The 1,149,059-nt window shown below is 37.6% G+C and overlaps 7 protein-coding genes, 1 long non-coding RNA gene and 1 other non-coding gene across 22 annotated transcripts; 6 read left to right on the top strand and 3 right to left on the bottom strand.

The window, feature by feature from the left end:
• The first annotated feature begins 84,117 nt into the window (after positions 1-84,117).
• On the top strand, positions 84,118-873,027 carry EPHA6 (EPH receptor A6). The gene is given in 20 exon segments (XM_087439470.1): positions 84,118-84,274; positions 84,277-84,549; positions 147,006-147,070; positions 239,194-239,857; positions 427,585-427,740; positions 442,481-442,816; positions 585,351-585,475; positions 623,672-623,719; positions 624,128-624,290; positions 652,830-652,938; positions 656,673-656,743; positions 660,194-660,319; positions 690,947-691,132; positions 736,618-736,743; positions 752,040-752,101; positions 774,450-774,659; positions 847,003-847,152; positions 862,095-862,288; positions 870,230-870,379; positions 871,372-873,027. Coding segments are annotated over 20 exon segments (3,435 nt in total). The 5' UTR covers positions 84,118-84,168; the 3' UTR covers positions 871,487-873,027.
• On the bottom strand, positions 855,959-887,753 carry LOC147915097 (uncharacterized). The gene is made up of 9 exons (XM_087440142.1): positions 887,713-887,753; positions 887,370-887,479; positions 883,789-887,222; positions 869,578-869,736; positions 867,265-867,394; positions 862,610-862,778; positions 862,075-862,177; positions 858,783-859,023; positions 855,959-857,631 (listed from the first exon to the last, which is right to left on the bottom strand). Exons 1-3 carry the CDS (start codon positions 887,751-887,753, stop codon positions 886,450-886,452), a joined length of 924 nt encoding a protein of 307 aa, XP_087296268.1. The 3' UTR covers positions 855,959-857,631; positions 858,783-859,023; positions 862,075-862,177; positions 862,610-862,778; positions 867,265-867,394; positions 869,578-869,736; positions 883,789-886,449.
• On the top strand, positions 887,015-921,331 carry ARL6 (ARF like GTPase 6). 2 transcript variants are annotated; one of them, XM_004439931.3, is made up of 8 exons: positions 887,015-887,149; positions 890,031-890,180; positions 896,384-896,445; positions 896,862-896,930; positions 901,407-901,501; positions 909,748-909,877; positions 913,738-913,793; positions 918,977-921,331. In XM_004439931.3, exons 2-8 carry the CDS (start codon positions 890,058-890,060, stop codon positions 919,000-919,002), a joined length of 561 nt encoding a protein of 186 aa, XP_004439988.1. In that variant the 5' UTR covers positions 887,015-887,149; positions 890,031-890,057; the 3' UTR covers positions 919,003-921,331. The 2 variants fall into 2 exon arrangements, with proteins under 2 accessions (XP_004439988.1, XP_087295597.1); XM_087439471.1 differs by lacking the exon at positions 887,015-887,149 and adding an exon at positions 887,177-887,656.
• A 24,527-nt stretch (positions 921,332-945,858) lies between these two features.
• Positions 945,859-1,042,735, top strand: CRYBG3 (crystallin beta-gamma domain containing 3). 8 transcript variants are annotated; one of them, XM_087439477.1, is made up of 22 exons: positions 945,859-946,191; positions 964,395-964,461; positions 974,732-975,141; positions 981,064-987,385; positions 988,725-988,769; positions 988,998-989,113; positions 989,996-990,143; positions 994,550-994,686; positions 995,956-996,070; positions 997,247-997,282; positions 999,726-999,859; positions 1,002,773-1,002,899; positions 1,009,476-1,009,618; positions 1,009,726-1,009,852; positions 1,010,756-1,010,788; positions 1,016,161-1,016,270; positions 1,017,813-1,017,939; positions 1,030,852-1,030,991; positions 1,034,123-1,034,246; positions 1,038,881-1,039,039; positions 1,039,996-1,040,155; positions 1,040,956-1,042,735. In XM_087439477.1, exons 2-22 carry the CDS (start codon positions 964,411-964,413, stop codon positions 1,041,042-1,041,044), a joined length of 8,853 nt encoding a protein of 2,950 aa, XP_087295603.1. In that variant the 5' UTR covers positions 945,859-946,191; positions 964,395-964,410; the 3' UTR covers positions 1,041,045-1,042,735. The 8 variants fall into 8 exon arrangements, 7 of the variants coding, with proteins under 7 accessions (XP_087295603.1, XP_087295604.1, XP_087295598.1 ...); XM_087439472.1 differs by lacking the exon at positions 945,859-946,191 and adding an exon at positions 946,838-947,089; XM_087439475.1 differs by lacking the exon at positions 945,859-946,191 and adding an exon at positions 947,601-948,225.
• On the top strand, positions 962,283-962,389 carry LOC147915098 (U6 spliceosomal RNA). The gene has a single exon (XR_015554557.1). It is a non-coding gene; the product is annotated as a U6 spliceosomal RNA (small nuclear RNA).
• Positions 1,042,661-1,060,046, bottom strand: RIOX2 (ribosomal oxygenase 2). 6 transcript variants are annotated; one of them, XM_014794962.2, is made up of 10 exons: positions 1,059,995-1,060,046; positions 1,058,020-1,058,488; positions 1,053,382-1,053,501; positions 1,051,938-1,052,066; positions 1,050,966-1,051,069; positions 1,047,577-1,047,679; positions 1,046,688-1,046,859; positions 1,045,238-1,045,326; positions 1,043,637-1,043,723; positions 1,042,661-1,043,147 (listed from the first exon to the last, which is right to left on the bottom strand). In XM_014794962.2, the coding sequence occupies exons 2-10, from the start codon at positions 1,058,449-1,058,451 to the stop codon at positions 1,042,989-1,042,991; spliced, it is 1,395 nt and encodes a 464-aa protein (XP_014650448.1). In that variant the 5' UTR covers positions 1,058,452-1,058,488; positions 1,059,995-1,060,046; the 3' UTR covers positions 1,042,661-1,042,988. The 6 variants fall into 6 exon arrangements, with proteins under 6 accessions (XP_014650448.1, XP_087295606.1, XP_087295607.1 ...); XM_087439480.1 differs by lacking the exon at positions 1,059,995-1,060,046 and adding an exon at positions 1,059,916-1,059,974; XM_087439481.1 differs by lacking the exon at positions 1,059,995-1,060,046 and adding an exon at positions 1,059,483-1,059,700.
• Positions 1,060,047-1,087,613: 27,567 nt separating this feature from the next.
• Positions 1,087,614-1,100,962, bottom strand: LOC147915099 (uncharacterized). Its single transcript, XR_015554408.1, has 5 exons — positions 1,100,414-1,100,962; positions 1,099,386-1,099,540; positions 1,098,691-1,098,758; positions 1,094,329-1,094,467; positions 1,087,614-1,089,703 (listed from the first exon to the last, which is right to left on the bottom strand). It is a non-coding gene; the product is annotated as an uncharacterized LOC147915099 (long non-coding RNA).
• A 25,333-nt stretch (positions 1,100,963-1,126,295) lies between these two features.
• LOC101391200 (olfactory receptor 5AC2-like) lies at positions 1,126,296-1,127,269 on the top strand. Its single transcript, XM_014794944.2, is given in 2 exon segments — positions 1,126,296-1,126,866; positions 1,126,869-1,127,269. Coding segments are annotated over 2 exon segments (972 nt in total).
• A 7,877-nt stretch (positions 1,127,270-1,135,146) lies between these two features.
• On the top strand, positions 1,135,147-1,136,070 carry LOC106803468 (olfactory receptor 5AC1-like). The gene has a single exon (XM_014794957.1). The coding sequence runs from the start codon at positions 1,135,147-1,135,149 to the stop codon at positions 1,136,068-1,136,070; it is 924 nt and encodes a 307-aa protein (XP_014650443.1).
• The last annotated feature ends 12,989 nt before the right edge of the window (positions 1,136,071-1,149,059 follow it).

The following is a 1,149,059-nucleotide window of genomic DNA, read 5'->3' on the forward strand; positions in this document are numbered from 1 at the left end:
TGAGGCTAAATATATCTCTTCTATAGACTTCACTGAGCCCTAAATAAAGCTGCCCCAAACCTTCATATTCTGAATTTTTCTGAGAGTCATACTCGATATAGGATTATATGATCCAATGAAATCCACAGACTATGGAGGAAAACAATGCCTTCACAGCCACTGTGGCTATAGGCTACAGTGATGCAGTAGAGGGGCCAAAGGAGACAGTACTAAGAGAGAAGGTCAGATAAATGTTTTTGGGGGAGAATCGGGTGGAGCAGCGTTGTTACATAAATAAAAGACATCCAGTTAAATTTGAATTTCAGATAAACGAAAAATTTTTAGTATTAGTATACTAAATATTACATATGATATACTTGGATATTTTTTAAATCCTTGTTTATCTGAAACTCAAATTTAACTAAGTCTATTTTCTTTGTTGTGTTGTTGTTTTCTTTTTGCTAATTTATCAACCCTGAGGAGGCAAGGGGTGTCAGAGGGCATATTGTGTAGAGTATTATAGCCATTTCAGGGTCTTAGTCTTTTACTTTAAGTGAGATGAAAAAACAATGGATGGTTTTAATCTAAGGAAAGACACGATCTGCCTTACATTTTTAAGGAATTTTTCTGGCTGTATTTGGGAATAGGCTGAAAGGGAGAAATGATGGAAGCAGGGAGACAAGTAAGCAGATTTCTCCAATAATTCAGGCAGAATTCTCCAATAATTCAGGCAGAATTCTCCAGTAATTCAGGCAGTAAGTGCTGGTGACATAGTAAAATTGTAGGAGTGTTAACAGTGCTAAACGGAGTGATTCTGGATTTGTTTTGAAGGTGACGTAGACAGGGTATGCTAATGGATTAATGGTGAAATATGAAAGCAAGCAGCCTTCATGGATGGATACAGTGGGGTTCCCTCCCTTGCCAACTGGAAAAAAAGAGTTCCCATACACTGAGATGAGAAAGATTACAGGAGAAACAGGTTTGATGTATGAAATAAAATTCTGGACATATTAAGTTGGAGACATTTGATGTATATCCAAGTGCATCTGAGGAGGGACGTCCAGGATGGAAACAAAAATCTGCAAATAATATGCTTATAGATGATATTTAAAGTCATAGAACTAAGTGTGATAATATTCACAATTATTTTGGAGGTTAAACCTTGTCGTCCTGAGTCAAAATTTGTACTTGTTATCCTGAAGCATGCTGAGATCTGACCCCAGTTATTGGTCAAATGGCCACAAAAGGTGGTTGCTTTTAAGAAAAATATGTGTTCTCCTCACCAAGAGAATGCCCCACTGAAGTTACTGGAAGGTTTTCAACAAGTGAAGGTTAGTGTCCTCAGAACATTGCTATAAAAATTTCTAGTGAATTTATAAATTATCTCTGAAACAAACAAATATTGGTGTCTAGGAAATAGCAGATCTACCAAAATTAGTGGTTCTAAGATGTCTTTAATACATAATATCTTTTATAAACTGAGCTTCAAGAAAGCATTGATTTTACCTTAAAATGCTTCTATCCTCTGTTTATAAATTCAAAACATAGTGACTGTTTTTAGAATAGACAAAATATCAATAATTCATGCTATTATATTAAGGTAATTTTCACTTGTGTTTTAATGATTTGTAGTTTTATTCCCTGAGAACTATTATCCTTCTGTGATATTTTTTACTTGGTCCAAACTCTTCTCACTTTATTATATTTTTGTATACCAAAGAGCAAAAATAAGACTGAAAATTTAATTACATCATTAAAACTCCAAATTATGATTTTAACCAACTTCAGGCACATAAAAAATCAATAACATTCAAGTCAATTCATGAGGACAATATACCCCTGGTAACAAATATCTGAACCAAAATTTCCTAAGGTTCCATAGTTTATTGATCATGAAACTCCAAAACAGTCTTAAGGTCAAGAAATGTTGAAAATAAAGGGAAAGAATATTTCTGTTCTGCAGCACTTCTCAAAGTCTTCAACATGGTAACGTTCTTTGCGAATCTGAAAAGGTTCTGAGATTTATTTGGATGTTATTTGTAGCACACGCTTTAGGGAAGAAAACGTCTCTAGATGCATACTGTTGATTATGTGTATTTTGTAAGAAGATTACTAAAGAAAACAGCAAAAATCAATGAATTAGAGAAGTTATTTTAAAAAATATTTATCTATGGGGCCGGCTGGTGGCGCAAGTGGTTAAGTGCACGCGCTCCGCTAAGGCGGCCCAGGGTTCGCCGGTTCATCTCCTGGGCGTGCACTGATGAACCACTTGTCAGGCCATGCTGTGGCAGGCGTCCCATGTAAAGTGGAGGAAGATGGGCACAAATGTTAGCCCAGGGCCAGTCTTCCTCACCAAAAGAGGAGGATTGGCAGATGTTAGCTCAGGGCCGATCTTCCTCACAAAAAAAGAAAATATTTATCTATGGACCATACTAATACTCAGCTATAATAAGTAAAGAGACAAGATATAGATAGATAAGTAGACAGATAGAGACAGACATATAGGTATACTGATTGTTAAAACAATGGAGTTTGATTATAGGTATGGTATCAGATAATAAAAAAGGACCATATCTTAACTTATCGTAGAAAATGTATTCTGTGTGCTTATATTTTGGAAATAGTGCATAACTTGATCTATAGTGTACACGAGCCTTTATATAAATTGGCTTATGAGAACAGAATTTTAATGTTGGAAACACTTACAGATTATATTCCAATCTACTTTACAATGAGGAAATTATCTTTATACTATTCTTAACAAATTGTTATTCATCTTTATCATAACAATATATTACATTAAGCTTATATTAACATTTTAAGTGTATACATTTTTAGCAAGACAGATCTGAGCTTAAATTTCAGATACATGAACTTAGTTATATAAGCATCAGTTTCTTTACTAAAATATAAATAACTGTAGGTAATTCCTAAGGTGTTTTGGAGGATTAAATTGCAAACTACACAAGGTACAAGAACTTTACACAAGGTCTGATACCTACATTTAATATTATTATGACTGTTACTAGCTTTTCTAAGCAATGTTAAAGCAGTACCTAGCAATCTTCCCAAATCTCTGAAACTAATTAGAAAACCAATTTACAATGAATGATATCAGACAACTGAAAACAGATGTGGCTAACATTATTGACTTATAGTTTTCTACCCTATTCTAAGGGATTTATGCATATTAACTCATTTAGTTATGACATACTATTGTTATCTCCATTTTACCTATGAGAAAACTGAGGCACAAAGGTACAGTATTAGCAAACTCCAAACAGCTAGGAAATGGCAGGTATAGGATTTGAACCAGCAGCAATCAGGCTCCAGAAAATCTGCTCTTTATTCCTATCATATGCTGCCTGTATAGCTATAGATGATGACAGACAGATTAAATAGATGATTGAAACATAAATGAACTAGAGAGTGAGATGAAATAGATGAGAAAGAGAGAGAGACTTGCTCAAGGAACATGAGACTGAAACTAGCCTAGCCTAGAGTGATAACAGACCTAAACAAAGCCTTTGTCAACAAAAGGGAAGATTGGTAAGTAAGAGCTGGGGGTAAGGAGTCAGTCAGAGAAAAGATTTTATGACTAGTGCCCAGAATTTTCCACTGGAGTGGATCTCATGGCTTTTGCACCCTACCTGCCATATGTCTCTTTAATGGAGTGTAACACTAGGTTACCACAATAAGGTACCAATAAATATTTGAATCCCTTAATTCCTTCTCTTAGCTCTGATTCCATTAATTCATTTGTTCATTAATTTAATATGTAGTGCCTCTTATAACCAGTCACTGTTGTATGTAATTGAAATATAGTGATGACCTAGGCAGAGAAGTTGATTCTCTAAGATACTCTACTGTTTGGACAACTATTGGAAAAAGTCTGTCCCTCCATCCTTGAGTCCACTTGGTAGACACCAAATAAGGACTTAGAGGCATTCACTCAGACAGGAAGAAGGACATATTTCTGATCAGTTGGAAAATGAATCTGAGGTGAGAGAAAGGGCCAGAAATCAGTCCTTCTATACACAAATGGCTTCAACCATCCCTTTGTTTCCAGAAAGGTCCCTAGAACTCGAAAGCTCAAAAGAGACTGAGATTTTACTCATACTCCCTTCAGAGATAAGAGATCGTGACATAATGAAAAATTCTCCTCTCTCCCTGAAGCTTGTTCAGGAGAGCCAGTTCCCACAAGTGAGAGGGGCAAACAAGGAGGAAAGACATGAAAGCCATCCTACCTCTCAACTCACTTGCAATGCCCCAAATATTTCTGGGGAAGGTTGTCAACACACACACACAAACACACACCCTCCACATTAAAGAGACAGTATGCATCTTCAGTTAAAACACTACTCAATTCTACATCATTCCCCAAAGATTCACCGTATATTAGGAAAAAAATCTTTAAACCTGCAGAGATGTTACAGCGGAGCAAGAGCTTAATGTTGATGGGAGTGAGGATTGAACTGTATCCCTGACTGATGCAAACGCAAAGAGAAGAGAAGCAAGAAGTAACCGAGATTGGCGTAGAAATCCCTGGGTGTTTCCCTTTACTCACAGGAACAAATAAGAATGGTCCCAAGAGACCTAAGAGAGCTGGAAACTGGGGGAAGACAAATGAGTATTAGGATGACCATTTCATGCTTGGCATAAGGAGAAAAACAAATTATCTCCAGCGTAGTTGATGCTGAGCAGGACTGAAACTGGGCAGTGAAGCTCTTCATCTTGGTAGGAGTTTGGCAGTAATCAAAGCACCAGTGCTGACAGCAGCAACATGTGAGAGTAGCCAGAACATGCCTATAACCACCTCTGGTATAACTCTCTAGGGTTGGTAGCCATGGAAGCATCTGCTAAGTATTTATTAAATTATTCTAGTAAGGGGCACTGCAGTGACATTTTTATAGCACTCATGTAGCTAAAATGTAAAGCCTGAAATATTAACCTAGCGCAATTTATAAATCCATTTTTTATAATCCCAAGCAGTTGAGAAGCTTGGCAGCCAGTAAGCTCAATTTCAGAAAGACAGTTTCATCTAAAAAGTGCTTTTAATCATTAAAAACTTGTACAACTTCAGAAATTTAGACTGCTTATCTAAATCATCTGAATATTTTGCAAGAGAGTATGGTTTTCCTAAATACAAAATATTCTTCACACTACTTCTTCACTTTCTCTTATTACAACAATTGGAAATGAGTTTTATCTTATAATAAAAAGCATTTCATCTGTACCAAGACCATAAAATAATCTTGAATTGATCTCTGTATTGAATTTATAATGTTTTTAATTCTGTGTAATTAATAGAAATTCAACAATCATAACCATGTTTATATTTTACACCCAACAGAATTTGCATATAAAGAGTCCAGAGTTTTGCAGTCTTGTTAGCTTTCAGAATCTAGATCACAAGTGTTACTTTTACAGTGAGTTTGGCAAATCTTATTGTACTTACTATAGTAGAAAATGTCTTAAAAGTAAGATAAGTGGGCTCAATAGATATCACTTTTAAAATTTGGAAAAATGTCTAATATAAGAAATATTTCCATAATCTGAAAAGAGTGGCCCATTCTGATTTAAGCACAAATAAATTCATTCATTCATCTGTGCATTCAAGTTTACGTGCATACATTCATTTAACACATACTTGTTGAGTAGATACAGTACCAAGTACTTTATTGTGCCCTGATAAACAAGGTAAATAATAGACAGTAATTGTTCTTCTGGAGGCAGTGTGGAAGACAGAGAAATAGCACTCTGGTTAAAACTCAGCGGGCTGTCATTTCTTACCAACCTACAGTCATTGGAGCAAAAAACCTTGTTCAAATCCTGACAGCCATTTCCTGATTGTGTGGCTCTGGTTAAGTTACTCAAACTTTCCAAACTTTAGGTCCCTCTTTTATTAGAGAAGTTTCTTCTGCTTTTAAAAAATTATGATAATGTTAGTTAAGGATTGTAAGGATTAGAAGAAATAATGTATGTAAACTATAATAATACTATTCTAATAGTTATGTTTTTAATAATTTATACAAAATAAGAATCCAGAGGTACAGTGACCAATTCAAATAGAGTGATGCTTTCTATCACCTAGACCACACCTATCACCACGGAATAAAAATATACACATTCACTGCTACTTTATTGTTTCAATTCCCATCCCACAAAAAAAAAAAAAAGATTGATAAATATTCAAAACTAAAATTCAAGTAGCAGCTAATAGAAAAATTAACACACTTTATATGTGAAACATTAGACACTGCAAAAAAGGAAGCCCTGTTCTCATCCAAGATAGAGGAGGCATCTCTGGCTAACATTGTTCATTAGTATCTATGGCTTTGGAATCCTTTCACATCACACTCCTTGTCATAGACACTGAGCTTATAACAATGCTCAAAACTTAGGTGGTCCCATAATTGAAAGAAAAATTACATATGAAGTCACAAAATATTTTCCCCATCTTTTTGTTATAAGAATGATGCTTAAACTAGTCCCATTTATGTGCCAGGTATCTGATTTCCTTTTCTTACTGACATAAGGTGAATGTATCTGAGTTTATTTCTATTCCTTCATGTGTGTTTACTTATACATAGTGACTTATAGGCTAAGATTAAAAACATGTTGTATTTGATGTCTTAAAACTATTATTCTGAAAGTTAAAAATATTTATCCATCTATACTATTTCTCAATAAAACTTTAATGTCTATTTTTTAAAAACCTTGTAAGATGGATAAAATAAAAGACCCCTAAAAAGGGAGAGGGGACAAAGAAAGAAAAAAAACAACGGCGACAGTCCTCATTGTGATGAAGGAACGCCACAGAATGTAAACACAAGTGGACACTTGTTTGGACAGCTTTCCTTCTTGGGAGAAGGAATCTGCGAGTATGCTAGATCTCCGTTGTTACAGAAAACACACGTCACTCAAAGAGCGAGGATTTCCCAACCACCACAAAGCATAGAACGAGGTCTTGAAAATGTTCATTCTTATTGGTTGCAAGTCACTGAAACCAAGAAACTTGGTGGGAGGTGACACGGATAGCTTACTAGTCCAAGGAAATATTGCACAGACCAAGCTTCCTCCTTGTTTCAGATCTCTATCCAGAATTTTAAATTTCCAGGAAAGAGACTGAAGAAGTTGTGGGAGGAGTTCTCGGCTGGGTCGTTCTGTTGTAACTTGGTGGGTGGATCATATTAACACAGATGCAGCTGCCAGAAGCACCATGAGTGTTTACTAAGAGGAGAGGGGGGCATTGTTAAACCCCAAGAAGCTATTTAAATAGCAGTTACAATAGAGCTAGCAATGTTTAATCAACTGATCAATTTCACCACCTTCGGACCCAGAGCAAGAATAAGAAAAGGCGGTGTATACAGAAAAATAACCTCCTCTCTGTACCTCGGATCCCACGCATTCCCAGAATGTATGCACAGGAGGTTCTACTCAAGCGCTGAAATAAAGTCAGTTAAATATTGGGTACATATATTAGGGTATCGGTTAGGCTGCTTTCAATAGAGGTGATATACTGGTGTCTTCAATTAGATAGAAGTTTGTTAAGGTTAGAGTGCAGCAGTAAGTGGCCGAGGCATAGCCGAGTGGTACTGTCTTACATGCATCTTCCAGGTCTGGGTCCAACAAGCTACTCCTTGTCTTAATCAGCTGCCAACCAGGAAGAAGCGTCAAAGGAATTAGGAAGCACATGCTCATTCCTTTTAAGGAAAAGACCTGATGATGGCCCAAAGCACTTCAGTTAATTTCTGCAGATCACAGCTGAGTCAAATGTTCACACCCAAATACATGAGAAGCTGAAGAACGTGGTGTCTGATTGGGTCAGCCGTGTGGCCTGTTATAACTGTTCCTATGGAAAAATGGAAGACTGGGGATGGATGACAACAGGCAATCTGTCACAAAGCTTTTAAGAAGTTGAGAAACGAGGCCAGAAAAATAAATTAAGAATGGGAAATGTAACACGGACATGGCAAGACCAGACGCATGAAAACTTCTAATTCTCGAATAGCCAAAGTGGCCTGAGATTTTCCAGAAACACAGCCCTCATGTTACAACAGAGATTTCAAGTGTTTGTTGAAATCCAGGTTCCTAGAGTGAACCTCAAAATGTCTCAAGTTTCTTTTGACTCTGAAGAACAGTAGAAAAAATAGTAGAAAAAGTATACGATTTTGACCTGGAGATCAGGCTTATGGCAAAAGCGGGTGAATATCAAAGCTACCATATAGATCCAGTGTTTTTTTAAGTATTTATTTTTATTGAATTTTAGTTTTAAATGATAATATTTCATAAAGCTTATTATTATAGGGTTGAATTCATTTTTTGCTTGTAAAAAAACTATTGATAGTAGTTTAAGTTTCATTAAGGAAAACTTGAGATAATGCTGGTTACTCGATCTCTATGCCCATATATCTCCTTCCCATTCAGTGGCAGTTGGTTAAATTACGTAGAGTGTCCTTTAGAAAAACAGTGTTACAATCATGCAATATGCAAAATACAACTCTTCTAGAGTTATATTAATTTATTATAGAATCGTATTGAACACTTCTGGAAGTACAGGTCTTATATGTCTCATTGAGTAAATGGCAATAAGATAATTTCATTCTGGAGTTACCTATATGTGTGTTTGTATGTATTCAAGTAATCATACATGTTAAAGAAAATATGACTAGATATTTCAGTCATGTATTAAACACCAAAAATTCCACACTGGACACAGAGCGTTATTTCTAAGACACCTCCACTGTTCCACTCATATGTGACCATTGAAGACAATAATCAACAAAGATTCTCTCCAAAGGAAAAAACCTAGGGGAACTTAATTGGCTGTCTGAGACATCTAGTCCAGTTATTTATTTGACTATTTATTTATACCATGATAAATAAATGTGTATTCATTAAATTATATGAATACACTCGTGTATATTCATTTTATTTTATGGGTTAAAACAAATTTCATCATTATGTATTTCATTGCTCAAATTGTTGCAGCTTTGATCATTAAGAGTTCCTTGTGGTTGGCTCCTGTGTTCTATCAACAAGTGCCCATCTTTTATTGAATACTTCCATACATTCTGGCCAAGATATTCCAACCTCATATTATATTTTTCCTGCCCCAGCCCTAGAATCAACTAGTTCTTAAAGAATCTGTGGTTCCTTTTGTTGGAGAATTGTGTTGAAGACCAGGATCTGGGGCTAGGTGCTCCTTGTTCCTGGATTGCCATTGCTTCTGTGTCCTTCCAGTGGACACAGACTTTCAGGAAATGTATGCATGTATACTAACCATGGATAAGCACACATCTACATTTCTTTATCTCTCTGCCTACCTACCTACCTACCTACCTATCTACCTATCCATCTATTTGTCAGAAACATATTTACCGACTAGATAACAGCATTTATGTGCAGTTTTTTGTATTTAGATTTCCAGCCAAGATACTGTTTTCCAAAGTTAGTGAGGTTATTCTTTTCTTCCCCACCCACATCAATATGGTTATGTTTTTAATTTTTAATTTGGTTAGCTTTATGTTTTAGTGTTCATATTCTGTTCTTCTCTCCCCAACATCCTGGTTGGTTCTAATTGTTTGTTTATTTGGGGAGGTGGAGAGAGTTATGAGACATCTTACATGGGTCTAAGAGTCAGAGCTGTGCAAAATGATGCACTCAGAGAAATGTCACCTCCTTGCATTCCTGCCACCTGCTCCTGCCCCCTTCTTTCCACTCCTTCTCCATACAGCTGCTAATGGAATGTTCATACAGAAATTATGGTTGCATTTGTTAGCCTATTACCTTGATTTTTAAAAGATTACACATAAATGTAATGTACTTCTGTTTTAGGTAATACATTCCAAGAGTAAAATGCAACTTCTTGTTTTCCTACTTATATTATTGCCAGTTTTTGAAATGTACATGTTATCTGTAGGCCTACCTTGTCTTTTCATTTACAACTGTATAATGCTAGCATTATTTGTATTTCCCTTTTATTTAATATATCTGTCTTCTATTTAAATAATCCAAATGCTCTTTATGATGGTAGGAAACAAAAAAATGAGCAAATATTAAGCTTTCCTTATGCTCACTTAGACTGTGTTGAGAACTAGGTGGAACCTTCACTTCAGATGGGACAAAATTTGAGGAAACGTCAAAGCAGAAATAAAGATAAAGGACAAAGACAGACGCCATTTTGTTGTATGTTCTTTTTTTATGGTTTTGTGGTCTGTAATAATTTAACTCCCATTTAAATTTAATTAAAGTGCACTTGAGAGAAAAGAGAGTTCAACAACTGTAATTTTTTTAAAGTAATATGATTCATAGTTTTAGAAATAGATACTAAATATAATAGTGGAGTATTCTTTAAAATGTTAATCAAATTAAAAATATCCTGAAATGTTAACTTGCTTTTATTTTAAGAAAACTTACACTTTAAATTCTTATTTATATAATATAATGTAATATAATATATAATATACTATATATACACATATGCACAACAGAGAGAGATTCTGTACGTTTATTTCCTCTCAAGTTCACCATCTATACTTTGTATGTTTGTGTTTTCAAATGAGCAAGCCAAAGAATCAAAATCAGTTGATTACAGAACATGTGAATCCGTTCTACTCAAATAACCTAGGGTTTGGTGAAAAAAAACCTGAAGCCTTAGTATAAGTAGATCCCAAATATTTCATAAGACAGCTTTGTACTAAAAATTGTTGTTTATCTGAAACCCAAATTTAACTTGGTGTTCTGTATTTTATGTGATAGCCCTATCCTAGCAGGATAGAACTGGATCAGACTTAATAAGTTATTTAGAAAATAAGGTGACATTTCACGCACACCGAAAAGCACAGAATAAAATTCAAAGGTGGTACACAAACATGGGGCTTAATCAAATTCTAATGAATATATGCAAGGAAGTTCCGTTGTGTTTTATTGCTGCAAACTCATAAATACATCAAAGTTTCAATGTGGCTTTGAAAAGGCCCACTCTGCCCCGAGAAGCATGGGGAGCCCCCCTACAGGGCCCCTGTTACTGCCCCTATGCTTTGTAAGACTGGGGCCAAGGTAAGGAACATTGTGAGAGGCTGTACATAGGCTGCCTTCATCGCATAGGTGATCATTACCCTAATTCTACATTTTCCTGTGTTTCCATCATGCGAATCAGGCCTGGAATTACGGGGAAAGCAAAACACGGTCCAGCACTGAAAACAGAGGGCTAAGTAGCTGATCTCAGTCCCTTTCCTCTGTAGAGAAAGGGGCCCAGGGTTTCAAAGTGGGGAAAGATTCACAACCGGAAAGCCCTTGATTCATTGGCTATCCAAACTGAAATTTAGGAAAAGAATGAACAGATTCCAGGTGCTTATTTTTGAGGGAGTTTTTGTTGATTTTTTTCTGTTTGGAATTTTTTCAGTGATTGTTTTGGTTTTCCTACTAGAATCATATACAGAGAGAGAGACAAAAATAGAATTATCTAGCATTTCAGAAAGACAGCAAGAACAGCTGCGGCAAAGGCATAGAGAATAATGGTTTTAGTAAAAGTGGGAGAATAGGATAATTTTCAGAGGGCAACAAACTGCTATCTTTTGTATTCATCCCTCAACTATATTTTGCCACTAGTGTTATAGTACAAATAGAAACGTACTGCTAAGTGCATGCATTTGTTGCCCTAGTTTATGAAAGAGCATCAGCATTTTCTAACCATGCATAAGTAAATTATTTAACCAAACTGTGTTGGGAAATAGCAAGGAAAAAAAGATCATAATTATGTTTTGTTTAATGTATTCTCCAAGGTAAGCCTAGTAATTTGTTTCACTACTTGTAATCCATAGGGGTATTTCTAATAGGGTTTCTTCCAGATATTTATCTGTCAGTCTCCAACTCATTAATGCTAGTTATTAATATTTGATTTGGAAGCAAAAGCCTTAATTTGAAATATAATATAAACTGGATATTAGCCAATGTTTATACATTTTTAAAAGTATAAGCACTCCTCACCGAACATAACAGTGCAGTACCATAAAAATGACTGTGCAGACTGAACTGTGTAAAGAGATCTTACCAAAAATGGAAAAAACTACAACACACAATTCCATGACCTTGGCTGGCTATAAATGACTATGTAAATTAAAGAAGTAATAAAACTAATATTTATTTTGGACGTTGTAATTTAAAACATGAGAGACATTAAGAATTAAAATGCTCTATTTCTTTGTAAAAGAACATGTCATGAGTAGTTTGAACAATGCTTGCCTTCCCACTGTGTGACTCACAAGATGGAGTGAGTATCTTCTCTACGCCTTGGAAAATTGTCATGCTCCCTCTAAGTTTTGATCAGCTTCCAAGATTTTACCCTTTCCACTTTCAATGTCATGTAATATCTCCAAAGTTCCTTTAATGTGAAGTGTTTTGCCAGCATCATTTCCTCTGAGACATCTCCATCTGCTTCATCAGAACCACTTTTCACACATACGTCCATGTGTGCCTTCACTAAGTTCTTCTAGAGTCTCTCAAGCTATTCCAGAATTCCATTTACACTAGATTCTACTCTATTTCTAGCATTATCACTTTTTGTTTCTTTGCTGCATTTTCATCTTTGTTGGCCAATTTCTGCTTTTGATCATCCATCTCTGTAAAATGTCACCTGAGTGACAATTTATCTGTGTGTGAACTGAGTAACAAACACACAGTGACTAATCACTGGCAGACCTTGAAAGAAGGGACGTGACTGGTCAGTGATCATGACGTGCATCTACTGTTTACATGGACATCTGTGGACTGAAAAGGCAGCAGCGAACTTTGTACTTTACCTGAGCGCTCACAGTTAATACACTGCAGTAACTGAAATTTGAACTGTGGTTTTAGGGTGGTGGGGTTAGTTAACTAAATCATGGTCAATGAGATTTGTGCATATTGAAACTGCAAAGCTAGAACTGTGTATTTACTGGAACCAGAACTAGGCTGGATATTAACTTTAGTTGGCAGTGGATGCTTCCCGCATTGACTGATCAGGTGGCTCAGCAGGCTTAACAAGAAAAGGGTACTTTACAGAGGATTTAGCTTTTGCCATAAACTTCAAAAGAATCCCCAAACACACACCAGTACCCAAGCAAATATAGAATGCAAGTAAAAGTAGCTTATCATGGAAACCCAGACTCAAGACAGTGCCCTAGTGGCCTCAACCATATGGAAACATATAATCCTCTCTTATACAGAAATTCTAGAGTCCCCACCACTTCCTAGCCTCTAGATCAGGTGCTGCCTTAAGGAAGAGCACAGCAGAGAAAAAAATCAGTTTGTGGAGACCAGCATTCTACGGGAACTCTGAGCTCATCAGTCTCTCAATGAATATTAGCCACATAGCTCTTCTGCTTTCTCTCCACAAAGCTGTCGGTCTCTGCGTCTGCCTCGTGTTCATTAACATTGTCGTTATCCATAATCACTAAACTTGGCACGACAGCTAATCCCGGCGTACCATATTGCACTATAAAGGTCACACCCATTCCTCTGGCTCCCAATCCTTTCTTACCTCTCTAATCACTTCATGCTCTGCCACATGAGTTGTCTGTTCTAAAATACTAAGGAATTTCCCAAATTGTAGCTATTATGTCCACATTATATACAACCAGAGTTTTGGGCATTTCTTCTATCAACTCATTCTCTTTCCATGGAGAAAAGAAAAAATAATTTAAGAAAATAAAAAGTATATATATTTATATAATATTTATATAAAAATAATACATTTTATCTTTAAATATATACAATATTATATATATGCTGAGAATTTACAAAGAATTTACAAAGACTGGAAGCAAATTCTTAGCAAAAGAAAAAAAGTTTTAATAGGAGATAGATAAAAGATATCTTTCCTCAAAACTAGGGATCATTTAAATGTTTTTTTTTTTCTATAGAGACAAGAAAATTTGTTTGTCTTGAGGCAGATACTAAAACTTTGTGGTTATGATCTACAGGAAAAGAAAGCCCTAAAAAACTTATTCTCAGTAGTCGGGAGCTAATGTTAAATTCTTTTATCTGACATTACCGGAGTTCAAAGATTGTTGTAAATGTCAGCAATCAAATCTACAAAGGATGTCTCCAAGGATGGGATTAGGAAGCAAACACATCCTGAAGTCAACTATTAACCTCAAATTATTTCTCTATACTCCATCCAGCAAAACATCAAGGAGATTAGCATCAAGGAAAAATCACACTAATTGATACTTACTAATAAAGGTCAGCCACAAGAAGTAATTAGACCTTTATGAATACCCGGAAGGCATAATCCTCTGCCTGTGTTGCCGTCTTCAACTGGAAGCCCTTAGGAGACACTGCCTCACAATGGGTGTTATAACGTAGAAGTGTGGGATGTTAGCAAAGACAAGCACCAGGATATTGAGTTGGGAGAGAAGCAACCGGACATGCGAGGCAAGAGTCAGCAAGTGCACCAGAGCATCACCTTCAAGCTCAGATCAGGGGAGGAGTTATGTCCATGTCACAGTCAGAAAGCAACAGCCACATTTCAGAACCAAGTGACTCAGCTAGAATTCTCAGTTCGTATGCTGAACCATGTAATCACGGGATAAGTAAGCAAAACATGTTGACCAAAGCTTAGTTATTAAGCAACAAGACTGAGCGACTGTTAGAAGTCCAGAGCATGTATTTGTCCACAGCAAGTCTCTTGTAAAGACCTACGATTCATACTCTTTGTCTTTCTTTCTTTTCTCTCAAGTTAAAAGCATGCCATAAAATATAGCATATAAAACAAAAGCATGCTATGATTACCAACTGCTTTGGGAACACACTGACCCTGGGCAGTGCAATATTTGGTTTTCAAGGACAATGCCTCTGTGAGTGCAGAGGCTCTAAGGTGGACATTTGGATCTGAAAATCATCCAGTTTCCTAACATTCCTGGGCATCAAGAGCTTAAAAAGCTCTGAATAGTATTACTCTGTTTGGGCATTCACTCGAGTGATATGGATTTTATCCTTCCTTTACTCTCTGGTCAAAGGCAATTATGAATGATCTACAATGTGGCAAGAGCTTTATTTTCTATTCACTAAGAATACAAACATAAATAAGAAAGAGTTCCTACATTTAAGAGCTTAGATTCTGGGGAATCTTGAGAGATGGAGGGAGACAAAAGCAGAAGATTCCAAGACCAAATTTTGAGTATATTAAGATATAGACTTGGGCCTCCCGCCTGGGTAGTGGTTAAGTTCTGCGGGGTCCGATTCAGCGGCCGAGGTTTGCACGTCTGGATCCAGGGCGCGGACCTACTCACCGCTCATCAAGCCATGCTGAGGCGGCGTCTCATAAAGAGGAACTAGAAGGATGTACAACTGGGATATACAACTATGTACTGGGGGGCTTTGGGGAGGAAGAAAAGGGGGGAAGATTGGCAACAGATGTTGGCTCAGGGCCAATCTTCCTTAAAAAAAGAAAGGGGGGGAGAGGAGACAGCATGACGACACTACAGAAATAATCATCGACTATTTGAACATATTCACGCATCTTTGTTGCCGCAAAGACAGAGCAAGGACCCTCCACCCCTTTTCCCTTCTGCAGCCACAACATCCTGCTTCTTTCCTTTTCCACTCCTATTGGCCCTGGTACTCATTTAAACCAATTTCAGTTTTGTAACAAGGTGTGCGATATTGACATGGGGAGGTAAAAAGAGGATGAAGAAAATCAAGGACCCACAGTCTCTAAATAGGAACCCTGTGTTCCTCTGTGATGCCTGTGATAGTAATAAGCTCAGTAATTGCCCATATTTGTGGTATTTGCTTTCAAGATTGGACATAACATACTGCCAGAGAGGTAGGAAGAAAATAAAGATAAGGGGTTAGGATTAATTTTTTGGGAGAAAATGAGGAATGTGAAGAACATCAGGCCAGGTCAAGAAATATGTCCCCAACCTTGTATTGGCATCTCTTTATGACTTAACCATCTACTTTTGACCTTTACTGAAAAGAGAAATGTAATCCTTGTTTAAAGAAACTTTTGGTATCAAAAATTCCAAAATAAACAGGACAAAAAAATAAAACAGATTTGCATAGCAAAACAACAGGAAAAATTATAGCAGAAAATGATTTTTATAGATTTTTTTCAAAAGAAATGAGTAGGTACACATCAAGTGTACACCTTCAGGTAAGTATGCTAAAATTATACAGCAAAAATAGTGAATGTGAAACACCAAATGTATGTGACATAAATAGAAAATGTATTCTGCTAATATGTTAATATTTTTTCTACAGTTTGAATTATTTTTACATCTGTTTCTACTACCTGTCTTACTAGTCTGTTTTAGATTGTAAGTTCTAAGAGGTCAAAATCTTTGATTTTGAGTTCTCGGAATTCTCCAAGTCAGTTCAACGTGCACCAGAATTTTGAAAACCGGTGACAACTGCATGAGCTAAGATTTTCATTTTCAGTCAGAGATACCCCACAACTTGCTCTCGTGGAGCCTGTGTCCCCCAAATACGTGTACTTGTATGACTATGTAAACACCCCCATGTGTGCTTCACTCTGAGTTAAGCATTTGAAATTCCAAATTGACTTCTTTACCTCATGTTACTGCTCAAATTAAGAGACATTTATTAGCATGATTGCCAGTCCAACATAAGAGGAGAAAGTTTTTTTAGAACAAGTTGGTTTCTTGGAGTGATCTGTAAGTCATATTTCAAAAGTTTAAAACTTTTCCCCACATACACAGAGTGTCACTGCCTGGCACTGTCAGCCTGCTCTTTACCGTAGTAAGAAAAAGAAAAACTGGGCTTACGAGTGACAAAAATAACAAACCAACACTTGTCAGATGTCTCAGCAGAAAATAAAAATCATGAAATAAATGTTTCTTAAGTACTTTTTCCTCATAGTCTTTACTCATCTCCCAGAATTGTGTGTAATATCAATATTTTCCCTCTCCATGAAAGTCAGGCCACAGATGATTTCACCGCTGCTCCCTCCTTGCTTTCTAAGATGTGGAGGAGGAAATAACATTTGGAGGTGGAAACTCATTTTGAAAGTCATTTGGACGGCCGCTTTTCAGTTTTCAAAAAGAGTGTTAGAGTCACTAGGACATGAGACTATGGATTTGGGTTTCAACTCACGACTAGAAAACCGTGCATTTCTTGATTCCACTATGGATGCCAGAGATCAGACCACAGAGAGCTGTGCAGCAACCCTAAGAAGGACTGACTCTACACTGCCAAGGCCGACAAAAGCTGAGACCTTATATTCACGTACATGTAAAGTTATTCCTGCTGAAACAAGGTCTTTTCCATCAAAAAATAACAGTTCTCTCTTGTTTGACAGGTTTGGAATTGTTATTTTGCTTTTAGGATATCCGTGAAAGGGGAAAAATTAGTCCCCATGTCCTGGAGCAGAGGTGGTAAGTCAAATAAAAATACCTCTCTAGGGATCACAAATGTTTTCATTTATATAAATCAATACCATTCTATCAATGTCTCATTTGGAAAGGATCAACTGTAGGAAAACTCTTCTGCTAAATGTCAAAAGAGTCACTTAGGATGAAATTTTTACCCTGGATTATCTGTCAAACCTCAATGCCATGCAAAGAGGGAAGAAATCCTGACACTGTGATTTGTCCAGCCACAAACCCTACGATATTATTTCACACCTTGGGAATGGGCTTAAGTTATCAGTTGACCAGTGGTACGTATAGCACCCTGGAACGACTTCAACACCTCCCACCTTGGAGCAGATGAATGTTCCCCAGAGGGACATGGCTCAGCAAGCAGTGGGCTAGATGTAGGTCAGCCTCTGCTAGTTCCCTCAGCCACATGCCTTTGTGCTATTAACTAACTGTACAACCATGTGTGCTAGCCTTGGGCTCAGTCAGCAGCTTTGTGCCTCACTGTGCTGTTGGAGTTATTGCTCTGTGTGTTTGATCTGGGCCCATTATATCACAGAGTTGTGGAATACTTATCCTTATTAATTAGGTACAGAATACATGGTCTGTATTCCTATATGGACATGTTTAAATATCATGGCAAATTTACATATGTCATTCTCCTTATAAAGAATTTCATTAATATAAATCTAGCTGTAAATCATCACTATGATACCTCTTATCAGAAGAATTATATGATGATTTAATATTGACTGGTAAGATTAATATGAGCCCCATAATAGTACTATTAAGACAAAAATCAGTAGGGTCTACAAAAATAGAAATATAATAAAATGGTAAATGATGTCAACCAGGTAGGCTCACGTATAAAACTATATTGGCCTAAACTTTAATTAGTGATTGTCATTTTTTTCTTGTCTCAATATCCAGATAAGTAATCCATTCACAATGTCAGACCTCATGAAGATAACCAGCTTCTGCGTGCCATGCACACAAATGGTATTTAGAATCAAGAAGACAACTCTAGATATATACGATGTGATGCTATTTAGAACATAATGTCAACTATCTTGAATTATTTGGGTGTCAAAATCCTCTTTTCTGAGACATCTGAAATCAAGGGAACCTCTGTCATTTGCGTTCGATCTCAGCCAAAGTTTTGAAAAGATCTGCTAGCTCTGTAAATTTATTTATCACATACTCTTTATTCCCACTTTGTGGCAGCCAGATCATGACTAGGCCACTTCAGTAGACCTCCCAAGAATTTATACATTGAATAAACAACACATAAGACAGAAGTGATAGTCAAAGAATGACTCAACATGGTGGTCGTGGCTGGAGCGTGGCCAGAGCAGAACTGAGCATTCAGTAATATTAACTGCACAGCCAGGCATCCAGAACACACATTTCTTTGACTGTTCGTGCAAACTAGATTCTCAGAACCTGGTGGTTTTCTGAGCCTAATTCTCTTGCCTTTCCATTGATTCCTTGAGCTACTTGATATCCATTCAATAAATTTATTTTTTGCTTAATTCAGACGGAATTGGTTTCTATTGTTCTCAATCAAGAACTCTGAGTGACACAAGCAAGTAGAAGGAATTATGAGTGTATCAGAGAGACTTTTATTCCCTGGGGCATTTTCACAGTGCTGCTTTAATAACTGTATAGCATTATAAGAATGTCTTGAATGGTCATAAAGAAATTTTCAGCTTGGGAAAATTTGCTAATGGTCAATATTTGCTGAAATCCTGGGAGATTTCTCCAAGGTTCCGCCTCTTCAATCTTAGAAGCTTAACTACCTTTCTATGGTGAATTCACAGATAGACAGCTACACTAAAGTATGGCATGTTTAAAATTAAAACATGTTCCAGTGTATTATTCTGTATATTTTTACTCAAAAAATTACTTTTGATTTTCATGAGTGTAGTGTAATTTACACAAGTATGATTGGGGCAAATAACCCATTTTCCAACCAACCACCAAATACCATTATTTACCGTTAATTTATAATACATGGTTTAAGGACAATAATAATGCATGTGTTTTTGTAGGCTAAATGTAAATTCAGATCAATATAAATATTTTGAAGGGTGCTTTATCAGAAGTGATGTCCAAAATTCTATCTTGTGTTAAAACACTTATTAAATCAAAGTTCCACATTATCTTTGTGAGTAATGTTAACTCTGAACATTATACAAAAGAAAGTAGAACATGAAGTCAAAGCTTCTAGAGCGTGTATATTGCTTGGCAACCTAACTCCTAGATTAAAATACCTGTGGATCATTAAGTAAGAAGGAAGGAGAGGGCAGACTTGTCTCAAAAATGTTTTTTTTTATTGGAATTGCTTTATCCCAGTACAGAGACTTGTCTGTAAAACATGACCAAAGTTACTTTTGTTTGTTTGTTTTGTGTGTGTTTGTTTTTATTGATGTTTTAATAGTTTATAACATTGTGAAATTTTGGGTTGTACATTTTTGTTTGTCCATCGCCATATATATGTCTCCCTTCACCCCTTGTGCCCACCCCCTACCCCCATTGCCCCTGGTAGCCACAATACAGTTTTCTCTGTCCATGTGTTGGTTTATATTCCACATATGAGTGAGATCATACAGTGTTTGTCTTTCTCTTTCTGGCTTATTTCACTTAACATAATACCCTCCAGGCCCATCCATGTTGTTGCAAATGGGACGATTTTGTCTTTTTTTATGGCTAAGTAGTACTCCTTTGTATATATATATACCACATTTTCTTGATCCGATCATCAATTGAGGGACATTTAGGTTGCTTCCACTTCTTGGCGATAGTGAATAATGCTGCAATGAACATAGGGGTGCATAAGCCTCTTTGGATTGTTGATTTCAGGTTAGTTGGATAGATTCCCAGTAATAGGATAGCTGGATCATAGGGTATTTCTATTTTTAATTCTTTGAGAAATCTCCATACCGTTTTCCAGTTACTTTTTAATGATTTTATAGTGGTTCATTAAGAGAGCAAAGATATTTAAGAGTAATCATGTAGACATATTTGTGATATAGCTAGTGTATATTTAAAGAGTCCTATAGATACTTAACTCATAGTAGGGAGAAATAGTTTATGAATTTTTTTAAGCTAAAAATTTTGGGTTATATATCCCAAAATCTTTAGTAACAACTAATGAAATTCTATAAAACATTTTATTACCATCCCGTCTTTTTTCAAAATTGCATCAATATTTTTTAATCAGGCAAATACAACACTGCTCTTAAAAATGCAAAGATGTTGATGGTGATAATATACACATTTATACATACGTACATACCAAAAGAGAGAAAATACACTGAATGCCTATTGTACGGCAGGCACTGTGCTAAGTACTCTACAAACACTAGTTTGTTTAATCTTCAAAATAATCACAATGGAATTGGAGCTATTTCCTTCCTATTCTAACAAAAAAGGAAACCTTGACTCAGAAATAGTAAATAACTTGCCCAGGGAGGGATCACATAGCTGGCGAGTGGCAAGTAGTCAATTAGGTTTGCACACCTGCTTTCTCCACTTATCAAGTTCTATACTGCAGGTGGTGCTGTTGTCACCACGCCTTCTAGATACTACCAGTGAGTCATTCTTATTAGAGTTATTATTAATGGCTACCATCAATGCTCCCTCATATAAATTTTTTTTTTTTTTTTTTTTTTTTTTTTGGTGAGGAAAATTGTTCCTGAGCTAATGTCCATGCCAGTGTTCCCCTATTTTGTATATGGGATGCTGCCCCAGCATGGCTGGATGAGCAGTATGTAGGACCATGCCCAGGATCCGTGCCTGCAAACCCCGGGCCGCCAAAGCGGAGTGTGTGAACTTACCACTGCCGCTGGGCTGGCCCCCTCATCCACATTTTGATCTGGAGTAACTAGCCTTCCACATGGATCTGAATTGAATAATGTTCTAGCTGATTTAAGAGGCTAAGTCCTAAATCCGGAGCTTTTATTGCAGAGCCTTGTGTCAGTTCATCTCCCCTTCCAGGAACAGGGCAGAGCGTTAGTCCCAAATTCCAGCTATGAGGCATAGAGCGCCATGTAATGGCTGTTAGTTCAAGTCTACACTTCATCTTGAGGACTTACACCCTAAATCCATAGGGTCATGCCCTTACTGGCACTGTAGCTGCACCTGTAACAGCACCATTCTAACTTTCTATCAGGCTTTCAGATTCTGGGTGATGATGATGTGGTACACTGTTTTATTATTGGATCCCGCTTTTATGTGCCCTTCACCATATAACGGGTTCTTTGTTCTGAGCTAATGTTACACAAGATCCCAGTAGGTAAATAAGACATTTTATGAACTCTCAGGTAGTGGTCCTGGCTAAGGAAGCAGGCAGGAAAGGGAAACTCAGATTAGAAATATGTATCCATTACAGTAAGGATGAAATGCTGCCCCTTCTGCTTGTAAGGAGTGTACAGTAATCAACTTGCCACCATATGGCTGATTCGTCTCCCTAAGCATTTGTACCACAGTGAGGAATCTGCCTCTGTCTCTGTTACTTACAGTTTAAACATTCATCACTGACAATAGCTAAAACATCCTTGGTGAGAGGGACTCCATGCAAATGGACTCATTTGCAGCCTCTACCTCTACCATAATGGCATGGGCCATTTTGCAAACTTCAGGTGGCCAGGGTCAGAAACTGGCTGACCTGACGTACGCTGGATAAGTTATGTTATCCATCAGCTTGTTTGGTTCCTTTCCTTTAGTGGGTCCTCACTGTTGGACATTGACTAGACACACAAATACTTACACTTTCATGCTCTCTCCCATAGGTTCAATCATACTTCCTCCTAATACTTTCTTTCCTTGAGCTTCTAATCATATTCATTCCAGGCCCCTTACCAAGCAGCCACGCTAATCATCACTGCTCCAAAATCTGGAAGCCCTTATCTCCAACAACTTCTCCCTTTTAGCAAAATTGATAACCAGGTATACTCTTCAAAGACCTGCCAAGTAGAAGGATTTCCTGTCCCTACTATATATCAGGACTAACTCTGACCAGAGTTGTAGTGCAGTGAAAATCCATTTTCATCTTTCAACAACATATAATACCAACATACCCACGAACCAACTGGAGTTTGTTTGTCTGGTTCTTTTTTTTTCCTGTATCACATGTTCACAGGAAAGGTTCTACAATGTCTATGGTGTAAACTGGGGAAGATGCATTAGTGCAATGGATGTGTGTGATATTGGGTCTAGGCTATCTGCTAGTATAATTTCTTGTGCACCTGGACTTATAATGCCCTAACTTAATGTACTATTCTGCATATTGCTGTTCTGCCAACAAAGCTGATTAATTATTGGAGATGATGATACTTCGAGATGAACAACTCTGATAATGTAGTCACATGTATCCCACATTCAGGCACCTAATCTCTACTAGGACGGTGTAATAAAACAAAAGCTGCTTTGCTAATGGTGAATAATTCTCTGCTGTAGATGGCACTTCTTTGCTCCAGAACCCAAGGGGTCTACCCTGCTTTTCTTCGATTGGAGCTTGCCAGAGATTCCATATAGCATCTCGACCTACATTGACTGTCAGGTCCTATGACTCATGAACTGCTTAAATATGGTGCATATTTCTTTCTTGCTCTGGAGTAGCTAGTAGCTAGTAGCTTTCTGAATCACCTAATAAATGGATCAGAGCAGTATTCCCAAGTGGTATATGCTATTCCCAAATGCACATGGATACATAGAATATTCCATTTTTTCAATAGAAAACCATAGACACCGTTTTCTACGTAATGGGATGTACGTGATACAGCAAATTCTTTACCTTGGAGAGCGTGGTATAAATTGGTTAGCAATATTCGTTTTCTCCCTTCAACTTCCAGTGGAGAAGTATACTTCTCTGCCCCTATGGTATTGGGTTTATCCATGTGACTCATTTTACTCAGTGGAATGTAAGTGGAGGTGACAGTCTATCATCTCCAAGCCTAGGCTTTACAATGCATAGATTATTTCTGTTCACCTATTTGGGAACTTCCAACCTCTGCCAAGAAAAGAAAATGACCATACAGCAGCTTTGCTTCAGCATTGGACACAGAGAATAAGATGAAAATACTAGAATAAGGAGTAAAAAACCCAGCCTAACAGTAGCACAAAACAGAGCTTCCACAGCTGGCACACAGTGAATGTTTTGGAATGCCCTTCTAATTGGCTTCTAAATAGTTTACTAATGTGTCAAGCCCTGGAATATGTCTAGGGCTTATGTCTCTACTCTGGCATGCCTGTGACATATCAGGCCATCCAAAATACTTGCCACTTCCTACTCTACAGATGTGATTAAAATACTGTGATCAATATGGTGGACCTGCATGATGTTCTCTGGAATATCAAGATATTCAAGGTGACTTCTGTGTATGTTGTGCCTACTATGCTAAAGAGCAGGAGATTAGCATATTCTTAGAGGTATGCACTGGATGTAAACGTAAAGTGCATTGGATCCTCCTTCTTGATTGGGATCAAAAAGAACACATTTTCCAGATCAACAGGGCAAACCAAGCACCAAAGGCTATGTTGGTCTATTCTAGTAAAGACACCACCTCCTCACAGAGACTACACTTGTTTCAATTTATGATAGTCCAGCAGCAGCAGCCGTGGTCCTTGTGTGTTTTTAAGGAGTCAAAACAGTGAATAAGGATTTTTATGAGGACTGCTTTATTAAAATAATTGAGAGCAGCACCTGCATCCTTTAAATTTTTGAGTGTGCCATATATTTTTCTGCTTCTACTTGGGTTGCAATACCGTTTCTTATTTACTGTTTTGTCTAGTGGCAACAGAGTCAGGTGCTTCCTCTTGGACTTTCCTTCTACACCATCTCTTACTCTACAAGAAAGAGAACCAATATGAGTATCCTTCCAGCCAATAATTATATCCAGCCTGATTTCGTACTCAGGAACCAGGGAAATGACCACAGTATGGATCTACAGCCCATTAGACCCACTATGAGATGAACCAGGGCAAGGTTGCCATCTTCCATCTGCCTTTGTACAACCTCACTTTAACAAGGGGCTATGAAGTCATTTTGCATTCTTTGATGTCAATGTCAGCTAACATCCAGTATCCAAAGACCCCAAAAAGATATTGGTATTCCCCTTTCCCCACTGTATAGTTTTTCTTATAAATATATTTAGGCCCATTTGGAAAAGCATTGGGTGAATTGCTACTGAATATTTTTGTACAGCATTTCAGGCTTCTATCTCAATGGTCATGGCTTCCCTTTCAATCAGTGGGCTTTATGTCTGCAAGCTGATTCAGATCTGGAAACGAAGAGAGAGATTGTGATTTTCCATTGTGATACCTGACGTCAGCCTTCTGCTTGCCTGCTCTTGATCACTTTGGGTTACATAAGTCAGGCAATATACTTCTTGACTGCTCATCCATCTTGTCCTTAGGAACACTGTGGTCTACTAGCTTCTGTCGTAGGTCTATTGGCTACTGACAAGGCCTCCTTGACCTTACAGTCCATTATGCAATTCCGTTCACCTTGCCACTGAATTAAATGCTGCCACCAGGCCTCTGCTGTTTTGTAAACCTATAACCCACATGACAATGGAGACATCAGTTCCATAACAGTATTTCCTATCTCCAAGCCTGGCCTACAGAAGAAACACACCACTGAGCTACTCAACAATGCAGGTGTCCCCCCTCCATTCCCATATTCTTTATCATTTTAGTTACGGGAGTGTTCTCTAGGCCTGCCCAGGGATCATAATCAAATAACATATTCTTTGGTCTCGTATAATAAATCAATTACAAGTCTACCTTTCTGAGCCTTTCGAGCCCTTCCTCAATACGCTACCAAAGAAGTTCTGGCAATTACATCCATTTAACTATAAGCCTTCTCTTTTTCCAATTTAAATTTCCAATTGTCCCATTTTAACAGCCAATAGCACATAAACAGACAACATGTTCCTTTGCCAGACTTATGGGAGAGTTTTCTCCTTTTAAAAATCTCTCTCTTATCCAGCTGCATATTCTTTCCTCTCTGGTCCAGTATCCATAAAGCATATTCCCAAATATATTATGTTGGTTATTGCCTATATATGAGCCAGATGCAGCAGCTCCTTCATTGGACAATCACTTTCTTTCAGCAGCAGGGAGAATACTCCTCTCTTTAGACTTTACAAAGATTTAACCTAGTTATTGCACTAGAAGCAATGAAGACAGGCAATCCATGAGGAATGCAAGCGTTGTCATGAACGGTATCCATCTCATGTGAAGGCTTTCCTTGATCTCCAATTAATGAGCCAATTTTCTATAATGAGCAGAGATCTGTGATCCCACACCTTAAGAGGCATTAAGTGTTTCCATTTACCTCTCTTATATATATCCTAGGTAGTACTGGTCCCAGAGGGATTAGATACACATGGAACAGATGCGAACCCAGCTCACAGCTTGGAGCTGAGCTGGTCAAGCCTAGATCAGATGAGTTGCAACCAACTCACAGACCAAGTGTGTAAAATTAAATGATTATTATTCAAATCCCTGAGTTTGGGAAGACTTGTCATGCAGCAATACTGTTGCAATAGCTGACTGTTACAGAATAGTATCCACTTTAGAAACTGAGCCATTAAATTTGCATATATCATTTCATATTTTCTCCTAAGAGTCTGATGATCTTCTTATTTTAATATTTGCCAAACTAATATATCTGTAAATCTTGAACACAGCATCTGTATTCATTGTTTACAGGAAATACTATTCCCATAAAAAATCAATTTTCAGTTAGCATATATTACAAAGGAATGAGAGTTCAGCAACCATTTTTCCTAACTTGTTTTAGATTCTGACCAAGTTACTAACCAGCCCAAAAAATAATAAGTAAATGAATGAATGAAAGATTGAGTAAAATTTTTAAAAACTTTGGTTTTCCATGGACTTGTTTTTAAATGTTTGATCTACAGCTATCTTTTTGTTCATTTTAGCAGACTATGTAACTCACTGAGATATAAATTTCCAGCTGTAGAACAGGAATAATCATACCAACTTCCAAAGAGCTGGTGTGAAGATATAATGAGATACACATGAATTTGCATATCACATTACATATCATGGGAACTGGAAGACAATAGGCATTCAATTAATGCTGGGATTTTTCCCTTCTCCTACCCCTGTTATCACTATATTTAAAGGAGAATAACACTGGACATTAACATTTGCATTACGACTATCTCTATAATTTTTGCTCCTATGAGAAAAGGCAGAACATACCTGATTATTTTGATATGTAGCTTAATTTTTGTTAGACTTGTCTAGCTATATTTTTGATATGATTATGCTGGCTTATCTTATATGTATGAATAATTTGGGAAATCAAGATTCTTAAGAAACTTACAAGGAAACCATGCCTGTATTTGAATGCCAATATGACAGTCATTCTAGAAGTGCACACAGGATGTTTATTTTGAAGTGTCGAATTTTTCTGGCACCTTACACTGTGAACTATTAATTCATCTTGAATGTTTTAAAAGACATTTTGAGAAACAATGGATATAAAATTGAAATGGATACTCTAGCCAGGAGTCTAAAAGCACATTTTAAAAGTGGTTATCCATTAATTTCACTTTTTTAAGCATTGAAAATAAAATAAAATTTAAAATACAAGCAGAACGCTTGGATAGAAAGTTGTTGGTTCTTCCCTGGCGTCTGCTTCTCTCCTCTCCCACCACTGATATTTGAATTTCCTGTTGACAAACTCACTCTTTGGTTCTCAGCCACCAGGTCTGAAAGACTGCCCCCACGCTCAGCTCCAGAGAGGGGTGGGAGGAAGGCTCCTGAGTGGCCTCAGCCTATCATCAGATCATGCTACCAATGCAACCAAGGAGATCTTTAACTGGTACTTCTAGGAGAGAAAAGTTCCTTCTTTTGAGGAAGTCACTGGAATAGACTCTCACTGTATGAGAAAGTGACCCTTTTTGATCCCAGGAAAAACCTGCCTGAAAATGGAAATAACCCAGAGAAAGCAGAGCCAAGAACTCAAGAGAGAGAAACTAAGCCTGGTCATGTTTCTTGAGTCTGAATCAAGCCTTACCTGAAGTCAGAGGTCTCCCTGGACTTTTAAGTTATCTGAGCCAATAAATCTGAGTCTTGTTTCCTGTAACTTGCCAAACAAAGCACATTAACTAATTAAAAAAGGAAAAGAAGAAAGAAACAACTTATATATTTCTTGACTAATCAAGTAAGATTTTTGTAGTCATTTTTAGAGACTTCCAACGTATAAGACATTAGGCTCTGGAATCTGTGTGTGAATTCTGCCTTTACTGTTTAGTGGTTGACCTTGCATAAGTGTCTTAGTTTGAGATGTTATAACAAAGTATATAGACTGACTGTTTTAGAAATAAGAAAAATTTATTTCTCTCAATTCTAGGGGCTGGAATTCGAGATCAGGATTCTAGTATCGTCAGGTTCTGGTGAAGGCCCTCTTCTGGATTGCAGACTGCTAATTTCTGGTTGCATGATCACAAGTGGAAAGAGAGCAAGCTAGCTCTCCGGCCTCTTCTTACAAGGGCGCTAATCCCATTCATGAGAGCTATACCCTCATGACCTGATTATCTCCCAAAGGAGCCACCTCCAAATACCATTACATTGGGGATTAGATTTCAACATATGAATTGGGGAGGGGGGCACAAACATTTAGTACATAACAGTAAGTGAATTAATATCTGTGTGCCTCAGTTTCCCCACGCATATGATAGAGATGATAGTACCTACTTCATAAGGCAGAGTGAAATAAGCTGGCGTATGTAAAGCACCAACAGGACCTGGAATACAGCATATACAATAAATGTCAGCTATTATGATTATCACTGTTTCTAATTAATTAGAACAGTTTGATACCATACATATTGAGAATCTTTAATTGCACTTCTACACAACATGAGCATATGATACTCCCTTTCAATAAGATAAAATGCTAAAGCAGATAATCCAAATATCCCCAAATTTCATCTATAAAAATCCAGTGAACCACCAAAGGAATTTAATAAAGTTTTCTTAGCTTGACTACTGTACCATCAGCAGTACAGTGACATGCTAACAATAAATTGGAATAAATGGTGACCTTCACTGGGTTGCACACGTAAAAGTCTCATTATAAGAAAAAAGTGAACTCCTGAAAAGTTATTAGTGATTCTGTATATTGCATTGACTTACACATTAATAAAGGGCAGGCTAGGATATGTGGCAGCTTCATACAACCCCAAAATGTCACAGGCTAAAGAAACCAAAAGTTAGGTTCCTGAATTTTCAACGTGTTTCTTGGCCCAGAAAACTCTCTAGGTCAACTGCCTTCTATAAGGTGACTCAACAAATTAGTGTGTTTTGATCTCGTAGCTCTAAAATTTCAACAAAAAGTTGACACACTCGTTATGGCGAAGAAAAAGGTAAATTGGGAAATTTCACTTCTGCTTTCATTGTATCGCCCATAAGTGGGCACACAATCCTACCTAACAGCAAGGTACCTAAGAAATTCAGTCTCCCTCATGCCACAGAAAGAAAGGAGAATGGGACAGTTTCAAGCACTAGTTAACACCTACTGTAAGTTAAAAGGTGGAAATGAAGTTGTTTATAATCTCAAATGAAAATGCAATACTTTATACCTTAAAATAAAAAGATCATGATTTCAAAATTACATATTAAATATAAAATAAATATGAATAAGTAATACTGTATCTGAAAATATCATAATTTGTCATGAAGGTGTGAGTTTAGCTGTCTAGACTGTAATCACTATTGCTTAGAAATTTGCTAAGATTTTTCTACCCTTAATCTCTTCTGATTAAATCTTCTTTGTTTTCATAGTCTCTTTCGCAATTCCCTTATTTCTTACAAGAAGAGGTTTCCTTCAAAACTTTTGAGAGTATGATCTCTGATAAAATTTATTTAACTTTTTATTAGAACATCTCTGGGGGGCATCAAGACTGAAGATTAAATCAGTTAATTCTAAGGCACAGTAAAGACATTTGGCTTATTATCATAACTGAAAAACATTAACAAGAATGGTAGGTTTGGAGCAAAAGTGGCCATGCTCTCTGAACTCCTTGGCATCTAAGTTTCTACAGGATAACAGGTACCTACTCTACCCTTTGGTCTCAAATATACGCTTAGCAACAACCAAGATCGAGGAGGTATTTCTTCTGACTACAGTTGCACAGCTCTCTAATTTGGCCTGGAGCAGTAGATAAGAAGATCTTAGCTAGAGATTTCCATTTTAATTTCCTATTCATTGTTTACTCAGAATTTCTTTAAAAACATTCATTTGAATCTCAAAATGATTTTGGGACAGGGTCACTGAAAATTCCGTTAACTTCAATTATAGGCAACACATTTAAAATCTACTTGGAAATTTATATATTCAACAACAGTGAAACTACCTATGTTATTTTATAATAGTCTATAACATCACTTAAATTGAAAGAATAAAAGTTACTCTAGAATAATGTCTTTAATTTTATTTTTAATATCCACACTTAAAGAAAATATATTTTTCCTGTCACAACTTTCTAGAAGAGACAATTATGACACAATTACTTTCCTTCTTATTTATTTTTTTAAAAATAGAATGAATATATGGTCTAAATTTATCTGTAGTCAAAGACAGAACAGGGCCAATGTTTGATGCAACAACCTCCGTTCATCAATTGACAATGTAACTCCAAAACTAGATTAATTCTTTTGAGTTAAGAAATAATTAAAGCAAAAATAGGAAGATTGACTCTAAATAGTGTGGAAATTAATAAAAGAAACCTTGACTAAATTGGAGTCATGAAGGCCAGCAGGAGGAGTTCTCATGCCCTATCACATTGTCAATTACACCAAACAGTAAGAGACACAGACACTTACATCTCTGGTAGGCAGTAAAACTACTTTACTACTGAAGGAAGATTTCTCTCCCTGCCAAGCAATAGCCAAGCCAATGAGAAACACCCCAGCTCAGTCAATGAGAAAGTGTCGCTACCCTGAACTATTACTCTTCCCCAATGGACTTTCATTTAGAACATCCCCTCCCTTCCCCTCCTTTTGCTCTACAAAAGCAGCTCCTCTTCCTTTGTCCTCCAGATTTGCCTATGCTTCACTCCAGCATTCACATTCCAAATTACAATTCTTTCCTCATCTCACATAAACCCATTTTTGCTAGAGAAATAGCTGGCTGTCTATTTGTTTAAGGTCAACAATAGTTATTGTTACTCAGAAATGACAGATGAGTATACAGTACAGAAAATATATTCTTATATTGAAAGGAATGGAGTACTGCAAATTTTCCAGAATGATGGAAGCTTGAGTTTGACATGAATAAGCAATCCTCCCTCCCAGTTTCCTCTATAACATAAAAGAATAGGCAGAGACGGAAAGCTAATAAAACAGGAAGCCTTTAAAAAAAAAAAAAAAATTATTCCAAGTGACAGAAAATTTAACATTTAAAAAGTTTTTAATGGAAATTAAAGACCACCATTAGCAAAACTGTGGAAGAAATAGAACTCTCATGTATTGCTGATAGGAGTGTGGATTATTATAAGCATTATGGAAAATTGTCAGCATCTACTAAAGCCGACTATGTGCCTTTCCTTTAACCTGGTAATTACGTCCCTAGATATGCACCCAACAGAAATTCACACATATCTTCACTGAAAAACAAGTTCTAGTATGTTCAGAGCATTACTACAAATAATAGCCTTCAACAGAAACTACCCAAAGGCTTATAAGTAGAAAAATGGATAAATAAATTGTGGTATATTCACACAGGGGAATCCAGAATATCAATATGAATAACAAACTGCAACTACACATGACAATATTAATGAATCTCACAAAAAAAAAATTGAGCCAAAAAATCTAGACCAAAAAAACATACACATTGAATTCATATAAAATTCAAAAAAGGCAAAATTAATCTACACTGTTAGACTATAAGACAGTGGTTGCCCTTGGATATTACTGATTGACTGGAAGGGAGCATAAGAGCAGCCTCTGGGGTAATGCTAATGTTCTGTTTCTTGACCTAGGTTTAAGTTACACAAGTTTGTTCAGATTGTGAAAATTCAATATTTATGATATTTCAAAAATTATCTTTTAAACTCCTTAGCAAAAGAATGTTGGTTCGCAAACTGGCCCCCCTACACAGAAGGCAAGGAGAGACCGAAGAAAGAGGCAGACCACTCCAGATTGGTAGGTGGCAAGTTTAATAAGCAAGGGGACTTACATATGAGACTTGTCTTGGGAGGCCACAAGACAAATAGATCACCACAGCTGCCACCAGAATCTTTTTTTTTTTTTTTTTTTTTTTTTTTTAAGTTTATTGCAGTAACATTGGTTTATAACATTGTAAAAATTTCAGGTGTACATCATTGTACTTCTATTTCTGCATGGACCACATCATTTTCACCACCAAAATACTAATTACAACCCATCACCACACACATGCACCGAATTATCCCTTTCACCCTCCTCCCTCCCCCCCTCCCCTCTGGCAACCACCAATCCAATCTCTGTCCCTATGTATCCGTCCATTGTTGTCACGATCTACTACTTAATGAAGGAAATCATACGGTATTTGACCTTCTCCCTCTGACTTATTTCACTTTGCATTATACCCTCAATGTCCATCCATGTTGTCACAAATGGGTGGATTTCGTCCTTTCTTATGGCTGAGTAGTATTCCATTGTGTATATATACCACAGCTTCTTTATCCATTCGTCCCTTGATGGGCACTTAGGTTGCTTCCAAGTCTTGGCTATCGTGAATAAGGCTGCAATGAACACAGGGGTGCATATACCTTTGCAAATTGGTGTTTTCAAGTTCTTTGGATAAATACCCAACAGTGGAATAGCTGGATCATATGGTAGTTCTATCCTTGATTTTTTGAGGAATCTCCATACTGTTTTCCATAGTGGCTGCACCAGTTTGCACTCCCACCAGCAGTGTATGAGAGTTCCCTTCTCTCCACAACCTCTCCAACACATGTTGTTTCCTGTCTTGTTAATTATAGCCATTCTGACGGGCGTGAGGTGATATCTCATTGTAGTTTTGATTTGCATTTCCTTGATAATTAGTGATTTTGAACATCTTTTCATGTGTCTGCTGGCCTTCTGTATATCTTCTTTGGAGAAATGTCTGTTCAGGTCTTTTGCCCATTTTTTAATTGGGTTGGTAGTTTTTTTGTTGTTGAGATGCATGAGTTCTTTATATATTTTGGAGATTAAGCCCTTATCAGATGTATGGTTTGCAAATATCTTCTCCCAATTGTTAGGTTGTCTTTTTGTTTTGTTGATGGTTTCCTTTGCTGTGCAGAAGCTTTTTAGTTTGATGTAGTCCCATTTGTTTATTTTTTCTATTGTTTCTCTTGCCCGGTCAGATGTGGTGTTTGAAAAGATGTTGCTAAGACCGATGTCGAAGAGCGTACTGCCTATGTTTTCTTCTAGAACTTTCACAGTTTCAGGTCTTACATTCAAGTCTTTAATCCATTTGGAGTTAATTTTTGTGTATGGTGTAAGGTAAGGATGTACTTTCATTTTTTTGCATATGGCTATCCAGTTTTCCCAACACCATTTGTTGAAGAGACTTTCTTTTCCCCATTGTATGTTCTTGGCTCCTTTGTCAAAGATTAGCTGTCCATAGATGTGTGGGTTTATTTCTGGGCTTTCGATTCTATTCCACTGATCTGTGTGTCTGTTTTTGTGCCAGTACCATGCTGTTTTGGTTACTATAGCTTTGTAGTATATTTTGAAGTCAGGGAGTGTGATACCTCCAGCTTTGTTCTTTTTTCTCAGGATTCCTTTAGCTATTTGGGGTCTTTTGTTGTTCCATATAAATTTTAGAATTCTTTGTTCTATTTCTGTGAAAAATGTTGTTGGAACTTTGATAGGGATTGCATTGAATCTATAGATGGCTTTAGGAAGTATGGACATCTTAACTATGTTAATTCTTCCAATCCAAGAGCATGGAATATCTTTCCATTTCTTTGTGTCTTCTTCAATTTCTTTCAGCAATGTCTTATAGTGTTCTGTGTACAGATCTTTCACCTCTTTGGTTAAGTTTATTCCTAGGTATTTAATTCTTTTTGTTGCAATTGTAAATGGGATGGTATTCTTAATTTCTCTTTCTGCTACTTCGTTGTTAGTGTACAGAAATGCAACTGATTTTTGTATGTTGATTTTGTATCCTGCAACTTTACCATATTCGTTTATTACTTCTAAAAGTTTTCTGGTGGATTCTTTAGGGTTTTCTATATATAAAATCATGTCATCTGCAAATAGTGAGAGTTTCACTTCTTCCTTTCCAATTTGGATCCCTTTTATTTCTTTCTCTTGCCTGATTGCTCTGGCTAGGACTTCCAGTACTATGTTAAATAGGAATGGTGACAGTGGGCATCCTTGTCTGGTTCCTGTTCTTAGAGGGATAGCTTTCAGTTTTTCACCATTGAGGATAATATTAGCTGTGGGTTTCTCATATATGGTCTTTATTATGTTGAGGTACTTTCCTTCTATCCCCATTTTATTCAGAGTTTTTATCATAAATGGATGCTGTATCTTGTCAAATGCTTTCTCTGCATCTATTGAGATGATCATGTGATTTTTGTTCTTCATTTTATTAATGTGCCACCAGAATCTTAAAAGTTTATACAGAGGCCTTATCTGGGTTCAGTCACGTATACCGTCCAGATGGTCTCAACAACACCTTACTCTCTCAAGGCTGCATCCTTGAAAATGGCTCCCACTGTGGGAACGGTGGGCAGAACCTACATTCCAAGGAGAGGGATTGGGTGAAGAAGCCTCCGATTGCTCAAGTCTAGCTCAAGAGTCAACGGGTGGCCACATCCTCTTGAAGACTTACTCCAACAAAGAGGCGTTTATTGTCTCACATAATTGAAAACTTCAGATGTAACACAAGCTTCAGACAACCTGTTTCTCAGGTACACAAACAAAGTGTGTCCATTTGTCAGCTCTTTTCTCATCTGTGTTGACTTATGAGGCTATGCCTAGCGTGAAAAGAACTTCCAGCCATTCCAGACCTTTCCTTTCAAATATAAACCTAATGAAGAAATAAATTTCTCGTTTCATAAATGCCTTGTGCCTCAACAGGCTGTACTCAGCTCTAGGATCATTCTTTGAGCCAAGCAATAGAGAGGTACCCAGAAGAGAATGTGCCGATGACCACGGTTTCAGTCAAACACCCTCCCCTGAAGGTTGGTGTGGGCTAACTACAACTTGGACTGAAAAGCAGGAAAGAAGTTTTTTATTTATTAAAACAAACAAAAAAACACAGCTTCTTACCAGAAATAGAGTGAATGGATGCTGTGCCTCAGAGGTCAAGATAACTCTCTAACATACAGAGCAGATTTGGTTTGACCTTGAGAGCTAGATTAAACACCATTATTCCGAGTGCCCTAAGGGAAATGTTGCATCTGCCCTGCTAACTTGAGTGAGGTGCTTAAAGAACCCGGAAGACCATGAATACAGCTGCCCTGGTGGGCTGAGTTGTTCCCAATTCCTGTGGTGGCTGATGTGTGCTAGCAGGGATGATTATTGCCTGTGATGTCACTGTGTTTGAAAGCATGAGCAAGCAAAGAAAATCAAAAACAGAGGAGGAAACAAAGAAAAGCTATCTCACAAGAAGTGGAACTAATGGAATTGTCAGTTGAGATAAATAAAGTAGTAAGATCTGTCAAGGATATCAAATATAAAACAATTTGTGGAAAAACAACAACAAAACAAAATAGATTTTTAATTTAAATTTTTCAATATTTAAACTAAAAACAATAGCTACAGTTGAAAGTTAAGTTGACCAGGAAGATCTACTGAAAGAAATACAAAATATGTAGAAAGAGTATAGATAATGGAAATCATTAATGAAAAGATGAGTTATTGATGGCATAGACAATAGAATTTTTATATGTATAAAAGCAGTTCTGAATTTTAAAGGAAAGGAAGCGATAGAGGAGAGGTAATATTTAAACAAATCAAGAAATTTTCCTTTATTTGAAGAAAGATTTGTGTCTGAAGATTGACAAGATTCCCAAGGTCCCAGGGAGGATTAATAAAAAAGGTCATAAACTTAGATATATCCTAGTGAAAATTTTGAATTACAACAGTAAATATAAAATCTTATAAGCTTCTAGAAGAGCAAGTAACTTTTAAAGGGAGAAAATTTAATATCTGGCTTATTTATAATATTAAAACTTAGCAGTCAATGAAATATAATCTACTGAGACCAAAGGAGTTAGATTCAAGTTACCATTCACCTGTCAGAGAGAAAGAATGACATTTTCAGATATAAATGGATTCAGAGTATATATCACCCATGTGTTCTGAGGAAAATAATCATGAAAATACAATAACCAAATGACAAATCAGAAGTAAGATATTATAAAACATGTGGATCATATTGGGGAAAGAATGGTAAGTAATGACTTGAAATTTACATAATAGACTTTAAATGGATAATGTTATTATGATTGGGAAATTGTAATAGTAAATCTTGTAAAACAAGGTTTCTTAAAAGAAATGAGACAAATTGTGAGGAAAACCCTGCAACTGGATTTTAACAAAATCCGGGACCTTGAAGCTGTAAGGAATGGAAAAGAAATGAAAGCATTTTAACTGTCACATCTAGAAGAATGATATGCAGCAGAAACTCTTAATAACTTCCCAATACCCATTTTATTTCTCTTTCTTAGTAATAGAAATTCAATTTTATTCATGGCAACAATGTATTCAAATAAAACATGACATTCTCTGCCATTCCTTGCAGATGGAAGAGACTTGTGTCCAAGTGCTAGGCAATAGATATACGTGGTATGATGGCTGGAAGGCTACTAAATGGTTGCTGACTGGGCTGGGACTCGTGCCTCTTTTTCCTTCTCTCTTTCTCCTCATTGATGCCTGGAACATGAATTTAAAGGCTGGACGTCCTTGGGACAATACACTAAGATAAATGAAAAAGAAAGAGAAGTTAAACCAAAAGTGGGAAGAGAAAATTAGTAAAGGTTAATGCTGAAAATAAAGAACTGTGAAAAAAAAAAAAAGGATAAATGAAGTACATAAAATTTTTCATTTCAAAATTACCAATATTGTAAATAATCTTCTTTAAGATTAATTAGAAAGGAAAAGAGAGAGTCGAATTAAAAATACGCAAACATGCATGAGATAAAATTGAAATGATGTATTATTATGTGAGAAAAGCAGTTTGTAGTACTGTATTAGGGAAATGTTAATTAATTTATTTCATTTTGTTTAATAATATCAAATAGCAATACTGCACTTAACAGTAGCAATACTGCTTTTTAGGAGACACTGAATCCAAAGGATTGACAAAAGATCTAGGGAAAAAATAGATGCACAAAGGAAACATGATTAAGAGGCTATTTTATTAGTTTTCTACTGCTGAAATGACAAATTACCACAAAGTTAGTGACTTAAAATGATACACAATTTTTCTCTTAGAGTTCTGAAGATCAGAAGTCTAAAATCAAGGTATTGTCAGTGCCATATTCCTTCCAGAGCCTTCAGGGGAGATTCTATTTACTTGCCTTTTCCACGTCCTAAAGGTAGGCCACCTGCATTCCTTGGCTCACGGCCCCTTCTTTCATCTTAAAAGTGCATCACACCAACCTCTGGTTTAGACATCATATCTCCTTTTCTGCCTTTGATCCTCTTGTGTCCCTCTTATAACTACCCTTGTGATTGTATCGGGCCCATCCAGATAACCCAGAATAATCTCCACATCTCAAGATCTTTAACTTGATCACATTTGCCAAGTTCCTTTTGCCAAATAAGTGAAAGTATTCAAAGGACCCCAGTATTAGGATGTGGACATCTTTGTAGGGCCACTGTTTAGCCTACCACATCCATCAATAACTTCCTTGCGTTAATACAATAATATCCATTGACCCAAAATTATCAGTAAATCTTCTCAATTTTTCCTACTAAACTGTGGGAAAATCTATATAATATGAATATTATATACTCAAGCTACAAATGAAGTCAACATGTAGAGTTTGGGTAGTGTTTTCAGCTCTGAAAAAAACCAGATCATTCTAACAGCAACATCAAAAAAAACTAATATAGTCATACAGATAATTCAAAAGATGAAGAGGAAAAGAAACTAGTTCAGAATATTTTCTGATTAATTGCACATAATAACAGGAAAAAAATCTAGTAAACTGACAATGCAAACTAAATGTAAAATCTCCACCCTTCATTGAAATTACACTGTAATGCTGAGCGCCACCTCAACCATGTTAATCACAGGTCTCGGTGTATTTGTTTGATTACATTACAGAGCACATAACTTTAAATGCACCTAAGGCTCCTAATTTTAAGGAAAAGACGATCTTTAACACATCAAATGAAATTTATAATTGCTATCATTTGTTAAAATTACATTAATAGTTAAACAAATATTTTTATCAAAAAATTCAAAACAATAATCAAACTGTGATAAAATCTTAGGTAAATTATATGTGTTTCAATAAAATAAAACGGAAATCCTTTTTATTTACTTTGCTTACGATTCTTCTATTGGTATATTATATCAGCAAATATAGCACGTAGAATCTGAGAATGTTGATATTGAAAAGAGACGGGCAGTTATTCAAGTAAATGGCTTCATTTTACAAATCAGCAGAATGAAGCCTAGAAGGATTCAGTGATTTACTCAAGGTCATACCATTAATTAACATGAGAGAATATCTCGAACTATGACACAGAACTCATACAATGCAGACATCTTCTTTTTGAACATATCGTATAATCCCGTTGTAACAGATTAATGTTACTTATGTGTCTGGGGAGTAAATTTATAGAACTACCTTATTCTAGGCTGTTTCTTCAGGATATTTTGCTCTTACATAATAGTTGATTTATATCTTGAAAAATGCTAAAGTGGAAAGCTTATCTAATTATCTCTTAGTTCAAAATAGTTTGACTATTTATATACTAAATAACATTAAACTTTACAACAGTTATTTATAATTTCATAGAAAATTAATTATACATGGCAAAACATCTAAACATATATAACCTAAAAATGGTTCCATGTGTAAGATGTCAATGTTAAGTTAAATATTGCATTTGCCTTGATAATCACTACGTATTTAAAAAACTATTATCCATGAGCAAATATGTATTCCACATGTAACATATCATGATTATTTTGTTTATTAAATCTTTATACTTAATAAAATGTCTTATTTCATAGATTTAAAAGGTGGTTCTTTGATTAGTTACAAATGTTCACTATGGCAGAATAAAAATGCAACTTTTCCAACGAAATCAATGCTTTTGAAGTAATCCAAAACCAACCAGAAGATAATTGCTGTAAATAAAATATTCTCATGGTGGTGTCTTTAGTGTTATATTTATATTCTTTTGGGCACATCAAACTATATATGTTCAATATATATAGCTGAAAAGTAGACTCAGTGATTAACTTAAATTAAATGATAGAAAGTTGGTTATGATACTTTTGTGCAAACAAAAGCATCTGATCCATTCAAAACAATTTCGATCCCTCATGAATACGTTATCTACCAAAACTGATGAATTAATTGTGTACTTCTGTCAACTTTATTGACTACATTGTTTGATATAGTCCGAAAAGCCTGAAACATTAAAGAGATACTTTAGTAGAAATAAATTCCATATAGAGGAAATCATTGTGATTAAAGTTGTCAATTAAATAAAATTCAGCCTATTTGTTACCATAAGACACAATGAGGAGGAAAACAATTTTATCTTGGTCATATGATTCAGGAGTGTTCTAAAAAATATATTCTTGCATTAATTTTTCACTGAAATTTGAATCGTTATTCTTAAGCCTATTCCTTTAAGCCTAGCTGAAGATGTTAATTTTTATTAAAATTATTAAAAGCTTTTATAAAATTTTAGAAACCAGTTTAAATAATTAATTACATAACACCTTACTACTGAATATTGATGTTGGAGTTAGGTACATGCTGAGACTCTACCTGTGAAATAAAACAGCCAAACAATGGGACCAATTTATGAGGAAGAAGAAGGAACTGGAGGAGAGGGGAGAGAGGCAGGCGAGGTGGAGGAGGAAGAGGTCATGGTGAAAGTCACCGATGGATTGTAGGTTGGGATAAGTTCATTAACTGACATTTTTACTTTTCAACTAATGATCTCAATTGATTGTGTCAAGAAAGCCAAAATCAGTTTCTATCGAATCATCTGTACATAATATACTGCTTTTTGGCAGATCTTAACATTTACTTACATATTTAAAATATGTATTTTATTTTTATGTATTCACTTGTAATTCAGTGCAAAATGTTGAAACATCTCATTCCTCAGATATCCTAATGCATAATAAGCCTAATGAACTGACAACTGATATAGCAACATATAGCTGTCAATAACAACATGCATACATTGCAATGTATTTGTCAAAAGTCTGTCCCTGCAATAAACTCTGATGTAACTGTGTTGTTTATAAACATTCATGATCTGAGGAGTGGATCTATCCTACCCTTCTTAGTGATCTCTCCCTTAGTCAATGACTCCTCATTACTGTGACTCCAAAAGCTGCAGATTTCCTTATCTCTAAAATGGAGTTAATAATAGTTACTATTTCATGGGGGAATTTTAAAGATTAAATAAATAATATACATGAAGCACAGAATCATATCATATAGTAAATGCTTATTATATGATAGATACTATATATTTCACAATTTATTTTTCTATTTAATACCTAAGAATGGATTCAGCTGTTTGTATATTTCCTGAGGTTGATATTTGAAATTTCATTATCCAGTGTGATGATGTGAAAAATATATCCAATTAGAGCAGTGAGTAAACATATGTAAACCCATAGAGAGATGATTGATGGACAGATAGAGTTATGCTTTGTCCAAATGGGCTGTGACATTTCTTGTGAATCTTAGAGATGCTGTATCAAATATAGAAACAGCGTAGCAACTCAGCATTCATTGATGAAATATGACTCTTCTTAAAATTTATAGTCAAAAGTCTATCTTGTTTTATTGTCCTATTACAGCTTTTTAAGTGAATAATTTTTCATTTCCCTATAACAACATTTTATAATGAACTGAAAATAAAATAGGAAGGAATATATACACAATTCCTTTACATTTAACTTGCTAAGAGCTCAAATATTTAAAGTGATTCTTATGTTAGAATTTATTTTCTAAGGAATTCCTTTAAATTCAAGTGTGTTTCTATAAATCTGTTGTTAATCCTCTCATAAGAATGTCTCCCAAAACAATAATGTTTAAATAATTTTAATCACTGTCATTGATTTCCTTGTAGAAAGGCAAAGTTAAAATGACTTATTTCCACTAGAGTTCTCGGATTTGGGACAAATAAGTACCTTGAAATTGTAACTTATCAGTTGGTCTTGAAGGATTCTAAACCCTAAAAAAGTGAATTCAATTCCCAAAAGTTTTTAACTTAAGGTCACAGAGAATATTGGGAAAAATTTATATTATTGAAGTTTCATAGCTGATCAGTTTTTAAATAAACATTTTATTTTAGAATAGTTTTAGATTTACAGAAAATTGTGAAGGTAGTATAGGTAGTTCCCATATACCCCACACCCATTTTTCCCTACTATTAACATCTTACATTAATGTGGTACTTCTATCACAATTAAGAAACCAATACTGATACATTACTGTTAACTAAAGGCTATACATTGGTCAGATTTCCTTAGTTTTTACCTAATGTCTTTTTTTAACTCCAGGATCCCATCCAGGAGGCCACACCACATTTAGTTGTCTTGTCTCTTTAGGTCCCTCTTGGCCGTGAGAATTCATATTTAATATTTTCAACTGATATTCTAATTGTCTGATTTTTAAATTTTACTCTTTAAATTACTCTCTCTTTTTAGAATATTAAACCTTATAGTATTACACATACATCAGTATTCTTAGGAGTTTTGGTGGACCCCACTCTCCACTGATCTTGTCTTTAATCACCTACCAACAAAATCTCAAATTTGTTTTGCACTAAAGCATTCTTCACACAAACACCTGTGCCACTGAGAATTAATTAATATTCTTACCTTTTAACTCAGGCCAGTTCAGATATCCTGTAGGCAAATAATTTCTCTTGCAAATTGTACTGTCTCTGCTGAATAAATAACATAGAATTTATTTCTAAATAATCCATGAGCATAGATACCACACTGTATTACAACATGCTGGTACTTGTATTAGAATCCTAGTATAAGCAAATACATAATAGTATCCTATTGAATCTGTTTCAGTTCTTAGCTCTGAAAACTGAGTGAAAGCATTTGTTTTTGTTAAAGGCCATTCAAGAATTTGCTCTTCATAGAATTTGTGCTGCAGGGCAGATATCAGGAAGAAGGGCTTAAATTTAGGTGGGTGGCAAAGATATGAAAATATCTTTGAAAATATGTACATTGATGGAAAAACATGACAATCTGTTAAAATAGTCTTATACATAAATTTATTATAAAATGCAGCAGTCTCTAATAAAAAATATTCTCTAATGGCTGAAAGAGCTGAAGAAGTACTCAAAACTGTCTAAATTATTGCCTTAATTAAGACATTGCACTGAAAATTTTAGCCTAAACATTTGATAGAAAAATATAATAAAAAATTCCTAGGAAAAAGCACCAAATCTAAGAAGGTCCAACATCCAGAGAAACGAATAATATGAACAATCAGAATATATCCACAATGAAATCAAGTGTTGGAGAGAGAGAATAGTTGGAACAAAAACAGTAATAATTCTTAATGAATTTCAAGTGTAATAGACACACACAGTCTCTAATTTCTTTTTAAACAAAGATAGCTTAATTTGTTCTCTAACTTTCTATAACAAATAATCTCAATGTTATTTCAAATACCATTTTAAGAAGCCAACATAACTTTAATTCCAAAACCAAATTAAAATACTACAAAAATAAAACCAATCTCACCAGTCAGCATACACAAAAATTGTCAAGAAAAATATCAAGAAGTTGAATACAGTAACTTTTCAAAAGAATACTCTTCTAAGACCCTCGCAGACAGTTGTCTTATTAATGGCAGCCAGTACCTTTGGAACATGTGTCTTCTATTTTGGTAAATTCTCACATTTCCTATTCCAAATCTGCATTTAGAAAGCAGAACTTACTTACCAGCCTCCCTTGCTTCCACAGTAGGAGTCTTTGATTCATAGGAGAAGGGGTAAGCATACAGAGCCCATTTTGCTCCGGGCAGAAGGGGAGAGAGATCCCAAGCTCTAGAGTTTAAAGTGGCTGAAGTCCCGGCAGTCAGTTCCTTTGTTCAGTGTCATGAGAATGTAGTTCTTTTTCTTCCGGGTCTGTGCCCAACTGCATTGGACTTGCAGCTGTCACAACATGTTGATGAGATTTGTGCATTTTTCAGTCTGAAAAGCTCTGAACTCTACTGGAAATATACTGAATTGCTGATATACTACAATAAATTCATTTTCTGCTTAAACTATTTAGAAATGGTTCTCAACTATTTAGAAGTGCTATATGCAAGGGAGAATCGTGACTGACACAAGCAGTTTATAACAGTAATTTATAATTATCTTAAAATTGAAGGCAATCTATCAGCAGATGCATTTCACCAACAAATTAAGACACAAAACATAAGATTACACAAACTGTGCAAAAATGACACTTGATTATACTGAAGATAAGTGCAATAAAAATCTAAGCAACATATAATTAGACTTTTTACCAAAATTTAATGACAATGAGGTCCAGGGACAATATCTTATAGACATAAAACCAGCAGGAGGTGGGCTATATCTATAAAGAGAGATGCTGTAGCATTTTTCATAGTGATAAAAAAATTGCAAAGTGAATGTCCCTCAGTATGAGAAGGGCCAAATAAGTGACGGTATATCTCAGACATGTAACTTTATGTAAAAGAATGAATTCTAGTTGAATTGAAATGATTCCAGCAGCTGTTGAGTGAAAAGAGAAAGATACAGATTAAAGTGTGTAATATAATCTCAGTACTTTTTAAATCAAAGCATGACAAACATACTCCATGTACATGTATACAAGAGAGATATACACACACATAAACATATGTGCATGAGGTCACATGAGTTGAAGGAAGAAAATGGAAGAATGGACACTTGGTTCTCAGCATGCATTAGAGCTTGGTCAGGGGACAGGGAGGGATTAATGGGTGGGGGCTGTGCTTGAAAGACAACACACACTTGGAGATGTCACAGGAAGCAAAGTGTTTAAAAAGAAAAAAAAATAGAGACACAGATAACACAAAACAAAAGAAAGCTAATATTAAGACATGAAGCACATGAACGATATTATTCCTATGTCACCTGCACGCATAAAGATATTAGATTGAAAATAGAAGGTATAGTTTCTTTGTAGCATCAACATAGGCAGGTGAATATCGTGAGAAACTCCTCAAAGTGGAGAGCATGTGCCTCTGGGGAATGGGACACGGGAGGGGAGGGTCACCAGAGAATGACTGGTGGGGGTGGTTGTTTTGGGGGTTTTTGTTTTTTTGTTTTTGTTTTTTGTGAGAACGAGAGAGTTGTATTTTCTCAGAGAAACTGAAAACATGTGTTCTAAGAGGGTAGTTTGATGTGAACGGAGAGCAGAACCTGGGGAGATAATAAGGGACCAGATTCTTTGGGAATCAAAAAAACCTCAGGAGACTATCGCCATTCACAAAAATTAACTCAAAATGGATCAAAGACATGAAGGTGAGACCTGAAACTATAAAACTCATAGAAGAAAATATAGGCAACACACTATTTAACGTTGGTCATAAGGGAAAGTTTTCGGATGACATGCCTACCCAGACTAGGGAAACTAAAGAAAAAATAAACAAGTGGGACTTTATCAGATTAAAGAGCTTCTACAAGACAAATGAAACCAGAATCAAGATGAACAGACAACCCACAAGCTGGGAGAAAATATGTGCAAAACATACATCTGACAAGGGGTTGATCTCCATATATAAAGAACTCACACAACTGAACAACAAAAAAACAAACAATCTGGTCAAAAAATGGGCAGAGGAAATGAACAGACACTTCTCCAAAGAAGATATACAGATGGCCAATAGGCACATGAAAAGATGTTCAACATCACTAATCATCAGGGAAATGCAAATCAAAACAATAGTAACATATCACCTCACGCCAGTTAGAATTGCTATAATCACCATGAGAAAAAACAACAAATGTTGGAGAGGATGTGGAGAAACAGGAACCCTCATACACAGCTGGTGGGAATGCAAACTGGTGCAGCCTCTATGGAAAATGGTATGGAGATTCCTCAAAGAATTAAAAATAGAAATACCCTATGATCCAGCCATCCCACTACTGGGAATCTGTCCAACAAACCTGAAATCAACAATCCAAAGAGGCTTATGCACCCCTATGTTCATTGCAGCATTATTCACTAAAGCCAAGAAGTGGAGGCAACCTAAGTGTCCCTCGACTGATGATTGGATTAAGAAGATGTGGTATATATATACAATGGAATACTAGTCAGCCATAAAAAAGACAAAATTGTCTCATTTGCAACAACATGGATGGGCCTGGTGGGTATTATGTTAAGTGAAATAAGCCACAAAGAGAAAGACAAACACTGTATGATCTCACTCATATGTGGAATATAAACCAACACATGGACAGAGAAAACTGTATTGTGGTTACCAGGGGCAAGGGGGTGGGGGGTGGGCACAAGGGGTGAAGGGAGTCATATATATGGTGACGGACAAACAAAAATGTACAACCCAAAATTTCACAATGTTATAAACTATTAAAACATCAATTAAAAAAAAATTGCTAAGGTGTATGGAGGCGTTACCAAAAAAAAAAGCCGCAGGAGAGAGTCTACCTGGGCCAGGGAGAAGACAGCTGCTCACGTTTCAGCTCCACACAGACTTGTATGGAGTCACTCCCTCCTCGGAACTCCCTGAACAGTGGTCCCAGGAGGGATGACACCCCCAAAGGCCATCCATGAACCTGGGTAGAGAGAGAAGTTTTTATTTATTTATTTTTATTTTTCTAAGAGTTTCATTTTGGACTTTAAAATTAAATGTCAAACTCCTAAAATTCACAGGCACTACAAGCATAAACTTATGAAATTTCTCGATCCAACTTTCAGGATATCTTTTTTTAAAATTGAGATATAATTGGCGTATCATGTGATATTAGTTTCAGGTCTAAAACATAATGATTTGATATTTGTATATATTGTGAAATGATCACCGAAGAAGTCTAGTTAACATCCATCACCATACATAGTTATAATTTTTTTCTTTTTTAAAATTTACTCTATTATTAATTACCATTTGTTTATATTGTTAGCCTTTAGTGCCATTTGACATTTTAAACTAGGTACATCTATTACTTTGATAAAATTAATTAATAGACAATAAAGTTTAAAAGGAAAATTAAATGTTCCTTATGTGGGTCCTATGTCTTGTTTTAATGTCTTTTCTCTATTTAACTGGCTACTCAAATAGAAGAACTGAAAAACAAATTATGGGAAAAGCAGGTTCACACAGCAAGATTATTTTAAATTTTCCACTTTTAACTATATTGAAAAATTAACACACACGCACGTACCTTTTTTTTTTGCAGGAAATATAGAAAAGCCCAACTGTTTTTACACTCCACAACGTTTTTCTAGCCAAGCAATCTATACTTTTTGCATGACTTCTGTTTATTTCTAACAATTTGTGCTTTATCATTCAGCTATCTCATATGCCATGCCATCTCCTTCCTTCAAGTTTTCCTGGATCTTCTAAATACATGATCAATCACTTTTTCTGTAAACTCCCATAGAAAGTTACTTACACCTATACTTAGAATTCAACATACTGTTTCGTTCAGCAGTGTAGTCTTTACCCCTGTGCTGAATACTTTCCCTTCATCCCCGTAGGTTCACACTCCACCCTTGTCTACCCTGAGCTCTGCCCTGAAGGCTCTTCCATCAATGAGCAGCAGAATGAGGAGCCACGGCAGATGAGGAGAGGAAAGAAGGAGAAAAGAGCTATCTATACTCTTGGTTTCCTCCATGGGAGGTCTTTTTAGGCTGGCTGTAACCCTTGACCTGTGCAGAGTCCCCTCCCCTCTCTCTTTCCCGTAACCTGCTTCCTCCCTTCCTCACAGCCCTCCTGGAGCACTCACCCTGAGGTTCCCTCTATCAGATCTACCACTTTACAAAAGGAGTTTTGTGACTTAAACCTAAGTTTATGCTGATTTGAGTATGTCATCTCTTTTTTCTTGATATCCTGACTTATAATCTTATGCAGGAAATTGTAATGTCTTTGGATGATACAGACTATGCCTTGTGCATCTCTTCATCTTTGTATCCATCCGGGGCAGAGTCCCTTCAGTGTAGCAGATGCTTAATAAATATGAAATCAGTTGTATTGGATATCACCTTGAGATGAACATATTACTGAGAATTCCACACATTACATATAATCTTAAGTGAACCGATTTAGTCTTCATTTAACCAACTGTGGAAATATGTGAAGACTTTATTTGACAATGCTGTGCCTCCAAACTGACAAAATAAGGGAAAGTGACCTAAAACACTTTCAAGAGTCCCCTTTTTAACAACAGGTCTTATGCAATACAAACTATTGAAGGATTGTTTCTTTTTTTTTTTTTATTGATGTTTTAATAGTTTATAACATTGTGAAATTTTGGGTTGTACATTTTTGTTTGTCCATCACCACATATATGACTCCCTTCACCCCTTGTGCCCACCCCCCACCCCCACTGCCCTGGTAACCACAGTCCGGTTTTCTCTGTCCATGTGTTGATTTATATTCCACATATGAGTGAGATCATACAGTGTTTGTCTTTCTCTTTCTGGCTTATTTCACTTAACATAATACGCTCCAGGCCCATCCATGTTGTTGCAAATGGGACGATTTTGTCTTTTTTTTATGGCTGAGTAGTATTCCATTGTATATATATACCACATTTTCTTAATCCAATCATCAGTCGAGGGACACTTAGGTTGCTTCCACTTCTTGGCTATGGTGAATAATGCTGCAATGAACATAGGGGTGCATAAGCCTCTTTGGATTGTTGATTTCAGGTGCGTTGGATAGATTCCCAGTAGTGGGATGGCTGGATCATAGGGCATCTCTATTTTTAATTCTTTGAGGAATCTCCATACCGTTTTCCATAGAGGCTGCACCAGTTTGCATTCCCACCAGCTGTGTATGAGGGTTCCTGTTTCTCCACATCCTCTCCAACATTTGTTGTTTTTTGTCTTGGTGATTGTAGCCATTCTAACGTGAGGCGTGAGGTGGTATCTTAGTGTTGTTTTGATTTGCATTTCCCTGATGATTAGTGATGTTGAGCATCTTTTCATGTGCCTATTGGCCATCTGTATATCTTCCTTGGAGAAGTGTCTGTTCATTTCCTCTGCCCATTTTTTGATCGGGTTGTTTGTTTTTTTGTTGTTCAGTTGTGTGAGTTCTTTATATATTATGGAGATCAACCCCTTGTCAGATATATGTTTTGCAAATATTCTCTCCCAGCTGGTTGGTTGTTTGTTCATCTTGATTCTGGTTTCATTTGTCTTATAAAAGCTCTTTAATCTGGTAAAGTCCCACTTGTTTATTTTTTCTTTAGTTTCCCTAGTCTGGGTAGGCATGTCATCCGAAAAGATTCCTTTAAAACCAATGTCAAATAGTGTGTTGCCTATATTTTCTTCTATGAGTTTTATAGTTTCAGGTCTCACCTTCAGGTCTTTGATCCATTTTGAGTTAATTTTTGTGAATGGCGATAGCACATGGTCCACTTTCATTCTTTTGCATGTGGCTGTCCAGTTTTCCCAATACCATTTATTGAAGAGACTTTCCTTTCTCCATTGCATGTTCTTAGCACCTTTGTCGAAAATTAGCTGTCCGTATATGTGTGGTTTTATTTCTGGGCTTTCAATTCTGTTCCATTGATCTGTGTGTCTGTTTTTGTACCAGTACCATGCTGTTTTGATTACTATTGCTTTGTAGTATGTTTTGAAGTCAGGAATTGTGATGCCTCCTGCTTTGTTCTTTTTCTTTAGGATTTCTTTAGCTATTCGGGGTCTTTTGTTGCCCCATATAAATTTTAGTATTCTTTTTTCTATTTCTGTGAATAATGTCATTGGGATTCTGATTGGGATTGCATTTAATCTGTAGATTGCTTTAGGTAATATAGACATTTTAACTATGTTTATTCTTCCAATCCATGTGCATGGAATATCTTTCCATTTCTTTATGTCATCGTGGATTTCCCTCAATAATGTCTTGTAGTTCTCATTGTATAGGTCCTTCACCTCCTTGGTAAGATTTATTCCTAGGTATTTTATTCTTTTTGATGCAATTGTAAATGGTATTATCTTTTTGAGCTCTCTTTCTGTTAGTTCATTATTAGCATATAGAAATGCAACTGATTTTTGTAGATTGATTTTGTACCCTGCAACTTTGCTGTAGTTGTTGATTGTTTCTAACAGTTTTCCAACAGATTCTTTAGGGTTTTCTATATATACAATCATGTCATCTGCAAATAGTGAGAGTTTCACTTCTTCGTTACCTATTTGGATTCCTTTTATTCCTTTTTCTTGCCTAATTGCTCTGGCCAAAACCTCCAGTACTATGTTGAACAGGAGTGGTGAGAGTGGGCAGCCCTGCCTCGTTCCTGTTCTCAGAGGAATGGCTTTCAGTCTTTCCCCGTTAAGTATGATGTTAGCTGTGGGTTTGTCATATATGGCCTTTATTATGTTGAGGTACTTTCCTTCTATTCCCATTTTATTGAGAGTTTTTATCATAAATGGATGTTGTATCTTGTCAAATGCCTTCTCTGTGTCTATTGAGACGATCATGTGGTTTTTATTCTTTGTTTTGTTGATGTGATGTATCACGTTGATTGATTTGCGGATGTTGAACCATCCCTGCGTCTCTGGTATAAATCCCACTTGATCATGGTGTATGATCTTTTTGATATATTGTTGTATTCGGTTTGCCAATATTTTGTTGAGGATTTTTGCATCAATGTTCATCAGCGATATTGGCCTGTAATTTTCTTTCTTTGTATTGTCTTTGTCTGGTTTTGGTATCAGGGTGATGTTGGCCTCATAGAATGATTCAGGAAGTGTTCCATCTTCCTCTATTTTTTGGAATAGTTTGAGGAGGATGGGTATTAAATCTTCTTTGAATGTTTGGTAAAATTCACTGGAGAAGCCATCTGGTCCTGGACTTTTATTTTTGGGAGGTTTTTGATTACTATTTCAATCTCTTTACTTGTTATTGGTCTATTCAGATTCTCCATTTCTTCTTGGTTCAATTTTGGGAGGTTGTATAAGTCTAAGAATTTATCCATTTCTTCTAGATTGTCCAATTTGTTGGCATATAATTTCTCATAGTATTCTCTTATAATCCTCTGTATTTCCATGGTATCCGTTGTAATTTCTCCTCTTTCATTTCTAATTTTATTTACTTGAGCCTTTTCTCTTTTTTTCTTAGTAAGCCTGGCTAAGGGTTTGTCGATTTTGTTTATCTTCTCGAAGAACCAACTCTTTGTTTCATTAATCCTTTCTACTGTTTTTTTGGTCTCAATATCATTTATTTCTGCTCTGATTTTTATTATTTCTCTCCTTCTGCTGGCTTTGGGCTTTGTTTGCTCTTCTTTTTCTAGTTCTGTTAGGTGTAATTTAAGGTTGCCTATTAGGGCTTTTTCTTGTTTGTTAAGGTGGGCTTGTATCGCTATGAGTTTCCCTCTCAGGACCGCTTTTGCTGCATCCCATATGGTTTGATATGGCATGTTATCATTTTCGTTTGTTTCCAGATAGTTTTTGATTTCTCCTTTAATTTCTTCAATGATCCATTGGTTGTTCAGTAGCATGTTGTTTAATCTCCACATTTTTGTCACTTTCCCAGTTTTTTTTTCCTGGTTCATTTCCAGTTTCATAGCCTTATGGTCTGAAAAGATGCTTGTTATGATTTCAATCTTCTTAAATTTATTGAGGCTTGCTTTGTTTCCCAACATATGGTCTATCCTAGAGAATGTTCCATGCGCGCTTGAGAAGAATGTGTAGTCAGCTGTTTTTGGGTGGAGTGCTCTGTATATGTCTACTAGGGCCATCTCGTCCAGTTTTTCATTTAAGTCTAATATTTCTTTATTAACTTTTTGTCTGGATGATCTATCCATTGCTGTAAGTGGGGTGTTAAGATCCCCTACTATTATTGTGTTGTTGTTGATTTCTCCTTTTAGGTTTGTTAATAGTTGTTTTATGTACATTGGTGCTCCTATGTTGGGTGCATATATATTTATAAATGATATGTCTTCTTGATGGAGTGTCCCTTTTATCATTATATATTTCCCTTCTTTGTCTTTCTTAACCTGTTTTATCTTGAAGTCTGCTTTGTCTGATATGAGTATGGCAACACCTGCTTTCTTTTGTTTGCCATTAGCTTGGAGTATTGTCTTCCATCCTTTCACTCTGAGCCTGTGCTTGTCTTTAGTGCTAAGATGTGTTTCCTGAAGGCAGCATATTGTTGGGTCTTGCTTTTTAATCCATCATGCCACTCTGTATCTTTTGATTGGAGAGTTCAATCCATTTACATTTAGGGTAATTATTGAAATATGAGGGCTGAATGTTGCTGTTTTGTCACTTATTTTCTGGTTCTTTTGCATTTCCTTTGTTTCTTGTCCCATTTGTTTTGGACTGCCAATTCAGTTTGGTTGTTCTGTCTTATGACTCTTCTAGTTTTCTCTTTGTTTATCATATGTGGTTTTGCTTTGATTATTTGTTTAGTGGTTACCTTGAGGTTTGGGCAAAAAATCTTGTATATGAGATAGTCCATTATCTGATGGCCTCCTATTTCCTTATACTAAGTCAATTCAGTCACGTTCCTCTTCCCCTTCTAAGTTGCTCTTGTTATACCTTATTCTATCTTGTGTTGTGGCTGTGTGTTTACAGTGATGAGGTTAAATTTATTTTTGGTGAATTTCTTCCTTTGATCTTTGAGTTTAGTATTTAAATGGTTGCTAACCTATTCTGGTAAAGGTCTACTATTTCCCTGATTTTGTCTACCTACTTTTCTCCTTCCTCCAATCTTTGTGTTCCCTTTCTCTTCTTTTTTTCAGGCCTGAGGGCCTTCTTGAGTATTTCTTGTAGTGGGGGGTCTTGTGGCCATGAACTCCCTTAGCTTTTGTTTATCTGGGAGAGTTACTATTTCTCCATCATATTTGAAGGATATTTTTGCTGGATAGAGTATTCTTGGCTGAAAGTTTTTGTCTTTTAGTATTTTGAATATATCATTCCAGTCTCTTCTAGCCTGAAAAGTTTCTGTTGAGAAATCCGCTGAGAGCCTGATGGGAGTTCCTTTGTACGTTATTTTTTTTGTCTAGCTGCCCTTAATATTGTTTCTTTGTCGTTGACCCTGGCTAGCCTTACCACTAGGTGTCGTGGTGAAGGCCTTTGTCTGTTAATATATATAGGTGTCCTGTTGGCTTCGCTTACTGGTATTTCCTGCTCCTTCCCCAGATTTGGGAAATTTTCAGCTATTATTTCCTTGAATAGGCTCTCTGTTCCTCTTTCCCTCTCCTCTCCCTCAGGAATACCTATAATTCTTATGTTACATTTTCTAATAGAGTCAGATATTTCTCGGAGTCTTTCTTCATTTCTTTTTAGTCTTAGTTCTCTCTCTTCTTCCATATGGAGTATATCTGTATTCCTATCCTCTAAAGTACTAATTCTTTCCTCCATATTGTCAGCTCTGTTCTTTAAAGATTCCAGATTCTCCTTTATCTCCTCCATTGTGTTCTTCATCTCCATCAGCACTGATTGGTTTTTCTTTATGATTTCAATCTCTTTTGTGAAGAAACTCCTAATCTCATTGAATTGTTTGTCTGTGTTGTCTCGTATTTCGTTGAGTGTTTTTATGATAGCTATTGTGAAATCTCTGTCATTTAGTTTATGGATTTCTGTGTCTTCGGGGTTGATTTCTGGGTGCTTGTCATTTTGTTTCTGGTCTGGTGATTTCATATATTTTTGCATTGTGGTTCCTGTGTTGGTTTTGATTTTCCTCATCCTGGAAGTCTCTGGTTGCAATTTCCACCTGCCGCCACTGTCTGGTGGTAAAGGGCTGTGTAGTCTAAGCCCCCTGCGCTCTGCCCCAGTTTTTCTGCTGTGATCCGCAGTTTTGTTTTTTTTTTTTTCCCCCCGCTGCGATCCACGGGTCCAGTCCAGTTTGTTCAGGTCTGCCTCGGATCGCTAGGTCTGGTCGAGCTGCAGACTCCGGGTTGCGGGGAGGGGGGAGCTCTCTCTTTTGCCCTCTGGGTCCCTGATGTGGGAGGCTTCTTGTTTGCCCCTCTTTATCCGCTCTCCGGGGTGCTCAGATGTTGATGGTAGCCCTGTGGCTCCTCTGAGTCCTCTGTGCGGGAGTTTCCCACTGGCTGAGAGAGCCCGAAGAGCTACAGTTTTCCCGCCGAGGGCCGCCCCTCCCCCCTCTCTGGGAGCTGCGTGGACCGGGATCGCTGATCTGATGGAGGGAGCGGAGTTCTCCTTACCTCTCCCCACTTCCTCCGGGGGCCCAGCACGTTCGGCTCTCAGATGTGCGGCAGTGTGGATCCCTCCGCTCTAGGTTTTCACTGTCTGGGATTCCGTTGTTGGTCTGTGGCTGTTGCTTTTGTTGTATCTTGTGGGGGAAGAATTCACGGGAAAGCTCACTCTGCCATGATGCTGACGTCACTCCTGAAGGATTGTTTCTTAATACATTATTTTAAATTACTTAAAATTAAGTGTGAAATATAGTAGTTCTTAATAGTACACTAAATACCAATTATTGTGAAATAAAGTCAATAGAAGCAAGATGAATCATTGTAGAAAAATGGTTTTTATTTTTCATAAAATTTTGAAATTCTAAAACTAGAAATCATTACCTGATGTTTTCACTTTAATATATTTTCCTCTTATATTTTCTGCTGACGCTTCTGAAAGTCACCTCTGATAATACAAGTCCCTCTAGTGGCATCTGATGTTAAATTTGTAATATAAATTAAAAATTATCATTTTTCTTAGGGCATATAGAATATATTAAGATATTTAAGAATTTATTAACAAAATTGATATATAGAAATGATGATATCATCAGTCATTTATTTGTCGCAATATTTATTCTTTTTGATATATGATATATGTTTCTTCTTGGTCTTAAATTAATTCTAAAATTGATAAATAAGAAGATCTTATTTTCCAACTTGAAAGGGACATTTTGATATGAGGCAGGGGGAATATATTTCTTGAGCACCTAACCTGTGCTTGCTGTGTTATCCATTAATTCATTTAATTTGATCAACAATGAGCTTATAAAATAGATTTTATCATTTGCACTTTAAAAAATATAAAATAAAACCAGGTTAATGACAGAGTAAGGGGTTCAAACACAGGTTTATCTAAGGCATTCTTTTACTACACATTCCACTTAAAATAAAACTGTTTCAAATGAAGAGAAAGACTGACATGTAACCAGAAAATTTTGACAGCTGATTCTAAACTGAGAAGGAGAAGGGCAATACTAAGCTGTAATAAGGTGAACAAGTCAAAAAGAGGTTTTTAAATCTCTGGAATTCTGATATAATTAAATTGGTTCTCTCTCACTGTCTCCCACATTTTTCTTTTTAACCAGATAATTTCTTACTGAAAGGTAAATTGATAAACATATTGCTTCATTTTTAAATGAGATTTTTAAATTGACCATTAGCTTATTGTATTTATGGTGATTATTTACTCTTCAATTTCTGTTGAAATTATGTAAGAGATACCTCATAGTAAGCAATATCAGTCCATGTCAGGATAGAAAATGAAACGTACAAAATTTATATGATAGGACACTTCTTACCATAATCTTGATTTTTAGTCTAAGAAGCTAACACAAGGAAGCACAGTTACATGGGAGATGGGAGAAACCCATTTTGGAATGTTTTTCCCCAATGTTCCCAGAAAGAACTACAGAATACCAAAATGTTGCCAGTTCTACTTTATTTTAATTAAGGTATAATCTCTGAACTACAATCATGCTATTCTTTTAGTATTTATGTTTCTATATCTGGTTAATATTTTAATTTCACGTGCTTTTAAAAGCAAATTTAATATTTGCCCATTACCAATTGTTACCAGTATGCCCCCCAAATGGTACTGCTTTCAGGCAATGAAAACATAACTTTAATATTTCCATATTATTACCTAATTAAAACTAACCTTGTGATGCTAGTTCTTTCTCTATGCTGGGGATGAAAACTCAAACAAGACCAGGAGTTAGCTTTTATTTACAAAAATATTCTCATTTGACTGGAACAAATGGGATGTGGCTTGTCCTTGGATTTTTAAAGCTGACTTTTCTCCTTGAGGGCATTTTCACGGGCATAGAGAATGTAGGGCAGAAAGAGATCCTCCATTGCTGGGGATTTTCCCCTAAAATGTCCTTGTGATATGCATCTTCTATGGCTGTTTACAGAAAATTCCTACATTCTCCTCTGGAACTTTCGGCATTAAAATCCAACCTCCTTCAGCAGTCATCTCCCAAACCAGCCAGGTGGTCATTTTAAACATGATCTAAGACAAAATCAGGTTGTTTCTTTCCCCTTTGGCCCACATTTGACGTAAGGGAAATTCTCACATTTAGCCTGCTCCCTCTGGAGTGCAGACAATTTTCAACCTCAGCCTTCATTCTGCTGACCCAGGCTGCTTCAGCAAGCCTCCCAACCTTTAGACACCGGGCTATGTTTCCAACAAGATCATCAGATGTCTCTGGTTTTGAAGCTCACACTCATTTGCTTGAAAGGGAAGGGAAACATACTTTTGACAGAATACAGTGATAACAACCTTCTAGTCTTTACTTTTTCCTTCCATATTCCCAAAACTGCGTGTGTTAAAAGCTATTACTTGTGTGGTTAGTGATGGCCAGGGGCTGTGTGCGATTAGCCTCCAGCTTAAACAAGCCCACAATGGAGAGAAGGAGTGCTTTAATTTGAGATGAATTTCAAAGATTTTGAGAATCATTTGGGCTTATCATTCACTCTTACGTCTTTTGAGAAGAGTCTGTTCAGTGTCTATACACATTTTATTATTTGATTGTCTTCTTATTACTGAATTCTTTTATTTTTATTTTTTTTGTGTGTGTGTGAGGGAGATCAGCCCTGAGCTAAAATCCGTGCTAATCCTCCTCTTTTTGCTGAGGAAGACTGGCTCTGAGCTAACATCTATTGCCAATCCTCCTCGTTTTTTTTCCCCAAAGCCCCGGTAGATAGTTGTAGGTCATAGCTTCACATGTTTCTAGTTGCTGTATGTGGGACGAGGCCTCAGCATGGCCTGAGAAGCGGTGCGTCGGTGCACGCCCTGGATCCGAACCCTGGCCGCCAGTAGCGGAGTGCGCGCACTTAACTGCTAAGCCACGGGGCCGGCCCTGAATTCTTAACATGTACTGGATTCAGTTCCTTTTTCATACATATGATTAAATATTTTCTCTCAGTTTGTTACTTGCCTTTTTATTCCTTAAGGATGGTTTTCAAAGAACGGAGTTTTTTGGATAATGTCCAACTTATCAGGTTTTTTTCTCTTTCATGCTAAGCACTTGTTGTGTCCTCTATAAAATTATTTACCTTCTCAAATATTTATGATGTCCCTAGACATCAAATCTTTAGGATGTCATCTAGAAGTTTTATAGGCTTAGATTTTATTTTCATATCTATGACCTATTAAGGGTTAATTTTTGTATATAAAGTCAGAAACAAGATTTATTTATTTCTGTATGAGTATTTAGTTGTTCCAGCACTATTTTATGAAAAGAATGAAACTACCTTTCTCCATTGAATTACCTTGGCATCTGTGTCAAAATTCAATCGACCATATATGTGTGGGTCCATTTCTGGACTCTATATTTTATTCCATTGATTTCTGTTTATGTCATTACACACTCTCTTGATTTATGGTAGGTCTTAAAGTCACTCTTTTAGAAATGGGCCACTGTCCCTAACCAAGACTCCAGAGCTGTGGCACAGAGGTTTTGCCCAATGGGAAAAGCAGACCATAATAACAGAGTTTAAATCTCTTCCCAAGGTAATTGACTTTATTTGGAACAGAGTATGGGGAAATTCAAGCCTAAGGTTACTCAAAATCAATGATATTTTGGTGGTAAGTAATTAAGAGGAGTCTAGCAGCTCCATGAGAGCAGCAGGCTAAACTATAGGCCAGCTAGTTTACAGAAAGAACTAGAGAAAGGGATAGGTTAAAAAGTCCTTCCTGGTGTCAGAACAAACCTCAAAGTCTTGCTTCTAGAACTAACCCAGCAAAATGGTCTATGTTAAATCAGATCACACTGTAGAACAATGTATGCACCAGAACATTATGGAAAATAAATCAATCAGCAAAAATTTGTATAGCCTAACAGCTGAGTGTGCTGCCAACTGAGGCACAAAGCTTAACAGAGAGATCAGGGAAAGGAACAGTAAAAGAGAGCTCTGCCCAAAACACTGTCATCTCAGGGTCACTGGGGAGATGCCCAAGGCTGGGCCCTCTGAGGAGTGACATCAGAAGCTTCAAACTGATGAAAATAGACTTTATTATAATAGTCCAGATAAGTCGCTAAAAAAATAAACAAAGCCCCAAAGTAGAAGAATCAGTAATCAGAGCTGCCACAATATATTATCTAAAATGTCCAGTTGTCAACCACAAATGTAAGACAAGCAAATACACAGAAAAATGTGGCTCATATGCCAAGAAAAAAGCAGGTAACAGAAACTACCTAGAAAAGGGACAAGCTGTTGGATTAGGAGACAAAGACTTCAAAGCAGCTATTAAAATTATGTTCAAAGAACTAGAAGAAACCATACCTAAAGAAGCAAAGGAGGATATGACGGCACTGTCTCATCAAATAGAGAATAACATTAAAAAGATAGAAATTATTTTTAAAAGAACCCAATGAAAATTCTGGAGTTGAAAGTAAAGTAATTTAAATGAAAAATTCACTAGGAAGGTCAATAATAGATTTGAACTGTTTGAAGAAAAATCACCAAACATGCAGATATGTTAATAAAGATTAAGAACAGAGAAAAAAAGAATGAAGAAAAATGAACAGAGCCACAGAGAAATGTGGACACTATTAAGTGCACCACCAAAGCTCTAATGGGAATTCCAGAGAGGAGAGAGCAAAAAAAATACTCAAAGGAATGATGACTGACACATCCCAAATTTGATGAAAAACATTAATCTACATATCCAAGAAGCTCAACAATCTCCAAGTAGGATAAGCATAAAGAGAGCTACACTCAGACACATCATAGTAAAAATGTTAAAAGACAAAGACACAGAGAAAATCTTGAAAGCAGCAAGAGAAAAATGGCTGAGTACATACAAGAGAACCCCGGTAAGATGAAGAGTTGACTTCTTATCACAAACCATAGAGGTCAGAGCCAATGGGATGACATAGTTAAAGTGCTAAAAGAAAAAAACTGTCCACCAAGAACCTTATATCCAGAAAAATTATCTTTTAAAAAATGAAGGTGTGAAATAAAAATATTTCCAGATAAATAAAAACATAGATGATTGATTACTAGCAAACCTTCCTTACAAGACATACTACAGTATGTTCTTCAGGCTGAAAGAAAGTGATACCAGACAGAATTTGAATCCACACACCAAAAACAGAAAAGCACCTCAAAAGGCAATTAAATAATTAGAAAAGACAATATTAATGCCAATATTTCTTTTACTTTCTTCTCTAAACTGGTTTAAAAAGCAATTATATAAAATAATATGCATTGTTGAGCCTATAACACATAGAAATGTAATACATTTGACAATAACAGCACAAAGGGGGCATGTGTGAGCAAAGCTATATTACAGGGAGGAGATGACACCAGATTATAATTTGAACCCACAGGAACAAATGAAGAGATGCAGAAAGGGTAAATGAGAAGAGTAAATTAACAAACTTTATAAATATATATGTATTCTCCTTTCTCCTCTTGGTTTATTTATAAACAGAAAATAATATGAAATAATGATTATAATAACATACTATTAAATTTATAACATATATATAATATGTATAGAACTAATAACACAAAAAAGGAAGAGAAAATGGAGTATATAGGATAACGATTCTGCATCTCACTAAAATTAAATCACTATAAATCTGAAGTAGATTCTAGTAAGTTAAGACATAATGGTAGGCCAAAGTACAACCACTAAGAAAACAACTCAAAAAAATATTTTTTTAAATCATTAAATTAATAAAAATATTAGTCTAGAAAATATTCACTTAATGCAAAAGAAGAGCAACAGAGGAACAAAAAAAGACATGAGACATATAGAAAACAAACTGCATAATGATAGATGTAAATCCAGCTATATCAACTATAACATTAAATGCGAATGGATTAACAGTCCAATCAAAAGACAGAGATATTCAAATTGGGTAAAAAAGAAAGATCTAACAACATGCTGTTTATAAGAGAGATTCTTGAGATTCAAAGCCACAAATAGTTGAAAGCAAAAGGTTATAAAAAGATATATCATGCAAACAACAACCATAACAAAGCTGGGGTGGCTATACTAATATCAGACAAAATAAACTTTAAGTCAGAAAATGTTACTAGAGATAAAAAGGGATATGTTATAATGAGAAAAGTGTCAACCCATAGGGAAGATATAACAATAAAAAATATATATGCGCCTAATAACAAAGCTCCAAAATACATGAAGCAAAAAGCAAAAACTGACAGAATTGTAGAAGAAATAGACAGTTCAACAAAAACAATTGCAGACTTTAATACTTGGCTTTTAATAATGGCCATAAAAATTATGTAGAAGATCAATAATAAAACAGAATATTTGAACAACTCTATAAACCAGTTAGACAACAGATATCTAATAACAACAATAGCAGAATATACATTCTTCTCAAGTAAACATGGAACATTTTCCAGGATAGACCATATGGTAGGCCATAAAATAAGCCTAAATAAATTTAAAATAATTGAAAGCATATAAAGTATGTTTTCAAACCACAATAGGATCAAAACAATAACAGAAAAAAATTGAGACAATTTCAGATACATGGAAATTAAACAACACACTCCTAAATAACAAATGCCTCAAAGATAAAATTCAAAAGGGAAATTAGAAAATGCATTGAGATGAATGAAAATGAAGACAACACATCAAAATTTATAGGATGCAGCAAAAGCAGTGCTTAGATGGAAATTTATAGAGGAAACACCCATATTAAGTAATTCAAAAAAAAAACTGTTCCATCTCATCATACTGGAAAAAGAAGAGCAAACTAAACCTAAAGCAAGCAGATGGAAGGAAATAATAAAGATTAGAGCAGATATTAATGAAATAGAGAATAGAAAACAATAGACAAAAGCAATAAAACCAAGAGTTTCTTCTTTGAAAAGATCAATAAAATTGACAAATCTTGAGCTACACTGATCAAGGAAAAAAGGGAGAATATTCAAATTCCTACAAGCATGAATAAAATAGAAGACATTAGTACCAATCTTACAGAAATAAAAAGGATTATGAGGAAATAATATGAACTACTGTATGCCAACAAATTAGATAACTTAGATAAGATATGCAAATTCCTAGAAAGACTCAGTTTACAGAAACTGACTCAAGAAGAGATAAACTATCTGAATAGACCTATAACAAGTGAAGAGATTGAATAAGTAACTTAAAAACTTCTCACAAGACAAGCCTAGGCACAGATGGCTTCACTGGTGAATTCTACCAAACTTTTAAAAAGAATTAATAACAATCCTTCACAAACTCTTCCAAGAAATAAAAGAGAGAACACTTCCCAACTCATAGTATGAGACCAGTATTTCCCTGAACCCTAAAACAGACAAAGACATTACAAGAAAACTGCAAGCCAATATCTCTTATGAATATAGATGTAAAATTCTTCAACAAAATATTTGCAGATCAAATCTAGCAACATATAAAAAGACTTATACATCATGACGAGTGGGACTTATCACAGGAATACCAGTTTGGTTTAAAATCTGAAAATCAGTTAATCTAATCCACCATTTTAATAGAGGACAAAAACTATGTGATCATTTCAATAGACAGAAAAAACATTTGACAAAATGCAACATGATTTCATGATAAAAGCCCTCTGTATAGAAAAGGTACTTCCCCTGCGTCAGGGACAAAGTCCAGTATTCCAGCCTAAGATGTAGACTGCCCAGGGTTTCAGCCTTCCTCCACTCTCTCGGCTGAGCACCTTTGCGGAGTGCAAAAGCTATACAAAGCTGTCAAGCTATCGTGCCTGTAGTCTGGGTAGAGACCTAAACATACGGAAGGACTCAACTAAAGCAACAGAGGTATGCTTTGCATGGTACGCATCATGCTATGGAATGTTAATTCAGACATCTTCATAGAGTTTTCCATGTCTCAGAGTGGACCCTAAGTAGCAGAATGAGTTCCATGCACCCAGGAGTAACAAGGACATAGTTCAGAGAGCCACCGTACCTATAGGGCCTTTAGGAAGACTATAAAAAATGAATTAGCTGAAACCAGAATGACAAATAAGGAAAACATAAGATTAAGTGTGTCTCAGCAGAAGCTGGTGTGGACAGACCATGGTGAGACTAGACGTCCCTAACCCCAACACTGAGATTCGATGTCCCTAACACCACCAACACCACCACCAACAGAATCTCTTTACAAATAGAGAGAGCCATAACCCTGGAGAAAGGAGTGTGAGGATCCCTGAAACAAATGATGAGATGATATTTCTGATAAAATAGAAACCTGAAATTAAAATTGAATTATAAGAAAATGTTATATTTTTTGCACCTGAGTTTGTGCAATAAGATACATATTTGCTAACTTAGAATAACAGACACCATAGCCACCTTTAACAGCCAGGCCCTGAAAAGAATTCTAGAGCCTCTTGGAAATGACTCTGCTTAACTTTCATTTCTACCACCCAACAAAGTTATATCTGAAATACTGAGATATAGTTGAGCATGTAGCTGAGACTATTTTATATAGCTCCGTAAGGATAAACAAGATAGCACTGGTATCGACTGGGACAAACTTTGGGGGAAAAAAACTGAATAGCTTAATAGATCTTAACTTTAATTTTGAGCACTTTGAACTTTATTGAAAACATTTTAACCATCCAGACTTCACAATATGGGACCATTCTGTCCCACTTTCCCTTGATTACCCAGACAATGGTGAATGCTTACTTCTCTATGAAAGTTAATGAACTGGCATTATTGGCAAGATTCACTTTCCTAACTCATTGGGGTTTACCTTAAAACCTTCTCCCTGTGACATCACAGTCTGTTGTTGATGCTCACCTCGCCTGACCCAGCCTCACCTTTCATCAATTATAGCCATTTGTCTTCATCTCTGCAGCTTTCAGTTAACTCTTTTTCAAGTGCACCGTAAAGACTCCATACGTTCCTACACGCTAGGAACAAAGACTCTAAATTATTATCTTAATGAATTAAGACTGTCCTACTTCAGTAATATTAATAAGAAATCATCGTGGGACCACACAACCTAAAGATTCAAAAGCAAAATATTGCATTTTATGCTCATGAGGGGTTTATTTTTTTTACTAAACTTACCAACACTTAAGCTCCTTTCCTAGGATGCAGAACAGTGATGAACACAGTAAAAAATCTGACCTTCTAAACTTCCATTCATGCTTTTGCAAGCTCTGTCTACAATAACTAAGGATTATATATGAACTTTTCTGTGTGTAAAATGTAACATCTTATTTATATCTAACCTTTGAGCAAAGACAATTATACCAATTTCAGTTCTTATTAAAAGTAAAATTCTGAAATATTTGGTTTAAATAACACCATATTCTTCCCAAGCCTGAAGAAACTTGCTAACAAGTCTGCCTGATTATACATTCTATACCCATTATCTATAAGAGGGTTGTTTACTCCACTAATGAGCACAGAGAGCCAGCAGATGTCTAGAACCAATTTGGAAGCTTCTAAACTTTATATCCATATTCCAAGAATCCATTAGCTGAAAATAATTTTTAGAAACTTAAATGTCAGAATTCTGCCAATGCTACAACTATAGGAAATCTAGTATTGGAAGATCACATTGCTGTACAATGTTTCTCCCTGAAAAGCAGCTGAAAGAATTGGTTAAGCACTATCTTATATTCACATAGCATCATCAATATAAAAGTTAAAATCTTTAAATTTTGCAAATATTGAATGATTTTCCCTGTGTATCAGCTCTTTTGGTGACTGTAGGTGGGAGAGAAGGACAGGAAGGGCTGCAGCTCACATCTTTGTCGGGCTTCTCACAACTAGGGTTTCTACGGAAGTCACAGTTTAGCCAGCTGTGGCCGGTTGATGACATCTACTCTTAATTTTCTGCTTCTGATCCAAACTTATCTTAATCCACTATTTGTTTAAGTGTTTGGGAATGTTTTAAACTACTTTCTGGGAAAAATTCTACTTCAAGAACCCTTCTGATCCAACCTGATAAAAAATAGGACATGCCTCCATTGAGAGACAATATACATCAGACTCCTAATCGACATGGTGAGATGTTAACTCCACCACCTGAATCCTATTCTGAATCATATTTATAGTCAACAATATAAATATGGTACTCTGATTACTAGTGTCAATTATAATATTGGACTGACTGAAAACTGGTGCTTGTCATAAACTCACATGCAATATTCATTATTAGGAAAATACTCTTTAAGGGGCACTTTTTTTCTTCTCTGTATTGAGCTAGGATCTTTATAAATATATTATTAGGCCAACACAAAGCTGATTATCTGACTGTATTATCAGAGTTATGCAGACATACATTTCCTAAATTATAATTTAATTACATGGTTCCGGTATCTTTTATGTGAAATATCCATTTAAAGATCGATTCTGTACCTCTTCGTTCTACGAAAACTTATTGAGGGCCTATTGAATGCCCCATACATCGTGTAGAGGCTGCGAATAAAAAATCAAACAAGTCAAGGTCAGATGCGCCTAAGAAATTTCAGTTAAAGTAGACAAATGGACACATAAATTACTAAAATATATAAATACAGTCATCCTTTGGTATCTGCAGGGGGATTGTTTCCAGGACCCCCCACAGATACCAAAATCTGCAGACACTCAAGTTTCTTATATAAAATTGCATAGTATTTGTATATAACCTATGCACATCCTCCCATGTACTTTAAATCATCTCTAGATTACTTATAGTACTTAATAAATGTAAATGCTATGTGAATAGTCGTTAGACTGTATTTTTTAGGGAATAATGACAAGAAAAAATAGTCTGTACATGGTGAGTATAGACACAACCATCGTAGGCCTTTCCATCATGGTTGTTTGAATCTGTGGATGTGGAACCCATGGATATGAAGGGCGGACTGCATACGAGTGGGTATATGCACGGGTTGAGATACTTCCGTGTGGCTATGGGAGTACAGTGATGGTTCGCTTAATACTGTAACTGAATACAGTTTCAATTATGATATCCAATATCCCTTACATGTGGGAATCATGTTTATTTCTCCAAGAACTCAATGAAGAGAAGTAAGTTTATTTCCATAGAGAAATTTTATGGTTTCTTTTATTGTATTATGAGAACTGGATAGCCTAAAGTAATTTGCCTTTTCATTCTGACTTTAGTTCACTGCAGTAAGTAATTCATCCTAAGTGCCTGATACATTTTTTTATATGTTTTCCATTAGCTTTTGAAGTTTACCTTGTAATTGCCTTGTTTTACACATGTTTTTGATTGTGTAATTTTCAAGCGGTCAGGGTTAGAAGATAATCTATTTTAATCCCCTAATGTTTCAAAGAGATTAATTTAGGCCTTGAAATTGTAGGTATCTGACCAAGATTACATATCTAGTTACCTGCAGAATTTAGATTAGAAACCAGGTCACCTGTATCCTGGTACTTTGCTTTAGTTGTCATCTTTCTAAAAGATAAAATAGAATAGACGGTGACAAATCAGAAAATGAGAAATGGAGGAAGAGAAGAAAACAAAGGAAGGAGGAAAAAAGAAGGCAAGAAATTGGAAGGGGTTTAAAATGTATTTTTTCAAAATTTCAATATAGAATTTTAAAGAATGCAACAGTCAAAAACCTCACCATAAAGTGAAAATATTATTCTCTTGGCAATTTTTCTGAGATAAATAAACATAGCCCCAAGGTCAAACGAAATGTTTAGAATGCAGCAGAACACGTATCCTTCCTCAGGGTCATTGGCATAGGTGTATTTTAGGTTACAAGCACGAACAAGCCTATTTGTCCAGAGGCTTGAAAAACAGTGAGAATCACGCTTGCCTCTTTTGCTACGTTTCCTAAAATAGGTTGGTGTTTTAAGACCTAAATGTTAACAACTCAGGCCTCCACATTAACAACATGACTGATTTCTAGTTCAGTATGGGTTCTTGATTCATGAGGAAAAACAATTTATTAATGAGTACAATTTTAATTTCTTCCTAAAATATTTACAAGCTGAAAACATATGCTGTGTGTTTGCTCCTGTGATATGTAAAGTTAAGAAAGCAGCATCATCTGCTTATGACTGAATAGGGCTAAGCCTGCCCTGTATGTCATGTTTGACCAGAAAACTACCTCAATTTTATATCAGCTTGTTAGTGTTCAGAGAAAAAAATCACATGCCTTGGATACCAAACAATGCTCATGGAGAATTGTTCCAGTTTTCTATTTTTGCATAACAAACTGCCAAAAAATTAGTGACTTGAAATAACAATTTATTATTATCTTTCAATTTACCGAGACAACAAGTTTATTGATGGTTCTTGTCTATCATTATCTATGGTTCTACGGGTTGACTGGGCTGACCTGGGCAATTTTTTCCCTGGCGGGGAGGTGGGGGGGGGGGGTCTCTCATGCAGCTGGGGCTGGAATCTTCCGACAGATCAATCAAGATGGCTCACTTGCATGACTGGCAGCTGGAGCTAACTAGCTGGGCACGCAGCTAGAGCTGTCAAGCAGCACGCCTGCAGTGGCCTCCTCAAGTGGCTTGGGCTTCTCAAAGCTTGGTGGGCCACGTTCCAGGAGGCAGAATCCCAAGCATTCCAAGAGGCTCAGGCAGAAACTGAAAGGCTTCATATGATCTAGCTTCAGATGTTCCAGAATATCACTTCTACTGCAGTCTAATAGTGCAAACAAGTTACTATGGCTAGTCTAGATTCAAGGGGATGGGGAATTAAACTCCACCTTTTGATGCAAGATCAGGTGTATTCCAGGAGGAAGGAATTGATAGCAGCCATCTTTGTATATTATGTACCAAAAGAGGTCCCACCAGTACTCTCCCTCAGATGTAAACTCATCCCATGACTGCATGGGAATGTGCTACAGGGGACACAAAATACCAAGACATTCTTCAGTAAGTAATTTTGGATCTGTTCAAGAGTGTAAATAAAATTATGATTTATATGCACACCCACCCATAAGTTTCACTCTAAAGAACCCAGTAAATATGAATTTACCCTTCATATTTCAAAAATACATTATTAATGCTGTATACTTTCACTTTAAAGAACCTCAATATTGCTTTGTTTATACAATGGAAATAAAAGAGAAATTAATCATACTTTTTTCTTTGTTATATTTTTCTGCGTTTTCACTATTGACTTGTTACTTCAATTAAAACAAGACTATCAAGATAATTACTAGTGGACATAAAACTGTCATCGACAAAAGATATATTAAGCATATATTCTATATAGACAGATATTAAAAACAGATGAATATCCCTTTTTACACATATGGTTTTTATTTACCATATTCTGCTAAGTTTATCTGAGTGCTTTCTCTGGCATAAAGCTAGAAAAAACGTGAAATATAATTGTATTGTATGTCCCAGAGGGCTTTTGTTACAGTAGTGTTTTAGGAACAACTCCACCATGGTTCACACAGCTCCTCAGCAGGCGGTAATGCCTTCAGCCATGTCAATACTTCCCTTGCTTAGTTATCTTGAAGATCTGCTGCCCATATTAATGTTTTTATCTTCCAAACATTGATGGAAAAATCACAATATCTTATGGTTCACATTATTTGGGTCCAAGGGTCTTATCAGATACTATTAAGAACAGCATAAGTCTCTCTACAAGAAAATGTTTTTTGATAAGCAACCCTATTAGAATTCTCCTGCAGGAATATTTTCAACATGCTTTCTGTCCCACACACCTACAAACATTCTCACCTGTTCTTGCTGATATCTTCCCTCTTATTAATTATCAACAAATTTATCTATCTGTAAAATGCAAATAAGTACTCCAATTACTATTAATTTATGGAACTATTTAATATTTTGTTATTGTTTTATTGGTAGAATATTAATAGAGTTGTTGTTGTTTTTTTCTATTAAATTCAAAGCATCCCCACAAACACCAGATGACTCACTTCAGTAGTCAGAAAGTTTCAATTTGCAAACTGATTGAGTGAATCCGCAGAAGTGATAACTTAAAATTGCTTCGGATAAGCTTCTAATGCTTCTATTATTGTCTAGCTACCACCTGAAGAATATTATTCCAGTTCTTCAACAGGGTAATGTCACACCTGTAACTCTGAACAACAGTGCATAGGTCATATAACCTCAACTGCAGTCTCAGGGACTTAGCGAGGCCCATCCCATATTTCCCAAATCAACTCTGGTATAAGGTGATGTCTTGAAGACATGTGAACCAGTTACCACCTGGAACGTTACTATTGTCCTACAAGGCGTTCTCTAACCTGGAAGGAGATGGTGAGGCAAAGATCTCAACAGAAAATCAGCAAGATGAGAGAAGAAATCTCGTTTCTGAAAAAGAAGTTACAACAACTTGAAACAAAAACAGTTGGCAAGTCTGGAGTTCAATATTCTCTTCTAGTCTGACTCTGGGTATTTCTTTGTCTGGGATCGAGGTTCACCTGAGGATACATGCTTTCTGTCCTTGCTAGTATGAAGAATAAAAGTGTGTGATTTCACAGCAGTACTACTAACAGGCCATTAACTGGATAGAAATATGGATGATTTCTGGAAGACTTACAGATAGACCAGAACAAGGTAAGCCACGTATCACTGGTGTGTTAAACATATGACTCATGGGATATCATCTAAATGAAAAGCTAATTTGATTTCCTCCTGTCCTTTTACATTTTTACCATTGCGGAAGGAAATCTTCCCCAGCACTGATATAAATTCGAACATATCCCTTGAGTATTCTGTTTTAGATAATGGATAGTTACCTAACCTCATAATCATAGACTCAATTCAGAATACAGAATATCCATCAAATACTAATTAAACACTAATTAATTCAAGAGTATGATTTCTTAAAACATTTCTCTCCTGCAACTCTCCTTCTCTGTTAAGGCCTGAAGGAGGCTACCTGCTTTTAGGTTCAGAGACAGAGTTGATCTCTACTCTCTCTTCACATTCAGGCTTTCTGCTCTAGCTATAGTTTGGTCCACCAGGAGAGGGAAAAGATTTAAGGGGATAGGAAAAGTCTTACCTGGGTTGAGTGGCTTCTCTGTTTCTGGTTCTGATAGGGGTTTAACACTGACTTGTTTTCTTTCTTATGAGCTGCTATTGTAAATTTTTCAGATATTTTCATCTCCGGCAATCCTTCTCAGGCAGTTCCTTTGAACTGAGAAGATGCATCTCTATTCCATATTAACCCTTATGACTCATTCCACATTTTCTACAAACCTAGTGTTTATCTCCTGTTTCTTTCTTTTTTTGTGTGTGAGGAAGATCAGCCCTGAGATAACATCTGCCAATCCTCCTCTTTTTGCTGAGGAAAACTGGCCCTGGGCTAACATCCATGCCCATCTTCCTCCACTTTATATGGGACACCGCCACAGCATGGCTTGACAAACGGTGTGTCGGCGTGCGCCCAGGATCCAAACCAGCGAACCCCGGGCTGCTGCAGCGGAGTGAGCGCACTTAACCGCCTGTGCCACCGGGCAGGCCGCCTGTTTTTTTTTTTTTTTAAGACAATATTTTAGAACAGTTTTAGGTTTGCAACAACATTGAGGGGAAGGGATAGAGAGTTCCCTTGTGCCCCTGCCCCCACATATGCATATCCTCCCCCATTATCAACATCCCTCATCAGAGTGGTATATTTGTTACAACTGATGGACCTATGTTGACACATGATTGTCACCCAAAGTCCATAGTTTACATTGTGGTTCACTCTTGGTGTTGTACATTTATGGGTTTGAACAAATGTATAATGACTTGTATCCATGATTATAGTATCATACAGAGTAGTTTCACTGCCTTAAAAAAATCTTCTGTGTGCACCTATGCATCCCTCCCCACCCCCTAATCTCTGGCAACCACTGATCTTTTTATTGTCTCCATAGTTTTGCCTTTTCCAGAATGTCATGTAGTTGGAATCATACAGTATGTAGCCTTTTCAGATTGGTTTCTTTCATTTAGTAATAGGCATTTAAGATTGATAGCTTGTTAGGCTTGGTAGCTCATTTCTTTTTAGCACTGAATAATACTCCATCGTCTAGATGTACCACACTTTATTTACCCCTTCACTTACTGAAGGACCTCTTGGTTGCGTCCTAGTTTTTGCAATTATGAATAAAGCTGCTATAAACATCTGTGTGCAGGTTTTGTGTGGACATAAGTTTTCAACTCTTTTGAGTAAATACCAAGGAGCACAATTGCTGGATCCTACGGTAAGAGTATGTTTAGTTTCTTAAGAAACCACCAAACTGTCTCCCAAAATACCTGTATCATTTTGCATTCCCACTACAATGAATGAGAGTTTCTGCTCTCCACATTTTCAACAGCATTTTGTGTCGTCAAGGTTCCAGATTTTGGCCATTCTGATAGGTGTGTAGTGGTATCTCATTGTTTTAATTTGCATTTACCTGGTGACATACCTCCTGTTTTTTTATTGCTAGTGTTCCTCAGCCTTTTACTGTCCCTGTGAGAGTGAATTCAAAATGGCCTGATGGAATATTCATTCTCATATGTCCCATTCATACCTTGCCCAATAAATTGGGGTTTAGGCTGCTCTCAGTGCAACCATCCTTATCTTATTTTCACAGACTACTTAGGCTGTCTCAAGCATGATAAGTTATATTTTCCAAAATGGCCACAACAAGAACTTCCAGCATACAAGCTCTTCTGACAATGTGATATTCATATTCCTCCCATTGAAATGTGGGGCCTGTGTTCTCTGAAGAACCCTGGACCACATGGAGATGCCAAGTGTAGAAGTTCTCATTGACAGTCCCAGCTGAGGTACCAGCCAGCATCAACTGCCAGACATGTGAGGGAAGAAGAGTCACCCACAGCCTTTGAGTCTTCTGAGCTGAGGCCTCTAACATTGTGAAACAGAGACAGCCCTGTTCCTTACTATTCCCTGCTGAATTCCTGCCCCACTGAGTCCGTGAGTATAATAAAATGATTGTTTTATGCCACTAAGTTACAGGCAATAAAAACTGGAATATCAGGAGTGAATCATGCACCAGCCCTCTATGTCTCCCACAGGCAGCAAACACATTCTGAGCTTGATGGATCTCTCTCAATTTGTACCACCACTTTACCTTCTCAGCAAGATAACAGATGTTTTCACAGAAGTTTCTTCATAATCTTTCCCCTGTAAGCTCAAATCCTTTTTCTAGAAGATGGGTCCAGGGGACATGGAACAGATTCATGTTAACTTCCTTTGTAAATGCATATAATAATCTGGATTTGTGCACGTTAGTATCTGCTCAGTATCAAAACATCAATTTTAACACTTGTTACACACAGTATAAAGCATCCATAGAAGTTTGGAGCACAGATGAGAGCTATTCCTCCCGTGTGGCTCTGGAGATATGCTTTACACCATACCCACAGAGTAACCAACAACAATACGTGACCCAGGACAAACTCAAGGGCCCACCTCTAAAGAAATAGACTTGCATTTCTGGAGAGGACAATGGCTCCTAAAATGGATTTTGTTTCCCTCAGAGTAAAGAATTCATTATTCTGGCCTGAGGATGGGTTGGAGCCTAAGTAGCCTGACTGCTCTTTGACTAGGCAGCTCACAGTAAACTTTCAGTCAACTCTCTAATGCAGAAGAGAAGCTTGATCTGCAGAAAGAATTATGATATAACAGAGAAGATCCACACTAACTAATTTTATTAATTAGTCCAGTCCTTCATTTAAAAATATGAATGGAAGGCAAAGATAACCAGTCTTTTATGGAAAGTGAATCTCCATTTCCACATTCTTCCCCCAAAATAATAAGTTAAACAAACAAAATCTGACCTTGGAGAACAAAGATATTTTTAAATAGTATAATAGTTATCCTTCTGATAAACTTTTTTTGCCTGCCTAGCATCCATTTTTTTTTTCTTCTTCAAGAACCATCCATCTACTGCTTTCAGTGTGCATGGTTCTCACAGTGATTAACCTATTCCTTGGTATCAGGGGTAGAAATGTGAACCAGTCCTGAACAATGAGAATTCTGTATCCTTCTGGTAATGGTGATTTGTTAAAATGTGTCCATATGACCAAAGTTGAGCTAGAAATAGCCAATGAGTGTTACTGAACCAATACCAATACGTTATCATTAACTGAATTTCATAGTTTATATTAGGGTTCACTTTCTTTGTTGTATACTTCTATGAGTTTTGACAAATGCAAAAAGGTGTCATTTTTTAATTCTGAAAGGTCTCACAAAAGATGAGCAGGAAGAAAAATTAAGAAGAAAAATCCAACTCTAAATACATTATCTTGTGTTTAAGTACATGAAATATAATTGAAAGAGCCTTAGAGTTTTCAAAAAGAGAGCAAAGTGGAGGCCAGATCTGTTAAAACAAAAATCGCTGACATCAAGCATCTCTTCAGCAATGACAGACAACAATGGAGCATGATTTCAAAATCCTGCCAGCAAATAATTTTCAACTTAGAATTAAACACTCAGCCAAACTATGAATCTACTCTAAGACAATAATAAACATTTTCAGACATGTTAGAGTATAACAAATTTTTTTTCAAAACATAAATAGTCTGAGTTTATATGCCATATGCCGTTTTTAAAGAAATAAACTAAATTGATGATGGACTGCAGAAAAATATATTCTAGGTCAATGGAAATATTATGATTAAATTTAAATATTAAAATATACAATGGAAATATTTTTAAAAGCCCAATGTAACAATTGTTTATACCAGAAATAATCAATGCTAGATGAATCTTACTGATGATTTAAAGAAGACAATTTTTATCACTAAAGAAGTAACCTAGTAATTTGAAAAACAAATAAACAAATAGTAAAACTAAAATCTGTGTACTAAAGGCATTTGGCAAACAAAGTAATACATAGAATGATGCTGTAAAATTAATGAAGTCCTAGAGAAGATTTTGTTTCATCTGTGCCATTGGACCATTATGCTGGATCCATTTTATTCTCTACAGATGTAATCACCAGTGTTTCAGCAAATAATATTTATATAATACTATAACGAACACGGTTTATCCACATAACCCATAGACAAAATATGGAAGACTTAATCATAGTTACTAAACAAAAGGTATATGTTTTAGTTAAACCTTTATGTTGTAAAACAATAATTATAATCATAAGAAGAAGAAGAATGTTATATTTGACAAGGTTATGGTCAAGGAGAGAAAGAAATGTAAAAGGATGTAGTCTGCTCATTTAAAAACCTTAAAATTGGGGGAGTCAAGAGATACTGCAAATAAAGAAGAATTAAATATCAATGAAAAACTAGATAATTTAACAGCATATGGAGACAGGAAAATAGTAAAAAAGTTAGTGTAGGTAAGCTTAATTCCACATTTTCATAGCAGAGAGTGAGAAAATACTGTTTAAATTTGATAAATAAAAAAGGCACGGACATTTTATCTAGAGCTGCATTATCCAATACAATAGCCACTAAGCCACATGTGGATATCTAAACATAAATTTAAATTGATTAAAATGTAATAAAAATAAAACATATTTCCGTGGTTACATTAACCACATTTTAAGTGCTCAATAGTCACACATGGCTAGTGGCTACCCTATTGAGCAATGCGGAATAGAACATTTCTCTCACCCTGGAAAGTTCTATTGGACAACATTGATCTAGAGTAATGAAAATAAATACTAGAAAACCAAAACAGACATTCTTAAGATGGGTTAATTCCAAGGATTGGTCTTGGAATTGAAAATTGTCAGAGATTTTTAAATTTTATACACAACTGGAGAGTTTAGACGTGTAATTTTATATGGCTATACTTTTAAAACGAGAGAAATGAGAGAGGGCTGGCGGGTGGCACAGTGGTTAAGTTCATCGCTCCCCTTAGGCAGCGGCCAGAGTTCGCAGGTTCTGATTCCCGGCATGGACCTATCCACGGCTCATCAAGCCATGCTGTGGCGGCGTCCCACATATAGAGTGGAGGAAGATGGGCACAGATGTTAGCCCAGGGCCAGTCTTCCTCAGCAAAAAGAGGAGGATTGGCAACAGATGTTAGCTCAGGGCTGATCTTCCTCACAAAAAAAAAAAAAAAAAATGAGAGAAATGAACGTAACACAAAAATGAATAATCAACACAATTTGTAACCCCCACAAAAATGATAGTTATTAATTTTTAGAGTTTATACATTTCACTTAAAACCGTATAAGTAACAATAGATTTAATTATTCAGAAAATATTTGGTATCAGCCCAAAATCAGGTTGAATACAAAGAGTATGAGAAAATACTGAGCTACTTGTTAGCTGTGCAATTCTAGGTATTCTCCAAGATTCACATTCTCAGACGTACAGTGTTGGTATTCTCATTGCTGAATTGCAGGCCATTGATGAAATAGTGCTGTCTAGTATGGCATGGCTGCGACTACTTCCATTTCACATATCAAAACAAAACAAAAAAACAATTCTTTACATTTTGTCTTTTGAAAGGTAAATACAGATAAAATTGGATTATCAGATTAGCTGTGTATCTGAAAGTAGGGATGGTGCACAAAGAAAATATTTGAAGACAGGGTAAAAGAAATGGATTTGCTTAAATTATATTGATTTTTTGTCTAGGATTTACAATTCAGAGAATCATCACCTTATTCTGTCAGAGTAGTATAGTAAGACTCTTTCTTTAGGAAAAGCATTGTCTTTTTCCCCCATCAGGTAATATTATAAAAACTTTTTATAAGAAACAACAACTCATTTCAACCCTTGGAAATTCTGCATTTATGCTATTACATGTGTTGATAATAACGAATAGTTTTCTGAAAATCGTGAGACCTACAAAAGTCCTATTTGGCCTACAAAACTTGCATCATCTCTCTCAAATGGCAGTGCTTTTCTTTTCTAGTTATTTTCATATCCTTTTATCTAATTCACATCTTAAGAAAATCTATATATAAATAAACCTTAAATCCTTTAAAATCAAGCAACTAATGAAGAAATCGAAATGCAATATAAATTTGAATACATGATATAGCTTTAACCATGTCAGAGTATATATTTGGGAGGAGGAAGGTTAAGACATTTGAAATGAAATATAGTAAAACAATAATAATAGTAATTATGTTAGAGTAGTACAATAAAAGGATGTTATTTTTTCTTTTCAATTTCCCACATATTCTATGATATGCTACTTTTAAAATTTAAAAGAGTAACTTAAAAGGAAAAATATGTTCTAAATTTGCAACAAAGCCTATAAATCTACTCAAATGTCCTTTATTTTTTTTTTATAATTTTATTTATTTATTTTTTTCCCCCAAAGCTCCAGTAGATAGTTGTATGCCATCGCTGCACATCCTTCCAGTCACTGTATGTGGGACGCCGCCTCAGCATAGCCATAGAAGTGGCGCGTCGATGCGGGCCCAGGATCCGAACCCGGGCCTCCAGCAGCGGAGCGCACGCACCCAACTGCTAAGCCACAGGGCTGGCCCTCAAATGTCCTTTAGATTTTTGGCATAAACATGTTGCCATTTTCGTAATGGCAAAATAGTAAAATACTCATAGGTGATTTATCCTTGAGTTTTTCTTCTTTTAAAAGCTTCTCAGTCACAGTACATTTGTGAAATAGTCTTTATACTCACACACAGAATGTAGCATTTCATATAATCTTTCTATTTGTTCTCTCTGGCTAAAAATGTGGGGAAAATGTTCAATGAGGATTTGAGTTCCTCATTTTTGGTACTGTCTTAAATATACTGAATGTAAAGATAAACACATGACAAACTCATATCTGGATTTAGAAACAATAATTCTTTCAGTAAGAGTTGATGCTGGGTCAAAATAAACTCAATAGTTTAGAATTATGAATATGTGAATATGTTTTGATGACTCATGATATATGACTAATTTATGTAAGGCTCAAAGTTAATTCCTCTAATTTTTATGAAAATAAAGTCTATATTCTAAACTAACTTTTGAATTACTAACTTCATTATGCCTCTATGTATAGTTTCAGAATATAGAAAAATAAATGATGCATTTTTAATTTAAAGATTCTGAATGCTCTGAGCTGATTTTCTGGAAGTATGGGGGCAGAACTCTAGTCACGATCAGAGAATGGACAGTATGACTTCTCCTTCTGAAAATATATAGTTCAAAAGCTAGAAACATTGCTTCAAAGTCTTCTTCAATAGCTCAATTTATGGTTTGAATAGGCTTTTTTTAAACTGTAAATTTGTTATCTATATAATTAGGCACCTGAGCCATTTCTAGTCACTAACAAGATAAGCATGAGCCACCATCCAAATGATTAGGAAGTCCTATCCTTTCCACCTTCAAAATATATGGAAAATTCATCCACTTCTTCCTCTTGGTCACCACCCCGGGACAAACTGCTATTATCTCACTCCAGAATTACTGCCCAAACCTCCTGTGTCTTCTCTCTGCTCACACTCCTGCCTGCATTACAAGGAGCAGACTGTGCTCTTTAAATGTAAAAATCACTGCTCTGCCTCTTATTAGCATGTAATCCCTATGTTTTGGCTTCATCATTTGTAAAACGGGTACCATAAGAGTACCTACCTCTCAGGGCCGTGAATATTAAATGAGCTAGCATGGACAATGCACTTAGTGCAAGACACAAGTCAAGCACTTAATACACATCAACCTTAGAACATGTTTTATGTGAGCAAGCTTTCCTGTCTTTGTTCATCTCTTTAGTACTCCGTGTCTTGACAAGATGATCCACATGGAATGCAAAATATAATAACTGAATAAACATGAGCTAGTAGAATTGGAAGAAAGGTGCTATTTAAGAGAAAGATCTTAAAAAAGAGAAAGAATATCCTGCAAGAGTCACAAATGTGTAAACACTGGGTTGTGAGAAAGAAGAATGAGGTCATTTGAGAGCTTAGTCACAATTGGGAAGAAGATTCACTGAAAGTATTCTATGACCTGAGCTTAATGTCACAGAATTAGATAAATTTTACATAGACAGATACACAGATATATGCAAACTATATGTGTATGTTTGTGTATATTTGGGTCTTCACTCAAGGATACAGTAGAGGCAGGATAGCTATTAAAGGCACAGCTTTTGGAGCCAGACTGTCTGATTCACACCCTTGCTTTAGCACATACTGGCTGGGTGACTGTGGGCAAGTCTGTGCGTCTGCTTTCTAATATGTAAAACGAGGATAATAATAGCAAGGACATCAGAGTGTTGTTTTGAGGATTAATTGAATTCCTATTTGTAATTAGTATCTGAAATTAGTATTTGCACTTGGAACAGTGTCTGGCACATAGTAAACACTTTATAACTGTTTGCTAGGTAATATAAAAATTAATACTTTTTATTTTATCATATTTCAAGATTTCTTTAGGAGATGACATTTTTATTGGATTTTCTTTTTTTTTACTTTGGTGCTTATGACAAATTAAAGTTATACAAGGATATTATCAAGTGACAAACTTTAGGATGATATAAACAAAACAGTGGTAAACGGATTCTCTGGTTTTCCTGTGAACCCTCATATTTTAAAAAATCTGCTAACATAAAAATGCAATCCTGACAATGTTTGTATATGTAAATTGAAAAGTCAAAAAGGAAAACAAACAAAACAAAACAAAAAATAAAGACAAACACTAGCATCCAAATGGAAAAATCTTGCTGTTTCTTTGACAAATCTCTGGGTAAGAATATTAGTTTTGGAAACTCCACTACTGTTGAGTCCCTCAGGTCACTGTAATTTTGGAACCCAGGGCAGTGGAACAGACACAGTGGGCCTAGTGGGGGTGATAGCAACTCCTGAATCATTTTTAAAATTGTAGCATCGGAGATTAGGCACATTAGGCAAGTAATTCTATTCAGAATTGAAATAATTTTTAATAATATTATCAGTTTCTATCAGAGTGACTACTTTTAACGTCTTCTGACCAATTCAATGTAATATGCAAAAAGCACATTATATTAGTCTGGCTTTGAAGACAGCGTAAACACATGCAGAAGCAGAGTTATTGTCCAAAGTGAGCTTCATTATTTGTTCATGATAAACGTGACTATGCGCAACAGAATTTCTATAGTAAGAATAGGCTGTTCTTGTAGAAAGTTGTACTGCACGCACTCGATGTTTCCACAGTTTTCAAATCCCTTTCTTATTTTCCCCCATTATCAACATGGAAGTGGAAGTATTGAAAATAAAACGAATATATATATATAGAGAGAATATATATGTGCTCTCTCTATATAGGTGCTATCCAATGCAGTAGCCACTGCCTCCTATGGCTATTTAATTTTAAATTTATTAAAATTAACAAAAAGTAAAAATCAGTTCCTCAGTCACAATAGGCACATTCAAACACTCAAGAGCTACATGTGGATGTGGCTAGTGGCTACTGTATTGGACAGCACAGACAGAACATCTCTAACATTGCAGTGAGTACTATTAGGCTGTATTAATATATAGCATTTGTTTTAGATAAATAACATATAACTTTAATATTTTACTTGAAAATTGCACATATTCTCAATGAGTAAGGAACTTTCTTATTTTTTTTCCATTGGATAAAAATACTCAAAATCAAGCATAAATATACTTCCAATTTCTTATATATTTCAAACCATGATGCATAATAAATTAGGAGCAAATAAATTAAGAATAGTCTTTGACCACATATTAATAGTAACCTAAGTCAATCTAGTGTTTATGTTTGCTTTTTTTCCACCAATTTAGAAAAAAAAAATTTTACCTATAAAAATAGCAAAGAGATTACAATTGAATTTCAAATATATGAATGTCAGTCTACTTCTAATACTATGGAGCATAAATGAAGTACTAGAGGAGTTTCACATGGGTTCTACAGTGGGGTTCTGTTCCCCAAGCAGCAAAACACCATTTTCATAACAACTCAGAATAGGCATAACATGCATACGATATATATTACTTATATATAATAATTTATAAAGTTATAATGACTCAAGTATTTAATGATGTTTAATAAAGAGAAAAAGGGCAACTATATACTTATTTACAGTTGAAATATGCAAGTATTAAATTAGCCTTTATGCAAAAAGTTAATAAAGATGGTATATTTGACTAAAAAAATAAATTAGTGTTTATTTATTTTTTCCACACTAGATTCGACTTTTTAAAAAAATTTTTTGTTTATTGCAGCAACATTGGTTTATAACATTGTATAAATTTCAGGTGTACATCATTATACTTCTATTTCTGCATCGATTACATCATGTTCACCACCCAAATACTAATTACAACCCATCACCACACACATGTGCCGAATTGTCCCTTTCGCCCTCCTCCCTCCCCCCTTCCCCTCTGGTAACCACCAATCCAATCTCTGTCCCTATGTGTTTGTTTATTGTTGTTATTATCTACTACTTAATGAAGGAAATCATACGGTATTTGACCTTCTCCCTCTGACTTATTTCATTGTGCATAATACCCTCAATGTCCATCCATGTTGTCACAAATGGCTGGATTTCATCATTTCTTATGGCTGAGTAGTATTCCATTGTGTATATATACCACATCTTCTTTATCCATTCATCCCTTGATGGACACTTAGGTTGCTTCCAAGTCTTGGCTATTGTGAATAACGCCGCAATGAACACAGGGGTTCATGTATCTTTACGCATTGGTGTTTTCAAATTCTTTGGATAAACAACCAGCTAAATTAGTATTTAAACATATAATATTTAGCACATATTTTTTGTAGAGATGTAAAGAAACATTCTTTGCTCTTTAAAGAATTTTCAAGATCCTTGGGAAGATAAGGTATGTGTATCAACGTTAGACAACAATATGAAGAACTGTATGCTAATTGTCAAATGATTGGTATAAGTGGTTATATAGAATTTTTAATCATCCAATAAGATGATATTCAGAAATGTCTATAGTTCATGTAAACATTTTAACATCTATAGTAAAGAAACACACTCTGATTAAAATGATATAGAACCCCTGAAAGAAAAGGTAAATATTTGGCATATTAGGTTTTTATTGGGTTGTTATAGCTCACTCGGAAATATAATGATACGTCACTCAAGATTTGTTCTTTTATTTTTTTATCAAGTTTAATATACACACACAAAAAACACAGAACTTCAAAACTGCAAACATGGTACCTGATTTCACACTAAACTGAAATATTATAAGAAACATTTTTATAAAAAGAACTTAGCCACAAAATCCAGCTTAAGAGGTGCATGAAGGAATCATTTCTCTTCATCTGACTTTTAATCTCTAACTTGATTGTAGTAAAAGAACATGTTTTGCATTATTCATATCAAAATAATTAAAATGTTTAGCTGACAATGGTTATTAATATAGACAATATTATTAATAAATTTAACATTTAACTATTTGACATACCCAACTATTTTTATTGTAAAACCCAACTTTGGGTTTTACAATAAAACCTGAAGCGGGACATAAAGTGTCTTAATGCAGGTATAATACAAGACAAAATACTAAGTCGATTTTGACAGACTAATTTGAGTCCTTGAATAGAAGTTAATCGCAGTATTCCTGTGTTGTTATCTTCTTTGTTATGTTGAAAATAATCAGGCATATTTCAATATAGAAAGCTTTTTTTAAAGGTGGTTTTTCTTCTATCATTAGTCGTTCCCTGTTTGATATTTAGAATATGCTCTTTAATGATATTTATTATAATTCAATGAAAACAAAGTTGTTTTGACATAGCTGCTCATTCTGGGGCATGAAAGATAAACTGAATAATATGTTACTAGTAAAACTGAAATAACTTTACATATATCATTAGAAAAATTCTCTACATAATTTACCTAAAATTACCTTTTGTGGATACTTGATGCCACACAGACTATTAAGCAAATTTTCTTTAAAAAATTCAAGTTAGTTGAATCTAGTTGAATTATTTGGCCATTGTACATAGCCTATAGTATTGTATTTGATATTAGTAAAAAGTTCATGCACTAGGTTTCAGAGGATGAACCAACCAATACCAAGAGTAAGATTAACTGAAGCAGAAGTGGTAACTGTAGAGATCCATGCCTTAGAGGGTGAGGGTATGATTCCTTTCCTCTTACATAACTTTAATAATAACATAACATAAAGGTAATAGTTTATAATAGTAACTCCATTATGGGATAACAAAGATGATTTGTATTGGAACAATCAATATGTCGGTGCCCTTCAATATAATAAAAACTTCTGATGGTTAGGAACGAAATCCAAATAATCTTTGTACCTTCCCCATAATGCTCAGCACAAATGCACATGAAAATCTCATGTGGTAAATGGTTACTGATTTAGAAAAGTACTAGAGACAATGTTTTCATTGAATTACCAACATACACACTCACATATATATTATTTATATATGTTTATGATATATATATACATATATTTTTATTTTATTATAAAATACCATACAACACAAGAACAAAATGCAACATCACAGCAGAATAAACCAGAGTACGTTTTACGCAGCCTCAGGTTGATTGTTTTCCTCTGAGGTTTTTAAGATGTGATATGTTAACAATAAAGTACAATATCCAGGACTGTTGTGAATGTCTTTTTTTCAGAAAAATATTATCTACCTCCTAATATCAAAGAAAAATTTCTGAAGTAAATAATGTATGTGTGTTCCCCGATTACATATTTTCTTAAAGCAAAGGGCCTCAAATTAACTATGTTGACTGCATGGATTTTTTTTTTTTTTTTTTATTTTAGCTGTCCACCTGCTAAAGCATACAATTCAATCTTTTAATTCATTTATATTTTAAAGTTGATGACATGACAACAATAACAGTTTGCAGCATGCTTCTAAATTTTATATTAACAAAAAAGACTTACATGATTTTACCTATTCAAAGTACTAAACTAATATTTTAAGACCTGATGTTTTGACATACTTGAGGATCAACACTCTTTTTATGTTGCTTCTTCCTTGACCTTAGAGAAGGTAAATTACAGATATAAATGGATTAATTTACTTTTCTACCAGAATAAAATACTTAAGATTTTCTCAAGCCTTGAACACGCTGAGTATTAAACATTACCATCCTTCATTTTCTCAAAGAAATTAATTGCAGGTTAAGTCTCCTCTCCTTTCATCATTCTAAAAAAGTATTTGTGAATACTATTATTTCTACTATAAATGAAAACTTAGACTAGTTTTTAGTGTCATATATTCTTTATTTAATAAAAATGTATTCATTCTTCCCTGAACTGAGACCACACACATCACGAAGAACAATGGTCTGAGAGAATACAAAAGAATTCTGAACAATATAGTACTGGAAAATGAGACAGGAATGCTTTTCTGAATATGGGTATGATTCAAACAGATAAGTGCAGATAAATCTACATGGATATTGCATCTGGTTCATCGAGTGGCTTATAATTTTGGAACTGTCACATGTCAGCAAATACATCAACGCTGGTAGAAAATCAAAAAGGAAGTATATTTCTGTTAAGTGCAATTGCTTCTAGCTCACGTAAGATAACCATTTTTAAAACAAAAAGTTTGCTTTTAAAAACAAATTATTTTTACTCATTACCATTAAGTCTTCTCTGAGTGAAGAGAACGGAGCACATAAAAAGAGCTCAACAAATATCTTAGAACGAATATGCATGTACATATTGCATGTATGTATGTGTGTGGATATAAATATTTATGTTTATGTATATATAATATATAAAACAGTCAAATGATTATAGTAATTCTTTTCATCATGTTTTGAAATTGATAATCATGTCAAACTCATGGAATCTCACTACAGTCAAAAGTCATGATAATTATATTTAAATTCATCTTTGAGAGGAGTTTTTACTTAAGCAGTCATTATCTTCTAGACAGGTAATGGACAGTATCTAAACATATGAGGTGTGCTTTATTTTTATATTGAGAAAAATTTTGTAACTATTTTGTTTCTTAAAATCCAAAACCAGAATATGACTACCAATTATCTGAGCGGGTAAGTAATATATTATGTCATGCACGACTATGACTTACTTAAAACAAAAATGGTGAATTGTAGGTGAATTGTAGGTAGGGGTGAGGATAGAAATCCAGTTTAATCAAGCTGTTATTGTTACTCTGAAGTAAATAACTGTTCACGTTTCAGACATCCTACCACGATTTTTAACTAAGCGCGAGCCCTAGAAATGAACCTTAGATTTTTTTTCTTTCTCTTTTCCTTCCTTCCCTTCTGCCTTCTGTCCTCCCTCCCTTCCTTCCATCTATTAGAACCATTCCCTTATAGCCTAATTTTAAAGTAAGTTTCTTGGTGTTCTATTTATAAGGTATCTCTAAAATGTAATACTCAAGCAAAATATCAGAATTTAAGTTAAAACTTTGCTATTACAATATTTTTACTCTAGAGATTGTTTTTGAAATAACTTCTTTTTAGGGGTTCCATTAAAAAATGTCCTTGCAAGTCTAGGTAATTTAAAAACTAGAAGTTTAGAAATAGATTAACATGGTTTACATTTGTAAGATATTAGTTATACATTCCTTCGGTTCATCAGAATATGGTATATTTCAGGCATTTATAAGGAGCTTCTTCTTCGGACAAAATTTTTCTCTTAGTGAGTTGCTAATGAAGTCTATAAAACTACTTACTGTAAGTCAACATTTAAAAATTCAGATTTAGTTATAAAAAGGTCATGGAAATATATTTTTTAACTATATAAAAAGAGATGGTTCTGAATCAAAACATCAGTATAATGAATCACTAAATACGTCTAAGAACACTATTTAGACGTAATGATGTATGTTATAACGTAGCCTTTTAATTGTACAGTTTGTAAATTGTAAACTGAGTTTGCACATGTTCATGCGGTCAGTCAACATCAGTAACGGTGGTAAAATAGGTGGTAAAATCAGATTTTACTCCTTTAAGTACCGACGCATAACCGCACACCCGTCATCTTTTCGGGGTGGCGTGCACACGCGTGTGCCGGGGGACCCCGGTGCGGAGCCTGGGGGAGAGCGGCAGCCCAGGCGCGATCGGACGCCCGCACGTCCCCATGCCCCGGGCCGCCCGGGCGGGCGTCGGTGCGCTCCTCCTCCGCCTCCCGGGGTCTCGGGCAGGCAGCGCGGCCCCCGCTCCGCGCCCTCCGCCCGCGTTCACACTGTCGCCCCCGCCGCGGCCGCGGCGCTCGCTCCCCGGCCCACTTTCTCCGTTGCCATAAATATCTCCTCGCAGCGCCGCGGGTTTTGAGGGGGCTCCCAGCCTCGCTCGACTGTGACGGCCTCCGTCCCCTCACGAGAAAGCGAGGACGCTCACGACAGTGCCGGCGGCGAACACACGCCCGCAGACCCCCGCCGCCCCGCGGCTCCCCGCGCCCCCCCGACGCCCGTGTGCGGCGGGCGCGGCGGCGGCGTTTCCTTGTCGACGATCCCCCTCTAGCGCCCGTCCCGCGGCACCCGCGCCGCGCGCCCGGCCGCCCTGTCAGCCCCGCGTGTCGCCCTGCCGGGCGGAGGGCCGCGCGGCTCACCGAGGAGCCGGGGCCGCGCTTCCGGCCTCCCAGCGCGGGGTCGGGGCAGCGGGGCGGCGCGGGGCACGCGGTCCGCTCGGCCCTCGGGCTGCTCGGCGCGGGCGCCCTGGGCCCGACAGGCTGTGACCTCCGCCGCCAAGTCCCCGCCGCGGCGACGCGCAGCCCTCCGTGAGCCCCGGCGCCGGGCCGCCGCCCGCGCCCGGCCCGGAGGGGCTCTCCTCGCGGCCGGCTCCCGCCTCGGCTGTCCCCGGACTGGAGCAGCGCTGGCGGCCGCGGGCTGAGGCGCTCGCCCGGGCGGCAAGTTTGGGCGAGCCGCGGTGAGGGGCGTCCGGCCGGTGCGCCGCCGCCTCGCTGACGGCCGGGAGTGTCGCCTCAGCGCTCGGCCGCCCGCGCGGAATGGGGAGCAGGCGGGGAGGCTGACGAGACGCACGGCGCCGCCGCCGCGGATGGGGAGCAAAGTGCTTGGGGGACTAAGCGCGGCCTCCCAAATGCCGGGAGCGCGGCCGGGGCGCAGCGCGGCCGCCGCCGGGTTGGAGCAGGGGGCTGGGGCCGCGGCCGGCGCCACACGGGCGAGGGGCTGAGGGCGCAGCCTGCTCGCTCGGACCCTCGCGGCCTCCGGAGCCGCCTCAGTCGCTCGGCGAGAGCCGAGTTCCCGCGGCCCCCGCGCCCCTTGCAGCGGCAGCGCCTCCCCGCGCTCAGCTCCCCCAGCGCCCTCGGGGTCCGGAGCGGCCGCGGCCCCCGCCGCACCTGGCGTCCCCGCGCCCGCCGGGAGGCGCCCTCCCCCGCCCCGCCCCGCCCCCACGCCGGGCTCGCTCCTGCGCGCGCGCGCCCCGGCCCCAGTGGAGAGTCCGCGCGCGAGCGGGACAGGGCGCTGGATGCGGAGCCGCTCGCCGCCAGCCGCCCGCAGCTCCCTGGCGCCGCGGGCAGCGTCCGCCTCCGAAGCCGCGGAGCCCGCGCCCGCGCCCGGGCAGTCCGGACCCCCGTGCCCCGGCCCGCGGCCTCGCGCGGGGGGCGCCCCGGGACAGCCCCTGCGGGCCGGGCGGAGGAGGAGGAGGCGGAGGAGGAGGACGTGGACCGGCACCCCCGCCCCGCGCACCTGGCCGCGCCGCCGCCGCGTGTCCCTCAGGGGAGCGGGAGAGCGCCGCCGAGAGCCATGGGCGGCCGCGCGGTCCGCGGGTGTCTCCTGCCTCTCGGGCTCCTGCTGCCGCTGCTGACGGCCGCGCCGGGCGACTGCGCGCACGTCCCCAGCAACCAAGGTAAGGGGCGCGGGGCCCGCCCGCCCTAACTTCGCGCCGCCTGGGCCCTCCGCGGAGCGCGCGTCCTGTGCCCGGGCCACGGACCCCGTGCCTCGAGGGGTGCGGGCGGCTCGTGGCCCAGGCCGGTCCCCGCGAACCTCCGGACCCAGCGTGCGTGTCCGGACCCCGGACCCGCGTGCGCTCCCCCTGCGGCCCTCGCGGCGTCGCTGACCTCCGGCCGGAGCCCGCGCGCCGGCGGGGGGCTGCGGTAAGACCTCCCTGGGGAAGCGGGGCAGGGTCGCCGGGGGGCAGCGCTTCCAGGGTTGGAACGTTTCCCTTGCTTCTCTTCCGACGCCCTGTGTGAGACGCAGGTCTCGCTGGATCTCTGCCGCCAGCGTGAAGGGCCTGGGAAACACCACCTGGTCACCTGAGGGCAGGCTGCGCGGGAACAGCCGTAAAAGTTTCCCGGTGCGTCCCTGGCTGGCTGCTCATTGGCGCTGTGATGACCACCGGGGTGTCACCTGTTCTGTCGCACGTTTCTAGACTTCACGTCTGGAACTTCGGTCGCAGTTACCCTTTAACGTGTAGGTCCTCGGAGTGACGGGCCGAGACGGAAGCGGAGCTGAGGGGACAGGAGAGGGTGCGCTCTGTGAGGGTGGGAAGGGCCGGAGGGCAGGCGGGCGGGACAGCACAGCTCCTTCTCTGTCGTCAGCGGAGACGACCCTGTCGTTCATTTGGAAATACAGTTATTCGGAGTCTGTCCACTCGTTCTGGTTGACACGGCCGGCGCTTGCGGCGTGCCTGCCCACCTGCCCCTGTTCTGCTTTGCCCGTCGGTTTGCAGTCGCAGGTGCGCGTGCGGCTTTGGAGCCCGCGCCTGACCGCTGTGGCTGTAGGGCGCGTGCCGCCTGCTGCGCCCGCTCGCCCGCGCGCTCCCCTCGCGTGTGTTGAAGGGCGGCTGGCGTCAAGATCGCGGGTGGTTACTTGATCTGCCTCTGTGAAGACGGAAGGTTGTTAAAAACAGCGTCATTATTTCCTCGGCCACTTTTTTGTTGTAAGGAGAGAGAGACAATTTTTAATAGTTAGAAAGGCAGACATTTATATTGTACCTTGTTAGATCTACGGCTACTAAAGAGATGTCCACCTGGAGAGTCAAGTTTACCTGCAGTATTTAACAGTTAGTATTTCCATGCAGGAATAGCCCTAAAGCAACATTTGTTTATTCGATAAGTGCCTATGATACACCAGTAACCGCCCTAGGCCCTGGGATACTAACGTAAATAAAACAGGTATCCAAATCTCCACATGACTAAGAGCCATTATACCGAAATGTGGCAGGTGTTAAAGATGACTTTTCAGATGTTCATATTAAATTCAAAAGCATAGAGTAGTTAGTTATTAACGTCTTGTAATAATTTTTATTCATCTATTTTAATAACTTTCCCATACTTTTTAAAAACATTTTACCTAAAATATTTAGCAACTATATGGAATTTATGTGTATTTTTATCAACTAGCTTAACTTAATGTTAGTGAATAAGTATCACTCAATTTACTCATCAGTTAAATAGGATCATTAAAGATAGTCTACTAAAACTCTTAATTTGAATTTGAATTTGTATCAATATACTGAAAACATGGGCTGTGCATAAGATTATACTTGGATAATATAGTACCTAAAGGCTAAATTGGGTAAAATTTAGAGGATTCTTCAAAAGAAGATTATAGAGAAAGTATCCTAAGATTTTTTCATCAGTTATAAAATGCTTTTTGTGGTGTAAAGTCATAGTGATTAGAAATTATGCTTCATAATACTTTGGGATAACTTTTGAATACTGAAATCATCACACTAATGGTTAATAAAATGTCAAACTTCAAAATGTTATTCTTATAAACATTTTGGGGATATTTTCTTATTTTGTAGCTTCATAAATAGGTAACATGAGTCAAAATGTATCTTACCAGTTTTTAAACACTTAAAACATGGGACATTACAGCATTGTTATAGTATATATACAATATGGAAAGATTAATGTAAGACATAAATTAGATATTTAAACACAATAAAGATCATACTAATTAATACTAATACTAATATTAGTATTTAATTTCAAGGAGATGGTAATTATTTTCCTAGTAACTTTTCATCTTAGGAGCTAATAGAATTCATGTTTTATTTTTAAAATTTGTTATTTTATGCAGGGTAAAATTTCATTTTTATATAACTTGCCTTCTGATGAAGGATATTCACAAAGTAAATTTTTAATGTTATCTGTTTTTACTAAGTTATATAAAACCTTTGATGTTTGAAATCAATAGATTCACCTTCTCCCTCTCCCCTCGTTAGTTTTCCATACTTAGGCAGGGTAAAATTATGATAATGACAAAAAAAGTGAACTATCTCATTTTTAACATGGTGCTTAACATGGTACTAAAGGTAACTTGACTATAGGAAGCATCCCTTGTGTTTTAACTGGCTGTGAAGCTGTGTACTATATAGACAAAATAAATCAATTTGACTCTCTCTTCCTATTACCTAAACCTCCTTGAATTGATCAGAAAGTAGTGGTGCTTCCTAGATCACTTCATCTGATTAAGTAGGTGAAAACATGATTTGTATTTGTCTCTCTTATTCCATTAATTTTCTATTTGAAACCACAGTATTTATTAGATGTTAGTAATTTTTATTTTAAGAAAAGCAGATTTTACCTTATCAATATACATAAACTTTTATTTCCGTACTGGATACATAGTTGAATATAAAACAATCTTGTTTCATACAAGTAACCATGCATATCAATTACAGTGGTTAGTCCATTTATTCAAAGGGGTCCATTTATTCAAAGATTACTCCACTTTAGCAAATAGTACTGTAGAGCCTAAAAGAGTTGCATCTCTCAGGGTGTGACTCATGTTTCCAAATATCATCAGATACTCAAATAATTCAATAAATTAAAATATGGTTTGGATAGAAGAGTCTACTGAGCTCATTGTATGACCAAGATTGTGTGAATTGATGTTTTTTTCTCCCAGGGAATTCAGTGACAAATGAAATAAGCAGGCAAAACCATAGTTTGACTCATTAGTTTTATTGAATTTATTAATTTGAATGACTTGAGTGTGAAATCCACTGAGTTGTATATAAACACAGGTGAGCATACCTAAGCAGAAAAATATTTGCTTAATAAAATCCGTAGCCTAAAATTAGTTGAACTTCTGTAATAATTGTTCACAACCTAAAACTGAATATTGTTTTTATATTTATAGAAAGGGAGGAACTGAAATTTTTTTAGCAAGTTCAAGAGTGAACTTTACTGAAAATATTAAATATTTTGTTAAGGAAATCTGGGTGATTTACAAAAAATATTTCTGAAAGACCTTTCATTTAGATGAATTTCATTTTCAGGGATAAACTATTCATAGTCGTAAAGGTGCAAGAGATTGTAATCACACACTTTCTTGTTAATGATAAGTATATAAACAACCTAGAAAGTAATTTTATTATACAATTACAAATTGAAATGTCATTGTGTAATTAGTCATTATGATCAGTATTCAAATTAGAAAGATAAAATGTTGATGTGCATTGATCATTTAGGTGTTGTTTGTTCTGGGTTTGAGATAATCTTAAGGTATAGTCTTAGATATAGTTTGAACTATATCTAAAAGCTTTTTCTTGCACAAAAATTATACAGTGATCTTTAAGGATCTCTTCTTCAGACTTGAAGTAACGTGAATAAAGCAATTTTATTTGGATTTTCCTAAGGGGGAAAATATACATCTAATGATACAAGAAAAAATTAATGGTTAAATTTGATCTTTTTACTTTTTGTATATTTACAAAGTTTTCTATAAGGAATTTGTGTTACTTTTATGTTACAAAATTAAATATTAAGAAAAATATTAGAGTAGAAATCCTTATGTTTCTTAACTGATCCTTGCTAGTATAAACTACTCAAGTACAAAAGTCGTCATAGATTTCTTGTATTTCCTTCTGCAAACTCTCTTTCCCTATCACAGGCACCATATCTTGATCAGTCTCTCTCTTTCTCTCCTCACTGCTTGAGTACTTTTGACAACATACTCCGTTTGTCCCGAATGGTGAAAGGATAGATCCTATTTTGCACTTTACATCAACCAAACCCCAAGTAATAGAAGTTTCTTCATTGTGTGTTCTTGACTCACCATTTCTTGGGAATATAAAGATGGTGGAGATCAGTACATAGAGTTAAGTGATCAAAATGGTTGACTTCGTCAAACGAACGTTGTCAGTCGTAATCAAATTAAACTTATACAGAAGGATTAAATTGTTTATATGTCTACAGTGTTCAATTTAGGAATAAAAATTGTATATTTTTAAGGTGGGCAACATAATTTGATATATTGCATCTATAGTGCTCTGATCAACTTGCAACTTAGACTGACATTATTTCTCTAAAACTGGGAATTACATTACTTTTGCTTTTGCCTTATTTTATTGAGTATTGTTTTCTAGAATTTAATATTTAGATGATGGAGAACAAAGGATAAATAAGGCAGATATTGTCTATGCCTTCATGGAACTTATTTTCTTGTAAGAGAGACTGACAAAAAACAAAAACAAAATAGGTTAAGCAAATAAGATGATAAAAGCTGTTAGAAATTCTATGGAGGAAGCAGCTAAGGCTTACGGGAGGGACCTGTTATTTTAAATGTGGTGGTTGGAAAGGCCTGTCTGGGGAGATGACATTTAAGCCACATTCTTTGGGAAGAGAGAGAGCTAATTGTAGAGTGGGAAGAAGTGCATTCTTGGTAGAGGGAACTGCCTGGGCAGTGACCTTGAAGAGAAATGAGCTTGGTGCATTTGAAGAACTGAGTCCAGTATGAGGAAGGAAGAGAGTAGCAAAGTGAGGTTTTAAAGACGGGAACCAGATCCACAGAGTAGAAAAGGAGCCACGGTAAGGAGGTGAGTTTTAATATTATTTGAGGTAAAATGGTAAGCTATTGAGAGATTTTAACCAATTTTCATTTTAAGAGTGTTATGGCTAGTGAGGAAAGAGTGATTACAAGATGGCAAGAGTAGAATTAGGGGTCTGTCGCAGTGTCCAAGAGAGGAGTTCTTGTGGTCTGACTTAGAGTGGTGGTGATGGACATGGAGAGAAGATGGATTTAAGGTATATTTTGGAGGTAGAATTTATGAGACAGTCTTATTCTTACAGAGAAATAAATGCAGAGATTCAGCATTTATATCATTTTTTTTCAAGGACCCCTAGTAAATTTTCAGTTACTCCCTGTAAAAATGACCTTGCTTTATAATTATTGATAATGGACAGGGGATAAGAGGAGTCGGGTAGAATAAAAAGATATAGCAAGGGTGGGAGACCCATTTTCCACTTATTGAGCTCAAGCTATGCCTTAAAATATAATCTTAATAGTACAGTCTTGTTATTTCAAACTGTTGCAGATAATGTATACTCGTATTGGATCAAAAAATGCAGCTTATTGATGCATTTCTGTCGTAATAACTTTACATATATAGTTATTTTTTGTTAGAATGGATAATGGCACCAGTGGGTGGTGACATCTTCGCAAAGCAATATAGTAATCCTGAAGAGTCTAGTTTTTAGCTAATAAAGAGCAGTATTTGGAAGTTCAGATTATGCACCAGTTTTATTCATCTCTGTTATGATCAGATTACTCTTATTGAAAACAAAAAATCTAAGTGATACTTGATATAGGTGTGTTTTCAGATATTTTCCCTTAGTTTTCTTTTCTCTCTGTATTTTATTTAAATGAAGAGAAGAAAATAAATGTTCAGAAAGCTTGTTAGAGACCTAGAAATGAGACTTCAGGACATATGATATTCTTGGGGGCAGGGACAAGGGAAGAAACTTAGGCTTTCCACTAACAACAGCAAATTGCATGTGATTTAACAAATTCCCCCCACCAGTTGAATCACCCATTACTTTGAGTTGACCTTTAATAGTACAGTATGAATGCAATTATTAACTATATAGAAGTATAATAAGTTGTAAACAACAGTCCTATATACTTAGTGTATACTTAGTAAATTCATACTCTAGAGATGCTTCATTTAAACATTTCCAAATATTCTTAAATATATATTCAAACATAGTAAATCTTACATTTTACTTTAGGGCGTAGAATGTTCTGGAAAATACTGTTTTTATAGTTATTCCCTTTTGGTAAACATTATGACATCTTATGGGCATTACAATTTCAGTTTTCGATGATAAATATTCTAAAACTGAGTGAAAACATTCATTCTTTAAACAGATATTTATTGAAGGCCTACTATTTGATAGGTAGTGTACTTAACATATGTAGGGGTTCAAGAAGAACTATTCCTCCCAGAATATATGATCCAGTGAAGAGTTTTCAATCTGTTTCTAGATCTGCAAGAAAAATTTCTGTTTTCTAAAAATTAGATCCAGAATCAATTAGAAAAACTTTCAAAACACATCTGTTGTATGATAATATATAATAGTAGTGATGATCAATCCTCATAGTGTAAAATATTTATGTACCATTTATGTGAAAGTAATATCTATTATTTCATTACATTTTATTTCCAAGTTAAGAGAATAAGTCACTCAACAACCACATATTAAGCATCTCCCTTGTGCTAGGTTCTGAGGCTACCACAATGATTATGATACAGTCTCTGTTTTTTTAGAAACTGAATCTGCTCTGTTGATGTTATATATCCTTCAGTAATTGATACTTACTCTAATTACTTGATGATTCTCTTTTTTTTTTTGCAAGGAAAGAGTCACTCTGAGGTAACATCTGTTGCCAGTCTTCCTCTTTTTTTTTTCCCTCTTCCCAAAGCCCCAGTGCATGGTTGTATATCCTAGTTGTAAGTCCTTCTAGTTCTGTGTGAGCTTCCGCCACAGCATGGCTACTGACAGACGGCTGGTGTAGTTTCACACCTGGGGAAATGAAGCCAGGCTGCCGAGGTGGTGAAAGCGCTGAACTTTAACCACTAGACTGTCAGGGCTGGCTCATTTGATGATTCTTATAAGATGAATTTTACACTATATGAGATTATGTGAGAGAGAGGGAAGGGTGTAAAGAAATACTACCAATCTCTTTTTTTTTTTTTGTGAGGAAGATCCGCCCTGAGCTAACATCTACCAATCCTTCTCTTTTTGCCGAGGAAGACTGGCCCTGGGCTAACATCCATGCCCATCTTCCTCTACTTTATATGGGATGCCGCCATGGCATGGCTTTGACAAGTGGTGCGTTGGTGCGCGCCTGGGATCCGAACTGGTGAACCCCGGGCCCCAGCAGTGGAGCACGTGCACTTAACTGCTTGTGCCACTGAGCCGGCCCCAAGAAATACTACCAGTCTTTTTGTATGTCTTATTTATAAAACTGCTTCACAAGAATTTTCTAACGTTAGTTTTATGGATGGGTATATATGCTATTTAATTACTTGAAGAGAAAACATATAAATATGCATTTTTTTTTTAATTTCTTTTTTTGTGAGGAAGATCAGCCCTGAGCTAACATCCGTGCTAATCCTCCTCTTTTTGCTGAGGAAGACTGGCTCTGCGCTAACATCTATTGCCAATCCTCCTCCTTTTTTTTTCCCCCAAAGCCCCAGTAGATAGTTGTACGTCATAGTTGCACATCCTTCTAGTTGCTGTATGTGGGATGCGGCCTCAGCATGGCCGGAGAAGCAGTGCCTTGGTGTGCGCCCGGGATCCGAACCCAGGCCGCCAGTAGCGGAGCGCGCACACTTAACCGCTAAGCCCCGGGGCCGGCCCTCAATATACATTTTAAAAACATATTCATGGGTACAAAAAATAAATATTTCACATATGTAATAGCTTTCTATGGTCTGACCTGTGGAATGAGCTTTTGTTCAAAGGACATTAGACTGGTGTCTGGTGTGTTTATTTAAGGTGGGTTAATTATTAAAAACTGTAATTCATGTTGAAGATGCAAGTTTGCAGTTTCACATAGGAGCAAGCATACCTTTTAGTTGAGCTTTGGAGCTAGAATTGGGATGAAAGTGTATGTTTTCAGTCCATGCCCTGAAATATACATTTCAGCTACTTTCCCAGGATGTTGCTGAGTCCTCTGGCTGTTGGCCTGTTTGATGATCTGTACTTGGGGATTATAACTGAAATTCATCGCTCTTCCTCCTATTCATCTCATAGCTTCAGGTGTAAAAGTCATACTTACTTTGTGATCATAGGAGATACAAGATAACATCTCCTTAGAAACTAGATGTTAAGGAGGTAGAAATAGTTAATTTATTTTGCTCTTGTAATGTTAGGTATCTTTGTGAATGTCTGGAACAGATAAAAAGTAAGCGCTATATGTAAATATATATATAATTTATTCATGATGTTAATTTACTAATAAAATAGTAAAATAATTATGTTCTTTCAGTTTGACTGTACTGTATTAGGATATTTATGTTTGTGGTACATGAGCATTGCAGAGAAACACGTTCTTATATAGTACATAGAGTGTAATATCTAGAATAAGGAAAAGCACTTGCCCACAATTTTAAAAAATCAATATGAAAATTTGCCTACCTGTGATGATTATAATTAGGTATATTTTTAGGAAGTTAATAAGAGAAATACTTTGTACACTAGGAAATAAAAAGGCATTACATTAGTATGTATTCCAATTGAGAATTATCTAAAACTAATTAAAATGATTGCCCTCAAATTTGATTTGAATTATATCTGAATATCACCTTAATTTTTACTCTTTAAAGCAGAAATTTGTTCCGTATGTTACTATAAGATGATACTTTAATATTGCTAAAGATAATAGAAATTAAATATATAATTAGAGAATTAAAATATGTAGAGGCCAGTAAATATGTTATTCTAAAAATTGATAGCTCCGACAACTGAAATTTATTTTTAAATATGATGCTGTAGCTTAGTAGCTGCAAAAATACCAAAATGAATGAAAAATAGGGGTAGAAAAAAAGCTGAATTATAGTACTTTTTAAAAAATGAACCTATTTAGGTTAAGGAGGTTAAGGAGTCTCTGTTGTTATATATTATCTAACAATATTCTGGGTTAGATGCCTTAATCCCTGCAGGTTTAGATGTGTCCATTGATGACAAACAATCTTAGCTAGAACTTAAAAAGAATACTGAAAATTTATTTCCACTCTCCCTCCGGATTTAAAGTATACTCAGATAATAGATATCTTGTGAATGCAAGTGAAAATAATTCCCTGTTGTCATTAAGTGTGACAGAAAATAGTTGAGCAAACTAGTAGATAGCATTGCACAAAATTGTAAGAGTTTTGTCAGTTTCTAAAAATTAAAATCTATACATCTATATATTGGTCCACTTGTTAACAATGAGTATGATGCATCAACAAAAAAATAAAGAGTGTAATAGCTAGGAAAATTTTAGAATACTGGGACATTTAATGAGAAAAGTCCAGTGTTACCTTGTCTCGATTTAATGAGAGGGCAGTCAGGAAGAGATCTCAATTTTTATCTGAAAAAGAAACTCAAAATTTCAGAAGTATATATTGTTGGTATAGCAAATTGCTTAGCATGGTTTAAACTAAGTAAAAATTAACATGCTTCAATTTTATTGTGATTTTTATGACACTATATTAGAATAAAAGGGTACCTATAGTACAATAACTTATTGTCTTATGGTGTTATAGTGTAATAACTTCATTTTATAGATTAGAAAAACTATTCACCCAGGTTATTATAATAACAGTTTGGTAGTTTATTTAATAAAAATTACATATGTAAGAACTTTTATAATAGTCAGTGGTTTATGACCAGAAATCTATAAATACATATGTATTGTTTTTTAGATTTTGCAAAAATCCTGTTACCCAGTAAAGCAGAATTAAAATTTAAGAATTTATTTTAAAGGTTAGTATTCTAAAGTTTTAATATGCTTGCTAAAGTGAAATGAAAATTTTTTTTCCTAAACATGTTACCAAACCTTAAAATCAGATGCAATTGTTAGCTTGTTTCTATTGTAAAGTTCTCAAATACTTTTTCATTGCAATATAACTCTATCTTTGGGTTTTTTTTGTTCACTTTCATTTTTTTACTTAGATGTAAACACTTCAGTTCTTAATTTATATGGTTTATTCATATATATTTTCCTAGAAATCTCAAACTAGTTCAACAATGTGTATATTCATCCAATTTTTAAATGAAATATATTGATACCTGTTATGTGCTTTCACTGCGCAGGACACGGGAAATAACAAAGGCGGGCCCCCACCCCAAACTTCTGAGAGCTTAAGGTTTAACTAATGAGGCTATTTGTATATCAGTGAATAATTAAAATGTTATATATGAAAGTAATATGGATTTAGCTGTTCCATAGGTAAGTTCACGTCTATCAACTATTGTTTACAGGGATGGAGAGAGAAAAGTATTGTTCTCAAGGATCTATGAGTTAGTATATGGAGACCCTGAGAATAAATATTCATTCAGTATATTGGCCATAATCATATATTGGCCATGACTTTGTGGAACTGCTGGCAATGAAATAAGATCTACCCCCCTGACCTTAAGGACAATGTTATAAAATTAAACAGATATACCTGACAGTTAAATACTAGCAATATAGCAAAGATAAAAATGAAGAGAAATAATATAAAATTTTCCAAACAAATGAGGTGCTTGAGTTACACATGGGAAATGAATGACAGTCATGTTTATCAGGATTCATCATCATGAATATATGAAAATAATAAGAATTAAAATGAATAACTCCTCCAGAGACTTTAATTTTTACTTTGAATTAGTTATTCTGCACTTAAAGATTAAAATTTATTCTGCATATAAATAAATATTCAAGTGAATAATATCTTAGATTGAGCAAAGAACTTTTAAATAAGTGGTACAATTTGGCTTTTTCATTAAAAGTTTTATCATTCTCTTTAAGAAATAATATAGTTGGTGATGGTGGATACTTTTGAAAATGTAACACAAAATCTAAATTTTAGTGGATTATGTGTAGTTTTGTCTACTGATTATTTTGCCGTTAGATGAATTTAAAATTGGCAGTACCTCTATGGTTTACATTATATACAATTTAAAAATTAAAAATATTTCTATAGTTTCTTGCCATCTCCTACCATGTTAGTTTCTTGTTTTATTGTAATTCTCTCTTTCCTAATTCTATTAAATATTTGTTTTTAGCAGTGTTTCATAACTTTGAAATTGCTGGTATTCTTTAATATTTATCTTGAGAAATTAGGTAAATTACTGTTTGGTAGATCTTGTATCTTATATTTGAGAAATGTGCTTGTAGAAGCACATAGAGATAGAAATTGCTGCCAGAACTTGGTATTTTTAAACAGAGAAAAATCAATAGCACCTTATCCATGATTAGCTGTTGACATTTAGATTTGTACGTTTAGAATGTCAAAAAGCACTGAAAACTATCAATTTAGTTTCTAAATTAAAATAATATTCTTATTTTCAAATCCAACATTTTATGATCCTCATCCTCCCTCCAATATAAAGATTTTTTTAAAAAGAAAGATTAATAGAAATAATTACACATCTTTTGATAAACTGGACTTCAAATAATTGATTAACTGAAAAAATTACAGATCTGATGATAAACCTAATGGATTTTTCATCTCTTTTCATGCGTCTAGGTTTGTTGTTCTTGTTATTGTCATCATTACAACACCCTAGTGCAGGCATTATTTTTAACTTACGAAAATAAATATCTTTATGAGGTATATCATGATTGAATTAATATATTTCTCTTCCTTTGATCGTTACACCTAGAATATGGTTATTTATTGCTATGTGATAAATATTATTTTAATTCTTTCCCAGAGTGTAATATCATTAAGTCTTTACAGTATTTTCTCCGACAGCAGTTGGTTTACCTAGGCTATCAGAATCTGACTTGTAGCCAGACTTTACTAGATTGATGATATTTCCTGAGGTTTGATATCTTAATTGTGAAGCTTATGATTTTATATACACCCCACCACACACACAGAGCACTTATGATATTGATCCCATTCTCCAGATGGACCACTGGCTTGGTTGCAAGTTCTGCTCCTGATGTGGCACTAGAATTCACGAAGCTTATATGGTACCTACAAAGCTAAGGAAAAACCACTAATTTCCTCTTTAAAATATTTGTCACTGATATATTTATTATCTAAGATTACCATGTTCAGTGCAGTTGCTTTCAATTTCCTATTTAAAAATTTGCACTTAATTCTATTAGTGCAAAAGTAGGGAGTATTTCATGTGAATTGGCTATTTTTAATTTATCTCCTTTAGCTTTTCTTAAATTGGAATGATTATAATTTTTGCTTTTGTTATGTCTAGGCTCTTTATATACTGCTTACATATGTCGTGTTAATTCCAAGTATTTCTCCTAACTTGTCTTGTAATTATGTTTATTACTGTTTGATCTTAAGACTGGCTTCAGCCTCCAAATTTTCCTACTCATCATTCTTTCCCATCTAAGATTTGCTCCTGAAGACTCTTGCACACGTTGATCAATAGACAGTTGGGAAATAAAGTGCCCATTTACCAGTCACCCTAATAGTACCTCATATACCAATGATAAGATCCCTGGATTTGCTCCTGAAGACTCTTGCACACGTTGATCAATAGACAGTTGGGAAATAAAGTGCCCATTTACCAGTCACCCTAATAGTACCTCATATACCAATGATAAGATCCCTGGAAAAAGGTCAGTTGTAGAATTGCAACTAATGGGACTTATTCTGAAGTGGGGTTTCTTACCTTCCAATTTAAATCTCAGTCGGCTGAAATCCACTTACCTGATATCTACGTGAACAGGAATGGCTACCTACCTAGTAATAGGTGGAAGAGAGGGGGAGGGAAAGATAGGCTTAAGCATGAGACTGTTTACTGCATGGACCACCGAGGCCAACACAAAAGCGAGAACATGTGGCTTTGCTCCAGGTGTGACTTTACACACATACACAATCTTCTAATATTGTCTAGCTCTGAAAAACTTCTCCTTGGATGGAAAAAGCTAGAATGCAGCTGGAAGGGGGTTAAAGATTTTAGTAAGAGCTTAGGCTGAATGTCTAGTTGAAAGCAAGGAAGTTTCCTTCCCCAGCTCTCATTTCTCAATACTTAATATTTTTGGAGGAGTTTACAATTTTGTGGAATGATTTCTGTTGATCTTTTTTCCAGTTTTCTGATTTTTTTTTATTTTTATGTGTAGAGAATCTTTGCGCATCCTATTTCCTAGATATGTTATGGCTTCAGGTTAATATATCATTCCTCATAGGATGCTATGACAACAAACATTCCTTTTGAAGATGTAAAGTGTTTTAGAAAAGCAATTAAGCAGAATATTGAAAAATATTCATACATTTGGATCCATTAATTCCACTTTCATGAATTTAAATTCTAGGGAAATGATTAGATAAAGACAGGCCAAGATTTGTATACAGAGATTTTTATCTCAGCATTATTTATAAAACTGAAGAATTGGTAAAAGTAAATGCCCCCCAAATCTTCACAGAGAGGTAACTTCCTTTGTTTGGAAAATCCCTCAAATGAGGGCATGTGCATCAACAGGGAGTCCCAAATTGCTCTGTGTGAGATAGTGGGAAAGCTTATTTTTCTACTGAGAGAGAACATGAGAGAGATGGTGGGAGGACAGGAAAGAAGGCTTGCAAGAGGAGCAGTCCGATGGAGATTCTGGGATTGTTGGTCTATACGAAGTTGTTTGCATGACTGAGATATTAACCATCCCCGCCCTCATCTTCAATTCCAAAATTTCATCGAAGTCTGTTATATTTAGAAAAATAAGAACATAGAAAGGAGGAGTAAAAATTCTCTGAGGAAAGAAGACCAGTTAGATGAGCCCCCAAAATTCCTGAAGATAGCAGAGTTAAGCTCTTCACTGAGTGGGGTTCTGCAGAGACTTCACCCTGTCCTTGTAGGCTGTTCAGAGCAGCACTGGGTTCGGAATTTTATTCTCATCTGATCCTAAAATGAGTTCCTAATCCCTTCAGAGGAGGAAACATTGATCTACCTAATATGACAGTATTCCCACACAAAATTTGTAGAGGGCAAAGATGTAAAAAAGAAAAGGAAAAGTGACAAAGCTACCTATGTGTCTATTATGTATGCTCTTTCTCTTGTCGGGAAACAGGTCAAATGTATGAGAGGTGGATTTCAGAGATGGAGAAGGGAAAGTGGTAACTTGAACAATATGGAATCCTGTTTCATATGCTTTAAACACACTCACTTCAGTTTCATTTGTATGAATCATAGAATAGCTTGGCCACTGTCCTTTGCTCTTGGAAATGAGCCCTGAGGTCAGGGATTTGGCCATAATTTCCAACCAAAGTGAAAATAGGGGAATGTCTTAGCAAAAGTGAAGGAGTGAGGCTCTGTCTACCTCCATCTCCCTTTTCCTGGATGATAAACGCTGTTTCATTCCCCAGCATCTCCATAGCTCCATCACGCTGAGCTTTCCGACACACATTGGTGTGCAGTGCAGTGACAACCACCAGTCCTAGACTCTCTTTGCTGCCTGATATCCAGCTGAGAGCTGACTTTACATCCTCTCCGATTTTTAGCAACCAGAGGATTATTTTGATCACATACTATCATTGACAAATGAATCTCTAGCAAGGGTATGCTTTGAATGGCAACATTTCCAGATTTGGAGAAATTGTAAAAAAAAAATAGTGACTCATACAACCAGGGTCAGGAAATAGATCCTTATATCATCTCATAAGCAAAGCTTCAGACTCAGATTATGTTTATTGGCTGTGCTTTGGAGGTTGGAAGCTATCCCAGCCCAACTCTATAATGGTTGTAAGAGAGGGCACCCTGTGGCAAGCACACCACTTTTTCTTAGGCTTGTAAGTGTCATCTGTTTATCAAGAATAGTTTTGCTTAAAAGTTATGAAAGTTCCTTTTTTATTTTATTAAATAGGGGGTGGGATTGTTGCTTTCGCTTTTGGCAAATTTATAAAGGGGAAAAAATAAACCCACATAATACAGAGAGGAAGGAATACAATTAAATACAGTCATCTCCTTTTACTCCAGGCAGTTTAGTTCCTGTCAGTAATCTGTGCTCCCAACCACGGTATGATGTTCCCTTTCCAATAAAATCATACTAGAAATAGCTTTATTAGGAGGAATCTGTGCTCTTAAGAAGTTGTCAGAGGAAAAGAGTTTGTCACTTGCTTGCTCTTGTCTTCTTGGAAATTCCTTATCATTTTAAAACATTTTGGTATTCAACAGCTAATGTGTACATATTTCTTCTTAAAGCTAAATATATGGCAGTCCATGGCAGTATAGAACTATCTTCCAACCTCTGGGGAAATAGAAGAGCACCTTCTTCCTGTTCTTGGTTCTTAACTTTCTGATTTGATGGTTGAAATCCTATATTAAATGCTTATGATTATCACACATAGGAGATGGAATATATTTGAAATAAATATTATATGTTAGGCTTGAGTTAGTGAATTTTGTTCAAAATTTTAAAAATAGTTTACTTAGCTATTATTGTAACTTTTATACCTTTTAGCAGTTATTTCCATTCTGACCTAACACTTACTGTCTGTCTACACACACACACACATACACACACACACACACACAATCTGAAACACTATGTTATTTGCTCTATAAACTCAAGTTATTTTCACTAGTGTGCAGTGGTTCACATAATTCCAAGTATCTTGTTTTAGTGCTATAATAAAAAGAACTATAAATTTAAAGCGTGTGTACATTTTAATTTTTTCTATTGTATTTCAGGTCATATTACATTAAGTATTCCGGATATAACTTGCTTGAGCCTACAGTTATTAGGAAAATTAGTTCTAATTTAAGTTCAAAATAAATGGATAGTATCTTTGTGCTTAAAGAGGATATTTTTCTGAAAAACTCCAACATGTTTTACACTCAGCAGTCTCTCCTACTAATGCACATATAAAAAATGTATGTATCCTCAATTGTTGGAGGATTTGACATACTAGGAAAAATAGAGAAAAAGACAAAATTCTTTTCAACTGTGTCTATTAATTTAATTCTACCACTTTTATCTTTTTTATTCCACCTCTAAGGTAAGTAAGCAGCATAAATTACTGCACTTATTTTACTAATGGAATTTATATGGATGTTAAGTTACTTGGCAAAGCTGATAGAACAAATTAGTAACCACAAAAAAAAAAGAAAGCAGGTCTTAAGTCTGTCAGATCAGTGTACTTTCTAAATGGGAAGGAAGATTTCAAGCACCTCCTAGAATATTAAAAATGTAAAGATATTAAATTTAAATATTTTTTCCTCTATGTTAATGTCTTGAAAACTTTTAAAAACACTGAACCTATATGCCTTATAAATAATGATAATCTGTTTTTAAAGAATGGAAGATTTATTTAGAAAAAATATTTATAAAGAAGAATTTCTTTCCCTGGATTATACAACTTTTTTTTTTTATTAGCAGTTGATAGTTATGACTTTAAGTAATATTGTCATTTTACTTCCATTTTCTTTATAATCTTTTGTGGCTGTAAGACCCTTTGCTATGTGATTTTGCTTCTCTGTTTATTGCATGTTTACTAATTTGTCCTGATATGTTTAAAGTGTCTGCTAGCACTGTCCAGGCAGTCTTGATTAATGAGCAATGACGACAACTTAGGTACCTAATGAGAGGCCGTATAGTTTGAGTCTTCAGACCCTGACCCTCTGTATGGGCTACTTTTGATTTTCCCTCAGTGCGGATCAAGCATAGCAACTTTCAAGTCTTATTGTCTGTAAGAATTGCAGCAGAACTTGTTCAGATGACAGATTGCTGAGCCCCACTACCAATGAGTTGGGTTGAGTGTGTTGGAGATAGTGTTTAGGACTGTTCATTTTTAATAAGCACTCTATAAAATTTACATGCAGATGATGTGAGAAGCCCTGACTTAGAGATCCCCATCTGTATTCATTCTGGTTCTTTGTTTGCAAGCAATAGGAATTAAAGCTAGCTAAAATAAGCAGAAAAGAGATTTATAAGATGTTGGATAATCCACACAATCAGAGAGAATCCTAGAGAACCAACTTTAGAATAGGATGGGACGAGCAGTGCAGGAATCTAGGCATCAGGATTCATTATCAGTCTCATTGGGCTGAATTGATTGCAGTCCTTTTCTTCTAGTAACTATATTACTCAGCTAAAAATCTCAGTCCTGCATGAGTGAGTCTGATTGGCCTAGATTGGCCCCTGCATCATAGAAAGAGCAGGACCCCTTGATTGACAACCTTACCGTGACTGGACACCACGTGGGGCAAGTAATTCCTTAAAAATGCTGGGAGTAAAACAAGTGGAACGGATACTGAGTGGCCAAAACCAAGCACATGTCTAATTGCTGATTATGTAATAGAATCATCCAAATAACTTCTTTTAGAATTTTAGCCCTTCCACTAAAAACCCAATTATAAAGTGAATATGACTCTGTATAATTAGAGTCTATAGAGTTTCCCAGTTCAGCCCAGGGGATTTAGGCATCATTTTGCTACTGCCCTCAATAGAGTATTAGCAATTTAGGAGGCATATTATAATAGACTCATGAAGCCAATCTCCCCAAAGGATAGCGTATATTTGCTTTTACTCAATACAATTTGAAACATCCCTTGTTATGACAAACCTCTTATCCTGCAGTATATAAAACAAGGAAACATAGGTGGCATGAATTAACCTTTCTTTTACAAGAAATCTGACATTTTGCAAATGGCTCATGCTATGTTCAGAATTTCAGTGTATTCAAAATATTGTATGATATTCTGGTCATTGCTGTTTCGTTGATTGACATGATAAAATTTGTAACACAAAATATTGCACCCAATATTGATTCAGCTTCCATGCTCAATTATTGTGCTTTTAAAATATAGACTGATTCCTAAACTATAGAACAAAATTGGTATGTTTATAAGCCTTATATTTTTAAAATAACCAGTAACTGACATTTTACGGGGCTTGGATTTTAAGATCACCAGTGTTTCATTTTAAAATAATTACTTTTCTATGGGCCGTTTTCCCAGAAATAGCTGCCCAAATGCAGTGGTATAAACTGAGTTTTTGACTGCTTACTCCCTGCTTGGCACTATTTTAAGTACTTCAGTGTATTTATTCAATTATGTCATCCTCACAACAGCCCATAGGGTAAATAATACCATTATCACCATTTTATAGGTGAGGAAATTAGGACACAAAATAGGTTAAGTAACTTGGCACAGTGTTAAAGTGTGTTCATAACCCACAGTGTTATGGGTTCAGTTGTGTCTCCCCAAGATTCTTATGTTTAAGTCCTAACCCCCTAGTACCTCAGAATATGCCCTTTTTTGGAAATAGGGTCATTGCAAATGTAATTAGTTAAGATGAGATCATACTGGCATAGGGTGGGCCCCTGATCCAATATGATGGTGTCCTGATAAAAAGGGGAAATCTGGACATAGATGTGCACACAGGGAGAATGCCATGTGAAGATAAAGGCAAGTATTGGAGTTATGCATCTACAAGCCAAGGAACACCACAACCATCAAACTACCAGAAGCTAGAAAAGAGACATGAAACAGATTCTCCCTCACAGTTCTCACAAGAAACCAATTCCACTGACATCTTGATCTCAGACTCCTAGCCCCCAGAGTTGTTCTAAGCCCCCCCCCAGTTTGTGGTACTTTGTTATGGCAGCCTTAGGAAAATAACACAGAGAGTAAGGATTTGGATGTAGACATTATGGCTCCAAAGCTTACATTCTTAACCAACATACTATATTGTCTTCCTAAAGGTAAGACAATTGAATAGATACATCATCTCTTAGAATATGAACGAGATTTAGTCTAAGGAAGCAGATCCAGACTGAGAGAGCTAATAGCATTTTTCTGGAGCTGGAAGCGCCTCTTCACAAGAGTGTTGTATGAGAAAGGAGCCTGAAGTTTTACTTTCATTCAAAACTGAAAACAACAAAAAAGAAGCAGAGTAACTAGGACTAAATACAATTGGAAAAAATCATGATCTGAGAATCCAACCATAAATTATAAATTTGTGTGAATTAAGTTTATTTAAATATCAAAAAAAGCGCATCTCCCTTAATAACTCTTTAGAGAAAGAACTCTTCAGGAAGGTCTCTGCTGATCCTGTTTGATTGATGGCTGTGTACATATATCTCAGTTTACATAGAGCATAACTTTTGCGTAAACCCAGCCTTGACTCCTAGCGAATTAAACAGAAAAAAGTGTAGAAGAAAAATATGATTCTTATTACAGAAAGGCCATAATGGAGACTCTGCATGGCCTTCTTCTCATAGCTTTTTCTAATTAAAAGAGAAAGCTGTGGAATAAAGGAAAAATCACGCATAACCTGGGTTTCTTCTGTACAAAAATAAATGCAGCGAAAGGCAAAATGAGAGAGTTAGAAGGAGGAAGTACTTGAAGGTATGTTGATGCCTCAACTCTGAATTATTAGAAGCAATAATGAAAAGCTCGAGATGTCCGAGTTGTTCTGAATTGCCAAGAATAGAGAGGTAAAAGCCTAGAAGCCCTCAATTTTTTTTCCTTCCAACTCTAAGAAGAGATTAAAGATGAGTTAAGGGGAGTTTTCTCCTTGGATTCAATAGAGGAAATGCTAGTTTATAAAGTGGACATAGCTTACTCTTAAAGTTTGGTCATTAAGGTGCTTGATATGTGTCTCCTTGTATTTCTTTAATTTTTCTCTTCAGAGCTGCATAATGAAATAGGCCTGGGACTAAATCCCAGTCCTAAGCCTTATTAAGAATGATTTTTTTTGGGAAAATGGCTTAATATCTTGGCCTTTCTTTAATCATCTATAAAATAGCAAAATTAACACCTGTTCAGTTTTATTTTGAGAGTTTATAAATGTTGTTTACCTGGCCACACAACAACAATCACAATAATATAATAGCTAACAGTAATCGAGTTATTACAATGTTTTAAGGACTTCTGTGCGTTATTTCATTTCAGTCCTCTCATCTGAACTAGGAAGTAGGTCGTATTATTTGTTCCAATTCAACAACTGAAGAAACTAAGTCATAGAGAGTTTGAGGAATTTGCTCAAGGTCACAAGCTAGTAACTGTAGTATCTGTAAATTTTGGAATCAAACCTAGATCACTACCTTTGAAATAACACAAACAACATTTATTAAATGTATTACTAGTGGCCCTATATTAGAGATACAAATATGAGTAAACTTAATTCTTTGTGAATTTACTATCTAATAGGAAGAGACAGTCAGATGGGTGGAGACAACTTGTAAGTGTGGTGATGGAAATATGTACAGGTTACCAGTGGCTCCAAAGGAAGAAGTGGTCACGTCTTTTTTCAGGCATCAAGAAAGACTTCATATGGGAAGAGAAGCTTAAGCTGAGTGTTGAAATATTAGTCACTATTCATCAGGTGACTAGTGATTACAAATCATTCCACACAGAGGGAGTAACAAGTATGAGGATATGGAGGATACATGTAGCATTTGGGGAGGGACTGGTAAATAGTTAGGAATAGGTAGAGGCTATGAGGAGGATTGAGGCAGGAGATGAAAGAAGAAAAATATACAGGAGTCAGGGCATGAAGAGCCTTGAATGCTGTGCTAAGTGGGTTATACTTTATCACGAGAAGCCAGAGGTTCTTAACCCTGGCTACACGTCAAAATCATACTGGAGACTTTTTAAAAAATATCCATACTTGGGTCAATCCAGATCTACCTTTATAAACACATTTTTTTTCATGAATTTTGAGCATCTTTCTTTCGACTTGTGTTAGGCACTCAAATGTTGGTTGATTGATCTTAGTGGTTATAGTTGGCATCTGTTAGCAGTTGCAGCCACTTTGGAATTATTTTTAGTTATTTCGGTGAGTGCTATAAAAGAAAATTTCTTTTTGATTATTGAAAATTTACATTTTTATAAGGATATTCCAGAATAAAAAAAAGATATTAAGATGACCCAGTGTCTGTCAGTGTGATATGCTGATATATTTATTGATGATTTACTGATAAATAGCCAAAGGGTGCATTATTTGGTAAGCAGCACATTCAGGTATTCCTCCCCTACTCACACTGTATTAGCATAAATATAAGGCACACTGACTGCATTTTTCCATGATCTAGAAGCTTACAGTCTAGTTATTTCCCTACTTCAATTTCTAATATAGAATGAGTATACTACCTTTGGGTTTTGTTTTTTTTGATGATGCTACTACATGCATAAAGTTTTTCATTAGTGCTTCAAAGGCAGAAAAGAAAGAAACTAATCTAAAAAAAATTATCTGGGAATAAAAAGAAAAAACGTTCGGTTTCACATGGAAGTCACCACTCAGTCCTACCAATAAGTAAAAAGATAAACAGACTGAAAAACCAATTCTTGGATCTATAAGAGAGGGCAGGACACAGGGAAAGTTGTTGCCCCCAAGATTGGAGAGACAGACAAGCAAATACAGGGAGTCAGTGCTTCTCAGAGCAGAGACAAGCAGAAACAGCCACAGGAACCAGTGCTGGGTGCATCCTGTCTGGCATTAAGAAGAAAATTGTAAGGTATACCAAAAGATGAAAAGCACAATTTGAAGAGACAGAGCAAGCATCAGGAACAGACATGGCAGGGATGTTGGAATTATTAGATTGGAAATTTAAAACAACTATGATTACTGTACTTAGGGCTCTCATGGATTAATTAGCATGCAAGAACAGATGGGCAGTGTAAAAAGAGATATGGAAATCCTAAGAATGAAACAAAAAGAAATGCTAGAGATAAAGAACACTGTAATAGAAATAAAGAATGCCTTTGATGGGCTTATTGTTAGACTGGACATGGATGAGGGAAAGATGTCTGAGCTAGAGGATATGTCAGTAGAATCCTCAAAAAACAAAGAGAACAAAGACTGAAAAAAAACAGGACAGAATTTCTAAGGGCTATGGGACAACTATGAAAGGTGCAACATACACATAATGAGAATACCAGAGGAGAAGGTAGAGAGAAAGGAACAGAAATAATATTTGAAGCAACAGTGTTGGAGAATTTCCCCCCAAGTTAATGTCAGACACCAAACCATAGACCTAGGAAGCTCAAAGAACACCAAGCAGGATAAATGCCAAAAAAATAACACTTAGACATATATTCAAACCACAGAAAATCAAAGATAAAGAAAAAATCCTGAAAGAAGCCAGAGGGAAAAAACACCTTACCTGTAGAGGAACAGAGGTAAGAATTATATCTGATTTCTTCTCAGAACAATGCAAACAAGAAGAGGGTGGAGTGAAATATTTAAAGTGTTCAGAGAAAAACGCTACCAACCTAAAATCCTGTACTCTGTGAAATTAGTCTTCAAAAGTGGAGGAGAAATAAAGGCATTTTCAGACAAACAAAAATTGAGGAAATTTATTGCCAGTAGACCTGCCTTGAAAGAATTTTAAAAATTCTTTGGAGAGAAGGAAAATACTATACAGAAATTTGGATCGCCCTAAAAGAAGGAAGAACTTCAAAGAAAGAATAAATGAAAAAATAAAAACTTTTATTTTTCTTATACTTAATCTAACGGATAAATTTTTTCCAAATAATGATAGCAACAATATATTCTATTATATATATAAATGAAATGAATGACAGCAATGATACTAGGGACAGGGGAGGACGTAGGATTAGTTTGTTATAAGGTACTCGCACTGCCTACAAAGAGGTATAGTGTTATTTGAAAGTGGACTTGTGTTAGTTGTAAATGTATATTGAAAACTCACAGGCAACCACTAAAAAAAGTTAAAAAAAGTATAACTGATATGTTAACAAAGGAGAGAAAATAGAATGATATAAAAGCTTAAGTAAAACTGCAAAGGCAGAAAAAGAGTGAAGACAAAAGTAGGAACAAAGACAGGGGCAACAAATAGAAAACAGTAACAAATATGTTAGATATTAATCCAGTTATATTGATAATCACATTGAATGTCAGTGATCTAAATGGACCAACTAAAAGACAGATTGCTGGAGTGGGTCAAAAAACAAGACCTAACTATATGTTCTTTACAAGAAACTCACTTTAAATATAAAGAAACACATGGATTATATGTAAATGGATGGGAAAAAATATACCATCCTAACACTAATCAGAACACAAGAATAGCTATATTAATTTCAGGCAGAACAGACTTCACAGCGAGCAAAGTTATTAGGGATAAAGAAGGGCATTACATAATGATAAAGGGATTAATTCTCTAAGAAACATAATCCTTAGAGTGTTGTGCTTAAGAACAGAGCATCAAACTTTGTAAGGCAAAAACTGATAGAACTGTCAGGAGAAATAGATGAATACAATACCATAGTTGGAGACTTTGACTCTCCTTTATCAGAAATGGACAGATCCAGTAGACAGAAAATCAGTAAGGACATAGTTGAACTCAACAAAACTATTAGTCAACTGGATATAATTGACATTGATAGACTCCTTCATCCAACAGCAGCAGAATACGTATTCTTCTCCAGCTTACATGAAACATTCACCAAGATAGACCTGATTCTGAACCATAAAACACACCTTAACAAATTTAAAAGAATAGAAATCATACAATGTCTGCTTCTGATAAACCCAGAAATCAATAATAGAAAGATAACTGGAAAATCCCCCCAAATGTGAATATTAACAGTACACTAATAACCAAGACTGAAGCATGAAAAAACAGAAAATCTGAACAGACCAATCACTACTAAGGAGATTGAATCAGTGATCAAGAACCTCCCAACAAAGAAGTCTAGGACCATTTGGCTTCACTGGTGAATCTACGGAACATGTAAAGAATAGTAATATCAATCCTTTCCAAACTCTTCTAAAAAATAAAAGAGGAGGGAACACTTTGAAACTCATTTTATGAGGCCAGCATCACCCTGATACCAAAACCAGAAAGGACACTACAAGAAGAGAAAATTATAGGCCAATATCCCTGATGAACATAGATGCAAAAATTCTTGACAAAATATTAGCAAACCAAATTCAACAGTACATTAAAAGTATCATACACCATGATTAAGTGGGATTTAGTCTAGGGTTGCAAGGATGTTAAACATCCAGAAATCAATCACTGTGATACACTACATTAACAAAATGAAGGGTAAAAATCATATCTTAATATAAGAAGCAGAAAAAGTGTCGGACAAAATTTAACATCCATTCATGATGAAAACTCTCAACAAACCGGGTATAGGGGGAACATACCTCAACTACGTAAAGGCCATATATGGCAAACCCACAGCTAATATCACATTCAATGGAGAGAAGCTAAATGCTTTTCCTCTAAGATCGGAAACAAGGAAGTCTACTCTTGCCACTTTTATTCAACATAATACTGGAAGTCCTAGCCATAGCAATTAGGCAAGAAAAAGAAATAAAAGACATCCAAATCAGAAAGGAAGAAATAAAATTGTCCCTTTTTGCAGATGACATGATATTATATATAGAAAACCCTAAAGACTCCACCAAAAAACTCTTAGAACTGATAAATTCAATAAAGTTGCAGCATATAAAATCAATGTACAAAAATCAATTGTGTTTGTATACACTAACAGCAAACTGTCAGAGAAATAAAGAAAACTATTTCTTTTACATTTGCATCAAAAAGAGTAAAATACCTAGGAATAAATTTAACCAAGGAGGTGAAAGATCTGTGCACTGAACACTCTAGGACTAATGAGTAAAACTGAAGAAGACAGAAGTAAGTGGAAGGATATTCCACGTTCATGGTTTAGAAGAATTAATATTGCTAAAATGTCCTTACTACTGAAAGCAATGTACAGGTTCAATGTAATCCCTATCAAAATTTCAATGGCATTTTTCATAGAAATAGAAAAAACCATCCTAAAATTTGTATTGAACCACAAAAGACTCTGAATAGCCAAAGCAATCTTGAGAAAGAAAAACAAATCTAGAAGCATCACACTTCCTGATTTTAAACTATATTACTAAGCTATAGTAATTGAAACAGTATGGTATTGGCACACAAACAGACACATAATCGATGGAACAGAATCGAGAGCCTAGAAATAAACCCATGCATATGTGGTCAATTAATTTATGACAAAGGATCCAAGACTATACAATGGGGAAAAGATAGTCTCTTCATTAAAAGCTGGAAAAATTGGACAACCACATGCAAAAGAATGAAAGTGGACTTCTGTCTTAACCATACACAAAAATCAACTCAAAATAGATTAAAGACTTGAATGTAAAACCTGAAACCATAAAACTCCTAGAAGCAACTTAAGGGATAAGCTCCTTGATGTCAGTTTTGGCATGATATTTGGCTTGGACACCAAAATTAAAGGCAAAGACACCAAAGCGAAAATAAACAAGTGGGACTACATGAAACTAAAAAAGTTCTTCACAGCAAAGGAAACCATCGACAAAATAAAAAGGCAATCTATGGAATGGCAGAAAATATTTGCAAATCATATAACTAATAAGGCATTAATATCCAACATTTATAAAGAACTCACATCTCTCAATAGCAAAAAAACCCCCCAAACAATCCAATTAAAAAATGGGATGGGAACTGAATAGACGTTTTTCCGAAGACAAACAGATGGCCAAAAGTATGTGAAAAGGTACCCTACATCACTAATCATCAGCGTAATGCAAATCAAAACCAGAGTGAGCTGTCACCTGACACCTGTTGGAATGGCTGTATCAAAAAGACAGGAGATAACAAGTGTTGGCAAGGATGTGGAGAAAAGGGACCCCTTGTGCGCTGTTGGTGGGAGTGTACATTGCTGCAGCCACTATGGAAAAAGGTATGGAGATTCCTCAAACAATTGAAAATAGAACTACCATATGACTCAGCAATCCCCCTTCTGGGTATATATCCAAAGGAAATGAAAACAGGACATCAAAGAGATACCTACACTCCCGTGTTCATTGCAACATTATTCACAATAGCCAAGATTTGGAAACAACCTGTGTCTGTCAATGGATGAATAGATAAAGAAGAAAAAAAGAGAAAACAAAAAGAGAGAAAGACAAACTGGAGGCAGGGTAATTGACCAATGGCACAAATTATGTGTTGACCTTACATAGACCTAATGCCAAACTACTTTCATTCAAGTATTGTAATATCATATCTTTGCCTCTGTATTCCAAAATATGATATATTTATATATTATTTCTGAGATGTGTTTTATTCTTTATGATTTAAAAGTACTTAGTGGGAAAAAAATTATATTTTTATTACGCAAGTTTTCTAAGAAAAAGTATTTTTATTCAGATTTTAAATTTTAATATTAAAAGTATAATAAATAAAAATTTTAATCTATTCCAAGTGATAAGTTTTTAAAAATTGGAATATTTGGATACTGTAACCATAGGAAGATGACAGTAACTGATGTTTGGATTTCTTAATGTAATGCTGTGTTTTCTTTGTATTTTTTATGTTTGTATTGATTTACTTGGGCAATTGGGTGTATAAAATAGGAATTTAGAGGTGGATGGAAAGCTAGAGATTACTAGCAAAACTCTATAATTTTGATTTGAGTGAAATGAGACTGAAAAACATTAAATGACTTGTCCATGGTCACTTAGCAGTTATTGACAAAATGAATACTAGAATCTCTACAATACGCTGAAACTTCCATGTAAGAAAGAAAATGGATTTTCATTGATTTTCCAAAAAAGTGTGATGAGATATACCTTGTCATTTCTAAATGTGGGTACACAACTTTGGCAATGACAGTTATACAAAAAATATTGCCAAGAATTTCACAGTATTAAGGGGAAATAAGTGTTGATGATGATGATTTCTCACACTGTTTGTATAAAATCTATCTCGTGTTCTCTATGATGCAGGTAAATTCTATAGGGAAAAACTCAGATATAATCCGGAGACGTATAGTTTTTTTAAGAAAACTTTGTGCTATGTCAGCTATGCAGCACTTGACAGGTAGCTTTAATCTCTGATTTTTTCCATAAACAGGATAGTCATATGTTCCCTCTCTCGTTCCTTCAAATTACAAAATCACTTGTCTCAATCCTGGTTCTCGTGCATGAGTAACTATCAGGCAAAACCATTTAGGCAATTAATATTTAACCCAAATTTTGCTAATTTGTTGAAATCATGGGAAAAAATATGAGGAAGCTTAAGGAAGTAAAAACCGTTTTTCCAGGCACCTAGCCTAATTAGGTTGGCTAACTGACACTGATGTTTTTGTGACCTTAAGCAAATATTTCAGTTTCTTTGAGCCACTCAAAGTACTGGTAAAGTACTGATAATCCTTGAAGTTTCTGTTTTACAGAGTTGTTGCTGTAGACTATTGTTTGTCAAAACGTTTTGAAAATTGTGAAGTGCTACACAATTGTATTATTTCATGACTGTTTCTCAGAAATGCTGGGACACCTTTAAACATTGTCAATCAAGGCATGTAATCATTCATTTCGCATTTACTGAACGAACATTAATCGAATTCCAGAGATGATTCACGTCGACATTAAAAAGATGAACTATCCTGCCTCCCTCTCAAGTTGAGGAGAAGAAGAATGGGAGAGGGAAGGGTGGGCGAGCCCCTTGTGTTCCGGTATCGCTGTGATTGTGTCTGCACACGCTTCCACCCAGCATGGCCTGTGACACTGTGTCTTGTCTGTGCTGCCAAGATAAATGGTCTGGTCCTGGGTTATCAAAGTGAAATAGGGCAAAAGGGAAAAGGAAGTCTACTGTTTTGCATAGATTATACACACAATTCCTGTCAACCCTGAGAGTTAGGTGCCATTATTATGCCTTTTTTATAAATGAGGAAACTGAGGTACAGAGAAGTTCAGTAATTTACCGAAGACCACTCAGGACGAGAACATAAAAAGAAAACAGCAATATGTGAGGGTGTCTAGACTGGGCAATATAAAATGGAGAGGCCAAGAGGAATTCATGGATACAAAGATCAGGAGATAGCAGTGACTTTTCATGTTTGCTGTTGTACAGCAGATAGAAGTAAGTCCTGCATCCTCAAGTTGTAGTCCTGAAACAGATATAGCTTCTCTTAAATAGGAAGTAGCTTCTCTAAGAAGCTCACATTTCTTTAGCACAGAATGGAAAAATATTAAACTAGTAATTATAATTCAGTGTGGTAAATATTCTCTAGTAGGAATATGCATGGGATTTCCTGGAGGATGAGGAAGGGTGGTGTGACTTACTCTGCGTGGAGGAATCAACAAAGGCTTTACAAAAAAATAATGCTTGTGCAGTCTCTTTTTTTGTGGTAAAATATACATAACATAAAACTTACTATATTGACCATTTTAGGAATACAGTTCAGTGGTATTAAATGCATTCATATTGTTGTGCAACTATCACCACCATCTATTTCCAGAACTTTTCATCTTGCAAAACTGAAACTCTGCACCAGTAAGCAGAGTTTCGTGACTCTCTCCCAGCAGCCCCTCACAACCACCATTCTACCATCTTTCTTTCTTTTTTCTTCGAATCTCCCCTTTTCTCCCTTGCCAGCCTTAGGTAACCGCTATTTCACTCTCTTGTTGCTATCGAGTTCAGCTTTTCTTTCCTGTATGTAAGTGAGATCATGTAATATTTACCTTTCTCTTCTGGCTTATTTCACTTACCATAATGTCCTTCAAGTTCATCCATGTTGTTGCAAATGGCAGAATGTCCTTTTTTCAGGTTAAATAATATTCCACTGTATATATATACCAACATCTTCTTTATCCATTCATCCATCGATGGAAATTTAGCTTGTTTCATATATTGGCCATTGTGTATAATGCTGCAGTGAATGTGGGAGTGCTGGTATATATTCAAGATAGTGATTTTATTTTATTGGGATATATGCCCAGAAGTGGAATTGCTGGGTCATAGGATAGTTCTGTCTTTAATTTTTTGAGGAACCTCCATACTGTATCCCAAACTGATTGTACCAGTTTGCATTAACACTGATGATGTACAAAGATTCTCCACATCTTCACCAACACTTATTATCTTTTGACTTTTTGATAATAGCCTTCCTAACAGGTGTGAGGTGATATCTCGTTGTGGTTTTGATTTGTATTTCCTGAGGATTAGTGATATTGAGCAACTTTTCATATGCCTGCTGGCCGTTTGTATGTCTTTTTTGGAAAAATGTTCAAGTCTTTCGCCTATTGTTTAATTGGATAATTTGATTTTTTTTTGCTATTGAGTTCTAAGAGTTTCTTATATATTTTGGATATTAACCCTTTATTGAATATGTGGTTTGCAAATGTTTTCTCCCATTCCATAGGTTGCCTTTTCATTTTGTTGATAGTTTCTTTTGTTGTGCAGAAGCTTTTTAGTTTGATGTAGTCCCAGTTTATTTTTGCTTTAATTGCCTGTGCTTTTGGTGTCATATGCAAAAAGTCATTGCCAAGACCAATGTCAAGAAGCTTTTCCCTCTATATTTTCTTCTAGGAGTTTTACAGTTTCAGGTCTTACTTTTAAGTCGTTAATCTTTGAGTTGATTTTTGTGTGTGGTATAAGATAGAAGTCCAAGTTCTTTGGCATGTGGATGTCCAGTTTTTCCAACACCATTTACTGAAGAGACTGTTCTTTCCCCATTGTGTATTCTTGGCGCTTTTGTTGAAAATCCCTTGACTATATATGCGTGGGTTTTTTTGTCGGCTCTCTATGCTGTTCCATTGATCTGTGTGTCTGTTTTTATGTGCAGAGTCTTGAATGACATTGTTTATGATGGAGAATCAGCAGTGAAGGGTTTTTCCAAAAGATTGAAGAGGCCATTCCAAGACACATAGAGAGCTAAAGAGCTTGGCATTTCTGTGAAAGAGCAACTAATTTGGCATAAGTGTCTTTTGGGGGTGCCACAAGGGATTGGAGACAGAGGAGAAGTTGAAAAATGAGGTGATCCCCTGAACTGTTTTGCAGATCACTGTGTCTCAATACTTTACTTTTGTACTCTTTTCGCTATGATAGAATGTCTTTAATGCCTTTAAATAATAGCTCATGTAACCATTTTTGGTGTAATATGACAACTTTGAGAAAAGGCATTTTATTTTGATTATTATATTGTTAAAGTATAATAAATTTAACTTAAAATTAAATCAAAATATAAGGCAGATTTTCACCTTTTCATTTGATAATTAATACACACTTTAAAATTATTTAGGGAATATTTATGATTTTTGTATAATTAAAAGTCTATTTTAGTGTACCAATTAAAATGCATCTACTTGATACGGCATAAAAATCTCTTAATATTTTGATATTTGAAATTTATCGAATTTGCACTAAAATTCTCAGTGGTTCACTTTTATAATGTTCATATGCTAGTTCTACATAATGGAATAAATAAGAGGTCAAACTACAGTTTCAAGTACTTATTTACAAATAACACATTTGGTGTGTTGAAAGCCTCCCCCAAATAAATGAATAGTTAACTACATACAAATCTTTACCATATTTTATCTTTTTAATGTAAACCTACATCAGTATTTGTCATTGTTCCTACTTTAATTGGTGGTCATTTATGGATATTAAATATCTATGTGACTGAGAATGAGCAATTTCACATAGCTAGTGGAGCCTGACTAAGAGAAAGGTTGATTGAGTGCTTGCTTTATTTCCATAAACTGCCATTAGTTTGCATCTCTATGGCTTCCATTTTAAAGGGAGAAAATTGGAGTATGTAAATCTATTGATTTAAAAAAAAAAAGAAACTGGAAAGCTAAAATTAAAAGTTTTCATTTGTACATTTAATACTTTCTATCAGAGACTTTCTGTCAGAGTTGATTAGAAATCATTAATAGATTTTAAGAAATAAGAAGTATATAATGGAATTAGTATTTTGGAATGCTCTCTCTGGAAGTGACTGAAATGTTGTGGAGACCAGAGTCGGTGGTATCAGTTAAAAAATTGTTGCAATAGACTAGGAAAGAGGAAAAAGTGATTTCTAAGAACCTTGTAACCTTAAGATTTGGTATCATGGTCCTAATGGGGTGGGTTGTTGATGTTGTAGGTACTTACTAGGCATTTATTGGCACAGCAGTGAAACTATGTATTGGCAGGTGTTAAGGGGGAGGAGGATTAAATAATCCAATTTCTTTTTAAAATAAATGATTATTCTGGTCCCAGGATGAACAGTGATTGGAGAGGTCAAGAGTTGATAATGGAAGGCTGGTTGGGACATGTTATTCAGAGAAAAAATTATGGTGATTTGGACTTGAGCAGTAGCAATGAGAGTTGAAAGAGTGGATGGATTTGGGAGACTCTTAGACCAGCCATCAAGTGCTCCAGTTCAGAAATAGCGTGTGCCTAGCACACAGCTCGTTGGCCAGAGCTAGTCACATGTCTGGGCCCAACCACAAGGGGACAAGAAGTCCGATCATACCATGTGCCTTTAGGTTGGAGATTTGAATCTATTCTGTGAGCAGCAGTCATGACTTTCTTGGTTTGCCCTTCTGGTAACCAAATACCCAACTCATTCTGCGTCTTGTCAGCAAAATACATAGTCACCTTGTGGTGGGGAAATCTAGCATTTCTCTGCTCTCGATCTATTCAGAATTATTTCTTTTCTCTTGACCTATATAGTCAAGGGACACTCCACAAAGGTGCTGTTATTTTCATCTTTATTGAGAAGTGTGACAGTGGTCCAAACCGCTCTTGCAGGAAATTTAAAATGCCTTTGTTGTTCTGGACATTGGACCCATGTTGTGAGCAAGAGTGGTAACAGAGTTTTACAGATTGAGCAGAAGATGAGGAGAATAGAATTGGTGATAGAGGGAAGACTAGGGGCTTGAGTTCCTTGCTGGCTTAGTGTTGCTTGTGTATGGGATGACGGTGTGATTTCTCTCCCTAACAGACTTGACCCATTCTTATGGAGAAGGTGGGACATTGGGAAGGGCAGGAAAAGCACCAATTCAAAGCAAAGGAGATACTGAACCCTGATTACTGGACAGTGTCTTGGGGGGGGCCAGAAATCAAAATTTGTTAAAGTTGAGTCATTAGAGTGGCTGTTTAGAGAACAAAGAAAGAGATACTTCTCCCTTCACCTCATTGTGGCAATCAAGTGAGTTAATGATACTGAATTTTTTAAAAAAATCAACTAACTTTTTTTTTCAAAGTTTTAAGGAAACCTATCAGAGCTATAAAAGTAAAAACAAAAACTAGGGTATTAATTAATACCATTTGTACAATATTTCTGGCTCACTGTTTTCATTCCTAGCCACCTTTGGGTTGGGTGAGGCCATGTGGCTACTTCTGTGTAATGAGTTTAGATCAGAGGTGATGTGTATGTTACACTAAATGCCAGCATACCACTCTCTAGAGACTTATTTTCCCTCTTCCATGGTGACCAGCAATGATCAGGTTGGTGGCTTCTCCTTCAGCCTTGGTTTCTGAGTAACTACCATGAGCAGGGCCTCCCTCCAAGACCACAGTGGAGCCCACTGAACTTTTAGAGTTTTTTTTTTTTTTTGTACAACACACCTAGCCTATTTTGATATACCTAATAGCAGTTTATATTGGCAAACTTTTTGGTCTTTCTATGTGAGGTAAAAGTTAGTGTTACAGCATATTAATTTGCATTTCTTTATGAGGAAGGTTTGCTAGCAGATGTGCTGTGAGAAGCTACTGCTTTTGCCACCACCACTGAAGTTCATTCTGTCTGTGCTTCTTACCATACTCACTCCAGATTAAAAGTCCTGGGCTGGAACATTCTTTTGAGTACTCTTAGATCGAGGTCCCTGTGGTACAGCTGCCAAGAAGCCAAATATCTGCCCTCCTGCAGATTCTCTGGTGAGAGAGCCTCCTGTCTATCCTGAGATTTCTTCCTGAAAGGAAGATATGATTCAGGCAAGGGCATGACTCCAGGTCTGAGGTCTTAGGCAAGAAAATGTCATCTCTGAAAATCGTAATCAGAGCATGAGAGAACCAGAAGTGCTGTCAGTCTCATACAGGACAATGGGGAACCTCATCCCAGGCCTCAGCGTGAATTAATGACTCACACCAGCAAGAAATAAGATTGTGACTAAGAAACCAAGAATAGTTGTGAGCTGTCCTTTCCCTGGTCTTTTATATTCTGGTAATCGGTGTGTGAGGACAAGGGTTGGAGCTGTCTTCTATGATGAGAGAAAAAATGAAAGGTGATGTAGCTGCTCGCCAGATGATTATATCAGAGGTTAGGCTTCCTGCAAAGTATCACTTCTCGCCCTAACCTCTAGTTGTTTCTTTAGCACTACATTTTAACTCTAATCTTATAAACAGGCTTAGATTATTATCTTATTCCTTTAAAATGCATCGTAAATTTCAACTTTATGCTAACCTGCTCTTATTAATTAATCCATTACATATGGTGATGAATATTAAGACCTTTAAGGGTTTATTGCACCTTAACTGGTTTTACTTTCCCTCTTAGAAAATCTTCAGTTTTATTCAAGATGTACCTTCCTAATGTCTTACCCTCTTTTAATATAAGCAGAAAGAATTCCCGAGAAAATAGAACCAGCAGCATCACTTTGCCCAGGTTGGAATGTTACAGCTCAAACATCTTTATTTATTTATCTAACATCTTGGGTTGAGGGTGGTTGGTTTGCATGTGATGGTTGTTTACTCTTGATATATATTTTAAAATATTTATGTCACCTTTTCTCTCAGCTACAGTTTTCAACTCAGTGTCTTTAAAATTTGGTGCAATCAGAATATTTAAAGTGGTCTTTTCTATTAGAACCCGAATATAAAAAACGTAAAATTGCTTTCATCATAGCAGAATTCTTACTTAGCTTCCACTAATCATCTCTGTCTGTGTGTAGGATTTCCTTTGTGCAAGTGCATACACATCCTTTGTCATTTTCAACTTGTCAGAGTAGAGCTTCATCACCCAGGATTGTTAACAGCTCTCATATTTTTGGTAATGAAAATATAGTCTGGAGAGGTTGACTAGGACAAAATATTCTTGATCATGCTGTTACCATTTTTCTGCCTATTAACCCGAGGGTTTTTGTGTTTATTTTTTTAATCTTGCAAGAATAAGAATTCAGGGCTTAGTTTTCAGCTAGAAATGAACACTAATGAAAATATTTTGGGACTTGATAGCTGAGAGAATATGTGAAGATATATGAATATATGTATGATGGATGTTGTTTGAAACACATGTTCATTTAAATAATACTCTAAAATTATAGATGAGCATATTTATAGAACTCTTTCTTTAACGAAATCAGGTTTAGTTTAGGTTAGTTAGAAAGAGAAGAATGTTTGTCAGTGGTGGGGCAGTTCTTTCAGTGAGGCGGCAGTGAACAGGTGGAAAGGATAGTAATGAAGTTGGATTTTAACCTGCAGAAATCGTGAACTTCTTTTTCTAGCAAGGGAAATTTGGTTGTGAGTGTTCAGAATAAGGGAATTGTATTGGAGTGAGGAACAAGGGATGCTTTGAGTACAGTTATTGACGGCCAGCCAAAAAAGGGCTATCTTGAGGGCATATGAATTATCACTTTGAATATACCCTAGAACAGCTTTTAGATTATACGATACCTTGATAAAGATATTTATTTTAACAATAACAATACTTGAAAATAATAAGACTTTTTTTTTCTTTTATTGTCCATTTCTCTAACTTGTACTTTTCATTATTTTTTAAAGAAGCAGCCAGTATTGCTCAATACGTGTGCTTTATTTGAATATATTTATATTTATGTAAAATGCACGAAGTGTGTTGGAACCATATATTTCATTCCTACTAAATCCTTCTTTGCTTAAACCTGGACCCATTTGAGTCCCAGATGTAGGCACATTTCCTATCCAGGCTGAAGGATGGGAGTATCCTTGACTTAAAAGAAGTTTCAGCAGTCTTTAACACTGCAGCGAAGATTCTGGCGTTAAGTTAATCTTGTATATTCATTCTAATCTCTAAGTTTCTGTCTTTTTCCGAAGACCAAATCATGATTCGGTCTAGTGTTTGCAGTTCTGTACTTGAGTCCTTGCTTGTATCTATAGACTTCCTCAACCAGTGTTTGTGGTCTGCCGTGAATACCTGTAGTTAAACTTACCCTGACTGACCCTGTGACTAGCTATGAAAATGTATGTCAGACATTGTTCCTTTGCCCTTCTCAGTTATTCATATTTAAATTGAGACTATTCTCTGCCTCTATGCTACTCTTTCTAATCATGCTCTGACATTCACTGATTTTACCTCCCAAAGATAAAGGTCTTGCTGTATCTGGTTTATCTTATAGAGACAAGAATATAATGAAGCATTTATGAGATTATGCAAGTTGAGTTTACATAGGTATAATGAAAAATGTGTCCAGAAAAATATTTGGAAAATAATTTTTGCTTAAAGGATTAAAACATAAAACAGGCACATAGATCAGTGGGACAGAATAGAGAACCCAGAAATAAACCCACACATATATGGTCAATTAATTTATGACAAAGGAGCCAAAATATACAATGGGAAAAGGACAATCTCTTCAATAAATGGTGCTGGGAAAACTGGACAGCCACTTGCAAAAGAATAAAACTGGACCGCTATCTTACATTATAAACAAAAATTAACTCAAAATGGATGAAAGACTTGAACATAAGGCCTGAAACCATAAAACTCCTAGAAGAAAACAAAGGTGGTGAGCTCTTTGACATAACTCTTGGTGATGATATTTTGAATCAGACATCAAAGCAAAAGCAACAAAATAAAAAACAAGTGGGACTACATCAAACTAAAAAGCTTCTGCACAGCAAAGGAAACCAAGAAATGAAAAGACAACCTACTGAATGGGAGAAAATTTGCAAATCATATATCTGATAAGGGGCTAATATCCAAAATATGTAAGGAACTCATACAACTCAATAGCAAAAAAAAATCTGATTAAAAAATAGGCAGAAGATCTCAATGTAAATTTTTCCAAAGAAGGCGTACAGATGGCCAACAGGTACATGAAAAGATGCTCAACATCTCTGATCATCAGGGAAATGCAAATCAAAACTACAATGAGATAGCACCTCACACCTGTTAGAATGGCTATTATCCAAAAGACAAGAAATAACAAGTGTTGGTGAGGATATGGAGAAAATGGAACCCTTGTACACTGTTGTTGGGAATGTAATTGGTGCAGCCACTATGGAAAACAGTATGGAGTTTCCTCAAAAAATTAAAAATGTGCCTACCATGTAATCCAGCAATTCCACTTCTGGCTATTTATCCAAAGAAAACAAAAACACTAACTCAAAAAGATATATGGACCTTCATGTTCATTGCAGCATTATTTACAATAGTCAAGATATGGAAACAACCTAAGTGTCCATCAATGGCTGAATGGGTAAAGAAACTGTTATATGTGCAGTGGAATATTATTCAGCCATAAAAAAGAATGAACTCTTGCCATTTGCAACAACATAGATAGAGCTCGAGGGCATTATGCTAAGTGAAATAAGTCAGACAGAGAATGTCAGGCAGCATATGATCTCTCTTAAATGTGGAATCTAAAAAGAGAAGACAAAAAAACCAAGTTCATTGATACAGAGAACAGATTGGTGGTTGCCAGAGGCAGGGCCTGGGGGGTAGGAGAAATCAGTGAACTGTTTTTGTTTTTTTTTTAGTTTAAATAAGTTGAATATTAATTAAAAAAACTTTTTTTAAATCCACTGATTCTCAGTGATCCTAAAGTATCTTTATAAAGCCTGAATTATTTCTGGACTAAAAACCAATTTGCTCTGATTGGTTTGTTTACTTTTTTAAGGTTAAATTTATGAAATATCTGAGTTGTGATTAGCCATTTCAGAGTTGTGAAACAGTTTTTATCATAGAATAATAAAAGTGTGATGAAATGTAAGAGGGCCAGGTCATCCTGAGGAATAAATAAAAATTAATAATTTGTGTAAGCAATTGTGGGCTATACCTGATGATAATTCTAATAGAATTTGACCTGTGATGCAGTGAGAGACAAATGTAAGATAGTACTGGGAGGGAAGAGGTGGAGAGCATGAGAGAGATCAAGACAGGTAGTAAGAAAGGAGGAATACCAGCTAAAATAAAAATAAAAAAAAACCACCAAGATAATTCTAGCATGTATAACTATGTTCTGAGGGATGCTGATCACCAACTCATCCAGTCAACGTGAGACCAAATAATTTAATGAGATATAAATCATAGACTAATTAAGGCCATCTTTGAACATGTGAGGATAGAAGAAAATATACTGTACCTTTCATGAAGGTGCGTTTGTCATGTTCACTACTGTCTCCCCAGAACTTAGCACAGAAACTAGTACAAAGACAAGACAAATATTTTTGAATTAATGAGTGAAATTTTAAAAATGAGGAAAGAATGACTTTAAGAAAGTAGCTTTTATGATGGAAGAAGAAAATTAATTTCCAGATTTTAATGGATTTCTCCTCTTTAGATAGTGTAATTAAATGGCAGCATGTAAAAAATGTAACTTATGTTTCTCCAAACGTAATCATTATGTAAGAATTCAAGGTGGGGCTTAAAGGAGACTTGTTAATTTGGTGAGCGCTGTGTTTAGGGTTAGTCTCATGCTGTGCCCAATTAACTTTTCCGTCAGCAGCGTAGCTCCTGTGCTGTAATACAAAGACTATCTGGTTGAAAGTGAAAATATACTCCTCACTTCTATGACTTTGATGATGCCTCTCTGCTGATGTCAGTCCAGATGTCTTGGTGATTGCTCTTAATAGATTACTAAAGATTTTTTTTGTCTTACTTCCTTGTTTGTTTTGCCTACCCTAACTTCCTGACAGCCATCAATGAATTCTAGTAGTGAATTTCTAATCATTACCTACAATGAAAGCTAATTTATTAATTATCTCATCACTTTATCAGGTCTTACTCGATTTGAGTTACTAGAAAAGGGGAACCTGGCACATTTCTATATATCTTTAATAGATCATAGGTTAAGGAATTCGTTGTTGCAAAGGGTAAGGTTGCAGTGGACACACTGAATTCTTATAGCATCTGTTCTGTTCTGATTCAGAACTGGCTCTACTTTGTGGTTACAGGATATACTGCAAAATCCAGGTTGGTTAGCTAAACTTTTCCTAAGCAGTGATGATGTATTTGAATGTCTATTTGAAATGTGAGTGATGGGTCCACAAGATTTCCTAATATTTGAGAGTAAAATTATAGAATTAGAAAGTTATAGCTCAATGAATACTTGAAGACAAAAATCACAAAGCTTACATCTGTAAAATAATGTTTTTAAAATTGTGTTGTGACCCAGTAGGTTAATAAAATAAATTTAAAAATAAAAGGGAATAGAAAATATAAAATTATATGAGGCAAGTTTTTTGATGAAAATTTGCTTCATTTTTATGTTTACTGGTTCCTAATGTAAACTGTATTTTGATTGTGGGTAGCCAGTAATGTTGAAAGCCACTGACCCATAACAGTGGTTCTCAAAATGTAGTGCACAGAAGAATTTCATGAGGAGCTTGTTTAAAAACAAATAGAGAGAGAGAGAAAGAGAAAGAGAAATGCTAATTGCCTGTCTCTACCCTATGAGATTCTGACCCAGTAGAGCTGAGATGAAGCCCAGGAATGTGCTTTATTTATTAACAAACATCCCAGATGACTCATGCAAGTGGTCTTTATGTCACATTTTGAAAATTAATGCTCTTGTGAAAATAGAGGAAAGAAACTGTGAGCCTAGAGCTTTCTTTTATGGAGGTAAGGGAAAATATTCTCTATTCTAGTTGTTATACTAAGCCAAACATATTTGGAAAAAAGTGAAATAGAATTAAATAGTTTGAATAATTTTGTATATTTGATATGTGAAAGTGATGTACAATAACTCCTTTAGTAGCTTGAGAGATTAAATTTAATCAAACTAGATTGCCCAGTTGGTTCAACCCAAAATGAACTTAGAATGAACTGAGAGGACTGTTTATTGGGTGTGGTATTCAAACAAGAAACTAAATTTCTCTTTAAATTTTTTTCGGTCACCCATTACCCCATTACACATCTCTGACTGTAAGGCAGTTATTGATCTTTATCATAGATGCAGCTGGAAAAATGACACAGTCTTAAAATGACTGTTCTTAGACCATGTCCAGACTGTTCCTGGGGCCACGTGTTTGGTTGTTTGGCTTGCAGTTATGGGAGTGTCAGTGGGAATGTGTTGGGTTTTATATCTCTTCTATACTGTAGCAATATCTCTTCCTTGATTCTGGTGCAGCTCGCTTAGGGTGGATCCCTCTCTCTGACTCCTTTCCATCAAAGCATGCTAACTGGTATCTCGCAGAATCCTGGTTTCTCTCTCATTTTTCTCCAGAATCCCAACCAGTAGAGTGAAGGCCTGTTTATTTTTGCCTCAACTATTTTATCTTGTATAAAAAAACAGTGTTTGCTGCTGCTTATAAATTAAAATGTAACTCTATCCAGGTCCTGTTAGTGAATAAAATTTATATCTGATTCTTGACAAATTATTAACCAAAAATACTCTTAGGAACTAATCCTAAATAGTCAGTAATTTTTTATGTTTACCGACCCTCTCACCCCTCCTCCTGAAGGGAGATAATAATATTGGATATTTATCAAAACACAGTTTGACATTGTTAGTTTTTTTCTCTTCTGAGATGGTGAGATGACACAAGAAACCTTTTAGGAATCTCCTACAATTCAGGCACATTTTAATGTTTTTTTTATTGCTGTTGTGGAAAATAAGTAATGCTTCTCTTAAAGAGAAAGAAACATACACTTTTAGAACTGAGTGGACATGTCATGCTTACATTGATAGATATGTGAGTATGAATTATAATCCATGAGGTGATGAAACATTTAAACAAAAGATTCTTGAGATTCTAGGATTATAATCTTTAAGAAGAGAATTACATAAGAAATTCTTGTTAAGTAGATTAGGAGGTAAATTATATGAAAACATGAAATATTTGTGTGTTTTTGGAAATCTAGGAACTGTGTAATATCGTAGGAAGCCAAAATACAATTTTACCTCAAAAGGTATACAATAAAGTCATTTCAAGTCACTCACAATTTGATTTGGCCAGGTAATATAAGAGTAAGTATAGTAAAAAGAGTCATGTTTATTCATTCAGTTCACGTTATTGATTGCTTATTAGATAATCACTGTACCAAGCCAATGTTAAGATGGGATATTGTATCTATATGAGATATGTTAACTAAAACTGTTGTGGTAATCATTTCACAATATATGTAAATCAAACCATCATGCTGTACACCTTAAACTTATACAGTGATGTATGTCGATATTTCTCAATAAAACTGGGGAAAAAAGCTCTAATAAAGCCCTACAGATATGATCAAAACACCAAGTGATATGGGAAAATAATTAACTTTATTATGTGATTTGGTTGAGTTATGAACTGTTTTTATGCTTTAAAGGGAAATCCCTAATAAATGGAAAGAACATAGCAGATCAATTCATCCTGTTAAATAGCTGCTGTGTGATTATGTCAGCATAGGAAGCATCTCATATAAGCCACCTTGTATTTACTCACTTTTAAAAAGTGTCAGGAATACTCTCTGACTTATAAATGAGCATTGGTGGATTAGAAAGCATAGTAAATAAGACGGACTGGAGAAGAAAGGAGAATATGTTAAATCTTATTTTTAATTACACATGTGATGTCAAATACCTTTAAAAGAATGATATTCTGCATTGTATTCAATATCATAGAAGTGTTCATGATGTGAAAGTTCAGGTTCAAGTTTCTAGAATAACCTACCTTTAATGTTCAATATACAGTCCCAGAGGTGCTTATACTTCATTAATACCTGACTTGGTTTAAGAAAGACTATGTACAAATCTCGGATCTGCCCATCTTTTTTGTTTGTTTGTTTCAAACTTCTGCTTCCTTTTTTGATATAATCATTACTAAATTTAGTGACCTAATTCTTTCCCTAATATTCCAGGAAACCACAAGTCATTTACTGGCTTCTGTAACACTAATAAAATATAAGCATTTATTTATTTTTTATCTTATTTATTTTTAATTTATTTAAAAAAAAGAAATTTCTGGGCCGGCCCTGTGGCTTGGTGGTTAAGTGTACGCGCTGCGATGCTGGTGGCCCGGGTTCGGATCCCGGGTGCGCATCGAGGCACCACTTCTCCGTTCATCCTGAGGCCGAGTCCCGCATACAGCAACTAGAAGGATGTGCAGCTACGACATACAACTATCCACTGGGGCTTTGGGGGGAAAAAGTAAAATAAATAAAATCTTTAAAAAAAAGAAATTTTTGTTGAGATATATTTTATAATGCTCACAGTTTTCTTGGACATAGCAAAAAATAGTCACTTGGAGTACTATTAGCAGTAGAAAAAATACCCATTCATTCCACATGGGCTTGCAATAAAAAAAAAATCACCTTTCAAGATTGTTTTATGTTTGCATGTGTATGGGTGAACATTGTTATGTATACATATATTTCATTATATTCATGTTGCAAATCAGATTTTACTCTTTTAATATGCTAATGAAATTATGCTAATATGTATTAAAATTCTAAACAAATGATGATCCTAGATTGTTTTAAATTATTTTTAATATTTCTACTTTAATAAAAGTTTGTTCACATCCAAATTTTTTCTAATACCCAAGAAAATACTTTAAATATTTATGAAGACTCTTAGTGACCACATTAATTGTTATAAAAATATTTAAACCTTCATGTTTTAAAAGTTTTATTTGAAAATTTGATTGACGCAGTTTACCATGCTATATAATGCTAAATGGTTTTTTAAAAAGTGTTCAAGAATTTCTTGAGATGGAGTAAATTGGCCATGTTTATATCCTTAAAAAATAAGATGTATTTTATACCAGAATAGATTGCATTTGTTTTTCTTATTCTTAGATCATCTGAATAGCTTTATGTTTGTATTTCTTATAAAAATTTCCAAGATTAGTAATTGAGTTTAGACATAAATGAAAATATTGAGGTCCAGACATTCTTGAGTGACATAACTGTAATTTTGCTTTCTGATCTACACAATACACAGTAACTGCTTTTCCCAGAACAATTTGAAAAAAATGGAAATTTCCTAGGGGGAAATATATGCTTATCAAAAGCTAGAGCTGTCTTCTGGTGCAGCATTCAAAGCTGAAGTAAATAAGACATGAAGTTTAGCTTCCCAGAAGGCTTTAATTCAGAAATTGCTGACCAAATACAAGTGTCCATAGCCTTCTATCATAAGATTTGTTCATTACCTTGGTCCAGTTGCTCAGGTTAGGTGTGAAATATTATAAAATTCAAAAGTAAGTGCTTTAAAAAGTGCCAGCTTAAATATTCTGTTGTTCAGTAGAAATATGGATGACTCTGGCTCGGTATTTATTCATTGCACATGGTGGGAGATTAGGCAGTAAAATGTGACTTCTTTTAAAATCAATTAAATTTAAAGTCAAGTTTTATAATATTTTGTTTCTAAAATTCTAAATAAATATTAAGGTAATTATTTTTTTGGTTTTATGTTAGGAAAAGCTCCATATAAAATCATGTAAACTTTTACATCCTGCTGTGTTAATTTTTTACAGCTGCTTATTAGAATCCTTTAATCAGAAAACCAAGAGTGTGGAGGATCCCTCTCAAATCTCAAGTCTTAGAAGTCACTGTCTCCCTTTCACTCTTCTTGTGCCACAGGCTGTTGGATTTCCTTGTCTCGTAAACTTCCCTGTCCACCTTGTCCTCAGCATAGTGGTTAGGTGTTTGGGCAAGTCCAGCTGGCAATACATTCAAATGCTTGTGCCTCTTGTTGGCTTTGCTTCCTGGGGAACCTTTGTTTCTGTCCGTCTTCAGGACTTTGCTTTCTTAACCGGTGAAGTAGAGGTAGTAATAGGAACTTTTTAAAAAAATAAGTTTGAAGTAAATAGCAAATAAGGTAATACATGTAGAGCACGCTTAGCTAAGGGCTTGACACAAGAAATCATTCCACAGATGTTAGGTAGAATTATTATATTACAACTCAGGATTTAATAATGAGACTCATAAAGTCAGCTGAAATTTCAAAGCCAAGAACAATGTGTAGGAACTGTTAAAAGAAAAACTGAGGCATGTTAAAAATTTTAAGAGTTTATTTGAGCAAAAATTGATTTAATTGGGCAGCATCAAACTGGAAGTGGTTAGGAGCACTCCACCAGCAGGAACTAGGGGCAAGACTTCATAGAGAGGATGTGGAAGCAAAGCAAGGAAGTTATTTGATTGGCTACAGCTTACGTGGGCACTCTATTTGGGAACACCTAGTTGGCTGTTTGTGATTGGTTGTCCTTAGGTTTTGATTTCTTAACCTGGAGGCATTTACAGGCTTAGGTTTTGGTTTGCTTACATACGCTGCTAAAGCATTGAAACCACCTCAGTTTAATGGCTTCCTTGTTTAAATAACTTAACAGTACAGATAACTACGTACCCTAAAGTGAAGTACTAGACCATCCCCTGTGCAGCTCATAGTTAGTTAATAGTTGTTAAAACCTATCTTTCCAACAGTTTTTAAAAACCTATCTTTCCAGCATTAGAGACAACCAGTTTCAACTATCGTACGTGATTGGGTTTTGGGACACTGGAAGGAGTTGCATTTGGAGGTGGAGAAGGAACGCTTTAGTGCAGGAGACATTAAAGGGACAACTCAAAGGTAAATATGTGTTCACGGTAATTTTAGGAGCATAGGATGGCAGGGGAGTCTGTAACTAGGTGGCCTGAGACAGGAGAGCAGAGGCAGAAACAGGGCTGCACCAGGAGGGAACTCTGTAAACTAGTGCCTAGGGGTCAACTGTGTGCATTTCTATATCCTAAATGAGGGCCCTTCAGGAAGGAGCTGTCCTGGAACCCTTTAGAAAGGGTACTGCCTCAAATGCTGAAATGGCTTCCAGATGGGATGATGTAATCTAGGAGCTGAGGAGGAAGTTGAAAATAACTAACTGGAAGAGGCAGTGTTTTCTTCGGAAGTGGAGTTTTCCAGCAGGAGAATTTTCTTAAAATGATCACACAAGGTACAGTCAGCTTTGATCACCTTCCAGTCCCAGAGAGCACCAAAGCCAGATGAAGAATGAACCTTCATGAAAAACTGTACCCCTCTCTACTTAATCACTCAGCTTGACCCTGGTGAGTCAGAAATAGCAGCCAGTGAGTTGGAGAGGATGAAGAGAATCAAAATCATACCCCTTCATCACCACATGCTTCCAGGCCTTGAGAAAAATCAAATAGACGGAGAAGTGCAAAATTGTTTGAATTTTGGGTTTTGGTTATTTTCTTGCACGAAATATTTCAAATTTTTGAAATATGACATGTTTTGACTAAAAAGGCCTGGCAAAGTAATGTTACCTGCCTGAGATTTCATTGGAGGATGGGATAAAACTAGCTCACAGAGATTTTTTTTGAAGGGAGGGTGGCAGAAAATTAAAATCAAATAAATATATACATTAAATAAAATGAATGAGTATATAAACTAAAATATAAAAATAAATAAAAGCCTAACTCTTTCAATAGAATGATCACTTAAGATAATCAAAAATGCCCCTAACTACTGTGTGTCCTAGTTGCAGGAGATAGATATCTTGCTGCCCTCTGGAAGCATGAATGTTAGTTATGGAAATGAAATTATATGGCATAGTAGGAAAAGCAGTATACTTGGTGAGAAATATGGATTTTAATCTGATGCTAACACTACCTGCGTGATCTTTAGTAGGTTTTCTAGTATTTCTGGGTCCCGTATTCCTCGGTCCCATATTCCTCATCTGTAATAGGAAATGATCTTGTATACTTCAGAGAGTAATAGTTCAGATCTGAGTGAGTGTAAACTATAATGATGAACAAATATAAAGAAAAATAATATAAACTGACACATGGTGTTTCCAATGGGACACATAAATTGGCTGCACGTACTAAGTATATTTAGAGGAAGGAGAGTTCACTGTGGCCTTGATCAGTTGGGACTTTTTATGCCAAGGCTGCCGTCATTTCTCATCTGGAATCTTAACAGTAGTCTTCGGATAAGTATTGTGCTAGGTCCTAGAAAAAAGTTGGTGAACAAGGTGACTAAGGTCGCTAAGCTTATGAAACTTAAGTCTCCTCTGGGAGATGAATGATTGAATAGTCACAGTAAAGTCATGCTTTTTTTGCTAGAGTACATGCATTAGTTTAAGGAAGCCCAATAAGAGTGATGCTTCCCCACCATTAGGTAAAAGATATCACAAGAGATTTCCAACGAGAACTGTCATTGAGCTGAGTCCAGGGATAGGTAGGCACCAAGATAAGAGAATATTAGTTTGCAAGAAGGCCCAAAGAGTCTGATGTTTTTGAGAACATTAGATAAAATCAGTAAGGCCTGAAGCACTGAGTTTGAGGGATGGAGTGCTGAGAAAAGAGGCTTGAGAGATGAATGTCCATATCCTGCAGGGACACAGAAGCATAATGTTGGTCACTTGAGAATTGCTCAGAATTTTTGTTGAGACAGCTAATCATCACTAGTCCAAATACTTATGAAAAAAAAACCAACAACTAAAATTGTTTGATTTGGTCATAGTAGTGATTTAAACATCATCTTACTATTGTTTTCCTGTAAACTGATGGGTGCTTTTATGAGTATGTCATATATAGTACACAGTGGGGAAAAGTTAGTCTAGAATACTTCAAGAAGTTCTGCTCATTAGAGCATTAGAGCGTTGACTATGGTTATTGTTTACCATTATCTAAATTCTCAAATTAATCTCTGAAAATATACATTTCTTTGGTTTATTTTTTAGGAGTCTGTTTTGTGTCAGTCTCAGCCTTATCAATAACCAGTGATGTGGTTGGACTGGCCATTGTGATTTTTATTTTGATTGCAAGATGCCCTTCAGCAATAACCATCAGGAAAAAAAATAAAGGTTTATTACTGACAAGACCTCGAAATTACACAGCACACCTGGGGCTACACAGTGAGATTGCGGGTGGAGGGAGAGAGAGCATGTGGGCCTAGGGTTCTGCTTTTATTGGGGTCGAGGGTGGAGGCCTATGGTTTCACGGGCTCACTCTTCATTGGTGAATTTAAAACATAAGAGCCAGAATTTAAAGTGTAGGAACAGAACAAAGTAGCTCAAATGGTCAGTTATTGAAATCAGCCAAGATCTCTAAAACAAAGGAGCCTCAGGGAAGCTGCCTGGCTCTTGATCTAGTCTGGGGCTCTTTTGAAGTGGATGCTTCAGCATTCAAAACTTAAGTCAGGCACTTGTATTACAAAAAAGAAAACCCCACTGTCAGGGCTTATGGTACAGAGTCATAAAGACAACAAGGTAATCGAGACTAACACCAGTTTATGGAATAAAAACAACATGCAATAACACGTTTTACTGTGTCTTCCTAGCCCATGGTCCATCATTAGTGGGGTTGAGTTGAGTCGTGTTTTCAGGCTGATTTTTGAATTTAGGTAATACAAGAGAAAATACCAACTTCAAGAGAGTATAAGTAAGGAAAGGCTTAGTGAATACGTACATATTTGCAAGTCATGTTTTGTTTTTTAAAATGACCAAATATTTGAGCTTAGTTTCATTATGATTTATGGTGGTATGGTAGGAACATTTCATTATAATGTATGACATTTTTGGAATTGGGCTGGAGCAACTGGAGTATTAATCTTCTAGAAAAACCAGAAATTCCACTTCTTATCAACATGAGTTCAATACTGTATCAAGAAGTTTAATCCTCTGGATAGGATGAATTCAAAAATGTCTCCCTAAGTCACTCAATTTCACAAGTTTGGGTCAGTTTACTAAATGTTGTCAGCCTCTCTATTTTTAAGGATTTTACATGGTACATATATTACTTAGTTTTTAGAGTATCTTTTTCATCTCAACAAGTACTTCCTAAATGCAGGATGGTTTGCTCTCCACCAACCTGTTCCCTCTCTGTTCCATATTTACTTGAGTACCTTGCACAGTTCTTGGGTTTACTAAGTACTCAATAGATGGTTGACAAAGGTGATGAGGAGGAGGTAAATGACTGTGTCTGTCTGTTCCTCTTTCAGTGGCTTCCTTATTTGGGATTGAGGCCTTAGAACTATTCATTTAATAGATTTCTCTTAAAATTGCTGTGTAGAGTTCCTTTGAGTTAAAACTTTTAATATGTCATCCATTTCTCTATAAACAAGATGACTAGGATATCATTGCCCTTATAGTAGAGGAAATATGAGATAATTGTCACTGACCCCATGGTTAGAGTTACCTACCTGTTGCTAATTGTTGCTGATTAAGATTACTGCTGATACCTCTTGCTGATTATTGTCAGTCTGGCTCCCCTGCTTAGAAAAGAGACAACCCTTCCCTCAGTAGTAATGTGAAATCTTAACTCTCCAGGGGCTTCCATACTTCCCTCTATTCACAATTTGTTTCTCTAAGGCACAAAGGCATGTCGTCAAAATTTATAACTATGTCTCAGAACAATAATAGATATGAAGATTTATTAATATTCTGTCTTATTTTTTGAGGTTTTAATATATCCTAGGCTTTAATAAAAATAATGTAAAGTTTGAATTTATATGAAAACCCAACCAAATAGGGGCTCTATAAATGGTATCATTCTGGCCACCTCAAGATGAAAGTGTCAGTTCAGTAGGATTCCTATATTTAACTTCAAAGATATTGTAGCCACTTCTATAGCTCTTTTAAAATGCTTTTAATACCATTTGATGTTCCTTTCCTTAGCCATTCTGCAGCTTCAGTGGCCATAATACATTGACTACGTTCTTTGTTAGGAGCACCAACTGATTTATTTTATTCTGAGTAAATGGTTCTTCTTTTTCATAGGTAGTTTTTCCCTTTTATTTGAGTGTAATCTTTCAGATTAGTTATATTGAGTGTGTTCTTTCAGATAATATGTATATATATAACTAATCTGAAAGAATATTCTTAAGACTATTTCAAATATACTTTACTTTTTATATATAAAATCTCCCCTACTAGGTTCCCATTGAAATTTCTTTTGCTTAAGTTGTTGAAGCTCCTGAATCATTGTGATTTCGTTTCAGTAGTTTTCTTTTTTTTTCTTCCTGTGTGATCAGGATTTGAGGATTATTATTGAGGCTTTGTCAGTGTTTTAACTCTGCTCTAGTAATTTCCTTTGACACAATTTAATGGAAATCCACAAAGTTCTTTTATTATTTATTGCTTTTGACGCACTAGATTTATAATCACAGGACCTTAACTTCTCCCTCTCCAACGTACTCTTCTCAGTGCTTTGCAGCTAGTGAAAATATAACTATATTTTTTGTTTGTGTGCTCTGAATTATCCGTGTTTTTTTTTTTTCTTTTGTTGAGGAAGATTCACCCTGAGCTAACATCCGCTGCCAGTCCTCCTCTTTTTTTGCCCAAGGAAAATTAGCCCTGAGCTTACATCTGTGCCAATCCTACTCTATTTCTTTATATGTGGGACACCTCCACAGCATGGCTGGTGAGTGGAGTAGGTCCACGCCGGGAATCCAAACCCACAAACCCGGACCACTGAAGTGGAGCATACGGAACTTTAACCACTCAGCCATGGGGCTGGGCCCTGAATTATCCATTTTTATCAACATTTTGAGCCATTTGCTAACTGCAGAATTAGATGTATCTAGTTATTCTAAACTCCTCACCTGTTCATTTTCATTTTGCTGTTCAATTCAGTTATTCATTTTTAAAATATTCAATCTTGGAGAAGACTGGGGGGATTATACAGTTCTGCCCTTTGAGAGTCTATGAAAGAAAAGTTACACAAGAGAATACATACATTGTGGTAAAATAAAGTAAAATAATTACTTAGTGAAGTATGTACAAATTTCAGTGGGGCATAAGAGTAAGAGCATCTGCATCTTTCGGGGGTAAATTAGGGAAAGTTCTATAAGAAATCGCATTTAGGCTAAGCCATAAGTGATGACTAGGAGTCTTCTTGCAGGACCAATGAGAGTGAGAGTATTCCAAGAAGAAGGAAATATGAAATGTGGAGAGGTGAGAGGACAGGTAAGTCTGAGAATTACCAGTATATCAGAGTAATGTAGGGTAGGGTACTGCAGAAGAAATAGGACAGGTAGATAGGACCAAGCCAGGAAGTGTTTTGCATGGAATGGAATGGAATTCAACAGGTGCCATACGTGATATTTTACCATAGAATGTTGGGACGTATTCAGTGGGAAAGAGGTTTTAGTGCCAAAAAAGTGAGGGGAATACTGGCTTAAAAATACTTAATCAATATGTTATTTCATGTCTTCTTCAATTCATTATTATATAGTTCATATCGTGAATCTAAAAGGAGTATAGAGACTGGTTCAACTCTATCTAATTGTAACTCCCTTCCTAGAGGCTTTCCATGAGTCTGAAATCTAATTAGATTTGTAGCAATTCTCATAATACATGGTTATATATTTCTTTTATAGTTTCTGTTTATTTTCTGTTTTTCATGTTAATTATAATCACCCTGAAGGTAGGGACTGTGTTTATTTTGATTCATCTTTATATTCAGAACCTGGTAGAATGGCTAATATATACATTATGAAGAAATAAGTACACATTTGTGGGAGAATTTTGTAAGTGATAAGGGGAACCACTGAGGAGTTTTGAACAGAGAATGGAAAAATCAGATTTGTATTTTAGGCAGATCACTGAGGCTGCATTGTGGAAGTTAAATGAGAGGAACAGGACCAAGGAACCCTATTCCAGTTGAGAGATGGAATAGGTAGGGAATAGGAAAACTGATAGATTTGAAGATGGTTTAGAAAGTTCACTGTATTAATTCTGTATTGTTGTTGTTACAAATTTAGCAGCTTAAACAACACAGATTTATTCTTACAGTTTTATAGGTTAGAAATCTGACATGCATCTCTCTAGGCTAAAATCAAGGTGTCAGTGGGACTGTGTTACTTTCTGGAGACTAGGGAAGAATCCATTTCCTTGTCCTTTCTGGCCTCTGGAGGCACCCCACATTCCTTGGCTGTTGGCTGCTTTCCTCCATCTTCAAGCCAGCAATATTGCATCTCTCTCTCCTTTCTTCTTCAGTCACTGGCTCTATCTTCCACTTTTAGGGACCTTTTTTACCAGATAATCTAGGATAATCTCCCTAATTTAAGGTCAGATGATTACAAACCTTAATTTCATCTGCAACCTTAATTTTCCTTACAAGTAACAGCATATTCACAGGTTCCTGGAGTCAGGACATGAACAACTTTGGGGGGCCATTATTCTGCCTGCAATATCCATTTTGGAAACTGTTAAGGAGATAGGGAGTCAGGGATGAGTCAAAGATCGGATGCAGGTTCCTAATTTGAGCACTTGGGCAGATGCTGGGTGCTAGTAACTGAGATAGGGAAATCAGGAGGAGGTGGTACCCATTGATGGGAAAATAGTGAGCTCAGATGCAGACATGTTAAGTTTGAGGGGCTTCTGAATTGTGTGTGAAGAATAAGAGAGAGATTTATGCTGGAGATACTGTTATGGAGATTGACAACATTGAAAAAATAATTGAAACCACCAAACTGATAAATTTTCTCTGAAAAGCGTGAAGACAGAGAAAACAAAAGACCAGATTCCTGAAAAATGTTCAATTTTGCATTATTCAAAATATGGCAGTTTTAGATTACATGATGAAATAAAGTCATTGAGGCAAGATAAAACTATTAATATTAAGGGAAGTTGCTTAGAAACTGTTTGAACTGAGAAATCAATGGTTTAGTTTTTTTAAACTCTTCTCATTCTTGGTCAATAAAAATAAGGACTACGGTGTGTTTACCTCTGTAAAGAACAACCTAAGACAGAAACAGTTAGCCAACCAATTGCAGACTCCATGGGTAAAAGTTTAGATTCTTCCCAAAATTGTGTGTTATGGTCAGCAAACATTATTCTCTGTCCTTATTTGAAACCATATAAAATCAACTCATAGTAATTGGGATTTATTTTACTCACATGGAAGAATCTTTCTTGGGGAAAAAATACTACTTTGTAATTAAAGAGATTTTATAGATAGAACAGATTTTCTTTCCAAGAAATAAAAATTAGGCCTCCCAAAATTTAGCCAATAACAGATAGGCTGTAACTACGGCAACTATAATGTGTCTTGTAAATAGTGTTTGAAATGCCAGAGTTGAAGTTGGCAATGTGTATATTTGAAAAACAATTTCAAGTGGAAAACTTTTCATTGTTTCTTAAGCACTATTCAGCTTTAAAATGGATAGATAAAATTCTTTATTCCTTAAATAGAAATAGACCTAATGGATTTAAAAAAGTAAAATAGTTACTCCTTTCCAGTAATTTGGTACTTTCCAAGAAATCTTTGATCTATAATTTGGTCTCTTGAATGTCTTTACCTGCAGGGAAGGAGATTCCCTGGGGAGGCAGATCATCAGTGAATAAATCATCCTTCTCATTTATAAATTGGTCTCCCGTATCCCTGATTATCAAGAATCAGTCTCCTAAAATATGATCACTCCTCCTTGGAAGGATAAAAATTGAGCTTCTCCGCCATGAAAGCTGAGGACAGAATTTGGATCCTGATGACTTCATCAAGAGAGTTTCTTAACATTGTTACATTTCTTACCATAATCCATGTCTTGGGTAATCAGTAAATTAAGAAAACTGACCAATGTCTTGTAAAAGCTAGCATCTGCTTTCTTATGCTTAATTATACTTGGGAAACCTGTGTTGGATAAAATATTCTCCATTTGTCAAAATGTTAAAATGCCATTATCATTTCTATTACACTTTATTGCACAAGATCTGAGTGATAAACACTTTGACAGCAGCACTTAATGACTTGCGTTTCCTATAGGGTAATGATAAAAATGCTTGGTTTTTTTGTTTTGCTTTTCTTCTTTTCTTTTTTTCTGCCAGCAGTAAAGCTTCCATCTGTCATTCTTTTCTCTATACTGAAGCCATGCTGCTCTTGGCATGGGTCACATTTGTAAATGTTTCATTTATGAACCATTCCTCCTCCTGACTCCTCTGCGGTACAGAAATATGCCGCAAAAGATCAGCTGTCTTGCAGTTTATGTGCCTCTAAATCTGGCACTGCATTTGCTCTGTCACTTCCTCAATAGTTTCCAGTAGGAAGTTGTCCTACATAATTCTCATGACTTTATTTATCAAATAATTATGCTAAAAGCTGTTTAATGGCTAAGTGATATGACAACTGGTTGTCTTAATATTTTATTTGTCTTCGTATTTTTCCTGCCCATTTCTCTCCTTATAGACTATGCTGTTCCACAGGCAGTATTACTTACCAAAATCCTCAGTACAATTCAGTTTAGAATTCAGAAGACAACACACATTCTTTAGGCAGTCAATGATGTTGAAATTATTGTGAAAGGGTTAGAAAGTTATATTTTTATTTAAATTATTCTTGTGAATATCTCTCCAGAATGTGTTTTTGTGTGAACAGATTATCGAGTTTCATGACCTGACAACCATGTTTTATAAGCATCTGACTGTGAAATCTAAATGTTTGTGAACAATTTAGTTAGCTGCTTTAGAGAAGAATCTTCAACATTGGCAATTTGGCTTCACCTTTTTTAGAGCCTAAAGGAGCTAGAGTATGGATAATATTTCTGAAATCAGCTAGAGAGAGGGGATAGAGGAGTCAAGAAAAAAATAGCATTGTCTTTAGATATCTCTTGAGGATTTTTCCAGTGGATCATTTAACAAGGGAAGCTCAAAGGGCAAAGAAGAGACAGTCATGACCCATGACTCAATAAGCAAACTTTTGTTTGTTACTCAGTTTTACATACTAAGCCTTGCTACCCTGGAAGAGTGGCTAACAAGATCAGAGTCTGTTGAGAGCCAGGTTGGGGTGGATACTAAGGCTTAGAGAATTACTTGGTTTAAGGCAGAGCAACTCCCAACAATCGGTAGCATAAGAATTATGATTTGGCCAAATTTACACAAGCATACAATACTACAGCCAAGTATAGAACCCAGGAAGTAAATGGAAGATATAATCTAAACATAGGGTAATTTCCTTGGACGTGACAAAAGTTGGAGTTTTAGCAATTATCTTTCATTATGTTTCTGTGAAGAATTGCTTATGTGGTGTGATTTTAGATATGCCATGAAGGAGTCCCAAGTCACTGTCGCCTGAAGGGTGCTGTAATCAATTCAGATTTAACTTGGATAAATAAATAAATGGTGCAGGAAGGGGTAAGTGGAAATGAATATTCATAAGCACATTTTTTGCTATTTTACTTAAGATGTTTTCTTGATATGATGAGTGCTTTCAGTTGGGCAGCAGATAAGATGGCTAATTTGAACACTGGGCTGCTGGAGGTGGGGATAGTTGCACAGGGTTTGGACTGAGAGTGAGCAGCCTGAGGGCATTCACTGATGAAAGGGTTTGGGCCAGGGTGGAGCAGACAAGAGGACTTCAAAAGTTGCAGAAAATGTTTGTCTTCTCACAGTCTAGTTTGTGCTCAAAACAAATACCTACTTTGGTTTTATTTTTCCCAAAGACCACTTTGTCCCTTAACCATATCTTAGAGAGATCACATGTGAATAGCTTTTGACCTTCTCCATTACAAGCTAAGCACAATGGCCGTTTAAATTTTGTCCAGTGCTTGCCTTTCCACTAATCCTGTACTACTCTTTTAATAATTGGTTAGGAATGGTTTTTCCCAAGAAATGAGTTTCTTGCCCAGACTCCCTTCCACTCACTCCATTCATTCATTCATTCGTTCATTCATTTTATTCAACAAATATACACACACACAAACAGACCCTGCCCTTGAGGAGCCCATACTATGCTGGCAGAACTAATTTTTGAATTAAAGTAATGTTGATAATTGTATCTTTATTAGGCTATAATTTCAGTGGGCAAAAAGAGAATATTGTCCTTTCAAGGTTGTTTGATATGTTTTTCAAAAGTTTGATGATACAATTAATATTTTTTACCTGATAATTTTTTTATTTCTGATGACTAAAGCTTGGATTATAAAAACGTTTATTTCTGATAATGTTTACTTCAGTTTTTTTTTTTTATCTCCCATCTAAATAAAACATTCTGTCTCTCCTGACAAATTTAGCAGGTATTTCTTGTATTTGGGATTATTTTGGAGAGTACCCTTCAGGTAGAAAATTATTATTTCTCTTCCTGTTGACTCTGGGATGCATTTCTACAGTCTATTCATTCCTTGGCACTTCTATAGAAACTAAGATAAGTGGTCCAATTACTGACAGTTTTGATGGTGATGTTGATCTGCAGTTGGATGTCTGCCCTTTTGGAATAGCTGTTTAATTCTACACAGTCTGCTACATAGCTGCAGCCTTTCCATGTCTACACCTTCTGAATAAGGGCATTTTAATCTGTTTTGCTATTTACATGTTTGAATAAACTATGGCACATGGTTGACACAAAAATTCTAATGTGGGATTGAAAAAATGACACCAGGCACTCCTTGAGAGTAGACATTGTGTTTTATAAACTTTGTGTACCCTGCAATAGCTAATATAGAGTCTTAAATATAACAGACACTCAGTAAATGTTTGTTGAAATAATATTAAAATGTCTTAATTTAAAATCAAGTCACATTTTAGTTACTTTTTTCCATATGCTCTAATGAAGGAAGTTAAAAATTCATTATGTCCACGTGAGTGTAATGGGGGAAAAAACATTACAGGAAAAAATTTCCCTTTCAGTTTCAAGAAAAAATAAACTCTCTTTTACTTGTATAACTTTTTCTTATATTCTAGTAAAAGTCATTTTTTTCTTCTCGATGTAAAGCCGGTATTGTTTCTTTTTAAAGTAAAGGTTTCAGTAGTTTTTTTAAGACTGTTATTCCGTTATATAGAAGTGGTTTTACACTGAGATGGCCGTTATGTTGTAGATAAGACTTTCAAATTAGTAATCATTCTCTCTTTTATCAGAGGTATAAAAACAGTGATTTGAGTGCATATGAAACCTTGAGTTTCATAATATTCTTCCAAAAAAAAAGGAAAGCTTCCAAAGCCCATGGAAGACAAATGAGAAATGTAAGAAATGAAAGAACTAGAAAGCTGAGAAGCCTCTCTGATAATATGTAAGCAATGGGGAGCGGGTTCAATGGTTTGGGCTAAATGGGGTATATTTAATAAATGTTGTGAGTCTCTGAAACTCACAACATTTATTAAATATATTATAAGACTAGCAAATATAAGACTAAAGCCAAATAGTCTTTTCTAGCTATTGAAACTGGGTGTAATTGAAACAAATGGAAATAACACCGATCCTAAATGAAGCTACTTAGCTTATAGATGAAACTGCTGAAGATGTCAAAATGGAAGAATTAAGTATTGTTAATTAGGAACATGCCAAATTTCTTTTCTCTTTTTTTAACCATAGAGATAACTTAATAATTTGATGGTGAAAACTGGACTTTTGAGGTGACTCGTTGATAAGTCTTAATGACCTTGCTGAGGAGCCCCAGAGTAAACCTATCATTTAGTGACCTCTGATGGATCAGATCCAGATCTGGATTCTCCTTGGGTCTCTGTAAGTCCTCCTGTCCAACGGCAGGCTTTAGAAATGATTATGAGGCTGTGGGGGAATAAAGCTGTGTAAGGCAGGATAACAGAAGAGGTTTTTAGAGCAAAATGGGAAGATGTGGAAGTGAGGATGAACATTTCTAGTTACATTTTAATCAACTACTAACCATTCATTATTTGGATAAGGTTTTCAGTGGCAATTCTCAGTCTGTGGTATAACTTGCCTTCTAACTAGTGAACTAGCTTGAATTTTTTGCCCTTTTTCTCTATTTAAGGTGATGTGAAGAAAAATAATCTCTGGTTATTATAGCTTATTTTTTTCATCAGAAGTAAAGGACATGCTTTCTGAAAAAGATAGCATTTTCTCGTAGAGTAGAGAGCTGAAGGGTATGAGTGCAAAGTTCTAGACTTGATCTTGTTCTCTGATTTTGAGAAAAGTGTTTAACATCACTGTGTTCATATTATCTTTCAAATGGGATTTCCAGACTCTCAGCTGGGGTATAAAAATTAATCATGAACAACACCTATATTAAAAACAAACAAGCAACAACAGAAATAAGAAAGCCACAACAAAACAAATGCTATAAGTACACCTAATGAACAAGTATTGATCTCAGCTTCTAGGTAAAAGTAGTTTCATTATTTTTAAAAAGAAGTGATCTTCTTTGTAAAATATTGCCTTAAAAATAATACCAATACCCAGAAGACATACCAGGGGTAAACACAATAATCCTATGTTTATTTAAAGCAATCTGTGTTTGATTTTTTAGGAATTAAATATTGATCCTGACTCTGTGTGAGGGTAGATACCTATAGTTATATAGATCTGGAAGTAAAAGTTTTTATTTTTGTCAGTCAAAAATATAGAATTATGTCAAAACTAGATTAGTTAATGTGGTAATCTGAATGTCAGTTTAAAGCAGGATCTGAACAGGATGATATTCAAATGGACTACTGCTAAAATTTATAAGTATATATGTGCATGTTTGTTTATATATATATAATTTGAAGTCTTCTCTGGTTATATGATAACTCATCATGATGGCAGAAGTATTCCTTTTGTTTATTTACCTCTTTATTTAGAGCTGTGGGAGATGGTAGGGTGTGTTAAAGTCAGTGGAACATGGAACTATTAACCGGCTCTACTATTATGTTGTTATTAGTGACTTAGTAACTTGCTTTACCTTTCTGGACTTAATTGTAAAATAAAGGCTCTAAATTGAATGATTCTAAGAAGAAATGCCTTGGCCTTTTTTGCGTGAAGTCTATTGGAGAAAGTTCTCAAACTTGTATTTACTGTTGTCTAAACTTTTACAAGTATTGATAAATCTTTGGACTCAAGTCACATGTCATTAACTTGAATTTTTCCAAAAAAATTATCCTAAAAGAATAGCTACTTTCTTAGCGAGTTGATTGATCTCTTGTTTAATTTTTCAAAATCATATATATATAAAATCTCATCCTTTTTTATTGTGCAGTTGAAATAAAGATGATCTATTATATCCTATGAACCTATAGGCTAATTGTTTTAAAACTAATATCCCTTAAATTTACTAAAAGGGATGTAGATAAAGACTTGATAAATTATTCAAGGGCGAGAAATTAACACTGAGCTTTCTAATCTTAGGTACTCATTACCCTCATATTTAATCCAATATTATCAACCCTGTCTCTATCATTTGATATCTGCTTTTAGAACACAGTAAAATTTTCTTATAATTTCCAAAAGAATGAGTAAAGGGAGCACTAATGAATTAAGAGGTATTTTCAGAGAGAAATAGAATATGCTGGAAATTTACTTCTAAAAGTTAGTAGGAAAATTGTATGTAGTTTTACAAACATATTCTATGCGTTATGTTGCTTATTAAAATAAATATTTTCAAAACTTTATTTTGATAGCACCAGCCTACTGCTTTTTCTGTTTTTTTTTGTTTATCCAATTTCTTTTTATTATGATATGAATAAATATATTTTCATGTATACTCTTTAAGTAAATAATAGGTATTAATTTTGCTATATTTAAAACCTTGCCATTATTGTTAAAAATTATTGGCTTTTTATTGAAGTCAGTGTCGATGTAGTGTTATTTCCTTCTTAAGTTTACAGTACTTTTGCACTCTGGTAGAGACTAGCTAACTTTTACTGAAAGCCAGCAGGAGGAGCTCTCACCTTGCTGGGTCCAATGCAATTAGTGTGTGTGAAAAACCTGAATTTATGGGGGTTTTATGTGTGAAACAAATGATAAAATTTAAGCACTTATCACATGTAATGGTATTAAAAATATCAAAAACCCTCAGTTTTATTTTGATGTCATTGTTCATTCACTTGTCTAGAATGCAAATTTGAAATTTTACTGTTTACAGATTTTTAGAAGGTACGGTTACAGTTTAATGAGGAAAATAAAGCAATTATGTAAATCTTGTTTCTTGAAGCTACTAAGAAACAAATTCTTCCTAAGGATCTACACTGTTGTAGATATATACATGTTTTTCTTTTCTGTTTGTTTTGAAATGAATATACTTCATAGTTTACAAATTATGAATATGGAGCACTAGGCAGCCTAAATATATTATATAAAAAATAATTATATCAACTAGTAAGTTAATTAATTAGCTATAATTTCTGTATATAATCTATGAAAAAGAAATCTCTGTTGGTAGACTTCAATTCATATTAGAGATTTTTGAACACTCTATTCCAGTAAACCCGTTGATTTAAATGGCGTGATTTGTAGGTAGAACTGGTAAATTTTCTGTAGAAACCATTGATGAGAAAACTGGATAAAAACTGAAGAAGATTTGGAATCAGCAAAAGAAATAGTGATGTTTCTCTGCATCTACAAAAATAAAAAGAGAAAACAAATAATGAAGTTTTATATTCAGACTTAAAAAGGTAGGAAGAAAACACTTTCTTAAAAAGGTTTAAAGGTTTTAAATGTTTTTTAAAGGACATTCTAGCATCAGTCTCCTTGGTTGGAAACCAAATCTATCACTTTGTGATCCCAAGGAAAATTACTTAACCTTCCTGAGCCTCAGTTTTCTCATCTGTAAATTGAGTATTAAACATGAAACAACCGAGGGACAGCCCATGGCCAAGTGGTTAAAGTTCTGTGTGCTCCACTTCAGCGGCCCGGATTCACGGGTGCAGATCCCGGGCACTGACCTATATCACTCACCAGCCGAGCTGTGGCAGCATCCCACATACAAAATAGAGGAAGGTTGGCACAGATGTTAGCTCATGGCTAATTTTCCTGAAGCCAAATAAAAAAGAAGATTGGCAACAGATGTTAGTGCAGGGCGAGTCTTCTTCAGGAAAAAAAAAAAAAAAAGAAACAACTTATAGGACAATGTGGAGATTACTTGAAGAAGAAAATATATAGAAAATCCTTCCTGCAGTGACTATGAATTAATATCATTATTTTACCAGCCTGCTAGGGAAATAATGATGTATTCCAAAATATAAATGTTGCTAGATGAGTAACATTAAACTATTGAGTACCCAGAAGTATATACTGGTATTGCATACTTCTGAATTCTTTTCAACAGTATATACCAAAAATAAAAATAACTTTTATTTGATAATGAGATAAGCTTATAGATTTGAGTATTCATTATTATGCTACCTTTGGCTTTTTTCTGTAAATATGTGAGATTATTTTTGTTACACTGAATGAAACCAGATGCCATCAAATATCATTTTGTGTGTTTGTGTGTGTGTATGCACATATATAGTATATGTGTATATATGTATATATGTGTGTGTGTGTATATATAGATGTATCATCCTTACTGTACTTTTCTGTTACTTCCAATCTTGTTAGAATTGTAGGTTAATATGGAGTAAATGAGACTATAAAGAAAGCCTTTTAGCTGTAGCCCTTTATGTCTCTTTTCATCTTTTTTTGTGATGTTAGCAGCCATTGGAAACCACTAGCTAAATATATTAATTCATTAGGAGTAGAAAAGGGTGTAGCCTAATTTGGTCATTCTTCATTTATTAACTGAAATATTTCAGTAAGAGAAATTTCCCTTCTTCAGTTATTTCTTTATTCACAAGTAGTTTATATCAAAAAAGTGAAATAAAAATTTTATTCTTTTCAGATTATTTACAGCTTTTAAACTATTGGTTTTCTAGTATTCTGCAAACGTTATCAGTAGGTATATTTTATAGTTATGAATGCATGGATTTAAGCATATTTGCAGTGTTTCAATCCCTTATAGTCATTAACCTTGTATATGATCAAATTATCCATTTTTGGCCAATGGAAGCCTATGCAAGTTGGTTTCCAGTCCTTTTGACATGACCCTAGCAGTCATTGATATCTTCCCTGTTTTCTGCTAAAAGGATAATAAAACACCACCAATGAAGTAATCATACAAAAAATAAAATAAATGGAACCTGAATCTGATCAAGCCACCAAATATATCTGGTGATTTAAAGACAATACAAGGAATGGAGGAGCATGTACAATGCTGTGTTGCGATTAGGAACATCTAGAATGTGGGACAAAACAACCTGAATTTTTCAGTACATTTGATATCAAGTAGTGAAAGAGACAACTGGCTAGTAATTAGGGAAACACATATTAAAACAACAGTAAGATACCTTTGCACACCTGTTAGAACGCTTAAAAAAAAACTTGACGGTACCAAGTCCTGGTGAGGAGGTGGAGCAGTTGGGAAACCATACATTCTTCTAATGGGAATGTAAAACTTCAGAGCCATTTTAGAATACATTTTGACAGTTTTTTAAAAAAGTAAGCATTCTCCATATAACCCAGTAATCCCACTCCTAGTTATTTGCCAGGAATGAAAGCACGGGGTCACACAAAAATCTGTACATGGAAGTTTATAGTGGCGTTATTTATAATGTCCCCTACTGGAAACAGCCCACATGTCCATAGACTAGGGGATTCCATACAATACAATACCTTCCAGCAATAAAAAGGAATGGACTGTTGATAGATACAGCAACATAGATGAATCTCAAATGCATTATGCTATGGGAAAGAAACTAGGCTCAAAGGGCTACATGCTCTATGATTTCATTCATTTGACATTTGGGGAAAGACAAAACCATCGGGACAGAAATCAGATTAGTGTTGTCAGGGGCTGGGGCGGGGAAGGGATTCACTATGAATCACAAGGGAAATTTTGGGGGTGATGGAAATATTCTATAGCTTGATTGTAGCAGTGGTTACATGGATGTAGGGGTTTGTCACAATTCATAGAAATGTACATTTAAAAAGAGTGAATTTTATTGTAAGTAGATCATATCTCAATACATCTAACAACAAAAACGATAGAGGGGACACCTACAGATTAAAAAAACAAAGAGGTATGTCAGCTCACTGTAATGTATGGCTTTTATTTGGATCTTGATTTTCTGTTAAATAAGTTGTGACAATAGGAATATTAAACACTGACTGGATATTTGATGACATTAGGGAATTGCTCTTCATAGTAATGAATTAAAATATTGTAGTTATGTTAAAAGGAATCTTTATTTTAGACATACATACTGAAATTTTTACAGATGAAATGGTATGATTACTGGAATTTGCCTCAAAGAAGTCTTGCAGTGGGAGAGTAGGTACAGATGTATAGATGAATAAGATCAACTGTAAGTTGGTAATTACTGAAGCTGGGTGATGAGTGCATGAGGGTTCCTTGTACTGTTTTCTCCAGACTTTAAAATAGTTTGAGAATTTCCCACAATAAAAATTAAAGAATTATAGCTCGGTTTTGCAGGTGTAGTTTAGTGAATAGATTTTAACCGTACTGAAAGAATATTCTGCAATGAGTAATTAAAGTTTATCCCAGAAATTTAAGAATGATTTAATGTTTAAAAATAAAAAAAAATATCACAGTGATGCAAATAAGAAACAGGATCCTTACCACAGAATCCTTACAATAGACACTCAACAGCAGATGCCAAATAACATACTCCCAATGACATTTTTTAAAACTACACATAAAAATACCCACTTTCTTAACTAGATACACTCATGATGAGATAACAAAGCATTGTTTCTCAGAGTGTGGTCCATGGTCTGCTGTTGTCTGTGGGACTTGGAAGTAGTAGTTAAAAATTAAGATCTGCTGAATAATGGGCCCTACACATTGATCTGCTGGAAACACTACAAAAATTCTCCCCAGTTGATCTCCATTTATCTTTTCCAGCCTCGTTTCTATCCTCCTACTTCCCCAAAATCATTCCCACTCCTAATCCTCACTCCAGCGACTCTGAACTGATTTAGTCATATCTCAGTTACTTTATAGAAGGTATTCTAAAAGAAAAAAAGTATTTCTTTCCTTTCACATCTGATTGAAGACCCTCTCATCCTTGGCCACCTCAAATTACATCTCCTTTGTGAAATGCTCCCAGGCCTGCCCTACCAACCTTAACTCAGCTTAGTTGCTGGGCTATTATATAGTCTCTTCTATTTTAGAATTTAACAGAATATGTTATCGTTATTTGTTTACATGTCTGCTTTTTTGATCAGATTATGAGTTACTTTTGCTCAGGGAAAAAGATGCGTGGTTTTTATTTTTGTTTTTGCCTCCCTTAGCAGTAAATATACTACCTAGCACATAACAATAATTATGTAATCTATGCTTTAAAGAAAGTAGGTGTATTCAAAATGAGTTGTTTTCATACTTTGCCAATCATATATAAGGGCGTTTAATAACACAGAAAGAAAATATAGAAGCCTGTTTTAATATAGTTTTTTCTTTTTTTAATGGGGTATAAAAAGACTGTATATGAAAGTGGGGTTCTGGAACAGCAAAAGTGGTTATTTCATTAATTTTAAAAGTCAGCTATTAAAAATGACTGTTAATTCTGTTATTCAATTATCTATTTCATTTAGTACTGTTAAATACAAATTACATATTTTAAAATTAACTTATAACCACTTCATACATTTTATCATTTATTAATATTATTAAGTATTATGTATTACTATTTGGTATATACAAATAATTTTCCAGTAAGTAATGCAACTTATTAAAGCTAATACAATAAATAATAGGGTAGCTGACATTAATCATTTAAATAACTTTGTTATATTTTTGCATCAATTGAGAAATTCATACAAGGTTTCTTTATTTATTTAATTCCAGTTGTGTTGCTTGATACAACAACTGTTCTGGGAGAGCTAGGATGGAAAACATATCCATTAAATGGGGTAAGTTTAAATATATTTTTTAAGTTGTCATCCTTGTTAGGGTTTTTAGGGTCTGTTATGATAGTTAAAGGACCAGTAAATTTTTGGCTCTATTTAGTATGAATTTTAGCATATAACTTAAATCCCATAGAAAAGATTAAAATACAGTTAGAACTGGTAATCAATAGGATAATGTGTCAAACATGTTTGCTTTCTTCTAAAATACTAATTGTTCTTTAATTTAGTGTTTATAAATAGAAATATTAGAATATCTCCCATATAAATATTTTCTTTAGAAATCAATTTCTGTGTGTAAGTTCAAGACACTTTTCTGTGTATATGTTTATTAAATTTGGTGACCTCAATGAGTATTTGTTCATAAACAAACTTTAGATTATCTTACATAAGTGGATATTACAGATATTAGCAATTTGATTTTTATTGGAAAATATGAGTCTACTAAAGCAGTGTGTGTTTTTGAACTTAGGGAAAAGATGCGTTGTGATTAGGTTTTTGTTAGCTGGGAGTAATTGCTTTTGAAAGGCTTATAAGGATATGTAATTTACAAAGCACAGTTTTTTCAGGTACTAACATCATTTTAGCTATGATTACATTTGACTTTTTATATATTTTGTTATATTTTGCATAATTTTCACATCGCAGTGTGTTGCTACTTTTTTTTTTCCATTTCAAGCTAAAATAAAAGGGTGGTTTGTGAAGCTTTTCACTTTGGTTTTTGTCTATTTAAAGAAAAATCTTCAATAATGGAGGTAGTCAACTGTTTTCAGATATACTTGGGTTAGCTTTTCTTTCTTTTTCTAGAAGTTGTATTTTTCTCATTCATCAAATTCCTAGTTGATATTTCTACATTGCTTCTTCCCTTACACCTATAACTTTAAATCTGAAAGGAGAAGTTGACCCAAACAGGTTTTATTTTTTTAGAATCATCCAAATATTGCTGTTTTAATTTGACCTTTCATATCAGCAATTACTTATTAAATGTTTGTATTTTCAACTAAAAATTCCTATGAAGAGTTAAATCGTCCTGTCTTTTTTAACAGACTGTTTCTTTAGATTTGTTTGTTTCATAGATGGGTTTTATTTTTTCTGGAATTTTCATTTTATTCTAATAGTGCTCTCATTAAACCATTTCTGAGAAATATATCTTTTAAGCTAAGATTATGCTTTTGCCTTCATTATCTTATTTCCTTTAAAATGAGTAAACATCAGTATTTATTGAGTGTGTTAAGGATGTCACATTTTATCACAGTTATTCTCAAGAAGTGAATGAAACTTTTTTCCTAGAATACTCTTCTAAGATATATACGCATCTCTATTACTCTGTATACTGAGAAAAGAACTTACAAATAATTAGTTTATAAGCCCTACTTTTCCATTTTCTGAAAAAAGTGACAAAAAAATATGAGAGATTATATTGTTACTGGCCTCGTGTAGTCATAGCCAGAGAATCATTTGAGGAGCAGGAGTTACGCCCTGCGCTAGTCATTGTGTTTGGTTGATCAGGCCGCATTTCAGAGCAAACTGGTCGCCAGGACACACAGGACCTGTGGAGTTACCAGTAAACTTTCTGCTGTCATTCTTGGGATGATTTTGTCTAGGTTTATGAAATGGGGAATTTTTCTACTTCTTCTGGTTTGTTGGTTACGGAGAGGGAGGGCAGAATTGTCTAACAAGTGACTTTACCTCATAGTTTTCTATTTGCCAGACACCACACTGAATTTTACATTTTATTTTCACAATGGCTCTATGAGGTATGTCTTAGTTCTGTTTCAAGGTTTGAGAAACCTGGTTTCAAAGAGAGTAAGGAACAAATATACAAACAAGTTATAGGCCAAATAGTGAGTGGTGGGCTCTACTTCAAATTCCACTATTCGTGACTCTAGAACCTGTGTGTCTGTCATGCCCTGCCAACAGAGAGGAGCACTGGGAACTTCATGAAAGGCCAGTTTCTTGTGTGTGATATTTGCATAATTGATTTAGATTTCTTTTCTACCCTTGATAAACAAGCTGGTGGACTGAGATGTACATTTTGGACACCAGCCAAGGATTAGCAAGAGGAAAGAGAGAGAAGAGGAGAAGGAGAGTACAATAGAAAGAAATATGATAGAATAAGGTGGAAAAGGAAAAGATGGTTAAAATTTATTGATGGTTAAAATTATTTACTGTCATCAGTTCTATAAATCAAGTACAGTTTATCCCATGAATAATGTGGGATATTACTCAGGTACATTAAATAACTTCTACAAGGTCACAGAGCTAGGAAGTAAGACAGCAAAGATTCTAAACCAACCATATCTTGATCTTGACAGATGGTCATTTCACAGCTAGATGCTTTTTATTTCTTCTGAGATTCTACCATAGAAAGATAAGGGCCAGTGACCAATATGTAGACTACAGAGGGGAAAGTAACACATGAATCAAACATTAAAAAGTAAATCTGGGGCCCGGCCCCATGGCCTAGTGGTTAAAGTTCCACACGCTCCGCTTTGGTGGCACGGGTTTGGATCCCAGGCGTAGACTTGCTCCATTCACCAGCCATGCTGTGGCAATGTCCCACATACAAAAAAAAATAGAGGAATATTGGCATAGATGTTAGCTCAGGGCTAATCTTCCTCAAGAAAAAAAGGAGGAGAACTGGCAACAGATGTTAGCTCAGGGCGAATCTTCCTCAGCAAAATTAAAAGGCAATGAGGAGGAGAACAAAAGATCTGTGGTTCCTAAACCTAGTCCTACAGCTGGGGACCCCCAGAATAAAAATATATATAAATAAAAAATAAATATGATACTCAGTTACCTTGGAATATCACTATTAGAATAGGCTATATTACTTTTAGATTGTCCCCCAGATAATAGTGCATATATGGCAAATGTCAACAGTAGGAATACTTGAAAATGGGAACACATGGACATCTTTTATAACAGATCAAAGAAGTAAGTTTAAAGAAAACATATGACTTAAATTCTTATATGAAGAGGATAGATTACTGACAGGAATGGAGTTTTACTTAATGCTGTTTATAGGTTAAAACAAGTAAGGAAATAATCAGTAAGGATGAAGAACTTTGAAAAAAGTTCTAAAATGGGAAAGAATGAAAATCATTTAGACATCAATACTGGTTAAATAATTTAAAATCTATAATCATTTTATAACATTTAAACCAGCATTTATGTCTGTATATTAAAATTTTAATTATATTTATTTGAAATTGCATGTATTTTTTTCAGGTTCTCAGGTTTATTGAGCCATGCTAGTTTGAATGACCATTTTAACTAAAGTTTCCTTTTTTCAGAGACACTAATTCAGTTAGTTTTACAAATGTGTCATGGGTAGAAAAGACAACTAGATGATATATTTGTCAATTTGATGATATAAAGTATATTTAGTATTTCTCTTGTGGGAGCTCAAAATCTGGCCACCTCAAAATATGTCTCTTTACCTTGATTATTTTCTCTGAAGAACATTTGAGCTTCCCTTCCCAAATTGCCTAAAGAATTTAACATAGAAGGCCTGTTACTGGAAGGAGCCACTACCACATGATGGCTGTAGTATAATGTAAAATAGATGCTGGGATAAGAAAGGCACCAACAGGCCCATCTTATCAAAAATTCTGTCTCTCCTGGGCAGCATTTTCTAGGTTGCCCTGTAAAGAGTTGTCAAACCTTTGCATTTCCATCTCCATGTGAATTGTCTTCTTCCCCTCTGAAATCCCAAACCACTACTCCCCCAAACACCCTCTTGCCCTTTAGCTGAAAATACTTAAGCAAGCAGCTTAGTCAGAATGATGAGCTGCTCAGTTTCTATTTTCTGAGTTTCTCCCATGTATACGTTATTAAATTTTGTTTGATTTTCTCCTGCTATTCAGTCTCATTTCAATTTAATTTGTAGCCCAGACAGGAAGGACTCAGAGTGGGTAGAGGGTACTCCTCCTCCCCCTTCACTCTGAATAAAGTGTTTCCTAGGAATAACTTTTTAATTGATAAAATTTTCTTTCGATAAAGAATTGAACTAAGATATTTTCGAAATCATATAATGTACTATATAAAATATGTGATTTAGTAAATTATTCCAAAGTTTTTTTTTTTTTTTTTTTTTACTTAAAATAGTTGTTCCACCAGTAGGGTCATGCTGACGTAGTTACAAGACTAGGCATTCATGTTGTGCCTCTGAACAAAGCCATTGCTGGTTATTTTAGTAGGAGGTGAGTACCTCTGGTTAGTGAATTTGGAAAATAGATGAGTAGTCTTGAGGAAATGACTTTTTAGGCTTGCAAACATGAAAAGAAAATATATTTATTTTCTAAAATGCTTGCTTGTCAACTCATTTGTGCCAACATTTAAAATATAGTTTCTTTTCTTTTAAGCAATGTCCAGAATTCAATTTAACAAACTTCTATTTTATGCTTTGTGCCAAGTACCCTGCTAGAGTGCTTAAAACAATTTTTTTCCTACTCTCAAGGAGTCTTGCAGTGTAGACATAATTCTACATAATTGTAAGGCCAAAGAGATTGTCTCAGATAGTTTTGGGTAATGTTTTGTGAAAGAATAATAAAGGGAGGGATTAATTCTGACTAGGGAAAATTGGTAGTAGGATGTGACATATCAACTCTTTCTTATAAACTGTGAAGGAATCGCACAGGGGCTGGAAGAGAGGGTAGAAATAGCCTTTTAGGCAAAGAGAATGGCTTGAGGAAAGGCACAGAATTCTTAAATATACGTATGGAGTTTTAGAAAGTTGAGAATCATTTGTGTGGCTAGAGTGGAGGAATGTCGTGGGAATTAAGACTGTGTTCATAGGCCAAGCCTTGTTGTGGGAGACTTGGGTTTCAATGTCTTGATTGATCTGAATTGTGTATATCTCAGCCCCAGTAAGTAAAAGTAAAAACTTTCTAGATTCATTTAAATAAACGAACAAAAATATTGAAGCTTTCTTTTGTTTAAGGCAATAGTATCGACTCTTGCAAATGAAAGATGACTTGGAGAATTGTAAGGAAAGGATGTTTAAAATGTAGGTGATGTGACATTATTGATATGTTGAGATCAGGGTGAAAACGAATAATTTAATTTGTATAGAGGTTGAAGCTTGGTTTTAGAAGAGAATGAGTATGCTAGAGAATTTGGGACCCAGTGGTTATAATTCTTAACACTGCTCTTTCTACTGTCAAGAATTTTATGTTTACATAATTCAAAACTCTTAAGAACTTTATCTTCTAAGTATCTCTTTCATCCTTTATCTGTCAACATACTCCATTAAGATAATAAAATTATGATGATCTAGCAGAGTAGATAACACAGTGCCATGATAATCAATGAAAGAATGCTGCGTGAATAAACGCTTTTGCATAGCACTATAGAAGTTATAAGTGAATACTGAAGAAATGTTTTCACAAACATTTAGTATAAGCATATGCCATGGACTTTCTATTTGCTATGAATAACTAGTTAATACTAAATCGTACTCTGTGTAAAACTGAAGGACCTATTTCAGTTTTGAAAATCTCCTGGGAAGGAGACAGCTAGTCTTTAAGAAGTCATGCTATTTTAATGCTAATAAGAAAAAAAGAAACATGAAAGACACTGCTCTTGCAGTAACTTTGTACAAAAGAAGAAATTAAAAAATATGTATCTCCTGAGTTTATTCTTATAATCTGAAGATGTATGAAAAAAAATTATATAAATTTTCTTGAAATGTTAACTCTCATGTTTACTCCTTTCCTTTTGATATTTTTATGTATTCAATTTATTTTTAGCCAATATATAACATTGTAGATGAAAGAGAAAAATACAGTTACAATAAGAGGGACTGTGGTTAAATGTGATATTCAAAATCTTTAAAACCCATTACAGATCAAGCCCCATTCAATGCCACACAGCGGTAGTTGTGTCATATTGGGGCACATGGCTCAATGTTAATTTTACTCTGACTAATACAAAGTAACTACTACTAACCAGAAAAAGAAAGGGTTTTTCATAATATAAAAAAGGGATTTCATGATTAAAACTTATATTGTTTCCTTTGAGCTTTAGTATTTGTATTTGATACTTCTTAAAAGTTAGTAACTATCTGGCTTTTTAATTCTGATACTGTAATTGAAAAGATAAGTGACTTGTTTGGGTATCCACATACTGGTTAATAAAGGAACTTATACCTGAATAAAACCTGACAATTAAAACATAGCATTTCATAGTAATGATAATTCCATCAGATATTATTTGATTTATACCTAAAATTACATATACTTAATGTTAATAGAAAGAACTTGATTTTTAAACACTCCATCAACTCACCTGAAAGGTTTTCACTGTTTATTTTTGTTCATAGTAATGTTTTTCAGGAAGAAAATGAAAAATTTGCTTATCCCAGGTATTTTTTTTTTTACTCTCCTCTTTTGTCAACTAAGAGGTAGTTAAGTTTTAAAAGCTCATTTTTAATGTATATACATGGTAGATCAGATCCTTGTTACAAAGTTGTAGTGGACATAGATACAGGCATGCCAGTATTCAAAATCAGACTTCCTGTTTAATAGTGAAGTACACTTTAATAAAAAATTAAGAGAAAACTGAATGTTACTAGAAAAAAAATGCTATTGGATATTAAGTTGCATTTTATATTAATTATGACTATTAGAGATTGGAAAAACTCTGTGTTTGTCAGATGCCAAAAATTTAAATAACGTATCCATTAGGGTTTGAATAATGGAAGATCATACAAGATATGTGATCTTATCTGTTAAATATAGTGAACTGGTATTAGGAAATTTATCTTGAGATATTTAGGAAAAATAAGACTGCAAATTATTCATTTCTAAATAAAAACTGAACTTAGTAATTCAGTTACTAATGTTTTTATAATGAAAAAACTGATGCTTTCTATATTAAAAGAGGTCAATATTGTGAGTAAACTGTGAAGAAAAACACTTTATTCCATATGTCAGAGCCCATCGTTTTCTAATATCATTGTTCCAAAGTTGAAAATCAAAGGATGTATTTATGAGAGAGAATGGAATTGAAATAATAATAGAAATACAAATAGAAATAATAGAAATAATAATAATAGACATATTTAATTTCTGTTTTTGTATTGTAATTTCTATATTTCATATAGTAAGACCAATTTATCATAGTAGCAGACTTCGGTATTGCGTTTTTATTCATTTTATAATACATTGAAATTATCCAAAACTACATATTGAATTCTGACAATATAAACTGTAGTGATAATTTCTGTTAAAAATGGATTGTTTTAGTTATTGTTTTCAAAACTGATATCTAAATAATTTTTTTCTGAGAACTTTGCAACATACGTGGTAGTTTTCTAAATATCCATTTTGTTAATTTCAATCATGTTGTTTCACATTTCAAAGCAATTGCTTTTCAGTTTTGGAAGTTTCTATTATCATAACCTCAAATTCAGAGACTCCTTCATCAGTCGTGCCCAGTCTGCAAATGAGCCCATCAAAGGCATTCTCCATTCCTGCTACAGTGTTCTTGGTCTTTACCATTTCTTTTTGATTCTTTCTTAGGATTTCCATCTCTCTGCTTACATTATCCACCTGTTCTTACATATTGTCTGTTTTATCCTTTAAAGCACTTAGCATGTTAATCATAGTTTTTTAAACCTCTTGATCTGATAATTCTAACATTTCTGTCATATCTGACTCTGGTTTGGATACTTCTTCTGTCTCTTCAAACTGATTTTTGCCTTTTAGGAAGTACACCTTGTAATTTTGATTGAAAGATAGACATGATGTCTGGGTAAAAGGAACTCTGGTAAATAGGCCTTTAGTAATATAGTGGTAAGGCTTGGGAGGAGGGAAGCATTGTAGAGTCCTATGATTCAGTCTCAGTTGAAAGACTGTGCCCTGGACTGTAAATTTCATCAGTGCTTCTCAGTAATTTTTCCCCCATTATGTGGGACAAGATTGCTAGAGGGAGCTGAAGTTGGGTATTTCCATCCACTTTGTAGAAAGCTAAAGGGAGCTGGAGTAGGTATATTCCTTCCTCTACATGGAAGACTAGAGGGAGATGGAGTTGAGAATTTCGTTCCCCCTTCATGGAGATTAGAGGGAGCTGGAGATGTATTTCCCTCCCTGTACATGGGAGACTAGAGGGAGCTGGAGATGATATTTCCCTGCCCCTACATGGAAGACTAGAAGGAGATGGAGTTGAGAATTTCGTTCCCCCTTCATGGAGATTAGAGGGAGCTGGAGATGTATTTCCCTCCCTGTACGTGGGAGACTAGAGGGAGCTGGAGTTGAATATTTCCTTCTCCGTACATGGAATACTAGAGGGAGTTAGAACTGGTATTTCCCTCCCCCTACATGGAAGACTAGAGGGAGCTGGAGTTGATTTTTCTCTCCCTTTACTTGGAAAACTGGAGGGAGCTGGAGTTGGTATTTTCCTCCCTTTACTTGGAAGGCTAGAGGGAGCTGGAGTTGGGTATTCTCTTCCCCTACATGGAAGACTAGAGGGAGCTGGAGTTGGTGTTTTCCTTCCCTCAGTTTGGTTAGGATCTGGTAAAACCCCAGCAGGTTAGCCTTTAGTAAATTAGTTTCTCCTGAGGGCTGACCTTGTTAAGAAGAACTGAATGCTCTGGTGTATTTCAAAATGGTTCTTTACCCTTTCACCTGTCACAGACATTATATAGTTGGGTGAAACATTTGCTTAAACACTTTCATAAATTATGATTTTAGTTAATTTTCCTAACCTTCTGTTTTCATGCAATGAACTGTTAGAATTTTTCACTTTGTCTTCACTTCAATCACTATTATTAGCAGGTGGCTTTATTTTCATGTCCATTTAATCTAGAAAATAAATCAAGCTTTTGTGCCTTTGTTTACATGACATTATTGCTAATTTACATGACATTATTTACTGATCAATAAAGGAAGACATTAAAGAGCTTTCCTGTGGTGTGCAGGTTGAGTAGTAGACCATGACACTCCCAGGAGCTGTTTGTACCTTAATACCTCTTAACTCTTTAATACCTGAGCAACTGTGATTTGTGACACTTGTCTCTCCATTATCTCAGAATATTCCTACCTGTATAGCATCCTCTGCAAAAAAAGAGAAAAAAGATGCCTTATGAAAGAAGCTGTGTTGGATAATGATGAAACTAATTCTATGGTGAGGAAGAGAAGTAAGAGAAGAGCAGTTAACAACAACTTAGGAAATCAGATGTAAAGTATTTACTAATATCTGTGAATATGTAATTAGCTTCATATTCTCTGGGCACCTGAAAAATAAGTATGTATGCAATTCATTTTTCCAGTATCTCTGCTGTTTCTTAGTGTATAGTCTTGATGGTGTCAAGTCAAGATGAAATTTTGCCATTTGGGACAACGTGGATAGACCTTGAGGGTATTATGCTAAGCATAGTAAATCAGATTATTTTATCATAAGGTGTGATTATGATAAGGTATGATTTTATTGTAAGTGGAAGATAAAAAGAATAACAACAACAAACAAACACATAGATACAGAGAACAGATTGGTGGTTACCAGATAGGAAGGGGAGAAGGGGGAGAGCGAAAGGAGTAAAAGGGCACATGTGTATAATATGGTAGTTAGTTTTTGGGTGGTGAACATGATGTAGTCTGCACAGAAATCAAAATATAATGATGTACACCTGAAATTTATATAATGTTACAAACCAGCGTTACCTCAATAAAAAAAAATAAACTTAAAAAAAAGGAACTCCCATATTGTATAATCTAAGAAGCTCAGGTTCTGGTTTTATCAGCAAGTTCTAATTGTTTTAACTAGAGTCATTCAAAATATTTGTAAACTATTTCATTTATAAATGGAAGAGTCTACGTGTAAAGCAAGCACACACACATGTTAAACTCTCTTGTGAAACCCTAAGAGATTAGTAGTGAAATACTTAACAACTAGATGAAACATAGTGGACCAGATATTTTTATGAATTTAATTGTATTTTAAGTGATTGTCTCATGCTTATGCACAACCAATCACCAAATCGTATTGATTCTACCTCCTAAAGCTCTTTCAAAACAGTGTATCACCACTGCGTCAGTTTGGCTCAGCATCATTTCTCTCCAAATTACCATGGTTGTGTTTTGAATTATCCACGAGGTTTGAGTCTTTCTCCAGCCCCTTCTACCAACCTTACAGCCCATCCTTTATCCTGTTGCTAGAACAGATCTTCTAAACTGAAGATCTAATCATGTCCTACCCTACTTAACTGCTGCTTCCTTTACATTCTAACACGTGGCCCATGGCTCCCTCTCCATTTTCATCTTCTTATAATCCCTGACCTTCAGCCACCCCCACCTTCCATCTTTTCCAAAAGAAATTTTTGTATTTTTTTCCATGCAACTTCTTTCTCTTGTCTCTGGATATAAGACTATGCTGTTGAGTCTGTCTAGAATGTCCTCTTGCCAACCCCCATCTTCTCTGGCTTTCTCCTGTTGGTCTTTTAAAGCACAGAAGATTTTCCATCTTTTTTGGGATGACTTACATTGCTGAAGGTTGAATTAGAAAACTCCTTTTTTGGGACACCTGGGACTCTGCATATCACAGCATTTATCTCACGGTATATAAATGTCTGTCTCTTACTAGATTGTGCGCTCTTAGAGAAATGGGTTGAGTGTCTTTTCTATATCTGAGTTAGGCAGCATAGTGCCTGTCATATGACATGTTCAACAAAAGTTGGTTGAATAATTAAATAGATGTACAAGTAATAAATTATTTTAGATAAGATATTGGTTAAATGCTGTATTTCGTAACTCTCATTGGAGCAGAAACAGCTTGGTACTAACTTTGGGTAGAATCGGCTGTAAAAAAAAAAGACTAAATGGTTGTGAAAATTGAACTGTGTTCTTATTCATCATTGGTCTTGAGTACAGGTAGAAAAGTTTATACATTTACTCTCATTTTTTTATTTTACACAATCCAATTTATTTTCTCATTATCAATTTTTTCACTAAAGTTGAAGTTGAAAGGTGGGAGGGAAGAATATTTACCTATGAAATAAAAAGACTATAAAAGAGCTTATAAGCTAATTAAGCAACACCAATCAAAACATAATATACTTCCAAAGAATTAATGACCAGTTTAGAACAGTTGATGATCTGAATCACATCTGGGAAATATTAACCCCAGATGGTTATTAATCCTCTACCTTGTTGTTAAGCTGTGAATAAAAAATAGAACATATGGATTTTTAATGGTGGATAGATGGACTGCAAATTTTAGAGAATTTATACTAATCAGTCAAGCTTTTAAAAAGCATAGGTCAGCATTAAATGTTAAATAGGTTTTTGTAATCTGTATTCCATGCAATTAGTATTTTGAACTAACGTACCATAGTAAGCAAAATATATTTTTAAAATGGTTTGACTTTGATTTTAGTAAAGCAAAACCTGTTGTGCTCATAAATGTAATGCTTAACGTAGTCTTCATCTCCTCCATAATTAGTAGCAATATATACCAAAATATTTCAATGAAATGAAAAAAAATCATTCAAATAAAAGCATGAAACTAGGATTTAAAAAACATATATATTTATATGTACATATATACATGGACACATATATTTTATCCTTTGAATGTTCATACATTCTGTAGACTACATTTGGAGAGGTAAAATTAAATCTGTATTGTTGATTGAATTTAATAATGGTATTCATTTAATCAAATTATATGCTTTCCTTAAGTGCAATGCTTTCTAATACACATTAGAGGGAATTTCTTCATCGTTCCTATTGAGAATTGCTCTAAGAAATACCCACATTATAAATCTTACAGTAGAGAAATAAATAGGTACAGCAAGCATATAAAAGTCATTTTTTATTCTTTCTATTTATAAATGCTGTAATGATTGTTTGGATGACCATAAGTCCTGGTTTGCCTGGAACAGTCCTGGTTTATTTCCGTTGTCATAGAATAATTATTAATTGTGCCCCATTCATTTTTAAAAGTGTCCTCTTTTGGTAGATAAATTTTATAGTCACTCTGATATTAGTTCAGATAATGATAACTGCATTACAAATAAACCCCAAATGTATAATAATTCAAACACAAAAGAATATTATTCTTACTCTTGTAATAGTCTCAAGTGAATATTCCTATTTGTCAGGAGTTCTTCCTCCTCCCCATGGAGAGGGATAATTCTCCTTAAAAGTTCAGAAGTGGCACACAGTACTTCCCATATTTCCTTGGCTATAATCTATTCACTAGGTGTTACTACACCTACGTACAAGGGAGGCAGAAAATGTAAGTTAGCCTGTGAAGAAGAGGAAATGGATTTTAGCTGAACAGACTAAACTACTAGTTGTCCCCAATATCCATTCTCCTTTTTTTTGCCTCCCATTAACAAAACCTTGATTTTGAGGCAGCAGTGTTTCCAACTAAAAAACCCTACAGTTTCTAGTGTATTTTGCAACTAGTTGTGACCAAAACGCTGTGTTCTAGCCAATGAGATGTAAATGGCGATGTTTTTTGAAATTTCCAGAAAGGCTGCTTAAAATAAGCTCTGTCAACTGGAGGTCAAACCTTTTTGACTGATATATTCCCCTTTTGCTAGAATGCAGATATGAGGTCAAGAGCTTCAGCAGCCATCTTGAACTCTAAGGTGAATTTTAGGATGGGATCGCATGCTAGGATAGGATGATAGAGTTGTATATTGTACAATCATTAAAATGGTATTTATGCTATAGACTTCAATAACATTGGAATATTGCCCTATAAATAGTAAGTGAAATAAAGAGCAAAACATTTCTAATCTTTATTTTTAAAATGTTCGTGCTAGAATAAACAAACAAACTTGAAAGGGAATAAAACCCTTCCTCTAGGTCATGAGAATATGGGTGATGGGGTTTATTTTTCATATTTTGTATTTTTTAAAAATTCTCTATGATAGGTATGTATTTCTTTTATTATTAAAAAAGAAACATTTACTAAATGTGTATTTCATTTATGTTCTAATATATATTTTATTAATTTGTAATTACTGTGTAATTTTAAAATGACTTAGTGTGGTTTAGTGTGTTGATATTTTCCCAACAGTCATAAATGTTAGCAGAAAATGACTACAAGTTATCTCTGGAATCCAGAGTTAATATATAAAATTAATATGTGTTAGATATATGTAGAAAAATACCTTAAAAATCTATTATATGCTTCCTGAGATTAAAAAGAGGAAGAATAAGCAGAATCTGGTTTTATTAGATATCTGAGATGTTACCTGTAATTGATATAAAAAATAGGAAAGACTGTCTTAATTCAAATGAAAGAAATTGTGATTCAGAGAGAAAAGAATTGTCAGTGTTGATGCAACAAAGTCACTAATTTATCTTTTATCCATCTTTCCGTCCGTCCAGCAATTTTTTATTAAAAGCATGTGTTCTTGGCTGTAAAACTAAAATAGTTAGCAAAGATGTGGTTCTTGTCCTTAAAACTAGACATTAATCAAATAATCATATAAGTAAGTGTAAAATTGCAAATGTGGTAAGTATAAATTTTATGAAAGAGAGATGCCACAGGAGTTTAAAATAAGGGATTTAATCTGGTGAGGAAAATCAGAAAAGGGCTTCCCTAGGTGACTATAAAGCGGGGACAAAGAGTAAGTATGTACTAGCAGAAGAAAAGAAGGAAAGAAAACACTTCTTAGAGTGGAAACAGAAACTGCAAGGCACGTGAGATGAAATAAGTGGAGGACCCTGTGACTGGAGATCAGAGAGAGAGCAGTCAAGTAAAAAGATAGAACCAAGAGGTAGGTCAAGCAAGAAGAGACAGAAGGTGAAAGAGGAAGTTGGCTTATTAGCAAGCAAGGTCTTCTAGGCCATGGTAAGGGATGTTATCATTATCCTAATCTCAATGTAAACTTATTGGAGGGTAGTAAGCAGACTTGCATTCTGAAAAGATCGCTCTCCTTGAATGCAGGTAGCGTAGTTAGAAAACTTCAAACCAGAGACAGAGATTTAATAGGCTAGTTTCAGTGCAGTAATATTGTGCATATGGCAGCAGAAGCTATGATGACCTAATACCATTAAATATTATCGCATATCTCCTTGACTATGATTTGTCTCTCTAGATATATGAAAGTTTATATCATTCCAACAATGATTTTTCTCTTACAAAATATTATTATATGATGGTTTCCGATAGCTTTTTAAGATTTGAAATCTCTAAGCACCCAATTGTAATCCCTTATCAGAGAGTAGGAATAAAATTTGAATGGTGAAAAACATAGAAAGTGAACATGCACAAATACTGTCGGCCTTGTTACTAGTTTATCCTCAGTAGCTAACATTAATTTCTAGCACAGAGTAGACAGTCAATAAGTATTAGTTTATTAAGTGAAAAACTGAATGAAATAATTCATTATTTTTGAGTGTTAGTATTATTATAGAAATCTACTTCATAAATTTTCAGTCACAGAGCACTTAGTGCATTATTAGCATTGTGCTTAATATAATTCTGACATTATTCTCAGGTTTAAGACCTTGTTGGACTATGTTTTTATTATTTCACTGAAAATCTAAAAAGCAGGTAAAACTTTCCTCAGATGAAACTATGAAACTATGAATATTTCACTTAAAGTATATTTTTTATATATCCTTATTTCATTAAAGGTTTATTTCCAGCATTTTGCCTTTGTTTGTAAAAGAAATGGGGATAAAAATCAGTGAACATAATACTGGATACAAGATCAATATGCAAAAATCTGTTTTGTTTTTGTGGACTATCAACAAACAAAAAACAAAAATTTTAAAATTATCATTTTTAATAACATCAAAACCCACAAATACTTAGAAATAAATCCAAGAAAAAATGTGTGAGAATATGTGTAAGACTACAGATAATCTTTAGAGAAAATAAAGAATTATAGAAGTGGAAAGTATACATATTTATGGATTGGATGAATCACTATTATATAGTAGTGAGTTCTCTCAAAATACCTTACAGATTTAATGAATTAAATCCAAATAAATACCTCATCTAGTTTTTCTTTGTTTTTCCCCCCTTTTAAAAAATTGAGGCGAAATCGACATAACATAAAATTAACCATTTTAAAGTGAAGGATTCAATGACATTTAGTACATATACAATTTTGTGCAGCCATTATTTCTATCTAATTCCAAAGCATTTTCATCACCCCCAAAGGAAACACCATACCCATTAAGCAGTTCGTCCCTATTCTCCCTTCCCCCCAGCCGCTGGCTATGAGTGATCTGCTTTCTGTCTTTCTGGATTTACCTGTTCTGGATATTTCATATAAATGGAATCATACCATCTGTGACCTTTTGTGTCTGGTTTCTGAATTCACTTAGCATAATGTTTCTGAGTTTCACTCATGAGCTTCACCCATGAAGCATGTACTAGTACTTCATTTCTTTTTATGGCTGAATAATATTCCATTGTATGTATAGACCACAATTTGTTTATCCATTCGTCCATTGATGGACATTTGGGCTGAGACCACTTTCTAGTTATTGTTAGTAGTGCTGCTATGCATATACATGTATTTGTTTGAGTACCTGCCTTCAGCTCTCTTGGATGTATACTTAGTAGTGGAATTGCCATGTCGTATGGTAATTCTATGTGTCACTTTTCATCGAGCTGCCACACTGTGTTCCACAATGGCTGCACCATTTTACGTTCTCACCAGCAAAGTACGAGGCTTCCAGTTCCTCCACATCCTCATCAGCACTTGTTGTTTTCCATTTGGTCTTTCTTTGTGTATGTATATGGAAATTGATAAGCCGATTCTAAAACTTTGTACAAATTCAAAGAATAGCCAAGGCAGTCTGGAAGATAAGATGCAATATTGAGGCATTTACAGCACAATATATCAAAAGTTGTAATGTATAGTAATTAACACAGTTTGATATGGGTACAAGGATAGACAAATCGACTAATAGGACAGACTAGAGAATTTAAAAGTAGACCTACTGTGCATTAGATCACCAAATTTATAACAAGGTGACATTGCAGTAATATGAGAAAAATAATTTTTTCAATAAATGGTTTTGGGGTCAATAGGCTATATGGGAAAAAAATGTAACTTGACCCCTCACACTGTACACAGAAACGGATTGGAACTCTAGACGTGAAAGATAAAATCATAAAACTTTCAAAAGAAAATCTTCATGAGCTTGGAGTAGGCAAATATCTATTAAACAGGACCCATAAAAGTGTAAGTTGAGCTATATTAATATTAAGGACTTTTGCTTATTGAAAGAAACCATTAAGAATGAGAAAAGGTAACTCACAGATTGGAAGAAGAAATTTGCAATATAGTCACCTGACAAAGGATTCACATACAGAATATATATTTAAAAAACCGCCTACAAACCAATGAGAAGACAGAGGACACAATAGAAAAATGGACCAAAAACTTGAATGAGTATTAGAGAAAGGAGATACCCAAATGGTCAATAGACATAGAAAAAGAGCTCAATTTCTTTGAAATGCATCAAAAAATAAAATTTGAGGTGAAGGGAGAAGTTGATAGATATATGATTTTAAGAAAGTATAGTAGAATGTTATAGTATCTAAGTGGTGGATATGTGAATGTTCATTATAAACTTCTTTGAACTTTTTTGAATGTTCGTTGTTATAATAGAAATGTTGGGATAATAATAACAGAATAGGTTTTTAATATACACATAACACAATGGCTAAAATGAAAAAAAAATGTTAAGTTTTGGAAAGGATTGGAGCAAGTGGATCTCTTGTACGTTACTAGCATGCAAATTGGAATAATGACTTTGGAGAACTGTTTGATAGTGTCTACTAAATCTTTTTTGTGTGTGTGTGTGTGAGGAAGATCAGCCCTGAGCTAACATCCGTGCTAATCCTCCTCTTTTTGCTGAGGAAGACCAGCCCTGAGCTAACATCTATTGCCAATCCTCCTCCTTTCCCCCCACCCCCCAAAGCCCTAGTAGATAGTTGTATGTCCTAGTTGCACATCCTTCTAGTTGCTGTATGTGGGACGCGGCCTCAGCATGGCCAGAGAAGCGGTGCTTCGGTGCACAGCCGGGATCCGAACCCCGGGCTGCCCGTAGCAGAGCGCGCACACCCAACCGCTAAGCCACGGGGGCCGGCCCCTACTAAATCTTAACACATGCATTTCCTACAACCCAGCAATTCTACTTCTAGCTATATGAACAGAATTGTGTAACATGTTCACCAAGAGACAGGGATGAACATGAATGTCAATCAAGAGTAGAAAAGAAAAATAAATAGTGGTCTGGGCACAAAAGGAGATGTTACAAAACAATGAAAATGAACAAACTTAAGTCTTTATGCAGCGGTATGGATGAATCTCACAAATATAATGTTGAATGAAAGAAACTAGAAATCAAGGAGGTACATACTGTGTGATTCCCTGCATGTAAGATTCAAAACAGGCCAATTTTATCCATAATATTAGAAGTCAGGATAGTAGTGACTGGAAGAAGGCAGAAGTAGGGCTTCTAAGATGCTGGTAATGTTCTGTTTCTATTTGGATGATGGCCACATGGGTCTGTTCACTTTGTGAGAAGTTCATTGCTCTGTACACTTAGCCATACACTTGCTTCTGTTCCCTGGTTTGTTTTGTTCTGTGACCTCTGGTCCTGCCCTTCAGAAAGTATTTTCTTAGCCATAACCACAGCTGACTTGAGTCTTAGAGGGAAAGTTAGTCTTGTGAGATGCACGGGTTTCACAGTTGGTGCAGTTTTGGAGGTCCACAGATTGCTTTAGAGCTGAAAAGATTTGCTCATTGCGGGTATATCATTTATTTGAAAATAATGTTTTCTTAAAAACACTTAGTAGGCGTAGGTCATTTTCTTATTTTGATAACTATATGCAGTGATCTCATATAGATGGCACGTCATAGAACGGGGAGAATTCACACACACACACACACACACACACACTTTGGCTCAAATTCTGGGCCAAATTCTTTTAGTGCATTCACCAGCATTAGCCACATGTCCTTGGCTGATTTCAGTAGGAGTCAGATGTGTAGGGAACTACGTGGAATAACTGGTGGACATTATTGTCTCTGTAACATCCTCTCATTCTCAGAATTCACTTTTAATTTGAGGACTCATGAGTTTTTTTAGTTGTTTTTTTAATTCTCTTCAAGAAAATTCACAATTATTATGTCCTCATGTATTTCATTTTCTTCTTTTGTAAGACAGATATTGGAACCTTTTAATTTATTCCCTATATTTCTTAGCAGCTCTTTGATAATTTTAAATTTTTTCTCTCCTTGTAGGTGAGTCAGGATAAATTATCAGTAATATATTTCATTGTATATTCCAATGTATTAATCATTTTTTTGTGCAGTCTAGTGTTTATTGCATACCAATATATATATGAGTCTCTGCATATATATATATGATATTTCTGGTTGTTTCTTTTCGCTCTCCTCTCCTTTTGCTTCATTTCACTCTGATTTTGCCTCCTCCACCTTTATTTTTACTCTTTTTATAGTGGAAGTTATCCCATCATTTATTATTGACATCTTAGATATACTTATAAATCTTTCAGACTATATTGTGAAATTATTTTTGTCCATGTTTACTTTGTATCATTCTTGATTTTATTGGCTCTTTTCCCTAGGGGTAGATTTCTTCAGCTTGGTTCAATTCTTTGTTGCCAAACTAGGTCTGCAGATTGCTCAGCAACCATGTTTGTTTGTTTTGAGCTTCTGTGCATGTGTTGAAGTGGGCAGTGAAATGGTATAAAAAGTCAGGTTCGAGCAGTACTCCTGGTCTCTGTCTTCAGTCTCATGTGAATGATTTTTGGTTCTCTGCTCTACCTGAGGAGTTCAGATGACTAGCCGCTGGTACTTGCTTTGGGGCCAAGGTCTCAGCAGGCCTGTTGCTTCAGGTCTCCTTGTTGCTTTGCATTTGTGTTCAGTTTTTCTTCCAAGGGTTCTTATCTTTTTTTATCCTGACTATGTGATTTTAATTGTCTAGTTTTATATTTCATTTACCATTTCTTTTTGTTGCACAGATGGATCATCAAAACAAGGGACTGTGCTATCACCTTGACTGGAAGTTCAGCATAAAAATTCTCTGTTCACTTACCTGTTGGACAGAGGACATTTTATACTCCTGTTAGTTTTTGTAAATTTTTCATTTGTCTATTAAGGTTGAGTAGTTTTTAAGTGCAAGCCATCTATTTGAAATTTTAGAACCAGCACTTTTGCAAAAAGGCATTCAAAATTATATTTTTTTAAAAGTGTGAACAATGTTTCTGTTCTTTATCCTGTTAGCCTTTAAAAAACTACCACAAAATTAAAATAGCTATTTCCCTCAATATCATTCATAGTATTTCAGGAAAAAAAATCATATACAAATAGTTGTTGCAGTTTTATTGTAATCAAGAAAACAGTATGATTTTTAGAAATATATTTTATTGTCATTCCCTGCTAAGGTCATTACAAATACCAGTACATTGGTAACAAAGTTTTTGTACAAACACCAATTGCCATCCAATGCCAATTACCTTTTTTATTTTATGTATTTTATACTAAGCTTCAGGGAAATACACACACACACACACACACATACACTCTCTCTCTCTCTGTCTCTGTTTATCAACATTCTCGATGCCCAGTAGTGATCTTGCTACGTGTGTATTAGCAGACCAGATTTCTGCTTACGGCAGCTATTTACTCGTTCTCTAATTTGCTTTCAAGCAGATCTTGCCAGGTGCTTGCACCGGACCACACTGGATAAGGCAGAGGGTAAGCTACTCTTTGCTTCTGGTTCTTGAGGTTTACACTCAGTCATTAATGTATCTTTATGTTTTCTCAGCTCTGGACTGGCTCTTCTATTCAGAGACTCACTCTCTGTTTAGAAAAGCAGTCTGCACCCAGTGTCTTCAAAATATGCTCTTCTGCAGTCTATTCCTTCTTTTTAAATCTAAGTGTGTCCTTTGTCCCTGAGCAAATGTTAACAAATATAATCAGAAATTCTAATTTAGATACATATATAGAGAGAACAGCAAAATAAAGGGGTAGCGGGCTGACTAAAATTAAAGTGTAGTTCAATGACTTTTGTAAGAATTTTACCAAATGGATTCCAAAATTTATAAATATTTTGTGAGTGTACTGATTGACAGTGCGAATGATGTAACAGGAATCTTCCCAACAAATTTCGGCGTCTCAGAATATATGATTTAGTAATTTCTCTCTTTGCTCATGGAAAGTATAGTCTAGGGGAATGAACTACTCCGCATTGGTGAACTAGCCAATGCTGCCACTTAGCGCTAGACAGTTCTCAAGGAAAAATGTTCTATTCCTCAATACATAATTTTTTAAATCCTAAAACCTTCAGACTTTTAAAAAATGAATGAAAAGGAAAACTGTTGATTTTATAACGTTTTACATTACTTGAGTTTTAAGAAATTAATGTTGTTGTAGTTACCTATTTTGAAGTAAATATTGCTAAAAAAGGAAAACATCTATTGAACTAGTGATACATAATTGAAATTTAGCTCTCAATTGGAGCAATGCCTAGAAACGAATTGCAGCCTTTGCATATGTTATCGTATTATATTCATTATCCAAACTATTTTTAATACTAAAGCAATGAACTCTCCCTACATAATTACTTAATATTTGTAATATGACTTAAATATTGTTATTGGGAGCCATGCTAAAGATAAGACAGATTTATGCTGAAATAGGAAAAACATAGCTGACTGAAGAAATGTGTCGCAGCATGAACAATAGAGAAGGATGGGTTTACAGCCTCAGCAGTGCCTTCCTGCCTTCATCCTCTCACTACACTGATCTCATTCGGGGAATCAGAGCAGTCACTCAAAATTTCAAAGGATTCTTTTATTCCAAGTCTTTTCCTATTCATAAATTACTTAAATAATAGGTAGGACCAATTAATCTTTTTGTATACATGTAAGAAATGTAATTTGTAGATAATTTAAGTAACCAATCATTACTAGTTTAAAGTATAACCTATTCAGGAATTATTATATATATTATACATTATATCATGTATTAGTTTCCTAGAGCTGCTATGACAGATTTCCACAAAGTGGTTGGCTTAAAACAACAGGAATTTATTCTCACAGTTCTGAAGGCCAGAAGTATGAAATCAAGATATTGGCGGTGCCAAGTCCCCTTTGAAGACCCTAGGAAAGAATCCTTCCTTGCCTCTTCCAACCTCCTGGTGTTTGCCCGCAATCCTTGGCATTTCTTGGCTTGTAGCTGCATCCTTCCACACTGCCTCTGTCTTCACGTGGCTGTCTTCCTCTGTGTCTTCACATGACATTCTTACAAGGATACCAATCATTGGATTTAGGGTCTACCCTAATTCATTATGACCTCATCTTAACTTAATTACATTTTCAAAGACCTTATTTCAAAATGAGGTCACGTTTACAGGTTCTAGGAGGACATGAAGTTTTGGGGGATGCTATTCAACTCACTACATGTCAGCATATTAATTTTCATAGTTATATAAAAGGTATACTTATGATTTAAAGTAGAGCAATGTGACAGTCAAATATGTAGGTGATTCACTATGAAGTCAATACTGTTGTTCAGCTTATGTCTCTTTCTTCAAGGTTAACATCTGACATTCTGAATAAACTCATTCTCATCAAGGAGTAGTTGGAAAGCTAAGGAGAGTTAAACACATAAGCATTAGTAAAAAATATTTGATAGTTATGTGCTGGTAAAATAATTAATTGCTCTGCATCGTCTGTCTTTTAGTATTTCATTATAAGCAACAGTCCTGTGTTGTGGAGGATGATGTCTTTGGTGAAATCTGAATAAATTGTGTTAAATACAACGCAGGGAATAATGGAAACAAAGGGATTTGGAAATTTGCATGTATTTTTTCCAAATTTCAGGAAATAATCTTAATTCACAATTTAGATATGGTTTCCAACAGCTCTTATATAAATCTTGAAAAGTTTCTGAAATGATGGAAATGTGTAATCATTTTCTGTGAACTTTATGGGTGCTTCCCAATGTCAGGCTTTGGTCTGTTCTGCACTAGGAATCATGGGCAATTAAAGTAAATTATTATCCAAACTAGTTCCTTTTGAAAATGAAGTGGATGACTCTCGGACAAGAGGTATAAACAGGACATTCAGTCCTGCTAGCTATTTATCAACCTCCTAATCTTTCTGTTGGTAATTGGAATAATTGTCTCTCTTAAATGCCTCAACATAGAAGAACGTGATGACCAGACATAGCTTCTCTCAGTTGCTCTTAATGTTTCACAGTCATTGAGCTAAGGAGTAGGAAGGTATGAATTCAGTGAGATGACTATGCAAACTGGTATTGTCTACTTTGCATAATCCCACAGAGGGGAGAAACGACTACATATGTAATTTGGAAGAAAATGTAAAAGTTACTGTGTGTTTAAATTAAAATTTCACATGTAACAAATTAAATATTATTCTTGTATGCATGTCTTCTCTATCCCAAGTGCTTGGATTACTGCAAACAAAACTAAGTGGTATTGATTATCATCAGAATATCATTGAAAATATTCTGAAAGGAGAATAAATATTTTTAAAAAAACTCCATTAATCTTGGTGAGACTTCTCTGGAGGGAAAGGATCAGAATTTTTTTTTTTTAGGGTCTTCAGTTCTAAATAACTGCAAATTCAGTTATAGAAGTTCATCTGTTGAGTCTCATTTATAATAGAGGATATGTGGAAAGATATATGTTTCAGGGATATATTTTTCAGTCCGCAGTTATAAGAAAAAGCAAAACAATAGGGGAAGAAGAAAGAAAGTGAGCATAAAATACAGTGAAAGTGAGTAAAGAATACAGTGAGCATAAAAATACAGGGATTAGGGGAGGAAAGCAAGGTGCTTTTGAGGAACAGAGAATATGGCTATGATAGCAGCGTGGAAAGAGATGTTGGTTTTGGAAATTCTTTATTATCTGCAGAAGGTTACAGAATAAGAAGCTTTACGTGGAGTGTTTTTGCCCCAGGAATAGGCTGTGGCATGTGCCAATGCAATTAAGCATCCTATTCATCTCTGTCAGGCATGGCCCTTCAAAGACTGATTTCAAAGAATTGCTCTTTATGAAAGGGAGGACATGAGGACACATTTGAAAGAGCAAGTGATTAATGGCATCAATACTGAGTCCTATAGCTATTATGCAAAACCTACAGTCTTTGTGTGAAAATGGTGGAAAAATCTAGAGTATCCATGGATTTCCACATTCTGAATCTTTGACTCCAAATGCATTAATATAATATGTTGAAGATAAACTTCACTGCCTGGCTAGATAGGGAGTGGTAATCAGTGTTAATTCTAACCACACATTTGGCTGGGAGTAGAGAAGAACTAATATAATTTCTGTGACATAAATTATGACATTTGATGCCTAGAGGCAGCGTGTTAGGAGAGGCTAAAACTCATGGAGAATGAGGCCTTCAGTAAGACAGGACAGTTTTGGCAATTCATGAGACTCCCATCAGCCAGGGATTCTGAAGATCTCTGCTGTGGGCACCTTAGGTGGTTAAACTAAGTATATTCATGTGACTTGCAGCAGGCCCAAGCATTTGAGTTTGCTAATGAGGAAACAGCACATATACTGGCTGTCAAAGAAGAAAAACAGGTAGATATATATGTGCACGCTTCTAAGGATTCCATCATGATGTATGTATCTTTAAGTGACAAAAGCTATGTCAGGACTATATATATAACATGACCTTATATTTAATCTTAAAACAATACGTAAAATTTATTGGCACTATATATGTATGCACAATATACATACAATCAGAAAAATATTTGGTGTGTGTCTTCCAATTGGTTATACTGTGGTAATTGAGTTACCTCCTGGATTCAGGGTTGGACTGAGAGGACTCTCGGAGATGACGCTTACCCCTTTACTTTATATCCTTAAAAAAAAGTATATGGATGATATTCACATTCATTTTTATGCTTTTATTATAAGCATGGAAAATGCTTGGACCCCTAAAAAGGAACAGAATTAGTAAAATTTTGGTTGTCATATTAGATAGAATAAAAATAAAGCCAAATGATTTGTAACTTAAACTCATATTGAAACAACAACAACAGCCCTCCTGTGTTGCCAGATGGATGAGGATGGTGTCTTGGTCCTTAGGGAAAAAGTAGAGGGGGATGTTTTACAAAATTCCGGTTGCCAAGGAGAGCAAGGAGGAAACAGGCTTCATTTTCTGGCTAAGATTCTTCGTGGATAATTATGATTTTTAAGAATTTTCAAGTGACCATTGGTCACCTTCCAAAAAGTCATAGGAAGAGTGGCATTATAAACTATTTGGGTATGCAGTCATATCCACTATTACTGTGTCAATTCTGCCAAATATCTATTAAATATGCAGGCTACACAGAATGAAAAGAAAGGTTGAACATTGTATTAGAAAGTATTTTTTATCTATTGTGCTTACAAATAAAGTACAGAAACTTAAAGACATCGCTGTGGTTTACTACAGAGAGTGGGATGATTATGCCAATGTCAGAAAACTTGTTGCTAATTTATCAGTGTGTGATATTTCCAATAAGAAAGACAATGAAGAGGTGGGGCAGGACCATGGGAAGGGCTGGGGCAGTGGAGACCTTGTGCATTCCTTAGCACCTCTTGAGATTGCTGCAGTGGGAAGAATGGGCACACTTGTTAAATTGAGTAGATATTTGGCAAAAAGTTATTTTTAAAGCAATGGGTCAGTCTTGTCTGGCAGGAAAACAGAGGTCTCTTGAGTTAATTCAGCTGGAGAAATAACAACAGGAAATTGTTTACAAACATGTTAGAAGGACTGGAGGAGTAAAAGGGGAAGTAAATATACATAAAGATCATTAACTGCAGGAAACTGCTGTTATGCCTGGGGCTGGAGGGGCAAAAGGAAAATGATTTTCCAGAGCTGCCTGACGGGGTGCTACTGTGGCCACTGCTGCCATTGAATCTACCGACTCCCCATTTTTCAGCGAGCTGGGAGTCACACACTTACACCAATGCTGCAGGAATCTTGGAGCCCACAATGTGGCTGAAGCTCTTGGACTCATCGGTGCCATGGCTGAAGTCCACATCTCAGTTGCTGCTGCTGCATTGCCATTGCCGAGAGCCAGAGCCACTGAGACTGTGCTGCTGAGATGGCTGAACTACCCCTGCCTCTGCTGCCAGAGCCAGAAGCAGAGGAGGGGAAAAATGCCTTTTCTCCTCCTGCATTTAAAATCCCACCAGTGTCTCATCGACAGGCCCCAACTGCAAGTCAGGCAGCAACGGATTCTGGGGAATTGCCGCCACGTGTACCAATTGTATTCATTAATTCAACAAGTATATATTGAGCATCTGCTGTCCGCAGATATATTTTGAATACTGGGGACTCAAAAGTGAACACAACAGACGAAGCTTCAGCCTCCATAGTGCTTAACGATTTAGCAGAGAGAAAGAAAATAATTACAAATATAAGTTACCATAATGTAAATGGTGATAAGTGCTAAGAAGAAATAAAGTAATGAGAGAAGAGTGACAGACTGATGGTGAAATGGTGCTGGAGTTTGGGGAGATCTCACTGATAAAGTGATATTGGAGCAAAACTCTAAAAAGAAATGGGTGGTGAGCCATGTGGGTATCAGAGGGAAGAGTGATCTTGGGAGAAGTGTCATCTAGTGCAAGCGTGGATGATTGTCAACTATGAGGAAACTTGGGAGCCAGCGTGGCTAGTGCGAAGTTGAGGACAAAGGGATATGATATCACTCTCTTCCCCTGCATTAACGTCAGTGAACTCATTTGAGTCAGATATTCTGTGGAACCCTCTTTGAGAGACTGTTCAAAAGATACAGCAGAAATTTGTAGCTGTTTGTCAGGATTCTGGTAGTGGCAGTACTTCTAAATATGTTACAGGATGATGATATGCATGAAACTCCTGCCAAATAAAATTAGCTTTGAAAGAAATGAAAACTATAATATTTTACTTGTCAAATTAAAATTGTACACAGACAATAACACTGACTAAAGAGATTAAAACTAGTGTTCTTGTTCATGCTGATGCTACTGGAAAGCAAATACATACTGCAAACTGTAAAACCAATAACATTCTTTCCTAGTATTACCATTTATGAGAATCTTGCCTGGGGAATGCAAAAAGTACATCTGATATGTGCTTGAGGGTGTTAATTGCTTAGTTATTGAACATTTCTAAAAGAACAAAAAAAAATGGCTTTAGAATTCGAAGTACATTAATTGAACCCATATTTATAATACTGCAAATAGAGTTTGCATAATAATGCATAATAAATAAAGCATAGAGGTTTTATGGTGACTTGGGTCTATTAAGATCTCTAAGGTCTTAGGATCTTTCCTGTTCTGTAAATAATTTTCTTGGAATATTTTGTTTTAAAATTCTTTGAAAATTATTTTAAATAGGATATAGAATGTTCTCCCTATTTTCGCCTTTTTTTAAATTATATTTTTAATGTTCACAAGTATTAGTCTGAGCATGCAGTTATTCAGTCCATGGCACTTGGCTTAATCATCTAGCATCCCGAATTCATCTAATTCAGTGTGAAAACAGATTTTAAAAAAAAAATCATATGGATTATTGTATCTTTCTGCAAAGAAAATAAATACAAAAATAAATTAAAAGTTGTTAATGTTATCTAAACCAAACTAAGTATTTCACAATATGACACTGGATTCTGGAGTGGTAAATACATCTGAACTGAAATATCTTATGTGTTTTGTCACTTGTAGAAAAACTTGTAGCTTATAAAAATGCTTGTAGCATGTAGGAAAGAAGACTATTAATTGTTCTCATGATGGTTTTCTTATTATTATCAGATTCACCAAGAGTGACAATCTCTACAGATGCTCAAGAAGAGAAATTTGTTTTAATTTACTGTATATGGATCTTGTAAATATAGTAAATTTTTAGGCTACAAGATTAATGAATTTTATCATAGATTACCTACACATTGTAGGATCTCATATTTTAAGAGATAACTTTGTAAGTACTGTAAGTACATAGCTAACCTATGTAGGAATGTGTGTGTGCATGTGCACATGTACATACACACACACGTATATATGGATTAGTTCAGAACTCAAAATTACATCTTGTAAAGTGGGAATATGATAGGTCTGCTGAGTACAGATCATGTTGAGAAATCATTGAGAAACCCAGTGAATTACCCAAAATGTTATTTTTTCTTTCTTTTCGTTTTCCCTTTTTTAAAAAACCGTTGTATTCAGATTAATTTGCCAAGAAATTGCTAAGCATAGCTGCAAGAGAGAGAGGTGACAGGCAAGATAACTTCCATCCGTGTACTTGCTCTCTCTCTTTCTCTATTTTTACTTTTATTTATGCAGATCCTGCAGTCTCAGATCCCCGCTCTGTTCTGAGACCAGCACTGTATGTGAAGTGGGTCAGTGTCAGGCATCTTTGGTAAGTTTCACTTGCACCCAGGCCTTTGTCCTCCCTGGTTCTCAGTCTCTTTACTCCTGGAACCCCATTCCTCCTGCTCTGACACTCTGCTTGACAATGCGTCAGACCCTCTTATCTCACTTACTCACTACTGAGCAGCTTGAGCACCCTGCCGGCTGGGGAACAGGTCTCACAGCTGTTCCCATTCAGACGTCCTGATGCACCCTGCACGCTTGGGCCCTGTCCTACTTTTTAGTAGCATACCCTTGTGTCTTTGCACCTTTGTCTACAATTTCCAGTTATTTCATTATCTGTTTTTTGTCTTAATTTTTTATCTGGCTTCTTGTGATCTATAAGACTACATAGCAGCAGCAAAATCCTATAGTAGTTGGCTTGGGACAACCATTGAGTTAGGAGGTAAAGAATTTTTAAGAGACCTTTTTTTCTAGAAAGTTTAGGCTAGAGTAGAAAGGTGCTGCAGAATTTGGGTCACTGGAAGTAAAGAGAAGAAACCAGGATGTGGGGAAGAATGGAGATATGAGAAACGAGAGGACGTTCTGAAAGAATAAGATGATCAGGTCTGGGTTTGCCAGACAATGAGGTTCCGGATAAATGATCCCTGGAATTCTGGTGCTGGTGGCAGGCAGGGAAGGAGGAGGGAATTGGATAATAAGGAAATGGAGGTAGTAATAGACAAAAATAGGCCTCTAGGTTGGATTTATGAATGATTACTTCCTTCCAGTTGTCCTACTCTTGATGAGATCTCATGGAAGGTCCTAATGAAAGGATCTGCAGAAATTTTAAAAAAAATTATAATGTACATGCCTTTGATTTCTATTATATATCATTCATTAAAATGTTTTTAGCACTTTCTTGAAAATTTTGCTATGAAAACCTTGAATGCAAATATTTTGAGATTGACCACTTAAATATTTTACCTTGTTTCCTTATTAGTGTTTATTGTGCACCTGTAATGTTCTAGGACTGTTGTAGGTGTATTTATTATACACCCTACTGAAAAAATTGATTATTTCGATTGTCTGTTTATTATGATGGTGGAAAAGTTACAAGTAAGATCTCTTAGTTTCTGGTGTCTTGCAGCTTTTTCTGGACCTTTACCTATTGTTGATAAGGGAAAAAATTATTTTGAGATTTCTCTAATGTTGTTGTTTTATAATTGCCTTAAATTTTTCATCCTTTGTTTGCATTGATACTCTTAACTTTAGTACCTTTAATATTCGGTAAAAGATGTCAGGTTCTAGAGAAAATACAGGGATATTTCATGTTTTTGATTTTCTGTAATTAATGATTAATTTATTATTGAATTTAAGATATCCAACAATCTCTCCCCAAAGTCATATATTTGATGTAATTTAACAAAATAATTTATAATATGTTCTGAGAAGCTTTGGGAAAATGTCAGAGTTCAGTACCATGTAAAGAAATAGGTTAAGATAATGTTTCTTTTTTTTCTCTTCTATAAGTTCATATTATTTGTTTATATATAATTCCATTCCAAATGCCAATTTAGTCTTATTTATTTATTTAATTAACAATTCTTCCTTTTTCCTCTCAAGGAATAAAACCGAATAACCACAGAAACTTGCAAAGATTTCAGATATTTCACCAGAAATTTGCCGTATCCTACCACCAATGATAGAGTATGACAAAATGAAACACTGACTTGTATAGCTTTTTTTGTAAGATTGAATTTTATATTGCATATTTCTCATATTTTCTGTATTTGGACACCTTATTAGTCCTTATCTGAGGTCAGCATGTAGGGTAAAAATTATATTTCTTTTTTTAATTTAGATTTTAGCAATTTTCATTTCATATTCTGAGATAATATCTATTATTAACTGATCCAGTCAATGAAGTGCAGTGGATTCTAGGGGCATATGAGTGGGAGAGTTGGTTGGTAGAAGAGGATTGTTATGTAGAGAGAGAAGTAAGTTTTGAGTTCCTTTTAAAATTTTACAATAGAGAACAACTTTTTTCTGTGTTCTTATTGTTGTAAACTCGTGATGACTTTGAAAGCAAAGCTATTTGAGTTCATTTGGAGGCTCTGTGAGATGAAAGGATCATCTTAATCTGGTTTTAAGGGGATGGCTTTGTTGACGTTAATCTGCTATGAGCCAGAAATAAAGTCTTCAGAGATTGGTAAAGTAATTGAAGCAGCTGGGAAAGATAAAGAACAGGAGCCAAAGGTTTCTTTAGCTTTGTATTGATTCAATTAATGAGTGATATAGTCTTTAAGGTTTCAGCAATAGATATAGAGAGGTGTAGACAGATAGACTTTTGATGACAGATACGATCTTTTTCATGTTCGTTTAACTGGTTGTTTTTGTTTTGTCCTTATCTTAAAAAAATAAAATAGTTTGGAGAGATTTTTTAGGAGCTAAGTGGCATATTAACTTTCTAAAGAATTCATTTTTAAACTAATACAGTTAGTGTAGATGAGGATTATTTGGGCACAACTCTCAGATAATTAAGAAGAAAACCAATAATTTATTTTAATTTCTTAAGCTAGTCCACCAGATTCATAATCTTGGAATTAGTTTTCAAAAATAAGTACTAATGAAAAATTCTGGCATAAAAAATTATATATGAATTTTGTTTCACAAATATCTTTCAGTACTTGTTTAACTGATTTTTATTCTTTTTGCTCTCTCACCTCTCATTGGCATTTGAGGAATGGCTAATATTCACCTACGAGAGATTAAACTGACTGTACAACGTATGTTTGTAATAAAAGTAGCAGTATATATCTGTAGTTTCACTTACTAAATTTATTTATCTTTTACCTCTTTCCAGAAAGGATATGAGCCAACTGATTATAACTGTACTTTTCTGTGTAATTTCTAACTTTGAAAGTAAAGGTGGAATAACTTTAATATATTCTAAATATTAGATCTTAAGAAGCCTTCACAGTGCCTTTTATGTTGAAGGTGCTCAATATATGTTTTTTATATAAATGAATGATTGAAGTCAAAAGACATAACAAATCTCAGTGAACTGCGTGACTCAACAGTTATGTGACTAACTGGAATGTTGTGGTCACAATCCTCTACTTTCTTAAGGGGCAACTTGGGATGGGAATTGTGAATGTTCATTCTGCTGCTGAATTCAGCTGCTTGACCTTGAGCAAGGTCCTGTGTGTCTCTGGGTGTATATTTCCTCAATTATACAACGTGGGAGTTGATCTAGGTATAATCCAAGCTTCTGCTCTTCCATCATGTGTCTGTGAACAGCACATTTGTGCTTGCACACTCCCATCAATAGTTAGCTTAATTATTAATTACCGAAGATGTCCAATCCATCTCGGGATAATTCTAAATGCCAGTAAAGTCTATCTAGTACTGAGCTAAAATGTCTTCCAGAGTTTTGTGTTGTTCATAAATGTGCAGAGTGTGCCCTCGGTATATTCATAGAAATTATTGATAAAAGTGGTATACAGGACTGGTCAGGGCATTATGTTAGGGCTATGTTTTTTAACAACAAAAAAGGTCTTTTAATCCATTTTTAAATCAGTATCTTTTGGATGTGGCCATTCAATTAGTAGTAATGAGTTAATTGTCCTTGAGGTTCAGCCAACATTTCTCCGTTGTGCACAGAAGGACGTCACAGAAACTTGACGGATGCCTTGCAAAGTTGTGATCCATTTTGATGGCTGCGTTTTCTAGGAAGGATGAAGGTGGAAAGGAAGGAGAGAGAGAAGGAAGGCCGGAAGGGAGGAAGGAAAGAAGGAAGAAATTAATTTTCATGGATAAGACTTGCTATTAGAGAATCCATAGGGTTCTTTATACTCAAGAATTTTGCTTTTACAAATCATTTCTTCTGTATCATCAATTTCTCCATTTCCACCAAATGTGCTGTAATATCTCCAATGTTTAAAATAATCCTTCTTTGATAGTAGGCCATGCTTCACTCCTTCACCTTCTCTATGGTCTATAGCCACTGTCCATTTTTTTGGCTCACCTCACAGTCTTTCTCCGCTAAAACTGCTCCTATTAACTCTTAAAATCATTAAATTCATCTGCCAAATATTTTTGTCAGTTTGCATTGTATTCGCCCTCTCAGGAAGATTTGGCACAGTTCATTACTACCTCTTCCCTCTAGTTTGTAAATGTTGTCTTCACTTGACTTCAAGGTTTTTGTACTCCGTCTGTTTTCCTTCTATTTTATTGGTCTTTTCTCATCAATAATGATGGGGGATCTCATCTAGTTGGTGGCTTAAATAACATTAATTTAGCAGTGTTTCCTAAATTTATATGGTTTTCTCTAGTGTTTCCTCTGAACTCCAGGCTTTTGTATCTAACTCTCTGTTTGACATCACCACTTAGATGTCTAATGGGAGTGTCAAAGCTCTGTCTGAGAAGGAATTATTGATTCCTGTCACTCACCAAAAACAAAACAAAACAAAGCAAAACCCTCTCCCCCCATTCTCCTAGTCTCAGTAAATTGGAGCCGTAATCTACCCAGTTTCTCAGGCAACAAACGTAGGAGTCAGTCTTGCTCCCTCTCTACCGTCAAAATACAGCTTCAACTTAAATGCTTGCTGACATCTTCACCACCGCCCTCTTAGTCCTGACCTGGCAACAGCCTGGTAACTGATCTCTCTTCTTCCTATTTCTTGCCTGAATCTCCCCACAACACCCACAGTGATTCTTGAAGATTATATCCTATCACTGTTTTGCTTAAAACCCCCAATAGCATCCTTTCACTCTTAGAGCAAAATTCAAAGGATTTAATATATCCTGCAAGGTTCCAAAGGACCAGGTGCAGCCTACCTCTCCAGCCGCACCATCTACCACTCCCCGTATTGTTCATTCTGCTCCAGCCATATTGGCCTTCTTGCTGTTCCTTGAACTTGCCTTTACACTTATTTTTTTCTGTCTTAAATGCGCCTTGATAAAGTTTTCACATGGCTCCTTCCCACATCCTTCAGTCATCTGCTCAAATGTCACCCAGCTTGTCTGAAATAACCTTCTGAAATCATTATTCTCTAGCCCCTTCTCCTCATTCTTTTGTCCCTAACACTTGTTTAGTGTCTTTTTCCCTATAACAGTGTAAGCTCTCTGAAGTCTATCTTGTTTACTTCTCTGTGGAATTCCTGGCCCATGGTAGAAGCACAATAATTATTGTTGACTGAAAGACCATTGTTTTTCTCTTAAATGACATCTCATTTCTATCACATTTATATTATTTTGTGCTTCTAAATGCTTTATGGATCATTTTGCTTTGATATATTTGCTTAAAATATGATGATGACATTTCAACTTTTTTTCTGAAAATCAAGCTGTATTTATGGGACAAAATGCTGTTTGCTAGTATATTAAAATGTTAGTCTTATAAACATTCAACACATATACTTAGGAATATTATTTATTTAGCTACAATTTTAGAAGTTTTTTTCTATTAAATCTAATGAGTATATATTGTAATCATAAAAATTAAAATAACATTGTTTATTACCTTGATTGTGGTGGTGGTTTTATGGGTGTATGCATATGTCTGAAGTCATCAAATTGTATACATTAAATATATGCAGTTGTTTTAATATCAATTATTCATCAGTAAAGCTGTTTAAAAAGAAAATATCGGGACTGAGTTAAATATTTTATTTAAAACTCGTATTTTGTGATTATAGTTCAGAAAGTAGATGCTATTTCTACTCATTCAAATTAAATTTTTTTATTCAAAGACACTAAACTTCATCTTATTCTTTTACAAGTTAATCCCAGTTTAATGAAAAAATAGGGTCATTTTTTTAAATATGGAAGACTTTTAACTTCTTAAGAAGACTTATTTTAATAGAAAAATTATGGATATATGTAGTAAAATATGAAAAATGCACACCAACTTTAAGACAGCAGTTACCTTTGAGCATACTCCTGGAATAGAGCAGAGGATGTGACCTTTCGTGGCATTTGTAAAAACTTATTTTTTTGAAGCAAAAGATATAGGATTAATAAAATCAAAGTTTAACATTTGTTTAGAAGTGGAGCTGGGTAAATTCTTGTCTGTTTCATATTATTACTTATAACTTTTGATATGATTTAAATACTTTTAATAAGCTAAACAATTAAAAATAAGAAAATTGATCATACGGTGTCATTTAAATGAATTTATAACTGGTAATGGTTGGCTTTGTGTATAACTTGAGTAAGTTTGCTCTTAAAGCTAGTATAGTTTTTGTTTTTTTAACTTTTTAAAGGATTTTAATCTAGTTCAGTGTATAGATTTAAATGAGCTTTTCTCATTTTTGACATGATTTCTTCTAAAGTCTCTTTTTCTCCCTTCTATTACCTCTCCTGTACTGAAGATAGGATGTCTCAATTTAGAAGCCTAAGAACTGGAAGATAACAAATCTGTAAGAGAAAGTAGCTGTCTTAAGTAAATTTCAATAATTTTGGGTAGGGATGGAACATATGTAAATGAAATGCACTTAAAAAGAAAAAAGTTATGATTCACCTTCCAAAAGTTTTTGTTCTTTTTAACTTCACCATTACTGTCAGTGATATCAATCTTCTCTTTCTCTCTCTTTTTTTTTTTTTTGTGAGGAAGATCAGCTCTAAGCTAACATCCATGCCAATCCTCCTCTTTTTGCTGAGGAAGACTGGCCCTGGGCTAACATCCGTGCCCATCTTCCTCTGCTTCATATGGGACGCCGCCACAGCATGGCCTGACAAGCAGTGCCTTGGTGCGCACCTGGGATCCGAACCCATGCCGCCAGCAGCGGAGTGCACGCACTTAACCGCTTTGCCACGGGTCTTTTTAAGGTTTTTATTTCTGACCCCACTCTGTCAATCATTAAATATACATAATACAAACCTTTTATAATGCTGTACATATGTTCTAAAATTTGTCTGCCCTAATACAGTGTCCTGTCATGTTGAAGTGAATAAAATGACTATAGTGAGCCTTCTGAGTAAGTTAGGATCTATAGTGAAAACCACAGATATGCCCTCATGAAATTTATAGCCTAGCAGGAAATAGAGAAAAATAAGTAGGGAATTCCAATGTCATGAGATAAGTGTGTTGGTACAACAAATACTGGATGCTGTGAAATCATAGAGGAAGCACCTATCCAATCATGGGGGGTAAGAAACACTCCTTAGGAGAAGTATATCTAATTGGAGACCTGAAGGTTGGGTAGGATTTAGCCAAGCAAAAAATAGAAAGGCAAAGGTTTTTCAGACATAATCACAAGCCCTTAAGCAAGAGAGGGGCACAGTGAGTTAACGAAAGGAAACACGGTTGAATCTGCAGCAGGGTTTTTGAGAGAGGGAAAAGCAGTGTGAGATGGAACTGGAGAAGTACCCAAGAGGAGTTTTGAAAGGGCTTGTTTATGCCACACTAAAGAATATGGATTTTATCCTAAGGGAATGACATAGTCCAGTTCACACTGAGGGAAGGTCACAGTGGCTGCAGCTCCATTTTACTATGTATTTTTCACCTTAAACTTGTTATTAGAGGAGATTTCCCTGACTTCCCCACCTGGTCACATCCCCCTTGCATATGCTCTTCCAGCACTGTGCACTGCACCTTCAGAGTGCATGTTATAATCACAATAGAATAGTGAATCGTGAGATTAGTTGTTCAGTCTTTCTCCTGCTCCTGGGTCATAATCTCTGAGATGGTGGAGACCAGATTGTCTGGTTTATTGCTGTGTCCTCAGCATCTGTCTCAGTGTCTGTCTGTGGTCGGAGCTCAGTAAGTGTGTATTGAGGGAATGATCTAAAGGGATCTGAGTACCACAAGTAAGATAGTTTTCAAGATTAACAATTTAGCTAAAGATAACTAAAAATCAGTATTGATTTTAATCTCTTTTCTTTCTCATTCTTATCTCCCTGAATGCGTTTAACAAAGTTATTGAGGGCCTTCCTGTGCTGAGTATTGTGATAGAAGCTAAGAAAGATAAGTGATATGGTGTGCGAATAATAAATATTTTAAAAGTTAATGGCTGCAGTTCAAGCAAGGTGTATTGTAGAGATACAATCAGCAATATTAAATATGCAGCTAAAGATACAGATTTTTTCCTCTTATTATAACTTTAAAAAAAGTTTTATCTTTTATGGATCTCTTATATTCCTGAAGCTGCATGTCAACTTTCAAATGATTTTTTATGTCAGCACAGAAAAAATTGCCTGAGTAGAGCTTCTTTTAAAGTATAATTACAGACTTGCTGTTAGTAATTTGTTAACAAAGATAAAACACTACCCTAAAGATTAGGAGATATTGATGAATTAGAGATAGCTACTTCCTTTGCTATTCTTTTTTTTTTTTTTTGGTGGGGGGGGAGGAAGATTTGCCCTGAGCTAACATCTGCTGCCAATCTTCCTCTTCTTTTTTGGTTGAGGAAGATTAGTCCTGAACTAACGTCTGTGCCAGTCCTCCCCTATTTTATATGTGGGTTGCCACCTCAGCATGGCTGATGAGTGGTGTAGGTCTGCACCTGGGATCTGAACTGTGAACCCAGGCCGTTGAAGCGGAGCACGCCAGACTTAACCTCTATGCCACAGGGCTGCCCCCCTTCTTTGCTGTTCTTAAAAATCTACTTAATTTTCTTGATGAGTGTGTGCTTCTCTATTTAGGGAAGTTTTAAGTTATTTATTTAAGTATTTAAGTTAAAAATAAAATACTTTTTAGCTGGAAAAGTGAGTATGATTTTAGATACCATTAGTAATCATGTTTTTAAACAAGCCATTCTAGTTATGAACAACTGCCACAGATGTACTGATGGAAGTGTCTGAATTCAAAAAGATCTATTTAGAATTTTGGCATCCAAAGTGAATATTACATTGAAAAATATATGACAGAATTAATTTCAGCTTTTAGAGTTATCATGTCTGATTTAAAAAAAAACAGGAGTTCCAGAGAACCCAACTCAGATTTATGCAGCATGTGAAGAAACTACTTCATGATCTTTGGCAGAGCTGAATGGCAACATGCAGAGTTTAGTAGTGAAACTCCTGTCAAAGGATACAGGTATTAGTCAGAAAGAAAAGAAAGCAGGGTGAATCTTCTTATTTGCCAGGGAAATGGGAAGATTTATGCATATTCTAGAGTAAAGTTACCTAGTTCGATTTTTTTTCCCACACTCTTTCTGTTGTTGAGGAGGTCACCTCCTCCATGTTGAAGGAGGTCATCTAATTTCTTTTGTGAGATTGTGAGTAAGTTGTGAGGTAAAGAAATCAAATTTCAATTCAAAATTACATATGCAAATTGTGGAAAACATTAGTGTTAAGAAGAAACAAAAGTTTTAGATAGGTAATTCAATTAAATATTTTTTTTGTTGGTAGTGTTTAAATATTAAATATGGGTACTATGGATTGAATCTAAAACTTTATGAAATTATGGGCATATCAAGGCATGGACTTCTTAAAACTGAAAACACTGTGAAGGAATAAGATATATCTTCTTTAAAGGAAAATAAGGGGAAGGAAGTTAAAGTAAACCATGACAGCTAACGGTTAAAATTTAGTGTAAGGAAAAGGTCACATATATTCAAATATTTTTCTTTATCTTGTTTCAAAATTGTACATTCCTTTATTCATGTGTATTAATTATTTATATTTTAATGTTAATAAGAGGCTTTTTTTCTGTAATTTAGGCTAACCCAATTCATCTATACCTGAAGAAAACCATTGTTTCCTGGTAGAAGCTATGGGATTACTGTTTTAATACGTAGGAATGGTTAAATTGTTATTTGGCTAGAATGGACAGTGACAAGGGGACTAAATTCCAGGAACACCTACTGTATGCCAACTACTGTACATATACTTTGAAGTTGAATTCTTACAAAAATTCTGTCATTTATTGTTATTCTCATTTTATAGATAAGGAAACAGAAGCTTACAAAAGATAAGAAAATATCTTACACAGCACCAATCTTTTTCTTTTAGGGAGTCAAGACTTAACTGGAAATGTGTGTCCCTGCATGTGCTTCCGTTTGTACCACGCCGGCCCCTCACATGATGCTGGCAGTGGTAGCAGTAGTCATAATAATGATAGTGATAGCACACACTTTCTGTGCTTACTGTGTTCTGGACACTGTCCTCAGCAGTTTATGTACGTTAATTCTATTTAATATGAAAAAGAACCCTATGAAACATGAGTTGTTATGTCCTAGTTTTACAGGTGAGAAAAAGAAATTGGAAATTAGGAGAAACTGCTATTGTTCGGGTTATAGGTTCATGTACTTCTAGAGATGCAGATGGTAAAATGCAGGCCTTTCATAAATTGAAGTTTTATAGATGATTTTTATTTCTAATGTGGTTTTAAATATATGTCATCCTTTTAATAATTTATCATTTACAATGCTGTTAATTGAGTCCTGGGAAGGTTAAAAAGAATTCAAATCCTAAAGAAAGAGAAGGTAGAGACTAGACCTATTCATGTTTGTGGATGGGGAAAGAATGATATGGACATATTTGAACTTCTTGGTTCCATGGTTACCTAAAAGTCTTCACTAAATTTACTTTTTGACCTAGGAGCTTGAGAACAGAGCTTTAGGAACTGATCCACATCGGTTGTCTGTAAACAAGTGTCTGTAAACAGAAGATAGAGAGAAATTGTAATTTTGATCTGTGTAGAAGAGAGAAGAATAAAAGCATAATTGATAGTTCTGATAATTATCAATCTCTCTTTTAGACTTTTCCTTTTTTTTGTATCATCTTTACCACTTTTGGTAATAGTAGTAGTATTGTTGGCATTACTTGATAGGTTAATAAAGATCCTGCTGTACTTAACTGAAGGTCTGAGAAAAAAAATGTATGTAGTAGTCTTGAAGGGACCGTAGAGGAAACAGTGAACCACAGGAGGAAGGACAGAGAGAGGGACTCTAGTATGGATGAGTAATGAGGAGATTGAAAGAGCTGTCCTCAAATGGTAGTAAGTTGGGTCTAATACGGCAGAATGCATAGTAGACTGTCCTTTTGATTAAAAGACTTATTACTACCTGAGGAGACCATTATTATTATTATAGGTCTCCACAACAGGGTCAGTGAGTTCAAAGTACTGGGCAACCAAGAAATATAAGAAGCCCCCCAAATTGCAAAGACTCAATTTAAATAACTTAATAAAATTTGCAAAATGAGAAATCTGTATGTTTTATTAATTGACTTGTGTAGTCTAATGCTTAGTAATCTTTAAAAGTGTGGAAGATTTAGTATTTGTGAACCACTACACTGCCATTAATAGTCTTCAATTTTATAATCACAGCTAAAGAACATTTTTTCCAACAGAACTCCTTTAATTCTCCTACAGAGTACCTTTCAAAATTTTTTGCCATAGCCAGAATAATTTTTACATTGCAACCTACTACACACACAAACTTATTTTTAGAAAATCATGAAAATAATGCTTATCCTATTTCCTATTCTACTTTTTTCTAGTCTCTGCATCTCCTCCCCCCACCTTTTTCCTCTCCCTCGTCTCTTTTCTCCCTCCACCCCATCTCTATCTTGGTGGTCATGACCCACTAAATTATGCTGATGACTCAATCATGGTTGAAATTTGCAGTGCATAGAGATTGGAGCAAAAAAGATTATGATTTATAGATAATTATTAGTAAATTTACAAATATGCTAGAGGTTAAAATAGATTTTGAAGGGAAAAAGCAGCTAATGCTAAACTTTTCCTACTGGATAAAATTACATTATAAATTTACATATTAAATTTTTATAGTCTGGTGTCATTAAAACTTGACAGACTATCCTTTTAAATCCTTAGCTTTAAGATTTTAAGAGTTATGCTGTAATAAATTATGAGAAGTATTACTATCAGTGATAGTTAATATATAAAAGCATTGCCTGATGGCTAGAATTTCTGCATATTGTAGAGGTCTTTCAGTGATAGAAAGCAGCATGCAAGGCAGCAAAACGATGAATAGAAAATACATTAAAAACCATGTAGTGTACAATTTTATACTTTGGCATCTTATTTTATACTGCTTTTTGAAATTGGGTTTTAATAGTATTTTAAACAATTTATATAGTTGGCTTTAATGTTCTTTTAGTGAAAATAAACTTACATTTCACATTACAAACATAAGTTTGAAGTGTATATAAAACATGGAGGAAGATATCACTAGTTTTTTTAAAAAATCGGATGATTGAGATGTGTTTATGGAATCTAGGAATAACTTAGAACATATGCTAGCAACTCTTTTCAAAGAGATTTTGCAACAGAGCATTTTGTACAGGATCCCATCAAAAGGGTTAATGTTTGAGCTTATAAAACAGATGTCCAGAGAATGCTACCACATGATTTCACTTCTACCCTACTAGGGAAAAATGTTTATGGCTGTAAAACTTTTAAATTGCTTGTTGTTGTATCACTGAAGCTATGATATTTTATGCAATCTGTACCAGGGAAAGTGGAACGTTAGTTAACTATTTTGAAATCTTAAAAAATAATGGAGAATTTTATAGACTTAAGCATAAGTAGTCTTGATTTCATGAAATGGTGCTTTCAGAATTATTTAGAGTTTTCAGAGATAGTTTACCTCAATCTGTTTTACCAGTCTTTATTCTAATTCTATAGTCAGTTACTTAGTAATATTTCTTATTTACTTTTAAAAAACGGTAAGATCCCAGCTTATATATGAGGGATGACCAAAAAGCAATTGTAAAAGCGTATCTGAGTTTTGATATATTATTTTATTTCACATTCATATACTTAAGTTTCTGACTAACAAACAAGTTTCTATGGAGGGGAGAGGGATTTCTGTTTTATAATACTACATAATGAATTTAATGTGTTCTTGAATTAAATTTTAAAGCAAATCAAATAAATGAGGAAATATTACTTTAATAAAATATCTGTACCACAATTTCTTAATATAAGCAGGCGAATTTTATAGTTAACATAAAACCAAATCTAAGTTATCTCTCATTCACTATGCTACATTGTTCATAAATAAAATATGGGCAACAGTAGAATATAGCCATATTTAATTAGTGTGTAATTGAAAAAAATGCCTACTCTTTGCAAGGTTTAAGGATATATTTTTTTTTTTACATTAATGTTGTAGGTGAGGAAGAAATTTTTCTCTACCCTTTTAGGTTCTTCTGGCTGGTCTAAGAATTAAGTTGACATGAGACTGAATAACAGGAGAAAATCAAACAGTTGAATAACATGTATATATGGGAGAAACCCAGGAAAACTGAGTAACTCACCAAAATGGCTGAAGCTACCTCCTTAAATACTGTCTTCAGCTAAAGACAAAAGAGGATGTTGAGGGTAGTGGTTTAGGACTTCAAAGGGGAGGAAAACAGTTCACAGGGAGATGGAAAAGCAAATGCTTAGTAAACAAATGTTTGCCGTGCCTTGCAGAGACAATGGGGCATGGAAAGGACTTGGATCAAATGGGCCTTGCTAGGTTCCTCCCTGTCTACCTAGTTCATATTGTACTATAGGTATCCATGGTGTTAGCTCTTTCCTGGAACATGCCTTCTATCTTATATTTTTTTCTGCCGTTAAGGGGAAGTTCAGAGTTTCTTCCTGAGTCTTTTGTTCTTAAAAATAATGAAGTCAAAGAGACAGCTTTTGTGGTAGCAAATTCTGCTACCCTGCAATATCAACAGTAAGTAGATAACACATTAGAATCCATAGGGACAATATGAGGAAGAATCATGAACTTCACAATTAGAGAATCTTTTGGGGAATGACAGATTCAGATTTGAGAGCAAGGATTAAATGTATGCATCTATATATAAAATACATAATAGAAGAAGTTTTAGGAAGAATTCAATTAAAGTTTGTGACAGGATAATAGATTACTTAGAAATTAATAAAAGTGCATTAATATTATCTACAAAAGAATGTTGTCTCCTGGTTAGAAATGACTCGTTTAGGCACTTGATTTAATTTAGCTTTAGGGAATTTTTACTTAATATTTATGTCTATTTTGATAGTTTCGATAAAACTATCTTTTTTCAATCTACTGAGGCAGGGGTTATAATTGCCTGTAATAACTTTTAGGTATAGGATACTATTTAAAGTTTCGTAGATATAAAAGCCTATATGCCTTCGGCCACAGTAGAAATGTGTGTCCATCTCTAACAATACTTTTCTTAATATTTCTTCATTTGACAAACCACTTTGCTGCAAGCTCTTTGTGCTAATAAGTACAGTGTGAATATTTTTTTCTTTATTTTCCGTACTGTTCTGTCCAAGTATTATCCTTCTTCAGAGAAGAAGAAAAGGAGTGCATAAAATCATAGTAGATTTCTGAGTGTAGATCTGTAATTTGTGACGTTCTCTTTTGCCAATACCCCCATTATTTGACTCAAGTAATCATTAAAAAAATAATTTTTTAAGTAGTGGCATATATAAAGGCTAAACCAGAAAGCTTCTAGGAAACAGAAACAACAGGAGAGTACATGATCTAGAAGTAAGCAAAGATTTCCTGAAGATTGCTCAAAATGCTTGCATTACAAATTAAGTTAAGGAAACAAGGGAAAAAGCAACAGAAGTTGATTTTATCCTGTGCTTCTCATGACAATAAATGCTGGGGGAGGAAAATATTTTAAGAATTTACCAAAACAGTTTGTGTTTATATGAATTTTCTTTATCAGTGACATGCCTTTCTTCCTACAACAAAAGATGTTTAAATTTAAACTTTGAAATAAAACCAAATTAGTAGATGGAAAAAGTGGTAAGTGCTGGAAAAGTACAAGGAATTTGAGTGTAATTCTCTTCTACCTATCAGATGAATTAGAAAAATCCCCTCTCATTACACTACAGTGTAGAGAAAGTAGCAGAAAATATTGAAGAAAATTAAAACATGCCTTTGTTTATTCATTTATTCAATAAACACTATGTTTACTGAATTTGCCTATGTAGTGCCAGAGACCTGCTCTTCAGGAGTTCTTAAAAGCTGGTGTTAATTAAGCTCTTGGTCAATTAAGTTCTCTTTACAAAAACAAACCAACCAACCTGCAAACATATTTTCATTTAGATAAACTATCCTTGTGTTGATATGTAGACATTTCTTTTGGAATTTAATTATTTCAGAAACCTTTAAAGAGGACTTTGTATGTGATTTTCTTTATGATTGTATGTGTGTGTCTATAATACATTATATTTTAGTGTGTATATAAATTTTAGGATGTATATATACATGTGTGTGTATTTCCGTGTGTTTTCAGAAAGACTCTCATTTTTCAAAAATAAAAATAGCTTCATAAAATAGCTTCAACTTAAATAAAATTTATTTTTCTCTCCAATCAAAATTTAATAAAAGCAATTTATTCCAGTTTTGAGTAGAATTTGAGATACTAGTTTATGTAGCCTTTAAGAGGAAGAAACGTTTATTTAATCCAGAATTTTATGGATTATCAAAAGGCGTTAACTTCAAGCCATCTTCTACCCATAATTCTTTAAGGCCATTAATTAACTGTATAAGAAAAAGGAGTTAATTCTAATGCAGATATCCAACAATACTTTCTTTGTTTAGACTCATTATGTTTTACTTTAAGACTAAAGATTGTACATGTAACTTTATCTAGAAAAATAGTTAGGCAAATATACATTAAAAACTCGATGGTGACCTTATATGTGACTTTTATTTTCTTCATGATTAGCACTACAATGAGAACGTGTTACTTCCTGAAAGTGATTGAAGTCATGTGATAATTGAAAATCAGTAGGCACTTGGTTTTCTTTTCCAGATCACACATAAATAGTTAGTGGAACATATTAGTTAACTACATAAATCATTTTACGTGTTTACTCTTTGTATTTATTATGGTATTATTTTTTCAAGTACATTTACGTTTGGTTCAATTTTCAAAAACTTAAAAAATATCTGGAAAAATTAAACATTTTTAAAATTGTGCATTTTTATGATGATTATTTTTCTCTTAATTTAGGTTGTTAAAATAGTCCTGATTGTCAGTTGGCAATGGCCAGTCTCTCAATGCCTTCATAAAGCCCTTCAATGAGAATAACTAAAGAATACTAAGTAAATTAATATCCAGACATGGTTTTGAAATTCATCAAAAAGTCATAACTTTTAATGCACTGTGTGTATTTGTGATAACGTAGAAGCCAGTTTGATGGAGCTATTGGCCAAAATTGTGAAAATTTAAGCATCAAAAAGAATAATGATTGAAGTTGACTAAGTATATTAAGTGTATTAAAATCTGTCAGTCTACCTTGATGTTCAAAAAAGAGGGGGAGAGAGAGAGAGAAAGCTGAAAAAAAAAAGCCTTATATTTGATGATAGCTATTATAACAAATCCTTACTCAGAAAATTTGTAATTAAAGAAAGAATTAAGCATTTATGCTCATTTTCTGGTAGGATCTCTATTCTGGCTAACCAGATGGCCTCGGTTTATGAGGGACAGTTTTGCATTACAGAAAAATGCCTCCTACTAGATAAAGAAAGAATGATAGAATTAGAAAATCACTGTTTTTCAAAACCTAATGGAATAATTAATTCAGCAAAGGTTGTTAAAGGATATTAATATCTCTAGGTGAACTACTTCGGAAAAAGAATTGTTCAGATTGAAAAAAGAGAAACATAATCAAATGCAAAATGCAGGCATTGGTTGGATGTGTAGGCAAATTTGAAAATAGACTACATTTTTAGATAACATTAAAGAATTACTTTCAATTTTATTAGGTATGATAATGGTATTATGATTATGTAGAAAACTTTGTTTCAAAGAGTGTAATTAAAATGTCCTGATGTCTGAAATTTACTATACAAATAATTAAGGCGATAAAAAATATAATATGATATTTGTAATTAAATCTAAGTGATGCAGCTCAGCCAACTTCATGTCCTCCTGTAGCCTTTCCTATTTTGGAGGAAAATTTTCAAAATAAAATACTTAAAAAACTATGAGAGAAGACACTTCAATTATCTAGCCTTTGTTTTGCGTTTTATTACTTTATCAAAAGCCTATAGAGAACTTTTTTCCTGGTATTTAACATATTTCACATTACTTAACCACACAAATTAGAAATAATGAAAAAAATGATGGATGTTTAATAAGATTAATCTGTAGCATTGAGAAGGAAATTAAATTGCCTTAGTACATCTCCCTTCTACTAATGATGTACCTAATTCATGGATCTCCAAGTTTCAAAAGTTGCAACCTTCCTTTGTTATTCATGTATTACTCAATAATTTCTTTAGAGTATTTTGGGCTACGGAAAACAGTACTGTGATGATCATCCTGTTATGCTATAGGAAACGACCAGACAACAGTTGTAATTATTTGCAAGAAATAACTTTATTACTATAATGTTTTATGACAAAATTTTTCATAACACTTGATGAAAAAGGCTCTGAAGTGAGTTGAGGTAATGTAGTATTTTAATGTAGAAAACAAACAAATTTACTATTTCTTACATAAAAATCATATTACTAATACTTTTACAAATATCTGAATATTATGTGCAGGTCATCTTCATACTGGCCTCAGGTTACTGAGATTCTATTCCATTTTTTTGTCAATCTTTTTTTTCTCTGTATACTTCGGTGTGGATGATTTCTATTAACCTGTGTTTCAGGTTCACTGATTCTTTTTTCTGTTTTGTCCAATATGTTTTTAATCTCGTCCAATGACTTTTTTATTTCAGCTGTTGTATTGTTCAATTCCAGAATTTCTTCTTGGTTGCTTTGTTTTGTTTTGCAGTTTTTATATCTATCTTGAAATTCTTTCTATATTCATTCATGATAGTCATCTTTTCTTGTAGATTCTTTAACAGATTCTTTATCGTAACTATTTTAAAGTCCTCTCCACTAATTTCAACATCTGGTTTGTCTATTTGTTTTTAATTCACAGATTTTCTTCTTGATACTAGTCACATTTTCCTGTTTCTTTATATGTTCAGTAAATTTTTCTTGTATACTGGACATTATCCATGATATATTTTAGAGACTGGATATTGTAATTTTTCTCTAAAACTTTTGAGTTTTCTTCTAGCAGGCAGTTAAATTACTCACAGATCTCCATTTTTTGGAGGCTTATTTTGAGGCTTTGTTTGGGCTATTTCAGTCTATTATGGTTTTGTACTTATTTGTGGAGACAGTCTCTTATTCTGGAGACAAGGTCTTTGTTCCCAGTGCATGGCTTTTCTGGTATTTCAATAGAAAGCCAGTGTTTACAAAGCTCTCAATTTGCCGGGACTTGACTGCAAACTTACCTCCCTGGAGGAGGGCAGCTGCTAAAATCCCTGCTAAACTCTTCCAGGCTTTCAGCTCTTTTCCTCTGGCTGCTTTTAGTTTTGCCCAGCACAAGACCAGTTTTAGAGTCAGCTAAGGGTTGAGGGGTGTGTATATGCAGCTTTTGGACTCCTCCTCCTCTGGCTCTCTATGACCTCACCCCCACCCCAATTTCCAGTTCTCTGATAGCCAAAGAATCCACTTTCTGATTCCTCAGTAGGAGGTCATTAAACTGCAGCTTTCTGCTTGAGCTCTTCCTATCCCTTCCGGCCACCCTACAGCCTACATTATAGTCAGACGAGTGTCCTCAGCGTGAATGGGTCCTCTAGAACGAGAACTCCACCAGGCTGATTCTTTTCTTTCCAGGTTCTTATATCCTTCAGCTTCTTCCTCTCTTCAATCTCTTCCTGTTTCTTCATTCCCCCTCCCCAGAGTTTGCTCCTATTATTAGCAAAAGACTTAGTGCAACATAAGCTATCCTACGATTATCAGACTGAAAATATCCCAGTTAGTTTTTTCAACAATCTTTTAAAATAAGTAACATCTGATAGTAATGTTAAAAACCATAGAGCTGTGAAATTTTATTCATCTTTTAAGAGTTATTTTGTGGCTCCATGAGGCTTTGTTTTTGAAGTGTCCCCCTCCTCCTACTTGTCATCGAATCATGGCTTCATGTCACCCTCACCTTCTGCCGATACTATATGTAGATATTTTTATTTATCTTTAATTTTCTTCTTTTCTGGGCAGTTCTGCATATCTTCAATATCATGCCATACAACTAAATGAAATTTAATCTTAGGAAAATTTTGCTTTATTTTTAGGTCAAAAAAGCAGTTAATTCACCAGGAGTGCACTGGAGTTATCAATCTAGGATGGAACATCTAGAGTAGGAAAGTCCCAGTGTTCCAGAGGTATTGCTGTACCCTATCCGCAGACTACTAATGGGGACAAGAGGAGGGGACATGGATTAGTGTCCTTTCATCTCCCAGACTTAAGGACCTGGTTTAGTTTACACCTGAAAGCATCTCAAAACCAGCGAGCACTTTGATCATCTCGTACCCCTGCCCATTACTAAACTGAGAATATGTGCACTGACTGAGTTGGATTTGGAAATTTGCTGAGACTCCCTATATTTTCAAGGGCAGCTCAACAGAAAACTTTGCCAGTTTTCTACCATAAGCCTTTCCCATTGCCACACATTATATTTTTCACTGCAGGCCAATGTTATTTAAAGTGTACACTGGAGAGAGATGTCCCATGATGTGTTTCACCAAAAATGGGGGCACATAGCCTCCACTCTTGGTAGGAATTCCTAAGTTAAAGGGGCATTTTATTTAAAGACTCTGAAATATTTTTCAGTTACAGAAATAAACAATCCAACAGAAATACACAAAAAATGTAAAGTTCTTTATCTCAGGTTTTCCAAAATTTATTTCACCAAAGAATCCTTTGTGGTTATTGTCTTTTTCTCCTTTCTGCCTGTTGCTGTGCAAAATTATTTCTTGTGCCCCTGTTCAATTCAGGGTGGTCCCAGTTCCTGCGTGTAACATTACCAGTTGCCTTCCACTGATTCTCTGTTGCTCTCTGAGCTAACTAGACACTCACTAGGAACTTTAAAACACTTTAATAACCAGCTAATTGTATTAATCTTTATTTTATTCTGTAATGAAGTTGATAAGTAACAGTGTTCAAGAGCTTGCTAGCATTCTCTTCATTTGCTTCCTCATCTTAATTCCTGAATATCCAATATCCTTAGAAAATTTCACCTTCTTTCCTTTAAACTGCAGTTTATAGTCCGTTTCTTATAAAATACTGCCTTAAATTATTTGATATTTAAAGTCTTGCTATTATCAACTAGTACACATACGTGTATGTCTATCTAATCATTTGATATACTCTTCCAAAGAGAACAAGGAATTTGCCATTTTTCTCCTGTTATAGCACCTGTGGCTTGTGAACCCTAAATTTAATTGCTAAATCATGGAAAATGAGGTTTTCACTGATTTCACCTGTATGATATGCCTGGTTTATCTGTCATCTTTGAAATGGTTTCTCTTGGACTCTGCTTTTGTTCAACAACAAACCTTTCCCTGGTTGTTTTTTTTTTCTTTCACAATCTGCTCTTTTCAGTCTTTTGAATTCTGCTTGCTTGTGCCAAATGACAGCCTGTTGGCCAGAAATTTAGAAAAATCAAACTAATATTACTGTTATTGTATATTTTAACTTTGACATCTTCAAATTTAAAAGATATATTTTAACATTGAATCCTTTATGAACTTTTGTGAACTCTTATTTTTGTAGATAAATTGGAAGGATTTCATTTGCTTATGTTACACCTGATCTTTAAGACATCGAGCTTCTATTTTGTAGGCTTTTTGTCACAGCCAGCTGTCTCTGAGCATACTTTCAATTCAGCAGGTTTTCTGCTTGTCCAATGTTAAATTATTTTCTTTAAATGTCTGCAATATCATGTTGGTGAATACCTTCACCTTAGCAGTTTCTGTCGTTAAATCACGGACTTTTTTCCCCACGATATGGTACTGTTCATGCTAAAATAAGTTATTAATAGTTTCCCTTTCAATATGTGAAATATATTTTCCTGTTTTAATGTGGCTTTGAAATAACCAAATATAGATTTCTAGAATAATTAGATAAAATATATCAGGCAGAAATAGATATTTCTACTGATTTGGTGTTTTGTTAAGCAAACTACATATTGAGTAACTATAATTTTACTGTAGTCATATTGTAGTCATAATGTGTTGTAGTCATATTGTGAGTATAGGAATATTTGTAAAAATGAGTTTGTAGTATTTATATTATTTTACAGTATTTTAAAGTATTAGTGAAGTTTAGATAAAGGTATAAATTTAAGAATGGGCAGTTAGGTAGGCACATGAAATTGAAATAACTATTAACAAATTAAGTACTATAAAAGATTCACATAATTCAATTGTATTTTTCCTAAAGGACTATCAATCCTAAGTATGAAAACATGGGTTAGAAAAGAAAATCCTTTAAATATGATAGCTTTAAATATTATCTTTGCACCTAGCATTATAAAACTTAGTCTTCATTACCTGTTTTTTATATAATAGCACCATAAAGAATGGTGATACTGTTTATCATTTATGTCTACTTTCCATCATAAATCAAATAATATTTGTTTTCTAATGTCCACCCAAGTCTGTATGAGTTTAAATAATCCAGTAACACTGAGAGCGTTTACATTAGTGGTTACTGTTTTAGCAACCTCTCTTCTTAGAGTATTTGTTACTGTGTTCATTTTCACTAAACCTGAAGGCAATACTCATATTAACAGCATTTTTATGGATTTTAGAAAACAATTATAACTAAATTATTAATAATTTTATGTCAGATAGTCAATATTGGGGAAAAATCAAGTCAAAATATAGTTTTTATGTTGTAACTACACTAGTCATTTGAACAAATTGAGGATGATATGTATCAGCCAACATACAATCTTATTTTTTTCATTCAAAATTAGAAATGTAAGTACTGATATTTTCATTTTTGGTAAAATACATATGTAACTATTATAAATATGACATATTTATATATATAAGTACTCTATGTACTACACGTCAAAATAATTCGTATTTATCCATATTAAAAATGCACTTCATATTTTCTAGACTATATAAGAGCATATGATATTTAAATATTTTTGAGATCCAGCTTACAAAGATAGCACATCAAAAGTCTTAGATTGTTCTGAAGCATCATATTTCATTTTGTGGAAAAAATACCATCCTAAGTAGTTTGGTGTTCCTTAGAAATCATTTTTACATATGTGTAGTTCTAAGGATGCTTCTGATCTGACTCACACATGTATATTTTCAAATATAGCCTGATTTGAGTTAATACAATGTAATATAATGATACAATGTAATTATATTTATCTTGAGGATATTGTTAATTTTACATGGGAGGACTCATTAGTGAAAATGAATACTTAATGTTATATCATATAACACCTTCACCATGCAACGCTGCTAAAACAGTATGGAAAAAACCTCCTAAGGAAAATTTGATATAGCTTTCCTATGCTTTTCCAGACCTATTTTCAACACTGCTAAAAGGGGGGAAAGTTCAAGAAGGCACTGAAGAGACCACCTCACCAGACCCTGATGTTCCCTCTCCTCTGGATGTACATGCTGCAGCTCCATAGGAGCCAGGTTGGAAAAGTTTCTAGGAAAACAACATATTCATTAATAACATATATTTTTAAGTAGAAAGATTCTTTTTCTATGGCAATTTGTCTTTTTAGGCCCCAGAGTTAAGTATGTTAAAAAGTCCATGTTTTTAGCTTGATAGTAACATTTATTTCTTAATTGTTATTTTTTAAAAATATCAGTGACAAGTATCTGGACTCTCAAAAATATTTTTGAAATGTATTGGCTTTAAAGCATGCAAAATTAGCTAATTTAAAAAGTCGTGGTTCTATTTTATACAAACATAAAAAATTGCAAACTGTTATTAATCCATTATAATGATAGAGTATGAAGTTAAATTATTATAAAAATTTATTTCAACATTTTCAAGCTCTTCTGTGTATACTACATAAATGACAGTTGGTAGTTTCTGTAGTGCTCTTTTTTTCTATACCATAAGCTCAAGGAAATGTATATTATTGCTCTTGATTTTAAGTGAAAGTAATAAAAATTCGTATAATGTTGTTAGTTCTCTATACCAGGGAGGACTCTGGAGATATAGGTCAGTAGTTAGCAAAATAAGCTTAAAAGGGCATTTTTTTTCCTAAAGTCCCAAAACTTTAGGAAACTAAGTCCCAAAACTTAAATTTCAGATTTTGTATAGTTTGAAAATAGAATGAATCTCCACTCAGAATATTGAAATGCATTGCAATAAAGAGAGGTGATGGTAATTCTGTGACTAGAGGTTGCACATATAATGTATTTTTTTAAAAAACACAGTCAAGACTTTTTAAAGATATAATTGCCTAGCAATAATCAAAATATATAAACATGAGGAATGAAAAAAATAATTTAACTTTGACTATAGGAACATAATTAAAGAACAAATAAGTTAATTTTTAAGTAAAATATCTAAGAAAAGAAATAGGTAATATCTCTGACATTTTAAATTCTGAATAAAAGGTACACAAGAAGTAGGAATTATCTTTGCAAATAAGAGCTAATGTTAAAATAATATATTAGAGCTAATGTTAACATATATCTAGATGTCTACTTAATAAGAGTGTGGTACTATTAATGTTTAGGACAACTTGCTGCTTATAATTCTCTTGGTAACCTTTCAACAGAAAAATGTATAGTAATTTATATTTGATTTATAGCCTTATCACATTTGCCTTGTATTATAATTATTATTTCCAGGGAGTGTGGGATTTTTTTGTTCTTCTTTTTCTTTCCTTAGCATTAAATTATAAACTCCTTGAGAGAAGTGATCATATCTCAGTATACATTTATGTTTCTGTCTCCTACAAGGTCTAATAAATTAATTTTCACATATTAATTACTTAGAAAGTTTGTTGATAGAACTAAGTCTATAACATGAGGCCTTAAAAACAAATACTTGGCCAAAAAAGTGCTTTATTGACTTGTTTGAAAATAGGCCGTCGGTTCATAATATTTTGTATTAATTCAAAAGCGTTTATGAGTCCATCTGCCTGAAAACTGTAAAACAACTTGGGCATATGTGGCTACTTTCTTTTCTTAGTGGCCTAAGACAATGCTGATTTGAACAGAACTAGAATGGTGGTCCAAATTGTATTGTAAAATCCTAACTTTTTCATGTTCCATTGAGTAAATACTCAATGAGATTGAATTTCCAGTTATCACCTTTATTAAAACAAAAGTAAATAAAAATGTAGGGTTTTTTGCTTTATATGAGACAAATTTGTCTGCTCTAAGTTCTATAGGTATATTGTGGATCAGCAAAACTGAAGAGACAAGGCAGCAATTTTTAAGGGGAAAATGGACCAAGGAATAAAATTTTCCAACAGGTTGAGATCAAGAAAAAATAACTTCATTAACCTGTTAATCAGTAAGTAATTTGAATTATTGTGTTAAACATATTTTTTTTTCAGTGAGAAGGATCATAAATAGATCACCTTTAGGGGTTCATAGTAACAGGTGAAGATAAACAATAGCTCTACAAACACCTGCTTCCAATGGATGAAGCCAGTTTCCCAAGAGGCTGTAAGAAAGGATGATAGTCCCTTAGAAACAGTCTGAGGACTGAGAGATAATTTAGTTCAACCCTCTCATTTTGTCTCATGATAGGGACTATATTTATATCTCTATATGTGTGTGTATGTATATACATATATATATGCAGATATGTGTATATATCTGCATGTATATATATATGCACACATATATGTGCACACACACGTAATTGTATTAAAAATTGTAGGTGAAAGACAGGCTAGCAGCCTATATTTCCCTGGAGAAGAAACTGTAAATATTATCTATTAAATGAAAATAAAGGAGATAACAAAGAAAGTGAGAATATAAGATTTTGGAAATTATTATTGCAATGTAAGAAAGACGAATTATGCAATTAATGATATATATATTCTCTGATATTAATAGTGTTATGCTAATGCATAATCAATTGTATTACATATATCAGCATATAAATATGCTGCAGTATGTTTATCCATCTCCAACTACTACACATTTTTCTATAAAATTCCTTAAAAATTATCTCTGTGTTGTGTCTCTGTTACCTCTCCATGAAAGATCTGTCTGTACTCCCCGTCTTCTCTCAGAAAACCACTCCAATTAGACTTTTGTCCAACTGCTCCACCCAGACAACTCAACTCAAGATCACTTATAACACTCACATTGTCAAATTTAGAAGTCCATTTTCAGCCTTCATCTCACTTGATTTATGAGCAGCACTTAGCACATATAATAGCTACCTGTTTTTTGAAACAGTTGTATCACTTGGCTTCCATAAAATCACTTTATTTTGTTTCTTCTCTTAGCTTTTTCCATTTCCTGGGCTGGTTTCTCCTCCAGGGATCAATAGTTTGACTCTTACATTGCTATTTACTCCATATGGTCTTATTCAGTCTCAAGGCTTTAAATATGTTAATGAATCGTCAGTTTATATTCCAGCCTGGACTTCCCTGAACTCAGACTTGTCTACCCAGAGTGGATGTCTGTCAGGCATCTTATATCACATATCCAAATCTGAACTCTTTGTCCACTGCCTCAGCCTGCTCCCTCTGCAGTCATCACAATTTTACAAAAGGAAGTTCTAGCATTCCAGTAACTCTAGACAAAAATTTGGAGTTATACTTGATTTCACTTTTTCTCGAACTTTATAATTGATTCTACAGCAAATTTCTGTGGCTTTACCTTAATCATATATTCAGAATTTGTTTGCCTTTTAACACCATTGTTGTATACATTCTCGACCATAATACCATCATCATTCCCTGGATTAATGAAATAGCCTTCTAAGTAGATTTTCTGATTCTGTACTTACCATTCTCCCCAGTAGTCTGTTTTTACCTTTGTAGACCTGTGCTGTCCAGGATGGAGCCCCAGAGCTGATGGGTTCCCTGAAATGAAGTGGTTTTTACTCACCCTTTCTTGTCTAAATTGAATATCTGGGAAAACTGATTGAGCAGCTAACTTGTATATGCCCAAGACCAACAAAAGTGTGTGAGCCAGATATTGGAGTTATGAAGGGTTCCCAGCTTATTCTAGTAAGGAGCATATATTCCTAGCCCAAAAAAATAAAAATATAGACCTGTATAACTTTGGTCAGAACAGTTAACAGTTCCGTATATAATTTCCTCATCTGTAAAAGAACTGATTTACATTACTTACCTTTATAGATTTTTTGAGTTAAGTAAAAAAATAAAAATAAATGTGAAGCATTTAGTGCAGCACAAAAATGTAATTATAGACTTATATCTATAATAAAATGATGCATAATATATAAATCTATAATTACCAGTAAAATCGATAGATTAAGATGAATTTAAAGGCCACAGAAAAGTTAAGGAGAGCAAATTTGTGATCATTAAAACCATTATGGTTCTGATGCACAGGAAATAATAGCAGACCCCCAAATTATGGCAAAACTGTGATAAATCATCAGTTTCTCAGTAAAATTCTTCATGGGATTTTAAAAAATGAAATCTGTACATGTTTTAGATGAGTTATTTTCCGCAAACACTTTTAAATAAGTGCAAGAGCAAAAATTGCGATTTTCATTTGCACTTTTGTAAAGTGTACTTTCTATGTCTCTTAAAATAGATATCCTCATTTAAAAATTGGACTGCTTTAAAGATCCATTGTTTTCATATACCCTCTGTGTGCTTTTTATGTCCTGTAACTCACCAAGGAAAGTTTCTATTATTGCTTATCAACTACCACATTAAAGAAACTAAAATTCTTAGTGACTACTCAATCTGTATTCTGTTACAGTTCATGCCTGAACTTGGTGTAATTTTATATATTTTAAAATATATTTCAAAACTTATGGATCAGTGCATTCTTTAAGCCATTGGAAGATATAGCAAATCTTTTTGATGTTGCTTTGTTTCCCTGAATGTTAGGAGAAGAGATATTGGATATTTCTAAAATCAATCAATTTTAAGAAAAAATGCCAACAAGTATTTAAAATGTGATTAAATTTTAATAAAAATTAAATAAAGACATTTCATATTATAATAAATTCATGGTAGAAGGAAAGTATTAATATCTAGTTAGTGATATTTTTCTCTATTTTCAGACATGCTTCTTTGCACCAAAAATTCAAGGAATTTGTATACTTGATATAAGTATACTTGATCCAAGATGAGAATCTGGCCAGGTTTTTATTAAACCAAGCACCTATACCTAATTGTCGAGATGGCTTACTGGTTAATAATTAACCAGTATTGATATACCAGAGAATTGGAGGAAGGTATAAAGGCTTAAGGGGCCCCAGAGCTGAGGGGTTCCCTGAAATGAAGTTGTCTGCACCCTCCCAGCATTGCGTCTTTTGACTCTGTGTATCCTGAATTCTGAGTGAGCAGGACATTCGGAAGCCCTGCCTTGGAGTCTTCTGCTCTGCTGTTGCCTATGGTGGTGTATGGCCTTTGTTGTGTGCCCTGTATCCTTTCATAACGCTAGATAAACGTAATGTTAGATGAAGACTTGGTGTTAGATTATTGTGTCTGTTGCACTTGATTGTTAATTCAAAATGAAGAACACTGCAGCTTCTTTATAGGTATATTCCAGGTCTAAAATAAGTGAGAATCTGGCCAGGTTACTGATTGATAGAGAAGGAGTTGTAGGTGGTTTTTTACTTCTTTTAAATTTAATTCTAATACAGAATTTATTTTAAATTATTAAAATGAAAATGGTAACATAAGACAAAAGTAGCTACTGGTAGTAAAAGGTCTGAAGTATCTAGAAAGGCAGTATAATCTAACTGATGAGAAGGTGGGCTATGGGTTCAAATCTCTGCTCTATTATTTATTAGCTGTGGAACTTTGGGCATGTTATCTAACCACGCTAAGCCTCAGTTTCTTTATTTGTAAAATTAGGTTAATAATTAATGACTTCATGGGATTGTTTTGAGAATTCATTGAGATATTTTATGAAAAGGGCATATAATATGCTATATGATGTTATCTATTAGTGTGTGAAATTAAACCTCTATAATTAATAGAAATTGGAAGAGAATAATATAGGGTTAAAATAGGTCACAATTTTAATGACTAAAAATCATTAACGGGGGAGGGAAAGGAATATTGGGAATAAATTTTATTCCTGAAATGTTTGACTTAATATAAATAGGATTTTAAACTTTGTTTTTTTTCCTTTCTCTCCCTGCTATTTAAATGTCAGTGTTTTCACCAATTTCTCCTCCATTTTTCCTCTACTGCTTAAACTTACTCTCTCTACGACATCTCATCTATGGTTACCATAAGCATTGAGGGCTAGATATTTATCAGAATATTTTCTACAGCTCAGAACTTTTATCTGAGCACCAAGACCATAGTCCAAATTGGCCACTGGAAATTCAGGTCTTAACGTTAAATGCTTTATGTCCACAAATTCAACAGTCTTAACATTAAACTCTTGGTGTCCTTCACCTCCCCTAAAATATATCCTTTCCATTCAATGTCTTCTAATTAATGAAGTTCTGTTTAGACAGACCTCAATTTTAAAACCTTCAGTGACTTGCCATTGTCTAAAGTGACTGTGCTGAGCAGGCTTTGTAGGTTCTTGGAAACCTAGTGTACACCTACCTTCCAGCTTCATTTCCCTTCTTTCCACCAGCTTTCTGTTCCAACCACAGTGGACATCTTAGCTCCTGTAGCATGATTTCTCATGTGCTTCTGTCTACCTACTAGAGATTCTCTTATTTTCTAGTTTTTGGTTTGGCCAAAACTGCTCACTCCCAAATTCAGACACTGATGCCATGCCTGGTCTGTGAAGCCTAGGACCTCTTAGGCAAGACTTAGTCATTGTTGACCCCGGGCCCCATAGGACTATGCACAATGCTAGTATAACCCTTATGCCCTTGCTGTTTGGAGGTGTACTGAGTGTGGCTCTCTCCCTCAGGAAGCTGCAACTCTCTCAAGGCAAGGATTGTGTCTTTTTATCAGTTGTAATATATTGGTCCATGGAAAAGTGACCGTGGTAATTGGATTTTTAAAATTGAAACAACTGAACAAATGGAAGTTGAACAGAAACAACTAATCATCATTATTCCTGGGACATCATCTTCCAAAGATACCTTTACTCCCTAATAACTAATTATTCATCAATTCTCAAGCCTCCTGATTCTATGAAGTCTTTTTTGAGTGTTAATGTTTTACTATATATGTCCAAGTTCAACTTTATTCACTTTTCACTACTTTATATTTCTGTATTGCTATACACATCGTAATTGCCATTCTCCATGCTGATATATTAATTTTCTACCAATGTCTATGCTGTCTAGCTAGTTCTTCGTTATTAAACATTGACATATTTTCCATTGGAATTAGTGATTTAAGAGAGGTGGTGATGCTTAATTATAATTTTCTTATAGTTTATCCCACATTTATTTTTTTCTTCCTTTACTTGTCCTTGGTTATAAAGCATATTTTAGTGTTTACTTCTTGGCTTTTCTTTTTATTTAGTTAAGAATTGATATTCAGTGTTGGAAGTGGCATTGTGATAGTGAAAAAAATTCATTTCTTATTCTTGAATTGCTTTGCTGTTTCAAATCTCATTTTCAAGAAGGAACTGAGAAATTCTCTGGTAGAAGGCACATTTTTTCCAGCATGGTCGGTATTTGTCTTACAACCAGATACTAGTCCCATAACATCTACTTTTCTATCCTGCATTATGTTTTACCTATCACTTGATTTAATTCCCTGTTCTGATGTAATTCCTCTCATATTTGTGAAGTAAAGAAATCAAAATATGCCCTTTTTAGTTTTATTATCTTTTATTTTAATGAATATAAACTTATTTGATAAATCAATAGTATTTACGAAGTACTCATCACTAGCCTCAGTTATTAATACTTCCTGGTAAAAAGGCACATAATTCTTTGCGGAGAGAATTCAAGTATTTAAGAGACAATCCCTAACATCAAGATACTTGTGATCTAATAGACTATAAACTCTCTAGATCATCAACATCATTATCATAATTCAGTTTTATATCTTATTTTATAGTTTATCAAATATCTTCAGTTATGGAGATATAACATCCTCATATCAATTCTATGAAGTCATATTATGTTCTTTATGGTACAGATATAGAATTGGAAGATTAGATAAGTTTAAGTAACTAATTGAAATCTATTCAAATCAAAGTGTTGAAGCCATGGGTTAAAATCACGTCTTTTGGTTGAAATTTCCAGGTTATATCATGCAACTGGTTTCTTTATTTACAAAGACAGAAAACAATGCACTGAATACCTTATAGTAAATGCAAACTTGGTATCATAATCCATACATTTATAGCAGTTCAGAAAAAGAAGAGATCTCTGTGACCTGGGTGGTCTGAAAAGTAGCCTGGTCTCTGGGGAGGAAGAAGGATAGGAGTTAAAGAGAAGAGTCAACCTACTGTTTCTCAGCAACCTAGGAAACTGTGGTTTACTTGGTTCAAGGCGAGGGCAGAGAAGGTGGATAGGCGTAATCCTGACAGCTAGGGTTCTTGAAAAACTTAATCCTTTCCCCTCACCCAGGCACCATCGTCATTTAGCATCCCTGGATACACCTATCCAGACAAGAGGGGTGAGCTAGTTGTGGTCTGAGCTTCTGTTGAATGGCCTGATAAGCACCACTGAGCACACTCACTAGCACATGATAGGTATGTTTTCTAAATTTACTTTCCATTACTCAGTGTCAGGGTCAATATTTGAATTCAGGATTTTCTGGATTTTCCATAGCCTGTGGTTTTCCGTCATACCATGCAACTTAGGTTTACCATGCTTTATTGTATGCTAATCCAATAGTTGATTTTATTTTTTTAAATGAGAAATTGCATTTGGACATTCAATTTACTATTTGTAATCATTGAAAAATAAAGTATAATATTTACGTTTCTAATTATTAAGTCACTATCTGTTGAGACATTGTATCTGGAAACTCATTTAGTATTTATATAATTGAAAATTACAAGTCAATTATCAGAACTACATTTACTTCTAATTTAAAGACTCATCATGCATGTTATCATCTCTCCTTTCTTCCAGTGATGAAGCAATTTGAAAATTGTTTTAAAAGTTACAAAAATCATACATGCTAGCCGTAAAAAACTCGAGTAATACCAAAATCTGTGAAGTAAAATGTGAAAGTTTACAGCTCCTGCTTCCTTTCTTGGAGTTAACTGCTATTAAAACTTGGTATCTCCAAGCCTTTTTTATTTTTTTTTAAATAAAAATGGCCCAATTCTACACATTTTTATGTAGATTTATGTTCTCTCACTTGACAGTAATATTATGGGCAACTTTCTACATCAGCACGTGCTGATCTATCTCATATTTGCCATTTCCTCTGTCTCTTATACCCTATATCCAAACTATTAGCAAGTGTTATCAGGCCAACCTTAAAATATATCTAGAATTGTTACATTTACTGCTGCTATACTAATCCAGGCTCTGTCTCCTCTCACTGGGACTGTTCAGTAGCATCTTAGCTATGTCCCTTCCTCACTTGTGTCCTGCAGCCTATTATCCAGATAGCAACCAGAGTGACCTGCTTAAAATCCAAGTCAGATCTTGCCATTCCTTAGGACAAAATCTTACATGGTTTGAAATCTTATTAAGAGTAAAAGTTCCAATGCTCCCCATAGCCTGCTGGAGCCTTAGTGATCCTGCGTCCTCAGCTATCTCTCTGAACTCATTTCTTACTGCCCCCACCCTTGAGTTACCCTGCCCCCTGCTGTTTCTCAAATAAGCCATGCCTGCTCCCAGCTCATGCCCTTTGGTCTGCTTCCTCCTCCTTTAATGCTGTTCCCCCAGATTTCTTCTTGACTTGCCCCCTCAGTTAAGTTTCAAGTATCACTATATCAGAGAAGTGCTCCCTGATTATCTCCTACGTGAGAACACCTCCCTCTGCACTCGCAGCTCCCTTAGCTGACTTCAGCTTATTTTCCTCTGCAGCACTTTTCTCCACTGACATTTTATGTTTCTTTTTTATTTATTTTCTTCTAAACAAACTATCACCTAAAAAACTTTCCATGAAAGTAGAGAATTTGCCTTATATTTTCAATGATATGTGCCCTAAATAGAACAGTGTCTGGTGCATAACCAGTTCTTAGTAAATATTTATTGAATAAATTATTGAATGATTTGAATGACTAATGAACTATATTAACATCTATATATATCCTAAAATATAGATCAACCATAATTTATCCATTGAGCTAGTGTAGATACTTCATTTGTCTCTAATTTTTCACTATTACAAGTACTGCTCAGTGAACATTCTTGTGATATATTTCTGTAGAACATATTTCTAATAGTAGAAATACTGTATCAAAGGGTACAAAAATTTAAATTTGATATGTGTTGACAAGGTGCCCTTCAAAAAGATGGATCATATATATTTTTCTAATACTGAGTGTTTTTATCTATGGGCGTGCTGTATCTCTTATATTTATCCAAGTTTCCATGTATTTTAATGAGTTTAATTCATACATGTGAATAGACTGGATATTTATTCCTACTGTTTATGATTTTCCAGTGTCTATGCAATAAATATTTAAGGCATTCAGTAATGCATATTTTCCAAGGAGGCAGAAGGAAAACAGTTTTTGGTATGTGAAGAATTTCTACTAAACTTATGGAAGTTAGGATGGGTTCTGTCCAGTACTTGCATTAGCGCTCCTAGTCTCTTCTTAACTCACTTTTGGTAAATTTCAAGACTAGTGGCAAAAAGGAATATATGATCTAAAAAAAAAGATATTATGGTAATGCATCTACAGAAGCAGGCAGAAATTTTACAAATAAGGGTCGAGGTTGGTACTTTTCATTGAATAATTTTTATTTTAACCTTTACAGACAGAATTTAATGATTTAAAAATATATATAATGAACAATAGTCATTTTATTATCCATGTCAGTAAATCTGATATTCCTCACCTTGTCACATATTATGCTAATGACTTTTCAGATGAATGCATTTTAATTAAAAAATAGGAGCCACTTGAAAAGTGTTATAGTGAGAGCAAATACAAACTGTGGTTTGTGTGATATAAAAAATGCTTTGAAGAAGTCAGCTGAAGAATCATTTGCTGGTAGCTCTGAGGGATAAAAATGTTTAAAACACATGCTTTTTTCATAGTTATGTGAATCAGCATTCAGTAGGAAATGGAGTAAACGTGCCCTCTGCATTCCTGAGCAAATGTTTCAGCACATCAGTGTTAAAAGTTTGCTAAATGGAAAAATGTTCTATGTTGTAAAAAAAAAAACATGAAAATAAATTTTGGAACATTATTTGATACATATTAATTCTTTACTAGTGTCTTCCTAATAAGCCTTCTGAAGAAGTAATCCATACATAGAGAAGTGGCTTAGAAATTGGTAATAAGAAGAAATTTCTCCCTTTGCATTCTCCCCTCTCCCAGAAGGTTAATAAGAAACTGCTATAAGAGGCTCATAGGCAATAGTAACTAATCCTGATGAGGGAATCAGAAAATTGAAGCATACCCAGATAGCTGTGACCCATTGAACTGGCTAGACTGCTGCTAACCCATCCTAATTCAAATGGATACAAATAATGCCTTTACCCCAAAGCTGGAAAACAACTATCAGGTTTTTGAGGTTCTGGAAGGAAATATGATGGACTCTGTCTGCATTTTCATTCCTTTCTGTGGAATGTTATATCTTTGGAATGAAAAGAAGTTATGTAAGGTAAATAGCAAGTTACAAAACTCAGAATTCCGTACAGAGGGGTTCCTGGCAAGCTAGAAGACAAATTTTAAAAAGACTTGAATGAATTAATTTGGCAAGAGAATTGTCCTTATGATCAGGAGGCATTAAAATAAACTTTAATAAAAAGGGAGAAAAATTTGTCCAGATAATTCCACAAACCTGGTATAGGAGAGAAAATAAAAAGTATAGAACAACTCATCACAGTGATGAGAAAAACAATGAAGTAAAATACTTATGGACTTAACTGTAATTATATTGAATAGAGCAGCAATACTGTGCAGAGTGATTTGAAAAATAAATGAATATTAACAAGGAGTCATTGAAAGGAATTTAGATAACAGTAATGCATGGATTGGTGGATCAAAACGTAAGACCCGAAAAGGAGGGAAATCTATGAAGCTGCAAAATGTTTGGAGAATATAAAAAGGAGAAAAAATAAGTGTTGATAATGTTGGATGACTATGGACATTACCATGTTACACACAGAGGTTCCGAATTTAATTTTGAAAATGTGACCCCAATGAAGATACAAAATTGAGCCTCTAATATCTGGAAATCTTTTCATATATGCTTTACATTTTTTTCCAGTGAGTTATCCAAAGTGTATATATATTTTTTATTGATGTTTTAATAGTTTATAACATGGTGAAATTTTTGTTTGTCCATCACCATATATATGTCTCCCTTCACCCCTTGTGCCCACCCCCTGCCCCTATTGCCCCTGGTAACCACAATATAGTTTTCTCTGTCCATGTGTTGGTTTATATTCCACATATGAGTGAAATCATACAGTGTTTGCTTTTCTCTTTCTGGCTTATTTCACTTAACATAATACCCTCCAGGCCCATCCATGTTGTTGCAAATGGGATGATTTTATCTTTTTTTATGGCTGAGTAGTATTCCATGGTATATATATACCATTTGTTCTTGATCCAATCGTCTGTCGAGGGACACTTGGGTTGCTTCCACTTCTTGGCTATAGTGAATAATGCTGCAATGAACATAGGGGTGCATAAGCCTCTTTGGATTCTTGATTTCAGGTTCGTTGGATAGATTCCCACTAATGGGATAGCTGGAACATAGGGTATTTCTATTTTTAATTCTTTGAGGACTCTCCATACCGTTTTCCATAGAGGCTGCACCAGTTTGCATTCCCACCAGCTGTGTATGAGGGTTCCTGTTTCTCCACATCCTCTCCAACATTTGTTGTTTTCTCTCATGGTGATTATAGCCATTCTAACGGGCATGAGGTGATGTGTTACTATTGTTTTAATTTGCATTTCCCTGATGATTAGTGACCTTGAACATCTTTTCATGTGCCTATTGGCCATCTATATATCTTCTTTGGAGAAGTGTCTGTTCATTTCCTTTGCCCATTTTTCATTTCTTTTACTATTTTTTTTTTTTTCTGAGATCAGCCCTGTGCTAACATTGCCAATCCTCCTTTTTTTTTTTTTTTTTTGCTGAGGAAGACTGGCCCTGGGCTAACATCTGTGCCCATCTTCCTCCGCTTTATATGGGATGCTGCCACAGCATGGCTTGCCAAGCAGTGCATTGGTGTGCGCCCAGGATCCGAACCGGTGAACCCTGGGCCGCCGCAGTGGAGCCCATGCACTTAACTGCTTGCACCACCGGGCCGGCCCCTCCTCTGCCCATTTTTTGACCGGGTAGTTTGTTCTGTTGTTGTTCAGTTGTGTGAGTTCTTTATATATTATGGACATTAACCCCTTGTCAGATATATGTTTTGCAAATATTTTCTCTCAGCTGGTGGGTTGTCTGTTCATCTTGATTCTGGTTTCATTTGTCTTGTGCAAGCTCTTTAATCTGATAAAGTCCCACTTGCTTATTTTTTCTTTAGATTGCCTAGTCCGGGTAGGCATGTCATCTGAAAAGATTCCTTTATGACCAATGTCAAATAGTGTGTTGCCTATATTTTCTTCGATGAGTTTTATAGTTTCAGGTCTCACCTTCAGGTCTTTGATCCATTTTGAGTTAATTTTTGTGAATGGTGATAGCAGATGGTCCACTTTCATTCTTTTGCATGTGGCTTTCCAGTTTTCCCAACACCATTTATTGAAGAGACTTTCCTTTCTCCATTGTATGTTCTTAGCTCCTTTGTCGAAAATTAGCTGTCCGTATATGTGTGGTTTTATTTCTGGGCTTTCAATTCTGTTCCATTGATCTGTGTGTCTGTTTTTGTACCAGTACCATGCTGTGTTGATTACTATTGCTTTGTAGTATGTTTTGAACTCAGAGACTGTGATGCCTGCAGCTTTGTTCTTTTTTCTTAGGTTTGCTTTAGCTATTCGGGGTTTTTTGTTGCCCCATATGAATTTTAGTGTTCTTTTTTCTATTTCTGTGAAGAATGTCATTGGGATTCTGATTGGGATTGCATTTAATCTGTAGATTGCTTTAGGTAATATAGACATTTTAACTATCTTTATTCTTCCAATCCATGTACATGGGATGTCTTTCCATTTCTTTATGTCATCATCAGTTCTTTCAATAATGTCTTGTAGTTTTCATTGTGTAGGTCTTTCACCTCCTTGATAAGATTTATTCCTAGATATTTTATTCTTTTTTGTGTGTGTGTGTGAGTAAGATCAGCCCTGAGCTAACATCTGTGCCAATCCTCCTCTTTTTGCTGAGGAAGACCGGCTCTGAGCTAACATCTATTGCCAGTCCTCCTCCTTTTTTCCCCCAATGCCCTAGTAGATAGTTGTATGTCATAGTTGCACATCCTTCTAGTTGCTGTATGTGGGACTTGGCCTCAGCATGGCTGGAGAAGCAGTGCGTCGGTGCGCGCCTGGGATCCGAACCTGGGCCACCAGTATTGGAGTGCGCACTTAACCGCTAAGCCACGGGGCGGGCCCAAGATATTTTATTCTTTTTGATGCAATTGTAAATGGTATTATCTTTTGGAGCTCTCTTTCTGTTAGTCCGTTATTAGCATACAGAAATGCAACTGATTTTTGTAGATTGATTTTGTACCCTGTGACTTTGCTGTAGTTGTTGATTATTTCTAATAGTTTTCCAATGGCTTCTTTAGGATTTTCTATATATAAAATCATGTCGTCTGCAAATAGTGAGAGTTTCACTTCTTTGTTGCCTATTTGGATTCCTTTTATTCCTTTTTCTTGCCTAATTGCTCTGGACAAAACCTCCAGTACTATGTTGAATAAGAGTGGTGAGAGTGGGCAGCCTTGTCTCGTCCCTGTTCTCAGAGGAATGGCTTTCAGCATTTCCCCATTGAGTATGATGTTGGCAGTGGGTTTGTCATAAATAGCCTTTATTATGTTGAGGTACTTTCCTTCGATACCCATTTTGTTGCGAGTTTTTATCATAAATGGATGTTATATCTTGTCAGATGCCTTCTCTGCATCTGTTGAGATGACCATGTGGTTTTTTTTCTTTGTTTTGTTGATGTGGTGTATCACGTTGATTGATTTGCAGATGTTGAACCATCCCTGCGTCCCTGATATAAATCCCACTTGATCATCTGTATGATCTTTTTAATGTATTGCTGTATTCGGTTTGCCGATATTTTGTTGAGGATTTTTGCATCTATGTTCATCAGCGATATTGGCCTGTAATTTTCCTTCTTTGTATTCTCTTTGTGTGGCTTTGGTATCAGAGTGATGTTGGTCCCATAGAAAGAGTTAGGAAGTGTTCCATCTTCCTCTATTTTTTGGAATAGTTTGAGAAGGATGGGTATTAAATCTTCATTGAATGTTTGGTAAAATTTACCAGAGAAGCCGTCTATCTGGTCCTGGGCTTTTATTTTTTGGGAGGTTTTTGATTACTATTTCAATCTCTTTACTTGTGATTGGTCTATTCAGATTCTCCATTTCTTCTTGGTTCAGTTTTGGGAGGTTGTATGAGTCTAAGAATTTATCCATTTCTTCTAGATTGTCCAATTTTTTGGCATGTAATTTCTCATAGTAGTCTCTTGTAATCTTTTGTATTTCCATGGTATCTGTTGTAATTTCTCCTCTTTCATTTCTAATTTTATTTATTTGAGCCTTTTCTCTTTTTTTCTTAGTAAGTCTGGCTAAGGGTTTGTCATTTTGTTTATCTTCTCAAAGAAACAACTTTTTGTTTCATTAATCCTTTCTACTGTTTTTTGTTCTCAATTTCATTTATTTCTGCTCTGATTTTTATTGTTTCTCTCCTTCTGCTGACTTTGGGCTTTGTTTGTTCTTTTTCTAGTTCTATTAGATGTAATTTAAGCTTGCTTATTTGGGCTTTTTCTTGTTTGTTAAGGTGGGCTTGTATCGTTATGAGTTTTCCTCTCAGGACTGCTTTTGCTGCATCCCATATGATTTGGTATGGCATATTTTCATTTTCGTTTGTTTCCAGATATTTTTTGATTTCTCCTTTAATTTCATCAATGATCCATTGGTTGTTCAGTAGCATCTTGTTTAATCTCCATGTTCTTGTTACTTTCCCAGTTTTTTCCTCATGGTTGATTTCCAGTTTCATAGCACTTTGGTTTGAAAAGATGCTTGTTATGATTTCAATCTTCTTAAATTTATTGAGGCTTGCTTTGTTTCCCAACATATGGTCTATCCTTGAGAATGTTCCATGCGTGCTTGAGAAGAATGTGTAGTCAGCTGTTTTTGGATGGAGTGTTCTGTATATGTCTACTAGGACCAGCTCGTCCAGTTTTTCATCTAAGTCCACTGTTTCTTTATTGACTTTTTGTCTGGATGATCTATCCATTGATGTAAGTGGGGTATTAAGATCCCCTACTATTATTGTGTTGGTGTTCACGTCTCCTTTTAGGTTTGTTAATCGTTGCTTTATGTACTTTGGTGTGCCTATGTTGGGTGCGTATATATTTATAATTGATATGTCTTCTTGGTGGAGTGTCCCTTTTATCTTTTATATATTGCCCTTCTTGGGCCGGCCCTGTGGCTTGGTGGTTAAGTGCGCGCGCTGCGATGCTGGCGGCCCGGGTTCGGATCCCGGGTGCGCATCGAGGCACCACTTCTCCGTTCATCCTGAGGCCGAGTCCCACATGCAGCAACTAGAAGGATGTGCAGCTACGACACACAACTATCCAGTGGGGCTTTGGGGGGAAAAAATAAAATAAATAAAATCTTTATATATTGCCCTTCTTTGTCTTTCTTAACCTGTTTTATCTTGAAGTCTGCTTTGTCTGATATGAGTATGGCAACACCTGATTTCTTTTGTTTGCCGTTATCTTGGAGTATTGTCTTCCATCCTTTCACTCTGAGCCTGTGCTTGTCTTTAGAGCTGAAATGTGTTTCCTGGAGGCAGCATATTGTTGGGTCTTGCTTTTTAATCCATGTTGGCACTCAATATCTTTTGATTGGAGAGTTCAATCCATTTAGATTTAGTGTAATTATTGATAGATGAGGGCTTAATGTTGCTGTTTTGTCACTCATTTTCCTGTTCTTTTGCATTTCCTTTGTTTCTTGTCCCATTTGTTTCAGACTGCCAATTCAGTTAGGTTGTTCTGTCTTATGACTCTTCTAGTTTTCTCCTTGTTTATCATATGTGATTTTGTTTTGATTATTTGTTTAGTGGTTACCTTGAGGTTTGTATAAAAAATCTTGTCTATTAGATAGTCCATTATCTGATGGCCTCTTATTTCCCTATACTAAGTCAATTCAGTCTCTTTCCTCTTCCCCTTCTAAGTTGTTCTTGTTATACCTTATTCTGTCTTGTGTTGTGGGTGTGTGTTTACAGTGATGAGGTTATATTTATTTTTGGTGATTTCCTTCCTTTGATCTTTGATTTTGGTATTTAAGTGGTTGCTAACCTATTCTGGTAAAGATCTACTATTTTTCTGATTTTGTCTACCTTTTTTCCTCCTTGCTCCAGGCTTTGTATTCCCTTTCTCTTCTTTTTTTCAGGCCTGAGGGCCTTCTTGATTATTTATTGTCGTGGGGGTCTTCTGGCCATGAACTCCCTTAGCTTTTGTTGATCTGGGAAAGTTACTATTTCTCCATCATATTTGAAGGATATTTTTCTTGGATAGAGTGTTCTTGGCTGAAAGTTTTTGCCTTTCAGTATGTTGAATATATCATTCCAGTCTCTCCTAGCCTCTCAAGTTTCTGTTGAGAAATCCACTGAGAGCCTGATGGGAGTTCCTTTGTATGTTATTTCTTGTTTCTGCCTAGCTGCCCTTAATATGTTTCTTTGTCATTGACTTTAGCCAGCCTTACCACACAACAGGCCTTTGCCTGTTGATGTATTTAGGCGACCTATTTGTTTCACTTACTGGTATTTCCTGCTCCTTCCCCAGATTTGGGAAGTTATCAGCTATTATTTCCTTGAATAGGCTCTCTGTTCCTCTTTCCCTCTCTTCTCCCTCAGGAATACCTATAATTCTTACGTTAGATTTCCTAATAGAGTCAGATATTTCTCGGAGACTTTCTTCATTTCTTTTTAATCTTAGTTCTCTCTCCTCTTCCATCTGGAGCATATCTGTATTCCTATCCTCTATAATGCTAATTCTTTCCTCCATATTGTCAGCTCTGTTCTTTAAAGAGTCCAGATTCTCCTTTATCTCCTCCATTGTGTTCTTCATCTCCATCAGTACTGATTGGTTTTTCTTTATGATTTCAATCTCTTTCATGAAGAAATTCCTTATCTCATTAAATTGTCTGTCTGTGTTATCTTGTATTTCGTTGAGTGTTTTTATGATAGCTATTTTGAAATCTCTGTCGTTTAGGTTATGGATTTCTGTGCCTTCAGGATTGGTTTCTGGCTGCTTGTCATTTTCCTCCTCTTCTGGTGATTTCATGTACCTTTGCATTGTGGTTCCTGTATTCGCTTTGTTTTTCCTCATCCTGGAAATATCTGGTTGCAATTTCCTCCCGCCACCACCGTATGGGGGTTAAGGGCTATGTAATCTGAGCCCCCTGCGCTCTGCCCCGGCTGCTTGCTGCGATGGACCAGCCGCTTGGTCTGGTATGGTCAGCTGAGCTTCAGTGTTGGGCATGTGGGGACTGGGCGGCGGGGCTCTCTCTTTTGCCCGCTGCGTCCCTGGCATGGGGGCCTTGTGACTCGCCCCTCGTTATCCGCTCTCCTGGGGTGCTCAGATGTTGGTGGCACCCCTGGGGTAGTCCTGAGTCCTCTGTGCGGGAGTTTCCCATTGGCTGAGAGAGCCTGAAGAGCTACGGTTTCTCTGCAGAGGGCATCCCCTCCCCCCTCTCTGGGAACCGCACGGACCTGGATTGCTGATCTGATGGGGAGGGAGAAGATTTCTCCTTACCTCTCCCCACTTCCTCTGGGGACCCCAGCACATCCTCTCTCAGATGTGCGGCAGTGTGGATCTTTCCGATCTTCCTTTTTGCTGTGTAGGAGTCTGTTGTTGGTCTGTGACTATTCCTTTTGTTGTATCTTATCGGGGAAGAGTTTACAGGCAAGCTCACTCCGCCATGATGCTGATGTCACTCTCCGCTTTACATACTTTTAATGAAAGTCTCCTATTTCACAGTGTAAAAAATCTGTAGTTAGGAATATTTCAGAGACTCCGAGAACCTTGTAACTGAAAAGAATAATAGAAATTATTAAATTTCAATCCCTTGTTAATTTCTGTCAACAGAGCACTGAATGGTGTTGTGAAAATAATGGAATCTGGGAGCAAATAGTCAAGTTACATTGGAATTCTTATTAGTTAAGTAAAACAAGGGGGCTGGAAAAAGTAATAATTTAGTTGTGTTAATTTTTAACTTGAAGAGACTTCTAATGATGCACATGTGTGGGATCTCCCCCCCCCGGAACTGAACTATTAGACCACAAGAAGTAGAGAAAATGTAGTACAGCTATGCCTTGTAGCAACTAGTTCAAGAGAGTCTGAAACCTCAGCAGTGGGAGTTTGTAGGTCTGTGCTCTGTTGTTCTCCAAAAATGTGAATCAACTCTTCATTGAATATTCGATTCTTTCTCCATCCTCTACTATCGTGTTTCCTTTAAGATTTTGATTTTCAATTCTGCTCTTTGCTAGTTCTCCGACTTTAGAATATGTGACTTGACTTCCATAAGACTCTGTCTCCCTATATGTAAAATGTAAATAATAATTTACCTACCTTATAGGATTTTTGTGAGGACTAAAGGTGATATTGTGTGTAAAGTCTTAACACAGTGGTTGTACTCATTCAATAAATACTATTAATAATATTGATTGATACTTTATAATATTGGTAATGATATTGAATGATTCAGATTTTCTTGTACTGGTTCTTTGCGTGGAATTCTTACTGTATATGTTTGTTGGAGGGAGAGATGGATAATAATGGAGCATTCATGAAATACACATTTGTTATTTCTGTTGCTAAAATTTGCAGTCTTCATATTCATATGAGTGAATTTCTGCCTATAACTGTCTTATATTTTTAAAGGGTCACTTTTGCTCCACTATGATTAGTAAATGCATCATGAGGGGGCAAGAGTGAAAGTAGGGAGCCTGGTAGGATGGCAGTTGCAATAGTAGATGTTGCAACATCTAGCGAAGATGTTGGCAATGCAGATGGAGAAAAATGGATGTATGTTAGATATGTTTTGGAAGTAAAGCTAATATGACTAGCTGTTGGGTTGTGTGTCAGACATGAGGGAAAAAAAGGAGGGATCACTCCTAGCCTTTTGCCTTGATGACCTGGTAGGTTGTGGTTGCATTTCCTAAGATGGGTAAGAATGGCAGAGGAGCAGAGGGTCGAAGGATAGAATCAAGAGTTCTGTTTCAACCATGTTTTGTGATGCCTATTAAATAGCAAAGTAAATATGTCAAAAAGGCTGTTGTATATAGGAGCTCAGAGTTCAGTGGAGAGGTCAGGGGTCTAGATACAAATTTGGAAATTATTGGCATGAGGATAATATTTAAATCATCAGACTGGTTGAGATCAAGTAGTGAGAGAATGTAGACTTTAAAAAGTAGTAGGAATAGCTCATGGTTTTAGTGATTCCCAGTATCTAATTGTTCTTCCACGTTGCTCTCATGGTCCTTATAATCACTCTAGATAATAAACTTTTAGATTTAGTTCCAAATGCTAACTGGTCCTCCCACCCACACCACACCTGACATCCTGTGTTTCTTAGTTCAGATTTCTAAAAAGGAATATCTAGTTGACCTTCACCAACCTAATAGTTCCTGACCATTAAGTTAGGGGCTTACCTCCCTTCACTAACCAGAATGACTTTCCTCTGGATTAGGAACCAATATTTTCAATATATACTGCATATTAGATGTTATATTATACATTGTACATGTTTTCTTATTAAATGATTGAAATAAGCTATGAGATAGGTACGTTTAATTTTATTTTATCAATTAAGAATTGAGGATCAAAGTAAATCTCCCAGATCACATAGCTTGTAAATTATGGAGTTGGGATTTGAAAACGAGCCTATGTAACTCCCAAGTCTAAATTTAAGAAGAAAAAGTTACAAGGATTTAAGCCCTTAGTTGCTTGTAGCCACGTTTACCTGTATATGAACAAACTCTATATACTGTAAGAAAGATAAGAGCCAATAAACAAACACTAGATAGGACTGAATACTCTAACAACATTTGAGTTTTGGAATCCGTTCTTCCTTGAGACTAACTCCATCCCTTCCTTTTCCGAGGCAATATAGAAACCAGTCAGTTTCACCTTTTTACTTAAGATTGTTCAACTTGCAGCTGAACTGTCTTAAATAATACAGACATGATGTACAACACAGAAAGAGATGAATATTATTATTTAACATATTTATTAATGTTATTTAATTAATAAAGGTATAACTCACATATTATAAAATTCACACATTTAAAGTGTACGATTCAGTGATTTTGGTATATTCACAGAGTTGTGCAACCATTATCACAAAGTTTAGAACATATTCATCACTCCAGGCGGAAACTCTGTACCCATTAGCAATCCCTCCCCACCCTGTCCCACCTCACCCAACCTCCAGCACTAGGCAACAAGCTGCTCTACCTTTATTGCTTCTCGATCTTTTGGCTAAGATCAAGTGTACTTACTACCTCTATAGATTTGCCTGTTCTGGACATTTCATATAAATGGAATCATTACAATATATGTGGTATTTTGTGTCTGACTTCTTTCACTTAGCGTAATGTTTTCAAGATTCATTTGTGTTGTAGCATGGATTTCTTTTCATTCATTTAGCATTTATTTATTCCTTTTTATTGTCAAATACCATTCAGTTATATGGATATGCCACATTTTGTTTAGCCATTCATCTGTTGGTGGATGTTTAGGTTTTTGTCTACTTTTGGCTAGTATAATAATGGTACTAAGAACATTCATTTACAAGTTTTTGTGTGGAAGTATGTTTTTATTTCTCTTGAGTATATACCTAGGAATCAAATTGCTGTTCACATGGTAACTCTATGTTTAACATTTTGAAAAATTGCCAAACTATTTTTGAAAGTGGCTATGCCACTTTACGTTCCCACCAGCAATGTATGAGGGCTCTAGTTTCTCCACGTTTTCGCCAATATTGATTATTATCTGTCATTTTCTTTGTAGTCATCCTAGTGGTTTCACATTTTGATTTTGATTTGTGTTTCCCTAATGGTTAATGATTTGAGAGATTTTCATGTGCTTTTTAGCTATTTGTCTATTTTCTTTTGAGAAATTTCTATTAAAATCCTATGCTCATTTTTTTATTGGGTTATTTGTCTTTTTGTTGTCTAGTTGGAAGAGCTCTTTACACTAGATACAAGTCCCTTATCAGATATATGATTTACAAATAATTTCTCCCATTCTGTGGGTTATTACTTGCTTCGTATCATTTGCAGCACAAAAAAATTTTAACTTTGAAGTCCAAGTAATCTATTTTTTACTTTTGTAGCTTGTTCCTTTGGTTGCATATCTAAGAAACCATTGACTAATCCAAAGTTAGAAAAATTTACTCCTACTTTTTCTTTTAAGATTTTTATAGCTGTAGCTCTTACATTTAAGTCTGTAAGCCATTTTGCATTAATCTGTGTGTATAGTTTAAGAACAAGATCCAACTTCATTTTTTCGCATGTAGGTATATCCAGTTGTCCTGAATATTATATTTTTTTCAGTGATAAACACGTTGCTTATGACATGAGATGGAAGAGGACTCTACTTGGGGAGATTAGGGAAGCTTTGTTTAATATGTAGCATTTGAGAGTTTCCTGAAATGTGAATAGAATTTGGATGGGTAGAAAGGCACCAGGGAGGAGAAAGATAGGCATAGGTGGAAAAGAGAAATGAGCAAAAAACTTAAAAATGATTATTTCATTTTGGCTATAACATGATTTTCAGAGAAGCTGGACCTAAATATAAACAGACCCTGAGAAAATGGTTCAAGTGCAAGAAATGTCTTTGAGGGGTGCCTGAGAGTTATCCACCCGGAGTCAAGGGAGCTTTTGTATTTGTAAACCAATTCTCTGGAGTCCTTTGGTGAAGGACTGCTTGGCAGTGTGTGTTAATACCCCAGAACTTGTGGCCTTGTCTGGCATTATGGATACCTTCCTCAAAGGGACTTGGTCGGCTTATGGGATCTGAGAACTAGTGAGTGCAGAAAGTAGTCTAGGATAATGTTGTCATTGTCAGAGCTGACATCAGCTTTGATGTCACCTCGTCTAGAAATTCTTTGGTTTTGTAGGTTCCAGTAGGACCCTCATTGGTTCCTCATCTGTCTCATTTCTGGGGACATTGTGATCTGTTAGCTGATGCCACAGATCTCTGTAAGACAGTGCCCCTGGTTGCCATTCAGGCTTGGCTGCCCATTTTGGCACTTAGAACAATTACATCCACCTTCCCTCTTACAGTTAAGTGTTTCCATCTGACTTCTGCCAGTCCAAAATCCCATCATTCCTATTAAAAATCAGGGAACCAGTTTGATGAGCAGACCCCCGTCTCTATCTTCAAATCTGAGCTATAAAGGACAACCACAGCTGAGTTTCTGAAGATGGGGCTGTTCTCATTAGCACATTCGTTTTAGGCTCTAGGGAAGAGTTTGTCTTCAGAACCATCCCAGGAATATAGTCAACTGGTAGATTTTCTAGTGTTATCTAATAAATCTAGTCTAGAACGCTCATCTCTGAACTTTTGACTCCTTCGTCAAAACTTTGCACTTTTACTCTAGGTCATTGTCAGTCTGCCACCCCACCCAATTCCTGCTTCAAAGAAGTATCGTTGACATCCTAACAGCATGTAATGCCTGGCTCCAAGTATCATTAAATTTTGGGTCATAGGTGAGTGGTCCCATATCAATCAATTCTCTTTTATCCGGCCCTATATTCTGCCTTCTCTTGTCCAATAGTCTTGAAATCCATTCCCAAGCATGTTTTCAGTTCCTGCCTCTACACATTAGCCAGGGCATGCAACTCTTTAGATCAGTAATCCCTCCCTCCCAGTGAAGGAAGAATGCTTCCACAGCTGGGTTACACTGAGAATTGGCTATAGTTGTTGGCCTAGAAGCCTTGAAGGAGGTGGAGAGGGAGATCTGAAGAGAGCAGGCTTCATCTTGCCAGATATCTGCTTGGGGCAAGGCTATTGCATGTCCCCCAGGCAAAGGGAGGCTGTTGTCCTCCAGCAAGGGTGGATGAGCCATTTCTGCAGGCCCACAGCTTTTAGAGAAGCCTGGGGATTCAAGTTCTTAAGTATGTCAATCCATCTCCATTCTAAGCCTTAGATCTTTCCCTATCCATGCCTGACTTTAAGTAAGGTATCCAACATGGCTGTGAATTCATGCTTCTCTGCAGTTAGGTTCCTTGTACAGGTCAGGTCAGGTCCTGAGCTTGATTTGCATCCCTAATTGCTTTTTGGCTGCAGGAGAATAGTGTCTCTATAAATGCCATTATATATGTATATATAAAATCCTTCTGTTTCACACCATGCCCAGAGTTGGATGTTGGCTGAGTTGGGTATGTCATTTTTCTTCCTTCGGTTTATTGATGGCACTTAATAGTAACCACTGTCCTTATAGTTAGCTTTGCTACTGCAGTGTAGCTCTCTAAAATCCTGGAGATACATAGACCAATACGACCCTTCCCCCTTGTGATATCCCAGTCCACCACAGGGAGGAATGCTAGTAACTGAGATACTTCAGAACGCAGGGATCATCACTGTCCCACTGGCTACCAGCAGTGGAGTCCTAGTTGCTCTTTGGCCAGTGAGCAATCCAGTTGCTAGGGTTCCTCCTTCCTAGAATCACTTTTTGTACCAGCTGTCTTGTTGCAGTTCCCTGCAAGCTGATGCTGAGACAAGAATTTGAGTGGAGCTTGTTTATTTGGGAGATGCAGGCCTCACGCGTTGGGGAGGATGTGATACGGAAAAAGGATGGCAGCCAGAAAAGTGCTTTATTAAGTTGGTTAATACCATGGGTAACTGGCGCTTAATCTCACCAGGACATTCAGGGAAATGGTATAAAATATACATGTCATACACTAAATTCTGTGAGTTATTTGTTGAGGGCTTTTCCCCTAGGAATCTTAATTCCTTAGCACTTCTGACCTGGTGTATACACAGAGACTTCTGCAGTTTTGGGGAATAAAAAACCAGCCCTCATGCACAGAGTTGTTAGAGCGTTCTGAAAGGTTGGTGGAAATGGGCGGAGTACTGACAGCCTCTGCTATGGGGAAGAAGTGAAATTAAAGTTAATTAATGTAGACCATGGAGGGCATGGAGTGCCATTCAAAGAAGTATTTAGACTTGATTATCTCTTGCTTTATTTATTTTTTTAATCCTACTTTGTACTCCACATTCCTCTTCTTTCATCATAGACATCTATTCTATTGAATTTGAGGTGAAAAGCTTTAATTTGTATATGTTCTTAGAAAATGTAAATTGTCTTATGAATATGTTTTGATTTTCATAAATGATATTGTACCATAGTTCTCATTTTCATCCTCAGTATTTTTTCATCAGCCCTAAGTTTTAAGATCTTTGCTGCTGGCTGTACATTTGACTGCTTCAGTACTAACTGCTGTGAATGTGGTATTTTGCTGTCTGGTTCCATGGCATTTTACTTACCTCTAGTGATTACCTCCAACTTCCAGTTACCATAAAGCTTGCTGTGATGAACATACTTATCCATTTCCAGTTATCGACCTGCTGAGTATTTCTCTGGGGTTTAGGTATTTGTGAGTGTGTGCACGTACATGTCATAGGGTGTATGCAAACTTAAGTGCCAGAGGACTGCCCTCTATAATAGCTGCAGGAGGCTGTTCTCTCATCAACAAAATCTGAAGCTCTGACTTACCTACATCCTGCAATACTTGGAAAGATAAGAGTTTTTCTACTTTTGTCAATCTTAATGAGTCTAAAATGTTATTCCAGTGCTGTTTCAGTTTCTTGTATTGAGTGTGAATCTTTTCATATGCTTGGCATTATCCTATATCCTTGGGTATTTTTTTTTTATTGGAGTTGCTGTCTTTTTTTAATTAGTAATTTGCAAGAATTCTTTATGTAGTCTAGATTTTTTTTCCTTTATAGGTATTAATACCGCAAAAACTATGTCCAAATCTGTCAACTATCAGTTTTCTCCATGATGTCCTTTGTTGAGTAGAAATCCTTATTTTTATATAATCAAATTCACCAATTCTTCACTTTATATTTTTTACTTCAGGTTATTGTTTAAGAGGTCTTTCCCCAGCCCTGATCACAAAGACATTTGTTTATATTATATATTAATTTTATAGTTTTACATTTCACATTTACATCAATTGCCTTTAGGGGTCAACCTTTTTATAAGGGATTCTGTAGAGATCAGTTTTACTTTTCTTCGTATAATGAGCCAGATTTTCTACTGAAGAGCCCATCAATTGCACTGTGATTTTGTATACACCCATTATTTGATATTTACTTCTCATATAGACCTGGTCTGTCTTTGATCTCTGTATCCTATTTCATGATCCATTTACCTGTTATTGTGCTAGTATACAAGATTTTATTACTATGGAATTATAGTATATTGTAATATCAATAGGATAAGTCATCACTCTAGGGCCTTTTTTAAAAAAATGACTTAGGTATTCTTGAAATGTTATCCTTTCTTATACATTTTAGAATAAGTTTACTTAAACTTATTACTTAACTCTTTTTATTTTGTTATATATATATATAAAATGCCTATTTTATTTTAGGCATTTATATTAGAATTGAATTGAATTTGAAGATAAATGGGGGGAAAACGGACATCTTTACAGTATTGAAGTATCCATCAGTGTTATAGATTATGGTATCCTGTCCAGGAGCATTAGGTGTGCTTCCAGTTATTCAGGTCTTCTTCTGAGACCCTTACAGGGAGCCAGGTGGCAAAGCAGAAATGTGGTTCACAGGGTCCAGTGCTAGCACCACAAAGCAGAGAACAGAAGGATGTCTCTGAGGTTGAGACAATAGCTTAATAATGGCTCAGATAAGAATTAACTGTTCCTTAAGTTTGGGTGAATTTATTTAAGTCCACTAGACTAGGGATTTGGGGCATTTACAATTCTGCTCCCAAGTTAGTTTGAACCACGTTATTTTTTGTTGTTGATGTTCTATTACTTTTTATAGGGGAGTGATTTGTTGATTTTTTTTGTAGTACATAAGATTATTACATTTTTATTATCAGAACTATATGAATTTCCTAGAATTAATTAGGAAGATTTCAGTTTTCTGTGCTTAGAAACTGTATTTTTAAGAAGAATTTACTGCTTACACGTGGAATATAGATTCCATTTCTTGTATAAGCATAAAATTATGGAAAATTTAAAAATTCATAAATCATGAAGAAAGAAGGAAGTAAAATTCACTGATAATTCCTTCTTTGAGAAATAACCAGTTATTTCAGTTTTGTAGGAGCTATTTCCTCAGCTGTGTGTGTGCTTCTATACTTTCTCTGTGAATATATGTGTGTGTGTAAATATATATACACAGACATATTTTATTATATAATATTTTATAACACGTGTCATATAATATATGTATAATTATTATATAATAGATTAATATCTGCATGTATTTTTTCAAAATGGCAAATATAGTTAACTTGTTGTTTTATAATTCAGTTTTTCTACTTAATGTATTTTGGATATTTTTCTAAGTCATTAAATGAACTTTTCAAAATGTATTTTTTGTTGTTGTTATTTTGGTTAGTAAGGTTAGCCCTGAGCTAACATCTGTTGCCAATCCTCCTCTTTTTGCTGAGGAAGATTGGCCCTGAGCTAACATCTGTGCCCATCTTCCTCTTTCATATGTGGGACCCCTGCCACAGCATGGCTTGATAAATCATGTGTAGGTCCATGCCCAGGATCCGAACCTGCAAACCCTAGGCTACTGAAGCAGAGTGCGTGAACTTAACCACTATGCCATTGGGCCAGCCCCCTGGAAATGAATTTTAATGACTGAATGGCGTTCTGTCATTTCACTATTCCACAATTATTTTTTAAACTTTATTATGATAAAATTCTAGAAGTGGAATTACTAGATCAGTGGCTTAGATACCTTCTTATAATTCTCAAATATGTTGCCAAGTTTTTTGTGATTGATATCCATCATATGCCAATATTTTTTCTAGGAAGTCCTTTTACTCTTAACTTTTTTGGATTGTTTTGTCTTAGTTGTTACCCTTATTAGCAACATGTAGTTGTGTAACAATTGTTCTTTTATGTGTGGGTGTGTGTTTTAATTGTTGGAAGAGCCATTGTTTTGCCAAGCACTTTGATAGATTTTTGTATTCCTGTGGAAACAGAAGAGAGTGTGGCTGAACACGGAATAGTGAAAGAGATGAACTTGATGTGCTTGAAGAAAATGGGACGAGGAGAGTGGATCCACAGCTGATATGTGGGGTGCCGTTGCCTTCGGTTTGTTAAAAATTCTAGGCGTCTTAACCTTTAAAAGTGGACCTTTAACAATAGCTGTTTGATAGCTGGCGTGTATATTTTGTCTTCTGTCATGAGCTGTTGTATACCTTCTCTTTATATGTTTACAATTTTTTCTTATCACTCTCTTCTGACTCATTTTTCTGGAATATTCTACTTTACTGTATTTCTACTTTCTCAGACATATATATATTCATTGATTTTTTTCTATTGACTTATAAACTGTTGCATTTAGTTTGAATTATTGCTCTTAATATTGACTATTTTTAGTATATGTTAGATCCTTAAAGTATGTATTAGAGATGGTGCTGACTTTGAATGTCAGCTTCCTAATTGTGGGAACCATATCTACGTTAAGTATAGGTAGCACTTAGGTTAATTCCATGCCCTTTTAATTTTTAGCTACTTAGGAAATGTGCAGTGTTTTACTTATTAGATTTATGAATTATAAACTTGCATAGAAAAAAGTGTAATATATGCAAACACACACTTAGAGACACATATATATTTTCCATGTATTTTGAGAGTATATTCATATAAAAAGTATTTCATAAATATTTATTTATAACAGCCTCATGTTCTTCTGTCTCTTAAGAATATTGGATTAATCAGAAGTATACATGATATTAACATCCAATAATTTTTGTCTGACTGTTACAAAGCACCTAAATATAAAAGTACCTAAGTTTATTGGTTCCATATAATATATTTCATAGCTGAAAGATCTGTGTTCTCAGGATGACCTTAAAACTTTGTGTGATGCATCGTAAGGTTTTTTATTACTATGCTAACAGCGATTTTAGTTTATTATTCTGTGGAATATAATATGTAATATCCAGGGATAGTTTTTTCCCTTGAAGTTTGCAAGGTGAATGGTTATTAAGCATTGCTATTTGGTTAGCTTCAAATATTGTTTTGCTTTTTTTTTCCCCTAAGAAAAGATTAATGAAACTTTTTCTAAAGGTTGTTTGAAATAACAGGGTAAGTTTATTACACTGTCTGGCTTATTGCACAATAATGATTGTGTCAGATTCTATTTAAAGGCATGCAGTTCTTTTAAACAGTCTTACAGAAAGAATATAATACATCTAAACTTATACTCTAAGTAAGTAATAATTTGTGAGGTTAAAAATGGGGTGTAGGGGAATATTCCCAACTTAAGTCAGCAGTGTAAAACTTCCCGTCTAACTGCTACTGATTTGATATTCTAAAGTAATTTTTTAATAATTGGAAATAAGTACTACAGAGTTATTTGAAAAGAGTAGTGTCTGTGCTTTTACAGTTTTCCCACTTGCATGCTTTGTTTAAGAATTATTAAATACAAATATGTCATACAAAATTAGTTACTGTCACCTATCATAATTTTATTCAAGTCAGATATTCATATATGGCATGTGTAATTTATATCTTTAAGTCAATTAATGCAGACAAATCTCAATTTGAAGCCTTTGGAGTAGCTGATAAACATTAGATACAGTTTCACATGTAGGATTCTGATGTCAAGCAAGCTTTGACCTACCAGGAACCATTCCCATGGAACTGTAGTCCTGGGTAGAGTTATAATTTTAATTGAATTGTAAAAGTCTAATATATTTTGAATAACCAAGTCAAAATAGATATCCTTGTGAAGTATTAAACAACACTAATGGACCAGAACCTAAACTAAGATGATAACGTACAGAATCATCTTCTTACCTTGAAAGAATCTCTACAAACTTATTTTACACATTACATGTCTGTAATAAGAAAGCACTCTTCTCCAGGTTCCTGCGTGAAGATTGTGTTTCTGTCCACATCGACACTCCACTAAATCTTTTCTTGTCATAGCTGCCGTAACTTTCCAGTTAACAAATCCAGTAGATATTGGACTGTCTTTATTTTACTGGACCTTTCAGCAGCATTTGATATGCTTAAATACTTTCTCCTTCATTAATCATTTTCTTCTGTAATGTGTACAGAACATCACACTCTTGGGAGTTTCTTCTTCCAGTTTGCATTAACATGTACAGTTTCAATATTAATTTAGTTCATACTTTATGTTTGCAAGAATTGCCAATTCATAATTTAATGTACTTAAATATTATACCTTTTAGTTAAAGTAGAAAGTTAATCAGAGTGAGGGCTATAGACTTTATTAGTAATTAGAGCAAAGATAGACGATCTGACTGCATCAGTAAGTAGTCCTTTTCTATTAAAGGAAATCTTCTAAGCAGCCTGGATAATATATCACCTGCTCAGTTCACTGTCTCTGCTGATGCAGGCACATGTTCTTGATGCCATTTTCCCCTTCTTCTCCCGCCATCTTGAAAAAACACACACACAGACAGATACCGAGCACCTCTCAGTTCTAAACCTGAGTCTTTATCCCAACTTAAAATCTTGTGCAGTGGCATCATGCCACTGAGTCATCTAGTGTTAAGTCCTCTGATATTTCTATGTTCGGCTAAGTCCTTATGACAGCTCTCAAGTAAGGTGATTAGTTTAGGAGATGGTTCAGAGTTTATATCTCTCTCAATATGTGTGATATTTAGAGTCCTGATTTAAGAAATGGTAGGTCTCCCATTAGTGGAAACATTCAGAATTGTTTTAGTTAGAATTCAAGCCTTCTGTTATTCTTTTGTGTATTCAACAAATATTAAGAACCTACTGTGATTTTGGTATTGTATGCCCCTGGTAGTGGGGATGCAGTGATGAACAAAACAGAGTCCCAGCCATCATGGAGATCACATGCTACTTAGATTTATTTTGGTTCCAAGCCTCCACATGGGTCAATAGGACTTTTCAGGTACTTGTGGTTGATTCTTCGGTTTTCTTTGTAAACTTAGGTCAATTCTGTCAAGTCAGTTTCCTCATCCATAAAACCAGGATAATATGCTTTATTTTCTCTACCATACAAGAATGAAATTAAATATGGTTTGTGAGCTTATTTTTATATGCTTTCTGTATTTGTGAAGTCCTGCGGAAACTAGGATGATATTCATGTATTGTTGAACATAAGACAATTAAGATGAATATTCACCATATCTTTATTGTAAAAATCCTATTTAAAGATCATATTTGGGGCCGGCCCTGTGGCTTGGTGGTTAAGTGCGCGCGCTCCAATGCCGGTGGCCCGGGATTCGGATCCCGGCGCGCAGCGAGGAACCACTTCTCCGTCCATCCTGAGGCCGAGTCCCACATACAGCAACTAGAAGGATGTGCAGCTATGACATACAACTATCTACTGGGGCTTTGGGGGGAAAAAAATAAAATAAATAAATAAAAATCTAAAAAAAAAAAAAAAGATCATATTTGCAGCATCTTATTCATTGGTTAAGTGGAACTTGGAACTTTTTATACTAGTTTAGGCTTTCAGACATTCTGAAGATGGACTCTATTTAAGAATTTTTACTCTTTATGAATATATAACTTTTTTTATGGGAAGAATCCTTCCTTCTTAATGGAAATTATACTTCTTGCTATAATATTTTGATCCTGTTAATAGGACAAATGCACCAAAAGTAATAAATTTATTTATAAAAGTTACTTAGTCTCAGCAGTTGTCTTCCATACATGCCATTGAGTTCATACTTTTTTTATTAAATATCTTTGTATTGCTAATAAAAAAGTTTTATGTTTGGCAAGAGTGAAATAGAAATATATCTGTACATGATGCATTTTGCTTCTTGTTTTATTCTCTGAAACTAGTTATCATTTAAATGCAGAGCCTTCACTTTTCTGCTGCAAAAACAGATTTATGTTATTAACTACATGCCTAGCAGCAGAATTCAGGGCACTAATTTTCTAAGTTTATGTCAGTATATTGACTCAAAGTGAATATTTAAGTGATTCTGAGGAAAATACCACATTAGAATAAGAAGGCCCCTTTAACAAGCTTTTCTTTGGTAGAGAATATTAGATGCTTATGATTTAAAAATTAAGCCACTACAGTGATACATAATGAGATGCTTATGTGCATTCAGTAACTTTTGTTTATTTGGATTTTGCAAGGTAGGAGGTAGAATGTTCAGAAGAAATCAGGTATGTGCCATTTTGCCAAATGAAGGCTTCTCTTCATTCTCAGCTATTCTGTTTTATCATTCTTAGAGTGCAGTTGAAGATTTTCTTCCCCAGCCTTGCTCCCTTTCTTATTTAAATTTAGTTTAATTTGAGCAATGGTTAGTTACAGCCACATGCTATAAACACCTGGTAACAAATTTATACAGGGCTCCTAACTAGGAATTATAGATTCATCATGATTTTGTTGTTTCTTTGTTTTATTTTAATCTATCTTTAGATTATCTCGAACTTTTAGAAAAAATTTGAATAATAATAGGCTATCTCATTCCTTTATTAATTAACCATCTGCCAGTGTAATGCTGCCTAATTTAAAAAGGCATTTGGTCTTTTGGAGTCTATATGTTCAAAATGATCTTTTGTTATATTCTATTTCCTTTGTATGTCTCTCCTTTATATATTTATCATAACCACGTTTCAAAGAAATAAATCAATTTTTCCACCACATACTTATCTCCCTTTCAGCTTATACCTGGGATCTGTTACAAATGGAGGCAGAAATACATTTAAGATTTACGAAGTTTAGTATTAGAGTGCTTAGTAATATTGCATGTGATTTTTTAAAAGGCGGGCAGAGAAAAGAGAAGAGAAGAAAGTGACTCCACACACATATACAAGAGTACTTACTCATTTAGGAAGCACAGATAAAGGTAAAAACCAAAGTAGTTTTCTATAGCTGGCTTATTCTTCAATGGGCTTCCTTCCCTAGTCCCTCCTAGCAGCATATTTACTGGTTTTTACTGATTTTTCTGATGTTCCTGGAGTCAGACCAGCGCTGCAGCTGTTTCGGGTCCTGAGGTATCTGGGGCGTGGTTTTTTCCTTCTGTTTTCTGTCTGGAGACACAGAGGTGAGCCTGCTGGTCTGAGGGTAGTTCTCTTTTCTTTTGCTACAAGTTTTCTTGAGCCAGGGCCTTTGAGGAAGTTGTCAGGACTTACCCCTGCCGTTTGAAATTATAATTAGCTGTTCAACAGCCTTATCCAAAGATACCTGCTTTTATTTTAAAACTTCAAAGTTTATTTTTGAAATAAACATTTATATTCCTGTTGAATTCTAAAGATTTTCAGAGAGAAGAAGGTATAAATTTGAGAGATTTTGCATTAGAATTTTGGATGTTTGGGTCAATTTACCAGCAAACTATCTGAATATCCTTGCCTAGAAAGGCAATTTGATTGCCTTATTTTGTTCTCTGAGAAAAGAAAGCAGTCCGTTTCCACAGTGACTGCCAGTTGCTTTAGGAATTAATTTCTTTGTTTTAAATTTCTGTGCCCAAAAGGAATCTAGCTTTTTGGCCTAGTTTATTTAGCTTGCTGTGGAAAGAAAAATTCGTTATGTGTGGGTGGGGGTGGGTTTTTAGAGAACCTTTAAGCACAAATGGAGTAAATTCTGCTCATAGCTCTTTACACTTCTTATCACTTCTAACATTCACTTTATTTATTTATTTTTTTTTTTATTGTGGTAACATTGGTTTATAACAGTATAAATTTCAGGTGTACATCATTATTCTAATATTTCTGCAGAGATTACATCGTGTTTACCACCCAAAGACAAATTACAATCCATCACCACATACATGTGCCTAATCATCCCTTTTGCCTCTTCCCTTCCCTCTTCCCCTCTGGTAACCACCAATCCGATCTCTTGTCTCTATGTGTTTGTTTGTTGTTGCTTTCATCTTCTACTTAAGAGTCATATCATATGGTATTTGAACTTCTCCCTCTGACTTATTTCACTTAGCATAATACCCTCAGTGTCCATCCATGTTGTCACAAATGGCTGGATTTCATCATTTCTTATGGCTAAGTAGTATTCCATTGTGTGTATATACCACATCTTTTTCATCCATTCATCCCTTGATGGGCACTTAGGTTGCTTCCAAGTCTTGGCTATTGTGAATAATGCTGCAGTGAACACAGGGGTGCGTGTATCTTTACGTATTGGTATTTTCATGTTCTTTCGATAAATACCCAGCAGTGGAATAGCTGGATCATATGGTAGTTCTATCCTTAATTTTTTGAGGAATCTCCATACTGTTTTCCATAGTGGCTGCACCAGTTTGCACTCCCACCAGCAGTGTATGAGAGTTCCCTTCTCTCCACATCCTTTCCAGCACTTGTTGTTTCCTGTCTTGTTAATTATAGCCATTCTGATGGGCGTGAGGTGATATCTCATTGTAGTTTTGATTTGCATTTCCCTGATAGTTAATGATGTTGAACATCTTTTCGTGTGCCTGTTGTCCATCTGTATATCTTCTTTGGAGAAATGTCTGTTCAGGTCTTTTACCTGTGTTTTAATTGGGTGGTTAGTTTTTTTGTTGTTGAGCTGTATGAGTTCTTTATATATTTTGGAGAGTAACCCCTTATCAGATATATGGTTTGCAAATATCTTCTCCCAATTGTTAGGTTGTCTTTTCGTTTTGTTGATGGTTTCCTTTACTGTGCAGAAGCTTTTTAGTTTGTTGTAGTCCCATTTGTTTATTTTTTCCATTGTTTCTCTTGCCTGGTCAGACATGGTGCTTGAAAATATGTTGCTAAGACCCATGTCGAAGAGCATACTTCCTATGTTTTCTTCTAAAAGTTTCATGGTTTCAGGTTTTACATTCAAGTCTTTAATCCATTTTGAGTTAATTTTTGTGTATGCTGTAAGATAATGGTCTACTTTCATTCTTTTGCGTGTGGCTGTCCAGTTTTCCCAATACCATTTGTTGAAGAGACTTTCCTTTCTTCATTGTATGTTCTTTGCTTCTTTGTCGAAAATTAGCTGTCCATAGATCTATGGGTTTATTTCTGGGCTCTTGATTCTGTTCCATTGATCTCTGTGTCTGTTTTTGTGCCAGTACCAAGCTGTTTTGGTTACTATAGCTTTGTATTGTATTTTGAAATCAGGGAGTGTGATACCCCCAGCTTTGTTCTTTTTTCTCAGGATTCCTTTGGCTGTTTGGGGTCTTTTGTTGTTCCATATAAATTTTAGGATTCTTTGTTCTATTTCTGTGAAAAATGTTGTTGGAACTTTGATAGGGATTGCATTGAATCTATAGCTTGTTTTAGGAAGCACGGACATCTTAACTATGTTAGTTCTTCCAATCCAAGAGTGCGGAATATCTTTCCATTTCTTTGTGTTGTCTTCAATTTCTTTCAGCTTTGTTTTATAGTTTTCAGTGTACAAATCTTTCACTGCTGGTTAAGTTTATTCATAGGTATTTTATTCTTTTTGTTGCAGTTGTAAATGGGATTGTGTTCTTAATTTCTCTTTCTGCTGCTTTGTTGTTAGTGTATAGAAACACAACTGGTTTTTGTATGTTGATTTTGTATCCTGCAGCTTTGCTGTATCATTTATTATTTCTAAAATTTTTTGGTTGATTCTTTAGGGTTTTCTGTATATAAAATCATGTCATCTGCAAATAGTGACAGTTTCACTTCTTCCTTTCCAATTTGGATCCCTTTTATTTCTTTTTCTTGCCTGATTGCTCTGGCTAGGACTTCTAATACTATGTTAAATAGGAGTGGTGAGAGTGGGCATCCTTGTCTGGTTCCTGTTCTTAGAGGAATAGCTTTCAATTTTTCACCATTGAGGATGATAGTAGCTGTGAGTTTGTCATATATGGCCTTTATTATGTTGAGGTACTTTCCTTCTATACCCATTTTACTCAACGTTTTTATCATAAATGGATGCTGTATCTTGTCAGATGCTTTCTCTGCATCTATTAAGATGATCATATGATTTTTATTCTTCATTTTATTAAAGTGGTGAACATTCACTTTAAATAGACTGCCCAAGAGATCCAGCAGTGGAGAAAAGTTCCCAGGTACTGTAAAGCACTAGCTATACGCAAAAACTTTTGTTAACTTTAGCCCTGTACCAAGTGTTTTCTAGGGAGTGAAAGTTCCTGCCCCCGTTTAAAACAAGCACACTGTTCTCCAGTGTGAAATATTTAGATGTCATAAACCTGGTAATTGTAGAAATTGCATGATGAAATAATGAAACTTTTCATTAGTTCTGCTATTAAGTTGGTCAATTCTGTCAGCTTCTTGCTTTTACGTGAAAGAAACATAACCCAAAATATTCCAACTCCTCCATCTCAGTTGTTTATTTTAATTTTTTATATTTCCTTATGAGACGTAAACACTAATAGTGTGTAAAATAATTCACCAATATATAATGTAGAAAAGAGCTCAGTAAAGCAAAACTCAAATCATACATGTATTAAAAGATGAACTGAGGCATATTAAAATTTCTAAAAGTTTGCTTGAGCAAACATCAGTTTGAATCGGGCAGCATCAGACCAAAAGTGGTTAGAGTCACTCTACCAACAGGAGTCCAGGGAAAGGCTTTTATGGAGCAGACATGGAAGCAAAGCAAGGAAATTATTTGACTGGCTAAGTTTAAGCAGGTGCCTTATTTGGGAACACCTAGTTGGCTGTTTGTGATTGGTTGTCCTTAGGTTTCAATTTCTTAACCTTGGGGCATTTACAGAATTTACTATAGCTTAGGTTTCCTTTGCTTTCATAGGCTGCCAAGGCATTAGAGCCACCTCAGTCTAATGGTCTCTTTGTTTAATTACTGTAATACATGCTTCTGCAGAGCGGAATATCTTGGAAACTATATCGGCTTGTATGGCCAGGATGAGTAGAACAGAGATTCTGTCTTATGGTCATTTTATTCTGTCTTATGGTCATTTCATGAGTTCTTTTCTTTGGATCAGGATGTGGATAGATAAATTACTTGTGATGAAGAGAAAAACTTTGTCACTTGAAGTGTCTTGCTCAGTGAAGCTTTTCTTTAAGCAAGAATCATTTGTTCTCCAAAGGGTTGCCAGGAAGAATGTCTCATGACCCATAAGGCTGTTTGTTCTAAGAATGTAAGTGTAGGGTATGCTGTGATAAAGCCAATGTGGCCAGAGGAGGAAACAAGAACTAGACTTGGAAAAACGAACTTTATTGTACTCACAGGTCTCAGAGAGGGGGTCACCATATGCCTTGCAGGGCCACAGGGGAGGCGACATCTTTTGGTCAAGTGACAGAAGATAGAAGTAAGGGGAAAGCCTGAGCCAGAGCCCTTATTGGGGTTTCTGTGGGAAAGGCAAGGCAGGCAGAATACACAGTTTAGGGTTGGCTAGTTTGAATAATTCCTGCAGGCTATAGAGGTGGTCTCTAGTTGCCTGGTACCTGCTTCTGGATGATGTAGGGCAGGGGAAATATTGGCTTGGTGTGTGAGAGTTACATAAGGAGGTCCTTGAGGCTACAGACACAGGTTTGGTTGATTTGCATTTGAAAGACATGCTCTAGGCCCAGATTCCTTTTCTATCTCTAAGAACTGGCTAGCCCTGGGAGGGGCGGTCTCTCCCAGGCTGCAAGTCCACCAGCAAAACATCATAAAATACAGAAAATAAAGTTAGAAGGCCTGGTTCCGGTCCTTGGTCCATGCAACACTGGGCATTTATGTTAATTCCTGGGTGTATTGGATTCCTAATCAGTAATGTCAAAGTGAAAATATCTGTCTTGCTTTGTTGGATTATGAGGAACAAATGAGTTAACATTTGTGAAGAAGCTTTGACAAGTATAAATTCAGTATACAAATAGTTGCCCTCAGGAGTCATTATATCCAGAGTACCCCTGAAGTTTATGAAAGAAAGAACCCTTTCGTGTATAACTGATTCTTCCTTAACCAAAACTTCTCATTGAGCAGGATACTTTAAGTTACAAGACTTTTCCATCCATCCTTTTGTAATTCGTCTATCCACTCCTTGATCTAAAGAGAGGGCTTATAAATTGACCATGAGGCAGAAGAAGCTCTCTGTTCTACTCATCCAGACCGTATGAGCAGATATAGTTTGCAAGATATTCTACTCTTCAGAAGCATGTATGATTTCATTTTTGCTTTACTGAGCTCTTTTCTACATTATATATTGGCAAATTGTTTTATATATTGGTATTTTATTTTAAGTCCTACATAAAAAATATTTTAGGAAAACATGAAATTGAAGAATCTGAATATTTGGGGTTCAATGCCTATTATGTAACAGAAAGCAGCAGACAAAATTGACCAACTTAATAGCAGAATTAATGACAGGTTTAATACATATTTTCATCCTGTAACTTCTACAATTACTAGGTTTATGTACATCTAAATATTTCACAGCTGGAGAATAAGTTATGTGTTTGTTTTAAATAGAAGCAAAAACTTTTACTCACTGAATATGTGTGGTACAGGACTAAAGTTGCCAAAAAGTATCTGCATATAGATTAGTATTATATGTGAATTTCTATTTATTCTTCTCCCTCTGCCTTATTGAATCTTACAGTTCTTTAAAGGTTGAATCAAGTCTGTCCTTCTTGGCCAAACCACCCAAACCACCCCAGTTCATGAATGGTGCTATCCTTTGAACACTTAGTATATTTACTATATATACTGTTTGTTTGTTTGTTGCATTCAAATCTGTGCTGTCAATTATGTTTTCATAATTTATTACCTTAAATATATAAGTCCAGTAAGAGCAAGCAAGCCTGATATCTTCTTTACTCATTTCCCTTATGGAAGTTAGCACATACTATAAATTCACTAAATATTGTTGATTGCTTATTAACACATAATCTGTAGGACACAGCGTACATTAAGAAGTGAAAGATTTTTGAGGTAAATGTTCACATTAATCACCTAATAAAGAAGTCAAACACAGAGGTTTTTAGAATATTATATTTAACTCTCTTTGATATTAAAGAGTAATTACAGTGTCTTATATTCCAAATTGGTTTTTTTTATCATTACCATCTTTAGACTTGGGAAGGGAAGATGCTGCTCTGTTCCTAGAGTTTCAGATGGTCTTGCCCATTCCCTTCTCTGGCTATACCTCTCTTCGTGAAACTGTGACCTTGAAGGATAAGGAGATATGCCACTTAGATCCTGTGCTTTCCTTCTATATCATGCTGTAGGTAAGACCCCAGAATTCCTTGCTCAGATGGCTTCAGGTCTTCTTTCAAGAACTTCATGGCTTCTTGTTGGGGTCCATCCTCCAGTGGGTATACTGTGCCACTGGTATGCTCAACCTAGGTTGAATGGAGGGCCAAAGTTGGCAGCTTTTTGTAGCAAGAGAGGGGTACAGCTTGGACATGAGGGCTGGGATGCTCATATATGTGCATATGTGAAGCCCTGCATGGTGTGGGGTAGCGCTTGAGTCTGGGAAGGGAATAGAAGTGGGATTGACTAAGATTAAAGGCTGGCTCTCTATGGTTTACACATGCTGTCATGGAATTCAGAGGAGGCCAAGCATTCTATATTTGAACCTAGCCTTCCATGTTGTTATGGAGGTATCTTTGCAAAGTAGGCAAATAGAGCATACTTCAAGTTTGATGTTATTTAAAGAATGATTCATCATTTTCAGTAATTAGACATGGTATGTGAGCCCTCATACTCCCATTCTTATTACCTCAGGCTCATGATTTCTAGAGGCATTATTTATTTTAATACTTGAAAATAACCAAAAGGTTATACAGCTATGTGAATACAAATATAACTATGTGTAAATGCAATGTTTCCGAAGGATACGTTATGCCTAAAATATGATACCATTTCTACATCTACTGATGTTAATTTTTTAGTAAACTTCATAGCCTTTTAGATCTTATACCAATCTTGAATTTATATTCTTGTTTTAGTCAATCAGATTCAAATTTAAAAGTCTAATTTAAATTACTTTCAACATTCTTCAATAAGATGAAATTTAGCAATTGATCCGTTTTGACAGTTTTGTTACCTGAATTTAATTATGATTTATTTTCTTAAAATTAAAGAGAGAAGAAACACTATTGTTCATCAAACATCACAGGTTTAATATAGAAAATTACACACAATTTTGTTAAGCATCCTTATGCAGTGTCTTTGAGAAGAACCACGTTTCTCATTATCTGCTTGTATTTTGTCATTTCCTTATCCCTTGGTTCAGATCAGTCCTAATTAAGTGAATGCATATTATATTCTTCTCCTGACCTTCTTTCCATGCAAACATTTTTTCTCCCAAACCCAACATATTTTTAAATAAAGATATATAGTGATTTTAGAATTTTTTTTTGTCGTAAGTGGCAAATTTTCACATTTTAAATTAATGTGCTATTTTAGCAGAATTGGTTGGTTGATGAGCGTGTCTAATACTTTTTATTAATATGAAGAGATATAATCTGAAGGTGCTAAAGTATAACTATTTAAACAATTTATTGAGAGTATAGCTTTATATTACTGTATGAGAGAGTAGAGGATGCAAGGTAGGTAATAATAAATACATGCATTCCCTGAGAAACAAAATTAGTTCTGATTAGAAATGTATCTAAAATAAGAATAATCACTGGATGAGTACCTTAGAGGCTCTCCAATGGGTGAAATGCTTAGAATTTTGGACGCTGATTTTTACGGTTCTCAGATTTTATTATTTGCATCTTGTTTCGCTAGTTATATTCTGAATGGTTAGTTTGCCATTTAAATGAGCTATGATAGTGCTGGTTTGCCTTTAAATTTAAGTGTAGGAGTCACAAAAGGCCCATGATACACTAGCATGAAAGTCATTTAGACAAGTAATTTCATGTGTCTCCATGAGATTATTGGATCACCCCTGATAGACAGTGGGTGTGTTTTCAACATTGTATCCACAGTTCCAAAGGAGCTCATTGTTTCTTCTGGAAAATACCCTCTGAATTTCAAGCAAGTAACTTACGAATGAAATTTTTAGATACAGATTGTTTTTAAGTTTGCATGATGGATAATATAAATTCTTTATTTGTGGAAATGTACAGTAGAAAATTGAAAATACTTAGTGTCATAATAGTCCTTGAGCCTGAAGAAAGTAGCCATTCTTTTAGAAGCTATGCTAATTGAAATTCAGCCAGGCCTTGATTAAGTGACTCTCTACAGCCAATTAAAATGAGAAACTGCAAACAGAATGCATTAAATAATCTTATTATAAATCACTGAAGTATGGTATCAAGAAATAGAACACTTATTCACTATAGAAGACAGTTTATCATTTCCAGTACATTTTAATAGAATGAGAAACTATAATGACTAGCATGTTTTCCCAAAAAGGCTATAAAGTTACTAGAATGTTTTTTTGTTATTGAAAATTATTATAACTATAACTACACAAATAAAATATAATTACATTCTAAATATATAGTATCCAATTATGCAATATTAGATGTATAAATACTGATAATGCCAATTAATTTCAAAGTACTAAAGGATTTTTATTAAATTTTATAAAGAGGATAGACAAGGGCTTTCTATTCAAATAAGTGGCAGAATGTTTTTATGTAAACAAGCAGAAGTGAAGATAATGCAATGATCTAGCTCAAAGTAAAAGCCAAAGTGCTTAAAATGCCGGTAAAAGCTTTTTTTTTGCCCCTTCTTTGCCTCTCTGTCCAGGGCCCACTCATGCTGTTCCTAAATATACCTGTACATTCCTGCCTCAGGGTATTTGTACTTACTGTTCCCTCTTCACAAAGTTCACTATCTTACTTGCATGACATTGCTGAAATGTCACTGCTTCAGTAAGGCCTTCTCTGGCCACCCTATTTAAAATTACAACCCTCTTCTCCATCCCTCTGCCTTATTTTTTCCCATTGTACTTTCTATCATATTATTCAGTTTACTCATTTATGATGTTTATTGTCTCCCCTCACCCTAAGTAAGCTCCGTAAACATAGTGTTCAGCTAGTTCACTCCTATATTCCCAATGTCCAGAATAGTGCCTGATAAATATTCCTTTAATAAATCTAAGGCCTTATCTATGTCTATTTTCTATCAAAATAGATGTGTGAATACTTAATTGAAAACTGGTAAATATACTTCAATTTGTGGTAAATTGGATATGAGGACAGATGGGTAACCAGAGTACATTTGTCAGCAGTCTAGTTATTTGATCAGATAATGAATGTATTTTATGTTCCTATAGTGTACCAAGAACTATTTAAGGCGCTTTACATATGTTAACTAATTTATGCCTCACAACAGCCCTATGACACAGGTGCTATTTATCAGCTCCATTTTACGGTTGAGGAAACTAGAGGTTAAATTAAGTGGCCTTTGCTCAGGTAGGTAATGTGTAGGAAGATAAAATTCATACCAGGACAGATGGTATGTCCAGAACCCATACTCTTAACTAAAGCTCATGGTTAAAATCCTGCTGCATTGTCCTTTGAGTAGCTTCATTTGTAGCCTTTTTATTCATTTTTCTTTTGCTAAAACAGAATATTTTGGAAGTAATCGTATCTCTTTAACCACTGTGGTTTTATAATCATTTAATTTTTTTTTTTCTTTTTGCAGTGGGATGCCATCACTGAAATGGATGAACACAATAGGCCCATTCACACGTACCAGGTATGCAATGTGATGGAGCCAAACCAAAACAACTGGCTTCGTACAAACTGGATCTCCCGTGATGCAGCTCAGAAAATCTATGTAGAAATGAAGTTCACCCTGAGAGACTGTAACAGCATCCCATGGGTCTTGGGGACTTGCAAAGAAACATTTAATCTGTATTATGTGGAATCAGATGAGTCCCACGGAATTAAATTTAAGCCAAGCCAGTATACCAAGATTGATACAATTGCTGCTGATGAAAGTTTTACCCAGATGGATTTGGGTGATCGCATTCTCAAGCTCAACACGGAAATTCGAGAGGTGGGGCCTATAGAAAGGAAAGGATTTTATCTGGCTTTTCAAGACATCGGGGCGTGCATTGCCCTGGTCTCAGTCCGTGTTTTCTACAAAAAGTGCCCCTTCACTGTCCGTAACTTGGCCATGTTTCCAGACACCATCCCAAGGGTTGATTCTTCCTCTTTGGTTGAAGTAAGGGGCTCTTGTGTGAAGAGTGCGGAAGAGCGTGACACTCCTAAACTGTATTGTGGAGCTGATGGCGATTGGCTGGTTCCTCTTGGAAGGTGTATCTGCAGTACAGGATATGAAGAAATTGAGGGTTCTTGCCATGGTAAGAAAGAAACATTCAAATATATCATGCATTTAAATGCTGATGTTTTTAAGGTAAATTTGTTGTATGTTTATTTTCAAATAATAAATTTTTGAATGCTGTTTATTACTGACAAAATTAATGGTGGGAGAAATGGACTCATTAACTGTAAGATAATTTCTGATTCTTTTACTCCTGGGATAGTATATGAAAATGTAAAATAAGTTATACACCATAACAAGTGCTTCTTCACAATGCCTTCAGTAAAGTAGTTAAGCTGCATGAATTGCTGTATTCACCTAATTTTTATAAAGGAACGCAACATCAATAGCAGCAACCAAAAGCAAAAGGGATTCAGAGTGGGCTCTTCCTGACTTTCATGTTTTGGTAGTTTATAGAGAATGTGACATTTAAAGACAGTTTGAAAATAATTCTTTCTTTCATGTTGAATTACAATAATTGAATAGTACCTAGATACGCTGAAATTTAAATAAGTGAGGAATTCATATATAAGCATATGAATTATATGTTCAAATTATATTTTCAAAACATATAGGATATTTATTTGGGTGTTATGTGTTTGGTCATTGAATACTGACCTTATCAGAGATTAATTTATCCTTTGCTAAAAGGAAGGAGAATAAATAAGAAAAAACATACTTGTATGCCTATAAGGATTGAGTAGTAAATGTGAGTTTTTAAAGGTTTTTATCTACTTATAAAACACTTGGGTTCTTGAATGTTGAAAAGGTTAGGAGAACCTCCAGTGATGATTATGTTTGATGGTTTGAAAATATTAATCTTTGCATGAAAAGTCTGTAGTATATTTTTATAAAGCATGAACCAGCTTTCCTCCACTATTTAATCATTAAAATATGTTTCATTGAAGTTTATCAATATAGATTGAATTCAAAATTTTTATTCATTTATAACAAGGATTTAGAATGAAACAAAAATAAGTCCTAAATGATGCTTTGAGGAGGCTGTATAAAATATTTTACACTAGAAAATGTACTATTGAAAATTTCATGTATATGAATAATTATTCAATAAGATTAAGAAGACAATAATAGCTGAGGATAGAACAAATTACTAACATAGTACTAACATAGTAGTACATACTAACCATGTAGTTTTACCACGTTTTAAATTAGGTAGATGCTGGGCATTAATTGGTGAAAATAAAGTTTTAAAAATATTTGAAGAATAATTATCTAAGGATTTATGTGATTAGCTAATAGTAAATATTTTATTTTTTATCGCCTTGACCACAGAATTAGAGGCAGTGACAGTCATTGATGGCTAGATGTATATTTTTTTTACTTAATATGTTTGTTCTGTGAAATTTCATTCTTATTTGCATGCCTTAAAATTCTGTCAGTTATTGGGCAAAGATGATTTTGGACAAATGATAATTTTATCAACTTATCTAGAGGTACTGCTAGACTCACCTGTTTTTATGACTTGTCTTTATTATAATTTATTTGATTGTAGAAGCATGAGAGAGCGGGTACAGTACACATGTTCATCACCTTCTTATAGTGAGTGAAAGAAACTGGAAGAATTAAGCTTGAATTCTAAATCCATGGCTTACTAACTTTGAAATCACAGTTTCCTCATCCATAAATAAAGTAGTAGTTATAATCAACTAATGATGAAGTATATGGAAAACTATTGAAAACAAGCATATATGCTTGGTTCCAATTGAATACGATAAATGGCTATTTACAAATACAAGGGAAGTCAGAGTGGATGGATGTGGAGACCTCACTTTTAGAGAGAGTTATCTTACACTACCACCAGTCTCCATTTTAAAGTATTTATTTGTATGTGCTTGATGCTTTGTATTGCCTCTTTTTATCCTCTGATAACAATTTTTATCACTGATTCTATTGCCATCTATCAACAACTTATTTCACAACCAAATCTCTGAATTACATGTAACCTAAATGGCAAATTAATTCGAAGTTATGTGAATAAACCATAGCTCAAGTAGTAGTGTGACCATATATATATATATATAATGGGAAAAGAAAAAACAATACCTATATATCATTTTCTTTCCTTCTAGCCTATTCTGTAACAACATTTAATTTATTTAAGCTGTTAACATTTTTCAGCACCTACTCTCTCTTAATCACTTTAATAGGTGGTGGTAGAGATAAATGTAAGGCATATGTTTTAGTTATCTATTGCTATTGAGATAAAACAACACAAAACTTATTAGCTTAAAACTGCAATGATTTATGATTTCTCAGGGCTCAGCTGGACAGTTGTTCTGCTTATTGAAGAGTAAACAGGTCACTCATGCAGCTGAATTCAGCTGGGAGCTTGACTGGAGTTGGAATATCTAAGATGACCTCTTGTCTTCCAGGGCCTCTCTGTAAATGGCCTCTCATTAAGAATCTATCCCAAGCCTTTTCACAGTACAGTGGCTGGCTTAAGAGGGAGTTTTTCACATGGCTAGGCATAAAGTGATATATGAGGGGACTATACAAGGGTAAACACCTGGAATTATGTTTATAGGGAGCTGCCAGCGTGACAGTACACCACAGTCCCCTCTGGATTCTCATAATTAATGTCCCTCCTTCATGTGCAAAAACCCACACCCTCCCAAAGATTTATCCCATTATGGCATTGTGTTGAAGTCCAGAAGAGCATCATTAAAATCAGTTCCAGATGCGAGTGAAGCTTCATAGCTGAAGCCCCCCTTGACCTGGAGAACAAAGAACTGGAAGGATAAGTTATTGTTCCTCACACAAACAATACACGCAGGACAGGGACAGGATCATTGTAAAAGATTCTCTTGTTCCTGAGGGCTGGGAACACAACAGTCACTGGTCCATCATGATTCTGAAATCCAGCTAGATGTTGTCAGGATCCCTTACTGGAGGAGCAGGGAATGTTCTTTGATTGTAGCCCAGTTCTGCTCCAGGCTTGGTTCTCTGTGGCTCTTGGCTCTGCCCTCTGAGTCATCCTCCTTATTTAGAAGGATTGTCCATGTGCCAATTTCCAGTTTCAGCATCTGAGAAACATTCTTATTTGACCCACAACGTTATGAAGTACTTTTTCTTTCTTCCAAGTTATCACAGACACTATTCTCGCCAGTTGTTCTCCCTGATACATAACCTGGGCTGAGCTTTTATTTCTTCCAATAGCAGTTGGTTTCCTGCTCTTCAGCCGCCGCAGTCAGTTCAGTACCAAAACACATGCCATGAGTTTTAGCTCTTTGTTACAGCAGCCCCCCTTGTCTTATACAGACCATTTGCTTACAGTCTGGAAATCTAGACTGGGCTCAGCGGAGTGGTTCTTCTGCTGCTCCTTTCTGGGCTCACTCATGCACTGCAATCATTTGGAGGTTTAACAGGCGAGACATCTAAGACAACTTCACTCATATGTATGATGCTTCTTCTGGGATATTTGAGGCCATAAGGTTGCTGACTATGTAAATCCTGATGACAATTTTAATGTGTTTTGTTTTAGGAAATTATTCTAGTTTTGTCTTTCTTTCTGGTACATCCATTAAAAGTAGTTATTCACTGTATTATTCAAAGGACTTCACGATTTGGCCTCTTCTGGCCTATTCTGTCCTAAGTTTGGCAAATTCTGTCTTCTGTTCTGTTTTTATTACTTTTGAACAATCCATGTTATTTTTCATATCTCTTGATGTTTTCCATATTTCATATAGCTGCTTGGTGTCCCTTTCTTCTTTCTTTTTCTATCATGGAATTTTATTCATTCTTCAAGGACTAGCACAAATGTCGTATATCTGGGTCCTCACAAAGTTAATTCCCCATCCTCTGTGCTATAATTTGTACTACTTTATTTATGTGTCTGTTTCACCAGGACTGTCACATAAAAAACTATTTAAAAAATCATGCGTGTAATGAAGGGTAAGAAATTTACTGATGTGAATGATCATAAGGCACTAGAACCAGGCTCTACTGAATAGTTAAAGGTAGAAGCTATTGGTATACCTAGGGAGTGCTCTGTTTCTTCTCGTTTATATGAAATAGAAAAATTTTCTTCAGGGAGGGTTGCAGTATTTTAGGTCTGGAAACACTTAGAAAATATTTTTATTCCTTATTTTGTGAATCAGGATGCTAAGTTCCTGAGAACAGAATTTGTTCCCTGGGGCCACTCAGTAACTTATACTATATTGAGAACTAAAGCCTAGGTACTGCTCAGTCTGGTCCTGGTGTGTTTCCCTCCCTCCTGCCCTTCCTTACTTCCTCCCTTTCTTTCTCTTTCTCTTTCATTTCCTCACTTCAGGCGTTGGAGTCCTTACCTGGATGGTTATTTCCTGCCTGCCAAATGGAGTGTAGAGGATCCCAGGTTACTCCTCATTAACTGGGCCCTTTTTGCCGTGTATATATTTTCTGGAGTCTGATATGGGCACTATTAGAACAGTAGCTACTCTTCCTTTCTGAAATTCAGGCTCCTGAGAGTGAAGGAAAAATGTGTAGATTTATCTGGAACTTTGCTGTTACAGATGATAAATAGGAAAAATTGCAACGAGGCTTTAGGGATATTCATAATTTACTTAAATGGATTTGAAAACTCTTGGTCTGCTGTGTAACAAAAACACAATAAGCTAGTTTAAAATAGACTAAATCTGTATCTACCCATACTATCAATATCTAATGAATGATGTATATTTATTTGCATCTAAATAATTTATTATGATATTTTATCCTAAAAGTTGTACTATTGAATGTTTGAACTTGTGATTCCTCTCTCTCTAATATTGTTAAGGTATATCTAGATCCAATTTATAGAAGCACAAAAAGAGAGGGGCTGTTATAACTTGATGTGCTGTTATCAATCAAGTTTAAATAGACATAACATGTTATATTAAGCAGATATGCTAAAATTAAAACCAAACACAGAAATTCGGGTTACTCTGTTATACGTAATAAGCAGTATTTTATTCTTGGCTCAAGTCTCAGCTTATTTTTCATAACTATTTTTATTTTATTTCATAGGTTCATAATTAAAATTCTCATACTTGGGCATATGATGTTACAGATTTCGTTTTCTAAATTGTCTTAATTTATTCCACTAAAGATTTGCATTAAAAACTAATGTTGATTCATAAAGCATTAATTTACATCAAATGGTCTTTCACTTCATATATCTAAGAATATTTTAACTCCATGGAAGAAATAATTGGAAACAATTAACATGCAAAATTGAATGCAATTTTTGTTCAGTTGTGAGTTCTGAAGTGACGTGAATCCCTAATAAACTCCTCTTGGATATTAATTTAGAATAAATCTTATTTATTCTAGCGCTGCTTTAAAATTCAGGAGGAGAGTTTGGTGGCAGTTCTTGGACCACTGCGTTATTGTTCACAGAGGTGAATGAGATATACAGGGCCTTTGGTGACATAGCTATTGATTTGATCTCCTGAAGAGTGTTGTTATTAAGGCTTCATGGATGTCCTCTGCTGCAGTTCAGAAACATTTATGCTCTGTGTTTATGATCTTCTGTCTAATCATGTTATCAGAGATGATTGTGGAAGCAGAGAGCATAAAGAGATTTTGAGACACCAGGATTTGCTGACATTAAATAGGAGTGTTTGGGGATATGGTGAAAAGCTGAAAAGTGAGATTGAGATCAGAAAAAAAGGGCAGACTTATTGGCCCAAATAGTGTTTTCATTTTCTAAAGGTACTCACAAACTAAATATAAACTCTTACAATATAACCTTCAATTCTAAATAAAGCTGCTTTTTCATGAAGCAGTTCCAGACTTTCATCCAGTTTGAGAAGAGTGTGAAATCAAGAGGCTCAAAGGAATCTAAAAATAGAAGGTATTATTTCCAAGCAAGATGGAGTAAAGTTAAATAATTATAGTTTGTTCTTTGTCACAATTTTAAAAATAGGTTAAGACATAAACTGGCTTGAAATGATCACTTTTAGTAAATTTTTTTAACCAAATTTTAACTTCAATTTTAGTCCCTGTTTTACTCTCTGCTGACTTGAAAGCTATAAATCATATTTCTGTAGGAGCGATCCTTAATTTTTTAAAAATCCTTTCTTAACATATTTTTCTAAGGGAGATAAAATTATTCAGCATCTCTATTCTTTTTCCAAACGTCACACACCATGCCACTGACTGAAATTGCTACCTTTCTTATAAATATTTTCTAGAATTTTAGTTGTATCTTTTAAAGAAACAAAATTAATAGGTTTATAAAGTGAACACTTAGATACACCAAGATATATTAATGGTTTTTTATACATGCTGTTGTTTCTGTCATCTGCTTTCTTCTGGGTTCAGGATTCTATTTGCTGAAGTGTATCCTGTGGTCGATCTTTTGGCAAGGTTCTATAAGTGTTTAAGCTCTTTATTTAGTGGGTGTCTAAAAATATCTTTGTTTTGCCCTCCCCCTTCAATGCTTATTTGAGTATAGAATACTAGGTGACTGTTGTTTTTCCTTGACACTATTATTTCCCTGTCCATAAGAATCTATTGTTGCTAATGTTCTTCTGAAAGTCTAATTGTCAGTACTTGGGAGATTATCTTTAATTTCCATATTTTTGGTCTTCAGTTACATTATGATGTAACTGAGGTGGATTTATTTTTTCTTCCTTTGCATTCTGTGTTTTTTAACCTGAGGAAAAGTATGTTTGTGTTACTTTCTTCTGTTCTCTATTTCTAGAATGCCTGTTAGATGTTTGTTGGAGACTAATTTAAATATTATCCTCTTTGTCTCTAATATGTTTTTTTGAATATTTCAACCTCAGCACTAATTTCCAGATTATGAATTTTCATTTTCACTACACCTAGTTAAGAGTTTACCTCGTCTATTGAGTTGTCTTTATCTTCGCTAGATTTTGTTATTCAGTTTTTTTTTATTTCTCACTTGTTACTGTTTCACTTCTGCCCACTTTGTTTCATAATTTCTTTTTCTCTTTTATGGATATAATTTTATTCTTTATGGAACTTCAAATTAATTTTGAAAGAAATTGAGTCTAAATTAATCTCCTGATCTTGTGTATTGGCTATATTTTTAAGCATTTGTGTGGATTGCGTACTTTGGAATTGTAACTTATAGGCTAACTTGTTTTCTGTTTCTGTGTGGGTTTTTTTTGTTGTTTTTTGGAGATTTTGTAGTTGCACTAATCCTGCTCTCTGAGGCCTTGTGTAGAGAAAACTTAAAGAGCCCTAATAAATTTACTAAAAAATGTATGTTAGTATTCCTGGTTGACAGGAGTTCCACTCTATACAGTGATTCAGGGATCCAGACTTCTTGCATTTAGAGGACCAGCCATTCGTAGAGCCTCCTAGTTGTCTGTGTCCAGCTCAGAGATTGTCAAAGGAGACTGGAGAAGGCACATGTGCTTTTCAACCAACTCAAATCTGAAGAGACACATTATTTCCTTTCACATACCAGCAGGGAGAACTGGTATATCGCCACACCTAGCTGCAGATAGGGGTGGGATGTTGTTAAATGTTGTTCCTAGATCCGTAGTCACTTTCCAGCAACAATTCTCTGTCATGGAGGAGGAAGTCCAAATTTTTGTAGATACTTGGTCGTCTCTGCAGTAGTCTACCACTCTACCCGTAGAATGTACGTGCTCATCCTCGTATATCTGATATACAAAGTTTTCTCCTTGAGGTTCAAATATGTCTTCTCGTCAGCTGGTGACCCACAAATTAAATGACAAGCCATTTACCCCTAACACAAAATATATAATCAATGGTTGAAATAAATAGAAAACTCCCATTAAGAAAGGAGAATAATGGGAGCCACACAGCTGTGAGTTCTCCATCACAATGATGGGCAGGCACTGTGAGGAACCCTAACAGATCTGGACACCCACTCAGTGGGATGCTCTTATCCACTGTTCTCAGTGGCCTTACTGTACTCAGTAGCCCTCGGCTCTACTATCTGTGAGCTTCTTTTATCATCCTGATAATTTCTGAAGTCATTATTGGTGGCTAAACAGCTTTCATACCTGTTTGGTGCTCATCTATTATGGAGGCTTAAGGATCCTTTTATAGCTACAGGCTCTTTTAGACCCAACTCATGATTTGTTGGCAATAAGTTTGCATAAAAATCATAGTATCCTTTTAATCTATTTGTCAATTCCATGTGTCAGAAACTACACACAAAAGTCTACACTCAAAGTTCTTGCTTTGACATAGTTTTCAAGTGTGTTTTATTTATTAGTTTATCTACTTGCCTCTTTATACACATGCCTCTCTCAACTTAATGGCAACTGTTGGAGTCATTTTAAACAGTAGAGTTGGGTATATCTCAGACATAGGGCTTTGTTTAACTAGGCTGTTTTAGTGTATCTTTGGTGCTGAAGATGTTTTTTCTTAGTTTTGTCTCTATTTGATGGGGAAGAAATCACTTTTTCCAATCCTAAAAAGACTAAAGTTCTATATTCTCTTGTTCCTTTTCCTTTCAGTTTTCAACCCAGCCAGTTATTGCCTGAGCTCATTTTCCTGGAAGTATCTTCTTAGATGCATCAAATAGCAGTCAACACAAAGAAATCAGTTCCTAACCTGCCTTCCAAGTTACTGCAGATGAAATTTTCCAGGAATGTTCTTACTGTGTAATATAGGTTTCTATCAGCACAGACTTGTACTGCACTTCTACACATTACCTGCCCCCAATTGCTAGGCTAATGCCACATATTTTAGGTTTTTGTATTGGGTTTATCCCAGTTGAAGGGTGTAGATGTATATATGTTTGACTTAGGGTGATACTTAAAAGCTGAGATAAGAAATAAATTTCAAATTCTAGAGCCTTAACAGGTAGAAGTTCATTTTTCGTTTACATTACAGTCCAAGGTTTTCCTAGTTGTTGAGGACTTTCCTTCATACACAAAATAAGAGAATTATACATTTTCCATCTATAGCTCCATTGTCACCTATGTCACTTATAGTCATATGTATCCAATGAGTGGAAGAAGGAGAGCATATAGAATGAACACCTGCTTCAAAAGCCTTGGCATAGAAGTGACACATGACTTTTATGCACAGTTTCCACACTTGTAAAAATTATATAATAAACAGAGTCAAGGTTTTCTTAGTGTAAGCTACAATATTAAAATTTGTCCAGTACAAAATAATCAGGATTTTTCTTTTTGATCTACAAACAGTAAGCTATGTGTCAATATTCCATTAAACCAGATATAAACTGAACTAATTATGCTAAATTAAACATTAAAAGTTATTTCTATAAATTCAAACCTTACTCTCTTTCCATAGAAATAAATAGGATTCAGCTGTTTTGAAGAAGGGGTGATTATTTCCATGTAGCATCCACAAATAGCAACAGAGAACGTTCAGGATAAACCTTCCACTGGAATAGTATGTAGTAAGTTGAAGATATAATGGCAAAATTTTATCAGAGAAGAAAAAGATCTCATTTTCATTTTATAGAAATACAATATAATAAAATACTGTATTTAATAAATCTGTGGATAATTCAGATTAAATCATATTCCAAGCATCACAACAACTATAAATAGTAAAATTATAATATCACACATCTTAAAATTTGTGGATAATTTCATAAGTTTTTTTATTATATATCCAGAGCGAGCATTGGAACTACGGAGGTATGATTGACTGTGTATCCTCCATGTGAACAAAAATGTAAAAATTTGCATTTTAAGAATATTCGCATATGTAAGCTCTAGGGAAGTATATTTCAAAGGACAACATAGTTCTAAGGAAAACAGGCATCAAAGGAAAAACTTGATACAGAAAAAGGAGTGAGTGGGACAGGGTTGAAGAATAGGGTATGTGATATAAATACACTTAAAATGTTTATTTAGGTTTAAGATATCTTGTTATCCTTTGTGAAAAAGCCGTTACTGATTTCATTTATAATAACAATTAGTATGATTACCTGGAAGGTAGTGATAAACTCAGATAACACGTTATGATGATATTGGGAGACATTCTTAATACTTTTGAGTTCTTTGAAATTAAAGAAATCACTGGTGTCCTCACTTATGCATGTTGCCTCTTTAAAAAGTAGTTCTTTTTTGTGCCTGAATGTCTTTCCCTTTCAGCATATACAATACTACACAACGGGAAATTTTAGTATTATAAATAGTTTCCTATCATGATTCTGTATGAAAAATAAACTTGGATAACCAGTTATTATTTTCCATCTGAGCTTAGAACAAACTATCTGTTTTTAGAATGAGTTCTAGTAAATAAGGAATACAGTATTACTGAAAATGGTAGTCCCAGTTTTACCGGGAACTATAGAGTGGTGATAAATTTAAAGGGATGGAGATTTCCGGTTGGCACTTGCTCTATACAAGGCCTATCACCATAGAAGGAAGCATGAGGTACCAAAATTGATGGGAACTTGGGGAGCATAAAATAGCTCTGCTTTATCTTCAACAGTGGACAAGGAAAAAGCATGATTTATTCACATTATTTGACAGTCTCAAAAGTGACTGCTATAAAAAGTCATGAAAACCTCTTGAACGATGCAAACCATGTCCCTTTGGACAGAGATAAACAACCATTGTCTTGGATAGAATTCTTTAAATAGGATCACTGTATTTTTTTTGTCTTTTTCCTAAAATGACTAATATCTTCATTTCTTTGCTTTATTTCTATTATTGTTTTAAAGTTAACTACTATTCAGGATGGGTTATTTTTCACTCTACCACAGTGAAAAAGCTTCCATTCTTTATCTCTATGTTGACCAATTAAATATTTTTAATAAAATTAAACTGTAAAAATTTTAATTGGTAAAACTTTAAAATGGCAATAACTATGGATTATGTGAGAGCTTTTCTAAAGATTCTCTCTTAATTTACTAATTACATTATGACCAAGAGCATACCCTTCTTAAAGTCTCATCGTATGTGAGTATATTCACATGTAATTGCAGATTGGTAATTGTGAACTAATTTGCCATGTGTATGAAATACTAAATTATGTAATTTTCAAAATTATCCTATAAAATAAATAGCAGACATGAATTAGGTAAATACTTTTATTCATGTTGGTTGCTAAATTTTTTCAAAAGTTCTCTGGCATCTATTGAGGTGACCATAAAATTTCTCTATATACCTATTGATGCGATGTTATAATAATATATTTCCAATCAGTGTAATACACCACATTAACAGAATGCAGAATAAAAATCACATGATCATCTCAGTAGATGCAGAGAAATCATTCGACAAGATACAGCATCCATTTATGATAAAAACTCTGAAAAAAATGGGTATAGAAGGAAAGTACCTCAACATAATAAAGGCCGTATATGACAAACCCATGGATAACATCATACTCAGTGGTGAAAAACTGAAAGCTATCCCTTTAAGAACAGGAACAGACTAGGATGCCCTCTTTTGCGCACACTCCTATTTAACATAGTATTGAAAGTCCTAGCCAGAGCAGTCAGGCAAGAAAAAGAAATAAAATGGATCCAAATTGAAAAGGGAAAAGTAAAACTGTTACTATTTGCAGATGACATGATTTTACATATAGAAAACCCTAAAGAATCCACCAAGAAACTATTAGAAATAATGAACAAATATAGTAAAGGTGCAGAGTACAAAATCAAGGTATAAAAATCAGTTGTGTTTCTATATACTAACAACAAAGCAGCAGAAAGAGAAATTAAGAATATACAACCCCATTTACAATTGCAACAAAAAGGATAAAATACCTAGGAATAAATTTAACCAAACAGGTGAAAGACCTGTACACTGAAAACTGTAAAACATTGTTGAAAGAAATCGAAGAAGACACAAAGGAATAGAAAGACATTCCATGCTCGTGAATTGGAAGAATTAACATAGTTAAAATGTCCATACTTCCTAAAGCAATCTACAGATTCAGTGTAATCCCTATCAAAGTCCCAATGACATTTTTCATGGAAATAGAACAAAGAATTGTAAAACTTATATGGAATAACAAAAGACCCCAAATAGCCAAAGGAATCCTGAGAAAACAGAACAAAGCTGGAGGTATCACACTTCCTGATTTCAAAATATACTACAAAGCTATATTAATCAAAACAGTATGTTACTGGTGCAAAAACAGACACACAGATCAGTGGAACAGAATTGAGAGCCCAGAAATAAACCCGCCCATCTACGGACAGCTAATTTTTGACAAGGGAGCCAAGAACATACGGTGGAGAAAGGAAAGTCTCTTCAATAAATGGTATTGGGAAAACTGGATAGCCACATGCAAAAGAATGAAAGTAAACCATTATCTTACACCATACACAAAAATTAACTCAAAATGGATTAAAGACTTGAATGTAAGACCTTAAACCATAAAACTTCTAGAAGAAAACACAGACAGTATGCTCTTTCACATCTGTCTTAGCAGTATCTTTTTGAATACCGTGCCTCCCCAGGCAAGGGAAACAAAACAAAAAATAAACAAATAGGACTACATCAAACTAAAAAGCTTCTGCACAGTAAAGGAAACCATCAAGAAAATGAAAAGACAACCTAACAATTGGGAGATGTTTGCAAATCATATATCTGATAAAGGGTTAATATCCAGAATATATAAAGAACTCATACAACTCAACAACAGAAAAACAAGCAACCCAATTAAGCAATGGGCAAACGGACATTTTTCCAAAGAAGATATACAGGTGGGCAACTGGCACATGAAAAGATATTCAACATCACTAATTATTAGGGAAATGCAAATCAAAACTACAATGAGTTATCACCCCATACCTGTCGGAATGGCTATAAATAACAGGACAAGAAATAACAAGTGTTGGAGAGGATGTGGAGAAAAGGGAACCCTCACAGACTGCTGGTGGGAATGTAAACTGGTACAGCCACTATGGAAAACAGTATGAAGATTCCTCAAAAAATTAAGAATAGAGCTACCATATGATCCAGCTCTTCTGCTGGGTATTTATCTGAAGAACATGAAAACAAGTATGCATAAAGATATATGCACCCCTATGTTTATTGTAGTATTATTCACAATAGCCAAGACTTGGAAGCAACCGAGGTCCCCGCCAGCAGATGAATGGATAAAGAAGATGTTGTATACATACACAATGGAATACTACTCAGCTATAAAAAAAGATAAAATCTTGCCATTTGGGACAACATGGATGGGCCTTGAGGGTATTATGTTAAGTGAAATAAGCCAGACAGAGAAAGTCAAATACGATATTATTTCATCATAAGTGGAAGATAAAAACAGCAACAACAACAACAAACACATAGATACAGAGATTAAATTGGTGGTTACCAGTGGGGAAAGGGAGAGGGAGAAGGGTGAAAGGGGTAATGGGGCAGTGACAGATGATAGTCTTTGGGTGATGAACGTGATGTAATCTCCACAGAAATGGAAATATGATGTACCCCTGAAATTTATATAATATTATAAACCAGTGTTACCTCAATAAAAAAAAGTAAAATAAAATGTATATATTTGTTTAGATGACCCATCTTTGATTCAATAAAGTAAGGTTATTTGGTCTTGATGCAGTATTGCTTTAATAATGAATTATATATTTTTCTTAAATTTGTTAAAAATTGGCAAGAGGATAGTCTAATGCAATTAATTACAAATTTGTTTTGAGTGATGTAAGGAAGAATAAAATAATGATATATACACACTGTGTTCTTGGATGAGAAGTATAAATATTTGGAAGATCTAAATGTTAATTTAGAATTGTAAACAAATCACACACAAAATTCTTATTGTTTTTGCCACTTTGAACTCAGCAAAAATAATTATAAATTGATATGAAGTAATAAATGGAATGACATACAGATTATTTGAAAAGAACAATAAAGAAGAGCAAGAACCCTGGCAAATATTAAAATATATTCAAGGGAAAATATTTAAAACATGTAGTATTAATTCCCAAAGAGAAGTATTTATTAATGGTACCAAGTAGAAAGGGAAAAACTAGACTGTATTACATGAAATAGTTAATCTGTGGTAAAATAGAGATCACTCATTAATGGGGAGAATAGATGGATTATTTAATACAGTGGTTCTTCATAGGGATTGAGATGGGAAGGGGAAGCGATAATGATTCGGATGTGGGGCCAGCCAGTACTGCCACCTCTTACTAAGCCCGGGAGGAGTTACCTCTGCTGTTGAAGTCTTTCTTTAGAATGTGGGTAGTTAGCCTCCATTGTGCCTTAGTTTAGGGATCTATTTGGGGGCAAGAAAAGTCCCACAGAGAATTTCTTGTTGCAATAAAATGAAGGCTAAGGCGACATTATAACAAAAAGATGCTGATTTATAGAATGCAAATTAGGTTTTTCATGAAAATTTACAACTATGATGAAACAGTAATTTTTTGAAGAATAAAAAGGTGAAAGAGAAACATTACTCAAGTATTAAAGGATGAGACTTTTGACCAAAATTGTCTTGTTTTTTGTTAGTTTCTTTTTTTTTTTTTTTTTTAATTTTTTTATTTATTTATTTTTTTCCCCCAAAGCCCCAGTAGATAGTTGCATGTCATAGTTGCACATCCTTCTAGTTGCTGTATGTGGGACCCGGCCTCAGCATGGCGGGAGAAGCGCTGGGTCTGTGCACGCCCGGGATCCGAACCCGGGCCGCCAGCATCAGAGCGCACGCACTTAACCGCTAAGCCACGGGGCCGGCCCTGTTAGTTTCTTTAAGCAGGTATCGTCTAGGTATTAAAAATGAATTTTGGTCAATCAAAGGAAAATCCTAGATTATTTTTTATATTGTTAAAGAAAAAACTGTTCTGACCCTTGTTAAAGAACTGTAAAGCTGACTTTATTGTGGGGGGGCCTACTACAATAGGGTTTCACATTAGGGGAGAGAAATTGAGCTCAACTCTGAATACAAGGAAAAGTGGGAAGTTATAGCCAAGGAGTGGGGGGCTTCGGTGGATAGAAAATTACTCCCGGGCACTGTCAGGGGTCAGGAGGGATTCTGGCTAAACTAACCTGATAGGATTCTTGGTGAAGGCAGGGCAAGGTGATCAGATATCACTTGGGGAGTGGTGGAGGATGAGGAATTGATCATATATTGAGGGTAGGGATTCTCTCCGAAGTGACTTAGCAGATTCTTGCCAAAACTGGATCCTACGGGAACAGAGACAAAATCCCATGGTGGGCCTCCTTGAGCAGAGGGCTCAGAGGAGCCTGACCAAAAGTTTGGTCAAGGAGAGACTTTGGCAGTATCATTTAATGCCTTGTAGCAGGGCTGGCAAACTGTAGCCTGCTTGCCATCCCAGCCTCTTTTGTAAATAAAGTTTTTTGGAGCACAGCCAAGTCCATTTATTTACATATTGTCTGTCGGTGCTTTCAAGCTGCAATAGCAGAACTGAGTAGTTGCTTCAGAGGCCATATGGCCCATAAACCTAAAATATTTGTTCTCTGGTCCTTTACGGAGGGTGTTTGCAGGCGTCTTCCCTATAGGCAAATTAATGTATGTCTGGGAAATATAAATAAAATTATCAAACTTGTTCTTTTGAGCCAGTTGTTAGTGTGTCATGTTTTTACAATTAAACATAGAGTAAAATCTCTAGTGAGACTGTTTTCCTCAAGAGTTAGCCACCTTTTTGTTCAGTCGTTTATTAAAGTATCTGTGCTAATGAGTGTAATTTCAAAAGCGTTCAGTAGAGGATTTCATATTGATGTATTTTGAGGAACAAAGTTAGATTTTTATTATAATACAGGCATATCCAAGAGAAAAGATCATATTAGTAAAAAATGTTGGGCGTGTGTGTTTTCATTAGAGGAGTGTTCGTTCAGTGCTGGCTGTTTGCTGATGAGACCTTTTTCAACGACTCTGCTTGGTGCCAGCTTGTTAGTTCTCTCACTCTGCAGCATCTGGACTAGTCGCCATGCCAGACACTGAAAATGTACTTGTTAAAAGCTGGTGAGTTAATAGTTTATATTCTTTGTGTACACAGGAGCAAATAAGTAAAATTCTGATTGTCTTTTACTTAGAAATTACAAGAAAACAGATTTTATGTGAATCATAAGACTCAATTTCTAGTTGGTTCCCATTTTTTTTCTCCCTACTTTCAGATTATATTAAATATCCAGAAATGTTAGATATGTGTTTATTAATGTATGCCATAAGCTTAACAAACATTTATTGCATACCTGTTACATCTGGGAAACTATGAATTGCTGTGAATCGTACCACACAATAAATGCAGACCTTGCCACACAATACAGTTTAAATAATTGTGCTGTTGCTTTTATGAAGGGACACACACTTAAATAGAGCCCACAATTTCATATATGTATTTTATTATATTTTAAAATATATTTAGAATGGGCATTTAAAAAAGTTCTCCCTAAGTTGTTGATAATCTTGAACAAGTGCCTTTTTACAAAGATATTTCTAAAATAAGCAATATATTTTACCTGTTTAAGGTATAAATAAGAACCTTTGTTTTTAGCTTAAATAATTGTTTCAAATTATAAAGCATGTTTTGTGTAACGCTCTATGTATGCATAGGAGTTTTTTGGAATATATATCTTCAATACTGCCCCCTGGCAAATTTATTATTACTGTATTTTGTCATTTATTTATTTTTATGTTTCTTTTCCTTGCTGTCTCCCCCATCTCTCTTATGTCCTTTGAAGAAATCAACTTAAGGTGCATGATGAATATTTTATCATTATGTTCGTTTATAGTGGAAGTTTCTTATACTGTGTATCTGATTAAACTTTCCTGTAGAAGTAGGATTATATTGCGCCATTCTTATCCTTGTCTTATAATAGATAGATAGATAGATAGATACATAGATAGACAGATAGACAGACATTCAAGTCATTCATTGTAATTTATCACAACTAAGAATTTGGAAAAAATCATTTGACATTTGATCTTAAAATATATTTTCAGAATTTTTTTACAGCAAACATTATCATCTCCTTCCCAAGGAGTGTCAGTCTACCTCATGCTATTCACTGTTTGAACAGAGTCTTGCTCTTCAAGTAGAAGAGCTCTTTCTTCCCTCCTTCTGTCCCTCCCACTCTCCTTTCCTCCCTTCCTTCTTTTAGTAATGTCCTAGAATAAATACACAAAAATTTGCTTGGAGGAAGTGGAGAAATAATTGCTTAATACATTTCTTTTGTTAAGACCCTTTTTTGTGTGTATACCTGGCATCCTTAGGAAGATACCATGATCTTTGAACCATAGATATTAGTGATGCTTACACAATGTAATGGTCTGACTGCTAAATGGAAAATATATCATGCAGTTGAAGGGAGTCTAGCATTACAAAGTATCTTTAAATGAATATTACTTCAAAGGGATGATCAAAGTATGTAAGAATTCCTGAAGGAGATAGCAATGCTTTTTTGAGAGAATTTCCATCAATATGATAACAATGAATGTTTGTTTACTGTATGGTGGCCATGGAGTAGTAGTATTTCATGAGAAATGTCTTAATTTTGCTGTGATAGCTTGACTGTTTTCCCAGATGGCCAGCATTTCAAAGTTGTCTTATATATATTCATAAGCAGGATGAAAGTGTTAATTCTAATTAAAATGATGCCTAGTTGATTTGTGGGTCTAATGAAGCCTCCAAGGATAAGTAAATTAAACTGAAAATTATTGACAAAAGTTTTATTATTGGAGAAAAAAGTAATTACCAAGTCATTGACTTTCGTTGGTGAACATTTTCACTCCCTTTCATAGAAAATTATGAGCTAAAGTTAAGAGTTAAAAAAAGAAAGTCACATTATACATCAAAAGTACTGTAGAAGAAAGGCTTGCTTACTTGTTGATGAAACCTCATGTTGTAAGAAAAGCAAGAATAACTTATGTTAAACTGGAAAAACTATTGCAAAGATGAAAACTGAATGCTTTTTCCAGCTCTATCACTAACCAAGGCCTAGAAACAGCAGTAGACTCTGTCCCCAGACACATTATATACATGTGTATTCTTTCACAGAAGATCCAGGAGGACTTGGATTACAGCTGATTCCATTTTTTAATATAGGAGCACCGTCAGGATCTGCCTGGACCATTGCAAATGCCAAAATAAAAATGTTTTTAGAATAAAAGTGTAAGTATTGTGAGGAGAAAACAGTCGTGAAAACTGTTCTCATGTCCAAGTTGTAACAATTATAATGTCAAAAAGAAAAACATATATAATTAACATTATATTATTATTATTTGATATAAATATAATACAAAATATAAATATATGATAAAGACAATTATTTTATTAATAATATATATTATTATAGAGACAGGTGATTTTTTTTTAATTAGAAACTGAAAATTTTCACTGTTAAAAGCAGATCTGTCAGAAGTGACATTTTGAATTAGGAAAATGTTAAAGAAATTCAACCCTTGTACATTTAATTTCAGAATGACTTTGGTTATTGCCTTTCCTTGGTGTGTTTGCGCTACTTGGCTATCTTGCAGTTTATCTGTTCTTCCCAAACTAAAAACAACAGCTTGATTAATCTTAAAATAGAAAAGGAAAATCCCAAAGTGGTGAATAAAATAAACACTGAAGATTTGTGTCTTACTAAAGCAGCTCTTTGAAGGTATTGGTGTTCTAAGAAGTTTCTTGCCTGTGATGGTTCACGTAAGAAACACAATGAATTGACAGGAGATAGTGTGGATCCACTAATACTGAAGGAAAAAGAAGTATAATAGTACTGAATTAGGAGTAAACTAAATTTTGTGTTGTAAAATTTTGTAACAGTATTTTCTTGTTTATGTATAGAAAATCGTTTAAATGATGGTCTTAGTTATTGCTACTGGTTGAATAATTACTTCTGCCATTTAATTTTCTTGCTACACTACTGTTTATATTTGATACTTTTTTTATTCAAGTAGTCATTTATACAGAAATTAAATTGTGCAAGCCACTCATTATGATTTCAAACAATTAATGCATCTTCCAACAGTAAAATCAACACTTCTGATTTTAATTAGTTGAGAAAATCTGAATTTTGGCAACTTTGGTCCAAAGCCATTTCTCTAAGTATCAGTATTTTCAACAGAATCTATACTTTAAATTTTTTTTCGTACACTGTTAAATATATTATTTTTCAGAACTCTTTGGTTTTTATCATTTGAAATGATTTTCCTCTTTTGGCCTTCCATTCTCTTTAGATACATGAAAAATATATTGCTGTCAAGAATTAATTGAGTTTTCATAGAGATAAACTCTTTGCTTTATAGAGATTATTACCTAATTAATCTGAATATCCTAATTTCAGAAAAAAAGTAAACTTGGGTATCAGAAGTTCTAACAAGGAAGACTTATTTACATTATAAAAGGTTTACTTAAAAATATAATATGTAAAATTCAGTTAAAAATCAAGAAATAAATATAAGAGGACTTATACCAGTTGTATGAAGTATAGTGACGTAACAATAAACTGTACTTTAAAGTGTGCAGTTTGCTAAGTTTTGATGTATGTAATGGCCATGAAACCATCAGCACAATCAAGATAATGAACATATTTATCATCGCTAAATATTTCCTCATGCACCTTTGTAATTTCTCTCTCCTTGTCCTTCCTGTAGCCAGTCACTGTGGCTCTATACATTAGTCTCTATATTTTAGTTCCTATTGCCTAGAATTTTATATCACAGGGATCACACAGTATGCCTTCTTTTTTCTGGCTTCTTTAATTCAGCATAGTTATTTTGATGTTTATTTATGTACTTGCATGTATCTAGTTCATTACCTTTTTTGCTGAGTAGTAGAACGTTGTTTGGATATACTACAAATTGTTTATCCATTCATTTGTTGATAGAAATTTTGATCATTTCCTGTTTTTGTCTGTTACGGATAAAGTCGCAAAGAACATTTGTGTACAATTCTTTAATTGGGCATGTAATTCTATTTCCCTCAGGTAAATACTGTGAGTGGAATTGCCAGATCATATGATGGATGTATACTTCAATTTTAAAGAAAATGCCAAACTTTTCCGAAGGGGTTGTTCCCACTGGCAGTGTATAAGAGTTTCAGTGGTTCCACATCCTCGCTGACACTTGATGTGGTCATTCTTTTGAATTTTAGACATTCTGAAATTGTGTAGTGATATCTCATTGTGGTTTTAATTCTCATTTCTCCGATGATTAATGACATTGAGCATCTTCTCATGTGCTTATTTTTCATCCTTGGTGAAATGTCTGTTTAAATCTTGTGCCCATTTTTAGTTGGGTTGTTTGTTACATGTGATTGGGATATTAGAGTTCTTTCTACATTCTCAAAACAAGTCCTTTATCAAATATGTGACTTGAATGTATTTTCCCCCGCATCTGTTTCTTACTTTTTCATTCTTTTAAGAGGATCTCTCAAAGAAGTTCCTAATTTTTATGAAGTGCATTTATTGGTTCTTTTTTTTTTGTGAGGAAGACTGGCTCTGAGCTCACATCCATTGCCAGTCCTCCTCTTTTCGCTCAGGAAGATTAGCTCTGAGTTAACAAGTGTGCCCATCTTCCTCCATTTTGTATATGGGATGCCACCACAGCATGGCTTGATGAGTAGTGCCTATGTCCACGCCTGGGATCTGAACCCGTGAACCCCGGACTGCCGAAGTGGAGCACGGGAACTCAACCACTGTGCCACTGGGCCGGGCCCTACTGGTTCTTTTTTTTAATTGATCCTTTTTTTTTTTTGCCTAACACCAAAATCACAAGGCTTTTTCCCTATGCTTTATTCTGGAAGTTTTATAACTTTAGGTTTTATATTTAGGTCTAGGATTTATTTTGAGTAATGATTTTTTATATGGTGGGAAGTATGGATAGGAGTTTATTTTTTGTTCATTATAATCATTATGGATATCCAATTGTTTAAGCAATATTAGTTGAAAAGACTTTCTTTTCTCCAGAGAATTATCTTTGCAAGTTTGTTGGAAATAAATTTAACATATATGTGTGGGTTTATTTTTAGACTATTCTATTCCATTGATCTATTTGTCTATTTTTACACCCATACAGCAATATATTGATTAATGTAAATGTATAATAAATCTTGAAGTCAGGAAGTGTAAGTCTTTCAACTTTGTTCTTCTTTTTCAATGTTGTTTTTGTTATTTTAGGTCTTTTGCATTTTTGTGTGAATTTTAGAATCAAATTGTCAGTTCCTGACAAAAAAAAACTACTTGGATTTCGATGGGGATTGAGTTAAATCTATAAGTCAGTTTGGAGAAAAATGACATCCTAGCAATATTAAGTCTCCTGATTAAGGAGCACATTATATCTCTCCATATATCTTCTAATTTCTCTCAGCAATAGTTCCTTAGTTTTTAATGTTTGTCTTCCACACCTTTTGAAGATTTATCTCTAAGTATTTCATATTTTGATACTATTGTCAATACTGTTTTGCTAATTTTGATTTCCAACTGTTGCTCATGTATAGAGATACAAATAATCTTTGTATATTGATTTTGTATCTTGCAACCTTCCTCAACTCACTTATTCATTCTAGAATGTTTTCATATATTCCATAGATGTTTTTATTTCATATTTTCAAATAATCTATGAATAAAAAATGTTTTATTCCTTTCCAAACTGGATATTTCTTTTTATCTCCTTGTTTCACTGTCTAGATCCTCCAGTACCATGTTGAATGAAAATAGTGAGAACAGACATTTTTGCCTTATTCCTGATCATAGCGTGGAAGCATTCAATTTTTCACCATTACATATGTTGTTAGTTGCATTCCTGGGATAAACTGCTTTGCCATGACTTAATATCCTTTATAAATATGGTTGCATTTCATTTCTTAAAATTTTTTAAAGAATTTTTCCATCTGTGTACATGAGGGCTATTGACCTGTAATTTTCTTTTCCTGTAATATTTCTTTCTGGTTTTATCATCATAGTAATACTGACCTCATAGAATGCGTTGGGGGTATTTCCTACTTTTCAGTGTTTTGGAAGTTTTTGTTCAGGATTGGTATTATTTATTTTTTAAATGGTTGGTAGAATTCACTATTGAAGCCATCTGTGCCTGGACATTGGATTCTTCCCTTACATATATGTGCTGATCATCACTCAACTAAGTACCCAAGAGGGCCCTCTGTAGATTTCAGAGTGTTCTCTTTTTTCATCAATCTCCTCTCCAGTAATATATAAAATATATACATAATCTATATGTATGGATTATACGTATGTGTGTATACAGATACATGTTTATTACATTTTTATTTTTCCTATGTGTGTGTCTATCGGGATTAGTTATGCACTTGTTTTAATATGTGTAATAAGAGGAGGGTGAACACAGGTGTGATATTTGAATATAAGTGTAGCAAATGGAATTATTGGCCCCAATTGTTCACTCCTCCTTGTATTCAAGTTCTTTCCCCTGTAACTTTGCAGTTCTTTCCACTAAAGGATAAGTGTTTTTCCAGGCTCCTTGACTTTGGCCTCAGCTATATGAACTATTTTGGCCAATAGAATAAGAACCTAAGTTATGTTGCCAGTTCTGAGCCTGCATCTCAAGAGGCCCAGCTTGGTTTTTATTTGTTCTCTTGCACTTCCGCCAACACTGTGAGAAGATCTTTACTAGTATTTGCTGGAGCAGACTGAGCTCAGATTATAATAAGGAACCAAGTCCAGCCAAACCCAGAGATTGAAGTAGAGTCACCCTGCCAAGTCCAGGCTAGATCAGATGACCCCAGCAACTCCCCAGAATAAATACTAGGAGCTGAAAAATATAGATATAGCTGAATCCTCTGACAATAATAAGATATGAATAATGCATACAAAATGCTAACAGTTCTGGTCATTATATCAAAATGATGGGATAACATATCATGTAACCCTGATCAAACTAGATACATCATTTCTAGGGCAGCCCAGTTTACAAAAACCTGAAACGGGCCTGCACAGTCCCAAAGTCTGTTGGAACATGGATCAAGGATCAAGAAAATGAGGGATAGAGAGACAGAGCTGTAACAATCAGTGCTACTAACAAGGATAGAAACTTAAGAATTATATTATTATGATCAGCCATAGGGGTCATGAAGTGAGAAATAAATATATTCTGTTATCTAGACTTGTGGGGTAAAAGCTCTGTGCAGTGCATGGGAGAGGTTTCACAAGAAGAGTTAACAGTCCATTACTGGTCCAGTCCAGTAATGCTCCTAGCCATGTGGGTGAGAAGCTACTCGCTGAAGGGGATCTGACGAAAGTATTAAGACTCGCCTTTAGGGTTTATTTTTTTAAATTATCTTTATGTAATTTGATTATACTCTCCATATGAGTTTGTCCTTAAATCATTTTCAACAAAGCTTTTCTTCATTTTCATGAAACACCTGATACCACAAAATACCTCAGACTGGGTGGCTTAAACAACAGAAATTTATTGTCTCAAAGTTCTAAAGGCTACAAGTCCTAGATCAAGGTGCCAGTAGAGTTGGTTTCTGTTGAGGGCTCTCTTCCTGGCCATCCTCTTGCTGTGTTCTCACATGGCCTCTCCTCTGTGCATGCACACCTCTGGTGTCTCCTCCTCTTCTTATAAGGACAGTGGTATTATTGTATTATGGCCTTGCCCTTATGATTTCATTTAACCTTAATTACCTCCTTAAAGGCCCGATCTCCAAATACAGTCACATTGGGGGTTAAGGCTTTAATATCTGAATTTTAGGGGACACAATTTAGTCTACATCACCTTCTCTCCCTCCCCTACCCCTTGGATCATCACATGACTGATGACTTTTCATTATTCGTGTCTTATTTCCAATATCTCTTCTTCAGAGAGTTCTTCCTTGACTATGGTTTATCCCTAGTTTAATTTAACTCTACAGGACCAGGGACATGTGTGACTCTGTTCACTCATCACCAAGATCACTATACTCGGACTTGTGCTTGACACATATGAGGCATTGAAAAAACATTTGCTGGATGAATGCATTCTTCCAATGCTTTGGTTATGGGGCATAGTTATTTTTGGATGGGACACATACTTTAACAATGCATTTATTCTGCCATTTGTCAGAGATATGCACCTGAGTTTCATGACCCATAGTTTATTCAGAGAGAGAGAACACAATAATGTTATTCTAAGTATACCACTGAATAGAGTAACTGGTTTACTGAGAAGTTACAACCTGCTGTTATTTAAATAAGATATTGTTTTAATTTTTTCCAGTAACTGCCCCTATCTATGTTATAATGGAATTTCTATGTTTTCTCACTTGGAGGCATCTTCCTTGACTCTTTGTTGCACAGATGTGGTAACTTTTCAGCCACTTGGGTTATTAGTCTATTCTATTAGTTATTCATTTTAAAATGTCAATCTCAAATTCCCCTCAAAGCTTTTCTACACGTACCATCTGTGCTGACAGCTCTTGTGCTTTGAGAGTACTGGGTGTGGGTGGGCTTCCAGACAACTCCTCTCTCCAACTTCTAGATGCCAGCTCCATCTGTGATGTGGCAAAAGTGGGCACATGTGTCCTGGCAGGACTCAGTGAGACTGCAGTCTTCTTCTTGTTGGTTGTTGCTGCTTGTTAGGCTGACACTCACTCCAGATGTCCTCTGTGTAGCTGGCCTCCCAGTGCCTGTGCTTCTCCTGTGGGGTATCTATGTGTTTTCCTCTGAGATTTATGTAATTGGTGTCCCATTTCTTGGATCACTGAAGAGGCAAATCAAGATTCAGCTTCATTTCTTTCATCTTTTTATTCTTCATTTAAAGCCAAAAAAGTCTATTTGTTAGGGTGCCTGTTCCTTGTGGTGACTTGCTTGAGTGGGTATTAGCAGATCTGCTGAAGCCCAGGAGCCTTATTCAGATGCATCCCACCCAAGGGAAGCTCCTGTCCTTGCTTCATCAAAGAACACGAGGAAAGGTTACTCACTAGAGCTTCTTATCCCAGCACCTCCATCTCTCTATTTTGGTCCTTATTTTCATACCTGGGCAGCATGAAACGATCTGTGGATCCAGTGGCTCACCAACTTTTTAGAAGAGAGAATAGATCTCATTTAATAAACTTGAGGGGACATTTTAGGCAACCTTAAATTTGTGAGGGATTCTTTGGATTGCCTCACTTCACATTACCCCAAAAGACCATTCCCTCTCATCACTCATTATTGCTGTGATGACTGGGGCATTGAAACTGGTGAATCCTTATAAGCCATTCCTTGAGTTAGCTGGTCCCAGCTGTGAAAGTTTGTGAATTAGGAGTATAGATTCCTAGCAGTGATTAAATTCATCTTGGGCCTTCATTGAAATTTCTAGCTGTGGGAAAATTCCCATTTAACATTCAGTTACAGTAGCATTTTACAGCATAACATGCTTTACGGTATATATCTTATCTAAAATGGGGATTTTATATGAAAATATTTTCTACTTTTTCTCATTTTCTATTTTATTTTACTTGTAGTCATACCTACTCTCAAGTTTTGTAAGATTAAGTTATATAAAATATTTTCATACTTTTCTGAACTTTTTAATTTCTAATTTACATATTAAATATTTTAAGTGTTTTAATTTACACTATAATTTTCTTTTGCCTTTATATCTATTTTTTCAAATTGGAATTTCTTTCCCACAAGAGATTTCTCACAACCAGAACCATATTTAGGTTTCAAGGACTTTATTCTTATGTTACTTATTTTTATAATTTGCTAACTAAAATCTGTTTTTCATGTTCTGATTTTACTACTATGTATATATTAACCTGGTGAAACTTAGGTTATTTTTCAAATTTTGTATTATATATTCTTTAGAAGTAAATTGTTAGGATCTTTTTTTTACTCTTTTACAGTGTTTCTTTTAAATTATTTTCTATTTATATGCATTTAGATAAAAATCTTCAAATAGAGAAATTTCTCATTTTTGCTAAGGAGTTATAAAATTCAATTATTCATAAAGACAAATATCAGTCTGAGTAAAGAATCATCTGTAAGATTGGAAGAATGAATCTATTGCAACATTTACACTTCATATCCTGAAATTGATTTTTTATGCATTTAAATGGAGGCAGTATTTTGCATTTGAGTACATTTCATAGGAAAGTAAAATATCAAAGCTTATCCCTCTCAGAATTCACAGTCTGTGTGTGTGTGTGTGTGTGTGTGTTTGTTTTGAGGAATTCTCTTATGAGGATATCTGGTGGTCAGTTCATTTCTCATTCTTTTAGAACAGAAATTTGCATATCAAAGTCCTGATACAAATAAACATACTCTATGATGATCCCATTTGCTATTCTCATTCTACTGAGACCTAGTGTAGGAAAAAGACAGTAGATTGGAGAAGAAAGTCTAATTTTTCAGCTATACACAGATTTCTTTGAAATGGCAAGATACACAAATATTTTCCATGTGTTTAAATTTTTATTTCTTTGAAACCATTAAAGCCAAAATAAAGTATTGATCTCAGTCATGGGAAGGGGTGGTAAGTTGTAATTAGCAGGTCTCTATTGCAGCTTGCTATGATTTCATATAAAGAACATTGTCATTTTTATGACTATAAACTGAAAGGATTATGAGTAAATCAGTTTTTAAGCTTTAGAACTAGCACACGTATCCTGACATTTTATTTCTAATTGATCTGGAAGAAACACTAAAAATAAACATTTTATATTCTCGAACATGAAGAATTTGAACAAAACATGAAAGGAACACAGAAATGTGTTTTTTGTCGTGGAGGATCTAAAACTTAGAATATAAAACACATATGAAAATCTAGTCCAGATTTTCAAAATTCAAGAAACTGTTTACATAGTTCATTTAGCTCACATCTTCAATGAGCCAAGTGTTGCATTCAAAGATACCACATTGGCTAAACACAGTCTCTGCTAGCAAAGAGTTAATATTTGCAAAGCAGCTCACTAATTGCTTCCTATCTTTTCTTCCCCTTTTAGTGTTAGATTATTTTAAGTGACTCTTGATTCTCATTTATTTGAAAAATTATTGTTAAAAAAACCCCAAACTAGCCACTATTTAATGACAAGCTTTCTGGATTCTGAAATCACTGCAAAATGGAAATACTTTTTGTATAACAGTAAGCCTTTGTAAGAAGTTGGTGTGATTTAACGGAAATGCTGCCTTATTCATAGGTGCAATTTTAAGAGGAGGCAATTTAGTTTAGCGGTGAGGTATGCAGGCTCTGGAGTCAGACTGGCCACGTTCAAAGCTCAGTTCTGCCACTCACAGAGTAAGTTGTTCAAACATTCAAAAAGGAAGAAAGCAGTACCTGTGTCATGAGGTTTTGTGAGTATTAAATGAGATAATGTACCTAGAGGACTTAGCATAGCACCTCTGACCTTATAAGCATTCACTATGTTAGCTGTTATTATTATGCAAAATTTAAAAAAGAATTTTAATAAAAAATAACTTAAAATCTTAGTAGGGAGGAGGGAGAGAGAAAGATATTAAGTGAGTGAGTGAGTTGGGACTAACGAGGGAGTTGAGTAAAAGAAAAAGGCTCTGACATTAGTGATTTGAAACTGGGCAGAGTAACTTTTATCTGCTTCTTACAAGTGAAGGTGTTGATGCTGCCTGAAGAATACTGGTCTCAGTGGAATTTCAGCTATTTTTAGTCTGTTAAGAATTGGCGTGAATAAACATTAACAGGTTAATGAAACCTCTGTCTGAAAATAAGTGAATCCAGTTGCTTGTTTAATGTACCAAAACCCAACCTTCAAATACTTTATGATGGTCTCAGTTCTTCTTAAAACTGAGGAAATAGCTTATGTCCCAGAGGTATATACTGTCTTTAAAAGAAGTCTATTTTTATTAACATCCCTCTGTGGCCATAACTACTATTATGTGGTTAGAGAAAAATATCTTTGTGACCCATTTCTGTTTCTAATAGTTCTTAAGAATGATATGCAATGCAGACACAAATTTCTTTCTTTCATACTTACTCCTTATTCCCATATCCTGGTCCTCAATGTGGAATTGGGTTTCTAGAATTCCTGTCGAAACTGTCAGTGGCCAAATTTTCTTTGTTACTATTTAGCGTCTTAAACATGTTTGGCATCATTTCAGAATTTCGGTAAGTTTTATTTTAGTATTCCAAAAAATGGAAAGTAAAAAAAGAAGTTAGAGAGGATATGGAGGGTAGGATTAACAGTGCTTGACTGGTCCATTGAGGAATGAGTGAAGGAACTGGTTTATTTTGTATCAAGGGGAAAAACCTGAAGACTGATTTAGTAACTAGCTGTGGAGGGCAAAACTAAATTAAAGCTTTTACTCCCTGGGTGAATTTGTGGAATGTATTTAACAACTTTAAGCAACAGTTTCCCGGTTTGCAAGATGAAAATAATAGTCCTGCCTTGTGACTGTTGGGAGGATTGAATGAGACAGTATAGATTAAATGTTGAATATAGTATCTGGCAATAATAGGAGCTCAAAAAAAGTGTCTTTCTTCTGTCTTCTTTATAGATGGTGTGATCAGCGTGAATATCAAAATAGGACGTTATAGTTGTGATTACCTAAAATATTCAGAAGGATTATCTGGGCTACAGTGCTTAGCTGTGGAGTATTCTCTCTCTCTCCCTCCCTCACTTGCTCACTCTATTTCTATCTTTTCAAAGAAAAATATGTTTTTTTTTTTCTGGAACAACTACAGTGCTCTTCACAATTAAGTGTTATTTCCAAAAAAGCTTATAAAGTGATGATTTTTAATGTTTATAGATGTTGTTTGATTTCAAGTTCCTGAAAAAGGTGCTGTAACTGAAAACAATATAAGTTAAATATAATTTCTCATATAACTGAAAACAACCAACTAATAAAATATATTCTTATGAATCATAATTAAATATAAACTTTGTCATTTGATAATTTTGTTTAATTCTTGAATTGATAAAAGCTTTTTCCTTAAGTATGATCATTAATCTCCATCAATATGTCTTTTTTTCCCTTTAATTATTGAGTACTATAGACCCAAATATTTAAAAATAAGTAGGTGCTGTAGTGGTTAAGTTCACGTGCTCTGCTTTGGTGGCCCAGGGTTCGCCAGTTTGGATCCTGGGCACGGACCTACACACTGCTCATCAAGCCATGCTGTGGCGGTGTCCCACATAGAGCAACTAGAAGGATGTATGACTATGACATGCAGCTATCTACTGGGGCTTTGGGGAGAAAAAAGGAAAAAAGGAGGAAGATTGGCGACAGATGTTAGCTCAGGGCCAGTCTTCCTCAAAAAAGAGAAAAGAAGAAGTAAATGAAATATTGCAGTTTTATTAAGTAAAAACTAAAACAAAGTTAGAAAATATCACACTTCTTACAAAATAATGCTAAAACACTAGTGTGCATGGAGCATCCTACTTCACCCACTGACTGAATGCAGACAGAAGAATCAGTAAATATTTACTTACTTTAAAATATGGAATTATCTAAACATAAATATGGTAGAGTAATTTGATTAAAGTGTTTTCCAAATTCCATTCTCATATGGCTTCTAACTTTGGATTTAGTTATTATAAGAGGAAAAAATAATAACATCTTATTATTTTGAAAAATTTAAAATTCCATGTGATATCTTTAATAATTATTTTCATAAAGACATTTTTAAAACTGATTTGAAGATAAGAAAAAGACTCAAAATAATTTATATAAGAGAAATACTGAATACTCAGAAATTATGCTGAATGAAAGAAGTTGGAAAAGAGTATGTACTGAAGCACAAAAGAATACATACTGAATGATGTATACATTTTTAGAAAATGTAAGCTATTCTGTTCTGACAGAAGCAGACCCATGGTTAACTAGGGCTGGGAGGGATGAATTGCAAAGAGGAAGAAACTGGTGGGAGTGATGGTAATATTTTGTGATTCTGTTGTGGTGATGGTTTCATCAGAATTCATCAAATTGTACACTTTAATTGGCTGAAGTTCATTTTACAGAATTCATATCTCTTAAAGTTGAATTTAGAAAAAGAACAGGGACAGTAGTTTCACTTCACTAGTTTTGAAGTAAATAAATGTAAGAAAATATGGAGGCACTATTTTTGTAACGAATGGATTAAAAAAGATAATAAAACAAACCCAAAACCAACTATAATGGTATCATTCAAATCTAGTGAGGACGTGATGACTCTGACAGTATTAATTGGTCAGACTTTTGGATAAGCAATTTGGTAATACATTTCCAGGGTCGTTAAAAATGTCCCTGCCCTTTGACACATCAATTCCACCACCATGAAATTGTCAGTGGGGTTATCCAGAAAGATAAAGGGATATACAAAAAGGTCTTCTTTTCAGAGGAGGTTATTTAGTAGTTTTGAATCTTCTTCCAAGTACTCAGCTGTGCAATAAATATCTCCGCTTTTCTTTTCCTCAAATCAATCTAAATCTGTTCCTGATCCACCTTTCTACTGAAGAGGCAGGAATTCAACCTGAGTCATTATTCTTGACTTCACCCAACTGTGCCAAGTTGCCGGATCCTAACTCAATACCTGTGAATCAGGGACACCCCTCAAATCATCTGCCGTTGGTCTGTACTGCACTACATTCCACTTGTACCGTTCAAGGGTTAGCTGTTTGCCTGCCACTCTCTGTGAAAGGCCATCTTTGGAAAGAACAAGGTTCCCTCTGCCTAGAAGCTAGCCTGTTTCACACCCTACATAGCCACTCCTTTGATGTCTTGCCATCACCCAGAGGTGGAGCCTTTGAGCAGGGCTTATATCCTTGCTACTTCAGTAACCTCTTTCAGTCAGACAAATGAAAAATCCAAGTTCATTATTATAGAAATGACACGGAGGTTTGATAAGACTGCATTAGAAAAGAGCCCCACATCAAAGCAGCATAGTCCCCAGACTGCAAAAAAATAATGCTGTTATGCCTAGTCACCCCCCAAAATTATAATACATATTTTTTGAAGTAATGAAATCTTGATGATAAAAAAATACCAGTGTCTGTTGTGGTTTTATAAATCAAATAACATTTTCTAAAAATTATTATGAACTAAAAATAAAAAAAAAAACCTTTGACTTCGGATTTCAGGAGGTTTACTTAGTTGTTGTCTAATACACTTTTAAACTGTTATTGACTGCGGTTTGCCCCTCTGTCTCACATAAGATTGTAGTCTAAGTCTACGTGTAGTCTTATCCCTCTCCATTGACACTGTAAAAACAAAAAACACTTTCTTGACAAGTTTTATTTTGAGCATTCTTTTCTCAACTGACATAATCAGATTGGTCCAGCTGTTAAAATAGAAAATATAATCCATTTCTGAATTATAATTTCATGTTTGTCTGAAAAAAATCATCTGATCCTAGTACTGAGTTTTGCACTTCCTGACCTCCAATGAAATGTTAATGCAAACAGATACAGCAAACTAACTCTGCTTCTGTTCCTTGGGGAGAGTTTTACAATCTCTGTAATTATCAGTGCCATGGCTGTACATTATCACAACCTCAATATTTTCTTTTCTTATAGACTTAATATATAAAATTAGTTGTTGTCCAGGAAAACACCATTTAGTATAAGGGGAATGGTTCATCCAATTTTCTAAAAGAAGTTTCAGTTTCTATTAGAATCTTCTTTAATTTCTGCATTAGCAACTGTGTTCTTTTAAAGCCATTATTCCTTGCTTGAAGTCGCCTCCAGCAATAAATTGTTGTTTAAAACACTTAGAATTCAGTTGTTGTTATGAGAGGTTCGGGGATTCGATCGGAGACGTAAAAGACACTTTCCACTCCAAACAAATGGACTGAAGGTATATTTTATTATATAGAGGATAGTAAAGGCGACAGTCTGCAAACTGATCCAAATAGGTCAAATATTAAGAGGGAAAAAACATCAGCCCGACTGGAAAGGGAAAACACCCACATCGGCTGAAGAGAAATGACACAAATCAACTGGAAAGAGAAACACCAGGTTGACCGAAAAGAGAACACATCAAATCACTTACTACACATCAAATCAATTACTTCACATCAAATCAGTTATTCACAACATCCACGCCCCACTGCCGGGAGAGTCCTGTCAATAGACGCGGCTGGGCAAGGATCACACGTCCTGGGCAAGGTGTCCCTTCCACAGGTGGAACTCTCACCGGGTCTCAGTTTCCAGCAGTTTTTATACCATCAGTAATTTTCAGAGTAAGCAATTACAGAGTTTGCAGAGCAAGCATTTAGTGTTTCCATGCACAAAATGGTTATCAGTGGCATACGTGCACTGAGCCCCCTGGCTAACGTCCCAGCCCAGTAGTTGTGTACGTGCGTTGTTCTCTTTGGTTATCGTCTCAGCCCGGCACAGATGGCCAGTCCATTCCAGGCTACGACGCTCCAAGAGCCTTGAAATGTTACAACTTGAAACTCTCTCCGTGGGAGAAAGGCCGGTTCCCGGGAAAAGGCCAGTTCCCACCACGCAGAAAGCAGCTTTCATATTTCTTTTTGTGCTGGTGGCTGTAGGTCAATGGAGCGGCCAAACATGGCTGTACTCATGTCAAGACAGTTGTGTCTGAGCAGGTGGCTTTTTTGGCCTTTTCTGTACCCAATTGCTTAAAATTTTCCAGGTTTAGCTATTATTTTTAGTAGATTACCTACACTAGTTGTTTTTAAAGTAGCATAAGCAGTCTACTAAAAATAATATGCAGACACACACACACACACACACACACGAGCAGTGACTTCAGGTTCCTAACCGATTTGTTCATGGAACTACAATATGTAAAACAGTTAGAGGCGAAGGTCCTCTTGTACTTCACTTCGAACTTTTATAGGTCCTCAGAGCAACTAAGCTTCCTCAAAATGCAGTTTGAAAACTTCCTTGACCCTTGTACTGTGTGAGTGTAAAAAATTATTTTGAAAGAAATAAAATTGTAGCCATATTTTTACATGCAGTTATATTTCCAGAATATAATGGCAGACTTCCAAGAATAATTTGAGTGAATGTAAATCCTGTTCTTTCTTTTTAACACCCTGTTCTTTGTTTTACTCTCAATTAAGATTTAGTGTCTACAAAATCCCTTTAGAAACAAGAGAAGAAATTCTTCCTGTAGGATAATTCCTATAGGTCAGAAGCACCCGAGTTTTCCCCCTAAGAAGATTTTCCCTGATATTTTGGCTTATCCCTCCCAAATTGCTTTTCCTCTAGCTTTCTCCTCTCTTCTTTTTTCTGAAGCTAGAGCAAGCACCTTACCTTTGCAGCAATTCAAGTCCCTCAGCAAGATGCTTTGCAGATAAAATTTCCCTTTTGTATAGAATGCACAGTTGAGAAGTGAGCTCCAGTGGCACATAACTTCTGTACCCACTAGGACTTCTTCATGTTGTCCTTCAGTCATCTTTCACTATTTAATATCTCCCCAAGTATATTTTGAAATAGTGAGATGCCTCTTCTACGATTGTAATTATTACTTGTTCCTTGATTCTTTGACATTTAGTATTTGATTCATGTATCTAGAAATCCGTGATAAAAGCCTTTAAGATTCCATTTCGCCTTCAAAATTACAGGATTTTTCTAGCGTATTCCATGTTCCAAAATAATTTTCTTTATGTTTTCACCTTCCTCTCTGTAAAGATGAATGTTTCTTCGTTTGTTGTCAGAGATTTCCTCTTTTTGAGTTACATCTCTTTTACTCTTCTTTAGTCACTTGCTGCGTATCTGAATTTTTCTTCATTTGTTATGACGTATTATATGATAGTGCTTTAATTTAACCCTTATTGTATTTCAGTCATTAGAGTGATTTGAAAAATAGTGTGAATTATGTCATTAAACTTTTTCACTTTCTGAGATATTTTTGCTCTATTTCTCTCATAAGACTTTTGTCCTAGAAATAGAGTCATTTTGTTATGTACAGAATTAGACACATCAATTAATTTTGCCAGTGACATTGATTAGTAATGCAGAATCCAGTATGAAGCTGCTGACCTGGGTTCAAGTCCAAATATGCCACTTCTTGGTTTATGACCTTGAGCAAGACAAAGATTCTGTGGCTTACTTTTTCTTCTGTTTGATAGAAATAACAATAGTGTCTGAGTATTAAATGTAAAAATGCCTTCAAAGATTTCAGCATGATTATAGGTATTGTGATAAACACCAAATAGAGGCTAGCCAGTACTATTTCCATTGTTAATATGGTGATTTTCTTCATGATGAGAAGAACAAAATCATTAAAAACTGAGTTGAGTGTTTTTACATTTTAATCTTTCTTGTGATTTTCTTCCCTAACTTAAAAGAATGTCATTGGCAACTAAGTCATTGTTTCTGTCCCCCGACTTGGAGGTTCTTCACTTCTATAGGATCCCCTTGCATATACAAGGTAGGATTCAATGGAGAAAAGGCTTGGTTTTAGAGTAAATGTCCTTGGTTCCATTCTGGGCAGTACCCTGTGTGGAGTTTTCTCTTGGATTAATTATTAAATCTTTTACGTTTAATTTCATCATCATAAAATAGGGATAATAATCTTGTTAGCTGATTGTTTAAATGAAAAAGTATATGTAATGGCACTCTAGATACTCTACCCATATCCCGTTTACTGAGCAAATGTCCCTCAGCTGCTGAGTGTTGGCTGCTAGTGGCTCACAGCTGCCTCGTCTCCAGGAGTCGCCCTTGGCTGGGAACTGCCTGGCCAGGGACGTTATGTCCCCTGCCAATCCCTGAAGAAGCCCGTGGCCATTGATGGATTGACATGGGGGTTCAAAAGGCCAGGTCCCTTCCTTTAGTGTAAGAAAAACTCCGTGGTGTAATTCATGTTCTATATTCCTTGTGGGATTCAGCTAAACCTAGACTCTGAGACCGCATCCTTGCATAGCTCCTTCCCGTCAAGCCAAGCTTTCTCTAAATCAGGGTTTCTCAACCTCAGCACCATTGGTTCTCTCACTTCTCTTGAAGAGACATTCACAATACATCACATGTGTCTGACTCCTTGTCTTAGCTTTTGTTTCTGGAAAAGAGATCTAACCTAATATGTGTGAACTACTTTGCCATGTCATGGTAAATAGTTTTTTGTAAGACAACACGATAAATGACCTCAATCATGAAAGATAACCTCCATTAGGAGGTTTTTAAGAATACCTCTAATACTGAGATTTATTTAATAGGCAAAACATTTGTTTGTTTATTTAAAAAGTTAAAACTACAATAGAATTAAAAACTGTATTTAAACACACTAAATGGTGGATTTCTTAACCAAACTTATTCAAGCCCCTAGTATGTGCCAGGTCTATACTAGTTACTAAGAACAAAATGATAAATAAGACAGACATGTTCCCTACTCTGAGTAACCTTATTTTTGCCTAGAAGAGTTACACACACACACATACAGTTACATGAAAACCACAGTAACTCTTGAAAATTTCCATGAAGTAGGAAAACGTGAAATAGAGAATAACTGGAAGTTAATCAGGAAAGACTTCTTTGAGTAGGTGCCAGTTTGTTTGAAACCTGAATAATACGAGGAGCTGCTAACAGGTACATTAGTAGAGAAATCATCAGGTGAAGAGGCCTTTAGGCAGGATGGATTTGACTTTTGTAAGAGGATACCAGTGTGTCAGGAGTGTAGTGAGTGATGGTGAGAGTGAGAAGAGATGAGTTGAGTGGGTGAGAAAGGCTGAGATTGCACAGAATCCTATGCCATACTAGGGAGTTTGGACTTTGCTCTGCATGCAGAGGAAAACCACTGAAGGATTGTAAATGGTGGGCGGTGGGACGTAACATGACTTGATAACAGGATAGTGGATTGTAAGAGGCAAGAAAGGAAGCAGTGAGACCAGTTAGACTGGATGTGAGATCACATTGGACAGGACAGGGTAGTGGCAGTAGAGAAAAGAGGAGGTATTCTGAGAGAGTATTTGCAGATGAATAAACGTGGTAGTTCAGGGGGTGCAAAGGAGAGTTGGCAGATGGATTGAATATTAGGTAAGAGGAGAAAAATGGGAGAAATCAAGGATATATTTTGATGCCAAAAGGTGGTGAAAAAGCTGATTTTAGAAGGAAAAAGTGCTAAATTGTGGGCATGTTAAATGTGAAGCTGAAATGAAGCATTAAAAGAGAGATACTGAGTTTATGTTACAGCCTACATGCACTGGAAATATTTATCTAATAGTTAACAACATAGAGATAGTCTTTAAAACTTTGGAATGTATGTGCCCAGTTCGGGAGAGAGTATAGAGAAAGAGAAGATGGGCTAAGACTCAATACTTAAGTTGGTAATTAGAAGGATTTAGGAAGAAGACTGGAAAGGAGGAGTTAGTAAAGGAGAGAAAACCATAGAGATGGTGCCACATCTCTATGTGTGAAAGGAGAAGAAGTTCAAACATGTTCAACTGTGTGGAATGCTGCAAAAAGGTTAATTAAAACGAAATTTAGGGGGTCAGTCCGGTGGCTCAAGTGGTTAAGTGCATGCGCTCCACTTTGGCAGCCCGGGTTTCGCAGGTTCAGATCCCGGGCGTGCACCAACCTACCGCTTGTCACGCCGTGCAGTGGCAGCGTCCCATATAAAGTGGAGGAAGATGGGCACAGACGTTAGCTCAGGGCCAATCTTCCTCCACAAAAAAGAGGAGGATTGGCATCTGATGTTAGCTCAGGGCTGATCTTCCTCACACAAAAAACAAAAAACAACAAAAAAACCCTGAAACTTGGGAATGAATAGTCCATTGGAATTTGCAGGTTATAGGATTCAATCAGATGACCTTAAAGTTTTGGGAGTGGTAGAGACACAGCCGGGTTGGAATAGATTGAGGAATGAATGGGAGCTGAGGAAGTAAAGATACTACCAATAGAAAAATGATGGAGAAGAGAAATGATTAGTTGAAATGGATTATGAGAGTCATGGAAACTTTTTTTCTAAACTGGAAGATAGTAGAATATTGTGGGTATATATATTTTCATTTGATTTCAAAAACTTACCAAATTTGAGCTTTTTTTTTTTTTTCTGAGGAAGATTTGCCCTGAGCTAACATCTGTGCCAATCTTCCTCTAGTTTGTATGTGGGTCACTGATACAGCATGGCTGCCAAGGAGTGGTGTAGGTCCGTGCCCGGGATCCAAACACGGGCCGCAAAGCAGAGTGTGCCAAATTTAACCACTAGGCCATGGTACCAGCCCCTCAAATTTGAGCATTTTATTTTTAGTTTTAAATATCTTGACGAAATAGAAAAGGTTTTTAAATGAGTGTTTATGTAAAACCTACATGTAACAGTTAGTCAAGAGTTAAGAGAAAAAGTGACAGCTGTTTGCTACAGTTTACAGCTTTTGATCCTGGCTGTTTTGTTGCAGCCAGGGGACATTTTGAAGTAAGCTGTTAGACAGTAAGTCCTTGTAACATAATTGGATATTGAGAAAATTACAGCCTCAGTGTGAGCCCTTGTAACCTTTACACTACTGAGTTCAGTAAAACTGCAGAAGACAATGAAGAGGAAACATGACTAAGAAGAGAGAAAGACAATAGAACAACCCAAAACTTGATCTCTCAGCCTATTGTTTGAGACATACTGTAGATTCCAGTAAGCCTTAGGACAGTAGTTAAAGTGAGAACCACATCTGCTAACTATAATAATATTGATGATGCTGTTATTACAAATATATACATTTGTCTGCATGGAATTCTTGATGTCCAGTTGGAAATAGTGGATTTAGGCATTCTCAACTCTTACTGCCTTTATTTTTAATAATTTTAAGATAGTATTCATTTGGATCTCAAGTCTCAAAAAGTGTAGAGTGATACTAATTAAAGTATATTTATCATACAAATGAGCTAATATTATACCATGGGAATTCTGATAAGGCTTTGAATTAATATCCTAAATATGGATCAAATTTCATAACATAAAACAATTTTATAATCTCTGAGATTTTATATCAAAATAGGTTGTTAAAGTAGGAAACAAATATAAGATAATAGATCTTGGTTAAGGTGTGCAAGCCATTTTTAGTTTATCATGGCCTTTGCTCTTAAGGATAGAAAAACTTATTATGAATTCTTCATGTTGTGGGAACTTGAACTCTTTGGAGTGTTTTCTGTACTATTATTTCGACTCTCTTTCTCTGATCAATCCTAATTGATTTTAACAAAGCTATAATGATCCAAGGATTCTTGTTCTCCCTGGAGATGATTCCTGAAATAAAATAATTTAATTCTTTGGCTATGTCACATCCTGCAGAGAGAATTCATTTTGTAGTCATTAACACCAGAGAAGTGATGCAGCTGTTTACCATGGAGTGCCGAAATTAAATTAACCATTTGTTCTCTGAGTCTTACCTATATTTTATGTATGTCCATGGATTCAAAATTTTATATATCATTGGTAAATATATTGTACCTATGATGTTTAGAATTTAATGCTACGCTTTTGAAAGGACTATAACACCAAAGTGCCTCTTTACTCAAGAATTCTAATAACCTTTATTCAGGTAACTTTCTCATTTTCTTTTCCTCCCCCTCTAATTACTTCTTGTTTCTATTTTTGCTTGTTTATAAAAGGTTGAGGTGAATTAGCGTACTGTCTTTAGTTTCTTTTCTTTTCTCTGCAGTAAGAATTCTTGGGCAAAAGCATACACGTAGATGATCCCACCACCCTGGGCTGACTTTCTCATTGCTCCTGTACATTCCTACTGTGTTACATTCACACCTCTTTCAGAGTGTTTATCCCATGTGTTTGTATTATAATTGCCGCTTGACCATTAACTCTTTAAAATCAGGTATTCTCCCTGGTTCTTGCCAATCCTCATCCCTCTGATTTAATGCCGGGGGGCTGCAAATGGAACTGAGAATTTTGAGTCTATTGGACATTATTCCTGGAAGCCCTTGTAAATGGTGTATGTGTAATGGTGTAATGTGAATTATATCATTTGGGAGAATTTTGCCATTTATAACCCAGGTACAAACATTCTAGGAAGGGATGCCCTTTTTTATGACTGCCTGTTCCCAAACCTGCACATTTTTATCTGTCTCTCCATGTGTCAGAACTTTTTGTTGGACTGGAAACCCAACGTTAGGTGTTTGCTTCCCTGTAGATCCATCCTTGGTTCCAGCCATTAGAGAACTCTCGTGCTTTCAAGCAGGCAAGGTTACTTGGCAGGAGGGACTGTGGACTTTTTGAATCTCAGACTAGGCTTGGAGTAGAAAAGCATGCACTTGTCTACATCCAAATACGAGCAGTAAGATCAGATGTACTGCCCTGTGTACAATCAGATCAAACTAAAATTGTGACACCCCCTTACCGCACACATTCTCTCTAGCAGGCAGTCGGGGGCCTGGTGTGATGACTTGCCCTGCAGTGTAGCTCCCTGCCAGTTGATCTCAGCAGGTGAGCCCTCAGAGCAGACAGTAGGTAGTGGAGGGCAGCTCTAATAGCAGAGTGGCAAAGTGAAGCACTTCCCTGCTGCAATCACTGACTCACAGGAGTACTGCTTTGATCTTGCAGTTCATCCTTTTTTGTCTAATCCCATAGCATTTTTTTTTTTTTTTGAGGTAAAGCAGGCTGGGCTTCTAGTCTTTGTTTTTGAAATTCCTAAATATGTGGAATTGACCCAAGAGTCTTACCTTCTGGAAATATGGGTCAGAGGCAAGACAGCTCAGGGCTCAGTCGTATGTTGACCAGAGGGAGATGTAATAACTCAGCAGCAGCTCTGCAGACAGGCCAGCCCTCCCTTGGTGGGGACAGACAGTCAGCTGTGTCTACCCAAACCAGGGCCGCCTGCTCTCCCCTTTTGGAACTTTGTTTAGCCATATGTCCCAGAGGGATACCCTAATCCTCTGAGCAAGAATATAATAGACACTTGTAAAATATACTCCATGTATCAGGAATCCTGGAAGACCTTTACAAGAGTAGAGTCACGTTCCGTGCTGATAGTCTTCAGCACATCCTAAGAGAGCACTCACTGACTTTGTACCAAACTGCAGGGGCTACAGTGTAATGCTGCTTTCCAAGACAGGCTCTTCAGCTGAACCACTTCACCTCCACCCTCATGCTTTAGTTATGACTCTCACTTGTTTGACTCCTCAAGGTCCACGGCTTTTTCCAATGTCCAGTCAAGAAAAGAAACATCTAAAATGTAGCAAATATAAAACCCAATATCTTTATTATAAGGTTATAAGATGTTTCACAGTCTTTTTAATATCCTGGAACAAGAAGGAAAGATATCTGTTCAGCACACTGGGGTCAACATGCCTGTTTGTTGCTAGAGGTGACTGACTCCAAGGGCTGCCCCAGGCTCTGCCAAAAGCCTTGATGGCTTGAGGGCTCAGTATCCACGCTGGCTTGAAATCCCTGGTCTACATACAACTCTCAGTTCCTTAGCCTGACATTCATGCTTTTTCACAGACTATTCCCCTACATCGTCTCTCCCTACTTCTCCAAGGCATCCTACCCTCCAGCCACATATAGTCTCTATACATTCAGTATAGTTTTTAGCTACATACATTTGCAGATGTTGCTTTCCACACGTGGAATATCTGCCCAGTCTTTCTTCATCTGGCAAAGTCCTACTTATCCTTTAGGATTCAGCCAGGTATTCATAACCTATCTTTTGTAAAAAGATATAGTCATTCCTCCTTCTGTATTTCTTTAGCATTTTGCTCATGCCACAATCTTAAGATGTTTCACATTGAATGTAATTATTTCTAGATTAATCAACCACTCTGAGCAAGAAAATGAAATTAACTTTCAGTTAATCAACTTCTATATGCCAAGTATGGTGCGTTGTGCTTTCACATACATGATTGAATTTAATCTCCTAAATTCTGTAAGGTTGGTCGTCTCAAAACCATTTTTGCATGAGAAAACAGACATTTAGTGTCATTCTACAGTTTTCTAAGGTGAAATATCTGGTAAGGGATAAAGAATAGATTTCTTTGGATGTTCTCAGACTCCACTGGCAGTGACCTTCTCACCAGCACAGTTCTTTAAAACCCAACTTAGCAGGGGCTGCCCTGGTGGCATAGCAGTTAAGTTCGCACACTCCGCTTTGGCGGCCTGGGGTTTGCTGGTTCGGGTCCTGGGTGCGGACCTTTGCACCGCTCATCAAGCCATGCTCAGGCCACGTCCCACATAAAGCAACTAGAAGGATGTACAACTATGACATACAACTATATACTGGGGCTTTGGGGAGAAAAAAGGGAAATAAAGGAGGAAGATTGGCAACAGATGTTAGCTCAGGGCCAATCTTCCTCAAAAAATAAAGTACTCTCTAGAAAAAAAAACAAACCCAACTTAGCAAAAGGATGCCTTTAAAATGCTTAATTAATAAAGGAAGGAAGGGAGGGAGGAATGAAGAAAAGAAGGAAAAAAGAAAGAAAGGGCTCAATAAGCTAAAAACTACCAAATAGAAATCTCTGGGCTTGTATGTGATACACAGACTTCATTAGCTTTTGACTTTCAAATAGTTGTTGAACTATACCTTGAAGTTTAGGGATACAGTAAGTATAATGAAAAAGTACAAAACTACAAAAGTTTGGTAGCCCCAACCTTTTAAAAATTATAGTGTATATGTTAAGGTAAACAGCAAGAACTTTGTCTAACTCAAATAAAAATTAGTAAATCTTTACAAATTCTTAAGAAATTTCTCATGTGGATACACTTATGGAAGAATCCTTTATCGTAAAGAATTTTGTCCAATTCGAATATGCTGAAATTTAAGTATGTAGTTATGACTATATTTTAATATCTAATATTATACGAATGGCATTTAATTTATTCCATAGCTAAATTAGGATGCAAATGTTTTAATAAATTATACCATTTTTAAGATTTAATGTGATATCTAAAGTGATATCTGAAACATCATGTGGTGAAGATGAAATTCAGTAATGTATAGTTAAAAAAAGTAGAGATTCTCTTTCTCAAAGGTACCATTTTAAAGAAATATCTGATCCTGATATTTCATACCCTTGTAGAGTTCAATCAAGATTATTTCCCTGGCAGATGGCTACATGCAAAGCTAATTACAATATGATTAAGAAGGGTTGGAATGTCACAGAATGATAACTTACCATAAATAGGACAGAGCAAAAATCACATTGTCAAAATTTATCTAGCACAGTCTAAGCACTCGTCTGCTTTATCCATTTCATTTTCTTTGCCTTTGATTTTTCTTCTTCTCAATAGAAAGAAAGGTAATCAAATACTCAAAATAATATGATAAGTAAGAGAAATGTATAGATAAATCTAGTCTGAAATTCTAAAATGACCAATTTCGTTGGTTTGATAAGCTTTTCAGAAATTTTATGAATAAAAACAATTACCCATAGTCCCATTACACAAATACCATATGCTTTGTCCATATATTTTCTGAATAGTTGTAATGGTAGAATGGCTGTGTGTTTATCAGCAGTATTGACCACCCCCTTTCTTGAAACAAGATGGATGCAGATGTAGGTATGTGGGTCTTGTAGTGGTGGAAGTTTGTGGACAATCTCTTTTGATTGACTTCATTTTCACAAGACAATAAGAAGCAAAGTAACTCTCTGAGAGTCATGAGGGGCAGAGATACTGGAGCTTTGAAAACACAGTGTGAAATAGACATCCAGGAGTCTGGAAATGGAAGCATAGTGTGATTTCTGGGAAGCATTAGTCTTCAAGAAACAGAAAATTCCTATTTTATGAAAATTCCTCCATTGATTAAAAAAAAGGACTCTTCCTAACTTATAAATCTAGTATAACCTTAATACCAAATCTACACAAGGTTACTATAAAAAAAGAGAAATCCAGCCATTTTCATATTTGAACAAAGACATCACCGTCCTAAAGAAAACAGAAGACTGAGTACAACAATCTGTAAAGAGTAATACAGCATGACCTAGTTGGTTTTATCTCGGGTATTTAAGGATATTTTAACATAAAATCTTTTAATGTAATTCATCACCTTAGCAGGTTAAGGGAGAAATATGATCATCTCAATAGATGTCGGAAAATCCTTTGATAAGATTCAACACCTATTCATGGTAAAGACTATTGGTGTAGAAGGAACAGAATGGAATGTTCTTAACAATAAATGATTTTTGAATCAAAAACATACTTTACTATGAAACTCTAGATGAAGTGAGGGACTTGTCAAGATACCCACTGTCATTATTTTGTTCAGCATTTTGATAGATGCCTTCATTCTACGGACAGAAAACATATAAGAATGGGAAGGAAGAAATAAGATTGCTATTATTGAGAGAAATTATTATCTGTATAGAAAACCCGAGATAATAGAGCAATAATCTATACAAACCAATAAGAGAGCTCACCAGTATCACTGAACACAATCAATTTGCTGAAGCCAGTAGTGTTTCTGCCTAACAGTAAGAAACAATTAGAAATTACAATTGGAAAGAAGATTCCATTTATAATACCATCAAAAACTATAGGAGTCATAGGAAAAGATAAAATAAGTCCTGCAAAACTTTAGAAAATAATTACAAAACTTCATTGAAGATAAAAAAAAATAAAACCTAAGTAAATACAACTATATTCATTGATGAGAACCTTCAATACTCAAAATATATAAATGGGTATCATGAATGTTGAGAAACTGATATATAAGGTGTCTGAATGAGTAATTCAGTTCAAAATTTTTATTTAAAGTTTGTCTTGATCTTGTTTAAGAAATCCATATGTACCCTATCAACGTGGATACTCTATATATTCTTTTAAATGTTTTGACATATGTGATTTTCATTTTAAGTTTCTGTCAATCTGAATTTTGAGTTGTGTATGGTGTGATGATAGGATACATAAGGATTTCTTAAACAAGACCTATCAAGACAAACTATTGAACATATTGATTTAATCAATATCTAAAGTTCTCTAAGAATATAAGAAACTATCAAAAAGGTGAAAATACTATCCACATTCTGATTGAAGGGATTTGTAGCTCCTAGCATGTGCCTGAAGTCTAGAGATGGGAAAACTTTGTACAGATTATTAAAAAAATTAAATCTGCAGTGCAATGTGCTTGAATATAACTAATATTTGTAAAATGTAGGATGGGTTTTTAAATAATTGGTTTGCATAACTTCAGTTGGAAGAAAAGAAGCAGTGATCATTGGGAGTATAAGTTCGCTAAAAACAGGGCTTATCAAGATAACTTAATTTTCCTTCTGAAGGAATTATTGGGAAATGCTGAGGTTGATGTCAATTTCAGCAAGACATTTGACAGTCATTCACAAAAGCCTTATAGACAGGTGAAGAAATAATCAGTCTCCAGGACTGTTGAATAATGGATCAATGTCTACTTGAATGGAATTCTCGAGTGTATGTTACACAGCTCTACTCATAGAAATATCATGTTTTAGCTTGATCAATACAGTTGATAAACATATAAAACGTGTTTTTGTTAAAATAAAATGCAAATATAGAACATATAAATAAATCAATAAAACAAACATAATTACTGCCTAAGATGAGGATTTATTTTGACACTCTAGGTAAAGAGCTTATAAATTAAGAGGAAAGCTAAGACAAGATGATTACTTGTGCTATGGCCAAATCTGTTGAAAGGAGAAAATTGTCTTTGGCTGGGAGAATAAAACACTGAGAATGTAATAACTGAGTAGTGACTTGATGGGCGGGTCGAGTTTCATAAGCAGGGACTGAAGTGAGGGCTGTTGCGGTTGAAGGGATCTGCATGGCAGTAAAGACATGGAGGTGAGAAATTGTGAGACATGTTCACACATGGCTCAACTATGACATCTAGGGATCCAATTAAAGAATCTTGGATGCCATGTTATGGATTTGGGGCTTTATTTGTTAAACAATGGCATTGGAGGTAATTGAACATAAAGATTGTTCTTATAGCAGGATGTAGGATGTATTGGATTAGTGAGAGACCTTGTGAGGAAGACAATTCCAATAAAATGTGATGTAATTCTGAGCTGAGACATCAGTGATGAGTGAGATTGATGGGAGAAAAGCTGTAGGGATCAAGTCATTAGACCTCTAATATTTGTACATGGGAAACTCATTCATTTGACAAATATTTATTGGCAGGTACTGAAGATAAAACAGTGAACAAAATCAGGTAAAAATCCCTACTCTCAAAGAGCTTATTTCTAGTGGGGAGAGACAGGTAATGAACAAAAAACAGAAATATAATGTATAAATTATAAAATAAATGCTATAGAGGGACACAAAGCAGTGAAGAGGGAATAGGAAGTATGATGGGGGCAGGTGTGTGCAATTTTATATAAAATGATCAGAAAAGGCCTCACTGTGTAGATGACATTTGAGTGAAGACAAGAAGCTGGTGAGGGAAGCAGCCCTAGGGTATCTTGGGGACGGCTCTTTCTGGTAGAAGGAATGGAAAGAACAAATGCCCTGAGGCAGAAGTGTGCTGGAAGAACATTGGGGCCACTGGGGCTGGGAGGTTTGAATGAATGGGAGAAAGATCAGGGGGGCACTGGAGAGCCACCTCCTGTGTAAGGCCAGCGTAAGGGCTTGGGTTTACTCAGTGGGAGATAGGAGCCGTTGGAGAACTTTGATCAGAGAAGGGTCATGATCTGACTTGTATGTTAACAGGAGCACTCTGGCTACTGTGTTGAAAATAAATTGAAGGGAACAGATTGGAAGCAGGAAGACCAGTTAGGTTACTAGAATGAGCACCTGGGACTAGTGAAACATTATCCTGGCAACTTAATTTGGAGAAAGTATGGCTGTTAAGGGTGAATCCAACAGAGCAATTAGGAAGAATACCATATTTGTGGTAAAGAAAATCATGCTGGTGTTGAGTCAGGCTAAATTTTAAGTGCAGATAGTGTTTTCAGGTGGCTTTATTAATCTAAATTTAGAAGTCATCTGTGCCCAGAGCTTATTGGTCAGTATAGAGATTACTTGGAAAATGTGCTAAGTGAAAAAAATTTGAAATTTCAAAGGAATTAAAAGAGGAGCATTAGGGTAAGTAAGGGTAACTATCTTTAAATCTTTTGAAAACTGTCAGACAGAAGACAAATCAGATATTTTCTTCCGCTAACCCACGTCTCCTTGATAACTGATCTGGGGCACTATACTCGGCCTAGGTCAGGTTCAAGTCATAGCATCACTGAGAGGTTTGGATGAGAATCCTCCAAATAAGTGTTAAATCCAAATGAGACCAGGAAGAGAGAGACTCTGAATACAAAAGCAGTTATCGTGTCCAACAGATCTTGATTAATGTGAAGATTTCAAGCAGGTGAGAAGCAGTCATGCCAAAAGTAATTCACCTCTCAATTAGTGGATGGACTCAGTGACTTTTTATTTGCTCTTGGGCTGTGTGCGACTGGACGAGATGTGTGTCAGAGGTTAAAAGGCGCAGCCAGTAGTAAGCCTAGAGGAGAGTGTAAAAGCCAAAATATGTGGGTTATTATAAAATTTCACCTGCATACTGAAGGGTATGTTTCCCAAAATGGAGTGTGTTGCTTTGAGAAACATTAAAAATTACTGCTAAGCTAAAATGGAGGGCCCCACGTCAGAGAGATTTTTTTTTAAGTGGAAATTCAAGCAGAGGTAAGGAAATTGTGCTAATGATCTCTGTATTATTCTCTAGTTCTAAAAATAAATGACCATGAGACTGATACTTATCATTTTGAGCACAAAGATTGCCGGTGATAGCTGCTGCTTTTTACGATTCTCCCTTTATTTATTTGTCTGTTTGTAACTTTTCACAGCCTCAGACAAGAGAAACTAAAAGATTGCTGGTCATTTGTTGGTTACTACTCATGCAGAGAACTTTACCATGAAGGCATCAGCATTCTGTATTTCAGCTTCACTTTTTAGGAATAAAGTAGACTTAAAAATGCGATCCTAAGCCTAACCTTGGAATTCACTCAATAAATTTATGTACTAATATAGAACTTGAATTTACTTAGCCCTGGTATGAAGAATCCTTTTGAAGGAGGCTTCTATTGATTGAAATATGGATCTTGTCAGAAAGAATAAGTTTATCCAGGAAACACGACCTGTGATACTATTTCAGACAGGCTTGTCAGGACCCTCAGATAATTGGGGAAATTGAGGGTGGCAATACCCTACTGAAGGCAATCTGTGAAACAATTAAGAACTATGTACCACTCATTCCTTTATCACTGAAGAGCCTGAATAACTTTATTTCTGCTGCCAAAATATCTGAAAAATGACCACTGGGACATGTACAGTTTGGCAAGTGTCACTACAGAGCTGCCTTTGTTCTCTGATAAATTGAACAAAGAAATACTTATTCAATCTCCTCTTTGAAGAACTACAATATGTATGTTTATGTGTGGCCCAGGGTTTCTGGTGCTTAAGGCCTGGCCCCTGCCCTCCAGGAATTTCTATTTTGTAGAAGTGGTAAAAATATACACAATAATTATAATGCAAGTTACTGTATGCTGTGTGTCATATGAGTGAAATGCAATGTTATACAAAGTCTGATATGTAATCACCTACATCAGAATAACCTAGAATACTCTTTAACAATAAAGATCCCTTGGCCCTATCCAATCTAAAGCCATAAAACCAAAAACTCTGGGGTGAAACTTAGGAATCTGTATTTCTAAAGCTTATTGGGTGTCAAATATGGCACCCCAAAATTATTTGATAAATGCTACAATCTTTACCTGGGAGAGGTCACTTCAAGTTATTCTTAGTCCAGTCAAGTTCACTAATCCAGTTAGTGGTTCTCAATCTTGGTGTCACAGTGGAGTTAGTTGGGAAGCTTTACTGATGCTTGGGTCTCACTCACAGAGATTCTGATATTGTTCCAGTTTGCAGCCTGGGCACTGGGATTATACACAGCCACACATGGCAGATGATATATTCCAAATGTTATGGCCTGTTTATCAGGCCATTCATGATATCATACATCTTATATTCTATCCACTAGCCACAGTGAAGTACTTGTAGACTCCAAAATGATGATGATGATCAAAACAATAGTGACAGTCAGCATTTATTTTGTTATTACTATGTGCTGAGTATTAATCTGTTTAATCCTCATGAAAACCCTTAGAGATAAAATGCTGTTATTATTCCCATTTTATAGATGAGAAACAGAGCTCAACTGACTTGCCTAAAGCCACACAGCTAGTAAATGACAAAATTGGGTTTTGAACCCAAGCAGTCTGGCTCTAGAGTGTATACTCTTAATACTATGTCTCCCACATGTGTGTTATACCCCTCACGGATCTCTCATGTCATTGAACTGTGTCATATGTGTTTACACTGCCTTGAAATACCTTCCTCCAACCTCTTATATGACAAATTTTTACTGTTTTTAGTTCACAGCTCAAATGTCACCTCCTACAGGACATTTTCCCTTAGCCCCCTGCTCTGAGACCTGATAAATTTTTGTTGTAGCAGTTGTCAAAATCTTTTAATTTTTTTTTTAATTTTTTTTTTTTGGGCTGTCCGCATTAGTGTGTGAGCTCCTTGAGGGAAGAGAATGTGCTATATATATTTTTGTAGTTGCCTTAACAATGTCTGGAATATAACTATTCAATACTTGTTGACTGAGTGAATGATTAAATGGAGAGATGCATCACTGAATGGGAAAGCGAAAGTGTATTTTGGTCTTCTAAGTAAATTAAGTTAATTGAATTGATTAAGAGGCAAAGCCAAAAATATATCAGAAAATATATGCCATTATAAAGCTGCTTGAATTCCTGTGGAGTTGAGATTTTATTTGAAGATAGTGGGGGATTATTGAAGATTTTAAATAAGGAAGTCACACAATACATCTTGTTTCCACCAAGAGGATTTAAGGAAACCCAGGGGGACCACCTGGGAAACTGTAAACAAGTCTTAACATCCCAGATCATCCTGGATACAATTGTATCTCTGTCCACGGAGGCCTGCCTCCATCTAACCAAAGACACTATGACTTGTGGTGGGGGATGGAAGTGAGGAAAACGTGAGGGATGAAGGAGAGGTACTAAGCCCATATCCAAGGAGTGAAATAAGGCCATCAGTGTAGGAAGTGCAAGTGCAGCAGGCAGAAAAGTGGGCACATGTTGCGAGAGAAATGAGAGAATTCAGAACAGAAGCCAGGAAAATTGTCCGGGAGAAAGCTCTGTTTCTAGCTGATGCTGAGTGAATCGTAAGGGGGAGAGCCTGGAGGTTTAGGAACTCGGAATTCCTAGTAACAATGACCGGAGTGTTTTCTGAAGGTGAACTTGCAGTAGTGCGCAAGATCGTCTATAGCAGTGGTTGGCAACCTCGAGAGCTAAGGATGATTTTTACATTTTTAAATGGTTGAAAAAAATTTTTAAAAGAATATTTCGTGATGTGAAAATTATACAAAATTCCAATTTAAGTGACCATAAATATGGGTGTATTGGGATACAACCATGATTGTTCGATTGTTTGTTGTCCTTTTGATTGCACTACAATGGCAGAGGAGATGGGAGTTGCAACAGAGACACATATGGCCCACAAAGCATAAAATATTATCTGTCCCTTTTCAGAGAAAGTTTGGTGAGACTGGAAAAGTTAAAAGCAGAGATCAATTAGGAGCCTTACATAGGGTATTACGATAGCCTCTGAATGAAGTAATAAAGACGTTTTATCATGCAGCCTTCATAAGATGAATCTGTCAAAATTAATGTCATCTCAGGGAATAAGTGACAAGGGGTGTAGGGCACCAGAGGAGTTAAGAGTGGCGTGTTATAAGGACAGGGGTTCTGTATGGAGCAGAATTGGGCTAAGTCTGGTCTGGTGAAGGACTAGGAAGCTGAGCTGGAGCAGAGCTGTGGGACCAGGAAGTAGAGAATGCTGTGGAATGGGAGCATGTGCCAGTCCTAAGGTAGAACCAATGAGTGAGCCAGAGTTGGACCGAAAGGAGAGGATGGGCATTAGTTTCTTGAGCACAGTAGGCACTTAATAAATAACTAATTGACTAAACTAGAACTGATAGGGCAGTCGAGCAACTTTGAAATCCAGGGAGACCGTGGAGAGTAAGGAACCGAGACCCCGGAACGGCTGTGAAGAGTGGACACGTCCCAGGCAGCTAGGTGCAGGGTACTAGACAGCAGTCAGCCTGAACACTGAGCTGCTATTTCTGGCACAACCTGCATGTGCAAGACACTCGGTGCACTGTCACGTGTTATTTTATCAAACCCCTTACGCTAGTCCGGTAACGCCTTCCCTTTTGCATTTGTCAGAGTGGAGACTCGTGAGTCTCTCTCCAGAGGCAGATTTACCATGTAGCTCACAAAGCTGAAGCTTCAAGACCCCGCATTTTCATGGGACCCTTTCCAGGCCCTGGTGTCTTTATCTTAAAGGAAACCTCAAATTATGTAATTTCAGGACCAGTGAAACCTTGATCTGCTCTTGCGTTTCACCTAACCCAGGCAGAGTTGGTTGGGGCTGGAACATGAGATCCGGAGTTCTTTCTATTGCACCTTGCTGCCCACTGGCTGCCTTTTGTACCTTTCATGGCTAGGTGGTAACCAGTTCCTATGGGGCGCATCCTACAGAAGAGAGGACCACATTCTAAGCAACCAGCAGGTGGAAGAAAGCATGTAGACAGAGAAAGCAGCAGTTTCTGATATGACTATTTGACAACCAAAAACAGATGAAGAAAACTACCTGAATCCCTAAAAAGAGACACTGCATCAAGGCCTGCAAGTTTAATAATCCTTTAGAATGATTTGTTACATGAATGGTTAAAACTGGGCTTCCACATGCCCTGTTATTCACAAACACATCATCGTTATGAGGCTACTGAGAATAAATATTAGTATAGAGAAAAGAGTGTTTAGCTTACAAAAAATCAGCATTTCTATTCCATTTTCATTTATTTTTCCCTTTAAAACAATTTAATAAGTGCATGATTACAGAATGATACAAAATATGATAAAATAGTCACTAAACTAACTTAAGTAACTGCTTAAATAAGGGAAGGAATAAATGTTCACTTTATAAATAGGTTTATCATTATGCACCAAGATGAGAGTAAAGTGTTTTCATTTTATTTTGAAAAACATCTTGAATGTAACAATTATCAACAATATGAAAGAAATATTGCTTCTAATTAGTACTTCAAAAAGGTGCTATTCTCAGAAAAATGAAATCCTTTTCTGATTTTTACCTGATACTTTATTTAGCCTATTTTATATGACAGATTTTCATTTCAGTTTCTTTGTGATTTGTTCAGGAAGGATGCTTCAGTCTCCATGAGAATCTGTTCACGTGTGTCTGTACCTGTGTATGTCCGTGTGTGTTTGTGTTTTGAAGCTTTCACTGTAACTGAGTATTTATTGTGGGTATTTTTCTTCTTTTTTGCATAAATCTTTCCAAGGATAATGAGACCTTTACCTCCTCCTCCCATCACCCTCTCCGCCATTTTTCATTTTTGCTACTTTTTTTTTTTAATTTCCCTCTTTGGGAAATAATGAGGATGATTCTACTTAGCTGTATTTTTGGAACACTGAATCTAAATTGCGTATACTTACATGATTCTAAGAAGTTGAATGGGAACTGGGCCAACACATTTAATTTACTTTCTTCTACAAAATGATGCAGACTAACTCTTACAAAGCAGCAAATCAGAGCTACGCTCTAGGGCAACGGCAACCTTCATCAGAATGACCTGGGTTGCTTATTAAAAATGCAAGTTCTTGTATCCTAGCCGAAACCCACTGAACCTGAACCTCTGAGGATGGAGACTGGGGATATGCATTTTTAACACACTCCCCAAGTGATTCTTATTCACATTAAAGTTTGAGAACATGGGCTTATATACATAGCCTCCTTTACTGAAGTCCGAGGAGTGTTGCAAATGTGTTATGATGTAGTCGCTGAGAATAAAAGGATATTCTTCATCCATAGAGGAAACTTGGGAAATCTTAGCTTTAAAACGTCTTCTAATTAAGATTCATGAGTAGAAGTGGTTTGTTTATAGAAAGACTTTTGCCTGGGTCATTAATTTTTAGAAAGGTTTATAATCTTTCAGGAGTTAGATTCATCAGAAATACACAAGGGTTTGCTGACTGACATTAAAATGAACAGCTGAGTGCTTGAGTGTGGTAGGAGACATTAAGAAAACAGAATGAGTTGTTAGATAAAATGTAATGTTGGGGAAAAACTGTCCTCCTGGCATCTATTTCCTTATAAAACACTTGAAAATGATTTTTTCTAATAACAAATCATATGTGCAGTTTTTTCAAGACTATAATTGTATTAAACAGCATTCCCATATTTTTCCTTTAGCGCTCCTTTGATTTCTCTGTTTTTACATAAAAATAATATATTTCCTAAGGGATGACAATAATTAAAAGTGTAATACTTAAAAATATAGCAAAGGTTAAGAACAGAGCACCCTAGAAAAGTCAGCTTTGCATTTTTAACTTGGGAAAGTTGTGATATGACATAATAAAATATGGTATTTTAATTTGCAAATTTATTTAATTTCTTGTGCAACATAAAACATATTCTATCCTTACAGTGTGATTTTCCTAGTATTATAAGCACCTTCTTCTACAAAAGACATTTGATATTATTGTAACCAGAATACCACCCTTCCAGTATCTCAGTTATTTAGAGAAAATTGAGATCAGTACTTTACACAATATTTGGAAATGTTGTTCATCTCATGATGACTAATATCATCAGTGGAGTAGACAGCGCAGCATCTCGAAACTTCCTTGAATCCATTTTAGCTGCTGATAATTCAGTGTGCCTGGAAGAGGCACGGTTTACACCTGTTGTCTCAGCCTACGTTTTAGCAGTGCCCCTCACTCTCAGTTAACCTGGTTTAGATAACAAAGCATCTGCTGGCCCAAGGTTGGACCTTCTTATGTACTGTAGGTGAGAGCCCCTCTCCCATTTAAGCATTTTCACACATCTTTTCTTTCATCACTATCCCAGATGGGGACAGAACCATTGCCACAAGAGATGAGAGGAATGGGCCTTCTAGTGTGACCTGCTCCCTCGATGTGGAGGTGTTCGTGCTCACAAGTCTCATTACTTCTTGTTGGCTCCTGGCCTCTTGTGTTGTATAGCAGCTTCCCAGAAGTGGAAAAATGTCTAGATAGATCTGTGCTGCTGCTCTTTTGGTAAAAGGAGAGTTGCTTGGGTCTGGACCCAGCCTTCACAGAGCCCTGTCCAACAGTGTAGATGAATATGAAGAGTGGAAGAGTTTTACCATGGTGATTGAAATCTTAGCCTCTGGAGTTAAACAGACCTGGGTTTGCAACCCAGCATTCTCATTTACTTGCTGTGTGATCTTGAACAACTCATTCAACCTCTCTGTGCGTCAGTTTCTCTGTAAAATGGGGATATTGAAAGTCCTTCCTTCCTTTCTTCAGAGGTCTGTTGGGAGGTGTAGCTGAGATAAGACATTTGTCACAGCGCATTATATGTAGTGCCTATTTTCTTGACTGCTACTACCACCACCAAACTACTGCTACCAATAGTCTTGCTGCTTCTAGATAAACTATACACTCCTAACAGGAAAATGTGAGGAAATATTCTGAGGCGAAGGGATATATGTGATTACTATCCCTATCTGTTGCCTTGTTCAGAGATTAGAAATTGTAGGAAGTTGCATAACCCATACTTGCTTTAGCATTCAGTGAACAAATACATACTGGTATGAGCCAGAAACAATAAAAAGGAAAAGAATAGTAGCCTAAGTATGACTTGACTTTAAACGCTTGCCTGTCGGCTGGATGCCCAGGATACTTCATCACAATTATTTTCAACTGTCCTCTCACCTTTTTCTTTCCACATATATGTCAATATTTAACATAGAAAACTTCGATAACTACACCTTATCCCATCCTGCCTTATGGAGGAGGCATTAGGCATAGTCCCTGGTAGCAGTTATATGTCGCTGGCCTCACCTGGGCTCACTCACATAGCTGCATACAGCTGGCCTCACCTGGGCTCACTCACATAGCTGCATACAGCTGGCCTCACCTGGGCTCACTCACATAGCTGCATACAGCTGGCCTCACCTGGGCTCACTCACATAGCTGCATACAGCTGGCCTCACCTGGGCTCACTCACATAGCTGCATACAGCTGGCCTCACCTGGGCTCACTCACATAGCTGCATACAGCTGGCCTCACCTGGGCTCACTCACATAGCTGCATACAGCTGGCAGGCCAGCTGGGGACTGGGCTCCATGGAGGAGCCTGGGAGAGCGGAGTCTCCCTCCTCCTGTGCTCTTTCCTCTCCAAGAAGGCCTTAGGTGGCAATGGCATTGTTTCAAGAAGACAAGACCCAAGCTGAAAGGACATTTTAAGCCTCTACTTGGGTCATGTTTGATGATGTCACATGGGACAAAGCCCAGAGTCATTGTGAAGGAGAATATAAAGGGTGAAAGATCAGGGGAGTTAGTACATTGAGAGTCCTTAATATAAGCACCTGCCTCAACCGTCACAGTCACGGTGGTTGTTTTTTGATAGAAGGGAAATACCCCTAATATGTGTAGGACTAGGATACTTTTGACCATGTTATAGCTGAGCTAGATGTGAATTCTCTCTTCTACTTCAGGCGTGAAAGAACTTATTTCTTAGAATGGAAGGGAGAATTGAGCACTCTTGTAGTGCAGCCTTAATTTAGACCCTGATCCTTTATCATTGGTAAGCACAAATGTTTCTATCTCTGTACAAAAAGCAAGATCAATTATCTAGTTTTATTCTGTTGTTATGCGTTTTGTATATTGTACTCACACTTTTTCCTAAATAATGATATTGACTTTTCTATGGATTTCCTATTTTAATCTAAACAATATTTTTCCCACATCTTTTAGTTGTAAGAAAATTAGAATAATTTACAGTATTAAAATGCATTGCAGCAAAAAAAATTGGTAATGATTTTAATGGTCATTTTAAAATTCAATAATCTTTATTTGTTCTTAAAAACATTACCATACATGTCTTGTGTGTACAAAGGTGTATATGTCTATAAATAGTATATATGAATATAAACTCACATACGCTTTTTACTTGGAAAATGAAATCTCTAGATTAATTTGATTAAGAGTAGGGAATTTTTACCAAGTTCTTTTATCACTGTTTTTAATATAAGTTTTCAAATGATCAAGAAGTAATTTGTGAAATCCTTAATTAAATCAATAGCTTAACTTTTCTTATATAAAGGACCAAACAAATCATATAGTGAATTTATCCATAATCATTTTTAGCCTGCAACCGGACTTATTTTCGCTTAAAGACCTGTGAATCAATTCTACTGATTTAAAGGGTAAACTAATGGAGGTAGCTTCAGCAAGTGTTCTCAGTGACTTACGTCAGTAAGATTGTTTTTATATTTTCATATTTGAAATGATTTCTCAAAAACACAAAAGCCTCAGAATAATGCTGGAGAGAAAATGTTTTTCTGATCTCAACTGAAATCTAACCTCAAGAGGTTGGGTTTTTCATTCTATGACTTGGGGGTATGGAGCGAGGGCAGGGGGAGTTATTGCTTCCTGAACAGTGGAGTCTTTAGTTCAAACACTAAGAATAGGAGATAAAGAAAAAGACAAGCCTTAAGTAAAATATACAAAAGTGAAGCAAGAGGAGAGTAAAAAAACTGTCGTTTTCATGGCTGTAGGAGCAAAGAGAGGGACCCAAGAACAGAGGCAAGCACATAAACACCTGTAAGTATCTAATCTTCAGAGTCATTGAACCCGATATCTGGCAATCAAATTTTTCCTCTCAAGTGACTTTTCTTTGTAATAATAGTCTATGCAAAACAAAACCACCCATCTCAGAGGAAAACACATTTCTTTCTCTTGCATCACAAATACTTCCATTTGAAAGCAAACCTCAGGCACCTTAGGGCAATCCTGTCTGTTGGGGAAGATAATCATTTTAGGATACGATAAGTGTAATGCACATTGCAATTCCTGCAAGATGTTTGACTCGTATGGTGTTTTATCTTTTCAGTTATTAAAATGAATAAATTATTTCAGATATCTCCTCATCAAGAAGTGTTGCCATGTGGGGGCATAGGAAGATCTCACTTTACACCTACATGCATTTCTGAAAACTATGCAACAAATTGGGTCGTCATAAATTGGCTCATATTTTCACTCTAACGATTTGGTTGTTGAGAGTTTTATTCCTGATCAAGGATTTAGCACCAGATTCATTATAGATGTAACTAAAAATAATTAATAGAATAATTAGGTTGTAATAAATATTCATGATTATTGAAATTCTTTTCTCAAGTACCATAAAATAGACAAATGTTTTGAGCATATCCACAAAATAAGAGGTAATATTTATTGAACACTTCTTGTGCTCAAAACATCAAATCCAATACTTTAATTATATTATCTAATCTTCTATTAGATGTTATCCTCTTATTATAGACAAGAAAACTGAAGCTAAATAACCAATATGTAGTCAATACCTAAATTAATGATCTTAAGCACCTTATTATACTCTGTGCCTTATAATTTAGGGAAACTAATGCATTACAAAGTGTATATACAGAACATAAAGTAATTTCATCAAATGAACATACACATTGTAATAAGAAATTATATTTAAATAACAACAACTGTGCTGGCCTCTAGACTTAAGTAAAGCTATTTTGTGAATGATTTTGATCGCCCAGATATCAGGAGAAAAAATTCTAGTGAATTTCTTCTTTTGTTCGCAAATTTTTTCTTAACAAAGGATTACAGATTCAAAATGATTGTTTACTTAATATCCTGCGTTATTAAAGAAAGTCAGTTAACACTCAGCCCAAGAACCCAGCTAGTAAACTCCAGAACCGAAACCCTGGAACAGAGAAACAGGTAGTGGTGGCTTGGATAGATGAGAGATTCCAATGGAGTGAAGACTTACAGAATCCTGGTAACAGATGTTAGAAAATTAGGTAAAGAAGTAGCTAAAGGTTGTCTTCTAGGACACAGACACCAAGGAAATGGATATGGAATGTGGATTCAAGGACAGGTGGAGGAAGGAAGCCACGGTCAGATGATGAGGGCCATATAGAAGGGGCAAGGGCTTAGGGAATGCTGTAGTCCACATTCTAGAATGTGTGAAAGAGTCGTGGCTCTGAATCCAGCACCTTATGAAAATAGGTATCCAAGTGCTGAATTTCTGCATACACCTTGAGACTATAGAGAGAAATCTAAGGAAAAAAAACTTGTGGATTAAATTTGTGATGGAGTTAGCTCTATTTTTATTAATTGTCAATTCATATAAAAGCCTCCATTTCTTAGAACCATGTGTGGCATAATATGAATATCAGATTTTACCGTGAATTGACCCAAATAATATAAATAAAATAAGCAATGATTAAAGGTGTGCTCTTGTCAAATTTTCAGAGAAGCTCACCCTTACCCAACAATCCTAGACAGATTCTTTTCTTGCAAAATGCTCTCAAAGAGCTAACTGCCTTTCTTTCCTAGCATTTATCTTAATTCATAATTATATATTGTTGTTGTTAGCTCCATTGAGTGGATTCTGAATCCTAGCATCCCCGTGGACAGCAGAGTGGAATCCTGCCTGGTCTTTCCACGCCATCCTCTCATCTTTCTGCTGTCTATCAGGCAGTGCTCCTCTGCTCTTCATAGGGTTTTCAAGGCCAGTGTTTTCAGAAGTGGGTAACCAGGTCTGTCTTCCTAGTCTGTCTCAGTCTGGAGGCTCCGCTGAAACCTGTCCACCCTGGATGATTCTGCTGGTATTTGAAATTCTGGTGGCATAGCTTTCAGCGTCACAGCAACATGCAGCTGCCACAGTATGACAACCGACAGACGGGTGGTGTGGTTCCCTGACCGAGCAGTGAACCTAGGTCCCTGTAGTGAGAGTGCTGGATCTTAACCACTAGACCACCAGGGCTGGCTGATTATGTATTAATGCACAGTAGTTGATTAAGCCTGTATTCCCTGCTAAACTGTAAGCTTCAAGACAACAGAGACTTGTTGCTCTGGGTTCCTTGCACAATGCCTGGCACACAGTAGCATGTCAATAGTAAATGTTTCTTGAATGAATAGCTGAACAAAGTACTTTAGATTTTCCAAGATGGTCTTGACAAGATGGACAGAAAAGTTTCTATTTTCAGGACCATTCAGAGATAATGATATCTTCATTAATCTTCATTAATCTCATTGAAGTCTGGAGTGCTTCTGATACCAGCAAGTAATGCTCGTCAAGGGTTTTCCTGTTTGTATTTACAGTTACATATTAGGTGTTCTTATTTCCCCCCTCACTCTCGAGCTGCTGGAGTCTCTACTCTCAGGGAAGCTCCAGCACTGCACAGCTCCCCTTCCTCCAGCCGCATGTGTTTCACCATGATGGCTGCTTCAGCATTCCTCCTTTAGTGGCTGTTCTCTTCCCAGAAAGCAAATACATGGGAAAGAGAAAAGCCTTGATTAAATTCTCAAATTTTTTTCATGGTTGTTTACTGCTAAAATCTATTCAAAATGTATATACTCACAATTTAGGTAAAGTATATTTGAGTTTGAAAAATTTACTGCCAATTGAAAATATATATCTAGTATGAAAATTAATACCTTGAGCTGTGACTATCAAAATTCTTTGAACTAATGGGCCTTTACAGGGAGTACATTATTCAGAATAGTTTAAAATATGCAAACAATGCACAAGGAGATTCATACAGCTATAAAATTATTCTAAGCCGGAACAAAATTTCCCTGATCTTTAAAGGGATTTAGCTATTAATTTTTAAATGCTGAACATAGTTGACATTTCAATTTGAATTGTTACTGAAATAATCATATCAGATCTCTTGGTTAAATGTTCGAAGAGCCCGTGAAATATGCATGTTACCAAAGCAAGGCAAAGGGACTTTCTTCTGAATACATGATTTTTATTTAGATAAAATGTTAGAGGCCTTCTATTTAGAAATAAAATCTTCTCTTAAGAGTAAGATGCACTTACTCTTCAAAGAAAATTCGAGTGTGTGTAACTCAAGGGGTTTATGCAATGTTTATTCTATAGTTAACTTGTATGTCTATTGTTTGTGAGGAAGTGAATTTAAAAACTTATAAAACTCAGTTTCTGATGTCAAAATAGTCAGACTCTGATGGTTAACGTTGGGGAAATACTATTTTCTAGGCAGTGTTACAGATCACTAATATTTCCCAAGACCAAATTTCTCAAAGTGTATTATGTTACCTTTGGTATCACATTAAATGAGTTTATGTGGTACATGTATGACTGTTTTATAATTTCATTTCATTTTTAATTTTATATGCCTGCCTTCCTTCCACTCTATTCAAAGAATGTAATACTAATTGTTTATTTTTTGATAACCATATAAAGTTTACTTTTTAAATAAATCTACGTTTGTTAAAGCAACTTTTTTTTAAAATAATACGTGAATAATATATATGGAACATAGATGTTCGCAGTCATAAAATGATACTCTAATGATTGATGCTTGCGAAATAACTCTAAAAACTCTCATGGTAGGTGTTCAATAAATATTTGTTGAATGAATGATTAATGAATGATAATATGTCTTTTTAGAACTTTATAGTTTTAATAAATAGAGTCAAGGAGGGGGTAGATCTAGTGTATTTATTTTTCTAGTCAGTTCTTTGTAATTTGTTTCAGAGTACTTTTCCACCTATCATGTGCCCAGTGTAGTATTTGACAGTGCCTCTTCCGGAACATCTGTGCCATTTGTTCTGCCAACAGGATCTGTTTTATATAATCTATACAGGAGAAAGAATTAAGTAAAACAACATTTACAAAGTAATCCCAAAGGTGCAAATTTTATAATGAAAACTAGATGTATGGATTGCTCAACATATTAGTTAACTGTACTTTTTAAATATATTTGAATATCACAAAGTCATTTATACTCTTGACTTCAGTTATAAAACAGACTGTACGTACTGGGATTTCTAGGTTTTACGAATCTTAGGGAACAGAAGGGTTTCATAAAATATTTCCAGGTGAGTCCTACAGAAGATATACTAGTGTTCCAAATAGGATGAGTTTCTGTTGATAAGATTCAAGAAAAGTAAGTAGATTTATCTTATCAAAACAGATGTCCATGGTTGCCACCTTTTCCTACATTTTGTGGTAGGCTGCCTCGCTGGGGCCTTCTGAGCTCATCAAATATCCAGTCAGCTGTTTAGGGACTGTAGAGATTTCAGGATATAGAGTACTTACAAGAATGTGTTTTCATTTTTTTGATTTAATAAAGCTAATTCAAAAGCCAGAGTTTCACATGTCTGAGCTCTAAATGTGTCCTGAATTATACCCAAATCAGTGCAGTAGCAGGTGGGACTTGTCTAGGGATTAAAAAGAAAAGAATCATCACCAGATAATGCAAATTGATCTGAGCGGGCAAACACGATATGGAGCAGAGACTTAGTTCAGCAATTTAATAGGCCAAGAGGGAAAGTGTGCCTTTATTTTTTGTCCCAGGATCTCTCAGAATGGTATTTAACACTATACATTCTCCAGACTGAATAGTTTTTTTTTAGTCTTTATAGTACACCTTCCATTTTGGAATTCTTTTTCTTTGTTTCCTCAGTTACTTTCAGTAAGTAATGGTAAACTTCAAAAGTGTTTATTATTTAGTTTATGCTACCTACCAGAATCCATCTGACTTAGGCAAAAGTCTAAATAGCATACTTTACTTCATAAATTTACATCATATAATCTCTTGAATATTAAATTTGTTCGAATATTTATTCAGTGTTTGCCATAAACTAGGTTGTGTTGCGTCAAGAATACAGATAGGAGCAAGATGCAATCCATGGTCTAAAAAGCTTCAAATTCAGGATGGGGAAACTAATGTGTTCCATCTTATACATTTTAATTTCAAAGTGAGAGATATAAAAATTATAATTAATAAATGATAGCTGGACATTTGGATCTGATGCTCAAAAGAGAAGTCTGTAAACAAAGTATAAAGTTTGAAGTCAGTAAGATCTAGGTAATTGCTGAAGAAAGGATGATGACTGAAATTGCCCAGGAAATATATACAGAAGAGAAGCAATGGTGGGAGAGGAAAGAGAGCCAAAGAATGTAAGAACACCCAAGCCAAGTGGCGTAAGCAAATCGAGAGAGGACAGTGTGCAGTAGGACAGACAAGAGCAGAGGTTTTCAAGAAGCAGAGAGGATTGACCTTCTCAGTTGAGAGGGAAAGTCCCTTGAGGACTAAGAATTAGCCACTGGCAACTTAGGCCAATTACATTCATCTTTGAGACAACCGTCCCTAGAGTGAGGGGAGTGGGTTGCGGGAGTCCAGAAGGCTGGTTTCTGAAATGTGTCGAGAGAGAGAGAGAGAGAGAGAGAGAGAGTGAGTGCTAGCTCAATATGGAGTCACAGATAAAAGAAAGTTTGTTTAATGGTGGAAAAATTGTACTCAAGTATTTTTATGAGTGATGGGCAAAAGCCAATGGAAAAAGAGAAATTTAAAACCTGAAAAGAAGACGACAGAACAAAGTACAAGAGAGGATTGGAACAGGGTCCATAGTCTAAGCCAAGGTGTTATGCGTGAGAGGAAGCTTGAGCACCTCTCTCTCTGAGACAGGAAGAAGCTTCGAAGGTATGATGTTGTGGGTAATTTTGGAGGTAAAGTGGGGGCACTAAGGGAGATCTGTGATGGGCCAGGGAGTAGGACGATGATACAGAGGCTTCAGAAAGGAGCTGAAATTCAGCTGTGAGAATAGAATAGTCAACCAGCTAGAGATGAATAAATGCCTTTACCAGAAGCACCTAGGACCTGGGCGTGTGCATTCCCACCAGTAATAATTGGCATGTACAAAGAAATATTCCTTGCCTAAAAATAAAGGAATCAGAGTTTTCAGGAGTGTATGTGTGTGAATATATATACACATACATATTTTTACACATGCATATATGTAGGTGTATATATATATGCACATATATACACATATAATTTATGTAATTTATATAATTAGATATAATATGCAATATATATTATTAATGTACTGTATTATTAATATATGTTATAGAGGAGGAGAGAGACAGACAGATAGTCAGCCAGCCATATTCTTTCCTGAAACTCCTAGGTAGGTATTTCCATCTGATTATTCCGATGTCATTAAAAGTCAGAGAAAGTGAGAGCTTTTCTAAAGTAAGGGGAAATTTACTTCTATAAACTTAGCCACCTTGCTTAGGAAAAGAGCTCTAACTATTAGGAGATAATCCATTTAAAGATTTCCCCAAACAGTATCTATTTGGTAGCCTAATGATGGAGCATATAACAGCTGTAAACACATTACATTGTTTCTGGCAAAGTAAGTATCTATTTTGAATTAAATATGTTACAGTATCAAAAATGGGTTTTAAAAAAATGTGCTTTTTTAATTTTTCATTCTTAGAATGTGAACATTTTAAAACAGTTACTAATAGGATGTGCTTTATGGTTATTAAATATTATAATTCAATATGTAATTAAATAATAGGACAATAGAGAAGAGAAAGAGTGTGGTAATGATGTGTTTTCTCTGTGTAATATATCCAAGGCTGGTTGTCAGCAGTGCCACCTGCTCTGTTTCTCCAGCATCGCTGTCTCTCTCAGGCCTTGTGGTCCTGCTCCTGCTCTTTCCTCTTCCTGGAAGGCTCTGCCAGCGACGTGGCATGACTGGCCGTGGCGTTCTGGTCTCAGACTGCATTTCAGGAAAACCTCCCTTGACTGTATGATCTAAAAGAGCTTCCCTCTCACCCCACTACTCAGTCTGTTCTGTCTCTTGGTTTTCTTCAGAGCTTTTATCGTAAACCAAGATTATCTTTGTCATTCATTTGCTTGTTTGTTTATTGTGTGTATCCCTTGACTACCATGTAATTCTAGGAGGGCAAATACTGAGTGCCTGGAACGTAGCACTAAGTAAATATTGCTTACTTAATGAATGAGAAAAATTAAATAATGTGTATTCTGTATTTTATACTTGGCAATGTACTTGGCTAAATGTATTCATAACATGCAGCATTTTCCTAAAATGGGGCTGCTGTGTTAGAGAAGAGGACTTGGAATTGGGGCAACTGGAGATGGGAGGCCGTGGGGGCTACCAAGAGCACTTGTATTCTCTGAACCAGAGGAGCTCAATCTTGACCTTTTGATATGCTGGTTTGTCTGCATCAGTCGTGAGGCACATTAAAAGGAACGTAGTGCTAATAATAAATGAGTGAGGCTTATGAGTAATTTGCTTATTGTAGAGCTCACAACATTAACTCTCTAGTGTCACTTACGTATTCCTCTGTGGGAGGAGAAGAGGCATTACAAAGAATCAGTATAGTGCCAGTGACTACTTCTCAGGGCGTTTTAATATGGTGATGATTTTGAATTACTGTAGTGTTTTTAACCCAAAAATTTTTGGCATTTTGAAAATAATTTGTGTATGTCCTTGGGAGTGTTTTGTGCATGCTAGGAGTTTCTTGCATGTGTGTCAAAGTAGAAAACAGTTTGAGAGTTACTGCTCAAAGTTATCTTTGTTTGTAGGAAAACAGGTGTTCTGGGTAGGCTGAGTAACCTCACCTATAATTTTGTTGAGGGGAGAGAAGATGATCAGTGTGTCTTTGTATCCACAGAAGTTTATCAGTGATACACTGACTATGATCTCAAAATTGTCTGTCAAATAATAGAATTAATGAAATAGATAAGTGATACAATTTAGCTGTCATAACAAGACCTTATGGGATGTTTGCCATCAATTGATAGAATTAACTTCAGTAGTCTAGACTTTTAAAGGGTGATTATGATGATTATTTTCCCAAAGTACCCCATCATTAATTCAGGCATTTCCCACTAGAAAGATCGGATTAGATCCACTATTTGTCAGTGATTCCAACAAGGTGGTGAGACTGTCCTGAGTGGGTGTTGGGTTTATAATAACCTAGGCCACTTTTTCCGGACTCCACATATACATTTCTTCAGCTTGCTACCATTCTCTATGCCTACGATAAAAATAATTGAAGTAAAAAATGTTATTCAGAGGGGTTTGTCTTTTCCCTCCGGCCTTTAGGGACTAAGGGTTGAATTGTGTCCCATATAAAGATGGTGAAGTCCTAATCCCCAGTACCTGTGAATGTGGCCTTATTTGTGAATAGGGTCTTTGCAAATGATCAAGTTAATATGAGGTCTGTAGGGTGGGCCCTAATCCAGCATGACCTATGCCCTTATACAAAAGGGATTTGGACAGAGACAGACACGCATAGAGGGAAGACAATGTGAAGACACAGGGAGAGCACCATCTATAAGCCAAGAACTATGAGGGAGGCATGGAACAGATTCTCCCTCTAGCCCTTAGAAGGAACCAATACTGTATACACTGTGATTTTGGACTTCTAGTCTTCACGATGGTGAGACAATGTATCTCTGTTGTTTAAGCCACCCAGTTTGTGGTTCTTGGTTACAGCAGCTCCAGGGCAAAGGGGATAAAGGGACAGAAACTAATTGAGAATCCTGGGTTAGGTAATAATAACTGATTGGAATAAGTTTAAAATATTCAGTTAGTTATTAGGGCTATAAATAGAAAAGTATATTTTCATTAATGATAAAAGTAATTTGTAAGTACATTATTTTTATATAAATTACCATAGACAATGTGGAAAAGAATTCCAGGAAATATAATTTTCCCACTACTAGTGGCAACTTGTTGCCTGAATGTTAACTGTTATCAAACACTCTTAATCTAACTGTGGATTTTCCCATGGGGCATGGTACCAGTCAGCACTTAAATTAAGCATGAGTTGTTTCTTGGGTTCAGGAGCCAACTGCAATGTATGTTTGGTCACAGCATGTGGGTCTTCCACTCCAGGCCCAAATGAACTGACATCATAGCTCTATGATGGGACGCAGCCCAGTAGAGCAGAGCCCTTGTCTAGTCAGTCTATCTTCTGTCACCTTTTATGAGGAGAGACTGCTTCTGTTTTACGGATGGCACCCCACACCACATGTGACATAGGTTTACAGTCAAATAAGAAACTATGGATATCTGATATTACATCTGCTTTATGAGGTTGCTTTTTGTTTGTTTTTCTCAATCAGGACAGGGAATCCTTGGCAGCCACATTGTATATCTTTCATCAGACACATTCACTCACTCTGCTCTGTGTTTCTTTTAGATCAATGCCACGTGAAATGAAAATAATTGCTATATTGAAGCAATGCTATAACTTCTCCCCTAATTTTTCTGTAATCCGGTTTCTTTTGAATATTGCCTGGTTTTTTTCCCTGAACATTTAAAATGACTGTTAAACAAAAAAGGTTTAAAGAAAAGAATATATAATTATGTCCTCAAATCAAGGCTAACCCAAACATGTTTTCCACTCAACCTAGAACTTCTAACCATTACAATGATTCCTTGACTTGAAGGCAAACAGTATTTGAGGGAGACCGAAGAACAGGTGATATCAGGAATGAGCAAAATTAACTTAGTCCTATTATTCAGTTTCCCAGGCTCACTGTATATTTAGATCAGAACTAGGAATAAATATCATCTAAGGCAAATGCTATGGATTGAATGTTTGTGTTTCCTCAAAATTTGTATGTTGAAGCCTGAACTCCCAATGTGATGGCATTTGGAGGAGAGGGGCCTTTGGGAGGTAATTAGGTCGTGAGGGTAGATCCCTCATGAATGGGATTAGTGCCCATAATTATAAAAAGAGATAAGGGAGAGATGATCTCTCTCCCTCTGCTAAGTGAGGATACAGCAAGAAAGTGGCTGTTTTTAAACCAGGAATAGGGCCCTCACCCAGAACCAGACCATGCTGGCACCTTGATCTCAGACTCCAGCCTCCAGAACTGTGAGCAACAGACATTTGTTGTTTCAGTTGCCTAGTCTGCAGTGTTCTGTCAGAGCAGCCTGAACTAAGACAGCAGGGGAACCAGGAAAGACAGTGTCTTCTTATTCTGAAAGGGAACTTCAGAGATTTTGCCACACAATGAATTTTGCTTTAAGACATTCACACAGCTGATCTTACTGTGTTAGAAATGTGCTGCTCTACTTTTACTCCACGGGGGAGCTACATCTAATAATTTCTGTTAATATCTTGTCAATCAGTTAAACTTTTTAAAAGCAAATTTTTTAAAAATGTTAGTAATACCTCCTCCTTATTAAACAAAATCCAAACAGTTCAGAAGAGTACATTGTAAAATAAAAAGTTTCTCTCCCATTTTCATATGACCCTAAATCTGTCTCACAGAGATAAAAATTGCTAAAATTTTCTCTAATGTCCTTTGGAAAATAGTCTATGCACATGTAAGTGTATATATGAAAGATTATTGCTATTTATAACCCATTTATGGTTAAGCATGCTTGCCTTCCCTTTGTTAGGAGTGTAAATTGTTTTGTTTATTTATTTATTTATTTTGTGAGGAAGATTAGCCCTGAGCTAATATCTGTTTCCAGTCCTCTTCTTTTTTTTGCTGAGGAAGATTGGTCCTGGGCTAACACCCATGCCCATCTTCCTCTGCTTTGTATGTGGGACGCCACCACAGCATTGCTTAATAAGTGGTACGTATGTTCACACCCAGGATCCGAACCTGCGAGCCCTACGCCACCAAACCAGAGAGCACAAACTTAACCACTGCGCCACCAGGCTGGCCCCATAAATTGCTGTTTTGAAACGTAATGTATGCCAGATTCAAAAAAGGAAAATCAGTATTTCACAATTGCGTTAATTTACATTTATTTGAAGCCTATCAAAATTGTGTTTTTTCAACATGTTTGTTGGCCATGTATATTTTTTCTTTTATGAGTTTCCTGTTCATGCCCTTTATTCATCTGCCTATTACCGATTAAAATTTTTTTGATATGTGAAAAATATATGCTGTTTTATGCAAATTGAAGCATACTATAAATACATACATTGTATTTAGATCCCTTTCCATATATGTACAGTACATCCCATGTTGCATTTTATGAAGGTGCCAACATTTATTTTGCCACTCTCCCTCTTGCTGAGCATTTAGATTGTTTCCTTTTTTTTTTTTTGCTAGTTACAAATAAAAAAATCCACATACTTCATTTGTGTACTTATTTGATTACATATGCAGAATATTAATAAAATCAGAATTGGTATGTAAATGGGCACATGAACTTCAGATTTTGATAGATATTTCCAGTTTGCTCTTCAAAAATTTGATAGCAATTTACACCGCTAACAGCAGAATCAGAGAGGGCTAGTTTTCCTATACCTTAAGCAACCCTTAGATACCATGAAATATTTTATTCTTAGATAATTTGCTAATTTAAAATGGTGGTTTAATTAGCAATGTTTTCATTCTTAAAAGTACGAGTAAGATTGATCTTGAGATATTTTTGGTTATTTTCTCTTCTGTTGTTAAATGAAACAAAGACTCTCAAACTCGAATTCAGTAGAGTCACAGGATTTATTTTAATTTTATGTACCAAAGAAGAAAAAGAAAATCCCCAAACATTTATTTCTTTCTTACATTTTTAAGAAAACAGATAAATATGATTACTGGATCAACAAATAATGGAAAATACTAAACTTTTAGAAATTGTTCTTCTCATTTCACAACTCACAGCATCACTCCCTGAACTCTGGCTACTAAACAGGCTCCTCGGCTAAAGTGAAACTTCCAGCTGCTGTTGACTGATCCGTAACAGAACAGGGTTCTGCATTCTCATCCATGTCTCCATAATGGATTGGAAAGTGCCAGTGACATCTTTAGGAGTGTTCTCAATATACCACATTATCACAACATGTTTTATGACATAGAATAGTGTCCGCTTTTCTGCAGCCGCAGGGAGAAAAAAAGGAACTTTTCTTCTTAACTTTCTGGTATTTTTCCTCCAACAATTAGCACAGCTGGCAGCTTCAAGGCAAAACATGGGCAATTATATTAGTTAGTATAGAGAGGAAGAAATGAAAGCAATTCTGAGGGAATTAAATTATACATAATCAAAAAGAGCAGAAGAGAATTTTAACATATGGGGTATGACATCAGATGTTTTACATGTGTGTTATTTTTGCTGGTTTGAATTTTTTGCTCATTTAAAAATAAATATAATATTCATATTGATATGTATGTTTGCAAACTTGGTAATTAGATGTCACACGTTCAAAATACTTTTTTTCCAATTTTTTATTTCAACTTTGACTTTTGTGGGTCATATTTTTACTACTGTGATAATTTGAATTTTTATGGGGTTTCTAGGTATTGTGTCACACTTTTAAAGGCAATAATGGTATGTTTAGCTTTTAGAAAATCTATAGCACTTTAACTTTTATTTTTCTATTCCTGAGTGAATATTAAAGATTTTTAGTTTAATATGTATCATTATGAAAAACATACTTTACATGACACCATGTGTAGTGGATAGCAAATTATGATTTTCACCTTTTACTTTTATTACAATGGGTAAAGTAATTAACCAGTGCTTATTGTTTGCCACATTTTAAAAATAATACAGTCTTCCATGTATATCCATGATAACATTGCAATTAATGATATAATGTGACCTTCTGAGACATGGTCATAAAATGGATTGCAAAACTCTGTGATGCTGGAAGTGATAACTTTGTAACTAAGGCCGCCACAGTTCAGTCTATATTGGGGGGGCTGGGAGTGGTGGGGGTGGAGATGAATGGCAGGATATGGAAGCCATTTCATATTCTGGTGTTTTCTTTGCAGTGAGTCATTTCTGCAAACAAAACTTACCTCAGAAAGTAGTTTTCCTCATCTAAAGCCAGAGAATCTCAAAAATTGCCTCCATTGCTATTTTTGCAAGAGGCATTTGGAAGAAAATATTCCAAGAGGGTGTTTAATGAACCTAAATTCAGGATTGTGTAAAAATGTGTAATAGTAATAAGAATAGAAGTTACTGAGTCTATAAAGAGACAATTGATGACTTCTTGGCATTTCATAAATCAAAGAACAGAAAAGCAGCTCACCCTGAGAAATGAGCATTCTTCCAAACTGTCAATTTAAGAATATATAGTGCTGATATATAAAGCATATATGTGCATATTTATAGCTTAATTTGAGCATTTGTGACAAAAACGCATAGACATAAGCATTATATGCTTTCATAGCTATATTTGCACTATAAGATGAGAAACAGACTTTAAAAAATAATGACATGCTGTTTTTTAACTGGAGGTGTTTTGCTGTAGTTTTGTTTTCCTCAATAAAATGCCACTATCATGTATAGAAAGAAAACATTGCTATCAAATTGACACTAAGGAGAAGGCATAAGAAGCAGAACTCAGAATACTCTTGGTCTAATCAAGAGTTTAACAGTGATATTAATAGAGAACGAATGAATCTATTGAAATAAGGTACAAACTGATAAACAATTTTAAAATATCTTCCAAAAATTATAAGAAAAAGTTAAAACAAATTATAACTTTACAGGTGAAGGGTTAAAAATTTTAACATGTAAAGAGCTTTTATAAATTATTTTTAAAACCCTCCCAATCAAAAATCAGACAAAGGACAAAAACAGGCAGTTTAAACAAACATAAAAAAGTACAAACAGCTAATATGTGTAAAAATGTTCAAACTCACTGTAATCAAATATAAATTAATACTCAGTGAGATACCCCTATCAAACTAATGCCTATTTAATAAATGATTATACTTTTTTTCTGGCCAGGATACGCGGAAACTGACACACTAATACATTTCTGATGTGAGTACACATTAAAATAACCATTTCAGGGCAGTATAGTCCTGTCCTTTGCCTGTAGAGCAAGAGACCTTTAATAGTTCATACACTCTGGCCATGTGATTCCACTTCTTTTCTAAAGATATCTGTTCACATAGAGATTAGAACTTATGTTTACTACAATATTTAAAAAGAAAAATTATTTAGATGTCTAAATATGAGATTATTTATCAACGTTATGATATACCATAATGACAATTAAATTTTCATGCATCCATTAAAATCATGTTTTAAAAATAATCAACCTAGAACAATATTTAACAATTTGCATCGAAAATTCTGCCAGATAAACCTAGACTATTGATGGTGATGCAGTCTATACAGAAGCTGAAATATAATGATGTACACCTGAAACTTATACAATGTTATAAACCAGTATGACCTCAATAAAATAATTTTTTAAAAATCTGAAAGAAAATTTATCAAAATATTAGATGTTTATCTTTGTGTATTGGGATATCATGTGATTTATTTCATATTTTATACATTATTTATTTCCAGTTTTCAAAAATGAGCACATATTACTTTTAATATTTGAAAAATACAAAAACACTTTTAAAAATTTATGAGTTAGATATGGGATTCACACATGTAGAAAGAAAAGTGTACCAAATAGCCATTTATTTATTTCAATTTGATTTTTAATATCATTTATATATTGTGTATAATCATATAAGACTTTTTTCATAAATATCTAGTACTAAAATAAAAATATTCACTAAATGTAAATTACTTTTTTAACATTTTTAAACTATTTTCAGCATAGATTTGTCAGCTGTGTTCAATTTTTTCCCATTTTCATTTATCAATATAATATGTTGTTAGAGTATTAGCCATGCCTACAGTCCTTTTAAAACTTGCATTTAGAAAACTTGTATTCAATTTCAGCGCCATGAATTTATTGCTTTTCACATTAATATAAAATACTACTATTTATGCTATTAATTTTGTTCAGGATCTGCCACTTGCCTATAGGAATAGGTAACCGTGCACGTAACACCTGTAAAATAAAAATACTCATGAAAACTTAGTCTCATCTTTGGCCTGTGGTATGCTTATTACAATCAGTAAGCATATTTATTTTTTCTTTTATCTTCTCTCAAAACTGCTACTACATACCGTTAAATTTATTCAGTATTGGCTTACAACTTTTTTTCACACTTTTTAAATGTAAAAAGTGTTAAAGTTCATAGACTCCTATAACTGTATGTTGAGAGCAGTCTGGTAAAATTTAACAGGCCTTGGTACTTCTTATAGCCTCACTGTTCTTCTCATCTTAGAAATATTTGAATTAGAAAATGCTCTGGCTTTATGGTTTATAATAAAATATCTTTGAATCCCTAAGTTTGTCCATTAATATTCCATTCCATAACTCAGATGTACCACATGAGAGCAAACCATTTTAACTCCAGCAAATTCATTTGTCATAAGGATTAACAATTGTTTTGTGCTCAACCTCCCTCAATCTCTGTGTCCTTTATGAAGACGGATACTGTCTCGTATCCACTTGCTCTGCCATTACCATCCTTTTTTTGAAAACATGTTTCTACTTCTACTTCTCTGACTCTGCCTGACCATTCTTAATTTATACTTTCATCATGAGTCTTTTACAAAACCATTCCTTAGTGTGACAATGATCTCATACTGATTTCAGTAACCCGCCCCCTTTTTTTTTTTTCAGAAGAATGAAGACTGTTGACTTTCAATAATGGAAAATTATCAAGCAGTTGTTAGTTTTGACTCTATTTGGAATTTGCTTCCTGGGCAGTTGTCTCTTTTGTATCACATCTCGTTATGCTCGTCATTCACACCACTTTTCCAGACCTCTGATATACGGCATAATGACAGTCATGCTTAGCTTCTCCCCTTTCTGTTTCTACCTGCCCCCTTTCTCTGTACTGCATCTGTCAAGCCTGGTTCATGTTCATAATTTCCAGGTCGTCTTTCTTTTCCTAAACTGTTCCTTCAACCAAAATCTATACTTCTTATATTCAGTACTACCCACAAATGAATGTTGACCACTACTTTAAATCTTTCTTTCAAATATAAATTTTCAGCATTTCTACTTTTAGAAGTTTATTCAATAATCATGTTCACACAAATTTGCAAACATAAATGCACAAAGATAATCACTGAATCATTATTTGTGATAGTTAAATAATGAAAAAAATCTAAATATTGATCAATATAAAAATGAGTAAATTAGATTATTGTATATACACACATAGAATTCTGTTCAACCAGTAAAAAGAACAAGGTAAATCAGAGGTTGAAAGCTGTCCATGATATGAAGCAAAGTGAAAAAACAAGTAACATAACAGTATATCTAGTATGAATCTATTTTTATTTAAAATAGAAATTGTATGTATGTGTTATGTGTTTGTGAGTGGGTATAAATGCATATAAAGATGTTTGACAGATGCATGTCAAACTGTTAAAATGCTTCTTCAAGGATTTAGATAGGAGCATATGTATATACATATATATGTTTAAAAATATATGTGTATTAACATAAACAGAAGAGACCCTGTTATAGTATTGAGAAAAACATTAAACGATTGATTATAGTAAACTCATTCTCTGTTTCTCTTTATTTTATCTACAATGTCCCTATGGAAGCAGTTTTTCCCTGCTTTTCATCCATTGCAAAACATCAATTGCTAAGTTTATTTGCATCATTCACAACAAAAATGGCAGATAGAGCCAAATATCCTTGACTTTTTCCAGGCTTTCATTCCCTGTATAGTCCTTATACAACACACACACACACACACACACACACTCTCACACTCACACTCACACACTCATGTATTCACTTCTACTACCCTGGAATAACACAGACTCCTCCAACCTTCATTATTATACCAGAAATGCTATTCTATGGAGCATTTTCTGCCTCTTGTGTGCTGCTCAAAGCCGTTTCTCACTGAGTCTAACACACCACAGGCAAGACTTTAAATTTATCCAGACATCCCACGTTCTCTGCAGTTACCATTCTGGGTGTCTGGAATTCCTCTCAATTTCTATTTGCCAATCATTTGCCTTTCCTAAATCCAACTCAATGCTCATCCACTCAAAAAACTTGCCTAGCTAACCCATTAGTTCCAGTTATGTGACTTGTGCTACTCTCTTTGTCCTTGTGTATGTGTATTTTGAGAATGTTCTATTTTATATTTAATTAGTTTTCCAAGTCATCTTGTCCTGTCTTCTTTTTGGATTGTAAATTCTTTCAGTCTAATTTAAAGGCTCATTTCTTGATGTATTTATGTAATTGCTGTATTTATAGACAATGTTGATTACAGGATTTAAAAAAATCTATTAGTTCATAAGAAGCTCTAAGGCAAGGATTTTGTGAAATAAATGGCAATAACCATTTGCCATTTGGTTGGATTTTGCCAAACCGAATGTGTTGTTTTGGTATTTGCCAGCGCAATAACCTATATTATCTGGTATAATTTTGTGTACTCAGTGACTGTGGGATAAATATGTGATAATGATACAATACATGTGAAAATAATTTATATATCACACTTCCTTGGCACTCGTTATTTTAAAACTTTAAATATTACAAAGACCACTTGTAAGTCTAAAGATAATAATAAAGGTCTTAGAATCATTAGCAAAATAATACATTTTGTGGTTTGAGTAATTACATAGAAAATACTTTCAGCACTTCAAAGTTCTATGAATAGTACCAGTTTACCATTAAAATATTTTAAGATAAAAAGACACATTATTCCTTCAAAATATTCTACTTTGAAATGACTTCCAATAACAGTTTATAACTGGCTAAATATGACCAAGTGAATAAAAATTTTATAAAGAAATGTTTCTTTCACCAAACAGTTTACACAAGTTGTATGTATGGTCAGCATATGAAAGCTTAATTCTGTTTTTAAACATCATTCCACAAACTCAACCTTAGGAAATATGTGTCCTTTACTTCCCAGCTCTCCCTTTTGCCCTCAGAAAAATCATAGTTTGAGTGATGGAGTTAAAGAACTTTGACAAACTGAGTCGTATAATTTATGTCAAACTTGAAGTAATGCTGCTATAAACATGAAGTGACATAGCACATAGCCATCATGTTTATGCACAGTGATTCTCTGATAAAACGGTTGCATATGACCTTAAGCTGGTTACTCTGAGGGTACTGATATCCAGTGCTCTGTGACATATGCTTTCTGTGAGCCAGACATCACAGTAGCTTATTAATAGCCTGATATAATACATTTCACAGGTTTACATTTCAGTTATCAGAGTGTTATCAAAAATAACTTATGATACAGACTCAGGTAAAATAGAGTGATAATCTGAGTTAAATGTTACTGTATGATTGAATTTGTTGTTTCTGTTTCATTTATACTTTATTTATTACAGGCCTCAAAAGCAAAATTGAGCCTTGATTTTATTTTTATTTTTATTCTTAAAATACTTTTCATCTCTTTTTAGTTAGCCAGACTGAGTGTATTTCTCTCATATCAATAAAATAAATCAAGAAGTCCTCTTTTTGAAATTGCTGAGATAAAATTTAAAATTCCCACTCGAGAGCTATTTATTTATAGGATGACATTATAAATTAAAATTATTTTAACATGCTCTGGAAATTATTGGATTATGCAGAATCGATATATAATAACTATCTTAAAGTCTTGAGCTATGATATTGTCTTCTGCATGCTGAAGTTTAAACTTTTGTATGTAACAAAGGCCTCATCTCCTTCACTATTTATATTCAACTATAATTTAGATAATGTGACAGGCAAACATTCTTCAAATTATACTTTACCTGTATTATACTTACTAAAAAATGATTTTGAAATTCATTGATTTTTAAAAATATTGAATTTAAAGGAACACGAATATGAAATACCTTTATGTATATTATATCAAGTTTTTAATGTAGTTTACAATATTAAAGTTATTATTGTCCTACTCTTCAATCATACACTTAGAAAATGGAAGGGTATTAAGTTACATGGGTTTGACAAGAAATATAAATATAAATATACACCAATCTTAAGTAATTCATGATATAGGCAAGTCACCACATAATAGTTACTTTGATAAACAAAATTTTACAAATCAAGTAAAAAAAAGCAGCGTAAGATAAAGAAAATATGCAAAAATTTTAAAACATGATAAAATAATTAGGTTTACGTTATACAGTTAATTACAGCAAAAATACAATACAGTTTGGAGATATTGCAGGTTAGGTTCCAGACCACTGCAATAGAGTGAATATCACAATAAAGTGAGTCACACAAACTTTTTGGTTTCTTAGTGCCTATGAAAGCTATGTTTACACTATACTGTAGTCTTTTAAGTGTGCAATAGATTGTCTAAAAAAGTGTACATACCTTAATTTAAAAATATTTAATTGCTAAAAAATGCTACCCATCATCTGAGCCTTCGGCAAGCCATAATCTTTTTTGCTGGTGGAGGGTCTTGTGAAAAACACAGTATCTGTGAAGCACAGTAAAATGAGGTATGCCGGTACACGTAGACATGCATACGTACATACATAGGCAGTTATTTTTTAACGTTCATTGGTTATATTCTACTATTTAATATTTCAAACATCCTAAAGATTTAAATATGCACTTAAATAAGATTCATTCAATAAATTTATACCATAGAGAAAAATCAAAAGATTTTGTACATGAAGAACTTTTATTATTCTGATGGATAAATTTTAATGAATTTTTAATTTTCATATCCAAAAAATATACTAATCTATAATTTATAGCTTCTTAAGAAGTTTCAACTTTAGCCTATATCAAAATGCATATTATTAAAATTATTTTAAGAGCAATTAAATACTTTGGAATTCTTAGTGGAGAAATAGGACTCATGGCTTTTGGGATCTCTGCAAAACATGTTGAATATAGTCCAATAGATAAACAGCTTTATGTGTTGTTTTCCTGTGGACAAGTCACAAAGGAGCCTTGCCTTCTGTCCAGGCACGGCCCTTGCCAGAGAAAAGTTAAATGGCTCTTTTTAGGAATGCCTAACCTGTGGGAAGAAAAAGACCTAAATGGCTTAAAAGAGCAAGAATTGCGCTCACCCTCAGTGAGGTGGGTTCTTGGAATTTGAGGACAGTGGTGCAGCAGCTTCTGTGCAGGGAGCCTCCTCCGTTCTCCCATGCTGCAGCAGGCACTGGAGGAGCTTGATGGAGATATTTCTGATGAGGGTATATTTCTGAAGACTGACCTTCAAGTTCATTACCTTGGGAATACCAGCAAAGGTCCCATCATCTAAATTTAGCATGGGAAAGTGGGCGATGATCAGACCAAAGAGACTTGGATGATGAGAATCTCTGTTGAACTGAAAACTCACCTGTTTCCCCAAGATTTCTTGACTGCATAAGAAGCCAGAGACATTTTATGACCTTAACAGAGGGAAAGGGCCTACCAGCTAGGCAAGTGGGTATTCAGAGCCAGATTTAATTGATTTATAAAATGGAAGACTAAAAGGTTTAAGTTATTTTTCACCTGAGTAAAGTGGAGCAAATTTATACTCAATTGCACAGGTCTGCCTATTAAAGTGGAATGTGTTAACTGCTTCCTCAGTTAGAGCTTCATCTTAGATAATAGTAGTGAGTAGACACTCGCTCTGTTCATTCCTCAGACCAAAGAGGAGTTTTACCTGGCAATTTATCAGGAATTCTACTGCTAAAGTCTCCTTACTATTCAATGTAATCATTATCAGCACAGCTTGTATTTATTGAGTGTTGAGCAGTCCAAAGCAATTTAAAGATGTTTGTGCCCTCATTTCCCATTAAAACATTTTTCAGTTGAGGAAACATGTTCAGAGATGTTAAGTCACTTGCTAAGGTCTCAGAGTTGGTAAGAGGAAGCCCTGGGATTGGAGTTGAAGTTTATGTGACTCTAAAGTCCATGCTGGAATTTCAGTCACTATAACTTGCTGGACACTTGATCTTATCAGCTTTTTTGGCAAATACCGAGCTAGGATTATCCATGTGAGAAGGTCACTTGACCTTCCCTGGGACTCACTCTGTCTCTAATCTTCGATACCTTGAGCTGTTCTATCTGCCAGGTCTCTAGAGAAGGATGCCCAAGCCCCAACTATATGGCTAGCACATGCTTTCGTCCTTCACTTCTGTCAGTCTTGTTTCTCATGTTTCCCCATCCCATGACAGATTTCCTGGAACACACTCTGTGTTTGATGTTTTTGTTCCTTCTGCCTCTACTTCATTCCAACTTCCTCTGCCCCTCCTGCTCTTCTGGATTATTCCCCACCTTACCCATGCCTGCCTTGGAGGGCTCTGGTTTTCCCCATCCCTTTTTGCTTTGTCAGCTCCTAACATCTCCTTCCACTGTCTGTGTTCTTGGATTCCTCCAAATGCGAAACACCAGCTCAGTCCACCAAGGCTTAGTCTGCTCAGCATTCTATATGGAAAGGGTCCTAGCTAAAAGCGATGTCTAGGTATGACGCTCCAGATGCTAAGGATGTTTGGGAAAAGGAATGCTGATGACCTAGCACAGCCTCTTTCTAAGGGTGCACTGGCTATGTTTAATAACCAAGAAGGCACCGAATAGATGCTGGCCTACTGCAAGAACATCCTCTCTGCCAGGGTTCTTTGTCGGATCTGGAAGAGGACAGGACAAGGGAAACCAGCATAGAGAGCAGTGTGGCCGAGTGCTCACTCAGGAAGTCGAGTACCAGGTATTTACCAGTTGGTAGAGAAGTATTTCATTCTTTAACAACCTGAAAGGTTGTATTAGTGAGTACTGGCTGAATAAGCTCTGACTCTTACATGTCTGAAAAACAAACAAACAATTAAAAATTATTACTAAGATAATTACTATCAAACCTGTTAATGAGATGCTAAATGTTACGTGATGTATTCATAGTCCACTTTTTTAACTATTGATGGCATAATTTATTTTTTACAAATTAAAATGGTACCTGAGTCAATGGCCAATGGGATTATTTTTCTCTAATAATTTTTATCCAGTGGTGTTTCTAATAATGGAATGTCACAATCTAAAACTCACACAAAATAAGTTTCGCCTTGATGTTCCCCACAAAATGGGGAGAATTCTAGAATTTCAGAAGTCTTTCATTTTCTACTTCTGTACATTGTTTTCAAAGGGAGCCACCCAAACAACTTTGTAATCAGAACTCTCCAGACCCATTCTATGGATCTGAGTATCAGCAGCTTTCAGCCCTATGATATGTAAACAGTAGTAAACTCTTCTGTGACTGTTCACAGGCTCCACAGTAGGGCCAGCTTCCACTCTAGGAATCTCTAGAAGAGGAAAAGTGACTTGTCCAGAGTATTTGGTAAACCCATCCAACTACAACCATTTAGAAAGTTGAGCATTTCATAAGTTTTATGACCTATCTCACTTCAAAAACTGATGTAAAACTGGTACACTGCCGGTTTAATTGAAAACACATAGGAAGATTATTTTCACCACTTCCTGAGTAAGGAACAGAGCAATATAAACTATATTGAAATTTTGTCTGTGTTTAATTGCTGAGTAGAGTGCTGCAATTGATAGTTTAAGTACTAATTATTTTAATGTAATTATATTTAATTATTGTAATTGCTATTCATATCTTATGTCCTAATAAAGAGACACCAAAGGCCTTTTTCACAAAATGATTATATTCCCCTCGTGCTAGAAAACAGAATAAGGAATTTATCTTAGTTTAACTGAAACAATCTATTTGTTGTGAAATGTTACTAATTCTTTTGCGTTTTTGGTTAGATTTTTTTGACCAGGATATTTTTTAACAAATACCGTGAAACCCTTTGAAATTAAAAAAAAAAATAGTGTGAATTCTTTGTATGTGAAATATGATTTTGAGCATTGTATACATTTACTTGTATAAATTCACATCTTTTTTCTCCTATTAGTCATTACAGTATAAAGAAAAATTTCTTTTTTTTTACTCTCAATTTATAATGTGTGGCATTTTTTTTTTTTTACTCTCAATTTATAATGTGTGGCAACGTAGTTATCTCAGTAAGTGTGTAAATTACAGAACATAGAAGATTTGAAAATTCAAGAAATGGAAGGGAAAAGGCAATCTACAGTAACTAAAAAACAAATTCTAATTTATTGCCTCATATGACCCGAGTTTAATTTGTTTACATTTCACAAGGGAAACACCTATTTACCATGTTCTCTTTGATACAGTACATATAAAGCTGAAATATTGTGTTTCAGCTTGGATAATGGAGTCCTTACCTCAATTTCAAACATTCTGTACCTGAAATTGGGATTCATGATGGACTCATTGGCTAAACAAAATTATCCCAAGTAAAAACAATTTCTAGAAACTTAGGGACTTTAAGATTGATTGATTCATTTTTTTGTGTGAGGAAGGTTAGGCCTGAACTAACATCTGATGCCAGTCCTCCTCTTTTTGCTGAGGAAGGTTCGTCCTGGGCTACCATCCGTGCCCATCTTCCTCTGCTTTATATGGGACGCTGCCAGAGCATGGCTTGACAAGTAGTGCTTTGGTGCGTGCCTGGGATCTGAACCTGTGAACCCCCGGCCGCCAGCCGAACTGGAGTGGGCACACTTAACCGCTATGCCACCAGGCCAGCCCCGAGATTTATTTTTTAAATTGCTTTCTTAGTATGGGGAATAGAACTCAGGGAAATTATACAGATTGTACTTTAAGAACCAAGAAAATGTAAAATTATATGTAGTAGAAAATAAAAGAGCTAGATGTTTATAAAACGTGGCTATAGCCACTAGTAATTATAATAATCTCTTATAAATAAACATTTATAGTGTACTTAGCAGTTGCAGCGATTTGCCAAAAACTTTTTGTGTATTATTATATTTAATCTTCACAATCTTTGTCATGTTTCCAAAAGGAGCTACCCAAACTAATGGAAACCAACGATATTAAGACATGTTCTCCTGTGGATCCGGAGTATCAGTAACCATAAAAACAGACAAAAACCTATGAAATCTGTGCACATCGGACCATATTTTTAGGATGGGTCTAATCAGAGCCAGTGCTGCCCTAAGAATCTAAGCAAACTAGTCCATGTGTAGCAAGGGTACAACTCTGTTCTATTGCATAGGAAGTCCATGCAGACCTTTAAAGTATAGGCTCTGTATCCAAGAGAAACAACTCAATGTACTGTTTAATGACTATGGCCTTGGGAAGTCCTCAGTCTCTCTAACCTACAGTTTTTTATTCTGTGAGATCAGGCTATTATCTTTGTTAAAGAATTATTGTGAAGATTAAAGGAAAAGTAATGGCCATTATTTTGCTTAGTGTACACCCATTACTCACTGAATGTTAGCTACTTATTATATCCATCTTTTAATTGTGTGGGCTGTGTTTACTGTTTCTGTCAAGATGGCTCTCAGTCTGGTTGTCTTAGCATCACTTGTGGTACTTTAAGAAAAGGAATGTAAACCTTTGAAAAAGAGGAGTACCTGGATTCCTTCTCTATAGCATCTGATTTAGTGATGTGGTGTGCTTGGTGGAAAAAAAGGTCCTACTTGATTCTGATAGTTGAGAACCACTATGATAGGGGTTTTAGTGTTTGGGATTATTCTCAGTTAAAAAGGTTTTTTCTTTTTAATGTATTATTTGGTTAACAAAGTTTTGTTTGTTTTATTTTAATTTAACACATCATCACCACTGCATCTAACTAACTAAGTAATAAATAGAACTTTTTCCCTGGAAAGGCATAGCTTTGATTTTGCAAATCCTTACCATGTTTACTCTTTCTTTAATTTAACAATGTGTGTGTAAACCCGGATCTTATGCTTGTGCTAAGCAATGGGGATGTCATCGCTGGAATGGGAGTGATGACAGCAAATGAGGTGATGGACAAAATATCAGTATTCAAGTGGAGATCACAATTTCAGCTCCATCAATACCTGGATAGTATTCCGTAACCTGCAAAGGCATAGCTTCTATAAATTGTCTTGGAGGATAAGGCTTAGACTGCAGCAAAAAGGATGTGTTTGAGTCTCTCCTTGAATACAGATTTGGGAGCCTGTTTTTTTCACTGAATTTGGTAGACAAAAGTATGTCTACAGAGTTGTTTGAGTCAATTTATTCAATATGTCTATTATTATTATTGTCATCCTCATTATTATTACATACTTTGATGAGTTACATTCTCGTCTTAGGATGTATATAAAAAGCTGGTTTCTAATGTTATTGGCGCTCTATTCAGTTTGAAGTGTGACTCCTTGATGGAAGAAACCATATTATAATATGAGCAATTCTTCTCAGACCTGTCTAGGAACTTCAAGAGGACATATAAGGGCCAACACAGGTCTTAGAATCAAACAAACTTAGGTTTTTTTCCTATTTCACCACTAAATAGTTATATTAGTATGGTCAAAATAAAAAAAAAAAAACAAATGTCTGTGGCTTAACACTATAGAAACATCTTGCAGCTGTCCTCCACAAAATGATTCAGGGACCTAGGCCCCTGCCATCCCATAGCTCTACCCTCCTAGTAGGGCCTCAAAGTCTTCCTCCTCTGGTTGGTGGACGTGTTAAGAGAACACTGAGAAGGCCCACTAGCTTATTAAATATCTTGGCCTGGAAGTGTGACAGTCACCTTTACTCCTTTGCAAGGATCAGTCGCCAGCTCTACCTGCATAAAAAGTGGGACTGAGAAATATATCCCTAGTTGTGCAGCTGCTTTCCAGCGGCAGCTCTACATTTTGAAAAAGAGAGTACAAATGTTTGGTGGATATCTAGCCATTTTACCAAGCTAACAGTGTGACTTTAAAAAATAAATTTTCATAATTATGATTCCTGGTTGAAAAAAGGGAATAATATCTCTAGAAGATAGGTAATGAAGATGAGATGAGACAATGTACGTAAAGAATTTGGCATCTGGTCCAGCATAATGTGGGTTCTCGATATATGGTGCGTGCTGTCATCCTCCTCCTCAAGTGCTCTGTGCTCCGTGTACGTAAGGTGATCACTTACTCCTCCTCTCTTAATAGAGCGATGTAATATTTCTATCCCATTTATTATCAGTGGTGATTAAATCTCATACTTCTGTAAAATTAGAACTGTTTGTTTATGCCCTTCTTTTATGAGCATTCTTTTCTACAAGGGTAGTAATACCAAATGCTTCCTTTTCATGGCTGACAGCTCTGTCAGGGAAAAACAGCTACTTTTCTGGGATTGAAAATGGCTCTTTTTGGTTGGTAACTGTGCAGCTGCCGACAGGGTGTATTATGAGCAAAGGAGTTTCCTCTGGACTTGCCTACGTAGCAGCCAGATCTCCTCCAAGTTGCCAACTCTTGCTTTGTTAGAAAACGTTTGCCAGTCAGAACAAAGGACTGCTGCGTAGCGTCCAACTGACTTGGCCTTTCAGTCAGTGTCTTTATTCTGTGTCCTAAATATGCTTACTTTAGCTCTGTGCTCTATTGATTATGTCATATTTATCTTCATATTTGTAAACTACATAGCATTTTTTTGTTTTCATATGGAAATTCTAAAACACTACAGCAAATCATCAGATAGTTTCTGTTATTAGAACTCTGGCAATAAATAATTCCAAAACATTAGAGAAAAGAGTCAGTGACTGAATAGAGTTGAATATTCTGATCACTATATCAAAGTAAACAGTAACTTTTAATCACTTTCTATTCTCATTATAGTTCCTGTCATAACAAATATTTTCCGTTTTTTAAACGGAAGAACAAGCAAGCAACAATTTGACGTCAATTGTCTGGGTCTCGTAAAGATTACATTGTCATATTAGTTTAACTTCAAGTCAAAGTTTAGAAATATTAGTGCTAGGCAGCTATTTATCTTGAGTTATTAACATTTCTCAGTTATTAAAATCTGGTTACTTCTTTTATGTTTCAATGATTGAAATATAAACAAGAAATAGAGGAAAATGTCAAGTGTATCACATTCTCATTAGCAGTGTAATTGTAAAGTTCTTTTAGTCTTGCTACATAAACTATTATTTTACTTCAAATTTTAAAAGGCTTCAACATTTTCATGGGGAAGACTTGTAGGAAAAAATATTTGGAGGGACAGGAAAAGAAAAGTGGAAAGCTAAGGTATTAAAATGTTAAGGATAAAGAATATAGCCTTTATTAAATAAATGTGATATCATGTAAAGAATAAAGGACTTAGGGTAAAGGAACTTGATTCTAGATCTGACTCTTCCTATATCCAGGTGTGTGAGTTCTTGAGTAAGAAATCTGTAATTGGGAAATCTCAGTTTTCTTTTCTTTAAAATGGGGACAAAAGTGATCCCCATTCCCTATGATTAGTATGTGATTTAAAAACTGAATAAGATAAGAGAAAGAGCTGCCATTAAAACTAGTAAATACCCAGAAGAGTGGCACTCTCATTGTAATCAAAAACCTTTTCTTTCCCTAAGCAAAGTAGACTTTTTAATGGGAAAAAATCCTCTTTTCTGTAGTTGGGGTCCCCCGACCATCCTTTATAAAATTATGTGGCATAAGCAATAGTGTTTCCCATTATTCTGACTCCCCTTAGACTAATGGAATCCTTGATTTTTAGCTAGACTTGTGGCTGCTTAAAATAATGACTACCTTTTCTCACCTCCTTTCTAGCTGCTTGTGGCCATGAGACTAAATTCTGGCCAAAAGCTTGTGGGAGAAAGTGATGTGCACAGCTTCTGGGGTATGTGCTTAGGGCAGTGGTCTTCAAACTTCACTGTGTATCAGCATCACTAGAAGGGCCTGTTAAAAAACAAAAGTTGGTGTCTTCCCAGAGTTACAGATTCAGCAGGTCTGGATGAGGCTTGAGGATCTGCATTTCTGAAAGTTCTTAGGGTGACTCTGATCCTGCACTTCCGAGCTACCCTTGAAGAACTTCTGCCTCTTTTCCTTTACTCCACCCTAATGCTGGGAGCGTGAATGAGATGGCTAGTGCTGCATCTGGAGCCATGAACTCAAGGGTCCCATCCTGGGAGTGCGGATGAGAAAGCTGGAAGCCTGCCTGCAGGACACTGCAGAGCTGCTATGTCAGCTGTGCACTGCCTACATCTACCTATATTTTTCTGTGAAAGAGAAATAAACTTCTAAATTATGTAAATCCTGTTAACTTGTGTTTTCTGTCCAATTCAGACAAACCTAATTCTTAGGAGTAAAATGTATTAGATAGAATTGAAGCAGCACTCTCCCTACCCCACTGTCCCTCGGTTCTGACAGTGGTCCATAGCAGCCTTTCACCCAAACACCAGAGAATTTTAAGCCTAATATCTGATCAAAAACTAACGATTGACCCAATGTGAAATTCATTATATGGTGATGAAGACATTTTTGAACTGAAGGAGTGGGTTTTGCTTTAATTCCTATTTCTAACTTTGATCTGACGAAATGATTTTTATATGTATCCAATTATATAGAGGAAATCGTATTTGTAAAATGTGTGTATGTGTATATTTAATTTAAGTAGATATAAATATATCCTATACTTGAGTATTGAGTTTTTATAGCAAAACTTTATTTAGAGTGGTTTAAAAGTGTGTTATTGTATATATATATTTTAAATCTATGAGCATTTCATAGCAGTACATAAACATGTTCAAGGGTCATGATTAATAATGAGATTTACTGACTTCATAAGTGTTGAGAGTGCTTGGCCTTCAACCTCATGCCTTATGATTTTCCTGAACTGCCGAGTATAACTCAAAAGGAGAACATAACCTGTCTTGAGTTATGCTGACCAGGGCATTTAAATTCTCAGTGACACATGTAAGAATGGTCAGAATCTTCAGGTATTTTTACTGGAACCTAAAATCATTGGTAAACTCTGGCATTTTTTACACCATTCTTATATTTTTTTAAGGCTTGAATGATCAAGAGTGGTTTTAATAAAAATATCCATTTTAATTGAAAATGGAATAGTAAAAGTTAGTACTTAATTCTTATAAGAGATATAGGATAAGCTTTTGCTTTTGTATTCAAATTTAAACCTATATTGAGAAAAATACACAAGTCAAATAAAGCCTTTATCATAACCAACTTTATAAATCATAAGTAATGCAAGGTTAAATTCCCACATTTCTTAATGTTTTTCTTCATTGTAATTCCCTGAGAATATGTACAGTCATAAATAATCATTTAAACAACAATTCAAATTTCAACAGAAAATATCCAATTTTCAGACAGTTCACTAATATTTCTCATTAGAGCGGTTACATTTTGATATTATAATAACAAAGAGAAAATATAGTTTAAGAAGCTACAAGAATTGTTTAAATATAAGTATTGAGTATTTAAAGTATGTGTATGTATATATGTGTTCCATAGGAAATATTAGGTGATTACAAAAGTAACATTTAAATAAGTCAATAATAAAAGAGAAATAAAAATATTAAAAGGAAAAATATAAAGAAAAATACAAGATTTTAAAAAATTATGTAAAGAATAATTTAAATGACTGAACCATCAAAATTGACGTCATTCCTATATTTTGTTTCCTAGCTGTCAAAGCAAAGTCATAACTAGTTGCATAATTATCATTACATTTTTCTGACGAAAGGAGATATACCAGATCTTAAAAAAAAAGCTTTTAAATTAAAAAGCAATGAATTTGAAAAACAGAAAAAAAATATCATGGATCTTAAAATGTTACTTGTACCTGAATGACCATCTCAATGAAGATAAACTCACATTGGTTCCTTTTTTATAAGGAAATCATCATGTGACACTTTTAATACATTACTTTATATAATGGTTATTTGATTAAAATTTATATCGTCACTGCCAGATTAGAAGATCCTGAGTACTGAAATATGTCCCATGTTTTGTGACACGTGTCATATGTCAAACCTGTGTCTATAATACGTAAAATAAATGTTTTTTAGTAATCGATGAATTATCAAAGTTTATGCTAAGAAATATGTCCCAGTATTTTAATCACAAAGCAGATAAGTCAGAAGAATACATGCAGCTAATATGTCTGAAAGGAGAATACAAATTAGGCAGTGGTTATTAACTCACATTTGCGTATGTGAATCGTGATGTGGATATGAATAATATCATTAAAAATGCCACATTTCCCCTCCTATAAAATTAAAATTTTGCAATAACAGTGTAAAATAAATCTTAAGTTTAGGAATTTGAATTTAAATAACTCAAATCATGAGATTAGGGGACAATAATAACACTCATATATATAATATTTACAGTGTATCGAGCACTTTTCTAAGTGCTTCATTGAGAGAAACTAACAAACTTCTCACAAAATTCTTTTGAGATGGCGTGGTTTTGTGGATATGACCACGGAGTGGGGTCCGGGGAGCTCGAGGTCACATAGCTAGCAAGTGGTAGAGCCGAGGGTTAAATCCAATCTGATTTATGGGTGCATGCTCTAATCAGGCCTTTGTTCCAGACCTCTAGAACGTCTAAGCAATTCACTTTATTTTTTGTATTTGATTATTTCAAATTATTTGGATATTATTCAATTTCTAGAACTGTTGGGAGTAACAAACTTAAATTGTTGACAACTTTTGATTTGTAGGATTATTTAAATCTTTCCTCTTTTTTACGTCATCTTTCTTATGCATTAGATCTGGTTATGGGAGAAACAAAACAATTCCAGGCAAAGTATGGCACAGTAAATTAAAACAGAGGGGTCTAAGTAAAATGTGAATCAGTTGATGTCATGTCGTTATGGTATATTATGTGAAATATCTTTGCCTAAGTTATGTTGAAAAAGTAATTGGGCCTCTAAGACTATTTCTAGGACCTTAGGATAAAGAAGTCAGTAAGGTGGGACAAGATAATACTTTTTGTTATAAATCTACAAAAGAAAGGGGGTATCTGGAACACCTTGGAGGCTGCATCATAATTTATAGCAGTACAATCTACTATATCTAGCAGGAAAATAGAGATATAACTGTTATGCTGTTCTGTCCACCAGTGATGAATGTGTTTGCTGCTGTTTGATGATTGCTAACAAATTGGTCGCTTCTGCTGTCAGCTTTACTATCAGAGTGCAGTTCTATTATATTCTCATTAACATAATGATAAAATTAACATTAAGAAAACACTTTCAGCAAGAATTTATGAGATTCTGTGCAATTAAGCATGTGACAATATGGACAGAAATTTTGCAGAAGGCTATATAATAATAAAAATTTTAAAAATATTTGTAGAAGTAGTCAGTGACCTGAGACTTTAGACTGTTGATTGCTGGCTTGTTGATATGTTAATGTGAAGTAATTATTCCAGTGAATTGAAGCTCAAAGTCAACATGTATATTCATTAATTTAGTTTAAGCTTCCTTATTGTTAATCACAGTTGGGGTTTGTTTTCAGCAAGCTGATCCAAGACTTTCCCATCATGCTTTGCCAACCATAAAATTTAAACATTCTTTCCTGTCAGCTTTCTAATTTCTAGCTAGGAAATGCTTCTTTGATCATTTAAAATCTTAAACACTTGTTTGTCTCTAAAATTAAGAATGGATTTTTGTCAGAAATCTGTTCAATATAGCATATAAATTTGTGTTTTAGTATTCACAGACATTTTCACAATTTCTTTCTGTTCATTTATTAAAGCATTAGATATTTCTTAATAAGAATCTCTTACTAATTAGATAGTGTATTATGTCAGAAACAATATTGTGTGTTCATCTAATTCCCCCTTTTTTTTCCTCCTTTGTCACCCATCTGGATGAAATTTCCTAGCATCCCTTGTAGCTGGGGGGGATTACATGCCTTAGTTCTGGCCACCAAGAATGTAGATTAAAGCAATATATGCCACTTCCAGGCCTGGGCCATTAAATGGCCTCTCATGTATCTGCCAAGCTGTCTCTCCTCTTTCTTCTCACACCCTAATGACAAAAATCCAGTGGAGAACTCCAAGGCCCCTAGGGTATGGAGAAGCGTAAGATGGGAGAAGCCTAGATCCTTAAATGATGGTATGGAGCAGAGTCCCTCTACTGACTACATTAAACTTGGAAATGAGTGAGAAATAAACCTGTATTAAACCAGTGGAATTTGGGGTTCTTTGTTACAGCTGATGGTCTACCTTGACTAATGTATCTGAGATTAGCAAAATATTAGAAGTTGGAGAAAATTAAGAACAAAGGAGTCTCCCCGCAGTGTATATGCATACATTTGTAGGTGACAGGTTAAAATTCAGTATAGGGGCTGGCCCCGTGGCTTAGCGGTTGGGAGCGCGCTCTGCTGCTGACGGCCTGGGTTCGGATCCCGGGCGCGCACCGACGCACCGCTTCTCCGGCCATGTGAGGCCGCGTCCCACATACAGCAACTAGAAGGATGTGCACCTATGACATACAACTATCTACCGGGGCTTTGGGGGAAAAATAAATAAATTAAAAAAAAAAAATTCAGTATAGGATGCCGTAGTTTATGGGGACACTATCATATTGGTCAAAGCAACTGTACTATGAATACAGTAAGAACTGACAAAACAAAAAGTTAATAAATAGAAGCTATTTTTCAATTTTAAAATTCTATCTTTTGTCTCCAGTCATATTAGAATAAAAGATGCAAACAGACAGTTGTCTAGTGATCAAAGCACACTATATATTTACGATCAATAACACAGTGGAGAATAACACATTTCTCTATGCAATTTTGATGAACAGAGAATAGTACAGAGATCAGTTTTTTATGGGATACTATAGGTTTCTTTCTAATTATCACCCAGACAAATAACAAAGAGAAATAATAATGGCAATAATGACTCTGTAAGTGCTTCCCAGGTGCCAAGGTTATATGCATTTTGTATATATTTTCCTATTTATGCCCACAAACTGATTTTAGTGATGGGAAGCAAAATCAGAGAGGCTAGTTAACTTGCCCAGATCACATAGCTCTTGAGTGATAAGGCTGAGATTTACCTCCCAGCCCACCATGTTCCAGAGACAGCACGTTGTTCCCTGTGCTGTGAGAGAGAATGCAGTTAGTAAGAAGGAGCCAGGGAAGATCACTGAAATAACCAAAGGCACACATCCCAATAGTTTACCTGCATTTCAAGAAATTGTAAGTTATTACTGTTAACATTCCTAAAGCGATGTACCAAGTATTACGTATTATTTTTCACTTTTCTGTTTGGATTGAAATATCTACATATTTTAGATATTATTACTTGTAATTCTCTCTCCTTATTCTGTAATTTTGTCAGCTTCAAAATATAAGTGCCACCTCCCAAGAAGTTTCCTCTGAGTAAAATATCCAGAGAACTGCACGTGTTTGCCTGTCTTTATCTCTTTTGCAGTCTGTCAACGGATTCATTTTGCTAAAACAATGGATTACTTTTCTATTCAAAACTTCACACATGCATGTGAATTTAGTATGTGAAAAGGATAGCATTTCATAAAATAAGGAAAAGGTGATTTCTTAAGTAAATGATTAGAGACTACTAGGTAGCCACCTAAAATAAAGTTTTATTTGAATATCACATCTTATACTAGGGCAAATTCCAGATGGAATAAATAGTAAAATAAAAATAAGTGGAAAACATTAAATTACAAAAGATATAGAAGAAATCAAGGGAAAACTTTATTTTTCAGTAATCTCTGATTGGGGAAGGCTTTCTGACATTGACATAATATCCAGAAGCTATAAAATAAAAAATAAATTTGATGACATGCAGATTTTTAAAAAATCTTTAAGTCTAAAACTACTATAAGCAAAGGCAAGCAAAAAAACTCGGAAAATATCTGAATCTCATTTCATAAATAAAAGACCAATTTCCCAAATGCACAGTTTCTCTAAATCAGTAAGGAAAGCACTAGAAATCCAATAGAAAAATAGGCAGAAAATATGAACAGATGACTAATAGGAAATGAAATACAATTGACAACTAAAGACAGAAAGTGATAACTCAAAATTATTCATAATAAGGTAAATATATACATAAAGTCTATATTCAAATATAATTTTTACCTATTATTTTGGCAGAAAATAAAATGTTTGGTAACACTGAATGTGCAAGAATGCAGAGAAACTGGTACTTTCCCACATTGTTAGTGGAGATATAACGTGGTATAGCTTCAGTGAGGGCTATTCAGCAATATATTTTGGAATAAGAAATGAATATTTTTATATACGGCAATTTCACTGTCAGGAAATTATTCCTTATATTTACTCATACAGATGTGAAATAACACATGCACAAGATTATTAACTGCAGCATTGCTTATAACACTGAAATATTGCAAAATATTTTGCATCCATATAATATCCATATCCATATAAGTGTATCCATATAGTAAATAAAACATGATTATAAAAATGAGAAATATTATGTGCCCTGATATGAAACAATCTCTAAGATACATTATTTACAGGGACTATAAGAAGCATAACAGTACATAGACTTCTACAATTTCTGTAGAAAATATTAAAAGAGTTTTCATATAAGTATATGCTTCTATAATCATAAAGAATATCCACCAGGACTTGCTAACATTGGTTGGCTCATGGAAGAGGGATTGGGTGACAAGCAAGCATGGATGAGAGGGAGCATTTTCATTATAGATCCTTTCCTTCCTTTTGAATTTGAATCATTTGAGTTTATTTCTTATTTCAAAAATAAATTAAGAAACACTTTGGTATTTTGTCAAAATAGAGTTACCATATAACGTAGTAGTCCCCCTCCTAGATATCTACCCAAGAGAAGTTAAAACATATATCCACACAAACTTGTACACAAATGTTTATAGCAACATTATCCATAATAGCCAGAAAGTGGAAACACCTGAAATGCCCATCAACTGATGAATGAATAAACAAAATGTGGTATGTCCATACTATGGCATTTTATTTGGTAAAAGAGGAACGAAGAACTGATATATACAAAAACATGGATGTACCTCCAAATCAATATGCTTAGTGAAAGAAGGCCATCATGAAAGACTATTGTATAATCCCATATATGAAACGTCCAGAATAGTCAAATCAATAGACACAGAAAGTAGATTAGTGGTTGTTTAGGGCTGGAGGGAGAGGGGAATGAAGAGTGGTTGCTAATGGATATGAGATTTCTATTTTGGATGATGATAATGTTCTAAAATTGGATTATGGTGATGGTTCCACAACTCTGTAGGTATAAAAGCACTGAATATTAAATTACACAATTAATTGGATGAACTTTATGGTATGTAAATTGTATCTGAATAAAACTATTAAAAATAAATAAATGTATACCTTCCATATTGTTTACAGGATAAAGTCATTTGTTCATTCAAAAAGTATTTTAGGACTTCTGTTCTAAGCACTGTATTAATCATTTAGGATACACAATAACTGAGACGTGGTCTCTGTCCTGAAAGGGATAACTGCCGAAATAGGGAGAAAAATGGGTACCTACGTAATGGAAAGCTACATAGGACGTTCTGTCATAAAGGAACATACAGGATACTTGGAAGCAGAAAGTAAGTAAAACTTCCTGGGGAAGCTGGGGAAGGCTTCAGAAAAGGAGGTGGCATTTGAACTTTCCTTAAAGGATCAGAAGAGTGTCTCCAGGTCCTGAACAATGAGGAGGGAGTTCAAGGCAAGGTCACAAAAGGCATGACAGTCAGAAAAAGAATAACTTTGTGGGATTGCCGTGCAAGCAGGGGCCTGGGGAGAGCTGTGGGGGATGAGGCCACAGTGGCGATGGGAGCCAGATTGTGAAGGGCCTTCTGTCCTTGCTGAGGAATTAAAGCTTTGTTTTGTATGAAATAGGGAATCCTGGGTAGTTTTAAGAAGGAATTCGATGTTTGTTTTAGAAGTCTTTTTGTGGCAGTGTGAATAATAGATTGGTGAGAGGGGAGATTAAAGGTATGGAGACCACAGAGGAAGATGCCGTAGTATGCCCTGGGGAGGAATGATGAGGATCTGTTCAGGATAATGCAAAAGGGATGCGGCAGTTAGTTTTGGACATTTCAAGACTTCATAACTCACCAAAGGTGGGACTAGGGAAAGGGGTGAGTATTGCAGTTTGACTAGGTGAATAAAGGTGGGATTACCAAAGAAAATGGGTGTAGAAAATTCACCATCCTTGTGACTTCAGATCTACCCAATGCCTTGCTCATCCTAAGTCCTCAAAGGTTGAGTGAATGGATGAGTGAAGGAAGGCACTAGTCTCATACCATACTCTTCTCAGGGTTCTGTGTTTATTAATACTGTATTTTATATGTTAATTAATTGACATTTTCATTCAGATGTATTTTATATTGGGGGAAAAATCTGCCTGAAGATCCAAGAAGCTAGCAGTACTGGGAAGAGCTGCTTGCAGTTTCGTCTGGCCTTCTTAAGCTGGTCTCTACCTGGTCCCTGCTTCTGTTCCTGTTCCATTCCGTAACCAGGTCATCTTGGATGACCTGTCTGTTTATATGTTTATTGTACCCCACTTTCTTCATTTGACACCTTTGTTTAAGACCACGTATTGTTTTCCTGTTGCCTACTGAATCAAGTCTGTTCTCTGCTTTTCCTAAAAGGCCTTTTAGAAACTAAGTCTGTTTTCTCTCTCCAGCTCCCATAAGGACAGTTCTTTGTAACTGGCTGAACCTCATGCCTATTCCCTGTACAAATTGTTCAAACCCTTGTTTGCCTGCTTTTGATCATGCTGTTTCTGTTCTAGAATGCACATCTCCAATCTTATTCAGAGTCCATTTCATGCCCGTGTCTTCTCTAAGGATTTCCTAGATTCCAACAGATTAGGAAGGCTGAATCTCTAGAGAGTAAATAAAGCATGTGCTACATTATTTATCATTTAATGAATGTTATCTTTTGGTATTCCTCGTTGTTTTTCTTTATTTTATTTCCTCAAATAGATTGTAAGTTCTTTCAGCCTAAGGATCTCATTTTAGTTGCTAGCAGGTCATTCCTTTTAAAATGAAATTGTGTTGTGTATTTTAAACATTTTTATTTTAAAGCTTATATTCTACGGTTTTGAAATAAAACTACATATTTTTCTAAGTGCCAGAACTGTTATTGTACATAAGAGACCTAAGTTTCCCTTCCTAAGTTTGACCTCGTTCAAAACATAGCAGGATACCTTTTCTTGTCTCTGAAACGTTTATAATTCTAGCTGGCACTTCTCATATCATGCTGTGCAAACCTAGATAAATTGCATGCTAGGTAAAAGCTGCCGTGGTGTTACCCACCACAGGAAGTAGTAGGGAAAGAGTGTTAGTGGAAAGTCAGTGGAGAGCTTGGTAGGAAAAGGAACATGTGAAAACAATACGCTGGCTATTATCAATAGCGAAAACCAACTGGATAGCAAGTATTCCCATTTAGAATCGATCAATGCATGCCAAAATAGCTTAGTCAGCATGAACCGTTGATATTTGCAGGTTCAGTTCATTCTAACTCTGGTATAGGATTGGACAGGAAATGACACTAAAGGGGCTTCGGGAAATGCACAACCTTTACTGCCTTTGTAGACCCTATATGGCTATTTCTTCAAAGTATGGTGGTACTGCTGGGAAAGAATGACAGTACAGAGGAGAAGAACACAGTGTGGCTCAAAATATGTGTGTAATGCTACTTGCACGACATTATAGACTCGTGAGATCTAAGAGATAAAGGAATATTTTTCAATAAGCCTACCCTCCCACTCTGTATACTTCTGGCAACAGTCAGTGCTTGAGAGGTTCCGGGCAGGTAATTTATCATCTAATAAGGGAGCCTGTACCATTTTTGAATAGTTTTGTTCTACAGTTTGTATTCTCCAAGCTATCCCAAGAAATGGGTGTTAAGGTAGACATTGACAAACTAGTGAATTTCTGGTGCTGCTCTCACCCTCTTTGGGACCTTGACTTCTTCTCCGAATGCTCCGTTATTTCTGGAAGTTTCCAAGGGTTAACATGAATGTGCTCTGAGGACTCTTTATCATGTCTACAATATTGCAGTTGACAATATTGCATTCTCCTTTCTTGCTCTGGCTTCCAGTGTTGTTGTCCAAGGCTCTGGTGGGCACCAAATGCAGGAGCCATTCCAGTGGCAATTAGAACACTCCCGGAACTGAGCATAGGGCAACCAGAGTAACAGATGACAGTCCATACTCATAACTAGCTCTTTGTCCTATTGCACTTGGTACAATAGTTACAAAGAAGCAACTATTGATTTATTGTCAGGTTTTTCCTATTAGAGTATAGGATGATTGAAAGCAAGAACTGTGATTTATTGATTTAGATTGCAAATATTTGTTGAATGAATGAGCGATTCTAAGCTTCTATCCTCAACCAAAATTATGCATTATTCATTTTTCTTTGGGTGAGTTCTTTTTTCAGGGAAGGCTGCCTGATCAAACATATAAATGGACCTCTTGCAGTCCAGCTCCTTGTGGACATGCGTGGTGCAAATTTAGGGTGAAGTCTGTTGAGGCTTAAGGTAGAATCCGAGCTAGATTTATAAAGTTAGTTTTGGTATAAAACAAAACTGTCTCCCACGGGCCTAGTTCAGCCCAGTGGAACTAAACAGAATAAAACTTCTACTCATGCAGAGAAGGGAGAGCGGTGTTAGGGCCTCAAACATACAGCTTCAGGAACACTTTCAAGTTAAATTTTAAAGAGACTTGGAAAAATAGCTGTCAGTAACTCCATTACTTGTAGCGAAAAAGTGAAGATGCTAAGAGCTGCTACTTTTTCCGCTTTTATAAAGTACAGAGGTTTTTTTTGTGCTCAGAGAAGGAAGCTAGGAACAAAATTACAAGAAGCAGAGACCTTGGAGATGGGGATGTCAAGATGTGTAGCATTCACTTATTAACTGCAGAATATTTATTGAGCAAGGCACTGTGACAGATGCAGACAGCAGTAAACTGGATGGACAAAAGCTCCGACCTTATGAAGCTTATGGGCTAGTGAAGGACAGACAAAAGGTTACAGTTATTCAAATCATTAATGAGAGTTGTGGTAAGCATGGAAGTGATCGTATATTAGCCTAACAATTTCAACCAAAATAAGCACTGCACTAGAAGGGCTAGTATAGGGGAGGCATCATGTCCAGAAACATATTTTAGATCAATAGAAAATGAAATTCTAGAAGATATTAAGGGACATTGAAATATTCTTTACTATATTTCTTCTTGGGGAGATAAAAAGGTAAACTAACTTTTTAATCTTTAACTATATGGGATAGATACTTTACATATTCACTGCATTTTATATTAACACCATCCAGTGAAAAAGGTGAAATTATCTTCATACACAAGAATTAAATACACTAAAATATTTGCAATTGGAGGTGGGTGATGGGCACAGATTACTTAGACATGGTCATGGTAGTACCTCCATGATGGGAATTTGCCACTTAACGCAACTCTCTCTTAGGAGAAATTACAGGTAACTGCCCACAGTTACACAGCTGAATAGCAGCCAGAAATCAAACTCAACTCCGTTTGATTGTTGCATCTGATTCACTTTCTTTTCAAACATTATTTTCCATGTTAAACCACCTTGTTCCAGATTTCATTTATTATCATTGTTGTTGATTTGATTTAGAAACCCAGAAATGTTAGATCACCAGTGTAAGTCTTTCGTTTCGCAAAAGAGGGAACTGGAATTCAGAGAGACAATGTGACTTGGTCAGAATCTTACTAAGATTAGATCAGAGTTGTCATAATTTGCATGAATTACTACAAAATATAAGATTATTATGTATATTTATATTTAAACAAATAATTTATATGCTAGTGAGAAAACAGTATTTTTCCTGTAAATTTTATTACTGGAAGTCTTTAGAAAACTGTTTGGTGAGCACTTTACATATGAAAATGATACTACCTAGTGAGCTTCTGCAGCTCTTCATGGAAACTCCCCCACACTCAGCCAGGGATTAAAGGCTCAGTGATACACCTGGAGGTTTTCATCACTACAGACTTCAAGGTTATGTTCAACAGCAACAATGATCCATTTACAAATGAGGAATTTTCATGTGAAAAAAGTTAATTTTTATTCATGAATTTCCTCTTTGCATTTTATAAGATATATCCTTTGAATCGAGTTTTTAAGATCTGTTATTGTGTTGTTCATTTGTTGTGAGTGAATTTTTTTTAAATTGTATTTGACATGTACCTAGTTAAGTACTTGTTTTCAGCTTTTAGCATAATAAGCAATATGTGCTATCATAGCTTCAATTTTCCTGCCAAGTAGAGAGTGACAGCTGTGTGGCAATATGTAATGCGTATTTTCATCTACAGATAAATTGGAAGGAAGGAAAAACAGCTTCTGGGTGGGCAGGTCACCATCATTTAAATGAATCATTAAAATTATATTTTTCCCTAGAAACAAAAATGTAATTGCTTTTCTGGTTAGATGCACACTGAAAGGCCTTATTTATATTATTGTAACATTTTCTCTCAATTTACAACTTTCCCAAGAATCTTTGGATTTTTTTATTTTTGTTACTCTTCTCCGTTTGAGCCATATGCACTTATTTCGCAGTAAAGCTCCATGATACTTGCGTAAATTTATCCCTGCAGGACGGAAGTGCTCAGTGCCTGGCATTGTAGGCGAGACCTCGCTCTTCCGCACTCGTCTGACTGGCAAGCAAGGGGACTGAACCTGTGAGCCGACTGCCACTCACGCAAGGTTCTTAGGCTCACCCTGGTTGAGGAAAGGTGACAGCTCCAGGCTCAGCATTTTAAATGCGCTGTATTCTAGCTCAGTTTCAAAGTGAAATAAGAAATATCATTTATTTATTACTTGTTTCCAGTGTATAACTTTATATTTTATCACTAATTGTAATACATGTGCCCATCTCCAAGAAGGCGTGAATGCCTTAACTGTATTTCTAAATCGTGTGTTAGTGTTGCTGCCTGAAACTTAACATTCCTTCACCAGTATTTCATTTTACAATATGTGGTTTGTGAAGATATGGTGTTCATTTGATGATTTGCATGAATAGCAAACAGAGAGGAAATTTTAATCTCTATCTTTTCTTACCCTCAATTTCCTTGGGTATTTATAAGTGATATTTTGGTATTTTATGTGCTGGCATGTCTTCGTTTTGAAACTTCCAAAAGGTTAGCCTGGGGTAATTTATGTGAAAGCTGTCCCTTATTGAAACAGCACAACTATTCATGAGTTCTTTGATACTCTGATTAAATTTAATTCCACTTTGGACTCCAATGATGTCATTTGCAATTAAAAGAGTATTAGAAGAGGCCGGCCCGGTGGCTTAGCGGTTGGGTGCAGGCGCTCCCCTACTGGAGGCCCGTGTTCAGATCCCAGACGCACACCGACACACCTCTTGTCCAGCCATGCTGAGGTGGTGTCCCACATACAGCGACTAGAAGGATGTGCAACTATGACATACAACTGTCTACTGGGACTTTGGGGAGAAAAAGAGAAAAAAAAGGAGGATTGGCAATAGATGTTAGCTTAGGGCCGGTCTTCCTCAGCAAAAAAAGGAGGATTGGATGGATGTTAACTCAGGGCTGATCTTCTTCGCAAAAAAAAAAACAGACTAAGTCCGTTATCTCTGGTGATTGTTTCTGCAAAATTTAGGCCTATCAGACTAATCACATTTGGGGACACTAATCACATTTGAGGACATTAGAAAGGGGGAGAAAACCTAAGTGCTGTTTCTCCAGAGTTTATTTAGGATTTGAAGATTTTATTAGTTCATAGTTGATGATAGTTTCTATTGTCCCCTAAGTGCATGAAGAAGTTAACTTTGTATGTGAAGCTTAGTCAACATAGTCTAACTTTCTGGCTGAAACGCTACACCATAGGGGAGTTTCTTTGAGCCTCGCTTGATGCTTTAATATTCATTTTGGACCGTTTTTTTACCCAAGCCATATTTCACAGGTCTTTGTTCAGAGGATTCAAGTATGGGTCTGTGTCTCTTAATATGGGCTTCTTAATGCATGCCACTTTCAGTTTTTTCCTCCTCTTGAAGTTTGCCCACAGACTTAGTACCACTGCCTGCCCCCAAACATCATTACCAGTAACTGACAGGACAGCCTCCATCTTTCCTCAGTGGTTAACATGAGAATTGTTGTTTTTCTCTCTGTGCAGTCATGGTTGTGAATCTCATAGTTCAGCACCCTGATTTTTCTAGCTTACTGTCCTTATATTTCTAGCATACTTGACTTGTTTTTAGTTACGCATTCCAAAAACAGCTATCAGTTGGCATCTCCACTATGTGTGAGGCCCTGGTCCCAACTACTTCTGCTTCCCTCAGGCTCAGCAGTGTCCTATAGACAACAATTGTCCAGAATTGTTATATTTCTAAGTTGTTGTACTTTGAAAATTACCTGTAACCATTGTTTTGATTTTTATTTATCCTGTCTTAGGGATTCCCAAGGAATCTGACCCTGAAGCAGCATTTGCATTCAGGATGTTTACTGGGGTGTCCTCTAGGGAGTGACACCTGTAAGGGAGTGAGGGCAGTGTGATGGGCAGAGGGAGCAGTTGAATTGAGACGCAGTTGAAAAGGGGCTTCGCCCAACCTCACAGGTTGCTCTGAAGCTAAAATGGCTATTCAGAGATGTCTCTATTTAAGTGAGGGGATCCCCTTGGTCCGCTTCATCAACAACTCATTGCTGTCAGCTTCAGCCCCACCTTTGGTGAGCGGCTTGCCCCTTGGTTGAGGGCAGGACCCAGGGAGGTACTCATCTGTGTTCCCTTAGCAGCCAATACTCTCTGCAGCTGACTTAGTAAAGCCTTAGTCCACAGAAGGGCATCTGGGTGGCTTACCATAGTACCTGCAAAAACATCTTCCCTAGCTTTTTTTTTTCCCACCCGTAAGTAATACCAATCAATGTCAACGTCTCTCTCTCTCTCTTTCTCTCTCTCTCTCTCTGTATCCCCCTCTCCCTCTGCTCTCCCCTAACCCTTGTAGCATTTCATCTGTATTTCTGTTGTGGTATTTATTGCATCTTGTCTTTTATTATACTTTTTCTAGTCTGTATGAATTAGATTCATAACTACAAGTGGGTACTTTAAAGGTAGAGGTTGTTCTAATTGTGTTTCTTACAGTCATGCACACAGAGTTAAATCTTTTTAAAAATATTTTATGGAAAAAGTGTCCTATAGACTTGTTCTTCACAATTCACCACAAAGAAAAATAAAGCAAAGACAGTGTTTCATGCACATGTAAAGTCATGAGAGATATGATGGGAGATTGAATCACTTTTTATTTCATTTATAGATTAAGTGTAGGCATTCTCTGCCCTAGAATACTATACTACAGAAATATTACTGGCTTTGCTTGGGGTATCTTGGGACAGAAGGCAAGTTCCTAATCACTATGAGGAGGTGATTACTATCTCTAACATAACATCTGCTGCTATTGTGATCTTCATTTGGAATATAAAAGTAAAAATAGGATGTAGTAAAAGCAGTATTATCGCAGAGGAGCTCTTTGAGGAAAAAGGCCCCTTCCTCTCTCTGTCTTCAAACAGACCTTTTATAAACCTGAAGGAGAGCTTGCCACATCAGCCACTTTTCATAACGATTAACCTTAGTTTACATCAAAAGGAATCTGAAAATTTTAATACAGATCTTAAAGTAATAACAGATGACTATTTCGTAAATTGGTATGGACAATTCCTAATATTTCAAGATTTTTAAGTTTACGAGCAAATGTGACTGAGTTCAGTATACGTTAGAACTACTGGATTAATTTCAAATGTCTCTTCTCTTGTTACACCACAACAAAATCTTATCATGTATGAGAGATCTGCTTAGATCATCTTCAGTGCTCTTTTATTATTTCACAATTTCAGAATTTTACTTTGATGATTGTAGGTCTGGTATAATTTTATTTCAAATTATGTCTTCTCTCAGTAAATATAAATAAATGATAATCACTACACTCCTATATCTTCTCATTTAAGACCTATTTAATATTCTCACTTATGACTCTATAGTTTATAATTTCCTTCATTGATTAAGAACATATGAAAAGAAAAAATTTCTTTTTTAGCTGTGAATCCACTTATTTCAAAAACCATTTTGGAACTCCTTTTGTGTACTTGGGGATTCAAAGATGAATAAGAGGCATATTTTTCCTCTCAAAATCCTCCCAAGTGCGGTGGAAGATACTTATGTATAAGCTGATCTAATACAATTGGATAAATGCTCTCTGGTGCTGTGAACAATGCTATTGAGAACACTGAAAACCGAGCTAATTCTTGACAGAAGATTTACTGGGAAATAAGTGAATGAAGGAGGTCACATTGGAGCTGATCCTTGACAGATGAGCCTCATTTCTGATCTGCGTCTTCAGTGTGCATGAAAAATACTTCCAATATAGCTGGAAAATAAGCCACAGGATGGGTAGTAGATCGTGACCAGGACCAAAATTAAAGTCAGATATTAAAGGACCTTAAATTATCGTACCTTGTATTTAATAGAGAGCTATTTAAGGATTTTTTGTTTTGTGTTGAGAAAGAGAGTGACTTAATCATATCTTTATTTCAGAAAGGAAGTTTTGGTTGTTTATATAGCACAGGATATCAGTGGAAGCCTAAATGAAAGGCAGTTTAAATAACCCAGGGATGAAATTGTTGAACTACGAATGAAGGCAAGGAAAACTATCAGAGATACTTATTGCCAGACGGATGAAGAAAATGGAGAGGGGGTGGAGAATTCCTAGAGTTTTAGCTTGAATGACTGAGTGAATGGTGATAGAATAGTTAATATAAGGTATGCAAGAGAAGGAACTGAGAGTGACAGGAAATAGTAATTCACTTTGAAAGTGTTGTTGTCTTCCATGTGACTTGGCACAACCAGCTCTATCTGTTCCATAGGAAGTTGTAAATTTGTATCTGTAATTCAGCATCAGGAGTATATATGCAGCAGCTGAAATCAGAATGAGCATGCTGAGAGAATGCTGGGAGGGGGAGCGAGACGGAGGAGAAGAGAGAGAATGAGAGAGAAAAGCATTGAGGACTAAAGTGTGGAAACAGAGCTTGAAGCGTGTCCATGTGACTCTACAACATAAATGATATTCTCTGTGGGCACAAGTCCTTTGTGGAGTTGCAGTCATCGATATTCTCACTTAACATTATGCCCGAAGTACTTTCTCATTTTGTTTTAGAGTGAAAGGCCTTTTAGGATGCTGGAGTTAACTGTATTTTAGGGGCACTGCCATTGCATTTTATCTAAACATATCAAATAACTGCATATAAAAGGCACTTTTAAACAGAATCACCTTTATACTACCTAAGTGCCTAAAACAGAATCACAGTGCCTAATGGTCTAGTTTCGAAAGATGATCAATCATATAAAGAGTTTTTGGGTTTTGGCCCAAAGGTGAACAGAAGATGAGTCAGCACTGGAACTTTTCTTCTTAATTTCCTTTCATACAGAAGAAGATTTTCTTCTGCAGTGAAAGAGAGAAAGGGAAACAACTAGGAGGCAAATTATTTGCATGTATCCAATTTAAAAACGCTAGCTAATTTTAAATATTTTATTTTAGATTAGAGGATCATGCTCTTTAATCAAGGTTGCAAGCTCGTCTGTTCATTTGCAGGCGACTACACCTCTAAATCTCACAAGATTTCTCATGCTAGAAATTAATTTAGTCACAAGGAGAAACCAAGTGTTACATGAATGGTATGACGTAACTATTTTATTCCTAAACATGACATCAAAATATAGTCCCTACATTTGGTAGTTACTTCGTACAAAGAACTGTGTGTTATTTAATGTTATGTTCATCTTCTTTTATGTTTGGCACAATGTTAGAACACAATGAATGTCTGTTTAAAAATTTCCAGTGAAATGAATATTGCATATTTTTAAAGTTCATTTTAATCTTCAGATACTGTATCAAATAATTAGGATGCCAAGAGTTCAAATTCATTAAATTTGAATAAAATCATTAAATGATTATACTGGATTAAGATTTAATTTTAAGTTACTGGTCCAGAGCAATTTTATATAGAGAGGATGATTTAAAAGTCTTCTGTGTCTTTTGAACGTATTTCAGGGTACCTGTCAACTTCTGAATCAGAATGCTGTATACCTTCAGTGTGCATATTACTAAGACGTGCACTGGAATATTGTTTGTCTTCTTTTCTCATACTTAAGCTTTCTAGTTCAGTTCTGGAGCACTTCCAATCATAAATATTCAAGAATCAGAGATTATTTTAGTTGAAAAATATCTTAAAAACTACCTAGTCCAATCAGCTGCCTAATGTGCATTTGACAAATGTTCGTTCAGCCTGTGCTAAACCTCCCAGAGGTTGGTAATTCCCTATCTTTTGAAGCATCTCAATATGAAGATCTTGTCTAACGTAAGTCTTCTCTTGCCTAGTCTTAACACGGTAGCTCCTTTTCTGTTTCTTTTGGGAAGTGGCTTCTAGTTCCTTACCACATTCATTTCAATTTGAATACCTGGATCCATTGGCACAGTGTAAAACCCATGTGTTTTAGATTCCCGTAGACATGGCTTAAAGTACTGTTTCCAAACTTTAGCACCTACTGTCTTGGAAAAATTACTTGACTTCTCTAACATTCAATGTTCTCATCTGTCAAATGGTACTAGCAATAAATATCTCATAGGGATTATTGTGAGAATTAAACTAAAAAGTGTCTGAAATATTTCTATACAATACCCTAGTAGCTTAACACATTTTCATTTCCTTCTCTGAGTTGCTGTAGTTACTCATAGATCAATACCATCACCTTAAGTATTCTAGATACTACTAGTAGTACAAAGATTGCATTACCTTTTGGTAGTCTCCTTGTGCTATTTACTCACAAGGAACTGTCAAGGAAAATTTCAAGTCATTTTTGTATAAGAGCTGCTAGCCTTTATACAGCCCACATGCATATACATTTTTTTCTCTTTCTTACATTATCAGTGGTATAATACCTCATGTCAGAATCAACCTCTGGCTCCGGATTGTTACGCAATCTTTTGAACTTTATTTAGTCAGCCAGTGTGTTGGCTAGGTTCCCAAATTTGTCTTTTGCGAATTTGATAATTGTTCCTTCTGAATCGGTGATAAAACACTGAAACGAGGAGGGGAGCAGACCCAAGCCAGGCTACTAGGAAACTGTGAACTGACTCTATACCATTCATTCTTGCATCCACTTCGAATCCACCTTACCTTACAGGATCTAACACATTTTTCTAGCTGCATGTTGCCTGCAAAGTTATCATGAGGGAAAACCAGAAAATGCCTTGCTGAAATACATAGGATGATTATGCCTCTTCATCCCTCTGGGTACAGGTCAGTCAGGGCCATCAACTAGGGGCTAGTGTGTCCAAGAAGACCAGCAGCGGCACAAAAAGTGCTGAGTGTAGGCCACAGTCTTTATGAAGTATCAAAAGTCAAGCCACAGAAACTGTACCAACTGTAAGAGCAGAGCTAAAATCCAGAGAGAAATCCAGTGTCTGCAAAGAAATGAAATGGAGTGGGAGAAGATGGGGAGTGAAAACAGGAGCATTCCGAGTGATCATTATGAATGGAGAAAAGGAAGTATTTTTGATTTGCGTATGCAAGTAGAGTTGTCTGAACTTATGAAAAGGGCAGAAACAGAATGAGCCTATATACATAGTTTACCATTTAGTTATTAACTCTACTTTTAAGCGGGGATGGGGAGGGGAGTGTTCAATCTCTTGAATGGTTTTGGGGAAGCCCATATTGTTTCCTTTTGCCACCTTCCTCTTCAGAAGCGCTTAACTGTTCCATTTATTGTATGTAATTTCACTCAGGATCAACATAAAACCAGTAAGTAAATGGACCCCTGTCTCCCTTTTGAAGCTGAGGGAGCTTCCTCACTTCCAGTGTCACAGCCTATTGTCCCAGTCCCACTGTTCGCTAAAAGTCACTGATAAAACCGTCAACTCACATGCAAGTCTCCTTTGTAACACAGGGATGTAATTAGTTTGTGTAAGAAAACTTGAACTAAATTAGAGTAGATATCTGCTTAAGATCCCAAATCCATTTGGAGTTCAAATTCCTTTTTTGTCAACGTATCTGATATTTCTTTTTGGTTCAAAAATTATTCTCTTGACTGATAAGCAAAATATGAATTTCAATGCTTAACTTCTTTTGCATTTTATAAAAATTAGTGTTTTGATGAAGTAGACATCCTATTTTTAGTTTATAATGTGTATATAGATATATATATATATATATATATTTTTTTTTTTTTGCTGAGGAAGATTGGCCCTGAGCTAACGTCTATTGCCAATCTTCCTCCTTTTGCTGAGGAAGATTGGCCCTAAGCTGACATCCGTGACCATCCTCCTCTATTTTGTATGTGGGATGCCGTCACAGCATGGCTTGATGACTGGTGCGTAGATCGGCACCCAGGATCTGAAACTGTGAACCCCGGGCTGCTGAAGCAGAGCATGTGCACTTAACTGCTACACGACCAGGCCGGCCCCATATAATGTATATATTTTTGAAATATATATAGTTTGTGTTTTCCTAGAAATAGTAATTCTTCTTAGAAACTGGGTAAAGAGTTTTATACAACTTGCTGTGCAAATGTTATATCTTTTTGTAAAAAAGTTTTATAACATTTTGTGTGATATAAATTCAATTTTTGAGTTTAGTCACCCAAATTTGCATGATTAGGGAAGTGGAGAAGCATAAAAATTAGTAACTTTCCTGGCAATTTAAAACAATAGGATGATAATGAACTGACTCAAATCTACTAGGCAACTGCTAACATGAGGAATGGATTTAAAAAGTGAAATATCTTGGTTAAAAACCATGGTTGTTTACTAAAAGAGTATTATTTATTGCCATGGTTGTGTTAAAAAACAATTCCTGGGTCTTACTTGAGTTTTGTCTCATAACTTATCATTAAACTGACTTCAAAAATGCAAATGGGTTTAAAAGAATGTTATTTTCTAGATCATAACACCACAACTGGTCTGGTGGGATATGTGAATAAAGTTGCTAGTGTTTTCTATTATGAACCAAATAGAGTTTTCAGCGTCCATGATACATTAAAAAGTAAGTGTAAACATTTCATATTTTATTGGCCCAAAATAATTTTATAGTATAAATGAAAATAAACACTGGCTTCTAAGTAATATGTGGAAGATAGAATTACTCTAAATTGAGATGATAAATACCTCTTCTTAAATGCTTATTAGTTTGGAATTTTACAAATGACAAAACAGATTCAGAAGTGGTGTGTCCTGCCAAGATCACAGGACTATTGAGAGAAAAGGGAATTAAAACAAAGTCCATATTCTTTTCAATATAAGCAGCTTCAAACGGAAGATACACCCCTTTCCCTCTTAACACTTTAAAGAGTGAGGCCTGATGTTATCTCCCAACCTCAGAATACTCTAAGGAAGTCGTTTCCAATCAATTATTTTGAGATCTTAACACCTTAGAGAATCTGATAAAAAGCTACGTGTACCATTGCTCCAGAAAAATTCACAAATGCACATTCATGAGCTGGATTTAAGAAGTGGCCTGCTGAATAGTTATCCAAGATGCTAATCTGAGAGTAGCACTGAAATGCCACTAGGAATATATTGAGCTAAAGAAGATTGCTTTACAAGAAACCTTCTTAGCTGGAAGATTTATTTTCACAAGTCTTTTGGGGAGGGAGAGGTGAACTTAAAGATTTGGCCCACCTCTAGCCCACATGGCAGTTTGGTGTACCTTCCTGCCTTAGGTGGGTCCAGTTGGACACGTTGGACAGCTTCGGGAATCCAAATACAAACTAGTATTCCTCCTCTACTTGTCCTCTTGTCTGGGTGCCACTGTGACCATGTCATAGAGACCTTGCTCAAAGGCAGAGACTCAGGGACCAACAGAAGAGTCTATAACTGCCTTCTCAGGAGTTTGGATCCAGTTAACAGCAAGATTCAATTTTTACTGAAAAGATTATGCTAGGGTAGGGCTGCCCATCCAGGACAGAAGATAAAGGACTGTTGCTGCCATTGCCCACTTCTTCACTTTCCCTAAAGCAGAGTGATCTGTTCCAGCTCTAAAATAATGACGAATAGATATATTGAGAATGTATTGAAGGACACCAAATCATCAGCCTACTCTGCTTTTCAAACTGTCTGGCCTGCTTAGGTATTTTGGTCCGGCCTGCACATACATTAAATATTTTCTATACATTTTTGGGGAGTTTATAACCACTTGATGCTTATAGATGTTGCTATGTACTTCTTCATTAATTATTTTTTCAGTGAGAACATATTATGTGTGAGGAACTAAACCTGTTTACAGATATGTCTTCAATAACAAGAGGTGTAATTAGCATAGGTAATAATACTAGACTTAGGTTATAATCTAGAAATTATTATAAAATTAACATGAAGTCATTATATCTCATTGAAAATAAAAAAACAATGAGTAGTAACTTCACTTTGGTCTTCTCTCATTTGAGCTGTTCTCAGTTGGTTCTCTGATGTCACCGAGCTTTGTGCTTGCTGGAGGAATCAGCTTGAATTTTGTGTGTCTCTGTACTTAACAATATCATCTCTCTGACACACAGTCATAAAATAAAATGGCTATGGCCTTCAATTGAATTTACACATAGTTTTTAAAAATCAGATTGTTTTAATGGATTTCAGAATTACCTGCTGTTATACATCACGTTGGTTTGGAAAGCGTGGAAATCTATTGATTTTATGTGTTCCAATTTTCTACTGACTGGTTAATCCTTGTATAAAACAAAATGTATTTCAGTGGGAAGAGAACAGTACAAATATGTTTAGGCTGAAAAAATTCTCTTGGCATCAGAGAAATTGAGTGACTCATTATTTGTTTGTATACAGCATTTCATTGTGGACACCTAGCAATGATAGAAAGCTGAAAGATTGTTTCTAAGAGATTGTATCATCCATATAGAGGATATATGTTTTTGTTACCAGTAGCCTTAAAAACCATTTATGAACAGTGTTAATTGTATGAAGTTCTTTACATGTAAGCCTGTGAAAGTGGAAAATCCATAACAAAATCATATAGTTAAAATATAAATATGTATATGTATAAAATATATGTCCAAGGTATTGGTAAAGAAAATCCTGATATTTGTAAAAATAAAAGGGATGATAATGTTATTTGATGTTGTAATGTTTGAGAAAGTATTTAGAACACAGTATCTTACTTATATCTCTTTGTATACAAGCCATTGTTCTTATGTATATGTAGATTTTACCCAGAATATTCTTTAATCTGTTCTAGAAATAACCATAACCCATGCTGCTTTTAAGTTTGATATCAAAAAGAATGCTAATGTTTGTGATTTTCATTTCATCATTTATCCAAGGGCAGATGAAAATCATGAATTAGGTACAAATGCACAATATTTTTGATAGTTTAAAAATGTAAAATAGTAACATATATCTGATACCATTAGTTGTGCTAATACTTGTGGGTTGCATTGGAGGCATTCTTCTCTTTAAAAATTCGTTAATGTATTTAAAAATTCACATGTACTGCTATAATATATTTCCATGGCTAATTATTCCTGTGTATGATACCCTGGATTATCATCTTTTTTTTCTCCTTGTATAATTGTATTCCAGGAAAGGAATTCAGTGCTGAAGCAGCATTCAGGTTTTGACTATGTAATGCTCAGGTTTATTGTCATCAACACCTCCCCTTTCCTTAAATTTAGCAACACATGACGTATAGGCTGAGCCAATAAGGTACACCCTTGAAAAATTGAAATTGGGAGCATAGAAACTATGGTCAAATATGTGTGAGTCATTGAAATGTTAACCCATGTAGAGATGGGGCTGGGACAGCCATTTTTAGGCATGCGCACAATGCAAAGTCGGTAGAGAAAGCAGTCTCAAGTAGAGTCAGCAGGATAGATTGAACACATAGAGAGAAGGCATCAATAGACCACTGTGGCTTAGGCAATAATGTACTGAAGTCAGCTTTTCCATTTCATGGAAACCAATTGCTGAATTTTGGGGGATTTTTGCTCGTGGGTTGATTACAATTGGTAGTTTGAAATCAGCCAGCCATGGTGGTGTATTTATACCATGGGACCTGGCAAACACTCCAAATCAGAGCCGCCATGTCCCTGAGAGCTGCATACACTGCCAGAGAGACAGAGAAAGGGAACAGGAGAGTATTTCCCTAGATTGCTGGCAGCTTACAAGTTCCCAGCTCTAAATCCTTGCTTTATTTCTGTGAAATTCTTTCATAGCCTTGTAATAAACCCCACATTTATATTATGCTCACTTTGCCTAGTTCCCACAAAGAAAAACACATCTTGACCAAGATAGCTTTAGAAAAGGAGCATCCTAAATAATTAACTAATTGCCACAATTCTAATCAATATAAGTGAAAGATATGGAACTGAGAGTGTAATTTGTCATATTTTTGTCAAATGCTTATGGGTACACGTTTACATCTCTATAGTTCTTTATTGACCCCATATAGTTTAGATTCAGTCACAACTAACATTGAATGCCAACTTGTTGGCACCATGGGGAGACATTTTTTTCATATTCATTTTAGTGTTAATCTGATCATCATCAAGAGGAAGTTTAGGGAGGGAAGAATAAAGAGAATTAATGTAGTATTTTAAAAGATATTTGAGTATTTTACTAAGGATTCTGTGTTTTTTTTAATACAGAGCTGTGGCCAATTTGTGCCATCACAGGCATAAGCAGAAGTTAGATTTGATTGGTTGGAAATTCAGCCTGATGAAAAAAAGGAAGAAAAAAGAATGATGCTAACCTGGATTGCGTTTCTGGATCTTTCCTAGTCTGGCTTTCATGCCAGTTCCTCTGTCTTTTACAGGAAGGTTAATGAATATCTTGTCACAGATTACCTTAAAAAGACTCATTCTTGGACGTTATTTTGAGAGGAGGCCACCACTCCCCCTTGTCTCTGATCTTTCTTACTCCAGTTGAGCCTCTGGATACAGATAAAATGTAAAATTCTGATACTGAGACAATCCTGTTGATCTTGGCAAGACATATGCAAATTTATGTACTGAATCCTAAGAGTCACTAAAGCCTGGTAACCCCTGCAGGTCATGTCTCTATTGACCTCAGAAGTCTTAAGGTTAGAGATCAAATCCCAGCAAGGAGCAGGAGCATTGCCAGATCCATCTTTTGACTTGGTGGAAGCATGTTTACCAAAATGCAGTGACTGACCCACTTTTTTAAGGCTTTACAGATCTTAATTGGTAGCAGCTTGACCTCCCAAGTGCCAAAAGAAGGATTTTACCTCATTAGAAGTCGTCCAGCTGTATTGCTTAGAGAAATGCAGGATGTCATAAAAGACCCTTGGAAAAGGACATGCCTTTGGGTCATCGGATTTAAAGATAAAAGAAACCAGTGTCCTGCTTGTTTTGTGTTTATTTAGAAAATGCCATCAGAAGAGACCATTATTTTCCTCTTTGGACTTAATGTCTAATGATGTTTTAGGGCAAGTGTTAATCTTTAGTTGAGAAGATATTTAGTTTGGATATATTGAAATATGCTTCTATTGATTGCTTCTGGCATACTGCATAAAGTACAGAACATGGAAGGATTCCAATAGAAGAAGCTGACCCAATTCAACAAGGCTGTTTTTTTCAGTTATACTAGTATGAAATTGAAATGCTCTACTACCGTATAAATAAGTAGAAGCATTTCTGGAAAATTTAAGATCACATCTGTTATCACTATATATATATTTGGGTTACTTTATCCCATTAATGCAAGAATATGGGCAGGTATTCATTGAAAGGCAACATGGAGCTATATAATTTGTCTACAGGGTTGTGAGTAAGAATTTAAGGCAGGCTACTTTTTGTATCTTAATTGTTCTAAATTTAAAATAGGTACCAGATTATTCTTTCCTTCTCCCAGAGGAATAGAAAAATGACTATAAAGCCCTTATTTCTTTTTTTTTTTTTTTTTGTGAGGAAGATCAGCCCTGAGCTAACATCCATGTTAATTCTCCTCTTTTTGCTGAGGAAGACCGGCTCTGAGCTAACATCTATTGCCAATCTTCCTCTTTTTTTTTTTACCCCAAAGCCCCAGTAGATAGTTGTATGTCATAGTTGCACATCCTTCTACTTGCTGTATGTGGGACGCGGCCTCAGCACGGCCGGAGAAGCAGTGCGTCGGTGCGCGCCTGGGATCCGAACCCGGGCTGCCAGTAGTGGAGCGCACGCACTTAACCACTAAGCCACGGGGCCAGCCATATAAGGCCTTTATAATTATGTGAATAAACAAATAAGTGACTGAAGTAAAATAAATATTTTAAGACAGTATTACTTAAACACTTAAGTGGTTAAGTTTTAGTTATTAATGGAATCATAGGATGCTGATCAAATAGCCCAGGAGATAGTCGCCCCCCAGCACACACACACACATCTTTCACTGTTTCACACACACCTCTTTCAAACCAGTTACAAAAGCTTTCAGATTGTTTTAGAGTATTCATTTCACTTGTAATAAGGACATAAGTAAAGGCTATTGATGTAATTCATCTTTGTAGAAGACTGAGAAATGGCTTCAATCAGAGTCACACATCCCACTGTGCTTTGGTTTAGTGAATGGATTACAAAATGAGACATATTCCAGATCACATGGCAAGCAGGCTTGCATCCTAAGGCTGTGATTATATAACAAAAGCCTATCGTGGTGCAGGTATGGGATTCCCTACTACTTTAGAAGATAACATTTTTTAGCCTTCACAGTGTTGCTGGTCTCTTAAACTTTTGAAAAGGCTCTGCGGTTTCTTTCCTTGACCCAGGCTTGAGATTTCCTGATTTAGACCTGGTGGCCACGTTAACAAGTTGTTACCCTTACTTGATTCTGATGGCCAGGGGATTGTAGTTCTGTTGTCTCTGAATCCACCACACACACTGGCAGCTTGGAGCAGAGCCCGGGAATGCTGACTCTAGGTGTGAGGCTTCAGGCGGCATTCCCTGAGTGCACAAGAAAACAGTAATTTTCCTGTTTTTTCTGAACAGCTGTTTCAGTCCCAAAACAAGCAAAATAAAAATATAAAATTTGTCCAAGATTAAGCACAACTGACAACACAATTTCACAAATCTAGTCCAAATAATTACATAAAGAGGCATAGTAAGAAATAATTTATTAACACCTCGCTACTGAACAACTAAGTTTCTCCTGGGAATTTAGATATTGTTAAAGAGAAAATTGTATATGACAGTTGTTCAAGACGGTAAGACAGATTTTATTCGAAGCACACTATCGTGATAAGAATACCAGGGGTTACTGCAATGGGGTTTTGTAACAGGAGAGAGAATCGGGCTCAACTCCAAATACCACAAAGAAAACTGGGAATTTAAAGCCCAGGAGCAGGGTCGTGGGTTGAGTGGATGGAAAATTGCTAAGAAGAAACATCAGGGAGGATTCTGGCTAAACTGACCTAACAGGACTCCAGTAAAGGCAGGCCAAGGTGATCAGATGTCACCTAGGGGATGATGGAGGATGAGGAACATGGTCAGATATTAAATATGATCAGATATCGAGGGTGGGGGATTCTGGTTAAACTGAATTAGCTGGATTCTTGCTAAAGTTGGACAATGCAGAGATGACCACAGAATCCCAAAAGTGAGGACCTAGTTGAGGAGACAGTTCAGAGAACCCTGAGCAGAGTTTGGTGAATAGAGAATCTTTGTCAATATGCCACACAAAAGACAGTAGACTATAGTACTTCCCATCACATTCAAATTACTGGTACGAGGTTTGTACAATGTTACATCTGTTTGCTTTGTACTGTGTACTAAGGAACAATGGAAATTCAGAGCCCTTACCTTGGTCAAAAAAGTGTTTGAAGTAATACAGGATAACCAAATTAAATGCGTCAGAACTGAAACTAGTTTATAAATTCAGTTCTACTGATGTTTAAATGATCAGTATTAGTTTATTGAAAATCACATCAGTAGAGCATAAAGAAGAGGATGGGCCAAGGAGAGGAGGCACAGGAAAGAATAAGCCAATTATGACAATGACGAGCATAAAGTGATCGTAGGGAAAGTACCATTCCATAATGATCTTGATGAAAGGGATGTGATTTCAGTAATTTCTTCTTCCTTTCTGTTGGATTATATTACTTGGTAATTAGCTTGTTGCAAGTAGAAACAATCTAAATTCCAGACACTGAAAAGTGTGTATTTTTATTTAGATATTTTTACATTTACCTTTCTACTACTACCTGAATTTTTGTGTCCCCATGGGAATCACCTAGCTATAATCATTTAGAAATCATTTCCTGACTGTCTGTTGTGTGCAAAGGTACCGTGGCAACTTATGTGTTAATTATGTGCAGTAAAATTATGATGGAACTTCAGGATCTGTAGTTTGATCAAAATAAATATTATTTGGTGTCTGTCAAAGTAGATTTTGTTAGTGAAATTATTTCTCTTTTTCTGGAGTGGTCGTGCATGGAAACAATCACTGATTTCCTGAACCAGCCTTTGTTATTTCTCTCGTGGTGTATGCATGTCTGCGGGATTCTGTGTTCCCTTCCTGCATTCTTCTGACATCTCGAGCTCTTTCTCCTTTCCTTCGTTTGTTCCCTGGTTACCATCTGTTAAACTGGATTCACAATTCTTCTACATATGGATCTTTATGTCCAATTTGCTTTTGTTGTACATTGGTTTGGCCATAATTCAGGTGTAATATAATTTTTATAGAATCCTGTTAACTTTTTTGTTTTGTTAACATCTATGCCCTATTTGATTATACAGGTATTTCTAATTGACTCAGATTTTCTGACTCTTGTCTTAAATGCTATTTTTGTCATCTTTCTACACCAGTTAAAATATACCCATTACCTTAAACAGACTTTACATTGTGAGTTACAGAATTTCCACTCATACGTATTCTAATTAATCCGTTTCCTTTCGTATTCATATATCATCCCAGTTTAACAAATTCTTTAGCTATTCTTATGACAATATGCACATTAATTTATCTGAAATGAGGGGACCATTAAGGAGTATAGACATGAATAATGCTATGACTTCATAAAGATTCTAATAAAACTATGTCTGTTCTAGGCAATTTGTACTTTCCTACATCTAACTGTCAAAAGTGAAAAGTATTTTAGTTGCTCTCCCTGTGATTTGCCCTGGTTATAGCCAAACTATCTTTTTTTCTAGTGAGAAGGGATAAATTTGTTTGAGAGGATATGTGGCTGCAGTTTATTATTACTATGATTATTTATTGCAACCATTCATATGCCACTTAATTTACACAAAGTGCTCTTTAATCATTCAGTAGTTAATTCTTCCATCATCCCCTGGGGAGAAATCAATAGTGCAGTTGATTTACACCTGCGAAAACCCTGATACTATAGTGGCAGATTAAAATTACCTTAGCAGAAGAGCAAGAGAAGCAGGATTTAGAAAAGTAGTGTTATGTAAGTTAATTCCCAAATGTGTGCTTTGCTGAATTTTTAGACACGTATCAAGTAAAATATACAAAAATCTCTATTGTATGAATATAATAGTAGTATGTGTGGGGATTTTAAAAATATAAATGAAAGTAGTAATATATATGTAGGTTTATATAGAAACGGATGGATAGATAGATGAATGAGAAAAGAAAGATAATACACACTTGTCAATATCCCCAAAGAACTGTAGAAAAAATAGAAATAGATCAAGCCTACTTAGAATATTTCTTAGCCATAATAATGATTAAATTTAATTGTAGCAATATGAAATATAAAATAATTGTAATAGTAAATTTTTGGTTCCAGATTCCATAGTAAAATGATAATCAAATAAAGATGAAATATGGGAAAAATCTGTGAATTTTCATAACATTTATTTTTTTGTGCAGTATTTATCACAGAAATGTAGTTCCTTCCTTCCTCCAAGAGAAGACAATCATGTACACATGACCTTCTTTGCAAGTAGAAAGCTAAGAATGACCCAACCAGATGCCTGGTATTATTGAGGAAATCTGCCAGGATATTGTCAGCAAACAGGTAATGGATCAGAAAAGTTCTCATCTCAGTCAAGGCATGTGGAGTAATGAATATTCTCCCTCTTATTATACTGTCATTGCTGTAAATAGTAAGTGAGAGCGATGCTATCTTGATCAAAGTGTGTGTGGCTGTCTGCTTCTACATTAGTGTACAGGCTGTGTGTCAGCAAATCAGTCTCTGGAGGAGAACAGCCTCTGGGGGTTTCAATCATAATCTGAATGACCTGCCATGTTAAAACCAAACTGGTATTTCTTCCACCAAAGATTAATAAAAAAAGATTAGGCAAATTTAAACTGTATCAAACCTACAAGGTACATGGTATTAGAACAGTGTAATATTATCCATGTGTCAAAAATCTGTGAAAGCCATTGTACTATTCAAGGAAGCTAGCCCTCAAATTAGTGCGATAATAATGAAAGCAAAAAATAGATGCAAATGTATTTTAATTAGTTATAGAGTTCGCAAACTAATCAGAGCCTTTGCTTTACAGAGCACTTATTATCCATTTTGAAATCAATGCACATATTTATTAATTCATAAAACAAATTGTTGATGAGCACTTGCCGTATGTTGGGGGCTGTTTCAGGGTCTTGAGATGTAGTACTTTCCAAGAGAGGTACTCAGGATTTATTAAAATGCTGCATATCAAATGTTATCTTTAAAGTTCTTTTCATACTTTGATTATTTGATTTTGGAGAAATCTCAGATTATGGGAGGTAAAAAACTGTTAAATCATTCACTCAACCTATTGTCTTTCTTAATATCTTACCTTACCCCTGTATTCAGAAGCCCTGTATTTGGCAAGGTAGATGGTTCCTTTCAGGATGATATTTAAAGAGTTACTGACATGTGTTCTTGCTTGAAACTATTTTTCACTTGCTTATTTCCCTGCCGTAGATGGCAGAATGAATAAATATCCTCTAAAATCACAGCACATCCTGCGGGGCTTAACACATTATTCTATTATCAATTTTATTCTACAATCCCTAAGATGTTAGTTTATCAGATTACTTACTCTTAGCCAATTGAGGATACAAAGCTGAGCAAACGGACAGGTGTAGAATATGGAACGTCACCTGCAGAGTGTGGGTCTGAGTGGAGCATTGTCATGTAGAGAAGTAGATGAAGGGATGCACAAAGTAAATGTACAAAAAGTAATCAGTCTGCTTTCTCCCAGAGCTAAGCTTGCTACCAAATTCAGTAGATATGAACTAATAAAATAGAGAAAATATTACCTGCCCTTGAGGATACTGCACTCTACTAATCACTCCTGTGATAGCATAATAACATTATATAAAATGGCATATGTGTACAGTTTTGAAATGGAATATTAAATAATGAGTCCAAAAATAAGGACAGAATCGAGAATAGAAGATTAACTGGTGTTAAAGGCTTCCACGGATTGGTAAAGGTTGAGATTTTTCTTAAAAGATGTTGGACCTTGATTGTAGAGGCATGACATTCAGTGGGAGCGCATGGCCAGCCTGCTGGGACTGAAATAGAGGGGGATAATGTAGAAAAGTGACTTACGTGGGCTGGAGTACTGGGTTAAGCCTGTACGTGTGGTGCTGTCAACCTTTGACAAAGTTGTTCAAATCTTGTGACAAGTTTCTTTCAGATATTTAAAGCATTTTCAAATGGAATGAGTAAACTGGTATAAGGTAGTTATGACTAGCTTTTTTCAAATGTTATTTGTTCATATCTGCTTTGTCTTCTGTTTTCCTAGCAAAAATTAATTTATCAGAGTCCTTATTAAATATTTATTAGAAAATATGTACACTTGACAAAAACATTCAGATTGATTCTGAAGACTATAAATGCTTATATTCAAGTGTTAGGAGCTAGAATTACGATTATCAGGGAAATATTCCAATGTCTAATGCTAATTTGCAAACATAAAATCATAATGTGTTTTGTAAAATATGTCTGAATATACAGACTAGGAAATCAGAAATGATATTATCAATATTTTCTATTCTTGAAATGGAATAATGGTGTTCCCTTTTGGAACTTGTATTAAAATTTTAATGTTAATTGATATTTTAACAGTACAAGTGATGAGAATACCATATGAATGCCTGTATCACCTAGGAGCTCAAAGAGGTCAAAAGTGTCTTCTCTAATAATGAGTTTAATTTGTTCCCAAGAGGGAATTCTAAATTTTATCCTTTTAAGCATATCAACATAACTCACACTGTTAATTGTATAGTAGATTAATGATACTGAATATGGTATATAAAATTCTATTAGCAGCTCAGAGGGTGACTTTAGAAAAGTAACCTTATATTTGAACTATTTGAACTAAAGAAAATTGCTTTTGCCTTTGTCTTCATGAAATTAAAAAAAAAATTCACATAAATATAACACACTGCAGAAAATGACTCGAGTCAGATATCAGTTACAAACAAATGAAGAGTGATTTGATGTAAGGTGCATATTTCATATGCATTGTATTTAGTTGTCCAAATGGGGTTACCCCACTGTATAAGGTGTTTTATCAGCATAAGGAAATAAATAGCAACTCTTTCAATACACTATTTCTGAAGCTATATATTTAGACTGTTTCTTTGATATCTTTTCAGATAGAATTGCTTTTTGAAACTTGAATGAGTAAGATAGATCAGTGGTTCCTAACTCTAGACAAATGTTAGAATCATACTGCGAGGCTTTAAAAAATACTGATATCTGTGTCCCACACCCAGAGACTCTGAGGTAATTGATTCTGTGCAAGTCTGGGCACTGATGTGTTTGCAAATCTACCCAGTGATTCTTGAGTGCCAATGGGGTTGCGAACAATTGAGAGAAATCAAGTATCATCTGTTCTGAAATACAGGAAAATATTTCCAAGATCTTAATATTGGATTTGATTTCAAAGCAATTAACCAAGTAAAATTATTGATTATTAAAATGAGTCCCCTTAATAATAATTTTGTGCATATGTTTTATGATTAATAACTGAAGAACCAATAAATATATATCTCAAGTTAGGGGGAAAATCACTGCATTATAAGAAAAATGTATTAATATAGTGAAAAAAAGTAAAATTTCAAATTTACTGATTTTTCCATATATTCAATTAAATAAAAAGAAATCAAGAAGTAGACTATTCCTAGTAGACTACAACAAGTAGAAGAAAGAAATTTAAAATAAATAGTACTGAATAAATAATTATTGCCCATTTATTTCAATTTAGAAATATATATCTTAAAGAGTTTTCCACATAACTGAGCACATGAATGAAAATTTTAAATACGTAGATATATTATTTTATAAAATGTCAATTTTAAATGCTTAAGAAAAAAAATTTGAATGACATTGTGTTTAGTCTTTTCACAGAGCTCAGCATTATAGCATTGTGTTTGAGATAAAAACACGTCAGTCTTTACAGCTTTTAACTTATGTTACCAAATTACAAATGACTAATTCATTTTAATCTCATATGGATTGTGAATTTGTCCAATAATACATTTTTGAAATATATACCAAATAAATGAAAAGAAATGGGAAAAAATAAATGTTGACTGTGTTTTTTGTATTTCATAAGAAAATGGGTATAAAATAAGCACTTCTGTTATTTCTCTAAAGTCAGGAGAGAGTGTAAGCAGAAAGATAATCCCCAGATGACACTTAAAAACTTGAAAAGACACATATTTGAGTTATTCAGCCTGTGCCCAACACACAGGATATGATGTGGTGGCACAATGCTGACTTGAAAAGAACACCTGCATTCAAAACTTGGCTTTTTCACTGAGGAGCTGCATGAAGTTGAGAAAAATTACTTAATCTATGCAAGCCTGTAAATTTCAGATCCAGTTGAACTTTCTAATCCTAGACCCCAAACATTATTGATTATATCACAGCACCCAACCCCTGTCATTTCTCTTTGAACCATCTCAATCTGAAAACTTGAAAAACCATTTCTACTTCAAAAATTTTTGCTGACACACAAATAAGATAGGGTATTGAAAGTAGACACTAATTACTAAAAATATGTTGGAGATAGTCCACCCAAACTTCAATTTTTATTCATTAATTCTTAAAATATTTAATAAGTATTTTAAGGGTCATTAGAGCCGTGTGTCTCAAACTTTAAAGTGCGTTCAAGTCACCCAGGAATCTTGTTAAAAATGCAGATTCTGATTCAGAATGTCTTAGCTGCAATCTGAGAGTCTGTTACCCAACCAAGTGGGCTCACCTGCTGGGTAGTTAAATAAGACTCTACACCAGTGGAAGTTGTCTCACAAAGTAAAGTGTATTTGCAGCAAATAGGAGGCCATGAGGAATCATTTCCAAAGTCATGGCGTCCCTAAACAAAGGGAAACAGAAACTTTTATTTCTGTTGGGGAATGAATATTCAAAAGGGAGAGGCGGGTACACTGCACCTTATGGTAATAAGGCTTAATCTCCTCTTGAAGAATTCTTCACATTAAAAATAAGGCAAGATCTTTTCGTTTTGTTGATGGTTTCCTTTGCTGTGCAGAAGCTTTTTAGTTTGATGTAGTCCCATTTGTTTATTTTTTCTATTGTTTCTCTTGCCCGGTCAGACATGGTGCTTGAAAATATGTTGCTAAGACCGATGTCGAAGAGCGTACTGCCTATGTTTTCTTCTAGAAGTTTCATAGTTTCAGGTCTTACATTCAAGTCTTTAATCCATTTGGAGTTAATTTTTGTGTATGGTGTAAGGTAAGGGTCTACTTTCATTTTTTTGCATGTGGCTGTCCAGTTTTCCCAACACCATTTGTTGAAGAGACTTTCTTTTCTCCATTGTATGTTCTTGGGTCCTTTGTCAAAGATTAGCTGTCCATAGATGTGTGGGTTTATTTCTGGGCTTTTGATTCTGTTCCATTGATCTGTGTGTCTGTTTTTGTGCCAGTACCATGCTGGTTTGGTTGCTATAGCTTTGTAGTATATTTTGAAATCAGGGAGTGTGATACCTCCAGCTTTGTTCTTTTTTCTCAGGATTCCTTTACCTATTCGGGGTCTTTTGTTGTTCCATATAAATTTTAGGATTCTTTGTTCTATTTCTGTGAAAAATGTTGTTGGAACTTTGATAGGGATTGCATTGAATCTATAGATTGCTTTAGGAAGTATGGACATCTTAACTATGTTAATTCTTCCAATCCAAGAGCACGGAATATCTTTCCATTTCTTTGTGTCTTCTTCAATTTCTTTCAGCAATGTTTTATAGTTTTCATTGTACAGATCTTTCACGTCTTTGGTTAAGTTTATTCCTAGGTATTTTATTCTTTTTGTTGCAATTGTAAATGGGATGGTATTCTTAATTTCTCTTTCTGCTACTTCATTGTTAGTGTATAGAAATGCAACTGATTTTTGTATGTTGATTTTGTATCCTGCAACTTTATCATATTCGTTTATCACTTCTAAAAGTTTTCTGGTGGATTCTGTAGGGTTTTCTATATATAAAATCATGTCATCTGCAAATAGTGACAGTTTCACTTCTTCCTTTCCAATTTGGATCCCTTTTATTTCTTTCTCTTGCCTGATTGCTCTGGCTAGGACTTCCAGTACTATGTTAAATAGGAATGGTGACAGTGGGCATCCTTGTCTGGTTCCTGTTCTTAGAGGGATAGCTTTCATTTTTTCACCATTGAGGATGATATCAGCTGTGGGTTTCTCATATATGGTCTTTATTATGTTGAGGTACTTTCCTTCTATACCCATTAAAAAGCCTCTGCACAGCAAAGGAAACCATCAACAAAACGAAAAGACAACCTAACAATTGGGAGAAGATATTTGCAAACCATACATCTGATAAGGGCTTAATCTCCAAAATATACAAAGAACTGATGCATCTCAACAACAAAAAACTAACAACCCAATTAAAAAATGGGCAAAAGACCTGAACAGACATTTCTCCAAAGAAGATATACAGATGGCCAACAGGCACATGAAAAGATATTCAAAATCATTAACTATCAGGGAAATGCAAATCAAAACTACAATGAGATATCACCTCACGCCCGTCAGAATGGCTATAATTAACAAGACAGGAAACAACATGTGTTGGAGAGGATGTGGAGAGAAGGGAACTCTCATACACTGCTGGTGGGAGTGCAAACTGGTGCAGCCACTATGGAAAACAGTATGGAGATTCCTCAAAAAATCAAGGCTAGAACTACCATATGATCCAGCTAGTCCACTGCTGGGCATTTATCCAAAGAACTTGAAAACACCAATGCATAAAGCTAGATGCACCCCTGTGTTCATTGCAGCGTTATTCACAATAGCCAAGACTTGGAAGCAACCTAAGTGCCCATCAAGGGACGAATGGATAAAGAAGATGTGGTGTATATATACACAATGGAATACTACTCAGCCATAAGAAACGATGAAATCCAGGCATTTGTGACAACATGGATGGACATTGAGGATATTATGCAAAGTGAAATAAGTCAGAGGGAGAGGGTCAAATACTCTATGATTTCCTTCATTAAGTAGTAGATAATAACAACAATAAACAAACACATAGAGACAGAGATTGGATTGGTGGTTACCAGAGGGGAAGGGGGGAGGGGGGAGGGCGAAAGGGATAATTCGGCACATGTGTGTGGTGATGGGTTGTAATTAGTATTTGGGTGGTGAACATGATGTAATCTATGCAGAAATAGAAGTATAATGATGTACACCTGAAATTTATACACTGTTATAAACCGATGTTACTGCAATAAATAAAACATTAAAAAAAAAAAATAAGGCAAGATTATAGGTGTAGCTCTTGTAGGGAGGCTTGGTTAGCTTCAGGGTGATTGCTGGTTGTGTATCCTTAACATAAAAAAACAACTTGGAAAAACAGTTAAATGCTTCCAAACCCAACCTTGAGTTCCTTGGGGCACTAGATGGTGACCATCTGCAGTGCTAACAAGCCCCCAGGTAATGCCAGTGCTCTAGATTCTTATACCTTATCTTGAATAGTAAGATAAAAGAACTCACACTTATTGCTGTATAGATAGGTAGACACTCTGGGGGAGCTTTTGGATAAAATTCAACTAGATCCTGGATTAAATGCAAAAAAAGTAAGTTTTATTGCATTGCTGTGTTTGCTGAAAAGTAAAAGAAACCTCGAAACACACACACACGTACTCACCCCAGCAAGCTGAAACTAGGGGGAAACCTTGAGTGGGAAGCATAACATGGGGTTGTCCTGAGGCCAAAGCTCTGTCAGTGCTGTATCATGTAGGCAGAGCCTTGTCCTCCTGGCAGGGTAGCAAGTCTGGACCTGAGATTTCTACACTGGAACAGGAACCCCTGCTGAGGATTAAAGTGATCCCCATTTGGTAGTACTCAGAGACCTCCTGAAGAGTCGTCTGTGTGTTTTCTTTCTAGGAGAGCATTCCCAATTATGCCTTTAGGATCCCACAGATGACACTCAGTGAAATGTGATCTCCCAGACTAAAAGGACTCACTGTTCATTGAGCCAAGCTCCTGTGAGTCAGCAGAAACAACAATCAAACACACCTTGATGTACAAGGGCCTAGACACTGTATAAAATATCTAAAGAACTAAACGATAGAAAGGATAAGAGACCATTAAAATGAGACAATATAAAAAACTTTTAAAATTAAAAAATACGAGTAAAATAAAAACTCAATAGATAGGTTAAATAGCAGAAAGGTGAATAGAGAAGTGAAATGGAAATAAATTTTAATAAATTTCTCAGAATGCGACACAGACAAATAAGTAGATGAAAAATGTAAAGACATAGAGTGGAATGAGAAGTTATACTATGTAGTGACCAGAAGTAGAGAATGGAGTAATTAAAAATACTTTAAGGCATAATGACTGAGTATTTTCCATAATTGATAAAAGATACAAATCAACAGATTCAGGAAGACCCATATATAATAAGCAAAATAAGTATACATGTAGACACACTGAGAACATGTAGACACACTGAGACAAAATTTCACACTGTAAGGGCACTAGCCAGTGTGCCCCTTTAAAAACCATGTGTCCTTGAGACTTCTTGGCTGGGCTGTGGGCCAACACTCAGGATGGTAACAGTCCTGGGCGTGGCCAACCCAGCTATTTTCTCACGGGATCATTAGCACAAAGACCCTCGAGGCCTGGGAGAACAAAGAAGCCCTGGGGGGCTGTGTGTGTCTGGTCCTTGGAATGCAGGTCATACAGGGATGATCCCCCTTGGCAAGCATGCAGCCTTTGTTCTTCTGCCTACTTAAGCAGGCTTCTCTCAGGGGGCGCTGTGGATGCACATCTCCTGTCCAGCCGGCCACCGCTAGACCTTCCCTGTAAGTAACTCCCTAGTAAACCATGTGTCTTGCCCACCATCTCCAGGTCGTTTTTTTGATCTCTCGACAAGATACCATACCGCCTTAGCCCAGTAGGGCATGCGGCCCTGCACGCACCAAAGAGAGATCTTAAAAACATCCTGAGAGGAACAGGACAAAAGATCTACAAAACCATCTACAAAAGAATGACTATTGACAGACAGAAAACTTCTGAAAGCTTTAATGCAAGCCAGACATACATAGAATGTTATATTCAAAGTGCTAAGAGAAAATAACCATCAGTTCAGTATTACTTATCCAGCAAAACTATTTTTAAAGTATGAATGTTAAATGAAGATGCTTTCATATGAAAAAAATACAGACTTTAACACCAATATTTCTTCACCAATATTAATTCACTAGTGGAATATGTGATGGTGTTCTTCAAGAAGATAATAAATCATATTGGAAAGGGCACCCTAATAGAAAATAACACGAAAATATCCAAATCTTAATCTCACTCTTGATTATGTGTGATAAAATACCATCAAAGGAATTCCTACATCACAAGAAAAGAATTCTCTCTGGAATGTAAAAATTCTATGTTATCTGCTTTGACTAAGTGTAAAGGTTCCAGTATGTTTTGGTGATTTTCTGGCATTGTGATCTACCTTTAATGGAAACTCCTTTACTTTGGTGATTTGAAGCATGATGGAGAACAGAATAAAACATAGTGTTAAAGTCGTGAAGTCTCAAAAAATTATCTAGTATTAGTTTTTTCAGCAATTTTATGCTTCATAAAGGTTTTTAAATTGATTCGTACTCATATATTAGCAAATTCATCCCCAAACAGTTTTAAATATAATGTTTAGTATATGCTTTGATTGCTCCTTTAAAATTAACCAGTATAGACCAGTATATCCTGTGAAAAGCATTTTAGAATAAAGTATCTATATTAGGTGACCAGCTGTAGCTTTGGCACTGTTGACCTCTCTCTGCTTTTTGGATCTCTGTCCCTGCACACTGAACCTCTGCCCTGGTTTCTCTGGCGTTTCCAGGTGGAACTCCACTCTTCGTGCCACCCTTCTGTAGTACCCTGCTGGGAGTCTGCTTCCCCCCCTGCGGTAACTGTGGCTGTTTGCTGAGAGCTCCAACAGCAGCTTTGTTTTCCCATCCTGTATGCTGCTGAAAGATGTCATCTAGTTTTATTATTTCCAACACTATCTATATGGTAATGTCTCCCAAACTGTGTCCCCAGCCCATCTCTCCTCTTAGCTCCATTTCCAATAATCACCAGCCTATTGGGCTTCTCTATGTTATATCCTCAAACTCGGGCATCTTAAACCCAATTTGTCCAAAACTGAGATATTTTCACATCCCCTACCCCCTCACTCCTTGCCTCTTATAGTCCTTCTCTTAGGCAACTCACAGGAGTAGTCACCTTATCAACTAAGGAGAAATTCAAAAATGATACCTCCTATCCTCTTATTCTTGTATTTCCCATATTCAATTTTATGCATGTCTCATAGATTCTAATTCTCTTTAAAAATCCTTTTCCATCCCTAGTTCATAATCTCATTATTTTGTCTTGATTATACTAACAGTTTTCTGATTGTTTCCTGCTTCTGGTTCCTTCCACTTCTAGTTCACTGTCCACACTGCTGCCAGAATATTCTTTATAAAATGCAAAGAAATTTAAAAAGGAAATGAAAAACATTTGCAATATGTGGAGTGATGTCAGTTTCCTTTTTAATAAAAATAATTCAATAAATTTAAAAATGCAAATCTTATTTCTCATGCTCTTACTTAAAATCAATAGGGAAAATAATCCTCTCTTAACTTCCCATCCTCATTTCAATAAAAATCCAAAAGACATTGTCAAAGCATGTAGGATTATAGGCCCCAGCTACACTAAAACATTTGCTTCCTTACGTAAATCTGCTTTTGCCCACTTCCCTGGTCAATCCCAACTCATTCTACAAAATTTATCTTGAATGTTACCTCTTCTGACTGAGCAGATATTTTTTACATCTCTTTCTGATAGAGTGAAGTGCAGATAATATTTATAAAGGTAATGAGATATGTTTGAACACACTCGGTTATTTTACAGACTTGGATATTTGCCTTTGTGGGTGTTATGGTCTACCTGTGTCTCTGATGTTAACTCCCACCCAGTCCCCCACACTCTCTAGGGTAATTTTATACTTATTTGGCTTTTCTCCTTTCCTGACTATGTCTCCCCTGAGACATAGTCTTTCTCTGAGGAAAGAAATTGCATCTTTTATTTCTGTGTTTCCTCTGCAGAATGCAATGCCAGGCACAAAGTAGACATTCAATAAATGCTTATTGATTTAATGAATTAATTTCATCCTGATTACATTTCTTGTTATGAATCTGTTTGACTAGTAGAGAAAATTTTACCAAGTCTTTCTGGAAGTATAACTTCCTCCTTCCTAGTAATGAAATGAAATGTTTTATTTATTAATTCATTTATTTTTTTTATTTAAGTGATTAGTTATGCAACAGTTATACATAGACAAAACTATACAAACATGCATCAAATTGATAGGATTGAAAAGCAGTTGTGCAAGCCCAGATTGAGTACATTCTACAGGCTCTCTGACCAGTACTCCCTGAGACTGTCATGGTCATGAAAATCAAGGAAGATCTGCGAAACCGTCACAGACCAGGGGTGACCTGACAAATGCAGTGTGGCATCTGAGAGTGGATCCTGGAAAAGAAACTGGAAACTTAGTAGAATCCAAATAGTCTGGAATTTAGGTAACAGTAACATGCTAATGTCAGTATCTTAGTTTTGACAGAGGTACTATAGTAATATAAGATATTAATGTGGGAACTGAGGGAGGGTTATATGAGAACTAACTCTCTGTACTAAGTTTGCAACTTTTCTGTAAATCTAAAACTATTCCAAAATAAGTAGTTTATTTTCAAAAATGCAATTATAACTTAACAAATGATTTAATCGTTAACATAATACAATATACAGATTTTCTAAACAGTATGTGCTCTCAGAGAACACTTGCGATAAAACATACTTTGAATTTTAAAAATGAATAGCTTTCAAAAATTCAATGGAAATTTATAATTATTAAAAATGCAAATTTTCTTTTATTATATGCTTCTTGCTATAACATTGATTTTAAATTGAGGTGATCTAAATGCTTTCATGATTACACATACAGTGTTAATGATGTGTTTCATATCATAATTTGAAGACATTATTTTTTACATGTTTCTGTCAAAATTTTTGTGTAAAACTCTGACCTTGAAAGCAATGGAAATTTATACTGACTTTTGTCTACCTGAATATTATGGGCCATTTTCAATTTTTATATTTTTAAAATCCCTCACAGCAAAATATGTTTTAGCAATTGGTCTTTTCATCTATTACAAAAATAAAACATCCATTTTCTGATATCAGGGGACATATTTGAGGGGTGGGCAAGCATACATTGGTTTTTCCCTTTTATTAATATTTTCCTGGAGGGCAAATGTCAGTGCAACTACTTTCATTTTTTTACCCCTCTTGCTGAAAGCTCCTATAGGGAAATTCCGCACATGGGTTTTTTTGATGATTCTTTTCATTTTTATCTCTTGCTGTGACTTTGACAGTCAGACTGGCAGTAGGAGAGAGAAAGAAAAGAAGCCTTAAGGAAATGTTACAGCCTCATGCTGTGAATTTAGAAGATGACAGGGTTTTTTGGCTTGCTTCCTCTGGCCCATAACTAAAAGAAGCACTGTCACCAGGTTACAGCGCTAAGGGGAAGTAATGAGAACATATTTTCTCATGCAAGCTACCTAGAGGCCTTTGAGGCTCGTGGCCCGCCCAAGTCAATCTGAAACTCGGAGGCTAAAAATTTCTGTGGCTGGATCCAAAACCACATTACTAGGAAAGAGGCTTGATAGTCCTCTGTGTACGGTTTCACACAGTAGGCATATAAGAAGCATTTATTAGTGGTAATGGCATGTAAATTTGCTTTTTCACACCATTGCACTAGCAAGAGTATATAATCCATCAGTTTCTCTGTCTCTACTGTAGCTAATGTATTCTTAAAAAGAAATGATGAAATCAGTGTGGTGGATTTGACCTTTTCATTTTTCTGTGGAAAAGTGTCTCCAACTCTTTGTTAGCCAACAAGGGATTGCATTTTCAGTAATGAGGATCTTTGAGGCTATGCAATAGTTAATAGTGTTTCCAACTGGGAAACTCAAGAACTGCCTGTGAAAAGAGTTCAAAATGTGAAATTCCTTAAGTTTACAATAAATCTTGAGAAACATATGAATAAAATCACTTAGAATAGAAATGAGAAAGAGTTAGCCTCTGATGGTTACAAAATGGTCAAATTTATCATTTTAAATACATCCTTATTTTTAGGTAAGATATGCCTAATTTTTAAAGTGTTTAGTCCAAAGAATGATATTTATTTAAGATTAATATGCTCTCTTTCAACTGAAATGTAGTCAGTCTTGTTAATTTCTTAAGAAAAATTTAAAATGTATTTGGAAAACAGATTCCAGAATTTCATGAAATTATATACACATATTTATATATATTTAAATGTATATTATAAAAATAAAGTGGAATGTCCTTTACATATTAAAATATGCAAATCAAAATTTTGAAATTGCAAAAATGTAAAATATGTTCCACAAAAAGATGAAATATTATATCCTGAACATAATATTTTTCGAGTGGAGACCTGTGCAAAGTTAGAACACAGTCCATGTAAGACCACCCACATTTCTGACACCAGTTGCAAGTTAGGAGATTCCCACAACCACCCTCAAATTCAAAAATTCAATGGAAGGATTCACAGAATTCACTGAAACCTCCTCTATTCATGGTCACAGTTTATTACAGCTAAAGGATACAGATTAAAATCAGACAAGAGAAGAAGCCTGTAGTAGAGTCCAGGGGAGTTCAAAACATGGAGCTTCTGCTTGTCCTCTCCCCGTGGAGTCAAGACAGTGTTACCCTCTCAGTATCACCGTGTTACAGTACACACAAAGTATTGCCATCAAGGATGGTCACCCAGGTTTTGATGTCCAGAGTGTTCATTGAGGCTCCATTACATAGGCATAATTGATTTCCCATCTGACTGATCTCAGTCCCCACCCTGTCCAGACGTCAGCTGATACCAGGTGACCCAAAGCCTACCTTAAATCACATTGTTGGTCTGGCTCAGAGCCCCCACCCTAAGTCACCTTGTAGCTCTCTGGTTAGCCCAAGGTCCCCAAGCAAAGATACTCCTGTCAAGCGGGACATTACAAGGGCTAGAGATTACCTCTCAGAAGCCAAGGATAAAGGCCAGATCTCATTTTGGGTAAGGTTCAATTCTTTACCATGCCATAGGACCTAATAAGTGTGTGACCATGTTGCTTCCACTTTACTTTTTATTTTATTTTATTTTTTTAAACTTTATTTTTTTGTGAGGAAGATCAGCCCTGAGCTAACATCTGCCAATCCTCCTCTTTTTGCTGAGGAAGATTGGCCCTGGGCTAACATCCGTGCCCATCTTCCTCCACTTTATATGGGATGCCGCCACAGCATGGCTTGACAAGCTGTGCGTCGGTGTGCGCCCGGGATCCAAACCGGCGAACCCCGGGCTGCCGCAGCAGAGTGCATGCACTTAACCGCTTGCACCACCAGGCCAGCCCCAACACTTTACTTTTTAAAGCGACTGCTATATTCCCAGCTCAGAACAAAGCACATCAACTCTGATATTCTTGTTTATCCCCATTTGATTCTTCCTTTTCCTGACCACCTAAGTGTTTTTAATTAATTCCAGCTCATGGAATTTATATATGTATATGTGTGTATATATATATGTATACTCACACAGACACACACACACACACATACAGTCATGAGCCACATAACTACATTTTGATCAACAACGGGCTGCGTATACAATGGTGGTCCCATAAGATTGGTACCATATAACCTAGGTGTGTATCAGATTGTACCATCTAGCTTGGTGTAAATACACTCTATGATGTTCACACAATGACGAAATCACCTAACGGCACATTTCTCAGAATGTTTCCCTGTTGTTGAGCAATGCATGACTGTGTGTGTGTGTGTATATGCATCAATGTATATGTATACAATGAATGTATACATATATCAATATATATATATCAACCAGATTTTGTCAAGATGGTAGAAACTTGCCTTAGCCTTATTGAGTTCTGTGAATTTAACTCCCATCTTCAGAGTATCAAGTGTTAAATTTTGTCTTATAATTTATTCTTATAATAGGTCAATATTTCCCTCCTAGGTTATGGTGAACTTTGGTATAAAAGCAATAAAGTAATTATCTTTTCTACTAGTGTTGAGAAAAAGCAATATAACAAGAAACAGTCTCCTGCTACAGATAAAAATTTGATCTACAAACTGTTAAAAGCACAGAAACCTTCATGAATACGGTGATTATTTGAATGAAATGTTCACTACCACCTCCTAATTCAAGGCTTCACTATTGGAGACAATTCTCTATGGGTTTCTCATGTTTCTGCACATCTTTTAATCTGCCTTTGTTTTGGACTACCTTTTCAAAGATGTTTGTATAGTTAATGGCCTTGGACAAAAGAGACAGTGTCTCTCTCTGAAGCAAAGAGGTTTGTTTACTGTCCAGTGTAATAAATTTAATGTCTCACTCTGGGGCAAAATTTTGGCAGCCTCACTGCTTTATATAAAAGGTTCAGTTTCCTCTTCTGTAATGCAGCCCACCGAGTATGCATGTGTCACCTGTCTCTGTGGGAATTGGGGCTTGGGAAACCAACACAAATGCTGATATCTAGTTACCCCTGTAGCTGTGAATAATAAGGTTTTATAGTAATAAAGTATAGTGAGACTGATCCAGGAGTGTCTTGTCATCTGGCAGCATCCATGAAACTGTGGCAGACTAATATGTAAGCTTGCAAGTAGGATAAATCTCAGCCCCTTCACAGTTCTTGACACTCACGTCCTCTTCCCTCAGTCATAAAAAGTGTTTCCTTTTAGTCTCTCCTCCCTTTAATTTGTACCCTTTTTAATTCATCGTAATAGGCTGCTGTCTGATCATTTTTTCTAATGTCCACCTCTGACCCAAATCTCATGGCTACCCATTTCTTATTGATTAAAGTACAAACTTTAATTAATTCACTAACTAATTCATTTATCAAAAATTTTAAGGCATTTACCACCTACATTTTTGGCACCTGAGATAAATGATGGACAAGTTAGTCATGCAACTGGCCCCCATAAGCTGGAGGAGAAGTGCCATGCTTTTAGCTGGAACTCTCCTGTATTGGCTTAATGTACCTTCCTTGTCTTACTTTACACTGTTCTCTTCAGAGAACCTATGATCCACCAACCTGGATTGAGTCCCAAAATAGGTCCTATGATTTTCTAACCTATGCCTTTGTTCATTCCTGTACCTAAAATGCTACGCTTCTAGATCTGAACCTATTAAGAACCACGCTATGCTCTACAACCCTTTTTTAATTATGATTTCTTTGTAAATTTTTCCCTTTTAACTCCACTTAGAAGTGATCTTTTCATTTGTCTCCTTTCATATGACTCTCACCTATACTGTAGTCTTGTACTGGATGACGGCTACTTGAGGATATTTAAAATATCCTGTATATCTTTCATGTCTTATAGTGCCTTATGCTTTGTAGGTAGGTGCTCAATAAAATTGGAATGATAAGAGAGTAAATACAGGTATGAGGAACACGCTAAGCCTCACAAGCCAAGCCAGAAATTTTCTTTCACCACCATCGTCTACCAGCCAAATGACTTTCTTGCTTCAGACCTGGCCATTTGAACACCAGCACACACAAAGCATAGGCCTTCTGGTCTGAGTTTAGCACTGTCTGGGACTTATTGCCCTCATTTTTAAGAACTAAATAAAGATTGTAATTAGATTTTGCATGTTACTGAGAAGCTTCAGAGTTCCTTTAAGTGATAAATAACCTGAAACATAAATCTAGACAATCATCACGTGCAAAGTTTCATCCTGAAAATGAAATAATTAATTTATTTCCATTTTAATCAATATAATAAACACAATTCTGTGGCCTCATTATTAAAATTATTATAGTCTATATTAATAATATTCTATAATTAATATATATTATTATTAAACACCAAGTTTTCATAATAATATAATTATATAATGCTTTATTATATAATCATATTTAGTATTTTTAATAATAAAATTTATTTTGTGCTTACTGTGTATCAAGCGTTATGTTTAATGCTTTACATACAATAACTTCAATAGATAGATTCTATTATCATTTCTGTATGTAATGTGGGAAGAGAAATTAAAGTCTAGAAACAATAAGTAATTTGCCTGGGGACATAAGTAACCTTGAACATTAATGGCGAGAATGATTGAGAAACAAGATATCAAGAATCAAGCTTTATTTGAGGCTTATGCTCCTTTACAAAGGCTGTTTCACCAAGTGTAATCCTTGACAAGAGAAGCAGAGAAGAGTTATACTAACAGACTGCTTAGGGTTGTTTATCCTAAGGTTTTTAAAATCAGGGAAGGAAAATAATAATAGAGTTTGTATTAGCAAGTGGAGATAAAATTCAATACTGCAACAGCTCTATCTCTTTCGTATTTTATAATAAAAATGAATTATATAAAATAGTTGATTATAGTAAAACCATTCCCCCAAATCATAAAGTAATTATTTCATTCATTCTTGAAGAGCAATATGTATAAAATATTTTGTGTAATTTTGAATACTTGAATAGAAAGTAAAAAATATTGCAGAACTAACATTGAAATGTATAGAGGAGCAAAATGTAGATGTTGTTATCTCTGGTTTGGCTAAGGAAAGACTATATAAATTGAATAATATGTAGAATTAGACTTTTCATATTGCCTTGACCATGATTCAACATTTGCTCAATACTTGTTCTTTACTTCTTAAAGTTAACAAAGAGAATGATTGTACTGATTAGTTCTTTCCCACCTGTATAATTACTTCATTGCCCCTTTCTGTCCCTCTGTCCCCAATAAGAGCAATAAGAAAAAGAAGCTGACTTAATGCCCTTTTCTCCTCAGGTGAGACAAAGGTGGGCATACTGGGATTGAGATCCAAAACCATGCTTGGGCAGCACTTTCTTCAAGGCCTCCTATGAATTCTCTTCACCTGCCTTGTATTTCATAAATAATGCTACCAAGATGTTTAGAGACTGTACTAGTAAAAAGAGTACGTTATCACCTAACGATCATGCTGAGAGTCTAAATAGGCACAGATATCAGAGAGTCACCTGTGTTAAATACTGAGTAAAATTTTAAACTAATGAACTCTAGGATACAAAGAGAAAGATTAAGTTTAATTAATATATTGTATAGATATAACCCTGCCAATTTGATAGCTATTATAAATATCCATTATGTACACTTTTCTCCGTAAAGATTCAATGCATATAATTTCTGATAAGATCAGAATCAACATGTAGCTTTCATATATCGTAGTTTTTCTGCAGAGTGCTTGACATGTTTTAAATAACTAATCAGAAATATAATTCTGGACAATCAAATTATGATTGTGTGAATAATTTAACCACAAAAATAAAATAATCCATTCCTTCCATTTCACTCAGTGTAATGAAATTACTCCTTGTCATCATTCAACCTTGTATTTTCAAAATGGTTATTATTAATTTAAAAGCAAAGTGGTGCCATTGAAAGGTTTTCTGAACACAACATGAATCACTTTCAAAAAGATTGTAATAAGCACATTTTAAATAAGTAACTTAAATAAGACCCAACTTTCGAGCATAATTGATATTTGATGAATGTTTGTTGAATACAGATCTCAGTAACGGAGTTCATAAGGGTAAAAAAAAACATAGTTGCCTAAAGAATTTTTTTCCTTAAAGTTGCTAGGAAGAACCAATATCTAATAAAATGCTAGTGGTAGTCCTTTATACCTGAATTTTGATTAAGTGTGCCATGTAGAGTTTCATCAGATTGTGTGGACTCTTCCAACTCTGAGAACAACTCTGGTGCTGGAAGTTATGCTGCACATGAGCAAAATTAAATTTCTACTTCAGGCCGCACCAGAAATTCCAATGTGGCCAATTCTGGTGAACACTGATGGTCCCTAAAAATGTTTGCAAACTTAACCTAGTGAATTTTAATACAGTGTCTCAGAAAATTATACCATTGTTTTTTCTTCTAATAGAACTTATAGGGGCCCTCCCCGAGGCTTAGTGGTTAAGTGCGCGTGCTCCGCTACTGGCGGGCTGGGTTCGAATCCTGGGCGCGCACCAACGCACCACTTCTCCAGCCATGCTGAGGCCGCGTCCCACATATAGCAACTAGAAGGATGTGCAACTATGACATACAACTATCTCCTGGGGCTTTGGGGGGGAAAAAAAGGAGGAAGATTGGCAATAGATTTTAGCTCAGAGCTGGTCTTCCTCAGCAAAAAGAGGAGAATTAGTATGGATGTTAGCTCAGGGCTGATCTTCCTCACACACACACGCACAAAATAAATAAATAAATAAATAAAGAACTTATAAAATTAACTTAAACTCATAATGAAAAATTATATAAACCATGATTTAAACTTATTTACTTCAGTTATCAAACACATAAAAAAACTGAAATGTATTTAAAATATTTTATTGTGTGGGCAGGCCCCGTGGCTTAGCGGTTAAGTGCGCGCACTCTGCTACTGGCGGCCCGGGTTCGGATCCCGGGTGCGCACCGATGCACCGCTTCTCCGGCAATGCTGAGGCCACGTCCCACATACAGCAACTAGAAGGATGTGCAACTATGACGTACAACTATCTACTGGGGCTTTGGGGAAAAAAAAAGAAGGAGGATTGGCAATAGATGTTAGCTCAGAGCCGGTCTTCCTCAGCAAAAAGAGGAGGATCGGCACAGATGTTAGCTCAGGGCTGATGTTCCTCACAAAAAAAAAAATAAATATTTTATTGTGAAAAGATTAAAAGTGTAATGGCTGTATTCTCCTATAGAAGCTTTGTTTGCTTTTAGAAGAATAATATACATTTTGAACAGCTTAATTTTGGGGTTGTATTATTTATTATCATATTAAATTGATCAAGCAGCAGTTAAAATGAAATAAACCAATATATCAAAAAATTATTCAGGCTTTGATGGAAACTACCAGGATACTGATACATCTAAATTATCACATACTGGGAAAATATATTTAGTCTTTTTCCCTGAACAATAGTAAAATTAAGTTTTTATCTTCATTTCCTTCTTCTGTTGAATATTCTTTGTACCCTTTAAAATTTCCTATCTCTTGTAAAATAAACCTATAACATTTATAGTAATATATTGACTACTATTATGGACCTGTTTGATCAAATTTTATGAACACTTAAGTCACTCTATTTTTTGAAAACGCTGGCTACACCTTCAAGAACAATCTCTACTGGGTGCCCTCTAGATTGGCAGTTGAAGAGACATATTCCTGATATCACATGGGACGAAACATGCCACAGCCATCTGAGTTACTTCGGGTGATTGAACTAAAATATACATAATTTATTCACATTATTAGACAATATTTGAAAATGTAAATTAGATGGCTATACAAGGAAACGAGCCTAGTTCTATATATGATGTAAGTGAAATAGAAATTATACTATATTGTACCATTCTATACATTTTCTAGGGAATTTTGACACTTTGAGACTTCAGTATTATGGTTAGCTTTTTATCATAGCTGAGGGAAAATTGGAAGATTAAATTTTTTTCTTATCTTAAAAATTGAATAGGTAAACCATTAAGTAAAGATTCCTTTAAAATGTCAAGAAAAGCAGTATTGAGAAAGAAGATTCCAACTTCTAATGCTGCTCTGCATTAACAATACTGTCAGGTTCTCTTTTTTTGTTATAGTGGAAGACCTTATACCAAAATATAAAAGACCTTGGTGGGCTCTGTTCCTCTGAAATATGCTGTAAAGCATTTTCTAGAAGGCATTCAATTTCTCGGAGACCCATCTTACTCATTGAAAAAGGGACATAATAATACCCTTCCCAAGTATCTGGATGATTGTAAATAAATATCATAACAAATATGTAAATTACTGAATACAAAAATATTCTAATACTGTGTGTTATTTCTGTTGCTACCATAACAAATTATCACAAATTTAACAGCTTAAAACAACACACATTTTTTATCCCATAGTCTTTTTATATCAAAAGTCCAGGTTGATTTGACTGGTTTCTCAGCTCTGGGTTTCATAAGGTATTGGCCCAAGGTATTGGCTGGCTTGGGTCTTGTTGGGAAGCTCTAGGAAGAGCTGGAATGCTTCCAAACTCATTCAGATTGTTGGCAAAATCCAGTTCCTTGTGATTATAGGACTAAGGTCCTATTAACCTGCCAGTTGTCAGCTAGAGACTGCCCTTAGTTCCTAGAGGACTCTCAGGTCCCTGCATTTCAGACCCAGCAACAGCATGTCAAATCCTTCTCATACTTGGAAGCTCTCTAACTGCCCCTTCTGCCCCTTCTCTCTTCTACTTTTGCCTCTCCATCTCTCTTCTGCTTCTAGCTAGAGAAAATTCTCTATTTTGAAGGGCTCATCTGATTAGATGAAGGCCACCGGGTTAGATGGATAATCTAGGACAATCTTCTTATCTTAAGGTCTGTAACCTTAATTATATCTGCAATGTTCCTTATACCACGTAAGGTAACATATTCACAGGTTCTGAAGATCAGGGCATCAACATGTTTGGGGTGCCATTTTTCTGCCTACCACATACTGTAAGACAAATGTGATGTTACTTTATTAGCTCTGTGAATGGAAATAGGAAATGAGCTTGGGAAATTTAAATCAGACTGATCAAATTCATGGACGTATTAATGTTAAGACTGGAGTGACTAAACATCTTCTAATCAGACATGAGTTTGATAAACATCTGATCAGAATGCTGGAAGGAAAGGGGACTTGTGGGGTAAATGACCACAGCTGAAGCAGATTCCATAATGGAGACTAATTCTTAACACTTTTAGATACAAATGTATTACTTAACAAAAATTTCCCCAAAAATGTAATTTAATAAATCATTAATTAAGCAAATGAATATGAACATGTCGTGTATTGTCTGCAGTGATTTACTTTGATTAACAGAGCTATTGAGCCCAATTTAAAACAACCTTGATTAATGGGAGATCAAAGATGTTAGAACTGAATATCAGAGGTATAATGAAATGAAAATGTTAATAAAATTTATTTATTAGCAAATGTAAATCATAGCTGAAACTACATATATGCACTTATATGCAGACTAATTTGCATGTATGCAGGCAAATTTGCCTCCATATAGTTTTTACTATTTACTCTGGCATTAACATAAATGCTTTATTCTTGATATTTTAAGTTATATGATGGAGAAAAGGTCATCTGCACTTCTTATAATTTTAAGAATATTGCTTATTTTACTCTTCCCTGTTTTTAATGTCAGTTTAATACTTTTCTATTTAAGGATGGGACTAAGTAGGGCCATTTCCGTGTTGGCATTCTGGTGTCTTAAAATATAGCCCTATTCTCACATACATTTGAAATGTACTTTCTTTTGTTAAAGGTGAAAAACTTATATTAAATGAAAAAATTAGTAATGAAATTATTAACTGTGTGCTTAATATTTAGCACAGCAACCTTTAGAGTTATTCTTATTCTTGCTTAAGTACAGTTTCTCTCATCACAAGAAAAAAAAAGTTTTATAACTATGTATGGTAAGGGATATTAACTAGACCTGCTGTGATCATTTTGCACTGTATACAAATATCGAATCATTAAATTGTACTCCTGAAACTAATATAATGTTGTTTGTCAATTATACCTCAATAACAAAAGCACATTTAAGATGTAGAAATAAAATATTAAAAAAAGAAGTACTGGGGCCAGCCCAGTGGTGTAGCGGTTAGGTGTGCACACTCCGCTTTGGCGGCCCAAGGTGTGCAGGTTCGGATACCGGTGCGCAGCAACGCACCACTTGTCCAGCCATGCTGTGGCTGTGTCCCATATAAAGTAGAGGAGGATAGGCATGGATGTTAGCCCAGGGCCAATCTTCCTCAGCAAAAAAGGAGGATTGGCAGATGTTAGCACAGGGCTAATCTTCCTCACACACGCCCAAAAAAAGTACAGTTTTCTATTGAGGAAGGAAAGATCTTATTTTTGAAGTATAAAAAGTCATATCTCAGGGCCAGCCCTCTGGCGTAGTGGTTGAGTTCGCAAGCTCCACTTAGGCGACCCAGGGTTCGCAGGTTCAGATCCTGGGCGCTGACCTATGCACCACTCATCAAGCCATGCTGTGGTGGCATCCCATATACAAAATAGAGGAAGATGGGCACAGATCTTAGCTCAGGGCTAGTTTTCCTTAGCAAAAAGTGGAAGATTGGCAACAGATGTTAGCTCAGGGTTAATCTTCCTCACCAAAAAACAATAAAGTCATATCTCTGTTGCAATGGATCTGAATGTCTCAGCATCCATGATGTAACCTTACAATTTATAGAGAAAAGATTAAGTTTTAGACTGTTCATTAGGTCCTTTGATCTTATTCAGTCAGTGTAACTTTATGTTGTCACAAACATATCACCATGAAGATTAGGAAATTTTGTCTTATCGTTACAGTGAACATTAGTCTTTATAAAATAGCGTGCATTCTTACTAATGTTTCTAAATATAATTTTATTGCTTGCAAATACTATCTTTGTTAAGCACTATTGATATAGAGTGAATTTCCAGAGGATGTTTCTATGGTTATTGTTTTCTTTTCTTTTGGTATAATTTCCTGAAAGTGTCAGTGGACACATCAAATACAATTTCTATTGAGCAATATACATAAATATTCAACTGTGTATTTCATTCCGAGTTTCCTAAGTCCAGCTTAATATACCTTCTGTATTAGTCAAGGTTCTCCAGAAAAATAGAACCAACAGGATGTGTATGTATATGTATATATATATATATATATATACACAGACGATCCCTGACTTAAAATGATTTGACTTATGATTTTTCGACTTTCTGATGGTCCGAAAAGGATATAAATTCAGTAAAAATCATACTTTGAATTTTGAATTTTAATGTTTTGCCGGGCTAGTGATATGCAGTCCTATCCTCTCTCATGATGCTGAGCAGTGGCAGCAAGCAAATCTCCCAGTCAGCCATGCGATCACGAGGGTAAACAACTGATACACTTACAACCATTCTGAACCCATACAGCCATTCTGTTTCTCACTTTCAGTTCAGTATTCAGCCAATTACTTGAGATATTCAACACTTTATTATAAAATAGGCTTTGTGTTAGATGATTTTGCCCAACTCTAGGCTAATGTAAGTGTTCTGAGCACCTTTAAGATAGGCCAGGCTAAGCTGTGATGTTCAGTAGGTTAGTCGTATTAACTGTATTGTTGACTTACAATATTTTCAGCTTACGATGCGTTAATCAAGATGTAACCCCACCATAAGTAGACGAAGATCTAAATAGAGAGAGAGACAGAGAGAGATATTTATTATAAGGAATTGGCTCATGTGCTTATGCAGGCTGAAAAGTCCCAATATCTCTAGTTGGCAAGCTGGAGACACGAGAGAGCCAATGGTGTGGTGTCTGAGTCCAAAGGCCTGAGAACCGTGAGTGCCAATGGTGTCAGTTCCAGTCCAAAAGCCAGTAGGCGCAAGACCCAAGAAGATGCAATGTTTCTGTCTGAGTCTGAGGGCTAGAGAAGACCAATGCCCCTGTTCAAGCAGCTGGGGAGGAGAGGAGGAGTTCCCTCTTACTCAGCCTTTTTGTTCTGTTTGTATCTTCAGATGAGGCCCACCCATATGAGGGAGGGCAATCTGCGTTACTTAGTTTACTGATTCAAATCTTAACTCATCCAGAAACCTCCTCACAGATACACCCAGAATAACGTTTGGCCAAATGACTGGGCACCTCATGACCCAGACAAATCGAAACATAAAATTAACCATTGCAAGTCCATCCCTTGTCGACTTGGCACCCATGCGTTTCCTTAAACTATACTTAATCTCCAAATACAGACAATAATAATGTCATAATTCCACCTAATACTCTGCATACATCCGAAAACACACTAACCCCTTCCCCAGAAGAGGAGGTAAAGTCCTCCAGTGATATTTACTCTTTTCCTTGATATCTTGTGACTTAAATACTATGATGTAAAGTCAATATATCTTATGTCACATGATAAGGGATTAAGAGATGGAAGAAAACAAATATATTTGTTATACACACACGCATAGTCATAACTAAATAATGGGTAAATACTCAGGACAATTAACAATCCTCATTTCTGTAACTGCTCGCATGGTCATAGCTAGTATATGTAGCTACCTTCTTCCACTACTGATTTTGTATTCCCTTTGCCTCCAGCAATTACCTCAACTGGTTGTGGTTCTTTACCTGGTGGGGTGACCCAAACCTGAAGGGTCTGGGCCATTAGTAGTGCTGCCTGGACTGTGTTGTTGTAGTTTTCCGTTGACGTTAATCACAGGACATAGACACCCTAAAGGATCTCCTGTATTCCAAACATACTCTTCCTTACCTACATTGTAGAGTAGTGGTCCAATTTCTCCTTGGTAATCAGGATCAATCACTCTAGCCAGCAGAGTAACTCCCTTCTTTGCCTGTTGATGCAGAGGTATCATGCCAAGGCATGAGGAGCCCAAAGTGATTGGGCCATTGTCTTAACTTTCCATTCAATGGAATCATTGTGTGTCTCCTGATAGAGGCGTTCTTTCCTTTGGAACTAGGACCTCCAGGCCAGCAGAGCGTCAGGTCATGAGAACAGAAGACGAAACAAAAACAAAAACAAACTTACAGATACAGAGAACAGATTGGTGGTTACCAGAGGAGAAGGAGGTCGGCAGGTGGGCAAAATGGGTGAAGGGGGTCAACTGTATAGTGATGGATGGTAACTAGACTTTTGGTGGTGATCACTTTGTGGTGTATACAGATGTGGAATTATAATGTTGTACACCTGAAACTTATACAATGTCACATACCATTTTTATCTCAATTAAAAAAAAGAATGTGGAATAATGGTGGAACATAAAGTTGAATCATGCTAACTTTCCTGATGTGGGCTTACTAAGCAGAAATTCTAAATTTAATGTTATGGCTCAGGAAGTTTCAAAGGGCGCTAACATTTTGCTTGATTGGTTGGTTGGCTGAAACATGGACCAGCAGGTGGCCCACAGTGAGCAAACTGGAAAAGCCAGACCTGCCTTGGTTTAATGTAGAGGAAGGGATTCAAGCATAAAGAGACTGAAATTTTAGAGTGGATTTGTCATTTAAGACCTACGTACCTACCTTGGGAGAGTCTAGAAGACACACTGTTCACCATAACTATGAGAAATAAATTTATGAGAGGAGCCCCCACATCCTTTGAAATGCTTTGTGGCCACTCTGCTCTGGAAGCCAAACCTTACAGTGGGAACCGAACTGAGAAATGCAATGGGAGTAACTGGATCCTGGGCTGGCAAAAGCCAAGTGGCAACATTCAACTGCCAAGGCAAGGTGGGTATGATTATCGTGATGGACAGCAGAGTCAAAGCAGCAATTAGAATAGTCTGACCACCCAGACCTATGGTGTTGACTAGTTAATCATGGTGTTCCTAGAATGCAAACAGATAGGAAGCATCTAAATTTTTATTTGATCTGTATAAACAGAAAAGTTCTAGGTCAAAAGGAACAAAAGTCTGGCCAGAACGATAAAAAAAAGAGTCACAGCCCCTCAATCAATCCCCAGACTTGAGCTAGTATACACACTCAGAACCCCTGGAATGAAGGGGAGGCCAGGTCCCCTCGAGGAAGGATTCTGGTACACTGCCAAAAATTTATACTATTAATCTTTCTCCAAGACTTTCTCTATGGCATCTATGGCCTTTTACTAGGATAACTGTGCACTGAGGAATGAAAATAATCAGACTTTTGGGGGACTACTGTACATTGTCTGTGAACTGACACTAATTCCAGGAAACACAAAAATGTCTCTGTGGTCCACCTATCAGAGTAGAGGCCAATGGAGGTCAGGAGATCAATGAATTTTTAGCTTAGGTCCATCTCACAGTGGGCTCAGTATGCCCCCAAAACCCATTCTGTGGTTATTTCCCCAGTTCTGGAATGCGTAATTGGAATAGATATATTCGGCAACTGGCAGAATCCTCACATTCGTTCCCTGACCTGTGGAACGAATTATAGTGGGAAAAGCCAAGTGGAAGCCACCAAAACTGCCTCTGCCTAGGAAGATGGTAAACCAAAACCAGTACCACATTCCTGGAAGGACTGCAGAGATTAGTGCCACCACCAAGGACTTGAAAGATGCAGGGGTGGTAATTCCCACCACATCCCCATTCTAATTCTCCTATTTAGCCCATGCAGAAGACAGATGGATCTTGGAGAATTACAGTGAGATTAGAGTAAGCTTAATTGGAGGTGATGACTCCAATTGCAGCTGCTGTACCAGATGTGATTTCAGAGCTTGAGCAAAACAGTACATCCCCTGGTACCTGGTATGCAGCTATCAATCTGCCAAATGCATTTTTCTCCATCTCTGTCAATAAGGTCCACTGGAAGCAGTTAGCTTTCAGCTGGCAAGGCCAGCAATACACTCTCTTAATAGTTTGCAAGAGTTTTGATAGGTTTTCCTTCCACAAGGTACCACACTGGTCCTCTACATTGATGACATTATGCTGATTGGACCTACAGAACAAGAAGTTGCAACCACTTTAGACTTATAAGTAAGGCATTTGCATGTCAGAGGGTGGGAAATAAAGGTGACAAAAGTTCAGGGGCTTTCTACCCCCGTGAAATTTCTAGGAGTCCAGTGGTGGTGTGGGGCATGTTGAGATAGTCCCTTCATGGTGTATGTTCCTTGTAATGTACTGTTGAGTTTAGTTTACTAATATTTTGTTGAGGATTTTTACATCTGTGTTTATCAATGGTATTGGCCTGTAATTTTCTTTTTCTGTGGTATCAGTGTCAGGTTTTGGTATTAGGGTAATACTGGCCTTGGAAAATGAGTTTGGAAGTTTTCCTTCTTCAATTTTTTGAAGTGTTTGAGGAAAAGTATTAAATCTTTGAATTTTTGGTAGAAATCACTAGTGAAGCTGTCTGGTCCTAGACTTTTGTTTTTTTGGAGGTTTTTAATTACTGATTCAATCTCCTTACTAGTAATCAGTCTATTCAGATTTTCTGTTTCTTCATATTTCACTCTTAGAAGATTGTATGTTTCTAGGACTTTATCTGCTTCTTTTGGGTTTGCCAATGTGTTGGCATATATCTGTTTGTAGTAATCTCTTATGATCTGAATTTCTGTGGTATCAGTTGTAACTTCTCTTTCATTTTTTTCTTTTTAGACCTCAGTATTTTTTTTTATTTTATTTATTTATTTTTTGTGAGGAAGATCAGCCCTGAGCTAACATCCATGCTAATCCTCCTCTTTTTGCTGAGGAAGACCAGCTCTGAGCTAACATCTATTGCCAATCCTCCTCCCTTTTTTTTCCCCCAAAGCCCCAATAGATAGTTGTACGTCATAGTTGCACATCCTTCTAGTTGCTGTATGTGGGACGTGGCCTCAGCATGGCCAGAGAAGCGGTGCATCAGTGCGCGCCCAGGATCCGAACCCGGGCCGCCAGTAGCGGAGCGGGCGCACTTAACCACTAAGCCACGGGGCCGGCCCCATCTTTCATTTATAATTTTGTTTATTTGAGCGCTCTCTTTTTTTTCTTGGTTAGTGTACCTAATATTTGTCAATTTTGTTTTTCTTTTCAAAAAACCAGCTCTTAGTTTCATTGACCTTTTCTATTGTCTTTTTAGTCTCTGTTTTGTTTATTTCCATTCTGGTCTTTATTATTTCTTTCCTTTTACTGACTTTGTGCTTCATTTGTTCTTTTTTTTATAGCTGCTTTAGGTGTAAAGTTAGATTGTTTATTTGAGATTTTTCTTGTTTCTTGAGATAGGCCTGTATTGCTATGAACTCCCTCTTAGAATCACTTTTGCTGCATCCCAAAGAATTTGGTATGTCATATTTCTGTTTACATTTGTCTCTAGGTATTTTTTAAATTTTTCTTTGATTTCTTTGATGATCCATTGCTTGTTCAGTAACATGTTGTTTATTCTCCATGGTTTTGTGGTTCGTCCAGTATTTTTCTTGTTATCGATTTCTAGTTTCATACCATGTGGTTGGGGAAGATACTCGATATGATTTCAACCTTCTTGAATTTATTGAGACTGATTTTGTGGCCCAACATGTGATGTATCCTGGAGAATGTGCCATATGCACTTGAGAAGAATGTGTATTCTGTTGCTTTGGGATGGAATGTTCTTTATATGTTTATTAAGTTCATCTGGTCTAATATATTGTTTAAGGCTGATTTTTCCGTGTTAATTTTCTGTCTGGATGATATATCCATTGATGTAAGTAGGGTGTTATAAAGTCCCCTACTATTATTGTATTGCTTTCAGTTTCTCCTTTTAGGGCCATTAATACTTACTTTATATGTGCTGGTGCTTCTATGTTGGATGCATATACATTTATAAGTGTTATGTCTTCTTGCTGGATTGATCCCTTTATCATTGTGTAATGCTTCTCTCTGTCTTTTATTACAGTCTTTGTTTTCAAGTCTGTTTCATCTGTTATAAATATAGCTACACCAGCTTCCTTTGTTTCCATTTACATAGAATATCTTTTTCCATCCCTTCACTTTCAGTCTGTGTGTATACTTACTTCTCAAGTGAGTCTCTTGTCGACAGCATATAGATGGATCTTGTTTTTGTATTCATTCAGCTACTCTGTGTCTTTTGATAGGCAAATTTAGTCCATTTACATTTAAAAAGTTATTGATAGGTATGTAGTTATTGCCATTTTGTTAATTGTTTTCTGGTTGTTTTTGTAGTTCTTCTCTATTCCTTTCTTTTTGTTTTTCTCTATTCCCTTGTGGTTTGATGGCTTTCTTTAGTGTTATGTTTAGATTCCTTTCTCATTTTCATTTGTGTATTTACTATAAGTTTTTGCTTTGTGGTTACCGTGAAGTTTTTATATAACTTCCTATGTATATTACAGTCTGTTTTAAGTTGACAGCAACCTAAATTTGAGCACATTTCAAAACTTTACATTTTTCTTCCCCTTTACGTTTTATATTTTTGATGTCACATTATGCATACATATTTTATACATCCCTTAACTAATTATTGTAGTTTTAGTTAATTTTACTATATTTGCTTTTTACCTTCATACTTGGTTTATAGGTGATCCACTAGCTTTACTATATATTTACCTTTTCCAGTAAGATTTATTCTTTTTACTAATTAGCACCCTTTCTTTTCAGCTTAAAGAAGCTTAACATTTCTTGTAGTGGTGATGAACTCCTTTAGCTTTTGCTTATCTGAATACTCTTAATCTGTCCTTCAATTCTGAATGATAACCTTGCCAGGTAGAGAATTCTTGGTTGGAAGTTTTTTCCTTTTAACACTTTGAACATGTCATGCCACGCTCGTCTGGCATGCAGTTTTTCCTGAAAAATCTGCTGATAGCCTTATGGAGTTTTCCTTGTATGTAATAAGTTGTTTTTTTCTTGCTGCTTTTAAGATTTTCTCTCTTTAACTTTACCATTTTAATTGTAATGTATCTTGATGTCGATCTCTTGGGTTCAGCTTATTTGGAATTCTCTGAGCTTCCTGGACATATATGTCTCTTTCCTTCCCCAGATTAGTGAAGTTTTAAGCTGTTATTTCTTCAAATAAGTTTTCTGGCCCTTTCTCTCCCTCTTCTCCTTCTGGTACCCCTATAATGCAAATGTTATTCCACTTGATATTGTCCCAAAGCTCCCTTAAGTTATCTTCTTGTTTTTTTTAGATTCTTTTTTCTTTTGGTGCTCTGTCTGGGTGAGTTCTATTGCTTTGTCTTCCAACTCACTGATTCTATCTTCAGCTTCATCCAGTCCACTGATGAACCCCTCTAGTATACTTTTCAGTTCAGTTGTTATATTTTTCAGCTCTGTAACTTGTGTTTGGAGCTTTCTTATGTTTCCTGCCTCTTTGTTGAAGATCTTGCTGTGCTCATCTATTCTTAACCCAAGTTCCATGAATATCTTTATGGTCATTACTTTGAGCTTTTTATCATATAGATTGTTTATCTCCCTTTCATTAATGTCTTTTTCTGATATTTTGTCTTGTTCTTTCATTTGGAACATATTCCTTGATCTCTTCATTTTGCCTGACTCTCTGTATTTGTTTCTATCTATTAGGTAAATAAACTCCCTCTCCCAGTCTTGAAGGAGCGGCCTTGTGTAGATGTCACTTGGGGCCCAGAAGCACAATTCTCCCTGACCACCAGAGCAAGGCACTCAAGGAGTGTCCGTTGTGTGGGCTGCAGGCACTTGTTGGCCCTGGTGGGATTGCGAGAGGGGCAGGGCTGCTCACCTGCTGCATTAGTGGGGGCTGCTGCATGAGCAGAACAGGGCCAGGGGGTGGCACTCCTCACCCTTCACATGTGTCAGGGCCACATGGAGCATGGGGCTGTTGTGCAAGGCTGATTCTCCACTGCCTCAGGTGATGCTGCCCATGAGTGGTGTGGGGTGGGGGGCAGGGCTGCTCATCCACTGTTGTTAGCAAGCTTGAGTGACAGTACAAAAATGACGCCCACCAGTGCCTGCAACATAGAGGGAGCCTATAAAACTGGCATCTGCCTGTATTCCTTCCCCGGAGAGAGAGTCCTAGCAGACTTCTGCCTGTCTGGCAGACACTTTAAGATTAGCAAATCAACCTCTTTCACATATGGTCTAGGCTGTTTTCAAACTGATGCTTTTTGTGCTGGGTTCCGGGTTGAGTGGGTCTGTATATGAACCCTTTCAGAGCAAAATCTTTGTTCCCTACCGTCCTATGTCTCCTGAATGTAAGCCATGTTGGTTTTCAAAGCTAGACGCTTTGGGAGCTCATCTCTTTTGTGCACGACCCAAGGGTTGGGGTGCCTAGTGTGGGGCACAAACCCCTTACTCCTCAGGGAGAAGCTCTGTTTATTTATCTATTCTGTTTTTTCTTGAAATCCCTCCCGATTATGGATTGCCATGCCACGGATGGGGTTTTTGGCAAGAGAATGTCTCTGCCTCTCCTATTTGTCTTTTTTTTTTTTTTTAAAGATTTTATTTATTTATTTTTTCCCCCAAAGCCCCAGCAGATAGTTGTATGTCATAGCTGCACATCCTTCTAGTTGCTGTATGTGGGACGCGGCCTCAGCATGGCCAGAGAAGCGGTGCGTCGGTGCACGCCCGGGATCCGAACCCGGGCCGCCAGCAGCGGAGCGCGTGCACTTAACCGCTAAGCCACCGGGCCGGCCCACTCTCCTATTTGTCTTGATGTGGCCCTTTTATCTTTTGTTGTGGAGCAGGCATTCAGCTAATTCTCATGTTCTTCTCAGAGGGATTTGTTCCATATATAGCTATATATTTATTGTGTCCATGGAAGGAGGTGAGGTCAGGACTTTCCAATGCCACCATCTTGAACCCACCTCCTATCTCACATTCATAATATTCATTCCTACCCATGTTCCCCAGATACCTGTCTGTATAAATTAGAACAGTTAAGTAGTTCTTTAGGAGTATAGTACACTTCCTCATGGGTCATGTGTTGTACCTCACCTTTAGGGTCCTACTGAGACTTGACTAGTTATAGGTCTAGGAGCAAAGGGACGTGGGTCATGAGGAGACTCAGCATTGTCTTGCACTGCAACTGCCTCAAGGGAGGTCATTATAGTTTCCTCAGGGAGGGCAGGGTCAATCCCCTCAGTTGGGGTGGAGAGGATGCTCCCAGTGAAGGTGGGGAGAACTCTTCTAGTAGAGCAAAGAAGACTCATCAGAATTTAGAGGGTCAATGTCCCCAGCTTCATCAGGGTCTTCCTACACATTCCATTCCAACTTAACAGTATTCCATTTCTTCCCAATCAGTGCCCTCACTTTAACAGTAGATACCCATCAAGACGAGGAGTTCAACTTGCATTGTAATTCAGCCAGTCACAGGATGAGATTGTGCATTTGATTTTCAACAATCTGAGCCCTGCAGGTAGAGGAGATAAGTTCTCTGAGGACACACATAGAAGCTTTCTGGTCATTTATGTGGCACTTGAGCTGGGAATTTGAATCCCTGAGGTCATCCTTTTCTTTTCCCATTTTGTCCAGCAAAAATAGGAGCAACTAAGCAACCTCATTATATTTTATAGTTTGCTAAAAATGTTTGAAGTATCATATACACAGCCTCTCAGATCTTTGCTTCTTATAAGTGGTGGATTAAGAGTATTCACTGGAGATATTTGCATATGTTCATTGCCAGATCATGCCATAGACAATCAATGCTCTCTTTACTACTGGAAATAGAGTCATTAGCATCTTTAAATCTAATCGAATCATTTTCTGTGCCTATATGTACCCATAGATGGCCATTTTGGACATAAATTCAGGCATTATAAGTGGTTCAGATAATTAATACCTCTTGTGGATCTCCTTCTAAGAGCTATACATTTTATGGTAATCCATAGTTATCATTTTATTTTTTGTTTTCTTTGTAAACAATATATCATACAGTTTAATCCAAATTTTGAATGTAATATAATAATAGATACCTATCCTATTTATGAATTTAACATGTTTCTATTAAAATTTATTTCCCTACATATGCCTTATTTTCATGGCATCTCTGACCTGACACTGATACATAACAAATCAAGTAAAATGTCTCTTTTGACCAAGCATCACTGAAATCCCCATACAGTTGTTATTTTTATATTAATAAATGAATAAATAGACTTGCACAAGTAAAAATATTTACCATTTGACCTGAATTTTGCCACTGAGAACATTAATGATAATAACATAACTTCACACACTTCTTTTTAAACATTGAAATGTGGCTGTTAACAATATTGTGTCTAGCATCCTTTTGGGTCTACCAGCATCAGAGGCCTCTTCTTATGTGGTAGAGCCTGCTTCCATATAGAAGTTGAAAATGCCAGATTGTTGCTTCTCAAGGCTCCCTTTCAGCTAGGGCATGGCGTGATGTAGGTTCTGAAAAGGAGAGTCACCAGTAGGAACTATCAACACTCTCTGCCGATAAGTAGTGGCAACTATGGCAGATACATCTGATTTCCAGCGAGAGCAGAAGCAGCAGTTCTCTTGGCAGTATGCAGTGACCCGTGTTGGTGGTGCTGCTGGTTCACACTGTGACATCCAGTGTCCAGATCTAGCTGGAAGGTTGGAAGAGGTTCTGTGCCATGGTTTTCATTGTAGCCTCTGAATCCAGTTCTCAAACTCGCCCAAAGATTCTGTGAGCTACTCAATATTCTTTTAATAAATTGCTGTACTGCCTATATCAACCAAATTCTGTCACAGCACTGACTAAGGCCATTCTACACACATTAATAGAAAGTGTTAGAAAAAACTTTTATAAATATTATCATTGTTAACCATTATTTTGGGTGATTTTATTTCTTATGTGTTTTATGCAGACTGTTAGATTTCTGTAAGTTAAAACTACTTTTTTTGTGTTCCTTATTTTTTTTTTCCTCTGTTACTTTTTGGTGTTACTTTTTGGTGTTATTGTTTCCTTTAAAATTACAAAACAAATACAGGCTTGGTTTAAATATTATTTAAAATTTAGGATTGGAAATACTGAGTATTTGGTGTATTTGGTGTTGAAGATATATTGTATTCATATGGCTTGGGGTTCCCAGCAGTCAAATGCTATTTTGGGAGATGGTCTTTTCTTCACGAGTAAGTCTTTAACCTCTACCCTTACTTTCTCTCCTCTCACAACTAATTAGTTGTCAGATCCTATTGGCTCTGCCTTCATGACACCATTACATATCCTTATTCCTACTACCACCATCCTATTCAAGGACCCTGTTAACTCTTTCTGGAACTTTTATTTAATGAATCTTCCTTTCTTCAATTACATCTGCCTTCAGTCCACTCTGAGGCCAATTTAATTTTGCAAGAGCAGAACTGTTAGCAATAAACCACTAAGCCAGCTAAATTGAATATGAAATCCACAGCTTAACAGGTAAGATCCTCCACACTATGGCCTCAGCCTACCTTCTCAAACACCTTGTTACTGCTCTCCTACATCTACAGAGCTACAGCGAAATTGGCCACTTTATTGTTAAACGGTGTCCTTATTTTTGAATTTGCATCTCTTTGCTTGTGATGGCTGTTACTTCCTTATTCCTGACCTATAAACTCTTGCTTGGACGTGCCATCAGTACACCAAGGTCTCCTCATATATTTCCTGGCTCCCCAAGAAAACAGAACCTTCCTGTTCTCTGAAATCTCACAAAAGTTTGCCTAAATTCTACTTCAGGGATTTATAGTGTATTATATTTCCAACATCAGATTATATATTTCTTTAGAAATTATCCCCAATAGTGTGTCTTATGCAGGGTATTCATATTGCTTTAAACTTACAAGATATATAATAAACATTTCTTAAATTTAATTCATTGATATAGGTTATTGGTGAATTGCAGGTTGCCTAATGATCATGGGGCAATGGAAATCAGAGCAAATAAATTTACAATGTCTGGCTCTAAGGAGGAATAGAAAATGTCTGAGGTTGGTAATGAGCAGAGAAAAGTCAGAGTGTGTGGAGTGAAGTGAGAAAGACTAGAAGCAACTGTTATTGCCTGGGATCATTGTGACTCTGCCAGTTAAGTTTTCTGCTTCTGCGGGAGGGAATGAAGCTTTCACTAGCATCAGTGAGCACCATTGTGTGAAACAAATTATCTAGAAACTAGGAGGTAAAAAGCTTCATATTGGAAGCTGAAATGGTATTATCTTTGGGTGGTTAATGATTTCTTTGAAAGTGTATTTTTAAGTATTCAAAACAAATTGCAGTGTGTCTTTCTGTACAAAACAAGTTTGCTATGCAGTCTGACAAATCGACTTTTGGTTTCAATTTAAAAGACAAGTACATGATTAGATTTCTGCGCATCTATGAAAATAGGAGAAATTATCTCTTCCATTTAGATCAGGCTTGCCTTCTAAGGAACCTCTATGTTTCTTTAACATTGAATTTGGGTGATTGTTTTATTGCAGAAAGCAGTTACTCTCCCAAGGGAAGTTTTAAATTTAATGGAACAAGCATTTGGTAATACCATCTGTTGTGATTATGTGCAAATATATAAGTTCTACTATGAAGGATACTACGTGTGGCTCTTAGTCCTAAAGACTCACACACTCTAAACAGTTAGTTTTACTTAAACAAAATACCTTTATAGTTAAAAAAATGCCCATAATACTTAGCAAAACATCTATGTTTTCACCCTTTGTAGTTAGGGTAGAAAAGCTGAAAGCATGCACTTTTGTCTTTTTAACAAAGCAACAAACTTGTGGTATTGGTTTCTGTAGGTGGAAAAAACCCTGCCTGTGATTTTATATATCCTGAGTAGGTTGTTTATCACATTAGATTGGAAAGTCAAATTAGAATAGAAATTAAAAGTGTTCTCGCATGATTAAAAATAATCCATATCTTTTCAGATTTGGCAGATATGTTAGTATCATTGTTTTTAAAGAATCTTTGGAAGAATGTTGAATTAGAATGCCAGTTGTTCAGGCTGCAGACTGCATAACAGTATGGGCCCCATTTACCTTAGAACAGGCTATGTAATTTTGCAGTAACAAATGGCCCCTAAATCAGAGTGGATTATCACAACAAAGTTTTTTTTTTTCTTGCTCATGCTATATGATCACTGCTGACCCTCTACTGCATGTCACCTTCATGCTAGGTCTTAGGCTGGAGATATATCTTTTATTATGAATTTCTGGTCACAATGAAAGTGGGGAAAGGAAGCAATAGTGAAGCACACCCAGGCTCCTAAAGTTTCCACCCAGAATAATAGAGGAACTTCTGCTCGTATTTTATGGGATAATGTGATTAGATGACCACAATTCACCAAGGCATGGATGTATAGTCCTATCACAAGATAGGGTAGGGAATTTTGGAGAACAATAATATAATCTACCAGAAGCACCATTCATATGAATGCATAATGAGGCCTCTCCTTTCTTTATTTCACGTAGACTGCAAATTTTTATGCTTGGAGTCTCCCTGTACATTTATTCTAGTTTAATTTCTTTAAAAACTCTACTATATGTTGAGGTATGGATATTCAGATTTTTTAAATTTTGTTTGAAAATAATCTGTATCCAAATTAACTAGAGAATTGACTTAGACATGTCATTAAATTTGAAGTTCAAGACCCTGAATATTAATAATGAAGCTAGCCAGCTGATAACTCCTGTGCTTTTAGTTATAAGGTGACTTAAATTATTACTTTTTTTTATGTTATCAGACTTTAAAGAATAAATAGTGTTCATTAAGATGCTTTTCATGAAGAACAGCCTAATTTATCCAAGTCATATTAATATATAATCTCTTTAAAATCAGCAGTATTATTTATTAATAATTAATTCTAATGGATAATAAGTTTTTAAATTTATCATATATTGAGACCAGAAGCTCTTTAAAAAGGAAAGAGATGGCTCACAACTTTCATTATTAGTTCCATAGCATCAATTTTAATGCTATTAAGCGTTAATTATTTATTTCATTACTATACAAATTAAGATTTTAGACTTTCTCTCCTTGATTTCAAAAATAGCAATATTTAAATAATTGTTGGAGGTTATAATAGAATTCCGTTTTAGATGGATTTTGTCATGAGAATCCACTTTAGATTTCATTTTTAAAGTAAATAAAGTCAATTAATTCCATTTTTTCACATGATGGCATATACCCTTGAAATAATTAATTCTGTTTACAGTGTTGCTGGTAGAATAGGAAATATCAATTGGTATAAAGTCATCATAAGATAATTATATTATTTTTACTGTGAGTCAAAATATTGTTTGTAAATTCTGACATCTACCTTTTCATTCTCATCAAAGATTCTAACTCTGTTGTTCTTTATTCTAAAGCATTCCATGTAAAGTAGACATGGAGTGGCATCTTACATTGGTGTCAGCTTATTATAGATAGCAACATTTATGTGCCAAATTGGACACTTCCTTATACTCTCTAAAAATGTCCATCACAGCCGGGTTTTCTTTAGCACTGAAATAGTTATTTCTTCATTTAAGCTCCAGAGAAGTTGTTTGCTGGTGTTTAGTGACCAACAATAGGTGAAAAATGCACATCTTCAAACGTTCAAATCATATTCAGTGTGGAATTGCATTTGCTGAGGCTGGAATTATGAGAGACATGTGGTAGCTTAGCCAGTAAGGCACATGGATGCAATAGCAGGTTCTCTTCTCCTATTTCATGTTCCATCTAGAATATACATTCATTCAGTGCAACAGCTGGTAGAATTACCCTCAGTGTTTAAGTAATCTGCCTTCTTCTCTTCCCCAACCCCCTATCCCCTACCCTCTTACTCTCCCCATCTAGTCTAAATGTTGTTAGTATCTCCTATGTGTGGTGTGATTCCACGGTATGCTTCTTTAGTTGCTTATTACAGCCTCTGGCAGATTCATCCGCACATTTTCCCGTTTCATTTGCGGGTGTTTGGAATCACTGTCACATTAATGTAAGTGCACAGATACATATTCAGACACTAGTGCTTCATAAAGTGCAGCCATTTATATATTAATTCCATTCTTATCGCCCCTCTTTCCCTCATTTAACCTCACCCTAGACCTTCAATTTGAATCAATGAATTGACTTTCCCATACTAAAAATAGTTTGTAGAGATTTTAACCTTTATTTACCTAAAGTAGATTTCATATGCCATGCAGAATGTGGACATGAGCAAGGAAGCTGTAAAAGAGCCAAAGTAGAAGAAAAATGCATATACTATTTATGTGTACTTGCTAAGTACTCTCAACGACTTCAAGAATAAGTGAGAGAGCTTTGTATGGGATGGAATTAGAGAGGGAAACAGTTTTATAGCTAAAGGCAATGAGCAAGTGAAAATTGTCACCATTAATGCAAGTTCATTTGTATGCACAATGAAATGAAGAAATCCACATTATATACACTGGCAGGCCACTCTTAGGAAGCTTCTCTTAACACCTCAGGTGTAATCTGCATGAATGAGCTCTAAATGAAGTTATAATCGTGGATAAAATTGTATCATCAAGGCTTGCGCTGAAAAGGGAGTAGGAGAAATGGGATCAGGTCCGAAAGCAGGTGAGAGAAATAAGTCCCAAGGAATCATACCTAGGCCCTCTGCATATTGCTGATTGGAGGGCCTGAGATCCTTTTCTTCTTTCTTGAGAATAATGCAAAATTGAGTAATAAGCTCACTGTTAGGTGTAGAAACTAACCAGGAATAAATTCTGTCTTCACTAGAGAAGACGGTCCTGGAACACAGGAGGTTGGTACCAGTTGCAGGTTTATGAGAGATGGAGGCATTGATTTCACATAGTGCAGAGACAAAAATGTTAAATTAGTGTTTGTTGGATGGAGGAATGAATGAATGTCAAAAAATTAAGTACAAAAATTTATTGCAAAGGCGTAGAAAGAGATTATCTATCATCTAATGAATGAAAGGTGAGAGAAGTAGGTAAAGCTTGAAGTTTTTTCAAGCTTGGAAGAAATAAATAAGAAGATTAAAGTGTAGGAGTGTGGGAAGTGGGAAGAATCTGGGGGAGAAAAAGGTGGCCAGGAATCCAGTCAGCTATGTTCCTAAGAAGGAAGAGGTACTGAAGATGGAAACAGTAGGAATGGAGAGGGAGACTAACGTGCAAAAGGTGCTACAAAGGTACAGCCAGAGGGTCTTGGAACTGGTTTGATATGGTGTCTGGGTGAACTTGAAGCTGTAGCTAACTCCCAGATCCACGTGTTAGTGACTGTGAGAATGGCAGCTCTATTACCAGAAGTACAGCAAACTGGAGAAGGAGCAGATTAAGCTAGATGGGATGCAGTTAGTGCAGAGAGCGAAAATGGTCGGTTCAGTTCAGGACATAATGAGTTTAAATACCCCTCAAGAAAGAGGGCCAGAAGATGATTTGTAATAAGGCTGTGTAACCTGTGAGAGACCAAAACCATGGAAATCACCAAGAAGCGACTCTAGAGGAGAAAGACTATAGGGACAGGAGGAAACCTTAAGGACTATAGATTAAAATTAAGGAGTGGTTACAAGAGAACAAAAAGTCGGTACTATTATACAAGTCACAGCAGAAATATCAAGAAGGAAGCACATTCACCATCACCCAATGCAGTATTGAGGTGGAGAATTGAGAAGGGCACTCGATAACTCGTTTACTGGCAACCTTTAGGAACGGTTTTCATGAAATGGTAGGAGTGGAGTCCAGGCTGTAACGGGCCACAGAGGTGGTGAGTGCTGGCAAGAACATGTGTGTATAGACTGCTCTTTTGAAAGTTTCCTGTGAGACAGTGGTTTGACGGAGTGTGTAGCAAACTAAATGGGATATGAGGTTCAAGAAATGTGAAATATGCAGGAGTAGTACCGTATCTTAGCTATTTTATATCTCGTATGGAGCTTTCCATGGTTCTTGGTGCAGGGAAGTCTCTTAATAATTGTTGAATTAATGAATAAATGAGCAGGAGAGCAGCTGGAATGCTGTTTACTTTCCTGTCCGTAATCTTGAAACCTTCATCTGTGCAGCAGTTTCCAGAATAGATAGTTTAAGCAGAAGTATATAATTGCATTGTGATTCTTATTCACTTTAAAATCCGTGACTGGTACTAACACATGAAGGAAACATGACTTGCTGAGACACAACTTGCAGCAAATAAAAATCAGTCATATGGTTAGACACAATGCCAAATAGTTTTTTTTTTTTTTATTGGACGGATGAGATTCATTTTTAAGTGTTGCTTCTGACCTGTCAATATTTATCGCTGTAGGTTTGTGTACATCTGCTTTGATCATAACATTCCAAAAGTGTCCTGTCCTAAAGGAATTGCTCTGAAACTTAGAGATGTACTTACCATTGTACTGTCTATCAATAGCCCAACGGGGTCCTTCGAATAACGGCATCATCAGTCCACTGCCCTGTTGCTCAAATGACCAGTTCCTTAGCACCACCAAACAGTTGTAGTTTCTGGGAATCAAGAACATTTACATTCTTATTGAGCAAATAGCATGCTATTTATGGCTTTGACCTTGGGTAACTCGTGATCTGAAAAGTGATGCATGGTCAGCAACAACAAAATTATTTCATATACTCACAGATTTCCAAAGAACATGATTTGACATTTTAGTCTAACTTGCTAGATTTTGTCATTTTCTATTACTTCTCATGCCAGATACTGTATAAATATATTGAGCATGTTCTGAAATGTCTTAGAGGTTTTGACTAGACCTAGACTTAAATTTTGAGAAGTTAAATAACTTAACTAGTGGTAATAAATATAAATGTAAAATGCCACAGACTACTTTTGAAATGTATTAAAACTTAAATGTCAAAAGTGACATGCTAACATTTTCTGGAAATATGATTTATATTAAATGTTTTAAAATATTATTTTCAAGATATTTCAGCAAACATGAGCATATTAATTTGGTGACGCTGCCATAACAAAGTACCACAGACTGGATGGTTTAAATAACAGAAATTTATTTAATCACAGTTCTGGAGGCTGGAAGTCCAAGAACAAGGTGTTGGCAGCCTTGATTTCTCCTGAGGCCTCTCTTCCTGGCTTGCAGGGGCTGCCTCCTCCCCGTGTCCTCACATGGCCTTTCTTCTGTGTGCCTCCCTGGTGTCTGTCTGTGTCCTGATCTCCTCTTCTTATAAAGACATCAGTCAGATTGGATTATGGCCCACCCTAAGGGCCTCATTTTAACTTAGTCATCTCTTTAAAGGCCCTGTCTCCAAATATAGTTACATCCTGAGGTGCTGGGGATTAGGGATTCAGCATATGAATTTTGGGGAAACTCAATTCAGTCCATAACAATGATCTAAAGTATTGGTAGAAATTTCTGTTCATTAAAAAAATTTCTCATGGTTCAGACAAATGTGGAAAAATATTATGAAATACATATCTGGTAAATCCTTTGTGGACACTAAACAAAGAGGCCACTCCATTGTAGTGATTAAAGGATTAGACTTGTAACCAGATCATCTGGATTCTAGTCCCAAAGTATTCCAGCATATCAGAGTGGGAAGATTTCTGGAAAATTAAATTGAATTACTGTTGTATCAGGAAACAGAACATTGGCTAGCATCTCAATTCTAGTATTCCCAGCAAGTTTCCTCTTATATTTATCATTGTGAAATGATCAGTCTACTTCTTATGCAGGTAAATATAGTCTGTAATTCGAACAGAAGGTGAAAATAAAAGTTCATTAATTTAAATGTGTAGATTTGTAAGTATTAACTATCCTGCCAAAGTCACGTATGATGCATTCAAATGCAAACATGTCATATGTGTATCTTTTCTAAACCTTTTACTTTTCTTTGTACATAGACACTCCCTAGTATGAAAATAAATCATACAAGTACCATGCACAATAATTTCTGTTTTTAAATTCTATTTAGTAAATTTGAAGTTACCTAAAATCATTTGTCTATTTATAATCATTAGAATATCTGGTAAACTGATTTTGAAGTATCTGTAGCAGACACACAGTGGTTGCTGACTCTTCCTAAATAAGCAAGTGGGAAAGCTGGATTTATGGCGTGGACCCCAAATCTATGTAAGCTCCTGAAGCTCTCTCTCCGGAGTGTCACCTCGATTTGGATGGCTCCAGCGCGTGGTGGCTACCCGAGTGGGTGTGGCTGTGCTTTAGGTTCTGACCTCTGAACGTGGTGCTTCATCCAGGAGCAAGCACAGCTGGAGCAATTAGAACCCCCCGTCTGTAAACTGACACTTGGAATGGAGAAATGCGACAGCCCAGGTGAGCCATGCTGGTGAGCATACCCCAGAGAAAAGCCCACAAACCTCTGCCAGAAAGGTCCCAGGGGTCCCAGGCCCCCGCCCTTCTGGAGGCTGAATAGAGTGGCCAGTGTTTCTTTAAAACAATCTGCACCCCACGTTTATTTCTTCCATTTTGCTAGTTTGGCTTATATTGCCTACAACTAAAATAACGTTAATATATCTTTCTAATATATTCTCGTAAAACAACAGTTTAAAATTTTCCTGAGACAACTGTTTCCTACTGAAATTCCCTCAGAATGCTTTTTTCCCCAAATTTGTCATTATCATTCCACCTTATGGACTTGCTTATCTAAAGGGGAACACTATTGAAAATAATTTTAAGAAATAAACAGAATTATCAATTTCATATTGACAATTTATATAAATTGGTTTTTACCAATTGCCTATTCAGAAGCGATACATTTTTTGTTGTTAGCGTATTGTGGTTTTTTCTCTACTGGGACATAAGCAGCATTTTGCCATTATGGAGAATTAATGAAGTCAAGCTAACTGCATCTTAATCTTGTTGGAGACATCGAGAAGCCAGTCCAGTTTCAACCAGCCCTGATGGTTTTGTGCAGAACAAAGTATCTCCAGGAAGTCTATTCCAGGAGAAAGTACCTTTAGGAGAGTTAACATTTTCTTCACTGATATTTCCAAAAAATATGACTTCCCATATAGCTTCTTATAAGAAAGACTGTAGGTCTAATTCAGTCTGTTTTAAATATGAAAGCTTGAATTATGTGAATGATAAACATAAGGCCACAGCGTTTTTTCCCCTGAGAAGTGGGTGGCCGCCTGAGGTCCTATAACCAGAGGAATTAAAGACAAAAATTTATAATGAAAATGTTTAAACATGGATAATTTTCCCCTTTGTTTCTTGTGGAGAAGGAATACATGTATTTTAAATCTATTTTGTGTTTCTTCACTTGAGGTTTACATTGTTTTCAACATTGTTTGAAAGTGCCTATCTTATTTTTAAGGCTCAACCAAAGGTGATAGTGTTTATCTCATTTGATTGTTTAGCTTAATTTCATTTAATAGCACTTTGCAGTTGAAATCCAACAGGGTCGTCACATATATATCTCTTTAATTTTCACTACTCAGGAGTTGTACGTTATACCCATTTTCAGATGAGAGAGTGTAGCCAAGCAGAGGTAATTTTCCAAATGTCACGGCACTCTCTGACTCAGGTTTAAGTAAAAACTAAATACAGCTCCATAACCTTGGAAGAATGTTGATTATTACAAGAAATCAAACACATACAAATTAAACTATGATATACAATTTTAAATTACACATTATTAAGTAATATGAAGATGTTAATACTCAGGGATAGTAATTGGCAGGAAAATCATTCCTTTCATATAAAACTATTAGAATCAGTAACACCTTTCTGCTGGCAATTTAGCAATATATTGAAAAACAATATATGTAATTGCTTGTTATGAGTCAATAGTCCCATTAGGAATTTATCCTAAGAAAATAATCCTGAATGAGAATTTGCTACTTTCCAACAAAATTATTTTTTGTGTGTGAAAACTATAAGAAAATAGAAACCACTTAAAGTGTAATAAGAGATTGCCTAATTAAATTACTGTACATAATACATTTAAAATGTTATACAACCATTAAAATGATTACGTAGAAATCTACTTAGGAATATAGAAAGATGTTCATATTTTATTAGATGAAAATAATGATTTGTAATAGAGTATATATATGTATACATATATGTTTACAAATAAAACTCGTTTTCTATGTATACATAGAAAAAATATTTAAAGGATATATATCATAATATTAGCAAAAAATGTTTTCATTAGTTTGAGGACAATTTTTGGCTTATCTGTACTGTCTACATTTTCTGCAGTGAACATGAATCTCCTTTGTTATTACAACCATAAAATTTATTTTAATATTTCACTTATGTTTAAATATAGGTATTTTTATTTACAATTTTCATTTGAATGCTGTGAAGAGTTATGAGTTAATGATATAGAGCATTTCTGAATTCCTAGAACTGGACTAAAAGTCTTAGCATCAGCAATTAGTATGATTTCATTTATAATTATTGCATTGTCATAGATTAGACAAAAATGAGATTACACTAAATTATGCTGTTGTCCAGCTGTATTTTATGTTCTGGTTATATTTTATGAGTTAAAACAGAATATTGTCATAGCTCTGATTCAGAGCCTTTTGGCTGTACATTTTGAGGCTAAGGCAAAGGAATATCTCTTAAAAGTTATTCATATTCTTTACGAATTTATGTAAAAACAGGTAGGTCATTTTAGATAGGATTTTATTTTGTCAACATCTTTTAACTTCTTTAATTAAATTTAAAGTGCCTCACTTTATAATGTGAAAGTTGTTAGTCATTATTTGCAGTGTTGATTGTGTGGGTGTGTGCGCGCTCCTAGACATGTGTGTTTTCCTGGCGGTAACTTCAGGAAAGATCCTGTCACATCAGCATTATAAATTTGTTCAGACTCCAAACCTTCCTTTTTCATTAAATTAACCAATCGATGTCTGAGGTGATCAATGGATTCTGCAGCAGCTGACATACCTTCAGCAGCAATTCAGTAGCAGGATTTGCTCATTCTGTGTTACAGTTTAAATTGAATCAGCTGTTTTTCTCAAAATAGTATAATGGGCTCACTGTTTGAAGATTTTAAAAAGCATCATTTAAAAAAATACATTTTATAGATATATGATTTTATAGACAGAATTATAAAATGTATACCTGAAATAATTTCTGTATCATTATTTTGGAGTAGTAGAGATGTGCCTTTGCCATGGTATTTTATTTTACAAACCACTCCTAATAGCTTTTTTTTCTTAACCTGTTGAGATTAAGAGTATCATTCTCAGAAAAAGAAATGGTTGTCAAGGTTTATTTTAAAGTGATGGCAATTAATAAAATGTGGTATGTTTTCAAAGATAGGGGATTGGTCTTGCTTCTTATGGTTCCACCCCCTGGAACTAAGTAACCCAGTCTGCTGTTTCCATGGCCCATGGTTTCACCCTCTGAGAGGTCCTTCCTTTCCCAAGATGTTCCTTGGCCATATCTGTACATAGGTGTTTGAAAACATGGTTTCCTCAGGAGCTAAGCAGACCTCTCTGTCCACTTCCTATGTGTAGAATTTTGGGCCCAACAGTTGTTTTTAAATTTTTAACTCTCCTAATCCAGACTAGTAGTTCTCATGGCAGTACAGCTCACAACTCGCAGCAATTTACTTGTCTTTTTATCTGTTAAACTCTAATCCGTTCCATGTGCCAAACTCACAAATCTTATTGAGATAATGGCTCTCTCTCAACTCCCAGTACCTAGACCTTGTCAGGCTTCTTGGGAGTGCCAGGCCTTTAGTATCTTCTCCCTGAGCCATTTTGTCCAACTGAAAAGATTTACTGGATGGGTGCCAAATTAATCAATTCAAAGGTTTTAACGGAAGTGTGTGGTAGCCTAGCCCTTGGGTTAGTTTATCAGCCTTTGCCATTCAAAACATTTGTCAGTGAATGGAGGTTGAGAAACAGTTGATTCCTTCAATTGTATGAGACATGAATCTCAAAGATCTCTCTATTCACTTCCATTGCTCTTTGCAAAACAGCCATTTTGTGTGTGTGTGAGCTAATTTTTTTTTATAACTTTGTCAAATACAGCCAATAGCATTTAAGACACACTAGTAACATTTAATTTCCCAATCGTTTCATCTAAAACTGCAAGCTGTTTTGGTATGTTATCAATTGACCAAATGTTTCACCACTGTATAATATGGGTTGCCTTCTCTAGCTCATTAACTGTTCCCTAGTCTGGTCTAGGAGACAGTACTGCATACTTTAGGGTTTTGTTTGTTTGTTTGCCATAGCAACACCATATTTATATAGACAATTTATGTAATACATCTTCTACCTTAAATAGGTTATGTTGTGATAACAAATGACCCAAAATCTCAGTGGTGGCTTAAAACAACAAAGTATTACCTCTCGTTTATATTATATGTTGGCTGTGGGGCTTATAGCCCTATGGTTCTTCTTCGTTCTGTAATAGAGGTAGAAGGAACAGCTGTTTTCTGGGATTTGTTGTTCTGAGGCAGAGGAAAAAGAGAAATTGTAGAAGGATGTGATGGCTCTTGAAGCTTCTACTTAGAAATGACACATATCATTTCTGTCCCAGTTATACTGGCAAGACATGGGATAAAGCCTAATGTCAGTGGGTGGATAGGGTGGGGAGGTACAGCCCTCTCATAGTTAGGTCAGTAAATGATTAGAGATAATTATACAGTCTTCTACAGTCTCCCTAGAAATCAGGAGAATGCAAATTAAAATAAGAGCTAGATACCATTTCACACATATCTGATTGGCAAAAATCCAAAATATTGATTATGCCAAGTATGTTTGAAGATGTGGGAAAATAGGAACTCTCATTCATGGCTGTTGAAACTGTAAATTGTTTTAATCACTTTAGAGAAAAACTTGGTAACATCTACTAAAGCTGAAGAGCATATAGTCTTTGATCCAGAAATTCCATATTTTTCCAATAAAACTTTCCTACGTGTGCATCTGAGAGCATGTGCAAAAATACTGTTTAAATGCTCGTTTAAAATTGTTTACGAAATATACCTTGGAAAACACAGGCATTCTTTCAGAATGCAGAATCATGCAGGTCGTAGGAAAGTGAGGTCAGCTGAGGGCTGTTGCCTTAGAATAATATTATTATTACTTATGTAGGACAAGGAGCACTGAGATTAAAAACAATCCTACAGTCATTTTTTTAGTCATTTTCTCCTAAACAAAATTATAATGCTTTTAAAATGTTTTGGGCAATTCTATGTTATGATTTAGGCTAGAAACGGGTAAAGTGAAGTAAAACAGAATTCTAGTTATATCTCTTTAGAAAGATGAATGTAGCCTCAGAAATTTTCTATACCTCTCCCTCTCTTTTCACCACAGAGTTCTTTAATTTTAGCCTTTATGTCTTCTCTACTTTGGAGAGGAGAAATTATTAGGGTTTGATCCAAGAGAAGATTAGAACTATTGTAGGTCCACTTTTCTCCATTTCAAGTTTTAAGTCATTGTGTGGCCGCTACTTAGTTCAGAAACTTTAGTTTCTACCAAATAAACCATTTCTACATTTGCAATACAGAAAAAAAAAATCAGTATTTTAAAAATGCATGTGAATTTGCTGAAAATTTCATGTGCTATTCTAAGAGTTCAGGGTTTCACATTCTAGCAGAGCTTCCTTCACTATTTGCGACAGTGTATTTGTGATGGGTGAGGATGTGGATTACACCTGAATAGAAATCCCAGGGGGCCAGCCCCGTGGTTTAGCGGTTAAGTGCGTGCACTCGGCTACTGGTGGCCCGGGTTCAGATCCCAGATGTACACCAACGCACCGCTCCTCCCACCATGCTGAGGCAGCGTCCCACATACAGCAACTAGCAGGATGTGCAACTATGACATACAACTATCTACTTGGGCTTTGGGGAGAAAAAGGGGAAAAAAAAAAAAAACGAGGAGGATTGGCATGGATGTTAGCTCAGGGCTGATCTTCCTCACAAAAAAAAATAAAAAAGGAAATCCCAGAATCTCTCATAAGTTGACCCTGGATACTTGGGAGAGGCAGTGGGCAGGGTCAGTAGAGACTGCCTGTGAGAGTTTGGCTAATCTAAACATCCATGGGGTCTCGGTGAGACATAGTACATCTCTGAAAGGAACAGCATAAGACAGCCTAAACTGTACCCGGAGCAGATGCTCTCAGGTCCCACCCTTTCACTCCTACCACTTCAGAATCCACCGGCCCCTTGAGGCTGGATTTCACTTTCTGGGGAATTAATGTGCCCAGGAGCAGCCTGCCCTGACTGACTGACGAGAATTGGAGTATAAATGCCCCAACTCCCTCAGCCCGTAGGTGGAATCATCCTGAGGTGTGCATTCTACTCTTGCTCTCATGGTTTCCCCAGACGGATTAAACTCCAGTCATCCGTTCTGGTAGCTGGCTTGAAAACATCTTCTTTATGTGCTGCCTTCATCTCCTTATTTCATTACCCCAGACCCTATCAGAACCCTTCACTTCCCAAATAAACAGCTGATACTGGATTCATGTTTCAGAGCCATCATCAGAAGGAACCCAAATTAAGATAACATTGTTGCCTTCTTTATTCTAGTTCAGTTTCTTAGAACAGTTTGTGAAGGATTTGATTGTAGTTCAAAGGGAAACAAGAGAACTCTTCAGTTAAAATGCACCTTTAAAGTATGCTAGTGTCTGAAAACAGTGCTGAAGCTGAAGGACCCATACCCAAAAATCTGTGACTGTTTAAATTCCCCTGGCATCGTCATTTATATCTGACATACCTTCAATTCTGGATTCATTTTAGCTGCCAGCTCTCATCTGCTTGCTCTTCCAACTTCCAGCTTCTGAATTCTAGCCCAGTAACTACAGAACCCCCTACCCTGGCTCCATTTTTGTCAGGTCTGCAGAGGATATGACATAAATAGCCCTCTGGATTGCTCAGCAGCATCTAAGAGGGCCAGAGAGGACAAAGTGAAACTAGTGGGCACTTTGCTTTGGCCCTTCAAATTATTGAGATTTTATTTAGCTGAAGGAACCCAAACCAAAGTTTACATGGGGCTAAAAACCAAAGTTAAAAGAATGGAGATTTTCTTACTGTTATTTCTTTCCTTTGCCCAATGATGTTCTTGAGATAACAAAGCCACTTAAAACAAAAAGTCTTTAAAGCAAAGACTTAGCATTGAAAGTACCAGTGGCTGAGCACTTTTTATATAAGAGTAAAATCCAACTCAGGGAAACAAGGTAGTTTTCACTGGCTTGAAATTTGATATTTACATATGTGTAATTTCCTTCCACTTGGATGATGGCTGTGATTCAGAAGGGTCTGCGTTTATTCAGCCTGCTCTCACTGCTCACTCTGTCCCCAGTTGACCAAGCAAGTCCAATGCTCTTGTCTCCTGAAGGAGTTGGCTTAATTGCAGTTGACCAGAGATCACTGGCCAAGCAGAACCCCAGAACCCTGGGGCAGTGGTATTGTTGGTATAGGCATAGATGAGACAAGAACAAAGTCAGAGCTAAAGGAGAGCTCTCCCAGCTCCTCTTCTACTTAAGCCAGTGGCAATCATCTTGCCCGAAATGGGTAACATATTGAATTTGATTTTAATTATTGTTAAACCCTTGATGGAAGCTATGGCTGTCTTTTCATAGAATGGACATGGCGGGGAGATTGAAGGCAATTATCTGAGGTCTTATTTTTCTTAATTTCATCCATAAGTGTAGGAATGGGCTTAAGGGAAACACACACATCATGTCACGGCACTTGTCGATGCTGGCAGTACTTTAGAATAACCTTGGGAACGTTGGGGACTCCCCTCCCCGAAGATACTGATTTAATTGTCCCAGGGTATGACGAGGGCATCAGCAGTTTACAGAGTTTGTTAGGTGATACTTATCGACCCCTGGAGTTGAGAACCACCTGCTAGAGGACTGGATTTGTAGCAAGGCAACCTGAGTTCCAGTCCTGGCTTTGCCATCTTAGGCAGTCTTAACCTTTGTGGAATTGTATTAGTTCTTTAAACAACTAATGTTTCATTTCAGATATTGATATATACTTTTAAAGTAAAAAATATAAATATGAATCTGATAATTGCCTGTGACCTCAAGGAATTCATTAGCTAGTGTGGGGGCTAGAGATGACCACAAGTTAACTTGAATGAAGAGCTGAATTGATGTAAATAGATCATGGAGAACAATGGCAGCAAGCAATTGCCTTTTAAATAGAAATCTCTATCTCATGATTTGATCTCACCTTCAAATAGGAGTATTCTAGGTTAAAGAGCAGCATTTGTAAAGGCTCTGGAGAGTGCAGAACATGTTTGGGGAAAAAGAGTAGTTTAGGGTGGCTATTGATTGATACAATAGGCAAGAAATTGTGAAGGCTGCCCAGGACCAGATTGTGAAGGATTGTAAATACCAGGTGCTCATTCAAATATAAGAGGAATAATAGAAATTTAATAGCCATGTCAAAATGTTGTGTTTTACATTTTGAGAAATATTTTCCAGTTGCCCTCTAGGCTCCTACCTGGGTCAGTGCTACCAAGAGGTTTTAACTGTCAAATCCAAGAATCAAACTCAAGTCTGAAAGCAGAATCCATGAGTTCTTAACCATCACACCATATTGCCTCAGGCTTCTCATGTATATTGTAATGAGATAAATCTTTCCTACCTTATAAATTTGCTGTGATTGATTAAATGAGATGGTGCATGTATGATGTTTCACCACATGCCTGATACATATTAAGTGCTCAGTAGATTATTTATTTCTGTCCCATTGTGGTGCTTTCAATCTGGCAGCCTCTGTGCCTGTGGTGCCTCCAGCAATGCAAGCATGCACACTCAGCATTTTTACCTGTACGGCTTAGTTACATACTGACTGACAGTCTCCATTACCCAGAGTCTTAGTGTAATTTCTTAGTCCACTCATCCAACTTAATTCAATAGATATTTACTGAAAGCTCACTAGTGCTCAGCAGACCATGCAGGAGGCCCTATGTTAGGTGTAAGCGGATACAAAGATGAATATGGCATACTCTTTATACTCCGGGAGCCTGCAATCCAATGGTTGAAGTAGACATGTTTATATATATCTAATACAAGACCAATGTGGGCATAGCTTTGAATGCCTGCTGGAGGCAGAGAAAAGGTAGATGTGAAAATGTGATAGTTTGTGCAGTTTACTTTTTAATTAGGCTTGAGTATAGTGGCTGGTTTAAGTTGGAAACATTTGGCAAAAAGTACTTTGGTTCAGAAATTACACATGAATTATAAACAGATTGCATCTGAGGAAATAAAGAAAAACATGTCTAATTGCTCAGCTTGTGAATTTTATCTATTTTTCAATAACCAAGCAAACAAAAGCTAATTTATCAGTTGGACAATTTTACTGCATTTCAACATGCGTGTGTCCAAGATATCAAGATATATTTTATAGAATTTGGTAAATGAAAATTTTATTTTGTCCAATAAACTATCAAGCAGTAACCCTTGTCAGTTTCTCTAAAGTCTCTTAACTCAAATCACTGAAGTAGTTTACTCATTAAACGTGTCTATAAAAACGACAACACTGAAAAGTTGTCTCGGGAAATCTTTCCATTAGAGTTGGTTTTGTTTGTTTCTTAAATCTTAAATATTTTATTAAATATTAAGGTTCTTTTTCATACTTCCAGTCAATATAGGAAAATTAAAAGCTACCTGAAGCCTAAAATCGATCAATAGTTTTTACAAAAACTTGAATTCTTAATTGGGATGCTCTTATCCTCTATATACAGTTTATGAAAGTCACCGGATTCACATTAGCTTATCTCCTAGAGAAAATAAAACATACAACCATTGAGGCATTATTTATTATTAAAGAAAAATAAACATGTCTAAAAATATTGTTATTTAATGAGAAAATGCACTTGAAAGGAAAATGCCCAGAAAGCAAATATTAAGTTCTTTTCAATCGTTCAATAATCTTTTCTTCAAGTTAAAGCAACAGAATTATATCTTCTTCGTATAACACTGAGATATTGTGATTAAACTGCTTGCATCTCTCATCATTGCACTGTCTCAGTGTTCTGTCTGTAAGGCAGTGATACCTGTTGAATAAAGCTAAATCTGGCTTCCAATCTTAATTAAGAAAGTGCTGTTATATGCAGCAACACATAGGCCTTACATTTCCCAATCCCCAATACCCAGTGAAGACATAAATTCCTCACTGCCTGAATTAACACTGGCACAGAGGCACATAAGGACCAGAATCTTCATCACTAGCTCATAATTTTTGATTGCTCATCGTTGGCAAGGTAATCTAACCAGGCTCTCTAATGGGTACACACATAACCAAACATGCTGATGATGTTGCTTTTGCATCTGAGGGTTCCACACGTGCAAAAGAGAAAACTCAAGGACATGACAGAGTAATGGAGAGAATTGCATTTTATGAAGTAAGGAAAGGCTAGAGACATAAATGAATATTGCCCCTCAGATAGAACTCTTAGATACTCTCCATGCAAGAAACTCCTTTACGATACTCAAAAATAGGCTCTCTTTCTGTGAAAAAGACCATGTTTATTGTAGAACTAAGAGAGAACTGTTGAAATTGATTGAAAACACTCTGAAGAAATTTGAGGTTCAAGCTCTGGTAGGGGCATCCTAAGGGTATCTTGGAGAAAAGATATTAAGGAATATATCTTCTCCAGTGAATAGCGATAACAATTTACTGATAATTGAGCTGGAAGATAGTTGAACTTACATTGACCGTAAGAGTCATATTCACTCATTCAACAAATACTTATTGAACAAAATCCCATTGCCAAATACTGTTCTAGGCACAAGGGATGAGTCATAACAAGAATGATGTTTCTTTCTGTCAAGAATAGCAATAAAAAGTAGACTAATAAGTGAACAAAGTAAATTCAAATTGTAGTAATATTATGCAGAAAAAGAACATGTGATGTGATAGAGAAAGGCTGGTTAGAGGGTCAGTCCTGAAGCACAGATGTCTCTGCTGTATTCCAGAAGGAACAAGAAGGCCAACGTGACTGGAACAAAATGGGAATGGAAGAGAGGTATTGGAGCCGTCGGCAGGGGCTAGATCTTATAGAACCGCCGTTTAGGCCGTGTAAGGAATTTAGATTTTATTCACAGTGTAAGGGTAGCAATTAGAGGGTTTATGCGGTAAAGTTAAAGAGACTTTACTCTACGGCGGGGGCCCCGTGGCTTAGCAGTTAAGTGCACGTGCTCCGCTGCTGGCGGCCGGGCTGGATCCCGGGCGCGCACCGATGCACCGCTTGTCAGACCATGCTGTGGCAGCGTCCCTCATAAAGTGGAGGCAGATGGGCACGGATGTTAGCTCAGGGCCAGTCTTCCTCAGCAAAAAGCAGAGTATTGGCATGGATGTTAGCACAGGGCTGATCTTCCTCACGAAAAAAAAAAAAAAAAGATACTTTACTCTAGAGTCCCTGTCCCTCAGTGCTAACTTACATTTTTAAAAGATCATTCTGACTTTGAGTCAAACTATGTTGTAAGGTGATGGGGCAAAAGTGGGAAGAATCATTGCAATGTTTCAGGCAAGAGATGAAGGTGATGTGGACCTGGGTATTGGCAGTGGAGATGGAGATAAAGGGACAGATTGAGCATCTGTTTTGGAGTTAGAGCCACAGGAACTGATACAGTGATTTGCCTGCTGGAAGCCAAGTTAAGAGACCACGTAAGACTTTGTGATGTTTATACACGTTGTTTGTAAGGGTGAAGAAGTTGCCACAAAACCAAGTATTGAACCTAATTTTGAACCAAACCATAGTGTCTGCTCCAGATATACCACAGGTAGCTCTGATTATGATACTTCGAGGAGAAGGAAAGAAATTAGGGAAAGGTCCAGAAATAAAATAAGGGGTAGAGATCTGTGGAATGATGTGGTGTGGAGAACAACCAAAAAAAAGCCCGTCTATGGAGTCAGGAGGCTTGAGTGGTAAGTCCAGCTCTGCTGCTAACCCAGGTGTAATTCTGAGGAATGAGCTTTATCTTTCTAAAGTTCTGTCTTCTCATTTATAAAACAGGAGTGGAGTGGAAGAAGATTGTCTCTATAGTCACTAATAGTTTAAACGTTTCCTAAGCCCTGTTAGTCTTTTGCTTTGGAAAAATGATGGGTGAAAGATGCATGATAAAAATGTATACAATAGTGTTCTAGAGGATTTTTTCCCACTAACTGACAGAATATTTTTAACTTGGGAAATAGTCTAGAACTTTGAAAAGAGTAAATTTCACCAATATGAAAGACAATACTATTTTATTTAAGGAATAGTAAAATTATGAAATATTTCTTATGTATTGACATAGCTATCCATTCTCCAAATAGTAATTGATTTCTTATGTACTAGGTTCCAGAAATATAAAGATCCTTTACATGGTTTGATAAAATCATGATGAGAGAATCGTTACATAGCATTTACCATGTACCAGGTACTAAGTGCTTCAGAAATATTAACTCAGTTAATTCTCAGGGTACCCCTACAGATAAGTGCTATTTTTATGCCTTTTTCATAGATGAGAAGATGAAACAGAGAAATTAAGTAACTTTCCTAAGGTCACAAGGTTAATAAGTGGATGGGTCAGGATTTGAACCCAGCCTGTCTGTCTCTAGGGTATCTGCCTCTAAATGCCACATTATATCTGAGGTTGATAAAAGAAGGGCTGTATTCTTTCTATGAGAATTTAACACAGTTCTGGATTCCTATGATAAATTATTTTGCATCATCATGAGGAAAAGAACAAAGACTCAAATTCCATAGAAAGGAATTGTGAAGAAATAAAAAGGAGAATTTATAAAACAAAGACTTTGCACTCAGCAGAGCTGACTGAATAAACTGAGCCCACAATACATGGTTGTTGAGTGAAGCCACACTAAAATAGGTTTCAGGTGGAGTCACTACATCAGGTGGGGTTTCCCTGCTAATCTCCAAGATGCATTGATTAGGCTGGTTTAGAAGGCATGCTGTTCCTAAAGGATAAGAGGAGAGAGGGGAAATGTCTGTTGGGTATGTTTTAGAGCTATCCACCAGGCTTTATGTTTCTTAAAAGTACACGTCAAAATTGGGCAATTGTATGTATGTAACTCTGTGGTAAATCTTGGACTTATTTCAGTCAACAAATTAGGTTACCATAAAATTACATTCCTTTGTCTCAAACAAGAATTTTTATTCCACTGAGTTGGAAGAAGAGGAAAGAATTCTTTCTCCTGGATTACCTTTCTACCGCAAAGCAAACCTAATCCAGTGTTTTTTTTTTTGTTTGGTTCCATTTGGTTTGATTTACTGTGAAGGGATATAAAACTTAAAAATATTGAATACAGGGCCAGCCCCGTGGCGTAGTGGTTAAGTGCACGCGCTCTGCTGCTGGCGGCCCAGGTTCAGATCCCAGGCGCGCACCGGCCGTTAGACCATGCTGTGGCGGCGTCCCACATAAAGTGGAGGAAGATGGGCATGGATGTTAGCTCAAGGCCACTCTTCCTCAGCAAAAAGAGGAAGATTGGCATGGATGTTAGCTCAGGGCTCATCTTCCTCACCAAAAACAAAATATATTGTATACAAATATTTGCATAAAATCAGACCTTGCAAAACTTAAATTTTAGTTTGTTAAATCCTAAAGTGCTTTTTTGATTACATAAAATAGAATATATTTTATTAAGTTTAGTTATGGTATTATACTATGTATTTTAAATTCTGTTTATTGGAAAATGGCAATTTATTTATGATATATGTGACTGGGATATTTGGTTAGCCATTACAGCTGTTTTCCTGACTATTTTGAGTATGAGAGAGTTCTTTCTTGGCATTGTGAATTTCTATGGGCTGATTGACCTTAAAACTTACAGATCTAGCCTTTATCCATTGCTTATAATAAGCTAAGCACCAGCTAAACGCATTGTATAACTTATGCGTCATTCCAACGGGTGGGTCTGTTCTCATCTCCATTTTACAGAAGAGTAAATTCAGACTTCAGGGGTTAAATAGGGCAATGTATTTCAACCAGTGGGATTTGAATCTAAGATTTCTGTGTGGAAAGCACCAAATCCCACCCACAATGAAACAGTCACCATCATCAGGTATATTAAATATATTTAATCATTATTTTTAAACTGCACTTAATTTCTACCTTGTTCTTTGTCCACATTATTTTTAAAATTGTTTCTTTTGACAACGTCACCTTTTCCTCTTTTCACCACTACCATCCTGGTTTAGTTGTTAAATATTTCGTCTCAGGATCACTGACTGCCCTGGTCTGCTGCCTGCTCTCCTCACTTTTTGGCTCATACTCTTTAGTAAATGTGGTACATGGCCAGCAGACTCCAATTTGAATAAACTATGTTCCTCATTCAAACACCGTGTCCTTTAGTGTAAATATAAAATTCTTTAAGCCGTCTTATAAGACTCTTGATAACCATCCCCTGTTAACTCCTTTATATCTCTCTTCTTTCCACTGTCAACTCATTTTATCCAAGTTGGTTTCCTCTAGGTGTTTAGGAATTTGTGAAACTCATTTTCATTTCCACATCTTTTTTTTCTCATTCTTCTTCACATTCTACCTTTCCATAGAAAAGATCCAGTTAAAATGCAACATCTGTAGGCCGATTTTAGCTACTCCACCCTGTATTAATGTATTTCTTCTTGAAACTCCAGGCATTTATTGTCTGTGCCATTGTGAGGTATTTAATCACATAATGTCTAATATTATTGTATAACTTGAGATGCATACTCATTACCTCGTCAAGGACTGGGTCTCATGCGACCTGTACCCCAACTTCTCCATTGCATGCTAAGTAGTAACTGCAGTTAATTATAGGTTTACCAGAATGGTTCCACTTGAGAACAATCAAAGGTTATTGTGCTTGAAAATGCAGTATTAGCTGAACAGTTTTTGCAATAGCATCATTATTTTTATGTTAATTCTCTAATTCGTAAAGATGAAAAAAAGGAAAATTATATATATATTCAAATTAAAATATGCGCTCAAACATGGGAGCTGAATGTATTCATCAATATGGAAATTTGAGACAAAAGTTCTAAAATTGTAGGCTTCAAAATAAAAGCATGTATTACAATTTAGGATTAATTTTCTAAATAGTTAGTGCTTGAATATGATATTTCTTTGATAATAGATACAGTAAAATGTTATGTTAGTTCCAGGTGTCTTTCACAAGTGTTCCTGTCCCCTTAAAGGTGCTGTATCAGAATATTTATAATTTAGTAATATTTACTGCATATAAAAAATTTGGTTTTGTACGTCAAAGAATATCAAAGACCACCAATTTATTTAGCTATTCATTTAACAAATATTTATTGAGCACCTAATATGTACTAAACACTGTATTGGAGCGTGAGAAATTTAATGCAAAGAGTTCCTTCCCACAGGGGCTCACACACTGGTGTTGAAGTGTCGTGGAATCAGACCCCTGCAAACAATCAAGTACTGCTATAATGGCGGCACAGGCAATGTGCACTTGGAACAGAGAGGAAAGACAAGCAAATTGGCGTATGTTGATAATGCAGTTGTTTTGGTCCAATAGCTAATTTTTTTTTTTTTTGGTGAGGAAGATTGGCCATGAGCTAACATCCGTTGCAAATCTTCCTCTTTTTGCTTGAGGAAGAGTGGCCCTGAGCTAACATCTGTGTCACTCTTCCTCCACTTTGTATGTGGGATGCCGCCACAGTGCGGCTTGATGAGCGGTGCATAGGTCTGCGCCTGGGATCTGAAGCTGCAAACCCCAGGCCACTGAAGCATAGTGTGCGAACTTAACCACTACACCACCAGGCCGGCCCCCCGATGGCTAATTTTACCTTAAGTATCTAGAGTATGTCCCAATTTAAGGAAATATGATATGCAAATATATAAAATAGATTAATTAGAGAGTTTTCAGTTACATAAAGAAAAGTCTGGTAAGAATTGCTCCATTGTGTTTAGGATATTTATACATGCATGGATATAAAAGATTTACACAAAATTTTGTATATACACAGCTTCTGATTAATGGGATTTGTAGCTCTATATAGAAAACTTCCTCTATGGTTCCAGGTTTCCCAATAGAAACACTTATTGTGGGTTCGTGAAATACTATAACTAGTTTTATGGAAGGGCTCCTCCTTGCCGTGAAAATTGGATTATCCAAGCACCAGCTTACAGGTGATCTGCCTGGCTGTAAAACAGCCATTGGGAAATTCAGGCTCAGTCCAACAGCATTAATATATGGAATGGCTCTACATGTGTGGGACTAGGTATGAGCTAAATCAAGAGACTGTATTCTGATCAGACACATCACATCTGAAAAACCTGCATATCCTAATTTCTGCTGATCCCGCAGCCTTATAGAGCGATTGCCAGCATTGGAAGTTCTGAATCTCAAGTATCTGCTGTTGCTGCATACAACATCTCATCCGTGAATGTGCTTTTTGATCCATGAGAATCTGTGGTGTCCAAACCATGCTGGCTCAGTATAGGTACTGTACTTGTACTGGATAGAGGAAGCTTTTCTCGTTTACTTCAATTCAATACTTACAGAACATTCCAGGGAAATGTAAACCAATGTCTTGGTAAGCTATTTTAAAATATTAATAGAAAGGTGGTAAATAAACTAACAACATCATTAGTTGTTACTCAACATACAAACATTAATTGTGTTATTGAATGCAAAGTAAAACTCAAGGTATCATTATGAAATTCAAGCACTACAGTTTTACTGTGAAATAGAGGACTACTTATGGTGGAAATACATTGGAAACATCCATTCACATTTCAACCAATGATATAAGTGATCATTTTAAGCTTCTATGGAAAATAGAAACAGTATCTGAATACTTACTTATGGGGAAGATGGATCCAATGAAAAAATTTAGAAATTTTAAGTCATACTATAGTATTTTATCTTTAGAATTTTTTTAAAAATAGTATGGTGAATATTTTGAATATCTGCTTTGCTAAGATTTATTCTATAATATTCTCACATAAGTATATTGTGCGTATATAATAAGTATATTGATTAAGTATCTATACTGGTAATCTATGCAGCTTATATCTGAGCCTCTGCTATCTGCAGTATTGTCCCAGTGTAATGGCATATACAGAAAACTTACGTTTAAGTAATTTACAGTGTAGTTGAAAAGACATGCCTCTTTATGTGAAATAAGAAATAACAGATGTCAAAATGGGGGATGCAGATGATAATTACAGGGGTAGGTTATGAAGGAAGAGAGAACTATGCATAAGCATTGCCAGGAATATTTTCACATATTTAACATATTTATATATATGTACCTCTATACATATATACATGTGTGTGTGCATATTTGTGTATATACATATGTATTTGTACAATGATGAGGTAATGTCCCAGAGTTTGGGCTAAAGAATCAGCAAAACCTGGCTTTAAATCCTGGCTTACTCATATATCATCTCTGTGACCTTGTGCAACTGTTAAAGCCTTTGTCTCCTCATGTGTGAAATGTGAGTCTTAGCACCTACATCACTGGGTTTTTTAAGACTTAAATAGAATAATGTTTGTAAAACGCCAATTTGAAGTGGACAGTAGGCTGTGTTATCATATCGATTATCCATATGCTTATTAACACTATAAGAAGGAAATGTATGCTCTTCGTGTCAGTAAAAATTTTATAGTGTGTAATTCAATAATTTTACATTAGTTTTCTGCACTATTCAGCACAGAAATGCGTGCCACAAATACATGGCAGCAAGACATTTGCAATTGTCAGATTGACGAATGGACTGTAAGTTTGCTGCTAAGCCAGCAGAAGATATGGTTGTCAAACTTTACTGAGGTGTCAGAGTACGTGAGACTTTGAGCAGTGATGAGTGACTTTGGTCAAAATGTTCAAATCATGCATAGAAGCCATTTTATGATGAGCCTATTCTTCAATTCTAGGCTGAAAGATAAAATGTCTTGCTTACTTTTTCCATAAAATGAGGTGGTCACATAAAGCATTTTTTATGAAATAAAATTTGTGGAATACATTTTTATTTCTAATGGTCTGAATAAAACTATATTTGTTTTGCTTCTATCAAAAAATGTGTCTAAGAGAACGTAAACTACTAGTTAAATCCATATCTGTCAAATCCTGCAGAAGAATGTTTTTATCACAACAGTTATTTATAATCTAAATACTGTCACCAACCATCCTTTAAAAATTGTGGCTCACTCATTCACTGCTATAGATTAGAAAATAGGTATGCTGTTCCAAATATGATGGGTAACCAATGTGCTCTATGATGAGAACTCAGATTATGGATTAGAATGGTCCTAGGCCTTAGGCTCTCCTACCATGTGACCTTGAGCAAGTGTTCCAGTTACTCAGTGCTGCATAAGAAAACACCCCCAAAATTTAGTGACTTAAGACAACAACAGTCATTTATTTTGCTTATAAATCTGTAATTTGGGCAAGGTTCAGCACGGACAGCTCATCTCTGCTTCATGCAGCTTCAGGTGGGATGGCTGCACTGTGGCCTGGAGGATCTACACTCCAGGTAGCTCATTACCTGGCTGTCAAGTTAGTGCTGTCTGTCGGCTGGGTGCAGCCAGAGCTGTGGGCCAAGGGCCTAAGTTCTCACTGGCTTCTCCATGGTTGCTTGGCCTTCCTGTTGGCATGGTGGCTAGCTTCTAAAAGGAAGCACGCCAAAAGTAACAGGCAGAAGCTCTGTCATTTTTTATGACCTAGTCTAGGAAGTTGCATTTGTATACCCAAAAGTTGTATACAAAGTGCTTTCTGCAGTGTCTGCCTCATGCTGAATACTCGATAATTATAAATGGTTTTGCTGTATCTATTATTACTAATATGTGTTTCAGTGAATCACTAAGTGTTTTCTCTTTGGGAATAGTTTTACTTATTTGTAAAAGTAAATTTAGCCTGGCTTAAGGAGGATGCAAGAAAGGAATATTGAAAGAAAAAGTTAGAAACTGCCGTTACTGGATGTCTAGAAAAAATAGTGAAATAGAAATAAGAATCTCTGATTAGGGGATAAAAAGTTAAATAGCATGTCATTTCAGGGTACTTGGGAATATGGTGATAGATTCAACAAGCACATTTTTAAAAAGCACCGCTAAATATGTAGGCTTAAGCATGGTTGACTAAACTATACTGGGAGCACCAAAGTAAATAAAATTCACATCAGAAGATGAATGTTGGAACACTTAAAAGGTGTTCTGTATTCATAGATAAAATATGGCTAGCTTTTAATGTTACAACTATATTATTACCAGATTGCATTCCAAATGGTAATAAAAATAAAAATGGGATCTAATCCTAAAAACTGCTAATATAAACCTTTTGATCTCCATACCTTATCTTAACTTCCAGAATAAAACCATTTACCTTACTCTCACACTAGAAACAGTTCTAGATTTTTTTTTTTTTTGATGAGGAAGATTGGCCCTGAGCTAACACCTATTGCCAATCTTCCTCTTTTTGCTTGAGGAAGAGTGGCTTGAGCTAACATCTGTGCCCACCTCCCTCTATTTTGTATGTGGGTCACTGCCACAGCATGTCTTGATGATTGGTGTAGGTCCGCACCCGGGATCTGAACCTGTGAACCCCAGGCTGCCGAAGCAGTCCACACCAGACTTAACTACTACACTACCAGGCCAGCCCCAGAAACAGCTTTAGAATTTTAACTTTGTGTGTCACCAGCCTCAGACTACTAAAGTTATTTCTGATTTTACATTACAAGTAATGCCCTGTTCTTGACAGTTGTCGGTCTCTTGAATGAATATACTTTTCTCAAGTCATCTTTAACATATAAATTATGAATCTATGAAAGAGAAAAAATGGTAGAAGTTAAAACTAAGATCTGTTATATCCACTTTATGCTTGTTAATGGCAGCTTACATGGGTTTGCCAGTATAAATCCCTGTTTATTTTATGTTATTGTTTCACATAGCTAAAAAAAAATAGTATATAGTTTCTAGGTTGGTGTCCTCTTCTTCATTTAACCAAAAGTTTAAAACCTCACTGCTACTCTGAGACCTGGGTAGTTAGTGGTCTTTTGGTTCAGTTCTCAAAATCTTTGATGTGTTAAATAGAATCAAATCCACGTATATGCAGTTTGGAAGTAAGCCCGGGAGTTCATGAACAAGTGTGTGAGATTGATGTCTCAAGCTCCTCTCTCTCTGTGTTCTTCCCAGTACTTTCTAGTTCCCTGTGGCTCCTCTTTAAGGGCCCTTGGCTAGAAGACTGGCTGGGGATTTATTTACTGCACTCTGCTGTGCACTTCATCAACTGGATCTGCATCCAGAGCTGAGTGAGAAGAGGCCAGGGAGAAAAAGAAATGCAGTGGGGGTTGACTCTACGCTCTCAGAACCACAGCTTCAGTGAATGGAGAGAAAGTTTTCTTCTTAAGAATTTTGGCTCCTGTGGGCTCCCATTACTGGCCACCATCACCACCACCACCACCACCACTGCCAACACCACATGATTGCTTGAGGGCTGGGCAGGAGAGAATTGAGACTAGAAGGAGAAGGAAAGGGGGAAGGGATTTCCGCATTCTCTCCTGAGCATTGGGAGTTCCATTTCCCACTTGCAGAGCTAAGATGAGCAGGCTTGTCCTGGAGCTCTGTCTGAGCCCTGCTGCCACTTCCAGGTTTCCGGTCCACTCGGCCCAGTCTCCAGTCCAAGTGTTGGGAGAGGCGGGAGGTGGGGGTTAGGAAAGAAGGATAGTAAACTCATCACCAGCTCAGTAGTACTTCCTATTTTGGTCTTCTCCAGTATACCTGCTTCTCTTTCCTCGTCAGAGTTTTCAAGTGTCCACTGGGTACATTGTGCTCTGGTTTTATGGATGAGCTGGAGAAGGAGGATGCAGCGTGCTCTTCCATCCTTTCCAGAGCCAGAGCCCTTCCTCTAATTCTTTAGGATGCAAGTCATGTAACCTACAGTATATTTTTGTAGGTATGATGGTTTCCTATTTGCTTACTCAAGAGAAAATCCACTTTAAACATTTCTTTGGTGGCAGTAAGAAATTAGCATTAGTAACAGGATACTTTTACATGCATTATCTCATATGGACTTTATAGTAACCCCCCTGCAAGGATGGTTTGGTTGAATATTCTGAAGCACAATGCACAATTTTATTAATAGACTTGTATTTGGTCTTGAGATTTTCCTTGTGTTGCTATTAGTAGATTGTTCTGAAGAAACAAAATATTTATGTTTATTTACCCTTAGGTTTTAGGAATTTTTTTCTTTTCTTTTTATTTTTCAATTTCCTGATATTCCCTACCTTCGCTTATATGACACCAAAATTTAATTTCCATAACTGCAGAACAGCATCTAGAAAAATAGTAATGATGCTGCCTATCCCAATTTCTTAAATTTCATGAATTCTACTGTTTTGAGAAATGATGCAGATCACATATTTTACTGATAAGTCATTCGGGTTTATCTAAACTTACAGACTATTGAACACTGATGAAGGAAAGGCAGTCAATTATATCAATATCAGTTCCTGTCACACAAGACACAGATGGTGAGAAATGCACAGCATGATATGCCAACCAGGATTTCTCATGGTCCTTTCTCTTAGGGTTCTCTGATGATAAAAATAAACCTAAAAAACATTGCTAGCAATATATAGCCTAACGATTCCATTTTTAAAATAAAGTATGTGTGGAATAGGTCATACATTTCTTGATTTTGTTTTAGCAGAGACATATGTGTGTGTGTGTGTGAAAGTACTTTCCAACTGTATTTCATTCAATACCCAGAGACTTCAGTTTACTGAGAACAGTGAAATTTCCAACATTTATAAGGGAAATTTTATTGCAAGGTATGTATTCATTAGCATTAGTGATATTTCAATAACTATCCTTATATTGAATGTGCCTTTAATACATGCTTTTCTGTAAAAATTACTTTGACCTTTATGATATAAATCACATCTTTTATTGTTGTTTTAAGCAATCACTTAAAGTTCCTCAAATGATAAACATATTTTTGAAGTAGAAAACTGTTTTAACTTAGATTATCTATTATGTCATTTTATGAAAATATTTATATATTTTGTGTTTTATAGATCTACCATTACCAAATTACATTGTGTTTATTCTTCTGGTATTCTTGCTACTTTTATCAATAGGTACGTGGCAACAGAAAATCAAGAAATCATTTCACAAATATTTCATAAATAATGGTTTGATTGTAATTTGATTATTCTCAATGAAATATACTCCAATTATGTGATTAGAAATTTAGTAAAGTGTAAACTTTTGTTGAACATAGTTTATTGAACATACCGTTTTACCCCCATTCCCCCCGGACACTTCACCAAAATGAGTAAGGGAATACAGAAGGTTTACACTAACAAGGACAAAGCAGTGGGTGACGGGAGGAGAAAATACATCAGGTGAGAAAGGTCAACATGTCAACAAAATTGCAGAAAATGAAAATCAAGTGGAGGAGTGATAACTCACTTAGCAGTGGAACTTGGTATGACTGCCTGCAGAGAGAGAAGCTTCTTTCACTTTGTGCTATTCTTTTGTGTATATACCAGCAAGTGGAATTATTATGTCAAAAGATACATCTATATATATCTCTAGTAAATACAACCAAACAGTCCCCCAAAGTGGTAGCACCAGTTTAAACTCCTCCAGTAATGTGTGAGAGCTCATATTGCTCCATATCCTCACCAATACTTAGCATTATGTGTCTTTTTCACTGTAGGCATTCTGGTAGATAGTAGTAGTATTGCGTTGTACTTTGAAATAAGTTTTTAAAGTGTGTCTTTGAGAAACTAGGTATAGTAAATATAAGGACATTATAAAAGGTAGAAAAATATGGAGACAATTAGAAAAATAAGAACACAAGGTGATTAAAACAGTCTGATTTTTACTTGCAGCCAAGATGTAGTAACATCTACTGCCTGAAATAAACCTAGAAAATCCATGCAAAATATATGAAAAATCATTTTCAGACATAAAACATCAGATAGTGAAGGACAGTGATCCCTGAGAGATGGTAAATAAAGGAGGAGGGTTCTACAATTATCCCAACTTATTAGTGTCTTGAGAGAGTTTCCAGGCCATGGTGCAGGGAAGAGGGACCCTGACAGAACCCAGTAGACTCCCTCTGTGGATTGAGAAGAGAGATCTGAGAGTCCACGTAGACCAAGACAGCCAGATTTCACAAGACAGAGTATGAAAGAGGAGAGTATCTCTCTGAAAGAGCGCTCCAGAGACAGCTCTGCAGAAGTTCTCCCCAAGTGTTCACCTGAGTTTTGCTAATAAGCAAATAAACCAACAAAGGAGATAAATAAAATCATAAAAAGCATGTAGTTACTATAAAAAAAGGCAGAAAAAGAAGAAAATGGAACAAAGAACAAATGGGACAATTGGAAAACAAATAGCAAGATAGACTTAAACCTAACTGTACCAGTAACCACATTAAATGTAAACAGTCTAAATCCCAATTAAAAGACAGAGGTTGTCAGATTAGATTTAAAAAAAAATTAAAAAAGCAAGATCCAGGTATGTGCTTCCTGCAGGAAATGTACTTTACATATAAAAACACAAAGAGGCAAAGATAAAAGGGCAGAAGGAAACCTTGGAGGTTGATGGGTATGTTCACTATCTTGATTGTGGTGAAGTTTTCACAGGTGTATACATATGTCACGACTTATCAAATTGTGTGCTTTACATACAGTTTTTTGCATGCCAATTACAGCTCAATAAAGCTGTTAAAAATAGTGTGGTATATGTGGGGAGTGGTAGGAAGTCTAAAATTTCTTTAACAGTGGAGGATGAGTTTGGAAAAATAAATGTGAGTTCAATATATTGAACTTCAAAATAAATTTGAAGAAATTTAAATCCTAAACTGAGTTTGGACTTCGTATTAGAGACCACATATTAGCAACTTTTTCTGTAAAGGGCCAGATAGTATGTATTTTAGGCTTTGCAGGACGAGTAAAAATTGAGGATATCATATACCTATATAATCATTTAAAAATGTAAAAAGTATTCTAGCTCACAAGCTATACAAAACTAGGCGTTGGGCCGTGCCAGCTCCTACTACAGACAGCAGAGAGAAGCATGGTCATCTCTCCCGTTTAGGAAGGTAACTGACAGAGACTGTAGAGTGGGTCTGAGCAGGAGAAGCAGAAGCAGGCAGATCTGAAATGAGAGCAGTAGTCCAAGGAATATGGGTTCACATAATAATGCTGTAGGATTATAGATGGAAACTCAAAATAGAATCACTGTAGATATACTGTATCCATTCATCACTTGACACTTAGATTGTTTCCGTATCTTGGCTATTGTGAATAATGCTTCAATAAACATGGGAGTGCAGATATCTTTTTGATATCCTGTTTCCATTTCCCTTGGATGTATACCCAGAAGTGGGATTGCTGGATCATATTGCAGTTCTATTTTTAATGTTTTGTGGAACCTCCATACTGTTTTCCATAGTGGCTGCACCAGTTTTCATTCCCACAAACAGTGCATAAGGGTTCCCTTTTCTCCACATCCTCGGCAACACACGTTATTTCTTGTCTTTTTTGTGATAGCCATTCTAACTGTGTGAGGTGATATCATTGTGGTGTTGATTTGCATTTCCCTGGTGATTAGTGATGTTGAGTACTTTTTCGTGTAGCTGTTGGCCATTTATATGTCTTCTTTGGAAAAATGTCTATTCAGTTCCTCTGCTCATTTTTTAATGCAGTTTGTTTTTGTTATTGAGTTGGACAAAGTCTTTATAAATTTTGGAGTAACCTCTTACCAGATATATGATTTGCAAATATTTTCTCCTATTCCACTGGTTTCTTTTTAGTTTTGTTGATGGTTTCCTGCTATGCAGAAGCGTTTTAGTTTGATAGCATTTAGTTTGAAGCATTTTAGTAGTCCCACTTGTTGGTTTTTGCTTTTGTTGCCCGTGCTTTTGATATCATATCCAAAAAATCATCGCCAAGACCAATGTCAAGGAGATTTTTCTCCATGATTTCTTCTAGGAGATTTACAGTTTCAAGTCTTATGTTTAAGTCTTTAATCTATTTTGAGTTAAATTTTGTGAGTGGTCTAAGATAGGTGTCCAATTTCATTCTTCTGCATGTGGATATCCAGTTTTCCCAACACAATTTGTTGAAGAGACTATCCTTTCCCTATTGTGTGTTTGTGGCTCCCTTGTCAAATATTAGTTGACTGCAAATGCAGGAGTTTATTTCTGGGCTATCTACTCTGTTCTGTTGTTCTGTGTGTCTATTTTTATGCCTGTACTATACTGTTTTGATTACTATAGGTTTGTAGTATGGTTTGAAATCAGGAAGTGTGAGGACTCCAACTTTGTTCTTCTTTCTCAGAATTGCTTTGACTATTTGGGGTCTTTTGTGGTTCCATACAAATATTAGAAAATTTTTTTCTGTTTCTGTGAAAAAAGACATTGGAACTTTGATAGAGATTGCATCAAATCTACAGGTGGCTTTGGGTAGTGTGGACATTTTAACTATTAATTCTTCTGATCCATGAACATGGGATATCTTTTCATTTGTTTGTGTCTTCAATTTCTTTCATCAAAGGCTTGCAGTTTGCACTGTACAGATTAACGGTTAAATTGGTTAAATTTATTCCTTTGAATTTTATTGTTTTTGATGCTGTCATAAATGGGATTGTTTTCTTTATTTCTTTCTTATGCACACAGTCAAAATAAAAATGATAGAAATGATATCAGATAGAAATGATAGAAAAATATGTGTAATAAAAATGACAAATATAACATTAACCTTGCTAATAAAAATCTCTTATAAATTCATAGAAAAGACAAGCAGCCAATAGAAAAAGATCAAAGGATGTAAAAGGCATAGACAAGCATAACTAAATGGCCAAGGAAAATACGAACAAATGGGCACAACATCACTAGCAATCGGGAGACTTCAGTTAACCTAACAATATCTAACTCCACATATTATCAAAAAGTGAAAGAATGGTTAACATTAATTACAGGATTTAGAGGGGTGCAAGTTTAAGGTGCTCTCTTACATTATTGTGAGTTTTTATAAATGTTTAGGAACGGAACGTGGAAATATGTGTTGAGACAAATAATAAACATACCCTGACCCAGAGCTCCCATCCTTGGGAACTGAAATAAAGCATCATCACAAGGATGTTCACTGCAGCATAGTTTAGATAGTGTGTCTCTCCACTGGGAAATGGTTGAGAGAAATACTGCAGACACATTACAAAGAAGTAACTCATAACCTTTGACCTGGAGATATTTTCATAATATAGTTGGTAATTGAGAAAAACAATCCAAATTATATCGATGTTATCCCAATATTGTAAAATTAACAGTAATAAATCCTTGTGAACGTACATATATGTATATATATCTATCCAGCAATGTGTTGACATTTTAGGAAAGTGATATTTGAAGAAGAAAACAGGAAGAAAAGGTGGAAATAAGCCAAATTTCTAAATGACAGTGTAAAATAAATGTCCATACAAACGGAGCATACATGTTATGATCTCATTTATATAAGCGTAATGTTTTTGAATATAGAAATAAAGAAGTACTTAGAAAAAAGAATCATGGTAGAAAATGAAAGTTTAAACCAAACATCTGTATCTGAATGGCTTTCTCTGAAAGAAAAAATTAGAAACCACCGCATCAGATAATCTTGAAATCCCTAGCAATATTTTGTGCAGTATTGACATAGGTTGGAAAATATTCTTATCTTGAGTGGTTTGTTTTCAGAAACGAAGTTTACATACCCTATATTTAGAAAAATAAGAAAGTGGTAGAGAACAAAGAAAGGATGCATAAGAAAGCAATTTAAAAGTTTTCAAGACACAGGTACTGATATCCCCTTTTTTTGCTGAGGGAGATTCACCCCGAGCTAACATCTGTTGCTAATCTTCCTCTGTTTTGTATGTGGGTTGCCGCCACAACAAGCCACTGACGAGTGGTGTAGGTCCATGGCCGGGAACCAGACCTGGGCTGCTGAAGTGGAGCATGCTGAACTTAACCACTAGGCCATGGGGCCAGCCCCTGATATCCCATTTTTAACAGAAATACAAACAGAACCTAAAATCACAAACTGAATGCTCATTCCATTGACAGAGTTCTAGTAATCTCATATTAGACATTAGTGAATTACTTATTCACTCAATCTTTAAATTTTTCAAGCATTTGTAAGAACTAAATACATACTTGAAATATGCTCGGCATTGCAGATATAAGAATGGTAATGCCTGGCTTGTGGCAGTTAGGAGAAGTTGAGGTGAGAGACGTGACAAAATAGTTAAAACCCCATATGAGTCAAGATAATAGAGGGGTATGTGCTGTATACCATTAACGTGTACTGCATAAAGAGAATGTGACTACATAGAACAATGGTTTTCTAACACTTTACAGCATAATCCTTTGTTTTTAAATGAAATATTATACTAAACCTTAATATTAAAATAAATATGATAATATTTTAACAATCCAAATATATGTTATAAGTTAAACATTTTAAGGTTTTCAAAGGCAATTTTGATTTACACAAACATTTGAAATCAGGAATAGAGTTGAGTTGCAGTCCCAATATCCAATTTGTATTTGTATTTTTTTGCAGGAGGCAAAAAGTTCAAATTCACATATATAATAATTTGAATTAGAAAGATTTTTTTTTACAGCCAGCTCACTTTGCAATATTTGAGCTGCAGTTGAATCACTTTCAAAATCTTTACTGTTTCATCCCTTACTTATAGTAATTCAGCAAACAAAAATATACCCATAAATTTATAGGAAGATAAATTATGCCGTGATCAGAACATGCACTAAGTAGAAATATAATCTTCTGCAGGAATTAAATAGCAGGGCACTCACACTCTGTCCAATTCAATGAAACAAGTATATATTGAGCACCTACCATATGACAAGCTGTACCAACCTGCCCTCGTGGAGCTTACAGCCATTAAATACGTAATTGCCAAGGTGTTGTTGCAGGAGGTCATCGAGAGGATGTGACCACTGGTTGACCCTGGAGGACCTGGGCAATCAGAGGCTCCTCACCCCTCCCCTGTTGTTGGAATGTTTGTTGTGTCCACTGTTCCCACAGTGGGAGCCATTTTTGACGACATCACCTTCAGAATAGTAAGGTGTTTTTGAGACCATCTGGACGGTGTATGTGACTGAACCCAGGTAAGGCCTTTGTATAAACTTTTACGATTCTGGTGGACAGCAGAGATCTACTCATCTTGTGGCCTCCCAGGATAAGCCTCGTATGTAAGACCCCTTGCTTATTAAACTTGCCACCTACCAATCTGGAGTGGTGTGCCTGTTTCTTTGGTCTCTTCTTGCCCTCTGTGTGTGGGGCCAGTTTGTGAACTAACAGGTATACTAGCGTGGAAAAGACACAGGTGCTTGGAGAAACTAAACTAGTCTAGGAAGTCAGGAATGACTTTCTTAAGGAAGTGAGACTTGAAAGATGACTAGGAGTTAGCAAGGTGGGTGAGTCATGGGGTAGAGATGGAGACGAGATTTTTCAACAGAGAAAAGGCTCAAAGCAGAAAAAAGAGCATGGTAAATTCACAGAAATTAAAGGAGTCCCTCAGGAATTCATTCATTCACTCACCAAATACTTATAGAAAGCCAAAGAATACCTAGGCCTTAGAGAGACACTTCAGTAAACAAACAGACAAAAGTCTCTGCCCTAATGGAGCATATGTTTTAGAGGGGAATGGCTTAAAAAATTAAACATACCATGTGTCAGATGTTATGTTCTTTGGAGACAGCGAAAAGAGTGGAAGGTAATATAGAATTCTGTGGTGGGAGGCAGCTGGAATTGGAGTTTTAAAGAGGAAATCTGAGAAGTCTTCATTTACCGGGTAACATTTGAACAAAGACCTGATGTAAGGGAGGGAGCAAACCATGCGAATAGCTAGGTGAGAGAGAGTATTAAAGGCCAGGGCATGAGCTTTGGCTGCCCAAGATTCTGAAGGAGGCTGGTATGGCTAGAGAGAGTACCTGACAAGGAACAAGGGAGAACTTGAAAAGCAGGGTCCCAGAGAATGAATAGGGAGTAAAATCGTGCAATACCTGGTGGGCACTCAATAGGGCAAAGGCTTTGCCAGCAGAAATGGAAGGCCATTGGAAGCTCTGGGCCCGGGTACCGTGGTCTCACGAGTGTTCTAAGGTGATCACTATCTGTGGGGTTGAGAATAGCCTGTAGAAGGGAGTGTGAGAGGGGAGTCACTTCATCTGATGTGGTAGGAGTGGTAGAGAGGACCAAACCACCGTGAACTTGTAATCCAAGGTAAATATTTAGTGCTATAGCCCCTGTTTAAAAGTCTTTTAAAACAGGGGCTATAGTAAACAAATTTCTGTGTTCAAAACTGCACCATGGAGTGTGGTAGCCACTAGCCACATAAAGTGATGGGGCACTTGAAATGTGGCTAGTTTGAATTGAGATGTGTTGTATGTGTAAAATACATATCGGATTTCAAACACTTGGTACAAAAAAATCCCTCAAAAAATGAAAAATATTTCAATAGTTAGATTATATGTTGAAATAATATTTTGAATATATTGACTTAAAATATATTATTAAAACTAATGTCACCTGTTTCATTTTAGTTTTTTAATGTGACTACTACAAAATTTAAAATTATGTGTATATGGCTCACTTTATATCACTCTTGGACAGAGCAGGCTTAGAAGAGCAAGCTGTCTGCAGAATAGATTAAAGTGAGCAAGAATGGATGTTGAGAGACCAGTTAGCATATTCTCAAGAACAACTTTGAACATCACTAAGCTATTCTAAGTATTTTAAGAGATGTTCTAAGCATTCTAAGAAAATTCTAAAAGAAGGTGACGAATTAGCTAAAAACACTTCAGATAAGAAATTATTTAAATTCTTGTTTTCTACTTAGCAAAGAAAACAAATAAAAGGTAACAATGTTTTGCTGCGCAAAATTAAGTTATAAGCAGGCTACTTTATATGCTAAACCATGTTTATGGGTGAGATTTGAATGGCTGATAACAGAAAGAAAACGAAATGTTTATAGGTCTGGTCTATGTGTCTTACAGGTTTTATATCTATAAGTATACATCTATAGGTTTTATGTCTTGTGTCTATATGTACATGTAATAAACTTTTAGTGTAGTCCTATAGTGTACACATTCCTAATTAATTTATTTCAAAATAATCTCATTTCAAAAGGTAACTTAAAAAGCCTTTATAATAATAGTTAAATTAACATTGGAATACATAGAATACAAGCTCTCCACTTAAGTTTGTACATTCTCTATAAGTTGGTTGATTTATTAGATTTATAAATATTGTAATAGATTCGATAAAGATATTATTTAAATTTCTAGTTGAGTTCAAAATTTAAATTATTTGCCAAAGTATTACAAATGTATTCTATGAAATATTTTTGGTTTTTTAAACAGCATAATTAAGTAGAAAATGATAATTTTATTGACAAAATATATATAGGATGAATTTATTGAGTATCTTATATTATCTTGTAACTACTATGTCATAAGATTAAATTTAGAAATTAAATATTTTTTAAAGAATATTTTATTTCTGAAAATATTAGTGGGGTTAATTATATATTATGTACATACTCTGAATTTTGACAGGCTTAGAGAAATATTTTGATGATACAGTGTTTTTATTGATTAGCCATATAGTATTACTTAATTTATCAGCAAATTAGAGAAGAGATTGTTGTTATATTTGTGTGTCTCCACTCACAGCTCCCTTGATATTGAATAACCAATTTTTTTTGTGTGTGTGTGAGGAAGATCAGCCCTGAGCTAACATCCAATACCAATCCTCCTCTTTTTGCTGAGGAAGACCAGCCCTGGGCTAACATCCATGCCCATCCTCCTCTACTTTATATGGGACGCCACCACAGCATGGCTTGACAAGCAGTGCGTAGGTGCGCCCCCAAGATCCAAACCTGCGAACTCCGGGCCACCGAGGTGGAGCCTGCGCACTTAACCGCTTGTGCCACCAGGCCGGCCCCCCAACTTTTTAATAGTAGTTTTACTGTACAGAATTGATCCTTTTACTTCTCTTGAATTGCTTGATCATTTATAAAAAGTATTGTTATAAAAGCAAACACAAACTATCAAAAGTAATACAGTTATTGTGCGTGTGTGTGTGTGCCACCTCTCCTGGTTTATGCCTGCTGCAGGATAAGAGTCACTGGTGCATGGTGTACACTAGTAACTAGAATTACAGTCATTCAGATCTGTAGGAGCAGTCATCATCATATGTATAAATGGTTATTTTATTGGAACTCATTTAAGTAGGAAGTAAATTTACCTCAGAAAAAATTAAATGTCATTTTTTTCTCTCTTCTTCCTGAATATATAAGCAGAAGAAACCTTATCAATAGATGCATTATTGTTGAGTTAGGATTCTTGTATGTTTTTAAATAGAACATTTTGTAAAAACATATTGGGTTAAAGTAATTAGTTTGTTAAAACATTTTTTAACTTAATGTATGTCACTGGAAAATTACTCTTCCTTTATTTTGTACAACAGTGTGAATTTATTTTTATTTATTTATCTATTTTTGCTGAGGAAGAGTCGCCCTGAGTTAACATCTGTGCCAGTCTTCCTCTATTTTGTATGTGGGTCGTCGCCACAGCATGGCCACTGACAAGTGGTGCAGGTCTGCACCCGGGAACCAAACCGAACCCAAGCTGCCAAAGTGGAGCGTGCCAAACTTAACCACTAGGTCACGAGGCTTGCCCTAGAACAGTGTTAATTTAGAAAGTGGGCAGCAGTGGTTTCTTTGACACCAGAAACAACTAAGCCCACACCTTTCAGGACCTTGGATGCATACCTACACAGGAGGCTTTTTCTAGATCTTCCATTCCTGTGAAAATGTACACTGCAAATGACAGCATGGATTTAAGCAAAGAGAAAATGAGGTTCAATAAAACATTTCATCACATAACTTTAGTCGTTTATTTTTTGTGAAATTTAATCACTTGCATACAATTTTCATGATTTTTGCCATATGTGTATAGCACATATACATACCCTATTTACTTAATATTTTGTCTACCCACTTTTTAACTTAATTCAAAATTTTTAAATGAATTTATTTCAATATAATAAATGGAAAAACTGCCATAAAAAATAAACGTGTTAAAAATAAAGCACTGTTATCAAACTATAGCTAGATCTTGCCAAAGTCTCTGAGCCTAAGGTCAGCTCTCATTTTTTCCCAAAAAAAAAATTTCACCAGTAAGAAAGGTGTTAAAGATATACCAGCACCACACTGGGACTTTCTCCTTGAGTACTCAGAAGAACTGAGTGAGAAATGGAACATAAATACATTTTCAACAGTGTGATTCCATGTGATTTAATGCCATCTCCCAGAACTACACAAAATCATCTCCCTCACTGCCGGTTGTGGGCATCCCCACACTTTGGTAAGCACTGTTATTTTGCGTCTGTGTGTTGCAGGTATGCTTTTTAAAATTAACAACGTCGGGCCGGCCCTGTGGCTTAGCGGTTAAGTGCATGCGCTCTGCTGCTGGCGGCCCGGGTTCAGATCCCGGGCGCGCACCGTCGCACCGCTTCTCCGGCCATGCTGAGGCCGCGTCCCACATACAGCAACTAGAAGGATGTGCAGCTATGACATACAACTATCTACTGGGGCTTTGGGGAAAAGAATAAATAAATAAAAATTATAAAATTAACAACCTCAGGTAACATGTGAAGTCACCATTGTGTTACTAATTGTGAATAACTAATTTCATCCGTTAATATTAACGTATACTATTGAATTTTCTCTGTATGCGTGACATTGAACTCTGAGATCCAAAGTGTGTATAAATTAAAATATGTTGTACAAATAAAAGACTCTAGCAATAATAACAAAAAATTGTTTTTCCTGTTTTTACAGCTTGCAGACCAGGATTCTATAAAGCATTTGCTGGGAACACAAAGTGTTCTAAATGCCCTCCGCACAGTTTAACCTACCTGGAAGCAACTTCTGTTTGTCAGTGTGAAAAGGGTTACTTCCGAGCTGAACAAGACCCACCTTCCATGGCGTGTACCAGTAAGTGTACACATTTTGCATTTGCAAATCCTATTTCCAGCCCTTTTGGTCTCTTTATCCTAAATTTTTTTAAGTATAGATATATAAAATCCTGTACCATCGATGCCATTTGTCTTTGATAACAGTCAAGGAAGAAGTTTCTCTTTGTTCTCAGCATGGTTACTTTTCAACTGCTTCCAAAGAATGTGTGTATTCGTCAGAATTCACATTGATCCTTGACCTGCAAATCCCAGCACTGGTTTGAGGCCCTGTACATTTTCCCTAACCATAATCTGCCCTTAGGAAGTTAAAGCAGTTTAAGGCTACCTGAGAATTTACAAGCAAAACTTCTGCTCTTTACTTCAACCCTTGACCTTTTTAAGGCACATCAGTTTAGGACCATCGAGTTTACTGTGTGGGGGGCTTCCAGATGGAACTTTAAAAGTCATTGTGCTGGGCCGGCCCAGTGGCTTAGCGGTTAAGTGTGCGTGCTCTGCTACTGGCGGCCCGGGTTCCGATCCCGGGTGTGCACCGTCGCACAGCTTCTCCGGCTGTGCTGAGGCCGCGTCCCACATACAGCAACTAGAAGGATGTGCAACTATGACATACAACTATCTACTGGGGTTCTGGGGAAAAAAAAAAGGAGGAGGATTGGCAATAGATGTTAGCTCAGAGCCGGTCTTCCTCAGCAAAAAGAGGAGGATTAGCATGGATGTTAGCTCAGGGCTGATCTTCCTCACAAAAAAAAAAAATAAATAAAAGTCATTGTGCAGTTGTTATGTAGAAAAAGTTGAGTTATTCTTGACATTTGTCTCTAATGGAAGGTATTTTTGAGTTTGTCCATATTTCACTTGTCACTTTCTCTCCAATTTTTGGGTTGAAGTCAATAGAATATTAAATCTAAATGTGAAGATCATTTTAATGCATGTACTGAGAATTTTAAATTATTTGTGTTCTACTATTGTTAAAGGATTGTGAAATATCTGTACGGTTTTCAAAATAAAAGTGAATATATTAATACATTGTTAAGTTATGCAAAAGTAAATTGTCACCTCTTACAAAGTTATAAAAGTCTTGTTAAATTCATAAATAAGATATTATAGTGAAAATTTGCCCTTATTTTTGATGAATTGGTGCCGAAATGTAGCTTATCTTATGTGATTCCATAGAGGCAAAAATAGATTGAGAATTATGAAATGCCACATATTCCTTAGAGACAATGGAGATATCCAATTTCTTTATATGATGCAGTTGATAGATTTGTCTGCATTACTACAGACTTTAATGTAAAATATTTTTATAGATCACATTTAATAAAAATGTAACATTCATTAGTTGATGTCACTTTTGCTTTCTGATTGTAAGTGCTGAGTGACTACTTTCTTCAGAAAATTGTAGCCTGGGAAATTACTACCTCGATATTTTTTTCCCTAGAAACATATTTTAAACTTATAAATAGGGAAAACAAAATTCTAAATATCATTTCTCACTTAATTGTGGAAATAGTTTTGAATAGCAAAAGCTTGCAATTACTATACATATGTAGTCCTTCCTGCACAGTTGCTGTATATGATTATATTATATTGTGGAGAACAGGCTGCGTCTTAAGTAGATGCTGGTATTTCAGATGGCTGCAGTCCTGCAGGGCAAGTATCCTTCATAGCCTATGTCAGAAAGTGAATGGAGCTTCCTAGCTGAGTGATAGAGGAGAATCTCCTGTTTTTATTTTCTTAGGAGACCATAAATAGACACTTGACAAACTGAACGAATAAACTGGTTCTCCTCAATATAACCCTTCAGTGAGGTAGCAGAATAGGTGATTGGGAAGACTTAGCATTCTTAACAGTGACAGACTAGTTAAGGAAATAAATATGGGATGAACAAAGTCTGTGAGCCTGGTAAACTGGCCAGTCATTGTTGAATCAGATATGTATACTTATCAGCTTAACGTTTATGTTTCTTGGTTTTTTTTTCTTTTTCAAAAAACATTTTCTTGTTCTCATGCTTGGTATTGTAACTTATGTTTTTAAAAATGCCAGCCTGCCTTGGCTATACTAAGTGGAAGCAGAGAAAGGTTTCATTCTGGCCGTGTTGGGCAGAGCTTTAGACAGGGAACAGCGTGCTGTGTTGCCATTGGGGATTAAGAGAGAAATCCCCAAAAAGGTTGAAGCTTTGGTCCTGTGTCCCTAGTCCAGCCCCAGATGGCTCCTGTCTCAAGGCTCCACTCTGCTACTTCCTTGAGAACTTCTTTGCTTTATTTTAGCAAAGACTTAGTGTAGTGTACTAGTAAGTTCACCATCTTTTAGGGCCAAATAACCTGAATGTGAATCTTGGTTTTGGTGCTTACTAGCTATTTAACTTTGGGAAAATTATTTAACCTCTCTTAGCTTCAGTTGCAGCAGTAGGTAATAACAGCACCTACCTCATTCTGTTGTTGGCAATGATGAAATAAGTTAATATTTGAAAGAGCTAAGAACAATACCTAGCACGTAGTAGGTGCTACATAAATGTTTGTTTAATACAGAAGGCTGTTCTCTTATGATTCATTTTGAAATAGTTTCTGATAAGCTAGTATTCAAAGTATTAAATACTTTATACGGTTGCTATTATATTGGGCTCACAGCTTCCATCATTTCCATTCCTACAAACTGAAAAAAATAATGTACTGAATTTTTAAGACCTTTTCACACAATATGTTAAGTCCTGCACCTCTATGCCTATCTGATATCAGTAAAGTTTTTTGAATTATGCTCTAATTAGATGAGAGACCTTAGCAATTATCACAATATATGCAGAAAAAGTAAGGACTATAAACTAAACTCCAAAGTATCATGGCTCCTAAAAATGAGAAGGTCATATTGTTGGGGAAGAAAAATCAGGAAAATGACAAGTATGAGTTCATTGAACAATTAGACTTAAGAAGACCAGGGTAAGTTTACAAGATATAGAACTTTAGAGACCAAGAATCAAGCAGTCAACCTTTCCTGACTTTCATTAACTGCAAACAATAGCCAAATTTGAATAGATACAAGCTCCCTTACCTTCTAGATCATGTATCTATGAATCAGCCATTCTTTATCACCTTTATTCCAATGGTGTGTTGTGGAAATGTCAGAATTTGAGTCAGGTAAACAGTCAAGCCCATCACTTCTGGTGTTTCCTCAGTCTTAGCATTTGAAACTATGCTTTCAGAGAATCTCCCAGGGGTTTAAAAGGAGGCATTTTTTTTCCTTAGTATCAGAGGCAGGGAGATTTTGAATGTATGAGTTTAAAAGCAGATGAAGGACTAAAATATTGGAAATAATAAACCAGGATATTTGGCCAGTAAATGGCCTGGTAGAGAAAGATTTCATAGATGTATATAGTCCTCGGTCATATAAATGGTATGATTATGATTCTAAGGACTCCAGGAAGTCTTCCCCTGCTCCTTAGTGCCATCACCAAACAATAACAACAACTCTTAAAAAACGTGATGTCACTATTAAGAGTTTTATAATTTCTTTGCATTTTCACATAGAGATAAGCGTCTTTTTTTATTTCATAATCTTGAGACATAAATAATGTATATGATTTATTCACATAAAGACTTTTTATTGACTTTATTCTTTTAGAGCTGTTTTAGATTCATATAAAAATTAAGAGAAAGTATAGAGATTTCCCATATACCTCCCTGCTGCCACACATGCATGATCTCCCCCATTATCAACATCTCCCCACCAGAGAGGTACATTTGTTACAGTCTATGAACCTACATTGACACATCATGATCACCCAAAGTCCATAGTTTACCTTAGGGTTCATTCTCCTTGTTGTACATTCTATGGGTTTGGACAAATGTATAATGACATGTACCAACCACTGGAGTATCATACAGAGGATTTTCACTGCCCTAAAAATCCTCTGTGCTCTACCTGTTTGTCCCTCCCTCCCATCAACCCCCAGCAACCACTGATGTTTTTCCTGTCTCCATAGTTTTGCCTTTTCCAGAATGTCATATAGTTGGAATCACACAGTATGCAGCCTTTCAGATTGGCCTCTTTTACTTAGTAATATGCATTTAAGATTTCTTCACATCTTTTCATTGCTGGATAGCTCATTTCTTTTTAGTGCTGAATAATATTCCATTGTCTGGGCATAACACAATTTACTTATCCACTCACCTACTGAAGGACACCTTGGTTGCTTCCCAGTTTTGACAGTTCTGAATAAGCTGCTATTAGCATGTATGTGCAGGTTTTGTGTGGGCATAAAGTTTCGGCTTATTTGGGTAAATACCAAACATCATGATTCCTGGATCATATGGTAAGAATATGTTTAATTTTGTAAGAAAAAGACTGCACCATTCTGCATTCTCACCAGCAGTGAATGAGAGTTCCTGTTGCTCCCCATCCTTGCCAGCATTTGCTGTTGTCAGTGTTCTGGATTTTGGCCATTCTGATAGGTGTGTGGTGGTATCTCATTGTGTTTTCATTTGTGTTTCCCTGATGACGTGTGATGTGGAGCATCTTTTCATATGCTTTTTTGCCATCTGTATGTCTTCTTTGGTGAGGTGTCTACAGAAAGATTTTTAGGTGTCTCAAATGGCTACAGTTAAAAAAAAACATGCCTCGTCTTCAAAGCTAATGGTGGGGGGTGATCTGATCCTTCAGTCTTCCATTGGGCCTGGTTGTAATTGTTAATTTTATTTTCTGACATTTTGTTTCCACTAACTCCTTTCTCACAATCGATGAGTATACTCCTCCAAAATAAACGCCTTGGAAAAGCGTCCTTCATTGGCTGTGGCTTCTCCTTCAGTTTTACTTCAGTTTTTACTCTACTGCATTCAGATTTTTGCTCGTCCCTCTACTGCAATCAGATTATTCTTCCACCACTTCAAGTAAACTGTGTAAGGAAAACTCACCAATGATCTTTGCCATTTTGTGTTAGAAACATTTTTGTCCTGTCATTCATGATACGTAACTCTGTTGATCACTCCGTTTTTCTTGAAACACCTTTTCCCTTTTATTCTAAGAATTGCGATCTCCCCTTCACCTTTTTAATTTTCTGACCATTGTGATTGTCGCCATTGATGGTTTCTCTTCTTTTGCTCACCCATTAAATGTTAATTTTCCTCATTTTCCTTTCTTCTCCTTCTTGTCTTTTCACATGTTCTCATTCTCATGGCTTCAAATATCACCTGAAAATGGATGATGCCCATATTTTTATCCATATTCTGGTATTCTCTCCTAAGGTCCAAAGTCTGCTAGGTAACTGACTATGGGATCTGACAACCCGTATGTCCTATGGAAACCTGCCCACATCTCTGACCTTACGTCACGCTCCCCTTGGTTATTAAACTCAGAGACTTCCAGGACACAAAGCTGGTCCTCAACCTTGGTGCCAGCATTTTCCTGTACTTGAAATGCGCTCCCTCTAGGTCTTCTGATGGCTGCTTTCTTTTTGCCATTCAGGCTCAAATGTCAGCTCTTAGGACAGGCGTTTCCTGACCACCTATTCAAAAATAGAATCCCTCCCAGTTACTCTTTTTTATGTCACATTTTATTTTTTATGGATTGTATCGCTCTCTGAAAATGTCTGACTTATTTGTACACCCACTTGGTTTATTGTCATTCTAGCCACACTAGACTACAACAGCCATAGGATCATAGATATTCCTTCTTTACTGTATCTCCAGCACTAATAGTACCTGGCAGATACTAGGTACTAAATAAGTACTGGATGAATGAATAAATTAATAATTTTAGCTCAACCTAAAAAAGCCAATTTTATTGCTTTCTACTCCAGTCTTCTCATCCACCCCAGCTTGTTTCCTTATCCTGGTGAATCCTCATCTACCTGTGAATCCAAGCCAGAAATCTTAGAGTCATGACCCCTGCCCCAACCTCGACATGTCCACGGAGTCACGAATCCTGTCAATTCTATCTCTTAGTATTTCTTCTATCGATTCCTTCCCGTTAATTCCCAGTCCTGTCCTTTAGTTAAGACCCTCAACTCTCCCTTGGGATAATTTAATAATATTCTAATAAGTCTCCTTCCTTTAGTTTTCCATCCTTCCAAATATTCCAAAGAATTAGAAAGTATTATTTCTAAACAAGAACAAAACCTTGATCATATTCCTACTTCTTCTGCCTAAAGTCTTTCTAAGCCCAACCCCTATTTGCCAAAATTCTAACAGTCAATCTAAGGACTTCCAAAGTCCAGCCCTGGCCCTTCTCTTCCTCTCCAATTTTAACTGTTTTAGGATCTTTCAAACAGTTCTAATATCCAGTTATACCAGCAATATACTTATAAGTTTGGGCCTTCTTGATTTTTTTAAAATTCATTGTGTTCCTTTTGTGTAAACTGCAAAATTTATAAAAGAAATTGTGAATAAGAAATTTAAAATGAAATGCTGAAATGTTTTCTCTAGTATCTTAATTTACTTCATAAACTCTTAACTATTTCTCAGGTGACTCATTAATGTGTGTTCTGTGCTTTAAAGGATGAGCTGGAGGGTCAGTCCACAATATCAGGTCTTGGTCAGTTAGGGTTGCCTCTTACAGTGGTTCAGAGCACAGGAGACCCTGCTGCCTGCCAAGAAGTCTGTCATCAAAATAACTGTCTAAGGCTGTTCCAGGCCAGAGGAGAAAAATGCTCATTGAGGTCAAAGAAAGAAAGGAAAATAAGAGTTACTAAGAAAGTACTTGTCAAGCAGGGAACCCAGAGAGCATGGAAGGATCGAGAGAAATGAAGTGAGGGTCTAATATGTGGATGCATGAAAAGTTAGACAAAATATAATCCCATGGTTACAGGATTTTTACTTTGATGTTTCTCATGTGTTTAAATCAATAGGAGGATTTTTTTTTTAAGCTACTGAACAGGTAGTGGAAGATTAATACATTCAGCAAACATTTGTGTTACCTACTTAGAAAAGTTCAAAACATAAAATGTAAATCATATATGTGGGTGATTCTAATGCACATCATTAAGGATTTCACATTTTTGTCATCTAAATATGTAATTAAGTACCTTGTGAATAAAACAGTCTCTTCCAACTTCCTTCTTAACACACAGGCAAATATCATGTCTCTTTGTATTTGATACACAGTGACAGTGATTGGGATGAAGGTGTAAAAGTTGAAGTTATTTTTGCTGTAAGGCTAACATTATAAAACATAGCTTCTTCATTGCTGGAAAAATTGACCACTTGAGAAAGTCATTATCCTCTCACTCTTATTTTGAGTGGAACAAACAGTGTGTTGAGATGCAGCAGGAGAGATGTTCTTCCCCATTTCAGCTGCCCCCCTCAGGTCCCCACCCCTGGGTGGTACAGGATGCTTACATCCAGGTCCCCTGCTCTGCTTGCTCTCTTTCCTTTTTTCCCCATCTCTTTGGTTCTTTGTCTCTTTCTCTTTCCTAAACTCGTTTTACATCAAGAAAACCATTCTGATTCTTTCCTTTTCCATCTCACAACTGAAATACAAAAGTGCAACTGATGCTTAGGTGGCTCACTGTAAACACAAGGTTGCAGCGACAATTTTGCAGAGGCTAGAGAGGAAGACCCTACAAAGATGGATTTTATTACCTCTAGCAGCCTTGTCTTATTATAGAAAAATAACTCTAAATATTCACTCTGTGAATTGCAATGGTATATTTTTAAAATTAAAATGACCCTTACATTACAGAATAGACACCAGTATGTAATGAATCCCAGTTCCCCAGTACAAATCACTGATGTAAGCTGTCACCTGAGCTTCATGGAGATTCCTAAACACAAATACTTTACTTTTTATTTCAGCCGAGGTTCTCTTACCACATCACCTGGGAGAGGTTCCTCTGTAGGAAGAGATATTAAGTGGTCGTTGTGCTGATGTTGGAGAATTGAGTTACCCCTTGCTGCCAGAGTGAATCTATTCCTGGCTTTTACAGTTGGAATTCAGAGAGAATTGTTCCATTCAGTATCACCTACTTGTATACAACACACTAATTACCAAGAAGCATCCATAATTGGAGAAAGAGAGCATTCCTACCCTACAATGTGGTGCATTTTGAGAAAGGTTTATTAATTTGCTTTAATCTCTTCATTTATAGTTTTGCTTTTCTCTCTCAAATTATGACCGTGCTTAGTCTCTTCGTATTACTCTTTTCATTTCTAATGAGTGTTTAATTAAAAATAATTGACTCAAACACAGGAAGGGCTGTATGTAGGTGTGCAAGATTTTTTTTTTTTTTCATAGTATTAGGGAAATTGGATGATATTTGACTCAAAAGACCCAAGGCCAGGCTGCTCATCATTTCATTTGTATTTTAGGGTGCTTTTATCCTACATGTGGTTTTGCCCTTTACCTCTTGGCCTGTACAGTTATAACACAATTCAGTAATTCTTAAAATTAGTTATTCTATGGGTTTATATTGAGTTCTTTTCCTGGATTGATGAGGATAGTTGATAACTATTTTTTTGAATTTTCCCAAGGTAAAATTATGTCCATGCTCTATAGCATAGAAATTTTGGGCCACAAATGTTTACTTTACAAGTTTTTGAGTGTCTACCAAACTGTATTTTGAGAAACTTTTATTCCTTCCCAAAAGATATCACGTGGGTGGCTGACCTTTTTGCTATGGTTCTTTACTAGTTAATCCCACTTTTCATAATAGAAACATTCTCTTCTGCTTCTCAAGTGATTTTCAAGTCATGTGGATCTGTCCTTAATCAATAAACAGGCTCTCGCAAAGATTATAACCTTTAACTCTCTGCTTTCCAGTATTTGTCAAAATTTGCACTACGTGAAAAAATAATTCTTGGAGGATTGCTCAAAGCCATGCATTCTCTTCATTCCCTTAGTTAAAGCACATGTCACCTTTGGATCAAGCTGGACCAGGATAGACTTGTGTACGTGAATACAAATATTCCAATGTAATATGTACATTTGGTGAGCATCAATCACCTCTTCTGTAAAATGGGGGTATCAATAACTACCTTATAGATTTATTGTGATAATTGAATGAAATAAATCATGTGAAAAATTAAGTATACTGCTTAGAACATAATGAATGTTCAAAAATGTTGGCTATACTTTTTGAATACATCCCTACAAGGTATAAAAGTGATCAATTTTGCCTGAAGACAATAGGAAGGTGTAACAAAGGCAGTAACACCTAAATTGGAACATGAAGGATGAGTAAGAATTTTCCATAGAGCCAAAGGAGGTGCAAGAACAGCATGTACAAAGGCACTGAGGTCAGCAAAAGGGAGCAGGAGGCTAAGAGATGGGCCTGGTTGTGAAGACACTTGTAGACAAGGTTGAGAGGTTTAGGTTTTATCCTGGAAGTGATTGGTATTTGGTCTATTAGATTTCTTTTTTTATTTTTGTTTTCTTTAACTATGAGTTTTAGAAATAGTGGAGAATCTAAAAAGAGTTATCTAAGTCCTTATTCACAGTACTCTGAAAAGATTAATGGATAACCAGTCTTAATTTTAGACATCAATTTAGTTACTCAAGTAGATGTAGTAATACTGAAGAAAATGAGAATATGTGGAGCGCAAAGAATTTGAAGTGCACAGGCTGCTGTATTTTGAGCAATATTTACCTTGAAGTTTTAATTTTTAATTTCTCTTCTGTATATACAATTATTTTTAAATGCTCTAAGATAACATTATTAAAAAGAATGTCTTGTAGGACGGCAATAAATTGTTCACTAATTTATGTGTCTTAAAAATTTGTGTTTGACAATACTCTCTAAGCAAAGCACTATAAAATATTTTTAATATTTATATTTATTTACCAGATTTTTTTCTATCTGTAGGATGATTACAATGTGGTAGAGTAAAAAAATATATAAACATAAAAGACCTAGGTATCATCTTACACTACTGCAATGCATGACCTTGACATAATTACAGTGCTCTCCTGGGCCTCATTTCTTTGTCTGGATAAATGGTTTAGTTCCTTCCCTGTGGTGAGGTTGAAACCCCAGTTTTGTGATTACTCGTCATGCATTTCCAAATATACACACATTTTATGAACAAAACTTATAGAACACAAAGTGGTTTAAAGAAGCATACCAAATTTGTTTACAGTTGCTCCTATTAAATACAGTTTTCAAAGATTATATAGGAAGTATATTAGATTAACAATATGGATATGGGTAAAGGTTAAAATTAATAATGATAATGCAAAGAATGAAATGACTTTTATTTATTTATTTTTTTTAAAGATTTTATTTTATTTATTTATTTTCCCCCCAAAGCCCCAGTAGATAGTTGTATGTCACAGCTGCACATCCCTCCGGTTGCTGTATGTGGGACGCGGCCTCAGCATGGCCAGAGAAGCGGTGTGTCGGTGGGCGCCTGGGATCCGAACCTGGGCCGCCAGCAGCAGAGCGCACGCACTTAACCACTAAGCCACGGGGCCGGCCCTGAAATGACTTTTAGAGTTTTATGTCTATATGCAAATCTGACAACTTAAATTTTTAGTACATTATTAAAGTCTGGAGATGTACTTTTTCATTTGTTTATACGTTTATAAATTTCTATAGTAAATTCTTCAGTTTACTCATTTGCAAAAGCATTTGCCTAAACATCTCTAGATGGTTCAATATATTTTTCAATGTTCTCTTTGACATAGATTAACATAGAACAATTTTTCTCTGATTTGTTAACTCATAGATATGAAGAAGTTTGCTTTTTATTGGGAAACTGTACTACTACAGTCTTGGTAGCCATTAAATTAACAAACACATTTAAATTATTGGCAGGTAGTAACTTAAGAACTGGTAAAAGGGGGCCATCCCGGTGGCAGTGGTTAAATTCATGTGCTCCACTTTGGCGGCCCGGGGTCCACAGGTTCAGATTCCAGGCACAGACCTACACACTGCTCATCAAGCCATGCTGTGGCAGCATCCCACATGCAAAATAGCAGAAGATTGGCACAGCTGTTAGCTCAGGGCGAATCTTCCTCAGCAAAAAGATGAAGATTGGCAACGGATGTTAGCTCAGGGGCCAATCTTCCTCACCAAAAAAAAAAGAACAGGTAAAATATAGTTTAGTAGTCAATAGCCTTTCATGACTTGATATCCTCCATTATTTAGATCAAAGTTTCATTGCTCTTAATGTTAAAAAATGCATCTGCAAACCACCATTAGCTGTAGAGTCACTCTCCAGTCAATATGAAAAAGACCACTGTTTGTTTATGAGTAACTGAAATATGACCCCTAAGTTCTCTCCTTCTGTGTCAGGCTTTCTTTAAGAGTGTTCTGTAGAATGCTAGTGTTCCTCCAGATGCTTCTTGGAAAAAAGGTTCTATGAACAAATGTTTAAGAAATGTTGGGTTCAACAAAGTGAAGCAAATTGTGTTACTTTTGTTTCAGTGTCAATCTGCCAGAGGAGTCTTAATGTGAGCACTGAACTCATTTTTTGTGTGATATCTCATGGGACTAGAAATACTGCACAGCATGTATTTTGGGAGATAAGGGTCTGTTTAAAAACATTTTACATAAAAAATAAACACTTAAAATTAAGTAAAACAAAACAAAAATCATAGCCCACCTGGCCTCTGCTACTCTCAGAGGAAGACGGAGGCCGCAGGGCTAGATGCTCTTCTGGGAAGGGAAGAGACAGCACTGCCAAACGCTTCTCATAAGCTTACTATTAGAGCCCTCTTCCTTTATTCCTTAAAAGTGCAAAGGGGGAATCCAAATTGAAGCAAAAAAATAATAAAGAAGAAGAAGGAGAAGAAGATTGAAAATGTGTTTTCTAGATAAACTAGTTGAAATAAAATTGTAGTTTTTATGTAAGGTTTATTATATGATGGGCTTGAAAAACAGCTAGTTGCAAATCAGAATAATTGCCCTTTTCTTATGAAGCCAGCCTGGAGGGTGAAAGGTGGAGATTGCTTTTCTTCTATGTGAATTACTTGTTTTCTTAAAAGAAAAAAAATCAGCATAAGGAAATCCCCAAGAGTTCTCAATACAGATGTCTCCAAAAGAGTTATTGCTGCCAAGTTTTTTTTTTTTCCCAGTGTGTCACATAATCTTTGTGTAATTTATAAATGATAACAAAGCAATCAGGCCACATTCATAAAAGCCCAGTGACACATAATTTAGTTGAATCTGAGGATTAGAATTAATTGTCTCTCTTTGTTCCAAGTTCTAAATCTTGGTAAATGATTCACTACATGTCATTACAGCTTAATATTTGCATGAAATCACAGTTTAGTTGGCATAATTTAACAGCAATTAAAAAGCTATTTAATCGTCATGCAAATTGATATGAGGACCCTTGAGTAAGAAGGGTGTCTGCCTTTTTTTTTTAAGTATCTCTAGGCGGAGAGTTATATACTTGCAGACACCCATAACGTAATTGATAACGTTCTTCCTGTTCATGGAAATATGAGTGAATAATAATTCATGTTTTCTATTATAAATAAGAGAAAAGAGCAACAGTATGAATATGTCATTCTGTAGGAAGACATTATGATGGTGATGTTAGTGAATCTTTATCTCCCAGACGTATGTCTAGGTTGGAAGTAAAAAGCCACACTTGTCCCTCTGCTCTCGTTTATAATCCCTCCTATGTCCTCCTTTCTGAAGACAGGCATTTCTGCAACTCTCTGGAACATGAAAGGGCATAAAGCCATTGGCATAAAGCAACATATTCAGAAATCTTTTAGAAAAACTCATTGTCCCATTTCTAGGTCTAGCTTTAGGTGATGTACCTTTTGGTGGCTGAGGACCCTACCCATCGTGTTGCTGATATCAGGATCCCACAAAAAGAAAAAGGGAAATATGTAATAACCCTTTTTAATATCTCAACCCCAATACAGTCGTTAGATGGCTGACCAGTGCTGTGCTCCTCTAGCACCGTGTGACAGTCACTCCCAAGTCCCCGGACTCATTCGGACCATTGCACACTGCAGGCAGAAAGCTCCTTACAACACGTCACTTCCACATGTAGAATGTGGGTTTCTTCATGCTCTGTGTAGAAACATATCCAGACTCATTCCCGTGAGCCCGCAGTCTTGCATCATCCGGCCCCTTCTTTTTCCTTAAAACTCACTAGCTGTTTCCTTCTTTTGCATTCCACCACAGTGAGTTTTCTGCCAGTTCCATGGCTGTTTTAAGATCTTTCTTGACTAAAGGCCACACACCTTCTACCCCTAATATTCTTCCCACCCCTCTGCACGTCCTCCTCAGCACGTCCGTGAGGCTTCCTCAGAATGTTCCTCAGGTTGGTCCTTCTGAGAGTTTTCATTTCAGCTCCTCTCCTTTTGATGTCCATAATCACACATATTATAATTTGAATTCTATTCTTCTGTATACCTGTGTGTGTATGTGTGTGTGTGTGTGTGTGTGTGTAGCCATTCGACTAAAATGTAAGTAAGAAGAAAGCAGGAATAATGTCTGTCACATTCACACTGTAAGCCCAAGGTCTAGCAGAGTATCTGGCACACATAGTAATCACTAAAAAAATATTTATTTAATGAATAAATGACTGTACCTTGTATCTTGAAATCCAAAAGGAGTCTATATCAAAACTTGAATTTCTTTCTATGGAGAGAACGTCACAGATAATTCCTTTCTACCTTCTAAGCAAATCTTTATGATAGCAGAAATGTAAAGAATAGCTTTAGGTTTCTTAAAACTAAGCCTTCTAAAATATGGCAGGAATGTTATTTCATTAGTTATTTATGCAATGAATTATTTTTCAAAATGTCGATCATAAGCACAGTCTCTTGCGGAAAGGATTCTGTAGTGTGCCACATATGGCACACTGTGCAGTGCCTGGCACCCAGCAGACCTTCAGTTAATATTTGTTCAGTGGATGATATGAAACTGAAGTCTCAGGGACTCAGATCTAAGTGTAAAAGATTTTTGACACAATTTTAAGAACAGGCTGGAATAGTTAAAGGATATTAAGTACTCTGTGCGTTGTGATCCATAGGGAAAAATAGCGAGAAAGAAGACTGAGGGAAGACACTTATCTGTCATCCATGGCCAGCTTGGTTTATGCAGCGTCTTAATGACAAATAAGAGGATTGTACGGGTCTCTTTACCAGCTTTTAACAACACACTTCCTTATGTGTAGTGAAGTTAACCTAGATAAAAGCCTAGTCACCATATCTTATGTACACCCTCTTCTCTTCTTTCCACGTAATGCTTTTAGCCCATGAAATTGTCTAGGCCTGAGTAAGAACCTTTGTGCCTCCTCCAATGTCCTTTCTCTTCCTCTTCTTCCAAACTGTCAGCCCTAAAATTATGGTCATTTATTCTCAATCTGTGAGAAACAGATGCTTAGAGATTGTCAAAGGTAACGAATGGGAGTTTTAGTTACACAGTGAGCGTAGTATGAAGACTGAAAGACTGAGCACAATGGGTTTTATATATGTATGTCACTTTTTTTTCAAATTTTGAAAATGATGATATAATTATTCAGATGTAATTAAAACCATCACATAAATTTAAAATGATATTTGGTTATTATATATTTTCAGTCAACAAATTTAAAAAGTATAATTACCATATCTTTTGGAGGTCTGTGGCTTTTAACATTAAATATTGAAATTCATATACCAAAAAGTTGTTATAGACCATCTTCGCCCCAAGACTCCTTTCTTACTAGACTTAATCAGATATTTTTAACCATATGTTTTTATGATTCCCATCAGTAGAAAGAGCTCAAACTAGTATAAAAGACCAACAAATGTTTATTGCTGAAGTTTTCAAGTTAACACCATAATTCATTGTCCTATACATGTACATTTGTTTTTTAATTGCTTTTCTCTAGGGCCACCTTCAGCTCCTAGGAATGTGGTTTTTAACATCAATGAAACAGCCCTTATTTTGGAATGGAGCCCACCAAGTGACACAGGAGGGAGAAAAGATCTCACATACAGTGTAATCTGTAAGAAATGTGGCTTAGACACCAGCCAGTGTGAGGACTGTGGTGGAGGACTCCGCTTCATCCCAAGACATACTGGCCTGATCAACAGTTCTGTGATAATACTTGACTTTGTGTCTCACGTGAATTACACCTTTGAAATAGAAGCCATGAATGGAGTTTCTGAGTTGAGTTTTTCTCCCAAGCCATTCACAGCTATTACAGTGACCACGGATCAAGACGGTAAGTTCCACTGCTGTTCTCTCAGCACAGACCCATAATTCCCTTTTGATGCATAATATCCCTGGTGGACCTGCATTCACCGAGGTGCAGTTGTATACTCTCTACACCACAGAGGTGACTTTCTGGTTGTTCTTATTGTTTCCCAAGGTGCAGAAAGATATTTCTGATGTTACTTCTTAATAGAATGGTTAATCAGACATAATGCTTCTCTCTGATGTCTAAGGACTTATGTTTTTGATATAATCCTATACCAATAACTTAATGAGCCAGTCCATATTACTCACCAGCAAACGTCAGACATCGATAAAACGTTGCTAAATGAATTGCAATTCAGCTGTCCCACTTATACTGCCATCCCTTTTCCAGGTCAAATAAAACAAATAGTAAGAATTTATGTTAATTATAATTCCTGTCTGTACTGTAAAAACATTGCAGCCAGCATGCTTAACCATGATCCACTCTGAAAAGAAATAGCAAAAAATACCCAGAAATGTCCAAATGCTGTTGTTTACGTGCAGTTTGTAAAATATAGTTAAACTGTCTTTTTAAAAAATCCAGTTGCTTTCGTTCAAATGTTCCCTTTATAACACTATAGATTTTTACTGCAATGTAGTTAGGCATGAATAGTCCTATCATTTTTATAAGTATATATTCTCTTTAATTTCCCCATAACATGATTTATTGCAGAGTGTGATGCAGGAAATGCTTCAGAGATTTTAAAAACTCCCTTTGAGAAGCATTCATAAATTATGTGGATGCACAAGTGATTGTCTTATAGCAGAAAGTATTGTTGTATATGAGCACAAAGATGTGAGACAAATTTGTACAGATAAAGCTATTCTCATACACTGTATTTGTTTACTAGGTCTGCTATAACAGATGCCACAGACTGGGTGGCTTAAACAACAAAAATTTATTTTCTCACGGTTCTGGAGGCTAGAAATCCAAGATTAGGATGTCAGCAGGGTTGGTTTCATTCAGAGGCTTCTCTCCTTGGCTTGTAGATAGCCATTTTCTCCCTGTGTCTTCACGTGGTCTTCCTCTGTGCGTGACTATGTTCTACTCTCTTCTTATAAGGATACCATGGTATTGGATTAAAGCCCACCCATACGACCTCATTCTCCCTAATCACCTCTTTAAAGGCCCTGTCTCCAAATATAGTCATATTCTGAGGTACTCAGGCTAGGACTTCAACATATGAATTTTGGGGAGATGCAATTCAGCCCATACATCCATTAAGGCAGCACATGGTGACATTTAAAATAAAAGTGTGTTGAAAGTGTTAGAATACTCCTCAGCAATAAAAAGGAGCAAACTATTGATACACACAACTTGGATGAACTTCAAGGGCACTATGCTGAGTGGAAAAGCCAATCTCAAAAAGATGCACACTGTATGATTCACTTAAATAACATTCTTGAAATAATATAATTATAGACATGGAGAATAGATTAGTGGTGGCCAGGGTTAGGGATTAGGGAGAGAGGGATGTGGCTATGAAGGGGTAGCAGGAGGGGGAGCCTTGTAGTGATAATACAGTTATCTGTCTTGATTGTAGTGGTAGTTACTTGAAGCTACATATGTGATAAATTACATAGAGGTATACACACAGACACACACACACACATACACACACACACTAGAGCCCTCTGGATTTTACCAATGTCAATTTCCTGGTTTTGCATATAATTATGCAAGTAGTTAACATTGAAGGAGGCTGGGGAAAGGTGTATGGGACCTCACTATGCATTATTTTGCAAATTTATGTGAGTCTATAAGTTATTGCAAAATAAAAAGTTAAAAAAAATTACTAAACCTGTAAAATATGCAGGAAGAAATCTTTAATATTCTACTAAAAGCATCATTGAAATGAATGTGACCATTTTATTCAAAATATTACACATAAGTTCACTTTGCTGATAATCTTCAGAAATGCATCTAATAAATAAAGCAAAGCCAAGTAGCGCACTGTACAATCACCATCTTTGTATTTCTGTGCAACTTTCCCTTTCATTTAGCAGATAGCTCCATATCACAAAATTTGCTTTATGGTTGTTCAAAATGGAATTCCTATTTCCTCTTTATTTTTTTCTTCTTTCCCATAGTATCAACAAAATCTTGTCAAATATATCTTCAGGATCTTCTGCTCCTCTCTGCTTTAACAGATTATTTCTAAGGCTTTTTTGCTGCCACCTGATCAAAAAGTACAATCCAGTACAACCATTCTTAACTACACGGTATAAATAGTTAAGTTTGGTGTTTGGTGATAAAGACAATATATCACTTTAAATAAAGTATATATGCAAATATCTTTACATAATTTCATATAATACATATAGAGCCTTTCATTTAGGCTTAGAAGAGAGTTCAGTTATTCTTCTACTTAGCAGAAGGACAGAATATGAATTGTTTTCCACTTTTAAAATGCGAGTATTCATTAAAAGTGTATTGCTGTAATGCAGAAGGTACAAATTAAGCTCAAAATAAAATATGTATCCATATGTTGAGACTATACGTTCTGGAAAAATAATATTATTAAGCAATCCATGTCATAATTTTGAGAGTCACCAAGAAGGTCCTTTTCCTTGTCTCTGAAATTCTGATGTTAGATAGTCACATCTTTAAAATGCAAATACTCCAGGCAAGGGTAACATTATGAAATAACTCAATACATGGATGTATCAGTTACTCTTTTCATATTCAGAAGGAGTCAGCATATCAGAAGGGGTCAGATCCTAGTGTTGGGTAAAAACGGAGCTTATAGAAACCAGAGTATCCCAGAACCAAACTTCAGCTGTCATCGTTGTGTGATAGCCTTCATAAGACAACAGTTTACTGTTGCAAATAGAGGAAGGGATTTCCCATCATTCCACAGCATCTTTGGAAATTCTCTTTGAAGTGACTTGAGAGGCACGTCACAGAATTATCTAATAGCACGTTATAATTTTGTTGGGCTGAGGGGACCACAGTAAATTATTTGTCTCATTATCTGTAGGTTACAGATCATTTTTTTAATTCTAAAATGGAAAAGTGATATGTGCTATTCATAAATCTTTAATTTATTAAACGTGTATACAACGATGAGTGAGCCCTTATGAATCTTACACTCTGGTGGGGAGGCAGATAATGAACAAATAGTTTGACAAATATGTACTTAGTACTGTGATAAGTCCCACAAGGAGAAACCCCAGGTGCTCTGAGAGCATATATTCTTCAGATCTGGAGGATAAGGGCTGGTCTTCCTGAGGAATTGGCATTTAAATTAAGTTCTGTCCTGAGAGATGAGTACAACGTGACTAGGCAAAATGAGACTGGGAGAAAGGAAAGAATTCTGAGCAGAAGGAACCAAGCAAAAGTTGAGCAATTGAGGGATTAGATGCTGATGACTAATGTACCAAGAGCATCTAAGAGGTGGCTATATTGCAGAAGTACAGCAGGATATGAGGAAGGAAATAAAGATTTAACCTAAAATTTGGAGAAATGAGTGGGTATCTGCAAAGCAGCCAAGACAAGTTAGAGAATCAACCATTTGTCGGAAGATGCTGATAAGTTATCAGGGTCACAATAGAGAAAAAGAAAATCAGGAGAATAATATTGTTCATGAAGTGACACTTGAATGAGTAAGGTAATAAAATATTAGAGACCAAAAAATATAGACAACTGTATTAATTATGCTTTTACTACTCTGTACGCACAGTTTAGAAAACGAGGATATAGAGGATGTTTGCATCAAATTGCCTTTTCTTTCATGTAGTTAGTTGACTATATGTATATATCTTTTTAATATTTAAGAAATACTAAGGAAACCACATTAAACAACCCTGACTTAATTGTTTGCTCTCTGTTTACAATTAAACAAATGTGAAAAAAAGAAAAATTTTCCAAATCACTTAGAACCACTTAGCTGTAGTTAGGAGAAACATTCCTTGATTATTCTGATTCTAGTTGGATAAATAAGATTATAGATTTAAGACTATGACTCTCATAATTAGGAATCTTTGCAATAAACCTTAATTAACTGACTTCTGCAACACCTAAGAGCTATATTTACAGCCTCCTATTTTCATAGTTTATTTAAATGGTCTTTAAAGGTGTTTCATTTAGAGAGCAAAACAAGAAAAGCAACACCTAGAAAACATTTGATTTTAATCTTCAGTGCATGATAGGAAAACTAGATGTGTAGTTCAGTAAAAGGAATTATTCAGGTCATAGACAGTAGAGGAAAATGTTAATCATGGATAGTCAACCTGAAACGAATTGTGTTTGTAGGTATCCTGACATGTGCAAAAGCCTTTAGGGACCGTGTTCAAAGTGGAAGACACGCTAAATTACAAAACAATTCTGCTGATACCTGCTAAAGGGTCTTGAAAGCAGTTATTGTCAGAAGCAGATTGTCCAATGCGTTGGCTTCTTAAAATATATGTTCAACACACCTGTCTCTGCCATTTGGTGACTGTATAGGTCTTGCCTTAGGCTTCCATTTTGTTTGCAGATTTCATATATTTGCTCAGGCAGCAATAATTAATTGAACTGACATTGAAAATAGATTTAAATCAACAAATATTTATAAACTTGAGATGTCTATTTGATTTCCAGTTCATTGCATTTTGGAAATGCAGTCTATTTCAAATGCCAACCTTCTGTTCATTGCGGGGGTAGGTAATTAGGGACACTAAACATTCTTTCATCTTTACATCTGTATTTTAATGTATTTTATGTCTGGATATCGCTCACAGTCCTCACTGTGTTTTCAAAATACTTGACAGTAAGTATGCTTTTTTCTAAATCTGTGCAAGTCTATTCAAAGTAAAAAAAAATCAGTATGAAAGTTTTAAATGCTTACTAAAAATACACTGAATACAAGTCAGTGGCATGATAATTAAAAAAAAAAAAGGCAATAGCCGTAATTTAAACTAAGAGAGATTCTGTACTATTTATATTTTTTTATATTTCTTAAACATAAGAAAATTACATATTCAGAAGCTACAGACACCTTATATTGAAGGATAAAATTTTCCTATCTCCTTGGAAAAGTGTTTCTCTTCTGAAAAGTACAGTGAATGTTTTATTTATGGAAAATAATTGAAATGTCAGTCTATTTAATCATAACTAAATAAATTTATGGTCCAGCCAAATATTAAATTATAATAGATTCCAGATGATTGTAAACTTTATTTTTACAACTGAGATACATAAAATTACTTCCAAGTCTAGTGTCTTTTTGTCCCATGCATCTTTGAGTAAGTGAATGATACAGAAAAGGCCCTTAGCCCTTAGCAGTTAATTCACTGCAGTTGGCCAGTGCAGTGGTCTCCATCAGCAAGTGCAGAAGTTGAACTGCTTCCAGTTACGTACGATAGCACCTATGTTTCTATCTCACTGGACCATAACCATATTTTTTAATATTTTGCTTTCCCGACCAATATGTAAGCTTCCTGAGAGCAAAGATGTTGTGTTATTTGACTAAGAATATCCTCGACCTACATTGTCTGTAACTTAATAAATCTCCTTTGGCTGTGTTAACAGAAATTGGAGATGATTTGATGATCTTTCATTCATTAATTTATACGTTCATCATTCAAAAATATTTATTGAATATTTACTATCTCCCAGGAACTGTTCTAGGTGCTAGAGATGTAGCAAATAAAGGAGAAAAACAAACAAAAAAACAGTTAGTTGTGTCCCTGTCTTCATGGACATTATATTTTAGTGTCAAGTAGTGATATGTCCCATGAAGAAGAACTAAGCAGAGTAAGAGTTTTGCAAGTAGTGGGGACAGGGGCATTTTACAGAGGGAAACCAAAAGCACCTCTCTTGATAGCATGACACTTGAGCAGATCATGAGCTGAAGAGAAAACCCTGTGAATATAGAAAGAAGACTATTCTAGGCAGTGGGAATGAAAAGGGTAAAACCTTAAATTTAAGCAGGAATTTGTCTAGAAAGTAACAAGAGAATATTATTGCATATGTATTCTTTAGCATATGCTAAATTTCATGCTCACTAAATCTTCTGTGCCATACTTAGAGAATTTGCAACATTAGCAATCGTGGTTTTTCTTGGTGACCACACATTGCCGGGGAAATGTGTTTAATCCTAAACTTGATTTTAAGCACTTGGCTTTTAGAGTCATCAGCTGCTTCTCTGAGGAATTCTCATTTGCACATTTTACAGGAAAGGTGACTAAGTATTTTTCTCTAGTATAAAATAATAAGATCTTATTGCTATTATGATGCCCCTACTACTACATTAACAATTTTAATGGCATTTTTTGGTACAAATTGAAAAGTAGTGGTAGAGATTGTATAGTAAAATATTTTAAATCCTGTAAAAATAACCTGGTTAGCAGTGAGGATAAGTGCATATGGTTGTATTTTGCATAATCCGTATCCATCATAGGATGTAAGGCTCTACTGTATGGTTAGGTGTATGTCTAGAAAATTGTGTGCCCATTTTCAATGAGGTTCTTTGTTTTGAAAATGGAAGCTATTAGTTTCATTAACTAAACTCTATCTACAGAACAAATTGATTTGGATAACTGATTCATATGCAGTTACTATTAAACATTAGGGTTTTATTTTTTTATATTTTCAAAGCCTCTTTTACTTTAAAGTAAATATTAATAAGGATTGTAAAAACATTAATGTGTAAGAATTAAACTAAAAGATTTTCAAAGTGTACAGATTATTCTGATCATTATTAAAAATGTGAAATGTCTTCCTACTTAATAAATACTCTTAATTTGTAAAAATTGAAAAGTAATTGCTGACCTTTTAATCAGACTGAAATTCCATGTAGCATCTTTAGATTAAATAGCTTTTTTTTCCTTCCATGTATTCCTCAAGACTTTTCTATTTGGTTTGGATTCTAAAACAGTCAGTTCTAGCTACATAATTCACTATGCCCAGTGAAAAATGAAACTTCAGGACATTTGGTTCAAAAAGCAGGAAAAACGGGCCATTGAAAGTACTAAAATATAAAACTTTTTCTTTCCACAATTTCCCTCTGTCAACCTGTCATGGTGCTTTTTAATTGCCATTTAATGTTCTTGTAAGTAAGAAAAAGTAAAATTTCAGATTATTAGCATAAACTTGACCAGTCATCTTTATATTGCTCAATACCACTTTTAAATGCAAATATAGGGGCACTTAACTCCTACAGGGAAATCACGAACATCACACAATTCTTTTCCTGTAGTCCCCCCCACACCCCACCCCCATCCCCAGTCCCCAAGGTGTCTCAAGTAGACCGGAACAGACAAATGCAAGCCAAACTCAGAAAGGTTGGAAGGAGGAAGAGAGGGTATCCCTAGGCCCTGAGCCAGCCCAGAGAGCACTCCCTCTGCAGGGGGATACTTGTAGGGAGAATGAAGCCACCTCCAGGTTCCCAGGTCCTTCCCAACCCCCAGTGGAAAGGAGAACCCCGAGGTCTTTCAACCTCCTCCCAGAAACTGTTGGCTACCTGTACGAGGTGGGTGAGAAGTTTGCTCCTACTAATACATGGCTTCTCCTACGGCTAGCGGGCCCAACCTAGACCCTTCCTGTGTACATGTTAGGATCCCACTGGAGACAGAGGACAACCCAGGAATGTGGTCCTCCCCCCTCAGAGGTCAGCACAGTCACTTAACCCAGGTGGAGGGTGGCAGCAATCAATGGGCGGGGCAGGGATTGGAAGACTACATGGCAGAGAGCAGAGGAGTATGCCAGGGAAAACACATCCCTGGGGCTGTGAGCAGGTGGTCGGAGGCAGGACCTTGATGTGGGCAGGTAGCCAGAGGTTGGACCTTGATGTGGGGAGGTGACCAGAGGATGTGGGGAGGTGGCCAGAGGATGGACCTTGGGGAGGTGACCAGAGGATAGACTTTGATGTGGGGAGGTGGCCAGAGGAAGGACCTTGATGTGGTCAAGTGGCCAGAGGATGGACCTTGATGTGGGCAGGTGGCCAGAGGCAGGACCTTGATGTGGGGAGGTGGCCAGAGGATGGACCTTGATGTGGGCACGTGGCCAGAGGCAAGACCTTGATGTGGGCAGGTGGCCAGAGGGTGGATCTTGATGTGGACAGGTGGCCAGAGGCAGGACCTTGATGTGGGCACGTGGCCAGAGGATGGATCTTGATGTGGGCACGTGGCCAGAGGATGGACCTTGATGTGGGCACGTGGCCAGAGGATGGACTTTGATGTGGGCAGGTGGCCAGAGGCAGGACCTTGATGTGAGCAGGTAGCCAGAGGTTGGACCTTGCCTAGAGCTGGGGCTTCAAGCTTCCAACGCATGTTCCATTGTCCCATCAGACGTCACTTACGAAACATGAGTTAAAGATAAAATTATTAAGAATTTCAGGATAGCAGTAGCTGAGCAACTGTGTTAAGTCACACATTTGTGAAGCTGGTCCTGAAAACATTTTACAAAATAGTGATGCCATTGTTTTTCCCGTTTACCTCTATTAGTCAGCAGACAAATACAGTCAATGACTATGATGTGCCAAGTACTGTGCTGTGTGCCGCATAGTGAGAAAAGATGTATGTGTGAGTGTTTGAGATGTGGTGTCCACTATGGAGCAGCCAACAGTCAGTCTTTCATTCTCTAAGATTTGGAAGTGAGAGCTTGCCGAGTGAAAGAGACTAAATGAAATATATGATATCTGATTCAATATATGTTTTCAAGAACTGAGTGGCTGAAATATTACTTAGTACACAAGTCCTTAAAATATGTATAAAGTAATAAATGATTAAATAGTGAAACGACAGGCAGTGAATGTTGACATTTCACTTATCTATTTTTAAGAAAGAATGCCTAGTTGTTTGGCCACACATTTATTCTGTTATTCTGAGCAAAGGTTTTAGTAATGAAAGATTGAAAACAACTACAAAAAAATTGAAAGGTAGTTCCATAATTTGCCTAATGCTATTCTAATTATTTTGACATTCGAGTAGACCTAAGGATAGATTTCATAGCTATTGATACCTTTCTGCTCTGCTCTATATTGTTATACTGAGTCACTTTCAAGGTGTACCCTCAGATAGCAAGGTGAGATTTCCTCAGAATAATTGACATGACTCATTGAATTATTTGTATTCTTCCTTTTAAATTGTTATCCAGCTTATGTATTTCTTAAGTAAACTTTCGTTAAAGCAAGTAAATAATATTCCAAGGATGATAAATATATCTATAATATGTGGATAGAAATGTACTTTTCTTTCCACTGCATTTGTATTTTCAAACTTACTTAACTCTTTCTGCTAAATCTCAAGATATGTATTACCTTTTACTTTCTAAGGCTTATGTGAACTGGTGCCCTCTCTTTTTGACTTCATTTTTCAAAGCTTTTTCTTATAAATAGTGAATTATTGACTATTTTCTGTCTATGAGTTTATATTTTGACAAGTTTATTTGATAATTATGTCTTATCTCAAAATTTTATATTTTTAAAGTTTTTAAATTAATTTTCATAAAAATAAATGTATTGGTCAATTGTAGATATGAATTGCACATTCAGAGTCCTAGAAATTGGGAATAGGTTCCTCATTCTATTTTTATGAGAATAAAATGTTTAATGTGCTGAACAGTTTTGAATATTTAAAATATTCAACTGCTGTTTTTATTTAGCCATTTTACAAAATATACTTGTATTATTACAAAAATAATAATACAAAATACAACATATATATACAATATACAAAATACAATAATACAAAAATACTTGTATTAAGAGGAGAACAATTAAACTGTATTTGAAATGCTACTTAATTATATATTTAAATTTAAACTATAACTAACATGCAAAATTATTTTCTAAAATAAATTATTTTCCACTATCTGAATTTTATTAACCTAATTGCTGCCAGCTTATATTGTTTTATACTTATATTATAAGGCAACAATTTTCATATGCCTTAAAGAATCTCAAGAGAATGTAGACTTCAGCTCCAAGTCATCAGGGAGGATCACATATAAATGTCATAAATAACATTATATAAATAAATATATGTTTATATTATAAATAAATGTTATTTTTATCCCATTTCAAATATTTCTAAGAAAAATTTCTATTCCTCTTGTGTCTTTTAACTGGCTCTTTTAGCATGGTCTTCCACATATTTTACCTAAAATCTTCCTTCTGCCTGTTAGCCTATTTAAGAAGAAAAGATAAAAATAAATTGTACTTCGGGAGATGGAAGGTCTCATTCTCTGCATCATCACTCTTTGTAGACAGGAAGACCATCAGTAGAACAGTCCAGTTAGCTTATTCCTACTTATTTCATTTACAATTAGCAAGTTCATCATCCCCAACCCAGCTTCTGCCACTGTTCTCCAATTCTGTATTTCTAGTAGACTGGAGAAGTGTTATGCATTAATGGTCATAAATCTTAAAGGAACCACAGGAGGAGTGACAGTATATCAGAATAAAGATTCTTCAAGAGGTGCCTCGTGGATGCATTTTCAAGGTAATCTGAGAGCCTCTCAGTCATTCTCTTAAATGACTGCTATGGCAGTGTTAGACTCCAGATGAGAAGACTCCTCTCCATGAGGAGAATGAGAGTGCACAGAATCAAGAAGGCTGTTCAAAATCTACATGCTTCCACCATGTCATTCTGGCACAGTCCTGGTGCCTCCAAGGAACATCTGTGCAAAGAAAAAAGAAAACTGCTCTAAATAGTGTGCGGTTAACTGAAGACCAAGCATTGAGTTTAAATTCACTCTTATAGCTCAGACTCTTAACTTTTGCAACTTGGATCCTTAAAACAGGAAAGCATTTGTTCCGTGAAAATTATCCATTTTTAAAAAATTCATTTTTGTAGAATCCACAAAATGAAATTCCGTCTTAAAATATTGCAGGGTGCTTGAAAATTCTTTTATATGACTAAGCTGAATGTAACGCACTCATGCTAAAAATGTGACACCTTTTGAATATTTAAATAATTAGCACTTTCAATATAGCATAAATTAAAATAAAGGCATCAGTTACTTGTTTATGTCAAATTTAAACAAAATATAATGGGAAAAAAGTCTTAGAAGTTTATGTTCAAATCTCCTTAAACAATATTGCCTTAAATTATTTATTTAATAAAACCATAAGAATAGTTTCTTATAAATGCCATACCATATACTTTTATTGATATTTTAAAAGTAAATGTTAGATATAGCTCACTTATTAAAAAATAATTTATTTCTTTGTTAGAAATAAAACTAAAAAAATAAATTGTTAATATATGTAATTTTTATTCTAATTTTCTCAATAAAAAAGTATCCACAATAATAGATGAAATGCCAAAAGCCACCAAATTGCGTTAGCTTTCTGATTGATCTTTTCTTATGATACGTCCTTGGTCTGTCCTCTTTCTTCACTCTTGAAGAATTAGATAAAGTTTTAATGATCTTTCAAGACAGACATCATCGTTCTTTTTCTATGATCTAGGACAAAATATCTTTCTCTAAACGGTTTTCTACAAATGTTCCCACTCTTTTCATTTCTCTTATTAATTTTAATTTCATTTTTTACTTCCATAATTTTTTTCCCCCTGTGGTGGTCCACAGTCTCAGAGGAGGGAATGAAGTCCTATACCTGCCTTCATGTGACTTTTAAACCCAGTATAACTTGTACAGTATCAGAAGCACCACAAACAGAGGATGGAAGACTTACTCTTTCTTTGACATAAATTTGGCCAATAGAGACTTGATTTTGTGGAGAAAACTATAATTTTAGAGGCAAAAGATGCTAAAATCGTTGCCTATTTATTAGATAGCTAAGAAGAATAAATATGTTTGGGATTTAAAACAACCAAGCAAAAACTCAATTCTTCACTGTCTAAACTTAATGCATAAACATGGCAAGCAGATGGTATTACCATACTGGATTTTGCGTAAAAAGCTTTTTCTTTATTTTCAAATTGTTGCTTTTCAGGAACTAATTTCTTTTCTCATCATTCCATTTCTTCACTGAAATTTTGCTTAATTTTCAATGTAAAAGTTTTCTGAGAAAGTATACAGCAGGTTTCCATTATATTTTCCAAAACTTCAGTGCATTGTGTTTGTGTATTGAAAATGTCGTCTGTTGCTAGGATAATGAAGGTGTTACATAAATGCAAAATGTAGTCTTGCTCCATTTGGATATGGCATTCTTTAATGGATTTTCATCCAAGAATATCCTCTTAAAACATAAAAAGTATGTTTAATAAAAATCAACTAATGAATAATTAGCTCACATTTCAGAAATTAATTTGTTTTCCTAAGGAAATGATAAAAACAGTTTCTGATCAAAGGAACAAAAGAGAGAGCCTTGAAAAAAGTTCTTAATATACAAAGAGATATAATATAGGTTAAAGAATACATCTGAAATCAATGGGGAAAGTATACATCATTGAATAAAATCTGTTAAGGGAAATTTATTATTTAAAATATTTAAAGTTAATCCTTAACTAAGAAAATGCGCTGAAACAAATTCTAAATGATTCAACAGATAAATGTTAAACATCAAATCTTAAGAAGAAGTAAATATAGGTAAATATATGACTAAATAGTGAAGGGAGACGGACACAAAAAAATTAACTACAAAGCAAAAGACAGGTGAAATTTCATACATCAAAGTCATTGTGAATAAAATGAAAAGAAACGATGAGCTGGGTAAAGTGTGTGTGATGAGTAGACGGTGTAAAAACGGGCGAAGGACAAGAGCTGTCAATCCTCAGAAGAGATGTGGTTGCCCAATATGCGTAAATGGAGAGCTTCACTCTTGATGAAGATCAGAGACAAAAATCAAAACAGTGATAGGTAATCTTCTAATTAAATTGGACTTGTTTTTCTATTTTGTGGGGTTTTCTTTGGTAAGTTGTAATGCTTATGTCTGTCTAGGGTATGATTTGGTCAAAACTCTCATACCACCACAGAAGTAACTACAAAATTATATGGCAGTGTGTTTCCAGCAGCTTACAATTATTATCCTCTTTAAATCCACTACTATATATAGTATCTAGGAAAGATAAGACATGTAGAAAAGCTGTGTGTGTGTACAAACAAGTGTTATATATAATAAGGAAATGTGTAAATATCCTAAATGACCAAGAATAAATAATAAGTAAAATCTATTATGTCTATAAGACAGAATGTTAAATTTCATGAAAGAGAATAATGCTAACAATATTATAAGTGTTGCAGATTGGAAACTCCATATACGTCATCACCCAATTATGTCAACTATTGCTGTACACGTATAGTCATAAGAAAATGAATAGCAAAATTTTCTAATGTTGGCACTGTTTCTCTCTGCATGGTGGGATTACAGTTGATTATTTCCCTAAAGTGACTTGTAAAGTCCTTCATGATCTGGCCCTGATTATACTTTTATAGCTCCTTATATTTACCCTGTCACAGGACTTAGATGCTCTGCATTTCAATTGCATGTCAATTTCTTCTATGGGATTGTCAATAAATGTTTATATCCCCAAGGCCTAACATAGCATCTTTCACACAAAATCTATGCATTAAATATTTACTAAATAAATTAATGAATTAATTCTGTGGGTATGCATACATACATACATACATGCATACACACACACACACACACACACACACGTGTGTGTGAATTTCTACCATACTCAAAGTGAATCTTTTAAAGCTTTAATACTGTGATAATTTTGCCCCTTAGTGGTAAAGTGCTCGCTAAGGATATCAATATTAAGCATTCTATTCATAGACCCATCATCCTGGAACAGACCTATAGAAGGCATAATGTTCAATTGTGTAAACCTAAGCAGGAATGCCCTGAAAATATACAGGAGAGACTATTGTCCATTTGGTTTTAGGGATCTCTAGGGCCAGAAATTTCATATCCTGTGTACATAGTTTAGTCTGCTTTCTACCATCTGCATACTCATGAATTTATAGCTCGTAATGTCATTCTTTTTTTTTCTCTTGAAATGTCCAGTAGTTGAGTCATGTATAGAGACAGGAAACAGCTGGTCAGAATCTCATCAACTCTGATTTCTTGTCCCTAAACTACTACTATCCAGCTGTGTAAATTCAGGCAAGTTATTTAATCTTTCTGGACCTCAGAGTCTTCATCTGCAACATGAGTATACAGCATTGGATAATGTGGTGAGCATTCTAATATTCAGTAATTGCATTGAATAGCATGATGAGCATTCTATGCACACAGTCTTTCACATTTGAAATCAGTTTCCTATATAATTCCAAAGACTTCATATAATAAAAATAAGAAAATAACACAGTTAATAAATATGCAAAACTCTTTTTGACACTTCCGCTAAAAAGATACCTCCTCCTAAAGATGTATTGTAACTTTCCACAGATACAGCTCCTTCTATGGGTCTTACACTGTTAATATTTTGCAGTGTTCTTAAAAGTTTGCCATGGTGACTTCAAGTTGTGCAGTTGTTTTTAGAAGGTAAAGAAGAAGTATCTCTGTAATATTTCCTCCCATGTTCACGTCCATGTCAGTTTCCTCTCAGTGAGAAGAAATAAAAATCCATATGGTTTTTGGAAAATAAAAATACGTGCCATGTTAGAAACCTGACTATGTAAGTAGAGACAATTTTCATGGTTTAAGTATAACAAGAACGTCTCCTCCTCCTCTTCTTTCCTTTTTTTTTTACACTCTACTCTCTGTGACTTTCAACCTTATCTTTATCTTTTTTTCTTTCTTTTTTTTTGGATTACCAAGTGTTTTGATCATATGCTTATTTCTCAAGATTGTACCTAATTCACTTTCTTCAAAGTAGTTTGTGTGTATTCTTTATTCCATAATTTAATTCCGTGATGTAGCAGATTCCTAATATAATTTAGTCTTTCAGCAATAGAAGTTGATCTCCGTGAGGGCTGGACTTTTTCACTGTATTTTATTGGTTGGTTCACTTTATCCCCAGAGCCTTCAACAGTACTAGGTGTAAAGTAGCTGCTCAGTCAATATTTTTGTAATAAACGAATGAGCAAACATTTATTAAGCCGTAACACATGATCAGCACTACGGTCCATCATATAGTATAGGTAAGAAAGGAAGAAGCTAGAGTCGCTGCTTCAAATGCCTCACTCACTCTAATTAAGGAGACAAGGTTAGCAGACTGGAAAGGCTTGTGAAGAAGAAAAGGAAGCAAATTTTTTAAGTTAAGTGCTTAAGTTATAAGATACAGATTGGGAATGCCTTAGTTCAGAGGAAGAAAGCTTAAGTGAGATGGAATAGTTGCTGGAGGAGCTTTGCCATAAAGGAAGAAGAGCATTTAGATTGGCCGTGCAAGGAGTTTTGAACCTTGAGATTAGGAAGCCATGCAGGGGGAACAAATTTTCATAATTTGTTTTTGGCAAGGTTATAGAAAAGCCTAATTCTTCATATGTGTATCTGAAGAAGCCTTCACTGAATCAAGATTTACACCACAGTCAGTCTTTGTTAAGAAAATTATAGAATCATGCTCATTCAATTTAGGAAACAATATTGGACACAGTGTTATAGACTAGGTCTTAGTAGCGTATTATATTCTGCTTCCTCAAATATGAGCAAGGCTGGGTAAAAAGATTTGAATATCAAAGATGAAATTTGCCAGAGGGAGAAGCTTACTATTGGAGGGTTTTCTTTTAAGGAGGCAGGCTCAGCAAAAAATAGTTTCTATCTGGGATCAAATTTCCTTGGCCTGTTACAAGATGCAGTTTTGATAGTGATTTATAAACAGCCATTTGAGTGGGGTGCCCGTTGTTTTCCCACAGCAACATCTCTGAGCACTAAGCACTTTTTGGTCAAGCCCCTAGGATTTCACTGCAGGGCGTTCAGTTATAAAACCGGTTTTCATCGATCTGAGCTGTTGAGTTCTTAACTGTAGCTTATTTTCACTTTGATTTTGAAATCCATAGATGCCAGTCACAGCATTTAGGAACTAAAATCATTGGCATGGGAATTTAAATGAAGAGTGATAAATCAAGGCTGTCAGTGGCTACTGCCTCAACCAGATGCAAACACCACAACCACAGTTTCTAATAGCCTTGCGTGCCTAATTTCAAATTAAGTGTGACAAATTAAGCAGGAAGTTAATTGCTATCTTGAAACAAATAGTCTGATGTTGATTGGAAAGGGCATCATAAAGCTGTGTTTTACCTTAACAGAATACCCAGAGGAAATACTAGAAAATAAAGATGTACAAGTAACGATTAGTTCAGGTAAAAAAAAGGGGAGGTGGTTATCACACATCTGGTTAGAGGAGTCCAGGTGTATGAGAAGGAGACCTCCTCTGAGAATAGCTTTTCTCATCTGAAAACAGGAGGTGAATTCACAGAATCAGAATCTTAGTACCTACATGGTGGATGAGGGAGGAGGAGGCCCCGTACATATATCTCTACCACTGCTGACCAGATATCAGAATGCCTGTCAACTCTTCTCATGCCAGATAATAACAATTGCACTTAAAGTGAATGTGACCTTAAAAACCTGGAGATGTTATAAGTCACAAAATTCTTAACTAGTCCCTTGTTTATTTTTCTATACCTGTACTCCATAGCCCTTATTGTCTTTAGACATTTATTGGACAACGGCTTCTTCTTTAAGTGACTTCCTATTTGACTTAATGATTTTTAATAGTGTTTGAGAAAGTGTCTCAAGAAAGAACCTGTTCTTTGGAATTCAAATGGATCCTAGGAAAGATGTAGTTCAACCTTCATTTAATGTGATAAAGTTACAAATCGCTTACTGTGTCAGACACTGTTCCTAGCAGTTATACTAAATCATAAAATACACCAACCCAATAAGGTACTACTGCGGGCGTTTTCCAGGTGAGGAAACTGACAGAGAGACTAAGTTGAATGTCAGTATCACCCACGTCAGATATGGACAAACCAAGATTTGTAACCTGGCAGGCTGGCTCCAGAAGCCTGAGCTCCTAACCATCAGGACACGCTGCCCTTTGTGTGATAGTTATACAACTCTATTTAGTCACAACTTATTCACACAAGCCTTTCTGTTTCTCTCCCTATTGCAAATCAGAAACATCTTCATCAGAAAATAAAGACTAAACACAAAAATTGAGATAGCTTTTTATCGTACTCTGTGGAAAGCATGGTGAGCCACCACAGTGGATGTGTAGACGCCGGGGCCTTTTGAGCCACCCTTGGGGTGTGGGAACCTAGCCTGTCACCACAGTGTCTTGCCTAAATTGAAGGAGACCATAAATCAAAGGACACTGAAACTTGAAATTATCCTTCTCCCCTTAAAAAGAAATCGATCTTGATCCTGAAACAAGTATTTTTGCTGTTCATTAATATTCATATGTTTATAAAATGATGCATTTTATAAATTTTAGAAAAAAACCAAATTAAAAGACATTTAATAAATCAAGAGTTCAAATTTAAAATGCATGTATTCTCTGATATACCTCTACACAAACATGTATTTAGTCAATTCCAAAAGAAACACATTTGATAAGACTCCACCCATTCTGCCCAGCGTACTAGTCTTTTTGCTGTTGCCCTCACACCCAGGCATGTTCCTGCCTCGTGGCCTCTTTCCTTTTTGTCACCTCCTTCAGGTCTTTGCTCAAATGGCGCTTTGTCACAGAAACCTTCCATGGCCTCTATGGAAAATTGTAATTCTTCACGTCCACCACTCCTAACTCCATTCTCTGCCTTCCTTTTCTTCATAATACTTATCACCGGTCCCATTTTTCCCAAGTGTTTATTTTCTGTCTCCCAACAGCTGTAATGTGAGCTCCATGTAGGCATGGACTTCTGTCCTGTTTATTTGCTGTATTCCTAGTGCCTAGAAGGGAACCTAGCTCATACTGGGCACCCAGGACAAGCTTATTGAATGGATGAATAAGTGAATAAGTGATTCTTTAAAACTTACAGTTTCATGATAATTTATTAACCACTTTCTAATTAGTCTAAATATATCTGTAAATTAGAATTGATATAAAATGCCAGCAAAACTAGCTAATATTTACAGTTCAAATATCTCTTTTGTTTTGACATTTTCATGCTAGTCAATTATTAAAATACTCTTATAATCAGCATTTTGTTTTAAAAGGCAGTGTTAACTGCTAAGCAGAATCAATTTATATTTGTTAATGACCATACCTACACTATGAGCATGGCTTATAGATGTCAGCATGGCTTATAGATGTGTCATAATTATTTTAAAGAACAAATGTTTAAAGGTGTTGTTACAGTGTTACAGCCAATCTAAATGCTTTGTAATTGGAAATAAATTTATTACTGTATCCTCAGGGCCTAGTAGAGTGCCTAGCACCTAGGAGATATTCATAAACATTTGTTGAATTAAGGAGGACATAATTAAATAAAGGAATGCGCTTTTATGATAAATTTTCATGATGCTTTACTACGTGCTTTCTACTTTGTATACCTAGGCAAATAAGGTTTGCAATGCAACGCATTCACAGTACGACTACTTTTCTTCATTTATAATAACTTACTAAAATCTATAAAGGTATAAAACATGTTATACCTTGGAAATAATTTCATAAGGAATTTAACAACTTAAATTTATTTATTAATATTTGTAAAAGATGTAGGATAAAAAATATCTTTACATTATAGAATTTTTCATGATTATATCAAAGCTATTTTCTGAGTCATACCATCTTTTGTCATAATTGTGACACAATTCAAAGAAGAAAAATTAAAAGATGAGGTATGTGTTGCTAGAGAAGAGAGAATAATGTAAGAGAAAGACATGAGACGGAGAGTCCACAGTTTCTGGTTCTCACTCTGATTCTGGCCACAAATTTGGGTGAAATTTGGAACATCCTTGTGGTTTTTCTATACCAAAGCTTTTTCATGATATGAACAGGACAGTTTCCAATATTTATTCCAAGTAAAAAATGTGAGGATTCTGTGTAGGTAGGTTCCGGATCTGTTCATGTATCCTCCTACAGTCTAACTTCTTTCTGTGACAGCCAGACAGTAAATGTTTTCAGCTGTGTGGGTCATAGATCCTCTGTCAGACTACTCAACTCTGTCCTTGTAACGTGAAAGCAGCCCTGGACAATACATAAATGAAATTGCATGGCTGGATGCTAATAAAACTGTATTTACAAGAACAGGCATTGGGCTAGATTTGACCTGTGGGTCATAGTTTACCGACCCCTGCCCTAGATGATTAAGCTTTATGTTCTTAAAAGTAATTGGATGCTTTTGCTATATGCGCATAACTTGAAATCTGAAGAAAGGAAAAGGAAAGACTCTCTGAAGACCTAGGATGGTTTTTCTCATTTAGAAATAGTAATTTTGAAGTGTATAGCTGGTAATTTTATTTAAAAAAATTTTTATTTATTTATTTATTTTCCCCCAAAGCCCCAGTAGATAGTTGTATGTCGTAGTTGCACATCCTTCTAGTTGCTGTATGTGGGACGCAGACTCAGCATGGCCGGAGAAGCGATGCATCAGTGCACGCCCGGGATCCGAACCCTGGCCGCCAGCAGCGGAGCACGTGCACTTAACCTCTAAGCCACGGGGCCGGCCCTAAAAAAATTTTAAAGGTACATGAAGAAGGGTATTTAAGGCTTTTAGTCTTCATAAAATAGTGAGGCATTGTTAATCTTAACTAATGAGAAAATGAAATTATGATCAATTTTTATATAAATGCATACTCATAAGTTAAAATAATGTGAATTAAACAGATTTTAGTATTACCTAAACAAAATCCTCTCAACTAGCATGAGGAATGGTCAAATTTTATATTTCTCCAGTTCTTCCAATTCCAGACTCCATTTTAGGATGAGCAATACAGAACTAAATTTAATAGAGATAAGTAAAATGCTAATATATCAAGTTAACAGGAATTATTTCCACGTGAGTATTATTTACAAAGGTTCCATGTTTTGTTTGTTTCTTTTGTTTTTTGCTGAGGAAGATTCACCCTGAGCTAACATCTATTGCCAATCTTCCTCTTTTTGCTGAAGGAAGAGTCACCTTGAGCTAACATCTGTTCCAGTCTTCCTCTATTTTGTATGTGGGTTGCTGCCACAGCATGGCCGCTGACGAGTAGTGTAGGTCTGTGCCTGGGAACCAAACCCAAGCCGCCAAAGCAGAGTGTGCCAAACTTAACCACTAGGCCATGGGGCCAGCCCCACAAAGGTTGCATGTTTTACAAAAAAAGAAAACTGGGATTTTGTGGACATTTCACTACCACTAATGAATACAACTTATTCCAGCTTTTTATCTTGCACTCTCGTTGCTTAAAAACTTTGTAAATCCAGTACAAGAGCCGCGAGCAGAAGCTTGGGTCGATTGGTACAATATGAGAGGACTGTAACACGGAGCTGATTTGAGCCATCAAGGTGGAAAGACTGACTCTCATCCATGTGACATTTTTCTTGATCTTGCCTTGATGAACCACACAAACCCCTGGAAATCTAGTAAGAATAAGCTGAAAGTGTGGTACAAATATTATACAAAGAAGAGTAAGAATTTTAAATTTTATGTTTGGCTTTTATTTTTTAAAGATGGACCTATACATAAGTATTTCACCAGAGATTTCCAGGAGATGATTTACATATAGATAAAGTCATTTGTATGTAAGGTTGGCAGATACGCCACTCTTCATTATACGCCACTCTTCATTAGAAATAAATAGGAATAAAGAGGTGTTGTCATGAAATAGAATGGGAAGCAGAACTATTGAGATCTGTAGTTAATGTTTTGTAACCACAGCAATTTATTTTAATGTTGAAATATGAGTTTAGTCTGCTTGTTAAGTGAAAATTAGTTGACTACATTTTTTGTTGTTGCATTTGTTTGCTTGTTCAAATTGTGAATATGGGTGCCTCTACCTGTGAACATTCCATTGATTTGAAATAGTAATTAAATAACAAATAACTTCAGTTTAAATATATGTAGAATATTCTCTTTTTCCTCTTACTGTTATTTTTTCTATGGCTCTCCATTGGTCATAAATTGCTTAATATTTTTTCTAAACATAGATGATTGGTCCTCTGTGGTCTGAGACACTTTCTTTTACCCACTAAAATAGAAAACTGTAATCCAATTTAGATCTGCTTTCATAATGTCTGAGTCAAGCCCCTATTAGAATAATAGTTTAAGATCAATAGGAAGGAAGGAAGGAAATAACACAAAAATATTACTCACCACATCTTTCCAGATACAGTACGTGTCATGTAATAGACTTTCAAATAAATGTTGCTTGACTGACTAAAAAAGTGAATGAATAAATGAGAAAAAAACTTGTGTTTATATTTACTATCTTTTCATATTTTAAATTTCAAGTTTATTTACTTTGGCTTAGGAATTTTTGTTTTTATTTTCCTCTCTTGACCCAAATGGAGGAAGATAAAGATATTTAAGTCTAAAAGTCACCAACATATGATCACAGAGAGGTATGGTTAAATTGAGGGAATTCTAGGCCCAAAAAAGAGTTGTGTGTGTTCCTCTTTACTCTTTTAACCAGGACAAATATTCACTAATTGTCTTTGTTTTCTGAGCAATAGAGAGCTTCCCAGGGAATTATGTCTGAAAGTGAAGAGAATAAAGATGAGTAAATAATTTTACCAGTTAGGAATGCGTCTGGCTAAAAATAACAGAAAATATGATTGTGTTCCTTAAATTAAAAAGAGTTTGTTTTTCTCATGTCACAAGAACAGAGGTAGAGTCTTGCTGGAGGTGGTTGAACTAATCAGTGATAATTCATTAATAGGATCTCTCTGTATTTCTGTTCTATCATACAAAGAGTATTGGCTTCTTTTCTCCTGATTGCAAAGATGCTAGCTGCACATCCAGGCAGCATATCTATTTTCCAGGAAGAGAAAAGGATATACATACAACAGAATGGCAGTAATAGCTGTCTGTCCCTTTTCATTGGAAAAGAAAGAGTTTCAGCAAACTGTAACCAGCAAACCTCTGTTTAGATTTCATTGGTCAGAACTTGGCCCTATAGATATTCCTAGCTGCAGACGGGCTGGAAAATCAAGTCTGGTGTATTTCAAACTCTATAGGAGAAAAGGACATCAAAGAGCACACTTGAAAATGGGTGTTGAGCAGGTAACCTAAGTGTCTGTCATGACAACCTGTGGCAAGTTTGTTAGTTGAACCATGTAACAGAGATTCTGAGAAAATTAACCAACATAAATATTTAAATGAGTTATAAACAGTATTCAGATCATAATTCTATTTCTAGATTTGGAGAAAGCAGCTGGGAGGCTAAATACTAAAAGCTTAGGGGTGGTTATTTTGGGATGTAAAATGATAGCTTTTTTTTTTCTTTTTACTATTTGTATTTTAAAAATACTTTACAATAGGGGGCCGGCCCTATGGTATAGTGGTTAAGTTTGCGCACTGTGCTTCGGCCTGGGGTTCATGGGTTCAGATCCCAGGCGTGGACCTGTGCACCACTTTTCAAGCCATGCTGTGGAAGACGTCCCACATAAAATAGAGGAAGACAGGCACAGATGTTAGCTCGGGCCAATCTTCCTCAGCAAAAAGAGGAGGATTGGCAACAGATGTTAGCTCAGGGCTAAGTTTCCTCACAGAAAAAAAAAAAAAACACTTTACAATCACATGTTTTATTTTGTTAAAAGTATGAAGAATAGATTTTCTAGGAAAATGATGATGAAGAAGTTAGTTCTTTATACCTTAATGTTCATTAACTAAATAGTTCTACCTTATAAAATACTGGAGATCTGTTAAACCATACTGTGTGATTAGTACTACATACCAGCAAATAGTATAGGTATGAAAAGAATAAGGCATGGTGGCCAACCTCAAAGATAGTACTCTGGTTGGGGAGAGCTTTACATTTTTTTATCTGTAATGCACAGTTGAGTTAAATCCATATATTGTTGGGCCTGATGATAAGGAAACTTTCTCAAATTCACAAAAGACAAGGCATAACTATTTGAATTTGCTTTGTTTTTAGATAGAAATTCAGGAATTTACTTCTCCATCACATTGGGCAATTATAATTATTTTTATGGTACTTTAGCCTTGTAGCTAACCATTTCCTCTTCATAGTCATGTTTTAAACTAGAGTCCATGGGATTAAAAGCTCTCTCTCTCTATGATATATATATGGGTATGCATATATATCATACTTAAATGTTTACATGAAACAATTAAGTAATTTTGAAGAACATGTAGGCAAGTTTTGTCTAATCTAGAAGTAGTAAAATTTTAGTAATCTAAAAAGCAATAGAAAAATTCCACAAGCAAAGATCAGATGTTGCACACACACACAGACACACACACACACACACACACAAAATGATTGATATTCTGAATATATTTAAAGTAAAATAAACTGATTTAAAAAGCAGAATTTTCTTGTAATTTTCCCAGCTATAAATATCAATCAATCAACATGAAAAGCACTCAAAGCATGATTTTAATGAGTCAAAACATAATTAAACAATTTTAATAGGAAGAAATAAAAGTTACTTATAACTTATTAAAACAATTGCTTTCATTAGTAAACAAAGAAGTGAAACATTATAAATGGGAATTTTTACCTATCAAATTAGTAGTGATTAAGAAATACATATATTTGATACTGGCAAGGGTATTACAAGATAAAACTCTCATATACTGTTAGTGGGAGTTTAAATATGTTTAAACTGTTTAAAAAGCATATTAGCAGTATTTATTAGGACACTTTAAATGTTTATACCCTTTCACCCAGTAATTTTACTACTAGTAAAAAAATCACAAAAAGGTAGAAAGGCAAATTAAAAACATAAATATTTAAAAAAAGAATGATTTAATAAATTATGAATACTTTTGAAATAAATTATTATGTAGGGGAAGAAAAATTTTCCTTTCTTCTCTTCTAGGTTGTTTGGCTGGTCTAATAATTAAATTGACATGAAACAGATTAACAGGAGAAAAACAATTTAATTTTGTATGTATGGGAGCTCCATAAAAATATGAGACTTGAAGTAACCAAAGCAGGAAGGTTTTATACCTTTTAGACAAAGAAACAATAAATTTGTGAAGAATTTACAAGTCAAAGGGGTTTGGGCTTGGGGTAGTATATTGGTAAGGAAGTAATAAGGTTTGTTTATACAGCCTTCTCAGCCCTAAATTTCCAATCTCTGTTGATAAGGATGCCTTTTACCCTCCTGGTACAGGGAGGGTACCTTTCCTATGGGAGATTTATCTCTTGCTTTCAGGGGGCAAAAGAGGGTCAGACTGTTCTTGTTGAACCAGATGTTTCTCAGGGACATTTAATTCAAAATAATCAATATGCCAAAGTGGCATATTTTGGCATGGGATGTTCTGCTCCCCTTCACACCAAAGCCCAACTTTACCAAGGGTAGAAACAATGTATTTTGTATCATTGTATTTTTCACACATCTCTTGGATAAAGGAAACAAAGTATACAAGAAAGAAATGGAAGATATTTATTCATGTGGTTCAAATAACAGATGAAACTAAATACACTAAGGGTGTTAAATCACAGATTTAATTGACAACCAGTTTATGATAATATAATTTTGGATTTTTATTATTTATGTAACTATCTTTTATTAATTAAAAGACTTGGCTATTAATGTTTATAGATATTCAGATTTATTGCTAATTATTGCTAATTTCCCAATCCAGTATTACATGGATATAGAATATACTTTATGAATTTATAGTCTGAGTTTTGGTTGCCTAGGCATTGTCAATAGGAGTGTAATTTTCAGAAAAGCCTAAAAATAATGATAGAATTAAAAGGTGTCAGTATTTAGATTGACTTCACAATTAAAAAAAGCAAAACTACTCTAAAAAATAATTTGAGGGGCCAGCCCGGTGGCGCAGGCAGTTAAGGGCACGTGCTCCACTGCAGCAGCCTGGGGTTCACCGGTTCGGATCCCGGGCACGCACCGATGCACCGCTTGGCAAGCCATGCTGTGGTGGCGTCCCATATAAAGTCGAGGAAGATGGACACGGATGTTAGCCCAGGGCCGGTCTTCCTCAGCAAAAAAAGAGGAGGGTTGGCAGATGTTAGCACAGGGCTGATCTCCTCACAAAAAATAATAATAATAATAATAATTTGAAAAATAATGAAGATATTTTTGCAAAAATTTTTATTCCTATTGACTCTCCTACAAATGCTACTGCCACTGTTTCTACTTCTCTAGTTCTAGAATATAAAAGAGAGGCTCGAGAATATGTTGGTAAAGAATCTCCTTCAGGGGATTACCTTCATCATTTTTAACCCTTAAAATTTTAGCCTTAACCCCTGCAAGTTAAGAAATATTTTTATCTTTCCAAGACCTCTTTCATGCTTAAAGCGTATTAGCAGTCTTGCCAAAAATTAATGATAGGGGTAATCTTAACTTGCTGTAAAGATATATTATTGCATTTATAATTTTTCATGCTAGAAGAGAATATGCTTTTTCATATTAAGCAGTTCACATTTGCCTTAGACAACACAATTCTCTGAACAACTCCATTCGCCTTTTGACAGATATGCATTCAAAGCTTCATGGCATAACTGAATTAGGTCATCTTGGTACAGCCAAGACAAGGCGGAAATGCATCAAGATTGAGTGCTTTTGTTCACTTTTCCTAACCATTTAACCTCAATAGCAGGGTTGGCAATTGTCGAGACTCTTCACGATACTCTCCAGTGCGGTGCCTATGAAGAGTGTCTCCAGTGCACACTCAGCGTGCTTTTTCTTCTTCTTTATTTTAACATCTTCACTCATGGGCAAGTGCACAATATTAAGAACATAGGCAGTTAATATTGTTGCACAACAGAGAGCCTATAGGTCATTCCCTGAATTCCCAGAGTTAAAAAGTAGTCTATGGCTAGTGGTGTAATTTGCCCAAACCCTACAGGGGCCTAAGTACAGGGGCCATTGAGGATTCAAAAGTCACATATAGCCTTTCCAGAGCATATCTCATATTTGGGAATCCAGGCACTCATTAACCCCCTCACCTGTGACAATTAGAGAGTAATGGCCAGATGATGGGTGTTCAAGGACTAAATTGACCAAAAAAACTTACATCCAAACTAGGACATTTCTGAAATGAAAGGAGAAGCTGTTTATAATCACACCAGTACACCTGGCATTTACCTGGATGGTCCCCAGCAATCCTAGATGTAAACAGATTAATATACTGGTGGAATGAATGAGCTTCTGGACTGACACATTTCTGATTGTGCAACCTTATTCACCAAATCTGTGACTTCTGTCCTGAGTTTATTGAAATAAATAAATATTATTATATACTAAATATTTTTACTGCCTTTTGTATGCCTTCTGTCTTTAAATTCCTTTAAAGGTTTTTAATGATAAAAAAGTCCTCCAGAGTTTCTCTTATAATTTATACAATATTTAAATTTTTATACAGTTTAAATTAAGCCAATTAATTAATGTCATGTGTATTTTCAATTTTTCATAAATAAAAAAATCAATGGCCTCTTCTTAAAGGATCTTCATTAAGCATTCATTTCATTCTCTCTCATTTTAATTTCTCATAATTTTCTTTAAAGCAAATATAGTGAAAATTAAAATCAGAGTTTAGACCCAGTGGCTGCTAGTTTCTTTTATCCTATTAAATATTATATCTATTTGTGTGAAAGAATAACGTGACTTTGAATTTAGGACTAGTAATTTTATGCTGCAACATTAGACATAAAGATGTGTCCAAGACAAAAGGTGACCCTTTAATTGATAATTTAGTGTATATAGGTAGTTCTTTAATTTTTTACAAAAAGGATGCCTGAAAATATGCTTTAGAGTTAATAAACTGAACTTTAAACTTAATAAAGGGATTACCTGAGAGCTACATATTTTATAAAATATTGAACTGTTTTTCTACAGACATGGTCTCCTCGAGCCTGGTCAAATCCAAGCAGAGGGGTAGAATGGCCAAATGGATAGTCAGGCAGCCCAGATCCTAATCTTCAAATTGAGGGTTCCAGCACTCTCTAAGTTCATGAGGTAGGTGTGGAGAGAAGTCTACATCCTTTCTCCCCCCAAGAAGGGCCTCCACAGGATTTTCAGAGTAGTCTCACTTACCTGCCTAACAGCAACCAAGGGTACTGGGCACTGTCTAAAAGTGCTAAATGAGGATGGATGGTTGGAGAAGGAAGGCAAAGAAGTGAGGAATGGGTACCCACTAGAGGTCTCGCAATCGTAGATTTCCCAGTTCCTGAGTGCCAGAGACTACTGATGGGGGAAAATGTGGATTGGAGAGCTGGGAAAAGCAACAGAGAATCCTTAGCTTGCTTGGGGTCAAGGGGATGGTGTTTTACTAGGCATTATCAACAGCCACAAACTTGTGCAGTCAGGCCTAAAAATACACCCCTCCTCTACCTTGGTGACCACCCAGTCCTTGGTACCAGCAACAACCACGGGAATTCGGAATTAGGTATCAGATAATCAGAGACAGACAAATTTGGTTCAACTATGCTTTGCTTCTAATGCTAATTAGGTATCCTAAAAAATTGAAAATATGAGTCACTACCAGGTTCTATTTGTTTCATTCTAACCCTAGAAAAGATTATAATCACTAATTAAACAGTTTGGGAACAGAAATAAGCACAATTTGCTAGTTTATTGTTTATTCTCCGTGAACATATTACCAATAAGCCATTTTTTCTTTGATAGGGAAATTTGAATGATTCTAAAGTGGTTGAGTTTTAAAGCACTATAATAATCTATATTACATCTATATAACTTCTTACTGGGTCTTTTTTGGACATTTTAGAATGTTTCTTAAATAGTCAAGTCACAAAATGAGGACACACAAATCATAAAGTAAGAAAAGGACCAGAACATTCATTGCTGGTTTTGTTGTTATCATCAGTATATTCTAAAAATATTTGTTTGGAAAGAGAAACATGTTATTTTTAATCTACTGATATTGTTTACTAACAGTATTCTTACTGTGAATGTTACAAAAAATATTTTAAAAACCTCATCTTATTAGAACTCCTGTACCAAAAAAGTGTGCCATTTTATAAAGAGAAAATGTCACCTAACAAGTGTGACTAAGAAAAAAAAAATGAGCCATCATCAACATCTTTTGAGCGCTGTCAGATTGCTCAAGTGAGGAGAACAGGGAAACCTATAAAGCATACAGGTCAGAGGAGGGAAGTGCAAACTCAGATGAGGTAAGGCTTGAGCGAAACAAAAGCACTTTACAAGAAAGTCCAAATCTAGTTACGCAATACATCATAGGCAGGAAGCCCAGCAGAGGATCAGTGACAACCAGTTATGATCAAGGTGGATTCAAGGGTGGGAGAAGATAGCAAAGAGTATGTGTTTGACGTTGATTTTTACTGAAGACACGAGTGACATTTTCACGCCCCAATTTTTTTAACAAAAAGAAAGGTCAGAGATATTAGATCAAACACTATCCAATTCATAGGTGTTATTAATCCTGTTAAAGAGTAGAAATAACTATGAATAAATTTTATGCTCCCAAGAATTTTGAAATAATTTAAAGATAAAATTGTAAAACTGTGAGTCTAAATATTGGGAAAATAGCTTAACTGCTGTATTTGTAAAGTATGGGTTGATAATAGTGTCCCCCTTGAAGATTGTTGTGAAGCTTCAATGCAGTGACATAGATAGAATTCTCAGAACAGTTCCTGGCAGGTTGTAAGTGCTCAAATAACATTGTTATTTTTGTTATTTAGCAAACCAAGACAATCGTCAATATAGATATAGGATTAGCACAGAAGCAAGGGTTGAACCACAATAACGTGATAAGACTCGCTAATATCTGAGTCACAGATATTAGTGACGCTGCCCTCTGGATGACCTTTCCCAAGCACTTCACTTTTCTGGGCTTTTACTCTTTATTTGTAACGTCAAGAGACTGAACTAGATTATCTCGATGGTCTCTTCTAACACATCTATGATTTGTAGGACATGCGTCAATAATCTTAACATTTTTATAGAGTTGAGGTCTATCATACTTACACATTCTTAAATCATTTTTAGTATTTATATTTTCTTTATGTATCTCTTCATAAGGTTGTGAATTTCATACATCGTACAAACATGAGGGCAAGTTCCAATACCAAAAAATTTCTGGGATTCACTCTTGAAGGTGGAGTCTTGTGTTAAATCTCTGTTGCCCTTTGATATGTAACTATGAGTGTATTCGAACATGTCCCATATGACAAGCAATTTGATTCCACTTCTTCCCTGTCTCAAACAGTAAACCCAACAGATGACGTAGTCCAGATCTCAGAATTACTCTTGTGAATACTAGAGAAATCTTGTTTTTAATCAATATATTTTTGTCTACATAATTCAGTCACTGGGCAATTGCCGCACTATTTTAAAGTTAAGTAAACTTTTTTATCTGGGTTGTTTGTAAACAAAAGAAATTGACTTTGATTAACTTAAGCTACATAGGACTATCACATAAATTAAGAAAAATTGAACTACAGATCTAGGAAAGGGTAGGAATTAAGGAGTCTAGGATATAGGAAACTAGGTAGTATTCTTCAGAGCATTGAGGTTGAGATGACTAAGATCCAACCGTTTTTGTACTTTGTCAGTACTATCAGGGCTCAAATAAACAAAATAAAGACCCTGATATTCCTGGAATGCGCCTCATACTTTTATTTGGCAGAGGAGAGGCAGGCATTTGGCAGACTGCTCAAGAATGCCATACCCGGTGATGGAGAGGTCTCCTGAGGAAAAATGAGAGATGGGCGATAAAAGTTAGGTGTTATCACATAACCCTAGGGAGGTGTCATAAAAAACAAAGGAGAAGAAGAGTTTGTTTTCAGTTTGTAAAGATAGGATCTAAATTGCAGTCATTAATTAAAAATGTGTGTGGGGGGGGTTTAAGGTCACTGCTTTATTAGAATTATCCATTTAAATACAATTAACTTACAACTTGGGGAAAAAAAAAGCATATATGCCAAAGAGAAGGATGGACCCCATTTTAATTTGTGTTTTAATTTACAGTAATTTTATTTGCATTTCTCTTTATTTGAGTAAATTTAGACATTTTTTCATACTGCTGAGGGAGAGCAAATTCTCAGTCTCCTTAATCAAGTATTCCTACTGCCCCAATCAGTCTTTCACTGATTCCAATCATTTTCACCCACACTACAGGAAATTGCATGGAATACCCAAAAGAAGCCTGAGAGGACTCAAATTATAAGGCAAATGAAATAAATTGAGGTTGTAGTAGGAACAGTATTCTCAACATCATCATTATTATGAGTTAGGTTTACTCAATGCTTCCAATGGGCCGATCCTGCTCTAAGTGCTTTACAGATATTAACACGTGTAATCCTTACGATCTGCCTGAGTGTACTAACAGTTGTTAACCTAATTTCGCAGGTGAACAAATTGAGGCACAAGGGAGTTCTTAATTAGTAAGGGTCCTGGCAAGAACCAGGTGGCACACTCGAAGGGGGTTTAATGAATTTAATCAAGGAACTGTTTACAGAAGGATATGCAAGGTGAAGTGAGCGGACAGGGAGGGAGAGGTCTGAGGCTCTAGTATAGCAGGGAACATTGCCGTCAGGATCCCAAAGGAGAAAGGGGAAGGACCTCTGTTCTGCGGACTGAAGCTACAACACGGGAGCTGGAGCCGTGGAGAAATGAAGCCCCTGGAAGTCATTGGAGGGGCAAGAAGGGAGCAAAGGGGAACGGATATCCCTACCTGACTCTCCTCTTGTTCCCGACCCATCCTCCCATAGGTCAAACCCACCTGGAATCTGGATGGCAAGGGGGCTCAGGTGTTTTCTAGGGCATCTAACAGCATAGATGGGGGAGAAAGGATACAGGGAAATCAGCCTAACCCCCACATCTTAGTTACTTGACCTGGATCACACAACTGGTAAGAGTGGAAGCTGGATTAAGTCTATGTTCTGAGAAGCTGTCTGCCATGGCAGTCACCCCCATAAGGACCTTTGCAACAGTTTTTGCAAAAAAGCATCCCATCAACTCCCACCTGTTCCAGGAAATGGCCAGCCACAGAAAACCCTCACTCTAACATAGAGTGATCCTTACTCTTTTGAAATATTCTCAAACTTGCTTGTTTATACCCTTGCAGCCAAAGACTACCAAATGTACCCAAAGACCTAAGACCATTTCCAAGAATCTCACCTTAATAGAATGCTTGCCGATCAGAGACTGTCTCAGAATTTCCTCTTTTTATCCTGTAGCACTTTCTCCTTTAACCACTGAAGGCTTACCGAAATACAGCAAATAGGCTCATCTCCTGAAAGTTTATGAATAAATAGCCTTTGTTAATTGTATCTCCAACTTGGACAGTTCTTGACTACTATATTATACTTTTCCAGAATAGCCCTATTACAGAATAATAACTACAAAGAGCAAAGAACAGAATAAGATACAAGTACATACTGCACTGGCCAATTACAGAGCAAATTTGAACGTCAAAATAAATAACGTCAGTAATCGATGATTACCTATTGAATAAAATAAGAATCGATGAATTTATACTGACCATAAAAGTAAATAACAAGCAAGTAAGTAAGTAAAAAAAATAAATAAGGGGAAAGGGAAACTTTCATACAGTAGAATGTCTTCTAATAAATATGGGAGACATGAAGGACTTAGAAAACGAGCATTTTGCAGTCATCATAGCAAAAGGGTATTCAGGCATGAATTATCAATGAATACCAAATCTGGGGGCTAGAAGGGATTTGATGAGGAACGAGATATTCACATGTTCTCAAAGAATATTGCCCCAATTACTCATTAATTTTAAATGGAAAATTATAACTATAAGATGGATAAAACAGACACCACCTCAACAAAGGGATCGAAGTTGTCATCACCATCAGGGGTAAATGGATATTGTATGCCTTGGGATGTGAGAATTCAACGTCACTTGTGTGTTATCTCAAACAGAAATGCATAACCTGGATGCAGAACCTGAGGGAGTGAGCAAGTAAAACATGAGAACATTAAACCCAAAAAGCTAGGAAGAAAAGAACGGGAAAAATACGTAAGGAAGCAATCAATAACATTTGCAAACAGAAGATACGCTGACTAGTATAAATCAACTCCATGACTGATTTTGAAGAAAAAAATAGACCAATAACTTGCAAGTGAGTTTTCTTCTCAATAACAGATAGGAAAAGACTAAAAATTGAAAATTAAAAATAAAATTGAGGAAATAAGCACAGAAAAAGAAGTATTGTCAATTATCATTAACAGAGTACATCATAATAATTATATGTATCAAATTTGAAAACCTGGATGAAATTTATGATTTTCTAGGAAAACCAAATATCCTTTTAAAGGAGAGAGAAATTAAAAATAGATAATCTTGGACAAAAGTGAAAATTTTATCAAAGGCCTGAGCAGTGTCAGAGTTGGATTCTTTCACATATTTAAGAAAAAGATAATTTATGTGATTTTTAGAGCATAGGGAAGAAAGAAAATCTTCCAAACTACTGGAGCCAAGCCAGAATTACACAAGGCCTTACAAAAATGGCATAAAAATAAATATTTAGATGAATTATTCTTCTGAATATCAGTGCTGATATCATAAATAAAATGTGGGCTTCATCCCAGAAATGCAAAATTATCGAATGTTAATCTATTAATAACTCAAAGAAGAAAAAAATGACCATTTTAAAGGATACCTCCAAATCTCCAGACAAAATTCAATGGCTTTAAAAAGCAGAATTGGAAACTCTTTGGCAAATTATTTACAACATTTAATATGCGAACCTGCCACCCCCAAACAACATAATGCTCAATAATGAATCAAGAAGTCAAGTAAAAGAAAAAGAAGGTAACATTTATAATTTTATACCTTTAGGTTTGAATTTTTTACAATGCTTATCGATTAATTCTCTTTCAAAAACAATTTAAAAGATGTTATGAATGATGCAGAAAAACTTAGAAAATGTCACCAAACTTTTTTGTAATGTGGCATACACAATAAGAGTTCAGTGTGTGGCCCAGTCAGTTTCAGGACAGTATGTGATTCGACTCTGTGATAGCCAAGGAATGTTTATACATGTAGCAGTTCAAAAATGGAACACATTTCTCATTAAAATTAGATTTCTTACAATATTTACAGCATCCACATAGGATTGTTTTCTTATCAAGCATTTTACAACAGTTATATTGAAAGACTGACAACTTCAGCAAATACTCAGACATTTAATGTCAGCCATTATATAAACACAGGATGCTACTGGAAGATTAATTTTTTTTTTTTTTTTGTGAGGTGGACCAGCCCTAAGCTAACATCCAATGCCAATCCTCCTATTTTTTGCTGAGGAAGAATGGCTCTGGGCTAACATCCATACCCATCTTCCTCTACTTTATATGGGACGCCGCCACAGCATGGCTTAACAAGCGGTGCGTCGGTGCACACCCGGGATCCGAACTGGCGAACCCCGGGCCGCCGCAGCGGAACGTGCGCACTCAACCGCTTGCGCCACCGGGCTGGCCCCTGGAAGATTAATTTTTAATAAAAAATAAACTAAGATATACTACCACAACCAAAATACTTTGTTGGATATTTTCTGCATTATTCCCTATTCTGGACTTGGAATATGAATTTTCAAGCTAACCACCAACATTACAAAGAAAAAAAGCATACCTGTAGGTGAGTCTACATTATGTAAGAAAATGACAAGTCAAATTAATTTGGAAGATATTTTAGTCCTATTTTATAGATTAATATTGAAATATCGGATATTATTTTGTGGACATTAAGCAAATAGGTATAAATATCTCATAAATTATGACAAATATTCTATGAATACTGTAATTATACCAATCTTTATTTTACATTCACTACTTTTTTTAACTTTCATTTGTGATTAAATTGGCAAAGAAAATGATAGGATACAGTTTTCTCAAATAGCCTGTTTTATGTTTAGTATGTTTAAGAAAGCTAAGCTTCATATATTAAAAAATAATAATTAAAATTACTAAGTAGTAACATTTGGACACATTATTGGAAATAAATAAAATTTTTTCTGTTATGAGACTGTTCTAAAAATGGCAAAGCCTTAGGTTTCAATCCGTACAGTCAACTGGAGACACAAGCTAAAGCAAATTCAGTTGTCTCTAATTTAAGGTTATATTCCAAACTATAATCTTTACTTAGAAATGTAGGAAATTCCATGATCTCATAATCCTGTTCTTCTAGTCTTAAAAAAAAGTTCGTTCAAGAATTCTGCTTTGCACATTTCTGTTACCCATTGCTTAACTCAATGAATAACATCTAATGGACAATGCATATTTGAATGAATAAATCCCTATATCAAAAATGTATATCTCTACAATTTTTTAAAATTTTTTAAAAAAATTTTTATTTATTTATTTTTCCCCCAAAGCCCCAGTAGATAGTTGTATGTCATAGCTGCACATCCTTCTAGTTGCTGTATATGGGACGTGGCCTCAGCATGGCCAGAGAAGCGGTGCGTCGGTGCACGCCCGGGATCCGAACCCGGGCCGCCGGCAGCGGAGCGCACACACTTAACCGCTAAGCCATGGGGCCGGCCCTCTACAATTTTTAAAGAAATCTATTTAATGTTTACTCTTCATGATATCGTATACCTACTTTGCATAAAAGTAGAGTTAATACTTCTTCCCAAAATATATATTTAATCCTTATTGTTTTAATAGCTTTATAATCTTTTATTTAGAATAAAATATCTCTGCAAGTTTCACTTTAAAATTGCTTTTTCCCCTGTTTTGCCAGGAGAAACAGGTTTGTCAGTTTGAGAACTCTTGTTTCTCCCATAATGTTCAGTCTTATTATGAGAATATCTTCTCTCTTTAAATCTTCACATTTGCTTTTTTTCTTTTTTTACTCGCGTTCTGTTTTGTCTTTCCTCTCCTATCTCTTTTGTTTATAAATTTTAATTGTATACTTCAGTTAGTACCTCTACTCCTCTGCTGAATCGGCTTTTCTAAAAACAACATCTTCCAAATATGTGACTGCTGATTCCATTCGCTCAGGGGGCACTCATTTCTGAAGTGCTAGTTCAGCACTATAGAGTAGAAGTACCGAATAATATGATGTGAAAAATAGTGGACTATCCTGTGTTCCACCCTACGTTATAGTAGTGATTCATTACACTTGCTATTAAGTTGGGAAGAAACAAATCCCCAAGGGCATTTCTTTCCAGTCCCAATGAATACAGGTATATCAAATCCTTAATTTGCATACCAGTGCAATAATTAGAGTGATAGGTATATGTTAATCATATAATTGCCATCTTTTATTTTAACGTTTTTATGGTTTATGTGCCTAGCATTTAAATGGTATTAGGTGTGGTAGTTTAGGGGAACTTTAGAGCCTGTATCTGTCAAAACCTTGTCTAACCTATGGGATATTGCCATCCAGTAAACCGTTGCTGGTGGTCATTGATCTGGTCACACAGTTGAAGTTTAAAACACAACCACTATTCATCTTTTAAAGATAAACTTCAGGGACATCAATGATGGTTAAGCGTCTCTATTTTCAAATATTATTTAATTACACAAAGCATGACTATAATTAAATAAGTGTAAGACATTGGGTGTGTAGGATATTTTATTCAGGGTGTTCAGGTTTTTTTCTTGTTATCATCATTATTTATAGGATCAATATGATAAATGTAACTCTCCAAAGGTTCATTGTACACTTATAAAATATCTAACTCGTTTACAAAACCAGGGAAAGTAGAAAATTAGATATGGTTAGATTTCTACAATCAGCGTACTTGGATACTATAGTTCCAAAAAATTAAATCGAACACTTAGGGAGTAGCCTTTAAGAAGGACCTAACATGTACAATAAATTAACATAACATTAAGTCATGAGATAGGCTGTAACTTTATTTTTAAAATGTAAATCTTATTAATAAATTATAAAATTTAAGAAGATTATTAGGAAGAATCCACAAGAGTTTGAGATAAGCTTGTCCAGATAAAAATACCGAATTCTTTCTCATAACAAATTACTCACCTAAGTGACCCTGTTTCATTTGTCTTCTAAAATATGACCGTTAAACAATATATTCCAATTGTTACATATCTAAGAATATTCCAAAAATATATTCATATATATATACATATACACATATATATGGAATAAAATGTATTCCAAAATATATTTCAAAAATATATACATACTAAATTTTTGACAAAAATACTTGAAAAACCGATCCTTTCTACCTGATATTTGTGATTGCTCTCTTCCAGCACTAGTATTAACAGCTACGTTTTCTTTCCACTAAAGTTGATTTTTACTTTTGTTGCCAATTTCTAAGTGAACGTTTTGTCTAGCTCTAGATTTAAAAATGAAAATACCATTTTTCTTATTGCAATTGTATAAAACAAATGGAATTTAAAAGCCACAGTTCACATAATACCAATGTGAAGGCACCAAGAGAATGTAGCAAACAGGAGTCCAGTGTGCTTTCCACGCCCCTGCCTTGGATGGATGGACTCTAAGGTAACAGTGTATTCAGCACACTGTATCTCGCCATGACAACAGCAGCTTGACGCATTTATATTTCAACATTCCTGCGTCCTTTTTGACATCTTAATAAATGGCTTGAGTAATTACTTTAAAGGAGTTTTAAAGACAACTATATTCTTTTTTTATTCCTTTGCCAAATCCCTTGACAGATTCTGTGTCAGACATAATACCAGATTTGCCTTATCTGATAGTTCAGAGTTTACCAAAGCATTTTATTTCCATTCCTGTCATTGTCTCCTGAATTTGCCCTAGCAATGGGAATTTCAAACCTAGAGATGGGTTTTGATCAGGTTTTATGGCTAATTTCTATGAGGAATGACAAGGTTACAACGTGCACAGATCAGTCTTAGGGTGGCTGTGACTGTGCTTTCTCGTAAGCACAGGCATTCGTTAACAGTTATCACTGTGCCGTTTTGTCCCGTTCCTCCTTGCTTCTTGCTAGGCTGTGGGAAGAACTCAGTAAATAATTAATTAGAGTGTGAAGGCTGCTACCTCACTTGACAATTCCTTTTAAAAATGAACTAGACTCTTGGGTCCTTCTTTAGATAGTTTTCTTAACCTTGACACACATCTAAATTGTCTATAATGTGCTAGGAAGGCATGATTTAATCCTAGTTACCAAAAATATAAAACAGAACCAAATTTTCTGTTAATTATAGATAAAATAAAGATTATTTATTAGTTAGTATTCATTTGTTGGTAATAATTGTAATCATTATTCACAATAGTCCGCACATATGTATTGTAATATTTTTGGATTCATTTCCTTCTAAAGCATTCTACTCTCCACCAAAGCTCAGTAAATACAAATGTAACCATTAAAAATGTTTTTCTGAAAATCAGGAAGTGAAAAAAAATCGTGCGTGTACTCCTAATAAATATATAAAATCTGATTAAGAATTTGAAATTTAAATTCTAACTTTATTGCAGGCTTCCTGATTAACTTGGGAAAATCACTCACTGCATTTGTTCTACCCAGTTTTCTGATCTTGAAGTGGTTATATTCATTTATTTAACATGCGTTTTTAAAACACTGTCCGTTAATGATCTTATGAAATTTTTCCTAATGCTTGCAGAATAGAATGTTTCTTGGAACAAAAGTTTACAGAATTTGGTTTTATTAACACAGAAACTTATTGCATAGTCTACCAAACTTTAGTTTCTCTTAAAATCTTCCTAACTATCCTTTGGCTGGATAGTTTTCCATGGCTGGTCTGTGTGTGTGTGTGTGTGTGTGTTGTGTTTTGTGTTTTAGACCCCATAGTTTTCCTATTAACGAATATATGGCCATATGCAAGCACATCCTTTTATTATTTAGGTAAGCTATCCCTTCCAAACTCATGAAAGAACAACAACAAAAAAACCTATTTAGGTTGGGGCCAGATGCCCCAAGGATTGAAAAACATTGCTTTGCCTAGAACCAGCACAAAGAACTAAATGAGGGAAACTTTTTTACTTTTAATTTTTACTTTAATTTTACTTTTAAATTGGAAGGATCTTTTCATATTACAAAGCTTCCGAGGAGTCCTAAAGCAGCTCTTTGAGAAGAGTAGATGACTATTTTTGTTGTTGTTGTTTACTTTTATCTGAAAGGAAGTTTTAAGAGCACTGAGTATCCATGTGAATTAGAGACATTATAGGGAGATCAGAGGAGACGAAGCCCATGATAAAGAATATATTTGTATGATTTGATAATTTTGTCACAAAACTATGTGTATGGTTTTATATTCTTTCTACTTGAAAAAAAAATTTATTTGGGGGAATTTTTTCTCTTCTTAATAAATTGCCAAATCACATATGGGTTCCTTGAAACCCAGAATAGCAATTGTCGTTTGACTTTCCCAAGGTTGTGCCTAGGTTAGAAAAGAAGTCTTTTATTCAGCATATTTCATGAGGAGCACATGGCTTGTAGAGAACAGCAGGTTGAACTGAACCTAGTCAATAATGATTGCATACCCTTCGTTAATTTATTAGCCACCTGTTTCATTCTTACAGTACAATAGAAAAATTTGGATGCCAGAATGTTTAGAGAAATATTTCAAATCAGATGAAACCTCATGAGTTGAAATTAAGATAACAAACATTCATAACTTTCAAGAAGATTAGATATAAATTCCATCTTTACCATTTTCCTTTATTATTCTCTTTATCATAATTGCCTTTTATTACAAAAATCTAAAATAAATGAAGAAAAGTCACACCAAGAATTCCTTAGATCTTGGATTGGTTTAACACCAAACAAAAACAGTTATGGCAGTACTTGAAGCTTCACTGTATCTGCCTGGAGTAAAAACCATGTGAATTACAATAATAATTATAACTTGAATGAAGACAAATAGTTTGTGGGTATCCTAGATAAAGGACAATAACATTGTCAGACATTACTCTTGATCTTCACGTAAGACAGCGCTCACACCACACTCCAATCCCTCAGACGAAGTGTACTCCCCGTCTAGATGATCATGTTCACTTTCCTCCCACAAAACACGAGCACACTTGCACACACACGTAGTAGGCCGCGGATCAGCCTTGGCAAATCATGGACATGTTTGTGATGATATGTCAAGCATGTGGTAGGGATGTGACCAGAGTTTCTGATACCTTATTTTGCAATCTGAATAGCAGGAGACTTCCCAGAGTCAGAACTGTTCTGTGAGGTGCACTCTGCAGTGAATTTGGATTAGCTGGGCCTACCGGAGGGACAGGGTTCAGGGCAGGGAGGCCAGTACACTTGGAACTCTCACTAGAACTGAGAGCTGCATGACAGTAGGCTTGGAGCGTGACCTTGCACTCTCAAGCCATGACAAAATGGAAGAAAACAAACAAGTGCCATCTCTGCAAATTTACCCTGGCATTTGGAATTTGCCTCAGTGAGATTCTCAGTGAGAGTCCACCCTGTGAGAGCCCTGAAATGATGTGTTCCCGTTCCTCGAGGCCCACTGAAAACACGATGCTTGTTGCAGCGCGTGACCCCACCACCCAGAATGAATGTCTTCGAGTTAAACTACCCTGCCCGGCCCTTCAGGTTCCACTTTCTGGCTTGTGTGGATCCAGGTAGCTATCTTAGGAACAGCCTCCAATCCTGGCAGTGACTACCTGTCCATCTTCTCTCACTACTTTTAGATAATCCCATCTTGGTAGGGTGTTTAAAAAAAGAGAATGACAAGTGCTAGGTAGGAAGCAAGTTTTAACTTTAAATATTTTCTATTTCCTCTACTTATTCTACAATCTAGAACGTTTTTCCCTGCTACTTGTCAAATGCCTACTTGTCTTCTAGAACTTAGTTTAAGGATCACCATGAATTCAGCATGCTGACTAACCAGACTTAACTGTTACCTCCTTGATTATTGATTGTTTAATATTAATCAACTTATTAAACAAACACGTAGCCCTCACTGTGTGTCAGTGTGCAAATTGCTTTTCAAATATAAGCTCATTTATTTCTCATAACAACACTATGAAATACTTATTATTTTTCCCATATTATAGATAAGGGAACTGAAGCAAAGAAAGAATAAATACCTTGTCCATCTTGGTCAAACAGCTTGTAAGTGTTGGAACCAGGTTTCAGACTCAGGCACTGGCTCCTGAGTGTCCACCGTTAGTCATTTGATCTGTTGCTCTTACCACACTGTGTTCTGACAGTTTGCTTACGTCTTTCTCCTGGTAGGGTTGACAGGATCAATCCATATTTATTAAACAAATGAAAGCTCTGATATGCATATCTTTGTTTAGATGATCTAATGGTATGCCTCAAACCACTGGCAAAAATATCATCCTACGTACCGATCAATGTTTAACTTACGATTTTACTATGAACCTGACGTTTGCCCAGCGACACTTACAGATCACTCACCTGTGCACTGAGCAACGGCTGCTTGTTTGGACCCTGTCTCCTAGCAGAGAGAGAGCACAGGCGTTGTAACAAACCCCTGTGGTAGAAACAAACAACTGGTAACACATATGCACAGCATATGTGACTACCAAATACTACTTCCATTTGCCAATTAAGTCATATTAAAAAGAGAATTGTTGGGGCCAGCCCCATAGCTTAGCGGTTAAGTGCGCCCGCTCTGCTACTGGTGACCCGGGTTTGGAACCCCGGGCGCGCACCGACACACCGCTTCTCCGGCCATGCTGAGGCCGCGTCCCACATAGAGCAACTAGAAGAATGTGCAGCTATGACATACAACTATCTACTGGGGCTTTGGGGAGAAAAAGGAGGAGGATTGGCAATAGATGTTAGCTCAGAGCTGGTCTCCATCAGCAAAAAAAGAGGAGGATTGGCACAGATGTTAGCTCAGGGCTGATCTTCCTCACAAAAAAAAAAAAAAAAGAGAGAATTGTTGCCTTCTGTTCTTGCTTTCAAGTTCATGTTGAAAGTTGATGTGTTTGACGAACTCAGCGTCTGCCAAGTTAATATTTCCTTTCCCTACAGTGTTTCAGAATAAGAGCTATCAATAACTGGGGGCTATTTTTGCCAATTATAGGTATAATTTAATGATTCCCTTTGCAAGAAGAGAATTTAGTATGATGCTATGCTTTTATTTTTAAATTTTGTTTTATTCTGCAAAACCTGTCAGAAAGTAGAAAAAAATGAACAGCTCTTGTCATAATACAATATTAGAAATAAAAAGTAACATTTGTTCCTAAACTCCTATATATTATTTTGTCCACAGAGATTTTTCTAAGCATTGATATTTTTACACAGAGATTTTCTTAAGTAATGATGTTGTTAACCAAAGGCAATTCTTTTTAGTCACTCTCAAAATGGCAGTTACTTTTAAGTGATGTATATTGTCTTTGCAGAGGAAAGCATCATATCTAGTGGCTTATGACATTAATTATAGGGACCAACATTTAAAAAATAAAATGTCAGGAAGGGCATCACATTGCTTACCTCCACAATATTTCTGGTTGGCAGACAGTCTTATCTTTGCCTGGAAAATTAAAGATCAGTCAGCAAGTCCTATTGCTTTTCATTTTTTTTCAGAGAATATGTTGTCTTTCTCATTTAAGAGAAGAAGATACTTCTTTATAGTATTTTAGAATTTTCTGTACTCAATGGAAATATTGTTCGTTTTAGCCTAAGCCATGTTATGGACTCAGACAAGTAAGCATTCACCCAAAATATATGCCTGAGTCTTTTTATTAGCTGTGTGCTAATATTATATAGTCAGCTTTTCCAGGAAATAATTACATAAGGCAGAAATGTTATGCTTTTTATGTGATAAAAAGCTTAATGTTGAAGTGAATGGGCTCTTCACTCAAATAATACAACCAAGAGCTGAAGAGAGACAGAAAAAGAGAGAGAGAGAGAAAGAGAAAGATGAACGTTTGTTAATAAAATTTCCTATAGGACATTAAAGAAAATTCCTCTCTAATATTAAAAGATGTTAGACATCTTTAAAGAAGTAGAATCATTTCATACTAAAACACATAAAAATAATTAAATAATTTATAAAAAGTAATTAAATAATTTAAAAGATTTTGATGTTGGAAAGCTAAATATTATAAAGATAATTAATTCTAAATTAATTTAGAGTTTTAATGCAATCTCAATACAAATCTGAAGGGAACATTATTTAAAATATAGAAAATTAATTATGAAATTTCTCTGGAAAAGAAGAGAAAAGAATGTTTAAAAGGAAAAGAAATAAGGAAGAATTCACTATTTCAGATACATACTGAAATATATATCACAAAACGGAGAAATTTAAAGTGTTAAATGATTAGAAAATATATTGATCAATGAAAACAAAATCTACAGTCCCCGTTATTTATAAGATAATTCATGATAAGTAAAGTATTACAAATGAACAGGAGGTTAATATCAGTCAGAATATGTTGTTGTCACAATTTATTAGCAATTCTGAAAGTAATCATGTCAGATTATCACCTCATAATTTTTGCCTAAACAAAATACAGCTGTATGACTGTGATTGTTAATTTTATGTGTCCATTTGGTGAGGCTATCATGTTCAGCTGTTTGGTCAAACACCCATCTAGATGGTGCTGTGAAGGTAATTTTTACATGTAATAAACATTTAAGTCAGTAGACTTTAAGTAAAGCAGATTACCCTCCATAATGTGGATGAGTCTCATCCAATCACGAGACGGCCTTAAGACCAGAGACTGAAGTCTCCCAAAGAGAAGGACTTCTCCTCAAGACCAACATCAGCTCTTCCCTGAATTGCCAGCCTGCCAGCCTGCCCTGCCAGTTTCAGACTTGCTAGCCCCAAAATCATGTGAGACAATTCCTTAAGATAAGTCTCATTCTCCTATTGGAGAAGGAACCAATATAAATCCTACTGGTTCTCTTTCTCTGGAGAACTCTGACTAAAATAATTACCTATATATATTAAGTTATAGAAAATAGAATTAAATACTTGTCAAACTTCTTGAGGTGGATGAAATGTCTGTGGTTCCCCAAAAACAGAAATAGATAGAGGTGACCATAAAAATTTAAGACTTCTATATGTAACATATTAAAGTAAAAATAAAGAAAATTATTTGGGCAGTGTATAGATTCTGATAATTTTATCATGAGAGCTCAAATATTTAATAAGACAGTTTCTAAATAATACCAGTTTGAAAAATGGAAGCAGTGTATTAACAGATTATTAAAGAGAAAATGCAATTTTCTCTTGCTAAGAGAGTAGATCTTAACACAAGGAGAGAGAGAATAGATCTCATCAGAAGGAAACAAAATTTGTAGCTACATATGGTGATGCATGTTAACTAGACTGTGGTAATCATTTCACAATATATACAAATATCAAATCGTTTTGTTGTGCACCTGAAACTGACATAATGTTATATGTCAATTATACCTCAGCAATAAAAAAAAAAAATACTAGAAACAGAAAAAAGAGGAAATCTTCCATCTGGAACAACAGTTTCAAAGATAATTTCCATGTACTAATTTATTTATCATTTACTGAACACATATTTCTGGCAGTAGGGATACACTGATGAATAAAGACAGCAAAATCTTTATTCTCATTTTACTTAGATTCTCGTGCATTCAGGGGTGGAGGGATAAGCAATAAAAAACGGGCAGTTATATGAATAGTACAGATTACAAATAAGTGATCTGAATGATTCTGAATCTGAATTTGAATCTGTGATAAGGAGAGGACGAGAACTAGACTGGTTGGTTAGGAAGGCTGACACCACAAATGCTGGAAGGAACCAGCCAAGCATCAAGGCGTGTGGTTACAGAATTCCAAACAGAGAGAAAGACAAGTAAGCCACTCCTAAGTTTAGAACATTTATGTGTTTTAGAAATAGAGAAAAAGGGAGACCAGCATAGCTATAGCATAATAAGTGAGTATGAGAGATGAGAGAGAAGAACAGTTGAAGAAGAGGAGAAATATTCAGGAACTAAATTGTTTCAGCACCCTCACGTTCTATTAAGGAACTTGGGGGAAAATGTAATTTTAAAACAAAAAAGGGAATATACTTACTCCCATGAATAATCAAATAGAAAATAAAATGACTACAGTATACTTAGCATCTTTCAAATTGGAAAATAAAGTATATTAAGTTTTATACATAATACATATATCTACATGGAAGTAAACGTCTAATGTTGATGAACATCAGTCAAAATGTCCCCTGTCATGCATACTTGATGAAAGTGAAAATTGGTATAAATCGTTAGGTAGGTTATTTGGTATTATTTACTGAAAGCTATTAAATGTTCAAGTTCTTTGAACAATAATACCTAATGGATAACTTAACTTACCTTTAAATAACTTATCTTTAAATAAATAATTGAAGCATGGGGGAAAATGTCATGCTCAAAGATGTCCCCCACCTCATTATTAATAATAGAGTATAAAAGGAACAATTTTATTGATTTCAGTTCACTCCTACAATTTTACTGACATAAAATAGAAATGAAGTCTCATCACTACCCGGCTACTCAGACAACTCTCACCAGTTAGTTGTAAATTTGGGGGGTCTTCCTCTACATCAACTTAAAACAACTCTTCAAAGAAACTAAAAAATAAACAAAAAAATGAAGGAGAGTGGACAGCTCAGCGAAACTCTTAAGCACCTATGAACAAATAAGAACATCAATGTGTTCATTCAGATGCATTTGTTAATTAAATGACTATTAGTTTACACTAAAAGAGCTCCCTGTCAGTGTATAGGGAAAGTGCCTTGGCACTTACGGAATCGGAGTTGAGAGATTTAACCAAGGGAACTTAATTGTTGCTGCAAGCAGCCCACGAGCCTGTGTGTACTCAAAAATTAAACTTGAAAAATGAACTGTCTCCTTGCAGCCACCTGTTTGAACCTCTCTTCTCCATGAGTGTGGAGGACCCTGACAAATCTGTGCCTATGGAATAACTCTCTTTCGTGAGCTTCCATTCTGACCTCTGTTGTTCTTCTTTCAAAAGTTGTAAATCTTAGGAGAAAAAAACTGTTCGTCTCCTTAGATGGAGAAAAGGCATTTGATGAAATTTAACATCCATTCTAAATTAGGATTTTTAATATGCCACAAACAATGAGAAGAGGCAGTAAGGTGACCAGGTACAAAGCTAATATTCAGAAATTAACAGCATTCACATTTACAAACAAAAGTCAGATGATGTAACTCCTTATATTTATTCTTGCTACCAACAACCCATCAGTCTCCACCTGTTGATAGTTTTACAAACTGTGCTCTTCAAATCCGTCCCTGCCTTCGCCCTTTCGAAAGCCGCTCGTTACTTTAGTTCAGTTCTCATCTGTATGAGTATAATGATCAACTATAATCCCTTTTTCCATTCTCGTTCCCCTCAAACTTATCCCTCCCCAAACCACCGATGTGAAATTCTAGCGCTTGAACTCGGTTCTTTAAAATCGCAGTAGAAACCCACCACCTGTAGGAGAAATGTCCGAGGACTTGGCATAGCGGCAAGGCACTCCAAAATCCATCACCTTTCCCTCTCCAGTCAAGTCCTACTGCACGTCCATCCCTCGTGCTTTACACACCAGTGATACAGAGTAAATGTGATGTTACTTCAAACACTATGCTATTGCTATTTCGCACGTCTATTCTTTCTGCACAGAATCCCTTCACCGTTCTTATCACTGTATTAACTACTGTTTATCTTCCAAAACCCAACTCAAGCTTGACTTCTGTGGTATCTTCAATGATCCACGTAGAAAAATAAAATGAACACTTCCTCCGTGTACTCTGCTGTATTATACCCAAACCTCTGCTGCAAAACTTATTTCACTATTTTATAATTATTAGCTTGAGTGTCTAACTCACTTAAACAATATCAACAATATATAAATAGCAGTTACTCATTATTTGAGCTCTACAACCTAGCCCAGAGCATGGCCCATCATGTGTAATATAGCTTTATTATAAGTTTTGAAATCTGAGGGAATATTTCTACAACCTTTGTTCTTTTTCAAGATTGGCTTGTCTAATCTAGGTCCTTTGCATTTTTATATCTGTTTTAAAATAAGCTTATCAATTTCTACAAAAAAAATGCTCACTAAGGTTTTGAATGGGAGTGCAGTGAGCCTATAAATCCATTTGTGGAGAATTAACATTGTAATAATATTGAGTTGTATTAGTCTGGGTTCTTCAGAGAAACAGAAACCAATAGGATACACAGAGAGATATATGAAGAGGAGATTTATTGTAGGAGTTGGCTCACCTGGTTATGGAGGCTGAGAAGTCCCACAATCTGCTGTCTGCAAGCTGGGAACCAGGAAAGCCAGTGGTATAATTCAGCCCGAGGCCAAAGGCCTGAGCACAGGGGACTACTAGCATTAAGTCCCAGAGTCAGAAGGCCTGAGAACCAAGAGCTCCAATGTGTGAGGGGAGGAAAAGATAACGTCCCAACTCAAAAGGAGAGAGATCATTCAAACTTCCTTCATCTTTTTGTTCTATTCGGGCCCTCAATGGGTTGGATGATGCCCCCCTACAGTGGTGAGGGCTGATCTCTTTACTTGATCTACTGAGTCAAATGCTAATCTCTTCCAGAAACACGCTCGCTGACACACCCAGAATTAATGTTTTACCCACTCTCTGTGCATTGTTTAGCCCAGTCAAGTTGACACACAAAATTAGCCATCAGGGGCCGGCCCCGTGGCCTAGAGGTTAAGTGCACGTGCTCCACTCCTGGCGGCCCGGGTTCGGATCCCGGGCACACACTGATGCACAGCTTGTCAGGCCATGCTGTGGTAGTGTGCCACGTAAACTGGAGGATGATCAGCACGGATGTTAGCTCAGGGCCAGTCTTCCTCAACAAAAAGAGGCAGATTGGCATGGATGTTAGCTCAGGGCTGATCTTCCTCACAAAAAAAAAAAAAATTAGCCATCACATGAGAATTCCAGTGACTGTGATCTCTCTCCATATATTTAGACTTGAATTTATCTCAGCAATATTTTGTTGATTCAAAGTTGAGATGAAAGACGTCTTTCATTTAATTTATTCCTATCTAATGTTTTTTATTTCATTTTCCAATTTTTTGTTGCTATTATATAGCGATGAAATTGATTTTTGTACATGGGTCTTGTATCCCTCAACTTTGCTGGATTCACTTATAAGTTCTAAAAGTTATAAGACCCCCTTTATTTCCCCCATGTACACAATCATGTAACCTGCAAATAAAGATAGGTTTACATCTTCTTTTCTAACGTTTATGCCTTTTATTCCTTTTCCTGCCATATTAGACTGACTGGGACCTCCAATAAAGTACAGTACAGACATGGTGATAGTGGGCATCCATATTATGGTCCTGATTTTGGCAGAGGTGGGGGGGCATCACTATTAAATATGATATTAGCTATATGTTTTTTGTACATATCCTTTATTGTATTGAAGAAGTTTCTTCCTATGCATAGTTGTCTGAAAGGTTTTTTTTTATTTTCATAAGTGATGTGGAATTTTACCACTTTCTACATCTACTGATATAATCATATCAGTTTTTCTCTCCTTTATTCTGTGGTCAGTTATTTTGGTTGATTTTGAACCTTTACCTTGCATTCCTGATTTTTGACTGCTAAGCCAACCTTTCATTTCAGGGAAAAACCCCAGTTAGTTGTGATATATTATTGTTTCTATTTATTTATGGATAATATTTGCTAAAATTTTGTTGAAGATTTTTACATTTATATTCAGGAGGAATTTTGGTCTCTAACTTTCTTTTCTTATAATACCCTTCTCAGATTTTGGTATAATGGTTATATCATTATACCATGTAAAACCATTTGGGAGGTGTTTCATCTTTCTCTCTTCTCTGAAAGAGTTTTCTTGTTGTTGTTGTTGTTGTGATTTATATTTGGTGGAACTCTCCAGTGATGCTGTATGGTCCTAGAGATTTCCCTGTGGAAATCTTTAAATGACAATTTATTTAAACACGTGCAGAATTATTCAACCATTCTATGTCTTCTTGTGATTATTTCAAAAGTTGTGTTTTTCAAGACATTTTTCCATTTCTTCTAAGTTGTCAAATGTATTGGTAGAAAGTTGTTCAAAATATCTATTTTGCTTTTATTGCTTGAAGGATCTGTATTTCAGCAGTTGGCAATTTGTGAGGGTTTTTTCTTAATATTGCTAAGAGATTAACTATTTTATTGTTTTCTTTTTAAGTACTACAGTACTTTGGGCTTAGTGAAAACCAGTTGTTTGTTTTATATGTCATTTATGTGTGTGCTCACATCTGTATTCTCTTTGTGGGCTTAATGTGCTTTTATTTTTGTTAGTTCTTGAGTTGAAGCTTAAATCATTTATTTTAATCCTCTCTTCTTTTCTACTATAAATATTTAAAACTAAAATTTTATTCTAAGCACTTCTTTCATTATATTCCACAAATTTTCATTACCACTCAGTTCTAAATATTTTCTAATTTCGATTGTGATTTGTTCATTGGCCTATGGATTATTTAGAAGCAACCTATGGGTTGCTCACTTTAAAAATGTTAGGGAACTTTTAGTTATCTTTCTATTGATTCTTAGTTTAATTCCATTATGGTCATATGAGAAATTCTATATGATTTCAGTCCTTTCAAATGTATTGAGATTTGCTTTACAGCCCACTGAATGTTCCATGTACACTGGAAAAATATATGTATTCTGCACTTAGTTGCTACAGTGTTTTGTAAATATTGGTGAGGTCAACTTTGCTGCGAAGATTCTTCGTGTCTTCAGTGTCTTATTGTTTTTTCTCTGCTCGTTCTTTCAATCACTGAGTGAGGTGAGTTGAAATCTCCAACTATGATTGTTGATCTGTTTACTTTTTTAGTTCTGTCAATATTTGCTTCATAAATTTTGAACTAATGTTATTAGTTACATACATATTTATAATTACTCTATTTTCCTAATGAATCAACTGTTTTATTTTTTAGAAATTCCTTGCTTTATCTCTGTTAATTAATAATCTTATCTTAGGTCTATTTTGCCTTATATAAATATTCCCACACCAGCTTCTTTTGATTTGTTTGTATGTCATTTCTTTTTTCATTCTTTTACTTCTAAAGCATGTCTCCTATAAACATCATATAGTTGACTATTGTATTTTCATCCAGTCTGATGATGTCTGGCCTTTAAATGGAGTTTTTGGACCATATATTTATGTAACTAGATATCATTGGGTTTAAAACCTACTTTCATACTCTTCTCTTTTTCTATCTATTCTTTGTTACTCAGTTCCTGCCTTCTTTTGGGTTAATTGAATTTCTTTCTTATCTCCTTTACTGACATTTAAGGTATTTTTTCTACTTTTTAAGTGGTTGCAGAGAGTTATCAGATGCTTCTTTAACTTATTAGAGACACTGTTGAAATAATATTATACGACTGCACAAGCAATGCAATAATCATTCAACAGCATAATTTTTGCCTCTACATTGTATTATTGTTGCTGTATATATTTTATGTAATATGTTTTATAGGTCCTACAATGAATTGTTATATTTTATTTTAAATAGTCATTAGTATTTTAAAGAACAGTGTTTAATGGTTTTATATTTATCCGTGTATTTATATTGGATACAGCTCTTGATTTCTTCCTAAAGATCTAGGTTTCCTTCTGGGATTACTTCCCTTCAGCCTGAGGGTCTCCTTTAACATTTCTCATAGTGCGTGTCTGTTGCTGACAAACTCTCTCAGCCTTTTTTCTTATGAAAATATTTTGTTTCGTCTTCATTTAGAAAAAACAATTTCCTAGTAATATAGTTCTATGTTAACTTATTTTGTTTCAATACTTCAAAGATACCGTTCCATCGTTTTCTACCTTCAGTATTTTCTGATTTGAAGTCAGCCACCAAGTTGTTGTTGTTTCCCCTATAGGTGATGTGTCAACTGTTTTGAGGATTTTCTCTTTATTATTGGTTTTCAGCAATTTGACTAAGATTATGTTTAGGTATGAGATTTCTTTGTATTTATCCTGCTTAGGGATTATAAACTTGGTTTCTGTGGGTAAAACTTGCATGAATTTTGAAAAATGTATTACTGTTATCTCTGATATTTCTTTTGCTCAATTTTCTCTCTTTTATCTTAGTTGGCTTCAATTACACTTGTGTTAGAGTAGATGATATTGTTCCACAAGTCTCAAATTCAGTGTTCTGAACATTGTCATCATCTTCACGTTGTGCTGTGGTTTTGATAATTTCCATGATCTGCCTTTAATTTTACAATCCTTTCTTTTCTTGTGTCCAGTCTACTTTTAAATCCAATAAATCTTCATTTCATATGTCATATTTTTAGTTCTACAATTTCCATTTGTCTCTGTCTCTTATTCTGTCTTAGTATTTCTATCTAAATATTTTTTACCTGTTATCCATTTTATTTCTAAATTTTTTACGTATTTCTAATAGCTCTTTTTAAACATTTGTCTGAAAACTTGAATGTCTGAAGCATCTGTGGTTTGCTTATATTGATTATATTTTCTCTTGATTCTGGATAACTTTTTCCTGCTTTCCATATCTTGTCTTTTTCAATTGTATGTAAAATATTGTGTTTCAAATTTATTATTCTTGAATGGACTATTTCTTTTCTATGTCTAGCAACCAGTGTGAGGGGCTAATTCATTGATCTTTTTAGTATTTAAACTGGATAGGGGCTGGGTTTCATTTTTAGTTAATTTTAGACCATCTGTGGCTTCATAAGTTTTAAAGTGGGATTTAGTACTCCCTCAACAGGATGTTGGCATCTGAGCACTGCAAGCCTAGGAAACCTCTCTCTGTTTTCCAGCTCTTAGTTACATTGCCAATTACTCAGCAAAAAGTTCCATGGGAGAATTGACAAGCAAGTAGGTCTAGCTTGGTTTGTAAGACTCTCCCAAATTCCACTATAAGCCACGCCAGCTCATATATGGCTGTTAAAAATTTGCCTGTTTTTTCCATTGGAAAACAAACGTTTTGCCATTGTCGAAAAAAGTTCCTCTCTCTGTAGCAAGCTTGTTTCTCAGCCATGCAAACTAGCTAAGTTTCTCAGCCATGCAAACTAGCTAAGTTACTCTACGGAGGGAAATGGCCAGTGGTTCCTATTCACCTTGGAAGGGCTTATTGCCTTTTGGAATTTAGTTTATTTGGACTTCTTTGTGCCCTGCCAAACTTCAATGACCTTAAATATATATATTAAAAGTATGATTTTATCTTATGTTTTCTCATTGTTACAGTGAAAGTGATGGTCTTTTATGACTTTCTGTACCTAACTGGTATTGGGAGATCTATAATGTGCTTTCAGAGACAAGATTGATGTGGTTCAGAGTGGCATCATTTCTCTTTATTTTCAAGCTATTTTGTACTTTACATGAATGCCCCCTCTTGTTTTCCAAGTCATTATCTACATTGTGATTTCAAGTTCCTTTATTTCAGTACCTATAATAACCAATTCCAAGTTTCTAGTTGAATGTAATGCCTTGCTAACCATTCTCCTTTCCTGCTGAATGGTATAGTTTATTTTAGAATTTTCCACATGCGAGTTGAAACAAAGGAATATCTAAAACCTTATGCATACGCAGTTGCATGAACTTCTATTCCTTTACACTTTTAATATTCATCTTTATAATATTCCAAATATCCTGTATGGTGTATAGTGGAAGCTCCTAATTTAATGTATATTTGTGTATGATAACATTCTCTTTTGATATCTAATCATTTTTTTCCAAAAATATGGTGACTGATTTTATCCTATAGTATCGTTTCTACTTTTATCTAACCAGGAGTGTGCATAGAAATGGGGAATGTTAGAATTTAGTAATTGAGAAGAACAATTCAGTAGTGGATCTTGATTCAGTAGAAACTATGGTAAGGATTACAACTAATGACTTATGTCTTCCAGCAGTGGATCTTTAATTCATGCTGATTTGTGCTGCTTGGTGCAATATACAAAAGCTGAATAGCTGAGACCACCCACATACACTGAAAACCTTCTTGCTGAGTCACAAGCTCAAATATGAGACAAAGATGTTATTTTTTTATAAGTAAGAGAATAATAAGTTCTAAAGTATTTGTGAAAAGGTGGAGGGAAGAAAGAAATTAAGTAGGTGCTAGAAGTAGGAGGGAGAACAGAAGTTAACTTAGAATATGGTCAAAACTAGGTGATGAAAGTTGACATGACAAGTTTGGAACTCTAGCTGAAACTTTCTGGCGTACACTCGTACACTGGTAACCAATATCACATACACTAAAACATGTTTACATCGTTGTTGCTAGCTGCATCTTTATCAAGAGCTGTTTCATTGGTTGCTCAAAGAAAATTATCTCATATGTCCAAAGCATCTTATAATGACTAAAATCATTACTTTGAAAGCCGGAGTATTTGTGACTTCTGGTTACATACCTACCATGGCAGAAATAAACAAACCAGTATGGATCAAACTGATTGTATTCTTCTGAGGAGGAAAGAGTTCTTTCTGTAGGAGATTGCAGATACAATGGACTAACTACAAATCCAATGATCTTCTGCAGATGTTGTTAATGAAGCCTACAGATTCAGGTTTTTAAAAAAGTAATGTATGTTGCCATCTAAGCAATTGACACCAAGATGTAGCACACCATCCCCATTCCACTTCATTTCTTGCAGATCATCACAGTAGGGGTCACTGGATGCAAAGTTGATATAAGTAAAATTAGGAACAGAGAAAAAATGCACAACCATCTGCCTATTGAGTTTATTAATTGCCTGGTGTTCAGTCATGGAATTATAATGTAAGAAACAACTGTATAGCTAAATTTCTTGCGCCTCACAAATGGGCAAGAATATATATATATATATCTATATATATATATCTGTATCTTATATATTTATATATTTGCATATCTTCACTGCTCTCTGTAAAAGAAGTATGAACAGTAAGTCTGATCCTCTCTGCCCAGAAACTTGTCTATGAGGAGGAAGGGTCATAGAGAAAGGGAAGAAGTCAAGTCAAAGAAGGTGCAACATAGGAGATTTGTGGCTTAAATATCAGCCAGTGAACTTCATATGTATGTAATAGTTCTTACAAGTGAGGGGAAGAAGGTGCCATTAGTGAAATTTTATTATTGGTAAAAAGTTATGTGCACAGAGTGGTTCAGAGCATAAGAAAGCTTTAGTAGACATTATATCATTTATCCTTTATCAGCCCTGTGAGATGTTTGTTATTCCCATTTCACAGATTAGAAAACTGAGGTTCGTGCACTGAAAAGTGCCAGAGCCAGTATGGACCCAGGCCTTCCTATCTCACATCCTGTGTTTCTCCGTCCTTATTTATATCTTTCTGTAACTCTGTATAAAATTTCAAAACAAACTACAATCATAATGCTAGTCCATGAAGCTATATTTCATCAAATTCTGACATATTAGAAGTGGTTCTACATTAAGAATGCTTATGGAAATTTCCTTGCTTAAATAAATAGCTAAATGGTTGTATATAATTAATGATTTTCAAACATCTTTTAGAATTTTAAATTATTGAGTCATATTCTATAATTGCTTTAAAAATGATTTAATATTATAGCGACTGATTACGTTCCCTTCAATACATTTCCCTCCAGATATGTGAAAATATTAAGTAGTCTTCCCAGCTAACTGTTTTACATAAACCAAAACAGACAAAGAATTATGTAATAATTGGGCCAAAATCATTATGTTTGCTGAATTTTAAAAAAAGAAATCAATATTGACCACTGACAGGATTCATTTTCTAACATTGGGAAAGTCTTAAAATGAAAACACCTTCTGATCAGATGCACTCATATACGTTGCATTGAGCTCCCCACCCCAGGAACACTGATCAAGAGGAAATAAATAATAAATAGTGTTCTAGCCAGAAGGGAAAAACTCACAAGTGAGGCATCTTTCCATAGATTACTGCATTTTCTGAAGTGTCATGTGTTATTTATTCTGATGGTCCCTCAAGAGATTAGTGTTATAATCCAAACTCTGATAAAATATATGTAGTCATTCAGATTCAGGTATATAGATATTGTAATAGCCTTGTGAATTTATGCCATTCATCTTTAGATTCATATTTCTTTAACCCACATTAGAATTATTCACATTCTTCAGCTAAAAGCCACTCTACTGTGGAATCAGCTTTGTTTCTAGTTCTGTTGCAGTAGTCTATTAAGAATCAGAGAAAGATAGGAGAAATGGCAATGTCACAAATGTTTTGGGAGGTTTTCAGTAAGGCTTTAATGTATTTAAAAGTTTATAATCTAAACAAAACTGATTCTTAATGGATGTCAAAAGACAAGAATAGCACAGATGGCATTATTATTTGGCTGTGTGATCCTGGAAAACTGGAGTAAACTTTCCGGTGCTCGGTTGTCTATCTATAAAATGAAAGAGCTGTGCTAGATAAACTCTAAAAACACTGTTTTCACCTGTAGATCCTAGCTATTTGACTCATATTTTTAGTTAATTCCGTATAATACTCAGTTATAGTACCTAAAACAACAATGCATGTGTATGTTGTCAGACAGTACTTAGGGTTGCCCTCTTCGGACAGACCAAAAATAAAAAAGAAAGAAAAAGTGATCAAAGACAGACCATGGTGGCACTGCCACCCTGGCTGTGGTTTTCTGAAGTGGGAGGTTATCTCCCCAAAACGACCCACAGAATCCCCGGTGCTGCTTGTTAGAACTCCTGGAGATGACCAGTTTGGCAGCTCTCTCCGTCACCCGATTCTTCTCAGAGTTCAGTTATAAGAAATACTACAGAACTACAAGCCCATTCTATTTTTCCCTTCTGTGTAACCCAACTACATAGATATTTTAACGTACTACAAAAAATGTATTTACTTTTAATTCCATGACAAAAGCTATTTTAACACTCATCTAAAATTATAGTAATCATGATAATACAGTAACAAAATTTTCCTGAAAGTTATCTTATGGTTTTAAAATTTCTTTCCAGGGGCTGGCCCAGTGGTATAGTGGTTAAGTTCACATGTTCCACTTCGGCAGCCTGGGGTTCGTGAGTTTGGATCCTGGGCGTCGACCTATGCACCACTCATCAAGCCATGCTATGGTGGTGTCCCATGTATAAAGTAGAGGAAGATGGGCACAGATGTTAGCCCAGGGCCAGTCTTCATCAGCAAAAAGAGGAGGATTTGCAACAGATGTTAGCTCAGGGCTACTCTTCCTCACCAAAAAAGAATATATATATATTTATTTCTAGTTACTTTTCTTAGATACGCCCCTTGGATTGACCTGACACTAGATTATTTTACAAACTCATAACTTTGGGCTCCTTTTTATACTCATTATACATGAAGTTATTTTTTTATAATGTATACCCCTCCATAAAACTAAATTCTCTAATAATCCTAGCTATTCCTAATGCACAGTGTCTGACATTCATCCACAGAATCCTTCCAGATAAACAGAAGCAAGTGGTGGTTATGGAAGATGAGATAATTAGGCCTAGAAACTGCTGACTCTGTGATGATGCCTAGAGCTGCATGGGGATGGGCCTTCCAGTGCAAGAGGAGGAGAGATGACAGGGTACAAGACAATAGGGAATCACAAGGAGGAATCACACAGAAACTGGAAAAGAACCATTGGTTATAACCCAAGTGAAAAGGGGACCGGGGGTCACATTTGGTTTGGTTTGGCTTTTCAATTCAGACTTGTAGACAGTTCTGAAAATTATCTCCTCCTCCATGCAAAGGACCCAAGAGGAAGAGTTCTAGGTCTCAGTATATGGATACGTAACTGAGAGTTTAGAATCACCAGGAGCTAAGGGCTGTTTAGGGAAAATATGTAAATCTGTAGAGGAGTCACAGGCTCCAGCTGAAGCAAAATAATGCCGTCATGGGGTATTATAACGTTAAAGTCCAAAATAGTTTTAAAACTCCAGATGTAAAGACAACAAATATAAGGGGTCGGGGACATGGAATTGAAAAGAACCTAACAAACGAAATAGAAGGCATTGTTATTCCATTTCAGTGACAAGGAAATTTAGGCTTAGACTGCTTAAAGGACTTGCTTAAAATTGGTTAGCAATTTAGAGGCGGAATTCCAACTCTGTAACTAAGACCTCCTACATCTTAAATCACTCGAACATAAAATGCTCCCTTAGCACCTCAGTTCTAGTTGGAACTCCGGTTCTGGTGCCCACCCATCCAGTCTCTGTGCTTCTTTTCACATTCATATTCTTGAACAAATAGATTTTAATCACTGTCACCATTTCTTGACTACATTCTGGCTTCTCCTCTTCACAGAAAACTCTTATTGTTAAGCTCTTCTCTAACCACTATTTTGCTAACTTAGCAGATATTTTTCAGTTCCTGTTTTTGCTTCACCATACTGCATGAAATAACAAACTGTTTAGCAGCCTGATAGGAATGATATGGAAAGCAGAGTATAGACTTGTTGCGTTCTCCTCACTCCCTGAGCTCATCGGTATTTCTTTTCTTTTTCTTTTTTTTTATTGTGGTAACATTGGTTTGTAATTATGTAAATTTCAGGTGTAAATCATGTAAATTTCAGGTGTACATCATTATACTTCTATTTCTGCATGGATTACATCATGTTCACCACCCAAAGACTAATTACAATCCATCACCCCACACATGTGCCTAAAAACCCCTTTTGCCCTCCTCCCTACCCACTTCCCCTCTGGTAACCACCAATCCAGTCTCTGTCTCTATGTGTTTGTTTTTTCTTGTTTTTACCTTCTATATCAGTATTTCTTACTTGGATTGTTGACCAGGGACATGAGCTGTCCATGGTATTATGTAAATATCACAGTCAACAGATGACTAGTTAAAGTTATCCAACAAAATTGAGTTTCTATAATCATTTCATAACATATCTCTACACGTTTTGATAAGTATTTTCTTTCAAGTGAACCAAATATTAAGTGATTCCTTCTATTTAAGTAAACTATTTATGGCAGTTATTTATATAAAAAATGAGCAATTTTCCAGTAATAGGATTTGTTTTTCTATAATGAGAAATAGAAGAAGGAACTGATTTAAGTAAGTTCTATGACTTCAAACTTGACAAAACTAAATGAAAGTTGATGTTATTCTGTTCTTTCATATTTAATGTTCTTAACAGAGCTGTTCTCTTACAGTATCAGTTGCACTGTTATCATCGCAGAGACTTTTTTTTGTAGAACTTATCCAACTTTTTGCTTCATTTTAAAACCATTTATCTAGTTGCATCCTCTGTGAAAAGGAGAATGGCTCTTAATTCTTTCTTCACAATAAAACTTCAGTTAAAAGGCAATTTTAAATTTAAATAAAGTTCTAATTTTTATATTATAAATTTAAAAAATAACTTCCAATTTTCATTATTTAATGACTTCAGTATCTAGACTCTTTCAGCATTTCTGTGATACTTTCCTTCCTTTCAAATATGAAATAAAAAATGTACATATACTTCACTTTTTTAAAACAGGAAAATATTATATATATAAAGGCTATAATTTTTTTATTAATATTGTTTAAAGTGTTTCTATATCCTGAACCAGTCTAGAGACAAATGACACTTATTAGGTAAAATTAATGGGACAATTAAGACTTTTAAACAGGAAATACAAAGTGTGACTTTGCTAGTCATGTCGTGATTTTAGGGGTTGTTGAGATATTCGCACAAGCAATGAATTACTGGAAAACCTCTGATGACTATGGGACATCAATCCATTTTCTCAAAATATCATTTTAAAAACTTTCTCTAACATCAAGAACAAAAGATCTGCGTAGTCCCCATACCTCTTTTCCTTCGCCTATTTCTTCTTTTTTTACCATCAACATATTGTTTCAAAATTGACATGGGTTTATAATCCGACCACTCACTCTCAGGAAATAAAATTCTATCTTATTTCAGACCAGAGAACACAGAAATATTTAGTGTAACACAATAAATTTCATTAGTAAACTAAATCTCCATATTAACTAAGAATGAGGCATTTTTAGTGATTTCTATCCTCCATGACATCCTGCTATGATATAAACAGACACATTTTAAGTAATAAAGAAGTATACTTGTAGTTTTCTTTCCCTTCCCTGTCATAAAACTTTAACTCATTTTTACAAAATAGAAGGCAAATCATGAAGAAATACAATGTGGCCTCAGAATTACTAATCTTCTGCTGGCCGAATCTTTTCCTTATGAGAGACAATGAGCAAAACGATAGCTGGAGAGAAAGAAAAGGTCTCCTCACCCAACACTTGTATTCCTTTTCAGCTGCATCAGCCCCCCAAGTCCAGATGTTTGTGAGGAGTTTGGAGGAGGACCCAGCACAGTCTGTGACTCTGCCGGCGTGTAGCTGAGAATTGGGAAAGAGAGAGAGAAATGACACTCCTTTGCACCTAAGGGATGCTTCTCTTTTTCTGGGCTTAGAAACCTAACATAATTCTGACCTTGAAGGGACAGCTTATTTACCACATCATTCTGTGTTCTCAGGGGGAAAAAAGTATGAATTTAATTATATCCTTGTCAAGAGGTAATTCCATTTCAAAAATTAATTTTCGGTGCTTTGGAGTTATTACACATTAAAAAATATTGTCACATGAAAAACATGCGTGGCCTGTCACAAACATTATGAAACTATTGACCTTAAATAGCTTCATCTGCACAACTATTGAGTTTTTTCTGTCTTTATTCTGACATTTCATATGATTTCGTCTAAGATTCATCACTGTGGAAATGTCAGGTTTAAGGTTTAAGCTTTTATTGTTTGGGGAAAGCAACCTTAGAAACGGTTTACTACTTATCTGTTAGAGGCAGTCGGCTGGCTTCATCAACGTGGAAAGGATTCAGCATCAAGTGATCACACTTATTTTTTCAGAAGCTTCCAGATTGCTCTCTTTTTCCCTCCTGAGAAGTGAATTGGGTTGCTACTTTGGGTTTGAGATGTCAATAATTTCTTAACTGGGCTTTAAAACACTAAACCCATGGATACTTTTAATTTGAGGACTTCCTGGGGTATGAGCGACACAGTTGTTAACTCACTACAGCTTCTGTTGGGAAGGTGATGAGGACACTAGTACATTTCCAAATACCAATAACTCAGGACATAGTAAGACATCAATATTTTAATGCAGTTTTATCAGATAAATGTTTGTCTTGCCCAAATTTTCAATCTAGTTTCTTATGTTGTCTCCCCTCCCCCATGGGAAATAAATGAAGTTTTAAAGACCTTGAATGAGGTCTGTGACCAAAATATCTGAAAATATGTGTCTCTCTTTTGCTTGGCTAGCTTTTCTAAAATCACATTTACAGTGTGTTAAAAAATAAACCAAGGACTTCAACTGAACAGTGAATAATTTATGTGTAAATAGACTGACTTTTATTAGTATAAAAATTGGAAGAAGAGTCAACAAATTATTTGTGTTACTATAGACTAGTTTCAAACCAGCCAACAGCATGTAAAAATCATATTTCCAGGCAGAACCAGCTACATAATTTGCAAGGCTCAGTGCACTATGAAAATGTGGGGCCCTTCATTCAAAGTTATTAAGACTTGCAACAACAGCAGCAAACATTAAACTAATCGCAAGGTGTTTCCAAGCATTGAACCCTCTGTGCCTACAGGGTGCAGGCCCATGAAGCCGCCAGGTTTCCAAGCCCTGTCCATGAAAATTTAACTTTCTAATTCCATTTGCTAATGAAGAACTTGACCTCTTTACACTATGGTTTTCTTCTAAAGAAAGTAACCTCAAACTGAGATAATCCATATACAGATTAACTAGAATACCATTAGCTAACTAAAGTTAAAAATTTTTTTAAATGCTAAAGTATGCAAAATATCACATGCTTGACTATTTTTTTTTAAGGTCTCTGAATTAGAAATATGTTTTTAATTTTGTATTACTAGCTAGTAAAAACAAAACAAAAATAAAATGAAAGAAAATTCCATTTAATCATTCTTATGCCAACATTTCCTGTTTATGGAAGGCAGATCCAGAAACTTCAAGTATCTCTCCATCTGTCAGCAGATTTACAGAGAAAAGTACTGTTAATGAAAATGGCAGTTCACACAAGGTGACCTTTAGAAGTTACCCACTACTCTCAAGATGACACTGCTTTCCACAGCAAATAAGAAACTATCTGGGTTTCATGTTCTCAGTCACTTGCTATCAAAGTGGTAATAATTGATTTAAAAGGAAAGAAAGCACTACAATATGACTCTACCTCATTTGCTAATGAAACATTTTTCTGTTGGCCAGAAAAAAATGTTACTGGAAGAGATATTATGCTATAAAATACACTGGGAGATTTATTCCATATGATTCTTGAATCCTAAGTCTTCGTGTGATTTAAAATCAAGTCACTGAACTAAAATGCAATTACATTTTTAGTGGCATGTTTTTTTTTTTTCTTGTAATTGAATGAGAAAACTAAGATTTTTTTTAATCTTTAATGTTTTAATTATGGTATTTGATTCAGTGAAGAGCAATTCTCCTAATGAGAGCTGGCCTACATAATGACATCGCTCAGTGTATTATTTAACTAATCAGATTTTTCCTTCCGTCCCAGCACTTACTACTTTCTTGTACATATTCAAAGCAGATGCTCTTATGCTAGCATGTGTATTAATGTTAATTGAAGTTATCCAGGTGGATGACAAAGAAAATTAGACCCCTCAGGGTATCATCTTCCCTGTAGTTTAAAAAAAGCTTTCAAGAACTGGGTATATAAATTTGAACAAAATACTCTACTCCGCACGCCACTGTAGATTTTCTAAGCATTTGATCATGCAACTGAGAATGTCTCTGACAAGATACACACCTCATAAAAAGAGTTCAAATAATAAAATGGGTTTATGAAAAGAAATTCTACATAACTTCTGAAATGTAATTTTGACTATAAATTATAGGGAAAACATTTGAATAAGTTCATTAATTTTGTTGAGAAAAATTTTATTTTGACAAAAGAAAGAAATACAAGGTAGGAAAATATATATGCATATAGGAAAGAAAAAATAATTAAAAATATAGCTAAAAATACTTAAACTGGTGTGAGTTAAGTTTGGAATGAAGTACATATACTTGACAATGGGGGTGGAGGAGTATTGGGAGGAAAGAACTCATTGGTTTAGTTGGTGCATCAAATGGTCATGTTTATATAAATCAGTACCCAGATCTGTTCCTAAATAATGGGACTTTAAAAAAAAACACTATGTTCATGAAACTTGTGAAATATTTAAAATTTTTTATGCTCTATGGAAGAGAAAGTGTGAGAAATCTGTCCTCCAAAGCATATATTTAATTCTACATTCAAATCCCCCCATAAAAAATACTTTAAAAAGAGGTCTGATAAAATTGCAAAACGCAAATGGTATCTATTGACTTTAAGCAGAATAAAAGTGGAAAGAAAATAAAATCTGTCTCCCAGTAGTGCCACAGGTAGAAAGAAAGACAATTTCAAAGCACAAGAGAAATTACAGGTAGCAATATTTTAGTGGGAATATAAAAAGCTAAAATAAAACTGAGCAACACTGTAGCAATGGAAAATTACTTCTTAAAATTATCAGATTGAGAAAGATACTGCTGGAAATGTAAACCTGAAGTCGCTCCTCATTAATAAGTCTATGACCTGAAGCAGTTTCTCTCAGGTTAGAAAAACGAAGTGCAGCTTCCGCTGGGTGGTTCTGCGTAGCCAGCAGAAGGCCTCCAGAGTTCCTGAGAATTGTTTGTCCAGTTCCCCTGCACAGTTCCAACTTCCTTTTCCGCTCTGCCCTCAGAGGCCCTTCTCTTGTTCCCTTCAGTGCTTCCTCCCTCTCTCAGGCAGATGCCATTTCTCCCGTCTTTACAGATTCCCACTGCAGGTGTGTTGAGGGACCACTCAAACGCCACCCCCTCTCCGAAACTTCCCTGAACCTCCCAGAGAAAAGGGTACCCCTTCCTCCAAATATCCATAGTCATCTTTCACAGCTTAGGGACATATTTCATTCTTTCTTCTAACTTGTTTCATTATGCATGTTTTTTCTCTGCTACCAGATTCTTAGTTTTTTGAAGGAAAAATATAGTATGGATTGACACTGATGTGTAAATGTGTCTTTTGCACATTCACATTCAGTAAATGTTGAATAAATAAATTAAATACGAACAGATGAGTTTTAGTATTCCAATGGTTTCTAATCTGAGCCACCCCGTTCTGAATTGTTTAATCATAATTAACCACGTTGCTCTAGAGGCAGGCTGGCTGGGTGTAACTCCAGGCTTTCATACTCATTGCTGTGGGATTTTAGGCAAGTTACTTAACATCTCTCTGCTTCGATTTCTTTGCCTGTAAAATGGGGATAATAATGTGGGAACTGTGTGAGGAATAAATGGGTTAATTCATTATGTTAGTTGGCTATGCTGTCATAACAAAATACCACAGACTGGGTGGTTTTATTAACAGAAATTCATTCCTCACAGTCTGGAGGTTAGGAGTCCAACGTGAAGATGTGGCAGGATTGGTTTCTTCTGAGGCCTTTCCTTGGCTGGCAGAGGCTGTCTTCTCGCTGTGTCTTCACTTGGTCTTTCCTGTGTGCGTGCACATCCTGGGTGCCTCTGGGCGTGTCCAAATCTCCTCTTCTCACAAGGACACAGTCAGATTGGATTAGGACCCACCCTGGAGGCCCCATTTTAACTGAATCACCTCTGGCCAGGCACTGTTTCCAAATACAGTCACAGTCTGGGGTGTTGGAGTTCAGGGCTTCAGCATATTGGCGGGGCCAGTACAGGCTGTGACATCCACCTAGAGCTCATGAAACAGTCCCTCGCACACGGTGCTTAGTGAGCTTGGTGATGTAGTCATGCCATTTCTCTTACTTAATTTCCCTTTGGCTGCTGATCACTTCTGGTATCTTTGTCTATAATCTAAAGATAATTTCAAATTTGGATTCTTGTGGCCACCTTCTCTATGCCTTTTTACCTTAAAAACAAGTTGCTGTCCACTAATCTAAGAACTATAAGTATTTCATCATTCTATCATATTTAACTGAAATTTTAAACTTCCAGGATTCTCATTTTCTCAAATCTGCTTATTAAAAACTTTATGTTAGTTCAAGTTGCAAAGCACTTTCCATTACCAAAGAATAATTCAAGAGATGGGACTAGCTGAAGTACAAGAGATTCAATATACACAGTTTGATAGAAATGTGTATAAAATATCATATATATCACACATATGTTATACTACGGTATGAGAAAGACTATTACTGATCTCAGCTAATAGTGAAATACTGAAAGTTATTTTACCCACAAGTCACTATATTCAGAATAATTTCTCACTCTTAGAGAATTCCAGATGGCACAAATGTTGAAAAAACCAATTCATAGACATCTTGTAATCTAGAAGTATTCACATGGAGTTTCCTTTAGTTGTGGCTATGCAATGACGAGGTTTTGGTTAATGTACAGACAGTGGCCGCTGCTGGTGGCTCCTGCGGGACTGTATGCAGTATTTAGAGAACTCTGGCTCTGACACTGTGAATCAGCCACTCTTGTTCTTATTTTCAGCAGATCACATTAAACAATACCTATCTCACATTTTTAGTCTGAGTAAATGGTTCTAACTAGATTAGTAGTGATCAAGCAAGGAGAAAAAAAGAATTAATCAGGAAAATAATCTGACCAGGAGGTGAAAATGACCCCATCTGCAGAGATGTAACTGCCCACAACCCATTTTTGAGGAAAACTGAATAAAGGATTCTCCCTTGGAAACCACTTAGAATTTAAGAAGCTTAAATTTTTATAACTTGAGGCAGAAATGTGTGCTCTTTACAGAAGCTTCCAGTTTTTTGGTCTTCAGTCAAGCCAATGGTATTGGTAGAAATTAGAAGCACACATCATGGAACAGCAAAACCTTTCCCACAGCAAAGGACAAAGTAATTTTAAACAAAATGTTGAACTGCTGCAATTTTAGAAGAAAGCACTGGAAATCTGATGAGATTTCTCGGAAATATGATTTGCCTCATTGCAGATTCTCTGAAATTGTGTGAGAAATGTCTTAATTTGCATTAAAACTGCCTAAACAATCCACTGAAGCTCCTTAGCACAATGTTGTGTATCAAAGTTTGATGAATTCAAGCAAGAACTTCTATGAGTAGTTTTCCTATTATAGAGTAGCTTCTCAGTGACAAGTGGAGTTTAATCTCCCAAATACTGTGAATAACACTCTTGCCATGGAGGCTATCAGATTTTGTTTTACAAGGAAGGTTAATCCTAGAATGCTTCTTATTGTCACTTTGAATTTCAGCTACATTTTAAATGAACCAGGAAAGTTCACTGCTAAAAGTAATAAACAGTAACTTACATTATAAAATGTAAAAATACCTTTTAATGCAACCAACCCTCCTCTATTTTATATATTGACTGACTGTAAGTTGGTATATTAAGTTTCCTTAAGTGCAATTCTTCAATACTTTCCTAGAAAAATAATTCAGCAAATGCCTTCTTCGAAATGCATTTCCAGGTTCACTTTGCACGTATTAACATAAGTAAAGATTTTGTTTTTAATAAAAGATATTTTCCTTTTGTTTTGTGAACATGAAGTGAAAATGAGAATACACATGAATTACTTTACTATGTACATGCAGTATGCCATAATATAAACAGAGAAGGAAGTAAATGATGACTGAGAATTTTCAAGTTTATTTTTTAATATTCATTTATTAGTCCATTTAATAATAGCAGTAAGCCCATTACCTGCTCACATAAATAACATCTTTATAAAAACATAACTACATTTTCCAAAACAAATATTTTACTGAGAAGAATAGTCTTGGTTTATATTTTTAATTGATATTTTTGTTGAAATGATTGTATATTCACATGCAGTTGTAAGAAATAATACAGAGATTCTTGTATACTTATATGCATGGTCCAGTTTCCTACTCAATGGAAACATTCTCAGAACTATAGTATAATGCCACAACCAGGATATTGACATTGATGTCATCCACAGATTTGTTCAGCTGTCCTCACTTTTACTTGTCCTCATTTGGAGTGTGTGTGTGTGCGTGTGTGTGTAAGTTTTATAAAGTTTTATCACCTGTGTAAGTTTGTGTATCAAGACACTGAATATACTAGCACCACAAGGGTCACTTGTGTTGCCCTTTTATAATCACATTCACCTCTCTCCGTCCTCGTTCCCTCTGGCAAACATTAATCTCTCTTTCATTTCTAAAATTTTGTCATTTAAAAATATTGTGTAAATGGAATCATACAGGATGTAACCGTTTGGGACTGGCTTTTTCACTCAGCATAATTCCCCCTGGAGATTCATCCAAGTTGTGTCAATACCATATTCCTTTTCATTGCTGAGTAGTGTTCCTTGGTATGTGTGTACCCGTTTGTTTAAGCATTTATCTGTTGAAGACCATCTTGGCTGATTCCATTTTTTGGCTGTTACACATAAAACTGCTGTGTACATTCATGTACAGGTTTTTGTGTGAACATAGTTTCGTATGTCAGGGATAAATGCCCAGAGTGGAACTGTGCGGCCTGGCAGTAATTGCATGTTTAGGTATATAAAAAACTGCTAGGCTTATTTCCAGGGTGCCTGTACCGTTTCACACTATCACAAGCAAAATATGAGTGGCCCAGTTTCTCCACATTGTGTATGGTGCCATCACTATTTTTTATTTTAGGCGTTAGTTATATTAGGTGTATAGCTGTATCTCATTGAGGTTTTAATTTGCATTCTTCTAATGGCTGATGATGTTGAACATGGTTTCATCTGCCTATTTACCATCTGTACCTCCTCTTTGGTGAAATGTCTTTTCATGTCCTTTTCCCATTTTGTAATTGGATTGTTTATTTTTTACTGTTGTTTTTGAGAGTTCTTTATATATTCTCAATACTACTCCTTTGGAAGATATGTAGTTCGCAAGTCTTTTCTCCGAGTCTGTAGCTTGTCTTTTCATCCTCATGACGTGGGCTTTCACAGAGCAAAACTTTTTAATTTTCTTGAGGTCTAATTTATCAATTTTCCTTGTCTGGATAATGCTTTTGTATCAAGTCTGGGGTTTCGTGGTTGAGCCCTAGATACTAAATATTTTCTCATATGCTTTTTTTCTAAAAGTTTTATGTTTTACATTTAAGTAAATTTACATGTACGTTGTTTGTAATTCACTTTGAGTTGGTATTAGTTTATGTTGAGGTTCATTTTTTGGCCTATGGCTGTCCACTTGTTCCACTATCGTTTGTTGAAAAGCCTATATTCTTCCTCCATTGAACTGCTTTTGAATCTTTGTCAAAAATCACTTGAGCACATTTGTGTGGGTCTATTTCTGTTTCATTGATTTATATGTCTATATTTTCTCCAATACCACACTGTCTTGACTACTATAGCTACAATGTAAGCCTTAGTATCAGGTAGAGTATTTCCTCCTCTTGATTCTTCTTTGTCAAGACTGTTTTACCTATTCTAGGGTTAGTACCTTTCCATATGAGTTTAAGAATAAGCTTGTCTGTGTCTACAAAAAAAATTTGCTGATATTTTGATAGGAAGTGCATTAATCCTATAGATCTATTTGAGGAGAATTGACATTTTTACCATATTGAGTCTTCCTGTCCATGAACACAGTATATCTCTCCATTTATTTAGGTCTTATTTGAATTCTTTTCTCAACATTCTGTAATTTTCAACATACAGATCCTATACATGTATTGTTAAGTGTATATGTTAGTGTTTAATTTTATTTGGATCAATTATCAATGGTATTGAGTGTTTAATTTCAATTTCCCCATGTTCATTGTTAGTATATAGATGTGAAATTTATTTTTATGAGTTGATCTTGTAACCTGCAATCTTGATGAACTCATTAACTATAGGAGGTTTTTTGTATATTCTTTAAGATTTTCTAGGTAGACAATCATGTCATCTGCAACCAGAGAGAGATTATTTCTTCTTTTCCATTCTGTATGCTTTTTATATCTTTTTGTTCCTTATTGCAGTGGCTAGAACTTCCTGTGCTATGTTGAATAAACATAGTGGTGAAAGTAGATATCCTTGCCTTGTTTCCGAGGGAGGAAAGCACTCAATTTTTCACCGTTAGGTATGATATCTATATGTTTTCGTAGATGCCTTTTATCATGTAGAGGTAACTCCCCTGTAATAGCTATCTTGCTGAGTGTTTTTTATCATGAGTGGATGTTGGATTTTGTCAAATCCTTTTTTGTGACAGTTGATTAATCATGTGATTTTTATCCTGTAGCTATTTGGTGTAGTAGATTGCATTGATTAACCTTCAAGTGTTGAACCAGTCTTCCATATATGGAATAAATCCCGTTTGGTCATGGTGTATAATTCTTTTTATACATTGCTAAATTCATTTTGCTAGTACTATGTTCAAGATTTTTTCATTTAAGTTCATGAGAGATACTGAATTTTGTTTTATTTTTTGTTTTTGTTTTTGTATTGTATTGCCTGGTTTTGGTATTAGGGTAATACTGGCCACGTAAAATGAGTTGGGAAGTGTTCTCTTCCCTTCTGGAAGAAGAGATTTTCTGAAAGAGATCGTGTCAAATTGTTGTTAGTTTTTTAATTTTTGGTAGAATGCCTCAGGGAAACCATCTGGGCCTGGACAGTTCTTTTAGGGAGATTTTACATTATGAATTCAACCTTTTTTAATGGTTAAAGGGCTATTCAGATTGTCTGTTTCATCTTGGTTGAGTTTTGGTAATATGTTGTCTTTGAGGAATTGGCCTATTTCTTCTAAGTTGTCAAATTTGTAATTTTATTGCCTTTCTTCAAAGAACCAGATTTTTGCTTAAGTGATTTTCTCTATTATTTTCCAGTTTTCAGTTGAATTGATTCTTGCTTTTATCTTTCTTCTTTCTTTCTTCTTGCTTTGTGTTTATTTTTCTCTTTTCTGGTAGATTCCTGAGACTGAAACTTCGATTATTGATTTGAAACCTTTACTCATTTCTAAGATAAATATTTGAGTGCTATAAATTTTCCTCTCATCACTGCTTTAGCTGTATCACACATATTTTGACATGTTTTTGTTTCCATTCAGTTTTGTGTATATTTTAATTTCCTTTTAGACTTTCTCTTTGACTCACAGATTATTTAGAAGTGTATTGTTTAATTTCCGTGTATTTTGAGATTTTTTGAGATTTTTTTGTTGTCTTTCTTTTACTGATTTCTCATTTGATTCCAGTATGGTTAGAGAAGACACTCTAAATGATTTTAACACCTTTAAATTTGCAGGGATCTGTTTTACAGCCAACGGTAATAGTCTATCTTTGTGAATGGGCTATGAGTGTGTATTAGTCAGCTTGGAATGCTATGAGAAAATACCATAGACTGGATGGCTTAAACAATAACATTTATCTCTCACAGTTCTGGAAGTCTGGAAGTCCAAGATCAAGGTGCCAACAGGTTCAGTTCTTAGTAAGAGTCCTCTTCCTGGCTTGCAGATGGCTGCCTTGTTAGTGTATCTCCACATGGTAGAGAGAGAAAGAGAGAGAGCAAGCTCTCTGATCTCTTCTTATTAAGTGCATTAATCACATTGTGAGGACCTCACCCTTATGACCTCATCTAAACCTAATTACCTCCCAAAGGCCCCAGCCCAAAATACCATCACATCGAGAGTTAAGCTTCCAACATATGAACTTGGAGGAAACACAAAGCACTCATAGCAGAGTGCTGGAATAAAGAGTATCTTGCTGCTGTTAGGTGGAGTGTTCTAGATATGTCTCCAAGTTTGTTTTTAATTACTGATTTCTTTTAAGGAAAATGGCAGAACTAACCAAGAACTACGTCTTACATCTTATCCTTACTGGATTTAGTCTTGTATTTGGTATATTTATATAAATATACATATTTTTTGTATGCCTATAAAAATTTTTTCATTCTAACAGATGTCAGACAGGTCAGTGCATTCCCTCCTTTGAGTGGTTTATTTTTATTTCTTCTGTCTGTTCTTCCTGAAGTGCTTACAAAGTTTTATTTTAATTTATAGAAAGAAAGAGATCCAGAAATTATAATTCTCTTGCATTTTTATAACAACTCTTATCTAAAAGAGCTCAATGTCTCAGATATCTCTTACCACATGACCTACATGGAATAATAGCCATTTATAGGCAGAGAAATTAATACACAAAGTATAATCACATTCCTCATTGTCGCATATTCAAGAGGCAAGGCCCACATACTTAACTCAGGTCTAGGAAATAGATTGATGCTTTTTTCGCCCGGATTATCTAGGGTGCAACTAAGTTGAACACTTATTGTAACAGTCCACCAGGACTATAGGATGAATGAGAGTAATAAAAATAGATATTTAACAGGATTTCTCATTATACAGTGTTCTCTCCTCGTCTCATGTAATACTTTAAAAATACCAGAATATCTCAACATTTAAAAAACTTTTGTAAAACAGAAAGAGAGACTCATATCCTGCATAGGTTTTGAATTTCAGATTGATGGATTTTCTTGGCAATGCAGAGGATGAAACAGGCAAATTGTAATGATCTAGTTTTACCTGCAGGCGATGTACCTGATCTCTGACTTATTCTGAACCAAATTTGCAGCTTTTTCGAAGTCACTGCTCATTTCAAAGGAAGATTTTCAAATAATAAATTACACATTTAAAGACCTAAATGACCTTAGAAATTCTTTTCATTGGTCCCAGATGCTCATTTTTTTGAAGAGTGGTAGACTTGAACTGGCCTGGCCTATTTACTAAGTCATTCTATTTCTCTTCTTAATATTCTCACTTTTTCCCTTTCTCTCCATTTCACTCAGCTAAAAGAATAAAAAGAAATAAAGTGAATTCTACTTTTACCATGCCAGGGTTTATCCAGGAGATATTTTCAAGAAACATAGCACAAAGGATATGTGACAAAACATTTATTGCCACAAACACCTTATTGGCATTAGTCCAACATTTGTGCTATAAACTTTTCACACCCATGGTAGAAAGGGGTGAAGCTAACTTTCAGGAATGCCTTATATCTACTACTCTTGAATTATAATTAGGAAAATAAATATATCAGCCCAGAAAGCCAACTTCACTCTGATAAGCTCAAGAAGCACAATGTTCAAAAAGGTAAATCTTATTAAAATAAAATTGAAAAGGTTTAGTTAAAAAACCAATAGGTATATCACAGTAATCATGTTTATAGCATGAGAATTTATCAACTCAGTCTTAGGCCTGTGAGGTGGGCTTGGTTTCTTGTATATGAATGTACCTCTGCTTGGGATAATGTAACCACCTGAGAACTAAGAGCACTTGATGATGAACTGGATAAGGGATGTGGGGTCCGACTAAAAGAGGAATCAAGGATGACTCCCAGATATTTGACTTGAGTAGCTCAGTGGGTGGATGCTGTAGCCATTCACTGAGATAGGGAAGAGACTGACAGAGGAACGACTTTATTTTAGCTATGCTAAATTTGAAATAACTCTCAGATTTCCAAGTGAAGATGGATGTGGGAGTTTGGAGCTCAATGGAGAGACTAGAACTTGGAGAAGTATGAGGATATCTCAGATAATGGTTGATTGATTTTTTTTTCCCCCACAAACAAGTAAAACCTATTAGCCTTTGAACACCTATCCGCTGGAATCCTTTGCCTAATAACCCTGCTGTATTATACAATTCTTCTTGTTTACCTCAGACTGGATCTCATGCCAGTCAGAACCAAACCCGGGTCACAGTCACGATGTCTGGTCACAGGAAGCGTGCAATTAAAGCTTGAAAAATTAGGCCATGTCCCATATCCTTTCTGTCACAAATCTGATATGTTTTGTGCCTGAGATGAACTGCTTGGCATCTGTGGGGTCTCTGAAATGCATCTTTACCCTGACGTTTCTCTGAGTATCTACCTGGATCACATGACTACATTTTTGTTTATTTTGTATTGTGGCCTTGTCCTGAGGACACTAGTCTCCTATTTCAACTCAAGTGAATCATTCTCTGAATCTCAGAAAATAAGATCCTGCCAACCCCCTTATAGCTGACTCCAAGTATCACCACAACTTAGAAATTCTAGAAACCTTTCAAACACACATCATAGCAAATACCTGAGATTGTGTCACTCACCCAGGTTGTAACTGTATCATATCTTTGGAACCCGTGGTTTAAGGTCAAAGTGTATTACTCAGCCCCTGAAACTCTATTATAGTCAGTATTATTTTGGTTGCAAGTGACAGAAATGCAAAAAGGGGTAGGTGAGACTTAATGGAAGGGCACTGGGCATTTCACATAATCAGAAGGCTTGCCACAGGAAATACGTCTTTCTAGGGACCTCAGTGATTGGAACCAGGAGCTCAATTGTCACCAAGATTGTCTCTCAATCTCTCTCTCTCTTATCTTTCTCCGGCCATTCTCTACTACTGTACACAGGCCCTTTCCAAGAAGTTGGAAATATGGCTGTCTACTGATCCAGCATTAAATCGTTTCTACTTAATAATCTCAGAGAAAGGAGAGGGTTGACCTCTCACTATCTTCAGTGGAATTAATGGTCTGTGTTTGGCCTGACTTGGTTAACATATGCACTCCTAAACCATTCACTTAGTCAAAGGAACAGAATAATGTGATGGGCAGTGCTACCAGAATCACATGGAGTGTGGAGAAAGCCAGAGATGCTATAATAGGAGGTGTGGGAGCAGGTGTGCTGGGCAGATACAAACAGCAGATACCTCGCCAAGGTCCCAGGATGCTTCCTGACTGGACCCCTACAAGGTCCTGCACTTATATCATCACAAATTACATTAGCCTGATGTTCACTCTGACCCCTCAGGCCTCCATCTCGTCTTTACTCCTTCCTATTCTCTCCTTTAAAGATCTTTTACCTATCCTGGAGAGAAGAGAATTAATAGTGTCTGAGCATCTCCTCTATCATGTAATATTTCACAATGACAACAGATTAAAGTATTTAACAATACAGGCTTTGGGGTCAGGCTTATCTGAGTCTATATCCTGACTCCGCCACTTACTCTCTTGACCTCTGACAAGTTACCTCATATCTCTGTAAAACAGGGATGCTAATGCTAACCTTAGGAAATTGTTGGAATTAAGATATAAGAAGGACCTTTCACAGGACCTAGGACAAAAATCAAACCTGCATTGCTATGGGACAAGCCACAGCACAGAGGAAGGTACAAGCCATATTGCAGAGGCAGATAGCAGCCCACAGCTAGCTCCCGTGCACCCTGTAGCTCATGGCCCTGCCTGGACAGAAGCAGCCCACATCCTGAACTGAGTGACAGGGTATGGGGTGGACAGGGGGCCTTCACTGATGCCACAGGAGGCATGCAACAGAATGGAGCTCTGGTAGCTTAGCTCCCATTGAGCTGTTTGAGAACTAAACCTCCTCTGTGCCAAGAAAAGTCACAAGCTGGGCCAGAGCCAGCTGGCTTGTCGCAGGGCTTGGGACCTGTGCAAAACAGTGATAACCTAAATATTTTTTCCAAGTGAAATTTTAAAGTAGGTAGAATATTTATGAGATGGATATTTATAGTCTATTAAGGACAAGTCCTACAAAAGATAAGACTTTCATTCCAAACAAAGTAGCATGAAGGACTTGGGTTAAATATTGAGTTTTTAATGGTAAAAATTGTTACTCAGGCAGTTCCTGACCGAAGTCTTTTGTGTACATATGTAGAAGGCCCCTGTGACTCTTGTGGTCCCACACCCACCCTAGCTGGAGGCATCACCGTCACTGTTGTTGGAGTTCTGTCAGATGGGGTATGAGCAGGTAGGAATCCAACTAAGTGAATGCTGGGTGGGTGGGGAGAGGCAGGTTTGGTTTATGCAGGAGTTCAGTGAAGTCATCAAGGACCCAAATTCTTTCTCTCCAACTGATATCCTCGGCCTGTCAGCTTTTGCCGGCAGGCTTTTTCCTTCATGAACTCAAGATAACTGCAGAAGCTCCAACCGTCACATTTTCACACAGCTGTGTCCAAAGCCTGGAAAGAGAAAGTGGATGTTTCGCTTCTGTATTAGTCTCCTCAGGCCGCCATAACAAAACACCGCAGACTGGGTGGCTTAAACAGCAGACATTTGTTTTCTCATGGTTCTGGAGGCTGAAAGTCCATGACCAAAGTGCCAGCAAATGCGGTTTCTGGAGAGAGCTCTCTCCCTAGCTGTAGTCAGCTGTGTTCTCACTGCCTTCTCACACGGCACTTCCTCTGCTAGCAGAGAGAGAGCCTGTGTCTCTTCCTCTTGTAAGGACACCGGCCCTGTTGGCTGAAGGCCCTACCCTTATGACTTTACTTAACCTTTATCACCTCCTCATAGGTCCTGTCTCCAAATATAGTCACATTGGGGTCAGAGTTTTAATATATGAATTTTGGGGGGCACACTTCAGTCCATAACATCTTACTCATATCCCTTGTATTTATTTATTTGGTGAGGAAGGTCAGCCCTGAGCTAACAACTGTTGCCAATCCTCCTCTTTTGCTGAAGAAGACTGGCCCTGGGCTGACATCTGTGCCCATCTTCCTCTACTTTATATGTGGGACACCTGCCACAGCATGGCCCAGTAAGCAGTGCCTAGGTCTGCACCCGGGATCCGAACTTGCAAACCCCAGGCCACCGGAGCGGAGTGTGCGAACTTAACCACTTCGCCACCAGGCTGGCCCCTCACTCACGCCCTTTTTAAAGTGTGAGAAAAATCTCTCCCAGAGGCCCCAAGTCAACTTCTCAATTAAGTCATCTGCTGGCAAGAGGAACAAAATTACCTGTTTACCTGACAGAACCGGAGTGGACCCAGTGTCCCCTTGAGCACCTGAACACCCTTGGGGTGAATGAAATCTGACTTTGCTAGCAAGGGAGAAGGAGAAAAAGCCTGCCTGGAGGTAACCACCAGCAGTGGGCACAGTGGCTGTCATAAAAACAATTCGGAACTTTGAGAGGTCATGTGCATTTAAAATTAAAGGAAAAGAGGAACTTGAGGGAAAAGAAAACAACTTAAAAGAGACTCACAGCTGGAGACTCTTGTCACACTATAGGGTTGTGCTTTCAGACAAAAATATTGGTATTTTCTCCCTGACTGCCTGATTTTAATATGTATTAAATTTATATATATTTATTTAACATTAAAAAATATATGTGTTTCACCTGCTTTGACTTGCGTTGATGATACAGCAATTAAAGATTAACTTTTAAAAGACATATATTCTCTTTCCCATAGTATCTTCCTATGTTCCACACCTTCATATATTTGTATTAATTCAATAAAATCAATTTCCCCAGGTACATTACTGGAAAAAACTCCCTGACTGATAGAGATTTCCGTTTGAGGAGTAGGCGAGACAGTGGGCAATTGTGAAGAGGGAAGCTTTGTAGGACAAAAGATGTAGACACATGCAGAGAACACGTGTTGGAGCTAAAATGTTCTAGGAGTTTTAGAAGCTGGAGAGAGGAGCAACAGGATAGAGACAGAAATAAAGAAGAGAAGAAAAATGCCAACAAAGGTAACTGTGGCTCTTTCCAAACATTTGGGTGCGATTAATCTTGGGCAAAGAGCAAAGAAAGCTCTTTTTCTCCTTCTACTTTCTGAGCCATATAGTCCTGTGTTCACAGAATCAGAACCCAGAGCAAATGCAGTTTATGTGTGTTTTGTTTTAATAAATCTTACCTCTGAGCCTCATTTTTTTAATTGAGGTATAATTTGCATACAGTAAAATTTCTCCTTTTTAATTTTACTGTTTGGGTAGTTTTGACAAATATACACAGTTGTGTAACCACTGCCACAATAAGATATAGAACACTGCTATCAACTTAAACAATTCCCTCATGCCCCTTTGCAGTCAACCTTCGACCCCTCACCCCAGCCCTGGCAACCCACGACCTGATTTCTGTCTCTGTTTTGCCTTTTCCAGAATGTCATACAAATGGAGTCATACAGTCTGTAGCCTCTTAAGTCTGGCTATAATGCCTTCGCAATTCATCCGTGTTGTTGCATGTATCAATAGTTTGTTTCTTTTTATTGCTGAGTAGTATTCCATTGAATGGATTTCCTGTAATTTGTTTATTCATTCACCAGTTAGTGGACATTTAGGTTTTTTCCTCAATATAGGACTATTTTTAATAATATTATCCATAATATGAAAAGTATTATGAATAATAAAACACTTAAATACAGTGTTTGTACATAAGTTCTCAATTCACTTGGGTAAATACCTATAAGTGGGATTGCTGGATCATATGTTAAGTGTGTGTTTAACTTTATAAGAAACTGCCAAATTGTTTCACAGAGTGGCTTTATCATTTTGCATTCTCATCAGTGGTCTGTGAAAGTTCCAGTTTCTCCATATCATTGTCAGCACTTGTTATTGTTTGTCTTTTTAATTTTAACTATTCTACTAGGTGTACAGTGGTATCTCCTTATGGTTTTAATTTGCATTCCCTAATGGCTAATGAAGGCCTTTTTTAGCTTGGAAAGAATATCATGGATTGTATAGGGGAGAGAGAGAGCTTGAGAGAGAGAAAGAGGGAGGGAGGGAGGGAGGAAGGGGAAGGAAAAAGATTGGATTTTGCCAGCCAAATGGTGAGTTTGGAGTAAATGTTTGAAGCCTGAGCAAGAATATAAATTCTAGATTGTTTACTCCAGGGAAGTTAAACAGAAAAGCGAGAGAAAGTAAGGAGGAATAGGTATATGGGTATGTTCGTTATCAATTGGTACTATTAAGTCTTAGATAAGATAAAATGTATAAGCTTCTCTAGGGTAAGAACTGTGTTTGTTTTGCTCATTTGTACATTTCCAGTGCCGATTATGGAGTAAATGTACAAAAAATATTTACTAAGTGAATTTAATAAATAAAATCATTCAGTGAATATTTTTATTTTTTACTTTGGGTGCAGGGAAGAACAATGTATTCACACAGTAATTCTGAGCAGGTAAATACAGTATATGAAACTGACTCAAAGGTACCAATGGAAATGAATTTGAGGCTGCCTACTAAGCTCCCATTCCAGAAGCAAGTATTTGGAGGGGAAAGGTTCGTGGTTAAATGAGTCAGGTTTATAGACCCTAGAGTAATTCTTACAGAAAGTATAGTAGTGAGTCATTGCCTTCCACAAGCTTCAGTGGTATGGCAACTTCCTTGCTAAAACTTTGCATGCTTTTTAGAAGTATTTTATCGGTTGACAAGACTCTTCCCATAAATTTCAGTATTTCAGAAATGAATTTCTATATCAAGTACATTTTTCACGTTTAAGAATTGAATTTTTAAAAATTAAATCTGAGAGCTGTATATGAAGACAAGATATTTTTAATTAAAGAAGCATTAAGTTAAAAACATCTACAGTTACTCACTCCACGAACTTATCTGATTTTCTGAAATTTTATAGTACCAACAAAACTGCTGTCCTTTGTTTAATGCACTGATAAATATTTCACACTTAATTTTTCAACAATCATATTTTTGTGTTTGTATTTTGTATATGAAAGAAAATTGTTTTACATACATTCTCTCTATGCTAATATTAAAGAGTAAAATACTATGAAAGTGACAATGTAGAATAGGATAGTATATGATTTCTTATAAAGAATGGAATGCCATAGGCCAAATATTGTTTCTCAAATTCTACATTTATCCTTGAAAAATATAAATTTGATAATAAAGATTACCTTGATATTGTATTGCAAATTCAGTTGTCTATGATATCCATATATTGACTTTCATCTAATTATTTGATGCTATAAATTATTTTTCCTTATATAACTTCCAAGTTTAAGACCAAGTGAATGTGCATGCATATTAAAACTTGGCAGAAATAAATATCAGATCTTTCTAGATTTAATCTTATTTTCTTCTATGTTATAAAACAGGCTTGATTCCATACGTGAAGTAGGATGGATTATTTTTTTATTATGTAGTAACTTTTTCAGGTCACTTGAGAATTGTTACTATACTTGAAAAGGTAATTTATCATGATCATACTCAGAAAGCATTTATTAAGCAACTAGTTGTGCATAACTAGGCTAGGTGAGCACAAAGATAGTTACATAAATGTAATTTATGAAATTACATAAATACAGGAAACTAAAAGAGTTAGGTAAAATATTAAATACATTAATATCAGAGAGGTTTTTCACCATGCACTGATCAAAGATCTATCTGTGAGGTGTATCATAAGGTCGGTCATAGAGCTGAAGCGTCTGGGAGCATATATACTTCCATGGGACTCAGATGAGTCCTCATAGGTGTTTTTCTGTGATGGATAAGGGAATAGTATTTATGGAAATGATGGAGTGAACCTGGCAGTCCTTTTCAGGTTTAGTTACCATGGTAGTATAATTTTACCAAATGGACAATTATCAGAAATAATTCAAATACCTAATGAGTTAAACATTTCAGTAGCTCTTTATGGTACTTTCCTAGCTATAGTACCTTAGTACTGCCTATAAAACTAGTTCACAAGTCCTAACATTTATTTAGTCCCTGTCTGAATATTGAAGCGTATTTCCCATCACTGCTTCATGTGGCCTTAAAATTGATCTTAGTATAAGTTTGCATGCATTATTTAACTCTCCCCTTCGATTTATTTTATATCAAAAATTCATTTTACTCTTATAAAAGTCTCTAATGAAAGTGAGGAATATTACCTTCAGACTTATCGTTGATCAGGATTCTAGTTTTTAAAAGCATCAAAGGTCCATTAGATGAAATGAAAGAAATCAAAGTTCAGGCCTATGATGAAGCCTTGGGGAAAGCTAACTTCAAGTATGTGAGTAATACTTCGACAATTATGATCACCAGATATACTTATTTTTCTCTTCAGGCTCATCTATAGCCCCTCACACATGCCATTGTCAGCATCATCAACCAGTATTTATTGAGGCAGAAATATAGAGCACTGTGCAAAACAATAGCAAGTCAAAATGATATGCAGTATCTTCCACAAGGTATTTACAGTTTCGTATATACCTTCCCTTTGTGGTTCCAGACCTCTATGAAAATAAAGGAACGAGTCATGGAAAAAAGCATAAAAATTTTGGTAGACACAATTGCTTGCCTACCACAAAGCATCCTTTTTCTCTTACCATCATAAACACAATTTTGCTCAGGCAGTAATGTGCCCAGCCCCAAAAGGGGGTATCATTTTTGTCTAAACTAGTGCTTTCAATGTGACTTTTGAAGCAGAAAGTCTTATTTAAGCATGATTTTCTGTCATTAGCATCATGTTTACCATTCTTGGCACCCACGGTTCAAGTGCAGCTTTATGTCCCAGGCATGGTGACAATAAAAAAAAAATTCTCTCAAGGTTTCCAAATACCCCTTAGGGAGTAGTGCCACTCCGCGTTGAGAAACAATAGTCTAAATTAATCGTGTCCGCCTTTGCCAGTTTTTGCTGTAAAAGCAGCCGTGTGACCTGCTTCTCATTGATGTTGTGTCGAAGTCATTCTTGTGAATTGCTTCTGGGAAATTTTTCACTTCCTTACAGAAGACACAAGCACTGGGAAAGAGCTTTGCCTTGTTCCTTCCACCCTTCCAGCTTTGGATACTGTTGAAAGAGGATGGGCTATCTAAACGTAGGCAGCAGTCTTATTACTCTGAAGCAAAAAGCCTGACCATAAAAAGTCTTCACACTGAGAATGGCGGGGCAGAAGGATAAAAACCCCTAGGCCCTTGAAGACATCCTAGCTGAAAGACGCTAGGAAGATGTGTAAAGGTTTTTATTGCTTAATTAGCCCTTTAATCAGCTATTGCAGATTAACACAACACGGAAGGAGTGAAAAGACCTCTCCAACATATTCGTTGTATTGGATATTTTCTTACAGATTTAATTTTTAGATTATTTTACAAATATAGTGACCCCAAGAAAAGTATTATAGAAAGGCCACAATAAAAAGGAAGGAAATTAAAACTATTTAATGTTTTATGAAAATAATATTTTTGTATATAGTAGTAAACCTTAAAAGGACGCTTTAGAGGACACCTCAGCACACATCTAGTCCAATCCCGATCATTTGCTTCATTTTTTATTATAGTAACCTCTTCATATGGTACAGCTTCAGCCTGAACACTTCCAGGATATAGAACTTAATAACCTCCAAGGCATCCCATTCCATTTTTGGACAGCTGTCATCATTAGAAAATGTGCCTCAGTCCATTCCAACTCAGGCTCCCTATTGTTTCCTCTACATTGGTTCCATGCTTAAAGCCCTATAGAAAAAAATCTAATCTCTCCTTTCTTGCTAACAGGTTCTAATTAGGCAAGGTTAACAATAGGAAGGCAGTGATAACCTGTGGAGTGAAACTGAAATATGAGATGTCAGAGAATTCCAACCTGGCGTATATAGGCCTTGCTAAATGACCTTGTATATCTCCTGCTAAGCCTACCTGGTCTTCAACTCACCACCCTTTTGTTGTCCTTTTAGTGCCATTAAACCTGCCATCCTCAAGCTCTAAAAATGAACAACACACTGTATATGTTCATTGCTGCTTTACTAGGGAGCAAAAAAGTGGCAGAAGTCCATCCTTCTTTTCGTGCCAAAGTGCAATTTGTCGATTGAAAGATGTTAGTTGATACAGTGGGAATGGGCTGGAAAAACTCATTTGGCATGCCAACAGAGCTCTTATACAATGATTTCACATTTTAAAAATAGACTGTGGCCAGCTTTCAACTCAGAGGTGACCTGGATCAGGTTATTTAATGCTTATAAAACAGCAACTAAACATATCATCAGACACATCCTGAATCCTGAGCAATGTCCATGTGGTTTTCAACTAAAAGGGACTCTATTGTTTTTGTTATAATTTCTTTTGTTTCTTACATTAGAAGATTATTAGCAATTATATATTTTAATTCTCATCAATTTGGGGAAAAATTGAGGTTTTAAGTTTTATCATGTTCATCTTTTGGAAAGATGTACACTGAGGGAAATTATTAACAAAAACAAATATATTAAAACCATCTCTTCCATTCCTGAATTGACTCGTAGTTTTCAATGACAAATAGAGGCAACTTACTCTGATGGGTTTAAAATTAAAAGTAGAAGTAGATCTTTAACTTGAAGTAATTGAAGAAGCTATTCGGGATTAGAAAATAACTCAAAATCATTAAAAGATGATTATATGTGATACAAGTTGGCTTAGTTTTTCCTGAAAAGAGTGTTAACCTGTAAGTAGTAGAAGGAAACTCTCATTTTGTTCAAGATGTCTGTGTTTTGGGGCCATGAGGGATGGAGGGATGGAAGATGGGAGTAAATATTAACCGTTACTAATACAGTGTAACTATTATCTCTTATATTAGTTTAGAATTACAATTAAAAAGAGATCATCACATTTGAAAGAAATGTTTAGGAACAAACATGACCCGCAGTATTACTGAAACTATGTATAGCATAGGTCATGAAAACAAGATTGGCAAGAAGAAATCACATAAACCAATACAACGGTGTAGAATTCTATGCTAGACTTAACTCAAGACAGTGATCAGGAGTCCACTGGTCAGACACTGAGCAGGTCAATTTAATGGCTTTAAATTTTTAATGCACCAGAAGTTTGTGCAGATAGTATCTAATTCAATATTTCATACATTTACTAGCACAGTTATTTTCCTTAAAAACACTCTGTCTTTATTGAATGAAGAAAAAAATAAAGGCAAAAAATTCCCCAAATTTGATGAAAAACATAATTTTACAGATTCAAGGTGATCCACAAACCCTAAGCAGAGTAAATACAAAGAAAGCCAAACCTTGGTACATGATACTCAAACTATGTAAAAAAAAAAGAAAATCTTGGAACCATGGGAGGAAATAGTTCATATGCTGGGCTATAAAACAAGTGTCAGTACATATAAGTGGGTTGAAATAATGTCACAGATATTCTTTGACTAAAATAGGCCTAAATTAGAAATCAATAGCAGTAAGATACTCAGAAGAAAAAAAAACAATTATGTGGAAATTATGCCACACACTTTAATAATCCAAAGAAGAAATATCAAGGGAATTATAAAATATTTGGAAGTGAGTAATTAAAACACATCAAACCAAAATTTGTGAAATACAACTAAAGCAGTGTTTCCAGGGAAATGTGGAGTTTTAAATACTTATAGTATAAAAGGCAAATGTCTAAATCAGTACCTTAAAGATAAGAAGCTAGGAAAAGATGATCAAAATAAAGGCAGTGCAAGTACAAAGAAGGAACAGTAAAGATAAGAGCAGAAATCAGTGAACTAGAAGACAGACTTCACAAGACAGAATCTTAACACAGCCAAAGCTGGTTCTTTGAAAAGGTCAGTAGAATTGACACAGCACTACCTAGACAGAGAGCAGGTGGGAGAAAGACAGACGACCAGTATCCCGAGTGGAGGAGTGCTATCCCTTCCTCATCTAATAAGCACTAAAGAAGTAATAACAAGGGAATACTATTCACAACATTCTGCCAACAGCATTCCGCAACTTAGATGAAACAAAGCAATATAGGAAAAATTAGGCAGTTAGCAGGGAACTGGGTATGCAGATACCAAAGAACGAGGGCAAAACAGGTGGTTAAATGAGCAGGTACAGAAAACACAGAAAAGAAAAAAAAAATCTCAGCAGCAACAGTGAGAGCAGGAGAAGAACTAACGCATTATTAGGTGTTGAGAGTTCCTGTCACCCCCAAGTGTGTGATTGTCCTTTAGTTACATGGGAATCTTGATTATAGGCCTCTGATCTGATTTGACTGAACTTCACTGAGTTAAAAATGAAAAACTACCAGAAGTAAAACTTCCTCGAAAAAAATAAAAAACAGAGAATATGTTTTTTACTATTAAGAAGCTATGTAAGTAGTACTTCATTCCATATAATGACCAATTCTATGAAGTTCTGCAATTATTTCTGGCTATAAGATGTTACTTTCTATAATTCTCTTATTAGTTTTCTAAGCTGTATAAAAAAATTACCACAAATTTAGCAGCTTAAAACAATGCGTATTTATTTTCTCAGCCTTTCTGTGAGTCAGGGGTCAAGGCATGGCTTCATTGGGTCCTCTGCTTAGGGTCTCCCAGGCTGAAGTCAAGGTGTTGCTCAGGTGCATTCCTTTTTGGAGCTCATGGTCCTCTTCCAAACTCACGTGGTTGTTGGCAGAATTCAGTTCCTTGTGGTTGTAGGACTAAGGTACTCACTCTCTTGAGGAACTGCTCTTTGCTCCTAGAGGCCCCTGCAGTTCCTTGACAGTTAGCCCTCTCTTAGGCTCTCTCATATCATGGCCTACGTCTTCAAGACCAACAGAAGGCTCCCTTGCTCCAGTCAGCCGAAGAGGAGTCTTCTATAACGCAGTGTGATCACAGCAGTGACATCCATCCCGTTTGCCAGGTCTGTGACTGGAGGCAAGTCACAGTGCACTTATAGGCAGGAGGATTAGAGAGGTTGCGAATTATTGGGGTCATCATAGAATTCAGCCACTAGTTCTCAAAAATAAGTCATTGTGATGTTTGAATAGTAAAGGTTAATACTTTTAAGAATGAAATATACACTTACATTTGTGTGAGAAGATTTTTCAGACCACAGTAGTCCATTTTCAAAGTGCTAAAGCTGGTTTTGTAAAATTTTCTGTATTGACTAGTTATGTTAGACTTGTCTTTCAATTTTATAGTTTGTAAGTAGGAAAAATTTTAAGTGAGAAAAAAATTTTCTAAAATATAAGCGCTTTACAAATTTCTATGGAATCTTTAATCAACTTTATTTTCACACATATTATTAAAGAATACTACTGGAAAGTATTAATAAATTTTTAAATATCTTTTTACAGATTTGATGAAAACAGAATTTAAACATTAATTTTAAATTTTTTTCTAATATTGTCAGTGGACTTGGTCAGACATGCTGCAACATTTTCAGAACAATTTCTTTCGTGTGTGTGTGTGTGTGTGTGTGTGTGTGTGTGTGTGTGTGTTTGGAAGAAGGAATGAGGTCATATGTCTGTTTCACATTATAAGTCTAATAAGATTATGACCACATGAGTTTTGCTGGGCATTATTTAAGTCAAACTGCATTTGGTTAATGTTACCTAAGAAAATAAAATTTATTTAAAAAATAATGTATGTAACTCTAAATAAGATCAGAAGAATCAGCTATATAGGACATAATCTCAGATAGTATAATTTATAGTATAGGGAGAAAAGTAAGTAAACAGACAAAACATTTAATTAGCTTGTCAGTCTTTGCTATCTCCCCTTAGGCATGCTCTAGCTACTTAGCTGGTGTCCACACTGAAAAGCTTCTGTGTATGCTCATGTCGGCCCTGTGAGCTCAGTGAAGCTCATTGAGAAAGTGTCTCAGTAGGAGCTGTTACTCAGCTCCGTCTCATCGATAAGATGTGCCCTTTTGAGTTGTTTTCCCAATACTGTGATTATGATGCACTGTGCTGAGTCTTCCATCCAGTGAGGAGCAAGGATTGCTTTGTTGTTATACATCTAGTTGGAGCCTCCTTCTTTTTTGTGTGAACAGCACAAAAATTTTGTTGGTATGCATCATTTTTGGCACAGACTAGGCAGTCTGCCTCATTAATGTGCACACCTAGAGCTGCTGTAACTATCAGTAAGAAACTATGTTAAATAAATGGCTTTGTTTTTTCACCTGCTAGGCTCTAATAGCATCCCCAAAGTAATCTTGGTCTAACAGCTTGAGTCTTTTGCAAAAGCGATCAAGTGATCAATTCTTTTTAACACTAAGGGGTAAACTTCAGCGCTGTGCAGAATGCCAGGTGCAGAAAACAGTTGCCGTGAACAGCAGCAAAAATTTAATATGAGTCATGCAATTTAGCATGGGTACCCACTGGCAGACTTTTTTCAAATCGTTACACCATGTCTGAACAAAATGAGACAGTGGACCTAAAGGAAATCAGGCAGTTGAACTAAAAATATGTTTTTATTCATTCACAAAATATTCTTAAACATCTAAGTTGTGCCAGTACTGAGTGCTGGCTAAGTACTAAAGTACTGAAGATAAAGCAATAAATAAGGCTGACATGATCATTCTTTGCATGGAATGTACATTTTTGTAAAGGAGAGAAATAAATACATGCAAAAATCATCATTTTATTACAGTTTGATAGGAACTGTAATACAATAGAATATTTCAGTGTGCAATGAGAGTAGATAACTTAGAGATTTGGATGTGTCTCATTTTCACAGAAATTAATGGTTCTGAATGACATACAACTGAGTTTGATAGAAATTGATGTATATAATTTTGTTATTCAATATTGCCAATCAGCATATCTATTTTTGAGCATGCCCACATGTATTTTTAAAAGAATTCCTTTAAACCATATATCTATGATAAAATCACAATACATTATAGCCCGAAAGTTGGTTTTTACAAATAAAACCCTTCACATGCAAAATTTATAATTAAAATTCAGAAAATGAGAAAGTTAAAATTTTCATAATGTCTATTTATCATTTCAAATTTATTATTTATTTACACATTTTTAGGTCTAATAGTAATTTAAGAATGTGATTTGTATATTATGTTTATGGGCTAATAAGATAAGATTTCATTTTTACCGTTACTGATTTTTTTCTTTCCTTTTGTAACCTTAATATATTGTGTTAATTTCATTGAAAGTCGTTGTATCTGGGCATTTTTAAAATATGAGTGTACCTTGTTTCATTCTATTTTATGAAAAATACATCAACAAGAACTCTATGGGTTAATTGAAGCCACAGTCAAGCATTCACACATTAATTAACTTGAAGGAAAGTCCATTGAAGTATGCAAACCACCGAGTCAAGGTGTCAATTTCATTTTTATTTTAATCAGATCATCCAATCCATCAAGGTGCTTATGATCCTAGTTAGTGGAGTTACATGTGGAAGTTCATTAAAATTGCTGTAATGCTTCTGAAAAAAGAACAAATCCTGTGTTTGAAATGGAAGTAATTTAATTACTTATGGGATTCAAGGAAAATTCACTGTGGTTATAATTTGTAGATTTTGCTTTTCTCGTGAGTGTAATTTATTTAGTTTAGAAAGTAATTTAAAGGTATTGGTCCTAAGATTAAGAATTCTCTACAGACAATAGCAGTCCTTAAACTGGTGCCAGGTACTTCAGTACAAGATATCAAGAGATATAAATACTCCACATTGCCCCTACAATATATATCAGAAAAGTCTCAGGTGCTACATAGGCAAAAATAAATTATTTCTATAGGTTATCTAAGCTTATATTTTTTCTAAAATTATAAGTTTTAAGCACCAAATTGAAGTATGGGTTTGTGGGACAACCATTGGCCTGGGAATCTGGATACCAGGGTTTGTACATCACAAATTTCCTGAAACCAAGATACCAGGGTTTGTATTTCATCATAAAATAATGGAGTAGGCTAATATTTAACCTCAATGCCCTTTTAGTATGAAGTTCTAAAATCTACAGTGGGCATACAAAGTTGTTTTTTTCTTTTTTTGATTTTTATACATTTTACTTTTTTAAAAAAAGCCCTGAATTAGCTATGGCAAACAGTGTGGCAGTTTTCAAAAAATAAAAATAGAATTGCCATATGATCCAGCAATTCCACTTCTACATATATACCCAAAAGAATTGAAAGCAGGGACTCATCAAGATATTTGTACACCCATGGTCACAGCAGCATTGTTCACAATAGCCGAAAGGTGGAAGCAACCCAAGTGTTCATCAGCCGGTGAATAGATAAACAAAATGAGGTCTATGCGTACAATGGAATATTATTCAGCCTGAAAAAGGAAGGAAATTCTGACACATGCTACAATATGGATGAACCTTGAGGACGTTATATTAAGTGAAATAAGCTGGTCACTAAAGGACAAATACTGCATGATTCCACATATCTGAGGTCCCTAGAGTCATCAAATTCATAAAGACAGAAAGTAGAGTGGTGGTTTCCAGGGGTTGGGGGAGGGGAGAATGGGGAGTTATTATTCAGTGAGTACAGAGTTTCAGTTTGAGAAGATGAAAAGTGTCTGGAGACGGATGGTGCTAATGGTTGCACAGCAACATGAATGTACTTAATGTCACTGAAATGTACATTTAAAAGTGGTTAAAGCAGTAAATTTTATGTTATATATATTTTACCACAATAAAAAAAAGTCCTGAATTGATGGGAAAATTTTGAGAAAAATTATGAGGACAATTATGAAGGGCTTTAATATCCAGCATTATTCTTTGGAAGGATTGTATTTTGATGGACCATGTTAGTGTTACCTGAACCAATTTTTTGAAGTTTTAGTCTTTTTTCTTTCGCAGGTGACCTACACAGTAGTTCTTTCCCCCCTCTGTTACAAGTATTTCAGGAGGCATCAAGAAGGCAGGTGAATTAGAGATGTGGGAAAGAACAGGACGCAGGATGATTTTTCATGTGATAAGAGTGTCCTAGAATTATGTCACAGCTAGCAAAATTTCAAAGAAAGAAACTAATCTTAGTGATTAAGATCATGTTTTAAAAGAATATGCAAAACAGTTACATATAAAAACATAATTTATTTTCATGCAACTCTGGTGCCTTGAATTTATATGAATATTAATTTACACAAGAAACTGATCATTATTTGCCCTTAACAGAATCAAAAAGCACTGATTCCTCAAAAAACAAATTCTCTTTTAAATAATGTATAATTTATTTTAGAATTTGCTCAATGTTTACATTTGAAAGTAAATGGGCCTAATTTTCTCGGAAATCATTTCAAAAGATCAATGAAGTGCAAATTAAGACTTGAATTTGGTATCTGTATCTTAACGTAAACTATCATGAACTTTTCCATTCCAAGAAAATACAATCTCTCAGGTTGATGTAGACTTTAAACAAAGGGTGAAGTTAACATATTTAGGTTTCAAAGGACACCACTGAATAAGAAGAAAAGAAGAAAATTGTGTGTTAACAAAACAAGATATCATTAATATCTTGGGAACTAGCTCCACTGTACTAAAGCCTTGTTATATAGAGTGCATTCACGGAAAATTAAAGACGTAGACACATTCATTTTATAATGATTGGAAAGGCAAATGACTATTTCTTTTCACTATTTCTTATATTTAAAAATATTCTTAACGTTTTGTGTTAAAAATCATAAGTTGTCAGTACTTTATGTTGGCAAATATTTATTTATTTATTTATTTTTTTTATATTTGAACCCATATGTCAAAGGTTTTATTTTATTGCAGTAACATTGGTTTATAACATTGCAAAAATTTCAGGTGTACATCATTGTACTTCTATTTCTGCATGGACTACATCATGTTCACCACCAAAATACTAATTACAACCCATCACCACACACATGTACCGAATTATCCCTTTCACCCTCCACCCTCCCCCCTTCCCCTCTGGTAACCACCAATCCAATCTCTGTCCCTATGTGTTTGTTTATTGTTGTTATTATCTACTACTTAATGAAGGAAATCATACGGTATTTGACCTTCTCCCTCTGACTTATTTCACTTTGCATTATACCCTCAATGTCCATCCATGTTGTCACATATGGCTGGATTTCGTCGTTTCTTATGGCTGAGTAGTATTCCATTGTGTATATATACCACAGCTTCTTTATCCATTCGTCCCTTGATGGGCACTTAGGTTGCTTCCAAGTCTTGGCTATTGTGAATAAGGCTGCAATGAACACAGGGGTGCATGTACCTTTGCAAATTGGTGTTTTCAAGTTCTTTGGATAAATACCCAACAGTGGAATAGCTGGATCATATGGTAGTTCTATCGTTGATTTCTTGAGGACTCTCCATACTGTTTTCCATAGTGGCTGCACCAGTTTGCACTCCCACCAGCAGTGTATGAGAGTTCCCTTCTCTCCACATCCTCTCCAACACATGTTGTTTCCTGTCTTGTTAATTATAGCCATTCTGACAGGCGTGAGGTGATATCTCATTGTAGTTTTGATTTGCATTTCCCTGATAGTTAGTGATTTTGAACATCTTTTTCATGTGTCTGTTGGCCATCTGTATATCTTCTTTGGAGAAATGTCTGTTCAGGTCTTTTGCCCATTTTTTAATTGGGTTGGTAGTTTTTGTTGTTGAGATGCATGAGTTCTTTATATATTTTGGAGATTAAGCCCTTATCAGATGTATGGTTTGCAAATATCTTCTCCCAATTGTTAGGTTGTCTTTTCGTTTTGTTGATGGTTTCCTTTGCTGTGCAGAAGCTTTTTAGTTTGATGTAGTCCCATTTGTTTATTTTTTCTATTGTTTCTCTTGCCCGGTCAGATGTGGTGTTTGAAAAGATGTTGCTAAGACCGATGTCGAAGAGCGTACTGCCTATGTTTTCTTCTAGAACTTTCACAGTTTCAGGTCTTACATTCAAGTCTTTAATCCATTTGGAGTTAATTTTTGTGTATGGTGTAAGGTAAGGTGTTGGCAAATATTTATTGAGCACTTGTTATTTGCTAAGCAACTAGCTAATTCTAGGGATAAAGATCTGCATAAGCAAGACACTGTCATAGACAGCATGGAAGGACGTATGTTGTTAGCAAGAGTGATATGTTTGGGGCAATATGAGATTCTGTGGGAACAGATAGAAGGGAAACCTAATCCAGTTTAGTGAGCTCCACAAACTTTCCCAGAAGGGTGAAATCTAACCATAACCTTTAAAAAATGATTAGAGTTCAACTATAAAAACTAACAAGGCAGGGAGATGGTAAAGGTGTTAGGAACAGAAAAGAGATCCCTGCTTTAAAACCATAATCTAAGTTATATAAATATAATCAAAATTTGTTTTGTATATATTTAAACTGCTACCATATGATATTGAGTTTACTTAGAGACATTTTAAAGACTTATTTGAATTAAAGATATTCCAAAGCAATTGAAGGCTCAGCATTAGGTGAGCCTCGGGTCCTATAATGGCCTACCTTATTTCTTCTAAACACTACCCTAGCCATCATCAACGAAACAGTTAAAACATTATGATAGAGAAATTACAAAGACATTTCAATAGATTATATTTTTCACTCCTCTATTTCTAGTAGTGATCACAGATTCCCTCCTGTGTTCCTATGGTTTTCGTGGAAAGAATCTATGGCTGAATTTGAATAAAAGGTTGTTTGGTGTTTGTTGGTTTGGGTTTTGGTTGTTTTTTTTTCTTTTATTTTTCCCAGTAAGATTTGTTCTGTTTTAATCATCCTTAGGTGAGGAGTTTATTTTGTTTTGTTTTTCAACAAAAATGTTTTATAAGAAAAAAAAGAATCTTACTCTTTGTGGGGAGTAAGATTCATTCATTCAATTGGATAAAACTCTGAATTACTACAATCTGGATTCAAAACCTACCATCGCATGATCAACATTTCTGTCTCACAATAGTTGTAGAAAGACACTGGAAATTCAACAGGCTATGTCTAAATGGGCCTAAGAAAATTTGGTATGGCATTATATTGAAAGGCCACGTTGATTTAAGACCTCTCTAACTGTAGAAACTCCACATTGATTTATTTATTTTTTTTAATTTTTTGTTTATTGCAGTAACATTGGTTTATAACATTGTATAAATTTCAGGTGTACATCATTATACTTCTATTTCTGCATAGATTACATCATGTTCACCACCCAAATACTAATTACAACCCACCACCACACACATGTGCCGAATTATCCCTTTCGTCCTCCTCCCTCCCCACTTCCCCTCTGGTAACCACCAATCCAATCTCTGTCTCTATGTGTTTGTTTATTGTTGTTATTATCTACTACGTAATGAAGGAAATCATGCGGTATTTGACCTTCTCCCTCTGACTTATTTCACTTTGCATAATATCCTCAATGTCCACCAATGTTGTCACAAATGGCTGGATTTCATCATTTCTTATGGCTGAGTAGTATTCCATTGTGTATATATACACCACATCTTCTGTATCCATTCGTTCCTTGATGGGCACTTAGGTTGCTTCCAAGTCTTTGCTATTGTGAATAATGCAGCAGTGAACACAGGGGTGCATGTATCTTTATGCATTGGTGTTTTCAAGTTCTTTGGATAAATACCCAGCAGTGGAATAGCTGGATCATATGGTAGTTCTATCCTTGATTTTTTGAGGAATCTCCATACTATTTTCCATAGTGGCTGCACCAGTTTGCACTCCCACCAGCAGTGTATGAGAGTTCCCTTCTCTCCACGTCCTCTCCAACATATGTTGTTTCCTGTCTTGTTAATTATAGCCATTCTGAAAGGCGTGAGGTGATATCTCGTTGTAGTTTTGATTTGCATTTTCCTGATAGTTAATGATTTTGAACATCTTTTCATGTGTCTGTTGGCCATCTGTATTTCTTCTTTGGAGAAATGTCTGTTCAGGTCTTTTGCCCATTTTTTAATTGGGTTGGTAGTTTTTTTGTTGTTGAGATGCATGAGTTCTTTATATATTTTGGAGATTAACCCCTTATCAGATGTATGGTTTGCAAATATCTTCTCCCAATTGTTAGGTTGTCTTTTTGTTTTGTTGATGGTTTCCTTTGCTGTGCAGAAGCTTTTTAGTTTGATGTAGTCCCATTTGTTTATTTTTTCTATTGTTTCTCTTGCCCGGTCAGACATGGTGCTTGAAAATATGTTGCTAAGCCTGATGTCGAAGAGCGTACTGCCTATGTTTTCTTCTAGAAGTTTCATAGTTTCAGGTCTTACATTCAAGTCTTTAATCCATTTGGAGTTAATTTTTGTGTATGGTGTAAGGTAAGGGTCTACTTTCATTTTTTTGCATGTGGCTATCCAGTTTTCTCAACACCATTTGTTGAAGAGACTTTCTTTTCTCCATTGTATGTTCTTGGCTCCTTTGTCAAAGATTAGCTGTCCATAGATGTGTGGGTTTATTTCTGGGCTTTGGATTCTATTCCATTGATCTGTGTGTCTGTTTTTGTGCCAGTACCATGCTGTTTTGGTTACTATAGCTTTGTAGTATATTTTGAAATCAGGGAGTGTGATACCTCCAGCTTTGTTCTTTTTTCTCAGGATTCCTTTAGATATTTGGGGTCTTTTGTTGTTCCATATAAATTTTAGGATTCTTTGTTCTATTTCTGTGAAAAATGTTGTTGGAACTTTGATAGGAATTGCATTGAATCTATAGATTGCTTTAGGAAGTATGGACATCTTAACTATGTTAATTCTTCCAATCCAAGAGCACAGAATATCTTTCCATTTCTTTGTGTCTACTTCAGTTTCTTTCAGCAATGTTTTATAGTTTTCGGTGTACAGCTCTTTCACCTCTTTGGTTAAGTTTATTCCTAGGTATTTTATTCTTTTTGTTGCAATTGTAAATGGGATGGTATTCTTAATTTCTCTTTCTGCTACTTCATTGTTAGTGTATAGAAATGCAACTGATTTTTGTATGTTGATTTTGTATCCTGCAACTTTACCATATTCTTTTATTACTTCTAAAAGTTTTCTGGTAGATTCTTTAGGGTTTTCTATATATAAAAGCATGTCATCTACAAATAGTGGCAGTTTCACTTCTTCCTTTCCAATTTGGATCCCTTTTATTTCTTTCTCTTGCCTGATTGCTCTGGCTAGGACTTCCAGTACTATGTTAAATAGGAGTGGTGACAGTGAGCATCCTTGTCTGGTTCCTGTTCTTAGAGGGATATCTTTCAGTTTTTCACCGTTGAGGATGATATTAGCTGTGGGTTTCTCATATATGGTCTTTATTATGTTGAGGTACTTTCCTTCTATACCCATTTTGTTCAGAGTTTTTAGCATAATTGGATGCTGTATCTTGTCAAATGCTTTTTCTGCATCTATTGAGATGATCATGTGATTTTTATTCTTCATTTTATTAATATGGTGTATCACGTTGATTGATTTGCAAATGTTAAACCATCCCTGCATACTTGGAATAAATCCCACTTGATCATGGTGTATAATCTTTGTAACGTATTGTTGTATGCAATTTGCTAGTATTTTCTTGAGGATTTTTGCATCGATTTTCATCGATATAGGCCTGTAATTTTCTTTTTTGTGTTGTCCTTGTCTGGTTTTGGTATCAGGGTAATGTTGGCTTCGTAGAATGAGTTAGGGAGCTTCCCCCCCTCCTCAATTTTTTGGAAGAGTTTGAGAAGGATAGGTATTAAGTCTTCTTTGTATGTTTGGTAGAATTCACCAGGGAAGCCGTCTGGTCCTGGACTTTTATTTTGGGGGAGGTTTTTGATTACTGTTTCAATCTCCTTACTGGTGATTGGTCTATTCAAATTCTCTACTTCTTCTTGATCCAGTTTTGGAAGGTTGTATGATTCTAAGAATTTATCCATTTCTTCCAGATTGTCGAATTGGTTGGCATATAGCTTTTCATAGTATTCTCTTATAATCTTTTGTATTTCTGAGGTGTCTGTTGTAATTTCTCCTCTTTCATTTCTGATTTTACTTATTTGTACCTTCTCTCTTTTTTCTTGGTAAGTCTAGCTAAAGGTTTGTCAATTTTGTTGATCTTTTCAAAGAACCAGCTCTTGCTTCTATTAATTTTTTCTATTGTATTTTGGTCTCTATTTCATTTATTTCTGCTCTGATTTTTATTATTTCCCTTCTTCTACTGATTTTGGGCTTTGTTTGTTCTTCTTTTTCCAGTTCCTTTAGGTGCATTGTTAGATTATTTATTTGAGATTTTTCTTGTTTGTTGAGATAGGCCTGTATTGCTATAAACTTCCCTCTTAGAACTGCTTTTGCTGTATCCCATAAATTCTGGCATGTTGTATTTTCATTTTCATTTGTCTCCAGGTATTTTTTGATTTCTTCTTTGATTTCTTCGTTGACCCAGTCATTGTTCAGTAGCATTTTGTTTAATCTCCACGTATTTGTAGCTTTTCTGATTTTCTTCCTATAGTCGATTTCTAGTTTCATACCTTTGTGGTCAGAAAAGATGCTTGGTATTATTTCAATCTTCTTAAATTTATGGAGACTTGTTTTGTGGCCTAATATGTGATCAGTCTTGGAGAATGTTCCATGTGCATTTGAAAAGAACGTGTATTCTTCGGTTTTTGGATGGAATGCTCTGTGTATATCTACTAGGTCCATCTGTTCTAGTGTATCATTTAAGGCCAATGTTTCCTTATTGATCTTCTGTTTGGATGATCTATCCGTTGGTGTAAGTGGAGTTTTAAAGTCCCCTACTATTATTGTGTTACTGTCTATTTCTGTTTTTATGTCTGTTAATAATTGCTTTATATATTTAGGTGCACCTACATTGGGTGCGTAGATATTTACAAGTGTTATATCCTCTTGTTGGATTGTTCCCTTGATCATTATGTAATGCCCTTCTTTGTCTCGTTTTACAGTTTTTGTTTTAAAGTCTATTTTGTCTGATATGAGTACTGCTACCCCAGCTTTCTTTTCATTGCCATTTGCATGGCGTATCTTGTTCCATCCCTTCACTTTCAGTTTGTGAGTGTCTTTAGGTCTGAAGTGTGTCTCTTGTATGCAGCATATATATGGGTCTTGTTGTTTTGTCCAATCAGCCACCCAATGCCTTTTAATTGGAGCATTTAGTCCATTGACGTTTAAAGTAGCTATTCATAAGTATGTACTTACTGCCATTTTTTTTCTCAGTGTTTTAGTAGTCCTTCTCTGTTCCTTTCTTCTTCTATACAGAATTGATGATCTCTTTAGTTTGACATCTGTCTGAAAGCTCTACTCTTTAACTCCCCTCTTCCCACCTTTTGTGTGTTTGATATCATATCTAACCTCTTTTTTGTGCATTTGTATCCATTACCCTCTTATCATGGAAATAGATAATTTTTCCTATTTGTGGTCTTCTCTTTTCCCCTTAAATCAGTCCCTTTATCATTTCTTGTAGCACTGGTTTCTTGGTGACAAACTCCTTTAATTTTTGCTTATCTGAGAAAATTTTGATCTCTCCTTCCATTTTGAATGATAACCTTGCTGGGTAGAGTATTCTTGGCTGTAAGTTTTTTCCTTTTAGCACTTTAAATATATTGTGCCATTCTCTTCTAGCCTGTAAGGTTTCTGCTGAGAAGTCAGCTGATAGCCTTATGGGGTTTCCTTTGTATGTAACTTGACATTCTCTTGTGGCTTTTAGGATTCTCTCTTTATCTTTAATTCTGGACATTTTGATTATGATGTGTCTTGGTGTGGGGCTCTTTGGGTTTATCTTGTTTGGGGCTCTCTGTGCTTCCTGTACCTGGATGTCTGTTTCCTTCCTTAGGTTAGGGAAGTTTTCATCTATTATTTCTTGAAATAGATTCTCTGCCTCTTTGTCTCACTCTTCTCCTTCTGGGACACCTATAACACGGATGTTAGTGCGCTTGATGTTGTCCCAGAGGTCCCTTACACTGTCCTCACTCCTTTTAATTCTTTTCTCTTTTACCTGTTCAGCTTGGGTAATTTCTTCTGGTCTTTCGTCCAGCTCGCAGATCCATTCTTCTGCATCCTCTACTCTGCTTTTGAGTCCCTCTAGTGAATTTTTCATTTCCAGTATTGTATTCTTCATTTCTGATTGGTTCTTTTTTATATCTTCCATTTCTTTGTTGACATTCTCACTGAGTTCATCTATTCTTCTCCCCAGATCAGTGAGCATCCTTAACACTCTTTGTTTGAACTCTCTGTCGGGTAGGTTGCTCATTTCTGTTTCACTTAGTTCCTTTTCTGGGGTTTTGTCTTGTTCCCTTACTTGGACTGTATTCCTTTGCCTCCTCATTTTGCCTCTTTCCCTGTGCTTGTGTCTACGTATTAGGTAGGTCAGCTACGTCTCCTGCTCTTGGATAGGTGACCTTATGTAAGTGATGCCTTAGGAGACCTGCAGTGTGCTTCCCTCAGTTCTCAATGTTCCAGGGGTGACCCCTATGTGGGCTACGTGTGTCCTTCTGTTGTGGCCTGTTTGCTCTCCCTGTAGGCCCCCAGGAAGGCCGAGTTATGCTCCTGGCCAGCTGTTGTAATGCTCAGCTGCTTGTGGTTGTTGTGGGCCCTTCAGTCTCTTTATCAGGTGTGGGGAGCCCCAGCACAGTTGGCTGCAAGTTCTAATACCACATTTGTGTTGCAGTATTTCTTTTAAGTGTGTAGGCCCCCAGCATGGCAGGTTGTTAGGCTCAGGGCCTTACAATTGCTATAAGCCTCCAGCCTTTAGGTCTCTTGTCAGCTCTCTGAGGATTGCAGCTGGGTGAGGCTGGCCTCAGGCACGGGAGCACTCAATTGTTTCAGGCTTTGGAAGGTGGGGCAAACCCCCTATGTGGGTCTTTGAGAAGCACAAGTCTTCTGCAGTTGACAAGCCCTGCCTCCCACAGGTCCACACAAACAGTCAACACAGTCCTGCCCCGTGTGCACACCGCAACCTCCCAAAGTGGCCCCAGTCTCTCCACAGCGGGAGCCCCACACACTCCGCCACCGCCCCACACTCCCCACCCGCTCTTTATGCACGTCCTGTCCCACTGAAGTCGGCTCAGTTGCCAGGCTGCTGAGAATCCAGTCACCAATCTATGCAGGCCCACAAGTTGCCTGAGGGCTTGTTGTTGGGTGGGGCAATTTCTAGGGTGGGCTGCGTGCCCTGGCTGAGCTGGATTAAATCGGTGCTCTAGCGGGTGGGGCAGACCCTGGGCTAGCAGGCCCCAGGGAGAACTCCAATGGCGTCTGTGTCAGCATGCCCACACCAGGCCACAACAATGGCCGCCACCAATGTCCCAGTCCCTGGAGAGGTCTCACCTCTCACCGAGATGCACACAGGGCAGGCCTATTAGGTGAGTCTCTTTTCACCAAAGCACTGCGTACCTTTCTTTCTGGTGATTTTAGGTTGCTTTCTGAAACAGGTGAGTTTGCACATGGGCCCTTTAAGAGCCGGTTTTAATTTCTTTGTGAACCAGCTTTTCTGGGGGGTACTCTGCAATGTTTTAGTAGCAGGCAAAGGCAGATATTATGCCACTCGTCTCGATTGTGGTGGGTCCACAAAATGCCCATAGCAGGGGCGCTCTCGGCTCAGGGCCCCGTGCCTCCAGGGAGGGCTGCGTTCCTGTGGGCTGCTCCCGGGTGGCCGTGAGGTGCTGCGGCTATGAAGGCGGCGTTTTCCTCTCCAGAAGGGAGATGTGCCTCTTCTAACTCAGTTAGGATTGTCCGTTGTTGCAGGAGTTCCTCTTATCCAGTTTTCAGTTCTGTTTCAGGGGTAATTTTTCCACGAGTAGTTGTAAATTGGCTGTGTCCGCGGGAGGAGGTGAGTTCAGAGTCTGCCTACGCCACCATCTTGACTTCCTCTCCACATTGATTTATTGATCCTCTGCACATCCATGTAAATCTAAGTGTACTGTTTTCCTGGTCTTTAGTATTCTACGGGGTTTGTTCTCTCATATATTAATAGAAGCTGTATGTTAGGTGGAACACCTTTATTAATTAGTTAATTAATACGGCAAATATTTATTCAGCACCTACTGTGTACCAGGCAGCATTCGTGGTGCTCACATCAAGGCACTGAATAAATGAAGTAAGCAACAGTTTAAAATTTTCCAATTATGGGATATTTAAAGTGGTAGAGTCCTCTTTTAAAATTAATAGATTGTATCATTTAGACAACTAATAGAGATGCCCTGTGGTCATATGTACATGTGTGGAAATGCTCTTTCTGAGTAGGTTTATTGTTAGTAGATAACTCATCTCAGACTGGAATTAATAGCACCCCACCATGGAATACGCCATTACTTTTTTCTCACTACCCTCTGAAAACAAAGAGTGGGGATAAGCAGTAACTGGACATGATAGTGAGCAAGCCAACAAAAAGCGTATTTTTGGAAAAACTAAACTAAACAAAACAGTAGACTGATTATGTGATTGTGTGGACTATAAAAAGCATTGTGTTGTAAGTCAGAAGACTTGGGTCGTGTGCCACCTCTCACCACTGTTTAAAAACTGTGGCCTTAAAACCTTGAGTTCATTGAACTTCATTGCTGTCCCTGTGGAATGAAAATAGGGAGAGCTGGCCTTTACTGAGCACTTACCACGTGCTAGAACCGTGCTCAGTGCCTTAGATGGCCTGATTCACTGAATCTTCACTACATCCCCAGGGGAGATAGTATTACTCCTCCCTTTCCACAGGGGAAGAAATGATGGTACAGAAATCAGAAACTCGTCCAGAGTTGCACAGCTGATGAGTGGGACTGAGGTGTGAACCCAGTGAGTCTTATTCCAGAACTGTGCCCTTAACTTGTGAGTGTTTTGATGAGGCTACACATGAGATAATAAAACTGGAAGAACCTTGTAGTCCGTTGTTCATACACTAAAGTACAGTAACATTCGATTAAAGTGTGAATGGTTAACACTTTTCCTGTTCTTTGTGAACTCATCTTTAAAGTAAATAGGGAGTAAGTTAACCCCTGAATCAGCTAAAACCAGGTCACATGCTCAGACCTGGCCCACGGAGAGGCTGAGGGGGAGCAGGGAGGAGTGAGGCCTGGTACTTCTTCCCCTGGCTCCCCTCTTGCAGGGTTATTGCTGGCTGGCTGTGCCCCTGGACAGCAGGTCACTACTCCTTTCCAGGCCCCTTCTTTTTCTGACTCTTTCCTTTGGTTTTCTGGTTACCTGCTGGCTCCCCTCCATTAGACCCAAAGATGGTAACAGTTGTTTCCGTTTTGTGCGTTGTTTTTCATTCTGTTTCTAGCTCTGTATTATCCCTGTGGCTCCCCTACAGCCTGCTCACACCTTTGCATGCAGTCCCATAGTCCCTTTTATAAACTCTTCCTAAATTACCCCAGTTTGAATGTACCATCTGCTTCCTGTTGGTAACCTCATTAGTATGGAATACTCGCTCTTAGGAGGCATTTGGGGGTGTTTCAGGTAACACAGGCAGGTTAATACAACTGACTAAAACATCTGTGTTGAAGAACAACAACAACAATAAAAATATTCCAGTGAAAAAGTCTGTCTCCACTTTAGATACAGTCTCTTAAATAATGCATACATTTAAAATACTGAAGACCAGAAACAAAAAGCAATAGAGCATGCCCACGCGTAAACAGAGCCTGACTGTGGTTTTTTTTCTAACTTCCTTTCTTGTGTAACATGGCATTACTTTCATACTTCTTAAATAATTCATATGTACTTTCACAAGTTCAATGTGCTGACTTCAAAGTGCTAAATTTACATGTTCTTTGTTTGAAACATTGCCATGTGTTGGTAAACACTGAACCCATCTGGAATATTTTAAGCCTTTCTCTAATAATATTGTAAAGAATCAAATGCCGGAAACTATTTTTCTGAGACGAATGTCAGTTAATCTCAACATGAAGACATTTTAATTTGTCTATGCTCTTGATTGTATTTTATTATTTGAAAATTAAAAACAGACTAATATACACTGACAGATTAAACTGAGAGACTATATTGTTTCTGCTTCTACTAAAATATTGTATTTATCTTCTTTTACTATGATATTATATATAAATATATATATCAATATAGCAAAAGAAGTCAATAGTACTTCATCATGTATAAATTTACTGAATTTGAAAATATAAATGCCTATGCAAAGATAAGTAGCATTTTTATTTTCATGAATCATATTGCATAACTAATGGATTTTCTTTTTTATCTTGTAAACCACATATACTAGTCAAAGCTAATAAAATATACTTACTGGATTTATATTTGCTACATTTTTATTTATTGAAGAATTCAGCCTGTTTCACTGGTGGTATGTTTTCAGAATGAATGAATTAATGAAATGAAATATAAAGAGATACATTTTTTTAAAAAAACACCTTTTCCAAATTCTGACTTCATCTGTCGGTTGACCTCTTTAAAAATCTCTAGAGAGGCGTGCAGGTAAGCCTTCATTCATTCATTCTTTGAACATCCATGTATTAGGTGCTTATTATGTGCCAGGCACAGTCCCAGGTGCTTGGGACAGTGAGTGATCAACACTATATTCAAGTGGGGACAACACATGTTAAAGAAGTAAATAAATGATTAAAGGATTTATTCATTATCATTACTACTGTGAGAGAAATAACTTGCTTGCTATGAAAGATATGTTGACCTATTTTGAAGACAGAGGTCAAAGAAATTCTCTTTAAAGAGCTGATGTTGAAACTGATATTTGAAGGATGAGAATAAGCTGGCTATCTGAGTGGCATTCCAGAAACAAGAAAAAGCATCTGGCCCTGAGCTGAGAAAAGACTTTTCCATAACTTGACAGAGGACATTTGTAGCTGGACTATGGTAGATGACAAAGCAAAGTGTCATGATATAATGATGGAATTTTGGGTCCTAGGAGCCAGAGAATGCATGTAAGAAGCTTGGATTATATTTTTCCTTTTGGAAGACATTGAAAGTTTTCAAACAAGTGACATTAACTGAATTACCTCTTATAAGATGAGTCTGGCTGTACTGTGGGAAAGGGATTGGATGGGGTCAAGTGTGAAAGGAAAGAAATTAGAAGACTTTTTCATTAGTTCAGTCAAGAAAGAAAGGTGGCTAAGACTGGTGTGATGGCAATGGTATTGAAGAGAAGTGAGTGGAGTCAAGATATATTTTGAAAGCAGAACTGACAGGACTTGCTGACAATGGTTTGGATATGTAGTTTCAAATAAAATGGAGGAGTCATGGTTGACTCCCAGGTTTCTGGCTTTAGCAAGAGGGTAAATGGTGGTTCCGGTTACTGATATCAGCAAGACTAGGGACCATCCAGTGATGACCAGCCTGGCCTAGGTGGCTGGCATCAACTTCTTGCCTTAAGTCTGAGGTGGTTCTCATCTTGGCTTTCATTCCTTGCTCCTTAGACTGACTTGTTTTATGTGATCTGTGAGTCCTACTGATTGGTACAGTGACACATTTCATGGCTGTAATTAAATTTCTCTGTTTTCTTTATAACATTTATGCACTAATAATCAATGTGTCCTTCCTATATTTTGTAAGTTGTAAATAATATCTACAGTTACAGTTCCACTTGTTTACCATATTTGGAATATGTTACTTTTATTTTCAGGCTGCTAATATATAACAACAAGCTACCAGGTGAAAAACATCAAAATTTTCAATCTTCTATTCTCTCCATAAAGATGGTAGCTTTGTTAAATTGGGAACCATATATCCCATTTTAGTCCCCGACATTGCCTAATAATAAAAAACAAATAACTATTTGGAATTGAAAGCAAAGCATTAGAGTGATCTCTTCACCCTCCTCACCCACTGCTCACCACCTCCCGTTTTCAGCCATATAGCATTTACAGCTGGTATGGTAGCAAACTCAAAAGAAAAAGAGGTTTGGAACTTATAATTTCCTACTTGGGATAACTGACTGGTTCACAAATAGAGATTTTAATGCTTCTATTTATGAAGGAAGTGATTTGATTCTGCCAAGGAATATTTTTCATCTCAAAACTCTCAATTTTCTGGACATCAGCATCATGGTGGAGTGAGCTCTTCCTTTAGAGTCTCCCCCTAAGATACAATAAAAAGGACATTCATAAACCAACAGAGGACATCCACACAACACAATAGAGGTCTGAGAGATCCACACAGCCATACATCTGAAGGTGGGGGTGCTGGACCCCCTGGGAAGCAGTGGGAGGAGATAAGCGGATATCCTCTCCCTCCCCAGTGGCAGCTACCTAGGGCATGGGACCTTGCGCAGCAGCCGGCACATGACTCTGAGAGGAGAAGAGGGAAAAGGCAGCTCTCCACAGGAATGCTGTTGCTCTCAGACTTGCCTCCCAGCCCAAGGGAATGCTCCACACCAAGGCAGCTAAGCAACCACGGTGGTGCCGTCAGCAAGCCAAGCAGCCCAGGCAGGCAGCCAGTGAGTGCAGAGTGGGAGCACAGGCAGGAAAGAAGGCGGTCCCTACCCCCCATCCCACCTGGTACATCAGCTTGGCCAGTCGGCCATGGCAGGGGATCCCCACCAGAGCGCTTATGCCTATGAGTGTAAAGCAGCAGCAGCAAGACACAGAGAGATGCATCAACACAGCTTCCAACAGACAGGCACAACTCCCAGGGGTCACAGTGGGCTCAGAAAACACAGCTCCTGCCCCTCCAGTGGTGGCAGGTGGAATCTGCGACCAGATACTACCACTATGTGATGGCAAAAGTCAACCCCATAAAATACCATGAAGAAATATATTAACACTCCAGACCAGAAGGAACATGACAAGTACTCAGAAATGAATCCTGAAGTCACAGAAATTTACAATCTAAATGACAGAGAATTCAAAATACTTATCATAAAGAAACTCAAAAAGTTACAAGAAAACTCAGAAAGACAGTTCAATGAACTCAGGAATAAAATTAATGAACAGAGGGAATTCTCCACAAAAGAGATTGAAACTATAAAAAAGAAGCAATCAGAAATGTTGGAGATGAGGAACACAATGCGTGAGATTAAAAAAATCTGGAATCCTTAAAAAACAGAGCTGATATTATGGAGGACAGTATTAGTAGTTTAGAGGAGAGAAATATAGAAATGCTTCATGTGGAGGAGGAGAAAGAACTAAGATTAAAAAGAAATTAAGAAATCCTCCAAGAAATATTTGACTCAATTAGGAAATGCAACATAAGGAATATACGTATTCCAGAAGGAGAAGAGAGGAAGAAAGGAGCAGAGAGCTTGTTCAAAGAAATAGTAGCCGAGAACTTCCCAAACCTGGGGATGGAGCTGGAATTACATATAAATGAAGATAACAGAACTCCTAATTACATCAGTGTAAAAAGACCTTCTCTATGGCATATATTAGTAAAACTGGCAAAACTCAATGACAAAGAAAAAATATTAAGGGCAGCAAGGCAGAAGAAAATAACCTACAAAGGAAGCCCTATCACCTTTCAGTGGATTTCTCAGCAAAAACCTTACAGGCTATGAGAGAGTGGAATGATATATTCAAAATACTGAAAGACAAAACTTTCAGCCAAGAATACTCTATCCAGTGAAACTATCCTTCAGATACGATGGAGAAATAAAAACTTTCCCAGATAAACAAAAGCTAGGGGAGTTCATCACCACAACACCCCCCACCATAAGAAATGATCAAGAGGGCCCTGATACCTGAAAAAAAAAAAAAAAGAAAGAGTTTATAAAGCATTGAGAAAGATACATAGACAGACAAAATCAGAAAATTGCAGCCTCTATCAGTACAGATCAGCAAACAATTATAACACTAAAGATAAAGAGAAGGAAAGCATCAAAAATAACTATAATCAATTCATTTTAATCACAAACTCACACCACAAAATGGAATAAGTTCTGATAATAACTTAGATGGGGAAGAGGAAAGGGATGGAACTTGCTTAGATAAGGAGATAAGTGACTATCAGAAAATGGACTATCTCATCTACAAGATTTACTTTACAAACCTCACAGTAACCACTAAACAAAAAATCAGAGCAGAGACACAAATGATAAATAAAGAGAAAACTGTCATAGAGAATCACCAAACTGCATAGGCAGTTGGAAAAACATGGGATGAGAAACAACAGAAAGACAGAACAACCAGAAAACAAGTGATAAAATGGCAGTATTAAGCCCTCATATATCAATAATCACTCTAAATGTAATTGGATCGAATTCTCCAATCAAAAGACACAGAGTCGCTGGATGGATTAAAAAACAAGACCCAACAATATGCTGCCTCCAGGAAACACATCTCAGCTCTAAGAACAAACACAGGCCCAGAGTGAAGGGATGGAAGACAATACTCCAAGCTAATGGCAAACAAAAGAAAGCAGATGTTGCCATACTTAGACAAAGTAGACTTGAAGATAAAAAAGACAATGAGAGACAAAGAGGGGCAGTATATAATGATAAAAGAGACACTCCACCAAGAGGACATAACACTTATAAATATATATGCACCTAACACAGGAGCACCAAAGTATATAAAGCAACTATTAACAGACCTAAAAGGAGAAATTAACAGCAATACAATAATAGTAGGGGACCTCAACACCCCAGTTACATCGATTGATAGATATTCCAGACAGAAAATCAACAATGAAATAGTGGAATTAAGTGAAAAACTAGACCAGATGGACTATGTAGATATATGTAGAAGACTCCATCCAGGAACAGCAGAATACACATTCTTCTCAAGTGCACATGGAACATTCTCAAAGATAGAACATATGTTGGGAAACAAGGCAAGCCTCAATAAACTTAAGAAGACTGAAATCATATCAAGACTCTTTTCTGACCATAATTCTATGAAACTACAAATCCACTACAAGAAAAAAGCTGGGAAGGTGACAAATATGTGGAGACTAAACCACATGCTACTGAACAACCAATAGATCTACGAAGAAATTAAAGGAGAAATAAAAAAAATCTGGAGACAAATGAAACTGAAAGTACATCATACCACCTCATATGGGATGCAGCAAAAGTGGGCCTAAGAGGGAAATTCATAACAATACAGGCCCACCTCAACAAACAAGAAAAATCTCAAATAAGTAATCTTAAACTACACCTAACAGAACTATAAAAAGAAGAAAAAACAAAGCCTAAAGTCAGCAGAAGGGAAATAGTAAAATTTAGAGCAGAAACAAATGAAATAGAAACCAAAAAAAACAGTAGAAAGGATCAATGAAACTAAGAGCTGTTTCTTTGAGAAGAAAAAATAGACAAACCCTTAGCTAGATTCACTAAGAAAAAAAAAAAGAGAAGGCCCAAAGAAATAAAAATCAGAATTGAAAGAGGAGAAATTACAATGGATACCACAGATATTCAAAGGATTATAAAAGAATACTATGAAAAACTATATGCCAACAAATTGGAGAAGCTGGAAGAAATGGATAAATTCTTAGACTCATACAACCTCCCAAAACTGAATCAAGAAGAAATAGAGAATCTGAATAGACCAATCACAAGTAAAGAGATTGAAATAGTAATCAAAAACCTCCCCAAAAGCAAAAGTCCAGGACCAGATGGCTTCTCTGGAGAATTCTACAACATTCAAAGATTTAATACCTGTTCTTCTCAAACTATTGCAAAAATTGAAGAAGACAGAAGGCTTTCTAACTCACTATATGAGGCCAAAACCACCCTGATAACAAAACCAGGCAAAGACAACACAAAGAAGGAAAATTACAGGCTAATATTGCTGATGAACATAGATGCAAAAATCCTCAACAAAATATTGGCAAACTGAATACAGCAATACATTAAAAGGATCATACACCAGGATCAAGTGGGATTTATTCCAGGGACACAGTGGTGGTTAAACATCCACAAACCAATCAATGTGATACACCACATTAACAGAATGAGGAATAAAAACCATAGGATCATCTCAATAGATGCAGAGAAAGCATTTGACAAGATCCAACATTCATTTATGATAAAAACTCTCAATAAAATGGATATAGAAGGAAAGTACCTCAACATAATAAAGGCCATATATGACAAACCCACAGCCAACATCATACTCAATTGACAGCCATGCCTGTAAGAACAGGAGCAAGACAAGAGTGCCCACTCTTGCCACTCTCATTCAACATAGTACTGGAGGTTTTGGCCAGAGCAATTAGGCACGAAAAACAAATAAAAGGTATTCAAATTGGCAAGGAAGATGTGGAACTCTTGCTGTTTGCCGATGACATGATTATATGTATAGAAAACCGTAAAGAATCCATCAGAAGACTATTAGAAGTAATCACAGCAAAGTTGCAGGGTACAAAATCCACTTACAAAAATCAGTTGCATTTCTATGCTCTAATAACCAACTAACAAAAAGAGAACTCGAGCATACAATCACATTTACAATTGCAACAAAAAGAATAAAATATCTAGGAATAAATTTAACCAAGGAAGTAAAAGACATATACAATGAAAACTATAAGGCATTATTGAAAGAAGTTGAAGATGACATAAAGAAATGGAAAGATATTTTATGGACATGGATTGGAGGAATAAACGTAGTAAAAATGTCCATATTACCTAAAGCAATCTACAAATTCAGTGCAATCCCAATCAGAATCCCAGTGACATTCTTAATGGAAATAGAACAAAGAATCCTAAAATTCATATGGGGCAAGAAAGGACCCCAAATAGCCAAAGAAATCCTGAGAAAAAAGAACAAAGCTGGAGGTATCACAATCTCTGGCTTCAAAATATACTACAAAGCTACAGTAATCAAAACAGCATGGTACTTATATAAAAACCAACATACAGATCAAATGAAACAGAATTGAAAGCCCAGAAATAAAACTACATGTCTATGTACAGCTAATCTTTGACAAAGGAGCCAAGAACATACAGTGGAGAAAGGAAAGTCTCTTCAGTAAGGGGCTTTGGGAAAACTGGACAGCCACAAGCAAAAAAATGAAAGTAGACCATTGTCTTACACCATATACAAAAATTAGCTCCAATGGATTAAAGACTTGAAGGTAAGTTGTGAAACCATAAAACTCCTAGAAGAAAATATAGGCAGTACACTCTTTGACATTGGTCTTAGAAGCATCTTTTCAAATACCGTGTCCACTCAGACAAGGGAAACAAAAGAAAAAATAAACAAATGGGACCACATCAGACCAAAGAGCTTTGGCAAGGCAAAGGAAACCAGGAACAAAAGAAAAAGACAACCCAGCAACTGGGAGAAAATATTTGCCTATCACATATCCAACAAGGTATTATTCTCTAAAATATATAAAGAACTCATACAACTCAACAACAAAAAAACACACAACCCAGTGAAAAAGTGGGCAGAGGATATGAACATACATTTTTCCAAAGAAGATATACAGATGGGCAACAGGCACATGAAAAAATGTTCAGCATCACTAATCATTAGGGAAATGCAAATCAAAACTACAATGAGATATCACCTTACACCCGTCAGAATGGCTGTAATCACCAAGACAAAAAATAACAAATGTTGGAGAGAATGTGGAGAAAAGGGAACCCTCATACACTGCTGGTAGGAATGCAAACTGGTGCAGCCTCTATGGAAAACAGGATGGAGATTTCTCAAAAAATAAAAAATATAAATACCATACGATCCAGCTGTGCCACTACTGGGTATTTATCCAAAGAACTTGAAATCTGCAATTCAAAGAGATTTATGCACCCCTTTGTTCATTTCAGCATTATTTACAATAGCCAAGACATGGAATCAACCCAAGTGCCCATCGACTGATGAATGGATAAAGAAGATGTGGTATATGTATACAATGGAATACTACTCAGCCATAAAAAAGACAAAATTGTCCCATTTGCAACAAGATGGATGGCCCTTGAGGTTATGATGTTAAGTGAAACAAGCCGTACAGAGAAGGAAAAACAGTACATGATCTCACTCATATGTGGAAGATAAACACACACATGGACGAAGAGCCCAGATGAGTGGTCACCAGAGGGGAGGGGGGTTGGGGGGGGCATAAAGGGTAAAGGGGCACATATACATGGTGACTGACAAATAATAATGTACACCTGAAATTTCACAATGTTATAAACTATTATGACCTCAATAAAATTTTTAAAAACCCTCAATTTTCCTGAAAATTAGCTCAAGAAGAAATATTAATAATTGTTTCTTCATTCATTCATTCATCTAGCAATAAGAATACTGACTATATGCCAATCTTAAGAATATAAATATGAATAAGAGAATGTTCCTGACCCCAAACAGTTCACAGTGTAACAGGGAAAAAGTGTAGTCCTGACGTATCTGTCTGCCGCTCCTGTAAACAGCATTGCTGTATTATGGATGTATCCAGCAAATTAGCTGCACTTTGTAATTTGTATACCATGTAAGGCCAAAGAATATACAAAAGTGAACTTCAAGGTTCCGGTTAGACAGTATTTGTTAAATGCTAACTAATATCACGGTATTAGTTTAAATGCCATGGAATCTGAAAGAAAGGAGGAAATACAGAGTGGCTGTTGTATATTAAACGGTCCTTATTTTATTTTATTTTATTTTACTTTACTTTATCTTATTAGCTGTAACATGACAGTTTGCCTAACTCCATGGGGACACATATGAACCTTTCTAGCACTTACTCTGTACTAAGCTTTGTGCTTTGGATGTTAAAAACATTATCTGATTTAAGTCTTTGAAGCAGTGTTGTAAGGCTGCAGTTACAATCACCATTTTTCAGAAGAGAATCTGAAGTTCAGGGAGTTTAAGTAAGCTGTGCAAGATCATGTGGCTAGGGGCTGGCCACATGGCGTAGCAGTTAAGTGCTCGCGCTCCACTGCTGGCGGCCCGGGTTCGGATCCTGGGCGCGCACCGACGCACCGCTTGTCAGGCCATGCTGTGGAGGCATCCCACATAAAGTGGATGAAGATGGGCACAGATGTTAGCTCAGGGTCAGTCTTCCTCAGCAAAAAGAGGAGGATTGGCATGGATGTTAGCTCAGGGCTGATCTTCCTCACAAAAAAAAAAAAAAAGGTCATGTGGCTAACAGAAGATGCAGCTGGGATGTAAGGCAGACATTTGATTTATTCCCTTAGGTACTGGAGAATTCTAATTCTTTCTATTTCTGGGATTAGAAGTAAGAGTGGAAGATGGAGAGCCTGGTCCTGTCTAGAGCTGAATTTTACTCTGGCTAAATATGTTTAATCCATCAAGAAGAACCCATGGGTCCTAAAGCCTTTTCATTATAAATATCAATTTTAGCATAGCATTTTAGCTAGTATGTTTTATGTTAAAGGTACAGTAAGTTCAAACTTCATGTCAATTTTTAAATTCATTTCCTAAAAGTAAGCATATAGACAAAGATCTGGGGAAAGGGGAATTCTCATACGTTGTTGGGGAGCACATCAATGGTTCCTTCACTGTGGAGAGCAAGGTGGTGTGAAGATGTCTGTATACTTCCTACAAACCAGCAGTTCTACTTTCAGATTCATGGTTTAAACAAACTCTCACATGTGCCTAAGGAGATATGGCCAGAGATGTTCAATGCAGCCTTGGTTTTATAGCAATAATTTGAAAAAGAACTGGATTTTCATAAGTATATACTTTTGGTATAGGCATGCAATGAAATATTATACAGCAGTTAAAATGAATGAACCAGATATACATGCATTAACATAGATAAATTTAGAAATATAGAAAATGAAACATTGGACTAAAGGCATAATTCACATAAAATAATTCCTTTTAAGTAAATTTTAAAGACACTCAAACATGGGGCCGGCCTGGTGGTGTAATGGTTAAATTTGGCATGCTCCGCTTCAGCAGCCTGGGGTTCGCGGGTTCGGATCCCAGCCATGGACCTACGCCACTCATCAAGCCATGCTGTGGCGGCAACCCACATACAAACTAGAAGAAGATTGGCACAGGTGTTAGCTCAGGGCCAATCTTCCTCAAGCAAAAAGGGAAATATTGGCAACAGATGTTAGCTCAGGGCCAATCTTACTCACCACAAAAAAAAAAAAAACAACACTCCAAACAGTACTACATTACCCTAAACTACATTTCATACTATGCTAATATATAGTACAATATATATTATATTCTTATATCACCTGTAACATATTATGCATTTTTAAACTTATATATATGCTTATAGTAAACATATGAAAACAGTGATGAAAAAGATACATACCAACTCTAGGTTAATGGTTACTTTTGGGGTAAAAGCAAGAGAATTTGATTAAGGAGGTTATGAAAGGAACTCATTTATCTTGAAAGTTTTTTTTTTTTAATTACACAAAAACAGATGGAAAACAAATCCTTCAAATATTCCCATTTGTTAAAAGTAGGTGGTGATAACTGGATATCCATTACACTATTGTACTTTTCTGTTTGCATGTATGAAATTTCATAGTAAACAGAAGACTTGCACTTGAAATTCTCTTCTTAAGAACATTTTTGTGATTTACATTATAAAAGAGATTTGTCTTTCTGGTTTTTGTTAGTAATTCCTATTTATGAAATGTAATTTTGGAATGAAAATTATCTTTCTAATCCCTCTTTGAAATATATGTTTTTATATTAAATGGCTATAACAAAATTGAGAACAAACATTTTGGATGAAATATAGTTTTTCATTCTTTTTGCAATTTTAAAAATGCACCATGTCTATGATCTCACATTTTTAAAATTCAGCCTTATGATGGCAGCTTAGTCATAAAATATCACTCACAACACAGGCTGTGGCAATCAGCTGGTAACATTCCTCTTTTCCGATGAGTCAAGTAGTTGAAAATTTGTAAGTTCCCAGCTACTGTGATCACAGCCATTTCTTTGTTAATAAAAAAAGGAAGTCATTTTAAAAGATAAGGTAAAATTAGAATATTATTTCACAAGTCATTTACTCTTGAAGTCAGAAAATTGATCCAGGAATTGCTTGTTATTTGAATTCGTCAGCCACAAAGTCAGTAACTATTCAGCCTTTTAGGAAATAGTGCCAGTAATAGGAAATAGTGCTTTTGAGATATTATAATGTGATTTGAAAGATAAAATGATCATTTTTAAAAGAAAATGGCATTTGATTCTGAACTTGTCTTTTATTACTATCTTGCTTTATATCACTAAGACTTCATATATTGTAGTCAATTTAAAAAGCCATGCAACTGTCTCATTCTATATCCCTGTATAACAAAAACTTACTTGTCTTCAAAAAATTATTTGCTTATTTTTAAAAAGTAAATCAGTTGTGTTTGCTGTGTAAAAATATTGAAAAATAATTTATATGAAGCACTTGTTGGACATACAATTCTTAAAACAAAAGAAAATTTTTTGTTTTTTTTCTTTTTAAAAAAGTGTTGTTTCGGGGCCAGCTTGGTGGCGCAAGCGGTTAAGTGTGTGCGCTCCGCTGCGGCGGCCCGGGGTTCGCCGGTTCGGATCCCGAGCGCACATCGATGCACTGCTTGGCAAGCCGTGCTGTGGCGGCGTCCCATATAAAGTGGAGGAAGATGGGCACGAATGTTAGCCCAGGGCCAGTCTTCCTCAGCAAAAAAAAAAGAGGAGGATTGGCAGATGTTAGCACAGGGCTGATCTCCTCACACAAAAAAAGAAAAAGTGTTGTTTCACTGTTAGATCCATGGCTTCTGTTTTTCACTGGAGGCAAAACTTTTCAGAAACCAAAATATGTTCTCCAATTTTATTTTCCTTTACTTAGGGAAATAATAGGTATTTGAACTCCTGTTTTTCTCAATACTTCTTATATTCTAGGCTCATTATATCTTTAAAGGCTAAAGTAAACGTTAGCAAAGTTCCAAACCTCATGTAATTCCCCACTCCTATTTCCAGATTAAAGTCATGCACCACATAACTGGTGACGGATCTGTCACGACATTTTCGTCAATGACAGATCACATATACGATGGTGGTCCCATAAAATTATAATAGAGCTGAAAAATTATTGCCTAGTGACATTGTAGCTGTTGTAACATTGTAGCACAACACATTATTCACGTGTTTGTGGTGATGCTGGTGTAAACAAACCTACTGCACTGCCAGTTGTATAAAAGTATAGCAGTACAATTATGTATAGTACATAATACTTGGTAATGATAACAAATGACTGTTACTGGTTTATGTATTTACTATACTATACTTTTTATTGTTATTTTAGAGTATACTCTTTCTACTAAAAAAAAAACTTTACTATAAAACAGTATGCCATGTTACACCAGCTGCAGCCTCATACATGTGTTTACTGGGTCTCTTGATTGCATTATTTTCTCTTGTGCTCGATTTAATCTCGTGTTGTTTTGTTCATCATGGCCCCTAAGCATACAAAATCCATTGCTAATTTTGCCAGTAAGAAGCCACGTTGAGTGACTGACCTTGTAAATTAAAAGTGATTTAGGACTACGAAGGTGGAAAATCAGTGATGATTATGCTCACCAGTCAGACATGAAACATTGGATTAAAGGCATAATTCACATAAAATAATTCCGTCTCTCAGTAACCCTGCTGTGGCTGCAGCTCACACAGAACTAGAAGGACTTACAACTAGGATATACAACCATGCACTGGGGCTTTTGGGAGGTGAAAAAAAGAAAGAGTAAGATTGGCAACAGGTATTAGCTCAAGGTGAATCTTTTCCTGCCAAAAAAAAAAGTTTATCAGGTTAAAAATTTACAGTAAGCTAAGGTTAATTTATCATTGAGGAAAGAAAAATATTTTTTTATAAATTCAGTGTATCCTAAGTGTGCAGTGTTTACAAAGTCTACAGCAGTGGACAGTGATGCCCTAGCCCTTCACGTTCCCTCCCCACTCCCTCACTGACCCACCCAGAGCAGCTTCCAGACCTGCAAGTCCATTCATGGTCAGTGCCCTATGCAGTGTACCATTTTTATCTTTTATACCATATTTTTACCATACATTTTCTATATTTAGATACACAAATAATAACCATTGGTTACAGTTGCCTACAGTATTCGGTACAGTAAATGCTGTACAGGTTTGTAGACAGGAGCAATAGGCTAGACTATATAGCCTAGGTGTGTAGTAGGCTGTACCATCTGGGTTTGTGTAAGTACACTCTGTGGTGTTCGCACAACGATGGAATCACCTAATGACACATTTCTTAGAACGTATCCCCCTTGTTAAGCGACACATGACTGTAATTCCTGCTTCCAGGTTCCCACGTTCACAGGTGCTGTCAGAATTCTCTCAATCACCCAGACTCAACCTTCACTCTCCCTCTTTTTTGTCTCTTTCACCTTTAACAGCCTCACTGTTACCGACCAATCCAGAATCAGCTACCAAAACCATCCTGTTGGGATCTCTTATTACCGCTCTTACCCTGGCCCCCAGTGCCTGCAGCCTGGATTCCTGCAACATCGTCTCATGTTCTCCTGGGTGCCCTTCTCTGCTCATCCTGAGAGTCCACCCACATCACTGCTCTCTTTGCACTGCTGGATTTAAATATTTACCCTGTTCTCTAATGATGTTTACCACGTCTTGTTTTCTGGCATTTGAGACTTTGTGCAGTCTTGGTCAACACTCCTTATTAGACCTAATGCTTTCATAGGACAAATGTTTATTGAGCACCTACTGTGTGTTAACCCCACACGGGCACAGGGTACACACAGTGAATGAGACAAACATGATTCTTACTGGACCACCCTCTTTAGTCTCTATGTTTCTGTTTCTCCTCAAAGTAAAGGCTGTCTCTCATTTCCCAACTAACAAAACCTGACAGCTCATGCAGTTTGGAAAACAGATACTGTGCTTTCCATGTACACTGGCCGTCCTGTTACATACGACTTCATTTTTCTCCTTGCATTATAAAAGGGGGAGTATTTTTTAAAAAACAGTTGTCTTAATCGTTAAACTACCCCCTCCCACTTCTGTTGTTCTTAGTTTAAGGTTAGTCTCCCACATCACTGAGAAAATACCAGGGAGAAGAATTCAGGGAGTTCCATGACTATTAGTGTGTTAAGCTGTGTGGCTAATGCCAACTTTACCACATTCCTGTCCCATCAGCCTAGGGCAGGGAGGGACTGAGGCAGCAAAAGCTGTTGAGTAAAATTTACTGAATATACATTTTCTTCTCTCTTTCATTTATTTAAGCCACAAAGAAAATTAAGAGATTTTTCCTAACTATAAAGAAGAGATTTGTGGTGACAGATGTTTAGTAGTCTTATTGTAGTAATCATTTCACAGTAAATACAAATATTGAATCATTATGTTGTACACATGAAACTAATATAATGTTATATGTCAGTTATACCTCGATTTAAAAAAAGAGGAGATTTAAGGACATAGTTTATGAAAAAGAGATGGTAAGTGCATATCCTAGGTAATATTTTTCTGCTTAATATCCTGAGATAATTAAAGTATGATGTTAATGAATAAAACTGTTCTTAAATATTTGAACCCTTAATACAGATGTAAAATTAATGCTTGAAAAAATTCATAATGGACTACTACTCAGCAGCTGAAAAGAACAAAATACTAATACATGTGCCAAAATGTATGAATCCCAATTTATTATACTGAAAGAAAGAACCCATACAAAAAAAGATTACATACTGTATGATTCATTTATATAAGGTTATAGAAAATGAAAACTAACCTATAGTGAGCAACAGCAGATCAGTAGTTGTCTGGGGACGGTGGTGGAGGAGGAAGGGATTGCAAATGATGGAAGAGGAGTCTTTTGCTGGTAATAAAAATATCCAGTATCTCGATTATAGTGACGGTTTCACAGGGGGATACATATCATATCAAAACTCATCAAATTATACAACTTATATATAATTAATTATATATAAGGTATATTTTAGTAATGAGGGAAAAATATTTAATTTTAATAATCCACTATAATAATAATGGAGAGAGATAACAAGATAAATGCAATCCAGATTTTTTCCCCAAGAGGTACTAATTTTAGTAAAACTAAGGCATAGAATTATTTTAAAAGGTAAATTGATTTACATGTGGAAGTATTCAAAATTAAATAAGCAAGCGTCTGATTGGAAGATCATCTGGCCAGTGGAACTGGTTCATCCTGTGTTCCAGTTTCCTCTTTAAAATGTTTATAAAGCACATATAACAATAAAGTAAAAAAAAAATATTCACGGGAATGCAGTTAATTAGGACTAAAAGTGTTGGCAGAATCTGAGAAGATTCTCTAAATTTTCTAAGGCAGAAAGAACTGGATTGAATAAGCTTATCATTGGTTTACTTTTCTGAAGGTAAAGAGAACTTTGGGCCTTTCTCGCTATCTTTGATCCACCCTCACAATCTCTGTCTTTTAGTTGATGCCTTTAGACCATTGCCATTGGATTAATATCTATCATATTTGTTACTGTTTTCTATTTATGGATCTTGCTCTTTGTTCCTATTTTCGTCTTCCACTTTTTTTCTGCCTTTTGTCATTTTAATTAAGCATTTTATACCATACCATTTTCTCTTCTTTCTCAGCATATTGGTTATACTTCTTTTTTCACTACTTTTTTTATGCTTTTTTAATGGTTGCCGTAGAGTTTGCAATACACATTTAAGGCTGATCCATGTATACTTTCAAATAATATTATACCCTTCACCGTCATGGGGATCCCCCTATTACTACATCCCCTGAGTTTTTACTGATTTATTTTTTAAAGTTTATTTATTTTTTGTATTGAGGTAACACTGGTTTATAACATTATGTAAATCTCACGTGTACGTCATTATATTTCAGTTTCTGTGTAGACCACATCGTGTTCACTATGCAAGGACTAATTACCATCCATCACTGTGCACATGTGCCCTTTTACTCTTTTCACCGTCTACCATTCCACCTTCCCCTCTGGTAACCGCCAATCTAATCTCTATATCTATGTGTTTGTTTATTGTTGTTATTTTTGCCTTCCGCGTGTGAGTGAAATCATACAGTATTTGGCTTTCTCCATCTGACTTATTTTGCTTAGCCTAATCTCTCAAGGCCCATCCATGTTGTTGCAAATGGCAAGATTTCGTCTTTTTTATGGCTGAGTAGTATTCCATTGTGTATACTATCCATTCATTCATTGATGGGCACTTAGGTTGTTTCCATGTCTTGGCTATAATGCTTCAATGAACATAGGAATGCAATTATCTTTTCACACACATGTTTTTGTGTTCTTTGGATAAACACCCAGAAGTGGAATAGCTGGATCTTATGGTAGTTTTATTCTTAATTTTTTGAGGAACCTCCATACTGTTTTCCGTAGTGGCTGCACCAGTTTGCATTCCCACCAGCGGTGTATGAGGGTTCCCTTTTCTCCACATCCTCTCCAACACTTGTTATTTCTTGTCTTGTTAATTGTAGCCATTCTGACAGGTGTGAGGTGATATATCATTATGGTTTGGATTTGCATTTCCCTAATAATAAGTGATGTTGAACATCTTTTCATGTGCCTATTGGCCATCTGTATATCTTCTTTAGAAAAATATCTATTCAGATCCACTGTCCATTTTTTAATTGTGTTGTTTGTTTCTTTGTTGTTGAGTTGTATGGGTTCTTTGTATATTTTGGATATTAACCCCTTATCAGATATATGATTTGCAATTCTCCCGATTGTTAGGTTGTCTTTTCGTTTTTTTGATGGTATCCTTTTCTGTGCAGGAAGTTTTTAGTTTGATGTAGTCCCTTTTGTTTCTTTTTTCTTTTCTTTCACTTGCTTGGGGAGACATGGTATTCAAAAAGATACTGCTAAACCAATGTTGAAGAGCATTCTGCATATGTTTTCTTCTAGGATTTTTATGGTTTCAGGCCTTACATTAAAGTCTTTAATCCATTTTGAGTTCATTTTTGTGTATGGTGTAAGATAATGGTTTACTTTCATCCTTTTCCCAACACCATTTATTCTAGAGACTTGCTTTCCTCCATTATATTTTCTTGGCTCCTTTGTCAAAAATTAGCTGTCCATAGATGTGGGGGTTTATTTCTGGGCTCTCAATTCTGTTCCATTGATCTGTGTGTTTGTTTTTGTGCCAGTGCCATGCAGTTTTGATTACTACAGCTTTGTAATATATTTTGAAATCATGGAGTGTGATACCTCCAGCTTTGTTTTTTCCTCAGATTCCTTTGGCTGTTCAGGGTCTATTGTTATTCCATAAAAGTTGTAAGATTCTTTGTTTTATTTCCATGGAAAATGTCATTGGAACTTTGGTAGGGATTGCATTGAATCTGTAGATTGCTTTAGGAAGTATGGACATTGTAACTATGTTATTTCTTCCAATCCATGAGCATGGAATATCTTTCCATTTCTTTGTGTCTTCTTCAATTTGTTTCAACAATGTTTTATAGTTTTCAGTGCACAGGTCTTTCACCTCTTTGGTTAAATTTTATTCCTAGGTATTTTATTCTTTTTGTTGCAATTGTAAATAGGATTGTATTCTGGATTTCTCTTTCTGCCATTTCGTTGTTAGTGTATAGAAATGCGACTGATTTTTGAATGTTGATTTTGTACCCTGCGATTTGACTGTATTCGCTTATTGTTTCTTATAGTTTTTTGGTGGATTTTTTAGGGTTTTCTGTATATAAAATCATGTCATCTACAAATAGTGGCAATTTTACTTCTTCCTTTCCAATTTGGATCCCTTTTATTTCTTTTTCTTTTGTGATTGCTCTGGCTAGAACTTCCAATACTATGTTAAATAAGAGTGGTAAAAGTGGGCATCCTTGTCTGGTTCCTGTTCTTAGAGGGAAAGCTTTCAGTTTTTCTCCATTGAGTCTGGTGTTAGCTGTGGGTTTGTCATATATGGCCTTTATTATGTTGAGGTACTTTCCTTCTGTACTCATTTTATTCAGAGTTTTTATCATAAATGGATGCTGTATCTTGTCAAATGCTTTCTCTACATCTGCTGACATGATAATGTGATTTTTATTCTTCATTTTGTTAATGTAATGTGTAATGTTGATTGATTTGCAAATGTTGAACCTTCCTTGCGTCCCTCAAATAAATCCCACTTGATCATGGTGTATGATCTTTTTAATGTATTGTTGTACTCGATTTGCTAGTATTTTGTTAAGGATTTTTGCATCAGTGTTCATTAGTGATATTTGCCTGTAATTTTCTTTTTTTGCATTGTCTTTGTCTAGTTTTAGTATCAGGATAATGTTGGCCTCATAGAATGAATTACAAAGCATCCCCTCTTCTTCAATTTTTGGAAGAGTTTGAGAAGGACAGGTATTAAATCTTCTTTAAATGTTTGGTAGAATTTACCAGGGAAGCTATCTGGTCCTGGACTTTTGTTTTTTGGGAGTTTTTTTTTTTTTTGGTGAGGGAGATTGGCCATGAGCTAACATCTGTGCCCATCTTCTCCCATCTTATATACGGGACGCTGCCACAGCATGGCTTGATGAGTGGTGTGTAGGTCCATGCCCAGGATCCAAACCTGCAAACCCTGGGCCACCAAAGCAGAGCACACAAACTTAACCACTATGCCACTGGCCTGCCTGTTTTGGGGGAGTTTATTGATTACTGTTTCAATCTCCTTACTAGTGATCAGTTAATTCAGATTCTCTATTTCTTCTTGATTCAGTTTTGGAAGGTTGTATGATTCTAAGAATTTATCCATTTCTTCTACATTATCAAATTTGTTGGTGTATAGTTTTTGTAGTATTCTCTTATAGTCCTTTGTATTTCTGTGGTGTCGATTGTAATTTCTCCTCTTTCATTTCTTATTTTGTTTATTTGAACCTTCTCTCTTTTTTCTTGGTGAGTCTAGCTAAAGATTTGTCAATTTTGTTTATCTTTTCAAAGAACCAGCTGGTGTTTTTAACTCTCGGGCTTGTCCATACTGAGCCTCTGGCAGTTTGTCAATTACAGTTCAGGTTCTCCTAGCTGGTGCTGGTTCCTGCCGCAGTTTCTGCTCCTGAGTCTGTGCCTAAGGAGCCATGACTCCCTGTGTTCACCTGTGTCTCTCCAGTCTGGGGTCAGAGGTTTGCCCTGTGACCTCACCTCTTTAATGGATCCAAGAAGAGTTGTTGATTTTTCAGTCTGTTCAGATTTTTACTTGTTGTAAAAGTTACAGAGTAGTGACTTTCAAGCTCCTTACATACAGACCCAGCCCATTGTCTTTATTTTGATTCAGAAATGTAAGATCTGAACCAGAATCTTGGAGAATCATTTCCACACTGGTGGGTGCTGCTTTTTTGAGACAGTGAGACTTCTTGCCGGCACTATTACTTTCCACATTCATTGAGGGATTAATACTCATCAGAAAATCGTGAGGTAAGAAGAACAATGCCAAGAAGTGATGAATTGCACTGAAGGCGGGTTGGAGGAGACAAAACGAATATAAGTAACAGTTCATAATGCAGATTCCATATTTTCATGCTGCCGAAGACTCAGGTAATGGGAATGGAAGAACATTTAGCAGAACTTCATTTGATAGAAATCATCTAGAATCTGAGAATCCAAGTACATCCACCTGTTGTCCACATCTAGGTCTAAGTAGATGAAACCAGCCCCCACATGGACAAAAGTGAAATAAAGATGATTCTCCTGTATGGTGTTGCCAAAGCTCACACTGGAGAGATTTCTTTCATTTGGAAGATGGTTAACAACAACAGCAGCAAAAGCCATCATTTGACCAATTAGAAACACTTCAGAACCAAAGACAAGAACAAAATATAGATGATTAGGAGGAAGGTCAGACCTCTAAAACCCTCTTTTACTGTAGAAACTAGAAACATAGAAAAATGTTTATGATTTTCGAAAGGATGTCCTTTGATCTCATGGGGGGAAAAAGTATAAGTTGAAAAAAAAGTTGGCTATGAAGTGAGAGAGATTACTAGACACATCATAAAAACAATAAGTGATAAGGAATGATAAAAGTTCACTTGAGAGAAAATAGAATGTAGAAATGATGACTAAATTAATAATGTGGAAGAGAGATTTACAAAGCTCATTCAGCATTTTTTAGGGATAGGAAAGTGATTAAAGCAGTGAGACAGAATTTCGTGGAAGGATGGAGAGCAACTGCAGCACACTGGTGCTCCATAGGACGTATCCAGAAGAGTAGAGAAGAAGCTGTAATTGAAGACAAATTGAAGACAAACAGAAGAAGCTGTTCAGAAGACAAATCTGAAATAGTTAGCCCAAAATTTAATACTTGATCTGCAGAATGAAAAGACCTTCTGCGTTTATATTGCCTAGACACCATCTGGAAACATGTTTTGGTTATATATATATATTTTTTTTTCAACACAAGGATTTTAAAAAATATATCTTGCAGGTTTCATGATAGAAATAAAAGTTGTTGACAAAAAGATAATCAGACTTATACTCAGAATAAATCCCAGAAGGTGCTCCCTACGTGTGCTTCGTCACCTTCTGCAGTCACTGACTCCTTTAAGAAATTCGTATGCACGTGTACTGATGTGCACAAAATTGTGCTGACAAGTTAAGGAGATTCGCAGTCTGCCTGAAGCACACCCATGGAACTTCTCAGCCTTCAGAGTACACTAGATGTTGAGGGGGACCTGTTGTGACAAGACTTTCATGCCCAGACAAGTTGCATTTCTTATGTGAAGGAAATGAAAAGAATTTGAGACATTCAGTGGCCACCCATATACTCTTATAGGAAAAAAGTACTTACTGACATATTTTAACTCTATCTTGGTAATATTGTAATCGTGAAAAATTTTAAATTTCCTTTTTAAATATACTGTCTGAAATCTCCCATCATTAAGGCATCATCTGCTTTGGAACTTATCACAATTTCAAAGATTACTCCCTATGGTGTGTTGGTTTTATTTTAGCACAGTTTTATTTTACTCATGATTATAAAGACTTCCTCTTCGTATAGATGTTTTTTTCTCTTCAGTCTAGTCAGTTGTCCTTTCAAGACTGTGGCATTTTCTTCCTCACCTTTATGACTAATTTCAGACTGTGTTGGCTTGAGTATGACGTAAGAGTTCTATTAATTGTCAACACGTTGCGATTCTCCTGTAATACACATATTTTAGTTAGCTTATAATTGCCAAATCAAAATAAATAAAACAAAACAAATTTTCTAATGGAAAGATACTTGAAAGGATTTGAGGTAAATGAAATATGCAAGAGAAAAAGTTTTCTCAAAATATAGCAATTATACAAAGTTTCTGAAAAGATAGTTAGCTTAATAATAAGAATAATAGCCTAGAGGGCTGGCCCCGTGGCTTAGCGGTTAAGTGCACGCGCTCTGCTACTGGCGGCCCGGGTTCGGATCCCAGGTGTGCACCGACGCACCGCTTGTCCTGCCATGCTGAGTCCGTGTCCCACATACAGCAACTAGAAGGATGTGCACCTATGACATACAACTATCTACTGGGGCTTTGGGGAAGAAAAAAAAAAAAAGGAGGAAGACTGGCAATAGATGTTAGCTCAGAGCTGGTCTTCCTCAGCAAAAAGAGAAGGATTGGCATGGATGTTAGCTCAGGGCTGATCTTCCTCACAAAAAAAAAAAAAAAAAAGAATAATAGCCTATTTACTTATCACTGATGCCTGTTTTAGCCCAAGTGCTGAGCTAATCACTTTGCACAGGTTATCACCCTGAATTCCCCACAACAACCTTGTTAGGTAGTTGCTGTTAGTATTCCCAGTTTATAGATAAGAAAATGAAGTGTACAGAAAATAAATGAATTGCCAAGAGTTAAGCTGCTAAGCTAGAATTCAAAATCAAGGAAGTCTAACTCCAGATTTGACTTTTTAAAATTGTACGTCATACACCTCTATTCAATAGGCCACATCACACTTAGGAAAAGTCAAGTTAAAGAGACAAACATCCTACTTTCACTCAATTCCCATGACTTCTTCAGATTGTCTGTTTTCAGCGAGTGAGAATACTAGCAGGTTTAGAGGTTTTGCTGATGTGTATTCTATATGCAAATGCAACATTTTGTTAAGACTTAGAAATGTTAGAAGTATTCTGGAAAATCAAATAATTATGCCTAATTAAATTAAAAAAAGTAAATTGTGAGCTGTGGTCATTTTTTGGTTGACCAATTTAAGATCCCTTCACCATTTGAGGCCCAAGAGAGTGCTTAGCACTTAACTTAAACATTGGAAGCATTTATAAAGGCATTCTGTTCTCACTCAGAGAAAGGGAATTAAGTCACTCATTGTTTTATTGTTATTTTTCCAGTAGACTTTCAGATTTATACTAGAACAAAAATAATATGTATTTACAAATAAAAGAAAGCAGAATTTGATTTTACATAATATAAATGTCTATAATGTTAACTATTTAGAAATGTATGTTTTAGATGAACTATTGTATGGATGATGAGCATGTCTTAAATTAAAGTCTGATAAGCATATTAACAGAAGATTGAAATTACTGTACCTGATTTTGACATCCTCAGTAAATGCCAAGAAACATAGCTTTTACAGCAAGTTCATGGAAATGTTCAGATAAAATATTCATGAATTCTCTGCTAAGAGAAAAGCCTCTCATGATCTTGTCTGACAGAGGATGACCTTTGCTTCAATAAGCTCCCCTCTTGGCTGCGACTTAGGTTTAGATGCCCTGCTTAGATGAATAAAACATAGCATCTTATTCTTTGTGTTTTCTAGTATATGTGATAATTAACAGAAAGGAAGACTTTGAAGTTTTAAAATGAAGTAAATAGGTTAAAAAAAAAAAGGCATTAAGAAAGCTTTGAAGATCAATTTCCCAGCAGGAAATTTGTCTAAGCAATTAGGATCCACCCTGACTTGGGCAAGTACAGTAGTGCTCGATTGACCTGCTCTTTCAAATAACTACAGCATTTTTACCTTTAGTGACCACCTGATGGTTCATACAAAGATGGATCACCAACTCAGTCATGTACAAAAAAAAAACTTTATGAGGATAAAATCAGTCAAATGTACTACGGTTTTTAATATCTTGAAAACAAAACAAACAGGAAAACATGAATCGGGTCATTTTCAACCAGATGTGCTATAGACTCAATCCAGGTTCCATTTTAGTGTTTGTGCTTCTAGCTTTAGTGTTTGTTTTCCTTGAGAGGAAAGACAGCATTATTTTCTTCTGAGATATATTCAGAAAACAATAGCGATTAAGGTAAACAAGAAATAACCTACTCATGTTCTGAAGATTTAAAAGTTCGCTGAAACAACCATCTTTTCCACCGCACCCTTTTTGCAAATAAGGTATTGTCTGGTCCAAAGGAAAGTGCCACATTAGTTTTTGTGGTAATGTGACACCATTGATGCATTCAGTCAGTAATTTGCTTAATGGCCTGACCAAGAGATCGGAGTTTATTCTATGGTGTTGAAAGTTTAATTGGGACCTCAGTATAAGGACGTAGGGAATAACGTGTGGACTCTTTAGTATTGTTTTATCGTGCTTTCTATGTAAAGTCATGTGAAAATTTGATTTTAATAGAACATTACATCACATGTCCCCAGACAGGGCACACAATTGTGCCCTATTGTTAGAATTAAATCTATCTTCTGACTAAACTCTCTGACATGTACCGGACACATCCAGAAACATTGGAAGAGGGGCATTACCCATATTTGGTTAACAAGTGCTTGCAGAATTAATACAAGTAAAATGCTAAATTCATATTATTGATATTATTCATTGAAAACACATGCCCTAAAAATTAGATTCTAGCATATTGGCATGATTTCTAGCCTACTATTTTCATTTGATCAAATACCAGTGGATGACATGAGATTTATGTATGTTCACTGATGTACAATGAACATGACCCAGAGAATTCCACATTTGAATTTTCTGGACTTATCCTCTAGATCAGTAGTCCTCAAAGTATTTCTACAGAGGATTAGTTCTGTGACATGCTTTTCAAAAAAGTGGTTCCTAGGTCAATTAAGTTAAGGAGACGTGCACACTACATGACCATCTCCACCACTTACAAAGCACAGTGAGACATTGAAAGCTCTGATAACTCCTTCAGTAAGGAAACTTGTTGGAATTTTTTTCAATCTAGTGTTCCCCAAAATGTACTTAACTAAAAAATCCTTTTCCTGCACAACATTTATTAAAATCCTAAACATCTAATTTTCTGGAAAATGCTTCCCAAGGTAGCACTTACCAAAGATACTCAAATTTAATAAATATCCTTTGAGAAATATTTGCCAAAACTCTCTCATATGTGACAAAACAAGTTGTTTCCCACGTGGCTTTTTAGCGTGTGGAATATGTAAGATTTTCCTAGATTTGTGATGTTGACTATTGTAAAATTTTCTATAGGCTTTATTAGTGAAATGGCTCTTTTATGACCATACAATGTTTATTCAATGTTGTCTTTTGTCCACATCAATAATAGCAGCCAACAATTTTGAGTGATTGCAATGTGTCAGGAATTTTAAGTGCTTTAAATGAAAAAATATACATAATCCTCACAACAACCCTGAGTGTTGGATATTATTTTTTCCATATTTTTAGAAGAAAAAATTGAGGAAACAGAGAGGCTAAGTAAATTGATCACAGTCATGTGACCAGTGAGTAGCAGAGCCGAGATTCAAGCTCAGAACAGCCTGCCTCCGAATGCCCTGCACTGAGTCACAGCACCACACTGCCACTTGTCATGAGATCCCCTGCTGAGACTCCTGATCCTCCCTACAGCCCCACTCATTGTAGCTTTAGCCTGCCGGTGGCTACTAGGATACTCAGTGAAGGGGAAATCGTGCTTCAGAAGCTTAGGACGCTTGACAGTCCTTCTGAGCCAACAGTCCCATCCATATTTACACTACTAGCATTGAAGCCATGCCCTTTGCACTGAAACTGTCGGGGAGGAAAAACTTTTCCTCTACTCTCTTATGTTTACTGTTTGGGGGTATGCAAATTAAATTGACAAATGACAGATTTCCAAGAGAAAATGCAGATTTTTATCTCCGTACGAGGATATGGTTAGAATTTGAGATTTATATAATATCTTGACAGGGGAAAGGGAGGAGAATATGGCTTATTATGGGAAAACAAATGACTTTTAGAAAAGATAAATGGGCCCTTAGAAGAACAGATGGGAGAGATGCGAGTTTATGACAGTGTCTGTCCAGGTGATTTCTTCTCCTGGTGCTGACTTCTCCTCTCTGGTGATGAGTCAGTCCTCCCTGATTGCAAAACTCCAGGGGAGGGGATTTATGAAAGTCGAATTATCTGGGGAGGCTCTGCTTTTAGACAGATAAGTAGAGTTTAGGGATAAAAAATAAAACTCTTCACAGTGGTATATTCTGGATCCCTTCAAAACTCAAATGGACAATGACATATAGAAAGTATAGAGGGCAGTAGAACAACCCAAAATGTGGGGAGATAGTGAGTGAAGGTGGGAAAATGATCTGAGCAAATTATTCCCAGGTTTTTCTGAAGCACGACTTCAGGGAAGGAGACATCATTGTGGATACCTGGAAACAAATGTCTAGGAAGCAGAGGTCATTTCTTAGTGGATTTATGATGTGGGCCAATTTTTAGCCTGATAGACCACTTCTCTTTTAGCAAAGATTTGGCTTCTCTAAGAAGCAGGCAAAATTATTCACCTAAAGCCTACAAATACAAATCAAAGACAGATATATACAAATTAATAAGTGTAGTAAAAAAAAACAGCCCGTCAACTGAAATTGATCTCTTAAGCCAAAGCAGAAGACTGTGATAAGAATTACAGTAAATGGCATAATTCTAAAATTATTAAGGACAGTAGTACACACATTCAGGGTGACACTCAAAATACTTAAAATTTTATGGCATAGGCATTAGCCAGCTAGAAGAGAGCTGGCTGTAAACCCTTTATACGGCCACGATGGTGTGGGTGGCGTGTGCCAGCTGAATATCAGCATTGTAATGTCAGGTCTTTCCATTTCCTTGTTTTCCTATCACCTCCTGTGCAGACTAATGTAATTTGAATATTCAGAAATTGTATGTTGCTGAATTCCAATACTTAGTTTTTGAAATTAATGTTACATTTTATGTATTTTTCATGTATACTGTACAATTAATTTATTATAACTTAATGCTAAGATAACAGATATTTCTTGGTTGCATAAACTCACCTGGCAAATGTGCAGACTAAAAAAATTAAATTGAGTTTTATCCACGTACTTTTTTCCCTAGAAATATAATTTAGAAAAAACATAAGATTATATAGCACATCATGTTGCATTTTAAGTGAAGTATAAAAATGTGGCAGATTTGCATTATTCATTATGAATAATAATAATTAGATCATTTTCATTTTTAAAAATCTTTGTAATTCTATTAACTTCTGCAATAAATATGGAGCAATGCCATTTGGCTTGTTAAAAAGATAGTCACAAAAATCAAGGGGAAAAGTGTAACATAGGCACTGAATGCCTTTGAAGCTACTGAGAGAAGAGGAAGTAGAAATATGAGCCAGCAGCCAATATGAGAAATCACAAGCTTTTTCTCTGCATGCAGTGATTTGTAAACAAAAATTACTAACTAGAGAAAATGAGAGGAAAACACAGGGCTCGGCCAGGTGTTATTTTACGTCAGTGATTTACTCTGCTATTTGATCGATGATGAGAACAAAATCACCCATATCCTCAGGAAGCCATGAATATTTCAAGGCAGCTGTGGGAGCATCTGGCTACTTGTCCTACACAAAGACTACCTCTATCATGGAAGAATTAAGATTTATTCCTCTCGGCTTGAACCAGAAACAATGCCAGTTAATCTACTGTTGCATTGCATTATTTCTTTAATGAGAGGATAAAGGCAGTTTTACAGTCCCATTTCTGGTGAATTGGCAGGAATACATTTGCATCCTCTTGAAGTCAGTGTGACAGGATCATTCAACATTCCCTCCAGTGGCCGGCGATGAGTACTTCCTCCCTTTCTGTATCCTCTGGAAATACACACACACACATATACACACATACATACCTATATACAATTGTGAATATAGCTTTCGCTCCCAAAAGGTAATAGAGAAAAAACCAAAAACAAAAACACAGCTTTTAAAATATTGTATAGCTAGATTATATAGAAAACATAGAATCTTAGGGTTACATCCCACAAAATCTATGGAATCCAGCAGAATTCCACTGATCAAGAGGTGTCAAACTGTGGCTCGGGAAAGTGAGAGCACAGCTTATGAGGTGGAGCTGGGGAGGCGATGACAAAAATGGGTTTAGAATCAGTGAAAAGGCAATTGATATTGGGAACACTCTCAATCAATAATCAACTAACTCAGAATATTTTTGATTTTGCTTTTATTTCTCAGTCCAAATACTTTTTCAAATGAGACAGTTAAATAATGGAAAGTATTGAAAATTCCAGAAACTAACCCAAAATCGATTTTAATAATATACAATTAAATTATACCATAATATCCATTTTCATCAACACCACATGTTCAAACTGTTATCACTTTGTAATAATCTTTCCTTATTTTCTAGTATTATTATTAATATTATAGATTATTATTATTTTCTTATGTTAATTCTACTTTCATAAAATAATAGTCATATCACATGGAGTATATTATAAATTGGGCAGTACTCATATGGTGCCATAGAGGGTTTATAGAACAAAACCACAGAGGGCAGGACAGTTGTCTGAGAAGCCTTGAAACACGATTTAAACAAGTTTTGAATCAAAAATATTCACATGAAAAGTACCAGAGGTGCTTGTGTGGCACTATACTAGGTCCCTTGGGGTCTCAGATCTTGAAATGTGCCACAGTCACTGGGGTACAGTCCCTAAGTGCTAGACTTAGTCTGGAGTCTGCTCCTTTCCTCTTATGTAACTGTGAGTCGTTACCAGTCTGATCCTATTTCCTCATCTTTAAAATGAGAATGACTGTAACCTACGAAGTTACAGTACGTAATAGGTGATTTAACACGTATGAAAGAGCAAGGGAAGCTGAAAAGTGAAGTACAATATATTATTATGTATTCTATAAAAAGAACAACAGGAGCTTAAGATAAAGGCCGACAATGGCTGGATGTCATGAATAGACAGTAGGTGTCTTAGGCGTCCACACATCAAAATCAATTCCGTCTGAAGTGATCAAAGAGTTTTAAGCTAGTGTGGGGTTCTATCTTAAGGGAGAAAAGGTAATTGTTGCTATTTTAGCTTGTATTTTGAATGGAAGCCCTTAAATGTGAATATTTTTTCTAAAATTCCCAGTTATCTATGGTCTGTTTCACAGCCCTAAAATGTGACTGAAATTTTCTTGTCTATTCATGCACCTTAGGGGTCCAACAGCACAGAAAAGGATTATGTTCTTTCCCTTTGAGATGTCCAATAAGCAAATCCATAACACTTATAAGACTAGTTTTCATCAAGCTTCTTAGTTTAAAACGCTTTTGAAGCCAATGGTCTTTCGGCTAGCTTTCTGTGCAATTTTGCATCGTTGTATAATTCAAGGATGACAAAAATACAGGGCAAGACTAAAATTTAATGACTCCTTCATAAGCCACGTATATTTCTCTATGGGCATAGCTTATAAATATATTCATATTTAGGCTTAACTTTTTGAAATTTGTTAACATTTTGAATTATATTTTTGAAAACAGTCTTTAGAATATCACATTAGCTAAGACTAAGATTAGTTAGGCTCTTTGAAATAAAATTATATTTCTTTTAAAGTAGTTTGAAAAATTATGGACAATATCATAATTTGTTAATGCAATTTAAAAATCGCACAAGTGTTAACTATTGGACCATTGTTAGCTTGATTTCTGTTTTGCTCTTGTTACATCCAGTTGTACTAGGCTAGCATGGTAAACCTCTAGTAATAGTTTGATGCTATTCCATTCAGATATATATATATACACACACACTGTATTTTTTAATGGAGAACCCAATAGAGAATAGAGAACAGAAAAGCCTCTTCAGTTTTATTCAGAGCAAGAAAACAGGAAACTTTTGGTCACACTGGAAGAAACTCAACCATAGGTTTGGAATCTGTCCTCAAACGACAGGCAATGAGGATAACATTCTGCTGACGCCGTTGGTTTTGTCTGTCTGCTGTTAACAGTTATAGTCAGAGCAGTGCACTTGTATTCGGAACAGTCCTCACAGCATTGCAGCGTCAGGCACAACGCCTCACGTCTCTTCACACCACTCCTTCTCCTTGCACCTGGGCTCCTCTTCTTTAGTAAAGTCATTCTTGATAGTGAAGGTCTCACGAATCATGAGTTTTCTCCCTGATCGTATTGGAAAGTCTTGCAGGTAACATCAAGCAAATCTTTGCTGTCTAAGTAGTTGGCAGCCAGAATAAGTTCAAAAAGTGTTCCTTAGTCAACTTTCGGGAATTCTTAGTTCCAAACAGGATATCATCTGTTTGTCTTTCTCTGTTCTCATTGTCCTCAGGAGGAGGGTCATCCTGGTGGTGGGAGCACCACAGCATGACCTTTTTTACTATCACTGAATTAACATGTGGTAGAGGAACTGGGTCATCATCTCCTTCATCATCCATTCCCAAATCTTCTGACATGGTCTCGTTAGTTATACAAGTTTGTTATACATTAGTTATGCCATTTAGTTATATAATTGGGGGTATTTGCTATTTACAAAAAAATTTTGAATCATGGCATGCATGTTGTTTTGCAACTTATTTTTGTCACTGTAAATATTACACTTATTTTTCCATGCCTATATATCTACATTGTTTTTAAAACAGCCTCATTGAAATCTATTATGGATATTTTTTAAATGTGTAAACTTTCTTTAAAATGCAGCAGTAAAATTTTTCTGTACAACTTTATTCATTCATCATACTATTTTAAAGATTTATGTTTTTATCAGCTTTATCACTTAGCTGCTTCCTTTCCACAATATTAGTTAAGATGATTTTAGTCATTTACTTGTAAATAACTTTCCTGGTCATTTTAATTGAATTTTTTCTCTTTTTTGATGTTAAGTTGGCACATTTTTTCCTATACCTGGAACATGATGCAAACTTTTTGATGAATCAACTGAGGCCCAGAACTTACAAACCATATTCAAATATAACTAGGATATTTTATTTAAAATCTATTTATATAGTTTCCAAGTATAATTTCTGTAATCGTACAGTTCAAATAATAGTACTTTTACCTATACGAATTACTAGAAACCAATGTTCTGATTTTAGTATAATGGGATGTTATGAATAAGGAAATTGTTTGCAGTTAAAATAAGAAGGGACAAATTCTTAATTTTTCTCTGTGTCCAAGTCCACTACTTGTGATTTTGGTGAATAGCATTATGTTAAATTCCTAGAAAATACTGGTACACCATCTATACTTTTACTGAAATTTGACAGGTAATAATAAGGTCAGAAGAATCTCAGACTAGTCTAATTTGAGAATACTTTTTTTCCCCTTATATTTCAAAAGAAACTTCATTTCATAGCATCTGTCATATAAACAGTTTCTCAAATACCTCTGGAATAATATCATAGTCAGTAGAGGTGTATGGTATCAAGTCATCCCTCTAATGTTGGATGTTGATGTTTCCAATATTGTCCGCTAGACTTCTCAGATTTTATGCACAGGTTTTTTTTTTGTTGTTAAATTATCTTATAGAGAAAATTGTTTCATATAATTTGGATTTTCTGAACCATACTGTGGATTAATGTATTGCTTTTGAAAAGAGCTGTATCAACATACACAGGGCACACATTTTAAACAGTTATGAATTAAAGCAGAGGATGTGGGAAGCAATGTATAGGTCAATATACGCCCCAAATGCTGCATTTTCTGTTTTCAGAGAGGGCCAACACCATACGGAATTCCACTTTAAAATAACGCTTCAATACATGAAACCTCAGTCATTTGTTTTGAATATATTTAATGCATTGTTTTCTTAATAACCCACGTTTATATAACATCTGAATTTGGCATATTGTGACAACACTGTAGTACCAACGAATATAAAACAGAAAATACATTTATTCCTCCACATGAGAAAAACTGATTTTGGGACACAAAAGGGCAACTGTTTATTTTTACTTCTGATTCTAAAAAGTCAGAGAAGGAAAGAAATAGGCAGGAAATAAGATCTTCTGGGGTCTGTCAGATCAGAGGCTAACTGGAGGATGGGAAGACTCGGCAATGTTTCCTGAGTCAGAATTATGCATTCAGTATAGTTTTCAGTAGAATTGTGTTTCTGATCTACATCCTTTCTTAAGCCTTCAAAATCTTAGCTTTGACTTTCAAAATAAATGATTGTTGAATAGATTACCACATTCTTGAAAATAGTTTTAATGCAACCTTTTGATTACTACGTTTTCTGAATCTCAAGTTGTTTACCAAAAACGAAATAACAAAAATTGAAAAGTACATAGCAAAGTTAGTTAACAAAAGAGATCTTACACAGAGATCTCACTCATATTTAGAAAAGTGTTATTTTCTCATGCTTATGTGGAGATACCTGATTAAATAGAAATTATGCTATTAATTATTTTGCTCCTAATTAAGATTGAATCTATTTTGTTAAATATTTACTTTGTACCGTGTATATCATCTTATTTCATTCTCCTAAATCCACGGGATGAGGACTGTCTCCATTTTAAAGCTGAGACAGCTGAAGCTCAGAGGAGTGAGCAATTGTTCAATGATGCTGCGTGAAGGTGAATTTTGATATTACCTCAAAATGTCAAGAAAGAAGTGGAAATTTAACATTCTTGCTGCATTTCCTCTTAAAATTAATCCTACTTTAGTGTTGTAATATGTTCAAAATTAAAATTTATGCTCAAAACTGGAAGCGTGGGAGTAGACAGCATCACAAATATCCTTCTTGCCTTCAAATCTATTAGTTCTTGAAATTTTTAAATATCAAACACTAACACTACTATTCAAAATCACACTGCAGATTATTACATATATGTATTATTTTGAGCATGTAATTGAGATTAATGATATGGTCATGAAGTGATGTATTTTTGTAAAGATCTATCAGCTATTGTTAATTCTTAGTCATCTACTGAGCATACTGGGCATATTAAGTTTATGTATCGGGATATGCATGTGTGTGTGTGCGCGCGTGCATGTGTGAGTGCATTCGTGTGTGTGTGTGTGTAGGTGAGAGAGAGAGAGAGAGAGAGAGAGCTAGAGCATGGTTCTATGCACATGTGTTTGTAACCATGAAAATCTTAATAGTAAATGTTAAGTAATAGAATCTTAGTATTAGGATGGACCTTATAAACCATTTAATACATTTTTTCAGCAATGCCGAAAATCCCTCAACCCACCTCTGCCAGCTGATTATCCACTTCTCGCTTCAGCAGTTGCACTGAGAGTACTCTGCCTCACCAGGCCATCCATTCCTTTCTGAAAATCTCTACTTGTTAAAAAGTTCTTATATGGAGTCATTGTCTTTTTCCTGAACCCTCCCCCTAGGTCCTAGTTCTTACCTTTGGCATAAATAGAATTAACTTTCCACTTTTGCTTGTCCGTGATCCTCTTTCTTCTCTCTCCCTGCCTTTTCTTCCTCTTCCTTCCTTCCTGTCCTCCTTCATTTCCTTTTTTAGTGCTTTTCACTGTCTCTTTTCTCTATCCTTTCGCTCCCTGTGCCTCTTCCCAGAAAGGGATGTGTCTGGGAGGGGCGCTTAAAGGAAATACAATCGACAACACAAAAGTAACGAAAGATAACATAATAAATAAATAATATAGACCAGAAAGTAGAACTCAGAGCAGACTGTTAATTCTGTATGATTTTCCTCATTTCTTTGCTCGAGAACCAGTGGGTATCATTGCAAAGCACAGACACATAATAGTGTTTCTCCCTGTGTGTGCTTAGGAAAGAGACACGCTATACTAAGTACCATAATTTTACTTGTGAAATTTTGTAATTGTGATATTTATCATGTGAATTGACATTTTTTGTAACCTGAGAGCATTCTTCATAATATTTCTGATCTATATCTTGTTTTGGAAACGTTTATTAAATATTTTGTGCCTTAGAAGCGTAATATATCCTAACAATATCTGCCTCAGCTGCTTCTCTTCGGATGTGTTTTCCCTGTGATCAGCGTTTAGTGGTAATGTATATTGTTATCTATTCTCCCCATGTGGTTGAGACCTGGTTATGAGTTTGAAACATACACGTGATACTTATATACAGCAGAATTGGTACTTTATTTTCCCACTAGTTGCTTACTCTTTTCTATACCTGAGAATAACATTGTGGTATGTGAAGCCACGTGACAGCTGTGATAGGCTAATAATGGCCCCCAGATATGTTCGTATCATAATCCAAATCCTATGAATGTTCTCTATGGTAAAAGGGACTTTGCCATTTTGGTTAAGTTAAGGGTTTTGAGATGGGGAGATTATCCTGGATTATCCAGTTGGGCCCAGTGTAATCACAAGCATCCTCATATGAGGGAGGCAGGTGGCGACTTGTCTATGGAAGAAAAAGCTGTGAGCCGCAGAGTGCAGGCGGCCTGTGGAAGCTGGAAGAGGGAAGGAATGGATTCTCCCTGGAGCCTCCAGAAGGAACCAGCTCTCCTGACACCTTGATTTTAGCCTTGTGAGACTCATTTAGGACTTCTGACATCTAGGAGTATAAGATAGTAAATACGTGTGGCTTTTGAGACATGAGTTTTCTGGTAATTTGTTACAGTAGCAATAGGAAACTTACAACAGTTCAACTGATTTATCTTTAAAGACCTTAATTTTGGATATATTTGTGGCTCAGTAGGGAAAGTTTTAAAGAACAGATTTCTAAAGCAGTGATAAAAAGACACCTATTTAATTACCTGAGTCATTTTATATATTTTTTACATTTAAAAGTACTCAATCTGTTTCTTTAAAAAGTATTTTGGATACTCTGGTCTCACATATTTTCCTTATTTAGTCTACAATCTGTCTTTATTATTAGAAAAGAGAGATTTTTTCTCTTTCTGATTATATCACCTTAAGTTATAGGCAATATAGGACTAATTTTTTTTTCCTGTTTGTCCTCAGAGATAATGTTTTTCTAACTTTTTTTCTTTCTATTTTGAGGAAGATTAGCCCTAAGCTAACATCTGTTGCCAGCCCTCCTCTGTTTGCTGAGGAAGATTGGCCCTGGGCTAACATCTGTGCCCATCTTCCTCCATTTTATGTGGGACACCTGCTACAGCATGGCTTGATAACCGGTGCGTAGGTCTGTGCCCGGGGTTGGAACCTGCGAACCCCGGACCTCCAAAGCGGAGCGTGCGAACTTAACCACTAGGCCACCAGGCCGGCCCCTGTTCTATTTTTTTTTAAAGCCTTTAGCTTTGAATTTCAAGGGTCTTTCCCAAGGAAATATTATCATCGTGTAATGCAAAACTTGCTCACTCTTTGTACTTCTTTCTGACATGCCAGTATGATGCTGGCCAGTAGCTTGACAAGACAGTAGTGAAAAGTGTGTGGAAATATTTGCACAGAAAACTGTCACTACCTGTGGAGGCCACAGTGAAAAATCACTTTACTAATGATGAGTCAAAATGACACAGCATTGTCAGCCACTTAATTAAGGCCTGAAGTGTTATCTTCAAAGTTCCTTCCATCATAATCTGTGCCTTTTTAATTTCTATTTTATTAGTCTTAGGACTGATTTAATGTGCTCACTGTTAAGCTTGTCTTTATGCTGCTGTTTTCGGTAATTTATACCATACACCTCTACTGACTATTATATCATTCCTTTCATAATTGAATATTTTAGCCATTAAAGTAATAATTATTGAGACTATATCAAAATAGAATAGGAATTAGAATATATCGTTAAAAACTAGAATTATCTAAAATTGTGTATATTTTACAGCTTTGTAAAATACAGATATTTACCTATGAAAGGAATGTGCAAAAGTGAAAAGATTTTAGGATTTACATAATTCTTGGACCAGAAGTCCATGTAAAAGTGAAGAATCTGTGTAGTTAGGGACTAGATTTTCTTTGTTTCTATTTTATAGAAGTATAGGAGGGGACTGATAAATTTAGGTGATGTGCCTGTACGGTTAATTAGCCATTGAAGAATTGGAAATAGAAAAGATAGTACCCTGTTTTAATCAATAGTTATTCTAATGTGCTGCTGCCATAATTGAATTTCTTATAAGTTTTGCAAGGATTCTATCATTTGACCTTGAGTGCTAAATAATTATGAGGCAAAATGTAATACACTGGTAATATTGCTCTATGACATTGTACATTAAAGTGAAAATTAACTGTAAGATTGTGTACATGAAAAGGACATTTTCAAAAATTGTAATGAATTGATATACTTAAATCAACTTCTAATTTGTATAACTTTCACTTTAAAGTTGTAATTTTTCCATAAAGCACCATTTAATGCATTATTACACTATAATTCAAGAATATTAATGCAGTTTCCAACAGGGATAAATTTATTAATGATAATTTATTAGTAGTGAATGTGACTCAATTTAAATAGTGAATTATCTGAACACTTTTTCTTATTTGCCACTTTATCCATTTCTGTTTTAGCTTGTGGCACAAACTCTTCCATTTCTTGGCAATTTCTGTAATTATTGCTCATGTTTAAGAATATATTTTAGCCCCACAATAGTGCTTTCTTTGAATAGCTGGAAAGAGTTTTAAATATAGTTTCTAAAGTACTCATTTCCTTAGGAGAACCAAACTTGCCATTCTGATAAATTTAAGAAACTACTTTATCCTTAAGCTACAAAGGCAACATTCAGAAATAAAATACCAAACTTAAAACCTGAGTCTTTCTTAGAAATTTAAAGTGTATTCATCTTAATTATAGAGAATCATTTTTTCAAATCCTATTCTCACCTGTGATCGGTATGTTTGAATGGATTTCTGAAAATGAATTGGAAAGATATCATGAGTTCATAATGATATTTCTGTATCATTTTCTAATGATGTTTCTGTATCATTCTATATCATATGACTTGACTTCTATGGAGTTTTTGCTTGTCTTCATTGATCTGACATCTGTATCTTCTTTCTCCGGAGGAAGAAAGAAATCCTAGTTCTCAGTAACACCAACATAATTACTCATTCGCTTTATCCCTCAATATACACACATAGATTCAGAATTACAATACCAATACCACCACCACCAATATCACTATTAAACAGTTTAATAATTTTTGCAGTTGTTTTCAATTCTTAAAATATATCCCATTGGGGTGTATGTTAAGTTACTGTGCTTTAAGGTCACTTTAAGTAGTTCCTCTTGGAGGCTATACCTCCAACTCATCACACGGGTTTCTTTCTTTATTTTTTTTTCATTTTTTGAGATTGCTTTTTTAAATGTTAATTTGTTTTCTAGTCATTTAGGATAGTTACATGGTTCCAAAGTAAATCTTCAGGGAAAGTACATTCTGAGAGGTCTAGCTTCTAACTGTGTAGTGTCCATCCTATTGCCTCTCATCCTGTAAGGGTGACCATTGTTATTATTTTTTATTCTTAGGTTTATCCTTTTTATTACTATATTGTTTTTTATACATTTTTCTCCACCTTACTTTTTTCACTTAAAAACACATCCTGAAATAACTCCATTGTCGTATTTATAGATAGTCACAATTCCTTTTTACAACTTCATAATTCACCAATGGATGTAGCATAGTTTTTCAACCAGTCTTTTATTGATGGACATTTAAATTGTTTCCAGTCTTTACAAATAAATCTCAGTGAGTAGTCCTGTAAATATGTCACTTCTTATTTGTACAGTGTCTCTTTGGAATAGGTTCCAAAAGACCAAAGTCTACGTGAACATATAATAGGCCTTAAATTGTTGAATTTCCCTTCCTGAGAGTTGTTCCATTTTGCATTCCCACCAACAGTGTATTAAAGTGCTTCCTCCTAGAGCCTAGCCAACAGAGCCAGTGTCAGATTTTTGGATTTTTTGCCAATCTGATGGATGAGAAATGGTATCTCAGTGTATTTAATTTGTATTTCTCTTTTTATGAGTGACTTTTAACTTCAATATAAGAAAACTACTGTTTTTAAAAATTAGAATACTTAAAAATTAGAAGTATGTTGTGAGAGAAAAGAATCTACAGTGTATACATTCTAGGTAAATTTCGGAAGTTTAACATAAGATTACTTTATTTTTTATTTTTTTTTTTTCTTTTTCTTTCCAATGAATCATTTTTTAATTTTTAAGGACTTTTACAAATATAGAATTGCCTTGCTCAAAAAAAAATGTTACAATATCCTCAAGTAGTTTGACACACACGCACACGCACAAAATCTCTTATGATCTTAATTGTGGGAACCAACCCTCAAGATGACTTCCTTGGGGTGCAAGTTTATTCTATTTGTTTTTTTTGTTTTTTTTTTTAATTTTTTGTTTATTGCAGTAACATTGGTTTATAACATTGTAAAAATTTCAGGTGTACATCATTGTACTTCTATTTCTGCATAGATTACATCATGTTCACCACCAAAATACTAATTACAACCCATCACCACACACATGTACCCAATTATCCCTTTCACCCTCCTCCCTCCCCCCTTCCCCTCTGGTAACCACCAATCCAATCTCTGTCCCTATGTGTTTGTTTATTGTTGTTATTATCTACTACTTAATGAAGGAAATCATACGGTATTTGACCTTCTCCCTCTGACTTATTTCACTTTGCATCATGCCCTCAATGTCCATCCATGTTGTCACAAATGGCTGGATTTCATCGTTTCTTATGGCTGAGTAGTATTCCATTGTGTATATATACCACATCTTCTTTATCCATTCGTCCCTTGATGGGCACTTAGGTTGCTTCCAAGTCTTGGCTATCGTGAATAAGGCTGCAATGAACACAGGGGTGCATGTACCTTTGCAAATTGGTGTTTTCAAGTTCTTTGGATAAATACCCAACAGTGGAATAGCTGGATCATATGGTAGTTCTATCGTTGATTTTTTGAGGAATCTCCATACTGTTTTCCATAGTGGCTGCACCAGTTTGCACTCCCACCAGCAGTGTATGAGAGTTCCCTTCTCTCCACAACCTCTCCAACACATGTTGTTTCCTGTCTTGTTAATTATAGCCATTCTGACGGGCGTGAGGTGATATCTCATTGTAGTTTTGATTTGCATTTCCCTGATAGTTAGTGATTTTGAACATCTTTTCCTGTGTCTGTTGGCCATCTGTATATCTTCTTTGGAGAAATGTCTGTTCAGGTCTTTGCCCATTTTTTAATTGGGTTGGTAGTTTTTTTGTTGTTGAGATGCATGAGTTCTTTATATATTTTGGAGATTAAGCCTTTATCAGATGTATGGTTTGCAAATATCTTCTCCCAATTGTTAGGTTGTCTTTTCGTTTTGTTGATGGTTTCCTTTGCTGTGCAGAAGCTTTTTAGTTTGATGTAGTCCCATTTGTTTATTTTTTCTATTGTTTCTCTTGCCCGGTCAGATGTGGTGTTTGAAAAGATGTTGCTAAGACTGATGTCGAAGAGCGTACTGCCTATGTTTTCTTCTAGAACTTTCACAGTTTCAGGTCTTACATTCAAGTCTTTAATCCATTTGGAGTTAATTTTTGTGTATGGTGTAAGGTAAGAGTCTACTTTCATTTTTTTGCATATGGCTATCCAGTTTTCCCAACACCATTTGTTGAAGAGACTTTCTTTTCCCCATTGTATGTTCTTGGCTCCTTTGTCAAAGATTAGCTGTCCATAGATGTGTGGGTTTATTTCTGGGCTTTCGATTCTATTCCATTGATCTGTGTGTCTGTTTTTGTGCCAGTACCATGCTGTTTTGGTTACTATAGCTTTGTAGTATATTTTGAAATCAGGGAGTGTGATACCTCCAGCTTTGTTCTTTTTCCTCAGGATTCCTTTAGCTATTCGGGGTCTTTTGTTGTTCCATATAAATTTTAGGATTCTTTGTTCTATTTCTGTGAAAAATGTTGTTGGAACTTTGATAGGGATTGCATTGAATCTATAGATGGCTTTAGGAAGTATGGACATCTTAACTATGTTAATTCTTCCAATCCAAGAGCACGGAATATCTTTCCATTTCTTTGTGTCTTCTTCAATTTCTTTCAGAAATGTTTTATAGTTTTCGGTGTACAGATCTTTCACCTCTTTGGTTAAGTTTATTCCTAGGTATTTTATTCTTTTTGTTGCAATTGTAAATGGGATGGTATTCTTAATTTCTCTTTCTGCTACTTCGTTGTTAGTGTACAGAAATGCAACTGATTTTTGTATGTTGATTTTGTATCCTGCAACTTTACCATATTCGTTTATTACTTCTAAAAGTTTTCTGGTGGATTCTTTAGGGTTTTCTATATATAAAATCATGTCATCTGCAAATAGTGACAGTTTCACTTCTTCCTTTCCAATTTGGATCCCTTTTATTTCTTTCTCTTGCCTGATTGCTCTGGCTAGGACTTCCAATACTATGTTAAATAGGAGTGGTGAGAGTGGGCATCCTTGTCTGGTTCCTGTTCTTAGAGGGATACCTTTCAGTTTTTCACCATTGAGGATGATATTAGCTGTGGGTTTGTCATATATGGTCTTTATTATGTTGAGGTACTTTCCTTCTATACCCATTTTATTCAGAGTTTTTATCATAAATGGATGCTGGATATTGTCAAATGCTTTCTCTGCATCTATTGAGATGATCATGTGATTTTTGTTCTTCATTTTATTAATGTGGTGTATTACGTTGATTGATTTGCGAATGTTAAACCATCCCTGCATACCTGGAATAAATCCCACTTGATCACAGTGTATAATCTTTTTAACATATTGTTGTATGCGATTTGCTAGTATTTTGTTGAGGATTTTCGCATCGATGTTCATCAGTGATATTGGCCTGTAATTTTCTTTTTTTGTGTTGTCCTTGTCTGGTTTTGGTATCAGGGTAATGTCAGCTTCGTAGAATGAGTTAGGGAGCTTCCCCCCCTCCTCAATTTTTTGGAAGAGTTTGAGAAGGATAGGTATTAAGTCTTCTTTGAATGTTTGGTAGAATTCACCAGGGAAGCCGTCTGGTCCTGGACTTTTATTTTTGGGGAGGTTTTTGATTACTGTTTCGATCTCCTTACTGGTGATTGGTCTATTCAAATTCTCTACTTCTTCTTCATCCAGTTTTGGAAGGTTGTATGATTCTAAGAATTTATCCATTTCTTCCAGATTGTCAAATCGGTTGGCATATAGTTTTTCATAGTATTCTCTTATAATCTTTTGTATTTCTGAGGTGTCTGTTGTAACCTCTCCTCTTTCATTTCTGATTTTACTTATTTGTGCCTTCTCTCTTTTTTTCTTGGTGAGTCTAGCTAAAGGTTTGTCTATTTTGTTGATCTTTTCAAAGAACCAGCTCTTGGTTTTATTAATTTTTTCTATTGTTTTTTTGGTCTCTATTTCATTTATTTCTGCTCTGATTTTTATTATTTCCCTTCTTCTACTGATTTTGGGCTTTGTTTGTTCTTCTTTTTCCAGTTCCTTTAGGTGCATTGTTAGATTATTTATTTGAGATTTTTCTTGTTTGTTGAGATAGGCCTGTATTGCTATAAACTTCCCTCTTAGAACCGCTTTTGCTGTATCCCATAAATTCTGGCATGTCGTATTTTCATTTTCATTTGTCTCCAGGTATTTTTGATTTCTTCTTTGATTTCTTCGTTAACCCAGTCGTTGTTCAGTAGCATTTTGTTTAATCTCCATGTATTTGTGGCTTTTCTGATTTTCTTCCTATAGTTGATTTCTAGTTTCATACCTTTGTGGTCAGAAAAGATGCTTGGTATTATTTCAATCTTCTTAAATTTATGGAGACTTGTTTTGTGGCCTAATATGTGATCAATCCTGGAGAACGTTCCATGTGCATTTGAAAAGAACGTGTATTCTTCGGTTTTTGGATGGAATGCGCTGTATATATCTACTAGGTCCATCTGTTCTAGTGTGTCGTTTAAGGCCAATGTTTCCTTATTGATCTTCTGTTTGGATGATCTATCCGTTGGTGTAAGTGGAGTGTTAAAGTCCCCTACTATTATTGTGTTACTGTCTATTTCTGTTTTTATGTCTGTTAATAATTGCTTTATATATTTAGGTGCACCTACATTGGGTGCGTAGATATTTACAAGTGTTATATCCTCTTGTTGGATTGTTCCCTTGATCATTATGTAATGCCCTTCTTTGTCTCGTTTTACAGTTTTTGTTTTAAAGTCTATTTTGTCTGATATGAGTACTGCTACCCCAGCTTTCTTTTCATTGCCATTTGCGTGGAGTATCTTTTTCCATCCCTTCACTTTCAGTTTGTGAGTGTCTTTAGGTCTGAAGTGTGTCTCTTGTATGCAGCATATATATGGGTCTTGTTTTTTCATCCAGTCAGCCACCCTATGCCTTTTAATTGGAGCATTTAGTCCATTGACGTTTAAAGTAGCTATTGATAAGTATGTACTTACTGCCATTTTTTTAACTTTTTTTTTTTTCCTCAGTGTTTTAGTAGTCCTTCTCTGTTCCTTACTTCTTCTATACAGAATTGATGGTCACTTTAGTTTGACCTCTGTCTGAAAGCTGTACTCTTTAACTACCCTCCTCCCTCCTTTTATGTTTTTGATATCATATCCAACCTCTTTTTTGTGCATTTGTATCCATTACGTTCTAATCGTGGAAATAGATAATTTTTCCTATTTGTGGTCTTCTCTTTTCCCCTTAAATCAGTCCCTTTAACATTTCTTGTGACACTGGTTTCTTGGTGACAAACTCCTTTAATTTTTGCTTATCTGGGAAAATTTTGATCTCTCCTTCCATTTTGAACGATAACCTTGCTGGGTAGAGTATTCTTGGCTGTAAGTTTTTTCCTTTTAGCACTTTAAATATATCATGCCATTCTCTTCTAGCCTGTAAGGTTTCTGCTGAGAAGTCAGCTGATAGCCTTATGGGGTTTCCTTTGTATGTAACTTGACATTCTCTTGCAGCTTTTAGGATTGTCTCTTTATCTTTAATTCTGGACATTTTGATTATGATGTGTCTTGGTGTGGGCCTCTTTGGGTTTATCTTGTTTGGGGCTCTCTGTGCCTCCTGTACCTGGATGTCTGTTTCCTTCCTTAGGTTAGGGAAGTTTTCATCTATTATTTCTTGAAATAGATTCTCTGCCCCCTTGTCTCGCTCTTCTCCTTCCGGGACACCTATAACACGGATGTTAGTGCGCTTGATGTTGTCCCAGAGGTCCCTTAGACTGTCCTCACTCTTTTTAATTCTTTTCTCTTTTACCTGTTCACCTTGGGTAATTTCTTCTAGTCTTTCTTCCAGCTCACAGATCCGTTCTTCTGTATCCTCTACTCTGCTTTTGAGTCCCTCTAATGAGTTTTTCATTTCCAGTATTGTATTCTTCATTTCTGATTGGTTCTTTTTATATCTTCCATTTCTTTGTTGACATTCTCACTGAGTCCATCTATTCTTCTCCCCAGATCAGTGAGCATCCTTAACACTCTTAGTTTGAACTCTCTGTCGGGTAGGTTGCTCATTTCTGTTTCAGTAAGTTCCTTTTCTGGGGTTTTGTCCTGTTCCCTTACTTGGAATGTATTCTTTTGCCTCTTCATTTTGCCTCTTTCCCTGTGCTTGTGTCTACGTATTAGGTAGGTCAGCTACGTCTCCTGCTCTTGGATAGGTGACCTTATGTAAGTGATGGCTTAGGAGGCTTCCAGTGTGCTTCCCTCAGTTCTCAATGTTCCAGGGGTGACCCCTATGTGGGCTACGTGTATCCTTCTGCTGTGGCCTGTTTGCTCTCTCTGTAGGCACCCAGGGAGGCTGAGTTATGCTCCTGGCCAGCTGTTGTAATGCTCAGCTGCTTGTAGTTGTTGTGGGCCCTTCAGTCTCTTTATCAGCTGTGGGGAGCCCCAGCACAGTTGGCTGCAAGTTCTAATACCACATTTGTGTTGCAGTATTTCTTTTAAGTGAGTAGGCCCCCACCGTGGCAGGTTGTTAGGCTCAGGGCCTTACAATTGCTGTAAACCTCTAGCCTATTAGGTCTCTTGTCAGCTCTCTGAGGATTGCAGCTGGGTGGGGCTGGCCTCAGGCACAGGAGCACCCAATTGTTTCAGGCTTTGGAAGGTGGGGCAAACCTCCTATGTGGGTCTTTGAGAAGCACAAGTCTTCTGCAGCTGACAAACCCTGCCACCCACAGGTCCTCACACACACAGTCAACACAGTCCTGCCCCGTGTGAGCGCCCCGACCTCCCCAAGTGGACCCAGTCTCTCCCCGGCGGGAGCCCCACACACTCTGCCACCACCCCACACTCTCCACCCGCTCCTTGTGCACACCCTGCCCCGCTCAAGTCAGCTCAGTTGCCAGGCTGCAGAGAATCCAGTCACCAATCTATGCAGGCCCACACTTTGCCTGAGGGCTTGTTGTTGGGTGGGGCTAGTCTCTAGGGTGGGCTGCCTGCCCTGGCTGAGCTGGATTAAATCGGTGCTCTAGCGGGTGGAGCAGACCCTGGGCTAGCAGGCCTCAGGGAGAACTCCAATGGCGTCTGTGTCAGCACGCTCACACCAGGCCACAACAATGGCCGCCGCCAATGTCCCAGTCCCTGGAGAGGTCTCACCCCTCACCGAGATGCACTCAGGGCCTATTAGGTGAGTCTCTTGTCACCGAAGCACTGTGCACCTTTCTTTCTGGTGATTTTAGGATGCTTTCTGGAACGGGTGAGTTTGTGCACGGGCCCTTTAAGAGCCAGTTTTAGTTTCTTTGTGAACCGGATTTTCTGGGGGTGCTACCCAATGCTTTAGTAGCAAGCAAAGTCAGATATTATGCTGCTGGTCTCAATTGTGCTGGGTCCACAAAATGCCCACAGCGGGGGCGCTCCCGGCTCAGGGCCCCGCGCCTCCAGGGAGGCTGCGTACCTGTGAGCTGCTCCCGGCGGCCGTGAAGCTGGCGGCTTGTGAAGGTGGCGTTTTTCCTCTCCAGAAGGGAGTCTCTGCCTCTTCTACCCCAGTTAGGATTGTCCGTTGTTGCAGGAGTTCCTCTTATCCAGTTTTCAGTTCTGTCTCAGGGGTAATTTTTCCCACGAGTAGTTGTAAATTGGCTGTGTCCACGGGAGGAAGTGAGTTCAGAGTCTGCCTACGCCGCCATCTTGACTCCGCCCCCTAACATAAGATTACTTTAGGTTACAATTGGATTGTTAAAACAATGTTATATAGGAAAAAAGATATGATTCTGAAAATAAACTTCAGAAGTTAAATATTTCAATTTTATGCAACTGTCACAGAAACCATGCAAAAGAAATAATCCTCACATTAATAAGCAATAATTTGATGTAGTTAAGAAGTTTGTGATGTAAACTTCTTTAAAGTACTGAAACTTTGTAAAGAACAAAGTTTGAAGATCTTGTAACTGGAGAGGATTTTTCTATAGCAGATTAAGCTTAGATAAAATATAGGAGCCAAGTGTATTATACTTCATGTCATAGCTCAAAACCAAAGCCAGTTTAAAGAAAAATGTCCTCCTCTAATAAAACCAAGATGGTGAGTTCTGACCCTTATTTTTGGACTATTTGAGTTTTTCCTATGTTCCCTAGTAGTGTTTATACATATATTTTAATACTTTATTTGGATTGAATAGAGTAGATCTTAAGGCTGTTTTATTAATCTGACATCAACAACTGATGTCCTATTCAACAAGACTTATGTTTTCCTTGGAAGACAAAGTATTAAAGGATTATGGAGAATGATTCCTGCCAATTAATTCTTAGTTATTTTCTTTCCTTTCAGCACCTTCCCTGATAGGTATGGTAAGGAAGGACTGGGCGTCCCAAAATAGCATTGCCCTATCATGGCAAGCACCTGCTTTTTCCAATGGAGCCATACTGGACTACGAGATCAAGTACTATGAGAAAGTAGGTCTTATTTGGAGCTTCTTAAAAAACTACATATACATATATATGCATATATGTATATATTGAGCATGTTGTTATGCTATATTATTTTACTTGAAAACTTGTTCTTCTTTGGCCTAACCTCATACCTACTGTGCCTTTGAATACTCTGTAATTCACTGATGTGCTTTTTATTCCTTAATTTGTCTTGTTTTATGTCATATTAAAGTAGAAGACACAGATGTTCATCTCTGTCATGACTTGCTCTAGAGAGTTTTACAATATAGTAAGAAGTGGTAACTCCTGCAACTTACAGTTAGTTGACATAACATTGTTTCCAAAATTCACTTGGCAAGAAATGGTAAAATGGAGTTACCATAACCTAAAGCAAGTTTGTGTGGGCCATATCCTTTGCGAAAGAGTTTAAGGTTACAGTCCACTATAATTTGGAAAGGATGATTTAAGGGATAAATGGAAATAGCTGGTGAATTAAAAATTTTCTTTACATTCAGGTCAGCTGTTTTATTTTATAAGAAGCTAGCAAGATAAATCTGGTTATGAAACAACTGTTAACCTTAATTTCCATTTTTGTCATTTAAAATTGTTCTCAGTTACTATATTTTCCCAACTCACCTTACCTTTATTGTATTCACACTCTTCCTTTATGATTTTTTCCCATACTTCTCACCATTATGATATAGTTACCACAGATATTACAACAGACCATGTAGTCAATTCTGATAATATGTCTCATTGTTCTAATACTACTCTGGAAAATTGATAACAGGAGTATTAAATTTAAAAAATTTTTAAATGTAGAAATTATATATTATTTCCAGTGGTATACTAAAATAAGAAAGAACTTCTTCCATTTCTGCAACTTACTAGAAGCAAAAGAATATCACAAATAAATTTAGGTCTCCTATGAAGAAATATAGGGCAAGAAGAGAAATAGAACTCCATATTTCAGAAGAGAACTAGAACTCTATATTTTCTGTTCTGCTTCTGAGCAAATGTAAGTTTGAAAAAGGAAAAGGTAACTCAGTAGTATGGCTGTACCCATTTTTGACACTCTAGTAGTCTCAGCCTTATGTAGTCAATGAAAACTGTCATTATTAACTGACGTAGGTAAATCCACAGTCTAAGAAAGGAGGAATTCACTGAATTTAGATTGGATTGCAGGTTCTGCACACTAGCCAGGCCAGCATGTACCCAGAAAGCCTGTTACACTGTCCTTTCAAGTGTTAAGGACCTGCCACTTGTCGAAGAATATATGTATTTCCAGTCCGCTAATTCAAATAGATCTTCATGTACTCATATTTATAAGCAACTTTGCAGGATGAAAATATTTCTATGTGTTTTATAAAGGTTATATTTTATAAACAGGAAATCACTCTCATTTCATAGTCATTTACACTTCATATGTTTGAAGAGGAAGATCCCTTGCAATATCTGCAATTAAGGACAAATCATATATTCCCTAAAAAGGGAACCACATTCATCCAATCAAAATTTTAGAAATCAATAAGATTATGAAAGATAGTAATTGACATAATACCCATGTTTTACTGATAGAATAAATAATATTATACAGGAGTTTATTTTGTAAGAAAATGGCAATGATCCAGTGCTAATAGATTACATTGGGGTTGGAAGCCAAGGATTCCTAATTCATGTTCTGACTCTGACTCTCATTATGCGTGTGGCCAGGAAAAAGTCAATTAATCTCCCTATGTCTCAGATTCACATTTACAAAATGGAAATAAAGATATCAACCCTTCTTGTGGGTTGTAAAGATTAACTGTGGACAGACCTAAAGATGAAAAGCACACTAAATCAGTATTAAACATCATTTAAGAAAACATTAGGGGAATATTTGGCATATAATATAATGCAATATAGAATCAGAACACAGTAACACGAGAATAGCGTGCAAACTAAATAAAAATCATTATCTTTTTGTACATATATACACAGTGTATAGTCAATGAGTCAAAGGTGTTAGAATATCAAACCTTTCAGAGAGAGCACAAAGTGATTGACACCATTAAAACTTTTCCCAACTGTGACTTCAAATTCTGACTATACACTTTACGTATCTGCATCTGTAACACGGTTTCTTCTTCCAAGCAAATATTTTTATAGAACTTATAACTATGGAAACTTACAGTAGAACTTTTAGTTGAAAGTGCGAATTTCCTTCTTTATTAGAAACCTAAATATTGTTCAGTAAGGAAAGCAAGATACAAAGGACTAGATGTACAAAAGATCCTGGTTTTGGAATACAGATATTCCCCCATATGTGTATATTTGTGTACGATTATATAAGTATAGAGAAATGTAGACTGGAATAGAGTGCACACCATGCTGTTTCAAGTGTTGCCTATTGGATTGGAGTGGGATGGGGGACAGAGGTACATGGATGGAGGCAAGGAGGAGAGAGGGAGGTAGCAAGAATAGGCAAATATGGATGAATGGTTAGATGGATGGATCCTAAGTAGCTTTGGTAGTTGTCTTAGATCTAGTTGCCCAAAAGCAGGTCCTGAGACAGGAATTTGTGTGCGATTATTTAAGAAAGCTCCCAGGAGAGCTAGTAAGAGAATGGGGGACGCAGGACTATGAAGGAAGATGCTAATCAAACTCAGAGTGGCCAAGGGGAGCCCTGGAGTCTAAATGACGTCTCAGAGTTCACCCTGTGGAGACAAAGAAGCTGAGCCTCTGTGTTCTGGCTCCAGCTGGTCATCGGCTCCAAGCCCTAATGGAGACGTATGTGTGGCTTGCAGACAACAGTCATAGGCACTCTGGTGCTCTGTAGTAGCTCCTGTGGCCCAAGTTGAGATCTCTAAAGAAGGTGGCAGGTACAAGCCTTCAAAAGCAAAACACACAGGGGGCCGGCCGGGTGGCGCAGCGGTTAAGGGCGTGCGCTCCGCTGCGGCGGCCCGGGGTTCGCAGGTTCGGATCCCGGGCGCGCACTGACACATTGCTTGTTAAGCCATGCTGTGGCGGCGTCCCATATAAAGTAGGGGAAGATGGGCACGGATGTTAGCCCAGGGCCAGTCTTCCTCAGCAAAAAAGAGGAGGATTGGCATGGATGTTAGCTCAGGGCTAATCCTCCTCACAAAAAAAAAAAGCAAAACACACAGAAGCTGGGGTGTGGGAGCAGGAACAGGTAGGGATGATCTAAGGGGATCTGGAGGCGCACCAACTGTTAACCTGAGGCACCTCAGTGCTCAGAGATCTGAGCGCATTTTAATCCTCAGTTCATTGTATTATTCGTATTCTCCTCAGTCTTTAATATTGGTGCCTGAGTTTTTAATTTATGGCGTTTAAACCTTATGTTTCCTTTTAATCAAAGTCATTCTGTGTGGCTAACTCATAATAAATCCACAAACGATCAATATTTACACTATTCTCTGAGGAATTCATGCTGTTTTATTAAGTTCTCATTGTGTTAGGAGCATTATTCTGTAAATCACAAAAGAAGTTAAGCTGCTTGGAATGTGAAGTATCTACAAATATCTGAGGTCAAACAACATACTGTGGTTACCAGTGACCTTTGCTCAGAGAATGTGATAGATTAGAAATAGGCCCTGGCCTGGGTGTTCAAAAACTCGAGTTTGACTCAGACCTTAACTTGCTTAGTCCTGTTCTCTCATCTGTAAAATAAGGCTCTAAGAAGATCATCTCTTACAGTTCTAGCTGTTTCCAAATGCTGTGTTTGTGTCTCTACAGTTATGTAGATATGTTATCCCAACCCTCAAGTAACTGTAGTTTTTCATTCGTGGCTACTGAAATTAAATGCACATACACATTTTTAAAAATACTTCACTACAGGGAACAGTATTCTTCACACCATAATTGTATATAAAAATGAAGACCCTGCTCTATGGTCTTGTGTGTGTGTGATGAGAGAAGCGTGGAGAAGAAAACAGTTTGTTGGTTGTAACTAATTACGTAGTCTCTCTTCAGTTAGTTGTCCTTGCCCAATTCTTAGTTACTTTTCTCTTTTCATACTCAAAAAGTCTTTCATTTGCTTTTAAGTCAAGTGAATACAGTGGGAATATGAAAAGGCACTTAAAATAATGAAGAAAGTCAAGTATAAGTTACCAAAAAATTTCTTTTTTGTACTTACTAACAATGCTTTTCTCCAAAAGCAGGGCCTACTCCTAATGAGGGAAATGTTAAAAAGAAATGAAGACAATTTAGGTGATACAGACAAACTTTATTTAACACTTTATGAAGTGGATAGTCTCCATTTGGAGAGCTGCAAAGTAGGGGGACGGCAGGAAGCTTTCATAGGATAAGAATAAAGAACAAGGACGAGAAAAGTAGCAAATGTCTGATTGGTTGGAGCCACGTGGTCCACCCCGTGTGGGATAAGAAGGAACAAAGAAACAAGCGTAGAGCCCAGAGCTGGCTTGGCGTTTGGGGACTGGCTGACTGGATACACTGTGCTCCTGGTAAAGAGAAGCCTTTACAGGGACACAAAAGTCTTCTAAGTTTCGTTTGCTGACGTGGCACCTGGGCAGGAGCAGCTCCATCTTGGGTCTAGGAAGTTATTTCAACAGAACTAAGACCTCATCTGCTCCCAACCCCTCAGTCTCCACCTTCAAAATGTTGCAAACCCTCTTGCAGTCACAAAATATCAACAATCCCATTGAATATCAACATACCTTTGCCTTATCTCTCCTCTTCCTTCCCTCTTTATCCTTCTGTTCACATTCTTAATTTTTTTCTCTTCTTTTTCTCTTCTTTCTCTTGCTTCTCTATTTTTAAATTATATTTATGAGAATTAGTCTTGATTAGAGTCATGTATGTGTGTGTCTGACTCCCTTACCGGTTTGTGAGCCCCTAAAGAAAGGAGGTCGTATCGTGTTTGTCTTTGTCACTGAACCCCCAATGTGTTTGCTTTCAATCAAATTCTAGGTAAATTAGTAAAATCCTCTCTTTGTTCAGAACTCATTCATAGGAAATTGAAAAAAGTCACCCAGCAACTGTGAAATTTCCCATAGCAATTAAAAAAAAGAAAGAAAGCCCTCAGGACCTCCTATTTCTTCCTATGTCTTTCTAAGAAAGACCCACAAGCAGATGTCCCTCAGTTGAGAGAGTGCTCTGTTCATAACTAGAATTTAAGTCATGAGGGCAGGGGTTTCTTTTGTCCACTTTCAGATCCCCACGCTCAGAAAGGCACATAGCTAATAATTCATGCACAATAATAGTTGGCCGATTTTATGCCAGGTACTTTTTAAAGTGTTTTACATGGATTAAATAATTTAATTCTAATAACAGACCTTTCAGATAAACTACTATTACTCTTCCCATTTTTCAGATGAGGAAACTAAGGCACAAGGAAGCTCAGAAACTTCACCAAAATCGCACAGCCAGTCAGTGGTTGTTAACGCTGGCCATGATACTTGCATCACAACTGGATGTCTTGGAAATGTCAGTGCTTTCTGCTGATGCTGATTTTCTGGGGTCCCTGAGGCCAAACACTTCATTACTCTCTGATGCCTATCTTGCATCTGTAAAATGGCAGCAATAAAACATACCTATCTCACCAGGGCATTGTACAGCTCCACTAATTACCAACTGGTTAGCTCATTTTGCAAACATGAGTCCCCCATAACTGTTAGTTATTCTTACTACATCCAGTATTTAAAGACACTCTTACTGGTAAAGTCTTTCCCTTAAAATTCTCCTGTTAATTTTTCCCAAAGTCAGCAGTTTTTAGATTTTGTTCAAGAAAATTCATCATAAGAAAGGAAACATTTATTATATCCAGATGGTCAATATTTATCTATATAAAATACTGAATTAAAGTAATTTGCCATCGTTTCACCTAGCCCACTGATTATAGAGTAAGGTATCTATGAGTTTTATGTAAAAATATATAATTTCAGGTCATGAGAACAGTGTATTGTTAAAAAAAAAGGTGAGGAGATTTGTGGGAAGCTTTTCATTATGGGAACTATTTTCCTCCCTTGGGGATGATTTAAGGTAGCCTTTCTTGAGAGAAGGTTGAATTCACCGGGGTCCTTTATGAAAGTCACATACTTCTCATTATCAGGCTTTGCACAATAAGTCGTTCTTCCTCTGCTCCCCTCCTATTCTATTTTCTCAAGATAGTTTTTTCCCTAGATAATAATTCAATAAATTTCACTCATTTTTCTAGAGATATATCACTTTATTTGATTAAAAATATATGAAACAATTCTTGTAGAAATAATCAACTAAAGAATGTAAAAAAAAAAAAATCCTTTCTTCCTTCCTTATAAAATGGTCAATATACAGTCCTCATTTTCTTTTGGTTTCGTTCCTCCACTTAGGTGTTTGCCCAAGGGAAGAAGAGAATTTTCTCTTCACCTCCACGAATGCCAGTTTTACCTCCATCCACTATTTAGGTACAGGACCATCTCTCCTTCATTCTCTGCATCCTCCTTCCCCTATGCCCATCTAACGTGTACATTTTATAACCTAAATGTAAACTTGCGTGTAAACCAAAATTCGATATTACACAGGAACTAAGAAAAGTGATGGGGCAGAGGGCGTGTGGACCTGGATCACCTGAGGATCATGTTGAAATGCAGGTCATGGCTTAGTTGACTGGAGGTGGGTTAAGGGGATGGGATGAGGATGTGCATTTGGAAGAGGCTCCCAGGGAGTACTACCACTGCTGCGCTAAGGACCACACTTTGAATTGTGAGTCTCTAGAGCCTCTTCTCATTACCCTACCTTATCAAGTGTGGACAAGGGGCAAATAATCACAACCCTCCAAACATACCCATGAACTTAAATATCGCACTGTCTTTATAACTGGCTAGGACCTCCGTAGATTTACGTGATTTGTAAATTAGAACTAAACTATTCATGTGAAGCAAAATGCAGTAAATAAAGGACCAAGTCAGCAGATTCATAAGATGGTAAGTAAAGTTTTGTGTTCTTTCTTTATTTTTTTATAATTCTTATTTGTTGCAGTGTTCACCATGGGAAAAATTGGATATGAGCATTTGGTACTAATTAAAATAACATTACCTGATAGAAAATGGACAGCAAGGGAATTTACTGATACACACACTCATTGTGGAGATTTCATAGCCAATTTCCATGTTGTGCAGCAAACACCACACAGTGTAGAAGCCTGTCTGGTTTAGTGAGCCCGCAGAGTGCCCCGGTGCCTGGAGCAGAGATTCTTGTGGTAGCAGGCCTGGGACTGGTGCCAGTGCTGCATCAACAGCAGCATCTGTATGGTTTGAACGTTTCAGAATAGAAAGAATTGAAAAGACATTTACACTATTGCATCAGCATAGTCTGCACGCACATGAAATTCCAAGTGTCTACTGACTCCTCTAGCTTCAAAGTGTCTCCTGTTTCATAAGAATTATACTGTCTTTTGTTTGATGTGAAAAATTGCTTTGTTTAGAATTATATAACCTGGGTTTAGTGTGTCAAAGATTTGGTACATCCAAAAAAGGAAAAAATACAGTTAATAAACTAAGTACTCTAAATATATATATTTCATTCAAAACTTTAGAATATACCTAGATTTATAGACTGAACTGAAGGTTATAAACATAACGAGTATCAAAAGTCTATGATCTGGTTTCTAAGAACAATAAAACAAACTCTCTCCACATGCTCAGAGGGCCTAAGGTTCTTCTGTAGTCTCCAGAAATGCAGCCTGAGCCCTGACGTTCTTGTGTAACACCAGGTGAGGCTGCACAGTGATCACACTCCTGCCAACTTGCTGCATCTCACTCTGCTCTCAACTCCACAGCATTTTAATTCGATTTCACGTCCTAAAGTCATAATCAGTTGATTGGAAATTCCTGGTCATGCTGTTCTTAAATTGCTTCCTCATCACTTTCCTAAATTCCATGTCTTTATCTCTTTCTTGAGGATAAAGTAAACTAAGTTGTTTTCCAATTCTGAAATTCCATGATTGCATAAGCTTATTATTTTAATGTATCTTGCTTTGCTGTGCAAGGTAATAAGAAATAATCAAGTAAAAGTAAGGAAGGAGTGGGAGATTCAATGTTTCCGCTGAAAATATGAAATATAGAAAAATTACAGAAAAGAAGTACATAAAAACCATAAGGATGAAAGAGTAATTCAGTTTCTTCAACAGTGTGGAAATCTACATATTTTACAACCAAGTTTTGCATTTCTAAGAAAATAGAAAAATATAAGGCTATTTTTAAATGATTAATTACTCACCTAAATTTCCACCTCCTCTTAAAAGTTATTGTTTGGAGGGAAGAAATAATGCAGTGTAACGTACAGCTCGGAGTAGAGGTTTAGAACCCGCAATCTCCACTTATCAGGGGGTCAGAGTGTCCCTTTAGTGGGGGAGGTGGTGGGAAGGAATACTAGGAACACTCTAGGTGAAGTATTTGGGCTAACGCCCGCCAAGAACCAGTGTAGCTGTGGAGTATGCAAAATTAGGGTTTTTCTATTATATTTTCATTCCTTCAGAAAATTCCTTCTGGGGAGTAGCAAGGACACAAATTCAGACTTCCTCCAAACTTCTGATCTAGTTTGGTGAAAATCAAACAAGCGGAAATCCTGCAGACAGGCACCAATTATTTGACCATAACATCGCCTTGAATTCAGGTTGCGTTCAGTCAGCCCTCAAGGAACTACTCTTCCATTAACGGAAGATGTAAACATCACGTTGTTACTTTTGAAAGCCAGACGTACAAGTCGGACATCTAACTTTCTATCCTAAAATGATGAAAGAGTACATCCTACTATATAATGCCAGTGGGTAAATCTTGCCAGATTTTCTAATATAAATTTCACACTAAGAGCTGCAATTAGATTATGTCTCTAACACTTCGCAAGTCTCCCCTGGTCACGGCTTTATTAAAATGTCCACTGAGACATTAACTCCCCAGGGGAGAAATGCAAGATTTGCTCACTTCAAATGCAGTGAAAAATATAGCTATATTTTTGCCTATTCCTTAAACGATTACCATTTGGGGCTGGAAGTACAAACATAATTACCAATCCATAAATTTACTTTTTCTCTTATACTCTGCTGCTACTCTCTTTCATCTGGCACTTAATAAGAAAATTTATAAATGGAACAAAGATGCATTTATTTCTTCTGAGGATGTTGAAGCCTGTAATTGTATGAAAAACCTTGTGAAGTTACCTTGAGAGATTTCCTAAAACAGATGAGGTGGCTGTTTACAGAGTGCATTGTTTGGCTCCATTTTCCTTCAGGGATTTATTAGGAAACGCTAATGGAGGAAATAAAGACCATACAGCAGAGTCGTGACTTTTCTTGGTAGCCAATCAGGAATTTGGTGCAGTTTCCTTCCTGGAAATAGTTCACTCCAATAAATGCTTTTGTGAAAGGTGTGTATGTGTTTTTAAACCATGCATTTTTAAGCACAGTTTTTATTAGGCTCTATAGATTTCAAACTATTATAATAGTATAAAGAAAGCCCAACCTTTTTATAAAAATTTTCCATAAGTAATATGTGAGCTGCTCTGTGCCTCTGCTACCTGACTTTATTTCCAGATTTTTTACTGCCAGAGGGGAAGTCTAATATGGAAGGTTTCTAGTGTATCCCAAGTTGGGAAACCTGCCCTGTTGGTGCAAGGAAGCCATATTTACTGGCAAGGCCACAATTTGATTTTGTTTTATAAATTAGAAAAATTAAAATGAGTTGGAAGCTAAAATGTTTGCAATTCTAATCTTTGAAACTACTTTTCTGGCCTTGAGTAAGGTAGAGAACAAAATCTTGGTGTTAATAACTAACGTGGATTATGAAAAAAACAAAAGCAATACTAGCATTTACTCAGTGCACTTTACCTGTGTTAACTCATTTTAAGACAAGTTAATTAGCTACTAGCTGATTGAGAGACACCTACCTACTTCATGATTACCACTTAGATTTTAACCTCCAACTGACAACTTAGTAAGAAACTGTAATAAAATATATTTAGATATTGATGGAACATTAAAAGTGACTAGGCTATTACTTATTTCTTTTTTCTTCTGTTATTTAATTTTTGGTGGCTCTTTAGTTAATTCATATTGATATTTTTAAAATAAAGTATTTGACACATAAGAACAAAAGTGTACTATAATTTAAAATCATAGAGCAATTGAAATAAAAGTGAACTGGGTAGTTCTGCTCTCAGCTCTGTCTCTAACTGGACAAGCCCTTAAATTTCCCTTGGCTTCAGTTTCTGTCAACCAAATTGAAAATGGCCTTACTATATTATGTTTAAACTCTTTTTCAGCTCCTTGAGAATCGAAGGAAGTAGTACTTTATCTAGTCATCGTGGATTTTGACAGACCTGGGTTAGAATTCAGACTGTGACACTAATTTGCTGTGGCATCATAGGCAACTAGTTGTATTGCCCTAAACCTTAATTTCCTCATCTGTTAGGGGAGAAATGATAACAACCACATAAGCTATTATGAATAATAAATTAAGTGATACTTTTAAATGTAAATCACTTCACTTACTGCTTGGAAAGAGTAAGCACTCAATGTATATAACCTGCTAAAATTGGTATTAGTTTCAATATCGCTACCAGTTTTGGTTTTAATATGGTCCAGTCCCTGCATAGAAGGTCCTTTAAATTTTTGTTACCCAACTGCAAGCATGAGCATCAAAAGGCTTATTCTTTTCTACAGAAGATGTGGTAATAAGTCAAACAGGTGTAAAGACAGTAACTCAGAGCAGAACCAGGTAAACTCTGTAAACTACGGAGCAGAACCAGGTCCTACATCTAAAAACTACCATCTGCATCAATATTAACCAATTGATACCATCCCGTAACATTATTTTTTTGTCTCTGAAGAAGTTTGAGTATAAGCATGTGATAATATTCTGATTTGGAAATTACAAAATTTTTTTAAAATATAAATTTACCTATTTTATGAAATGTAAAACATTTGACATTGAGACAAAAAAATTATTGCTACAAATTAATATAAATGGACAGTAGTATGGCCATAAACATGTCATTATTATTGTAGTTTCCGAGTACATATTAGATATATCGATAATAACAAGACTATATTTTGCTTTGATACAGGATTCTCACTCTTCTATTTAAGACAAGTTCTTTATGCTGTATGAGAACAGTTCATGAAGCGTGATGTTCTACTTATTTTGGCAGATTTTACTATTTCATTACTCTCTAGTTGGGAAAAATTACTTTAATGCGCCTGCTTTTTCATCTCTTGCCTCACGGTTTTCATTTCTTCTCTGTCTGTCTTCATAAAAGGCTAGAGTAGATTATGCAGAGACTCTGTGACAGCTGACATCTCTTTCCCTCATTTACCATCTTTGCAATAGCAGTCTTCTCTCCCTGATCATTAATCATTCCTGGGAATAGAGATATATTGAAAAGTAGGCAATATTGTGGTAAATAACTAAAGATTTCATTTGCAACAAGATTCCCAAACTGAGAGCATGAGAACTCTCTTATAATTATAGAATTTAAAAATATTAATAGTCATTAGAGCAAATTTAATCGAACTCTCTCATGTATCTTAGGACACTAGACCCACAATAATTGTGGCTTGTGTGATATCGTCCAAGACTGCAATACAGATGTCCTGAATGCAAGGCCAGCCCTCTTCTAATAGTCCATACTGTCTCTTCTTAGAAAGCACCACCAACTGGAAGATGTTACGTAATAGGCTACCCTTACATGAAAAGGTGCTAAACATTAACCTCATCTGTGGATCAACTATATTAGTTTTCTATTGCTGTATAACAAATTACCCAAAAACTTAGCAGCTTAAAACAATGAATTTGTATTATCTCTGAAAGTGTCTGAGAATCAGGAATCCAGGAGTGGCTCAGCTGGCTGGTTCTGGCTCAAGGCCTCCCATGGAGTTGCAGTCAAGCTGTCAGCTGAAGGCTCAGCTGAGGCTGGGAATCTTTCTTCAAGCTCACTCATGTGACTCTTGGAAGCTTTAGCTATTCATCACATGGGTCCAATCGCCTCTAAAAGGAATGCACATTCAAGACCAAAGAGGCAATATCTTTTATAATCTAATCTTGGAAGTTACCATCACTTGGGTCATATTCTGTTGGTCACACAGACCAACCCTGGTATAAATATGGAAGGGATTGCATAACGGTGTAAATACTAGAGGGGGGGGGATCATTGGGGTCAATCTGGAGACTGGCCACCACGTCAAGCTTCTTGGGAGAATCTATGCTGCTTCAATTTGGCTTCAACAGAAAAATGATCTGTGAGGAAATGCTATGTACCTATTCTGAAATGCCCATGGTTTTTAAAAATAGATATTTCAGTGATGAGGCCATTTCACTTTTTAGAATTTCCCTAGAAGAATGGATAATGCTGTCCAAAATTCAACACGTAAACCTTAACAATACATATAATGGATCTCTTTTTTTCAAATAACTCAATCATATCATTTAAATAGCTCATGTAGCTATTTTTCTGTCTCTAAAATGAAAGTAAAATAAACAACCTAACTACATTTCCAAGCAATCCCATGCATACTCCTCATTATGAAGATTAAAAAGAAAAACTTACACCTTTGGCCTTATATTCAGCCACAACTAAGGATTTAAGTTGCTTTGACTGTTGCAAGACTTTAACAAATTTTGATAAAGTAGACTAGATCCCATGAGCGCACAATTCCCTGGCTTTGCAAAAGGATAAAGCCACATTTGGAAACAACAGAAGTCTTCTTTCCCTGTATAATCACTCCTAGCTAGTAAAGATATATAGGAAGTAACTAATATTGTGTAAATAATTAAAATTTAATTTATGAAAGAGATTTCTAAACCTGATAATATGAACCGACACAGTGCCTTCTCAGATTATTAAAAAGTAAAATATTTTAACTTTTCTCAAATCAATATTAAAGTATCAAAAACAAGTAAGTATTGTGCTGCAGAGTTGTATAAGGAGTCATAGGAAAATTAATAGGTCAACTGGTAGTGTGGCAAAACTAGCCAAAATAGTATGAATCTGTGTGTGTGTGTGTGTGTGTGTGTGTGTAAATAGAAAATTAAATCAAGAAAGGCCGTTTCCCAAGAAATTTGTATCTGGATTTGTATTACCTAATATATTAGAGTAGATATTTTAATGAAGGCATTGCCAAAAACTGAGGAATTTCCCTGCTTCAACTAATCCTCTGAACTCTGCTATTTGGCTCATCTTTTCTAATTGTTAATCAGTGCATCTCTTTAAAAAGAAATTTCTTTGAGAAAGTGGCTTACTTTCTTAATTTAGAAAGATAGTTAACATCCTCAAGAAATGCATCAGGCCTTTAAAATTTAGAAAAAAAATAATTACTACAGAAGTGCCCTGGGAGTTAAACTATTTCAGTGAAACTCTCTGCTCATTCCCACATAGTGAGGGATGTGTAGTAAACTGCTTCATTTCCCGGCTCTGCTATTATTATCCTGATTCCTCAGGGGAAGACTTAAGTGTCTTAGATTCTCAAATGAGGGGGAAAAAAACCTATCTGTATTCTGCTTCAAATAAGTAGACATAATTATAAGGCTCCTCTGACCAGATATAATTTTTGCCTTGGAGAGTAAAGCAAGGCCCCTTGCAACAGCCATTATTAATGACACTGACATAATTACTATTTGAAAAAAGGAAATCTGCCCAGAAAAATCAATTATAAACCACCAAATGTTCCTTGGACTTTGCAGAGAAGTTCTGTGCCCACTATCCCTCCTGACCTCTCCATTAAGAGATTGGTTGGCTGCACTCCTAATGGTTGCCTTCAGTTATTTAGAGGGGATTTCTAAGCTTTTGTATTTCCTATTAAAATGGCCTGGAGAGCATTTCCTGATTGTCTTTCTTGCAGAACAGAAGGGTAACTTGAGAAAACACAGTAATCTAGGTGGTTTTGCTCTAAAAAGGTGACTCAGAATCCTCTCCATTTAGCACCTTTTGTTATGCAAACATTGATCCTCATAAAGTGAAGGAAACAATGTATGATGATGTGACTGTCTCTGAAAAATTACAGAGAAAAATAAGAGTTAAGATAGTCATTAGGAGTAGTTACCTGTCATCTAAGGCGAGCCTGGTTTGAGCATCTGCGTTTATCAACTCCTTGTTTTAGCTTGTCCCATTCCACTTCTCTTAGCATTAGTCGATGAGTGTCCCATTATAATCATCCAATATTAGTTAGTCTCCAGATGTGAGTGTGTTTTGTAATTCTGTCTTATCTATTCCTTTGATACCTTGAAGCTTGTTAACTTTCTAGAAGAAAATGCAGCTGAAAGCAAAATTTGAAATGAAGACAAACTGTACAAAGTGGTATGAAATATCCCAGGCACAGCACATGCTGAAGTTAGGATGTGAATTTGTGAAAGAGCCAAACAAACTTAAACTGGTCCTCCGTAATGTCATCAACTTGATCATATGTGTCCTAGGATTAAAAAATCCTACTTTTCACCTAGGCTTTTCACCAAGTCCGTAGACAGGAAAGATTATTCTTGGTTTTATTAGAGGAACTTATTAAGGAAGTGGTCTTTGAATTGAATGAGATCTGGTTTTGTAGGAAATTCATTTGAGGATTTATTTGTAGCAGACCACAAGATGGACATTTCAAACACATTCATGTATGCTTTCTGACTTCTATCCCGTTGTTAAATTAGGTGATCAGAAACAAAGTGTCTGGAACACATTATCTAAGCCCCTTGAAAAAAATTATTCCAATCAATTGAAATTCAATAATATTCCTGTATTCTGCCTTCAAAAGCATTGGTTGAAGTTATTGTCTGCTGATTTATTCAGTATTCTTTATTTTAAAAAGCACTTGTATTTTCCTACTTGAGTATTGTTTGATGAAAAAATCTAATTTTCTAACTTTAGTATTATATAGTTTGTTTTCAAAAATAAAATATATTTCTCAATTTCACTTAATTGCTAGGAATTTTGAACCCAATTTTTGACCCAAGTACTGTAATCTTTGGAATACAGAAATCAAGAATACCAACTCCTTTTTATTCTGACAGGTGAACATTTTACCGTGAATTAATATTTTGTTTTAATATAGGAAAAAGTGAAGACCAAAGACAGAAAAGGAAAGAAGGAAGAAACTAAAATATATTAAATACCCATTATGTGCTACACATTTTTGCTACATGTCTAACAGCAAATCCAGAATTCTTTTCTTCACATCATGCTGTCCTCTGAAAATTAAATCCAAGACTCTTGCAATCTAAAGTTACATTAGAATTTAGAGTTAAATGAATTTCTATAATAAAAATCCTTTATGGATACAACTTTAAATAATTACAGAGATAAAACATTCTCATTTTTGGCTTAGGTACTAACTCACAATGGGGAGATATTTAATGTTAACAGTTGTGGCAAAACAGGAAGACGAGCATTCCAGCGAAGGAAATGGTTGCGTGAAAACCCAAGACAACAAAGTTCAAGAAAGGGACCGTTTACTCTGGCTTGAGTGTCGTAGGGGAGGGAGAGGAGATGAGGCTGAAACAGTGTGCAGAAGAAAGCCAAGTACACACGTCCTCCCACCTACCCACACATCCTTCCTTCCACCCATCCATCCGTCTTTCCTTCCTTCCATCGTTCTTTCCTTCCTTTCATCCATCCTTCCTTCTCCCTTCCTTCCTTCCATCTGTCCTTCCTTCTTTCCTTCCTGCCAGCCTTCCTTCCTTCCTTTCATCCTTCTTTTCATCCTTCCTTCCTTCTTTCCTTCCCTCATTCAATGAATGTCTATTGAATATCAGCACGTATGCTGTTTAGCACTGCAGATTCATGTTAAGGATGATATTTAAAATTTTAAATAGTGCTTTATCATATTTGGTTAAATATGCTTAAGATATAATTAACTCTCATTAAAAATTTCTTACCTTTCATTGATTATAGAATATCTTCATATCTTTCATTAGTACTATTTTAAGTTTCAATGATTTTTACCTAATCCATTACTCAGGAAACTAATCAATTTTATACTTCCCATTCACTTATTTTCCTTTTTAAATGCTCAAATCAAGATAGGTGTTTATAAATGTCTTTCTTTAAAATGTTTGCAATCATAATAATACATTTGATTTCATAAATTTAATTTCCCAAAATATTTAGTTTGGAATGAATCCAAAACAAAATACTACATTATTTCAAAATAGAAACCATTTCAGGAAATGTATCATGATCAAATGTATACTTAAAACAATTATAGTTCCCATATGTCTTTAATTGCAATTTTATTTTATTTTAAACATATATGTCTTACTAACTGAAGAAGACTTTGCAGGGACAAAAAAGAATTGCAAGTTCCTATGGACCTTCCTGTGACCCTGCCCATCTCCACATGCTGGGCTATGAGTCTTCGTGGGGTCACAACTTATGCATCTTTGCATCTTCAGCAACTGGCCCTTTGCCGGACAGAGTGTAATAATTCAGTAAAAATTGAAAACTAAGTGATTATATGAATGAATTATTTGTTACTCTTAAACTTCCATTTTCTTTTCTCCTAATTTTTTAATTGAAAAAAGTGCTGTGTCACTTAGTCTTGGTTGAAAGTGGCTTATTGGCTTTTAGAATGATGCCAGAGTAGGTATTCTGAAAGGCTCTTCCTTTGCAAAATAAATAGGTATGGATAATGCCTACTATTGATGGTAATTTTGGTCTCACAAAAGTGAAAGGAGAATTTCAAGGATTCACCTTTCCCTGTCCAAAAAAAAAAATTTGAGCCTGGAGGAGAAACACAGCTGTCATTCTGGTACTGGTCTGGTGGGGTTTCCCTGAGAGAAGATTTCTCAGTGCTCTGAAAGCACCATTGTCAAGATCAGAGAGTTGGGCCACCAGCTAGCAGGGGGACTCATCCTGGGGCTCCGTGCTGGGCCAAAGATGCTCAAGGCACACTGAGAGGGCACCATGTCAGCAGCAACCCCTGACTACTTACAGATGCACAAGTAAATCCTCTCTGGAGAAAGCTTTCAAAATTTAGGACTCAAAGACACCACTGATTGTGATCAGGCAATAATATCACAGTCAAAGAACACCAAGCACAAGAAAAAGCAAGACATGAATGAGTCAGCAGAAACAATCAGCAACAGATTTAGAATCCCAAGGACCGCATGTGTTAAAGAATCGCACATAGAACAGCTATATAGGGAACATTAAAAAAAATAACAAATGTAATCACAAAAGTGAGAAAAAGACAAGAAGAATAGGCAGATTGGTGGAAACTGAAACTTCTAAAATGAAAAAATGTAATTATTGTAATAAAAAACTCAACCAATGCATTAAACAGTCATATGTTATATATCTATATCTGTATATATATGATTGATGTATATCTGTATGTATATGATAAATAATAATAAAAGAGACATTTAGTAAACTTGAAGATGTATCTGAAAATATTGCCCAGAATTCAGCACAAAGAGACAAGTAAAAGGAAAATATAGAAGAGGAATAAAGAGATGTAGATGATAGAATAACATACACTGAACTGAATTCTAAAAAAGAAAAAACAGAAGGAATAGAGAGCATGTAATGCATGAATACTGGCTATGAATTTTCTAGAACCAATGAATCCACAAAGGTATAACATATCCAAAATAGGAAAAATAAGAAGAATCCATGTCTAGAAATTTATAGTAGAATTGCAGAATATAAAAGAGACAGAGAAAGGGGACAATTTTAAAATTAGACATATAGAAGAGACATTGACAAAGAAATGACAGTTAAAATTTAAGCAGATTTCTTAGCACAACAGAAGCAGAAAATCAAAGAATATTACCTTCAAATTTTTGATAGAAAACATTTGTCAACCCAGAATCATCTATGAACCAAGAGTAAGTAAAGAAATTTAGAGATAAAAGAAAAGAAAGAGTTTGTCACCAAACAACCTACCATATAGGAACTCCAAAAGGATGGGCTTCAGTAAGAAGAAAAATGATTCAAAAAGGATAGTATAAGAAACAAGAAGTGAATAAATTAAATAATAAACATATACATAAATCTGAACAAACATTACTTGTATAAAATAATATTTGAAGAGGAGAACTCAAATACTGGATAAAAATAGCATGCAAAAAAGAAATCATAAAGGAAGTGAAAATATTCTAATGGAATGATAATGAAAATATTACATAGCAAAAAGCATGCCATGCAGTGTAAACATTTCAAAATGGAAATGTATAACAAGTTCCCATATTATAAAATGATAAAGTCCAAAACTTAATGAGCTAAGTATCCTACTTATGAATTTAGCAGAAGGAAAAAAAATAAATCCAGGGAAAGTAGAAGTAAGGAAATACTTACAGCAAGAGCAGAATTAGGAAAATAGAAAACAGAGTTACAATAGAGAAGATGGACAAACCCACATGTTCAAAAGGTGGATCAATTACACAAGACTTCAGGTAGACTAAACAAAATACAAGATTCGAGAAACTAAAGATGAATGAGAATAATAATGGGGATATAATAACAAATATTGTAGGGATTGAAAAGATAATGAGTTTACCAAGATCAACTTCTTGCAAATAAATGTGAAACCTTGCATGAACTAAACAAATTTTATAAAAAGATTATTTACGGGGCCAGCCCAGTGGCATAGTGGTTAAGTTCGGTTGCTCCACTTCAGCGGCCCAGGGTTCACAGGTTAGGATCCCAGGCATGGACCTACACACTGCTCATCAAGCCTTGCTGTGGCAGCGTCCCACAGACAAAAATAGAGGAAGCTTGGCACAGATGTTAGCTCAGGGACAATCTTCCTCAGCAAAAAGAGGAAGATTGGCAACCAATGTTAGCTCAGGGCCAATCTTCCTCACCAAAAATATATGCATATATTATTTACTAAATATGACTGAAAAAGAAATAGACAACTTGAATAGTTATTTAACTACTTGTTTAACCAAGAGTTGTTTAACTAATAGTTATTTAACTAATAATTTGAATCAGTGGATGAAAGTTGTTCTAAAAGTAAGAGCTTCTGGCTTAGGTGGTTTTAGGAGTCATTTTATTAAACTTTCAAGGAACACGTTAATCCAAACATATGCAAACACTTCCTAAGAGCAGAAAAAGAGAGGGAATTCTCTGAAATGCATTCCATATGACCAGAATAACCTCCTAACTAAGATAGGACAGCAGGAGAAATAATAACTCAGAAACATAGATACAAAATCCTAAACTAAATATTAGACAACTAATTCAGCAGATGATTATGAAAAAAGCGCAGGAAAAAATGATGAAATTAGATTTATATCAGGAATGCATGGGATTTTTAACAGTAAATAATTTATAAATGTTATTTACCATGTTAGCAGATTAAAGGAAAAAGCTCTCAATAGCTACAGAAAAGGCATTTGATATCTAACACCTAGTCTTGCATATAATTCTTAGAAAACTAGGAACATAAGATAACTTGCTTAAGGTAAATAAAATCAAGCAAATATCCTTCTTAGCAAGGAAATATTAAACTAAATCTAAAAACAGGAACTAAATGAAAATGCCAGTTACCATTGCTTCTACTAAATATTATAGGACATAGCCATTTCAATTAGATTTAAAATAAAATAATAAAACAGTTGTAAAGAGAAAACTCCCATTATCCCTGATGATATGACTCTATACATAGAAATTCTTACCAAATATACATACAAGTTGTTTAAATAATTAGATTGTAGCAAGGTGGCTGGCTATAAAATTCAATTGCATTTCTACACAGCAGCAGCAAAGAGAAAACACATTTTTCAAAGAAATTACATTTACAATAGCAATATAATATGTAAGGTATTTCGGAATAAATCTAAACTATATTTCAATATATGCAAAACAATTATAAAACTTTATAGAAAGACATTTAGAAACACTCAAATAAATGGAGAGTCCACATTCATGGATACTATCATAAAGAGGTAATTTTTCCCACAAATGGTGTGTAGACTCAGTGCACTTCTGACAAAAATTCCAGCACATCTTTTTATAGAAGTTGACAAACTGATTCTAAAATTGATATGGCAATGAAGAGAAAGGGGTGGGCATGATTAGCAAGACATTTCTGACAAAAATAAGTCAGAATTACATGCCTTGACAGATACAGAGTTACTCTAAAATATAGTCATTAAGGCTAAGTGATACGAGGCCACAGAATGAGACAACTTGACGAGTGTATCATGATAGAGAACCCAGAAACAGACCTACATGTATATGGACCTTAAACATATGACAGAGGTGATGTTGCAGATCATGAGGAAAAGTATGGCTTATTTGTGACATTATGCTAAGCAATCTCTACTGGGAGGAAAAGAAAAAGAAACCAGATCCCTACATTGAACCATTTATAAAATTAAGCCCAAATATTCTAAGGACATAAATCTGTTAGGAAAAACTTAAAAATTTTTAGAAGAAAAATATGGAATAATATCTTTCTCACTTTGAGTAAGGAAAAAATTTCGTAAATAAAATGCAAGTCCTTACCATAAAAGAAAATTTGATAATTTTAATTACATTTATTTTAAAAACTCTTTCTTTCAAAAGACCCTATTAAGATTGTAAAAAGACAAGCCACAAAGTGGGAGAAGATATTTGCCATGTATACAACTAGCAAAGGATTATTATCCAAAAAACATAAGGAAATGCTGTAAAACAAAATGAAAAAGAAGAATCCAATAGAAAATGTTGACCTATATAAGAAAAGATGCTCAACTACATTACTAATAAGGAAAATGTGAATTAAGACCACAGTGATATAACATTTTATACGTACTAGATTGGCATGAATTAAGAAATCTGACATTCCTTTTTTTCAGTTAGGAAGATTGGCCCTGAGCTAACATCCGTTGCCAATCTTCCTCTTTTTTTTTCTGAGGAAGATTAGCCCTGAGCTCACCTCTGTGCCCATCCTCCTCTATTTTGTGTATGGGATGTTGCCGCAGCATGGCTTGATGAGCTGTGCATAGGTCCACGCCCGGAATCCAAACCCACGAACCCTGGGCCACCAAAGCAGAGCATGCAAATTCAACCCCTCTGCCATTGGGCCAGCCCAAAATCTGACATTTCTAAGAGTTGGAGATGATATGGAGCAATAGGAACTCTTACATTGCTAGAGTGGGCGTATATTGATAAATCATTCTGGAACATAATTATATAAATCGCTACATTTTCATATCCAATGACCCAGCATTTTCACTGCTATGTATATACCCTAAAAATCTTACATGTGTGATCAAGACAATATCCTAGAATGTTTAAGGAAGCATTGTCAAAAAAAAATCCAAATTTTCATCATCAAGAGAGTGGCTAAATAAATTGTGGTATATTGAAATATGAGTAATGTGTATTAGTGAAAATGAATGAACATTGTGAACAAACATAATGCCACAATATGATGAACGTTAGAAACAATGTAGTTGCAGAAGACTCCATACAGTATAACAATATTTGTAGAAAGCTCCAGGACACACAAAACCAGTGTGTTATTTATGTGCTCATACAGATGTGATAACACTGATGTTTTCAGCAAGAATACGATCAACAGGAAATCCAGGATAGTAAATACCTCTGACAAAGAGGTAGGGACTGGAGAGGAAGGGCACACGGAGCGGCATCTAAGTTAATGGAACCACTGAGACAGAAGACAGTTTGTACAGTATTGCTCCTGATAGCTCAGAACCAAAGTTAATTTAGTGTATCTTAGATTGATGTTTCCCAGAGTAGGTACTGCAGAGCTAGTCTCAGTGGATGTTTTTTATCACCACGGGTTGCATGGTCAAATCGGTCTGGAAAGTGTAGCATACGGTTTCTGTCTCTGGAGTTTAACGAACCACCTGGGCGTATTAAATGCTCAAGGAAAACTTGCAGCAAAGTAACACGTAGCTTTATTTCACCTAGTGTTTTCCAGAATTATTTGACCTTGTAGCCGCCATGAGAGTGCACTGCTTAGATCTCCCTTCAGGAGAGAACTTCCTGCAAGAAGGCTCCAGCTGCTGCCCCTTAGAGCCCCGCACGTCCTGTCAAAGCCGAGCCTCAGGTGCGGAGCTGGGCGTCTGGACGCGGGAAGTCTCCCTGGGGCGGCTCAGAGCCGCTCTGCCGTCCCAGCGTTGCCCGCGCGGCCCTGTTCCTTCACCTTGTCTGCAGGGGACTCAGCCCTGAGCTGGGCGCTGTGGTCCCAGAGCTCTCCCTGCCTGCTGATCCTCTGCCGCCTTACCTGCGCAGGGATCTCCCTCCCTAAGTATCTTCACTTGCAGCGTTGCTTTGGAATCTGCTCCCCAGAAGACCCAAACGTGCACCATCATAAGTTTTTTGTTTTTTGTTTAACACATATTCTTTGGAAATAACGTTCCGTGGAAAACTCTGGGAAATTTTATTTTAAGCCAAACTTTATTGCCGTCAAGTGAGGAAATTGTAAAAACATAAATGTTTGCTTTAGCTCATTCATACTTTTATAGTAGGAAAATATTATTTTTAAATGATGTATGTATCCTTTTCTACTCTGAAGCCTTTGTTCTTTACTTTCAGAATGAGGGCTGTGGAAAAACCTTCCTCAGTACCAAAGCCAATCACTCCAATACTTTTTATTAAATTCTGTTTGCCGCTTGGTTTATTTCACTGAAGCATGAATTTGAAGCAAGAGCTCTAAGGAAGAAAAAAAAAAGTAAATATGTTTTGTGCTATTTTATTAATTTTTAAATATTACATAGTTTTATATTTAAATCAAATTAAATAATTCATTATAACATTCTTGTTCAAACTGATGAAAAAATGGACAAAGTAGTTATCACTCATTGGGCGTCACAAAATATTCTATGCCTCACAATTAACCAAAAACATTTTAGCAGCTTCATTCTTTTTAAATTTAAAGAAAATTTTAAATGATTTAATGACTGTGGCAACTATGGAAGAAAATAGTCCCGATAAACTAATAAAGCCAAAGTCTCTCTGACTTTGAATCATATACCTAGAGGTGACCTCCTGGGAATCAAATCACAATTGATTTTTCTGAGGTAAGCAGCTGAAATGTCAACAGTTTATAATATATCTTAGGAAATCATTCATTCATTGAAATAGGCTTATGAAACTCTTAGATGGCAGACACTTGTGCTAGCTAATGTAAATTTTTGTTGGGAAGCCTCAAATCCTAGAACTTACAAAAAATAATCTAACAGACTTCATTTTCAAGTACTTATGACTAGAACACATTTAGTTTCAAAATTATGATTTATTTTTATTCAGACTAATTAATTCTTTTGGATGGACATATTCAAATCAAGAAGACTAAATTCATTACTTTAAGGAGGTAAAGTTTAAGTGAACCTCTCTTTGTAAAGCATCCATATTGGATAGTTTTTTCTTTTTTTTTTTTTTGTGAGGAAGACCAGCCCTTAGCTAACATCTATTACCAATCCTCCTCCTTTTTTTCCCCCTTTTTCTCCCCAAAGCCCTAGCAGATAGTTGTATGTCATGGTGGCACCTCCTTCTTAGTTGCTGTATGTGGGACGCGGCCTCAGCATGGCCAGACAAGTGGTGCGTCGGTGCGCGCCTGGGAGCCAAACCCAGGCCGCAAGCAGCGGAGTGCACACACTTAACCGCTAAGCCATGGGGCGGGCCCCTGGATACTTTTTAAAATGCATTTGTCTTAATGGTTTCAACATGTCCTTCCTCAGTACTCCTGTAAGGGAGGCTGAGTTAACAGCCCATTATTATGTACTCCTTACTGAGCTGTTAATAGCTCTACAGTCTTTCAAAGAATACACCTGCTGCTCATAAAGACATTTATGTTGCTACAGAATTTGACTGTGTTTTAATATCATGCATTTTCAGTGACCTTGTAGAATCTATACTGGTCTGATTTTTTCAGGGGAAAAAAGAAAGAATAGACATCTGTCCATTTACTTGAGTATACCAATGGAAATTAGAAAATAATTTGAGTATTATAAGGGTTCTAATATTTCAAAAGTTTTTTTTCTTTAATGGTTTTAACTTCCTTGATAATTTTTTATACTATTGTGTTTGTTTAGATTTCTTTTCTTGAAATTTTGTCTTAATTTATATGTATTGTCTTTAATTTATATATATTCCCTTATATATATCTGTATATTTTAATTAGAAACTGATGACTTAAATACTGTTGGAAATATCAGCATTTCCACAGAATGACTGAAAAATTAAAAATGTTAGAATTAATTTAGATCCACCTTAAACCTTTAGTAATAGAAAATCATAAGTCTGTGCTGAGAAAATGTAAAGTTTTGTGTGAGGAAGTTTCTGCAGTTCTTCATGTGCGAGTGCAATATAAATCAATTGTTTTTGGCTAAGTTTCAGTTGGCAAAGGCAAGTTGCTCCCAGAACCTGTGTTTGATCCTCCTGTTTCACAAAAGAACACTTAAAGAATGCGGTCAGTGCAATCATTATTCCCATATGTCCCTGGATTCTTGTGATTTTGTGAGTAAATCACAGCAGGTGGAGGGATGAAATCCTTCTGTCTTATCTAATTTAGTTATGCCCAAATGTATTTGACTATTACAACTGCTGTTATCAACAACTCCTGGTAATTTTCCTCCTATTGAGTGAAGTACGCATTATAACACTTTATCTTAGCATGTTTAACAACTTTATATTCTAAAAAGACCACATATAGTCCTTCTGAAGGCGTAGTTCAGGCGTCGATCAGCACGGTGGTGAAGGTATTTTGTTGCTGTACGTCTACAACATGGCAGATGGATGGAGGGAGCTGGCAGGAATAGTCCCCCTTAGCTCCTGAAACATGTCGCATTCAAGGATTGTTACAAATCACTATATTTAATCTCAGAATGGTCTTGTTGTACCAACGAAGGCTGTGTTAACAACTAGTCAACTGGGCATGCCCACAGGTACAGGTAACTGATTTTGAGGCCCAAATAACTGACTCTAAAGGAGGATCTGTCATCTGAAGAAATCTCTAGACCTTGGTGTTATCCTCACATATGAATCTCAGCCACACACCTAATCACTAAGGCATCAGATTCCTGGGTGTTTGGCTGATTTATCCATGAACTTTCTTGATGTGGAATTAAAAGATGAAAGTTTCTGGGTGATTAATTTACTACATAACCAACGGAATTCCCATTCACTAACTCAGAATATAGTTTATTATTAAAATATTATGTCTTACTCTAAGTGACAGATGTTTCCACCAACTACGTGGACATCTATTTAATCACATCAATAGCAACAATAATCATTCTGTCTTACATTTGAAGAGGATGTTCCAGTTTAGAAATCACTTTCATATGCATTCATATTTGACCCATCACAACAATATTGTGAGGTGGATGGATGGAGCTGAGATTTTTCTGTTCATTTTTTATCTGAATATGCTGTGGCTCAGTAGTGCTATGATGTGCTAAATTCGTCTATCTTGTGAGTCACAGAAAAACGGCCTTGTCTCTCTGAATTCCAGTCCAGTGCTTTAATTAATAAGGTCACTCAGTTTATCAGTAAATACAGAAGATCCTGTTGAAACTGTAACAGAATTAGAAATCTCAGTTTAAAGCCTTGAAAAGCTCTTAGTCTTGATCTGCAGCATAGATATCCTCCTAAACTCCCGATGATGGAAAAATAGAAAAGAAAGTGCAAATAAAGGAAATCACCTTGGCTCATTCTTTCTGGTTTGCCTTTATAGATGAGCTTAGATACAAAATTTAATTGTGATAAAAGAAATAACCATTTCATTCTTGTTAATGAGCCTCTTTCCTTACATTGTAAAAACAGGAGGTGAATATGTTTCTTGATACCAGTGGTGTTTGATGAGGACTCAAAATCCCATGAAATAGTAACAGAATATAATCTATTTAAACCTTTGTTAGACTAAGTATTTTGAATTTCATAGGTTCTTATACTATGATTAGGATTGTGGATTATTTATTATATATAGAAGCTGTATAGCTTCTTTTTATATCTGTGCCAATATATTAATGAAAAGGGAATATAAAATCTAACATACCCAATATATAAAGTTCTTGGTGATGTAGGGCTGTATTGCAGTACTTGATGTTGGAAGCTGTACATTATAACAAACAGCAGCACAGAATCCAGAACTAGACTCCTGGACTCCAATCCCAGCTCTACCACGGACTCATCAAGTGACGTTGGGCAGCTCAGTTGACCTCTCTGTACCCCAGTCTTGTCATCTGTAGACTTGCTTCACAGAGTAGCTTTGAGGATTTTCTGGGTGTTGGGAGTGCTTATGGAGCCTGCAACATAGTAAGTACTATCAAAGTGTTAACATTAAAAAACTTTTTTAACTACATTATACCCTGTTTATACTTTCAATAGATTTGCCTTAACTAACTTGTCATTTCAGGCTAAAAAGTCATAATCCTTCCAAAGAATCAGATAATTGGGATGTTTAAGTTGATTAAGTTTTATGTGTTAATTCAAAATTCCATCAGCCAATCTGGTGACAAAAGATAGGATCAATTAACTATTCCATATTAGATCAGGGACTTGAAATGCAGATTAATGTTCAATCTACTTGTTCCAGTTACCTATTACTGCATAACAAACTACCCCCAAAGTGTAGTGGCTTAAAAATAATGAGTTATAAGTGTTATATCTCATGAATCCATGGGTCAGGTATTTGAACCAGACACAGCAGGGGCAGCTCATCTCTGCTCCACAATTTCTGGGACCTCAGCCAGGATGAGAGAAAGTAGGCTCGAGGCTGGAACACCTGGGGACTGGCCCTCATCATCATCTCATCACCTTCCCCTCTCCCTCTCCCTCCTCTCCACTCCCCCACCTCACCACCTCTCTCTCCAAGGCTCAAGCACATGGCTGTCTTGGGCTTCCACATAGCTTGACAGTCTCCGACTAGTCATACTTCTTAGATACTTCTTAGATTGCAAGGCAGAGCTCCAAGACGAAAGTGGAAACTCATTCTTAGAGGCGGGGCCAGTAGCTGGCAGCTCATCACTTCTGCCCTACTTTATTGGTCACATCAGTCACAGGTGGTCCCATCAGTCACAGGAAGGGGCACAGACCTGACTTTTCAATGAGAGGAGTATAAAAGAATCTGCAACCATCTTTATTTTGCCATACCACTTGACTTTAAATCTGTATAATATTACATTATGTGCTTTCCTTCTAATTTGTACTAATTTAAAAATATTTTTCAGTACTGGGCCAAAGCAAATTTATTAATTTTGAATATGTATGAAATTTTAAAAATTCAAAGTCTGTTTAAATAATTACATCTGAAAATATTGTAGGGTAAAAAATAGCTAATTTAGGGGCCAGCCCAGTGGCATAGTGGTTAAGTTCGTGTGCTCCGTTTCAGCGGCCCAGGGTTTGCAGGTTTGGATCCCGGGAGCAGACCTATGCACTGCTTATCAAGCCATGCTGTGGCAAGAGTCCCACATATAAAGTAGAGGAAGATGGGCGTGGATGTTAGCCCAGAGCCAATCTTCCTCAGCAAAAAAAAAGAAAAAAAGAAAGAAAGTAAAAAAAGAAAACAGTTAATTTATAAACATAAAACAAAAAAAGAAAGAAGGAAAACAAAATGTCCATAAACAAGTTTTTTCAGTTCTTTGAATCTGGTCTTTACAATGGGTTGTGCCAATGTATTCATTACAGATAGAATAGAATTATACAGATCAAGTCACCCAGACTTGAAAATAAGGAGATTTCTGCATGTCCAAGGAAAAAGTATCCGTTCCTAGCACCCCAACCCCCAAGGACAAACTGCATGATTATTTCAAATGGGCAGTATTTGTGACCAAGGCCAAAGAACAGAGACCTCTGCACAGTGTGGGATTATCTTTCTTTTTACCTTAAATTTAACTTACTGCTTCATCATAGATAATTTTCTCTCTTTCCAGTTTGATTACAAAACTAGCTTATGTATATGACTAAATAAATAATTTATACCAACTATTTGGTAATGATACAGACAAAAATAATATTTCTGGAAAATGAGCTTGCTTTGCCTTGAATTCCTCTTTCATTTAACCCTGTCTGTAGTCATTTACATATTTTAAAGTTCCTTTGGTTTCAGACACCCACATTGGAAGTAGAGGAACCATGTGTGTGTGTGGTCTGCAGGAAGCTTTCAACTACTGCAATCTGTTTATTAGTCTTATATCTGTCAGTGATGGGATGTTACTCAGTTTCCAGGCACAGTATCTTGATAAACCTGTATTTTATTATAAATCTTGAGGTATTCATTTGATGCACATTTTAACGTTACCAGTCCTCTGAGGAAATTCAACATCAATGACTATGTTAGATCATTAACTGAAAATATTGGGTTATTTAGAATATAATAGGATGCTTTTCAAGTCAAGATGATATCACTTACATATAAGGTTTAAAAATCTCTCTTTTGGGGAGGTGGGACTACGTTCTTTGAAACTTCAATTATTTTTTGTAGCTTTGTAGATCAATCTTAGATATCTTTGTTTCAATTTTGAACAAAACAAATATATCTGTCATCAGATCACAATTAAGACCTATAAACAAATGTAAGAAAATTCAATTTCCACCACGGTGACAAAATACACTTAAGTGGGGAAGATAAAAATGAAAAATGAATCTTCACAAAGTGTTTTCTTCCTGTTCTAAATGAGGCTAAGGCATTCTCATGCTTGTATATTTAAATGAATTTCTGCTTCCTTTTCAATGCAAGAAGCAGCTCTTCTGTCACCATGTTTTGTGGCTGATTTGGACAAATGTAAGACTTTGCCTGATATTCACAAATGATCCTGTTTTTCAGTGGAGACTTTTCTACAAAGTGTTTTCTCATATTCTCTTGGATTCTCATCCAGTGAAATCCTACCCGTCTCACCTTCTTTATTATTCACTTCACTTCTGTTGGAAACATCTAGCAACCAAGACAGCTGTGGAGGCCAGTCATCTGCATTTACTCTCTAGTTATTTCATCTCCAAAGATTTTCTCTACAGGCCTTTATTTTTCTTATGTGTCGTGTAATTCAATTAGCACTAATGCGAAAAAATTTAACTGCTTGATATTTTTCTTTTTTAAAAACATTATTTCTTCTAGCTTTTTAAAATGTTTAGCTTAAACAAAGTGTAATCCTCAACTATTCTTATAATGATTTTGATTTTCTTTTTCCCTCTTTTAGGTAAAATAATTTTATCTATCTTCAATACTCCAATAAGTATGGATTCTTTAAATGTTATATTCTCTGCTATGCTTATGTCTTCATTTTTCTATCTGTATGTTGTTATTCTTATCACCAAATTTACCCATGGTTTTAAAATTCTTATAAATCATCAAAAACTTTAACAATGAATGACAAATTTAAAGTTGTTGTTTGTCGATGATATACTTTTAAGAAAATCATTAAGGGATTTTGGGATGGAGGCGCAGTCTTCGGGGATAGATATCAAGCTTTAAACGTTTAATTTTTATTTAAACAGCATTATAAATATTTATAGAGTAATAGAGCTCAGAAGAAAAATCTATATCTCATCTATACCAAAGTAGGTTACACAAAGACAGATGGGAAATTTAAAAGTGAATAAATATTAAGAAATATGTGTTAAGAAGATATTTCAGCACAAATCTTAGGTTTTTTAAAGCATATTGTTTTGTAAAATATTTTTTGGCAAGGAAAATCTTGGATGTTCTTTACAAGGTTCCTAAGAAAACAAGCCAGCTCTACTGACATCATGTTATTACATTTTGATTACAGAAGTACTATAAGCCAGCAAAACAATTTTTCTCATCTCTGATTTGAATTGTCATCAATTTATGCAAACTAATTTTAAATTGCTATAACAGTATATAAAATTTGAAAGCTAAACTTATGGGGCAATTTACCCATTAATTTCTTTATTCAATCATTTGGCTAATATATCATGAAAGCCTACACATGCTAGGCACACCATATTAAGCAGTGGAATATAGAGGTTGACAGGCAAGCAAAACACACACAAAATTTTTAAAAAGACCCCTCACAGCATCTGCAGAATTACCTTAAGGCACAAGCCTATCTTTGCGCTGGATTAAATGTACCACCTATTGATAATAGCTCTTGAAAGAAAGCAGTAATGCTATACACATCTGCTGGCGCCTGGAAAAGGGTTTTAACATGTTATTTTGCGTTTTCCTCACAACAGCCTGACCCTTTGAGATAGTATCACCTTCTCTGTTTTCATAGATGAGCTGACTACAGCTGGCACCCCATTGGTCTCATCCTCCCACAAGTATTTTCTAAATGTCACCCTGTAATAATTTACCCGTTTTCCCTAACAGTAAATTTAAGCACAATTGCAAGCAGTTAATTATACATATAAGGTATCTGTTTTCTGAAAATCAATTATGAATGTTAATTCCAGACCAATATTCTTTTATCATCAGGTGTACTTTGGTGCCATCCCTGCTGTTGCTGAACATTTAGTGTTCAAAGGATGCATTTAATTTTAATTTTAGGTGAAACAAGATACACAAATACAAAGATATATTTGGAAGGAATATGAGGGAAAAAGTCATGAATGCATTTCAGAGTGATTTAGGGCTATCTCCTATTTTGGATTACTAGGGATAATCAAGAGTTGATTGTAGTAAATTATAGTCATGGCATACTAAATGATACTTCTCCAAAAGTGCAGTCAGAAAGTACTTGTGTACTTAGTATATCTACTTATACATTTTTTTCTTACTTATACATAATTTGTAATTTTGTCATAGCAGTAGCCAATTTTTACCTAAGAAAAATATTTCAGAACACCCTACCCTCTAGCTTAGAACTCCCTACCCACTAGCTTCTTAACCTGTCTTCTCCCCAAATTAGAAACTCTATCTTGTATACTTAAATGAATGTGGGAAGAGAAGGCAACTCTTGGTTACCAGCAACAGAACCCCATCTGATGATTATTTGAGGGTGTCAAGAGGTAGACGCCAAGGCAGAGCAGAACGTCCCAGCCTCGGAAGGCAGCAATCAGGAAGGCTGAGGTTATTCACCGTCAGTGCAGTGTCTCTCTCTCTGCCTCCTCATCCTGGCTTCAGTCTCATAGGAGAAGAAATCTGTAATCATTCTAGCTTGCTTTTATCTCTGGGGCTATCAGCTTTGTTGGGCGTCAGCCTCATCTTCCCCTGATGGTGGGGTTAACTTGTATCTGGTCACTGGAGATCAGAGTGAGTGGGAAGACACCCCAGTGTGTGCTCCTCCATTGGAGCCGCAGTCTTAGTCCAGTCCAGTTCCCGGTGACCTGTGGCCAGAGCTGCACCAGATGCTCCCTGTGTTAAATGATTGAGGTGTTCCGTTGTGGATGTCAATCAGAAGACATTTATTAAACACTAACTATTAATCCAGCACTCCTTTGCTTTTTTGTTTTATTCTGTTTTGTTTGTTGAGGGAAATATAGACCACATTTTTTAGAAATTGCAGTCTATTTGGGGATATATATTGACACACATTGAAGTAACTAGAGGAAGAGACCGAATTGTATAAAATTATTCCATCATTCATTGAAAATCATGCAACAAAATCAAAGAATTTTTAAAAAACAAGCTCCCTCATCTCATGCCCAAAATCTATTCATTTGAAAATTTAAAATATTATCTTAAATAATACATATTAAAGAGTAATAGACTTAAATTATAAACTATTTCAAAATGAAAGACATTGAAACACACATATCCAAACCTGTGTAATATGACCAGTGAAGAAAAAGGAGGTAGAAAGAAGGAACGAACAAGTGTAAAATCAAAAATTAATTTAGAAAGAGGGAACGAACAAGTATAAAATCAAAAATTAATGAAATTGAATCAAAGGTGTATTTTAAAAAATCAAAATCCAGTTTTTTAAAAGACTGATAAACTTGTGTAGTAGGCAATAAAGCTTGCTAGTAGAAGGAAAATGTTATTTATGGAAGAGATTTTCAATGCTAGGACAAGACTAGATGTAAATTTATATCAATAAATATAAAATGTAAATTTAATGGATAATACTCTGTTAATTACCAAAACTGAATAAGAAGAAGATCTGAATATAGGATAAAATAATTTTAAAAGATGGTCAAATATCGGGGCCGGCCGGTGGCATAGTGCTTAAGTGCGCGTGCTCTGCTACTGTCAGCCCGGGTTCAGATCCTGGGCGCACACCGACACACCGCTTGTCAGGCCATGATGTGGTGGCGTCTCATATAAAGTGGAGGAAGATGGGCACGGATGTTAGCCCAGGGCCAATCTTCCTCAGCAAAAAGAGGAGGATTGGCATGAATGTTAGCTCAGGGCTGATCTTCTTCACCAAAAAAAAAAAAAAAAAAAAAGGATGGTCAAATATCTACCCCTGGAAGATATTTCAGTTAAGCTTTCAAGGAACAGATAATTTCCATGTTATATCAGTTATTCCAGAACATTAAAAAATGGAAAGTTTCACAATACTTTCTCTAAATATAGCCTAACCCAAATATTGTAATCAGAGATTGATAATAAAAAAGGGAAAAAACAGGAAAACTCTAGGCCAAGGCCACTTATAAACATAGGTTTAGAAATTCTGGTTGAATATTATCAAATTGAATCCAAAATTGCAATAAAAATTATAATACCATATTATGAACAAGTATTAACAACTGGGGTTTATCTTAGGAATGCAAAGGTAGTTCTTCATAAGTATTTACTACATTAAGGTGAAAAATGTATAACTGCCAAATACTGATAAATTTTTTTATAACATTCAGAATCCATTTCACATTTTAAAGACAAAATTACAGTGTAAGAAAAAGAAGAAAGCTCCTTAACTGGATGTCTACCAAAATCCTATCTGATATAATTATATTTAACAGTTACACGTGAATAGCCTTTCCGTAAAAGAACAAAGCAAAATAAGGTTCCTGCTTTTATTGCTACTATACAATATTCTACTAAAGATCTTTGCATTGCAGTAAGACAAGAAAAATAAGGGATTTTCTTTTTGGTTTTTACACTAAAATGTTAGATTTACTCGTAGAGATCTTGCATATTTTTTGTCATATGCTGAAGTATTATAAGGTTTCTGTTGCTATGGTAAATGGAATATTTTAAAATACAATTTTAAGTGGTCATTTCTAGTGTGTGGGAAAGCCATTGATAATTGTATGTTGACTATGTCTAACTGACTTCTCTTATTGATTCTAAATCTTTTCTGTTAATTCTCTAGGTATTTCTATGTAGACAATCATAGGTAGCAGAGAGAAAATGATGGTTTATAACTCAATCATTAGGAGAGACATTTTCCACATATTAAAAAAACTATTGCTTTTAAATTTCAGTAGATAATTAAGTCGTGCTTTAGGAAGGACCTCTCTGTATACCTTAGGGTTTGGCTAAAGTAGAATAAGATTCTGTCTCTCTAAAGAGCTCTAAAAAAGGAATAGATTCACACTTTGATGCAATGAATCAAGGCAACTGATACAAGAATGGAAATGGATCACTTTTTAGGACGATAAGCTCTTTTATGATTATGCCTGTTTTATAGACATGCTGTAGCTGCAGTTGCTGGGCCCACACAGCTCATTCTCATGCTCTGTTTTGCAAATCCTGCAACTGAAATGGACCAGGAGTTGATAAGTCTCTCAGAGATTGATTCATCTGAGTTAAATCGAAAAAGAAACTGAAGAACCAACCAGAATGTCCATTTTTTTTTTTTGTGAGGAAGATCAGCCCTGAGCTAACATCCATGCCAGTCCTCCTCTTTTTGCTGAGGAAGACTGGCCTTGGGCTAACATCCGTGCCCATTTTCCTCTACTTTATATGGGATGCTGCCACAGCATGGCCTGACAAGCGGTGTGTCGGTGCGCACCCGGGATCCGAACCTGGGCCGCCAGCAGCAGAGCACGTGCACTTAACTGCTACACCACGGGGCCAACCCCTGGAATGTCCATGTATTAATTTTAGGGAAGCCTGTCCTTTCCAGGAACATCTTCGGTGTTGAGAATTGTTTCTGCCATAGAGGAACTATTTCTATAAAAGTCTTCTAATGCCATCAAATCATTACTGTCTGGTTCATGGGCTGTCTTACGTTTAAAGTTACTTCTAGTGATTAGATGATCAAGAACATAAAGTGTGAAAGAAATGACTTTGGCTCAGATCTGATCTATGAGCATATTTGCCCTGGACATATCTGCCTAAATCAGTTCTAGTGAAAAAGCAGAACTTGAATGGCAGCCGCTGACTAGTTGTGTGACTTGCTCTGGTAAGTCTCGTGTTCTTTCTTGAACAGCTTCATCATGTGCTGAGTGAGAATAAAAATATCACCAGTTCTTCTTACTTCACAAGATCGTTGTGAGTATCACATAAAGAATGTGTGTGAAAACACCTTCTAAATTGTAAAGCATTGCGTAAATCATGGTTATCTCATGATTGCTGATATATTTTTAGATCTATATATCTGAAGAAAAAAAAGTCTACAGAATAGTTTTCAATCACATATATAATCCAATTAATTTACAACTTAAAAAATAAAACAAAGAGGTAACATCTTACAGAAATCCCACTAAACCCCAAGACTTTAAGAGAAAGTAAACCAGCTAAAAGATGCCCACTTTGTGAATCTCCTTTCATCAATGGGAATGGCAAACCCAGGAGAGGGAGGTGAGGAGTGATGAGAATGAGTCACAGTAAAAGAGAGGGGAATTGTACTTCTGACAAAAAATAATTATAAAATTTAATTGCTTAGGTAGAACTTTGGTGATTATGTAAGCTAAATCTACTAGAATACCCTAGAACTTTGCACATAATGAGCGTTCAATGAAATGTCTGTGGAATGAAGGAATTTCTCTGTGAGTCAGTCAAAGTCTTGAAGGTGACTTATCAAGGCACATGATAGAAGTAGAACCAAGATCAAGCACAAGTCGGGAGAATTCCAACCCAGAATTCTCTACATGCTGCCTGCTGTGGGTCTGGCCAGATGAGCTCTGATTGTACAAAGATGCGGCCATAGGGATGGGGCACCTGAGCCTACTTCTTTTCACTAAGTTATAGTTTCCACATTGAATCCTAACAAGGTCCAGCTCTAGGAAGAACATCCCTTTTAGTTACCATGAAGATTTGACACCTAAAGAGATAAAGCTAGATACCGTATTTTAGGTAAATGAAAGGTTCAACGTGACAGTAAGATTAGACTTAGCAAGTGGGAAGGAGTAATGTTTTAATCTAAGCTGCAGGGTCTGCCCATGGGAAGAGAACCACAAATAAGGTCAACATCTCTAGAGAATAAAACATGCATGTTCTGTTTGACAATGCCCTATGTTCACGCTACCTGGTTCTGAACTATTTCTCTAATATATGTGGATACAAATACATAAAATAGAAATTGTATATATACTTATTTTAGAAATGATGTACATAACAATATATTAAAGTGCATTGTCACTGAATTTTTTTCCCACAACTGGTGCTATCATCTGTGCTCATCCAAGGAGAGGCAGTACAACAAGCTGTTTCACTTTCAGCCAACAAGCCCTAGTGCGAAAGACTGTGTGCTCTCAGCAATGAGCATCTCCTCCCCACAGTCAGTGTGTTTGAAGCCGACGGGGTTATGCCTTTGGAGCTTCACCTTGTGCCATTTATTTACTGCCTGACAACCTGTCTCAACCCATAAAAGTGTGCAAGTAGTAATCCTGGATCTGCCACAAAGAATCAAAGCATCATATATTTTGGAAATTAGTAAACCGATTGATACTATATCATATGCAAACTTATGGAGTATAAGGAGTGCAGTACTTAGAGTGAAATTTGTAGACTTAAATTATATTTGAAAAGATATACTGACAATTAATGGGTTAAGCATGAAACATAAGAAGTTAGAAGAGAACATAACACAAAGCACAAAGAAGAAATAAAATAATTTATAATGAGACCAGATATTAAATGCAACAGAAAACAAAGAAACAATAGAGAGATAAAGCCAAAAGTTGGTTCAGACCTCTGGAAAGCTTGATCAAGAAAAAAAGAAAATACAAAAATAAATAATGTTAAGAATAAGATGAGGATTTTGCTGTGGATTTAGCAAAGATAAAGAATTTATAGGAGAGTTTTGTGAACCATGGGATGTATTACCTAGCAAAGTTGAAGATGTGGGTGTCATACAACTAGCAATTCTATTATAGGATACACTCCAGAAAAACTTGCACACACACCCTATTCGAGCTTGTTCATAATTGAGCCTACCAGGATGAATGAGAAAATCTAGATAGCTCTGTGGCAAAGCAGGTCTCTACCTGGAGTTGATATGTCAGCAGAAAGGCAGTTAGCCAAAGTTCTGGGACAATAGTGCCCTATGCTTGTTATGAGTGAGTGCTCAGTGGCTTCCCAAGAGCTTGGAAACCGCAGGAGGAGAGAGGGCTGCAGTATGCTGGGAGGCGGAGCTCTCCTGACTGCTGCTCTTTGTGCCCTCCTCCTTGGCAGGCTCAGAGGTGGCAAGATGTAAGGCAGCAGCCTCCACGCTGCTGTGATTTCGGCTTGAGGAACCACATAAGCACACTTCCTACTTGAGGATTTTTGTTCCAGGGATGTGCTGCAGATATACTTTTGTATATGACAGCAGAAGTGCTAAGAGTTATTCGCAAAAGGTGTCTTTTACTCCCTGTAATTTACTGGGCGAGAAATTACTATTTAGCTATGTTCTGGTGAAGCAACAAAGACAAAATGTATAATTATTATGGAGCCATTCTACGAGTAAATTTTGAGTCTGTATCTTCTCTCTTTGAGGATAAGACTAAATTGTTTTTTCAGGGCTTTAAACTTCGTCTTTCAATCATCATTTCAAATTGTGAAACACCACTCAAAATATACCATAACTCTTATGTTTCAAAAAATTCTCTGAAAGGTGGAATATTCTCCTCTTGTATATGAGATTGAACAATGCAAAATATTTTGCAAATTTCTACCAGAAATAATATCATCTCTTGTAATAGTACACAAACATTTTTTTTCTCCACAATAGGGGTGTTAAGCCAAAGGCCTTGATCTAAGAAAGCCCCTTCTTTTAGCCTTTGGCAGATGATTACTGCCATCAATGATTTTATAAACTTTATTTCCTTGGATTTTAGCTAGGTGGATGTTTATTTACTTTCTAATCTCGAAATTACCTAGATATAAGCTGCAGTTTGTTTTGTCTTTTTTATTTAAAATGTTGCTGTTATTAACTCATTTTTTCTTTGTAGTTCGCGTTTAATAAACAGTTCTGTTATTTGGGGTATAGATGGCAAATTCAATTCCTCAGCTAGACATGGAATAACCATGTAGCGTATAAAGTTCTGACAAATAAGGCCATAGAGTTTAAAAATGATCTTTAAGATACGTATTTCTTTTCTCAAAAGTAGCTTAAGGGAAATGATTTTCATAGTTCTAAATCTTAAAGCATCGCCAGCAAATAAATGAGGTTTGACACATTCTCCATATGTGTAGATTTTTATAATTTCATTTGTTAATTAATAAGATCTCCTGAACAACAGAGATTTTAGGCAAAGGCTAGATGAAATTCTTGATAGGAATATTATAGGTAGATTTTAAGCATCAAATGAGTGATTCAGTTAATGACCTTGAAAGTCACTTCCATCCCTGAGAATCTTTATCTTTAGATTTATAATGAGAACAGTGGAGAATTAACTTAAGGACCTGATGGCCTAATTTGACCTGTGAATTTAGAAGAGTTGTTCATACAAATACAGTTTTTTCAGATAATCTATTAAAATACCATTATAAAGTTATTGGACAACAATGCTATACAAAAACGGTATGTTTAATTTGTCCTCACCTCCAGCATATTGTGGACAGTCTCTTACATGCACAGGTGAAATGAACAACCCTGTTCTGACGTGGGGGCAAGAGAGCCCTCTTACAAGACCCTGGCTTATTAGATCATTCTGTTATCTGAGGCACATCTATTTTCTGCCAGTGGGAGTGGTTAGGGGGCAGTCGCTGTGTAGTTAACTGCCGGTGACTGGGACCCAAGCCTCCAGTCCTGCCTCAGATTCCGCAGGTATGCTGGGTCTTTCATACCTTTCTGTGTCTTTGATGCACCTTTTTGGGCAGACCATTTTAAAACCCACCTCACAATCACTGTGTAACATGTGCGTCTAATTTAAAAATAAACTGTGGTATCTGGGGGGAGGAGTCAGTTCTCCCTCAAGAGAAAATTTTCATCGTTTTATGTCTTAAATTGACTCAATTTCAGTTGTTGCTACTGGGGAATCACCGAGGTTCAGAACAAAGCAGTTGATTCGGGATAAAAGATTTCAAACTTTAAAAAACAATTAATTGATTTTTCCTTTCACCCACAGGTCTACCCCCGGATAGCGCCGGCATTTTGGCACTACCTGCGGGTAGAAGTGAGTAGCGAGTACTTGAATCCACCCCCACCTTGCTCCTTGCACTCTGCTGGTGTGGTCTGATCTGATGTGCCCATTCTGCTTAAGACGCAGCGCCATTCTGTGTCAACGTGCTCTCGCACCACCACCATTACTTAGAATTGGATCTGAAATCCAAATCACCAAAACTTCAAGTGCAGTTTGTATAAGATTAATCATCTCTCTTAATAAATATCCAAATCAAGACCATATCATATGCATCATAATGATAAATAACGAAGTGCTAAATTATGGGAAACCATGCTTACACCTCCTTTTAATCAATACTTTTGATATTCATAGCATACTTCCTCAGTTTAACTTTGGAATGTCTCTAGAAAAAGGAGAGTAACTCTGCTTTATTTCCTTTCTCCTCTTTTCTGTCCCCAGGAGCAGGAGCAGCTCACCTACTCCTCCACGAGGTCCAAGGCCCCCAGTGTCATCATCACAGGCCTCAAGCCAGCCACCAAGTACGTATTCCATATCCGGGCGAGGACTGCTACAGGATACAGTGGCTACAGCCAGAAGTTTGAGTTTGAGACAGGAGATGAAAGTAAGTTTCACACGAGGACATAAAGTAAGATGTTAATTTAGTACTGTTTCAATCTGACCTGATGGTTAAAAATCTAATGTTGCAAAATTTTAATAGTCTCATCAAACAGGATTCTGTTCATGTAAATAATCATACAGTCCTTGCAGTTAATATTTTGGTGTTATCTTTAAATATTCCCATGAAATACCTTCCACTACTGCAGTTGTAATGTGGCCCGAATATGTCTCTTTATGCAGAATTCATCACTTGCGCTCTAACGTAGAGTCTCAGTGGGTCGTGGAAGCCTAATTGTTCACCAGTCTTGGCATCACGGTGTGTTACTAAGGAAAACTTGGAAGAGAGTAAAGCCACGGGCAACTGATTTTAGCAGTTAGTTGAAAACTGTGCAGCTTTGGCTTGGTATCTCGATCAATAAAAACAGTGGTCAGGAGACGCACTCCACTGAAATACACATTGTAAGCTTAAGTATAGATGCAGGGGCTTGATGCAAAACTCAGGTTTATTCCAAAGCCTCAACGTACTGCAAACCAAAACGGAAAATGAAGGGAGTGAGGTGTTCCAACGTCATGTAACATAGGCTTTGAAATGTCTGATTCGTTCTAAACCCAGCTCTACCACTGAGTTCTTTCTTGACTCTTAGATCCATCTTACTGCTCTCTTTATAAGAATAATGTGGGTGGCTTTTGCTGTGTACCTCTATGGGGAAATGTCCAAATATCTAATTATACTAAAAATCTGCTCCTATCATTGCTAAAATACCTATATGCATATAAGAATTCAAGAATAGCAAATTTATTATAAAAATTCTTTATGAATAACGATAATAATACCTACCAGTTTGTGAGCTTCTAATAAGTGCCAGACAGGATGTGAAGTATTTTACATGTATTATTCATTGAAAACTTTCAACATCCAATGAGACAAGAATTATTTTCCGAATTTTACTTATGAGAAATCAGAAGCCTAGAGAAGATGAGCAATTTGTCGAGATTCATGCAGCTGGTGAGGAGCTAAGCTAATATTTGAAACTGTGGTCTGTCTTCTTCCAAGGCCTGTGCTCCTTAACTACTTCACTATCCTGCCGATTCCTTTCATGTGAATTATTATAATATGCTAGTGGTGAGACCACTCAGTAGGCCACAGTTCCTCCATTTATCACTCCCTCAAAGTGAAACTACTTGGGTTTCAAATTCTATAACAGGAGTATTTTGTTGTTATTTTTACATTGATGAACAATATCGATCCATAAGAACTTCTTCGTTACAACTATGTCTAACTAAAAAGTGGAAAAGCACTGACATATTTAATTAAGAAGGAACACAGCTTAGGGAGAGAGAGTCAACTAATGAATAAAAAGAGTACTTGTAACCTGGGTGTTTAATACCAGTGATAGTCATTTATAATCCTGCTGGAGACTATTGACTTCTCAAGCTAGAGATGAAACTATTGGGAGTAGAGTATGATTATCACAAACATAATTCCATAATAGAAAGCAATATAAAAATATCCAAAGAAGTGTCCATCCTGTACCCCGTTGGCCGTGTTTCTCCTGACCCCATGTCAAGCCTTAGCCTATAGGTGCAAAGCCAACGGACGCAGTGCCGTTCAAGTCTGGTCCCGGGAAGAGTCACGTCATTGTCTCCTCCACGCTGTGTTTATTGCATCCCTGCAGCTCGGTTCTCTTACTTGATTTCACAGATGAAGAAATTCACCAAACTTTTTAAAAGTGTGGCATTTCTGAGTATTAAGTCAAGAATGTACTCTCAGGCAAACTCATAGGGCTGAATCTAGATAAGTCATCTGTGTTCATCTGGAACTTGTAGACAAGACAATCAGTCTAATTAAAAAAAATAAGTTTTGCTCTAAATATTAAAAATCTGATTTGGTTGTAACTCTAAACTTCAACTCATCGTACTTTCAGGACTAGAATTCTTTCAGAAGTTATATAAAAGATAAGTACTTTGACATTCCTTAGCAGAAAGGTCCCATACTCACCAGTGACCCAGTGCAATGTTTATTCATTCAACGAAAAATGTACAGGATTCTTAATATATGCTATACTCTGTGTGAGGCTCTGTGGATAAAAAGTAATAATAAGACCTACAGCCTTTGCCTTCACAAAATTTATAGTCTAGATTCCTGGGAAAAAAATGAAAACTTAAATAAAAAATAGAAGATTGAATGACATGTCCTAGCATCAAGATATGCAAAGGGTGCCGTGAGAGCATAGAGAAGAGGCCCTAATTCAGCATGCGTGGATCGCAGAAGGTTTCTGGAGGGTCAGAGGCTGGGGCTCGTTCTCGAAAGGGGAGGAGTTGAGGAATAGCAAAGACACTGAGGCCTGAGACACGTGAAAAGTTTAGAGAAGAGCAAATAGTTTGGTGTTTCTACAGTGAGGAGACATGAAAGTTAGAACAGGGGCGAGTTCTACAGGGGCCACAACAGAGGTGCTCTTCTGGCCATGTTAAGGGTACTGGGGCTCAGGAAGATGCTGAGGGTCCATGAGACGGTTGTAATTAGGGAGTAACATGACCAGTAACATGTGCAAGACTCCACGCTGAGCAATTTACACTAATTGTCTTTTTAATTCTGACAAGGTTATATATCTCTTTTTAGAAACTTAAGTAGCTTTACCAAAATCTGATAACCAGTGAGTGAGGAGCAAGATTAGAACCCTAGAACCCTCTGACAGTGGCAGCAGCAGACAGCAAAAGCTATGTTCTGAGTTACTTGTTTGTAAATGCCGTGAAAGTGACTTTAATTAGACCCTTAAAGAAACAGAATGTCTGAGAAGAATTTGAAAAATACGTTTGTCTTAACCTGGAGTTTGGGTACATAGAATGGCTCCCAAGTCAATTTACAGCCTAAGGGAAAATCACTTAAAGGATCATTTTTTATCTGGTTAGCTTTAAATTGCATTTTCAAAGCCTGCTCTTTATATCCAGGAGAGAATTTCTATGAATAATGTCATAGTAGGATATGAGTTGGTTTACTATAAATTCAGGAATGTAATGATATGACTCTCAGTCTATCGCATCAGTTTTTTTGTCATCATACCTTCTTAGCTCATCTTTAAGTTTTTACAGCTTTTGTTTTCTCGAGTAGTGTTTGAACTATTGTAATGTCAGCTTTATTGTTAAGTTATCTCTTGTGTATTCTGTTTAATTAGCTAACTTGATAATACACGTGTAGAGAAGGGTGTGAATTGGGAGGAGGGATTAGGTACACTCTCATTTGATGGTCTAGTTCAAATTTTTTAAAGTAAGCAAAATGAGGTAGTTTACAGTTTAATTCTCTTTAGCCATACCTATTTTACTTTGTTCAACTTTTCATTTGCTAACAACCAATAAGACAACAATGTAAAATATGAGATAATTCCTTTTCAAAATCATAATGTTCTTAACCAGCTACTGTGCTCTACAAACATAGTGGCATCTGAAGACCAATGGTTGGATTTTTTTCCAGAGGCAGAATATGCTAGCGGAAACTGGCTAACAAATGTAAAGATTACTAGTTATGACTGCCAGCACTGTAAAAAGAGCCGATTTTAACTAGAGCTGCTGGTTTCCTCTCTCCCTAAGTCTATAGAACAACCTCATTACATGTATGTATATGGAGATAGAGAGAGAGATAGATAGATGGATTGATAGATCTGGATAATTGATTTATAGATAGATAGGTAGATAGACACTCACTCATATATAGTCACAGAAGACTTTCTTTTTGTGTTTTAATGCTGACGTTTCATATGTCCACTAATCTCTCGCTGGACTGAGTGTATAGGTAAATATTATGTCCACTAACAGCATTGCTTAAATGCCTATTGTGTACCGGTCTTTTTATTAGGTACTGTAATTGACCTCCACCTTTTTAGAATAGATTTAACAAAATTACAATAAACTACAGAATCAGTGGTAAGAAAATAAAAATACATAAATATTCTATGTGGATCTTCTTGAAAGATAGCAGGAAGATAGATAGGTGTTATTTAGAAGCTGCCTAATATAGGAATTTTATCAAAATTAAAATTCATATTATGTCCCAAAGTATCAAACACACACACACACACACACACACACGCACACACACACGTTAAGTACAGGCCTCTTTTGGCTTATGTGAATGAACAACAGGAAATTTCAACCACTTCATATTTGTTAGTAAACTTCTCGGCTGATTTTCTGAAGAAAATGTGCTTCTTTTCAATGGAGAAAAAGATGAGAATTAAAATAGAAAAGTTATCTACCGGACCGGCCCAGTGGTGTAGCAGTTAAGTGCACACTCCTCTTCAGTGGCCCACGGTTCTCAGGTTTGGAACCCCGGGCGTGGACCTACGCACTGCTTATCAAAGCCATGCTGTGGTGGCGTCCCTTATAAAGTAGAGGAAGATGGGCATGGATGTTAGCCCAGGGCCAATCTTCCTCAAAAAAAAAAAAAAAGTTGCCTCCATAACCAATAATGTTAGCCATATCCTTACAAACTGCTTGAAAAAACATATTTGATTCATTTTTGACAATATTCTGTTAAAATTACACCTACATGTTTTTAAAAAGAAATAAAAATAATTTAAAGATAAGGAAATCAAATATTTGTTTTTATTTAAAACACCACCAAGATTTTATCTAATATTCAAATGTATTTTAGAGTAACAGAAAATAATTTTATGTGTGCATTTTTAAAACCAAAATAAAATAAATCCTGCTAGATTGCAGCCACTTTGAACATTTTCCTTAAATACTGGAAAAAAGCTTGTGAAACTATCAAAAGAGAGTAGAATCCATAGTCTAAAGCCCTTTTTAAAGAAAACCGCAATTTCACACATAATAATTAGCAATTTACCTCTTCCATTGTCTTAATGGTTATCCAAATGACCCAGGAGAACTCATGCATCACCAACATACAAGCAATGCATTCCTTTTCCCTGAAAAGATTAATTAAACCTTAAATTTAACAACATGTAAATTTAGGTTTTCGCCTGTAGGCTACATAACGCACTTTTGTAGCACAAAAGCCACATCTGTCAACATTTTTAAATGTATTATTTACCAAAAGTAGTAATGAAGGAGCAGATTTATATATGTAAAATAACCACACAAAAATCATCATGATCAACCTTAACTAACCAAACTACAAGTTACTGAATCACAGCGGGTATTTCAAAATATAATCTTATGTCATGTCTCACACATTTGTACAAAAGGTGTTATGTAGATACAAATGAATGAATTTTATCACTTATTTTGAAGACATTCATAAGATTTAGCTATTTTTAGTATGGTTTCATATTTAAGCAATTTGATTAATTTTAACAATTTACAGATGAGAAATAATCCTGAAAATTAAGGAGCAAGATTGTGTCTCTAGTTCCCTCTTCCCTAATCTATTCTTTATCTCCTCACTTGACTAATTTTTCTGTACTCCACTTTGTACACTTAAAAACCCCAGATCATTGGGTATCTTCTACTGAATAAAATATGAATTTCTCAACAAATATTCAAGTCTCCCTCCAATCTTATCCAAACTGGCATCATTCCGTTCTGTCTGCCTCTAGTTAACGTATTCTCTGGGAAAATGTATGGATGCTTCGTACATAAAGTTTTCTGAATCTTTGTCATTTCTAAGCTTTTTCTGTGACTTCCAACTGGGACATTCAGAAACCTGTCACATTACACACAGTCAGTGCAGCTCACAAGCTACCCCTCCTGAAATGTTCTTGGTCAGTCCAGTGAGAAATCGTCACTCTTTCCTCTGACTTTCTATAACAGTTAATTTGCAAGGGCTTAATTCTTCACTAAGTTGTTAGTTCTTTGAGATCAAGAACTATAGTCTATATATCTCTGCGTCTCCTAAAATGTCTTGCACATAGTTTCCAATATGCATTTAATCAAATGAAGAACTATACTGGAATTATATATACTGGGATTATATAATTTTCAAAAGGCTAAAATATGGAAGAATGGCACGTTGCCTACCAGTCTGAAAAGAAAGGATCAAATATTTATTGTTTATTTGATCACAGATAAACAATATTGCTTGCTTTATTTTGGGTGGCAAGCTGTAACTGGCTTGAGTCATGTAGAAACATGATATATGCAATTTTAATTACAAATTAATTGTTAATTCTAAAATTTGAGGGCATTTAAGTTAGAGTAAAATGAGATTTTTGTTGTTATTTAAAATATTTTCTTCCTTGAACTCCTTTTTAAAAAATCTTCATTATGTTTGATCCAGTCTATTGATTGAAACACAGTCTGTATGGCTTCAATTACTTAGGATGAAATTATCTACATCATTATTAACAGCAGCCAGAAATTTGGAGATGATTATTAATGGTGAAGCATGAAGCAGGAAGAAGACCAGCTGACCCTGGTGGAGTAATAAAAAAGTTAATTAATCAAGCAGGAGGCAGAGTTCATGTTTATGAGTCTACCCAGAGGAGGACGAATTCCAGTATATAAGACTTTAATTTGAAATAATCTTCAATCAATAGCACACTTTCAGTGTTGGCAGCCATAGCTATCTAAATGCAAACATCAGTAGGGAAGAAGAATTTTCTAGCAGATAGGTTTTCCGAATGTAAATTGGCTACCTTATGAAGTAATGAAGTCCTCTCATAATGAAGTGCTGAAGCCAGCTGGATACTTATTCAGCACGCCGTGAAGGAAATCCCTGCTTCCTTTAGGAGGTTGTGATAGAAGTTTCATGTAGCTTCTACCATTGAGATTCCATGACACCTGGTAATATTTATTGAGTCCTAATGATGCTCCTAGCGCTGTTCTATTCTTCCTGGCTACTAACATGCTTACAACCTTTGAAGTGGGTGCTGTTATCTTGCACATTTTATGGACCAGGAAACTGAAGCACAAAGAAGTTTAGTAACTTACCAGGTTCCTGCAGCTGGTAAGTGTTGAAATGGGGCAATTATGACATCAGGCCCTTTTCATGCTAATGCTCTGGACCAGGACTCCATTCCCTTTCTACTTATTCAGTATTTTTACTTTTCTCATCCAGCTTGGTCATTACTTCTAATTTTCTACATGATTATTTTTTATTGTTCTTACCTCCAATTCTTCCCTGTCCCTTAAATAATTATATTCCTCCTTAGAATAATGCATGTTTGAATATAAACACAGATTTTCAGGAGACTATAATTATTTATAAATCACGATGCATCACGTTCAGAGAGCTATGCATGTTTTAATACAGATTTCTGGATTAATGCACACACAGTAGACCAAGTATAACACTCTAAAGGGGCAAGGTAATGCAGATAGTCTGATTACCTTAAACGCGCAAGGACTTGATGAAGAGTAACTATTTGCATAGAAAATGGAAGTCTCCTTTAAAGAAGACTGCATTGACAAAAAAAGATATTTTGGTTCAGTTTAGCTTGGATCAAATAAAGAGTTTGAGTAATGGGAACCAGGTTTATGTACCGTAAGACATATTGAAGGTCTTAATATGAAAAATATTAAAGATCGTAACTGTGCTAAATGAACTGGAAAGAAAATCATTAATTATTAACAGGTACTTAGAAGTTGTAAAACGTGCATATCAATGTGCAGTGTTACAATTTGGCTCGTATCTAAAAGGAAACTAACAAACAGCAGTGGAGTTATTTCTTAAAACAGAATATTTGTTTATTTTAAACCAATAACCTACAGCAACATATACAAAAATATGATTTCTCTGGGATATAAGCCATCATCCACTGACTGGAAGATTTTGAGATCAGGAACCATTTCTTACTCATTTTTACCTCTGATGTTGCTCTGCATATGCCTGACAGGTAGAAGGCTTTCAGTGAATATCAAATGAATTGATGTTATCCACTAAATACTCAATGAACATACATCTGTTGTTTCAAACAGATTACATGCATTTTATTATTCTACCTATATATTTTCAGTATCTTCTATTTGTTTTGGGTATATATTAATAACAGACAATATGCTGGATGCTGGCCAAAGGGTACAAAGTTTCAGTTATGCAGGATGAATAAGTTCTGGAGATCTAATGTACAGCATGGTGACTATAGTTAACAATACTGTATTGTATATTTGAAATTTGCTAAGAAAGTAGATCTTAAATTTTCTCATCAGACACACACACACACACACACACACACACACACTCAATAACTACGTGAAGTGATGGATATATTAATTAGGTTGCTTATGGTAATCATTTCACAATGTATACTTATATTAAAACATCACGTTGTGCACCATAAATATATACAATTTTTGTCAATTATACCTCAATAAAGCTGGAGAAAAAAGAAATAAAGATAAATAATATATGTTCTCTGTCTTCAGAAAGCTCACCACTAAAGCAAGCTAGAGACTCTTCTAACACAGTTCCTTATTTATGTCATTCCCAAAGTCTAATTTTAATTTGACTTGGTTTGAGATGAGATGGATTTTTTTCTATCAGCCATCATATAAATTGCCTGAATTTTTCTGTCAAGCTATTTGACTTCACAACTTTGAATTCTTCTACAGAGCAAAAATGTTCCTTAGACATTTCAAATTACTCCAAATTTATTGAAAAATATATTCCCTCCGTAATACTTGAAGATTTAGAGCCACTCTTCAGACGACGCAAATCAGCTTTATTGACTTATGTTTTGAAGTGGGTTTTTTTAACGTCACATTTTAGTTGTTAGAAAAGCATCAAGGACAAGTGCAGAGGCCCAGTCTCCCCGTAGACGCGTGCAGCCCGCCGGAGCTGCTGCTGCGATTCTTGGTGATGGCTGCTCTCTCACCCCATCTGCGCGTGAGCCTGTACTCTGCCCACACGGATGGGGAGATCGTGCCATCACGCAGCTTCTTCGGGAAGGGTGTTGTAAAGCCCTGGGGGCCTTCCAGCTAACTGGATTTTGTGCATAATGGGGATGCATAAATGGGGTTCTTACGGGGAAAAGGTGGAAACACACGATGCCGGGGGTATATTGCCGTTAGGAAGTCACAGACGGCAAGGATGGCGCGGCACAGGGCCTTGGCTCCTTCACAGCTTTATTTCCTGTTTCCTGATGGAATTCTATCCTCACCGTCATCCGTCATTTCCAGAGCTGAAAAAACGTGAGAGTTGAATGAAAGAGTTGTCAAAATGTCCAAGTCAGGTGAAACGTATTTTATATAAAGTATTTAACTATTAAGTATTATCTGCCTATGTCAAAACATAAAGACATAGTTTGATTTTTTTTTATTTGCACAGTACAGTATGCAATAAAAATAATTTAAAATTATCTAATGTGACATCTTTTAAATTTGTATTAATCCAATGCAGGGTGTCTGTTTTTGCTCTATCTCACTGTGATGTCACAGTACTGAAGGGACAGGTGTTTATAAAGTAAACTCAACCAGCTGTACCGAGGCCTGTGTGGAGAATTAAGAAGCAGCTTAAGTATTTGCGTTATACTTTACCTTTCCAAGGGAAAGAGTAGTTCAGTGAATTTAAATTGAGTAACAAGAATTCTTGGCAAAATCGCAGGAGCCCTTTAAAAGATTTAGCTGTGTGTGCACAAACCTGAGCGTGACCTGGGGAGCACATCACACTGTCCTATACAGATGGGCAAAGGAACAGAGCATAGCAGCCTCGCTGCCAGAGAGAAAACAGCTGATTCACAACAAACCAGATTTCATATTCCCTTATGCTTTTGGAAAACTGAGCATCCTTTAAAAAATTCTCTTGCACTACAGTTATTTTTAAATTAAATAACTGTCTTATATTTGCTGGATACAAAACCAGAGAGCAGACTGAACGATTTTTTTTCAACAATCAACTTCAGCATTTCTGTCAACAATAAACATTGCAATATTACTTACTGACGTTAGTGTACATATGTATACGTATATACACATACATACACACAGTACATATGTTCTGCATTTATACACACTTCCTATTCTCATTCTGAGATGAAAGAATGAAATTGACAATGTTTTCAATATTGTTGCATGAACTGTTATCCCTTGAATTAAAAGTTTATTTCTAAATTTGGTATAAAGTTTATTCCTAAATGTGACATAATGAGAGAGAAAGTGAAGGGCACTTGAAAGAGCAGAAGAATATTTAATTGTCCAATTTATTCATTCACTCACTCCATCAAGAAACGTTAATGGATGGGCCAGATAGAGAGGCAGGCACTGGGAGTCAAAGGTGAAAAGAGGCAACTTGATCCCTGCTTCACAAAAGCCAGTGAGAGGGTCAGAAAAGCAAGCACGATCATAGTGCAGGGTTATGTGTGATGTTCCCGGAGCACAAGGAGAAAAACCCAAACAAGCTTGTGTCAGTGAAAGCTTCCAAAAAGAGGGGATACCTGATAGGAGGCTTCAAAGTTAAATAAAACCTGGCCATGAAGATGATGGGGATGGAGGTTGAGGTGGGGTGTGATACAAGGACTGGGGAGCTTCTGTTCTCTCCTTTGTGCAGGTGTAAAGATGAAGGAGTAAGGAACTTTCTAGTAACTGAAGGAATTTCAATATGGCTAGAATCCTGGTTCTCAACAAGTGGGCCCTGCACCAGAAGCACCAGAAACACATTAGAAATGCATATTTTCACATCCATCCTAGACCTGCTGAATCAGAACTCTGAGTGGGGCCCAGAATTCTGTTTTAATGAGCTGTCCAGTTGAGTCTGATGCCCACTCCAGTTACAGAACCAGCAGCTCCGTCAGAAAATAGGGGGGTAAGGAGTGATGGGGACCATGATCTTGGTACAGGACATCTGAGACAAGGGGCTAGAGTCATAGGCGGGGGCATGTAATGCCATCCCTCATCTTGCTACTGAGGCTAAAACCTTCCTGAGTCTTTTTATTTTCTTACAGTTATGTGTAGTATTAAAGACAGGCAAGCCAATCAGAGTGAGCTTCCCATAACTGATTTCTCTGAAACCACTGCTAACACATCTAATTATGTCCTCACCTTCATCTTTCTCACACTAAAAATAAAACCTTCCAAATATCTTTTTCACTGTCACACCTATAGCTGTCATAACTTCCAAATTCCCAAGACACTATTTTAGCCTTAAGAATTCACCTACCAAGGTGCTGGAACCTGGGGAATTAGCAATTTAAATTCTAATGCGTGCTTGTTCTCTGCCAGTGTAAGCCTGCATATTTCTCCTTGACAGTTCATATTGGTCTCTGGACTTTCAAGACGCAGTGAATTACTACCTGCTCACCAGAGCCTCCTGAGAAAACTGGAACTGAGCCATCCCATGCCAAACCTTCGACGAAAATTGGTCAGTTGCTGAAGTCCTGGAAATTAAGTTATCTGGGAAACTATGAATCTAGATACCATAGAGGTAAAGGTGATATGGTAGCAAAGTTAGACACCAAGAGTAATGTGCCATACAAAGGTGTCAGTGACTTGTCTCAGGCCAGGCTACTCGGTTGTGTGTTCTAATTGGTAAAGGCAAAATGATATATTCAGTTGGGCGCTGTAGGACATAGTATCTTGGCTTAGGAGGATTCTCCACTCTAGACATTAATTCCTTGTCAATAAAATAAAGGAAATGTGCTAAATTGTCTTCCCTTGCTCTAAAAATGGGAAACTTCCTGGTGAGGTGATTAAGGACTTGGGCCAGACCAAGCTCTGCCACTCGCTAGGTATTAGAACATCAGGAAGGCAATTTAGCCTATTTAAGCTTTCATTTCCTCATCAGAAAACTAGAAATGTATTCATTTGTTTGTACACCAGTTCATTCCACAAAGGTTTGTGAGAGCCCACTCTGTCCTCTGTACTAAGTGCTATTCTACATGCTACGGGTACGGCAGAAACAGACAGAGACCCTTGCTGTCCTAGAGCCTACCTTCTTGAGAGCAGAGAGGCAGTGGACAGCCAATAAGTAAGATATTTAGATGCCAGGTGACGCAGAGCTGTGAGGTGCTGCCTGGGTCTCCCGTTCAGGACCAGCACTTATTCAGCTCCTGGGAGTGCTGCCTGCTGAGGGCTTGTCGCTGAATTCCTTCCCCGACGTTGCCTCTGTCCAGAAGAAGCTGTGTGCCCCAGAGTCATTCCCTCTTCCCAGGGGCAGGCAGGATCGAAGACTAGTCAATGGGCAGTACAAAGATTCATCCCGTTGCTTGTATTCAGGCCGAATCTAAAGGGCCATCTCAGTTCCAGAACTCTCTGAGGTCACTGAGGTCTTTGTAGGTCTGCTTCCCTCTCTGCCTCACATGTCCATGCTGAGGTCACTCCTCAGTAACCCTGCTGCATGCGAGGCTCAGTTGCAGAACCTGTGTCCCAGGAAACCCCATCTAAGTCGGCTGACGAGAGGTGCTCTGGAGAAGAGCACAGCTGAGGAGGAGGAGAGGGAGTGCCTGCCTCTTAATGTGATCATTAAGTGTTAACTATCGCTATAATCCTAATTATTACTGCCAGCTAGGCAGCTGGAGAAAGCTTCATGGAGGAAGGCCTTCACCCACCTGAAGAAAGGGAAAGATATAAAGAATGAGACAGAACAAGGAAATTTTTCATGCTAGCAACTGATTTGTGCAATTCAATTTGGCAGATATTTCACAGATAAATAGCTAAAGAGAACTAGTGCTGAAGAGTTTTGTCTAAAAGCTCAAGCTTTGGACTGAACCCTAGATTTAGATCTTGACTCTGTCGCCTCCTAGACGTCAGACTTTGGGCAAGTCACTTAACCACTGTGTGCTTCAGTTTCCACATCTGGAAAATGACGATAAGAATACCACCTACTTTCTAGTGTTCTCCTGAGTAGCAGTGATCCGATGCATGTACTTAGAAGATTATCTAGTATGGTTCATATGTGGTTCGAGCTCAGTATGAGTTGACTATTAATATTGATATTATTGTTATTAATTTTCAACCCTAAAATTCCATTCTAACAACTTCAAGTTTGTATTTAAAAAACAAAACGACATTCTCTATTATCGTCTTGCATATAGACACTCTACTGTAGCAATCAAGTCGTTCTCTGATTCTTCTGTTTGACATTTATTTTTTGTGCCCATTAGCTACCCTTGAGATTAGTTGGCTGGTCTTGGTGTTAGTTTTTGTTTAATGTTTATAGGTGACATATGAGGATAAGTGGGATTCTGCAAGCTGCGTTGACCTCTCAGGGCTTAAGCACTGGAGAACTGAACTCAGCCAGGCTCCTGCACACTTGAACTTCGGAGAGAGCAGATCTTAGCCAGCACAGTGAAGTCAGGGAGCCTGGATCAGTCCCATTCCAACAGCATCGGCTTGTGGACCCAGAACCACTGACCCTCCCTCCTGATTCTATAGTAATCAAATTATTTATGGATTGGGCCACGTTTCTTTTAAATACTTCAATTGTGAAAGGTCTCAGTGCCAACAGACCATATAGCCTAGTGGTTAGAAGCTCAGACTCTGGAACTGGACTTTGCTGTTAGTGCCATCGAGTAGATTCTGACTCCTAGCACCCCTGTGGACAGCACAGTGGAGCCCTGCGTGGTCTTGTTGTGCCATCCTCACCCCTTCCAGAGCTCTATCAGACAATGCTCCACTGCTATTCACAGGGTTTTCATGGCCAGTTTCAGAAACGGGTGGCCAGGTCCTTCTTCCTAGTCTGCCTGAGTCTGGAGGCTCCACTGAAACCTGTCCACCATAGGTGACCCTGCTGGTATTTGAAATAGTGGTAGCATAGCTTTCATGCATCATAGCAACATGCAGCCACCACAGTATGACAACCAACAGACGGGTTATGTGGTTTCCTGACCTGGAAATGAACCCAGGCCGCGGCAGTCAGAGTGCCGGATCTTCACCGCTACACCACCGGGGCTGGCTGGAACCAGACTATCTGTACTTAAATTCAGGTTCTGCCGCTTCTGTGTGCATGACTGTGAGCAAGTTAATTAACTTCTCTGTGCCTCAGCTTCTCCATCTAAAAGTGGAGCTAATAATACTACTGTCTCATATGACTGTTGTGAAGATTACATAGGTTAGTGCATGTGAGGTGTTCAGAACTGCGGAGGGCACACGTCAGCTCTCTAAAAATGTTTGTTTTGTAATAATTACTGCCCTTCTTCTGAGGCAGACTCCTTCACTGAGTCCAATGTGATGTTTTATGAGCCTGTGCTGTGAATCAGCTGCCACTCATCTCCATAAAGAAGAAAAAAGAAAAAAGAACAATGTAATTCTGGCAAGAAACCTCCCTTAGGGTACCCTCTGTGGAATCCTCTTTGGATTTCAAGTAGAAATGACGAGACTTAACATACCCATAGCCACCCACCCCACTATAAATTTTTTTTAATTAAATAAATAAGTATCTAACTGATTTCTTTGCACAGGAGTAAGCAACCCAAAGAAAATCAAACTGAGGTGTGTATGGGGAACTGTATTTTGGCTCAGAATAGGTATTCATTATGCTGCTGCGTCTGTAAGTAAGAAGCACAGAATATCTTGTTTGAGCAAGGATTTTAGTTTTTCAAATTATGAAACAGATACAGGTTTGAGAATATCTGAGCTTTTATAAAATCACATGTTTACCTTGCATCATGACTGGAAAGAGGGCTGCTCCATTCTTTTCCAAATTAATCCAAGTTGCTGGCAGACAAACAGAGCATGCGGGGGGCATTCCACGGAGACTTGGGTGTCTAATTGCCTGCAGCACCTTCCTCTTTCTTCTGTCGTGTTCTGTGCAGCAGCTCAAAATGCCTTCTGAATCGTCGACAGCTAATTCCTGTCCGTTAGAGACCCACTTCTCACTGTATTCATCCATCTTAGGAGCTGCACCTTTTTATAACTACCTGGCTGTCTTTTTGTCATTTTCTCTCTCTCACCCTGCTTAAAGGTCCAACCTCTGTTAAGCAAAAACATGCAGTTCAGGTACCCGAGTAGCACCTATGGGGATTTTTTTTAAGTTGTGTACCTGTACAATTGCTATTTTCCTGAATTTAGCAATATTTTTAAGGACTGTAAAAGTATATCATTCATGATCAGACTCTACCCTACCCTTGACATCATTAATAGAAGCAGGTAAGATAAATGTAATGAGTTTTAAAACCAGAAAAACTTCTGCATCTGAAACTTGTCTATGTCACCATTTCCCCGGTGCTCTTACTGCTTAAGATGGAGGGAGAAATACTTTACTGGAAAGAAAGGTAAAAGTGAGTCAGTAAGAAGGTAATGGGGCGGCTCTACCTTTGCATTGATCACTGGCCTCCAGAGGCCCCTAAGGCTGAGGACTTACAGACAGAAGGAGAGGGGCATTCACTTGGTCCACGACTGGGAAGATAGTTGAGGGGCCTCACAAGCACCCTTAGCTTATGAGTTCCAGGAGCTCATACTGTGTGGAAGGGGAGATCAGGGCAAGTGAAGAACAGCAAAGCTCCGCTTGGAAAATAAGAACAGTTAGAAAAATACTTGAGAAGCAGTATAGAAAAACTCACTTGAAGCTGTATATATGCATCTCCATTGCTGGGGAAAAATAAAGAACTTAATGCATGAAGTAGTCAAGCAATAAGTATGTGAAATTTAGAAATTCTTCTCCTGTGTTTTAAAAGGGGCTAAAAGTGACCTCTATTACACTTTTCTGCTAATCATCCAGAATTATTTAATCAAGAATTTTGTTTAACAGAAAATGCCCAAACATATATAACTAAGTCATTAATGTCACTATAGAAATGAGGGAGAATTACAAAGATAGTCAAATTTCATGTTCTAGGAAGAAAGCTGAATGCTTTAAGCAGTAAGTAGCATGACTTATCCCATGCATATGCTAACATCTAACTTACCCTTAATTTTATAGGAATGCTTTCTCAGAAAGCTTGATTAACTAAACAAAGGAATGTTGATTTTTACTTGCACTTTTCTTCTCCCTAAAAACAGGTGAAGCCGTTGAAAACACATATATAAAATGTTTAGTAAATTGGATCTAGAAGTAGAAAATTAAATCCATAAAAACAAGAGGGAGAAAAGTCTCCTTTGGCTAATTTTTTCTAGAGATGCACCACGTTTGCACCGTCTCCGCCTCTGAGATTTCTGGCGGCAGCCGGAGAGTAGAGACGCGATCACGCTCTCATGACGTGAAGCACAAATGCCGTAGGCAAGGTATACAGAGGGCGGCGAGGATGACGGCCTCAAGTGGAGTTTGTTCAACAAATGCAGGTGTTCGTTTGCTTGCTTTGTGTGCTGCTTTCTAACCACAGCCTTGGATAGAAGCAGAGCCAGAGTACAGTATCACTGATTGAAGGTGATATTTCCACGGGGGGAGTGAGAGAAGGGAGAAAGGACAATTACCTAATACATTCCACACATACGGACTTCCAGAGAGAAAATGTACCTAGAAAGTGAAGAAAAAGAATCGCCCTGCAAACTTCTTTTCTAAATATTTCATCCTTTGCCCTTTGTCTTTCAGGAACGGAAAATTAGAATAGCCTAACTAAGACCCTTGGATTGCAGGTATCAAATATACCACGAGCTAGATTAAGCAGAAAGAGAGACAAGAATCTCCCAGACAGGACCGCAGAGGAAATATGGGGAGTAAACCTGAGCTTCAGACAGGACTGAGCCAAGAAATCAGAAAGCTCTCGAAGTGAAAAGCAGCCAGTCTTTTTCTTGGTGCACACAGCCACTCATATCTGTTTCTCTAAAGACTCCTTTTACCTGCATCTGTGTTCATTTAGGAAAGGAGATCTATTTGTCCTATGGCTTGCAAATTCACATTTGCCCTTCATTTCAACCATGGATCAAAATTGCCAAACTGTGGTGAATCCTAATCCCATATTCCTGGAAGAGAGAATGTGGTTGGCGCAGTTTGAGCCAGATCTCCATCCCTAATCCGTTTCATGTGACTGGGAGCTAGAGACAGACAGAACCATCTTCCAAGGCCCTTCGCTGTGGATGGAGGCAGTTTTCAGAGACAGAGCTGAACAGATACCCCAGAAGATGCTTACTAAGAAATTTAAGGTTAGTCTTTAATGAGGGATTAGAATGTGAATTCTCTATTTTTGTTTTGAAGGATGATGCAAATGCTTTAAAAATAAGGTGAAGAGATTCAGAAATCTTTCTGCTATTAAAGCTGAGATGCCCAACCAACATTTTTGCCCATGCAAAATAAAAGCTCCCACATTTGCACTGAGCTGGGCTTCAGGCAAAGCAAAGATTGTCCTTAGGAAGCAGATTTGAATTTGCTCCCGCAATTAAGCCTACTCTAGATTGAAAGCCCAGAGTTTCACACCACAGGAGACTGTGAAAAAAAAATGACTCTGGCCTGGAAAATTTTCAGAGCAGGTGTTCCAAGTCATCAAAAAGAAACCCAAGGAACAATGCTGCCATGGAAAAAGGTCTCTATTGAGCTGCCTAGTTCTGCAGCATGCTCTCCCGGAGGAGCTACAGAAAGAATACACGTGTACAAACTGGAATAGGTGATCTTGTTGGCAGGGTTTTGATCTATTGCCTTTTGTCTGCCAAAGAAACTGATTTTAGTTTTGATAAAGTTGACGATGTGCAGTTCTTTCCAGCAGCAGTAGGATGGCAGAATTACTTGTATCCAGAAATCAATTCTAGTTGTTGAAAAGTAAGCCCATGACACCAGCATGTAGGAACAGACTTCTCTTTGTATCAGCCACCATGAAACATACACAGCTGTCCACAATCAGTATCACATTGTGAAGACATTAGTCGAAAGACAGATACATAAATACAATACTGATTTATATTACATGAGGTTGTGAATGGGTGTGTCTGGAAATTTTTCCCCTGTAGTTCACTTTGAGAGTGGTATTTGCTCCCATGTTTTTGGAATCATAATACTAGGCCTCAGTTTTGAGTTAACTTGATTCCCTAGGCTATGCAGTCAAAATTTAGCGGAAGATCAATGTGTGAAGCAAACAATCTTATTTTCTTGAAAACAACAGTAGTAAATAGTAGAGTAATACCGTGCCTAATACCCTCTTGTTTCTAACACAAAATACTCAACTTGGAGACCTCACATGTGGTTTAAGGGAAAGCGTAACATAAATAATTGAGGGGACACTGAGAAGGTTGATCAAGCCGTAGTTTTGTAGGACTGTAAGGATGGCCCTTTTAAAATAGAGTAGGCTGTCTCTGAATCTTTCCAGAACTGACTATAGTGATCGGTTAGAGGTTGAGGTAAATGGTCTGGTGTGACTCAGAACAAGCTTCAAACAGTTTCAAACAATGATCCAAAAACTTCCCCTACAACTTACTCACTTTCAGAGCATAATTAAATGATTTTGGGCATAAGGAGTAGCAGGTCCCTGTCAGATGCCTGGGATCTAAATTACTTGGGGCACTGTGCTTGAGTCCGTGAACCTAAGAGAAACTGCACCCCTACCCAACATCACCGGATTCCGTGCTTCCACAAATACTTCCACTGAAGCAGTGTGGGGGATGCCTGTAGCCTCAAGTCTGCTCTGTTATTAACTGAGGAAATTAAGTAACAGTCTTCCACAGGAATTTGTTTAGCTCCAGGTTTGGTGGTAATGAGTTTATAATTAGATGGGTTTAAATTGGGCAGATTCTTCCACTATCTGATTTTAACGTTCTGTCTTGCTAACCTTGCCAGAAATGTCTGTTCATTTGTTTAGATTTTTGGTTTGTTTGTTTTTACATTCATGCAGTTTTTATTAAATCAATATGTGATCCATTAAATAAAGGATAGATAGGCCTGATTTTCCCCTAACCTATCAGTCTATTACAGAAAAAAAAAAATGGAATCTCTCCAGGCAGAGCATTTGATATCTTTGAATAACAAAGGTTGTTTTATGAAAGTAACCTCCCACCCCATTTCACCTTATTCTTCCAAACTTATCCATCCAGTTGTTGGGGCAAACAGACTTAGGTGGCTGTGTTCAATATCAAATTTTTTTTTTAAATAGTAAATAGCAGTAGAAAATACCCAGCTCAAGCAACATAATAAGCAATGAGAAGTTATGAGTTTGGAACTGTAAAGACCCACTTGCCCTCCCTTCCCCTCATATTAGGACATGCATATGGATAAACACAGTCAAATTCTTTCCTCTTTGGTTCATTATATGAAATAGGACTCTCAATATCAAGTGACAAAAACCCAGTTGGCTAATGAAAAGTGGGACTTTATTGCCTTAGGTAACCAAAAGCCAAAGTGTGGTGTGGCATTCAGGCCAAATCCAGGCTCTCCAACTGTGTCCTCAATACTTCCTCAGTCTCAGCTCTGCTTTCTTCTCTGTTAGATTTATCTTCAGGCGGGTTCTTCCCACATGTTTGTTAGAGTTTATATATTCAGTAAAAAGTGTAATTCTGAGTAAACTCACATCTCCAGCTCCGCTACTCTTGAACCTGAGTGTGAGTGGTAACTCGAGAAAAACACAAGCATGCTGACTGCTGTCACCTTAATTTGTCACGATCCATCCCTTGCCTCTCTCTCCAGCTTCCTGTTCTTCTTGACCTGCGTCTCTGACATCTCAAAGTACATAGAAGTGACTGAAGATGTTGAGCTGATCTGTGTGTCCATATTTGTGATGTCGCTTCTTCCAACTAGAATGTCTCAATATCTACTCATCCCCTTGTGACCTGCAAACTCCTCATCCTTCCAGATTTAGCTTCAGGAATCACCTCCTTTGTAAACCGTCCTCCACTTCCTCCTTTCGAGGTTATCACCCTCCTACTCTTCCCTTCTGACCCTCACCCATTCCTCCATTTTAGCAACAATTTATTTTATTGCAATTAAGGTTCACATACTTACCCCCCTCACTAAAGAGAAACTACTATGAGGACAGGAAACCACATGTTAGTTTTCTTCGTCTCCCCAATCCCCACATCACAGCATTTAGCACATTCTAAATGATAAATGTTCTTGTTGTTTTTGAATGAATACACGAGTCCTCCCTTATCCACTGTTTCACTTTCCGTGGTTTCAGTTACCCACAGTTAACCACAGTCTGAAGATATTAAATGGAAAATTCCAGAAATAAACAATTCATAAGTTTCAAATTGTGTGCCGTTCTGAGTAGCCTGATGAAATCTCACACCCTCCCGCTTCACCCCGCCTGGGATGTGACTCATCCCTTTGTCCAGCAGATCCACACTGTACACGCCACCTGCCCATTAGAGAATTAGTACCCTCTCGGTTATCAGATGGACTGTCACAGCACTGCAGTGCTTGTGTCCAAGTCACCCTTACTGTACTTAATGGCCCCAAAGCACAAGAGCAGTGATGCTGGCAATTCGGATACGCCAAAGAGGAGCTGTAAAGGGTTTCCTTTACATGAAAAGGTGAAAGTTCTCGACTTAATGGAGAAAGAAAAAAAATCGTATGCTGAGGTTGCTAAGATCTACAGTAAGAGCAGATCTTCTATCCGTGAAATTTTGAAGAAGGAAAAAGAAATTTGTGCTAGTTTTGCTGTCACAACTCAAATATGTATGTATAGGAAAAAACATAGTATATATAGGATTCAGTACTATCCTTGATTTCAGGCATCCACTGGGGGTCTAAGAACGAATCCTTTGCAGATAAGGGGGGACTACTGTAATGAATCGATGAATGAGAATTTCCTCAAGAAATTTTCTAGAACTTTTTCTGAATAATCAATGTATGTTTTTTATCAGGATTATTTTATTTGTTTTTTCTATGAAAAATGGATTCTGAATACATCTTTGAGTTTATAAGCCTATGAAATTTGTGATCTCTAATGGCTATACATTTAATTATAAAGCTACTTACCTCAAACCACACTAATTGTTATATTAAGAAGCTATAACCTCAAGTGCGTATATACACCTACCAATATGGAAATACTCACTATTAATATTAATGGTACATGTTGACTAGTAGTTGAAATTGAACACTATTGGTTCTAGATCAGTGATCCAGGGGATTTGTGAAGTTTGTAAGGAAATTCTATTCTACACTAGATCTTGAAAAAAGAAAAGGATGAAATACATATGTATGAAAACATAAGTATTTCAACTGCAAAAAATATTATCCAAGACCTATCTCAACTGCCAGTAACAATATGAAATATAGACAATTACAAATTAAATCTCTGACATTTAGAATGTTAACAATAGTTCCAGGTGTTTCAATGACTCACTCTCTTTTCTTTGTTCTTTGGTATTTGTCACATGAAGCCTTCGTGTAGCAAGGCATCTTGACCATATACTAACACACCCAAAAATCTCTTCAAGGAAAAAAAAAAAGACAATGTTTTATCATACTGCACTACCTGTCTCTGCTTCTGCCTCTCCATCAAGTTGTACCAAACTCACATTTTCCAATTATTCCTGTGTCGTTTGACATTTTTATCTGACGAGTAAATTAAGGTCATCAAGAAGAGTGAATCTTGAAATCTCCTGTGTCCCGGTGTCGCCACAGGTTGATGTGCTGAACCGCGCTGCTTCTGGAGAAGTGGCGGAGCAGCAGAGGAGAGCACAGCTGTGAAATCACTTTCTGAAAAAGTATAATCCCAGCTAAGGGTTTTCACTTCAGCAGAAGTGATCCATGAGGTGTGTTTCCATCAGCTGAGAATGCAGGGACCAGCTTACTTGAGTGGAACAGAGAGTCTCTTGTCTTTCTCTCATTTTTTGCCAATCTTAGAGGTATTTTTCATGTTAGTAGAAGGCATGAAATATTGAATGAATGTGAAAGAAACATGTTAACACAATACCATGCCAATACTTCTTCCTCTAAATATCTGCTTCATTCAAAGCCTCAGCAGATTTTTGAATACAAAAATTTAACTCACACTGTTTTCTATTAATTTATCTCTGAAATACCAAAATGCAGATGTGTAAGGGATCATTTATGTAACTAGAGCATTTTTAAGCGTTAACATTACCAAATACTCATACATGAAAACTCTTCTTTAGCCGGAGGCATTTAATCTTTATATCTAGAATGTGTTCTCTCTCTTCTTCATGGAAATATGCAGTTATTAATCCCTATGCTGTAGAATGCACTGTGCTAGTCCTGTGTGATAGAGAAAGTTGGAAGATATTACTTCTGCCCTCAGGAAGCTTATAGCATAGTTGAAATATGCCAAAAAACTGAAATCCTCAGAAAATGCATCATTTTTGATAGTTGAAGTTTTCAGACAGAGGTTTTTTCTTAAAAGTATTATTGTTATAATTTTTAAATATTTCGGAGAGAAAAATTTTCTAATCGTGCATCTACAAACTCCTGCCCTTTTAAGTAAAATATCTTGGACATATCGCAGCATTTTTTAATTTATGTTGGACGATCATGGCCGTGTTTTGAGTTACAACACAGTGGGTCCTTCAGTGCTCCTTAAATTTCATAGGGCCATTTGATCCTAAATTCCTGGCTCCTAGTAGTGTGCATTTTGGAAGCTTATGTCAGGTTTTCAGTTTCCCCAGTTCTTCTGTCAGGCAGCCCAGCAGTGTGCACTTCCATTCAACTCCTCCCTTTATATATCTCACCCTTGGCCTTGACTGACTTAATTTACTTCTGCTATACATACTGTTTTGTGAATGTGGAAATAAATAAACAGGTCTGAGGTAAGAATGCAAAGAGTTGAAGCTGTTCTATAGAGTAAACCATGCGTTCTGTAGCACATGAACATGTGTAGCTGTCTCCTCGAGGCTCTTTTCTCATTCCTCTTAGCCGTTGCTCCACTGCATTCCACATAATTGAGGTTGCCATCTCACTGAATTCAAATACATGTTGATAAGATGAGTATCTGAACTAAGAAAATAGCTGTCGGGATAGGAGAGTGGGGAGGAATCTAAGAAATACTTAAAATGTGGGAATGACAAGATTGACAGTCACCTGGAAGGCAAAGGAGAGCATGGTGTGAGGGCTGACTCAGAGGGTCAGGCCTGGATCCTCTGGAAATGGTGTACCGACTGAGAGGGGCAGAGTTTACCCTCCAGGCAATGGGGGAGACTCTGAATATGTTTAATCATTATTTTGAAGAGTAGTTATCTGGCCACGTAATGTGGGATGGATTGGGAAGAGACGCTGTGGAAAGGCAACCCAATAGAAAACTGTAAAATTAGCCTAATCGTGGGAGGCCGACACCAGAAATGAGGCTGTGGTAGTAGAGACAAGATAATCTAAGGCGTGATAAAGGTTTGACTCGGGACCTGAGTTGTGGGGAAAGATGAATCAAACCTGACCTCGCCTTCGAAATCCAGGAGGCCAGAAGAACAACATCATCGACAAAATCGCGAGATGGTGTTCATCTGGGACAGCATCTCCTCAGCACCCTCTCGTGTCTACATGGCCGTGCAGTGTGCAGATTTTACAGCTTGATTAGTCTCCATTAGGCACTGCTGTGTCTTTATAGATGTGCCTTATTCCACAAGGTCAAACCAACCCTGACTGTAATGTAGGACCTGGGAGGGGAATTTTTTTTTTCCTGGGGGAAAAAAAAATACCAAGGATTTCCTGTATTGGTTGTCAATAAACCTCCAGATTAATTTACTGGGTACTGTCAGTCCATTACAGTGTTGAGATTTCTGCTGTGCTTTAAAAAATCAGTTTGGTGAAATGATGAGATATCATTTGAAGTTTTGACACTTCATCCAGAGTTTGGAGTTATAAATAAAACGTGAATATGAAACAAATGTATACCACCATTTAGTTCACTGGGCAGCATTTTGAGAAATATTTTATTCCCCCAAAAAAATCATGTAAGTGGTCTCTTCAATAACTTCAAAACGATGATCATAGCAGAAAATAGTTAACTTTAAAAAGTTATTCCACATAAAATGACACAGAATACAAATAACAGATTTTACTTTGAAATGTAAATATAAACTAGAATAATCTTGATTACAGAGAGACAAAATCATAAGCCTCCATAAAGGAAATTCTTTGGTTAAAAATAGCCAAATTGCTTTTCTCTCATACTTTCCTAAAAACATGAAATCTATTTTTTTGCAATCTATTTTTTAAAGTATTTGGATTCCAAGTAAAGAACTTCACTTTTTTCTCTTTAAATAGAAACAACTAAAGCAAACCTCACTTAATAATGTCACCCTGACTTATACCAAGCATTGGCTAGGTGCTAAGTCCTTCCTCAGTATCAATTTTGCACCTCTTTTTGGATAATTGCTTCCTCTTAAGGAAGTATGTTTCTTTCCAAACCACAGAATGAAATACATCATTTTAATATACTTATCTTTGCCTGAGACCATAACCTCATTCCATTAAGCAAAGGAACATTTCCAATCAGCTGGTCACAAGTAAATTTCATTTCTTACCATGGATTTCATTGTTTCTTTTTAAGGACAGGTTTGCTCTCTGTGGTGTTAATTAGGTGAGTAAATTAGATATGTATATACATTTTCTCCTACAAAACTAACTGGAAATAAGCTTTTTCTCAGGATTGAAAAAGTGAATAAATAGTCCTATAAACAAATTTTCACAACAGAGGAATTTATAGCTATTCTGTGTTTTCATGGAATCCATTTGGTAGATGATTCTATGGTTTATTTGTTTAAGTATCTGTTTAAATTAATCAGGTCTTTGAGGCCTCCAATCAAGGAACAACTCCTCCTCCTCCTCCTCCTCCCTCTAACATATTTCCAAACCCCCACTCTGCTGACTCTGCCAGGGACTGTGTCTTCTCCTCCAGACACCCTGCAGTTTCCCGTTTGTAATAGTTCCTCCACTTGTAACAACTCCTCCTCTTGTAATTGTTTGCTCAACGTCCATCTTCCCCACTGCACTTCCCCACCCCAAGAGGACAGGAACTGTCCTTGCCATTCACCACTGTGTCCCCGGTGTCTGTCTCATGCCAGCCATGTAATACGTGCTCAATAAACATTTGTTGAATGAACTAATAAGTTCTTAACCTCAGATTCACATTTCTAAGCTTAATCTACTCAACTTGGTTAAATACAGAATACAGAATAATTGGATTCTTCCGATTAAAATGGAGTTGGGTAGATTTACTTTACAAATATAGTACAGTGACCTTCAGGGTAAGTCTTCTTCACATATCTAGTAGAGGTGAGGATGTAGACTACCCCTAGGTTAATCTGACCTTGTCTTACCGGAATCATCTGATGCACACAATCATTCAGGCCATTCAGTCAAACAGGTATTTATGGAGCTACTACTGTATTAGTCTCCTAGGGCTACTAGAATGAATTACTGTACACTTGGTGGCTTAAAACAACAAAAATTTGTTCTCTCACAGTTGTGGAGGCCAGAAGCACACTCTCTCTTAAGGCTGTAGGACAGAATCCTTCCTTGCCCCTTCCAGCTTCTGATGGCTCCAGGCGTTCCTTGTGGCTACATCACTCCAGTCTCTGCCTCTGTCTTCACACGGCCTTCTGCTCTTTGTCTTCTCTCCTTCTGTCTCTTAAAAAGACACTCGTCATTGGATTTGGGCCCACCTGGTTAATCCAGGATGAATGAGATCCTAACTTAATTACACCTACAAATTCCTTTTTTTGTTTTGTGGGTGAGGGGAGAGGGTGGAGAGGATGTCATCATTTAACTCATTACAGATACTATAGTGAATAAAGTCCCTGCCCTCATGGAATTTGCAGTCTAATCAAAAGACGGATTACCAAAGAAGTAACTTCAATAAAACATGATAGAAGTTTATAGGTAGTAGTAGTACAAGTGTCTAGGGGAACGTATGTCTGGGGACCTAACCAAATCTAGAAAACCAGGAAAAAGCTTCCCGAATGATGTGATGTTCATGTAGGAGGATTGAATAGGAATTGACCATGAGAGAGAGTTTGGTGCATTGAAGGAACTGAAGAAATTCAGCATGGTTAGAGAATGGTAACAGATGAATCTGGAGACATACGCTAGAGCCATTTGTAGAGAGTCTTGTTGACAGAGTTACGGGTTTAGAGTTTAGCTCTGTGAATGACCAACAGGAATGTGATAAGAAGGCAGGAGTTATCCCTGTCAGGACCAAGGGCTGCAGCACAGGTCCTGAGCGTTCCTCCTATTTCCACATGGCAAATCTTGTGCTTCCCAATATTTGGTTGTAGCCTTTATGGATAACACAATATCATAGTAAAGTTGCTCTGAAAGGTTGTGATAAGGATGTTTGTTTCAGCATTCTCAGACATGAAACCAAAGTCGGGCAAGGCTGTGATTGTTCCAGGATGCACAAAAGAACTGGGTCTAGCCAGTTGTTCTGTTAGTGAAAATGGTGGCGGAGAATACTGGCAGTGGTGTGGGCCTGGAGCCTGACACATCAGGCTGGACTGCCAGCTCTCCTGTGTACACGAGGTGGGACCTTAAGGCAAGTAGTGCAACCGCTTAAGCTAGGAACAATAATAGTACCTACCTATTGATACTATGGTGCTGATAAACTTGGTGATGAATTTGAAGCACTAAGCAGTGCTGGAGGATAGTTTACTATTAAATAAATAGTGACTGATGATGATGATAATAAGGAGGGGGTTCATAATGTTTTCATAATCATCCTAGTCCCATCACTCACAGCATTTTACTCCCAATATAATAGTGCATCACATTATACACTCTTATTTTCAAATGCCTTATATATTTATATTTATTATCCTCCACAGAGGACCGTTTAGGATTCCTAGTACAGAGGTTTAAGAAACAATTACACAGGAATGTGCATTTTTCAAGGTGTCACAACTTAATATTTTGTTATCCAATTAAGATTTTAATTGAAGCAAAATTCATAAATATGTAATCATAGTGTGAAAAAGATATATTAGTTAAACTGGCAATTTACTAAGCAATTATTTAAGTCAAACAACACAATTTTCTGTAACAAGGTAATCTGATTTTCAGAAGACACCCAACTTCATAATCTTCTCCTCCATCTGAATTTGAATACATAGTCTTGATAAATTATTTGCAACCTGGCTACTGTGAAAATATATGCTCCAGTTTTAAAACTCTTAAACTATATGATATATTTTACAAATACAGCAGTGGCTAAGTAAACAGTGTTTTCTTTGTAAATGCTATCTTCTTTATCTTCAAAAGGCAAATGTTTTCTATAACATCTCTTCCTTACAATTTGTTATTCAATAATTTTCAATGAGAAAATGTGACATTTTAGAGCACACATTAATTCCCATGATATCAGTGCTATTTTGAAGATTAGGAAATTTGGTGAAGACCTAATAAAAAATCTTCGGTACAAGATTTATTGGATAAGATGTCTCTTATCCAATATCTTAACTTGTCTCTGCACAGATTATGAGCTAAACCTCAGCATTGAAATAGATGGCCTGAAAATATCTTGATTAAATCATAGTGACTAAAATCTACCTCCAAAGTTTAATAAATTTCTCAGTGAAAACTGAACATAAATAACTTTTTGTTTTTATTTACATTTAGATTTCTTAAAAAGCCTCTTTACTGCTGTGACTGGTCTCTTTCTGAGTCAACAACAGCATTTTGGGTTCAGATATTCTCCAGTAGATATGTCATTTTTATGAGGAAGTTATTACTCAGGATATAAATTTGCACATAGTATACTGCATACTTGATTCCCAGAAAAAGATCTACTTCTGTGGAAGCCTTAAAGTTCTCAAGTTTAATAAATTATTGTGGTAGAGAATTAAGTGATTTGCTTTTCAGTATATTCTTTCTTAGATTCAGTTTGCTGCTTACAACTGATTAGATTAATACATATTATTTTTATAGTAATCAAAATAAAACTCAAGCTTTACTCAATTTAAGGGATATTAAGGGACTGATTGATTTAATATTTTATAATATTGATGATTATTCACTGTGAGTTATAGCATAGGACGGAAAAATAAAAATCTAGAAGCCTGGATTTTGGTGATAGTCTGTATGAGCTTGAGCAGTTGTTGAACCTCTCTTCAGTTTCTTTACCTCTGTATTAAGCAATTGCTTGTATCCCATTGATAAAAATTATATCTGATTAAAACTTCAGTAATATAGAGAATGAGAAATGCTAATGAATTAATTGAACTAATGTATTTTTAAAGATTCCTAAAAGGTTAGTGAAACATGCAGCCAATGTGGTTTTAAAAAACAGTTTATCAACGAGAGAAGTAATATATTGTTACTATATGTTATCTAGTCTTTTCTTCAAAAAAGGAAGCTTTTAACTATCATTTTTTAATTACTGCCACTCAGCCATGTAAGCACCTAGTATGTATACCCTTGTGCTGTGGAGATGGGAATTTATAATTTTAATGTGTGAATTAAGCTTTATGAAATATGAAGAAAGTCATTCTTAAAAGAAATTATACAATAGTCTTTCCACTTTGTGAAAACAGACACCAAAAGTGTGTGTAAAGCCTGGTCTGAGGGGCTAAGTGTTTAAGGAAATAAATTAGCAGTTAGATTAACAAAATCCTTTAGTTCATCTGCTGACTTAATTTTGCAATACATGCTTAATCTTAAAGCATGGGTTACTAAGAATCCATCTAGTTTATTGGTATTTTTGTAGCAAACAAGAAAGGGTTATATGCTGTGCATTATGACCTCAACTCTTCTTATTTTGGGTTTGCATCCAATGTGCCAAATAGAGGGCATGTACAGTGTGTTCTTTTGGTATCCATTACCATATTTTCAATCAGATACTAAGTTGTAAAATAAGTTTGGTTGTGAATATCACCCAGGGAAATTTTCACATTGTGTCTGTTTCAGCTTCTGACATGGCGGCAGAGCAGGGGCAGATTCTCGTGATAGCCACCGCGGCTGTGGGGGGATTCACGCTCCTCGTCATTCTGACTTTGTTCTTCCTGATCACCGGGAGGTAACTGAAGTGTGCCCGATTATTGCCAAGATTTGTGAACAGCCGTTCTTTTATACACTCTGTATTCAAATACTTTTACGTGTAACACAGCACACCTGAGAGAGAAAGGACCAGGCAGGTTCTGCTCTGACAGTGAACCTCGTATGGCAGCAGAACCTCCGTGGCTACTTCTCTGGGCCACGGAGTATGGCTGACTATGAGGCGACCAAAGACTGGATCAAAACACTTGGAAAGCGATGTATGATAAATTCCTACTGAATAAGTTACTGTTGAGTTTTCCCTTTACTACAATCAAATCACACCACGAAAGGGATTTTTCTTGGGAAAAAAATAATTCAATAGAGAGACTTAACAATTTATATTAAAGTTCTTTATAAAGTTAGTGTTATAGAAATGTGTTATTTTTATTCATTAAATTTTGAAAGCATCTATATTAGAATTCTCTTAATTGGTTTTATAAATCCAGTATTTCTCTACTTTAGAGTAATATGGATGAAAATTTAGAGGAGCAATAAATTTAACACAGCAAGAGACCTAGACCTGAATCCTGAGCAGCTGGTCCAAATGCTCCACCAAGTGCTCCATCAAACCTTAGACTTCTGTATTTATGCAGGTTTGGTATGACAATGCATTAAAGCAATTTACTGATTTTTAATATATTGGATTGTTACCATGAGCCAGGTACTGACTATATAGAGAGATGTGAATGAGGATAGTATGTATGAAATTATTTAAAAGAATAAGTGTTATTTCTTATTTAACCCTTGATATTTGGCCTAGACTTTTGTCGGAAATCATGAATATCTTCAGATCGTATTTTTTATTCCTGCAAGGGGAAAAAATATTCCTCCTAGATTATCAGTAGGGGCACAAAAGAATACCATGAGAGTTTTCTTGATAATCTGAAACACATACTTGCAGCAAAATACCAGTGTATTGATTTAAAACTGCAGTGAGAATGCCAGCCAAACAAGGCACCTCCATGCTGACTCCCGTAAGTACAGCATCCCTACTGGTAACCCTGATATTCAATAATGAGCGGAGATAACAAACAGCTACCTTCAGAGGCAGTAGTTCAGTGACCTATAACACCCTTTGTTTTATTTATTTTAAAACTCTATTTACATACCAATATTTTATTAAAATTCATTACAAAATGACAGAGGACATGCATATATGAAAAATTATTTACAATTTTGACAGCAGACTAAATGTATAGATCAATAAAGTGACAAGTCATTGGAAGGCACGTATCAAGTGCCGGTCCCTAACAAAATGTAACGGCTACCTGTTAAGCATGTATCAGATTTAATTGTAACAAATTTTACAGAACTTACTAAGGATCAAAGAAACCCGTGGATATCCTAGTATGGTCAAGTTGAAATGGTGACTTCTTCATGAAATTAACTGTAGAAGGAGCACATTTACTGCTATGTTTACTTAGAATTTCCACATATGTAAACAGACATAGTATTACCCTTGTAATTAATAGAGTGTCTCAGAGTCTGCTGTTTGGGAGGCTGATTAGCTAATAGAAGAATGCTAGCTACAGTAATAAGAAAAAAAACAGATATTAAAGAATGCAGGAAATAATGATAAATTCATCCTAATAAAAAGTGTGTGTTTGGGCATACTGTGGCACCACCATCAGCTAAGGTTGCTGGCACTCTCCTCTCTCTCTCCCTTTACGCCTCGAGCTAACCTCTGACAGTTCTTTGCCATCCTCACAGCTTTGAGACAACCATCTTTTATAGTGGACAGAAAACAAATTCTGGAGACTCTAACCCAACTAACCAATAAGTTGACAACAAAGTATTCAATGCTGTGGCCTACGAATACCAAACATGACCTACATAAACCTTGATCACTAGCAGGGACAACTAGTTATAAAAAACAAACAAACAAAACTCTGTACCTGGGGGAGGTCTAAGTTTGCTAAAAAAAAAAAAAAAAAAGGTTGAAGTTCTTCTAACCCTATTAGTACTATCTTGCAAGACAAAGGATTGGAAGACGATGATGGCTAGGAAAGGGAGAAAAAGAAAATCTCAGTGGAGGGTTAAAGGTACAAGTCTAGAAAAAGGAAGGAAAGAAGGGAGTAAAAGTATTGGGTGCATGTTAAGTCACAATGACAATTTGGTTAGGTTAAAAAAAGTCAAAATGCCAACACTTCATGGGTTGCAACATGGTTAGCAATGCTTTTTAGAAAAATATTAAGCAAAAGAATAAACTCTACTATATATTCATTGCCATTTCTCACGTAAGTGCTGCCCATGCGTTGTGCATCTGGGGCACTGATGTCTGCATAACACTCTATCATAGAGTTGCACGAAATTTAAAGACAATCAGTTTGGAGCCCAGATGGTTATTCAGTTATTCAAGTACGATGAGCTCCTATAAGCTGATCTTAACTCCAAAGTCACAAATGATATCCTGTGAACTAGACCTTGATCATTAGATAGGATGGTTAATTTGATTCAGAAAGGTTCTTATTTTCTTATTTGAAAGTTCCCTTGAAAGAGTTTGTGGTACTTTCTTAGGTATGATTTTCTTTAAATAGCAGTCATATTTATCTCCAATTTTAAAAAATGCCTGTAACTTCATAATGGAAATTGATTTAAATGATATTTTATTTTAGTGATTCAATATAGAGAAAAATGGAGCAATATAGAGTACATATACATGTGGAAAAGCATTTCTTTAAAATAGAAAATATTGCCTTAACACATAAATATGACAAACTTAAATGAAGACATTACAGTCATTGCAGGCTAAATAAGTTTGGCCTAATAAACTTGAGAGATGGGCTCAAATGTTGTCTTTACTTGGGATTCCTGAAGCAGAATTTGAATATCACTTAAAAAGAGAATTTAATGGTGAAGAAAAATTTATACTAAATTATTTTCAGCTTTCAATTTCCATGTTTGCCAATTTATATGACATCAGAAACTGCTTTAACATTCTACACACTGGAGAAAACAATTTCAATTATATAAGATAAAAAACCATTCATTTTGAAATATTCCTTCAGCATTTTGGTAGGGGAGCATTCATTGGAAATTATTCTATGAAAACTGTAAAACATTTCTGAATAAATACGCAATTGGCCATAGGATTTGAGGCAAAATTCACGTTGGAAGATTGGATTGAGTACCACAGACATATTCTATTTAACTATTTGTAATTAGCAATTTGATGGGCTGTCAAATCATATGGATGTGGATGAATTTATTCATGTTGAAGAAGTCATGGGCGATAAGCACCTGCCTCTGTTCTTTGGAACACAGTTATCCCAAGAAGAGGACAGAACATGCCTCTACCAAATTTCTGATATTGAAAAAAAATCATGCTGTTTAGCACTGAAACTGACAGTTGTCTAAATTTCTGAGACTCTAACTCAAAAATGTTTTTCATTTTTGGCTTTTAATGCTTTTCACCAATTCTAGCTAATAGAAGTCATAGAAGGAAGGACATGATGATTATTGCTGATTATAAAATATTTTCTCCGATTGCTATCATTTGGATCAAACAATCCACTTGAGAGTATTTTATTGTTATCTGGGGCTAATTTTGATTATACAAAAACCCTTGTATGGAGTATTTTCACATGTTATAAATGTGTTTTTAAAAGTGGTCTTTATGATAAGAACTTTGCCCATAGGTCTATGTGTTTTAATTGATTTTCGTTCTTATCCAACATAATTCTTAAAGTAAGATTCTGTTTTCCTTCTTAAAAGATGCCAATGGTACATAAAGGCCAAAATGAAGTCAGAGGAGAAGAGAAGAAACCACTTACAGGATGGGCATCGTAAGTAGTACAGTGACTCCCTTCCACTATTTTTTTGAGTTTTTGATTTTTTGATTTTTTTGTGAGGAAGATCAGCCCTGAGCTAACATCCGATGCCAATCCTCCTCTTTTTGCTGAGGAAGATTGGCCCTGGGCTAACATCATGCCCATCTTCCTCTACTTTATATGGGATGCCGCCACAGCACAGCTTGACAAGCAGTGTGTCGGTCCGTGCCCTGGATCCGAACCTGAGAACCCTGGGCCACCGAAGCGGAGCTGTGAACCTAACTGCTACGCCACAGGGCCAGCCCCTCCCTTCCATTATTTTATACTGTTCCAGGACTTCAAGAGTTCCTTTTAAACTTGTGTCCACTGAGTTGAGAAAGCCAAAAAAAATTCACTTCCAACCTTTCAGCATTAAGACTTTTCATTTGGTTTCCAGGTTTGTAGGTGGAAATTGCACCTGCTTCTCATTAAATGATATTACCTTTTTCCTAATTCTGCTTGCTAGAAAACATGACAGACTGAATATGCTAAAAATACAAGATGACTGATCATATCTTGTTATTTACCTCTCACAATGGCTCCACACATGAGTTGGTTTTATTCAGTGGAGCATTAGCCATAGAAATATTAAGGAATCCTTATTCCTTCTTGTGGGGACTGTCATTTAAACATATAACAAATCAATTTACAATTCATTAACACTGGAAAAGAAAATCAGCTCTTTAACTCTTAGAATATGTATGAAATCCCTGACTACAAGGTTATGTTCATTTGAAGAATCTCTTCCCAAGCAAGCTATAATTACCACTATAGTTGATTTGATAATTGCCACCCTCTCCTCCCCAACACCCACCTCCACCTCCACCTCCAAATGGCAAACTACTTTGTTGAGACAGTTTCTCTGTCCTGAGACGCCGAATTAACAAGAAAGGGATGTTCCCGAATTAACCGCAGCAGAGAGATAATATGTGAGGGAAGTGGTTTAACTACTTAAACTCATCTTCTACTTCAAATTGAGAAAAGGAATAAGGGACTTTTCAATCTACATCACCCTCCAGCGGAGGGAAAGAATTTAAGTGAGATTATAAACTAGAAGGAGGGCCAGGGCTATTTCTAAGGCTCACATGATGTCTCCAAGAGTGGTCCAAGGACCATCTGCATCAGAATGTTGCGCCCTTGCTCACCAGAGTTCTGACTCAGAAGGTCAGAGCAGGGCCAGGACATAAGCATTTTTAAGCTCTCCCAGGTTGTTCTTCTACACAATAAGTTTGAGGCTCGCTGCACTGGCAGAGGAAGGACAGCTGAGACAGCCGATGGCAGGATGGGATGACCTGGAAAAGCCGTAAACAGATGCAGAAACCTGGATCCAGACACCTGGACAGATGACTTATGCTAGGCAACCTTAAGATTCACTGCAGGGCATTTAGTACTGAAAAGCAGAGGAAAAAGATGCTCCTGAGTTATTTATTATCTGTTTTCCAGCTAGCACTTTAGCATAAACTAAACCAGATGAGCCCAGCTAGAAGCAATGAAAATAACCCAAGGCAGCCAAGGAAGTAGAAGCAGGTAACAAACCAGTGTTGAAGAAGGCAGGGATAAGTTAAATAAGGAACCAGGTGTTCAAAACTGGAACTAAGGCTGAGTTGTTTTTCCTATACTATCTATATGTATTTACAAGGAAAGAAAGTGATATTAACTAATCAATTTCTTCTGTAGAAATACATATCACCTTAAATAATTGAGTGGTTGAATTAAGACCATATATGAGTTAATGAATGATACCTGTTATCTGTGCCTAAAGCGATGTTGTCAACGTGACCATGTGCAGTAAGATACAGATTGTCTGTTCTCCTTTCCTCCAGTCTAAACTTAAGGAAGTCAAGAAAAGCATAGCATTTCCGAATCATTGTCAGGTCTAAGTTTACCTAGAAATAGGCTTTACCAGCACTATTTTGAGAAGCACTGATCTTCTCATGGGCATGTGTCCCATCCTAGAACACAGTAGGCAAACAGTAATAAAAGTGGGCAGCAGACAGAGTACTCACGGAGCGATTACTGCTAAAAATGGGCATTTCAGCTCCTCCTCTAAACTGACTTTACTACCTCTTGTTTGTTCACTTTTGAGATTTTCTTGCAAGAGCATGTTTCTAAGGAGAGCTGGCCAACGCTTACCTCGGTATGTTAAATGGCTTTCAAAATCTAAGAAGCAACAAACTGAATATCATCCATATTGCCACAAATTTGCATTGATCTTTTAATTCCTGCAAATTCATATTCAATAAAGGTTTGCTGTGTGCTTATTACCTATAAAACCATACCTAAGGTGTTTGGAAAAATACCAAGATGCATAAGAAATGATCTCCTGTCCTCCAGGAGGTAGCCATCTAACGTGGCAACGAGCAAAACAGAGCACGTCCACAGCAGTCCGTGACTTCTTCAGATACTGAAGAAGTGGCAGATGAATAGGCAACCACACATTCACGTTTTTCAGCTATTCCTATTCATCATTCTAACTGCCTGAGGGCTGTGAGCACTCCACCCCCAACCAAGAAAGAGTAGCAGTTACACAGCTAATGACAGACTTGGGCCTTTGATGCCCACCCTTCCCTCCAGGATAGACAGTGTGTGCTCTCCAGGAACAAGTGCAGTCTGGCCGTGAAAGAGGCTACAGGAACACAGGAAATGGCTATGATCTGTAGTTGTCCTCCCTGTCACTGTGTGGGGTTTGTCCTTTACAGCCAGAGTTTCTGGAAAGGGAGAGACCACAGGACTGGGACGTAAATTGGGGAAAACCTAATGCCTTAAAGTTCGAAGGGTCCAGGAAAGACTCTAGGGGTTTATTCTACGGCTGGAGGGGGGTGTCTTCTGCTCATTTCTCCCATGCCCTCGCCACGCCCTGATCACACGCTGACCACACCCTCACTGTCTTCTGACCACACCCCGACCATGCCCCAACCACGCCCTCATTGTGTCCTGACCACGCCCTGACCACACCCTGACCATACCCTCACTGTGTCCTGACCACACTCTGACCATGCCCTGACCACACCCTCACTGTCTGCTGACCACGCCCTGGCCACACCCTGACCATGCCCTCTCTGTGTCCTGACCATGCCCTGAAGCTAGATCAGACGTGGAATGTTGAGTGGTAGTGGCTAAGTGAGCTGATTGAACTTTTTACAGAAATATAATAAAAATATGTTTTCTGGAACCTGTCAGCTCACTTTCTGTGAAACCACCATTACATTTTACATCAACAGCTAGGTAATAAAATTTTGATTCCAAGTATTCAAAACTTTAATGGAGCAGGGAAGGGGGAGTGGGACGAAAAGAGAAGAGAAAATTGAATTAAGGTAATTAACAGGAAGGACTACTTCAGTGTGTCCACTCCTCGTTTTAAATATTCACAAGATGTGGGATTATTAAAATATTCTCCAACTAATTCAGTCTTTTATTTTGTTATAGTACGCTTCCCAGGAATTAAAACTTACATAGATCCAGATACGTATGAAGACCCGTCCCTTGCAGTCCATGAATTTGCAAAGGAGATTGATCCCTCAAGAATTCGCATTGAGAGAGTCATCGGGGCAGGTAAACAGAAAGTCTACACTTTTGAAGATATGATTCCTTAATGGTTTTGTAACTGGTTTATCAACATAATATTTTAAATCTTAGTTTTCGTCATTGAAAAATTTTAAGAGATGAGAAGTAAAATTATCATATATATGTTATGTTATTTTCTTTAAAAGCATTAAATAATCACCCATATTCAGTTTCCAGTGATAAAAATTCACAAAAGTTATTTTTAACATCCCGTAGTCTTCTTTCATTATGAAGATAAATTATAATGAAACCAGAGTGATTCCGGAAATTATTTTGAAAATGCACCTTCAGGAGTTTGTCATTGATTAGTGTAGATTTACTCAAGCCCCAGAATCTCTAGATATATACTATTAGTATTCATATTGGTGACCTTGAGGCTCTGCAAGACCCAGAAGTGTTCTGAGAATCATTGAGGATAAATTAGGTTCCATATGACTTTATATCATTTTAATGCAAATTAGTAATTTTCCCTATGTAGAATGTTTAAACACGCAGACCACCATATTATTCAACTATTCTGGGTAAATACAAATTTGTTGTGAATCAGCCCCCAAGAATTTGTTCTGCTTTACTTAGGGCAGAGGCTAAGCCAACGTAACAAGGAGACCACAGAGCATCTGCTCCTCTTTCACATCCTTGACCCCAGGTGAGCAGTCCATGCTGGCAGAGGACCTCTCATTCAGGAGGCCTTGAAAGGACCTGAGGTCCTTTGCCTCTGTGCTCTGCCTTCCCCTAGCGTGTCATCCTGCTCTGGATGGTCAAAGCTGGGTCCCCGGCACACCTGCCCAGCCTCTGAGAAGAAGGAAAAAGTTCAGTCTCTTTGGCTTTGTCTTTAAGCCAAAATTAACCTGGAAATTACAAACATGTCTATTCACGTCTCAATGGTCCAAATACAATCACTTGGACACACTTAAATGCGAGAGAGTTTGGAAATATAATCTCTGACCCGGCAGCCATGCATGCAGCTGAAAAGGGGAGAGGGATGGTTTACTAAACAGAGAAGGGAGCCTGGAGTCTGAAGGGGTGTTGGCCTCTAGATGCTGGATACTGTGTAATCCTTTGGAGAGAAGACAACAAGGCAAAGCATGACCATTCCAGCCAGGTAGCCTGTCTTTGTTGAGGCCAAAGAAAGTACCTGATTCTCCTTTGTCCCTTTCAAAGCCTTTCTTCACCAGAAGGACCAGCTACATAATTTGCAGGGACCAGTGCAAAATAGAAGTGTAGAGTCCCTCGTTAAAATGTTATTAAGAATTTCAAGACAGTGACAACAGAGCGTTAAACAGATGCAGGGCCCTCTAACCTCAAGGTTCTGTGTGCCGCCGCCACCACCGCCCATGAAGCTGACTCTCTCTCCCAGGTACACGGAGAACTGGCACTACCTCAAGAATTCCAGCGACATCTGGAGACAGCCCTTCCACCCAGCACTTCATTCCCTACGCACAGTGGATCGTCTCCACTCCCGCCAGGCCAGGTGTCCCTCTGAAAGCTAACACAAGGGCCCTGAACACTTAATCCTAATGCTCATGGGCAAAGAGGCTGTTTTATCAGAAAGAGTAAGAACCTGGAATGAAACCAGGTTCTGTGTCCTCTTCTGCTGAGCATAAAGCACGTCAACAGCATTAAGGCATCATTGAAAGAGTGGTGGCATTATATCCATTTAATCTGGGGGTTCGTTTTGTTAAGACACCAGAGGAATAGAGAAGAGTGGAAGTTGAATAATTCCATTGCCACTGTATTTGACATTCTTCCTCTGGCCCCGAAAAACAGTGAGGCGTCCTCTGATACTGCAGAGTTCAGTACTCATGTAGATACGGCAGAAGCATTTTCTGTCCTAGCCTTTTGTGCATAAATTAAATGCCAATGTCTGAAATCATAATGTTGAGAAATAAAATCAAGTATCTGAAGTGTAAATAAAGAACTTCAATTTTTCTTTAGTTTTGGGGGTTTCTTTAACCAAAATGTAAATTTTGTCCTAAAAAAAATATAACAGATACTGCCAAAGTAAACCATAGGTATTAAGGAGACTATTTTAATATTATATTCCCCTTGCTTTGTCTAAATTCTAGTAAGTTGTAATGGGATTCCTCTCATTTGGCAAAGACAGAATATCTAAATCATGTAGTCAATCTGTACGTCAGTGTCTCATTTTTATATGTATTCATCTTTAACTTTCAACTTTCAAATGATATACTGAGTGTGCTTTTACTGTCTATTTTCAGGAAAATCACAAAAATAAAAATGCTGTATGAGACAAAGCTATTGTAATATAACTTTCAGCTTTGTGCCCTGGCCAGTACTGCTGAGTTATTAGCTCCATTAGGTCAGGTCCCTAAAAGTCTATTTGCATGTGAAAAAAACTAATGAATGTGTGGACATATCCCACAGCAGCAGTGTGGAGAAAGCATTTTTCAGTCAAACTAAAGAATGAAGAGAGTTATGTAGTATCTATGGCATCGTTGCACAACTGGTTACTTGCCCAACTTGTTACTGCAAATACTTTCCTTAGGTTGTCTCATATCCTTTGCCTTTTCCCCACCTATTTGATTGTTTCTTCTCAGACTCCGTTTCCTCACCAGCTGTGTGCTGGAGAAGTGTGAGTTAAATGACTCGGTGGTGTGGATGCTGGACAGAGGAGGGGTGGAGTGAGGGCGGTGGAAGAGAGAGGCCAGCTGTGAGGCCTCCATCGCTGTCAGGTCTGATTAAGGCGTTGAGTCACAATAAAGAGGGGTACTTAAATTCTCGATTCATTGCTGAGGAAAAATCCACAGACCTGCATGTTTTTTGGTGAAGAAATAGTTAAGAGTGCTTTCCAGGTTTCTAGTTGGGAGACACAATATGTAATCATTAAATATTTCTCAAATGTGCTATTAAAAAATGAATCCAAAAATAGCCACATTAAAATTTTAAGAAAAGAACATAGAAAATGATATCACGCCTAACCCAGGAGGTTTTTCAACACGTTCACTGAAAAATGTTTATTAGATGGCTAATATTTACTTGTAAAAAGACACTGTGCTAATTTGTTTTTTCCTATGTCACTATGCTTATCAAAGACATACATATTCAACCTATCTTCCATAACCTTTGTCCGGGGATTTTCAACTTTATAACTATCCAAATATTGCGTGACAAATCCTTAGAAAATTTAATATATCCAATATCTAGGCTGTATATATATTCTTAACATTCCCTATTTTTCACTGTAAATTTTACTGTTTTTTAAGTGAGTATTCTAGGACACTGTTTTTTTTTTTATATCACTATTCTGTTTAATAGTGGCAGCTTATCTTTGTTCATCAGTACTGGCCTGAATTTCCATGAAAATGCACATTTCCATTTAAATGAAGTGAGCAGCTCTCTTGCATAGGAGACTATCAAGATCATGTATCTCCTTTGACTTTTTTGCATCATAAAATGAAACACTGTGGCCAGAGGACTGTAGAACAGAAATTCTCAGGCTAAAAGAGCAAAGTCAGATTAGGGTAGAGTCATTATTTTACATATATCTTGAGAGATAATGAGAAAACTGGTAAACTGCATTTTAATCATGGACTGGGAAAGGTCATTGAAAGGCTACCCTTTTTTCAGGGTGGTGCTGAACTGAAACCATTATCAGAAAAACTTGCCTAGCAGAGAATCTATCAATTTGAAACATTGTTCCATTGAAAAAAATCCTTCTTGTGTCTCTAAGCCCATAGGGCACCTTCTTATCCCTGACCTTCCCTCTTTCCCTAGTCTCAATGGAAATGCACAGCATCTCCCCGTCACTTATATTCTGTCCCTTTATCTATACAAAACTCATTATTGCCTCCACTATTAGCCTGCTCTTCTCTTAGATTAGTGTCACCGTATTTTTTCTCTTCATAGAATAGTCAGGAAATTTTAACTGTTGGTTTCTCAGCAATCATCTGCAAGTAAAAGAAAGTCAGAAGGACCACACAAAGGATATAAAAAGTGAGTGTCAAACCAGCGATGTGTTCAGCCTAATATGTGGCTCCATTATTGCCTCTCACGGCCCCCCCACCGGCCCCGTTTAGGTCATGGTTACACATGATGACATGCAAGGCAAAATGCTGACTCTGTGTGCCTCTCCCCCAGCCAGCTTCTGTCTACTCCAGGATCTGTTATCTTTTAGTTGTCTTAAAGAAACTCTCTCATCCCCTTTATTCTTTTAGTTCCTCTCCTACAGCTATATTATGTTTTCTTGCAACATGACAATGAGAAATGTAGGCAGTATTCCAGAAGTTGTTTCACAATTCACTTTTTACCGGCAGAATCGTGTGTTTATGGCCCATTTCCTCTATATTTAGATGACACGATTTTATCAGATGTAAATTTTGTTCTTGTCCATCAACTTAAAGTATTTATGGTGGAGGTGAGATTAATTTTCTTTTCTATTCTTGGAGACTCCTTTGCCCAACCAATAGACTGAAAATAGGATCAACAACAGATTCTGGCGAGACCTTTGTACCTTTTACTCAAGAATTTCATAGCTTTCTAAATCAAATGATGTAATGAAAGATGGGCTTTATCCATTCTCCCTGGACATTATGATATAAATAAAGAAAACGCAGACTGAAGCCAGACAGACCCAGGCTTGAGTCACAGCTCTGCTACTAATTCACTCGGTGACCTTCAGCAATTTAGTAATCTCTCAGAAATTTGGCTTGCTCATCTGTACAATGAATTCATAATAATAATCACTATCTTGCAGGATTAATGTAAGGATTAGAGATGATATGTGTTGAGGACCTGCCATACAATAGGCATTCAATAAAAGGGTAGGAACATGACTATTAGGTTAAAAGTAAATACAGTTTTTATATTTACTGAGATGGCTGAGAAGAATGACTCTCCATGCTCAACTCTCAAGATGTTTTATGATGTAAGCATCTGCCCATGAAGAATTCAGAAGTCACTGCCTTCAGTAACTTAGGAATGATATCTATAATTTTTCAGTTAGTTTAAAATTAGTAATTAAAAATGAAGTTTCATTTTTGTCAGTACATTAAGCTATACCCATATCAACAAATTCTTTCTTTTATTTTTCTTTTTAATTAAAGAAACTCAAAACTTAATTTTCCCTCTATCTTATGAGGTTTTATTTATTATGTATGTTTTTGTTTTTGATTTAAACTTAACGAGCCATATGATGAAATCAGTTTAATAAAAGGAAATTTATTATAAAGCTATTGTAATCTAGTCTATCAGTTTTTGGTACATCTAAGAAATTCATAGGTTAATTTATCAAGAATAGTACTATATATCAACTTAAAAGACTTTAAGTTAGTTTTATTTACTCACATTTCAACACATTTGCTATCTCACATATGCATTTTCCAATCTTACAAGTTGCCTCATCATGTAGTTATTTGGTAAATACTTGTTTAATAAATGAGTAAATAAATGAATGACTGAAAGGGTATAGAATTATTTCTAAGTAATTATTGTAAATGACTATCTGTATTGACAGAAATCTTACTATGGAGTATAAGTTAAATTACAACACAATTAAAATATCATAAAATCAAATATATAATATATACAAAATAAAAATAAGACAAAAGATCAAATTTATAGAGGACAATTGTGAATTATAGTAGTTGCAATACTTTATATTAATAATTTGCTTGATAAATTAAACCAAAATTATAGAACTTATTATATACCTTTGTATTTACGTAGTAAAACACAGAATCTTACAGAAAAGCTTACATTGACATTTTAGTTTTGTATAGAGTTTATATAACAGACAAGGGAATTTTGATCAGTTTTTTATAACTTGCAAAGAACTTATTAATTTTTCAAACATTTTTCCTTTGGCTTTTTCTTCTGATTTATGTATTGCTGAAATATTTGGGGAAATAAACGAAACTTGATAGCTATTTTCAAAAAAGTACTCCAAGGAGACAGGAGAAGACTGGGTACATCTTATGTAGAAAGAAGAAAATAACAGTAATGATACATTCTCTTCAGGCAGAGGCAAAAACAGAAAAGAAGACCCAGTCATCAGCAGCAACCATTTTTACCACTTTTATTACTTATGGTATATTAATGATCTCTTGCTGCAAAACAGATTACCCTAAAGCTTAAAACAAGAACATTTACTGTCTCCCAGTTTCTACAGGTCAGGAATTCAGGCATGGCTAAGCCCTGTCGGGTTGCTCACAAGGTTGCAATCCAGGTGTCAGCTAGGGCTGTGGTCTCATTTGAAGGATCCCCTGGGCAGAGATCCACTTCCAAGCTCATTTATATGGCTGCTGTCAGCACACAGTTCCTTGAGGGGTGTTGCACTGAAGGCCTTGACTCCTCACTGCCTGTTGGCTGGAGAACACTCTCAGATTCCTGCCATGGGGGCCTCTCCAACAGGGTAGCTTATTTCCTTAAAGCCAACCAGAGAGTCTGCCAGCAAGATAGAAGTCACAATCTTTTGTAACCTAATCGTGGAAGTGACATCACATCACCTTTGCCATAATCTATTGATTCTAGGTATGATTCTAGGTACGGCACACAGTGAAGTGGGAGGTGGGTCACACAAGGGCATGAGTACCTGGATTCAGGGATCGTTGCAGGTCATCTTAGAAGGCTGCCTGCCACATATAGTAATTTTCCAAACTTAAAGTTCATTTGGAGTTTTAAGTTTAATAGGAATTTATTAAAGATGGCAGGCTCTTATTCAGACTAAAATCTACGGAGTAAGTTTGGATAAAAACTGGATGCAGTTCTGAATTTCTCTCCTGTTAAGATGTAAAAGGTTGTTTATGCTCTACAATTATTTAACAATGCCACACACTCAGTAATGCTGCCTGAGAGACCAAGTGTGCTCTACAAGGGTGGACAGTGAGATGTGAATTAAGGCCATCGATATGACTGTATGATTTGCTGATGTCATACTGAGTCCGTCTAGCGTGAGGTAATTAGTAGATTGTTCCCAGAGTGACACTTGTGTTCTCAATCTAGTGTCTATGTATTTAACTAATGACTTTTGTCTTTATAGCCCATCCCAGTTATGTATTGCTATGTAACAAACCATCCCAAAACTAAATGGCTTCAAATAATAATCATTTCATTTACTCATAATTCTGTGGGTCAACAATTTGGCCTGGGCTCAGCTGGAGCTGGAGGTTTTGTCCTCTGGTCCCACCTGGGGTCACTGCTGTGAGCGGTGGCTCAGCTGGACGGTGTTGCTGTGACATGGTTGGTCTAGGAGACTCGGAGCAGGGATGACTCGTCTCTGCTTCCTGTGGCTTCTCCGCCAGCAGCAGGCTAGATGTGGCAGTCTCAAGACAGTGTTCTAAGCACGTGAGAAAGAGTTGTAAGGCCTCTTTAGGTCTTGGCTCTGAGCTCCTACAACATAATTCTGACACTTTATGTTGGTCACAGCAAGTTGCAAGGCCAGCCCAGATTTAACAAGATGGAGAAACAGATTCTGCCTCTTGAGGAGAGGAGCAGCAACGTCACATTGCAAAGGGGCGTGCATCCAGAGTTGGGAGGGATCTGTGCTCTTTTTACAACCTACCGCGTAGCTGATAGTTTAAAAAAACAAACTGAATCATTATGTTTCAAGCCTGGTATGGATCACAGATTATGATTTATTTCCCATTTTGTTTATTTAGACCATTTTTGCTTTGTACTCCTAATGAATGAGATTCATGTTTTCCTTGTGTAGTGACTATTTATTTATCTGCCTGGGATGGGTACTATGAGATTTACAAAGAAGAAAAACAAAGGAGCTCAGGCTTAGGAGGGACGCTAAGGAGAGTATAATACGTGAGGTAGAGCAGAGAGGTAGCAAGGACCAGGCATAAAGAAGATGCGTCATCAGTGAACAAATCACATGCATAAATCGCCATTAAAACCCACTGCAGACTGAGCAATCAGATGGGGTTAGGGAGCTGGCGTTTGGACACATTCTTGACAGATAAGGAGTGCCAAGATGAGGAAAGGGCAGTTTGGACAGAGGAAGAGAGATAGAAGTAGTAGAATAAGAGGTGGGAGATTGTGAAGGTGAATTTTGGGCAATTTCAAGAGTTTTAGAGTTTGACGACACTGGCTGTTTATTATATCTAATTTCTCTTCCAAGACTAGGCTTTTCCTCTTTCTTGACACAAATATAACTCTAGCCCTGCTTCTTGGCTGTTAGTAATGGTTACTGCCTTTTTAGTTTGGTGACTTTTTAGTTTTTAATGACATGCAAAGTTCAAAATAATTAAAGAAAAGAATGATTTTTGCTTTTCTTGGGCAAATAAAAATAAAATGCCTTTGCTACTTCACAATTGTTGTGAGAAGCAAATGAGATGAAGTAGATTCTACCCGACCATCCAACCTTTCTCAGGACAGCACCAGTGAAAGTGTTCATTGCCTCACCCGGCAGCCCATTCCCTTTGGAACAGTTCCAATACATCGAAAATCTTTGTGAGTAAAAATGTGCTTCCTTGTAACACTGTGTATAATCTTATATTGCTACCCACTGGTACTGGTTCTGCAAAACTGAACTTAGACAGAGTAAACCTAATCCTTCTTCTACACGAGATCGTGACCCTTCAACTAGGTGAAGACAACATGTGAACCTCATAAATCTTTCTTTTCCAATCTAAATTGTTTAAACCTTTCAACCATTTCCATCTGCCATGATTTCTGGATACTTCATCATTTTGATAACCTTCCTCTGGAGAACTAGAGTTTTTCTCAGTCTTTTCAGATTTGAACCCAATATTCCAAATATTTTCTAATAAATGCAGAAAACACAGGGCTGGCACCTTTCCTGCTGTGCCTCGGTTATTGCAGCCTGGGTTTGCATTTGCTTTGTGAAAAGGTGCCATACGCTGTTGGCACAGAAAGATCTTACTACCAGCCGACCCCCGGTGGTCTTTCTCAGATGAGTCGCTTTTAAGCCAGGCCTGTTTCTATACTTGTCCAACTGACTTGGTGATGCTCAGTGCAAGGCTGTATTTTATTTACATACCTGTACCATATCTCTATATAAACCACGTATATTCTCTATCCAAATTTATATGTGCTTTCTCATATTCCCATTTTATAAATATTCCTATTAAATTTCATGATGTTTCTATAGGGGAATTTTCCTAGAGTGTCCAGGTCCTTCTCCGTCTCAGTTAGGTCAGCCAGCACAACTTCCCTTATCATCTGTGGGTTGTTCTGCCTTGCAGGTTGACTGTGTGTCTCTGTCATAACTGAGCTCAGAGTTCCCTGTGCACTCTCTAATTTCTTCTTCATTGGGATAATTGTGTTTGCATTGTTGGAATTCTGTATTTTATAGACACCTATCTCCCACTCTTTATAGAATCTCTGATCATGAAATTGTACCCAATCCATGTACGTTTTTTAAACTGCACCCTGAAGTTTAATGTCTACAGTGTGGCCAGGGCTCTTTTCCTGGGCTGTTAGATATTTTAAAATGAAAATGGTCAATTTTTCCCAAATTCCCACCCCTTACACTTCATGGGTCTTTATTCAGAACTAAGTCCAGATAACAGTTCCTGTTGACTTTTTGAAAGATGGAAACAGCAGCGAGGCAGGTATTTCATTATTGCTTTCATGGTGGAGAAAATAAACTCATAGGATGGGAAAGTGTGTTATGTGAGGATTGCTGAGACTTGGAGCACATGGCCTTTCCATGTGGTGTCATGTGGTTCCTTGTTTAAATGGTAACCTTTGATATTCTGTTCCTGCCAGAATCTCTCCTATGCTTCCCTCCCTTGCTTCATCCTATCAGGAAACGTAGTCTCTCTTTGATATTAATAGTAGGCAAGAGTTATTAAATGTTCACATGTTTGAAGCAAGGTTTGCATGTATGATCACCTCTTTCAGTCCTCATAACACTAAGAGTCACAAGATTCACATATGTACATTTTGCAGACAAGGAAACTAAGACTTAGAGAAATTAAGGTACTTGGTTTTGACCAAGTTTGGTGAACCAGCTTGTAAATAATAAAGCCAACTTCAACCCCAGAGTGGTCCGAGTTCAGAGCCCACACTCTTATTAACCACAACTTTATCACAAATGGCCTTTTATATTTGTGAATCTAATCTAAACTCTGTGAAGGAATTTCCTCCATGAGGCTATCTTTTTCTGGCACTTGTACAATTGCTATTTCTTAAACCATCCTTCATTACCACGATCTCCACCTATCCTAGGGGAATTTGGCTGTGTTCCTTGCTTTGGTTCCAGCCACATGTCATTGTCTGTCGACAGTCACTTCCCAGCTCCGTGATGTGAAGACTGCATCATAGTTGCTGCTCTGTCTCCGTGATTTACAGGGGTAGAGTGGATTGTCCCTGCCACCACCGCCCAACTGTGCGTGCACAGATCCACTGAGAAAGCAACTGCCTTAGCAGGACCAGCATTAATGTGGATGTTGACTGTTGTCCTGAGGTCATTCTTCAGGGTGAGATCACAAATTTCCCTCCTTTGAGGCATGGGTCACATGTTCTTACATGCCACATCAGCAAACCCTGTCAGCTCTGCCTTCAAAATATATCCCAGAATCCAACCATTTTTTACCACTTCACAGCTACAACCCTAGCCCTACCCACCAACATCTCTCCTGGCTCCTTCCTCCCACCCTTGCCCCCCTGTGGTGTGTTCTCCACACATAGCATGGAAGATCCCTTGAAATGTGAACCAGATTCTGTCACTCTCTTCTCAAAATCCTCCAGTCCCTTCTTGACTCATTCAGAGTAAAAGCCTGCTCACCTACCAAGCTACCTCTTCAGCTTCACGTCCCACAACCCCTCTCTTGCTCACTGCTCTTGGGAAACGATGGATTCCCTGCTCTTCTTCAAACAGGCCTCACGTGCTCCCATCACAAGACCCTTTGTACTTGATGTTCCATCTGACTACAAAGCTCTTAGCTCCAGTGACGCCACGGCTCCTTCCTCACTCCCCACTCCTCCAACCTCAGGGACAATGTGACTCCTCAGAGAGACCTGTAAGGACGTTTATGAAGAAGCAACCTTCCCCCCACACTCCCTCCCCGCTCACCTGCTTTTTCTCTGCTCAGTTATCACCAAGTGACATGTATTTGTTTTGTTTTTCCCATTGTCTGTCTCCCTCTTTGTGTCTCTTACTCACTGCTGTACCTTAGCCCTTTCAACAATACTTGGCCTGTGGTAGGTGCTACAAAACTTTAATAAATGGGTATAGAATTTACAGTTTACAGAAATGATGAAAGTATTTATTCATCCATTAAATGACTTTTATCCTCAAAAGGGTTATAGCCTAGTGTAGGATTGGGGTTAGGGGAATGAGGTAGAAATTCACCTTATACATTCCCAGCGTTGAGTGTTGTGATGGAGGCAGGATAAGGATGCACCAGCCTCTCAGTAGAAAGGCAGGTGAGTTAAATTGAGGGATCAGGGAAGACCGACCCAAGAGGTGGCTTCATTCTGCAGAGATTGGAGAGCAATGAAGAATGTTAGGAGAATTACAGTCAGATTTGCGATTAAAATGATCTCTTGGATGTCTTGTGGAGGAAGATTTCAATAGGCAGTGGTTGGCAGCAGAGAAACCAGGAAGAATTCAGGGACTCATGGGAGCAGTACACACAGAACAAGTCTGTTTTCTGACTAGGAGAAAGAACACAGGATATTTAGGGGAAGATTTGACACGTTGAGTCTATGGGGAAGAATCCAGTAGCTTCCAAGCCAACAATGAAAGTCTAAGCTATTGTGTTGTTGTTTTTTTTTTTTTTTTTTTTTTAAAGATTTTATTTATTCAGTTTTTTCCCCCCAAAGCCCCAGTAGATAGTTGTATGTCATAGGTTCACATCCTTCTAGTTGCTGTACGTGGGACTCGGCCTCACGTTGGACGGAGAAGCGGTGCCTCGGGGCACTCCCGGGATCCGAACCCGGGCCGCCAGCATCAGAGCGCGCGCACTTAACCGCTAAGCCACGGAGCCGGCCCTGTGTTGTTGTTTTTGTTTGTGAATATAATCTGAATCCTCAATTTTAGAGAGTTTTCAGTTCTAAGTATGTACTTTATGTTTAGATGTTATGATAATGATTCTACAAAAAGGTGAAAATCACTCTGCTCTTGATATAGTAGATAACACCTCTTTACCCATTATCTATGCATCCTATGAAGACAAGAAATGATTGAGAGGCAGTAAAGAGGTTAGTTGCAGTGCAGAGCCCTGCCCGGAGGAAGCAAATCCACAAGATGCAGTTCCCCTTTTTCTATGCAAAGGACCAGGTCAGTGAGAGCAAAGTGGAAAGTGAATTCTTCCCAAGAGCGGGCAGGAATGTCCTGCTTGAGGGAGCTGTGAGTAAGGGTCAGAGGGCTTTGCCCAGCTCCACATTGGGTAGTGGGCCCAGTCACTGCAGAAGCCTGTACCTGGCTAAGGATAGAAAAAGGAAGAGGTAGCGGGCCAGCCCCATGGCCTAGTGGTTAAGTTTGCATGCCTTGCTTTGGCGGCCCGGAGTTCCCTGGTTTGAATCCCGGGCACAGACCTACACACCGTTCATCAAACTGTGCTGTGGCAGCATCCCATATACAAAATAGAGGAGGACTGGTACAGATGTTAGCTCAGGGCCAATCTTCCTCACCAAAAAATAAATAAATAAATAAAATTAAAATTAAAATTTACTAAAAACAGGGGCTGGCCCGGTGGCGCAAGCGGTTGGGTGCACACTCTCTGCTGCGGCAGCCTGGAGTTCTCCGGTTCGGATCCCAGGCGCGCACCAACGCACTGCTTGGTGAGCCATGCTGTGGAGGCGTCCCACATAAAGTGGAGGAGGATGGGCAGTTGAGGGGACAAATGTCCGCAGGACAGGAGAACAGGGGCACCCTTTAGTTTACTCTGTGGAGTTTATCAGCACTCTCCACAAAAGCAATAGTCAAATTTTAATTTTAAAAACAGTGGCCTGTGCATATCTAAAGTGTTAAAGAAAAGAGAAGGGCTTGTGGTGAAAAGCGCAGGTCGCCGCTGCTGCCTGACTCCCGTCGGGCTCCCGGTCCTGTCCGCCTGTGGCGGTCCTTGTCTGGCGCTGTGCTTTCATCCGATGGCCACTTCCATGTCTGTCCTAAGGTTAGACGTTCTCTACTGCCTTCCTGTTATCTCAGATGAAGACTCAGCTTCCTCCCAGCACCCACCTCTCCTCTCAGTGTAGCCGTCACCTTTGTGATCGATGCTATCTTTATAACGGTGCATATTATATTTAAGTCTCTATATATTACTTCAACAAATACAGGCACCCTTTTTAATACTTATGGTAGTTTCTTACCTACAATCAAAATGGAAGTGTAAATTATTTTCCAAGTACCAAACTAATATTTGTAAATGTTTGGGCCCTTCTGCTAAGATTTCGAACGTGGGAGCTCCTGGTAGTCGGATGTCCTTTTCTGCTAAGCTGGGAAGAGAGAAAGGGTTAGCCTTTCTTAACCTGACTGCTGAATTGTGGAGGTGCTTTCTGATGAGGCCACCTTCTCCGGAGTAGGTTTGGTGTTCTGTGTCCTCTTGGTAATGCTCTTATACATCACGGCTGACCTTGTCTGGGGCAGGGCTTGGCAAACTCTGGCCAATGGCCAAACTGCCTGTTTTACTGGGACACGGCCACACCCGTCTGTGTACTTGTTGTCTATAGCTGCCCTCGTGCTACAGCTGCAGGATCAAGTAGTTGCAACAAAGCTGGAATTTTCTGCAAGCCTAAAATAGTTATTATCTGGCCCTTGACAGAAAACATTTCCCAGCCTGTGCTCCCGACCCCTCTAGACTAGAGCATCATTCAGTACATCCAGACTCTGCCACGTGAGCGACTGCTTCCTGAAGCCCGCTCTCCTGCTCTCATTTGCTCTGACGCACGGATGGGTGTCATCCTTTCTCCTGGTCACTTAACTGAGTTGGAGCCATTATTTCCTGTATCCCGTGATCTTTCTCTCTCCGATTTACCATCTTCATTTTGCCAGAACAAATAAATATTCCATTGGTTTCGTAACTAAGAGTGGAGGGTTTGCAGAGGAGTTACATTTTCTGAATTCTTTTATATCTGAAAATGTCTTTTCAATAAATACAATAAATAACTAGTCAAGGCATAGACTTGTAAGTTAAAGATACTTTTCCCTCTGAATTTTAAGAACATGGCTCTGCTGTCTTTTACCAGGGGACCCTGCTGCTGACCAGCCCCCTGCCTGGAGGGCTGTCCCTTGAATTCCGTATTAATGTGCTGCACACCCTGAGGCGCTTTCACTCTGGGGATGTGAGCCCTTTGAAACTCTTCATTATTACTTCTATGCAGTTTCCTCACTTGAGTTCTCTTTATTCTCTGTGGAATTCCTGTTGGTCATTTATGAAACCCCTGGATTGAGATTTTACCATCTTAAGCATTAAACTCGTATCTGTGGTGTTTGGGTTTGTTCTTTGTAAATGTAGATCTGTTCTATTTTCTAGCAGACTTCCTCAACTGTATCTACATATGTTTCAAGACTTCTATTGAGTATTTTCTTCTGCTATGATTTTAATTTCCAGATATCTCTCTAATTTTTTTATTATTTCTTTCTTCCGGCGTGCAGATCTTTCTTGATAGATGAACTATCTTGTCACACGTCATCGCTGTTCCTTTTAGTGTCCTTGTTTCTATTTTATTATTTTTGCCTCTCTTTAATGTTGGGGACTCTTCTCATGTCTGGTGATCCTTGGCTTTCCATCCTATTCACTGAGGCGCTGTCAGAGTCTCTGGGTAAGAATGCAGGCATGTCGACATTGGGCCTTACTATGGGTGGTTAGGGGACTTTTTATTGGAGATACTCAAAAGCCAATATGTGGTTTGTATTTTCCCTGGGAATATTCATTTTTTTCCTAGAAAAGAATCTTTTGCTATTTAGTGGGAATTAGTGGTCAACTCTTCCTTGTAAAACTTGCAAACTATACCCTTGCCCTGTTTGGGGCCTGTGCCTCACTCCTGCCCTTGGCCGTAATGGGCATGTCTAAGCCAGGAGTCCATCTTTGGTTCTGCCAGGTGAATTTCTCTCCTCAACAAAAGCAACCTCTTGCTTCCCTTTTTATACCCATTAATACTCCTCAGTCACTCTCCATCTTCAAAAACCTGCTGAACTCTCATCCACGGGAGTCTCATCCCTTGTCTTCTGTCCTTAAGAATCTACACCTGGTGTTTTCTTTTTTCTATTACTAGAGTGGCCTCAGAGAGGGGATGAAATAAGCACGTGTTTACACTACATCTTTAACCAGAAGCCAGGCCTGCTACGTTTTCAGTGCTCATACCTCAAAAATAAATAGACTCTTCTAATATCTTCTTATGTATATTGATTTCTGACTCTCTGACTGAAAATTTATTTGATTAAATAAAACATAAAAGTAAGTGATGGATGGAGAAATAGGCTGATCTCCTTTTATCTCAAGATAGCAGCTAATGTGTGGAAATACCAGTTTTATAATATCTCAAAAATTTCTCCATATATGCAGACTAAATGGAATATACTTTACTCTTTAGTTGTGGATTTTTTTTCTGACTGTTGTTCTTTCCTAATCCAAAGGAAACATAGCATCCACGACAGGTGACACGCAGCTTTCATTTATTCCACTAACATGAACATGAACACGCTCATATTTTCCCTGATTCAAGATTTTCTGTTCAGGGAAATCGAAAGCAATTATCTGGCCTTCCATTATTTACAAAAGAGAAAGAAACAACAAGTGTTTCACATCTTTCTCTGCTCTGCTGTAGTTTTATATGTCTACACAAAATGCTTTTTAAAAGTTTCTGAAAATTCTGTTGTTTATTAATCTCAATTTCAAAGAGTCATATGATATATATTCACATTATTACAAATGCATTTCTCTTTATTTCCATCGGCCTATTGAGTCTTTTAAATTTTATGCTTTTTTCTTTAACTCTTGGTTTAAAAATACAGGGCCAAACTTAGAACAGACTTGAAACTTATGATAACATCCAGCTGTCGGCCATTTCTTGAGCTTTTAATCTAATACATAGGACTAGGTGTTATTCATGTGGTTTTAGCAGATCCTCTTGCAGAGCTCAAGGAGTGGAGCTGAACCCGTTATATTCCCTTTCAGATGTGATAAATGGTGCCGTCTAATCTTGAGGGGCTGCTGCTCGCCATGACTAATTTGGGGACACTGAAAATAATATAGGCTTAAATTTGGGGTTGCAGGTACCACACCAAAAGTATAGATTTTTAACTCATTAAAAATCTAAGGATTTGCTTAAAAAACATGTTCCTAGAGTGCCAGATTGATAAGAATTTTCAAAGTCTACATTCCACATCCTATTCCTCTCCTCAAAGACAACAAGATTATCATACTGGAGAGAGCAGTCATCCACCCAGCAGTGAGAGTGTCAGTGGACACCATGGAGAAGAGTGCCTTTGCCTCCCGTTCAGATTCAAAGTATATGGATGTCTTCTGGACGTCCCAAATTAATTAATTCTGTTAGTATCCATGGCTCATTTAAAAGAGCTGGAAGGACCTAGTATCTTGTAAATTTTAATAATTTGTTAGTTCAGTAATGTATTTTTAAATTAATTAATTTATGTAAAGCATTTAAAATGGTACCTAGTACCTACTTGGCTATTATTTTTATTAACTTCACACAATAGGAAGCAATGAGTAAAAGTATATTAAGAAATAGCAGTTTTTCCTAGTTTTGAAATGGCCATGCTCAAGCTCAAAGAATTACCTATTCTAACACTTTGTAAGCAATAGTTTCATAATTTCTAAGGCAACATCCAGTATTAGGGATAACAGTTCTGGACTTTAGCTTCTTACGTCTCTCAAGAATGAGGTGTATAAAGACATATTCCAAAAATGGAAAGCAAAATTAACAGTAGTAGTACAATCAGAAATTAATAAATCTGCCAGTATGGTAGGAATTTTTTTTTGTGTGTGTGTGTGAGGAAGTTAAGCCTGAGCTAATGTCCGTTGCCCGTCCTCCTCTTTTTGCTGAGGAAGAATAGCCCTGGGCTAACATTCATGCCCGTCTTCCCCTACTTTATATGTGACGCCTGCCACATCATGGCTTGACAAGCAGTGCATTGGTCCTCGCCCAGGATCCGAACCTGCAAACCCTGGGCCACCGAAGCAGAGTGCACAAACTTTAACCACTATGATACCGGGTGAACCCCAGGAATTTTTGATACACTTCCTTTACTTCCTAGGTCAAGGAGAAAAAAATCAGAGAGGCTAGAGGATGTGAGCAATACAGTTAACAAATTCTCTCTGATGAATATAGAGAGAATAATAAATCCAAATTTGCAGAATTACATTCTCTTCAAGTACACAAAGTATTTATGAAAATTGACCACATACTAGGCCATAAAGCAATTTGCAAAAAATCATATTTGTACAGAATACATTTATAACCAAACTACAATTAAGTTAGAAATAAATAAATAGAAAGGTAACTTAAAAAATTAGAAAGTTTAGAGGAGTGACATCAGCATCATGGTGGAGTGAGCTTCCCCAACTCTCCCTCTCTAAGACACAACAAAAAGGACATTCATATTCCAGCAGAAGCTATTCACACAACACAGGGGACGTCTGAGGCATCAATACAACTGAAAGCCATCCCTCTGAAAACAGAGACAAGACAAGGGTGCCCACTCTCACCACTCTTATTCAACACAGTACTGGAGGTTCTGGCCAGAGCAATTAAGCAAGAAAAAGGAATAAAAGGAATCCAAATAGGCAACAAAGAAGTGAAACTCTCGCTGTTTGCAGATGACATGATCTTATATATAGAAAACCCTAAAGAATCCATTGGAAAACTATTAGAAATAATCAACAATTACAGCCAAGTGGCAGGGTACAAAATCAACTTACAGAAATCGCTTGCATTTCTATATACCAACAACGAACTAATAGAAAGAGAACTCAAGAAGACAATCCCATTTACAATTGCCACAAAAAGAATAAAATATCTAGGAGTAAATTTAACCAAGGAAGCAAAAGACCTATACAATGAAAACTATAAGACATTATTGAGCGAAATAAATGATGACATAAAGAAATGGAAAAATATTCCATGCACTTGGATTAGAAGAATAAACATAGTTAAAATGTCCATACTACATAAAGCAATCTACGGATTCAATGCAATCCCAACTAGAATCCCAAGGACATTCTTCACAGAAATAGAACAAAGAATACTAACATTCACATGGGGCAACAAAAGACCCTGTATAGCTATAGCAATCCTGAAAAAGAAGAACAAGCCTGGAGGCATCACAATCCCTGACTTCAAAACATACTACAAAGTGATAGTAATTAAAACAGCATGGTACTGATACAAAAACAGACACACAGATCAATGGAACAGAATTGAAAGTCCAGAAGTAAAACCTCATATCTGTGGGCAGCTAATCTTTGATAAAGGAGCTAAGGACATAGAGTGGAGAAAGGAAAGTCTCTTCAATAAATGGTGCTGGGAAAACTGGACAGCCACTTGCAAAAGAGTGAAAATAGACCACCTTCTTTCACCATACACAAAAATTAACTCAAAATGGATCAAAGACCTGAAGGTGAGACCTGAAACTATAAATCTCCTGGAGGAAAATATAGGTAGTACACTACTCGCCATCAACCATAAAGGGATCTTCTTGAATTCCATGTCTACTCAGACAAGGGAAACAAAAGAAAAAATAAACAAGTGGGACTTCATGAGATTAAAGAGCTTCTACAAGGCAAATGAAACCAGGATCAAAATGAATAGGGAACCCACCAGCTGGGAAAACATATTTGCAAACCGTATATCTGACAAGGGATTAATCTCCTTAATACATAAAGAACTCACACAACTGAATAACAAAAAAACAAACAACCCAATCAAAAAATGGGCAGAGGAAATGAACAGACACTTCTCCAAAGAAGATATACAGATGGCCAATAGTCACGTGAAAAGATGCTCAACATCACTAATCATCAGGGAAATGCAAGATATCACCTTACACCCATTAGAATGGCTATAATCACCAAGACAAAAAGCAACAAATACTGGAGAGGCTGTGGAGAAATGGGAACCCTAATCCACTGCTGGTGGGAATGCAAACTGGTGCAGCCTCTATGGAAAACAGTATGGAGATTCCTCAAAAAATTAAAAATAGAAATACCTTATGATCCAGCTATCCCACTACTGGGTATCTACCCAACGAACCTGAAATCAATAATCCAAAGAGGCTTATGCACCCCTGTGTTCATTGCAGCATTATTCACTATAGCCAAGACATGGAAGCAACCCAAGTGTCCCTTGACTGATGAATGGATAAAGAAGATGTGGTATATATATACCATGGAATACTACTCAGCCATAAAAAAAGACAAAATCGTCCCATTTGCAACAACATGGATGGACCTGGAGGGTATTATGTTAAGTGAAATAAGCCAGAAAGAGAAAGACAAACAGTGAATGATTTCACTCATATATGGAAGAGAAACCAACACACGGACAGATAGAACTGTTTGGTGGTTACCAGGGGCTAGGGGGGTGGGGGGCACAAGGCGTGGAGGGATGCGCTTATATGGTGACTGATAACAAAAATGTACAACAAAAATTTCACAATAAAAAAATAAATAAATAAAAATTAGAAAGTTTAAAACATATTTTAAAGTAACTTACTGATTAGTCAGAGGGAGAAGGTCAAATACCATATGATTTCCTTCATTAAGTAGTAGATAATAACAACAATAAACAAACACATGGAGACAGAGATTGGATTGGTGGTTACCGGAGGGGATGGGGGGAGGGAGGAGGGCCAAGGGAATGATTCGGCACGTGTGTGTGGTGATGGGTTGTAATTAGTATTTGGGAGGTGAGCATGATGTAGTCTATGCAGAAATAGAAGTATAATGATGTACACCTGAAATTTGTACAATGTTATAAACCAATGTTACTGCAATAAACAAAACATTAAAAAAAAATAAAGTAACTTACTGATTATTTTTAATGTAATTCAATAACTCATTTAAATAACTCTGGGTTATTTTAATATAAATTAGAAAATCCCTAGAACTAAATAATAATGAAAAAAATACATCTTAAAACTCATGGGCACAACTAATGCAGTGCTTTAGAGGTGACGGTGTGTTCTTAAAGCCCTTATTTTAGAAATGAAGAATTCCTAAAATTTAATTAGCTAAGCATCCAACTTAATTTAGAAAAAGAGAAATAGGATAATCGCAAAGAAAGTAGAAGGAGGGAAATAGTAAAGAAAATATCAAAAACAGTAAAATAGAAAACAAAATAACAATAAAATCAAAAATTATTTCCTTAGAAATATTAATAAAATTATAAAACCCTGACAAAATAGGTTAATAAAAATATAAAGTATAAGTAAACAATATTACAGATGAAAAAGGAAAATATATAACTCATAAAACAAATATTTAAAAATCAATAGGAAAATATTATAAACTATGACAATAAATGTAAAAACTGGATAAAAGAGACAAGTATGTAGAAAATTGTGTTTTACAAAAACTCGGGAGGAATAGGAACCTCAACTCTCCTATATCCATTACACAAACTGCATCAGTACTTAACAATTTTTTTTCCCACAAAGGAAATTTCAGATCCAAAATTTGAGGATTTTTGGCAAGTTTTACCAAATGAATAAATCACAAAAAACAGGTAAATCCAATTTTACACAAACTCTTCCACAGAATATTAAAATTTTACTCCCCAGAGAAAAGTGTGAGCTGGAAAAAAGCTTGTTTGACTTGTATTTTGGATTAATGAAGTAGGCGCTGGGCGTTTTTCTTAGGTTGGATGTCTCATTGAACCAAAATTGTTTCATCCCTTCTTTTGGCTTTGTTTCAAGAAGAATATTGTAAGTGCTTATTGTTCAGTTAATGTAATGGAGTGAAATTATAACAAATTTTGCATCGCAAAAATGTTGCTCTATAATGCTTATAATAATAACTCGTAGGACATTTGATGGTAACAGCTGGATTATAAAAAATAATAGAAAAAATTGGGACTGATTTCAAAGCTCTTTAAAACAGGGTTTGTTAAAATCAGTTATGTTCTATGTAATAGCAAGGAAACTGCATATACTGTAACCTAAGTGAATATGAAGGGGTCTTAAGTACATACAGAAAAATACCACATGGGATGATTACAGCTTTATGAAAAGAAAATATAAACTTTATGCTCAGGAAATAGATTAGAAGGATATACACCAAAATGAGATTGGTTCCAGTTATTGGCCTATGGGTGATTTCTTCTCTTCTTTCAAGTTTTGCTCTAGTAAATTTTCTCATTTCAATGTTACTGAATTTAGTTTGCTTCTCGCAATTGATAACATTCAAAGTTTAATTGGCGCAAGTATTTTCTTCCTAGAGGTACAGCTAATAAAAGGCATATATTGCAATATAGGACTCGGTGAAAAACAATATTTTTTAAATAAATAAAATAATGAAACATAAACTTTTAAAAAAGATAAAATATGATGAATGTCTTATGAAAGACAAAACTGACTAAATAAGATTTTACCTAAAATAATAAGGTTTATATTAGTGAAAATAGTGCTCTAACATGAAAACAAATTTTTTAATGTTTATTATTTTATTGGAACATCTGCCTGTTATTACCCCTTGAGAACAAATAAAATCTCATTAAAATGTCTCCAATTCTGAATCATGGTTTAATTTACAGAGGTGTTAGTGCTTATCTGCGCATATTTTCTTTAGTTTTAGATAAAATGATCTAATAATATAGTTTTATTTATAAACCTTTAGTATGTTAAAGCTATGCAAAGTCTTATAATATCATTTTTAATAGTAATTCAGGATACTCATTGGCTTTTGAAATCAAAATAATCATCTATGTATTTTTGGGAAGATGCTTTTGTTCCCATTTTTGAAAACATTTGACCACTGCAGCTGACTGGCCACTAGCTCCCCTTGGTCCTGCTCGTCTGCACACAGCCCTCCACTGCGAATACTGATCATCTGTACCGCCTGACTGAATTCCACAATGTCTTGTGTGTGCCGGTGCAGGGATTCACGGGCCAATGATATTCTCTCATGGTTGCCGCCTCGAATAATGCCTCAAAACGTTCACGTAGACACTTACTTCCTGATGGAGGTGTCTGTCCTGAGGATATCTGTCCAGGCACACAGTCACTGCTCGTTAGTCACCCCTGGTGGTCGCTATGATAGACACTGGGATGACAAGGAAGACAGATTTTCACAGCACAGTGAGAGAGACAATGAACAGAAACTTAGAACTGATAAGTGAAGTGCTGTTAATAGAAGAATGTAAACGGGCACACTGGAGAGCAGGGAGAAAATATGCTTAAAAGGGGGATATTATCCAGCCTAAAATGGAAACTAATATTTGAGAACTCACTCCATGCCAAGCCTGTGCTAAGAGCATCTGTGTATTAATCACAAATCAGTGGCTTAAAAAAACACTAATTATTTTACAGTTCTGGAAGTCAGGTGTGTTGAAGTCTGAGTGTTGACAGTACTGATTCATGCTGGGCACTTCAGGGAATAATCTCTTTCCTTGGCTTTTCCAGCTTCTAAAGGTCACCTGCAATCCTTGGCTTGTGTCCCCTTCTCCATCTTCAGAGCCAGCAGCATAGCATCCTCAAGTCTCTTTCCGACTCTCTTACCTCTATTTCCATCATTCCATCTCCTTCTCTGATTGTCCCTCCTGCCTCCCTTTTATAAGAACTCCTTAGATTACATTAGCCCCATCTGGATCATCCAGGGTAGTTGCATCTCAAGATCATTAACTGAATATGTCTGTAAAGTCCCTTTTGCTATATAAGGTAACATATTCACAGATTCAGAGGATTAGAACGTGGACATCTTTAGAGAGCCAATATTAAACCAAACACAGCTACAAAAAGAATTAAAGGATGAAGATAGGAAAGTGGCTTTTAAGAGATGCTGTGGACTGAATTGTGTCCCTCCCTCACCAAAATTCATATATTGAAGCCCTAACCCTCAATGTGACTGTATTTGGAAACAGGGCTTCTAGGTTTTAATTAAGGTTAAATGAGGTCATAGGGGTGGGGTCTAATCCTATAGGATTGGTGGCTTTATAAGAAAAGGAAGAGAGAGAGATCTCTTTCTCTCTCCATGGTCTCACCAAGGAAAAGCCATGTGAGGACACAGTGAGAAGGTGGCTGTCTGCAAGCCAGGAAGGAGCTCTCACCAGGAACCGGATCAACCGGCGCCTTGATCTTGGACTTCCCAGCCTTCAGAACTGTGAGAAAATAGATCTCTGTTGTTTACGCCATCCAGTCTATGGTATTTTCTTATAGAAGCCCAAGCTGACTAACATAGAAGAGATGATAAGATGGCCCTTAGGAGACTTCCAGGGGGTTATACAAGTCTGGAGTTCAAGAGAGAAGTCTGAGCTACAAGTGTAAATTTGGAACTGAACAGCCTAAAGGCAGTAGTTGGTGGTGGTGAAAGACATTACCCAGAGATAGAATGTATATTGAAAAGGGAATATAGCTGAGAAAAGAGCCATAATTTCTAGTAGCACTACTGACCAATGCAGAGTGCTCAGCAGCCTGATTGTGGGAGGAGAGACAGACAGACGGTTGAATTGGTCCCAAGTTTCATTTGTGGAAAGGAGGTGGCCAGAGGGCGAGTGGAAGAGTGTGGCGACAGTACTGGGAGCTGCCGGAGGCAGGGCTGGGTACCTTCACTTCTGCAAAACAGAGAGGCATGTTTTAGAGATAAGGAAACTGAGACTGGAAGACATGGAGTAACTTTCTCTGAGTCACAGAGATTTTTTAATTAGATTTTATTTCTAACATGACTCTTCTGATGGCAGAATGGAGAATCAATTTTGATAGAGCATCAAGCAGTTTTGAAATGTAAATATTTTTTAGTCTAAAGAGGAGCTCTTTCAATATACTTGAGGCAAGAAAGCAGGGGGTATGAGAGGCCATCTGGTTGAGGCTGGTACACTGGATTAAAGCAGTGTTTGAGGGGTAGAGGTATCAGTGAGTTTGAAAAGTCAAAATGACTTGAATTAGAGTATTCAGCAGTTAATATACTGGACGTTAGGATACCAGAGGTAGAGAAGATGTTACTCTCCTTGAAGACAATGTTGTATTAGTAGCATGTTTTAGCAGAAAATAATAAAAACTTGCCCCAAAAGACAAAGAGGCTGGAAGGTCATGTGGGAAAAAATGGAAAATTTACTTAACTCACTCACTAAAGAAATCCTTACCTAGTTTTTGATAAGGAAGTTAAAAACCTCACTTTCAGGTCTTAAAGAAATCCTGCTTCCTGGCCTAGACCTTAAGAACTTAGCAATGAAGCATAATTAGAGCACCATATTTAACGTATCCTCTATTGTTATCAATATAATTTTAAAAGACTCAGTTGTTACAAAGACTCAAAAAACTCTGCAAATATTTACACATTAATCTCTATCTCTTAAGAAGTAGATAGATGGTAGGTACTCAACCCCACCCACAATTGATGGTAAGGCAGGAAAAAGTTCTGTGACTTCCTCTAATGCCACAAAACAAATTAGTGGTGGAGCCAGAAACAGAAGCCCTGACTTCTGAGAACCTGTCCTCGCCCCTGTTTTGGTCGACGACTCCTTTTGACAAGCCTTGTTAAACGCGAGGAGGAATCTCACATCGTGTTGAATCTTTCTGTAATGTTGAATCAGGAGCATTCAGACACCATCTCACCAGGTGTCAGATTATAAATTTTCTAAAAAATATTGTTCTCTTTCATATGTAGAAGGCGTGCTATGTATTGGGAAGTAACCAGACGGAATTAGTCATAAGGATTCTGATATTTCATCCTTGAATGACAGACAGTAAATACCACTGGGTAGGTGACCCTCTTGATAACATTAATGATAATGAAATTTACCTTAAGACCTTAAGAGACTAATATTTCCCTCTAGAACTGAATTAAAAGTCTGTTACATGTCTTTCCTGTATGCCTCTTCTTTTTTAACTCCTTCTTCATATGACACTTAAAAATATTCTTCTGTTGTCTTTACACTCTGAAAGGAAAGTGTATAGTTAAGTTAAAAAAAATAAGCTGACTACCAAAGACACTGAGGCATCTCTTAACTGTGCACAACGAAAGGAAAGCAGAAGAGACTACGCAAATAAAAAAAAAAATTAGCACATTAGAAACTTCCCTGTCTTCTGGCTCTACTCTAAGATATCCTAACTTTGGGTCTAGAGTTGCTTTTTCTCCTCATTCATTTGTTTCATTCATGCGCCAAATATTAAAGAATTGTCTTATGTACTAGGCACTGCAGATACAACAGCAGATAGAGATAGTCAAGGCTCAAGCCTCTGTGACTTAGGTTAGAGTTGACAGGACAGGGTCAGGGGAGGAGTTGAAATGGAGCAATAGTTAATAAATGACTAAGCTAGTTAAAAATGAATTTGAAAGATAATTTCAAATAGTTGAAAATGCTACACAGTAAATATGTTAATATTCTCAAGCCAAAGACCCCAGGAGCACACTATAGTTAAAAAAGTTGGGTTTATTGCTCATTTCAGCAAGGAAAAACACACAGCATGGGGACTATAACGTGTGTCAGTAAGAGGGTGTTAGAAAGAACCAATTGTGAGCTTGGGGCTCTGGTTGTGTGATTTGGGAGAGGGTCTAAGGAAGCAGGAGTTTGCTCCAGTTTAGATGCTGTGAGAAAGCAGGAGCGACTCTGTGATGATCTGTTTTAATTGCCCTGTGCTCCCCCTGTTGGTGAGGTAGGGATTCCCACAGTAGGGTTGTGTCATGACTGAATGTCCTATAGTGGACGGATGATATTGACAGATATTCACTAATTACACATACTCACAGCCTGGGGGAGGAGGACCTCACACGCTACATGGGCCACATGGAGGTGTCACCTGGGAACCGAGTGAACCTCCAGGGGCTGTGGGAGACAGGCTTTGTAGTATCAAGAGATTGAGGTCCCCCTCGTTCCCTCAGGAAGATGTGATGTGATTGGCTTGTTTCAATCATTCCACAGGCTGGCAAGAAGGTGAAACCTGCTCCTTGGGGACAAGGAGTAGCTGTATCTGATCCACTTGATAAGGAGGGTTGTTTAGCTGGAGGACCTTCTCTGTGGGAGTAGAGGGGAGGAGAACCATGGTAAGGCCATTTGAGGCCCTCTCTGTTTCCCCTGGTTATCAAAGCAGCACATAATATTGGGTCCTAATTTTAGGACTTACGCCACAGTATCTTAATGAATCTTATCTACAGGGAGTGGCGATTAGAACAAGAATAGGGTTATAATTGGTACAGAAGTAGCAGTCACTCCTTTTAGCCAAGAGAGGAGGGGATGTTTAGTATTTTTGCACTGTGACTTTGCCTTTGTCTGTGCTTGGGCAAAATTATGCAGTGGCCTTGCTCCGTCTCATTTTATCGTGGTCTCAGAGTGACCTCGTCAGGTTGGTATAATGTCTGATGGGAGAATCACATAACACAGCTCTGAGAGCAAGACCAGCTCTTTTTTTTCTTTCTCATTTGGAAGGACCTGATGGTAGTGGGAGACTAGGTTAGATGGGTTGATCAGAGAAACTTTTCTGAAGGAGAGACCTCAAATCTTGGCCTTTACTGCTACTAAGAAACCATCCACATACAGAAGGACTGAGGAGGGTGGAGACAAGGGAGGAAGAGGGACAACTTGTGGAGGGTGTTCCTGTCAGAGGGAAACAGCAAGTGTGAAGAAAGAAACACCTCGTTACACCTGAGAGATGTGTTTAGAAAACCATCAGGAGTGTGGCTCTTTGCTTCAGTGACTCTCAGGGGGTTGGGGGAGGGGAGAACCAGAATCTCGAAACATGGGGAATCAAATTCTGGAAAGCCTGCGGGGGATCATGGTACGGTAGTCCTCCAAGACGATTGTCCCTCATCCTCACCATCCTCTCACAGGTTTAGTTCCATTATGTAGGCTTCGTGTGGAAAATCCAATACTAACTGATATTTTGACATGACCCTATATGTTATACAACACAATTACTTGTCCAGAAAGGTTTTACCACCATCCAGGGAGATAGGTGGAATTGTTGGCCGGTAAATGGTCTCTCGGTGGCAGAAGATCAGTTATCCTAGATATAACTTTCTTTGCTCTCTTGAAGTGATTTTCTTCCAGACCATCTAATATACAACATATTTGAGCTAGGTCTCCATTTCCATTTTATAGTGAAGGGGTCCTAGTATATGGTTTTATCATTCCATCCAGCTGTGCATATCCAGTTGCTGTATTTAAACACTAGTTGGTTTGAAGACACCGTTGTTACCAATTGTAAATTTAGCATATTAACACAAGAAAATATTCACTATGACAAACACCCCAGACAGCAGAGAACAGTGGTTATAAGCATGGACGCTAGAGCCAGACTTCCTAGGTCCAATTACAGCTCTACCACGTTCTAGTTATGTCACTGTGGACAAGTTACTTAGCGCGTGTGTTTCAGTTTGCACATCTGTGAAGGGATAATAATGGTACCCACCTTGAAAGTTTGTTGTCGAGATTAAAATGTATATTTAGTTTTCAGACCTGGCTCATGATAAGCACTGTGTAAGTGTCACCTTTGTAATAATCATGGTGACAGTGTATCAGAAAAGAAAAAAAGTAATTAACACCATATTCTTTGGGTCATTGAGTTAGTGAAGGACTAACCAGTATATATAAGGATTCACAGATCTTACTGAGGAAAGATTTCTCTGACTTACGGTTATATGCAGGGCCTCTACTCTTGATACAAGGGCGGTCGTATAAGGGACCAGTCTTTGGCAATGTCTGAAAGTACACATGTAATTTAAAGTATTTTTTCCTCTCTGCCTGATATGTCTGATACATCCAGGCATACAGTGGATAAGGGTTTTAATATACTATGTGCCAGAAATTTTGGACTTTACCTGAAGAATGCACTAGGAGTCTCAGATCTTTAATTGAGTCAACTGTATTTAGTGTTACTGAAATAAGTGTGATAACAGCTTGATCATGCAGAACTTGACATGAAGAAAACACCTGCCTGGTGTTAATAAGTTACATGAATTTCAGACAATAGAAAACCAAAGAAAATTACCACTACGCCTATCTTGATAAAGTACCAACAGAGCTCTCTATTCACTTCCCTATATTCAGAAGTTTATTTGAATTACTATGAAATGTTAACAAAAAATCACTTGCATTATGGCCTCATGGCAGGTGAGGAGTTTTAAAATATAGCTGCTTCTTTATATGTACTGGCAGATTTATTAAGGCAAAACAAAAGAAAAAAGAAGAAAAAAATAAATATTTGTTTTGTCCCGGATATTCATTACAACCAACTAGAGTGATCTGAGAATGAATTTCAAGTATCTTAATAGGCCTGGATGTATCAGACATTAATTTTAACACAACACATACCTTTTCTCTCAAGGTTCAGAACCTCAGTAGAAAAATGTTGAAAATTTCTATCAATTGCCATTTGTTTTTTGTCTAAGAGAAAATCTTTAAAAAATCAAAAACATTATTACAAACAAAGCTGAAAAACTATGGCTTCTTTTTGCTGTGACCATAAGAGCATTTAACCCCCAGCAGATTGAGAGCGTCATTAAGTAAAAAAGATTATTAATGTTTTGATGTCAAATTTATGCAAGATTTGTAAAACCCCAAAATCATATGCACTGAATTTAGGGAATACATTCTAGTTAGTGTTTTGGTTTGCTTGTGTAGCACACATATAACAAACTCTTGTTAGATTGCCTTCTATTTCTAGTGAACATGTTTATGCATAATTTAGGAAGCAAGCTTTGACTTGTTTCCTTTCTAGTTTCATTTTGGTTTTGTTTACTTAAAAAAAAATTGGGGGATCTACACCAAAATGTAGTTAATATTAATGTATAGTCAACATTTAGTTATCTGTAATCAATTGGTGCGAAGAAAATATGGATAATTGAAATCTATAGTACTGCAAAAATTTAATTTGCTCCTCTGTACTTAAACTTACATTGCATCCAACTATTGGCCAGACCTGCCAGCCAATAAGCCAACTAAAGATATTTGAATTTTCATTCCTTTCACCCTTTCAAATGTCTATATAACCTAAAGCACATGAATAGCACTTTCCAGTTTATAAGCACTTTCACATATATTATCACTTTTGATCTTCCCAGTATCTTTATGGGGAAGGAATGTTATTGAATTATTATTATCTTCACTTTAGAGATGAATAAATTAGGAATTAAGCATCACGCTCTTAAGTAAATGCAGGTAATTGGCCCTAGAAAAATTGTCTGGAATTTCCAGCAGTACTAAATTTGTGGCATTGAACTGAGAAGCCTCCGGCCTTTCTCCACAACCACCTCCCCAGTCAGCCTGTCTCCTCACTGTACCATGTCCACCTCATTCTCATCACTGTTTCTGACCTTTGAATCTTTGTCTTCACTTCTCTCACTCTTTCTGTGCACTGCTGTCTGAAATGTCCCTGCTGTTTTGGAATATCCAAATGCTACCCTTCTTTCAAGGTCCAGAAAAAGTTCTACCTCCTCCAGAAAGTCTTCTAACTCCCACTATTCTTGTTTAACTAACACAACATTTGCAGGGATTGGTGCTTACATTCTTAAGTGTTTCATTTATGTCTGAATTCTCCTACTAGACAATAAGCTCCGGAGAATCAAGTCTTATACTGCTTTGAAACTCACAGCCCTCTTGCATGGGACATATTTGTAGTAAATTCATGATAAATATTTGGCTATTATTTAATCTGCCCAGCGGAGCCATTGCTGAACCATAGATTGTCTTACTGTATTTGTATTCCAACCATATGACTTGTAATTTAGCCTGTCTACTTACTATAGTTGAGTTCAGCATGGTCTTTTCAGTATGTTCATATACCACTTGACCCGAGTATCAATTTCTTTTTTTTTTTTTTTTTGTGAGGAAGATCAGCCCTGAGCTAACATCCATGCTAATCCTCCTCTTTTTGCTGAGGAAGACCGGCTCTGAGCTAACATCTATTGCCAAACCTCCTCCTTTTTTTTTTCCCCCAAAAGCCCCAGTAGATAGTTGTATGTCATAGCTGCACATCCTTCTAGTTGCTGTATGTGGGACGCGGCCTCAGCATGGCCGGAGAGGCGGTGTGTCGGAGCGCGCCCAGGATCCGAACCCGGGCCGCCGGTAGTGGAGCTCGCACACTTAACCGCTAAGCCACGGGGCCGGCTCCCGAGTATGGATTTCTAATGGCAGTGAAGCCCAGGCTTGTGGCCTTCGGGATTGAATCAGCTACACATGCCTGATGGATTCCCTGAATGGAACAGGCTTTTGGCCCATATGTCAGTATTGAGAACAGGAACAGGAAACGGGCAGTGATTGCTTTTCTGTAGAATGCCATTAGCATCACCCATTCTACTGGTCATAATTTCTCAGCAGATCGGCGATATCTGTCAATGGTAGTTCCTGTGGTGCAATGTATGAAAATGCATCCCGTTATTCATTATACATGACGCTGATCGAGCGTATTGTCATTACAAATTTAATTTTTAAGAAAGAAATCTCCATGTGGAGATGACACACTTGAGGGTCACTATGTTAAAAAACAAGAGGATGGTACTGTGTGACAATTCGATTCTTCTGGAATGTAAGTATTCTGTTTAAACAAATAACTGCTTTTGTTCATATTTTAAGGAGAATTTGGAGAAGTCTGCAGTGGGCGTTTGAAGACACCAGGGAAAAGGGAGATCCCGGTTGCCATCAAAACTTTGAAAGGTGGCCACATGGACCGGCAAAGACGAGATTTTCTGAGAGAAGCTAGTATCATGGGTCAGTTTGACCATCCAAATATCATTCGCCTAGAAGGTGTTGTCACAAAAAGTAAGTCACTGATTTTCTTCATTGCTTGTTTTATATATCTATCTCAGTTCCTTAAAAAAAAGCTTCATAGCAGTAGAACAGCCATTCAGGTGATAGCTTCGTTCAGTGTCATCTTCTGATATCACCCCTCAGAGGCTATACTAGGCTGATATTAGGCTATGACATTATCAGAGTTTGCATTGGTCACCAAACAGCTTTGAAATGGTATTTATTACCTGTAAATCATTTGCTAATTTAACTTGAAGTAATGAATCAAGAGTAAAGGGTTATCTATTCTTTTCTAATCTCCATAAGCTATTCACTCCTAAAGCTGCCTAAATGTCAATGTTAATAGAAGAAATAGTTTAAATATTTCGAGTCATTAAAGTAAAATACTTCCGTTTGGAAGTAAATTTCATATACAAATAGAGAATGCTTTATCTGAAGTAAAGCTTGTAAACAAAAAGTTCTGTGTGGAACCCATGTGCATAAATGCCATTAGAACTAAATTATTTTAATTTATATAAAATGAAGAAAAGAATTACAATTTCTGAAATAAAAATCCTGTTTTTATAGAAATACTGGGATCAAAGCCATTCCTTTGAAAAGAATTTTCTTAAAAATCCAAAATTAATCCTATATTCTAAGAAGTAGATTGCTATATATTCACTTTTATTTGAATAATGATAGGGCATAAAGCTTAACTGTATTTCTCCTTAATTTCTTCACTAATGAATTATAACATGTAAAATCCAGTACAGAATGGCATTAAAAAACTCATAAAAATCATTTAAATCTTTGAGAGGCGTTTTTCTTTCATAAAACTTCAATTCCATTTAAATGGTTTTAAATGGAATTTAAGTTTTATGTCATATTTGGAAGCAGGAAAGTATAAACGCTTACGATAAACATGGAAATTCCTAAGGCCTTCCCACGAGGCACTGGCCAACACACTGCTCAAGAGGAGCGGAAGACTACTGATGGTCGTGATAGTTTGGAAGACACAATAGAGTGATTTTGATGAGCGCTGTTGCCTTAGTGGCCTTAATGGGGCTTCCAGCATTCATGCCCTTGTGTTATTCTCTCCCTCGCTGATTCTGGGCTTGTCCACGTGACAGCCTTGGCCAATGGGACATTAGCACGTGTGATGCGAGTGGAAGCACCTTAAGTGTTTTCACACTGGAGCTTGGCCTCTTGCAACACCCCTTCCTGTCCCCAGCCTCCAGTGCTGAGCAAAGCCAATCCTTGTGGCGAGGCCACACGCAGTACTGCAAAGAGCAGGAGAACAGAGGCTCTCCAGTCGACTTCTCCGTCTGAGCTCCCAGCAGTCAGTCAGCACTCAATGCGAGCCTTGTGATGAGCCATCTCCATCCAGTCAACTTATAAAGTCATAAGAGATAATATAAAGTGGTGGTTGTTCTAAGTCACTAAGTTTTGGATGGTTTATTACACAGCAATAGATGAACAGATGGAGTCCAGTTAGAATTCTGCTCTTGCCACTTAAGACTGTTGCAGCTTTGGGTAAATTATTTAACATCTCTGTCCATTACTTCCACATCTGTAAAATGGGGCCAAAATAATTCTGACTCAGTAGGAATACTGTAAGGATTACATTTGTAAATGTATACAGCATTTAGCGTAGTGTGTGGCTCAGAAAAAGCCCCATTAAGTGGTAGCCATCATTGGTGTTGTGTGCCGGGCACTTTACACAGGCATTTACCATTTCACTCCACAGCAGCTCTTATCAGTATCATTATCCACTGAAACTCAGACAGGTTAATTCACCTGCGTGAGGACCTCTGACCCGTCGTAATGGCGTAGCTGTGTTCAAACTGAGTCTGTCTGCCTCTAAAATCCAGGGCTGGTTGGTTTGCTTGCTTTCACTATTTCACAGTGAATACATTGTAGTTTAGTTTATACTTTAATTATCTTATCTGAGTTAAATAACATTAAATAAATAATAATCTGAATGAAATAACATAATATTACTTTTTAAAATAAGGAAAATATTTAGGAGAGTGAAATAAATTCCTCTAAAATGTAAAATTTGGAAAGATCCAGCTATGCCACAATACCCAGTAAAGGTTATAATCTAAAAGAGAGAGAAGAAATAGGACGGTAATTATTTCTTTTATAGTTTCTGACTTCCTTGTCATTAAATTAGCATGAACATTTCAAGTTATTCCTTCTGTTTTATGTCTCTCTGGAAGGAAAAAGATCATTTTAAAGTCGCATTATGGATCTTTGCAAAGCATTTAAAATAACAATTTAAGTATGATATTGAAGTCCTTTTATGTGTATTTATGCATGAAATATCTGGAAATAAGTGTCCAACAATAAATACAAAACTTAAAAAGGATCAGATCTTTATTTTATCCCTTTGATAAATCACATTATGTGAATTTTTCATGTATTCTTATGTGTTTTATTCACATATTATCACCCACATATCAAATATATATAAATTTATGTGTGTGTATATATGTATATAAATTGAAGTATAAGAAAATGGCAAAAACTTTTAGCTCTGTAAAGTAGTAGGAATTATTTATCCTAAATCAAGTGAATAGGTTTAATAAGAGAGTCTGTGGCACTTGTCTGCCTGTTTGAAATACTCATTTTATTTCATATAAACGTTCAACAACAAACACAGTGATTGCTTAACATCTCTAACAATCTTGTCTAAAAATGAGACCAGAGACCTTTACATAGCCAAATTTGTATGATCCCTAAGTCAAGGGTTTTTTTCCATTTCAAGAAAAAGAAAGAGGGGGGGGGGGGGGAAGAAAAGAAGAGAAAGGACACATTCAGTATGCTTTTGAGTGGCAATAACCATCACAGTTTTAATGTGGAGGAGAGCCCCATAAAAGGGTGTTGTGGTGCTGCTGAGGTGGGTGTTGGAGACACAGAAAGGAATAATTCCTGCAAAGATAAGTGGACATATTTACACTGTTATCTTCTTGCTCAAGTGCTATGGGATTTTTAGGAGAAAGGCAATAAATAAATGAATGCCTCGTTCCCATAAACACAGGATAATTGTTCCAAGATTGCCCTTAAGTAGCTAAGAGATAGCTAGCAATTAATGCTCCCTAAGGACTACCCTATTGCATAAAAGATAATACTGACAAAGATGAAGATGCAATATGGGTTTATCCGCTCGTGTTAGCAGAGCATCCTGGGTTCTGAGAAATAAATGCACAGACTCTCAATTGAAAGTAATGAAAAATTATAGATCAAAATCTTCATCAGATCCTTTTATAAGTTCTTAATATGCATCCTTTTTTATCTTACTATATAGGTTTTATCTCTGAGAGAACACTTTTGCTCTTTCATATTTGGGCATATAACCACTTTTATTTCAAACTTGAAAGTTAAATGATTAAAAGCTGTATTATATAAAAAGTGTGTCTGATAAAAGTTGAGCCTGTTTATTTGGTACGCATCACAATTTCATTAACCTGTTAAGATACAACTGATATAAAAAGAGATTAACCAGGCTCAACCATATACTTAGCACAAAGTTTTTCTCCAAGAAGCAGACAGAAGCCATCAGTTAGAGAACAGATGCATAGCCATTAGTAGCATGAACAGTAGCAATTTGTAACAGGTAATGTATCCACCAGTGTCATTAACTACATAACCAGAAAAGAAAGTGCTACCCTTCTATAAAAAGATGAGAACTGTGGTTAAGTAATGAGGAAATACAGTGCAATAACCACACTCTAGTTAGAATTCATGGTGATGGGAGAACCAAAAGGAGAAATAATGAAGTGCCTATCTCCCAGCTCAGTAGGTAAGAACTGAATTTAGATACACTGGCCATATTTCAAATGAATCGTAAGTCCAGTAAGGAGTAATAGAGCCATCAGGATAGCAAACAAATCCCAAACATGACTTCATTTCCTCACGCACGTTCCTAAAGTCCCCGTAGGACAGTCTAGAAGCTGTAAGAAAAAGTGCTGGGCCTCCTCAAACCCTCCTTAAATACTCTAGAATGTTGTGGGTTCCTTCTAGACAGTTTTGAGGGGTCCATGTGGAATCTAAATCAGAGAGTAGATTCCAGGCAGTGAAATATGTTGTGCAGTGAGCACACAAAAACTCCCTTTCTGCTCCCAGAGTTTCATTCTACTTGTCCAGTCATGCGTTCCCCAAGATGGCGACTGTCATTGTTGCCGCCAGTATGACGTCTGCCTCTCCACCTGGTTGCATATCTTGCCACTAGCCACAGGGTCTTGGGCAAGTCACTCAATATCTTTAGGCCTCAATTTTTCCCATTGCACAAAAGATTGAAAAGTGCAGATTGGGCTAGAAAACAGTAAAGTCACATCTCACCCCAATATTTTTGTATTTTATTCTTTTGCCAAAAGAAGAGAGTGATGAGATGGTGGTGAGGAAAAAGTGTGCCAGTGATAACTTATCACCCACCTGCAACTTTATTATAAGTTCAGGTTCATATCAGTGATCTAAGAAGATAGGTTTGGGAAGAAACAAAAATGCCTTCACTAAGTTTATCTTACAGTCTGTAAAGCAGGGAGGGATAGGTAAAATTTTCCTGCAGGCATGATCAGGGTTTGGGTCCATGGACTATACATGGTAGGTGTCAAATATTCTGCAAAACTGAGCCTAATAAAATAAATTAGATTGTTTTTTCTGGAATTCAGCTATTCTGCTAGCTTAAGTAGGGTAAGAGTTTTGTTTTGTTTTGTTTTCCGAGAAACAGTTACTGAGCTCCACCAGCAGTCAGGCACTATTGCTGACTAAAACCTGGAGCCAGAGAAGGAGTGCTCAGTGCCCTGAGCAGCTCATGTGTTGGCCAGTCCACTGGGGGCAGCACACATGTAGGCCAGTATTTCCCAGTGCGGTGTGGCGGGTGCTAGTTTGTATACAGTTATTCATTCATTCATTCATTCATTCATTCATTTAGTGAATGTTTATTGGGTGCCCGCTCTTCTAGTCACTGGTAGTATCATAGTGAAAAAAATAGAACTTCTACCTACAGGAGGAAACAGAAAGAAATATAAACATATGAATATAATTTTCGGCAAAGAGAAAAAGCCTGAATGAAGGGAAGGAGAAAGCCGTGCAGAGTTTGGTAGGAGAGTATTCCAGGCAGAGGAAACAGTTCTAAACCCCTGTGCTCAGACGGAATTTGGCAAGTTAGGGGAGCGTCAATGACAAAAGCATCTCAAAACTGACTCTCATTTCTCCCATGTGACTCTTTTTTTCTAAATCCGGAGGAACTGAAAGAAAATGTACCAGGCTGACCCTGAATGAGTACATAGATAACGATGTTATGAGAGGAATGTTGGGACTTAGAAGGTCCCACTGCCTCTGCAGTTACAGGCTCTCTTTTTTCAGTGATGTAAGAGGCAAGGTCATTTGCTGAGGTGATGCGTAGAGGCTTGGGGTGTTGGTGAGTGTTTAAAGTAAGTCCTGAGAAAACTGGGAAAGAAAACCGGTCAGGAAAAATTAGAAGCATTGTGGACATCACACAGGGCACAAGAGGCCCTGGAGATCAGGACTGAAGCTGCGGCCCGAAGAGCGCTGTGGATAAAGGAGGGAGAGAGCGAGAGCAGGACAGAGGGAAGATGTGCAACCAAGGGAAGGAAAGGTGAGAGGCGGCACAAGAGAAGAAGTCCTGGTTTTCTGTATTTTCTCTCTTCTCCCACCATCCTTAAAATTTACTATTTGCTGTTACTGAAAATAGTGATGAATTATTCTAGTGCAATTTATGGAATCTCAATGGATTCTCGGGGTATTTACTGCAAAGTATTTGCCATTTGGAATTATAAAGTATATGTATTGATAAATAGAAAATGAACCGAGCGTGACAGTAACAAATAGTAACCAGATGACGTAGCCTGGGGCCCAGTGTGTCACTCTGCTCAGGCAGCACTGGAGCTAATTAGGATCTCAGCCCGAGTGTGTCCCGCTTTACAAGAGAGAAGACGCTGCTTCTGTATTCAGGAGGAATCTCTTCTGTCCCTTCAGTGTTTAAGTCTCTGGGTTTTCTCAAGGTCGTTCTAGTCACCTGATTGGATCTTCCTCTCACTCACTGTCTCCTTCCCGTGGTCTCTCCCTCCCGCCTGCTAATTACTGGGGAGACTGTCGTAAGAAGTAATGGGTTAAAAAGTCTAGTAACAAGTTGGTCATTGTGAAGATAACACTGTAAACTGTAAGAACCAGGAGAGAAAAGGGAATATGAATACAATTTTATGCATACATAATGTCGTCTTTTAATACTTCTAAAGAGAATTGAATAGAGACATCTGGAGGGTGAAATCTTACTCCTTTTCAAAAATAAAAATTCCTTCCAAATCGTTCATGATGCGGTTTGTTCTGGTAGAGTTTGAAGGCTCTGAATTTGAGAAGGGCTATAGATAATCCTATATTATAGACATAAATTCGCATCCACAAACTCAGGGGAATGAGAACCATCCTGGCAGGCTTCAAGGTGAGGCAATCAATCCTTACTCAGGAACTTTCACCAGGTTCTTGATGAAAGTCTGATGCAGGACTGGATAAAGACCAGAAGTCAATCGCTAAAAATGATTATGGGCTCCCTGTATATGTGATTTCTAATAAAAAAATTATCCATAAAATTAATGAATGGAAATCTAGCAAGCTCCTTATTTAATCCCATGATGATTATTTTAATGCTTATTTTTTTGTTGGAATATGTTACTATGACTTTCCTTAAATTTTCATTTCGATATAATTTCAGAATTATAGAACAAGTTGTGAAAATAATGTAGTTCCCCTATAAACTTCACTCGGTTTCCCTGATGTTAGTATTTTACATAACCAGAGGACTATTATCAAAGCCAAGAGATAAACATCAGTGCAGTACTATTCACTAAACCACAGACCTTCATTCAGATTTTGTCAGCTTCTCCACTGACGTCCTTTTTCTGTTCCAGGATCCCATCCAGGACCCCGCATTGCATGTAGTTGTCACATCTCCTTATTCTCCTCCAATCAGTGACGATTCCTTGGTCTTTCCTGGTCTTTCATGACCTAACACTTTGCAAGAGTAATAGTCAGTTATTTTTTAGAATGTCCCTCAGTTTGGGTGTGTCTCTTGTTTTCTCATGATTGGATGTGTGGCTGTGCATCCTTGGCAGTTATGTACCCTGCTCAATGCATTGTATAGAGGACATGGTGCCCACATGCATTGTTCCTGGGCATGTGAACATGGGTCCCTTGGTTAAGGTGGGTCTTCTAGATTACTCCACTGTAAAGGCAATTTTCCCCTTTTGTAATTTTTTTTTATCAGTTTTTTTTTTTTTTTTTAAGATTTTTTTTTTTTTTAATTTTTATTTATTTATTTTTTCCCCCAAAGCCCCGGCAGACAGTTGTATGTCATAGTTGCACATCCCAGTTGCTGTATGTGGGACGCGGCCCCAGCATGGCCGGAGAAGCGGTGCGTCGGTGCACGCCCGGGATCCGAACCCGGGCCGCCAGCAGCAGAGCGCGCGCACCTAACCGCTAAGCCACGGGGCCGGCCCTCCCCTTTTGTAATTAATATATATTTGGGGGGAGGTAATTTAGACTATGCAAATCTCCTGTTTCTCCTCAAACTTCTCCCTTCTAATTTTATCATCCCTAGTAGAGCTTGCCTGCAACAATTATTACTATGTTCCGTTTCTCTCTTTCCTTCTGTATTTATTAGTCAGAATACTCTTTAAGGAAGAGCTATATTTTAGAATGTTCTGTAAAGGAAAGGAGACAGCATGTAGCCTTTTGAGCCTGGCCTCTTTCTCTTCAGAACCACTTGAGATGCGTATGTGGGGTGGCGTTGCTGAGTGGTATTCCTTAGTACCGCAGTTGGGCTATGCGCTCAGCAGTTGAAGGACATCTGGGTTGTTGCCGGTTTGGGTGATTATTAATAAAAATTCTGTGAGCATTCACAAATAGGCTTTTGTGTAGACATATATTTACATTTACCTTGGGTAATTACCTAGGTGTGGGATGTCTGGATCATATGGTAAATACATGTTTTACTTTATAGGAAACTGCCAAACTGTTTTCCAACCTGGATGCACCATTTTGCATTCCAACTGGTAATTAGATGAGTGTTTTAGTTGGTCTCCATCATCAACAATATTTGGTATTGTCATTTTTAAAAAGTTTAGCCATTCTAGTGAGTCTGTATTGGTATCTTATTGTCATTTTAATTTGCATTTCCCTAATGACTATTGATTTTGATCATCTTTTTGTGTGTTTATTTGCTATCTATATATCTTTTTTAATCAAGTATGTCTTCAGATTTTTGCCCACTTTCTTACATTGGGTTGGTTTGTTTTCCTTACCGTTAAGTTTTAAAAGATTTTTTATATTTTCTGGATACAGTCCTTTGTCAGAAATGTGATTTGTAGATGTTTTCCAGCTTGTAGCTTGCTTTTCTATTCTATGAACAGTGTCTTTTGCAGAGTAAATGTTTTCAATTTTGATAAAGTCTAACATGATTTTTTTAAAAAGATTGTGCTTCTTGGTGTGGTATCTAAAAATTCTTTACCTAATCCACGGTCACTAAGGTTTTCTCTCCTACTGTTCTCTAGAAGTTTTATAGTTTTACACTTTATATATAGGTCTATGATTCATTTTGAGTTAATTTTTGTATAAAGTGTGAGGTATGGGCCAAGGTTCTTTTTTTTTTTGCAAATTGATCATTTCAGCACCATTTGTTGAATCAGGTTTTTTTTTTTAATATAAAACTATTTTTCCTCATTTTTAAGTCCCTGTCTTTGTTTAAAATCTTTCAATGGCTTTCCTTCACACACAGGACAAAATTCACGTTGCTGAATATAAAAATTCAAGGTTCTGTATGGTCGGTCCCCCCTTACACGTATCTTTAGTCCTGTCTCCTGCCTTCTCTACCTCTTGTTTATACTCTATTAACAGCGAATCATTAGTAATTCCCCCACATGCGTGATGTTTCTCACTTCACATATTTGATCATACTTGGCCCTCTTCTTGGAGGACCCTCCCTCTCCCCTGCCGCGTCACCCGGGACTCAGCAGACTCGGCTTACATGAAACAGCCTTTCTTAAGCTCTGTACTGGGTTAGATATCTACCTTGCACTTGCTGTGTTGTATTATAATTACCATTTGCCCCAAAACTTATTGTTTTCTTAGTCCTTACCCCATAATATGAGGACCTCAGCACTCCTTTCGGACGCCCCTGAGTTTTCTCCGGGACAGCCCATGTTCTGTCACCACAGCAGTGCGGCAGCCACACTGTCTCCGCCCTGCTGGGCTCGCTCTCACCCGCACTGCTGCCACAGCCCTCGTGGAGGCGCCACCAGCCCAGCCACTGCCCATCGTAGAGCAAGACTGTCCTGCCATTCATGCGTTTATCCAAGGTCTTCAAAACCCCAGGATTTTGCTGCGCCCTGTGCTGAGTGAAGCAAGGTCACAGGCTTTCTCTAGCCACTTCGTTCCTCAATTTTTCATTTAGATACAAAGCTGCTCTCATGTACTCTGAGCGGCCAAAATCTCTCTGGAGCAATGTTGTTTGTTTTTATGATGACCCTTAATTTCCTGATAATAAAAGGGCTAACCTGGCCACTCTGTTTTCTCCACTTGGTCTTAATTTTCCTTTCTGTTCTAGCTCCACCTCTCTCTCCCCTCCATCTCCCTCCTCCCAAATCTCCAGTATATACTGGTATACACTTAAACTCACTTGCTTTTGAATACAGGGAGAAAACCTGTGATATATTGGAATGGGTTTTGGAGAGGCCACGACCTGTTGAGGACAGTCTCTATCTTATTTACTGTGGTGCTCAGCATCGTGCTGAGTAATCACTGAGTACTGCAGTGATCACTGAGTACATATGGATGAAGGAGAATGGCAAGAAATGAGGGAAAAGAAGGAAAGTGTGGGGTAGAATAGAAAGGGGGAGGAAAGGAAAGGAAAGAAGGAGCCTAATTTTCAAGGACTTCAAGCCCAATTCTAAATTTGAACACTCTCTAACGTCAGTCACATTTGTGTGGAATCGGCAGCTTTTCTCATAATTATGCTTCTCTGTACCCTTGCAATTTCTCCTTCCTCTGAACAGCAATCATATTTTAGCTATTTTTCTCCTGTGAAATCTTAGCCATCTACAACATTATATTTAGGTACCTGTCTTTTCTGCTGTAGACCAGAATCACCTGGAAAGTAGGACCACAACAAATTCACCTTTATATACCCACATCACCTGGTCTAGGTCTTACATGGGATAGCACTTGATCCCAGCTTCAGAATGGAGGAAGGAGCACAGTGGTATGTTTCCTGGGCCTGAGAAATAAAAGTAGGCACAACCCAGTCCACTCGTGATTGAGATACGGCAACAGAATGATGTGAGTTTATTGACGGTTTTATTAGGTTACATCAATCACTATGAGGGAATGTATTCATTTTTCACTCATTACATATGTCAACCAAAAACATCAGTGATTTTTTTTTCTCCTTTTCATTCAGATGCAATGGCTGTTTCAGGATTCTCAGCCGTGAAAATAATGCACTGACCTTTCCCCTAAACATCAGTGGCATGATCCTGTTGAAATAAGTTCAGTTTTCATTTTGGCATAGCCATATATTGTATGGGACATGCTATTGTGTTTGGTACAGCAATCCATAAATGCAGAAAGCTGTAGCACCTCTGTGACTGTCACCTTCTCATATCCTAATCACTGAAGTGTCCATTACACTGAAATGGAAGTACACAAAAATGCCTTCCCTTAGCTAGAGTTTCTGTGATGTAATGATTTCTTTAATATAGATTATATCTCACTGCAAGAATTCCAGGATATTCCCTGGGGAAACAAGTCTGGGTAGGAAGTATAAGGCTGCTGGAGAAACTCAAGCAGAGGGAGGGGCTGCTTAAAGAGAAGAGAATCAAGGGTGAGCCCAGGGGGCTTCCTAGTTTGTTTCAAAAAATGGAGCAGCTAGTTGTTTCCCTAAAAGAGGATTTATAATTAATATAATTATTTCTTACGTTAGTTAAATAAGTGTATTAAAACAAAACCAAAGCTTCCCTTAGTCAACTCTCCTGTTCCACATTTTTCATCCTGAATGAAACAGCATTCCTGGTTGAGTGGAAACAGACTCAGAGAATATTTCACACTAACTACCTCCAACTAAAAAATTTGGAGGACCATATTTATCAAATGATGAAAGTTTTAATTATACAACATGTAAAGCTTAAAATTACTACTTTTTATAAGATGGAAAAAATGAAGCAGTTCCTATAACTAAAATAGTGCTACCAGTCCTTTGGTATTCCCCAGATTTTAGCTGGGAAAATTTAACAGGGAAATTCTTAATTGCTAAGGAGGTCTGCCCTTCAGTGTAATTACAGAGGCCTACTCTTCTACTAATTAAGAAATTGAGAACTGGCCAGGAAAGCAGAAAGAAAACAAGATTGGTAGGGAAGCTGGTAAGAATGGAGAAAACCTCTTTCTAAATCAAATTTGAATCCCTTCAATGGCTTATGAAGAAGCTAGTTGTAAATTTAATCGAATGAGGGATATATGTTTGCTTGTGTTAAAGATGTCTCCTCTACAATGGGAAAAAAAAAACCTCTTTAAAAAAATAACATATTATTCAGAGACATATGAGAAAAGCCATACTACAATTTAGAATCTCGATAAGTCAATCATGGAAGACAGAAGTGTGAACCTACTTCCAGCATTAGCCTCAGTGGGTAACATTAGAGGTAAGTATTGTAGTAAATGCTCATTTTGTAGTTTCTAAATTTTGTCCAAAAAGCACCTCTTCATTGATGCCAAAATAATAAAACAATGATTATCCAGTTATAAATACTGTATATTCTGATTTTAAAAATCTATAACTTTGTTTTGTTTTTCTAATGTCTCATAACCTTTTTTCTTTTCTGAAATGAGCCTTGTCCTACAAAACATTGCTCAGGACGGTCAGGTCAGGGCAGTTAAAGGAGCACATTAGAGAACCTGTGAGGGCCCCTCAGTGACTGTCTGGGACCTTGCATTAGAGAAATCTCCCTGGACTCAGCAATTTTCTCATAAGTGCCCTTCCTGCTTCCACTCCTGCCCTCACCACAACCCATTCTTCACACTCAACGAGAGTGATCTTTCTAAAACAAAGTTTGCCAACTGCACTTAGGAAAAAAAAACCACTCTCTACTCTGGCCTCCAAGGCCTCTGACGATCTGGACCCTGCTCCCTCTACATCCTTCCCTCCTGGTGGCCTGTGCTCCAGACAGCGGTGTGCCTTGCACACCCCAAGCTCACTGCTGCCCCAGGGCCTCCACAAGTTCTTCTCTACTGCTGTGACCTTCCCAAATAGCCTCACAAGGCTGGCTTCTGAAGACCTGAAATCTACCTAAACCTGGAGTAGCCCTCCTCCTCCCCCAGATACTCTTCATCCTGTGCATGTAATTCTATGAAACAAGGTAGGCTTCGTTCAGATGTGTTCAGAATATTCTGCACCAAGGAGGGCTCTGGCGCCTATGGAAGCAAGCACTCAGCAGAGAGTTGCTTTATAAATGAATGAACCATTTTAAACAATGATTTCATTAAAACAATACTGTACTAGCAGTTCTGGAATTTCCAGTTGTACTCATGCCTTTATTTTGGCACATTACTAACTACAGATTATTTAGACCAAATAAATTATTCAATTTAAAATTTAAAATGAAATGTAGACCAGAGCAGGACTATGTGTATTTCTGTAAAATGTTTTTATAGTATATCCAATTGAATATAATACCATTCTTACATTTTTATAATTATTTATGAACCAGACATATAATTAATCTAAATACTCTGGAATTGGGATTATGTAGTAAATAATGGAATTATCAAACACCGCATATGTTGAGAATTATATAGAGAAGTCTTTTCAGTTTAGATGGATTAGCCTGTTTGCAAATTAGTTAATAAAATGAACCTTAAAAAAAAGCTTAAAGCAGAATATTTTTAAAAAGCTAATTTTACATATTTATTAGAAAACAAGGTAAATTTTTTCTAATTAAATGGGTTCCCAAAATAACAAACTTTTCGTTAACTTAATAATTTTTTAACTCAATAAAATTATTTTCTAAACCAAGTTTATTGTTTAGGAAAGAACACACCAAAAATGTAATAGTATTTATCTTTAGATTACAGATTTGGAATAATTTTCTTTCCATTTTTGTACTTTTGCATATTGCCTGTGTTTCCTACGATAAACAAATACTGTGTTGGTATTTTGTTTCTAAGCTATGATGAAAAATTTCCGTGTATCAAATGAACAACCTTATGAAATTACCACTTTTTGTAGGTTAAAAATTGTTGAATGTAGGAAACTTACATGGTTCCACCTAAGGGTTAGGTTTCATTTCTAGTAAACTCAATTTGGAAGTAAGTTGGCCAACTTATAAATGGAATGTTGTGTATGCATAATATTTTTTTAATAACTGAACCCTTGAAACAATTGAGGGAAACATCTTGCCAAATAAAATAGTAAATTAATTAGTGACAAATCCAACTCATCCTAATTTAAGGAAAGACAAAAATAATTTATTAGGTCACATAACTGAAAAGTCCAACAGTAATCCAACAACAGCTAGGTGCAGGGGCTTAAATGAGAGTGAAATCACACATACACACACAAAAGGCCTCTACTTTTCTCTGCCTGCTCCCTTTGGCTTCCTTTTTAGGCAGATTCTTTCCACTTGTTGAGACAGATGGCTCCCTGTGGATCCTGTGACTAAGTTGTCCTTAGTTGGGCCACATGCCCGTCTTTGGTGTAATTGTGTCCAGGTGGGTGGGATGCTCTGGCCAGACTGTGTCACGTACCTCCCTCTCCAGAAGAAGAGATTGACAAGAATAGCTTGGAATCAATAAGGGGCACTTCCCAAAAGGAAAGACAACAAAGAAGTAATTGATGTCCACTGTATGAGTTTTAAAAAAATCTCCAGAAAAGTAATTTGTTTGGTTTTGCTAATTCCAAGCATAACTCCTCCTGTGTTTGCATGTGTAATCCATATATAACAATAATATACACTATCAGATTGGGAGAGTGATTCATGAAATAGAAGAGAGTCAAATATTTTAGGAAAACAAATACTATTGTTAACTGCAACATCTTGGCCTAACCACGGTTGAGTTGTTCATTAACTACAATTTTTGTTTTCTTTCAATAGCTGCTTATAAAAGAAGCTAAGAAAAAAATGGATGGATTTTTTCTTTTTTAAATTTATATTTGAACAAAACCAAAAATTTAGAGTGAAAATAAATCATAAACCTACCATTTAAAATATAGTTAAATATAAAATGTGATTATCCTTCTGCCATGTGGTCCCATCCCCTAGAGTTAACCCTGTTAATAATCCAGAGACAGGCTTCATAAGTTTTCCATAAGCTTATATAAATGCATCTATATCTATACCGCTCTATGTGTTGTTTTATGAACAGAACTAGAATCATGCTATACAAGTTAGTTGCAAGTTTTTTTTCAAATTTGGCAATTATATCATTTAGGATTAGGTTTGACTATGAGTAACTGAACAACTGGAATCATGGTGACTTAAAATAAGATAGAAGTTTACTTCTTCCTCAGTTAAAAGTGTAACTAGACAGTACAGAGTTTTTGATGGTCCCAGGATCATGAGGGAGCCAGGTTTCTTCTACCTCATTCTTCAACTCTCCTCAACATAGGACTCAACTTCAGAGTCCAAGACGCTGCCCGAGCTCCACCTGTTCTGTCCATCCTGCACCCGCAGGAGGGAGAAGGCTGCTTGCTGGTCACATTGAGAAAACTCCATGAAAGCCGTGCTGAGAACAGCTGCCAGGGAGGCTGGGAATGTAGTCCTTATCTTGGGGGTCACGGTGTCTGTATTAATTGTGCCTTCTTAGTTTCTGTACTTTCTGATGCTCTGACATCTGGGCCTTGCTGATCCTGAAGAGACTGCCCCTGCTGGGCTAACCAGTTCCTAGAGGAAGTAGACGCCTCATCTGCAAAGGGCCTTTTCTGTGCACACCAGACAGTCCAGAGCCCGCACTCCCCAACCACCTCCTTCACTGGGCTCTCACATCCCAAGCTATTATTCCTCTCTCCTAATCACCCCAGAGCCAGGTATCAGACAACTGGGGGCAGCCCCTACACCCTGAAGCTCCCTGAAATTATTTAAACTGGCTAGTCCTAAACTTGCTTGGCCACCCATTCATTCTGCTAAAGCCCCAACAAAGGCTCTTGTCCACATCTTCCCTCCCTCCCTCTTCCTCTTGACCCATCTGGTGCTTCCCCATGTGGCCCTATGGTGTGCTGCACCTCCTGTTTCTAGGCGTCTTTGAGTATAGAACTTCTTCCTTCGTGACCCTCATTTCCAGGCTGTGTGTCTTACATACCCAATGAAAACAAATCCTGGGTACATTTTCAGTCATAACCAGATGGGGTGAATGTTGCACACCACTTTCTGAATGTGCTAAAATCACAGAATTAAAACCCTTTAAAAGGATGAATTTTATGTTATGTGAATTATATCTCAATAAAAGGATAAAGCAATGGGTTTTGTTACAGTAGAAAAATGAAATAATAGATATTGGGGGATGATGGGCTTGCTACACCAATGTCATGTTCCAGATTAGTGCATACAAATATCCTCTTTCTCCTTCATGTCTGCCCTATATTATATGGATATGTTATATTTTATTCAACCTTTCACTTAACAATAGACATTTAGATTGCTTCCCTTTTTTTCCTGTTATAAACTATGCTATAATTTACATCCACATCCTGCTTTTATCATCATAAGAGAGATTCCTAGAAGTGTAATTCTTAAGTCAAAGGGTGTGGTAGTCTTTTAAAATAAATACTGCAAGTTGCTTTCCAAAATATTATACCAATTTAGGATCCTCTTAAAAGATTGAGTGCCCATTGATTTTTACTTAATTCTACCCACTATTTATCTTTTTAATTTTTACCACTCCAATTGGTTGTAAAAGCACCTCATTATTGTTTTGATTTGCGTATCTTTGACTATATGTGTAATTTAGTATTTTTGTTGTTTGTTTATTGGCCATTTTCATCTCTTTCTCCCACAATTACCTGTTCATGTCCCTAACGCTTTATTATCCTGGAGTACATAACTCATTATTAATCAGGGACATTAATAGTAACCCGCTGTCTCTGTCTGGAAATGCGTAAGATAGTCTCTTCATCTTCTCTGACCCCAAGATATGTCCGAGAATATGTCTTCTTTACATTAATCCTGACTAATACTCAGTGTCCACTTGAAAACTCATTTTTTCTCCACTTCAGGGTAGTTTTCTTCAGTTGTTTCTCCTCAATTTTTTTCACTCCTGCTGAAACTCAGAATATGCACACTTGATATCCTGAATCTATCCTCCTTTATATTTCATATCTTTACTCAAGATTTTCTATTCTCATGTGATTTTAAGATAATTCTTCCATATTTTTAAAAATGAGCATTGGGTTTTCAGTAATGTCCTCTTTTTTAAATTCTTTAGTGCATTTTCCTTTTTCCTTCACAATATCTCAGCACACATTTTTAGTTACTCTTGTATTTCATCAACTATATCTGTTTAGAGGAGGCATCTGCTCTGGTGGTTCAGCCTGGTCTCTTTCGTTCAACTCCACTTAACTGTTCTTTACTGATTCATGTCAGAGGGTTGGTTCCCTCTGCACAGGTGCAGGTCAAGCCATAGTAAATTTGGCAATCAATAAGATATTGATCAGATTTTCATTTCCAGTGTAGAGCTTCTCTACTGAAGCCAGGAGGGGGTGGAGGAAGAGAGTCCCCTTGATTCCCAGGGCTCTGCTGCTGGGATGGAGGTCCTTTTCCAGCGGTTTGAAGGTATATTCATCTCAGACAGGAACGGCGGGCTTTTCCCATAGCCACAGGCAGCTAGCCACAGCAGAACTTCCCCTCTTGTGATAAGAGCATCCATTCAGCTACTGGTCTCAGGATTGGCAGCCTTCATCTTGGGTTCTGCAGAGAGGTGAGCCTTTCACTGGGCCACTGGCTGCCTTCCATCCAGCCAGCGAGTAGCTCTCCGACATTTTCCTCTCACATTTCTTTGTTTCTTCCCTCTCCCAATGCATGGCTGTTTGTCTCAGGTCCTCTTTCTCCCTTTTCTTGAGCTTTCTGCTGCACATCCATCTTCCGTATACATAAGCATGGGTTTGCAAGCATACTCATGTATAAGGCAATATTAATGTATCTTAGAAAAGAAAAATGGAAGTAAAATAATGCTTTAAGGCTTTGATAAAATATGTCTAAGCCTTTAATCTTGAATGCTTTTAAGAAGCAGTACAAGTTTTCAATATTTATGGGCAATGAACATGTAATATTTGATACACACTAATTAAAAATATTTATTTTTTATCCAGTTTGTCCTCAGACTTACAAGGAATATCGAAAGTTAGAATATGAATGTCTGTGTTAGATTGAACCTTTTCTACACATACTAATGATGAGACAAAATATAATAATTTACTTTAAAATATGTGTTTTACAGAATTACTTACTATAATATTTATTGATAAATTGCAGAAATTGGTAGTAAACTAACCAATATGTATGAGACATTCTCAGAGTTAATTTAGGAACAAAATATATGTTACAAAATATATGTTATAATCTTACAAATATTGGAAATAATAGATGCATGGCATGCATAAGATGAATAGTAGCCTTTGAAGGCTTCAGAGTAAACACGTTAGAAGGTTGACTAAAGAGATTATTCCAGAACAGGTAAAATAAAAACAAACTACCAGTATTACCAATATTTCACAATAATCAGTGTCAGTAGTATTGCACAATACACATAGCCGTAAATAAGAACAAGATAAAAACTTGAATTAACTCCCAAAATTCCACTGAAATGATAGTGACAATGCAAAAATGGAATAAATCTGAATTAGTATTGAGAATAACGGGAGAGATGTCTAGAGACGTTGATGACTATGTGCAAATGGAAAGTAGATAGTTTTGAATAGATAGATGAATCAGAAGGATGGGACATACAGCTCAGAAAATCCACAAGAAAAACTGTTGGGAGCCATTCTTTTAGGAACAAAGAAGTTCCAAGTCAGCAGGGAGAGTGCAGGTGGGAAGGCACTCAGAAATCAGGGTGACTAATTAAATAGATTTCTACTAAACCACTGTTGCCCTCTCTACTCACTTCCTTTCCCCACTTCCTTGTATCAGAGCCCCTGGAAGTGGTGGCATACACCCCGAGGCTAAAAGGGGATGTTTACTTTCTAAAGAAGTAAAGCAAGATGCCTGAAGAGCAGTAGAGGGCTAATGGCTAATGTGGGTACTGCCACCCCAGAGTAAAGCTTCCTTACTTTCTGCATGGGACGCTAGGCACTGGGAGACTTGTCTGCTCATCCTCATTAGTGCATCCTGGAGGTAGACCTGCCAGTCAACAGCTGCTAGTCAGCTCTCTCCATCAGGGGAACAGCTCTCAATTGGGGAAGAACGGACAACAAGGTTTACCAGATTTGAAGAAATCCAAGGGCACAAAAGAGAAGCAACTAGAGGTAAAAAAAACACAACTAATGACCATAAAACTTATTCAGGAAACATAAGAAAACCTTTTTTTTAAGTATATTTGATGTTCTCAGAGTGGAAAGGGTATTGCATCCATAAAATAAGAACAAGCTGCCATTAAAAAAATAAAATCCAGCCAAACTAGCTAGAGTAAAGATCAAAAACAAAGAAGAATTGTTTAGGTATATAAAGAATGAGAAACTCCTCCTTTCTGAAATCATTATTGAAATAAAAATAAAAGAATCTGTGAAATAAAAAGACTTGAGTTCCAAAAAAAAGTGGTACATGAGCACAAAGAAAAGAAATCCCAAGAGGATAGCTATGCAAAATGCCCTGAGAACAATTGGACTAAATCAGAATAGTCCTAAGTCTCCAAAGGAATGTCTTCAAATTAAAGAGTGGAGTGGGTTTTGTTCAACAGATAGGGTGATTGTGAAGCTAGAGCATCTAGTCACTAGTGACTAGCTACTAGTCACATGTGCTATTTGCATATAAATTTAAGTTAATTAAGATTAAATGAAATTTAAAATTTATTTTCTTAGTCACACTATCTGCATTTCCAAGGCTCAATAGCCACACGTGGCTAGTGGCTGCTCGATTGGACAGCACAGATATAGAACATTCTCATCGTTGCTGAAAGTTCTGTTGAACGGCTTTCATCTTGGTGATATGGTGAGCATATTTCTTTCACTCATTCTTCAGCAAATACCTATCGAAATAGCTTCTTTTTGAAGAACAGATTAGGCTGAGAATATAACATCCATACAAGACAGCAAAGGCCTTGTCCTCCTGGGGCATAGAGCCCACCAGGCAGATAGACAATAAACAAATAGTGCATCTATCATGGAAGGGGTGACAGGCACCAAAAAGAAAACTAAAGCCGCATAGAGGGATAGAGGAGGGTGAGGAAGGGCCTATCTGAAGTTGGGTGTGAGTGATGTGAGGGTTGGCGGAAGTGAGATGAGCAGTCACGTGAAGTCTGTAGGAAGCTTATTCCAGGTAAAGAGAAACCAAGTAAAAGGACCCTGAGGTGAAAAACTTTGAGTTTACACAGAACAGCAAGAAGGCCATTGTGGCTGAAACAGTGGACAAGGAGGGAGGTGGCAGGAGGTGACGTCAGAGGAGTGAGCAGGTGGCAAGTCACACAGGAACTCACGGGCAAGAGTCAGGGTGGATTTTCTTTTGGCAGGAATGGGAAATTTTTGAGTCATGGAGGGGTGACGTGATCAAATTTATATTTTAACACCATCACTTTAACTGTTTGGGTGTCAAATTAATTATAGAAATGCAAGCATAGAAGCAAAATTTACCTAAAAACTTCAAAAAGTTAAATATATTTATAAGAAAGCTCCTGGTTCAAATATGAAGCAAACTGAAATGTGGAATGATCTGTAATGGCATATAAGAATTAAGCTTTCATTTAACCTTGAGGTCTAAAACATTCTCCTTCAAAGGACAGGCTTAGTGATCGAATTGTATTTCCTTCTCTACAAATTAATCGCAATAGTGGGTTTTGCAGAGAATAATATTTATGTAAGCAAGCTATTATAAATCTTATTTATTAGAATTAAATGTTTAGAATCAATCTACAAGCAAAGAGTAAAATAAAATCATATTAATAGTTACAGAGAGCCAGCCCTGATGGCCTAAAGTTTAAAGTTTGGCGCTCCACTTTGGCGGCCCAGTTCAGTTCCCGGTTGTAGAACAAGACCACTTGTCTGTCAGTAGCTGTGGTGTGGCAGCGGCTTACATAAAGGAACTAGAAGGACTTACAACTAGAATATACAACCATGTACTGGAGCTTTGGAGAGGAAAAAGATGAAGAGGAAGATTTGCAACAGATGTTAGTTCAGAGCAACTCTTTCCCAGAAAAAAAAAAAGCTACAGATGTGAGGTTACACAAATTTAAAGTAATTATATAACTAACAATTCAGAAGGTGTAGGCTAATATAGGGACATGAAATTTTTTCATCTCAAATAGTGAAATGTTGATGGAACAATTAATAGTAGCTTAAATGTTATTTAAAAGCATTGAGTTAATGAGTAGGCAAAAAACTAAAATGCTAACAAAACTCAGGAAGAAGTCAATATCTTAGTAGGGAGTCAATTGATTCCATTTAAATCAGATAAATCAAAAAATAGCGGTAAAAAGTATTACTCATAATTATTATAATCTCTAGAAGAACAAATCAGAAATGTATAAAAAATAGTTATCTCTGAGGGGAAGAGGGCTAGTAGACTTTTTGTGGTATTTAATACCGTTTCGAAGTATTTGTATTTTTAACTATGTGCTTGTCATACTTTATCATAATAATAATTCTATTGCATAGGACTTATAAAATATTATATTACTGTACTGTATTATAAAATATTACTCAATTTTTTCTCACAATAAAATTTAAATTGATTGGCAAAATTACAAATTTTATATGCTGAGTAAATGTTCCACTTTTTTTTTTTTTTTTGATATGCACTTTTTTCACCGTAAGTAACCACGACAAACATTAAAAACAGTATATTCACAAAAATGGGCCATGAAGCTGGTTTGGCTACAATAAAGGCAAATTTTTCAAACTGTTCTCAGCACCTCCGGGCCCAGGACATTGGTGCAATGTGCATGGTTGACATTTAAAGAAAGTACAAGTGGATAAAAATTGCAAGTCATATTGAGTATTAAAAAACATGGTACATAGGTCACGACAAAAATTGCCATCCAACATTTTCTTTCCCCAAAAGGTAAATAATTCATACATAAAGGATCACGTACAAGGGAAAAAACAGAAGAAAGGAATAGTAACATTTTATTGGATTTGATCAGTATAGAGATTTACTATTAAATGCACAAAGGTCTCTGATGCTAATGTCAAACTTGAAAAAGTTGTCGGCAGCTGTTACACCCTCTAAGACCAATTGCTGCATAATCAGAGGTCATAGAGAACGAAAGCTTAGACATGTTCCAAGTAAATGTCTGGTATATACAGCACCTTAGAGGCAGAAAAATCTTGAAAAATACTATTCCCAACGTCAGAAAAGAGAGTAGAAAATGAAGGATAGAGGTGACTTTCATCAGCATAGATATGACATCCGTGATATCCAATCCCCATGCCAAGAGAAGTGGTTTACAGAGAGTAATGAAGACCAGAAGTCAGCCTGGGCGGCCTCCTGACAAAATTCATAGAAAAACAAGAGAATTTTGCTTCACAAGCACATAAAGAAATCAATTGAATAAATACCAAAAGGAGTCTGAGCGGTCCAGAACAGCTCCTTGAAGCCCCTACATTAACCAGATGCCATGATTTATAAAGCACATTATAAATATTCAAGGGAAATTAGCTTAAAGGAAAAAATAAAGTGTGCATTTGTAGTAATATTAACAGTCTTCTTATTACAGGTTATCATGATGGTCTGTAATTACAGCTTTTGAAGAAAGAGGAATCTGTGTTGTAATAACTGTATGATTTACAAATGCTGAAGAGAAAGTTTTTAAATTCTGCTTTCTAAGTAATTCTAACTTCAACAAGTCATAATCAGTGAGCTCTGATGTTAACTAAATGTCAGAATGTACCTTGAATAGATTAGATATTAATGTAATAAAATATCAGAATTTACAAATTATGAATACAAATATATATTCCCACAGATTTATTGAGATTTTTGCATTTTCAATTTCTTGCCACTGGAAAACCTCATAAAGGAAGAAAGACTCTTTATAGGATATACCAAGTAAACACTGGAAGAGAATCTCAGTACTAAACCTGTCTAACCAAACCCCCTCAATTTCAGTGAGAAACCTAAGAATCTAAAGAATGACTCTGCTAAAGATCATTTACTTAATTTTGCTAAAGTGAGAATTATATAACTAACACTGATTCGAAATCCAATTTTGAACAATGATGACTTGAAGTCAGTTTTAAATATTGCTTATCCAGGTTTATTTGCAAAATGTATTTGCCAGGGCACTTTTGATGAGAAGACACAGAAATCCAAGTCGTTGTTTTAATCCAAAGACTCCTGTAACTAGATCCAGGATCAGTTAGCTGCAGGTATGGCAGGATCTAAGATTTAAAAACAAAAATAGTTGCCTTCAGTCTCTTGGCCATGCTTTATTCTGTAATGGCCTCACTCTCAGGGTGAGCTGTTGCTACATGGCAGCCCCCTGCATCTTGAGGTTAATCCTCTATCTACTTCAACTCCAATGAATAATAGCCTTTGTTCCCTAACAGTGGAAACAAAGTCCTGGAATCGAGCTTGATTGGCGTGACTATAAGCTCCTCTGGAGCTCAACAGGGATAGAGAGGTGGATTAATCCCACCACTACCCAATAGAAACCACGTGAAATGAGAGAAGGAAAAGGTGGTTTTTCAGAAAAATCAGTGTGCTCTCCCAAGATCAAAGGAAAGTGAATTGCAGACAAGCAAAAGCAGGAGATCTTCACTATTTTCAGTTGGGTTTATTTTTTATTCTTAAGATGACATCACATCTGGCACACTTAGTATTGTAGGATTGTAGGAAGAGCATTGGGAATGGAGGTAGGAAGAGCTTATTGTGTGACCTTGAGTAAGTTGCCAAGCCTTTCTGAGTCTACTTTCTTCATATGTAAATCATTTTAAAAGTACATTCATCATTGCAGTTCTATGAATGATTTAATGAAGAAAAAAGAATTGGTAAATAAAGGCTCCTGTGCCAAAAATAAATCCAGGCCTGCTATATTACACAACTTCAGAGGACGTCATTCACGCAGAATACAATAGAAGAAATCCAGCAATGCTATCTGTAAAATGGGGTCAATGCCTTCTTTACAGAGTGCTATGAAGATTTAATATGATAACGTGTGAAAGTGTGCAGCATAGTGTTGGCCACTGATATGGATTGAATTGTGTCCCCCAAAAAGATATGTTGGTGTCCTCTCTGCCAGTACCTCAGAATGTGACATTTGGAAATAGAGTGGTTGCAGGTGTAATTAGTTAAGATGAGCTCATACTGGAGGAGGGTGGGCCCTTAATCTGATATAACTGGTATCCTTATAAGAAGGGGAGAGAGAGACACAAAGGGAGGAGAATGCCATGTGAAGACACAGAGACACATAGGGTGAAGACAGGCATATGAAGAAGGAAGCTGAGATTGGAATGATGTATTTACAAGTCAAGGAGCACCAAGGATTGCTGGCCATCTCCGGAGGCTGAGAGAGAGGCATGGAAACAGATTTTCCCTCAGAGCTCTCAGGAGGAATCAACACTGCCACCACCTCGGTTTTAGGCTTCTAGTCTCCAGAACTGTGAGAGAATAAATTTCTGTTGTTTAAAGCCCCCCAGTTTGTGGTACTTTGTTACAGCATCTCTAGGAGACTAATACAGCCACACTGGAGTCAGTCATGGTTAGTTAAATTTAAAGTACTTTAATGTTTTCTAAATATAGTATTACTCACATATTGTAAGTCTGTTGACATTTTAAAATAAGACTATTCAACAACCATTGGATTAGTATCGGTCATTTCATTGTATCTCTTTGTAACACTTGCCATTTTTGTCTATTCCCTTCTAGAAAGACTCTCTTGTCTGACTTGATACCCTTCTCTCCCAGCTCTCCTCCTATTCCTCTGACTAGCTATTTTCTGTCTTTATCATGTCCTCCTTTTCCTCTGCCCTTCAGTGTTGGTGGTGTCCAATATTCAGCCATCAACCTTCTTCTCCTTTTACTGTGGGCATCAGTGACCATTCACGGATTACCAAATTCGTAGTTACAGCCGACATCACTCTCCTGAGCTCCAAATATGCATTGAGCAGTTGCTCTTCTCCTTCTAGATATCAAATGCACAGCTCAAACACAGTCATTTGACTCATTTGACTCAAAACAGAAGTCATAGTCTTTCCCCCAAATATGCCTCTCCCCCAGCATAAACTCAGGAATTATCACAGATTGTTCCTTTCCTTTCACATCTAATCCAGAACCAGGCTATCTTGTTTCTACCTGCTTCACTCTCATATTTATCTCCTCCTTTTCGTCTCCATTACTAACTTAGTTAAGTCTGTCATCATTTCTTTCCTGAATTATAGAAAGTCACGTAATTTGTATCCCTGCCTCTATTTTTGCTGTCCTCCAGTTCATCCTACCCACTGCTTCAGCAGTGATCTTTATAAAATGCGAAACAGATAAAATTATTCCCTACTTAAAAATCTTCACGTTTTCCCATAGACTGATGGACAGAATCCAAGTTCTTTGGCAGAGTATTCAAGGCCCCCACCGATCTGGCACTCGCCTCCCCTCTAGGACAATTTTTGCTAGTTGCTGTGCATGCTCCAGCTCTGTTCCATCACTCGCCGCCCCCGAGAGCGCTGTGCTCCCCGTGCAGCTCCTTCTGCATGGGGCGCCCCCTCCTCTTGCCCGATGCCAAACACTTTTCCTCTTTAGGTTCCAATCAAGACTTTCCTCCTCCGTATAGAATTGTGACGTCCTTTTTATCTGTACTCAAATTTATTATTTATTTTTTTAAATTTTTTATTTTATTCTTTCTATGTCCTACTCAAATATCTAATGTAGCACCTAAAACAGTGTGGCCCTTGTTACTTTATACTCACTTGTCACCCAAGTACCACATGGATGAGGGATTCTCCGTGATGTATCTCCACATATGGCACATAAAAAGTGCCCAATAAAGTGTCTGCTAAATTAATGAACAGAAATGGAAAAACAAACAAATGGGTGAAAAAATATAAGAGTGACTGCTGAACAAGCCCAACAGTCCCCCAGTGAAGTATTTCACTTGAGAGTAGATAAATACTTGATTCTGTCTACGTTAGCAGTAGTTAAAAGCACAGAATCTGGAGTCCAGTTCTGTGGATTTTCTGTTCGCTCACTTATTTAGGTGACTTTGGGAAGTTACTTCATTTCTCTGCAAGCATTTGGATGTAATAGTTCTTTCTTCATCGAGTTGTTAGGAAATGAACTGAATATATATTTATATGATTAAGAATGTATTATGAAGATTAAATGAGAATGTAGTAAATGTTATATACATTGTTGTTGAAAATATTTCAGTGACACGGATTAGAGGCGAGACTTTTGTTTTCATTGGAAAGAATTCTTATTCCTTCTGTCTGCATACATTGAAAACTCTGAACGTAGATTATTATAAAGTGTTTCTGTAGCTCCTGGTATTTTCCAATATACACGTAAAAATATGCCCATTTACGACAGAGTTCTTTCTCTCCTGGTAAGTGTTGAGCAAATGCATGCTGAGATCAGTTTTTATTCCCTGATGGCTTTTCTCTGTACTGGAATGCAGGACCAGGGAGGGATTATGTGAGTCATGACTCCTGTTGAATCAAACCTTGTTGAATTCTGCATGAAAGAAAGTATTCTTTTAATGTGCAGAATCCATTGGCACTGCTACTGGGCCACACTCCTGATTTTTATTTTACCCCAGCTGCCACCAACAGCTTTATGTTTTAAGCCCATATTAAGTAGAATAAAAAATTAATTAAAACAACTTTGTGATACAAATACAAATGTGAGGGATTCATAGAAGTGAGTGGTCAGGAAAACTTTATGGAGAAAGAGAGCCATGATTGGGGAGTGAGACAGTACCTGGGATTTGAACAGGCAAGGAGATGGAATGCAAGGCATTCGAGGTGGGGGAGCAGTTTGGGCAGAGGTACAGGACCAGAGTGTTCCTGTGTTCTGGAGATGGATGCACCTCAATCCTGCCTTAAGCCTTAGGTTTCTATGGGGAGGGATTGGGATATAAACTGGAAAGGTGTGTTAGACCATTCTATGGAAAGCCTTAAATGCTCAACCATGGTATTATAACCCTACTCAAAATGTTTAGAAAATTTTTAAGATTAGAAAGACTTTTGAAGATTCGAAAGTTTTGAATAATAGGAAGATGACAATTCTTCCTGAAGAGGATGTTGTGCAAAATTGCTAGACTAAAGTGGAGGTTAAATTCAGGCCAGACTTCAAGGAAATAATCTCCTTCCACTAGCAATTGTAAGTCTAGAAGCCGGAATGTGGCGGCAGAGAAGTCATCTTCAGATTCTGTTAGGAACTGAAGGGTCAGCAAGAGAAAGGTCATACGAAAATAGTTTACATATAGAGTCAGGAAACAGTTTGAAACTGCAAGTCTAAATTCAGGGGTAGAGTCCGGGATGGACAGAATCGGCACATGGTGAGCAGAGCCCAGGTCAGATTATGTTACCGTGTGTAAACTTCTCACGTGTCATAGTAGGAAGCTGTCATTTGGGGCAGCAATCTCACTTGTTACAAAATACTGCTGCCAGGGTGGCCTGGGAACTCAATAAACACTAACAGGGAAAGAGGAAAGCAGAGGGACCAATTAGCCACCTACTGCCGGAGTCAAAATTAAGAGTAGTGAGAGCCAGGGGTAAGATGGCAGAAATGAGATTGTAGGGGTTGGCACAAAGAAGGCTCAAGAGAAAAGCACTCCTTTTTAAAAAGGTTCTCAAGTTTAAAAACCTTCTTTTGAAGCAATTGCGTATGTCAGGTAATTTCTCCAAAACTTAAGTGCTAATTAATAGATTCTGAAGCTGACTTGCAAGCTAAATTCTTTTAGAAAAGTCACTCTCTCAGTGACCTGGCTATTGCATTATCATCTCAAATGCCATTTTTTCTTATTATTTCATTATGATGTAACCTTCAAAGGACACAAATTGTGTGTAAGTCATAAGCCTTATTTCCCTAAGACCAAAAGAAAGTCCATTTTGAAACTCACAACAAAACTCTTACTTCTGGGGCTGGCCCCGTGGCTTAACGGTTAAGTGCACGCGCTCCGCTACTGGCGGCCTGGGTTCAGATCCCAGGCGCGTACCGACACACCGCTTGTCTGGCCATGCTGAGACAGCATCCCACATACAACAGCTAGAAGGATGTGCAACTGTGACATACAACTATCTACTGGGGCTTTGGGGAGAAAAGGGGAAAAAAAGGAGGAGGATTGGCGATAGATTTTAGCTCAGGGCCAGTCTTTCTCAGCAAAAAGAGGAGGATTGGCATGGATGTTAGCTCAGGGCTTATCTTCCTCACAAAAAAACAAAAACAAAAAACAAAACAAAACAAAAAACCTCTTACTTCTTTTTTACGCTACACAACAGACACACACTACCCAACAGATGCATTAGACCTCAATTTTTCTGTTACTCTGACTCACCATGAATTTGCTGTTAAATAGCTTTTAATTGAAATGGAACATTAAGAACCTACAAAGAAGTGAATTCTCAGTTCACAAGGACTAATTGCCAAACCCTGCAGCGTTTATAAGCATCAAGGTCAATGTGAAATGTATAAGGTCAATGAAACTTGCTTGCAAAAGAGCTCTGGACGCAGACCCACCGTTGCAATGGAGAGCAACTACAGCTTTTCAGTGTACCTCTACTGCCACTTTCTGTTCATAAAACCATAAGGTAATTTTGATCCAGTTTTACTTTTTTCCTTCGGTCAGCATTTTATGCATATATGCAAGCTTTCCTTTTAATCTTGGCAATTTATCTAAAGTGGAAGCTTTCTTGGGCCAAAAATCTATATGGTTTGGATTAATGCCTGTGTCACCTAAAACACTTATCCCTTAGTTGCTCTTTTTCCTGTTTTCTGATTTTGTTTTAGGCTGATATATGCATATTGGATTATAAGGTACTCACGGTAATCTAAGACCCTAGCCGGGCAGTGGAGAATAATCACAGTAAATGATAGCCCGTGTGGTTCTTGGCCTTCTGGTTCCCAGCCAGATTTGAAGTCTTAGGAAAGTACAAAAGTATGAGATATTTTTTTTATTTTAGGATTCCTCTGTGTTGTTGTATAGCTGGTTAAGATGACACCAACTTTCCTGATGTGATCTTCTCATTTGCCTGTTGTATGCCTACTCTGTGCCAGATACTATGCTACGCATTTTCATGTATAGCTTTACTAACTCTCACAAACACTACAAAGCTAATTATTATTTTCCCAATTTCCCGTTTCACAAATAAGGAGTTTAATTCAGAGATGTTAAGCAACGTCTTCAATGTCTCACAACTTGTAGGTGTCAAAGTCAAGATGTGAGTCCATGTCTGTCTGACAACAAAGCTCGTGCTCTTTCATTATGTTAGGTTAAATCTTCTACTTTCTGCCCACATCTTCATAATGAAATCCATATAAATTATCCTTCACAACTATAGGTATGACACTGCTGAGTTAAGTAGGAGACAAGAAAACAGTCAAGTTTCTTAGTAAAGAATAATACCAAACTCTTACTGTAGCTTTTTAGTAGCAATTATGTCTCTATTGAATAACTGTGCCTCCCAATGACTTGGTTTGGAAATTGTGAGACTATTTAAAGAGTAGAGAGTGTTGACCAGGACCTTAATCTTTTTCTTACTTGTGTACAAGGAATTCAGTATGCCTGACAAGGGCCAAAACAAGCAAGAGGAACTTAAAAGAATAAATATAAAGTAGTGTGCTTTTAGATCATATTAAGTAGAGTAAGACTTTGATGTGGGTCAAGTGAAAAACACCAATGGATTTTGGTTGGCCACAAGTTCAATAATAGATAACACTATGACATGGCTACTACAAAAAAGCTAACTCCATTTTAGGGTCCACTTCCTTCCATTAAAGGACCACATTTAAGGAATGAGAGAGTCCTTTTACAGTCTACATCTTGTGTACTGTGATCAGTTGCAGATGACACATTTTAAAGGTAACATTGACAAAGTATATTTCTTCCAACAGTAGGGTAACCAGGATGGTGAGATTTTAAAGTAAGTGTCTAATAGATCAAGATATGTTTATCCTACAGTCAAAATGTAGGGAGAAAATGGAAGGGAAAATAATAGGTCTCTCCAGACCGTTTGTATTGTCACATGCAACTATTAAGATCAATGTGTGGAAGTTGCGTTAAGACAAATTTTGTATTGATTTTATATTGATGAGGAAAGCCCAACAATGAAACAGACTGACACATAGCATAGTCACAGAGATGCAAAAAGAATAGTAAAAGAATGTCCAGGGTGTACAGGCTCTCCTCAATTCTAGGATCCCTTGCCTGAATGATAGCCATGATATTTTTCTTTCATTTTATTTATTAACCTATCATGTAATGTGGATGAAGCCACATTTCACCCTCCTTTTATTTAAGCAACTTAAAAGAAAATATTTAATTACTTTCAGGAAGAATTGTGGGTTCCTCTTGGAGAAATCCAAAGTTCATTATTAAATAGAAGAATGGTTTTAGTAATCTATACTAAAGGCTGAACTTTTAGAGTCATTCAATCAGCAAACATATTTTGAGCAGCTAATAGGATGCTAATACAAATAAGTAGCGATCTCTACTCCAAGGAGTATATAAGTCTGGTAGAAGTGACAGAGAAGTAGAGGATTAATGCTTGAGTGCAGTAATATGTGATAGACAAGTGATGAGGTTCAGAGTAAGCACATTGGTTCTATCTAAAGAAGAATGAGAATAAAAGAAAGTTTCCTAGAGGAAGTAACACTTAAGCAGAGTCTTAAAGAATGAGTAAGAGTTAACTTGGTTAGAAAGGAGAGGAAAGGATTATATTCGTAGCAGAAAAAGCATGTAGGAAGAAGCTATAGATGTGTGAAACAGGTTAGTAGGTTTACAAACCTACAAGCATTTTCTTATTGTGGGAAGAAAGGTTGTATTAAGCTAATTTTGGGAAGTGTGGCCAGAGAGATTGACAAGTTGAAAAGCAACTGATAGAGAGAAAAAATGCAATATTTATTAAACAAAGGATTAATATGGAAATTATATGAACTTCTATAAATCATTTTTAAAAGAACACATTATATAAAATGGAGCAAAAACATGAACATCCAATTGGCATAAAAACAAATATGATGATCGATAAAAAGGAGAAAATATATTCAGTTTCACTAATATCCAGTAATATGCAAATTAAAAGCAAAATTAAACCATTTTACCTATCTAATTAGCAAAAATTGAGGAGACTGATAATATCAGTGCTAGAGAGGGGATGGGGAAATAAGAACATACTTGTCATTCAGTATTGATGGGAACATAAATTGACACCAACTTCTGGTGGACTGTTTGAAAGTATCTGTCATATTTTAAAATGAACACATCATTCAACTTAGAAACTCCACAACTGTATAACTATACTAGATATACATACAATAACCTAAATACTCACCGGGAAGGGAATGGTTAGATAAATTGTTACGTTATTTGTACTAGTGAATATTATGATGCATTTAAAATGAAGGAGGTAGATCAATATCATGGAAGAGTCTCCAAAACATGTAATCAAGTTTAAGCATAAAAAAGCAAGTTAAGTACAAGACATGTTGTATAATCTCATTTATTTAAAAAATTCACAAAACAAAATGATTAATTTTCACATCTATGTATATAAACATACATAGCACACAAGAAAGGGCACACATCAAAATAATAGCAATAGCGGGCTGGGATTAGATGAATGATGAAAGGGAATTTTCATTGTGCTAAGTTGTTTAAGTTTGATAGGAGTATACTTGTGCATTACAGCATAATTTAAATTATAAGCATTATTCTTAAATCTGTGGGGAGCCTTTAAAAGGTTTTAAGTAGGGAAGTCACATAAACACATTCGAATCTTAATAATGTCCTTCTGCCAACTGAATATGAGGAGGATTGTAGGGAAATTAAACTGGAGGCAGGGAAGTCAATTAGTAAGTGATCACAATAATCCAGGGTACCAAACAGTGGTGGACTTAAATAAGGTTGTGCACTTAGAGTGAAGATGGAAAGAAGAAAGACATTTACTACATAGAATCTGTAGGAAGTCTACCCTTAGGACAGGAAGGTGATTGTGAGAAAGGAGTCTGTAAATGACCCTCAAATTTCCAACTTAGCAGTTAGCTGAATGGTCAAGTCCATTCACTGAGTTAAGGAATACAGAGGTGTGTGGGTGTGTGTGTTCAGAATGGATTATAGAAAGTATGAATCTTAGATCCTTGCTGTCCAGAGGAATTTGGAGTTTTGAATAGGAGGGCTACCTCAAAAGACTTTTTTGTAAAATCTTTTTTTCCAAGAAAAAAGTATCCATCCTCTATAGAAGGAGTCAATTGCAAATAAGTTCCATCTAAATATACTAGGTTTCTATAAAGTTTCGGGAAATTTCTAGATTCCACAAAAAGTTGTTCAGTGGATTTTGCCCTTGAGTGATCCAGGGAGCAGCCACATCTACCTGTGGTAGGTACACTGTCATTGTGGGAGAAAGTGTGTCACTCTCATCCGCTAAGGAGTTGTACCCCTCCAACCGTCCCTCCACCCACTCACCAACCAGCCTGACCAGCAGACACTCAGGTGGAAGCCCAAGCTTTGGGGAATGTCTTCTGTCAAAATGGCCTAAGTGTACGCTGACATATAAGTCTTGACAAGCTGGGATTCTTTAGGTCAGCCATATTTTTTGCCCTCAAGTTGATCCCAAAGTTATAGAACTTAAGTGAAAAAATAATTCAGTTCAGGCAGACTACTTGTTTTTCTAAGTTCAAAGCATATGTTCTTTCTTTTATATATATACTTTGTTTTACTGTTGAAAGACGAAAATAAAAACTCATTCGTGTATAAAACTGTGACATTAAAATTAGATTAGAAATGACCCATGGGATATTTGCATTTATTAATCAGAATTCATCCTTGTCAAAAGTAAAAGATTTATTTCTAAATAATGGTAGAAAATACCTGATAAGAAAGATTCATTTACTCATTCATCAGTTTTTAAGTGCTAGGGATACAGTGAACAAGATCACATGATATTGGCCTCATAGAAATTACGTCTAATGGAGGAGATATAGAATAGTCTAGAATAGCCAAAATGATAATTATGAAGGCTGTTTCAAATTCAAAGTGTGAGATGAAGTCATCATAAGATATTGATGCAGTTTATTCTGGGACAAGAGGACAAATCAAGCTGTCATTTTATGGTTAAATTCCATTGGAAGTGACAGAAAACCCCAAATAGCAGTGGATCAAAAGAATAAAAATTATTTCTCCCAAGTAAGCAACACCCAGAGGGTGGTAAGCTACCTATGGCTGGTAGGATGGCTTCATGATGCTCGAAGGCCCAGGGTCCTTCCTCGAGTGGCTGTGTTCAGCACACTGCCCAGGACAGTTGCCCAAGCTCCACGCTTCAAGGAGGAGGAAAGGGTAAACACGGTCACATTTCCTCCATTAGGGATGGTCCCCCTACACTCACTGGTCAGAACTTAATCACATAGCCTCATCTGGATGCATAAGGAGGCTGGGAAAATATGATTTTTATTCTGCCCAGCATGTGCCAGCTCAAAATCAGGAGTTCTGAAACTAGGAAGAAGAAGAAAGCAGCTGTTGGTGGGCCACCATCAGTCTCCGCTACCCTCAGGTCACATCACGACTAGAGACACAGGACCTTCCTTATCATCAAGTGTGAGGCTGTTCCTTTTGTGGGAAACCCAGCACGTGCTATAAGTATGTTAGTCTTTACAAGTTGTTTAAGATGGGATATTTTCATGTAGTGGAGTTTATCCTTAAGTTTTTTCGTAAGATACACATTATCAATCAAAGAAAAAAATCTCAGGAAAATAAAATTCTTTGTTTCATTTAAGATTGAATATTTGAAAAAGTCTCATACATTTGTTCATTGTGTGAGATTGTGCTAAAAGTTTGGGAAATCAATACTCTGTAAACACACTCACATATATGCATACAAACACACAACTTTATGCAACCATTTTTCTTTGATCTATATATGTCATTTACCCAAAAGTCTATCTCGCCTTCATTGTTTATTTCTTGACAAGCCTATTCTACTATCCAATATTTATCTTTTCCAGCACTCCTTTCCTATAAATACATTTTGCTAGAGTATAGCTAAATCTATACTTAAATATAAACTTTCTGGGACTCTTTCCAAACTCAGAGTTTGTGATTACAGTTAAGCAATGATATTGTCACTTGTTTTTTCCTTTCCTGAAAATACTACTTCTCCTTAGGTCACTGCCATTCAATGCTGTGAAAATGTGGTTTGGAAAGCAAGTTTAAATGCGGCTTCCTAATTAGGCCGTGCTCAATTATATCTTCCCAACCCTGTACCCAGTTATCCTGGAGTTATATGCACCCAAGGAGAGAACATTCCGTTTGAGATTTATACGCCTTTGAATATGAATGGGTGACTCTCAGTGATGGAGTTTGATCCAGCTGCTCACTCAGCTGAAGTGAATTAAGTCTTCTAGGGCACCAGGGTCCCATTTAGTAAATTGCCTCGTCCCGCACACTAACTTCACCTCACGTGGGTGAGCAGCTCTCTTCCAGGGAGTAGTTTCATCACTTCAGTTCTCCACTGGCCACACCTCAGTGATGCTCAAGAGCGATTCATATGACGCAGTGTTTACCCACAGCCTCAGACAATAGACTGCACAGTCCTCTGCTCCGTGAAAGAGCACCTGTGCCAGTATTTTAAGGGTAAGTCAGAGAACCATTTTGTGTGCATTTTTTGTAAATCAGATATAAACGAAAGTGCATCATTGTTCCCCAAACTCTGAAACTGTAAAATTTGGTAATAAACTCACTATCGTATAGTAAAATGATTCAGCTCCTTAAATGTATCAATAAACAGCATCTTTTTCTTTAAGTATTAACACAACCACATGTACCCAAAATGAGTCAATTTAAATAGCAATAAAATTGTGTAATACTTTGAAAGCAGTAAGTTTTTATTTTTCACTTGCAAATATAAACGTCCTTTTAATTTTAACCCAATCCTGTTCTTCTCTTAGATATTAACTCCAGACATTTATTGATTCCTCTTTGAAAACTAAGGTCCAGAACATAAAATACTTTTTGTGGTGCCATAATTTGTTAAATAATTCTTTGAAAGTGGCAGGGTGCCCGAAGAGCCCAGGCGGAAATAAAAGCACTCAGATTGCTTCCAAGTGTGTCCCCTCCACATGGATCACGTCACAAGCTGTCGTTTTTCTCACTGTCACTGAATTCAGCAAGCTGTAATCACTCACCACCACTAGCAGAACATCGTAGCAAACTACCCAGATTTACATCCAAGCCCATATTTAAAATGTAATAAAAAGCATGTATGTTGAGTGAACCGGTGATCTAATGACACAAGCATCTGAGATTGTCTTGGAACTAGCTCTGAAGAATACATTAATAGGGGCATTTTCAACAGTGAACAACGCCTCTCTTTTTCTCACTTTTCCCTTATAAAATCCATGAATCTCCTTCAGTAATTCTCACGGAACAGAATGTACTTGGATCCTCATTTTGAACTTAGTCTAATGACCAGCTGAGGATAGCCTGATGGTAAACGGTAGTGAAAGTGGGGGCAGAGCGAGGGACTGGAAGATTGTCGAAGGAGACATTATTTCAGGCAGTCTTGACATGCCTAGTTCATGTGGCTTAAGAGTAATAAAATCAGGCTTCTTTGAGTCTGTTTCCATTTTCTCCCTTATTATCAGGAATGAGTGTTACCTCAGATCAGACCTGAAAGTTAAATTAATATAGGCCTCAGAGGCATCAAGCTTAAAAAAAGGAATTGCCTCAATAAAAATTAAAAGATACATTAAACTGGATAATGCCTGACTCTTTTCAAGCCCATTTCACACTTATGAACGTTTTTGAAAACAGAGCCCAGCACACAGTTATTAGTGGGCTCCAGGCCACAGTTGACGTGGACTTGGCCGGCTCGCGTCTAGGAGAGTTAGGCCCATGGAGGATTAGTGCTGAGTCAGTCTCTCCCCTCACAGAATTTCATCTCAGCTCTGTGCTCACTTTTCCCTTGGTCTTAAACCATTCAGATTGCTTTGCCCTCAAGATCTTCTCTCTTTTTGTCCCTTTATATAAATGAGAGGCACAGATGCAAAACTGTAGGAAGTGAAAGGGAGGATATGTGTGGAGGCCCCGTGTCTGGCTGTTAGTGTCACTCAGTGTCCGTCTGTCTTTCTAGGAGTGAGAGAACATATGAGCTAGCAAGAGTGGCTTTATGTCTCATAACATTCTTGTGACTCTAATGATATTTTGACTAACGTGCTAAACCAGTTGCATGGATTTTATCATCTCACCCTTTGAAGTTGCTATCCAAGCCATCAGTAACATTGTCATGAATAAGAAGGCATGGATACGCTTTATAGTTCCTGCTTTTAAAAGTTACCTTCACAGTTGACCCCATATGCAACATACCATGCCAGGTTCTGTTTGAAATATAAAAAAGAGAAACCCTTCAAGGAACTTATTGTAAGGTATGTCATGAGCAGGAAGACTTGCGTTACCAGGAAAAATGTAATTGTGTTACACATGAGAGCTGGAAAAGAGCCAAGAAAGGTGGTGGGCAGGGCTTACGTGAATGACTACTTTGTGCCAGGCGTTTTATAAACACTCTTGAATAACTTTCCTCATGACAGACAATTTTCCACATGTCACCAAAATGGGAACTGAGCCTCAGGGAGTTGAAGTGACTTGTGTATAATCATACAGCCAGTGATGGCACAGCAAGGTCTTCAAACTGGGCCCCTCTGACGCCAGCACCTGTGTGCCTCCCGTGGCAGCTTGCTGTCCTCTGACGGAACACAGATGAGGGCGGGATTCTTCCAGCAGTGCAAAATGGAAAGCCTCTCAGAGGAGGTGGCACTTGAGCAGGGCACTTAGAATGGGTCAGGCCGAGAGAGGCATTCTCGCTTTATGCTAGAGGGAATAAGCAACACATGTAAATCACGATGAATATTCTAGGAGGTTTGGAAGAAAAAGTGAAGGATTTCGAAACCATTCATATGTCTTGGGTTTGTGCTCAGCAGTAGGGAGACTGAAATCTTTTTAACTGAGGAGTGACGTGATCTGAACTGGAAGGACTCAGGGAGGTGTCCACCTAAGTGTTTATGCCATGCCTGGTTGCAGGTAGGGACTTGCAAGGAAACCCCACATGCTTGCCTCAAGCAAAGAGTGGCCTGGAAAAGTGGACATGTCTTTGCCACCACCACTCCCACTTTGCTGCCACTCCCATCACACATTTATGGTATCAGAATTGATGTAAAGTCGTTAGGGTCTTGATTAGTTGTGTTCTCTGTTGGCTGCTCTCAATTATTTTCAAGACTAATTTTGTTCCTTGCTTATTTTCAAGGCCAAATTTTCAAAATGATATTTACTAAACCAATTTATAATGCCATCTAACCCACACCATGCAGATGCCAAATAAGTACCATTCTTACCTGAAAAAAAACTAACAAAACTTTGAAAGAAATTTACATATCTTAGCCTCAAATGAGAAATGCTTGGTATGTATTAACACATTTGTTTGTAGATAAAACTGCCAACGGTGTTATCATCAATATCCGGAAGTGAAACTAAATCCAGAACATTCTCTTTCATACTTTGTATATGAGAGAGCAACAGTTTGATGTACCTGACAGCGGGACATGCTGGCGGCGAATGACCAGTCTGGGCTGTAGGCAACCTTGGAATATTACAAAGAGGCAGATGCAGCCTGCCTCATGACCCCTTTATCCAGTGTACTAAAGGCGCAAACCTCCCTTTAATAATGTGGCCAATATACCCAGAGTTCATAAATATTCAATGCGCAGCACACACTGGCTGTGAGGCTAAATAGATCTAGCTCTCATACACATTGATAAATGCTGCTTAACAGCTCCTTGGCTGACTCCTTGGCATCTGAGGTGTAAAAGCATTTTTTAAAGATCATATAGTTTAAAGTCTGACCCCAGAAAGAAAAGGCTGGATAGGAGTCAGCCGACCAAGGCCTGTGTGCTCAGTCAGGAGGCCGTGCTTTTCAAGTTTAGTGCCCCTTCCCACTTCTTAGACAAAAGGACTCCAGAATTTTAGAATTTTTAGAATTTTAGTCTGTCCATGAGTCCTAAACACTGGTTCTTCATAAGTGTTTAAAGTGGAAAGTCATAAATCTCATTGAATTTAATAATTGTACACGGTTTTGAGGATATTGATATTATTAGAGTGTACGTGGTTTTAAAAGCTCTGACATTATTTGTGCAGATAAAGTCAAACTACCTTTGAGCTATTCAAGTGAAGATGACTTTAATTCAACTCGATAAACGTTATGTAGAGCCTGTACCATGAGCGGGCTCTGGGACTGGGCCTGCGAGGAGAGTAAGCCGCGCCTGACTCGTCCCTGCTCTAAGGGAGTGTATCTGGTGGTGCAGACACACCCGTAAGCCAGAAGTCACCAGCTGGCACCCACAGGCTGAATCCAGCTGAGAGGTGTGTTTTATTTGATTTCCACAGTGTTCTTTAAAACTTTTGAACTCCTTGTCCTTAACCAGAACTTTCATCCTTCAATTTGGCTCAATGCCTTTGTCACCAACGTGCTATTCTTATTTATTGCACCTGACAGGCTCCTAAAGGCATTTGAATTTGGTCTCATAAAAAAACTGTAAACAAATAAATACGTCCTGTGACAGTGTTCTACCTCTGTAACAGCAGCTAAGTTTATACGGGGCCACAGAGGAGGGAGTGGAGAGTTCTTCCCAGGTATGTCGGGCATGTTTTGACAGAGGCCAAAAGGCAAGAAGGGCCTTCTAGATGGAGGAAATGTCCTAGAGGCATGGAGATATGAAATGGTAGGTCCAGTTTAGAGAACCAAGGAGGGGAAGAAGGAGAAATATTTATCCCTCATTTATTGAACACTTACTGTCAGCCACTAATAGGCACTTCCCATATGATCCACAATAAACCAATATAAGTGATATGTTTATGATTAGCTCCGTTTTTCAAATGAAGAAACTAAGTATCAGGGAAGGTAAATAACTTATCCAAGAATCATCAACTAGTGATGGATAGAGTCAGAATTCAAAGTCCTGCCTGGACTCGAGCCCCGGCGTTTTCACTGTGAAACCTAGTGGACGCGTTAGCAGATTGCTCATTTTTTCAGGACACTTTCTTGGTAATTGACATTCCAAGTCCCACCGAATATAAACATGGGTTAGACCACGGGACATAACCCCCATCTGAGGAAAAGATAAGCTTAAATCAGTGTAACAAATGAAATAAAAATTATGTAAACAGACTTTTAGAGCTCAAAGGAAATTGAGGGAAGTTCTAGTCCAAGTGTATCATTTTACAGATGAAGAAACTCAGGCATTTAAATATTTACTTTTTAAAAGTCAAGGAACTTCCATTTTAAATACAAATTAACATGTATTTTTCAATAAATGTCTTCTTAATCAGCTTCAAAATATTTTAATTCTCTTTGTTAATGCTATAGTTTAAAAAAATAATTTGTAGCAACCATGATTTTATCATATATATCCTACAAGTTTAAAAATAACTCAGGGAAAGCTGAAAATTTCTTTTTAAAAGCACTCAAGAAATAACTCATAAAAATCTAGCCATGAAACTGCCGTTTTTGCTTCAGTACTTTTATTGTGACCTATTGAACAACAACAGGGTTAGAAATCTATAAAATTCATATTGCAGTGACCTGAAGGATAAAAAAAAGTCTAAAACAAAACAGTAATGGTTGCATGATCTTTAATTGTATTTGGTGCTGAAGAATCTGCATGGAGATTAGCTGTGCACACAGCTAAAGAGGAAAATACTAATTTGATTGTAGGCATATTTCCATTTTTAGGAATTTAAGAAATGGGCAAAATTCTCTAATTGCATCTTTGGCTTAGCTTAGCTAGAAGTTATTTGTTGAAAATAATAGTGTCATATCAAAAATTATCTGATTTCCTATTTCTGTACTAGAAACGTGTGTCATAGTGCCAGGAAAAAAATAAGTGCTTCAATAAATACTTACTGAATAAATGAATAAGTCCATGAATGTATAAAAGGATGAATGAATGAATTATTCATTAATGGAATAGTTCTCTCTCACATTCTAAGCCTAATTGAAAATTAGCTCTTGTAGAACCATTAGAAAGTTTCTGTTGGCCTAGGAAGCAATTGAGCAAGCAGAGTGCTTCCTTAGATCCTAGCAAGATATTTGCCTAAGAAGCAATTTGTTACTTTTCATTTGATCATTTATTTATTCACTTATCCAAGTTGCATTTATTGAAACCCTACTCCGTGCATCTTCTAATCAAGTTAGAGGAGACCATGTTGAGCTCCCAGCTGGCCCACCTCATGCATCACAATGAGGCAGGAATCTTTTCTCTACCAAACTAGGCAGAGCAGCTTAGTCTTTCCTAGACGCGTGTTATTACGTAAAGAGACCCAAAATAAAGGTCCATGGAGTAAAAGATGCATTCTTCCAACGCCTTACGTGTAAATGGCTCATCTTATTGTTGCTGGTCTTCCTTCAATGGTCATGTAACTGTTAGAGTCTGGGGCTTTATCTACCATCACAGAAAACTAGGGAGCGTAAGCTCGAACAAATATAATGGGCTTATGGTTTCTTTTACTTCTCTCAGTGGAGGAGAGAATGTGTAATGCTATAAATTATTATAATAGAGAAAGAAGAAAGGCACATAGGAGAGAAAACATGAGATGCATCAGGAGTGGAGGGAAAAGTACACAGTCTGACAGAGAAAGGTCAAGTGAAATTAGATGGATAGACAGATGGACAGACAGAAGGACAGACAGATGGACAGATGGACAGACAGACATGTATATGGACAGACAGTGAAGGAGAAGATCTTTGAAGGTTCAGAAGTGAGCATTCCTCAGGGAAAACAGCCCTTGGCATAGCATTTGGTTTAATAGACTCTGTTATCATTGAACTTGGAAGTTATTCATCCTGTAGCTAGGAGGTACCATCATTAATCAAAACCACACAGTTGTGGAGTGGCCACTATGTGCCAGTTACAGAAGTCAATACCGGATCCTTAAGGATGAAGAAAGGATCTCTACTCTAAATGCAAACATACTCTATTCTCAGCTCTCCAAATTTTTGGTCACGCTCCTCTCAGTAAACATGTCTGAGCCAAAACTCTCTACTACATGAATACTAACTTATTTATGTCATGTATAGCTTCTGTTTTACTGTATTATAATTTTATATTTATTATAAAACACACAAAACAAAATAAAAGGAATGAAATTAAAATATTTTGAAATATTCATTTTATATATTAATAGTGCAAAACATCAATTTAATGTCTGATTGTAAGTTCAGTATATTTTTTAGGGCCAGGTTTGTTATGATGTAAGTATAAATCCATATTTTTAATACTCTTCCCAATGACTTTTTGTGATCTCTCTTTAGATCAGATTAGATCATCCTTGCATTTCACATGGTAGTTGACAAAGAACTCATTTTAGGAATTGAAGGCATGGATTTTCCATATTCTATATGTTCACTTGGGACTTTATTACATATTTTCTAACATACGTCCAAGGTTGAGAACCACTGTGCAAAGAACAGCATGGTCTTCCAGGATCATTGCCTTGGACCAGGTGAAAGCAAGGCCCTGCCCTACCTGTTCAAGCTCTTGCAGTAATTATTTAGTTCATGAATACCTTAGCATTTTACTCACTGTTTTATTATTTAAACAAGTGATTTCCAAAATTATCTGATCACACACCTTGAACAATAAAAACATTTGATCACCCTCCACAGGGAGAATTATGAGTATATTTTATTTATAGTTTATTTAACACAGACGTGTGTGCATGTATTTTAAGTTTCCAGTTCTAAATTGTTTGTCTTTATTGAAGCCTGTGTATTCTTTGTCCTCACATAGATTAGAGTGGGTATCTGCAGAAATACACTCTAATGAAAACAGTGTGAAGGAGTCATGTCTCAAAAGTTCACATGGTAGGGATAGTGTCCCTAGTAAATGACTGACACGGAATCTTCCAGGAAGGGATTTCTTCTGTTAGAGTTTTGGGTATGTGGGGGGGGGGGGTCTGCATTAAAAATTTAATCCATCTTTATCTCAATTTCTCATCTAAAGAGGTTTCTTTTGTTAAAACAGGACTGTTTAATAATATATGATCTTTTACTTTCATTTAATCCTCACAAACAGCCCATGAGGTAGAGCCAGTTGTTATTTTCATTTTACTGATAAGGAAATTGAGGCAAAAGGAGTATAAAGTCATAGTTTGTCATCTTTTACACAAATTCTTAATGGTATCTAATTTCTAATGTAAAGTTATTTCAGATCTCATAAAAAGTTATTTTTCAGTTATATCGTTATACCATAGAGTTATTTCAGTTGTTTCATAGAGTTTGTGTTAAATATATTTTATTAGGATTATTTGAAATCTAGTTACTCTACAGGCCAGGTTACTTTCAGGTAATCTGAGTAATCAGAATCCTCCGTTAACTGATCAAACCAAATGTCAGAATGTAGGCCATGTCCACTTCTGCTTTTCCACACTGTGATCTCATTATACGCCCTGTTGACTAGCAACCTTTGTTCAGGATTCTTTACCTTTCGTACAGTGTTTCTTAGTGGGTGCTACTAGCATTTGGAGAGAGGATTCTCCCTCGTGCAGGGAGTGTACCACTTATTGCAATGCCTTTACCGTCCATTGTGACCCCCTGCCACTGAACACCAGTAGTGTCTTTCTCCAGTAGTAATTTGCAGTGCTCCCTAAGGGGCACCCAGGACCACTGAGCTAAGGAAAGACAGATGGATCACCGACCCCTGCAGCCAGTGACTTAGGTTAATTTACCTTACACCAGTAGTCGAGAGTGTCTTTTGCCTGCCTGATATCCGTAAGTGTTTGGAATTATATTAGAGTAGGGTTGCCAGATTTAGCAAATAAAAATATAGGATGCCAGTGATCGGGCAACTCTATATTGGAGACAATATGATGTTAATGTTACATTCTGGTCTCTCTTGAACCCACCAACTCAAGATCATTAACAAACTGGAAACTCAGGTATTTGAGATTTAGAGAAGTGTGTGTTAAGTGACACATCTTATATTTCAAGCTTGCAGTGGCTAGAGGGATACTCTCATCACATAAAAATCTAATTTTTATTAACAAATACTTAGTCTACTAAATGTAACTAAAAACAAAATACTCACGGAAATTTATATTTCTCCTGCTAGAGATATTAAACATTATTTCTTCTTCAGCTACAATATAATTAATAAATTCCACAATTACTTTTAAGAAAAAGTCAGAGAAAGTCAGCAACTTAAACAACAGGGCAAACCAGACTAAAATTATTTCATATCAAATCCCAAAATGTTCATGAACTTAATTTCTTGCGGATTAAGAGAGAAGGGAATTATAACAAAGAGTAATTTCAGTTTTCCTGATTGAGTTGTGAAAACTTAGAGCTGTAGTGTTGTGTGCAATCTCCATTGAGACGACTGACCTTAAGGAGAAAAATGATAAGGCGTTATTATCACATCATATGATATCTCAACTGAATATGTGTTCAAGTACACCAGCTTTTCTGTTTGTTTCATGTTCAAAAATGACACTTCCTTAAGGAAGGGTTGCCACAATATGCGAAAGACCTTTTAATCCATGGTTAAGAGACATAACAAAGACATATGAATGAGGCAGCAAGTTTGGGGAAATGAACACTGCTATTAAATATGACAGGCTGTCACAACGACAAAACTAGGAATGGAGGTAATCATAGCAATAAAATAATACCTGTGTTTAGTTTCTTTCAAGGAGTTAAAAATAGTGGACATCTTTTCTAAGTTAACGGTTTTGACTAATGTTGGCAAAAATAGCAAAAACTTGGATAAAAACTCTCTAAATGTGAAGCATATTAACATTATTTAGAGTCAATGCTCTACATGCTTTTGTTCTTCTTCAAATTTCCATTAAGATAATTACATTTATATCCCTTTTTCCTTCCTGAGCATGATTATGTTATTCTTTTTCTTCATGATCTAGGATTCTTGAACCAGGCTCCCTATTATTTGGCTTCAATAAATCCATAATCTGCTAAAATTGGATTATTTTTGTTTTTCACAGCATATAATAAAATTTGAATTTTTTGTAATTATTTTCCCTGTTGTAAAATCAGCATTTCTTTTGTAACTTTAAATAACAATACCCTATAAATATAAGATATAATTATCACCACCTGGTATTCAGTGATGCTGCTTTGTTATGAGTGTTTTTTCGACAGTGATGAAACATTGCAGTGTGGAAAACGCCTTGTGTGGGAAATGTCACACGTGGGCACATGTCACCGTGTGCTCGGTGATAAATATCCTGTGCAAGAGCAAAGAAGAAATGAGTTTCCCTGTTCCTGGAAAGTTACCTCAGAGCACTTTCTGGCCTAGCACTGAGCGCTTTTGCCAGACCTCTTAATGTTTAAGGGACTCCAGCTCTGCTGGACAATGTGGCTAAAGCCCCATAAAATCAGCGACAAAACCAGTGTCTTCACAGTATGTGATTTTCTTTCTATGCTTCCCTTAATCCAACACACAATGTGTAGACCTCACCCGTTAAAACAGCCACTGTAACTTTTCTCTTGCATCAAAACATCTCCAGAGATCTAAGAAATGCTGGCTTTTCTTTAGCAACGACTTTCTCCGTAGATAGATAGAGTATGGTGTGGCAGATCTCCTTAATCCTGGCCAAAGTTCAGAGAAGCCTCAAATTTTAACTTATTTTAGGTGCAAAAGTTGTCAAGGAACAGAATGAAGTCTCTTCAAAAATACGGGACTTGCTAAATCTGAGGGTAGGAGGAGAGATCTCAGGTCTGCACGCATGAAACTCGCCCGCCGGGCCTCAAGGGGGTTTCAGAGGGCCCGAGTGAGATGTGTTCCTGACACCATCAGTGTGGCTTGCTCTTAGGGAGTTCTTCTGGTTTAAACTAGATATACCACATCAGTTACCAGTGTGGCCCATGCGCTGATACTGCATGTGTATTGAATTTTCTTCCAAATGATTTTAGTCTTTCAGGCCTTGGAGACACCAAATTGTAATGCTGCTATTCCGTAGCTCAGGGTTTCTAATTATATTCAGAGAATAGCAGTCTCCCAAATAGGAAGTGGCTCATTCTTTCTTTCTTTTTTTTTTTTTTTGTGAGGAAGATGAGCCCTGAACTAACATCTGATGCCAATCCTCCTCTTTTTTCCGAGGAAGACTGGCCCTGGGCTAACATCCCTGCCCGTCTTCCTCTACTTTATGTGGGACGCTGCCACAGCATGGCTCGACAAGCAGTGTGTCTGTGCGCGCCCAGGATCCAAACGTGCGAACCCCAGGCCGCTACAGCGCAGTGCACGCACTTAACCGCTTGCACCACCGGCCCCGCCCCTCATTATTTATTTTTAATCTATAGTAGCAAGATTTTGTCCTGGGAGTCTGCTGGCTGTGTGATATCTCACCCCACTCCAGGCCTCAGTTTGCTGGTCTGTAAAATGAGGATGTTTTGACTGGATGATCTCTAAAGTCCTTTCCAGCTCAGATATTCTTTTATTCTATGATTCATTATCTAATTTTATGGATAAATTTCTGAGTAGTTTACTGTTTTTTTTCCTTGCTTGACAATAGCCTTCTTAAAAACAATAAAGCATGTGGTTCTACCTTTGCAAACTCTTGTGTCTTGTCCCTAATAGAAAAGTGAAACAAATTAAGAATTGTGTATGTTGATTTTCTTACTGCTATTTCAAAAACACATGCAATTTCCATATGGTGTAGAAGGTTTCCTCATTGTAAGCCCTAAGAGGGATCCACCTGAAGTAAAGCTCTGCCCCTTCCAGAGCAGCAGAGATCTCAGACTCCATTGTGCTCTCACCGTGCGTCTATAGCACACGTAGACATGAATTCCGCTAATAGACAACATCAGTGACTTCCATCTATATCCCCTTTATCAAATGTAGGTTTAGAAATTTTATCTTAGCATTCTGATGCTTCTAAACCCTCTTTATTAAACGTAACTAGTTAAGGGTAGATTTCTTTTCAAAAAACTAGGTTGATTTTTAATATTTATGAATAAAAATGTGTTCAATTCCTTTTAATTTCATAGCTTCCTTGTAAGGTTTGATGTCTTTGTTGATTATAGGTTTTGTTCCAATTGAATGATGAACAACTTTTCCACCAAGAAGACTGTATGATTAATGTCAATTTTTATCTCTTAAAAGGATCCTTCCCGGCCGTTGGGGTGGAGGTGTTTTGCCCCAGCTTCCTGAGGGCAGGGTTTTTAAATAGCATCCAGGCCCCTCATCCAGTGCCAGGGGGAGGATCTTTGCCCCCCAGGATTCCTGCTGGTAGGTATTTCAAGTGAAGTTTTCTGCTGGCGGATACACCAGGATTGTGCTCACAGTTGATAGACCCACAATACGAAAACAAATATTTCTGAAATATGCTGTCGAAAAGAAATCCAAGTGACTTTTTTTAAGTGCCGGAAGCACATCTATGATACCCAGTGCTGTGAAAATAGTATCAAGGAAGTGAAAGAGCACCCAGTTAGCACAGTGCCGCCTCTTCTAGGAAAGATTTTACATAAATAGGACTAGTGCTTCGGGTCCCAACATTGCAACTCAAAAATAAAACACGGGTGAAGTTAAGCCACTTTGCCACTGCCACTTAGAATTTGCTAGAAACGAGACTTAAAAACGGAGGGTTATTAACAGAAAGAGTAATTCCATAGCTGGATGAGTTTATAGAGATTTAATTAAAGTTCCATTTCACTAAGGAAAAATGATTTGAAGAAAAGCCAGAAAGGAGGAAGTTCAGGAGAAATTTTTGAGAAAGAAAATTAATGCGCAGTTTTCTCTAAAAATACCAATCTGATCAAAGCCATATTTTATCAATGAGGGAAACAAAATATATAATATTAAGCATTTTAAAATACAATTTCACAGTTCTGTACATCCCTGTGTGGATTAACCATGGCATTATTATAATCACACATTATTTCCTCCTTGTCATTTTGTAAAATATTCAACTGCCTTCCTCCCTTGGACCTGAAGCATGCAAATCCACTTTATATTTTATGTGTCTCAGCAAAATGGAATTAGGAAATTCATTCTTGGAATTTTTTATCATAATTCTTGTGTTTTTTATCACAATTAGTAATTATGCTACAATTGATGACACCAATATTTTCAAGAAGGCTGGCCCTGCTAGCAATAAAATGGGAACATTTGAAAAGACTGGGAAATCTAATAAAAACAAAATCCCATCATGCACATTTCTGGCTTTTCTTAGCAAAATTATGCCATCAGACCCTAAAATTATTGCACTGATATTTTTCTTTTGCCTTTCAATTACCCTTGCCTACTTAATTAAAACAGAAAATAGTATCAAACCATACATATGCCTCAGTGTCATTTGGTTTTATTGTTGGATAATTACTGACATGGTCGGAGGCTTTGTGACCAACAATGCCACTGATTTATGTGAATTAAAAGTTAGCAATTTTAATTCTAACAAGTGTTATGTCACCTTTTTTTCTCCCTAGAAACAAAAATGGTATCAAGTGCACAGAAATTTTGTTGTTGTTGTTGTTGGTGGTGGTGGTGGTGCAAAAGATTGGAAGTAAAAATCTATGTGAGCTAAGCTCTCAGAGTTAACTGCAAATATAAAAATGTAGCTTTCATATATATTATTAATATCTCAGTGATTGGAATTGAGGAGATGAACAGATGATTTGTAGTTTAATGCCTTAATCCTTAACTCTCAATGACAAATCTTGGTAGATTTAGGTATGTTTGGCAGAAATGACATTACAAAGTTCGGTAGTGACTTGAGTTATTCACATCATTGGTAAAAAAAAATAACCCTTATCATTTAGCCACTGAGAGTGACAGAAGCAAGATAATGTTTCTATAACACACACAGAAACAATGTTCCGGAGAGGGCTCTGAAACAAGACTCGAGCGCTCCATTCTAGGCTTTAAGCCAGATTTGCCTCCAGCTTTCATAGGAGAGAAAACTCGGTTCAGTTTTCATGACTTACACACAAATCAGGTGTAACAAAATTGCTTCATAAAAAATTTATAGATCTAAACGTGTTCCTATTCCCTCAAACTGAAATTAACTCACTCCCTTTTCCTGGCTTGTATCACGTTGATAAGTGATCCCTGGGCACTCTCTCTGGTACTTGTCAGTAATGATGGCTACGATTTCAAAGGTAATTCTTTCGCTCTTCCATTCAACTTTAGCTTATTTCCCAAGAATTTCCTGTATAATTTTGTGTAAAGAGGAATGAAGCAGTGATCATGAGAAGTTTTTATTGTTTCATGATAAAAAAAAAAAAAGCTAAACCTCCTTAGCCATGTAATAGCCAAAGTGATGACCCTCAGGTGTAAAACAGCAGTGTGAGGGCAGGAAGCAGTTCCTCTCTAGACCTGGACCATGCGCTTGAAACAGTTGGCCACAGGTTGATGCCCCCTGGGCAGCAACTAATTTGCTTTCTACCAATTGATTAAATGTTACAGTACTTTGAGGATCTCATAAGACATTTGCTGTGTCATTCAAGGAATCACAAAACCTGTTCCAAGGATGGTGCTAATTTAGTTTCCAGTTACTTAATCAAATTCGAATGAGATATGTGATGTCTTGTATAAAATAGTTTCTTTGCATTCACATCACACTCCACTATTAAGGAACAATATTTTTACAGTACTTATTTTTACACTAACTTCAATAATAAGAGAATCATCGAATTATGAGACCCAGAAAGCAGACAAGCCTAAAATCTGTATTATATAACAGTTGTCTACTGTTGATATGACCTTTCTCATTTCTAGAAAGGTTATAATAATGGGTTATTATTCTTAGTTTCAAATAGAGAAAAACACCAGGAAGTAATTGGCTGAAAGTTGAATACCAAGTGTATTCGTGTATTTAATGCAGTACCTTTCACATAGTAGTCACCCTGTGGAGTAAGAAAATGACAGGAAAGAGGAGAGAGAAGGCGGGAAGACAGAGGAGGGGAGCTGAGAAAAGAGAAGAGGATGGGAAAGAAAGGAAAAATTAGGATGACATAACTGAAATTATATTTTTAAAATCAAAGTCTTCCCCACTGTATTCCTCCCTACCTCCTTGAAAAGGATTAATGTCCCTCTTAAAAATATGTTATCAAGTATATATTCTAAAATGATAATAAGCTTGCTCTCTTGGCTCCATCTAGTTACGTCTTTGATTTAATTCTGTAGTCAAAAGTATTTGAAAGTGAGGTAGAACATTTTTACATGCCGTATTGATTATACATAGGGTCTTAGACCGGTGGCTTACCTTACGACAGACTTTGCCTCTACCCAAATCCTTTAGGTTTTTGGTGGTTTCATATGCTCACCATATATAAATAAAAGCAGAGTAAGTCATTGAGAAATAAAATTATGCAATGGTAATGGTGGAGTAGTACGTGGAAGTTTCACTGAGTCAGTCAGTCTTCTCTGTCACTTCACTGCAATAGCTATCTGACATCATGGGATATCTTAAATTTACCTAAGATCCAAACATTACAGTGTGTCTTAAAAACTAGACTTATTTATAAAATATAAAGCATATTCATTATCTGATAATTACTCAGAAAATAATATCTTAAGTTGAGTATGATTAGATCAACAAAATTCTCGCTTACATTTTTCTGGCAGTTTTCTGTCAGTTGTGGGAGACGTGATCACGTTTTTCACTAATGAGGTAACTCATATGTATAGATTAGATTCTAAACCAAACTCACATGTATGCTTTACACTAACTAGCTCTGTCGAGTACAAGTGAACCATGGAAGGGAAAACAGGCAGCACGTGGGATTAAGAAATAGATCAATTCTGAAGAAAACCCATGTTGAAGATCTCCCTGATCCTACCTTTGTGGTTATTCCCGGAATCTCTTTGGTTGTTGAGGGAAGGTTCTTCTGCCTCAGATTGTCTGCATGACCTTTAAACACAGTCGTGTGTATCTAACATCTTCTGACATTTTTACCTGAGCTTCTCTTCACTGTGCGCCATGTGTTGGGTTCAAAGGAAGTGGCAAAGATGGAGTGAACAGCTGTCTTCACCTTCTTCCTTTTTCAATCCCACGAGACTCCCTCTCTCCCTACTCTGAATCAAATATCAAGAGAAATATGAACACGTGGGGACCCCAAAACCAGATTTGCAATTACTAAGTATATAATTAATAATCATATTGAATGTTATCTATGTTTTTACCATTTGGAAAGAGACTTGGATGAGCCTTTTACTCACATGGCCAGACCTCTTCATATCCTCATTGCTGTCCCCTGAGGAGCAGTGTTAGGAGATCAATTCACAATCCAGTTTTCTATAAACCAACAACAAATCCAACTAGACCATTTCCATAACAAAGGACGCATGGTACCGGGCCAAGAGAAACTGTCTTCAAGTCCATTAACAGTGATTATCAATATTTTCCCTTCCATATTTTATGTGAAATCCTGTCTGATATGGAGTCAGGGCAAATACTGCATGCACTGTTATCCAGTCAAAAATCATTTATTTATTCAAAAGGCAGACAGTTTAGATGTTAGAAATAAGCCAGGAATGATAAATACAGTTGAAGCTGCAGAGGCTCTAGGACCTAGTGAATAGAATATTATCAGGTCTTGATACACATAGGGGACTGCAGAAAAGCAGTAACACAAATATAGAAGACTAGGTGGCAGATTTTGAAGGAATTACGATGAGTTAAGGAAACTTGGCGTGGACTCCATATGCCAGGGGAAATCCACAATGGAAAAGTATATGCCTCTTAATACAATCAAACTGCAGTGCAGAAAAAATCAAAGTAAACCATTTCATTTCTTTATATGTTCAAGCATTCTGAAAAAGCCAGTACTTTGTTTCAGATCTCCAATTTGACATTTCAAAATTAATTACTTTTGACAAAACAATTTCTATTGGCTATAGTTCTTTTGAGGCTGATTATTCTTTTTATATTTTTCTATAGTATATATGACAATTTGCCTTATTTTATCTTTTAACGAGATATTATTGTAGTAAATATACATAAAAGATAAGAGACAGTAGTTTACTTTTTAAGTAAGAGATCTTCAGGGAAAAGAACAACTTTCCTCTAATTGAAGGATGTATATTTTATACATTTCTGTGGTTGAGAATGTTGCCCGTTACCCTGAACAAGGTGTGTGGACAGGAGTGAATGGGTGTGTGTACCTACTTAAACCACAAGCCAATTATAAAGGAACAGGAAAAACTGGATTAAATGTGCAAAGTAAAATCCTGAATAAATGATTCAAAATGTAAATTATCATAAAAAGAAAAGCCTTCACCTGGATTCCTAACTCCTGGTTTCTCTATTCCTGGTCATTTGTGTGATTTCAAGCCCCCAGGGGCCCTATTCAATGCCCGTCTGCACAGTTCTCCCCAGAGAACTCTCCTCCTGGAAAGTCTGTGCTGCTGCAGACTTCAGAAGGAAACTCTGCAGAACTGCAGCTGTTTAAATCTAGGATGGGGACTCTGGGTTAGGACTGGGCAGGAGACCAAGATTATTCTATTTCAGGAGTGAGGAGAAGCATAGAGAAGAGAGGTCACTGAGAGAGTGACACAGAGAGCACACCCAGCCAACAGAAGCACAGGAAGGTGACATGAGTGATGTATTTTTAGTCATACACCAATAACAACTCCCTTAAAATATTTGCAACACTGTTATTGCTCGGGTAGAGGGTTATTTTAAAACGCCTTTTGGGATATTTTGATAGTTTCTAAAACCAGTGTGAGGGCTAGCCGGATAATGTCAAGGTTGCGTTCACTCTGCTTCCTCTATTGCTTAAAGTCAGTGGGTTCCAAAGGGCACGTACATCATGCCTTGGTTCTTTGGCTTACTTGAGGAGAAATTCACAAAAGCTTAGAAAATGACTTAAAACTTAAGGAAGACAAGATGAAGATATCACTTGGAATAAGAAAAGTCAGGATGGGAACATATACAAAATTGAAGGTATAATTCACACCTTCGAATAACATTAGGTTTATAAAATCTTTATTGCAGAGTTTGTGAGTTTTAAGGACTCCTATGGACAGATGGTCCTGATGTTGTGGTACAGATCAGGGACTCAGATTCCTTATGGATTACACTTTGTTTCTTTGCCCAAAACAACATAGACTCTCTTCCCCAAGAAAATGGACATGTGATCATGTATGTAAATGTTTGCATACAATTTCAGGAGGTCTCTGGACACCCTAAAGTCCATAAATGAAGAATCCCAGGTTCTGAAAAACTCAGTGCTCTCTATATAAAGTTATGTTTAACTGACATAAGTGAACACTGTCATCTTTATGTAAGACTGACAGTACATTTAAAAGAAAAAAAAATAGAGCAGCAGGATACATTTGATATCAAGCTCTTGAACATTTACAAAGAGAATTTCTATTTTTTTTCCTGCCAGAAATACATGAAAAATCTTAAAAGAGCCTTTAAGTAATCTCCAGATTTTTTTTACTAGTTCTTTTTACCTATTTTCAGATTCTTTAAATAGTTTTAGCCTTTGACTTTAGCTATGCCTTCTTATTAGGATAAGTGCTTCTTTTATCTTAATATCATTTGAATAAGTTTGAATCTTAAAAATCTGGACCTTATATAAATGACTTTAAATTCTCTGTTGAGAACGTATATCTGCCCTCTGGAGAGCATCATGTTTTATTATTACAACATCTATTTGCCATCTATTTTGGTTGTATTCAAAGAAACTATAAACACTTTCAAAAAATTCATCCAAGAATTATTTTCTTCTTACAAAGACAAATTTTGAAAAACTTTACACAGCCTGCTAACTTAGCTGTGTCTCTATGTGAATCAGTGTTTAATCTTCGTGTTGGTTGGGACTGTCGTGTCAGCGTGTTTTCACCTTAATTGGAAACTTGGTAGGAAGCTGAGCTGCCCCGGTGCCTCTTGCTCTCGCACAGGGCAGCGTGCGTGCCCGTGGCTGCTGGGTCACTCAGAGCGTGAGCGGGGTGGGGATTACACACAGGGCTCGTCTCAGTGTCCTTTCTTGTGCCTTGTAGGACAGAGCACAGTGGAAGTTGCCCTGTGGCACAATGTTGGCTTTTCTTAGTTCTATTCACAGAGGTCTTACAGCAAGTGTATTTAGCAAACTTGAACTTTAAAAAAAAAATTAAACCTTTTGTCAGAGTCGCAGAAAAGATTCAAAAATAAATAGTAACTTTCCTGAGAGGGAAAAAAAGGAAAGTAGTTGGTAGTTTAATTTACACCATATGTATGATTCATTTAACAAATGTTTTCTCCATTATATTAAAATCTCACCATAAATAACCTATGTAATTAGGGTTAAATATATTCTATCTAGAGGTTTGTTTTATATTTAAATTTTCTGTTGATTTTCCTTTTATTAGTGAATGATACAAAAGACCAAAAAGCTGAATATTTGATCACTTATGTAACCATAAGACACTTCTGAGGCCAGAAGTGAAGCATAGCATTTGAAACACTACTGGAAAATATGATACCTTCCCCCAGAAGCTGCAGGACTCTTTCTTAAAACATTCTTTTGTAAAGGAACCTTAAAATCATTATCAAAAACTGATGTTTGGGAGATGGGGAAAGCAAAATCTAAAGGTTTTCCAACAAGTTTCCTGAGCACGTATTTCCTGTCTATGTAGATATTATAAGGCTTTATCGGACTTTACAATCTTAGAACTTCTCAAGGACATAACATCTTTGGGAGCAGCACAGTGACCAGTCCATAATGGCTTTCCAGGATGTGTTTCTAAGACGAGGCACAGAGATTTAGGGTCATGCTTTATGTTCTCCAAATTACTAATGGAGACCTGAGTATCGTTTGGGGTATGGCAAGATGGTCAAGCATGCAGACTCCGGAGCAGAGAGCCTGGCTTCAAGCCCTGGCTCTGCCAGTTGCCCAGTGTGTGTCCTTGGACAAGTTGTTTAGACTCTCATGCATCAGTAATCTTATCTGTTAAATTGAACTAGTAATTATACTCTCCACGGGGGTTGGTGTGAGGATTAGATGAGTTAACACACGTAAAGCCCTTAGAATGTGCCTGGCACGTTGAAGAACTTCTTTTTAATAGTTACTGTTACATGTGTGCTATTTTAGATGTAGCATCTATTTTAAATTATCTGCACAAAATGTTTTCACAAAAAGAAACCAAGAACAAAGGCAGCATAAAATTATTTATTTGACATGCAGTTTAATTTGGTTTTGAACTTAGACATTAAACAATATTCAAGTCATTACACAATGTTTAATGTTCAATTCTTATTTCAAGTGATGAGAATTCTCTAATGTGTTTTGTTCATTGCTACCTGGTGGTAATTAAACTATTGATTACTGTATAATCGATTATTTCTTTTGTAATAGAAAGCAAAAAGTCATAAATCAAATAATTTCAAAACATGATTTTAAGTTGATCATTATCATTATGTTACTTTTATAAATATGGATATAATACAAAATCTCTCTCTTTTTTTTTTTGTGAGGAAGATCAGCCCTGAGCTAACATCTGCCAATCCTCCTCTTTTTGCTGAGGAAGACTGGCCCTGGGCTAACATCTGTACCCATCTTCCTCCACTTTATATGGGACGTGGCCACAGCATGGCCTGACAAGCGGTGCTCCAGTACGCAACCGGGATCCGAACCTGGGCTGCCAGCAGCAGAGCCCGCACTTAACTGCTACACCATGGACCTGGCCCCAAGAAAGCCATTCTTAAAAACTCATATGTTATTAAAATTTTGCCGTCTGGTCCGTGTCTTATAGTGGAGACAGTCTAACATCAGGCATCTTTGGCAGTAACTTTCATTGCCAACAAGACACTGCTAGTTAAGGAGAAGTCTTTTACTGGCATGGTAATTTCCAGTAGAAACAGGGACAGCACAGAATGTTAATGAACTTAGTTGGTGCAGATGGTACGCCAGTGCCCTCTGGAACTGGCAGGAAAATTATGTTTCATTTCTTTAGCCTCATACCTTTCATTTACTCTAAAACCAACCTAGATTAAGAAATGCTATTGTTTTCATAAATGCAGATCACCCTTCCTAATTTCTGCTCAGCTGTTTTATCACAGGATAAAATAATTTATTCCTCAGCATTTCTCCAAGGGCATTTGAATCACTTCTAAACTTAAAAAGCAAAATAAAGAAATTAAGAGGAAGCATGGAACCAAATATAGATTTAGGGGTTTCAAATAGCTCTAAGGTTAAAACCAATTCCAGATTAACCATAAGACATCTTGTTACAGGTAGAGTACAGAAGACACAACATAGCTTGTTAGATAGGAGTAAGACTCTACTTCCTACAGAAGCTATTCCTAAGAAACTACATAGTAGAGTATGTTATTTAAAGTAAGAAAATGCCCCTTGATTATTTTAACCTAGGAGAAACCATCTTGTTTTCTAAAGCAACTTCAAACGTGTTGTTTTCAGGTGTACAGGATTTAAATGGACCTTTGAGGTGGTCAAGAAAGCTCCTAACTATACTGACCTTAGTCATTTTCAGTAACCAACCTTCTTAACTCTGAAAACCACTTCTTAGCTCAGGATTCAACATCTAGTCAGTAAGGTAACATATAATACTCACATTTGTCCGTTCATTCTTTTAAGCTATGATTGGGTGATTCAATATTTAGTATCAGGTACTATTCTCTGTGTTTTAAACACATTACCTCATTTAATCTCACTTCTCCTGTGATGAAGGAGGTGTTATTATTATGTGATAATATACAATATGCAAATATACAAGTGATGAATATATAAGATACAAATGAGGAGACTAAGGCCGTGAGAGATGGTGATGAGTGAGATATGAAAGTTCACGTGCCAAAGTGGAAAACCTTCAACATCATGCTGTCTGACCCTGGTCCCACAACCTCTAACTGCACTGTGCTGAGCACACAGCTGTAGGGTAACCAACCATTCCCATTTGCCTGGGACACAAGAATTCCAGTGCTAAACCGGGAATTTACTGTGTCATATAAAACGTAACTAGCAGTCATTTTTACTTTGCCATAGCATATAAAAGAATTTTCATGTCAATTCCAAACTACAATAAAATATAGAAGTGGTCCACTTTTAAAAACTATTTTTTTGCTACATACTGGACAAATATAATAAGAAGGGGAAGCAGATAATTGTGCACAAAAGGGAAGGAAACTAAATGTACACCAGCATTTGTGAGTGCGAACTATTGCCAGACACTGTGCTAATTATATGTTTTCTCATCTAAGCCTTTGAAAAATCCTATTTAGTATGTAATATTATCCCCATTTTATAGATGCAAAAACTGAGAGAGCTAAAATGATTGTCCAAGATCACCTTTACAATACAAATAATTTAGGACTTTTGATTTGCCATTCAGTTATTGTGGTAACCCTTTTCTTGGTCTAGAATTATTCTTAGAGAACGTCTTTATGTGTGTGTTCCTTCTGGCGTTCCATTTAAAACAATAAAATTGAGCACTTCTCTGTGCCTCGCTCTGTGCTCAACTGTGAACTTACAGAGAAGAATGAAGCCCGAGTCCTGACCTCACAGCATTGTAGCGTGGGAGGCAGAACCTCCGTGTGGTCGTCGGTAGCTCACCTTACCTGTGATGTAACTGTTTGATTAAGATGTCAAGGGAGGAGAAAGTAAATGATCAAGTCTTCCTAACAGGGAGAGTGATTCATGGGAGAATGGTCTGTAAGATGCACTTTCTGCTTCAGTCTAGGATTTTACCAAGTGGAGGCAATGAGAAGCAGCCTTCCAAAGAAGAGAGGAAGGTACAAGTCAAGTCATATTAGGAAGTCATGAGGCCCCTAGAGAATTTGAAACAGGAGCTAGAGGAAGAGGGGGAGCTAAAAGATGCCACTAGAGACAAAGCAGAGGAGAGAAGGTGAAGGCCCTTAATCGCCAAGGCGTTTAGATTGTAATCCTGCGGCAAACAGTACAGTAAGTGAAACAGTCTTTCAACAGTGGGGAGAGACATTAAGCCCTTTCAGTGATGTACTGATTTCTAGTCCCCTCTCCACCACAGATCCCATGAGAACGGGGATCTTGTAGTGACTGAGGATGTTTCTCCAGAAACCAGAAGAGCACTTGATACATAGTAGGCGTTTAAAAAATATGTTTGATGGATCCCTCAGTGTTCAAAATTAATGGTTGTCCAAGTGTTGGCTTGTGATGGGGAAGAGAATAGGAGTAAGAAAAACCAGAAAACGATTATTGTAATACGTGAAGCAAGAGAAAACACAGGCAGAAGGTGGGCGGTAATAATAGATTTTCTATAGAATCAGCACAACTTAGTAACCTATGGACTCACAGGGCTTTGATAAAGTGAGAAGTCCAATATGGAAACAGGGTTTTGAACCCAGGTAACTAGATGGATGGTGATGTTTTAATCAAGACGGGAATATAGGAGGAAAAGAAAATTCAGGGGAAATGTTAAAGTTTGGATTCAAACTCACTGAGGATAAGACTCATTTGGGACATGCTCTGGTAGTCACCAGGCAGCAGAATAAGAGGAAAATAATGCCCCAATTTTAGTTCTTATCTTGTGAATAAAAATAATTATTTAATATATTATAACTTTGTTTGACTTTACATCATCCATATCTTTTGAATGCCTTAGAGGAATAAGAAAATTATTTCCTTTATTATCAAATCCATTTGAGATTATAATTATAATTCACTATCTCTACAGCAGAAACAGAGGAGGTAGAAATGGATTAAATAATTGGCTCAAAAAGTCCTGAATTGTAACTGGGGGAAAAATACAAGCAGCCTAACTGTCAATCCAAGTTATCACCACAAATTTTATTACCTGGTAGGCAAAATATAGACACAGTATAATGTTAAATAAACTAGGATTGATTTAAATCTCTAATAGAGTTTTGGGGTTGTTGAGATTTGTTTAGATTCTTGATATTACTGACTGCACATTAGAAATTGCCAAACTGATAGAAAATACTACATCCAGCATAAACTCATTACTTATATGAAAATGTTAAATCTCTGTAACTCTGTTCTTTCAAAAAACTTCTCTGAGGCCAAAAATAAACACCACTATTTCACTCGCAAAATATTTTCCCAACATTTCCCAGCAAATATTTACATAATGCCTCTCCTTTGTTTTCTTTAACAGCCGCACAAGAAAAGTATAGTCTTATGATCAGATGGTTTCCCAACATCTCCTGTATCAAAGTCACCGTTAAGTGTCGGGAAGCTGCAAATTGGAAAAAGATTCATTAGTCAATAGTCCACAAAAGTCCCAATTAAAGAAAATAATTGTTCTTCTCTATAACAAAAAGATGATATGGGATTTTGTGATTCATTGTGCTCAGAATATAAATAAGTGATTTCCTGCAGGATCTCGATTCCAATGCAATTTAAAATATCCACAACCATTTCTGGGCTATTTATGAAGGAAAACGAAAGAAATTCATTTTATGTGACCTGTAGAAGTATTTCTGAAGAACTCTTAAATCAAACTGATGAGGCTTCTGAAAAAGATCTGAAGGTTTTGAGACGTGACTAACATTCAGGAATCCTGGAGTTTGTCTGTTGACTTCAGTACAACGCAGATACTAAGGTAGTTCTGTGACATGAGGCACTTGGAGTAACTGGCTAAAATTGTAAAGAAGGAAAGAAACTGAAATTTTTGAAAATATAAAAAGAGAGAATTACTTCCAAATATATTTTCCAAACACAATAATACAATATATAATTTTTACATATTTAAAAATAATACATAAAAAGCACTGTTACCAGTAGACTTCTCTCACCTCACCACATATTAGAATACCATCCTAACTTGCGTAAATTCCCTTATCCTTATCTGGTTTCTTGATTGTACGATGTAATCATGCACTGTCAAGTTGCTTGTAATCATCACAGTGTAACTAACTTCCCTACAGAAAACCACTAGGAAACAAATTACAGGTTAGATGCCAGCAGTATTCTAAAAAAACAACTCCTTAGTGTAATAACAGCCGCTCTCACTTGAAGCTACTGCACAAAATACAAAAGATGCAGAGCTCAGGTGTGAAACTTTTAATTCACAGGAAACCGAGGGAGCCTTCTTGTGACTTTTCATTATCTTTAATGAGAAGATGAAACTTGTCACTGATGAATTTTAAGATTGCATAAAGTATCTCCCAAGGAATTATAGATAGAACTAATTTCAAAGTACTTTGTATTCACATAGATCAGAATCTTGCTGAAATGCTTCAGTGTTACTCTCTGAGGAATTGTGAAACTGATGAGAAAAATCAACTTGTTTCTGTGAGGCACCTACTCTGCACAGCTCTATGGGACGTGACCTTGAGAAACCCAGTGAATGGGGATATGAAGCATCTACGGGAAGATAAGAAAGAAAGACAACCTAATACAAAATGAGGCACAGTATTTCGTGGTGCAGAACACGAAATGTTCTGTGTATGATGGTGTACAGCACAGTAGACGTGATGGGAATGAGAGTATCAGGGTGAGAGACTTTCAAGAAGGAGGTTCTGTGTATAGATTCTGGGGAGGTGTGAGGTGTGATTAGGGAGAGGAGCAAGTTGGGAGATAATCCTGGCAGGGAAATACCGAAAGGAAAGGCAGGAGGAGGCAGGATGGAACAAGTATGGCGATAATGACAACTGACGGAGCAGCCGACGATAAGGCTGGTTAGGAGAGAGGCAGTCCATCGCCGGAGAGCACTAGGCCGGCCTCCAGCTCTGATCTGTGAATCGTGTCTGAGAGGCACCCGTGGCAGAAGGGAAAGAGCTCAAGCTCTGAGACAGACTACCTGATACCGCCACTTGCTGGCTGTTGACTTTGGGCAAGCAGTCTAATTGTCCATCCCTTATTTCCTCACCTGTGCAATAGGGACACCAGTGGTGTGTATCAATGTGAGTGAGTGCTTTTTATCCATAAAGCTACATTCGTAGGGAAAGAATAAATATTTTTTTAAATATATTTTTATAAAACTGAATATGTTTCTCTGGCAGCCATGGTCAAGACGGATTGAGAAGGTGTGACTGTGGGCAGGAGAAGAACTTGGGCAGTCATTGTAATAGCCAGCTGTCCCCTAACATCTGTCCTCCATTATCATTCAAACTGGAATACTGGTCTCGGAATTTTTGTATATAAGTATAAAAATGACCTTTTATTTTCTGTACCTTGCTAACCCAATGTTTGCATCAGACTCCGATCTCCAAGATCTCTGAAACCAACGGCCAAATAAAAGATTTCATGACAAACTTTCAGATTTAAGACGTGGATCTTCTAGATCCCTGCCTACAATAGTGCTGACAGTTCATCTGACCTCAATATTTTCTGATAAAGTTTTTTATCTGTATTTGGATGAAATTAATGACTTTGAGGAACATTGTAGAAATCCACTAAAATGGAAAACTTCTTTGGGTCCTAACTCTATGCATAATAAATTGGAGCTTTATTACTACATTTAACCTTTACCTCATCTTTCTTTAAAATACAGATTCCAGTGTAAAATCTAGCATTTGCAGACATTGTACTAATTTGCTACAGTCACCCTTTCTAACCCACAAGGCTTTGAGTTCATAAAAGGGACGTGAATTACAATACGAAATCTGCTATTTCCATCATGGGTACACATAATCTCTTTCTAGATCTACTTTGTGCTCATGGGGAAAAACTCTGTGCACAGTGCAAATTGAATTGCTAAAAATTCGAATGAGAAGCAAGAAATATAGAAGTAAAAAATAAGTATGTCATACATGTTTATTTCAGGTAAATATCATTTTCCCTTCATCTGAAATGAGGTTATCTTTTAAACTTGGGAAACTGGGCAGAACAAATAGATTCTTTTCTTTGAAGCAAATCAGTTATTTATGTCAAATATTCTGCCTAATAGAGGTGTATTGGGAACTGTAGCAATTGCAAATAGATATGATAAAAAGAAAGAAATGATACTCAGCTTCTGATTTTAGCTTCTGCACTAGACTGCAAAATCAGAGCTACTTATTTGTCACGTTTGCCGTCATTGTTCTGTTGATCTAATCTATGTCCAATAAAGAGATGATCAAGAACTATTACAAATCCCACCAACTTTGTAGATTCATCAATCTGCTGACATTTTTCTATTTAAAAGCCCTTAAAAGCAGACTATGACCGATGGTTTGTAATTTCTTAGAGAGAATTTATGAATTTCTCCTTTCTGCTTTGCCGTAGGAATATTTCAGAAATGCCTGGTCTAATGTAATTCAGCCGTAATTACTGCATCACTTAGGAGAAGTCCCACAGCTGCCAGAGCAGCCACAGTAACTGCTTCCACCCTGGCTTCAGCTGTTGATTGTCTTTCAGGGAAAAGCTCGGGACAAAAGGAACATAATGTACACAGTGGTTGCAGGGCTCTAGAAAAGGAAATGCTTAATTCCTTCGTAATCCATATAGGAATTCATGTTCTTTTTATGAACTCAAAGGAAAAAATGCTATTAAGAAATGGAGAGATGCCTGTGTACATAATATGAGTTCTTTTATAGAAGCGTGTTGGAAAATGAAGTTCCTATTAATAAAATACAGATAATTTAGCTGCTGGAAATCTCTAGCTGCAGCACGCATTCTGTAATTGTCTAATCCTTGTGTGTTCTCTTGCTCTTCTTACAGGCAGACCAGTAATGATCGTGGTGGAGTATATGGAGAACGGATCCCTAGACTCCTTTTTGCGGGTGAGGTGTTCCTCTCTGATGGCATTTAAATAAGCTATTTTGAGTTCTAGATTTAAATCATTTATCATAAATTAATTTTTGCATAATGTAATTTGTGAATTTTTCCATGAAGAATAGCGGCATTTCTCTGGTGCTGTGATACATTGGAGTGTTACTCAGGGGGGAGTATATATACATAATGATATACTTGATTTCTCCTATTCATTCACTTGCCGTGTTAATGTATATATATTTATAATAATATATATATTTCAAAAGATGTTATAAGGAAAGAGATTAAATGAAACTCAGTTGCATCACATAGCCATTCATCTGCCCTTCTCACATTAAATTACCTAGTGTGATATTTTATGCATTATCTATAATGCTGAACCTCTTAAATTGATGTATATTTACCAATAATGACTCAAGTTCATATCAGAAAACTGGTTTATCGACTTTGTCCCTCTTAAGTTAATTTGACTGACTATTCGTAAAACAAAAGGAGAAAGAATAAAACTCTAGCAGAGATTTGTTTTAGAACAAAAGTTTTTAAAGCACGCTTTTTAAAGGGACTTATCCTTGAAAGTACAGTGTATGCAAACATCATTTGTTTTATATAGTAGTACAGAAAACAGAGCTGAGAAGGCACCATGAGGGTACACTTCAACATGTATTTATAACGTCTTTAACATTTACAAAGCCATCATATGCTGCAAAAATATTCATTGATAGTGAAAAAAACAGAAATATAAAAAACAGTCACTGGAGTAAGTATTTTTCATCCCCAGGAGAGGTCACGTACTTGCATGTCACCCTGTTCTCTAATATCTTTCTATTCGGACACATGGCCATTTTTCTTACTTATAAAATGACTGGACTTTTACTATTTGGAATGTGTTATATTCTTCTTCTTCATTTTCATGCAAATAAATAGTTTCAAGCGTTCTTTCTTCACTTCATTATTGCTCCATGGTATTTGGACAAGTTCTGTGCACCTCACCCTTCTCTCTTGATCTCATTTTCATTTGTTTTTCTTGATTCCATGCCCTCTTCCTCAACTGCTCTCAATATTAGCAGTGATGATATATTTACACTGTGACTGGACTTGATGTCCAGATTCAACGCCAGAAGCTGAATTCAGCAAAATCACCAAGCTATTATAGAGCAATGTTCCTCACGCAATGCGTGCTTTCAACCCAGTACACTCTTTAGGGCAAAATGAAATTCATAGGTGTTTGCGGACATGAACTATTTGTTCTTTTCTGTAGCCATTCTCAGAATGTTATTTTATAGCTTGTATTCATTTCTCCTGTAAGTGTGCTAAATTACTTTAGAATAATTTGTCAGGAACATCTATGGTACTTGAAATGCGTATATACTTACGGCCTTCAGTTATGTTTATTCAAAAACTCATTTTTATGAGATACATATCAAAATGACTTAATATCTAATGATGCTTGGCATAGGTTTGTTTTTGGGTTTTTTCTTTCTTTTTTTGGTATCAACTATATCCTGGAGCTGAATATAATGGCAAATAACGTTAACAGATATTCAATCTAAATTGCTGCTGAAAGTTGGATCAAATGCCTGCCACAAGCAAACTAAGAGAGAATGTCAGCCTCAGGTATACTTTTTATCCTGCTGAATCATGAATTAATTAAAATATGTTATAAAGAAAAGGTAATATGTTATAAATAAAAATATTTACTTATAAACATCCTACTACATGTTTATAAGTGGTATGTTTCATGATTTAAAATTTGAAAACTAATATTTTCCGGCTGTCATGCACCGTGTAGGAAGACACCACAGAGTCTAGGGAAGCCTAAATGTCCAGTGATGGTGGCTGCCATCACTGGTCCCACGAGAAACTTAGCACGTATTATCTCGGCTCACCTTGGCTCTGCCACTGACCAGCTGTGTGACCCTGTGACTTCGGCAAGTGACTGACTTCTCCGTGCCTCTGTTTACTTGTGTATAAAATGGAAATATTAACAGTATCCACCTCACAGAATTGTTATAAGCATTAATAGAGTTGATTATTGTAAAGCTTATGGGATAATGCCTGACACATTGTAAGTTGGTGGAGCGAGGATTCAAACTCAAGTCTCTGATACAAAAAGCCATGTTCTCATACACTATGAATTCTGTCTTTTTATTAAATTACTTATTACTTCCTATAAGTCCACTGCCATCTCCCCCAGGTGGTCTTATGTCACCTCTGCACATAGAATTTCTATTAAAATAAAAATCATACGAATGGGGAAAAAAACAGAGGACCAGGGGCTGGCCCAGTGGTGTAGCGGTTAAGTGCACATGCTCCGCTTCAGCGGCCCGGGGTTCCCAGGTTCGGATCCTGGGGGCGCAGCGATGCACCGCTTGTCAAACCATGCTGTGCTGGCATCCCATATAAAGTAGAGGAAGATGGGCACGGATATTAGCCCAGGGCCAATCTTCCTCAGCAAAAAAAAGAGAGGAGGATTGCCACCCAGTGTTAGCTCAGGGCTAGTCTTCCTCACACACACACAAAAGAGGGCCAGTACTCCCTTTTTACCCTTCTTTAAGAATCTTACCCTTCTTTGTAATCACATCTCATTTATCCCAGAGCTCAAAGTGCTTTATAAACTTTATGTCAATAGCAGAACTCAACTCCCCATGGCAAGCAGAAATAAAATATATAAATATATATATCCCACAAATTCTCAAAAGCAAAGTCGTTTTTCAAACTACCGCTTTAGAATTTGATCATTGCAGCTTCTGTGAGCACAGAAAGGAGGAAGTGGCTAAGTGCATGGCGTAGTGGGGGACCATCCATGGCTCATTAATAGTATTCTGTGCTGACTGGAGGCAGGAAAGATTTCCCTTTGGGCTCCCACACTGTGTGAAAATCACTTCAATTTACTGTTCTATATGAAGGAGTGGTAGCAAACTAAGGACGAGATTACAATCCAGTGCCACTGGTGGTGGCTGGCTGGCTGTGATACTGCACCAGATTCATAAATCTTACTCAGTTTCAGACCCTTGTGGACATTCCTCCAGATATATATTGGCAGGAGGTGGTGTGGTTAAGAGCATATGTTTGTGTGTATGTGTGTGTGTGCACATGTGTGCGGAGAAGGGGTGTGGGCGGGTATGTAACTATGTGTGTGTTTTTAATTTTAAAATAAAATGCATTCTGACGTAGCAAGCACAGCATCAGCCTGGCTGCTGGGAGGCATGACCTCACTGATGTGCAGATTTTCAAAACTTGTCCAAGGGCATACACGAGTGTGAATTAAGTGAGATATTGACCACCATCTCTGTATGGTCTCTCTTCAACTATGCATATGGACTTCATAAACAATTTTTTTGGCACTTACCTGGTAACTGCTTGTCCATAAATTTTTGGACCTCCATTTTTATAACAATATTAACCTAAAATCCAAAAAAAATAGTTAAAATGTATTTTAAAACTTTGAAATGTGATATGTCAACCACGAAAAAATTATTTGTTTATTTGATAACATTTTTTGAATGTGGATTTGTTTATTGTATCACAAAATTCAGTTACACAAAAATATGATACCATTGGTTCAAGATAGTACATTGTGTTCATGCTGCATCCTCCTGCTCCCACCTCAAATCCTTTGACATGAGAGAAAAGATGTAGGTACATTATTTACAAAGCATGTGAGCAAAGAAAGAAGAGTGTCATCCATAAAACAAAACAAAAATGGGAGAAATTAATAAATACAAAAAGCAAACAAAATCAGACTGAGTAAGGAAACCATAGCCTAAAACATGCTCAGGAAAGGATGGTTGGGAGCCAGAAGAATGTATGCAAGGTGGTGCTACCAGCTGAAATGAAAATACAGAAGAGAAACAGGATGGCTGGTAGCTGGGAGAGATGATCAGTTTAATTTCGGTCATGTTACATTGGAGATTCCTATGTAACATGCAGTGAAAATATCCAGACAGCAATTAAAAACACAAATGTGAAGCTCAGCGGAAAAATCTTGACTAAAATTAAAGATCTGGGAGTCAGTAGCATAAAGGTAGTTTTTAAACCCAAACCATGATATTTCCTAGGAAGAACTTTTAGAGAAAGAAAAGGAGTTGAGCAAGGTTGTAACTCTACGTGTTACCAACCTGAGGAAGCAGCACAGATGGTGTCTCCAAAGGTAAATAAGATTGAATGGTCCAGGAGGAGCAAGGACGGACAGGAGAATGTGGCATCCCAGACCTAAGAGAACAGAGCGATTCAGGCGGGAGCTAAGGAACAATTGTATGAAGTGCAGCTGAGAAATTCTGAAAGACAGACTGGAAAGCATGGATGGCATTTAGCAGTTAAGAGGTCTTCCGTGATCTCAACAAGAGCACTTTTAATGGATTGATCCCAGGTAGAAGCCAGATGCAGAGGGCAAAATGAGAATGAAAGATAAATGGGAATTGGTAGGTGGAGACCATTTTTTAGGGAGAAATGGGTGAGATGGCAAAGCCAGAGATAAATCAGATGCCAGTAGACAAAAAGAAAAATCAAAGGAATTTTTTAAGGTAGGAATATGATTGAGACAATTTTTACACTGAGGAATGGGGAATTTAAAAAAATAAACTGGTAAGCCAAAATATCTCAGGAGATAGGAAGGTACAACATCAAGGACCTTGGTAGAGAATTGACTGAGTAGCAGAAGCCTCCACGTCTTCCAAGACGGAAGGGACTGTGTGCCATGGACCTAGAGAGATTTATGTGGAACAAGCATTAAACTGAAGGAAATGATACCTGATGTTGCATTTCTATGTGAAGTGGGAGGAAAGTTTATGTGGGAGTTTGAGAACAAACCTTCATTTAAGGTGAATGTTTAGAATACTTGCTGAAGTTAAAAAGAAAAGAAGCTAATCAGAAAAAACAGCAGGACCACCAGGAGCAGGTTCTACTCCAGGAACAGGTTGTCTGGGACCCAGCAATGGCAGCCAGCTAAAACTATTTCTCAAGATTTTTAATGATATGCAACCTAAGTGACCAGGGGAAGGATCTTCTGGGCTGCTAGCTTGATAATTTTTACTAGCTACGTGCACTCTTCCTCCACTCCTGCTAGACGCTGTCGTTGGTCCTGGAGAAAGTAAAATAATTGACTAGTCATGCTGACATCCAGCTGATGTGGAGAACATGATGTGTTTTGGCAGTGGTGTGCATGCTTCCACGATTTTCTGCAGGAATACTTGACTCCCCAAATGTGAGAATGGAGGTAACGGCGGCTATTGTGTGTGGAGCAGGCACGACAGAAAAATGAGGATTCTAAAGGGGAGTTGGGTGGCTGTGGAGGAATCTCTCAGGGAGGCAGCTGGTGAATCCTGGCTGGATAAAGAAGGAAATAGAGGCTGATAGGCTGGGAATAACTAGAAATTCTATGGGCTGGGAGTCTTCATTATGTGAAAGAGGAGGTATAGTTGTGAATGAGGGTGAGAGCTCAAGGAGCAGAAGAATGTGGCAGTGGTTTGTCAGAGCCAGATCGTTCCAGCTTGCAAGAGACAATTAGGAAATAGCCAGGAATTTAGGGAACTGGTGGTTAAACTGTTAGTAGCTTGAAGCTGACCACGATGGGAGTATTTACACCACAGAAATTGGCAAATGCTACAAAGCCAGGCTTGTTTGTTTTGTTTTTCTCCAGAGGACCAGTTTACCAACACAATAGATTGATACTTAAGATTTCTGTCATCCCTCATTTTAGGGATGACAATTTCAGGTGTGGACCTAGGAGTCAGTGGCTAAAGTAAAAATGAAGATGGATATCTTTAATTAACTAAGGTAGATAACATTTATGTGTGCTTTCTATGAGTCGGGCATTGTTCCAATCCCGTGTGTTAACTCACCTAGTGCTTACAACATCATGAAAAGGTGTTACTATTATCTCCATTTTACCAATACGGAAACTGAGGCAAAGCAAATGAGGTGATTTGCTCAAACAGCTGATAACTCATTCTTTCATGTTTTTGCACAGATATGTGTTGACAGACTATAGTAGACCAGGTACTGCTCTGGAGTTTGGAATACAGAAATGAACAAAACAGAAATAAAAAAAATCTAGTGGGAGGAGAAATAAAGAATTCGGCAAAATATCTGGTACATCAGATAGGGGAGAAAGACAAAGCAGGGGAAGTGGAAGGGGTGAGCTTAGGTTTCACACTAAATGGAGTGGACAGGGAGGGTCTCACAGAAGAGTGGCATGTAAGTAAAGATGGAAGAAGGTGAGGGAGCAAACCAGGTGGATATCTGGTGGAAAATATTCCAAAGACTAAGAATAGCAAGTGCCAATGCCCCTAGGTGGGAGCATTTCATACCCACAGAACTGCAAATTAAGTCTTTATGCCTGTTTTCCCTAGGACGGTGCTGATTCATGCCTATTGTCTCTTCATCATTATTAATAGGGACCCTTTTCTTCTGCAGTTAGGATAATGAAATCTACAGTCACCCTATCATTATGGCTAGAAGAGGGTATGTAGAGGGGTAGAAGATGAAGTCAGAGTCAATGGAGGCAGAAAGGGGCTCAGATCTGGGAGAGAAATGGTTCTCAACCTTGGCTGCACGTTGTAATCACTTAATTTAGAGAGCTTTTAACAATCCCAAGTTCCAGGCTGCACTCCAGACGAATTAGATCAGAATCACTTGGGGTGGAACACAAGCATCAATATTTGTCCAAAGTTTCCCCAGACGAGTCTAATGTGCAGCCTCGCTGTAAAACCCCTGAAGTGGGGTCTTGAGGCCGTGGTGGTGACTTTGAGCTTCCTCTGGGTGATATGGGAAGCCTCTGCAGGTTTGAAGTAGAGGCATGACTTAATCCGACTGTATTTTAAAATGGTCGCTCTGGGTGCCGTACTGTGGAGAGACTATAGTGAGGTACAGATGGATGCAGGAAATTTGGAGGCTTTTGCAATAATCCAAGTAAGGAGGTGACGGTGGCTTACATGAGGATGGTTGCAGTTGAGTTGATGGAAGATAGTAGATTCTGTGCTGTATTTTGAAAGCAGAGCCAATAGGATTTGCTGGTGGATTGGATAAAGGTATAAGTGAGAGAGAAGATTCAAGGACAGCTGTCATCTACCAAATAAGGTCAATAATAGGCAATAACTACCTCCTACAGTTACTGTGAGTATTATAGTATTAAATGGCTAACAGGCCTAAAACTCCTAGAATAGTGTCTGGCATATGTTAAGGTCTCCATAATGTTATTTACTATTATTATAATATATTTCAGAAGATGTCACTAAGAGTTTTAAAATTGTTTTTCTGTTACTTCCTGGTCTGTTTTTTGTAGTGGCTAAAAATAGTTTTAATTTGCACCATTTAAAAAAAATCTAGCTATACCTCATGAATATGAGTATTTAAATAATACATATAAGTGCATATCAGCATTTTAAAAGCAATGTGAGTCATTTGAAGAGTTTCCTTGAACAAATGCAAAGCAAATATTAATTTAAAAAATTAAAGGGATCTTTTAAATATTTATGTACTCAAATTATAAATCTAGTAAAGATGGCATTTTACCTTATGCTAGTTATATATTAATAATGAGACCTGTATTTTATTAGCACATTTTTCCTGTAAATTGCGTTGTGTGGCATTATATTTGTGCTGGGGTATAAGAGCAAAATTAATCTACACCATATTCATTTTATATGCAACAGTGAAAAACAGTGGAGTTGTATTTATCCACCAATACCTGTTTTTAAGCCGTGAAAGTTATTGGTTGAATTATATCCCCTTAATTACATTTTTTCAGGAAAAAAATGTGAAACTTCATGTAGATGAATACTATTATTTATCACACCTGTGCCAGCTTAATGCCAAATACTGTTCTAAAAGTAATGTGACAGTAAACATCCAAGTATATGAAACAACAGTGTATTTGCAACCAAGCATATGGAAGGCTGAACTTTTTCTTTTTAAATTAGGAGTTAGAGCATCAACTTCCAATAGCTTGAATTTCTCTCTTTAAACATTTTAGTACGGTAAATGCGTAGTTTCATTTGTAGTACCCTAGTACCATGAGACAGTATTTTATAATTTTCCTTACTAGTTCTCCGTTTGCATATAGGACTTTGTATTGATCTTTTCTAATGGTGTGTCATTTATGATTATAGTGACTTGTAGAGAAATGCCATGCATTTTCCTGAACTCCTCTATGGTCATTGCTACTCCTCCATTTGGACCATACAGGACATTTTAGATTCACAGAACTAAATATTAGACTCGAAACTTGTGGTTCTCAACCATGCCTGCAAATCAGAATCACCATCCTAGAGAGATTTTACAAAATACACTTGCAGACCCAAGCAGATATATCTGGTAAAAACTTTCCCGGGTAATTCTGACGCACTCTAATGGCACCTCATCAAGACATTGGCACTCTGTGACGCCCTAGCCCAGAAGACCACCAAACCAGTTTACGTTTTCTTGGCCTTCTTGAAGTGCAGCACATACTAGCTAGTGGAGATTACCTTCACACAAACCTAAGCAAAAAAAAATCAAATTCAGTGTAAGCTTTGTTAGCTCAGCCTATATTATATTCAGATTCATTGTAAGTTCTTAAAATGTAATTCTGAAATCCAGCTGCCATGTTTCACAAATCCATATCTACTTTCCTTCCTAGATTTTTTAGGTATATTAGAAATGACATTTTATTTTCCTTATGATTGAAATTTCTGATTCCACTCTTGGTGGCCTCTCTCCTCTGTAACTAAAAATATAACTGCCCAACTTAAGTTCAGATCCGTGATGACTGCAAAAGAAAAAGCCTTGAAGGATTTAGTAAATATCCTACGGGTTATATAATAAGATTTTCAGCTGGGGAGGCCACAAGCACCAAGACCAGTGAAAAGGAGATATTGACTCCTATTTGTTCAATGGTTATTTTAAAACAAGAATGATTTGGTCTTTTCAAATCTATAAATAAGTTTAGCCATTTCTTTTTCAAATTCAGGAGCATTTTCAAAAGTCATAGAATGGGTCAACTTTCTGATTTAGAAACATATAAAAACTGAATTTTAGCTTGAAGCTTAAGTTATGGAAGTAATCCTCCAAGGACTGTTTTCTGCAAAGTCACTTATAAATCAATTGTTCAGAACTGAGAATGCATTTTCCCGTAAATATTTCTTTTAAAGATATTGTTTGAGTCCCCAGGCAGATCCATAAAAGCCTCTTTAACACAGACTACAGCTAAAGGATGTAACTTCCAATACAGAAGGGAGGCAGGAGTTTCCTTCAAAAAGAAGAGTGTGTTTTCCTCCCCTGTACATGACTTGCCTTGGGCAACATTTTTTTTAAACGCCATTTTCTGTAGCATCCACTTCTTTCTTCATATTCTCTTCCCAGGTCCTCCAATATTCAACTTTTACTGTTTTAAATCCCGTGTGATGGCACACCTCCCCATCCCTCTTATCCCCAGGCCATGCCTTGTTCCACCCCCTAGCATCACCTGTAACCTGGACCTCACCCCACCCTAATCTAAGCTCTCATTCTCTCATTGCCACAGACCCCAGCTGGATATAAGGTTAGACTAATTCATACTAGTATGTGATTCTCAAATACTATTTTAATTTCAATTTTAATTCCTCCAGATGATTTTGCATCTTTTATGTGAATTTGTAAACCCAAATAGAATTTCCTTATTTTTATTTTATTGTGGTAATAACACTTAACATGAGATCTACTCTCCTAACAAATTTTTAAATGGACAGTACATTATTGTGACTATAGATACAATGTCATACAGCAGATCTCGGGAGCTTATTCTTCGTGCTTGACTGAAACAAGTTGATTAGCAACTCCCCATATCCCCCTCCCCCAGCCCCTAGAAACGACCATTCCACCCTTTGATTCTATGAATGTGGCCCATATAGAATTTTAATAGTGGAGTTTCAGGTAGCAAAACAAAAAGAAGTGAAAACGTGCCGAAAGTATGGATGAGGATATTTTTGGACCGAGGGACAATTAGGAACCCAGAGATCAGCTCCTCCCTGTTGTTGTGGCTCTTCATAGATTCTCATCTTTTGTCCCTTATGAACCCATTGCATTTCTGACAACATCCAGTTTTCTCAGAATGGTGTCTAGCAATACAGAAGTAGGGGGACAAGAGGCTTACAAAGTGTCCACTGACCGTATACCTCCATCTCTTGTAAATTGCTTAGTAAGGTGCATTTCCTACACAGCCATTTCATAGCTCAAGTCAGCATTTTGGAAGTAATCATTTTACAAGGCTTCAGCTAACCCTTCCATTTTTGTCATTCTGTTTTGAAAGGCTGGCGCCATTTCTTATAACTCGTGGGTGGTGAACCAAAAAACCTTTTGACGTACATATGAACCCAAATTTTGTTACTTCTTTTTGGAGCATAAACTATCACTATGCGATAGTGTTTATTGCACCAGATTTGTGAAGAATCTTTGGAAGTTGATTTATTTATTGTTGGTAACCAAGACACCGCATAGTGAATTTGATTCTTTGTAAATGTTTCTTAAATGATAATGTGCAGTTTTTATTAATTCTACTCAAGAATAGCAGCTTATCATCTTCTGGATGTAGTATTGTTTATCACACATGTTTAACATTTTCAGGGCGCTGAATCACTATAATTATTTATTCTATACAAAGGAGTATTGCACATTTTTCAACACAAAGTTTGAGAACAATGATTTATATTGTAGACCAGTAATGATTGTGGTGGAATATATGGAGAATGGATCCCTAGATTCCTTTTTGCTGGAGAGACGTTCTTTTCTGATGGCATTTAAATAAGCTATTGTGTGTTCTAGATTTAATTCATTTATCATAAATTAATTTTTGCATAATGTTATTCATACTTATCATTTACTTACGATTTTCTCAGAGAATTTCTTTTCATTAATCTGACTTTCAATGAAAAATACTTCAAGAAAATATCCTACTACTGACTAAAAGCTTGAAGTACTTCACTCCATTAAGAGAAAAATAAATAAACGCAGCTCAGTTCAATCCACTGAATATCTGTTGAATATCTACTGTATGCCGGGTATGGTGCCAGGCCATGAGATTTCAAAGATGAACGAGACAAGGTATACTCATTGCCCTAAGTGAGATCATGATCAAGCCAGCAGGAGAGACAGACACAGTCACATATGGTTTTAGCTAGTGTTTGTGTAGACTGGATGGTCTGAGAGCAAGAAAGAGAGAAACTCAGTCCAGCTTTATTCCTCCACTTGCCTGGCCAGTCTGCCTCCTCCCAATCTATTGCAGGTCCTGCTGGCTGTGCCTGTAAAATGGATCTCAAACTTGACTCAAGCCACCAGTTTCTCTCTCCTGTGTTATTCTAATAGCTTCCAAGTTGATCTCTCTGCTTCCACTCTCCATACACAAGTCAGAGTATATCACCCCCCATTAAAATTCTTCTCTAGCTTCTCATTACTTTCAGAATAGATTTCAGACTCTTCACCATGGTGTACAGGCCTACCTGACTTTGCCTCTGCCTGCTTCTCCAGTCTCGCTCTCACTCAACAAGCTCCAGCCTCACTGGCTTTCATTCCTCAGGCGTGCCAAGCTATTCCTGACTGAAGCCACTTGTACATGCTGGAAACTGTTCACAGGCTCCATCATGTCATTCTCTTTCTTATCACTCCATTTTCTTTATTTTATGGTTCCTTGTTATTTAAAAGTATCTCATTTAGTTTTTACCTATTTACTTTCTGTCTCTCTGTCTCCGATTAAATGTGGGTACAACTGGAGCAGGCACCTTTCTCTTGTGCTTCCCAGCTTGACTCCAGCAAGTAGAGCCATGACTGCCCGTAGTAGGTGCTCAATGAGCATTGTTTGAAAGAGTGAACATGGGGATTCAGTGAGGACCTCCTAGAAGAGATGATACTTATCATGAAAAACTCAGGTGACAGAAGACTAGAAGGGCATTCTTGGAAGAGGGAACTGCATGAGCACAGCACATTAGACATGAAATAACGTGTTGTAGGGGAGAATTAAACACAAAAATATTGAATCAGAATAAGGATGTGAGACTAGAGATAGAAGCAAGGGTCATGGCTTTGTATTGAACACTGCACTGTATTGTGTCACTGAAGGTCACTGAAGGGTTTTAAGCAAATGAGGGACAGGGTGATATTTGTGTTTTCATATAATTTGAACATATTTACTTTAAAAAGTGTTGTTAGACAGTAATGTGATGAGTTCAGGACAGCATAGCATTCAAATCCTACATTTGTGATAAGCACAGGCTCAGTACTTTAGCTCAGCCTAAAATGAATAGACAGCTTAAAGTGAGAGGCTTAAAGTGTCCGTGGGGCACAACCCACAAGGCAGGGCCTTGAAAACCACTGTCAAGAGCTTGCATTGCTGTGGAGACAGTGTGACGTGCCAGTGACTGCCCAGATCTGGTGGATGTGCTCTGGGGTCCGAGAGAGGGTCTGGTGGAGCTCAGAGCAGACAGTAGTATGTGTAGTTTGCAGAAACCTGCTTCCAATCAGCTTCACCCTCTGTCACCGAGAGGTTAAGCTCCATGTTTCTCAGCAGTCAGGTTGAGAGAGAGAAGAAGAGTGAAGACAAACTGAATTCCAGCTACTAAGCTCTGAGATGCAGTGTGTAAATATGCCACATTCGCTCTCTTTATTTGAATCTGCCTTCCTGAGAAAAAGCCATATGTCATAAAAAAATTCATAGTTTCTTTTTGATTAATCTCTAGTAGGAAGCCCAAAGATATTAAATCTTAGTGCTCTCACATTTTTCTCCTCCCCTCATAAACAATTCAATTCAATTCGAATTAATATTTATCGAGCACTGACACAGGCATGGCAGGATAGTGGGGGTGCGATAGAACTGCTGCTTGAAAGGGAGAAAACCCACGTCCTACCTGAGAAAAGAAAACACTCTCCTCTACACAAGACAACAGGAGTAATAGAGCAGTAGGAATCAGTGCACTACAAGATGGTATCAAAGGCTGTTTCATTCAGTCGCCATCTATTAACCATCCACCATATTCAAGAAAACCAGTACGTCCTAACCCACACTTGAGGAGGCTGTGTCAACAAGGACTAGAAAAAGAGATATAGGTTTTACTTTAACGAGAGAGTTGCATCATTTGTAGAGAAATAGATGTGAGCCATATCTCATGTATGAATAAATAGGGCTATTCCTCTCAACCAGACATAGAAAAATAGATCCTCATTTGTTGGTTTATCTGGAGTGTTCTTGTTTGTTTGTTTGTTTTCGGTTTAATGGTATCAGAGCTCTTTTATACCTTGTTGTATTAAGCCAAATTATGCTGCCCAGACTAGCCCAGACTAGATCATTATGGCAAAATTTGAGCCAACTCTCTTTTGGACAACTCTAATTAATAAGAATACAGGCTCTGGAGCTAAACTGCCTGGATTCAAATCCTGACTCCACCATTTACTGGGTTATTAAATCTCTCTGTCCTTTAGTTTGATCTATTAGATGGAGATAACACTACACTTATATCACAGAGTTGTTGCAAGGAGTAAGTGAGATAGTACCTGTAAAGAGCTTATAACTGTGACTGGTTTGTAGCATTTAAGAAATGTTAGCTACTTTTTTCTCTAGAATAATGTGACAGCAATTGAGGTATGAGTTCCCAAAAGAATATAGAAATGTTTCTGGAGCTTCTCTTTCATCAAGCTCACATTTTATAAAGAGAAGATAGGTAGATGATAGATAGGTGATAGATAGATAGATAGATAGATAGATAGATAGATAGATAGATAGATGATAGATAGACAGACAGGCAGATAGACAGATATAGAGATTATCACAGGTTAGGTTCCCTGGGAAGCAGACTCTTAAAAGGAGATTTGCATGAAGGAACTGGGGAAAACTCTCAGGATCAACTCCCTTGTTCCTGTAGCTTCTGGAGTTTTGGAAGCTGATAGTTCTTAGCTGATTCCCTCTCTGGGAAATACTCTTGGCTAGAGAAAGCCATCTCACCCAAGACCATGACACCTTTGGAGGGGCAGCCTGCATCCAATTGATTGATTGATGTGGGAGTACAAGGGCCCAGCCCCTTTTCCTCAGTTTGGACCCACTCTGAAGAGTTATCCCAGATCCAGAACATTCCATGGGATATACCAAGGCCTTTGTTGTGAATCACTGTACTTTAACTTTTCCTGCTGCCCAGTCCTGCTTTTTTCTGCCCACCACAGATGTTGATCCTGAGAGTGCTTCATGAATAATTAACATTTAATGAAATTAATGTTTCACTGCTTCACCAATTACATTCTTACACGAAGCTTCCTTTTTTCTTTTTGAGTTTATGTGGCAGAGAAGAATATGAAAATACTAGTCCAGTTTGGTTTGGTGCTATTACCTTGTTTTGTGTTAAGGCTCCTGCAGTTTTACCCACCAGAATTTTGAACCATTAGTACAAATGTCAACATAGTGAAAAAAGGCAGATGCACATCTTAGTGCAATTATAAAACTAGTTTTGAAGTCAAGGACTCCTGAGAAGGCCTTGGCCGTGTCAATAAGAATAAATATACTACATTGTATAGTCCCATGAAAGAAGACAGAAAAAGTAGTTAATTTTCTTTTTGAACAACAAAATCTCATTTTTTAATGATGCCACTTATCATTATTAGAAACGGGATTGCTATGTTGCTGATATGAAAGCAATTAGTTCAAATCTCTTCAAATGTTGGTAATAAGACTAGTTAAAATCATTTAAAAATAACTGGCATGAAATAGAAGAGGAGGGAACACTGCCAAACTCATTTTACAAGGCCAGCAATACCTTGATAACAAAGCCTGACAAGGACACTATAAGAAAAGAAAACAACAGGCCAATGTCCCTAATGAACATAGATGCAAAAATCCCAACAAAATATTTGCAAATCAAATTCAACAATACATTAAAAGGATCATAGACCATGATCAAGTGGGAGTTATTCCAGGGATACAAGTTTGGTTCAACATCCACAAATCAATCAATGTGATACACCACATTAACAAAACGAGGAATAAAAACCACATGATCATCTCAATAGATGCAGAAAAAGCATTTGACAAAATTTAACATCCATTTATGATACAAACTCTCAACAAAATGGGTATAGAAGGAATGTACCTCAAAATAATAAAAGCCGTATATGACAAGCTCACAGCTAACATCATACTAAACAGTAAAAATCTGAAAGCTTTTTTGTCTAAGATTATGGACAAGAAAAGAATGCCCACTCTTGCCACTTTTATTCAACATATTATTGGAAGTTCTAGCCACAGCGATTAGGGAAGAAAAATAAATAAAAGGCATCTAAATCAGAAAGGAAGAAGTAAAACTATCTCTATTTCTAGATAACATGATATTACATATAGAAAACCCAAAAGACACGCCAAAAAACTGTTAGAACTAATAAACGAATTCAGCAGAGTTGCAGCATACAAAATCAATATACAAAAACAGTTGCATTTCCATACCCTAACAATGAACTGTCAGAAAAAGAAATGAAGAAAACAATCTCATTTTAATTTTATCAAAAAATAAAATAAAATACTTAGGAATAAATTTACCCAAGGAGGTTAAAGATCTGTACACTGAAAACTGTAAGACATTGATGTGAAAAACTGAAGAGGATACAAATAATGGAAAGATAGTCTGTGCTCATGGATTGGAAGAATTAATATCATTAAAATGTCCATACCACCCAAAGCAATCTACAAATTCAATGCAATCCCTATCAAAATTCCAAGGGCATTTTTCACAGAAAGAGAAAGAGCAATCCTAAAATTTGTATAGGACCACAAAAGACCCCAAATATCCAAAGCAATCTTGAGAGACAAGAACAAAGCTGGAGGTATCACACTTCATGATTTCAAACTCTATTACAAAGCAATAGTAATCAGAGTAAACAATATGGTATTGGCATAATCAAAAAAAGAAGTAATCAAAGTAAACAGTATGGTATTGGCATAAAAACAGATGCGTAGTTCAATGGAACAGAATAGAGAACTCAGAAATAAACCCACACATATATGGTCAATTATTTTAAGAAAAAAGAGCCAAGAATATACAATGGGGAAAGGATAGTCTCTTCAATAAATTATACGGGGAAAACTGGACAGCCACATGCAAAAGAGTGAAAGTGGACACCTATCTTACACCATACAAAAAATGAACTCAATATGGATTAAAAACGTGAACATAAGACCTGAAACTAAAACTCCTAGAAAAAAACATAGAGGATAAGCTCCTTGACATTGGTCTTGGCAATGATTTTTTGGATTTGACAACAAAAGCAAAGACAACAAAAGCAAAAATAAACAAGTGGGACTACATCAAACTAAAAACCTTCTGCACAGCGAAGGAAACCATCAACAAAATGAAAAGGCAACCTATGGAACTGGAGAAAACACTTGAAAACCACGTGTTTGATAAAGGGTTAATATCCAAAATATACAGAGAACTCATACAATTCTATACCAAAACAACAAATAACCCAATTAAAAAATGGGCAAAGGTGGGGCTGGCCCCGTGCATAGCAGTTAAGTGCGTGTGCTCTACTTCGGCGGCCCGAGGGTTCACAGGTTCAGATCCCCAGCGCACACCAACACACCGCTTGTCAGGCCATGCTGTGGCGACGTCCCATATAAAGCAGAGGAAGATGGGCACAGATGGTAGCCCAGGGCCAGTCTTCCTAGGCAAAAAAAGAGGAGGATTGGCGTCGGATGTTAGCCCACAGCTGATCTTCCTCACACACACAAAAAAAAAAATGGGCAAAGAGGCCAGCCCTGTGAGAATGGCTGTTATCAAAAAGATGCATAAAAATGCTGGCAAGGATGTGGAGAAAAGGGAACTGTTATGCACTGTTGGTGGAAGTGTAAACTGATAGAGCCACTATGGAAAACAGTATGGAGGTTCCTCAAGAAGTTAAAAATAGAAGGTATCCCTTATATGTGAAATCTAAAAAAAAATGTCAGTCATAGAAACAGAGAGTAGAAAAGTAGTTGCTGGGGGCATGGGGGCGGGGAGGAATAGGGAGAGGCTGGTAAAAGGGTACAAACTTTCAGTTATACGATGAATAAGTTCTGTGGGTCTAATGTGTAACATGGTGACTATGGTTGATAAAACTGTATCATGTACTGAAATTTTTTAAGAGAGTAGAACTTAAATGTTCTCACCAAATAAAAGGTAAATATATAACCAAAATAATCTTTCATGATAGCCAAAAAGTAGAAGTAACTCTAATGTCTGTCAACTGAAGAGTGGATAAACAAAATGAGTAGAATATTATTTATCAGTAAAAATAATAAAATACTGATACATGCTATAACACGAATGAACCTTGAAAATATTATACTAAGTGAAAGAAGACAGTCACAAAAGATCACATATTGTATGATTCCATCTATATGAAATACCAAGGGTAGAAAGTTGATTAGTAGTTGTGTAGGGCTGATTAGGGGGTGTTAGGGGAAATGGGGAGTGACTTCTAGTGAGTATAAGCTTTCTTTAGGGAAGAGAGTTTATTTGGGGAATGATGAAAAAGTTCTAAAATTGATTATGGTGATGGTTACACAAATCTGTGAATACACTAAAATGATTACATTATATACTTTAAAAGGATGAATTGTATGGAATGTGAATTATATCTCAATAAAGCTGTTACAAATATCTTGGAACAAAATAGTAGCAAATCAAAGCCAACATTGTATAGAAGAATTATACCCCACAGCCAAGTGAGATTTACCGTGGTATGCAAGACTAGTTCAACTTGCAAAAATCATTTGTCATTCATCACATCAAATAGCTAAAAAGTAAAAATCACATGATCATATCAATAGATGAAGAAAAAGCATTTGACAAAATCCAACACCGATTCATGATAAAAACTCTCGGTAAATTAGGGATAGAGTGGAACTTCCTAAATTTGATAAAGACTATCTACAAAAAGTCTACAGCTAACACCATACTTAATGGTAAGAAACTTGAAGCTGTCCCCCTAAGATCAGGTGCAAGGCAAGGATGTCCACTCTCACCACTCATTTTCAGTATCATACTGGAAGTACTAGCTAATGCAGTAAGACAAGAAACAGGAGGGGGGAACATACAAATTGGGAAGGAAAAAGAAAACTGTCTTTATTTGCAGATGACATGCTTTGTATGTGGAAAATCTGAAAGAATTGACCAAAAAAACTAGACGATAAGCAATTAAAGCAATGTTGCATGATACAAAGTTAACATACGGAAGTCAGTTGCTTTCCTATATACGAGCAATGATCAAGTGAAATTTGAAATTAAAAACACAATACCATTTACATTAGTACCCCCCAAAAATGAAATACTTAAGTATAAATCTGACAAAATATGCACAAGATCTATATCAGGAAAACAACAAAACTCTAAGAAATGAAATCAAAGAAGAACTAAATAAATGGAGAGATATTCCATGTTCATAGATTGGAAGACTCAATATTATTCCCAACTTGATCTGTAATTTGAATGCAATCCCAATCAAAATCTCAGTAAGTTATTTTGTGGTTATCAACAAACTGATTTTAACGTTTATATGTAGTGGCAAAAGAGCCAGAACAGCTAACAGTGTTGAAGGCGAAGAACAAAGTTGGAGGACTGACTGCGCCTGACTTCAAGACTTATCATAAAGCTACAGTAGTCAAGACAGTGTGGTGTGGGTGGAAGAACAGACAAATAGATCAGTGGAACAGAACAGAGAGCCTATAATAAACATAGTCAGCTGATCTTTGACAAAGAAGCAAAGGCAATATTGTGGAGCAAAGTCTTTTCAACAAATGGTGCTGGAACAACTGGACATCCACATGCAAAAAAATGAATTTAGTCACAGACAGACCTTCCACCCTTCACAAAATTAACTCAGAATGGACCACAGACCTAAATGTAAAATGCAAGGCTATAAAACTCCTAGAAGATAAACAGGAGGAAACCTAGGTGACCTTGGGTATGGCAATGACTTTCTAGATACAACACCAAAGGCACAATCAATGAGAGAAATAATTGATAAGCAGGACTTCATTAAAATTAAAAACTTGTGCTCTATAAAAGATGATGTCAAGAGAATGAGAAGACAAGCCACAGAGTGGGAGAAAATATTTGCAAAAGACACATCTGGTAAAGAACTGTTATCCACAACATACAAAGAGCTCTTAAAATTCAACAATAAGAGAACAACCTACTTAAAAAATCAGCCAAAGACCTTAACAGACACCTCACAAAAGAAGATATACAGATGGAAAATAAGCTCCACTTCATATATCAGGGAAATACAAATTAAGACAATGAGACACCATTATGCACCTATTAGAATGACTAAAATCAGTAACCCTGACACCATCAAATGCTGACAAGGATGTGGAGCACCAGGAACTCTCATTCATTGCTGGTGGGAATGCAAAATGGTACAGCCACTTTGGAAGACAGTTTGGCAGTTTCTCACAAAACTAAACATAATCTTACCATACAATTCAGCTATCACCCTCCTTGGTATTTACCCAAAGGAGTTGAAAACTTATGTCCACAGAAAAACCTGCAGCTATAAACTGCTATAAATGTGCTATAAACATACATGTTTATAGCAGCTTTATTCATAATTGCCAAAACTTGCAAGCAACCAAGATGTCCTTCAGTAGGTGAATGGATAAATAAAGTGTGGTACATCCAAACAACGGAATATGATTCAGCACTAAAAAGAAATGAGCTATAAAGCCATGAAAAAACATGGAAGAACCTTACATCTATATGACTGAGTTAAAGAAGCCAATCTGAAAAAGCTACATACTGTGTGATTCCAATTATACGACATTCTGAAAAAGACAAAACTACGGAGACAGTAAAATGATAAGGGGTTCCCAGGGGTTGGGGGGTAGTGGTGAATAGGTAGAGCACAGAGAATATTTAGGGGAGTGAAAATCCTCTGTATACTATAATCGTGGGTACATATCATTATACATTTGTCCAAATGCAAAGAATGTACAGCACCAACAGTGAACCCTGGTGTAAACCATCAAATTTGGGTGATTATGATGTGTCAATGTAGGTTCATCAGTTGTAACAAATGTACCACTCTAGGGTACGCAGGGGAGGCCATGCATGTGTAGGGGCAGAGAGTATATGGGAAACCCCTGTACCTTCCTCTTAATTTTGCTGAGAACCTAAAAAAAAAAGTCTTTTTTTAAAAAAAGAAATAACTTGGTGCTTTGTGCCACTCTCAGACTAGATAGGAAATTAAATTTCAACCTGGTGTTAAGTAACTATTTCTCTTTATGATGTAGGAGTTTATGTTGCCAATTGATTTTTCAGGAATGTGAGAGAATTTTATCATTCATAATAAAATTATAAGAACTAGATATAATTATACAACAAGGTTTTATTAAATAATAACTACAGTCATGCACCTCATAACAATATTTCGGTCAATGACAGACCACGTATACGACGGTGGTCTCATTAGATTTAGTACCATAGAGCCTAGATAGCAGTAGGCTATACCATCTAGGTTTGTGTAAGTACACTCTATGATGTTCACATGACAACGAAATCGCCTAATGACACATTTCTCAGAACATGTCCCATTGCTAAGCGATACACAACTGTATTATTAAAATAAGTCAGGGGCTGTGCTATTTGTTTTGTGTGTGATTCTCACTACAACTCTAGTCAGATTATTCTATTCTCATTGTACAGATAACGAAACTGAGGCACTCCTTAGTTTCCAGATGGTCCACTAACGTATACTACTCTTCAGAAATTCATTGACAAGAACCGTGATACCAGGAAGCTTCATTTTTTAACAGATAAAAGAACTACCTCTTTAAATGTAGTGTAATCTTGTCTAGGCCAGAAGAGTTTATGCTTTCCATTCTACTCAAAGGCTTTGGGATTCCTAATAGAGGAGAGGTTGGTAGGGTACATGATAGAACAGGCAGATTTCATCTAATAGTGCACTGTCTAAGAAGATGGATTGGAAACATAAAGAGCTAATAACACCAAAGATTTTCTTTGCTGGGTTATCTTTTATACATTAATTATACAGAAGAGCCTGCCTAAATGGATACTCTTGCTGTGGAATGTTTCTTTTAAGAGAGGCTTCTTTTCCTTACTCTGCACTTGAGTTGGGAGATATTATCAGAGAGCTATCAGGGAGATAAGTTGATACAGTAAGACAAAGTTTATTCCGTTTGTAGTATAAGCTTATTCATTTAACTGACCAATGAATCATCATCGTATAGGAGACTGTGTCACTGTGATAGGGGCAATCACCCCTGTAGTTTTAAATCAAATATCCATGAGAACTGCTTCAACTTGGCAAATTTTTAAGATACTCTTGTTTATGCTTCTACCACATTGTGTAGTCTCTTCCTAGATACTCATTTTTAATATCTTTTGTAAATAAATGTTACTTGATGTGTACAACCAACTTGAGAATCTTTCATGTTTCTCTATAACTCCATTAAAGGCAACAATTTCCAAACGACTAAGCAGAATATGCATTATTTTTCAAACTTAAAATATTTTGATTTTCATTTTCTCTAATTTCTAGGGTACTGTTTGTATCTGGTCTTATTTGTGCACATATCTTGCATGAAAGACAACTGGATTTTTTTTTTCCTTTTTGAAAAAAACATGTTTTTCAATGGAGGTGAGGGGACTAGGTAGTCTAGGGGCTGACGGCTACATGCCAGCGCTGTGTCTGCCTCGTTATTCCTATCGCTCCATTTAATCTTCCCAACTGGGAGCTCAAATAATCCTGTTTTCAGTCATTTCCAACAACTTCCTTTCTGTTTGCTCTGTATAGTGAAAGAATGGGAAAATCCAGTCACTTTCTATTTGCGTGTGGGTTTTCTTTCTCCTGCAGCTGTCCTAAACTTGTTTCTTGTTTGTGCAATCAATTTTTCTTTTTCCTGAGTCGTCAGTTTCCAATGTATTCCCAGTTATCACACAGCTTCATCTAGTCCTAGGTTTTCTGCCCACCTGTACAGCTGGTCCAGGGCTCACAACTTTGGAAAGTGAATTCTGTTTTCCTGGTCGTCATTGCTATTACCTTATTTGACTTTAGTTCCCTATTGTTACTTAAAGTTTTGAAGTCATTTTTTTCTGGAAGTTAATTTGGTTGGTTCCCTTCTATCCTTTGTTTGTTCTCCTTCATGACTTGCAGCTAGATTTTCCTTTTCTTTAAATGTCAAACAAATTCTCACATTCCATTATGAACGTAGTCAATGGTTGGCAAACATGATACTTACGTTCTTTGGACCCAATATGCCAAATTCAAGAGTTTTATTTAATACTACACACGTGCGCATGCATGCGCACACACGCACACATGCACACACTGCATTAAAATAAACCAATGTAAGCAACTGTGATTCTCTTTCAGAAACACGACGGCCACTTCACAGTCATCCAGTTGGTCGGTATGCTCCGAGGCATTGCATCAGGAATGAAGTATCTTTCTGATATGGGTTACGTTCATCGGGATCTGGCAGCTAGGAATATATTGGTCAACAGCAACTTAGTGTGCAAAGTGTCTGATTTTGGTCTCTCCCGTGTGCTGGAAGATGACCCAGAAGCTGCTTATACAGCAACTGTAAGTTTACACGTCCTTTTCCAATATACTTATTGTTTTTAATGCTACTAGAGTAATTCTGTTTTTGTTTTCCTAATTTTGTGCTCTCATTTGTCGTTTTTCCAATTTTGCATCATTATTTAATTAAGAAGTATTTGCTTTATGTGAGTGCCTAGTAAAAAAAAAGACCTTAAACTTGGCTGCTTTCTTTCTTCCATTGTACCGCGACTTTACCTTAGCATCCTGCTTGAGGTCCACATCACGACTGCCTTCACCACAAAGTGGGCCTTTGCCTGAGGTATTTTTGATGCTTCAATAACTATCTCCTTTAAATGGGGTTCTGTAGAGGCCAACGGTGCAGCCAGTTAATAAGTCAGTGATGCTGAAGAGCCAGTGGTTATGAAATGACGTTGTTTTTCTCACAGCAAATGTTATGGAATGATCAGATCATACTTAAAAATGAACAATATAGGTTCTCTGAAGATAAGTACACTCTAAACCTTTTTTGGAGTGATACTTTGGGAAAATGTAAGTGGGCATAAAAGGCTAAAACTTGACAACCAAACTAACATGTGTAAATTATATGATCTCAACTTAACCCATGAATAGTTGAAGCATTTCTGAGTGCCCCCAAACCAGTTCATTCCACTGATCTCTTTGGTTATTGTTTCAAGGAGTTCAGTCTCAAAGTCTCTCTTCAGCTATCTTAAAGCTAGTCATTTGTAAAATTATACTATATTCTGTTATTTTTTAAACAAAACCCTTACCATTGACTCATTTGACAGCCAGCTTCAATGAAAAATAAGTCAGTAAAACTATTCAAGATGTTTTTTTCTCTTCTCTTTTTCTAACTTTACACCTTATTTTAAAAGAGGCAAATCCGTTATTTAGTCCCCTTTTATTTCATTTTCTATGAGATGTTTTTCACACTTCACTGTGTTCAATTACTCCAGAATGGGTGCAGTATAATATTATGAATGAAACGTAGTATGCCCTTACCATGTTTGCTTTGTAGAAATGCTCTATATTAGTTTATCAACAATATTTTCACTAATTTCTCCAACAAAGAAATACAGTTCTAAGGAAAATAAATTAATCTCTCAGAGTCTGATATATAAGTCTGATTATATATATATATATATATACACACACACACACACACACTCCTTGGAGAGTGAATAACCAAAAACAAAGGATTCTTGAGAACAGATAAATGACTACACAGAGAGAGGACTAAGAGGACCCAAATACAGTAAAACATACTAAAACCAGTAGAAGTGCAGAGGGCAAGAGTGGACAGTGCAGCATGAGAGGCAGCACCAGTAGTAGCCGATTTTCCTGGTAAGCCCTGCACTGAAATACATCACGCCTTCTCAAAGGACCTTAAGAACTGGTAATGGCATGAAAACCAAGAAATGTGCATTGTGGGTTAAAGTTAGAAGGAGAAAAACGCACCAAAATAGGATCTAGATGAGGACTGGGGCCCTGCCCTTAGGTGCAATTCTGTGAAGAGCTTACCTGGCACTTGGTGAGAGAGATTGGTGAATGATTATGAACCACAGCTAATGATACATATACAATTAGTGATATGTGGTGGACTTAATCTGCATGGAATTTACTGAGTTTGGGTTGTTCTCATTTGATTGCATGGTCTCCTCTCTGGTTATAATTTCTGTGCTAAGAAATTGCTTCCTTTTCTGAATCTGACACACATTCACATGGACGACAGTTTTAGATCCAGTTCCACAGGAGGGACTTTCTCTCATTTGAATATTGCTAAGCAACCAGTCTTAAACTTGCACTGAAAATATTAAGCCTCTTTGCTCTCAGTTATGGAAATGAGGTCCTATTTACCTAAAAAGAGCATTAAAAGATATATTATGGCTCACACTTATCTGTTTTAAGAGATAAGTTTTATTTAAAATATAATGGCAGTTACTGTTCAGATTTTTTTAAATTATGAGTAACTCCTTTTCTTATATTTTAAAGATCAAAACAAAATGGAAAAATCATTTTATCACAAAATCTGCTAAAAATTCAAAGATTCTTTGATTCTGACTTTCAACCATGTTTATTCTGTGTTATCCAAGGCAAATTTTGCTTTTTTCTTTGACGGTTAGCAACAATTCCATATAAGTACTTTCTTAGTTGAAATACAGAGCCTCATTATTGACAATACACACATGATCTGCATAATCACAGTTCTGTTAACATCTTAATTCTGTTTACTTTGCAATCGTAAGACCTCTTCCAAGCTCCAACTCTTAACCTCCCCTATTTTACATAAGATAAGAGAAAAGTCAAATCTCCTGTCAGTCTAAGAAGGCATGGTCCATACCCCATATGGAGATAATTATAGCAAACAGTGGAGCAGCACGAAGGGGAGATATTTGTATGTGTATGCTGAAGTTGGGGGAGATCTGAGCAGACTTCCTCCTTTACCTAATTCAAGTGTTTATAAATTGGTGTGACTTTTTGATGTGAATTTTTAAATCTTGAGACATGTCCAACTTTAACAATAAATATTTTTAGTAAAAGTGAGATAAAATTATTTTAGATCATCCACTATTCTGCCTTTAAGTACTTTCATTTAACATGAGTAATTGAGATTTGCCTGGAGATCAAGCTTAACCGGCTAGTAAAACATACTCAGAATTTTCACTCATTTTTGTCTCTTTTAAATAAATGAGTTACTATAAAAAGTTACACAGAATTTTTTTGAAAAATACTTTCACTTAAAATCATATAATATCCAATGCACTGAATAAAAGCGCTTATACTGAGAAATGTTTCTGATTTCTTGGATTTTGAAAAATAAAACTTTATCCTTTGAAATCTTGCCACAGGATTCTCTGTCCATCAATCAGTGATGGCAGAGTTGACACTGTGCTGAGATACAACATTTGGTAAAATGCATCTTACACTAGGTCTACCCCTACGTGAACCAGGGCCAATCTGAAGAATGACTTTTACTTCAATTGTTCCTTAAGATTTAGGCAAGCTAAATACGGAGGGCGTATGAGAGCTTCAGGCACAAAGGCAGACCCTCAGGTGGAGGAGCAGGAAACCTGTAGCCACCCAAAAGCTATATGTCGTAGCATCAATAGAGTATAAGGCCAGGTTCCAGCACAGAACTCACTGAAAAATTCCAGTAAAGGAAAGACGGTTTCTTCTAGGCAAATGTAAATTCAACAGCCTGAGTATAAAGAAACAAGGTGAGAAAATAGCAGTGTTATCAGAATGCTGTAACGTGAAGATTTAAGTAACTTCTTTTTCAGTAAAAAGGCGGTGAGCAAATAAACCTTAGAAGAATGAAAAACAATAAAATCCTGGCTGGATGAACCAAATTTATCACTAAGAAAGGAGCTATACCATTTGGGGAAAACAACAAAATGATTCTTCACAAAAAAAAAAAAAAAAAAAAAAACAGTTCTTACTAGACGGACACTATGATAGCAGTCAGATGAAATCGGTCAACTCTGTAGACCATTATAAACAGCTGAAGAGGAAGAAGTCCGTGTGGCAGCATTAGGTTTCCTAACTTCAGAGGAAAAAAGTGCCCCTGAACCAGCAAATGTTTGATGGACTAATTCATGAGAGTAAAATTTGACAGTTTTTGTTTACTTTTGTCAATATAAACTTTTTGTAAAGGAAATTCTAATGATCTAATGTATAAAAGCTATATTCTCAGAAATTAGGGTCTCCACACTTTGAGCCCAAATGCCAGCAAGCAAATCCACAACCACAGAGATGAAAGGGCAACAAAGCTTTATACAAAACCAGAGGGAACGTGTGTTGAATGCAAAGCAAGAGTTTTCTTCAATAACCGTTCAAAATAACCGTTCAAGAGGTGAAGGCCGTATGCAGCAGCTTGGGTCACAGGCTGAGAGACCCAAAATCTTAATGGTAGTTGTCCTATGGTGGCATCAGAAGGGGACAAAACTTCCTTGAAATGTGCTACTTGGGTGAATTGACAATGGCAGATCTTGAGCATAAGATGGAAATGGGAATCAACAATACCAGAGGAGGGGCTGGCCCGGTGGTGTAGCCGTTAAGTTCACGCATTCCGCATCAGCCGCCCAGCGTTTGCTGGTTCGGATTCTGGGTGCGGACCTACTCACCACTCCTCAAGCCATGCTGAGGCAGCGTCCCATATAGAAGAGCGACAACTCTACAACTAGGTACTGGGGCTTTGGGGAGAAAAGAAAAAAGAAAAAGAGGAGGATTGGCAACAGATATTAGCTCAGGGCTAATCTTCCTCAAAAAGAAAAAAAAAAAATACCAGAGAAAATTAATATCTAAAGAATCATTTCCTGAAAAGACTCATCTCTGAAGCTTAGGAAGCAATGTTTTGTGATCATTACAGAGCTCTTTGTAATAAAAAAAATGAAAAATACGTGAAGATTATCATACACAGAGGAGGAAAGGACTGAACAAGTGGGTGGCTCCATGGGAAACCTGGAAGATAGAGAGGACTACCAGCTCAGTCACACGCACCGTCAAGAAGCCAAGTCCTGGGGCCTGCCCATGGCTTGGCGGTTAAGTGCACCCGCTCCGCTGCTGGCGGCCTGGGTTCGGATCCCAGGTGCACACTGACGCACCACTTCTCCGGCCATGCTGAGGCCACGTCCCACATACAGCAACTAGAAGGATGTGCAACTATGACGTACAACTATCTACTGGGGCTTTGGGGGAAAAAAAGGAGGAGGATTAGCAATAGATGTTAGCTCAGAGCCGGTCTTCCTCAGCAAAAAGAGGAGGATTAGCACAGATGTTAGCTCAGGGCTGATCTTCCTCCCTCCCCCAAAAAAAGAAGCCAAGTCTTACTCTGGGAAAACCTCCATTTGTCGTTTGTGCAAATCACGTACAAAAACAAGCTCTTCGTGGATGGAAAGCGGTATGTCTTTCCAGTATGCATTTTAAAGAAGGGACCTTCAGGCCTTGGACCTGGGAAGGCATTACTGAGGACAAAAGACCACTAAGAAACTCTTTCTGTTCAGTACTCAAGGTTTGGTGTGTAACTTACAAGTACTTTTTTTTTTCTCTAAAGTAATGAATCCTTTTAGCTTTGTGTAAAAGCCTGGAGAACAGGAGATTTATCTTTTACATTTTTGAAAGCTTCCCAGCACCTAGAATAATACACTACTTAATGACTACTTAATTAATTGCTGATAGTTGAACCAATAAGAAAAAGGTAGAGAGAAAGTGATTGAAACCATAAGAACATTGTTTTCAGTAGAATTACATTTATTTCTCCTCTGATAGCACTGTTAATCACAACCCACCAAATGAGTAAGCCTAAAACAATCCTTAATGCATCGTAAAGAGATCAAAATTTTGCAATCGAAAGCAGCAAATGTAACAAGTGTTGAAGCACTTATAACAAAGGGTCAGGGTATTCACAAACAGAGGGGAAAAATCTGCTTTAAAGTCTCTGAAAACAGTCTACCAAACGCTTTGAGAACAAAAGGATGCCTCCAGGGTGGATAAGATCCAAGATGAATAGTTCATAAAATCACATAATATATAATATTCTAATATCTGCAAACATCTGAAATACATCTGGTCCTTCTAACGTAAATGCTAATCAGTGAGCAATAATCAAATTTCAGTCACAGTTGTCAAGATACTCAGCATACACCTTGATGATTAACCAAGAGCCACAGAAAATACTGAGTGCTGCCTATGTTATGTTAGTAACATCCAACACTAACGCGGAGTTCCTCTCCTTGCTCCCGATGATTTTAGAACAAACCCAGACTGAATTGATTTACTGGGAAAGATCAATCTGCAGATGTTCGACAAGCAGAAAGTACAGTGCTTATTGGCCCATCTTGCTTGTGCAGAAAAAAAACAAAGTAAGACAATGAATACGAAGCCGCTGACTTTAGACCTAGAATTTCAGAGATAGCACCTGAAGACATGAAGCTATGACTCATGCTTAACTGCAAGTTTTATCTCTGATGTCAAAAGAATGCTTTTTTCCATTGACAGTAAAGAACTGGAGAGAAAAACATTATAAATGCAGAATAAATCAGATGAAAGCTCTATGGAAAAGCTTACTTAGTCCCAGTGGAAAGAGCTTTACATCAATGGCAAATAAATTGAAAAAGGTTATCAGTTATTTCTGCTGTTTGTGGCAGACCCTGTTAGCTGCCTACCCAACCTCTCTTGTCATCTCTTCCTGGCTGATAAAATCTTTAAATTTGGATGTTTGTAATGAGCTCAGTCCCAGGAAATAAATTATGATTTATATAAGCCAGTTATATTGATACCACTCTCCTTTGACACTTAGATTTTACACTTTGGTCACTTATATGTAAAGGGAAATGAGACTGGTGACTTCTGGGAAAATTTCTGGTTGAGGTCTACCAGAAATAGGCTTGAAGGGAGAACTTTCCAGTACTGGCCCTTTCTTTTCTTTATGCTTTGAGTATAGTTTTGGAAGGACATAGAACTTGGAGGGGGACAGCCATCTTTCAGTCATGAGGCAACAAGCCTAGGGAGACACCCTGTGCTGAGGATGGCCAAGTAGGAAGATCACAGAGCCTGGTTCTCTGATGCAGTTAATGAGCTTCTGCATCAATACAGAAACCACTTACTCTAGTTCTTCATTTGTAAGTTAATTAAGTGTCTTCTTTGCTTGAGCTCCTGAGAATTGGGCATTCCATGACCTATGACTTGCATCTGAAGATATTCTGATACAGTAATCAACACATAGAAAACTTCCGTATTAACAGATAATGTAATCAGAAAAATGACAAAATGAAGAGTTTAAGTAAAATATCATCTCAGGCATACAAGCTGATTAGATTATCTAAGCAGACTCTAAATATACAGTTACTCTGAAGATCCGATCATCATAAATTGTTCATTTAACGTGTATTTCTTAATATTATTAGGCAACTAGTTGGACAATGGAGATAAAAGTGCTTGGAATCTGGGGAGAAGACAGACATTAAATGATCATGCCACTGAATGTGTAATTACTGTCTGAGATTGTATGCAGCATGTGTATTGAGTGCCTGCTGTGTGCCAGACACAGTTCTGGGCATTGGAGACACTCCAGTAAATAAGCTTTCTCATGGAGCTTACAGTCTTGAGTGGGGTGGGAATAAAAATAATAAACAAAGTTAAAAAAAAGGAATCTCGGGGCCGGCCTGGTGGCATAGTGGTTAGGTTTGTGCGCTCCACTTCAGCAGCCCAGGGTTCGCAGGTTTGGATCCCGGGCACGGACCTGCGTGCCACTTATCAAGCCATGCTATGGCAGGCGTCCAGCATATAAAGTAGAGGAAGATGGGCACAGATGTTAGCTCAGGAACAATCTTCCTCACCAAAAGGAAAAAAAAAAAAAGAATCTCAATCTCACATAGTGAGAAATACTGGATATATAATTAAAAAAATAAAAATGAAAGTGAGTAGCTACCTTGGCCAGGAAATACTTCTTTAAGGAGGTGGCATTTGAAATGGGACCTGAAAATTATAAGGGTACCAGCCAAGAAAAGATCTGAAGCCAGGTGTTCTAAGGTGAGAGAAAAACAAATATAGATCCTAGGATGGGGACAAGCTTGGCATATTATAGGACTAGGAATAAGGCCAGGATGGTTGACACATTGAGGGGCAGGGGAGAGTGTGGGAAATAAGGACAGAGGGGCCAGATCCTGTAGAAACTCGAAGGAGTAAACATTTCGTCTAACTACAAAGGGAACCTTTGGAAGATTTAAGCTGATGATGACATAACAGAATTTGTGTTTTTAAGAGCTCACTCTGGCCGATATGTTGAGAATGAACTGTAGAGGATCAAGGAGAGAGACAGAAAAAAGACTCATTTGTACCACCCTAGACAGAAATGATGGTAAGTTGTGTCAGCTGGTAATAGAAAAAATGAAGAGTGGAGGAGAGATGGGTATCTTTTGTCAATAGCTCCACCTAGATGGGTGTGTGCGTGTATATTTTTTAACTGATAAGGAAATTGAAGCCCAAACAAATTAAGTGACTTGCACAAGTCACATGGCTACTACATTGGAAGCAATGTCAATTCACCATTGCAGTAATGACAATGTTAAGGGAAAGTGTCTGTCCCTCCTCCCCTCTTTCAGTACTTCCCACTTCAAAGTCTCTCCTATCGTAGCAAACTCCCTCCTGTCTCTCACCTCTGACACCCATGCAGAAGGCCATGGATGGCAGTAGTTGAAAGTCTTTGAAGATTGAGAAATAAAGAAAATGGTTTCTTAGTCTTTGGTGACATATATTACAAATGCAAACACATCTCAAATTTTTTTTCTTTTGCTTATTGAACTTTTTAAATTATTCTGCAATGAATATTTTACTTTTATGATAAGAGAAAGAAAACAATATATGTTATAAAAATAGAGAGAGCAATAGCTCCTGGCAGAGTTCCAAGATATCTTTCTGACCAGTGTATTTAAAATTTCTTCTCCCTGGTATTAGTCAGTGACTAAATAGCATGTTTGTTTCATTGCTTTAATTCGACTTCTCTAAACAAAAAGATGGCCGGAGGTCATTTCACTGGGCAACATTTATTTTTAAAGAAATATAAGGAGATTAGGAAATGAACATTACCATTACTGATTTTTTTAATGGAATTCTGGGCAATATTCCAAGAAACCTCAGATTCTTCCACACAATTTCAAATTCAATACCTATCCCTCATTGTCACCCCAGGGCCCACCATTAAGCCCCACAGTCATCAACTTTTCCAAGCCTATAAACAATCATTAGGAGATGGAAAGCTGGAGAAAGCACTAGAGAATCTTGAAGTGTGCTTTTGAAAGACATAAAATTGAATTTCACGCATTATAAAAAATATCAGCAACCTTGTTAAGAAATAAATACTTTTTCCCAATTTACTGTTTTTCACATGGCTATCCCTTGGTTGGTTTGAGCTAGGTACTCACCAACCAGGTTTTCATAGGGCAGACATGGTTCATTACAGAAAAGCAAAAGAAGGCCACTGAAGAGGTGGCTGCAAAGAGTTTTCCCCAAACTCTCCCTTGGGCCTCTCTCTGCAAGGAACAGCTCTGAGTGCATCCATGATCCGTCAATATTTTCAGATATTCAGATCATGACCTGTTTGAAGTAACATAAATACAAAGTTTCACTGTATTGAGTTTTGCTTCTTTACACTTGCAGTAAGAACAACGTGTTATTATATGAAGCACGTGCATTATTCAGTTGTTTAACCATGCTCTTAATCAGTGTATAATATGTGTCACAAATAGGCAGCTGCTAAATGAATTATACATAAAGCTAATGTTTTCTAGATTACTCTTGCCTGTATATATTGCATAATTTAGGTTCTAACACATTCTGATCCTTAATTCTCTTCTTTTTATAGAAACTGAATCATTACCTTGTTCTTTTTAGTGTCTCAAAAGTTAGCTTTTCACACACGCTATAAAAGTAAAATCTCTTCAAAGGATGGCAACATTTTTAATTTAAGTGTTTATAGCATATATTTTTCTAAAGGCTCAGATTTCTTTTTTTTTTTCAGGAAAGTTTTCTGGCTGTCCCTAGAAATGACATTTGCCCTTAAAAGTAATTGCTGCTGGGGCCGGCCCGGTGGTGCAAGTGGTTAAGTGCTCGCGCTCCACTGCAGCGGCCCGGGGTTCGCCGGTTCAGATCCCGGGTGCACACCGACGCACTGCTTGTTAAGCCATGCTGTGGCCCCATCCCATATAAAGTAGAGGAAGGTGGGCACGGATGTTAGCCCAGGGCCAGTCTTCCGTAGCAAAAAAGAGGAGGATTGGCATTGGATGTTAGCACAGGGCTGGTCCTCCTCACACACACAAAAAAAGTAATTGCTGCTAAAATAAAAGCATAAATTCAGTAGAACCAAGCTGTACTCTTATATAAAGTAATAACTAAGGAAGGCAAATGGCAAGCTGTTATACCCTTGTCTCTGCCCACCGTCAGTTGAACTTCACAATCAGGGCATTTCAATACGCCAGCATGTGTAGGGACTCGCTAAGTAATGGAGAAAACACTCGAGACATAAAACAAGAGAAAGAACGGTGGCTTAGAAACTTGCAGCTCTGATTTCAATCTCAGTTTGGCCATACTGATGAACAAACATGGATCATTAATTTAAAATCTCTGTGCCTCAATTTCCACATCTTGAATAGAATTAATAGAACTGTCCACTCTCTATAGAAATGTTATAACAACCAACAAGATAACAATAAACTACAGTATGGATCATGACTTCTGTTGAGATGAACACACAAGAATCCTAAGGCACTTATTTAAAATGCAGATTCCCAGTTTCCAGCCCAAAGGGTTGATTTTCTTTCAGTAGGTCTGGGGGAGGAGTAGCAAGGTCTGATCTGCAAATGTGGGTTTTAGTAAACAGGCAGCTGATTGTGAAACATCCGTTATCCAAGGGCCCATCTGGATTAACTTCTCTAATACAATCTAGTTACACATCCAGCTAGTCCCTCCTCCAGCCTCACACATCATAAATAAGAGAGAAGTCACAAGCAGGTGACATATTTGTCAATACAGTGGGAAAAGGGTGGGAGAGGAGGGGAGGAGAATGCATGGACAATGGGAAGTTAGAGTCGTCTCGTGGTTACACTAATAAGAACACAGTGTACAACAGAAGTTATTAGCTTCTCTGACATTGTTCTTCAAATATGTATTCCATGTAGCCCAAGTATTTTGTTTTCGGTTTCTCATAGAAGATAGTTTTCAGTGTAAAACATGCGTAGTAATAAAGAATGAAATCATTGGCCCTGATGTTATTTTTTTCCTGATGTTAACTTGTTTTGATGGATTCAGTATTCTTCACTTTGCTACCTTCTTGCAATTTCTTCTGTTTAACATATCTGTGATGATCATTTTTCTCCAATGTAGACTGATATAGAAATGTATGCCCCTCTCTGGGCACTTATTGAAAACCTATAAAGTTTTGTGAAAATACTTTAAACTATGATATAGCTATAACCTGTGGCCAGAACGCGAACAACTTTCCTCAGTAGCAAAGATGCTGAATTTTATCTCAGTCTTAAAATAATCACTTATATTTCAGATTATGCCGGTGAATGTTTACTGTCTCTAAAGTTAATGGGGTTTCAGGGTACTTGGAAATGATTAGGTTTGCTTGAACTCCAGTATGCCTTATGGGAAATAGAAGAAACTGCTGGAATTGCAGTTTCTAGAGTGTTGACCTAGACTATCTCTTCTGGTTCTAAAGTGAAATTCATTCTCCACACCCAACATTAGAAACTGCAGTAGTATTAGGATCACTTTATAAAAACTGCACATGCTGAGAAAAAAAAGACATAAAAGCAGGATAAAGCAAAACAAATCCTTCACGAAATTATCAAATGATGCCGCCAAAGGGTCCTGACGCGTTTGTACAGATACGACCCCTGGTGGTTAATGAATGAGACGCAGGACGTTTGAAAACGTTTCTGGAAATCAGGGAAGAGCAACTTTGTTTTTCTTAGTTTAATATTGTCTGAGAAAGAAGATGTACATTTTAATAAGCCCTGATCTACAGGGGTTTTACGTATGTGTTGTTTATTAAAGTTTAATAACTCTGAACTCTTTACCCATAAGGAGGGAGGAAGGATCAGAGAAAACTGATTCTGAATATTTAACTGAGAAGTTACCCAGATTTAAATTGGAATTCCAACACTGGACTTTAGGATGATTTAGTCAGCGTTTTCATCTATAAAATTTAAGGTATAAAGTGGAAACATAATTCCAGTGAAAAGATCAAATGTAAAGTCAGAAAAAGGAATTGTGAAAGCAGCGTGTGTTTAGAACAAATCAGGAGGAAGACAGAAGCGAGTGAAGAGAAACTCAAGGAAAAGAAAATAAAACGTGACTTTTCACTGACATTTATATATATATATATTTTTTTTTTTGAGGAAGATTGGCCCTGCACTAACATCTGTTGGCAATCTTCCTCTTTGTGCCTTTTTCTCCCCAAAGCCCCAGTACATAGTTGTGTATCATAGTTGTACAGTTGTAGCTCTTCTGTATGGGACACCGCCTCAGCATGGCTTGATGAGCGGTGAGTAGGTCCGCACCCAGTGGTGAAGCCCAGATTGCCAAAGCAGAATGCATGACTTAACTGCTACACCGCTGGCACCGGCGACCCATCATTGACATTTTTAAATGCCAATGCTAAGCTTTCTTGCATATGAATGAAGCCCATAGTTTTGAGAACATTTAAGAGACCATTAAGGTGTCTCAGCAGGCATGAGGGCAACGTGATTTTAGGAGGAGATTTAAGGCAACGAGAGACCCTACTGTCTTGGGCTCAGTAGCTTGTATCTAATTGATACATATAAGGGGAAAAAAGGGTACCCTCATTAATGAAAAGAGAGACGGCCAAGGGTTAAACCTGGACAGAGTATTAAAATATAAACTATTCCAGTGGATTTTCTGTTGTATCAGGAAAATTGCCAGAAATAATAACAGCAATTGCAGGCACTATTTGAAAAAGAAATGGCACTTATTTTATGGATATGTTTTCCCAAATTTATTTTGGATATGAGGATTGTGATACAGAAATTGATTTTGAATAAGGTAATTCTAAATTATTTTCCTGCCTTACCACAGATTATACTTTAGGCTCTATGATCACAGAATTTAGACCACATTTGTTCAAGTAAGAATTCCCGCATCTTACCAACACTGTTTCAGTTTATTCAAGTATTGGAAATAGCCCAGAAAAGTATAAGCCGTTTTAGCCCCTGGTAAGAGCATATGAAGCCAGCCCTGGTGGTCCAGTGGTTAAGATCCAGCGCTCTCACCGCCACGGCCCGGGTTCCTGTCCTGGTCAGGGAGCCACACCACCTGGCTGTCAGTGTTCATACTGTGGTGGCTGCATGTTGCTGTGATGCTGAAACCCATGCCACTGGTATTTCAAACACTAGCAGGATCACACGTGGTGGACAGGTTTCAGCGGAGCTTCTAGATTCAGACTAGGAAGAAGGACCAGTCCACCCATTTCTGAAACCCTGTGAATAGCAGCGGGGCATTGTCTGATAGAGTACTGGAACGGGCGAGGATGGCGCAGAAAGATGGGGTCTGCTCTGCTGCGCATGGGGACACTAGGAGTCAGAGTCCACTGCACAGCGCTAACAGCACAACAAAGGTCATTGGTCATTTTCCTTGTCCTGAAACGAGGGAATATAAGGAACTCTCAAGAACAAAGCAGAAAATTTTCTGTGATATTTTGAATTCTGTTTCTGTCTAAATATTCCTTTTTTTTTTATTCCTGTTCTTTAAAACTTATGAAACATTGACAGAGAGACAATTATAATAACAATCTTAAGATACAATACCATTCATTATACTCCCTTATGGGACAGGGTGAATCTGAAATTTGTGATTTGGAAGGTGTTGGGACCAGCCTGTAAAGTCCCTTGTCCCTCACTGTACATAGCTTGAATTTAGTTTGCCTAGAACAATGCAAGATAGAAGAGAGGGTAAGTGAAATAGGCCACACATGACAAGAGATAGACGAACAAGAATGAGAAAAACAAAAATGAAATATGAATGTGGCACAATGTGACAGAAATATGCCCCATTAAAAGAGCATTCTGTAAGGTGTACTCTTTGCCTGATTTTGCCTGCATTAAAAGAGCATTCTGTAAGGTGTACTCTTTGCCTGATTTTGCCTGCACTGGCCCAGAATCTTAGCTATCATAGTCAGACAGGGTCTGCCAATAAACGTATCTGTAGATGACAGTATCTGGCGAGAATACAGTTCTGGATCAGTTGGGATGACAAAAGGATTACTGAAAATAGCCTGAACCCATAGTATGAAAATGAAACAAAATACATTTTGCCATATATTAAATTAACTGTAGGTCTACTTACATACAAGAAAATGACATTCTAATATTAAATCTTGATTTCTTGCCAGTAAAAATTGGTAAAAACGCGTCTAAGACGATAGTTCTATTTTGCTCTAATCTGAATTCTTCTTCTAGTTTCAATAACTCCTTTCTGTATCTTGTCATTCCTATCAATGCATTTGCTCAAAGTTCACTCTGGGCGCAGTCTTTTTCACTGTATTCCTAAGGTGAGCTACTTCCTATAAAAAGTGGAAAATATTAGTTCCCTACTGTCTTCGTAAATTCAGAAATAACATCTCTTTGTGTGGTGCTGTAGCACTGGCAGTCTCTTTCTGAGTCTTCATACTATGCACTCCGTTTGTCATATAAATGGGAAAATATTAACAGGGTTTTTTTTTTTTTTTTGGTATAACATTATCAAAAGAAGTTCAGAGTGAAAAGACTTGTAGTTAAGACTGGGCTCCCTAATGTTGGTCAGCTGACTTGGAGGTATCTCAAGCCCCCATGTTCATCTTAAGGGAGATATTAGCGTAGTTCAAGAGCTCTTCCGCTGCTTCAAACACTGAGGAAACTTTATGGAACGTTGGAGTTTATGATGGATGGGAAACTATTGCTGAGACATTTTATAGTTCGTAAAACTTTGGTTTTCAAGCTGCAAATTCTACGATTCTTAAGTAGTATAATCAGGTTTGCAGACATCCAGACTAAAATACCTATTAGAAATTTTCTCAACCTAACTCTCTTAGTCAGTTTGGGCTTCCATGGTAAAATACTATAGACTGGGTGGCTTAAACAACAGGAATTTGTTTCTCCCAGTTCTGGAGGCTGGAAGCCCAACGTCAAGGTGCTGGCTTGTTCAGGTCCTGGTGTGAGCTCTCTTCCTGGCTTGCAGACAGCCGCCCTCTCCCTGTGTCCTCACATGGTGAAAAGAGAGCACTCCAGTCGCTCTTCTTCTTCTTATAAAGACATTAATCCAGCCATGGGGGCCCACCCTCATGACCTCATCTAAACTTAATTACGTCCCAATGGCCCCACCTCTGAATACCATCACACTGGAGGTTAAGGCTTCAAAATATGATTTTTGAAGGGACACAGACATTCAGTCCATCACACTTGCCAACTCCTTAAGAGCTGAAAACTGGGAGAAGTGTAAAATTCTCCCTTGAGAGATCCGTTTGTTTTTTCAGTGGTGTTGGATGTTTGTTGGTTATTCTTAAACCAGTCCAATAAAAGGGAAATTCAAATACTTAAATAAAAGAATCCTAAATTCAAGTTGTAACGAGGTTTGCTTTAAGTTCAGGGGTCCTCCTTAAGCGTTGCTACCAATCACATCTCAGAATTTCTCCTTTGGGCATGCACGGAGTGCCCACGTGGGAGGTTTGCACAGTCCAGTTTCCTCTCCTGGATGGCCTGTGGTCTTGGTGGACACGGTGCATGAGCTGCCTGGACAGATGGGCAATGCTCTGAGACTGGCCCTGGGCACACTGTCGAAAAGGGCTTTGCTCTTGGGGTGGAAAACTATACATCTCCCTTCAGTGTATGTCGAGACATCAGAAGCATCGTTTATGTATGACTTAGGCTGCCACCCTACCCCACAGGGCTTCCTTGTATGTCCTGGAGACCATCTGGAGCTCAGCTAGGAGACAGATCTTTTTCATTTCTCCAAATCTAAGAGCTGAGGGAATGGGGAGGGGGAAGATGAGGAGGGAGGAACAGGTATCAAGCCCCTTTTGCTTTGGGCTTGGGCAATCGGCCAGTCCCTTTTTGCAAATATCTCTGTTTCCCACTTAAAAGAAAAAAAAAGATGTATAAAAATAAATATTAATTAATCAAGTGAGAAAAAAAGACAGTAAAAATGAAACATATGTTTTAAAACATTAAACAAGATAACCAAGGATTAAGCAAGGCATGAACTGGAAAGTTAAAAAGGGTTTGACAGCGCCCTGGGAATCGGAGGCTTCGTGAGGGCATCCTTCCTAGGAGGCCAGGACATAGGCCCGTCCCCTGCTCCAGCATCTAACCCCAAGGCGTGAAAACCAGCTGCTCTCCGGAGGAGGGGACTCACTCGTCTCCCAGTTCCCTCCATCTCTGACAATCAGAATTGTGAAAACCAGCTGTCCTCTGGAGAAGGGCGCTCGCTCGTCTCCCAGCTCCCTTCCTCTGACAATCAGAATAAACAGTCTTCCACCCTTCACCTGATTCCTCATAGAGAAGGACTTTATGGAAGACTTGTATTATTTCTTAAGTTGCAAAATAAAATAAATATTTAGGGAATGCTTAAAGATGCCTATTTTTTATGGTTTACTCTTAGCATCTACTATTAAAAACTGGAATAAATATTCACTTGAATCAAATGCCCACCAACAAGAAAATAGATAAAGTGTGGTGTATCCATGTGATGGGTTAGTTAGCAGATCTTGACAGTGTGCTTCCCATATTTCTCATCTCCCTTTACCATTTTTATGTACACAGGCTCCCAAGTGCATTTACTCCCACAGTCAGCACCTGGGGCCTGATCAGAGGCTGCCGTAAACTGTGCTGGCACACACTCTGCCTGCAGGCAACAAAAGCTGGTCAGCAGCTTGGAATTTACATCCCACAGGGACAGCCGTGGACCAATAACGGGCAGAGGCAGGGGTACAAAAACTCCCCTCTCTTGTCTCTGATCTGGATGACTCTGGGGAAAAATACAAAAAGGACTGCATGAGGATGATAAACAGCAAGTTCAGAGTAGGAGGTACGCGAGTAGGAGTTATGGCGAGGAAAGAGACCTGGGAGAGGAACTCCTGGGGCTCCAACTGTATCAGAAACTCCGTATTTCTAAAGCCAAGTGGCGGATATACAGGTGATCGTTAGTCTTTATGTGACTTTTATGTGCATGAAATATTTTATAGTATTTTAAAAGAATTTTTAGAAAGATTGACAAGATAATGACTACATGCTTTTTATTAGAATTAAGGCATACATTGTAATATTAAAAATGTTAAGATAAGCATCCTCACATTTGTCCTTCCAAGAGGGCACATCTACCCAAATACAGAGCTAGAAGAGTACAAGTCTTTAAACAAAATCTATAACCACTAATCTTCCACTTCTCCCACTGACCCCACCTTTCCTTCTCTTGATGTAGCTCATCACACATGCTTTTCCACCTTGTTTCCCTCCCTTGTCTTCCCAGCCTTGATCTCATGGTCAGCCATTTCAAGAACATGAATTAATGCCTTGAATCATCTGTCCCCTTTATCTTCAACGTCCTCAAAGTTCTCTTTTAGCTATTTCTGTTTCCAGGCTCCTGAATGTTGCTATTTAAGTGACGAAACTCTGCTGATAGGATTCCCTACAAACTTCTACAATAGAACAGCTGTTTGTAGGCACTTTGAGAACAAAGCCTGTGTCTTCATTGTTATTTGTATCCCTGTATCAGTTTGCTAGGGCTGCCATAACAAAATACCACAAACTGGGTGGCTTAAACAACAAAAGTTTTTTTTGTTGGTTTTTTTTTTTTTTTAGGTAAGGAAGATTGGCCCTGAGCTAACATCTGTTGCCAGTCTTCCTCTATTTTGCTTGTGGGACACTGCCATAGCATGGCTTGATGAGCAGTTGCACCCAGAATCCAAAACTGAGAACCCCAAGCCACCAAAGCCAAGCACATGAACTTAACCACTATGTCAGCAGGCTGGCCCCATCAAACAACACAATTTGTTGTCTCAGAGTTCTGGAGGCTAGAAGTCTGAGATCAAAGACTCTACAGAGTTGACTCCTTCTGAGGACTGAGAGAGAGAATCTGTTTCATGCCCTTCTCCTAGCTTCTGGTGGTTTGCTGGCAATCGTCTACGTTCCTTGGCTTGTAGAAGCATTATCCCTATCTCTGCCTGAATGTTTACATGGTTTTCTCCTTGGGTGCAAATTCCCCTTTTTAATAAGGACAGCAGTCATATTGGGTGACAGGCCCACCCTACTCAACATGACCTCATCTTAACTAATTACATCTGCAACAACCCTATTTTCAAGTAAGTTCATATTCTGAGGTACTGGGGGTTAGGGAAGCAACATAGGAATTTGGGGAGACACAATTCAACCCATAACAGTACCCTATGTCTGTGATCAGAAGCAATGAGAGGTTGTCTTTCCTTGAACTAAAAACAGCCCTCTAGAGAAGAGGCTTTGGTTTGTTACCCAATATTCCTTGAACTCAACTGGAAAAAAAATGAAGATATTGTCACTTCTCTTTTGACTTGAGCCCTTTACTTCAGTCAGTGTCCTATTGTCATGTGCAGTATTCCAAGTAGTTTGTCTTTTAAGTATTCTCCCACCTACCTCTTTTCACTACATGGAGAGTATTATTTTCCACACAGGGTAGTCGGAAACACTACCATATTAGTTTCCCTAATGGGTTCTTCTGACTTACAAATGCTGAGTTTATTTTGGCTTGCATGTGAAGTTTGATTGCATGAATTCATAATTGACTTTCCCTTTTGATTTATTAATCAGAACCATCATATCTCAAAATGATAATTAGCTGGCAAGTTGTAGCAAACATATACAAAGTTATTTATAGATATCTCCCACTTTCTCTCTGCATGTTAACATTGTCTAATAAATCCTATAACCATAAAAGAGACAGAATACCCAGACTAAGTCTCTTAAGTTTGACATTTTAGAGTAACATTCTTAAACATGCACAATGTCTATGATTTAACTAATCTGCTGCTCCATACTTTGACTCTTTAATATTTTGAAATGACCTCACAGATGTTTTTACCATTCACCATGGAAAAGCGTTGGGTTGCATGCTCTGAATTTATTTTGTACAGTATCATCTCAGAAAAGATGTTGCTGTAGATGTGTAGATATAGATACAACATTTCAATTTTCCCATTTACAGTTCCATTCACGCTGTAGAAAAACGAATTATCATGCACACATTTCAGCATTTTCATATCTAAGTGCCTGTATATAAATAAATGTGAAAAGTGTTAACTGATACGACTTCTATTCTAGGCAGACATGCTGAAAGCATCTGGTTACTTCAGAAGATATAAGCAGGGAAAATTGGGGAACATACAGCTAGAGCTTTCTGATTAGCCTTTTTTTTTTTTTTTTAAAGATTTTATTTATTTATTTATTTTTTTCCCCCAAAGCCCCAGTAGATAGTCGTATGTCATAGCTGCACATCCTTCTAGTTGCTGTATGTGGGACTCAGCCTCAGGATGGACGGAGAAGTGGTGCCTCGGTGTGCACCCGGGATCCGAACCCGGGCCGCCAGCATCGGAGCGCGCGCACTTAACCACCAAGCCACGGGGCCGGCCCTGATTAGCCTTTAATTCTTTTTTTTTAATCAGCAATTGTTTGGGGAGAGGGAGGGATTGAAACAGTCGAAATAAGAAAAAAGTATCTTTTGTAGAGAATAGCCTGGGCAAGATCTTAAATAACATGGAAATCATTTTTATTATGTTATTATCACTGCCCATTGGAGAACTCACAGCACCACTGTCTGAAAGGGCAAAATTCTATCCCCATTTCTCATATTTCCTCTTTTATTGAGCAAATTAGAGACGCGAATGACCCAGTAGAAGCTGTATGCCTTTGGAGGCTGCTGTTCTTCCAGCCTCTCTTGACCCTTTCATACCTTCCTGGGACTAACAGAGCAGGACAGTGACTGCATTGCCTTCCAGAGACAGCGCCGGAGCTGTGGGCTGCTTGATCAGCTGCTCTCACACGGGAGACACCAAGGAAGGTTCACCACATTTCTTTCCCAATTGAAATTTTTCTTTTTTTTATGTTTGTGTTGAGAACTGGTCTATGCCAACTGGGTCCTGACGACTCCCAAAGTCTTGTTAGCAGATAGATACACCAATCAGAACACTTGAGGTGACTGAGAGTGAGCAGCCACCCTCAGAGACTTGCTTCAAGTTAAAATTAGAGCAAGTCAGACCAATTCTGCCTCATGTTTCAACACTGATCATACAAACATTTGTTAACAAACAGTTATGAAACATTTATACAGTTTGTTCTGTAAGATCAACGAAGTCCCCACTCTCCATTCTTATAGGGTATCTCCAAATATCTTGCCTGAAAAAAATACCATTCAGAGAAGCCTAAACAAGATCCCAGGGCCAAGTTTCTATAACCTTATAGGCCAGGCAGTCACAACTTCAGATTCACTCGCTGAACCATTTAGAGATTATTGAGAGAGGAGAATCCATCCCTCAGGTGGCAGGCTAGCTATAGGCCTCTCTTCATTCCCACCCCTGATTAGGCAAGAGGAAGAAGTTATCCCTAAAATATTTTAGCCAATCCACGTATCTTGAATGCCACTTACTCCACCAATGAGGGCCCACTTCTAACACCCGTTATGCTGGTTAGCAATACACCAATTTAACCAATGGACTTCCTTTCCTGACGTTCATTATGCTAATTATTAAAGCTCCTTTTATTGATCCAGTGTAAATAGCTGACTCAGTTGTGTCAGCCGCCTCTGCAGCCTGGGCTTCCCTTTAGAATGCTGGTGAGCCTTCGCGGAGCTGTGAGATCTCAGTGACTGCTCACATGGAAGGTGTAATTCACCCTGCCTCTAAGGACTTCCCGTAACTTACAGACGCCGCAGCGTGAGAGCAAACCTCTAAGATGCTAAGATCTTTTGTGACACCATCGTTCTCTTATCTCTCCTCCTTTCTTTCCCCTTATGCCCACACTCTCCTTCATGCTGATAAACGTTCTCTTTTGGCTTCTCCTCTTTCTTCAATTCACATGTCAGTGATTTCTTATCTTGTGCCTCCCAGGAAATACACTTTTCCTGTCACTACCTACATTGATATTTTCTCCAAGAGCAGTCTCTAGACCACCGGCTTCAGAATCATCTGGGGTAAATTGTTAAAAATGCAGATTCCCGAGGAGTACCTCTGAGGTTCGTCTAGAAATCTGCAGTTTTAACAGACACGCCCCTCCTCATGATTCTTACCACACTAAGGTTTGAAAACACATTCTATTTTGCATGTTCCAGTCGAGTAGTAAGGTCCACATTAAACATAAATTGTGTGCAGGTTGGTTTTATTTGATATTTTTACTTGGTGCATCTACTTTTCAGCACATTGTGGAGCCTTCATAAATATTCAATAACTGTAAAGCAAACTCTTAATTATTCAGGTGTGAATTAACTCGCTGATGTATGATCCAGGTTCTTAGCTTCTTCCGCCTTCTCCTTAATGCGTTGGCTATTTCTCTGGGGAACAAATCACTCATCTGTTGCAACTTGTTAGCAAGTTTGATGAAAGGCCCAGTTTCTAAGTGTATTGAAATGTAGTTGGGGAATTTTCTGTGTAATAAATATCCTACCCAAAGGACCAACCCGTCTATAGATAATGAAGAGTTAGCTGTAATATCCACCAATCCAACAAGGGCAGAAAAGACTGACCTTACCCATTTGCTGAGAAATAAAATATTTCATAATTAGCTTTACAAGTTACAATACATATTGCTAAATATCCACATAAAACACCATAAATACAGCTAGATTATTGGGTAAATAAACACAGGGTAAAAAATGCTTCCCACAAGGGTTTGAAAATGCCATTGATTGGTATCCTTAGACAAAAAAGGGAAGAAATTAGACAAAAAGGGACAAAGGAACCCTTTCTTCTCTGATACATCCACACAAGTACAGTAGAAAACAGAATATTTGGCCATCTCTAGTACCCAAGTCAAAAAGACTTACCTACTTCACACTTTGTCTGTCTCTTATGCCATCTCTCGTTCCATAGGGTTTTCTTAGGTCTCCTAGAATATTACAGTCATATGATATGATTACAGGCATATCAAGTTTTAGGACCTTTCTTACTCAATTCTTGTACGTCTGCAACTGTCTGGTCATGCAACATACATGGCCTGGATCACTCACTTTCAAGTAATTTATGGACAACTCAACGTGAAGATTCATAATACCTTTAAACAGAAAGAAACTCCTTTTGATGTGAACAATGTCTGATATCTTAATGAGTTTTTAGCATGTGGCATAGTCATACCTAGGATATTCACTGTCCACAGAGGTCCTTTGTAAGTCACCACCACCACCACACTCCTATTTCTTTCTTCAAAACAGATATAGTGAAGCTTCTCTAATTTTTTCACTAGACTGCTGCGATTTGTCTGCTTAGGATCCCTAGGCCTTCCACAAAAGAGGGTTCACGCATCAGATCTAGGAGCTGTGCGATGGTGAAGGACCTCTAAGAACACCGAAGTTTAAATTGTCGTAGAGGATCTTTTCAAGGGTCTATATTAGTTTCTTTCAGGATCCTTGGCACTTATGTGGTGTTAACTCAGTCACTGACTGTATATTTTTCAGTAATCACCCAGAGTCTCGGTTTTCCCATCTGTAAAAATGTAAGTGATACCACTTATGTGGTGCACTCTGAACTTGTCTCTGTCTGTCTCTCTCACAAATGGCTTCCTGTGAACAGATAGCCAGCTGAGACCAGGAGACATGGGGTTTAAGACCAAGTTCACAAATACCCACTCTATTCAATCGTCACCTGCTCCTCTCTCTCAATTCGATCATCCCAGAAGGCTGGGGCAGGGTAGTGTAGGAGAAAGGGAAGACTGACAAATGGCATGTGGACTTGTATAAAATGTTCATAAGGACGAAGCAGGTAAGATAAACTCTTATCCAGTCACTGTAATACTTTCTAAAAAAGCCTGCTTCGGTCTGCTGTTGCTTGGTTGCAGCTGTGTGTTGGAAAGTATGGGTTTATGAGACCGTGTTCAGTTGGATTATGCAAGTGGCATAGTCCTTGATGGAAGTCAAATATAATATGCTTAATCCACACATTGCCTTATGGTTCTTTAATATCAAGTCTCCTTGCTATAATCTTGGCGTTGTTTGCATGGAAGATAGTACTTTAAAATACCTTTGACTTTGGGTAGATAGACTCAGGCCAAAATGATTTAATGCTTTTTTTATTAAAAAAGTGTCCTATGTAGGCAGGAATTGTTAAGAAACTGCTGCAGGAGCCTTAGGACAAAAGATGAAATCTTAGCACGGATTTTCAATGTCAAAAAGAAAAAAGAAGTAAGAATAGAAGCTGTGATTTTGATCATTTTCTATCTAAAAGCTCTAACCTCCTTCCCTATGCACTGCAAAGCTGTTTCAGTGGGAACACCTTTGACTGGCCCACTGTGGCTGCCGAGAACTCGATTTAGGATACACTGTGCCCTGTTGGACTGTGCAGTCCATCATTGTTCCTGAAAGGATGAGCACTCTGTGCTTCCCAGATGAAAAATGGAAAAATTTCAAAGAATCTAGTTAAGTCCCAATTAAATTTAGATCCAAAATTGTATCGTTCCTTTCCTGGCCAAAGGGACTAAATTATATAAGGTCTTTTTCAATTCCAATTTCAAGTTCTGGTTCTTACCTATTAAATCACCCAAAGTGCTTCTACAGGTCTGCCAAATAATACTCTGACTTCCAGCTCTGCAGAAGGCTACTTTCTGCTGATACTTGTTGCCTTTATAATGATAATCCCATGCTTTTCTCCCTGCATCTCCTCTCTGAACAGTGTTTTGCTATGACCAAACTATTTTTATTTCTGCAAATTAGGTGGTTTTATTGGCTTTCAAGACCAGGAATTTATTTGCTGTCATTCTTCCTACATATTGTGGTGTGGTGGGGGGAGGTAGTTAGGGGAAGTTTAGGTAGAAAATCAAGTATTATATTATCAATGAAAACAGTGAAGGTCGCCTGGAGACAGAGAGTCAAATGCATACAGGAGAGTGGAAGTGTTCTGCTGCATTCCTAGCCTACTGTTCTTTAGTTTTAAAAGAAAGGCAGAAAGGAAGGAAGGAGAAAGAAGGAAAGAAAAACAAAATGAGAAGGAGGAAGGGGGAGCAGAAGGACACCTCCATAGGAGGGAGGAAGGAAGGGTGGGAAAAAAATACCGTTGAATGTGTTGGAATGAGTCCTCCTTAAATCCTGGTAAGATTGATTTTACTGCTACCATTTTGCATAAGCGACTACTCCGAGGGTCATGTGAGAGCAGAAACCTATTCCTTACTCTAAAAAAACTAAACTATATATATTTCTTTAAAATTGCTTTTGCTGAAATGGATTTTTCATATTGAAACCTCAGCTTTGATGCTTTCACATTCCAAAGTGTAAATGATCTGAGTAGTGGGAAGGAAATGGAAACTTCACCAGGTCAAACTTCCTGGTACCTCATAGTAGAAGTGTGCGAGCTGAGTCTCTACAATCAAATGCCTGTACATCTGACTGTAAATAAAGTGCTTAGGGAGACTGGCTATTAACAGAACCCTGGAGAATTCTCTTTAAATGAAGAGTCCTCTTTAAAGATTAATTATCCTCACACCACTTCCCCATCACTAGTTTCTGTTTCTTTACTTTCAAGTCAGAGTTGCATGTATTTGGTTTGCAAAAACCTATTTCTGAGATAACATTACAATAACCTCGATGTGAAAAAGCTTAAGGGAAGAAGAGAAACATAGAGACAGGAAGAGGGAGAAAGAGAAGGGAGAGGGAGAGACAATTGGTGTTACCCAGGAAGAGAAGTGGCATGAATAGTCCAGCAAATTCCAGACATAGGACAGAGGAGAAGAGGAGATAAAACCATTACTTTGGATAGATAATATCCCCATCCCCTTTTCACCTATGGAATTTGAGCTGAATTAGCAGTTATTGGAACATGAACCTCCTCTGTGATAATCCGGCCGAGTGTTGGGATGTCTTGCCAGCAGCCTAACCTAAGCTGGTGGAAGATAGGTTAGGATCAGATTGAGGTTGTTGACTCCACTCTAGGTCATTGTAAGGACAGGTTTACCACAATTTGAGGACCTCGAAACAAGCTTTCCCAAGAAAAGACCCCCCAATCAGGGTGAACGGTATTCACGAGCCTCTGTAGACTGACCCATGGAGCAAACCCATCTTTTCCAGAATCTATTTGCTCAGGACTTGATGCGTTTCTGAAGACATTGAGGAGCAAAGGGCTCATGCCCCAGCATGGCAGCCAGGGCCATCTCAGTCAACATTAGCCTGACATGTATCCAACCTGTCTAACCAAAACTACCTCTTGCTTCCTGCAAGAATTTTTAATTACTTTGTCTACTATTAACAAGAATATATTTTACCCTGATTTAAATGAAATAACTTATGTATTAATATGGTATAAAAGCTTTTCCAGAAAAATCTTTTAGAAATATTCCAAAGGAAAAAGCAGCTTTTTGTAAGAAAGAGCTATACTTAAAATGATGAATATGCAGAAAAACAGAAAGAAACCTACAAGCTAAGCACATTATACTGAGAAAAATAAAAACCTAGATGATTAGGTAGTGATTCATTGCCCAAGAAATAATGTCTATGTGATGGAAGCACATTAACAACACTGTGTTTCTTTTCTAAGTACCTGGAACTGCATTCCAACCAAGTGCACATATTGTCTCAATTCTACTCCCCACCTAAGTATTTAATAAGGCTGCATTGATCCACGCCAGCTCGCTTACTAATGCTTCATAGCACATTCAGGCAAGAGCAGTTGCAATGTACTTCTTTTCAGCAATACAGTTTTACCCATTTGAGCTTGCAATTTTTAAGATTATTTGGGTACTTCTTGCTATACAAAATAATTTTTCTTTTTAGGCAACAAGATAATTTACCTAATCGTTTTATTAATTAATAGACCCATATTCTGCATTTTCAACCTAAACAGGATGAAAACAAATTTTCTCTAGACAGGACCCGCCTCTGCTGGTTTCTGCTAGTGTTGTAGCCCTTGTGACTTAGAGGAATCAGGAAAATTCAATTATTGAGCTGATTCAAGTCCTTGAAAAGTACAGTGCAACGGCTTCTGCTTATTGCAACCACTTTAGGAAATGGTTATTTGAGTCTAATAACTGACTGATTCAATTAAGAGGAGATAGGAAAACCATTTGCTGAAGCAGGCGCTGTGTTTGTTATTCCCTGCTGTCATCCAGAGCACATCTCTGAAACCACACCCTTGGAAGCCAGTGGTTCTCCATCTTTTCACATCCTGGTCTATTTGATGGGTATAGACAACCCATTTTTTACTTGCCTTATCAGGAATCCTCAGCCAGGAGGTAGAGTGTGCATGGGAATTTGGGATGAGATTACATGAGCAATTAGAACCTTGCAAGATTCTAATATATCAAGATACACAGCCATATGGTGATTCTTGCCCCCAATCAGATGAAAATCACACCTCTGGGGCCCGTGCTTTGCAGCAGACAAACTATGAAATAGCAGTACACTGTTATTCATTCAATTCACAACAAGAACAGCAGAAAGCAATCAGAGACCTGCTTCAAGTCTGGTTTTATATTTAAACAAAACCTGCAGGCCTTGGGTGGGAAGTCTAAAGAGCAACAAAGACCTGGAAGTGACATCCCAAAGAGTCTACATAGTTTAACTCTTGTTTTGGACCCTAGAAGACCAAAACCTAACTTCATCAACGTGACTTTGGAGTTCCTTTTATGATACACAGGGTAGTAAAGTTGTCTGAAACATTTATTCTCTATAATCTCTGGGTATGTATTTATATACTTTAGAAGAACAAAAACTAATTTATTTCATCAGATCTTTTCATTAACTTTAAGAACGCTTACATACATAAATTGAATCTTGTGTCAAAATAGACTATTGTCATAGTGGATGTGAGCCTGTAGTCTTTTAACTTAAAAGGCAAAAAGAATGACTGCCTTCTCCAAATTCTAAAATGTGTACAGGAGTAAAAAAAAAAAAATTGGAGGTGATTGAAAGTGATCTGATTCTGGGTGTATTCTTAAGGTAGAGCCAATAGCATTCCTCTAGCATTGGATGTGGGAAAAAATAAAGGAGTAAAGGAAAATTCCAAGGCTTCCCAGGCAACCTAAAAGGGAAAATTACATGGGGGAGCAGTCACAGAGGGAAAAAAATTTGCTTGATTTTGTCTATGTTAAGTTCAATGTGGCAATTAGATATCCAAGTGAAGATGTTGAGTAGAAAGGTATACACAAGGCGAGAGTTCCAGGAAGAGGTCCAGGCTGGAGATATAGATTTGGGAGTCACTGGCATATCAATGGTATTTAAAGCCATGAGAATGGATGGGATTGTCAAGAAATGAGAAGAGTCCTGGTGTACTCTGAGCGGAGAGGCTGAGAAGAGGATGAGGAGGATACTGAATGGGAAGAATCATCAAGGTAGAAGAAAAGTGAAGAATGAATGCTGTCCTGTGATCCAAGTGAAAAAAGTATGTCAAGGAGGAAGGAGACATCAAGGAAGATGGGGATTGAGAACTAACCACTTGATTTAGCAACAAGGAGGTCATTGGTGTCTCCAAAAGAGTGGTTTCAGTGAAGTGGTAGAGGCAAAGGTTTGATTGGAATGGACTTAAAGAAAAATGAGGGTAGAAAATTGAAGCCAGAAGTATAGATAACTCTTTTCAAGGAGTTTTGGTATAGAGGGAAGTAGACAAATGGGGCATTGGCTGGAAGGAGAAACGAAGTCAATAGAACTGTTTTAAGATGCTTGTATGCTTATGGGAAGGAAAAATAGATGATGCGGGAGAGAGGGTAGCTTTCCTGAAATTATGTCCTTGATTAGACAAGAGGAAATAGAATGTAGTGCACAACAGGAATGATTGGCTTTAGATGGCATTACCAACTGTTCATCTCTAGTACTGGAACAAAAACAGTACATGGGTCCAAATGTGGTCATGCCAGTTTGTTAAAGATCTCTTCACATAGCTATTTTCTCAGTCATGTTGGAAATGTAATCAGCTAAAATTGAGGATGAGGGATGAGGTGTTAGCAGTTTAAGAAGAAAGGATGAGATATGAAATAGTCATCTAGGATAGTAGGAAAATAAATTATGTAGAGTTTTGCCATCCAATGTGGCAACCACTAGCCACATGTATCTATTGAACACTAAAATGTGACTTGTGTGACTGAGAAACTGAATTTTTAATTGTATTAAGTTTTAATTTTGATTTAAAAATTGATGCTCATTCCATTGTTTTGAAAACTTTGAAGACTGTTTGAAAAAGCTTGATTATATAACTCTATGGTTTCTTTTTTTTTATTGAGGTAACATTGGTTTAAAACATGATATAAATGTCAGGTGTTCATCAATATATTTCAATTTCTGTGTAGATCACATCATGTTCACCACCCAAAGACTATATTACCATCCATCACCACACACATGTGCCTAATCACCCCTTTTGCCCTTTTCCCTCCCTCTTTCCCTCTTGGTAACCACCAATCCAATCTCTGTCTCTATGTGTTTGTTTGTTGTTTTTATCTTCTGTTTATGAGTGAGATCATATGGTATTTGACTTTCTCCCTCTGACTTATTTCACTTAGCGTAATACCCTCAAGGTCCATCCATGTTGTTGCAAATGGCAAGATTTCATCTTTTTATGGCTGAGTAGTATTCTGTTGTATATATATACCACATCTTCTTTATCTGTTCCTCCCTTGATCGGCACCTAGGTTGCTTCCAACTCTTGGCTATTGTGAATAATGCTGCAATGAACATACAGGTGCATATATCTTTACATGTTCGTGTTTTCCTGTTCTTTGGTTAAATACCCAGCAGTGGAATAGCTGGATCATATGGTTGTTCTATTCTTAATTTTTTGAGGAATCTCCACCCTGTTTTCCATAGTGGCTACACCAGTTTACATTCCCATCAGCAGTGTATGAGGGTTCTCTTTTCGCCACATACTCTCCAACACTTGTTATTTCTTGTTAATTATAGCCATTCTGATGGGTTGTGATGTGATATCTCATTGTAGTTTTGATTTGCATTTCCCTAATAATCAGTGATGTTGAACATCTTTTCATGTGCCTGTTGGCCATCTGTATATCTTCTTTGGAAAAATGTCTTTTGATCTTTTGCCCATTTTTTAATTGGGTTGTTATTTTTGTTGTTGTTGAGATGTATAACTTCATATATTTTGGATATTAACCCCTTATCAAATGTATGGTTTCCAAATATCTTTTCCCAATTATTAGGTTGTCTTGTCGTTTTGTTGATGGTTTCCTTTGCTGTGCAGAAGCTTTTTAGTTAGATGTAGTCCCATTTGTTTATTCTTTCTTTTGTTTCCCTTGCCTGGTCAGACATCGTGTTTGATAGTATGCTGCTAAGACTAATATCAAAGACCGTGCTGCCTATGTTTTCTTCTAGAATTTTTATGGTTTCAGATCTTACATTCAAGTCTTTAATCCATTTTGTGTTAATTGTTGTGTATGGTATAAAATAATGGTCTACTTTCATTCTTTTGCATGTGGCTGTCCAGTTTTCCCAGCACAATTTATTGAAGAGACTTTTCTTTCTCCATTGTATGTTCTTGGCTCCCTTGTCGAAAATTAGCTGTCCATAGATGTGTGGGTTTATTTCTGGGCTCTCGATTCTGTTCCCTTGATCTGTGTGTCTCTTTTTTTGCCAGTACCATACTGTTTTGATTATATAGCTTTCTAGTATATTTTGAAATCAGGGAGTGTGATACCTCCAGCTTTGTTCTTTTTTCTCAGGATTCCTTTGGCTATTTGGGGTCTTGTTCCATATAAATTTTACGATTCTTTGTTCTATTTCTGTGAAAAATATCACTGGAACTTTGATAGGGATTGCATTGCATCTGTAGATTGCTTTAGGAAGTATGGACATTTTAACTATTTTAATTCTTCCAATCCAAGAGCACAGAATATCTTTCCATTTCTGTGTCTTCTTCAATTTCTTTCAACAATGTTTTATAATTTTTAGTGTACAGGTCTTTCACCTCTTTGGTTAAATTTTTTCCTAGGTATTTTATTCTTTTTGTTGTGATTGTAAATGGGATTGTATTCTTAATTTCCCTTTCTGCTACTTCATTGTTAGTGTATAGAAATGCAACTGATTTTTGTATGTTGATTTTGTATCTTGCAACTTTACCATATTCATTTATTATTTCTAAAAAGTTTTTTGGTGGATTCTTTGGGGTTTTCTCTCCTTCTCAAATTCTTCCAAAAAATTGAAGAGGAGGGGAAGCTTTCTAACTCATTTTGTGAGGCCAACATTACCCTGATACCAAAACCAGACAAGGACAACACAAAAAAAGAAAATTACAGACCAATATCACTGATGAACATCGATGCAAAAATCCTCAACAAAATACTAACACATCACATACAACAATACATTAAAAAGATCATACACCATGATCCAGTGGCATTTATTCCAGGGATGCAGGGATGGTTCAACATCCACAAATCAATCAACGTGATACACCACATTAACAAAATGAAGAGTAAAAGTAACATGATCATCTCAATAGACGCAGAGAAAGCAGTTGACAAGATGTAGCATCCGTTTATGATAAAAACTCTGAATAAAATGGATATAGAAGGAAAGTACCTCAACATAATAAAAGCCATATACGACAAACCCACAGCTAATATCATACTCAATGGAGAAACACTGAAAGCTATCCCTCTAAGAACAGGGACCAGACAAGCCTGCTCACTTTTGCTGCTCTTATTTAACATAGTACTGGAAGTCCTCACCAGAGCAGTCAGGCAAGAAAAAGAAATAAAAGGGATCCAAATTGGGAAAGAAGAAATACAACTGTCACTATTTGCAGATAACTCTATGGTTTCAATCATAAATTTTATGAAATTTAAATATAGAATATAGATCAAGCATTTTTGATGAAAGTTTAGCATCCAAATTGAGAAGAGCTATATGTGTAAATTACACACCAGATTTCATAGAATGAAAACAAGTAAAATATCTCATTAATATTTTATATTGATTATATATTGAAATTATAATATTTAAATATATTACAATAAGTAAAATTATTTATGTTATTTTAACCTTTTTATTCTATTTTTAATGTGTCTGCTAGAAAATTGTAAATTACACACATGGCTCACATTATATTTCTACTGGAAAATATGGGCTGAGGAAAATGGAATATGGTTGCAGGGCAGTCTTAAAGGCTCACTTGAGGTTAGTGGTCATGAATTTAAAGTGAAACCAGTCATCAAAGTTGCATGATTTTCTCCAACCATGGTCAGTGGTACGTGTGTGTTGTATGGAGTAGGCAGACAGTTGGATTTAAGGAGGATTGGGCTTTTGTCAAGTACAAAAAAGCAAAAAAGGGTCAAAGGAGTTGAAGGTGATTTCAAGGGAATTATTAAAATGAGTGACTGTGAAATTTAAGTTCAGTGATGAAATGAGGACATGAAAGGGTTAAGAGAAATGAAAAATGTAGAACCAATGGATTCCTAGACTTGGTGGATTTGATGGATTATTGGAGACAAGCTACCAGAGAAATGAAAAAATAAGACGTGGTGGTTAGAGAGTGGGCTTCTTGAAATTGACATTATGTAGGTAGTGCAGTTTTGGTAACAACAAGGTCTAGGGTATGATCACGGGAGTGAATGCCTGATATAAGGTGGAGAAGAAGGGGAATTAAAAGAACTGAGAGGCCACGAATTCAATGGATAATTAAAATCAACTATAATTAAGAAAGGAATAATATTGAAGAGAGGGACTGGAATTCAGAAGCAAAAGTCTTCAAGAAATGAGGGGGAATGATTTGAGGTATTGATAGATTACTACAACAAAGAGGGAGGCAACTGGAAAGTCTGGTGACTTGAGGTTCCAAGTTGGAAGTTTTGAGATAGGATGAGGGAAGTATCTACCTGGCCCAGTGATATACGGCATATAGGACTAGAAAATCAGCCATGACATGAAAGTTGTACAGAGAGAATGTATTCTCAAGGAAAATTCAGTTTTTAATTAACAAGAAATAGGTGAAACATCAGAGAAGAGATTGATGACAGGCCATGAGGCCCAGAGGGCACAGTGGAATGCTTTCAGGGTTGAAGACCAGAGTGTAGGAGATAAGGGTTAACCAAGGAGACTGGTGTTTCCTATGGTGAATGACATAGCAGGATTAAAGGGCCAATGAGATTGATCCTGTGGTTCTCAAGGCAGATTGTAGAAGCAAAGCTATGACTATTGGGAGTGTCTGGAGCCTCCCTTCACTCCTGCTATGGAGGTAAAGAATCCCAGGAAGGTGACTTAATTGTTTCTTTACTAGCATTTGACCTGAAAGCTTAGCAATTAAACTGAGAGAAATAAAACCTTCCATATGATTATATTCTTGTCCATTTCTCCCAGGACTCTAATAATTTTGCTTTACATATTTTGATGTTTGCTACTTGATATACAAAATTTTTAAAACTATTCTTTTCTTCTTTTTGATATGAATAGTACAAACCCTGATTTCACTTTTGTTTTGGGTTACTCAAAATATTTTTATAGAGGGCCGGCCCCGTGGCTTAGCAGTTAAGTGCATGCGCTCTGCTACTGGCGGCCTGGGTTCGGATCCCGGGCGCGCACTGACGCACCGCTTCTCCAGCCATGCTGAGGCCGCCTCCCACATACAGCAACTAGAAGGATGTGCAACTATGACATACAACTATCTGCTGGGGCTTTAGGGAGAAAAAAGGAGGAGGATTGGAAATAGATGTTAGCTCAGAGCCGGTCTTCCTCAGCAAAAAGAGGAGCATTAGCATGGATGTTAACTCAGGGCTGATCTTCCTCACACACAAAAAATATATATATATATTTTTTATATATTCTTTCATATTTAACCTTAGTAGATCATTTTGTTTTGGATATATGTCTTGCAAATAAAATATAGTTAGGTGAATGTGTACATATGTGTTTGCATAAGACTCAATCTGAAAGTCTCTATCTTTTAGTAAAGAATTTAACCCATCACTATTTATTGTGGTAACTAATAAGCTTAGTGTTACTTCTGCCATTTTAGTTTTCCAAATTATCCTTTTTTATATTCCTAGTTTTACTCTGTTAATCAAAATAACTCTGCTTATTTGTTATTCATTAGTGAATTAGAAGTTTTCTACTAGTAGTTACCTATAAATTGTTTTTAAAGCATATTTTGTGTCCCTACCAACTCTCAAAAAGGAATTTGCCTAGGTTTTACTTCTCTTGCCCCACCACTTCCGAGGTTTTAGCAATTAATCTGAAATCTTTTTATTCCCTTTCCTCATTTCAGTGGGAATTTGGACTGTGGAGGGCTCAGTCACATACAGTCAGGTAGTTTCCCTGAACTACAAAATAATCATGGAACTCCATGTGTAGCAGTACACAAAGTGTATTGGTTCCCCAAAGGGCTGCACCGATAAATCACTGCTTCTACTATATGAAATGCATTCTGTGGAAGTGGTGGGCATGATAAACAAGCTTCCAGGAAGCTGTTTAAAAGCAACACTAAGTATCTCACACCTGATTTATGTACTATAATATGGTACATGCTTAATGAAACAATCATTAACTAGATTATAATTAGATGTTTAATTCAGTCCCTAGTCAATCATTTGCTTTTAAATACACCGAAGAGAAAATAACCTCAGCTACTCTGGTTTTTACCTTCATCTTGTCTTCAACATGAACAAAGGGGAATCTGTGGCATGTACATAGAGGTACCAGACCCCTCAATATGCCGAAGCATCCTTCTTTGAGAAATGTTTCCCTGGGACACCCCAAAGAGGCTCTGTTGTTAAATCATTTTTAGTTCCGTATTTCTCTGTTGCTGATTCACCAAGGCACATTAACTTACTAAAGGCTCGCAGAAGCCTTGTTTAACTTTTTATGACCCAAAGTTATTTGACCATGTGATCTTTTGCTTAATTTACATTGGCAGTGTATTTTCAGTGGAACCTATTCCAGGAGATGCTGCGTGATGTACTGTTGGGTGAGATGGTCACTTTCACTTCTTCAGAGTTACACTTGATTACAGAGCTCCCACAGAGCTGCTTGTGTCTCTGATGTCTTTGACTTTCAGCTGCCGCCTCCTCCTTCCCTGCTCAGGTCTGCAAGCAACTCAAATATAACCGAATGGGGGGAATGGACCAAGAAATTACAGCCACAAGCGCAGACACTCAGATTCACCTCTAGTCTCTCACGTCGAAGGATTCAGTAACATGGCAGGCTCATAATGCCCTCTCCCCTTTCCCTCACTGTGCTTTGTCTGAGAGAGTTCGCTTGTGGAGACGGACTTCTGGCAGGGGGGCCCACAAGTGCACCATGTAGATGCACTGTGCCACGGCCCGTGTTCTCTGAGCTCTCTCTACAAATGTGTACATGTCTGTCTCTCTATCAGACTCTCAGTCCCTTGAGGGAGGCATCTAATAACATATTTATCTTTGTTTCTCTACTGTTTGCAATATAAGTACTTGAGTGGTGCTGAATGAATGAGTCACGCAACAAATGTGAAAAGTGAAAAGTGGTTGGGCTCCCCAACTTCTCAGTAGTTTCAGACATAGGCATTCAACCTAAAAATGCCAAGACATGACTTTAACTATATTGTCATGGTTTGTTTACATGTCAGTGTCCAAATGTTTGGCACACTGAAGTGTTTTAAATGAAAAGAGACATGAAATTAAAAGTGCTTGCTACAAAAGGGAAGAAGTAAAGTCTTTGTATTTCCACTTCTGTGATGAAAATCCATTAAGCATTTTTTTTATAACTGCTGTACCACACACATGTGTAGGAAAATATACATAAATAGCATCAGGATTAATAAAAGGAAAAGGTGAGTTGTTAAAGACAAAAATGATAAGACATTAGTTCATGGATCAACAAGAAAAAAGCAAATAGCCGGTAGAAACCATGAGAAAAGAAAGAGCACTTCCCTGAGGATGAAATACAAATGACAGCGAACATGAAAAGCTGATCACCCTCACTAGTAATCAGAAAAATGCAAACTAAAACAACAAGATGGTATTTTCAACCATCAGACTGGCAGAAATTGAAAAGATTTATAATATCCAGCCCTGGCAGTGATAAATGGAAATAAGCACTTTCATATACTGTCGGTGGACGTGTAAATTGATAAACCTGTTTTGAAGAGCATTTGGCAGTATCTCAAAATTTCAATTTGCAACTTTCAGCCAACCTGGACTCTCTTCTACAGAAATACTTTCACATGAGAACAGAGACTTATGCACAGGGTATTGATAGCAGCATTGTTTATGATAGAGAAAGACTGAAAGCAAATTAAATATCCTCCAATAGAGGAATTTTAAGTTAATTATTATACATTTATACTACGAAATACTATGCAGACATTAAGAATAATGAAGCAAACTTTCATGGATTGACTCAGAAAGATCTCCAAAACATATTGTTAAAGGAAAAAATTAAAAGCATGTTGGAAATTTAAAATTTGAGCATAATACTATTTATATAAATTTGTGTGTGTTTATTGAATGAATGAATCCGTGACTTGCAAAGACTCTTTAAGCTACTCAGATATCTGGTGCACTGATCTGTTTGAATGAAATGTTGCTTTATAAATGAAGAAAGAAAACATACTGAGACAGAGTTGGTGTGGTGCTCACTAAGCTCGACACTTGTTACTGCCTGGGAGAGGGATGAAGAGGAGTTGACATGTTTTACTCTAGATAGTTCTGTATATTTGAATCATTTGCAACAAAAATGTATTACACATGTAATTTTTAAAATATATTTGGCCTCTAGGGACAGCCCTGTGGCATAGTGGTTAAATTTGGCACGCTCTGCTTCAGTGGCCCTGGTTCACAGGTTCAGATCCCAGGCGTGGACCTACACCACTCATCAGCCATGCTGTGGCAGTGACCCACGTACAAAATTGAGGAAGATTGGCACATATCTTAGCTCAGGGCGAATCTTCCTCAGCAAAAATAAAAAATATATATGTATATATATTTGGCCTCTAGTAACCATAGGATTAGTTATAGCATCATATAAAGCCAGCCCAGCTTAATACTTACATGCCAGGAGTTGAAAGTTTGTAATAACTGATTACAGAGATTTGAGCAGCATCACGCACTGACTCTCAGGAGCAAAAGCAGCCAAATTGTTCCTTAATAATGGTCAGCCCCTCTAATTCAGTCATTTAAGTCTATTCCTTTCCTTCTTACGTAGACTATTTCTCAGATCACCTGATGGGCTATGAAGCAGTAGCCAACCCTCATATACAACTCTGATCTATCAGAGGAAGGTGAATGGTGTGATGAAAACCATCATGACTTTAAGCAGGTGTCGGGGAAGAGGGAGAATTCCCCTCCACCCTTTTCCTTAAGGTTCTTATGGTTGGCCGAATAATTAAAAGACAGGTTAGCAGGAGAAAATAATACCAAGTTTAATAACACGTATACATGGGAGAAACCAGGGAAACTGAGTTTCTCAACGCAGTGGTAGAGATTCTCATCTTAAATACTGTCTTCACCTAAAGACAAAGGAGGATGTTGGGAGTAGAGAGGGAGACAGAAGGGAGATAAAAATTATGGTAATCAAGGGTATGTAGATTTAAGTCCTCTCCTTCGTTACTGATAAGAGTTTCCACAGATAAGACCATCCCCCCTCTTCCCGATACAGAGAGGGAGATACCTTTACAAATGGCGATTTCCCTTATAAATGTAAATGTTTGTCTGGCAACTCTTTGCAGGGCCACCTAGAGAACGTGGCCTGGGAGCGACAGAATTTTTGATAAGAGGGGCTTGTGGTGCCTTTTCTATTGTAACATCTATTTTACGTTATATTACAGCTATCATATGATAGTAACTCCTTCCTGAAACAGGTCTTCTTTGTTAAATTCTTTAGGCAGTTTGGGGGAGGTCAAATATCCATCAGAGACAATAATCAAGGTAAAGAGGTATATTTCAGGTGGCCAATTTTGATCTCTCACACAGGTCAAAGGAGTGAGATGATGGTAACATGTCTCGACTCTGATCCCTCAATAGATCATTTTTCAGAGGACTGTTGGAAGCTAAAAATAAGATGATTTAAGGAAAGTAAGTAATCCCTAGGAATTAATAAGGCTATCTAGAAGTGTTAGTATTTGCATCCCACCTGAATCATGCCCTTTTTTTTAATTGACCCTTCTGCTAATTGACATAAAGAACAGACAGTATCTATGTGTACTGCATACAATTTTACAATGCTGAGCAAGTAATGTCTCAATTTCCTCCACAGACTATGGTTCTTTGCTGCTCATCTTGAAAATCCTTTTGCAAAAGTAATGATCTCCCTAATAAACTGCGGTTGAATCATTTGTGCTCAATAGAGGGTGCATTTAGTTCAAGCAATGCATTTTCCAGCATCGTGAACACTAATGCAGAAGCCAAGTGTGCATGGCACATGTGTCACATGGCTATTTTTCCAGTGAAGGACACTGAAAAACTATCTAAGAACTCATTTTCCTCTTGATCTGTCATCTTTATACTCCATGGACAGCTTGTCTATCACTACTCAATTGTTCAAAACAAAGTGCATTCTCCCATTTTGGACTGTAAGAATTTATAAACACGGAAGTGACCCACCTAGTTACCACAGAAATGTAACAAATGTCAGCAGCTGGCTGTAACCTGACCACATCTTAATAGCAAACAACAAAATCGCCCTTCCATTCTGAGTGCATTTTTATAAGATTTATAGAGACTTTTTGTGGTGCTTTCCCAGATATCATTTCTATAGAATGTATCTGCACTTTTCAGTCAGAAATCTTTAGCAATTCTGTTCCCCCTTTAAGAAAAAAGAGGTCTTAGAATACTTTCAAATTATAATTTTTAATTAAGCTAAATTCTCCTAATGTGAGATAACTCAGCCTTTCTTGACACCACGCTCTTGTGAGTGTACACAGTTTTAATTGCACTATGGTGGTATTTTAGTTCCTGACCACTGTATAGAAAGAGGCCTTCCGTGTAGCCCTCTGCCTGTGTGACCACATGTTCTCTGATGCATGCAGCAACCTTCATCCGGGAAAGATAGCTCCAGGTAATAAGTGTTATTTGGGAAAAATGATAGAAAATAGCAGCATAATAACCCCCCATACATCAGTGCAGATGTAGTAACTATGAAGAGGATAATCAAATCACTCTCTGAGGTGTTCAGTCGCTTTTTATATTTGGACCAGAATTAAAGTAGTGAAAAATGAAACTTTACAATTTTACAGAGAAGAGAGTAGCTGGCAAAAATAGCTTGTCACGGTTTAATATGAAGTTTTCTAGCTCATTAAAAATTTTCTTTTGGAGTTCTAAATTCCCTGAAGCACATCAGTCCAGGGCAAGGTAGCTCGAGGCTTGACTAATTTGCCTGCTCATCAGCCCCACAAAAGGCCTTGTGTATGTCTTTCCATATTACTGCTCTGCCCCTCCCTGTCCAGCCAGCTCTCTTTCTGGTCACAAGATAGCTGCTGCAGTGCTAGTCATCCTGTCCAGACTTGTTTCCAGAAGAAGAAGAGGAATTGCTTGCTAAGCGTTCCCAGAAGCCCCTCGGCTGACTTGCTCTCGTACAGCGTTGGCCAATGCCCATTCCTAAATCAATCACAGGCAAAAAGGACAGGATTACCATCAATGGTTCCCTGAACGTGATTAGTGGAATAGGGTGGATTACCCAGCACAATCATAGTTCTGCTCAACAGGAAGTGATAGTTGGGTGAATGTTTGCTGGATAGACATTACACAGTATCAGCTACTCCCTGGATTTACTGCTCTTATGTGCATGCCCACTTCTCCATGAAAGTATGTGCTCACTGAGAATGGGCGCTGGTTTATATGCACATTTGTGTGTTCAATGCATGTCATATATTCATGCATTGAATATATTCATTCATATAAATACTTTTCAATGAGTGAATGGATGAATGGATAAATGTAAGAACAAATATTTAATTCATAAGAATGGAAAAAAATTTCTGTGAAGTTAACAAAGCATAAATTTTAGAAGTGCCTTGTAAGAACCTAAGAAGAGCTATAGAAATGTGTTCTTATGATCATCTAGTATTATAAAATTTACAAAAGTAAGATATTTCACTGCAGTTGGTTAAAATCATGGACTCCACTCTGATTGACTTAGCCCCCATCACATTTCTCCCAGTGTTGGAGTGACCATGAGCATTTTGGGAATTTAGTCATCAGACCATTGAGTTGGGGACACATTTATTTTTAGTCCAGTGGGACATATTCCTGTGTTTCTCAGTCATTTCCATGTATGGTAATGTTATTCCTAGCCACCTGATATAGGAATGGATTCCAGAAATATCCCTCCACCGCCATGCTGAACCACTGCAAGATGATACAGTGGTGTGGGGCCAGAAGCATTATCATGATTGGACTTGCCCTACAGTACTCAGCCAAGAAAGAGTTTGTTAGTAGCAAAGGAGAAACAAGGATCGAAAGAGAGGGAGCCACAAACTAGTCTGCTCAAATTTTTTTCAATCAACAGATGGGTAAATTTGTAAGTAGAGGATGCAGTTCTTATCAAGGTCCAATCAAAATAGAAGACGTGCCCTGTCAAAAATATATTTTATAATGCAGTGTATACAATTTTAAAAGCACCATACTTCTTTTTCACTTTTAGTGGTTATTGTATGAAGCAGAATTTAACAGAATTCTTGTGTTTATAGGACATAAATCTGTAGCAGTACTGCAAACAGCAAGTTTGCCTATAACAGCTAATATATTGAAGAAACTTGATAGGTTTTCCCAAATTTAGCAACCGTTATAAAAATTTACATGATATTACCCATAAAAAGTTATGAAGCTGAAAGAAATTTTTCTAAACTACTAATAATAAAACCAAATTTTGGGGCCAGCCCGGTGGCACAAGCGGTTAAGTGCATGCTCTCCGCTGGGGCGGCCCGGAGTTCCCCGGTTTGGATCCCGGGCGCACACCAACGCACCGCTTGTCAAGCCATGCTGTGGTGGCGTCGCATGTAAAGTGGAGGAAGATGGGCACGGATGTTAGCTCAGGGCCAGTCTTCCTCAGCCAAAAAGAGGAGGATTGGCAGATGTTAGCACAGTGCCGATCTTCCTCACACAAAAAAAATAAAATAAAACCAAATTTTGACCAACCATGCTATGGGAAAGACTGGATCCCCTTTGTATTCTCTTTATAGGAAATTATATTATAAAACTGCTGTCAAATGCAGAAGTAAGGAGAGTTATACAGCCAGTGGGTATGTGGCTCCAATGCAGCAACAGCCTAAAATAAGAATAATAGCGAATTCCTACTGCATGCTTTCCAAGGATGCTGTGTATGCTCATAACAACTCAGTGGAGTTACTGTGTCAGCAGGTGGGCTACAGTTACACACCAGTCCCCCATTATCCACGGTTTAGCTTTCTGCGGTTTCAGTTACCTGGTCAACTGTGGTCCAAAAATATTAAATGGAAAATTCCAGAAATAAACAATTAATAAGTTTTAAATTGCCCACTCTTCTGAGTAGCGTAATGAAATCTCAGGCTGTCTGCTCTGTCCTGTCCAGGATGTGAATCATCCCTTGTCCAGTGGATCCACTCAGTGTAGATTACCCGCCCTTAGTCACTTAGTAGCCTCTTGGTTATCAGATCAACTGTCATGGCATACAGTGCTTGTGTTCAAGTCACCCTTACTGTACCTAATAATGGCGCCAAAGTGCAAGAGTAGTGATGCTGGCAATTCGGATACGCCAAAGAGAAGCCGTAAAGTTCTTCCTCTAAGTGAAAAGGTGTAAGTTCTCAACTTAATTAAAGAAAGGAAAAAAATTGGATGCTGAGGTCCCTAAGATCTATGGTAACTGTTTTTAAAGTATATTGTTGTAATTGTTCTATTTTTTCCCAAAGAATACATTTTATTTTTTTATTTATTTTTATCCAGGTAACATTGGTTTATAATATTATATAAATTTCAGGTGTTCATCATTACATTTCGATTTCTGTGTAGATCACATCATGTTCACCACCCAAAGACTAATTACCATCCATCACCACACACGTGTGCCCTGTCACCTCTTTCACCCTCCTCCCTCCCCACTTCCCCACTGGTAACCACCAATCTATTCTATGTGTCTATGTGTTTGTTTGTTGTTGTTGATGTTGTTATCTTCCACTTATGAGTGAAATCATATGGTATTTGACTTTCTCCATCTGACTTAAGGGCTTAGCATAATGCCCTTAAGGTCCATCTGTGTTGTGGAAAAAGGCAAGATTTCATCTTTTTATGGCTGAGTAGTATTCCACTGTGTATATATACCACATCTTCTTTATCCATTCATCCCTTGATGGGCACTTAGTTTGTTTCCCAGTCTCGGCTATTGTGAATAATGCTGCAGTGAACATAAAGGTGGAAATATCTTTTCTCATTCGTGTTTTTGTGTTCTTTTGTATGAATACCCAGAAGTGGAAAAGCTGGATCACATGGTAGTTCTATTCTTAATTTTGGGGGGAATCTCCATACTGTTTTCCATAGTGGCTGCACCAGTTTACATTTACATTCCCACCAGCAGTGTACGAGGGTTCCCTTTTCTCCACATCCTCTCCAACACGTGTTATTTCTTATCTTGTTAATTATAGCCATTCTGACGGGCATGAGATGATATCGCCTTGTAGTTTTGATTTGCATTTCCCTAATAATTAGTGATGTTGAACATATTTTCATTTTATTATTTTTATTATTTATTATTATTCTATTTTATTATTCGTTATTTTGTTAATCTTACTGTGCCAAATTTATAAATTAAACTTTCTCATAGGTATGTATGTATAGGAAAAAACGTAGTATATGTAGGGTTCGGTACTATCCTCAGTTTCAGGCATCCACTGGGGGTCTTGGAACATCCCCCGTGGATAAGGGAGGACTACCGTACAGCAGTAACCCCCAAACCTCAGTGCCTTAATATAATAAGGATTTATTTCTTGCTCACTTTTCATATCCTGTAGCTAGAAATTGTGCTCTCTATGGTTGTCACATAGAGACTTAGTATGACCGTGCCTCCACCATCTGGAATATCTCCAGCCAATGTAACAAGGAGAAAGGGAATGACAAGTAGCACACTGACTCTTAAAAGCTTCGACTGGAAGTGACACCCATCATTTCTACTTACATTTATTTGACCAAAGCAAGTCACACAGCTGTGCCTAACTTCAGAGAAGTGGGCAAAAGCAATCCTTCCTTTCACCTAGAAGGAGAAGAACAGATAAATAGGCAATAATGATGACCACAGGTACTAATATGACTAGTTGACATACAGGAAAACTGAAGCATGGGAAAATTAAGTAACTAGCCAAGATCACACAAATAATAAAATGCAAGGCTGAGATTCAAATACAGGCTCCAGAGTCCACAAGGTTAACCGCTATGCTTCTGCCTCCTTGGATGTACATTCTTTGGTGAATCCCTGGAATAGCAAATGGCATTACCCCAAGCATTATATTCTTGCTGGAAAATTATGACAAGTAGTCCAAGCAAGATCCACAGATTCTCTAGTTTAATGAGCAAGATAGCTTAAGCTCTCAGTCATTATATTCATTCAACAAACATTTCTAAAGCACATTCAGAAGTTGTAATGAATATAGTTATTCATTTATGAGAAAGGTAAGAGGGGGAAACCCCCTAACACTGACTGGAGGAGGAATTATCTGGAGATTAAAGAACCATCTGTTGGACTTCTAACAGCTATAATGACGCGTTGCCAGTCATCAATAGCCTGCCCTTCCTTCCTTGTCCCTCCTCCCCGTACTTCCTTCCATCTTCTCTTCCACAAAACTGCATTGCATTCCTGGTAGATAGCAGGTATTAGGAATTGGAGAGATAAACAGGAATAAGGTCTATCCTCTATCCCCAAGGAACTCACAATCACAGCCACAAATGAGATGCATAAATGCAGTATAAAATTCAGGGAGACAAGCTGAAAGTCTTCTGAAATTCAAACTCTACCCATATGCCTGATTTTATAGGGGTAGGACCAGACTACAATTTTCCAGGATGTGTTTATTACAGCTCTCAGCCTGTGAATCTATTAGCATCCTCTGTAATGCATAAGACATTTTGGTTTCATTCACTGGTACGTTTACAGCTGACATGCTCTATCTTTCCCGGCTTTTGTACCCACATTTGTTTATACTGACACATGGTGCTATAGCTTTATCCCTAGATACGATTTCAAGTGTTTTCACTGAAATCACTCAGAATTATAGTAAAGAGATACATTTATAACCATCAGGGAACACCGGATTATGGATTCTGTGTTCTTTGGCGTCTCTTAGTAAATATCTTACTACTTTCACTGGCCTCAGGGTATTCATTGTTTACCTGTGGCACAGCAAAAACTACCTCCCATATCTTGTGGAGAAAATTCTGCGCGACTCTCATGGTTCTGAGAGTTGTTTACAGCCATCTGGCGGAAAGTCTTACTTGTACTTCACCTGCAATGATTCGTGTATCAGGCTTTTTGTCTCTTATGGTGCATGAAGAGGACAAATGAAAGTCCTTTCCCCTGAAGTATCTCTCCTACTCGTAGAAGTTACTTTCCCAATCTTTAATTACTGTATAAGATCCTGTCTCCATTCTTAATGTCAGAGGTCTTCCTTTGCTTTCTTTTCCAGTTGTCTTTTTCAAGTGCATTATGTATTTAGTCTGCCATCGATCCTTCACTCTGGAGAACAAAGATAACACTTGTGCCATGTTACAACTGCCTACTGTCGGGTCTCAATCTGTGTCTTCAGATTTCTAAATAGAAGTAGAGCTGGTTGTACATTTTTTTAAATATTATTGGACACGGTGGGTATAATGAAGTATTCAAAAATGCTAGTGTTTTCAAGAAGTTCAAACTGGAAGCAAGTATTCTATTTCATTTTGTTGGAGATTGTAATATAATGCAATGTTATGAGCATATTTCCTATTTCAGAATGCGACTCTGAGGCATTGTGAGGGAGGATCCTGAATTAAGTTATTTTGTACTGTATTTCCCTTTCTGGGCATAAGGTACACCTTGCCACATAGCTTCTTTTACAGTAGTTGCTATGTAATTTTGTCAAAACAATTAACGTTTTTAGTATTATGGAAAGTTTGGGAAAACAAAACAAAAAAAGAGCTATTTCTGTAGTAATGCTGCATAATAAGAAACCTCCCCTCCTCCCCCCGCCCCCCCCCCAAAAAAAAAATCTCGGTGGCTTACGACTGCCTCTCACTCCTCAGTCTGCAGATCTGCTGTGGCAGCCTTGCTTACAATGTGAGTTGGGTTCAGGTTTGCTCTGCATCTCTCCTTTTGGAGCCAGGGTGAAGGGGCAGTGGCTTTCTGGAGCATGCCCTTCTCCTGGTGTGGGGTGGGAGTGCCAGAGAGATAGCCTAACGATGCAGGCATATTAGAGCCCTGGCTGGCTGGACATATGATACCTCACATTACATTGGCCAAGCAGGTCTCTTGCCAAGCCCAAAGCCAGTGAGGCCAGAAGTATGCTTCCACACGGGGATCAACGGCCAGGGCCTGGAGGAGAGGAAGACTTGTGACCAAATACTGCAATCTACCCTAAGTGTCAATTATGACTCTCTGTCTTCCCATCTCGAATACGGTAATTGCCAGTGGGTCTCTAATCATGTATTTCAATGTACTTCAAGAAAAGCCACTTTTGGGGCCGGCCCCGTGGCCTAGTGGTTGAGGTGACACGCTCCACTTTGGCGGCCTAGGGTTCGAGGGTTCGGATCCCGGGCCTGGACCGGCACACTGCTCATCAAGCCGTGCTGTGGCAGTGTCCCACGTACAAGAGGGAGGAGGATTGGCAACAGATGTTAGCTCGGGCCAGTCATCCTCACCCCCCCCAAAAAAAACCTTAATAATAAAAAAAGAAAGAAAAAAAAACCAGCTTTTATTTCTTGAAGTATATTTCTTCTGTTATTTGTTACGTAGTTTTCTACTTCTATTTGTCTTTCATATCTTCAGTTTAGGTCGAGGAATAATATATGTTTTTACCATAATTTATTAGAATTAGATAGAAACCACCAGTAATATGGTTCTTTTCCAAATGAGATTACCACCTTTTTTTAAAGTTACATGTACTTCTACCTACTTCTTTTCTAAAGGAGATTATAACTTTTTAAAAAACTAACTTGAGCTTTGGCCCACTTCTAAATATAAGACAGAGATAATTATTTCATTAAAAGAATAAAGCTCCTTTTATCCATAATAGAGCCATACCTCTGTCCCAAATGAAGATGTCAAAATATTTTCTTTATATTTAAATTTGTCATTATTCATTGAGTAAAACAAATATATAGATTCTACCAGTGTTTTAAATGTTCAGTATAGTTTTACTTTTATTTCTGCAAAGTTCTCCTTCCCTGTGAATCTTAACATGCCTTATATTTGTTGTAATATTTCATAACTTGAATAATCAAAAGATTTAAAAATCCTTGGTTGAGTTTTTCACACATTAAACTCATAACAACAAATATGATTTGAAGTAAATGCATTTTGCCAAGTAGTACCATCTGCAGATAAATGGATCGTATAAAGTCGTATGAAAGTTCACAAAATAGACAGTGAACTTTGACATTTGTATTAGAGATTGGCCAAATGGTTTGTGTTCATTTGAACATCTGTGATGTTCCACTTATGCACAAGTCCCAGGAAATGGCACAGCCAACAATTTGTCCTTCCAATGACATAGTAAGATGTATGTTCGAGTCCATTTAAATTAATGAGTGACTGAAAAACATGTTTTTTGATTTGGGCTAGGTATACAAAAATTAATTTTCTTCTGGAGGCTAGGGATTTTTGTTTTTCTTTTTGGTTTTTGTTTTTGATTTTTTTTGTACCAGCTTTGAGAGGTGGGAGGGGGGTGGGTGGGTGTCTCAGTAGTTAGGACTCTAGGTAAAGGTGAAGCCTCCGTGGCCCCTCCTAGCAGCCCTCTCTGGGCTACGACTGAGCAGCTGGAATCTGGGAGCCTAGTTCAAGGAGCTGAGCGAGGCAGTCTTCCTCTTGCTGTGTTTTATTTTTAACAGCTCTATTGAGATATAATTTATATACCACAAAGCTCACTAATTTAAAGTGGACAGTCCAATGATTTTTCACATATTTACAGAGTTGTCTAATTATCACCATAATCTAATTTTAGAACATTTTCATCACTCCCCCCAAAAAACCCCCCTACCCATTAGCAGTCACTCCCCATCCACTTCCCACTTTCCTGCAGCCACGAACCTACTTTCTATCTCTATATATTTGCCAATTCTGGACATTTCATACAAATGGAATCATACAATTTGTGGTCTTTTCTGACTGGCTTCTTTTACTAAGCATACTGTTTTCAAAGTTCTTCTATGTCGCAGCACGTATCAGTACTTCATTCTCTTTTATTGCTGACTAGTCATCCCTCGGTATCGGCAAAGGATTGGTTCCAGGACCACCAAGGATGCTTAAGTCTCTTATATAAAACGTCCATGGTATTTGCGTATAACCTACACACATCCTCCCGTATACTTTAAATCATCTCTAGATTACTCGTAACACCTAATCCAATGTTTACACGTTCAGTACAGACACAACCATCATAGGCCTTTCTGTCCGAGGATACAGAGAGCTGACTGTAATATTCCTTTGTATTGATATAGCACATTTTGTTTATCTCTTCATTGGTGATGGACATTCGAGTTGTTTCCGCTTTTTGGCTATTATGGATAATGCAGCTATGAACTTTTGTGTACACGTTTTTGTGTGGATATGTTTTCATTTCTATTGGATTTATATTTAAAAAAGTGAAATTACTGGGTCATGGTAGACTTAAACGTGGTAACTCTATGTGTAACTTTTTGAGGAGCTGCCAAATTGTATTCCAAAGTGGCTGCACCATTTTACAATTCCACCAGTGAATGAGGTTTGGTTTTTTTTTTTTTTTTATGATTTTATTTATTTATTTCCCCAAAGCCCCAGTAGATAGTCATATGTCATAGTTGCACATCCTTCTAGTTGCTGCATGTGGGACACGGCCTCAGCATGGCTTGAGAAGCGGTGTGTCAGTGCGCGCCCGGGATCCGAACCCCGGGCCGCCAGCAGCAGAGCACGCGCACTTAAGCGCTAAGCCACGGGGCCGGCCCCGAGGTTTCTAATTTCACTACGTCTTCGCCAATGTTGTTATTGTCTGTCTTTTTGATTATAGCCATTCTAATGGGTGTGAAGTGGCATCCCTCATGACTTTGGCTTGCATTTCCCTAATTACTCATGATGTTGAGCATCTTTTCCTGTACTTATGAGCCATGCATGTATCTTCTTCAGAACAATGTCTATTCAGGTCCTTTGCCCATTTTTAAAACTGAGTTGTCTTTTCATTGTTGAGTTGTAAGAGTTCTTTATATATTCTGGATACAATTCCCTTATCAGAGATATGATTTGCAAATATTATCTTACATTCTATTGGTTGTCTTATTGCTTTCTTGATGGTGTCGTTTGAAACACAAAAGTTTTAATTATGAAGTCAAATCTAGTTATTTTTTCTTTAATCCTTGTGTTTTTGGTGACATGTTTAAGAAATTGTTGCCTAACCCGAAGTCACAAAGATTCACTAATGTGTTCTTCTTCTAAGATTTTGCAGTTTTGGGTCTTACATTTAGATCTGTGGTCCACTTTGAGTTAATTTTGGTGTATGGTGGTCCCACACCATTTGTTGAAAGACTATTTTCCCCCCATTGAATTGTCTTGACCCCTTTGTCTAAAATCAATTAACTATAAATTTTTATTTATGACCATTTATTTTTGGACTCTCAATTCTGTTCCATTGATCTATATGTCTATTTTTATGACAGTACCACACTGTCTTGATTATTGTAGCTTTGTAGTAACTTTTAAAATCCAGTAGTGTGAGCCCACTAACTTTGTTCTTTTTCGAGGTTGTTGTGGCTGTTGTGGGTCCCTTGCAATTCTGCTTGATTTTTAAAGTCAAAATAGAAAGTTCTTTTTAGCCCATTTTCTTTTTTTGTTGGTTTGTTTGCTTTTTGCCTGAATTACACATAGAAAGCCTAGTAAATTATCTCATAAAATGAATGATATGGGTGTGATTGAGGTAAGGTTTATTGACTTTTATGAATATACATATTTTCATGTACTAAAGCATCTTCAAGCTTTAGATATTATCATAAAGTTCTTGCTTAAGAAAAAGGATATATTTGAATGTCATAGTCTAATAATCTTAACACCCAATTCATATAGCAAATTATTCATCTCCTTGCACTAAAATATCCACTGAAGCAACAGTTGTAAATTAACACTGATGTGAACATGATTAGGTTTGGAAGGGCACAAACCACATGACATCCTGAGCAAAAAAAGGAGAACATCCACTTCCAGCCTCTTCCCATATGCTTACTTTGAACTTTTAACTATACAAACTTATTTTGTGAAGAAAAACGACCATTTCCTTAAAACCAGAGTAGAACAGTCATATCAGTGATTCGTAGAACTGGGGAAATGGTTGCTGGTTTCATGCTCTTCCCAACAACCATGGTCTTTCCTTGAATCTGAGTTTATTTTGGTGACAACGGTATCATGGAGGGGCTTCTGTAGTGGACATGGCCCTAAGATTTTAATAGACTCGCCTCTCCCTTCTCAAAGTTAGAGAATTTGTACTATAAAACATAGAATCCATTGTCAGCACCTTTTTTATTGCATGGGACTTTTTTATTTAGATTGTATCCTACTGCCAAGTTTGTTAAAACAGGTTATTTTCATCTGTCTCTCCTCTTGTTCTTAACAGTTATGCAGAATTTTCTGGCTGAGTATAATTAACTCTCTTATTCCTTATGTGAGGAATAAGAGATAGATATTTGAGATAGATTATTGATAGATTATTAAGAAGTACTTCTGGCATATGTAGTAAACCTTTTGCAAATAATCAGTATTTGATCAGAATTTTTAAAGAAGATGCTTGGAGGACATTTCAAAAGCAAGATTTTCTTGTTGTTTTTCTGACTCAGGCCTTTTTATGGTAGAGTTGCCAGAAATGCCATAAATCTCAAAAAGGCCATTCTTGTCTTAAACCGATTGACCCCTCAGTGCTGAATCTTCAGCCAGCTCAGGCGTGCTACTGGACCTCACTGCCATTCTCTGAATAATTTATGTGATTTACAGTGCCTTGTAAAAAGCACTGAAACATCTCTGTGTGTGACTTGTTTTCTTTTGATTTACAGTGACATCTTTTCAAAGTAGTGGAAAGTTGCTGTAAAACTTCTCTGAAACATTATATGTTTCCATTCAAACTTGGATGACTGTGGCTCAGTTATCAGTGACCTCAATTTTCTGCCCTGTTGTTTTTCAAATTAAAAAGTACATGTTGGCATTCTCTTCACAAAGTCACACATTAAATAGCATTACTCAGTAGCTCATTATCCTATGTGCACTCTGCCATTACCAGTGGTTACTGGACCTCTAGAAATAAGGAGATCATTATGAGCATCTATTGAGATATTAAAAGCTGTAATATTATTAATGCTTCTTAGGGTCAGCTGGAGTGTTTACATTGCAGCTATGACGGTGACTCAGAGAGTGACACGTGTGTTTGGTAAGTGGCGCTTGTCAAGGCTTCATGATGGCCTGATAATAATAAAGAAGGTAAATGGGGAAAATACTGTCTGGTTCAGTGAGATAGGCATTTGTAAAGAAGACTGAGCAGTACGAAGGCTCTGCCCTGCACAGAACATGAGGAGATTTAGGGGACCCACCGTGGTGCCTTGTCATTTAAATTAGGCAGCCAGGGAAAATGCAGAAAACATCAGCCAAACACCATCAGCCAAGGAGAGAAATTCAGATATCTGGATCAGCAGCTTCGGTATATGTCCAAATAAAACCGTTTTCTTATCAGAAACCTGTAATAAATAAAACAAAATCATGTCTAGTCTTCTTCTGACGAACAGTTGTTGCTACTATTTGGAGACTATAGGACTATCAGGATGATTTCATGGATGTAATTATCAGCAAAAGTGATGGCGTTGAGGACATATGAACCTGTGTGTTTCACTGTTGAACGGGATTTATGTGGAAGAGGAAATGATGTTGGTAAGATTGTGTGTGCTGATTTAAGACTGTTGTTTCCTGGAATCTGGGTCCCAGAGCAAGTGTTTAGGCAAATTGAAGAGGCAAAGTAAAATGATATTTGCAAAATATCTATCAAAGTGTCCAGCAGGCACTCAATAGGTGTTAGCCTTTCTCATCCTCATCATTATTATCATCGTCATCGTTGTTGTTTTCTTCTAGTGGATGGCTATGGTTGTGCTCCGTCAGGTAGACACTGACATGCACGAAGGTCTTCATCAAAAGTAACAGAAATAAAGAACTCCTTTGTACTCGGCGTATTATCCCCATACTTGTACCCTCAGTTAGCTATTTAAATTGCAAATGGTTCACAATTAACTTTGATTATTTTATATCAAACACTGAAATAGTTATCAAAAAACCCAGCTTCTAGTGCGTTTCTCCCTATCGCCCTTGTGTGACCCGGAGTAAGTCTTGCTCTCTCTAGGCCACAGAGTGGATGATATCTGTGAGTCCCTTTCATATCTCATATTCTGTGGGGCAGCTCAAGGGGCAAAATTGCAGGAAAGGTATTGTAATATACTGCATTCACTTTTAATCTGTCCTTGGAAGTCATCTCACTTCTGCCCCAAGCAAGCTCCACATCTTGTTGAAGAGTGTCATTTCACCGAGCAGATGGCAGGCTGCAGAAACCTCCACTGCACAGTGTCAGTGCTGTGGATATTAAATATTTACTAGGGATAAAAACCTGCCTTTACCACTTAGAACCAAAAATTGAACTTTTATAAACTACTCTAAAAAAAAAGAAAAGAAAAAAGAAACTATTCTATAACAGAGAGATAGATACATGTTGTCTTCAAACTATCTTTTACTATTTGTGGTGCCAGCGACCTTCATGTGAATTCTATAGCAAATGAAGTCAAACTTTTTTCAACCGTTTATCCCTGGGCAGTACCATCTGATACGAATAGTATTCCATCAAAAAGCATTTTTTTCCTGAGGAAGTCTTGCTGTAATACATCATCAGAGTGACAGCCAGTGTGTTATATGTTACAATAAAATATCCCGGAGCAAAGGTACATGTGATGATGAATTATGCTAATATGTTATTGTCAGTATCTCATCAGCACTCAGAGAGTGATTTAGGGAGATACATCATCAGTGAGAGATTCTGATTCCGTATTACTCAGAAAATGACACCATCATGGAAAGCCACCAACAGATTCAGTTGATTAATAGGGTTGGTGATATTCCAGTGCCAGAACTCATGTATAGTGGTATATTAAAATGTCCTTTGAAACTGAAAACAAGTTAAAGAAAGATGAGTCCACAAGGTGAGGTTGTAAAAGCACTGTCAATTTAAATACTATTATTGTAGACAGAGTGGAGAGTTAAATATAAACCAAAAGTCATCCTTTGTCCTTTGTTCAAACATTTGACAGAGATTTAGTTTTACTTAATTATCTTTAAGAAACCTGGGAACTTCTTATAAGAAGCTGTCTGTTGCAAGACTGCTGATTATCCTATATATCTACAGTCTACAAGTGACATTTTCTAATGATATATGCATTATGCCCCAAATCACTGGCCCAGCCAGACATATCACAAAACTGTTGTTGAATGACAACTGGTTTATTCAGGACGTAAGCTGATCACTCTTGTTACAGCATATTCTTTTGCACAGAACCTTGCGCACATTAGGCACTCAAAAGACACTTGCTAAATTGAATTAATGATTTTTCTTATAACTTTCTATATTCAAAACCACAAGATAATGGCTGACACCAAACTCTGTCATGGTGTCTGGCTCTTTTAATCCTAGTTTTAAAAGAGCCAGACATCATGGATTGCAAATAGAAGAAACTTCATTTTTCCTGGCACCACTGTTCTGTCATGATCTTGAAAGTTAGTACTTCTCCTTCCTCGTGGCTTTCTAGCTAAAGTCTCTGACCTGGTCATAGTCAGAGAGGGTAAGGAGAGGAATAGGTCAGCAGAGGGTAGATCTCACTTGATTGGTGCTCTCTTGATCAGGCATTGATGATCTGAGCTTGCTGGGTAATTAAAAGTGGCTTTTTCTCTCATGGAATACTTCCATAGTCCTCTGGGGACCCCCTCCCAATCACCACACATCTCTTTCTTAAAGATTTCCTAACCATCTCTGTGCCTTTTAGAGCTCATGATCATTTCGTTAGTCTCTGTTTTCCAGCTCTTTACCTCTCTGTTGGCATCTTACACTTTTGGAAAGAGTCCCTTTGAAAAGAAACCCAAGCTCGCCCCACCACAAGGCCTGTATCTGATCCACAGGGAATATCCTCCTCTGCCCTGTTGTCAGGGGAAGCGCAGCAGGATACTAACATAATAACAATTACAATAACTAACTTTTACTGAGTGCATACTGTGGTCCAGGCATTATTATGTGTATCAAGTTATTACACTTTCCCAAAAAGAAAAGGGTGGTATTAGTATCCTCATTTTACAGATGAAGAAACTGAAGTATAGAGAGAGAAATTCACCCAGTGTCAAGACCCAGAGAGGAGAGCGCCAAGACTTGAGCCTTGGCAGTCATGGCTTACTATGTGTGCCTTAACTAGGACACTGACTTGTAGATTTAGTATGAGCACTATATACTACATTCAGTCTTAGAACCATACAAGTGTTCTCTCGTTAGAACAGGTACCAACCAACTCGGGTCTCAGGAATTTTTTAAGCTTGGATTCCAAGCAAATGCCTTGTATTCCCCCAAATCCCAATGGCAAATAAAAGTTGTCCCGATGTTCCTACCAAGGGCCCTCTTTAGATGTGACATGAAGCTTGCTACAACTACATTCTCCAAAAATAATTATTTCCATCCCAGCCTCTTCTACCTCAATGATCTGGTTACTGAGCAACAGGTCACAAAACCAGTGTGTGTTTGTTTGTTTGTTTGTTTTTTGGTGAGGAAGATTAGTCCTGAGCTAACATCCATTGGCAATCCTCCTCTTTTTGCTGAGGAAGATTGGCCCTGGGCTAACATCCATGCCCACCTTCCTCTACTTTGTATGTGAGATGCCACCACAGCATGGCTTGACAAGCAGTGCATAGGTCCACATCCGGGATCCAAACCTGTGAACCCTGGGGCCGCCAAAGCAGAGCATGTGAACTTAACCATTAGGCCACCAGGCCAGCCCCAACAAAACCGTTATTCTTTTGTTTTTAAATCTCTCTCTCGAGCCTTGGGATAATGTAGGACAGGTTTATAATGTAGGATATTTAACTATGTATTATTTTTTTCTGCTTGGGCTTTTTGGGCCTCAGCTAAAATTGAGACAAAAGAGCCTCTTTCAATATCCTTTCACAAAAATAAAGCCCATTTTCTGCAACCTAAGAGATGAGGATACAAGAGTATATGGCTTCTAGGAACAGGTGGGTATGTCTTTTCATCAGTAGTGAAAAGCTTAAAAGAGGAATGTGTTCCAGACCTCAAGAAATGTTTCAGGGTCCTGAAAGGAGTTTTTACTTGAGCTGATTTATGTGCACAATTTCGATAGAGCGCCTGTTCCAGAGGCTTCCAGGGACCCGCTGGTTAGATCATGATGAAGTTGGTATCAACCTGTCAGTGTGCTGTTCGGCTTGGAGGTGTGTTATCAATTTCCAGAGCATCTAATGTACTTGATGGAGCTGACGGGATGTGGGGCGCTCTGCATCCCAGCCACCTTGTGTCAGTCTGTCGCATGCCAGCCTCTCCCCAAACTGCCTCCATTTAAAACTTCCCGAGAACACTCCCAAAACAGGTTGAAGAAGTATTCTCTTTGACACATTGTGCCCAGCCTTAGTTTTATTGGTGTGTTAAACGAAGTAAATTATTAATGAATTTTTAAGATAAAAACAAAGCATTAAAAATAGCCAGAGTATATTTGTTTTATTCATCTATTTAGTAACTGAGACATAGCCATTGTCTTAAGAAGAAAAGAAATATAGTGACGAGCAAGCTGCTTCACAACCTAATTCTCAACATGAAGGTTTTTTGTGAAACTGTGTTTTGCCCTCTACAAATGTTTCTTTCTTGTGAGACATCTACCTCAACTCGTCTTTTGCCTCTAAAAGTTGGAAAAAGAAATTCTAGTGCTTCAAAAAGTGCAACAATAAATTTCCGGATACGAACACAGTCAAGTTGGCGTGTAAAGCTCTTTTCATTTGCGTAATATTTTGTTCACGGTCCTTTACTGGATCACGACAGAAGACACACGACATGATGGAGGAAGCCCTGGTTTGAGGCAGCCACGACTTAGATGCGCCCTTGGGCTGGCCCTGTCACCCTGCACAGTTTTACTGCCTTTCTGACCTTCATTTTCTTTGTCCGAAAATGGTGGCAACTGTTTGTATTAACGATAAGCAAACTTAGCACGGGATCTGTGCCTTCTTTATCTTTGTGTCTACAGATCCCGGTCCAGTGCTGGCAATAAATGCTTTGTGATGAGTAAGTCAGTCTGTGAGGAATGATGATCTTCCCTTTGCAGAGGAGCAGAGCGAGGCTCAGAAAGTTTTAGGGACCAGAAGTATAGGGACCACAGGCAATATAGAAAAGGCCACATAGGCTGTGAGAACAGGAGCGAATTCTGGGAATTCTGACAGATGTGGAGTCCAGGAAGGACACATTCATTGCTGCGAGAGAACCAGGTGTGTGTGGACAGGTCGGTGTCAGGGGCAGGTGCTTCTGGGTGTCCCACTGGAGAACTGGTCTACGCCCTCACTCCCTGCGGATGCGACGGACCATGAGCACTATGGTGCTGTCCTTGGTGGACACAGAGAACATGTAACAGGTATAGCACATTGTTTCCCTTTTTGAAATGACAGACATTTTTCCCATCAGTATATTCTGCACAGTGTTTAGTACAGAGACTAAATGTGAAAAGAAATAATACGGCAGTGCCGGCCCGGTGGAGTAGCAGTTAAGTTTGTGTACTCTGCTTTGGTGGCCAGGGGTTCACAGGTTCAGATCCTGGGCGCGGACGGACACACTGCTTGTCAAGCCATGCTGTGGTGGCATCCCATATAAAGTAGAGGAAGATGGGCACGGATGTTAGCCCAGGGCCAATCTTCCTCAGCAAAAAGAGGAGGAATGGTGATGGATGTTAGCTCAGGGCTAATCTTCCTCACCAAAAAAAAAAAGAAAGAAAGAATACTGATAATTACTCTTACAGGAGCTCAGCACTGTTGCAAGCATTTTAGATGCATTCTCTTCTTTAATCCACAAAACAACCATATAAGGTACTCTCATTATCTTCACTTTCCAGATGAGAAAATTGAGGTATGGAGAAGTAAGGAAATTTTCCAAAAGACACAAAACCCTTAAGTAGCTGAGGCAGGATTAAGATCTCAGCAGTGCGACTTGAGGGCCTGAGCTCCTGGCCTCTGCACCTCACTGCCCAGGGTTGTAAACAGAGAAATACAGGACGCTCAAAGGAACCTGACATACAATTCGCCATCCAACAGGGAGGTTAAAACCTAACCCGGCAGGAACACAAGGCCTGGAAGAGTAAACTAGCCCTCACAGAAAAGCCAAGAAATGTCTAGAAAACATATGAAAATTAACTCCTGTTTGCCACTATTTCTGTATGCCACCATTTGCTATGGCACATGTTCGGATGAGCATTTAACTAAATACGTTTTGTCTGAACTTGCATGCAACTAGAATAAATACCCTGAATTTTCAAGAGGTGGCAGAAATATGAATTCTGTGGCAACTCTCTTAGTTCCTTAGAAAACAGAGCCTCAGAAAAGAATTTAAAATGGTGAGGCTTGGGGTGGCCCTGTGGCCAAGTGGCTCAAGTTTCCCATGCTCCGCTTGGACCCTTCGTGGGTCAGGATCCCAGGTGTGGACCTACTTCACGCATCAGCCGTGCTGTGGAGGCATCCCACATATAAAGTGGAGGAAGATTGGCACAGATGTTAGCTCAGAACTAGTCTTCCTCAAGCGAGAAAAAAAGAGGAAGATTGCCAGAAGATGTTAGCTCAGGGTGAATCTTACTCACCAAAATAAATAAATAAAATAAAATGGCAAGGCTTCATTTGGGAAGTACAGAAGCAGGAGAGCTAGAGTGAGAGAAATGGAGTGAACAAGGAGGAATGGGAAGCAACACCATGGCGTACGACTGTGCTTCTACTTCTCCACGTGGACCATAAAGAGACACAGCAATTGAGAGACGTTCCACTAACCGTGCAGAACTTCTCCAAATGGGCAGTACGGAGAAACTGCGTTGAAATCATCCGTGGGAAGAAGGAGGAAGGAGGGATTTCTCTGTGCAACTCCTTCCTGTCTCCCATTGGCCAGTGTTTGCCATATTGTGAGTTAATTCCCCCGTGATTCCGAGTGGAGTGAACTGGCACCTTCAATACCCACGTGAGATGCCAGGTTTCACGTTCTGCAGTGCAGTGTATCACTCAAGTCCAGAGGTGGTGGAAGTCACGAGTTCTGAGCCTGTAGCTGATGGACCTGAATGAGAGGAGGTGGACTTGGCAAGTGCCCGGTCAGCCTCCAGGTGTGGTGGCATGGTCCAGGAGGCAGAAGAGGCTGATAGAAGCTGACACATGCCCTAATATTTGTGTAACTTTTAGGAAATCAACTTCTGCAGCTCAGCTGAACAGAATATTGAAAGTCAAGGCCACTAAGAAAGAACTATCTCCTTTAAGGTATGATGACATCTAGGGTGTGGGGTATAGAGGAAAAAGAAATATACATATACCCACACACAATACACGTACATATGTTACATAGATGTATATTTTATATAAATATTTATAAAATTTCCTTCAATATCTCAAAATATTCAGTCCTGCATATTATAATCCATTCACAACCAATGGATTTTCAGAAATGTAATTCTGAAAAGATGTGGGTTTGCAGAGCCAGCATTCTGTCAGTGGTAGACCAGGGTGGGCCAGCCCTGACACAGCAGGGAGAAGAGGGTATAAGGCATTAGGAAGGAGTGGAATGTTAGGCAACCTCCCTCAGGCTCAGGCCAGCAGGAGACGAATGTGTCCGGGGCTGAAGAAGGGGGTGTCTCTGTTGGTGAGCAGAGCGTAGTACCCAGAGCATCTAGCAGCAGGTAACGAGTGGTAGTCCGGGAAGGCAAATGATCTGTGCAAGACACAGTCAATGGATTTTGGGGCACAGGATTCCAGTACCACTTTTTTCTGATGAGACATACACACTAGTCAGGGGCGGAACAAGAATCCAGGTGTGAGAACTGGGCAGGGATTGATCTCAAAGAACCAAGCAGGAGCTAATGGATGAGGAGGACCCCACAAGCTGACTCAGTGTTCAGTCGGATGGCTTTAGGGGCTCCTTGTCTAGGGGTGGTAGTGGCCCCGGGCCTAAGACAGAGCTTAGGATGCCAGTGCTAGCTGAGGATTCCTTCCTGGGGGGATCAGAGAGCTGTGGGAGCAGGGAGTCAGATTTAAGGGCCAGACAAGTCGTTTCATTACTGACTTACCTGGATTCAAGTACACCGACAGTTAACTACATTCTTTCAGCAAAAATTTAAGTACTTTTTATATCTAATATTTAATACACATTTCAAATTAGCAACAAATACAAAAATTCTATAATTTGTTATATGTTTTGATAGTCTATTTAACTTATTTCTCACAATCACGGAATATATATACATAATTCCATTTTAAATACTAAAGTTTAATATTACTATTTGAATTTGTCCAATAATGATTACCTACCTTCTTGACTTTGCACAGTATAATTTATACTTATTTTACATCCATTCACATGTAATCCCTTCCTTCTTCCTTCCCATCCACCATCAAGTGTAATGCAATCAGTTCCTCAAATCACAGGAGATAGAAATAATATATAGAGATACCTAGCCATTTCCCCAAATTTATAAATTGAATGCCAAGCTGAAAAGCATTTCGGGTATCAGCATTCCTAACTCAGTGTCCTCAAAAGTAGCCCTTCCTGACAACCTGCAGGAGTATCCTGCTCTGATATTCTGAGCCTTGCACTCCAATTAAATATAAAAACAGACCTGAGTCTTTTTCACCCAGTTGTACTGTCAAGGCTAGTATAACTTGACTGTCATATAAAGCTCTTTAGATCAGCCTGCCAAGAAAATATGATTCTAGTACAGATTTTAGCATTCAGAAATATTCACTCCCCTTTCACTGACACAGATTTTGAGGGTCAAAGGTATGCATTTTTTATCAGATATTTTATTGTCTTTCAATCTTTATGAAGATCATTGTATTAGAGTAGAGGAAGAACGTTTTCTCCTTTAATGCTGAAGTGATCTGGTACAAGGGAAATACTAAGGAAGATTTTTAGTACTTAATGAAAGTTCTCATTGGACAAAACAAGAAAGTTTTATTTAAAAAATGGACACCATGTTTAAATTCCATAATACTTTTGGAAACTAAGCATCTGGTCAAAATAGATGAGAATTTAGAAAAGGGATAAAGTGTGGAGTTTTTAATTTTCTTAAAAACGTGATGCTTCCGAGAAGAGTTGCAGCATGCTTCAGCAAAAATGTAAACCATGAGAACCTTGACTTATAAATCTAAGCCAAGAGAGAAACTTTTAGAAATAGATTTTTCCGTTATTTTAAACGTAATATAGTTCTTAGTATAATGAGTAGTGATGATGAATTTTTAGCATTTTTATGTCTTCCCATGGGTACAGCAAGCTCATCACTATTTCCTGTATCATTGTCATCCCAATGGTTATACTTTTAGGAGGTGGCATTCAAGTCACTCTGGCTTCAACTCCCATGTGTGGATTGTATCACGTTTTTTTACAGGTTAAATCATCAACTCCACCATTTAACAGACTGAACTATTAAAATGTCTAGGACTTTCTCTTCAAACAAAAAAATCCTAAATAAAGAAATACAAGTTGAATACTTTTAGGCTCTCATCCCCATTTTATCATCAACAACATGAGCACTCACTGTACTAAATGGAAGATATTTCTTTTCCTTAAATTATAAGTCAATCTTCCCTTCTTAAGACATACTTGGGAGAGGGAGGGTGGGATCATTTTAGGGCTCATGAAAGTGAAAGATTGACAGCAGTGGCTGAAGTCAGGCAGAAGGCAGTCAGCCCTGGGGAAGCCTTGCTGACAGCCACGCTAATGCACTACAAGGCTGACATGAAACTTCCTCTGGATTCCAGAAAGAAGCCATTTGGGAAGAGCTTGTCAATAATCTAAAACTGGGCCAAATGGTTCTGGTTGTAGACTGCTAGCAAATGTCTACCTGAGCCTAATTGGAGACGACCAAGCTCATGTTTCAAATGAAAAATATGAGCATAGCCATGCTGGAATGAAAGGAGCTTTCCTGCAAATTAGGATGTTATTTTTTAAATAGCATATTGGGTTTAACATCTCAGGTATTTTTCTACAAGCAGATATTTTTTCTTCCTAAATTTTCAGGGCTCTGCTTTAAGTTCAGTTTTGTTTACCAGAAAGATATGAGAATAAGTTTAATGCTGTGAAAGATGTTTACTTAGGGCAATAGCATGACAAGCAGAACTGAATACATAGCAACTTGCCCATCACATCCAGCTTTCCAGCCAACACCTGTGTTAAAATCACCAATGAACTAAAACACCAAAGAAAATACAAAAATCAGACTGAGGCTTGTAGATGAAAACCACCATGTCAAAAACAATCAAATAATCCTCTTTTGTGCTTAAATAATGGATGAAGCTTATGGTAACCATAACTGCTGTTTTTTGATGCCTTGAATTGCTTCAGCAACTTGACCTTGGGCTTCTTTCTCAGGAGTATAACATTGAGCCCATGTGAAGTCCTTTTCCCTGAGCAAATCTGTTGTCAGAGGGGGAAAAATAACTAAAAATTGATCCTATAGAATTTCATAAATGAAACACTGAAAAACAACCTTTCTGAGTGAAGTTTCTTTTTTCTACCCAGTGCACATATATGTGTGAGAAAGCAAAACAAGACAAAAAGTTGGACACTGATCCTTCTTTCCCTTCAGGTAAAATGCTTAAACTGTAAATTTAATATGCACAAAACCGCACAAAAACCATTGTGGATTAAATCGGAAACGGTAAAAGGTAGATTGTTTTTTAAAATGACATTATTAATTTTGAATGTTATAAGAATTATTTCTAGTTTAGTTAGCAGGTCTTTAGAGGAATTGCTCAAATACATAAATTTAAAATGCATGTAAATGATGCTTCTCTAGTGTATGATGGTCCTTGAGAAGAGAATTTTCCAAAATTAGTGTTTGAATACTCCTCCCTCAGCCTTGTTTGCATGATTGATTTGGACCCTCCATTTAGATGTGTTATGCTCAGTAAATGCCATCCCATTCTTCTCTGGAATGTGGCAAATATCTAACCAGAGAAACTGAAATAGATGTCTTCAATGTATAAAAACTTGGTGTCATATGTGATTGTTACAGAATTAGTGGATAATGCCACTGACTTTCTAGACATGACAAGACTTCCTGCTGCCTCTTCCCTCGATTTGTCACCTACTCCCCATGAGCAATCCACAGTGCGGCCAAAGGGAGCTAAAAAATCACAAAACAAAACCCCTAAGTTTATCACCTCGTTGCTTGAAGCCTTTCAGTGGCTTTCCATTGCCACAAGGAAAGGTCCAAATTCTTTAAATGCTTTAGGAAGCCTTTTGTGATCTTTTAAGCCCTTCAAGACCTCTACCCTCTTCCTCCTGTAGCCTCTGTCTCCCCCCGTCCCACGCTCTGCTCTCCAGCTGCACTCAGCTTCTCTCAGTACCTCTGAATCTATTGTGCTCTCTCTTTTGTGCCTGCCTGGACCAGTCTTTCCTCCCCCATCCCTGATCTCCTCCTCTCCCATAACTCTTTTATTCATCTAACTCTAGTCTTCCATAGGGTCCAGGCCTAGACACCACTTTCTCTTGGAAGCCTTCTCTGCCTCTCTCTGGCAGGCACCTGTCACATTTCATAGCATCATCTATTGTGTGTCATTATTCCCCATAGATGATAAGCAGTATCAGGATCTTATGCTACATCTCCAGCATTCCTTTAACTAATATTAATTGAGCACCTATTATGTCAGACTTACTTCTAAGCTCTGAGAAAACAGCAAGGAACCAAACAAACAAAGCCCCTGCCACAGGGAACTTGTATTCTGCACACATGAGGATTATTTGTCGGCAAGAACAGAGTAAAAGAAAACAGGACAGGAGAGGACAAAGAGAAAGAACAGATGGAGAAGAGAACACAGAGTGAAATCAGAAAAAGCCAGAGACATTCAAGCTGAAAATGGACAGGGCTCATGGAAATCCACCCTGATTGCTCAAAAGACCTCACCCACCACGAGATAGGCCCTCTTTTATTTATAACTTTGCTGCTGGCTTATGATATTATCATTTGAAGATGACGGAGATCATTCCTCGGTCATCCTACCTGCAGCCAGGTAGCCCCGAGTTCTGTCGTGTTATGCTACTCAGCATTCCAGCGACGTCCTCCAGAGCCACCTGCTGTCCGCAGTGAGCGAGTCTTCAGGACCCTATGATATACTTAAGCCTGAGCAAAACAAGCTGGAAGCTTATTTTAAAAGCATTGCTTTTCCAAAATTTATTCACTGGGAAAATCTGCTGTAAAACAGTGAATATGTTATGCAAGTAAAATTAGACCTTTCAACCTGCTTGGTATGATGCATGATTGCACACACTTATTGCAGGGATTCTGCCAGAATTAAAAGTAATTTTATTTTTTTTATTGGACATTTAGTACAAAAGGTCAAAAGAGAGGTTTAGGATTCCTATCATCCTTTATACTTAAAATCTAAAAAGAACTTATTCACACCAATTTTTACCACATGATGCAGATCTTTAACCCACAATAAAATTAGGGGGAAAACAAACAAACAAACAAAAGAAATCAGATCAAATTATATATAATTTTTCATACTGAAATAGTGACAGATGCATCCCCAATTGTAAGATTCTATTTTCTAGTAACACATTTCAAGTTTCGGTGACCCTATAAAACTCTATTGCCTACCACTCTAAGTGTCTAACTGGGCCTTTGGTGACATGGCTACCGCTGATGTCCCCAACTTCATGACCACTGGTTTCCTCTTTGGTCTCTAATCTGCAGCAATTTTAGTCAACTTGCAATTCCCTGGAGACATTATGCTGTTCCACCGCTCTGTGCCCTTGAGCTCACTATTCTCTCAAAAGGGATGCCCTAGCCTCTTTTTCTTACCAGTCAAACTCCTTCTTTTTTAAACTCTACCTAAACGTTACCTCTGTTGTGCCACCTTTCTGCTCCCCCCACAGCCATCCCCAACAGCTGAGCCCCTTTCTACCAACAAATGAACCTTGCACAGACTTCTATTAGAGCCCTTACCCTGTGCTGCCATCATTGTTTTCATCAACATCTCTGCTACTATAACGTGAGCTCCCTGAGGACAAGGCGCATGTCTTTGTGACAAGCATCTGGCATGTGAGATGTATTTTTTAAAAAGTTTGATCAGAAAAAGAATAAGAGAATGAATAAAGGGATGAATGAATCCCACCAATGACCTTAAGTGCCTCTCTGGGAGATGCCTTTTATAAACTGAAAATTCAGATGGAGAAATGTCCCTTTCTTCTTGTCCTTATCCTGAACCAAGTTCATAATGATGACTAAGAAGGAACTGAAAAGCGAAGTGTGAGTCCCACTTCCACAGTGCAGTTCTGAGTCTCTGCTTCTCCCTTTACATTGTTTGCCTCATTCATCCCATCCCGTCATCCCCTCAGCAAATAATCGTTAAATTCCTGTTATAATCATAGCACCTTGTTAATTACTGCAAACTAGATTACAAAGAAGAATAAAAGACCCTCCAAGATTTTTATAACCTTTCTGGGAAGACAGTACATCCACATTTTAAAAAGCTAATTACTATACATAGAAGGTATACGGTGCTGAGTGCCAGAAGAGGAAGGCGGACGACGGTGTCGCAGGCAGGCAGGAGAGGAGCGGGCACGTTAGTCATGAGCCAAACAGGAGCTGAAGGGGGAGTTGACAGGACGGTGCTGCACGTTGGAATAATGGAGGAACAAAGGTTTGACTAGGTAAATTTTCTCAACTCAGACTCTGAGGATGTAAGAAATCGGTCCTCCATATTTTAATCAATTTAACCCAACCAAAAAGTTATTCAGAAGACTAGCATTTTAATGATTCTCTCAGCCACAGTCTACCTTGAAAATAGATTTATTTGTATTAAACCTTTTTGGTATTTGCAGCTCCAGGTCCTTCCAGACTTTTCTCACGTTCTCGCCCACCTTTGGACGTGAGCCCCTGGGCCCTGTCCTCCCCACAGAGTGAGGCTTCCTCAGTCTTTGAGAAGACTGTGTGCCCTCCTCTTCTGAGTGTTCATGAGTCTAAGGAGCCGGTCCCAAGTAGACCGTCTCTGGAGATGTCACTATGTCCTCTTGTCTCTCCTCCTCGGTTACACTCGCAGCTAGCCTTTCTGACAGTGGGTAATTTGAGGTCACGGCTCCACTCTGAGCTGATGTTTCACAACACTACATGCCACAGCCACCAGAGAAGACCTGCTCCTCAGATGTGTTCAGTCAGAGCGCCGTGGGTCTGTCAGGAAGAGTCTCATTCAATGCAAAAGTGCCTGTGGGTACAGCAGTGCTAAGGAAGCAGAACGTTTCCTTGGACAGAAATGGAGGTTGTTCCTTCTCCTGTTTTAACTACTGGGGTATTATGTGTATTAACAGATCATAGAATTTTTTTTTTAAATATTTTATTTATTTATTTTTCCCCCCAAAGCCCCAGTAGATAGTTGCATGTCACAGCTGCACATCCTTCTAGTTGCTGTATGTGGGACGCAGCCTCAGCATGGCCGGAGAAGCGGTGCGTCGGTGCGCGCCCGGGATCCGAACCCCGGGCCGCCAGCAGCGGATCTCGCACACTTAACCGCTAAGCCATGGGGCCGGCCCCAGCTCATAGAATATTAAACCTTGACATGCACCGCAAGATCACACAGCCCAACACCCTCAACTCACAGAGGATCTGTAACTTACCCAAGACCACACAGCAGATTAGTGAAAAAAGAGGGATGAGAAGCCAAGCGTTGGGCTCCTCTCCCCGCGTTGCACACGATCCCTCCAGATCAAGCACCCGTGGTTTATGGGAATCACCTGTGTATGCCTCAGAGTCCTAAAAGCTCTCTCCATCCTTTTTGAATATTTGTTTTCCAACAGAGCTTGCAGATAATCCTAGTATAAATATAGACACGCCTCATTGTGTGCTGTCTCTCTTCCTAATCACGGGATCTGAACTTTTCCCCTGGTAAACAGCATCCAACCATGGTTGGAGGAAGATGGTGTAAGTATTAACCACTGCTTACTGTTAGTGTTATTCTCACAGGGCAACGTGACAAGAAGGTGAAGTAGTCACTCTTCAATGGGTACATCAGTGTGAGGCCATTCAGATAAAAATGCTTCCTAAATGCTCAAGCGTTGTGTACATGGAGAATTATATTATCATTTTATATAATATATTAGCATTTAGTGTTTTAAATGTCCCAATATTAATGGCCCAAAAGAATTAATCCTTTATGCCCCTTTATGATTTATGTGCATTTTTTAAAACTATGACTTCTGTGCTAATTTTCACAGGTCTTTGCCATAAAACTATAGAGGAGAAGCTTAAGAAAATTTCACTGAAATACACTGGGGAAGGAGTAGAGGGTCGCTAGTTTTCTGTAGAGCTGGATTCAAAAGAGAAAGAGAGAGAAAAACTGGGGAGAGAGGGAATAGGGGAGAGCACTACTGTCCAGAGAAGAGCGGGGAGAGTGTTTCACCTCTGTGAGGACCAACCTCCCCTTGGGATCTTACCAGACAGTCCATTTGTAAAACCATAATGAATGACGTTTTGGGAAAACTGCCCATCCTGTCAGTGGTGGTGAAGTTATCTACACTCAGATCCAGTGGGCAATCCTCATAATAACGTGTATGTTTGTTTCTCACACATTACAGGAACATTGGGTCTTGCTTTATCTACCTCATATGATGGAATAGAAAACCCAGTTTAACAGATGTCCCACAGAATCATGTTATTCCCCTAATGACGTAGCACCTATGTTCTCATGGAAAGGGAGTACTAAGAACCAGATGGAAATGAATTATTTGCAGGAGCAATTTAGGAGGAAGCAGGTGAAAAAGATTCTAATTCTTGAGCCTTTGAGTAGCACGATAAGCACAGTTTTATTACAGGAACAAAAAATTTGCATTCACTGAGCTATTTGTACGTTTAGACAATGAATGAAAATATAGTGTCATTCCAGGCAGACAGTGTGAGGAGAGGAGAATGAGGCAGTCTTTCCACAGTTAAGCATTTTTTTCAGAGAATGGAAAACAAAGCTAATGAGTTAGCTGTCCATGTTTATTTGAAGTCATTTCTTATCTGTCCCTATTCTTTATGAAAAAAATGGTCTAAATAAATTTCAAAAGTAGATAACTGTTTGTTTCATAATCAGACAGGGAGACTGGGTTAGAGTTAGAGTGGAGAGGGGACAGCAACACCTTCAGGAGCCAGGAGGGTAATGGAAACAGGTCAAGTGTGTCCGATGAAAGACTGAGAGAGAGAGTGGTGTGGTGGTGCTCTGCAGAGCCCACACCCGTCTAAAGGCATTTAGAGTCACTAAAAAAACAAAAAAAAACTTGGCCATGAAAGACCTAACTGCAGGCCTATTTCAGCCCAAGGCCAAACAGTTGGTGAGCTCTGGATGCCTGAAATCCAAGACACTGAGACCTCAGTGAACGCCCACCCAAAGATCCCAGCACAGGGAGTGAAGGCCTGGAACCAGGAGGAACTGTTAGGAAGTCTTTGTCTTATGTAAAAGTACACAAATGGTTTGTTTCAGGTGTTTGTGGCCGAAAAAAATACTATTTACCATAGATTTCTACAGTGCTCATTATCCTATAAAAATTGGTTATTAAGAACCAATGACTTGGGGCCAGCCCTGTGGCTTAGCGGTTAAGTGCGCGTGCTCTGCTACTGGCGGCCCAGGGTCAGATCCCAGGCACGCACCGACGCACTGCTTCTCCGCCCACGCTGAGGCCGCGTCCCACATACAGCAACTAGAAGGATGTGCAACTATGACATACAACTATCTACTGGGGCTTTGGGGGGGAGAAAAAAAAAGGAGGAGGATTGGCAATAGATGTTAGCTCAGAGCTGGTCTTCCTCAGCAAAAAGAGGAGGATTAGCATGGATGTTAGCTCAGGGCTGATCTTCCTCACAAAAAAAAAAAAAGAACCAATGACTTATATTATTAAAATACTATGCCAAAAAAGGGTCTTCTGCTTACAGCAAGAGTGTCTCAATATGGCATCTGTGAATCCTGTGATGCTGATGCAAAATGGTGTGTGTGTGTCTACAGCTGCATTTTTGAGGGGAAAAGGTTTGTAACTTATCCAGTGTGTCACAACCCCACAAAGAGAAACACTCAGGAAAACGCAAGAAATCCAGAGACAGTCATTATCAGGCAGGTCCAGCTGTAGGCAGAAATCTGGCTGCCAGCATTCAACCATAGATAATGCTCTTTGATGACAGAATTCTACCTGTGAAAGAAGAAGATGAATGAGATATGTCTTCAGCCTTGGAAGGGCACTGGAGGGGCAATGGCAGGAATGCAGGCGTGGGACCAACTCACTGGACCAAGATGCACAGATCTCCTCACACTGGACCACACCAGGTCTGAGTTACCAGAACTGAGTCAGCTTGTCCATCAGCAGAACTGACTTGGCGCCTCTGGCTCCTAAAAGCCTTTGTGTGAGAAGCTCACCCTGAGCCTGGGCCCTGTAGGGTGGGCTCAGTGACTCCAGGTGAGGGAACCGGGATGCTAGTCTGGGCTGGAAGCCAAGCAGGGGTCCAAAAAAGGACAAATTTTAACTACATAGGTTAAGAAAACAAATAGTGTTTGCTGAGTGTCTGCCATGTGCTTGCAGCTAAGAGGAGCTTTGTGGGTACTATCTCATTTAATCCATGTAATAATTATGTTATCTAGAAGCAAAATATGAGGAGCTTTCTCCTTTGCATCTATGAATGAATTCATTTCATCATAGTCTTCAGTCTTTCTTCAAGGAAGAACAGATATTATCCCCGTATTTCAGAAATGGATGAAACTTCAGTACCAAAGTTGCCCTAGATCGGTTAGCCTCAATGAAGAAGGGGAGTACACACCCCTCTGAGAGCAGGGTGGGGGGATGTAGTTTTAAAAGGCTTACACTGTATAATATGGTTGTGCACTGTAATATTATAGTTTGTTGAATTGGGAATATAAACTAGAAAGAGATGCTCAGAGATGGACTTATTTCTTAAGATCACTAATTCTCAATAGAAAGAAGAAAATCCCCCTAGGGAGGGTTGTCTGTATAACTAGTGTGTGTGAGATCTTTCTGTGATTTGTTGTGACTTCCAAGGACATCATAGTGAATTAAGGCAGAAGACCCCAGAATGTTGATTCCTCCACCAGTGCTCCCCAAACCAGACCACCTCTGCCACAGATAATCCCACTGATAAGAAATTATTAATGTAAAGTGATCTTTCAGTAAACACATTAATGCCTCTTTCGTCTGATATCAGTGTCTCCATATAACGAGTTTTCCAAATAACCAGTGGTTACCCATGAAGGGTTAAAAACATAAGAGAAAAAAAATCAATGTCCTAGTTCCATATCTTTCTAAGATGTATTATCCATGCTGTTGCCTTCTTAAACGAAGAGCGTCTAGGTTATTTTAATTCTTCCTTACCACTCAGGATCATCACTGTGACCATTAATGATTGGCCTGAAATGTAAAACGCGAGTGTGCTTGTCTCCTTTACTGTCTGTTATCAGACCACCTGTCACACAGTCTAAGTACAAACCCTCATGGTCTGTCTCCTTACAATGTGATGGGAGCTGAGAAACTGTGGGGAAATATTACAACTCATTATAGCTTACCATTTTATGATCATTAATTCAAATCCCCTCATTTTGCAGAGCTGAAATATGAGACTCAGAGTTAAGACTTGCCCAAGGTCACACAATGGATTATAGTAGAGTTGCATCTCACTTAGAATTTGCAGCTCAGAGGCTGGCCCCGTGGTGTAGTGATTAAGTGCATGTGCTCTGCTGCTGGCGGCCTGGGTTGGGATCCCGGGCGCGCACCGAGGCACTGCTTGTCGGGCCATGCTTTGGCGGTGTCCCACATAAAGTGGAGGAAGATAGGCACAGATGTTAGCCCAGGGCCAGTCTTCCTCAGCAAAAGGAGGAGGATTGGCATGGATGTTAGCTCAGGGCTGATCTTCCTCACAAAAAAAAAAAAAAAAGAATTTGCAGCTCATAAAGAAAAATATTGTTTAGTCAAAATTGCCATTAGAAATACCTTAAGTTCATCTTTAAGCAAAGTATATATGTTCTCTATACTATAATTCTTGTATTCATTGAAGTTTGGGTACTACAGAGACAGATTGAGAAAATAAGAAAAGGAAATTCTGCAGGCAGATTGTTATCTATTCAAACCATTTGCCTTTAAGATAACCATCAAATCCAGTGAATGAGAAATGGACAGTTTTTTTTTTTAAGGGTTCTTGTCTCTCAATGGAATTTTTCCATTTGGTTTCAGAATTAAGCCTCTCTAACCTTACTGTATTTCGGTTGATGGTTCCCTCTGCTGAAGATGAGAGGATTCAGTTCTAAAACTCAGATGTGACTTAAACACACCTGTACTACAGCCCCATTGGGGAGTGTAGGGTTTACGGGAATACAGGGCTCCTGGCTCCTCTCCCACACTTGTTCTCCTATAAGTCCACTACCTACTTCCTAGACAGCAAGCTCTGAGCATGACTTGAAAAACAGGAAAAAGGTTTGCTAACAACCCTTTCAGTAACGATCCATTGCTTCCTGTTTCTTCTTGTCCCCTAAGTGATTAAGCTTGCTGCACCAGGCGGGTGTCAGTAAATGAGAAGGCTTTTGAGCTACGTTCACTCATTTTGATTAGCATCTTTGGTAACTTTTTTGCTCATAAACATATGGTAAAGCAACATATAATGTTCCAATGATTGTGATTTCAAATCTAAAGTACTATTTATTCATTCCTGAAACCTGAAACAAACATCTGGTGGTTAATGCTTTCAGAAAAAAGTACCTTAGTGCATTTCCTCTGTCTATGACTGAAGATCATGGGCAAAAATAAGTAGATGAGATTAAGCCACAAAAGTTTGTTGGTCCATTCAATTAAAAACAGAAAAAAAAACTAGGCTTCTGAGACCTCTTCCTTTCTGTCTCGTCTTGCACTCAGATGTAAACTATATCCAGTATATATCCCCCCATTAGAATAAAAGATTTCAACGCTTCTTTATCTCCATCCCATATATGCTCGGAATTATTCCCATTTGTGCATACTGTCAGGTTCGTGTTACCATGCACTTTTGTTAATTAGAATTGTATGTCCTACATTAAAATTTCTGTGCCAATTTTTCATACTTGAAGATTTATTCTAGCTCACACTTGCCAAGATGGCCCTTGGAAAAGAATTTGAAATAAAGATGTACTGTCCGTTTTACAATGTTGCTCATCATAGGAAAAAATATTTTGATTTTTGATAGGGGAAGTGTATTAGTCTACTAAGGCTGCCATAACAAAATACCACAGACTGGGTGGCTCAAGCAATAAAAATTTATTTTTCACAGTTCTGATCCAAAATCAAGATGTCAGCAGGTTTGGCTTCTCCTGAGGCCTCTCTCCTTGGCTTGCAGATGGCTGTCTTCTGGCTGTGTCCTCACATGGCCTTTCCTCTGTGCATGCACACCTCTGGAGTCTCTTCCTCATCTTATAAGGATGCCAATCCTATTGGATTAGGGCCCCACCCTTATGACCTCATTTAACTCTAATTGCCTCTTTAAAGGCCCTATCTCCAAGTATAGTCTCATTGGAGTTAGGGCTACAATATATGAATTTTGAGGGAACACAATTCAGTCCATAACAGGTAGTAATGCTCTTAATCAAACATTCTGTAATATCTTCCTCTTGAGGAAAAAAATAAAATCTTAGGAAGGAAAGTGATAAAGTTATCATTTATATGTGATATCAAGTTATATGAAATATAAATTTTTATGTGAATCATTTATGAGATATCATTTTGCAATGAATGCACATAAAATAACCCTTAACTCTGCCTTTTAGCCTGTCTTAATAGAATTCACAAAGATTTAACAAAGGAACAGCTCAGCAGACTAGCAGTTCATACTTCCACATACTGTTTGCCAGAAGAGGCAAAAAAAGTATCCAGAATCAGAAACACCAGACGAGACTGTTGTTCTTGCTTCTACTCCAAAGTCAGATCTACAGATTTGGTCTTTATTCTCTGGAATTGTGGCTTCCACAGTTTAAACAAGCCTGAGCCTGACTTAAGTGGCTTCAAAACACAGAGCCCCAAGACTGAGGCCTTGAGCACAAACACGCGGTGAAACAAAGCCTGGTGTAGGGCCGGTGCACAGGTACAAGTCAGAGAGCCCTGGTCCCCTCCCCAAGTACAGACCACACTGGCTTTCTCACAACACTACTTCATGTTCTTTTGTATCATTTACAGTGTTCTTATTTTCTGAATTCTTTCAATGCTCTGGATTAGGGCTGCCAGATTTAGTAAATCAAATATAGGCTGCCCATTTAAATTTGAATTGCAGATAAACAATGAATATTATTTTAGTATAAATATGTCTCATGCAATATTTGGGACACACCTATACAAAAAAATACATTCCTTCATGAAACATACTAAAAAAAGTATTTCTTATTTCTCTGAAATTTAAATTTAACTGTGGGTGCTATACTTTACCTGGCGACTCTACTTTGGATTCAAGAATAAATCCTCCCCTTGCAACTCCCTCCCCCGGCCCACCACCCTCCTAAACGGCTCTCACCAACTTTGTAAATTTAATTTCCTGGTCGTAATTTGGTGCTGCCTTTGACCCCCACCCCAAAGCTGAAAGCCCCAGGCTCGGGCCTCCTCACATTCTGCAGCTCTGATGTTGGCTGTGGATGCTCAGTGTTAAAACACTGAGGTTTGTTTGCCCAACTCTCCCCACTGCTGAAGAATTGATGTCTTTACATCAAGGCCCCGAAATACCATGATAACCATCGCAGACATGATGTGCTTCATAATGTGGGAGGAACCTCTGAACCCCTGAACCCTGGGCTCCATCTGCTTACCTGTAAAATCAGGGCACTGGATTCAGGTACCTTCCCCAAGTTTCCTTCTAACAGTTCCTTGTTGCAAGTCTTTATGATGAGGGTTCCATGAATGCTCTCCTTTGCCTGTGAAACCTAAGTGGATGCATCTCCTTTCTCTGCAAGTAAGCAGTGTTGGCATGACTAGGGAAGCAGCGTTCAGATGACTAAGGAAGCAGCGTTGGGATGACCGAGGAAGCAGCGTTGGGATGACCGAGGAAGCAGCGTTGGGATGGCCGGGGGAGCAGCGTTGGGATGGCCGGGGGAGCAGCGTTGGGATGAGCGGGGGAGCAGCGTTGGGATGAGCGGGGGGAGCAGCGTTGGGATGAGCGCGGGGAGCAGCGTTGGGAAGACCGGGGGAGCAGCGTTGGGATGACCGGGGGAGCAGCGTTGAGGTGACTTAAACAGTGTTGAGATTACGAAGGAAGCAGTGTTTCCGTTACTCGGTTAATGGCTCGCCCTTAAAGACATCAGACCTAAACTCCTCAAGGCCAAAGCACGCGCCCTTTACTTCCTCCCCGCTCGCCCGACACCGCCTGCGCCCGGCGGGCGAGCAGACGCGCCGTTGCGCCCAGGCGGGACCTCCCGCGCGGCCGCGGAGCGTCCTTCCCGGGACCCGGCGGCCCGCGGCGAGCGCTGCTCCCCTTCGCTTCCGCCATCTAGTGGCCGCGCCCTCGTCCGCTCAGCTGAGACTGAAAGTCACAGGATGAATTGTTTTATTCTTGTCGTTACAGTTAAAAGGGATTTGTAGAGGGTTTCAAGAGATAAAATGTAACAAGTGTTGATAAAAAATAAATATAGCACAATAGCAGACTTTAATACCTAAATAGTATATTCATGCAATTTAATCTCTTTAATATGTGCAAATGATAACTTGAACACTGTAGAACAAAAATATAAACTAGCCCAAAGTGTTCTAAAGAAAGATTAGCCTTCTCAGGCGCTCTTGTATAATGTTCAAGGATTGTTTTATTTAAAATAACTATAATCACAGCAGATGGAAAAACAGTTCTGATACACACACAACTGGGAGAGAATGTCTCAGTTCTGTATTTAACCGTTTGTCTTGAATCAAGTTAGAACTTATTACCATTATTATTTATACATGCAATACAATGTTTAATGAATGTTGAATGATATTTAGTTTTAATGTCCTATAAATTGGAACTTTATTCAAATGGCATGATAGTGGGTTTAATTGTGTGAATCTAAAGTGAAAATAAATTTCTCTAATGAATGAAATAAAATATTTCTGAAGTGTGACTTATTTCCCATTAAAGCTGTTTTCACTGACTATTATAGGAAAAATATTTCTGACATTTTAACATTGTTCTGGTTTTCTTTTTCTTTTCATTTAAAATGCCAAGGCTGTCGTGCAGTACTTAGATCTTTCTAACAAAAGACATTTGATTGGAACCCCACTTCATTTTTTAATACACCTGTGAGCCAGCTGAAACATCTCCGATTTGTTTTTCAGGGTGGGAAAATCCCCATAAGGTGGACTGCCCCAGAAGCAATCGCCTACAGAAAGTTCTCCTCGGCAAGTGACGCGTGGAGCTATGGCATCGTCATGTGGGAGGTCATGTCCTACGGAGAGAGACCTTATTGGGAAATGTCTAACCAAGATGTAAGTGCCACCGCTGGTTACACTGCCATTTTGTGAGTGTAAGCACACTAGCACCGAGGGGGAAACACTCAGATTAACCCTATCTTCCCAAGAGTTGCTCAGGGTCTGTGGCTGAGCTTGAGAAGCTGAGTGACCTCTCATTCGAGCTGTTTGGTGTCGTCGGGGCCAGCTGACCAGCTTTGCCACGTGAGTACCTGACCCACAGCCTACAGCTGGGGCTCCCACACGCTGTTCTAATGCAGCCTGACTGTGCCTATGCAGCAGCCTTAACCTGCAAGTAACACGAAGAAAGAGGAGTGTTTGTCTTTCACTTCCTCCTTAGCGCAAGTTGATGCACCACTGTGAAGAGCAAATTAATTTAGACTTGATATCACTGAGAAGAAAAAGAGAGAATGCTCTCAGGCCATGTACTATCAATATATGTCATTTAGTGTGGTTCTTTTGAGATACATGACCCTCTATGCAATCTGCTCTTTTTCTATTTTCTCTATAAAAATTACCTTGGTGGTTGATATTATGGAACAGGATGGTTAACACACATCTGACCTCCGTGACCTGTCCAAAGTGATAGAGACAGTAGTCAGAAAATGCAAGCACACTGACAGTGCAGATAAGTGTGCTGTCAGAACTGGAAGTATACTAATTTCCTGTTCCCTCACCCCAGAATTCAGACTCTTCGTCCACTCACTTGCCTTCCTCAAAGTGTCTCATGGTTCCTGAAACAGTAGTAATGGGAAATCACCTCCAACGTGGTTCTGGATGTTCGTAGGTGGAAACAGAGACCCTGTAACTATAGAACACGCTCAGAACACAACTACTGCATCATCTCTTTCCTTTCTTCCCCTGAACTGCTTGAGCAGCACCTCCTCCCCTCCCACCTTGTTGCTCCATCCCAACCTCAAGTTTTCCAAGTATCATAAGGACTCAGTCACAGCGGAAGTTCCTCCTTTTCTAGTGCCAGGCACAGAGTCCGCGTTTCGGTTAGCTCAGCATGGCTGTTGTTTCTCCCTGCCACACGGCGTGACTTTGGAAGCTGAGTCCTGCTCAGCCCTGTGGGTGCCCGCTGTCCCTGTGGGGACAGCCCTGTGGGTGCCCGCTGTTCCTGTGGAAACAGCCCTGTGGCTGCCTGCTATCTCTGTGGGGACGCCAGGTCCAGAAACCTCCCTGGCAACAGGTTTGAGGTCATACACACGCTCAGCCATTGCTCCCCAAAGCACATCATCAAGCACACAGCCGTGTGGCTGGGTCCTGCGGAGAGTCTGCCCTCAGTACAGAACGAGCCGTGACCAGCAACCTCCGCTCCACGCCCAGCACTGAGACTCTGATCCAGGTCATCTGCCGGGAGCCGACTATCCTTCAGAAATTTTATTTGAAGGATCTCATGGCTCTTCCCTGCCACTGGGCCTTGTTTGGGGCAACTTGTGACCAGCTCTCCAACTCTTCTTAAAATTGAGTCTCAAAAAGCAGAAATTTGTCCCTTCTCTCCCAGAAGAAACTCGTCTTATTTTCTTTTAACCAGTTATCTGAGATGACAGAAGCCCTGGATTCAGGTCCTATAGTTCCTGCTCTACTCCAACCCCAGGATAGTGTTTGCCTACCTATCTTCTCTGACATGACTAGAATGGGCCGTTCAAGCAAATCTCCAGAAAAGAAAGTCCTCCTCCAGACGAGTCAAAGTCTTCACTGTGCAGAAGAGCCCTCACTTCAAGTCCCTCCCTAACTGGTGCTGCATTTAGTCCTTGTCTTAACCAATTCTCTGTCAGACTTAAAATTAAGAATTGCCTAGGGCCGGCCCCGTGGCTTAGCGGTTAAGTGCGCGCAGCTCCACTGCTGGTGGCCCGGGTTCGGATCCCGGGCGCGCACCGACGCACCGCTTCTCCGGCCATGCTGAGGCTGTGTCCCACATACAGCAACTAGAAGGATGTGCAGCTATGACATACAACTATCTACTAGGGCTTTGGGGGGAAAAATGAATAAATAAATAAAATTAAAAAGAATTGCCTAACTCAGAGGGCTCCAAACTTGACTAATAATATACTCTCACCAGCAAAAAGTTCTTGAGCATTCACAGCTGACGTGTGTGTATTTACTTGCACATTATGTACAAATACTACTGTACTAATATATTCATTTATTCACTTAAAAATATTTACTGGATCCCTTCTCTGTTCCAGGAACTAGAGCTACAACAGAGAACAAATGCTACACCTGGAAGGAACTATAAAGGTCATCTAGGCCACCCCCAGTCCAAATTGGTCATGAGACTGAGGCCTAGAGAAGCGTCATGATCTCCCTAGAATCGCACAGCGAGTGACGGTAGAAGTAGGTGCTAACGAGCTTTCGGAGGAAGTCAGGGACGAGGAGACGGGAAGAGCAAGGAGCTGCTGCTTTCTTGGTGGTTTGGTTTACAGTCCGTCTGGATCCATATGGGGCCAGAGATTTCTCGTCCTCATGGAGCCTACATTCTAGTGAGAGGGAGACGGAGTGCAAACAAAGTAAATAAGTAAAAGATACAAGGTGTAACATGATAACCACTGCTGCTTTGGGGGAAAAAAGCAAGAAAAGAGGATGATCAGTGCTAGGGGCTTGGTTTCAAATATGTCATATATATTGCCAAATACATTCATAAAAGTCATACCTTTTTGGTCATAAAAGCCCTAATTTGTCATTCGCATTAGACATTCATAAGTAGTCTGTCCTGTAATAAGATGACACAAATAAACATAAAGAGAAGTTCCATTGTTTTTCCTGCCCCTGGATTTTCACTTTACCGCCTGGGGTACATTGTGCCACCAACGTAGTGGCCACGGCCATCGTTATGTAGACTATAGTTCAGCCGTGAAAGTCACTTAACTAAATGCCTCAGTTTCATGACCAATACATACAATAAAAGGACTGAGCTAGGTGACTTTTAATATTCCTTTTAACAGTAACATGCTATGATTCTATATTCTCTGGAGAAATAGTTATCATACTTGTCTCTGCAAAGGAATGATTCATGTTGTTCTTTTCTGAAGTTTAGAGCATTACTGAATCCGTGGAGGTGCCAGGAATCAGGTGGGACTTCCACAGAGCAGAGTGGACACAAGTAGAGATACGAGAGCGCAGGGCAGATTTTTTAGGAGAGCAGTCTTTGAGGGAAAAAGCCCAAATGTGTAGTTTCCAACATAGCGGGGACAAGTAGAGATACCAGAGCATAGGGCAGATTTTTTAGGAGAGCAGTCTTTGAGGGAAAAAACCCAAATGTGTAATTTCCAACATAGACCACCATATGAATTGTTCTTAATTGTTGCCTAGAGTGGTCCAAACCCCATTGTCAACCCCTTCCTTCCTGGATCTTGCCCGGCAGTTTACCCAGCCATTTTGGCCGGGTGTATTGATGATCTGTGTCCAAGATGACCATTTAGAGAGTGATTCTATCTATTGAATCTCATTTGGCCACAAAGACTGTATCTGGAACCAGAAGGAGCTGCTGCATCCAGGAATAGATTCCTGACATTAAGCCCATTCTCATTCGTTCAGGATTGCCAATGCCCACAGCACAGACTGAACACTCCCTCCACCCAGAGCTTCATGTTTGTCGAGGACCAGGTAGGAGCTAAGCTGGTTACTTTCATGGGCTTTGAGTGGTTACTGAAAAATATTCAAGCAAGAATATGAAATAAGAGGAAAACAAAAAGGTATTGGGGAAAAAAAAAAAAAGCCAAACCTTTGAGGTCCTCGGATCAATACAAGACTACAGGAAAATAGTAGGAGCTAAAATCTTTTATGTATCTTGTGAATATTTTTTGCTGCTGCAGTAAAGAGAGTTGGAATTCTGTTTAGCTTAACATATTGGAAGTCAGCATATCTGGGACAGAGCCTGTAGCCAGAACTTCTGTTTGGAAGCAGATGTAGCTTAATCATAACTTTCCCAGCTGCCCCCCTCCAGCTCTGGTTAGTCCCCATTTGTCCTGCATTTCTCATCTGTTTGGTCAGAGTACAGGGTTAGGTTTGACTTTCTGCAACCAAGGTGCATTTTAAATTAGGAAAGCAATGTTTTGGATAGTAAAAATTCAACTATGTTCTGTTTGAATATTTTATATTTTTACTACATTTTGGTGAATTTAACTAAGCTATTGGCTTAGCTAAATATGGAATGTTAACATGCTTTATGTTTTTAAATGAGCTTAGGAAATTTCAGATAGTTTTTATTAAATAGTCCCTCCATTCTGCAGACTGTGGCATATTTTATTACAACTGTGAGTTTGCAGAATCTGTTTCAGTGAATAACATAATAAGTTTCCCAGAGGTCAGTGGTCTTTTACATTAGGGAAACGAAAAGACAGAAAACAGCGTGCTCAGGAGACGTCCATGGAAGGCCCCACAACATAACAGCAGGTGCATCTGCTCAGCCCTTGAGCAGTTACTTATTAGCACAGTCGCTGGACCAGGTGTGCTCTGGGGCGGGCATGAGAGTCAGAAAGCCCAGCCCTCACTCTCACAGAGCCCACCCTGTAAGTGAGGAGATGAAGTATGGCCTTTGTAAGTCTTGTCCCTGCCCCCAAGTAGAATGTACACTCCTCAAGGATAGACCTCATGCCTTCTATCTTTTTTTTTTAATTGAAACATTATGTGAATGCAAAATAGTTATTTTTTTAAATATACGCCCCAAAAGCTCGTATACTCTATTATTCAGGGTTCTTTTGATTACGAATGGCAGAAACTCAACCCAAACTAACTTAAGTAAAAATAAGGAAACTATTTCACTCATGAGACTAAGAAGATAGTTTAGTGGTTCTGGATCCCGGAGATCTTGCAGGGTCTTTAGTGCTTCCCTACGTCCATTGACCCCATTTTCTCCTACTGAAAAGGTCTTCTTTGCTGTATTCTTCACACTCCAGGGTTCAGCATGCCAGCTTAACACCTCAGCAGAGTAAGACCGTCTCTCTGTGAAAATTCATATACCAAACCCAGAGAAGAATCTGGTTAGCTCTGTTAGGGCCCTGCCCAACCCTGAACCAAAACCATTCCAGGCGATGGATACTATGATTGTCACAGCTAATCATAGTATGTGCCAGCCTGTGCATTCAGAGGTGGGCGGAGCACTGTGATTGGCAATTTCCCCATAATCACATGGATCGAGGAAGGAAGACACCAAAGGAAAGCAGCTGTGCTGCCAGAAATATACTGTATTGTCCTTTTGGGGCATACATTGTTTTCAAGAGCAACTTTATTTATTGCAACATCAAATGGCACCAAAATATTAACATTGTGTATCGTTGTATTCTAGTGAGGCGGCAGATATATCGGAAAGATCACGAGAGCTTTAGAGCAGGGTTTCTTAACCTCAGAACTAGTGACCTAGTGTCATGTTGGACTGAATAATTCTTTGCTGTGGGCTGTCCTGTGCATTGTAGGATGTTTAGCAGCATCCCCGGCCTCCACCCACTAGATGCCAGTAGCACCCTCCCGTTGTGACTACCAAAAATCTCCCCAGACATTGCCCAGTCAGAGATGGGGTACAAAAATCATTCTCAGTTAAGAGCCACTGCTTTAGAGCTGGAACAATCTGAGTTCAAATCCCAGCTCTGCAATTCACTGGCCATGTAATCTCAGGCAAGTGGGTTAAGCTTTCTGAGAAACTGTCTATAATGAGGTTCAAAATAACTTCAGGATTTGAAAGAATTAGAGATAATGTATGTAAAGCACTTGTTTTAATTAATCAATGATAATAATCATAGCTTGCATCTTCTAAGCTTATTATGAGCCAAGTATTTTAGATTATTAGCTCATCTAATCTTCAAAATAATTCTTTAAGGTAGATACTATTATTACTCCCATTTCTGGGTAAGAGAACTGAGGCTTAGCAAGTTTAGGTAATTTACCCAGGGTTACTTAGCTGGTTAATGGGGAACCTGCACTTCAAGCCCCGCTGCTCCTAAGTGAAGGCTCGTACCCTCTCGGCTATATGGTGGGAATCTGATTTTCAAGGGGTCTCCGTACCGCAGAAGTCCTACACAGTGAGATCAAAGCATCTTAATGATGTACCACTCCGTCACAGAGGAGTGTTCCCATCATTTCCTGTTAGCAAAAGAATGTGGACTGACTCACTGTCAATCATTTCTGCAGTATTTTGTGTCTCGATACTAAAAGTTTATAAAATGTACTATATTTATTATATTTCTTAAAAGTATTTAAGGCAGTAGCTTAAAATCAAATTCTAACGGTTAGCCTATCACCAGAAACATGCCACAGGCACATTGAAGGTGTCAGCTCCTTGCTGCTTTCCATTATTCTTTTTCTTTTTTTTTCAAGGTGTTGCAGGGTTATGATTTATGTTATTTTCATCCAAGTTCCAAGTAATTGCTGTTTACTCCATAACAGGAGCACATCACAATGCTGGGCGCTGCACAGGCTCCAGAAATGACACAGCACCGCCGGTGCCCCAGCGCTTGCTCTGCGTAGCGTGCTCACTGGAGGAAAGGGGGGCAGAGCAGGAGCAGCAGGCGACATTCGACACCAAGTCCCCACAGAGCCAAGACGGGGAAAAACCGAGCACCACGTGCCTGAGAGGCCACGAGGCTCCAACTGATGATCCAAATACAAGACTCAAGTCTTGGGTTCTGTGTTCTGTTTTTTCCCTGACGTGATGCTGTTTTTAAAAAAAACAAAAAACAATTCTCCTTGAAGCAATTTGAAAGGCAGATGCCTCCCGGGTCTGGTCTCGTTTGGGCACAACCTGCTGAGCAAGTTCATTTCCCGAGAGAAGCAGCACCAGGGAGCAGTGCGTGTGAGCCGCAGAGGGCGCAGAGGGCCGCCTCAGTGTTTGCGGGTTTTTCCTCCTTACTTTTCAAAAGCTGTTATATAATAACGGGTTTTGCTTTATATTGCTTTCTGAAGTTTACTTGAGGGAAAAACTTAGACTTTATTCTTTAAGATTTTCTTTTTATAGGTGATGTGGTTGGAAACAACCTTTTGACCTTATCTGAATTGATTCTTTTTTTCAAAATTCAAAAAGGAAAAAAAATCACCTTTTCCCATATGTCTTGTTTGTCCTCATAATTCTATAACCTTTCTCAATCATAGGTCAGGACTTCAGCCAAGAATGGCGGATGGTAGAATCCACTTACCTAGAAACGCAGTATGATTTTATGACTCAGAGAGTCCAGTCATTTCCAATTTTTGTCTCTGATTAGATTTTCCAAACTCTACTTTATTATGTAATGGTCCTGGCATAATGATTTCAACCTTCCATATTACAGAGGGAATTTTTGCATCTATTTGAATATATATTCTACCAAAGCAATTTTCAAAATGGCCTTCCTTTTCTCAATATTTCAATAATTCCTCTATTGGTACACAGGCAATAGCAGCATTTTAATTACATGCATACTAATTACACTAGCATGATGCATGTCTGTACAGAGGCAGGAGTGATAAAGGATATTATCGGATGCAATCCCTCACCACTGTAAATAATTCAAATACTGAAGTCCCAAGGAGAGGAAACCAGTAACCAATACGTTACCACCACAGCATAACTTTCAAGGGAAGTTTTTTCACTAAATGACCACAAAGCTAGAATATGTATACATGCCAGCATCATTTTCATAAAAAATTAATTATACCTTCCAGTTCTGTTTGGAAGAAATATATTTACAATCCTTAGCTCTTATAATTTTTATTCCATATTTTGTTCTCTTTGGAGCATTTACAGAGAGGGCATCTTAAAATCCCCTTTTCCTTTGTACTCATAAACTATTTTTCCATAACTTTTAGATATTTTTAGTGGGCCCAGGAAGTATATTTTTTACAGTTGTCTAGTATCTTTCTAAAATCAAAATGATGCACCAGTGAAGAAACATTTGGTTTTTTCCCAAAGAGTGCTTGGGAAAATGGCCCTGAGTTTTAAGAACGTTGGCTTCTTACAGAAAAAATAGTTTCAAAAATGTATATTTGGAACATGTGTTTATATTTCGAAACAAATATAGCTTGTTGGAGGGGATCTGGCACAGTAAGGAACATCGTGGTTCCTCCCAGTCCTCCCAGTCGTGGGTTACAAGACTGCACTCTGTCCGGTCTGGATTCTTGTCTCCCTGCACTCAGAGCTCTGTGGGAAACAGTCCTTTCAACGGAGGCCAAATCTAGATCTGGAGATTACAGAACCTCGAGGTCAGGAGATGTTAGCAAAGGCCTGCAGAGTAAGCCTTCCGTTTCATTAGCTCTAGAGATGCAGCTGTTTTAGCTGAAAGGTACTATTGCTGGCACTGAGTCCTGAGACTTGCCCACGCAGAGCTTGTTGGTGACAGTTGAGGACTTTGACACAATTCAGGTGACCTTCACTATGGCTCTTTCCTACTTACCCTGAAGCAAAGTTATGTAGAAGGTGTGAGTTATCTCAGTCTCAGGAGGTGTGACCCCAACTGTCAGGGGTGAAGATTTTCCAAATGATGAATGGTGTTGTGAACAACCTTTAACCTATGACAGTCCTGCACCTGTCCCCGTACCGTCCACTCACTCAGCAACCTGAAATGTGGTGACCTACCGAGGACCAGCACTCTCCATTTTTCGTGGGTCCTTGACATTCTATTGTGACTTCCAAAAAATGAGGTTTGAGCACTGTTGTGTGTAGTTTTTAGAAATTCTTTATCTTAAAGTTAAAAAGGAAATCATAGATTTCCATGCCCTAAGGATTTACAAATCACAAATTAGCCTCTGAAAATGTGTTTTCTGTGTGTGTCTTATTCTTTCTCCATTCTGTCCTCTTTTTTCTTAATGTACACTGAATGTCGTTGGAGTCGATTGCCTTTCACTGAATTTTTTTTTTAATTCTTTCAATTAACCATTTTTATTTTGTTTATTTTATTTATTTATTTATTTTGTGAGGAAGATCAGCCAGAGCTAACATCCGTCGCCAATCCTCCTCTTTTTGCTGAGGAAAATTGGCCCTGGGCTAACATCTTTGCCCATCTTCCTCCACTTTATATAGGACGCCGCCACAGCATGGCTTGACAAGTGATGCGTTGGTGCGCGCCCGGGATCCGAACCTGTGAACCCTGGGCCGCCGCAGCGGAGCGCACACACTTAACCAGTATGCCACTGGGCCAGCCCCGCCTTTCACTGAATTTTTAATCCTGGATGTTGGAAAATATTGAATAAGAAAATAAGTATAGGATTATAAATGTTACTTATTTATATCCACTTCTTTCCTTCCTTTCTTCTTTTCCCCCATGTAAACACAACCTTAATATCACATATCAGGAAAATATATTACCAGTGTTTTCAGTAGTATTGTATCATGAATCCAAATATCCTAATATCCTAATAAGTCATCATTATCACAGAAAGTAAGTGTGTACTGGGACCCTCTGCCTCACCAGCCCCTTTCTCCCTGAAATTATAGGTTTCCCACAAAGTCGTGATGAATATTTAGGGGGAAGATTAAAAAAGATCGTTTCACATTTTGTTTACTAGTGTATATTTCAGTCCTTGCTAAAATTTTGAGACAGTTTCTTTTAAAAGAAAGCATGAGAAACCAAATTCAGTGTACTTCTCTTTTGGAGATATTTAGCAGGCTTATAAAGCGTGATTCCCTGCACAGCCCTCGCAGCCCTTGTGTCACTGGACTCCTCAGGGGTGTCTCGGCGCCTCCGTGTTTGCTGGCTTTAATGAAAGGCGCACACTGCCTGCTTTGATTCAGGAACCATCAACACAGGTGGAAAACTCATCAGATTCAGCAAGAGCAGAGCAGTCTGCTATGTGCCCCGAGTGAGCCCGACGTGGATTCTAGGCTGCTCAGAATTGCGGTGTCGATGACGAGGGACCAGGACAGTCTACTTAGAATAACCAGCCAGGTTTTAGAGAATCATTTCTGACAGAATCAACGTCCTTCTACGTCTGCGTGGAAATCATCACTGCAGTCATTTTCATATTTTTCACTTCGTTTTAATTTTCTTCTTACATTTTTAAATAAGGGTATGACCTTGTATAACTCTTCTCCAAAGGATGACAGCCTACAACTGTCATAAAACCAAACTGGTACAGAATTCTCTCCCATTAATTATCACCCCTTCACATCCTAAAACAACCACCTCAATTAGTCTTTCAGACAAAGCACCCTACGTGCTCCTGCCTCCCTGTCAGTCCTTAACCGAGGAATAATACAAAACTTCTCACAGAAGACAGTTTATGGAGATAAAGGCTTTCTCAAGCTGCCCCTACAACACAGCCTTTGTAGATCATGTGTAGGACGGCTGGAGCTCCATCCTTGGGCTTGACAAGGCGCTGGCCAGATGCTTGAAACATAGGAAAAAAGAAGCAGTCGCTGCTGTTGAGGCGCTCAGGTCACCCGGCTGAGAGGCCACGAGTGTCCCGCAGTGGCCAGAGGTGAGGACTGAGACCAGGCTCATGGTGAGCCACGGCAGAATTTCAGGTGTGAGAGCACAGTGAGCATGGTAGCCGTCAGTAGGATTGCTCTGCGTGCACTGTGGGAGAGGACTGGAGGAGGATGGTGGAGACAGGAAGACTAGTTAGGAGGCTGATGCAGTGATCACAATGAGACATAAATCATTTGAAAAGAGGATTAAAAATGGAGCAGATTTAAAATATAGGAAGGTGATAGAATCAGCATGACTTGATTTTGAGCATGGGGGAAGGCAGAGGCCCAAATGACTCCCTGATCTCTGACTTGGGTCACTGGAAGAAGAGTGGTACCCTTTGCAAAGGACAGAAATCCCAAAGGAGGATCAGGGTAAGTTTTGAACAAAATAGACCCAAGGCCGCTGTGTGGCGCCTTATGAAGTGGTGTGTCCTATAGGTGATGGATACGGAAGTCTGAGAGGAAGCTGAGCTGGTGCTGCTGGAAGCGCAGTCATGGCACAGGGGGAAGGTGTGTGAGAGCGTTAACAGAGGCCTCAAGATCCAACTCCAGGAACGAGTCAAGAGTGGGGCTCAAGACTCAGGACAAGCTTTCCCGCCCACTGCCGTGATTCAGAGCTACCAGGAGGATAATAGTCGTCCATTCTTTGAGGAATTACTAGCTATGTGATGTTGACCCAATCTGTTCATCAGTTTGAACTTCAGTTTTCTTACCTATACAATATGTATAATCGTACTCACATCATAAGGTATTTTGAGACCTAAATAAAGTAAGCTATGTGAAAATGCCTAGCCCAGAGCTTGGTGGTTAATAAGCTCTCAAAGTTATACATGTTACTTGAATCTGAAATCGGAGAGCTCATAGAAAGTTGACTCATCATCGCTCCAGCCCCAAAACTGCTTCTCCTCCTGTGTCCTCCTGTATCTCTCTTTACCAGGTAACAGAGTCAAAATCCTAGAAGTTCTTCGTTTCTCCTCCGTCTCCGGCCACATCTAATCTCACCCCGTCCTGTATTCCTGTCACATCAGTCCACTTCTTGTACACCACGGCCACTGCCTCCACTGAGGCCACCCTGATCTCTGTCCTGGGTCATGCGAGCCTCCCACCTGGCCACCCTGCCCCTCCCCTCACTCTGCGCACTGCAGCCAGAAGAGCAATTTACTTGCTAAAATCCTTTTCCCCTTTGCAGAAAGTCTGTTCATAGCATACAAATCCATTCATGATCTCAAGGAATATAATTTTTACTTAAGCTTCCAGCCTCAAATCTCACCATTCCTCTCGTTGAAGACTCTTCCAGCTGCAGGAATCTACTTTCGTTCCCTGATCAGCTCACATCTCCTCTCTTCAACCCGTCTAGTTGACCTGCTACCTTCTGACATCCTTCAGGATTTGGCTCACGTCCTCTGAGAACCTTCCCGGGCTGGGTTAGGTCTCGTTCCACGTGATCCCTGTTCCAGGTGGTGCTTCCCACATCCATACTCCTCAGTCTCCTCCACCGGCTTGTACGCTTCCTAAAGACAGAGGTGTTTCTTACTCATCGTGTTCTCCCTTATACATAGTATGCTCAAGAGGACATTTTAAGTGCTTAATATATGTTTGGATGAATAAATAAAATGTCCGTTAGAAAGATGTTGTATCTTTTAACCATTTTTGTGAATCATATTGCTTAAATCTCTCTCTGTGTATCTTTGAAGACAGAATTTTCAGGTGTGTGATCTTGGACAAGTTAAACCTCTGTGTGTTTAAGTTCTTGTCTGTAAAATGGAGATGGGGAAAGTCAGCTCCCCACAGGTAAGGATGTCGGGCCACTGGAAACAGCGACCCCTCTGGACAGGAGGAAGAAGCCACTGGTCTTACAGGAAGCTGAGTTTGGGTCCAGTCCCCCTCTCAGAGAGGAGCAAGCCCCCTTCTCACCCAGCTCTTTGTCCAGGCAAATCAGCGTGAGGTCATGAGATTGTTTTGGACAAGGCTGCTTGATGCACCAATCTTTTATTAACATCTCCTTCAGAGAGGACTTCAAATGCTGTCACACTTGTGCTTTGAATCCTTCTTGGGGACCTTAAGACTCCAGGTTTTCTAAGAATCTGCCCCTCCATCAAGGCAAATCCAAAAATTTCTTCTAATAGCTTTTGTTTAGGTCAATGTGTTTATTAATGTGTCAGACACTGTACTAAGTGATAAGAATGCAAAATCTAGAGAAATAATTTCCGCTTTCCAGTATGTATAGCCTTAGAGGAAAGTCAGATGAAAAAATTACAAAACAGCGTGATGGATGCAGCAATAGAAAAATGTCTGGGACTCAGAAGCATTCAGGAATGACTATGTTCAGCCGGAGATTACATTTTGCAAACTGTGAAGTAAATACGTTTTTGATTTACCTAGAATATTAAACTTAAGATCCAAATAAAAACACTGAAGTCTAATTAGCAGATGCTATGACAAACGATAACGTGGTAACCACTGCAAAAATTATGTAATTGATATAAAATTGGAGAGGAAGATGTTATATCATGAAAACCAAAAAGCATTTCTGGGGGATGGCCAGAGGAAAAGTTTGGAAGCTAAAAGGAACTAAGTTCAAATCCCAGTTCTGCCACCTGTGCTGTGTGAATTTAGGCAAGTTTCATAACCTCTCTGAGTCTAGATTTTCTCATTTAAGAATGAGGATGATACTGTCTACCACACTGAGTTATTTCAAGCAGTAAATGAAGACGGATATGCAAAGCACCTGCACATGACAGATACTCAGGAAAGGCAGCGAGTTTTTCCTCAGAATATCACCTCACTTGTCATGTTTTATTCTGTGCATGTATGGTTAGGTGACTGTGGTGAATTGACTAGTGGGCTCTCCTAGGGTGGGATTTTAAAGTCTTTCTGTAATGGAATTTTATCCTATTTTTCTTAGTTACTTTTCAAAACTACCTACAGTAGTTTTGGTGCATTACAAGCATTTTTACACACATCCTGTTTACTAAAATGTGTTGCAAAATGTCTTAAAATCAAAGCCTGGTTCGTAGCAAAAGTAGTCAGAAAACAGACAAGAAGAATTCCTGTCCGATAATGGGATACCAGATGAACGGGAAAATGCCAGTGTCCCGGCAGGGTGAGGTGTTCTTGTCACAAAGACGCTGAGGGGTCTGTGAGGAGGCCCCTGTTGCTGGAGCAGCTGATGCTCAGTGGTCGAGAGGTTCCAGAAGGCGTGCTTGTGCTCCTTTTTCCCAACTGCCTCCAGTGTAAACTATGGATATTTTAGACTCATGTCAAATAATGTCAATTAAAAAAGAAATTAAAATAAGATTTATTTTTAAAAAATTACAGAAAGCATGCAGGTGGTGCTACACAAAGAGAGCTTTTCTGTTCACACCTGCATTTTTATGTTTCTATTACTGAGGAAGGGCAGGGGTTAGATGAATTGTGCCTGCCTTTAAATGTTAGTCTGTTCCTCAGTTTTCTCACCTCAAAAATGGGGGCAATAAACCCTTTCCTTTGTCTTTCTCCCAGAGATGACATGAGAATAAAGGCTGACATGAACACCTCTGAACACCTCATTACAGCATAAGCTCCATAAAGTCAGGGTCAGTTTTCTGGCGTTGTTAGGAAGCTCCCCAGTGGGTCATAGAGTAAACAGATGAGCATCCTGCCTTATCTCGTGTGTGATTTCCTAAGTACCAAAGAAAAAAAATACTTACTGTCATCTTGTTACTCTTAACTTTGGCTTCTTATAGAGATTCCTTTCCCTAGTGTCCCGTAGAGTAACCACTTGACACATGTTCCTATATAAAATTTAGTTTCAATTAATTAAAATTAACTAAAACTAAAAGTTCAGTTCCTCAGTCCTACCAGTCACATTTCAAGTGCGCAGTAGCCACCTGTGACTACTGGCTGCCGTGCTGGACAGAGAGACCATTCTGTCATCACAGAAAGTTCTACTGGAGAGCTGGCCCAGGGGATGCCCAGGCTGAACGCTCCTGCTGCTCTGTGACCTTAAGCAGCCACTGATAGCGTTTCAAAGAGTAAATAACCTTAGAAGTCATGAGAGGACTTCACAATGACGTCAGTGTGAGACTTAGGGAAAGCCAGAGTAAGGGAAGAGGGGATTAAATAGACAATAAAGAAGGAAGAAGGAGTGATGGCTGAAAAAGAAAGCACACTGACGTTATCATAAAAGGATAAAAAATGATTCGGGAACTCCGTGCTTCAGCCCTAGTACAGTTTTACTGAAACATTTGTCCTGCGTGGTTTGCACTGAATGCATCTGTCTTAGGCTGGCTGTCTTGTGTCCTAATTGGGTTTTGAGATGGTTTGGCTAAATCACACAAGAACTGTTTCTCACGTTGTGATGAAACTTAATCTCCCTTCTGTAAACCACGTCTAAGAAACGTGTCGGCAGATGCTAGAGAGATACTGGCAATTCTTGTTTACAACTTTTGTATTTATCCTTCTTTGGACTCTTGTACTCACAGGTAGTTTCAAGCTGACCCATATTCTGGTGTCTCCTTCCTGTATAAAAGGAGTTATAGCTTAGCACGTGTATATTTTATACCAAAAAGTAAGAGAATAACCTGTGCATGTTTGCATTTAGGTCATCCTGTCCATTGAAGAAGGTTACAGACTCCCGGCTCCCATGGGCTGTCCAGCGTCTCTGCACCAGCTGATGCTCCACTGCTGGCAGAAGGAGAGAAACCACAGACCCAAATTTACCGACATCGTCAGCTTCCTTGACAAGCTGATCCGCAGTCCCAGTGCCCTGCACACCCTGGTGGAGGACATCCTGGTGTAAGATGCAGAATGCTGATTTTCCCCCTTGACAGTCATGATTTCTTTCAGGCGTAGACAAGACTAACAGGTAGAGAGGAGAAAGTTTGCCTTGATAACCGTCTAGTTGTCAACCTGTTAGAATATTGTGCATAAAACATGTTTTATTTATCAGCTAAAAAACTAATTTATTAACATTTTAAAAAATGGATTTTTTTTTCACAAGAAAAGAAGTTCCCCTTTCTTTTCTCTACATCAAATCTTTTTGAATCACTTTCTCTCTATTTTTTCCAGTGTGGTCTTCGGTATTTATACCTCCTTTATTTACTGACCCTTCCTTACCTTTATAAGTGGAATTTCTGTGATGGCAGCCATATAATATTCTCATCCAGTCCATATTTGGTCCCTGTATTTGAAATGGCAGGCCAGACAGGGGCAATTTGTGAGTCAGCCAGGAGCAAGGACGCTTCCTGCTGATATGATCACACCCAGCTGTTGTTACTTTCCACTCCTAAAACCAGGAAAGACAGATGACAAGACAAGAAAATGAAGGCACTCATCCACCATTTCATCAAAGTCGGGAGAGTTGAAGAGATCTGCTCACCTCTCTCTGAAAAGCTGTGATGAGAAGAGGGAGAGTAGAAGAAAAAACACTATCATCTGTGTCTGAAAATATCACATTTAAAATATTAAGTCGAAAATATATTTCTTTATTTAGGACAAATTGGACTTAGAAATAACCAAAGCATTTCCAAAGATCAATTTCCTGTCTCAGGATAGCCAACAGGATATACAGATATTCAACCTCAGGTCACAGGTTCAAGTCAGGGCAGGGTTTTAGTGACAATAAGGCTGAAGGCTCTTCAAGGACTACTCGAGACAGGCCTCAGCTCGCAGCAGAGCACAGAAGAGTTCACCTCTAAATCACTAATTGGCAGTCTCAGTAAAGTGAAGCCAAGCATGAAATAGCCAGAGATTAAACTATTACTCTCCCCATCTTCCCTAAAGCAGGAAGGGGTGGAGGGGGGAGGGAAGGCACTTTGGGTTTTATCATAAAAGCCATGGGCAGCCATTCAAGATTTTAAGCAAGAGAATGGTGTGATCACATTTGCATTTCTGAAAGATCACTGTAGGGCTGATTTAGACTGAAAGTACAAAACAAGGCATAAGACAGGAGACAGAGAGTCATGTCTGCAGCAGTCCAGGCTAGCAAAGATCAGAGCCTGGCTTATGAAATAGGACTAAGCTTGAAGTCAGGATAAGAAAATGGATTTATTATTAGGTGAGGAAAACAAATCTGCCCTGGTCATTGGTTGAATATGGAGAGAGGAGGAGAGAAAAGAGTCAAGGGTATTTGTCAAGTTTCTTTCTTAGACAAGCTGGCTGATGGTGTTACGACTAAGGAAGAGAGGAGGAAGGACATGTTTTTGGAATAGAAACGAGACCGTTTAGAGCACGCGAGTTGAAGACGCCTTTGGGGCATCTAAGTGGAGAAGTGCAGTCGGCAATTGTGTTTGCAGGTTGAAGCTCAGGTGAAGAGATCTGGGCTAGAGAGGTCAGTGTGAAGATCCTCAGCCTATGGGTTGTAGCTGGGGCGCTCAGCATAGTTGAGGTAACCCACGGAGGTTATAAAGCATGCAGCCCTCCAGAACACCACGATTTAAGAAACGAACAGAGGGAGAGCACCCAGAGGAGACGGAGAAGGAAGAGCCAGACAGCAATGACAATAGCAGGGTAGGAGCCAGAAAGGGAGGGAGCTCCAAGGAGAGTGCTATCCAAGGCTCCACGATCTCCAGTAAGAGAAGGAGTGAAGGGCGTCCTTTGTATTTAACAAGGTGCTCTGGTCTTCATGGCAGCCTTTGCAAGAGCATTTCCAGTAAAGTTGTGTAAGGCAGATTGGAATGGAGGACAAGTGATTATGAGGTCAGAGAGAAGAGCAGTACAAAACACTAATTTGTTTTTTCAAGAAACCTGTCTGTGAAGGGCGTTGGAGCGAGTATACAGTACACAATCACCCAAAATGGCAAGATGTTTCCCGACACAGCACCGTTTCAGAAACATGGTTATAGGAAGAGAGGTACATGTTTACATTTCCAGATAGATTTTCTCTGGACTAATCATACTTCATAGCTGGGGTATATTAAGATCCCAAAAAGAATCTAAGGTGAGGCATAGCCTGTGATTCTGGGCTCCCCTGAGCACAGACAAGGAGGTAGAGGATGTGCCCTCAGTCTCGGGAATGAGTAGCAAACACACAGTCCATATACCCCCAACGTCCTCCTCCAGGGCCCCTCCACTTGAAGAACGCTACTTGGAAAGAGAAAGTGGTAACTACAACAAAACAGAGAAATGGGGAAATATGGCAGCAACATGGTTCCAGAATCACACCCTCAGGCATCTTTGTAGGTTAAACTTTTCCAGTGTTGGCAAACACATGCTCTGCTCCTTCTCCTTGTGGCGGAGACATCACAATCACTCTTTCCCGCTGAGCCCACTGTGGCCTCCGTCTCCTTTCAAGACCACACATGACAATCACTGCCAGTGAATTGTAGTTGGCATGTGACATGAAATCTATTTCCGTCCCCATATTATTTCCTTACAAAGATAGGCTCTCCTTGAGGTTTACTGATCTATTACTCTGGCCGTAAGGACCATGCGCTGGGTACTCAGAATTATGGGAGACTTTAAAACAGTATTATTCCTCCTCTGCATCTATCCCTCCTAATGGTCAATCACATTTGTAATTCTAAAACTTGCTTTAAATTTTATTCCTGCATACTTTATACCAGTTGTCAGCCTTATTATGAGAATTAAATAATCATATCAATAAAAAACCTAAAGACTTACTGAAAAAATAATTCATGCTCCCAATTCAACCCTGTGGAGAGTCGAGTTGTTTGGAACAAAGAGATGCCCACAAGCATGAAATAGTCACAAGATACATAGGATGTTTCTATGCATTTTGGATGTTATAGCATTTTGAATAAGATGACACTTTAAAATTTTTAAAGAATATCAAAATACTTTAATAATTAAGCTTGCGCTCAAGTTGACTACTAGGCCTAATTGTAAAAGGGGCAATGTTTTCTTTTTTATCTGATGAGATAAATTCTTCTTTCAAAGGTTAGGTAGGCAGTGTGTGTGTTAGGAGGTTGATTTATGGATTAACTAGTGTGAAGTGTAGGCCCTGAGTCATGAGATGAGAAACTCACGTACAAGCAGTGATTCTGAGTAAGGTGAGTGCTGCTGTGGTGGTCCCACAGACCACGTGACCTGTGGTGGTGTCCTGACCCTGTGTTACCCCTCTCCACCTGTAACTGCCTCTTCCTCCACCCTGAAACCTATAAAGACAGAGATAAGCCAACGTTTTCACAATGCAAGGAACAAGTTAGATAAGCAGCACGTTTGTCGATAGATTGACCGTTACATCAATAGGCACTTAGTCTTCCATTTAATGGAATTAAATGAAAATAGATTATTCATCATGAACCAGTCATTATGTCATGGACCAAACTTTTCTGTAAAGAATATTCAAGTCTAAATCATCACTTATTTAAAGAGTTCCTGTAATGCTTTCAGCATTCTGCTAACGCCTTGAGAAAATAGAAAGATGAGTGAGATATGGTTCCTGCCATTAGGGAGTTTTAACTTACTCTTTAAAAAAAAGAATTCTTTCATATAGATGTTTCCAGAGGAAGTAATTCGACTGAAGCGAAAAAAAAAAAATACATGCTCTGACATTGCATAATCTTCTACAATAAAAGAATGTCATTAGCAATCTAAGCGTCTAGCTTCAGGGAATTAACTAGTTATTAAGCATCAACATATAGAATATTATACACTCATTTGAATAGTAGTTATGAAGACTGTTGAAACATGGAAAATATTCATAAATATGTGAAATAAGGGCAATATGAAATAGAATGGACTCTATTGTACAGTTCCGCTAACCATATATAAATGTAGGAGCCAGGAAAAAAGTGTGAGTAGGGGTAAGAGGAGGAGGGCCTTTAAACATGTGATAGTTTCATGTTAAAACATGATCTTACCTGCAGTAGTGTTTCTCAAAGTATAACCTTTCTCAGATCATTTTTAATGGATCTATTACTATTATATTTACATGAAGAATATGAAACATGGAAAACTTTTGAGGATAAAAACCTTCTTGCTTTTCAATAGCAGTTTTGATACCCATTGATAACCTATCTAAGAGCTTTCTAAATTAAGACTAGTTCTACTGTGAGCTCGAGGGCTCACTAGAATAAGCCCGGGGCTCCATCAGTGCTGCCGTTTTCTCGAATTTGGAGGTACGGGGAGCGAGCATTCACTGCACAGGAGACCCGGTCCGCTCGTCCTCCGGCTGGACTCCAGCCCTTCTCTGATCTCACTGACCACAATTCATCCTGGAGCCCTAATTCTGCCCACTCCACGCTGTGACAGCGGCTGACCCTTGGTCTTCTGTTCTACAACGTGTCCTTTCTCTAATGTGAGCTGCTGGTCTCGCTGTAAAGACATTTCTCAGGTGGGCAGCTCCCACTAATCACCAAATAGCAGAAATTTCTACATGCTCAGCAAATAGCAGACTGAATTTATCATTGTACATGGTTGATAAGAAGGGGCATTTATTGTTTATTAGGTAGTATTCCAGAGAATTCATGTGAGGGTGATGGTACTCAGCCCTCGAAACCAGAAAATGGCAGCATTTTTCACCTTCGTTACAAGATAAGGTGAAAGAAGTTATTGCACAGTGGCTGTGAACAATGAGGGGACTCTGACCTTCCTAGGTCAACTGCCAGTGCAGTCGTATAGAGGCCAAAGAGTAATTAGGTTTCTAGAGATGTGTGGAGGGAGAGGGAATTACAGTATTGAAACATTCTGGGAGCAAATAGCGGATGCTTTTCAACAGAGAAATCGGCTAAGTCATTTAGTATACAGAATGCCCTTCCATCACCTTTCTATACTAAGGATATAAAATGAGCAAATTACAATTCACTCACCAATTATAGGCAGCTGTGAAAGCTCAAGAGTTGTTCCAGCGTTATCTCAGGAGAGAGGAGGAAGTCACGTGACCGTGTCTGTGCATCAGGAGTGGCAGAGGGGTGTGAAGGGAAGTCACTGAAACACAGTCTATTAATTTTGTTCAGTTTCAACAAACTTCTTTGACAAGTAACCAAAAGAAGAGCCACATTGTTTAAAAATCGGACGTTCAGTGTTCTACCATGTGTCATTTTATTTTAATACACAATGAGGGTAAGCCAGGTCATTTTGATATTGAGACTCAGTGAACTTCCTACAGCAGCATTTCCTGAAGTGTGTTCCATAGAAACCGGGCAGGTAATTTACGAAAATGATGTGGAAGCTATTCTGAATCCTTTTATATATTCACACTGCACATTTGAATAGTGTGGACTCTGAGAAATGCTACGATTAACTCTTTGCCATGGAGACTTTTATTATTTTGTATTTATATATTAATTTTTATTTTTTTGATAATACTTGTTAATATAAACACTTCTGAGAAATGAAGAAATATAGCAACAATTAAAGTATTTATTGGTAGATGTTATGACATGACTAATCTTTGTTTAGGGTCAAATCATGAATCCTGCTGATATCAGTTGGAATGAAGCAGCCCACACTCAATAGCATTGCAATTTACAGTACAGGAGGAGAGAATGTGGCTTCCCAGCCTCCAGACAGGAAAGGTGGGAACAGAATTGAGAAGTGGTAATAAGGACCTTGTCACTGTCAAGGGTAACCAGACTCAACATGGACTACAGTGAAGCCACAAGACACAAGCATTTAGTTTATGCAAATTCCAGTTACATATAAAGAGCAAAAACCCCTGGGTTTCCCCCATCATCTCTCTACACCCCCATCCCCACTGGACTCCAGTTTAGAAAAAGGGAAATCAAGGTTGCAATCCAAGAAAAACCTAAGAAATGAATTCTGGGCCATTAGCAGGGACTCTGCCCTGAACAGTTCAAGGGCCGTCTCAGAGTCTGCGGGAGCCGCACGGTGTGCAACGTGTGTGGCCATGCAGAACACCTCTGGCTTTTGTCCTGAAGACCCAGGTCCTGCTGATTTAAGTGGAACTTAAAGGATATTTTTAAGGGTAATTTCGATTATTAGAGGTTTTCAGCTGTCACCTGTGCACTGACCTGGGACCCTAACTCCCACTCCCGTAAGTTGTTAACAGAACAATCCCAGGGTTATATTGCGTGCGTATGCCATCCTGCTTCACAGTGGAGGAATTCTTATTTCATGTGGTTTAATCAGATGTGCTCCTCTACTATCAGTTTCTAGTTAAAGCTGAAATAGTTCAAATATGAATGTAAAAACATTATGATGAAATATCCCAAGTACGAATGTTAAAAACTATGGTTCTAGGGTCCGGCCCAGCGGCATAGTGGTAAAAACTATGGTTCTAGGGGCTGGCCCAGTGGCATAGTGGTTAAGTTCACACGCTCCACTTCAGAGGCCTGGGGTTGGAGGGTTCAGATCCCGGCGCAGACCTACGCACCGCTTATCAAGCCATGCTGTGGCAGCGTCCCATAGAAAGTAGAGGAAGATGGGTATGGATGTTAGCCCAGGGCCAGTCTTCCTCAGCAAAAAGAGGAGGATTGGCAACAGATGTTAGATCAGGGCTAATCTAAAAAAAAAAAAAAAAAAAAAAAAAACATGGCTCTAGTTAAGTCTCTATGGATTCTTTAACTCTAAAAAATTAAAAGCAAAGTAAATCAAAGTTGGATTAACCTTCAGTATTTTAATAAAAATAATTCAGTTGTTCATGTCTAATGGGAAAGTTTTTCATTACTTAGAAAATACTGATGTGGCTCAAACACTAAACATAAAAAAAAATTGTTACTGCTTTACTATTTATTATGAACTCTAGACCTAATAATTTTTTAAGTGATATATTTATCCCAGAGGGCTAATATACTTATTACTATAAAAGCACTTTTACTACCAAGTATTTCTTAAAACCATATAAAATATATTTAACATTAATTTTCGTGTATATATATAAGGAGAATAATACCATTTATTGCCAGAAAGGCTTAAATACACAATTCTGAAGTGTTTTTACTATAATTTCTAAGGTTAATTCCATTTTTATTGTCTCTGACTTTAGCTTATATAAAACTATTTTGTGTATATATATGTATGTATGAATGTATGTATACACACACACATCCACTAGGCTTTCCAAAATAATACTTCTTTATTAAACTGTAAAAATATCCCCAACTGAAATGCCCTTTGCATCAGATCTCAGGAACACAAGTACAGATTTCCGTGTCACTTACTTTCAGACCCACTGGTGCCGGGCTCCTTTTTCTGGTGGATCTCGCTTTGTTTGGTGCCTTGTGGATATCCGGCCTTTGGGCTGTGTTGCCCTCCGCTTGGATGTGTGTAAATCTTCTTCATAGAGCTCATTCACTTGAGCTTTATGACAGCAGAAATTCCTTTATAATAAATAATACACTCGTTGAATGTTTGAGAAGGAATAAATGGAGACTCTATCAATGAATTCTCCGTGAAGAGGAGAAGGCACTGTCATCGGAAATGTGACAACACAACGGCAAAAGGGCGTAGGCACAGTGGCGGGTGAGAAAGTGAACCGCCTGTGGGCATAAGGAGGGGGCTGCTCCTCAGGTTTGAAAATACAATTTTATGCAAGAGAAAAAAGTAAAGAGAAGTTAGCAAGATGCGAGTTTTCTGAGGACATATGAAGTATAAGATCCAGTAGTGACGAAAAGCAGAAAAAGACAAAAGAAACCAACAAGTGAACCTGACCAGATAAAAGAGGCTGATTTGAATATGATGGGAAATTTAAAATATTTTTAAATGGAGGATGAAAGCATCAGATGTAAGAATATTGTAAAAGGAAAAAAGAAAGTTGGGTATTTTTTGCTTTATCTGGCTTTTAAATGAGCTCAATGGTTTTTTTTCTTGCAGAATGCCCGAGTCCCCTGGTGAAGTTCCCGAGTATCCTTTGTTTGTCACAGTTGGTGACTGGCTGGATTCTATAAAGATGGGGCAATATAAGAATAACTTCATGGCCGCAGGGTTTACCACTTTTGACCTGATTTCAAGAATGAGCATCGAGTAAGTGGTACTAGGGCTATTACTGTCTTCAGGTGTTCTGCTCAGGAGATTATAAATTCAAATACCATATCAAGAACCCCGTGGTTAAACCACCTCTCCTAAGGCTATTATGGCATTTCCACTTCTTTCCTCACCATTTCTGACTAGTGAAAACTGGACATTATACTTTTAACTACTATTCTTTGAAAGAATATATTTAATTCAAATAGCTATTTAAAAAAAAATAAATGTTTTCCAAAATGCGTACTACTCTTGTTCACATCGTAGATTTTACGTCAACATAGTTTTCCTGGGCAAATTATTTGTGACGCACCTATAATAATCTTGCATAATCAATTCCTGTTGCCTTCATCAAGCGCAGTAACTGTAATCATGTCACTTCAGAGCTCCTTCTCTATGTTATAATGGTTGGGCATTTTTTCACTGTCTCAAAGATTTTCCTCTGCTGGGTGCAATAAAAATGCTCAAGATGTGCTTAAAGGACTAGATACTAAAAGTAGTAGGTTAAGCTGTATGAAATTCCCATTGTTTTAAAATATTAGTGGCAATTTCCTATGGTTCAACATAGAACAATGATGTTTTTTTCAGATTATTGAAAGACTGTGAGAACTCAAAATGGGGTCCATATTATACCTTCTATCCTACATGCTATTTTGCCAATACTGTTGGAAATTTATATAATCACCTAAATTATATAACCTTTAGGTCCATGGAATGTCTAAACATTACATAGGTACCTGAATTTGAAATTTTTCCTTGTACCTTAAATTTGAGGTTAACTTGATATATTTTCTGGCACCAAGAAGAAGAAAAAAGTAACAGACTCTTGATGTTCATTTATATCTCTGCTTAAACTCTCATTACCAGCTATACGATTTTTGGCAAATTCATAGAGCAAGTCTGACTTGGTACATATTTACAATATCTAAGTGTTCATTTCGTCTCTTTCGTACTTACCAGATCTAAATGTTCACACTCTCTCTGTCTCTCAGTGACGTTAGAAGAATCGGAGTCATCCTCATTGGACACCAGAGACGAATAGTCAGCAGTATACAGACTTTACGTTTACACATGATGCATATACAGGAGAAGGGATTTCATGTATGAAAGGACTACAAGCATCTGTGTTCCGTGCCTCAGCATTTCTAAAATGAAAGATATCCTCTCTACTGCTCTCTCTTCTGATTCTCCGAACATCACTTCACAAACTGCAGTCTCCTGTCCAGACTATGAGCACACTCTTTGTTTCTGCTTCCAACCTGGATTTTAAAATCATACTTCATAGCTCCTCCCTGAATAACCTGCAAATGAAACCCTGGCCCACTGCAAGTAGCACTACACGATGGTAAATAACTCAGCATGGATGGTAACTTTGTCCGAAGTTCTTGGGAAGTGTTCACGGACTTAGCCAAGAGGAATTTGCCCGGGTGTGGCTTCCTTCATGATGTGTTTAGAGTTTGACGGTAGATGAAAAAGAGATAGTTGACGTTTCTTTCATGTTTTGTGATCAGGTAGCTTCCAAATTGACATGAATATTTATTTTTTATATTCACCTCTATGGGTCGTATTGTTACTTTATTTTATAAAAGTTGAACTGTTGATGCCTGATGTTAGATTTGCAGAAATTAGATTTGCAGAAATGACCAATGATTTCATGTAGTGAATTCTTGTCGGGTGTGACTATGGTGAGAAGGGGTTATTGGGGAGGGAGAGGGAGAAACATACTGGGCTTTCAAATCTTCTAAGGCGGGATTTGTCTATTTTTTTTAACTAAGTTTATAGTATCATACATATTTCACAGTAGGTGGTAGTTGAGAGACTTTCTGCTCTCATTTTTTACTAACTATAGTCTATTTCTCCACTACCTGATGAAGGGCACCCCTGAAAGACCAAGAGTGAGTCTGCTGCTCTAGAGGCTTTCAGAGAGTGAAGCGTGGGATAAAACCATGGCTGCTCCCTTGGTTCATCTTGGCAAGTTTGCAAAAGTAATTATCAAAGCACTGAGAAAATTTGTTATTCTCAGTGGAACTGCTTTGAATAAAAGATCTGAGATTATAGCCTGAGATTTAATGTAAAAAGATTAATTAATTTAATTTAAACAGAATTTTATGATAGCTATATGGTGGGCTAAGAAAATAAATACATCTAGCTGACTCTCTGATATAGGTACATTTTGCAAGTTTAAGAATTTTATGTTTTTTCGTAAAAATAAGTTACATGAACATGCTGAGCTGTTTTCCAAACCTTCCAAGAGACAAGTATGCCATTGCATACTCCAAAGAGGATATAAACAGATCTGACACACAAGCATATATAAATTGTGTGCGGACCTGGATGCCTAATATAGTAACATGAAAACGTGGACACAGCTAAGGTGTGTTGTCATAATCTTCTCAGAGGCTACAAAAAAAAGACAAATATATTTTTCAGTGAATTAAGCTGAGTCAGCTTATCAAAATAGTGCTGTCTTATGAACAAATTCATTTATAAAATCAGCTGTTCCTTGTGAAACTAAAAAAATGACTAGTATGCTAGGTGGAAAAGTAGGGAGAATATGTTAGGAAAAAAAAGAGTAGATTGTCTAAAAATACTGATTTAATAAATCCGTTTTTATTTGATCTCAGAAATAAAGGTGCCCTACCCACATGCTCAAATTCCTACTTGAATTATATTTTTGGGTGATAGTAGCTTTCTTGCTATTAAATGAGCCTCACTTTCTCTTTTTTCATTATTTTAAGATTTGTCGATTGTCCCATTAGATCAGACCCTTCCACATATTTTCTTTTGCTGATTTATCTCCTGATTTTTGCCTACCACAGCTAAATTTTTCTCATTTCAAAAAAAATGTATAGAGCTAGAAGGAAGAGTCTTTAAAGTATTCCTTAAAGTATGCTATAAAAGAAAAAAGTGGGAAATCCCTCACTTGTTAAGTAAGCGTGTCAGAAATGGCTAGCAGCATTTTCCAGCCCTCACCCGCATGGCCGTGCCTCACTTATAGACTGTCTGCAGTTTGCTTGATACATTTACACAAACCCAGATACATTTAGAGGAAATATGAAATTTCCATATTTACCTGTCTTCGAATATATATTAAATAAGAACAGATGTAAAACAGATTAAATTTATTAATCATATATATTTATTTTTATAATACGATGAAAAAAGTATTTAGAAAAATAAGGAACAAAATAATTATGGTCTTCCATAGGACTCTGTCAGCAACATCTGTATACTTTGATGAAATAAATTCTATAAAGTATTTAAACTTCTATGGGATGGGCATTCAGTACTTTGCAAGATTAAAGTTCTCTGTTTAGAATTTTTTCTTAAAAATGTCCACTGATTTTATTCTATATCTGGTTAATTTATACTTCTTTTTTCCTTCCCTAACATCTTTCTCTAATATTATAAAACTGCCTTTTCACTTTGTCTCTCACTCCAAATCTTCTTTAAAATTTCTTTAAGTTTACATTTATATTTTTCAGAACTGTAAGCATGATAATCTTAAGTGTAATTTTCAACCTCATCATGATCAGAGCAAGGTTGAAATGTGTGTGCAAGATTAAACAGAAACATTTAAAAAAAAGGATCTCTATTTCTTTACTGCCTACCAACCATGGACCCCATGGTCCCAAGGGTATTATAATGTCCAGGAATATTAACAGTTAAATTGCCAAATTCATTTGGAAATTTTACATGAAATATTTTGAGATTTACTAGTGCACATATTCAGTAATTAAAACTGTTTAATATGCATAAGCATAGAACTTAATTATAGAAAGAAAATGAGTAACTTCCATAAATCACAAGCCTTCACGAATAATCTTTGCTAAGAAAACTTTGTATATACATTCATGTACCTGCTTTATTTTAAATTGCCTAATTTTGAAAGGGGCTTTTCAGATTTTGAAAATCAGACAATTAAAGAAACCATTTTCATTTTATTTTCTCGGTGGTCAATTTCCAGTCTACAGTCAACTCATTGTCTCATAGTATAAGGCATATTTGGAAAAAATGTAAAAACAATGCACCACCAAGAAGATAGCTTAGGTATGTAAATCATTAAACTGAAAAGGCAATCAGAAATTACAAAGCTCTTGGCTTAACAAGAATCAAGAATTACAGCACTTTTGCACTGAGTTATAACTTTTGGTAAATAAGTTATCATGCCATAGTCAAAAAAGATTTATCTTGTTTCCTGGTGTATTACTCTTTAAAATCTATCCAACTATCACCTGAATCAAACAGCCTTCCAGCTACAGCTTTAAGGCCTATCTCGCCCACGAATGGAAAACAAATCCAAATCCAGTCCTTGAAAAGCAAAGTCTTCACAGGTCTTCTGAAGAGCCAGTGAAGGATGAATTACACTGTCTCCCAACCACATTTCCTACAGCATCCATATTTATGTCTTTCCCTATCAAATTTCTGCTCTGTAAAGCAGTCAGAGAATCTCATCTCAAAATTGTCACTAATACTAGGTCTCTTTTTTCCAAAACTTCCTCTGTCAGCCCGCTCCCTTCTTTTCTCTTTATTCCTCCATCCTACCTCTCTCTCTTCTGCTCTCAGCTTCCACCACTCCACCCTGATCCCCATCATTAAAAGAGGTGGCTCAGCAAACCTGAAAAGACCTCCCAGACCTCCTTAGAGGAGGCTGCGGGAGGAGGAAGGAGTGGTGCTGCAGAAGTCATCCTTCGGTGTTCGGGGTCGTCCCAACTGAATGGGAGCGTGTGTGCTCACAGAAGGCATGAGTCCTGGCTTTTCATCAGCTGGAAATTAAGAGCTTTGGAAAATAATTTCAAAATTGATGGTGATGATGCTTTTCTATATCTTTATCTAAGGAAATTTATTATTAATTTAAAATAAATTAGTATTTTAAGAATCAAAAACTTTTATCATCAGCTCATAGTTGGTGGAAAGAGATTAGAAGCCGATGTATCACTTCTTCTAGAGGATCACCTTAACTTTTCCAAGCTCAAATTCCAGTAAGTAGAAGAGACTCAATATTACTTCATGTTCAATCCAAAAACATTTTAACGCTTTATATGAAGACTGCAAAAGATAGAGGAGTGCAGTGTGTCAAACTGCTGGTGTTCTTCCATTACGACACCAGGCACTGATGTCACCTAACTTTTGGTTTTTATGATCAACATTTTCAACAAATTTCCAATTTTTATAATGTTCAGTAAAGGGAGTGTAAACTTGATTTAGTCAAATTTAACAAATATCTATGAGGTGTCTCCTACACTCATAGAATTTTATGGCAAGGATGAGGTTGGCTATACTGTCCTCACCTTCAAGTAACTGTTAAGCTTAAAACATAGAGGTGAGAGCCTATTTGTTATGTCTGCTGTGACTGCCATGTCACTAAGGGTTAGCTCTTTCCATAGAACAAAAATACGTTAAACAGAGAAAGAAAACCTTGCCCAGTGTGAATTGGATTTTCAGTCTCTATGGAAAGAAATATTTTGTACCTCAAATTCTCCTAGAACACACCACACCTCCTCCAGCAGAGGGGAGCACGCTTGCTGGATTCTCTAAGACAATCTCTCTTGTTAACAGTTGACTCCTCAGGAGTCACAAGTTTTTATAGTCCGGAGGCAGACTTTTCAGTTCCTGCGTAGACTCACTATCTCCAAGGTGCCTCCAATTAGAAAATATTAGCCATTTTTCAAAAACAATTCTAGAGTAATCTCTTGCCCAAGCCAATTCACTGGTCTTAGTAAATGGAATAACAAGTATGAACCTGCAATGGCTGCATAAAATTCTTTCAAACATGATACATTTAACAAAGGAAAGGGATGATTACTCATTACTAGATCTAACGTATTACTGGGTGAAATAAAGGAAAAGAAAAATCTTATACTGCAGAAAACTAAATACCCCATCTTTCTCTTACTGTTCCCTTAAAAAGCCAAGTATTAGGCAGATATTTCAAAGATTTCTTAGGATAAAAATATATTTTTTGTATTAATAAGGGGATGTGACATGATATACACAACTTCCGAGGGAAAGGTCAAAAGATCCAGAAGATACAGGTCATCAAAATGTAGTTTTAACTAATTCTCAGTCTTCTGACTATTAGGTTCAAATTTCAAATTAATGATGGACTTATATAAAATGTATAAAAAAGGATATTTACATCTTAATTGAAAGACATGGGTTCTTTGTTCTTAATTCAAAAGAGTTTTTTTGTTCACTTGGCATTTGCCTTTTTAGGATTTTAGAATAGATTTGAAAGTCTAGCTTTAGTTTATCAGAGTTGATTCAAAATTACTGTATTTAAAAATGAAACAAAAAAATTAAAAGGAAACTTTTCGATTACTAAAGGTATCAAAGCACTACTAAAAGAATCAACTTCATCATTTAAAAAAGAATCTGGCAAATACAAAGTTTTGTGTATCTCCTAATGATACCAAGTCACCTCCATTTTATTATATTTTTGCACTTTCCTGTTGAAAGTAAAGTTTCTTTCTAAACAAAACAAAGGAAGGTTCTTGCTTGAATTTGGTTAGAGTACCAAATCTCTGTATCATTAAGCGAACTTTTGATTGGTTTCATTTATAAGGAAAAATCTCAAAGAATTCCACTACCTTTAGACATACCTAATTCATCCTCAAGAATAATAAAGATGTTAAAGAAAAATTACCTGACAGATGAGGATGAAAGATAACTCTTAACTGTAATATAAAGATGTGGTTTCTACTTTCAATTAGAAAATAAAGTACAGATTAACAACACAATTTCCTGGGAGTTGTAAATTAGAAAAGTGTCAGAATTAGTGAAAATCTTCTCTCAAGTAAAGCTCTGTTCTTATCCATATTTCTCCATTATTTGTAACCTCTGGCTGTCTTCAGTTTGTCATAATAAACTCACTTTTGCTTAAGATAAGTTATCAATTCAAATAATAAATCAGAAAAACTGAGATGTGGCTGTAAAGTATTCAACAAAATAACAAAGGGAGGCCAACCCTGCTTCAGGATTCCCATTTAGTTAATGTCAGAGTCTCCATCTCATTATCCCTCATTGAAGGGAGAACTGTCTTTATTCCACAATAATACATTATAATAAAGAAAACTCCAAGGACATGAGAACCTTCATTTTTCATATATCTAATTCAAATTTTATATTTAGGCATTATTAACTTTGAAGACAGGTGTTCTTGTTTTCATGAGTTAAATAGGAGCTTACATGAGAAGCAATATTGATGTGAATATTTCTACACAAGTTTTTCCACGTTTATAGATCATCATTCTTCACAGTCTTAATTTGCCTCTGTTCTATAAAGACCAAATATCATTTAACTTTTTGAAATCATAATAGATGGAGTGAATAGTGCTAAATCATAAAGATGAGTAAATGATACACTTTCAAGATTTTTACCTAATTTAAAATGTCCTATTGCTTTTATAACAAATTAAAAGTCCTTTTTCTACATTTAGTAATTTGTAGAATGAAAGTATGCATTTAGATAGAAATTACTTTTGTTAAATTTTTATTTACACATATCCTCACTCACTTAGTCAGAGGGAAGCCAAGATATAATTCATTCTATTAGCTTATTGTTCATACAAAGTAATAACTTTTGCTCTCTTAGAATTATCTACCAAGTGATATCATTATTAAAGTGGTAATGAAGTTTTTCTTTGAATTTATACGCTTTATTTATTGCCACATATTATTTTTGCCTTCAAAATAAATCTGCTTAAAACTGTGGTCTTGAGAAGCTCTGTGACAGAATCAGTGGCCGCTCATTTGCTAACAAATATGTAACTGAACGAGCTGTTTTCTCTGTCGGTGAGATTGATGGGAGCGTTGTTAAATCGAACGTGTTTGAATATCCGTTGGTATTTTATCTACAGGCATTAGTGCAATATCTTCAGAGTCTTTAAAACTATACAGAATTTCCTGGACAATATGATAATAAACAATGATTATGGCTTTTTTAAATTTCTGCACTGCTTGGAAAATAAGGTTTAATGTGCATAAATGTTTGTCATCGAAGTTTTTAATGTGATGCTTTAATGTTTAATGTGATGTTTCTTCCTGTGCCATATATATGTAGTCAAAGAATATTGTATTAATATATCTATACTATGCAAAAATCTCATTTTATTCTTACAAATATAAAGTTTTGATATAATTTTAGGTTTTTAGGCCTCCAAGAGAAAAAAATCAAACTGTGAAATGGGAGCATTTTTTTTGGTAGGGCACAATACCTGAGTGGTCCTAACAAATACGAATATGCGTAACACTTGATTTTAAAGATTACCATATGTGCTTTATTTCTGATACATTAATCATTTTGTTAATCACACTCTGTCTTAGATTGTGTCACTGAAAATTTGAATAACTACAGGATATAAATGTCTTTGGACATTTTTCACAAGCTATACTTCGGCTTAATTTTGCATGCAGTGCAAACTTCAAAAGCTTAATTTTGAATTTTGAAGGAATAATTGTAAATTAAGTCTATGTTTCCTAAAATGTTAGTTATGTTATACCTCCTATAATAACCTTATTTTTAAAAAATCAGAGGCAGAGAATGGATGCAGAACATGGAAACAGACCAAGTCCCATTAAAATTGAGGAAAAGAAAAAAAGGTAATATAAAGAGGAGATTGTCTTAAAACTATTACCTCATTAAAAAAAAAAACTATTAGGAAAGAGTGAAAATTATGTCATGATACTCTTACTGATAATTTTGAAACTAAAATGCATTTTTAGGATGGGAATCTCTAATATAAATAAGTTCACTAATATGTGTTAAAATGTACATTGACATATACAATTAGAAATTTTACCAAACATCAAAAATAGAAATTTATTTTTAAAAATTTTATTAATAGACCAAATGATCAGTTATTAACATTCCATACTACTAGTTCTTTTGATTTCTAAGACATATGTAATCAAAGAATTTTCCAAAAAAAATACATTGAATACTGGACTGTCAAAGCACTTTATACATATTATTGAATCACTCCCATTAATAATTGAGTTTTTTCTTCTATTATTAAATATAAAAACAGTAAATATAAGATTCAGATAAAAAGAATTGAGTTGAGGGGCTGGCCTCGTGGCTTAGCGGTTAAGTGCACGCGCTCCGCTACTGGCAGCCCGGGTTCGGATCCCGGGCGCACAGTGATGCACCGCTTCTCCGGCCATGCTGAGGCCGCATCCCACATACAGCAACTAGAAGGATGTGCAACTATGACATACAACTATCTACTGGGGCTTTGGGGGGGAAAAAAAGGAGGAGGATTGGCAATAGATGTTAGCTCAGAGCCGGTCTTCCTCAGCAAAAAGAGGAGGATTAGCATGGATGTTAGCTCAGGGCTGACCTTCCTCACAAAAAAAAAAAAAAAAATAGAATTGAGTTGAAATGGTAGTCTTTTAGAATCAATTTATGCTTTTTTAAAGTTACATAAATTTAACACATAGTCTAAATGTTTAAAAAATATGGTACCTACATATTAATTTTGTTATATCTTATGATCTCTAAATGCTTATATTCTTTCAAGGAGATTGTCTCTCCTTCAGTTGTTTTAAGTATTAAAAAAAAGAGCTGCTTTATATTTTATATTTCCATTCAGTCTCATAATGCTTGTAATTTCCAGTTCTCAAAGAAGTTGAAGCCAAATGCCATAACATAGTGGCTAGAAGTTATTATTTTTGAAGTTACTCTTCTTTTACTGAATATTGGTCAGATATCCCATAAAGTATGCTGGAGAAAGCAAACTCTTTTACTTTCTCATGAATGGAAATACAAAAAAAAATCCTCCAATGGACTTCGGGTATTCAAAACAGTGAGCATATATTTTTACAGTTACTTTTCACTTCTTACTGTTTATTCAATTTTTAAAATTTCACCAAATGGGATCTTTCAAACAAAAGTGAAAAGCCATTCCATTTTTTTTTCTTTTTTTATAATTTTATTTATTTTTCCCCCAGAGCCCCAGTAGATAGTTGTATGTCATAGCTGCACATCCTTCTAGTTGCTGTACGTGGGACTCGGCCTCAGCATGGCCAAACAAGTGGTGCGTCGGTGCGCGCCCGGATCCGAACCCGGGCCACCAGTAGCGGAGCGTGTGCACTTAACCGCTAAGCCACGGGGCTGGCCCAAGCCATTCCATTTTTGTATAAACTGCTTATTTTCTTTAGAGTCTTCAAAAAATCCCTTTGAGGAAGCAAAACATTCCCTTTCCCACCTTACAATCTTGATCACTCCACCATTAAATGGAGTAGTTAGGTATCTGTAGTTTAATATGAAGAACAACAACAAATCATGATTTGTCCAGTCAAAGCTCTTTACACTTTGGGGACGAGATATAACAAACAAACAAACAAAAATCAAAGGAAGTCATGTGTGTTTGCTGGTCCAAAATTATATAATTCCTAAATTTTAAAATTAGTGTATATACGTATATAATAATTTACTTTAAATATATTTATCATAAGTCCATTCATTCCATTAACTGTTTATTGAACACTATCATGTACCAGTGTCCTGTTCTAAGAACTGAGGAAACAGGGTGACCAAGATAAGCAAAAGTCCGTCTCATGAATTTGACCTTCTAGTGGTAAAGACATAATAAAGAAACAGTGATAAGTGTTATGCTGATAATTAAATTAATAATGTTACATAGCATGACTGTGTCTTCTTTATATTAAGTAGTAAGGGAAATCTTCTCTGAGGATGTGATATTTAAACTGATAACTGGAGAGCATGAAGGAACCAGTCATGAGAAGATCTGGGGGAAGAACATTTCAGGCAGAGGGAACAACTTAGTGTATGAGAGTTTGGAGTGTTTGAGGGTAGAGAGAACATTGTGCTTGGCACACAGTAGATAGGCCAAAGAGAGACAAAGATGAGATGGGGTCAAAGAACATTTATGGGGGCCGGCCCGGTAGCGCAAGTGGTTAAGTGCGCGCTCCACTGTGGTGGCCCAGGGTTCGCTGGTTCAGATCCCAGGCACGCACCGACACACCGCTTGCCATGCTGTGGCAGCCTCCCATAAAGTGGAGGAAGATGGGCATGGATGTTAGCCCAGGGCCAGTCTTCCTCAGCAAAAAAGAGGAGGATTGGCAGATGTTAGCTCAGGGCCGATCTTCCTCACATTAAAAAAAAAAGAAAAAAAAAGAACATTTATGAGGCTACTGCAATAGTTCAAGCAAAAAAATGGTGACTTTTGTTAAAGTGGAAGTAGTGAAGATGGAAACGAGTGATGGATTTGAAGACAGGGCTGGCTAATGGATTAGGTGTGAGGGATGAAGAAGAGAAAAATCAAAGGTAAATTCTACATTTGGGGAATGAGAAACTGAGTCAATGGTGGTGTAGAAGAAACAGGTTTAGAGGGAAAAGCCAAGAGTTTGGTCTTAGCCATGTAATGCCTGAGATGCCTGTCAGATATTCAAATGGAAATATCAAGTAGACAGTTGTACAGGAGAGTTCCAAGGGGCAATCAGGGCTAGGCATCAAGATTTGGAGGTCATCAGTATATATATGGTATTTAAAGTTTTGAATCACCAAGAAAAAGGCTATAAGATAGAGAAGTAGGCCTGGACTGAGGCCCAGGGCATTCCAATGTTTGCAAGTTAGACAGAAAATTAGAAGCCAACAGAGAACACTGAGGAATGTAAGGTAAGGTAGAGAAAAAAGAAATGCAATTGGTCATCTGGATTAAATGCTTTTAAGAAGTCAAGATCAGAACAAAGAAACGGCCATTGGGTTTGACAACATGGATATTGATGATCTTGACAAGAGCAATCTCTATGAAGTTGAAGCCTGATCAAAGCGGATTAAGAAGATATTTTAGAAAAGAGGGTGGAGTCAGTATCTATACACAACTCTTTCAGGAAGTTTTACTACAAAGAAAGCAAGAGAAATAGGGCAGTAGCTGGAGTGAGATGTGGGGTCAAGAGAGGTTTTGGTTTTGTGCGTGTGTGTGCGTGTGTGTTTAGAGAAAGGATGCTAGAGCATATTTATATACTAATGAGAATGATCTGGTAGAAAAGGGGAAACTAATTATCCAAGAGAGAATATAATTATAGAAAAGGCCTTGAGAGGTAAAGGGTTAGGATTCACAGCCTAAGTAGGGAGGTTAGTTTCGATGGGAGGAGACGCACAGTACGGCCACAGGAGGGAAGGCAGAGTACACAGTATGCAGGTAGGTTGGTAGATTTGTGGTAGAAAGGTGACGATGTTACTATGTGAGTAGTTTTATTTTACCGAGATGAAAATCAATATGGGGAATGGGGAAGGAGTAAAGGTTGGAGGAGAGAGGTGTAAGTAGTCGGAAAGGGGGGAAGTGAACATGGATACGTAGATACATGTATATACACTTAAACGCATAGTCAATGGGCATTTGTGTGTAGTTAATACACCACAGGAAAAAGACCTATCGTATAAACTATTTATTGTAAAGCCATTTTTACTAAATATTTTTGAGACATCTTATTTGGAAGACCTGAAACTGAATTCTCTGCTTTCCAAGGACTCTGATAACAGAATCCTCTTTTCCATAACATAGAGATTAAGTGAGGACTTCTCAATGCCATAGATACTTCTCATGTTTTATTACTTATTTTTGTCTATTACAGAGTAAAAGACAGAAACATTTTGTAGTATTCTGTTATAATTCAAAGCCTATGAAAATTAAAATTACTTTAATCCTGAAAGATGTATATGGTATACTCAAGCTGTCAGTTTTCTCCAAACACTATTTCAGAGGGTTTTGAGCCCCCATCTGAATTTAAAAAGAAAAAAAAAGGCAAACAGGCTCTAATAGTCTAGTAAAACAACACTTTTGTTTTCCTATGAAAAACATCAGTCATTTAGGAGAAACACACAGGCAATATGGTGGTTTTGTTCATTGTGCCCTCCTTATCCGACAGGATGTGATCTTGCTGCTGTGCTTGGAGCTTTACTTCTGGGTGGCTGTATGTAATTCAATGTGTTGGAATTTATAGGTACATACTTATTCTTTGGATTTGATGTAAAATTAGATTGTGAATAATGGAATAAGATTTCTCTCCATTTTTTTGCTGTTTTAGCATAGCCAAAAACATAAATATATATGTGTACATGTAAATAGGTATTTGATTAAACACTTAATACTTAAATGACCATGTCAAATATTAAATGTAGATGACAACAGTTGCAGTGTATTCAAAATAAAAGAATAGTTATGAAAATCTTTGTAGCACAAATCCTAAAAAGCTTATTGATTTAATACTAAATAGTACATTTATATAAAATACCGAGAAAACATCTGTCTAGATTGAGACATTTAATCCTTCATAGAGCAATACTTGACTAATGAAAAACTGCAGCTGAAACATTTTCCTTCCTCTAAGTATGAATATGATTTTTAAAATGTATCTTTGTAACCTGTCATAAAGTTATTTACCATTACTTATGCACCCATCCACTCTTGCAAAGGAGGAGGAGATCTCTCCGTGAGAACAAGGACGTGCAGCACTGCTGCTTTTCCTCTCTGGAATCCCGTCACTATTCAGGGCTTCAGCACATGCTTCCACTCAGGTTCCTCACACAGCTCTGTGCTCTTTTCTGGCTGCACCACCATGTGATAGAGACAGAAACACAGTAAAAGGGTGTTAACAATAAAACTGCAACCCTAACTATTATCTACTTCACTATAACAGTGAGGTATCCAGACCTACTTGAAGTGGTATTGTTTTCATCTTATAAAAAATCTACTGTAATATTATGATGTTCCATGTAAATTTTCATGTGCTGGCATGCTTACAAGTTAGTAGTGTTATAGAATGCTCAGCTCTCAGTGAGGGATTGTGGTGAATTGCATTACATATGTCATCTATCCATTTGCTGAAAGAATATGGTGTTTAGCAAAACTACCTGCTGAGCAACATAATAAGACTTTTGTACAGAGTACAAATTACTAATTATTGTATTTTATTTTTCTATGATTTCCTAAGAGGCATTATCAAGGTCTTACAGATGGTGTAAGCCTGTTTATTAAAATATCTATTAGCAAATAAAAGTTACAGTTCTGGTGGTTGAATTTGTGACTTTTTCGTATTGTTTTATTGATGCATATTTAATATAATTTATTTTTTAGTCTATTAAATCTAGATGTTCTTTAGAAACGTTAGTAATTCTGGATACAAAATTAGCTAATTTTTCAAAATAATGTCATTAAGGTCAAGACATAAATTCACATAAATCACTATAAATAACTGGTACACACTTTTGTAGTGATTTTATATCAGGAAAATATTTTGTGAGATTCCAGGAAATTAAATTGTTCATTGCAGAGGTAATACTGTACACAAATGATACCCATGCCCAACTATTCAGCTTTAGACCATCAATATTCACTCCAAAAACTTCCAATAAATTACAAATCAGCAATTTTCTACATTCTTTTAAAAGACATAAAAAGTATTCTGAATTAATCAGACTAGTGCTGTATTCATATCTCTCATCTCTTTTATAATTCTTACCACAGTTTCAAAAGCCAGTATGAAATCAAACGTAGTAATAAAGTACCCGAAACTTTCTTCTCTTACACAGGTATCTTAAGTAGTCTTCAGAAAATCACATACCATTTCTAAAGCTTCTTATTCTCATACTAAAATGAAGAGAGCCACACTAACTTCTTAAATCAAGTGGAACAATTTTCATGTTGAGCCTGAGTGTACTCCTGAGAGCTGGTTCAGTTGGCAAAGCACCAAAATAGCAGATTCAACCATATGAAGTACTGACATTTTTTTAAGGTTGATATTTCCAAAACTGGCATTTTCTATATTATTGAGTAGATTGTAGGTTTCATGACCCCTATTTCATCTCTAACAATAATAAGCCATCACATCAACTACACTTAGCTATTTATTTTTTTTTTTGTAAAAGAATTACGTATCCGCCTAAATTTACTGAAAAGTTGGATATCCAATCTTCCCGTTACATTTCCATTTTCACCATATGTTTTGTACTAAGTAAAAATAGAACTCAACCTAGGGGCAGAAAATATCAACTGCAAACAGGAAAAATTAAATCTATCCACTAAAGTTTCCTGAGACATAAGATTTCTGCTTATCTCCAAGGAAAATATATGTCCAATTCCGGCTATTAGCAAATTAGCTTCCCTCTCTCATCAGAGTGGTTCGCAATACCCAGACACGGAAAAGTAACCAACACCTCCCCGTAAACGCATTCAGTCAGAAGGGAAGGAACGGCAGCATTTACAAATCCTACCCGTATAATCAAGTTCAGAACGGAGGGAGAGGAAACCGTTTACTGAACACCCGCGACGTGCAAACACATACAGCGTATGCTTCTGTTCTCTACCTATTCCTCAAAACCACCAGAGGGGACAAGGCCAGGAAGCCGCAGCGCAGAGAAGGGCCAGTCGGCCTCAGGCCGCACACGCAGGCGGAGTGTATCTCCATACTCCATTTTTACAACAACGTTCGTAAGGCAGTTCTTTTGGACATGCAACTACAGGGGTTTTGTTTCGTGTTTGTTTTGTTCGTTTTTGCCTTTCAACAGATTCACTAACCCAGAATCACATTTTTTTTTCATTATAAAAATAATATAAGCACATCTGAAAATTTTCCAAGATTAACTTTACAAAATTGATTTTCCAAATGGGACTACATCTGAAATTTGGAAAAGTAACACAGGAGAAGCCCCCGTAATCACGCGGCACACTCCCCCTCGTCTGTTTTTTCACCCTCCTGGGGGCGAGGGGGGCTGGGGCGCGGCGGCGGAGGGGCCCCCGCTCCCGGCTACCGGGACGCGTGAACACGCCCTCTGAGGATCGTTCAGGTCACGAACGCCATTCTTCGGGGGTGAGGCTGGGGGGGGCGAGGGCGACTGAAAGGTTGACAAAAATTCCCAGATCTTCACGATTTCTGCCTCCGTGGTCTGCCCGCTGGAAAGCGCAGTAACAGAAACGTGGGCAACGTGCCGGTCAAAACCTCGTGGGGAGGCCCGCCTGTGACTGACTAGAGAAACCCGGGGCTGAAGAGGAGATTCTGTGCTGTCAGCTCCTCCTGACCCGCCCACGTGACCGTGGGGCCGCCCTCTACCCCGAGCCCCGGCCTCGGGACGTGTCCTCGGGACCCCCGGCCAGGCGGGACCAGGCACGCCTCCTCCCCAAGGAGGCCGGGGTCCTCTCCCGCGGCGTTCGCAGCTCTGCTTCTCCAGGACCCCGGGCCCGGGGCTGTCGGACCGCAGAGGTCGGTGCGGCGGCCGCGGAGCGACTCCGGCGCGCCTCCCACCCTGGGCGCGCCGCGTCCTGAGGTGCGGCCACGGCGCAGCGCCCGGCCCGGCGGCGACACTCCCGACAGGCCGTGCGCGCCCGCTCCCGTCGCGCCCCGCGGGGTCTCGGCACCAAGCTCACACTCCCTCGCACTCCCTTTGGTCCCCCTCGGCGAGCCTCGGGCGTCTCCGGGAGCTCTGCGTGCCTCAGCCGGAGCTCGGCGCCGAGTCGCGGAGACCGGGGGGCGTGACCTCGGACCGGAAGGCCCTCCGGTTGCCAGGGCAACGCCTCGCGCCCGCCCCGCCCCCGATGCTCCTGCGGAGGCCGCCGCTCCCGGGTGACCGGCGCGTGGGGCGATTTTGCTCGGACTGGGCTTGGTGCTGTGGGCCTCGGTGCTGTGGGGGCGCCGAGGGCAGGGCCAGGACGCCGGCGCCGGACTCCGTCCCCGAGACGGGCCGCGCCCTCCGCTGTCCCCGGTGGTGGCTCCGGATGAGCGACGGGTGGGAAGAAGCGGGCCTGCGCGGTGAGTCCCGGGGCCCCGGAAGACCCGCTGGGCCGGGGTGGGCGAAGTTCTGTTTGGTTGGTTGGTGTTAACACTGCCCAACGTGGGCGTTTTCATTTGGTGTGTGGGAAGTGTCGTGGAAACGTCACCATCAAAACTGAAAGCCGAGTAAACATGTTTATCTGGGGCGGGAAGCGTGTGCTATAATGCGGGCGAGAACGTTTTCAGGTTTACTAGGTACCGTTCCTGGCGTTTTCTCGGCCGACCACCGGCTCTCTCTGCGGCTTGCCTTTCAAGCTGTCAGCCGGATGACGTCCTGCGCCTTCAGGACCTTGCTGGCCACGGGTAATCCTTTAGGAAGCGGTTTCCCAGAGAACAGCCAGGAGAATTGGATTGGCTGTGTGCAGAGAGACGAATCTGTCAGATGAGAACTGGAGAGGTGGATGGAGCCAGACGGTGGACGGCCTTAGAAGATGCGCGTGAAAGTTTGGACGTGATTCTGGAAGGCAGTAGTTCTCAGTAGTGACTGTAGTCAGAGACATGTTAGCTGTTAAAATACAGATGGCGTCTTCAGAGATACTAACCCAGGAGTTGATTCCAGTGTGCAGCCGCGGTTGAGACTCATGGCTATGGGAGTAGAGCTTCAGAAAACTTGAGTTATGTCTCCCACTGTGCACTTAGGACATGGTACATAAGTGTTGAGTGGCTCGAATTATCTTTTATTTCCTTCTTTCATGCATGCAAAAAGTAAACTTATAGAGTGTATAATTACTAAGAAATAGAAGCGTATATGAGGCTATATGATAGTAGTTTATAAAGCAACTTCAGTAAATGTAATTATATCTTTTAGAACAACTGACTTCTCTTTTAAATTGTACGTCCCAAAATATTTCAATAAGAAGCCTTAGGTGTTTGATAAACTATGAAAAAGGAACGGACACAACCAAAGTTCTTTGAAAAATGAATATTCAAATAGCAAGCTTTTGACAGTTGATGCTTTAGAGTAGATGCCCACAGGGGATGATGTGAGAAGTGGTCATATTTTTAAAAATCTGTTCAAATTTGTGTGGAAAACATGATGTAAGCCTTTATAACAATATATTTAGTACAATAAGTAACAAAGTGAGTAATAGCAAGTTTACTTTGAATTAAAATGATCTATGTGAATTGTTTCATGATATCAGAAGGCTAACTTAAAGTAGACTCTACAAATGCCTGTCCTTAAGCTGAGATTTGGAGGAATGGATTGAATGAGGTTTGATTCTCCAACACAAGGAGAAAAGTCGATTCTGGTGACACAGATGGAGTACCTGTGATCTAACCTGTCCCTTGGGTAAGACACTGTGGCTCTGATACAGACCCCACGCTTGGGTGGGGCACTGCCCCTTCTCTTTTCTGCACATTATTGGAATTCAGTTTTGAAATTTCCATCCATAATGACCTCCCAAGGGCCCTAAGCAAGTCGACGATGCAGCCTTCTTTTAGATGCAGTAGTCTTGAGAGCCTCTTATGGTTTAAATTGCTGCAGCCTCACGTCCTTCAGGGTATGGCCTTGCCTGGGATGGTATGGGATAAAAAATTCTGAAGGAGCTGTGAGATGACAGGCTTCTGGAAGCTTAGATGGAAGTGAGAATAAATCAATTAAATGAGATTAATGTATAGGGAACTTTGAAAATGATGGTTCAGAGAGTAGTGGGAAATATTTGGAACACAGGTGTATTGTGGTTGCTGCTGTAGTAGTTCCCGCAGCAGTTGAGGGCTGGCAAAAGGGGTATCTCTCTGCTGCCACCACATAATAATGTTTTGGGGGGTGATGGACCCAAAGGGAGCGCCTTCAGAGGGATATGAACAGCCATAAAATTACCCTAGAGCAGCAATCTGTCATCAGCAGTTTTATTTGACTTCAAGATACTTCTGTGTTTGGATTACTGATGGAGTTTTTTTTTTAATTTGTATTGGAAGGATTTTTTTTTCCAAAGAAAGAATTAATAAACAAATGCACACTTCAGGGACAAGTTAACAAAGAAACTTTTACAGTATTTGAGAAAACTAGATTAAAATCTAAGATTGGTATTTACTTTCTTATTCTTTGCTAGTATACCTGTTAAAGTTCTTTTAAAATAATACTGAGGATATTTCATATAAGTTACAGTTTTAAGAAAACAGATATTTATTAAGGTTCAATAAAATTGTGTGTATTTTATACATAACCTTCCTAAATGGATTTGTGGAGACTTACAAAGATGTGTGTAAAGTGCAAGGGAAAATTAAGGTAAATATATCAGTTAGGATTCTTTGTTTCTACTGATAGAAAACACAGCCAAACTAGATATAACCAAGCAAACAAACAAAAACAGTGAATTTAATACTTGTTACTTCATTTATTGCAAAATACGACAATGGGGCTGGCTTCAGAAAAAGATATAGCCAATGTCTCCAATGATGTAGCCAAAATCTCAATTTTTCTGTTTTTCTGGGCTGCCTTCTACTTTCTAAGCTTCAGCATCAGGCTCTACGTGAACCTCATTGCCCTACAGTGTTCCAGATTTCCAGAAAACTCTGCAGATATTTTCAAGGATCACAAATGGCAGACTCCACATTATACTGAGTTTAACCACATTTTTTTCTTAAATATTATAAATTACAATGAAAAATGTACAGTTATTTCAAGGACATTATTCTCTGTCGCCAGAGGTTATAAGCTGCCAATCTGCATTTCAGTTAAGGCTCCTTTCTGATAATCAGCTTAAGCCCTGTTTACTAAATGCAAAGCTACATTGACATGGTTTTCACAATATCATTATGTCTTTAAATTATTAAATTTTTTGATACAGATGCTCATATTTTCCCTACTTAAGGTACCTGTGGGTAACGTAACTTTTTTTTTTTTCCTGACTTGCAGCTGGTTTGTAAATACTTGAATCACGTTATGGGATTGTTAGACAGACTCTCAGGCTTGCTTGGCCTGAAGAAGAAGGAGGTTCATGTTTTATGTCTTGGGCTGGATAATAGTGGCAAAACAACCATCATTAACAAACTCAAACCTGCAAATGTGAGTATCTGTGTTAGGTGCTTTATGTGTTCTCTACCGGAGAAAGTTAACGTACAGAATTCGTTTGTTTGCCATTATAACTTCATATAATCTTGTTATGAAATCCTTGTAGTACCTTAAAGTGGTGTCAGTCAGCCATAATGTGCAGTGTATTTTATGTGGGGATACAGGTACATCTTGATTATTTAGACTGGAATATTTTCCAAGTGTCTTTTTTCCTCAAAATAGCCTCACAAATTTGCCGAGTTTACTTTCAGGTAGCATTGTCTTCTTTTTGGCTCCCTCTTAACAAGAGGAGCAAAACAAAGGGAAAGTGACTCATTGTTATAGGTTCTATGAGTAATTAGACAGTTTCCCAAGAGTGTGGTATGCATACCTGTAGCAGTGAGTAAGATGACTTTAAGTCATTTAAGTAATAAGTATATGAACATATTATTTTAATAACTGAAAAACATGTAAGCTAGCACATTCAACACATGATGCAGAAGTTCAAGTCAGGTTCTGCTTCATATAAAGAAAACCCACATAACAGTGGACTAAATAAGACAGAGCCTTCTTTTTCTGTTGTCTAAATAAGCCCAGAGGAGGTGTCCACACTGATGTGGCAGCTGCGTGGTCCTGCGAGATCCTGGCATCTCCCATCTTTCTGCTCTGCGTCCTTAGTGCCTGGTTTTATCCTCAGGATCTCCACATGGTGACCTTGTTAACTATCATGTCTATGTTCTCAGTCACAGGAAGGAGAAAAGAACAGGGCAAAAGAATAGGCCTTCTTGCTAAGTAGGCCCTCTTGAAAGAGCTTACCCAGAAGCCCCACTAATGACTCTCACCTACACCTCATTGGCTGCCCCTATCTGTCCATGAGGCTAGAATGTTTTTTTTTTTAAAGCAGAGTGTGTTGCTACTTCCAAAAATAGTAGGGGTCCTGTAAGTAAGAAGGGGAGAATGGATATTGGGTAGAAAACCAACATTTACAGTTGTAAATACATTTATTCAGGTAAAAACCGTCAGTTAATGAAAATTATTGAATAAAAAAATAATATAGACTGCATACAGAAAGAGCAAAAATTAGGAAGCTGGTTCTCTGAATGGCTGAATGGCTGGTGAGTGGGAAATATTGCTCCTAAATATGGTAATTAAAGGTGGACTTCATTGCCTCCAAACGGTGCTTCAGGTTGGGCAGAATGAGAAGCTCTACTGCTCCATTTTCTTTTGCAACAGTCTCAGTTGTGCTTGTTTAGGTGGAGATTGCTTTGGAATTATAGAAATGCCATGATTTCTTTTCTTCCGGTCCCTTCTCCCTTCCATATGGATGAGTTGCCATGTAAAAACAACTAACTGCTGGTGTACCTTCAGGTGTGAGTTAGTTTGTGACAGCCGAGATGCGAAGCTGAAAATGGATTTGGAGGGTAATTTAGGTGTTTCAAGGGGCTCCCCAGCTGAGTTGGGAATCAGCTGAGGTACACGTGCCAACGTCAGGCAGAGATCAAAAATATCAGCTTCATTATAAAGGTCGATTTTGGAGGGCAAGATTTGGGTCTGGCCAGAGGACTTGCTAACACGCTCTTGAATTGAGATTAGCCTCCCAAAATGTCAAGCTTTCCTCAGGGAAAGATCCTACCCTTCCAGGTTTACTGCATGGCTAAGAACAGATGAGAATGCGAGCTGCAACAAGCATGTGGCCCTCGAGAGAGAGAGAGAGGGGGGTGCAGAACCAAGGATGCTCAGATCCATTTCATAAACTGAACAGTCAAAGAAGTCATTTTTTTCCGTGGAGAGGAATAAATTGAGAGAGAGGAGACAGACAAAGTAGGAGTATCATTTTACTGGAGTTTTCTCTGAATGGAAACAGGGAAAAAGAGATTCTTCCCTAGTAAGGAAAAGAATAGGTTAAAAAGCCCACATACATTGGTGTCTGTCTCCTGACCTAGGTGATTACAAGAAATTTCTTTATCAGTCCTTAAGAGGAAGATATAGTTTCCTACCCAGTTGGATGGGGTGCAGAAATGAGCTTAGAGAACAGTGGATGTATGGTGAAGTAGAACCATACCACCTGTGCCTGGGTCCATAGTCAGTGCTATGGACCAGCTATCAGCAGATCAACCTGGGCTAATGCTTAGGAAGCCCAGTGGCTGGTGACCTGCCTTTCTGCACATCAGCAGTAAGTGAGCACAATTATAGGGAGTGTCCGTAGGAAAGGGCCTGTTCTGTAGGAGGTGTTTCCATTTCTCTCCACATCAAGGAATAGTCTCAAAAGTAATTTTTTTTTTTTTTTAAAAGTAGTCTCAAATAAGTACAAAGTCATTGAAACCAGAGCTACAGTTAATAGTCTTAAAATAGACCAGCCCCTCAGTGCCTACTATACTCAAATTGGCAGAATTAACATTCAAAGGACGAGATAGAAATTACAGTCGCTTCTTCTGTCATCCCCAACAGGACAGTGACCTTCTGTCCCAGGCATGGTTATTATCATAGGAATAATCCTCTTTGGTATGGATGGGAACACCTTTCTTCCCTAAACAGTGTTGGTCTTTTGAAGACTCTTGCTCTTATTTTTTTAACTTAGTTATGGATTTTTTTTTCATAATTTATATCATTTCTAGGGAATTGAGGCAGAAGGGGAAGGAGGCAGCATGTGCTCAGTCTGTCATCTTGAAATATTCTAATATCCCTATTTCAGACTGGTCTTGTGAAAGACCTGTTGACCCTGCCTAATACACCGAATTAGTCAGGGAAAGCCCCAGGAAAACGTGGGTACACAGCCAATAACTGAGGCTTTTTAATTAATCTTTACCGCTTCCCAACATCCTTGTTTCTCTATTACATCTGGTGAGTTATGGAACTGTGACAGCTCCACGGCTATTTTAAGGGGATCACCTAGTTTCTGACCCCACTTCCTGAGCCTTACTCTTTAGGCAAATATCCTGTCTCCTCAGAACAACTCACACCTAGATCCTGAGAGCAGAGTAAGTTGCTTTGCCTTTTTTTTTTTTTTTTAACTTGGTAATGATAGACAAGAGGCCACTTGAAATGGGACTTAGGCCCCCAAACCTCTGTCACTCATATAGATGTAACACTTGCTTCCTCCCTACCTTTGAACCCAAAAGGAGTCTCTTGTGAGCTTACATCCACAATTAGAAACATTATTTTTAATGAATTAAGTGAATTGTAGAAATCTACAATGCGCTATTAGGAAATGTCTTGCCAAAAAAAATTGCAAATCTCATTTATAGTAAGTAGTCTCTTTTTTTTTTGAGGATAAAATCATTTTCTAGGTAACTAGATACTTCCTGGACCCAAGCTGGATTTAATATTAAGCTGACAATTTAATATAATTGTCAATATATTGAGGTTGCTGGTGTTTTTTAAACTGATGAATAGGGGGAGAGGGGGGACATTTTAACCTGATCACTCTTTTCTAGAATCTGGTCTTAGCTGTCATTTCCTTAGAGATGCACTCTATGAACACCTTTCTGTTAAAATTCCCATTTTCCCCCCATTCCCCAACGTAAATGCTCTCATTCTATCACATCACCCAGTTTTATATTCTTAGCTATTAAAACAATCTGAAAATATCTTGCGTATTCAGCTGGTAAATAGATTATTAAGTTTTTCTTCATTATAAATTTAAATTCCACTAGAGCCCAGATCTTTTATTATTCAACACTGCATCCCGATTACCTAGAATATTGCTGGTACTTAAATATATGTTTGAACGAATGGACTGATGGATGATTTCTTTATTTTCATTTTTGGGCAGGGAATGATGATTGATGGCAACAAGGACATCATTTTTAGCAGACTTAATGAAACTAACTAAATAGGGTCTCTCTCAGAAATCTTGTTCTATTTTTGTTAATGTTGGTCTATCCCTGGGCTGTCTTAGATGGTTTATTCCACTTAGGTCATAATTCCTACACTCTTATGGTTGCTTTATACTATTCTCTAACTTGGAGAATGACCAAATGTTTTTATTCCTGGATAGAGCAGAGATAGATGAATGTTGGAAACTATCTTTTGGAATTCTTGGAGGAAAATGAATCCCACTTGAATCTGGAAGCACCAGATCACATATCTTGTTCTATCCTGATTGATTTGTGGAGTTTCTTCTTTCTAATTATCTTACATTAGAACTTTAGAAGAGAGAGGAAGAAAAGAAAGTTGATTAATTTTATCCCTATTAAGTAGAACAGCAAGTTAAAAGGAGATTCTCTAGAAACAAAAAGAATTTGTGAAGAAGCTGGGTGATTGTGGAGGGTCTAGGCAAATGTTCTAATTACAATTCAGTGAAGACAAGGCTGCTATTTTGAGGCGTATTTTCTGAGCTTTCATTAAACTGTTAACTTCCTCATTTTTTTATTATTGGTATATTTTTTATAATAATAATAGCTGATGATTGGCATATGAAAACCCTTAAAATCAAAACAGTGGGGCATTTTGGGACAACAACAATTAGGAAACTCTATTCCAGAACTTGTTGTGCAGTGAAGGAACCCTAAGGTATGAGGCAGGAATCTGAGTAGCATGAAATAAATTCTGTCTAACATAAAGGAAAGGTGTTTTTGGAAGAATACTAGGCAGTTCCTAGGATGGAAGGAAAAGCTGAGTAAACAAACTTCAGAAGGGCGAACGCCGGGCCGCCCTGCGGGAGCTTCTCCCCAGCGTGTTGCTGCCAAGGTGACCAGGCTCCAGGGACTTTTCAGGTTCTGTCTTTCCATTTGAATTTTGAGTTTCCAGAAGTGGACTACCAAAGGGAACATATGATGTGGGGCAGCAGGTCCCTCTCCTCCTCCTGTTTTCACGTGAAAGCAACAAGATGCACTGAAGGGAGATGTTTTAAGTTACACTTGTGGGAGTATGGAGAAGCTTGGGGATGAGACTGAAATCAGTGAGTATAATTATTATAATAGCAAACATTTGTTAAGTATTTACTGTGGGCCAGACACTGTGTTGAGTATTTTGCATCAATTAACTCATTTCATTCTCATGATAACTTTATGAGTTAAGGGTAATAATAATATATTTCACATTTGAGAAAACTGAGCCTTAAAGAAGTTAAGTAGCTTTTCTAAGGGAGCATGTGAGCAATTAGGAGTCATTAGGAGACAGTTGTAGTAATTCAAAGCAAGAAATGATGAGGGCCTGAACTAAGTTAGTGAGCTGGAACCAGTAAAGGCTAGGAAATGGTTCTGTGGAGGATGTAAAAAGGGAGGAGTCAGGAATAACTCCTGGGCATCTGGACCAGAACGTGGGTGGATTTTATTCAAAAGGAGGCACAGTTTTGATGATGGAAGTGTGAGGAGGCATCTGATGAGGTAAGTTGTCACTGCGAGGCCTATTACTGCCTGTGGGGCTTGTGGGCGGGTCTCCAGCTGTTCTCTTGCCCCCTGGCAATCTCTTCTCCACACACAGTTCCCCACCGTGGCCTCGAGGCTCTGCCTCTTCCACTTGGTTACGGACAGCCCTGTCCCTTCCTCAGGACACCTTAGACACACAGGCCTTCCACTGTTCCTGAGTGTTAAGTTCCTTCCTGCCGAGGGGTCGTTGCACTGGCTAATACCTCTGACTGGAATGTTCTTTGCCAAGATCTTGGCATAGCTTTTCCCTTTCTTGATAGTCACTCCTCGGTCAGATGTCACCTCCTCAGAGAGGCTTTTCCTGAGCACCCTTCCTCCATGCCCCAGACCAACCCTCCTCTGCCCCGTGGCCTCCCACCCGCGCCACCTTTCATTGCACTTATCACTGCCCAAAGCTGTGTTCATTTGTAACTAGTTGTTTATTGCTGTTTACCTCCTTTAGATTATCAGCTCCATGAGAGCAGGGACCATGTATATGCACCATCTAGACGTGAGGACAGTCCTCCATAGCGTGTATAAACTCAATAAGTATGTGATGAAAGATTAGAAAGTTCTGTACATGAACTCAGAGTGACTTATCAGACCACGTGAAGTCCGAGGTAACTTGCAGCAAGCCACAAAATGTGCATTAAAACATACATGTTATGCAGAGTCACTACTAATAAACCTTAAACTTCTATAAAGAATTCACACACAGTGATCCCATTGCAAAAATTATAATTTTGTTTAACCCTGTTATCTCCTTAGTGGCAGATTTTAGAATTGGAAATCTGGATGCTTTTTTTTAGCCTGAGGAAAAATTTTTCTTTGGTGACTGCAAATGTCTAAACTTTATATTTTCTCTTAAAGGCTCAATCTCAAGATATAGTTCCAACAATAGGATTCAGCATAGAGAAATTCAAATCGTCCAGGTAATTCACTTTATTTTACTTGTGACAAAGAAGGTGTGGGTGAAAAATGATAATATTAGATCTACCTAGTTATTCCTCCTACTCTTTGAAAAAGTAATTTGTTTTTCAGAAGCCTGTAGGCTTTAAAATATTTGTACCACTACCTCTGGATTGTTTTCAGAATTTAGAGTTTAGACAAGTTCCAATAACCTCACTAACAAAGAAAATATCTTTTTTGTATGTTGTCCATTGCAAAATTATATTCAATAAATTCATTTTATGGCACTTGTACTTGAAAATTGGCCCAAGTTGAATATTGTGTATTCAAGGGTGGTTTCTTTGGTTGAAAAACAATTTAAAATTTTAAGTAAAAGTTACACTTTAAGTTAGTGGCTTATAATGTAGTCATTTTTTTTTTGGTTTTTATTTTTTTGTAGTTTATCTTTTACAGTGTTTGACATGTCAGGTCAAGGAAGATACAGAAATCTATGGGAACACTATTATAAGTAAGTATGTTTGTGAATGTTAGTTAACTAGATGGCTTTATTTTAGTAACAAATAATGATCAGAAATCTAAGAGATTACATGGGCTGGGTTGCAGTGTTTATTTTTCCTACAATTTAAGTACATTTCCTAATTTTAAAAAAAAGTGCAATCATACCTTACATTATTTCACAAATGCTTCACATCCTTCATGACTTTGGGTCTTTGCGTGTGCTATTCTCTCTGTTTGTAACACCCTGTTCTACCCTATTTCTCTGCAGCTCACTGTTAATATCTTCATGCTTTAAAGACTAGCTCAAAAGTCACCTCCTCTGTGAAAGGTCAACTTAAAAGCAAATTCACCTGTTATTTTACCCTCAAAATGAGTTTGTTCAGGAATAACCAAAAGAACTGCAATTGGGAATGTGCATGCTATGGCAAACCATGGGCAAATCCAGCAGACAAAGCAGAGGAGCTGCTTTTATAGAGGAAAAGGGGGGGAGTAGGGAGAGGCTGTTCTAAACCAAAGTCCGTTGGAGGGAGCTAACAGTTCAGGGCAGCAAAAGTCTCTCATTGGCTGGGCTGTTGCCAGGTGGGAAGAGAAATCTTCCTTCAGTAGTAAAGGAGCTTTACTTGCTGTTGGAGATGCAAGTGCAGGGCTGTTTCTATTTGGAGTGATGGATGATGTGTGGTAGGGCGTGAGAGCTCTCCCTACAGGCCTTCCTTCCAATTTAGTTAAGGTTTCTTTATTAATTTCCACAGAAGTTGCACTGTTTTGCCCAGTTATTGTTTCCCCCATGTTCACACAGTACTTTGTCCACTCACACCTCTGTAGTCATTACATCTTAAAGTCATGTACCATAGCTGCCTCCGTAATGGGATTGTGAACTCTGCAACGGCAGGGGTTATTTCTTATTCAGATTATTTTTTCAAGGCCAAGTATGATGCTGGGCAGTAAAGATTTATAGAATAAATTTAGTTAAAGTAACAGTGCTAACTGTCTAATGGTTGATCTGTTTGTTCAACAAGCAATTCTAAACAAGGTATTTTTCAGCATATGCAAATCAAGTGTTCACTAATTACTTCATATTAACAGCTGCCAAGTTGCTAGGATCCCGAGGTATTATACCCTCTTGAGATTTACATGTGGTGCTAAAATGAATTCATTAACTTCTGTTATTGCTCGGACTCCTTCATTCCATACAAGACCAGTGTGACTCACTTTTGGAGTCTGAAACTTACAAACAGCATCCCTTGATGAAATGCCCTTTTGTCATTATTAACTCTTGCCTTGAAATGGTATGTGATGACTGCCAGATCAGATTTTAATTTTGATTGATTGATTCTTTCCTGCTAACGAAGGAACACAGAACACTGTATTCCTCAAATATGAACCAAAGGAGATTTATTCCAGATATTCTTTTCAATGAGTACTTTAATAGATTGAAGGCCTGTTTAAATCATATAGATCCAGAGGACCTCTGAGGTAGAAGTAAAAGATTGCTTTAGATTTGAGGGTCAGTTTGGAAAGGGAAAAGTGGCATGTTTGTGGTATTCTGCATTAAATTCCCTGGGGAAATATGAGAGTTTGTTTTGTTAGTTTGTTCTTTTAGGAAACCTGAGTTTTCAGTATAGGATTTTTTTTATTCCTTCTCTGATTAGTTGATAAACAGTTCCTTTTTTTAAAAAAAATGTATTTACTTTAGCTACTTTTTTAAAAATAACATTTATTTTAATTAAAGGGAACAAAAATATGAGGAAAATAGTACTTCAAAAAAGACAACTTTTTTTCTGATTTTAATTCATTTTTCTTCAAAATCTTTTTGGAAGAAGTTAATAAATTGAGGACTATAATAGATAAATTGTAGGTTGAAGGGTGAATGTTGTTGCTATTGAGAAGTCTGCAGTAATAGTGAATTTATTTCCTGTATCACTGTACTCTTATGATTGTGAAAAAGCAAGTACCTGTTAATTGGTTAGACTGAAAGAGGCTAAAAAGATTAATTACAAGTCTACTGTTGGCAAAACAAGCCACTCTTATAGTGGCAATGTGACATCTTTTTCAGGATAACTTATCAATATCTGTTAAAGTGAAAAATGTTCATGTCTGCAGCCATTATTTTTGCTTTGTGAAAAGTGTGCTGTTGTGACTGAGACTAGTAGGCAAAGATGCATAGAAGAGTGTGTGCTGAGCACTGTTTATAATGACATGTTTTCATAGCTCCATTATATGAAGAAAAATATTCTGAATAAAAATATGTGCTTAGTATATATAAAGAGAAGAAAATTTATTAGTGGAATGTGCACCACACCATTAATAGAATTTGTTTTTTGAGTAATAAGATTATAAGGGAAGTTTATTTTGGCATTTATATGATTCTGTAATGATTTTAAATGATTCTGTAATTTTGCGTATTAGTCTTACAATATAAAAAAGAAATAAGGTATAAAATATAAGGAGTGCACATTTTGTAATGTTTGGAAAATGTAGAAAAGCATATAAAAATTGTTTTTCATAAATCTCACTGCTAATAAATTTACCATTGTTAATCTTTTTGATATGTTTCTTCTTTTTTGAAATATATATATTGTGCAGTTTACATAATTGAGAAAGGAGCCCTCTGAATTACGTACCATAGATAGTTTTTTATCCTGCTTTTCTAGTTAACATTCTATGATAAGAATAAATGAGGAAAAAAAAGACAAAGAATATAACTCTTCTTATACTGCCTGATAATTTTTCATGTGCCTATGCCAAAATTTGCTTAATCATTTCTCTATTTTTGAACGTTAAGGCTATTCTCAGTTTTTGAAGATTATAAACAAGTCTTCAGTTAACATCTTGTTGCATAAAACTTTGTCGTAGTTCATGTTGCCTTAGAATAAATTCCAGAAATAAAATTACTTGCTCAAAGTGATTGAACATTTTTAAAGCTCTTGGTAGATATTTCCAACTGTACCTGTTTCTGTATCTACTAGTAATGTATGACTGTGTGGATCTGCATTCTTTTTTTTAAATGATAGGAGAAAATGGTATTAAAAAGTTGTTTTATTTTCATATTCATATGATTACTAATGACATTGAGCTTTAAAATCTTAATTAATGACTCGAATAAGTGATTCACAAGAAAGTATAAATGTCTGATAAATATATGAAAAAATGTTGAACTTCACTAGCAACTAATGAAATGCAAAGTAAGATAATATGCTGTTAGAATGGCAAAAATTGAAAAGAATGATAGCCATGCTGCAAGGGTACGGGGAGAGTGCTGGTAGTAGTGTGAAGTGATACAGCATTTCTGGAAGACAATTGGTCAGTGTTTATCTGAAACTTTAAATTTTGTATGTATTTCTAGAAATTTTATTCCTAGACACAAATCTTAAAGTATCAAGAAATTTTAAAAATGTATTTAGGAGAATGTTTGTCCCAAAGTTTTCCATAATAATGAAAATTAGAAATAACCTATAAGTCCATCAATAGAAGCTTGACACAATATTTGATGACAGATCCATGCACTAGAGTACCTCATAAACATTAAAAGAAAGGTGCAGAGGGAATCAGTGATTTTTGAAGTGCCGCTATGACCTATATCTGAATTCTTAAACCAGTTCAGTGGCTGGTTATCAGTTTAAAAAAATCAAACAGAGGGCTGGCCCGGTGGTGTAGCGAGGCTTAAGTTTGAGCATTCCACTTCAGCGGCCCAGGGTTCGCAAGTTTGGACCCCAGGCAGGCACCGATGCCGTGCTGTGGCGGCGTCCCATATAAAGTAGAGGAAGATGGGCATGGATGTTACCCCAGGGCCAATCTTGCTCAGCAAAAAGAGGAGGATTGGCAGATGTTAGCTCAGGGCTAATCTTCCTCACAAAAAAAAAAAAAAAGAATAAAGTAAAAGCTGTTTGTAAGTATTTGTTTCAGGAGACATATTTCAAATGTATTTTGAAATATGTATCCTTACATGTCTATTGCATCTTAATGTAAAATGTATTTCTCGCTATGGTTCTGGTACAAAATATTTGAGAAGCACTGGTGTGGAGCTGAAATGTTTCATATAAAAGTAGATCCAAACTATACTGCACAAAGATCAAGGAAATGTACATATGTATCAGAAAGGCAGGGTGTAAAACAGCAGGATCCCATTTAAATACAGATGTAGATATTCACATGTGAATATACGCAAAGGAAATGTCAAAATTGATTTACATGAAAATATTAATCATTGTATCTGTAATAGTTATAGTTTTGCTTGTAATTTTTTAAAATTATGAAATAAAGTATTAAATTTATCATATCCAAATGAAAATATTTTACGTGAAATATGACTAATAGTTAATGTATTAATCACTCATATAAACTAAGAAGAAACAGCACCAAAGCCTGTAATGATAAATGGACATAGGATATGAGGAGCTAATACACAGGTTAGGAAATGCAAATGGATAGCAAACTTGGAAAAATGTGTAAGTGTGTCTTAATTTTTCTCATTCTTTATATTTTACAGAGAAGGACAAGCCATTATCTTTGTCATTGACAGTAGTGATAGGTTAAGAATGGTTGTGGCCAAGGAAGAACTCGATACTCTTCTGAACCATCCAGGTATGTGTGTGCATCTTTCAGTCTGTGAGGTCTGTTGCTTTGGGGTCTGTTAACATACGATGTTTTGTTCTTTGGGGTCGGCAAAAAAGTGTTGCTTACACTATGTAATTATCTTTTATTTAAAATTTTTGAATTTTAAAGCTCTATTAATAACGCAGAATTCATAATACCTTTATCTGCCACACCATATATTTTTTAAATTTCAAAGCTTTTTGCAATGTTTTCCAGGTCTTTGACCTTTATTTCCCCCAAAATAAAAATACCTTTTTTTTATGATTACATAAAGAATATGTGTCAATAGCAAAAAATGCAGACAGAAAAAGAATAAGAAAGAAAGTAAAATTCTATGTATTTCAATACTCATTAAAATTTTTTTGGTTACCATCTTTACATGCGCTTGTGTGTGTATGAGTGTGTAATCACAGCATTTCTTATAGATTTATTGTGGGAATTCTTTTAAAACAGATCTTTTCTGTTTTTAAATTCCAACTACCACCTCCCAACCCCCTTTCAAGATGTTAGTATTAACAATTTGGTATTTTTCCTCTCATACCTTTATATATACCATGTGTATATAATATATATTATATTATATATAATTATAATAATTACATATAATAATATATAATAATTATAATAATAATATATTATATATTATGTACACATACATACATACATATACAGGTACTAAAGATATGTAGAGAGTTGGGGACTATGAGGACTGTCACTGTTATTGACTAAATAGGATCACATTCTATATACTCTTCTATATCTTCCTGTTCTCAAATAACACTGCATAATGGAAATCCTTTAAAGTCAGACTGCATATATGTAATTATTATTTTTAATGGTGCCTAATATGCCATACTGTGAGTGTACCACCATTTATTCAGTCATTCACCTATTGATAGATTTTTTTCCACACTACAAATAATGCTCCCGTGAGTATTGTAGAACTCTGCATTTCTAGCCTTATTCATGCCAAAAGATTTTAAGTGGTCTTTGTGCTAGGACATTTAGAAAAAGGTGGTGGTTTAAAAGAACTATGGATTTGTTAGAAATGGAACAGGATATTGTTGGGCTTTCTAACAATTCTTGCTGCTTAACCACAATATTTTTGGTATTTTTATCAGACAACCTCAAGCTTATTCAAATATTTGGGGGGAAAAATTATCCAGCCTGTACTTTTTATGTGACTATTTCACTTTTAAAAAGTTATCAGGGGGCCTGCCCCATGGCATAGTGGTTAAGTCCAGCATGCTTCTCTTGGGCGGCCTGGGATTCTCAGGTTCGGATCCCAGGTGCGGACCTGCACCACTCATCAGCCATGCTGTGGCGGAGACCCACATACAAATTGGAGGAGGATTGGCACAGATGTTAGGTCAGGGCTAATCTTCCTTAAGCAAAAAGAGGAAGATTGGCAACAGATGGTAGCTCAGGGCCAGTCTTGCTCAGTAAAAAAAAAAAAAACTTATCGGTCTTTTATCTGGGTTGAAAATGCATTTTTGATTCTGCATTCCCTTTGTGTTAATCTTTCCACTTTCTCCCCAAAACGTGTGGTAATATTGACCAATAAAATGAAATAATTCCTACAAAATCTGCTTCAAAACAGTGAGAACCTTGGTTTCCTCAACTGAAGCCTTGTCCATTTATTTTGCATTTATTTTGTAGAATAGATTCTCAAAGGAGGGATTTCTCAGCTGAAGTGTGTATGTGAACTTTTTTTAAAACTGAAGTATAAGTTGTATATAGTGAAATGCTCCAGTGTGATGTAGTTCAGTAAGTTTGACAAATGCATGCACTCACGTAACTACACTACCTGTCAAGAAACAGAACATTTTCATCACCCCGGAAAGTTCTCTCATGCCCCTTCCCAGTCAACACACACTCCTGGCGCCAGAGGAATACTAATCTGATTTCTATCACCAGATTAATTTTGCCTATTCTACAGTTTCATATAAATTGGGGGGAAAGTACATACATTGTGTCTAGGTTTTTTCCTTCGGCATAATGTTTTGGGGAGTCACCCATGTTGTTGTATGTATTACTTATTTATGCCTTTTAATTGCTGTGTAATATTCTATTATGTGAATATACCGCCGTTTGTAATCCAGTTCCCCATTGATTGACATCTGGGCTGTTTCTAGTTTAGGGCAATTATGAATAAAGCTGCTAAGAACATTCTTTTTTGTTGTTGTTGTTGAGATATTATTGACATATAACATTTATCAGTTTCAGGTGTACAACAGAATGATTTGATATTTGTATGTATTGTGAAATGATCACCACAGTAAGTCTAGTTAACATCCTTTACCACACAGTTAGAAATTTTTTCATGTGATGAGAACTTTTAAGATCTACTCTTTTAGCCTGTTTCAAATACATAATACAGTAATATTAACTACAGTGACCATGCTACATTACATGTTGTGTCTTATTTATTTTATAACTGAAAGTTGGTACTTTCTGACCCCCTTCGCCCATTTCATGCCCCACCCCCACCCTCTGCCTCTTGCAACCACCAGTCTGTTCTCTGTATCTGTGAGTTCAGTTATTTTTGTTTTATTTTTTTCAGATTCCACATCTAAGTGAGATTATACAGTATTTGTCTTTCTCTGTCTGACTTATTTCACTTAGCATAATGCCCTCAAGGTCCATCCATGTTGTCGCAAATGGCAAGAATTCCTTCTTTTTTATGGCTGAATATTCCATTATGTTTATATACCACATTTTCTTTATCCATTCATCCATGGATGGACACTTAGGTTGCTTCCATGTCTTGGCTATTATAAATAATACTGCATTGAACATGGGGGTTGCATATATCTTTTCGAGTTAGTGTTTTTGTTTCCTTCAGATAACTACCCAGAAGTAGGATTGCTGGATCATATGGTAGTTATATTTTTAATTTTTTGAGGAACCTGCATACTGTTTTCCATAGTGGCTGGACCAATTTGCATTCCCATCAACAGTGCACAAGGGTTCCTTTTTCTCCTGTTCCTCACCAACACTTATCTCTTGTCTTGTTGATAATAGCCATTCGGACAGGTGTGAGGTGATATCTCATTGTGGTTTTCATTTGCATCCCCTAATGATTGGTGATGCTGAGCACCTTTTCACTTGCATTTCTTCTTTGGAAGCATGTCTAGGAGTGATATTCCTGGGTCATTCCATCCATAGGTATATGGATAATGTTTTAAGAAACTGCCAGTCAGTTTTTCAAAGTGGCTGTGCTATTTTATTTTACATTCTTGGCAGCAGTGTGTGAGAGTTCTAGTGGCTACACGTCCTCTCCAACAATTGAAGTTAGTTTTTTTCATTTTAGCATTTCTACTGAATATGTAGTAGGATTTCATTGTGCTTTTAATTTGTATTTTCCTAATGACTAATAAGGTTGAGCACTTTTTCATGTTCTCTTGGCTGATCTTATACATTGTCTTGTAAAATGTCTTTTTAAATCTTTTGCTCGTTTGTCTAATTTGGTTGTTTGTCTTCTTATTATTGAAAATGTAAGATTTCCTTATATATGCTAGATACAAGGCCTTTGTTAAATATATGTGTTTTGAAGACTTTTTTACCAGTCTGTGGCTTGCCTGTTTATTTTCTTCACAGTATCTTTTAATGAACAGATGTATCTAATTTTGATTCCTCCCTAATATATCAATTTTTTCTTTCATATACAAGCTTTCTGTGTACTCTCTAAGAATTCTTTGCTTACCCGAAGATTGCTAAGATATTCTCCTGTGTTTTCTTCAGCTTTATAGCTTTAGCTTTTATGTTTAGGTCTGGGATCCATCTTGAATTTTTATGCTTTTTTTCATACAGATACCTAATTGTCCCAGAATCCATTTGTTTAAAAAATTTTTCTTTTCCACTGACGTACTTGTCAAAATCACTTGACTTCCACCTGTATCAAATATCATTAGGCTGTATATATGTGGGCCTATTTCTGAACTTTCTGTTTTGTTCTGTTGATGTCTTTTATGTCCTTTCATGCTGTCTTGATTACTACAGATTTATAATAAATCTTGAAGTCAGATAGGATAAATCCTCCAACCTTGGATCACTTTTCCAAGATTATTTTGGTAGTTCTAGGTCCTCCATATTTTTTAATAATTTTTTAAATCAGCTTGTTAATTTTTCAGAAAACACCTGCTGAGATTTTATTTTGATTGTATCTGGGGATAATTGACATCTTAACGTTGGACTTAACATTGAGTGTTCATGAACATGGTGTGTCACTTCATTTATTTATGCCTTTCTAAATTTCTCTAAGTTATCTTGCACCATTTTCTGTGTAGAGGTCCTACAGATCTTTCATTCAATTCATTCCTGAGTTTTTTATATTTTTTAAGCTATTGTAAATAGTATATTTTATTTCGTATTCTAATAGTTCATTTTTAGTGTGTGAAAATATTGACTTTGTATTCTGTGCCATTGTTAAATTTATTTATTCTAATAATTTTTCTATAGTTTCTTAGAATTTTCTATGTATAAAATCATATCTTCTGCAACAACAACAGAAAACATTCTGCTGCTTCCTTTTCAGTCTTTATGCCTTTTATTCTTTTTCTTGTCTTATTGCACTGGCTAGGACTGCCAGTACAATGTTGAGTAGAAGTGGTAAGTCTTGTCTTGTTCCCGTTCTTTACATTTAATATTTTACCATTAAGTATGATGTTAACTGTAGGGTTTTCCTATACATCTTTATTAGGTCAAGGAAATTTCCTTTTATTCCTAATTTTCCAAAAACTTTTGTCATAAACTAATATTATATTTTGTCAAATGCTTTTCCTATATCTATTAAAATGGTAATATGATTCACACATGAATTACATTATTGATTTTCATGTATTAAACCAATCTTACATTCCTGAATTAAATCTCATTTGACCATGGAGTATTAACCTTTTTTATATATTATTGAATTGGATTTGCTGAAGTTTTGTTAAAGACTTTTGTTCTTGGGTTCATGAGGGTTTTCAGTTTGTCATTTTCTTTTTTATAATGCCCTTGTTCTGGGTTTGTATCAAGGTGATAGAGGCCTCATAAAATGATTTAGGGAGTATTTACTTCTCCACTTTTTATTTTTTGGGATTTGTGTAGAGTTGGTATTATTTCTTTTTCAGACAATAGATAGAATATACCAACAGAGCCATCTGGGTCAGGATTGTGTGTGTGTGTTGGGGGGGGGGAGGTGAATTATGAATTCAATTTCCTTAAAGGATATAAGGCTATTAAAGTTTTGTATTTCTTCTCGAGTCACTTTTGGTAATTTGTAACCAAATTTAATAATTTATCTAAGTTGTCAAGTTTGTTGGCATAAAATTGTTTACGACATCCTCTCATTATCCTTTTTTTTTTTTTTTAAAGATTTTATTTATTCATTTTTTTCCCCCCAAAGCCCCAGTAGATAGTTGTATGTCATAGGTTCGCATCCTTCTAGTTGCTGTACGTGGGACTCGGCCTCGGGTTGGACGGAGAAGTGGCGCCTTGGGGCGTGCCCGGGATCCGAACCCGGGCCGCCAGCATCAGAGCGCGCGCACTTAACCGCTAAGCCACGGAGCCGGCCCTCATTATCCTTTTAATGTCTATAAGATCTATATAATATATCGTCTTTCATTCCTGATATTGGTAATTTATGTTTTCTCCCTTTTTTCTTGCTTAATCTTTTAAAGAGTTTATTGGTTTTATTAATTTTCCAAGAACCAACTTCTGGCTTTGTAAGTTTCCTCTGTTGGTTTGTCTTTTTTTTAATTTCATTAATTCCTGCTCTTGTTTTTATGAACTTTCTGTACTTACATTATATTTTATTGTCTCATCTATTTTCAGATGGAAGTGGAAATCATTGATTTTATACCTTTTTCTCTAATATAAGCATTTAAAGCAATACATATTCTCTAAGGATTTAGCTATATCTCACAAATTTTGATATGTTTGTTTTCTTTATTATTTGGTTCAAAGTCTTTTCTAACTTACCTTGTGAATTCCTCTTTGACCCTTGGGTTATTTAGTAGTGTGTTATTTAATTTCCCATGTATTGGGAATTTTCTAGGTATCTTTTTGTTCTCGATTTCTAATTTAATCCCATTTGATCAAAGAACATATTCTGTATGATTTTATCCTTAGAAATATATGGCCCAACATATATGGTCTAGCTTGGTGAATGTTCCACCAGCAGTTACATAGAATGTGTATTTTGCTGTTGTCGGGTGAAGAGTTCTATAAATGTGAGTTGATTGTGTTGTTCACATCTTCCACATTCTTACTGATTTTTTGTCTACCTGTTCTCTTGATTTCTGAGGGAGGAGCATTGATATATCCACCTCTGATTGTGGATTTGTTTGTATTTCTCTTTAGTACTGTCAAATTTTGCTTCATGTATTTGGAAGCTTGTTTATTAGATACATACACACTTAAAATTGTTTTGTTTTCTTGATTGATTGACCCTTTTATAGTTTTTAAATGCCATTCTTTTTCTTTGATTACCCTGCATCTTGAGTACACTTTGTCTGATGTTAGTGGAGCCCTGCCAGCTTTCCTTCACTTCAGTGTGTGTGCAGATAGGTTTTTCCATCCTTTTACTTTGAGCTTGTTTGTATCCTTATGTTCAAAGTGTGTTTCTTTTAAACATCATGTAGTTATGTCTTGCTTTTTTATCCACTTTGACATTCTCTGCTCCAGAATCAATTCCAGCTGGACTAAATATTTAAATATAAAAATTACACCATTACAGCAGTAGAAGAAAATATGGGAGAATTTTTAAAATAATTTTGGGGCAAGAGGAGGCCTTTCTGACTAGAACACAAAACCCAGAATCCTAAAAGAAAGGACTGATGAATATGAGTACATAAAAAGTTTTTTATGACAAGCAAATGACCCATGAGCAGTCAAAGGCAAGTGACAAGCAAGGGAAAATATTTGCAGTTCATATCATAGCTACTGGACTTATTTCCTTACTACTTAATGTGTTCCTGCAAATCAATACGAAAATAAAAACTTAATAGAGAAATGGGGAAAGGATATGACATGATAGTTCAGAAAAAAAGGAAATATAAACATATTTTCAATATACAGAAAGATTTTTGACCTTTCTCACAGCAATGTAAGTAAGCACATTCTGATAGCACTTTTTACCTATCACCTATCACATAGAAAAGATCAAAAAATTTGATAACAGTCTTTTGGCAAGATCAGTGGAAACATTCTTATACATTGTTGTTGAAGTTAAATTGATACAATTTTTAAGGGAAGGCAGTTTGCTAATCATTGTCTATCAGAATTGCAATTGACATATCCTTTGACCCAGCAATTCCACTTTTCTAATTTATCCTACAGATATACTGGCTCATGTACAAAATTTCCTATGTGTAAGTTTATTCATTATAGCATTGTTTATAGTTGTAACTCAGTTGGGTACTGGTTAAATAAATTATGGTACATAGTACTAAAAGAATATTCCACAACTGTTAACATAATGAGGAAACTGCTCTATGTGTACTGATATGGGGCAATCTCCAAGATATGAAATTAAATGAAAAGCAAAAGATAAAATAGTGAGAATAGTCTGCTACTACTTGTATAGAGAATAATATGTCGTAATTGTTGGCAAATATGTAAAATATTCTAAAAAGGTGCCAAGAAATGGATGATATGGGTTGCTTCTTCTAGGGAAGACAAGTGGATGGCCTGGGACAAAGATGGGAGGGAGATTCTTTTGTTCTATGCCATTTTGTGTCTTCTGAATTTTGAACTATTTAAATGTATTATGTATTCAAAACAGTGAAAAATATTTCCAAAATTGTAACAAGGTAAAAATATCTCGTTAAATCATCTAGCTTGTTACTTACAATACTGTGACTAAAATCTACGATCAGGATCCGGTTTATTGTCCTTCTACTTCTGTTTGAAGTTTGCCTCCTTTGTGTTGACAGTAGAAGCGAAACAAACAAAATATTTGACCGTTTTGTAGGTGCTGCTCAGTGACTGCTTCCTGAGGACCCCACTCCCACCTCACTCGTCTTTACTTTAAAACTCCAGCCAGAGGGCAGACAGTCTTAGGAAAAAGTGTTTTTTAAATTCTCTTATCGCTCAAATACATGCCTGACAGTCTTTAAATGTGCATGTGTGTGTGATATAGAAAGAAGTGATTGGAAAACAGTACTAGTGGATTTCAATTTTAAAGATTTGGGGGAAAATGACCCAAAAAGCCAGAAGTGTGATGATAGTCTTATTTTCTCTTCTAGATATTAAGCACCGCCGAATACCAATCTTATTCTTTGCAAACAAAATGGATCTTAGAGATGCAGTGACATCTGTAAAAGTGTCTCAATTGCTGTGTTTAGAGAACATCAAAGATAAACCATGGCATATTTGGTAAAATTTTATATTTACTTCTCATTTTATCATTCTGAAAAAAAATCTCCAAACTAGTTTTTCTTTTTCAAGTTCATTTTATAAGTGACCTAATATGGTAGGATGTAAGCTAAGGATTTTGTTTTATAGAATTGTGGCATTGTGAGTATTCATGAATATATTACTGTTAAAACCTTTTCCAGTCTTTTTGGGGATAGAAAAATATGAACAACTCTTTAAAAGAATAACTTAGCCCACGTACTCACCCCACGTCAGCCACACTGATTTCCTTCTGCACATTGCATCACCAGCCACAGTCCCGTCTCAGGCCATTTGCACGTGTTACTGCCTTGTCTGAATCGTTCTCCAACATAATTCTCCTGGCTTGCTCTTGCGCTTCCTTCAGGAGAGAGGCCTCTCCTCATAACTCTCCAAAACATCACTGTATCTTACCCCTGTCTCTTGTTTTTTCCTTACTTTGCTTTATTTTTCTGTTGCATGTGACCTCTTCTGTTTTCTGTTTTTTGTGTCATAGTTTGTCTTCCTACACTAGTAGGCATTAGCGTCACGGGAGCTGAGATTTTATTGGTTTTGCTCACTCTGTAACCTCTGGAATAATAATAGTACCTGATACTTCGTAGGTACACAATAAATATTTGTTTATATGAATAAATAGAAATGGAAATATTAATCTTATTTGGACATACTAATGAGGTTGAACTCTTAAATAATTAGTGTCTGAAGTTAGTATACATTGTTTATTTGGAAAGCAGTTTCTTACTAATATATTTAACTCCAGGGTGCCTTTCTACCAAAATATTCCAGCAAGGATAACCAGAAGTTATATATTAGGTAGTACTTTAGTGCCTACATTACCTCATATTAAGCTCCCTTCATTCTACCCACGTACCTCCCCCGCTGCAAGATGTCCTCCTCTTGCCAGTTTCCCCGTTTATAAGAAGGTACCTATGGAGAAAGGCTGAACACAGGCAGAGAAATCCACTGCCTGTAGGAGAAACAGAATATGAAACAAGGAAATAGTAGAGCTCAGAAAAGAATTTGAAGAGCTAATCTTGATGCAGACAGAGTAATAGAAGAGAGCTTGAGGAAGCCCTTGAAACTCCTCAGTACCTGGGAGGGAAACACTGCACATCTCGAGTAAAACCCTCCTGAGTTTGGAATCAGAGGAAAAGTCAGTGTTTATACTCAGTGATTCTTGAGTTGGAATTTGAGGTTCTGTGGTATCTGGTTGGTAAAGAGAGGAAGGACTTTGGGTAGAGAAAAATCTTAAGATAGAACCTTTGTATTTCTCTAAATCATACCTAAATTGATAACGTCCGAAGTAGAATACTTTTTAATTTTTGCACTGTATTAAGTATTGTGACTGCTTTGGTAGAAAGTCCACCATTCAAAAACATGGGTCTAATTAGTAAAAGATGCAGTCCTGCTTTTAATTTTGAAGTAGAAGTTAATTTTGCAAATGGAAAAATCTCTCTACTTAAAATAATTAGCAATTGATTTTTAACAGATTTATTTATTCAATTGTGACATCTAAGTATTCATCAGTGAGAGAAAAAGTAACATCCTGATGGTATAAGGATATGGAATATTATATTGCCAGTTTCTATATTTTCTGTGTAACTTACAGAAGAACGCTGAGTGTTTTAAATTTGTCTATTATTTTGACTTCTCCTTAATTCAAACTGGACATCTCACTAAGTTCCAATTAGTGTTTCATTTGTTAAGTTTGTTCTTTATTTTTCGCAGTATTCTTTGCTTTAAAGTATGTATAAAATTGAAAATACATTACCCCTCTTTTCCAGTGTTAGAGACAAAGGTAGTGCTCAGTGATACCCAGATAAAATATTCGTCTCTCTTGCCTTGTACAAGTAAATTTACTGGGCAATAAAGAGAAGATTGTAGAGAAGTGTAATCTGGAAAATTAAAGGAAAATTTTTGTGGTTTATTTTTGACCGTTGTACTAAACATATAGTCTGCTCTGATTTTCTGAGTCTGATTGTGTTCTTGTTCTTCCTGTGTGTTTTTTGACTCAGTCCCTGGCGTGATAAGTATATGTATTCGCTTATTTACTGTCTTGTGAGGGAGACAGATAATAACACAGGTAAATAGAGTATAAAATGCCAACCAGGAGGATGAAGCAAATAAGGTAGGGTAATGAGAGAAAAAATAAGGAGAGGTGCTCCCTCTCTGTGCTCTAGTTGAAGTCGAGGAGCAGTTTATACTAGAGTTTGGAGGGGTAGCTTTCCAGATAGACAGGCCAGCAAGTGCAGAGGCTCTTGGATGAGAATGTGCCTGGTGTGTTCCAGGAATAGCTGGCTGGAGCAGAGAGATCTAGGGAGAAGTTGTAGGAGAGGAGGCCACTGAGAAATAACCAGGGCCATATCACATAGGGCCTTGTAGGATGTGGTGGAGACTTTGGCTTTTATTCTAGTTACAGGTCTTATGATTCTTTGAAAGGAAAAGTAGGACTCAAACACTTGGGAATTATTAGGAAAAGATGCAGGGTTTTTAGTAGGGTAGTGACACCTCCCCTAAAGAGGAAGGATTTCTTCATTGTAGTACTTGTTTGGGACTATGGGTGTGTGATCAAATCAATACGTTGAACTTTCTTGATTTAAGTATTTCAGTTACTGATGTTTTGCTATTGATATGGATAATATGAATTATCCATATCAGTAGTTTGCTTTGAATAATTGTATATCTCATGCTGTTTGTTTCTGTCTGCCTATTTTAAAATACTGTGATAAGTCATATTCTTAGTCTAATAAGTAGTTCCTTGAAAGTAATTTCTGTTTTGATTAGAATCAAGTTAACTCTTTTAGGTAATTTAGTACATTTCAAAATCACACGCTTCAGCACACTAGAAGGAACCCTAATCATTCAGAAAAATCTAATTATGTATACTAATTGCTATTATATGATTATATTTTAAAAAGAAATGCCTAGATCAGTAACATTTATGAGAAACTATCAGTCTACATCTTTGAAAAAGATTATTTGGTACTCTAAAAATCCTCTGCATTTTATTATTTTAGTTTATATAACTTAGTCATGCTTATTTATAAAATAATATCACAATAAGGATATAAGTTTACTATCTTAAGAATGGAAAGACAATGAAAAGACCCTGTTTTAGGTATGTTATATAGATATCTCAAATATTTAATTCTCACCTTAACCATATGAGGTCAATGATAATATTCCCCCATTTTACAGAAGCTAAAAGTAAAGACAGGACAGATAAATAACCTATCCAGGTTCCTGAAGCCAATAAGTATAAAACTATGATTGAAATCTAATGGGATTTTTTTATTCTACCAGTTTACCAAAGTTGTGATTATAGGTTTATACCCTAGAGATAGCAGATTCTGTTTCAAATAAAGTCACTCCATCCTATGGCTGAAATATAACCCAAGTCAAGCATTTCTAATAAATAAATGCTATTAAGTCAAGCATTTCTAATAAATAAATGCTATTGAGTCATTGGGGCTGGGCAAAGTAGGATGGTGGACTTGATAAAACTTCCCCACTGGAAAAATAACTCAAAGTGTATGTTTTTTTAATGTCCGTCTGAGTAATATTCCTAGAATAATAACTTTTTAGTGATACACTTTTCCAGATGTCCTACAAATTATGTCAATACAAACGTCAATACAAATGATGAATTATTTTCTCAAGTGTTGCTCCTGAGTACTCAGACTTTTATTTCCTATGTATTTTCAGTTTCAGTGCTTAACCATGTTTCTCAGATATGTGTTACTAGAATATATTAATTTGCCATATGGCAAAATTGTGATTATTTATTCTTATTGTTCTGTGATGTAATGAAATGGATATGTTTCTTATGTATTTTATTTCAGTGCTAGTGATGCCATAAAAGGAGAAGGATTGCAAGAAGGTGTAGACTGGCTTCAAGGTACATCCCAAAATATTGTGCATCTTCAGCCTTTATTTCCTTTCCATTCACATTTTTCTTTCCTTTTTAACGTTTTATTTTTATTATATCATTGCCTTTTTCCTCTTGTTTCCATTTATTTCTGCTGTCAGAAAAAACAATACAGTAAGTACGCAATACTTTGCTCCATTTACTTCTATTACATTTTTCTAAAGGATTCATTTAAATCAAGTGTTTGCATCTTTACAATCAATATACATGACAACTCTGGAAAATAATTCTAATTTATGGCAACAGATTTCTATCAGATCTAGTAATAGAAGCACATTTGAAGTTTGGGACAAATTTCAGTCCTTACTGTCAATAACTAAAAATGTGTCTGCATGCCATATCTCTTTTGAGAATCATGCTGCACTCCAGCAGAGCTCCATGTATGCACAGCATGTGCACACAGCTTCTGACACTCACGTTTAGTATTATAAATGCCGGTATTCCATTGGTGTTTTGTATATTGCAGTTCTCCATCAAAGTAGTTGTCATAGGTTGGTACAGGCTTCCCTTGTCAGGGAATAAATTGTCATTTTCCCTAAGTCATGTCCACCAGCCACAGGAATGGCTTGAAGCACGGTGACCCACACAGAGCAGATGTGAATGAAACTGAGTTCTGTAGGGCTTCCTTATTGCAGGGCCGAAGGGTCAGGCCAAAAAATGTTCATTTGTGAGCAGAACAATTGAGAATTATTCCTATTAGGAATCTCCCTGCCCTGAACAAGTGTGAGTAACAAAATATTATAAATTCTAGTTGTAGTCTTGAGGCTATAAATTTAATTTCTGCTACACTAACCTTTTAATGCCAGTTATGTGTGATTTTTTTTACTCTTCCTCATATCTTGGTGGATCTAAGAGTAGCCTGCTTGCCCATACATAGAGAGACGTAATAGTTCTTTGGTTCAAAGCACTAAATGTACATCTGATAAATATTTTTATGTGTTATTAGTAAAATGTAGTATTTTAGTTAACTGCACAGACTGTTGTATTTCTTTCTCTTTTGTGTTTATGTAGTCATCATGACATTTACCATTAAACTGCAAAGAACATTCTAGTCATATTTTACAATTAAGTGCAACTTAATTGAGAACCTCCAGTGGTTCTCAGAAAAACTACTGAGATTTTTCGGTGAACACACCAACTTAGTTTCTTAGACTGTAATAAAGAAGTGGTCGAAGTTATAGGAGTGATTTTCACATAAACAGATGGGTTACAGAGGAACATTCCAGGGAAGACACCAGAAGCGTATTTTAAGCCTTGATTTTTTATTTTACAAGTGCTCATTATTGCTCACAGTGAAGATATAGCATGGATGGAAACCCTACTGTTGTTCATAATAAAATAATTCAATGCACAGTACTTACTGAAAATAGATTGATAGTCATCTGGACTTGAAATTGTAGCTCTGTCTTCCCTTTTTTCTTTTTGGTTTTATTTTGTCTGTAACAGTAAGGCCACTAGGTGTCAGTAATGATCCAGCTTCGCAGTGCCACTTGCCAATGCTGGTCTTATTACCTGATTTTTGTATCTTTGACTTTTCTGATCCATTATCTTTACATCTTACCTCCCAAGTCTTTGTAAGGAGGATACATTACTGGAAATACTTTTGTTCACTTGTGTTGCCATAGTGTTTTATGTAACCTTTACAACAGCCCTCTGCAAGGTAAGTAGTAGTACCCCTTTTACATAGGCAGCACGAGGTGGTAGTTAAAAGCATTAGACTTTTGAGTCAAGCAGATTTATTCCACTACTTATTAACTATTAACCAACATCTCTTCTTATCTTGTGAAGATAATTTTCTTAATCTGTAAATTAAAAAATAAAATGTCAAAAATTGTACAGATTAAATGAAACACTGTATGTGTTAAAATGCCTAGCATAAGAAAACACTCAATGCATGTTAAATTTACCCTTTTACCTAACTGCTCTGTTTAACAGAGGAGGAAACTTAGTACATAGATTAAAAAGTGTATCAGTTTGGTTTTGAAGAGGAAACCTTTTTTCATATGTCCTGTGTCATAGTATGTAGTTTACATTTTGATGTTCTAACTGTCTCTCTGGATTTGATAAAAGGTAAAAACCTATTTTGAAAAACAGGTAGCAGTAAATATAGGCGACTAGTCCTATATTTATTTATATAAATTTTTAGACCAATTTAATCTTATGATTTTAAGGTTGAAAAATTTGGGGTAAAATATTAAATGGCACATTTTGTGCCATGATTCCATTCTCTTTTGGAAGGATTCCCAATAATTACCTATGTATTACAGCCCAAAGACAAGAACCCCTGAGTAGACTATGAAGTATTCTTTAAAACACCAGAGAATATACAGAAACCATTGCAGAAGTATAAGTTGTTTTCTAGCTCTGAAACTTTCAGATGAGATATTTATAAAAAGAAATCTTCCCACGTGACTAATGAAACTTACTCATTTTATCACTTTATCTGTATGGGAAAAGTTAATAATGCTTCCAGGTTTTAATATAAGACTTTTTTTTTTTTTCTCTGGTTTTTTTTTTTTTTTTTTGGTGAGGAAGATCAGCCCTGTGCTAACATCTGCCAATCCTCTTTTTTTGCTGAGGAAGACTAGCCCTGGGCTAACATCTGTGCCCATCTTCCTCTACTTTATATGGGACGCCGCCACAGCATGGCTTACCAAGCAGTGCGTCAGTGCATGCCCGGGATCCGAACCGGCGAACCCCAGGCTGCTGCAGCAGAGTGCATGCACTTAACCGCTTGCGCCACAGGGCCGGCCCCAAGACTTTTATAAACTATGTAAATGGGTGTTGCAATGAAAGACAGAAAATCGAACACATACTTAGTTCCATCCCCTCCTCAAATCTCACTAACAGTAAAGGGACTTTTGTTTAAAGACATTAACTCAAAAAGGCAAAAAGAATGGGAGTGACAAAAATGGCAACCAAATTTTGGAAGCTGGATATCTGATGACTATTGAATGACTTAGCAGACCTGAGAAAGCTGAATTCTAAGCTAGCACTGGGGAAAGCTGGTAATCATCCTCATTTACACTGCAGATCCCCTCAAAGTCTCAGATATGGACGGAAATTGGAAATAAGGATGAGGTAGGGCTTAAAAGAGAAAACACAGTTACACATCCTTGCCCCTAAGGAAGATTGAAGGTTCTTTCTCTGCAGAGAGTCAAGCAGTGTGTCTCTGGACAGGAGAACACCAGGCACCACTGTGTGTGGTAGGCTGAACTGAACGTGAGGGGTAACTGAGAGCCTCCATACCGAATATTGTAACCTTTTCTGCCTTCTCCTGCTTCTCCCAGAAGACCCTGGCAGTAGGCAGGAGACAGAAAGGCATCTTTGCGGAACAAGATCAGCCTAAGACAAAGACGTAAAGGTATTAACATCCAAGATTCCCAAGGAAATGGCTTAACTAGATATGCTAGAATGAAGACCACATATGAGAAGATCGCCAAGGATCACCAGCCATTTGAGGACCAAAACGTTATGAATTGTGGAACATAAACAAAGAAACAAAAATAGGTTAGAGGAAGTAGAATTTATTTAGGGAGAACATTTCAAGAAACTACTAGAGTATTCTCAACGAGAGAAGAGAAGGCATTACTTTCATGAAGATGACTAGGATACTACTTGAAAGGGAGCAATCAGAACAAAAAAATGAGTTATTGAGAAATAATAAGAATAGTAGAAATAGAAAACTCAATTAAATGATAATAAAATAGAGGCAGTCTGTCAGAAAGTAGAGCAAAAATACAAAGAATAGAAAATTGGAAAGAAAAAAATAAGAAAGTAAAGAGTCATGTTTAGGAAGCTCAATTTCCAAATAATAGGAATTTCAGAAAGAGAACAGAGAAAATAGAAGGGAGAAAATCATCAAATAAATCATCAAACAGTATTTTCCAGAACTGAATGGTGAGTTTTTAGTTGAAAGACCTCTTGAGATTCCAATGCAGTGGATGAAAATATTCCCTCGCCAAGGTGCATCATTATTAAAATTCAACACTGAAGACAATGGAAGATTCCACAAGCTTCCTGAGAAGACATAAGAGGTTTCATGTAAAGGATAAGGAAACAATAGCATCACACTTCTCAAGAGCAGCACTGGGAAGCTGTAAGATAATTGGGCAATGCCTGGAAAAGTCCAAGGAGAGAATAATGGAATTACATTCTCAGGCAGTATCAGTATGTTGTGACTGTAGAATTAAGATGTCTTCAACCATGTGAGTTCTCAAGAATTTACTTCCTATACCTTTTACTAGGGTAGCCACTGAGAGGTGTACTCCTCAAAAACAAGAGAATAAACCAAGAAGAAAAAATAAGGGACCATGAAACAGGAAAACCAGCCCAAGACAGTGGGGGAAGGAATCCCCAGGATGATAATGGAGGTCGTAGAGTGATAGTGAAAGATCTTGCAAAAATAACTGGGCAAGCACAGAGAACAGCTTGTCCAGATTCGGAAGACTAGGGGAGAGTCCATCAAGAAAGTGAAATTGATAGATTGTGTGATGTGCTTCATAATAATAAAGATTTAAACAATGCAGGAGTCATGGGATTGAATTAGTGTTAAGTATGTTTGAAAAACTAAGCAGAGAGGCAGGGTTGAGGGTGAGGAACAATTAACTTCGGGGAAAACAAAATGTAGTAGAAGGAAGGAGGAGCAGCCGGAGTATGCCCCTGTCTCAGCTGTGCGTAGTGTTGAGTCGTCCGTTGGTGAATGACGAGGTGACTGTGTTAGGAGAAGGGAGCCGTGGGAGCACTATGAGGGCTGCTGAGGAGCAGCATAGAGCATGTGAGAACTGGAGCCTTCTGCCACGTTGAAGGAACTGGTATTTCAAGAAGTCATAATAAAAGTGTATTGTTTAAAGAGGTAATCACCTGAAAGGAAGTTGGAAGTCGTTGCCTCTGAAAGGAGAAAGAGGAGACGAGGCAAGAGACTGCTGGTTTTAGTACAAGAACTAGTTTTAGAACTAGTTGTGGAACTAGTTGACTCTAACTATGTGCATGTACAACTTGATGAAAAAGACTACAGTATGAATTGTGCTTTAAAAAAAACAGGTGTATGCAAAGGTTTCTACCATATTCTTATAGATTTGTCTTGGATTACTTTAGAAAATGGATTTTACTGTGTCGAGACTGATAATTTTTTGTTTGTTTTTTGTTATCAGATCAGATCCAGGCTGTGAAGACATGAAAAGATAGTATTTGGAAACCTCAGCAATTTTCAATTCAAAGAATATATCTAAGGCAAACTAAATACTTTAAATTTTTTGAAAGATGTTTGTGCATCTAAGAATACTTTATAATCTTCTTCTTGCATTTATGGACTCTGAATGAGCTTTTAAAGAGCATAGGACTTCAGGTATGCTAATCTGGCCATTAATTTTATGAAAACTAAATCTTTCCTCAGAAGGGCTCCCCAGAATTATCAACTTCTTGGTAAAAGTCTACATTTGATTGTAATAGGAATGTTTAAAGGTCAGAGTTATAAACCATCTCAGTATCTCATCATGATTTATGATATCTTTAAATTGTCTTCTAAAACTTTAGTTTATGGTATGACTTTGCAGTATGATTGTGCTTGCGAAAAAGAACTTTAAATATTTATAAGGGACTGTGGGTAATTAATATATATTAAAATTTTACTATATGTCACCATCAGTGAAACAAAATGTATCAACTAGTGTGCTTTGATTATGCTGAAAAGAATAATGCTGTGCTAATATGGTATTTGGTGTTTTACTGTCAAGAATTTGTAAATTATCTGAGACCAAGTTAAGCTGAATTTATCCAGTGAATATGTATTGCACATCTCTACACCTTATTAGTCTGGCGTTGTCCTAGGCAATGGTGACACAAGGTAAATAAGACATATTCCTATCCTCAGAGAACTTAAAAGTTAATGAGGGGAGAATTTGAGAACCTTTTCATTCATAGTATCCTATTTTATTTCATTGGCTGAATGAAAATACTGCATCTTAAGATTAAGAGATATAAAAATGAATTAATGTGTGATTCTTCAATAATTATTATAACTGACTTCTTGTTTCTTCCTTTAAAATGCCTCCAATTTACTATAGTGCTTTGTTAAAATAGATTGTGACTCACCAAACTGGGTTTTCCCTGAGCATAAAATGCTACAAAAATGTCCGTTAGAATTTTAGACATAAATCAGGCATTTACTGTATGCAAATTGTGTTACTTCCCACAACTTAGAGACCACTTATAATTGTGAACTCTAAGTAGAAGCTTTCATTTTAAATTAATCACTGGGAAACAGTGTTTAGAGTGATGGTGTCAATTCTGAAAAACATTAAATGTAAAGAAAACCTGGAATATACAGTCTATAACATCTTAAACATCCTTAGCTGTCAAAATGATAAAAACAGAAGGCAAAAGGTAAGTGAGTAACACAGATGTGTTATAGTAACTGCAGTAGTGGTATGTTTCACAGAGATTTGAATAAAATAATTCTAAAACTACAGCAAAAGTTCTATAATCCAGTTTCTCTTAGTCCGGAAATCTCTGGAATTTGGAATTTGGCAAATTGAAAGTTATTAGAATATTCCAGTGGTCCAGCATTTTAGCTCGTTTGCCAGCCTCTCATAAATTTTGATGAGGACCAAGTGATGCTCTTTAATCTAGCGTTACCACAGATACAAAAAGGACATGATGATGAAAGCCCTGAATGTCATTTCACAAAGACTGACGTACTCTAACTATGTTAGGAGGATGGAGAAGGGGTGTTATAAGAACTCAAATCCTCCTCTACCATAAGGTAACATTACAGTAATAATAGCTGTCAGTCTGTGATCACTGTGTTTTGAGCAAGATATTATTACACATATGGGATTTTGCATCATTTAATCCTTACAGTAACTTATGTGTTAGGTTCCATTATGGGTGTTATAGACAAGGAAACTGAGGCTAAAGAAGTTATTTGCTGAAGGTCACGGAGCTAGTGGACGGTGGAGCTGAGATTCAGAACCCCACAACCTGTTGAGAACAAATGATTCAAGAGACAAGAGTGTTACAGACAGTAGACCCATTAAGCCGTCTGCCGTCAGAATGGCTAAAAGGACAGAAGAGGCTCTCACTGGGGTGGGTGACCAGGATGGGGTGGGAGGAGGTCAGAGTCAAGGGACTACTGCTTTTGTTTTTTTGCTTCTTTTAAGTCTATTAACACTTCAGATTTTAAACTCTGGGCATAAATGACTAGGATAACAATAATTCTTACAACTATATTGATACTAAGTTAATTAGTATTCCACAAACTACACTAATTCACACCTATGCAAATACAAGAAAGAGAACTACTGATTTTTTCCTTTGTTTCCATGATCTCCAAGTCTAGTTTACCATCTATAAACATCCATTCCTACTCTACCTTTTTGTGTAAAGATTACGTAGAAGCAAGTTGGGCTACAGTAGTCATAGGATGCTGTGTAACTGTGTATAAGCTGAGGTTATTGCATTTGTATTTAACATATTTTGCGATTAAAATTCATTGCATTAAAGCTCAAGCAAGTGTTTTTTCATGTTTATACATCACTGTTACAAAGTTTAATTCATTAAACTCTACTTTTCACTGTCACACCTCATAAAATGTTCAAAACTTACGCTATTGTATGTTTTGCATTTAAATATTTATATGTGGCCCTGTGCCTTGTAAATCACAAAAGGGCTGAGTTGTATGTGTTTGTTTTTCATTTATAGGTTGTCTGCTAAAAATTATGAATTATCTTCTGATTGCTTAAGTTATTTTTTCCCTTTGGAATTTTGGCACACCACATTGTGATTTCCATGAATATATGCAGTTACTCTTTAGAATACTTAAGGCAAATACATCCTGCATGTAACTCTGGTACATTAAAATACTGTAGCATTTTAATGGACTTTGTGCATACTTTCTGCTCTCTGATTATTCCCCTTTCTTAGTTTAAAAAATAAAATTGATATTGGAAGTTGACTTAAACGGATGTTAAAATAGGTTTGTCCATTTCTGTGGCTGGAGAGAAATACTGTGATCATTGAGAAATGGTTATGGTGTTTAATTGACTATTTCAGGTAACTTAGTGATTACCTTTTCACAGTGGTGTTCCTCCTGGGGTTTGCAAGGGACTAACTCAGGACCACACTGACTATCCCTTCTCATCATGAGATTTTGATGCGACACTTGGAGGCTTCATCAACATATAAGGTTAAACTTTTCTAGTGTTTTAGAATAAACCAAGAGAGACAAAGTAAATCCTTCTCCAAATTTCAAGTCATCAAGTAATGCTAGAAGTCATAGAAGAATAGTAGGTATTTTGAAAATAAAATTTGGTTAGAAATATTGTAGTAATAATAAATAATTTTATAGCTTTTACTATGTGCCAGGCACTTCCTAAGCACTTTACCTCTATTAACTCATTTAACCCTCTTCACAACCCTGTGAGGTAGATGCTGTAATCTCTATTGTATAGATCAGGGATCAGCAAACTTCCAGTCTGTTAGTGTAGGGCCCTTGAGCTAGTAATGATTTTACATTTTTGAAGGTTTTTTTTTTTTTTGTGAGGAAGACTGGCCCTGAGCTAACATCTGTGCCCATCTTCCTCTACTTTATATGGGACGCCACCATAGCATGGCTTGATAAGTTGTGCGTAGGTCTGCACCTGGGATCCAAACCCTCGAACCCCGGGCTGCCAAAGCGGAGCACGTGAACTTAACCACTACACCACCAGGCCAGCCCCCTAAAGGGTTATTTAAAAAAAAAAAAAATAAGGAGCAACGGATACTGTATGTGGCTCACAAAGTAGTAAATTATTTACTGTCTGGGGACTTAACGTAAAACCTTCGCCAACCCCTGTTGTAGATGATGGAAGTGGGGAGAGAGGTTACGTTAACTTGCCTGCAGTCATACTGCAGATAAGCAGAGGACCTTTGATTTGAGTCTAGACAGTCTGGTCCCAGAGGTTCTTAACCTCTACAAGTATTCTCAAAAAGCTAAAGGTTATTCTAAAATGGAATAGAACAATTTGAAATTACGTCTTTCTTAAATAATTATATTAAAGATGAAAAATTATATGCAAATGGTTGAAAAGTAATGCTCTTTGAAATCCCTTGTGAGATTGATGTCTTGGCCTTCTGAAGTCTTCTTCCTTCCTTCTCTTTAAATGGGTGGCGACAGAGGGGCAGACTCTGAAACATCAGATCTGTTAGTATTTCAAAATGTAAGCGCACACACGTACTGTCCCCAAGCATCTGGCTTGGACTTGCAGGTTTCCCGGGGACTTTCACCAATATTGTGAGGTAAATGATAGCTAGTGTTGATAGTCTTGAAATGTATGTGGTAAAATGTGGAAACATTTATAATTTAATTTGTGGATGTGCATTTTAAGTTGAGACCACAAGTAACAACTATAGCTAAAAATATTTTCTTAATTACAAACATTTCATGGTTATGCCTCAGTGTTCTAAATTTTTGCCATTTGAATGGTGGAAAAGCATATATCCATAAAGGACTAGGCCTGGAAATCAGTCTCTCTCTGTCTTACTCTCTCTTGGAAAAGTTTATAAATTCTTCCAAGTATTTTATGAAATTCCATAATGTTATAGTAAAATATTACTAAATAGGTTTATGTTTCTTCCAGTTAAATGACATCATTAATGCTGGAGTTAAAGCCAACTTCGCATTAAGCTCTGTCTTCTTGGGCTCCGTGGAGTGTGTGTGTCAGGACGCACCTTCCGGAGGTCAGGTCACAGGAAGGTCATACTTCACCCACGTCAGTGGCCGCTGACTTTTCCCCGGGGCTTTCTTGGACAGAATTATAGACATATCTTGCAAATATGTTATTCTTACTATGTTTTATGGTTTTTATTTTGTTGTTGTTTGTTTTTGTAACTCTTAAATGTGATACATCAACTCTTGCCATTTCTGGAAACCTTACTGTCTATTTCATAGAGTTTTTAAGGCATTTTTTAGGTGCTGGATTATTAGTGTCTTAAATACTGTCCACTAATTCAGTGAATTTAATTGATAGATTCACAAAATATCACTTAACCCTTTTCACATTGTAAAACCCCCATACTGTAAATAATTTCATTTCACTTATGCATATTAGGACAAGATTTTTTAAGAATAAATAAAAAGATTTCTGAGACTATCAACGTGGTATTTTGTTAATGTTATTCTAATATGAAGTATATGTAACACAGGACTATTTTTTGTGTGTGTGAGATCAGCCCTGTGCTAACATCTGCCAATCCTCCTCTTTTTTTGCTGAGGAAGACTGGCCCTGGGCTAACATCCATGCCCATCTTCCTCCACTTTATATGGGACGTCGCCACAGCTTGCCAAGCAGTGCGTTGGTGCGCGCCCGGGATCTGAACCGGCGAACCCCGGGCCGCCGCAGCGGAGCGGCGCACACTTAACCCCTTGTGCCACCAGACCAGCCCCCACAGGACTGTTTTTTAAATGTTAACGATATGTTTGCTGATTAAAAGGGGGTGTTGATCTCTATAAAGGCAAGAGGCAGTATTTTTCTGTTAATTAAGTTAGATCTTCAGATGTAACAAGCAGAGATATTTAGTACTCATCACAGAACTTGTCTATGTGGGAAATGAGTATAAATTTAAGAAACAGACTATAGATCTTTCTTTTTTTATTATTATTATTTTTGTATGAGGAAGATCAGCCCTGAGCTAACATCCATGCTAATCCTCCTCTTTTTGCTGAGGAAGACCAGCTCTGAGCTAACAGCTATTGCCAATCCTCCTCCTTTTTTTCCCCCAAAGCCCCAGTAGATAGTTGTATGTCATAGCTGCACATCCTTCTAGTTGCTGTATGTGGGACGTGGCCTCAGCATGGCCGGAGAAGCGGTGCGTCGGTGCGTGCCCAGGATCCAAACCCAGGCCGCCAGTAGCGGAGTGCGCACACTTAACCGCTAAGCCACGGGGCCGCCCCCTATAGATCTTTCTTAAAAGAGATCAGGATAAGCCTGAGATTCCACCCCATACTGAGTGGGCAGTTTCTTGGTCTTTCTATGAATAGGGCTTGCCCTGTAGTAGAATAGCATTCTAGTAGAATAGCAGCAACTATGTTTAGGAAGCCTACAATTATATTTCCTTTTAATGTAACAGCAGAATTAGTGGCACTGCAAAGAAGACCTTACTTAGGTTTAAAGATTACCAGGCAGTTCTTCAAAAGGTTATGCATAGTTGCCATATGACCTAGCTATTCCATTGCTAGGTACATACCTAAGAGAAATAAAAACATATGAATGAAACACACAAAAACTTGTACATGAATGTTCACAGCAGCATTATTCACAATAGCCAAATGTCCATCAACAGGTGAATGGATAAAATGTAGTATATCCACACAATCGAAGATTATTGAGTCATAAAGAGGAATGAAGTACTGATATATACTTCAACATGGATGAACCTTGGAAATCTTATGCTAAGTGAAAGAAGCCAGTCACAAAAGGCCATTTATTGTATGATCCTACTTGTATGGGTGTTCAAAAAAGGCAAATCTATAGACACAGAAAGTAGATAAGTGGTTGCCAGGACAATGCCAGCTGGTGACATTTTGGGGAAATGAGGAGTGACTGCTAGTAGGTATGGGGTTTCTTTTGGGGACAACGAAAATGCTCAAACATTGATTAAGGTGATAGTTGCACAAGTATGTGAATATATTAAAAACCATGGAATTGTATACTTTAAAAGGGCGAATTGTAAGGCATGTAAATTATATATCAATAAAGCTGTTATTTAAAAACAAAAGCGGGGATAGGGGACTCAGTATTTGTAAAATCAAATTGTAGTTCTTTATTACTAATAAAAGAGTTAACGATTTGCTGAAAAAAAAATTACACAGTACTCTGTATTTAACTTAATTACATCCTTATTTTTATCAGATTTATTTAAGTATCTGTCTTAGGTTTTCTACCTCCCAGAAGCAAACTGAGAAAGAGTATCTACATCCTAAGGTCACTTCATAACCAAGTGAAAAGCCATACAGCTAAGAGTGTCTTATTCTAAGGAAACCTTGAGATTATTCAATAGTTAAACTCATGCGTTTTTAAATTTTTTCACCTTTTTTTCTTTAGCCCTCCTTCAAATTGTTTTTCTATAGGCCTAAAATAATAATATATATGCATTTACTAATCAACTGCAATCAGAAAAAAATAATTCAGTAGTCCAACTACAAGTGTAAACTCTCTAATTATAAAGAAGGAACCCACATCCTGTCTTCTCTTCCTTCTTACAGAGCATAGTATGGAGTGGGAGAGGCAGTGGTGCCCTGGGTAAAACTCTGATCTGGGCCAGCTTTCAGAAAAATCATGATTCCACGTCGCTTCCGAGTCTGTGTAGCCATCAGTGAGTAGATGGCTCTCTAGTAGTACATTCACTTATTCCAGTAAGCCTGGAGCACAGCCTGGGAGCCAGGAAGTGAACACATTAGGGATTGACACAGCTCTGCATAATAATGTAAAGCTCTTCCTAGGCTATATCGTATTTAGAAAGATGATTTTATTTTCCTCAAAATTATCCCAGACTTTGACTCCGTCTTTATTTTAGAGAGGTTTGCATGAGCTTGGTTTGCAGAGGTAACAGTTATATTTTGAATGTTTGAGTCTTTAATCCTTTCTTGAGGAAGCGGATGCATTTCATCTTCCTTTTTTGCACATCCTACTCACTCTTGTTTTGAATATCCACTCACTGTCTAGGATCCTATTCTCTGCTGCTTTCTATCTTAAATGTTTTCTGAGCAGGTGTATCAGTTCCTAGGGTTCCCTATGGAAAGTCTTAACCTATTCTACCAGATGAACCGTATGACATTGCCATTTTGTATGCCCAAAGCGACTGAATGCTAGCGCTTCCTTATGGTTCAGTTGCGATCACCTGGAAACTTATGAAGGGCTTAATTCTTCAGTGAGGGCCAAAGAAATTCATTGGGAATACCTAGGTTGCCAGGCCCAAAAATAATCTGTGGTAAAAAAATTTGGCCACAATACTTTATTGTTCCATGCTTCAAACTAAGCCAGTAATCTGAGAGATTTCTTAACTTTTTAAGATACTCTTTCAGACACGTTTTGTGAGCTGTTTCAGATTCTCTCAGCTCACCATCTCTTGTTTCAGCTGCCACTGCTTGTAGGCTCTGGCCAGCTATATACAGGTGCAACCTGACAGTGCCCCACATCTCTCATTTCCTTTTGGGAGCTTCTTATTTTCGCTCCCATGCCTGCACCACTACCATTCCAAAGCATATGTAACTAACCCGGCGGGAGAACAATTGACCCGTGGGAGACAGGACCCGGTGAATAAGTTCTTCCCTCTCTCTGGGTTTCCCATCAATCATGGGCAGTCTTGAGGCTCACTATGAATAGCTCTGGGATGATGTCTCTGAATCTAGCAATTAGTCAGACTTCGCAGCGGCCAGCTCAGTAACACCTCCTCGTAGTGCCTCTTTCCCAAGCTGCTTCCTTCTCTGCTCCCTAATAAAGTAATGGCACACAATCTCTCTGCCTCAGCAGTGCTTCCCAGGAACCTAGGCTATCTCCAACACTGTTCTCAAATTTTGATCACAGTCACCTGTGGTAAAACACGTACACTAAAGTTTGAGAAGCACTCTACTAGGATTTCTTTTTCACTTTTAATATAGATTTTAGAGCAGATCTAAGTTCACAGCAAAACTGAGCAGAAGATACAGAGATTTTCCACATCCTCCTACCCCCACATACACATAGGCTCCCCCACTGTCGACATCCCAATGCCCTAGGATTTTGAAGCACATAAAGTCACCTCAAGTAAGCATAGTGATAATCAGTTGGTCAAAAGCTGCCTTGGGAGTTCTGGTTCTGGGTAAGTTGGAGTGAGCACATTCTACCCTGTCTCCCCACTGAATGCAACTAAAACCTGTATAGACCTGCTATTTGAATCATGGACCAGCTACTTGAGGACTCTGAGAAGTAAATGTAGCAGGCAGATTGAAGAAGACCAGAATTCAACGTGCTACCAGACCAGCAGTGAGTTTGCCCATTTTTTTCCTTTGGTATCCCCTCTGCCTGGGCTTAAGGCTGCTTAAAACCCAGAATTGGGTATCTCTGCAGACAGAGCTCCAGGAGAAATCCTCTAATTCTGGCTCAAAGAGTGAGAGAGGAGTCCCCTAACGATCAGCAAAAGTTAAGGAAATACTCCATTTTTCTTTTCTCCATTTTCTTGTGTACCAGCCCCCAAGCCCTCCAAGGGTGGCAGTAGCAACAGCAGCAGAAGTGGCAATGAGGAACCCATAGGCAGCTAAAATTCTGAGGAAGGGGAACCTTCCACTATAATCAGAGACTTGTGGTCCCAAGAGGATGTGGTAAGCCCCCATTCATTTTGTTCTCACTGTCTTCCCACCGCTTGGCCCCAGACAGGGGCATATTCACAGGAAGTGTATGGCAGAGTAGAGTACTTAAAACCCCAGCTTTCTAGCTAGAGGGTCAAAATGGGAGGCCCAGAGAACTGGGCAGTATGGAGGAGATTAGGAGAGGGAGAAGGGTGGCAAAGCAACCCCAAAGGTTGTTTATGGACTCTCACCTCACCCTCAGTGTGGGTCGGAATGTAAATAGTGCAGAGACTTTGAGAACTGAACCACAAGATAGACGATGACCCAAGTCCAAGACTGGCTGGCCGTGGGTGGCTCACACATGGGCTAGATCTGAATAAAACTGCAAAGGTTTTTGAAAACAGAAATAACACGGAAACTACAACTCCCACAAGGCTGGTTGGAACTTTTGGCCTGAACTCAACCAGGTTGAATGCCTGCTAAAACAAACTTACCAGCAATCTCCATAGAATTTACATAAGACTCAGACACTCATAATATCCAAAATTACTAAGTATACAAAACCCAGGAAAAACTCAGATGGGAAAAGAAAAAGCAGCTGCTGACAATGCCTATGTGACAGATGTCGGAGTTATTTCACCAAGACTTTAAAAAAGCTATGATAAAAATGCTGAAAGTAAGGGTGAGCACTTTTGAAACAAATGGGGAGATAGAAAGGCTCAGCATGGAACTAGAAGACAGAACAAAAAAATGAAAATTTTAAAACTGAAAAACACCATAACTGGAGTAAAACCCCCCTGGATGGGTTCAATTAAAGAATGAAAATGACAGAGGTCAGACTCCATGAACTTGAAGGTAGATTAATAGAAATCATCCAATCTGAATAATAGCAAAAAAGATTGAATAAAAAAAATGAACAGAGCCTTAAGGGACTCTGGAACAATATCAAAAAGTCCACATTCATGTCATCAGTATTCCAGAAGGAGAGGAGAGAGTAAGGAGTATGAAAAATATTTGAAGTAATAATAGCTGAAACTTCCCAAATTTAGTGAAAGGCATGGCATACAGATTTCAGAAACTCAGCTTAAAAGCAGCTAGAGAAAATGACACATTATATAGGGAAAAAATGATTCAAATGACGGCTGACTTCTCATCAGAAATCACTGAGGCCATGAGTAAGTGGCACACCATTTTTAAAGTGCTAAAAAACACCTTGTCAACCCAGAATAATATATCCAATAAAAATATCCTTCAAGAATGAAGGTGGAATAAAGACTCTCAGAATAAGAAAAGCAAGAGCATTTATTGCCATCAAACTTACTCTAAAAGCTAAAGGAAGCTCTTCAAACAGAAGGGAAATGATACCAGAAGGAAACTTGAAGAACATCTTGTGTTCTGTAAAATGTGTTTGGCAGTTGAAGACATTGTGTCATGGGGGTTTCAATGTATGCAGGTGTAATATACAAGACAATTACAAAATAAAGGGTCAAATATGGTGCTTTCTACATAACTCTTGAAGTGGGAAAATATTCTATCTAAGTAGACTGTGAAAAGTATGTTTTTGTAATATCTAAAGAAGCCATTAAAAAACTATACAAAGAAATATAGTCAGAAACGTAATACATAGGTTAAAATGGAATACTGAAGTATGTTCAAATGATCTAAAAGAAGGCACAAAAGGGGAAGCAGAGTAACAAAAAATGCAGAGAACAGAAGAATATAATAAAATGGTAGACCTATCCCAACATATCAATAATTTATTAAATGTAAATGGCCTAAACATATCTATTAAAAGAAAGTAATTGAATGGATAAAAGCATTACTGAGCTATATGCTCGCTACAAGTAATTCACTTCAAATATAATGATATATAGGTAAGTAAAAAGGTGGGAAAAGATTTACTATGCAAACATTTATCACAGAAAGCTTGAGGGGCCATGTTAATATCAGACCAAGTAAATTTCAGAGCAAAGAAAATTATCAGGAATAAAGATGGGCATTGCATAATGATGAAGGAATCAAGCTACCAAGAAGACAACGATTTTAACATAACACAGAAATTGAACGATAATGATGTACACCCGAAATTTATGTTATACATAATGTATAACTCAGTTAAATAACTCAATGTTACCTCAATTAAAAAAGCTCCAAACACTTAGAATTAAACAACTCACTATTAAATAAGCCATAGGTCAAAGAGGATGAATCAAGAGAAATTAGAATATACTTGTAACTAGACAAAAATGAAAATGCACCATATCAAAATTTGTGGGATGCAGCTAACAGCACTCAAAGGGAAATATATAGCATGAAATTAGAAAAAAAAAGATTTCAAGTCAATAATCTGCTTTTATGTTAAGGAAATAGAAAAAGAGGAGCAAATTAAACCTAATGCAAGCAGATAAAAAGAAATTGTAAAGATTAGAGCAGAAACCAATGAAATTGAAAACACAATAGAAAAAAATCAATGAAACCAAAAGCTGGTTCTTTGAAAAACTACCATAGCTTTGAAAGGGTGTTCTAGGCCTTGGATGGACTTACTTTCATACACATATTCTCTTGTTGCCTGATCCTGATTTAGTTATTATGTAATTCTCATTGCTAGAAACAGAAGACACTTTATATTGTCAAGCCAGCTTTCTGAGGCATCCAATCAGTATTTGGGAGATTGGAGGATATTCTTCTAGGGCCTTGACCGGCCATGGTAAGATTGTATCAGATTTAGATAGTAAACAGCAGCATTGAATTATTTATTATTCTCCTACTGTTTCTGACAAAATTGGTGTGTGTAGATACCTATGTAAACACATATTTATGTATGTGTGTTTGATTCAAGACAGATTTAGGACTCTGAAAAAATAGGTGATCTTTTACAAAATTATTTTTAAGAAATACTGTTTGTATTTCTACTTAGAAATTATAACAATACATGATACCCTAGAGTTTCATAGAATGTTCATTCTCTGAAAAGAGTAAGATACTGGGTTTTACACTGTTATTGTCTCCAAAATTTTTAAAATTTTGTGCCTTTTCTTTCACATATGCACATTTTGGAAATCTGGGATGGCCATATTTCAACAGTATTGATAATCAATTTCATTTCCTGCTGTTAAGTAAATGCCAAATGACATCATGTCATCCTAAATTTTACAGTAGGGTATGTAAATAAAAGTGGGCGAATTGAGTAATCACAGTATTCATGGTTATAAAGGCATGCCAAAATCAAAAGAACTTATCCATTATAATCAATATTCTAATCACTTTGCAAGTAAATGTAGTAAAAAGATCCTATCTTTATATGTACCAACTAGCATTAGTTCATTTAGCCAATCAAAATAAGATATCATTGAGTAAAAATGGGTTCATTGATAGGAAAGTAAAATAATGAAAATGATACCAAGTGGGCCAAAAATTAGTAATCAAATTGATAACAATTAAAATATGAAGAAAAGATATAATTTCTTCTCTCATGTCCGTCTGGCAATCCATCAGCAAATCGTGTTTCAAAAAAAAAAAATCCAGAATCTGACCTCACACCCCCTCCACTAGTATTTCTCTGGTCTAAGCCACTGTAAACTTCTGTCTGGACCTCTAATCTCACTTCCTGGTTAGTGTCTTTGTTTACCTTCTTCTTCAACAACAATGTTCTCCCTACACAGCCACCACTGTCATTTTTTCTGTTTAAAAAATAAAACACATCATTTTCCTATTCTTAACGTTCCAGTAGCTTCCCATCACACATAGAATAAAATCAAGAACTTTAGCAGGGCCTACAAGGGTCCCTATCTAAGGTGTTCTGGCTACATCTTTAGCCTCCTTCCCCATAACTGTTGCCCTGACTTACTGCACTCCAGCATACTATTCCAAATGAGCCAAGCTCTTTCTCAAGACCATTGCATTGGCTCTTTGCTCTACCTGAAATGCCTTTCTGTGGATCTGCATGCCTCACTTCCTCATTTCACTGAAGTCACTTCCTCAGAGTTATCATCTCTGAGTGTCATATTCAAACTAGCAAATCCACCCTCCTACCCTATTCTCTTCTGCTATATTTTTCTTACAGCATTTTATCATGACCTGATATTATATATATTTACGTCTTGATAGTTGGTCTTTCACACTGGAATATAAACTATATGAATGCAGGGAATTTATTCACACTGCATTCCAAGTGCCTAGGACACTGCATGGTACATATTAGGCCCATATTTGTTAAATGAATGAATGAATATGTAAGCCAATAATATATGTAATTTTTGCCGTGGTCCACAGATTTTGGGGGCATCTTAAAGAAAGAAAACTGGAATGTTAGTGAAGGTTGACATTTGACTGTGTCAATCTAAATAAAATATTAAGTTATTCAGTAATTAACTGTTTTTATATATTCATTCAATTTCTATTCCTAAAGACATTCTTAAGCTTCTAACCATGAGGTTCTGGGCTAGTAGTATGTGATCTTTTTCATCATTTTAAAAATAAGCATAGACTGAATTCTGCCTGTGGTATGGTGGGATAAGTTCCTGGTAGACCAACCCTCCTACAGATAACTATCAACCCTGGGCAACAACAAAAGATCCAACCACCTGAAGGTTCTTGACAATGAACAGAAGCAGGCATATTTTGGAGAGGAGTTGAAACTTAGAAGAAGGCACTGGTGTAGGCTGAGTTCCTCATTTTGAGGACATTTTTGGCCTGAGGACAGGCCACAGTCACAGCACAGGGTAGCTGAAATGCTGACAGAAAACCTGCTATATTTTTGGCCTAAAGAAACAAGCACAGAGCATGGGACAACCAAAGCCACCCCAATGTGAAGGGAGGAGCATTTGGTCAGGAGAGATCCAGAGAATGGGAATCTGAAATTCTAAGTATAAACCTTCCCAAGTCTCTGGCTGAGCCCCAAACCATGAACCAACAGGGCAGACTCAAAGCAGCTTTCACCTAAGACTAAAGTAATTAACTGAACTCAGCCATAAGAAATGACGAAATCCAGCCATTTGTGACAACATGGATGGACATTGAGGGTATAATGCAAAGTGAAATAAGTCAGAGGGAGAAGGCCAAATACCGTATGATTTCCTTCATTAAGTAGTAGATAATAACAACAATAAACAAACATAGGGACAGAGATTGGACTGGTGGTTACCGGAGGGGAAGGGGGGAGGGAGGAGGGTGAAAGGGATGATTCAGTACATGTGTGTGGTGATGGGTTGTAATTGGTATTTTGGTGGTGAACATGATGTAGTCCATGCAGAAATAGAAGTACAATGATGTACACCTGAAATTTTTGCAATGTTATAAACCAATGTTACTGCAATAAAAAAAAAAAAAAAAAAATAAAGTAATTAACTGAGATTCGACCTGATGTCTGCAGTGAGCAAGGCTGATTTTGCAGTTTGAGTTTTACCAATTCAGTGTCCTTATAAAACAAAAATGGCAACACTCTTTGGAATTATATAATAGACTCCACAGTCTCCACAGTATAATATCACAATATTTGAGAGACAATCCAAAATTACTTGACATGAAGAATCAGAAAATGGTGACCCTTTTTCAAGGGAGGCTGTCACTGAGATGATTCAAATGGAGTGATCAGATAAGGAATTTAAGGCAGCTATAACTCAGCTCAATGAGGTAAATGAAAATATGCTTATAATAAATGAAAATGTAGGAATTTTCAGCAGAAAAATAGATATAAAAAGAAACTAAATGAAATTCTAGAAATGAAAAATATAATATCTGACATTTAAAAAAATCACTGTATAGGGGGCCAGCCCTGTGGCTTAGTGGTTAAGTTTGGTGTGCCCCACTTCAGTGGCCTAGGTTCACTTCCCCGGTGCGGACCTACACCACTCGCTGGTGGCCGTGCTGTGGTGGCGACCCACATACAAAATAGAGGAAGACTGGCACAGATGTTAGCTCAGGGCAAATCTTCCTCAGGAAAAAAAAATTAACACAACAAAAGCGATCAATGTGCTATATGTTTTAAAAAAAATTATGACCGCAATTTAAAAAAAAAAATCACTGCATGGACCTAATAGTAGAATGAAAATAACAGAGGAAATAAGCAGTGAACTTGAGGATATAGATTTCCCATCTGGAGAAGAGAGAGAGAGAAATATTGAAAAAAATAAACACAGCCTCAGGATCCTGTGAGATAATAACAGAAGTTTTTTCATATATGTAATTGGAATCCCACAGGGAGAGGAAAGAGACAATGGGCAGAATAAATGTTTGAAGAAATAATGGCTGAAAATTTCCCAAATGAATGAAAGACATAATTTATATAACAAATAGAGTTAATATAAAACTAACAAAAAACCTAGGTATATCATAGCAAGTTGTTGAAAACCAAAGAAAATCTCAGAAACATCTGGCAGGATGGGAGGGAAATCAACCTTATATACAGAGTAACAGTGATACAAACTACTGTGGATTTCTTATCAGAAATTATCTGTGCCATAAGACAGTAGCACATTGTCTTTTAAGTGTTGAAAGAAAAAAAAATGTTGATGCAGAATTCTTAGAAAACTAAGAAAAAATTTCACCAGCAGATGTGCACTACTATAAGAAATGTTCTTCAGGCTGAAGGGAAACAAAACCAAAGGGAAACTAACTTTCAGGAAACAATGAAATGGTAAATATTTGGGTAACTCTAAAAGACTTGTTTTCTTTAATGTCCTTAAAGTACCTGTGAATATTTAAAGCAAATAGTACAGCCTATTCTAATGGGGTTTATAATATATATAGATGCAATACAAATGACATATGCAACTGCAATATAACTGATGGGGGGTCACAAAGGACCTCAACAGTTGCAAGACTTCTACATTTTATGAAATGATACGGTATTAATTCTAGTAGACAATGTAAATTAAGGATGTATACTGTAATCCCTAGAGAAGCTATTTTTAAAATGTAAAGAGGCATGTTAAAAAGCCAATAAATTAAAATGGAATTCATCAAGTGATCCCAGTAAACATCATCTATAATAGGACAAATTGAAATCATGTACCACCAGCCACGAGAAGAATGTAGCTTTACTTTTGTGATATTTTTGCCAAAATTGCATACCCTGAATCTAACCATAAAGAAACACCAGACATACCCACCCCTTCACTCCCACCCACCCCAAAAAATGGCCTATTACCTTTAAAAGTGTCAGTCATGAAAGTCAAGGACAGACTGAAGAACTTTTGCAGAATGAAGGAGAATAAAGAGACAGGACAACTAAATGAGATACATGATTCTGGATTGGATCACTTTGCTTGTCACAGTAATGAGACAATTGGTGAAATGTGAGTGGGTCTGAGAATAAGATGGTAGGATATAGTAACATTAATTTCTTGATTTTGAGTGTTGTATTGTGGTTATTTAGGACTTTAGGAGAATGGTCATGTTTGTAAGAGTTACACATCAAAGTATTGAGGGATGATGGTGTCTTGACATGAGTACAACCACGTTTGGCCGTTCCATTGACCTACAGCCACCAGCACACAAAGAAATATAAAGCTGCTTTCTGTGTGGTAGGAACTGTCCTTTTTCCAGGGAACTGGCCCTTCTCCCATGGAGATAGTTGCAAACATTTCAAAGCTCTTTGGGTGTCGTAGCTTGGGGCAGACTGGCCATCTGTGCCGGGCTGGGATGATAACCAGGGAAAACAATGCACATACACAACTGCCAGGCTGAGATGATAGCCAGGAGGCTCAGTGCACGTACGCCACTGATAACCATTTGTGTATGGGAACACTGAATGTTTGCTCTGCAAACTCGGTAGCTGCTTACTCTGGAAACTACTGATGCTATATAAACTGCTGGAAATTGAGGCCTAGTGAGAGTCTCACCTGTGGAGGGGATGCCTTGCTCAGGACCTGTGATGATCGGATTCCCGCCCAGCTGTGTCAATTGAAGGGACTCTCCCTGGCAGTGAGGCATGGATGTTGTGAGTAACCGATCTGATGTGTTCTCTTTTCAGTCAACCTGTTATTTCTCTTTCCAGTTGATTTGTGTCATTTCCCTTCAGTCGATTTGGTGTTTCCCTTTCCAATCGAGCTGGTGTTTTTTCCCCCTTATTATATGACCTATTCGAATCTGGTGCTATCTCAGTCGATCTGGTGTTTCCCTTTCCGATCGAGCTGGTGTTTTTCCTCCTTATTATTTGACCTATTCGGATCTGTTTGCCGCCTATCGCCTTTACTCTCCTCTATATAATAAAATATACCTTCAGTCCATTTGTTTGGAGTGGAAAATTTCTTCTACGTCTCCGATCAACTCCCCCGAACCTCTCAAAACAGATGGGACATCATTTTGGCAACATACTTTCAAATGGTTCAGGGAGTTAAATGTTCTTAGTACTATTGTAATTTTTCATTAAGTATGAAATAATTTCAAAATGAAAATTATCTTTAGATAAAAATAATTTTATATTAAATAGTAACATAGAACAAATGGCATTTTACATAAGAACCAGAACAGAATACAGTAAATGAGTATTTTTAAAAAAGAAAGCCTGAAATTGTATTGCTCATTTATAGATCAACTGCCTGAATATGTTGATAATTGCAACCAGTGTGGGAAATGTGAATATACTTATTATATGTTACAGAATTCTTGAAATTTGTAGATATGAGAAAATACAGTGCCAATTTTCAGGGGGAAAAAAAACCCACTTTAACCACTAATCATAAAGATGGGCCAGGTGACTTGGTGGATTTCACAATAGTAATAATATCAACCTGACAACTTTTAGTGTGAATTCAAGGTAATAGCTGTGAGAAAGGAAATTATATAAGAATGCCAAATAGATGTCAAACTCATTCTTATGAACACTTGATTTTGGTCCTAAATTACATATTTGGTTAGTAGTGAGACTTCTCCAGCCTGATTTACTGGTCTAACCTGTCTCAGGCAGTAATCAGCAGCTATGAAATCAGATTAGGTAGATCGCTTAGGATCAGTGCAGTTTCTCTACCTGCGTATTGCTCATACCTTATCGTTGTCATTTACTTTTTAATTATGCAAGTATTTTAAAGAATGTAGCAACGAGTTCACTTAAAGGTGGTTTCATATTAATATGCCAAAGCCCGTGAAGATCCTTATATTACACATAGTATTTGGTGATTCACAACATAGTGGCACCTGTTTACTGCAATGTTTCCTCACCAAATCAGACAGCAAACAGATGTTAATTATATGTCTATTGTTGGCCCAGTATTGTGTGCAACCTTATTGGGCCTCGATATTGCTTGAGTAATGTCATAATATAAATCTGTTTTAATAGATGTTTTAACTGGTCATGGTAGCAGGACTTTCTGATCCATGCTTCTGGAGCTGTGATTTGTGAATCTATCCCTGCCCAAGTGATACAGTTGGGCGCTTTCTTCCCCCATTCCCATGTACCTATTTCCCACCACTCATATTTATCATACTGTCTCGAAATTTGTAGCTGTTGCATAGTTCTGTTTCCTTCTGTGAGACTGAGCTTCTTGATGGTGGATCACAATGTGTATTCCAACTGCCAGTCACAGGGCCTGGAAGTATTCAGTCATTGTTTACTGAATGGGTGGAAGGCTATAAAATAATTTCATAGATGGGATATTGTTTTATGTTTTCCTTTTTTTTTTAAATTATCTTCCTCCCACCAACTTTCCTAATCAAGTTTGAAGCAGCTAACACTAGAGGAATGAATACTAGGTCAATCAACTCTAGAGTCTATCTAGATCTTTCAGAATTTTGTTTTCTTTATTTTTTGTTTTATTATTCTGAAATGTAAACTGATTAATAGACTTTTCAGTAAATGTGTAATTTTTTTAAGTTCTCTACTTTCCTAACCTACTAAGGAAGAGTTTTGCCTGTAGCTACTTGTTAAATTTTATTTAAAGAGACATTTTTTCTAAACTAGATTGTGTTTTATTTTAGCTACAGAGACCAAACATGCCTACAGAGTGTCCTTAAGTGGTAGGAAGAACTGGAATGAAAATCGCAGAATTTAAAATGTATAAGTTAATTTCTGTTCCTCTCAGGCTGCATGTAGTTGATAGTTTTGTAGAAACAAATTCTATACTGTGGTGTGGTCAGCTACTTCATTTGATGATATACATGATTGATCATTTGAAGTGGGGTTCCTGTTGAACCAGAGGTAAGTGGAATCATCAGTTTTTTGAGTTACCTAAATTAATACTGTCAACTTAAAAAGCAAATTTGCCTGTTATTTTATCTCAAAATGAGTTTATTCAGGAATAGCCAAAAGAATTGCCATTAGAGATGTGAGTGCCATGGCAAACCATAGGCAAATCCAGAAAACAAAGGAGGGAAGTTGCTTTTATAGAGAAAAATAGGGAGTAGGGAGGGGCTGTTCTAAAGTAAAGTCCACTGAGGGGAAGTCTTTGTTCAGGGCCCCAACGGCTTCTCATTGGCTGGGCTGTTGCCGGGCGGGGGTAGAAATCTTCCTTCATAGTAAAGCAGTTGCTCCTCCTATCCAGGATGCAAGTGCCCACCTCTTCCTGTTTGGTGTCATTGATGGTGTGGGATGGGGTGTGAGAGCTCCCCCACAGGCCTTCCCCACTCCAATGTGGCGAAGGTTTCCTTTATTAATCTCCACAATACCAACTGTGAGGTTCATAAAAACAATTTGTTCATTTAATTGTCTCCTAGACTTGATAATTCACAGTAGCATGTCAATATATTTACCTGTATGAGAAGTAAACCAAATGACTTATCATGGAAACTGACAACCTAGAAGTGCTTATTTGAAGAGCTGAAAGAAAGAGAAAATAGAAGATGGAATATAGAAATGAATGAGACTTAAGAATAGTTGTCAATATGAAATCAATTATGAGATTATCTTTTTACTTCACTATTTGAGTCAAAATATTCCTACTGTGACTTCTGTTTTACCTCCTTTTGTAGGTAACTTCTTTTCTCTTTACCAATGAAAAGTTGACTGGAAGACCTGAGGAAGGGATTCCGTTGCTAGGATAGACTGATGGAAATATTTGATGTAGGGTGCTTTTGTTTATTATTTGCAAAACCAGTTGATGAATTTTGACAAATATTTCAAAATGAAAGTGGGGTCATTGAGAAATGTACTTGCTACATTTCTAAAATATCAAAGTTATATCCTCTACGGTAACATTTGGTTTTATAAACTCCATATGGATTTCTTTGCTACTACATTTAGCAATATTATTAAATAAAATTTGATGAAAATTTATTAATGCTATTATTTCATAGTGGAGTATGTAAGATTTCATAGATAAGTATGTTGTTTATCTTCAGCACTATATTCCGTACTTCATCACCCCAGATTATAAGCAAAATGAATAGACTTCTATTACATTCTGTACAAAGAAAACTCATGTACAAGAAATAATGCTAATCTCAATTTTAGATTAGGTAAAGTCCCCATGTGAAAGCTGTGGTTCATTTTCTATAACAGCGTGTATCATTTCCAGCTGCTGGCTCTCTCTAATCAAAACATTTGCTCACGGTAACAGCTGCCTCTGTGCCTTGTTTTTAAACCATTTGAAGCAGATCAAACTGAGAATAACGTGTCCATAGTAAGAGAACTCAGGGTTCTGAGACATCTATGTTCTAAAACTTCAAAATAAGAAAAAAAAAGAAAGCCAATTCACAAAGCAATTATCTTTTTACTTTAACACTGTTTCATGAAGCCCTAATAAAATTTACAACCAACACTAATATAGTGCAGTCCAGAAATTAATAAATAATTGTTCTTTAGAGAATAGATCCATTTAAAATTGAATATCAGATATGCACAATATGGTGCACAGCTTATGGGTTCAGATGAAATAATTCTGGGCAACAATATAGAAACTGAGTCTCTCATACAACAGTAAATTATTATTCTGAGTCGTTATCTGTGTCATGCTTATGAAGCTGCATTAATAAAAGTTAAAATTCTACATATGACTTTATATTTTAGATAGCATTTGACTCAAACAAAAGATATATCATGCTGAATTGACATGAATAACTATTTTGGAATACATTTTATCATGTATGCTTGCCAAAAAAATCCTTCTTCTGTTTATATACCTTTTAGAATACAATGGTTTAGTATTACCAAATTTTGCACAGTTTGAGAAGTAAATACTGAATTGTTAATGTTACTGTTATGTTTTTGTTAAGAATTCATTTCTCTTTGTAAGTATCATCATCATATCAAGGGAATAAAAGAGTAAATGTAATTTAGGTCAGACTAATGCGTCTTAATTTAAGCATTAAAACATGTGTGTTTGAAAGATCTCAGTCTCCACACGTCCTAAAAATAAAAACCAGACAAACAATACAATAAAACTTCAGGCATCCCATAGAAGTCTGAATAACGAATTACTTAAAAATTTCACCACCTGCTCTCATTGAAGCAGCAAGACTGAGGCATTTTCCTGTGTTACAAACTGTGATAATCAGAAGGTAACAGAGTGAAAAATGCTAACATTATTTTTTTCCCCTTTCTTATTTGCTGTTGTGCTCCTTGAAGAAAATTTGGACTATAAAAACAAAGGAAAGAGGAGGAATATTCCCCGCCCCCTCTCCTAATTGAGTGCTTATATCCAGTAATAGCTTTTTGCTGCCCTGGGCAGCGTGACATTGCCTCATTTGGCCTCACACAGCTATTATTCTAGGAGGCAACTAGTGAAGTGCCCCAATCCATCTGCCTGCTTTTCATGGGCTGATGCTTTCCTTGATGTTGACAGCTGTCTTAATATTCCTGGGCCACCTGCCACACAATAAATACTGTGCTCTAAGATATATACAGAAGTTTATCCCTCTGGTGGACTTTTCAGAACAAAAAGCTTAGCATTTCTAAACTACACTTGCATCCTCGTTGAAATGCTTGGGGGATCAGCACTTTGAGTCTATTCTCATATTCTGAGGAGATAGTGCTTAATGCTTTGAGAGTTACAGTGCGACAACTTCAGGTTTTCTCGTGTATCAAATAAGCTATCGAATTGCAGTCTTTTTGTGGAAGTCACGGTGGTCACAGGAGGTGGAGAGGAAGAGCAAACTGACAGTTATCTCCTCCATGAGCCTTCCTGGAACCTTCTACACAAAAATGGGGGGCCATCCTATATATATGCCCCTAGAAAGATTTCCCGCGTCATACTCTCTTGGCTCATCTGTTTCCTTGAGGGAAAGTACTTGGTCTTACTCATCATTGTATCGCTAATGAGCATGTATCTGACACGGAGTCAGCACACAGGGACACATCCATGTTCTGAGGTGTCTAAAGATTTTTACAATTTTGGGGGTCCTCTTTAAAGAAAAATGATTTAAAATTAAGAATAAAAGTTACTGGGCCGCCCCATGGCTTAGTGGTTAAGTGCACGTGCTCTGCTACCGGCACTTCTCCGGCCATGCTGAGGCCGCGTCCCACATACAGCAACTAGAAGGATGTGCAGCTATGACAGACAGCTATCTACTGGGGCTTTGGGAGGGGAAAAAAAAAAAGAGGAGGATTGGCAATAGATGTTAGCTCAGAGCCAGTCTTCCTCAGCAAAAAGAGGAGGATTAGCACGGATGTTAGCTCAGGGCTGATCTTCCTCACAAAAAAAAAAAATAAATAAAAGTTAGATACAATTGTGAATGAAAAAACAAATCATGCAAAGTGCCAATTTTAAAAGGTTGACTAATATTACAAACATCACAAGGTCTAGAAAAAGAATATATTTCTCCATTAACTGCCTGGCATACCTCTACAATATTTTTTTTCTTATATTTTTGGTAGTATACTCCTTGATAGCCTTTCATATGACAATGATGTTCCAATATCATTTTCTCTACATATAATGGAAAAATAATCCAGTGTGTCCTCGAGTTTGATCCAGTGTGTTTGTCACTGACAGCAGGGCTGTGTGAACATGTAGGCCCATCCACTCACACACTCACTGTGTGTAGTTCTGCCACAGGTTTGTGCCCTGTAAACAAGAATTCTGATAAGCTCTATTTTACATGATTTTCATCAAAAAAATTTTTGGTGTGGGCCGGCCCCGTGGCTTAGCAGTTAAGTGCGTGCTCCGCTACTGGCAGCCCGGGTTCGGATCCCGGGCGCGCACCGACGCACCACTTCTCTGGCCATGCTGAGGCCACGTCCCATATACAGCAACTAGAAGGATGTGCAGCTATGACATACAACAATCTACCGGGGCTTTGGGGAGAAAAGGGAGGAGGATTGGCAGTGGATGTTAGCTCAGAGCCGGTCTTCCTCAGCAAAAAGAGGAGGATTAGCATGGATGTTAGCTCAGGGCTGATCTTTCTCACACACAAAAAAAAGTTTGGTACATTTACAGTTATAAAAATTGTATACACTGCATTATTAAACCTATTCCTGTTATGAGAGAAATTACATCAATTAGAGGTGATTCTTCCTCTTGTATTTTGTCTCCTCATGCCTGGAATAATTTTCCACAAGTCCCCTTTGCTCATGTACGTTTCAAATCTTGTTTCACCTCTATTACTCATATATTTTCAGGGTCAGGGGCCTTCAGTGTTTATGTCTTGATAGGACGTCTGGTCCTGCATCTTGGTGTAATGCTTGGTGAGCTGCACAATGGACAAATTGGAATTTAAGCATTAGCTTAACTAAGCTTTGGAGAGGCTGACAACCACATAAATATACCCCACTAAATCCAAAATAAATGTATTCACAAGTCAAATTCCTCGGCGATCCTAAATGCCTCCCAATGACTCCAACACCAACTGTCTTAGGAGAAGTATGATGGGGGGAAATCCAAGTGGAAAGAGATTGTGGTCTTAATCAATTGCAGTTAAAACATTTACTTCAGTAAATTTCATAAAAACACATGACCATGTGATGACAGTGGAAGAGACTGCCAGTGAGGGACCTTGAAGCTTTGGCTTCATCAGCGGCACAGTAAATACGCTTCCCCTGCAGGCGCTCACTAAATGTCTGTGGAACAACTGAATGGATGAATGCATGACGACAACTGTGCTAAATTAGCACCTCTCAAATCCTCACAATGCTAAAATTCAACATTTTTAGATTTCCTAATGCAACGTTAGAACTTAGTATTCAGAAATTTGTTATTATGAGTTCAAAATATCAGGATGTAGGACATCTAGGAACTGATAAATATGAGAAAAGTAAATAAATGAAAATTCAGAGATCATTGTTAATGGTTTTAAGCTAATTTTTCATAGACAAAGTTTGCTTTAATGGATGCAGGGCACCATTTGTATCTACAATTCATTCAAGTGCTTTGTTCTACCACAGAGTGGACATCAGAATGTCCTTAGATACTCTTTCCTTCAGGAAGTAGTTGCTTTTGAGAAAAAAATATATCATGGATCTGCACTGGCCCAACTGTTGAGGTTAGGGGCCTCTAATAACATCTGCATTATCTTCTACGTTTGCAAGCTGTCCATTGATAGAAGGGATTCTAGCTGGATGAACATTAGCATTGTTTCTCCTCTTACACTGTCACCACCAACACTTGAAAACTTCTATATGAAGGACTTTACACATCATGATCCTCATGCCTTCTCACTTACTGAGGGTAGTGGCTATTGAAGAAATATGACTCTCACAGCATTTTCCTTAAAAACTACGTTTTAGAGATATTCTGAGAGAAGTATTATTATTAGTTAAAACCATAATTCAGTAATAAATCTTACTGGGCCCCACACACTTTTATCCTCAGGACGACTTCCTGAACAATCCACCCTCTGGGTAGGCATTAGGGTGTAGGGCCTGCCTCGGTCACAGTCCAAGTGGGGGACACATCTGGTAAGTCGTTTAACCTTCCTCTGGGGAGATAAATTATTCTCCGAGCCTTCCAGCTGGACTTCACAGTTTGCCTCACACTCTCTTTGCTTTCATATCCTCTGGGCTTTCTGGGAAGTGGGCCTTTAATGGAGATTCTCTCCTAAAATAATAAGGCTAGACCTGGGAACTTGACTGGTCCTAGTCTGGTGTATAGTTCTAGCTTTTTCCTATTTCCTCAGACTCACAGAGAAGGAGGAAGGATTTCCACAAGAGAAAGCGCTGGTCAGTCTTGCGGGGCAGTCCGGGATGAAGCCAGCTGGAGGAAACTGGCTGATTTAACTGTGGTGGGTTGCACGGAGCCAGAACAAATGGGTGTGCGTGCCTGGGGCTCTGGGGCAGTGAGCAGGCCTGGGTGCTGCTGGAGGAGCTGTGCGAGGCAGCGGCCTCACCAGCCGCCGCCGGTGCCGCCGTGGCCTGGGCTCATAGCCGTCCAGTCTATGCCTACACAGCCTCCCGCTGCTCCAGCACCCCAGCGCCAGCGGGCGTGACCCCACGGCGCCTGCCTCCCCCGCCCCCACGTCAAAACTGCGCTGGGCGTTTCCTTTTTCTTCGTCTACTTGTACTGTATAAAACGTTCATGGGGGCTGGCCCGGTGGTGCAAGAGGTTAAGTGCGCGCGCTCCGCTGCGGCGGCCTGGGGTTCGCTGGTTCGGATCCCAGGCGTGCACTGACGCACTGCTTGGCAAGCCGTGCTGTGGCGGCGTCCCATATAAAGTAGAGGAAGATGGGCATGGATGTTAGCCCAGGGCCGTCTTCCTCAGCAAAAAAAGAGGAGGATTGGCGGATGTTAGCACAGGGCTGATCTCCTCACACACACATACAAAAAACGTTTATCGAACCAGCACGCCACATCACCTCTCTGATTTCCACACCCTCTCAGGGGCAGTTTGGCTTTAAAACAAACAAAAACAAATCACCTGTGGTGAACGGGCCTCGTCAGTCTTCTGTAGTAGCCACTAGGGCGTAAGCACCCAGAAAATGCTACTGCCGAGCGAGCGCAGTCAGTCGCACGGAACACACACCGCGCGGCACCGGGTGTGATGAGCCGACAGCAGTCACGTGCACAGCAGCAGAGCCGAGCGGGGTTGCCAGGGGCGGGGGTGGCGCGCGGGGAGGCGCCAGCCCAAGGCCACACAGCTCAGCTCCGCCGGGGCACCGCGCCCGGGTAGCCACACCGACCCCTACCCGGCCTTACACGCTGGCCCCCTACCCGGCCTTACACGCTGGCCGAGGGGGCAGATCTGACGTTCGCTGCTCTTAGCTGACCACACAGGAATGACAACACAGGGCAGGAGCGAACTGCCGGAGCGGATGGATAGGTTTATGGCACAGATTGTGACCCTGGTTTCACGGGTGTAGATTTATCCCCAGACTCATCACGTTGTAGACATTAATTATGTGCGGCTTTAAAAAAATTTTTTTTTCTTAAAAACTAAGAAAATCCATACTACTGTCTTTAGATGTGTTTTAAAGCAATCTTAAGGACCTTCTGATTCCACATTTCAGTGACGTCTCTGTAATGACTACAAAATGTTTCAGCACTTACAAGCTTGAATCGTGGAAATTACGGGGAAGGCCTGGAGCGGAGCCCTCACGCCCCATCACACACGGTCAACTTCACCAAAATGAAGAGAGGACGCTTGCCTCTCCCGCAGGAGGCGCAACTGCTTTACCACTGAGGGGAGACTTCTCTCCCCGCCCAGCAACAGCCCCGCCAATCAGAAATGCCACAGCCCAGCCAATCAGAAATGTCACAGCTCAGCCAATCAGAAATGCCACAGCCCCGCCAATCAGAATGCCACAGCCCCGCCCATCAGAATGCCACAGCCCAGCCAATCAGAAATGTCACAGCTCAGCCAATCAGAATGCCACAGCTCAGCCAACGAGAAGCCAGTACCACCCTGAACTGCTACTTTCCCCCAGTGGACTTTCCTCCAGAACAGCCCCGGGGCTCCTCTCTCTCTATGAAGCCGGCGCCCCTGCCTCGTTTGTTGGGTTTGCCACAGCATACACCTTCGGAATTCTAACCCTTTGGGCCGTTCCTGAATGAACTGGTTTTGAGATAAGAGAAGAGGCAAATTTGCTTTTTAAGTTGACAGACTCCTACCTGTGTTTGACCAGTGTCATTCTGCAGGAGGGCCCGGAGCAGTATGCGACAGGAGAGGGAGAAACGGAAAGCGCGTCCGGGTTAGGAAAAGTGGCTCCAGGGTGTGGAGCCCTGGACGGGCACCCGGGCCCTGACTGCGGGACGGCGGGGCCGCGGTGAGGAGCGGCCTCCCCGCGCTGAGCGCGGCCCAGGGCACGCCGCGCCCGCTTGACCCGGTGCCCTCCCCAGCTTTGGTTCCCAAAGCTCTGCCAAGGCGGAACACCGCTTCCGCGTCCCGGCCGGGGACAGAGGCCAAACCAGTGAGAGAGAGTAAACCCGAGCGCAAGCCACGGCGGCTGCGGCCTGAAGGCGTTTGGGCGGGAAGCCCGAGCCCGGCGTGGCGGCCGCGTCCCCCGACCCGGCTCCGGGCGCCGCCCCTGCAGCAGGGACGAGGTGGCGGGGGCGGGCCGCGGCCTCCGGCTCCCCCTCCTCCTCAGGGAGCCGCGGGCGGGCCAGCGGGGGCGCGAGGAGGAGGAACGCGCAGCCAGGGTCGGGGCGGTCCGGGCGGGGTGGGGGCAGGGGGCGGGGCGCGGCCTCAGGTTCCTCCTCCGGGGTCGCGGCGGGCCGGGGGCGGGGCGGGGCCGCCGCAGGGCGCAGGGGCGGGGCGGGGCGCGGGCTCCGGTTCCTCCTCCTCCTCAGGGACCCGGGGGGGCGGGGCCTATGTGGGGGCGTGGTCTCGCCGGGCGGGGCGCGGGCCCGGCTCCTCCTCCTCCTCCCTGTCCTACCCCGAGGCGGGCCGGCCGGGCGCGAGGAGGAGCCGCCGCCGGGGCCCTCTGCGCGGTGCCCGGGATGGACTGAGCGCCGGGACCGGGGAGTCGGAGCCCGCGTCGCTCCTGCAGACGGCGCCGGACGGCAGCCGCGGGCCATGTCGGGCGGCCGGAGGCGCGGCGGCGCCCCCTGGCACAGCCTCTCGCGGCTCTTCGGGCCCCGCAGCCCTTCGCGGGACAAGGAGGAGGAGGAGGAGGAGAGGCCGGGCGCCAGCCCGCCGCCCGCTCCGGGCCGGGGCGCCGCCAGGTGGGAGCCGGGGCGTCGGGGCGGGCTCCTGGGCGGCCGCGTCTGTCCCGCTCCCTCCGCTGCGAGGGTCCCTCCGCGCCCGTCCCTTCCCTCGGCTCCTTCCTCTGGGGACGCGGGGACCGGGACGGGCGGCCCCCACCCGGCCCGTGACTCTGCTCCCGTCCACGCCCGCGTCTGCTCCACTTCTGGGGCGAAGCGGGTCCCCGGCCGGCCGTGGTGGGACGCGGTGGGACACGGTGTGATGGGACTCGGCGGTGGGGACACGATGTGATTGGGACACGGTGTGAGGGGACACGGGGGTAGGACACGGTGATGGGGACGCGGTGTGATGGGACACGGGGGTAGGGCACGGTGATGGGGACGCGGTGGCATGGGACACGGGGGTAGGACACGGTGGTGGGGACACGATGGGATGGGACACGGAGGTGGGACACCGTGATGGGGACGCGGTGGGATGGGACACGGAGGTGGGACGCCGTGCTGGGGCGGGCGGACGCGATCCCAAGACTGCTCGAGCGGGAAAGGTGAAGCCTGGGAGCGCCACCCTCGTCTGGTATTTTGCTGTCTTACTGGAATTTTCTCAAAATGCAAGCACCTTGATACCGAGTTCCCGAGACTTCCTCGCAGCGGGAAAACCTGGCTGGCTCTGCTTCCCCGCCTGGCCGTGTGAGGGGGGCCGCGTCTGTCTCCCCGCGTCCTCCGAGGCGTCTGCCCCTCGCTCGCACGGGCGGGACCCGGCGGTCTTGGTTTCAGGAGTGTTTACGGGTCCCTCTCACAGTCTTTTCTCCCTCCACCTGCTGTAAAATTCCCTTTTCTTTAGACGAGTCCCATTAAAAGCCCCGTTCCTGAGTCTTTTCGTCCGTCCGGAGAGTTAAGTGAAATACACCCCGCGGATGCAAACTTGGGTTGAGGAGAGCGCGGGGAAGCCGAGCCCCCGCCGACTGGGGGCGCTCCAGGAGGTTCCACAGACTTCGTGCAGGGCTTCCGGGAAAGGGGTCTGGGCTGTGCCTTCAGCGTTCGGGTTCCGTGGTTTGATGCTAGTCGGCTGGGTGTTCCTCAGTTTCCCTGCTTGTGAGACATTTCCAGTCCGACCGTCTGTTGAAGAAGCACCGCATCTTCCCAGGAAAGCTCCTGCTGTAAGTGGGAAACTTCTCCTGGGAAGCTTCAGCTATTACTGCCCTGACTGTTAAGAGAGGATTTAAAATTCAAAGTTACACAGTAGTTAAAAATAGTTTTGAAGTCTGACAGGGCTCCGCCAGAGTGTCCGGTCCGCTGGCGTGCGCAGACAGCCTGTGGACAACAACACTGACAACCTTGGGTAATGTGGCAGCCGTGCTGAAAAGAAATCCCAAGTACTCTCAGCAACGCTGGAAACCTGAGTCAGTGTTAGAAAGGAATAGGCAGGCCATTTCAGGTTCATGCCACAATTGTCCTGAACCCCTGGCTGCTTTCCTGCCCCATTTTGGCTTTTTAAGGCACTTATCAAATCTAATCTCATCTCTCTCTGGGGCTAACCACTCTAGTAACTAGTCTCCTGTCTACCTACCACTTCTCTATTCTCCTCTCCAGATGGGCTCACAGTGTGGCTTTTTGACAATGAAAATGTTAAATATGCTTCTATGAACACTAATTTTGTCTTCATCTTGTTTGGGACTTGCCAGATGTTAAGGGGATAGCAGATAATCCTTTGCGTGGGTGTTTTACCTTGTAAATGAACTTAAATATTTCTTTTCAAGGATATAAACACAAAGCCTTCGCTGAAAGTTTAATGAAACAAATGGAAACACTCAGTAGTACCGAATGTGCTAGTAACACAACACCCTGGTGTTAACAAGATTGGAAACAGAATTGCAGTTTGTCGCTGTGATCTTATTTCAAAATGAAAGGCCATTTTGGCTGTTTCTCTTAGAGGCAGTAAAAACTTGGAGTTTTAATGGGAGCCCGATTAACCTTTTGTACTGGTGACTTTAGATGAGGGGAGTCGGTTCAGCAGACACGCAGTGCTTGGTTGGTAGGGATGTAAAGTTGGCTGAGAAAAGGGTCCTTTTTCTCAAGAAACTGAGAAGCTGAGGAGACCACTTGAAAACAGTAATATTAGCACCTTTCGTGTATCTAGCACTTTACAATTTACAAAGTACTTTTAATAATATAATTATATTTAAGGTTGGACAAATGTATGTATATGATCAGTATCCTCCTTTTACTGTAAAAAACAGAGTTAAAGAAACTTGCCCAAAGTCACATCGCTACTTTTCAGTTAATGAACAAGTATGAAGTCCTATGCTGTGCCTGCAGCTCTGAGGTCCCTTAACATTCATTAAGGATTAGTGTCTGCATTCTGATTTTTCAGTGTACTTGAAAGGAAGTGAAATGCATTCTCCCAAACTTGTGTTGTACAGTCTCCTTTTTTGCGCTCCCAGTGTTGACTTATGTGAATTTTATTATGTAACTTATGGGGGTACAAATACAAGATGGGACATAAATTCCTTAAGAACAGAATTCTTTAACAATTCCTTAAGAACAGAATTAAAAATTGAACACAAACATAACCACAAGACCAGGAAAAGTCAAATTTACAGCATTATCCTGACAGCTGTTTTCTGGCTACTCACAAAATGCATATGGTACCAGTGGGACGAACACGGTGTCTTTGGGGGTCACCATGACTGCATTACTCTGTATCAGGCCATGATTCAGGTTTTCCAATATTCCCCTATTGAACCACAGGAAAACCTTGGCGTTTATGGCGTACTATAAGTTATTTGGGCTTCCTTTGGTGTGAACACGTTGTTTATGTATTGAGTTTACTGTTCTAGTCTCATTAACCTTCGGCAATTAAAGAAGGCCTGTTAGCAACAACACTGTTGTGTATGCAAGTATGGTGTGGGCACTTGAATTGCTTGTCAGTACTCACATCTTGGGTGGTTGACCAGACCCAGGAAGTGCTTATATTAATTTATTTTAGACTATAAAGACATGAAAACTGCAACTAAATTCCAAGTTCTGTGGATCCCGGTTTGAGAATCACTGCTATAATGTTTAGCCCAGTGTATGAGCACACAAGAAACAGACTCCTTAGAAGTGATAGGGGAGAGCAGGGAGGGCTTCCTGGTTGAGGTGGTTTTACCTGGGCCTTCACAGCATTGGTGTTGTTTCAACAGTTAGAGAACTTAGCAAGATAGAACTAGGGAACAGGTCTTCTAGGCTGAGCAAAGGCCTACAGGGGGCTATGATCTGTTGGGGGCTATATATGTTAGTGGGACAGAGGGAAAGAGGCAGTAAGAAAGTTACATGGGAGCTGGGTCATCAAGGTCTCTAGACAGAATGTTTGGCTCTTGATTTAAAGGTTAGAGAATTTTTGCGCAAGCCTGTTAAGCAGATACTGCTAAAATGTGAAATTTGGAGGATACGTGCCTTCTGATTTTCCCCACTTTGAGAAATGATTGCTCACTTTTCTTTGCTGTATCACACATGACGCACCTGTTTAAGATGAGCTCTGTGCAAGGTTTGTAACTCGGGAGTGGGTAGAAAGGTGAGAAGAGCATTTGTCGAGGGCTGACTATCCACTTACTCCTGGGTCGGGGACTTCTACTTGCAGCATCTCATTAAAGCCTCACCCTCAGCCTGGAAGGGTGGTATGCTTATCACTATTCTTTTTTTTTTTTTTTTTTTAAAGATTTTATTTATTTATTTTTCCCCCCAAAGCCCCAGTAGATAGTTGTATGTCATAGCTGCACATCCTTCTAGTTGCTGTATGTGGGACGCGGCCTCAGCATGGCCGGAGAAGCGGTGCGTCGGTGCGAGCCTGGGATCCGAACCCGGGTCGCCAGCAGTGGAGCGCGCTCACTTAACCACTAAGCCATGGGGCCGGCCCCTGCTTATCACTATTCTGACAGTTGAGGAAACAGGGTGGGAGAGTGGTGGACCCTGTTGGCATCTTGGGTGGAACAACTCTTTGTTGAACTGGACTCTCCTGTCCTTTGCAGGACTTTTGGCATCTGTGACCCCGCCCACTATTTGCCAGTAGCATCCTCCTGTTATGGGGATAACCCAAAACACCTCTAGGGAGGTGGGCAGGAGGGAGGATGATTTACTGCAGTCATGACAGGACTAAGTGTCAGGGTGAGGTTTGAACTTGGGTTTCTCTGACTCCAAAGCTCTGGTTCTTGTTTCCACACAGTCCTGCCCACTGCCCTTCTGAACTGTGTTCCTTCAAAACACAGTTGAACCTGTAAGCAAATTGTTCCTTTCCTTACTTCGTTCCAGAATGGGTGGCAATGTGGCCCGTTTCAGATATATTCTTTTTGGGTGTTCCTTTGAGTGTTCCAGTATAGTGTTATTGATAGAAATAAGGTAAGACAGGACCACAAGACCCAAGGACAGGAGCTGTGTCTTATTCATCTTGGTGTCCCCTTTACCTGGCTCAGGTGAGGAGTGTCTCTGTTTGTTGATGGCCATTAAAGCACTTATTAGTGGTTTTCAGCTGGGGGTAGGATACCACCACCCTTGAAGTGGGCATTTAGAAACATGGGGGATCTTAAATGTCTTTAGACTATTTGGCTCTCAAAGTTCAGAAAATTTTTGCTTGTCACTGTGGCCGAGGGTGTTAAGTGGGTGATGCTAATGGCTTATTGTGCAGGAGATAGTCTCATAAAACATGTCACTAGTGCCCTGATGCGTGAGAGCTCTGGGCCTTCAAGTTAAAGTGCCAGTGTTGACCGCAGCGTCAGTTATGTGAGGAAAGGGAGCTTTATTCTCTGAATTTTCATAGTGACTGTATTTTCATTGATTCAAAAGCACTGTAGGAAATAATTGGTAACTAGGTTAGTTGAATAGGAAGGAGATACCTGTGTGGTGCTGAAGGACCACATCAGCAGTTCATGCCTGCAGTAATGTAGATGACTGGAAAATTCCAGAAGGCCTCAGCGGTGTGTATTTTCTGAGAATCTTGAGCTCCACGTTAATAGAAAGCACAGAACCTACTCCTGGCAGCAGAGTAGAAATATAGACTGTTTTAGGGTGTTGAAACCATACTTTTTTTCAAGTGAGATTTCTGTCTTTTGGGTTTAACAGGGTGTCTGGCAGATGGCTAATCGGGGGATTCTGTTTCTTGCAGGGCAAGTTACAGAAAACTAACTCAATCGTACACTCTAACTGTGTTAGAGTTGCAAGTATACCTCAAATTGGCCGGCAATAAATTTATATAATCAGAACTTGTCATTTTATTGCAACAATGACAACATTTTTGGATTCCTTTTTTCATCTCGGAGGAAAATATGTAAAAAGGATAATAGCAAATTTTGTAAAGTAAGAGGAAAATAATATTCCTTTAGACAAAATATTTCACTTTGTAACCAGAGTTCTGATGAAATACAGTGAAGCCCAGATTTACCAGAAATGCCAGTACAACTATGATGGCAAGAAAACATGGCTGATGTAAATTTAACCTCAGGAAAATAATCCAAGTCATCTCCTGAAAAGAGAGGATCAGCGTGAAATAAAAGTTAAAGAAGTCATATTCATTTTGAGTCTGTTCATTCCATAAATTTGAGTGGCTGCTATGTGTCAGGTATGGTGCCAAGCACTGGGGACACAAAGATGAATGAATCACTCAGACTGCCCTCAGAGAGTCGGAAATTAATGGAGGAGATGAACGTGTACATCTCTGTTCTCAAGATGAGCTCATTCTAAGCCAAATGTGTTTTTGTTGTGTGTGACTTGTTTGGTTCATAACACACGCACTGTTTCATGAGAACTTGAGCTTTCAAACTATCTTCTCACGTTATTCACTTCCTCTGAGCATGGTGTGAGAGCACCCTTTGCCAAGCCAGGAGAGGGGGGAGATGTGACTGTAACTGTACCAGCAGCGTGAATGGAGGTGCCTTCCCTCCATCCCTCCTGCTCCTCCTTGACCCCGCGGGCTAGGCAAGTCCTGGATGGAGGCAGAAAAGCACCTCCTTTCGGGAGTCAACATTCCAAGTGAGTGGAGACCCTTACACAGAATAGCTTGGTGTTGATAGAGAGACTAGTTGAAGTTTTGTGACCAGAAATAACTCAGTCTTAAGGTCTCTTTGGCAGGCCTGAATGGCCACGTAATGAGACAACTCCAGCAGGACTGTCCCTCAGTGTTTAACCCCTAGGGGTATTTAATTGGAAGTATCCCAAAGCAGTGACACAACTGTTTGCTTAGGAAGTGATTTTTTTGCCCTGCAGATTAGTGATGACAAAACTAACCCATTCTTTATTGAGGCCCTGATCAGTTCCAAGCCCTGCGCTTAGGGCTTCAAATATATACATTCAGTTAATCCTTAGAGCACCCTTATGAGAGAGGCGTGTTTACTGCATTTTGCAGATCTATAATTTAAGGCTTGGAGAGGTGCAGTAGCTAATCAGAAGTCTGACAGTGTCTGTGCTAGAGTCAGGGGTCGGATTCTCCTTCCTGAATTCAAAGCTTCTAGCATTATGGGACAGCTTCCTCTGCTTTGCTTGGGAAGACCCGTAAAAGAAGGCTGGCCTTAGAAAATGGTTTCCAATGGAAATAAAAGACAATGGCATGCAGCTGGACATCTGCCCAGATGGCCTGGGTCACTGCTCTGCGCAATAAAGAATTTATAGTCCTGGCAGTTGAAAGAAGGAAAATAAATGTTTATATTTATTTAAATTCACAAATTTAAACACGTGAAAAAGGTCAGTCTCCTTCAGAAGAGCTACAAATCGAAACTATAGCAAGACACCACATTCCACCTATTTGGTAAACAAAACTTGAATTTGATGTGGGGGAACCGGATCTCTCATTCACTACTGGGGGGAGTGTAAATTGATATTCCACTTTGGAGGGAAATATGACAAGTTCTGTCAAGATTACGGATTCCCATCCTCTGACCCTGCAGTCCTCTCTAGGAATTCCATCAGATATATACAATTTACAAAGAGGCCCAGAGTTCTCTATACAAGTCTAGTCATTGCAGTGTTGTTTTAATAGCAAAAGATGAAACAGAGTGGACTAATGGATAAACAGTGATATGACCACATAATGGAATATTACATAGCTATCAAAAAGAATGAGAAAGCTTTTTATGTACTGATAAATATCCCCAAGATACATTAAGTAAGGAAAAAAAGCAAGATGTAAACCATTGTGGATATTGTTCCATTTGTATACAAAAAATTGGAGAGGATAAAATAAAGCTGTTCCTAGTGTTGTGTTAACTATCTTGGGGTATGGAAGACTGGGTGAAGAGATGAGGAACAGGAGGGTGACTTTTCATTTTGTACCCTTTTATACTTAAATTACGTGAATTATCTATTTCAGAAAAAAATACAAAAAGACTGGTTTAAGACCTGGTGAATATCTGTTTATAAAGGAGGAAAAAACCAAGAGAATTTATGACCCTGAGTTGTCAAAAATTCTCCAAAGAGAGAGGAACCTCATTAACTTGTTCAAGTGAGAAAGTTATGATTAAGGCTATAAATAAATATAAATAATTTATAATGCAGAGTAATTTGATATTTTGACACTTTCTACAAGTATGAATGTGGCTTATGTATTATTAATCTATAGTATGAAACTGGGTGGAGTTAACAGAGCCTCAAAAATATCACCTCCTTTCTGTGAGGTCACCTGTCATCTGCTTGAGTAACAGTGTGACTCTGGGCAGGTCATTGGCCCTCTCAGAGTCTTTTGTTATAAGTGAGGGAGATGGCGTCATCTCTAAGGTCTCTTCCAGCTGTAGCATACCAGCCAAAACTCCATAGGGTAATAGGTGTCTACAAAATAAAGAAACATGCCTTATGGCTTAGGAAGACGCGTTTTACTGGAAAAGTCACATATGAAAGTGCGTTGGTTAACTCCCCTACGTGATCCTAAGATTTCGATGCTTTGTCTGAAACGTCACCAGGGTTTAAGAGGAAGGCATTTAGCATCCCTCGCGTCAGGCCCTGTGCTCAGCTCTGGGAATCCAGCAGGGAACCAGATGCAGCATGGTCTTTGGTTCAGCACTCATGTGGTTTTATGAGGAAGGCAGACATAGCACAATCTTTCCTCTCCTCCTGAAATAGTGGCAAGGTGACATGGGGGCTGTAGGAGCATTTAACAGGTGTGGGCCCATTTCTGAGACTCTCAGAGGAAGTTGTTTTAATCTCATTTAAGCTGTTTCTTCTGATATTTCTATACATGTATCTAAATAATACTTTACGATTCTTTCTTGATTTATAAACTTTAGACTTCTGGTTATGGTAGATGAAGACAGCTATCTTACACCTCTTCCCACTTTCCTTTACCCATCCAGCCAAAATAATTGTTATAGTTTTAGGATTTAATCAAAAGCCAAGCTTTAGATGTTTATGAAATAGAGTTTTGGTTTCACTGGTACAACATGCTTTTTTTGTTTTTTGTTTTAGTGAGGAAGACTGGCCCTGAGCTAACACCTATTGCCATCTTCCTCTTTTTGCTGAGGAAGAGTGGCCCTGGGCTAGCATCTGTGCCAATCTTCCTCTATTTTGTATGTGAGATGCCACCACAGCATGGCTTGATGAGTGGTGTAGGTCCGTGCCCGGGATCCAAACCTGCGAACCCTGGGCTGCTGAAGCAGAGTGTGCCAAACCTAACCACTGCGCCACCGGCCCGGCCCCACAACATGCTTTTGAAGGAGCAGATCTTTCATATGTCCTTTATTACTAGTAGCATAAATGACAGTGCCTGAAATGACGTGAAATGGTATTTGGGTGCTCTCACAAATGCTAGTTTCTTATAATTTCTGCAAGATATATGTTAGGAATTTCTGCTTTACTTTTTGAATTAAAATTTATACAAAATGTGGATACTACCTTATGTCAGATTCTAATTTTATGTAACTGCTATGCTTCTTATGACAGGGAATGAAATATTGTGAATTTTACATTTTGATAACTGGGAACAGCTTAGATGACATGCAGACCCTCAGCCCTTATTGTTGTGGCTGTCAGAGCACCCGGAGTGTGCCTTGGGTGGAAGGCAGCCTTGTGCTACCTCAGTCGATGCTGAAACGTGTGCTGTGATCGTTTGGATTGTTTCATTGTTCTAGGTCGGCAGATAAGGATCTTATTTGGCAATGTGGTATATACTATGATACAAAGACATTACCATTGTGTAATATTTGTAGTATTCATGTTTTGTTATTTGTCTGTTCTAAATTCATTGCTTACATTTTTCACTAATTTGTTTTTACTTGTTTTTTAAAATCAGCTACAATACTTTGTAGTTTTTTGCCTTTTTAATACTAATATATGCTTTTGTAAAACAGGTATAAAATTATAGAAAATCAAAAAGAAAACAAGCACAACTCTAACCCTCCCCACTCAGAGACAAGTGCTATTCTTCTACATCATTTCTCATGTGGATGTCTACATCTATACACATTTTTACAAGTAAAAGTGCTCATCAGGATTTTGAAACTTGAATTTTTTTCACTTAAGAATGGTGCTTTAGCGTTTTCTAGATAGTACCTTTATTTATACAAATTATAAAATTAATTTTATATGTAACCCTTGTAAAAATCTTAGCTGTGTCATCACTTTTCAGAATCTAGTTGGAATATCTGAATATGTCTCTGCTTACAATATTCTAATGGGACAGGGCAGAAAACAAATTATATAAATTAATGTATAATGTGCTTTGAATAAAAGAAAGTCAAGTGAAGGATTGGGGCACGATGGAGGTAATGACTCTGGAGTAGGGTGTAGACAGGATGCTCATGAAAGGCCTCTCTGTTGGATAACATTTGAGCAAAGACCAGCAGGATATTTGAGAGTGGGACATGAACAAATCTGAGGAAGGAACTTTCCAGGTGGAGGGAACAGCCAGTTCCAAGGTGCTGAGGTAGGGTCCTGTTGGCACAGATGCCAGAGTGGGCAAAGACAACTGAATGGAAGGAAGGGTGGGTGTTGATGACGTGTAGAAGGAGCCAGGGTTCAGATGAGGTAGACCTCGGTAAGGAGTTGAGATGATAAAATTCACTTTTCGAAAGCATCACTAGGGCATGGGTTTATATACGTGTGTATAGTTTGTATATTCTCACATAGATTGTTGGTTTTTCAGTGTCTGGAAGAATTTACAGAGGAGGAAGGATTTGAGTTGGAGGTTGAAGGTGAGGTTGGCCTTGGTCAGGCTCTGGGAAGGCACAGTCTCCCTGTCCTTGGACCAGTGCCCCTCCATCAGGGTTTGCTGAATGGTACATGAATGTCCCATTTTAGAAGGCAGCATGAATACTGTTTGAGTTCATGTCAACAAGAGCAAGAGGTTCAGGGTGTTGATCATTGTGAGGTGGGTCACACGTGTTCAGAATCTGAAGGTGTGAGTCGAGGACTTTGGGAGAAAGAGGCAGTCACTGATGTCACATATAGGCAGGCACTTCACGTACACATCAGACTGCTAAGATTCTCTGTATAGCCTGTGGTTGAACGTAATTATGGTTCTTGTTTTGGGGGCATGAGATGGGGGAGAGGAAGTAAATCAGCTTCCAGGCAGATCCATAAATTACAGGAGAGGGCAAGGACTGTCAGAGAGTCGAAGATTGCAAAGGAGCAGAGCTTCATAATTGTGTCTGTTACTTTCCCTCCCTTTTCCTGATCTTTCTCCAAAGAGTTCTGAGACTCAAATGCCAGATGTGTGAGCTAAAATACATGCTGTTGACTGTCTTAAAATTGCAGCTTTTAGTTACCTTTTAATTTGAACCCCAGAAATAGTACAATAACCACCTGTTTTATATTCTGTTAATGGTCATTAAAAAAATACAAGTGCTCCTCTACCACCAGCAGTCCCGGTTTATGAATGGACAGTTTTTCAGATGGTTGTTTGTAAATCATTGGTGTGGAACTCTGTCTTTATCTGCATAGAAGCAGGGTTGGATATCCTGGGTGGGGCACCAGGCCAGTTCACAAAAGGCAGTTTGATCCATAAGGTGCCTGCAGGAATGAAGAACTCTAGGCTTGTCATGTGAAGCTGTGTTTCTAAGAAAAAATCCACAAGGTAGTGTAGGTGGCCCCCAAAGCGTGAGCAGACCCTTGAGGGGAGTTTGGGGATAAAGTCCTTACTGTATTTAAGGACCTAAGTGAGGGCTGAGAGGGTGGACTCTAAGGGAATAGAGGACAGGCCTGGACGTGGCCTCAGTAACTTTGAAATAACGGGCAGTAGCAGTTTCTGCCTTTTTGTCATAATACCCTGGTATTAATTTTGACTCTGAATTGATTTCTTGGTCATAGTCTCTCTTCCTTTACCACAAAAGCCTCAAGGTTAGTCTACCTGTTTGTTTTTCCACTCACCCCACTACTGGAGGATCATAAAGGTTTTAGATCTGGCAGAGAGCTGGTCTGACCCTTTTAATTTACATCTTTGAAAAATCAGATCCAGACAGGTGCATTTTGACTATAGTGCCTTTGTCCCGAAGGTGCTGTCCTGAAACAGACATATGTCCATTTTGAGTTTTTTTGCAAAGCATTTTTGCTACTTATGGCATTGGGAAAGGGAGTGGGTAGGGAAAAGACCCCTTCTTGTTCCATGTTATTTTTCATATAGTCCTCTAAAGTGAGGTCACACCTGGAGGACTGAAGTATGACTTGATCACATTCCAAGGGCAGGCCAGATTCTGGCTGCTTTTAGGGTTTCATCACAAGAGTTATGTCAAGTGGGCTCTGAGATGAGGAGCAGTGTGCCAGGAAGGGAGGCCTAGTGAAGTTGTGGTAGAGAGGGGCGTGCTGCTTAGTGGACCATGCTTCTGGAACCAGCAGTTTTATGTTAGTGGGGAAGAGAAAATGATAGACAGATGTGCTCTGATTCTCTTTCCCTGTCCTCAACAATATTGCTGGTTCCTCTACTGCAGAACACACCTTGTCCAGTGGAAGTGAAAATCTAGAGTGGGAAGATCATTTTAGGCAGCATCAGGCTGAGAGGGATGGAGAGGAACAAGAAAAGGGAAATCCTCAGCAGAAGACCCTGGGAAAGGTAGAAGGTCCCTGTGGATAGAGAATTGGGGTGATGGTTTAGATGTCAGGGCATTCCCAAATCAGGGGCTAACTTCTATTAAGTAACCCTGTATTTGGGAATGCTCAGAATTACTGCCAGTGATGTCATCAGCACCCAAGATTGCCTCCTTTCTGGAAATGGCAAGAAATCATAGCCTCCTGCATCCAAAGGGAAGTGGGCAAGCCTCTGAAAGGCAGTTAACGGGAGCGTATTCAGTTCTTTAACATTTCCAGATTTTTCTGATGCAGCCTCAGTAATGATGTGTGAGAGGAAAGCAGTAGGAGGCAGTCCCCAGCAGCTGTGTTCCACGACGGGAGGAGTGAAGAGCTTGGTTCTCCCTCCCTGTGCCCCCACCCCTCTCCTCCATGTAGGCTGTTCCTGCGTGTCTGTCCCTTGACCACCTGGAAGCTGCATTCTCACCACGTGAGGAACTGACTCTGGAAGGGCCCAGCAGAATCCTTGTGCTTTAGTCTGTGGTGTGCACTGAAAGAAGGGCATTTTTTTCTTGGTCCCATGCTGTACTATGATGCTTGGCATGCTCATTAGGGCGACAACTCTTCGCTGGGGCCAGGAGCTCTGCTGGGCATTGGAGTTGGAAAATGGGTAAGGTCTCATGTGAGTGAGTTCTCGAAATAATTGATACCTACCCTTTAAGTATCAACACTTGACACATTTAAGTAATATTAAGTGGAAATGCCTCTGACCAGATCATTTCTTCACTGTACAACTCTCAGTTGTTGGTTTCAGTTGACTATAGAGAGAGTCTCAGAGGGTCGTAGATCAAGAATGTGGTCTGAAGGCGACCTGCTTCAGAACAAGCAGGGAGGGGGAGTCGGTGTTTGGAAATGTGGGTTCCTGGGCCCCACTCCAGGTGGCGTCCTTGACAGTTGGGCCCAGAAGTCTGCCTTATGAACAGTTTCCCAGGTGCTTGTGGTGCCCCTAGATAGTGGTTCTGAAGGAGTGAGGGAAGGATTCTGTCTGGTGTGTTGGCTGCTCAACCCCCAGCACCAAGCAGAGTGCCTGGCGCATGGAAAGTGTGCAGTACACAGTTGGGGAGTGAGCGAGTTCTTGTGCCAGTTTTCTGCTTCTGATCCACTATGGGTTAGGGAATCTTGTTAGAATTTAATAAAGAATAAGAGTATGAGATACATTAAGTGACAGGGCAGGGGCTCTCCTTTGTGTGAGTTATTTGAACCCTAGAATGGGAACATGCCCCATTTTTTTCATGGCCAGAGGTTGGTTTTGTTTTATGTCTGGTATAAAGTAGATGCTTAATGGCTGCATGGTGGCTTCCTTGGCTGCATGGTGGATTCCTGGTTTTCAGCTATGGTCTACATAAGGATGCTTCAAAAGTGAGGAGCTTCTGTGTTACTTTGACCTTGATATTTATCTGGGCTATTTTGAAAGATTAATATCCAAAGTTTTGTTAGTGAAATAAGATGAGGCTATTTTGAAACGCAAGGTAGTCTTATTTGTGCCTACGTGTGATTGTGATTCCTGCCCCTCACCCCCTGCCATGAGCAAAATGTGTGCTTTCTAAAAATACTACTATTGAAATACTCCCATGTCCCTAAGGGGGTTATATTGTGAGAGAACAATAGGAACGAGTTGTTGTATTTCGTGAGGTTTGAGATCATCTGAATTTGAACAGGTTTCTCTTTTCCTTGTGTTGAGTCTGAGAGGGCCATTTCAACCACTTGAGTCTTTTCTGTTGTTTTTACTAAGCAGGCATCTAAGTGTCCTTTGAGTATTTTTGTCTACTCTATTCTAATTCTTCTGTGTTTTGTTTTTAAATCAACTGAAATGACCTTGTTCCTGTTGAGTAATTTTCTTCCCCAGCCCCACTCCCTCTTTATACCTTTAGAGAAGGATGGTGCAGAATGAGAGTGGATAGTATATTCTTTCAAGCGATTTATGTACTACTTTATTAAGGAAAAAGGCTAATGTCTATTATTACATTGTTCTCAATGGAGCAGTGTTTTCTGAGTAAGGTAAGCAGGCACTCCAAATGGAGAACCTGTTTGTTGATTATTTTTTTATTCATTTTCCAAATAATATTTGAGTGCCTTCACAGTGTCAGGCACAGTGCTAGAATGATATAGGTCAGTGCTAGAGATGTGCAATAGATATCAGTGCTAGAGTGATACAGATGTGAATGATATAGTTTCTGAATTTAATGAGTTCAAATTCTAGTTAGACAAACGGACAACCAACCATTATGATGAAGAGCAGAAATGCACGAGGGCTATCACTGGGTGCAGTGGGAGCACAAAAAATACAGATTAAGCTAGAACTAAATTGTGAAGGCTTAGGAGGTGTGGAGGGTGGGGAAGGATGTTGAAGGGCAGGAGAAGAAAGTGGTTTGCTGGCCTGTGAACTTGGCATATTCTAAGAAGAAGAAGTCGTTCTATGTGACAGGTGTATCTGGCGCCAGGCCATGAATAACCTTCTGTATCTGTACTAAGGACTATTCATTTTATTCATCACCTACTAGAGATTTGCTGAAGGATTTTTTGCACAAGAGTGTGTCATGATCAAATTAATGCTAACTGTGACAGGAAGAATGGATTGAAGCAGAGAGATCCTGAGGATGCCAGAGACCAATTAAGAAGAGACTCTAGTGATCTAGAAAAAAAGTGGGGAAAGCTTTAATTGAAGCAGTAATTTTTATAACTAAACCAAAATTTCAGAATGTATTGTTTGCTTTAAAACTCAACACATTTTGAAATTTGGTTTAGCAATAAGATTCATGAAATTTAACATAGGATATAAGTTTCGGAAAGTTATAAAGTGTCAAGTATTACTTCTTTTGGTGATTTCAGCTTTAAATCCTTCAGTTGTTTGCTCAATACGAAATATTTATGTGCTGACTTACCACTGTGTCTTTCTGGCTTTTTGTGTGTGTTTGTAGTGTGGGAGTAATTACGGCCTCTTGGAAATACTGAGTTCTGCCTTGATCCCATGGACGTAGAGCTGCATTTTCTGCAAAGCTTTTGTATTGGAAAAGAAACTTTTACCGTTTTTGTTTACGATCTCACTAAGGTAGTGAGTTTATAGAAAGCCCTGTAAACACTCCAAATAAGTGGAATTTCAGGAATTTTGAAGCAAGAACTAGGAGACTAACACTAAATGCTTGTTCAGATAGTTTTTAGGTAGGTCATTCAAAATACATTGTAGTTAAAGGTTATACTTATAGTGCTCGCTTCGGCAGCACATATACTAAAATTGGAACGATACAGAGAAGATTAGCATGGCCCCTGCGCAAGGATGACACGCAAATTCGTGAAGCGTTCCATATTTTTATGCAGAAATAGAAGTACAATGATGTACACCTGAAATTTTTGCAATGTTATAAACCAATATTACTGCAATAAACAAAAAATTAAAAAAAAAAAAAAAAAAAGGTTATACTTATAAAGTCATCAAGGTTAGTCCTGTTCTTGATTACACCCAAGATCCTTATAACATGTTCTTTTTACATGTATGTTGCCAGTCTCTTGTTTTATTTGAGCTTAAATAGACCATTATCAACTGATGTTTAATTTAAAAAAACTGAGTGGTAAACAAACTTGTGGCAAAAAATAAGGCTAGTAAAATAGAAAAAAAAAGAGGTAAGAACCCACGCACTTTTAAAACAGAAACCAGTTGAGACATTCTTATTTTATAGATATGTGTATGTATAAAGGTTCCAATTCGGTGTCTCACGATATTATTTTCTTCTTTCGTCCCTAGTTTTTCCTATAGAATTTCCATGTGTTGAACACCTAGCTCACATATTTATCTTTATGCGCTTGCTTTTCCTGTCGACATTTAAAAGGCTTAAGAGCATGTGTATCTTGTTGGTCCATGTATTCCTGCATAGAGTCTGAGACTTGATGAAATTTTAATCCATTGTATTTTCCAGGTGATCGTGATCTTTCTGCCTTTTCTTTCTGTCTTTTTATCATTACCATTTGTTCCCTGGATAATCTGCATAATTTACTGGATTTATGGATGGAAAGTCTAAGTAGCATAAATTATGTCCTCTCTTCCTGTCCCATCTGATCAGAGCTCTTGACATCTGCTCCTCCCCATTCCATCTACACCCACCACCAGGATTCCATATGTTTTCCCCGCTTCTGGTCGTCCTCCTGTTTTATGCTTGTCCTTCCTCAAAGGCTTCTCGGTGCTAGGAAGACAAGGATCGGATTCTGTAACGGGTCAGGCAGGTTCTTCAAGGCCTGGCATCCACTAACCTCTGGTCTCATTCTCCTCTCTAGCAGGGTTACCTCTGCCTGTCACAAGTCCCTGTGCTCCACTTTTGTATTGAAAACAAACAAGACAAGGTTTCCCGAAAATGCCTTTGTCTCCGTTCCCCCGCCTTGTACTTCCTCTGCCGGGCTTCACCAAGCAGGCAGAATTGCTGCTCCTTTTTCCTCTGTGCTCCCTAGCGTTCTGTTCTTCGGCACTTATAGCTTTCACCAGATGTCTTATGGGTCTGTTTGTGTGTCAGTCTCCCCTGCAGACTGCATTGTACAAAGACCCCGACCTACTTGTTCTTATATCCTCGAGGCCAGGCACAGTCCCCACACGTGGGGGACAGATTATCATGATGATCCTTGGAGTAGAGCTACTTGTTTGGTCTAGGAGTATGAAAATATGAAAACAAGGTAACAGAAACAGAGGTATAAATATTTAGAGCTAACATGTATATGTGCCTAATAGGCACAGTCGTTTATTATGACATCTCACCAGGCATCTGCGGAGGTATTCCAGACAAGACAATTAGAAGTGACTGTCTGGAATATCAGATCCTTAAGGTGCCATCTGGGACTCATTTGAGGCTAGATAAGCCTGTATCTATTTTTGACTGTTCCCCCAATTCGCTGGATAACCCTTCATGTTTATAAAAATTTGCTGAGTAGAAATGTATTCCAAATAACACTCCACATAGACATCATAAAAAGATCAGCCTATGGGGAGGCTTAATATAAATGAAATCAAAGAGTGCTAACACTTTCCAAGATGATAGTCATGCATGGTGCTCCGCTGTTCAGGTGCATCATTACTGTGACGCTAATTATCAACATGGGAAAATATGATGCATCATGGACTCACAAACATTTCTAAAGCCCGGATGAGCATTTTTGAATGTGTTTTTCAAGTATAGAGATTCAAATCAACATATTCTCAGTATAACATTTTGTATATGAGTACTTCGCACATTGCAGATAAAGGAGCTTCCAATTTTTGCTTTAAACACAGAAACTATATGATTCTAGTACTTCTCTTTTAATTTCAAAAGAAACTCTGGTTTTTGTTTTTCAGAGTTGAAAATGAGCCCATGAGCACAAGTCAGAAAAAGGAAAATGTACTTTCATCAGAAGCAGTAAAGGTATAGTTTTAAATTAATATTATTTTATATCAAGCCCATATTTTTCTTAATTTCTGCTCCTTCTTCTTTTAGATTCTGTCATCTCATTTTACATTTCAAAAAGAACACCATGTCATTACTTGATGTGAATCTCCAGTCCAGCTCTGTGGGACATTTGCATTCTGGGGTGGGGTGGCGAGGAGGAGCGCTCAGGAGTGTAGACGGTGGTGGTCTTATCCCAGCTCGGCCCCCAGCCAGCTGTGTGGCATTAAGCTTCTTTGTGCCTTAGTTTTCACATCTGCTTATTGGATCACCTGAACTCCACAGTCTCTTTTTCCTAGGAAGTTCTTTGATTTATGTCGTGTTTTCTCAAATGTGGCTGACAACTAATAGTGCTTTTGGGGGTGGAAGTTACTAACATGTTCTCAAATGTCATTACTGTGTGATGGATATGTTTGGTCAGCTCACATATGAACTGGCTTTCTTTGCTCCTACAGGACAAGCATGGAAAGTATATAAGCTACACACCTACCTAGATGATTATCAATAAGTATGGTTCACAGTCCTTGAAAATCACTAAACCTTGAAATATCTGTTTTTACTCATAAGTGGTTTTCTAGAAATTGGATGTTTGCGTTGTGGGTAATGTGATGCCAGGTTGTGAACCCAGTTTAGGTAGCTGTAGGATATATTTTGTATGTTTTGTGCACTGACCTGTATATATTAAGTATGTACTTAGGAAAAGATTTGCCTTCTTGCCTTATAAAGTCTGGCTAAGACTTAGAAAATAGCTCTTTGCTTGAGAATGGTGCTGAATTTTTCTGGGTGAATGGTATAGAAACCAGCTATTAGAAACATTGATTCTCTATAACATTGGAAAAGAGGGCCTACATGAAGTCAAAATTCCCTTGCTGCTGATTGCTTCTATCAAAACTGAGTGCTGTCAAGGAGCCCAAAATGGAGATTGCACTGTGTGTCACTATGCAGTCCAGATGACTGGGGTACTGCCAGAGCTGAAGCCTGTCAGTATGGCTGGGGCCAGGCTGGCCTTGCTATCTTGAACTTCTTGGGTGTTGAATGTAGTGTAAGGTATCTGGTTTGATTTGCAGCAGCTCCAACCTATTGTGGAACTGGAATGGTCCTACCTGTGGTGTGATGGGGTGCTTTATCGTGTGTGGATTCTAGATTCTTGTGAGTAAATTTGCCTCCATGGGCACCAGATATTGATTCAAGAATGTTAGAGGGGCCTCCAAAAAGCTCTCAGAGAATTAAACACATTTATTATTCTGGCCCGGTGTTCTCATCAGAGAAATCCTTATACCCTAACAGGAAGGAATGGCTTTTCCCCCATGTATGTCATGTTGTTCCTTTCGCCTCTCACCTTACACACCTGCCCTGGTCGATTTGAGTTCTACCTACATCTTAGCCTATGACAAAGCTCACACCTGTCCCTCCTGCCCAGTGTGTTCTCCTGAGCCTCAGGGTGGTAGAGCCAGGTCTTTGATGGGCCTTTCCTGCAAATGCCGCTGATGTGAGATGTGACATACTCACTGCTGAACTCAGTGTGTTTTATCCTAATTGCTTTCTCTTTCTGTATCCCTGCCCCACTTAAAGGTGGCACCAGTTACCAAGTCTTGACACCTGGAATGATTCTCCTGTTTTGTCTCCCTCCTCACCGTGCCAGGGCCATCAACAGCCCTGCCTTCCTGCCTGTACCCGTTGCTACTGTGTAGCTCAGACTTTTCCTATTCACACAAGCAATTTTTACCCATATTTTTTTCTCTCTATTACATATGATAGATGACTGTCTTGGGTCACCTACAGTTAAGGGTACTTATTTGGTACACTCATAGAACTACATCCCTTTATCAGAAGTTATATGGAAATGGAAAACTGAAAGTAACACCACAGACATAACCTCTATATTCCATTCTAGAACTTTTTTAAAAAGTGAAATTTCAGCTTTTTAACTAATTTTAGTAACAAATTATTTGTGACATCTCAGAACTGATCACAGCACTGGTGTATCATGATATAAAAGTTGCACATGACTTATTTATTCAGTTAAATGATGACCAGCTCAAGGCAAAATAGATGACAGCCCACCTGTCTTGTCTGTTCTAACTTTTTTAGTGGAAAAATAATTCTGTGATAAAAATGGAATATCTTTCAAGCAAAATTAACAGTGGGGGTATAAATGGCTCATCTTTGCACTTTACCATTAGTTGTAAAATCCATTTCTTGAAATATATTGATGGAAATATGTTAATGTTCTCTGTGGAGTTAATCAGACAATCCATGACAGGCTAAATCCATTGTGACAAAGGACAATGAAGAGTGATTTTGATTTAAACTTCTAGCACTTCAACTATAACTGACTCAAGATATCAGTAATGATAAACTGATAATAAATTATTTTCCTGAGGGCCGGCCCCGTGGTGTAGCGGTTAAGTGCGTGCGCTCCGCTGCTAGTGGCCCGGGTTCAGATCCCGGGCGCGCACTGACGCACCGCTTGTCAGGCCATGCTGTGGCGGCGTCCCACATAAGGTGGAGGAAGATGGGCACGGATGTTAGCGCAGGGCCAGTCTTCCTTGGCGAAAAGAGTAGGATTGGCATGGATGTTAGCTCAGGGCTGATCTTCCTTACAAAAAATAAATAAATTATTTTCCCCAAAATTGAGGAAATTTCAACTATTGGTGGAGGAATTTAGACTGTTGACAAATTTGCCAAGTAATATGTTACAGCCAGATGTCTTAGGAGAAAACTTACTATAATTTTCTAGTAAGCCACTGGTTCTGGTTTATGAATACCAGATTTTATTAGCTGTTAATAATTTAGGTAATAGTCCTACTCATGATAAAAGCATATGAAATTGTTTGCCTTCCCCCTGTGGTGACAGGGAAAACAGAAGATGTTAAGGATGTCCATCGGAAGGACATATATGTCCATCAAAGGAACATATGTGTCCATCAGAGGAACATTCGTGTCCATCGGAAGAACATATATGTCCATTGGAAGAACATATATGTCCATCGGAAGAACACACATAGGCAACTTCCATTCTGAAAGACTTGAAAAGTAATAGGAATTTCCCAGGCATTGAGGGCGAAGGATAAGTGGCCTCAGTAAGGGGAATAGCATTATGCAAAGATGTACTGTAGTGAAAGAGAGAGGGAGGGAGAGAAGAGAGGGGAGAGAATAAATGGGGATGGTCTTGATGATACTAGGCATTGGAAGCATTGTGAGTGGCAAGAGATGCAATTGGAGAAAGACACAGGGCTAGTTCCACCAAGACCTGGAATGCCCTGCTGGGGAGTTTGGATTCTATCCTGATGGCAGTGCACAGCCACTGGAGGCCTTTCAGGATGATCAGATTTGAATTCTAAAAGATTGCTCTGGTGTTTGTCTGGAGAGTAGGCTGGGGGACAGTAGGAGCCGAAGCAAGGGAACAGGTTAAGTCACTATTGGAGGTGTTCTAGGGGAGAGGTCACGATGTCCTGATGTTTTGTCTGGCTTTTCAACAGAGGATTTTATAGTTTACAGAAGATGGAAGAATGGAGACACGGCATGGTCAAGTTCAGTTTTGGATGTTTTGAATTAGAGGTTCCAGGGAAGCGTCCAGGTGGATATGGATGTCTGGTTGACAGTTGGATATACAGTCTGAGCTGAGAATACAAATCTAGGAATTGAATCTGTGGAAAATGAGACCTCATGAAAAGAGCATGAAGGTAAAGCAAGCCCAGGCTGGAAATTGGAGAAACACGGTACGTGAGGGGTGGCTAGAATGCTGTGAGCTTGAAGGAGATGGAGAGAGAATTCAGAGAGGAAGAAGGGAAAAGGAACCTCCGAGTGATGTCATGGAAGCCAAAGGAAGAATGGTTTTCAGGAAAGATTCAGTCTCATGTTCTGCAGACACGTCATATAGGACAGGACAGAGAAGTACATTGAATTAGCAAGTGGGATAGTGTCTCTGAGAGATCATGGTCAGAGCACACCTGGAGGAAGTCAGATTGCAGGGGCTTAAGGAGTGATTGGGTGGAAGGGAAGGGAGGCAGTGAAGGTGGGTAACTCCTTTTTAAGGAGCCTGGGAGTGAAGAGGAAGGAGAAGGCTGTCCCTGGATGTATACTTTTGAATGATAAGCTTACAGATGGGCACCTGAGGTTCCTGAGGAGACACCAAGGATTCTGAGCTGGTGCCCTAGTGGAGGGATTAGCCTTGGGAGGAGGAGTCCTTCCTCCCCTCATTGTGAGGAGAGTGAAGGAAGTGGGACCAGTGCTGCTGCTGCTACAGGGCAGGTAGAGGACAGGTGGAGTCAGGGCTGTGTCTCCGTGAAATGGAAGGTAGGGTCCTCTGCTGAGCCAGGGTACAGAGTGGTGGAGGGAGTGGCTTAAGGGGTGTGAGAAAGGTTTGAAATAGCTGCTGTGGAAGGTGGGGGAAGGTTGCAGACTGATTCCCAGCGGAGGCTGTAAATCGTGAGTGTTGGCAGCCTGAATCTGCATTGCTGTGCATCTCTCTGTGGATTTTTAAAGCAAGACTCATTCACTTATGTGGAAAAGAAAAAACTGGAATTTTTCTGGGTGAGGATGTCCAAGGAACAAAGAAAAGAGGCTTTGAGGTTATTGGCCATATTTGATGGCTGGATAGAAAATATCTGAAAATTTGTGGGAACTGAAAGGGACAGAGTGAGAGTCAGAGAAGTCACAGAAGATGTGATGAGGCAGGAGAACTAGTGTGGTGGGTACAGCTGGGACAGTGGGCTAAGAGAGCTGGAAAGGTGAGAGGGTGAACATGCAAAGTGCCTCAGACTGAGATTCAGAGCTGGGTTATGGGTAAAGACAAGGACCAGGGTTGGCCGTAACGGCAAGTAGAGTGGAAGTGGAGGTCATTGGAGTTGAGGGTCCTAAGGAACTGGGGGGTCAGGGTGTTCTGAAGAATTATCCTTGCTATTCACAATGAAGGCAGAGTCAGAAGGAGAAAGGATGCCCAAGCCAGGTGCTTGAGACCGTAAAGGAAGTGTTGCCTGGCTCTTCACTATTTTCCACTCAATAGACTCTTTGTTTGGCCACACTCTCTACCCCTTGACCTTCTTGACCTTGTTCCCTGTGCCAGTCACCATTCTGGGGCAGCACCTGCTACCTGCTATAGGAAGTGACAAACTAATGCCAGACCTGCAAATAAGTTCTTGCATCACTAGAATGTAGGCTTCACGAAAGCAGGGCTACTGGTGTATTTTTCACTGTCGCATCTAAGCACCTAGAATAGTATCTTGCTGTTCAGTATTTATTGAATGAATAAATACTTTGAAGTTTGCATTGACCTTAACTGCTGCTTGGTACACCTGGTTTCGGCCTATTGCTGCGTTCCCAGGTCTTCTGTATTTTGGGAGCCCCACTCCAGCTCCATCTCTGCATCCCTCTTTCAGCTTGTCTTCTCTCTTGTCCCTTTCCTGAGGTCACAGCCACTTGTGGGACCTTGCTTACTGTCTTCTCTGCTTACAGAATAGCTCAGGCTTTAGCCACTTCCTTACCACTTTACTTGGAAGAGAGAAGGTCCCTACTCTCTCCAAGGCTACTACTTTCCCTTTATTAGGAGAGTTAGAGACAGTCCTCGTCTCTTAACCTCATCACCTTCTGCTTTTCTCTCTGGAACCTGTCATCTTTCTCTCTTGGACAGCAGTTACTCCCTTTCCAACAGGTGTAGAGCTGATCCGCAAAATAGGAACAAAAAGCCATTTCTTCTGTCTTGGACCTTAAATAGTCATCTTATGTCTTTCTTTTTTTCTAGTTAAAAAATCTCCTCAAAGTGTTCCCTTCTGTTTACTGACTATTTGCATTTTCTTGCTGCCTGCTCACTGCTTCCCACCTTGAGTCTGGGGCTGTACCCCCATGTTCCCGAGCTGTCATGACTCCCACCAGGGCATTCCTAGGGCTTCTCTCTAGTCCTCCTTCCTTCATTTGTTAATTCAGCACAAATTTGAGCACCTCTGATTGTCAGGCACATTTCAAGGTGCTAGCGATACTGCCATGAATACAACAGATGAAAGTCCCCGCCCTTGTGGCTTTTACTCTCTAGAGGAAGAAACAGATATTAAATCATATAAGTGTGTGTGTGTATTTGATACTAGCAAGTACAAAGGAGAAAAATAAAGCAGAGAAGGGAGATAGCAGTGTCAGAGTGGAGAAGTTTACTATTTTAGGTAGAGTGACTGGGAAACCTTCAATGAAGAGATGACTTTTAAGTAGAGGTCTGAAGCAGGTGAGGGGAGTGAGCCATAGAGCCATCTGGGGGAAGAATATCTGAGCAGAATGAGGAGGATGCGCACAGTTCCTAAGATGCGCGTGTGCCGGATGTTTCTGAAGAACAGTGAGGACAGTCCTCGTCTGTCTTGACCTCACGTGGCATTTGGCATTTACTCCCTTTTGCTTTTGGAAATATCCTTTGTCCTTTGGAGACCAGAGTTTTGGAGGGAGGGATGACCTGGTCTGGTTTTGGAGGGAGGGATGACCTGGTCTGGTTTTGGAGGGAGGGATGACCTGGTCTGGTTTTGGAGGGAGGGGTGACCTAGTCTGGTTTGGGCCTTCTCCATCTCTTTCGCTGATTTTTTCTCTTCTTTGTGCTGCCTTTTAATCTTCTTTTCCCTAGGGCTCTTTTCTTGCTCCTCCTTTCCCCAGCACACAATGAGTATTGCCAAATTGCGTTCTTAAACTGTGCTTCTGACCACTTCCCAGACATCTCAACTTGTACATCACCAGGGGACCAAAAATTCAACACATTTGACATCTAAATAGTTGGTTGCCGTATCTCCCCCACCCCCATAAAGACCCGAATCCCACCTACTTTGGTTTCCCATATCCATTTTTGCCTTTACTCAAATAGTTGCCAATTTAGAAAACTTAGTCCTCTGTGGCTTTGTTACCCTTACCCTCCACTTCTAATTGGTCATCTTGTCAACCTCATTCTCTGTCCTCTGTGCCCCGATCTTCTTAAGCCACCCCCTGTCGTAACAAACCTACTTCACACACTTCTGTGTCTTTGTCCTTGCCGTATTTGTGTCTGGAATGCTCTTTTCCCCTGTCAGGAGCAAGCTCACTGTTACCTCCCCTCTGCAGTGGATTCTCCTCATCCCCAGTCACATTCATTGTCCTCCATTGTGTACATCCCTCTCCTAAGCCCCACACAGTGATGTGGTGATGAGTATCTTGCTGGACTGTGAGATCATTGAAGCTGCAGCTGAGTGTTATTACTCCGTGTGCCTAATGCTTTCCTGTGGTTCCTGTATTGGGTACTTAGCAAAGAGAAAGATGGATGGAAATTTGGACCTAAGGGCACTGCATTACACATATTGAATATGAAGGAAAAAACTTTAAATTCCCAAGATACATACGTCTTCAGCAGTAGCCTTCCTGTGTCATATGCAGAATACCAACATCTTTGAGAGCAATGGGAATTGGAGTTTTGTTGGTGTTTGCTTGAATCCTGAGTGTTATCCTTCTACTCCTTTGTTGGAACAATGGCAGACAGTCCTGTTGGTAGGGGACATTGGCCCAAGCTTGTGGCCAGCTGAACTGGGGAAAGAGCAGCTGTTTGAGATCAGACTTAAAAACTTAATTGTATAAATACACAGTTTATTGTGTTTGCTCTGAATAGCAGTGTTCTCTTTTGCTAGTTTTTGTTTCTAAATTCAGATACTTTTTTTTTCTTGTCGAGAATATTTTAGTTATTGATACAAAAGTATCAGTAATTAAATACACCTGGACAAAAAAAGTGTATCTTTCATTAGCATTAATAGGGAAAAATTGAGCAACTAAGACATTTAAGGAAACTGAAAAAATGCTCTTCAGTGAATTTAAGATATAGGGATTCCAGAATAGCAAAGAAGCTGAAAATTGAGGGGAAGGAGAAACAAATGATTTTTACTCTAAAGAGGTTAAATGTGAAGGCTTTCATTAGTTTAGCAAAATGTGTCTTGCTTCTTTAGAAAGCAGCCTATTATATTTTGAAAGGAATTCTCGAGTAAAAATAATAGAGGCAGTGAAATAGTATTTTTGACAGAAATTATTTGTCTTGAGATTTTATTGATGTCAAAAAAATGTAATCTCCATGTTCTCTTAATTTTTCTTTTTTTTTAAACCGTTGGCCCAATTTTATAAGACTCTCTTGTGAATCTCTAAAGCATTTTAAGAACATTGATGATATTTTAATGAGTAGCCTGTAGTTCACTTTCTTCAAGTAGCTCCCCACGATGAGCATCATTCATACTAGTTGTAGGAAAAATTCCCTGTTCTGTTCATGTTAAGTCTTGGTTCATTTTGACTCAGGAAGAAATATTGTGGTTGGCAGTTGCAGCAAATTAAACGGAGTAGTGAAAGGACAAAAAAGGTGTATCTTTCATACATGTGAGCATTTTCAAAATGTCAGCTAGCATATCTTCTCTTGCCAAACCGAGAGGCCCTTTGTGCTCTGTATAAGAGGGAGGGCACAGCCAGTTTATAGTGCGGGCTCCTGGGATGAGAGAAGGCTGGATGGAGGAGGTGGAGACAAGTAGGATGAGGTTGGTGTTGAAACCAAGAAAAGGTGAGAATTTGAGTGATTCTAGAAGGCTGGTATCATTCTAAATGTAGAGACTCACAAGTTATATTAAGGTCCTAACACATAGGAAAATGCTATGTGTTTACTCAAAAATACCCTCTGACTCCTAAGGTGGGAACAAACTTAAAATATTGTTTGCTCGAAATTATTTTCCTGGGCTAATGGGTTCTAAACATTTTCTCAACTTTTCATATGCTAAATTTAATTAGTGGTTAGTGGAACACTCCTTAAACTGTTCTGAATTTGGATTAAAACGTGGATTGAGAGGCTGGCCTGGCGGCATAGTGGTTAGGTTCACGTGCTCCGCTTCAGTGGCCCGGGGTTCAGGGATTTGGATCCCGGGAGCAGACTTACGCACCGCTCATCAAGCTGCGCTGTCGCAGGTGTCCCACATATAGAGGAAGGTGAGCATAGATGTTAGCCCAGGGCCAATCTTCCTCAGCAAAAAGAGGAGGATTGGCAACAGACATTAGCTCAGGGCCACTTTTCCTCACAAAACAAACAAACAGATGTGGAATGAGGTGAATAAATAACGTTAAGATTACCACACTCTTGCCTTCTTGAAGATCAGCTTCTTATAGAACTTGATCAGGTGAACCTACAGTGCCCTGAGGTGGTTTTACTTCAGTGACCTGATCTTTTTCTGGCACACACTTGAGCTTTCCTTTTATAAGGACTAGTGAGTGTGACATCTGACAGATACTGCCAGGCGCACATTCCTTTTGCAAGTAGGTGAGGGGCGTGTTTGGAGGACAGGGTGAGTTGGCACGTTGGCCTGAAGCTAATGAAGCTTTAGGGAAGAGTGTGACATGGACTGCCAGGGTGCTCAGTCTTTCCTCACACAGCGTGCACATGACTGTGCGTTTGCCCTACTAGTAACTTAATTATGAGCAGGCTAAATGCACCCCGGAAGTGTTTCAGGTCGCAGGAGTTCCCGGCGATGTCCACAGTTTGCATTAACGCCCGTATCAGGACTTGGTGCTTTAACGTGAAGAGTTCACGGCGGACTTTTCCTCTGAATTGACACACCATGTTGCTGTCTTTCCTTATCTTCTTGAGCAGCAGTTTTACACAGTGTGGCAGCCTCATGGATTAACGTGATGATGAAATGATAAGGTGTTATGTGCCGTTCCGAGCGTGTGAAGATCCTGTCCATTAGCTCTGTAATAATAAAGGCTAAATTTAAATGCACATAAGGTTTGCCATGATCTGTCCCTTTACTTCTCTCTCAATACTTACCTCTCACTCTTTCATTTTGTACCCTAACCTCCAGTCATATTAACTCCTTAGAAGCTGACATCTCACTAAACACAGAGAGAGGGAAAGGGAGGTACAGGAGGAGGGAGGGAAATGCACATGCACATAGTCACTTCTTAGGTCCTTCCTTCAGAGGGCACTTCCTTTAGGAAGCAGCCCCTGAGTTACTCCTCTGCTCCCACCACCACCAAATCTGGACTAGTTACTCCTATTCTGGGTTCCCACTGGGCTGTGCTTCTCCCTTCGTGATATAACTACGTAGCTTTGTTAAAGTTGTGCTGACCGTCCCCTTCAGTAGATTGTAAACCAGCCCAGGGAAGAGAAGCCATCAGTGTTACACGTGTATCCTGGCATCTAGCACAGTGTGTCATGTAATAGACTCTCAGTCAAAATAGGTTGTTTTAAAAATGATGATACTTATTATGCTCTATTTTGTTTTCAAAGATTCCCCAAAATGAGGACAAAAGGAACCATGCTGAGAAGCCACTCACTCTTCCAACGCAGGAAGATTCCAAAAAGCCCAATGACCTTTCCAGTTCTGCTCCAGATGCCAAAACAGGAGAAAGCGATAGACAGCCGAAAGAAAGCTTTTTTCAGTTTCTTGGTAACTTATTCAATATCTCAGGAAAATCATCTCTTGGAGAAGCCAAGCAGTCTTCTTTCAAAGATGACCATGACAAAACTGAGAGAGATTTACGAAATCCCAGTGACCGGGATGAGGCAGGGGGCAGAAGGGAGCAGAAGGGAGCCCAGGTGGTCCCAACAGAACATGAGTCCCCTTCAGCTGAACTCTCAGATGCCTGTTCTTTGGATACAACGCAAGACAGTGAACAGGAAACCAGGGATTTATTAAAGTAAGTTTAAAATTTACTTGAGCCAAAAAATTGAGCTTTTAGACCTAGCTTTTGATTCCTGTTAATTGAGGGGATGGGAAAAAGTATTCTGTAATGTGCCCACTACTGGGTAAAGATTATATATAGGATTCCGTGTACCATGCATGTAATCTAGGGCCTTTTGAGCTATTTTATGGAGTGATATTAACACCTTTTAGGTGCTAACTCTGTCACAGTACAAGATTTATTTCTAATTTAAGACTTCCTTGCCTGGGTGTGTTTTCTGAATTCTTTCTGTATTAGGACAGACAGTGTGTTCATTGTCTGCATTTTGGGAACAAAAATGGTCCTAAGGTTTGTATTCACCTTGTATTAATATCTTTTCTTTGTGGAATCCAATTAAAGGGGTTAAGAAAAGAAACTGATGCTATTTGTAAAACTAGCCTTATGAACCTTTTACACAACTCTAAGAAACTGAAATCTGGCAGAAATTTAAGGAGAATTTTACCACCCCTTTTTTCTTTCTTTGATTAACAAACAGGTACTAACTTGTTTTTCTTTTTACTCAGATGAGCTAGAAGGAATATTTTGTACCCAAAAATTGTTTATAACAATGATGAGTCCGTTAGACATCTTGTGTAACATAAAAGTATACATTTATAACTAATAAGAATCTATCTTACTGATTTTAATTTAATCTCTACCTAAGGATTATTTTTATTATTTGAAGAAGTCATCAATAATACTGTAGTCAGATATAGATGAAAAGTTCTAACTTGGTAGTTCCAAAGTGTCTTCGTGTGTGAATTTTCAGTTAATTCTTCATAGCAAGTTTGTGAGGCAGGCACAGCCCCATCCTACAGTTGTGAAAACTGATACCCAGTTAGATGTGAGTTTGCCCATCAAGAGTGATGTGGTGGAGCTTGCCCTACAAGATGTTAAAATGTACCGATAAAGCTACATTAATTGAAACAATGTCATTCTCATGTAATATTTGCTAGACTTCTAAATGGAACAGAATAGATAGGCTACAAATAGACTTTCATATATTTGTGATTTGAACCCTTAAGTGTGATGGCATTACGTATTCTTGTAGAAAGGAGGACTTGGTGAAATTGGTTCACAATTTGGAGAAAAAATAAAAGCTAGATACTTATCTCATTTTTATATTAAAATTAATTAAAATGGAGTAGTAAATGTTTAAAAAACATACAAAACTAAAGGTAGTTAAGCGTGAATTATTCTTTTATTTTGGTAGGAAATAATTTTCTAAGCATGATTGCGATGGAAAGTATCAGGAAAGAAAAGATCAGTAGGTTGGATTACTTCTAATTTTCAAACTCCCTTGTGTCAAACAACGTAAACAATGATGCATTAAATTGGCAGATGAGAACATTATATACAGAAAATGTCAGAGAATGCTTTAACTGATAAGCATTTTGGACACTAACTCACCATGAGAAAAAAAATGAGCAAACAATATAAATACATCATTCAAATAAAAGAAATATAAACTGCTAACAAATAAGTGGAAAAAAGGTTTAGTCTCACTAGCAATCAAGGAAATGTAAACTAAGCTGAGATAACTTTTCTCCTGTTAAATTGATAACTAATAATAAATGATTGTACTCTGTGTGAGTCAGAGTACAATCATATACAGTGCGAGGAGTGCAGGGCACGTTTTAGGGCAGTATGTGTCAAGAACCTGAAAAAGTTTGTAGGTTATTTCTAATGATGTACAAAGGTGTTTATTGAAACATTTATAGAAACATGTAATTGGAAACAAATGTCCAGCAGCAGAAAAATGGTTAAATTAAGGTGCATCCATAATGAAGGATTGTCTGAAGCAGTGCTATTCAAAGGGTGGTCCTTGGATGAGCAGCATCAGCATTGCCTGGAGTCATTAGAAATGCTTGTGATCTGATTCAGACCCACTGAATCAGAATCTCTGGGATTGAGGCCCACAGTCTTCTAACAACCTCTCCTGGTGACTGTTCAGTTCCAAAGTAATTTAAAATGGTGGGGATTCTGAGGCTGTTATATGGGACTTGGGTAGAAGGGAAAGTCGGGGCTTTTTCTCCTTTGCTTTTGATTAATAGGTCAGGTTTATTTCTTCAGTACTAGACAATAGAACATGGAAGAGGCTACTGTCCCTCTTAACTTATCTTTAGTAAAGCCCTCCTTGTCGATAGAATAATTCCTAAGGCAGTTCACCAGAACCACCTCAGCAAAGAAAGGTGCTACGTATAATGCTGTCTATTACTATAGTATCAAACATATTTTTTGATCACTATTAATACAGTTTTCAACATTTAGACGAGTTATTACCTATAATTTGAAGTGTGTTTAAAAAATATCCTAATCAAAAGGCATTTTAAATGATTTCATCCTCATTTAATTAAAAATAATAAATAGCTTTGTAATTGTTTTTACGTGTATGTGGTTGATGTTTGCACAATGACGAAATCACCTAACGATGCATTTCTCAGAATGTATTCTCATTGTTAGGTGACTCATGACTGTATATAGGAAGCTACTTCATCGTTGGGTTGAAATTCTTTAAAAAGCTCTATAATTCTTATATTTTCAACAGATTCATATCCATTATGAGAAACTCTTCTGTCAAAGCTTTATTGTGATTTAAAAAAAAAATTGCTGGTTTTGCAGCTTTTCTTTACATAGAAAAGTTAAAGGGCTTCCCTATTGTGAGAGAAGATAGTGTTAACTATGTAATTTGAAAGGAAATAAATCTTAACACTAAAAAAGTAGCTTAATCATACTTTCCTAAAAGTGAGTTGGAAACTTTTGCTCTAAGGCTATTATTTTCAGGCTGCTATTATAGAATTTTCTTTGAAGAATGATATGTGACTTTGGTTGAGCTTTGTAGTATCAGGTGTATCAGATTTATCCAGAATTGCCTACAGCTGTATGTAGTACCTGGAGGCTTAATACGCCTTCACATGGTGGGTAGTTATGTCTTAGGCTGAAATGCATAAAATGTTTTCAAATTTTTAATATGTATGTCTGTTTTCTTAAGTATTTGAAATTTCTAAGTATTTTACTTTTACTATTGTTTGGATCACATATCTTTGGTTATATAGGATAAGCTATAGATCCCATGTACAATTACATAACACATGAAATTAATACTCCCTTTTTGCTCTTCAGCTTGTGAAAAATAAACCTTTCTGTTTAATTTTCCACCTTCAGTTTATTTTTAAAGTTGTATGTTTTTGACATTTCCATTTTCTTTTATTTGTCACGGAAAAACTTAACAATTAAAGGACAGTTTTATGTTCTTAATTCTATTTAATTATGGAGAATCGGTCGCAACCTGTGAAAGAATGATGTAGAAAATAGACTATGTTGGTGTGACTAACCTTTAAAAAAGTGGGAGTGTAGCTCATGAGTACCTGAAGGAACTAATTATAACACGTGAAGCTAAGCTTGAAACTTCGACGTTCAGTGCTTTAAACATGATAATATAGTTGTTTAGAATAAAGAATGCATATTTTAGTTACAAGCATATAACATTTCCACCCAGGATGCCACAGGAGATTATCTAGTTAGAAATTTAAACTAGTTAATATAATTCAATTTAATCATGTTAGTTGAAAGTAGTCAGAAAGCCTGAAAAATGGAAAACAATGATTCCCCCCTCCAAAGGACTCCAAAACTACCAAAAGGCATTATTACAGCAAGTTGAAGTTTAGTGGACTTTTCTCTGTGTTTTATTTTATTAGAAATCCTTTTAGATCAAACGTTGCGTTTTTGAATTGACGCAGAATGTAATGCCTTGAGGTCTCGTTAGGAGGGAGTTGGAAGTAAGAGAACCTCCGTTTACGATACTTGAAGAATAAATCCTGGTCCCTGTCTCTCTTCGTATGTCTGTGGACATCATGTACATTTCTTTGTGTATTCATTTCTTCAGAATTATTTTGGTGATCTTTTGGGCAAAAAAACATTGCAGCCTGTTGAAAGTAGGTTTTAAGTATAAAACATTAAAGCTTTGAAAGAAAAACCAACCATCCAGTAAAACTTCTTGTCATTTATTCAGACTTCTGGATCTTCACATGTTGCTCTGAAAGGCTCTTGTATTTTCTGAATAATTCATGTATTTTGGTATGGGATTTCACCAATAACATTAATTTACCTATACGTATTTTTCTTTTGCATGTTTTCATAGACAGGTTACCTTATCCTGCTTTTGAGTTTGTTTATGACAGTCTTTGATCCAGCCTGAAACACAGGCAGCAGCTGAAACCACTTTTGCAAGGCAAAGCATTTCTGTGTACATCTCCTTTAGCTACTTTATAATGGGCAGTAAAAACAAGTGAATGTCACTAATACGATTTTTTATAATAGTTGTGTGATAGGATTTTAGGGGCCAGCAATTATATAGATTGAAATAAATTTCAGCTAAAATTCAAGAAACATGTAAGGGGCACAGTTAATGCAGATTTTTGCATGTCAAAGGAGGTTTACTTTCTGCTTTATCATTTAGACAAATCTAGTATTCTTAATGTTATTGCTTTAAAGTTGGGAAGAAAAATGTATTATTTTAGATATTGGAGTACTGATAACTGGATTTCTTAGTTATTCATATGGATTCTATAATGTTTTTTTAATTATATGTTTAATCTGAAAAAATTAGAACACATCAAATTTCTCTACCATACATTTTTATAGTCAGGACACTAAAATGTGTCTAGAGTTCAGAGTATAAGACACTTTTATATCATCTATAAGAATTAAGACAGTCTGAAATAAATTACTCAGCGTTTAGTATCATTGCTTTACTTAGGCATTCATTGATTCACAAAAAGTTATTAAACATATACCATTTGCCAAATCTTGTGTGGAGCACTTCAAAATACAAAGATGATTAAGACATAGTGCCTTCCTTCAAATAGCCACAAGGCTTGTGTGGAAAGTAGTGCAAAGACCTTTATAACTTAACATGGCAAATGCTGTGCTCGGGGTCCTCTGCACCCACAGATCAGAGGCTAACTGCCCCTTTTAGCAGTGAAGGAGTCCTGAGGTAGGTTTGCACTGGAGGTAACTTGTGAACCAGTCTTGGATGGCATTAGAGTTTCTCTCCGGGCTAGAATTAGAGGGGAAGGAACGGTGTGTGCAAAGGGCCGTAAGGCAGCATGGCGTGGTGTGAGAACTGCCAGAGGTGGGTTCTTCAGAGGAAGGTGGATGCTGAAAGCATCGGGAACTTCATGCTGGGGTGGAGAAAAAGAAGAGAACTTTTTCTAGAAATCCTTTTTCATTTCTGCGTTTACCCAAGCAGTTTAATACTACTGCACTAATTGAATATTTGAAGAACTTAACACAAGAGAGGATTTGTAAGAAATTCTGTCATTTATTGAGTTAAACATATACTGAGTGCATACCGCTGGCTAGATATCTTGCTAGCTGTTTTCCTTTAAAACCTCTCTTCCTGTGTGCTAAAAGTTGCTGTTCAAATTCACATCTAAGAGTAAAGGAAGAGAAGCTCACTATAATGCTCTGATATGGCGGAGAAATCAGTGATGTATCCATGAAGCTGTGGTACTGATCTGAGGCACAAAGGCAGAGCGGTACCTTTCAGACACACGCTCCTTTGAGATTAGAGCTGGAACCCGAGCCTCCGATTTGTCCGCCTATGTTCTGTCCATTAACTGGTGAGAGAGATGTATATAATCAGGTAAGAGGTAACAGTTCAAAGAGCTCAGATAGTCATGCTGCCTTGACATTCACATGATGCTGGTCAAATCTTTATTATCATTATTTTTAATAAAGATAGATTTAACTAAAGCATTCTAGGATTTCCTCCCCAAATTAGTACATATTAAGAGTAGGTGTATTTTAAAGATATACTTCACCACAATTTCTGGGCTTACTATTAAGTGTTACTAATTATATTTCGTGATACTCTCATGCTGTTTCTTTTTACAGACAAGTGAACGGTAAACTAGAAAGTCCTTCAGTAACATATTCAACGTATCGAGGCCCCAGACAAATCAGGAAATATTTGAAGCAAGAGACTGCCTTAGAAATTGTGACTCCCTTGGAGAGAGAAAATGAAAGTTCTGACTCTAGTGCAAGCACACATATTGGCCCTGGAAGTGACATTGAGGCTGGGATGGTGCCATTGTTGTCATCAGCTCACACAGACATAGCTATGAAAGGACATTTTCTTGGAGGCCTGTTAGAAGACTGTGAGTGTAGCAAAATAAATCTCAGCACAGAAAGCCATCCAACAAACAACCCAGAACTGGCCAATGTTCCTTCTTCCAAGGATGTTTTAAATAAAAATGATCCTGGGGGACCTGAGAGAAGTAGGTCATCGCCTTCTTCTGTGACTAACTCCAGCTCTGCTGTTGGAGAATCTGACTCACAGCACCATTTAAGTTGTGTACTGGTTTCTCAGACTGACAGAAATTTGGTGTGTTCAGCACTGTTTACAGGAAGTAACAGTAACAAAGTTCCTTGCAGTCCAGATTTTCAGAGGAAAATTACAACAGAAACTACAATAGAAGAAAATAGCTCTGTGGTGAGTGGTGGGACATTGGTGTACAGAGAAGAGCGTGTTGAGCCTGAAAGCCCTGCTATTTCTGACTTCTCTTGTAGTAAAGCTGATGGAAGTGACACTACCAAAGGGGAAAGTACACATTTGCCAAGTTCAAATAAATCATTTAGGCATGAAGATCTGCAGTTGCCAGAGAGTAGGTGTTCTGACAAGCAGACCATAGATAATTCAGCAGAGCAGGCTGCCCATCACACCAGCAAGGCTGCTCTTCAGAGACAGGCTGCAATGGACACAGAACTTGTCGATGAAGGAAATAGATTGTCTGCCCAAGACTCACAGAAAAATTTCACTTGTACAGAAATCAGACAAGAAACAGAAAGTGCTTCAGTTGGTGAACCCACAACTTCAAGTCGGGTAAAAGCTCCAGAAGGTCGAGTTGAGTCATTACTCAAAAAGACTGACCAGTTGTTGGTAACAGAAGCCAAAAAGCTTGATTTTAGGCCACATGGCAAAATGCCTCACACTCTTAGAATAAATCAAAAGGACCCTGTCTCTGTAAAACACACTAGTGAATCAGCAGTTGCAGCATGCTTAGACAATAAAATAGCACCTGAACTGAATTTTGAACTGAATAGAAATCACATTTCAGAATCTCTCCTTGACCCTGAGAGTCTTCAACAAGCCAAAGTATCACCTCATGCCAGAACATCTCTTACCCATGACTCTGAAAAATCAAATTTCAATGCATCATCTCCTACCTTTGTTTCTGGAGTTGGCATGCTGAGAAAGTTGGATATACCTGTTTTGAAGAATGAGGGTTCTTCCTTGCTCCTTGAAACTGAGGATGTCAACGTTGATATTTCCAATCAGTCTAGTAAGTGTCAAGAAGAAAATGTGGCAAAACAAGGTGAGGCTGCAGATAGGAAGAGTCCTCTTGCTTGCCTTTACCTTGAGCGTGCATCTGCAATTCTTGAATCCAAAGAAGTTCTTCCTGATAGTGAAAAATGCCAGGTTCCAATAGATCTTAAAGCCAATGACACCCACTCAACTGGAGTGGACTCGAGATCTGAGTCTGAATGCATCTCTAAGGACCACAGTTCCATTTCATCTCAAGACCCCAATAAAGCAGAGTTAATGCTTTCAAACACCAAAGTAAGTGAGAGCACCGTAGAGAGGTCTGATTCTCTTTCCTTGGAAACCAAAAGTGATAACATTGCTAAAATTTTATCAGAAGTACAAGTTGATGGTCAGTACAGTGTTCCCATTGGGTCGCATTCTGGAAGAGGAAAAACTGTAGCTCTCTCCAAGATACCTGTTTCCCAAACAGAGCCCAGAGACAGTTCTCAGGATATGATTTCTTCTCCATTTGACATTACAGATGTGCCAGCAAAGCCTATTTTATCAGAATTAACTTCCCTAGAGGTTGAACAGGACAAAAGTTTTCAATTGATAGATCATAAAGAGATTAAAGAGAAATATCCAAATGCTGGCCTTAAAAAGAATTGCCAAACTGAGATTTCTCCTTCAGCCTCTAAGTATCATGGTATACAGGAAACAGAGGTAGAAGCCTTAGGCTATCCTCCTGCTTTTCTCAAACGTAATGTATCAGGGATTTTGTCTCCTGTTGATGATGAAAAAGTCACTGAGCAGATGGCACAGAATTGTGAAGCCAGTGCTTGTGTGATTTGCCAACCTTCAGATGTTTGTGAGACCAAAAACATTTCTGGTTTCTCAGAAATGAAAGAACTCAGCTTAACTAATTCTTCCCCAAAATTCCAAGAAACTGACAACACAAAAGTAAATTCACCTTTTCTGGGTTCTGATGCCAGTTTGGAAAAAAATGCTTTTGCTTCTGAGGATTCAAGCTTTCATAATGTTCCTTCTGAGCTGAGATCAGAGAAGAAAGCTTTCTCTCACAGAGAGAAAGAGAACCCTCATTTCCTAAGTGGTGGTATTGATAGCATGTCGTCTTCCTCTAGTCGCTCTGAAGAATTTAGTGTGGCTGTGAGTTCACTTAAACCCCCTAATAATTTTGGTTCTGTAAAAGTCACCACAGATGTCACACATGAAGGTGCCTCCTTACCTAACCTGCTGGACCCTAACAGATCTTATTTGGAATTTGAAATATCTATCCCAACAGGGGCAGAAGTGAACCCATTTCAGAAACATTTTGGGAATCGTCCTGGGGAGGTGTCTCTCGATTTCCCAACTGCTGCTCAGTTGGACAGTCCCACGGAAGCTGAGCCTGGAGCAGTTGCTGGGGCTTCAGTGTCAGTTAACAGCTCAAGCCAGCAGTGTTCTGAAGCATCTGCCACGCACATAGAAGCAAGGAGGAGAGCACGTGACCCACTTTTGGACCTCAAAAGTGATTTACTTAAAAAGGCTGACACGTTGATTGGTGAGATTTTTAATTCTGTCAGGGAAGAACTGAAATCCAAGCACACAGTTGATACCTGCCAGGAGCATACAGCCATAGACAGCATAATGAATCCAGGTACCCTGAAAGAAGACACCCCTGAGAAAAACCCACTAGAAGTGACATTGACAGGGATCCAGCTGGCAGAGCATTTGGAAGAGCAGGTCATGGGAAACATGTCAGTGGTCCAAGGGGAAGAAAAGGCCCGTGTTTCACCTACAGCTGATGAGAAGAGTCTCCTTTTCGATTCTGATAGAATGAATGTGTCTCTTTTGTTAGAAGATCAAGCTAGGGAATTAGTCAGTGAGATTATTTATTCAGCCCAAGAAAATTTGATGAATGATGCTTTTGAAGATACTGAGGATACCTGCAATTCTGAACTTCAGGCTAATGCTTCAGAAATTCTGAACAGCGATGGTATTAAGCCACATGATATAGTCGGGGAGGTCTTGGTGTCAGAAGAGGCAGTAAATCGAAGCACATGTGAAATTAGTGAAAATAAAGCATTAGGTGGATTTTTCTCTGTGAGTAACTTAGTTAGTGACACAGAGTCAATTAAAGGAAGAGAAATAGTTCTCTACCAAAAATCCTCAGTTTCTAGAAATGGAGCAGGACAGTCTGATGGTATAAATTTGCAGGAATCAGAAACTGTTTTAGTAGCTGAAGACGCATTAGATGATAAGGTAAAAACACATCTCTTCCTCAAAGAGGACTCTAAAGAGAAAATGGAAATAGAGTGTGTGGATAATCACAAAACCGGGACAAAGGATGCAAAAACTCTTGTATTAAATTTCAGATGGTCTCTATTTACAAATGACGACATCCATGTACCTGGGACATCCAAAAGCAGTTTGTCTGACAGTCTTGTGTGTGTATCTGAAAAAAACTTGCCAGGACACAGTAATAAAAGCACACCCCTCACAATGTCAGAAGTGGGGAAAGTACACAAGATGGATACTGAAGTAAATGTGGGAAAAATCGAGCTTATACCTTCCATGTTAGAAATGGGAAAAACATACCAAAAAGATGCTGAATTGAATATTATGAAATGTGAGGCAGTCCCTCCTATGTCAGAATTGGAAAGAGCACATAAAAAGGATGCTGAATTGAATATCACGAAAACTGAGCCAACAGCTGACATCTTAAAAATGGGTGAGGTGTACCAAATGGATGCTGAGAGGAATGTTGAAAAAACTGAGGGATTACCTACCATTTTAGGAATGGAAAAAGCTTGTAAAGCGAGGAATACTGAAGGGGATATTGGCAGAACTGATGTGATGCCTTTTATGTCAGAGGTGCAAAATGTCTACCAAAAAGATGCTGAGGGAATTACTGGAACGACAGAAATGATACCTGCTACGTTAGAAATGGAAAATATTTACCCAAAAGATGCTGAAGGGGATATTGCAAAGACTGAGGTGACACCTGTTACATTAGAAATGGAAAATATTTACCAGAAGCATGCTGAAGGGGATGTTTGCAAGACCGGGGTGACATCAGTTAGGTCAGAAATGGAAAATATCTACCAAAAAGATGCTGAGGGGATTACTGAAAAGGCTGAAGTGGTACCTGCTACATTAGGAATGGAAGATTCTTATCCAAAGGATGCCGAAGGGGATATTGCAAAGACCGAGGTGACACCTGATGGGTTAGAAATGGAAAATATTTACCTGAAGGACGCCAAAGAAGATATGGACAAAACTGAGATGATGCCCATTATGTTAAAAGTGGGAAATGTCTACCAAAAAGATGCTGAGGTGACCACCGGAAAGACTGAAAAATCTATGTTGGAAGTGGAAAGCACTTACCAAAAGGGTGCTGGAGGGGTGATTAGGAAAACTGAAATGGTACCTTTTGTGTTAGAAGTTAAAGAAGCACACAAGAAGGCAGGACCTGCCTCCTTAGAAATGGAAAAAGCATGCAAGACAGATGCTAAAGAGACAACTGGAACAATTGTGCTCATGCCCTCTATGATAGAAATGGAAAGAACGTCCCTAGAAGACTCTGATGGGACTATCAGGAAACACAAAGAATTATCCGCAGTGGTAAACATTGAGGAAACATATGAAACAGGTCTGGAATTGCCCATTACAGAAGCAGAGGCCATGCCTCCCATATTTGAAGATGAAAAAGCACCCCACGTGTATGCTGAAGGGGGTGTTGGAGAAGCAGAGAAAGACCCCACTGGAATAAAGGAAGGCTTGATGGTGCATGGCAGCAGACTTGCCTCATATTTCACAGGATATGAATCACCTACGCTAAGTAAGGATTATGAAGGCTACCCAGCCTTAGCAATGCCAGATTTTCAACCTGAAGAGACCATAGGAAGACTCGACAAAAGAACATCTGTTACTGCAGTAGATAACAAAACCAGAGGTCTACATTATAGCGAGGAAAGAGAAGACTTGAACTTAACCTTCTTTTCTCAGGATGAACAAGAAAATTCTTCCTTTACTATCTTATATGAGGAACCCCTCCAAGATGAGGACAAGCATGCTACTACAGAAGTCAGAAGGACACACTCGCTCTTGTTTTCCGATATGTCCGCTGACAGCATGCCTGTTCTTGCATGTGAAAGGTCTGAGAGCAGAACTGACCTCGTCCATCATTTTGAAAAGGATATTAAATTAGATGAGACATTTGGTAGTGATACTTCAGAAATGTTCTTATCAGTGGAGGCCAAAAGGTACAAAATTTATCCCTTAGCTTTGTCTCCCATTTATGAGGATGACAGCTCTCAGGAGGACGTTCTATCCAGTGAGATCTCACCTGGTCATCATGGCTCCACAAAATCAAGAGAGAGTGCAAATCAGCCCTCTTCTGTTTTATCACTTCTCCAGTCAGTATCAGAGCGTCTAAAGATGAATTTTGATGAAGACAACAGACAGGAGGTAGCGGGGGAAGAGGAGAAGGAGGAGGAAGAGGAGGAGGAGGAGGAGGAGGAGGAGGAGGAACCATTGTATAAAGGAAGTCTGAGAGGCAGAAGGAGGGAAGCTGTTACCTTCAAGCTGCCAGATCCTTCCATCACATTTTACCCTGATGATGACCAGGAAAGGACTGGACTTGCTAAGAATGCATATTTAATGTCAAATGAACCTACTACCTCTAATCTGCAAATTGGTCTGTGGCCAGAAAAGGCCTCATTTCTACAAAAATCTGACCTTACTTCTAAATTACATTCTTCTTTAAAGAGTGCTTATCATCAGTATTTGCAGACTTCCAAAACCCATTCCTTGGAACAAGGAGCCAGATTTGGTGGGATTTTTCAGGAACCAGCGTCAAAATACTTCCACGCTCAGGACAACTCAGGCAGATTAAGCCCGTTCACCGAGGTGAGTGATTTTGATTATTAACTAGTGAAGTAATGCTTTGGGTCGTGAAATGATCTAAAAGTTTATTAGGAAAGTCAGTGGTTTGAGTTGTGTAAAGATTGTTTGAAAAAATAATCACATTGTTCTTTGGTTGAAGTGTATCATGTCTCATGTATTTTAGCTGGACATTGAGAAAACAAAATTGCTTTGTCATAATTTAAAAGGCAAGTTATTTCCCAGTTTTTTGCTAATATTTAGTTTTAAAACTGAATTAAGTGGCAACATTCTGAATTTCTCCAGGTACTGTATGTGGGAAAATTGTCACTTTCCTTTGAGCTTATTGGTCTCACGAAAATATTTTCTAATATTTAAAAATGTTTTAAATACTTAAAAATATTTTGAATGTTTGTTTGACAACAACCTCTCACTGTAGTTGTTCATGTTGTTCATACAAAGCTGGGCAATGAACAGCCTAATTCAAAGATAAAGAGCTGAAAACATTATAGCTGGAAAACGTCTTGAAATTTAGTTACATTTTTCTTTGACTTCTAATGTAGAATATTCAATGAATGGGGACTTTCTTTTCTGGCATTCCCAAGATCATGGAACTTTCTGTAAGATTCCCAAGGCCTGTATCTTTACCTGTAATAGCCTTAGTAGCAAATAGTAGTACTTAAATACCAACCAATAGCTTGCAAGGCAAAGCTGTTTTAAAAGAAAGGATGGGATTGGAAGAAATCTTTCTTTAATGGTCCCCGTTGCCTACCAAATCAAGTGGGACCTCTTCGCTGTGTAGTACAGGGCCCCCAATTCTGTTTGTCCAACATTTTCTCCTCGCGGTCTGGTGACACATGCTGTTTCCTACCACCATACTTCTTCTCAAGATGTTCTCTTCCTGGAATTTTTTTTTCTACTACCCCCACCTCAACCTGCCACATATCTTCACTTATTGAAATCCTGCTTTTCAAAATCTTTTCAGTGCCGCTTCCTCAGAGAAGCCTCTTGTGGCCCTCTCTGTGCCGTCACCTCACCTCCATGCTGGGGCCATCTCCCTTGACTTCCATAACCTGGCATTTTCCTCATATTTCACCTGGGGGTTGACTTAGTCCTCACTTAGAAGAGTCGCGTGAGTGGCATCTTCTGTCCTTCTAAGCTACAAGCTTCCCGAGGGCAGAGACAACGCATTGTTTTCCTTTGTATTTACCTTTGTGTCTCTGTAGTTCCTACAGGTGTACCTTGCACATAATGGTCCCTCAAGTAAATATGTGATAAATTGGATTTGTGACTGCTAAGAAAGTAAACTATGTATCTTTCAGTTGATGTTTCTTAAGGCTTACTTCTTCCACTTTTATTATTTCAGAATGTTGACAAACAAACTCTGAGGTGTAACCCAAGACCTGGGAAGGTAAGCATAACTTTCTTAGGTAGACTGACATAAAATATGGAAAGTAAGGTCACTTTTAGGTTTGGGGGGTTTAAAGTAAAACTCTAACTGACTTAGAAGAGGAATATTTTACTCAAGGATTTAGCATCTATATATTTAAGATATTTTATTTTCTATATTCTAGGACATTTTGGAATTTTAAATGCATTCTTAAAATTAGTTATTGTGCCTACTTACTGTGTGTTGCAGATGGTTGTCTATGATCTCCAGGGAAGCAGATATAAACGAGAGATCTACTGTAATATTCCCGATGCTACATCGTGGTCCTTTCCAAATGGGGTACTGATAAAAGTTGTAAGGGGCTGGTAAGAGATCTCTTAAAATTTTATAACATTTTTTTCCAAAATTAAGTTTATTTTCTTGCTAAATCCTTTTTGTATTTTTTATTAAAGTCACATTCCCTTTCCTCTAGTTTTTGATAGAATATTTTGAAACATATAACTTAATTGTTTTCTTTATTTACTGTGGCAGAAAATATAGGCTGTTTCAGTGCTTAAAGTCAGCAGTAAGTAGCAACACCTAATGTATACAGTACATGCCCTCAGTACCATTCTGTAACTGCAATATTAGCAGGACAGAGTTGGCAAGTTGAGCTGAAGGCTTCAGTTTAATGAAGCATAGCTTTGAAAGAGTTCAAAATTTGTGGGATGCTAAGGAATGTGAAGGCCACATAGTTAAAGTCATTTGTATAGCTGACATGCTCAGGAACTGAAGGATTCTTTGTATGGTGTAAAAATGAGGGAAAACCTCTGTTATTAAGTTCCCTGTCTTCATGTAATAATATGAGACACGTGCTCTGTTACCCAGTGACAGGAAAATTAGGGTAGAAGTGGAATTTGGAATTGCTAAACTGTTGTTTTTAATATAAATGTATAGCTTTGTGTAGACAACATCTATAAAGTGCTCATGTGCGTAAATATAGGCAGGGGCATAGGTCGTGGTGCTGTGTTCAGGAAGAATCATTTCCAATTTGTGTGCACTTTTATTCTTTCTTAAACTATTTGTCTATACTTAAATTAGCATATACCATTGTTTCAAAAATAAGATTATATGCTAAGAGTGGAAAATAATCCAGCCTAAAAAATTTAAGTAGATAAGATAGTCTGTGACTTACTGTGTATCATTTGTTTTATGCCTCATTTCTTAGAAAATTAATTATGACTGATCATGCTTTTATATTTGTCTAGCTGGATTTTATATGAGAAACCACATTTCCAAGGTCAGAAATGTGTGTTAGAAGAAGGGGAAAAGGTGTTAAATCAGGACTGGATCCCTCAGAACAGAAATCACCCGCAGAGAAACTTTGTATTGGGTTCTGTCAAACGTGTCTTAAAGGTAAAGAACTATTGATTTTCCCCCTACTTTTTGTTTTGTCACGTAGTAAAGCTGTTATTATGGCCCAGCAGTGCTTAGAAATGGTTGCTAATATCTGTACTCATTTTATTAATCTTTGTTATCTTATTAATGATAGTCTTTTAAACTTATACATATAAAGTATTAGAGTGAATGAAATCATTAACCTGTAATCTGGCCCATAAAATTGTTTGTGATACAAAATATATATATATTTTAATAATAGTAGAAGTATGCCATCCAGGCATCTTTAGGAAAAGAGCAGATATTTTCCAAATACATCCTTTTCTAGTGTAGACTTCTACTCCTCAGTGTAGCCATGTATATGTGTGAGTGCATGTGTGTGTGTGTGTTAGGGGGAATTAGAGAAGGAAGGATGAGGAGGGGAAGGTGTTGCTTTTTTATTTTCTGTTTAGAAAATATTATTTAATACTAAGATGAGGAAGGTCTTCCAGTGTAATAAAACATTTTCTGGTTTAGAAGAGGGGTGAATTAATGACAGATCTCAGATGAGGGCAGAATCCCCATGTCTTCTTAAAGTTCCTTCAGCAGTGATGTAGTATGTGATTTAGTGCAGTTCCTCCTATGCCAGTCATGGATATGTATTTTTTTAAGTTATGGAGATTTCATTTATATGTTTAAAACACATGAATTGAAGTAGACGCTATCACGATGATTTGCATTGATGTTGTTAAACCCTTGATAGTTGCAGATAGCATAGAGACAAATTAACGATAGCATACAGAAAAACTCATATTATCATAAAGAGGTGCTGTATGTATTTTATGTGAATTAATACTTTCTGCAAAACTGTAAACCTATGTCTAACAAATGTTTGTGTCTGCTTATGGACCCAGTACTGCAATAGGCACTGGGAATAGAAAGACAGTGAAATCTTACCTCAGATTGCTTAAAGCCTAGGGGAGAGACAGCTGAGTCACATGACCACCTGACATAAGAAGTGCTCTGAAGGACCGTACAGGTGAACAAAGAAGGGGCACCTCACCTGGGCCAGATGTCACCTGATGGGAATTTCGAGAGAATAAAAAGGAGTTAGGCAGCATGGGAGATGTGAGGGAGTTCCTGGCAGAGCCACTTGTGTCAGATACAGAGGTGAATGTTGGTGGCTTGGTGGTACTGCAAAGAGATGGATGACTATAGCACAGAGAGCAGTGCTCATGTTCACTGAAAAATTTAACTGCAAGCAGTTCAGTTCAGCAAGCAGCGAGTGCTCACTTAATTAGTTAACTCACTAGAAATTCCTTGAAATGAATAATGAGTTTGTAGGTGGAATCTTCTAAGGTTTAAATAACTTACGGTTTTGTGTCTTCCTTATGAATGTCAGGTACTGTGCCAGGCCTAGTGGGAAAAAAAGAAGAATAAGAATTGCAAACAGCAACCCCCTCATCACCACCCCCCCAGATCAGATGACAATAAAATCAAACAAAAAACTCAATCTGTTGAGCATGGATATATAAATGGGTAGTTGCACCTCCGCCATTTGCTTAGAATATATTATAAGAAAGAATAAGTCATGCTTGTATTTTTTTCTTCTTCCATTGTTTGTTCTTGGAGTCATTTTTTAAATTGCAGTGTTAGTGCCCCCATGTCTTAAGCAGGCTAGCAACTTTTAGTGAGGAAGGAAAATAAAACTATTGAGCATTGAATGGAAAAGGCATTAGCATTGTTCTAAATATTTTACAAAGTGAATCAGGCATCAAACTGCTTCCTTTCTCCAACCTTGTCAAAATTCTGCCTATTGACAGCTCCATTTTCATGGTGGTGGTTGCGATTCAGAATTCACCTAGGCCTATGCAAGCTTTGTCTTGTTTCATCATCTTAATCTTGGTTGCTCTAATCTGAGTAGTCAAAATTATAATGTTCTTTAGAGATAATACTTGCATAATATCTTCCTTTGCTGTGAACAGGTACAGCAGATGCAAGAGACACCATCAGTTAGCAGCAGCTGCAGATTCCGCCTCACGTCCTCTTTGCCCCAGTGGCAGTCACGGGGAGTAGGGTCGCAGCACAGTGAATTTTGAGTCAGGTGCTTTCTCTTCTCAAATAGAAGAAGTGAAAATTGCGAATTAATGTGTTTACTGTGCATTTAATATTCTTTTTAAAGGAATGACATTTTTCTTATAGTTGGAAGTTACTTAGGTAACTTCATTAATGAGCTGAAAAGAGAGAGATCTGTTAGATAAGGGACTGATCTTACGTAAGATGGAGACAAGTAGATTTTCTTACTGTTTTTGTTAACTGTAACTTATTCCTACCCTGTTTCTCTCTGATAGCTTTGTCTCCATTGCTGCTAACTGCTTTAGTAGTCTAAGCTTGCACATTTCACCGAGATATACTTGTGCAGTGTATCATGACTAGGGAAGCCTGGGAGGAAGCCACATAAACATTTCCTCATTCAGAGTAAATAGCGTCTTGTTACTAGGTTACTGTGAAGTGTTCTTCAGCTGCCAGTGTTGACTGTTTTTGTCCATCAGGATTTATACAAGTCTTGCAAAAGACATCATTTCTGTGAATAACCATGAAGAAGATGGCATTTATCAGTGAAATCTTTTTCAGTCAACTCAAGAAGAACTTGGGCCTCTAGTGAGACGGTTGAGAACACATAAGCATTCTTGTTGTTGTTTATTTTCCATCTTTTAGCCATTGTTATGGTTTTGCCGTTATGTGGTTTCCTTCTGTGTTGAGGTTGACTCAAAGCCCACCACCCAAACATTGTTGTGTAACACAATGCAGAGGAAGCTTGTTCGTGTGAGACACTCGGTTATGTGTGCTGGGACTGTGCCTCAGATCCCTGGGGGGACGTTAACATGGCAGCATTTTAAATAATGTTACTAGAACTCTATTATGAATAGCAGACAAAAGAGCCTTGAAGATTGACAGGTGACTGCTCTAGACATTTCTGGCTATTTTTGAAATGAAACTTTAGAAGGAAATATACTTTTATACTTTAAAGGATATTTTAGGTTATATTTCTTTACTGTATTGCATTTTAGAACTAACTTTCTGAAAATAAGATGTATCAATTTGCTTGCTTTTACATGTTAATGAAAATGATTAATGATTACTAAGAGACCTCAGTTTGGAGAAAGGTTAAAAAATCAGAAAATTGCACCTTTAAAATTTTAAAACTGATTATAATTAAAAAAATACAATTGTTCTGTCTAATAAATGTCACCTCTGATTGTTATTGCATTTACCTGTTTCATTAAAGCATAATCATTCGAATTTCACAATGTCCTAGATGAGAATTACACTACTGAAACTTGAGTTGCATAATTAAACATTCATGATAACTGAGATAGATTGTGTGTACAGACAGAAGCACATCTGAAATTTCAGAGAAGGGAAAAATAATAGTGGTTTTGGTTCTCTAAGAAAAGATGAGGTCTTTTTTGAGTTAGGACTGAACTATTAAAAGATTTTCATAAGTAAGAATACAGAGAATTATCTCTTTAGTAGCAATGGGAGAAACATTTACAAAGGTTAGAGGGGCTAGAAGGGGGAGTAGAGATGACCGAACAGCTGTGGGCGTTAGTGTAGATCTCTAGGTTGGTGCCATATTGTAGAGAGGCAAACAGAGGTATATGTTTGACGTGCTTGGGTCCTGAGCCAAGGAGTGTCACGAGGACAGTGATGTTCTAACAAACCCAGCTGTATGAAGAGTGGCCAGTACTTGACTGGTGGTTGTGACTGGACCCACAATTGAAGTCTTGGCCTTGACAGTGAGAATAGGTAAGAAGAGATATACACAAGTGAAATTTTAAAGGAAGGTCTGACAGGACATGGTGACAGTGGATGTGTGATGGAGTGTAGGGTCAGGTTTCCTAATGCCTTTCTTCTTCAAACCAACCTGCACTAAAGAAAATAAATAGAATCCCACAAGTAGGAAAACAGATTTCCTTTACCCTCACTTCTAATTCCTATTTCTTTTGTCAGTGTAAATTAGATAACACCCTGAGGGAGTAGCCTCTCTGTTATTTATTTTTTATGTCCCCCCTGAGATCACCTTTTATTTAAGTCCCTTCCTCCCTGTGGCTTTGTTATGCTTCTGAGAAGGAAGGCTTACAGACTTCTGGCACTCAGATGGTTTGGTAACTCTGAACACTGCTTAATGGAACAAGACTTTTAAAAACAAAGCAGAAAGAATTCGGGTAATACTTTTTCAATCAATAATATTTATAATTTTCATGTTATCAACATAACTCCTTAGAAAAATTTATGTTTAAAAACAGTAGTAGAAACAGTGTTTCCTTATGTTGTTTTGTGCAGAAGGTCAACTGAACAGTGGGATGACTGTAGCTGCGTGGCCTGGTGCTGAGAATACTGACTGTGTCTCTCGAGGATTCCAAAGCCAATTTTTCTTTCAGGATTGCAGCATTCCCGAGATAGAACTTTGCCCACAGTCTGAACCAGCATGTTGTCCTGTCTACCTACAGCGAGCAGTCCCTAATTTGGAAGAGCTGAACATCCCCAAATCTGTGTCCTTCACTGTGAAGTCAGGAGTGTACGTATCAGCTTCTCTTTATTACAGTGATTGATGGCCACCAAAGTTAACTTTTTGTTTCATATTTCAGTAGATGACATACATATTTCTGAAGTTTTAGTTAATTTCATTTATACTCCTGGATACCCAAGAAAGACTATTGCAGGGATTAAAACAGATTCTGTCATTCTTTGGATCCAATTAAGTCTTTGATGTATGACTCACAGGAGCAGATATAGATTCTCTATAGACATAGTTCTTGATAGATGCATCCGTCATCATTTCATCCACCAAATTTTGGGACTGAGAAATGAAAACATGCCCCTGGCCTAAGATTCTGGAGCCAGAACTATTTCTCAGGTATCTCAGTGCTTTTACTTATTGAGGCCCCCACAGGGCCACCCACATGGTACTTTTTTGTTTATTACTCCCCTATTCCTGCACGGCAGGTGGAGCTACTCTCATGTCATAAATGAGGAAATTAAGTGGTTTGTCCTAGGTTACCAGCTGATAAGCATGAATTTGATAGTAAGCCTTTCTGATTCCAAAGGCATCTTCAGGACTATGGTCTGAGTTGAGCCTTAATCCAGTCCCACACTGGCTCAAATCACAGATTCTGTGATGCTTGATTCAATCTGGATCTCTCCTCTCTCTTTATGCTTTCATCTGCTCTGATGATGGTTGTGTAAAATTTTGGAGTCACTGTAGGACATCTTTCTTCGTCTCCCCCAACCATAGGTTAGAATTCTTGGGCAGACCCAGTCATCCACTGTATCCATGAGAAATGTCTGTCATTATCAAGTTTAGCTGGAAGCTAAGTGGTTCTTTCAGGAATCTTATTTCAAATAGTGTTCCTGAGGCAGCCAATAGAACTGATATTGATTCTAAAAACATAGGTCAAAGATGTAAAATGCCTGGTGGAATCCCTACCTCTGACTGCCCCAGTTTAAGAAAGAATGGAGTGTAGTGAAATGGTATTGATATTGCAGTTATATTCTGCTTGAATTAAAGGTGTCACATGTTTTAAATGTTGGAAAATTCTAAGAAAAGTAATGCCTAGTGCTTGGAAAACATGTAATAGACTTATTGTAGAATAGCAAGTATTAGAATGTCAGTACTTACTAATCTGTTAACTCACTGGTACGTGCTGTCTGGCCAAGGCACTTTGAGTGTGCTTTACTAGCATGATTCTGTGACAGAGGGTTGTTGTTTTTACTTTTAACTCTTACAGAACCAGACTCAGGTATTCATTCCTATTATACTGTAACCAACCATTCATTTCTTATGTAGTTGGCTTGCCTACCCAGATATTAATTTTAAGGGGCAAGCTACAGTTTTGGAGGAAGACCATGGACTCTTTGAGATTTCTGCAGCAGAAATGAAATCATTGCATCCACTTCAAATGGTGAGCAAATTTAAAAGAAGCATTTTCCCAAGGACCCATGAGTCCAAAATTAAATAGCTATGATGATTGCTCATGCATCTCAATCTTGAGAAATGCATATATATACTACTGAGTTGGCAAACTATTTATACATTGTTTTTCTGTTTCTTTGTATTGTAGAGAATAGATGTGTGAAAACATTTTAGTGTTTTCTAGAAGACAAATGTCTGAATTTACTTTGTACTAAGTTTATCACGATATGTGCAGTTTGCTTATAAGTATTGTTCTGTGAAAATTTTGACTATTTCATAAAGTTCTGAATTTGTTTCTTTGATGTTTATTAGAAAATTACTTGTTGTAAATTATACTCTTTCATTACAGTAATGAGTGATAAGCTCAGCATTAATAATAAATGGGAATTCTGTCAATGCTCTTTCTTAAAGATAATAAGTGCCTGCAGTATTTATTTATTTTTGGTGCAAACATTTTTATTTGAGGGACAAACTGTTCAATTAAATGTTAGCTATGTGATAAACCATTTTTGATTGCTCTGTGCTTTTTAAAAAAATAAAAATTAGGACAAACTAAGAAATTTTAAGAAATAACGCAATGTGGAGTAGCATTTAGAAACAAAGAAATTATAGAATTCGGGTTTTTGTGAGGAGAGGGTCACTTTTTATGCTCTGCAATCTGTGGTCACAAAGACATTAAGTGTGATAAAAAGTGTTGATAGAACTTGGAAGAGGAATTTCTCTCTCTAACTTAGAAAGCCCAAGCAATTGTAGAGAAGAAATTTAGTAGTATTAAGTGGCTTAGAAATCTAGTCTGCCAAACGAGATTTTTTAATCTGCTAGCAACTCCACTCCTCTTTTTGGGGTACCCGGCCATGAAGTTAAATCTTTAACTGGTCACGTGTGCTTAAGGACTAAAGCTCAGTTTCCTTCCTTGTAGTGGTTGTAGTTTGTAGGTTGTACTTTTTAAGATATCTTGCCCCATCTACATTGACGTAGAGCATCTGACTTGATTGTGACCATTGTAGAGTTCTGTACTTAAAATTTAAAATTTACCACAACTTAAACTTGACTGGTATGTAATCTTTGCTAATTAGATTTTTATATAACCTACATACATTAGTTACTTTTGAACACTGTAAATATTAACATATCTAATATTAAAATTTCTTGTTGTCATCTTAAGGGTGGACTGAAAGTAGAAATGCCTATGAACTTGAAGGTAAGTCTTGAACAGACTTTTGTAGCAATCTAAAATGTTTGAGTATTAATCTAAGTATTTTGAACTGTTAAAAAAAAAAAAAAAAAAAAAAAAAAAACTTGAATAATATGTTAATAACCCCTAGCTAATGGGTGTTGGGTGGTAGGAAGTGACTGCACAAAATGGTTGTTGAGGCCCAGGCTCTGAATTGGGAGGGGGGTCAGTATGCAAAGATGGGAGTCTGGACTGACAACCCAGCCACACTCACGAGGCATCTGCGGCAGGGTGGAAAGGTGATAGGTTGGATTTTTGTATTAGAGGGTTTGAGGTGGCAGCTAGACATTCGAGTGGAGATATCTAGCAGGCATTTAGCAGTGATGCTCAGGAAAGAGATCAAGGATGATGAGAAGAGGGTGTAGGTAGCTCCTGTTAGGTAGATGCCAGTCTGTAAGTATGAGTATCTGAAGGGAGCAGTAGAGGCAGTAACAACTGAGGTGGCAGTGGTGCCAGGCTTAAGTACATTTGGGGAAAGAAAAGAGGAGAAGGAGCTATACAATGTGCATAAAGAGAGATAGGAAGACAACCAGTGCAGTGATGAAAGAAGCGGACAGGCCTCTGTTTAATTAGGTCCAGCACCTCCAGGGATATGGAAACAGGGATTCATCCATCCTTCTCTCCTCCAAAACAAGACACAACTCTTTCAACTCTCCCATTTCTGGGCTTCCTAATTTGTGGAATTGACTACCATTCTCTCAATCATATAGATGGAGTCTTTTAAAACTTAGTATCTGAGTGTGTCTAATACATCTTGGCTGTATGGAATCATATATATATGAGTTTAAAAAAAATACTTATGCCGGGCCGGCCCCGTGGCTTGGTGGTTAAGTGAGCGCGCTCCACTGCTGGCGACCCGGGTTCGGATCCCGGGCTCGCACCGACGCGCTGCTTCTCCAGCCATGCTGAGGCCGCGTCCCACATACAGCAACTAGAAGGATGTGCAGCTATGACACACAGCTATCTACTGGGCCTTTGGGGGGAAAAAATAAATAAATAAAATCTTTAAAAAAAAAAAAAAAAAAAATACTTATGCCTGGGTTCCACTCACAGAAATATTACTTTGTTCTGGAGTGTGATCAAAATTTTTCAGAGCTCCCCAGGTGATTCTAACATGTAGCCAAGGTTTTGAACCAGCGACCTAATAGATGCAGAATTAGCTGTGACACTCCCTGAGTAACTCCTGTCTCAGTCTCCTCGTCTGCTGAATCAGAACTTCAGGTGCGACGGGCTGGGTCTTGGACATTTGTAGTCTGACAGGTTGTAGAGGTGTATGAATGAAATGGCTATCATAGAGTCACAATTTTCAAGCTGTTAGATGTTAGTTTGTGGCTTACTCATCAAAGAGTTACTGCTTCCTACTTAGTCTGAGTGTGTTCAGCATCTGTAGTATGTATTAAACCCAAATAAAACTTCATCGTGTCAAATACAGCACCCTGTGAAAATTTATTATGTAGAAAACAGCAGGAGCAGTACTACATATTTTTTTTCAGTCTGTGTAATGTTATCAGTTTTTAGAAACAAGGAAGCTATAGCTTGTTGGTTTAGTGTGTTTAAGCATGGGGTCTATTTCACCAAGGTCTTAGGTTGCCAGTTGCACACAAATTATGCCGTTAGTCACAAAGAGGACCAGGTGATGGTGCAGGCAGATTAGCACTGTTACCACTGTTATCACTTGTGTGTGCTAAGGACAGCTCATCCTCGGGAAGTAAGGAGCAACAGGATGGTGCAAGAGAAATACTTGTACCGACCCAAATGTGAAGTAAATGAAATACTAGAAATTTGTTTGCCACTACAATTACTTTCCCCACAATTTGAATCAAATATGGAATAAAAATACTATAATTTTTCAGTCATTTCTTATTTTTAGGAAGTTTTGTATTTAAATTCAGGAATTTGCATGTCTGTTTCTTCTCAATGAACAGTAATGACTACAGAAGCAGTCAGTGTTATAAGAAACAGCATGTGTTTTCTCAAATCAATAGATAATTTATCATTATGCCCTGGAACCTCAAGAGAGTTTTTCTTTCTTATAGGGGAAATTCAGCAAATATAACGCCAATCTGTATTGAATTCTAAACAGAGGGATAAACTTAGAAAGATAATTCAAGAACCATTTCTAAGGCAGTTTACCCTATGACATGGTCCTAGGATTTGGGTAACCTGAACAGTTACCCAATATACTTAGGTATATTAATATAAGAGAAACTTACTACTATTATTTTACCTTTATGGTGATAAATGCACATTCCATGTGAATATCAAAGTGCTATATTCTAAGTATATGTTAATGAAAAAAATGGACAATGGTCCCTATTCATGTTGTTGTCTTTAGTGTCACTTATGTAAAACAATATATATCTATTCTAAAATATGAGCATTTTAAGTAATTTTCTTTCATATTTTTCAGGTTATTATTTATGAAAAACCTCACTTCCATGGACAGGCCAAAGAGTTTAGTGAACATATAGATTCTGTCCCTAATTTTTTTAAAAATGATGGGGATTTTCATGGAATTGGATCAATTCGTGTCATCGGTGGAGTGTGAGTTTTATATTTTCAATATTTATTTAGTAGTCTGTTTTTGAAGATCAGCATGAAAAATATGCTAAGCAGAGCAAAAACAATCTAAAAACATATATCCCTTCTATAATGTGGGAAATAAAAAATATTAGTTACTGATGGCTTTCTGTGAACACTTGTTGGTAATAGAGATTTTGGGATAGATTAAATGTGAAAATAGTTTCTAAAACTTCAACACTTAGTATTTCTAAACACAATATAGAAGATAAGAATTGCAGGATAAAATGATTTTTTCACAGATTATGAACATGAATGACAGCCTCAGTTTTTATCCTCTATTCTGTTGGTCTTAGTTGACTTTCTATGCCAAGGACATTGACAGTGAGCCCTCCCTCATTAAAGAAGTAGCCTGTGTGTGTTTCTAACGTCAGAATTTTTGACATTAGTTACCCTTGGGCCCTGAACTGCTTTTGAGGAAGCCCTAAGAACCCTTAAGTGTAAACCCAGGGTGACCGTCATCACTGCTATCCCAGTCTCAGTCAGCAGTTACTGGAGCTGGAACCCACCTTTGTGTTTGTATCCTGGCAGGTAAAATTGTGGAGAAGCTTTCCTCATGGCTTATTGCCTTTGTCAACCCAGTGTAGAATCCCTCCAGAAACATTCCGTCAGTCTCTCCGTTGATACGTTGGTTTATTTGGAATGTTGGTTCATTTTAAGTTAAGCATTGATATCTCTTGTTATTTGTGGTAACATCATATAACTTGTTTATAGCAAAAGATGCTACTAAAATATTTTATTCACAGAAATTAAATGACCTAAGATCACTCAAGGGTCTACATTTAGAGACAGACTTCACAATTTTTATCCATAAATCAAGTGATGGCCATACCAGCCAAAGTGGAAATGTAAGAGACTCTGCAATATGTTAGATGTGTAGGTCATATTCATAATTGATCTGACATATTGAGAATCATTTAATTTCTTATCCTTGAATTTTAAAAATTTATTAGGGGCTTGAAGAACAAATATGTTTCGGATAAACACATTCTTATTGTGTTGTATTTATTTGCAGTGTTCTCTGATCTGTAAACACACATGCTTCTTCTTAAGCCTGCTATAAAATATTTTTGCCTTTTCTTCCCTTTGGGTTGTGAATGTTTTTCCCATTAACTAGATTGTGATTCACATCGTTATTGTCTGAATTTTTTACAATTATTTTATAAAAATCTCAAAAAAATATATGGTTTGTAATACAACATACTTTCAATTTTTATGTGGCAACTGCAGGAGAAAAATGTGATGTCCCCATTTAGAGATGAACAGCTGACTTCATTATTTTTTCTCTATTTCTACCGTTTTTTACTTTTGTTAGATGTTTAACTTTATCTGTAGGTAGTACGGACTCTTCCTCATCTCTGTCTCATCTTGAGGAATCTGTGGAAAGTGAGGTTGATGTTTCTTAGTTTTTCTCAGATAACATTTATTTTTTAATGTCTCAGATGGATCTATAAATTGAATCTTAATAAAAACAATCTATTGAAAAAACTGGGCAGAAGATTTTTGAACTGTCATTATGTAGTAATTTATAAATCTATCCTTTAATATTAAAGTCTTCTATACCTTTTATTCTTTTTCCCATTCAAGTAATAAAAACATGTTCTGAGTAGCTATATTTGTATAAAAGAACACTTAGAATTTGAAAGTTTTCTTGTGCAATTTATTTTCACATAATAGTTGGAGTAAAATAATGTTAGTTTCTTTACATATGACAAATATACTACGATGCATAAAATATGCTTATTCCCACTCATATGGACTCCCCGCTTTTCCCCTGCTGTACGTACACCTACACACAGAAAGTGAGGAGGGATTCATGATTACTGAGTGGCTGGTGTTATTTTGTACCCTATGAAAACAGTGTTTTTGAATATTTTTTTATATCTTCACAACTATTATGGGGTGGGGAAAGGAAAAACAATAGTAGTCAGCCCTACGAGGCTTCATTTTGTCAAGCTCCAGAATTCAAAAGTCTCCAACCCAGGAACTCAGAATAGTCATCCTTGGAATATGCCCCATTGGAGGGGGCCCTCTCTAACTACAGAGTGCAACTGAAGGCAGATGTAAGCAGGTCAACGTGCATTAGAACCATCTATGCCCACATTGCATTCGATACTGTGGATTACTCTATAAAAAGTATGTTTCATGGAGGAACTTAATAACTAATGGTGTTCATCAGTGTCCTGTGCTGATAGTTTTAGACGAGAAGGCAGGAAACCTGTGTCTCTGGAAAGTACTCCGCCACAGGGCTTCCTGTTTCCATTATCACCACTGATAAGATGGTGGGAGCAGCATTTCCCACCTGTAAATATTTACAGAAGTCTTTGTATACGCATAGGCCACCAGGGCTAATACCAGCCCCGTCGCATTTCCTGGTTCCTCTTTGCTAGACCCACCTGTACTCTGTTGTAGATCTGAAGCCTGGTGAGAGGTTCCTTTGATTTAAACCTTGAATAAATATTTAATATAGTAATCATTCTGTGATTTCAGAAAGGCTTAATCAGTAAAATAAGAATGATTATCTTTGCATTTCAACGTGGGTTTGTAACTTTTCTCATTGGCTATTTGTGCCTTCCCTTATTTCTTACTTGGCAAACTATTCTCCACACTGAGATGTGGTATCAAGTCACACCACAAACATTTAACGAGTGTTGCTCTGTTGCAATTCTACAACAGTTAACCTTTTGTTGGGAAAAGCCTCCAAACTGTAAAAATTATTGATTCATGAAGCATACACCATTTGTCTGTCTTTGTAAATGGTAACAAAACAAATGTGTTGCAGTGATGTGCAACTAGGTGCTTTATCATGATTTTCTCTCTTGCTTTCTTGACCACAGTTTTATTAATGGCTCAATTGGGTGTCCTCTGTATTTCTAGGTGGGTTGCCTATGAAAAAGAACATTTTAAAGGCCAGCAATTCCTGCTTGAAGAAGGAGATTTTGAAGACAGTAATGCCTGTGGGGCATTGAGTGGTCCCATCTTGTCCTTCCGATACTTACAAGCTGTGAGTTAGCTTCCTTATTCTTAATTTTCTGTGTGTCTTATCTTTCCATGAAAACTGGACATGACCTCTGACAGAACATGCAGTTACAAAATATTTCTGAAACCTGAGAGCATTCAACTGAACTGCTTACATGACTTGCCTGTTTTTCTTAACTGTCATGAGTATTATACAATACCGATGTTTACTCTTCATCTGTTGATTCGACAATCATTTATTGAGCACCTGTTTTGTTAGACGTATTATGCCAGATGCTGGAGACACAGTGGCCAGGGACTTAGTCCTTGCGTTTGCAGAGCAGGCAGTCTGCTAGTGAAGACAGCACTTATATAAATGTCTAATATTGTTTGACTGATTGGATTAAGTACAAAGTACTCGTGGTACCCAGAGAAAGGTCAGTTACTCCCACTTGGAAGTAGAGGGGAAAGGATGACAGCTGAGCTGAGGTTTCAAGTTCAAGAGTTAGCCAAGTGGAGAAATTCCAGGACAGGGTGAAGGGGAAAGGTAGGTGCTGTTTTAGCAAGAGATTAACATATAAAAAAGGCAAGGCCATGAGCCAGTGGTTCTCAGCTGGGGTGATTTTACGCTCTGGGGGGCATTTGGCAGTGTCAGGAGACATTTTGGATTGTCCTGACTGGGGGGAGGGGAGAGGTGCTACTGACATCTAGTGGGCAGAGGCAGGGATACTGCTAACCCCCTGCAATGCCCAAGACAGCCCCCCACAACAAGGAATCATCAGGCCCAAAATGTGAGTAGGGCTGAGGTTGAGGAACCCTCATGTTAAGTGAAACTGGTGTGTTTGGGAAATGCAGTTAAGTCAGGATACCTAGGGAGAACTTTGGGAGGAGGAGTCCAGGGTCAGATGATGAAGGGGCTTATATGCCATGTTGAGGAATTCAGATTCTTTTTCTAGACTCTACCGTGAGACACTGATGGATTTTAGGGCTAGTGAGCATGATTAGATTAGCAGTTTAGAAAGATCTTTTTGGTGACTGTATCGAGAAAAGGCAGAGGTTGAAGGAGGTTTTCTGGAGGCAAGAGGTCCAGAATGTGACAGGACTCCGGGCGGAAGCTGGTGAAAGCACAGAGGAGAGGAGATTCTGTAGGATATCAGGACTTAGCAAATGTCGCTCATTTTTCTGACGAGTTCTGGGGACTTTTTAATGTGTTCAGAGGGGATGTTTTCTTATGATTCAGGAGTTACCACTGCAATCTCTTTCCAAAATAATCTTTACCCGTATAAACTCAAAACTATCTGGCCGGCCTCTGAAGCCCTCTGTGAAGGAAGTGATAATGAAGTGAAGGGTGATGCTTGGGTCCACGTGGACTCTGGATGAGCACAGGGGCCGTGTGCTCTGGCCTTGAGGGTTCCGACCATGGGCCAGCAGCAACACTGTTGCAACCCCTCACCCGGTCAGGCAGGAGTAGCCTGAATAGAAGCAGCACAGGGAACAAGGGAGCATTTTTCTTTTCATGAAGGATCCTTGTCAGTAAGAAAGTGAGCTGGAAACCAGTTCTACCTGTAAGAAACATGGGCCAGTCCACTGAAGACTGGGCACTGACTTTGCTGGAGCAATGGATAGATAACTTTTGAGATAATTAGTCCACAAAAACCAGGGCTGAGAGTTTTCTCTACCTACCACTCCTTATGTGACCACTAAAGGCAAGCAAGATAAAACAAGATGGAGCCTTCACCTTTTTTGTTTTAGGTCATTGTGACCACCGCACTGGGGAAATTATGGGTCGTGATTCAAAGCGTCTTCCACCTACTATTGAATAATTTTTAATTTTTTCTCTCCTCTTTTTAAAAAAGAGAGTTGAATGGAACCAATCTCAGAAATGTTATCAATCAGCATGATGGTATCTTCCAAAGTTGACTGTGACTAAAATAAGCAAGCAAACAAAAAGCAAAATCCCAAGTCACTAGTTGAAATCTTCCAATAGTAGAAAATGTGAAAAGATGTAAATACTGTTGCTGTATGACCAAATTATTAGGAGATATTTGATATAGTCTTCTATGTAACATACACTGGAAAAATTGGTATAAATGGACATGTTAATACTGCTGCACACAAAAGTTTTGGGCATTTATAAAAATGATCACGCAGTTTTTATATAAATAAGTAAAAATGCCCTTCAAAGAAAATCTTCTGGTCTCTTTAAATTAGATTTTTTAAAAATTAAAAGATTAGTTGTTAGCTCCTGGTTAAAGATGTTATCATAATCTTCATTATAATAAACCTAACATTTGTCAAGTACTTATCAGTGGCTTCGTGGGCTTGCTTGCACTTAATCTTCACAAAGCCGATTAGTTAGAGTCTCAGGATCCCCATCTCGCAGATACAGACGCTGAGGATCTCAGAGGGTAAGTGCTGTGCCCCGGTAGGGAGCTGTGATTCAATGGCAAGTCTCTCCCACTCTAGAGCCCATGTTGTATTGTCTGTTTCCCTTTGTTACAGAATGGTTAGACTAAAAAAGCACCCTGCCAATGGAAAACTGGACCTTATTCACCCAGAGGCTGCTTAGCATTTCATTTGTAGCTATAAATATATGGTGGCATTGCAACCCAATACATGTATATAGTAGATAATTCTTTACATGACTTTCAGACCACCTATTAATAATTTAAATTTATGTTCGCTAAATATTTTCAGACGAAATATACTAAAAAATCTATACATATTTAGACAATTTAGAATTTATATATGTATATGTTATGAAAATGCTTAAAAAACTTGCTTATCAAGTTAGACTTAGAAAAATTTTATATTCCCCAGGCATAGCATATAATTGGGGAGGAGTTCTCTTTTATTTAAACCACTTTATTGAGGTATGATTGACATGTAAAAAGCTCTACATATTTAAGGTATACACTCGCTGAGTTTGGGGATAAGTATATGCCCGTGAACCCGTCACCACCATCAAGGCCGTAGACACAGCCATCTCCTCCCAGAGTTTCCTCTCATCCCTTTTATCGTTATTATTAATTTTTTGTGATAAGTGTGCAACATAAGATCTATCCTCTTTGAAAATTTTAAGTTTGTGATACAGTATTGTTAGACGTAGAGTTTAAAGCTCTTGTGGTTGTCAGAGCCTACATGAATTAACAGGTAGAGTTAATGTGAGACACCTCTTCCCCATCTAGATTCTCAGATGTCTCTAACCTGGGAATAGCGAAGTACTACATTTATGATCTAAATTGAAGTAATATAAAATAAACAAGAGGACAGATAGAAAACTGCATTTTATAATGTCCTGGCTCCGGTTTGCGGAATACTCTGGATCTACTAAGGTCAAATCCTGGACATGTTCCTTAGGGATAATGTGATCTGTGTCACAGAGTGCTTTGGGGCGGACACCCAGAAATGTGTTCCTAATTCCAAATGAGTCAGGCAGATATATTGACTTGGAGTTAATTATTTTTTTGAAAGGAGAAGGCCAGAAGGAATATAGCAGTACTTAGACTCCAGGGATTAAAGAAGGAATTTTTATTCCTTGGCTTCCTCCATCAAACTTTCTTGGTATGCTTGTTTTTCCTCTGTTTTATACTAGTTTAACTTTTGGGTTTGCTTTTGTTATGATTTTCAGACTTTGGGCCTCTTTTTGGGTCTCTGAAACCAAGTGGTATGCAATGGTTATTTCTCCTAAATCGATGGATATACCAGATCTCTACTGGTGTCTCAATACCTTGCCCACCGGGGGTTTGTAGCACCAGAGCTCCAGGACCCGATCAGCTGAGGGACTATATGGAATTTAAAAATAATCAAATTACTGATCCTTAAAACTTATCTTTGGTCCTGAAGCAACTGGACTTGCTTCATTAGTTTTATCTCACAATGGAGAGTACTGTTCCTGAGACTATATTAAACTATCCAGATTTTTCAATGGATTTAAGTGCTTTATATATATATGTATATATAAATGGCAGGTCTGTGTCTATGTTGAGATAGATATATGTGTGTGTGTGTATACAAGCATGCACAAATGCGTATACACATGTAAGTATATGTATAAAATCAGGGTTTAGGGGAGCTCAAAGAGACAGCAAGTAGAAGTGTTTTGAAAATAAAGTGTTATGTTAATAAAAGGAGGGATGGCAAGAGTGATGAAGAACAAATCCACTAGCTCCTGTTTTGTTTTGTTTTTTTTGCTGGGAAAGATTCACTCTGAGCTAATATCTGTTGCCAGTCTTCCTCTCTTTCTTTTTTTCTCCCCAAAGGCCCAGCACACAGTTGTATATTTTAGTTGTAGGTTCTTCTGTGTGAGCTGCCACCACAGCACGGCTCCTGAAGATGAGGGGTGTGGTTCTCGCCCGGGAGCCAGGCCCAGGTCTCCGAAGCAGAGCGTGCTGGACTTTAACCGCTGGGCCATCAGCGCTGGCTCGGCCAGCTCCTGTGTTTTAAGAACCATGTGAAAGTAATGAGGTGACAGGTATTCTTAAGTTCCAAAGGTTTACTGTCAAAGAGGAATTAAAAACACAATTATGGGTTAGAAATTATTTTATAATAAAAAATTCAGGAAAAAGCCTTTATCTTTTATCCTGAAGTCTCAAGTAGAATGTGATCTAGCTGTATCAGCAATGTTTAAATTGTTGGCAGTAAATAGTAAGTATGAGAGGACTTTTTAAACTGTGTTTTCTTTCTCTCCTCATAGATAATTTGGGTTTTTTGGACACTGTTTTGCTTGTTTGTATAAAATGAATGTTTATCCTAGAAATCTTCTATTGTTAGATTATATTTATAATGTATTAAAAAGGTGAGAAAATGATATTGTTGAGACTTAGAGAAGTTGATGACACCGTCCATTGGTCTAAGACTTGGTTTACAAACGGTGAAGTAGGAGGGAGAGGAGAAGATGCTTTGGTTCTTTTTTTTTTTTTAATGTATTCTGTATTTTCCAATTAAAAAATATACCTGTTATGAAGATTTGAAAAAAATATAGGGTAAAATTGCCCAAATTCCCTGGACCCAAAGATAACCACTCTTAGGTTCTTTTTCTTCAACTCTTTTTTTATGAAAAGTTGAGTGGTTTTGCATGCTTGTAATCTTAGCAAGTTTATAAGTTTGAGTTTTTGTCCTGCTCTTTCATGCTTACATTCCTATCTAACTGTGATTAAGAGCTTAGGGTAGATACACAGATAGATTTGTACTCGGATTCAACCTCTGCCCCTCAGTAGCTGTGTTGCCTCTGGCACATCACTCAATTTCCTTAGCTCTGAACTGGGAATGATAGTAAGGGAATCGCGTGTCGTAGCTTTTCTGGAAATAACTCACCTAAAGCCCCCGGCCAGCAGTACGTATAGAACATATTTTCAATTGTTTGCTCCTTAAAAGCTCTTCTTAATTATATTTATTCCATCAAATGGTGCATGCATAAATTAGGTTTATGTTTATACATCTTTTGGACATTTACACTGTTTACAGCTTTTCACCATTTTAAATACTGCATCTTGCGTATAAATTGCCCATCATTTAATTTTAGGAAACTTAATAAAGGGAATTTCAGGCTCAAAGAGTATAGACAATTTCAGTCTTTTGAATGTATTTCTAAATTATCTTCTAAAATAGCTGTCCAATTTATATTTCCACTGGCAATGTTCCCTGACAGAACTGGATTTTTAGATCCTTCTTAACTTCATTTAAAAAGTGAAGATTGGGGGCTGGCCCGGTGGCCTAGTGGTTAAGTTCGTGAGCTCTACTTTGGCGGCCTGGAGTTCGCAGGTTCGGATCCCAGGCACGGACCAAGGCACTGCTTGTTTCAAGCAATGCTTTGGTGGCGTCTCATGTAAAGCAGAGGAAGATGGGCACAGATGTCAGACCAGGGCCAATCTTCCTCAGCAAAAAAAAAAAAAAAAATGGAGGCTTGGCATAGGATGTTAGCTCAGAGCTAGTCTTCCTCACAAAAAAAAAAAGTGAAAATTGTATCTGATAGTTTTAATCTGAATTTCTTTATTTTTACCAGTGAAATTAGATATTTGCTTATTTGTTTTTAATGTTAATCTTTTTTGTGAATTGTCTGTGTCTTTTGCTGGTTTATCAAGCTGGGTCTTAGAATGTTTCTGATATTTTTGTTTTAAATATGTTGTCAGACTATAAAAACTTTTAAAATTTCCTCTCATTTTGATTTTTTAATAAACAATTTTTTTGTAAAGCCAGTTTTGTTTTTTCTGTTTCATGTAAGCTCATAAAGGCTTCTCCCACAATGCCCACAGGACGCTGTGTATTTACTCTTTGTTTCATGGAGCTTTCACTCTTTAGCACAACTGAGACTTTCATTTCCTTTACAATTAGTGTTACATGTGATAACCCATAAGTCCCCACAATTTACCAACTGTTGGCAAGTTTCCATTTGTATATAAAAATGTTATGTTTTCCTGGCTAAAGTAAATTCAGACTTATTTTTTTCTTTAAACTGTTAGGAGTAGTGACTATTAAAATTGTTTCCAGTGCCATTTAAAATTCTTCCTGGAGTTATTTGTGTGAAAATTGTCCCACAAGGATGTGAGAATTGTGCTAAAATATAGCAATCCATAAAACAAAATGCATGTGTTTTCCTAAACTGTCCTCTTCCTCTTTTTAGAATTTTATAGAATCTTCTATCACACTGTTTGACTCTGACCTAGAAAGTGGGAAGTTTATTGATATTACAAATCAGGAAGTTTCTGACTTAGAAGAAATCGGCTTTGGCAGTGAAACAAGATCCGTTCACGTTAAAAGTGGCGTGTAAGTTGTCTCCTGCTCTGAGAACCTTGAGAGATTCTTTGGTGTTTAAAATTGTTGGTTGCTTGGTTCTACATCACCTCTGTTCTTTTTCCTTTTTTCCCTGCTAGATGGGTTGCCTACCAGCAGAAGTTCTTCTGTGGAGAACAATACATTTTAGAGAAAGGGAAATACAAATGCTTTTTTGACTGGGGAGGATCAAATAATACAATCATGTCAATACGACCTATCCAACTGGTGAGTTAAGTCTGAACATAACCAATGCTAGGGTGTGTAACGGCATACGACTGAATATGTGGAATGGGCTTTTTAGAAGTGGAACTGTTGGATTATGTTATGTGTATATAGAGAGAAAATGAAACAGCATATGAGTTTCTATAGACTCCATAGAGAGCTAGTAGGTGGCATTAGCACATGGATGATACAGCTCTGTAATCTGATCAGTTCATTCATTCAGCATTTATTTAGAGCCTCTGTGTGAGACACCACTGACCACTGGAGACGGAACATGAACGAGACGGCCCTAATGGGTCTGTCTTAGAGGAGACAGACGTCTGGACAATTAATTACCATATGATTTGTGAGAAGGTGACCTGTGAGCAGTGCTGGGAGAGCAGGGGAGGGAACATCCAGAGCCGGGAGGTGGGGACCATGCCACTGCTCCAGAAGAGGGTGCAGGGAGTGACATCTTAAGGGATATTTTGCCAGGCTGGGAAGTGGGGCAGAAAAGGCAATCCACAAGGAGGGAATGGTCTCCTCATGTGCAGTCATGAAGTTATGGAAGAGTGTGGCCAGTGTGGATAATCACAAATGGTGCAGAACAGTAAGGTGCCCGTGAGATCGTGTGGGAAAGGGAATGGTGGAAATTCAGAGGCTATCTTTCTGATCAACACGAAGGCACATGTTCTTCCAGATACAATATTACTCAAAATGAATTAGTAATAAATACTAAAATTATTATAAGGTAATTCAGTGGGTTATTTGAGGGTCATAGCCAATTCAAGGGATCTAGTAAATTGGCCAGACCATTTTTTTTTTTTCATTTTTCAAAGGATATTTTCAAAACTCAAAACCTTTTCAAATTTGTCATGTGAAAGATTATATATTACAATCTTAAACATGTTTTAATATACTTTTCAGGAACCACTTGGGATAAATGAGCCTCCACATTTGGTATGTTTAAAAATATTCTTATAATTGTTAAATTGTTTACTAAAAGCATTGATGCCCCTTCTCTCAAGTTTTTCTGTTTTCCCAGGTAACTTTTATGTGTCTATGTGGCAGGGCAGTTACATCGTACTTGGTACCCATGAGCAGAAGATGCCTGTCTTTGTTTCGGGTGGTGTTGGCCTAGATTTGTCACACTTGCTTTGTTTCTCCTGACAGGGCTTCAGCTCTGACCACACTGGGGTCATTTTGAACCTCTGCCACTCTTTCTCTCCTACTGCCCACCGTTCTTCAGTGTCATTCTTATTCAGCACAGTTTATGCTGTCTTTGGAGGAGCAAACTTGCCGTGGAGAAATGGCTGTCTTGGCATGCTTTTTATGTAAACGTATTTCTAATACTCAAATCAAATATTTCTTAAAAGTGTTAGTAACATTGCTGCCTTACTGCTTTATTTCTAGTGTGGTCATGGCTTAAAGGATTGGGTGATGCTCTGGAGCCTAATGTTTGTGTATTGTCCATTTGGGGCTAGAAATTTTGCTTATTTAGTGCTTCTGATAACTCTGTGAGGTCAGAATTAACCCCGTTTATTAATGAGGAAACAAAGATTGAGAATTTAAGAGTCATTTCACCCAGCTAGAAGTAGCAAAACGCATTTTTTTAGTGTCTAATTCCACTTTAGTCAACTACATTTTTAGGATTTTACATCAAGGAAAGACGTATCACAGTATAAGCAGTACAGCCATTGAGGGAAGAGGGGATGACAGACGCTGCTTCCTGGGTCTCATTTTAAATAACAAATTTGGGAAAGTTTCTGTCAAAAAGCCAAATAGAGTGATTAATTGTAAATATTTGCCATTTGCTAGCTTTCCATAATGCTAAATCTTTTTCTCAGAGTGTGTATGTTTTTCATGTTCATGTCAGTGTTTATTTCAGATCAGCTTAGTTTAACCATGTTCCTCTTCACAACGCTGTCAGGTTTTATTATTTTCTAATTAACTCAGGCCTGTTGGGCACGTTTCCTTTCTGAATATGTTGAGTCGTTGGATCTGGAGACACTTTCTGCCAGACCTTTATTTTGAATCCTTGGAAACTCCAACTGTACACTTTTAAAGCACTTTTTCACGTGAATCAACATAACATGAGTAAATAAAGAGTTAAACGGGGATAATTCCAAACTGCACATTTTCTGAGTTTTAAGTGCAGATAAAAAGTCACATTGTTTTAAGCCCTGTTTCTCTCCTTCTATGTCCCTGCTCCTTCTTACGGACTTCCTTGTTTGGGGCAGATTGCTCAGACGATTTTCTTTATAGTATTTCCAGTCCAACTTGAAGAAAAAGGAAGCAGCAGAAAACGCCCAGTGAAATCGCCCCAATTCATGTTTCTGGATATGGCTCAGCTATTTCCTTGTGAAATGAACGTTTCTGACAGATGTATGATAGCTGGATATTTGGTAACATGCAGACAAAGCCTCCTTAGTTTACCCAGTATCAAAGCTCTTATTATTTCCCTGGGACCCACATTTTCAGAACATCGTGCTTGTTTTTGCTTACCCAGATAGGAACAAATGGACCTGGCTGACACTCTGGTTCCATTCAGTAACTAGCAAGTATTTTTTCCTTCACAGGTAGCTGTCATAGTCAGATTGACAATTCAGATGCTATGTTTAGATGGGCTAGTTCTTTTTCCTGTCTGAGGAATAAGGAGGGAATGACATCTCAGAGTTCAAGTCAGAGAAAGAATTTTTTTATGCTGGTGATTTTAAAGGGAACCTCATGCAACCTAAGAAGGGAAAAGCCAGAAAATGTATGTGTGTAGAGATTAATATACCTCATGATAGTTATGCTAATAAAAATATTATTGCTGATGTGTCAGCATATTATGATGAGATATATCTTATTTGGGACACAGAACACCTCCTTTTATTGAGAAGATTGTTTTTTCCCTATATCTGAAGATCAGTCACCAAGTCTAATTGCCAACTCAAAATATACAGGATCGTTATACGGTTCTTCATAATTAGGTGGGATTTTATTTTTGTTTTTAGTTTTTTCCCAAACAAAATAAAAACTAAACAGAATGTGGATTATGTTCATAATGTCATCATCTCTCTCTCAGCAAGTCCTGAATATCAGACATCTCATTAGATTAAATCTTATAAAAACGAGTTTAGTTTTCAGGGAGGTTATAGTCAACAATTCTCTAGAAATTCTAACCAGTTTCCCCCTTTGACCCAACCAAGGATCTTTCTTTCCTAGAATCGTTTTCAAGTCCATTAGCAAATATAATTAGAAATTTGGGTTTCTTTAATATTGAGCCCTGTTCCATTTTATACATGATTCTGGCCAAGGAAAAGCAACCGGATATTTTCTTGTATTGGATAATTTGGCCCCATTGATTTTTAGAGTGATCACAGGATCTTTAACAGTTGCGGTTACTGTTATGATGTATGGGGGATAGGAAAACAGAACTTTTAGTCAAATATTAGTAAGATTCAAGAGCAGTAGAGGAAAACACTTCTTTGTGGTTCTACAACTGGATCATTTTTATAGAATCCAAAGGCCAGAAACACTCAGGAAGTACTACTTATCTAAGTAAAGAAAGCTTCTGGAGTAATCAGGGAAGTGAAATTATTGTATAATATGTAATTGATGTGAGAACTACAAAACACTACAAGAGGAGACGGTGTAATTTATAGAAGAATGGAAACAGACTGTGCTTTGTTGAGCAGTTGGCATGTTTGTGTGAGGGAGGTCCAAAGGGCCGCAGAGTCTTGTTTAGACAGGAGTGAAAGTTTCTCATAGAAATTATTTTAGCATTGGAATAAATAAAATTACATTAAAAAATTATTGTGATATTGTGGAATAAATTAAGTGAGCACAACTGCTGTGTTTGGTCAGTAATTAATTCTTGAGTTCTTAGTTTGTCAGATTAAAGACCTATTAAATATATTCATGTATATCACAAATGAAAAGTACATAGTAAAGAGCATCTCTGCAAAATCTTCATCGTAAAGTGGTGGTAATTTCCAATGTTAGTTCTAAAGAAAATACAAAATAATACATGTGAAAGGCACCTTGCAAACCAGTGGTGCCCTGTCTGGTTTTTTTTGCTTCCATACAGTTCCATTTGGGTGGCTGGTAGGGACTGAGCCATGCCCAGATGGCATAGAGGGATGGGTGTAGTTTGAAATAAACTCATCTCTTGTTCATCTTACTATTCACCTATGTTCTAAGCAACCTATCTGAGTTATTTTGTACATTTGTTCTTCATTAATCTGGAAGGAAAACCAAAATAGTGTTTTGTCCAGCTAGCTTTTCCCAGAACTTAATTTCACCAAGAGTAGAGCCACAATTTAATTATTATAATTAGTAAGAACAGAGTTGGTTTTTCTATGGAACATCCTCAGAATGTTATGATGAGAACTGTTGTATTCTGAGGCATTTGTGAGGCAGTCAAAATGAGGTGTTACTTTTCTTGGGTTGGTCAGATTTTGGGTGAACCATATACCATATCTCATTTTTGGAGTAAAAATAAGATCAGTATTAAGCCTGGTTTTTTAGTTTGGGCAAAGAATATTTTAACCCATCAAATCAAAAAGATACTTTGTGGCAGATTGTGTAAGTGTATATGTGTGTCTGTGTGAATTTTAATTAATGCTTCTGGGTATGAAGACTGAGACTAAAAACTACAGGTGGCTACTATCTATATCATCTGAAATACGCTTAACCTCCATTGTCAGTTGACCAGGATTTGACATTTCGTGGCTTCGTGGCAACAGATTGAAGTGTAACTCTTAAGCTCAGGAATATAAAAATTAATTCAATAAACTGGGAACATAAGTAGTGAACAAGACTGCTGTGACCTCTGTTCTCATGTGGCTTTTCCAATTCTTGTTGTGAATTAAGATAATATTTGCATGTAGGAGAGATTATTCTACGTTTTTTAAATTAAATATGATTTACTTTTCAGTCTCATGCTTTATAAAACTTTCAGTTGAAAAACTGCTAACCAAAATATATGCTTTTATCAAGGAATTTTGGGGTATTTTCCCTGGACACGTGCAATTGTTCTTATACAGGAAATTGTTCCAGAGGTCTGTCTCATTCTGGACTTCCTTTTTCTTGCTATCCTCTGTACCCACCGAAGGACCCTGATAGAAACTTGCTGGACCACCTCCTCAAGGCAGGGAGTCCTGGGTGTTCCAGTGCTCCACGTACAGCCTGGCTTCACAGTAGGAAGTCCTGTCATACGAGCCACAGTTCGTCAGGGGGAATTTGTTCTCTCACCTCCCTGGTTTTGGCTGACTTCTGATATTGGACCAAGCAAGGTCGGAGTAGAGATAGCCAAGAAAAGATTCCTCAGAACTCGGAGACCATCAGCTTCTAAGAGGACCCTTGTGACGATGAAGGAGGCGAACATCAGCTGCTCAACGAAGCTTTGTTCCCAGCGACAGTGTGAGCAGGAGGAAAGGCGCTCTGTTGTTCATTATGCTGCATTCTTAGCTACAATCTACAATGCAGGCCTGTCAGTGCAGGGTGGACCTGTGGGCCATGTTATTTCAAGGCTTCAGTGTATTATGAAATATTTATAGGGCTCATTAATTTTTTCTTGCCTATTATAGTGCCAAGGCCACTAGAGTTGCAGATATTATATCTCTGGTCTAAAGGGAATTATAGCTGAGATTTCATGGATTTTTCTTGACAAAAAGGACTAAAGTAGAAAGGTATATAACTGTAAGCTGTACATTCAAGGTATTCTTATCACTAAACTGAAGCCCGTAAACTGAAATATATGACATAGATGTCTTTCTTTCTTCACCATAAATCGTCCACTAATCTGTCATTACTATCTTCTCCGCCATCTGCTCCTGTGCTCTCACAGGCTCGCTCACGCTGTCTCCTCTCTTTATTAACTGTGGATCAGGAAGACTTGGGAGAGAAAAGGCATACCAACCACACCTCATACTAATCCGAACCTCCTTTGTGGTTAGCACTAAATTGCTTCTTATTTTATACGTGTAATCTCACCACAGGGGATAATAATTGTTTGATACAGTGTACAAGGGCCACACTTTAGTGGGGGAGGGATTCTGATTTACTCTCATAGGGAATTGTTTCTGGACCTCTGTGCCCAGAATCTGGTGCAAGAGACAGATGAAAATGGTAAATAAGTGGTGACATTCCTGGAAACATGTAAGGAGAAAAGAATGAGTTTAAGCAAAACGTCGTTCTTAACATGGATTCATTGATAATAGATAAAACATGAGTGATATTTTGCTGAACTTTTTATAATGACATGAAACTAAAGGTTTTCATTTGCTTTTGTGATGGTGTCAAACAATTGTTTTCTGTTTAATTGTTTTTTGTTGTTTTTTTAGCTCAAAGCATTCAGTAAACCCAGGTTCCAAGGTGAATGTATAGATTTTACAAAAGAAATTTCTGATTTGACTTCATTCACTCCATGTTCTTTTAAAGTTCTTCGGGGTTGGTAAGTATGCTTATTGAGTGTTTTCTACTGTTGTTTGAAAACTAAATTTCTGGGCTGGAAAACTAAATTTCTGGGCTGGCCCCGGGGCTTAGCGGTTAGGTGCGTGTGCTCCGCTACTGGCGGCCTGGGTTCGGATCCTGGGAGCACACTGACGCACCGCTTCTCTGGCCATGCAGAGGCCGCATCCCACATACAGCGATGTGCAACTATGACATACAACTATCTACTGGGGCTTTGAGGGGAACAAAAAAAGAAAAAGGAGGAGGATTGGCAATAGATGTTAGCTCAGAGCCGGTCTTCCTCAGCAAAAAGAAGAGGATTAGCATGGATGTTAGCTCAGGGCTAATCTTCCTCACAAAAAAAAAAAAACTAAATTTCTTTTAAATTTACAGAGATTTGACTTGTTTTATTTTTTTTGCATACACAGTGAAATTTAAAAAAATTTTTTAATCATTAGTCAACTGTGAATTAGGCTCTATTAACTTTGCCCAACTTGTTTATGAGCCAGTCTGTAATAGAGAGAAACAGAATGCTGATGAGCCACCTTTGGGAGCATCTTAGTGATTTTTTTCTTACTGTTCTTAGATTATTTCCTAAATATTTTGAATGTTTATATTGTATGTTTATTGTATAGCGTAAAAGAATGCTAGAAAAAAATTAGTGTTTTTGTCCAGCTAAGTCATATTACTCCTAAATATTACAAAATCTTTTTGTTTGTTATAACGTCTCAGGGCATTTCTCTGGCTATCTAGAGTTAACCTGGTCTAGCCAGAGTATAGTTCTGGTGATCTTAAAATATAGGGCTAGAAATTAAACACACCAAAATGAAGTAGTAGTAGCCAATTAATTTCTCCCTTGGGCTCCTTCTTTTCAAAAGAGCATGTCTGAACCAAGTTTTTCATAAGTGCTGTATTGAAGATAATTCACTATCAAAGATTCTAAAGGGTTCATTTATGTTTTAAAGTCTCCACTAACTATCAGATGTGCAGGGGACAGATTTTATATAACGATGTGTGGTTATAGGAGTCTATCTGCTTGCTAGACTGAAGCAAGCTCATCATTAGATAAGGATACAGACTTTTGTTTTCCCCAAAAAGAACTTCTAATCTGTTCAAGTACTTAATAATCACTATAATTTGATCCCAATGTTTTGTACTTGAAGGTACTGAATGAAGCAAATGTTTTTAGCTTAAAGCAGATATCTTCTTATTTTGAATTTCAGCTCTATCATTTAAACCTTGGGCAAATCACCTAACCTTTCTAATCCTTAGTTTTGTTGCCCATAAAAATTAAGGATATGTTTCTACCTCATAGAATTACTGAGGACACAGTAATAATACATGTAAGATGCCTAGCCTATGTTGGCACATGGTGGTCAGTAAATGGTGGTGGTAGCTGGTTTTTTAACTGATGCTGGTATTTGCTGCTGGTGAGCACCAGACGTTTCTGTCCTCCTCCAGCCCTGGTTCCCACAGCGGGATGATGAGCCCGCACTGCCGGCTGAGGCAGTTTGACTGACTGTCTCACTGTTTGGTTTTTCAGCTGGCTCCTGTATTACCAAGAGGACTTTTCTGATAATCAGTGTGTGTTAGAAGAAGGCCTCTATGCTGACCTCACTTCCTGTGGCTGCCCAGCCTCTAGAGTCAAATCCCTCAAGCCCATTGACTATGTAAGTTCTTTGCTAAATGCATATTTATAAGACTTTTTCTTGTCCAGTTTAATTACTATGAATGATAATGTGAAGTTGGAAGAAATGATACATGGGCAAATATAAAAATTTGAATAATTTACTTGTGGATTGTAAAACTGAGATTCACTCATGAAACTCAATTCAAATGTGACATTGATGTTTTCCCTTTTTGTTTTGTTTTGTTTGAGCAGGAATGCTAAACTCAAGAAATAGAGTAATATAGCCCTGGGCTTAACTCCCAGTTTGATACTTTAACCAGTTTGAGTGACATTGGCGAAGTCACCTAGTTTCCTCATCTATAAAAGATGATAGTACTTTATAAGGCCACTGGGATATTGAGATGGTGCTTGTAAAATGCCCAGCACATGGTGAGCACTCAGTAAGTGTGAGGTATTGGTATCATGGTTGTAATTGTTATAGCTGCTTAATAAAAATAATAACCTGATCATTTTATTATTCTATTAGATAAATCACACGACAATTGGTCTGCTACTCTGGTTTACAGTATTACTTATTTAAGGCATGGATCACCACTGGTATTGATTTAAACCTTGTTTTGGGGAACCAGGGCTTTCCTGCCTAGTGTATGCAAAATTATCTGGGTCACCTTGGAGGCCCACATTCGTAGAGTAAGTGGTTTCTGCTTTCTATCACATTTACTTAGAATTTTAAATGTGAGAAAAACAGGATCGCTACTCTGGGGCATCAGTTCTGGGTTCCTAGTTAGTAGGGTTTGTGCAAAGGAAGAGTGAGGATCTGGGATGTTTTGAAGATGTCTGGTTACATTGAGTTCCAAGGAGCATTTGATCAAAGCTGAGATTTACACAGAGATGACTGGAAGCCCCAGATAGTGGTGGGAGTGACTCAGACCTCTCAGCCACAGCTGACTCCAGGGATGATGGCCATACTCATACTTTGATCCAACCCCAGCAATGTGGTCTAGTTTCACAAGGCATTCCTGGATAGCATATTCTTGGTATCAGGCTAAGAATAGAGTCTTGGCTGAGGAATAAGGATAGAAATAGAATCCTTGGTTTCTCTCAGTAGCCCCTTAGACACCAACTTGGAAAGACTAAGTGGCTACTGATGCTTTTTGTCTGTTGGAGGAAAACTGGTAAAAAAAAGAATGTGGTCCAGTCAGCCTCTCCAAGTATTGATAAGGCTGAAAAAGGCACTGGAAAGTAGTCCAGATTTCCTGGGAAAGGAATTTTCTTAGCAGTTTTTAGTGGTCAAACCAGCAGACAGATGCTTATTTGGTATTAACACTAAAAGCAAAATATATAGTTCTAAATATGAAAGTACCATCTTGAGAGGATTTTGCAGGACTACCAACTCAGTGAGCTAAACCAACTAAATTTCTGGGAGGCATCTTAGAAACAGTAAAAATTAATAAGTATGACTATTTTTCTTTGAAGAATTACAATCCTTTTACATCCATGAAGTCAAAAATGAGTAATTAAAATTAGGAGTGAAATGGAGAGAAAGAAATGTTTTTACGTTAGTTGTGATGGGCAGTTGCATGTCCCTGTTTTGATCCTGTGGAATCCAGGTGGTGTAATGAAGGGATCTCTGGGGAAGGACTTGAGAGTTATAGGCTTTTCACTCCAAGAATTGGTTAAAGAGTCTATTCAGTTTATCTAAGGACAGCGCATTTGTTTTCTTAATGCCTTTACGTGGTATGTTTTAAATCATTGAAAGATCTTTGTTGAAGACACGTTTAGGCAGTAGGTTTGGTGCTGAAGTGTAAGGAATATGAGATGAGGGCATCCCAGCCAAGACCCTCAGATTGACCATCAAGAGGCCTCAACAGGTAGAATTTCTTTGGTGAAGTCAATTATGCTTCATCTTGGTGGCCCCGAAACCCCATCTTGATCAGACCTGGGAGATTGATATGTAACCCAGAAGGTCAACTTGGTAATTTGTAGCCAGTGGATTCTGGTGACTGGAATGCTTTGAGAATTCTGTCCTGGGCATTTTTCTACCTCTCTGGAAGAACATGGGAAACTACATTAGTCATCAGAAGGTTATTTGTTGAGCACAAGCTTTGGGTAAAATGAGGTTGATGTCTTGGGGTTAGCTTACCTAGGCTAACATTCCCCACAAAGGAGACTGACTCCCCAGGGTCTCAATTGCTCACATTCTTCAGATTCTGTGTCTTTTTTCCCTGGAAAATGCTGGACTCACGCTGCCTGTGCTGCTTCTCTGATTCCTTCTGCATCCTCTCTCCCCCTCTTGTGTTCTTACTTAGGGACCGAGATGCCTTTTTCTGTAGATTTGTTAATATCACTGCCTATGCCATAATCCAGTGTGATTCCAGAAACGCTTCTGTCCACTTGGGTTGACTTTCCATATTTATGAGCTAATCCTTTGATTTTGCTTTTATTAGTTAAAACTGCAGAATTCTGAGGGTGTTGCCTGTAGTTGGCATTCCCAGACGTGCTGTGACTTAGTGCTGAAGTGTCATAATGGTACAATGTGAGGAGTCTTAAGACTTCATCTCCATACAAGACGAGTATGTTTTGCAGACAACACTTTGCTCCAGGCTGATCTTATGTGTGCAGACATTTGTTACAGTGCCGAGGATGTCCTTTTACAGTGGAAGGAGCTGGGAGCCTGGCTTACAGTGCTGCTTCTCATTAATGTGACCTTGGGCAAATCACTTAATTTATTTTGACCTCTGTTAACTCATCTGTAAAAAAAAAAAATTGTTAGAACATGTATTTTCAAATCTTTGACAGCCTCCGATTCTGTTGCAAGTAAGTATTCTGGGCATATTTCTAATTGGAAGTGAGATAGAAGGTGTCCAGCCTTACGATTCAGATGTCTGAGGGAATTAGATGGTATATTAGCTTTCAATAAGTTTATGCCATATAACAGTCCCCAAAACAGTGGGTTAGGAGCTGGAGGTGGGTGGGAAACCTAAGTAAAATGTTTTAAGCATTAGCCTAGCAGTGTGTGGGGTAACCTGCTTTCATCATGTTTCCATGGGAGCAGCAGTCTGCTCATTGCTTCTTTAGTGTCTCCATGGTGGCTTGGCATGGAAGTTTGGCCTCCTTTGAAGTAATAATCCAATCCTGGCAGCTGTAAGCAGGCAAAGCAAAAGACACATTGTAACAAGAGGCTGTAGAAAACATTCAAATTAAATTATGGTGGTGATGACATAAATGATCTTAAGAGGCAGAATAAGAATTGGCAAAACAGTGATTCATTCTGTACAAGAGTCCTGGATAAGGGGCACAGCTATAAATAGAAGATGACTGTAAATCCAGCCACAGAATGAGAGGAAGCCATGAGTTCATAAAGTGTAGAAGAGTTTGGTTACTATTAAAGTTTCAGCTGAGCCTGTATATATTTAATAGTTTTAACTACTGTGTACATTTTGAAAATGAAGGCCAACAAAAAGCTACCGTAAACATCACACTTCCTAGTGAGACATTTGAAGTGTTTCCCTTTAACTTCAGGCAGAAGACAAGACCTCTGCTGTCACCACTTCTATTCAACATTATTTTGGAGTCTAGACACTTTAATAAGATTAAAACCTAAAAAGATATAAAGGAAGAAACAAAATTGTCAAGAGTATCTACAGATAAGCTATTAGGGTTAATGAATTTTTAAAAGTTGCTAGATACAAGATAAATAGCAATTAAACTATAGAGTACTTAGGAATAAATCTAATACAAGGCAAGTAAACCTTTATGAGGAAAATTATAAAAACATTACTGAAAGACATAAAAGATGGAGAGATTTTATAGATGAAAAGACTCAGGGCCGGCCCAGTGGCTTAGCGGTTAAGTGCATGTGCTCCGATACTGGCGGCCCAGGTTCGGATCCTGGGCACGCACCGACGCACCGCTTCTCGGGCCATGCTGAGGCCACGTCCCACATACAGCAACTAGAAGGATGTGCAACTATGACATACAACTATCTACTGGGGCTTTGGGGAAAAAAAAAGGAGGAGGATTGGCAATGGATGTTAGCTCAGAGCCGGTCTTCCTCAGCAAAAAGAGGAGGATTAGCATGGATGTTAGCTCACAAAAAAAAAAAAAAGAAAAGAAAAGACTCAGTACTGTAAAGATGTGGTCTTCTCCAAATTAATACAATTTCAGGCAAAATGCTTACAGAATCTTTTGTCTTTTTGTAGGGGGTGCGGTGGGGTGGTAAAACATGACAAACTTATCCTAAAATTATTTTGAAAAAGATAGGGGTCCAAAGTAGCCAAGATTATTGTTAAGAGCAACAGGCATGATCACTTGTCCCACCAAATATAGATTACGTAGTACAGCAATGATAATTAAGATAGTAGGTATTGTTACAAGGAGAGACAACGAACAATGGGATGGGATAGCACAGAAACTGACCTACATAAAGAGGAATTCGGGAGGTGACAGAAATCGCATTACAGTGGGGCTATTATGAACTATTACGTAAAAGATATTGAGACAATTGGCCGCTTCCATGGAAAAAGATACAGTTGGAATCTTACTTTACTCCAAACACAAAAATAAGTTCCAGATAGATTAATGGCAACCTAAATGTGAAAAACAAACTTTAAAACTTAGAAGAAAATATAGAAAACTATCCTAATGATATTGGAATAGGATGAATTTAAGCACAAAACATACAGGTCAGTAAGAGAAAGGCAAAAGGCAGGTGGATGGGTTTCCTATGGCTGCTGTAATAAGTTACCCCAAATTTAGTGACTGAAAACAACAAACTCCCTTACAGTTGTGGAGGTGAGTCGTCTGAAATGGTCTCGCTGGGGAAAATGAAGGTGTCGGCAGGACGTGCTCCTGTGGGAGACGCCAGCGGGGGTCTGTGTCCTTACCTCTTCCAGCTTCACGGTGCGTCACTCCAGCGTCTGCTCTCTCCTCCATCTCTGACCCTCCCCCTCCCTCTTAGGAGGACCCTGTGATTATATCAGGCCTATCCGGATAGTCCAGACTGCTATGTCCATCTCAAGATTCTTGACTCTTCGTCACATCTGCAAAGTCCCTCTCAGCACATCAGGAAACATAGTCACAGGTTCCAGGGATTAGGATGTGGACATTTGGGGGGGGGGGGGGATGGTGTGAAAGTAGGGAACATTAATTATTCAGCTTTCCACAGCAAGCCACAGACTGCGAGAATACGTTTGCAGCCCTTATAACCTGCAAAGGGTTAGTGTACAGAATATAAAAAGAACTCGTTTAAATCAATTGAGAGAAAAGAAAAATCTATTTCAAAAATCAGCGAAGGATATGAATAGGCAGCTCACAGAGGAGAGATAAATGGCTAAGGACTTACAAAGGATATTACACCTCACTAGTGATCACGTAAATGCAAATTAAAACACTAATTAGATGACATTACCTTACTTTAGATACAAACATTTAAAAATTGGACAACACCAAGGTTTGGTTTAGTGGTACAGAAGTGGGCTTATCCATACACAGCTAGTGCAAGGAGGGTCAGTGCGATGGGGGGTAAGGATGTTTGTTGGAGCATTGATGGATGAAACAAGCTACAGCACGTTCCTATGAGGAAATGCAGTCCAGCAGTTACAGTAGCTCTCAAGGATGTGACAGTAAGAGACAGTTCTGTGAAATTTAAAAACAAAGGATGCATAACCGTTGGTAAAGTGTATAAAAATGAGCTGGAAGGAGTCACCACCACTTCAGCATACTGGTTACCCCTAAGGAGGGGGGTGATTCAAATTCAGCTGTAGCTGTTATGTTTTATGTATTTATAAAATTTGATACAAATATAGTAAAATTAAAATGTACTACTTTTGGGTGTTGGGCACATGATCATCTATATATTATTTATTCTTTTGGAGAGGTATTAAAACTTTTTTTAAAAAAAGAGATGAAAAAGAAGACCAGTTAGAAAGGTAAATCTATAATATAAAAAAGAAGACCGGTTAGAAAGGTAAATCTATATTGAAACTGATTTTCTAAGCCAAATGGAAGAGGCTTTCTGAGGAAGATTATAGTTCACTGGTGAAGAGTTTGGTCTGGAGTGTGACAGACCATCACTTGTTAGCTGAGTGACCCTGGTGTGTTTCTGACCCCTCTAAGCCTTAACTCAGCGAATAACGTGAGGTTTAAATGAGCTGGTCATGGGAAGCCTTTAGCACATGGTGGGTACTCAATAATATTACAGCAGCTCACAGACGATCGTTAATATTTGTTAGGCAACATCAAAACTTGGTAGGCTGAAGGTATTTATATGATTTTGGTTTAAATAGGCCAAACAGAAGATTCCAGATTAGAGTCTTATTAGAGATTTATGAGCCTACTATTAAATTTTTATCATTTCAAGTAACTTTCTGCCCGCACACTGTTTGGTATTTCTGTGGAATGGAATGGTGTGTGAGGTATACATTATGGTTACTTTCCTTTAATTCAGTCCAGTTGTACTTCGTTTATAAGCCGTGGTTCATTTGGCAAAGACTGGGATGAAGTGATACTGGCAGGATGTATGGATCCAGCTGTTCTTGGTGGCTGATTGCTAAATATTTTTAAAATGAACACATATGGTATATTTAAAGCCTAACCATTTAATGTACCCTGCAGGTCCTATCAACACCTTTTCAATACAAGCGGTGATTTGAAACTCAAAGAACTATGCAGCCAAGGTACAAATCTGTGTAGTTATTTTAAGTCAAAAATCAATTACTTCGATTTAAAATTTTTATCTAGTTATGTTGAAGATGTGTTGATAGGAATGTAGTCCTCCTGACAGAGAATTCCTACCAGGATCTCAGAGCTTCAAATTCAGATGGCAGGCACACTTGGTAAGAAGAGGGTCACATGCATTGCCCAGCTAAGCAAGCTGAGTCAAGAGCCTCAGCTGATATCACACATGCCAATCAGAAATATTCTACATTGAAATTACTGGTGCTTAGAGTATTTTAGAACCACAGTGTCAGGGTAAGAGCCCCCCTCTGGGGCCATACTGTCTAGACTCACGTGCCAGCTCTTCCCTTACTGTGTGTGATGGGATTCTCCATCTGTGTGGTGGGATGGTAATTTTCCCCACACCAGAGGGAGGCTGCACAGATTAGAGGAGTGAATACAGGTCACAATCCCACATCTGAATGTATTTTGGGATTTGGAATTTTTCACATTTTAAACAGTAATATGGTTCCTATTAATAAGTAGTAAGTGCTATGTTATTACTATTATTGTCATTTAAATTATTTTAGATGAGGAGCGATGAGTTTTTTTGTTACTGAAAGTTTCATTTATACAATTTGTTCAGGTATTCTTTTTCTTTCTTAACCACATCCTCCTTTTAGAAACTGTGTCCTTTGCATGGCTTAGACCTGACCCATCAGGAATGTCCTGTTACTGCTGACACCTAAGAAGAGCTTTGGCCCCAAATGTTGGCTGTCTTCTAAGTTAACATGGACTGAGGCCAAGACATTTGTGGAGCTCAAAGCGTAATTAAATTCTAGTGGTTTCTATTGTCCTTGGAAAGTTCAGATTACTCTGTCATCTTCAGTTTTGAAGATTATTAATAGTTTACATCTCTTCCTACTTTCATGTTTGTAAAATGTATCAGAAGAATATGACTTTAAAATAGTTCTTCAGCACTCTTTCTATCTGAATGATTATCTATTAGCCACCTCCACTATCCTGCCCACATTAGTGCTTATGTTGACCTTCCTAGTCTTCCTAGCCTTTAAGTACATTTATAAATCAAGTGTATTTATAAAGTTAAATATATTTATAAATTAAGACCTTTTTTTGTGTGTGTGTGTGAGGAAGATCAGCCCTGAGCTAACATCCATGCCAATCCTCCTATTTCTGCTGAGGAAGCCTGGCTCTGAGCTAACATCTATTGCCAATCCTCCTCTTTTTCCCCAAAGCCCCAGTAGATAGTTGTATGTCATAGCTGCACATCCTTCTAGCTGCTGTATGTGGGACGCGGCCTCAGCATGGCCGGAGAAGCGGTGAGTCGGTGCGCGCCCCAGATCCGAACCCGGGCCGCCAGTAGCGGGGCGCGCACACTTAACTGCTAAGCCACGGGGCCGGCCCCAAGACCATTTAAATTAAAACAATTTAAATAGAGAAAAATCAAGTTAAATATTTATCAAACCTCTAGGGTGAATGACTTTACGCTTAGAAACAATAGATATTCTCAAATGAAACATTTGATAGATTGACCCACGTGATGCTATCTCTCCCGTTGTTAAAGGAGAGGTAGAATGTTTTCCACGCTAGTCTGTCCATCAAATTTCTTCCTTGGTTAATGCTGTTGGCTATGTTCCTTGCCCATTTATGTACTGGGTCTCTTAGCGTATCCTTACTGAGTTATGTAAACTCATAACAAATATTATTTCAGTCATTTTCTACATTTTTTTCTCCATCCCCCTGCATCATTTTTAAACAATTTTTGTGATCCCCTCATCAAATTTTTCATTGTTTCCTTAAGATAAATTTCTAGATATAGAATTGCTAGATGGTCTTGGAATTGAGGAGTGAATTTGATGCAGTTTGAGTGATAATGGCAGCCTTGTGAAAAACGTCTTTGTGGGCTTTCTGCAAAAGGAAGAGGGAAATATACACAGCTATTTTACTTAGCATTTAAATTACATTCTCATAGGAAGTTTTTAATTTTTTCCCCTCTGTGATTTACAATAGTTACATCATGTCACCATGAAGGGCCTTGAATGTGTCTGCCCCTCTTACTCAGCAGACTCTTTACTGGGTGAGGGAGGGATGTGACGGTTGATTGTGAGCTGTGCCAGGCTCCTTGCCTGCCTGCCCTTCTCTACTGGTTAGTAACTCAACAAGTACATGTGAAAAGAAGTAAGCTGAAACGCTTTCTTAGAAGCTGAAGGGTGAAGATGTTGGGAAAAGTCCAGCAGTCAAGTCAGGGGCTTATCTGTGGATTTTGACTGTCCGTTCATTTCCAGTGACCAGTTTCAGTGGGTAAGTGAGAGTCGGCTCTTGGCTACATTTCTAACCTACAGCTGTTCTGGATCCTATAAGGACATTTCTTCTATACACTGTTGGGATGCCTCCAGTTTTTATTTTTGCAGGCAGCAGAAGAGGTGCCTAATCTTGCCTGCGGCCACTCAGTAACTCAGCGACTAGAGATGAATTTCTATTCCTGGCCCAGTTTATGGTGTTTACTGAAGGAAAATCAGTGCTCCTGGGCAGCCTTTTCACACTTAGCTTACTGTCTCACTGCACACAGAGATTGTTACGTTCTTTTCCAGTGTCTTCTGATCCCTAGCTCTGCATTGTCAATACCATAGCACTAGCCTCCTGTCGTTACTTAAATTTAAATAAATTTAAATAAAAGGAATTCAGTCCCTTGGTCACATGAGCCACGTTTCAAATGCTCAGTGGCCACTTGTGGCTAGTCGTCACATGGTGAAGAGTGCAGATTACAACACTTTTATCACCGCAGAAAGTTGTGTTGGACGTGCTTCAGACCTTCCTTGATCAGCAGGTAACCTTTGCCTCATAATGTGAAGAGAAAATTACTCACATGTTTACCTATTTTAAAAACCTGGAGGGGCTGGCCTGGGGGTGTAGTGGTTAAGTTCACGTGCTCTGCTTCGGTGGCCTGGGGTTCATGGGTTCAGATCCTGGGTGAGGACCTACACACTGCTCATCAAGCCATGCTGTCGCAGCGTCCCACATATCCCACATACAAGATAGAGGAAGACGGGCACAGATGTTAGCTCAGCAACAATCTTCCTCAAGCAAAAAGAGGAAGATTGGCAACGGATGCTAGCTCAGGGCCAATCTCCCTCACCAAAAAAAAAAAAAAAAAAAAGAATGCCGAGAAATTTGCAGGTTTTTATCTATCTTTCCTTGTGTCTCAGAGGAAGCATAGTTCATCCTTTCCAAAGCGATCCTTTCTCTCATGGCCTGATCGCAGTCAGGTTCTGAACAGAGGAAACAGTGGACTGGATTCTCACTTCCTCTCTAGAACCGTCCCTCTTGTCTTGCATTATTCAGCTCCTTTCCAGTCCACTGCCCCCTTCCCCTGTGCCCGCAGCATTCTTGTTGGCCACTAGCCCATTTCCCTCCTGCTCTTTACCACCCTTCTCTAACACATAGCCTGTACACACTGTTTGCAGTGTCTCACCACTCATTCCTCAGCCCTCACAACCTCCACTCCACCGTTTCCTCCTACATGCCACTCAAACAGCTCTTATAGGCTCCCAGCTGCCTCTCAATTGCCAAGCCCAGACAGGCTCGTCCTCCACACTGGGAAGTGTCTGATACTGTGGACAACTCCTCCTTGTAATTGTCTCTCCCCCGTACTTCCATAACGTTTCCCTTGGGCCCTCCTCTCCTCGTTCGTCAGTTTAATCACCTCCCCGGCCCTTCTTGTATCACCACCACCATTGCATGTCAGCGCCCCTCTCACCTCCTTCTGTTTCCATTCTCTCACTCCTGACTGGGTCCCCTTAGTTCCTGGATCCTGAGAGTTCCCAAACTTATCACCCTACACTTGATCTTTTCCCTGAACTCAGGGTCAAAAGGTCCAGTGTTGTTGGATATTTCTGTTAAGATTATCCTGCTTCTATCTCAACTTAAAATATCCAGTTCTAAATCTAAGTTCTTAGCTCCTTGGCATATTTCCATTCCAGATTTCCTTGTGTGTACACATTATACCACCTTGCCCCCAGCCACATCTCTGCACATCGTTTTCCTTACTCGTTCCATTTGTTTGCCTTACCATGTCTGTTTTATCGCTATGATAGTTTATCTGGCCATCCCTTACTCATCAATCCTAGCCTTCCACCCTGCCCCCTCCCTATTTTAGGTCAGATTCTCTGTTTTTGGCCTGGAGTATTCTTCCTATACACTGTACTTTCATTTCCATTCTCTCTTTTTTTCACTTATGTTATTGCCAGATACATTTCCTGAAGGCCATTAAAAAAAATACAAACACACGTACACATGCAAACATATGCATAATAATTACCAATTTCAATTTTTGAATAATATATTCCCATGGTCAGAAAATCAGAAAGTACCAGAAGGCATTCAGTGAGGACCTTTGCTCCCTCTCATGCCTTTTTGCTCTCAGATCCTGTTCTCCCAATGGGTAGGCATGGGTATGAGTTTCATATTTATTTTTTTAAGAAAATTTTTAATGTACATATAAGCACATAAGTATGTGTATGTGTGTGTGCATAAGTTTTCCTTTTCTTTATGGTAGCATAGGAAGTACACTATTCTCAACTATTCCTCACTTTGTATTTCTGCTAAAGAGTGTATCTTGGTGATCTTTCCTATAGATCGCCTCATTCTTTTTTACAGCTGTGTAGAATTCCTCTATGCATGTACCATAATTTAGTTAACCAGTCCCTCATGATGGACATTTAAGTCATCCCCATCCTTTGCTATTCCAAATGCTGCTGCAAGGAATAATGCTTTCAGAATTCATTTTGCTCTTATGCAAGTCTGTCTGCAGGTCAATTATGAGACCAGTGGTTGGACTGTCTACTTACTTCTCTCTGACTGCCGACAGTCCCTGCTGCGGGTGCTCTGCTTCTCATGTACCAAGTTACAGACACTGCAGTCCAGTCCTTGTCCCTAGTCCAAAAGCCCCCACGGACTCTCTGTCAGCAATGAATCTCACTCTGCCCTGTCAGTGGCAAGAAGCAGGCAACTCGACACACAACAGCAGACAGTGGGAGCACTGGACCCTGTTTCCTGTGGGGTCTGTGTGCCGGCTGAATGAGTCTACTTTCCGACCCCCAACAAGTCCCATGCACTTCTATCTCCCTTCCTGTGCACAGAGTGCCTCCCCTCTCCTCTCTCAGCCTGTCAAAATCCATTGCATCCTTTGAGACTGAGCTCACACGCTTCCACATCCATGAAGCCTCCTGATTCCTGCTCCTTTCTGCTAAAAACAGTGTATCCTTCCACTGAGCACCCTCATAGGCCATATCCTTTTCTACCCTGGATGGCACTACACCACCTTGCAATCCTCCTAATTTAGCTTCTAGTTAGTAATGCCCCGAACATAGGGATGGTGTTTGATCCTTGTTTTCCATCTTTGTTTTGATTTCTCATCCCCCCAAAGTCACCTAGGATATACTGTGTCTTGCATATACTAATGAATGAAAAAAAGCAAAATTGATTTTGTTCTTGTCTGACATTAAGAGTGGGGGAATACTTACTTTTAATGTAGAAATCATTCCTGTTCCTGTGCATTTTGGCCTTTTGTTGTTGTTGTTAAGATAAAAATGCCTTTTCCGGGCCGGCCCTGTGGCTTAGCAGTTAAGTGCGCGCGCTCTGCTGCTGGCGACCCGGGTTCGGATCCCGGGCGCGCACCGACGCACCGCTTCTCTGGCCATGCTGAGGCCGAGTCCCACATACATCAACTAGAAGGATGTGCAGCTATGACATACAACTATCTACTGGGGTTTTGGGGGGAAAAAATAAATAAATAAAATCTTTAAAAAAAAAACAAAAAACAAACAAAAAAAATGCCTTTTCCTCCCTCCTAGGAATGTTTTTAGGAGCCTAGAACCATAGAGTCTTGCATTCTCAGTGACTGTTCCTGTGGCCTCCTGGGAACGAGGTGCCAGTCCATTCCGTGTTTATTCTGTTGTTACAGCATTGGCAGGACCAATGTGTGGTCTGTGTGACAGCACAACAGGACCTTAATATGTGATTGGAACTAGGTGTCCATTTTTATTATGAAACTAAGATTGCTTTTCTGAAACTTCAATTTTAATGTACAAAAAGTGAATAAAATTATTGATAGAATCTAATACCACCAGTGCAATTTTGCGTGTAAAGTCCTTAGAGGGTAGGGCAGCAAATGATGCATTTGAGAATACAGTGGATCAGGGTCCCTGCATTGGGGCTGGATGTCCCTGAGGTCTGCCGCCTGTGTGGTGACGCTTTCTCTTCTTTGTGCCCTTAGGTTTTTGAAGAACCCTCCATCAGCCTTTTTGCTCTGGAACATTGTGAGGGCAGAGAGTTACATCTAGAAGAGGCCGTGAACTCTGTTCTGAACAAGGACCTGCACTTCTACACCCAGTCGGTGTGGGTGAAAAGTGGACTGTAAGTACGGGCTGAGGGTGTGACCTGCTGCAGCCACCGTCTTCGGACAGGTGTAGGGTTGCTCTGTGCTCCCCATGGCTGCTGGCTTTGGTCTGATGGGACTCTCACTCCTTTCTCGCTCAATGTAATAATCGTGGCTTCTGTGTAAATCAGAGAACACTGTGGACCATCTCCAGTAGGTGGTGACCTGCAGTGATCTGGGGAAGAGCCCTTCGGGAGAGAGGGCTACTGTGTGTCCAGAGCACGGGCCCTAGAGTTGGTAGACCAGATGACCTTAGCTGGTTGCACGCACTTTCCTTTCAGGAGAAGGCTGATTAAATCAGTGACTTTGACTGGTGGAGACCATCGCCTGCTTGTAAGACTGACAGCGTTTTGTTGTATTTTGTTTTGACCTCTTGTTTGTTCGAGAACTGTTTGTTCCAGGGCACTTATGTTCATGCTGAGTACCCTTGTCAACCTAGCACACTTACCAGACTTGCTGTTCATTCAGGCTGTCCGTCAGGGTGGATCCAGGCTGTGTGGGGCCTGCACTTCTACAATCTGGGGAGACTCTGGATACATAAATTAGGCGTGAACTTGCATATTTATTTAGAACAAAAGTGGTAAGAAGCCTGCAAGTGCGGGGCCCTGAAGTTGAAGCTCTAGTGCCTCCTGGAAAGTCGGCCTCGCAGGCCATTGTGGAGAATGGCTATAAGCTGCCCCTCCTCCTGCATGTGGGGTTTGGTGCGGAAAGTCCCCTGAAAGAACACACACAGCTCTTGATGGTTAATATAAAGATGACTGTTTTTATTTCTTTTGACCTTTAAATTGTGTGATAATCAACACTACTTGTTGAAATATCTGGAGATAATGACAGAGAAAGCCAAGAATATAAATTGATTTGAAAATTAAATCAACTATTATAATAAATGGCTTTTGTATTATTCACATGGATAGCAGTTTAAATTTTCTTCTGCAAAGGATTTCACATGGTTTGGTATTTATTAAACATTTTTATTGATTTACTCTCTCTAAGCTTAATAATCCCCATATTATATTCCAGTATATTATTTACCACTTAACTAAGTCTGTTTGAACTGAATTCTACATCCTTGTGATATAGGGCTTTCACAGCATTTTTATACATTTCTTTTCTTTATGTTCCTAAGTGAAACTGATAATTATTGACTCCCCTCTGGAAATTTCTCACCAACTTACTTCACTCTTTTGTAGAAAACTGGTGCCATTTTACCTTGACATTCTTATTTCTTCCCTTTAGCTTACTATCCACCTACTCTCATTGTTCTGGATTCTCCGTTAAGAGAATTGATATATGGAGTAAGGAGTAGGGAAGGCTATCTAAAGAGTTTCCTAGAAACATATGGCTTATAGACTACGACTTATGCACAGCCAGCTACCCTGAGCGACAAGTTTCATTTGCTTTTTTGAATCCCCATATTATCCTATATCTCTGATCTGTGATGGTAATGAGGGCCAAGCTTTAATGCTCTTCAACTGTGGAATTCATGTAAATTGATATATGATGAGGTATAGTTGATTGAAACCATGCCTAAGTGTTATTACTGAAACTTCCGTGCCTGTTTAAAGAATCTGCAAAGCCAGAGAGATTGATAGCCCTTCCATGGTCATGCTGTCCTGACTCTGCAACAATCTGGTGGTTTAGAGTTGGGTAGGCAAGAACGGGTAGGGACGATCGTCCATCTTGTTTATCTCCATAATTTGGCCAGGTCTGCTCTCAGTGGTGGGGAGCAGGGTGCTTTATCTGGACCAGGCAAGGCAGCACTTCATCTGCTACACATACTTTCTGAAGGCACTGTTTGCAGTGACCTTGAGTCCTGCTGAGAATTTCAGATCCTCATGGCAGTCTCAGCTTATCCTCCTTAGCGTCCAGCTTGATAACTACCTAACACAGGGCTTGGCAAGTTTTTCCTGAAAAGCACCAGATGGTTTTTTCAGTTTGTCAGCCATCCTGTCTCTGTCTCAACTACTCAACGTGCCGTTGTGGCGCAAAAGCAGCGAGAGTCAGTTGGTAAAGGAATGGGCGTGACTGTGCCATTAGGTGAGTCTTGGGACTCTAGACACTCATGTCAGGCCCTCTACACTTTTACACACTTTACCTTGGCCCAAGGTGAAGGCCCCTGGGCTTTTGAGAAGGATTTGCGAAGGAGCCAGGCCTTGAAGTAAGAGTAAGCCAGGGGATTTCTGTGGATAATTTTAAGTAGTCCTTGGTGGCCTTGGAGAAGCTATGGAAGGAGTTGTGTCTGGAGAGGTCACTAGAGCCATCGAAGCGGCCCCGACAGACGTGTGATGATGAGCCTAAGAGTGGGAGAGTAAACTAGTGTTTGTTAACTGGGTAATAGTGAGTGGTTATGGTCTATCTTTGAATAATAAAATGTTATGAAAAAAGACTTTGTGGGGCTGGGCCGGTGGCGCAGCAGTTAAGTGCACGCGCTCCACTTCGGCGGCCCAGGGTCCGCAGGTTCAGATCCCAGGCACACACCGACGCACCACTTGTCAAGCCATGCTGTGGTGGCGTTCCATATAAAGTGGAGGAAGATGGGCATGGATGTTAGCCCAGGGCCAGTCTTCCTCAGCAAAAAGAGGAAGATTGGCATTGGATGTTAGCTCGGGGCTGATCTTCCTCAGAAGAAAAAAAAAAAGACTCTGTATTATCAAAGGAACGCAGAATTTTAGAGCTGGAGGGAATCTCGTTTTAGAAGTAAGGTAACCAGACTCCCAACTGGAATCCAGATCTTCTGAGGCCCAGTCCGGTGGGCTTTCTCCTAGTCCTCCCTGCTTTTTCTGTTAAAAAATAGAGTTACACGTTTTGTGTGTGTGTGTGTGTGAGGTTTATATGGGACGCCGCCACAGCATGGCTTGCCAAGCAGTGCGTCGGTGCACGCCTGGGATCCGAACCGGCAAACCTCGGGCCACGGCAGCGGAGCACGCACACTTACTTAACCACTTGCGCCACAGGGCCGGTCCCAGAGTTACACATTTTTTTCTTAAAAAATCTACAAACCTACAAGTCTGAAAGAATGAACGCTATTTGGCATAATAGCAGGTATTTTTGATAAGAGCTTGCTTTCTGTTTTTCAGTACCCACTTTTTTCTTTCCTGCTCTTATATAGGTGGATAGCTTATGAAGGATCCAATTTCTTAGGAAGACAAATCCTCCTTGAGCCTAATGAGATCCCAAATTGGACAGCATTCAGTGGATGGAAAACAATTGGTTCCCTCCGTCCTATGAAGCAGGTAAGGAGAAAAGAACCATAAGATCCCAAATAGCTTGATTTTCTAGTAGAAATGTCATAAACCACAGCATCTGAAATTTTAAACATTTAAGTTAGTTTGCCATATGTTACAGGGGATCTTATAGATTTTAACCAATTCATAAAATTGTATCTACGGTCAACATTAGATTTTAGCTTTGAGTCCAAAGTCTTGGTGACCTTGGTGACTTTTCGTGGAAAAATAAGTATCATAAGCTCCGTGGCAAGCAGTGGAAACAAGAATGAACTCTGAGACTGCACTAGTTTCACTTTCTAAGTATTTGGATTTTTCCCCCTCCTTACATAATACTTAGGATGGATCCTGGCAATTTAATTAATACAGTATTTACTGCACACCTACTGCTTGTCAGTCTTCTGTTCAGAAGCCTCCCACTGCACCTGGGAAACAAGTCTAATCCCCTCAGCGTGGTCCATGTGATCTGCTCCCCGCCCCCCTACTTCCCCAGCCTCCTCCATCACCCGTCTCCTCCTCACTCATGGCTGTGCCTGTCACAGGCACTGATGTGCAGAGTGCTTTCCCAGTGGGGCTCCTAACACAGACTGTGCCCCCTGTCTGGAAGTTTCTTCCCTCATTCTTTGGCTAGTTCTTACTCATCCCTCTAAATTCAAATTGTGTCAGGTCCTCCAGGGCGCCTCTTTCACCCTCTCCCAATCTGAATTAGATCCTAAAAGATCTGGTTCTTTCTCCACGAGACACTGCACACAGTTCATAACCATATAGTTGTGGCCGGATCAGGCGCTTCCTCACCCGTGAAGGCAGGGGCTGTGGGTGTTTTGCTTATTGTTCTACCCTAGGGCCTGTCACAGGTCTGGCACATTGTAGGAACTCAGGGACTCTGATTAATGAAGGAATGAATGTATAAATGGATGTTTGACATTGTGCACAGAATTATGGAAGATATAAGGATAGACATGATTTCTGCCTTATTGAAGTTTGTTGAGTAAAACATGTCCAACTCAAAGCAGTAACATAAAATGCAAAACACTGTGTGATCATCAAAAGGCCATGGGCAATGCCTGGTTCAGAGAAAGGAAGTGTGAACATGTGTGGAACAGTGGGAGGTTCCATGGAGGGTGGAAACCCAAGCTAGGCCAAGCTTGGTCAGTGGAGATGCCACTTGTACTTCTCTCTTATCCCTTTAGAAACCTTTTCTCACTTGATTCCAACAACAGTCTTTTAAGGTAGGAGTTATTATTCCCATTTTCTAGACAGAAAAATAAGGCTCAGAGAGTTAAAGCAAATTGGCAAAAGTCGTCCAAGTGTCAGAATCAGGATTTGAACCTAAATCTATTATGCTCTAAAATCTGTGTTCTTAAGCAGCCACACCCTACTTTCCTCCAAAACAGGATCAACAGTTACAGACTGGTATTACATATTCCATTCAGGCCCTGAGCTGAGCATGGCAGGTGGATGGAAGTGCTGAGGCTCTGATGTTCAGATCTGACATAATGTGCTAAATAAATGGTAGCCAATAAAAATTAACCTAATTGGTCTTGCTTCCCCCTTCACACACACACACACACACACACACACACACACTCTGACACCACACTCACTCCCACCGCTCCCTGGTTCTGTGGGCTCAGATCCTAGCTCTGCTACTTGTCAGCAGTGTGACTTTGGGTGAGTCACTTCATTTCTTGGCACCTCAGATTCCTCACTGGTGAAACAGTGCTCACACTGCTTACCTCGGTATCGTGTGAGGATTAAATACGATGATGTGTGTAAAGAGCCTGACACACATCTGGCTCGTACTACTGTGGTAACACATTTATTTTGAAAGCTTATCATTCACAATGTCCCTTGAGAGAACTGGAGATGCTCTTCTGAGGTACAGTAACCATCAGTGGGCTTTCCTGGTGGAGCGTGTGGTGCAGGATTCCATGACCTTCACACCTTGCTTCCTCACTCCTGCCCAGTGGGATGATGGGTAATCCCACTGAAAAGCCATGGAAAAGCAAGGCAGAAATGGGAATTCAGTTTAGCTTTTACCAATTCTATAATAATGCTTAATCCTATGTTGTTAGAAACTTGAGAAGCCAGGCTAGATGCTGAGAATATTTCCCTCGCTTTTGAAAGGTGGTTCCTTGCTGGGGAAGATGTCCTTGCCTCTTGTTCAAGGCCTTGAGATAAAGGATGGCCGGAACAATAGCCTCTGATTTTACATAGAAGTTGTTTGACAATTGATGATATATGTGTTATTCTTCTTGCATTGTGCTTTAGGAACTACCTGATTCCCATTCTGGTTTAACATTTGATTTCAAACTATTTTAATAGATTATTTTCCCTGTTTATTTAGGCACAGCTTTGAAAACCAGCAAAGAAATGTGGGTTGTTTTTTTTTTTTTTTTTGTGAGGACTAGCCCTGAGCTAACATCCGATGCCAATCCTCCCCCGCCCTTTTTTTTCCCCTTGAGGAAGACTGGCCCTGGGCTAACATCCGTGCCCATCCTCCTCCACTTTACATGGGACGCTGCCACAGCATGGCTTAGCAAGCGGTGCGTTGGTGCGAACCCCAGGCCGCCACAGAGGAGCACACGCACTTAACCACTGTGCCACGGGGCTGGCCCTGAAATCTGGGTTTCTAAAACAGTATTATGGGCAGTATTTCCTTTGGGTAGGGCTATTGGTACTGCTTTAGTTCATATTCTTGTTTAGAAATTCAGGAATAATTAAAATGTGATCCTCATTGAGGTTGGGAATTAGGAAGTCACTAAGGCACTTATAATGCATATCACTGTTTTAAAGTATAATTACAGAGGAGTCAGACTACAAGTCTGTAATAAGGGTAATTAGTACCTTGCTTGAGTTAATTGATCAAAACTGTGATGTTTGGTCCTCACATAATTGGAACTCTGTCCTCTGTGAAGGTCACACCTGTTTTCTTACATGTACAAAATAAGGAAATTGTAATACAGATATACTGAAGCCTCAAGAATTAAGTGGGAGACCAGGCTGAATTATAGAAATTTAAATTACACATTACTGTTGCATTATGAATGTGGAAGTTGTGGTTTGTAACATTTAAAACATTTTGCCAAGTAGAGGTCTTTTCCACTTACTTTGACCAGATAAAAATTTGTCCTTTTATTTGCTTAAGTGTTCAGAATGTTTATTTCCTTAGGAAGGCTAAACATGGCAGCAATTTACCAAAATTCAACTGGCCCCATGCGGATCTATCATAAGTTTCAAAATAGTAGAGTATTCCTCATTGGTCCTACCATGATACCTTGTTGCATTTATCTAACACATTTCTCAGTGAAAGTGCTCCCTTATTAAACAACAGACCATTTGTTGTTACTATTTAGCAAGGTTCTAATGGGGATGCCAACACCTGACCCAACGTGGGGATGCTGAGTGTCCAGTACTTACACTAAGACTGGAGGCCTAGTCATGGGCTGAAAGAATGGTTTCTGTGGCGCTTCAGTCACGTGCTGTCCTTTCTTCATCTTACTTAGGTCACACTGCCACCTTTGGAATTGGTCTTTTATTCCGTGTCGAAGAGTAACTAGTGCATTTCAGCACAGGCCTCACAGCATCCTGGTTAAGAGGAAGGGTTGTGGGGCAGACAGACCTGGCTTCTCCACATACGTGTTAACCTTATTTATAAAATTCTGGTCATAATTGTACTTTCTTAAAGGTTGTTCTGGTTATTTAATTCTGATAGACTGTACAGTGGCCCAGAAAGCATTTAGCACACTGCTTGACATATACTAAGCTTTCAATAAACATTAGCTATTATCCTTAGAGGCAAGTCCTAGATTTAATATTTTAAAACTTCCTGTATATATACCAGGTCCAGGGGATGAAGTCCTTTGTTACCCCATTTTTGAATACCTGAGTAGTGATTGATTAAACATGCACAGCCTCTTCCTCTGAAGAAGAATAAAGGTCAACAAAGTATAAATGTAAACAGGGGTTACCATTAGCTCCTTGGGTCTGCAGCTGCCTGGGTGTCTCAAGACCTCCCATGGCAGTCGTTTGGCTGTCACAGCTGGACAGTGTCTGACCACTGCACCCTCTGTGGAGTTGTTGGGAGATCCGTGCCGGTGGTGCCTTGCCCTTATTAAGCACGGCGAGGACACAGTAGTTACTGAATTAAACTCATCGAGTCCTCATTCTTAACCACCCCTTGCCATGTCTAGTGAATGAACTAGTGAGTTCTAGTGAATGAGATATTACCTTTTACCTTTCCAAAAGGGCATTTTTCAGAAAAGTATAATAGAGACTACACAATTTAAGCTTTGTGCTCAGTGGTCTAAGGATTTGTCAATCGAAAATATTAATTTTACGTATTTGCTAAAGGGAGTAAGAGTGCAACTGCTAAATTCTGTCACCTCTCACTTCCCCTCCAAGCTTTCCAGATTCAAAAGGATTGATTTCCAGATTCAAAAGATGTTTTCTAACTGGACTGTGGTTACCAGGGGCAGTGGGGGTGGGGGGTGGGCACAAGGGGTGAAAGGAGTCATATGTATGGTGATGGACAAACAAAAATGTACAACCCAAAATTTCACAATGTTAGAATCCATTAAAACATCAATTAAAAAAAAAAAAAAAAAAGATGTTTTCTAAATGGCTCTTTCTCCCTGTTGTAGCCTGCAGTGTACATCAGAATAAAGAACCGAGCCCGGGATGAATATCTGACAGTCACTGGAAATGCAGCTGACACGAGGGCCACATCCGTGTGCATTTCTCCCTACAGTGGAAAGAACACTCAGATCTGGCACTACTGTCGAGGACTCTTTAAATCCAAGGTAACCAACCCACTGATACAGAGCCCTGCTTTTTGTTGTTTTTTTCGTTTGGAAACCAGAATCTTGCCAAATCAAATGGAATAATAAAATAATGCAATGTCCTACAAACATTTGGTTGTTGGGTCATATGAATACTGAGATATGTATTACTAAAGCATTTAAGTGAAAGGACTTGGGGAATTTTTTGATCTAGAAAATCCAGTTTCTATTTTAAAGTAAAAACTAAGGTCATCACATACTATGGATACGCCTAAATGATAATTTTTAAAACCAATGATAAAAGTCACAGATCCAACTTGGACAGTGTGCTCATCTGTTCTTTACTCCATGGCCCAGATAAAATCAGCATCTTTGTGATTCCAAACACGTTGAAACCTTCTCATTTTCAAAACACAGTGAAATAGTAATAGAAGAAAGAAGCTGTTATTGGACAAAGCTTAGAAAATAAAACGTAGGTGTCTTTCTCTGTGATCCCTCCATTACGTTTGACACGATGGGGAATAGAACCCGTTTTATTATATCTCCAATGGATTGTCTACTTTTTTTCTCATGATTCAACAAAAATGAAAAGCATTTAAAAGTGATTATTGTCTGGATATCTAGCACTTCACCTGATGTTTCTGTAAGAAAACCAAGCTCGACCTAATAAATGCTAAGACTGTTAGCTTACATGTAATTCTAATTCAACAAACCATTGAACATGTGTTGTCAGATGCAGACATCCTTTTAAAAACAAGTACCTCTGTTTCAGATTTATTTCTGTACCATCTCCTCCATTCCTCGGCCATAAAGACTTAAAAAAAACGTTTCCTGAAATTATAATTATGCCATGGAGTCTTCTTTTAAGATAAGACAGTGATGTAACGTCTCCGACTTGTTCACGTGAAAGAAAAGAGACCCAATTCAATTGATTTTAGCAAACACAGTACTGCCAATGTATTTCTTAACCCTTGTAGGCCAGTGATACATGTCTCGATGTGATTGGTGGCCGGGATGCACCCGGAGCTAAAGTGGCCCTCTGGACTGAACATGGGCACTCCAGGCAGAAGTGGAGACTGAACAGAAATGGAACCATCAACTCCTATCTCAGCGACCGACTTGTCCTTGATGTGAAAGGTGGGCCTGCGATGAAACTCAGTGTTTTGTGTCCCTGGATAGCATTTTAAGTTACAGCCCTCCTCCTCCTTCTGGGTAACAGAAATCCTTATGTATAAGAGAAATATTAAGTCATTTCTAATTATGCTTGAAAAAAGTTAAGATACGCTGTACAAAACAATTAGCAATATGGATCAAGCAGAAAAAGCCTAGGACAAAGGCCTTAGGTTTTTGTTCATTTAGTATAGTTGTAAAATTTTCATTTGCTCCATGACCTTTGAGAACAATTGTAAATTTGAATCATGATAAACATAAAATGAATGTCCTCTGTTTCTTAGAATGAAACTTCTCTTAACTTTTTGCTGTGCATTGCTCTAGTCCTTAAGACCCCTAGTTAAAATTTATGGCAGGCATCCTTTAACCTTGTTTTTGAATTCAGCAAAGTCAGGGCCACTATTATTCAGTGCTGTTGCTTTAATTGGGTTAATCATAGCCACTGTTGGTGTAGAAACAAAAACACAGTCCCTGACTTGCAGCCAGAGCGCTCTCAGAGCACTTTGTTCTTAAGAGTCACACTGTTAGGGAACACTGCTTATGCAATCATCTATTATACCTCTTAGTTTTTCCCTTGAGTCATAATAAGGTCTGATTTGAGTGAATAATAGCTAAGCCTGTTTAAACTTAGTTTCCCATTTCAGCCTGCTTTGTAAATGACATATTAATCTATCCAAATAGAGGGTTAACAAAAGCTTGTGAAAATCGTGAAATTGTTACGCACCTGTGTGAACAAATAATCTTTTCTTTTGGAATTCCTATTTTAGGAGGAAATTATTATGACAAGACTCATGTAATTGTAAATCAGCCCCTGGAGGGAGAAGAAACACAGAAATGGGACATTGAAATATTGTGAAAGAATGCACAATATCCCTAGAAAGAGCAAAGGAAGAAGGAAGCTCACGTGCCCTGGAAACGAAGCTCCCTGTCCTCACGCTCCTGGATCACTGAGCAGAATGAACTTTTTTCCCAAGCTCCAAGGCCATTGCTCTTAACCGTGGAAAAGCTCAAAATATTCTTGCCAATTATTCAGTGTTCCTGTGAAGAATACGTTATGATTTCTGGGAAAGGTTCATTCCTGCTTGATCTCCAGTTTTGGTGAGCAAGTTTCCTGAAGTCTCTGTTTTCTCTCCTATCCACCAGACACGAATCCTATTCCTAACAGCCATGACAGGACACTGGTGGCACTGTCATCCTGTATTAGTTATTAATATCCTAGTAGATGCGTGTATGAGTCAAAGGCACAGGGAAACAAATTCCTATAGGTCAAGTTATACTTTTGCAAAAATATGAGTAATTCTTTAGCAATATCTGAAAACATACCCTATTATGCTGCTGCATTAGTTAAACCTTAAAGGTTCTCTATTGAGGCTTTTATAAGTATTCACACTTGTAACTGACCCCAAGGAGGGACCTCAGCTTTGTTAGGAAAAAGGCTCAAGTACTGGAGTATTTTCTGTGGCCATTCTTTGCTCAGTCCTTCAGACTAAAAAAGCACAAATAACCTATGGCCATCCTTGCACTCTAAGTGTTAACCAAGACATCCTTCTGGGCGAAAGGACGCTAACCAGTGGTTACCTCTCCTGCTGCTGAGACCTCAGCCTAGATTTTGCCTGATCTGCCCTCAAGAAGTGTTTATAAAGACTGTTTCACCTATGTGTAAGAATAGTCAAATTTTTCTTTGCCTGAAGTAAAGGGAAATTTCAAATGTTCAGATTAAAACCAAGTAGTAATTGAGCCTGACCATACCATTTTATTTTTCAAGTAAAGGTGGAGTTGATTTATCTACAAAATGACAGAAAACTCAGTTTTTCACTCCCATTTTAAATAGCTTTCATTTAAGCAAAATCAGGTAGGATATCATCTTTGACTTAGTTTCAAGTAATCGTTACCACCTTTAACTACACAATTCACAAGGATTTTTCTCTCCTGAGTTGGTTTTAAACTTACATTGAAACAACTGTTGTTCCCCTCATCCCAACTTTCGTCAGAAAGCAGAAAAATGTCTGCTCTATTTTTATATAGAAAGATTAAATACTCCACTGATATTTTTAAAAATATCAATCTATATGCACTTTAGAATTTAAAATAACAGTGAATTGTTTAAACTCAAAGATCCACTATTTTGAGTATTTTTTATAGAGACTTGGTCTTTCCATGTAAATATTATTGGGGTTTTTCTCCCTTCAATCTCAGGCTCTTTTGTCATCTTTCAAGCAGCATCTGTAAACTCCCTTATGCCCATAGATGTGAGTGCCTCTCACTGGTGTGGCAGTATTATTTAATGAAACTATGTTATAGGGATAACTTTATTTTAATGGGGGGGGCTTGTGTATACACCAAGGTATGTATATTTTCATTGTAAAAAACCAAGTTAAATTTTTTTTTGTGTTGTTTAATATTTTTCTAGAGCCAATGAGGCTCTTTAAAGAAGTTATTTCTTCCAAAGAACAAAGACAAAGCCAGGTGACCTTTAAATTTAAATGATACATTTATTGGAATTGTGCCTTTTCTACCACACTGGATTAAATAAACTTGTCAAAAGTATAGTTTTGTCACTTTCTGAGACACTTAGCAATTTGCCATTCTTTCTTCCATGTGCCTCTAATACATGTGGCCAACTGACCACCTGTAACAGGTAAGTCTCATGTTATCAGATACACAGGTAAGGAAGTTGTATATAACCGTCCCTCCTACCCAGTGTGTTGACTCAAAGCAACAGGGCTCCCCAGCACATCAATCCTAGCTTTCGTTTTCATAGGTACACATAAAACAGTAGATACCCGACTCTGCGAAGGCACTAGACTACCTGGATTAAACACTCTGTCCAGAGGGCTAATGCCAGGCTTTCCTTTTCCTCATCTGTAGTAAGGTTCAGGTCCTTGACAGAAATCGCTGTAGTGTTCCAAATTTGCCTCAGTGCATCCATATGTGATAAAGGAAAGCGAAGTCCATGAGACTGAAAAAGGATAAACTATTTAGTCAAACATAAGCAGAATTTTGTCACTTAAGTGGCATTTTGATATAAACTTCCACAATTCTCAATACCTCATTATTTTTGATATCCTTTACAAGTCTGAAATTTGTTTCAGGGAAGCTATTAGATAACTTACAGCGTTTGCCACTTCCCATATGAAAACTCAGACTTCGTAGAAGGCATTCTAGTTTATATAGTAAGAAATATTAGTCATTTGAAATGCCTCACATGTATTACATTACACCTTTCCTACAGGTCCCAGCCTGTATCTTTTAAAGCTGGTACATGTATATGTGTCTCACAGAACTGTCTGACTTAATCCTCCCCGTGCAAGGGCTCTGTCGATTTGTAAAATGTGAAGTCCATACTGCAGTCATAAAAAAGGCACATTACCCATAAACCAAAGGTAACAGATTCTTCCCAGCCACCAGCAAGTCACAGGAAAGGCATTTGTTTTAAGTTGGAACAAACCTCTGTTTCCTCATTTCCCATCATGTGTGTCTCTCTCCTATTCTTTAAGGAATGATAGATATAAACCATCTTTTCTTGAGTTTCATCCTTTAAAAAAAAAGCATTAAGTCATAAACAAAATACTGAGGGCTTCAATACTAGGAGGGATTTCCAATAACAGGTCAACACCAAGAAAAATCTTAACACTTCAGTGCTTAAGTGAAATTTATTAAACTGTAAAGAATCCTTGTGGCAAAAAGTTATGATATATATGTGTGTATGTATGTGTATATATACACACACACGCTATAATGTATATATCTGTCATTATAGTCCTCATAGATTACTATGTGTATGAAGCAAGTAGGCACTCAAGACATTTTTTTAAAAAGAATAAAGAGTGTGTACCTGGTAGAGCATCTTCAGAAACTTGATTTAATGAAGAAGCAACCATTTATACATCAACTTATCAATAAAACACTGAAGTTTCTTCATTTAATCATACCTGCACTGTCTTATTTGCATCAAAGAAAACTGACATTCCTAGGTATACATAAATTGACAATTTATGAATACCGTGGAGTGAAATACTAACTCATGAGAAATACCTGCTCTGTGATCCATAAAAACTTCCATTCCAATTACAGCAGCCTCCCAGTCTCTAATTCCCTCTGCTCTCCAGCCCACACAGGGCAGTTGACCATCTCTTCCAGAACCTTCAGTCATTCCTTGTCACTGCTTAGATAAGGGCAAAACACCCTGGTCTGACATAGAATGTCTCCAATGGATTGGTTATCAGAATAACCAGAAGTTTTTTTTAATGGGGATGTGGGAGTGTATACTTTTGAGGTTTTATAGATTATTATAAACCAGTCTTCTCCAGGTCTGACCCTGATGGCTGGAATAATCTGGTTATGGAGACATCAAGGTCTCCCGATCTCATCCTGATCATTTATGGTGTTCCACCCAAGAAAGCTGATTAGGAGGAACAGGGTAAAGCAATACGGCAAGAGACAGTTCCGAAGGTCCTTAGGATTGTACAAGGAGCTTTAAAAATAAATGCAGAAGCTCCAACCCAGACCACATGAAGCCCAGGAACTTATAATTTCTAAAAATTTTCCAGTTGATGCTAGGATCCATTGGCCAGTTTTAACCAGTTTTGGGAACAGCTGGGCTAGGTGGCAAGGTTATGGAATGTAGATTTTCTTCTTCATGATCTACAGGATATTTTTAAGAAGCAACATCAAGATGTGCATCATATGTAATGATAGATGTGCACAGTGTACAGGATGGGAGAGGAACCGACAGGGAGACCCATAAGCAGCATCTGCAGTTGTCCCAGCAAGAGCAGTCTGGCCTGAATGAGGATGGAAGCAGACCAGAAGTCAGTCACTAATGAGGGGCATGAAGGAGGGTTCTGGGGGGATGAGGGCAAGCCCTCAAATGCCCAACAGGAACAGTGAGATTTGGGCATCATCTGACCTAAAGTGATGGCATTATACTGTGAGAACAGATGGATTCCCAAAGGAGAAGGGAGGGGCCATCTGTTAGTGTGATGATCTGAGTTCTGTGATGGAAATACCCTGAGAAGAGAGGAAGCCTCTTCCCATCTGGATACTCACAGAGCGATCTGGATCCGGCCCTACTGTGAGGATGATGTGGTCTTTAAACTGCAGTCTCACTATGCTGTCCAACCTCGGTAACTGTCCACCTAGAAAACCCAGAGGGCTAGCCTTCAAAAGAGGAAACTACCAGGCTCAAACTTGTTTGCAGGAGTAACTATTTAAGAAGCACATTTACTAACAGTTTGCAGGTGAATCCAAATGTGGGGCACCCTCTCCAAGTCCTCACTTACCCTGACATTTATAGTGACATTACAGTAGAGTTTACATGGAGCTCATTCCTTCAGTCAAGACAGACATACAATGAGATGACCAACAACAGAAGCTGAGAGGTACATTCAATAGACATGAACAATACCATTGAAGCACAGTAGCTGTCACAGAACTCTCACTTCTCTAGTTTCTACTCTCTCGCTTCTGGCTCTACATGTGGACTCTGGAAGGACTGCCTGAGCTCAAAGTGCACCGTGCCACCCAGTTGCATGACCACGACAAATTATCAGTCTATGTAGGTCAAGCATAGTGTCATATAAAAGCCACTTAATAAAGTTTACAGAAAAAAAACACTCTTTTCAAAACTGGATTTAACTTAGTGAAAAAGCAGCCACTAAAAACAGACGAGCCTTACAGGGTCATCTGGTTGAGGCAAGAGTCTTGAGGGATCATAGTTTTATTGACTATAATGGCTAAGACAAGGAAAACTTTAAATAAAATATTCTGGGCCACAAGCTGATACTCAGAAAACTCTGTTCTGCTAAAGATTAAAATATGTGCTGGTACAACATTTGCTATTTTGAATAGATACAATCAAAAACAAATTCCACACTTCCTCCAAAGATTATAATAAACATGTAAATAGAATCAATGTTAGAAAGAACTTACAGATTGGCCATTTCAGTGGTTCTCAAATAAGGCTTTTATAAAAGTTAGTAAAATTATCAGTCAACCTTACTGAGAAAGAGAAAAAGCCCGAGAGCTGGCCTGGCACTCAGAGCTGTGTCTCAGTGTTCTCCTGTTGAACACAGACAATTTCACAGAACACCAGCATCTAACAGGGCCACTCTGTGACTGTGGGAGATCAAGACAAAACCAAGATCACTCCATAATCATGTAAGAACGCGGGCAAAAGCATGAACATCGTCCAAACCACCAAAGTGACCAAATACTCCCCTATCCTGGCTAACTGGAGTGACTGCTGCTTCACAGTTCTAACTCTAGCCTCATTTCATTCCCCCTGCCCACCAGATGAAAGTCACAGGAGACCTAATCATGGAATCCCTATCATTCAGCATGTCTTGTCCAACCATAACACACTCAAGATAGATCTAGGTCCACGTTCATTCTAAAATGCGTCATACTTTCCATCCGCTCAAAGAGAAGCCCACCCAGGAAAGCCTCAACATGTCCCACATTAGCGCCTAACCCCCTAGAAGAAAATAGCAAGCTTAACCTGGCGTCGACAGCTCTGCTCCATCCCCCACATAGTAAGGTGGGAGTCTGTTCATAACGAAATCCTTCTTCATGTCTGCTGAAAGCAGCTCTTTGGTGCCCTCCAGCCTGTCTGCCAGCATCCTCAGAAAGCCACTTAGTCTTCTTCTTGCAACAGCTGTAGTTTCCACCTGCTAGAAACACAGAAGTGAGTCCCAGCCCAGACTCCAGCAGATTACTCCCCGGGTTCCGGTCTCCAGAGCGGTATGCTGAGCACTCGGGGACACGCACACACAACCGGGGGCCCCGGAGAACAATATCCCATCATTTCCTTGTGACCACTATTCATCTTAAGCTGCCTATTGTTTGCAAAAAAGATAAATTTTCAGGATTTTTCCTAGAAAGTGGGATCCTTGGAAATATGGTGCAGTCTCAGCTCTGCCTTTTGGGAAGCAAGTCACTGTCCTAGAGTGGCTGCTTCAGACGGTGAAAATAACCTTTGCTCAACTCAGCACTAATTCACTCATCTTCTCAAAACTAGCCAAACAGTGCTGCTGTCTCAAACGTAAAACCAGGATGGAAAGGAAAGCCAGGGAATACACCAAGGCCAGGACCTCCAGGGGTCTCTCCTAACTAGGAATCTCACAGGTGCTGAATCTGCCGTTCTCCAAGCCCACTTTTTTAGTTTTTCCACCATTTACTCAGCCAACATTCCCACAGTGCCTGCTCCTGCCACCGTGAAATACAGAAAGAGGGCCATCTGCACAACACCCTCAGTTCCATGGGTTGTGCATAACAGGCAGCACTCCATTCAGGAGGAGACACGCTTGGCTCTCGTGGGAAGAAGGGCCCGGGATCCTCGCTGGCCTGAGCTGTGTCCATCACTCCTCCCACCCGCCTCTACTCCTCACCAGGAGCAGCTGCCGGGGTAGACCACCCCGTAACTCCAGGTCTTCCTTCGCAGTATCAAACACAAGCCCCGAAATGGTGTCCAAAAGGAAATCTCCCCATGAGCTGAAACACACACCAAGAAAAATACACAGTGAACACATAGGAAATATACATAAAATACTGATTACTAGTAAATCCAGAAGCTACAAATTACATTCCAACTCTACATATGAGTTCAATTAGTTTGACATTATTCGGCATAAAAACTTATGACCTCACATCAATCAATCACACTGCTTCCCTCCCTCCCCATTCGCAGACAGACATGTGGAAAGTTAAAGGTGGGAAGCTAGGCATTATTCATGACTTTTCTTAAATTTAAACATACCAGAGAATTAATCATACACTGTGCTAAAGTAGGAAGTTCAAGGAACAAATTTCTTTTTATGTTTCCAACTGTAACACAAACGTCTATGAGGAGAGCTTTGTAGGAAATTTCAACACTCAGTCGTTATAGAACCCAAAAAAAGTTTATGTGCAAAAAAACCAAAAGCAATACATTTAGGGTAACAGCAAGATCCCTCAACTGTGTAATTATCTGAACAGTTAAACGTTACATTTTCCTTTGTCCCTTATAAAAGAGGGCATTGTTCTGCAGTAAAATATCCAACATCAACAATTTCAAAACAATTGATTTTGCAACTTGCTCAACTCTGGCAATGTTTACTGGAGTGGAAGGTAGAAGCCAGTGGCCAAAAATAAGATCTAGGGATGAGCGTCAGTGCTCAGTCACCTTGGCTTTCTCTGGGGCATTGTGAACTGGCTCGCTCGTCAACGTGCGCCAGTCTCAGAAGCACGTTCTGCGGTGCAGCCCTCTATAAGCATTTCTTAGCTGTTTAAAATCTTCCTGTGTCACCAGTGGATTTCAAATTGCCAACTATGTGCAAAATGGAAATTCGCAGTATGACTTTTGCTTCTCATTCAGTTAGCAAAATTAACTCTTTTATGCTTCCCGCCCCGAAAGTTGCAAAGGAGGAGAAAAGCCACAGGAGACTTTCCCCAAGACATCCTCTACTACCTGGTGGCCTCACTACTTTGCAACTTAATGTTACACCCAACCGCACATCTTCGATTGAACTTCAACCTGGAAACACATGCAGCTCTTTTCAGCAGTATACAATAAGCTCGCTCTTCCTTTGCAGGGTCATAGGTGGAAGTCTGCGGCAACAGCCCGTGGAGGAATTTAATCACAGTTAAACAGAGCTCTGTGCTCTAAGAGTCAGAATGGATCCTGGGCCTTTCCAAAATGTGGGAATAATAGCTCTTGAGGAGTTCACTTTGGTAAAGCAGCCAAATCAACCTGCTACTGTCCCACACAGCAGGCCCCAAATGTTCCAACAATGCTACCTCTGAGAGGTATTAGGAAAAGGCCCCAAATCCTCACCCTGCCACTGGACCTTCAGGAGCACCAGGACCAAAGCACAGGGACATCTCTGGGGAGCAATGGTCCTCAAGTTACACTCTTCCCATTCTAGCTCCAGCACCACCGAGAAAGGCACAGGTCCCAGTCCAGCCTCAGCACATCGGTCATGGTGCCCACCCACAGCCCTAGGCAGGCAGCTTCCACAACCTAGACAGCTCTCCCCGACCCCAGCTGACTGGAGAAGGGGTGGGGGGACCCAAGGCAGCCTACCAGAACTTCATTCTTGGGATTGGAAAATAGGGAGTCAGGCACTTAGTGGAAGCAAAAGCTAACAGGTCCAAGTTGCTGGAGGGAGGTCAGAGAAGTAAGTGATGATGGCTTATGATGAGCCAATGCTGTGAGTAGACAGAAGCTCAGGAAGGAAAACAAGGGAGTAAAAACCAATTACTAGAAAGTCAGTGGTGGCAATAAGAGAAATGGAAAAGACAGAGAATTCGGGAAAGAGAGTAGCTGAGTAATGTTAACGGCAGGACCAGAAGACACATGGATGTTCACGGGACCAAATTATGTGGCTGCCAAGGCCCCGAGCTGCTATGTACAATGAACTCCTGGTTCCAGCCTCCCTGAGGCCACCCTTCTCCAGTTCCCACAACCCACTCCCTCAACTGCCCCTGCTCTTCTGGAGCTGGCCTCAGTGACTTTCTGTTCCATCCACGCTACGCATGGAACCTAAACACAGTGCCAAGGGCATTTTTCATAAAGGAAGCCTAATATAAGCTTTGACATTCTACTTGTGGGCAAAGACAGCCCTAACTTCAGGCCAGGCTCTAGCTAGTTCCTCCAGTCTCTTAAACACAGGGGTTAATTTCACACTGAAGAGCCAGAGGAGGAAGCAGAGGTATGCTTACTAACTTGTTTTGCAAGCTTTGAAGGTAGGGGACTTGCTGTCCCTCGGGCCTGGAACGTCCTCTCCTCCTCTGACCTTCTAACCCACCTCTACTTAGTCATCCTCTAAGTCTTACTCAGCTTGAGTGTCAAGTCATTTCTGAAGCCTTCCCTGACGCCCCAGCCTAGCTAAGTGCATTGCTCTATTCTCCAAGAGTCCCATCTGCAAACCTATGCTCGGATTATCACTCTCTTGGTAACTATTTACAAGCCTGTCTCCCCTCCTAACACCTCCTCCAGAGAGTAAGTTCTCTCAAAGCCCCTTCAGTACAATGCCCGCACTCCCAGCCCACATGCTGAATAAATTAACCAACGAAGGGTATTCTTAATGGGATTTGGACTAGCAAGGTAGCTGCTATTAGGAAATCACTGACAAGGTGCTACCGCCCAGGTCCTGTCACATGACAAGGCATTCACTGAAATGGAACACAGTTGTAATTGGAACTGTTCCCAACACACGTGCTTTTAAGTCTGACTGTTCCAGACGGCCTTTCCTCCATTAATTTCATGAACTGTAAAAAGTGGAAACCTTAAGAGACCCAGAGATTTCAATGGATCGAGTTTCTTTTTGGGGTGATGAAGATGTTGTGGAAACAGACAGTAGGGACAGCTACACAACAGTGTGAGTGTAATTTATGTCACCAAAGTGTACACTTAAAAATGGTTAAAATGGCATTTTCTATGCTATAATTATTTTACCACAATACAAATTATTTTAAAGAGAGACAGACTACAAGCCTCACCAGCACATTGCCATACCCACAGCTGCAGTGCTGTCTTCCCTAACTACGGGAGTCTTTATTTGGGCACCTCCCGGCGTTCTACACGATCAGGTCCATGGCATTCCCAGGAGGAAGCCCAGGTGAGCCAATGGCACGGACAAGACACTAAAGGAATATGAAGTCAGCAAGGGAGCCTGAAGCTCCTGGGTTGGCTAAGGGGGAGAGTAGTGCCAACCCCCTCAAGTCCCTTCTGAATGCAGCTGCTGTGGGCTGTAACTCAGAGCTGTCCCGGGACACTAGGCTGGGAGGCAGTGTTTACTTGTTCTGGTAGGTGCTGATGGTCAAGTGAGCAGAGTGGGCCAGCCCCGGAGGAGTGTCGGCTTGATGAATGGTCCCTCTGGGAAAGTACAGGAAATCACCCGGCTACAGGAAGAAAAAGAAAAGGGGGCGGAGTTAGATGTCTTCCCCATGCTCTATGAGTTAAGGAGATAAACACAGGCTTAGAGTTTTGGTTCTCCATCTTAGAAACCTCTACTTCGTGATTCAAGGGGCAGTCTGCATGCTGGGCTCCCGGGCCGTTCCGCTGGTCTAGCTCCACTGTGTCTGTGAGCCTCATGTGAACCCCCATCGTGGGGAGGCTTTCAGTGCCTGAAGTCACTGTCCTTATTCACCAGCTGAGACCAGATACACCAGAACCTGAAACTGCCCCGCCCCAATCCAGGGATCAGGAATGACACCCTGTGCCTGGGTAGCCTGCTCCCTCCCTCTCCGCCCATCTATGGTGCAGTGAAGAGCGGGAGCTTCAGAGTATACACACGCTGGGGACCCCGGCAAATTACTTAACCCCCTGAAGCCTCAGTTTCTTTATCTGTAAAATGGAGGCAACAGCTCCAAACCACACAGATTATTTTTAGGATTAAAGGAGATCCCTGCCTGTGCTCTGCCTAATCAACCTACAGCCCAGCGCTGACCATCATCTTAGATACGGCAAAGCTGCCCAGGGTCAAACCTCCCACTTTTACTCTAGAGGAGTCAGTGGTCACTGACTTCATAACTCATTCCTGTTGAACTCTGATTATATTTGGAGACAGGTTATTTGAAAAATGAACTTCATACTTCCTTAGCTCACTTGTATAAGTCAAAACACCAAGTCTCCTTTAGCAGCTGCGTATGCTGGCTGACTGGAATGAGAGCCACCTTGCCCTGAGTCTCCTGGCCACATTCCCATGGGGACCATCACACAAACACTAAACCTGGTCTCAGGAGCAGGCCCACAGTGGCAGTCCGGTACCTTCAACGTGAACTCGTGTGCCGGCCTCCCGATCCTGCCCTCGGCCTCCACGCTGTACTCCCGTGCCAGAGGCACAGTGGGCTGGTAGAGGCGCCAGCGTTTCTCTCCCTCCAGCTGCAGGATGAAGACCTACAGAGAGCCACAGGACCAAGGTGTCAGAGGGCCTCCTGACAACTCACAAGCAAAGTGCTTGTAGAGTGTCAGACCTCCAGGGGCTCAGGTGAATTACAAATTTCAGATAAAAAATAAAAATGAAAGAGCAGAGATGCATTTCACTCCACATAAATAAAAGTTGCTACTACTGGTTTTCATGCTTGAAAACAAGTCATCATGAACCCTGACGCTGGAAGGATATTCATTCTTTTACCTTCTTAAAGCCTCACTGAGTTCTTTATGTCCCACTATCTCGTTCCTTTAAATCTTCTGTCAGACAGCTGAAAGCCCGTAAACTCTGATGGAAAAGACAAGCTTCAGATATTACTGAATGTCTAAAATCCTGACTAAAATGCTTGGCACATAGGAAAACTTCAAGTTTTTTATTCTTCATTCAGCCAAAGATATTTTAAAGCTCTGTTAAAAATATATATTAAAAAAAAACTTTTGGAAAATGTATATCACACTGCTCTTAAAGGGTAAAAAGAGGGCTTTTTACTAATAACTCTGTGTTCACACCCTGTATTAGTACAAAAATAAAAGCTACGAAATACCTAAGCCAGAGTTAACTTTTTTGGCAGCCACATGAGAGTGAAATCAACACTTGTCAAGGTGCCAGTGCTTCAGTGAAACCATGACCTTGATCCAAGCTGCCCCAAGATTTTCACAAATGGAAAAAAATATATATTTTCGGCAGCTCCAGGAAAAGGACAAAATGAAAGCAGAGGTAAGGATTACTTACCTTATTAAAGACCATACACTGTGAAATTAAAGAAAAAACCAATTGCACTTTCCTGTAGATAAATTCAATGAATACCTGTTTCACAGGAATGTGTGGCTCTTTATGTTAGTAAGGTTGGTGACAATCTCTCCCCTTTGAGAAGAAGCAAGAAATCAGTTTGGGCCGCCCCATGGCTTAGCGGTTAAGTGTGCGCACTCCACTGCTGGCGGCCCGGGTTCGGATCCCGGGCGCGCACCTACCCACCGCTTCTCCGGCCATGCTGAGGCCGTGTCCCACATACAGCAACTAGAAGGATGTGCAGCCGTGACATACAACTATCTACTGGGGTTTTGGGGGGAAAAAAAATAAACAAATAAAATTAAAAAAAAAAAAGAAATCAGTTTGGTGGGATTAATTTTGCCCCAACACCTAGGTGCGGTCAAGATCTCCAGAGACCGCACAGGGAGAGTGGACAGAGACCTGGGCCGAGAGCAGACTGAACCCTGACAACGATCCTAATCCAGCTCGCAGCACTCCTCCTCCCCGACTTGAGCGTCTTCCTCCTCTCACCTCAACATCATCATAATGGGGCGGCAGGCCCTGAGATCCCGCGGGGGTTATGTACACATTCGAGCCAACCAAGGAGCCAAAGTAGCATTCCAGCTTCTCCTGGATCCTCCAAAGCTCATCCTTTAAAAAACAAAAAAGCAAGGTCAGGGGAGGAAGAGAAAAATATATTAGAAATAAGAGGAAGAACCCATTCTTGTTTGCTTCGGAAGTCTCCGTCGCGCAGCTATTATGTTCCAGATACTGGGAACACAGCAGTGAGAGAGTCAACACCTCTGTCCTCAAGAACCTCCCATCTAATGCAGAACACCACCGAAAAGACGTGAGCAGAAACACGAGACTGGCACAGGAGGCAAGAGGGAATCATGAAGGACTTTCAGCAGGACAATGACACACTGGCTACTGCATGAGAATGGATTGAAGAGCACGGGCGTTCAGTGGGGAAGCTCCTAAGGCAGCAGCCCAGGTGAGAATGACCAGGGTGGTGGAGAAGCCTCTGGAAGAAGCACTGACACAAAGGGGGATGGGATGGAAAAGTAAAGAACACTCCTGGGGTTCTACTGGCGCAGTTAGTCAGCTCCCAATTCCATTTACTGAAACAGGAAAGACTTGCTAAAGAACAAGTTTTCAGGGGGGAAAAAGAAAAGTTCTACATTAGAAACGTTAGGTTTGAGCTGCAAAGACCCCCACGTGGAGATGTTTTAAAGTCTGAAGTTCTGGCAAGATGGAAGGGCTAGAAACTTACATTTGGGAATCGCCTGCACAAGACTGATATTTAGAGCAATGGGGACAGAAATGAGGGATGGGGAAGAGGGTACAGACAGAGGAGGAGGAACAGGGCCGAGCAATGCTCCCTCCCTCCAGTCACTAATCACTCTTCAGGGCCTGAGTCAGACTGAGGGGCCCAGAAAGGAGCCACATATTCCTGCGAGAAACAAAGAAACCTGCTATTCCCCAGGGCAGGTGAGAAGAGGGGAGGAAGCAAAGAGGCCACATGGATATCAGCACTTCCTGTGTGCCAAGAACTGTTTCTAAGTGCTTAATGGATATCAGTTATACAACCCTCAGCAACCTTGACTCATAAGGTGGGTACTATCATTATATCTAGTTTACAGATGAGGAAACCAAGGCATGAGAACACACAGCTAATAAATGATGCAGCCAGGATTCAAATCCATTCACCTAACTCCGGAGGAGTCCATACCTTTAACCACCACTCTATCTTGCCTCTCTAAGGGATTATCTTAAAGAAAAGACAAGTCACCTACAAAGGACACTGAAGAGCCCCAAGTTTCAGCACATGAATGTACAGTGCCTGGCACATACAAGAGACTAGAAGATATTTAAAATATTTGCTGAGTAAACCAATGACCACAGCTTGGGAGTCAATCCTACCATTGGACAGAAAAAAAAAATCTACAGGATTAAAAACATCAAGTGGGAAAGAACTGAGTCAGCATGGGAAAGCTTTAGGAGACATCTTTATATAGACTACTGGGCTACTCTACTCAGAGATTTCAGGGTTTCTACTTTACACAGGAAGAATACTGTAACGGCACCTGAATAGCTCCAATGAGTTAGCAGATCTTCCCAAGCAGCTAATACCACGGAGGGGCCAGCAGGGCCTGGCTCTGTAATTACATTTACACAGTCACCAGAACCACTAGAAAACCAGGGCTGGTCTCTCTGACGGCCTGAGAGGTGTCTCAGGACCCTAAGGGTGACTCTATGGCTCCCAACTCAAGCATCTGGGTCTGTAATTGATGAGTATATGTCTCTTTTCTCTTTAAAGGTTACCAAAAACCCTATCAATTATACATTTTTTTCCATTTCTCCTGGATCTTTAGCTTCCGAATCTGCCGAGTGTGTCCCAGCAGAAAGAGATCTGGAGTCGAACCACTTCAGTCCAAGTTGTAGTTACAAGCTAGGTGACTTCATCTTCTTTTGTAAAATGAAGACTCCCAGCCTAAGACTGTGGGGAACAGCGTACAACTTCCCTCAAATCCTATTTAAATTGCAAAGCAGTACACAAGCGTTACTGCTTCACCAACACTGATGTCCCAAGGTTCCCAAAATCTGTCTTCTCTAACTCATGACTCCCAACTATGTCTGGAGATGCCAAGGAGGACCCAGAACAATGAAAGAGGGAAGGTGGAAGCCTCTCTCCTGGCTGGGTACAACCTCCTCTCTCCACTGACCTCTCCGGAATCAAAACTGAATGCCATGGCTAAGACCAGAAGCCCATGTGTACACCTGAAGAAAGGCAAAAACAGACATGCCAAAGCCCTATATTTCAATTAACATCTTTTTGAAGTATAGTACGAAAATGCCTTAAGTTTGAAGTCACAATCCTTACTTAGTAGCTATGGACAAGTCACATCCGTGAACTCGTTTTTTTCCCACGTACGATGGAGACCACAATGACTGCCCTATTTCAAATGTCTGTTGGAAGGTTCATGAGTGTACATATGTGTAAGTATTTGGTAAACTCACCTGGACTTTTGATAGATGCGTTACCCAAAGTAGGTGGGGAACAACTTACGGCTCTCTGGTTCCCTCCCTACTCATTTCTACACTAACGAGACCAATAAGCTGTGCACGTTGTGACACTCGGGCTAACTGTTCTCTGATGGTCTCTCAACCTGGCCAGTGAGGAACTGCCTCTAGATTTTTTCTAACCCGACATTAATATGCCCATTACTAAACATACACACACTAAATCTCCTCATAATATAGTATTTAGAGCCCAGCTTGTAGTGTAAGAGGTGAGCTCCTACAGCTTAAAGGTCTCTCAAGTACTGGTGGTGGAAAGAGAACAAAATAGAGTGCCTGCTGGTCTGGCTGGGGGCTGAGCTTAGACTGAGAAGCTTGTCCTTCCTGCTCTAATAAACATGACCAAAGGCTGAGTCAACAGGGCAAAGGAAATATGTTCTTGACCACCTGGAATCGGGGAGGAGGAACATGCAGGGCTTAAGCAGATGAGCAGAGCAAAACCCAAGATGATTCTAAAGTACAGAAATGGCAGCCACAGAGGACACCACACATATGCCAAATAATAACTTTCTGATGGTCTGTGACCAAATGACATGTAGTCAACTTCACTGATCTTTTATGTTCATAGTTCTTAGGTGTCTAAAAACCATTCTTTTAAAAAGTGCTGCTTCTAGGGCCAGCTGGGTGGCATAGTGGTTAAGTTGGTGCACTCCACTTCAGCGGCCCAGGGTTCACTCAACCCATGCTGCGGCTGCATCCCACATATCAAGTGGAGGAAGACTGGCACAGATGTTAGCTCAGCAACAATCTTTCTTAAGCAAAAAGAGGAGGACTGGCAACAGATATTAGCTCAGGGCCAATCTTCCTCACCTAAAAAATAAACAAAAAGTGCTGCTTCTAGCCAAGTAAAGAGTCAAGGAATAGCTCCGAGAGAACCACCAGGGTGCCCATACTTTCTGAATTCAAATCATGACTTGGTCTGGCAAGTGCTTTATAAATTCCTTTTGCACACTTGGGTCCAAAGGTTGGCATTCCAGGGATATTTCAATTGCTTATGATTGCCTGAGATGGACTATCAGGAATAAGGACTTGTACTGAAAAATCTAAGAGTACTTATACTTTCTCCAGAATACAAATAGGTTCAGGGGCCTTGAGACAAGAAAGGGAAAGGCGTTCACCAGTTGAGGCCTAATGGGATCTAACAAAGCAATTCTTGGGTTCAGTCATGGGAAACATTATTGGTAACTGATGACAAAGTCCCAGGAGCCATCACACAGCCAAAATGCACTCCCCTCAATATGGAACCTCATGAACCACTCTCCTCCTCCTCCCTGCTGCCATTTTGATTCAGCCATGGTTCTGAAAAGGGGATAAAACTTGATCTAAAACTCAGAACAGGCCCTCAATTGTTCTGGGCCACCTATCATGTAAAGATCTCCTCAAACCTCTACAAAAGCAGATTAGCTCATCCTATGTCTGTATTTTATAAAGCAGAAACTGAGCAGAGGAGGCAAATTACTTCTTAAATGTCAATCACTGATATAGAATAAATAAAAACTTAGCCAGTCTTCCAGACTTGCAAATCAAAGCCACCCTCCACCTATGACTGCCTCCCCAGGAGCAGTTCCAGGACCCTGCCCCTCAATGCCACCCTGGTGGCTGTTAATTAAGGTAAAGTCTCTTTCTTGAACATGCATCTGGTATGTGATCCGGTCACGGCTCTGAAGCCTCTACTTAGGTAGACGTAGGCAGTAAAGGGAGGCAACATCAAGAAGAAAATGATCACCTTGAGGCTATCATGCCTTAAGTTATAGTGACAGGACAAACCAAATAGAAATGTCCACCATACATCAAAACATAAACAGCCCACAGAACATGCTCCTGGAGGTGTAATGTCACTTTAGCAAACTTGCAATATAATTTAGTTTTTGCAGCTGATGATACTTAACCACGTCCACCCTGAGTTGTTGGAGATTCTAACAGTTTAGCCAAAAGATAACATAAAAAAAGACCCAACAGGTGCTACCTCTTCTCAAACTAGCAGGAGGCTAATCATCATCAAACCACAAGTTCATCCCTGAGCCCATCTGTGGCCAAACGTCAGCACTTTAATACATATGTGGATTCTCAACGAGGAGAACCTGTTACCTTAAATCTCTGAGGCTGGTGAAACTGAATGGTTGCCCTTTTCTGATCAAAATCTTTTCTCAGCTGAAGAAAGTGCACTTTGCCATCTTTATTTAAAACCTTCTTCTTCCCATTGACACACCGGCAGACATTTATGTCTCTTCCATAGTACATACCCCGGCTGCACAGACTCTTCAGATCTGACAGCCTGAACAAGGACTGGTAATATGTGGCCAGTGCAGGGTCATCTCTCTGAATGAGAAGGGGCTTCTGCTCCCAGAATTCCTGGAAAAAAGTCTCTGTCTTGATGGGCGAGATTAAACTTTCAAAGAGATCACTGGGGCTGTCAAAGTTTAAAGTGCAAGGCCCACCAGCTGCCGCCACCTTAACCTGCTTACAGGGAGCAGGCCCCTCTTCCTTCCCGTTCTCTGCAGGCTTCGCTTTCTTTGGCATCGTTGTCTTCAAGACAAAGCAGTGAGGAAATGCAAACCTACAAGAGAACATAACACACGTGGTTAGGCTTACCAGGAACGCCAGTGTTGCCGTTAGCAGATCATAAACACGCAACGTGCATGACCGTTAGGCCTTCTTGAGAACTGCGTAGTCAACGCCATTTCCTCCAGGATATGATACAGCCTTAAGCCAACACGGTTTCTTCCAAGATATGATTCAGCCTCACACACCACTCAGACTGCATATTCATCTAAAGGAAAGCATGTTTCTCTTGTAACAAGCACTAAGTCATGGAACTCTTTATTTATTAGAAAATATAATTATCCCAAATTAACCAATTCAGCTATCTCAGGAGCTCCTAGGCACAGTTTCAGCCTGCAGCAATCGACACAGCAAAATAAAAACTTGAATTTGGCTTCAATCAGCACCAGGTCCCAAATCTAACTAGCTGTACTCCGAGCTGCAAGCCCTTGACGCGAACTCCCAAGAGCTGCCCACAGCCAGGCGCTCGTCACCACAGCACCACGCCCACCTGCTCTTCAGGGCGGCGCCTGGGCCAGCGGTGTCACCTGGTGGCTGGAGCGCCAAGTCTTCCTCAACCACCTGAACCTCCTCACTTCCAAATCGCAGCTTACTCATCAAAATTGCCCCTTTATCAGAAACCTCCCATTAGAAAGAAACCCCCAAACTAATTAGGGGCTGAAAAGTGAAGGCTAAAGACAGTTCTATCCCAAGTCTTTTAAAAGCTATAACCTTCTAACTAAGCGAGGGTGACGCAACACCGCCACCGTTCAGCGCTAACAGCGCTCCTCAGCTCCCCGGCGCGCACGCGGTCCGCGCTCTAGACGCGCGGCGGGCTCCCCGGGGGGCGGCCGTCGTCCTGGGAGCCGGGGCCCAGAGCCTGCGCGAACACAGCTCTCCCCACACCGCACCTTCAGGTCACCGCAGGGCCGGCGGCCACCCTCGGCCCCACTGACCCACTCGCACCCAACCCGCGGCCCCTGCCCGCCTCGGCTGTGACGGGCAGTCACCTTCCTGGCTCTGAGCGAGGAAGCGGCTGTCCCTCGTCAGGGCGAGTGTTCCAGCGACCCTGAGGTCAAGGGGAGGGGCCAGGGGACCCGGCTCCTCCAGTCGCACGGGCCGGGGTCAGGGCCTGGCGCCAGTGACCCTGTGTCCTGCGTCGACTCCCGGACCTGGGGCCCTGACTGACTAGCTGCACCCCGCCGCCGGCGCCCCCTAGAAACGTGTGGTGACGCGGGAACGACACAGGCGCGGGCCGGGGCCCCGTCTCGGCCTCCCTCCGCCGAGCCTCCCCCGGCGCGGCGCTCTCCCGCGAGCCCTGGGCCGCGCACGCGGGCTGTCCCGGGGCCCGGGCCGCTCGCCCCGGCAGCGCCAGGCCAGCGTGTGCGCCCTGCGCAGCCCGGTCCCGGCCGACAGCCTCTGAGGCGCCCTGCCCACCCGCACCCGCTCTCGGGCGTCCGGAGGAGGAGCACGACCCCGCCAGCGGCCGCGCGGGAAACCGGGCCATGACCGCCCCACTCACCGGCTCGGCCCGTGACACGCGCGCGCCGCCCGGGCTGACGGGGGCGGGGCGGTGCCGGGGGCGGTGCGGTGCCGGGGGCGGGGCGGCGCCGGGGGCGGGGCGGCGCCGGGGGCGGTGCGGCGCCGGGGGCGGGGCGGGGCGGTGCCGGGGGCGGGGCGGCGCCGGGGGCGGGGCGGCGCCGGGGGCGGGGCGGCGTGCGCGCGCTCGGACGGCCGGCTCCTGCTGGGCGCGGCTTCCTGGCCACGCTGGCCCGCCTCGGTGGGTGTGTCCGCCCCTTGGATACCCACGGATGTCGTGTTTGCCGGCTTACACGTTTCTTTCTTTGGTGTTAAAGGAAATAAATGAGGTCATTTCTTTTGAGTTGGGAGTAGGATGGAGTTCTGAATTTGGTGAAGTATTTAGTACAACCTTGTTCCTTTAGGGAATGGAGAAGCTGAGGCCGCAGAGCGGAAGTGAGCTGCCCAAGTTAAGGGAGCTGGTGGCCCAGTTCTCCCATCGCTTTCCTTTGCGCTCTTCCTGCTGTGCTGCTGTGCACTGAGTCAACTGGAGTTTATATCGTGTTGCTCCCGGAGAAAGAATCCATTCTGGTTTTAAAGGGTATTGGAAATTCTTTGTGACTGTGTCTATAGAAGCAAAGAGCTGTGGAAATTAATGAGAGAAACCTTAACTAAAGCGGATGGGGAAGGCCTGGAGCGGAGCCCTCACGCCCCATCACACATGGTCAACTTCACCAAAATGAAGAGAGGACGCTTGCCTCTCCCGCAGGAGGCGCAACTGCTTTACCACTGAGGGGAGACTTCTCTCCCCGCCCAGCAACAGCCCAGCCAATCAGAAATGTCACAGCCCCGCCAATCAGAATGCCACAGCCCAGCCAATCAGAAGTGTCACAGCTCAGCCAATCAGAAATGCCACAGCTCAGCCAATGAGAAATGTCACAGCTCAGCCAATCAGAAATGCCACAGCTCAGCCAATGAGAAGCAATTGTCACCCAGAACTCCTACTTTCCCCCAATGGACTTTCTTTAGAACAGCCCCTCTGGGTCCTCCTTATCTCTATAAAAGCAACTCCCCATCTTTGTTTTCCAGATTTGCCTATGGTTTGCCATAGCAGGCACATCTGGAATTGCAATTCTTTTGGCTCTTCCTGACTAAACTTATCTTGAGGGTAAAATATACCTAATTTGCTTATTAAGTTGACAGAATGAAAGCAATTATTTGAGTAGTTTTGGCCTAACATTCTCCTTTTGACTGCTTATCAGGATGTTTGGGTGGGGAGGGAGGCTCAAGCGAGTGGGCAGGGGCTCAATGGCAGCCTCTGCTCTGGGCTGTGCCCTTCTTTGCTGTGTAGATAGCCAAAGAGGAGCCAAAGGAAGTCCTTATTTCACTCTGTCAAGATGAGTGAGACCAGTAGCTGTTTCTGGTGGTCAAGTGACACATGAGCAAACGAGAACAAAGTACACCGTTGTCTGACGCTTGTCCCAAACTGACGGTAATAGCAAGGCTTAAACTGGGTTCTTCCTGTGTGTCAGGCACTGTGCAGGTGTCTCATGGACTCCTCGCTTCACGCTCCCCACAGCCTTGTGGTTGCCTCCATTTTACAGTTGAGGAACCTGAGTCAGGAGAGGTTGTGTAACTTGCTCAAGGTAATACAGCCAGGAAGTAGCAGAAACAAGATTGGAGCCGAAACAGTCAGTCAACTGTTTGTCCTTTTTCCCTGTTATCTGCCTCCCGCTATAACCCAAAAGCCACCTGCCAGATTCCTCAGGGAACTCAGGGTTCACATCAAATTTAGCCCCTTCAGAGAAGACTACAAAAAAATTCTAATCTACTCGACATGATATTGGTAATGTACTTTGCTCTTTGTTTTGACTTCAAAACATCTACCTAAGATAATATAGAACATTATTGATGTTACAGGGATTCAGAAAAATGGTAAATTCTTACTCATGTCCATTACATGGAAAAGCAGTACTTTGTGTCTGTCATAAAGAAGAGTTCCAATGTCAACGCAAAAAACCTTCCCCAGTATATAGAATAGTCCGCAGGATGTCTAACAGAACAAAAGCACATACTGAAGTCAGCTCTGCTGGGGAAAACCATACATCTTGTATAGGAGTCCCCTGATGCAAAACTAGTCTTTCAGTGTTCTCGCTGATATTTTCATTATAATCCAGATTTCTTAGCATGGCAAGCAAAAAAGTGTCATGATCTTCAGACCTACACACAGTGCCTGGCATGTCTATAAAGAAAAAGAGGAGAGAGAGAGAGAGAAGGAGGAGGGGGTTGAGATTGGAGACTAGCCCATTATCTTGCCCAGGGAACTTCCAGAATCTATGCATTCTTAATGTACTGTTTCGAGTAGTACTTTGTTTTTTCGTCTTTTGCTTTTAGTCCATTGAGTTTAAAATTCTTCCAGAGGACAAGAAGCAGACTGCTATGCAATCCCCAACTTATTTATTCCAAAGAGTCATTAAAAAGTCAATGATTTTGTTTCTGTAATTCTTTTTCTCATGAAAGCAATGTCATAGATGACTCAGCAACCTAGACCTGCCGAGAAGAGCCTGCAGAAGCCCCAGATTTCTGAACCAATAGACCAGTGGTCCTCCTGTGGATCCTGGGAACAAGATGCAAGACGAAAGGAGAGAAGAGAGAATTCCTTCCTTGTCTTGTCTTGGGCATAAACCCTGAAATAGACTTGTCCATGATTCTTATGAAAATAAGTTACACTCCTGTAGGGGCGCTTTACATTCATACTCTTTGTGTTGCTTTGTTAAAAGACATTTCAGGGCTGGCCCCATGGCCTAGTGGTTAAGTTCAGTGCACTTTGCTTCAGCGGCCCGGGTTCGGTTCTTGGGTGCGGACCTACATCACTCGTTGGTGGCCATGCTGTGGCAGCCCACATACAAAATAGAGGAAGATTAGCACAGATGTTAGCTCAGGGCAAATCTTCCTCAGCAAAAATAAATAAATAAAATAAAATATAGGCAACTTAAAAATCATAAAAAAAAGTCCTTTCAGAGTCAAGTTTGTCATCCTCTCCTGTGGTCTCCTAGGCAGTGCTTTAGGCTTTTAGCCGCCTCTCTGTGACCAGGCCTACCCTGCCCGGCTGTCAGGCTGCAAAAGTGCACCACTGTCCTACCTCCACCTCCCATCAGAATGATGCTGGGCACAAGGAATCTAAGAATCATGGGGTCTGAATGTGCTTTTGAAGGTTATTGGGTCTAACTTGGGGGAGAAGTCACCGAGTATATGAGATGGACAGCTCTCTCTTTGCTAACACTGTTTCCTCGTTTATAAAGCTAGATTGAACCAGATGGTCTGTGTTGTCCCTGTTGGCTCTCAAATTCTGTAAGCCTAAGGATCTTGGCACCAGTTTCCACAGGGTGTCAGGAGAAAAATCAGTCTGACTGGAATGACTTGTTCAATCCATAAACATTGAGGAGCTTGTAAAATGACTAATACTTGTATTAGGAATTTTTGTTTAAAAATTTTATTTTATAGGGCCATCACATTGCAGAACTCCAGGAAGCACAGACGTTGTTTTAAATTATGTGAGTGGTACCCACTATGTATTTGTATTCACTTTGATCCAGAAAAGATCTAAGTAATTTTTTCTTATATATGACTTTATTTAATATCTATACCATTATTATTATCCTAACTTTTTACAAACGACATTAGTCTAATATGTACATATTACATATTATAGTACATACATTATATATGTATATAAAGATACATAATTTATATATATTTTTTGTATATATGGAAACAGGCATAGTAAAGCTAAATAACTTGCTCGAAATAGTACAGCCAGTGGATAGCAGATCTGAGATTTAAATCAAAAGCTCAGGCTGCCTGTCAACTAATCCTCTCTTTGGACCTCTGTTTCTGCATCTGTAAAATGGTTGATTTTGCCTGTCTAACTCATAAAGGTGCTGTGAGTCTCAGGTGAGAGAGAGTAAGAAGAAGAGTTTTAAAACTGTAAAAATGCAATCCACCTGAGAGGCATTATTGTCAAATCCCTTACAGCATCTTGAACATGATCCATAGAATGAATTAAATGCAATTGGGCCTTTTACACATATATGCTTCACTCCATTGACAAAACTCATCAAGTGAGTCACCTTCAAATCGACATAGCCATATCACCATGGAATAATCTTGGGATTATAGTAACGTCGGAAGAGCCAATTTTTTTAAGAATGACCCAGGCTGAGGTCTTGCAAAATTATAGTTGTGATACATCTCATGGAAATCAATATATTTAACTTGAAAAAAGTATACCATCACTGTTTGGAATTATATTTTACATATTTCTATAACTACGTATTGAACTCCTTGGTGGCAGAAAATGGCTTTCTTCCATTCTGAGACTAGTTACTCAAGGTCTACAAAATGGAATTGGGTTAGTGTTCCCATTTTCTTTGCTTGCTTATAGTCTAATTTCTTATAGAGCCTGTGCCTCTGGGAAAGTCAGTGATCATTTAAATTAAATGATACTGCAACCCTTCTTTCTCCAACAGCCCAGCACTTGCAGGGGAAAATACACCTCAGGTTTTGGCCAATGACTCTTTTCCTTATGGAGATGTCTTGTTAGTATGTTACCCATAAACCCTAAAATGAACTTGTCTGGGTTTCTTATAAAAATAGATGTACTCCTGCACAGGGGCTTTATGTTCACACTCATTGCTTGTTTTGTAAAAAGTAAACAAGCTCCTATAAGAAACATTTCCTGGAGACTAACAGAGAACCTATGGATGGGTGAGAGAACCTTGGCTTTATGACGGCACATTAGCTTATTTATTTTCCTTCAAAAAATGTATCGTAATGACCTAATAAGGACCAACTGATTGGTCTCCCAGGTGGTAGTAGTCAGGAACTGACAGGTCTACTAGTGAATTTTTTTAAACTTTCAAGGAAGAAGAAATTTATGTTACGTAAACTGCTTCCGAATATAGAAAAGGAAAATAACCTGAAAAGAAAATTATAGACTAATGTTATTTATAAATACAGATCCATAAACTTTGGTGCAGTAACTTATGTAGGAGTCTACCAAATGGGATTTTTTTTTGAAATTTCAGTTAAAGCCCCCAAACTGGAGACAACAATAATACTTAATATTTGTTGAGCACCTACCATTTTCCAGGCACTTACAACTTTGTACTTAAACTTATTAATCCATACAAAAATCTATGAGGAAGATACTATAGTTATCCTCTTTTTGCATGTGAGGAAACTGAGGCACCAGGAGACTAAGTTGTTAGCCAGAGCTCACAGAGTAATAGGGGCTAGAACCAAGATTCTAATCGGGTCACTCTGGCTTCAGTCTGGGGCTTCCTAACCTGGGCAGTGTTGACACTCTGGCTGCTGATTCTCTGTGGAGGGGCCATCCTGTGCATTGTGGGATGCCCAGCAGCATCCCTGGCCTCCACCCACTCGATGCCAGGAGTGCCCATACCCCAGGTTGTCACAGCCTAAAATGTCTCTGAGCACTATCAGACTTCTGATGGAGATCACTGCTGTAGAGGTCCCCCTCCCAGCTTTTACCCCCACACTGTCTTGCGGGTGAGGACCACCACATTCTCAAGAGGAGACTTGGCCTTTAGGACTCTCTAAACCCAAACAGGTCCCACAACCATCACCCGTGTTCAGAGCACATAGAGAGACAACTGGAAATGGAAGGGAGGTTTGTGGGAATAAGGAATACATGGGAAGAGCAGATCACCCGCCTAGGGGAGATGCTGTAGCATTTCCCTTCCTCCCCTGAGCCAGGTGACAAGGACTGCAGAGCTCAGCAGAGAGATTGGAGTGTCTACTTGCTCAACTGTGGGATCTGCTCGTCCATTCTGGGGCTGCTGTCAGAAAACATCTCAGTGTGGTTATAAGGTTCTTGGCTCCCTGAGATGTGGCCGTTGGAGTTTGGGGACGGTTTGTGAACAGAGACAAGTGGCTGCTTCTTGCCTGGGGGATCCTAAAGGAAGAGGTGGGCAGGTGCCCTCACAGCATCACTCTGAGGCAAAAGGGCAGTGTGGGGCAACCTGCCCTAACACTCTGTGCCACGTCAGTCTGTCAGGGGGTCTTGAGTATCCACTGGGCTGAGTGGGTGCTGTGGAAAGTACTTGGTCCTGGGCCATCTTCAAGGCACCCTGCAAAGGGTGTGACACAGCAGGTGAGAAAAGCCAAGCATTAGGAGGCAGTGGGTTCACCTTCACGGACAGGAAAGGAGGTGTGGGGTCACACGAGGTCAGCCAGAGATCTCAAGGTTAATGTCAGTGAACCACAGTGTGTAGACCTCCAAAAGAACCTTCACCTGCATCCCTTGAAAGCTTCCACATTTGAACACCTGCCACCGGGGCCGGCTACATAATTAGTGGAGCCCAGTGCAAAATGAAAATGGGCAATTCCTTGTTCCCAAAGCAGGGAAAAAGTGCCATTAAAGGTACTAAAACATAAAAGGACTCCTTTCTTTTGCAGTCTCTCTCTTCACTGTCACGGTGGTGCTTTTCATTTACTATTTAATGTCATGCTCTAGCAAGCACAGGGAGACTCGAAAGGTGAGTGCAGACATTTAGGTGCCAGGGAGGGCCCTGCAGTGCCACTCAGCACCCACATATGCACAGGAGCAAGTGGCCCTCAGGCTTCCGAGTTCCCCTCCTGCTAACCACTGGACCAACACTGCTGTGCCCTGGCCAGGGCTGGGAAAACCAATCTTCCTGACTCACTGGTCACGCCTCCAACCCACAGCAGACCTGTGGACCTCAGGAGATATTGCGACCTCCCAGCCAGGCACACTGCTTACCTGGATGGGGCTGGGTGAGAGGCTTGCTCCAGTCCAGTCACCCTGCAAACTCCGTGGTGTTGCCAGCCTAGGAGAGGGAAACAGGAGGGGGCGGAGGGGGCCCTGGGCATCAGGAGGGGCAGAGTAAGGGAGTCAGAAAGCGAGGCCCAGAACCCATCCCACAGGGCAGGAGGCAGAACTGTGCGTCCCAAGCCCCGGTACATGCTCCGTTGTTTCAACAGACTTCACTTCCAAAACACATTCAAAGATAACAGAATCAAGAATTTCAAGATGGCGACTGCAGAGCGTGAAACCCCAAGGGTTAGGCCCTGTGTGAGGGCATTAGTTGCAAGCCCACGAAGCCCGCCCTACCTGTCACCCGCAGGACATCAAGGAGCCAAAAGAGCTCAAGGACATATCATTTAAGTAGAAAGACTTTTAGCAAAGCTTTCCCTAACCCTCCCCATCCATTTCTTGCCCCTGATCCTGGTGGAATGGAGGAGCGTGGGAGAGAGGTATGTATTAAAGAGCAGATTCTGCCTTTTTCCTAGGACAGTTTCCTTAGCTCAGGGTTTAGGCCTGAGCTGGGAGGAGGGAAAACAGACTTGAATCAGTCTAGGCTTTATATCTGAAAATGAAGCTCTATCACTAAAGTGCATGTTTCTTATGTATGTATCTATATATATGCTTGTTGATTGACTGATTGATGGATAACTCAAAGTACCCAAAAAGCTATGGGATCTACCTGAGATGCCAGCAAAAGTTGGAGAAGGAATAGCTGATCAATCATGTTTGACAGTGATTGATGAAAAATAAAGCCTTCTTCTGTCTGTATGTCCAACAAGTTCAGATTGTTTCATATGGTTCATGCAATATAGTAAATGGATAACCCACATTAACCACGTGGAACTCACCAGAAATTCCACCAGTAAATTCACTGCATAGAAGAGGTAAGTGATAATGTCATGAGAGAATCAAGTGATCCTAATAACATGAATAATTTGAAATGGGCTGATTATTTCAATCAAGATGGCATATTGTATTGATTACTTGGTGACCAACATGCAATTATTTGCTTGGATTGCCCAAAAATACACAATCTTTTGTACCAATGAGCAATAATTATCTGATTGCATTAATCTAGACCAGGATACTATCCAAAATAAAGAAATATAATTAATTCTACATTCAAATCTAAATCTTGCCCCAAGATATACACTATGGGACTTCAAGGACTTGTTTTGTGGATCAACCACGTGTTCAGCTCTCACCTTTGTCTTTTCTTTGCCTTAGTTTTCTCTCCTATTTCGAATTCATGTTATCTTCATTGGTCACATTAAGTCCTTAGAGGTCATTTTCATAAAACCTTCTCTTTCTCTTCTGTCTACCTGAACTGCATATTTATTTAAAAGCTGTTTAGCAGGTCCTGAGGCTCTTTTCACATTGATTCACCATTTAATTTAAATATGACCTCACCCAACCTAATTAACAAAACCTAATTAACAATTAGATACAGCCTAATTAACAAAACATATTTTAAGTTATTTTAGGGTGGTGTGATTGCCCTAAAAATTTATTTGCTCTGTGGGTTTGTGTTTGTAACACTTCTTTTTTTTAACTAATTCTTTTTTTTATTTTTGTGAGGAAGATCAATCCTGAGCTAATATCCATGCCAATCCTCCTCTTTTTGCTGAGGAAGACTGGCCCTGGGCTAACATCCATACCCATCTTCCTCCACTTTATGTGGGACCCGCTACAGCGTGGCCTGACAAGTGGTGCGTCAATGTGCTCCGGGGATCCGAACCTGGGCTGCCAGCAGTGGAGCGCTCAAACTTAACTGCTACACCATGGGGCCAGCCCCTGTAACACTTCTTTAAAGTGCAAACACTTGAAGCACCTGCAATAATGTTTTCTGAAGAGGTAAGAAAAGAAAGGGATGTGGGTGCAAGCTCTTCTTTTTTAGGATGCCTGTTCAGTTAGCTAGTCTTCTTGGAAATATTAGAACCTGTATGTCACTTGTAAAGGACATAGGCTTGTATATCAAACTTCAGAAAGTCTTATTACTTCACAATAGGTCTAAAAATAGTTGGTAATGACATTATAACTTCATCTACTTTTGATAGCCTAAGGCACAGAGTCATCAACTAGCAGCACAATTTTGTAGAAAGCCTTTGAAGCAGCCTTGCAGAAAATAAGTTTCTGTAATGAATTGTATTGATCCTACAACTGAAAGTAATGTCTCATCCTTCAAATGATCTAACCGATAATAAAACATAGTTCAATGTTTCCTACAACAAACTAAATATCAACATATTGAAAAGAAAACTACTGCAATTTTTCTCAGTGACTGTGAAATCTCTTTTCCACAGTTGGCCCCATCATTGACCAAAAAAGCATTGTGATTCAGCAGTGCATTAAAATGGAAGAACAACTGACAGCTTGGAGCTTTATCTGAAGCCCTGGGTTCCTGGAAAGTAGCAAGAGTCAAAAAATCCCCCACCGTTTGTCTTCTGAGAAATGACCACCTGGCTCTCATATGTGCTGAGATAAGACCCACCTCTACCCTTCCTCAGGGAAGAGGATTTCTTGTTTATCTGCCTCTTTGGATTTCTTGGCCCCCTTCCTTTCCTTTGAGACATTTCTTCTTAATGAACGTCCTTCTATTGCAATAGCCTGATGGAATCATCTCCTTAATTATCCAGTGCATTTTGTCTGTCACGGTTTCTTTACAAGAGAAAAAAAACGTTCAAGTTCTTTGTTAATCCAGGGAAGTCAAATTGCAGTTGGAAAGTGACATGACTTTGAAATGAAGCAGGACTTTACTCTCTGATCGAGTGTTTTAAAGCCATGTTTACAAAGAAGGAGCAGGTGGCTCCGTTCCCCAGATGAAGTAGTTGGAGTGGAGCCCTGATGGCTTTCCTCAGGCCCTGCCAGGAGACACAGCGACACCAGGTCAGGACTGTAGCTAATGGGAGCTGAAACAGCAATTTCCTTACCTCCTCCCTCCAGATTCAAGGGAGTTGTTTAATCTCATTGGAAGTTTGACCTTAATAGTGATTATAGAATTAGGTATAATTCCTTTCCTCATTTATCTCCACATTAAAAAAATATGTGTACGTGTGTGTGTGTGTTTGTGATTTGAGCAGGTTTATGAGTGGCTCAGTACAAAATAATAGACCCTACTCATGAAAATTAACCCACATGTAACCATAAATTATGATTTGGTAGCAATTCATACAAATATTTGCAATCTCAATTACTCTTCTATTTACAAAGAAGCCTTGTAGTGGCCATAACAGTCGCGGGAGGAAGCAGGATTTCAACAGATAGGCCTGCTTTAGTATAAGTATTTTATACAAAGCTGAAATTTCTTTTATATAAAGGGTGTGCCAGTGGATATATATGCGTACATGTATATATAAGGCTCTGCTTTGGGGGAAAAAAATGAACCAAAAATAAAACAGTTTCTTCAGTTACAGTAATCTCTACCCCAGAGCTTCTGGCCAGACAGGTGAGTGAGTCAGACATGGCAGAGTCTAGTGGCAAACAGGAATTCTTATAAAGGAAATAAATGCTGAAATTTGGATGTGGCTAGAAATTTCATTTGTTTCTAAAATAACTTTGCTTCTAAATATTCTTTATGTTGCTAAGTGCAACCCATTGTAACAGCCCACAATAGGAAATGAAGCAGCTGTCCCAAGAGAGGAGATGGGTTAGGCAAACCGGGGTGCCCTCATTCAAGGCCGCTCTGCAGCATATAAAGATTAGTTTGCAGGAAAAAATGGCATAGAAAGTTGTTTATGAAAAAAAATTTAACAAATTGAAAAAAAAGTTGTGTTCCAGAGAAGAAAATCTGGCTACAAATAGCATAATTTAGATACATTCCCAAAAAGAATGTAAGTTCAATAAGTCAGGAAGTGTCCATCTTTCATTACTGTGTCCCTAGCACCCTGTTTGGTATGATAGTGTTTAAATTAACAAATGAAAGTATTACAAGTGGTTCCATTAGAAAAATATATGTTATGCATAGGAAAACTCTAAGAATATACATTAAAGTGTTAACTGTTTAATTCTGAGATTATATATATTTTTGCCAATTGGTATTTTTAATTTTTTTAATGAAATTGTTCTTTTGCAATTAGAACAAAAACAATAAAGTTAAGTTAAAAATATATTTTTTCATAGGTTTTCCAGAGCAGTCCCAATAAAATAGCCTGTTTCTATATTTAGGCAGTTTACAGAGCTGGCGGGCTTTTTCTTAATCTTGGAAAGCAGCTTATATTCTGAAATCTTTGCATTTTATCCAAGCTTATCCCTCAGCAGACAATCACACACAGTCTGTTCCAGGTTTTGATCAGTAAACGAAGCGAAAATAAAAAGGAGGTAACTACTATATACCGTCTGTCACTCATAGATTTCCCAGGTCACTGTGATTTCGTTCTTCTCGAAATAAGAACGGAACCAGAAACCTTGTTGCTCACCAGCAGAAGTGAAGCTCACAGAAACGGCTCTGTCTTCACAGTCTTCACAAGCCACTGATTTGAGAAGAAGAAAATTGGCTAAAATCCTTGGAGCTCATTCTGAATGCTCTAATAATTCTTTTGAGGTAAACATATTTTAGACATTTATTACTGAAAAATGCAATGACTGTGTTTCTAGACACAGTTATGTTTGTTATGTTAGTTATGTTTGGCCAACAATTGTGCATTAATGCTCCTCAAGAGGAATGCTGAGTATATGTGTAGTTGACAGAGACCCATCCTTCTAGCCTGGATTGCCACATGTATTCAGTGGTGCAATTAATTTAAAATTGTGAAATTAACATACCCAGGGGCAGCAATAGACATCCTGAATGTTATAGTTCAAAGTAAAAGAAAAACTGCCATGTCTGAAGAACCAGAGAGTTGGAAGAAGGGAATAGTGTAGATTTTTCTGTTCACTTGTAGATTTGTCCTTTTTTTTGTTATATCAATTAGATACAGAGTATGTCAGAATCAGAAATGTTAATCCAACTGTAGTACTCTGGTTAAATAATAGCTACAGGGGCCGGCCCCGTGGCGTAGCAGTTAAGTGCTCGCACTCCACTGCTGGTGGCCCGGGTTCGGATCCCGGGCGCGCACCGATGCACTGCTTGTCAGGCCAGGCTGTGGCGGCATCCCACATAAAATGGAGGAAGATGGGCACAGATGTTTGCTCAGGGCCAGTCTTCCTCAGCAAAAAGAGGAGGATTGGCATGGATGTTAGCTCAGGGCTGATCTTCCTCACAAAAAAAAAAAAAGAAAAAAAAGCTACAAATTCCCAAAGAACCTCCTAGGATATTAGTGTGTTCTGTATTTTGGAAATATAATTCTACAAAATACTATTCCTCTTAAGTTAAGCTATTGAATAAATAGTTTTAAATTTTATTTATGATCTATCTACAATTAAATGGAGAAAGGTTTTAAATAAATTGTATTAGTTCAATTTTGGACAGTTTCCTGGAAAAACATAATCCTTGGAAAGTTTTGAAAGAATTGGAAAAGTTGTATTAAGAAAATAGAATGAAGTATCCTAGAATTAGCCTGCCCATGAGGGAAGTCATAATAGAGAAAGAATTTGCCTTTAAATCTTTTGCACTCAAGAGGAAAATAAGTTTCTAGAACCCTACGTCATTCACGGCAAAGAACCAAAACCAATGTTATTGGTAAACAAGCAGGCAGTTATTTGTCTCTTCACCCGGCGTGAAATAATTCAAATCATGTTGGTTCACTTTATGGTGAAATAAATGGCAATACGTTGAAAGTCATACACCATTTAATTTATTTTCCTTAATTCAATCCCAGAAATCAAAATAGGACAGGAAATATTTCATACTTCCTACCAAGGACTTATCTCTAAATGAAATCTTTTTCACAAAATACGCAACACAAAAGCATGCACACTGCCAGTCTACAAAATGAATGCTGATCATTTGAGGTTTTTCTACTTAACAAACATTTATTTAATACCCACATGACCTGATTTACTTGGTTCAGCCAAAGTTACTAAAGATCACTATGGGATACATAAATTTCATTCAATTTTCACTCAAGACCATGTCTGGAAGCATCTTCAGTTGTTTATAAACTGAGAGTTCACGTCCCTTTGTGGATGTTCTTTTCCTTCTTTTGGGATTCCCTTTTCAGAACTCGGACAGTGCAGTGTACATACCTCTATTTAACATCATTGTATTTATGATCTATCACAGCTACCAGTTCACCGTTACTGCTAGGCTGTGCACTCTCGGAGAGCAGGAATGTCATTTTGTATTCGTTTTTTAGCACATAACACCTAATAAAGTGCCTGGCACATGTAGGAGGTCAATAACATTTGGTAAATAAAGTAACTAATTAATTAAATACTTCTGAAACCCTATACCTCAACTATAAAATACAAGATGCTATTACTGAAGATTGACTATTAATTTAACATTAGGATTGGAAGACCGAGTGAAATTTAGATTTTTTTGTCCCCTTTGGACTCAACAATATATGAAACTTAATAGTGAAATAAGATAAAAGACTCGATTGGAGATGGGAGAGGGAGGCTTTTCATGGGAATCTCGGTGTGTGAGTGTCATGGTACCACGTTCTTCCTCAGGAGGATTCAGCTCTGTTAGGTAATCTAGCTGTTGGCTAGCACTAAGGAACAACCTCTCCTTGAATTGTTGTCATAGTCCAGCTTTATTCCTTAGTTAAATACAGAAAATTTACCATTAGAAAGCAAGGAGGGTCCAGATGAAGTAGTTATAAAGCCCTTCCCTATGGAAATTGTTTTTCCATAATGTGCATGCTTGTGACTCATCAATGGAGTCAAATTCTTCTAGGACCTTAAACTCTTTCTAAATGCAAATCAGTTAACTTTCATATCTTTTTAGGCCAGGAGAGGTGACTGGCTGACACACAGTTTAGTCTAGTACTGTGCAACTCATAGTTAAGAGATGTTTGTTGTTGTTTTTAACATAAGCTGACTCCAAAACAAGTTTTGTACATTGGAAATTCCTCTTCACACATATATACACCAATAAAACAAATTAAACAGAATATACACAATGGGAAATAAAATCCTTGCATAGGTTGTTCTCCAGAATGACTCTACCAAGCTGCCCCCCGAGGGATTTTCTCCTCTTTATCTGAGATGAATCTATGCTGGGGCTGCCTGTGGATCTTCCTCGCATGGAGTCCCCTCCGCAGTGGAGAGAAAAGGAAGTCTGGCCTCCATCAGTCTCACTGTCCTGGTAAGAACCATCGAAAGCCATGGCTTGAACTGCATCAATATTGTACATTCCAGAAATCTAACAAAAAGATTTTTGTTAGTAAGTCATGAATATGGTTTTATGAGTAGAAATTACAGTAAAAGTCTAAACTTAAAATAGATAATTTCAATAAGTGCTAAGAAAGTTTTGCTTATTTTAAAGAATAGAATTCTGGTTTTGCTTCTGGTGTCTGACTAAACATCAGTTTTTTTGGGTTTTTTCGGTGAGGAAGATTGGCCCTGAGCTAACATCCGTTGCCAGTCCTCCTCTTTTTGCTTGAGGAAGAGTGGTCCTGAGCTAACATCTGTACCAGTCTTCCTCTACTCTGTATACGGGATGCTGCCACAACATGGCTTGATGAGTGGTGCATAGGTCCACGCCTGGGATCTGAACCAGCGAACCCCGGGCTGCCGAAGCAGAGTGCTTGAACTTAACCACTATGCCGCCAGGCTGGCCCCAAACATCATTTTAATTACAAATGGAAAACATTATGTTAGAGATCTGTTCTTAACAGAGATTTAGCCAGGTTTATAATTATTTCCATAGAGATATTTGAGCATTATACAAATAAGTGTCACACAACTATAGTGTCAATGTTTCTCATTTAGAACTGGCCTGATGGACTGTCACACTCAATGCATGTGTCCCAGAGGAAACACTGTTTCAGGTTTTCCCCTGTGTTTCTGAGTAGTATGAATTGTTTGCCGTAAGTTTGTGAGTTGAATTGAATGGGATTTATCAAAAGAGCAATATAAGCCAATTGGATTTGCTTTTCAACATATTTTTCCTCTTTAGAGAAAACACAGCAGTATGCCCAGTCAGTGTGTTTTTGGTCCAAAAACAGAACAATATCATCTGGTGACCCATTTATACTTAAATTTGGGGTGTGGGTAGGGAATGATTTTAGCTGCTCTTCTAAAATGCAAATTGGCCTAGCCTCCTCATTTTTGATGAAAAGAACATATAACTGATGCTAACATAGCCCAACAAAACAACGTGAAATTGGCTTATTTTTGGAAGAAGCAAATTTCAATGCTTTTGGCTCCAGTGCCTGACTGAATCTAAACTACCATTCTTCTTTAAGGTTTTACTCTGAAGGAGACAGAGGTTCTCGCTAGTACAGAGCAATGTCTAGGAAGCAGCTGTTACTAGTCGCTTTCTGAGAAAACAAAATCACTTCTTAATCTATAGGGAAGTTAAATATGAACAAATATGGACAGGCCACTACTGGATGAAATTATTCAGAATTCAAAAGATGTGAGGACTATTTTGTGTGGTCAGTAAACTAACCAGAGACCCATACCAAGTTATGCTGTCCCTTTTCATTTTAATTGAAGAAACTTTCCATAATAAAATGAAAATGGACAAAATAAACATGAAATAAATCAAGACTGAATAACAAACCTCAGATAGCCAATAATAACATCCATAATATATTCAACTCTGGATCTGAGTTGTCACAGTGACTATGACAACTATGACATCAACTATGGACCTCCTCTTCAGTGGTTTTGCTAGCCACCCAGAACACTGCTGAGTCATCCCAGCGGACATCCACATTTTTATCTTAACAAACATGTTTTTAGTGTGCTAAAGAAGACATAATCTTCTTTGAAGAGCAAGGGTGCCATTTTCTTTCTCCATTATGATACTTTAGGACTATCTATGCAATTGGTTAAGTTTTGCAATACACAATTTACTAGTAGGCTGCTGATTTCCCCAAGATTATAAGTTGGTTGTTTCAATAGAAACAGTTTTAGAACTGGTCTTTAATTTTTCATCCAGCCTACAAGTAAGCACATAGCTAAGGCATATTATATTTTAAATACAGATTTGACTGTTTTAGACTGAGTTCTAAGTCCTGGAATTAGGAAACCATTTGGATGAAGGGGTAAGAAAGAAAATAGCTTCCTTTCTCCTTTCTGAGCAAAGGTCAACACTAGGGACAATTGTTCCATGGCTCTGCTTTTCTCCCAGCTCTTGGTATCTATGGGGTGGTTTGGACATGTATGTGGTGGTAGCAAATGAGCTTTTCCTGATGTCATGGTTTCGTAGGGAGGAACCTAATATTCCTGGCCTTTCTCACCATCCCCAACCACTCTACCTTAGGGGTTTGGGAGAAGGAACTGGCATGTGTGGCTCAGTCCCTTTTGAGTCCTCAGTTTGAGATCTGCACTGGTGTCCAGCTTTGTTCTCTGAAGTAAGGTACAAGGAGAGTGTCCTTACAGAGAGGGTCCTGAATCATCTAGCTTCCCCAGTGACCAAGAGAGTGAAGGGGAGGAAGACTATCCTCTACCCACTCTGGGTCCTTTCTGGCTGGGCTACAAATTAAATTGACATGAGACCCAATAGCAGGAGAAAATCAAACAAAGCTTTATAACATGTATACATGGGAGAGACCCACTGGGTAACTTGACAAGATGGCGGAGGTTCTCTTCTTAAATAGATTTAGGTAAAGACAAAGGAGAATGTTGGGGGTGGGGGGAGTCAGTTATGAGAGATTACCAGAAAAGCACAGTAAGGTTATTATGCAGCCTCACCTTCCGCTTGATAAGTTTCTAGAGATGAGGTCAACCCCCCTTCTTCCCTTCTTCCGGTACAGAGAGGGAGATACCTTTACAAATCGAGATTTCCTTTACAAATGTAAATGTTTGGCAAACAGAACTTTGATAAGAATGGGCTTAGCAAGGACCCACCCAGTCTATCGATACCCAGAGTTATCTATGGTGATGGCCTGTCCTAGGGACAGGCCTATCTTAAATCCTTTTACGCAGTTAGTGGTGGGGGAGGTCAAAGTTTCTTTCTGAGTCTTCTGAGCCTTTATTGTCTTCAGCTCAAATGTGGGGTCCTAAGAGTGCTTCAGTCTGGGGAGAGTTATTCATCCTTGTGTTTCACTGGCCGTTTTGTGCCATATGTGATGGAGAGGCTTGTTGACCAGTGTGATAGCCCAGGGCACACTTACAGAACCATGGAGTCAGTTCACCCCTGCAGTAGCCGTGTTGTGGGTGGTCCTTTTTTTTGGCGGGGGTGGGGGGAGGAAGATCAGCCCTGAGCTAACATCCGATGCCAATCCTCCTCTTTTTGCTGAGGAAGACTGGCCCTGGGCTAACATCTGTGCCCATCTTCCTCTACTTTATATGGGACGCTGTCACAGCACGGCTTCACAAGCGGTGCATCAGTGCGCCGCAGCGGAGCGTGTGCACTTAAGGGCTACGCCACTGGGTCGGCCCTGTGGGTGGCTCTTTTGAAGGGAGAGGTGTCAACATTCACCTTTAAAGGAGTAAAAACACTTTCCCTGTGGGCCTGGGCAGAAAGAAAATATTAAGTGATGTAAGGGAAAGGAAGATAGGCTGGATATCCCAGCACTGCTCCATGGCCAGAATCTAACGACCGTCATCCCACACAGGTGTGCCAAAGTCTGGTGCCTAGAAGTTCTGGTAACCTCTATGATGGTTAAATGAATTGCTCCTAAGTATTCACTTCTCCAGGTACACGGCATGTCCTCTGTTAGACATTTTTATTTATGAGTGACTCCATGCCTGCAAGCTTTATTTGCCTTTCTCTGCCACATGTTTCCTATAAATACCTCACTACTTGATACGTTGTACATGAATGCACACCCCATGCAGAAGGGCCAAGTGAGAAGATGAAGGCAAGGAAAGAAAGAGGGAGATAGAAGGGAGAGGAGAAAGCACAATACTCCCCCTCCTTCCAGGAGGGTTAATACAGTCTTGAGCAGCTTCCTAACAGTCTCACTCTCTCCACACCAGACCAAGCAGAAAGATGGAATAGGATTTGTAGCCCATCACACATTCCAAGTTATGATAGTTATTATCTCTTAGGAGAATTGTCTAATCACGATGGGTACTTCTGTGCCGTTTGGCTTCTATTGTCCTTTATCTGAAACATGACAAATGTGAAAGGGTCTTAACCAGCAATGAATCCTCATCATTTTCAATTGGTAACTAAAATACAGTTATTAAAAACATGGTGGGCTAAACACTGGCAATTTAACAACTATGTATTGAACACAAAATATGTGCAGGGCACTGTGCTGGTCGCTACAGGGACAAAAATGATGGTAATTATGACCCTTGTCCCTAGGGAACTCACATTCTAATAGAAAAGACAAAATAAGCTACCACCCCACCCGACAGCTAAACTGAAAATTGAGGAAGTAAGGCACCTGAGGAGACAGACAAAGTACCATTGTGGCTCAAAGACCGGAGAGACCATGTCTGCCCAGAACCGTCAGTAAAGGCTTCTGGCCATTGAGGGATGGCAGACAGAGAAAGGCTGAGAGGAAGGGCATCCCAGGCAGAGTGAGAGCCAGAGAAAATGCACTGAGGTGAGATAAGCAGTTAGGCACGGGGGGGTCTGTTGGAGAACACCGAATACTCAGATTGGTTGAAATTTAGGGCAAATACATTGGGGCAGGGGTATGGTTGAAGATTTAGCAAATAAAAACACAGGACACTCAGTTACATTTGAATTTCAGATAAACAACTAATAACGCCTTAGTATAAGTATAAGTGTATAAGAGGATTACACTTATACTAAAGCTTTATTTGGTGCTTATCTAAAATCCAAAATGTGACTGAGTGTCCTGTATTTCATCTGGCAGCCCTCAGGGGACCCCTTGGGTTCCAGGCTGAGAGCATTTACTCCAACGGCATTTGAGATGAGAGCACTGTGATCACACTTGTGTTTCACACTTGTGTTTTAGGGATATTACTCTGTGGCAGGACTGAGCCGGGGCAAGAAGAACAGGAGGTGAAATGAGCAACTGCAAGGCCTCTACAAGCCCAGACTAGAGCTGTGTGCAATAAGTAAAAGGCACCCTTCCTCTAGAGGATGTCACCCCAAACCATGTCCCATGGAGCTTGGGCTGGATTTCTGCTCCCTTCCCTGCCCAGCTCAGATGTCACAAAGCCTTGCAAGATGGCCTGGGCAGGCGTCTATTGGGACAGCCGCCCGGGGGAAAGGTACCAAGGGTCCCACACTGGTCAAGGCAGGCGGAATGGAAAAGCAACCGTGAGCATATCTGAGGACGTTTTATAGAGAAGGCTGACCCTAAGAGTTAGACACCTTACAGCCACGGTTCTCAATTGTGCTCAGTGGATCCCTTGGGGTCTCTAAGACATTTTCAAAGGATCTATACAGTGAAGTGAGTTTGATAACAATACTAAGACATTATTGACTTTTTTCACTATGCTGACATCTGCAGTGATGGTGACAAAGCTCTGGTGGGAAGAAATGCTCTTGCTTCAGCCTGAACAAAGGCAGCAGTGGCCAGCTGACCCTCAGTGCCTGTGTTCCTCAGCTCCTACACTCATGATAAAGAAAATCCGTAAAAACTGTTAATTGCATTAAATTACAGCTCTTGAGTGTTAATGCCCTTTAAACATCGTGGTTGGTGAGCTGAGAAGTACATAGAAAGCACTTCTGCCTCCCCAAGTACAATGCTGTCCTGAGGAAAAGTGATCGGGCGACCAAGTTGTGAGCTGACAACCAGGTGTTTCTAACTGGAACACCACTCTCACTCAGAAGAAGAACTGACAGCAAACTATGGCTGTTCAGACTTGGGGATTTGGCAGACATTTTCTCAAAACTTGGTAAGGTAAGCCTATCACTTCAAGCAAAACAACTAAGGGTGTTTGTTGCCAAATGATAAAATTTGAGCTTTCAAGCTAAAACTAGAATGTTGTTAAACTTGTATCAATTACTATGAGCTTAAGAGCTTCCCACCACTCAAAAACTCTTTGATGAGATTAGTGGTGATATTAATGAACATGATTTTTCAGATATTGTATAATGAATTATGTAAACATTTGGAAGATCTGTAAAACTCAGTGCATCAATATTTTCAAATGACAAACGGTAAAGAGATCTAGTCAAAGTGCCAGACAGAACAATGGATTTTAGTCTAATAGAGTAAAAATCTTCACTGATATGATTTCAGATTCCACATTAGAATTAACCTTTCAGAAGCTGTTACTTGCTGAGTTTTGATGCAACATCACAGAAGTCTATGCACAATTATCTGGAAAGACTATCAAAATATGACTCTTTCTCCAACTGCATATCTAAGTGATGCCAAATATTTTCCTTTATTTCAACTAAAACCCAGTGCAACAGACTGAATGAAGAACCAGAGATGAGAATCCAGCTGCCTTCTATAAAGCCAGACATAAAGGTTAGCAAAAATGTAAAACAATGCCACTTTTCCCACTAAATTTTTTTGTCTTAGAAAAAAACAGTTATTTTTTCATACAGTATGTTATGTTAACTTGTAATAAGTTTATTATTGTTATGTTTAAATGGATTAATACATATTTTTTAAAATTCTGTTTTAATATCCAACATGGCTAATAATGATAGATATAACCTACAAGCAAAAGCTGAGTCCTTAATAATTTTTAAGAGTGTAAATCAGTCCTAAGACCAGAGTTTCAGAACCACTGCCAAAGACCAAGAGGAAATTGAAGGTTCAAATACGAAAGACTCAATGGACTGGGGGCCCTTAGCAGAATGAGGAAAGGCCAAAGAATAAGTGGGATTTTGGTATGAGGGATAGCAGTTGGCTGAGTTTTGAACATGTGGAGGGTCTGTCGTATTTGCAGGTGAAGTCAGCGAGCAGCTGGGAATACCCCTCTGGAACTCGAGAGCAAGATTTGAGATAAAGATACAGATTGGGGATTTACTTTCATGAGGACAGAAGTTGGAAGCAAGAGGCTTGTTCCATTTGATGAGAGAACCGAAAGTGAGCAAAAACTTGGGAGGGAGTTACCCAGACTTAAGCAGTGGAAGGAAGACGTAAAAAGTGGGAAAGAGAAACGAAAGAAAATCTGTAGGAAGAGAGCTAGACTAGTGCAGGGTGGTGAAGACGAATTTACTGTTTGGTTGGTTTTATCAAACACTATGGGCCAGGCGTCAGTCTAGGCAGTCGACATGAACGCTCCCATGTAACGCTCACAGTGACCTTTAGAAGGTGGTGTTAATAATCTCACTTTGCAGAAGAGGAAGATGAGGCTGGGCTCTTGGCCACTTCTCTTGGTTCTGAATTTGGAGAGGATGCTTAATGGTGTCAAAAGCTTCAGAGAAAGTGAAAGAGGGGAACAACTGAGAAAAGACAGGTGGGACAGACAGATGGATAGTCAGAGGGACGTTCCAGAGAATCAAGTAGACAGCATTTGGGAAAAGCCAGAAAAGCAGAGGGCAAAGTATCTTTGAAAAAACTTGAGGGTGGTAGGAAGCAAAAGCCTGAGAGGATAGCAGTGTCATAGGAATACTGCAGTTCTCCTTATTAAAAAGAGGGGGAGAGAGACACTTCTGGTTTATTATTTTACATAAATCTGCATAGGAATTTCCTGACCCAGAGGGATCAGCTGTAGATGCAAGAAGCACAGGATTTCAGGGGCGACTTGGATGCATTTCAGGATTCTCCATTCATCCCACTGCCCTGGAAGCAGCTTTTACTGCTGTCATTTTCAGTGTAAGAGTTGAGCAGTCAGCTCCAGGAATCCTATTGAAAACGGTGTTCGTAAACCTTAGAGACAGAAGGCCTTTCTCATCCTGTCTCCAGAGCTGGAAACGTGCCATTGGTTTCCTGTCCCCATTGACGCTGCCCCACTGCTGCACTGAGCCCAGGGCAGGGCTGCTCTGATGCAAAGTAACAGCCACAATAATTTAATTACTCATTCAGATGGTATTTTTTCCCTCGAAGATATTCAAGCCTCAAATGCTTGTAGATTGATGCTTTTAATAGGGGAAAGAGGTAAATGAATTATTAATATGAATGACAACTTAACGTCTTTCAAATGATCTTTTGAAGTATGCATATAATTTGTGAACATTAGCTTAGAAATCACCCTTTCTGGAATGAATTGTGTGATAATTATAATGATTGTGAACCACTTATCACAATCTTCTCTCTAGATAGAGCATTACAGGTGAAAGAAGAAAATGAGCCAAAATGAGGGAGTTCTGCCCTGAACCAGCCAAGAAGGCAAGTGGGATTGACTCTTGGGTTCTCGTTAAGTAGCATGTTGTCTAAGTGCCTGGCTTGGCGCCTTCCACTCTGTAAGGACTCAATAACGGCTGAGTGGGTCTGAAATGGTTCCCATGAATCAGTATGTGACAGTGGCATATAACACGCTAGATGGAGTAGATAACCACACCCGTGTGGTGGCTTAATGAGGCTGGCAATGACTTCCACTTGAAATCTCTTGCCAACTAAAGTGCCACCATACCTAAAAGTCCACTGTGGTTGATTCCAATTTTGGAGTTTAGGTTAAGCCCCGATTTCTAATTAGTACTAACGTTTCCAAATTCAAGCATCCCCCCAGAAGTAATTTATTAAGACACAAATAGGATAGTGTGAATTAGTTTTGAAGGTTCCTTCTTCTATGATGCAAAGGTTTGTCATGCAAAATGAAATGGACCTGGGCAAGGGATGGGAGGTTTCCATGAAAGGGAGAAGAAATGGGATTGTAAAGTGAGGTTGTTCATGCTTCATAATTTCACCCTCTCTCCTTATTGTCATCCAGCTGTTGTCTTCATCCTGCATACCTAAGCTCTGGGTTCCCTAGGAAAGAGTCTAATTGCAATTTGCCCTGGAGGCTGTCAACATGCATACTGTAACCTGAGTGCACATCTCCAAGCATCCCTACTAAACCATCACTCTCTTTTCCTCTCCACTTATCACCCTTTCTATTTACCTTACTCAACCTTTCTCCATATTAACATTTCACAAAGGTGCAGACTTACCCAGGGAAACAATCGCAGGAACAGCTCTTCGGTAGATCCAAAATGAAACCCACGACAGCATTACCATCAGCATAGCCAGGAAATAGGTTTCCAGCATGAAGAAGAAAATATGCCTCCTTAGTACAAAATTGATGAAAAGCCTATTGTACCATCCTGTGATGAAAAGCCAAAGTTTTCATTAGAACAGGCTTCCTCGTGGAAATACCGCACTCGGTGAAGCGTGAGCTCCTCAGGGGACGTGGGACTTAACACGCTCCCCTTGTTTACCCAGCACTAGCACAGGACCTGGGCTGGGAGCTCCATCAGTGTTTGTTGAACTAACTGAATTGCAGTCTGTTTAATTATGTGACTCAGAGATCTCCCTTACATTTCATACCTGCTGTTCAGGGATGAATGGTAATTATACTTTGTGGGATGGCCTTTAAAGAACTTTCTCCAAAATATATTGTGTTTGCAGTGTTTCTGCAAGTGGGCAAGTGTTCAAAACCTGACTAATGACTGCATGCAATAGCCAATAAACCATTGATTAGCTGTAAAAAGTGAAATGAAACATTTTATCTAAAGGAAAAGATGCACAATGGCTTACTAGGTCACTGAATTCCAAGTTGGGATCCAGACAACTAGGGATTCCAAGAGGGGGTGGGGGAAGGAATATCTATAAACTATTTTTATTATTTCAAAGTCTCATGGGCATCATAAATTTATCTGTGATAAATCTGCAAAAAAGTAACAAAATGATGAAGTTTCCTTGCTTCTTGTTGGAATTATATAAACTTATTTTGGTAATATTGATTATGTTGATTGATTGACTGAAATGTTGTTGATTATGTTGGGAATTTGATCATGCTGGTCAAAAGCATCAATCGTGGTCACATCCACCACATATTTTGTTCAGGTTTACCTTTCACATTGGCTGCAAGGAAGTTTAAAGGCATGTTTTTGGACCATCTACAGCATTTCTCTGAGCGCCACTTCTAGTAACCACACACTAGATTCTAAAAAATATCTTCTCCTTGTTTTTCATTTTTCTTTCTAATCATTTCTAATTCCTATTATCTTGCTTTATTTCATAATAACTGTGATGTGAATCTTATTAAATCTTTACTAAAATGAGGCAATGAATAATGAAATGAATAAAAATGAAAATATACCTTTTATGAAGAAGTGGTAAGATTAATTTTTATATGATAAATGCAGTTTACTTTGAGACAAAATTCTTCAAAATACAGGGACTATAGGTTAAAAATTATAACACAAAATCATAGGTGTTGCAAAGTTAGAGAACCCTTCTCCTAGGCTCAGTAGTAGTTTCTTAGGAAACCAAGATAGCAAACTTATTAGACGGGTCAGGTCAATATTCAGGGCTAAGACATACGCCTGGCCAGCCCACACTCACTGTGCTTTCTCAGGTAAGTTTCTGATTGCCTTCTCTTCCCTACGTGCTCTGAGGATCTCTCTCACCATCAGCTGACATGTGTTTCAGGAATATCAAATAATTTCACTACCAAGGGTAATAAAAGATACATTACACAGTGCTTTGTAAAGTCAAAACAGATATTATTTTTTAAGCTACTCGTCTTGTATTACCCATGTCACAGGCCCCCTTTTTATTGTGTGCAATTGAGAGTTTTGATTATGGCTGTAGAGTGGAATAACCATATCTCTGATGTTATGGCTTTATATAATTAATGTAAGATTAAAAGAGATAAGGAAAAGCTGTGAAAGTGCTTCATAAAGAAAGACACTGTTAATGGATATCATTTTAAGTCTTAAAATAAATTTAGATAATAGAGTCCTTTCTTCACTCATAATTTTCTGAATAATAATTATTTATTTGTTTTTTTTGGTAACCAAGCAGGACAAATGCAGCTCTGTCTTGCGGTTCTCTAAGACAGGGGAGCCGAGGGGTGGCACTGTGGCCGAAGCTGTGGGTCAAGAAGCGCTCCCTTTCCCAGCCAGGAGAGCTGGTGCTGCCTGGAACGGCGAGGAGCCCTCACTTTGGGTACTGTAACAAAGGGTCTGACTCTGTTTTTGATATTTGACTGCTGAGAGCTCTCAAGCCCCATTTCCCTTTCACTTCTCCCACACCTGGGCAAGCTAATAAGAATGCCGGGGACTCCCTCCTTTAGCACTCATGGGAAGTTCACACCATTCACTCCTTGCTGTGTGCAAGAGAGCCCTCAGCCCTGCCCCACACTCTCACCACCATAAAACCCCAAGCCAGTCGCCTCTCCCTGTTCTCTCAAGACCTGCTTGGGAGCCTGTCCTGTGCTCTCTAGAAAACCTCATTATGTGAGTAATAAATCTCTTTATACCCTTTCGGTATGTGTGTGGCATCATCAGTTTTGACATCGGAACCAAATTTTGGGTGGAAGGGTCCATCCGCCTCCTTCATGTTGCCACACAGTAGAAAGAAGGTGAGTTTATGAAAGAGAGAAAAGGGCTGGAGACTTGGAAGCCAGGAAAATGGAAGAGGAGGGCAGTAACTGGGCAGTCAGTCCCAAGACAAGATTCGCGACGGTTTTTACACCTGGAGACTGTGGCCTTCAATGGCCTGTTGATGCTAAGGCCTGATTCTGTGTTGGAAGGATCAAGACGATGATGCTGATGGAAATGGTGAGGACGATAGCTGCTAGCTAATATTTCTTGAGCGCTCACCACATGGCAGACAGTATTCTGAGTTATTTAAATGTGTTATATCATGTGTCCTCACAACTGTATGAGGTAGAGAGTATTATGAAACCAATTTAAAGATGAGGAAATGGAGGCTGACAGAGATGAAGCAACTGGCCCAAGGCCACACTTCCCAGTGGTAGAGCCAGTTCAGGCAGTTTCTCTCCAGAACTTACGCTTTTAGTCACTACGTTACGCTTTGATAAAGAGTAATTGTTCAGTGCATTCCTCAGGGGCAGGAGTCATTTCTTTTTCCTTTGTAAATCTATAGCACATGATTTCAACGGGCACTGAAGGGGATGAGGGGGCAGAAGCCCTCACCTGCTTGTGAATACTGACAGGGAGTGGTGAAGGCAGTTCAGCTACAAAAGGGAAACTGAGGCTCTGTGGCCACAACTGTACTTCTGGCTCTTGTAACCAGCGCAGGAGCATAGTTTTCTGTGTAGTAGTGGATTTGGGAGTGGTGGCTATGGTGGGTATTGTAATGATAGCAGTGAAGAAAAACATCAAAAATTATTCTTGATGAAGCTATACATTTAAAGAGGGTACTAATCTGAGAAAATCATTTGAGTCTGATTCTCAGGAGACCATGCTTAATAATTCAGGGAAAAGGTGAGGCAGAAATGTCACTGACTTGTGAACTAAAATACATTTCTAAATGCTGATCTTTCTGAAACTTAAGAAATGGTTGAATAAACCCAGGTATGATTATTAATTTGATATTTGAATATAACTTCTAAAATGCTCCACTCTCATTTTTTGTAGTCTTAGAGCCCATTTTAATCTTTCTCATTAAAAAGTGTCATATTGTAACAAATTAAAAAATACAGAAGTGGGCCGGCTCCGTGGCTTAGCGGTTAAGTGCGCGCGCTCTGATGCTGGCGGCCCGAGTTCGGATCCCGGGCGCTCCCCAAGGCACCACTTCTCCGTCCAGCGCGAGGCCGAGTCCCACGTACAGCAACTAGAAGGATGTGAACCTATGACATACAACTATCTGCTGGGGCTTTGGGGGGAAAAAAATGAATCAATAAAATCTTTAAAAAAAAAAAAAATACAGAAGTGTTGAAATAAACACTCCCCAGTGTTGGAACTCACCCCGTACTATACCCACTTCTCAGAGGTATCTATTGTTAACATTTCTAGACTTTAAAAAACCATATGTATGTATATTTATGTATAAATCCTTTTGAAAATAACAAATATGGGATTATATATATTCTGTAATTTGATTTTTAAAATTTTAATTTATTACGGATAACTCTATCTCATAGATACACAAACCACGTATATTTGAACCTAATTCTTTTTTTCTCATTTTTTTTTAGAAACTAAAATTCTATTTCTTAAAAAGGTAACTACACTACAATATTAAGAATTTTTACTGCACTTTTTTTATAAATAATTTTATTTATTTATTTATTTTTCCCCCCAAAGCCCCAGTAGATAGTTGTATGTCATAGCTGCACATCCTTCTAGTTGCTGTATGTGGGACGCGGCCTCAGCATGGCCAGACAAGCGGTGCGCCAGTGCGCGCCCGGGATCCGAACCCAGGCCGCCAGCAGCGGAGCACGCGCACTTAACCGCCAAGCCACGGGGCTGGCCCTTTACTGCACTTTAAAACACTTAAAATCATCTTTCTGAGCAGTAAGTTTTTCAACACAAACATTTTGTCTGGCTTTAGACAGATTCTAAAACATGACCAGAAGAGGACAAAAATCAACTAGCATTGGACCAGCATGTTAGGGCTCAAAGAGGCCAACAAGCAGAGAGACAGCAGAGCCAGTGGAACGGCCTAGTGGGGAAGCTGGAATTTGGAAGTGAAATTTAACCTCTTAAGAGGGTAGCTGGATGTATATTAATGGATACTTGTGCTTCAAAATCTGAAGAAATGTCATTGCTGTTATTATTATACATGCTGTACATATTCTGTGAAGAAAACAATATTCTTGGATTTCTTCATATGCTTGTATATGCTTCATATGAATTACATTTTAATAGCATCGAACATCACAAAGTCCTATTTACAATCTATCATGCACTAAAGTTAATTCATCATAACAGTAATAAAATGAAAAACACTATAAATTATATTTTAATATGTATCATTGTTCATTGCATGCATTTCTTTGTTTAAATATTAATTTAATTTAGGACTAAGAGCATTAAAAACCCTAATAAAAACATATCTATAATTACATATAGAGAAAAAGACAAAGAGAGAAAAGAAGAAGAAGGAAGAACAGAAAATATATAAAAATAACAACATAGTTTATCTCCATGAAGTGGGCTTACACAGGCTTTTTCTTTAAATTTTTCTGAATTCTTTTCAAATTTCTACCATTTATTCATTCATTCAACAATTAGCTTTGGGCATTTACTATGTGCCAGGGATATACCAATGATAAAAACAAATATATGTGTTATTTATAAAATCATAAAAGGCAATAAGCATTATTACAATTAACAGCATCATTTGCTGAATCCCAAGCAATGTAGACAAATAATGGAGTAAAATAGAGAATATTTCTGGATCTAAAGAGCTAAATAGCTGTTGTTTCTAGAAAGCCCTTTAGCTTCTGGTGTAAAATTTGGTTTCTCTCTTAATGATGAAAGCTTATAGATAACAACTGATAGCTTCTCTGCACAGTCTAGGGGCAGAGAAGAGCACCTTTGGGGAGAAAAGTCACCGTCGTCAGAGCAGAGGAAGTGGAAGGATTCTAGCCCAGGCGGCCCTGACATCAGGGGCAGCTGTTGGCACACTTTCTGCCCTGAGCGTGCCTTCAAGAAGCTAAAATGGTATTTACAGGAGTTCTGCTTGAAATCACCCAGAATGCTAACAACCAGGGAAGAGGAGGTACTTCTAACTTTAGTGAACAGAGATCAAGTACAGTTTTAAAAAGTGCCTTGGATAAATCTTGCCAAACCAAAAACATATCTGTCACAGTAAAGAGTATACAATACAGGCCCCACTTTGAACAGATTTTCTATCTGGGGCAATGATGCACTTGATAGATTGATTGATTCAGCTGAGATTTATTGAGGACCTATCATGTGCCAGGCACATTCCAGGTGCTGGGGAAGAAACGGTGAATGAGGCAGACAGTCCCTGACTTCTTTCTAATCAGGCACTCAGACAGTGAAGGAGCCAAGTAAATATGTCTTTCAGTGGTGGTAAGTGCTGTGAATACAAATACAGATGGGGAGTGGTGAGGAGGGCGGCCTATTGAGGAAAGGGGGTTAGTGAGGAAAGGCCTCTTGGAGGAGGTGATATTTGAACAAAGCCCTGAATGCAATGAGGGAGTGGCTCATGAGAAGATGCGGGGGGAAGCATTCCAGGTGCAGGGAGAAGGCCCAGCAGCAGCCCTGCAGGTGGGACGAGATGCGGGTGCTTGAGGACAAGCAAGAGGCCAGCGTGGGGAGAGCGGGATGTGGTGGGGGGCTGGCAGTGGGGGAGCTCACAGAGAGGTCATGCAGGCCTTGGAGGTCACGTTGAGAAGCAGGAATTTTGTTGTGTGATGGCAAAGCACTGGCGGGGTTTCAGCAGGAAAGAGTTGTGATCTTTCTGCTTTCAAAGGCTTGCTCTGTCTGCTCTTTTGAGAGTAGTCTGCAGGGCCAAGCATGGAAGCAAGGCGTCTAGTCAGAGGCGGTGGTATGAGGGAAGAAATGGTGCATTGGAAAGGTGGAGGTGGCTGCCTTAAAGGGAGGAGGATCGGGGCTGGCCTGGTGGCGCAGGCGGTTAAGTGCACGCCCTCCACTTCGGTGGCCCGGGGTTCGCAGGTTCGGATCCCCGGTGCGCATCGATGCACCGCTTGTCAGGCCATGCTGTGGCGGCGTCCCATATAAAGTGGAGGAAGATGGGCACGGATGCTAGCCCAGGGCCAGTCTTCCTCAGCAAAAAGAGGAGGATTGGCAGATGTTAGCACAGGGCTGATCTCCTCACACACAAAACAAGGAGGATCTTATTGGCCAAATAGAACACTTGCTGTGATTCAGGTCTCTTCACATGCTGTGGTGCTTTGCAAACAGTAGATGCTCAATAAATGCTCACGACTTGTCAACATAAAATACTGTCCCTGTGCTGCTATAGAAGGCAAATCCGCTGGAAGAACTGAACTCGTCAACGAAGAACTGAGACAGGGAGATATGCTCGTCAGTATTTAGGGACTTGTATCCATGTTTCCAGTAGAGCGTCAGGTCTTCCTCATTGCAGGCATCTACGACAAGAAAATAACATTCTCATAATTAGAATAACTCCTGTAGGCTCCATGAGGTCTATAACCACATTTCCTACAGCTCTGCACCCCAGTGCCGTTTGCAATGACCTATATATATTAGGTGACGAGAAATGTGTTCGCCAATGGACTGATCATACCCACACCTTCAAAAATAAAAAAAATCTCGAAAAATTAGACTCTGATGACCGGTATAGTGGGAGGTGTTTCTTGTGCCCACATGATGAGTTAAAACTCTCCAAATGGTTGCTCCCATATCTGTGTGCATTGAGCAACTCACAGCCTCACAGTCACAAGCCTGACCCGGGTCTTCAGGCCCCTTTAGTTTGTAGCTCTCTTGGATGAAATTCCAAAGTGAGCTGAGCATGTAAAGAATTGTCTTCTAAAACCAAACAGCGCTATAGAAGTTTCTAATGGATCTGGGAGGAGCAGCCGTGTAGGAGACATCCGTTGAGATTCCCAGCATTTTACCCACATTATGAAAAATTGCAGTCAGTTTTTGACATGTAATGTCAAAAATAGCTGATGGGTCAAATTAGTCGACAGGGAGCTAGTTCAGATGTTGTTAGACAGGGATCTGAGCAGGGGTCTATGTCTAGAGCAGGGTTTTTTCTGGGAACCAAAGTACACTTAATGGAAGATTGTGATTTGTACGGGAACATGAATTCCAGAGCTTTCCAGATTTGGGAAGTCTTTGTCAGTCTACATTAATAACATTAGCAAGAATATATCCTTTTTTTTTTTTTTTTAATGATACAAGCAATTCTTTTTTTGAGGAAGACTGGCCCTGTGCTAATATCTGCTGCCAATCTTCCTTTTTTCTTTTTTATCCCCAAAGCCCCATTGCATGGTTGTGTATCATAGTTGTAGAGTTGTAGCTCTTCTATGTGGGACGCCACCTCAGCATGGCTTGATGAGTGGTGAGTAGGTCCGCGCCCAGGAACTGAACCTGTGAACCCCCCGGCTGCCGAAGCGGAATGCGTGAACTTAACCGCTAGGCCACCAGGCCGGCCCCAACACCTTTTTAGGGATCTGTCCCTTTATAACTATGTGGAAACTGTAGAATATGTAATTATCAAAGCGTTTTTTCACCTGAATTTTCTTATTTGAGAGACAATCTGCCATCATCCTTAGGAGAAAAAAAACTGTTTTAGATAAATCCTTTTAACTTATATTAAGATCTTTCACATGCAAGCGTGTGGCGGTGTGTTCAGATCATGCGTCCTCGCTCTGCCAGGCAGGAGGACTTACAGCTTTCCAGTTCGAGGGAACAGTGTTGAGTGTCGAGAGGAAAGCTGCCAAAATCCGTGCAGCATGTGGCGGAAACCGTCACCCTGTAAAAGGAGAAGACAACTGCAGAGCGCTTACCCACACCGCCAAGGGAGCAGGCAGCACCGAAGCTCTCCTCCTCTTTGCCTGTCCTGAACCTTTCAGGAATAACGCAAAACAGACTTCAGCATCTCCCGTATGAGTAACGTGCAGGGAAGCAAAGCCAGGAAGGTGGCTGATTTGCTTAAGACGGAGTTAATGAGAGAATTCCTGCTGGAGTAATTGCTTCTGACCTCACCACTTCCTGGTCAGCTCCCTCCACGTTTTCTGGCTCTGCTGTCTTCAAAAAAACACACTTCAAAGAGAGAAGACTTAAATAGGTTTAAATATTTTCTGCCTTTTGGAAGAGCCAAACTTAAATAGTCTCTAGCAATAAAGGCTGGAATGGTGGTAATAAAACCTGTGGGTAAAAAGCAAGTTTACCTGAGAAAGTTCTCTTTCCAGGAGTGAGGGAAAAGCCTAGAGCATTTTTAGTTATAGATTTACATGCACAATGCATAATTCAGGTGCTATTAAGTCAAAAGGCTTGCATATTGATGAGGATGGTTTTTCACATTTTATATCCTCCTAGATTTTCCCAGCTTCAGGGACAGGCTGCTGTACTATGATCCTGCCTCAAAGTAGAGACTCTGGTAACCACAATAGCAGATCAGAGGTTCATAAAAGGACCTTGAGCAAGTCTGCAAAAGACAAAGGCAACAGCTGCTCCTGCCTATGGTGCCCCAAGCTACCCAGAGAAGTAGAATCATTTCATCTCCAGCGGTTGAATTCTACTGTTGACAGTCTTCTCCATCGATAGATAGCCAAGCCAGGGCCGTGTCTGGATGACTTTGTGTCACAAAACGTACTCATTTGGGCATATTCCTAGTATTTTAGAGCTGGAGGGGACCTCCGACGTCTTTGAGTCTCCCTCCCTCATAGGACACATGAGTAAATTAATGACCAAGGAGGTCAGGTGGGTGGTGTTAGAGAAAAAATTATTCATGACACTTGTTAAAGAAGGGTAAGGAAGACTTTATTCAGGGGGCTACTATAAGGGCTTTTTTCATAAGGGAGAGAGATTGGGCTCAACTCCAAATATAACAAGGAAAAGCTGGAATTTATAGTCAAGGAGCAGGGGTGGGGGGCAGTGGATGAAAAATTACTCAGAGGAAACATCAGGAGTAAGGGGGATCCTGCTAAATGGACCTCACAGGATTCTGGCTGAGGACAGGCCAGGGTGATCAGACATCACCTGGGGGTGGTGGAGGAGGAGGAACCTGATCAGATGTGAGGATGACCAGACACTGAGGATGGGGGACTCAGAACTCATCAAAGCTGTTATACGCACAGGTAGGTTTATTGCAATGAAAGATACAGGTGAAAATCAGCAATGGAAAAGGAGCACAGGGCAGCCCTGGGGAGACAGGAGCAGGTTCCCACTTGTCCTGCTCCAGTGCAGTGCTGTGGACGGTGCTGGATTCTCTGAGCAACGGCGTGTGACAACACGCACGGAGTATTGCCACCCGGGGAAGCTACCGAGCCTTGGGGTCCAAAATATTTATTGAGGGTTGGTCACTCAGGTGCGGCTGACCTTGGTCTCCAGCTCCTCAGAGGCCAAGCTGAAACTGTTTGGCTCAAGGCCCCCACCCTGGATCACACTGTGAGCATCGACTCTGGCGTGGCCCTGGGCCTCCGTAAACAAAGACACTCTTATCAGGCAGGACATTCCAAGGGCTTGGAGGTTACCTTCCAGGAGCCCAGCAAGGGCCAAATCTTTCTTTGGAATGTGCAGGGTAAGGACAATCCACTGAGTTAATTCTTTAGAGGACATCCCTCATCAAAATATGTAATTTAACAGTAGATTCCTTGGCCAGATGTTTCTGTTCTGCTTCTGACTCCTGGTGAGGCTTGACTCCAGTGAGTCCTATGTTACTCTAGATTTACAAGTCCTGTTGAACGTCGTACTTTCCTTTTTTTATTGACAGCCTTTGTGAAACGTCTGGCAGTAGCACCTTTGTACTAAAGCGAGCAAGACGTTTTTAAATGAACAAAAATAATCATATTAGTTTCCTATTGCCACTGTAACAAATTACCACAAACTTGATGACTTAGAACAACAGAAATTTATTCTCTCACAGTTCTGGAGGCCAGAAGTCTGAAATTAGAACACTGGGCTGAAATCAAGGTGTCAGAAAGGGGCTGCTCCCTCCAGAGGCTCTGGGGGAAAACTCATTCCTTGCCTCTTACAGCTGCTGGCAGCTGCCAGCATTCCTGGGCTGCTGGCAGCATCACTCCAATCTCTGGCTTCATGGTCACATTGCCTTCTACTCTTGTGTGTCAAATCTTCCTCTGCCTTTCTCTTACAAGGATACTTATGATTGCATTTAGGTCCTAACTAGATAATCCAGGACAATTTCTCTATCTCAAGATCCCTAACTTAATCACATCTGCAAAGATCCTTTCTTTGCCAGATAAGGTAACCTTTACAAGATCCAGGGATTAGACATGGACATCTTTTGGGGAGCCACTTTTTCAGTTTACTACAGGATCTTTCTGGGATTTCTAAGACATGAAAAAAATGGAATTGCTTGGATTTACCAAACAATTTTAGAATTACCTATGATAACCCACTCAGTATGCACAGGACTCATTAGGCCCAAAGAACATATGGTACATTAAAAATGGAGGCTGTTAAGGCCCGTGGCTTAGCGGTTAAGTGCGTGTGCTCCGCTACTGGCGGACCGGGTTTGTATCCTGGGCGTGCACTGACGCACCGCTTCTCAGGCCATGCTGAGGCCGCGTCCCCCATACAGCAACTAGAAGGATGTGCAACTGCGACATACAACTATCTACTGGGGCTTTGGGGAAAAAAAAGGAGGAGGATTGGCAATAAATGTTAGCTCAGAGCCTGCCTTCCTCAGCAAAAAAAAAAGAGGAGGATTAGCACGGATGTTAGCTCAGGGCTGATCTTCCTCACCAAAAAAAAAAAAAGGAGGCTATTATAGCATAGTATCAGACCAAATGTTTTGAATAAAAAAATCAAAAAGGAAGTAAGGTAATTAGCGATAAAGTTGTGGGCCAGACTTTTAAGAATTTCCATAATATGGCTCCAATTCTGTTTGTCTAACCCTATTTCCTATCACTCTCAACATATGCCCAGAGTGGGTATAGTTAGACTGGGAAACCATCCTGAAACTTAGAACCAGGAAAAAAATCACATCTTCTGCATGTGTCCCAGTCTCCAGCATCACTATGCAGTCAGCAATATTGTGAGTTTAGTCTGAAGTGAGACCCACCAGCTTTGGTGCAGGCAGCCGTGGTCCAAGGAAGCCAAAGGCAGCAGACAGCTCTCCTTACATGAGACCGAAGAGCACATTCCCATCAGGGTGTACGCGCAGCATGACGTTCTCCATAGTTGTATCGTGGATGACGGAGCTTTTAGAATGGACAGAAAAGATATCAGGCACCCAAATCTTTTTGATCAATCTGCGGTCAAAAGGTCATGCTTTTGTTTGTTGCGCTAGGAAAGGAGAGTCTCTCGTCTTTCTAGTAGTGCCTGAGATAAAAAGTCATCGTGAAGTCCTAGCAGAGAGACAAAGAGACAGGTCAAAGCCAGAAGGAATATGGCTCAGGATGCCCACTTCAATACTGCCAGTCTCAGATTGATTGCCATGGGTATTAATGACCTGTAAGTGAATGGCTTATATTCTATTTTCAGGTAGATTTAGGATGAAGCTAGTGAGCCTCAGTTGCAGAGCCTGTTTCTCACCTGGCCTCTGGTGAACACTGAGACTTTCTGGGAAGTACAGAGTATTCAAGTTGGTGAAAGGAAGCCAGGTTATAATTGGAAAACATTTCTACGTTAGTGCTCTGGTAAATCACCTAAAGAGATCTCAGAAGAGAGGGACCTGAAACTCAGTGGCCCAGTATTTTATTGTGATTTCTTTTCTCATCGTAAATAAATATTCTTTTTATAATTAATTTTGTATCCATAAATTTGTATTGTTTTTGTTAAAGAAGGCCTTCTAAGGTGAATAAACTACAGTCCTACAAAAGCTTGGATACAGCGTTAATTAGAACTGTTAGTGGAAAGCAGGTTGTCAGAGGTCCTGGGACAGAGACAGTGCTCTTCCTCAGCTTGAGAGACAGGAAGAATACCACAAAACAGTGGTTCCCCAATCCTACTGTGAATTTGTTAAAGCCACACATTCCCCAGAAGCTGGTTCCCGGAGATTCTGATCTAGCATGGCTCAGGGATTTGAATTGTTAATGTGCATCTCTGTTGTAAGGAGGTAAGGATGAGGGGAAAAAGCAATATTAACACTATTTTAGCAGAAAAAAATTTTGTTAGTCAATAATCTGAGTTTTGTTTGGCTCTCAGATGCTACATTTAGTATTTCGTTTGAACAGAAACTCTCCTAGCTAACCCTAGGAGAGTCCAAGTCACTGGGTGTGGGCAATGACAATGTGTTCCACCTTTTACAATTACCTGCTTCTTACTATCATTTATTTCCCAACAATACTCGAGTTTTTCTTGAATTAACACATACAATAGAACTTTGACATTTATTATACAAGCAAAGGACAAATCTCAGTAAACTACAAATCAGTCACCAAGTAAAGATGAGTTAGTTTGTCTTTCTTAGGTTCAGGATAGAGGTGCATTGTATTGCTGCCCTGGGTTAACTTGCGAGCATCAGCCACTCGTGATTTTGGATTAGGGTGAGGGCTAATAAACAGAGCGATTCATCCATTACCATGACACTACTCTCAGGGAGTTGTGTGGGTTACTGCATGGATTGCTTTAATAAGCATATATCTAGAATTAGATGCTCAGTCTGATCTGAAGGTCGCTGGGCAGACACTGAGCCTGAAGTCAGATGGCAGATATTGGTGCATGTTGGTGATACACCAATGTTACCACTAGTTGGCACAATCATGAGAAGCAGGCTGAGCAGCGTGTTGGGAGAGAGCAGGACAAAACTCATAGGGATTTACTGTGAATTCAGGGTCGGACAAGAGAGGGTGGGAAGATGATAAATGAGAAGCAAAAGAGGCCCCACTGGGGACCACTGATAATTAGACTGCGTTTTCAAATTGGGCGTGGAGAACCCAGTGCAGCTTCAGCTGATACCAAGGACCAGAGTTGACCTTATTCAGGGGAGAGGGACGGGGTCCAGTTTGGGGGGCTGCAGGGTGCATACAATGAGAATTTTAGACGCAGACTGGGTCATTCAGGGATGACTTAGAGAGTATGCCAGGAGAGGGGAAATGAGAGCCTGTTCCTGGAGCACAACAGGGTCAAGGAAATGCCAGTAAAAGCTGTTTTTGGTCGGGGAAGAGCTGAAACTTTCTCAGCAAGACATTTTTGAGTAGTGAGTACTGTTGGTGCTATTTCCTTTGGGAGCGGGGTCATTACAACAAAGGAAGTTTCATTTAAGGGGTGATATTGAACCGAAATAAATATTGAATTAAATAACGATAAGGAGTAGAAGGACATTAATTGAAGATTGAAACAAGATGTAACGAGTCATAGAAGATTTTGTTTAGACCTTTCTAGAATTTTTCGGTGTCCTATAATTTTTCATTCAATTAGTATTTCGATGGCAATGACTAGTTGGAGGAATCACTATAAATAAAAATATTAATTAAGTATACATATGAAGAGAGTATTTGATCTTCTAATTTAAGTAATTTATATTTTCTAGGTCCTGCTTCTTTAAGAGATTGCTACTTTGTTCTCTCTCTCTTTTTCAAATTTTTATATTTAATTGTGGTATTTGCATATTACAAAAACAATATACAGAATCTAAATTTCAAAACTTATTTCTATGAAAAACACTATCTATAAGCTACAGTTCATATATCAAAAATACTTTTATTCCAAAAAGTATCCCAAAGCAACTTTTGAAAATTTCACAAGAACACACAAATATTCCAGAAAAGGGAATGAAATGCAAGGATTAACGTACAGAACAATGTACATGAAATGACCAGACTGTATAAACAACAAACCAGATCTTTCCAGATGGAAACTAGAGTTTGAAAGGAAAGTAATTTATATCCTCCCTATTCGTGGAGGAAGTATTCCCTGGTTTTATTATTAAACCACCCCCCCTCTACCCCCAAAACCAAGCTTTCAGGTTTAAAGTAGAAAATGAAGGACACTAAGCATTCTGCTAAGAATCGCAACCTCAGATGACTGCCACGACCAGGCAGGTGACACCCGAGAACGAAGCAGGATGAATCTAAGAGAAAAGGCAAGCAGGAGTTCCTGGAGGGCACAGGCCCCATCGAAAGGCCGTCACAACTGAATTGTTTAATACTTGGGGGAGGCGGGAAGAAAACTAATATTCAAACCAAATCCAAAATTGAAACCAAGACCAAAAGCAAAACATATTCAGAGCTGCATCTCACCAGTGAGGGCCTGTGAGGGCCCTTGTCGTGAACAGGGGCACACAGTGAGGTGTTGATAAGAAACAAAAGCAGCTATGGGCACGATGGAGAGACAGCACAATCGAAGAGAACAAAATGAGACAGAAAGAGTGATTCAAATATGAGAATATACGTCAGTTAGGTCAGAACGAGGAAGTGGACACTGAACATTTGAAACTATAAAGCACTCTTTATTTGGCATAGAAAGATATACTAAAATGGGCTGCATGAAGCTCTGAGACATTAACAAATTAACAGAATAGTAGTAGGTAAAAAGGAAATACATCCGAAAACAGATAACGTGCTTGTGCATATAAGTCAGCCATGGTGTTAACCATTATTTCTTAAAGTAAAATCCTGAAAAATCTTAAAATTGCTTAAGGGAAAACTGGCTCTGGTAACTACGTAGACAAGGAAGGTAGTTGTAAAGTGAAAGTAGAGATATAAAATGGAAAAATGAAGTTAGGGGACATTAAAACACAAAAATAGCTACAGTGGTAAAACCAAGTTAAGGGAGGGGGAAGAGAAAACAAAAAAGCCAGCATATAAAATGACAAAGAAGACAGAAAAAGGCTAAAAGGAAGGTGAGGGTAATGACAATTGATCAGGTTAAAGTTTTAGGGGCAGTGGTTTGCTAGCAGTACTCCATCAAAATGCAGATATTCCATTGCAAAATGAAACAATGGCAGACTCTTCCAGATTTCTAGAAAATATAAGGGAATGGACAAAGTCTCCTTAAAGTTTTAGTCCCATGAATTTTTAAAAATCCTTAGTCCTCTGCTATTGTTTGCTTACAGATAAGCGAAGTTAATACGAATTGAAACATTTGGAAGTAGTCCATCAAGCCAGGTTCCACTGTCTATCATTTTATGGGTAAGGACTCATGGTTGTGATTTCACGTTTCATGTAATTATGATCATCCTTTCTTCTCGTACAGTTGTTCCTGGTTCACGTTACATAGGTCACTATACCATGATGTTCTACAGTGCTCACCCCTGTAAAACCATCAGAAGGAAAAGAGAAGGGTAGGGAAGGAATGGGAGTTGTAATCAAGGGCAGAAAGAAGTGGGTAGAAGAGAGTAAAGCAACTTCAACTCTAGTAAGCAAAGTAGGAAAAATAAGTAACATAAATAATCAAAATGATTTATTAAAACACCAGTGATCAGAAAATATTGAGTCTCTATCCTTTCAGAAAAAGACCAGTATCTCCTGGAGAGACTTACCATGTTAACCTCTGAAATGTTGTCAAGGCTTTCGACCTGGACATCTATACCCACTGGCACTGGAGACCCTTCAGAAAGAAGAATGGGTAATACGCTGAGAAATCATTCAAGTTATTTTGGAAACATTCAAAGCAGAGAGAGATCAATGTTGCAAATAAATGACTTTTCAAGTTTTTTTTTTTAACAAGTATCTCCATTATCTATTGATATATTAGCATACATTCAATTACAATATAAAGGTACATGTATAAATAAATGTTATTTCAGTAATTATTACACATTAGCTTGGGGAAAACTCAATATTCTCCTTCTTATAATATAGAATAGAAGTGGTGTTTTCCGTTTCTTTTGTTTTTGTTTTTCTGTTTTTTTTTTTTTAGCTAATAGTGATTTAGAAAGGAACAATGTTTTGAAGGCGTGTCTAAGAGTACGAGGAACTGTGTATTCTCTATGCGAATGGTCATATTCTACAGTCAGGGAATGGAGTAGTCATGGAGCTCATGACTGGGAACTGTGGGAGTCTTTCTCTCCTGCCAAAAATCCAGCCTGTCTCACATAGGCAGTGCCTGGCGGGCCAGAGGAACACAGATGAGAGCACAGTGCTGTGCAGGAATGCCACAGTCAGAAATGTCCCCCCCAGGTCATCAGTAACCACAACCTGCATTGGGATGAAGCAAACATCCTTAGAAACGCACTTGATGAGAACAAACTGGAAGTCAGAACTGAAGCAACTTGAGACAGATGACTCCTGAGATCTGTTTGCGGTTGGGTCTCACGGAATCAGGTCACGGGCCCAGAGAACCTGGATCACGATGCAAGAATCCAGACCAGACATCTCCTGTTACACCAGCTCCGTGTGAAGGGAGAGTGATGTTAGCAACTGTTTAGTACTGTGTATGAAATTTGATGTATATATACATTAAAATAATTTATATATTTATGCATATAGTCTTCATATGCTTTCTTTCCATAGTGACCAATTCTCAATTAAATTTTATTGTCTCTGTATAGTCCCGAGATAAAACAATGCCTTCAACTATTGTTGAAAACATAGAAATCCTGTCTACATAGATCCCAGGTGGCTGGTTTAGTCAAGATTCTGGGATTTAGAAGGGTCAGGCCAGAAAAGCTGCTTTACTGAGGCTAATTAATGTCTGGATGTGCCGCATGTGACACGTATATGCACACAATTCAACAAAACACCTATTATTGCATTTTAAACGCACAGCACATTATAAAACAAGATACACCTGGCTAGTCCCTGTCCACCATCTGTGACTCCCCCATTAACGGCCGATGTTACCTTCACTTGATCAACACAGATTCCCTTTCCTGTTCTGTGGGTCTAGACCCTCAATAGCATCCCTCACGTACGAGGGTTCCAGCTGGCCAGCGCCGGGCCTGTCACTCGAACATATTTCTGCCTCAGACTTCATGGTACCCTACCTGCATCTTGACGACCAACCACCTCCTGCCCTATTAATTAATTACTTTCTACAACATTAATAACAACAATTCTATTAAAAAATTGTTTCATGATACTCATAATTAAGCGTTAACCTGGGAAAAGCTCAGTTTTATCACTTTATCAGGCTCAGCTCTAATGCTTTTGTTGTGTTTGCCTCTTTTCTTTAATTAGTAGAGATATCAAAATAAAAAGGCATGGAAAGATCTCATCCATGGCCCTCCCTGGCCTTTCAGGATGAGTAAATCTTCGCATTACCTCCAGTACTGCAAGGGACTGAAAGGTCTGGGGAGGTCTCAAGAAGTGGCAGCATGTCCTGGATACAGTTCTGGCCTCAGAGCCGCAGTTGGACCCCAGCTCCAGGACGCACACGCGATCTGGGGAAGGAACATCTCTAGGCTTGGTTTCCTCACCTATAAGATCCGAGCCGTAGAGCTCACCTTGGAGACTTATTTGAGGACTAGAAATAGTACACAGTTAGTAAACTTAATTGGAGATCAATAAATGGCACTAAATAAACATTATTGCTGCTGCAATTCAGCAAAAATGCAAACCTGTTCCTAGGAACGCAAGCCACTATTCCCGATCCAACACTCAAACGTTTAGATAATCAGTCCACTCCTCGCTGAAAAATGGTACCATGCTTCTCATAGAGCACTTATTTCATGACAAAAAGCTGAGAACAACTTAGATTTAGGATCATATGTCTTTTAAGTGGATCCTAGTTGCTGATGACTCTCTCTGCTAGCCTGGGGACAGTCTTATGAAGCCACCATAAGAGGACATATTCATGCCACCACTGGACACTGGGCCCTCAGTGTTGTGTGAAGGCTGGTCTGACAGTGGGGTAAAAATATGGCTTGTCGGTTAGGAATGGGTTCCCAGAAACGTCTTAGATTTCCTCTTTCCTCCTTCCAGTTTATTCTATTCTTGTGGGGATGAGCTCCTCCATTTCAAGGGAATGTGTTTGCCCCGGGACGCTGTCTGACCTCATTTTTGTCTCCTCTGAGCTCCACACCTAAGTGCACCTTACTCCTGGGTCTAGGAGTCTACACTGCGCTCTGACATTCCTGAGGAAAGAGGGATGGTGGGGGGCGTGTAAAGGCAAGATGCAGAATCAAAGAATTTTGGAGCTGGATAAAGGCTCCAAAGATCATTCTTTTTCCAGATAAGGAGCTGAGTCCCAGAGGGAAGCGGCAATAAAGCAGATGGGCTAAAAATCATGGAATTTGTAGCTACATAAACCTGAGTGAAAGCCAAACTTCTGTAAATCCCTTAATGCCCCTAAGCCTCAGTTTGCTCATCTGTAAAATAGGGGAAACAAATACACGGCCCCTACCTGATCAGGCTGCAGTGAGACTAAATGGAAGAACGCAGTCAAGCCTCAGCCTGACCCCGTTGAAATGTCTGGACAACAAACTCACTCGTTATCTACCGGATCAGTAATACATAAAACAGCACGGATGTTAACAATTTATAAATACTTTTATTAATTCTATATATAAAGTATTTGAAATTAGTAAAAATTAAATTAATATTTAGTAGTTGTTTCCCAGGATCACTAACGGGTAGTAGCACACACATTTATAGTTCTTTTTATACACATGGAGATAGATCACCAGTCTGGTTTTTATGCGTGCTGGAATAAGGAGAGTTAAGTAAAAGTTATCCATCTTATCTGCATAGTGCATTTAAGATACAGTATATATTATCTCCCACAATCATTACAGCCCTCTGTTGGCTAGCTGGGTAGAGCCGACTTTAGCTCCATGTGACGTATGAGGGAATTACACCCAGAGAGGTCAGAGAAGCTGCCTTAAACCAGAGCTACTAAGGCAGGAGCACAGCCAGGTGCCTGTGGCTCCCGTCTCCTCCTCCTGTTAGACAAGCAAAGACTGGACAAGCTGCTTTTGCATCTTAGCTGTTGTCTTGACTCAGTAGCCAGTATCTAGATGCTGAATTGATTTCTCTTTAAAGAAACAAAGAAATGATCATCTCTGAGATGAACACAAGAAGGCCCTTAGGTATGGGAGATGTAAAGGGCAGGGAACACATAGGAAAGAAAATGAGCTGCAATTTATAACCCAAGTTAAACAAAAGGCTGCGCTAAATTTACATCCTCCTGTTTCCACATAATGAGTCAATTAATCTTCTAATGTTCTAAGAGTAAGAAACGCTGCAGTAGCAGCTGGTTTTAATGTTAAAGCTAATTAGGAAAACACATTAAGGCAAGAGAAGTGCGGAAGCTCCATTTGGGTCAAGAGGGAAGCAGCCTGTGCGTGTTTGTTAGGAAAGGATAAAGAAGGGAAGATAAGTCAGAGTGTATCTTTGCTTCCTGCGGCCTGACTTCCCCAGGAAGGCAGCCGGGAGAGAGCAGAGCACAGGTCACGGGATGAGAAGCCGCTCTGACCAAGACAAGAGAGGGTGAGGGACTGTATTTCACAGACTGACACTAGACCGACACTTCAGACTGAATTTATGGATTTTTCTGCTTGAACTCACTGAGCACACAAGCCATTTGGACACCATTTAGCCCCAGTCTGTGACTGTCAGAAAAATTTCTTAATCGTGGGGTGATTTGCCACCTGCCACTAGTTAACTAGCACATTTCAATTGCATTTTTAATAGCCTCACAAAGTAGCCTCAGGGGGAAAAAATGTTTTAAAAAAAGCTTTCTCAAAAAAAAAAAAAACCTTAACATGTATCTCTAACACATCAAGAGAAGTGGAAATTAAAGTCAATGTTATGTTTTTCTGGGGGATGGAGATGACAATAGGGAAGGGAGAATGAAGGCAAACATTTTAAAACAGAAGAGGGTGGCTCAGTAACCTACGGCTGTTTCTCAAGTTGTTATGTGTATTCAAAACACCTGGGGATCGGGTTAACATGCAGACTTTGATTCAGAAAGCCTGGAGTGTGGCCTGAGGGTCTGCATTTTCAGCCAGCTCCCTGGGGATTCTGCTGCTGGACCTGGGACCTCTTTGAGCGACACAGCCTTTCAAGGTCCAAATTCAAGGGCAGTCATTTTTCTCTCAATCTTTCTGGCTTTCAACGGTCTGAAATAGACCCATAAAAACCTTTCCTCTACGATAGAAATTAATTTAACTGAGGAACCTAACCTGACAGGAATTAGGGCAGCTTTTTGAATTGATGTTGGAAAGAGAACATCATTTTGGGCTTTTAACAGCTGCTCCGGAGATGCGGGTTCAAAGCCATTCCTGTGCGACGGGCGCCCCCTGGTGGCTCAAAAGACCCACAGCCGCGCAAATCGACCGTCCGCTTTTCTCCGACCACGAAGCGCTGGGGAAACAGTTGAACAGTTTTTATAGAACCATAGACACCAAGGTACAGAGTACCTACGTGACAGTTGTAGAGTATATTATGCAAAGTTCGGGTAAATTTGGTTGGGGAGAGAAACGGTCTACTGGGAATGGTGGTTAAGGGCTCGGGCATGTTGACGAGAATTGTGGTAAAGGATGACAGCTGAGAAGCAGTGATGTAGAGAGAAAGGTAAGCAGGTAGTCCCAGAAGTAAAAACGGACACATCTTTAAACCCGATTAATTTCGAGGCTTCTAAAATCTTAAATTAGGTTCAGTAAGTGTGAGAAATGCTCTAGAAAAACGAAAAATTAAACTCACCAAGGTTTAATCTGATGCTGCTAAACTGAATCAGAACTAGTTATCAAACTCGATTCCCAGACCAGCAGCATCAGCCTCACCCGGGAACTGATTACAAACGCAGATTGTCGGCCCCTCCCCATCTAGGGAGTTAAACCTCTGGGGGGCCAGTGATGTGGGTGTTAAAACCCCAGGTGATTATCCAGGTGAGTCACTAATCTGATAAAATCAAAGCCAGACCCTGAGAACTGCAAGCCGACGGGTTCCAGCAAATTAAAAAACAAGCAAACAAGCCGCCTCACCGCCCCCCGCCTGGGGTGGTCGACCTTCCCCGTGAACAGGTCGGCCCCCTGCGCCACCCCTGCGGCCGCCCTCGGGCCCAGGCACAGCAGAGGCGGGTGCAGGCCCCGCCCCCGCCCCGGGACGAAGCGTTCGTGCTGCGCCGGACAGCGCCCCGCTTCCCCCGCGGGGACCCCGCCGGCTCGGCCTCGCGGCCGCCTCTCCCGTCCCCGCGTCTCCGGGGCCCGGGGAGGCTGTCGGGTCAGGAGCCCGGGGAGCGGGAGACGTCAGGTCAGCGACGGCGAGTCAGGGGGGCTACAGCGAGGAGCAGAGCTCCTTTACCCCGCGGATCTCACCACAGCCCGCCAATCGCTGCAAAACTTGGCGCCCTCACCGACGCGGCCGCTCGCTCGTTCAACGATGGGGGGGAGGTTGTTCTAAGCGTGTCGTGTAACCCGGCCCTCCTGCGTCCCCTTACCTGCCACTGCTTCCTGGCTCCACCACCTACTGCTTTTCCACGGCCTTGGGCAAATCTCCTAACCTCTCTGAGCCCCAGTTTCCTCAGGGGAATATTGGGGATCATGACAGTGCCTACTTCTGGGCTCCCTGTGGGGTGGCAGGAGCGAGTGCATTACAGGGCTCAGCACAGGGGGCTGCTCCAACATTTCAAACTATTTCAGTGGTGAGAAAACCTCAGCAGGGGGCCGCCCCGTGGCTTAGCGGTTAAGCGCGTGGGCTCTGCTACTGGCAGCCGGGTTCTGATCCAGATACCCGCGCGCACCGACGCACCGCTTCCTCGGCCATGCTGAGGGCGTCCCACATACAGCAACTAGAAGGATGTGCAGCTATGACAGACAGCTATCTACTGGGGCTTTGGGGGAGGGAAAAAAGGAGGAGGATTGGCAATAGATGTTAGCTCAGAGCCGGTCTTCCTCAGCAAAAAAACAGGAGGATTAGCATGGATGTTAGCTCAGGGCTGATCTTCTTCACAAAAAAATAAAAAAAATAAAAAATAAATAAAAACCTCAGCAGAGTTGTTTCATAAGGAGCCATGGCATTTGCCATACTGGTTCTCCCACGAAAGCCAGGCATCCCAGCTTACAAGAATATTCAATAAGACTTGATGAATATCATCACGTAATCCAATTTATAGGTTTTAGCTGAAACAATAAGTTGGTGTATAGGCAGGATATATCCATTCTCTATTGAATACATACTATTTAGGATTAGTAAACAGTATGGATATTTACTAAAAATATTTATCTTTTTTTGGTCAATTTAAAATGCTTAACCAGTTCTCATTCGAGAGGATATCAGTGTAAAAGGTTTTTTTTTTTTTTTTAATTGATGATCTTTACTTGTGTTTGGTCTTAATTGCTTCAAATTTTCAACTCCATTTGGACGGTGCAATGGATTGTGACATGAGAGTTTGGTAAAGACAAGACTCACCTCCGAATCCAGGTCTCATTGCAAAATCGTGGTCCTCGATAGGGAGAGGTTGCTCGTGTTTTAGGGGCCACACTTTGGTGCTGTCGGCTTTCCTCATTCTGGTTTCTTGTTTGCTGTCCCTCCAATGGGGACAAAATACTTTTGAGATACATGTGCTTCTAGATGTTCTGATTTAGATTAGGCTTCTGTGTTCATATGGTATCCTCTGAAATATAGACAGAAAGCTTGTACTCTCAGTTCATGTTACACGTGGCCAAAGATGTGACATTTGCTCTTTAATATGCAAGGGTAGGGCAGGTAAGGTAAGCCAAATTTTATTACAAACTGAGTTTGGATGTAATGCACTGTCAGGCAGTGTTCCTCAGAATATGGTTTTTACACCAGGAAAACCTGGTCACTACCCCTGGGTGGAGGTAATCAAAATTCAGCCCCATGGACCCCACCCTGATCACCTACACCAGAACCGAGGAGACAGGGCCTGGGAATCCACGTTAACACGTGCCTGAGTAACTCCCAGAGTCACTGAAGTTAAACTGCTTCTGCACTGAGACAGTAAAGAACAAAAACTCTGCAAAATGGTAAACTGATGAAAACAGTGTTTTCCCAAGACAAAATGAGCAGAAAGAATGGGTGCCGGTTGAGATTAGAGGTAGAATCTCCGTAGTAGCTTCTGGAACTTGAGGGATGGCAGTGGGAATAGGAGGAATCCAGAGGACAAATGGACGATGTGACCACTGATTGGGCCTGGCCCGGGTCCCGCTGTGACGGAGGTGAGGTTCTCCAGGGCAAAGGCAGAGCGGGGAGTGGCCTCTCGGGCACGTGTAGGGTCCTGGCCCAAGAGGGAAGCCTGTTTCTCCCTGGTCTGTGGACTCAGGCAAGTCCCAGGTCCCCCTGACCCGTCGGGTCCTGTGACGCATACTTCCCAGTGGTGGTCCAGTGTGGAGCAGAGAGGCTGTGAGCACAGCTCCTCTGTGGGCGACACACAGCTGACTTCTTGCCCAGGTGCTGGAGACTTTGCTCAGCTCCTCCTTCCAGAAAATGTGCCTGACATTGTCGCCATCATCATCGCCAGCAGCAGCAATAACACAAGACCCCGAGGGGTATACCAGGTGAATTCCAGTTACTCTGAATTCCTGATATGCTTTTGAGTTAATAAATGTCTTCTCCAGGAAAGAGATGTAAATTTTAACATACGACTCGTGGATGCAATGTCTTAATGAAGTGACTTTGATGGTGAGAATTTCACATCCTGAAGCAGCTGGTTAAAGAGCTATGTCCATGCCTGTGGGCACCTGACATCACCGCATATGGTCTTTCAACAGGGAAGTTTCTGGCTGAGACCCCCAGACATTTATTTATGTATCTTTGCCATTGATAGAAATGGGGTCTCAGAAGGAGGAGGAAATCTGCTTTGCGTAGAAGACAATGAGTTTGATTTTAAACATGTTAAGTCATTATATCCTATGAATAATTGAACACATAGAACTATTTCTTCCAAGGATCTCGAATTAGCCAGAAAACATCTTCCAAGGAGCTAGAATGAACTATTTATTGAAAATGCAATAGCAGCTAGTTTTTATTAAATGCCTACTATGTGCAAGGCTGCATGCCAGATGTTTTGTAAGTACTACCTTCCTTGGCATGCTTCTGAGTCACGTGATGTGCTGGGCTCTATGCCTAGAGTTTCTGATTTAATCTTTGGGTTATGAGAATTTGTGTTGATAACAATTTCTCAGGAGAACCATTGTTCTGCAAAATACTAGACATTTAATAAAAGCTAACTAGTTATTATTTTAGGAAAAAGGGTATGTAACTTTGGGTGGATACCCGTGACAATTTGTGAACTCCTTTGGTATATAATACAAGTAACGGATTATACTTATATAATGTGTCACTAATGTGTCTTTTCAGAAGCAAACCTCTCCATGAGATTGGAAAGGATAAATCCTAATTAACAACCCCGAGAACACTGAGCACAGAGTGTGCACAGATGCCCTCTGGGAAGTACCTGAAGGCATGCACCTGTTCTTACCTGGGGCTCTTCTCATCCATAGGGAGATGGCCCTGGTGTACTTATTTCTGACTTTATTTATACTTCATCTACTTCTCAAGAAGGATTATGTAGCTTATAGACACTCTAAAAGAATTTTGAAAATCTGTGTACTCCCTCACACATATTTGAGTGGACATCTATAATTTTTTCATTATAAAATTACTTAAATATTGATAATTTAAAATAAAACATATTTCGTCTTTTAATGTATCCAATGAATCTAAACACTATGCATTTTAAAGTACATGAATAACCTCTTCTTTAAAAATAAGAAATTTTACATCATTCCTTGTTTTCTTTGAACTTGCATTTCCATTTTGTTTCCTTCATAGAATGTTATCACCCCTTCATACTGCTTTGCAAGAATATATGTATAGACATTGAAATTAGCTTTTTTAGCTTCTATGACTATTACAAATGGAGCAAAATGTAACTCATATAAATGTTGATAAATACTAAAATTATGAATAAAATTTTACTGGAAATGTATTTCTTAATGCAGTGATGATATGTTTCCTCCAATTACTTCACATATCTGTATATGAATATTATTCATTGCTAGAATGAAACCAGACCTAGCATAAATTCTATTCCTATTTTTTACTTTTATAGATGAAAATATTGAAAAACTTTGTTTATATATATGTAAGTACATGGAATTTGAAGAAATTTTGTTTCAGCATTGTTTTAGCAATGTAACATTTAAATTCCTTCTTACTTATTTTCCAAAATTCACATTGTGAGCAATCATCATCAATTTTTTCCAATGATTTGTAACCTGAAAAGTTAATTAGGTTCTTCCTTCAATTTTGTTGAAAGCAAAAAAATAGGAAATCACCCAGTTTGGAAAAGGATGTGTTATTTAAACTAAAGTCATCCACTTCCTCAACAACAATATTTATAATGTTCTCTTTGCACCTGGAAGATTTTACACACGCAGTAAGATTCCGGAAGAGGATGAGGTGTGCCCTTATTTTGTAAATGGACAGAGTGATCATTAAAGGGAGGCTGGAAAGGAGACCGCAGGCAAGTTTTCAAGTAGATTAGTTTCAGGACAGAGGTCAGAGGAAGTCGAAGATCCAGAAATTGATTGTTTTCAAACTGTTAATGCCCACAAGCCCCTCCAATAGCTTGCGTGCACCCCTGAGGGTCCCTTATAACTCCAGGAGTATAGGTGCCCTATCTGAAGACCCCTGGCTTATAATACAAAAAGACATATATAAAAGGTTAACAAAATGAAGGCTGAGATAGAACAAAGGTGAGAGAAGCAAATATGGTTAATAAGGAGGTTAGTTTCTGAGGGAGCATCCGACTTGGCTCAGAGCCGTCTGGTCTTACATATGTATCATTTTAAACCACTTTGTGTCATCTGCTTTCTCCCCTTTTCTAGGAAAAATGATCTCATTTTAGTAGTTACTGAAAGAAAGCTTTTGGATCACTTCTGTCTGAGAGGGTCCTCTAGAAGGCCGAGTCCTGATGGAACAGAGCAAAGAAATCTCGACTTGTGGAAGAGTCTCACACAGCGTCCTTAATCTTTGTCTTTCCCCACAAAGTGTTATGAGCGTTGTTTGAGAAACAGTAGGTGTGAGTCTTGGTCATAGTTAGCCTTTTTCTCTTTGAGTTAGAACCTTTTCCTTCCTGGAAGGAACAAAGGAAGCATATTTCTATGCTCCCCCACTTCTCAGTATCAGAAACTTGACTATGACTTTGTGACTAAGAACGTGGTGGTCCAGGGGGAAGGGAAGGCTGGATTTTGAGTGATCTCAGGGGGGACTGAGGGGGTCTTTGAGGAGGACATATTAGGCAAAGAATTAAAAACTACTAAAACTGGTTGAGGAGAACCAAATACATCTAAGTCATTCTGATGCACTGGAGTTTAAATAATAAGTGGAACGACAAAAACTCTCTTTAGTTGAGTCACAAACACTCAGCTGGTTGCTTTACAAAACTGCTTTCTCAAGGGCCTGTACATTTGACTAGTTTACTAGGATCAAAACTTGAAAACAACTAGGCCTGACATCAATAGACTGTTTACCCAAGGGAGGATATAATTAACAAGCATATTAAAAAATAATCTAGAGAGTTAACAATGAGATACCAATAAAACCATAACTACCATTTTATATCTATTAAATGAGCAGAAAACAAAAAATCTTAGTACCCAATGCTGTTTAAGGATACAATGAAATGGAAACATTTATACTTTGTAGGTGGCAGTGCAAATATTGGCGAACGCCCTTTACAAATCTATTTCCAGAGCTATGAAGATAAATCATATGCTTTCCCTCAATAATTCATTTCCAGGAATATTATAATTTTTATTGGTGGAGGAAAAATTACAGGCATGAAAATATTTATTGCTGTTATTCATTATAGTGCAAACTTGAGAATAAATGTTCAATAATAAAGTAGGTAATTCTGGTCCTTTAATTGAAAGTAATAACAGGGAGTGATTAAAAATACCATTATGATGTCTATGAAACAATGTGGAAAATGCTTTGAATAAGGATTAGAAGTGAACTTGTAAAAGGGAAAGCATAATTGAGATTCTCTGTAATTTTTCCCTGTAAAATCTATTGTTGGGTTTGTGTGATAAATGCTTTACAAATTATCTGGACCAAATTGGACTTGCCATCTAGGATCTTTTCCAGATAAGGATCCAGTCGTGGCTCTCCACCTCATCCCTCCGTTCTCCTTGTCATTCTGGAAGCATGCCCTGCTGCTAATATGGATGTTTTTTCTCACTTAAGCTCTATCATGAGCCAGTGCACACAGAAGCCCAGCCTGAAGTCTCAAATAATGTGAGGCAACATTTAAAAAACTCTTTGTAGACTTATTATTTTTCTTTAGAAAAATACAAAATGAAGCAAAAATGTTCTATTAGGCTACATAGGTGCAAATTCAAGGAATGCAGTAAAGTAGTGGGAAAATCGGTTGACCCAATTTTTGACCACTAAGAAAACCTTGACAATTCTGGATGAAGTGTTTACATCCAGGTCCCTGATGCTTTTGAGACTTCTGAGAGAGGACACGGTGCACTAGACCGAGTGACTCTGTGGTGGGACTGAATGGCTCCTGACTCCTGAACTTTAGGAATACACACCTGGCTTTACTCAACAGCCTGTCTCTGATGAAGGAAAAACCTATGCAGGTGGACATTTCTGTGGACGAGCCAGCCAGAGCAAAGGCCCCACTCGAGACACGACGGTTCCTACGTCTTATTGGGTCTCTGTCAGGTCATGAACTCAGCGATGAGGTCAGTTCCCTCATCTGTGCCATGAGGAGATTGGACCAGATTAGGAGCTGGTCTGCAGACATATTTTGACTAGCCCATATGGTGCATTAAATTGGAAAACTTCACATAAAAGTCTGAATTTTTCTTTTGAAAAATCAGAAAATCTGGCCAGAGAAGTTTTCTCATAACAAGAGAAGGCTTGACCTGACCAGCCACTGCCCCCAGCAGAGCCCCCGGCCTGGAGCTGGCTCCGTCTCTGCCACGCCCTTCCGTCTCACCTGCAGGAGCCCTTGAATTTGCAATTTCTCGGACCATCCCTCCTGGCCTTTACATTAGATTTGCAGATATGGTGGTAAATGTTAACAAGTGACTCTCCAGGAAAAAAAAAGCCCTATTTGTAGCGTTTGCTGATTTCCATGATGTAAATACTCCCACCATGGCTGACTTCAAGCTATGACATGACGGAGACGTGCTTAGCCCATGCTGTAGTGTAGTGTAGTAGAGCAGACTGTAGTATTTCTACCAGACAGATACAATGGATGTCAATAACCTCAAGAACAATAGATAATAGTAAAATGTAGTAAAGTAATTAGGAAGTGGTGAGTTTTAAGTATTTATTACCTTTGTTTTAAAAATTATTTAATTGTATTTTTATATAATTTAATTTTTAATAATGTTTATTTTTAACAGCCTTAAAGTTTAACAATAAGCTCTTGCAAACTGATTTAAGCAGACTCTGCAGTCTGCTGATACTCTGAAGGCCAGAAACGGTGTGCTGTTCCCCAGGATCCCTAATCCCCAACCCGGCCCTCGGCATATAGGGGCCCTCAATACAACTGTTGAAAGAATGAATAAATACTCAGTGAATCTATATGCCTAACCCTCTTTGCATCCCTAGAGAGCCGAGTGTTTTCTGTAGGCAAAACAGGGACATTTTCCCCCTGTCATAACTTACTTTATTCACCAACCCAAAACCCCATTTTGTTTTTAAGAAATAAAGGAAATCTTTGAATAAAATATTTAAAAAATATTTGGATAAAAAAAGAGAATTTTTGGGTAAAAAGTAAGATTATATTCTGAATGAAAATAGATAAAAGCAAAGCATTTAAGGGCCTGATTGTATGAAAACTGGCTCAAAATAATGCACAACAATGCAAGGAAATGTACATAAATCTACTTCATAATTTTCAAAGAAAGATCACGTGTTTCTTCCATGGTCATGCTGTTAGATCCTGTGTGTTATGAAAGAGTGGATTATGAATTAATTCATTACTTATTTAGTTATTGATAATCAGCTTGGGTGTGGGGCAGGGAACTTCACAGTATTTATTCACATACTAAGGTCTGAAGAACCTGGGCTCCTTGCTTTAGAAACTGCACTCTACAGTAATTTCTGCTTTTTTGTCAAAACGCCTTAAAATCTTCACGAGAGAGGTCGAGGGACAGCTCAGAAACTGGCTGGCAGGATTACTCTCTAAACTCAGGGGAGATCCCTGACTTTCATTCGAAGTGGCTACTTCTGAACAGTGTTGATGGTTTACTCGAGCCTTTGTGCCCTAGATGTAAATTTTAACGAAGCATCTTCTAGCTTGTTGCTGAAAGGGGCCCCTCACTTAGGATATGGAGAAGTGAAAAAAAGCGTGCTTGGCCCCATGTACCAGAAGCCTGGGGTTCCCGCTTCATTTAAATAGAGTCTAAAAATGAGACATCTAACATAAGAAAAAAATTCCCATCCCACCACAAAGAACTTAGATTCTCCTCTTGTCCCTTACATGACACCTAAAAAATACACATGGTGGCTTTTTTTGCAGCAACTCTGCCATGGATAGTGAGCCAGGGTGATGGGTTAGCTCCTACGACAGTCTCCCTTCTCCTCATCCACCATCCACCAAACAAGCCAGACAAATGTTTGGCTGTTTGAGGGGTAGATGATATTTGAGGTTGTCTCCACTGGTTTCAAAATTAGATCAAATATACTATACAGATGTTATAAGCAACCAGAAAAAACATATAGTCTGGCGGTATAACCCACTGTATCTCCAATGTTGCTTGTCTAACTGCCTTGAGGAGGACTCAGAAAGTGGCTAAACTGGACAAGACTCGATATCATCTCAGCTCTGGGTGTGGGAATGGAAGCATGGGAGGAGAGCGTAGGGCTGGTCCCTGATTTTTAGCGGCAGAGCAGGAATCAGGAATCTAGTAACCTCTCCCTCCCCCCCCCACCTCTTTTGTTTTTGGTCATTAACCTGAGGCTTCAGAAGGATTTATTAAATTTTTGTGTTCTCTTTCCTGATCTTATTGTGAGTGCTTCATAAATATTCAAGATTGAGAGCAATCTGGCTGAAACATCTGTCACCTTGTTGATTGCCAAGTCAGCTGGGTGATATTACTCACCTTCATTCCTCAATTTCTCCTCTGGGGTCTTTTTGGAAATCTTGTGCTTGGTGACCAGGAAAGACTTTCCCAAGACAGGAGGTCATTCCTTGGTTATTAGAGGTACATGGGTACTAGGATGACTAATCATTTCAGTTTGCCTGGGACTGAGGGGATTCCTGGGACTTTCAGTGCTAAAACCCACAAAGTCCCCACAAATCAGGATGAACTGGTCGCTCTGGTAGGGAGCTATGCTCTTTCACTAGCATGTCAAACATGCTCTCGATTATTGACGATAAGATAGTAATGAGGACGTACTGACATTCAGGATGATATTTCAAAGATATGGAAACCAATCTTGAAAGACAACAAATGGCTTTAATGCCTTTCAACACTATCTCATCCCTATATGGAACTAGACACTCTACAAGGACTGGACATTAGAAGTTGGTGCTTAGACAAATTTCTACTCTAAAAACATTGAAGAAACATTAAACACATGTCATCATTAGTAATAAATGCATTACTCATTGAAGAAATACATTCCCCGAAAGAAGATCCCTACAAGAGCCCTTTAAAGGTCTTCTCCCAAAATAAGCGTACAAATGCCAGCAGAGACCCAAGATTCCACTTTCTGACGCTACCCAGAGGTGATATATTTGAAGGGTGACTGCTATCTCTAGAGACAATCACTGCCACAAAGATGGGCTACTCTTAAAGATATGTTTCCAGGTTTCCCACAGGTCTGAGGCAGCTGGTGACAGAAACTGGGCAATGATTGCGTGGACCACTCTGGGTGTCTTACCGGGTTGCTTTCATTGAAGAGGAGCACCGCTGGGGGGGCTTGATTTCAGAAGCAGCAAAGACATTTGGCGTCCATGTGATCCAGATGCAGGTGAGGAAGACCAAATGGGAAGCCAGGGTCATCTTCCAGAGGAAAGGCATGTAGATGGATGCCACCAATACTGTTATCAATGTTGCTTTCGTGTGTCTTTAAGAGAAAATAGAGCGCCAGGTAAAAGGTATCAAAGTAAAAAGAGAGACATGGCCTTCAACTCAGTATCTCTTGTTTTAGTAGATTAAACAGATGTGCATGACTTACAGGCAAACATCTTTCAGGATCATCAGCAATTTAGGGAATTTAAGGAAAACAGAGCAGATTTTTCATTTTCAGTTTCCATCCTTCAGTGCCTCTTTCCAGGGAGGGTTCTTAGTGGATGCTTGATCCCTCCTCAATAAACTCTCAGGGGCGGCCTGGCAGACAAGGGAGTGAGGATGGGCATGAAATCCCCTTAATCTAGCACAATAGCGTTTGAATATATTTAATGACTCAGCAAAATAATATGCTTAATGAGAACAAAGATGATTAATTTAATTTTAATTACACATTAAATTATCTCATGATTCTTTTTTTTTTTTTTTGTGAGGAAGATCAGCCCTGTGCTAACATCTGCCAATCCTCCTCTTTTTTTGCTGAGGAAGACTGGCCCTGAGCTAACATCCATGCCCATTTTCCTCCACTTTATATGGGACGCCACCACAGCATGGCTTGCCAAATGGTGTGTCAGTGCACGCCCGGGATCCGAACCGGCGAACCCCGGGCCACCGCAGTGAAGCGCGCACTTAACCGCTTGCGCCACCGGGCCGGTCCTCATGATTCATTTTTAATCCAGAAAGAAATCTTTCTCTCCCTAAATGCATACAGATTGCCATAGTACAAACAAAAAATTAAATGATTATTTTTGTTGAATAAATAATCATATTTTAAGATGATGGTTTATCCCATTGATATCAAAAGTGGTTCACTTTAAGGTTTAACATGGTGCACAGCCTGATAAAGAAAAAAAGAGAAATTAGTCCTGGGCAGTTGGAAAGGAATACACTATCCCTGTTAAATTATGGCTCCTAAAGGTACTTTGCACACAAGCATAGAAATATTCCGTGGAAACACTCCCTCTGCATGTGCAAAGTACCAATGAATGGGCATGCCGGTGAAATTACGTTTCTCCAATAGGAACGCCACAAGGTGAGCAACACAGCGACAGCTGACCTGTTTATGAGGACTTAAGAAGAATGTCATTTTCTTCCCAGAAATACAGTGTGAAGGAAATTCTGACATTTCCTCTAATTGATTTGTCTCCTTGACACCTTGCACTCTGAGTTATTGAGTTGTCACATTAATTTACTTGACTTGGGTTACATCTTCTCAGCCCATGCATTAAAACCTCCTATGTTTCTTAGGCACGTCTTTCCTCTTTAAAATGTATGTTTAATATAAAATATTACCAGTATACAGAAGGATGGAATAAATCCTGCTTTCTCCTCATCCTCTATCTAGTGTTTATTGTTAGATACAGTTATACCATTATTATATGTATATTCATAAATAATATACAAATGTTTTGCATGTTTCAAAAAACTTTACATAAATGGTGTCATATTACATTTTTATTTCTACAGAATACTTTTTCTCTCAACATTATGCTTAGAAATTTATTATGTTGCTAGATGTAACTTTAGCTAATTAATTTTTAACTGCTATATGGTATTTCAATGTGTGGATAACTAACATTTTATTTATTCATTCTTTTGTTGTTAGACATTATTTCTTAATTTTCTATCATGAACAATCTATTATAAGCAATCCTGCAGTGAATTTTTGTGAATATTTCCTTGTGCACATGTGTAGGAATTTCTTTAGGGTAAACACCTAGAAGTGAAACTGTAGGCTGAACAATTTTCACACCCTCAAATTGACTGGAAACTACCACATTGCTCATAAAAGTGATTGTACCAATTTACAACTGCACTAGCAGTGAAGGTGAGTTCTCATTTCTTAAAATCTTTATATATATATATATATATATATATATATATTTTTTTTTTTTTTTTTTTGGTCGGGAAGATCGGCCCTGAGCTAACATCTGCCAATCCTCCTCTTTTTTTGCTGAGGAAGACTGGCCCTGGGCTAACATCCATGCCCATCTTCCCCTACTTTATATGGGACGCTGCCACAGCATGGCTTGACAAGCGGTGCGTCGGTGCGTGCCTGGGGCCGCTGCAGCGGAGCACACGCACTTAACCACTTGCACCACTGGGCCAGCCCCCTTAAAATCTTTTTTGACATTAGAATTATAAGTCTTTTAAATGTTACCCAATCCAATGGATGTTGTAGTTTTAATTTTAGCTCCCTTACTGGCTAGAGAAGTCTGAGCATTTTTTTCATGTATTTCCGGGCCGGTAAGCTTTCCTCCTCTGTGAGAGCCAGTCAACAGAAGAAATGTAACCGAAGTTGCTGGTCTTGAGCTGCTGTCACTTTGGCTGCTGGGGAACTCAGCTGGGTCAAAGTTTGTTTTCAAGGCTTTCCGCCTCAGTGCTCATGAGCTCCAGGGCACTGACCCCTGACCCTGGCACTCTGTGCTACCCAGGCCTGTTCTCTTCATTTAGAACGATGCTTAGAGATTTGGTGTCTAGACCTATGTAGTTCTCAGTATAATGGCGATGTTTCATGGAATAGCGTTCTGTGTGAAGTGAGTTTGGGAAACACGATACTTGTTATAGCCTCTCAGGGATTCACAGTTCACAGTGCAGGGTACAGTGAAAGTGCTCTTGTCCCTTAGCAACGTGGAGGATGGAGGGTGGTGGTTCTGTGGTCTAGTCTCCGTCCTTATCTCACTTGATCTACTGGAAGCCTTGACACACCCATCTGTCCTTCCTATGGACACATGTTCTTCACCTGTCTTCTGGGGTCTCAGTGTTGTTGTCTCCCAAAATTCACATGTTGAAATCCTAACCCCCAAAGGTGATGGTTTTAGGAGGAGGGGACGTTGGTGAGTGATGAGGTCATGAGGGTGGAGCCCACGTGAATGGGATTAGTGCTCTTGTAAGAGGCCCCAGAGAGCTCCCTCAGCCCTTCCACCCCCTGAGGACACGACGAGAAGTCTGCAGTCTGGAGGAGGGCCCTCATCCAACCACTCGGGCACTCTGACCTCAGACTTTCAGCTTCCAGAACTGTGAGAAATAAACGTCTGTTGTTTATAAGCCACCCACTCTGTGGTATCATGTTACAACTGCTCAGTGAACTAAGACATATCCAACCGCCTGCTAATGTTTCTACCTGGATGTCTGACAAGTTCCTCAAGAGAAACGTGTCCAGCAGTAAGCTTGCTAGCACTTCCCCCGATCCACCTACGACCTCCTCTTTCTCAACAGAGAACAACGCTGTTCTTTCGTGACCCCTCTCTCTCACACTCCACGTCCATCCACCTTAAAAGTACATCCCGGATCCCAGTGCTTCTCACCAGCACCGCCTGCTTGAATTCTCGCAGTCGCCCCTAACTGGTCTCCCTGCTTCCTCCTGGCCCTGTCTCAGTCAATTCTCAACACAGCAACCAGTGACCCCTTAAAAATATCACTCAGATCGAGTTACTCCTTTCTTCAAAACTCTGCAGTGGCTCCTCATTTTCCTCAATTTAAAAAGTCTTTACCATGCTAGGAAGGCCCTACGAAATCTGCAATGCCCTCCTGCCCCTCGCCTCTGACTTCTACTCCCCCTCCAGCTGTTGCACAAACACTGGCCACTGGCTGTTCCTCAGCTGTACCAAACAGGCTCCCCCCCGACCCCGGGTCTCTGTGCTGGCTGCCACGCTTGCCTGACACACTCTTCATCCAGATGTCTACATGACTGACTCCTTTAACCAACTTCAACCTTTGTTTGAGTGTCACTTACTCAATGAAGCACCTGGCACCTTAAAAATGCAGTATGTACCCTTTCCTCCAATAAGCTGTGTTACCAACTTACCTTACACCCCACAGAGCACGTGGTATACAATTTATTTTTGGTGAGGAAGATTGTCCCTGAGCTAACGTCTGTGCAAATCTTCCTCTATTCTGTACGTGGGATGCCGCCACAGCACGGCTTGACGAGTAGTACGTACGTCCGCATCCAGGATCCGAACCCATGAACCCTGGGCCACGGAAGTGGAGCGCGTGAACCTAACCACCACACCACTGAGCGGCCCCCATACAATTTACTTTTATGTCTATTATTAACTTCTGTCTAATCCTGCTGGAATGTAAGTCTACAAGGAAGCCATCTGTGTCCCGTTCCCTGGGGGGCTCCCAGACGCTTCTCGTTATTTTTGGCATATGGTCAGTGTTTAATAAATATTTGTTGAAATGATTATCAACACATTAAAGGCTTCAGTAAAAAACCCTGTTTAGAGCCAGCCCTGATGGCCTGGGGGTTAAAGTTTGGTGTGCTCTGCTTCAGGGGCCCAGGCCTGGTTCCTGGTGGTGGAACCACACCACTCGTCTGTCAGTAGCCATGCTGTGGCAGCGGCTCACACAGAAGAACGAGAAGGACTTACAACTAGGATATACAACCATGCACTGGGGCTTTGGGGAGGGAAAAAAGAAAAAAAAGCGGAAGATTGGAAAGAGATGTTAGTTCAGGGTGACTCTTTCCCAGGAAGAAAAAAAAAGCCTGTTTAGTGCTGCTGTTCTGCGTTTCCCAAACTTAGTTGACCTCAGGTCTCCTTTATAAACAAGTCCACAATGCTTACTAATATTCTTCAAAAAAGAGTGGTCCCCGGAGCACCTAGTTTGGGAATTCTGATTTATAGGTAAATCTGTGCTTTATACATCTGTACATCCTCCTTCTCACAATTCTATGTGCTACCATCTCGAGACTCCTTTGATGACTGCTAAACTGTTAACCTCACCATGAGACAGTGGCAGCTGGGAAAGAACAAGCAGGACATTCACGGGGACTTCCTGAAGCAGGGGTCTGACTTGAAGGGAGGAAGTACTGAAGTAGGAATTGTCTACGCTTCAGGCCAGCAGAGGAGCTATTTGAGGGCACACATTTTCAGAAATACCTGGCCGATCGTACGTCTCCTCACCATCACTTAAACGGTGTCGGGATGCCGCTCTCCACACTGTAGAGATGAATCAATGATGCAAACCCATCTGACCTCTTTATTGAATAATCTTTGTTAGACCAATTACCCATGTCAATATTAACATTAAGGGAGGAGTAAAAGCAGTTTATATTTTGCCAATTATTAATTTTAAGTGGGGAATGGTTTGCTTAAAAATAAGGCAATGGTCCCAGATACAAAGAGCTGGCCGGCAGAAGGTCTCAGGGTTTCAGTTCAATTCTAAAGCATCTGTCTCTGTTGATGCTGAAGCGGCTCCTTAACCTTATCCCTTGAGTGCTCTCTTTGCAAGCCCAGTAAGCTTCTTAAGAAACAGCAGAAAACCACATCTGTCAAAATGAGAAAGTGGTAACTACCAGGAAACAAAACGAATCGCAGGGTCACCGGAGAATTTTGTGCTGGTTTCAGCTCTCCCTCGCGTCAACTGCCTCCTGTTCCCTCTTCTCCCGCTTTGATGACGTCCCCGCGGTCTACTCCTTTGGCAGGGAGCCAAGGAGAAAACTGGGATGGCTGTGTCCCCAGTGTTCATCTTGGGATATGTGACTATTATTTTTCCCAGAAAGAGGAAACAAAAGGAAAGTGAAGGTCTTATTTAGACTGCATCAAGAACATCTGACAACACCACCAAATCCCAAACTTCCAGAAATTTCCCGTGTCTGCATGAAGTCATGTAGGCAAAATATCTTGAGTGGGGAATCGTAGAACGCTGATATGGAAGGACCTCTGGAGAGCATTTAGACTGGCCCAGTCTTTCTCTTTTTCAGACATGAGGAAACATACTGCAGAGATGAAACGCTCAATTCATTTGCTTTTTTCTTTCTGATTTTGCTTCGGTACATCGCAAATATATCACCTGGCCTTGCCAAGAGCAGCCAGTAGGGGGCATCCGCTATCCCTCCAAAAGCCTTGCTCTCAGAAGTGGCGTTCCTCTTCCGTTTCCCAGAATTACCAGAGCCCCAGGAGAGCATCTTTCCTGTGCATACCCTCTTTCATCCCCCTCCCTCCTCATCCCCGAGATACAGAGCCAGCTGGTAGGAGCGGGACCCTGAAGAATCTTGCTCTGCTCAAGACAACGTGGGTGCCACTGGAGCGGAGCAGGCTTCATCATAGTGCAGTAGTGCAAAGCGACCACCAGAGGGCAGCACAGGCCAGACATTCCCGTCCAGACCGCCCTAGGGTTTAAGTCTAAACCACAAACAATACTATGTGCTTACCAACCTAGGCAAAATTAAATGAAAAGGTTAATGGGATAATGCCAAATGATCCAGGCAGGAAGAAAAAATCCCTGTTATCAGGGAAAATGCAATTATTTACCTTGAATGAAGACTGATGATGTTTGTCGGTTTCTCTGGACGCTGAGCATGTTTTTAAGGTTTCACGTCTTTCCTAGATGCAAGAACAGCATTTCGTTTTTTCTGTGGAAATACTGGGAGATCGAAGTGAACACTGCGGAAAAAGAAACTTTCTAGCAAAATGAAGTGCCTGTCGTGAGTAACGTATTGGACGGACACTAGATAAGAGCCAGGAGACTCGGCTCTGGGACGGCACGTGGCGCTTACTGAACCGCCTTTAGAAAGTTGCTTATCCTCCCTGGACTTCCATTCCTCTTCTGTGTTCATCAGGCAGATGGATTTATGGTGACTTTTGAAATCTCTGTGGAGACAATAAAACACAGTGGTTAAGAATGTGATCTTTGGCATCAGATTTCCTAGCAAACCCTATTTCTTCCACTTGTGATGGTGCTACGGCACACATTTTCTCCGAGCTGGTTACCTTACATGTAGATTAGGGATGACATCACTAGGACCTGTCTCTTAGGATTATACTCAGAATTGATGAGATAATACTATGTGTTTAGCACAATGTCTGGTACATTGAAAATACAATAATTAACACAGTTAATGTTAGCTGCCAATCTTATTCATCTCAATTAATTTCTTTGCATTTCCAACATCATGATTTTGGTCATGATTACCACCATTCTTCCCATCTCCCATGCTTGAAAATTTGAAGTCATCTTTGATTCCTCCCATTTCAAGATTTGATTTTTTTCTGTTTTTTAAAGAATTTGTTTGCTTTTTTGCTTCGAAACTTCTCTTGCAGCTCCTTTGTCTTCCCACTGGCACTAGACCCTTTTGCCTCTAATTTAAATATATTTCTCAGTCAGCCTCCTCGCTGCTGGTCTCTCTGCTTTCCTCTCTGCACGCAGTTGCCAAATTTATATTAATGACACTTCTTTTTCTAATTTCTTTTCTCTGGCTAAAATGTTTTCCTATTGCCTCTAGGAGAGTCTTCTGTTCCATTGGTCTATCTTACTCTCCCTTTGCAATATCGTACTGTCTTGATCACCATAGCTTCATAGTAAACAAATCTTAAAATCTTCCAACTTTCTTCTTCTCTAACCAAAGCTGTTTTGGTTATTCTAGTTCCTTTGTCCTTTTGTACATGTTTTAGAGTCAGCTTTTCTATATCCACAAAAAATTTTGAGGATTTTGATTGGCGTTGCTTCAAATCTGTAGATCAATTTGGTGAGAACTGACACTTTACTATGTCGAATCTCCAATCAATGAGCGTGCTGTGCCTCTACTTAGGTCTTTTGTGATTTCTTTCATCAGTGTTCTATAATTTTCAGCATATAGATCTTGTACATCTTTTGTTAGATTTATACCTAAGTATTTTGTGTTTTGGGAGTTATTATAAATGGCATTGAGTCTTAAAATTTTGGCTTCCAATTGTACACTGCTAGTATATGGAAATGTGATTGACTTTTTTCTTTAATTTAAAAAATTGTGGTAAAATATACACAACATAAAATTAACCATCTTAACTATTTTTTGGTGTACAGTTTGGTGGTATTAAGTACATTCAAATTATTGTGCAACCATCACCACCATTCATCTCCAGAACTCTTTTTTAAAAAAATTTGAGACGATATTTTTAGAGAAGTTTAAGATTCACAGCAAAATTGAGAGGAAGGTACAGAGAATTCCTAGGTACCTCCTTCCCCCACACATGCATATCCTCCCCCATTATCAACATCCCACACCAATGCAGGACCTTTGTTATAGTTGATGAACCTGCATTGATACATCATAACCACTCAAAGTCCACGGTTTACATTAGGGTTCACTCTTGATGTTGTATGATGGATACTTCTTATTATACATTTGTCCAAACCCACAGAACATTTATAATTACAGATTTTTATGAAAAATTATGTAACCATGGGAAAAACCTACATATTTTTCAAACGAATGATATAGAAAAATATAAATGATACATTAAGTAAAAAATAGTTTATGAAAAATTATGTATAGCAGTGCCATAATTTTATTTTTATAAGTATATATAAAATATTTATATGAATTATGTTTATATTAATGTATATATAAATTATGTATATAAATATACATAAATATAACTAAATGCATGGGTTAAAGGTGTAGAAAAATAAACCAAAAAGTTAACCGTATTTTTCAGTGATTAGTGAGATCACAGCAATTTTTTACTTTGTGCGTTTCTACAGTTTCATTTTTTCTGCAACTAACCTGTAAAGCTTTTGTTTTCAGAAGAAACAAGCTATAAAAATAATAGTCACAGAGAGTATGTTAGAAGTGATTTGTTGATTAGTCAATAATGCCCAGTAGATTGACTTTATTCTACAGGGAATCTTTTGGTGGCATTCAGGGAGTTTCAGTATTATCTTCACAAACAGTTTTAAGATGGGAGGATATAAATACCTTTCCCACTGAATTGCATTTCTGAAAGAAAATTAATATGAGACAAATAATTGTCTGACATTTTCATTCTTGTACCTTAAGATTTCTTCATGAAAATTTATATTTTATGGCATCTCTGCATTTCTTATGGGAATTGGGTAAGAATTCAGTGCTTTATTTTATTGTCATTATTCTTTCCATGAAAAGTGATAGAACATATCATTTTAGTACCAAGAGTTTCTCATGAGCTGTCAAAATATCTCAAAATTTTTTTTAGATGATTTATCTACCAAATGGAACAGAAGGCAATCCTGAACTGAATAGCTAAATAAACATTATGTTCAATTCCTCTGACCCCTTATAGATACAAAACTATATATCTATAGAACGAAGAACTGAACTCACCAAGTTGGTTATAGAGTCTTTGTGTGCTTAACCACTGTGCTATTCTACCTACTAAACAGCAGAGTCATAGTCTCACAGACTGTGGAAGGATCTTCCTTAGAAAATCCAGTGCATTGCAGATTGGAACCTTAAGACAAGGGTCATAAAGTGGCTTTGGCATAATCACTTAGCAATTGAGAGGTGGAATGGAGACCCAAAGCTTCAAAAATTTTGTTACATTTTTGTTAATATTTTCTTTTCCAGGATAATGAGCTGTAGAAACAATCTATTTAATACTTTATGTCTTTAAAAGTAGAATTCATTCTGGTCTTTCCTTTACTTTGGAAACCTCACAGAATCAGGAAGCTTTTCCCAACAGCTAAGAACCAGAGAGGTCTGGGGCTTTTGAGGGCAGTCTATGCCGTCCCTCTCGAGGTGGTGGTTGTTTAGAAAGTGCTCTCTGGAAGATGCAGACAGAAGGGTTCACCACGCGCGCGGAGAGCCGCCCTCACCGCTGCCTTCGCCGGTGCGAGGAACCGGAGCGAGGCGGCCCCGGCGCTGCCAGCGCGCTGACGGCGCACGCGTGCTCGGGGGTCCCCCCGTGTCGCCGGGTTCTCCGTCGGCGCTTTTAATGTCGGACGTAACTTCCACACAGGTTTGCTCTTTTCCTATTCCCAGTGAGGATGGAGGAGAGCTGTTCCCCTCAAAATAGCCCCTCTTTTTAAGGGGAGAAAACTCTAGATGCCTTTCTTTAGAGAATACCCCAATTCTTTTACATACATTTTTGGGTTTCAGAGACGATCCTCGTCGGAACCGAAGTTTCCACAAACCGTGTCTTCCTTACATTTTCCGCCTTGTTCCCTCTCTCTGAATTGCGAGGCAGGCGCTTGGGAAGCAAGTTTCTGGAGTGAAGTCCTGAGCCGCGCGGTCCGCGGCGGCGCCCGGGCTGTAGCGGGAGACGTGCCGGCCGCCGTGCGCTCCCGCCGGGCCTGGCCGGGCCTCCGCGACCCGCGCGCTCTCCCCCGGGCGGGGCCGTGGGGAGTGGCGCCCCCCGCTGTAGATCGCCGGGGGGGAGTGAGACACACAGAGCGCACCGTGCGTTCAGACCCGCGCGCGCTCCCCCGGGCGGGGCCGTGGGGCGTGGCGCCCCCCGCTGTAGATCGCCGGGGGGGAGTGAGACACACAGAGCGCACCGTGCGTTCAGACCCGCGCGCGCTCCCCCGGGCGGGGCCGTGGGGAATGGCGCCCCCCGCTCTAGATCGCCGGGGGGGGCGGGTAAGACACACAGAGCGCACCATGTGTTCAGACCCGCGCGCGCTCCCCCGGGCGGGGCCGTGGGGAGTGGCGCCCCCCGCTGTAGATCGCCGGGGGGGAGTGAGACACACAGAGCGCACCGTGCGTTCAGACCCGCGCGCGCTCCCCCGGGCGGGGCCGTGGGGAGTGGCGCCCCCCGCTGTAGATCGCCGGGGGGGAGTGAGACACACAGAGCGCACCGTGCGTTCAGACCCGCGCGCGCTCCCCCGGGCGGGGCCGTGGGGAATGGCGCGCCCCGCTCTAGATCGCCGCGGGGTGGGGAGTGAGACACACAGAGCGCACCGTGCGTTCAGACCCGCGCGTGCTCCCCCGGGCGGGGCCCTGGGGAATGGCGCGCCCCGCTCTAGATCGCCGCGGGGTGGGGGGTGAGACACACAGAGCGCACCGTGTGTTCAGAGCTGTGTGGAATTTGCCGCTGATGAGATGCATTGAGATGAAGCGGGCTGAGGGTTTCCCGGGTTTGCACAAGATCCAGCCTTCTTACCCACTGCCCAGCTTATAGTAACTCACGGGTACATTTTCAGTTTGGGGCTCTTTTCTGCCTTGCCCATCTTTCTGTCACTCGTTGCCTATTAATGTGGTTCCTTTGTTCTCCTCGTTGGCTTTGCTGTTTAAACAAAATGTATAATTTTTACTATTTAAATTAAATCCCGATATTCAAACCACTGGCTGTTCTTTCCACTGTGAGGTGTTTTGTAATGCTTCATTCCACTCTGACTTTATAGTCTCGCTTGAAATCTCAAAAAGAGCAGGAAAAGAAAATCCTAATTCTAATTTTAGAATTATGTGCCTCTGAAATATTAAAAACATTCTTGGTTCACTGGATAATAATTGTCCCGTTGGCTTGTTTAATGACAGCTCTTAGATTGATTTCAAATCTGCAGGGAAGCCGGCTGGTGTCTTTGTTTCTTCTCTCCTGTTAAAAGAGGGTTCTTTCAGCCTTGTGGATGTAACACCAGAGTGAGAGGTTCTTCGTGTGACTCAGCTAAGAACGACAGTGCTCTAACTTAGGAGGTACTAAGTAAATGTTTGTTGACTGAATGAATGATTGTGATCCCATATGAGGTTTATTGTGAAAACTAAAAAGAGTCTACTTGAAATTTGGAATGGTTTTGAGGACAGTATAATCAAAAGAGTGAAATTTGGGGTGGTTCTAATGAATATGTACATAATCAAGTGACAATGGTAATGGACAGAAATAGCAGAAATGGGACTTTAACCTACCGTCCTATTACTCTACCCATCAATGTCTTAGGAGGAAATAATAATATATATATCATTCATACCAAAAATAGAGCCTATTTTTTGTTCAATAGAAAGGATATGAAAGAGTTTCTGAGACAGTGTGGAAGCACTTTGGAACCTGAACCAGTGTCTAGCTAAGAGATGTTAGTACAAAATGTATTATGTACTTTATATTCTTAATTCTGTAGAACATCGCACTGTCAATACATTCAATTTTAAGGTATTTATGAATGATGAATTATTGGACCAAGTCAGTGGGTGTCTACGCCTCCTGAATAACCCTTCAGCTAATTATATATTTTAAAATAAAGCCTTTTTAAAAGAGGAGTTTTTAATTCTCAAAATTATTTACAATATACTTAATATTCTTGGATGTCTGTTTAAAAAGGGCAATACAGGGCCTACACATTTCTTGAGAAAGGGGCATCTGAAATAGAGGTACAGACATTGCCATCCAACACCAGTTTTCATGACACTTGATTAATTTTTTTCTTCACCTTTTCTCTCACTGCAGTGATCAGCCTGAGGGGATATGATGGACGCAAACAAGACTCTGGTGACTGAGTTTGTTCTCACGGGACTTACAGAGTGTCCAGGGCTGCAGGTCCCCCTGTTCCTGGTGTTCTTGGTCACCTACCTCACCACCATGTTGGCCAACCTCGGACTGGTGGCTCTCATCTGGAAGGACCACCGTCTGCACAGCCCCATGTTCTTATTCCTTGGCAGCTTAGTCTTTGCAGATGCTTGTTCTTCATCCTCGGTGACCCCCAGGTTGCTTGTTAGCATCTTAGACAAGACTCAAATGATATCCCTCTTTGAGTGCATGGCCCAGTACTATTTTTTTGGTTCCAGTGCCACCACAGAGTGTCTGCTCCTGGTGGCGATGGCCTATGACCGCTGTGTCGCCATATGCAACCCCTTGCTTTACCCAGTGGTGATGTCCAACAGGCTCTGCGCTTGGCTGATAAGTGTGTCATATGTCACTGGTTTTCTGCATCCCCTAGTTCATGTGGGATTATTATCTAGATTAACCTTCTGCAAGTCCAATGTAATACATCATTTCTACTGTGAAATCTTGCCACTATATACAATTTCTTGCACTGACCATCTATGAATGCATTGGTGGTTTTCATTTTTGCCACTTTTATACAAGCTTTTACTTTTATGACCATCGTAGTGTCTTACATCCGTGTCCTCTTTGCCATCCTGAAAAAGAAGTGTGCAAAGGGCAGGAGCAAAGCCTTCTCCACGTGCAGTGCCCACCTGCTCTCTGTGCGCTTGTTCTGCGGCACTCTCTTCTTCATGTATGTGCGTCCTGGGTCTGGCCCAGATCAATATCAGGATAAAGTGTATTCCCTGTTCTACACAATTATAATTCCCCTGCTGAACTCCTTTATTTACAGCCTAAGAAACAAGGAAGTCTTAGGTGCCCTGAGAAAAGTGATAAGGAAATGGCTTTCAGGAAAACTTTCGTTATTCTTTCCATTTTACTCTCTGTTTAAATAAAGCATAATATCTGGCCCTGGGTTTTGCACAGAGTAGGGACTTAATAAATGGTTGTTAATGAATGAATAATGATACTTAGACTGGACATCCTTGTCTTAGTTATAAGTTGTTGTGATCATCAAATTAATTAATGAGCACGGTAAGGATACACTCCACTTATTTTTGTTGTTGTTGTTTTAAATCCATCCTCAAGGATGAAAGTGAAACGGAAATCCCCAAATTACAAAGTCTTTATAACGTGAACGAGCTCTGATGTTTCCAGAGACACACATTTTAAAACTCCTTTGAGCTTGTATTCTTTTTTTTTAAAGATTTTATTTATTCATTTTTTTCCCCCCAAAGCCCCAGCAGATAGTTGTATGTCATAGGTTCACATCCTTCTAGTTGCTGTACGTGGGACTCGGCCTCGCGCTGGACGGAGAAGTGGTGCCTTGGGGCGCGCCCGGGATCCGAACCCAGGCCGCCAGCATCAGAGCGCGCGCACTTAACCGCTAAGCCACAGAGCCGGCCCTGAGCTTGTATTCTTTTAAAGAAAGACTTAGCCTGTGTAAATCCTCTGTTTAAATAGTACCCTTGTCCTCCTAAATAATTCTTGAGCAAGTGGCTTTTCAAAACCTTCTCTGTAGTAGGTAGGTATTTACAATGATCCAAACAACAAGTACACCAAAGTAATATTGTTAGACTAAATATGGCAACATTTATTCCTCTTGAGGATTTAAAATGGATGTTTCTAGGAAGTTTAAAAGTAATTTTGAAAATTAATTTATATTTGTATTGCATTTGTTGAAAGATATAAGGATTTAGCAATTAAATACTCAAAATAATTAATTTTCCTGCAATATAACGAAAAGTTCTGAGTTCTTTAAAAACTTCTACTTTTAAAGTTAATTATTCATACCGAGTACCTTGTTTCCAACACACATATACCAGTTGAATACATTTTTTTTTTCTGGAATTAACAACTGCCTGAAATCGCAGAAGTGCTTGGTCATCTCTTAGTTACGTAACTTAAACTGATTTTTTCTCACAAAAACTGTGTTTTCTGTCTGGCCCTTTCGCCTCTTTGGCTTCCTTACTTTGCTACATACGGCCTTGTGAATATCCTAGTGAAAAATAAAGAAAAGCGATCCCCGTATATATGACATGTTTGCCTCACGGCTAGCCTCTTATTCTTATTTGAAGAAATAAACAATTTGTCAAGTCACAGAACCCAAAGCCCAAGGTGGGGCAGACTGGCTTCAGCAAGCCTGTCTGGGCCAAGTCTCCCCAGAGCCTCATTCCTCTCACTGTATTGAGCTCCACCTTCTGTGGTGGCGGCTCCTTCTCAGCAGGCTGCTCCCTGTGGTTGCAGAATCTCGGTGAAGTTCCTGTCTGCATCTCTCTGCAGCCAAGGCCAGCTGCAAAGCTTTCTCGTTTTTTCCTTTATGTGCTGTAAGACTGAGTAGTCTTGACTCCACAATTGCTATATGTCAAATACAGACTTTCTCACCTTCATACCTTTATTATTTCTGGAACAACCGTTACTAACTTTGGTGTCATCTAGAGGCAGATTATTACATTCTACATGGTTTTGTCAGCACACGCTGATATATAGCAGGACTGCCATCGTCACATTTCTCCCCCTGGAAAAAACAGTTACAGGAAGTTCCATAGTCCATGGAGATAATATTTTTGCAAATATTAAACAATGAAAATTTAATTTCCCATTTTAACATGTTTCTTTTAGTGGTACTCAAAGTTAGAAAAAGCTGGTGCTTGGCTTTTTAGCAATTCTTAAGAGTAGACTTTCTAAATTTATTTATTTCCTTCTTTGGTGTATGTTTCACCGAAGAAGGCGAAAGATGACTAGAGGGTCTTGAACTTGCTATTCTGTTAGAAGGAGGATGTGTCTTAATAGGGGGAAAAGTCCACTTCTTCTGGCCCTGGGAGATTATGAGGGAGAAACAGAAGATGACCATGGTACAGGAAGAATCAGACATGTGGGTTATAATCTCTCCTCTGGAGAGGATGGGATTTGGAAAGCAGAGAGGTAAACTAGATAGGCACGAGGCAGTGTGTTTTCTATTGCTGTTGTAACAAATTACCACAAATTTAGTGGCTTAAAACAACATAAATTTATTATATAGTCATGCATGGCATAACAAGGTTTCCATCAACAATGGATGGCATATATGACAGTGGCCCCATAAGATTAGTACCATACAGCCTAGGTATACAGTAAGCTATACCATCTAGGTTTGTGTAAGTACACTCCACGATGTTCACACAATGATGAAATTGCCTAATGACACATTTTCCAGAATGTATCTCTGTTGTTAAGCAGTGCATGCCTGTATTATAGTTCTGTATTTCAGAAGTCTGACAGTGATCTCACTGGGCTAAAATCAAGGTGTCAGCAGGGCTGAATTCGTTTTTGTAGGCTCTGAGAGAGAAGTCATTTCCCTTCCTTTTCCAGCTGCTAGAGGCTGCCTACATTCTTTGCTGGTGGGCGCCTTCCTCTACTTTCAAAGCCAGCACCGTGGCATTTTTCTCTGCCTGTCTTTTGTAGTCATCTCTTCCTTCGACACTGACTTTTCTGCCTCCCTCTTCCACTTTAAGGACTCTTGTGATTACAATGGACCCACCCAGATAATCCGGGGCAATCTCCCTATTTTAAGGTCAGCTGATTGGCAACTGTAATTCCATCTGTAATATTAATTCTCTCTTTCCCCATAACCTAACATATTCACAGGTTCACATCTTTGGGGGCCATTATTTTGCCTATCACATGTAGCCTTAGGAAAGAGAGACTTTTGCCTAGATTCCAATTTAGGGCACTGGAAAGGAATCATTTTGGGCTCTGCTCCTTCCTTATCTGGCTACATCAAAATAAACTTTGTCCTACAGAGTGCACAGGCAGGGGAGCCTTGAAGTTTAGTTTTGGAGGCTGCTCCGCGTTACTGCATTGCATGGCTAGGGCCTGGCAATTCCTGGAGATGTCTGAGAGTAGCCAGGAGACCCGCTCCTGCAAGGGATGGGGTGACTGCAGAGGGTCCGGTGGGGCGTGTAGATGAGGGTGTAATGGAGATCCTGAGGAGTAACCACTCCATAGAGCTGAGAGAGGCAGAAAGCCTTGGAGGTCAGCAGGCCCTCTTCCATTCGAGAGAGACCAGATCACAAGTTCCAACAGGCATTCACTTTGGCTGCAAAAGCTGACAAATGACTAGTCCAGCAGAGTCATAGGATGTTAGTAGGACAGAGAGTGGTAAATGATAATCAGAAGAGGTACAGAGAAGAAACTGTTAGCTGATCACCACATTTGTTTTCTTTTCATCCTAGACACAACTTTCTGTTGCCTGCAGTCACATGATTGAGTTGAGATTGGAAATGGCTCATATCACTTACATTTATGGCTCATGAGCATCTCACATTCGGAATCCCCTGTGACTTTTCCCTTTCTAGCTTGATCCAGGTGAAAACACATACACTGAAGGAAGTCAAGTGTGGAAAATGCTTGAGTGACAAGTTGGAAAGAGTCTGGACCTCTGAATCATCACTGGGAGCAGAATAATCTTTCAGTCAGGAACATGTACTTTATACTAACCATAAAGGAGAACTAAACTTCTGTTATGTCAATCCACTAGAATATCGGGAATTATCTCTAAGTTCAGGTAGTGTTACTGTAAACAATGTACACATGCAATGCGAAAAACCTGTTCAACTGTATAATTAATTATTGGGTCTATTTCTCAATACAGGGACATGGATATTTAGGTTTAAGAATTTTAGTTGTTATTCTGTGTGCAATGAGAACTTATTTTTAATTTTAAGTGGGGAGAGTGTGTGTGTGTATGGCATGGTAGTGAAATGGTGTACATTTTATAAAAACCAGCCTGGTGTCGGTGTGGAAAATGGGTTGGATGACTGTGTTAGCAGATGCATAGTGTAGTGAGGAGGTTATTTAATAAGCCCAGGCAAGACATGAATGTAGCCTGGGTTTTAGGACCAACTGTACAGATAGAAAGAAATAGTTGGATTTCAGACATCTTTAGTAGATAAAATCTGGAGGCAACAGTCAAACAATGGAATTGAAGGAGAAGTTAGTGTCTTGGGTGTGTTCCTGGTTTATGGCTTGCATCAATGCCCGTTTGGTGACCTTATCCCTTGAGATAGGGAACTCGGGAAGACCACCAGGTTTGGGGAGGAATAGAGGAGGAACTTAATTCCATATTTAGATGTGTTAATTCTAAGATACCTTTGGGATTTCCAAGTGGACAAGTCAAGTAGGTAGTTGGGTAATGGCATCATTAAAAGAAATAAGAGAAAGAGAAATAAGCTTATTCCAAACTCCATTCAGTGACATTTTATAAACATGCCCCTGCAGTGAATCCTGAGGACACAATGTGTCATTTTAATTGTTATAACTAGCTGTGTACCATGATTTGATGATTAGCTCATAATCCCGGTAGAACAACTTTGACTTCATCCTACTGGGAATCTTTTGGAAGCATTAAGGAAATTGCAAAATTTTTAAAGAATGGGTTTGCAAATAGAAGGAAGAAATGCTATGTCCTTCCAATTTGGAGTTTCCAAGGAAAATCAATGCACAAATAATACTGCTTCATTTCTGTACTTTTTATGTTACTCTGAGAAAACCAGCACATTTCCAGTTTCCCATGTTCTACAGGAACTGGGTGAGAATGCAGAGATTTCAATACATTTCATTATAATAGCATTGTAATTTGTCTGTATGATAATAAAACATCTAAGTAAGAAATTATAATCCTAGACAGGCTTTTTTCTTTTAGAAATCAGCAAGTGAAATCTGGACAGACAGAAGTAAATGTCTGTCTAGGGACATGTATATTCAGTTAGAATTATTGCTGCATGGGTAACACATTTGGCGGGAGGTTTTTAAATAACAAACTTTGACTAATAGAAGAATGAAAAATGTAAAAATTAAATAGTGATAAGAAAAATTCAGAGTTTACTTTGTAATGTGAAGTTTTCTTAATTGAATTGTGCAGCTGTGCACAGCTAAAATCTATCTTATTTGTAATTTTTCAGAATGGGAAATTCCGGCTTAAGGCTTGTGGCTGAGTACGATAAAAATTCTTTGATTTTATGGAATCATGAGAATATGGGCTAAAGTCATGGAGAGTAACTTCAAAAAACTCCTTGAGTTATCTATCACATATCTATCACTCTTGAGAAAAAATGAACAAAGCATACTGATTCTTGGCTAAATTATACATTGCAGGAACTAAAACTAGGAATAGCAGTAATTTTGTTTATTTAATGTTATAATGAAAGTTGGGCCAGTTTATGCAGGGTAAAAATGTCTTAATTTTCAACTGATATTTTTGCCTGTGTTGTACATACTAGGCACCCTGTGGGTATATATTTAAAAGTAAAAAATCTAAAACTCATTAATTCTGCATTTATTTTTAATGAAGATAGGAAAATATCTCATGGTCCTCCCTTACCCTGATCATTGATTTTTAGGAAAAGAACATTATTCATAGTTTTAAATTAGACAAATCCGGTTTTTCTAATATATTCTCATTGTAAAATTTTTTTATGTTCTGTAAGCATCGAGAGGCATGGCTACAAAATTACAAAAATGTTTTTTCTTGCATGGAAATACCATAACAATCTGTATACCTCAGTGGATTTATTTTTCTTTTCAAGGTAATCTAAAAGAATCTATATTCACCAGAAAACTTCCTTTTGGAGTTCTTTCAGAGACTATTTATATCATGAAAAAAAATCAATGTCATTACTTCATGTAAACATTAAATGTTATATTCACAACAGTGACAAAGCAATAAGTATACAGGAATAAACTTAATAACAAAATTACTGAAATTACAAAAAAAAAACCTTTAAAAAACTCTGTTACTCCATTTGAAACCTTAACTTATACAGTTACAGGTAACTTTGGAATATTAAAAAAAAAATCTACTCTTGATCAATGGTCAAAAGTTGGCTCGTATTGATAATATCCAAAAGAAAATGCTAATTTCCCTGCAGGTTATTTCTGCATTTAACTGATATTTATGCACAAAAATATAGAGATGATTACATCTTAATTTTACGTTGGAATTTTCAGTGCCAAAACTTCTCCTTAAAAAGGCAATAATAGGATATCAGTGTTCTTGTTTCTTGTCTCCATTACTAACATGTTGAAGCCCATTCTTTCACACATCTCTTTATATGTGTATATAGATGCATATACACACATATGAGTCAATTACATAATTTTATGTGAAAGGGATCATAACATACACGCTGATTTTCTTACGGAACTCTTATTTTGATTTCCCCTCTCCTCCACTTCCCTCATTACTCCCTCCACTCCCATTCCAGAAAAACCAGTGCTATAAACTTAGTGTCTATTATCCACGTGTTTCTCTGTGTAAAAGAGAGATTTAAAAATACATTGTTTGTTTTACAATAAGGAGATATTTTTTACATATTTCTGTCTCGTACTCTTCTCAGATAACGACACATTGTGGAAATTCCAAAATCAAAATCAGGTAGAATTGCTCTTTTTTCATGGCCGAATTACATTCTATAATATGAATGTTCTGTGATTCATTCACCATTTCACTATTGACACATCTGGTCTTCGCTACTTGAACAATAATGCATTGGGTAGTCTTTGTATGTTTATCTTTGTGTAGTGATGCTTTTATTTCTAGGGTATAGATAAGCGAGAATGGTAGATGAAAGGGTATATATATTTAAAATATTAAATGGGATCATATAAAATTGCGTTTCAAAAAGGCTGTTGCAATTCATATTTCCACAAGTAACATGTGAAAGTATCACTTTTGTCACCTCAGTCAGTGGTATTTTTATTCACTTTAATTTCTGCTAATCTGATAAATGAGAAAGGAGATATCTGTATGTATATGTATCTATGACATATAGAAAATGAACAAATCAAAATGGCCATTATTTATTGGCTATTTTGATTTGTTCACTAATACACTTGTTTATTCATATCCTTTACTCATTCTTCTTTTAGATTGTTTGCCTTTTCATTATCTATTTTTAACAATTATTTTTGTATTACAGACATAAATCTATGTCTTTCATATACATGGCAAAATATATTTCCCAATCTATTATATGCCCCTTGACTCTGTGAGATCTTCTTTTACTATGCACTAAAATTATATAGTATCTATGTTTTTATACTGGCTTTCTTCTCTTGGATAAGGATTTCTCTAATCTCTGTTACGTGATTGCCTCCTAAATTTCTTAGAAAATATCTATAGTGTGGGGTAGGAGCCTAACCTTACTTCCAGCCAGTCAACCAACAGTATCAGTACAATCCATTGAATCAATCATCCTTTTCCTACTGAATTGAAATGACATATTTGTTTTATGCCACGTTCCGTATTTACTGGAATCTATTTCTGAGCTGTCTGTTCCATTGCACTGGTCCTCTTGTCTATTCTTATGCCACTATCTCAGTGTGTTGATTAGTATGTCTCTGTATTATGGTTCAATATCAATTAAGGTACTCTGACTACTCTTACTATTTATATTTTTCTTGGGGAAAGTAGCAAGTTATTTTCTTTCATATGAATTTTAAGATGAGGGTACACAGTTCTAAAAACTGCATCTAACCCCTGTTAGTTTGAAAAGCATTTGCATTAAATTAACTTGTCACTTTAGGTGAATATCATTTTAAAGCTTTTTATTATGGATAGTTTTGAATGTATATAAAAGTAGACAAACGAAGGTACAAATTAAGGACTACTAAGTAAATGAAAAGTACCTCTAACATATGAATCTGTTAGTCACATAAAAAATTCAGTTTTTGTGATTCTTTTGTGAATATTTCCTTACTTATGCTTTCATGTTAGTGATTGGCCAGGTCGGATATGTCAGAAGAAAACAAGACGCTGGTGACCGAGTTTGTTCTCACGGGACTTACAGAGCATCCAGGGCTGCAGGTCCCCCTGTTCCTGGTGTTCCTGGTCACCTACCTCAGCACCATGGGGGGCAACCTTGGACTGGTGGCTCTCATCTGGAAGGACCCCCGTCTGCACAGCCCCATGTACTTATTCCTTGGCAGCTTAGCCTTTGCAGATGCTTGTTCTTCATCCTCAGTGACCCCCAGGATGCTAATGAATTTTTTATCTAAGAATCATGTGATACCTCTCCTTGACTGCATGGCCCAATTTTATTTTTTTGGTTCCAGTGCCACCACAGAATGTTTCCTCCTGGCAGTGATGGCCTATGATCGCTATGTAGCCATAGGCAACCCCTTGCTTTACCCAGTGGTCATGTCCAATAACCTCTGTACCCAGTTTATAGCGGTTTCATATGCCACTGGTTTTCTACATTCAGCAATTCATGTGGGTTTGTTATTTAGATTAACCTTCTGCAGGTCCAATGTAATATATAATTTCTACTGTGAAATTTTACAACTGTTCAAAATTTCTTGCACTGATCCTAGAGTTAGTACTCTTCTGGTTTTAATCTTCTCAGCCTTTATACAAGTCTTCACTTTTATGACCATCATGGTCTCTTACTCCTACGTTCTCTTTGCCGTCCTGAAAAAGAAGTCTGCAAAGGGCAGAAGCAAAGCCTTCTCCACGTGCAGTGCCCACCTGCTCTCTGTCTCTTTGTTCTATGGCACTCTCTTCTTCATGTATGTGCATCCTGGGTCTCGCCCAGCTGAAGTTCATGACAAAATGTCTTCTTTATTTTACACAATAGTAATTCCTCTACTAAATCCTTTTACTTACAGCTTGAGAAACAGAGAGGTTATAGGTGCCCTGAGAAGAATCATGAAGACATAAATAGTTGTCAGATAATTTTCAAACTGTTTCTTCAAACTTTCTGCTGAACATAGCCCAAGTCCTATAGATTAGCTATACCTCTGCCATCTTACCAGGGGGCTAGTGGCCAGGGAAGCCCATGAGCTCTGTGTGAAGGAACCCAGCCTTCTATTCTGTTTACTTGGATATGGGACCAATGAAAGTTTGGTAACATTACGCATAACTAGCTTATTTAGACACATTGTGCTCCATTTTTATCTGAGCGTGTAGATTTGCAAATTAGCTATTTTCTAGGGACTTCCAGAATCCCAGGTAGTAATTGACAACTTTACTGAGAAATAGCTGTAACCAAGGCTGGCATGTAGGTTAGTCATTCAGTTCATGAATGACCCCAGCCCACTGCTCTGGACCTGCAAGTTAATAAGGCTTGTTCTCTGACATATGCAGTAACTCCTGCAGATTGATGAAAAGAAAATTCTGCTTCTCGGTAGAATATATTCCTGAGAAGAAATGTACTGTTTAGTGATAAAAGTTAGGAAAAAGTTCTAAAAAAATTGGTGGCTCTTAGGGAGAAAAATAGAAGGGGGCATGAATTAAAGAATGAAGCATCAAAATTAATCACAGCTCGTATTTATAACTCCACATACTATTTTTATCAGAGATATTGCATGTAGCATGATATTCAATAATTTATACATTTAGGAATATTTGAGTGTAATAAAAAGCAATTTCAGAGAGAATTCCTGTGATTGCGTGACTATTCCTATCAGCTTTAATAGGAGTTGACTGCGCAGAAGGCGAGGACCTGGATTAGAGATGAGAAGCTGGGTTTGTACATAAAGATGGGTGAAGACTTATGTCGTGAATTCTCTATCACTAATTTACTTCCAATTCAGGGACATGATCGCTTAAAAATATATTCCAATTTGTTTTAGAATTACTATATAGACATAGATGATTCAACTCCTCTTTCAGCAAAACAATTATATTCCTTGAACAGTTTGTTTTTTTTCTTTGATTATTCATTTAGGAAAAATAATTGTATGAAATGAGAATTAAGCTTAAGCTGTTGAAGAATAAAAATATGCCAATTGTTCTAGTATTTTTAAAACACTTTAGCTCTTGTAAGTCAATAATTCCAGCAAATATACTAAACATATTCTCTAAAAATTTAGGCACAGATACATATTTTTTATCACAAATTTATTTATCATATAATCTGTATCGGAAAAAGTCAACTTGTTTGTATGGTCTCAAGATTAATTCCAATTGATCCTTAATAATAAAATTTCCTTTAAAAATATCCCACATGATTAAATTTATTCTCTCTAAAAACCATCCGTACATGCAGGTGACTTTCCGCAGTTTTACAGTCTTTGCGACTCATTTTGCAAACACTGTAAACTAGATCTCTTTCCATAACATTTTTGCTTTCTTTTTGAGTAAAAGCCTTTTTCTGCAATTTATTATTGGTCTTTTTAAAGTAATCCCTTAAATGTTTCTTGTTATCTGTAAAAGTAAATACATTTATTTCTTAATGTACATGGTATAACATGTTTTATTTAGAGTATCTGCAAAAACAACTATGTGTTATGATTTTTACACTCTTTTGCTATCTTTATAATTGCACAAGTAATACATGATTTTATCATGATTATTTTCCATAAAATCTCAGCTATTTATTACCTTGGAAACAAAGGGTTATGATTGAACTTTAGTCTTTTCCTCCATTTGAGAGCTCCCTGAGGAATTGACATTTAGACAGTCTTGCAATGTCAACTCAAGATATGCATCAACTTGGGATAAATTAGATTGTTGCTGGGGTCAGTGAGCTGATTACTGACCCAAAATATTCCTAAGTATGTCGTATGTCAAGTACATCAATATTGTTGATTTGCATAGCCTGTATTTTATGGAGTGCGGCTGCACTAAAAAATAGACATAAGGCAAACACATCTTGTTTGTTATTAATAGCATTAACAAAATGGAAATTCTATCAGGAGAACACAAAGAAATAGACTGACTTAGGAGAGATGAGACAAATATGTAAAATAGAAGATGAGTCATGAGATATTTGGCTGGGATCCTCCAGATATTATACTTACCTGGTCAACTAGAAGTCAACACACTCGCTGTCCAAGAGGGACAAGGCCAAGTGGCCACAGAAACAGGGGGGTACTATTAAATAACTGGGACATCTTTCCCACAAATCAACACTAGGAACCTGATGGGTTTTTGTTAGCCTGATACTCAGACTGCACGATCCAGGGAGTGATATTTTAACGGAAGGGAATCCACTGAGTCTGAATGGAGGGAGTTAAATGGCCTGACCACTATGGACTTCAGGATGTATTTCTCATTCCAAATAATGATACACCACAGTTAGGGTAGAAATCTAACAAGCTTACACTGAAAAGGGTACCTGCCTAGTTCTTTCACCTAGTGGTAAATGAAAGATCCTTGTAGAAATAGTAGAAATGTTCTAAATGCAGGTACCTTAGATTGCATATAGATAAACTCAGAATCACTCTTAATGTAAAATGCCTCTAACAAAAACTATGATAAATTCAGCGATAAGGACAGTTCATCATGCTTGGTATCCTTACCTAATCTTCCCTGTGGGAGAACAGAATGCTATACAGACAGCCATGGCAAACTTATCAGCAAGCTCCTGCTCCTGGGTCTCAATGATGGAAAAAAAGTCCGTGCTTTTCAAAAGAATAGGAATGACCAAAGATGGCCTAGCCACATGGAATTATTTTGGTGGCTAATGAAAGTAGGATGAAAAAGAAAGAAATTGGTGAAGGTGCTACATAAAATTTGGTGATGAATTATTCCCAGTTGGGAGGTGAAAAACTCCTGGTAGTTTGGGCATTTGCCTTGCTGAAAAGACCCTGACAAATTTGTCCTATTTACTCCTGTTTGGGATTTGTCAAAAGGTATTTGCAAAACAAAGTGAGCATGTAAGGTGCAGGGACACTCCATTGCTTAAGGCAATAGAATAAAAGAGGGTTAAGATCTACTTGGAAAATTTCAGCAGGGAAATTTGAAGATGTATGTTTGGCCTAAGTTGAATGGCTTTGGGGTGGTGAACAGAGTTTTCTGGGATTACCAGATACTGGAACACATGGTGATATCAGCAAGAGACAAAAAGGGAAACATCAGAGGGCCAAAGACAAAACTTTGAGGGTAATTTGGTGCTGTGGTAGTAAGTATCAGAGTTCTTTTAAATTACAAATTGGAAACTGTGAAAGTAAGAACACCATATAGAAATGTCACCTCCATTTGAATGTTTTGTCAGGTTTGATATGTTGTGAGAATGGAGGGCTTTGCCATTGCTTGCTGATTTCTAACCAGGTATTAGTCAAGTCTGCCTCCAACATTTCTAATCTGACATACAAATGAGAACTTTTAGAATTGTGTGGGCCAGCTCCGTGGCTTAGCGGTTAAGTGCTCGCACTCTGATGCTGGCGGCCTGGGTTCAGATCCTGGGCGCGCACGGACGCACCGCTTCTCTGGCCATGCTGAGGCCGCGTCCCACAGACAGCAACTAGAAGGATGGGCAACTATGACATACAACTATCTACTGGGGCTTTGGGGGAAAAATAAATAAATAAATAAAATTATAGAATTGTGCAAATTCTCCTCCGTAGTGAATATTAAGCAATACCAAATCCTTGGAGGACAACAATAAATTTCTGCTTTGATTTAAAAAGTGGTATAAACAGGGATATTAAGCCCCATTGGCTAATTATAAAAAAGTCCTGTCTGGTCTCTAAGAAAAAGCATAGTCCATGGAGATTAACCACAACAATGAGATATCACCTCACACCTGTTAGAATGGCTATTATTAAAAAGACAAGAAATAACAAGTGTTGGCAAGAAAAAGGAACACTTGTGCACTGTTGGTAGGAATATGAATTGGTACAGTCTTCTTTATCTTTATTATTTTCTTTTTTTTTCTTATTTATTTATTTTTTATTGTGAAATTTTTGTTGTACGTTATTGTTTATCAGTAACCATATAAGTGCATCCCTCCACCCTTTGTGCCCCCCCCCCCCCCCCAGCCCCTGGTAACCAGTTCTATCTGTCCGTGTGTTGGTTTATCTTCCACATATGAGTGAAATCATGCACGGTTTGTCTTTCTCTTTCTGGCTTATTTCACTTAACATAATACCCTCCAGGTCCATCCATGTTGTTGCAAATGGGACAATTTTCTTTTTTTATGGCTGAGTAGTATTCCACGGTATATATACATATATATATACCACATCTTCTTTATCCAATCATCAGTCGAGGGACACTGGGGTTGCTTCCATGTCTTGGCTATAGTGAATAATATTGCAATGAACATAGGGGTGCATAAGCCTCTTTGGATTGTTGATTTCAGGTTCGTTGGGTAGATACCCAGTAGTGGGATAGCTGGATCATAAGGTATTTCTGTTTTTAATTTTTTGAGGAATCTCCAGACTGTTTTCCATAGATGCTGCACCAGTTTGCATTCACACCAGCAGTGGATTAGTGTTCCCATTTCTCCACAGCCTCTCCAGCATTTGTTGCTTTTTGTCTTGGTGATTATAGCCATTCTAATGGGTGTAAGATGGTATCTTAGTGTGGTTTTCATTTGCATTTCCCTGATGATTAGTGATGTTGAGCATCTTTTCATGTGCTTATTGGCCATCTGTGTATCTTCTTTGGAGAAGTGTCTGTTCATTTCCTCTGCCCATTTTTTGATTGGGTTATTTGTTTTTTTGTTATTCAGTTGTGTGAGTTCTTTATATATTATGGAGATTAACCCTTTGTCAGATATATGGTTTGCAAATATTTTTTCCCAGCTGGTGGGTTCCCTCTTCATTTTGATCCTGGTTTCATTTGCTTGTAGAAGCTCTTTAATCTGATGAAGTCCCACTTGTTTATTTTTTCTTTTGTTTCCCTTGTCTGAGTAGACATGGAATTCAAAAAGATCCCTTTATGGTTGATGACGAGTAGTGTACTACCTATATTTTCCTCCAGGAGTTTTATAGTTTCAGGTCTCACCTTCAGGTCTTTGATCCATTTTGAGTTAATTTTTGTGTATAGTGAAAGATGATGGTCTACTTTCAGTCTTTTGCAAGTGGCTGTCCAGTTTTCCTAGCACCATTTATTGAAGAGACTTTCCTTTCTCCACTCTATGTCCTTAGCTCCTTTGTCAAAGATTAGCTGCCCATAGATATGAGGTTTTACTTCTGGACTGTCAATTCTGTTCAATTGATCTGTGTGTCTGTTTTTGTACCAGTACCATGCTGTTTTACTTACTATCCCTTTGTAGTATGTTTTGAAGTCAGGGATTGTGATTCCTCCAGCCTTGTTCTTCTTTTTCAGGATTGCTTTAGCTATACGGGGTCTTTTGTTGCCCCATATGAATGCTAGTATTCTTTGTTCTATTTCTGTGAAGAATGTCCTTGGGATTCTGATTGGGATTGCATTGAATCTGCAGATTGCTTTAGGTAGTATGGACATTTTAACTATGTTTATTCTTCCAATCCAAGTGCATGGAATCTTTTTCCATTTCTTTATGTCATCATTGATTTCACTCAGTAATGTCTTATAGTTTTCATTGTACAGGTCTTTCACTTCCTTGATTAAATTTACTCCCAGATATTTTATTCTTTTTGTTGCAATTGTAAATGGGATTGTCTTCTTGAGTTCTCTTTCTGTTAGTTTGTTGTTGGTATCTAGAAATACAACTGATTTCTGTAAGTTGATTTTGTACCCTGCCACTTGGCTGTAGTTGTTGATTATTTCTAATAGTTCTCCAATGGATTCTTTAGGGTTTTCTATATATAAGATCATGTCATCCGCAAACAGCAAGAGTTTCACTACTTCGTTGCCTATTTGGATTCCTTTTATTCCTTTTTCTTGCCTAATTGCTCTGGCCAGAACCTCCAGTACTGTGAATAAGAGTGGTGAGAGTGGGCACCCTTGTCTTGTCCCTGTTTTCAGAGGGATGGCTTTCAGTTTTTCCCCATTGAGTATGATGTTGGCTGCAGGTTTGTCATATATGGCCTTTATTATGTTAAGGTACTTTCCTTCTATACCAATTTTGTTGAGAGTTTTTATCATAAATGGATGTTGGATCTTGTCAAAAGCCTTCTCTGCATCTATTGAGATGATAATAAGGTTTTTATTCCTCATTTTGTTAATGTGGTGTATCACATTGATTGATTTGTGGATGTTGAACCATCCCTATGTCCCTGGTTTAAATCCCACTTGATCATGGTGTATGATCTTTTTAATGTATTGATGTATTTGGTTTGCCAATATTTTGTTGAGGATTTTTGCATCTATGTTCATCAGGGATATTGGTCTGTAGTTTTTCTTCATAATATTGTCTTTGCCTGGCTTTGGTATCAGGGTGATGTTGGCTTAATAGAATGTGTTGGGAAGTGTTCCATCTTCTTCAATTTTTTGGAATAGTTTGAGAAGGATAGGTATTAAGTCTTCTTTGAATGTTTGGTAAAATTCTCCAGAGAAGCAATCTGGTCCTGGACTTTTATTTTGGGGAGGTTTTTGATTACTGTTCCAATCTCTTTACTTGTGATTGGTCTATTCAGGTTCTCTATTTCTCCCTGATTGAGTTTTGGGAGGTTGTATGAGTCTAGGAATTTATCCATTTCTTCTAGATTTTCCAATTTGTAGGCATATAGTTTTTCATAGTATTCTCTTATAATCTTTTGTATTTCTGTGGTATCTGTTGTAATTTCTCTTTTTTCATTTCTAATTTTATTTATTTGAGCCTTCTCTCATTTTTCTTGGTGAATCTGGCTAAAGGTTTGTCAATTTTGTTTATCTTCTCAAAGAACCAGCTCTTTGTTTCATTGATCTTGTCTACTGTTTTTTTAATTTCAAATTCATTTATTTCTGCTCTGATTTTTATTATTTCCTTCCTTCTGCTGACTTTAGGCTTTGTTTGTTCTTTTTCTAATTCTGTTACGCATAGTTTGAGGTTGCTTGTTGGGGCTTTTTCCTGTTTGTTAAAGTGGACCTGTATTGCTATGAGTTTCCCTCTCAGGACCGCTTTTGCTGCATCCCATATGACTTGGTACAGTGTATTTTCATTTTCATTTGTCTCCAGATATGCTTTGATTTCTCCTTTAATTTCATCAACGATCCATTGGTTGTTTAGTAGCATGTTGTTGAGTCTCCACAGCTTTGTCACTTTCCTGGTTTTTTCCTTGTAGTTGATTTCTAACTTCATGGCGTTATGGTCTGAAAAGATGCTTGTCATGATTTCAATCTTCTTAAATTTATATGAGCATGCCTTGTTTCCCAACGTATGGTCTATTCTTGAGAATGTTCCATGTGCGCTTGAGAAGAATGTGTAATCTGCTGTGTTTGGATGGAGTGCTCTGTATATATCTATTAAGTCCATCCCATCTAGTTTTTCATTTATGTCCATTATTTCCTTATTTATTTTCTGTCTGAATGATCTGTCCATTGATGACAGTGGGGTGTTGGGATCCCCTCCTACTATTGTGTTGTTGTTAATATCTCTTTTTTGGTTTGTTAATAGTTGATTTATGTATCTTGGTGCTCCTGTACTTGGTGCATATATATTTAAAAGTGATATGTCTTCTTGGTGAAGTGTCCCTTTTATCATTATATATTGCCCCTCTTTGTCTCTCATTACCTGTTTTATCTTGAAGTCAACTTTGTCTGATATAAGTATGGCAACACCTGCTTTCTTTTGTTTGCCATTAGCTTGGAGTATTGTCTTCCATCCTTTCACTCTGAGCCCGTGTTTGTCTTTAGAGCTGAGATGTGTTTCCTGGAGGCAGCATATTGTCGGGTCTTCTTTTTTAATCCATCCCACCACTCTGTGTCTTTTGATTGGAGAGTTCAGTCCATTTACATTTAGGGTAATTAGTGATATATGGGGGCTTGTTGTTGTTACTGGTTCTTTCGCATTTCTTTTGTTTCTCGTCCCGTGTGTTTCGGACTACCAATTTAGTTTGGTAGTTCTGTATGGGGGTTCTCTTAGTTTTCTCTTTCTTTATTGTGTGTGATTCTGTTCTGATTATTTGGTTAGTGGTTACCATGAGGTTTGCATAAAAAATCTCTTGGATGTGATAGTCCATTTTTTGATGGCCTCTTATTCCCTTAGACTAAGTAATTCGATCCTTTTCCTCTTCCCTTTCTAAGTTATTGTTGTCACCTCTTATTCCTTCTTGTGTTGTGAGTTCATGTTTAACATGATGAGGTTATATTTATGCTTGGTGCTTACCTTCCCTTGATCTTTGGTTTTATATTTAAGTGTTTGCTAATCTATTTTGGTAGAGGACTGCAATTTTTCTGGTTTTGTCGACCTATTTTCCTCCTTGTTCAAAACTGTGAATCCCCTTTCTCCTTTTTTCCTCAGATGAGGGCCTTCTTGAGCATTTCTTGTAGTGGGGTCTTGTGGCAATGAACTCCCTTAGCTTTTCTTTATCTGGGCTAGTTATTATTTCTCCATCATATCTGAAGGATATTTTTGCTGGATAGAGTATTCTTGGCTGAATTTTTTGTCCTTCAGAATTTTTAATATATTGTTCCACTCTCTCCTAACCTGTAAAGTTTCTGTCGAGAAATCTGCTGAGAGCCAGATAGGAAATCCTTTGTATGTTATTTTTTTTGTCTAGCTGCCCTTAATATCTTTTTTTTGTTGTTGACTTTTGCCAGCTCTACTATACTATATGCCTTGGAGAGGGTCTTTTCATGTTGATATATTTAGGAGATCTATTTATTTCATCCAGTGGTATTTCCAGCTACTTCCCCAGGTTTGGGAAGTTCTCCGATATTATTTCTTTGAACAAGTTCTCTGCTCTTTTTTCCTTCTCTTCTCTCTCTGGAATACCTATAATCCTTATGTTGGATTTCCTGATTGAGTCGGATATCTCTTGGAGAGTTTCTTCATTTCTTTTTAGTCTTAGTTCTCTTTCCTGCTCCATCTGGAGCATTTCTGCATTGCTGTCCTCAATATTGCTAATTCTTTCCTCCATATTGTCAGCTCTGCTGCTTAAGGCTTCCAGATTTGTCTTTATCTCCTCTATTGTGTTTTTCATCTGTAAGATTTCTGATTGTTTTTTTTTTTTTACAGTTTCAATCTATTTTGTGAAGAAACTCCTGTTTTCATTGAATTATCTGTCTGTGTTTCCTTGTATTTCATTAAGCTTTTTTATGATGGCTATTTTGAATTCTCTGTCATTAAGGTTATACATTTCTGTGCTTTCTGGGTTGACTTCTGGGTGCTTGTCATTTTCCTCTTGGTCTGGAGATTTAATATATTTTTGCATGGTGCCTGTCGGTGTTGGCTTACTTTTCCTCATAGTGAAAATATATGGTTGCAGTTTCCCCTTGCTGCCACTGGGTGGGGGTCAAGGGCTGTGTATTCTTGCCCATCTCTATCTGTGGGCACTCTTGTCTGCCCCTGGCTGATCTGAGGTGTGGTTGAGTGGAGGCTGCTGGGGGGAAGCATGGGAACAGCTGAGCCTGGAGCGCAGCTAGGCCGAAGCAGCTGGCGCTCGGGTGTGGTGAGGCCTGAGTTGCTGCTGCCTCTGGTGGGTGGGCACAGGCTCGCCTTGCTGCTGTTTGGGCCCCGGGCACCTGGGTGCTGCTGCCTGTGGGGGTGGGGTGGTCACTCTGCCCCTGCTGGTGGGCCCAGGGCTCCTGGGGCCCGCTGCCTCTGGGGACTGGGCTGAGCTGAAGCACCGCTATGCTGAAGCACCAGTCAGGAGGGCTGGGGGGGGAGGGGCGCTTACTTTCACCTCCCCAATCTCAGAGCGTTCTTGCCTCGCTGTCGCTCTCTGCTCTCCTGAGGGGCTAGCTTGCTGAAACTACCCTCACAACAGTTCTGCTCCCTCCGTAGGGGGATTCCCTCGGGCTGTGAGGGGTCTTGGAGAGCACTGGTTTTCACGTGGCGAGCCACCCCACCCCCTCCTCTGAGAGCCGCGTAGTCTCTGTCTCTGGGTCGCAGTCCTTGGGGAAGGAAAGGAGCTATTATCACCTCCTTCCACTTCCTCTGGGGATTCCAGCACCTCTGTCCTCAGGTGTAGGGCTGCCTGGATGCCTCAGACGTCCCCTGTGTTGTGTGAATAGCTTCTGTTGGAAGATGAATGTCCTTTTTGTTGTGTCTTAGAGGGGGAGAGTTCAATGTGGGAAGCTCACTCCACCATGATGCTGACGTCATTCTCTTTATTATTTTCTAAATTGTGTCATTAGAATTCTCAGAAGCTTGACCACTGCAAAAGTGATCAGTTGCCTCTCAGCTTTAATTTTTATTACCTATACAAAAATAGATTTGTAAAAGTGTTGATTGTAATGGAGAATGAGAGTTCTAAAATGGAAATAGGTATAAAGTATACTTATATGGTGCAACAGAGATACTGCTTAACTCTCTTTTATGGCAATAATGGAGGAGAATCAAACATAATTTCCTAGATGGCACTGACGCAGGACAAGAGGCAGGAGAAAGAGTTAGCAGGAGTCCACAGGGCACTCATTCCAGAACGAGGGAGCACAACATATAAAAATAATGCTCCATATTTGAATCTATGTATTTAAATACATATAGAACGTAAAGTTATAGGAGGATGGGAGTATCATAGATAAGACTGGAAACGTAAGCAGGATTAGACAATGGAAAACCATTTACATCAGGCTAATGAGTTGGGCTTTATTGTAGGGAAATGGAGTATCAATGAAAGGTGATGAGCAAGATAAAAAAATTAGATCTTGAAAGTTCACTTCTGGTGATGGCATAAAAAATAGATTGAAAACAGAGCAAGATTGGAGACAGAAAAATAAGGTTATAATTACAAATCATTGAAAATTTCTCTCCCTGAATTTCTGGAAATATTGCTCCACTAAATATGTCTGGATTTGTATGTTGCCTTTGAAAAAATATGATACCAACCTGGTTTTCTTACTTTGGTCTGGAAGCCCCCAGAGGGTATTCTCTTTACTTTAAAATTTAATAGTTTTAATATGGTATGTCACAAGTTGATTATTTCCCTTAATTTTCCGAGGTATATAATTTATTAATATATAGATTCGTATCTTTTTTACTTATGGAAACATTTTTAATATCTTTAATAATTCTATTTAATTGATTTATTTTTCTTCTTCAGGGACTCATTATATATATATATGTTGGATTTTTTTGCCTATCAACTATATAAATCATTTTTTCTCTGATCAGTTTTCACCTCTTCTTACTTTGGTTTTTCCCACTTGGCTGTTTTCATGACTTTTCTCAATATTTCTGTTGTTCCATTTCTCTATTATTTATGTATGCATAAAAAATGACCAAACTTTAATGACCCACCAACAATCTAATTAATTATTATCTCTCACAATCCCGTGGTTTGGTCAGGCTCAAAGTGGGCAGTTATTTTGCTCTATGTAATGTCAGCTGGTCTACAGTCATCTGTAGGCTCAACTGGTCTGGATTTTCCAACATGGCTCACTCACAAATCTGCTCCATTGATGAAGATGGCTGGAACACTGGGCTCAGCTGAGATACCAGAGTCTTTTGGTTCTCTCTCCATGTGATATCTGTGGATCCAAAAGTGGAAGCAACTTCTTAAGCCTAAACTGGCACAGCATTACTTTTGCTGCATTCTGTTGCTTAAAGAGAGTCACCAGGCTAGCCCAGATTCAGTGGAAGTGGGGACTACACAAAAGCATATATATCAGGAGATGTGGTTCATTGGGTCCATCTTTGGAAACTGTTACCACACTCAATTTCCTTCAATACATTTTCAATAAAATCCATTTTTCCTTGGCACCTTATAGTTAAGTCTATTTCTAAGAATATTTTGTCTTTAATTCTTTCCTGAGTTTGGTCAACTTTTGTTTCACATCTTAATTTTAGTCCATATCCATTCTTAGTTTTAGAATTTTTGATTTGAGTTTTTTTTCTTTTCATATTTCTGCTTGTTTAAAGATGTTTAATTTGAGTTGGTGTCTTGTCATCCTGTGTTAGAATTATGCCCTGCTCTATGGGTGTTTTTAGGGGCAAAATGTAGAAATGCATTGGTTTTCATTTTGTTTTCTTCTTATGATAGTTTACTATAGATGTTCTCAATTGCTTTTTGGTCATTTGAAACATCAAAATTTCCAGGACCATCAATTACAGTTATAGATAGACAGGTAGGAGGGGTTTGGGTATTTTACTGGATTTTTTGGTTCACCATGCCCTTTTTCTGCTGTGTTATAGTGAAATGAAAGTTTCAAATTTCTAGAACCTTCCTTGAAGGAGAGTTTTAAGTGCCTTCTGATTTTAGGATTCTCTTTTGTTTCTTCAGGAACCTCAATTTCCCTCTTTCTCTTCAGTACCATGCTTGCTAGGGGGTTCCTCCTTCTTCCATGTTCCTCCTTCACAGAGCTGATGCTTTCACTAAGACTGCTGCATATTTCCAGGTCCCTTCCTTTGATATTTCATGGCGCTTCCTCTTACCTATCGAGTTTCAGGCTGGGTCTTGGTATTTCCTCTACTTAGGATGGCAGCTTCTATTTCTGGGATTGATTTTGTCTGTGTTCTTCTACTCTGAGGCCTCAGTTCTTCTCTCTCTTTTTTTTTCTGTAGAGTTTCCATTTTCCCTTTAGTCTGGTCCAGTCTCCAGAGTGGGTGTTTGGGTATAATTTACTGCTTACCTGTAAGCAGTAAATTGATGTTCGTAGTATTCTCTGCTTCCCAGTCATACTGAAGGTGTGTTTTACGGAAATTTTTGTTCTCCTTGTTCATAAGTAAGTTATGCTTTTTTTGATTTGAGAATGTGTGGAGAGATTTGGATTTTTCCAGTTTCCATTATCTTATGGAAATATTATGGATAAAAGGGGGTTAAATTAGTTTTTAGGAGCCATCATTAATTACTTTTTGACCATTCAGGGTACAAATAAATAAATATCAACTGAATCTACTCTATATGTTTTTCAAATATTTTGTGGATGAGGTAGTATAATATACAGGCGAATCAGATCCATTTTTAGGG

The sequence above is a fragment of the Ceratotherium simum genome, chromosome 15 (assembly GCF_057802395.1).
Source record: "Ceratotherium simum simum isolate JZ-2026a chromosome 15, ASM5780239v1, whole genome shotgun sequence".
In the NCBI taxonomy this organism is placed as follows: Eukaryota; Metazoa; Chordata; class Mammalia; order Perissodactyla; family Rhinocerotidae; genus Ceratotherium; species Ceratotherium simum.

Bases quoted from the DNA above. Each gene is read 5' to 3' on its own strand.
- LOC147915097 (XM_087440142.1), bottom strand. From the start codon at position 887,753: ATGAGTCTCAACCGCGGCTGCACACTGGAATCAACTCCTGG. The intron at 887,480-887,712 runs GTTAGTATCTCT...CGCTTCCTAAAG, and splicing joins ACACTGGAATCAACTCCTGG to GATTACCCGTGGCCAGCAAG. The intron at 887,223-887,369 runs GTACCTAGTAAA...CACGTTGGGCAG, and splicing joins CCGAGAAAACGCCAGGAACG to TGTTAACACCAACCAACCAA.
- ARL6 (XM_004439931.3), top strand. From the start codon at position 890,058: ATGGGATTGTTAGACAGACTCTCAGGCTTGCTTGGCCTGAAGAAGAAG. The intron at 896,446-896,861 runs GTAATTCACTTT...ATTTTTTTGTAG, and splicing joins GAGAAATTCAAATCGTCCAG to TTTATCTTTTACAGTGTTTG. The intron at 909,878-913,737 runs GTAAAATTTTAT...ATTTTATTTCAG, and splicing joins GATAAACCATGGCATATTTG to TGCTAGTGATGCCATAAAAG.
- CRYBG3 (XM_087439472.1), top strand. From the start codon at position 946,941: ATGTCGGGCGGCCGGAGGCGCGGCGGCGCCCCCTGGCACAGCCTCTCG. The intron at 947,090-964,394 runs GTGGGAGCCGGG...TTTGTTTTTCAG, and splicing joins CCGGGCCGGGGCGCCGCCAG to AGTTGAAAATGAGCCCATGA. The intron at 975,142-981,063 runs GTAAGTTTAAAA...TTCTTTTTACAG, and splicing joins GAAACCAGGGATTTATTAAA to ACAAGTGAACGGTAAACTAG.
- RIOX2 (XM_004439932.3), bottom strand. From the start codon at position 1,058,502: ATGTTCTCTTGTAGGTTTGCATTTCCTCACTGCTTTGTCTTGAAGACA. The intron at 1,046,860-1,047,576 runs GTGAGGAGTAGA...CTGTGTTTCTAG, and splicing joins TACCCCGGCAGCTGCTCCTG to CAGGTGGAAACTACAGCTGT. The intron at 1,043,148-1,043,636 runs GTTTGTTCCAAC...ATCCTTTTTCAG, and splicing joins TGGGAAATGAGGAAACAGAG to TCTCATGGACTTCGCTTTCC.
- LOC106803468 (XM_014794957.1), top strand. From the start codon at position 1,135,147: ATGTCAGAAGAAAACAAGACGCTGGTGACCGAGTTTGTTCTCACGGGA.